Genomic DNA, 1,024,862 nt, shown 5'->3' with positions numbered 1-1,024,862 from the left:
ACAGCTTAAATTATGTATATCCTATCATTTACTTCCAGTCGGAACAGATGCCAGGAATTTTATCACTTAAAGAGGAAAAATCTACCTCGTACTTTTATTGACAAATTATTTTACTAAAATTTAAATATTTTTTATGATCCCAGCTGAAAATTAAGTCTGATCTTCAATAATTTTCTCTTCCCGCTTACGTTAGATCTTACAATAAGACATTTGCGACGTCTCAAAGGGAGTGGAATATAGGGCCGTATGTTTACTCGTTCGTAGCCGAATATGATAGTCTCTGGGAGGGTTTCTTTTGAAGAAGTATATTTCAAAGGCAGTACAAAGAAGCGGGCAGGTTGTCTTTATATCTAGCACCATCAAGTTCTATCATCAACCAGCTTTGTTAAAAAACGCTTAAATTGCACTGGCTTAAACTAGTTGCAAATTGCAACCATACGAAGCGGAAAAATGATTGACAAAGCTTACTCTAGCAAAGCTTTAAGTTTGTATACTGCCCACTCTTAACTTTATTGTGCTTTATTTGTTAATTTCTTTAGTTGATATTTGTCTTTATTTGCTAAAAAAAAAATAGTTACACTTCTTAATAGCCTAGCGGAGGATAAAATAAAATTGATCAATGATCAATGATTTAATCCTTCTCACTTACTCAATTTGTGAACTATTGGAACGAAAGTGAATTGATGGGTTGGTTGAATTTGATCGGGTTTTCTTTCATTTCCCGTGATAGCTCTGGTCCCGACCGTCCCGGATAATCGGAACCCACTGTATATGCTGTAGGAACTATCGACTCAAAAAAGTTTTGATTGATTTTTTTCTGCACCTTTCGACTAACACTAGGAATTGTTCAGACTACCAAAATATTGTTCAATGTCTTTTATGTTTTGGGACACAACTAAATTAGTGTAGGAATTTGCCAAAGACTGTAAGGGTATTAATATTCTCATAATATGAATAAACTGTCATAATACCAGAAAGAAAAACTTTAAAGTCTAATCATAACAAAGTAAATATTTTATTTCATTGTTTGGCCATTGAGCAATCGAACTTTCAGTTATACAAAAACCGTCTCGTTATCTTTATTGAAGCAGACTATTTGCCTTTCTTTTGTTAAATTAAAATTGATGGTATTTTCTTTAACTATTATCAAATAATGCATATAGCTAGCTTACGATGCTTACTTAAAACAAAAGTATCCTTTTTTATAACACATATGACACTGGGGTATTCTTAACACACACACACACACTAAAGAGAATGAGTGAGAAGAAAAGAGTAGGAAAACTCCATTGCGTCCTTGCTTATGTGCTGGTTTTGTGTCCTTTTATGATTGTGGGTTTTTGAACGATTATGGCTGCAAATGGAGCAACCTTAGCCCTCCCCCAGCCCCTTAGATAACACACATGCCCGTTTATCCTCCCTCCCCCTCATAACAGTCAGGTGAAAATGCAATGTCTATGTATGTATGTGTGTATGCAGTCACATCTGTTGGCTGCCATCTGCCATATCTAATCAGATTTCCATGAGGTGAGTTCAACATGACAGGCCCAACCTCTCTCTCTCTCTCTCTCTCTCGCTCGCACTCTGTCTCGCTCTCGGCTAGGACGTGCCAAGGATAATGTCATGGCATTGCCAACAAAATAAAAACGAACTAAGAAAAATCAGCTAGAAAAATGAACTTTCTTTGACATTTGGCCGTGTGCGAATCGGGGGCGTGGCATGGCTCGTGGCAGGACATACTGGCGGTCAGCTAGGAAATCCAATCAACACACTGCGTATACATGATATGCAAACACTTTTCCTCTTACCGCACAGTCGGCTTCCACTTTTGATTCCTTTCTGCGCTAAATTAGTTTAACAAACATCAAAAGCAACATCCGAAAAGGAAAGAGAAGAAAAAACACCAGAGACCAAACGAAAAAGTTGCCAATCAAAGCAACAAGCAACTAAAGACGAAACCCAAAGGAAAGCAGAAAATTCGAAACAGCAACAAATACATTTGACATCGACTGCTCCTGCATTAAGCATACGCCATGTGGTACAACAAATTTTAGCTGCGAGTTTTTTGTGTGTGTGTGTGTGTGTGTGTGTCGTCTGACTGTTGAAATAATTCAATTTATTTCCACAAACAAACAGAAGACGAAGAACTCACAAAAAAAGGCATAAAACATTCGTTTCTTCATGTTCTCATCTCTCTTTCTTACGTATTAGCTTTCTCTCTCTCTTACTCTCAGGGTCTCCCTTTTTGCTTTTGCTGTGCATATAAAATATAAAAGTTTCACTTGCCACAGCAAATTTTATGCATAATTCTTGAACGCTGAAAGCTAAAATATATTATATAAGCATATACATATAGTATGGCAATATATTTTGTTTTTCTTTTTTTTTACATTTATATTTTCTTAAAGCCACAGATTTTCAAGTAAATCAAATTTAAAGAAAATCCGCAAAAACCTAACTGTTTGCCTAGGGCAAACATTTCGTAGAAAAATGTGAAAGCTTAAATCTCTTAAATGTTTTATGCTCTTAAAGCATAAATATGATCAAAAGAAATGCACACAGGATACAGGTAAGAAAAAATGTCCTTAAGCTTAATTTTCAACTCTTTGCGGCTATTGTGTCTGTATTTTGGTAGCGGTAACATCTCTACCACGCTTTTTTTTTAATCTCTCTTAAGCTTTTACACATTTTTTGGTTTTCTATTTTTGTTTTTGGCTCTAATTATTTTTTGGCTATTGTCTGAGTAACTTTTGGTGTGTTCATATATATTCATCCTGCTATATAGACTAGGGAATTAAACTTATAAGAAGAGTAAGATTTTTCTCACAGTTATCAGAAGTATTTTTTTTTTTAGCCTATGGGCTACCAGAGGCTACTTGACTGTATAGTCAATTCTATTCTATATTAGAATTACCGTTTAGCATTTGCAATCAAACAAAAAACCAATGTGGCTAATTGCAAATCGTGTTCGCTGTGTGGAAGATATAGCCATATCCAAGTCAGTAGCGTAGTCAAAATTTTCGTACCCCTTGACAAAATCCCCAAATGAATTGTATACTGATGCCTTTAGAACCCAGATGCTCTGTTCTTAGAACTGAATCTTGATATAAAAATATGGTTTTAAAAATGATTTAAATATATTTATAAACTGGATATGACATATTCATAGAGAAACAAAAGCAAAATGCTTGATGGCATTCAATATATACTGAGGATTACTTTTGAGGACAGTAGATCGTAACCCAACGATGAAGAGAGTGGAAATTTCTGAATCATTCTGATCCATGTTACAGATCCAACGTATTATTTTTTTTTTTTAAACGAGGATATGTAGACACATAAAAGAAAGATGCCAATGCTGGTATTGATGATGATCCTAATCCCGAAGACGATACGGAGATATAATGAATGAGGTATACGGATATAATTTTTCCTTTTCACCAGTCTGTTTTTTATTTTAAATGTCTTTACAACGACTTTCGTGATATACATACATATGTCTGTACATACATCCGCACATATGTATATTTACATAACTTCCTATATTAGAATAAATAAATCGTCATAGGCTTGACCCTCTGCAAGGGTGTAATAAGTACAAGTACAAGAAAATACAAGTGTCCGCTCAAACCTTTAATGAAAGAAAATTAATATTAATTTATTACTTATTTCACGCTTTCTTCCATATACCAACTGTAATTAGTGATTTATAGTGGCCATTTCCACAACGAAATCCTTTGTGATGGCTAAAACATGCACTTGTCACTTAAATTTAATTAAATTCCCAAAATTTAAATGTTAGAAATACAAAAAAGAAAGCCATCATCATTTGGTGAACCAACAAAGTGGCTTGGCTAACATCCGCATCCACACTTAGCCCTCTTCTCTCTCTGCTCTGCTGCTCACAAGTGTCTATCCTTGAGTCATCCACAAAATTGTCAATGTTTATACTCTGGTCATATCAACATTTGAACTACATGCTACAGAAGTAGTAGGTATTGTCGATGTTGGGGAGGGTGAGTGAGGGGAAACCTATCGTCTACAACATATTGCATTTTAATGGGAATTTCATTTTCATTGTCAACACTTTTTGAATTATGAGAAAGAGCTACAAATGCAGGCCCAAGTAAAGGACCCTCTCAGCTCCTGTCCCCTACTCAACCCCAATTCTCTTGGTCATAAATTCTGGCTTAGATTAGAACTAACAGAGCCAAGTGCAAACTGCAGTTTCAATTGAATTTAAGAGTGTTGACTACTTCTTCTTTACCATCATCATCATCATCATCATCATAATGATCATTATCATGCTGGTGCTTGCCAGGACATTTGACACTTTTCAGGTTTAATGAGGCTCTAAGCTCTGCCAGCATCTTTGGTTCCCAAAACGGGGTCTGGTTGAGGCACGCCATTGTCTTTTGGCCGCACATTTGTGGACGACGTGTGTCAACGCATTGTGCGGTGTAAATTGCTTCTACCCCACTACAAACGTCTCCGTCTCGTTCTCTTCTCTCCTCCAGTCTGTGCATCATCAGGCTAACCAATGCAGCACTTGTAAACCCTTACATGTACCCCGAATCCCCTCCTGTTGTACCCTATTCGCCACCTTAGTCATTGCTCTGCTGCTTGACAAGTTGTGTGCATAAATTGCAACTGCCTGGGCTTGTACACAAAACATGTGAAGGATGCGACTGCTGTTGATGTTGATGCTGATGCACTTGCTCCACCAGCTGCCTACCTCTCCCTCTATCGCCCAGCCTTCCTGCCTGACTATGTATGAGAAGAGACATATACATATATCCTTGACGTTTTAGGATTTTGTTTGCTAGCTTAATAAAGGCATCATCAGTAAACCAAAAGTGGAGGAAACATCGCTGGTGCCTATACAGTGTTCTGAAGTTTCAATGAAATTCTTCCCACCCCACACTTGTCTCACTCCAACTGCCTCTGTGACCACTTGTGTTCCACTTGCTTCCGGTTTGGCAATGTGCCTTGGATGCAGTTTAAATTGCTGCCACAATTACACATGTCTGTCTGCCGCAGGGTCAATGTTATGTTGCCTGGCCAACCTTTTATGTATAACTCATCCTCCTTGGGTCTTTAATGCGATTTTAAGATGTATGTGTGTGTAAGTCTGTGACTCTGTGTATGTGTGTGTGGCTGAATTGCACTTACATATGCTAGAGATGACAGTGAGCAAAAGGACACATAACATCCATAAAGCAGCAAAATTGGTCAAAATGAAGGAACAGAAAATTTTGTCAATAATTTAATTAAACTTATTTTGCTTTTCAGCATATGATTTAACTTATGTATAAGACTGCCCATCTTAGGAGTTATATATAAGTTAAGTATTTATGATTAAACAATTTTACTGAAAATATTTTATTTAACTACATTTTTTTTCTCGCGGCTTTTTTAAATTTTTGAAGAAGCAGTCTCCAGGACATTTGTATCAGCAATCGAAGAGAAGTAAAAACAAAAAGTATATTTGATAACTACGAAATTCTCTCATTAGCAGTTTTCATTATTATTCTTGAATTGTAAAGTCATACAACGCTTAAACCAATTGGGAATTGTAACTAAAAGAAGCAAAAAAAGGGAAAGCACCGCATACAACTGCAAGTTTCATCTGCTGTTTGTGTAAAACCTTTTTAAAATTGTAATATTGACTATCTGTACTAAGTTTATGAAAATATTTCTATACAAAGTTCGATTATAATTATAATTTTTGAAACTCCGATATTATTCTAACATTATTGGGTATTAGGTAAAAATTTAACCATTTTCTATCAAACTATTAATCACTTCATTCGAGACTATTGAACTCTTTTTTAAAGAGACGCTAAATAACCAAAATTTATAAAGTTTGAATTTAAACTAGCGTTGTTTTACTTAATTTAAATATACACTTTCGGAATTTAATTTAAATAAGCTAATAACAGGTAAGCCACATAATTTATTATAAAACTTTATAAACATTTATGGCATTCCAAAGCTCACCTTTAACTCTTTTAACAAATATTTTTATTCTATTACTTTTATTTCTTCAAAGACTTTTTGTATTCAGTTTTCCCATTTTTTTCTTTTTTTGGTTTTGTTTTTATTTGTTGGTTTACTTTTTCTTTTGTTTTTGTGCCACGCATATATGCAAATTCCAGAATTCATCCTGACATAGTACGAATGGCCATTTGTTGTGCTGACTTAATTAACGCTGACTTACTCATCTTGCCACACCCCTTTGCTGCCCCTGGAATTGCCCTTCCCTCTGTGGCATTGTTCCACGCTAAACTTGTCTTTGTTTGGCTGCTGGTTTGGTCTGATAATTACTTTTGATAACTTCTCCTGGCTGGGGTCTAAAGCAAAATGTTCTCTTCCATTTTTTGGGATTTTTTGTTTTTTGTTTCCTTTTTCTTTTTGCGGGCTGTTTTTGTTTTTTGTTCAACTACATAGTTGCTGATGTTGGTTGTTGCCAATGTGTTGGATTGCATATGCATGCACCGCCATAGCAAAGCTTATCATTTAGCTTCCACATAAGCCTTATATAGGAGACTAAGAGCGCAGAGAGTTTTGCCCATTCTGGCACTGGTTCAAGCCTTGAGGTAGGTCAAGTCATCTACAAAAAATACGACAAAAAGCGGGCTAAAAAGAACTAAAAACAAAACAGAAAAAAGTTCCACATGAATAATGCAATTATGGTGAAGAGTTTTACGTGAGACCATGAAAATTGTGTTTAACTTTGTGATGAATGAAAACTGCAAATGAAAGCATGAAACAAAAAGTGATCCTTTAAATAAGATTGTTCTAATCACATATATGTATTAGGTGTTGACATCTTTAAACTAAAATTTGTGGATATTGTGTAGCATTTTAGGTATAAAAAAATTGTTTAAAGTAAATTGGGATATATGTACTTTGATGATTTTTCAACAATTTAAATATTATTTTTAATCGTTTAAAATCATTTAAGCCGAATCATGGATTTTTAAGAGATTCTAACGCATGAAATTTAAAAAAGAGCCGAAGTACCATGGAATTTTTATTTTTAATTTTTTGTAGCCCTTTCAATACACCACAAGTAAATGAACCCTGAAAATAAGTACGTGTTTACAAGCTGACAAATGTCGGGTGGTTACGGAAATTCTCAGAATTTTTCGAAAAATCTGAAACCAAGAATGGACATATTTTCTTAATCTAGACACTATAGCAGCATAAGGTAGACTAGAATCAAAAAGAAAAGTTGAAAAATAAAAAAGTTATGAGATTTAGAAAAAAAAAATTTTTTTGAACTTGTTTTTTCTAGTCTTTATTTTTTTGTAACGTACAATTTTCAATATTTTTCAATGATTCTATTTTATGGGGACACCTTCTAAGAACATTAAAAATTTCAAGGTGATTAATTTCAATTTGTACGCCCAGAACTTCCGTAAACTCGAAAAACGTCGTTTTCAGAAATACACGATCAAAGTTTTACAGCTGCAGCTCAGCCCATTTGACACCGCTATATTCAACAGACTATAACTTTTGAAATTTTTAAAATTTTTAATATTTTCAGGTGCATTCTTGAAACATGTTGTTTTGACTCAACAAGGTAGAAACCTTTCTTAAGGATATGCAATTTCTGGTTAAATAAATTCTATTGAATCCATTATCCATTTGATTGAAAAGTAAGTTGAAATTGGCTGAAAAAAGGGATTAACCCTTTAATTAAAAATAATAATAAAAGGTTTCTAATGTTTACAATTCCTATGATTTCTAGAACTAAGATAGTTTATTGTGCCCTTTGTTATTCCATTGTGTCATCGCATCGATTTAACTAACTATATTCGTGCATTTACACCATTGATTTGAATGGTTTGTTTCCGTATCTGCCTTTAGTAATGCCTCTCTCCCTCCCCACTCCCATCATTATAAATACTTTTGTAAATATTTGTCGTACTCTCTGTGTTAAAGATAACGCCCAAAAAAAAAAAGAAGAGTAAAGATTGTTATGGCCGTCGCTTTGTATGCAAATGCGTGTGTCTGTGCATAATTTTTTGCGTTATTCTCCCTTTTCGTTTCATTTTCTGTTTCTTTTTTTTGCTTTTTTGGATTTTGTGGCTCATTTTATTGCATTCCTTTTTGGCACGCAGAAGTAGCAGCGGCCTCAAGTTTCCACTGACTGTCCCAAATGTCAGCTGTCAAATTCTGGGATTGTCCTTGAAACGGGTGCGTGTGTGTGTGTGTGTATGAGTGTATGTGTGTTAGCGGCATCTGTTGCCAAGTGTATGGACAGCTGTTGAAGTGGCCCTCCACACATTGTAGTAGAGTTGAAAAATTTATGGTCTGCCAATGTTTATATATACATATATATTTTTATATACCAGCAACATATGTAAATTGCCATGACGAAATAGTAATTTGCTATGGCATCTACATATTTGTAAGATTTGGGTGTTGCTTTCAGAATGTAAAACATAAAATGGGCATACAATTAAGTGTTAGACAGTAACTAAGTTTCATTGGCAAATAAATTTTAGTTAACCGAAATTATTTATACTGCTGAAAAAGCAGTATAAATACTTGGTTGAAGATTGCAAAGACAGTTTAAAATTGTTAACTATTATCATTGCTCAATCATATGGCATTTATCCATCGTAAGTTATCTTTGTTTTCTATAATAACAAGGCATATAAGTAAATCGCTTAGATTAAGATATATGTTTGACATTAAAAGTTTACTAAACGTTCGTTTAAGTAAACTAAAATCCATTAAGCAAAAGATAATAAGGAAGTCTATATACACTCATGATGAATATAATAAGTACACCCCTTAAAATTTAACTTTATTGACTTTTGATTAGCACAACTTTTTTTTATTACCTTGATCACAAAAATTTAAATGCCTCTTTCTTTATTAATTAAAATGTAAATTTTAGGACATTTCTTATCAATTTTAATCTTTAAATATTATAATCCTGCCATATGGAAATAAAAAGATTTTTTAAAGGAATACCAATTCAAATTTTTAGGTATAATTGTGTAAACTATCGAAAGATCATCTCTAAAAGAAAGATTTAAAATCATTTATTTTTAGTTGAATCAACACTAAAAACTGCACAGGGCAACAGATTTTGCTTTTTATCAGTATCCACGGATACCCGGAAGCATAAGCGATCTTTTAGGAATCCTCAAGGAACGTTTCTTATGTCCAAAAGAATTTCCAAAGAATTTATTTGAAGGGACTTTTTTATGGAGTACTGGTTACTGTCACAGGTATATGGTTCTAGTTTTTCTATAAAATTAAGGGTTATCATAATGGTATCATTGGGGTACTGGGTACTGTCATGGATATATACTTAGTTCTTAGAAGGATTTAAAGTAAATTTCTCTATGAACTAGATTTTAAGGGCTATCATGATGATATCATTCTTAGTAGTGCAGCTAACCCTCTGTTCAAATAACACACATCAATTTTAAATGTATTAATACTTTCCTTTTAATATCATTTAGTCACTAAAGATCTATGAAATTTGAATCCCATTAGTTATAATAACCAAACAGCACTCTTGTATTCAATATAAATCGGTTCAACTAACCACTACTTAGAAAAAAAGTCAACTTTAATTCTTATTAAACCTACTCACACTTTAGAAAAATATTTGTCTGATCACTTTAATAAAAAGCTAGTCCAAAGAGCCTCTTAAGCTTAATCCGAAATTAATTGGTATATCAAAGACTTAAACCCAAAAGAAACACTGAATGCATATCAAGTGACCTAGTTATTGAAAACTGATTAATTAAATGTCAAATTATATATCCCACGCACACTTAGACATCACATTGAGGTGCTTCAAGTCATATATCATGTTACTTATTATCATAATCGTGGCCAATATGATTATAAAAAGGTCATTGAATTGCCCACAAAAAAATGAACCATCAACCATTTGTTATTTTTTATGATTATTAGTCTTTTCGTTTGCATATTAGTTGTCCGCTGCGTGCAAATAATTAACAAATTTTTGATTGTAGGTGCCAAAAAACAAAATTGCCATAGCCCTGAGCTAAAAAAGACTCTTTTTTTTTTGCAGAAAAAGCCAAGGAAAGACGTAGCGTAAATATATATAAATCAAGTTATTTACATAAAAAACACACACACAATGATAAAAAGAGAGCGCCAAAACAATTTGTCAATGTAACACGCCCACCAATGTATCAGATATACATCGAAAGCCCCCTTCTCACGCCCTCGTACTCCCTCACCACTCTCACTCTCACTCTCATCATCATATGCAAATTAATCAGTGCTAATTTGTGAAGACAAAAGGTAAAATAGAGCCATAAATATACAAATGAATATGGTGAGAGTGTTTTGCTTTTCATCGAATGAATGATTGAGTGAATGAATGAATGAATGAATGAATGGGAGAGTCCACTTCCTTAACTGAGTCTCCTTCATTTTATATTGGCCATCATTAAGGCATAAGAAAGATGAAGCAAAATAGCACAAATCATAATTATAAAATTATCAGTAAGACAACAAATTGATGACGACTTATGTATATACATACAATAATGGGGCGTTGCATGTCGAACGACTTGGACTTTATGCGGTCTCTCACCTTGAGTTTTTTTCATACTCTTCAAAACGGGCATATCCACTTTGTCCAAGCTCGAAAGTGCTTCCTAACTGTACCAGGAATATTCTCAGTAGCGGATCTACTGGGGGTGAAAAAGGGGTAGTTTCCACCCACAAAATCGGTCGCATGATCCGCCACTGAATATTCTAATTATGTGTTTTTATTGAAGATGAACAAATCAAGAACTGTTAGAAGTATGTTAATTTTTTATTTAAACCTTTAACTTGTAGAACTCACTAAATTCTGAATACAATGTGATCCAAATGTATAAAATCATACTTTTTTAATACAATTACATATGTATATAGCAATATACGAAAGTTTAGTTGATCATTACTGTTTATTTAACTTTATTTATCTCTTATATAAATATAATATAGTTCGGTTTTAAACGCCTCACAAAAAGATGTACTTTTCAGGCAAAAATCAAAAAATTAAAGCAACCAAATTACTTTTTCATTGAAATATTTGGGAGCTGAGAATATCGACACTTAAGTCCGAAACCCTAGACGACATAAATTTGGAGTACAAACAGTTCTGAAAGCTGCTTCAAGTCAGGTAAAAAAAAAATTGTCATCTTAGAGTAATTAAAATTGATTCTGAAAATCTGCAAATTTATGCAATATTATTAAAATTTCTTCCAAATTTAATAAGTATTTTTAAAGTCAAGTTTAAAGTTTAAAGTTTTTTATTATTTAAAAAAGCGCATCTTCTTGCAATTTTTAAAAGGGGTAAATCTCTTGATTAGTATTTTCAAAAATAAAATAACTAAGATATATTTTCATAAGATTGTAGACAATGTTTCCAAAGTTTCCTCAAATCTTAAACCATATTTTACTTCCGCGGCAAAGGGTATAGACATGTCTGGGACTCTTTTGTTATTCAGTTTAATAAATGTATGAATATATATATTTACATTGATTTTGAGCATCGTAAAAGAAAATACAAAAAAACTTGCCTTCATCGGTTTATTCGTCTCTCCATCTCTGAGATTACGTTGCCTGAATTCGTGCCAATGCAATGGATTTCAGAAAACATACCTATACCAACAAAAATACTCATACAAGAGCAACAACTATAACAATTACTAAACTACGATTACATATACAAAATATTTGATTCATAGAAAGTCAAGTGTTTCGCGGGAGCAGACCTGGGGGGAAGGGGGAATTGTTTGATAGTCGAATTGAAAGTGGAACGAACGGATGTACATATTGTACAGTGGAATGGATTGAACCCAAATTAATAGAAATTGGAGAAATGCAAAATGCTAAAAGAGTGAGTGGAATATTTAATTAGTTAAAGAACCTTTAAAGAATTTATATTTTTTACTTTTGATTTTTACATATACATACATATCTATATATAGATATATGTACGTACGTGATCTGCCATTAACTGCAACTGGTTTGGGTTTGGTTTGCATACATGCAAGGGTATTCAGACTAAAGGTTAAAGCAATTAAAAAACAATTTATATATAGAAATTTTATTTTAATACAATCGCAAAGTTTATAACGACAGAGAGAAGTATAATTACCAAATATGAAATACCTACTTATATACATAGACACAAGTGTATGAACATACATATATAAAACAAAGAAGTTAAGGTAATTCATTAAGTTTTACCTTAAAAATAATTGCTAATCATAATCAACGAAGCTTAGGAAGAAGTTTAATCTTTGTCTACAACTAGATAACCTTTATATAAATTTTTTGTTTATTTTCCATTCAAAATTTCTTCTCAGTATTGGTAAAATCAAAAGAATTCAACTGTCCAATTGTATCCACTAGAACTATTATTATTTTACAACTATCTCTCGATTTCCATACAATTTAATTATAGGTTTTTGATATATTACACAGAGTTAGCTAAATCAACTTAACTCAATGTTATGACTTAAGAGAAAGGTTACAGCTACCTAGAATCCAGCTAATTGTTGATTTTTCACAACTTTATTTTTTTCTTTGGTTAAATACAGTGTAAAAATGTAAGAATCAGTTTCTTATAGAGCAAGGGCTTTCTTGAGTTGAAGCCCGGGAAGCTTCCAAACCAATTTACTGCTCATAGCTCGGCTAAAAAACATTTAAGGTGCCTTCAGATTTAACCAAATGAGACCAGATAGAAAACGAATCAGACTTTTAATGCATTACAGGTACTATTTTTATGTTTACTTATAAAATTACTATACTTTAATGTAGGATCAATCATCTGAACAAAGACTGTTAGCCGCTAACTTCCACTAGAGAACACCCATAAACCAATTCGAGAACCGAGGAATATCGGCGACTAGACCCAGCAATGAACAAAAATGTGATTAATGACCATATTTTATTAATATTTTAAAAACTTATTCTATACTGTCCTGCATGCAGGAATATAACACAAAAGATTTGTTTGTAAACTTTCATAAACTACTTAGAATTCAGATATTATTCGATCAAAACTATGTGTATCAATTTTATATTGGTATTTTGTAAAAGTACCAAATGCAGTCAAACAACTATACATTTAGAAACATTTAAAAAAATATATATAAATTAGCATAGAATAAAAAATTGTCTCGAACAAATATAGCCTATTTAAGCACATTATTTAATTAGTTTGAAATTTTTGCAAGCTGCAAGATTGGCCATTCTTTTTTTGCTTCATATAGTTTGAATTCCCATTTACTTTTAGCGTTGAAGCTATGGTATGGCCATTCCAACTGTGGGTCCTTTAGCGAAGTCTGCTGATAATAGCACTTGATAGTTCTTGAAATAGCTATACAGACAACCTGCTCACCTTTTTTGCTACCTATGATTTAAAATCTTAGAAATTAGTGAGACTTATTGACCTCAAGCCGGCTAAAACATAGTTTTGATTAACTTAAAAAAAGGTCGAAATCGAAGAGAAACAATTGTGAAACGAATCAAAATTGAATTTACAATTTACAAATAAAATTAATATAACTTAACAAAGTTAAAACTGATGCAATGAACAAACTACAAAAACCAAATTTAAAAAAAAAATTCCCAACAGTTACCCATGGTAAATAATTTGATTGCAGTTTACCCCAGACCCAGCCATGGTCGTCAATCCTCAGCTGTTGGCTGTTGAGTTGTTAACCAAAAAGGGTGCCCAGTGCCTTTGTGCCTGTGCCCCAAACACACATAACAACGTAATGCTCCGCTTACTTCCTCGTAAGCGCAAAAAGAAATGAAAAGTAGTACAACAAAAAAAAAATACGAGAAGAAAAAAAAACACAAAACAATCGAAGCTTTCAATTTGCACAAAACTTCACATAAATTACATAAGATGACCGAAATATTACAGAAGAGTATTAAGTAGAGGGAGCCAAAGAAAATAATAAAAACAAAAGGCAAATGTAAAGTGCAGATTTTTTTTTGTTGTGTTTTTTGTGTTTTTTTTAATGGGGTCCAGAGTACGTCAACGGATAGTGAACTGAAACTGAACTAAATTGTAACCAATAAACTGGTTGTTGACCAACTGACCTTGGGTCTCTTCACTGGATCTTACGCAATGCGTATGTACAACTGATTCGATCCTCTTATTTTAGGTGTTGCATCCCAAAGAAAGATCCAGACCGAACAGGCAACACTCTTTGCCACTCTTCTACCTACTTAACAGAGTAATTAGCATGCAAATAACTTGAAGCATCTAAACTAATGATGCCTTAGGAGAAATAGATTTCAAATGATGTGAATGAACCCTTTACTTCTATGACTACAGGGTATTGAAAGTGAAAAACCTCTTCGCTAGGCTTTTGCCAGTTGTCAGAAAAATAAACAAACCAAAAAAAAAAAAAAGAAGTGAAGAAACTAAAAAAGCAAAAAAAAGAAATGCCAAAGCCAAAACCAAAAAACCAGATATGGGACGACGCCGCCGCAACTTCAAGTGCGATATAAAAGACCGACTACCAGGCAGCCAACGAGCCATAGTACCAACTTTACTTGCAGTGCAAAGAGCTTTGTTAACTGAAAAAAAAAATAAAAGAAAACCCCAGCCAAAAACAACAAAAAAATGTTCAAATTCGCATTGATCGCCAGTCTGCTGGTCGTTGTGGCCTTAGCTGCACCCGTGAGTGATAAATATATATAGTTAGATATAGTGAAACGTTTTTGTAGAGTGTGTAAAATGCTTTCCCCTAAGTAACAGAGCCCCACCACATCCCCCACACATTGATCGATTCAAGTGTAAAAAACCAAACTTTATTTAAACTGCACTTCAAAGTCTTGCCTTAAGATCGCACACATTTTGGCCGTTTGGTGCTGCGATCAGTTTCACATTTCTCAAAGCTGCCACATTTCACATTGCCACAATAACTGCCACTGGATCCAGCTAACAAAAGAGAGGGAGGGGCGTGAATCTCGAGAATTTTCCATCATCTCTATGATTACTTACAATACTTATCACCGAATGGCGATTTATCACCTCCAGAATTACCCAATAGATTAGGTTGAGCACAGCTGCGTCCATTGCAGAGATTCGGGCAACATTTACCACCTATGGCACTGCATTCGCTGTCATGCAAACATTTTGGTGTACAATTCTGAACTTTGCTCGATGCGGGGCAATCTTTTGAATACAAAAGTTAACTCATAACAATTCTGTCTTAAGTTCAGATGAGAATACTTACCGCTGGCAGCCCATGTGGAGCCCACAAACATACAGGCTCCAATTAATAGTAAAACGAAACTCAATTTAACTACAAATCGTTTGGGAATATGAAAAGAAAGACCGTGCATAATAGAGATAGAGAAACGCTTTTCATTTTGCAGATTTCCGCATTTTCTTTTTAGCAAACTATGTGAACCTACCCATGATTTCTTTCTATTGAAATTGTTGGTATTTGTATTTGTTTTTCGAACAGTTGAACGTCCGCTTCGTTGTTAAATTCAAGACCGACTGGCGTGGATCGAGCTTTATATGAATGCCTAGAGCCTGAACAAGTTTTGCCTTTACTTTGTGCCTTGCCTCGTGATATTAAACAAAAAAAATAAAAGAGAAAAACAAAAACAAAAACATATAAAAACGGAAACAAAAAAAAAACAGCCTCAAACGTTACCCGCCCAACAACTGCGCGACATTTATCAATTTATCTCTATATTTTGCATATTACCAGGTAATACCGATAACCAAAGACGCTACCTGCCGCAATATAGAATCCCAAAGCAATTGAGTCAACTGAGTTTTGTCCCACAAAATGATAAAAGATATGAGTAGGCAAAGCTTGATATAAAATTTCCTAAAATTTCTAGGTCCATTTTAAGTAATCTCCAATTAATCTAAAACGAAACTCTTGCTTCTAACCCCTACTAGATTAAGTAGGGTATTTGCAAATCTTAATACTTTTGCCACATGCATCTCAACCACATTGGCATATCTTTCAATTACTATTTCCGTTCGTGCATTCATCATCAAGTAAGCAAGACAAATTGAATTGAACAGACGTCAGTGTCAAAAAGCCACAACAACCTAGCAATGAATAGTCACTTGTTTTTTTTAATACCTGTTATTTTTCCAAGGAATGAAGAGTATATTCTAACAGTTTAAAACCGTTCAGACAATTGTGAATCCATTTCATACTAAACCTTGATCATCATTGGAATCCAAGTAGCGAATGGATGAAAACCTTTCTCAACTTCCTTATCCTCAATTGCTTGTCCTTTATTCTTGTCCTCAATGAAATTGGCTAAAAAAAACCTCACCTAAAGAAAAGGTTTCAGATCAAACCTCTGATAAAAAGCAAAATTAAAACCTATTTTGTTTTGAATCGACGTAAATGATTTCAAGAATTTGCCAAGAACAAAAGGAATATTAATTATAATTGAACAAGATTACAACACAATCAATATTCGAAAATTGTAGATATTTTTTAAGACCTAATCAAAGGGTATTCCGGAGTCGAAGAGTTTCGTGACTATTTAAGTTGTCTCATCTTCTTTCTCAAAGTACCTGACTCATGCTAGAGCACAATATTCTTACTCAGTTCATTTAAAAACTTGTTTTACATACGATATGGGTTTTAATTAGTATGCAGAATGTTTAATTAACCGTTATTTCATCGATACCGACTCTAACCAATCGAATATTTAATAAAAAAAACGTATTACAAAAGAAAGATTTGTATGTTAATTGACTGAAAATTGATTGAAAATTTTGTATGCTTTTCACAGCTCACACCTGAGGAAGAAGAATTGGAGAGAAAACAGAATGAGAGCGCACAATATAATTTCAATAGTGAAATTATAGATGATATTAACGATGGCATGATTGCCCGTGAAGAGACACGGGATGGACACAAAGTGAAGGGTTCATACAGCTACAGTGATGGCTTTGTTAAGCGCACCGTACACTATGAGGCCGATGAGAATGGCTATCGAGTTGTCAAGGAGGATACCCAGGAAATTGGCGAAGGACCCCGTTTCAATCCCGAGGGTCAGGCCGATGTGCAGGGCTCTTTGATTGGCAGCTATTCGATCAAATTGGATCGAGATGATGATGAGAAGCACTACAAAGATGTTAGAGCTTAAATTGGCTCGTTTTTTGGTGCATAGATGATATTTCTAACATTTAGAAATGGACTGAATACATCGTAAAATCATTTAAAAACAACAAAGTAAAACTACATACACTAAGAAGCCATCTTGTATTTTCTCCTCATCACACACACACACACATACACAAATCAAATAAATAAAATACAAATGAAAACAAAAATTCACAAATATATTTTTTATAATTTAAAACTATCCTAGTGTAGGGTGAGGCCTAAAGTTTCCATTTGCCTGAAAAAATTTGGTCTAAAATTCACCTATAAACGAGTTAATGATATTTTTTAATTCACTTTACTTTAATAGTAATAGGTATTCCAACAATAATTCTGACGAAAAATATCTAGGTATGTTTTTCCTAGGCTCTAAAGTTGAGGAGCTAAGCCAGCTATCCACCCTCTTAGAAGGAATTTTCGATATTAACTTTGCATACAGATTAATCCATTTCAAGTTTCACTCTCGTAAAAAATAATAAAGGTTACTAGCCGGCAAATATCTCCATATCTATGCACTTTGTGGATCATTAAATTTATATTCTTAGCTATACAGAAATACCCATATATATATAGATGAAACCTGTGTGCTTTCCAATTAAAATAATATCTTAAATTTATTTTGGGACCCGAAATTAATAAACCAGTTTGCTTAACTACTACGACCTTGAGTCGGCATAAAATTATGCAATGATGCGTATCTGCTCTAGTTCGATCTCTTCTTGTCTTCTCATTTCTGGCTTAAGGCCCCAGTCCCCCTTCCAGTTCCATCTTAGCATTGCGAAAGAGATGACGACGACTCTACTGGCTGACTGACGAGTATTTGTCGAAGATGTTAAACGACTAACAGAAAAACCCTAAAACAACAACAAAACCAAACGAATTTAAAAAAAAAAAAATTATTTAAAACCAAACCAGATGGAGTGTATGGCCGGTTGCCGAATTTGATATAAAAGCCCAACTTCGACATTCAACTTAGCCATACCATATACTCGACTAACCGTGCGAGTAGCTAAATCAATCAAATTATAAACGCGAAAAAAAAACAAACAAAATGTTGAAATTTCTTTTTGTTGCCAGTCTGTTGGTCGCCGTGGCCTTAGCGCAAACTGAATCTGTGAGTGAAAAAAATGATTATGGTGGAAGCTGTAAAGGATAGGATTATAATCAACCTCCTTATACATGTTAAACAAGGATAGTTAACAAACCAAAGGATTAAAAAAGCTATTATAAAGTTATAATGTGTAAAAATCATTAAAACACTTCATTTCAAACGTTTGAGACAGAAACAAAACTAAATTGGATACAAAAAACTATGAGTTTTAAAAAAAAATTTGTACATACTAGTGAACTATAATTTGATTAGGATATCTATAATAAAACTCGACAGTGTTTGATAACAAGTTTCAAGTTGTTTAATAACAATTTACAAATTTAATGCTTTCTGATCTAGTGGACAGATGCATATAATTTGTTATACCGAGAATTTTAAGCCATTAGGATCTTTAACAGCTCCATGAATCGCCTAGCTCTATAGACATTGTGTGGTTTTTTATTAAGATTAGGAACATCTATAGATTTTTATTTTTTCTGAATAATTTTTTACAAATTATTTTATTATGAATTTCACAGCTCACATCAGCGGAAGAAAAGGAAGAACTCGAGAGAATCCAAAACGAAAGTGCTCAATACAGTTTCAACAATAAAATTAATGATCAAATTAACGATGGCCAAATTGAACGGGAAGAGACTCGCGAAGGAACTAAAGTGACGGGTTCGTATAGCTACAGTGATGGCTTTGTTAAGCGCACCGTACACTATGAGGCCGATGAGAATGGCTATCGCGTTGTCAAGGAAGATACCCAGCCAATCGGCGAAGGACCCGAATTCAATCCAGAGGGTAAGGCCGATGTGGAGGGCTCTTTGATTGGCAGCTATTCGATCAAATTGGATAATGATGGTGATAAAAAGCACTACAAGGATGTTAGAGCTTAATAGCTTAACTTCAAATATGTAAAAGACTGGATGTCCAATTTAAAAACATTTCTAACATTTAGAAATGTTCATTTGTACAAGACGAGTTATTAAAAATTGTTTTCAAATATAAAAAATAAAACATTACAAAATTCGTTTTATCATTTCAATGGGATTTTCATATACTCACTTTAAGCAAACAATTAAAACACTGCTTATTGGTATTTAAATGGTTTTTTTTTCAAATTTATTAATAATAATGTTTATTTATTGGTTAATTTTGCGGTGAGTGCATCTAGGAGCAAAATTTCATTTTTGTTTTAGATTGGTTTTCGATTTTCATTTAAATTGTTTTTCGTTCAAGTTGTTTTTTGTTTTCTTTTGTTGTTCTTTAGATTTTGCGGTTTTAGTTACTATAGTTCATATAGATTTACCTTTGTAGTTGTTGTTGTTGCTGTTCATTATCATTAATCATTAAATTTTGCATTGTATTTTATCAACAGTTTTCATTTTTCATTTCATTTTTTTTTTCTTTTCTTGTTTTTAACTTAATGTACTTTAATGTTTTGCTTGAAAAAGCTTTAATGTGAATTTATATATATATTTATATGTTTATAGCTATATGCTAAATAAGTTTATGTTTGTGTGTGTGTGTGTGTGTAAGTGTTTGCATGTGTGAGTTATATTATGTATGTATGTGTCTGGTGGAGAATACTAAACTTAAATTAGCAAATTACGAAATTACAAACCTAAGCGTTTTCGACATGACAAAATTACAATAAGCTTACAATTATGTCTTACACATTACACAGTAAAAGTAGAATTACATATATATATATATATATAGATTTAAGAAGTTCAAACCAATTCGTATAATGCACATGCATTGATAAATTATAAAAATATATATACGTATATATATATAATATAGTTAACCTAAGATTTAAATGTTGCTTTGTTTCTGTTGTTTGTGTGTATTTTATATAAATTACAATTTAAACATAAATATTTACAATAGTTTTTTTTCCATTTCATTTGCTGCCTTTCATTTGCATTTATATATGAGAGTGTTTTCTATTGTTTAGTTGTTTTTTTTTTCATCTTTTGTTAATGTTTTTGTTTTAATTTTATTTTTTAGTGTGCTTGTAAATATCCTTAAACAATCACAAAAAAAAACAACGAGTATCTTAAGGGATATGCAACAAGCACACAATACACAACACTTGCTTTCATTTTATAAGCTTTCAATTTGCCATTGTTATGGTTAATACAAAAAGTGTAAAGAGTTACGCAAGTCATCTTAACTTTACCAGGATTTTAATATATTTATATACTATATATATAAGTATATTATTCAATGTCTGTATATGTGTGTGTGTGTGTGTGTGTGTCTTAGAGCTTTGTCTGTGTCTCGGTATATGCGTAAGCCTCTGCACTTGCGTTGTATTGGTTTCTTTTTATAATTTTTTGTTCTGTTTGTTTTTATTGTACATACATACATAAGTCTAGTTTATAAAAACATTTCGAGTTAAATCATTGATCTCTTATATCCTTGCAGTTCCAAACTACTACAATCATAAAAAGCGGTTTACAACAAACTGGAAAAATTGAAATCTAAACTATTCCACTTTAAAAAGTTTAGAGTTTTAGTCAGTGCAGTTAAAAATTGTCAATCATTTTAAAAACCTATTATTTATTTTCTTCTATTAAATATTTTATTATTAGTATTAGTTAAAAGAGTCAATAAAAAACACGGTTCAGTGATTAAAAATTTCAGGCGAAATGCTAACGACATCAGCCAGAATTGCAATTGGAAACCGGCCTATTTATTTATTTATCTCTGACTAGCAGAATACAAAACTGTATGAAAGTCCTTTTTGAAATCAATTAAAAGTGGTTTTTGATTTTACATTAATTTTCATTCTATAAACTTTTTGCGAATCTAAATATTTAGAAAATTTATAAGAATTTGCTTTTCAAGACAATCGGTCAATTGAATGACTATCTTTCTTCAAGACTGCCTCTTATATTGCCTCAGATAGAAAAAGTTTTATTGTTATTTAGAGAAACATTTGTATTTAATTCCCATATAATGAAATGTATATATTCCTGCTCAAATATACAAAACAAATAAATGAATAAAGACTAGAACAAACAATTAAACGAAACTAAACGGAAAAAAATAGTAAACCAAAGTTGGCCTATATTTTTTATCAGACACTTTACATACAAAGTCAGTAACGGGAGACGGCAAAACAAAAGCACTATGTCAAGTTTCATGGATAGTGGGATATACAAGGATATATGTTAACTTCGGTGAACCGAAGGTTAGATGTGTTTTTTAGATGTGTTTTTGAAAATAAATTAGATGTTCTTTTACTACATTTTTTCTTCTCTAAACTAACTAACTCGATTGCTATTGCTGACAACTACAATATTTCAATCCGTTAATCAATATCTCTATATGTATGCCTGTGTATGTAGTACATATGTATGTATGTATGTATGTATGCTTGTTCGTAGGTAGGTAAGTATGTAGTTATATTTGTTGCATTTTTTGCTTTATGACTATAATACGTTATCCACTTACGTCTGCCGCCTTCTCTGCAATAAGGCTCAGCTTTCATCTAATCACACAGGACACACATAATTTGGCTGCACTGATGCAATCGTCATGACAAAATGCTCCACATTGCTGACAGATGACCATTGCGTTCAATGAACAGGCACAATTGTTTACTGCAGCTGCTGCTGCTGCTGTTGGTGTGGCCTCATTTCCGGGCGGTGTATTTTCACCAGTCTGATGCAATTGTTGTAGTAAAGGCTGCTGCTGCTGCTGTACTTGTGGCTGATGGTGATTCGTTGCTGGCGGTGCTTGGGCTTGAGCTGCTGTAGTTGTGGTCACTATGTAGTTATTGCCGGCTTCTATTAGAGCAGTTGTGGGATTATTATTACTGCCGCCATCGATATAACTAATATTGGTACCTATTTTGGAATAATATTTTTTAATTAGTTTTGTTTTTGGTTTTTTAATACGTTCATTTCAATTGCATACTTACTAACACAAGAAAAAAAAATTGAAAAAAAAATAAAACTTCTAAGAAATAATAAAGTATTTCTCTTTTTGGACGAATATTCACAATTTGCTGTCATGAATAATCTCACCAAAAAAAGGAGACATGCAATTATATATATTAGTTTACTATATATAAGAGAACATCATCAAGTATACATATTACTTTGCCAAACTTAAAACGCATACGTTGGTAAGGTAAATCTAACAAATCTATATACATATTCAACAAATTAATGATTTTACGTGCCAATTAATGGTGTTTGATTTTGGGTGATCAATGAAATGTAAATCTTTAGATTTGCGTTTGGTGATTTGAAAGACGTACCTCGCTAAGCACTAATAATACACCAATTTACCTGCAGCGATATTGCGCCGCACAATATTCGCGGCGGCGTTCACATTAACATTGTTCAGTTGGGTTGGTTGTGGCTGTTGTTGTTGTGGTTGTTGTGTCTGCTGCAGCTCATGATGATGGTGATGGGAAGAAGGATGATGATGATTATTCTGATTCTGATTCTGATTCTGAGAATGATGATGATGATGATGATTATTATTATTGTGAGTATGATGCATTTGCCCTGCATCAGTACTGGCCGCAATAGCTGTTGACACCAAATTGCCACTAACTGTTGTATTATCCACCGAAGCTGGACGCCCGCGTCCGCCCATTGGTAGACCATTAAGGCTATGCAATGGATTTTGCACAGTGACAAACTAAAAACAAATTTCAAATCATTAAATTCGACTCTAGTATGGATAATCTTACTGTCCACTCACCTGATTCTGATGCAGTGGTGGGGCACTAGAAGCTCTAGGCGCCTGATTGTCCGCTGCTCCCACATTAGCGCGATGTACCAACACATACTGGCCACTGCCATTCTGATGCAGCATCTGTTCGGTCTGAGGTTGATTTGGTGGTGGCCCTGGCGACTGTTGCAATGGCTGATTTGTGGGATTTCCTGGATTTGCCATCCCGGGACCAGCGGTGAATACATGTCGTATCAGCGTAGTGGGAGATGGTTTCCTTTGCACATATTTCTTACGCGGAAATCCACTCATACGTGGACCAATCACTTTATATACACCAGGTCGTCCCACTCCCATGACGTTTGGCGGCAGACCAGAGGGCAAAGTGCCCGCCGTGGTAGCAGCAGCTCCCGTCACCAGTAATTCCTCTTGCTTTAAAAGATTCTGTGGTGGTGGTGGTGCAACGGCAGCGGTTACCACTCCACCACCGGCAACATTGCCACTGGCTGTTGTCATATTGGACATGGGTGCGGCTGCCACACTGGACACATTTAGGGAAACGCTCACTGCTACACCTGGTGGTGTCGCGGTATTTGGATTGTTGGTTGCTACTGTCGGCTGTTGATTCTGCTGCTGCTGACTAAGTATGGCTGCTGGGGGACGCAGCTGAGCCTTAAGATTCTCACGATTTGGACTATTTTGGATGACTGCCTGGCAGATTTGATAACTTCGTTCGAGATTCACAGCCCCTGGTGGTAAACGATTATTGGTGGCCTTGCGCCCTTTACCTGTGGGCATTTTTGGTTGCAATCTCTGTTGGGCAATGGTCGTCGGTATTCCCGATGGAGGCAACGTTTTCATTGTTAGCACATTGGATAATTGTGGTGGCATTTGTTGTTGTTGTTGTTGCTGCTGCACATTGCTATTGTGATTTAAAGTTGGCTGCTGTTGTTGTTGTGGCTGTGGCTGGAGAGCAGCAGCGGCAACAATTGATGCTGCCTGTGGTTGTTGCTGTTGTTGTTGTTGGGCAGCTGTCACAGCTACAACATTGGCATAAACGGACGGAATTGTTGTTGTTGTTGATTGCTGAGCTGTTGTTGCCACTGTTGTGGGCGATGATGAATTATTGGCGGGTCGCGTCATTGAAATTATATTTAAAGGTTTTGCAATAAATTTAGCTTGTGCTGCTGGCGGTACAATACTCTGTTGTTGTTGTTGTTGCTGCTGCTGCTGGTGTTGTTGTTGCTGTAGTAGATTATTGTTGGCAGCTTGAGCTAATAATTGTCGTTGATGCAATTGAGCCTGTTGCAGTGCAAATTGTTGCAACTGTTGTTGCTTTTGTTGTTGTTGCTGCTGCTGCTGCTGTTGTTGTTGCTGTTCCAATTGCTGTTGTTGTTGTTGTGCCAACAAGTTAGGTGACAAAAACTGTGGTTGTCCTCCATTCCTTAACGCTACCGGCATAGATTTGGTCAAGGCACTGCAAGACGCTTGCTGTTGTTGCGCGGCCGCCGCCTGTAATGTTAATTGCTGTAACAATTGTTGCTGCTGCTGCTGTTGCTGATGTTGTTGCTGCTGCTGCTGGCGTTGTTGTTGTTGCTGCTGTTGTAACAAAAAATTGCCTATGATTTGTCCATTAGAATCTACCAGAATTTGTCGTTGTTGCTGCTGCTGCTGTGTCACAGTTCCCGTCGCTTGCGTTGGCTGATGCTGAGCTTGAAGCTGTTGGCTTTGAGACTGCTGTGGCAATTGATTGAGACTGAGACTACTACTACTACAGAGACTCAAATTGTTGCTACTATCATTACTATTGCTGCTATTGGTGATAACAGTACTAGATACTTCCATATCAGCCGCCGACATGGGTACAGCATCGCATAGCATTTCCTGCAACAAAAAAAGAGAATGGAGAAGATCGTTAGATATATTAAGGTTTTGAACGACAACATTACGCTCTTGAATTTGGTTTAATTATACCCTTGCATAGGGTGAGTGCGTGAGATCAAGTATGAAAATCGCCCGGATCGGAACTCTATATCATATAGTTATATTAGAAAAATTGGTGAACGAGTTTGAGTATTTAAATGAAATGTACTAGTGTGATTGTTTTGGATATAAACATTAGATCCCAATTTCAAGGAGATCATAGCTCGAAATCAGCAGAGCACACTCAGAAGTTATCTTGTTTGATATTTTTTATAACTAATGAAGTAAGTCGTCTCACCGACTTTGGCATTCCATGTATATTTTCCATGTTTTTAGTCTGATTTTAATAAAATTTGGTAGGTTGGTAGACATTAAAAGAGCTCATTAGTGTGCTGAATTTGGACTTTTTCGATAGGTCTCTTTAGAGAAGTAACCGGTGGTGCGATGTTTTCGGAAAATTAATTTACTGGCTCTCACATAATCTCGCAAAAATTACTGTCTGAACAGTCTAAGGCTTTGGTAAGCCTAGGTGAACATAAATCGTAGCCAACGCCTAATGTCACATGCGCAATACAAATTTGGGTCCTCGAATGTTGAGAAATTTGAATCTAAATCTTACCTCATTAGCATATTCCACATGGTTCTGTGGCATAAACGGATGTTGTGCTAGTTGGACCACATCCTGTATATTCAAATGCTTTTCCTGTCCTTCATCCATACGGTCGACAATTTCATCTTGATCGTCTTCCTCTTCCTCATCGATATCGTTGTCAATATCGTCTTCGTCGTCGTCGTCAACATTGTCCCCGTCCCCGTCGTTGTCAACGATCTCTTCATGAATTTCACCTAACATTTCGGTTTCCAAATTCATAAGATTTAGATGTTCATCCTGTTGATGCTTCCGTTCATCTTGAAAGGAGTTTTGGGTTTCCAATAAAAGTTTAATGTCACCAAAATTCCAATCGTGTTGAACATGCTGATACATTTCATTAGAATTCAATTCCACAGGCAATTCCGGATGGTGGTGCTGCTGCTGCTGTTGCTGTTGCAGTGAAGCCACTGTGGAAAGCATAGCCTGGACATCGGCAGCCAACGACTGAGGTGTCGTTATTGTTGATGTTGATGACGCGGTGATCGCTGTGGCTGGCAACGAACAGGAATTACTACTCGAGCACGAGGACAACGAGGCGGATGATGAGGACGTTGACGACGATGTTGACGAAGACGATGGGCAACTAGTTGAGGCCATTGAACTGGCTGGCGTTAGACCAACACTCGAGCTGGCCATTGGCATAGTTGAATCTTCAAGCTTATCACATTGACTCGTTGCAGTTCTTGTTGTTAAAGTTGAAGTCAAGGCTTCTGATGCTCCTCTCGCTTCTACTTCTATACTGCCTGCTGAAATGTAAAACAAATGATTATTTATCAATACAACTAAGAAATTTAATGCATTACTCTTGGCTATGGGCAAGGACGATGATGATGATGATGTTGATGTGTAGTATCTGGTGGCGTTGTGATTTATAATGCCAGCCGCGCTTTGATGATCATGAAAGTAGGCTGCGCGAATGCAATATGAAATTTAATATTATTAGTTTCATGAATTTTGGGTTATTGAATATTTATTAATTAACAGAATAATGTAATTATAACTAATGATCTTACCATGGTCGATAGTATCCGCAAATACAAAATCATGGGTTGATGTTGAGGGATCGGCCTCTGTCTCAGCCTCTGCAACGGCTTCATTCAATAATTCCACAGGCGCTTTGGTGTCGTCTAAAAAAAAAAATAGATTTTATAAAATTTAAAGCCCAACTCTGTTACGATTCATTGGCTCTATAACCATCTCAGCGGAACTGATATCACCAGGGTTTGGTCCCATAAATTATCATAGAACCGACCGCGACCGCGTTTGTATACCCTTGCAAATCTTTTCTTATCTATAAACGTCAAAGTGGAAAACGTTTTATTAAAAACTCCTGTTTGCAAAAGAATGACCTACCATCTTACCCTAGCAAATATCGAAATCACTGTTTACTACCGATTGTTCCTATGGGAGCAATATGATATAGTCACCTGATCTTGATCAAATTTGGCACACTCATTAACAAATGTATAAAACTGGCAAATGTTTAATTTTAAAGATTTAAAAGTCAGTTTCCGGATTCGTTTCTATGGAAGCTATATGATATAGTCAACCGATCTTGATTAAATTTAGCAGTCATTAATAGTTATGTTAAACTGAGAAATATACATTTTTATGACAATTGCGTAACGAAGTAACGAGGTTATTGACAAAGTCACTGCATTCAAATTATCGTTCCTATGGGAGCTATATGATATGAATGGTCCGATCCGGCTGAATCCGAGATATACAACCTGTGCAGGATATACAAGCCTACATGCAAAATTTCAGCTCTGTAGCTGTTGCGGTCTAGGAGGAGTTTGCGCTGGTCCAAACGGATCTTCCTAGAAGTTTCGAGGTTCTACTTATGTTCTAGCGCGGAAAGCTTTAAATAAATGGCTAATCAAAGATAAGTTTACTGGTTTTGAGTTGATTCTCAGACCCTATCACTTCTAATGACAAATGGTGTTATGGTTACAATGAATTGTTAAATCTTACCCGCTGTTAGTTCAGCACTTTGCAAATAATTAACAAAATTATTTTCAGCCTCGCTTATGGGAACAGTTTCGGATGTTGCAGATGATGTTGCTGCTAGTTCTTCAATTTCCTCGTCATCCTCTTCCATTGGAACAACAATAATTTCTTCCGATGATGCTGCTGCTGCTGTTGTTGTTGTTGTTAATGGTTCAATTTTATCACAGGTACTGTTGATAAGTGGTTGTTGTTGTTGATTTAACTGCTGGTCTTGTATTACTTGTGTTACTGTTGCATCTACAACATCTGCGGTGGGCATAATTTGACAAGCTGACATGGCAACAGTATTAACAGTATCAACAATTTCATTCTGCTCGACATGTTCCATTTTTAGACATTTACTTTCCTTCGATGTGCTTGGCAATTCATCTGTTTCATGACCATTATTATCATCTATTTGTGTTCTTGTTGATGTAAATGGTGATTGTTTGTGGCACAAAGGACTACTTGAGGAACGTTTTAAGATTCGTCGTTGATTCTCAGTCAAAACATTGCTCGTGTTGCCAGTTGCTTGAGGAGTAGTTGATGGTGTTGTCACAATTGTTTGTATTGCAGTTGATGGTAAATTGCTTCTACTACTACTACTACTACTGCTGCTGTTGCTGCTGCTGGTTGTAGTTGTGGTTGCTGCTGTTGTAGTTGTGCACTTTGTGCTCTGCAAAGACAAAAAGCAAAACCGAAAAACAATGATAATTTATGTTTATAAAATGTTCTTACAAATTACAGTTGAAACGTTAATAAACCTATAAACATTGGCTTGGCCGAAATACACTTGGCAATCTTAATATTTATTAAACAAATAACAAACGTTTCAATTGCATTTCCTTTTGAATCCTCTTTTGATGCTTACCAAATCATATTTCATTTCAGTCTCATTATCACATGTTGCTTGTTTTTGCTTTTCTATTATTTTTGTGGCTGTTGTTGTTTTTGTTAGTTTTAGCTCAGTTTTTACCACATCCAACTTCAGTTTGCCACCAGCGCCGGTGCCCGTGTTGGGACCACGTTTCGCATTCTTTTCACCCCAATATGGTTCGAAATGCTTCAATTTCCATGGATCCAATTTATTCTTTTCGCGCTCTTGTTCCGTTTTCAATTTCAATTGATTCTCAGGTGTAAATTCACCTTCACTCAATCTCTCCCGCCATTCTAAGCAGGCACGGGCGAAGAATTCGTTATTTAAACATGAGGCACTCAATCGTATGGCCTCTGTGGACAATGGAGTCGCTGAATTGGAATTGGAGCTACCATTCCCCCCACTCGTGCTCGGCTTATCGCCAACGCTACCGCTGCCGCTTGGCAATTCGCTGGCCTCACGATCCACGCTAGGCAACAGCTGTATGAGATTATATTGATAGATTGGCGGCAGCAAGGAGAATGTTTGCTTATTGAGCAAAGCTCTCAGATTGGTTGAGGCCAATATGGAATCGGGTGTCTCCAGATCAATTTTACCATCCTTGGTCTGTTCGATTTGCGCGGCAGTTGTTAATTTTTTATTGCTACGCCTTCGCGGCTTCACACTGAAGCCTGGTATAGAGGCCAGAACCTCACGCATTGTGGATGCTTGTGAGGATGAGGCGGTTTTTGTGGAGCCAGCGGGTGAGGTGGAATTAGAAGAGGTGGATGATGGAGCTGCCGCATTGGCTTGTGCAGCGGCGGCAGCGGTTGCGGCCGCTGCTGCTGCCGCCGCCGCCGCAGCTGCCGCGGCAGCCGCTGCCTTAGCCTGTTGTTGCTGCTGAATCCGTCGACTGCTGATCAGACGAGGAGCTGGTGTTGATGCAGGAACAGGAGCAGGATTAATTGCAGTTAATGGTGGCGGATTTGTGGAAATTCCATTATCTTCACTGGGTTTCTTTTCAGGTGGAACGGGTTTCACAATGATGCGTGGCAGGTGACGTCTATATACATAACAAAGAAAGGTGAACCAATTTAATTAGACTGTTTTATTTGGTTTAAATAATGTAAACTTACCTCAGACTATGCGTATGCTTGTTGTTATTGGTGGTAGTGCTTGGTGACGATGATTCTAAAGCTAATGGATCCTTTTCTCCATCATCATCATCTACAAGATTCACATGATCTGTGGCTTCCATTATTAAAGAAGATGCAACATCAATCCCCGATTGCTGATGTTGCTGCTGCTGCTGCTGTTGCTGCAGTGGCTGTGCGGCTTGTGGAATTATTGTCGGCGTAGTTGTCGCCGATGCTGTCGCTGCTCTTGTTGTATCCGGCGTTATGGTTTTCATAGTTGGAATAGTAGCTTATCTATATATACATTTATATATGTCTAGCAGCAAAAGTGTCGACCGAAACTCTTTACTTTAACGTTATTCTAGATCGATGTCAGGCAAGTTTTTTGCGCACGTACTACAAAAACAAATAAATAAATAAAAAAAAAAAGCAAATTAGACAAAAAAAATGTAAGCATACATATACTTCCGGTCTACTGCATTAGAATTGGAGGAGCATCCATCCATAGTCTACCCTATAGACAAAGGTCTAAAAGTCAATTTAACAAATCGCCAATTATTATTAGGCCTGGGAATATCTATTTTTATTGTTTTTTGTTTTATCAGAAAGTAACCGGAGCCTAGGGAACCGAGATCAATATTGTTTAGTTTCACAAGATAAGCAAAAAATTGCTGAGAACCAAAAATTATAAAAATAAACAGAGATATTTTATGGATTTTTGCTTAAATGAATTAATATACAATTGATATATAAAACAAATAACTGATTGAATCAAATTTTTAAGTGTGCATTATTTTAGCAGGGGCAGGGGTTCCAGCATGAATTGTAAATAAACGTTTGCAACTAAAAACCAATCATTAGTTAACAAAAGGATTTCTTATTTATCTATATAAAGGCAATGCCGGTTGAGTTTTTATTTCAACTAGGTTTGAGGATACTAACCTGGCCAGCAGTATTATCCATTTTAAGAAGGCCCGAGAGCCCTTCTCTCCACCTCCTTCTCCACTTCTCTGGTATATGAAAAATTTTCAACGTTGCGCCCTTTGTATATGTTTTTCCATCTGTTTGTATATATGCTAAGACGTCTGTGTATGAGTGTGCGTGTGTGTGTGTGTACTGCTGTGTTAGCCTTTTACTAAGGCTTTTCCTTTACAGCAAGTGTTCCTTAAATTTTCTTAAAAAAGAAAATTCTTTTTTTTTACTGCCTTCTTCCTACAACATTAACAGCAACAACAACATCAGCATACAATGCCTGGCTGAGTTGTTGTATTTTTTTCTCACGCACGCACACAAACTCACAATCACACACACTAACACATTCACACAAATTACAAGCCCCTCTCGCTCTTGCTCTTGTTGTTGGTTTTGGTTTTTTTCTTTTTACTTTTTCTATTGCCATTTAATCGGCAATTTTCCATATTGTTATCATTTTTAAATGCATTATCTTTGCGTTACACTCGATTAAGAATTTTCGGCAGCGCGTTTTTTTTTGGTTCGTTTAGTTTGCGTTCACATTATTAACGTACGTAGAAATTAAATATTCACAAACAAAAGCAAAAGGCAGCAGCAGCTACAAAAATAATTCTTTTTCTAGCGAAACCCTCCGTTTATGCCCGTCTCTTTCCAATGCACTGTGTTTGGTCCGGGCCACGGACCAGCGGGTTGCTGCTATCTCCGTTACGCGCATGCACTACGCAAAAAAACTTTGCATTTGCATTTTGATAAAAATGTCTTTTGTCGTTCATTGATTGATTTTAACAAAATTAATGCACTTTTTACACATTTTTATGAATTTGTTTATTTTATTTTTCATATTTTTTTCTGAAGATAAACTCTACTCAATGAACTGGGCTTCGGGCGAATTCAGGGTGAGAAACGGTGTTGGGAGCGAATTCAGGGTGAGAAAAAGGTGTTGGAGAGCAACAAATCGAATTGTTAGTGTGACCGTTTTTTTTTAAATGAATGACATTTAGTTAAAGCGAAATTATTATAAACATAAACAATGGAAAAGTCTGCTGCGGAGAAACTTGCTGATCGCAAAGCTCGCCTTCTGAATCTTCACAAGAAACGCCAAGAGGCGCGCACAGATAATCACCAGGAAGTTGTGGCCGAGGATGCCCGCAAGAAATTGCCCAACAATTGGGAGGCAAGGAAGCGCCAGGCCGAGTGGCTCCTGGCAGATGACAAGGCCCGCGCAGATGCCCAGGCGGCTGGACAAGATTACGAACGTCTGAAACTTTTGGAAGTCTCAGCTATTGATGCGGAACGCATTGAAAAGAAACAGAGACGTAAAGACAATCCAGATCTGGGCTTCTCCACATACGAGGCCCAAACAGCCAGACAATACAATCGTCTGGTAAAAAATATGGCACCGCGTGATATGGAGAAATACGAGCGTCAGAAGGCTGAACTGGGCGAGGCATTCTATGGTGGCTCACACACCACATTGCACTCACAAACAAAGGACACACCAGGAGCCATCAACAATATGGTCAAGGATCTGGAACAACAGATCGATCGCAGGAAGAAATACTCTCGACGACGCATCTACAACGACGATGCCGATGTGGACTTCATCAATGAGCGTAACTCCAAGTTCAACAAGAAGCTGGATCGTTTCTATGGCGAACACACTGCTGAAATCAAACAGAATTTGGAAAGAGGAACGGCCATATAAGAGAACAAACGAAATCCTAATAAATCTAGTTAAGATTAGATTAAGACATGTAGATGCAATTGTTTCAAATCATAGAGTTAAGATGACCAGAGTGAGTCATATATCTGTACAGATTTCTGTTGGATTATCTTTAATAAATATCCAATACTGCAGCCCTGGTAATAGTTATCGATATCGTATTTCATATTTCGTAGCCTGCATCCTGGAACTTTGAATTTGCCTATGTAGTTTCCATAGATCAAAATGGAATACAGTTCGCGGGAAAAATATTTAATTGCCAACACCCTCAATTGCTGGCCAGTGATGCTTCAAGGACACCCGGTTCTCATGGATCTGTACAATGAGACATCTGTGGCCGGCATAGTGGACATTGCCGATGGCCACATGAACTGCGAACTTATCCATGTAGTTTTCATTGATCGAAACGGAGGACAGCATCTGTTTGATAATTTTATGGTACGAAATCGTATGATTCGGCAAATACATATACCTGATCACATAGATGCGGAGCAGGAACTACGGCAGGCCATGGAGCGTGGCGTGTTACGACGAAATCGCGGAGGTGACAAACCGAAGAACACGAAGCGCACTTACAAGCAAAAGAGGGCCGAGGTGCGACACAAAGAGACATTGCAGATGATATCCCAACAACATAAGAGTCATTCCACGAATACATAGCACTAGAGATAAATCATTTTCCTCCTCCATTTGAATATTTATTAAATCAAATTTATACTTTTTATAAAGAGATAGAAAATTATTGGCTGGACGCTTGGGCTTCCTTCTGTTCTTTGTATTTGTAATGCAGTTCCATGCAGTCAGTATTGGAAATGTTAATCCAGCCAGTGGGTGTCATGTGGTAGACACGAATAATACCACCGGAATAAGCATCCCTAAATGTGGCATGGTAAATGGAACGACGGCCTAACTCCTGAGCCTCCTCGTCTTTCAGATTCCAATGATAGCCGGAATCTAGAACACCATAGGCATACAGGGAGCCACTGCCGACAGAGAAAAGATTGCCTGCAGTGCGGGAACCCTCTGAATCAACATAATAGAGACCAGGACCACGCTTGTCGTAGCCAGCCAACATCATGCCCATACTCAGACCCATGTTCTTATATTCGTGGGCAATATTTGCCATAATTTTGCTGGCAGCAGCCACTGAAATACGTTCCTTGTTGCGCAGCTCGTGCATGCGACACTCCTTGGCCAAAACGCGATCCCAATAGACACAATCAGCGGCACCACCGGCCAGGGTGCCCAGCAAAAACTGATTGATTTCAACAACCTTCTTCATGGTCTGGGAGCCAATGTACTGGCCGCCAGTGGCACGTGAATCGACTGCCAAAATGACACCGCCTTGGTACTTAAAGCCCAATGTGGTGGTTCCGTGATCAAAATCGATTTTAATGCCGGTTTTATCAGCATTAGCCTGAATCTGATTCAAGTTGTGCATGGGCTAAGAGGAGAACATCAGATTAACTTCAGTGCTTGGGCATACGCTTCTGAAATGGACTTACATTCTCGAATGGAGGAGCCGCTAATGTGTAGGGATTGGCCAAGTTGCAGGTTGTGGCCTTCATCTCTTCTTCCATATCGCTGGAGGTCCAGGCACTGGTCTTCATATAAGGAGCATTGGATATTTTGCAAATCTCCGCCAAAGCCATTTTTCTAAGTTAGCTTAATGTTTCAGTTTAATGTAGACGAAAAAATAGCAGCGAATGACAATCAAAAATTGTATTCCCCAGTGTGACCGTATGTGTCAACTACTTTGGTTATCGATATAAGACCACTGCTTTCCCCAAAATCGATAATAGGCAGTATTTTTAAAATGCTGTGACGTCACAACTGAACTCAATGTGTATTTTGATTAAATTATTATATACTAAAACTAGACCGCTGGCTTCTTAGGCAGCGAACCGAAAGCTGATATGACAGTTCCCTTGGTCCCTGTTACCGTGGTGGTTAATGCAGGTAGCGTAGACTTAACAGACGTCGAGGTTGATGAGGCTGGCTGATCCCATTTTGATTTCCTGCAAAAAAAGGAAAGAACTATTGGAGTAATCATATTCCAACACTCTTTTACCACTCTTACCGCTTTTTAGCCTCCTCCTCTACTTTTCGGGCCAAGGCTGTGGCTTGTTCCACTTTGTCCAGATCCTTGCGATCCTTCTGACGTTTTACCATTTCCGTTTTTTGTACTAACGACAGGGCCTCATAGTAGGACTCATCGCCCCACTGCAGAGGATCGTAGATTTCGGGTGGATAGTTAGTGCCAAACTCATTAATGTCACAAAAGCTAATCAACTTGTCGTAGATGCTGGGATTACGGAACTCTTTGCGATCCTGGATAACCCGATTCATGTCCATGTTGGTTTGTTGCATTTTGCTAAACATTTTTGTGATTTTATTCACCAGTTCTGGCGGAGGTTTACCCTTGGGTTCGGGTGGCAATTGGAATTTGTACTTGGCATATTTCGGATCCTTTTCATAACTCTCCGCTGGACGATCGTCTGTATAATATGTATTAACCGAATCATCTGTTTCCATGGGCACATCAGCTTCGCCTTCGACCTTGCTAGTGCTGCGATCTCGAATGCTGTTCTCATTGTTCTCGTTATCCGATTCGGAACCCATGCTGTCGGAAGAAGAAGACTCCTCATCGTTAGGCGACCCCTGGGCTCGGTCTTCATCTTCGTCAGAAATAAGTGTATCATCTTGATAGCTAACCAGGCGGCGCACTTTCTTGGGCCGCTTCTTTTTTTTCGATTTCTTTGACGGCGGCGGAACATCTTGCTTGACGGGAGTTGGTGGCGGTGACGGACGCTTTGGTATTATCACCTGTGATGCTGCCGAATTTTCCGAGTCGGGACTGACATCTCCCTCATTCTCGGAATCCGTATACTGTTCAGTCAAACTGGCCAAGGCGGCCATGGTAGTTTAAAATATAAATTAATACAAAACAGTGCAATATTTCGCTTATGCTTTTTGTTATTGGGATGTGAAATTTGTTAGAGATGTGCAACTGCCGATATTTCGGAGGGCGCTGCCAACCTCTTGCAAAAAAATAACTTGGCGGACGAATTTTTTTTTTTTCTTTTCAAAATGGTCCTATATAAGCTACATATATATGAAATTATTCCGATACGAAACGTAAACGAAATTTAAAAACAAAGGCAGGCTATATAGTGCATATATAGCCAAACGACCAACTCCAGAAGAAATGGCATTACTTGAGCCACGAAATGTGTAAATGATAAAATCCACATAAACATGTGTGCTAAAACTTATTAGAAATCGAAGGACTATAGGATACAGTCCAACAAAATGCGAGACTATCAACAAATATATATATATAAATGTATTTATTATTTGTTTACCAACTAAAGTAAAATTAAACCCAAAGAAATAAAATATGTTGGGTTGGCGAAAGTCAGCTTCATCATTCCCTTTATGAACTATACTGATGCTTTTGATTTTCAGGAGGTTATTGTGACTGTGGAGCGTTGGAATAACTCCAGTGTAAGAGAGGAGAAAAATGCGGGGAATGAATTATTGGCAGCCAATTGTTGATCTATCGCTGGCTTCAGCGTCTGCGAGTACGGTGACTCGAGCAGGGCAAGGCAATTGGATTCACTCAGGGTAATATCAAAGTAATCCGTTGGGTTCTCTGCATACATACTGGAAATGCTGTAATAAATTGATTAATAGGATTGCTTAAGGATTATTGTAGCTGTTTGTTTACTCACCGATAGTTGCTATTGGCTCCCATGCGATCCACTCTATAGCCCAGCAGCATATAGACGACATCACGGAATTCCTTGCCAGCGGCTTTAAAGCAATCCTTCATTTTACGCATTTTAGCATTGGCGGATTCCAGATCGGCTCGCATTTGATTGAGTTCCTTAAAGTTCATTGTCATGCCAGCCGAAGCGGAGGTAATGTCGGTGGTAGTCGCCTGTTCACTGTCCTCCTCCATTTTCTTAATTCGTCGCTTCAGTCGCTCGATTTCCGCCTGAAGTTTTTCCATCATATTTTTGGAACACTCATATGCCTCGGCAGCGGGATTTTGACTAAGATGGACCACCTTGTGGTTGGCCGTGTCAGTGCCACGTAGACTGCGATTCACCATCTCCAATTCCAGTTCATCCTTGCGACGACGCAGTCTTTCGTTCTCCAATCGCAATGTATCCAATTCCTTCTTAACACTGTCATAGCCCTCGTTGGTGGGTTCGTGCAATTGCTCCTGCTGACGCATAGCCTGAATTTCGCGCTCCAATGTGGCACAAATGTCTTTGTAACCTGTGACAGTGCGCTCCAAAACCTCAATGCGATGACGCACATGCATATCTTGGGTCATATCTGCGGCGCTGGTGTTATTCAGAGTTTGATCCTTGTCGAAATTCTCCAACAGCTGTTTATAAAAATCACGCTCCTTGGACACAATGATGAGTTTTCGCTGCAAGCGTTCCTTGAAGTTCTTATGTCGCTTTAGACCAATGTTAAGGTCCTCGATATTCTTCAGATAGGCGGCGCACTTTTGTTCCAGATCTTTGATGGTCGAGTGTAGATGCTTGCTATCCGACTCAGAGGATGTCTTTTCGGCCACATGAACAATATCCTCTTGTAGCAGCTGCTCGATGCGAGCACGTAAGGCAATTGGGCTAACCAAGGTATTGGCCAAGCAATGATCCTGCGCTATTTTAACCCACTCTTTTAGCTCCTGTTCCACATGTGAGAGTTTCACCTGTAGGCTGGCTGCCTCTGCTCGGGCTCCCTCTTCTTTCTCCAGTCGCGTCTTGTAATGATGCACCTGCTCCTCTAGCAATAATTTGTCACCAATGAGAGAATTCAAGTGTTTGTTATGGCCACGTAGCCGGTCGAGCTCAGCCTGCATATCTGGAATACTGGCCAAACGATCTTGACTGGCTTTGGTCACCTCCTTCCAGTCGTTATAGGATTGTATTTCGTACTCAAGCTCCTTGATACGTTCATTGGCTGTCTTTAGGCTATGCTGTTGCTTCTCATAATTGGATTTTAGCTCTTCATAATTGGATATTCTAGCTTTGTACTCATCATGGCGACGCTGTATACGCTCCAATTCATTACGCGTAGACTGCAATTCCAGATTGGCTCTCTGGGCCAGACGACGATACTCGTTTAGCTCGTTGCCAATGCACAAATGAACATCACGGGCATCGCCCTCTTGTTGCATTTTGGTTTTTTCCAGTTGATTAATAATTGCCTCGTATTTAGTCTTTTGCTGGGCCAATTCAACATTGGCACGACTTGCCGATTCAGAGGCCACTTGTTCCCGTTTACGTACAACTTGCAGATGCTTCTCCAGCTCCTGCATTTTGGCGCTAGTGTAGTCGCATTGCTCTTTCAAGGCAGCAGCCTTGCTCTCGGATATGGCCAGTTCGCTGCGATATTCTTTTGCCTCTCGCTCCATATCCCGCTGCAACTGAGAGACAATCGCCTTGGACTCAATCAACTCTGCCCGTAATTTACTTGTCTGCCATGAGCCTAGTGGATCCGTCACAGAACTATTTAAGGAACCGGAGCTGGTATTCAAGTTAGTAAAAGCCGAATCCGGCGTCTCTATGCGGCGTTTCTTGGGCACTGTAATAAGATAAAATTGAAAAATTGCTTTAAGAGATTCCTTCATTCCCTTTCATCGCACTTACAGTTTACGGTCATCTCGTCGTTGTAAGATGTAGACAGCCTATCAAAAAGTTTTTTAGGCGCCGAATGCGTGATACTGTTATTAAAGCGGTCCATTATGTTGTCCATGCTGCTACGTATTTCTTCCATGGTTTTGTTTATTTTTTATTGAATTGCGATGTGTCAAGAAAATGCCAATTCTCGCCGGGTCCTCCACAGATGCCGTTGCACGCTTTAGTTCTGTTTGGACTGTGAGAATGGCGACAAACTTCTCACAGAGCAGAGCACTTTCCAAATAAGATAAGATATTGCGTGTTTGGCTTAGTTTTTATTTTAATTTTCGCGAATTAACCAAATATTTTCGGCACCCGGAAAAATGTTTCAGACAAGCAACGTCTATCCAGTGTTGGCTAACTTTCAGTTTAGCTATTTGTCAACACTAGCCCAACAATAGCACATTGGGCCAAATTTACTGTTTCTGTGACACAAACTTCAATTGAAATGTTTAAGGACTAAAATTTTGTATCTTAGTAGATCCTACAATTATTAGGACTAACATAGACTTTTAGTTTCCGATTTGCTCAAAATTTTTTTAGTTATACAAATAATAACAAAAAAAATACCAAAATTGCACATAGAATTTGAATAGTTGCCAGACTTGAAGAAACAATTAATTTCAGAGTGTCGCCACTGGGCAACCGTTGCTGGCGGCTCTTTTTAAAAAGTCTTACCGTTAATTTAATTTTAAGTAGATTTTATTTAATTTGTATTGGATGCAGCTTAACCAGCTGAAACACACCAAAAATTTTATTTCGCTGCTTTTTCAAAAGCAAGGCACAAATTTTTTGGATTTTTACTCAACAGCACCAATTAGAACTAATTGAACTTATAATCTAAAAAAGTAAAACATGTAAAGGGGAAAGGGCACATCAGTTTTGGTCTCAAGCACTTAGCACTATAGAAAATCTCCAGTTTAACTGGCAAAGAAGCATCTATAAAGCATATAGAGTATGCCAAAAAGCCACATTCCCTTATACACCTTGTCCACCACCCACATTCTGTAATAGGGAGAAAAAGAATGTCATTAGATGATCTTTTGGATGTATTTTAGTTTACTTACACTTTCATGTGCCTACGAGCAGCTGGTATGGATTCATCTGACTCCTTAAGGATCAAGCGACGAGCACATAAGACACAATTCGTAAAATAATCAATCAAATCTAGCTCGATCTTTTCGATCACATATGTTCGACGTTCCTTATTATTCATTAGTTTTCGTAATTTAACCGCCTCAGAATTGTCAAAGTTCCACACATTATTGGCATAGTATTCAAAGACCTCGAAACCCTTGGTAATACGATTTTGGACACGGCACAAGACGGGCGGATAACGTAACAATATCAACAGGGCATCCACAAATATAGCAGGCATCCATTGGAACAGAATCATACAGATGTAGTGCACCCAGTAGTTTGATTTCATCGAGCCACCTGGATACCAGGCTACACCATTCAAAGGCACCTTATTCTCAATAACCCAGCGTCCAAGTTCAATAATCTCGGCCCAGGAAACTTTAATGTCATTCGATGAAGTCATGTGAGCCACACGATTTGTGCTATCAGTTCCGGCTGTAATATTCCTCCAGCTGGCAACGAGAATCCCATTAACAGCCACATCCACTGGCAGGAAATCTCCAAAGCCACTGCTATTGCAATACATTGTCCTAATGACACCCTTTCCAGCTCCAATGAGCAGACCAGTCGGTCCATTAATATTATCCGTCCAGCCCGGTATGGGCTCCTTCCAGATGGGTATGACAATCGATGGCCGCAAGATAACAGCCGGCAGTTCATTAAATTTCTCCACCACTAGAGCCTCGGCCAATGATTTAGTGTAGGCATAAGTATTGGGTATGTCGCCCAAAATCTTCTTCTCTATGGCGGCCACTTCTTCATCGGTTAGCCATTCACAAGCCTGCATAACTTGATGCGGATTGGCTGGTGGATCGTAGGGCTTCTCGTACAAAGTCTTTACATGCAAGTGGCAATAGGCCGTGGAGCAATAGGCAAAGAACTCCAAATGTTTCAGGGTTTGAGCCAAATCCAGCATGTATTTGGTGCCGCGGGTGTTCATAAAGACAGCATTGCGCAGGGGTTCATCAAACCTACGAAAGGGGGAAGAGCAATTAAAATATCTTTTAATATTTCTCATTATATATTTATCTCACCTCACAGTAGCCGCACAGTGGTATACAATAGAGACTTCATTGCGTAGTGTAGCTAAATCGGTCTCTGATATACCCAAACCAGGTAAAAGGACATCTCCAGCAATGGCCACCACTTGTTGCAAAATGTGTTCCTCACCTCGCAGCTGCTTAACCTGGTCAAATAGCTATTCGCACACCCACACACACACACACACACACCCACACACACACACACACACACATATTGAAGTTAATTAATTAAAGCCTGGCAATAATATTTCATAATTCTGCAACTAAACCTACCACATTCTGGAATATATCCTTGATACGCTCTTGCGGATCCTTGCCCTTCTTTGGACGTATGAGCAGATAAATACGTTTTAATTCGCCACACGACCTGCAAAAATTAATTAATATTGCATAAGCATAATTGAAAATAATTGCAAACACGTTTAACTTCAGTGTGCGCGCACCGCCCACCCACTCACCTTAATAGTTTCTCCACCAGCACCTTGCCCAAGAAACCAGTGCCTCCGGTTATGAATAGGCTGCGACCCTTGAAACATTCGGCCACACGATCCACTTCATTGTCATCCACCTGCCCTATGGTAGCATGATCATCCTTCTCCAATAAAAACTTTGGCTTGGCGGTCATCTGAAAGCAACAATAGACAATGATAAAGGCGGAAAAATTAGCTGAACGATTAATGTTAAGAAACAGTAAAGTATTTGACAATCAAGGCTTGTTCAAGGAAACTTATTGAAAAAACTGAAAGTATTTTAATTGATAGTACTGCAAGGATATAGGCTAGGCTATAGGTCTAGCTTATTTGTATTTATCTTGACTTTTTCCGAACTCCGATTGTGGGAAATTGGTAAAATGCAGTCCTTTTTTTTAATACTTGAATTTTTGGGTCATCACAAAAATTTGGGTCAATATATATATTAAATATATAAAATTTGATGGGAATTGGTGAAGAATATGATGGCATTATTCAATTATTCATTTCATATTAGAAGTATTTAAGTATTTAAAATAAATATGAACTACGAAAATCTATTGCAAGTATCAAAAGCTTCATGAAATTTATGAAATTACCATTATTTATTTATTATTGATGGCAAGGAACAAAACTACTAGGAAATCTAAGAAATTATGTATGTCGTTGATGAAAACTATAACAAAATTCATGGATTGCTTATTACAGAGGTCCAAAGTAATTTGTAAAATTGGTCAGATGTTTGTAACGTAGAGAAGGGGGCGTTTCCGAACAAGTTTCTTCATGAAATTTACTAATGAGTTTTTACAGTAAAACATCATATCCCCAAATTTCAAAAAGATCGGATAAATAGAATACAAATTACAGTTAATATATATATATATTATATCGGCTTACTCAAACGATGCCAATTGGCAAAGTAAGTTTCTTTAATATTTTTAAGAGTAGTTTAAGGTAGCTGATTCTGAATCTGTACTTGGTTTTTCTGGATTGACTCTAAAAGAAGAGTTTCATATTGTTGCCCTGTGTTATTTATTACGAAATTAAACCAAGAAATATGACAAGACCCTCAACCCTCTTTGCACTTATTTTTCTCCAAAATTACAGATATTTATCACTAAATACAACTTCCTTTGCTTATCCAAGCCACTTATTCTCATATGAATAAATTTTTTTTATAAAGTAATTTGACGCGTATGTAATCGTAAACCAAGTGCACTTTTAATTTCATTTGATCTTGGTCGTAAAGCCTGAATAGGCAGCAGCAGCAACTGGTTCGTTCACTTTGGACAGCTTCAGATCAACTACATAACTGTCCTCAATGTCGTCGGCATAGACACTAAGTCAGTTGGCACCAATTAAAAGATATTGCAACATCCAAACAGACACACAATCACACACACACACGCACACACTAGGCCATGGTTTTTGGTGGCTTTTGAGAGGGGGGGATGTTGCTTGGAGCAACACCTTTGGGCCATTGCTTCCACTTGGCTGATTTCTGAGCTGCCATGATAGTGAGCTTGTCCATAAATGCATTCGATCAAATCAACCAAAAAAACTAGGCGCTAAAACTAACGATAATTGCCTCTCATGTGTCCTTCAGGAAAATAAGATGAAAAAAAATTTGATTGAAAGTGCCCAACAATTAAATGATAACACACATACACATATACTTAACAACTTAACGGTGTTTTTGACTTACTGACCTAAACGCTTATTACAGATTAACTAACTAGTTTTGCTTGAGAGAGGTTAATAGTAAATTTTATTCATAAGGCAAGATGATTAGACTATGGACTAGGTACCTTGAGATAGGAAAAATTTGAAATAAAATTAACATAGCAATTAAAATCTCTCCAATTATTGGTAGTTTTATAAATAAATAGAGTAATCAATATTCTGGATAATATGTATATCAGATAATTTGTAGGGAAAGTTTTGTGTAGAATGGGGTAAATTTTTGTATTCACCGTATCTTAGAAATTAATAGGTATAACCACGAATTTTGTTAGTCATTTCAGATTTCCTATATCGAGGTGTTACTGTATATGTAGCTTATGTAGAGCGATAGTAGATCGAAAACTGTTTTAACCCAAGGCTTTTAAAACTTCGTAGGCTGAACATAAATTTAGAAAGGGGGTTTGATGGGCTTAAAGTGAAAACTATTTTAAAATGGTCTTCCACTTTTAAAAAGAAGTTTCACATTAGACTCATTTTACATTTCATTCAGATTGAAACTATAATGCAATACAATAGCCAAGAGCTTTAGTATCCTAATCATACGGAAGAGATTGGGATACTCAAGCTCTTGGTTGTTGGCAATGTCAAAAATGGTAAGTTAAAACTAAGAATAGAAGACATAGCTTAATGTAAGCCCTGAGAACTAAATCCTTCTGGATTTTTATCAACTCCTAAGACATACATATATGAAACAGATTTTGATAGAAAAAGGTCCAGTCCAGTCAGTTCAAAGGTGAATCAAAGTCTAAACTAAGTATCTAAACAAAAAAAGGTGACACTAAAACTAAAAAGATAAAAAAAAGAACAGAATCTAAATATCAATCTGACATAAACAAATAAGCAATTGTAAGTACTTCACCAAAAGATAGCCATTTTATGATAAATTTTCTTTTAATTGGACTACCGTACCCTCAAAATGAACCTCCCAACTGACTTTCGAACTTTGTTTTTAAATACAGCGGCCGATTATCCGGCCGCCCATTAACCGGACACCCCTATTATCCGGGATGAAGTTAAGCTTGTTCCATTGTCACTGTTAACCGTGATTATCTCTATTATCCGTGACTTGAAACGAAATTTTTTTTCTAAAATAATACAACGAATTCGGAGCTTCCCTGTTTTAGTTAGTAACCAATGAGAAACCCATTTACTTACATACTTTTATGGTCAGTTTGCGTGATTTAAAGATATGTACCTACATATGTATGTATGTACTTATAAAATTTCAAGTACGAAATACGTGGAAATTTTGCTCTCGAGTTACCGTGTTTTTCGATTTCCTGTGATGGCTCTGGAGCAATTCAACTCCCAATAATACTTTTATTGAAAAAGATATCTGTTTTCTGCACCATTTTTGAACTCTTCCAAAATTTTCAAAGTCTTTTTTAAAACTATATTGGGCTATGTAGTTCTATATATGTAACTGGTTAAAGCTAAAGTGTCAAGTCTTGACATTTCATCATGCTTCTGCCGTCTGAAATCGAAACATGACTTTGACCGGGGCAGGCCATAAAAAGCCATAAAACAGAGTCTAAGCAAGAAAACAAAACAACAAAAAAAACTGCTCTACTCTCTGGTAGCTAATTTTGTTAAATATTTTTTACCCACCGAAAAAAAAACTGTTAAAAATTGTCGCTAATGGCTTTAGCATTGGCCAAAAACTTAGTCTCGGGCCAAGATCAAAATAATTAAACGGTTTTGTTTCGTTGCATATACTTACAATAAAATATTATAGACATGTTAAGATGATAATTTTTGTTTTTTTTGAAAGTGACTCGATTTTCACAAATTGCCACACATATTAAATGTATGCATATGTATGTGTAGCTTTGGCAGTTGCTGTTGACCTGCTTATCGGGCCAAAGATGTAGGGTCTTAAATGCAATTTTTAATGGCCAAGACATGTTGCCAAGTCGTTGGACGACTTTTGATGGCATCAAAATAATAAATTTACCTTAGGCAAAATCAACTATAAACTACTTTAAAAAAACGTTTATTAATCGCAATCGATGAGAATGTGTAGAATATGATTTGCATTTAAGCAAGTCATTCCACTTTGACATTCCTCGAGACTTTGTGGAGATGTCTAACCATTTACAACCTATTGTTGTTTGACAGATAACAAACGAAATCGCCACTTGACAACACCTGCAATAAAAATCAAATGCAACGGAAGAGAAGAGTGCAACATGTGGCAGGCTTTCGGTGTTTGGGCGAATTGGAATAAGACTTGGCGACACAGAGAGCCAAACAAAAAAGAAAACTAATGAAAAGGAAAAACCCGAAAATTCGTTTTGGCATACTTGTTGTACAATTGCAGCATTTTAGTTGTTTACTTTTTTTTCTCTCTGCCTTTTTTTTTTGGCCACGTTGTGCAACCAGTTTTAACAGTTGACATCAACAGAAAGCATGGTGAACGATTTGGGGGAATGTTTTCCCAATATAACTTTGCCACAGACAAAATAATCTTTGTCTTAAGATCTTAAAAAAAATCTTTAGTATATAAGACTTTCAAAACAACAAAAAAAAAAATACATAAAAAAAATCTTCGGCAATTAGGATGCGGATTAATTATTTTTATTGTTAATGGTGAAAGAAGTTTTTGAGAAAAAAAAATGTAACCATTAAATTGAGAATTAAAACAGAAGAAAGAAATTTTAGTATACAATTTCTAATTAGTTGTGGAAAACTTTTCATCTGAGAAAAAAATAAAAAAATTAAATTTGAAATTTTTTAACAAAGTTTTCCATTTTCAAAATGTAAAGAGCAAAAAATAGAAAAGTAATATTTAAAAATTTCCTAACAAAGTTTTCCATTTTAAAAGTGTATAAGCAAATAATTTCTAATTAATTTGATTGAAGAATAAAAGAAAAAGCTAAATATAAATTTATCTAAAAAAAACACATTTAGTTTATCTACGAAAAGTTCTCCATTTTAAAAGTTATTAAGAAAAAAATTTCTAATTTATTGTGAAAAGTTTTTCATTTTAAAAAAATAAATTTCATTTCTGAAATAATTTTTATTTCCGAATAAAAAAAGGACGAATTTTAATTTATTTAAAAAACTAAACTTTTCAAAGTTTTCCTTCTTAGAAGTTTATGAAATTAAAGTTTTTTAAAATTTAAATATTTGTTCGAGAAAATTAAAATTCAAACTCAAACTCATAATTTAAAATTTTAAGATCGATTAAATTCGAACGATTATAAATGAATTTCAATTTCATTTTAAAACCGCGGTGGTAAAGAACGTTAAAAAGTCCTTTAAGTGTTTTAAAAAAAAATTTTGAAATTTGTTTTCGAACTTTTTTGACAACATTTTTCATTAGTTTTTAGTTTTTGACCCCTTTTGATACAATTAAAAAGTTGAAAACTTTTTCTCGAAGTTGTTTTACTGCAATTGACCTTTTGATCCTTGCTTAGTTTTTGTTAATTTCTTTTTTTTTTATTTTTTTGGTTCAGTTTATTTGCCTTGAACTGCAAAAGTTAAGTCACTTTGCATTTGATTGGTTTTTCAGCTATTCGACACAATGGAAATGCAAATTTTTTTTGTTTTTTCAAGTCATCGCATTAAATATGTTAAGTAGATATCGCACCTTAGCACTTCCTTTTTATTTTCTTATAATAGTTATTACTTTCTGGCTACTATTATTCCGCTCACATTGAATGCCAAACACAAACTGAACAAACTTCGCTATGGATTTAGGCAAAAGAGTCTCCGCATTCAAAACAAACTTAATAGAAAGAAAAAAAAAACAAAAAACAAAAAAAAAACTATTGGCTAGTTTATAACTTTATACACACATATGTACATTCAGATGTACAGATCTTGAAAACTAGCTAACACACACACTCGCACACACACACACACACTCAAGTTGATTCCAGAGAGTGAACAGTGACACACATACTCGTAGATACTTATAAAAGATAGATGTGTGTATGCAAAGAGCAACAGTTTACCGATCGAGAGAGACCCCCAACGGCCAAGTAGTTTGATCTTCTCCTCTCCACCCTCTGTTATGGCCAACCTGGTTTCGGTCAGAGGTTTCAGTTCAGAGACTACTGTGTGACGCTTTCTCACTTTTGCGCTTAGTAAGTAATTGGCTCTTTGGTGTTTGCTGTTTGCTGTTTGCCTTTGCTCTAACTAGGTAAACGATCGAAATAGCAACAACAACAACAACAACATCTGGCCTTAGCTTAGAATCTTGTGCAATACATGGATTTTTTTTGTTCAGGAAAATATGTTGCGCATACGCATTGTAGGCCCACACATGTGAAATTTTTATTGCCTTTATGTTGCTGCTGCTGGACGCTAGATTTTTGCGTTTTTGCGTATAAGTGCAATTAATCTTTATAGCACAACACATAAATCTACATTTCTACCTCCTCTACGCTACCGCAGGTTATTAATTAGACAAAGTTAGTTAGTTACAGTTGTTAAGCAAATGAAATTGCTATGAATTGAAAGTGTGTGACTACACAAACTCAACGAAAGAAAAAAACCCAACAACGACAGCAGACCAACAAAATTTTGACAATGGCATTGACATCAAAACTATGTTTATAACGCGGCAAAAACCTATGAAGAGGATTTTGTTTGGCTTTTGGTTTCTCACTTTGATATTCATTTAGTTAGTTTAACTTGTTGCCAAGCCAGTAAATAGTTAACAGGGATATTGTCTTAAGTCGAGTCTAAGCTTTTGTGTAAATTTTTAAGAATTTACATTGGCATTTTTTATTTATATACTCTTACAAAAAAAACCCATGTTAGTTACAAGTCGAGCTTAGTAATTAGTATTTAAGAGGCACATTTAAGTGAGTATATAGTGGAAGAATGTTCTGTGAGAACTATATGAAAACTTAGGAGGATCTAGCATTTGTTGGAAACATTTATTTATGTTTTGTGTAACATTTAATATTTAAGAAAAACAAATAAGCTTTTGGGTTTATATTCCAATGTTATATTAACCCAGAGCCACTGTGGATTAAAGCAGGTCTATGGGTCACGTTCGTTTGGGGATTCACCGGTTTTACTTAAAGGTATATGATTACGGAATTGACATTAGAATGGAAATTCCATGAATCGGTCGAAGATATATAAGCACACATAAGCATACTAGAAGCTATAGATGTTTTGCTTGTTTTTTTTCCTTCTTTGAAAATTCTCTTATTTATTATTAACAAATTTAAAAAATCCTTAAATTATATTATTCTTTTGTGTGCTTTTGGATAGTTGTTCATTGGTTATCTAAAAAACAGTCATGGTTTTTGAACCCTGGATGACTTTTCTGTTTAATCGCTATTATATAGGTATACATATAGACTCTGTAATTAGTCAAATACATTCGAAAGAGTATTACTTTTGGCGCAGAACCACTTTGGATTTTACAATTTAAACTATCGAATGCGAGACTCAAGGTCGCTATGAGGGAGCAAACAAAGATGAGTTTATATATAAGTATATTGTTATATGAAGAACTATCAACTTTTCTCATCAGCATACTTTGCAAATCATTGTGAAAACTTTAACTAAATCATAATGTCATTACCTCAAAGCTAAAACTTATCGGGAAACACGACTGAATGAAGGAAAAAAAAACGAAGCCCACAAAGCTAAAGTTCACCTTATATTTGCTTAAGAGAAAAGCAGCTCCATAATTATATAGGCCAACAAAATGAAGTTCAATTCAAGACCCAAAGAGTAGAGTACATATTTCTATTAGATGCTCTTAATCGGAGTCTGCGGTCCAAATGTATAGACCGGTTCTGGAGATATCGGAGCTTAAAATAATCCCTCCAAACTGAGGCTTAACTCTTAGTCTGGGTATTTTTCCCTTCATTCTGTCCCATTTTTCCCATCAATATTACAAGCTAGATTTGCCACTGAATCAATAACATTTTGTTAGTCGAAAAACGAAGAACACTTTTTCAAAATTAAGACTTTTATTCTAACAAATGCCATTGCGGTAATTTTAATTTGGTTTATTTTTCATTGAGATATTATTTCGAATGCTTTAAGTTTGCTTTTCTTTAGTTTAACAAGTTAAGGAAAGCAGAAAATAGAAAGTTTACTCTATATCTAATATACACACTTACCAATTAAGGCCTGAGTTTTTTGACCTCACATACAAATGTTAACTCTACTTATAAAGTCTAATGTTACCGCTTTGGATACCACCAAAATTATGCAAAATTCAAAGCACTATATCTCTATGAAGAGTAGACCACATTTTCAGAAACTTCTAGGCATAGTCAAACTTTCAAATAGTGTTCGTCGTTTTTGGATTGACATAAAACTGTTGATGCTGATCTATGATCCAGTTTTAAAAATAGGCAAAAATATCATAGTTTTGCCCTTTAATCTCGCCCCTAAATATAACTTCAATGGAGATCTCAAAGCTCATCACAACATTTGCACTATTGGGTTCAGCTTACTTTGATCTTTGAGCCTGAGTTTTGGCCAGTGTAATCTAATAAAATTCATTTGTAAAATCTTTAAGTTTTATAAAATATTTAACCTATCTTTTTAAAGGCAATAAAAGTCCAAAATTATTCACACTTTGTAGTTACAGTTTATAAAATATTTTAACCATGAAATAATATTATCAATACCATAAAAATTTCGAAAAAGAAACAAATTACTATAACAGAAACAAGTTCAATATATGCCAAGTCGTTATAAACATAGCAATTATCAGTTATTTGATAGAGTATACTAGCTAAAGCTAGTCCAAATCTCTGATCTTAAGATGATCTCTGTGCGTTGAAAACTGTTAGGAGAACTGGCACACGACGACTAGACGAATCATGCTTATTGGTCAAGTCAACAAACTTGAACTTGAAATGATTTTTCGTTTCTTTTATTTTTTTTTTTGGTCAATAATTATGCAAATGAAGCCATTAACGTGTAGATTTATCAACACAAAACAGAAGAGATACAAAAAACACGTTTGTTTATCGATTTAATCGTTGATCGTAACCCAAAACAGAGCAGAGTGTCTAGTGACTAGACCAGACGAGACCCAAACCCCAACACAAGACAATGGGATGTGTCCAGTCATGCGTACGTTGGCAAAGTCATTGATAAAAAGCACAAGAATGTAGAAGAAGATGAAGAAGAACAAACACGAATAAAAAAAAAACTACTATCTCACACAGTCAGTGTCGCCAAAGTTGGTCTTTCAAAGTGAGGGCATAATTACAGACTTCCGCTTTCAATTCGAATGTTGTGGGCCACAGTTTAGAGAGTCCTTTTGCCAGCGGATGCCTGTCGCCACAAGGTATCCATTTACAGTCTCTATAGATGCCTTGAGAAGAGGAAGATAGAAGACGAACAAATTATAACGCATATTTGCACGTAAAACCGAGTATGGCTAATTTTTACTAAGAAAGAAAATGTTCCAACCCCGCAGCCCACCCACTCCCCTCCGTACTGTTTTCTCTCGCCCAATTTCAAAAAAGTGGGCGTAACATAACAATTGTGGGCGATTTGCATACAATTTGGTACTCGAATGGCCAGCAAAGTGGCGTCGAAATGTTGCCAACTCATTGCCAGATGGAAGCGAGAGAGTGAGAGAGGGAGACTACTAGTGTTTAACAAAGCAGCATATATAAACACATACATACATACATAGATAGATATAGGCTTATGTATGTATAACTATATGGTATTCATATGTATGCGAATGTAATCACAATGCACAAAAGCCAGGCCTATTGTTGGGTTCCGCTGACATTTTCATAACAAACATATCAGTGGTCAGACAGGCGGCCAGCAAGCCGACATTAAGTCAGACAGACAAACCTGACTGACATTGTCAAGGTTAGTTCCGTTTCTGGCCATGTTTATAGCCAAAAACAAAATGACATTGCAAAAAGTTGACTAATGTACTCATATGTACCCATATACATATTTCATATTTGGAAAAGTGTTGTTCAAAAAATATTTGCAAAATGAATTCAAATAAAGCAAAACAAATTAATTGCATTAATGAAGAAACAATTATTGATATAGTCAACATGTTGGCAAATGTTTTTGTTAGCAACATGTTGCTGCAACACTTGTTGCTCAAGCCCACACAAACATTGGTTTGTTTGCTGCTGTTGCTGCTTCTGCTGCTGCTGCCGCTGCCTATGCTCCTTTGACAAGTAGAAAAGGATATAAAACAGGATGTTTCCCCAAACAATCGCACAGAAGTCTCTAACAGTTGCACGGGCAACAAGTGTGCCGAAAAAAATAATATCAAATTAACAAAACACAAAAAATACCTGGAACAAATCTAATACTTAATAACATTTCCGAGTGCAATACATCTATTTTGCTTTTGTTTTGTGCTCAACTTTTTTTTTCATTCTCATTTTTACTCTACTAACAAACAAGGTGAGTTTGGTTTTGGTTTAGATTATTTTTTTTCTTGTTTTAAATCATTTCCCATTCATGGCTACGAAGTGAAATTTGAGTTACAGGTAAAATGTTTTCTCTGCAAAATGAAATGACGGCAAAAAAAAAAAAAAAACATTTTTTGGCATTGACTGGGAATGTTAAAGGGTTTTTTTTTGGGCGAGGGGAAAGTGAAGGCTGTGGGCATTGCTACTGGCTTTAGACGCGTTTATCAACTAGAATTACAAAACACCAATAAACGGTTTGAGTGTGCGGAAATCACAAATATCAACAACAACTTGTCACAAAGCATATAAAAAATTTAATGAAAATTCAAAATGAAATTCATATGCTGCACAATTGGACTTACATATACACCTAGACCTCGCTTTGCGTCGTTTCGTTTTGCGTTTTTTCGAAGTTGCGTCGCTGCTTTATTAGTACTAATTATCACTGTGCGTTGTTATATTCTCGTTGTTGCGTTGATTTGAGTTCGAGTGTTTAACTTTTTTTTCTAAATCAGACATTGTGGCAACGCCAATACCAACTTTTACCAACATTGCCTTTGAATTATTGGCTGTTTTACGTTTTTCAACATTTACATCTAGCTTACCTACTTCTGTTTATAATTGCGTCTTGCTATCAAAACTCGGGGAAGGTTTAGTAGAAATGTTCGTAGAACAGTGTTTAACCTCCAAACAAATTTAAAAAGCGATGGGCTTGATTGACCAAGCAATGGAGAATTTTTATAAAAAACGATCCTGACAATGACAGAAGTTTTAAGGTATCCCAGGCGGTAGCTGCAAACATCAACTGATACAAAGAAATTTATTTAAATTTACAAAAAAAAGCTATTCACCAAACTCTGGACAAATTTTTGGCGAACGAAGCTACTAAAAACTCATAAAGATAAAATAATTGAATAGGTTATTTTGATTTAATGGAAGTAGTTTTTTTTTATGAATGAATGCAATAACATTTTTGTTTTTAAAAGTTTACTTTGTTCAATTTTTCTTTCTAGAAATTAGTATTTTCATAGCCCGGGAACCTATCTTTGATTTTTCCATGGTTGCCTATAGAAAATCTTAATTCACTTTGCGTCGTTTCAGTTTGCGTCGTGTTTTTTTGGAACGTATCCCCAACGCAAAGCGAGGTCTAGGTGTATATGTATAGTTTCTATGTGGGAAGTAAATGAATATTGCATTTGTCTTAAATCTATTTATCTATTCTTAAAACATGAACAGTTCAGGATTTCCATTTAATTAATACCCATGTTTTAATACTTTAATTTTACAAAAATGGAACAAACCAAAATTGCGTTGTCTGTAAAGTAAACATTCGGTTAAATTTTAATCTGACTACGCGAAAAGTTTACAGTTTACATAGTTTAAGTGTTTTAAAAATTAATATCAAAAACAAATCAACAAAAACTGCAAAAGTTTTTATGAAGAATATAAGTAAACAGTGCAATTCTCATTCAAATTAAAGTTCATAGGGCACATCCTTCAAATGTTTTGCAAGGAATTCTAACCATATTCGACACAATTTTGACTACATAGAACTGACTTCTAGGAACTTTTTAATGAGCGGGCGCACAAAGTCTAATATTCGAAACTTTTCAAGTTAATTCTATCCTAATTACATTAAAGTCTGCCCAGTGTTAGACAGATTTGGATCAGTCAAAGCTATATTATGACTTTTTCTTAATAGAAGGCACAGTTCTTCAGAATCGCAAATATTATTGCAATTGTCTTGACATTTCTTAGTTCCAATAATTTAATGAAAAGCAAGCAATTTATCTATTGTCAATGGACAAATTTAAAAGAAAGTAAATTCCACCCAAAAACAAAAAAAAATGTTATATGTGAAAACCTCGTACCTAAAATTTTCTTAATCTCCATTTCGAATGATTAAGGTCTCTTTTTTTCCTATAATTGCTTCACCAAATTTACCATACCGTTCTGAAAATTGATGGAATTCGTTTTTTTTTTTGTTTTTTAAGTCAACTCTTGATTAGAAAAATATAAACGATTGGTCCTGCTAAATCTCTTTGACATTGCATTATTAAATAAATAAAAAAGTGTTTGATAAAAGAATTTGTTAAAATCAAGACTAATAGAATCGATCTACACGAATTTTGAAGACAGTTTTGTTTCTTTTAATAATAAAAATGTCATCTTCACTCTAGAAAATGAATTCTTGACTCTAGAATTCATTGGGTTCAAGAATATAAATTTAAACTATTAATCAATATTCTTGAGTTGATTTTATCTTTCTTAATGACTTGGAACTATACTATTTGACATGACACCGGATAGCAAATATAGTGTCCCGTTCCATTTGATGATAAGGGTTGAAGGGAGAGAGAACAACAGTTTGTCGCTTTTTTTGGCCCTCCCCTAGTATAACCAAACGCAACACCAAACGGGAATAGGAAAATTATATTTTCTTTTTTTTTTATCAAATTATATTACGGGGTATGGAACTTGTTTGAAGGATGGGGAAAGAAAGATCCAATCGCACCGCTTCAGACGCCTTCTCTGAATACTATTATCCAATAGTTTTATCGCCAATTAGTTGGAATGGGCCTCCAATCGCAATCGAGTGTCTGCATATCTTCTGCAAACTTCAGAAACAATGTATCAAAATCTTTGTAAAGATTATAGTTTCGAATATAAGACGAAATTAATTACTTTCGACATATTTTTGGTGGTTTAGATTTTATTTTGAGATTTCTTTCTGAGATAGAAACTAGAAAAGTGTTAAATCATTTTCATTACTTTTGATTAAAAACTTGAATCATTCTTTAAATCATTAATTTAAAATCATTATTATTCTAGAGAAGATTCTTAAGAAAAGGAATAAGAAGACATCTTTAAGAGTATATATGTATAACATGTTTACGTCGATGTACATATGATTAGGTAGTTTTTCTACACATTAATTTTCATTTAAAAAGTAAAGTAAGTAAGTAAAGTTTTGTACTCTTTACTTAAAGAAACGCTAAACTGCAAATTTAAAGTCGCGGACAATGGATGAAGAGTTTTTCTGGTACCCAAACCAAAGCATTAATAACACTTCTGGTCTATTTATATTGACTTTGTTTTGTTGTCGACAAAAAACAAACTTTTTATTTAAGCAACATTTTGCAAATCCCAAAAGCTTAATTAGTTCGCTCGGTTTGTAATTTGTGGTAATTTATATTTCATAGTACATATACCAAAATCTGAATAAAATCAAGTAGATAAGCCACAATTTGGACTCGAACTTTAATGCTTAAGGCTAGCCAACACACCCACACACACAGCCCGTAGGAAAAACTAGTTCATAACATACCCATTTCGGTTAATAAAAACAAATTGAAATATTTATGACTGCACTTTGGTGGCAAGAATAAAGAGGGAACAAAGCGTCGCTAGATTTTCATTTGCAATGCGTTTGCGACCAGAGAAAATGTGTCCACGGGCTCAAGAACGTTTTGCATGCGAAGCGTGCAACAATTTTTGATTTATCACTGAAACTAGACTAGTAGGGGACACTTGGGGACAGGTAGGTGATGACGACTCCATAAATGCCGCTGGAATCATTTGTCTTTGGGTCCAAGAGTTTGGTTGACAAATGATATTTAAATGCCACCCCTTTTCACTGTATCTACACGGACAATATACATGACAGAGAAACATGCTTTGCTTGATATATGTATGTATGAATACTTGGAGTTGGGGCAGGAGGAGCAGGAACAGCCAAGAACTGTTTGTAGCTACTTCAAACGTATCGCATTCGCTATGTAAATCTGATTATGAATGTATGCCGAGTCCCAAAAATAAGTGTCGACTTTCATATCGAACAAAGAGCTAAGCAAATTAACGAGTATGTTACTGATATCACTTGTGAGTACAGGTACGTACATATATCTCTTCTCATGCCCATCAAAAAAAAAAAACTTACACATATATGGCTAAAAAAATATTATGAATTTTTAAATGAACATTTCGGCATCACAAATCAATCAGACAGTTGGCATCTTTTCGACTTCTGTTACCCACTTCAAACCTGATGTTTCCAAATGTTTGAGAAGCGTCTTCATCCGCCTCCGTTAGACGTCTGTTTTTTCTGCTTTTTGGCCTCTTTGGGGGGATTTCATAATGCTCATAAATTTAAACGATGCGTTCGACTTCTTCATCTTGATTTAGCATCTGTGAGACCCTTGTAAATGCATATATTTTTTTTACAACTAATTGCATAAAAGGTGACAAAAAAAAAACCAGAACCCAGAGGGCCAAGCAAACTTCACCTATGAACACATTTTATACTCTTGCTAAAATGAAAGGCATATTGATTTGTACATGATGCAGTAATCTGTAGTAATCTAGCCAGATTAAAGCTTTTAGTTTGTGTTGCAAAGTCGTAGGATTTTGTTCAAATTTGTTTGCATTTTTTCTATTCATTTTTCTATGACTGCTAACAAATTGTTTTAGTGTTTGGTTGCTTAGGAAAAATATAATTTCCTGACAAAATTTAGAAATTTTATTCAAACTTTTATGTTCTTCTAGGTAAGGAATATATTATTGTCTCGCAAAATAACGTGTTTTAACTCATCTTAATAGTTTTCATATTCAAAATTGTTTAATTAAAGGTAAAATAAAAAAAAATAAAATAAAAGAAAACAATTTTTTTTCAACCTTATTTTTGACATTTTATTTTTGTCGGAGATTTACCAAAAAGCATAAGGTGGAGGAAGACATATGATATGGTGACCTCAGAGACCAATTGTTTACTTAGGAAACGACTCGAAGGTAGAGCTTAGTTTAGAATTGGTGCATCTAGGGATATACATATAGTGGATACATTTACCTTTTGAAGATTGCAAATATTAAAATTTTCAGCAATATTTGAAATCTTCTTAAGGTAAAATATTATCTCTAAACAATGTTGTCAACAAGAAGCATATTTTGGCTAAAAATCAAGAATTTAATAGTTCATAATAGTTTAATTGCATACTTTAGGGGAGATTTTGAGAAGTAGCCACATTTTGCATATCTAGAATTCGCCTCTGCTATTGGACTATGAAGCAGTCCAATAGTATTGGATTTTTATTATAATAACAAATTGTTGTCCTGTGTTATATCTTACAGGTGAACATAGAATTGATGAATATGAATGATACAGCTTTCCTCTTCTATTCAGTAGCGAATCTACTACATAGCACATCATTTTTTGGCGGGAAAATATACATCACTTCTCCAAAGATCGACAATGGTTCGGGGAAAAAATGACTTTATTTCAACTTTTTATTAACAATATACATATATGGAACATAAATAGAAAACTATTTGTTAGATTTAACAGACAGAATTTTCAGTAACTTTGACATTTCTTTTTGTTTTATTCGCTTTAAAACCGAATAACTCTAAATTAAACTCCAAAAAAACTCAGGATAGTAATGTCAGCAGTCGAAGTTTCCAAATTTCCAAACCATTTGCAATAGATTCATTCCTTATAAAGTACAGTGAAACCTCGATATAACGAACTTCGTTATAACGAAAAACCCAATATAACGAATTTTTTGTTAAGTCCCTTGAAAGGACTAAGGTTTTACATTTCAGTACCTATAGCGAATCAATAGATATAACGAATAATTTTGCGATCCCCCTCAGATTCGTTATATCGAGGTTTCACTGTAGTTCCATCTGCGATCTTTAGAATAAAAACATTTTTAAGTCTTGTTAAAAATTAATATACCCTTTGGTCAGAGGTGTGAGACAACCAAAAATTTGTTTTGACAATTCAAATTGATGATTTTGTTTGGAAATGTAAATAAAGTGTAGATGTGTGTTAATGGTTGAGTCTGTCGCTCATCAGCAAGTTCTCTTCACTTTTTTTTCGGAGGTCAAGTAGGGCTCTTTGTTGACAAAAGAAAAAGAAATAAAAAAGTTGAGACAGAGCCAAATTTATGTAGTTCCTCTGCACTTGCAACTTGTTTAACTGAAGAGCACCTAGATACATAGAAGGCTCATCTTCAACTTCAGGCATAAGCAACATCATTGTCACCATATCCAAAAGCCATAATCATTTGCATCTCTAATGGCCCTGTTTCAGTCGACGTCGTCCAAACATCATACATCAACTCCTACTCCAAACGGAAAACCAAGAGCCACATCAACCGGGCTAGAATGGCGCTTATGATGGTTGGTCTGGTTTGAGTGGGTGGTTTTTCTGCCAAGGGAAATATGCAGAGTAGGAGGTGTTTGTATGTGTGGACGGCCTTTAATGCGCTTGGTTAACTTTTTACGCGACCAAAGACCACAGAGCACGCAGCAGATTATCGCATAAATATTGTTATGGTTAATTAGCAGGACACTTTGTCTGCCTCCAAGCCAAGGAGTTCGGATTCAGCTCCTGTTGCCGCTAAGTAAAATGAACAGTCCGACATGGTGTTAATATGATTAAAAGTTGCCATAGATATTCTTCCAAGTCATAATTAAGACAACACTTTCTTAACGTGTACAAGCAAATATAATTGAAATTTGTAATGTCTGGTAAAAAGTTTCAATTCCTTTGTTTTCGTCTACTTACAGCTCATCTAATCACTATGGGCATTGCATTGATGTTTCTATTGGCTCTCTATCAGATGCAATCGGCCATTCATAGTGAGGTAATTGAGACACCGTATAATGCAAATGCCTTGATTTCGGAGCCCGAAGAGGACACACAGGATACGCAAGTTCCTGTTTTGGCGGATAACGGACTAATCGATTCTCTGCTCAATGAGAAACCGGAACAAACTGAGCTAGAGTTTCGTTATCCCATATCGGCTATTGGCATTGATTATGGCAAGAATTCGGTAGTTTTGCGTTTCCAAAAAAATGCACGAAAGCAACGCTATAAGTTTGATCCTGAGATGGAAGCGAAACGTAGATCCTTGCAGGATAATTTCATGCATTTTGGCAAGCGTCAACCGGAGCAATTGCCACTGGAGCCGCAGGGCAATGCTTACTATGAACCAGAAACGAAACGCTCACCAATGGACCGCTATGGACGAGATCCCAAGCAGGACTTTATGCGTTTTGGTCGAGATCCCAAACAGGATTTCATGCGATTTGGTCGAGATCCCAAACAGGATTTCATGCGTTTCGGCCGAGATCCTAAGGATTTTATGCGATTCGGTAGAACCCCCTCCGATTTCATGCGATTTGGCAGGACCCCCTCGGATTTTATGCGCTTCGGGCGTGCTGACAATTTCATGCGCTTTGGCCGCAGTCCACACGAAGAATTGCGTAGTCCCAAACAGGATTTCATGAGATTTGGACGACCCGACAACTTTATGCGTTTTGGCCGCTCTGCTCCACCAGATTTCGAGCAATTTGGTAAAATGGATTCAAATTTTATAAGATTTGGTAAAAGTGTCAATGCTGCTGCTCCTGCAGTTACTCCCGAAGCAAATCAGACAAAATCACAATCTCAAACCAAGGACAAGACGGGTAATCCCATGAACAAGGCCATGAGCATGTTATTTACCAAAGAACAACCCTCCAAGAGCAGCGAACAGACAGCAACAGGCTCCGGTGATAACTCCGACGATACCAGCGTGGAACAGTTCTACGGACCATAAAGGACTACCAAAGTTTGGCATTATGTAAATAGGATATTGAACAAAAATTGATATACGTACTTTGATCCACCCACCCACCTCCACATCCCCCCATCGCTCTATCACTCTCCGGTCTAAAACGAATCTTTGAATTTTTAATGGGGCTGGATTAAAAATTCACCAAGCTTTTGATCTGATCAAATAAAATTAAAAACCAAATTAAGAAAAAACACAAAAAAATCAAGCGAAAATTTAATCTACATGCAATATATGTTTTGCATACACACACACACACAAACCAAAGAAAACCAAACCAAAAAAAAATTAAAAATGGGAATTATAAATTTATATGTAAAGTATATTTAGTGTAAAATGCATTGAAACGTTGTGAAAATTTTCGCCAAAATAAATCTAAAATATATATAAATAAACAACAAAGAGATTTAAAATTTGAATTTCAATTTTAGAGCGCGTAAAAGTTTTCTTAACAAATTTAACAGCTGTTTAAAAAGCACAGAGCTTTCTGTTAACTAATAGACCCACCCACATAGTATGTTAATAACAGACAGTTGGTGGTTAACAGCGATACCCTCTTGTTGACACTCCATACATTTTGATAGCATTTTGTTGTACGTATATTTCAAGTTTAAAAGTTATTTGATTTGACAATCGTAAGATGTGGTGTAACATTATCAATATGGCATTGGTGAAACTATAAATACTAACTGTGTATGATTATTATATGACTGTGATTGATTTACTTCTTGTAAGCCGAGCATAAAAGGTAGAGTATTTCTTAGTCGAATAGTTAGCATACCATATAACAGCCCTCTAACAGCGAATGATAACGCTAACAGTGTTGTTCTTCATTTCTTTTCGATCGTTTCACAAATTTTTTGTCTACGTAAATAGTTGTTAAATAAAATAGAAATATAGAAAAAGAATAACCTAAACGATCCAGGTAAACTTAATACATTGTGGACTTATTAATGCATTTCATATTCTAACCGTTTAATGTGTATTTTACAGCAATTTGCTTTGCCGTATATTTGGCATTGTTTGATTTGGCAATTTTTATCAATAGAATTTATTTAGATTGAGTCGCTTCTAATCTGTAGTGGTTAATAGGAATACCAAAGTTAACGGTAAGCATACATATGTTTATTCGATTGTAGTCCTAGACTTTGGCACTGCTTTGCGTCATATGGAAAGCAGGGTCTAAAGTCCAACTTGTTGCACTAGCCAAGTTAGAGTGTTTGTAAATAAATAAATGGTGTATATATGTAAATACATACATAGCTGTGTATATGTAATTATATTGTCTGATCATATTGTTGGATTATTTATAGATTATAAACTGACTGTGCTTGGGAGAGTATAGGATCATGTCGGCTTTGCTGAAAATGCAACGAGGTAAGTTCGGTTTTTTTTTTTGTTTGGTTAATATTAAATTTTAGAGGCTAGTGTTACATAAGAGGAGCAGAGATCTTGATGTGGCACCATTTAAGAATAATATGTTTAGAGAGATGGCAAAATGTGGCCAGATGTGGCTCTTGCCCTTCTTATCTATGACTGATCACTAATGATTGCCCAATTTATCTCTTGTCCCGGAACAGTGCAAAAGCTCTTTACGCCCGCCTTTGTGCGCAGCGTTTCGGAGGCAGCTAAATACCCGAAAATTACAACCCATTACACTCTGAATCCTCGGGAGAAGGATGAAAGATGGAAGGAAGTCGATATGGAGCGTTGCATCGAGGAGGTGGACATTGTCATTGTGGGCGGTGGACCAGCGGGAATGTCAGCAGCCATAAGAGCCAAACAATTGGCTGCTGAAAAAGATCAGGTAAGGAATTGGCTTCTTCTTCACCTTATCATCTGTCTTATTTGGATCTCTCTAAATCTTGACTAGGAAATTCGTGTCTGTGTGGTGGAAAAGGCCGCCGAGGTGGGCGGTCATATACTTTCCGGAGCTGTGCTTGATCCCATATCTTTAAACGAACTCATACCCGACTGGCAGGAGCAGGGTGCTCCCCTTAATACGCCTGTGTCAAAGGATACTATGAATTATCTCACACCCACCGGACGCATTTCCATACCGATTTTTAAGGGTTGGCCTATGGACAATCATGGCAACTATGTGGTCCGTTTAGGTCATCTGGTTAAGTGGCTAGGCGATCAGGCTGAAGCTCTGGGTGTGGAAATCTATCCAGGCTGTGCCGCCTCTGAGGTGCTCTTCCATGAGGATGGCAGTGTCAAGGGTATTGCCACCAACGATGTGGGCATAGCAAAGAATGGAGCGCCCAAAGATACCTTTGCCCGTGGTATGGAACTGCATGCAAAAACCACCATCTTTGCTGAGGGATGTCGTGGACATCTGACGAAACAAATTTCACAAAAGTTTGGACTCAATGTCGGCAGCGAGCCCCAAACCTATGGCATAGGTCTCAAAGAAGTTTGGGAGATTACACCAGAGAAGCATCAGTGAGTGCTAGAAACTGGAAAACCAATTTATCAAAATAACTAAGAATTATACCTTCCTTAGACCCGGTCTGGTGGAGCACACAATTGGCTGGCCTTTGGATAAGTTTACCTATGGCGGCTCTTTCTTGTATCATCTAAATGAGCCTACTCCCACCGTTGCTGTAGGCTTTGTGGTTGGTCTTAACTACAAAAATCCCTGGATAAGTCCCTTCCAAGAGTTCCAGCGTTTCAAAACACATCCCAAAGTGCGTGATGTTTTCGAGGGAGCCACACGTATTGCCTATGGAGCTCGTGCCATTAATGAAGGTGGCTTCCAGAGTCTGCCCAAAAAGCTATCCTTCCCAGGTGGCTGCTTAGTCGGTTGCAGTGCAGGATTCTTGAATGTGCCCCGCATTAAGGGCTCTCACTATGCCATGAAGAGTGGCATGTTGGCGGCGGAAAGTGCTTTGGAAGCCATCAATGGTGATACTCAGGCTACAGCTGGAGTAGAGCCAACAACCTATGCCGACAAGTAAGTAGATGCTGATGCCTCATAAGTTCTCTATTAAACATTTTTCCAAATTGCAGAATTAAGGATTCATTTGTGTGGAAAGACTTGTATAAGGTACGCAATGTCCATCCCTCTTTCCATAATCCCTTCGGTCTCTTTGGCGGTCTGGTGTTGAGTGGTTTCTCCATATTTATGGGTGGCCGTGAGCCATGGACTCTTAAACATGGACCACAGGATCACGAAACTCTGCAGCCAGCGAATGCCAGTCAGCGTATTGTCTATCCCAAGCCTGATGGCAAAATCTCCTTTGATCTATTGTCATCGGTGGCATTGACTGGCACAAATCACGAGGGGGATCAGCCAGCACATTTGACGCTGAAAGATGATCACATACCCGTCGATCATAATCTTGCCTTGTATGAAGGACCTGAGCAACGTTTCTGTCCCGCCGGTGTCTATGAGTATGTGCCCAATGAGGAGGGCGGCAACATGAAGCTACAGATCAATGCCCAGAACTGTATACATTGCAAAACCTGTGATATCAAGGATCCCAAACAGAATATCAATTGGGTGGTGCCCGAGGGAGGCGGCGGTCCCGCCTACAATGGCATGTAAATCATGAGACTATGATGATGAAGATGATGATGTTAATAAAATTATGTACCATAATTGCATTTCTTTAGTTTGTAAATTTTTGAAAATTCATTGAAAGCTGCAAGCTGCAATAAAAATTGTGAGATTTTATGAAATTTTAATAAGATTAACCAAATTCAGTTGCCAAAAAGGTTTTATTTTTAAAATTTTCTACTATCATGATTTCTTTTTGTTTTTTTGTTTGTTATCTCGTTTTGTTTAAAACACCAACTTAATGGTTAAATATTGAATCCACAATCAATTTTTGTCCAAAAACCTTTTCGTATTCAGTGCACGGATAAAACTTGTTTAAATACATATAATAATATATTATTTGTTTTTTTTTTTTTAATTTTTTGTTTTGGTTTTTTTTGTTATGCTTAAATATTAATGCTCTCTGTTTTTCACCAAAATGGTTTCTTGTCTTATAAATTTACGATTTGAACAGACACACATCGATGGATATACATAAATATATATATATATTTTATTATATACATATACTCGCAATTATGTATGTATATATAGTTTATTGAATTTTTTCCTTCTGTCTAGTTTTTTGTCTTTTGTGCGGCCAGCTTAAGAAGAATCAAGTGTAATTGTCATCTTAGCGTCCATTTTACTCATAAAGTGTATAGTCTTGATTTGCCATATATATATATTTATATATATATATATACATATATTATATTTTATGTCTGGTTTATATTTAATGTAAATCATGCGCTTCAATTTTGAACTGTGCCATTTACAAAAAGTTTTAACATTGTTTATCTTTTTTTTGTTTTTTATTTGTTTTAACTATAAACTAAGGTACAACATTATTACACTGACATTCACATTCTGGAACCGATCTCAAAGTATTTGTTTTTGTTGTTGTTTCCGTGGTCCCTTGTGACCATTTATCTGTTCATATACACATATACATATACATAGGACATTATCATCATTAACTTTTTTTATATATATTCAATATATCTATATCTAAATTCAATAGTTTTTTTTCTTCAGGATTTTTTGCCAATATAAGATTTAAGTGTTTATGTGTGTGTGTGTGTGAGTGTAGGATTCGTCTCTGTTTTATTTTTGTTTTTTGTACATTCTGTGCTGCTATAATTGAGTTTTATATATTTAATTATTAAAGCTAAATTTAATTACATTTAATTTGTTTGTTCTTCTTGATTTATCTACGTTCTTTAAATAGCACAATTAACACCTGTATTGAAATGTTTCACCATCAAAGTTGATCATTTGCAAAACATTGATATTTATATATATATATATATTCAACATTTATTTTTGTTCTCATTTTATTTTTTATTTTGTTCATAAAAAGAGGCACTGTTTTTAAGGCAACACTACACAGTGAAAAATAATGAATTATATTTACATTAAACACAAAATTTGAATCAAACATAATGGAAAGGGTTTTTTTTTGGGACCAGGAGGAAGGATATCCGAAAAGTATTTGCAAATTATAGTAAAAACTTTAAATCATAAAAGGGTATTCAAACGTAACAACAACAAATTTTTGTTTTGTATTTTTTTTTTTTACACAACATTTAAACATGGTGCAACAAACACACTCACAATATATATTTAAATATTAATAATTAATATTTATTTACATAATGCAACACTATGCAACAAATGTTGGTTTGTTAATCCCATATGGATACACGATAATTGGTTATATACCAAATATTGAAAAGTAATTTATAACTTTGTCAATTGAAAAGCTTGAGAATTAAAAGTACTGATCTTTGAATTAATAAAATATGTAGGTTAATATTAATTGTTGTGACTTTAATTGTATTAAACAATAAAGAAAATTGAATATTAAATTAATTTTTATTAACATTTCTTTAAGAGTTCTTCCTCAAACAATTTTCAGCCATTGTTCGACCTTTTCAACTCAAAAAGTAAACATATTTCAAGAAATAGACATATTTTAAAATATGAAAGAATAGTTTTTTTTTTGTATATTTAAAAAAAAAATGCATAAATATATCAAAATAATGAAGTTTGTTGAATTAACTTTGTATAAGTAAATAAGTTTAAAAAGATTTAAATTACTTTAGAAAAAGGTCTTTCCACTAAAAATGGTTATAACATTAAAAGTTCGATAAAAAAATGTTTCTTTGATGGTTTTTCTACATTTTTTTAAGAAACAATAATTTGAAGAGTATATATATCATCATTGTATCCAATTTGCAACTTAATTATTGTTGCACAGTGTTATTTACTTAATCTAATTGACTAACTAATTTATTGTATGTATGTATGTACATCAAAGGGTAGAGAATATACAGCCTCAAAGTATGCTGCACAAAAATCATAGAAAAAATGAAATAAAAATCTTGTTATTCCGATTCAGCTAGTTAGTTTTTCCGTGTAAATCTGTGTGTATATTGCTAGAAAATATTTCTTTTGGTTGTCCTAAGTTTAGGCATATATGTCCATATATATATAGGTATATCTGATTTATGTAATTTCAACTTCATATATATATATAGATTACTGCATATACATACATATATGTAAAGCTTGTTCAATGGGAAACCTGTAAAGTTTAAATGTTTATTGTTTTTACTTTATGTGTATTTATATATATATATATGTATATATATACTTGACAAATATATATATATATAAACATATGTGTAAGTATGCACAGCTGTGGCAGAATTGAAGCCATCTTCATATAAAATACAAATGTACATAAATATGTTTCATTTTGTTCAATTTTTCATTTAACATTTCTTATTCTCTGTGTGTGTAAAAAGTGCAACAGGTCATGTTTTAGCACAAATATTTACATAGCGCATTTACCTTCTTGATTCAATATTGGAAATGGGCAATTGACATTTATTTTATTTAACAAATTCTACAACAAAATTTTACCATCATCAAACCAGCAGCGCCTGTTTAAATGGAAAACAAAACAAACAAACAAAAAAATGGGCGTATTTATTAAAAGTAAACCCAAAATGACGGACTTAATGGACTTGGACTTGGCAGTTTTACACCCCTTGCAAAGATGAGATAATTTCAACAGGATATAGTCTACCAATATGACATCTTAAAGAGCCTTAAACACGCCTTAATAGACGACTGATTAAAATCAAGATCTAAGGGTATGATATAGATAACATTTAAGGCTAAAAATCTATAGCCAATAGCCAATTGAGAAATTTCGTTTTGAAAAAATCTATAAAAATCTTTTGAAATTAATCTTATAGTGAATATTAATATTAAATTTTCTTTACAGCTTTCTAAAAACAAAGTTTTCCAATAAACATAGCATAGTTTAGGGGACAAAGCTACACAAATTCACATTCTCTGATTCGCTTTTTGCAAATAAAAAGGATATGTACTAATTTTTTTTATAGATATTAAAGAAATTCAAAAGAATTATAGTACCTATGACTAGATCGGACTAATAATATCGGCTTTTCCTAATCCGGCAGTGTTAATATCTCTCAAAATACAAAGCAAAGGGCAAGGACATGCACTTCAATGTTGTTTTCTCATTTTCCTCAAAGCAAAATATAAATAAATCAAAAAAAATATATATAAATAACTGAAAATATATGTTTTTTTGTAATAATTTTTATTTAAATTATATTTAGTTGAGTTGTTGTTGTTGATGTTTTACAAACTGATAAAAAATAAACATAATGCACAAAAAATTTGAACAGAAAATTTGACTTTACATTTTGTTTGTTTGTGTTTCTTTAAAGTAAAAATTACAAATTATGACTTCGTTTTGCTTAGGGAAGAGAAGAGAAGAAGTTCTAAATTAAAAATAAGACTTAAATTCAAGATCTATAATTTAAATATATATATAAAGTATATATGTATAATTTTTTTTTGTGTTTTTTTTTGTTTTGTATTTTCCTGCTTGAACAAATAGAAAAATAAACTAACTAAAAATTTGTTTGTAAAAACTGATAAAATAAAATAAAATTGTAAAAATTGCATACTATAACTTTCTTTTTTATAGATGTTCGATGAATTGCACAAAATATAAACGATTTAAAAAGTAAGAATTTGGCGCTGGATTTGATGACGCCATTTTTTGAGTACATTTTGTCTGCATGTGTGTGTGAAGTTGTTTTTCATTTAACCTAATACGATTTGCATAGTTTACGTATTTTGTATTAGAGCTACATGTTTATGTGTAGCTGTGTGTGTGTGTGTCTGTGTGTGAGTATGAGAATTTAAAACTTATGACGCTCCAAATGGCGGCTTAAAATCAAATATTTACATCATATGTATGTGTGCATGGGTTTTTGTTTATGTTTTTTGTTTTTCTTTTACATTTTTTTTTTTAACTTTTTGAAATTTGTTGCTGTGGGTGTTTTCCATCTTAGAATTTAACATTAACATTAAACCGTAATTGTAATTAAACTAAATCCAAATTTCAACACTCTAAGAACTAAGGCTCTCTCCTTTCTTCTTTCTCTGTCTCTCCTCCTTCTCTTACTTTCTCTACTGATTTCTCTCTTTATGTTTTCCCTTCTTTGGAGAATGGCTATGGCAAAGGAGAGAGATAGAGTGAGAGAGAGAGAGCAGACAGGGAGTTTGGGGAGTCAATTATAATTTAAAATTATAACTATTACCATATACATATTACTATCTCTCTGTGTGTGTGTGATTTTTGTATGCATGTGTGTGTGTGTGTTTAAGTTACAATAATTATTTATAGATATGACACTGTCACTGTTCCATTACTAAAAAACTAATTGCAATTTTAAACCATAAAAATGTTCCAGCTTCTGACTTATCGTATATTGCACTGGTCTAACAACATTATTACTGATGTTGCTGCGGTCCATAGGACACAGCCAGATGTTGCTGTTGCTGCTGCTGCTGCTGTTGCTGCTGGCCATAGCAATCATAGCCAGTCATATGAAATGAACTGCTCGAAATGCTTCGCGTAACATCTTTACGTGGTGGCGGCGGCATCATGGCTAGATCATCGTTATTACTATTGTTGACTGGTTTCTTGTTGCTATTGTGATGCTGATGGTGTTGATGGTGTAAATGTTGTTTATAATTGCTGCTAGAGACTTCTCCACGTGCCGGCTAAGTACCCCATCCGCCCGATATTCTGGGCCGTTTCTGATGTGGTGCATCATAGTCGTTTAATTGTTGTTGCTGTTGATGTTGCTGCTGTTGTTGATGTTGCTGCTGCTGCTGTTGTTGTTGTTGTTGCTGCTGCTGCTGCTGTTGTTGTTGTTGCAGACGCACATCCTGTTCACTGGTAGGCGTACCTGTATTTAAAATAATGAAATCTGTTAAATTATTAGTTTGGATTTGTTCAATGGGTCGATAATGTGTGGCACGGATAAGAGTTCAGGCAGGCACAGGCAGAGCACGCTGTTTATTATTATTATTGGGAGCATTCTTTGTGAGTATATATGTATGTGTGTGTGTGTGTTGTGTGTTTGTATGTGTGAGTGAGTCTTTAAGGGGTTAGCAAGAAATTATTGCAATTCTTTTGATTGGCTTTGTGGTTAATAATAAATCAAAATAACTCATAAACAAATTTGGGCAGGCAATTTCATCAGAATCAAATCAATATACATATATATAGGTAGCCTTTTCTTATTTTTTTCACTTTCTGAATCAAAGAAACAAAAGATAATCCCCTTAAAATTGAACTAAAAAGTTCTTTTTGTGATAATTTTTGGTTGTGTTGGTTTTGTATGTGATTTATGTACATAATGCATATGTATGTATATTTATGTGTATGTATGTATGTAGGCATGTGTGTGTATGTATATTTGATTGTATGTGTGTTTTGTTTTTGGCCAATTTACCGGCAAAGTTCCATCTAGGATTATGATTATGTCCCATTAGAGCGCGGTACGGATATCCTTCATACTTATCATGCCCTATAAAATTATCACACAGTTATCGGTTGTTGTTGTAGTTGGTAGTAGTTGGTTGTTGTTGTTGTAGTAGTTGTTGTTGTTGTTGTGGTTAAAATACAATCAAAAGTTAAACAAATATTCAATTTGAATTTCAAAATTCATTAGAATTCGACAAGAGAGAACAAGAGAGAGAGAGCTCAATAGAAAGAGTAAACGAAAGGAATGAAAAATTGTTTTCATCTTGACCAATGTGGCGTATGTGTAATATGAGGTTGCATTACGCATACGCCGCATATGCGCGCTTATAAAACCGAAAAGAAATAAATGTTTAATCATATAATTATAATAGAGCATTAGAAACATGCCGCTTAATGGAAATTCAATTCCAAAAACAAATTTAGTTTTTAGTAAGAAAAACAACAAAAACAAAGTAGAAAAAATTGGAAAGCGAACATAGGAACTGAGCGAAATTCTTTTGTTTTTTCACGAAAAATTTGGATTTTGATAACATACCTGGTGTGGGTGTAATATGACCAGTTGATGAAGGCCTTGAATTGGGCATGACCAGATGCTGTTGCGAATGACTTAGAACGCTCAGATTGGTGGCCTGTTCATTGGCATTGCCATTGCTACCAACAACAATACCGCCTGCTGGGCCGCCGCCGCCGCCACCACCACCCCCTGATGCACCCGCCAGGACACTGGCCTGATTCAAGTGCGATATAACATTGGCGGCCACTGACACACTGGAAGCACTCGTAACTGTGGGTATACCAACAACTAAGCCACTGGCCGAGGCATTGCTACTGCTTGTGCTGCTGCTGGAACCACCGCTACCCGTTGAGCCATTACTATGCTGATGCCCGCTGGCGGAGAGATCACGTGGCGGTGATTGTGGCTCGGCTTTGACCTTGATAGAGACGGGTGATGTGGCAGGCGGCGGTGTGCTATTCGAGACAGCCAAGTGCGATAGACTGCAACAAAAACAAAAACAATGAGTATCAAATAAATAAAGTTTCTATCGTAAAGAATTTTGAATTTCTTGCTCACCTAGTGTGCTGCGTCAGACCCGGATGCCATTGCGGTAAACTCATAATATCCGCACTACTCATGGCTCCCGATGAGGAAAAATCCTGTGCCCCAAAGGTATAACTGGTGAGGGCAGGTATGGGCGTCTGTAGCGTTACCACTGGCGTATTTAATGAGGTCTGACTCTGGCGGTGCTAAGAGAAATATACAAAATAAACTTCAATCTTTTACAAGTTACAAAATTCACATACATCTCCATAGGCCACATCATCAGCTGTGGACATATTGGGACCTATAGACGGCGGTATAACGACACGCAAATTGGAAGCTCGTCCATTTTGGCTGCCCGGCGATTGTTGTTTAATAGGCATATGATGAGCTGCAGCAAAGAACAACAATTTATATTAATAACAAAATAGAAAAAGACAATTAAAGTATCATTTAAACTAAAGGGTGACAGAGAGAAGGGTGGAGGAGTGAAAGAAATATAAAAGGGGATTTATGCCCACCTATGCCAGGACTGGGACCTGGACTCGGTGATCCCACAAGCGGCGAATGTGAATGTGGATAACCGTTTGACATCTCCAACATGGAACCCGATGGATAAACTGATAATGCACAGAGAGGGAGAGAGAGAAATAGACAGGAGATGGATGTAGAAAGATAAGAAATAATGATATATGTATGTATGACTTAACTATAACAATCCAACAAGAGTAACGAAACAAAAAACAAATTGGCAAACGGTTAAGGGGAAGGTTTTTCTTTTTACTTTGTTAATTTTTGTTAAACTGTCTACTTAAAAAAAGTATAAAATAAACAAAACAACTGCAAACGAGTTTAGGGAAAAATTCTTAAAAATAGTTTAAAGGAAATTCTACTTATATAGAGTAAATATTTAATAAATTGTATACCCTAATTAATAACTTGATTGATTAGAACAATATTAAACACTAGAATTCAAAGTGGGGAAAACCGTTTAAGTTATAAAAAATTTAAAACGGGTTTTAAGTTAAAAGAAATTTAAATTATAAAATTCAAAAAAATTTGATAAACTCAAAAGTAATATTTAAATATTCGAAACCGAAACAGATTAAATCAGTTCGTTTTGGGGTCATAGGGTTTTAGGGTTAATGTCATGCAGTGGGTGTGTTTGGGTGAGGGGGGAAACAAAGGTTTTTTTGAAAAACACAACAAAGATAAATACGAAAAAATGTAAAAGAAATATTGATAAGTGCAAATCAAAAAAAAAAGGAAAACCACACACAACTTGAACCAAAATGTGAACAGAAAGAAATTAAGAAAAAATTGTGCACCCGCGGACACTCTGTGTACTAACTTATTAAGGACATCCCACCTGAATCCGTCTCTGAACTCGATGGACGTGGGCTGATGTTTGTGTGGGACATTTGTGGGCTGGCCTGCAGCATATTCTCACCGTAGGAGCCCGGTACCGGTACGGATACCGGTAGCGTATAACTAGTATTGGGCAATTGTCTGGGTGCACCTGGACCACCATTGCCGGCACCACCGCCACCACCACCGCCGCCAGCTCCAACCACACCGCCGATGGCCATTTGATTGCGCTGCATCATATTCTGAAATTCCTCATCGATTTTATTATATTTGGCTTCTGTGCGTGGCGTTAATGTATAATCGGCCTCAGCTTCAGGCGAATCCGGTGACATGACTCCGTTTTTGTTCTCCTTCTGCAGAGTAGAAAAAGAAAGAGAGAGAAACAGAGGGCAAAGAAAATATTTAGTAAGTGGGTGAGTAGTAAATAATTGGCCCTGCAGCAGGAGTAGAGTAAATTGGTGCCTGGCGGGGGAGGGGAAGGAGGGCAGAACCGACACTTGACACGTTGTCGCTTGCTTCTCCGTTCATCTGCTAAATTATGTAAATCTTGTCTACGCGCAGCATTAACATTACAAAACAATTTACGGCAAGCGGCGGCAAACAAAGAGAGAAGACCGATGAGAAGAGACGGAGGATGGCCAGGAGGGTGGCAGGAGAGTGCGGCAAGGCGACAATGTCGCATTAGAAATGCAAAATACGTTGACGCTACTCAACCGACGAACGTCTGCGTCAAAACTAAACGTTTAGCACCCCTTACCCCTTACCCCCCTGTCACTACTCTTTCTTTTCTCTTGTTTTTCTTTAGGGGTTTTTGTTTTTGTTGTTTTCCGCGTGGCTGCTGCGCTTTTCATGCCTCACTTAAATTTACATAATTTTCACTATACTCTGCTGCTGCTTGTCGTCTGCCTCTTATGTCTTTAAAACTTACCTCAATAATATTCTTATTGGTCAGCGACTCGTGCGGCTCATTGTATTCCGTATATTTGAGCAGGACTCGATCCATATCGGTGCTGGCATATTGATAGAGCTTATTGCTCGATGAGAATATGATTAAAGCAATCTCACAATCACATAGCACCGACAGTTCATAGGCCTTCTTCATGACGCCAAACTTGCGTTTGTTGAAGGTCACCTAAAGGAGAGACAGAGAGAAAAAAGGGGGAAAAAAAATTGAAGCGGAACCGGAAATATAAGTGTACGTGTATAGTAAAGGAAAAGTTCATTCGGTTGCATGCTCAAATATTTATATACAATTCGAAATGTATGTAATTAGACCACAATTGACCGAACCACAAGAAAGAGACACAAACCGAAACAGTTGGTAATGAATCGATTATGGCCAAGTCAAGGGCAAAGGGCAAGGCAATAAACAAGAGGTTTTGCCCCCCATACCCATTCCCTCAGCTCGTTTTCTATTGCTGTTATGACGCGTTTATTGGCTTGCCAAGACATTAAAACCTTCTATTATGATGACACGAGGCAACCCAAGTGAGGACTCAATGAAAACTAACCAATCGAATTATTTCTATCGAGTGACTTTAATTGAATAGTAATGGAAAATATCTTTAAGCTGACTATATAGAAGAAACTCTTCATGAAATTTTAAACACTTTAAAAGGAAAGAAATTTGATTATATTTAACGTTTTTAACCTTAATGTTTACTTAATGAAAGGAATTTAATTAGCTGATATAATAGCTTATACCTAGACCTATAAAATGGGGGAACTTGGCCCCCTAACATATGCAATAAGCAGTCCTAGAATTCGATTTTTGAAACTCATAAATGTATTTTAGAAAGTCTGTTGGATAAGAAATAATTCTTCAAACAAGCATTGTTTGTGGAAAGTTAAAAGCATACGAAAAGTTATAAATTGGTTATAAACTATAAATATTCGGTCAGTCCATTGCATACTTTAAGGGGCAATATTCCCCTACAGCCAAGGAAAAGTAAGCCTATAACTTTGTTTTTTGTTTCTTTGTTATATTATAAATTATTTAGATTTATTATAAATTATTTTGAAATTAGAGAAATTATTCGCCTTAAATCAAACACCACATCAAAGTAACTACCTACGAAATCTAATTCAAGTAATTTTTGGGAATTTTCTAATTGATACGTTAATTTTACGCATCAATTGCTTTGCCCTTGACTTGTAATCTGATTGCTTCTTCATTCTAAATAGTTCAATTTAATGCATTTTTGCTTGTGTTCAATTTCTATTTAATTGCCATCCAAAATCGATTCGATTTCTACCAACAGCTAAATAGCTTAATTAATCAAGTTTTTCATTACGAAGCTAAGTGGCAAGCCAATTAGAAATCGAAGAGTCTCTAATTAATAAACAAGTAGCATCTACAGCATACAATTGTCACTCCCTTTGTCTGTGTGTGTGTGTGTGAATATAGATTTTCTTATGTAGTAATATCGTATTTCTTTATCAAACTCACCTGTCGATTGCGTTCGTCGGTGATGCGTGATATTTGAATTTTTTTGCGACCCATGGCAACAATTTCAGCTCAGGTTCCTGATTACAACAATGATGATGTCTGATGATGATATCCTTGTCCTTCTGTCAATTTTCTTGTCACTCACTCTACTGAGTGTGTGTATTTGTGTGTGTATGTGTGTGTGAGTGTGAGTGTGGGTCGTCTTTAGAAGAAATCTCACTTGATTGGACAGACAATGTTGGGCATATTTAATATTGTATTTGTTTTTCTCTTATTTGTTTTGTATAAGTGGACGGTTTTTTTCCAAAAAAAAAATGGCAAATGTTATTGTTTATTGTTGTTCCTTTTGTTGTAGATGTAATATAAATTGTTCTCAGGTAGCTGCAAATAAAAAAAAAACAAATATAATAATATAATTTATTTATGTAAAGATATAAAATAGAGAAATTATTGTAAATGAATTATTATAAATTTTTAAATTATTGCAAGATAGTATTTACTATTTTTTAATGGTTTAGAACATCCACAACAATATAAAACTCCTATATACTCCTATATTTTATGAAATATTAATAAATTTTCCCAAAGACACATTTAAATTTTAGAGTTATGTGGAAAAAATCTAAAAAAAAAAGGGAGAGACTAAAAACATTCCCAAAATCAAATGAAAATTTCTTGAATTTCCCTACAAAAGAATAATTCTATCTAATAAACTTTTATATTTGTTATTGAGCCTAAGAACTAATAGAGGTAAACTTGGTTTAAAGTTTCAAGAAATATATAAACTATAACTTCTATGTCAACTATTTAAAAATACTAAAAAGAGGTAAATATAGTTTCAGGATTCAAGAAATTATATTTCAAATACGCATTTAGAAATATTTTATAAGCAATACCCAACCAAGTAAAGTAAGCAAAAACTAGTTTGATAAGTTGACACAGAAGAAGTCATACAATCATTTAAAACTACAAACAAATCAATGACTTCAAAAAACATAAATTTTATGAGTTATAAGTTTGACTAGTATGTGGCTTGTATTATCCTCAAAATGTTTTATATAGAAAAGAAATAAATGTAGTAAATTGACTAGTTAAATAGCATATATAGACTAGTTCATCAGGTAATAAGGCGCCTCGTCAATTAACCCAGTTTGAAGTATTAGAGTGACTTCAAAAAGGTTTCCACATGTTCAACTTGTTGACGCTCCATTTGACGTTTAAAGTTCAATGCACCATGGTAGAATGAGAAGGATGAAGGGCTGCCTGGATGGATGGATGCCTCTTGCTACTCCCATTTACCCCATGTATCTAACTGTTTCTCTCTTTGTGGTGTTAAACTCCTTGTTTGACCTATTTAGGTGGTTTGTAGTTAATTTATGGCCATGTTGGCTAGCTCGCTGGCCACAATCTTACGCATGATTAGATTCGCGTCAATGTGAGATGTGAACTTCAGAAGCTACCAACCAGCACACTTTGATGTCCTTCAAGCGCGGCGGCAGTAAGCACGCACTTGGAGGATTTAATCAATAAATGAAACAAAAACACCAAAATGAAAAATTAAATAAAGGGAAATACTAACTAACGACTGGCTAAATGTTTGGCAACAGCCTCCAATTTCGACACCGCCCCAGCCTCAGGCTAGTTGATCATTATGATGATAAGGAGTAAAGGAGAGACGCTTGCTAAGCTCAGCTGTGGCACGTGGCTACAAAACGCGAGCTGAGACACACATACACACACAGTAAGCACACACACACACAAAACGGGAAAGACCAAATTTCCGAGTGCAAAGCGAAAAAAAAGAAAGAAAGAAGAAAAAACACAAGTCGGGGGCCGGAAATCGAGGCGGATAAATTTCATTTGCCGTCTCGTGCTGTCGTCCTTAGGCCAGGACGAGGACAACGACAACAACTTGAGTTCCTGCCTTGGTAACATAACAACAACAACAACAATAATAACAACAACATAAATGGGTTTGCTTCACGCAGCTCTACAAAGGCACAAAAGCAACAACGAATGACTACGACCTACGCAATATGTTTTAGCTTTCAACTGTGAATGGAGTGGAGTGCTTCTGGGAATGAAAATGGGGGAATGAAATGGTTGGGTGAGTAGGTGGGGAAGCAGCACAAGAGCCTTGACGAATGTGACACACACACACACACTGAGAAATACAGAGAGAAAAAGGCATAAGGACACACACACACTCGACAAGAACAATTTTCGATACATTTCTGATTATGCGAAGCTCTCTTGCTGTGGCTGTTTTTCTGTTTTCCTTTTTTTTGTGCGTGAGTTTTTTTGTATTTCGGGGAAAAATTTCAACAGTCATTATTGAAATAAAAAAAAAAAAAAAACAACAAAACAGATACAACCTACAACAACAGCAACAAAAGGGAGAAACAACAAAAGCAGGCCATGAATTTAATAAGGGTATAAGGACAACAGTGAATCGATAATGTACCTTATTGATGACGACAACAACAACAACAAGAATTAAGTTGGATACGCGATGCCACAGTTTGATTTTATGCCCCCTTTCCAATAGAAAATATGTAGTCAAAAGGAAAATGTAATTTGTTGTAATTTGTTATAATTTGTTAATTTTTTGGTTTTGGTTTTAAATAATGAACAATAAAAGTTACTGCTTTTAACAGATCGGTCGATACAAAGAACAAATAAGTTGTCATTTGTTAATTGTTGAGTAGTCACTTCAATTAAGTTGCAAGGTTTCTCCTACTCTCTACTCTTATCTACGACTCTTTGCATTGAACCCTTTTGTTTAACATAGCAAAAGGGAAAAGTAATCAAAGTGACACACACGCTAATACCCACCCACACACTTACACAAACACAAACATACATACATATATATAGAGAAATACGTCAATGAAATCATCTATTAAGTCAATATAAACAAATGAATTTTAAATGGTATTTTGTGTTGATTTTAAGCCTAAGCTGATTAGGCTCTTACACTTGTAAAAGCAAAGGCCAAAAATGTGAATGTAAATTTAATTTCAAAAGTCTTTAGGAAGAAACTTCTATAAAAATAGATAATTATTTTGATATAAAAGGGTTTATTTAGATTCTATATAGAGTATGGATTTATTTAGGACCTATTTAGAATATGATCCAAGGCTTGGTTTCATAAGTTTAGTTAGATTAAATGACTTTGTGTGTTTAAATGATTCTAAAAAAAATTCCAAAATTAAATTGATGAGAATTTCTACTTGCAAAATGTTTGAACTTATATTTAATAACTTTTAAATAAAAATAAATTTCTTATTTCGATATTTAAGTGGTTAATTTGATATATATTTAAAAAATGATTCGAAAAATTGCTTGATAAGTTTGATTAACATTTTTTGAACATAATGCAAAATACGAATACAAATTAGGCAAATCCCGCTCAAGGACATAAATATTTGTTCAGCCAGTCATAAAAATTAGTAACTACTTAAGAAACAGATAAGTTTTTCCCACCGATTTAACCATAAATAACCTATTACAAGTTTGGCAAACTTTTGTGCAACTTTTTCGTTCAGTGTAGCTATTGTTAATTAAGCCACACATAATCCGACCCTTGATTAATTTAGTTAATTCTCACACTCATACTTTTGGTTTTTGGTAAGATAAAAATTCACTATTAGTCAGCTTGTAAAATTTTGCCATAAAAAAAGGAGAATTTTCTGTCTCTCTTTCTCTCACTCTCTCTCTCTATATATATATATCATTAACCACAATAATTGCTGTTACAGTGGCAAGAGCCACCAGCATCCGATAAAGCAAAAACAAATGCGTCACATATGAATAATGAGAAAAGCCACAAACTGATACAATTTGATGAGCACATTCATGGCATGTGTAACTCTTCCTTTGCCTTTGCATTCCTTACCCCTTACCCGCCATCAAATAGTTGAATGACAAATTCTATAGCCTACTTATGTGGGCTATTGTGTGGCATTTCACTTTTCGTCTTCAAATATCAGCCCAAAATGTAAGTGTTTAAGTATAATCCGGTATACAAATAGTTAAAAAGACGATTAAACTGGATAAATATTGTTATTCGGTTTTGTTGTCTCTAAAGTTAAGTTGAAGTGGCTTCGGTTAACTTATCTCTTATCTAAAAGATCGAAATTTCTTTGGTTTTTTTTGGGCATTTTTTTGGTTTTCTGAAGATTAGATACTACATACAAAAACACATACAAATGGGTCTCAAGTGGCGAAAAAAAATTATTGAAGTTTGCTAATAAATCATAAAGAACCTCGCAGGGAATGCGTGTGCAGGTGCACAACAAATGAAACAACAAAAAAAAAGTGTTGACTAATTGCGCACGACATGAGCTAATCACCCGGAATGTTGCATCCACTTCAGGAGAGCGACAGAGGGGTAGATAGATAGGAAGGAAAAAAAGGATAGCCTAGGGTCAAAACTTAACACACTTTTCTTTTCATTTCCATTTCCATTTCTTTCTTTATGTTGCAACAATTAAGCCTTTGCGGTAAAGAATTGAGACAAGTTTTGTGGTGACTGGGTCAGCGTTGCATTTCTGCAGTGGCAGTGGCAACACTTGACGAAAGGAAGCAAACTACACACACACACTCACACACACACACACAAGGAAGAAGGAAAACTCTCGTGTCGTGTCTTTTTGCCATCTCCCTTATTTTTTGCATGTGTGTCAAGACATTTGTCATCTTACGACTGGCAATTAGAAGCTGCACACATTTTTCCATTTAATTGGCAACATCATTAGGCAAATGGCCAAAAAACCAGAACCAAATGCAAAGCAAACACAAAACAAACAATAAGGTCTAAGAATTTGTTTTCTCTTTGTTGTTAATTAAAACCAATCAACCAAGTTTAGTTATTGCAGTTTGTTTAAACAAAAGGCCTAACCATATAAAACAGCAAACAAATGCTAAGTGAGTCTTAAATGAATCACCTTCTCGCACTTTTTTTTTTCTGTTTCTCTCATTAAGAATTTTGTGAATTTTTGTATTTTGTTGCTTTCATTCAATTAGCAAATGTAAGTAATTTATGCAAATTTTAAACTTTTCCGTATTTTGGATGAATGAACTTTGGTGGCAAGTAAGCGAGAGAGCGAAAAAAAACCAGTTGTTGAAGACCTTTCATAAATTTCATTTTTATGGCCAAAACTCATCATGAAAAAAAGTTGTAATCGTTTCAGTTTCTCTCTCTCTCTTTCTCTTTTAAATCTTGAATTTATGAATTGGTTATACAAATATTTATCTGATGACAATTAGTTGATAGAATTGTTTGGGCAACATTTTCTGTGTGTGTTTGTGTGAAAAATTGCAACATTTCACTTTTACTTTTTGTCGCATTCTTTTTACCCTTTTTTGGTAATTTATCAGCAATTATTAATGTTAATGTTGTTGTTAATGGGCGGGATACAACGCTCCAGCTGATTGTTCGTCCGGTTTGTTATAAATCTTAACTTAATTAACGACACGCGCAACCGCTGGGGTGTCGAATGCTCCATTTCATTTGCCAAATGAGGCAGAGACAGAGTCGAGCGCATCGATGAAAGTTTTAGTTTCCGACTTTAATGAGATATCAATGAGATAATATAGTGAATGATAAAGTGAAACAAAAGATTCGAAAAACATTCCTTAAGAATAGAATAGAAGTTTTTTTTTGTGTTATCAATTGGACACGTGACGTAATTTAGTTAGTCAGTGACTTTGAATTTGCATTGAACTGAAAATATCATGCATTTTTTTTACACTTCCTCAACATGTTTAAGTGTATCTTTGAGCAAACTCACTTTTCCTCTTCTGAAGAGGGTTCAGAAAGGTTCAGTTTGGCTAATCGACACGCGACTCATGTTAAGGTAGTCGAAATAAGCCACAACAACAACAACAACAGTACATACAATTGAGTAGGGCCCCGATACTAGTATCTATATCTTATCACTACAAAAATGATAAAGACCTAGCGAAAGAGTGCAAGAGAGTGAGTGAGAGAGAGAGAGAGAGTGAAAGAGAATTGAGACCAAAACAAAAGTCATCCACTTTTGGGAGTAAAATAATTTTAATATTTATACTCCTTAGCTACATGTTTTAGTTAAATGGGGTATATTTAGATTAACCAATTGTGATTTATAAGCAATCTACATCGACTATGAATTCATTATTTCAAAACTATTTCCCATTTTTCCATATTTATATGTAGACAAAGTAAAAAGTTAACAAACTGAATTAGTAAACTTTACTTCTAACACAATATTTAATTAGAGAGTTCAAATTTTAAATAAATAAAGGGTATTTTATAGTCTATATTACTACTTAAAGTAACAACTGGTTTTTTGTTGCTGTTCCTTTTTTGTTGTGAATAACTAACTACAATAAACAATATATAAAATGTTGCTGCTAATGTACCTTTTTGTTGTATTATTATTATTATTTTTTTTTGGTGATAAGCAAGTCTTTGAGAAGTAAGAACAAGAAACTCTCCCTCTCATTTGAGATAGTGCCACAAAATATAGCAACAACTACAATAAGAAAAAAAAAGCTTATCAAAAATATTGTGGAACAACAACACCACCAACAAGAACAACAACAACATAACGAAATTCAATTGCAAATTCTTTGTTATCATCTACCAAAAAAAAAAAAAATGAAAAAGAAATATAAGAGACGACCGAACTAAACTTCAAACTTTGCCAAATTATTTATTGATAAGATTGTTTAACCAAGGTTTCGCCTCGTTTCGCACGTTTCGACACATTTCACCTTCTTTTTTGTTTTTACTTTATTTTTATTTGTTTTTAATTTTGGGCCGGGCCTATGCCAAATTATTGATAGATTGTCAGATATGCAGTCCCAAAAAAAAAAAAATAAAAGCGACTTTTCTTGTTGGCAGCTGCAGCTAAAATATTTGATAATCAAACGTTATAGATTAAGCAAATCCAATGGGGGGCATGCATATTCAATGATACTTTACGAAAGTCCAAATTTCAAAGGTCATATTTTCTAGTTAGTTAGTTACTTTAGTAGTTACTTATAGTAGTTCTTTAACGATTAGTTCGATTAGCGTCTAAGTTTTACAAACGGTTTCTTATCGAATTACAAGTAAACTTTTTAGGTTCCTAACTTGATTTTATAGTCCTGCCAAAAGTGAACTCCAAATAGAACCGTTACGAGAGTGAGTCAGGCATCAAAATACCTTAAGATGGATTTAACTCCTTTCAAAGATCCTAAATTTAATTCATTTTTAAGTTTCTAAGGCTAGTTTTGTCTTTGTTTCGACCTTTTTGAAGTTTATCAAAACTGCCGATATTATAAATTTATAAGATTTTTAATCATAGACAGCACACAAAAAGGTATGCTGGTTGTTTACCTATTATATATAGATATGGTTTGGCAATCGGAATTCCTGAGCTAAGTCTGGTGATGCTAGAACTTGGTGATTCTTGATTTTGTTCTCGGTTTTCGTTTCTCAGAATATATTATGCTTATTTTACTAAACTTTGTAGAGACTCTGTAGAGAAAATATACAACAATATTTTTGAAGCTTAAACTGTATGATTTTAGGTTACTATATAATTTGACTACATATATCGATACAAAGTCTATTACTTAGAGTTAAGTTTTAAACCTTTTAAATACATCACTTAATTTTAATGAAATTTTCGCAAAGAATCGAACAGGTTTTTAACATTTTTTTATTGCTAAATACTATTTCAACTAAGATTAGACCAAAAGAATATGGTCTAATTGAATCTCATGTCATGTGAGTGCCAGGCCCCTAACTCTCTAAGATAGTAGACTCTCTTTAGATTAGATGCAAAAAGTTAAAGATACTAAGTTAGTTCAAAGGTTGTCAAAGGAGAGTATCACTATTACTTGTAATTTGTTTTTCTCTACTTTTATTCTTTGACGTTTTTCCATTCTTTTCTTTTTTTGCATGCAATTATCAGGCATAGTGAGTTCACCAATCAGTCGGCTAGCCAATAAAAAAAAAAAAAAAACTATATGCAAGAAACTGTTGATAATGTGCAAACACGCACAGAGAGTGTAAGACAGAGAAAGAGGAGACTGGGTGACACGGGGGGCGGAAAGACATTACGAGAGGGCCAGACGGGGGGCGACACAATGGGAAGAGAGCAGCAGCAGAATGGAAATGGATTTGAACTTCGCTGGAAGCACAACAAACACAAGCATACAAATTGATATTTTTGTTATCAGTTTTGGCACTGCTCAACATACAAAACGAATACTATATGCCCATATTGTATGTAAATATATGTGAATATACTTATATACATATATATTTGATTTGTATGTAAATATATTTATGTTTAAACATATGCGACTTGCGGTGTACCCAATACAATATATTATTTTCGCTAATTTATGTTAAGGTAAATTGTTTTTCAATATTTACTTCATTTCAAGAGCTTCAAATACTTTGAGTTTACCAAAGCAACGATTTTTATTTGATTAGCCTTTGAATGGATTTCATCTGTCATGTTTCAAGTCAATTAGAAACCAAAATCTACAAGTTTTATATACTATATATTCATTTAGTAAGCATTTACTTCCTTATTTTCACATCTGCTTCAGATAACTTAGATTGAATGCAACAGAATACTTTTTGGGTCTATATAATATAAATTTCCCAATCTATATATACACAGTTATATATTGTATGTACATATGTTTGTATGTATGTATATCAATTGATTTGCAGAGTACTGATAGTAATAATAATAATGTACGGTGAAAAGAATGACGTCAGAATTTACTGACTATTTACTTGTTGAGTTCTTTTTGGGGTCTATCAATTTAAGGAAATTAAAAAGTATTTCGCCTGAAATTTAGAAAAGTTCTTCAAAACTCATACACAATAAGTAGTGATTCACTTAATTTTTTTTTTTCATAAACAAAATTTTCCATAATTAAGGTAACATAAATAATACCGGCTAAAACTGAAATGCTTATCATTAGAAACAAGAGATAAAACTTACAAGATTTTGTGGTAGTTATTTTTTTCTTTGGTTCATTCGTCGAAAAATGTTTCAAAAATATATATGTATGTATATGTATATAATTCAACGAAAAATTTAACAAATATTTAAGAAAAAAAACCAAAAGTTACTCCAAACAAAATTTTTTGCACACAAGTTAAATTCTTTTGATTCACAAGAAATTGTAATGCATTTTCGTTTAAACTTGAAACACGAAAATCTTTTTTTGCAAGTTGTTGGCTATTGTTGTTTGTTAAACAATTTACGCGCCGCGTTTTATTGTTGTTAAGATTATTAATTATATGTATACATATACATAGATAGATAGGTACACACACATTCACTTACACACAAGAGTGTCTGAGAAGACATATAAACACACACACGCAAAACATATGAGAAATGCAGTCTGTGATATGTTTCTTTTTTTTTTGTATTTTTGACTTTTATTTTTTTTTTTTTATTTAATTGATATTTGCGAATAAATAAACAAAATTAGCTGCGGCACACGACTTCTTGGTTCAAAAATAAAAGTTAAAAATAAAAACTTATAAGTGGATACACCGACGCTGCTGCTGCTGCTGTTGCTGCCTTTTGTTGTTGTTGCTGTTGCTGTTGTTGTCGGCTTTTGTTGTTACACATTTATTTTTGGAAATAGAATTTGTTTATATATTGGAGTAAAAATAAATTATTGCGCGTTGTAGCAACATAATTTGCTTCATTTCACTATTTGAACGACGACGTCGATGACTACCGTACGGATGACCGCAGCAATTAGAAGGAATCTCCAGCAAGAGCACAGAAGATTTTTGGCCCCAAAAAACCGAAATCGAATCAATCGAAATTAAAAATTGAATCGAAGAAAAATGCCGCGCGCTCACTGTGCGTTTTTCGGAACAAACTGCAAAAAAGAAGCGGTGCTGCGGACGCGTACGAACGTACTGACGGATACGCTGTCGTTGACGTAGTATGCGAATACGGTGAACGGTAAAACAGGCGCGCGCGAACGACGACGAAAAACGTTGAAACGGAATGTTAAACGACGACAGCAAAAATTACCAATACCAAGGCAAATATACGAAAGAGCTAACAGACGAACGAACGATGAACACACGACGTCGACGACCACGACGACGACGATGGTGATGATGATGATGATGATGATGAGTACGGATATCTCGGTGTATCCAAGAACGGACTCCGTGTGGCTGCATTGAGAATTGATATACTCACACAGATACATGAGGCATTCTAACGGTATGTTTGTGTGTATTAGTACAACAGATTTCGGCTTTTTTCTTCTCTCTTTTTTTTTGTGTAACAAAATATCACACACAGATACACTCGCACAGTCACACAAACAGAGCACTCTCCCTTTCCCTCTCTTTCGCTTACTCTTTGTCTTTCTCTCTCTCTCCCTCAGTGCTGCTCCCACTCTTTGCTCTGGCTGCATGATATCTGCTGCTGCTGCTGTTGCTGCTTCTGCTGTTTGGTTATCAGGCGCAGGCGCTGCTTTTGAGTTTCGCTCAAAATGAAAGCAAAAGTCTCATATACAATTTGAGCATTATATGCAAACAAGAAACATATGGTTTTTGTTTTGTGCTCAGGTCTCTTGAACACCCACATACATATACTCACACAGACGTTCACCCACACACACATACGAAGGCAATCAGCCGTTTTCTATGCTGTTGCCCCGGCAGCAACAGTTATTTTTCCTGGATTCTGATTCCTAACGGCCTAAATTCCATGTTTACCCTTCTTACCCTCACTCACACCCTATTTTGAAGGGGTATGTATTGAAAACCGTTTAACGAACAACAAACAAGCAACACTACACGGTAAAAGAGACTCATACTATCTACATTAAGTCTAAAACGATATTAGTCCAACTAGGACCAACCAATTAATAAAGTCGAACTGCCCTGTAATATAGTCTCCCGGGACCACAAAAAAATGATCATTAATATACTTTTTCAACTATTTGTAGTATAAAATTTAAGTTTGGTAATATTATTTCCTTCAAAAATTTAGAGACTGAAGTTATTATTGGAAAAATATTCTTTTTTTAAATGTTCGACCAAAAAAATGTTGGATTGGCTATATAAAATACTCTGAATATCTTCTACCTGGTGATTTCTAAAAGTTTCATTATAGAGAGAGAGAGACGGAGAACTTTACTATATAGAACTTCACCTTAGGGAAGTTTGACTGTAGTTGACTCATACAATAGTTGACATAACAATTATTTTTGACTTTCATTATAAAAAACCAGAAATGACAATTATTGTTATTATTTTATTTTTGTGAAAAGTTTTTTTAAAACTATTAAAATAGTTTTTTTTTGTCCGGATTGGATCTTAAATGTTTTCTAACTGATTTTTTTAATAAAAGAAAATTTAAATAACTATTATTCGGGGTGGCTGGTTTATTAACTTGTTCAAAATTTTTATATAGAATGTATTTTTAGGCTCGTTAGAACTTGAAATCCAACAAATAAAACATTAAATCTCACTTCAAGTTAGTTAAATGTTTAGTTGTGACTAGACATAGAATGTGTTGAATATCTTCTGCATTTCTGCCAAAGTGTAGAGTATCTAATTATTGTGCATAGCTTGTTTTCGAATGCATGAGGAATTTTTGCCCGTTAGAGCTTTTGTTCTGCCTTGCTCTATTGCCTCTGCTCATAAATGTTAATTATCCATTTTCATTTTGATATACTGTTTGTGTGTGGTTCTCTTGGTCGTTCTCTCATTCTGTGTGTGTGTCAGTCATGTGTCTGCCCGTTCCCGTTAGATGTCCTGCTGTCCTGCTCGCCCACCCAAAAAATGTTGCTAATGCGTCGCTTTGGTTTCATTTGGGATCTATATCTGCCGCCCACTGCCGCCGTTGCCTTTTTTCCTCGTCCTCCTCCCTTTGCTCGTCTCATCATTCCACACATTTTATTGTGTATTTTATTTATTTGGTTCTCGTGCGACAACACATTGTCCTTGTTTTTCTTTTCGTTTCCTTTCTTTCCTTTTTTTTTTTTTTTTTGGTGCCCTGTTTATTGTTTGCCTGCTTCCTGATGGTAGCTTAATAAAAACTTTGTTGACCTGCGTTTGACAGGCAGCAGGGAAAAAAACAAATAAAATGGAATTACAACAAAAACAATATAGACCCTGGACTCTCTAGGAGAGACGACAACTCACTTCTCTTTTTTTATTGAATAGACTTTATACACTCATTGATTCATTTTTTCCGCTCAACTGCTGATGATTATTATTCATTCAAATCAAATCAATGGTCAATCATAGGAACAAAGAAAAAACTTGATTTGATCGTAGCAGCAGGTAAAGTTGTTTAACCTAAATGTAATCTTTGATTAACTGTAAGACATAAACTTGATGCAGTGATTAGAGTTTCAATGGTAAGATTAATGAAATAAGCAAAGTTTTTTTTCCCTCAGGCCCAAGCAATTTAGTCGTGCAGACTTTGCGGTTAGTCCAACAAACTACTGAATGAGTGAGGGAAATTAAAATTAGAAATTAATTTTGAGAAACTTCACAAACAATTGCATACTTTTTTGAGTGACATGTCTGCATTTTTATATCCTTTGCAAAAAGAGTGTATTCGATTTGATGAAAAGTATGCAAAAGTAAACAAAGAAGCATATCCAACTACTTAACGTGCTATGTATATACATTCGTGATCTGCTTGAATCAAACTACATCTAGTTTTTAATAGCTTGAGAGCTGAAAATTTGCTTCTATTTACCGCAGATATTGTATATGTCTGAGGTAGGTGGATCAGAGTACTTTATCAAATAAATCACATAAATACGATCGGCCGAATTAACATTTTTAAATCAATAACCTTCGCTAAATTTAAGATTTCATTAAATCAAACTTGGTAGTTAAGCCGACTTAAGGTCTTTTCTTTGAAATTCTCCAAAAAATGTGAGCAAGTTGTCTGTATAGCTATTTCAAGAAGCATCAACTTCTATTATCAGACTTTGCTAAAGAACTCTAGAATTCCAATGGCCATAGCATATCTTAGAGGCTAAAACTAGTTGGGAATTACAACTAATTGAAACGAAAACGACTTGGCATCAACTCCAACAGTTTTTCTAATATTTAGTTTAAGAAACTCATAAACACCGGTACCAAATTTGATAAAGATCATTATTAAGGTGCCATGGAATCAGACTGATTAAAATTAAGATTTAAACAAATCTTCAATTCAATTTAAATTATTAAGAGATTTCTACTAAAACTTATTTGTTTGCTAAAGTAGACAAAAAAGTGTGTGAAAACTACAATCGATTATAAGTGATTAAGACAGTGCTATAGGTAGAATGATTCTACTCTGATGAAAATTCAAATGCAAGTATATCGAAATACTTAACATTTTTGCAGAATATTTAGAGAATGTTCAAGTTCATCCATATTTTACCATTAAGGAGGTGTTGTTTTCGTTTTGCTTTACAACATTTACAGAATTGTTTTTTTCGTGCGTAAAAATCACGCATAGTCAATTTTAAGTGCCAGAAGTTACCCTTTATGACTGTTCAAACGGAACGCGCAAAAGGAGAAGGGACGCCACAATGTTGCAATAAAATACGAAAACCGAAAAGGGGCAGCATCATCAACAGCAACAACAACAACAACCACCACCACATCATCATACGGCAAATGGCAAACGGAGTGCCAGCATATGGCAATTTCGAAATGCAAATGCTTTGTATGCATCTCTACAGAAACACACACAGACACACATATGTATACATTTTTATCTCCATGTGCAATTGGAATTGTATTGCAAATGCATCTTCAACTACTGGGTTTGTGTTGTGTCCTTGTGACTTTTAACGCCTGGCGACAACTGCCAGCCCGTTTTCAGACCCTCTGAACGGTCGTCAGTCGCCTTCTGCAGTTAATTCAATAAACGCCGGGCGCGTTTTGCGCATGTCCATAGCCATATAACCATAACCATATCCATGTCCATGTTCAATGGAATAGCGGAGAACGTAGCACACATGTGCAACATGCGGCAGCAGCGGCACCAACAACAACAACAACAACGACACCAACATGCCACTGCCTCTCCTGGGCAATGTGTGTTCGAGACCGACTTTGGTTGCACTTAACTGCGTTTCCATCTCTGTTCTATACCCTACAGTTTGTATTACTAAAAAAGGTATATTCGAATCATTGAAATGAAGCGGGAAATTATCTATTCTTTGGAGTGTAAGAAGACGTAAATTTATCTGATATGTTAGAATCGATGCTCAAAATCGTGTAGACCATATGTGAAATGTGAGAGTGTAATATCAAAATCGTTTAGAATGTATGGCACTTAAGTAAAACATAGTATGTAGATATAGAATATATAGAAATGGACTATGGTACGAAGAGATCATGTCTATATTTTACTCATCTGGATCTTAAAGTCTAGAGAACGAATGCTATAGGACTCGATGCTTAAGATCGTGCATAGAAAAAATCATAATATTTATGATTTAATGCTAAAGATTGTATATAAAATGATGAAGAACAACAAATTTTAGTAATGAATACTAAAAAAAATCAAGACTAAAATGACACAAATAATGATAATCATAATAATATTCAAATTTGTAACTAAAATAAGAAACGTTTACACCAGAATGTTTTGCTCAATATATACAAAACATACATAATTATATTTTGAAAATGTGTATGTTATATTTTGTGCTATAGGGTATCAAAATGTTAATCCCAATATTAAATATACAAATTTATGTTTTCTGTGTCTCGTTTTTGGCATCCGTTGAGACCGTATCTTCTGCTCGCTTGGCAGGCGGCAGGGCAGGGGTTTAGTTTTCAGTCTTCAGTCTTCAGTTTTCGGCATTGGGTCTCTGGCCTCTGGCACCCCAAGCTAAGAACCAATCGACCACCACGTGAAGTTCTTTTCCCACTTACCACAGTGCTCTCAACCTCTTGTTGTTCTTCTTGTTGTTGTAAACGCTGCCTAGGTAATTTTCATAAATCTCATTCAAATTGCCTTTTGCTATTGCAAAGGGAAAGTTATTCATACCATATGTATGTACATATAATTGTAAGAGTTGTTAGATTTTTGTCTTGCATAAATTATGCCACGCGGAAAAACAACAGAAAAAAATACGAAACAAAATAATTTAACCAAATCAATTAGGCTCATGTAATTAAGTCTGGCAAATTGAATAAAAAGCTAGAAAGTCCTTAGCCTCCAGCTCCCTCTGGTATAGATGTCTTTTACCATGGGGAAATGGCACTCTTTGGGCATTAGCATTGCCTAATTACATTTCAATCGCTTGTCTTAAAAGTACTTAAAATCTCTCAATCATTCAGATATACATAAAACGGAAACAGAAAACAGCAGCAGCAGCAACACCAAAATCTCGACCAATTTCAATATGCTTTGAGTGCAATTTAAATGTGATTAGATATAGGCTTAAGTATCGCAACGTCAAGGAAAAGTATTCCTTTTTTACTCGTATTACCTGCTGTCAACTGGAGCATTACTAAATGTTTGAATTCTCACAGCCTTTTCTTACTTACCCGCCCCCCCCTACTAGCTTTTTTTCCGCTGCGGCAAGGATGCTGCCGCTGCTGCTGCTGCTGTATAAATACTCCATGCCTCGTTGCCAATGCCTAATCTAATCAATTTTGCTCGATGCTGCCATCGGCCGCCGCCTACGCAACACTGTGCCAGGAGCAAGAGCAACAACAGCAGCAAAGGCAGCCCGCGTCTGCCTTCGTTTTGCCTGTCAACTTGAATAATGCTACCTTAACACGTGTGCCACGGTGGTAGGAGGAGGTGGAACTGGTGGATGGGGCAAAAGGGGGTGGCTGTAGTACGGGGGAAAGGGCGACTGTGAAAGCATTTTACTGTTTGCATGAATGATAAGTTCAAGATGGTGGCAAAGGAGGTGGAGAACGAGGACAACGAGCTGCCATTCGATGTAAATAGGCAAGTGACCATGACAGCTGAATTTTTCCCTCTCCCCATGGAACAGTTTTTTTTTTGTTTTGTTTTTGGTTAGATTTTACCGCTCTCCCCTGGTTGATGTTTAGTCGTATAAAAACAATTGAAAATTGTAACTTTCTAATTGCCTTTAACTGTCAGTTGAAGCAGCAATTAAGTTAAAAACTTGCCATAGTTTTTATTTACCTCTTCATGACCCCTCCTAAAAGCCACTCGATGACAGGTTAAACCATCGTACTTACATTTATTCACTTTCGTTTTCTGAATTTAACCCAATTTCCCCGATGGCCCCCCGCCCACACTCACTCATACAATCACACACATATCCCAGTGACCTGGCAAATATTTAATGCAAATGCCATGACAAGGACATGCAGTAAAAGGTTTGTATAATTGAAATGGATGCTTTCAAAATATCCTGACATAGTTACATACAATCACATTCAAGGTGAGAATTTTTTCTGTGCGGAGGCGTTAATTGATCTAAAAATGTGACATTGGCACTTTCATTCACTTCATTCATGCCAGATTTTCATTCACAAAAAGAAAGGCAAGAATTCGCGCAAAACCCTTTAAATGACAAACACAGGGATTTTCGTTTTATACCCAAAAACCCATATTTGAAGGTAGAAATAGACAGACAGACAAACAGACAGACAACCAGATGTGAAAGAAACACTTCAGGTAATCACATCGAGAAACTACAGGCAACAAAAATATATCTCATACTTTTTTTTTTCGGTTATATTTGTGGCCCATCAATCAATGTTATCCACAGAGACAAACTGTCTGACTGACTGTCAGACAAGTGAGAGAGTGAGATGCAATGCGACATGAGTAGACGGCATACGTTAGAAAGTACATATACATTCACATGTACATGTGTGTGGGCGTAAAAGTTCCATCAAGAACATAAATATCAAATATTTTATGCTTCCTTTATTTTTGAAATGTAGTCAATAACTAAATCATGCAAATAATGATGCTGGAACCATTGGCAATATTAGTCAAATACACTAAAAAAGTAAAATTTACAATTTTAGAATTTATAAAGTTACAAATTCAAGTTCATTTGGATTGCCATGCACTGATATTAACACATTTTAGAGAGTCCTCCACAAATTAAGGATAAACAAAAAAGTTTAGAAACTACATTAAATATTTTGAAAACCTTTATTCAAAAACTATTATTTGCTGAGTAATAGTATTGAGATATCAAATTCGTTCTTCCATTTTTTGTAACATGACAAAATTTTCCACTATATTTTAATCGACTTTAAAAATTTAAATATTAAATACTATTGTTGTCAAATTATATTCATAAAATTCATATTAACTTAAAAGTTTATGAAAGTTCGTGGATTTATATTGTATTCTGTTCATGTTTAGTAAGTTCAGTACAAGATTTAATATTTGTCTTTGTCTAGATTTCGACCTTTTTGATGTTAATCAAAACTGAGTTTTAGCCGCCTTGCGGTCAATATTTGTTTATCGTAAAAGGCACATTAAACATTAAAATTAGCTTAGTTAAAGTCAGAAGATTGCTATGCATTTTGGCACAGGCTGTTATGATTGTACTAAGAATCTACTTACTTTTTAAACATTTTAAAGACCATTTAATTGAAATAAAACGGATTGCGAAAAAAATGCGGTTAAAAATACATCAAATTAATTTTGTAGGGACAACCAAAGGGGCGTGTTTCAATGGTTTTCAGGTCAAACTGCATATTTGACATGGAACATAAAATGCAATAACAATGTAAGAATAAAAAAAGTGCTGCACCTTGGACCGTTTTCACGATTTTCAGATCAAACTCATTAAATTTAGGAAGGTTTAAATATGTGAAAGGTTTAAAATTCCAGTTAAATTGGATCAGATATACTAAAAAATATATAAGAAACAGCTAGATTTAAGTAGAACTGTTTGACGTTAAGTTGTAGCACGGAAATATGTTATATTTATATAATATATTTTTCTAAGTTCTCCACTTCAAAGGATCCGTATACCAAATTAATTGCCGATCGACAGTGGATATCAAGAAGTAATCGATAAAAAAGATTCCAATTTATGGTAAAATTAACTTTTCTTTATTTTATTGATCAGGTTTTTGGATATCAACTATTTTTCTAATAAATACATATATAATATTGAAACACTTCACCTTGTGATAATATTTTTCCATAACTAATACTTTTTCTGACATAGGCCTTTGTTATTAAACGTATTAACAGCTACATATACCATTGTACATTTGCGTAACCCGATTTTGTTTACATAAATACCCTTTGTTAAGCTGTAAACACAGGATGGTGGTCCAATGGAAAACACATGGAAATTGACAATATACAAGGGCAATAAAGGAAAAATGTCCCACCGCAGAACACAGAGTGGGAGGGACTGACTGACTGGCTGACTGACTGACAGACAGACAAACAGAATAGATAGACGAAGAGATAGTAGGCCTCTGTACATCAAGACTCGATATTGTTATGCTTCACATAACATAATATTTCTTTAATGTCTTTATTATGTTCCATTGAGTGTAAATATTTTCCCACCCACCTACACACGCACACACACATCCACTTAGAGTGAAGGAAGCTTCTTCTCTTCTCATAATACGCGGCACGTGCTGTGCATTCGAGACACAGCAAAGAAGAAACAAAAAGGAAACTTTTCAAAATGGCGACATGAGAATAATAATACAAACACACTCACATACACACACGCACACTATACAATCAACAATAACAAAAACAACATCTCACACACACACACACTCACCTTATTAAAGGTTGCCGTTTGCCAACAGGTACAAAAGTTTTTCTTTTCCCACTGCAAAAGAAGAAAAAACAGAAAGAAAATTCAAATTACAATATGAAGCTGAATAAGTACCAGATTTATATGTATATATATGTGTATATAAAAGAAATGTTGTAGATTGCACACAATTTACTATATAAACTGTGATTAAACCTCTCCTGCAACGAGTTGAATTCTGTCAGAGCCTCTGCCCCTGAAACTGGCTTACGGTTCCACGCACATGTGTGTTTGTGTGGTGGCACTTTGCATGAGTCCAATAAACTTCAGCATGGGGCAGGGGCAAAGACAGAGGCAAGGGGCATCAGCATGCCGCAGACGACGTTGGACGACAAAGCGCGCAGAAGAGTTTAAAGTTGAAAGGATACCATAAATCTTAAAAACTGATGCAAAGCGACAGTTTTCAAAGCGACTTGTCGACTTGTCATGGCTTTAGCGAATGAACTGAATGAAGTAGGAGAGTCAACGACTTGAACATACTCTGCACAAAGTCAAGGTTATTTCAATTTTTTACACAATAAAGTCATACATAGAAATTGTGGTTGCTAAATTTAAAATTAAGGTCTTAGGTGCCCTTTTATAAATCAACTTTTTCGTTTTTGGCCCTTTTTTCCGGACAACATTTCTATGTATAACTCGTCTAATTCGGTTTAGATTTTCATGAAATTTAGTGGAGCATTAGATAATGAGTTTTCGTTTAAATAATACAATTTTCTGTGAATTTTGTAAGCGAAAAGAAGTACAGCATGGATATCAAATAAGCTTCATTATCCTATATACTCTATGAGTGTTGATACTAAGTTTGAGAGCTTTAACACTTATAGCTCCCGAAATCTCAATATCATATGATCATCGAAAGTGAATTCTAATCCTTTGGCAATTTAAAAATCCCCTCTTTCAATCCATTGTTGCAGGGTATATAAAAACCAAGTAGTTGAAAACATGACTAAGCAGCAATTGAGAGATCTGATCTGGTCTTGAATGTCTGTTTTGTATATCGATTTTGTTTTGGCTAATTTATTGTGTTATATAGTCAAATTGAGTAGTCTAGCATTACTCAACAGCTGCTCCCCGCCCTTCCTTCGTTTTGGGTTTGTTTTGGAAAAATCGAAAAGTAATATGCAAAAATATTTGAAATACATTTCGCTTTCCATTGAAAATGCATACGAAATGAGGCACATTTCCTTCAACTTGCAACTCAAGTATGTCGCATCCTTTGCAACTTCCTGACTTCTTCACTACAATGGATAAAGAACTATAACACGAATAGAAGTGGAGGAGGGATGTTTGCATATATGTAAATATAGTGAGACTAAGAGAGAGAGAGACAGAGAGGGCAGACAATTCTTTGCTAGGGCCAAGTTGCATAGCTAGAATGTCTCAAGTGCCAGTGGCAGTGTCTTAGTTCAAAATCAGGCAGTAGCTGCAGAAGCAGCAGCAGCAACCATAAGGAGGATTTCGAAAGATCTTATTCGATCTTTTCTGGTGTGTTGTTTTTTTACGTTTCCTTTGATTTTCTTTCAGCACACACACACATACGAGCACATACCGTATACGTAAATGTTATTGACGCCAGCCAGACGGACGGACGAAACGACTGACAAGCAGCCAAGTGAGCCCATACATTGACTTCCCTGGGACTGGGGGCGGAGACAGAGACAGAGACAGAGAGAGCGATAACTGAGGGCTGTTGCCCGCTGATGTTACCGTTAAAAGAAATGCAATTAAAATGCATCTCTAGACCCCTGAAGAACTTAAGGCAATGCCAGCAAACGGAAGCAATTAGTAAACTGAGCAGTCTGCCTATATAATCCATAGCAAATCTCTTTTTTTTCCTTTGCCGGGCACCACCAAGCACCACCATCCTCAAGCGTGCTCTACGTGGCATTTCGGTGACTGTGCACTGTACGGAACGAGAAAGAGAAAGATAGGTAGAGTCTGAGTAGGGGTAAGGAAATCAGAATGGTATAGCATGGAGGAAGGGCAGCTGAGGTATGCTTAATTTGTGTGGTACAACGGCAGCACATGGCAATCCTTTCGATATGGTGCTGCTTCTTGCCCATGGTTCATCTCCAATTCTGTTGTATGTTTTGAGGTACTCGTAATTCTTACGCCCTGGAGACTTTCGGCATCATAATTTTCCATAATTTCAGTTTAGAATTTCTTTCAAAGATTTCATTTTAAATTTAGAATAGATACAAATTATGATATAATTAAAAATTATGATATTATAGGTACATGTAAGCTCATTAAATGCACTAAACTTTATTGTTTGGGCTTATTTTAAATAGTTTCTATGAATCTATGGAATAATGTTTCCAAAAACTTAGACAGACATTTGTCAAGTATCAGAGTACATTGAATATTTTTAGGTAGTAATTTGATTAAGTTCGATTTATAAGCTTTATAATTTCCTAATACAAGCAGTGAGTGCCGCAAACAGACTATTGGATTAAATGGAAAACAATCTACTAGACCTTAGTCATTTAGCAAGTTAGGACATTGTCCTTACTGAAAATTTCCTTTGAGAAATTCTCAATTACTGCAATTTAAATGCAGCTGCATTTAAAAATTGTACTCTGCAATTAATATAAATGACATCAAGTGAATCCTTTGTGTGATAAACATGTGTATATTCTATATGGCCTGTAAACATCTCACAAATGTGTATATCGATAATATGAAAACCAAAACAAACACCAAAATCCACCGAGTGTGTGTAACCTAAACAAACACAAAAATGATATTGAATTAAATATTTGAAAATTTGCAACAGATTTGAGCAGATTGAACAACAAAAACAATTCCATAGACAAAACAAAGAATAACAATTTGCAGGCAGCCAGTTGGGTCGGGTCGGACCGGGGCCAGGCCAGGCCTTCTTTTTCTCGACCAGCTAACTGAATGACTAACTGTCTGCCTGGTATGTGTATTTGGCTGGACCACCCAATTGGCAGCTGGTGCAAAATTGTTTAAGCAATATGGGAAAAAGTAGGAATACCCAAACAGAGAAATAAAATATAAACCAATAAAACACAAACAAAATTGTATTATAAACATAATCACAAATAACATAATGATGAACAACAACAACACAATCATGATTATTATAATGATGATGATGCAGACTATTTTACACATATCCATTCATTTTAATTATATGTATATATCCATAGATATGTATGTACATTTCTGTTACCGATTTAGATGCGGCACGTGCCAACAAAAATTAGCTAAATGACTTTTGCTTTATTTCGCTCTTTTTTTTTTTGTTTTGTTTAAAAATACTGAAAATACTAAAAATACCGAAAATAAACAATTGATTTTCGTTTTGGGGGCGGGGGAACAAAAGTGCAGCGCCAAAAATCAAGAAAATTGATAATAATACAAAAATAAAATCAATTTTGAGCAGGCGTCGGACGGCAACCTGTTGTATGTCTGGTACGCCAACCCTCCCTTCCCTTCCTTCCTCCTTTATCCTCTTCCTCGGCGGTTCATTCACAAAAATATACACACCATACACTACACACTCACACACACACACAGACAAGTTGGCCAAAGTTAAATATAAAACAAAAACAAATGTTAAATTTAGTTATGGATATTTTCGTCTATAAAAGTTATCCTTATTTATAAAGAAACAAAAAAAAACACAAGCAAGGAAGAAGAAGCAAAATGAATGCCGCCAAGCATTCTCCCAGCAGCAGCGCAGCAGCAGCGAACAACAAAAATATCCAACATGGCGTCGCCAATGAATGTGATCGGTTCTGGGCGCAAGCGCAAAAAAAATTTACCTCTACAGTTAAGCCACGGGGGAAAATCTAGCGTGCTCTCTCGCTCTCTTTTCATCTTTCTTACATTTCTATGCCTGTGTGTGTGTGTGTGTATGCGTGTGGTAGCCATTTGCATTTCGAGCTAAATATAGCTAGGTGTTCGCCTCGATCGTTCTCTCCCTGTCTCTGGTGCCCGTGTGTGAGTGTGAGAGAGGTGTTTGTGTGCGTGTGTATGCGCTCTGCCTTGGTCTCACCACCATTGGACGTCACTTATGCCCCCAAAGCAGATCGTTGCTGCTTTGTCTGTGTCTGTGTATTGGCATGCTGATTAAATTACAGTTTTCTCTTTGGTGGAGAACAAACAAGAAAAGTCATGGTAAAGCCATAGTGGCCGGGGGGTATTGCCCCGCATGACTGCCCTCCTTTGAGACAGGTGCTGGCTGCCTGAATAGGCGTTACGAAAGCGCCTACAGTTGCAAAAACAAGGAAAAATCGAAATGTTTTTATTTCCCTATGCCCAACCCTCAACCGCCGTCACTTTTACTTCCCCTTTTCTCCTTCCTGTTGGTTGATTTGTCTGGCCGGGCCCCGCGTCCATGTCAGCTAACAGCGTCTGATGTCTGTCGTCGCCAATTGCGCAGCTGCAGATATATACACACACACACACACACACAATTCTAGAGTGTCTTTTGCTTGTATTGGTTATACAAAAAATCTGTTCATATAAGAACATCTTTAGATATATGTATGTATATGTACGTCTAGTATATACTGAATTTAACAATTTGTTGGCCCCCTTTTGTTTTTGTTGCTGCTGTGGCTGCTGGTGCGGCTAGGAGCACATGGAAATCGTATATGTATACATACATATATATAAAATATCGAAACAATGCTACACGATCTCTCGATCTCGATCGACACTAAGGTATGCCGACGAAATGAAATTTCTTACTTGGCGGCAAATGAAAAAATCTCTATGCCTTCTCTATATGTATATATGTATGTAAGTTGGTACATACATATAGGCACAATGAAATTAAAAATCTTTGAAAGGGATTTGTACGAGTTTAGTTTGATATAAGCAATTATATTGAGTCATGCAGTTCAAAAAGTGCTTAAAAAATTGAAAAGTATATAATCCTTAAGAGCAATAACACGTTTCTAAGGCGGGATTATTTAAGATAGATAGAACCTTGAAAAATTTAGCTGATCTAGAGCATGTCATATAAAGGTTAAGAACCGATATTAGAAAAACTCTAAATCTATCAATTTTATCTGTGGTCTGGAGGACAAACATATTTTCCAATAATTTATGTCATTTTATCAAAACATAGAAGGATATTCTGAAGACTATAAGATATAAAGACAGAGAGAGAGAGAGAGAGAGAGAGAGAGGGAGAGAGAGAAAGAGAGAGCTTTCAATTAAAGGTCTCAGGATATAAAAACCAATAACCTTTCATTTCAATTCTATTATTTAACTACATAAAGAAAATTACCTTTACCTGTAACAGTTTATAATACTGATTTATCTGATTTATTTTAGGGCTATTAAAATTTAATAAAAATATGTTTAAAAAATAATTGCAAATTCACAAAATATGTGGGTACATACACTTATGCAGGTGTCTATTATGTTTTTAAAAACAAAACACAACAAGTGGACTAGGCTAACTTTAACCATGCCGAAGTTTGTATACTCTTGCATGTTTTTGTGTTACTCTTTCCCTGTCCTTAGGGTGTCAAAATAAAAGAGCTTATTCAAAATCCAACAAAGTACCGTATAGAATGCAATTATTTCCTATATTTCATTCGCCATTTACCAAATTTGGCAGAAGCCATAAGGCTTATTATGTCCCATAAGAACAAAAAGTTTAGTAACCAAAATAATGTTTCGATTAGATCTTTCTAATAGAGGATGATCTTCATGATTTATAATGGTAATAGCTTAGAAAATATGCAATGATAGCTTTCGTTAAAAATTTAAGCATTTTAAGACGACATTAATATTAAAATTAATTTAATACTTATTTTGAAAGAGTCAAAAATTGTTTTCGATTCATAGCAAACACGATCTGAGAATAAATATATTCAATAGGCTTGCCTCTTATTATATACTATATATACCTTCGTATTTCCCTGACAAATCCGTAAAATAAATACTTAAAGCTTAAAGAAACGCTCATAAATTTTTGATTACTTTTTGATGTTAGAGATTAGATATACGAGACCATAAAGTTTAAGATTTGCATTTTTAGTTTAAACTTTTTTTTTTTCGTTGTCGAAACTACTCAATCTTTTGGTTTACTGTACTACACAATTTGACAAAAGGGGCAAACGAATTTCATTTGCATAGAAAAATGCAAAATGCAATGGGACGCCATTTTGAGCATTTTTGCCAAGAGTCTTTTGATTCTTGCGAGTTTTGTTGTTCATTTGGATGAGTCTGTGATATTTTCACGCTTAATCACTAACTGTCCCGCTGATGTAGCTGATGTTGCCCGCGATGCAGTGTCGCCGTCGTCTGTGGCACGGCGACAACAAGATACGAAAACAAAAAACAAGAAAAACAAAAAAAAAGCATTTTGGCTTCTGGCCAAAAATACTTAACGCTGCAAATGAAATGGCAGAACGAGACATGGCAGCAAATGCAGAAAATGTCAAAAAGGCGCATAAGAGCGAAAAAAAGGGGAGGAGATGCAAAAGATGTGAAGAAAGGAAAGGAAAACTTTAATTTTCTTTTATTGCGGTCGTCGAGCGCAATAATTGCGCGTAAACAACAACGGACCGAATGAACATTCACACACTCACACACACATGAACATTTCACTTCATTTTCATGTTGATTTTTCCTTTTGGTCAGAATTTTATGAGATTTGGCTGCAAGCCGAAAGATACACACACACACACCCCTAGTTAGGGGAAGGCAAAGAGGGCCCACCGAATGTAAGAAGAGAGGAGCAGGTATGGTGGAAAAAAAAAAGATACATATGTATCTGTATCTGAGGCAGACGCGTGCTTGAATTCTTGATGATTTCCCAACACATGCATGAATATTTGATCATTTCAAACTCTCACATACACACACACACACACACACATACATACACATAATGAATGTGGCAAGATACAACTCAACCAAATTGCCACCAATGACGTTCAATATTTTGCCAAAAAACAAAAACAACACCAAGAGAAAACAAAAAAGAAAGAAGAAACGAAGAAAGGAAAAAAACAAGAATATTATATGTATATATGACGCACTTGTTTGCTTTTGGAGCACGATGAAACTTATTCATCATTTTTCAGGCAACAAATTTTTTTTTTTTTTTTTGCATTTAATTAATATAATTGATTTTAGTTTCGATTTCGTGTGCGCCTCATTAAAATCTTAAACACTGCCGCACAGTTATTTTAATGAAAATTATAAACTATGTAAGACAATGCGCTCTCTAGGCCACGTTGCCACGGCAAGAAGTTAGCTCTATTTGCCAACCGTAGCAATGTCTGCGCGGGGGGTGAGGCTGGGAGGTAAGGTATCCGGGTATCGGGTACAACCAAGCGAAGACCAAGAAAAACAAAATGAAAAAGGGAAATTCTTTGGCAAATGTTTCGCGTTAATTGAACACCAAGTGTGTGTGTATGTGTGTGTGTGAAATATATATACATGTGAATGCGTATAGGTGAATGTATTGGTATGTGTGCTTTTAGACAACACCAAAAAAGGGCCAGCTGTTGTTGCTGTAGGTCTTCCATCGTGATCTAATAAATATTTTACTCAACATTAAGAAAAACGAATCTTAAGAGTAATTTTCCTAATTAAGACTTAAAGTAATTGGTTTAGATTTGATCATTTTAGCAAATTTAAGATATATATTGTGTATCTAATAGAATAAAAAACGTGTAAAACAATGATTAAACTCCCAACTTTGTGGGACACAGAGTTTATCTGTCGTTTTTTAGGTAATTATTAGTAATTTTATTAGTTATAAGTTGAAAATTGATAAAAGAATAACGCCTATTCTTAATAAGATTTGGATCATCTTAATGCACAATTAGAATATTCATCCCATTAGTAGATAGTTTTATTTGATCAATTTGAAGCTATGTTTACGTTTACCAAGTTTTTCAATTCATTGGTAAATGTAGTTCTACATAAAATTTAAAGAAATAATATACAGTGTTTCTCGAATTAATAAAGTTAACTATTAAAACGGATTGTTTTCCTCGCCATAATTGTATCAGCACTGCGCTAAGATTTTTGTCAGTTCTGAAACAGCTTTTAGCCATATTACAACATCAAGATTTTTGTCAACATTTGCTAAACTATAAATAAAATTGTCATAAAAAAATAGAGTGCACCTATTAATTTGCCTTATGGTGTATAGGTCCTAGAGCATTGCATAAATACATTCATAAAACAAATAACTCTATGCAAAGTTTCTGGTAATATTTAATTAAATTCACAACTTTACGATATAACTCTATTCGATTTTCGAATATCAAACGTGTAAGGTGAGACGTCAGATCTTGACTCGTTTGTGCTTTTGAATGTATTCATCCGCTTTGGGATACATACTCGAAAAGCATTTTGAAACAAACTAAACTTTGGTTCCATTTTATAGAACTAACCTTAAGAATAAATAGAAAATTAAAACGAGTTTTTAATAACTTTCTTAGTTCTTTGGCAAGTTCTTAAAAATTCTGTGAATTTGGAGAAGCAATTGATTAAAGACTCTGCTCTTTATTAGAGAAGCAATTGCAATATATGGTCTTACTTTTTCACAGTGTTGGTTAACAACTCAGATATTAGTCCGACACGGACTTAACTTATCACATAATCTCTAATTTAAATTGTAATTCATTTACTTACCTAAGTGTGTTTCTGGTGCAAAATGCGATCTATGGCAAATTTGATCAATTCCATACACATCTAGGTGTACATATATATATATATTTCTTATTGGTACCAATTTATTGGTACCAAATTCATGAAATTATTGCTATTGCTCTAACTAAATGTTGTCTCCATGGTCGTTCAACGATTTGAAAACTGCAAGAGATAGAAAATGGGAAAATATATTTATTTATAAAATAAATTCACAGATTTATTTTTTCGTTGTTATGGTCATAGAGAATAAGTCCAAGCTTTAAGTCCACCCACTTATGTTTGTATCGTATGCAATGTGTATGCAGATGAACTTTATCAAATGCAACAAGTCCACAACATGGAATTCCGTGGGAGGGGGGAAACACGCCGGAATATGTAACTTTGCGGTTATGCATAAATAGAGTGAGAGAGATTCAGTCAATTGCAGGATTCGGATGATGTTGTTGTTGTTGTTGTATTTGCTGTGCTATGAGGAAAGGAGAAATGCGCGTGCTGTGCTCAAACACCCACGTTTCATGTGTGTGTATCTATAGGTTTGTGTGTGTGCATAGGAAAAGCGTGTGGGTGGCTAATGAAATGCTTCAACGACCACGGCAGAAACATCATCATCATCAGCAGCAGCAGCAGCAACAGCAGAAAAAGCAACAGCATCCCCATCACCTATGAATGTACATATATATACAAATACATATATACGTTGCCATAGACTTGATCAGCTTTACACATACATACATACATAACATACATACATATGTATGAGCCTTTGTGTGTATGTGTGTGTGTTGTCTTTTGTTCGCATTGCCATGGCAAATGGCATTCCCTTCACAATTTCCCTCACTTCAAAAGAGTCAAGAGAGGTACATCAAGGGTATACATGACTAGATCCAACTTATATACCTCATACACTTATACATACACTCATATTTGTAGGTATATGTACCTATCTAACACATCTTCAAAACACAGTTGTCTATAATAAATTTTTGCTCCCTCTCTTTATGACATTTCCCTCTTCCACACCTACACCAAATGAAAAAAAAAAGAGATGAAAAAAAATGACTAAATAAATTTGTCAGGGCAGCAGCCAGTGAAAGGGTGGGGTAGGGGTTGTGGGGTGGGGGGTGGACAGGGTAAAGGCGGAGACATGCGGCATTTGCCTTTTGGTGACAATTAATGTGAAAATTGCCAAAAAGCAACAACGAAAAGTCTTGTAAATATTTCCATTATAATATACCGATATTTATTAGTATTATCATTAATGTTGTTGTTGCTGTTGGAAAGAAAACTCTTCTTTTTTCTGTAGTTGTTGTTGTTGTTAATTTTTCTTTTTTTTTTTTCTAGCAATATTCGTGCCGATTTTTCATTTCAGACTTTGTGTAATTTTTGGCCTTTAGCCAAAGTCTACACAAATTTGCGTAAATAAACAACAAAAAATTTTTTTGTTGCAAATTAGAAACAAAAACGAGCAAGAGTCAGAAAGAGACAAAAAAGAACACTGACAGAGACAGAGTGGGGGATAGAGAGAGAGAGAGAGACAGAGAGAGAGAGGCAGGCAGAACGAATCATAATGCTTTACTTTATGGGCAAAACAACAAAACGAGCAGCCAAATATTTATGAATTTTTCATTTAAGAAAATTGAAACTGCATCAACAAGAAACAAAAAAAAAACAAAAACAAAATATAGATGAATAATGAGAATAATAAAGGGCCAACGGCAGGTTTTCATAATTATATGAAATATTGAAGAATTATTTATGGCAAAAGCTTTTTGGTCTTAATTCTACACATTCTAATACGATTCCTGAACTTTTGTCCTAAATTTGCAATATTTTTTTTAGAGATTTATTAACTATTTCGTTTCGATTAAGAAATGTTTCAAAAAAATAATGAATAGATAGTATGTTTTTAATATAAGTTTGTAAAAAATATAAGAAAACTTCTTTTTGGATCAAGTTGTGATACTTTTAACAAGAATGCTTTCACGTAACCTTAATTAATTATGAGTTCGGTCTTATGCTTTCTGTAGTGATAAATCTTTAAGACTTAGAGGCTTAAAAAATATATAAATTGAATCTGCTTGTATGCCTGGAATCAAGCAAAATCTCATATTGTCCCTAGAAGATATTCCTAAACAGTAAAAATTCACTTATGAGCATAAAAAATGGGCTAATATAAAACTAACCAACAATTTGAATAAAGGCAACAGTAAAGTTTCCAATAATGGTAACAGATTCTTATATTTGAACAATGAAAAACTACTTTCACAATACTAGCCACAAAATTTCCTAAAAAAAAGCTTTATAATAATGGGAGTTTATCCCGTGTGAGATAAGTCTGTGAATTTTCAAATAATTTTCAATAAATGTACTGCCCAAATTTGGATTATCTAACAAATTGTTTTAACAGTTTTGGTTACCTTATGTAAAAGAGGACATGACTCCTAATTATGTACTACATTTTTGCAATTCGTTGAATTTAAAAGTACAAAGGATTCTGACTAATAAGTGGTTCAGTCTAATGAAACAGATTTAAATGTTTTTACGGTTTTTAAACTTATATGCACGACTGTTGCTTATATTAGCTTAAAATCTTCAATAATTTACTTAAAATGTAAAAGGATAGCCAAGAATCGTTGACAGATCACACAAACCATATTCTTATTATTATTTACCTTCTCAATATGTTGTTTAAAATTTATATTTAAATACTGCACATTCTTTTTATCTGGCGCCTTATTCAATTTTACCAATTTTTTTTTGAAAACAAATAAATGAACATACTCAAATTGTGGGTAAAAAGCCACTAATACTAAGCCCGCCTTAAGCCGGATTAAAGAAAACCTTTAATCAGTTAAACTAAAAGTACACTTGTTATTTTGTCTCAAAAACCACAAATTTATATACACATATACATAATAATGTCTTGAAGTGGGTAGGAGGACCCCATTTCTTGATTATTCGTCTTAAGTTTCAGTGTAAGCGGAAATGATTTTCTATGATTGACATATCCTCAGCATCAAGCCATCAACTTGATGTTGGTTTTTCCTTGAGGGCGTGGGATGAGGAAAGAGGTGAGCTGAATGCACAACGACTTGAAAAGTTTTCACAACTTTTAAACACACACACACACACACGAGGAGAAAGTGGCTTCCTAAACCGCTTATAACATAAGACATGTGTACATGTAAGTGCCTGCCAGCCTGCAGGTGAGATATAAAAGGCGTTGGAGGCATGAAAATCCATGAAAATGTAGGCGCCAACCGAATGTTACCCTAGGATAACATGTTCAACATATTCAACTTGGATATAGTTTATCCTAACTTAACCATTAACTTTACTCCTAGAGAGCACATCCATACTTTATCATAAATTTATTAAAAGAGGCAGAGATGGCGGCGTCTTAATTAAAAACAAAGGTTTAATTTTATATAAATACTACAAAAAGCACAAACAAAATGAAATGGCATCGTTAATAATAGACTTTCCTGATTGTCCGAGTAGTAGGTTAGATATAAATATCCTTCAATTAAAGAACCTAAACACTCCATCTCTATCAACTACAAACTACAAAATCATAAATTCCAGCGACTCTAATATACCCACATGCCATTCTGATTACAGGATATAGTTGAATAAAAAGAACTTAACTTTATAAACAATTTAAACAACAAATAAACGAAAAGTATTTACGTCATTTCCTGTGTTTTACGTCATGGTAATCCGTTTGACGTTAGCTTCAAAACAAAAAAAAAACACATAATAGTGGCACAGTGTCGCCCACTTTAGTTGATCTTCAGCCAACGCCATCTGGTGGATCTCTCTTAGTTGGCCATCTTAGCAACATGTTGCTAAAGAACAATACGATTTTAGTGTTGGACATAGCCGCAATGTTTGGCAACAATTCGAGTCGATGGATTGATCTTCTTTTTCACTCTATCGCACTTTATTTTGGGAAATTTTTATGACTTTAATAGAATTTCAATTTCACTTTCACAATTAATTAAATGAATTATTTAAATCCTTTGTGTCACCAAATGGATTATTGATTATTGATGAGTTTTTTGTTTCACAGCGTAAAAAGATATAGAGATGAGACGAGACGAGATGAGAGGAGAGGAGAGATTTTAACCGAGGCGAGGCGCGTCGAACGGGCATAGAAATTGAATTGATGATTGAAAAACAAAAAGATATTGTACGATATTTTTCCTGCTACACTTCACTTCTTACTGGCGCGCAAGGCAAAAATCGCATATACAACGAGAATGTATAATTATAAATAAATGTTCTATAAAAAACGTTTTTTTTTCAGTTGTTGGTTGTTGCCGCTGCTGCTGCTGCTGTTTCTGTTGTTATTGTTGGCGTCGTGTGTGTTTTTGAGCCATTTTAATTTTAGAGGTAGCCCAAAATAACCAACCAAAAAGCACGGCCAGAAATCACCTTTCTTAAGAATAGTAGAAATCGTTAAGTGAAACAATATTGAATAAAAGGCGGCGCGAACAGGTAGAAGGCATAAGAAAAATGTTACCAAGGGACTGGGCGTCTTGGGGAGGAGCAAGTGCCAAAGCCATGACTCTTTGAAATTGTTTTCCTTTCCTTTTCGCTTTTTTTTTTTTAATGGCATTTTCATTGGAATTGCTGTTTCTTGGCTGTTCCTTAAGTAAGCGAAATATGTCCCATATATTTGTGTGAGCACAAAGGATTTGTGGCTTATATACGTGCTGGTGTGTGTGTGTGTGTGTCTGTGTGGCAGGCACTTTATAAACTCTTGGCAAAAGTAGAACTTAATGAGATTATAACAGCAATTAGGTTTACCAAATAAATAAACCACAAAGGATAACGTAGCAGCAAGTTGATTCAGATTTGATTATAAAAATCCCATTAAAGTCATATCGGGGCCAGATTGGTTGTAAACCGAAATGAATAATAATTGCTTGTTAAAAAAAAGGTTTCAATATCAATTTAAATATTATTACATTCATAATATTTACTTTATGTCCTTGTTTGGCCATAAAAACTTGTTGAAAGTTTTCAATTCTTTTTTTCTTTGGTAAAGGAATTTGAAAATGTAGTTTCTTTACTTAATATGATTAGTCATTAAAAAGTCATTCTAAATAGATCCAAATGTATTGTGTATATTAACTTAATCTCTATTAATATAGATTTTCTCTTGATCTCGATGGCTAAAAATAATATTCAAGTCGCCAAAATGTATGCAACGAAAAGTAGAAGAAAATTCGTTTTTGGTCTTGTCGCGTTCTTCTTTGTTAGGAAAATAACTTTACAATTTTGTTGTTTGAATATAAATTTATTAACCATATTGATTGATTTCTAATCAACAAATTGCCCTTAGCGCGTTTCTTTCGACTATTCTCTCCATCTCGTTCTCTCACTCTCCCTCTTTCTTTATTGCTATACCGTTTTGTTTTTGCACTGTTTAAGCACTAACTATCGATATTTTGCTTTAACACGATATTTGCATGACATTTCGATAATTAAATCAACAGACGATTAGCGACCGATTAATCAAAAATAAATCGAAAGCCAATACAACACATTTTGCTTGTATTTATACACGAAACACATTGATATGTATATATGTTTATATATATAATTCAAATTAAAGCAGATTTCTTTGTTGTTGTTTATATATTGGATTTATATATATATATATCCAATGTAGGAATATATATATATATTTTCGATGTTTATTTCGATCGTCTGTTGTGTGTTCTGTTCTGGCGATCTCCTTCAACTAAAAATGAATGAAGGAATAAAATTTTGCTGCTGCTGTCGTCGTTTGCTGAGCATCTGCTGCCGGTTGGTTGTTTGGTTGCATTGCTTGAATCGGTTGAAGACTCTATGCTATATGCTACTATATGGGGTAAACACGTTGCGGCGCGCATTTTTAAATATAATTCACTTATTTTTAAAAACTTAGGGGGCCAGGGGCATGGCCGGCCATACGCCCGCGAATATCATTCAGTTTTCATTTCGATCCCTTTTTCTCAGAGAAAGCCAAAAGAAAATGAAAAGCGATTTTAAAATTAGCACAACAAAAAAAAAACAACGAGAATAAGAGGAATATTCAATATATTTTGGTTTTGTTATGCAGCATGATTTCCTCTATGGAATTTCCAATTGCGAGACATAACGAACGGGAGAGGTGAGGATGATGAGTATATGTATGTATGTATATGATTCTCTCTCGAAGAGGAGTTATTTTTAACTCAAAGCAATGAGAAAATGCCAAATGTGTCTGTTTATTGTCCAAAATCCTGTTAATGCCACAAATCGAAATGAAATGCAAAAACCAGAATGAAAAAGAAAACAGCCCAAAAAAAAAAGCGAAGAGATGAAGAATATTTCTTATATAAATCTTAAGGTCACGTGTCGTAAAGTGTGACTCAAAAAAAAAAGGCAAAATGAAAGACAAATCGACGCCCTAAAGTATGTTACACTTAATGGTCACATGGACTACAATTTGTCCCTGACTTGCAAAATAAAAGTTAATGCCAGATTCAATGAATCTTCTCTTCTCGTAGGTAATAACCTCACCTCACCTCACCTCGCCGCACCGCATCGCACATCTCTCTGGGCCATCTGAAGAACACGCTTAATTAAAGCTCCAACAATAAGCGTAAGCATTTACTGTGTCCATTCGAGTGGATTCCCTTAGCCCAGGCAGCATCGCGGTCCTGTTCCTGTGTTAATGCTACTTGCGGTCACACACAGACTTACCAAACACACACACACACACACTTCATATAGTACGCATACCTACACAAATTTATATAAGCGTAAAATTTGTTATTGAAAGTGATGAATTAATGAGGCGTTAAATGAATAAATATGATGATGATATTCCCTTTTGCGCCCTATTGAACCGGAAGTTTGTTGTATGACACCCCTTGAAACTCCTCCACCATTGTCCCTCCGTATAGTATGGCATAATGCTTTTAAACTTACTTCAAAATCGGATATATATCGTTGAGTAGCTGCTGCTAAAAAAGTGGAGTAATGTTGTTTACACATGACATGAACACATGTACGTATGTATTTGCATAATTTAACAAATGTTTGATGATGACTTCTTTGGCCCTATCAATAGATACATATACACAAATATATATGTATATGAATTGATGGATTTCCGATGCTTTTCCCCCATTAAAAACCAATAACTTACATTGCCTGTCAAAAAAAAAAAAAACTCACACAAACAAGCAGACGCAACAAGGAGTGGAAAAGGGACCAAAACACTTTCTGGCCAAGTCGATGGGGTTTATACGCTTTAAATTACCCAAATTCTAATCATATAATCATTTTAAAGCAATTTAAATTTATATTATATACAACAGTAATATGTAACGAAAGTTAAACAACTTAAATTTTACAGCAAAAGACAATTTTCATGGTTAAATTCCATTAATTGAATTAACACTTAAAAATTATATTTATTCTATCCCTAACTTATGCAATTCTTGGCGATTTTTCTTTAAAGAATCATTTATTTAAGTCTGTTAGATAAATCAATATGCAAAATAGAGCTTTACATTTCGAGATTTCAACTAGAAATTTGATGATTTGTGTTTTTTTTAAACACTGAAAAGAAAGTACAATTGTTTTGAATTGTACAATTCACTATTTAATTACCAATAAATTACTACTAATTGGCAAAAGCTTACACAGAAATTAGTCCATAAGTGAGTTTTAAGCAGTTTACTCAAATAGGTGTAAGACGAAATGGAAATAATTTATAAGCCACTTGTAAGCGAGATCCAATTTGAATTGCACTTTCAATTAATTTGTTTAAATTCGAAAACGGCAACAGACGTCATTAAATGGTCTAAATTCGAAAACGGCAACACATGTCATTTACTAAATTTTGTTAACGTTTTTACCCAGCACAAGTTTATTTAGTCGAAAAAAAGAAGGACTACGTTTATTAGCAGAAGAAGTAAAGACTTTACCTAAAGAGAAAGGATTTGCTCCAATTGAACCATGCTATAACTTTTACAGAGTCATTATTTTAATTATTTTTTTGTTATTATTTTAATTTAAGATCTTGTAAAGTCACTTAAACACAGTTAAATGTTAATCTAAATCTTAATTATAATCGTTCAACGCTTAATTATTAGCTACTACTAATCTGAAACTTATTAAATTAAGTTGGAGTGGGGTAAAAAGGCTTTCTAGGTAACAAACTTTCTTTTAAAATGCAAAGACTCTTTTTTCAGTTAAGGATAGCTAACCCGGTTTCTACTATGCTACAAAAAATGGTGCCATCTAGTGCTTGATACGATATAAAACCCAAAGACACACACACACAAAGAATAATTTCACGTAATTTTTTTTTTTTTTTTGAAGATTGAAAAACAAGAAATGCATACAAAAAGAAAAAATGGAAAAAATTTACATTGTAGGCGAGAAAATCAAAAATGCAATTTCATTTTTATGGCCAAATAAATGTGTTTTAGATAAACCAATTTATATTGCCGTTTCCAGGGCATCAAATATGCCAACTGCGTGCGGCGTCAATCACTTAACAATATGCAAAAAATAAAAAAAAGAAGGAATAGAAGACGAGTGAGTCTTTGCCGCAAATAAAGACACACAAACACACACAAACTTAGTTACATACAAACATTTATTACATGCCGCTTGCATTTCCGCTGCGACAGCCAGACAAACTATCAGCAATTGGAAAAAAAACCTGCAACACCGATAACTTAGTATGCAAATGCAGCAGCAGCAGCAGTTGGGCAACATTGCAATTGCTGACAAGGTTCCCAGGAGCTCCAACAAGAGAACCCCTCAACACACACACACACAGGCACACACAAATAACCCACACCTTAAATAAAGAAACCAAAGCCCATTCACTTCGTGACTTCAGCGCAAAATATTTGCAATTTAGCGAGTTTTTCAGTTTCCCTTTCGCTGCTTTGCGGCCAGTTGCAGTTGTGCCAGGAAGCCATAAAGGCAGACGGCAGAGAGGGGGTGGAAGGGAGGCCAGCTGCTGGGGCAAACGGCACGTAACGACGACATGACTGAGGCTGAGGCAGGCGTTTGACGCATACGAAATGTCCTTGAAACAAACGCAGCGACGGCGGCGGTCGCTCATGTGGCGACTGGCCCTGACAAGCTGGCAAGCTGCGACTTTGACTTTGTAAAATGCACAAAATTGATAAAGAACCCAAAAGAAAATGTTAACACACATTTCTAAGACAACTTTTTAGATACTCTTATTAGTTGAAAGTAAAACGAAAACAACAGCAATTACTAGAAGCTACTGCAGACGAATATATGTATTTATAGAGAGCAGAGAATATTAATGAAGTAAGTAAGTCGTCTCGCCGACTTTGGTATACCATACACCAGTAAAGCAAATATTTCAACTTTATTAAACAAATGGATTTTCACATGCTTCTTACAAGCATATCTTAGTATCTCGCTCACTCAATCATACGAGCACCCTAGCGCCCCCACCAGCCAACAGCCAACTCCGGCCTTATGGAAAAACGTTTATATGCATAACTCGACTGTTTTTTATCCGATTTTGATCAAATTTGGTATTTTGCTAGATATTAGTATTAAATTTAAGTGTGCCAAATTTGATTGCATGAGGTAAAAAAATACGGGAGATAATCAAGTTTTTCAAATTACGGGGGCGGAAAAGGGCGTGGCAAAATTTTTATACATACAAAATGTGTGCATTTACTAAGCGAATATACATACCAAATATGGTGTCTCTAGCTAGAGTAGTTTTTGAGATAAACGCTTTTTTTAAATTGCGGGGGCGGAAAGGGGCGTGGCAAAAATTTGAAATAAACTTGATCACTCTACATACTACACGAGTCTACATACAAAATTTGGTGGCTCTAGCTCTTATAGTCTCCGAGATCTAGGTGTTCATACGGACAGACGGACAGACGGACGGACGGACGGACGGACGGACGGACAGACGGACAGACGGACATGGCTAGATCGACTCGGTTGTTGATCCTGATCAAGAATATATATACTTTGTGGGGTCGGAGATGCTTCCTTCTGCCTGTTACATACATTTTGGCGACTTTAATATACCATTTCACCCTATGGGTGTATGGTATAAAAATATAATTAGTATATTTTTGTATAGACATCTCCCTCTAATCGGTGATTGAGATTTGGATATATTGACATCGAGCAATTGGCTAAACAAACGAATTTATGACCGATCACCTTACCACAATTTGAACTACATATTTCAACGAATAATTAATAATAATAATCATTTTTTGGAATAAATAAAATTGCTTGAATAATTTAGTTACCGAGAATATTCAACAAAAAATAGATTTGATTTGTTTATCACTAATTAACCTATTAACCATATTCCTATGCATAAATTGTTATAATTTCTTAATTATATTATATTTATTTAAGCAATTTAGTTTTCTAACTTTTGATAATGTTGTTTTATCATACATAAGTATATTTAACCTTAAAAACCAAGAGTTGAAATCAGCTTGTTGCAAGAATTAGTACAAATTACATTTTTTCTTTCAATATAAATACCAGCTAAGAGTTTAATTAATTTAAAAAATTAAAAAAACTTAATAAAAAAGTGACTTACAGATATGTTTTTAATAATCTTGTATAATATTCTATAAGGCTAAAAAGTTGTATTAAAGCTGAATATTATGATTTTTAGGGTTAAGACGTTTATAATATTTCTTGTAGCACTGAAACTGCATCTATACCTAACAAAAATTTAGATATAAGTATTATTTTAACTGAACATCAAAATTTGTATTCATAATTAATGCCATAATGAAACCTTTTATTAAATTAAGAGACTCTAAATTGAGAATAATAATTTAGCTTGCGCTTCAGTAATTATAATTGAGTAAACGTATTTAGTTTCATAATTTTTTATGCCTAAATCTTAAACTCTGTTTAAATCGGGCTAAGCATATAAATGCATAAAATTAGTCCGAAAGATCTTTCACGCTAAAATTGTCAACATAAACTTGAACCATCTATATACATATAGTAGCTCAAATTTATTACTAAATTGACAAAGCGTCTTTCAGAAATTCCATTGACAAATTAATTGTCTTAATATCTTTTATTGGCATAATTAGTAAACAAAACTTAAGAGTTTAAAACATAGAAGAACTAAGAGAGTAAAAGCTGAAGGCACTTTGACTTTAGGGGAGCAAAGATAGTAGAAGTCTCTCTCTCTCTCTCTCTGTCTCTCTCTCTGTCTCTCTTTGTATGCAAGTTAAAGCCAATACAAATGCAGGGGAATGCCATTTGCAATTGTAATCAAATTTGAGGTTTTTGGAATTCTACAGCAGGAAGTGACATTTTGCGGTTTCAGTTGGTGACAGATACTTGTTACGAATGATTGAATCACAAATGTAATGATTGGCACCACCTCCCGCCGTCACCCCGCAACAAGTCGTAGCATGTCGCCAACCTTAACCGCATTCGATATTGGCCGCAGTGATAAATACAAACCTAAAAGTATGCAGCATATTTTTTGAAACAATGCCAAAGAAGAAAGTGAAAACAATAAACAACAAAGGGATGGGGGTGGAGGGGAACTCCTTTTGTCCTGACAAAGTTTACTTTTTCTTTTTTGCATTCTTTGGCCTTTTCCACTTGCTGTTTGTTTTTCTTTGTTCAATATTTTCTTCTTTTTCTTTTTGGTTGTTTCTTGCTTGTTTTTGCCGTGTCCGGTTTTTATCGCGTATTTTTAGATATCTAAATTTAGCAATAAAGTTTAAAGTTGAACGAAAAAGTGTTTCATTCCACCGGCACCCCGGCGAATGACGTCAGTCACGTTGCCATAATGCAATATTCAAATATGAAACTAATTTATGCAGCAGCCACCGCCGTCTCTGCCTCTGCCGCTGCCGCTGCCCGTGCCAACAGAAACAGAAATGAGAAAAACGCGAATTTCAAATTCCATTGCATACCCAACAGGCGCCCCACCCCAAAAGAAACTCGAGCTTTGAGTGAAATGCCAACGCATTGAGCGTGAAAACTGCTCCGTGCCCCAACGCACTGAGCGCAGTGTCATGGCTGTAAAACAAGAAAAAAAACACGCCCCCATTAAAACCTAGACACCACCCCCTTCGCCTTTCGCTTACCCTCCTCCTTCCCTTAGTGTTAGCCAACTGTCGTTCAAGTTCAATGCAATTTTTGTACGGCGTCAGCTGTCCTTGACGACCACCACGACAACGGCGACGAGACGATACAGTCGTCCATTGGCAGCTAAAATACAACAAGACAAGCATGTTTTTTTTTGTTTTTGTGTAATGCCAATCTGAGTGGTGGAAATATGTTCGAAATGAGAACTTAAACCCAAACCAAATGACACAATTAACAGCATTTTGTGCATTTCGCTTTAAACTGTTTGTTGGTTTGCTTAATTAGTTTATGGGCTTGAAACAATATTACACAATGTACATATGTATTGTGTGCGAATGAGAAAACAAAACAAGGAAAATTATATAATAATAATAGTAAAAGCAAATGGTATTTAAGGCAAGAGAAGGTTGGAATAACTTTTAACCAAAATTTCTATAGTATTCTCAGCTGATTTGAATAGGTATTTAAAAATCAATACTGCGACACAACTTGTGAAAACTTTTTGAAGTAAGTATAAGAAGTTATGTGGTATACATTTTTGAAAAATAAGTAAGGAATATGTTATCTGTTTTTACAGAATATAAGAATATATATATATCTATGTATATAGCTATATATGTACATGTATACTACAAGTCTTACTTAGTCCAAAGACCTAAACCTATATACATATGTATATACTACAAGGACTTTAGAATTGCAATGTGTTAATACTTAAACAAGTTGAAAAGTACAAGCAAGAAGAAAATGGCAAAGCTAAATATAAATAACAAAGCTTACCTTTATTTTTATACAAAAAGAAAAAGAAGTATTCTCAAAACCCCTTTAAACGTCGGAAATACAAACTTTAGGATAAAACAAGCAAAAAATTTAAATAAATAGGACAACTCTGAGATAATTTAGAAGACAAATTTAACCTAATTACTGATGAGGAAAAAAAGTAATCTAATAATGTGACGAGCCTCTTCAACTTCAGCGAGGCGAGGAATATTGTATACAAAAAACAAAACGATTTTTTAATCTATCTCTGTAGTCTTAATTATGCGACAACGCGAAACTAAAGAGACTAAGCTGACGACGGCGTGTGCTAAATTTCAGCAAATTTGATAAGTGAAGAAAGCAAAATATGTCAAATATTTGTCGTATGTGTCTCTCTCTATAAAACCTACACAAAAACTTAACCAAAGTCACGTGTCAGTTATAAATGTTGTAAATTAGTATTTATTACCACAATAAATAAAAATGAAAAAGAATTTCAAAATGCAAATAGACTTTTTCGGCCTAAAAAAAACAATATCTTTAAAAATTGATAGACTTACTAAACATACTTACTAGAAGACAATCAAATAAACTTAAATTTTGTTGGTTCAATTTTGTATAAAATAAAATTTTAAACAATTTCTAAGACTTTTTTAAGAGGTCTGCTTTTCTTAAATTCAAAAAACGACTGAAAAAAGGTTAAAAAGTTTGTTTATATTTAAAAGAAAACTAATTTTATTTGAAATAGATTATGTTTAAAAAGAGTAAAGAGTATTTTAAACTCTTCACTTTTCTTATAAACAAGTGTGTACATTTTGTGTACTTATAGTCAATTCGTTTTTGTTCAAGAATGTTTACTGTATCCAAATAATAAAAAGCACAACAACAACAAAATCATTATCACAATACACAAACATGGAAAAGTCAACAAATTGCGAGTTAAACTGCAAAGAAACCAATTAGAATATATCTAAAGAGACTTCAAGAGTGGGAGAGAGGGACAGAGAGAGAGAAAGAGAGAGAGCGAATAAGAGTAAGCGAAGTTTTTCTCTGTTTGTCTCTCTCTCTGTCGCAGAGAAAGAAAAGTTGTTTTTGCAATCGATGGCTGCAAGCCCAGAAATCATGACATCACACCCATACAAGTAAAACCACAGATAAGAGCTAATAGCAGAAAGAGCGAGGGTGAGAGAGAGAGAGACTCTGTATGACATCAGCGTGTGCACGATTTGTTAACAGTTAATCACACGATCGGAAAGGCCAGTGGAGACTAAACGTAGACGGTGGCAGCGGCAAGTGGCGGAAGGGAGCTTTTGAGCATGCGCACATATGACGAGAGCTTAGAATAAGCTGCCTTACACGTGCCAAACGTGTAATAGAAGCCAATAGAACCGACTTGTTACAACAACAACAAAGAAATAAGTAAAAAAAAAAAAAAACAACAAAATTTCGTTGCTTTTATTCAATAATTGACGTTTAACGCCGCACAGCTTCACGAGTAAATTCTCTAGAGAACCGGTTGCGACCCAATAGCTTTTGCAATGTTTGTTAAGCGGAAAGAGGGCCCAAAAGTTAACATTAACTTCAACGACTAACTGTATACACTATAATCTGTTGTCTTATGTTTTTGGTTTTCTTTTTTAACTCCCGCAAGAGTCCAGAAATATAAGGAATTTAATAGATCTAACTTCCTTCCAATGTATATACGATAATCTTTGTTAATCTTATATGATTTAGTAGTTCCATAGTTAGTAGCTTTGGTAATATAATTAATGCTGTCATAGCAGTAACATTACATTAAAAATTACCATCTAGTAGATAACTAACTAGACAAGTAGTTAAATAGATTGTTCTTCTATCATTATCAGTAGAAATTACATGAATATGTAAATATTGAGATTAGATTGCATCAAGAAATATTGTGATTACGATTTCAGACAAATTTTGTAACAACTAACTATAGGATTTTCATTCAAGAGTTAGATAACACAACAATTTTTTAAATTCATGATTTTATTTAGAATTTAAAAGGAAACGTCGCCAAAATGTATATATTTTCTATTTGTTGCTAAAGTAATTCTTGATTTTATTTAAAATTCAAAAGGAAAAAGCTATATTAAAGTCGTCAAAATGTATACAGTTTTTATTTATTGCTAAAGTAACATTATTTTTCCTTAACAACGTGTTTAAAAACACTTTAAAGTTTAAAATATTATAATAATATATTAAACAAATCTAATTATATGTTAAAGTTTTTAGAAATCTTGCAGAAATGTTAAAACTACACTTTTATGGCCTCAGTTTTATAGCAAAAAAAAATCTCAAAAAATCAACAGCGTGTTTTTTAGAATTCAAACAAAAGATTTTAATTTTAACATCGCGATCAAATACTTATTAAAACCATCAATTAGTTCCAGAACGATCTGTAGTCAAGGCAACTGTTATATCTCGTTCTTAAGTTTCAAACAGATTGCCTAGTTTATTAATACAAATCATATAAACACTTTGGGGACCTGTCAAATCGAATAAGTTCATTATTGATTTATTTATTTAGCTGCTATATCCTGCTTTCTCACTCGCACTCTCTTCAGTACACCATCTCTCTGTTGCTTTAAAGTTAGTATAACTCTCTATCTGTTCACACTTTGTTTTATGAAAACCTTGTGCGTAACATATTTTTCTTTGATTACCTTAGAGAGCGAGTGAGTAAGAGAGAGAGAAAGATAGAAAGAGAGAGCGAGAATGCGAAAAACAAAACAAAAAACCAATATTTTATGCTTTTTTGATGTCAGCTTAACTGTGTATTTTTCTGCGTATTTTGCTTTTTACAGGTGTGTTGATACCTCAATCATTCCACATTCGATGATGAGCAGCAAATTTCAAAATGTTTTGAGAGCTGTCAAAAGCATCAGTAGAGGAAGAATTCTTCTTTTTTTTTTTGTTTCTTTATTTGCCTAACGATGCTCAACAACATGTTGAACAATTAACCAAATGTTGCTTCAAAAACTAAGAAAAAAATTTATTTACTCTATAGTTGAAGAGGTTAGCAAAAACGCAAAACTAATAGAGAGAACTACCTCACAACTGACGTCAGCAAAATGATTAAAGGAAGCATAATAAAAGAACTGACAATTAAATATTCTCTACTTGAAATTAAACTTAAGATTGGAAATACTTCAATTCGAATGTGCAAAGAATTTATATTAGTTTACATAAGAATTCTTAAAAATGCCTTTTATTTCGTTTATATTTTTAATAAATATTTAAATGACATATTAAATTATGAATATAAAAATTGATGTTTCGATCTGTTTCTACTTTTTAATTACGTGAAATATATTTCTCTTTTGCTATATTTTTACTTTAACTTTAATTAAAATAGTTTCATAGTAAGTATAGTTTCACATAAATCATATTATGCATTAATTTTATAAAAAGGTAAAGGTAAACAATATAGACATATTAAATTTATTTAACAAAAGTTTTAAGACTTAATTAAGAACATAGCGGACCTGTTATTGTACAGCATGTCGTATGCGTTATATTCTATCAAAAGCTGCGAGCCACGTGCCAGTGGTCAAAAATGATTTATGTTCTATTCAACGTTTTTTCTTTTTTTTAATTATATGGTATATCACAAATGTTGTCTAATATAAACATAAGGCTTTAACATATCTTGTGCTTGATTTCTGATGAAAACCTGTCTAAATTTAATGCAAATCTATTCTAAATCATAAATATTTTTTATACATAAATATAATTTGTATATACCATTGATTCTTTAAGGCAGGACATCTCTTTAAAAGGTCCTAAAGTCAATAAACTAAGTTAAATAATAAATTTTATTATTAAAACCACCATAAGAAAGTCAGAAACAACAAATCATTAAAAAATCAATCACTTCATCCTTAAATTTAGTGAATTGAATTCTAAATTCAAACAAAAAACCGTTTTAAAACTCATTTTTATAATAAGTAGCATATAAACAATTCCGCATTGGGCTTAAATAAAGACAGACATACGGATATAAATAATGGAGCAAATGCAAATTATTTAAATAATTATATTTCCAAATTAATTCACTCAAAACTTTTATCCCTCGTTGAGTAAAAATAACTTTCCCACAACCCAAAGGTCAATTCGCTTTTATTTAATTTCTACTAGATTTTTGGCGTCAAAAAGTTTTGTTTTTTGCGATTTACGCTACACAAAATTTTTGCAAATAAAACCAAGTTGTATATAAGGGAAAACTTTTAATTAGACAAAGTTGCATTTAAATTGTTGTACATTTTTGCTATTTGTCGATTTAATTAATGCGTAAAAAGTTTTGGAAAAAGCAAATGTGTGTTTTTTGGCGGCACTTATTTATTTTTTTTTTTTTTTTTCATTTTGTTTTTATCAAACCTTTTATGGCGAGCCAAACACTTGATCAAACCGAGCAACAAAAAGAAAAAAAGAACAAATCATCGTTTCTACTTATATATTTCATAATCATTTATTGAATGTTTCTAGTGCTGCACGAACATTTCTTGCTGTCCACAAATGTAGTTATTTTTTTTTTGGTTGCTGACAAGTATTTGTCTTGGTGAATAATTTATAATACAGAAAAGATTTAAGAATGCCGAATTTAAGATACTCTATCAGTCAAATTAATCGAATTGTAGTTATAAGGAATAGATTTTTAAAAGTCCCAAACTAAATTTCTAAAAAGAAGTAAATATTACGTATAAAAAAAACTATTAAACAGATGAAAAACTATTTTAATTTAAAGGAATTGAACTATAAAAAATGTTTGTAGAAATAAAACCTGCTAGATTTGTTTCATCATATATGGGCAATTATCCATTAATTAAAACAAAACGAGCGTTAGAAACCAAAAAAAATCACATTTTTGAACTCTTGAATATTTCAAAATGCTTTAAAGTTAAATGCAAAATTTATTTATATCACTCAAATTTGATATATTTGGATTTGAATCTTTTATGTAATATATATTTTAAAAAAGAAAATTGTTTAACTTCGATATTGAATACCAAACCGCTATTTGGCTTTTTAAAGGGTTCATCATCTTGGAAAATTGTCCCTTAATATTAATGTCATAATTATAAAAAGTGGTAGAACAGAATGGAGTATATTTCTTACATTCAATTAATAGTCAAATCAACAATCGAGTAGATATTTAATTTGATTTTCTTGCCTTTCATCACAGAAAACGAAAAAAACGAAACGATTTGTGCATTCTTACATATTTTACCTAGTTTACTGTGGGCCTCATTAAAGATCAAATGGTTATTAATTCTACATCAAATATTGGGTATAAAAGCAACTTTTAAAAATATTTTATAGAAGGTTTTAAATAATTTTTCATTTTAAAATTTTCTCATCAGTATTATTTCCATTTAGTCAATTTAAACTACTGAAATGAAATTACTGAATCTGAGTTATATGATGTATAATAATTCCTTTAACATGGATAAAAATCAACAAAGTTATTAAAAATTTCATGTTTATTCTCTCATATTGGATTTCACATTCAAATAATAATTGAATTGATAAGTTAAGTGAGGTTTAAAATATGCATAAAGTAAAAATTTTATAGTCGCTTTCTTTCTTAACATTTCCAACTTTAGATTGAAACTAATACACCCTTAATGTCAAGGGCATAAAAAAACACTCTATTGATTGAACAAAAATATTCATATTTCTTATATTTTGCATTTATAATCAAGCAACAAAAAAAAACCAAAAACAAAACACAACAATGAAGCTTAAATAGTGTGTGTGTGTGTGTGTATATACTTGTGCGTATGTGTGGTTTTATCTATTACCTTGAGATCATTAGCTGCGAATTGATGTGAAATCGAAAGGGGGTTTTTTGTTAAATAGAGATTACTACGCCTCTGAGAAATTATTTTTGCCTACTTTTTTTTCCTAACGAAAGATCAAAAACCAAATAAAAGATTCCCAAAGCGAAGACAGACAGACAAACCACTTGACGTTTTTGAGACTTAATTGTCTGCTTGATTTAATTGCTTTCATTTTGGGTCTTAACTATTATAAATGAATAAGCAAAAGTTGACGCGTTTCTGTCTGGTCAGATAAACTAAATTATAGATATGGAAATGCAGATTTTTGTTTGTTGTTGTTTTTTTTTTGTCTCAACAACAGACTAACGGAGATAAGTAGACAGAGAGAAAAGCTGCCTATTTTTAGATACTGTAAGTAGTTCTCGTCTTAAAAATAGATAAAGTTATAAACAAAAGCGTATCTTTAGATTTGTTTTTGTTTATTGTGTTTTTTGTCATATGATCTATTCTTCTTCTTTCCAATCAAATGCAAATAAGATATTACAAAAATTTACTGTTAAAGAACGCCAGAAGGTTGTACTTAAGTATTTTTGGCATTCGTCTTGACCCCTTTTGATGTATTTTTCTCTTACAAAATTAAGAAATTCAACTAATTAATAATAATTATAGATTATAGAATAAGAATATTTTATATTTACAACAATGTCTTGACAGAAACTCTAATGTTGGAGAACATTTTATTCATGTAAGCACCTACACAAAGTTGTTTACAACGTTTGGTCATACCTTTGATATTGCCGGCTCTATGTCCAAAATAAAAACGACTTGTCAAGATTGAAGACATACGTTATATGTATGTACATGTGTACTACATATATAGGCTATATGAATAACTTTGATCAAATTTAACAACCTGGCTTCAACCCCAACCTATGAGGACATTTGAAAAAGCAATCTAAACATTCACTCACACTTGTGTCTGAGGAAACAATCTTGAGGAGTTACTTTATAAAACAATAAAACTAGTCAAAAACAAAGTACAAGTATTAAAGAAGGTCTGAGTAACTTGTATTTAAAAAAACTACATTCCTTTGGAATTCATTTAATTGCTCTATTCCTTTTGATCTGTAGAAGTCAAAAGTCAAAATTGAAAAAATATACAGATCGATTATATATTTTAACGTATCTTGATTAAAATGGAGACATTTCCTTTACAATTATTTTTTTTTCTTGCATTAAAGAATGCTTTTTCATATCAATTACTGTTTGCTATAAAATGCTGCAACTGAAAAGAGCAAGGTATAGAATAAATGCAACATTTAACCCAGTTCAGTATTCTGATAATGTAACCATCTTTTGCGGAGAAGAAAAAGTGGAGGATCACCTTCAAAAATCTTGCCAATTTTGGGAAAAAAATAGGACTGTCTTATACAGTCTTTTAGGCTGTGCAGGGCTTCTTAAGGAAAAATAATGTTACAATTTATAGATCTCCACAACTGATATGATCTTAATTAAAAATTGCAATAGGCAAGGCCTCAAATTTAGACGCATACCCAGTGCCACCGTTGAGGCCTTCTAGCTGTTACTCTTACTCTTTTGTGTAGGTCTAGTGTTAATATATTAACCACTTTATATTAAGTTAAAGAGAAATAAATGATTCAGTATCCTGAATTCCTTTCAGAACGATTTGCTCTTAACATATTTAATTTATTGACATGAAAAGTTTTGACACCATTTTCGATAGAGTAGATTAAAGGAGCATAATGGCAGCCAACATCTAAGCCATACTAGAGCTAGATACCATTAACTTAGTGGTATTTTGTTGTCCTGTTAATTGAGACATTAAAAAGCCATACGTTTGTTCATTTTTTTTTTTTGAGAATGCAGTTCTCTCTTTTAGTTCATTAGGGACTCTATAATAAAGTATACGTAGCGAGATGTTTCGAAAACTGCAGCAACAATCCATCCCACCCGGAAGAGCTACGGTTACACATTAGGGTCCCAATCCGCTGTAAGATCGGAATATCACGGTGTCAGTTATTAAGAGAGCCAACACTACCCTGCTACAATACATAATTTTGGCAATACAAAGCCCAAGTTGGTAGCAGTTTGAACATTTATAAATGTAAGAGAAACTATTTAATTATTTAGTTGCATAGGTTTTCTATCTTTTTTTTATAAAATAAGCTAGTGTAACGCAACCTATTCAAGCACTTGTAAGTTATAGTTCCCAACTAGTTTATTTCATTAAAATCCGAAAATGGACCAATTTTAGGTAAATATTTTATGTCTCTTGCGGATTGTTTTAAGTTAAAATCAAAAACTTGTATATTAACAATTTATAATTATTTAATTGCTTTTCCTCTTCTTGATCAGTTTTCTACTGTAGGCAAATGAATTTTGAGTGGATTTCTCTCTAAAAATACTTGCCGTCTCCAGAGAAATCAATTGCTACTAATTTGTTTTTCCGCAATAAATTATTGTAGATACGTGCAAGTGACTAAAACTATTCTATGTTCATTTAATAGTATTAAATTAAAACTTAAATTTAGATATAGATTACATGTTTTCTTTTTGCTACTTTTCCAAATTAGTTTTCGTTCAATGACTTTCACATTCAACGTCACTAAACTAAACGGTTTCTTAATGATAGTACCAAAGGATAGCAAAAACAACAACAATGTCATCATTAAGGACACTCAAACTTACTTTTAGTAAAGTGGGTGGGGGTGGGTGGGCATTTAGACCACCTGTCAAACTCCCATAAAGTTCATTTTCATTCAAAGTGGATGACCTTAAGCCTATAATTTTATATAATTTATCATACCAAACACAAACACACACATAGACAAAACTGTATACTGATTTTTACCTATTTACCTATTTAGTTTGATGTATGTGTTACTTGTCATTTGAAGTAATACAACAATTTCAATTGTTTTTTTTTTTTGCATGGGTGTGAGGGTCTAATTGTTTCTACCATATTTGATTTCGATCTAAATTTAGACATGTCAAATGTCTATTTCAAGGCTGGACAAATAAACAACAAGTTCAAAATGAAAATGATTTTGATACCTTCAAAATCGTTAAACGGCATTTTGATTGACCAATCGATAGACTGGGCTAACAAACAAACAAAAAAACCTTTGGTCCCTCTGCAAATGATTCTTACGATTAGCCATTATTCTTGTGTGTTTTTTGTTGTTGTTTTTTTTTTGCCACAAGTGAAAATAAACTCTAAAGCGTTACTACTCACTCACTGATTATATACAAACATCAGTTGAACTTAAGCCGCTTAATGAACCATTTTTTTGTGGTTGTTTTTTTTTTTTATTGTTGGTATTTATTTTTTTGGCTAAAAACTTTCACAGTCATCAAACATTATGATGTTGGCGATTTTTGGCACTCAACGCCACAAGTGGAACAAATGGAATTTTTTTTTTTCACAATGTTAGCCGACAAAATCAGTTAACGGGAAACCCAAATGCTCTATAGTAATTGGTTTTCTTCTATGAAATGAGCGCGCAAACATAGGAACTAACCATACATATCTTTATGCTTTATTTTAACCGAAATGATTTCCGTTTCTTTTTTGAGGAATTTTTTTAAGATTTCTTTTCTTTGGCATATTCTATTTCTGTAGGAGATGTAATTACATGTAAATTTGTAATAATTCCTAAAGTACATACTATAGAATTCTGAAACAAATAAATGAATATTTTTTCTTTCACATCCGAACTCGAAATCGTCTTTTAATTTATCTATTGGCATTTGTTTTTGATAATTTTTACTTGAGATATTTTCAAATTTATCATAATACACGCTTCGCTGTGCCCGCTTTTGAAAAATTAAAATTGCGACTATAATTTGAGATTTAAACTATCCTATCTCTCAAGTTAGATCGAACTGCATATGGTGTGCGAATTTTATTATAATCGGTTAAGTGGTTTAGGAGTCCATTGAGGACAAACATTGTGACACGAGATTTATATATATTAAGATTGTCAGGCTCGTTCTGTATTCAAACATTTTCGAAAACTAATTTGAAGGTAGGCTTATCTTTTGGATACACAACACATGAAACCGGAAAATACTTATAAATACTAAAATCTTTTAAAGGGACTTCTGTGTTTTCCTTTGTCTATTAATATCAATAATAGATCATTTTTTTTTCTATATTGTGAAAAGACATTTAAAAAAGAAGAGCAATATAAAACAATAATTACATTAAAAGTGTAAACAAATTGAACCTTCAAAAGATTTGTTTTTTGTTTAAAAAGGTATGAGATAATTCTTCTTTAAGAAATTATATAATTTCTTACTTTAAATTAATTAAGATTATTCGCCAATAAATTAAGATTATTGGCGACGTTAAAAAATATTATTTTGGTTTTTTTTACATATAATTTTTTGCTCATACATATTTAACATAATAAAATATGTTTTATTTTATTTCAATATCTTTTTGTTTTTTAATTTTAATTTCATATCTTTTTGTTTTTGCTCAAAATCGATAATTATTATGTAATCTTTAGGAAAAAAATATTTCAATCTTAAACATAATGAAGTAAGTAAGTCGTCTCGCCGACTTGGGTATACCATACACCAGGTGAAACAAATATTTAAAATTTCGAAAACCAAATGTATGTCTACTAAATTGTTTTAACATGCCTCATACCATTTGCTATCTCGTTCATACGTATATTTTGTATGTTTCTAGTCCGATTTCAATCAAATTTGGTAGTTTGATATAAAAAGACAAGATTTACTAGTCTGCCAAATTTGATCGCGATGGTCAAAAAATTGCAAGAGCTAATGGGTTTTTTCTAAATTATGGAGGCGGAAGTGGGCGTGGCAACATATTAAAATATATGTATTCTGCGCGCATACTAAGCCAATATACATACTAAATTTGGTGAGTTTAGCTTTGTTAGTTTTCGAGAAAATCAGTTTTGATTAATTTTCGGGGGCGGAAATGGGCGTGGCAAAATTTTTAAATAGTCAATATCTGCGCGTCTATTAAGCTAACTTACATACCAAATTTAATGTCGGTAGCTTTCATAGGTTTTAAGAAAATCAGAGTTATGTAAATTCCGGGGGCGGAAGGGGGCGTGGCAAAAAGTTGGAACAATTATTTTCTGCGCGCTAACTAAACGAGTATATAAACCAAATTTGATGTTTCTATCTGCTATACTTTTTAAGAAAAACAGTTTTATGTAAATTCTGGGGGCGGAAGGGGGCGTGGCAAAAATTTGAAACAAACTCGATAAGCGTACATACTACACGAGACTGCATACCAAATTTGGTGGCTCTAGCTCTTATAGTCTCCGAGATCTAGGTGTTCATACGGACGGACGGACGGACGGACGGACGGACGGACGGACGGACGGACAGACGGACATGGCTAGATCGACTCGGTTTTTGATCCTGATCAAGAATATATATACTTTGTGGGGTCGGAGATGCTTCCTTCTGCCTGTTACATACATTTTGGCGACTTTAATATACCATTTCACCCTATGGGTGTATGGTATAAAAACTGTTAAGAAGGATTATAGTCTCTGGTCATTCTCTCAGTTTAATTTATATATTTTTTTATTTGGGTTTTTTCCATTTTATTGTTATATTTCTTTTTTATATTTTTTCCATTTCCAATCTAATTTGTGTTCTAATAATATTCCCAATTGTAACTATTTTTACACAATTTATCTTAGCAACCCGTGTCTTCCTGTACATTTGCCTTGCCCATTCATATTGTTTTTTTATGCCTATTCCATTTCCTATTCCCAAAGTACCCCAAATTACCCTGAAACGAAACCCGAAAACCCGTTCAACTAGCCCAAAACCAACGAACCTACCAACCACAAGCTGACCAATGCCATCAAAAGACAATTACCAAAACGAAACTGCAATAGCCAACAACAAGAGACCGACCCAATGATAATGATCTTGCAAAAAAAAAAAAAAATACACCGAAGCTAAAATCAACGTTCGAACCAACCGAGCCAAGATCACCAGCAATGGCCCCATCCCCGCTGCCTTTTTGGTTTGGCTGAAGAGTTAAACGCTCCTCTTCACACAAACGAAAGCTTTGGGCCCGCTGCACGGCCTGGCTAAAAATAGCAACCGCTTATTAGAAATGGCTAAATATAGACTCAAACCTAAAAAAAAACACATGAGACCGAGCTCGTTGGCCTGCGCGAGAGATATAGAAATAATAATAAAAGCGACTGTCGTGTGGCGCTGTTAAATCGCCAGTATGTACTCCAGATAGATATATACATAGGTGTATAGTATATAGTATATACTGAGTGAGTATTGGGCATAATATGTATGATAGCTGTACAGATGGGTACACTGAACTGAATTCACACAGACAATAATCTGTGACGTAGACTAAGCTGCTTGGTGCTCTTGACTCTTGCACTAGAACAGGTATTTCTCTTGAGAAATTCTAGTTTTTGGTTTAGGCGCGCAATGATCGGGTAATTGCTACTAAACTGATGGCCAAATCAAAGCAGCAGCCATAACAAGTAGTAAGAAAGTCAAGATGGAAAAGAGAGATATTCTTCTTTTTGAATTTGTATTCATTGATTGTTTTTACATCTTTTTAAAAAGCGATAATGGTTAGATTTTATTGCTTTACACTACATTTGGAACCAAATTATTTTTAAATCTTCTTTAAAAGAACGAAAAAAAGAAAAGAAAATATTGAACTACACTATTTGGAACCAAAGTACTATAAATTTTATTTTTTGACCAACACTGACAATCCTAAGAACTAGCGCCTTTTCTTTCTTTAATTTTCTAACACTGAAGTTTTGAGTTATCCATAAAAAATTAAACGTTATATGTATATGTAAAAAGATTTCAGTTTTTTAATGGAAAGCACTTTCCTGTTCGGAAACGGTTTAAGTTCAGTTAACTTAAAAATTGTGTGATAAATATAATATAAACTCAATTAAATTAGTTATAATTGCTAAATTTTCCTTAGGAATCGTTTGAATTCCCACTTGATTTGATTTATTATTTTAGTTAATATTCATTAAAATTAGTTTTTATTTTAAGAAGTTTCTGTGTTTAAATGAAAAACTGTACATAAAAATGGTCTATTTTGGGGAGATTAAACGAGACTTTGTTATTAAAAGTCTTTTAGTTTGAGTTCGGAATCTTTTGCACAATTTTTAATGCAAATCCAAGTTGGCTGAATCTATAACTCAACTTGTGAAATTTTTGAATAAACAACTCACATTTAGTTTTTTGACCTGAAGAAGTTTGGGTAAAGAAGTTTTTTTTTGGACGAGAAGTTTTTTTTACTAGAGTTTCCTTTATCATGTATGGCTTGTTTATATTAAACATCCTTGATAAAACACACCAGAGTATTGATTTGCTAAATATTTATTTACTATAAATTTATTGATGGAATTTTTATCAACTAACAACCTAATAGCAAGTCAAAATCCAAGCAACTTTTGTGAAATAAAAAAACAATTGAATTGAATAGTTTTCTAAAATCCCTTTTTATCCGGCTTTTCAACACTGGAAAACTCATGTGGTAACCCCGTTTTTTTACTCCACTTGCAACTCTTGAAGAAGTGGCAAGTAGCATAATTTCCAACAATTTAGTTAAATTCCAGTAGCATTTTATGTTGTTTACATGAAGCAAATACTAAAAGAGAGTAGTGGCCGAGGACGGACGGTGGGTGTTAACCATAAAGGGGGGCTTGGGAAAATGAAAAAAAAAGCTCTGGATCAGGCCAAGACACGCGCAATATAATGTGTGTGTGTAGAACGGGGTGCCTGCCCAAGGTAAACGAAGTAAATTAAACAGCAAAGACCAAGAGGCTTTGGTGGGTTTTTAAAGGAGCTGGGGTAAATGGGGGTGGGGTGGGGCATGCGGAGACACAAACACACACAAACCAAGCGACACTTCAAACAGGCAACGCCAAGGCAAAGGCATGCGAAATACGAAACAAAAAAGCAAAAAGAAACCCAATAACATAAAAGCTAAAGAATTTTTCTTTTTTCGCCTTTTTTTTTGTTTTTTTGCGCAAAAAGGATGAAGGCAACTTGCTGTAGTATAAAGGCAATGGTAAACGGAGAAGAAGTGGGGCGGGAGCGGGCAAGTAGAAAAACCCGCTTACAGCAGCAAAAAGCAGCAACGACCTTGATAAGTTTTACACACACACACCGAGAAAGAGAGAGAGAGAGAATGAGAGAGAGAGAGCAAGAAAAAAAAGGAAGGGCCCGTTTGTACAAGGAGCTGCTGTTGCCCTAAGGGCTAAACAAGGGTACCGCAGCGGTTAGGTGGGGTGGGGTGGGCAAAGCCACCACAATCGATGCCTAAAAGTGAGGTGAATTTTACACGCTCTCTCTCTGTCTCTCTCATCAACAAGTGGCTCTTTCCCCCCTTAGACAATTCAATTTTTTGTGTCTGTGTGCCATACACTTTGGAGCTTTGATTCTCTTGCTCTCTGTCCTCTCTCTCTCTCTCTGTGTGTGTGCTTCGCTCTCCCGGTAGTTGTTACTTATTGAATTTTTTTTCCTTTTTTCGTTGTTGTTGTTGTTGTTGTTGCTGTGTGACGCATGTGTAAAATGCGGCGCAAAGACGAGGATAGAACGAACACTCCCCCTAGAAGCCAAACCCCCGCATTTTTAACTCTCTGCAATGCGTTGTGCCCCCCTCTTCCCAGCCCTTAACACGGCTCCCTGTTACCCATCAAGTAATTGATAGCATTTGTCTGTCAAAATTCATTTTGTTTGTCTATTTTGCTCGCTCTCTTTTTTGCTTTTCTCCTCTTCCTCAAAAGTCAGCTGCAAAAATCAGCTGCTGCTGCTGCTTCTACTGCTGCTGTTGGCCTCAAAAGCAAAATTCAATTAATATTATTTAATAAAATTTTAACATACAAATATTGACTTGTCGCAAACAGAAAAAAACTCATGTAGGGCATAGACAAGATTTTATACCCAGCTTAAATGGAATAAAAATGGGTATATCTTTTTGGTCCCGTATTATTTTCTATACTTTTGTGGTCAATTAATCATTATAATTTGAAAAAAAAATGATTTATATTTGAAACAATTTGTCCAATTCGATTTTGATTTTAAAACACACAACTTAAATTTTAGAGATTTAAGTGGAAAAAGTTTAAAGAACCCTTTTTTAAAGACGGTTTTTTAAGTTATGTTTCCAAAGTTAACTCAAAAAAAGCTGCTTGCGGCAAGGATAAGTCGATGCAGGGTCGTTGAATATCAAAGTTTAAGCCGGCGTTTTGTTTTTGACAATTTTTTTTTTAAGTGTCAAAAAATTATTAGTCAAATAAATCCTAAAATTGGTAGTATGGTCAGGACCAAAATGGTGACTATTAAACCATCGATTGCCTTTTGTTTTATGGAAATCGGTTTGGAATTACGTGCTGTATCTTTGGCGCCAGTTTAAGATAAATGCGTTTAAATCCTCACAAAAAACGGAATTTATCCTAAAGTATTTCGAATTTTAAAAACCCTATTAAAACGATTTTAGAAATCACCTCATAATTAAAGTTAAAAATAAATCCAATTAATAAGAACCCATTAAATATTTAGTCGAAAAACTAAATCAAAGAACCAAATTTTTGCTTCAAATATTGTGGTTTGGCAAATATTTTAAACTAAGTGAATCCCAGGGTTCAAAAGGTTAACAGTTTTAACCAATGTAAGTTTTTTATGTTATATTTCTTTAGTATTATATTTATAACAATTTCATAGCAATAGAAATAATATAATTGAGAAGACAATGTTTAGTCTAATTCTAACTAAATTGTAATCATTAGTGTATTAAATCATAAGCTTAAGTCGTCTCTTTAAAAAGGTCTTGAGACAAATCCCTTCGTTTCTTTTAGAAAGAGTATATAATAGAGTATTTGGCAGTCAGCCTAATACATTTTATTGAAGTTCCTTCATTTTTATTTTGTGTGTTTTGAGGTAGACAAAATATTCAATATGAGAGCAAGCTACAGGGATACAAGAAACACTTGCAACGTGCCTGAAATTATAAAAATGTAAAACCAATGCGGAACAACGCAACAAAAACAACAACAAAAAATGAGAAATAAATGTAGCCGCGGCGCGTTGCACTTGCTGTAGCTGCTACAAACCGGACTTTGTCTAGGTGACGTGCCAGGCCAGGCCAGGCCAGGCAAAGCCAAGCCAAGCCGGGCCATGCCCGTCCAGACCTAGTTGAGTTAAGTTGAGTTGAGTTTTGAGTTGCGTTTAGTTTAGAGGCAACGACAACCAAACAGAAACCCATAATTAATCAGTCCCCTCCCAGCTACTACAACAAAAACAAAATGTCTATAGCAAAATTACTAAAATTCCTCATATACAGACTGACGATGGTTGATGTGATGATCCTTTATATTCATTCATTTACCCTTATAGTTTACATATTCCTTCATTTTGAGCGCCATAAAGTCGAAGCCATCACATATTGAGAATTTATGTGGCATCTGGTGATTCCTTATTAGAATTAGATAAAGTCAACAATCCAGCTGAGTAAACATATTGAGAAAGACTACTCAATAAGTATGTAGTATTATTAACTTATTGTCCGAAATACATACATACATATGTATGTTTGTATGTGTATAACAAAAAAGACAGAAAACAAGTTTCATCTCTCTCTCCATCAAGTCAACATCAATTCGCATATTTTTACAAATTATATTAAACTCATACATAAACCGATACAGAACAACAACAACAACAAGACAATAAGAATATCAACAAATACAAAATAACAACAACAAGAATCAAGCATTTTTCGTGTACGGGGTGAAAAACTTGTTTTTTTGTTGTGTTTCGCTTGTAAGATTATTAAACAATTATATTATATAGCAAATAAAGCAACGAATAACAACAGCAACAATAAGTTAAGGATAACCTAAAGAACTACAGATACACTTTAAATGTGTGAAGAAGAAAAAGCTGAGATGGAAAGAGTTTTGGAGAGAAATTTGTTAATATTAAAATTGTTTAATGAAAACAGTTAAGCTATATTTTATTAACAAATTGTCCTCGATATCTTAATTATCAGCGGCGAATCCCCTGCATGGGTGTTTCTAGGACTGTGAAAAGGGAAAAATTTGCCCTTTAAGTATGCAATAGTCTATAAGTGCTCAATATTTGCAAAAAGTTTATTACTTTTCGTATGTTTTGTAACTTAAAAATTGCTTACAAGCAATAATTTTTCTTTTTATACACAGAATATTTCAAAACTTCCTTATATGGTTAAAAAATACTTTTACATACTTTTGGGAGCGAATTTCATTCGTTTCCCCGTCTAGATCCACCCGAGAAGCAAATAATGGATATTTTTAACAAAGTTTATATATCCCCGACCAATTTCAGCCCCCATATGTAATAAACATATTGTATTTCCAATTGAATAGATAAAAAAATAACATTAATTAAGCAAAGGAATAACAAATGGAATAAATATTCAGAAATTCATGCAAAACAATGTATAATTTTAATACCCTTACAATTAGTCGGTGTCTGTTTGTTTGTCTGTTTCTATGCAAACTATTCTCTAATTTTTTTGTGGTTTTGGGATGAAACTTAGTGTTCAAGCTGATGTGGGCAGCATAATTTTAATATGTGAAACATTAATTGTTTTCACACCTGTTTTATTTTACTTTCCAAAAAGTATTTGCAAAAGTTTTAAACTTAACATTTTAAGTAAATATTTAAAATCTTTATTTGTCCTCTGTTTCAATAAGACAGATCAGATCTTCATATCGCAAATAGACGCTCAATTTTAACTATCGCAGGTGTAATTTTTCTACTTTTCCAATGGTTTTGGCATACATACATTAAGTTTAATGCAATAAAATTTAATGTCTTTCAAGACCAAAAGGAAAAATATCGCTAAAGAAGTCATGTATGGTTTAATTTCGGCAAAGGAATATGAAGATATAGCCAATGGAAGATGGTGAAGAGTGAATGAGATGAATATATATTATTGTGCTTTCAAATTATCCAAACTCATAGGTTCCTTCAGTTTTAGAGCGTAGAACTTAAATACTTTCTTGTCTTATATCAATCACAAAAAGTGTTTATAATTATTAATTTACTATTGTTATTAAATGCCTTTACAGTTGAAGAAGTCACAAAAAGAACTAATAAGTTTCTATTACATTATTTCAATTTGTATCTTATAAACATCATATTTGCCCGTTGCAAATCAGTTGGGAATTATGGCAGTCTTAATTAATTGATGCAGGTTAACTAAATGATCGTAAAAGATAGCATATTTATTGTTTTCCCACTGAAATAAATGTATCAAATTCCACTTGATTTCATTTGCATGTTCTTATTTTTTGCAATTGTTTTCATCATCTTTTTAATGGTTATATCATGATATCGAAAGTGAATGGAATTTAAGGATGATAAAAAAGTGTCAAATTCATATCGAAAAAGGTCTGGCCAGACCTGGTTGTGGGTTAATGGAAAGACCCTTTTATGGGTTTAACCCAAAAATTTAAATACAGTGGACCCTCAGTTAACGAGCCACAATTCGTACATTTATTTTAAGTTCACCTTTCCTTGAAAGTAAAATAAAACTTACACTTTTAAAGGAATTAAATATTTATGTATTGAACGGAAGAAGATGTCTAAAATAAAACGAAGAGAGTTTGGAAGAATATTTTTTTTCTTAATGGGTGATAAGGTCATACTTGGCATCTCTGTATGGTATATAAGGGATTTTCCCTGTTTCCTTGATTAAAAGACAGAAATTTTACGTGCAATTAAGGTTTCTACTTTTTTTGAAATTATTTTTTCCCAAATTAACTGATGGTCCACTGTATAACAAATTTGTTTTCCCTAATAAAATTAAGCAAAACATTAAAAATTAATTTAAAATTCCATCAGCCCTAAAAATCACAGCCAATTAATGTCGAACAATATCGTGTAGTTCGATTAAGCCAATCAACTTGTCTGAAATATTTATTTTGCATGATTTTATGCAAACGTATATTCAATTGAAAAGTTAATCAATGAGTGAAGGACTATTAGAAATTAATCCAAAAAAGAAGAGAGAAAAACAAACACCAAAACAAAGAGAAACAAGTATTTTTCCAAGAATTCTCGTATCGAAAATGTTGTGCTAATCAAATGGAAAATTTGTATAAATGCTGAGTGGAGTGAGTACATATTACAATTATAATAAAACAAATTATTTGTTAGCCAAGGCAGGGAAAGATTTCATAATACCCTGTATTAAAGAATCATTTTTAAAATTTCTAAAAAAAAGAACATAATAATTGAAATGCCAACTAGATACTAAAACTAAATACCATAATATTTATTAATTGTGCTTTTACTTGATCCTTATATACCCACACAGTGGGACGCTACGAGGTGTTGGAAAAAAAACCCAACATCATTCAGAACTAGAGAGAGTAGAGAGCAAACGACTGAGAGAGAGTGACTACGGGAAGAAATGTTTTCGCAAAAGGTACAAAGTTATCATTTTGTAATTGAGCAACGAGTTTTGTTGTCTATTTAATATGAGGTAATGAATAAAGCAACAAAAGGAATTTCAATACAATTTAAATGTTTTAAGTGGAACTTTTTTTGTTTTTACCTAATTTTCAAGTGCTAAGTTTCAATTGTGTTAGTTTTCCATCTCTGTGTGGGCGTTGATCCGCCCAGCCACTACATCTCCCTCCCTTCCTACAACAAGCTGCTATCAGTTGACGCTATCCGGCTGCTGCGCTCGTGCTGAGACTAACAGAGAGAGAGAGAGGGAGAGAGAGAGAGAGGGAGATGGGTGGGATGGAGCGCTGGGTGCTGTTGGTCTGCTGTTGTCACTTAATTCTATGCTGCAATCAAAACCCGCACACACACACACACACACACACACGAACCACATAAGCATAAATTTATTAAAGTGGCTGGACAAGTTTTAACCAGCAACAAACATAACGATAAAGCGGATTAAACCAGGAGAAAGCAAATTCTACAACTAAGAAAAATAAAAAAATGAAAATATTAAACAACCACAACAAAAAAGAAAAGAACTTACAAGAACCAAACGTGGAGGTAAAAGAAAATAACACAAAAAAAAGTCAACTTACCATAGCCAAGTTCAAGGCCAAGTGTCCAAGAGTGCCTCCCTCTTGCAAACTCTTTGCGTCGCTCTTTCTCTCTTTTAATGGTCTCTCTCTCACACTCTATTGCAGCAGCAGAGAGAGAGGGCAAGTGCATGCAAAAGAACTTTCGTTTTCTAGTTGCAAGCTTTGTGTGTGGGTGTGAGGGGAGTAGGCAATGCTACTTGTCAGAGAGAGAGAGGCCCAGGAGATGTTGACCAAAAATTTGTTGCGGCTGCTGCTGTTGTTGTTGTTAGTGTGCCTTCTTATCTCAGTTATTTGGCAAACACAGATGCTGCTGCTGTTGCTGCTTGAAGCTCTGCCGTGGTTTTTGTAAATTAATTAACAACACTCACACATTCACATAACACGCTCCACCACACTCACACACACACTTGCGCGCGCGCGCGCCGAGATAAGCAAAGCAATTTATTTGCACTAAAATTTCCTATTTTCTTATTATTTTTGTTTTTTTTTTGTGCAAGGGAATTTGTTAACAGAGTGGGCGTCAGCAGGCGGTAGGGGGCGGGCAGGCAATGTGGGAGAATTCAACACACATACACAAGCTCTCGTACACACAAATAAATTCTCTCAGTCACTCACTCACGCAACCGAAGTGCACGTTTTTGTTTTTGCACATCAAAACACTTTTGTTGTAGTTGTTATTAAGGAAGTTTATATTAATTTACATTTCCCCTGCTTCTTCGGTTATTTAAATTAAATTGAATTGCTTAAAAAACTCAATCAATGAGAGTTTTAAATGGAATTTTTTTCGTACAATCAACGACAAACTGACATTCCGAAAGAGACGTACGGAGACAACGGCACGAACAAAACAAATGGCAAGCTCAAGAAAGCCCCCAACACAAAGTGTTGAAAAGTTTGCGCATAATTTGCAGGTATTTGGTCACACTTATTTCAAATCAAAATAAATAAAGAAAAACAACAAAACAAAATACAACAACAGTTAGGATTTAATGTAAATATTACAAATAATAGTACAAATAATGTAAATTCTACAATTAATTTCACAACAGAGGCAAATTGCTTTTCAGTGCCGCAAACTCTTTTTGGTCCAATGGTTTTAGGTTTGTGCCCGAAAATGGCGATTTAAATTCCATATCACGATGTTTATTGACCAAAATCTTTTGCTCTGAGTAAATTAAATTGATTTGCTGTTCTATTTGTTGCTGATCTAGAAAGCAAGACACAATATGACAAATAATGAGTTCAGTAGGGATTCCGAGTAATAACTTGGACTTAAGAACTCTTACCCTTTTTTAGTAGCTCTATGGCTTTATTCCTGGGCATTTTAATCAACATGCTACCCAAGGTTATCCACACTTTCTCGTCCTGATCCTGGGACTTCTGCATCATGATTCGCAGAGCCTCCCGTGTCTGTTGCCGTCTTTTATCCATTATGGTTAACTCATGTTTATTGGCCAATATCTTATCGGCTAGCTCCTCAGTTTTGGTTATTATCTCAATGCTCTTGCTTAGATCTGAGTCTGCCATATTTTTTGAAAATGAATTGTAAATTGAATTGTTTATTGTGCGACCTCAACGTCGTATGCAGTGTTGAAAAACGTCTAGTGACAAAAATACTCTAACGCGTTTTCTAATCCTGCTGCCAACAAACAGCTGCTTAAACAAAACGAAAACGTAAACGCAAAATTAGTTAGTTTATTATTTCTCATTTCAGTCCAAAGCACAAAACTAATATTAACAAATAATAAGAGTGAGAGAGCAAACTAATTGACTGCAAGTCACACCTGTGGCCACGTGATACGATTTCGACGTAAAGGTGAAAAACTGCAGTAGAGGAATTGACAAAAAAAAAAAAGAAGAAAAATGGCAAACTATGACAAAATCTCAAGCATCTGTTTCCTGATTTGGCTAATCCAAGCAAATGTATCTCAATCTATTGCCGTGGCAGAGGTGAGTTCCTAGTTTATTGTATGTCCTGATTCTGCTAGATCCTTCAGTCTCTCGCATATGTTGCATATTGATTTTCAAAAAGAAAAAAAAATCATATACATACATACATACATACATACAATTTGCAACCGTGGCATTTTATTGCATAGAAAACCATAAAATCTAATCCTAATCACGATCTTCTAAACACGCACACACAGAATCAAAGTTCGTTGCGTTATCTACAGAATGTGGAAAACCATAACAACGAGCGACTGCAACAAATATTAAAGGGAGGCGGCGGCGGCATAAGCGAAATCAATTGGCCACAAATTCAAACCAAACAGGCCTTACCTGATATCAAAGCTGAATTGGCCAAACTAAATACCAGTAAGTCTGCCAAAAACATATTTCGATTGACTGACTAATTTAACAAATTCCTTTTAGCCTTTGTCTATCAGAATGATTGGCCAGCGAACAAAGTGAAATTGGGTGCTGTAACAGCTGTAAGCTTCGATAAGGCTGGCAATGTGGTCATCTTTCATCGCGTGGATCGCATCTGGGGACCCAGAACCTTTGATAATGCCAATGTATATAGAGAGAACTTTCGTGGACCAATCAAAGAGAATACCATTCTGGGTCTAGAGCCGGCTACTGGTCAAGTTCTCTACGAATGGGGCAAAAATTTGTAAGCAAATGAAATTTGATGCAGATGCAGATGGTTTGATATATATATCTGGTCTTTACAGCTTCTACATGCCTCATGGATTGACAGTGGATCCCGAGGATAATGTGTGGGTGACTGATGTGGCCATGCATCAGGTATTTAAATTTCCTCCACGCGGTGGTAATGCTTCCAAGGCCCAGCCCTTGCTCACCTTGGGCACTGCATTCCAGCCCGGTTCGGGCAAACAGAAATTCTGCAAGCCCACCTCGGTGGCTGTGCTCATTAATGGAGATTTCTTTGTGGCCGATGGTTATTGTAATGCACGCATCCTTAAATACACTAAGGCGGGCGAATTGATCTTAACTTGGGGACAGAATTCCTTTTCGGGTGTATCCTATGATATAGCACCACAAAATTACTTTGCCATTCCTCATGCTTTGACCTTGGTGCCCGAATTGGAGCTTTTGTGTGCAGCTGATAGAGAAAATGGCCGAGTTCAATGTTTCTATTCGTCTAATGGAACATTCCATTCCCAATATCACAATCCTTTGATTGGAGAGCGTTTATTTAGCATGGCCTATACACCAGCACAGGGTAAATATTATTGGAATCAACAGATATGTAAATGTAATTGTAATTATTTTGACTTATGTAGGAGGCGAATTGGTAATTGTGAATGGACCCACCTCAGAAATGGGTGAGAATCCCCAACATTATAACGAAGTCCATGGATTTGTTTTGAATATGCGTACAAAACAATTAATTTCCAAATTTGGACCAAATAATCAACAATTCGAGAATCCTCACGATGTGGCCGTCACATCAGATGGCAATGAAATCTATGTGGCCGAGTTAAATCCCACGCGTATACATAAATTTGTGCATAAATCATTGGCCAAACCCATGTCAATGACGGCCATCAAGGAGACGAATCTAGCACATGACGAATCCTCAACGAATACCGCGTCACCCAATGGTAGCGGTGGTGGTGGTGGTGGTGGTGGTGGTGGGGAACATCATCCCAGTGCCAAAGCCATTATAGTGGCCTCACTTATGTTACTTTTTGCTGGATCCACATTTGCTTTGGCCCTGATTGTTCAGGCAAGGCGCCGGAAACGAGGTAATCAGGCAACGGCCATTGCTGTATCACCTCCTAGTGACCTGGTCTATCGCAAGCTGACCTCGTCCAATCAAAGTCTGTGCTAATAATACCTCTCTCCAATCAACCACAAATCCCTATATAACTCATATATATTTTTGTATTTTTTGTGTGTGCGTCAATAATTTTTTGTACTTATTGTTTAACTCATTATTATTTTTTGGTAGTATTTGTAATTATTAAGTTCCTTTTGGTTGCATTCCAATTGTCTGTCCATGAAATCTCATTTTTTTTTATACATGCTCTTTAAAATATAAATAGACAAAATTTATACTATCTACATATAATTAACATTTCATTGTTTTGTTTTCATTTTATTGGTTTATTTTGGTTTTCAGATTAATCCATGTACCTAACTTTTTGCATTTATCTACTAATATTTAGTTTCTTTGTTTTATCATCAGGTGGTTGCCTTCCCTTTGGCGCTCACAGTCGACGTCATGCCTGGGAGAAAAAAGAAGGCTTTAAGTTGGGTGGCCTACTAGATAGGGATCGCAATCGTAATGGTTTCGAGAAACTGGATCAAAATGCCAGTGACGAGGAGCACGAGACAACAACGACGACGACAGCAACAACAACTCCAACACTTTCCAGTGCCCAATTTGCTTAGGGCACACCAAGACCAAGAAGACTTATTATGTAAAGCTAAACTTATACTATAAAAAAACCGAAAAACACACACATTCCTAGATGTAGTTTTAACTACCTGTACCTCAGTGAATTTATTTAGACTATTTTACAATCGATTATATATATATATTTTACACACTCGCTATGAAGTACAGGTGAAAAAGTTAATTCCGCTTTAAAAGTTCTTCAAAAAATGAGAATCTCAAAAATGTTTAGACCAATTTTTAATGGTTTTTAGTTGCTAAACTTCTTAAAGTGCCACAATTCGAGATGTTTAAACGGTTTTAGTTTAAACTTTTGATATAAATACTATAAAATGGCCAACAAAGTTTAAAAAGTTGAAAAAAATATATACGTTTTCCTTTTCCAGCCCCATTTTTTAAATAGAGACCTTTTAAAAACCATTTTAAAACATAAATTCTTCCATTTTGAACTTTGAAGCAGTATTTCATGGCATTATTTTGTATTTACATACATTTCAAACATTCCAAGCTGTCTATTTTTGCTTTAAGTGTTTAGTCTTATGTACAATACTTTAAACTAAAAAAAAAAAAACAACTACTACAACTTTTTTTGTGTTGTTGTCGATTTATTAATATCTAGATCTCAATCGGCGCTAAAACTCAACTGGCTATGGTAGATAAATATATGTGTATATATTTATTCATTTTTTTCGGTTTTATCAACTAATAAGGCCCCTGTGTGGCAAATATCTTGCTCCATATTTTTTCGTTGTATTCGAGAGTAAATGGTTAGACAACTTCAGATAGAAAACCTTCGTTCTCCTCGGTAACAATTGCATCGATGTTGTAGAATATTGCATGCATTGCGATAACGAAACACGAGGCACCAAGTGTCCAAAACAAGACTGCTCCGGCACCCACTAGAAAGAGTATGGGGGCTGAAATCAAATTTACAGCGATTATTTGTTGTTTTGGGGTCACTTGATGGCCAGCCACGGTGACATTTGTGTTCCGAGTTCTAATCTTATGACAGCCGAAAGCGGCACCCACTATAACCAGCAAGATGAGGGGCGATGTAATTCTAGAAATGGAAAATATTTAAATTAATGACTAAATATCAATAGGAGAAAAAGTAAACGTGTAATAGAGGATAAATCAGAAGGGGGAAACAAGACAATGTAAGGAATAGATCGTAATGAGACTGGATTGATGGATGCTAAAGGATAAATTCGCAAGATCAATGAACTAGATGGGTTATAGAAAATCTATTTGATTTTGTAGATTGTAATTTCTTCAATCTATTACAAAGGATAGAGGATCAGAAGAACATACGTTGCTACTTACAAACAATAGATCATCAAGACAATGAATATGAATATATAATTGCTTTGGAAATAGGATAAATTTCGCATCACACGATTGTTGAGACGTTGCATGCTGACGGCTGATTTGAAGTTGTTTATATTAAAGAAGACAGTCCATGGGCGTAGAGATTTGCGTACAATTTGTATGATTTCCAAGGGTGATGGAAGATTCTGCAATTTGGGAAGACTAAAAAAAAGAAAAGATAGAAATTGCCATCAGATAAGATACACTTCTCTCTGTCTCTCTCAATTATGACATCAATTGTTACCTATGTAGATCGAAACTAAATCTGCCACCAGATCCTCCAGCTCCACCTGTTACCCCTTGAGGCACTTGCATATTCCCACTCATATCAATAGCTGCCATTTTGCGATATGTTATTCTTATATCTTCAGAATTGATGACGCGTCGGCGAAATTAGCACTCGTTCCGTTCCGTTTCCGTTGACGTTCTTCTTTTTCTTTTTTTTATCGCAATGGGATGCTGATGTTCTTATTTGTCTGGACTTGATGACGTGTTGCTGATATCTACACCGGGAAGGGCTACATTTAGTTCAGGAAGACAAGTTTACAATTTGCTATATTTGTTAGTTACTATTAATTTTATGCGACATTTTACGACAACAGATTAAAAATATTTCGAATGTTTTGTGTAAAGTGAATGACATCTGAATACAATACAATAGTGTTAGGAAACTTTTCAAAATTATAGTGATCGACAAATGTGTGTCGACACCCGAATTGCTTGTACACAAAGACTAAAAATGGTAGACATGGCAATCTTTGCGCGTTACCTAAAACTGTAATTAAAATTGTGTTTAATTTTAATTAAATACATTTATCTTAAATTTAAATTATTCATTTTTTTGTTTATGTGTAAATTCTTTTGTCAAGTACTGTTTCTACATATCTACAGGTTTATTGACATTCAATATCGATAACAACTATCGAAAGTGCGCCAAATTTTAAACTGTAATCAATTTGGCTCTATTTGATCTTTATTTAAAACTACAACACTTAGGAAGATAACTCATCTTCTATATGATAAAAACCGTCTAAAACTTGATAACTCTTAAAATATGTATTGGCTTTTGTGGCCTAGTAAACAATAAGTGGCTACAAACTCAAGAGTTTTCAACACCAAAATATTACGCTTTTTACGCCATTAAGTATAAAAAAGTGGACAAATCTCTTACAAAAAAAACCAAAATTCATTCTTAACTTAACATTTTTGCATGGCTATATTTCATCTTAATTTTTAATTACAACTCTAAAGCCTTATTGTTACAATTTGGTATATTCATATATATAAATATAGACAATTCAATTGACTTAAGTAAAACGAAATTTAAGAAAGGACACAAAACAAGGCAAATGTGCCCTTCAACTAGAAAATAAAGCGAGCAAATTCTATACGGCTGACTCAAGCGTGACGTGTTACATGGGGTCAATCTTAAAACTACTCCGATTTAATCGTTTTTCCTCCTTCACCTGCTGCCACTGGTAATGTTCCCCCTGATGGGTTTAGACGTTCTTGTCTCAGTCTTTCCTTTATCTGGGCTGTCTTTAAGTTGGCCATTAACTGCGTTGAACTATAAAGCCAAGTGCCCTGCAATAACAAAAACAAATGGTGAAAAACGTTTCTTATCATTTTCAACATCCGTGCTCACTTACAATCAGAAACATGCAATTTAGTAGAATGGGTATGGAAAAGACAGTTGAGATAAATAGTCCATTGCTATCAAAATATTGTTGTTTGGAGAATGTTTTCCAATTGGTTGCCGCATATTCATTAATGCCCTCGGAGAAGTAAACAGCCAGCACTATGACAAAATATAAAGTAGTTAAAGCAATTTGTATCAGTCATTGTTTTAGTTATTTTTGTTATTAGTGTTGTTTATTGCTGTTGTTCTTGTTATGTTTTCCTACTCACATAGAACTAAGAACAGGGAAACTTGAAAATTTGTATTGTTCCGCGAAAGTAGAGCAGCAGAAGTGGTAAGTATATGTATACAAATCAAACCAATAAGCCAAGGATCTAACCAATCGATCTGGAATCAGAATATATATGAACATATATTAGTTCAACGTGGTGGCGGCATTTATGGTTCATTGATTGGACTTACGCTTGCCAGAAAAGTCCAATAGCCAGTAATTTCATTGACTTCGATTTGACCAGGATGCATTGTAATTTAGAAATATATTTACTTTATTTGCTTTGCAAATGTTTACTTTTTATTGTTGCCACAAGTCAATTTTATTGTTTTTGTTTTTGATACTTTCGACTAGCAAGCCCGAATTCGCCACAAAGGTTTCAATAAATTTTGCCGCTCTGGCAACACTGTACTTTGCGAGTGCTGCCAGATGAAAATAAACAATAAATCACTAAAATAGGGGGCAAGAACATCGGTTCATCACTGGGAGAGAAAACCCATATAATAAGCAAATTAAAAGTAAAGTAAAAAACATAACATTTCACATTCTCATTCAGTCCAAAAAGGTAATAATATTAATTTAGATTTGTGTAACGAAAAAGTGAACGCAAATCGACTTAATAAAAAAAAGGACAATTTAAAAGCAGAAGTGAATAAACCTAGAAACGGGGCCACATTAGAAGAAAGAAAAGAAAGAAAAAAAACAAAAACAAAGGTAAAGAGTGAGAGAGTGTGGGAGGGAAGTGTGGAAACGAGGAGACAGAGCAGAGGAGGATGATGATGATGACATGACGATGGCAATGGCAGCTTCTTCTGGCCCCATCGAGATTCTATCATTGATTAAATTTCATTTATTTATGCAACAACATTTTTCCCTTTCTTCAGCTCCTCCAGATTGGCCCAATTGTTGGTGTGCTCATGCGGATGTGGACTGGCCACTGTTTAGAAGATTAATCTAAAACGACGAAACATAAAGTAGGCGTTAGGTTCAAGGACACGCGGCGCATACGACGGTCTCCAAATAGCCGCAGCCGCAGTGCCCGAGCCAAACAGAAGCTAAAATTCCAGTGGCTATCCATTAGCAGGACCAGGAGACCCCGCCATCATCAATATCTACATCTAATTGGGAGAGGAGCAGCATTACTCGTAAATATGGCTGTCAAACAGAATAACAATGAGATTCAACAAGATGCTTCCGATGGTGCGACTGGTGGCAAAAAGTCATCAGAAACTCCTGCTGGAGGCGGAGGAGGAGGCGGTGTAGGCGGAGGAGCAGGAACAACAACTGGAGGAACAATGCCACCAAAGATCTCCGAAGAGGGCGTGGAAATATTATTGGAGGATTTAGATACCAATTCCGCGTCTACCACCACCAACAACAACAGCAACAACACAAACAAAAATGGTCTCACAAATCTAAGGACCGTTCTACACAACATTGAGCAACTGCATCATCAAGATCAGACCGAAAATATGTTGCTCATCTATAAGCGCATACTATACGAGCTGGCCAATATGAAGGTTGCCAAATCCGCTGAAGATCTCAAGCGTTGCAAGGAGGAAATTATTCAAGTTGGAGCATTTTTGGCCAGCGATAAACGTTATCTCATGTACTATTTGACCGTTGTCTACCAAATGATCACACAATCTGCCAACGAGCCGCCATCCTATGCTGTGGCGATTGTATTCCATTTGTTCCAGCCAAATGTCATCATTGAGGCAGTCCAAGCGTTATTGGAACAAAATGTTAAGGATGCAAGCATACGGAAAACTGTTGGATTACTCTGCGAATGGATAAGAGTATGCAATTTCTGTCAGAATTTAAATCTTTGGGTCATGGCTCTATTGACTGGCCTAAGGGAACAGGGCAAATATCGATTACTAGATGAAATTGCTATGGATAATATTGAGAAGCTATTTATGCTATTTTTATTTCCCGCCCTGCGTCCTAAAGCGGCTCCCATAGTATTTCATATGCTATCGAATATTAATCAGAATCCAGAGATTTTCCATAAGGTAACTATTAAAAGAGTGAACTGGAGCACTTACAACAGGTTATTTCCTCTTGTTTTTCTTCTCAGATCTTGCCAAAGATCCCTGGTTATGTGCATCATCTGAAGACTCGGTCTGGTACAACAGATGAAGCCAGCAGCGAGGCTCTCGTTTGCATGCAGAAACTGATAGATATAACCAATGCTCTAATGCTCCGCTTCAATGACTATGATGAGCTATATGCCCCCCTTAAGACAACATTGCAAATGTATGAACCATCGCATAATTATGTTGCCATTGCTCGGGCCATGTATGAGAATTCATTACCCACTCTGGGACGAACAAATGCACGTGTGGGTCTGGTGAATTTGGGTAATACCTGTTATATGAATAGCGTACTCCAGGCATTGGCCATGACCAGCGAGTAAGTGGCGTAAACTATTGCCAAATTGCCATAAAATAAATTCTTTATTTTAAATTTCAGTTTCAGTCGTGAGATTCTTTTAATTGAGAGTGGTTCTCTCTTGCTGTCCAAGGTGCAACAACAGATAGCTCTAATGCATTATTCTCTGCGACACGAATTGACACCATCGCGAGTGTTAAATGCCACACGGCCACCGGGCTTTACGCCTGGTCTACAGCAAGATAGTTCCGAGTTCCTAGGTTATTTGCTTGAGTTGCTGCACGAGCAAGAGATACACAATCATCAGAATCATCTCAATGAAGAGGAGGAGTCGTCCCCATCAAGTGAGCTATGCCAGGTTATACCCTATAATAGCAAGGATCGTGATCTAATCACCACAAGCAGCACCAGTAGCAGCAGCGGCGGCAGTAAATCGTTGAAACCCTTGCAAAAACAAACAGGCGAACCATTAACCTTATCAACCATTGATAAGACATTTGCTGGTAAATTATCAACCACCTATAAATGCTTAGATTGCGGCTGGGAGAGTCGCAATGAGGATAGTTTCCGGGAATTGCAATTATCATTTCCCGATGACAAGGACGATTTGGGTGCCACAAATTATTCAGTACAGGATCTAATTGAATACTATTGTTCGCCCGAGAAGTTAGATGGCGATAATCAATATTTTTGTCCGCGCTGCAAGAAACTATGTGATGCCGAGCGTCGCATTGGTATAATCCAAGCACCGCGTAATCTCATCTTGACACTGAAACAGTTCAAGTATGATCAAAAATATCATTTTCGTACCAAACTAATGCACAAGGTGTTCCATGATGAGAGTGTAAGTTGAAAATCTGAATGATTTGAGTTAAGATTTAGTTAAAATTACGTTTCTGTTCTTTGTTGTAGGTCACTGTTAAACTATGCTCGACCGATTCGCTACTGGAAATGTCCAATGTCCATTATGATCTATATGCTGGAGTAGTCCATGCTGGCTATAGCATGGATTCGGGGCATTATTTTACATTTGCCGCCGATCAATCGAAACATTGGTACAAATTCAATGACAGTTTAGTGACAAGTTCCCAGCCCGAGGAGATGCATAGCCTCACCTCGCCCAATACGCCGTATATTCTGTTCTATCAGATGTGCGGACGTTCGAATGATACAAGCGATACGGCCGTCGGTTGTAGTTCAATGCCAGTGGAACAAGTTCCAATAACAACACCGTTGACACTGGAGGAGCTGCCACGACGTTTGCGTGACTATGTGAAGCAGGATAATCGTGTCTATTCCGATGAATTGAAGATGCAGCAGCCCATGAAACGGTCAACACGTACCAGTGGGAATAATTTCATAACACGCACCGGGTACGAGGGTGACGATGACGATGATCGTGGTCCACCACCATCGGCCGGAGGTTGTGGTGGCAATGGACTGGGAATGAATATGAATCGTTTTGTGTACTAAATGGTGAACAACAGTAGTTTGTGGTGATGGTGGTGGTGAATATATATATATATACCTATATATATATAAGGGGGAGAGAGTAGTAAAAGTGCCCCAGTGCAGCAGCAGAGATATGAGATATATATATATATATACGTGCATATATTGAATATCCATTTTATAATGTTGTATTTATAAAAAAAAAAGTATAAAAAAAGAGACATAGCTTATATGTGTGTATAACGATTAAATCTTAAATCAAAGGTGCCCTACATCTACCCCTAATATGACTCCCCCGTCTCACCCACACACACCACACAAACACACACACATGCTGATTTCCATTTACAGAGAATTGTTATGATTTTTTTTTGTTTTTGTTAACCAACAGTACCCAAAATAGTTATATAGAATTAACATATACTACCTGTATACTACTACTATACATATACCTAAAAAAAAATAAGAAAAAAATACGAAAAAAATATTTATATATATGGAAAATTGAAAAAGCAGTTCAACCAAAATCCTTTACTCACATCTTACTTTTAGCAACGCACAGACACACACACATACACACCACATGCACGCACACACACACACACACACACGCAGATCTGGCTATCCATTATATCCATTGTATAATTTTCAAAATTGTTTATTCAAAATTTTCAATTTAAATATATATGTTTTGGTGTGAATAAATTTAGGTTTTTGGAATATTGTTCTAATAAAATTGGAATAATTTTCAAATTAAAAAAAAAAGGGAAATAAAAAATCGCCAACTGTCATTTGTATGTGTTTTTTTATTATTATTATTATTAAAGTGTAGGATATAGTTGTAAACTATCAACCTAACTATATTTTACAAGCACTGGCAACTAAGGCATTCGGCTTAGACGAAAACTATATCCATACACTAGCCTGGGATTCGAACCCGGATATTCTCGTTGTTCAGTTGCCTTAATGACTGGGCCCCTTAGACAACTCATGTACCGAGGACTGCATGTGTTTTATTTACTTCAAAATCTTAAAACAACTTTTAATTATTCCTTTACCTCAAACTAAATTCATTTTGACTATTTGCGCCCAATTCTAACATATCGATGTGTAATGTTATCGATGATCAATCGCAACAACGCGATAAGCTATCGTCGTTCGTGAGCGGCCTATCGATAACAAAGACAATCGATTGATTTGAGAGAGCGTTGCTTACGAAAAGAGAAGAGTATTTTCCAATTGGGGCCGCTTGTGAATTTCTTCCACTCCTTTGCTTGAGTTCGGCCCCTTTACCTGATGTTGGTACTATTTTTATACTCACTTGTTCGAAGTTGGGTACACTTTTGCAAGAACTGCAAAGAGTGCACTCTTTTGTTGCAAACCCCCCTATTTGAGTCGAACCTGTATTTGCCCTGTATTTGGATTCAAATCAAGAAAAACAACAAACAAAAAGCACAAAAAAAACCATATGAGAATCAGTCTGCCAATGGCGCACAAAAACAAAACAACAAATTGAAAATAAAAAAAAAGTAATACAACAAAAGTCCACGTTACATATAATTATTTTATATGGCGCATCGGCAATCACCTGCACCGGAACAAAGCAGTACCAACAACAATAATAAGAGCTAACATTGGCAATTTTGTAAAGATTTTGTTAAGTTTATACGACACCACAAAAAGCTCTCGCTCATCCTCAACATCATCATCATCAATTGATTTATAACAATACAAATTGCCAGCTGTTAAACGACAAGTCAACGTCCTATCTTACGTGTTTGTGTGTGTGTGCCCTCGCGAGTGTGTGTGTATGTGAGTGGTAAAGGTGAGAGTAAGGACATTGCGCCTGCCGGCACACCACAAACCGCCCAAAAAAACAGCCGCTCCACACCGCCCCCGGTTAGCACTTTCGCTCTCTTTTTTGCTTGTTCTCCACCAATCCTACCCGCCTCCACAAAAAAATGCGTCTCTTTCCCGTCCGCCTGGCGGCCGCATCGTCCTCGATGTCCAGTTTGGCCAAAATGTTGGATTTCTATTCTGGATTCAATCCGTCGCCGCTTTCAATCAAACAATTTATGGATTTTGGTGAGTATGACACACAGACGCTTACCTTATTTTAAGTACTTTTACTCACGCACGAGGAAAACGAAAAAAAAGTGTTTAAGTGCAGCTTAAACTGCGCAAAATTCTCGCTACTTATTTTACTGTTAGCTAATAGCCAATTTAATTTCATTGAATTGTCAATTAAGCATTTTTTTTCCCAACAACAAACTGTTGATTGTGCCGAAAAGAGAGAGCAAGAAAAATGAAAAAAATAAAAACTGAGATTGGTGAGAAAGAGCTAGAATGAGACAGTAAAAGATAGAGAGACAGTGGGAGTGAGAGCGAGCCATCTATAATCTAAACAATTGAAGCTTAGCTTTTCCTACGCTTCCTCCTCCTTTGACTGCTACCCATACATATACCCTTCCCGTTTACTTCCCCTCCCTTTCCCTCTACTCCACTCGCTATTATTATAACGCTAAAACGGAAATGACAACAAGTCTCGATGAATTTATAAACATGTTTTGGCAATGAAATTCTATATGCAACAAAATACTAAAGTGGAAGCCGACCCCATCCCCTTCCCCTTTGCCTCACCCCCATTACAAGCATTGTCCATTCATCAGTTAACGGCAGGGCGGCACGTGGCAACCTCCACCCTCCAGTTGAACAGTTTCAAGGACGTTTCAATGTCATGCAAGAAAATTTCCTAAGCCTGCCCCAATAAAAAACAACAACAAAAACCCTAATAACAACAACCTGCTGTTTGAGTCCCACACACAAATGACAACAGACTTGAGAGGCACAAGAGAAAAAGCTAGAATGAACTAGCCGTCTTGGAAGAGAATATTCGTTATTAGTTCCACATTTTTCGCTTAGCTTGATCATTCTTGGGTCTCTTATGTATGACTAACTAATTATTTAGTTATACAACTTACAATTCAATGCTAAAATTGATTATTTATATACTGTAATCTATTGTTTTCTTAAAGCTGTGGAAATCAGCGTTGAAAGTCGATGTAGAAAAAATTTTTAAGTTAAGAGCTTCTTTTTCTAGGTTGTAATTTTCCTTATTTTACCCTCTAGATATCCCACATGTTAAATCATCAACTAATTCTTTGGATACATTTAAAGTATTATTGCCAATTTTGTTATTGTTTTAGTGTATCTATACATTTTAGAAGAAATTCGCATACATATTGGAACTATTCAATTTTATTTAATCACATTTTGGAGAATATAATTTTAATATAGAACTATTTCCGATTTATATAAACTCAAAAAACAAAAAACTTGACAAAAACCAAGTGGTTCCTTAAAAAAAATTTACTAGAATGTCAAGATAAGAATACAATTCTTCTCTTCATATTCTCTTTCTATATTGAGTCTCCCTGCAAAGCTTACCAAAAGTCAATCTAATTTGTTAGGAAAGGGTATTTTCTAAACATGGGAAAAGAAAAAAACGAGAAAACAAAGCAAATTCTTAAACCCAAGTGGCTTACGTTGAGGTAGGCATGAGGCAAAAGGGGCTGAGGTTAGAGGATGTTGTTAAGCGGGTGGAGGAAGGCATGTTAAGGTGTCTCTGTCTCTCACGCGTTCTCTTGGGAAGCTGTGTTATCAAAATAGCTACTGCTATTTGCTATCGCTTGTTGTCTATATATAGAGAATTGTCTAGAAGAGGTTCATCTCTACATGAAAAACAGGCGTGAACAATAAGCTTTGTTTGTGCTTCTTAAAAACCCATTTTAAATTTTAATTAACCCCCAAAAGGAAAGTTAACCAAAAAAACAAAAGATATAAGAGATTAAATTACATAATACATAATCAAAATGGCGAATCGAAATACTATAATATTTACTATAAAGAGAGAGAGAAAAATTATCATAAATTTTCCCTCTGTCATGGTCATTTAAAATTAAATAAATGCGCAAAAAGAAGTACAATCGTGTCTTCAATTGCAAAAAATTCAATTTTTTTAATGAAAGTAAATCGATTCAGATATATACTTATCTTTTTATATGCAAAATGAACCCTCTAACTCTATTTATTCTACCAAAGATATGGTCGTTTACTTAATTTAATGAAAATGCCAAAAAAGAGAAAAACAAACACAGACAGCAAATTCCTTGAAGGTTGTTAAAGAAAATGGTTTTTGACTTTTTACCTAAAAGAAATAGACTAAGTTTAAAAAGGACTTTCTTAGTTATGCGTCATTTGGTTTAAACATTAATCAATATACTAAATATGTATGACTTTGGTTTCTATTTAACTTTCACTTGTCTTTGTTCTCTATCTATCTATCTATGGCTTGAGCATTATCTGTCATATGTTTTGATGTTTTGTTTTTTGGGGCAACCAAATGTGAATGAATTCCACTTGATGAGATGGCGCCTGCCCCCCCTAGTTAGACTAGGTAATAGGTCCCCCCCATATACCTGGAAATACTTGAACTTTGATGCCGCCCATGGAAGTTAAATGATGATAAGGTTCCCTCATCGTTCCCTCAACGTTTCTACATATATTATTTGTTGTTTGTTTGGTTTTAGCATTTAGTGTGTGTGTGTGTATTTTTGTCGGCAACTGTACTTAATTTGTGGCTACAATTTACTGCCCAACCATAAGTTATTAATTGTCCAAAACAGAAACAAAAAAAAAAAACAAAATATCCTCCATTAATATTAGTAATTAGGCCATATCTATCTAGAGATTATTGAACGACGTTCTGATTGACACATGATACTATATACATATATTATATATTCGATTCTTAAGGCCAGACATTTGATTAACGCTCTAGAGTTCTAGTGCTAAATGTATGCAATGTTGTTTACGAGGTGATAAATAAATACAAAAGAGTACGAAAATTCGCGTCTTTACGATTTGAAGTCAAGTCAAACCAAACTAGACCCCCATTTAACCTCCATTATCGAAAAGCGTTTATTGCTAGGGAATTTTTTGTTGTTATTTCCTTACATGAACAATTTTGCAATCTAAAAAACATATACAAGTACACATTGCGTATACTTAATATATTTATTTGTGGTAGGGTTTCTCAGGTAAACACTTTCGCTATCAAGAGCAACCATAATAATAAAACGAATATAAAAAAAAATGTGTTTTTAACTATGTAGGAAAAATATGTTCAAGGGGGCCGGATCATGTGCCAAATTTAATGCGTGGGCTAAGTCAAAAAAAAAAAAAATTATATGGAAAAATAATATATACAAATTTTTGTGTGTGTGACAAAAGAAGAGAGAAAGAAAGAAAAAAAGGCAAATACTTGAGCTATATATTTATGAAAACATCAAAAGATATATAGGAAAATTTGAAAGCTAAAAAAACCTTGCAGATGACTCGATCGAGCCATCTAAGGACAAAGTCCGGAACGGGCATCAAATTGTTGCAATTCTCTTTTATATATCATATTTTGAACTTTGTACACTGTCAACCGGCGGCAAAAAAACACACAAAAATAAATAACAACAGACGTCAACAGTTAGCCCACCAGCCACCCCCACGTTCCGTTAATTAAGACGTAGAGCTATATATATATACATACAAAAAGAGATATATATATACATGGAAAGACGTTCACACGCGCCGTGTATTTTGACTAGAGAAGAAGGCAAATGTGAGTCAAATATATGTATGTCTAGATGGTGAGACACATTGGGGCTGGTTAGAAAATAAAAATTGAGCCATATGATTGCTAAAAGCTGATGCAATACCAAATCAGCTGTTTCAAAAGGCCAAGAGAGTGCAAGAGAGCGAAAGGGAGAGTGAAAGAGGTAGAAAATGCAATGCAATTGACATCAGCTGTGCCCTTAAAGTAATTGCAATTGCCACTGACGGACTTGCCCCTCATTTAAAGGGTGAAATGGGCGTGATTTACCACCACCCCAATTACTTGCATCACGAGAGCCTTCTACTTGTGAATTATTTAATGACAAGTGAATTGCTAGAAAACTTGCTAATGATTGAATTCGTGTCGATGCCTCTGTTAAGCTTTCAATTTAGCATTGCACGCACAATACGTATATGCTCTACAATCTGATTATCAATTCCCTAGCCACTTAACATACAGACATACATATGTATAGGTATATATATATCGGTACTCCTTAGGTGGCCCCCATGCATCAAATTTTAGTCAAGTGCCGACCAGACAGGGCAAACAAAATCCACCCAAAAACAAGAAACAACAATCAATATCAATTTTATTGCGATTGTATTTGAGCTTTGGAGTCGAACAAAATCAAAATAAGCAAAATGAAAAACAAAAGTTTATAGAACTTAGAAAAGGGAAACGACCTTTTATATACCCTGTAGGCAAATAATGAGATGAGAGAAGGTTCTATATGTTCTCTGTGTAGTCCAAGAGAACAAAGTGATTAGGAAATTACATGAAACAAACAGTGAACATTTCCCCAATTGTTGCAGGTGAATGTTATGAAGCCTTAAAATGAGGAGCAATGTTTAAAAAGGCTCTAAATAAAGCTTCAGGAACATAACTTACCCCATAAGTAAGACAAATAAACCCTGAACATTAGAAATATGGTGTACATTGACCATCTTAAAAGGAAGAGAAAGAAGAAGGCTCTCGGAAGGATTTGAAAGTTGACCTTATTAAAAGAAGGAGAAAGAATTAAAAAAGCCAAACAAAAACTTTCCCTAAGCATCCAAATTTGAGTTTACTTTGATGTTCTTATAAGTAGTGTACCTAATGTCGACTAGTCAATAAAAGAATCAAAATTCGCGTTAACAAATTTAGTCAATATCCAATACATTTAAAAAAAACGTTTATTAAAGCCTACAAAATTAAAAAAATCTTTGCTTTTTTTAGCTTTTTAGTTTTAAATTTCGATATATACAATTTTGACGCCTATTTTAACAATTTATGGATATATATGAATCTACTTGTTCTCAAAAACAGTTTTAGCAAAACGGTTCAGGACGACTTAAACCTTAAGGTCCAATAGACCGATTGAAATTAGAAGCAACCGAAAGGGAGTCATCTTAGATAATTTATAATTTAATCCTAAATTTTGGCAATTAATTAATTTTGTTTTTATTTACTTATCGATCGCCAAAAATATCTTAAAATTCCTCCTACATGCCAAAACACATCCTTAAAAGAAATGTTAAAAATATTTTAAAATTCATTAATATACCGTTTAGAATACGAGCTAATTTTACAAGGTATACAAAGATATGGGCAAAAATAAGTAAACAATAACAAAGCTCCAGTTTTGAGGTCATCAAGTATACGTGTGTAGGGCGCAATAGACGATGAGGAGGATGAGGAGGGACAAGCAGAGAGAAAGAGAAAGAGCGGGCGAAATGGAGGCGCGTGTAGAAACGTGTGGAAACGATACGATCAGTCCAAACTACTAAATAACTGCTCATTCGTTTGTTCGCTCGCTCTCTCTCTCTCTCTCTCTCTCTCCAGCAAAGCTTCTTCTGGCAAATTCTTCCGTATAGGTGGAAACTTCTCAGTGTTTACCTCCCGCTCTCTCTCTCTCGCTGTAGCTAACCTGTTGCTGTCTGTTATGGTTGCTTGATCTTGTCTCTCACTAATTTTTATGGCATTTTAATACTCTTGCAATAAAAAAAAGGTATATTCACAATAGTCAGAACGTTTGAGACACGACTAGAACAAAAACCCGTTCGCTATACAAACGAGTTACGACGACGACAAACTTTCATGCAAATTATAGTTTTAGATAAGCCTAACAAACTGATTTGACATACAGTTAGTCACTTTGTCGCTTTTGAATCAACACCAAACTAGTCTCACATTTTGATATGAAATATTATGGATTCTTCCGGTCGTACAATGTATGTACATATATACATATGTATACAATGTATGTATGTACATACAGCTTTAGTTGGGCTAGTTAGGATAGTTACGAAGGAATCTTCGTAAGCCTAGAAAATTGAAAAACATTAGTTCAAGTTTTTAGCCTTTTCAATGGCTTTTCGGTTTTATTATTATGATTACTCTCATTATATCCCTAACATTATCATATATTGTCATACACTGCGTATGCGTAATGCTCTGGAGTTAAAAGGAGAAGTTTAAAATAAAGAAAATGAATTAGGTTGGGATTTGAATGGGCAAACTATTTTAATAGATTCAAGTCTAAGGGGTATCATGATTGGTATAAACGTATTGATTGTTTACTCCACAAAAAGCATTGACACTATAAGAAGCCAAAAATAGTCTGGTTCTCTGGTCTCAACTGGTTTTGTTTATAGATTCATGGATTTTTGTTTTGCTAAAAATTCGTTACAATGGGAAATGGAGAAATGAACTCAACGGCTAAGTTAATATTGATAAACATTCATATAAATATATGTATTTATATCTTTCTTGTCTGGAATTTCAATTTACTGCGACGAATTTGTTGTTGTTTCTTTTTTTTCGACCATTTAATTGTGGGTGTTATCAGCCTAAATTGTTATGATGGCGGGGAAACACTCTGTTTTCATGGCAATAATCATCATCATCATCATTATTGCTTATATATACTAAAGAGGGGCGTGTCATTTTGTGGTTGTGTCCCCACTTTCTTTGGTCAAGGTCTTGTGGAATAAAAAGTTCGTTCGCTTCTTATCATCATCAGTCTGAGTCTTAATTTGCCACATCGCCCGATTCGTTCTTTATTTTGTTACGAAACTGTTGACAATGAGTAAATGCCAAAAAAACAAACGAACAAACAAACAAACTTTGAGTGCAAAGTTTCACTCAACTTTTATAAAGTTCAGCTTTTTAGAAAATTTTTTCTTTTTATAAAGTGATTTATGAGAATCTTTAAAAATTAAGCAATTAGAATTAGTCTTTAAAATGCATTTAGGAAGTGTGGAATACTCTAAGAATATTTATGTTTTCCACTTAACTAATCTTATCTAATTCTTTTCTCTCTATCTTTCTCTTAATCAGGTCAAAATGCTTGCGAAAAGAAATCATATATATTTCTACGTAAAGAATTGCCCGTACGTCTGGCAAATATAATGAAAGAGATTGCACTTTTACCCGATAATTTGCTGCACACAAGATCAGTCAGTGAGGTCAGTTCGTGGTATGTGAAAAGTTTCGAGGATGTTCTTGAATACGAGAAGGCCGAACCTACGCTTGACAATCTACAAAAGTGAGTAACAAATAAAGATAAAGTTAAAAAAACTTTAAACTAAAATGTAAAAATGTTTTTAATTTTGCAGATTTGTAAGCGATTTGGATCTCATTAGAAATCGCCACAATGATGTGGTGCAAACGATGGCTCAGGGTGTGATTGAAATGAAGGAGAATGAAGGCGGCCAGGTTGATGCACCAACCGAGAGTTCCATACAATATTTTCTTGATCGTCTATATATGTCACGCATTAGCATACGAATGCTAATTAATCAACATAGTGAGTGGGCACAAAAATAAGATAAAAATTGGTTTTAAATTAATGATTTATTTCGTTTCATTTATTTCAAGCTCTTCTCTTTGGTTCAAATCCACATTCTGGTGGCAGGCATATTGGTTGCCTTGATCCTGCCTGCGATCTGTCGGATGTTGTGCGTGATGCCTATGAGAATGCACGTTTTCTCTGTGATCAATATTATCTAAACAGTCCGGCATTGGAGATACAACAGCATAGCTGTGAGGCGAATGACATTATGCCCATACGGACGGTATATGTGCCTTCCCATTTATATCATATGCTCTTTGAGTTATTCAAGAATTCGATGCGTGCCGTTGTCGAGCATAATCATGACAATTGCAATGATAATTTGCCACCACTCAAGGTCACAATTTGTCGTGGCAAAGAGGATATATGTGTTAAGATCTCCGATCAAGGTGGCGGCATTCCACGCTCTCAATCCGATCAGTTATTCAAATATATGTATAGTACAGCACCGCAGCCATCGAAATCGGATTTGCATACAGTGCCATTGGCTGGTTATGGTTATGGTTTACCCATATCGAGGCTATATGCAAGATATTTTCATGGTGATATTGTTTTAATGTCCTGTGAAGGATATGGCACCGATGCTATTATCTATTTGAAGGTGAGTCATAATACAAAAGACGATCAAAAGTTGATGGAAAACTAATTTATCTATTTCTTTTGCAGGCTTTGTCCGATGAGGCTAATGAATTGTTGCCCATTTTCAATAAAACTAGCTCAAAGTTCTATAGGGCCACTGTGCCCACTGGTGATTGGTCCAATCAGGTAAAATACGCAAACAAGAAGAAGAAGACAAGTGCCGTCAACTAGTAGATCCAAATATCCCGCATATACCCGCCTGGCTGTGTTTAAGAAGAAGAAGAAAAAGAAGTTGGCAACCCCCTCCTCATCTCTCCCACACCACACCCCCACACACCCAACCACCCCCCCACTTCCCAAACTCTACACAAATATTAAAATCAAGCTAAAAGTGTTTCGTTCTATATGTTTATGTTAATGTTAAAAACTAAGCCGAAAAAAAAATACTATCCTTTCTATTTTTTTCTCTATCATGCATTTTTTGTAACAAAAATCCTAATTGTCATTTAACAATTGACATTCCAAAATTTTGTTTTGATTTTTGCACATTTGTTTTTTGAGGGGGGAACTGCATTTTTGGGTTTTAACGGGAAAATTGCGCCCATGGCTGTATATTTAGAAATTCATATATTTATTGCAAAAAGAAATCGAAAATTATCTATTCTATATACATATATATGCTTACATTATATACGCGAAATTAGTTTTAATCCTTTTTTTGAATGGATTTTTATTTAGCCATTTAAGTTATGCATGCAATGGAAACAAATACACGAGAAAAAAATTATATATATACCTATATATATTTGTATGTTTTTAAGTTAAAAAAAAGTTTTTAAAACTACCAATAAAAAACAAAAAAAAAAACACAAAAAGGAAAAACAAATCGAAACCTTTTTATATGTTTTACCACCTGTTTCTGTTTTCCCTGCACTTTACTTTTCTATAACCATTTTATCTATCATTTTACTTTGATTTCTTAATTTATTTTCAGAACTTTTCAAATCGTTGGCGTTATTTATATGGTTATTTAAAAAACTTATAGTTCAATTCAAAACAAAAACAAACAAACAAACACAAAACTGGCTGTAATAAATGTAACAACAAAAACAATAATGTTGTAAATCATGTACATATATGTATTTATCTATACTTTATATATCTTTTCTAGAGCTCCGATATGAATGCACGCCAATTGTCGGCCACCATACCAAAACGTTACAATGATTTGGGTGTGGAATAGATGTCATCTCTATATAATGATTTCATCGATTTCATCATATGTGGGGAGGGGCAAAAACAAAAATCAACTTATAACTCAGGTTAAGTAAATCAATATACGATCAGGAACAGCAGCAACAAAATATATATACATATATGAAAAAAACTACACAACAAATATCATTAGGTTTAGTCAAAGATTCTGTTACAGTTTATCGTCGGAAAGTGCTTTTAGAAATTGTAAATAAATTAAATACAAAAAACATTTTCAACTTTTTGTGCCTGCAAAGTTTTTTAAATTTTAAATTGCAAAGTTTATATTAAAGTACCTTAAGAAAGAAGGAAAGAAAAAAGTTGCCTAGAGCGAAATTAAAACCAGGATAATTATCATTTAGACTTGTTCTCGTTACTGTATTAGTTCATCTATTTAATTTTCAAATCATTGTTGAATATATAGTATGAAACTAAAATATTGACTAAAAGGCTAAAGATTTGAAAACGAATTAAGCAAAGAAATATATTTGGAAACGCAAAACGCGTATATTTGTATCCAGCACTTGGAAGATTGTTTTGATAGAAATCTCCTTGATGATTTTTGAGCCCTCTTGTTGAAAAATAAATTAATATATTCACAACTGATTAAAAGAAGATTTGGAAATGACTCTTTTATATGTTACAAATACTGATTCAAATAAAATACAATACCAAAATGACTCATTAAACTCTCAAAAGGAGTCAAAACTGATTAAAAATCAGAGTTCATAAGCAACTTAACAGGAAAAGTCGGGCCTAGGTTAGCAATTTCATTCAAATATGATCAGAAAACTAACCCATTTATGTAAATTTTAAACAGAAAACGTATTCAACAAAAAAATTTCCAAATCCTATGTAGATGACTTGACTAAAAGGCCCTGCCATTAAGGCAATTGGACAACAAGAACTCGGTTTCGAATCTCAGGCTATAGTATGGGATGCCGATATCGCGATAGTTGCTTTTAATAAACAGTTTGCATCTATTTTCCATAATAATAATAATAAGGAAAAGATTTGCATATGATCAGAAATTTTTGTAAATGCTTGTTGAGTTAATATAGATTATACCAAATTTATGGGTAATTGGAAATGAGAACAGCTCTGATTATTTCGTTTTTACATATGTCGAGTACAATATTTGATAGAATAAAAATTTTAAAAAACACTTGATACCCTTGAGAAAAAAAATAATAATAATTGTTATCTAAAAACTAGGATAGTGCAAAACTGTAACATTTTTGTTTTTCTTTAATTTTGCTTACCATTTCTAGTCTGGGTCACCAAATGACTTCAAACTTTTGGACAAGACAGTTAAATAATTACAAAATCAAAAGGTAGAAGAATCATAATTGTAGGTTAATTCCGAAACGAGTTATGAGCTACGCAACTGAAGACTGCAAGCTGGTGTTACAGTTTTGCTCGTCAGTGTATATGTTAGTTACTGGATCCAAATCGAGAATACACCTGATTTTTCCTTTGTTATATCTTGTTCTTTGGATCGTTCAGATTCCAACAAATGTTCTGCGTATACCAAGAAGAAAAAAAGTTCTGGATAATGAATAATATAAAGTAAACTCAAAAAATAGTCGAGAAAAAGTTTAGTCTAACTGAGAACAACGAATATGTTCTAGTCTCCTATTCTAAATAATTGAATACAATAAAATGAGTACAGTATTTTTGAACTCAAGATATTCAATATTTTTGAATACACTAAACTACTGTCTGGCTCTATAGAGTTGAAAAGAAAAACATTTATGCAAAAGGTCTGCATCTGTTTAGTACACATTGACCAATTTTAACATGCCCTCTAAAAAAAAGTGCTGAAACCTGAATAAGCGAATGCTTTTAGTGACTTTACGGTACTGACATAGATTCAAGATTCTAATGGCTTAACTATTTATTTTATACAGTAAGAGAAAAGATAAAAGGCGCCCTGCTAGATCATTCTAATGGAATCAACTTAATTGAATGTATAGCCAAGTTGATAATACAAGTATATAGGGATAAATACATATATCAGAGACTGACATAAAACTCATTTATGCGTCTGCCTGCTGACATTGTAATTTCTCCCTAGTAAAAATATGTAATTTCTAATGCAACAATGTTTTACGGCTTGTTTTACTGTTTGTTGCCCGCAAGCAATTAAATTCCAGACGATCTGTAACAGAGTCTTAAAAGAAAACGAACATTCCACAACAAAAACAACAACAACAACACCACCACAAAACAGAAATTTGTATTCATGGCAAAACGTAGATTGTTTAAGTTTTCTTGTTGTTATATATAAATGAAATCAGATAAATATAAATGTTGATATGAAAATGAATTATGCATAAGGATGTTTACTTCTTTTTCGTTTTTGTTTGTTTTTTTTTAGGCACTACAGTTTATTCTTTCTGCTTTTACATACACAATAATAATAGTAATAATAATAATCATACATACATCATAATAATAATAATAATAATTAATAATTTTCTATATTGCAATCGATAACATTAAATAAATTGTTCATTTTGCTGACGTTTCTTCATCTTCTCACACATTATTGACGACTCAAGTTTTTATTTTTTCGTACATTACAATATTCATATTCGTTCTTCTTTACAATAATCATCATCATGATATTTTCGTTTGTTTGTTTTTAATTAATTAATTTATACACAAAAAAATATTTACTCTCACATTTAGTTCTCAGTTTGCTTTTTTGTTTTTTCTTTCTTTCATCACTTGCATTAACAAAACATTGATTTAAACTATTTAACTACAGCAACAATTTGATAAGTTTTCAACAAAGTGCGTGTTGTTTCCTTTTCTTATTTTTGATCTCTCAGATAATAATTATTTAGCAAAACATATATATAAAATTCGACAAAATCAATCATAATAAATACAATAATATTTATTTATATATATATATATATATGTATGCATATATATATCGGCATATATAGATAATATAAACAATAATACACAAATTAAATAAATTTCCAAAGAAAGCAAAGAAATAAGGGAAATAATCAAGCAAGAAAAAAAAAAGTATTTATATATATATATAATCTTGGGAATGCCTGGCGAAATTGGAGAAGAGATAGGTAACCAGATCAAGTGAGGCCTATGACTTGTTGTTTTTTTTGTTTGTTTGCATATAAAGTTTTTGTAGTTGAAAATGGTTTTATTGGATTTAGCACCTGGATTTTCTATTTACGCAGAGGATCCAGACTCTCCAGCGAAAAGTCATCAATATTTAGTTGCTGACTCTAAAAACAAAAGATAAACATTATTTTCCTTGACATTATTTTTCAATTTTGATTTACTCACCTTGAACATACTTGGTCCATTGTTCAACTCAAACGGATCGGAGCCAAATAGATCTGTATTGCCATTGAGGCCATTGCTTGATGTAACGTTGCTGCTGGTCACCGAGGTGCTGCGTCTGGGTGCAGCTATCTTTGGTGGCGGCGCCACTAGAAATAAAGATCCAAACAAAAATGTGAGTAAAGTTATATAGATAGAAAAGTATTTTATATAATTGAACTTACACAATGGCGGCGTTATATTCAATTCGCTGGAGAATCCACTGCTATTGCTGCTTAGATTAGTAATATTATTGTTGTTGTTGCTCAATAAGCTAGTATTATTATTTTGCAGCTTGTGATCATTATTATTGAAAAAGAGCTGTTGGCCAAAACTTTTTGATGGCTCGAAACCGAATAAATCATTGCTTATGGTATTACGACCGCCGCCGTTACTCAAATTATCTGGAATCTCATCGGCTCGTGGATCGAAATCACTATCCGAATCGGAATTTAACAATAATTCATCCATTTTCTGGCTATTGCCTTTGCTGCCACTGCCTCCGCCGCCACTGCTGCTGCCCGAGATGCTTATCTGACTGGACAAATTATTACGCGGCGGCACCATGGGCAAGAATGAGCTGGGCGATGTTGAGTGAATCGAAGCCGTTGTCGAATTGGTATCAATCAATAGCTTGTCTTCATCTGCAAAATGGAAAACATTATGGAAATTAATGACATTTCTTGATACTCATTGAATATTTTAGTGCAAAATCTATAAAATATCCAACAATTTCAATTTAAGTAGGTATTTCTGTTAAATAAAAAAAACACTCGCCTCTTTCGCAACTAATTAAGTTTTGTTTTTTTTATAGCCATGCGTCATCGGTATGCATGCATTTTGCTTATATCACAAAGCTCATTAAAAAAAAAAAACACACAAACTCAAATATAATAAAAAACATTTCGTTTAACAAAAATGTCGAAGTCAAAAAGTTTAAATTTTAGCTGGATATAAGTAACACCTAATTAGAAACAGTTCAGTTTAGAAACAGAGGCGAATCTAAGTTTTAGTATTGCTTAAACTTTGCCCCTTAATTTATTTATGGAATAGGCTGGAAAAGTCTTCATGGTTTTTAACAAATTTATAAGTTTTCTTATGTATAGTATCTTTAAAATAGTCATGGACGGAGTTAGAAAATATGTTTAGGGATGATTTTCAGCTCAGTTATTTCCGTTTTTCTTAAATGCTGATAAAATGTTCAGTCTAAAAACTTATTTAAACTTTACGACTGCTTTAGAGACTCACTAGTCGGGGGTAAAAAGAGAGAGTTGGGGAGTCTTTTCCCCAGGAATCGTACATGAATATTGTATATAAACAATTTTTTCTTCGAGAGAAGAAAGTCTTCGACTGCTTATTGCATACTTTATGGAGCAAAGTTCTTCGTCCACAAAAATTGTCTGTATACAACGTTTTCTTCGATACTATTCCAAAAATTTCTTTATATGCTTTAAAAAGTAAAGTTCTAATACATCTTATTGCATACTTTAGGGGACAAAATTCACCATATTACAGATCTGTCATTAAGAAATCTCAAATCGTCAAGTCATAGATCTAATAATAAGCCTAATCTAACTCTTAGTTTAGTATTTTCTCTAAAAATCTTACCCAGCTTTCCATTGCTTAGAGATTCGGTGGCTTCCAGACCATTTTGAATTTGGCTCGTTGGTGGCTCTTCGGCAATATCCTTAATGTTCAGCTTAAATAGCATGGCATCTAGCTCGGCCTTTGGCAATTTTCCCGATAATTCATGCAATCTTTCCTTATAGATGGCAATGGTTTGCTGCAAATGTTGTATATGCTGCTGAGCCTTGCTCAGATTCGTTTTCTCCGTGCTATCCATGAATTTTCTTTAAAATAAATACGATTAGCAACAGTATTTAATTTGCAATAATTGCAGAATCCACTTACCTATAGGCCAAATCAAAAGCCTGACCAATAGTTAATGTGATATCAGATGCCAATTTATTGGATATAAAGACAAAACATTCATGAGACTCTTCTGTTTTGTCATTGCCATTGGTATGACCATTTGTATTATCGCCATCTGTTGCTGTTGTTGTCTTAACCGTTTTGGCTATAAAACTAAAGAATTTCTTGACACCCTTCTCATCCGCACAATACGAGATATTGTATAAGGGGAATTGATGCAAAATCTTATGGGTACGCGGCTCCTGTATGGCCACACCCTTGATGCTAATGGTAATTTCCAGCTTTTTGAATTTCTCTTGCGTACCAGTTTCAGCTTTTTTCATTTGCTGGGCAAATTGTAATTTCCTTATGGCCTCCTTGACCACCTCAATGCCCTTGGGTTGGTCAACACTCAGATTACCAAAGAACTAACAAAAAGAATGATGAGTTGAGATGAGATGAGATGTGAGAAGATCAGATATATACGTAGTCACACCTTGATGACTCCACTCACCTTGACTAGATAGACCGCATGACCGTTGATTAGTTGTTCGGGTGTATGCAACCAGTTGCGTTTATTGTTCTTGGATTCACCCTTGCTGCCATTTTCACCATTGCTAATGCCATTGTTGTTATTACTATTGCTATTGGCAATGATGCTGCTACTATCACCGGATTGATCCTTATCCTGTTGCTGCTGCTGTTGTTGCTTATTATTATTCTGTTTATTCCAGAATTTTAACTGCGACATTTTGGCAGCCGCCTTGCTTCCTGCGCCCGAGCCACTGTTACCAGCTGGTTGATAAGGCATTGCTACTAATGAAACAAGAGAAAAGTAAAAAAAATGTGTAAGATTTGCATTCACAAAAAAACGTTGCCTTGGGTTTTTCCCCACTCCCACTACCCACACCCTGCATTTCAATTTGCGCAAAAATAACAAAAAAACAAAAAAAAAAAAATTCTGTCGCCGATATCGCTAATTATCGTTATACAACAAAGTGAATCTAAATGTATTCTTTTGGCTAATTGCAAATCGTGTTCGCTGAGAGAGATCACGGAACTGTGATCGGTGATTGCTGATGTGCCTGTGTGTGTTTGTGTGTGTGTGTGGAAGATATATCCAAGTCAGCAGCGTAGTCATTATTTTCAATCCCCTTGACGAATTCCCGAATGAATTGCATACTAGTTTCTAAAGGCAAAACATTATTCTGTATTCTTAGAACTGAATCTTGATATAAAATTAAGGTTTTAAAAATGATTTAAATTTATTGATAAACTTGATATAACATCTTCATAGAGGAACAAAGGCAAAATGCTTGATGTATATTGATACATTGCAATCAATTTACATTGAGGATTACTTTTGAGGGCAGTAGATTCTATATCGTAGAGAAGAATAATGTAGAAATTTCTGAATATTTCTATCCATGTAGCAGACGAGGAGTTGTTTCTCATTTTTTAAAATATTCATCGCCAGTTGGTTTTTTATGTTTTAATATTAATTAAATGTATTCAGAGATCTAGATCTTGATATGAAAATTAGTTTGCAAGAATTAATTAATTAATTGCATGTCTTTAACCCTTAAATGTCATTACAACGCCTTTGTAATATATAATATGTACATATATATACATAACTTCATATATTAGAATAAATAAATCGTCATAGACTCGTCTTAACGAATATTTCAAATAATTTTCAATGGAACTTGCAATAATCTTCAATAATCTTGAATAAAAAATGAAAAAAGTTTCATTTTATACTTCAAAGATTTTGAGTTATTTTGTTTTGTTATTGATTTTGTTCGTAGCTTTTAGTGTATTTAAGGGAAATCAAAGCAAAAATAAGAAGTCGTGCTTAAAATATCAAACATGGTCTGGTGATTTGTATTAAATTTTAATATGAGAATTTCAGAATTTCTATAAAGGACAAAATATAGGGACTTAAGTCTATAATATTATAAGACTTGTAGTCAAATTATTGAAAATACTTCTGTCCTCGGTAGATGAGTTGTCTAAGTGGCCTAGTCATTGGATGTAGTTTTCGTCTAAGCCGAAGGCCTTACTTGCCAGTGCTTGTAAAATATAGTTAGGTTGATAGTTTAAAACTATATCCTATACTTTAATACAATACAATACAATATAAATACTTCTCTAGCTTAGTGCATACTTTAGGGGGTAAAGTTCACCTCGATTCACATACTTAAAAGGCATGGGAGAAGTAATTCGATTTATTAGTGTTAATATAACTAAAATTTCTTTGTGTTTGTTTTCTAATTTTTTTTTCGCGTCTTTCTTTGGAAGCGAAAACAAGTAAAATACCATTAGACATAATTTGACCTATATTACGGCAATATATTTTTCCACGTGTTTTTTAGAAACATGACCCTTAGTTCAATTTGCTTGATATTTGTACTTTTACTTCTAATCAAAAGTAATGGATAAAAAAAGGACCAGATAATGGCGATGGTCAATCTAAAAACTTAATTTTTTTATTAGATAAACCTTATTTTAAATGTGTTATTACGGTTCAAAATGCTTGACGAACTCAAACGAACAAAAATTGTTTTTTAAAAATATTGTACAATATTTTATAGTGAATGAGAGCAGAACCTGAGAGGATGTAGCATTTGAAGCAAGTGGATCTCATTTCAGAACAAAAAAATATAGATTAAGTTGTTTTTCTGGCATATTGTGGATTGATCCTAATCAACTTGATCTAGATTCATTTGAAGTTTGCACATTGTCTACACAAAAATTTCCCACATGCCTGTTCAAGCCTCCTTAGAATTAAATTACTTTAATATTTAACTCAATTACTTCAAATCTAATGCGTATAATGGATTTATTTTAGCAACTTTGCTGATTTATCTATTAAAATTTTGTTTATAGTTTATTGCCTATTAAACAAAGTTATTAACTATAAAAAGATTTCTAATGCAAATGAAAAACCCATGACGTACATATTAGAGATTTTAATAGAAAATTTACTTATTGTAATATGTAAATTATTGCAAAAGTAAATTATATTATATTTTATGAAAATTGTTAATGAGTTTTACAGATTTAAATTACTTTTTTGTAACATTCTCCCTTTATCAGTATCTTTAATATTATTATTGGCAATATAATAGAAATAACTATTGGTTAGAACTAGAAATCTACGTCAGCGGAAAACCTGTTGTTGGTCAGCTGCAATTTTGTTGTTGTTTTTATTTCTGTTGGTAGTACGTCATCAGAGTGTCTCTATAACAAAAGACACACACAGACAACATTAACAACAATGAGACAAACGAAAAAACAATTCTCAGAAAATACACAAAAAAAAAGTAGAACAAAGTTTTAATCAAAGTCACACCTTTTGGAAACAAACACAAAAAAATGACTTGGCGAATCTTTTTGTCGTGCAATGAAATTCTCATATTTCGTGCCGTCTTATAATTAAGAAAAATCTTGCAAAAATCTTTTATACATATACATAAATATATATATAGTACGTACATATGTATATTCATCTATATAATATATAGATATAATGAAGCTTTGTTTTCACACACTCGTACATACATACATCCAAAAAATACGTAAGCTTTGATTTATTTTGGAGTTGACTATGGGATTCGGGGCCTGAGACTTTCAGAGAAACTTGGAGGCCTCGAAGAGGTGGGAAGGCGGGGGGGATGGGGAGAGGAAACTGTGGCTGGGGCTAAGACATTAGGCAATCGTACAAAAGCGAAAGCTAAATTGGCCAAAAGCGGCATGCGATGACGAACCGACGGGTTATAATATTCGAAAATAGCACAAAGCCAGCTTAAGGCAGCTTCAAACGAAATGAAGAGTGGGCAAAGAGTGGCAAAGAGTAGATAGTTGGCTGGGGGGAGGTGGGGTGGGCACTCTGTATTTGCTTATTGTACAACTAACTATATGGCAATTGTGCGCAATTATGGCGCACAACAACAAAAATTGAAAAAAAAAAAAAACGACGAACAAAAGATAATGTCGTCGACAACTAAACTAAAACCGCAATCATGTATTATATTCAGACAAACACACAGACATACATATGTATACACATATGTATTATATTCAGACAAACACACAGACATACATATGTATACACATATATACTATATATACTTGTATTTGTACGTATTTACATATGTACGAGATGTCGCGGAAGTCATTCTGAGTGGCGCAGTTGAAGAAGATTTTACAAAATCTATATATACAATATACAAAACGCCTCCGCATTCAGCCTAGAGCTTAGTTAATATGCAGAGCGAGTCTTGGCAATGCCAACAGCATATGAGATTTAACGGTACTAAGAGAACAAAACAGCTGATAATGATTTAAACAAATGTCAACGCAAAACAACTTAAATGATGTATGTAAGTGGTTGTTTTTTAGAGGGAATTTTTTTTGAACTTGTAAATAAAAGACATTTTTTTCTTTTGCTTCATCAATGAAGTACCGACTTTGGTATACCATGCACCAAATGAAAGGAATGAAGATTACATTCTCTTTAAATCTTTCTCGTTTCAAATTCTATTTAAATAAATATTTATTATTAGTAATTATGATTCATGCTGATAAGCATATTCTTCATGTTTCTTTAAACTTTGAAATATTTTTGATTGGCTTATCTCTAATATTCTTGAATGCAGCAATCATGTTTATATACATATATATATTTGATCTGTTTAACTTTCAATGAGTCAAGTTTCCAATTGATTCAATGTAAACAAAAACAATTTACAAAGTAAGCAAAATGAAGAGTTTATTATTTTACTTATAAATTCTTTAAGAAGAATTGTCTTTTTTTTTTTTGTCTTGCTCTGTTCCGAAAGGAAGAAAGATTCTTGGATTCTATTAAGAATTTATTATTCTGAATTTATTGCTTACTTATAAATACTTTTTTCTCGATTTAAAAATTAAAAGTATTGTAAAAAAAAAGGGAAACCTTGAGTTAACAATTTTCGAATTGAAATTTATAAACAAACCATTAGTTCAATTCAGGGAATGCAAATAATGATTATTTCAATTATTTATAATAAATTCCTTCATTTGTTAGATTTTGAATAATGATTTTCATAAAAAAAAAAAGAAAGTGTATTAATTATGTATGTGATTTAATATTTATGTAACTTATAATGATTAATTTTCTTTTTTTTTTAATCCAATTAGATATACCCATTTATATCTTATGCTGAGATCAAACTCTGTGAAAAATCAATTATCTTTTCGTCGTTCCAACAATAATAATAAAAACATTGGGTAATAGAGAGGATTTTGTTAATAGTTTCATAAACTTCTACAAAGATTGAGAAAAAATAAATAGACTAAATAAACGCGATATAATTAAAGCTAAATATTACTGCATTAAATAATTTAGATGTTATTTTTTGTAATTAGAAATAAAATGCTTTACAAATAAATAATAAATTTAGATATCTTATCTTACAAAATTTACAAAAATTCAATGAAATCAAAAGGGTACGTATCTTTTGGGGTGGTCTAGGGTGTTCGGGGCTATCCCTAACTCTAAAACTATATTACATGGATAATTAGATTCGTCCTTGTAATTATATGAATATTTTTTATCATTATTATTATCAATTAATTCACTCTTAGGCTTACAGGCAGCATCTATCTGCAAATACTAAACAACACAACAAAATTTTTTTAAGGGTAAGTTGTTTAAATTTGTTTAAAATTTGTTTTGTATTTCTTTTAAAGAATAGCTAGCTAGAGTGAACACGATTTTCATTTCTCTTTTTCTTATTTGGGGACATTCATTAATTTCATTATACAATTTAGATTCCTCTTATCTAAAATTCGATTTTGTTGGCATCCTCATCACCTCTTCCTGATATTTACAGTATAATTGTTTTAAGACCATGTACACTGCTGTCCAATTAAATAAGGACAGAAAATCATGTGATTTGACATCATTTTAGCAAAAAGAAACAATCTAACAATGAGAAATAAATATCTTATTGATATGTTTCTTTTCTATAATTTTTTTAGTTTCTATACTGAGAAACAGGACTACCATTTCCTGTCATTATCATTAATGTTCATTATTAATATTTATTTAAAAATTATTTGAAGTAATATCACAATTGCTGTTAAATGAAATTAAATTTGTTATTGATAGACTACAAGATTATTTCAATCTAGGCTGTGATTACGGCTTCAGTTAATGACCCTCTCAAAGATTTTAAAGTAGTTTTCACTACTAAAAATTTGGCAAAATTTAGCTAATTACTTGGTGTATATTCAAAGAAAAAGTGTTCAATTTATAGGTTAAAACGATCGTTCGAAATAGTTGAATGCTCATGTGAAAATTTTAATGGTACTTTCAATATGTAAATTTCAAACGAGAATATGACCAAATATAAAAAAAAAACTCTTTGTTAGATAGCAAATTTGAGATAAGGTTGATCATCCGAGGGGGGTTTTTTTCGGGGTGTCTGTGCACTGACTGTGAAATTATGGTGAACCATTTTCCATACATTTCTCTTTAACAAATGCTAGTCATAATTTATGCACACACATACATAGATAGACACGCACACACATACATACATACAAATATGAGTGTTAGTGCGCGAGTACTTAAACACACTTTCTTTCTGAGGCCTGAACAGGTGAGGCCTGAAAGGTGTTGACCAACACTGGCTGGCGCAACAGGTGTTTGTCTCTGACGAATATAACAACAACAACAGATAATACACAAATATTTATTTGTTGTTATTCCAAGTTAAATATGCCAAAAGAAGAGCGGCTTCTTTTTTTTTTTTTGGTTTGTTTTATTACGAGACTTTCAATAATTAGTCAGACCGCAAAAGGTAGAGAGCTCGAGGTAGGAGACGATTAGAGCGGGGCGCTAGACCACGCGGCTGGTGCGTGATTATTTGTTTAAATGAAGGGGCGGGGGGGAAGAAAAAACAAAAACAAACAAACAAATAAATAAAACACGCAATGCAGCAACATTAAAAAAAACAACAACAAAATATGTTGCAAAACACAATGCAAAGGAATTTTTTAATTAAAATCAGTAATTATTTACTTTACTTGTTAGGCTTAAGGCCGACTTTAAGTTACTCATTTGCCAGTTAAATCATCTTTGAGATCAGTAAACTAAATGCTAAAGGGTCAAAAACTTGGCTAAGCTTTGAATTTGTTAACCTTATTTTCGGTTTGATTTTGAGAATATGCTAATAATCAAAATGATAATTTTTCTTAAATCAAATATGTAACTTATTTAAATGGACTCTATGATTTACTTTATGTAGTTCAGAATGAAAATGGTCGATCATAAATAATCTATTTAACCTCTTCTAAATAAGTACTTGACTTTAGAATTTAGTTAAAATTTTCTGTAAACTTTGAACAAAATCATAAAAATTACACTTATGGACAAATACATATGTAAGTGTGCGAACCAGGATTTGACAAATGTCCATATAAAAAATAATATGTATGAATTGATTCTCAAAGATTCTTAATACTATCATGTAGTTAAATATGTATATATTTTTTTATACTTATTCGAATTTGTAGAATCTGATTTTATAAGAAAATTTAAACAAGATTTTCTAGAGAAAACGTTTTAGAGCTTTAATTTAGAACAGTTTATCATATAAAATATTAATTTCCAGTTACTTATTGATTCAAATTTTGAGAGAATACTCAAATTCGAAGCTTATCTCTTCAGGATTTTGGCCTGCTGGAAAGTTTTATACAGTCCTGCTTAAGGGTCTCTCAATGGAAGGAACCCCCCTACAGACAGAAATTTATATGCCCTTTTACCTCACATACAAAGGGTATTTATTAACACACACACACACTGGCACACAAACAACAACAAGAGTAATTAAAATTACACATTAAAATTTGTTGAATTGGTTTTTTTTTTAATTTAAATGCTGTATGTACTTATATGTTGGTACATTTGCACTTTTGCTTTTAAATTACTTTTGCTTTTTTTCTTATTTTTTGCACGCATACCGTTTAATTTTGTATTGTTGTTGTTTTTAGCAGATCTGTCGGGTTACAGTTTTACACACACACACACAAAAATAAGAGATTTTCACCGCTATTTATTTCTTCTCCTGCTTTTGTATTTAAACGTGTATGTATGTGTGTGTACCAGCAGCGCCAAGGCGCCAACAACAACAACTAAACAACAACGAAAACAACTAAAGTAACTAAGGCTAAGTAAAAACGTAGTAACGTACACGACGGTCGACAGCTGGTTACTAAATAACAAAAAAGTTGGAGCCCGACTTTTTCAAGTCGTTTCGTTTAATTCACTTGCACACAGAGGCACACACACATGTAAAGTTCGAGAGAGCAGCTGGCATTCATCGCACACACACAGAAGCACACACATAGATTGAGAGAGAAAAACAACAATTTCAAGATTGCAGAAGTCTCTTTCTCTCTCTAAGTGAGAGATCATGAAAATTAATTTGTTTAAATGTTATTTGTGGGTTTTTGTTTAAACATATTTTGGTTTTTCATGTACATTTTTTTAAGTACTTTTACACAATTTCCTAAATTGCTTGACACCCACTCACTTGAATTGATTTTAATATTTCTATTTCGCTGCAGTTTTCTCTCTCTCTCTCTCTCACTCTGTGTTGCTCTTTTCTCTGTTGCCTCTCTTGACCTGCCTTTCGTTAAATGACTCGGCAAAAATAACTATTATTAAGCCAAAGGAGCAGGCGCAATTTCTGATTTATTGAAACCTTCTTTTATTATTTTCTGCACACACACACACTTACTTTTTGATTAGACTTTTCAGACAATTTTCGCTAGTTTCACTCGTTTAAGAAATATTTTTGAAAAAAAAAAACAAATCTCGTTTTAGTTTTGCCTTGTGTGTTGATTGAAGAAATTAGTGCAATTGAGGCAAAATGCTCTCTTGATGATGCGGGCGGAACGGCACAGTTTTGGTTTTGGGTTTTTTTTTACAGTTACACGCCACAACACGCTCGTTTGGACTTGGGCTAAAATGGATGCTGCAGGCGGGTGGGCTCTCAATACAATACAAAAAAAGCAGAAAAATCAGCGTTCTCACTCCTCTTCACGTCGTCTTGTGTCGCGTTGTCTCTCTTTCGAGCTATTTAACTAAAAACAAAAATCACTGCGCAAATTTACAACGATAGGCAGCAGCAACAACAACAAGCATTTAAAATAGTATATCCTCAGCACCTTCACGGACCGCTGATTTTTCTCTACCGATCACGCGCAGCACTCATCCGCCAAGAGACTGACCAAAACCAAAAAATAACAACAACAAAAACCAAACTGTTGTTTTGAGGCCGTTCGATTTTGCACCTGCCAGGGCTGCAATCGCAGTAACTCTCTCAAGCCAAAGGTAATCTGAGCGCAGGTGATGTGATCAGCCCTGGTTTGGGTCTACCAGATGTAAAACTAGTTATAAATGCAGGAATAGAGGCAGCCAGGTTAACTACTAGATGCCCTGCAGGTCAAAAGAAATATTAATACACAGAGAGAGAGAGATAGAAAGAGAGAAAGTAGATTTGAAAATAAGGTCTGTCCTTATTTATTGTAAAAAATTTTTTTATTTATTTGCATCAATAAACCTTTTTTCTTTTATCGCAAAAGAGTCTAAAGGTAAAAGTAACATGCCGTCATTTTACAGTGTAGGTGATTGGCGTAGTTTTCTCTTTTGCGGTCGACTCACTCACACAACGAACAGATGTCCGCTTTATTGGCATTTCTGTGCATGTGTGTGTGTTGGTGTGAGCTTACCTGTTGCTTTTCAATTGTTTTTGAAAAATTTTAGCAGAATAATTGTTGTTTTTTTCCACACAATTGTTAGAACATATGGAAAAATCTTAAGATTTCTATTGAAATGGCTTTTAACCAATTACGTTAACAACGCCCACTAATAAATGCAAACACACACACATACATCATCTCTAAGTGTGTGTTTGTGTGTGTGTGTAGTGTTTGTATATGTAATTTAAGCTCCGCATAAAAAACAAAGACACAACAGTCTCAAAAAAGACAAGCAGAAGCAACAAAAAAACAACAACAACACAGAGAAAAACCAAAAGAAAAAAAATTATATTTGTGATACGTAATTTCTGGTGTGTTGTTGTTCGGCGAGTTGTTGCTGCTGTTGCTTGAGTTGCAATAAAAACTGGTTTCCTAAGTCAAGCGTATAATGTGTCTGACGATATTTGTGGATATATCTTTTGTGATTTTTGTTGTTGTTTTTGGGCGCTTTTTTTGTTGCATGCCTTGCATTTTCCAGTGCATAGTTTCCTTTTATCGCTATTTGCCACATTTTGACAGTTTTCCAAACTCACAGAAATGAACAAAAGGCAAAGAAACAAAAAGAAACCGGCTTGTAATGTGGGTGTATATGTATATGTATGGCTCCGTGTGTGTGTGTGTGTGTTGCATGCCGGTGCATTAGTATGGGTGAAGCAACGGCATCTGAACTGCAGTACAAAGTAAAAAAGATAATGGAGTTGGAAAACACAGTGGTTAAAATCCCTATTAATTTAATTATATAGTAAAATATGTATATGGGGATTGTCCATAATGACATAAGCCCAAAAATATTTTCTATAAAGACGCAATTTATTGAAACAAATCGAAATTAATTGTTAATGCGAATTTAAGAATATTAATGCAAATAAAAACAAAATCCAGTTTGGCATGTAAGCGAATCACATAAATTTAAATCGTAGGATACAAAGTCTATAAAGGTTTTATTATACGTTTATATTTTATTATATTTTTACTTGGGAATCCTTTTTTCCCCCCACAGTGACCCCAAAAAGTATTAGTATAGTTAATTTTTTTTTGTTTCTTGCTTTAAGCCGCTATAACTTTTGTTTAAAACGACAACAGACCAAAATGAAAATAAAACCATGTTTAATGAGGTTTTAATTATCTAGCCATAAATCATATTTAACCAAAAAAATGTTCCACATTCCAGTATTACATTCCAGTGTGCTCTCGTTCATTTTCCAAAAGCTCAATCTTTTTCGCTCCTCTCAATCTTTAACTCAGCAGCATCTGCATACCTGACGATTCCTATTTTCACGCTCATTGACACACACACACACACACCGACATACAGAGGCAAAGATCTCCCCACATCCCACCCGGCCAATGTGTTGCAACCACTACATATATTGGCCATTTACAGTTAGAGGCCGCTGCTGCTGCAACTTTATTACCAGTTTGTTTTCCGCAAGTAACCGCAAGTTACAACAAAAACCAAAAAAAAAAAAGGAAAAACGAAAATAGAAAAATCAGCAATTGATTTTCATTGAGATTTGTTGAACCACAGGGTGACCCCAAAAATAACACTTGTTGCCTTTCCGTTTCTTTTTTTTTGGTTTCTAGAACTTTTTGACGTATTTATTTAGCATTATTAATAATATGCAATTAGTTGTTTAAAATTGCATTTTATTATTTTGATTATGGCTATCACTGGGCCCCACCGGACTCCATCTAGGGGGCGTTGACAGATCGTTCATGACGATGATGATGGTGAGGGCGGTAGGGTGGGACGGGTGCGGCATGAAATGATCTTTGTTTAAAATCAAGTTCCAATGTGCCTGACTTTATCTTCGTTTTCTTTTCATCATGCTGTTTTATTATTTATTTTTTTTTTGTTTTGTTTTTTTGCGACGCGACGGAGTTCAAAGGCCCAATTAACCAAAAACAAAATGTGTATAAATGCATAAAACCAGAAAAAAGAGTCATTGAGAGCGATGGCGAGGATTGGTATGGGCACTTGTAGTGGGTAGAGGGGGGAGGTGCATTTCTGATATTTTTATGGACAAATGTCATTAAATGCGATTGTAAATGTGTATTTCTGTGTGTGTGCCTGTGTGTGTGTGAAGTGCATCGATCAAATGGCAGCTGAAGGCGTTTGTATGTATGCATTTAGTATACATCTGAACAAGAACGTGCTGGTATTTATTTAAGTTTAATCAGCAATACAAAAAAAAAAAATAAATAAATAAAATGTTTGAGCTTGAGCCTGATTTCAGAGAGGTGTGTACCAGAGGCAGCTGCGTTCGGGGCTTAGGAACCTTTACGTGCTGATGTCTAAACGTCAAACAAGTCACGTTTTTACTTATCACATGAGGCACCCTGTTTGCTGTTTGTTGACACTAATACCCTTGAGCAAAAGGGCGAAATGGAATACAAAAAGACGAAGTAATTGTCACCCTATATTGAGAAATGTTATCATATGTATATATGTATGTATTTTATTAATCTAAGAAGAAATATATTACAATATATATTTCTTGTAAATAATAATAAAACTTGCATTATAGACACATTTTAAAATAAGGCAACAAATGGTATACAAAATCTGAAGAAACAGCTTATTTGGAGATTTTAAGTTAACAAAAACACTATTTTATAATATAAAATATAAATAAATGTACAATATTTCCAGATTTCATGTTTTGGTATAATTCCTACGTAAAGGGTATCGTTAAGCCGTCGCAAAAATAACTGATTTTAAGGTTAGCAAGCAAATGAGCTAGGCTTATCTCGGTTCGCAGCTTATCAGCGAATGAACGCCCCCAACACATATATACACACACACACAAACACACACATGCACGCAGCCACAGACAAATACAGATAAAGAGACGAATATTTCAAGTAATTGAATTATTTTTGTGTATTATTTTCAATGTGCAACAAAAGCGACAACTACAACACAAACAAAAACAACATCGCTACAACAGATAAAATAGTTGTTGCTGGCACCGCCTGGCACTAAGGCAATTATTCTGGTGTTCGGCTTGGACGCCTCGTTTGTGTATGTGTATGTGCGTGTGCCTGTTTGCACTAGAGCGAGAGGGAAAGACTTCCGTTGAGCTACAGTTTTGGCGAAAGTTTTAACAACGTTGTTGGCCCAAAGGAGAAAGGTTAAGCAAGGGGAAATCTCATTATATTTCAATTAACTTGTGACAACCAAATGTCAAAGCAAATGTTTTGCTCAAATTTGAATATTTACATATTTGAATTTGGCGCTCAACTGAATAAAACGACTACCCTGATAGCGATAGTTATCGATAAGAAGCCAATAAAGTAAATAAAAATATTTTAAATAGATTTACACTGAAATTGACAATTTATTATTGGCAAATGGAAATTTTGTTGAATTTGTTAACATATATTCTCTTTAATTAAATTTTGTGCCGTTCAATATTTGTCAAATAAATATCGATATGAATTATTCACATCACTAAGAATATTTAGTATTTTATTTGCTGGCTGGCCACACTGTTGTCTGTTTACCTTTTCGTGAGTTTTTCACTGTTTTGTATGTGTGTGTTATATTGTGTTGCTGTATATGTGTGTGTGTGTGTGCGTGTTGGAAAATGAAAAATGCAAACCCAGCAGCAGAGTGAAAATAAGAATGCAATAGAAAAGTTAAGAAAAGCTTAGTTTAAAGTGTTAGCGCAATCAAGTTATGCACATGGAAGTCTCATTCCTAGGCCCATACGCTTGTCCCGCCGCCTCCGCCGCCGCCGTAGCAGCTCCCGCGAGTAAAGGCAGCAGCAGAAGAAGTCGTCGACGTCGCTGTCGCTGTTGTTGTTGGACATGGAACAAACCTATCGCCTAAATCTGCAACATTGTAAGTTTCTATACGACAGACAGAGACAAAATGCCACAGTGAGTGCGTGAGTTGAGCGAGAAGGCAAGGCGAATCAGGACTTTTTTGGATTGTCTTTTGGCAATTTTTTTGTTGGCCCCAATTTTTGATGCGTCAATCTGTTATCTTTTTCGAAGGGAGGTGTGTGTAGTTGCTGATAACTAAAATATTTGGGCCTCGATTACCTGACAAAATGTGTTTGTTGTTGTATTGGTTTTTCAATTAGTTTTGTGTTTTCTCCTCTTGCTCTTCTGTTGGCCAAGGGCACAACGTGCGCAGTGCGAAGGGGCGCCAAAGAGTGTGGGGGGATAGTTCGTGTTGATCCCCCAACCCTCCCCCCATCCCTTGACGATTTTCATGTCAATGTGGTGCTTGTCTCTTCTTTAACCCTCTATTAAGCAGTTTTCCTGCGTTTTTTTCTCTGTTGTTGTTTATTGTTGTTGTTGTTGTTGTTGCTCCTGTGGTGGCATTTAGCACTCTCTATTTGATTTATGTTTCTAATAAAATTTCTATAGACTTGCAATTTGTCGTGTTTCGTTATACAGAGACCACCCCCCACCTTGTTGATGTTGCACCCCTTTCCACCATATGCGTTTATGCCACGTGCAAGATACAGTGACATGAAATCCATTTGATAGAGAGATTAAAAGAAGAATACATACTTTGTAAAATCTTGCAGCAGTTTATTCTTATAAAAACTGATATATGATTTTATAATATTTAATGATGACTTTTGATAGGCTTAAACAAGAACCCGATCCCTTGGCGGCTGGCTAACTAGCGTAGATATTTACCAAAATAACTGGCAACTGATTATAGGAATACAGGAGCATATAGGGATTGGTCTTATATGCATTAAAACGTTTATTTGAGAAAGTTTTCATCAAGTTACATTCAAAAGTAGAGTAAGATTGGCGTTACATTAAAAAGAATCATAAAAAAATAATATATTCCAATATAGTACTCATATGTATGGAGACTTAGTGGGGCACAGATTTAATCTTTAAAACTTTTGTTATCGAGTTCTTTTTTCTTCATTGCTTACTAATACTTATCTTCAGAATGCAAAATGGAATTTCATTTTATAGCGAACTACTTGCAAGTCAATTAGACACTACGATTTTATGGCTATAGTTAAATAAAAACCTGGTTAAATTAAGACCTTTTTGAAACCTTAGCTAAACCTTGCATTTTAGCCGACTCGAGTTTAATTTTCCAAAAGAAGATTTTTTCAAAGGCAACACAAAAAGGTGGACAGGTTGTCCGTGCAGTTATTTTAAGAACCATGAGGTTCTATTATCAACAGACTTTGCTAAAGACCTCCAGAATTGCCAGAGCCTTACCATGTATTTCACGCTAAAAGTAGTTGGGAATTACAACTGAATGAAGCGAAAAAAGGACGAAAACATCTATTTTGTGGGGAATTATTCTTAAACACACAAATTAAATACAAAATGTAAAAAGAGTTCGTGAAGGAAGTATGTATCGTAACTGGATCAGTCTATTTTTTGTTCAATCTTACAGCCATGTAATATATATTCCTTTGATTCTAAAGTAATATTTCACAATATTCAAATCAACCTTCAGCCCACTATGATATGCTATGATGGTTATTCTCTCTTTCTCTCAATTTGAGGGGATTTGGGAACATCAAAAGCCGCGCGAATGAAAGCAAAAATATGCGAACTTTCAGCATAGAGGCAAAGCCAAAGTGTTTTATGTGTTACGCGAACATGGAAGAGCAGCTTGGCTTGGCTTGGTTTGCTCCTACTATGGATTGTAGTCCTGTATAGTGTATGTGTGTGTCCCAGTCCCTGTCCCTGCCATCTATTACAATGAAGTATGTGCGCCTGAATGAATGGCGACCTCTTCTTGCCCTCCTCATTTCTCTCTTCGTGTTAGCCTAGAGGCAGGCGACCTTTTTGTACAGACAGACAGACAGACAGACACATGTCCACTTGGGTCAGAGAGATGGTCACATGTGTGTTTGAGTGTGTGAAGACACTGAAATAAAAGGGACATGGGGCGAGTCAGCGTAAACGGCTAATTATGACCCGCACGTTTTTCTCTAAAAACAAACATACAGAACACATTTTTGGGGGCGGCGAAATGGAATGAAAGGGCAAAGGGGGTGGGTGTAGAGTGTGTGGAAAGGATGGACAAGTGTTTAGGCAACATTTTCAAATGTTTCCGGCGTGCACTTTACGTTTTGTTTCGTGTCGCCTTTAGCCTTGAGAGAGTCTATATTTGGCAACGCACATGTAACTTGGCTCACCTCTTCTCCTTCACTCTTCCCTCTCCCTGTTCCCTGCACTCCCTCTCTCTCTCTGTTGTTCGTCTCTGTTCGTTTCTCTGTATGTTTGTTTGTTGCACTTTTATTGCGTTCTCTCTTTTCTTTTTTTTTTTGTGGACTAAGTAGTCGTAGTCGTAGTCATAGTCCTGCCGTCCTTAGGCCGTCCTTTATGTCCCTGCCATAAACATGTCGTCTTTCGCTTGATTTAGCGCCTGACCTCCGCCTCCTTCCTTATCCTCCCTCCCTCCTTAATGCTGCTTGCTCCATTGTTGGCAAACAATTCAGTTTTTCGTCGTCTAAGCCACTGACCGCTCAACAAAACACTCGGCGTATACGTAATATGTATGCGTGTGTGTGTGTGTTGTTTTTTTATTTTTACACTTTCCTCCACTCCCCGTAAAATGCAACAATGGCGCGCCTCAGTCTATCGTATCATATTTGTTATTTGCCCTTCTCCACCCTTTTGTTACCCTTTCGACAATTTCTAATGCAAATTATGAACTCGCCAGCTTTCAGTTCATCGATATAAAGTAATAAATCTTTTTTGGCCTCTGAAGTTTCTATTGAATTTCCATGCACAATGTGTGTGTTCGTTCGTTAGTTCTCGCAGCCAATATTCATGTCAATATTTGGTCGTCTCGGTAAAGAAAAGAGAACATGTCCATAATAAGTAACAAGAACTTAAGGGATCCAATTCAACCCTTCGGCTATCGAATGTCAATTATAACACATTACTTTCAAACATTTTTGAAGAAGATACAAAGCCAATTGCAAAAGCTATCGAAATGTAATCAAAATTTACAAATTCTTCTTTATTCTTCTATTATGTTTTGGCCGCTACTTGCTTGGAAATCATTTAATAAAGAATAAATTAACTAAAACTTCGAATTGTATTCAAATTGGTATTCTTATTCTCATCACTACGTTCTCTTATCTCTAGTATTATTTCCAAGTCAAGCTGAAATTATTTTGTCGCTTTGATTTCAAACCAATTTATTCAACTTTCTGGAACTTCATGTGGAATGCCAGAGAAACAACAACTTCTTTATTCAACTTGACGTTTTTCAAACGATTTTTCGAACGAATGTTTTGGAAAAGGAAAACAAGTCTCTTTTATTTTGATTATTGTGTGTTTAAAAAGTGGTCGAAGGTTTTGCATACGCAAAGATGAGAAATATGTAGTTCAGCATCTAATGTAGGGTTAGTTCCAGAATTTTGTTTTTTTTTTGTAAATTAGGTAAAACTTAAAAGTTACACTTAACAATTTGTAAATTCCTTAATTGAATTTTACATATTAATAACTTTTTGTAGTACAGTGCTGGGCATCAAGATTCCGGCGTGATCTATGATCTGATAAAAAAGGTGCAAAATTTTTTGATCTATCTAACTAAAGCTATGAGCTGAGCTAAGATATTTTGAAAGAATTTTTGAAAATACAATTTCACCCGACTTTAAACAATATTTTATGAAAATTTCGCTTTTTATTGGGCACAACAAATACACATACTTTCTGATATATCCTAGTTCAGAGAATGGTTTAAAACGGATAAGTCGTCAGGTCCAGTCTTCTCAGCGCTATAATTTTGGAACGATCACGACTATCGAAAAATCCTTTTTACCAAATACATATGAGCTACAAAAACAATTTTCAATTTTGAATGAGGAAAAGATTCCTCAGAATGGTTGAATAAATGGTTTTTAGATTACAAAGGTTATGTAGTCAGAAAAATACTTTGATTACATTTATATTTAAATAAAACGGGTAAACTGAGGCATACTTTTAGCTTGATTTTCGGATACTGATGGGTTTTTTTTGTATGTGAGTTCTAAATATAAAAAAAAATTAATTTGTTTTTTCAAGAGTTTTGTTTATGAACATTTCTAATAATCGGCACCGAATTTACACATAATGCACAACAATTAAAAGTCATACTAGTCAATGGTTTTGCATTACTCAAAAAAACGACAATTAAACATAAATAAATAATTAATTAATCAAAACTTAATTATTTCCATATAAATATTTGCAGCTCACAATACGAATGCAACAAAAAATGTTTTGATTAAATCGCAAAGCAGTGGCAAGCTCATAACAAAAAGCAATGAAGTGGAGACAGGAATATCAACAACAAGCGCAACAACAACACCAACAACAACTACTCTACGTGCGGCTAAGCTCAAGATCGAGGCAATGCAACAAAAGCAGCAACAACAACAACAACTACAAAATGGAACAACCAATACAAGCAGCAGTAATATTATCCTGCTGCGCGGCACACGTAATGAAAATGGCCAAATTATCATACAAAACAAACAGGATATACTCAGCTTGCTGCAGTCAGGTGAACAGCAACAGGACAAGGGCACAGCCACGGCCATTACACTTAATCAGCTACCCACAGCCACCACAGTGGCACGAAAGACAATTCTGCAGAGCAGCAGTCAAACGGCTGCAGCCATCTCAGCGGGTCAAAATGCCAATTCCACCATCTCAATAGTGGCCAGCGGTAGTGGCAATAAGGATTCAAGCGGCAATACTAATACCATTCTGCTGCAAACTCCTATCAATGCCAGCCAATTGGAGAGTGTCCTAAAGGCTCAAGAGCGTAATAAGCAGACTAAACTAATCGAAAGGCCATTCATGTTGAAACATGTAAGTTGCAAATGCCCAACTATTCCAACTTAAACTTTAAATTAATTTCCATTTGTTTTTGTAGGCCTCGCGTAGTCTTAGCACTGAAAGCAATGCGGATAGCAAGTCTCCGTTTGTGTTGCAGACATTGAAACGTTTGGAGAAATCGCAATCTATATTGGTAATAAGAAATTCCACAGCTGCCACACCGGCATCATCGTCGGCAACGATCTCTATGGCCACAACACCGCCGCTAGCTAAGGTCTCCACTTCCGTGTCCAATGCGTCGTCCAATTCTTCGAATATCAGTAGCATAGCACGTACCACAAAGGCGGCAAAGGGCATGGCGGCAACTTTGCATAAGCTTAAGTTGGCCACAGCAGCAGTATCTGCCACAGCGGCAACAGCAACAACAACAACAGGTGCAGTAGGAGCAGCAGCAGCTGGAGGTGCTACCACCTCATCGACAGCAACCACAATTTTAAGGCTAGGCAAAAGTGCCACAACGCTGGCCATTAATGGTGGTAAAGTTGAAACAACAGCGGCAACAACAACAGCGACGCCAACAACATCAAATAAATTGTCCAGCACGGTGACAACCGAACAGCAGCAACAGCAACAACTACAATCGACGGCAACAACAAATGTGCCACTTGGGAACGGTAAGTCTCGAGGATTTTCAAATGCAGAGCATAAATTTGGCCAGGTGCAAGATTTTTGCATTCGCTAGAGGATGACGCAGTCTACTCGCAAGAGACTCCTTTTTAGCAGAGATTTGAGCTTTTGTCTATTTTAGATTTTGTTGCCTACTTTTTGGGGCGAACATTTTTTTTTGTTTTTTGTGTTTTGGCTGATTTTACTTGGAACTTGGTGTTACGGGGTGTTACATTGAACGTGGCATGCCTAACAATTATTCAATTAAATCGTTGTGTATCCTTGTCTAAGGCCCTGAAGGCACAACAACATCAAGAAGAGGCACTCAGCTGTGAATATTGGCAAATGCCACGGAGATTCATTGATTTTCACACCAGTCGATGAGTTGAATCCCTGGTGAATTGAAGGAAATAGCAAAACAAAACAAAATGCGAAACAACATTTGCACTCGTCTTCTTTTGCAGCCACTCTCTGTCTCGTTCTCTCTCTCTCTCTCTCTCTCTCTCTATCTCTCTCTGTGTGTTGTTCATTAGTGAGTTACAAGTTATCCTCAAGTTTCCTCTGGTGGAAATGTTTCGCGTAAGCAATATACAATGAGAGCAAATCAATTCATTTGACCGTAAACTGCTTAAGAGTTTCTATTTCTTCAACATTTTATTTAGTGGCCATTGAAAGTTTTGGGTTTTTTTTCTCTCTTGTATTTTAAGATTAAAAAAGTTTTTTTTTTTTTGGTATCTACTTTGATATAGATAATTTTCCACGTTTTTCTTTGGATATGCCAGAATTTGGTATAAGGTAATAGATAATAAATAAATGTGTTAAATAAGAAATGTGGTTTGAGCAACTTTACTAAAACCATTTGTACACCTTTAACAATATTTTAAAATTTTTTTATGACAAAAATTTTGAAAAACCAGCCGGTGACAGAGCTTTTCCTAGAACGTGTTAGAAAAACAAACAACTTGCGGTGTTCACTGTATCTCAGTCGGAAATTATCTGAAATTAAAAACCATTAAAATTAAGTTAAAGTATAATCAAATCCTCCCACCTATAGTCTCTGATTGTTTTTTTTTTCACTTACAAATTTTTGATTGCCGTCTAAAGTATAAACTTCAATTTTTAGCGAAAAATTCCGTCATTTTGAGAGTAAAAAACATTTTTACGCGTTTGAATGTTTCTTTCACATAATCATTTCTTTCACATAAATACTTCTTGAATTATTTAAATGTTTTTGTTGCAAAAATCTCAAAATATTGTAATGGTATTTAAGGAAAGGTAATACCTTAATCCTTAAAGATGGAGTGAATAATACTTATCATTCAGAATAAGAATTTCATGCCATTAATTGCCATTTTTTTATTTTAAAGTGATCATCTTTCATTTAATAAGATAAAATTATGGAAAATACTTGAATTCCTTAATTTAGATCCTTCCTTTTGTTTGATTTCATTTATAAATTGTTCGACAATCTGTTTGCATTTATTTAGTGTCCAGGAAACGTTCAATGCGAGAGATGGCAGATTAGCCAACTGACAATTTACTATAAGTTATAATAACGAGCACGTTTCGCCTTCTGGGGGAATCAAGGACTAAGGAAATATTTGCTGACAGGACTAAAAAAAACCGAGTGTCTTATAGATGTGTTGATTATTGCACTCAATACATAAGATACTTATTTTTTGGTTGCTCCTCTATTCTGCTGACACACCAAAAGGCAGACAGCCAAGTGGCGTGTTGGCTAAGTGATTTTTAAGCCCGATTCAGATTTAACTTATATTTTTTTTTTTGGCCAATAGCTGCTGCCGGCTGCCCTCTGTGTGGGTGTTCAAGTGTCAAATTGTCGCCGGCATATTGTACTTACATTTGAGTTCGTTTCGAGGATTGCTGATGTTTCAATTGCCAATCCGACCTCCCCACGCCCACTCCTTCTCCGACAACCGCTCCTGTTCTAACATGTGTAATGCAGACAATGCAAAAGATTCATATCTGATTTGCAGTTAAACAAATGCTAGAAGAGAAAAGAAAATAAATCACACAAAAATAAAAAAAGAGAAAACTTTACCGGGCTTGCATTTTATTGATAAAACTTTAAAATATTTTAATTTAGTTTGTAGTTTAGTTTGTGTTTGGATTTCTTTTTTTTTTGTTTTGTTTTTGTTTTTATTATCATACATTGCTCATAGCCATTAGATAAAAGGCGGCCAACCTTCAAAAAAAATAAAATAAAATAAAAAAATGTGGAAGAGCCCCCAAAGCAAATTAAACAAATTACCTCAAACCACCCACCTGGCAAAAAAAAATAAAAACAGAAAACGAACTTTAGTTTAAAATCGTCGCGGCGATGTATAGTATACCCTAACATAACCTGAAAGTTGCATTATAAAGCTATTTCAACAATTCTACAAAGTCTCCATATTGAAAAGATTTATAAATATAACAGATTAGTTGCTCTCAGCTTACTTTATACATTATTTATTTGAATTTAATGATGGAAATCAAATTTTTATGAACTTCGAAATGTTATCTATACGTCTAAAATTGACCTTAGATTAAAAAAGTCTCCACAACTCTCCAAAATGATTATTTCCAGTGATGATTTCTGATTTCTATCCTAATTGTGAGCTATGAAACTTAACATAACATATATTCTAAAAATTCTCCACATGTCTCCAAATGGAAAATAAAGTTTAAGAAGTTAAATTTGTGTTATTTTTACAATATTAGGCTATATTCTAAAACGTCTCCAAAATTCAAAACACAAATATTTGAAGTTATTTATCTACATTTTTAAAATTCTTCACCAATAGGTGACCAAAATGAATTAAATTAAAAACTTTTTCATTAAAATTTTGTTCAGAAAAGCTCCATATGTAAATTTATGTATTATTTCTAATAACTCTCCACAATAAGGTCTAGTGAAAACATTGGGAAAATTTGAATGTTTTGATTTTCATTCGTCTATGATTATATATACTCTTTGTTAGGGTAGAAAAGAAATAGGAAAGGTATCTATGAGATACTTTTGCATGCATGTCCCGTCATGTGTTGCTTGCTTGATTTTTTTTTTTCACTTTTCTTCAAAATCCTTTGACCTGTCCTCCAACGCTCTCCCCATGTCTCCTATATATCCTTGCCTCTGTGTGCGCTTCATTATCATTATTTCAGTGGGCTCTAGTTCTGGCTTTGCTTTGGGTTTTTCTCTGTTTGTCGGTTTTTTTATATTTTCTTTCTGTTTTTTTCGTTGCTTTTCTTCCTTGAGCACATAATTGCCAAGAGAAATAAAAAAGTTTTGAATTTTTTTTGTTTTTTTTTTGGCGCGCTTTGTTTTTTTTTTTTGCACGAAAAACTTTTGCATTTCCGTTGTGTTATGAAACTTGAGCGTGGATAAAAGAAAAAAAAAAAGAAAACGAAAAGGGCAAATAGCAAATTTTTTTTTTTGAGTTTTTCTTTGCTTCTGGTACTGGGTAGTTCGTGTGAGTTAAATTGCAAAATATGATGGCCGGCGCCTGGCACCACTTCACACACACACACATACACACATACAAACATTCACGCACACTCATAGACAGATGCAGGAGGCGCTAAGGAGGGGAACAACTGAGGTTTAAGCAGAGTTTACTCTACAGTTGTCTAATTAGATAACACCGAGCCTAATTTGATGAGGACACGCCTAAACACAAACACACACATACATTTTGTGTTTTCTTTTGTTTCAACCTCGATTATTGTGTCAATTGGTCGTTTCTAACTTTCCCCTCCCCCATCTTGTTGCCTCGTTTCCTCTTTTGTTTCATTTTAGCCATATTTACTCTTTGCCTCGCAATCTTTTGAATTTTTATGCTGGTTTGGTAATTTTTGACGCACAAACATGTGAAAAACATTTAAACATTCAAATTTCACATAACAATGCAATGTTTCCCTCTAGTTTGACTACATTATGGAAAATTTTTTGGTCTATTTTGGGCACATTTGTGTGTTATCATATCCTATGCAAAGCTTCTTATACATTTTCCACGCATCGTACAGACTTGGTTCAAAATTAAAGCTGAAATACACTCACTTGTGGCCAAAATATCTATTTTTCAAGAAATAGACTTAAATGCTTACCTACTTACACCCAACGGCCAAATTTAAAAGCAAATGATTGGAACTTGTTGAAATATCGATAAAGATCCACTGTGTAATTATAAGGAAACGCTTACCAGCCCTTGAAGCACTTAAATGGTCAATGCGTTTCTAAAAAATATATACAAAACATACATATTAGAATAAATAACTAGTTTTTCAAATATTTTCTTCTAATCAGGGAATATTTTCATGGCCAATGAATAGGGATTCCGGGAGAAGGAAAATAACCCAATCTTCATTCGTTGAATTCAAAATATGAACTGATTTTATTTACTAAAGTACGGAGTTTATATAGGAAATCTTAGGCTCTAGTAGGTAACAATTGTTCTTAAGTAGATCTTATTCTAGTACGACTCACCCCACGCATTCGGGGGTTGAAAAATTATTATTATTTTGGGCACGGCGTCGGCCACTTGACATCCTGCCGTTGTGATCGTTTGGGTTAGTTTACAATTACAAGTGTTTGTTCCCACAACATGTGTGGCTGATTGTATTTCTAGTCATATGCTAGGTTAGTTGTTTTGTGACAAAGTACAGTTGTATTATATTTTCTTTAGTGCATCTGATTTGGTGAAGCCGCTTCAGATGAACCCGATGTTTATTCTTAAACATTCTGCGAGGGGCCGCCAAATGGGGCGATTGGGATTCGTTTATTTTTATTAAGTTGTCTTAAACAAACTATTATTAATATTACAATTAGTAAGATGACTAACATTAAGGAAGCATGACCAGTTACATGATGGAAATTTAAGCCTAGTAATTCAATATGATGTTCCTTTAACGATTTTAATTGACTTCCTATTCTTTCTAATTCTGCTGAATGATTTACTATGTTTGCTTCTACTGGATTCCATGCTATATTTGCTATGTTACTAATATCGCCTACGTGCGAAGTTTTAATAGCTATGTACGACTCTGACTGAACGCTATGATGAGCTACTAGAATTTTATCTTCTGCCCTAGCTGTGCAGCCTGATCTGAGACTCAAAATTCCTTGTTCTGGTATGTCTAGCACCTCCTGCTGTTCGTTACCGCATTGGACTCTGGCCTTAGTTTTAGGTGGTACCTTGAATAACCAACTACTGCTGCTATCTAATTCTACCCAGTAAGATCTTGTCTCAATAATCGTTGTGTATAAGCAGTTAGATTTTGTATTCTGTTTAAAAGGTGTCAGCTCACAAGCATTATCATTGGCACCACTCCATGGCCAACTTCCTTCACATGTTCTCCTGTTCGACTGCCAGTTCCGACATTTTTGCATAGCTGATTCAGACATTAAATGATACGCGTCTATTTCAAAATTATATATTAAGTACTGACTATCTATATGAACCATTACCATTTGATTATTATTCAATCGTACAGGCACTGGAATAACTTTATAAAGAAAAGACGGGTGTCTACCAAACAGTGGTATTTTTGCATTTATAATTATTTTTCTATCTATGAAAATACCCTTGGCCGTCAACAGCGTATATATATCTCTTAACTCAGTACCTGTCCTTTTACCTGGTAGCACTAATGCTTCGGACAACTTGTCCTTTATTTTTGTTATTTCCAATTTCATTTGGCTTGGTTTTAAAATATTAGGGTTCAACCTACCATGGTTGATGTCTATTAAAAGATTTATAATTCCTGTCTGAATTTTTTTCACATTCATCAACCACGGAACTTAATTGCCTTACAATCATGAAGAACTGGATGGATTCTCTATATACGTAATAGCTTTCTTTCAGTAATTCTGTCATATTTTCGATTCGGTTGTTCATGTTATGAAAATTATCATTTATTTCATCTATAGTTGTCTTAAGAATGTTTGCCGTAGAGTCTACTATCGATGTCTGCTTTTCTTCTAGATGTTTCAAGTTTTGCTGATTTGTCAGTAAACTTCTCATGTTTTCTTCCATCTGCACCCTGTCATCCGCATCCATGATGCCAAATAATATATGGTACAGTGAACCCATGAATTCAAACGGTGCTCGTTTGCTTCTTGGCTTATTACGACTCATGAACAATCTATTATTTGCTTCGATTTCCGTAATTCGTTTTACCGTGCTGTTTAATACAAAATGGCACTGGTCTTCGAAATTATACAATTTTTGACATAAATCCCTCAATTTGGGAATCATTCTGTCACCTTGACTGAGCATTTCAAAGTAGGCCGACATGTCATAGTATATAACCAGATCCCATGAGGACGCTACTACTTCCACTTCACCCATTGGATCTAAGTATAATGCGGCTGTTGCGTTTAGTTCTTTTACCGTAATTTTTGGTCGATTATCTTTAATGCTTGCTGCATTCGAAAGTTGACAAAGCAGCACCAACATTGCTAACATCATTACGTTTCCTACTTTGGACAGATTACAGAATCTGGTACTTTTCCGATATGGCTTCTCCTCAACGTCTTCGGATGATTTTACCCCAACAAGTGGACAGATTTTACTAATAGGCCTTGTAATTGACCCTTCCTGCAATTTGACTTTTACCACTCTTACTTTATCATCCCTGCCTTTGTAAATTTCCTCAATCTTGCCCAGAGGCCACCTGGCTGGGTGACAATTCTCATCTTTGATCAGGACGACCTGTCCATTCTCTAAGTTTTCTGTGGTTCGTCGCCACTTATTCCTTTGCTGGAGAGTATATAGATATTCGTCTTTCCATTTTAACCAGAAATCTTTTTTCATTTTCTGAATTAATTTCCATCTGTCTAAATTTCCAATTTTTTCTTCTGATATGGACTCGGCTGCTTCTAATGTAGGTCTTCCAATTAAGAAATGACCGGGAGTTAACACCTCGTTGTTGTCCATATCTTCACCCGTCGTATACAACGGACGTGAGTTTAACACGGCTTCTATTTGGCACAACAATGTTGCCAGTTCCTCATATGTGAGGTTACTGTCTCCTATAACTCTTTTCAGGTGATACTTAACCGACTTTACCCCAGCTTCCCATATACCTCCGAAGTGGGGTCCTGCCGGGGGGCTAAAATGCCAGCTAATCTGTTCTCGCTCTAGCACAGGGGCCACCTGAACGTTGTCTTGAACTGCTTTTTTGAATTCTTCATCAAGCCTCCTAGCCGCACCTACAAAATTTGTACCATTATCAGAATAAATGTTAGCGCATTTACCCCGTCTTGCAACAAATCTTCGAAATGCTGCTAGGAAGGCATCAGTTGTCAAGTCACTAACAACTTCTAAATGCATTGCCTTAGTTGACAAGCAAACGAATACAGCTATGTATCCTTTGAATGTTTTTTGTCCCCGGTTTTTTGAGCACCTTATATGATATGGACCGGCAAAATCAATCCCCGTGTTATGAAATGGGGATGACACCGTTACCCTATTTTTGGGCAGGTTACCCATAATTTGCTCCGCAGTTACTTGGCGGTATCTGGTACATGTGACGCATTCCCTTAGGTATTTTTTAAGGGCGTTTCTCAATCCGAAAATCCAAAATTTCCTTTGAATTTGGCTTCTCATAAGGTTAATTCCTCCGTGTAAGGTTTCCTTATGAGCATCTTTAATCAACAGCATTGTAAGATGTGATTTATCCAAAATCACAGGATGTTTAGTATCAAAACATATGTTGGCATTTTGCAATCTTCCCCCAACGCGTAATATTCCATCGTTATCCAAAAATGGATTTAAGCTTAAAATTTTGCTTTTCATGTCAATTTGCTTGTTTTGCGTAAGACATGATATCTCTCTGCTAAATTGATATGCCTGTTGCTGTTTAATTATAAAATTTTTAGCATTCTTAAGCTCATTGACGGTTAAGTATGATGGGTACACTTTATCTCTTTTTTTAATGCCAATAAATCTTAACACATATGCTGTAATTCTGGCCAGCTTATTCATACAGGAATACTTTTCAATAAGCTCCTGCATAATACTACTCTCCGTATTTAATAGTACGGAATTTATCATAATCTTGTTATCGTCTGTTTTTTGTTTAGGCCATTTATCTTTTGCCTCACCGAGCCACCTTGGCCCATTCCACCACAATTCACAATCTTTTAACTTATTTGGACAAATACCCCTTGAAGCTACATCTGCAGGGTTATCTTCAGATTTTACATGGTTCCACGTTATTTCTCTGATTTTTAGAATATCCTCTATGCGACGCCTTACGAATTTTTCTTTACTAGCACCGTTCTTTATCCAGCACAGCGTAATAGTAGAGTCACTCCAAGCGTATATTTCAGAAGGAGCAGCAATAGATTGCTGGACTCTTTGTAGTAATTGCGACAGCAAGTGTGCTGCACATAATTCTAATTTAGGAATAGTCTTCCTATTTTTGATTGGATTAACTTTGTTCTTGCTGGCTATTAAAGTAACTGCCTCACCTACTTTAGCATATACCACCGCAGCATATGCCTTTTCTGAAGCGTCAGCAAAACCATGAATCTGTAACAACATATTAGGCTGTGTCTTGATCCATCGGGGTAATCTGACTTCTTCCAGATAGACCAAATTATCCCTGAAGGATTTCCATTCTGTTGTTTCGTTATCGGACAACTCTTGATCCCAATTTTGCTCTGCTAGCCACAACTTCTGCATAAATAACTTGCCTACTACCGTTACAGGTGCTAGCCAACCTAGTGGATCATAAATCTTGGCTAGTGTGGATAGCACACCTCTTTTATTCACCTTTCTGCTCTCGTCACAGTGTACCTTAAACTTAAATTCGTCTTTAATTGGTTCCCACTGCAACCCCAAGGTTTTAATTGCCTCGTTCTCATCAATTTTTAATACTTTATTATCGCCTGTATCAATAACCTCTTCAATAATTTCGGACTTATTCGAAATCCATTTTCTCAAATTCATTCCTGCTTTTTCCAGCTCTCTGGAGACCTGCTGAACTTTGTGTTTTGATTCTTGTACTGTATTACCTCCAGTCATTAAATCATCCATGTAGAATTCATCTCGGATAATTTCCCTAATCACTTTATCCTGACATCTGTTTGCTATCTCTGCAAGTACCCTTGTAGCCAAATAAGGTGCTGATGCCGTACCGTATGTTACTGTTGTCAATTTATATATTCTTAATTTTCTCTGCGGTGAATTTCTCCATAAAATATGCAAATATTTTTGATCGTTTATATCAATGTTTATCTGCCGATACATTTTTTCAATATCTGCAGATACTACGTACTGCCATTTTCGCCACTTTACTATTATGTCGAATATGTCTTTTTGAAGTCGCGGCCCGATCCACATAACATCATTGAGACTTCTGTTATTCGATGTTTTCGCGGAAGCGTCAAATACAACTCTTAATTTAGTTGTCAGACTTGCTTCTTTTATTACTGCTTGATGTGGCAGATAATACGCACCTTCATCCTTAGTTTCGACCATATGGCCCAACTCCAAATATTCGTTAATGAATTTTTCGTACTCCTCCTTAAGTTTTGGATTTTTCTGAAACTTTTTCTCCAAGTTAAGAAATCGCGCAGTTGCCTGCGCCTTCGAGTCACCTAATTCCTTTTCTTGCTTAAACGGAATCGTTACTACATATCTTCCTGAGGCATCAATCATAGTCGTCTTGTTGAAATTTTCTTCACATTCGCTAGCTTCTGTATCATCTTTTTCATCTGCCTCCATTTCCCAAAACCGCTCCATATCTGTAATATCTATTGTTGTAGCTACTATAGACTCATTTCCTTTTGACTTCGTACATCCCGACACGATCCAGCCAAATTGAGTATTTTGTCCTAGCAGGCCACTAATCTTGGCAACTCCACTTTTTAAAATGTGGGTGTATACGTCTATCCCTATTATCATATCGACCCTACCAGGTTTATTAAAGGTGGGGTCAGCTAGCACGTAAGTATGCCATTTTGACATATCCACGTTTGCTATTTTTAACGGAAGAGCTTTAATTAATTGAGGCAATACAATTGCTTCAACCTTAATAAGTTCTATTTCAGAATCACGCGTCTTCATTTCAATATTTACCCTATACTTCGAGGTTCTAGGTTTTGTCGAAGATACGCCACTTATTTCCGTTTGTTTCTTGATCTTGGGTAACTTTAACATTTGAGCGGCTTCTTCAGATAAAATAGTGCTTTGAGATCCATTATCAATCAAGGCTCTTAATGTTTCATATTCTCCATTTATTTTTTTAACTTGTATTAGGGCTGTGGCCAACAATTTTTGCTCTGCCGTTACACAAGTATTCACCTTCGCCTGTTTTTCCCCAAAGTGAAGAAGGGTATGGTGTCCCTTGCTGCACAATGAGCAGACCATTTCATTAGTGCATCTCTTGTTGCTTGAATGCTTCAAGCAACGTGTACACAGTTGCAATTTTTTGGCTATTTCCACCCTTTCTTTAGGTGTTAGCGCTTTAAACTTATAGCACAGAAATGCGCTATGCCAGGGACCTTTGCAGATCGGACAACCATCTTTGGAACCCGCAACCCACGTTTTTTGTAACGGTTTTTTCTCTTCCTTTCTCATGGCACTTAGCGAGCAATATCTTTGCTCCAAGTATTCCATGACATCAGATAGCTGTTGAATTTCCCTTGTTTTTCTAACTTGGCTCTCATACAACTGTAGAGCCTCTCTGTCAAATTTCCTTAGCAGCAGTTGAGCGAATACTACGTCAACTTCATCGGACAAATTTGCTTTAATTTTAATTAAGTGTATTGACTCATTAACTATGTCAATCACTCCTTTTACACTTTTTGCGGATTCATTGTTGATCATCGGTAAATCAACGATCCGACTTAATTGTTCGGAAAATACCCTCCGATTATTTTCATACCGCTTGGTTAATAGTTCCCAAGCGGCACTATAATTGTCAGCTGAACCTGACAGTAAATGAGCCACCATGCTCCTCGCTTCTCCCTTTAATGCGGATTTTAAATAATTGAATTTAAGAGTAAGACTTAAATCCTCTCTTTTTTCAATTAATTCCGCAAATAGTTCCACAAACAGGTCCCATTCTCTAGGTTCTCCAGAAAATGTGGGTACCTGTATTTTTGGCAACACCGGTAGTTCGCCTCCCACGGTAACATTCTCAACTTTCAAATTTTTCTGATCCTTTATTTTCTCTTCTAATGCTACCAAGGTATTCTGAAGGTCGAACTCCAATTCTTCTATGACCTCTTTAAATGTTTCATTATCTCTGTATAATTCATGTGTATAAGCTTGGCACACTTGTACCTTCCTGAACAAGAATTTTATTTTCTTAATATACATTTCGCCTGTTCTATTGTCTATCGTACGTAAATCTTTGCTCACCATCTCCAAATATTGCTGGAGATGACGAACCTTTTCTTCAAACTTTTCCTGGTTCTCAATACTGGAGGTCGCGTTTCCCCGCGACTCTCCGTTGCTGCCCTCAACATTTTCTGACATTGTTGCATCTGCTTCAATGGTTTCAGAAACAACAGTGCTCTGCCTGCTAGACTCTCCTTTGGCTAGTAATTTGGCTGCCATATCTAAACCTTCCTCATACTTCCCATCTGTGAAATAGTAGTGTTGAGTTACACCACTCTCTAGCATTTGACTATGGTAACTAATCCATAGCTTCTGTATCTCATTTACTTCGTTAATAATCTTGCTAGTAAACTTACTAGCATCTAACTCTTCTAGCTTTTTTAATCTTTTATGCAACTCGTGTTGCTTCGCTAATAGTTTTTCAGTTTTTGTGGGGAACATTTTTGTCTTATTCAAATATTAGGATATTGGTATAAGAGTATAAGTATATATAATAATATAATATTAATAATATAATATAATATAAACTATTTTAATTTATATCTTATCTGATGATCCTGTTGTAGACACCGTTCGCCACTGTTGTCCGCCAAGTAGAGTTATCTGCCGCTGCTTGTCTGCCACTGCGTAGCGAAAGTTTGCTCGCCTTTTTTGTTTTCTATCTCGATCAGCTGCTGTTGTCCAGGGCCTATGGGCTCAGGCGGTACCGGTGCCGGTCATCGCATCAGACTTTCTTCTATTGGCAATGTATATTCTCCAGCGGCCTCTCCTTTGCAACTATCTTGTTGCTCTGCTGCTTTTGGTAGTTGGCAATTTGCAACTACATATAGTTCACTTTTTTCGATATTAGGGCTTCGAATACGCCACACACCAACTTTATATTTTTTTTCACTTTATATATATATGTGGGCTTCGACTTAGCCACACACCAACTTTATATTTTTTTCTTCACCGCCGCCGAAATTATTGCAGTTGCTCGACTAGCCAAACTGCCTTTATATATTCGGTCGCACGCACTTTTTTATTTATTAAGCAATATTTTGCTTTTATATTATACTCTGTCTCTTACCACTGGTGGGGGAAAACAAGAGTTTTTTATTTTGCTACCTTTATCTGATCTTATCGTAAGAATTCAGACCTTAAGGAGCTGATTCATTCTCTGAGTCTCTTACCACTGGTGGGGGAAAACTACAGAGTTCCTTCTTCTCGAAGGACCAAAATGAATAGGGATTCCGGGAGAAGGAAAATAACCCAATCTTCATTCGTTGAATTCAAAATATGAACTGATTTTATTTACTAAAGTACGGAGTTTATATAGGAAATCTTAGGCTCTAGTAGGTAACAATTGTTCTTAAGTAGATCTTATTCTAGTACGACTCACCCCACGCATTCGGGGGTTGAAAAATTATTATTATTTTGGGCACGGCGTCGGCCACTTGACATCCTGCCGTTGTGATCGTTTGGGTTAGTTTACAATTACAAGTGTTTGTTCCCACAACATGTGTGGCTGATTGTATTTCTAGTCATATGCTAGGTTAGTTGTTTTGTGACAAAGTACAGTTGTATTATATTTTCTTTAGTGCATCTGATTTGGTGAAGCCGCTTCAGATGAACCCGATGTTTATTCTTAAACAGCCAACGTATGAGTTATTTGATACTAGAACTTTCGATGGCCATTGTCGAGCTTTCTAATAACTTTTAAAAAGAAAACGCGGAAAACCGATAAATTATAAATTATTTTTATCCCGATTAACTAAATAATATTGAATTAAATAATATTGAATTAACCTTGAATTTAAATAGGTTCTATTAATTTGAATGTTGCGTAATATGATTGCCTATCGTACTTAATACATTAATTTAATTAATATTAGAATTGTGTAATGTCGCCTTTGGCTTGTATTACGCATTGGACCCGTTTTGGCATTGAATTTAACAAATTTTTGCAGTGTTCTTGAGAAATTGAGTCCCACATCTCCTGCAACTTCATTTTTAAGTCAGAAATGTTCCGTTGTGGCTCATTTCGAAGCTTGCTCTTCATTAGCCACCAAATATTTTCAATTCTGCTTAGATCTGGGCTGTTTGATGGCCAGTCTAAAACCTCCATTTGATTATATTGCGTATATGCTTTCAATTTCTGCAATTTTATTTAAATGGTTTATATAAATAAGAGATAGATATGTTTGTGCTTGAATAACTTGAAAATAAATACTCGGTGACAATAAAATTCCAAAACTTCTCCCATATCCCTACAATTGTGTTAGTGCTCATTGTGGAAACATTGAATTATAATACATTCTTTTATCTGGATAAATTATGAGGCTATCAATGTGTTCTGTAATTGTAATACAGTATGGATCCATTGAGAGTTAATTTTGGGATATTTTTATGATACCATGTGGTATGCATAGCATATTCCCCATTCTCAATTGGAAAACGCACACGAAGATGATCAACATCTATTTCATAATTCGATACTCGAATTGTTTCATTCGCCTGAAAGAAAGGTAATTAATTTACAGTCAAAAAATGCTTCAATCATTCACTTACCAACAGTGGACAGGAGTGATTAAAGTTCGTATACGGTTTTATATACTCATAAGCCAATTTCATAAGTAAATTATTCCGATTTTTCAGAAATGCACAAACATTACCTTTATAGTTATAGAGAAAGGGCCGCCAGCCATTCAAACGTTTGAAGTACTCAACACGTATCTGCAAGTTAATTTATATAAAATGGTACTAAGTCATGGCAAACTGTTAAATATGATATTGGACTTACCCACACATCATTGTTATAATATTTCTGTATGTACTCCAAATTGATCGAGTTTCTATTTCGACTTATGGCTTTAATGCGACACAATTTAAATTCTCCCCAATCCTTATCAATCATATTGCAGTGGAGACTCTGGAACTTTGACTCCACATTGAATATCAAAAAGCTAACGCTTAAGAGTTGACAAGTAACTTGAACTATCCTCATGACTTGACTGATTTTAATATAGTGCTATTTTCAATTTATAATTTATACTTTTGAAATATCTATACCAATATATATTAATGCCGTGGCCCATCAAGTTTATTAATTGTTTTTTGACAACTGCACATGTTTTTAATTTCTGCAATTTTATTCAAATTATTTATATAGATACCACATATATATATATATTTTCTGGTTGAATAAATTAAATAGTGTATGCATTAAAATTTATGTGGATCTCCCTTGTTTCCTCGGGGGAATCGGTTCATCTATAATGATTTTCCTTTTCAGTATACATAAGTATTACTTATCTGGATAAATTATGGGGCTATCAATGTTCCCTGTAGTTGTAATACAATATGGATCCATTGAGAGTTAACCTGGGGATATTTTTATGATACCAAGTGGTATGCATAGCGTATTCCCCATTCTCAATTGGATAACGCACTCGAAGATGATCAACATCTATTTCATAATTCGTAACTAGAATTGTTTGATTCACCTGAAAGAAACCATTAGAAAAAGGTAATTAATATGCAGGCAGAAATGCTTCAATCATTAACTTACCAACAGTAGACAGTGTTTAAAGTTCGTATATGGTTTTATATACTCATAAGCCAATTTCATAAGTAAATTATTCGATTTTTTTAGAAATGCACAAACATTTCCTTTATAGTTATAGAGAAAGGGTCGCCAACCATTCAAACGTTTAAAGTATTCAACTTGTATCTGCAAGTTAATTTATATAAGGGTTCTGGGTCATGTTAAATATGTTAAATATTGCACTTACCCATATATCATTGGCATATTGTTTCTGTATGTATTCCACATTGATCGAATTTCTATTTCGACTTATGGCTTTAATGCGACACAATTTAAATTCTCCATAATCTTTATCAATTATATTGCAATGGAGACTCTGGAACTTTGACTCTACATTGAATATCAAAAAGCTAAGGCTTAAGAGAAGACAAGTAACTTGAACTATCCTCATGATTTGACTGATTTTAATATAGTGCTATTTTCAATTTATACTTTTGAAAAATGTATACCAATATATATATTAATCCTCTGGAACATCAATTATATTAATTGTTTTTTGACAACTGCACATGTTTTTAATTACTGCAATTTTATTCAAGTCATTTATATAGGTATATTTTCTGGTTGAATAACTTGAATAGTGTATGCAGTTTTGGTAAACGATTAAATTAATATTCTATGTCATTAAAATTTAAGTGGTTCTCCCTTGTTTCCTGGGGGAAATCGGTTCATCTTAAATGATTTTCTTTCACAGGTATTTTTCCAAGATCTTACAGGTGGTAAACGTTAGAATACTCTTTTATCTGCATAAATTATTAGACTATCAATGCTCTCTGTAGTTGTAATATAGTATGGATCCATTTAGGGTTAACCTGATGATTTTTTTGTGATACCAAGTCATATGCATAGCATATTCCCCATTCTCAATTGGATAACGCACACGAAGATTATCAACATTTAGTTCAAAATCCGATACTCGAAATGTTTCATTCGGCTAAAATTGTAATTTTTATACAAACAATCATGCTTCAATTATTCACTTACCAATAGTGGACAGGTGTGATTAAAGTTAGTATATGGATTTATATACTCAAACGCCAACTTCAAGAGCATATTATTTGCGTTCCTTAGAAATGCACACAGATCAACTTTATAATTATAAAGAAAAGGTCTCCATCCGTTCAAACGTTTAAAGAACTCAACGCGTATCTGCAAGTTTATGAAAATAATGATTCTAACAGTGTTTCTTTGTTATGTCAAATTGTTAAAGATGATATTGGACTTACCGACAAATCATTGGAATATTGTTTTTGTAGATATTCCACATTGATCGAGTTTCTATTTCGATTTATGGCTTTAATGCGACATAATGTAAAATCTCCATAATCCTTATCAATAGCATTACAATGAAGACTCTTGAATTTTGGCTCCACATTTAAAATCAAAAAGCTAACGCTTAAGAGACAACAAGTGACTTGAACTATCTTCATGATTGGACTGATTTTAATATATATTTTTGGATATCTATACCGATATAGAGCAGATGAAGTATATTAATTGTTCTTTGATAACTGCTTGCACGTGTTTTTAATTTCTGCAATTTTATTCATATTATTTATATAAATACCATATGTATTTCATGCTTGAATAACTTGAAGAATGTATGAAATTTTTGTAATAGACTAAATTAATATTCTATGTCATTAAAATTTAAGTGGTTTTCCCTCATTCCCCTGATTTTGGTAGTAACTACTACAGGTGATAAACTTTAATATACTCTTTTAGCTGATTATTTTTTGGGACTATCAATGTTCTCTGTAGTTGTAATACAATATCGAACCATTTACGGTTAACCTGGGGAGTTTTTTGTGATACCAAGTCATATGTAAAGCATATTCCCCATTCTCAATTGGAAAACGCACACGAAGATGATCAACATCTATTTCAAAATTCGACACTCGAAATGTTTCATTCGGCTAAAAGAGACCACCAAAACGTTCATAACAAGAAAAAATGCTTTAATAATTCACTTACCAAAATTGGACAGGTGCGATTAAAGTTAGCATATGGAGCGATATATTCAAAAGCTAATTTTAATAGCATGCTATTTGCAGTTCTTAGAAATGCACAAAGATCCACTTTATAATTATAAAGAAAGGGTCGCCAGCCATTTAAACGTTTAAAATACTCAACGCGTAGCTGCAAGTTATTTTATACAATGGTTCTAACAGTTTTTCTAGGTCATGCCAAGTTGTTGAATATGATATTGGACTTACCGACAAATCATTAGAATATTGTTTCTGTTTATATTCCACATTGATCGAGTTCCTATTTCGATTTATGGCTTTAATGCGACACAATGTAAAATCTCCATAATTCTTATCAATAGCATCACAATGAAGACTCTTGAACTTTGACTCTACATTGAATATGAAAAAGCTAACGCTTAAGAGAAGACAAGTGACTTGAACTATTTTCATGATTCGACTGATTTTAATATAGTATTATTTTTTAATGTATACTTTTGGATATCGATACCGATATAGAGGATGTAAAGTATGATAATTGTTTTTTGACAACTGAAATGGTTTATGTAAATACCAAATCGATTTTTTCTGCTTGAACTATTTCAAACGGTCAGTACTAATTTTCATTACTAATTGTTTACGCTTAGTGATTGTTGTTTTCAGTTATTTATAGATGGTAAACCTTTAAATATGTATTATAATTTGCATAACATATATTTCGACCTTAATTTAAATATTCAAAAATTGTTAGTTTTTAATTAAAAATCAAAATGTTTTTGGTTCTATTTCTTGGGGAAATAAATTTCATTTTTGAGCTTAGAAAAAACATTACCACGGTTATTAGCCCTACTGTCTTGTGCATAAGTTTTGAGATTATCAAGGTTCTTTGTAGTTGTAGTACAGAATAGATCCATTAATGGTTAATCTTGCGACTTTTTTATGATACCAAATCATATGCATAGCATATTCCCCATTATCAATTGAAAAACGCATGCGAAGATTATCAATATCTAGTTCAAAATTGAATACTCGAAATGTTTCATTCGGCTGAAAGAGACAATTAAAATAAACATTTAATATTTAAAAGAAAAAGTTTCAAGTTTACACTTACCAACAAGGGACAAGTGTGATTAAAGTTAGTAAATGGGCTTAAATATTCGAAAAATATTTTTAATACTATATTATTGGCGCTTCTTTGAAAGGCACAAAGATCAACTTTATAATTGTAGAGAAAATGTCGCCAGCCATTTAAACGTTTGAAGAACTGAAAGTGTAACTGCAAAATAATACAAATGAAAAGATATTTTTGAAATATTATATTGTGAACTTACCGTTAAGTCATTGGAATACTGTTTCTGTACATAGTCCAAATTGATTGAGTTTCTATTTCGATTTATGGCTTTAATACGACAGGATGTAAATTCTCCATAATCTTTATCAATAGCATTGCAATGAAGACTCTTGAACTTTGACTCCACATTGAGTATTAATAAGCTGAGGCATAATAGCAGACCACCAATTTGAAATATTCTCATGTTTAAACTGATTTTAATTTAAACCCTCAACCGTAGCCGACTTTATTCAGAAGTTATTTGTTCTATAAAATGTTTTGTATACGGGAAACTCTTTACTTGTTATTAATATCAGCAATTAAAGTGTTTATAAATATTTGAAAACATTTTTCTGCTTGAAATACTTACATAATAATATTTCAATTGCTGCATTTATGCTTTAATTGTAGCTGTCTTATAATTGGTATATAAGTATATATATTTGTGTTCGTTTTGAATGAGTTATCAATTTTCTTTTGTATTTTAGTGTGTTTACTGCATAGATATACCGATTTCTATAATACCCAAAACCATGTACATACATATTATAACTTTTTAACCCTTAAACCATTAAAAATCGAATAGATATTTTTCTCTAAAATATTATTACTAGAACTATATGTATAATATTTTACTTATTTATTTACTTAACCACTGAAATCACTTTTTATCTTAAAGGGTGAAGAGCTCTAAAATTTTGTGTATCCTGAACCAAACTATTTGCCTTTCGTAATTTCTAACGTGCTAATTTTGCATATTTATATAAGATGTGTTTATCAATCGAATTTGTTTTTGTCCCAAATAGTCGATTATACACATTGAATTTGTTTTTGGAACAAATTACAGATATTATTTACATTTTAGAAACTCTGCAGACTCTCAATTTTAAATTTTAGTGTGAAAAATTAAACATAAAAGATAAAACATCTAATTTCAAACTGCAAAATCACGCAAATTAACAACAAAATATGTATATTCAACTCAGAAAGGACAATTGTTTAACTTATAGGGCAAATACATTTTAAATTTATGCAATTTATGTATGTAACATAAATAAAAAAAAAACAAATTTGGGTAACCTAGTACAGCTCATTAAACTATTTGACTCAACAAGTGGAAATGCTACAATTATAAAGTTATAAATTAAAACATTCTTACTAGCATAACCCAATTAACTAATACAAAAATGTGTGTCTAAAATGTATAAATGATAATTTGTAGAAAATTGAAATATTTTACGCGACATAATTGCGCGTTGATTAAAAATTCCATTGAGCTAAAAACTTGAGTGTGTTGGCATTTTGGGGTAGGACTAAAGAGAGAACCAGTTGATAATAATGATGATGATAATAATGATAATGATGATGATAAAGGCGACGACGAGGTGCCGTTAGGTTCAACCAATGCGCAGGTCTCTAACAAATGGAACCAACCCCTAGTTTAGAACTATAAATGACTGTGTGTGTGTGTGAGTTTGTGTAGGAGCCATTGGCAGCGACCAACCCACACAGTTCTCTTACCATTAAAACAGAATTAGGCTAATTGTGCAAATATATATGCACACATAGATGTTAAAACAGATTTTTGGTACCGAGTTTCAATTTAGAATCTAAAACGTTGCCAAAAGGAACTACCAAAAACTCTGTTCCCGGCACGCAGCTCTCGAGAAGCTACCATTCACCACCTACTCTCCCTTACGACCGAAATGGTGGGATGCCCCGTAGAAAACTATAACTTTCCATATCCATCATTTGGCATCTTCTTTCCCCGTCGGTCTTTCATCTCGCTCTGGCTTATATGTTTAAATGGGCAGCCAACCCGACGAATCCTAGTTGAATGCGCTGGCGAAGTTTTGTTGTTTACGTTTCGCGTTTCTCGTGCAATGGCATTCGGCTTTGGCTTTAGCCGAAGTAGAAAAACGACCGAATAGGCCGACCATGTCCTTGCTGTGAATATTTTGTCGAATTCAGTTTACAGACCTTGGCCAAACGTGTCGGATGTCGCGGAATAATACGACAGTGCCGTCTACGTCATTTGTCATTCTCGTCGTCGTCTTCGTCGTCTTTGTCGTAGGTTGCATTTACGTTACATTTACGTTGCGGCGTTACGTGATTGTTTAACGTTGAATGCGAATGCGTGGGCGAATGCCACTGGGCCAAATGCCAATATTGTTTCAACAAATATCAACAGCAGATCAGATCAACAACATCCACAACAACAAGAACAACATTATCAAGGTTCCTTCCCCCATTGGCTTGTCATTTGTTTATGTAATTGGTTTTCGGTGTTGTTTTCATTTTCCGTCCTGTCGTGTTTATTTTTCTTCTTTTTTATTTATTTACTGGTAATCCCATTTAATGTTGTGTCAATGTTGTTCACCTTAATTGATGTACTTAAGTTTTGTTTGTCGAATTGTATTAAACAATATTATAAATATATATACACGAAATATTTTGAGCGTTTAAGTGTAAAATTATCAATTTTAGTAGGCTTTTTAAAAGTTATTAAACTTATATTTTGTTCGCCAGTAATTCTTTGAAAAAATGGTATTTAACAAAAAACGACTTGAGTTTTAAATTTTTTAAAAGATTTTTAAGGCAACTAAGATTATAATTAAAAAGTGAATCAATGCTTAAAATTTATAATATAATATATTCATTTTATAGTCTTATATGAGTTTAAATTTTGTTTCAAAAAAGTATTTAAAATTCTTTTGTCGAAAGAATTAAAGTATCTTTGCTATTGGAATACTTAAAATGATAGTTTTTCATTTAAACGCTCAAATAATATATGCATATTAGTATATATGCTAAACAATATTTGTGTAGTAAATTTAAATTCAATTGATGTTGTAATTACTGTGTTTTAATATATATATATATATATATATGTGTGTGCGTTTTGTTTATTCTATCGGTGTCTATTATTAACTAACTCTTATCTGTATAAAAAACACTTTTAATCTATAAGAACATAGTCTTAAAATTTGGGGTAACTCAAAGATACAATAGAAAGCTGTATATTATGGTATCGTAAAGCCAGTCAGACTACTGTTTTTTTTGGTTAGATGATTCATGACATTCTTCATAGTGTTTATTTAGCTGGGGGGACTGTCAACCTAGTTTATAAACCTCTGACAACTGACAGTAGATTAAGGAAGGGTAAATATAGTTTTATTTTGAAATTCAATTGAACTTGAGTTCAAGGCCCAAAAAGAGTTGTGTAAAATGTAATGTTTAACAAATCATATATATATGTATATGTGTGTGTGTACTCAAAGTCATAAATGATCTAACTAAATATATGTTGTAAGTCCAAAATATTAAGAAGCAAATGTATTTTTCCTAGTTTGTACATCGTGATAGAATAGAACGTGATTGTGAATTCTTGTGTTGACACACGACTGACTGGGTTAGGTTGGGTTGTATGTCAAAATAAGTGAGATAAAACGATCGTCGGACTTGGTCGTTTATCAGCTTTACGGAGTGACATTATCAACTCTTCCGACTAAGCCTAAAATCTACTACGATTTATCTTTTGTATATTAAAATAATATAAAAATATTTAATTTAGAAAATTGTACAGATCTGAACTTGTAGGAAATAATAAAACAATTTAATAGACCGGGCCTTTAGTTACCGCTCGAATTGCAACGCGAAAAGACGCTTAAAGCGGACTAATCAAGTGATCAGTGTGAGCAAAGAAAAGTGATCAAGTTAATACAAGGAAAATAAGAGAAGAAAACATTTTTCCAAATGGCCGGTTATCGGTCTCTACCCTTGGCTCCCGTTTCGGCCAGCAGTATAGCGGCAACGGCTGCCACAGTTCCTGCAAATGCCGGAACTATGGCCTATTCGGCCCATCATCAATCTATGACGGCCATGTCAAATAATGGTATAATCTATCAATCGGCGGTGCATGCCTCTATACACAGTTTGAATCGCTCATCAACGACCACGCATCATCATATTCTAGCCACTGCAACAGCCACAGCAGCGACAGCAGCAGCAGCAACAGCGGCAGCAGCAGCAGCTGCAGTAGTTGCACTGCCGACGGCAGCAACAGTGAATCAACCGCAGCAATCTAACTATGGCCAGCAGCAGCAACATATCACGCAGCAGCAGCAGCCATCTCAACAGCAGAGCCATCAACAATCCCAGCAACAAATGATGAGCCATCAGCAACATTCGGTTGTACAGCAGCAGCAACAACAACAGTCGCACCAACAACATTATCCTGCCCACCACCAACACCACCTCCAACAGCAGCAACAACAACAACAAGCAGCTGCCTTGCAACATCACCATCACCATCATCATCATCATCACCAACAATTGTCGCTGCATCAGAACCACTTATATTTCAGTGGCTCCAGTTTGACCGGCCATCACCATCATCATCATCGGCAGATCTTCAGTCATCTGCAGAGTGCCCTGATGCCGCTCAGCGTTAGTAAGTATGCCGATGTCTATTTGCTCTGTGTCTCAGTCTAATTGTGGGCGTGTCGAATACTTTGTGGTGAGAGCATATTTGATCTCTACTTGTTGTTGTTGATTCCATTTTGGTGTTGCATGTTTGTCTAGCTCTTAACTCAAATCTATTCCAAACCAGTTAACGTTATCGATGTTGTTATTCTTATTGTTCTTTTAAATGTGTCTGTGTATATTATATTCTATATGTAGATCTTACAGAAATCTCTGTTATCTCTGTTACATACATTTAATTGTAAAGCAATTTATTTTTCTTACAAAATGCAGCGTCATTTGTTTATTATTTAAAGCAGAATGGAGGTGGATTTCTAATCTAAGCACATCTGAATTCGTTCGGCGACTTTTATGACATTTTCTAAGTGATTAATTTCATTTTTCTATGCTTAAACCAAGTGAATGATTTGGAACCTCCTCAGCTGAACTCAGTTTTCTCTAAATGATCTGAAAAGTATGCTATAATAAATTGGGTGTTTACTGAAAGAATTTAAACATAAAGAAACGTTATAAAACTTAAGGTGAAGAAGCATAATGAAGTGGGAATTGATCTCAGTATTATATATATTTTGTATATATTATCGATCTACCAAAATATATCACAAACTTAGAGGAAAAAACTATATTTTTGGAAATCAATTACCCGAAAAAAGTGAAAATGATTTCACATTTTTCAGTCCTTGCAAAAATATGACCATCAAACGCAAACAATTGTTAAAAATTTCTATAAAAATTTCTTACCGCTTAAATGTTAAAGGGTCATTCGGGGTTTTAGTTGGTTTTACACGGGGGAATAATTTAAGCATTTTGCATTTTATAAACATTTCATTAAATTTTATTTCATACTCGTATCTTCCTGGGCAATAATTCGCACGCCATACCAAAACGCGTGCGAAGCGTCGCGCATATGTTGGTTGGTTGGTTCCCTCACTTACAGTTAGAAATGGAGTTGGAGTTGACTATATTATTGTTGTTGACAAAGGACACATGCACACACACACACACACACACACACAGTGATACTTATAACGAGCCTAAAAACCTAAACTACAGACAATTGAAACAAAAGGCCGCCAAGTTGAGGAGACCCAAAAGCAAAACTGAGGCAAAGTGAAGCGAAGCGTTTCCAAGCCATTGGGTCTCGCAGGTGAGGTGCGTGTATGTATGTATGTGTAAATGTGTGTGGCTAACAATGCAAAATATGCTTAACATTTGGTTTCTACTGTTGTTGTTCAGTGTGTTGGCTTAGTTTTTTATGCCCTGCTTCGTCTGCTTCTCTGTCATGTCCCTGTTCCCTATCTTTGTCTCATTTATATTTCCCTTGTCTTTTGTTGCACATTGAAATATGTCAGCAATTGTTGCAGCGTTTTTGCCTCTACTTCTGCTTCTTGTTGTTGTTGTTGTTGTTGCTGGCAACCATTGTCACATTAGATTTTGTGGCTGCCCGGCGGCCGCTTAACTTTATTATTTTAACTTAACGGCATTTTAAGTGTTTTTTATGTTATGAAAACCATATGGAGAACAATGGGCTACCTCCGTGTGTGTTTGGCAGGTGAAAATTAAGAAGAAATTGCATCACAAGAAGTAGGAGTAGACGGAGGAGTGGCATTCATAATAAACCCAAAAGAAGCAGCTTCATTATGTATAGCATACTTTTTTGCGCTGCCTCATGTAGAAAGAAAAAATAAACACAAGTGCACGTGAGTGTGTGTGTCTATGCTTCAATCTTTTTGTCTTGGGTTCATTGTTCTAAAGTTAGTTTAGTTAATTTTTTTTTTTCAAAAATCGATAATTATAAAAATTTTCCAGTTTTTTAAACGTAAACGGGGCAAATTTGTAGAAATTTGTGTAGACCAATATGACGTTCGATGTAAAAATGCAGAGTTTGTGAGATTTAAGCTTCTTAATTTAAGAATATAGTTTAAGAAAATCTCTTTGAATGGAACTTAAAACTCTGGTTTGTAGCGGGTTGTTTATTAGCATATGTATGTATATAGTTTGGCTTTTCAATGTTTTTTAAGAGTTATTCACTTTTAATTGTTCAAGTTTCTTTCAATTCTGTCAAAAATGTACACAGTTTTTTGCCAAAGAACTAGCAATAGAATAATGATATATAATGTGTTTTATAAACGAAATGAAACATGATCAAATATCATTAAATTGAATGGGTTTCAACTGTAGAAACAAAACGAAGTCTTGAGAAGTAGAAACTATCTTTCGAGATCGGTGAAAATATTTGATCTAATTTAATCTTACATCCTAATCGTTGGCATAGATATGGCAACTCACTTACAGATTGGTTTGTGCCATGTGTACTGAACTTTGCCAAAATCGGGAAAATATATCTTGACTCGGGGAGGATTCAGAGTGAGCGAGAGAGTGAGACTTGATAATGTTAATGTGTTTATAAAAGGAAGTACATATGAATATGTAAATCATAAAATACGGTCATATTGGTATGTTAATTTTCCTACTTGAAAAAGTTCCCTCCTTTTTTCTAAATACCTTTTTGGGGAGAACTCTCGCTTAATTATTTTCCCCTGTATCCACCAATATCTTGAGTTTAATTCTTGACCTATTTGTTTCAATTATTTTCTTTTTCTTTAAGTTTTTTTTAAAAAATTTGTCTACCTTTGCAAAGTAAAAAATGCAAACTGTTACATTTAAATATGAAATCAGGCACAATTGTCCAGTGGCCCAAAAGTACCAAAAAGTGTGAAAAACTCATAAAAGATGGCAAAGTTATAGAACAAAATTTTAATAAGCCACTTTACTATAGCCACATATCCACATTATATATATATAATGTGTGTGTTTTTGTGGGTCGTCTTATGCAAGACAGCAGAAACTTGGCAGCTGAGCTAAGGACAGACCACAGTCAGTCAGTCTGTCCGTCTGTCTGTCTCTGTGTGTTTGTCCAGCCTTCGCTTTTCTTGGTCTCTGGGGTTAGGGAATTGGTAATAAAAAATTCAAAAACTCACATAAGGATTTGCTTTTCTTTTTGTTTTTGCTACTATTTTTGTCAAAGATCACGTACTCAATAAATATTGCCCATGTTCTCTCAGTTGGTTGGACTTTTATAACGTGTCCTTTTTTTTTTTTTTTGACTGTTGGCTGCCCTTTAATTTGAGTTCCAGCTGCCATTTCTCTGTCTACGGTTTGTGTATGTGTGTGAGAGGATTTTGATGGACGCCTATTAATTTCTTGGAAGTAATACTTTTCAGCGGGCAATTCAATTAGTTGCCTGAACACCATTTGGAGTTTGAGGCATGTCACGTAATATATTTGCTCATATTACTAAAAGCCATATAAATCTTGCGAGAAATGTGGGCTTTAAAATACGGAGTATCTAGCTAAAATTTATTAGACAGTTTAAAGTGGTAACGCAGCAAGTAACGGGCAAAGAGGAGTTTGGCTTGTGGCATGTGGCATGTGGCATGCGCTGGAGGTTTGCCTTGTTTAGCCTGATCGATGGCCAAATGGTGACAAAATGCAAAAGAGGTGCCGTGCCTCACCTGAGGCCATGTTAACAAGCCCAAGTGGGGCCCCAGCCACAAAAAGTGGTTGAAAAGTGTTTGCCAATGCCAAAATTCCAAGCAATTAAATCACTTTGATGCTAATTTGGATTAATATGTATGTGTAAAGTTGCACACGCACACGCACGAGGTCTATGGGACATGGGCAATTTGTTGTTCCCTTACCTGAACTAAAACCAATCGATTAGTATAGAAAGACACATTGAGTAAACGAGAGAGGTAGGAGGACAAACCTATCCCAACCAACCAACCGACCGAACGATTAACCGTTTGAGCAAATAGATTTATTGAAACAATGCATTTTGCAATTTTGGTCCTGCTTCCTGCCTGCTGCGTTATTTATTTGGCTTATCGCTTTTACAGGGTGCTGTTGCCATTGAGTCCTTTTTACCGAAAAATTTTTGGATTGTGCCACATTTTTGGGTCCACATTTTGTGCGTTTCTGCCTCTTTGTATTGCCCCTTCAATCGGTTGTTGTTGTTGTCTATGTTACGACGAACACAACATATTAATTTTGTTAGATAAATATTAGTTTTTACATTTTTGGCATTTAGATTAATTTGTTTTACCTCTGGAAAATCTCTCTCTACCTCTCGCTCTTTCTCTTCCAACCCATCATTCTCTTTATGTAATGTATTTTTAATGGAGCAACCGATTTGGCTTTTGGGCACTTTAAATATGTTTAAATTTACAATTTATGTAAAATATATAGACTAAGAGATAGTTTTTTGGTGCTTCTGCCTAAATACCAGCATTAAAATAAATTACACCATATGAGAACGAGCAGGGAGAGTGAAGGAGGCGGCAGGTAGTCTATTAGTGGGGAAACAAAATGTATTTTTGATATTCTTTGCCACACAAAAGTTATACAAACTTCACATGCAAACAAAATGAAAACCCAACACAAAAAAAAATTGTTTGTTGAAGAGGCCTGATATTAATATAATTTGCAGTCAGCTTAAACTGACCCGCCCCTTTGGCTAAAAATGAAAAAAATATATATATATGTATATATATATAAAAAATATTTGCAGAAAGCCTTACATTTTTTTGCACTTTTGAAAATACCCTAAAAGTGGACACGATAGATTTACTTTGTTATTAAAAGGACTGTATGGAACGTTTTTGGTGGACCTTTTAATGATAATTCTGATATGAGTCAATGGATCTATCCGAATCCAACGAATATAGCAGGCATGACCTTAAGTTCTGTCTTTGTTTTCGAACATAAATGAATTAAAAAGCTTCAAATAGTTTCAGATGGCACTTAGATTACATTTCATTTAACATTTCTTTGGATTTGGATTACAAGAAAACTGAAAAGGAAAAGTATATATATTTACTATTGGATCAAAAAACTCTTTGCAACTAATGATAGGTAGTTCCATCGTGGAAAATGAAAAAGATTGTAGGTTAACGTATAACTTTTTTCCAAAGAAAATCTTGGTAAAAATTTCAGTTGTCTTTAATTTATTGGAGCACTTCTAAGAAGCAAATTGGGAAATTTAAATTGAAAATCAAACCATATATGTTAGTTCCCGAAAGGAAATCGAACTGTTTTCTATTAAAAATGTGTACAATTTACGACTAATCAGATAAGTTTTAAGTCTTTAGATTGGTAATTCTTTATATACCTAAAAATAAAACATAAATTTTAGTTGTTTGCTATTAACTTGTCTTTAGGCTGCGTTTTTGGTCATCTTTTACAATACAATACTTATAGATATCAATTAAATTAAAATTTATTTAGACAATAATTGAACTACTAAAGAAAGTTGTTACGACGAATTCGAACTATAATATGTTTGGAGATATGTGGTTGATGGTTCATATAAATTTGTAAAAATTTTACCAATGAAAAAATTAACTTTAACAATTGAACAAAAGTTCGATTCCCGAAAAAGTAGTGTTAATAAATTATTTGATAATACTTCCAATCTTAATGGCCCTATGAATGCACATTATAGAAAGAATTTCATTGAAATGTCTTCTGCAATCATCATTATTACTTATGTCGACCCATATTAAGGGTATAAAGTTCTTAGCATAAAGCCAAGTTGGCTAACTCCTTTTTGGTTTATCCTCAGCACCATCACCACTACTCCTTTCCCCCTCACCCCACACCGATTTCTGGGTATATTTGCCATATGCCGCCAAAGTTTCTTCGCTTAGGCAAATGTGGAAAGAATGTGTTTCAACTCCAAAATGAAATCCGCACGTAATTGCATTCAAAACGTAGACATGGCAAACGATAGAGAAAGAGAGACAGTTGACAACGTGCCACACACTCCACCCGAACCCCTTCTTAGCTAGCACCACCCCTCCTTTGGCCCCCTCAATTGTTCTGCAATTCTGTTTCATAAATGTAAATAATTTATTACATTTGCCTTCAGAGTCTTTCTTCTGTTTCTGTGTTGGCCCTCTTGCTGGAAATTTTTTTCGGTTAGAAATTCATTAATAGGACTTTTATGACTTTGAGACGTTTGCAAAAGTTTCTACAGTTTTCCCATGTTTCATTCAGTTGGCTTTGGGTTTGGCTTTAGCTATGGCTTTAGCTTTTGCATTTGGCTTTGTTGCATTTTTATGTTAATCGGTTTGGTGGTTTACCCTTTTACATATAACTCTCCTCTGACTGACTGCAACTCTAACTCCAGAACTTTCTCCATTTCTCCGAGTTGGAAGAAAATTGTTTGTTTTCGCTTTGCTAATTATTGTCCTGACCTGGCCCTACCACCTGACATGGCATATTTGTTGTTATGTGTCTTTTAATTGCTGTTTTTCACCAATAATGGTGGCAAACACCAACACACACACACACAAACACAGAGAACATACAAGGAGAAAAAAATAAATCGTGATGAAAAATGTTTCCTTGTAATGACATGCTAAACTTTTGGCCTTTCTGGTGGCCTGTCTGGGCGCTGTCTTGGATTTCAGCAAAAATAAGGGGCGAAATATGAAAAATATGATTTTTATCAGTCGCAACGGTTTCTTTTCCTTTTATAAAGTAAACGTTATTTCTGATTTTGCTCTTCTCTCTTTGTTGCCATTATAAATCATCTTCTCGCATCTCAAGTTGCAACATGTGCAAAAGATTTTAAGTTTATATCATCTCGTTATTCATTCGTCTTCTTTGCCTTTTGCCCGGTCGTGTTTGTATTCATTATCTTTTAAAAATACACTTTTTGTCTTTTTGTTTGTCTCTCTACTTATTACCTAAAAACTATGACGTCTTTGGCCTTCTTTGCGGCCCATTAAAATACGTCATTAAGCGGGTTTTTTTATCAGTTAACAAAGTAGTACATAAACCCAACTATGAAGATTAAAATTCATTCAAACAATATTTGTCTAGTCTTATGTCTTATGCTTTATGGCCCTCTAATAAGACTGTTAGAATAGAATGAGTATATAAAACTATTAGATCCAAATTTTTGGGTCTATATATGGTTAAAATTGTAAGTGATTCATTGACTTGTGTATAGTAAAAATTGAGTATTTTATAGTGTCTTAGATTTTGAAATAATGACAATTGAATATTAAAGTCACAAGTGCAGGTTAATCTTAACGGTGAAAGTTCGTTAAGTTTTTGAATAAAATTGTTATGAAGATTGAATTAAACCTCAAGAACATAAAGAGAATGATCAATTAAATGGACAATTTTTTATATTTAGCATAGAATAAAAGCATTTTCATATTTTTTTATTTGTGTTTCAGATATGCGTCAAATTTTCAATAAATAAAAATCAAAAATTGCTTGCAGTTAGAAAGGATAAATATATAGTTAGTTTGCTAGGTAAACTATGACGGAAATAACAGAGTCGAACAAAATGATTTTAATATGAGGATCAGAGCTCGTAAATGTCACTGGAGTATTCTGATTAGTCTTAACATAAGTCTTTTTTACTGATTGTGAGTATTTCTAAAAAGTTCTCTCATTGAGGATAAACATTTAAATGTCGTTTGTCAGTGTGAAACTTCCTAACTTATCCATATATTCAAGGTATAGATTATAGATTTGGAAAGCCTTTTCGATTGCTATAACACTTGTCTAGATAAGCGACTAAAACCTTTCCCAACTACCTTGTACTTATAAAATATTGAAAATACTTATGAGAACTAAAGAACTACGAATATAAATATAGATATTGAGTTCGTCTGATGTTTGACCTCGAGCCGCCTAAATTGCAAGCTTTAATTTAAATCCTTGCAATTTAGGCGGCTCGAGGTCAATATTTTAAAAGAAGCCCTTAAGTGTAAAAAACTTTTATCTAATGCACAAATTTAAACCTACATCTATATATACAATCCTAATATATACATATCTAACAAAGGCGGATCTAGAATAAAATTTTTCATAGTATGGGGGGAAAAGAAGATGTGTAAGCCCCTTGGACTGCCGTCCTGGATCTGTCCCTATTATAAAAGTTAAGCTAAGTGGTTCAGTTTCATCTCTCATAGCTAAGACAAAGCTTAACGAATCAAATTTGACACAAATTTAACATTCCTAAATGTAGATAGCAAATTTCTAAGAATTTCTTTAATCGTAAATTGTAGGCTAATTATAAATAATCTAAAAATAACCAATTCTATATTAGCTTGGACTACAATTTTAACAAACTTAGTAAAACATAAACTTTGGCTAGACTTTTCCAAATATTTAGTCTACAAAAATGGAGAGCCAGTTGAAGTTCTTAACTTTCTCTTTGTGAAAGATGCATTACTTTTATATCTTATTGTTGTTTAGACATTATTTTCGCGACACTCTTAATGGCCTTTAATTGTAAAACAAAAGTAATTTCACACTTGGTGACTTTTCACGCGGCTTTTTCTAGGAAAAAAAGGAAGAAAATAATTCCAGCCAACGGTCTGGACCCACCGACAAAGTGCAAACAATTTTACCCACTTGCATTTCTTGTTGATGTTGGTGTTGTTATTTTGGGGTTTGTTATTTTTTATGGGTTGCACACATATTGCACAATTTGACAACTGACTTTAGCCAGATTTTTGTCAGGATATTTATTAGCCACAATTTGGCAGGCCACAAATTGGCAGGTCTCTTACGCTTGCTGCGAAAAAAAGAAAGTAGAAAAGATTTACACGGCGAAAAAATCGTAAAACGGAAAATTTATTATTTATATCAACTCTTTTGTGCTATTTGCCATGTCAATTTCAACAAGGACATGCTGGACAGGCAGGCAGCCAGGTAGGCAGGTATATAGGAGACGGCCATGAGGAGTAGGAGGTAGAGATGGAGGAGCTACACTTGTCCCCTAGAGTCATACTCAACATCTTCTACTCTTGTTAAAATCTCTACCAAAAATTATGAGCACAAGTTGGACTTTGGTTTCATTTGGCTAGTGTCGGAGCTCATTTGTCACAATTAAGCGTGGGTTTAAATTACAAGCGAAGGAGAGAGAGAGGATGGGTAAGACAAAAAAAAAAAGAGAGGGTCCAGTGAGTCATGGGAGTTGGGTCCATGACGCTTGAAATAATAACTAGTTGAAGGACCTTGACTAATTTTGACAATGTCGAAATTACAATACCCTTGTTTATCTTTTGAATTTCATCAATCAATCAATTTTTTTGGAACCAAGTCAAGGAACTTTTAAAAACCCCATATCTTCAAGGGGCTAATTCGGTAATCATGGAGTCAAAAAATCTTATGTTGGATTCTTTTTGGGAGGTCCACCTGTCTAACCTAACTTTAAATTGATTAAAACTATGAAAGATTTAAAAAATGTATTCCAAATGTTTAGGTCCACCTGCTTCATTGAACCCTAATACTATAAAAATTTTGAAATGTTGATTGCAAATAGTGATTTGGTTAAATTTTTAAAATTTTAGAGCAAATAATGACTTTATGTTTTCCAAATCGTTAAAAAATTGATTAAAAGAGCCTTATCAATGGTCTTCAGTCCCTAGAAAACGATTTATTTTTTGAAATCTTTCTTGCACCCAAGAAGTATGCTACAAAAAGTCAATATCTTAGGTATAAAATCTTATAAATCAATATTTCTCACAAAACTAATTGTAAGACAATATTCTAATGCAATAAAAAGTATTTGATTAAAAAAATAACTAGGAAAGCTAATCGACTAAAACATGAAGCTAGTTAAAGGACAAGTACGTAGATCTTCTTTTGATTTTTAAAATCTCTTAAAGTCAATTTTTATGTAATACTATCTACATAAATCAGTAAAATTTTTAAACAAATTTAGAGTCCTAAGAACTTTGGATTCTTTTGTTGAAACAAATATACACTTTGTGCTAGGGTATTCCAAAAAAATTTAACCACGTTGACGTTGCCATCGACATTGTCGACATGGGACCACAGTGAGGAGCTCACCTGAGCTTTTGCCTTCTCTTTTGGTTTTTTTTTGGCGGTTGCCGACGCCTCCCCTAGGCGATTCAGAGGAGTCTATTATGACGGCTTCAGTTTTTCGTTTGTGGTTTTTTTTTGTTTTTCTTTTTTCACCAGTTTTTCTTTTTTGGCAAAAATATCTATCATAAAATATGCAAAACCCAGTTTAAAACTGGCAAGAAAAGAAAAAAAATAACAAATACAAAACTTTTTGTTGCATTTGTATTAATCAAGCAGAGAGTCATTGTCGTTGTTGTCTCTTACTGCCAATCCGAACAATGGGAGGGAATGCATTATAAATAGGTGCTCTCGGAGTATGGGCCTCTTGTTTTATTACCACCGACATTTTTGACAATTATCGCTATGAAATTAACCTTTTTAGCAAACACAACAAACACAATACGATCAATTTGTCAGCCAGGCAAAACAAAATGTGAAATAAAATGCATGAAACTTTTTGGCCATATATAAAAATGCCATAAACAACTTTTCGAACCGTATGCCGAAGCTGAAGCTGAAGCCAAAGCCATACTACATCAACGTCATCAAAGCCACGCACTGTCTGCCTTCTCTTTGTGGGATGGGGCTCATTCTCCCTTAGCGATTTGCAATTTGGCAACACTTTTTGGTTACGCGAACGCGAACCTGGCACACGACCGACCTTCCTTCTCAACGTAGTCATCGTCATTGTCGTTCTCATTCTCGTCCTTCTCATCGTTGTCGTCCTCGTCCTAGTCGTCGTCGTCGTCGTAGTTGACGCTTCAAGCACTTAATATAAATTGTGTACAATACTTTTTTATGGCCCTCTGAGAGACAGGCAACAGAGGGCAGAGAGGTCTAGTTTTGTCTGTGTGTGTGTGTGTGTGTGGGGTGGAAATTGCATTCCTATTTGGATTTTGATATATATCGTCGAATTGGTGATGGTTTTTTGGGGGGCAGAGTTTAAAAGAGATGTCCATGATGTTTGTGGTTTTTATTACACATTTTTTTTTTTTGCTAAATTACTGTTTGGCCGCAAAGTTTATGGTAGTTGCGTGGCATTTTTTTGTTCCTTTTTCTCAATACTTGACTTATTGGCGGCAAGTTCTTGCCGAACATGAAGTAAACTCCATTAAGTAAACGTAATTATTCAATGATCAAAACTTTTCACAACTCTTAACGCATTTCGCTCGCTGTCTCCTGTTTGCCTTGATGATAAATGAAGTCGTGGCGTTTTATATTAAGCCTGACATTTCTCTCTCTCTGTCTCACTCTTCCTCTCTCTCTTTCATTCTATATTTACTTATATATCCTATAAATCATCAGTCTAGTGCTCTATACCTAGGGCCTAGGGTCTGGCTATGGTGATTTACATTTTTGTCGCATTTATGAATGTCCAAATCCAAAACTCAAGTTGCACCTGTTGTTAGAGAGGGAGGAGGTTCAAAGCGGTCGGTCAGGGGAGTTTATGCAAAATTGATTTTCATGATATCTTCTGCTTCTTCTTCTCACTACTTACACTTTCAATGTTGTTGCATTTACATTATATTTCCGTTTTTTCTTCCTTTTTCCAGATGGCGAACCTATCAAACTGCCCGACAATTTGGAGAGCCTGCCAAGAGCTGACAGTTTTCCATCACAGCGTCATCGTTGGAATACAAATGAGGTCAGTTTTCAAGGAGTTTTTCTCTCTCTTTCTCCCTTTAAGTCTCTATTTGTAGTTGTTGTATTTGTGTTTCTATTTTGCATTTGATTGCACATAAAAATGGCAAGTCTCTTAAGAAGAAAGGGTTGAACTTAAAGGGGCAAACAAAAAACCAAAAAAAAAAAGGAAACCTGTCTCTTCTGGGCGGAGCTGACAGGCGGATGAGCCTGCCAGTTGTCCTGTAGGCCTGAATGGACACTTTGACAGCCTTCGACTATTTGGTTTCCCCCCCGGTTTCTTGCCAGATTAATGAGATGGTTGCCAGTCTATTAGAAAGTCGCGTATTTCTTGACGTTTTTATGGGGTCAGCAACAACAACAACAACAACAAAGACAGAGGCAAAAAACTACACACATAATACAAATACTAGATAAAAAAAAAAAAAACAACCGACCATGGCACGTACGCGAAAAAGTTTAGTTTAGTTCAGTTCATTTTGGTTTGGTTTCAGTTTTTTTTTTATTTTGCAATAAAAGTTTTTGGTTTTTTTTTTCGCTGTTGTTCAGGCAAATTCCTTGAAATGAGCTTTGTGTTTGTTCACTTTTCTTTTGTTTTTGTTTATTTTTTGTGTTGTATTTCTGTTTGTTTTACTTGTGAATTAAGCGCAACCGCAAATATTCATTTGGACAGTTGTAAAGTTGAAAAACCAAAAAGCATACACAGAATGAGAAGGAATAGTAGGTAGGTTTGTTTCATGGGAAGGTCGAAAACAAGTTGGACCAACAGTCTTAAGCGGCATTTCACACACTCTGACAACAAATTGACTAAATTAAAAACGGTGAAAAGTTTCATAGGACCTACGAGGGCTGTACGATAGTTAATATTTTTTATATTAAGAATGGTTCTAAATAAAAGATCTTAATTTTACTGACGTCTGTTCAAAAGCTTTTTAGACACTGTTAAACTTAATTAAACTATTATTGTGCTTTGTAGAAACCATGAAACGACAATGTTATAGATTTTAAGTTAGTTGAATCTTGAAATAATCCATTTGTTGCTCTTTGATATTGAATATAGAATATTTTTTGTGGCACAATAAATTATGCATGCCCACTTTTAAAGAAAAACTAATTGAAGCATTATTTTTTGCGATCAATCGAAAATTCAAATCTTAGAAATGTTTTAAAATTGACAAAGAGTTCTCAAATCAATCCTTTTTTGTGATCAATCGAGAAGTGAAATCTTAAAAATGTTTCAAAATCGATCAATTTTTGTATTGTCAATATGCGAGACGGGCGAAGCGATTGAAATTACGTTCAGTTTTAACTAAAATACAATCCAAATGTTGTGAATCCGAGAATATTTGTCATCCTCTAAACACAATTGTTTATACATTCATCATTAAATGATTGGCCGAAAATAGTGATTTGCAATTTTCACTTTTCCCATTTACAGAATTAAAAAAAATTCAATATATATTCAACAAGAAATACTTATACTTTATATATCCCAGGATGAAAGGACGACTTTTACAAACTTTTGTCACCTATTTCATAGAATATTTTCAATGTGCAAGACTTTGATACAAAACACCATCTCAAAAAGGTTAAACATCTAATCCTGTACGGAAAAATTCAAAATTCATTTGAAAACTGAACTAGAATGGAAAACTTGTTGTCGTAGTTTCATTAATCAAACAAATAGTCATTGTCTTTGACATTATTGTGAGATTATTTGATAGACAGTTAAAGTAACAACTTCTTATTTTTAGAATATTACGAAAGTAAAAGTAAAAAAGTCGCCCCTTTGACCTTTCCCTATTTTTATTGAGTAGATATAGAGTAAAGAGACTTATTTATGGGATACCTCAGAAACTAAGATCAGTTTCAAAACTAGTTCAGTCATATTTTTCCAAGAATTCACTCTTAATAGAGACATTTAATTGAGTAATATTAGTTCTTGTAAACAGGATTAAAATACAACTTACTTAAAGGTCCTTTTGGTGCATATAGAAACAAAATTCCGACTATTGTTGTTTTTTTCAGGTATGTGTGTGTAAGGGCATTTAAAAAGTTGATTAAAAATAAAGTTTGGCAAAGCCCGGACTCCTTCCACCAGCAGTTAGCTCTCATTTTCTCCTGCAACTCCCGCCACTGCATCAGTGGAAAATATATACAAAAATTACAAAATGTAACCGTGTGGCCAGTGCATAAATAAAATTACGCACGCTTATTTTAGTCTGCTTACAGGCAAAGGCAATGGAGATGGGAGTCGGAGATGGTTCGGAGGAATGGGTAGTGGTGGCTTTTGGGACTGGCTTTAACCACACAGTTTTAATTTGGCATTTAAGCAGGTCCTGGACACAGCTGAAATTCTCCTTTTCTCACATGCTGACTCTTTTGGCCACCCCGACTGGTGGTGGTGCCATAAAGCAACTGTAAAATAATAGCCACACCAACCAATGAGCCGTAGGGCTTCGCATTCGTTTGCGGTTTGGCTTAAAAAAAAAAATCACAAAAGTTAAATTGATAATGAGACGCAGTAGGCAAATATATGTACATAGGTAGGTATGTGAAAAATTTGTGGCACGAAAATGATTAAGTGGCCATAAACAAATTGTTAATGAATAAGAAATGGCAATAGCAATTGCTTTCTGACAAAATTTACTAAAGAGTTGTTGTTTGTTAGACCTGAAAAAAGCGTAAAATAGTTTTCAAAAACCCCAACTTTGTTAAGGTATAATGTAATTAAGGTTTTGGACTTGCAGATTTATGATTACGTGAAAGTTTGATTGTCAAAAAGTCTATTTGTATGAAGGTTTTTAGAATGTTTTTAGAAATGAAAAGACTTGAGAATTACTTTGAAAATATAAATTTAATAAGAATTTAATCAAAAAGAAATGTATTACCTACATAGGTCAATACTTTTGTTCTGTTTAAACTATTTTAGTTATTAACCATTAATGGATGAATGTATTGGTATTTAAAGCATAAATCTTTGATATAAAGGTAGAAATTTTGAGTCTAAGGCCAGATATACATACTTTCACCAGGACTTTTTACTTTTGTTAGGTTTCAAATGCATTGAGTTTGTGCCCAGAATTATTTGTCCTTTGTATGAATGTCTGGGAATTAAAAAAAATTATTAGAACTCATTTGATACCTTTAGGTTGTATGTATTTAAAATTAAATTTGACTGAATCTGGTTTTAACAATTGAATATTGGTCCCAGAGCTTAAAATTAGGGGACAGACTTTATGGCAATGCGCCTTAGGACTTAATAAAGTCCTAATTGGCTAATTCAGAAAAAAATTGTTTTAAGAACGTTAAACTGTGTAAAGAAATTTTTGTAGATATTAGTAAGTTTCTTCACAAAACTGGAGAAATATATTTTACCTTTATTGTGATTCAACTGAGATTAAAAATCAATTGTTATTTTTTAATCAAGTTTAAGAGATTTAATATTAATAACGTCAGAGAAAGGATTATTTTGGTTAGTTTCGTTTCTTTAAAATATTTTTACGAATGTCTTTAATAATAATTTATTCAATTGTACTTTAAAATATAAAAGAATCAAGCTTACTTTAACTAAGAACATATAAATATAGATTTTATATTGTTTCAAATTGAAATCTTTGGTATTTCGAATTCAAGACGGCAAATAGAAATGTTTCATTAAAAAAAGGTTGCCATTTATGCACAGTTTTATTTCAACTTTGACATTATCGCAAACCAAAAAGCTTACAGAATTCTTTAATTTATGAATATTTGAATTTTGCCATTGTATTCCCTTCCATCCAATCTACATCCAGCAAACCAAAAAGTTAAAAGAATTCATCAATTTAAAATTGTTTCTTATTTATTTTTGATACTTAATTCTCTAATTGTTTCATTCAAAATTCCACATAGACAAATGGCTCATATGCCACACGCTCTTTTTTGGTTGAGACGTGGAAAGGGTGGGGGAGTCAAAAGTGTTGAAAGTGGCACTTGATGTGTTTGGACTTGTGTGTCATTTCTGGCAATGATGATGATGATGATGATGATGTTTTGGCCAAAAACGCTGAGGTGCGCATAAATTTTTAATGCTCTATCGAACAGGCTTTGCGTGTATGTGCCTAGAATTCATCATAAAAGTGATGGAGAAATGAGGGGAAGAGAACCAAGGCTGCAGGAGCTGCTAAAAACTCCAGAGCTCAAGAAGGAGTTGAGTTGAATTGGCTCGGGGCATGCATAAATAACATACACGAGAAGCAAAAAGGCCAAGTCAGAGGCAATTTTTTGGCTCAAAATGCAAACGTTTGCCACTTGACAAACACGCGCCTGTGATTTTGCCACATTCTTGCCACCCACTCCCCCTTCTTTCCATATATCTTTCCATCTATCTATATATGTATCTATCTATCTATGTGTGTGCATACAATTTTTATGACACTCGCAAATGTTGCGAAATCTGTTCTCTGACATATGGAAAATGTTGTTGTTGCAGCCAGAATCACCGCCAGCTGTGAGCAGTCAGTCAGTTAGTCAGTCAGCCAGCCAGTCAGTCAGTGTGAGACAGTGCGGAGAGCAAGCGAACAGTTCTTTTTGAGATGAGGATGAATGGTTAGATGGCTGAATGGATGGCCACTTACATTATTCATGCCATGTCAAGGGCTGGCCTGGCCTGAGCCAAAAACAAATTGATAACTTTATCGGCAAAACATGCAATGAAAAAGGCCACCAAATGGCTTCCAAAACCAACTTAACTTTCGCTGACTTTCATCACATGGCTTGCGTGTGTATATATATGTGTGTGTGTGTGTGTGTGAGTGTGTGATTTGCATTTGAATCTGCTTGAATCCTGACAATGTTTTCTCCATCTCATACTTTTATTTTTTGCTTATCATCTAAGCATTTCATGTATGCACACAAATTGCAACCAAAGTGCCTGTCTCCTGCTTCCTATTCCCTTCCGCCCTTTGCCTGCTCTGTTTGGCTTCTTGGGTCAGGTGTCAACTGGGCGACACCTGTAAATTGTGGTTAACACCAGCTTGCACTCTCCCTTTAGTTCCTCTCAGTTGCTGTAAGTGTGAGTGTGTGTGTGTGTTTGTCCAGTTTTCCGCTTTGCGGTCAAAATGAAATTTCTAAAATGTTTTCCTTTGTTTTATATGCGCCAGGCCGAAAACTTTTGCAGAGGAAATGCCGCGAGTTCCTGCTGCCTGGGCAACTGTAAAAACATACAAAAAAATTTCCATTAACAACGGAAATTGTTTAACAAATTGTTGCTGCAGTGTTGCTAGTAAAAAAAGAATTATTAATAATTAGACATCAACTGAAGGTCGTTTAAACAATAAAAAATTTGTTGTGTAAATATTTAAACAAAATTTCTATTATATATGTATATAAATTCTTCTTCTTTTAGGAAATTGCTGCGATTCTTATCAGTTTTGATAAGCATAGCGAATGGCAATCAAAAGAAGTACGAACCAGGTGAGTCAGGGACACATTTAATATATATTTTAAATATATATATATATTTGTTTATCTCAATGGCAGACCAAAAAGTGGTTCCCTTTTGCTATATTCGCGTAAAAAAGTGCGTTACAGACGCGATGGTTATTGCTGGAAGAAACGCAAAGATGGCAAAACAACGCGGGAGGATCACATGAAACTAAAAGTACAAGGCACTGAGGTAAGTAGCCAACGAAAACGAAAAGGATTTGCAGGATGAAGCTAATGCGTCCGCCCAACTAGGCAATTAGACAATGTCCAAGTTACTTCCATTTGTCATACCAAACATAGAAAGAAGGAGTTGGAAAAAAAACGACAGTGATTTCGGGCAAGGGTTTTTTTCTCTTCTTTTTCCTCCTGTGTTTGGCTTTGAGTGAATTATGATTTTCCGCCGGAAGTACTGAAGTCTGTTTTTTTTTGTTTAGCCCCTTGTTTTTCAAGTGTTTACTTAAAGCATATGTATGATGACGCCTTTCTTTCCTTTTTTTTTTTTGCTGGCTAATGAAATAAGCCTTGCCAAGGGTTAAGCGTATTTATAATGTCTGAAATGGCTTTACCTCTCTTCCTCTGTTATCTCCGCCCCTGTCTCGGAAAAAATGCATAAAAACAGTTGGCAATTTCACGCCAATTTTTTGTTGTCTTTGCTTGCTAAGGGCCAGCAAAGTGTGTTTGGTTTTTATTTTAATTTTTATTTTAATATACGTTTGTCTAAAGATTTATGCACTTGGCAGTGGCTGGCGGGGTGCCGTCTTCTTACATGATAACCAACCAAGGAGAAACAGAAAAAAGACAAGAAAAAATAGACAAGGAGTCAGCGGCATATCGGACACAAAACGAGAGCCAACTAAAATTTATCAGTGGCAAGGAAAGGAAAACTTTCTAAGAAAAATGCGCAACGAAATGTTGTATAACAACCCTTTTTTTTTCTTTGAGGGTTTACTTCTTTTTTTTGTTTGTTTGTTGTTCGATTTTTGGCACTTAACTTGTGGCGCCCCCTAGCGTGGGTGGTTGGTAATTTAATTTGTGATTCAACTTGAGCTTTATCTATGGAATTTATTTAGTAGTTGGGTTTTTTTTTATGTTTTCCAATTAAATGAATGAAGCGGCAGGGTGCTGCTGATGCTGCTGCTGCGTGTTGGAAATCTTTTTATGCCTTTGTTTTTTTCTTTGATAAATTGAATTTCGTTTTCTATCTTCCCCCACACACACACTAGTGCATCTATGGTTGTTATGTACACTCGGCCATATTGCCTACATTTCATCGCAGATGTTACTGGCTATTGCAGGTAAGCAAAACGCCGCGAAACTAAGTCAGCTGAAAGAGGAACTTTAATACGTTTCCCTTCCTTCTTCTTCTCTACAGAATCCAGATATTGTTTTGGTGCATTATCTAAATGTACCCTATCCGGATGATAATAAAATGGCTGTCATTGCGCCCAGTATTACTTTGTGGGGTGACAAAAAGGAATGGACCAAAGAAGAGCTGGTCAGCCAATTGAAACCTATGCGTAAGTAGACCTAGAAGTCCAAAATTGTACCAAGGACTATGAAAAGAGGGGAACTTTGCCCTTTGAAGTATGCAATGGACTGGAAAAATAACTTATCGTATGACTTGTAAAAGTAAAATTTTTATAAAGAATGTTTACTTCAAAAGTTTTTTTGATTAACCACAAAATTACTTCATTTGTATCAAAAAGCATATTGCATACTTTTCGGGGAAAATTTCCTCTTTTTTACAGTCCTAGATTCTGGACTGACCTAATAACATTGCTTTGTGACTATTTTAGTATCAACAGTCAATTCGGATGATGATTCCGATTCGGGCAATGACATTGAGATCTCTACGGCTGAGACTGTGGAGTCAATAGTCTGCCAATTGATGGAAAAGCAGCGACAATCACGTCAAGCCGCATTGGTTAAACAGCTGGACTGTGGCTGTGGTGATGCTGGCTGTGCCGATGGCAAAACCTGTACACATCCTGTAATGCGACGCTCTGGTGGCATATTGAAATCTGTTTCCGAGAAACGTTTAGGTCATGAGAGTGGCGGAGGCGTCTATAATGTGACAAATAGTGGTGGTGGTGGTGGTGTTGGTGGTGCAGCGGCGGCAACACCTAATGTGGTTGTGGCTAGTAAGCTGTATTCCCGCTGGTCGGAGAGACAGCGGCAACAGCAACAACAGCAACATTTGGATGCGAATAATCTGCATGGACAATTTCACAATGCCACACAACAATTGCCCCAAGAGTCAGCCATCAAATTTCAAATAATTCCACCACAACAACAACAACAGCAGCAGCAGACGCAAGAGAGTAACAACTATCAACAATATCGTTCTGCTGCTACGAATCATCAGCAACTAATGGCCACAAGAAGTAATCTAGTCATACAGCAGCAGCAGCAGCAACAGCAGCAACAACAACAATATCAGTTGCAACGTTTGCAACATTTAAATCACAATCATCAACGACTGCAAATTGCCAATACAACGATTACGGCAACAACTAGAGATGTGTCTGTGGCAGGGGCAACAACAACTACAACAGCCTCTGCAGCAGCAGCAGCAGCGGTAGTCATGGATACAGAACTAATTGAAAATCAAAGTCACATGACCACAAACAAAATCATAAACCCCCAAAATAACAACAACAACAACAACGGCAAGCAATTATCAGCTCAAACAAACAACGAATTAAATGTCGTAAACCATAATAACCCAAGCAATAATAATAATAATAACAACACCAACAACAATCAGCACTTTATGTACAATCAACACCAGCAACTCAATGCTTCCAATGGCAACAACCAGCAGCAGCAGCAACATTATTATAAATTGCAACAGGCAGCAGCAGCAGCAGCCACCCCAAGTCAAGCCCAACCCCCAGTTGAGGCCATGTGCATGTCACCCGAGCATCGCAGCAGCACAAGTAATAATAATGCAACAACAGCCACAACGTCTTCCACACCCTCCTCCTCACAATCATCAGTCACCTCATCATCCACCTCGAGTTCCTTACAATCCATTATCGATGGCAATCAACAGCAACAAATTACAACGACATCAGCAGCAGTAGCAGCAGCAGCAGCAGCAACAGAAACTTGTGATAATTTAATGAGCGAGGTGAGTTAAAAACCACAAAATCACTTGCAATTTACATATACACATTTATTTATGTTGATTAAAACTTTACAAAAACAGAAAATGGACCGAGGCGGAGTTGGAGGCGGCGGCGAAGGCATAGGCATAGGCATCGGTGTCGGAGGCAATTGCAATCGGGCCAAACAAAATCATCATCTACGAAATGGTTGTGCCCATACCACATTTAGTGCTTCCAGTGATAATAGCAGCCAAATTAGTGTCAGCGATGAGAGCAGTAATAATCCGCATACGATAAGCAGCAGCAATAGTATTGGTAGTAGCAGCAGCAGTAGTAGCAGCAGTGAACAGGATGAGCCATTGGCCACAGAAGGAGAATCATTGAGCTTCTTTAATGAGACTTTGGATCTTTCACAAGAGGATATACAAAGGACTCTAATAGCCAATATGCCATATAGTAATGGCAATGCATCAGGAACAACAGCAGGAGAGGAAGGAACAGGAGCAACAACATCAATTCTAGAACAGAAACATGAGAAAGTCACAGCCGAAACGGAAACCGCAACCGCAGTTGTTGAAGCTGATGAGGAAACAGATGATGTCTTTGCCAATTTAGACCCGTTCGATATGTTGGTAGAATTTCCCGAATTGGATTTAGATGATAAACAGGCTCTAAACAATACAGCTCTAGAGCAAGGCTCTTATTTGGCTACTGGGGAGGCGACAACTGTCGTTACAACGCCGACGACACCAACGACAACGTCGACGACGCCGTCAATAGCCCGTAAAGTTCACAACATTTGTGATTTTAGCCCCGAATGGTCGTATACCGAAGGTGGGGTAAAAGTCCTTGTAGCCGGTCCCTGGAGTAGCAATCAAGGACAAGGTGGTGCCTATACGGTGCTATTCGATGGCCAACCCGTGCCCACGGAGCTAGTGCAAGAGGGTGTTTTGCGTTGTTATTGTCCGGCGCATGAGGCGGGCTTTGTAAGCCTACAAGTGGCCTGTGGTGGCTTTCTTGTCTCCAATTCTGTGATGTTTGAGTACAAGTTATCACTGCTAGCCGATGCTCCTTTCGATGCGAGCAGCTCCAACGATTGTCTATACAAATTCACATTGCTCAATCGTCTATCGACCATAGATGAGAAGCTACAGGTTAAAGCAGAGAACGAACTGACGGTGAATTATAATACAAAACCTAATAGGTTTACCCCAATTAAACTGTTTTTTTCTCACTACTTTTAGACGGATCACACAGCCCTCTATATGGAGCCAAATTTTGAAGAGAAATTGGTTAGTTATTGTCATAGACTAACGAAACATTCATGGAGTTTACCCAGCTGTAGCACAATAGCCAATTGGTCGGTGGGTTTAAGAGGCATGACTCTCTTACATTTGGCTGCCGCTCTGGGCTATGCCAAACTGGTGGGAGCCATGCTCAATTGGCGTGCCGAGAATCCACATATCATATTGGAAACCGAATTAGATGCTCTCAGTCAGGATGTCTATGGTTTCACACCGCTAGCTTGGTCTTGTGTGCGTGGACATGTGGAATGTTCATTGTTGCTCTACAAATGGAATCACAATGCATTGAAAATAAAAACGCAGGCACAGCAAACGCCATTGGATTTGGCCAATTTGAGGGGACACAAGCAGCTTTTGAGTCAAATGTATCGTTTGGAAAAGGAACGTTGTCGTAAGCCTCATTTGCGTGGTGGTTTGGCCAATCTATCAATGAATATGGGTCTAGAGGGATCGGCATCAGATACATCAGAGCAGCAGCAGCAGCAGACGCAACAGGCGGCTGTATATGGTTATGAGACAGGCAAACATCATGATGGTGTATTCCTAAGACCTGTGGCTATTGCCAGGTAATAGAAATGAAATTAAATGAGGCCTTAAACGCATTTAAACCCCTTTTGTTTTTAGCAATCAAAGTCCTCCTAATAATAGCAGTCGCTATTCAAAGCGTTCTTCCATTGATAGTGGCATTAATATGGATATACGCAGTAAATCTGGCAAATCTCTCAACAGATTGCATAGGTAAGTAAATGATTTAGAAATCAATTACAAATTTTTACATTCATTTCTCTCTCTCTCTCTCTCTTTTAGCACCTTTGATAGTCATGATAATTATAATTTGGGTGTTGATTCACCTTTAGATTCCTTGACTGGGACCAATTGTCTGCTCTCGCCTTTACGTAAAATGGATTTTGCTCTCTGTAAGTTAATTTGCTTGTTGTACCCTCTTTTATCTCTTTCCTTTACTCTATCCTCTTTCTATATAGTTTGTAAGACTAAGAGAAAGTATATTCATTGACACATTTTTGATAAAAATCCAAAAAACCAAAAAAAAAAAAAATAAAACACAAATCTAGGCGAAGTTGTATCCACAGGCGAATCGAGTCCCATTAACGACAAAGATTTAATTGAAAGCGGCGATGAATGTTCGACAAGCGCCACCGATGTGACAATTGGCAATGAGCTGGCTTTGGTCGATGTTGCCGTAGTAGGTCAGTGAAAATTCCACACATAAATGAGATAAACAAAGGACGCTAAACGCTCGCTCGTATACCAACTAATTAACTAACCACTAACTAACTAACTAATACTACATACATATGTATAAAAACTCCATATATGGCCATATCGATGTTGTTGTTATTGATGTTGCTGTTGCCGTTGCCTAGTTAATGTTGTAATCGTGTGTGAGTGCGTGTGTATGTGTCTGTGTGTGTGTGTGTAATATTATTAATATTAATCTATGTAAATGTTCATTTTTCAATGTTGTTTTATGGTTATTAACATGCCCACATAATATTATATGTCATCTAAGGGTATTTAATATATTAGAACTAAACGTAAACGTGATTTGTTGTTGTGATTTTGTTGTGTATATTTTTGTTGTTGTTGTTTTTGTTGTAATCGATGTCTAATAACAAAACTAACATTGATTAATTAGCCATGAAAAACCAAAATAATCCCATTTGTATATACATAAAATGACTACAACAGCTCTTCTTGTTTGTATATATATATATAGCTAAACCAACTCAGTGGTTAATGGTATTAGGGCCAACACTCACACACACCCAATATGCTTGTCCACAGTGTGATTGTTGGGGCTTAAGTTAAAACTTTTAACCTGCAATCGCATTGTTTCTTTGTTGTAAAATTGTATTTGATATTAACACAAAACACTAACATAAAACATTTTTAAAGTAGACTTAGTTTCTTTATGCTGTCTGTCTGTTTAAATGGCTTATGAGATGAATAACAATTATTAATATATATATTTTTTATCAATATATATAAACAATTTCAGGGGATTCCGATGCCAAAGTGTTAACATTAGCCGAACATATTATAGCAGCCATGCCGGAGCGTATAAAGGTATAAATGAATATAGAATAATTAATGAAATTGTATGCTAAACGAAAGTTTTCTACTTTTCAGAACGAAGCCGATGAAATGATGGTGTTGGGAAGCCCCTTGACGGAACCTCTTACCTCGGAATCTTCAGCTTTAACGGATAGCTTTATGGATCCATTGCTTGACTCCTTGCCCAATACACATTTCGATAGCGATTTCAGTTTTGATTTTCATGAACATGGCTATCGTTATCATGATGTTAGCACACCATGTTCTAGTCTAAGTCCAGCCAGTTCGGGGCCATTGCAATCGCCAGCCAGTTATTCTATATTGGGAACAGATCCATCTGTTAGCTCACCAAGTCCGCCACCATCGACAAAACAACTGACAGAATTTCTGCATGCATCGAGTCTATCCCAATATCCCTTTGAGGCGGATTTCTCCAAGCTGACGCTAACCGATACCGAGCAAAGGGAATTGTATGAGGCAGCCAAGTGTATACAGAAGGCGTATCGTTCGTATAAGGGTCGCCAGAAGATGGAGGAGCAGAATAAAGAGCGAACGGCAGCCATTGTTATACAGAATTATTATAGAAGATATAAGCAATATGCCTACTACAGACAAATGACAAATGCAGCTCTTGTTATCCAGCATGGCTATCGTTCGTATAGACGAAATAAGCGCTTCAAGAATGGCAATGGCAGTGATCATGGCAGTAGTGTGGGCAGCAGCAGTAACTCACAGTGTTTGTCCAGTTTCTATGATCATTACAAACAGGATCAGCAGCAGCAACAAGAGATGGGATCACAGCCCAGTACACCCAAAGAGACAAGTCCCTCGGGTCCACTGAAGTGAGTTTGAATCTATTCAAATCAAAGAGTGAAATTAAATTATTTCGATTCTATTCACAGACGCACCTACTCGCAGTCGACTCAAAACCAAGCAGCTAGAAAAATTCAACAATTCATGAGACAATCACGTATCAAGTAAGTAGACTAATCCCCTATTTCATAGCTATAGAACTAAATTTAGTTAGGTTAACTTATGGCTGACTAAACAAAATATATATAATTAATTGCACGCTAGCATTTGGGATGGCAATTTGATGACTTTGGTAAGAACGATTGAAATGAGTATTTTGTTCTTTCTATATGGCCATGATTTTTAATTAGTTTTATTTTTGCATTCTTTTAAATAATTTCTTTAACTAATTGAGAAACATTTCTATTTGCAACGTAGACTACAGAGAGAACGAGCCGAAAAAGAGAAGCTGGTGCACCAACGCAGGGCGGAATACCTTCAAAACTTGCAGTATCAAGGACAACAGGAAATATTACTTTGCCAAGAAAATAGGTAACACATTCTATATTCTACATTCTTTAAATATGTTTGTTAATTTTGTTAATTTTTCCTTTTTTAGCAGCAATTCTGCTATTACTCAGAGCAACAACGTCAACAATCTACACCAAATGCAATCCAATCAGTGATAAACTGATCTATGAAACTTTACTTATTTTATAGGAACGATTAAATTCAGTTTCAAAATATTGTTCAATAAGAATTTATGAATAGCTTTAACAACTGAGTGAAAAAAAATACAAACAAACAATTTCTACTTTCGTATTTGTTTAAACAAAAAAAAAAAACAAAAAAGTATAAGAATTGCACCCTAACAAAGTAGTTTAACAATTCTTTCTTAGTAGCAAAAAGAAAAAAAGAAATCAGAGAAAAAAAACCTTTATTCATTATTTATTACATTACTTATTTTTTTGCAAAAACGAATTTTTAAACACGAACTTGAACTAAAACCAAAACAAAAACACATTTGTTTTGCATTAACAACAACAACAAGAACTTTGTATTGTATATGTAGATTAGGTTAGTGGTTTTATATATATACTTGTATTAAAATTAAAACTCTTTAACTGAAATCGAAGCTCCAAACTAAAAAAACCAAAAGCAAAAGATTTATCCATTTGACTCAACTCGAAAGAACTTATTACTGAAGCCTTTAAGAAAAAAAAACTTTTTAAAACTCCAAATTGTAGTGGGAAAAAAACTGTAGTCTATAATGTGCATCTGCAAAACATATATACATATATATATATATATATACAAAATTTAAATCAATATAACTTATATACAATACGGAAAAATTAACTAGCTACATTTGTATATAGGTTAACCCAACTAACTTTAAACGATACTGATAACGAGAGCATCAAGCTTCTATGCTAGTCTATTTTAAATTGTATTACCAAGCATTAAGTAACCAATCAAGCTTGTTTCTAAAACAAACAAAACAAAACACAACGGCCTCTCCTGTCAGAATCCAAAAAAGCAAAAGAAACATTAATCCTCGATTCTATATATACTTATATATTATATAGATATATCTAACTACTACTTACATCTATTTAGTAGTAGTTGTGGTAGTAACTGCTCCCTTTATATTCTAAGATGCATTCTGAGTGTCCGAAACAGATGTTGTTGTTGATTTCTAAAATCATCGAATGAAATCTAACTCTATATAACTCTTTATATATAGATATATCATGTTGAAAACATTTCTAGTTAATTTTTTTTTATATTTGTATATTTTATCTCTAATATTCTAAATGAACCTAATTCTAATTTTAGTTTTCTGTTTTTAATGCAATGTACTTAAAATGCTATCCAACGTGTGCTAAGTCTTCATTCTTGTGACTAATTAGTCTTTAAGTCTAAACTACATGCTCGCCATACATACAACAAACAAATGAAAACATATTGAAATACTGAATGGAAAACCCAATTGTCAAATCAACGCTTAAAAATTGCCGATGCAAAACTTAAAAACAAAAAAAAAAACTAAAATGAAAAAAACAAAAAAAAAAAAGTTGTAACAATAAATGAATTTTTGTAAATTATTTTTGTCCGTCCACATTGTTAGCTTTCATAATATTTAAATAATATACATATATAAAGAAAGAAAATGATAAAGAAAATGAAGAACCATAACGTATAAGTAACAAACAAAACGAAATCTGGCAGATATAATGTACATAACATATAAATATATACATATATATATATACAATTGCATACAAAACATAGTAAATCGCGAGACATACCTCCAGAACACGCCTCAGATAATGAATAATAATCCAAATCACAAATCCGATTTCAATTCCGATTTCCTGCTCTAACTCAATATGCATTTGGGCTGTGAGTTAAAACCATTTTACTCAATGAACTTTGTCACAAAACCAAAAAAAACAAAAGAAAGAAAAGAAGGAAAGGCGAAAATCGTTTGTTAATAACGGCTAAAACCAAATGCCAGTTTTTAGATCTATTACATTGTTAACTATTTAAACAACAAATATGAAAGAAAAAGTAAACTTAAATCTATACTTAATTTCGCACTAAAATCTTTCACTCTCTCTCTCTATATATATAAACTTTGATTGCATTTTGCTAATGTACTTAATGAAAGAAAACAAAAGTAAACAAAATAAACTCTATTTATAAATCGAAAGAAGACTAAATACAATTTCACTAATGACTTAAACAACAAATGTGTGTGTATACCCGCATATGGTTAGGGTATTAATATAAAAATCAATTGCAATCAATTTTTTTGGGAGGCGATGATAAATGTTTTGTTAACTTGTTAAGGTCAGGGTATACCAAATAAAATAAACAAAAAAAAACAAAATTTGCAATATTTGCACATACTATACAAAAAGCAAACACTAAACACATACTCTCTCTCACACATACACACACACCTATACAAATTCTAGTAAAATTTCTAAGTAGGCGTGGTAAAAACGAAAAAAAAAATGAAAAAAAGAGAAAAGAACGCCAAATGGCAAAGAAAAAACTTAAGTACCTTAAGCCAATTGGCACTAAAAAAACTAAAATCTAATAATAAAAGAAAACAAGAAAACAAAAACCAAACTATATACACTATAATATATATACAATATATCTCTATATATATCTATCTAACGTATATAGATCAACTTTTGTTTCTAAGTACATAAGTCTTCAAAGAAATGTATTACGAGTTAAGTAAAACAAAAACAAAATCCAAAATGCCCTTGCTAGTTTTCTTTCAAAAACATTTTTAAAACTATTTTAATAAATGACTAAAATATTAAATCTAAAAAAACAAACAACACCAATTGTTGATATTCGAAAGAACTTTATATACATATATATAAAAATAAAAAAAATAAATTAAACAAAGAAAAACCTATTAATATAATATAGTCTAAAGTAAAATGAATTGGAATATTTGGTATTCACATATCTGTTAGATAATTTCTGCTCTAACCTTCTCCTTAATGTCCTTACAAAACTTTTAAAGTGTGTAAATGTAAATTAATTAACCTCACCCTTCTAAACCCCATTCTTTTCCCCCCTCTTCCTAAAAATCAACTAATTGTTGTTTGTGCTTAGTAGAAGAAAAACTGTTAAAACTCTTAAACACACACTCTCACACACAAACAAAGATATAACCTTTTAAGAAAAAAAAAATATTATACCTTATCCCATATGAAACTATTCATTAAAATATATGCAAAAAACAAAAACCAAAAAAAAAAGATGAAATGTTTAAAATTAAAACATAGTTATACATGATATATAATGTAAATCAACTTTCCAGTTTCTGTAAAATTGTAATTACAATTCAATAAAGTTTAATTCAACACTTTAGTTGGAGCTGATTAAAATCCATTGATTTAGATTTAGTGCATCCTGTCACACCTACCCAAAAACCGATCCTTATGGGTTTCTAAACCAATTAGTAATCAATTTGTCTGGCGCCAGTCATTATCATCAATGAAAAGGTTTACCAACCATTTACCCCCTTCTCTCACTTTCTATCTGACAACCCTTAACAACTAACCGCTAATCCCAATAGAAAAACCCTGTTGCACTTCTTTGGGTTTCCTTTTTTTTCTTTTGTTACCTGTTTAACAGCTGCTACGTTCAGGCTCAATTAACACTTGTCTTATGAGAGTTTCATTTTCTCTCTTTATCTATGAAGATGACCAAACTAAGGTGTTGCGAAGTGTCTTTTTTTGCTGCTATTGTTATTGTTGTTATTTCGTAATTACGAGCACAATGCAAAATGCCAAGTACTTGCAACGCATTGGCAGTGTCTTGTTAATAAATTTGCCGCCGACGACCTTTTCGCCATGAAATCGGATGCTGGTGCTAAGAGGCTCAAAGCCTTCCTGTCACCGATTTTCAGGTCATTTTACATTGGCCCTAATACTCTAGCACAAAAACGGATGAATTAACTTTGCCCAGTCATACTCATAGAAGAGAAAGGTCTGTGGGATATTATTATATAAAAAAACCAGAGGGCCGGGGCTAACTTCGACCGCGTCAAAGTTTGTATACCCTTGCAATTTTTTTGGTAACTCTTTCCTTACCTATAGCCATCAAAGTGGAAAAACGTTTAAGCTAAAAAGGCTAATGTTTCCGAAAGAACGGCCTACATAGGAAATAACGAAGATATTGATCAAAGTCACTGTTTTCCACCGATTGTTCCTATGGGAGCTATATGATATAGTCACCCGATCTTGATCAAATTTGACTTAGTCGTTTATATGTGTAATTAACTCACCAATATTGAATTTCATGACAATAGGTCAGAAAAAATCGAAGTTATTAAGAAAAGTCACTGTTCGTGACTTTGCCATTTGTATGTGAGCTATATGATATAGTGATCCGATCCGGCTGAATCCGAGATATACAACGCCTGCAGTATATACAAGCCTACATGCAAAATTTCAGCTCTGTAGCTTTAACGGTCTAGGAGGAGTTTGCGTTGATCCAGACGGACGGACGGACGGACGGACGGACGGACGGACGGACGGACGGACGGACATGGCTATTTGAACTCGTCTCGTCGTGCTGATCAAGAATATATATACTTTATATGGTCGGAGATGCTTCCTTCTATGCGTTGCACACTTTTGACCAAAATTAATATACCCTTTTTGCAAGGGTATAATGATGCATACTCTATCTTGGCAAGGGAGTGTTGGACTCAATTAGAATCATTCGAGTTGTTGTAGAAAAACGAAAAGTTATACCAAATACGCAATATTTTTATCAAACTTATGCAGATCTTTGATTATTTCATTAATTCCAAAACAGTTCTGGAACCATTTACGGCTGGTATATTAGCTTTGGATACTATTGAATAATTATACCCTTGCAAAAAGGGTATATTAATTTTGGTCAAAAGTGTGCAACGCATAGAAGGAAGCATCTCCGACCATATAAAGTATATATATTCTTGATCAGCACGACGAGACGAGTTCAAATAGCCATGTCCGTCCGTCCGTCCGTCCGTCCGTCTGGATCAACGCAAACTCCTCCTAGACCGTTAAAGCTACAGAGCTGAAATTTTGCATGTAGGCTTGTATATACTGCAGGCGTTGTATATCTCGGATTCAGCCGGATCGGATCACTATATCATATAGCTCCCATACAAATGACAAAGTCACGAACAGTGACTTTTCTTAATAACTTCGTTATTTTCTGAGCTATTGTCGTGAAATTTAATATTAGTGAGTTAATTACACATATAAACAACTATGCCAAATTTGATCAAGATCGGGTAACTATATCATATAGCTCCCATAGGAACGATCTTTCGAAAACAGTGACTTTTGGCAATAACTTCGTTACTTTTGACGCGATTGCTTTCAAATTGAACATTTGTTAGTTTAATATATCTGTTAATGACTGTGCCAAATTTGATAGGGATCGGGTAACTATATCATATAGCTCCCATAGAAACGATCGGTGGAAAACAGTGACTTTGATCAATACTTCGTTATTTCCTATGCGATTGTAGGCGTTTCTTTTGGACATTAGCCTTTTTAGCTTAAACGTTTTTTCACTTTGATGGCTATAGGTAAGAAAAAAGTTACCAAAAAAGTTGCAAGGGTATACAAACTTTGACGCGGTCGAAGTTAGCCCCGGCCCTCTGCTTTTTAAATATATTTTCAGAATTACGAAGGCCGTATTTATTGAGAATGGAATAAATACTATAAAATAGCCGTCCTAAGCAATTAATCCTTTTAAATATATTTAAAATCTATAATTTGTCAAAATTTTATACTTTTTTCGAAAAAGAAATCTTATTTCAATGCTTTTAAATTATATTATTAAATTGTTATGTAATGTAAATCACAAATTATGTAATTATCAAGTTTTTTTTTTCCAAGTCAGACATAAAATGCCAACAAAGAACAAAATAATTGCAATAGATATTATATTCAAAACGTTCAAATTTAGTCAATTTTTTGAGTATTTAGAAAATGCATGACTTTATTTTATGTAATGTCTTTATATCTGCATTAAAATCTCAAAAACTAAATTTTTCCTTGTCAATTTCGCAGAAAATCGTGATATACCTACACATCATTTCTTTTTTTAAATCGGTTGGAAATCATTATTTTTTAAATATCCAAATACAAATATTTGAAATCAAAATATCATTTTAAGATATACTAAATTCCGATTTAATGAATACAAAACTTTTTAAAATTGGTTGGAAATTGACGAAAATACAGTCTGAATAAAAGTAAGATTAATAAAAAATTTTGGTTTAAAAATTCTATAAAAACATTATTTTTGCAGACCATTTTTGGCTAATTTTTTCATTCATACATTCGTGATCCCGAAATCTTATGTATATTTATTAAAGTTTTTATGTTGCTATAGGCCTTGCCCTCACTTAATCCGGCACTGGGCAGCCCATATACATATTAATAGTTTAATAATTAATTTAATTTTCATATTTCAAACAATATTAAAAAGGATTAAGTAAACCTCGAAACCTAACCAGCAATACTTGAGATTTAAATAACCATTAAGTTATAATTAAATAATATAAAATACGTAACAATAAAGTTAAATAATAATGAAACAATACTTGAAAGATCAATTACGTGCAGCTCAATAGAGGGTATAGGAAATTCGTATTTATGGCTTACAACTATGACCATGATGCAATATTTTAGGTCAATTTTCCAAGCATCATCATCATCATCATCATCTTTATCATCATTATCATCAACAATGGCAGCAGCAAATGCGATTTTCCAAGTGGAAATAGAAGCCAAATTCCCGTCTAAGTTGATGTCTGGCCTAATCGCTCCAGTGGCTTGACATTTGGGCAGCGCTTCCGCTCCGCCTCCGATTCCGATTCCATGGTGACAGGGGGCAGAAATGTGAAACCAAGCGTTGCCCATATCTAAACAATATAAATTGGAATGCCAGCAACCGAAAAACTCTCCATTTCCATGCAGATCTCAATTGTTTACTTGGTCATGTTTGTTTTCGTAAATTTGTTGATTAGCTGGAAATTTTCGGTTCTATTCATTATGATTGTTATTTTATTTGTTTTGTTGGAGTTTTATGACACATAAAAAAAACATATAATACAGTTATATAGTATCTCTATTGTCATTTGTTTGCAGTGAAAACAAAATCGGAGACTAGTGAGTTAATTGAATTTCATAATTGGAGAGTCATAACTAAATATTTAGAAACTTATTTGTTTGTGCATCAAATTTTATTCATTCTTAATTCAATTTTTTTATATTATGAGTTTGGAGAGATTATGTGTAATATATTTTGTGTAGATGTGCAAGGGATCGTAGATACTAAAAACTTTCTATCTGTTTTATATTTTAAGACTAATCCTTTCTAGATATATACTAAATATCTTATATCAACTAAATCATATTTTGGAAAAAATAACTATGCTTAGTCAGAGAAATCAATCATACTTTTCTTATAGGATATAATGTATTTTCCTATATATTTATTGTTTGTGTACGTGAGTGTCCACCGGGAGAAAATATTTCTAGGAACAGCATTCAATTGCTCTTTGCTTCATAAATTCCCTTTCAAAGTTGAAAAGCGAATTATGAAACCATATTCCCCTCATTAAATTTTTTAAAATCTGCAGAAAATCCTTTCCATTCCTTAAGAACTCAAGTAAATAATAGTAATTTAAATACTTAAACTCACAATGGGACACTGGAATTGATATGATTCGGCAGATATTTCTATGACAATAAAAAATTCCGATTTTAGATTTTAACAATAAGTGTTGTCTTAAGTTTTCTCACAATATATAATCAAATCTTCTGTATTCTTGTTTGACTTAAAAATAAGGGTAGAAAAAAGGTTTGAAATACATGCATCATATTCCAAAATCTTTTGAAATAAATATGTACACTAGATTATCCGATTATAAGTTCATTGGGTTATTAGGTCGATATATCCGGAAGACGCTTTAAACGGATGGAGTTAAAAAAAAAACTGTTCTTCTTGATTGATTTTACGGTTGCCACGTTCATAATAATTAAAACAAACGATTACATGAGATTATATGAATTTTGTTTAAGTGTCTTAATAAATATATCTACTAAGTATCAATTGTTTATTAAACAAAGCAAGTTCTTGCCATAGAAATTGATGTTCAGTACGAAAAAAAAAACTAAGATTAGGGGCAACTAACGAAAAGACTCTGACTTTGATGCAGAATCGACACACAGAAGTAGCAACAAAGTAAACACAGGTGATGCATAAGACACTTTGAAATTGCCAATCAGTAGAAAAAACCAATCGATTGCTATACCATAAAGATTTGGCACTATAAAAGCCATAAAAAGCAACAAACAATTGACAATTAAGTGTGAATTAAAAGACTACAAACATCATAAAATATGTAGTAAATACTCAATGGCATCTGGGTCAAAACAATAGTAAATTCATAGTGGATTTGGTAAATCTCTGATTGAAGTGACTGTTGTTGTTATTGTGGAGGGTAAAAAAGTGGAAAATAATTGGCAAATAGCAGCAATTATTTGAACTTAAACATCTCTCATCTTTCTATTTTGTTCGATGATGATTCACATAAAAGTGGAAGTGAGTACTACTACTACTATATATTATCTTAGCTTAACAATGGATGCGAATGACATGACACATATCGAATGATTTGTGTGTTAGCTAAACCTGTCAACACCCTTCCACTTTTAGCTATCAACGACAACTGAAAACAAAACTTAAAACACTGTTTAAATTAACTTAATTGCATGGAATTGTATTTTAAACGACCAACAAGCATTTTGTACCCAAGAGCAAGCTTAAAAATTAGCATAAATAAACATATCAATTAAGGCGACAAGCTACAAGTATCCAAGAAATGCATTAGAGATGAAACTGAATTGAGGAGCTAGAAGAAGTCGTTACCAAATAAAAAAGAAGCGCGTGGAAAACACCTAACACCTAAGAAATTTCACAACTGGACAGCAGCAACATCGGGGCAACACCAGCAGCAACACCAGCAGCAGCAACATCGGATGCAACAGCGTGTGGCAGTAAATAACCGACAATAAATCACTTTGAACAAATGTTTAAAAAGACGAAAAAAACAATTTGTAAAAACTGCAAACTGTAGAAATTGACAACAAGTTGTAAATTTACTGCCACACACACACTCACACACAAATTACAACAAATACAACAGTCACACTTTGAAGTAGATGTAAATAATTTGTAAAGTATTCATTCTTGCATTTTTTTTTGCCTTTTGACTGACCTGACTGAGTGAGAGAGAGATTGAAAAAGATTTTGTTTTGGTTAAGAGCCCGCAAACAACACTCACGATTTTTACCCACATAATTGTGTTGATTGCCGATGAAAGTTTTTTTCCCAAGCGGAGATGGGCCAAGACCAAGAGAAAGACCCATTAAAAGGTTTTAGGCATTTTTATCATTTGGCCACAGGATGGCAAAGAAATGCTTGATTGAGATCGATGGCTATATGTGTGTGTGCGTGTGTGTGTGTGTGTGTTTGCGGATAGCTCTGACTGCATCAATCAAGCATCATTGATCATGGGTTGCCAACACGCTCCAAGGCCCAAAACGAGGGTTGCTATTAACTTGCCTTTAGTTCATAGTGAATAGACAATTCAATATACTTCTTAGAGTTAATCAAAATTGATTTGAAGATTTGAAGCAGACTGCATATATAGTAAATGAAGTCCTAAATATACTATCTTAGGTCCTAAATCCTTTCATAATCTTAACGATCCTTACACACACATTTTTGTGTATATACATTGGGAATTCTCTACGAAGGAATCCTTGACGATTTATAGAGATTTCGTAGGTTCTTGACTACTTTTGGAATAGAATTGCATCCTCAAAGAGCACAAAAAACAATTTTTGAAAATAAAATATACACTGCGCGACAACTGATTAGCACACCCCCTGTTATTTCAATACAAGTTCTAATCAAAAGATTTTTTATAAAGAATTTTTAATTCATAAAACTTAATAAAAACGAAAATTTTTGGATTTCTTTAATTGGTGTGTTTGGAGAATTATTTGAAAAAATGTTAGTTAAAAAATTAAGGGTTTTTTGTGCAACATCCGATTATAACATCCTACAAAAATTTTAAAATAATTTATGTTTTGAAATCAAACTGAGCTTCTAATTTTTTAGTACCTACAGAAAAGCGTTCAGTTATAGCAATATTCTTATTTTTAAACATACATAACTTAAATTTATGAAATTATTTGATTATATGCGTTTGACAATTTTATTAAAGATTACCTTTCGGACGTCATTGAAAATGATTCAAGCCGACAAAAACTGAGCCAAACTTTAGATTTTGATGGATTTTGGCAGCGCGTAATTCCAATCTGAGGTCCCAATATTCAGATCGGCTTTAATATTTATCCTAACCTAAAAGTCATTTAAAAGGACAGTTTTTTTGATTTTGCTGAAATATTACATTTTAAAATTAGACTTTTCTTTTTTTAAAATTTCGTTGAGTATTTTTAAATATCTGTATTTCTTACTGGGTTATAGCGTATACATAAATAATATTTGATTGGATGTCCCATATCATATATTACCCTGAGGTATTTATAAGGAAAACCACTAAAATACATGTAAAATTAAAAATATTTCAATAATTTATAATTGAATTCAAGGTAGTGTCTAGTTTTAGAAGCAGAACCCCTGGGTTTGGATAATTTTTGTCGAACTTTTCAATCTAGATTTGGTACAAATGATCATTTAATTGAAATTCTTTTCATATTATCAAAATTCGTAATTTAATTTTGAAAACAAGCTAACGAATGAAGTATAATTTTTTGTGGATTATAAATAAATAAATCTAAAAACTATTAAATGCTTTGCAGTTGAAAAATAAACCAATTGCACTCAAAAAAAGTATTTATAGACGATATTGACTCATAATGTTGAGATGCTTCAAGTTTGAACTTATTTTTATTATCAATCAATTATCAATTTTTGAGGGTTTTTTAAAAATAAATGCCATGGTCTTGAGTTTGTGAAGATTAATCTGTTTTTTTTTTTCAACGACTGAAGAGGTTTCTCTTGTGTCTTTAAAGTTTTATTTGCAACCTATTTTTGGACAATGAGTGACTTAGTCGAATTACTTAGTTTAATTCTTGTTTAACATTAAATGAATGCTTTCAACTTATTTTAAAGAAAAAAATAAGCCATTATAGTGTTCGTTTTCCTCTAAGGATGTAGTGTAGTAGGAACTTGATATTGTCGAGGATTCGTCACTGCATTAAAGGATTAACTTATAAAGATGATTGGTTTAGAAATTGTGATATATATTTGCACAATTTCTTATTATCAGTTATCCTGATCCTGAACCTCTTGCCTAAAACTATAGACATTTTCTAGGCCAAATCAAGTGAATTCATTCATGTGAATTCCAGGGGAAACCCTCGCTGCAAACAAACTCGTTTCGTTTTTAAGCCAAACTCGAACATGTTCGCTGCTCGTTGAATACTTTTCGGGTTTTATTGTTGTTGTTGCTGTTGTTATTATTGTTTGTTGTAGATTTTTGTTTTTGTTTTTGTATTTGCTCAGCTCAGTTCTTATACGACATTCGGACTTAACGGACACGAATTAGACAGTGGCTTCTCGGCTTCTCCGATCTTTCTTATTCACATATGCGATCATCCATCCTTTCGGCCATCGTAACGGATCAGATTGCATCGAATTGAATGGTGTTTCTTTTGTGGACTTTGTCGGTTTTTGTCTCTATCGCAGTGTGCGTGTGTGTTTAATTGTGTTGCTAATGAGCCGCATTTATGGTAATCTCGGCACCCGGGGACAATAACGTTGACGTTAACATCGTCGTCTACTAAGCGACGCAGCAGCGGTTGCGGCATCACCTCATCTCTACCTCAGTCAACCGAACTCTGGGACGTCTTTTCGGTGTCTTTTTTTATTTTTGGGAAGTTTTCACCTGCTGCGAGCCGTTTATGGTTATTGCCGCAATTTGGTTGTGACAGTCGGAGGCGCTTTATCATAAATTAAAAAGTCGTGTATACGGACTCTCGGACTCTTATGGCTCAGACACGCTTGACCATGTGCGTGTGAATCGTCGATTTCGGATGATGCTGAGATGCTGATGGATGAGACCTAAAGCTTTTTCAACTCACAGATTTGCATGAATGAAACGCACACGCGCCGCGTAATCTTCTTCTTTTGCTCTGGCGATCGCAATCTTTTGACGAAGATGACTTAATTTAATCGCCCGCTGGCAGAAGGTGTTAATTAGCATATTGAACAAATAAACAAACTAAAAAAAAAACCAATCGACTAACATAAAAAGAAAGAGTGTGTGTTAGAGTTGACTGAGAAAGAGAGAGTGCGAGGGGGAGGAAACGAAATTGATGCCGTCTGCGTTTTCGGTTCATTAATAACAAACTAAGCAAAGGCCAAGACGGGAGACGACGGGCTTCAGTTTTCTATTTCGATATACGAGACCAAAACTGAGTGCCCAAGTGTTAGTGTTTGTGTATGTGTATGTGTGTGTGTGCAAAGCTCAGCTAAAAAACAAAAATTTGTACAAAATTTCAAATAACGCGTAAAACAACAAATTTTTTGTAGCCAAATGTTGAAATACGAAAATTGTCAACTAAAGAAAAACTAAAGTAGAATAAGAAAAATATGAGATGATAGTTCAACCGATTAAAGAGGAAACGACGACGACGACATGTGGATAATACCAAACAAATTGTTAATCTATATATTTTGGATTATGGAAATAAGGTATGTAACCTTCTTCTACCTTTCTCTCACTCTCTCTTTGTCTGTCAACGGGGGGTTTTCGTTGCCTTTTTCTTTTTTTTTTCCTTTGCCTTTAACTGACAACTCATATCTCATTTTGCGGGGCATATCGAATCGATCTACAATCATTCGGACACAATCGTTAATTTTCATCTATATATCTCTGTGAAATTACAAGCAACTCACACACGGCTCTGCATGTTGGCAATGTTGCTATCGCAATATAAACAACCCACATGTGGACCAACCACCTCGTCCTCTATTCTAGTTGGGAAACAGGCGTTGTTGCCAATGACAGAAAGTTGAGAAAGAAAATTGAGAGAAGTAAAAGAAAAAAAAAAAAATAGAAAAAATCTCATTAAAATGGGCAATTAAATGGCAGGCAGCAAACACTGACAGCAGTCTCTCATCAAGAAGGAGGAGCAACAGTTGGTGGGGTGACAGGAGCAACAGCAACATATATATACGTATATGCAGCGACAACTGGAAATCAATTTTTGCCATAAACTCATCAGCATCTTGTTGTTTGTTGGTGTTACTGGCTATCTAATTGCCAAGTTGTTGCTGGTTGTTGTTAAAGTGGGCAGCAGCAGCAGCAACATCTGCCATATACTACTAGACCGAAAAGGGTCTTAACCCAGAAAGTTTAACTCATGTAATTGAGGTTACTTTTGAGGCTTGCCTTTACAACAGGAAACACCACAAACAACAACAACAACATGAGTATGTTTGTTGGCAGACAAACGCTGAACATTTTTCCTATCAAGATCCAGAGCGTACCCAAAAATGGGCATAAACTGCCCAGTTTAAGAGAAACAGCATAGCCAACCAACCTGACACTAAAAAGGAGCAAAAAGAAAAAAAAACGGGAGTGCGGGAGCCGTCGGCGGTTGGTCAATGAATGCGTTTTCATTCCCTCTCTTCAGTGGGGCTTTTTGTTGGCCATGGATGAGTGATCGACGACTGGCAAAAAAGCCTCAAAAAGCAGCCACTAAACAAAACTATCTCTTAGTGATCTGGTCGCTCCCTCTTCTCTGTGTGTGTGTGCGTGTGTTTGTATCTGTGTCTGTCTTTTTGCCAATTGCCCATGACGAACGATCCGTTTTGGCTTTTACCTGTTACAACTTTTAGCCTCGTCCTCTGCCAATTCCCTCTCAATTACGTTTGCGCCCAGGATTCGGCTCCACTTATTGTCTCCTCAGTTCATCTCTCGCCCTCTCTCTTTCTTTTTTTTTTAGCAGCAACTGCGGCAGCGACATTTTTCTTGGCCCTGGCCATGGTCTTGGCCGCTTTGTTGGAATATTTGTATTTTATTGATGGCATGTTGAACATGCCTTTATGGGTTTTCGGTTTTCAGTTTGAGTTTAACTTTGAGTTTTGTGAACTCCGCCCACTTTACATAGGCAGCAGAAGGCATGGACATGGGCATGGACATGGGCATGGGTATGAGCTTATTTTATCAGCCTCACAAAACTTTCAAATGCCTGGACCTGGGCCATAAGTCCGCCTGTCTGTCTGTCTGTCTGTCGGTCAGCCAGTCGGTCTGCCTGTGTTTGTGTCATTGTTTTATACTCTATAAAAGTAACTAAACTACATTTGGGTATATTAGGGTTAAAAGGATCTAGGCCTATATATAGGCAAATATTTACTATGACCATTTAGAATGATTTAGAAATGGAATTTAGACGATTGTGAAAAAAGAAAGATTAATGCTGGGTCACAACTTTTGGTTGGTGGGATATATGATGAAAGATATTTTTTTCTTAATTCAATTTTAGATACGAAAAACTACCCTGATTATATGGAGTATGTTCTGGAATTTATGATCTTATTATATGAATGGGAGGAGTGCCTTTTTATTGGCCAAGTTTTTGTTCAGTTCTATTAAAAATAAATCATTTTTTCAAAAGGCAAAAAGAAAGTAACATTGAAAGGGAAGAATAATGAGTTAACTTGTATTTGTATTTCCCTTTTTTGGCCCAAATTTATTCATTTTCATAGTTTAATTTTCATAAATGAAGTGAAGAAAATTGAAATACAAATCCTTTGACATTTTTTGGTAATAATAAGAGAACATCCTCGTCCCATAGACCAACCAATTGGCATTTTTATATCTCAAAATTAAAGAAGCTCTATATCAAAACACCTTTATATGTTGAATAGGTGCAAAAATTATAGCTCTTGATTTAAATTTGGACGTTTTCTAGAAGATTAAAAAAAAAACCGAAGTACCGAAAAACTACAAATACAGACTTTCCTGGAGAATGACATAAATAACTAATCACATAAATTACTAACCGTTGGTGTTATGACCTACAAAATATTTACATCAACAAGGCAGTAACCAGATATAAGCAGGGAGCAGCTGACGGTCCTTTATATTTTAGTTCAATTTATTGGAAGTAGTCATTCTATTTAACTTGTTTTCTTTGGAGATTCAAATGCTTTGAAAATATTTAGTTAAAACATAGAAGAATCCTGGCTATGTTCTTATCCATTAATCTATTAAATTTAACATGGAAGAAAACCAACCAATATCGTATTTAATACTAAGGTCCGCCCTCTTATTTAGGATGAGATAAGATGGGTTTCTTCTAATTGGTATAGTCAAAAGCTAACCAATCAGTCCCTATAATAAAACGAATGAATGAAGCTTAAAATTTAAATGAACTAAGTTAATGCAAGCGCAGAAAACAATATTCTGAGTTTTTAAATGTTTCAGTAATTCATTTATTAATTTATTTAAATATGTTTGACGTTTTTAAAAATTCATGAAAAAAATAGGAAAAAAAAAACACCACCATAGCAGAGCAAGGTTTCGATCCTCGGACCTCTGGGTTATGGGCCCAGCACGCTTCCACTGCGCCACTCTGCTTGTTGTTTTCCGCCTGTCAAACGGTACATATATTCAAATGGTATATTTTTTTGTATTCGAATATAAGTAAGTACTCATTGTCAGGATGTCAAAGTAACCAAAGTCTTTGATGTTACTTTGTAACAAGATTAGTTAGTTATCTTTGTCTAAAGCGTTAGAGGATATTCAAAAGTCGTTATGGCTATTTAAGCCATCTAAATGCAACGTTTATTTCTGCTGGTTTAATGTGGTTTTTGTAGTTGCTTTTCGGCTGGTTGGAGGTTGTTGTTTGTTGGTGCTGCTTCCGCCTCCAATTTGGCTCCATGAATATGTCAGCATGGGCATGTAATTACCCAGGCACCAAGCGCCAGTCATAACTATATAAAGTTTTAAAGGAGCTACCGCCTTCGCCCAGCGATCGCAGCGGTGGGTCGCCAAGGCAACTAGATGAATTCGAATTCCAGTGACCAGTGCCCTACGATATCTCTGGGGCAGGCGGGGAGCAACTTATTTTTACCTACCTTATTTTTGAGACTGGCTTCCATCCAACGCCTAAGCGTGAATATATTAAAGTCATATTTTTATGACTCTCCAAAACGGAGCATTAACTCTCTAAGTTGGCGTCTGCATAAGTGGCCTGACTTGGCCTGCGGGGGACGGGGGGACAGCGGACATTTTGCGGCTAATTGAAGCTTGCCTCTGAATTATGCTTGTGGTCTAATTCGTTTTTAATGACTTGCCCCGCCACATTTGGCAAAAAGGTATCGGGCAAAAAAAAAAAAAACCAAAAATTTATTTGTAAAATTGTCAGCAAAACTAGTTTAAGATGCACACTCACTCACACACACACACACACGCACTTTGAGTTATAGAAATGGAGTTGTAGTTAAAGTTGCAGACGGAAGCCGATCAAGTTCATGACAAACAGCAGTACGACAGTTCCTTGCTCTCACGCTAGCAGAAAAAGCAAAAACAAAAGGGTCACGAACCGCAAAAAAAGAAAAAAAAACTTACCCAAAATGAACCCATTCCCATTTTCTGGTTACCTATGTCTGGATATAGAACTAAAGATAAAAGAAAAGGCCACAAAACAAAGCGGAAAAAAAATGAAATCAAGCATACACACGTGACTTGGACTTGGCATTTCAAGAGGAGGATCATGGGCATGGACTACTGGGGTCTTGACGATGACGACGGCGATGATGATGATGAAATTGTCGGCGTTGACATGCAACAGGAGGCCTTTTGAGAGCTGTGGAAGCGACAAATTAAATAAAGCACGAAAACACACCAAGAGAAAACAAAACACAAAACAAAAGACCTGCGTTGAAAAGCGAGATTTGCTGAAATGATTTGTGGCATTTGTGGGTAAACTAGAGGTGGAAGTGAGGCCGGAGGCCGGGGCATGACGGTCACGGTAAGCGAACGCACGAATGAACGGATGCGCGCTGACAGATCGATCAGAACACAGCCAATGAAAAAGGTAGATAAACGGAGAGCGCGGTAAAAGAGTTGGCAACGGGGGGAAACGGGAGAGAGCTCAAGTGATCGAATACTTTTTGGGCCAAGTTAAAGTTGAAGGTTGGACCCCTTTTTGGGCTGGTTTGTCTTTTTGGTTTTTGTGTTCTGCTCTCCAGACCGAACAGAAACGAACCATGGTTAAACGAGCCTAATTATTAGTTGACTACCAATTTCCAAAAGAGATTACCGATCGATGTTAACAGCATGTACAACATAAAGCCAACAACAGCAACAAAAACTACAACAAAAGTGCTTCATTCAATACTCTGAAACAACAAATGGGTATATCAAAATATTTGTTGGAGAGTTTTTCAAAGCTACGAGTACTAATAACAGACTTTTAGGAAACATTTGGTTTTCTTCAAGGCTAGGATATCAAATTTCATATATATAAATAGAAGAAAATTCATGGAAATGTCTTTTGTTGTAGTTGGGAAACTGGTTCAAACAACTGCTGTGTTTTAAAAAGTTTTGCAATTCACATAATTCTTATAAATCTACTGATACCTAAATTATGAATAATATAGTATTTCTTATTTGTCATAACTATTTTAAGAACAATTAGTATTACAATTTAGTAGAAATTTTTTAAATGATCAAACTTCAAGGAGAAAGAGGACACCTATAACTGTCCAAATTTTTGACTGATTTTAAACAAATTAATAAATAAAGAAGACTATATTAAGTTTGGTACCCCTTTTAAATAAATTAATATTGTGGAAGTACGAACCATTCCACCAAAAACGTCGTAAAGTAGCAATATATACATATTTCTTTATAATTATAATCTTAAAATGTCTTAAAATATTGGGTGATTCTAATATGAGCTGGTTGCCTGAAGTTGCTATTAAGTGCTAACATTAGCAGACTCTGTTGAGGAGAAGTTAGTATTCAATCAATTAAATTAGTCTTGAGCAGATACCCCAAAGTATTATTGACCTGCAAAGATTGGCCGTTACATCAGAAACAAACAAAGCTAGTTAGTATTTAGTATTAAAATAAGTAATCATATCTTATGTTAGTTTACCCCATATCTGAATACAATATATCTAATGCATAGATTTTCTAAAACGTTTACGTGTTGAATCTTCAATTGTTAAGAAAACTATGAATACTCAGTTTCATCTCCCAAATATTATCAAGTGAAACCGGAGTTTATTTTTCAATATTGAAATATATATTGAAATATGCGAATGTTGAATACTGATTACAACGCAAAAGATTTAGAAGCGAATGAAGTAAAAATATTTCGAAACTTTTGGCTCCCGATTTCTGCTTGGCAATATGGATTTACTTAAATTGAGAATACGATAAATTGCTCAGAAAAAGCAAAGAAACCAAGTTTAAATATATAAACAAACTAAAAGGTTTCTAAAAATTTTTGGCTTACTACGTTGAATTTTGATTATGTTTTTTAAAACTTAACTAAGAAGATATATGTATATACCACAATCAAAAATTGGGAGAGATCATGAAGAACTTTAGTTTCTTAATAGAATAAACCATTAAGGCTAATCACTTACTACAAAAACAACTAAGTCAAGAAGACATTGTATTAAGCAAAAAGTATTTAAAAGATTACGAATCACAAGTCAGACTCTAAGACAAAATATTCTATAATCCATTTCATTTCTGCGACATTGTCAAGAAGACAAATAAATCAAAGAGTATAACATGGTCGTTGCAGTTGCAGATACTCTTTTGATCTTTCTTTCTTCATCGGTATCAAGTTTAGCTAAAGGGCTAAATTTGTGAGGACACGTTCACGATGTTCATGTTGGCCATGTAATTTCTGTAAATTGATTTAATTGCCCCAATTAAAAATGCGTTGTAAGACCACAACAACAACAGCGACATAAAAGGTGAAACAGAGAAAGAGATAGACAGAGAGAAAAAGTCGGATTGTTGGCCAAGCAAACAGTCAGCGAAAGCGATTGCTGTGTAGCTATTGAAACCAGTTGCCAATTGGTCTGTTCGTTTGGCAATTGTTTGCCACTGCCCCGAGGATGAAATGCTCCACAGCTGTCCTGTATCTGGCATGAGATCAATGTGGCATGCAGCATGTGGCATGCGGCATTCGCAGCTGTTTGATGTTACATACAAATCGACAGGTAGACAAGCTGAAGAGCTCAATGAGTGATGAAGAGAGTGGGCAGTTATCGCCCCCTCATCCACCCATCATCAACATAATCGCAACTCATTGCTCGCATAGCTGGCAATTTGCAACTCATTGTCAAAACTCATTAATCCGATTTGCCATTTATAAATGAACATAAACTGAACAATAAGCTCATGTATTCACATCTATGTATGCACCTATCATACATACGATTATAAGATGGAAAATTCAAGCCATTTGATTAGACACTCCACTCGAAAAGTCACGATAAAGCCTAAGCTTTACGCTCTCAGCTCCATGATTAAGCCGCTAGATTTATGTAATTACGGCTAATAATATAGCCCGACCGCAAAGATTTGACTAAAACTGACAGTAAAACTGTCTACGTTTTGCCACAATGCTACACAGAGACACCAGCATCCCCTCGATTTCCCCTCTCTATCCAACCACCTGTTTTAGTCAGGTGGGGGACTAGGGTTGGCAAAAACTTCAGGCTTAGAAAAAATCATTTTAGAAAATTAAACTAGGATCATTCCTAGTATAATATTATCATTAATATCATATTTTCCCCTTATTTAGTTGAAGATGTTCAGAAATTGTGCAAGTGATCGAAAAAAAATCATATAATAACACAATGGTATACTTTTAGGATCCCTAACATTCTATATCTCAATTATAAACTAAAAAGAAATTGATAGAGAGAGAAGTAAGAAATAATAATGATAAATAATCAATGCATTATAAAATTTGATGTATTACATCTCTGTAGACTTTAATATCAAGTGTAATTTATTTTTAATCGAAACCCAATTTATTCGAAATTAAATACATTCATTCTTTATTTTTACGATATTCATATACCGTAATACATTTTGGCCACTTTTTGATAGTCATGTTAAAGGCAAAATGAAAATTTGATTATGAAGGACTTTCTGGGTTTGATTCTTGTGAAAAATGTAAGACATTTTCATAATCTTTGTGAGCTTACATACCAAACTTGGTGGCTCTATCTCTTATAGTCTCCGAGATCTATGCGTTCATACGACGGACATGGCTGTTGATGCTGATCAAGGATATATTTACTTTATGGGGTCGGAAAAGCTTCCTTCTGCCTGTAAAATGAATTTTGGCTACTTTAATATACCATTTACCCTCTAGGTGTATGGCATAAAAGCGAAAAAAGAATAATTTAATAAATATTGCTCGAATTTTTGTAAGGGAGTCGCTCAGAAAAATGGCCAAAAATCGCAAAAAGTACATAAATGTCCTTATAGCATGGTCACTTCAACGACAAACAGGACGTCCTTTTGTCAGATTGAATGCCTAAATGATCCGCTTCGACTGACGCTAACAGATCCTGGAAAGTCCTTCAGGAAACTGAGATTAACGAAAAACGGCAAATATCTCGCGAGTCCTGTGAAGGATCATCGAACTCCAACCATCAAGATCTATCTCCGGTGCAAAAGACATCTGAGTAGTCTTGTGGTGAGCTTTTAAGGTTTTGGTCTAGTTTTTGGGCTACTTAATTCTATTTGGGACATGGCAAAAGGAGATTGTCAAGAGATTGTGCAGTGACAGGATTTGTGGACTCTAGAGCTGGAGCTAGAGTTCTTGTTGTTGTTGTTGTTGAATATACATATACATTAATGTGGTCGGAAAAGCTTCCTTCTGCCTGTTACCATTTTATCCTATGGGTATATGGTATTCAAATCGAATGAAATGAAAATTAAGAGATGCAAAACTCACAAACTTTGCCACCTTTGTACATATGAGCCGTCAATTGCGAATCATTTTCCATCGTAATAATAATATAATATAAATCTCGTATATATTCTAAAAACTTAGTGCAAAAGCTAACTTAATTCGAGAATCCCCATATAAGCTCTCATAGAGAAGTACTTATAGATATAGTCACAATTTATTTATAGAAATTTCATTTTGTCTGAGTTTGAGTTTGTCAACTGCTTTTCATTAGATGTCCCCATCCCTGGACAGTTTTGTCGTCTTGTACACAACTGCAACTCATTAATCTTGGCTTGAATGCGGTAAAATATGAAAAAAACTAAAAAAAAAAATGTTTACCATTTTTTCTCTTGTTGGTTTTGGCATTACTATTGGCTGATAGATCTGGACCGGGCAACAAAATGGGCAAACGAAATGGAAATCAACGCTGGCGGCATTTATTTGCGCTCACGATTTGCATCGATCTCGATCTTCGATTGGGGTGATCGGCATTTTTTGTTGTTGTTTGTGGCATTTGTTTTGTTTTTTGTTGCCATGCATTTTATTTATTATTTGTTTAATGCTAAGCTTAATTTATTGATTTATGCATATTTGATTTCTATTTTATTTTTTGTTATTGTTTGTTTTTCCTGTTTGGCTTTTGGCCAGATTAGTGTCCAGCTTTACATCCGCCATGCTTTGTGGTCGGATACCGGGCCTGACGGCCGCCCAGCGTCAATTGTGCAGCGAGATGCCCGATGCCCTGATTGCCCTCGGTGAGGGTCATCAATTGGGTTCCCAGGAGTGCCAGCATCAGTTTCGTGGTCATCGCTGGAATTGCTCTGAGGTGTGGCAACGGAATGTCTTTGCCCATATCATGCCCGTTGGTAAGGTTCACACATTAATTTACCCAAAAAATTATTTGGTTTGGCGCCCAGTCGATTATGTCTGAATTTATTTTACAGCTTCACGTGAGGCAGCCTTTACCTATGCCATAGCCAATGCTGGAGCAGCCTATGCCGTGACAGCGGCTTGTGCCCGTGGCAATATATCCACCTGCGGTTGCGATGGACGACACAAATCCTCGGGTGGGGATGGCAGCTCAATCTCAATGGACTGGAAATGGGGCGGTTGCTCGGCAGATGTTGATTTTGGTATGAGATTTGCACGCAAATTCATGGATGCCCGAGAAGTGGAGAAGGATGCCCGAAGTCTTATGAATCTGCATAACAATCGAGCAGGTCGTACGGTAAGCTAAGCACCAACTGAAACTTGTCTTAACTTGGTTGTACAATTCTTTCTTCCTTTTGGCAGCTGGTTAAGAAACTGCTCAAGACAGACTGCAAGTGTCATGGTGTTAGCGGTTCGTGTGTTATGAAAACCTGCTGGAAAAGTTTGCCGCCCTTTCGCCTCATGGGCGACAGGCTAATGCAAAAGTATCACAAAGCCAAAACTGTTCAAGTCGTTAGAGGCAAACGTGGACTGAGATTAGTATTAAGCAGGTAGGTTCGAATGATTGAACCACTAAATGAGGAGATATTAAAATAATTATCTTATTATTTTAGAAAGAAGCATCCGGCTGCTGTTGCTGCTGCTAGCCAGAAGCAAACTTTGGCCTGGCCCAAACGTTTGGAGCTTATTTATTTGGCTCCGTCTCCCAATTATTGTGAGCGTAGTCTTCGTAGCGGTAGTCTAGGCACTAAGGGACGTATCTGCCAGCAGAAACAAGGACATCATGGGCCACAAAGCTGTGATCTGCTCTGTTGTGGGCGTGGCTATAATACCCAGTATATAAGTCGGACAGTTCAGTGTAGTTGTCAGTTTCATTGGTGCTGTCAGGTTGAGTGCAAATTGTGCGATGAAAGTTATGAGGAATTTACATGTAAATAGTATTAAACACACACACACACACAAACACACCTACACCTACACGTATTGTCATTAAGTATTATGTGAAATGTATTACACTTAAAATGCAAAAGAAAACAAATTAAAGTTAATTTTTACATGAAAATATTGCTCAATTTTTGACTTTTACTTTCTATGACTAATAAATACCAAATCGGACAAAACATTTTAAATATTACAGTTTGGTATTTATTTTAAAAAATTCTCAAATATTTGGGACAATATCAATTAAAAATTTTGGACACGAAATTTATGGTTTTATGGCGGTATAAAAAAAATCGGCTAGAGATAGACCGATCTACAGGCTAAAAAAATATTGAAAATTTTTTGTCATTCACCGATTTCATAATATCATGTCTTTACTTTCATGTAGAAACGTGAACTTGTAATTTACAAGTTTACGTGCCTACAACAACCTGAAGTAAAGGAACTCGATGGTGAAACGATTTATTTTATTTTAGCGCCGTTTTTGGGATAACGAAGATAAGCTAGTTCTTAGACACATGATTTAAAAGATTTACGTAATGATTAATACTTTTGGTTGAAAAAGCTTTCTTTTTTCCATAATAAGCATATAAATCTCAAATTCAAATTATTAGATTTAGAATCTATTAGATTAGATTTGCTATACTGGTTAAAAATTGGCCAGAATTTTGTCTATGGGAATCATATTAATTCTTTAACTTCTTTAATAATCTGAAAACTTCTGAACTTTACAAATCTGTAATTCTGTAATTTCTCTTTACCAGTTGCCAATCGTTTTTATAGGAAAATTTCTTTTTATTTACATTTAAATCCCAAATAATATATATGATAAAAAAAGCAAAGCGTACAAATTTTTTTACCTAAATAAGAACCACTCTAATAAAAGGGAGCTTTTACAGGTGATTTCAAACTTTGGCACAAACTTTTATCATGGCCAAATGTTACAACCTTTGAAGTCAAGCTTTTAAATCATAAAGCACGCAATAAACTTTTGCCAAACTTAAAAGCTCGAAGAAATACGCCCTCAAATAACGAAATCGAAATACCCTATAAAATCAAAAAATTGGTTCATAGATATCCTTGATTAACACCGTTAAAAAAACGACGTAAACTCATGAATGTACGTGTATGGTATGCATCTAGAATATTCAAGATACAACAGACAAACACTTTCAGTCTAACAGCAACAGTAAACTTTGAACAATTCCATATTCTCAAATTTAAAATACGTAAAAAGGTGTCTTCTAAAAACGGGTCTGTTTTGGTTGATGCTCATCAACTCCTTATTATTATAGGATTGGATTTAGAAGAGCTCGATTTTACTATACAATATATAAAAAGACCCAAAAATCATGCGGCAGAGTGACTGTCAAGAATTGCATTAAAAAAAGTCAAGAAGCAAGATTTTAATACAATCCTTAAACTAACAATATCAGAAACAAAACAATCGCGAAATAAAGGAGCTCAGATGGATTAAGGAAGAAGTACTACTGTGAAAATTGGAAATATATAAAATAGTTCCCAAATTGCGATTCAATTCAAAAATTCAATAGGTCAGAAAGTGACCAGAGGAACCAAAATTTAATGACACTATTTCAAAAGTATTCCCAAAAACCCCTAACTCTCGAAATCTGTAATTCTGTAATTTTTTTTACCGACTTTAGAAATTTATGACTTCAATTTTATTGGAATCTCAAAATCTAATGATTTCATGATTTTCTTTAACAATAGCCCATTTCGATCAGAAATGGGCCACAAAACAGACTAAGAAAAAAGAGATGAAAATACCAGAAATCCTTTGGGTTTTTTTTTTTAATTGATTCAAAATTTCATTAATAGTTAAAGTCGGTTCAATTTTAATGTCAGCAGGCAGAATCCTTGTTTAAATAAAATACATAAATAAAATGTTTTTTTCTTTTTAATATGTTGGTTTTGTTTTTTATTACAATCATTTAAATATTTGTTCAGTTTTGAGTTTTTGTTTTTGTTTTGTTGTGTACCATTTTTTAATTTCGTAGTTGAAATATTTTTGTTCTTGGTATTTTTTTGTTTTTCTTGTTTTTGTTTATAATTTTAAATTGCTACATAAATTTGCTTAGACTAAAACTTGATGGTTTTTTTTATATTTGTTTTTGTTTTGTTGGTAATGTGCTGCCATATAATGTGTTTTGTTTTCCTTTCGAAATCGTTTTATAAATTGTTTAAATAAAATACAATTTTAGTATACAAGTTTTGTTTGCTTTAGCCCAACGCATTAAATGCAAATATTTTTGTTTTTTTTTTTTGCTTTTTTCGTTTCTATATAGAGAAATTTTTCATAGTTGCAGTTTTGGTTTAAATATTTTCTTATATATTTGTTGTTTGTTAATTTTAGTGGTTAATTTTTGTTGGTTTTTATTTTAATTTTTTGTTTTGTTTTTCTTTTTTTGGAATGGCACATCAATGTTAATAAAATTTGCCCTAAAAAACTGCACAAGTCTAATGCTAGGGACTGTAGACTACTTTTAGGCTATTTGGGATATGGTTTTTGTTTTTTTTTTTTAATGTATTTTGGAGTCATATTAATTATACGATTTTTGTTTTCGTTTGTTCTCCCATTTCTAGGTTTTTTTCATTTGTTGTTGTTGGTTTTTGTAAATGCTATGACACACCTTTTACAATTTTACATGGCTAATTGTTTAAAACTATCACATAATACATACACATACAATTAGAGACATACAAACTGACAGACAGACCAAAAGATATCATCATCATTATCATCATAATACAATTCTTAGCACTCAATTATCAAAGTTATATCTATATATACAATAAGAAATCCTTTTTTGTTTTATATACAAAACAACAAGCCTCCATGAACTTGGTTCATTCATATTATTCTCTCGGTTTGGTCGCCCTACTAGACCATGCCCTTGGACATCATGCGAACAGTGTTCTTTAGTGCTTGACGTTTATTACAGAACCAGATACGTATGACTTCACGTTCGTAGCCCAATTGGTGAGCCAAACCGGTGATTTCGGTGCCTGTAAAAATGAAATAGAAAATATCGATTAATAATAGGGAAATAAATGTCAAGTTGTAATATCAAGGATTGCTACCGTTACGAAACTGTAAATATTAAGCGTTAATGCGAATCAAATTTACCTACGTATATATATGTAATATGTCAAAATAATGTTGAATATTGGTTATAAATTAATGATACCCCAAGAATTCTGATAAATTAACTGTTCTTGACAAGAGAAAATATTAAAACTTAAGCCTCAAAATAAAGAAATAAATTGTATTTCTTTGTTGACAAAAATCATACTGCAAAAAATATTATTAAATTTATATGGGTTCAACGAAACAAACTTAATAAAATCCTATCCACAAAAATGTTTTTTTCTACGGGAAACTTGTCATTCTTTATAATTTATCACATTTAAAAAGGCTTTATCAATAAAGTATCGTAAAGTAGTGTAAAAAAATTCCAACTTATATATTATGATATGTTTTCTATCTAAAAGCAGAGTCAACATCAACTTCGTGAAAAGGAGTTTTTCGTTACATGGAAATTAAGAGATGTCTCGAGAATTTCGAAAATACGTCTTTTCTTAGCTCTACCGCACCTTCAAAATCCCCTAGACTTTAATTGAAATTTTAAAAATTTACGGAATTTTGTCACTCTGTATAATCTTTGTGGTATTTATTAACTGTTGAATTTTAGCTATTATCTGGCTGACTGTTTGAGACACTAATTTTAATTTGAGAACTTAACTGAATTAGGAAAATATTCATAGCATACTTTCGAAACTGGAAATCAACCTTTGATTTTTTTTAAGTGTTCGAAAAAATGAATTAGAAAAAATATCAAATATATTCAGCCATTCCTTTGATCTGATTCGATCGAAATAAAATGAAAGTTTAGGTTAACCGCACTTTATTTCATTCATATTTCTTAGTTATAGAAACATAATTTATGTTGAAGGAGGAGTTGGGACATCCTTAAACTGTCAACAAATGTTTCTATCCCTACACCCCATGTGACACCGCCGAATAAATATTGTTAAGATACTCTAAATATTACTCCTGTATACATTTAATGTATTGATCCTATATCAGTTTATTTAGACTAAGAAAGTTTATATTTAAATGTTTCTCATGATCTTTCAAGATAAAATGTACAGAACTTTACTCAACTGACATTTAGACTGAACCATCTTTAATTTAATTTTCAACAAATATCTTTATTAGTAATTTTCCAATAGTCTTTAACTGAAACATCATTTATCAATCTAAGTTAATCTTTCGTTTCTTCTTTAATCGTTCGTGCTTAAAGGTTACTTTATCTTTCGTATCGGTTACATTCCTTCAGTGATATAAATTTCAATGGATCGTTACCACTCACCCGAAGGATGCGTATTGCGTTCGAAATGAGCATTGAGCAGCTCCAAGGCTTGCGGTGTAAATGAGGTGCGTCTCTTGCGTTTCTTCGATGGCTCGACACCAATATAGTCTGTTAGATGATTTTGGCCCGACTTGTAACGATTCCAGTGACTAAAGGGAGAGATAGATAAGACGATAAAGTATTAGTATTTCAGTTTGTTGTTGGTTTTAACGGCGTTGTGGAACTGCCTCCATACTCTCACCTCTCTTCGGCCTCTTTCATCCAACGCTCGAGCACAGGTTTGATTTTCTGTGCACTCTTTGGTGTTATGTCCAATTTCTCGAACCTGAATGGGATGGGATGATGGTGGATAAGTATTTTATTTTATTTTTATTTTTTTTTTTTTTGATAAACAGCTCAACTATGTAAAAGAAACATAACTAAAGTGCCAGGACATTGTCAAGTAGCTTTTAATTTCACATACGGTAAACAAGGATGATTTCGATTATATATTTGGTTTAGCCTAATTGGCAATGCCCTGGGCCAAATTGTAAAAAAATTTAATTTTCTCTTTTTTCTTTTTTTTTTGTATTGCAAATTAAAGTTTTTTGGTTTAAAATGAAAATAAAAACATACAGATTATATGGCAAAATGAAATAATGGAGCTTTCGATTTCTCTAGCACTTTAGTTAGGTGTTTCTCTTACAACACACACACTCACACACATCACACACATACAACACACACATACACACACACACAGATATACACACACGTACATGTTCTGTTGTTGCGTTGACAGCTGAGCGGCATACATCTGCGCAGCGAGTGCACTGCTTGCATTTCGGTTTTTGGTTTATTTTTTTGGATTTTTTCGTTTGTTTTTTTTTTTTTTTGGGAGGCGGTGAGAAAGAGAGATACAGAAAGATAAAGATAAAGTTGGCGTTTTGATTTTGGCATTAACAAAAAAACAAATAATAATAAACTTAACTAACAAAAAAACACATAAAATAAACTTAATTATATAAGTACATACAAAATTAAAATTAGCATTAGTTTTTGATTAATTGAGTTATAGATATTTCAAGTTTTATTTTTTAGTATATATAAGTGTCGTTTTTTGTTAATTTTTTTTTTGCTTTTGAAGGGTTTTTTTTTTCTTATTAGAAATGTCCTGGCACTCTAAGAAATAATTGGATCCAAAAAGTGTTTAAGGAAAACGATGAACGTAAATCAAAACAGAAAACTTGATAAACCAAACAAGACAGAGAGAGAGAGTGAAAAATTTTATCGAAAGGTTTTCTCTATGAAATGATCTAAAAATTTACATATATCTTAAAACTCTTAAGAAATATATTTAAAATATAAATAAAACTAATTGATATTGATAGTTAATAATATAGACTAGATAGTTCAATAATATTTATTTTTTTATTTTACTCATTCATTACTTTAAATTGTGTTTACTATTTATTTATTGAAATATGTCAAACTTAAAGCACTTGTTAAAAAATTAAATTAATTTTTGTTTCTGTGTTTTTTTAGATTTTGTCACTTAGCTCACCTGCAAATGGCACTCTGACTGTAAGCGGGTCCCTCGGTTACGGAGAGAGCCTGACCCACCTGAGTTTGGGTCAAACCCAATGATAAACGTCTCAATTTAAAGGCTTTGGCAAACTCTTTGATCTCATCCAGATCGATGCCATCGACAACATTTGTGGTAGCCTGATTAATGGTGGGTTCATCTAAGAATAGCAAAAAGAAAAAGAGAGAAAGAAAGACCAATTGTAGTTAAACAACATTAAATTTTCTTGGTAATTAATTGAACTTAGGTACTAAACTACTTGCTTATATAGAGAGAGAGATAGAGAGAGAAAGAGGGAACAAATATACCCCACAAAAAGCTTTAGGTTTGTTTGTTAGTTAGCCAGGTAAATTGACAACACAAATTGACTTTGCATTTACCTTTGGTCTTAATTACAGTTAATTGCGGTAATTACAGAAATATTATTAGCCTGAGTTAGCGGAAAGTTGCACTAGTTTACAGTTTATAGTTGAGTGTTTGTCTAGTAAAACTTGATGCTTTTATATGCTTAATTTGTTAGCAGATGTTCCCATTTATGCCCCTATCCCCTTTCCACTCTGTGGTGTTTTGCCAACTACTTGGCTAGAATTTTGATTTATTTATTAATGATATGCAAGAAGCAAGCGCCAGAGTCTCTCTGTGTGTGTGTGTGTGTGCCAGGACATACAACCAGGCAGGCAGTGCGAAGGAGCAGCAGCAGCAGCAACAGAGCCATTCACTTTTAGCGGTAATTAAGATGCAAAGCATCCTCACTCGCATCCGCATCCTTTTTTGCTTGTCGTAACTCAAGCTGTCGTCGCATCTTAGTCATTGTTGTTGCTTCTCGTCGTTGTTGTTATTGTTGAGAGTGAAATATGTCATTAAATACGGAAAACATCTTAAGTTTTTGTATGCATCAATTAGCAGTAATTAAGCTGCATATTGTCTCTGCAATTTGTATGCGTACAGGCAAAATACAGATACACAAAATGCATAGATAGCTTAGCTACATAGATAGATAGATATCTAGATACAAGAATAGATGGATCTTTCGTTGAGTATCCTAGAAATGGGCGATGACTTGGCATGACTTGACTTCCCTCTTGTTATTGTTGCTCTGATTGCATTTTTAATGCAGGCAAAGTTTCAATTGACACGGCAACACACACCCCAAAGCAATGTGTGTGTGTGGGTGTAAAGGGTGCATTTTAAATGGAAAATCGCACAAATATTTGCCTACACAATTAGTTTTTTAGCCAGGCCAACAAAAAAAAAAAACTTCCTCGTGCATTATCCTCTCAATCTGATGCCCTGAAATTCAAGTGGCCAGGTGAAACACTAAGGTCCTTATTTTTTTAATTGCGAGGGCGATTGGTAACCAACATAGATGATGCAAATGATGATGAAGATTCGATATTTTAAGAGCACTTATCGATGTGTGCAACATGGCGTATGAGTGTTATAAGCAACTTTTGCACTATGGGCTAAAAGTGCCATTTTATTGAAAATCTTTATACCCATAGTAAAATATTAAGTATTACTTGTTTTTTTTAGAATGATAAAACAAAATTAAATCTTATATGATCTCATTAATTATAATTACTGTTTAATTGGGTTAATATTGAGCAAGGTTAAATAAATCGTTAATACGAAAGTTTTAGCTAACAAGTTTAAAGGGCTTAGTTAGCAATTTAATATAAAACATATGCAAATCGATGTATAATATGACGATTAGGTTTTATTATAGAAAGTACCATAACCACTTAACGTTGCTATCAGTTAAATTATGCCTAGTAGCAACAAATTGTATGACGTTTGTTATTTTATAAAACTTGAATGGACCTTATTTTTGACTTATATTTTTATTTTATGTCTTTTTTGTTTATGGCACCCTAGTAAGACAAGTATTAAACTTCTTAATTACTGTGCTAGTTAAATTAATAGAATGAGTTTTTAGTTTCATTTGAAAATAAGTAATTTGATGAGATAGGAAAGCGATTAACTAAATATATTTTGACAGTAATTGATTATTAATTTACTTATTATCAAACAGTTCGATGGACGACTCGAGGTCATAAATTTATTTGATTGTCTATAGATTTAGAAACAAATATTGAAAACAAATAAAGAATATCAATTTAACCTAGAAGAATTATCTATTTTCTTAAATGTTTGCCAATAAAATAACCAAGAAATGGTATGAAGCAAAGCACAGTTTAAAGAAGTATTTACTTTCCTTTATGTTTAAAAGACTAATTTAAATTTGAACGTAACAAGGTAATCAATTTTACAAATTTAAGAAATGCTAAAATAATTATTTAATACCATTGTATAGGGTCTGCTAAAGTTAATCTAAATGAGGTGCATCCCGTGTAGGCATTGAATTAATGGGAAGACATAAGTCCGTAAGACCTAATTTTTGAATAAACTTGCACAAAATTAAACACCATTTTTTGGTTTTCCATTTGAATATAGCTAACTATGGTTTATATAGAAGATGTTGCCTATGACTTCATAATATAATATACTCATAAGATTGAAATGGTTATTAACCCAAATAATCCAAACTATGGATTCTTTTATGCTCAAATTTTGAGACGATTTTAAAAATGTCAATTTGTGTTTGGAATTTTAAAGGGAAATCAATTTTTTAAGCAATTAGAAAAATTGTACAAATTAATTCGAAACAAAATCTTCAAATGTATTAAAATTTTAAGAATATATATTTAATAATTTAATTACTTTGTTTCTATAGAATGATTCTATAATAACTAGGAGTTTACCTAATAAAAAGGCAGCCCAAATGTATGCTAACTATTTTAAAAAGAAAGGCATTATGAAGTTGTCCGTAAAATTGTATGATTCGTAATGACAATTTATATGTGTTTAGGCTTCATTTAATAACTAAAACTAAAAATAGCCCATAGTGCATCAAATGCTTTTCTCTATTTATTTTGTTATACAATTCTGTTCCAATTTTTTCATGTTTTTTTGCGGGAGATTTGAACTTTTTCAACGCTGAAAAACATTAATTAACGAATTTTGGGCAAAACGAACTTTATACTAGACTTTCCCCTTCCAACTGCTTTTCTCTGCACCACACACACACTCATTCGCTGACGGCAAAGGCAAGTTGACTGAATTTTATGTAATTTGGCAAAAGAGACGCAAAATACAAGGCAAGTTTCACAAGCCAAAAAAGAGGCTGATGGCAAAGTTTTCGATGTGCATTTACACGACTTCTCGAGACAAGATTTATAATTGATGCAGCCGCCAACGCCACCGCCGTCGTCAGTCAGATGAAGTTGGAGGAGCCAAAACAAAACTATAAGATTTTCGCAGAGTTGAAAGATGTCAGGCTGAAAGTGTTAGGCAAATTAGCAATAGCGTTGACGTTGTCACGCGTCACTCTTTCCAGCCAGAAGGAGTGAAGGGCAAATGTGAAGGGTTTGCGATGATGCGATTAGCTTGAGTTAGATGAATTTTGATAGCCCATCCTTCTTAAGCTTAATACTAGACTAACTTATGAGGAAAAGATTTTCTAAAAGAGAACTCAAAAAAAGTCGATCTTTACTCACTCGGTGAATCCATGAGAAGGTCATTGTCATTCTCATTGCCATTGGGTGACAGATGCGGCGGTTCACTGCGCGATGAAGGACTCAATTTGAGTGGCTGCATTAGACCCGAGGTGGATGGTCCCGGGCCAGGTGAATCGTCACGCGGCGAGGCCGATGAGGCACGCGTTGCTGTGGCCGTTGGCGGTCCCAGAGATTTGGTTATAGTCAGCTCACCATTGGTGGCATTGAGCCTGCAAAATCTTTATCATTATCTCAATTCCCAATCTCTGGCTAATTGTCAGCAATTTAATCGTTTACCTGTTGATGCTGCTAAGTACATTGGCTGATGAGGAGCTGGCACTGGCCGAACTGGTAGATGTAGCTGTGGCATTTGGTCCACCACCTAAACTTGGTCCATTGCCCAGATAGTCGCGCTCCAGACGCGGCGAATTGCCCATGTGCAGGGGATGCCCCGGTGGGGAATGGGAACGGAATAGGGGTGATACATAGCCTCTTTCATTGGAACTGCTAGCCGAACTACCAGGTCCAGTGGATGCAGTGGGCGTTAATCGTCCAGCGACACGCTCATGTCCCAAATGATGCACTCCCCCCGAACTGGACGAGACGCTGGCTCTCGTTGCTGTGGCCGTGGGCGTGTGCGAACGTCTCTCGAGGCGGTCATGATGCTGGCTAAGATTCATTCCAGTCACTGGTGTGGACACAGATCCATTGCCACCGCCACCTATTCGACTCGGACTGTGCTTGGGTGAGGATGTTGTCCTCAGGCTATGACCGAAATGATGTCGCGAGGGTGGAGCAGGTGGCGATGAACTGGTACTCAATTCCAAGGGCTTCAAATCTATTTGAGGTGCTGTCAACTCATCGGGATGCCTGAGACTGATTTGCGGATGCGAAACTCCCGATCCAACTGAACCACTACTGCCAGTTGGTTGTCCCGTCATATGATGATGCAGATGGGTCTGCGTCTCTGGTTTGATGTGCAGCTGCTGTTGCAATAGGAAAGCAGCTGCCGCTGGTGGTGGCGGAGGAGCATGTGGCTGGGTCTTTGTAGGCAATGATGGACTACCGTCAGTGGGTGAACGTGACGGTGGACTACGTTCAGCTGAGCGACGCAGATCGGCTGCCATATGGCCATGTGTATGAGGCATATGGCCAGCTAGTCCAGCCAATTGTTCTCGTTCCCTTTCTCGCTCTCTTTCCCTCTCCCTTTCCCGCTGTTGATGTTGTTGCTGCTGCTGCTGCTGTTGTTGCTGCTGTTGTTGTTGCTGCTGCTGCTGTTGTTGTTGCTGGGCAACGGCAAAAAGTTCTGGATGCAATGCAGTCAACAACTGTTGCACTCCACTTGAGAATAGATTGGGTTTGAGTAAATTCGTGGGTGTCTGAGCCAATTGTGGCAAAGCCGGCACAGGACCATGTTGCAGGCCAGTCAATGGCGGTGGCAACAGATCGCGTTGTTGCTCCCGTTGTTCCCGTTGCTCGCGTTGTTCCCGCTGCTCTCGTTGCTGCTGCTGAAAGCTGGCATAGGCTCCGAATGCATTGGGCAGAAACTGTTCCGTAGTCGGTATCTGCGGACTCACAGGAATCGTCAAAATGGTCTGAACGGCAATGCCTAAAAGAAATGAAATACAAAAGTCAATGGAGTTTACTGGGCATCCTTATGTAAAACCCTTTTTCAACAAGCATGATTGAACATTTTTAGTTTTCCTTATTTTGGTGATTTTCTATTCCAGCCCATTTCCCAAACCGTCAACGCGAGAATGGCCAAAGAAATGGAGGAAGAGGAAATTGAAAGTTTACCTAATCGCTTTAGCTTTAATACCCGCGATACGTCCCGGAAAATTTCACTAGGATTCTTTTTGCTGCTCAAAGTCAAGTCAAGTCAACTATGTTATTGATATACCCCATCCATCCAGTCCGCCCTCTAACTCTATATATGCATGCACAACTAAAGTTAATCCCTGGCCTTACCTTGGGCTGTGGGTATGAGCAGCTGGGCACCTTGTACACCCTGAACCAGTTGCCCGGAGGCGAGTATCAGTTGCGGCATTTGGGCGCTTGCCGGCGGCGCTTGAAGAGCTGGCGGTGGCGATGCTGTGGCCGCAGCCAAAACATTAGCCAATGTGGTGGCGGCATTCATGGCATGTGGAGAGCTGCTGCTACTGGGATTATCCTGTTGCGGCTGCTGCTGCTGCTGTTGTTGTTGTTGCTGCTGCTGCTGCTGTTGGTTAGATGCCGATGATGTTACTGAGGATGAGGAGGTGGCTGTATTTGCATTAGAGATGGTGGAGCTATTGTTGTTATTGGCCTTTGACGTCTTGTTCTTGCTGCTCTGTATGGGCGAGACAGAAGATCTGGCTCCTCCTCCCCCACCAACGACACCAACACCACCTGGTCCAGTTGCTCCCACAGCCGCCGCCGCAGCTGCTGCTGCGGCTGCTGCTGCTGCAGCTGCCACTGCTCCTGTCGTTGACACTGACTCCGCTCCCACACTGAGATTCAATGGTGAATTAAATACGGAAGCGGCTAAGCCCTGAAGACTTGCCAATGCAGCAGCCGTGGCGGGATGTGGATGATGCGGATGATGGCCGTGTGTGTGTGTATGCGGATGTTGTTGTTGCTGCTGTTGTTGTTGTTGCAGCGTGGCCAGATTTTGTAATTTTTGCAAATTTATCATGTCTTGCACTGTGTTTTGTTAGAGATTGAGACAAAAAAAAAAAGGAAAAGAGAAAATATTGTCATTAGTTTTATGGCAGCCAGAAAATCAGTTCAAATGTCAAGGGAAAAGGTTGATAGGTTTAATTTTACATATATATCTATTTTTTTTTTTGCAAGGCAGCCTTAAAAGCGCCTTAATTGCCAGAACAATGGGTGTGTGTGTGTGTGTACGAGTGTGTGTGTATCTGGGGGGGAATGTCTGTGTCAGACTCAGGAATGGAAACTAAGCTATAGAACTAACCAACTACCTAGAGGGGATCTAATAAAAATGAAGAGTAAATATTAGACTTTAAAATCCTATATACAATTTATTGTTGATATCCAATAAGATAACGAAATAAAAAATTTAAAATAATAAATTGGAAATAAATTATAATTTAACGATGAACAACAGACCGAACTTGAATCTACAAATTTATTTCCTAGTAATATCAGAGGGTTAAGGGGATTTTTAAAACATTTTATAATTATTTCGATCTCCAAATTTTATTATTTTTTTTGTACATTTTTTGTTATTATTTTTTCCCAGTAATTATAGTTATTTAGAGAATTTTCCTAATAGCCTTGACTAAAACTATTTTCTTTTGCATAAATTATTGCGTTTATTGCGAAAAAAATACACAAATAAATGTACGTATATTGCTTTCTCTTTTTCATAGTTTCTGAAGTAGAATTGTGTATTTTGTATCTTCCAGTTATTTGAATTTCTTTTGGCAATGAATTCTTCTAGCCCCAAATCTATAATTTAATATAATTATTTTTCTGTCAATTATTAATCTTAAATGTTATTGACTTATCGCCTTTTCATACTTGACACACTTCATACTTGCTTACATTTTGGTCACTTTTCATCTATCAGCAAGTTTTTGCAAATCATTGAAACGCTAGTGGAAGTTTTACTATCTATGAATATGACTAAATATTATTTAATAACCAAAATGAAAACCGAAAGGTAAATCTTTGAAAAGGCAAATTTTACAAATTCTTAAAGTATTTTCACTAAAAAGTAGAAATTACATATAATGAATTCATGTATTCTTCAAATAAAAAGAGATTTTACTAGACTTGAATTGTTTATCAACAGAATATAAGAAGTTTTCAAGTAAAACAAAACTTTTTTTAAATTTTTCCTGATAAATTTTTAATATAAAAAGGGAAAGCAATAAAAGCAAGTAAGAAGTATTCGGTAATAAATTGAAAATATTGAATATATATCTTAAATTTGTTATTCTCCTACAATAAATTAAATGTTTTCCTTGTAATCAGTGCCGGATTAGCCATATAGCAGAGTCAATGCGCTATCAAAGCTCTGTTAAAAGACGTATGATCACCGAAAAGTTGATTCAATGTACTTTAAAGTATCGACAAAAATTAATTTAAAACATTCTGCAATTCCTAAAAACTTCTAACTTTGTCAATCCGTAACTTTTCCTAACTTTAGCCGATTTTAAAAAGCGATATCTTATTATTAATTTTATTTATTATACTTAATGCTTTTCAATTAAATTAATTGGAATGTAAGATACGCTAATAATCAAGTGATCTCCTCCAATAAACCCTAATTTCATATAGCTCTTAATTAGTCATTATTATGGGTATTTGAAAAATTTATATCTCTATATGTTAAAGTTAGAATAAGTGTCCTTCAATTAGTAATCAAGTTTCGAGAACTAAATCCTACGCTTTTAATACATTATATTCGCCCTCATCTGATACTTAGTTTCCATTCCTATTTCTATATATAGATAATGTATGTATTTTGTTTGGCTTTCGATATGTACTCACTAGTTCCATTCAGATGCGCAGCAAATGCCTTGGCCTGAGCCTGCTCCTCGCGCCGTAGACGCAATGCCTCGACGGCAGCTGCCTGATGATGATCATCGACATCCTCGTCATCGGCATCGATTTGCATGGGCAGAGGCGACAATGATGATGATGTTGCTGTGGCAGCTGCCACAGCATTTGCCTCTCTCAGTGTGGCAGCCTTGGCGGCCAAACTCTTATAGAATTCCAGCTCCTTAACATGGTCCTTGCTGTCATATGGCGAATGTGAATGCGGCGGCGATAATAAAGTGTGATCCACCTCAATGGAGGACACTTCCATGTTGTCATCTTCGTTGCTAATATTATTATTATTATTATTGTTGTTGTTCAGATGATGATTATGCAGATGCGAATGATGATGGGGATGCTGATGATGGGGCGAATGTATTTTGTGGCAACTTATTTCCTTATCATAGTCCTAAAATGAGACAAAAAGAGAAATGTATTAGTTAAAAAAAAGGTTATAAAATTGGTATTCACTTTTAAGCTGAGCAACATTTGGTATACATTTGATGGCAAATAAATCACAAATTCAATTTACATTGTTTGCCACGCCCCTTAGCTCCAGCCCCCACTCGACTAACAGAATTGGCATTTGTACACATATTGTTTACTGATTGGATTATTATTTAAGCGACATCAGCCAAATACACACACCCACACACACGCACACACACTCAAACAGACACAATTGGTTGTATTACATTTCATTTTGTTGTCATGTTTAAATATATCCCCCTGACTGAACAGATCTACATGTATTACTCTTTCTCTCTCTCTCACTCCCTCTCTGTCTCTCTCTATTTGTGTAGACATTAATAAGTTAATTTAATTTTTGTTGTAATTGTCACATTGCACATTTGTATTGTTTGCCGGGGCCTCAGTCCAATTTATGTTGATTTAATTGAGCGAATTTATTATGAATTTTTATTTGGAAAATTTTTGCATTTAGTAAAATTAAGAAAATTGAAAAAATTTTGTGCCAACATACAAATTTAAAGGCAAAGCCTTTTCAGATAGCAAGGAAGGAAGAAAGAGAAGAGAGGGTGATCAAAAAGGAAAAGAAAAATGGAAAGGAAAAAAAAAATAAAATGGAAAATAAAACGTGGAAAGGTAAGCCAATATAATTATTGGCAATTAATGCTGGTGTCGACGCCAAATGTCCTTAAGCGGGTTAGATACGAAAGGGGTGCGTGGGTGGGGAGAAGGAGAGGCATTTGCCACATTAATGCCGGCACCAGGACGACGCCTAAGTGCGAGTGCTTGGTTGCTTGCTCGCCTCCTGGACGTGCCTGGGCCAGGGCTTCAATTAAATTTTATTTGCATAGGAAATTAACATAATTGTAGTGCAAAATACCAAAATGGATGGAAAAAAAAACAGACACACACACACCGAAAGGAAAAGCAATAAAAATAAGCGCTAAACGTGACAGCATCGACAGAAGAAAAAAAAAAGAAAGAAATAAGGGAAAAAAATGAATAAGAACAAAAATGTAAAATGCTAAATAAATAGAAATGTGTTTGGTTTTATTTGGTTTTTTTTTTGTGGGCCTGTTTAATGCAATTAAGTTAAGATGCGAAATGAAATAATTTGGTTTCAGCTTTAAACATTTCGCTGCTGGCCATCCAAGTCATTTTAGCTTGACATGGACGTTAATTAAGTGCTTGATAAATTTCATTGCAACGTGGCTAGAAGAAACTGCATTAAAAATTGACAGTTATGGCCAAAGGAAAAACAAGTACGGAACACCAGATAGCAGAGAGTACAGAGTAAAAAGTAAAAAAAAACAGGTAGCTGGCCAAGTTAATGTCATTGAACAGCAAATCGAACTAAATTTATGACACATACAGCAAAACGAGAGTAGAGGGTGAAAAAAATGTAGTAAAACTAAAAAAAAAATAAAACTCAACGCAAATGTCCTCTGTGCATGTCCTGTCCCTCCCATACCTCCCATTTCAGCTCCAGCCGTCCTGTCCTTAGGTCCTTTATGCAAACAGAGCAACGCCATCGCTGACAGCCATAGTAGGTATAGTATATGAGGGATGAGGATGGTGGGGGCGCCTCATAGTTGCCCATAGCGTGCCTCCCTCCATTCTCACTCTGATGTGCAATGAATTAACTTTTCAACATATTTACCCACGCTCAATTGAATGGAAGTTGAACGTTGCTGCAGGAGCATGAGACAACTCATAGTGGACTGCCCTGTCCCCTCTCCCTACGGCACATGGCCACTAAAAGTTACAAGGAACAAAACCCACTTTTTGCCTCATTATGGCCAGGCCGTACAAAAAGCTTTCGCAAATGAGCGGAAATTAAAAACTGATTTTACCTTAAGTTGGCCAAACAATGAGAAAACGGGATGGCAGATAATTCATACACGAGGCAAATTTTGTCCTCATTTTCGTTTGACAACCAATTCAAGATTGTTAATTAAGGTTTAAGTAGAGGACAAGGTTGGTTAATTATAAAATAATTATACCTAATTGTTAGTACAGTTTGTAAGAAACTAAAAATAGTCGAATAAATTTTTAATTCACATGGAAAAATATAAGCCTTTTTTAATTGGAAAACAATTTTCAATTTCCCACAAACTTAATCTTTCTTTTTCAATCAGAAATTTATCAAAATTTGTTAATATATTTTAAAATGAAGAACAAATGAAGAACCACAATGTGTAAAACTTGCCCCCAAAAGTATGCAATAAACAGTCCAAAAAGCATATTAAGAAGATTTGTAATATTCTGTGGATAAGAAATCCTGAAAGCAAACATTCCTTGTAGTCAATTTTAAAGTGTAGTTAAGTTTTTAAGTATTAAATTTGCAGCAATTGCATACTTAAAGGGGCAACATTTCCCCAAATCACAGTCTTACATCCGCCAATGCAGTGGGAAATCAATCAACTGATAGCACTTATCTAATATATCAAATAACATAAATTTCTCCTTGCATTCCTATAAGTTAGCTATATAATAAAATCTAAAACAAATCTTTAAGTAAAATGGTATGCACACAAAAAAGGTGGAATCTGCAGTTGCAAGCTTTGCCGTTCTTTTTTCGCTTCATTTAGTTGGCAATGTAATTCCCAACTAGTTTTAGTGTTGAAGATATGGTATGGCCATTACAATTGTGGATTCTTTAGCGAAGTCTGCTGATGATAGAACTTGGTGGTTCTTGAAATAGCTATACAGACAACCTGCTCACCTTTTGTGCTGCCTATGATTTAAAGTCTTAAAAATAAATCAGTAAGATTGACCTGAAGCCTGCTCAAACAAATTTTTGATCTTTAAGTAAATATTTAAGTAAAAAATAATGAGGGGCAACCCCACAAATTATTTTAAAAGATGGCGATAACTATTAAAAGATGGCAGAGGAAGATTTTAGGTTTGAAATTAAAAAAAAATTTTATAAAACCATAGTAAGAAATCATTTCACATGCTTTCTTTATACATACATATGTGTAGTTATCGTTTCTCTTAATTTTCTTTTGTTGTACTTTGTTTCGATTGATTGTTAACAAATTTTTTCATATTTGTATGTTTAAACATTTTTTCTGTCCTTATGTACATGTGTCTACATTGTGTATGTTTGTTTTTATATTTATTTCGCAAAGTTCATTTCAGTTTCGTTGTGTTTAACAATCGTTTGGTAACGCGCCTGAACGTATGCAATACAAAATGCTTACACAAAAGGTAGCGCAACAAATTTATAGCCCCGAACAGCAGCAGCAGTCACAACAGCAGTCGTCTCCATCTCCACCCCCGGACAATTCCTCACCAAAGCCAACGCCACCTGCACAATGTCCACTTCAAGCCCATCATCATCATCATGATCATCCTCCTGCTCATCGTAGTCGTCGCCATCATCATCCACTTCTTCTCAATCCTATGAAACTTTCACTTAATTTTTTTTTTTTTATGGAGAAGCGTCTCCCACGCCTCACGCCCAGCCCTTACACACGGCTGTCAAATAAAAATAAGTCACAAAAAATAGAAAATGAATTGAATTATTGCAAAGAGCAGAGCCTCCTCTTGAGTGCCGGCTGGTTGGGTAGGGGGTTCGCATACGACGTGGAGGTTTTTGCAAAAGGATGCTGGGCACTTGACAGCCCCAGTGATAAGCAAAAGCCCCCATTGCAAAAATGGAAATGGTCTGTAGTTTGTTTCTTTTTTTTTTTTTGCTTTTGAGTTCTGTTGTGTTATTTTACTTCTTTTGCTTGGTTTTTTTCGTTTTGTTTTGGTCGCTTTATTTTTTTCGTTGCCTGCTTTTGAGCGCGACGCGAAATTATAATTCACACATGCGACCAAGCGGTGGAAAGGGTGAATGGGCAGAGTGGGTTGGATGGGCGTTGGTTGGGTGGCGTTGCTGATGGGTGTGAAAGCCTGGTCAGTCGTTTCGAATGTTAAAAAATGCAATTGCCAAAAAGTAGCCAACGCAAAAACGAAGAAAGAAAACGACATTGGCCATGGCCACGGCGACGGCGACGGCGACGGTGACGGTGATGGTTACTTCGTGGATGTTGTTCTTGTTGTTGTTGTTGCTTGTTTGCTTTAATTGCAAATGGCATTTTTGGTAGGTAGATGCAAACGGGAGTGGAGAGAAGTTACAAACTGACCAGCAGCACCCCATCAGTAGCCCCCCCACGTTTCCATTTATTTTCAGGGGTAGCCAAAAAGGCTCATAAATTGTCGAAAAATATTTGACTTGTTCTATTTTTGGTCACCCTGGGCAATATGCTTTTTCACCAACCTCACACACACACACACAGACACACACCCCATTTGCAGTGTGTGTGTGTGTGTGTTGGAGAGTTGGAAAAGTGCTTGGGTTGGGGTTTTGGTGGGGGTGTTGGCTCTTTTTCGATGTTTCTGCCTGCACTTTTGCATATTTAATGTTTTGTTTAATGCAAATGCACATAATTTCATCAGTATGTGTTATGAAAGAAAAGAGTGTGTGTTGTGTATGTGTGTGTGTGTGTATTGTGTGTGTGTGTCTGCTTGCGTAGTTTTTCTTTTTTTTTTTTTTTGTCCTTTTGCGTCTGTTAAGTCGTCGAGATGTGAAAATATTTTTCAATTAATATTTATGTTGCTTTATGTTTCCAGAATTGTTAATGCGGTCCATTCTTTTCCTAGATCCAATGTGGCAGATAAAGGAGAGGCAAGTGAACTGTTTGATCTTTGCTAATGACAACAAAGCCCTTTATGCCGAATCAAACTCATTGAAAATTACTCCATATATTAAATGGACTAAAAAGAAACATATAAATTCCCAGTAGAAAAAGGTAAAGAGAAACTGAGTTGGCAAATCTGTTCAACGTACATATAAGCTCTTGAGCGTAAGTTCAAGGAACTTACTGGAGACTAGATCAAATTGGCCTGTGTTCTATCTAAAACCCAATAAAAATATGAAATTTTGCCTTTTACGTAATGCTGGAGGATCAAATTCTTCCTTTCATCTTCTGACTAAAGAATATATTAAAGATTTAAAGTCCTTGAATCACAAAACACAAACAAACTAGGAGGCTATTTCAATCAAGGAGTTACTACAATTCGATTACGCCTTAATGTATGCTTCAATCTTTTAAGATTGTTAATTTTGTTAATGTCGGCGTGTTGATTTGTTAAAAAAATACTGTGAAGAAGGGGTGGACAAAAATAAACTTGTTATTAGAAAGTAAGTCCACCTATAAGATGAGTTAATGGAATTACCTAAATATTTTCTTTGGTTTAGGCACGTACCAATAGAAAGTCATAATTTCAATTATTATTAAAATCATTTGTCCCGTATTTAGTTAATCCTTTAGTCCTTATTCAGTTGCACGCACTTGTTGAAGTAGCTTAGTTTGTTTTCCAATTGATTTCATTGACGCTTGGTTCAATTAACTTTCGAAGCAAAAGAAAAATCCAAAAATAAAGCTGACTATCCTCTATGTATGGCTATACAGAGGCGATTTCTTGCACAATTTCCCCTCTTGGGCCAACAGTGTCAATAAAAATGCTAGCATCACTTGTCCAATGGAGCCAAAAACCGAACTCAAACCCAACCCCAGGCCGAAACCCATTCCAAAAGGAAATGGCAACCCCAACAAAAGGCTGCAAACTGCAGACATTGCAATTTCCACGCGCATTTGACCGAGCTCTTATATACAAACGCTATATATATATATATATGCGATATATGTACATATATCTATATGCATCCTTTTATATGCTAGCCATATAAGGATACGCAGCTGACAGTCCAGTCGCATGGCGAATGACGAAATAAAAACAAAAAAGCATGAAAAACAACAGGCGAAACACAAAAACCAAAACAAAAATGTGTAAAAAAGTAAAGCACCAGCAGAATGAGCGACGGTACGAGGGTGGGGTGGGAGGTGGAAAAAAATCCAGAAAAATGGAACAAAACAAGGCCAAGCTGAAAACGGAGTGAATGTGGTGGGAGTGGTAGTGGCAGATTGCTCCTGGTCCATCACTAACAACATCAATGGGCGCGCCACTCAATCAACCACCCAGACCAGAGTATGAAAGGGGAGGGGGTGGATGGGCCAGGATGGGCAGGGGGCCGGGTATGGGCACTTTGGACGGCTGCTTGACAACAATGAAGGCCAAGCATTGTCCAGGCTCTCAGTCAGCCCGAACTGAACTCAACCCCCTTAAGTCCACCCCGTGAGCCTGTCCCAATTTTTCTTTCTTTCTTTCTATGTTTTTTTTTTTTTGTTGGTTGTGTTTTCTTCTTCTCCCCTTCTTTCTTTCTTTTTATTTTTTCCGTGTTTGGGTTCTTTTTTTTGGGTTTTTTTTTTTATATGCCTTTAATTTTTTCGTTCGCTCTCTCTCCCATTTCTATGGTTTGCTCTCTGCCTCTCTGTCTCCCCCTCTCTGTCTGCTTCTCGTTGGCTGGTTGGTAATTTTTTACCGTTTGCCTGCTGGAGCTTTCTGACTGCTTGGTCGCTGGTCAGCCGCAGTTATTCTTTGGGGGCGCCTCCTGAATGGGTCTCTGGTCAAATAAATGCAATTTAACCGCCCTATCGGCCCCCTACCTCCCCTACTATTGCCCACTCTGTTCTGTTCTGCCCAAAAATAAATCGCAAACCTCTCCAGACTGCAACGGACTGGACATACTCCTGTTCCAGGTCCAGAGAATCAGCTCCAGCTCCAGTTCCTGCTCTTTCTCTTTCTCCGAGTTTGCTTGCTTTTCACTTTTTGGCGGCACACTTCTTTTTGGTTGTTTTCCTTTCGGCCAAAAAATAAAAAGTAAAAGTACTTATACACAACTCGTCCCCTTGCCATCCTACCCCCCTTTGTTCGCTCGCCTGTGTCAGGCTGGTCAGTTCCATTTTCCTTTCCCCGCTTTACTCTTCTCTTCTGCCTTGTTTGTTAGCCTTGTTCTTGGTGGGTTTTTTATTTGTTGTTGTTGTTTTTTTTTTGGCCGGCGTCTGTTGCGGCATTTATTGCCGCAATGTAGCCCCAGGGGAGTTGATCCTGCCCACGCCTCATCCATTTCTACCATGACTCCCCCTCTTTTTCTCTACTGCTCATTTGCATCAAAATTTTTAATTGGAATTGGCGCTACAGGAAAAAATGATGTACCATGGATTGGAGTTACGGTTTGTCGCCCCCCTTCCATTTCTAGATTACTTGACAATTGATGGAAATAGCCGTAATATGATAAGTCCTCTAATTGTTAAATTTTTTATATCTTATAATCGAAACGATTAAAGCAGATTCTCATTTCATTTCTTTTATTTCAATCCTAATCCTTTTATGTGAAGAGAAAAGCCTGTTTGCCTTTTTAGCTTCTACTTTCCACAAGTTCCTCATCCTTCAGACGAATCACTCGTGTATTCCGTCTCCTCATCGCCTAGGGGAGTAAAGAAATTGATGTTGTTGTTGTTGTTGCTGATGTTGCTGATGTTGTTGTTGTTGGTGTCACCTCTTAGCGGCACGTTGAGCCTAACCCATTCCCATTTTGTCTTCTTTCTGCTATGTTTAACAATTTTTTCAAACGCAATTCTTTCGACCCCCTCCTTTTTTTCACTCCATCTATCTTGCTCTGCTTGTCTTTCTCTTTTTCGTAGTACTGTTATGTTTGTTATTTGTCTGCTTCGTTTTGTTTTTGCTTCTTATTGGTTTTTTCCCCATATGCCTTTCTTTTGTTATTTTTATTTTTAGGCAACCGTTGAGAAAACACAAAAGCTTTGCAGTTTTTTTTCTTCTTCTCTTTTTGGGGGGAAACCCCTTTCTACCACGCCCCCATCACATATGTGTGTGTGTATGTGCCACATGCCCACTGCGTGTGAGTGTGTTCCTCTACATTTCTCATTCGTTGCTGTCGCTGCGTTTTTATCAAGAAAAAGAAAAAGTAACATTTGTGCGGCTCTCGCTGATTGGTTGTCCCCCTGCTGCTACAATGTCTCGTATATGGCCAACAAAATTTTTTGTTTTAGCCGTAGACCAAACACACCCATTTTATTGTCCCTTTTCGCTGAAACGAAACGATAGGAACGTAGAAGGTAGGAGGTAGCCTCATGGTAGCCTGAAATGGCTCGAAAGGGTGAGCCAACGGAAATTTCATGCCGTTGCCAATGTTTGAGCAGCATCCACAAAAAACTTGACTGTGCCATACAAGGTGAAGAGGAACTGAGGTATACACCAAGAAAATCTGAAAAATTCGGAAAATTCTATAGACGTCTCAAACTGAGATAAACTTTGAGAGAAGGAAAGATGTATTCAAAAATTGATTCGAGAAAAGAGTTGAACTTTAGGTAAGAATAATAACAAAGGACTGAACTTTGTTTAACTTTACTTAATCCTATTATCTATAATGTGAGTCTAATTGTATATTGTATATATTTTAGCACATACAACTAAATATAGAAATAATAATCCTTTAAAGTATGGTGAGGTGTACCAAGTAGATTATGAAGTGGCTAAAAACTTAGTACATATTCTTTAACGGCAAAAGTGGTAAAAACCATCGCAGGCTTTTCCAATGGCTTCATGAAATAGTTCTTAGTTCTTTGTTGAATTGTTTTTCACCTTTAAGATATGTGGACCCATGTACTTATTCACCCAAAATCTTACAACTAGGCTAGTTAAGGTATGTCCCCTATTTTAGTTAAGAAACTACTATAAAATGTAAAACAATTTGCTAATTAAACACACTTTTGCAATGGATATTATATAAAAATGTATCTAAAAATCTTTAAGCATATTTAAGTGATTGAAGTCTTTACCTACCTTTCCTTTTCACCTGTCACATACAAAGTCAATTCCCATTCATATTCATAATGTAGTATGTATATTCTGCAGAAACTTTTCTTTAATTAACACTAATGCGATATTACTATAACAAAAGCGACCAGCAAGTAGCAAGCAGCTAAGACGACGTAACAGCCAGAAATAGGAGTAACTGCCCCATAGACCAGACCCAAAGCCCCGGCCCCAGCGCCAGCCCAAGCCAATGCCAAATGCAATGAATGCAGCTATTCATTTATGTCAGCCGTAATGACATTTTACATTGGGCTAGGGGATTGCGGTATTGGGGGCCAATCGGGGGTAGGGAATTGGGTGTGTGTGAGTGTGTGCTGTCCACGACGATGACGATGACGATACCCAACAATTGTTGGTAGGTAGTAGGCTTAAAGTAGGAGAAGGAGGCATTAGAGGGCGGCTAACTGGGCTCGGCTGCCATAGACAAGTGTCAGTTGTAATTGAAAAATACGAATATTAATTTTAAAGTGTTGTCGGGCCTCACAGGGAGAATGGGGTTTAGAAGCTAGAGGAGGGGCTTCGGTGAGGGGTGCCAACGAAAGTGTAACATGTTCAAGTAGCATGAGACATGATGCAAATATGCCAGAGCAAAGTAATTACATTTTGTCGAAGAGCGTGAGAGGGAGACAGTTAGAGGGAAGCAAGGTAAGTCAGCCAACAGAGAAATTCAGGTTGCAAGCAAAGATACAATTAAATAGATGAATAGATAGATAGATATTCTCTTACATTAGAGTTTCAAGTTTAATTAGCCGAAATTTCAGATGTGTCTCTAAATATGGTCCCCAACAGGAGGTTGGATAATATCCATTTTGTATGTATATAAAACACATTTCTAATTAAAATTTTGTGTCTGTGTGGCTCTCATGTGTCCAGGTTATTAACATATTTGCCATAACGTGGACCATTAGCAAGCGGACATGCCACCACCTCTTACTTTTTGGTCTCACTCTTTTTGTTATTTGTCCAAGCTGTTGGCCATTAGTTTGGTCCTGCAATAAAGCCAAGTTGGTCCTCTCCAAAATAAAAAAAAAAACAAAAACTAAGTGGGGAAAGTTCTATAACCAGATTTCCAATGCAAACACGAGATGAGCATAGAAACAGCAGAGGAGTGGCAAAGGGCTGAGAGTTGAAGGAGGAGGGGCCACCATACATGCATGCTTGGGTGCCTAAGTAGCTGCGCTGTCTTCATTAAAAATCACCCGACAACCCATCGTCCGCCACCCACTGCATCCATGTAAGGCTGGAAGTAGCTGGACAGCAAGAAGGAGCAGCAGCAGCAGCAGCAACAACAACAACAACAACAACAAATCGGGCTTCATTCCTAATTTAAATGCAAATGAGATTCATGTGGAAGGTGGGCGGGAGGGGAAGGGGCCATGAGGCTGCAACCCTGTCTGTGCCTGTGCTTCGTACTGGGCCTGTTCCTGTCCCTGGTCAATGCCATATACAGAAGGAACTCTGTCTCTCTGCCTCTCCCTCTCCCTCTCTCGCTCTTTCACTTTGCATTTATGCAAGTAGCTTAAATGGCTACGAAATGCGTTGCTTTGGCGAGATTTGTAGCATACATTAGGGCTGGGGGTCTGGGTCTAGGTACGGTAGGTAACTACAATTGCTGCCTACATTTAGGCGCAGTAGACTTAAGCTCAACAATGGCGCGGCAGCAACTACAAGTTTCGGTCTCTCTGACTGTTCAGGTGTCATGCCAAGCTCTGCCAGGCAAATATAATTAGCCTGAAAATATGCTATGCTTTTTGGATTTCTTGATTAGTGCAGCTTCTGATGTATGTAGATGGTAACCCTCCGCGATGCTTCGGTCTTGCTCTCCCTTTCCCACTTACTCTCTTCGACTTATCTCTTACTGAATGACCAACGAATTGTTCGCCAGAACAAAAACATAGTCGGACTAGCTGGTAATTAGAGACAGACAATCACTCAGTCATAGACACAGGAAGAGCTAGAGATACAGAGAATTTGAGATATTGCGAGATAGATAGAGTTTTCCCTTCTAATTCACAAATGCATTTTGCAATTTCCAATTCCAATGGAATCTAAATGTTTAATATTTCTTCGTTATAAATTACCCAAAAAAATATGCTATACTAATTTTTCATATTTTTCTTATTTTTGCTTACCTCTTAATTTTCACAAGAATTATTTCTATGTGAAGGAACGTATGCAGACAACAAAGTTTCAGAGAAGAGCTGCATCTGTTTATCTATATGTATGCATGTGTGTTTGTGTTTGAGTGTGTGTGTGTGTGTGTGAAACCAACAACAAAAAGCAAGAAGTGTTTTTTGTGTATAGGAAAAACTTATTACTCATGCGCCACGTTGCACAAAGCACCAATCAATATGCAAGCTATCAAATATTTAAACTAAAAGTGCAAAATAACAAATATGGCTGCGAAAATTTATCACAAACACATAGATATTTATATATATAACATATATATATATATTTTGTAGTTGCTATATACTATATGCAATTTGTGTGAGCAAAAGAGATGGCAAGACAATGACAAAAGGATTTTAATTGAGTGCAATGTCTCTCTCTCGGTGTGTGTGTGTAAGTCTGTGTATGTGTATTGTATATAGAGAAAGCAATATAACAACAACAACAATTTGTGTGTGTGTGTGTGCGTTAGAGCGAGACCAAGGCAAAAGACCAAGAACTTAAAAGATACCCAAGAAGCCTCCGACTTCAACTTGCATATTTTTGGGTGTTTATATAAATGTGCGTGTGTGTGTGTGTGTTTGTGTGGTCAAAATGCATTTTCAAGCTATGAATATATATCTTGTTGATTTTTGAAATTATCAAGTCTTAAAACACACACACACACACACACACATAGACACAAACAGATTTTCAATTGGAGAGAGGTCATTTTTTGCATGAATTATTAAATGCTTTGTAATTTATTTGATTGTGATTGTATGCGAGTGTGTGTCTGTCTGCATATGAGTGTCTGTGTGTGTGTGTGTGTATTTTGTATTTATTGCACTTAACTGTTTTTTGGGGTTACATGTAACACTCCACACTCTCTTTCTATCAATCCCCCATTGCCAGCTCGTAACCCCACACTTGTATTGTTGAAATCTTATGCATTTGTCATGAATTTGAAATATTTTCGGTTGGTTGAGTTGCTCGAATGGTCGTTTGGTCGGTCGCTCGGTTTGTTTCCTTTCAATGCCTCCCACTGGTCGCCTACTCCTTGCAGGACATCTACCCAACCGTTTTCTCATTCTCTTTCCCTTGCTCTATCTGTTTAGTCCCTGGTCATACATAAGTACATTCCTATCCATTTGTGTTAGTGCCTAGGAAAACGAACTGCATTTTGTTGATGGCCTGTTTGCTTACACACAAACACACACACAAACACATACACTCAAATACTTACATACATTCATTTGAGGTTTGCATTCTATGTGTGGGTGTATTTTTGTATTGTTGTAGCAATTTATTGATCAATATTTTAGCTTAGACATTGGTCATTAGTTAGGGTTAGTTGGAGGGAGCAGCCTATATAAATACAACATGGTGCGGGCAGATAAAGAGGGTGTTGCTATTGTTGTTGCTGGTGGTGCCGGTGATGATATAAAATGCGTAAGAAACGAAAACCAAAATTATAGAGTGCAGAAAGTTGCAAATTTTCTGTCCTGATTGAAGGAGACCCCCCCCACCTACCTCTCAATACTTTGTGGTTACTAGAAAAAGGAATTATCCTTGATTAAAACCCCCAAGAATAGAAAATTTGCGGTTTCTCTATTCATTTAATATTGAGATTTATCGACAAGTTTTAAATATTTATCATTGCAATGTATTAATAGCTAAAATAGCCATCAACTTAGGGTCAACTGTACCCATTTTGAGTTATAGGCGAACTTTCATATTATAGATGTTAATCAAGACCATTTTTTTCGTGAGAAGTCTGGCAAATGTCTGGAAATTGAAAAACACTTTCAAGAGCACATGTCAGGGAAATAGCAGCAAAACTTAGAACTTAAAGTATTTTCCTTTTTTATTCCTGATTTAACTTAAAACTTAATAAATTATAAATGTCCTTAAAGCAGTCTTATATTTCTTCGTTTGCTTTAAATTTTCTCTTATTTGCCAAAACACAATGTTAATTTTTGTTTCTCGATCGACTTCAAGTTATTTTTGCTCCAATTAATGTCCACTAATGACTGATGAATTATTTTTTTGCTCTGTTTATAAATTCTCTGACTTAGAACTACTTAAAACTTAAAGTACTTTAATAAAAATATAGAGACAAATTGAATCGTTCTCTTAAAGCATGTTCTAAGATAATGTGACATTGCTAGAAAATCAATAAAAAGTCAAAAATGTGATGGAAATTACATTATAAATGCAGCTTACAGAATTTGTATAACAATTTATTAGAGTTCAAACGACGCGAACATTAGCAAACCCATTTCAAAATCAGTAATAATTAGCTTTATACCAAACGTTCCTCATTTCAAGTTACAAAATGAATAATAATAATGTTTGTAATAGATAGTTAGAATGAAAAAAAAGTGTGTTGTTTCTACATCTAAACAAACTTTACAAATAGTCTGTATCTCTTTCTTTAGATTTCCCTCACTTGTGGCTCAAAAACCAAGTCAATTAGGCTCATTTACACAATTCACTCGACAAAAGTTTTTCGTTAGTCTATCAACTTGATAAACTCTTACACCTGTATAATATGCTGACTCTTTTGCTCTGAAACCTATCCCTTTTGCCATCCTCTATCCTTACAATCTAATTAACTGTCATTGTGTTAAAAAGACGCCAAACTGGCAACCGAAAAACTTGCGTCCCGCTCGCTTGTGGCCTGCCAGTTGAACAATGACAGCTCCAAGGCAGTTTGCGTGTCAGTGTTTTCCACTCTCTGACTCCTCTCCACTCCACTCTACTCCACTCCATTCCGTATCCCCTTTTCCAGTCTCTGCAGTTTTTTAGTCACGTCATTGAATGGGCTAATACTAATGCGTTTGCAATAGCTATGACTGCACATGCTCTCCCCATGTTTTTGTAGCCTTTAGTTTAGTTGGCAACTAATCAATAGAGCGAAATTTTTACTTTTAATTAAAAATGTCTGCGTGTGTAAACCGGGGCAGGTGGCAAATAGGTTGGCCTATGCAGAATGCCAAGTCAAAGCCTGTCGAGGCTACTTAGTTTGCCTAGTGCCGTGACATTAACCAAACTGTCAGAATGATAATTGCATTGCTTAATGTGCAATTAGATGAAGGAGTACAAAAAAACAAAATTAAACAAAGAGTATAGAATACTTATGGATTAGAAATAACTTTGAATGCAAAATGTTGTTAGTTCTCACCCTCCTTCAGTCTCTTTAGAGTTGTGTATATGTATTCAACTTGGGTTTGGTCTTAGTTAAACTTCAATTTACATGAGACACATTATAATTTATCGACATTGAAATACATAAGACTGCAAAGACTAAGGGAGAAAGAGATAGGCGAGATAGAGGGAGGACGAGTAAGAGTCTGAGTATCAGCCCCAGGACAGGACCTTCGGTGCCCTCTAAAGACAAGTCCGAATGATGCCGAATGTAATTAGAAATCCTCAGCAAATACACCCATTTACATGTGTATGACTGTGTGTGTGTGTGTGAGTGTGTGTAGTTGTGGGCTGCATTTGGTTTGATGTGCAAAATGAAGACATTTGAGTTTGCGGTTTGGGTTTGTTGGAGCGCACACCGTAGGCTATAGATTTTCTTAGAGGACACATACATATATGTACATTATACATACATCTACACATATATGTATGTATTTGCAGGTGAAGAGCGTGAGAGTATTGGGGGGTTATATAATATGCACACACATACACACACACCTGCTTTGTCCGCCCGGGGGCCATCTCAATATAAACTGCCTTCAACATTTAATTAGTGTGTTTTTGCATACATAGAAACGAAAGCCCAAGACCAAGACCTGGCTAGTCGCACTAGACAGGGACGGGGATATATATATACCTATACCTATACATACATATGTCTATGCAAATGTCGACGGGCGCAACTGTACATGCTCTCCTCATATGTATAGCCATCTCTCTTCCGCACACACACACTCACATACACACACAAGACATTGACGTTTTGTTGGTTATGCAAATTCCATGCCAACACCTTTTCGGCCAAAGACTAAGACAAACTTAAGTGGGCGGTAATAGTGGGAGAACTGGAGTGATGCAAGAGGAGAGAGAGAGAGAGAGAGAGAGGGGAGGCACTATAAAACACACATACACACAAACACACATAGTCGCACACACAATTGCCTTTTATAATTAATTTTACAGTTAAGTGTATTTCAAGAAAGTTAAATTTACGTAAATTCGAAAATTTTGAAAGGCCATTGCCTTGGCCAAAAAGCTTACCACCCTCCTTATCTAACCCCTAATCCAGCCCAAAAGGGGTTGTGTGTGTGTGTGTGTGTGTGTGTGCTGGAGACGTTGCTGTGGTTTGTGTCTGAGACATTTGACTGCCTTTCTCTAGAGGGAGGTGGAGTAAATTTTATTGAAATTTTAGAGACTACGAAGAAGGACAAGGACCAGGCTGGACTTGGCTGCCTAGACAACATTTATGTAATGCAATCTAATTATTTTACCCATGTGTAAGTGTGTGTGTGTGTGTGTGTGTGTGTGACAAAATGGCGGCCCTGCTTTCAAGTTAAAGACATAATTTTCCAGCCTTATCTTAAGATTTTAGTGTTGATATAGAAAACTTGCTAAATCCGATTAGTCCTTTGAGTCCAATGAAAAATCAATTGTAAATATATATTAAATTGTTCGCTCTTCAAACTAATGAAATCATTAAAAGTGTTTAAAGCAGCAATAACAACAGCAACAACTATATGGGGGTTGGATGGGACATGCAAAATTTATGTGGCAACTAGAAACTATGTTTCCCCTTACCACCAAAAATAGAAACCAAAAGGACATTGCCTTGAGCCGGCAGAGCAAAAGTTGTTTGTTGACGGTGGGTTTTGGAGCAGGGCTGAGACGAAGGAGGGCCGGCAATAAGCAAATCCTTAGCGTAGACACCCAACCACTCACTCACCCAACCACCCATCTAACCACCTACTCAAACTCTTAGCTGCTGTTGCCCTAAATGTTTCTAAAAACTATCCGCAACCCCATTTTCGAAGGATTTCTCAATGTAAAGTCTGGGGAGGGGTGAGGTAGCTGAGACGTGGGCGCAGACATCGAAAACATGATTTTAGTGTTTTCAAATTTGAATTTTAAACAAGTCATAATATAATTTGGCTAAGCACGAAACCGAATCCGACCGGCCGGCCCAAGGCATGGGCATGGGCACATGTCTGTGTCCACTTGCTGGGCTTTAATCCGGCCGCCATCTTCTTTGCTCTCGCTCACCCTTTTGGCAGCAGCAGCAGCAGCAGCTCGAGAAAATTAGCTCAAGCCGAAATGCTTGGAATGAGATCTGAGCTCATTTTTCCTTATTTGGCTGGCCAACAGTGAAAATTTAAATTAGATACAAAAAGTTCAGCTCTAGCAGAATAAATAAGTTGGGTGTATGTGGAGTATATGGAGGCGAGGCAGTGGGTGGAAGTAGTTGGGTGGGTTTAGCTGTGGGTGGTATGGGTAGGTGGGAGTGTGGCAAACTATCTCACACGAAATATTGTAATTTTCTTGCAACTAAAGACGTAAACGGATATTAGCAGCAAATTTACTACTCACACTCTTTAAATTTAGACACTACATCCTATTCATTTGTGCGGCAGTTTTTTGCCTGTCAGCGATGGCATATCGGAAAAGCAAATTGTGAAATTAGTCGAAAGATTGTTGACTAATTGAGCAATTTAAAGAAATCGTATTAACGATGTGAAAAGTTACATAATTAATGACTGTTTCCAAAAATGAGGTGAGAAATAGGAGGTCAATTTTCGAATTGTCGCACGTTTCGTGAAAGTCTTTGATATAAGCCAAGTCTTCCATTTAAGTCTTTGATTTAAAATTTTTATCATTTACAAGGTTAAATCAGTTAGTTTTGTAATATTTCTATATATGTATGAGATAATATTTAGAGCAATTGGAAGCATGTTTGCTCAACTTTAAATCGATAATCGATATCTAAACAGCTGTAATTACAAGAAATGATTTTAATTTCCTAAAGTTAACTGAAATACCAAGAAAGAATTTCAAAAGTTCCAAAACCTTGCTTATGATTTTGGTGTAGGTCACTTTTTGATCACCTGAGTTTAAGTCCATCAATTCGAATCAGTTCGATGGTAGATTTCGATTTCTTGCCTATTGCTAGCTTTGCCCATCTCCAATAAGATATTTTCTAACGTAAGCTGAGACTCCATTCGCTGCTGTCCGAAGTCTGCCTAAAAGGGCTAAAGGACCCCTTGTAATACGTATATATAAATATATGTATGTATATGAAATCATACCTTCATATACTTAGCAGTGTCTCGGCCGACATCGACATTGGCTACATTTTAAATATGCTTCTTTTTTTTTTGGGGGCGGTAAAGCGCCCACACAAGACCCATAGAATATGTGGGCGGGGATTTTCTAGGGCGTTGTTGTTGTTGTTGTTATCGTCAACTTGGCTTGCATACATTTTCCATTCTAATTTCTAATTATTTCATTGTGTGTGCCACAGTGCGTGTGTGTGTGTGTGTGTGTGTGTCTGTATTTGTAGTTGTCTGACCAGTTGGGTGGGCCTGCTTCTTTAGCCTGGATCTAGTAGACCCTCCTTGCCACTCCCCACCCATCGTCAACCCATCTTGTTTGCCTCCTCATGACTGTCTGTCTATGCGAATTAATTAAGTGTTTTCGTGCGCGGGCAAAATCCTTTTGCGGTTCAGTTGCCTTTTGTGGGTTGGGTAAAAGTTTTGAGGTTTAGCCAAGGCTGTCGAGTTGGGGAAAATCAATTATAAATTAAACATTTATTAAAGAAAGCGCACACATTGCGTTCAGTTGCCTCTCATCCTACCACTACTCCACTCTTGCCCCTCCGAAACAAGCTATGCAAATCAGTCGCGGGCATAAATAATGCGACATCATTATTTAGAGCAAAAAGGTAATGTAGGTAGGCGAACAATATGTAGAAAGAACATGTTGTACCCTTTTTTTTCTTTCTTCTTGTTGCCATGATCTCATCCATCCATCAATTATGTTTGCAGCTGAAGACTTTGCTGGGGCATTGTCTGTTGGAAAGAAAGGTTTGTCGTTCTTCCGTTCTTGGGATATTTGTGTTGTCTTTCTTTACGTTTCTGTTGATTATGCACATGCATCAAACAACTCGCTGTTCAGAGCCTTCGAATAAATGTGACGGCCTGACTGCATATACGATTATATGCTGATAGATGCCAAGTATAACTGATTTGTGTGTATATATCTGCATTGGTAATATGCTATAAAATGTCTTTAATACGGCACGCAGTCGCATTTTAAGCATGGAGCGATGCTTTGCATACACACACACAGACACACACACATTTAGAGAAGACACAAAGTGCTCTGAACTTCTCTCTAGTTGTTGATTGCAATTCATTGTTTAATCTTAAGATACTAATTACATAGTTTTATAACCCCCTCCCAGTGAGCTCGAATTTCAATTTATTGCATTTCTGTAGGTAGATAAAATGGGAATTTCGTCCTCTTTTGAAAAACTTGGCAACTTGTCATGTTTAAAGCTTGCCACATTTGAATGTCAGTCCTTGACCACGGGCAAGCCGCCGTCTTAAGTGGGCCCACGCCTCGCACAGGGAGACGGCATCAAGACAGCGGCATTCGGTTGGCGGCAACCCGAGTAGTGCATCTTTCTGGCACTCGGAAAAGCTAGGATATGGTGCATTGCGCTTCACACAGTTGGATTTGGAGCGCGCACGGCTGCAACTTGGAGGCATTCGAGCCGGCTTACAGCAAGGCATTGTGAATCTTGGACATTTGGCCCCCTTTTTTTCTTTCTTGCATTCCATGGGATTCACGGTGAGGCAGGGAGACGCCTTCGAGACCTCCTTGCGCACACGACGGCAACGTGGACGTGGAACGATTGATTCGCGCAGACATACCTTCTTCGGCTTGATCAACATGCGAGGACACTCATCCCAGGTGACTTGATATTTGCGCTTAAGTTTGTCCGAGATGCGATAGTATTTGATGTCATACCTAGGCGGTAAATCGCAGTCATCAATCCTCTCGCAATCCTCAATATTCCACATTGATACAAATTTTGGTTTCTTCACTTCCTTTGACTTTTCCTTTGACTCCTTTTGTTTTGGTTTGGTTTTCTTGACGCCACAGGGATTCTTCGATAGACCAGCAGGACCACAACCAACGGCCGGAGGCTTGTCCTCGCACTGCTTCACTGGTTCGCAATCATCACTGGAGCAGCGCATTTGCTGAAATCCAGTCAGCATGGGATAGGCGCACTTATTACTATCCATTTGGCGGCTTAAGGTCCTAGGAGCACACGACCATGACTGCACCAGGGCCTTAACGCGACTCCAGTTTGAGTTCAGGCTTGAGCTGCACGGGATTCCAGTAATCCTCAGCATCTCGAACAAATTCAGTGGTTAATCGCGTCACGACAAATTGTTAGATTTGGAATTAGAAGGTAAATTTTGGGCCGAAAAAAATAGACTGATTTTAACCAAGAAAATTTTTATATCCAAAAATTTATATATTACAATGTAGTTACGACTCTACCCCATCGAGCTCACGATTAAAACTGACTAACTGTGCTGGATATCTCAACTACCTGTGTTTTAGACGAGTGAAATTAGACACACGGCCTACTTGATAAGAGATGAAATTCAACAAAAATAATTTAAAACTTCCAATCGAAACAGGCTGTGAAAAACCATATACAACGGTGAGATTTTCTAGATTTCAGTAAGGTGATGTACACTGTGGAGTTCACACGGCTTCACTTGGGGATTTCCGTATACAAAAATTAAATTTTCCAGTTTTTTTTTTCGGCACAAAAAGTTGAAATTTTCTTTTAACTTCAGGACAATTTTTTTCTTCTAAATTTGTCATGTCTATGTGGCGAAATATTCTAGGAAGGGTGCGGCCCCAAGCATTGACAGGATGCAAAGGTTTTGGACTGTCTCGCAGCATGGCATCCAAGGATTTCGTGGATTCACCCAAGTGTTCCAAAGTGGATAATGGAGGCTGTCAAAACAAAACTCAGTGCAGCCCTAAAAGTATAGCTAAGCCCAAGAAAGAAAAGGAAGAACCATTCCAGTTTCATCACCTTCTGAAGCAACCGGCAGAGTGTTGTGCCGATCCCTGCCCAGAAAGATTCCCCACCTTTGACGAGTGCCTGTACAAGGAGTCGGATAAAGCTGCCCGCAAGTATCAGGTCACTTGGGTAGAGTGCCCGCCCATTCAAATTAAACCGAAAAAGATCTGCTGTTTTGAAAAAGGCAAGCGGCCACCAATTCCACGACGCAAACGTAAGGAGCCGAAAGCCAAGTGTGAGGAGGAAGTTCAGTGTCCAGAGGAAGGCCGTTGTCCGAAGATTACTTTGCCTGGTTGCAGACCTGCACGTAACCCGGCCCGTTGCGTGGTCGTTCGCAAACATGCCGATTGTGTCAAAGTGAAGGCCCCCTATCCATCATTCTCAGAATGCCGACGTCCGAAACCGCGCCCGCTTCGCAAGGTCGAATGCCAATGCCTGTCAATTCCGTCCGTATGCGATGTGATGGCGTACCGCCGTGGTCTGGAGTCAGGTGGAGGACGACGCAGTAACTGTGGAAAGAAATAAATTAACCCGGCCATGTTCATGACGCAGTCTTCTAATTCCAATGAACATCACCTTATTAATAAATAAATTTTAGTTTTGAACCAAAAAATTACTAAATGGTTAATTGGGTGGGCAGAAAGTAGTCGGTGAAATAACTGTCACTGTGGTAAAACACTTTCTGGTTAAATTTTGTTAGAGAAATGACTAATTTCAAAATTTTGAGTATGCTGCCTCTGTTAAGGTCGTTTACCCTGCGTGGTCATAAAGTTGGACCAGCGTTTGCTCCTCTTCAACGACAATTCTCCAAGAATGTTGGAAAGAATAAGGGAGATGGTAAAGATCGAGGCAATTGCAAGCGTGTTACTAAGAAAAAACCATGCACCAAGCCACGTGCTCCGTATCCCAGCTATTCTGAATGCAAGAGAAAACCAAATCCTTCTAAATCTGACAGCGAATGCGATTGCCGGGACAAGTAAAATTGTCGCAGTTCACATTTCTCAAATAGTCAAAACTGTTTCGGCCCTCACAACCCCCAAGCCAATCCGAGTTAAATAATTTTTTTTTATATTTTAATTAATTAATAACGAATTAATATGTTCAAAACGGCATTACGACTGGGTCAAAAAATCAAGCTGGTTAGCCAAAGTCGGCGGCGACACTACAACCAGGCATCTGAGGTTCAGGCGCAATATTCTTTCAACAAATATCGTCATAAGCCCAAATGTTATGTGGAAAGTCCAATTACCATGCCCGTATCGATGGGATGTGATGCCTTTCATATACCCATGCCTGAACTGACGCTGGAGCCATTGTCCAAGCCACCGCAATTGCTGCCATCGACCTGCCAACTGAGAGCACTGCGTGCCATTGACTGGCTATATGGCGAGCAATGGCAGGCCGGGCTCTTAGAGTTGGACGAGACTACAGAACTTTAAATGAGGATGTCCTATATCATCCCGCAAACCTTAGAACTAAGCTAAATTTGTAAATATTTAAAATAGTCATATCCATAAGCATTAAATAAATCTCAGATCTACAACTAAATTGTAATTGTTAAAAGCCAACCTAGGATAAGCTGTCAACCTTTCAGATGTTTTGGAGTCAGTTTTGTATTTATTGACCTCTCAGCTAGACCTATTCAAAAAGTTTAGGCTGTATTCAAATTTGGCATATTGTATAACCAAAATTTAAAGAACGTTTTCAATAATGAACGCCTTGAAGTACGCTGGCCGTGTTAGGGGTCCATTGATGCGTTCAGCATCCCGGTATTCCCCGTATACCCATGCAATGCCCGAGATCCGACGCTCAATGGACGGCCAATCCATTCGCTTGGATAACAATTGCAGCTCTTTGCGCCGTCGCGCTCAATTCAAGACTAATCAAGACTTAGTCAAGACTAATCGCGAATCAACTCAACCTATGCTGGGCGACTTTGATCAGAAATTCTATCGACCACGTTATATATATGGACGCAAGTTTCAACGCACTTGGGCGGAACTGGGAGAACTGGAACCGGAGGCCTCCGATGCTGAAATTGATGAGAAGGCAATGCCATCTGTCGAGCCAGACAGAAGAAATCACTGGGTCCAGGGACAGCGCTACGACGATATGAAATATGATCCAAAACCCATATTCAATCGTAAATTTCAACGCACTTGGCAAGAACAAGAAATGTTTGAAGATTCAGAGGAGGAGAATTTCGTTCCACCTAGAAGGTCATCAGACGAAGGCTTGGAACAACAGAAGCCAATGAATCGCAAGGGCAATGGCTGTCGTCGGCGCTAATTATAAATACATATACTTTAATCAATAAATTCAGAATATTAAAGTAAAGATTTACTGATAATCATTTGGGGGTAACTTTATGGGAAGAGGTATTACAATTTTTGATTAGTCATGGAATTGATCGTATTGGGGTCGGTCCAATGTTTAAGAGAGTAAAGGTTGATCTATTTTCCTTTGCTCTGTTTTCTCAAGTATAATCTTTCCTTTTGATGTCGCTTAGATGCGGTTAATTTTAGGTTAAAACAAATATGTACTTTTCGTAAACGTCCTAGACAAAAAGTTTTTAAATTAAAAATGCATTAAGAATCTAAATTTTAGATCCCATCTAAAACGCAGTATGCTATGTAGGAATAGAGTATTAGGGTTCCAAATTTTGTATAATCTCTTTACCCATGACATTTGTTTAGTACTCATATTGGTTGAGTGCTCCCCTATGAAACTCATTCGACAAGTTAGTTTTATCGAAAAACAACAGCTAACGTGGCCTTTCTACAGCATGAAAATCAGTACAACTTTTTCACCTTTTTGGTCTCAAAATTGTTAGAAATTTTCTTTTGAAAAATTAGACTTATTATTAAAACTGGATTAAATATCAAAATTTTTCACATATACCGACTGCATACGATATCCTGTAACACACACTTTTGGCTTTATAATACATAAAAAGAATAGTCCAGTAGTTTGCTATCAACAATTTAATTATGTTATTAATAAAGACGAGTAGCCCAAAGATGATGTCAAACATTTGTCAGCGAGTCGCAACCAGCCTGTTGACTCCTGTTAATCGTGCTGCTGTTGTGTTACCTCCCACGCGTCATATCGATTCGATTCTCTATCAATTGGAGACGTGCGAAGATTGCATCGATGGATATCCAATGCCGAAGGTTCGAAAAGATCTCAAGAGAATGGATGTACCGGATAACACGAAAGTTTTACGAGCCTGCTGGCATGGCGTTAGACGTACAGAATTCAAATGCCGTTCAGATCCTGAGTTCAGTGTCAATGCCTTTATTGCCCATAACAAGGCTTGCGCCAAAGGCAAGTGTCCGACGGCAATGCCCCTGGCTGATCTTACGCATTACAGGCCATCGGATAAACTAAATCGCAAGTATCCACGCACTTGGGTAGAGTGTGTGCCAAAGCGTCGCAAAGTCAAGGCCACTTGCGCTTTCAAGCCGATTCCAACGCATCGTCGCAAAAGGCAGTCGGCTCAAAAGAAAGTGTCGGCATGTGACAGAAGTCCTTGTACGTTAGGTGTCGCATCCATGGAACTTAGTAAGTGTATCGTGCCAAAGAACTTGCCTTGTCCCCGCTTCAAATTGCCCTTCTGCAAATCTGTGCGCAATCCACCAAAGTGCAGCAAGGCCGATATACCCCGACCAGTTTGCCAACGTCGTCTTACGAAGTATCCCAGCTTCTCAGAGTGCCTAATCGATCCACTTCCTGATATTAAGCCCTCGGAGTGTAATTGTCTGAAAACCCCATCAATGTGCAGTGTTTGGGAATACTATCGCAACAAGAAGTCTTAAATTACTAACTCTTCATGGCATTCAAGGACTGTATAAAGAAATAGGTTATAGTACATTCAAATAAAGCTAAAAATCATTTGTGAGAGATTTAATTGTCAAATTCTAATTTTTTTTCAACGATGTAGAGCTCGTCGTTTGTGTTCAGTTATAAATTCAAAACTTTTCGGCACACATCTAAAAAAAAAAAACAAAAATTTCTCCGTTTTTCAGCATGCTTACAAAGTCGTCGCACGTTCAATGGAATCTGCTAAAACGCGCAGTTGGAATCTACCAACAATCGCGGGCATATAATTGGGGCATATATGATGCCAGTTCTGGCAAATGTTGCCATATGCGTGATGCAGATACTACGAAGTGTGCGGGACAAAAGCAGGTTTGTAAACGGATGACACCGCTTCCGAATCGCTGCTACAAGCGGAACGAAAATATATTCGATTTGGAGAAGGAATATCCAAAATTTTTAATGGAGATCTACGAACGTCGTCAGGGGAATATGAATTGTGATTTAATGAGGTACGACAAGTGTTACTATCAGCCATCGGACAAAAATCGTCGGTATCAACGCACTTGGCCGGAATGCCCCTTAATTTGGTTGCGGCCGAAACAAACGTGTTGCTATGATCGTGAATATTATCCACCCATGAAACGTCGACAGAGGCCTCCGTCGGGTCCTCCACTGACAGCGATTGAGAAGCACCATCATGCCATGAGATTGTTATGTGCCAGTTATCTAACATGGCCCGGTTGTAAAACAGGTCGTAAGCCGCCGAAATGTTTAAAAGGTCGCAGACCTACAGTTTGTCAAAAGGAACTGGCACCATACCCAAGCTTCTCCGAATGCAATAAACAGTGCATGACACGCGTTTGTCCCTTGCAGTGCACCTGCAGGATCTTTCCCAATATGTGCGACGTCTGGAGTGCCTATCATCACAATCGTGGCAAACTGAAGTCGTGCACCCAAGCTCTAGTCTCCTTTTGTCCGTTTAAAACCCGAATTCGATATCCCTAAGCGAAAGCTGTCAACGGCAGAAAAAAAAAATGATAACTAAAATCTCTCTAAATTTTTGACGTTAAATTTTTGTACAAAAATATCTCGGCCCTTCAAAATTTTGCATTCGGTTCTTGGAGGAATGCAGTGGAAATCGACTTCACGTTTGGTGAAATTTCCTGCACTGAGACGATGCTTTGCGTCAGGTCGTGTGCCTACATTCCCGGATCCGCCTTGCATAGAAATCGATAAAAAATGTCATTTCGTTAAATCAAATACTTGCGAACAGGCACGTCATAAATTGACACGAGTGCTACCCGCCGACAGGTATTTGGACCAAATGCAACGCGAAGGACCAGGCAAGTGCTGTGTCTATCGGCCAACCCACAGACTTCCTTGCCCCGATAAATACAGACCGCGGGAGAAAGAGAAGCCTCCAAAGCCACCATTTCGTTCCATGTGGCAACCACCTTGCCATCCGCACGAGCAGCCGCATTGCACGGATCTCCTGCCGCGTTTCGACGACATCTACTACAAACCATCGGAGAAGTGTCGATGCTATCAACGCACTTGGATTGAATGCCCCAACATAAGGTTGAGAATGAAGAAGGTCTGCTGTTTGGATGGCATTGAGCCACCCGAGGTTCTTTATCGCTACAAAGCACGCTGTCCAAAGGTGGCCTGCGAATTGGATTACGAACGAATGCGGCGCATTTGCCAACACATTCGAGATCCTGAATGTCGCTGTGAGAAAACACATTGGCCGTGTTGCAAAGCTGCCCGCTGTCCACCGCGTTGCGTTCAAACTAAACATCCAAGCAATTGCCGCAAACTACGTGCCCCCCATCCATCCTTCTCTGAGATAAAGAAACGTTGGGAACGACCTAAGCGGCTTAAGGAATGTCATTGCAGACAGCACATATCTCAGTGCGAAGCTATTGCCTACAAACGTCGTCGAGAATTGATGGGATTGAAGATCTAGAGGCATTCACATATGATGATACGAGAGTTGCAGAATGGGCAACGGAGCCAGGTTCAAGAACTACTGAACCTGACCCCGTTTTGTCCACTCTGTTACTCACATATCACCAAAAGTCCAAATAATTATGCCGATATTAGAAAATAAATTAAAATGTGTGACAAATACTAAAATATTCTTTTTATTTTTTGATTTCAAACCCTGAAAAACATGGCATGTACTGATATGTAGGTACTTCAAGTAGGGGTATACCAAAATAATTTTTTCCCCACCCTCAATTCGCTTTGAGTTTTGTGTCAAGCTTTGGTATAAACTGTCAATGGTTTAACTTTATGAATTATTTCAAAAGTTTCGGTCAAGTCAGAGACGGAAATTCTCACGGAAAAAAAATCAGCAGACGTATTTCCAAATCACACGTTAGTTTTTTCATATTTGAATACGACATCCCCACAACAACAACAACTAAACGAAATCCAAGGGAATAAAACAAAAAATATTACTTAGTATTATTATGGGCACCTCGATATTGGCCACGATTTGTGCAGAACGTTTGACCAAGTTTCTAGTACGATATTCCCGGGCCCAGTCCGCCAACACGCAACACATTCGCTGCAATTGTCAATCGATTCGACGCTTCTTTCCCATATTCGATAAATTTGTGCAATCTCCCCAAAAAGAGGCCTTAAATCCACCCATGGCCGATCGGAAGTACGCCTCGATGTGGCTGCATCGTCCATCTCTATTGAAGCCCAAAATGTATGGAGAATTTACTGCCACAAAGAAGAAGAATTTACTGGCATCGCCCATCATGAAACGTTCAGGTGCTCAAAATCTACCCAGAGGTCAATTAGCCGATGTCTCGCGCAAGTTCTTGACGGTACAATCGAAACTGACCCCTGTCACAACTGGACTAGTACCCAAAATCAACGGTCTAATGCCGAATACAAGTGCCAGAATGGTTCAACAACGACGCATGAATTCCACCAGCAGCAGATATAGTGAATACTTTCCAATACCAGCCCACTGTCGATGCTATGGGGAATACCTCAAGAGATTCGAGAGTTTGAAATTCTGTCGCAATTGGCAGTGAAGAAGACACCACAAAGACTGCAAGCAAACTGAGATATTCGGTTTCCAAGTTCATTTACAGTTTGTTCACAGCATGTTTTAGCCTTGTTAACATGCTGGGAGCAAACTGCAATTCAATTTGGTTTTTATCGAATCCATCTCAACATTTACCAACGATGCCCGTTTATTGAAAATTTAAAGTTTATTTGCGTTGAAATTGTGATCTCACTTGAATTATGTAGTTGGCTGTGCTGTGGCCTTCATTACAAAAAAAAAATGTATTTTATTCTTCCACCAATTACCATCTAACTTTGTTTTATTTTAAAATCAAAACCTTTGGCGTTAGGTTAATCGAAAAAAATTGTCAAAATTATCAGTTCATATCTCGCGTGAAATGCTTACAGACATGGCAATGCGCCTGGCCCTGCGCAATAAGCTAAGTCCAAGGGGATTGTCCGTGCCTGTGGCATTCTTTCATCGGGCAGTTGCTCTCCATAAGGAAAAGATGCCCGACTACCGCCTGCCCTCAGACTGTCCCGTCACGGAGGAAACCATATGTAAGCCTTTGAAAAAACGACGTTGCAGTCCAACGGATCCACCTGTCAGGCCATGCAGCGAGGAAGATTGTATACCACGTCCGCGGTATCCTTGCTGTGTGAATACGCGTATTTCCAATGAGCCGTGCGCCAAATCTGGTAAGAAGTCTGACTTTAAAATGAAACCTGAGCCGTTTGTGTCTATGTGGGAACAGGCAAAGGGTAAGCCACAACGACCTGACTTCATGTGGGACTATCCCGCCGAATGTTGTCCCAAATGCGAAGACGTTCGCTTCGATGTTCTATACTATCGACCTTCGGATAAGTGTCGAAAATATCAGCGAACTTGGTGGGAATGCTGTCCCCGAATGGTTCCAAAACGAGTCTGCTGCTGGTGTGATGCAGTCCCGCCCCAGGTATTAAGACGCTGTATGCCGCTCTGTCCACGCTCCGCATGCAGCAATGAGCATGAGAAAAAGCGCATGGCTTGCATTAACAAAAAGGCCAAAGATTGCATGCGTCTCCGAATGCCATGTTGTCGAGCGGCTCGTAATCCACCCACTTGCGGATCGACACGTCGTCCCTCCGACTGCGAGAAGATCAAGTGTCCCTTTCCCAGTTTCTCGGAGTGCCTCAGCGAAGAGCTGGCGCATCCCCCAGAGCGACCAGGCGAGTGTCGCTGCCTAGACACAATGTCTCTGTGTGAGCGTAATCGGTATGCCGATCGATTGGCCAAACACAGCATTAAGATGAGCACATGCCTCGACCCATGCTAAAAGCGAGGAACTAAATAGCAAATTTCAAATTCTGTGCTGAAATATAATTTTCGGTATAGTTTACAAGAACCTTGAAAATCCAAGGTCTTGCAAACTATAGTGAAAGTTATATTTCTTTAGCAGTAATCAAAGTCTTATTCAATTGAAGAAATAAATGCACTTTATAATAAAACAAAATCAAAGCAGCCGTTGATTTTTTAAGCCCCAACTGTCAGGTAAAATTTTAGAAACTAAAACATTTCATCTCTGCATCCACATTGGATGTGTAATCTAAAACTACTCTCCGGAGTACACAAAATTTTAAAATTAAAGAAACAAAATCCTTCCAATTTTTCAACATTTTCGGTTTTGCTTTATCAACATGACACGTGTTTCCAGCATGTTGAAGGTCATACGTCTAATAAAGCTTTACAAGGATAGTCCATCCAAAGTTTGGCGTTGTACCTCACGTTGCTTGTCTGATGACTTCAAGCCAGAAGGATCCTCTTCCAAGTACTATCATCCCAACATTGAGACTGAAAACAACTCGAAAGATGACCTACATCTGGGGGGAAGGGAATCGTCAGATATGTCTCTATCTGAAGCTAATGAAAACACGGTCAATAAAAACGAAGAATTGGAGGAGGATGTTTCCAGTAAACAATCGATCGAATCCTTTGATGCTGACCAGGTGATGAAATCAAAATCCTTTAGTCATTCCGAGCTAACTACTTCCAGTGAGGATGAGGTTGACCTGCGAACACAATTCGACGCAGAACCAAAAATCGATCAACTGTATCACGATCAAGAAAGTGAGGAATCTAATAAAGATAATACAACGGGATTGCAACAGAATGATAAGCCTGTATTTTCCAACGAATTTGCAATTTACTCAGTTTCACGCATGGTCCAAAATCTTAAGAAGGTGGCCGAAGAACTGCCTGTTCATGCCGTCAGTAAGGAAAACTTGGACAAATTTGAACTGGAGACCAAAAGAATGACCGAGCTCTTTAACGTTCTTTATCCCAAGATGCAGGCATCGCAGGATACTAACGAAAGCAGTGACTTAAAGGAATCTCCAAGTGAAGCAGCAGAAACAAACTCACCCCTTGTCTATAATGCATGGAGTAACGATGATTATGCATTTGGCTATGACGGCTTATGGGAATCTTACCCACCTTCCAACCAGAACACAAATCAAACAACTGCCATGTTGAATGATAGTCCTTCTCCTACGACAGAACTAAAACTTGCGAGGTCCAATCCATCTCCTAGCCCAGTTGCCAAAGAGACTTCCATCGAAATTTTATATGAGAAACTTTTGGAAGGCGCGCAAGCAAATCAGCTAAATGCATCAAAGGTGCAACTCGAAGATTCTACCCAAGTCGAAACGCCAAGTCAATTCAAGGAATTTCTTCGACAGTATACGGAAGGCAAGACAACTCAAGAAGATATTCCAATATACAAGCCATTCCAGACAATAGAAGTACCTGTTGAAACGAAACCTGGGACCACAGAAGATCAGCAAGCACCCAAATCCGCTTTGCAAACGACTTTAAATGAACAATATTCACGTATACTCATGCGATATGCCTTGTTGCAGGCCCTAAAAGATTTGGAGTCTGGTTGTACTAACATCAATACAAAAATCACCATCCTTAATCCACCACGCAAGGATCAATAAGATTCGATTGGTTAACCAAATAAAATTACAAAACACTTAAATGTTATGAATCTTTATTTCTGAATGGGTTCCGACCGCCTTTTCTCTTTTTTTTTTTTGTTACTTGATGGATTTCCTTGTTCTGCCACAGTTTTTGGGTGTTCCATATTTCTTTACCCATTCTCTATATGCCATCAGCCGACACTGGCTAACAGGTGTGAGGCAAAAGCATTCGGGTGGCGGTAGATAGGGTATCATCAGTTCAGGTTTTTTGCACTCCGACCAACTGGGCTGCGGGGCGCAAAGTTTGCGGCAGCACGCGGGCGCTCGCGGCTTAAAGCAATTTGGTGGGCGACGTCCCGGACGACAACCTGGTAGCTGAGCAAATCTGGGACACGGATTGGCTCGGTGATCCTTAATGCAATCGTTTGGTGGTGGCGGACACGGTGGACGTCCTCGTTTGGCACTTACACGTCTAGCTGGAGCTAATGCCGTCAATTTGTCATAACAACAGGTCTTTCGCTTACGCATCAGATACTCTGGACATTCGACCCATGTCCTTTGATACTTGCCATCCTTGCAGGAGGGCTGATAGAACATCTCATCGAAACGGGGTAGTGGCTTTTCGCAATGTACACCGCAGCATTCATTTGGCAAATCGGGAAAGCGAAATGGATAGGGTTTGGGCAAATCCTTTGGGGGTTCCCACATTGAGACAAATTTCTTAGATTCATCACACGGGGGAGCGGGCTGGCAATGAGCACGAATTTTGCATTGACCTTTGGAGGGACCTTCCTTCGAAAACTTGGCTGGACAGTAGGAATTGCCATAGTTTCGACCACCATGCATGCGTGCCGTCGTCTCAAGTGCGTTTATGGCTGGTCGGAACATATTCAAAACGTGAAATTTTTGAAATTACTAATAGGTGAACTAAAAACCAAATCACCTACGTAAAAGCTATAACAAATTAATTTAATTGAAGATTATTCCAAAGACTACTATTAGTCCCTGGTAGAGAGTTTACTTCACTCGACTGACGGACAAGGCATAGCCAACTCCAGCGACAGCGACAGGGAACAGGAAAATGCGAACACATTGAGCACAGCAGAAAACTGTGCATGTTTAGATTTAATTGAACATTTAACCAAATTAAAATGCATTTTATTACGCAGACTCTGACTTCGATTCCGATTCCGATTTCCAACTTCAAATGCAAAACAAGGCAAAGTCGCTAAAACTCCAAGTCAACTCCAGTCGACTACCACGACGACGGCGACGACGACGACTTAGGCTCAGGCACGCAATGGGTTTTTTTTGGGTTTACTTTTTTTTATGCGAAATTTGGCACAGATTCGCAGTGGCAACCGATGCCAGGCGATTTGAGGCGGAACTAAAAAATGCCAGAAAACAGCAGTAACCAAAAAAACAAAACCCAAAAAAATAGGAAAACCGGTTGCTAGGTTGTTTGATTGTCGCTGGCCTAACTAACATGCGTTCTGCAATTGTTTAATAGCCTAATTAAAATGTGCGAAAGGAACAGGTTGCAGGCTTTTTTTCTTCAGTTGGCGCGGGAAAGTCTAAAACCAAAAGGCATATGTATGTATGTATGTATATGCAAAAGCGCTAAGAGAGAAAGAAGAGAAGGGGCCAACTGGCGCCATGTGACAGCCAGCTGACGAGCTAAAGTCCACGTTTCGCATACAAGTCACTAGTCAGTAGTCAGTTGTCAGCGCTATGCGGGTGGCTTGACTGTCACATAGTTAATGCCATTGGCCACCATTTCTCTCGCTCTCTATCTATCTGTGTATGTCTTTCTGCCTGGTTTCTCTTCACTGCCCCTACACTTGCATTTTTTGCAATTACATTTGGTTGTTAATTGCATTATGCATATTTATGGTCGCTACATATTCTCATCCGCCTTCTAACCAGTGCCAGGCAGCAGGACAATGCTGGCTCATTAGCATACATCAACGCGTTAAGCCCGGAATGAGTCTGAATGAGTTATAACAGGCGTTTGTCTGGAGTAGCTCAAACTCTCCATTCCTCTAACCACCCACATCTTTCTCATTCTTTCTCTTTCGCGAGCTCTTTCTCTTTCTCTATCTAATTTAAATTAAAATATGAAAAAGTATGAAATAAAAAAAACTCACTCTCTGGCTGTGTGTGTGTGAAAATCAAATCTAAAATAGCTGCCGGACATGGCATAATCAAATTGTTGGTACTGGCATCATCAGAGTGAAAGCAAAGCAGCTAACCAAGTTGCTAACCAGACTAAGGATATGTGGACCAGGATGTCTATGTGCATATCTGTGTGGGTGTTGTGTGTATGCTTAAACTAATTTCGAGAAAATGCAATATTTTTCTCTTCTTTTTGATTTATGTCAACAGTGTTTGCATTTGAATAACTCGCTAGCTCTTTAATTAAGAATTCTTGCATTAAAACCAAATTACCAAACTGGTTTGAGGTCTTAAAAAGCAAACTAAAAAGTAGAAATTTGCATTTTAATTGTTAATTGTTATTAAAGGTTATAAATTTCTCTGGGAATATCTCGTTTTCTCTGTCCCTCTCAAGCAGGGCTTCAGTTTGTATTTATTATCTAAACTCATGGCAGGGCTCAATAGAAAACTTCAAATATAACTATTTCAGTAAAACTGTTAAAACTTTCACCATATAAAACACTAACTAAAGTCTTGATGTCTTTAATGTAGTGTAGATGAAGAAGGTCTTTGTTGCACCATAATAAGTTTAATTTGTCGTTGCATTTTGGCAATATTTGAAGCAAAAATACTGCTTATCTCGCATCACTATAAATGTTGCTATATTATCTGCCTGTCTCTAGTTGTTCTCACAACTTGGACTTAACTAACACCAAAAATACTGAAATTTCAATAAAAATACTAAAATAGTAAAAGTTATCGATAGTTTCCCATACCTAATAACCTTCTTCGATAATGATGCAGGTTAAAAGAGACAGCTAATGAGAAAACTATTAATTAGATGTCCTGACCTCATTCAAAAGGATAATTTCATAAAAATCTGGCGTAATAGAACTAATGCTAAATTTACTCTATACTCTAAACTAAAACTTAAACTAAGTTAAACTAAATTTTGTTACATTTTCAATGAGAATACCATGTTCTATATAGTATGTCCCACTGAGCTGCTGTTGGTGCCTTACTATATAATTAGTCTTCTCCACTAATTGCAACTAATACGCATATGAGAGAGACAGATGGAGGAGCTTTTCAGCCAAAGACTTTTCAATAGGTTGGTTAGTGTCATCGTTGCTAGTTGTCCTAGTTGCTGTTGTTTTTATTATTATTGCCAAATGCCAATTAAGTGAAATTTATGTGCTTCAATAAATTATGAGTGGCGCAGCTGACAAGGACGACGATGACGACGACGACGACGACAACAACAAGTAAACGAGACGAGACGAAACAAGAAGTTTTTTTAAATTTTTTGTTTTGTGCCAAAAAGGGACAAGTGAAATATATATTTTGTGTGTTGCTTTTTTGTGGCCAACAACACATGTCGCTAAGGTAAAACTAGTTATTAGAATATTTGCATACACAACGCTGAAGTAAACACACATACACACACACCATGTAACAAGGGAACTAATAAAACAATTGCGCTTCGCAGAGGACAAAGGATGTGGGAACTCGACCCCAGCCAACAGTTGACTGCAATAATTATTCAAACAAATTTGGTTGGCGCCAAAAGCAACAGCAACAACAACAACCACAACAGGAGCAACATCAGCGACAAAAGCAAGAGCAACCTCATCCGCAACGACGACATCATCATCATCATCAGCTACAGGAGCTGGAGGATGACTATAACAGACGTTGCCATCACCAGAATTTGGTGGCCATCCAAACAAACGACCAAAAACTCACAGGATAGATGGGCTATTATTGCGCCCAAGTTAACCTGTTTTAGTAATTAATTTGGGTATTGTATGTTTTAATTAGTTGAAGAGTAAAGTCAGTCACAAAAGGGGGGCAAAGTGCAGTAGCAGGATGCAGACAGAATGCTAAACGGTGGCAAGTAACACATGTTACACTTGTGTCTAATAGTCTAATCGCAAGAAATAAAAGTCCTTCTAAAATCTATCGGTAATAATTGTAATGTCAAACTTCTATCTAGTAATCTTCGAACTTTACAATAGAAACTATCAGATCATCAAGGAAATTAAGTCTAAGTACGTCAAGTTTTGTCTTATACTTATGTAGAATATTTTGTTTAGAATCTTTATATCTTTTTGAATATTTAGTTTCGACACATTCGATTATGACTTTTGGTTTTATTTGTGATGTATAAATGCCATTAAATAATTCTTTTTAATCTATTATTTAGCTTTACTCTCAATCGAGATGTTCTTTGAGGAAAGTTTTAGCTCTCTTAATCTATTAGGTCACATTGTCTTTTGGTTTGCTTCTTAACTAAAGCTAGACAACTCCTAATCTAATCCTAATCTTGAATTAAAAACGACTTCTTTTGGTTTATCCAAAATTCCAATTCGAAACCAATTCTTATATCTGACTGTGAGAGAAGTCCTCTACCAATTTCATATTGATTTCATACTATGCTTCTGTAACTCTTTTCTCTATTTCTTTCTTTGTCTTTCTTACCCTTATCGCCATTCCAGCCATTCCTAATCGATTTCCAGATGTGTCATAGTCTCCCCCATTGCCAATTACCAACTAATTACACACGCATTACACTCAAGCCTGCAACACACACACAATTCATGGCTCTGGGGCAAGTTTAAAGAGCAAGTTATGGGTCTGTTTAGAAGTGGCAGATAGGGGTGGTAGGGGAGGGGAAGCGGATTGGGGACTAAAATACAGTGCTGTCGTCTAAGCATATTTCAAAGTCTGGCTAAATACATTTTTAATTATGATTTCGCGTTAATAATTATGACCTAAGCTAACGGGCAACAACAAAACGAGTTGCAACGAGTTATTATTGCTGCCTGTCGGTGGTTGCAGTTGCTGCAACTCATGGTAATGGCCTATATGTATTCGTATGTATATGTATATGTACATGAATGTAAGTACGGCGATACCCAGCGGACTTGAGAATGGCTTAAATTAATAATTACGAAAGAACAAAAGCAAGTTGGCTCGACTCGAAGACATTCAGGCTGCCTCTCTTACTCTGTCTCCTCCTCTTCTTGGCGTCTCCTCTCACTTTTTCGTCCTGCTTGACTTTTGCATGCGAGCGAAAATAATTAATGCACTTAATGTATAATTATTTCAATTAAACGATATGTATTGCCAGTATCCTCCCAAACAGGGTCCTGTATTTGAGTTTAATTGGCCCAAAAGGGGAGCCTAATTGGTCCCAACTTGACTTGACTTGAGTTGGCTTGGCTTTGTCTGTGATCATTATCATCGATATTGCAAACGGGGTGATATGTTGAGGGAGGAGAAGGAGGAGATGGAGGTGGGTGAAAAACATATCAATCTTCTGATCAACTAAACAGGCAAAAACTCTTTTTTTTTACGAAACTGGTTTCAATTTTCCTTTTTGGCTTACTTAATTAGCCAATGTCGTGCCAGTGTCATTACAATAAATTTTATTTCACTCCTCTCTAATCTGGGCATATAAATTAATGTTAATGTCCACTTGGTTGATTGGTTGGCCATAATGTTGCTTAGCACTTAACTAAAGCAACATGTTGCTAGCCAGCTAAAGTGCCAATGCAAATCGCCGATTATGAGATGAAAAAAAATTAACCAAATGCGAATCCAAATGAAAATGTAAATGAAAATTGAAATTGTGAAAATGATTGGTGCACTATAAAAACAAAAAATCATCGCTGTAAGTGGGGCCTGGGAAAATACTAAAATACTATAAAAATGGGAAATAAATGGGGAAAAAAATCAAAGAATTTCGATATAAAATAATCTAATAAATTGAAGGATTTACGCTTATTTTTACTGAACTGATATTAAATTTATTGCAAAAGCAGAACAGAACTCGAATCCATGAGAACACATTTAAATAAACATAATTTTTTAAGCCATGAGAACTCATTCAAATAAACATGATTTTTTAAGCATTAAGCTTAAGTTTTTAACTTTATGCTCAAATAAGTTTGATATTAAGTAACGTAAAAGTTTTTCTGTGTGAAAATGCTTATTGTTTCCTTACACTTCGAAACGTTCCCAACTCTTAGAGATCCCTAGATCTTCCAGAGCAGCAGTCTAGGTGGATCCTGAGGTTTTTAGGGGAAATTTAGCACCAATATTTACCAAAAAATTGTGTAAAACAGTTTCTAGAAGTTTAGTTTAATTTATTAAGTACAATTTTGATACTGGCGACCGTTTTCATCCTGAAAGGTAATAAGGGTGTTAATTCAAGGTGGACATATCTCAAATGCCAAGTCAACATTCCCAGTTTACATATAAAGTCACCTTATTTTCTTTTTAAATTTATTTTAAATATTTTTTAAAGCGTTTTGGTGCAAAAGTATTCAACGTTATTTACATACATATGTAGTCACCTAAATGTTAGGGTGTAATCACTTTTCCTCTAACTGAAAACTTTAACTATCAAAATAGGTTAATCTGTATAATTATTGTATTGACCAAAAACTTGTACAGTTTTCTCTCTCTTTCCTTCCCTCAACGTCTTATTGTTAGTCTCTTTTGGCCTCCCTCTCACTGTGTTTGTCTCTCGAACAAGTCTTTTCAATTTTCCTTTTTTAGTTTTTTTTTTTTTTGCTAATTTTTCTCTTTTATTATTATTATTATTGCATATTTTTTGTTTTTTTTTTTTTTGGTTGGCCTGCAATTATTGTGCGATTAGAAAGTTTTTCTTTCATTTATTGATATGCTAACTGCCGTCTAATATTTGCTTTTGCATTTTGGCTGAACCTCAAGTTGGGGGTCTTAAGTTGGAGTTACCAACTGGGTTAATGGCATATTTATTTATTATGGCCAATTTTAAGTCGCGTGCTCTTATCCATTTTGTCTCTTTCTCTCTCTCTCTCTCTGTCTCTCAGTCTGTTTCCCGCTTGCTCTTACTTTTGTTCTCTAACGCTCACTCACAATCAGTTACACACACTTATTAACTATCTCTCTCTCTCTTTGCCTATATGGTAACAGGCGCACAGCAAGAGCAAGGGCAACGGCAGCTTGTCTAAAAATTTTGTGTAGGCAGCGGCAGCACCAACAACAAGAACACCAGCAGCAGCTTTCAGCTTCCTCACAGAGAGAGTGGGAAAGATAGAGAGTGTGAGAGAGAGAGAGGGACCCCCACGCAGTAGTCCATCCACTTGCTGCTGCTGAGAGCTAAAGTAGATATATTTTGGACATGGTAGAACTCTCTGAGATACTGAGAGGGGTGCGTGTCAATGTGTATCAGTATGTGTGAGTGTGTGTGCTCAAGGAGAGCAAGTGTTGAGCACAAGAAGGAACTTCTGCTATGCTGGAGGTGGTCGAGTGTGCTGAGAGGGGGGGCAAACTCAAAGCAAAGGAAAAACATTGAAAAAGCTTTTGCACCTCTTAACAATAAACTTGTAGCCCATTTCTTTTGAATTAGTTAGTAAATTTAGTTAGTTAGTACTATCTGAGATCATTGGCCCAAATACTTTCCTTTGCCACTTAACGGTTCTTTATCCAACTGTCACTCTCTCTCTCTCTCTCTCTCTCACTGTCTGTCTCTCTTGCCCTTTCTCATTAAACAAACAATATTTTTTTGCATCACAGCTCTGGGCATTGTTATTGTTGTTTTTGTTGGCCACACCCAACCCAGACAAAGTAAGAAAAATTATGCATTTCCCAGTTAAGTTTTCTTGGCCATCTTTCTCTTCTAATAGTCTCCACCAACCCCCCAAAACTCCAACTCCTTCTCATTTTTCTCATCGTCATAAATGAATTAGCGCCTTTGGCTAAAATGCAGAATGCACTTTTATTGCAATTATCGAGTGGAAGGCTAACTTCCTCCCTCCCTCGCTCTTTCCCTTTTCGCTTCCACTCCTCTCACTGTTTGCATGGCTGGGCTAAATAAACAAAAAAATTTGCTTTTCTCGGAAGTGTAACGACTAAAAGATACCTTATTAAAAGCAATGTGATTCCTTAGCTTTCGAAAGATGGACATTTTGTGGGATGTTTTGTATTTAATATCTAATTCATATTCAGTATTAATGATATATGATATATATAACACATTTGATTCTGAAGGAAAAGTAGTCGCAATCTCAAAAGAAAGCATAAAAGATATAAAAAGCTTAACCGACTCGGGAAATAAGGTCACAATTTTGAGGTTGTTGGGCCACAATTTAGTTCCAAAAGTAAATGTAATTTACATTTTAAAAGAATATTAAAGTAAAAAACTTTAATAAAAACATTTAAAAAGTGATTTTACTAAAAAGAAACACCGTCACATTCCCATTGAAACCTTCGATCTTCCATTAAAACCTTTAAACTCCTAATCTCCTTGTTCTAAAAAAACCAAAATACTTACGGAAGAAGTATAAATTGTTATATTTTATTATTACAGGGTATTCCATGCTTTCATTTAACATATAAGACCTCTTTTTTTGCAGTAGATCGCTTGCGCCTTAACAATAATCACATAAAATATTAATGCTGTCTTTTGGCCAGGTTCAGGTTCAGTTTCTGTTCATGGCCAATTTCTTTTGGGGGCCAGGCAGCCAGCCAAACGCAATGCTAACAAATAGAAAAATTATCGCAATTGTGGCATCGTTTGGTTTTGGTTGTTGTTTCCTTCTTACTGGTTGTGGGTTTTTCCTCCTTTATGCCATTGCGAAACGAATGTGCATTTAATTTGTGCACGGCCACTACACTGAGACAATTTCTATATGGGGGAAATGTGTATAGAATGTTTGCAAGATTAAAGACATTTTCACAGTGCATTTTCGGTCAACTCTCTTTAGCCAAATTGTCCCGCTGATGCATAAAACATCAATTCGATGGCCAAATGCAAGAGGCTGGCAATAGGCAACCTACCAGGAGGCCGCGCAAAAGAAGCGCAAAACCAAATGCCAAAAACAACAGCAACAACTGGCCGTAACAATAATAAAAGCCACAACAAATATAATGCCTTTTGGCCATGTTACTCATACTCCATACTCATATACAAGTACATATATATGTATATATATGCTCAATAGAGGCAACATCAAGCCATCGTAGCTAGCCAGAGACATAGCCACGTTACCCGACACAGACTCGACTCAAGCCTCAGTCTCAGCCGCAGCCTCGGACCGCTCTGCTCTGCTCTTACAAACATGGTCATAATCACGCGTTAAATTAATGAGTTTAAATGCTATTTTTGGCTTTAACTATTGCACACACACACACACACACACACATACACATACACAAACACACCGAGCATTTAATTGAGTCGAGCCTCGGCTGCAATTTCGTCTTTAACTTCGGTTTCGTTCTCTTTGTTGTTTTACTTTTTTGCAAATTATGAGAGGCCCGCCAAGTTCAGGCTGCGCATGCGCACAGTTGGCCGAACCGGCTTAAAACTTGGCCATATTAAATTTTGTTTTAATGCCAAACCAACTCTAAGAAGGATGACCGGGCCGGGGGAGTAGTAGGGCGACAGAGTCTTCTCATATGGCCAGTGGGCATTGCATTTTCTCCTTTAGTTTTGTTTTAGCCCAAATCGCGTTTCGCTAATTATATGTAAGTTCTCCTCCCACAAAAAGCCCCAGCAATCTTTTGGCTATACTTTTCCTTAACTCTTGAGAGAATAATCTGGTTTATGGGAACATCTGGTCTGTTTGCCCTCAATGCACAAAGGTCAAGATGAATGATTCATTTAGAAGTAATGTCCTTAAAGGCCTTTCAGTTTGTTCTCTAAAAATGATTTGTTGCCAAAGATTATCCAGAGATTGCAAATGACTTTTTGTCAGTTTCTTTTTAACAACAAAGTTTTTTTTTGGCAATTAGAAGAAAATCTTTAGATATTATTTTTATAGATTTGAGTTCAATGATCTAGTTTAAAATATAAGTACCTCTAAGATCATTTGTTTTCAGTTTTTTAATTTTCCAAGCTTATTAATCAGCACTTTTACCCAAGATTAAGAATAAGCCATCTCTTTCATACTTATGGTCTTCTTTTTTAGTTGTTTTGCCTCAATTATTGGAATTTAAATTAACTTAATGGAATAAATATAGCATGGACACTTTCTTTAAAAGTTTTCCTAGATCTTCTTTAATTTTGGCACTCAAATTTATTATAGTTTTTTATTATTCACTATAAAAAAGGATCCAGAGAATGAGTAGAAGAGAATTTTGGAAAAATTAGGCATAGAATAAGTTATACAATACAATTATTAACTTTCTTTTTATGTTTTAATGAAAGTAAATTAAAAGCTTTAAAATATAGAGAGAGGTTATTAAAGAAAATATAGAAAAACGATATGCAGACGTGGGATTTTCGATTTTTTACCTATTAATCGATAAAAATCAACTTAATTAAAGCAGTCTTTGTATCTTTTGTTCACTTAATCATTATTCAATGTCTAATACCTACTTGTTCACCTTATCGAGAGTCATTATTGATATCATTTTTCTGCTTAGAGGATATTCATCTTAAACTAAAGTTTATTTCTTTATTTATATTTATGCCTGGTTGCTTATAGATTTATGTGAATGTAACATTAATAACAATTAAAAGTTGAAAAGGCTTTATTTGGCTAAATTTGTGTAAAAAATATATATCTATTTGCCAATGTTCCTATATATTGTTCCTATACTTACATATATCCTATTGTTTTGTTGTAGTTTCATTGTAGTAATGAAACCTCTCGATGTTATTGACACTAGTGCAAAGAGTAATAAAAGTTAGAGAAAAATGTGTAAATTTCAATTTTTAAGAAAAAGTGTTCTCCTTTACAATCTAGACTTTATGATTTGATTTCACTTTAAACTATTCCAAAAGTTTATTAATCCCCCTTTTGGGTAGATGAAACATTTTGAACTTTGAGAATACAAATGCACTAAGCAAGATAAGTATCTAATGCCACTTTTTAATCTAGACTAGTAGACATTATTAACGCCTAGAGATAGTTATTCCTTTCAACCTTCCCTCTAAAGTGATTTGCACCCAAGAAACTTGACAAATTCCATAAACAAGATACCAAATCCTGTTTCGTTGCAGTGTGTTATTTCTTTTTTGGTTTTTTTTTTGGATTAATTTAAAATTAATTGCAAATAAATTACAAAGCAATTTGTGTGTCCAAAGCTTTTCGGTATTGTGGCTTTTGTTGTGGTGTTGCCCCGTCAGATGGTTGCTAGTTGGCTGCATGCAACGTGGCTTTTGCGAAAATTGGCAGTGCATTTAATTATAAATTAATTATAATCCAAGTTGCAAGAGTAGTATTTTACCCCCTGTCTCTCTCTCTCTCTCTTCCTCTCTCTGTCTGTCTCATTTTCTTTCTTATACACGTTCACGTAATGTCAATAATCATCAAACTTGTTGTAGTTGCTGCTGCTGTTGCCTTAATTTCATTTCATTGACGCAAGCAACAAGCAGCAAGAAAAAAAAATGTATGTACAACAAATGGCAAATTGCCTTCATCTTAATTATTAACAACTTTGCTGACGTTCAATCAAAAGTGGCATGATAATAAACCTAGCCAAACCAAAAAAACTGTTGACTAACAAATAGTTTTTATGTTAATTAAATATATAGGCAGCCAGCTGGTCTTGCTTTCCCTCTGGAACATTTGACTTGCTTCACCTCATTTGCAGTCAATTTTCGAGTCACTTAGTCATAAACATATTTTACATTCATTTTAATAAGCAATTATTGTCTGCTCCTTTTATTTTTGCAAAAGGTACAGTTCAGGTTCTACGCGTCAAGACTTTTAACTAATTACAAACGATTTACATGCAATCCAACAGTGAGGCACACACCAAGTAAGAGAGAGAGAGAGAGACAGAGAAATAGAGAGGGAGAGAGATGCAGAAACAAAATCAGGCCGAGCCTTCACCTTCTCCACCATATGCCACTTGGATAATCCCCGCTCAAGTATTTGCAACATTTAAAAATGCTTAAACCGGTTATCATCATCATTGTCATTATCATGATGGCCATGATGATGTTGATCATCATCATCATTATCATGGAGTCTTCATACACTCTCTCACACACACCCACCTGGTGCAAATCCGCTTGGCATGCACGTAGAGAGAACGAACGACCACAAGACATGGACATGGACATGGAAGCCACCATCGCAGTTCATTGCGCATGCGTGGCATGTTCTCGCCTAGAATTCAATGTGTGCAGATATCTCTGTGTGTGTGTGTGTGTGTGCGGCTTATAATTAGCAACTCTGCAACTGAAATTGGAGTGAAGTGCATATGAGTGTGGACTGTACTTTCACCAGGGTTCAGGCCGCCACCATAGACCAGGCCAACTGCAGCTCATTAGTTGGCCATGAGTCACAGTCAGTTAAAGCAGCTGGTCAAGAAAAATTCCAATCATAATTAAATGAATTATATAAAGAAATTTCCAAGAATAAATATATGGCTAGATTGTATCTATAAGATACATTTTGGTAGCATTAAGTTAAGAACGAATTTTTGTCTCCTGCTTTACTTTGGCAGTTTTTCTTTTTTTTTTGCCATTTTCCTATTTGGCCTTTAATGCGATTTTTATTGCACCTGGATTTTCTCGTTTTTTTTTTTGCCAATAATAAATTTATTTCTTGTCGCTTTTGTTGCTGTTGTTGTGGCCGCTTGTGTGTGTGTGTATCTATGTGTGTGTGTGTGTGCTGATTATTTTGCGCTTATTATTTGGCTTTTTGTTGCTGTTGAGTGTAGTAAGTTTTTTTTGCTGGTTAATTTTCAATAAATGTTTGCGGCTTTGTCCAGAGTCTCAGGCGATTACTCATTTGACTGCAGGCACATAAATTTTATGCACTTTTTTGTTTGTCTTTTTGTAATTTTTTTTTCTGCTTCTCAATCTGCGTGATTGCTTTATTTTGTGTTATTTTTTTTTTTTATTAATTGCTTTTTACAACATTTTTTGGCTTTGCGAGAGAGAGAGAGGGAGGAGGAGGGGTGCTGTTGGGGTGGGGGAGTGTGAGTGTGTGCGTGCGTGCTGATTGTGTCAGAGACAGAGACAAAGCGGTTAAACATATTGAACACTATTTCTAAAACTAAAATTTGAACGGGTTTTTAGTACTCACAAAAATTACAATTTGTTTATTGATCTTACTTTTAAGGCGGCTTTGATTTGCCCACAGCTCAAGTTGCCACTTGAAATTATTTTATGGTTTATGCATCAAATGTCTCATTTGAACTCTTTCTCTTTTCAGGCTATAATGCGTTCCTCATAATTGTATTTTATGAGAAATCAAGTGTTATGGTAAAGGCACGACTTTGTGTTACCGTGTGGCAATATTTGCAGTAATTGTAAAGGGAATTTAGAATTTTTATTTAGGCTTAATATACTTATTCAATATTTAAATGGACTAACAGCTCTAGAATTCTGATTAAGGAGCTAAATAGATAAGGATATTAAGAAATTGATCAGGCCAGACCTTAGATATAAGTTTTAATTTATGTTAGCAACATTCTTTAGCAACATTTTTTGGATACATTTCATACCAATGCTAAGTAGCAACATTTGGCATAACTACTCCTAACCTGCCTTCTTTAATGACAAATATGTCGACTCTAGTTATCATTTAAAATCACAAGATCCAATCTTAATTGGTTCTCACAAATTAATAGAGAGACATATATATTCAAGTACATTCAACTTGAAATATAATCTGATTAAATATTTGCATTACAGAATGATTGATGAAGTAGTAATGATATATATTCTTAATGTATATTCTATATTCAATTTATTGTGAATGGCTAAAACTTGATTCTGTTTGGAGCATGTTTTTCATTACTTTCTATTAATGTTAATGTTTATCAATATTAGTCACTATTATATTCTGTTCCTGAGAAGGTTCTTGAGAAAGTTCAAACCTTCAAAAGAAGCCAAAAATTGTAGAGGAATTGCTCCCCATAAACTTTTATCGATATCAGATAATATTCGAGAGACATGTTAATAAATAGGTTAATTAATTTTTCATCTGCAACTTTTCTATCATTCATTTCAAATTAACACAACTCCTTGATTACAACATTGACTCAGTTTTAAGCTGATTATGTTTAGAGCTCTTATTGATTAGCATATTATTCAAAGACATATTTGTCTTAATACTTTTAATATGTTTTGGAAAAGAGTTCAACTAATTTTAATAAATTAAAGTGGAACTAGGAAATATGACACAAAATAAAAACGTGATGACAAATGGAAATATGTCAACATAAAACTCTGAACTTGTATCTTTCTTTTGAAGAGTATTAAATTCCAATTTCATACGTCAAGGTTAAGCAAGTCTTTATTAACTACTTTTAAATAATCAAAACTTCAGAAGTATAAAACTTTCCCATGACCATACATTAACTAAACTTCCATCCCAGACTGTGTTAACTCAATATAACCTTCTGCCCTATATGACTTGTACAGGGTAGACAACATAAACTTGAAAATGGATCACCACATTGTCGTCTCAGCGATTTTTTTAGCTGGTCAACTATTTATGCGCCAGCAGGCAGAAAAAAACAACCGAAAAATCCAAAATCGAGGACATGCGAAAATGTTGTTCTTGTTGGTGTTTAGTTTTATTTTTTCTTTTTTTTCTTATTTATTGCTGACAATTGCACAAAGTTCTCTCTTTTTTTATGATCATTAAAATTGGGACAAAAGTATTTGTTGTTATTTTTCCACTGTTGTGTATTTCTTGTGACCGATTCTAGAGCACGATTCTGGTTCTGTGTTTTGTTTTGCGGCTCGAGGCAACTTTGTGTTGTGCTGCTTGCCCTTGATTGGCCGGTCATTCGCCGCGTCAATATTGGTTTGCAACATTTTGTGGCAGATTTAAAAATAACGATTAGAAGGCAGTCGCACAGCTAGCTGTGACTAATTAATGATCAAAACTTGGAATACTGGCATGCTAATTAAATGCAAACCGAATCAACAAAAACTCCCAAAAAAATGTAGAGATGTGGCAAGTGCCACATTGAAAGTGACTCATGTAAAGTCACGCAGCATAATTGAATATTTTAGTGTAGTGAGAGAGAATTTATCTGGTGTCAGTTTTAGAACTTATTTTCTATAATCACGCCATCATCGTCCTAAACCATTAGGCATTTATACCATATCATGCAGTTGCTCAATTAAAAAAGTGAATTATATATATATATGAGAATAATTGTATATATGTCATATCATTTAAATCGGTTTTGCATTTGCATTCTCTTGAGAGCGACTCACCGACTCGGTTTTAATGTTGAGCGCCAGCACATGAGACGAGCTATTCGAGGAGGCCGATGGCGGGGAGGCGGGTGTGGCACCGCCACAGGGTGACTGCTGTTGAGCTGCTACGGCTGCTGCTGCGGCTGTTGCTGCCACATTCAACAATGGCGATCGACTTGCTGGCAATGGGCTTGCCTCACGCAGCGGACTGGCCACACTATTGGCAACCATTGCTCCTAGGATATTTCCAGAGATTGGTCCGCCACCGCTATGGGAATAGGGTGAACCGGGCGATTTGTTGGCATTTGTGGAGCATTGGGAGGGCACTATGGCTGCGGTGGTGCAACTGGTTAAGGTGCTGGTCGATGAGCTGGACGATGATGTTGAGGAACAAGACGATGATGATGATGATGAGGAGCTGCTGCTACTATTGCCACTGCCGCTACTTGTCTTGTTGTTGGTCTGCATTTTTGGATTGTTGTTGTTGTTGTTGCTATTATTATTGTTGGTAGCGCCTGCCCCAACACCTGGCAATATACTTCCATCGCAAAACTCACGCTTCACAATGCTATTGTCCGCTGCAGCGGAGTTATTGTTGTTGTTGTTGTTATTATTGTTATTGTTGTTGGAATTGGTATTGGTATTACTGTTGGTCGTATTGCTGCCTGGTGTGGCACCAATGGCCGCCTCGCATGGCAACACAGTGCCCAGCATCTTATCTAGCTGATTGAACTGTAATTTCGTCTTGGTTATCAATGATGATGGGGTTGTTGTCGTCGTCGTTGCCGCCGTTGTTGTCGATTCAGAGGCACCGGCAGAGTCCTCACAGCCCTCGGCCATGTCACTGATAATTCGCTGATGGCATTGTGTTGACCTATGGAAAAAGTATGGAAATGGAAGTGTAAAATTTAATCATCATTATTTATTTAGAGCAGAGACTAGAAACAAATTTTCGGAAACTTCCCTTTGAGTGAGAGGGTAAGAGTTGGTCTACACACTCATAATTTAGAATTTACATTTATCGAATATATTTCGTGCACTTAAAACTCATGCCCAGGCGCATTAATTTCATTAATTATCCCTGTTGCCCAACGGTTGACCACAATGCAACGACACCAGCAGCAACAACAACAAACAAACTGGAAACAGGCAGAAGAAGCTGGTGTGTGGCTGAGACACACTCACACTCACACACACACATGCCACATAATTTTGCAAATGCAAAACCATGTTGTTGTTTTTGGTGTTGCTGCTGTTCGACTCCAAAGTCGTCCTGTGCACTCTCGTGTTGCACATGTCCATGTCCTTGCGACGTTTCTCTGCACTGGACAACATACCGAAGCGAACCACTTTTGCCCGCCGGTGGGATGATGGATACAAAAAGGCAAAAGCAAAACCATTCATGGTGGTTGCTTCAAGGTGGAAAAGACCGTAGACCGTAGCAGACTGAGCAGCAGCAGGGCTGAACTGAGAGGGAGGAGGCCAGTCGTAATCGAAAATTTTACACCTACTCTGCATTATAATTTATGTGCCCTGGCGGTACGAAGGAGGGTCAGGCTAAAGTAGAAGGAGGAAGTAAAAGCAAAAGCCTGCCATGTCTGGCAAGAAAGTTTTTCATGTAGAAGAGAAAGGACTACGACACAGAGAGAGAGGCAAAGGCAGAGACAGAGTCTAAGAGAGAATTAAGAACTTTTATACATGTTCGAAAGACTAAGTGGTAAAACAAGAATCTAGAAATTAAAAAAATAATTGCTATACATTTCGAGGGATGTAACCAAAAAATCAATAGCTTTTAATATCAAAGCTTAGAAATTGAAAGGAAATTAAAATTAAATTTCTTTTTTTAACTTAGAATATGATTTAATAAATGTAGAATTGTTTAGAATCTAAATTTTAAAACATTTTTTTTACTAATGTAAGTATAAGTCGTTTGATTTACAAATTTGTAACTGATTGAAGAATTTTATCAGTTTACTTTTGGCAAATCAAACTCGAAAAGCCCAAAAAATAAAACTGAATAGGCAATAAATGAATAAATACTAGTGCTATTTTGATAAATTGTATTTCGAAATGATCTTCCTTCCCCGCTAAATATTACAAGCCCGTTCCCTTGGCTGTGGTTAAGCTAGATATTAGATATACACAGTAGGAATTATACTTCAAAATTATGAATTATATTATATATATAAATTATAATAATATTCTCATTATTTACTATACTTTTATATACTTTTACTTAAATTGTTTACTTTAAGTAAAGAAAGAAATCCCTAGAAATTGTATCTTCTTAAAAATCATCAAAATCAGAATTTTCTTTACTTTTATATTCGATTGGGTTAAAAGGAATGAGAAATTAGTTAAGTACAAGAATTCAGGGTAAATAATATTGATAAACAAATTAATGTTTCTAGCAAAACTGAACAATTGTCAAATTGCTTAAGAGGTATTCTGCATCTCTATTACTCTCTCTCTCTCTCTCTCTCTCTCTCTCTCTCTGTCTCTCTCTCTCTCTCTCTCGACTTAAATGAGTTGCATCATTTCACATTCTTATAGTGTTTACGGGTTTCACTCTTTTATAAGCTCATCATCTTTGTTAGCTGTCTGAAATATTAGACTTAGGCGCCTAAATGTAGGCAACAATTTTCCATAAAAAGCTTACCAAATGCAACCTAGTTTACCGCCCGACTGAGCCATAGCCTAGACTAGACTGAAAAGAAAGCATCAATGTTTAGGTAGCTGGGCATAGGTCTCTGTAACTTTTCTACCTTGATATGTGCCAAAGGCCACAAAAATTTGTTGATCCTATGGACTTTGCATTGTCAGGGGTAAGTGAAGAAGAGGGCCGAGCAGAGGCATCGGGTCTGTGGTTGTCTTCGACTTTTCGTTGCATTGTCTGGACAAGAAGCTACACAAAACGGGCGTTGATTTTAATGCATAATGCATATGCTTATGCCTGTATGAGTGAGTTCCTCTCTCTCTCTCTCTCTCTCTCTCTCTCTCATTTTGTGGCTCTCTTTCTACAGTTCCCTGTGTGCAGTTGTAATATTGCAACTGCATTCAGAGAACGTGGAGAGAGAGAAAAGTCCGAAACGGACTTTTGAGCTGATGTTGTGTTCGTTTGGTAACCAGCCGGCAACCGGCAGCAGTCAACGAACGTAACGCACTTTTCCGGCCACACTGCAACACACTAACACACACATACACACACTTATAGTAGCTGCTGCACATCCCCATAATGAGCCACAAACAGAAAGGACAAAGATGTTGTTGGTGGGAGTAAGGCATGAGGTAGGTAGTTCAAATGCCAGAACTCTTACTCTCTCTCTCTCTCTTTCTCTGTCTCTCTTTCTGTTGGCTTGCAAGTAGCAGCAGGACATGCAATGGCCAAGCTTCGTGTTGTAGATTTTTTGCTTTATTTTTGGGGGGGGGGGGCAGGTCAGGGGTGACGGGTAGGTGTAGTCCAGGAATGAGCTTGAGGTAGAGGAAAAGGAGTTGGTGTGTTGCTTGTTGTTGGAAGTGGTAGAGAAGGCGTAATAATTAATTTTGTACATTGCATGCAAATGTCTGGCCATGGCCAGGACTTGGTCTTGGTCTTGGCCTAAAGGGAGGGCAGAGGAGAGAAACAGACCCGAAAGTGCGGAGGAACAGGCATCTGGCATATGCATAAGAAACAGCAAAAACGAACCAACAAAAAAAAAAAAACAATGCAAAACAAAAACACCAAACAAAACACGAAAGTGCACAAACAACAAGGAAAGCAGCTATAGAATTATTTCAAGTATGCGTCAACATACAACAAACAAGAGAATTAGGAAAAGTAAATTGAGAATAAAAACTCCCCCTCAAAAAGATCAATTTGTTTATCTCTATTTTTACTGTATGGCCTAATGAGTCTTAGCTTGCTTTCGCACTTTGGCAACATGTTGTGAAAGTTTTTATTTTTTGCAAGAAATATTTGCAAGCAAATTAAAAACAATTTGCCCATATTAAAAGTCTAACCAAATTATAGCCAAACACAGACACTCGTAACATTTTGTCGCTTCCTGCGACACTAGCAGCAACATTAGACAGCACACATCAACATCAACGATCAACGAAATCTAATCAATAACCAAGCGCAAACTGGTAGAATTTCATGTACCACACTAAATAGCACGATTAATTATCGCCCCAGCCGGGGCCAAACTATAATTCAAATCAAGCTGTTTGCTGCTGCAACTGCTGCTCGCTTCATTTACCATGGCAAAGCCGGCAACATGCCATCTGCAACATGACTACAAACCGGTCTAATTATACTCATTTTCCCTGCTGTTGTTGCCGCTGCTGTTGCTGCTGCTGCTGCCAAGCTATAAATTGCAATTTCCATGCAACTTTCTATTGGTAGAAGAAAGAAAAGAAGTTTGGGCGGTTGTTTGCTCGGTTGCAGCGCAACGTTTTGTCTTCGACAGCAATTCGTTTGGCAATATTCAAATTAATAAAATCATCAATAATTTTTCCTTTTTTTTGCTTGCGGAAACATGTATGGTAAGTACCTATGTATGTGTATATACAAATGTGGCAGAACATGTTGCAGCAACTTGTTGTAATTAATAGTCAAACTAAATTGTAGCACATTTATGCTTAGGATATCGTCGTTGTCGTTGTCGTCGTCGTCGTCGTCATCGTCATCGTCATTGGCATCGTTGTAAGGCAACCAAATGTAGCACAAAGCAATTTTTTTCGATTAGAAACCAAACCGGACAACGACAACAACAACAACAACAGCAGCAACAGCAACTTCTTGACCAAGGCTTGGACTATTAAATTTATGCCTGCTTTTTGATTTGTAATTAAGTCAAAATGTATATTAAACCTCTCCAACTCCAACTCTCAAGGAAGTTTTCATAATGTGTAAGGTGTGGGTAAGGGTGTGAGTGGGGAGTGGGGAAAGGGGTCAGAAGGGTGTGTTTGAAGAGGGGCGTCGTATGGAAACTTTTTGGCTGCTTAAAAGTTTTTGCAGTAAGCAGAAATAAAATCAATAATGGCCCAGGCTCTCAGGCCACATTAAGTCATTGAGTTAAAATTATTTATGCAACATTTATTTACAACACACACACCCATACAAACCCACACACACACACTCACACCACACGTAAGCATAAAAGTTTTATGCATTGTTTTAGGGTTGTTGTTGCTGTTGCTGCTGCTGCCGATGTTGCTGAGGGGGTGCCAGGCAAAACGTGCAATTTTCTTAAAAATTACACACGATTACACATGGAAATACAAACGGGAGTAAGCTATATACATATATGTATGTATGTATGTATATATATATAAATGCAAGTGGGTGGGCTATTTTAATGGGCATGTTGGGTTATATAAACCATAATGAAGAGTGGCAAACTTTAAGCTCTTAAGGTGCAGTCGTAGTCGGAAAAGATTATTATTAAGAGTATTATAACGGAATTTGCATGGTTAAGTTAAATTAGCTATAATGACCAGATAAATTTCAATGAATTTAAATGCAAATGCACTTTTTTTATGATTCCTGCTATTAGGTTTTCCTCAGAGATCATTTTTGATGTAAGTAAAGTTTCAATAAAGTTTCAATAAAGAACTTATGCATATAATAGTACTTAAGAGATATTGATTTTCTTCCACAGATCAACTTGCAGTAGAACTATGATCATATGTGCCCCAAAATAATAAGTCCAGTTTCAAGAACTTTTGTTTTAAAAGGATTCATTTTTGAAATTGCCTTTAATAACATTTTAACACAATCTTTTTTACAACTTTTACCTATTATTCATCGGTTCATCGATCTGTATTTAGCTTCGGAAATCAAAAAACCAATCTTAAGAAGTTTTTTTTATGTCTGGAACCAAAAATATTAATCAAATTTGAATCTGAATTTGAGTATCAATGATATATGTACATTAAATATAAATTTAGACGAGTAAGGAATAACGAGTTTTCCCCGTTGATCCTCTTCGCCAAAGAGTAATGAGGTTTAATGGGAAAATTCCATGTATTATGCTCAATTCATAAATTTTGTTTAGATTTGTAATGCTTTACTATCTCATAATCAGGTAAATGTAAAGGTTTGAGCTTGGTTTGAAAACGAAATTAGTTTTTAAACATAACTCGATTTTTAAGTTATCCCGACTTGGTTTTTCTCTTTAATGGCCATATCATAGTATATTGATCATTTCTCGAACTAATTCTGAACTAATTTCTGCAGAATGAATGTTAATAGAACCCTTTTCCAAAAGAACTACCTACTATTCAATTAAAAGTCGATTGGAAATTCTGTTTAAATATCACTTCAAAAATATTTTTTCGAATTATCAAAACTAGTTTAGAAACTATAGAAGACTAGCAATTAGTTCATGTCTTTTGAACACCAGCCAAAAGATAGCTATGGTATCTGTTGAAAATCAGCTAATTATAATGTATACCAATTGATGGAATGGCCAACATTTGCCATTTTGATTTGTGTTTGTTCCCATTTTCCAACAATTGTTTTTTTTTCCTGGCGCTGACTGTTTTCTTTTTTTTTTTTTACCACTCAAATCATTAAAAATAATAATAATGAAATTTGCGTGATTCAAACTGAGCACGCACTAGGCGATGCCAATAACACAACAATTACAACAACAATGCCAGAGGCGTATTCAATACAACAACAACAACAACAACAGCAGCAACAACAATACATGTGCAAGTCAAACGCCCCCAGAGAAAAGTGTACAGTGGAATATAAAGAGGAAGTCAAAGTCATGCCCATTCGGAGACTAAAAAAAAGCAACCCTCTCATAGCGTGAGGTCCTGCCAACTCAATTCAGACACCAAACACACACACACACACACACAATCATAGTCAAACATATACACTCATTCACATTCATATTGTCCTTAATGCGCCGCGTAATGAGTTATTCGCATTTTTTTTTCATATTTATACCCTTGCAAAAAGGGTATATTAATTTTGGTCAAAAGTGTGCAACGCATAGAAGGAAGCATCTCCGACCATATAAAGTATATATATTCTTGATCAGCACGACGAGACGAGTTCAAATAGCCATGTCCGTCCGTCCGTCCGTCCGTCCGTCCGTCCGTCCGTCCGTCCGTCCGTCTGGATCAACGCAAACTCCTCCTAGACCGTTAAAGCTACAGAGCTGAAATTTTGCATGTAGGCTTGTATATACTGCAGGCGTTGTATATCTCGGATTCAGCCGGATCGGATCACTATATCATATAGCTCCCATACAAATGCCAAAGTCACGAACAGTGACTTTTCTTAATAACTTCGTTATTTTCTGAGGTATTGTCGTGAAATTTAATATTGGTGAGTTAATTTCACATATAAACGACTACGCCAAATTTGATCAAGATCGGGTGACTACATCATATACCTCCCATAGGAACGATCTTTCGAAAACAGTGACTTTTGTCAATAACTTCGTTACTTTTGCCGCGATGGCTTTCAAATTACACATTTCTTAGTTTAGTATATCTGTTAATGAATGTGCCAAATTTGATAAGGATCGGGTAACTATATCATATAGCTCCCATAGGAACAATCGGTGGAAAACAGTGACTTTGATCAATATCTTCGTTATTTCCTATGTAGGCCGTTCTTTCGGAAACATTAGCCTTTTTAGCTTAAACGTTTTTCCACTTTGATGGCTATAGGTAAGGAAAGAGTTACCAAAAAAATTGCAAGGGTATACAAACTTTGACGCGGTCGAAGTTAGCCCCGGCCCTCTGGTTTTTTTTCATATTTGCATTAAAAGCCAACCCCTGCTTCATCTTCTTAGTTCTGGCCAGGCCAGCCTAACCCCTACACCCCTATTAAAACGCCCACATTTGGCAATTTTAATTCATTTACAGCAGGAAATAATGAGAAATGGTAAACTTGCCCAAGAAAACGCATTCCCATATTGACTAAGTAGATGCCCTATCTTCTTTAATCGAACAAAAACCGCAACCAATTAGATAAAAGATCAAAAATTTTAGCAAAATATTCAACTTTAAAATGTTATCTCCAAATTAATTGATCAGTTCAGAGTTGCCAGATCGCTTCTAAATCGCAGAATATCGATAAATATCTATGGGTTCATTACTTTCAAAATAGTTGATCATTTCAGAGATCCCTTGCAAGATTCTGAATTTCTCTTCAATCTAAATGATCTGCTTCTAAAAAAATCCATAACATTAAGAGATGAGGATACATACAAATGGTGTTCTATACCTTTTCCAACTGATCCTATCATAGTTTTAGATCATTTTAACTACCCCTGAACAGATAGGAGCTACCAAACTCTTCCTTCAATTCCTCCTATTGAATTTGAGTTCTTTCAAATACTAGAAAGTTTAAAGTGTTTTAAAAAACTTTGGCGTTGCCAGATAAATATCTTATGTATTCCATACGATTGCCAGGTGCCTGTTCACCCTTTCGGATATAGAGCATTTGAAAAAAAGGAAATCATATACATATATGTATGAATCCATAGGTCGAAAATTGCATGTCCTGTGGCCCTTCCAGTTCAACTTGCAGCAATTGTATAATATCGAGGCAGTGGCAAATGCAACACGAAATCGTACACGACATCGAGATATAAGAGAAAGAGACAGCTAGAACAAGCAACGTAAAGAGCGGGGAGTGGAAAACATAATTTTGCTAAATTAGCGAAAAACAAAAGAAAATGAATAATGCCACAAGGGTCGGGCAGAATTCTAGGCAAAAAACAAAAAAAAAAACACTCCCCAATTGAGCACGCACCAAAATCATTTGTACACGAGTTGAAGGAAGGGCTGGTAGCTGAAGCTGAAGCGGCATAATCAACGTCTAAATATTTGATAAAAAAAAACGAAAAATATAAGCAAAAATTAAAAAAAAAAAGAAAAAAAACGCAGCCTGCATTTGAAACCGGGCAACGGGCAACTAATTATAAAACATTTTTTAGCCATATATTCTTTTTTTTGGGTCTTTTTTTTGCAACCCTTAGGACAATGCAAAAACCCTTCTATGGGCATTATTTTTGTTTTTGGCAAATTGCATGCAAGTAGGCAAGAGAAGAACAGAGAAACGGGGGACGGGGGATTCAGGGAGGACAAGTCCGGGGTAAGTGATTGTGTACGTGCTCATTATGGAAATTTCTTCGTTCGTTCGTTGTAATGTTTTTTATTTCTTCTTTCTTTGCAAAATTAATGCAAATACCTTTGCCATGGCAGTGTGGGTTGTTAATGACACAGCAATGCAAGAGGGTGTTGCAGGAGGAGAACCAACGAGTGTGTGAGTGTGTTGTGTGTGCTTTGACAAAAGTCCTTTTTCGCATTGGAGCTTTGGCACATGCGATACGCGATTATAATTAGAGTTTGGCCGCGGGGCCTGGACACGCAGCAGGATCAGGAGCAGGAGCGGGAGCAGGAGGTGCAAATACCAATTTAGAGGGTTGCTTGTCCTTATCTCATTTGTTTTGGGGTTGCAAAATATTTCAAATATTTAAGTGTGATATCGTCTGGCTGTGTTTTTGCTTAATCGAATTTTTTGGAAATCGATTAACTAAAATAAGTAGTGGGGGGTTAAAGATTTGCCTTGACTAGACAATCGAGTGTGGAATTAACCCAGCACATGGCGTAATAAAAACTTGCATTTGCCTCATTCAATCGATCAGTGATAATTATCGAAGCCATATATATATATAATATTAAATGCAATTATAATTTGCATATACGTAGACACAAGTATTTATGCATTAAGTGATGTGCGTCTGTCTAATGAGCTGAGCAAAACAACAACAGAAAACAACAGAAATCATTAAGTTACTAAGTGGAAAAATGTGGCCAAAAGCTGTTTCGCAGATACTCTTTAAAGAACAAAGGTTTAAATCGAACTTTTGGTAAATTGGAATTGCCACTAAAAGGCCACCAGCTCCAATTGATCTAATCGAATTGTCCTTAGAACCATCGATTGCATTAGTTAAAGTTTAACTTGTGAAGAAGACGAAAGCAATATCGAAAGACTTATGCAAAAAGAACGTTGAAGGTTTAGTTTTTGGAGCTTAAATCCATTTAGAACCAAAGATATTTGCCATTGATTACAGAGTGCTTTTAATATCAATTTTAAGGGCTGAAGTAATCGAAGATTTGTAAAGAGAAAATAGTTTGAGTTTAAGACCAATTAGTAAAGAACTAACATAATTATAAGCAAATAGGATCAAAGCAGATCTAGAAAGGTCAATTCTGTAATGAATACAGGGTGCTTTTTACTAAGAATGGGTTTATGGATTAACCACTATGCCAAGGCATCGATAGAGGTAGTTTGCTTCTATGCTATATATAAATTTGAGTGGACCCTTCTCAAATTAAGGGTATTTACAATATATATTGGCTTGGCCAGACCCATAGAAAATCACAAACAGAATATGCAGCTTGCATTCAAATTGAGCATTTAAAAAAACAAAAGGAAAAACAAACGTTTAATAAGTTATAAAAACTAGGGCGTAGGGGAGTGCAACGGTAGAAACTACTGAACTCCATACGTCGAACTCGTTTCGTTGCATTGTCAAGAGCCATGCCCAACCGCCCTAAAACAGCCTTGTTTCATTGTGCCGGTAATTAGCCACACACACACACACATACTGGGTTATGTATTATTGTGTGACTGACTGTACTTTATCATTTATTTATTATAATTATTTATTTGCTTGGCAGCGCTTATTAAAAACTACTTACAGACACACACACACACCGAGTCACACACAAACAATGACCAGGCCATTAGGCTATCCCCCTAGACACGCCCCCGCTGAAAAAAAATGTATAAAACCTGCTACCCCCTCTTGTTGTTGGCTCCCTGCTTTTGTCATTATTATTATTATAAGTTGCATTTTGCTTACGGCAAATTGCACTTCTTTTTTGTCTCACTCTTCATCTCTTTCTCTCCCTCTCTCGCTCTCTTAATGCAGGTCACATTGCACGTTGGCTAAATGGCACTTTATGGCTTTAACCTGGACATAATCAAGAGGTTATAAATTCACTGGAAAATAAGCTGATTATAAAGTTGATTACCCACTGTGATGAAGAGCGAGAGAGAGAGAGAGAGAAAGGAGAAATAGTCGCTTAGACTAATTAATAGTTCAAGTTAGAATAAAACTAATAAGTATCATGCAAATGTAATGAAATTTTCCATTTTTTAGCTCCATCTCGTTTCTTCTTTTGGGTTTCTATTTTTCTTTTCGTTGTTTTTTTTTTTTTTGTGTGATTTCAATTGAAATAAATTCCTATTAATATTTGTTAATTGTTTCTTAAGTGAAAGAGGCAGCAAACAAATTTCTAGAAAGAAAGCACATTGCGAAAACTAGAAGCAGAAGTGAGATATAGATGGATGGAGGAGAGAAATAGTAGCATGAATCGTTATATTTGTTAATTGAGATTTGACCTGATATGGTTGAAATGAGCACAACAACAGAAGCAGCAGCAACAACAACAACAACAATAATAATAATAATAACTATGAGCAAAAATTGACGTCAACGAAAAGTTTTTTTGTTGGAAAGAAATGCTGGGAAAGTATGTTAATTAATGCTAGAAAAAAGAGGCAACTGTACAGAGTAGGGAAAAATATTTCTAAACATTGCAAACCAAAAACTTTACTTATATTTACAAGTGTTGTAAGTTATTTATAAATATCCAGTATGGGGTTAAATTTATTAAACAAGAGCCACGAAAATTGGACAAAAGTATTGGAAACAGTCTTTAAATGTTACAAGACTCAGCCTTAAAGGTTGTAAATCAGTGTCAATTTAATAGGCAATTCCATGGCATTCATCAGTGTTGGATAACATCCATAAATATTAAAACAAAAAGTATCCCACAAAAAAATACAGGGAGGCGGCATTTGCTTCTTACTTCTTCGCACATTATTGAAAAGTATTTAACTACCGTCTGAATTACATAAAGAGGACATAAAGAGTTTCATTGCAGAGCAAATTTAGTTAGATACAGCCAATTTTAATATGTTTAAAGAGGCAGTTGAATTAGTCCAGCTTTGCATAATAATAACTATCCTCAAGATGGCTAATATCCGATGTTTGATGTGGAAAAAATGCTTAAAGTGTTACCTGAAAATAAGATACAGTTACTTATAGCCAAACTGATCTATTTTTATTTCGTTATATGATTATTAAGTGTTAGAAAACATAGAAACATGCAAAGCAAAGATCAATAAAGCAAGCCAAGTCAATTATACATGCATTTCAGTGTTGGAAAGTGTAAAGAAAAGCAAATTTTTGCAAAAAGTTGTCTAATAAGTCTACATTTGAAATATATCGATAATAAAGTGTTTCTTATACATTTAAAATTTTAATGTTATGGAAAACATTAAAAACCAGTGTTGCAAAACACTCTCAATCCACTATATCTAGCTTAGAATAAATTCTTTTTAAAACAACCTCGACTCTATGAATTACGTATTGTATATGCTTACATAGATTAAGCAAATTCTTGAATTAACTAGACCAAACTCAGCAAAAATTAATGGAAATTACAATGTGTCAGTTTTACTCCATAGCTTTAAACACTCGAAGCTTCAAGAAAATGATTTCAGCACAATTTGCAATGGCCCGAGTGACTCTAGCATTATCAAACACCTATAACTAGGTAAATAGCTGCCCACCAATCTCTTTTGGCCGCTCTATTCCTTAAGGCGTCTCAGGCAAATCAACCATTTCGTTGACGCTCCATTCTCTCGCAGCCCACAAAAAAAAAAAAAAACCGCCCAGCACTTGCAACACATATACATAGACACATTATATATAGTGAGCACTAAAAGTGTGCAGACTGGCTATAATTTGCAAGCAGCAAAGAAACTGCAACAGAAAATCAAATGGCACGCATGAAATTAAAGTTTAAGCGCGCAAAAAATTTATATGTACGACGCCGTGTGCCAATTAATGTAAATTACGCGACGGTGACGACGGCAACACGACAACACGACACCGACAACAGCAACGGCAACAGCAACAACAAGCGACGCCCAGTGTAACGATATGGCAACGCTGCGGGGCTCCACAAAAAAACTGGGCACGCATGTGCTCTGACTATGCCGTCGATTGTGGAGTGGAGTGGAGAGCAATTTTTGAAAGTGCGCACAATAATAACGCCTGCAAGAAATTAGCGACACAAAATACACATAGTAAAATATTATTAAATGCGTCAATTTGTTGTCTCAGACTTGAGACTCTTAGGCCGGATAGTGACTGAGAAAGACAGGCTCATTAAGTGCGTGACGGCCTAAACTTATGCATTTATGCATGAGGCAACTGTACCCTCAGGCCACAAAATATACAACAAAATTAAAAAAAAAACAGTTGGCGTGACTTTCTAATGGCACAAAATACTATATTGTATACTGTACCTAAACTCTAACGCCCATTCGAGCTTATTAAAAGGTTAAATAACTTTGCATTGAACTCGTTATCGCAATTGTCGGACCATTATCAACCTCATCATCAAGATCATCATCATCATCATCAACATCAAAAGCAAAAAAAAAGCCAATCAACAAAAATAAATATATTTAAATGAGTCTAAATTACGGCTCATTGAAAAATATTGTCGACCAGTTCTATATAGACTGGCTAGTTCTTCTTTGATTGGAAATCAATACAAATTAATAATCAAGAGGAAGAGAGTTGGAGGGGGGAAGGCGCCCAACAAAAACAAAAACCAAAATCAAAATCAGTAAATGTTCAATTTATGTGACAATAATTGAGAGAGAAAGAGTAAGAGAGGAGAGCCAGAAGAAGTATAAGAATGAAAGCAACAACAAAATGTATATGTACATTCAGAATTTCAGTCACATAACCAATCAGGGCCATATTAATCAATTTTTAATGAAAGTCATTTAAATGTGTTAATTTTTCCTCTCACACACACACTTACGCACACACACACTCGAAAAAAGTATGCTGAAGAATGAAATCTGCTGATTTCTTGGAACTTCCGAATCGATCTCTAAAATGGGGGTGAATTATGTCAGTTGTTGATGAGGCAAAGCAGTTGAGAAATTGAAATAAAAAAGTCTTTGCTGTGATTTATGTATGTATAATTATTTTAATAATTTTTTAAAGTTTTAACTGTAAAAATTACTGTACTCATTGATAAAGATCTTTTTAGAGTAATTTTCATAAAGGGGTTGTTAAAGCTCTGCATATGTTTGGTAACTTGAAAAATAAATCATACAAATAATTACAATTTGAATAAAAATCAAAAATATTTTATGTGGACTCTTTGCCACCTTTACGTAGAAGCTGTTATTGATAGAAAGTCTCTGTCATTAAACGGAAGGATAAGAAACAATGTAATTTTGTCCCAAGGTCCACATGCATTTGGAAATTTTACTCCGTAACTTCTAGATAAGTTGAAAGAACACTAAGCTAATGGATTAGTCTCTTCGTTAGATCTTTATGCAGATGAAACGGAATTCCCGAACTAATCGTTTATTGAAATCGAATGATTTTTAGGTTTAATTAGTTACTGTTTTATAATCTTAACAAAAAAATGTTCTACAAACTATTTGACGAGTTAAGAAGTATTTTATTTAAGCAAATTCGACTTGTATTTGTAAGTTAAAAAGTAATTTTGTACTCTGCTTGATAAACATTTTACGACTTTTAAAAATAGATACAATTGAAAAACTTTAACAGAATTTCTTAGAATTTTAAAACTAATCAGGACTCGTTGTTTTCGTTTAAGTTTTCTAAACTTTACGAACTTAAGAAATAACTGATCACCTTTTTTGTAGGCTTTTATAATATTTTTCAAGATAATAGTAGAATTTCCAAGTCAACAAAGTCAATAAGGTATTTTCCCCTTAGGCTCTTAAGCTTTTCCATCTATATAACGAATTTCGAAGAATAGTTTCGAAAAATGCAACTTCATAAAGAGTTTTTCCAGCTATAATACAAAATTCCAATTCTTTTCTTCCTTTTGATTTAAAAAATGTATTTTTTAAGTTTTTCAGCTATATAAATTTCTGATGAAACAAAAGAAGAGTTTTAATTTGGTCTCCATTAAATACTTAAAATTTCTTTGCGACATTACAATCAATCATGATCTAAGCAAGATCTAACTTGGATTAAGAATAAGGGAACTCACACTTTTCTTTGCATTCAATTAAGCTGAATTTGAAAAGTAAATCATCTTAATGTAGTAAATTTCTTTATTTCCCTTAATTATCCATGGCCCGCTTTTTCTGCCTTGATTACACAATTATATGCATCTATGTATATAATAAATCTGTTAACTTCATATATGTTTATATTCCAATTCCCATTTGGTTTGTTTGTTCTTTCGTTCTGTGATTTAGCCGATCGCTCTTGGGTGCGGAATGCCGTTTTGCTGTTAATTGGGCAAATTATTGTTACTTATTATTAATAAATATGTATTGTGGCTGTTGTTGTTTATTAATTGGCGAGTTGAAGACCAAAAGCCAGCACAAGACTTAACAAAAAATAGTGTACAAATGTGTGAGCGAGTGAGTATGATTATGGTTACTATATATTGCGTCATTTGTGACGTTTTTCTAGAAACGAGTCACAGGGAGGACAAAAGAACATCTGTTTTTTGGCCAATTGCAAGCAATGTAAACCCTTCTAGACCACGATTAACTACATATTTAAACATCAGCTACAAGTAGCCTTAATTGTTTTGCACTTAATCAAAATGAGCTGCTCGCCGAACGTCGTGTTGGGACAGAGTCCTGGTTCTGGATCCTGTTGTTTTCGTCGTCGTCGTCGTGGTCCTGGTGGTCCCTGGCCTTGTTTAACCCAAAGTTATACAAAAGCAATGCCAGAGATATGACTGGTATGGGGTGTGTAGTTGCCGTCGTTGTTGTTGTTGTTTAAAAGCAAAAAATTGAAAACTAAAGAGCAACTTGGGGCGCACGCCAGTCTCCCATTGCCTCTCTCTCTCCCCATCACCTTCTGTCTACCATCTACGTCGTCTGCGTGTCCGTCTGGGCAAAAAAAAAGGGACACACAGCATGGAGGGGACGGACGACGACTTCTACTACGTCGACGACATCAACACCCGGGCCAATGTGAAAAGAAAAACGTTTTATGAGCTGCTCTACTCACTCACTCACAGCTCATTCAGCAAAAAAGGTTCAAACCGACATAGAAAACGGAAATTTCCTGAGGATGATGACAGAAGCAACCTGTTGCCGGCCTCTTTTTCTCTAGAAAATACGAAAAATTTGCCAAAGTGTGGCACCAATTCTTGTTGTTTCTTTTTTTTTTTTTTTTTTGTGTTTTGTTTTCCTCTTTTGTGCCAAAATTATATGGGGGAGAAAAAGATTTGCCAAAGTAAAATGTAAACAAGTTGAAAAGGTAACTGCAATTTTTTTTTTCCCTCACATTTTCTTTTCATTCGTTTCGTATATCTTCTGTGTGTGTCTGCCAAGTGTCTGTAATTTTTCTTTTAGTGGGTGTTTCTAATAGAGTTTTTCCTTTTTCCCCCCTACCTCTATGTCTATGTATGTGTGTGTGTGTGTGTGTGTGTGGGTATTTGTGTGGAGGCGTTTTAAGTGCGGCTAATGGGCTCTTGAATGTTGCTGCTTTTGGGGCAAGTTGATGACTTGAAGTTGCAATTGAAGTTGCCTTGTTGCGACCAAATGGGTCTGAAGGTCAATACATTTATAGAGAAACAAATGATGGTAGAGAATGAAAGAGAGAGAGGGAGAGAGAAATACAGAACAGAGACACTGTCAAAGCGAGAGAGATAAGGAGTGGGCGATATTTAACCGTGAATTGAGTCTGTAAGACCGAAAAGAGGCATTCAAATGAAAATCCTTTGATGCTTTTCCATTAAGTGTTCTCGAATGTTAAAGGAACTCAAACAATTTACACATTCTCAAAATCTGAAGTGAAGAGGTTGTCGGTTAATAGCAAATTTAAGATTGATCTTTACCAAAAGGTAACTAATGTTGTGAGAGATTTCAAAATATTGAGAGTGACCTTGGAAATTATTGATCAATAACACTTATCTGACATAGCTGGAAACTCAACGGAAGCTCTGAACAAAAGGAAACTATTCTAATCAAACGTTTCCCTCTTTGCAATTGCAAATCATTTTATCTATGACGGAACTAAGACCTGTTCCTAGCTGCAACGAGGTCTGAAATCGTTTGTAGCACTTTTAAAATTTCTAAAAGTTTTTCTAAAGTTTTTGTGTTTTATAAATTTCCTCGTATTTTAAAAATGGGTAATGACATTTTATTTCACTTATCTATATTTATCAATTCATGATACATTCCCAAATATTTAAAACTAAAAATCTCTACAAATTTAGTTTTTCTTACGCGTTTTTAAAAATGCTTAAGAAGCTTATGAAAATGTATAGAGCTAAAATCTTGTACGTATTATCAAACCTTGAGTCTAGATTCTTAATGTTAATTACTTTATTCAATATCCCAATTCTTTTAATATTATTTTATCACCGGTTTTAAAAATCATGTATGTATGTAACATAGGTTTATTTTGAAGTTTACTTGAACAATTGTGAAAATAAGGACATTTTTTAGAACCACCATTTTTTCTGAGATTGGATTCTGATTAACTTGTTTAACTATAATTATTATAGTTCAGACTCCATTAATTCTCTTTGAGCCATCAATGTTGTATATAAAACGGTCAAAATTTCTGTTTTAGTTTTCAAACATTCTCTATCAAGTAGTTTAGAATGTTTCTAAAATCCAGCAAAAAAAACAGAATATATTTGTATTTATACAAGCAGATAATAAGGACTATTCCATATTAATAAGATTAACTTGGTGGTATTTAAAAGAATTGTATGTTCATTTGAAGCAAATATCAATTAAAGAGTTTCTCTTAGGACTTCTTAATTGATTTATATGTGTAAGTTGTCGGATATCTGGCATTTATTTTGTGTGTGGCTTTTTTTGCCAGCATTTGTCGCCCCATTTCCTTTGCGGGTTCTCCCATTTGACGCTTTTTTTGTTGCCAGTTGATGTTGCCTGTTTGTTGGCGCTGTGATTGTTGTTTTTGTGTACTTTTAGCTGCTTTGTCATGCCAGGCAGCACGCGCTGCCTTTGCTGGCTGTGGCGTCTGTCACAACTTTGTCTTATGCCTTTTGCCTCATGCCTTTGCCTTGCCTTGCCTTGTCTTGGCTGGTGTGTCTCAATCTTAGTCGCTGCTTTGGAATGCTGAGCGCCTGCTGCTGTTGGCCAAATGGAAGGCGCCTTTTGGCCTGTCTTTTGCCGCCTGTTGCTTCAAAAAATGTTTCTTGTCCATGGCCAAGACATCTAAGCGAAGAGGCCTTAACAACTTAATATAACTTGGTTACCGCGTTTTTTTCTTTGTGTTTTTCTTCTGTTTTTTTCTTTGTTTGTTGTCTGTGACGTCAGCTTTGGCGGCTTTTGCTGGTCTTGCTGTTATGTTTTGCTGAGCATCTGTTATTGAGAGTATCTCACACTTGTGTGAGTGTGTGTATATGTTTGCCCATTCATCATGCCCTCTCTCACTCACTGAAGAAGTTAAGTTCCATTCATAAAAAGCATTTAAACGCTATCGCCCCCACATTGTGCGCCATTTTAGAGCTATATACTATCTTTGATTTTTATGTAGTTATCTTAATGAGTCTCCAGTTTATTATGGGCAATTATTTATTTGCGTATGAGTAATGTCTGGCCGATGATTGCAGGCATAACCACCAATCGAAGCCAAAGCCAAACCAATCGAATGAATTACATTGCGAATACTATTCCCATTCCGTTTCCATTCCTACATGGTCCCACCTAAACCCCTCCCCCCCTACATCTATCTGCACCTCTGCAATTTAGCATAATTTCAAATGCAAAATTCTCCACGACCCAGTCTGAGTCGTCTAGTAACTGGTATAATTAATAAACCGTAACAACTACTAACAAAAAAACAATGCCTTATGAAGGAGAAACGACTATGTAGTACCTACTATAGAATGGGGAAGTATTTTGAGCGTATTTTAGCTAAACTGAACTCAACTTAAGTAAATTCATTGTTGTGGTTCAGTATTAAAGTCAAAGCTTTTTATCTATCTCTCATCGTATTTCTTAGTTTCTTTAGAGTTTATCTTAAGAAAGGTATTTATATGAAGACATAAGTATTACAAATCGATTAATTTGCTAGTATAACGACTGAAAACATGAAGTTTATTTATTAAATGTGCTCCTTATGAAAGTGAATATGTTTTCAAATCGAATCAACCAAAACTATTTCTGTACCACAACATTGATCGATGATGAAGTCAATATAGGTAAATATTTGATAACAAGAAGAAAACTTCATTTATCGAGCACTTAGATCAACGTGTAGTTTTAATGTGATATTCCATTTCCGTTACATGTATTTGACAGTCTCAGATATACCTTTTAGTCTATTTCTCCAGAGGGTACAACAATACAAAGCAAAGAAACAAAAACACTAGCAACGGCAAAAACAACAGCAATAACAACGACAATAACTGCTCCATAAAATGCAAGTAAAAAGCTGATTTTTTAATGCTGATTTGCGGATTTCTAACGTCTATTGGCAAAGGAATGCCAAATGCGTTTGTTTTGGCCTTTTGTATTTTTAGGCCTAAGTCTGTTTTATGCCATGTCTTGGCCAGGGCAATTTATGAGCCTAAAATGAGTGCAAAAAACTACATAAAGCAAGATAGAGAGGGAGGGTAAAGACAAAAACAAAAAAAAACAAAAAGAGAGAAAATAACAATTTTGTATGTGTAAGCGAATTTGGCTCTCAATTGGCAATAATTTCTGATAAATTTTCCATTGACTGACAAACAGACATTGCATTTGGCATCGCATATAAATTTCATATATGTATACTCGTACATATATTGTACATAACGGCATAAAGATAGCCAAAAAGATTTATGGCTAGAAAAGATTTAGGGGTTAAAGAAAAAAAACTATGCATTTTTCAAGTGAAAATTGTATCGTTAACTAAAAAATGTAGATTAGAAATGACAAATATCAAATCGATTACAACAAAATGGCAAACATTCAAATACAGTTAAGAGAAATACACAAAAAGAGTTATCGTTTATTTGATTATAACCAAAATGGATGGAAAAAAAAATTATGATAACTTTTAATTACTGATAACTCAAATTTCAATTCTACTTCATTTTTGGAACAAAAATTTTGTTTGATTTATGTGATTTACTCAAAATTTTGATAATTTTCTTTCTTGTTAACCTAAAGGCATAGTAAATCTATTAAAATATATTTACTTGATCAGTAGAAATGCAAAAAAAGCCAATTGTGAACTGAAAAATTACTTAACTTTGCAAAATATTAGAAAAACATATGAACTCCAACGAGGTCGGTCTAAATTAATGCAAGTTAGTTAACAAATTATTCAATAAATAATAAAGTTGATTTTTAAAGCCATGACAATTCAGACTTTTTGAATGCATAAATAAAACCAAATTATTTATGGGAGTTTCTATAGCTGCACTTTACTTTTAAAGCTACTTAAGCTTTAATTTCATTAAAAATATTCGTTTGTAGTGTCCTTAGACTTCGAATCTAAAATAAATTGAAAAGAAAGGTGAAAAATTCATGGAAACTTCAGCTTCAAATATTATAAAATTACGAAATTTGCTAAACTATCTATTAAGTTTTTGTACCATGCACTTATAGAGGGACAAGGTATATCAAAGCCGTCAAGTTTACTAAGCAAATTCAAAGAACTGGAATTGAAAACTTACTTTATTCGATATTATAGCCCTTATATTTTTGTTAAAACAAAAGAATTGCCATTTATCCCAATTCCAGGCATTGCATTTTAAAAATATTGAGCTTCAATCAAGAACACTTTATATGTAACTAAATTGAGAGGAATGTCTTTTAGTAGGAGTTTTCTAAAGTTGTTTAACCGATTTGGTTCTTCTATCTTAGATGTTACGACAACTTTCATTCATGTCTATCGAAATTTTCTTTTTGATTCTGCCCTCCGCATCCTCCCTGACTCGGTTGTACTTAGCCACTTTGGCCATAAAAATGTAACACCTGCTTATCTCGAATGCCACCCAAGCAAATCCACCCACCAAAAACAATAGTAACAACTGTGAAGAAGGGGAAAAAGTTAACACCGAAAAATACCATCCCTTCGGTCATGCTCCCCTAACACTTTTTGCACTCATTCAGCCAACCAAGTTAACCGCAAGCCCAAAGCAACCGAAAAACATTTCTCAAACAAGCTAACACACCGAAAAATAGAAGTGGCAACAGTCAGAAGAAGAAAACAAGTAAAAGGAAGGAGAAGAAGACTACGACACGACGATGATGTGGATGTGGAGGAACTGACCTAACCCCTAACCCAGTCGTCGTCGTATAACACTGGCAAAAATACCGTAAAAACACTTTACGGAATTTCTCAACGCCTGGTAAGCCAGGGACGGGGCGTAAAATCAACCCCAAAAAAAAGCTTTTGCCGTCGGTCTACCCTCCCCCAGAACAACAAAGCGAAATCTTTGAAAACATTTAACGGATTTTGGTAGGCGTTTTACATGCATTATCCTTAGCATAGAAAAAAAACGAGAGGAAAACAAGAAAAAGTGTTGACATTAAAATAATAATTTTAATTGCTTCAAATTCAACACAACTCCAACGAGTTCGACCCTTGACTCGACTGGAGTCGACTCTATGTTGCATGTGTGTGTGGGTTAAAAAAGGATGCACGGGTCTATTTAAACACAAAGGGTAATTAACATTTTTCTTTTCGTCCTGGCTAACTGGCTAGCACAAGGATAAGCAGCATGTTTAGTTAGAGACAAAAAAAAAAAAAGGCAGTCATACCGAAGGAGAGGCAGCGGCTTGCCACACATTACGTGGGTTTTCTCTTTTGGGGTTTTTGTTTTTTTGCGGTTATCGCATTTGGTTTAACTCCTGAGGGCCACCCCCCCCTTTTGAGGCAGTCCCTTGCCTTTCAACACCTTTAACAAAGCGTGAATTAAGTGCTCGAGATTTTCTACACTTAATACAACAAATTCACAGTCATTTCTCCTCGGCATGCAACATGTGGCATACTCTCAACACTCGAGCTCATTTCATCTCATCTCATTCCCTTGGAGTGTTGGCTTATTTTTTTCTTCTTCTTTTTATTTTCTGTGTTTTTGTTAATTGCACAATTAGCTGGACTAACATCTGGACAGCTGTCTGTCTGTGTGTGTGTGTGTGTGTATGTGTGTGTGTCACATTAACTGTGTACTGCGAGACAGTTTTAATTGCATTTAATTAAAGAAACAAATTAAAATGAAAAACATTAAAAACCAAAAATTAAATTGCTCAAATGTCAGAAAGGAATTCTACACTTGATGCCAAAGGAAACAAAACCATAATCACTCATGATCATACGTTAATGATACATTTTTGGTGGGCAAAAGTCGTCTTTGCACAAATCAAAAGGTATTCTATCTAGTCTGTTGGTATCTCTTCTATAGTAACACTTTAAAGAAATATTATGCAACAGTACACTTCTATGGGGGATAATGAGATCGTCTTAGCGAAACCTTTAAGTCTTGAAGCTTTCATATATGTAGATTTAATAGATCTTCATGAAGTATACAATTTCTCAAATGTTTTGTTGACCCATGCCAATTTTCATAAAAGTTTTAGAAGTGCTATACTGAATTACTTTTAACAAATCTAAGATAAAATGAGAATAATAATAGCATAGTTATCTATCTATCTACATATTATCTATATTGTCTATCGATTATCTATATTAGACCCTTAGTTGATGTTTTCAAACACAGTTTCCAATCTTATTCTCTGTATAAAACATTTCTCTAGATTATTTCATAAAACGAATTTGGTAATGTGAAATGGTACATGGTATGTTGATTCAAATTATACATTCCCATTCATGTATTCAGATATTAAAATATCCTGAAGTTTTTTAGTTCTCAATTATTATGTTGCTGTCGTACAATTAATTTTAAATCTAATGTTATGAATTTTTTGAAATTCTAAAAGCAATGTTCAATCAAGAATAATTGTCAGTTTCCATAGCTTATAGAGGTTCTCATAGTCAAGCATTGAAACTTTTAAACTACTGAAACTCATTTTAAAATTTCTTTCATTATGTTTTATGCCTAAGACTCTGATACCTTATCATAAACCTGATAAACCCTTCGAAACTGTGTAACTCATATAAAGAACCGTTTAAAGCAATTTATAATGGTCTCGATCGATAACACACCGTACTTATATGTACATATATCAAGTACAGCTAATTAATTTAAGCCCCGAAATAATTTTAAAATCAAATTTTATATATATATTGCAAGAATTATCTAGTATCGAGGCATATAATTTGGATTTACAGAACTGAAGGTCCTATTTGCTAATGTTCATTGACCAATCATTAAATTTTGTAATTTTTACTAGATCTAATTTGTTTTATAAAATAAATACAAAATTTGATATAATCGTTTAGAATCTAAAGCAATTATGACAGTGCTTTTACTTACAATTTTTACTTTATGTTCCAGTTTTTAAATTAAATAATTAATTATACTAATAATTACTTCAAGAAATAAAGCTTTTGCATTCAAGTTTCAAGAGTTTATTGAAGAGTTTGTTATTAGAAATAAATTCAATGTAAAACTGTTTCAACTTAGTTTTCGCCTTTTCTCAGTTGCTGTCAACCGAAGACTAATTCAAAAACCTGCTAATTATTAATTTGATTCTTATTTTTGATGAGCTTGTTTTTTAAGTGATCATTTGAAGAGTTGAGGCCAAACTGCATGCCGCACATGCCACACAAATGCCCACTCGAAACTTAGGCATACCAAAAACAAAAAAACACACAAATAAAATAAAACACATAAAACACATTTTGCACGCATACCACGGAGACACACGCTCATTTAATAATGAACAATAATGAACAGTAATAATCAACATCAACATCAACAGCAACAGCAACAAGAAGAACAACGTGCCAAGAGCATATTGTATATCGTCCAGTAAGATATATAAAAAGAGATATAGATATATGTATTTGTGTATATGTATGTACAAACAAACCTACTTATATGGAAGGCAAACGAATTTTTATCAACGAACGAGCATCATTTCAATTAAAGAAAATGTCACAAGTGTCCACCAAATAAAACACGCAAAGAGTGTGGAAAGAGAGAGGGAAAATCGAGGGGAGAAAATTCGTAAATGGGGAGCACAAGAGTTAGGAGGGTGGAGATGGATTTTACTTAGAGCTTATTTTTTGGAGCATTTGTTGTAATTAATGCGAATTGTCACACGCTCGCGCAGAAAAACGATACAAAATGAGGCGATAGAACGAAGACCGCTTCAAGTGCCTCTTCGATTCATTCGATTTCACTCCAGAAATGACGTTTTTTTCCTTTTTTCTAATTCATTACATTTTTTCCGTAGTCGTCATTTTGTTATTCTTATTCTTAATTAGCAATTAAACAATTTATGCTTTGCGTTTTCATACACGAAATAATTGTAATTATTATTATTTTCGAACCCAAAATGTAAGCAATTAAATGTTTGCGTGTGAGACCTCCAAAAAAAAAAAAGAACAAAATTTATATATGGGGTTGATATTCTACATAGTTCTAATTTAGCTTTACTACTTTATACTATTAGTAGTTGTGTTTGATGGATGGTTATTACTTTTACAGATAGGCAATAATGTTCGTTATGGTTTGTGTGTACTGCACTTTGGCAAAATATCAATTCAATTACATTACAGATTAAAGTTCAACAAGCTAAGCAGACAAATAATCAAATAATAATATATTAATTGAGTTATCCATCAAATGGAAGACTCTTCTCATAGGTAGATATTTCTCTTAGAAAAATCTTATCTTCTTTAGTAAATTGTTTCTCAAAGAGTAGTTAAATTTCCCTTGAAGACTGAATGGTCCAGTTAGTATCCCCAACAATCTAAGACTGTTATGCAACTAAAGCTTAACTTGTGCATAAAATCTTGCAATACAAAACTAAAACAATTCATAAATCAAATGGTTAACTGAAATATAATATATAATTACTATCATTTATGCGAATTGAATTACTAAAGACTAGTTTTAGATTTGACAAATTATAGTGCATATTGCACCAGTTTATAATTTAAAATAAAAAGTCATTTTGATGCATATATATTTTCTTAGCCGATTTATCTTATTTGTCGGCTATCTATTTCCATATGATAAATAAATAAAATGAGAGCAAGTTGATTAGACAGAAAGGAAATATATATTATAATACGATAACTACGATAGATATCGTAATAGAAGATTCTAAATTAGTGCAAATCTGCATATTTTGGGATCATATTCGGATTCAGTCTATTACATTCTATTAGAAAAATGAACTCTGGCGTCTGGGTTTGAGTTTTGTCGACCTGTGTGAAATTAATATAAATAATCCATGATTTATTTACATATGTAAGTAAATATTAGTTCTCGATTTTTAATTCTAACTAATCTAAACAAGAGCAATAACATTATTTACGAATTGTTTAGAACAAACCGAATTCGTCTTTTAAGATGAATTTTTTGTGGCTGTAAAGTTCTTCTATAAAATTATTTAAAGTTTTAAATCACTTGTTTTACATTTCATTGAAATGAATAAGTAACTGGTAGCTTGAGCTAAATAGAAGTTGGAATTTGAGGCTTAAATGAAGAGGCTTAAATAAAGACTATGTTGCAATGCCAAATTGAAGTTATTGTTAGAACCAATTGCATCTTAGAACGACAGAAACATTTAGATCTTCTTAAGATCAAAGACTGTTAAAGCTATCTACCTAAAACTTCAAATTAACCAAAGTTCCATATAATCAAATTGGTTGCCTTTATAATACAGGTAATCTTACAAACACTCAGATCCATTATCTCCTAAGATTTCAAACTTTTTCTAACAAATAAGTTCACTTGAGTTGAGCTAATTTCCCATGTGATATCATATCATGAATTCTGGGTGAGGAAACATTTAATAGATGGGCAAATCAATTTAAAGACATCTGAAGTTCCAGTCATTGTTGTCCATTAATGTCATTCTTCTGGATAATTTCATTTTAGACTCACTTCAGAATGCTTCTTCTATTTGACATCGTTTGAAAAATGGCAATTTTAAATGCATTTCCTGTCCGCCCACTCGCCCTGTGTACATTAGGGCCATTAAACCTGCCAGAAGCCTCCATCAACAGCTATAAGCACCAAGAACCACAACCTGCAAATTGGCCATACATCAAAAGCAAGCCATAATCCTTTCAAGATTCGCCTCCTTCGTTTTCGTTTTTGCTCATTTGCCTGCGCTTGAATGCATTTATGAGCCATAATTATTACTTTAATTATGTTTAATTAACGAGCGAAATGTTTGCCTTAGTCTTTGGGGGCGTGGCATGCAGCTGCTAACGGGCAGTCGCCAAAAAAAAAAAAAGAAAAGAGAAAAAATTCCCGCACATAATTACGCACTTTTCTACTTTGCCACTATTTTTTTTTACGATTTTGCCTACTTAAAGTGACAACGTGACGCTGTCAGCTGTGAGCGGGGTGTTTGTGTGTGTGGGGGGGACAAAGGGGGGCGAACATCCACCCAAGGGGGTGGGGGAGGAGGGGAAGTGAATACCGATTGCAATTGCAGCCACTGGCATTTGGTTATTTTTAATGTTTCGTTTTGCCATTTCTTCTTCTTGTGTTGCCGCTGTTGCATTTTTATGCGTTCGTCATCCGTTTGTCATAAAACAAAAAAGAGAAGAGAAAAAAAAATATCAGCACCACCAACAACAATAACAACAACATGTATTTAATTTTAATTTAATATCTAATCATTTTGGTTGTTGTTGTTGCTGGATTTTCCTCTGCATTAAAAGTTGTCGTAATGCAATTTGGCCCGGCCAAGTGAGTTTAATGGATTTTCGTGATTTGTTGGGAAAAGCCAAACAACTGGCAAAAGGGGAAGGTGAGGGCAACAGCGACGGCAATTTGGCATTAAAAACTGTTTTGAAAAAATCTTATAATTAAGCAATACGCAATGTTTATGTTTCTGAAACGAAACACATTTCGAACAAATTTGAGGAAAAAAAAAACAAGCAATTCAAAACAATAAGGAAAATTGCCAACAAAAATAAAACAAATATATCAAAAATTTTCGCATAATTAAACCAAATAAAAAGACATTCAAAATTCTTGTTTTACAAATGCCTGTGACAGATAAAAATATAGTTAATATGAAAAACTAAATGAAAATGATATATTAATAATGCGGTTGATCATTTTAGATCTTGTCAATGTCAAACTAAAGAGAAATTTACACTTCCTTAGGTGGATTTCGTAATAACAATATACATATGCACCTACAATACATAGTTAGTTAATATGGATTAATTACAATTTTCTTGACTTTGTTTATAATTAAAAGAAAAGAAAGTTAACAAGATTTATAAAATTTGTACCAAATTTTTACTACTACCATTATCTACTAAGGCTAAAATACATTTGAGCAAAGAAATGTATTGAAATAACTATTATATAATTAAGGTTTATCAAATATGTAAAATATACTATATTATGAAATGTTCCTTTATGTTTCGGGTTTCTACCTAATAATTTTCTGTTCTTGTTCTTTTCTGTGTTTCTCACTACGTAGACTAGACCTTGAATAATTATTCTAACCATTTTCTCAATCCTTCACAAGGTTCTTAAAGGCAATCTCATTTTCTACATGTTTTTACACAGAAATAAAGTCGCATTTAATGGAATGACCTTGATATAATTTCCAAATAGTCTTTCTCTTTTGATTTTTGGCCAATTTCTATATGCTATAATCGGTTTCTTACTGGGTTTAATTCTTATGAATTTGCTAATTTCTGATGCAGCATCAGAACCATTTTTATTAGAACCATCTGAAAAAGCTTAAAAACTATATGTACCTAAAATTGGTCAGTATCTGTCTGATTCTAATCAAAATAAATTTCTAAGATAATACATATCTTATTCAAATATATTTTATATTTGAATATTTTCACTAACTTTGAAGAACTTGAAATACTTATAACTGAAATATCAAAACCTTAACTTAATACAATATATGTAATTATGTCCAGATGTGGAGGGCGGTACTAAATCGCTAGCTTAATTTAATAAAGCGGAGTATAATAACTTAATAATATCCTAAGACAGGTTTTCCGCAGTTAAGTTTTATCTAAAAGATATAAAAGATAATTCATTTTTTGTTAACGATATCAAGTTTAGTTATTAATTGAGCAAATAATAAATTTTGATCTATTTTGGAGATAGTTTTTATGATGCTGATTACTGTTTGCACTAACATAAAATCATTCGATTTAGTTGTTATTTTTCATTCATAATTTTGAAATCAAGTTTTTCTTTGAATTTACAGATTTTAATGGGCTCTTTCCAGCACTGCAAATTTATGTAAACTTAAAACTTAAATTCAATTAAGCAAGTGTTTGTTATGAATATTAGATAATAATAGCAGATATTTAGCGTCGGCATTTAACTATTATCTAACTAAACTTACTTACTTACTAAGCTAATTGTTTAAGAACTAAGCTAAGCATACACTACGAAATAGAAATGGGAATCTAAAAGTAATTCAAAATAAATCAAATCCAAGCATCTCATTGTCATCATCTTTCAAAAAATCTTACATGAATTTCGTTCAAGATTCTCATTTAATATACTTTCAATATCTTAAGATCTAAATACAATCGAATCGCCTAATCAGATTTTCAAACAGAATCTATATGAAAATAATGAACTCATTAAATGCAAATTGCTCAAAGAAAATTTTCAACTGGAACCAATTTTGAGTTTGCTTGTTATTTTATTATGATTTTTATTTGTCATTGATTCATTTTCAGTTGGCATAAATTTTCCATGCTCGAGACAAGCGCGAGTTGCATAAAAGTTGAGAAGCCAGAACTAAACTTGGCAACAATACGAAACAAAATTCTGTATTAATTTGCAATTAATGCAGCTAATTATATTTAATTAAATGACCGACAGAGAGTAAGACAGTAAGCGTGTGTGTCTGTGTGTGTAAGTGATAGATAGAGAGAGAGAGGCAGAGAGGGAGACCAAACAATGCAGTCCGCTTATGGACCTCATAGATACATTGATACGGGTGATAATCTAGGGTGGGTTGGGGGGTAAAGAGGAAGGAAGGGGGGCACTGGGAAAAATGTAACGCGCAGGTTGCCCCGGCTTTGAAATGAAACTGATTATTACTATTGTTGCTGTTGCTATTCTTGTTGTTGTTGTTGTCAGTGTGAATTGTGCTTATTGTATCTCACAGATACATTTTGCAAACGAAAATAAAAAAAAAAGTCAAATGGCAATTGTAATTTTTTCGTGGGGTGGCATCATTGGCAAGGCTTAGCACATTAAACTATTTATGTGTAGAGTTTTTCTATTTTTTTTTCTTTCTACTCTGTATCTCACAGATACATTTACGCGGCTCATTGTCGCAAATTGTCAGCACTGTTGGTTGCTGCCGCTGCTGATGTTGAACATATTATTAGTTTAGTTTATTATTATTTATTATACAAGTATTTACTTTTATTATTAGGCCGAGAGTTGTGTCTCTATTTTTGTATGGAAAATGAAAATGGGCTCAATGGGCTACTCGCCTATGCGAAATGATCTTTAATTAAAGTAATTTGTATCTGCATTAAAATCACATCAATTTATTGGACATGTCAAGGTTGACATTTGCATAAAAACTGCATTAAATTATCAATTTTTTTCTTCTCTCTCTCTTCTTTTAACAAATTTTTATTTCGTAAAGTGCGTGAGAAGCTACAAAAAAAATTTTTGTTGTTGCTGTTGTTGTTAACATTTCAAGAAGCACTTTAATTTTGCAACTATTACTAATGAGTATTAGAGATGCTCAGCTGCACAGTTAAAGTCAAGGGAAAAATTCTATAATAAATTAACCAATTTACATTAGATTAACATAAGTTTCAGTAATTAAAAGAGTTTTTAGATTTAATGCACTGTGAGAAAACTAGAATTGTTAAACGATTTTGCTGATCATACACTACAAATAATAATTTTGTGATCTAGAAGTAAATTTTAAATATTTTGTAATAACATATTCACATAAATCACTTTGAAATTCTTTATTTTTATATCATTTGTTGATAAGCAAATTATTTAAATTTATATTTTGGTTAGTTTTGTGATGTGGATTGTACAAATTACATATCTGATTATAGTATGAAGATGATTTGTATATATATGGATATAACCGCTATATAAAATTGATTTTAATTGATTATAATCAAATTTAGACTTCCAGTATATCAAATATACAATAAAATTATTATTTTTCGCAAACACTTGGAAAATTTTAAGAATAAAAGCATAGAATTTTTAAAGATATTTGCTAATATACCAATAATATTTTCATATAGATTCTGTTTGAAAATCTGATTAGGTGATTCGATTGTATTTAGATCTTAAGATATTGAAAGAATATTAAATGAGAATCTTGAACAAAATTCACTTTAATAATGTTATTGGAGGCACTTTGTGATGACGTTAAAAATTTTAAATTCTTTATAATAATCAGTATATTTATATAAATATAGTATAGTAGTCTGAATTTTATACTATAATATTTTTATTCTGCACCACATTTTTTCTTTGATCACAAAACAAATTTGAAATAATATTGCAATAATCTTGTTATATTTTCGAATAAAACAAATATTATTTTAGATGATAATGATTTCTTCTAATAGTTTTTGGTTTCACTCAAAAATTGTCAACCGATTCAATGAAATCTTGTTAGATTTTTGGGGGTTTCATATTTTCTATTGCAAAGTGAAAATTATAAATGAAATGGAAAAATTTACCTTCTTTTCTTGTTGAATTGAAGATAATCAATTGATTAGCAGCAGCAGTTTTTAATGAGATGCACCACACGTTTTAACTTTGGCATTTACTTGGGCACTTTATGCCGATTGAATTTGATGAATTTATGTTTTAACAGTATAATATTAATTCTTTCTCAATTTGGATTCTAATTCTTTGATGAATTATTTTTCACTTTGATTGACACTGCTTGGTGGTCCAAAAAGTGTGTGTGCGTATGTGTGTGTGTGTATGTGATTTAATTAATAAATTGAAATTTCGATCTTCGATCGATCTCAGTCAGTGTAAGAAGAAGGATCTCAATGATCTCAGTGCACACGCGACAAAAACTTAAGCGAAACGCGCGCGCGAAACTTAAAATCTTAAAATCAAACTTGACGATCTTCTTTTGTTGTGGTTGTTGTTGTTGGCGGCACACGCCGGCTATGGTTAGACCCACGCGAGTGTGTGTAATTTTTTTTTTTTTTATGTGTAGGTGTGTGTGTGTGTTTGTGTATGTTTGCTGTGTGCGTGAGAACGCCCCGCTATGTAAGAAGAAGCACCGTGTGAGAGGAGTGCGTGCGTTTTTGTCACAGTCGGTACGTACTGGCGCAACGTCGTCCACAGACTGAATGAACGTGTGGCGCACAAACGGCGCTTGGACCCCCAACAATCATCAACATAAGTAGCAAGCGCGGCCACAACAACTACAACAACAATAAGACAAGGCAGGCAGGCAGGCGGCAGCAACAGCAACGAGTGCAACTTACGACAAACACGAGCAAACAAAACCGTTCCGAAGCTTCGACCAAAGCCGAAGTCAGACCAGCCAGCAGCAGCGACAGCAGCAGCAGCAGTAGTACAAGCAAGTTCACAAGGAGCAAGAGAGTGAGAGCAAGACAGCGATAGCCATGTGGAGGGCAAGTGCAAGCGAGAGGTAAAGACACAGAGAGGGTGAGAGTGAGAGAAAGAGAGAAGGAACGAGTTCAGCCAGAGTCGCTGTTGTGGGTCTGTGGAGGGGGTGTGAGCAAAGCCAACGCCAGCGTCGACTGCGCAGGAGCAGCAACAGTGTGTGGCCCCCCTTCTATATCATCCCTCTTGCCTACCACCCACCATTCACACATACACGAGTTGCTGTTAAAATAAAAATAATGACGTCATTAAGCGCACAAATGAGCGCTGCTGCTGCCAGCTTCGACGCGATGCAACGACGTCAACGTTAGCAGAGCTTATAACTGTTTCTATGCAATCGTCGAAGGAGAAACGACGAGCCACTTGACGAAGCTTCAGTTCAGTTCAAACTGATACAGAGAGTGAGCAAGTGAGAAAGAGAGAGTGAGAGCGAGCGGGACAGAGAATTGAAGAGTGTGAGTGACAGAGAGGGAGAGAGCAAACGAGTGATAAAGAGAGCAATTGCCAGCCTGAGTGTATTTATTGTGAGCGTAAATTTGAGTATTTATTAGAGGGTGGGCATCTTTTGATGCGTGGGTGGGTGTGGGTGTCTCTATGGGCGGCCGGGGAGCAAAACGGGTTGACCCTCCTGCTAATTTTCATTTATACGTACTTCGATATAGAAAATTTATTCAGATATGGTCAGAAAGCCAAAATAAAAAATAAAGAACAAAAAACATGCATCGTTCGATATAGAAATTTTAGTAATTAAGTTTTTTATTGAAATAGATTTTTGTAAAATTGTGCTAGCATTTGCATTGAAATGGTCAATATAAATAGAATAGCATTGAATGAGGTGGTGACCCCGACGTTCAATATTTTGTGACATAAAGTCGTGTACCATAGAAAAAATGAATATTATTACCCCAATGTCCATTGATTTGCAGAATAGGTACTTCTGATGAATATTATATACAAAGTCATTTGCCATTCAAAAATAAAACTATGGTGACCCCGTCGTGCAATTTTATTGCTTTCAAGGTACAGTTATAGATAAGCTTAGTTACAACAATACAACTAAAATAATTTGTTCTTTGTCTCTGTCCTCTGTTCTTGTTTTAGCACAAAATTATGTTGACCGCTCTTAGAATTCTCTGTCAAGTTTCTTTACCCATTTGTCATTTGCCACATTCCGAGATACATATACTAGGTACTTACATACATATATATTTTGCCACCTATCTCTACCCACTTTGCACCATTCATTGTCCCCTTTTCGCCTCTTACAGACAAGAAATTAATAATTAAAATGCCAATCCGCAGTCACTCAGCTCTCCATTCGAAAACCTCACTCGAGTTTCTCTCGCTTCCGTCGACTTGCATCTTTTGGAGCTCTCACCCACACAACTAGCCAAGCCCGCCCCACCACCTCCCCCAAACACTCTCCCAACCAATCCCCAACATCACCCCTCAACTCCTTTGCCATCGGCAACAGAAAAGTGCCAATAAATATGGAAACGTTTGGCTTTGCTTTACCCCGCCCCCCAAACACTCTGTGGTCCCCCCTTCTACTGGCATCCTCTTGCTTGTGCTCCTTCTCCTTGGCTACCTTTTGCACTAATTCACATTTGATGTTTTGTTGTCTACGCTGTTGTTGTTGCTTGCATTTTTCTGGTCAATGAGGTTACAGTCAAGTCACTAGACAAGCCAACTTCCCCCCATTCCAGTCCCACACCACCAGTCCCCCCTTTTTATTTCTTCCCAATCCGTTTCTGAGCAGAGGGCAGAAGATGCAGCGACTCGTGCGGTCTTCAACCGGTCGCTGTTGTCGGTCAGTCGGAGACAGACTGGACCAACTGGACTGATGTTGTTGCTGCTGCTTCTGCTGCTGATGCTGCTGTCCAGTCTAGCCACCCACCCGCCACAGATATCGGAGGTGTCGATGACGTCGTCGGCATCGTCGTTGCCGTTGTCTGTTCCGGACTCTGTTCTTCTCTTCATTCGTTTCATGAAAGCCATGGCTTATGCTTTAGAAAAACCAAAACAGACTGCAACTGCCTACGTCAGTCGATGAGTTTGTTGTTGTCGCTGTTGCTGTTGTTGCTGTTGTTCCTCTTTTAGGTAAAGCATTCAGTTGAGATTCCAAAGGGGATTCCTGAGTTTAATGGAAAAGTGACATTGAAGAAAATTTGAAGGAATTCACAATGTTTTTCTTTTCCTCTATTAAAACATGAGTATAAATGGATAAACATGAGTATAAATGGATCATCCAAAAACTGATCTTAGATATATTTTTTTTATATCTGTATAAGATGACAATGGTTTATCGATCTTAAGTTTTCCCGGGATCGTAGTTATTATTACTTTATTTTCACATATTTTATCAAAGGCAAAAAAAAATTTAACTTTGATTTTAACTTTCTAACATTAAATAATTTTTAGTTTAAAAACTTTGTATATTTTAGAGAATTAAGTAAAAATTTAAATTTATTACATATGCAAAATAATAAAATTTTGACTGTTTTTGTAATTTTAAGTTTTTATTTTTCGATTTAGATTTTTTATCTACAACAATCTTTAGGTTATTTTTAAAATATACCTAAACTTCTAAAGTTCATTCTGCAAAATTTGTGATACCCCTGTCATATCTGGAGTTTTAAAAATATATCCTTAAGGTGATCATTATAATCTTATGTTCCCAAGTTTTCAATTTTACAATCCATTTTATTATTGAAACTATGTTTTGCTTTGATAGTTTTAGATTAAGTGAAATATTTAATCAATTTTATTTGAAACTTCTTTGTAATTTATTTCTGCTTGGTTTATAGAGTATCCAAGAGTTGAGCATCTTAAAATTACTTTGATTTTCCCCTATCCATTTCACTTTGTAGTTGGTTTTAGCCAATTTTGGTCAATATTTAAGTGCTGATGTTGGTCTGCTTCTCTCTCTTTCTCTCTTCTCATTCTCAGTAGCTCATCAACTTAATTTTCTGAAATTTGCACGTTGTCCTTGTTTTACCTCTGCCATTCACCTTTTGCTCTTGGTCTCTTTTTCCCCTCATCCTACTCAGTGTGTTGTCTTTTATGTCTAATTTTGTGTGCTGCATTTTACCGGGAGCTATAAAATCGTATTACCGTTAAATGTTGCACTGGCAAGTCGTCGTCTAATTTACGTTACCTGGCAGCAAGCAAGCAGGCAGGCAGCCATCCAGCCAGCCAGCCGGCATCAGTTGCATAGAGTCAAATAATACTGAGTGTGGGTGTTTGGGGGGAGGGTTTTGTTGGTGGGGTTGGGCCCACTTTCCATCTTGGCTTGATTGTCATTCGTTACGTTGCCCAGTTGCCAGAGATCTCAGCTCTCTTCTCTCGACTCTCAGCAGTCTTGGCCAGGCAAACTGATTAAATTCAGCACGCGCCCTGCGGGCATCTTTGGTAAAACTTCTTGGCCAAGACTAGAGAATCTCAAGCCTCATCAACAGGCATTGTTAGGGTAGAGGGAGGGTAAGAGAAGGTGGAGAAGGAAACTCAACGCTCTACATAAATTTGAAATTAACGTTTTCTAGCTCAGCTCAGCTCCTACTACTCCGCCCCTCTTCTTGGAACTTGTCATGGCCTGTCTGGAATTGCACCATTCCTATTACTTCCTGCCACACTCCACACTCCTTCTCATTCTCCGCCTCCGCCCCACTGTCTCACAATCTCTCGCTCGCTCTCTCTCTCTCTAAAAAGTGTTTACATGCTTTTTGTAATTATCATTGCCATTCCATTTGCTATAGAACACACACGCAGCAGCAGCAGCAATAGCAACATCAACATAGCCAGCCAGTCCAAAGTCAAGATCTAGACTTTTGGCTTTTGGGTAAATATTCTCTATCTCTGTCTTAGTGGCTCTCGCACTAATTAAATGCAAATCTCTTGTCCATGTTTAATATACATGGCCTGAAAACGCCAAGGGGCAAACTTTGACCACATTTTCCGCCTAAACCACCGAAACTTGTCAGCATGAAACCAAAGAAGGAGCGTGAAAAATGCCCACCAAAACAAAAATTAAAGCCAAACAACACATAAAATTATCGCCTAGACAAACAGAAAAATTATCTAACTATTAAAAATTTCAACGAATCATTTATACTCTAACAAATGTGAAATTCTGAATTTTTCTAGCCAATTAAGCAAGCCACTTCACTTCTGGCTAATTACAAAGGAGGCGAAAAAAGAAAGAAATTTCTGTCTTTTTGTTGTTGTTGTATGTATGTTGCGCTTACTGGCCACATCATTTGAGATATTTTTCCATTAACTGAATGTCGACGTCGTCTTGGCCATATTAAAATTAACCTGATTACTCCTTAGGCATTGGCCAGGCCAAGCCGAGGCCCGACCAAGTCCCGAGCTGCGACTTGGGATTGGAAATGGGTTTGAGTTTTGAGCGCTTGTGTTGCTGTTGTTGGCCGTGGCACAAACTAATTTCAAATAACATAATTCATTCGCCGCAGCAGCACTACCAGAATGATAGAGGGAGGGGCAAATGGGAGGGAATTGGTGGTGACGCAAAGGGAGTGTAACACTTGGACTTGGCCAAGACCGGCTGACCGGTTTGCCGGTTGCTGCAGAGCACCAAATTAGTTAAAGTTTAATCACCAGGCCGAACAGAAATTGAGTGCGAGACCCTGTCATAACATAGCCAAAGAGGACATGATGACAGGACGACAAAAACAAAACAAGTACAACAACAACAACAACATAAGCAAAGAGAGTAGGCAAAAATTAATGCTAATTGTTATGACACAAAAACAAAAACAGTGAAAATATTCCAACAACTATGCGCAGCACGCAAATATTTGTCGCGCATAAAAATTTGTTATTATTGAATTTTTATTATTGCTCTGTTTCTTTCCATCTGTTTTTGCTGTTTTTTTTCTCTCTTTGCTTTGCTTTGCTCGGCTCCTTTCGCCACAAGAAACACATCAACAATCAACCACATTAACGGCTACAACTTGTGGCCCAAAGGCAACTGCAAGCCCACATGCATTTACAGTGGTTCGAAATTCGACGGAACTAAAAAGACAATTGCACCTATAAATCAATCAATTTCGAAAGGCAATGCCATTTCAAGGGCAACTCAGAATGGAAATGTTTTACTTTGCCTATAATTTTTTTATCCCAGCATATTAAATATCGACATGAAAAATTATACATTATCTGCTTATCTTTATTCCTAAGATTAAATTTATTCATTGATGAACTGAAAGCTTAATATCTCCATATAATTAAGTCATTTAATCGAAGCATATTATCGATATGAAGATCAGATGAAAAACTATCATTTATAATAAAAAATTAAATTTATTACAATTTTTTAGTATTTTCTCCTTACTACAGACTGAATACAAATACTATTCATTCTATATTCATGGTTTTCAAGGGTTTTGATCGAAATCAACTTTGTGTATCGATTTTAAGCCGTCACTAATGGCTTAAATTGTTAGCTATAAATTATACGAAAAGTGTTTTCAGTGGTGAGAAGTTCTAGTATTATAAAATATACATAGTTTAAAACTGGAATGAGCTCACCTTCCCTTGGTTTTTGGATAACATTTCTATTATTTCTCCTCACTACAGACTGTATACAACTTTAATTCATTCTTTATTCATTTTTTTAAAGGGATTTGATTGACTTTGTGTATCGATTTTAAACCGTCACTAATCACAACCTATCGATATATTTAGCTATAAATTGAACGAAAAGTGTTTTTAGTGATGAGAAGTTCTAGTATTATAAAATAAACATAGTTTTAAACTCAAAAAAACGTACTTCCCCTTGGTTCTTGACTGTTTCATTTTTTTTATAAAACAATATATAAAAGCTGTTAGGCCTTAGGCCGGGATTATAATATATTAATACGAATTATGTATGTATTAATGTTATTAACACAACTAATATTTTGTATTAGAAATATAATTTATGAGTGGCCATTGCCTTTAATTTAACCTATTATTGCTTTTAATACATTTTGAAAGCTTTATGCAGACATTTTAGAAAGATTTATTGTCAAATGAAAATAATTGATAACTATATGTTGTAAGATCATGATTTATTCAATTCATTAAAGATAAATTTTGAAGAATTTTCCCCATCTTTGGAATCACTGTGCCTGAGGCGTGCCTGAAGTTCTTCAGGTTCCGTACTTAATTTCGAAATATGCGCATGCGCAGCATTTGCTCATTTTAGCTCTGCTCTGGTTTAAGGACTGCCTCTTTCTCTTCCTCTGCCTTTGCTGTGCCTGCCTGTAGGAGTTGCATAGACCTGCCAATGATCATGTCCATGCCCTTACCTTGACTGGGCTGGCTCCTACCGGGCATTGGGCTGTTGCTATCTACGTGGTAATTTTGTAATATCGTAAAGTATTTTTTAATTGAACGCACCTCCTCTTCTCTCTCTATATATGTATGTTTCTCTCTCTACCAATATCTGTGGCCTCACTCAGTCATAGTTTACGATGTGCAATGGAATTATGTTTTTGGAGTTAAGCGATTTTTGCACCTTTGTCACAATGGAAATTTAATCATAAACCTATTTATTTAGATAGAACACTTAAAAACATTTATGACTCATTTCCTTTCGTTTTTTTTTTCATTTTTTTGGTGTGATTTATGCCACCGAACGAAAAGTCTAAAGGTTTTCAAAATTAGCTCTAATTATGACTATCGCCACGAACAGGGCGGCCAATTAAAATGCATTTCTGAACCTGAACAACTAAAAGAAAAGCATAAATCAATAAAAGATTTATGAGTCTGCGATATAGAGAGACAGAACGAAAAAGGGCGATGGAGGGGGCGTGGCAAGGGGTTTATTTTTAAGAAACAAAGCTTAGTCTATATATGTGTATAATTTTTTATGATTAGTTAAAGTTATTTTCGGTGATGGTTATTTTATTTTTTTGCATAACCTTTGCCCGTCATTCTTTACGTTACCCTGTAGTGTGAGAAAATTAAATGGGTATATAAGTGAAGCCTAAATGAAATATTTTCTAGGAATCGGGCCTTAAAGTTTATATTGAAAAATGGTCTTAAAATGTGTTCTTATACATTGACGGATCTTAGGGTGCAACTGGGGAAAACTGTGCCCTGTATTTGCCGTGTAAAGTATGCAATAGGCAGGGCAAGAATTTTAATTTTTGAACAAAAGTTTAATGAAATTTTCAAATGTCTTATAAAGTATGTATAAAGTATATATATTAATTTCCAACGCATTATTTATAAACAATTATTAAGTTAAACTGCATACGAAAAGTTATAAATTTATTGAACAGAATCATACTTTTGCAGCCTATTGCATACTTTAAGGAACAAAGTTCCTATATTTTAAAGCCCTAGATATGCTTATGATTTACAAGAACTCTTAAAATTTAATTAACATATTTTAATTTGGTAATTGTACTTGGATAAGTATACAAAGGCTAATCCATAACCACAAAGTCCCTTTACTTATTTCAACAATCGTTCTATGCTAAATTATATATGACGAAAGGTATTGTTATTAGCGATGTTAAGCAATCGATAACTTTGAAAATCATCTATAGACTATAGACTATTAATGTCATGTCATATTACCTTAAATAGAAAAATATGGTAACATTTGAAAACTGTTTTATAAAAAATTCCAATGTTGTATTTGATTAAAATGTAGATTCCGTATATGTATACATCTTTGTTAAGATTAAGTCACAGGAGTTGTCTCGTTCCTAAAGTTTAAAACATTTCGGTTCATATTAAATGAATAAGGAAAAAAACTCAATAGATGATGATGACTTTAAAGGGAGTTAGAGACAAGACAATTTGGTAAATAAGTTTCACCTTTGTCAATATGAAGTTCTACAACTATTTACTTACAGGGTATCATCAATGTCTGTGGCCTCAATTTGAATATAATGATTTTTATTTTGTGGTGATTTTGCTCCTTTGGGCTAGCCATGAATGAATGGCAAATCTTTCGTCTCCATCGCCGCCGTCTTCAGCTCATTCGTCGTTCGCAGTTTTGTTCGATACTAACCTGTTCTCCAGACTCCACTCACGACTTTATAATTAGGCACAGTTCGCTCCTTCTTCCTGCTCCCCTTAAGTCTCCTTCTCCTCTTCTCGACCATCTTTTACGTCTGTTTCTTGTGATTGTTGTTGTTGTTGTTGTTGCTGCTGAGCTGCTCACTTAATGCATTCATAATAATATTTCTTTTTGCTGTTAAATTTATGGTTTCTGGCTCCGTTGCCAGAGAGTCTTTTGCAAGTTGGCCTTTTTATTTATTTTTGCCAGTTTTAATTTTCTCGCTTCGAGGAGTTATTCTATCTCGCTCATTTACTCACTGCTCCCGCTCCCCCCACTGCCCCTTTGGAGTATCTTTTTTCTTGTTGTGGCACAAAATCGTTTTGCATTCTTAAACATAATTGCATGTGGGCGTGGTCACATATGAAATTTCTTTGATTAAAGTCGATTAAAATCGCGCGGCCTGTTTTGCCTGCTGCTGCTACTTGGTCTTGGACTTGGTCTCACTGAAAAGATTTCAAAAGGGTCGAGGAGAGGAGTAAGCTGAAAGTGGAGGTAACCTCCTTCAGTTGGCTGGTTCAAGGATTAAGCTGAAAGAGATAATTGTTTCGTTTACTTAATCAACTATTGCCGCTACTCGAAACAAATTCTGGAAATTCTTTTTAATTGATATTTTCTCTGGTCTAAGTACATTGATGACCCAAACATTCACCTACCCCCCCTCTTGATTTGAGCTCCACCTACCACCATCTCTCCTCACCTATTTAAATGCCTTTCAAATAGAAAAGAGTTTCCAGCTCTAACATTCTCATCATCATCATCTGCAGCATCGTCGTCGGTTTGTTGGCCACTCCCTAGTAAGAACAGTCACTCTGCCCTCACCTCAATCCCCTTGATCCTAGCTAGGTGGACATGCCGCTTCTAATCTGCACTCAAGTGAATTGCAAATTACGTGTCTTAAATTGAAGTTTTACGAGTTGCTACTCTAAATGTTTGCACCAAAGTGCCTCAACTCAAGTTCAAGCTCTAGCTCCAACTCTCTAGATGTTTGCTTAACTTGGCCAACAGAGATTTCTAAGCTTCTCGGCTACGTCTGCGCACATATACACATATGAGAGGGAGATAGAGCGTGTGTGTGTGAGTGCGAGTGTGAGTGAGAGAGATGAGTTTTGAGTCTGCGTGTTTAGGCCGAGTGTTGTATTTCATGTTGTGCCTGCTCCTCTGCTGCTTGTCGTCTTCTACTTTTGCTGGTTGTTTATGCGATGCAGGATATGATAATAATTACACCTTCAACGTTTGCACACACAAACATATACAGTCCATCTGGCCAGGAAGTGGCCTGGCCAAGCCTGGTCTGGTCTCAACTGGCCTGGCTTGGCTTGGTCGTCGTCGTCGTCGTGCAAGCGATTAAAAATTGATCTCATTATAATTATTTTTTATAATTTATGAAGCCTTAAAAATTGTGTTTGCTTGTGTTGCCAATTGCCATTTGCCTGCCCTCGATATATACATATATATACACAAAGTAGTCATTATAAATGCCATAAATTTTGGTTGCCTCAAGCTTTGAGATCTTTCCCCTCTTGGCACCCCCTCTCAGACCATGCAACAGTTGAACAGTAGAATTGTGTGGCTAAGGAGAGGGAAACTTTTGGAGTACTAACCCTTAGACCTTAGATATATAATGTATATATGTAGATTAGGCAAAATGTCACCAGCAGGAACAGCAACAGCAGCAGCAGCAGCTTGTCCACATTCCACACACACTTTGCTACATACATCTCAGATAGATGCAAAGAAGTTCGAGAGCAAATATTATGCATAGGTCCCTTCTAAACTCCAAGCTTTACACGCACACAAGAGACGGTTTGTAGGCGGGGGCTGCAGGGGGGGAGTAACCCACCCACCTCCTTTTAGTTTTGCTCATTTTGCATTTTAGTTTGTAATTTAGTTTCATTTATTGCGATTTTACATTGACGCCTGACACGCAAATTCGTGTAATCCTTTTTGAACGCAGACCAAACGACGATACCAAAACGAAATGAAAAGAAGCAAGGAGCAAGGAGTAAGGAGGCGGCAAGAAGGCAGAAAACCCACCGACCATGCGCCACACAAAGTCCAATTAAATTATGAGGGTCCACACGCCAAGACGACACAACGACAAGGCAAAGAAGCAGCAGAGGCAGCAGCAGCAGATGATGATGATGATGTTGATGATGAGGGACGGGAATAGGGTGAAGTAGTTGGAATAAGAAAAAGACTTTTTGGTCTTCTTATGAAGCTGCTGCGATTCTACGTCTGCACTTGAGGTCGCCTGGTCGGTTATTCTGTTCTGTCTTGGCTCATTTTCAACTCTGAGTCTCTCTCTCTCTCTCTTCGGTTGCTGGCTGGTTGGCATTGCCATTGCGGTGTAAGAGTAATTAAAATCCCTTGATTAATATGTAAATTTAATGAGATTACGAATTCAGCGAACAAGATTAGAGAATGCATGCGACGAAGACTTCTTCAACTACAACAACTCCACTACCAATCATCCCTCTCTTCTCTCACTTCGTCTCTCTCTCTCTCTTTCTCAAAACGATAAAAGACAGATGGACTTACACTTGGTTGTAATTTCCTTTTTTTGCCTTAACCCTAGAAAGAAAAATGGGAAATTTTTAAAACGTATGGTCAAAGCCTTTCTAGGGTTAATATTGAAGCCAATCTGCACATCGACCACATCGGCTCCAGCTCACATATGTGTGTGTTAGTGCTCTCTCAATGCTTGTTAACATTTCTGTGGAAAGCAGCGGCAAGTCTTGGCCAAGTTGTTGCCAAAGTTTTCAAGTCCCCCTCAAAAGATACCAAAAAGGAGCCACCCAAAAAGCAACTAAAGATGATAGATGAACGGGGGATTTGGAGGTGGCACAGGAAAATTGTAAGCGCGAAATAAACTTGTCTACAAAATTGTGTGAAATGGATTTGCTGCCTGCAGTTCAAAAGGTTTTTCCATCGATTGTCGCTTCGTTTCGCTTAGTTTTGCTCATTTGGTTAATCTGTCAACTGCCGCATTTTCCTTTATTTTTTTCTTTTTCTTCTTTTTCAATCTATTATGCTATAAATTTTCATTAAAACTAGGCAATACCTCAGATCAAAGTTGAAATTGCATGTTATAAGATATAACATACACAGAAATATTCATATAATATACATATTTATACATACAGTGAAAATTCCAAATAAATTTGGAATGGAATCTTTGGCTATTACCCTGAAAAGGTGTTTGCTATTGTCATTAGACAAGCCAATAGACATGATACTTAAGCTTGATTCTTCTTAAATGTCTCTTAAGATAAAATCTGATATACCTAATGACAATTTAACAAAATCTTTTAAGGACGACTTATTGATAAAATATATTTTTTTGGGAAGCAAATCATAATAAATCTTTTGCTTACTTAAGCTTGTTAACACATAATATTTACTTATATACATACATATATGTATATACTTTCAACCATCATTGAATTTTGAAACGATTTGAATAAATATGAATAGAGAAACAAGAAGTATTTGAATTAGTTTTCTATTTTATGCTTGAACGAAAGGTCGAATACGATTGAGAGAATACATTCAATTTATCACAACATATTCATTTTTCAAAACTAAGAGTTGAGTATTTTTAAACATTTTCTATATTCTTAAAGATATTAGAAAGTAAATTCAAATCTTTACGAGTGTACCTTTAGTATCTTATGTGTTTTACAAAGCATATTTTAAGATCTCTAATATATTCTTTTTATCTCTATATACTCTTTAATCATATATTCAACTTATATTCAACATATATTCACTTTCTGGTTAGACTAGACTCCTGCTCAGATATGACAGAGTCAATAATTGGCTTTATCTTCAACGATAGTTTTCACTGTATGTAGATTCTTTTATGTCGTTTTGTTTTTTCGATTTTTGTATTTTCTCTATTTTTCCTTTAATCTGTATGCAAATATTGCAAAATTTATACAAACAAATGTTAAATCACAATTTTATATATCAACAATATTTTCCCTATCAATATTTCCAGTGAATGTTTTGCCTGTACTTACCATTTTGCACATTTTCATCCCTAACTAATCTCGAGTTGGGGAAAATTTTTGTTGCTGCTGCTGCTGCTGCTTATTTTCCTCCTGCTACTTGTTGTTTTCCTCTCTTTTTTTTGCTCATTAGCCGGAAAACGCGAGCTCCAATTGTGGAGGCACTTGGCAATTTCTGCTTCAGCCATTGGGTCGTCAAAACGATGGCAGCGACTCTTGCGATTGGCTTGACTCTGCATTATTTTTTTGTTCTTTTTGATTTAGGCGCTTGACTTGGATTTTGGGGGTTGAGTTGGGAGGAGTTCAGATGCTGTAAATTTGTATTATGAAAGATTATTAGCTTTAGAAGTTTCAGGTTCTTTGGATTTTAATTTTATATCACAAGAGTTTTAACGAAGAAGCACTGGTGGACCAAATGGAGGCCAAAAGATGAGACTAAAACTCAAAAATGCTTGTCGACTGGGGTGTCAGTCTCACTGGGTCTGTCTTTTTGAATGTGTTCTCCTGATGTTTGTCTGGCATGTAGACACACATATAGAAGGATATAGCACAGTGGGTTGGAGAAGGAGACGAATGACTGTTGAATGAATGGGGCCAGACACATGCAGACAGGCGACAATAGTGTCTGGTTTTGTGCATTGCGTGATGCCCGTTGTCCATTGCTCGTTGCACAAAAAATCAAAAAAAAAAACACGAAAACAAAAAAGAGGCATAAAAAGGAAAGACCAGAGTGCAGTTACGCAGTTACGCAGCAGGATGTGATGGGTTGCACAGGATGCAGCAGTGTGGCTGCTGGACAATGCACACGCATTGCCCTAAACAACAGTTGCAGTTGTTCGTTGCAGTTGCTCGTTGTTGGTTGCATGGTGATTTTATCAGTCAAACTCTGTCAAGGTCGTTCAAAATACTGGTGAAATGAAATGGAAAAAGTGCCTTGTAACTGAAACCGAAAACACCGCCAAGGACATGCGATGAGAAGCACACACACACACACACATATACCAAAAGGACAAACACACACCCATATACATATCTATATATAGACAAAAAAAAGAGAACACCCAAAGACAGAAAACCATAAAAGAAGAGAAGAAGGAGCAGGAGAGAGTGGCAGAGTAGAGATGAAGCAGCCAAACGGACGTTCATTCAACTTTTGCCTGGCTTAGACTTTGGCCGTTGTGAGAAATGCTTTTTCAAGGACTTCCACCCTCACAAACACTCACATACCCATGCATATATATATATACACACTGACATTGAGAGTAGAAGGAGGAAAAAATGGTAGCATACTTTTTCGAGCGAGTCGCATGAGTTTTTCCACTTTGCTGACTGGCTCTTTCTCTCACCCTTTCGCTCTGTATCCATCTATCGCTTTCTATCTTCCTGATTCTCCTGCTGCCGTCTCTAGTCTGGTTGCGGCTCTGTCTGGCACTTGTTCTTTTGCCGCTTTTGGCAACCTTTGCCACCTTCTCCACCCCCACCCCAATCTTTCATCTCTTCAGCCTCTTTCGAATCGATGTATGTATGTGTGTGTGTCTGTGTGTGTGAAGTATGCCATATATTTTTTGGGTCTAGCTAGAGACGTTTGACTTTGCCACTTTTGAGTGTGACTTTCCTTTAAAAGGGGAGAGTGTGGAGAGCAAAAGGCAAACAACACTAACAGAAAAATCCTTTTTCTAAATCTGTGTCAAGGTCGAAGGATTTTAAATTCACGCCGGTTAGCTTTAAAATTGGTGGGCCCCAACTTGTTGCTGGCCCCAACAAAAAGCACTCACACACACACAAAATAGAGCAACAAAAACACATCAACAACACCAGCATATTAAAACAACGGAAATGCATCCACCTCCTTCTCCTCTCCTTGATGTGGCAACCAAAATTTTCATTGTGCGTGTGAGTTTGTTGGTGTGTGTGTGTGTGTGGCATACTTTTTGGCGCTCCACACGAGCCTAACTATTAAATCACATGATTCATTTAGCTGGCCAGTCAACACAAACAACAACAACAACAACAAGCCCAACTCTCATACACACACAAAAAAGAAGAGCCGCCAAATTGGAATGCAATTTTCACAGCATATTACGCATACGCCGGGTGTCTCGCCAAAATTTATTGGCAAAATTCATTGCAAAATTATCCCCGTTTTGTACACTGAACACCATTTAAAATCTCAACACATTTTGGCTCACATTTGCTGAGAAAGTTTTTGGTTTTAGTTTAACAATTCAATTTCAGTTGTTATTTCGTAAAGAGATTTCCCTAATTTTATTTAATGATCAGAAATTTGAATTACTAGATATGTTATTCAAGAATGCTCTCGCTGTAAAAGATGGATTATATTTTATTTTTATCTCTTTTAACATTTAAATGCAACTTTTGTATTCGAAATGGGTTTAGAATTGATAGAATTAAACTGAGGCAGCTGTTACTCTTAACATAGGTGAAATAAAAATCTTTTGGAATGGAAACCGATATAAAATATTAAAAACTGTAGTTTTTTTAAGAGTAAAGTTGTTTTATAATTGCTAAAAAATTACTTTGAAAGAAAAAATTAACCAAAATTTTAATCCTCTGCGAATTAGCCACTGGTCAAATGAAACATGTTTAGATAGAAGAGACTATCGTAGTCCCCGATACTCCTAACCCGGTCCCTTAATTTCTTGAGAATTCGCCTTGGGATTAACCTATTTTCGTATATTTTGTAATAGGACAAATAAATTTTTTGTACGCCCTTGACTATACATGTATTAATTAGCTAATTGTAGGACCAATTAAGAATGAAGAAAAGGCATCAGAATCCTGATGTGTATGTATTTCACTTTAATATTTTACTTTACTTTTAAGAAGAATGCCCAAAATCAGAAAGTTACTACTTTCTAGGTTCAAATAATATTAAGTAACCGTGTGAGCAATATACAAATCTTTTCAAGTTTATAAGACATAATGAAAAAAGATATTACAACTAAATATATAAATTTTTTAATGCTGAAATCTAAGATTGTAGCCAATTTGTCATAAGATGTGTTCAAGTTCAGAATTTAGAGGCATAAAAATATTCAATTCATTGCACATGCGAATGCAATACTAATTGGCTTAAAAAGTATTGACATATTCACGGGAAATTCAAACTCATGATCTGTTCTTGTTCGAGTAAATATATTACAAAATATTTCTGCTATGTACCACAGCTGATATCAAGGTGAAGATTAAGGCCAGAGTATTGCCTTGAAATGGATTTAAAGTAACTTATGTAAAGACCTTTTCCTTTTTTTCAGCCCAATTGCTGGTCTAAGTAACTGAAAAGGCTTCCAGAGAGCAGAGAAAAGATATGCTTTCATATTCTTTCTGATCATCTTTTGGTAATATTTTGAACTACTTTTTTGTGTGTTGGCTGCTCTTACATGGGATTTTCATACCGATATTTTACCCCTATATGCATACATATGTATGTATGTATGTATGGGTGTATACATGATTCAGTTTTTTCATTTTTGGCCCGTTTTATTCTGGCTATAAGCCTCATGCCTCATACTCGGCTGCCTGCCTGCCTGCCCGCCCGCCCGTTTTATTCATTCTGCATACATTTACTTAACCCATGACAGCCCATTTTGCCACCCAACCGAATGTTTATCAATAAATTGGCAGCCATGCCTCAAACTGTATGCAAGGCATTCAGGAAACAAACAACGAAAAATGAAAGAATACTCAGAGAAATCCAAAAAACAACGCACTCAAACTGAACGAAAAAAATGCAAAAATCTTGCCTTTAGCCTAACCAAAAAACATAAAAAATAACACACACACACACACACACACTGAACGAGTGAGACAGAGTGAGTGTGAGCGAGAGAGATGGGTGCATGGGTGTAAAATAAAATTCAAAAAATTGTCAAAAGTCAACTAAAAAGAAGAAAAATGCATAAATGTTTGCTCTGTTGGCGCAAACGACGCCAACGTCGCAGTTGGCGTTGGCTTTATTTGATTCGTTTTTTTTTTCTGTTTGTGTTTTAATATTATTTATTTTTGTTTTTGCTTTTGCTGGTTGGTAGGCGGAGTCATGTGTGTGTGTGTTGGTGGGCTTCGCGTTGCCGCCATTGCGTAGTTTTTTGCAAGTTGTTTTTAGCAATGGGGCGTGTGTAGGCCAAACAGGAGAAAGGCCAGCTAAAAAGATGAAACACAAGTTAAAATGCAAACTTGACAAGACAACCGCTCCCCCTTGCCCTTTTTTTTTATCCTCACCCACTCTTCTACAACTTTTTCCTCTCTTCTTCACTCTTATGGAATTGTGGTCGTTTGCTTTACGGTTAATGATTTACCAAATTATGCAGCCGCAAATGTAAAATACACACTCACACACACACATACACAGCATATCCGTCGTAACCAGGCAGCTACCAGTGACCAGTTACCAATTGGCATTGGCCATGGCAAATGTTTATTAATTGAAAACGTAAAATTGCATTTTTCGGCCACATTGCAATGCAATGCAATCCGATGCGATGCCGATACCAATGCCAATGCGATGGGATGCATTGCATTGCAATGCGCCGCAATGATTTCGATAATGTGGTTGCCGCTGGCCGCAAAAACAGTTTGTCGCTGTCAGTGCAACAGTAAAAACAACAACCTACAAGAGGGGGTGTTGGGGTAGGAGGATGGTTGTGGCAACCAACAATGTTGCTGCTGCTGCTGCCGCTGAACCGATAATTGGCAACGTAAGTAAGTAAAAGCACAGCCAATAAAATTAAATATGACTTTGTGTCATATTAAATGTTGCAAGCTGAATTTTTTTTTCAATCTTTTTTTTTTTGTTTTATTTCAATTTATAGAAATTTAATTTTATATTTATGTAAATGCAAGTTGCTTGATTTAATCAATTTTAAAATTCAATATAATTTTAAATAAAATATTATATATATTTTATATCCATTGAGTCGTTTTTAATAAACTTTTATTGTTTGACTCCAAGAAGTAATTTATCCAGAAGCTGTGAATGCTTTAAACTATATAAACATGAACATTATAGAGATACATATATCACTACTGAAAACTGATCAACAAGAATGATATTGCAAAGATTACACCCACGTAGTTCACATATTGCCGTTTCTAGATAGAACCTTATAAAGTTTCACAAAATTAAATCAATTTGTAGGATGATTCTTATAAATATTACCCAACTACTTCTAAGGTCTTGCGTTCACTAGACTGCTCAGTTTTTTAAAATACATTCATAAAGCAAAACCGTGGCCAACCGTTTTACCAACGGGGCATTTATATATAAATAGGACACTTTTAGCCATCACTGAAATTGTTAGTTTATTAATCAGAACGGTTCAAAAATAATATGAAGCATGCCAAAAGAATATATCCCAACAGAGAAAGAATAGACAGACAGAAGGATATGTCAACAACAACAACAGAATTCCAATTCTGAAATATTAGCGCTTTTCGGGATTAGGGAAAATGTGGTATCTCTGCTGGTAGAACGCATGCAGGAGGAAAATCTAAGACCAAAATTTTAGTCCTTGTTACTTCGATGATGTACTTGCAATCCTACAAAAAGAATACAAAAAATGGATAAGAAACATGGATGTGTACTATGCTGAGTAGTAAGCAAGGATTCCTTACATACAAGAGTTGCTTGACCAATTGGAATTTACATCTATACTTACTTCAGAAAAGCTTTCGTCGATGCTGATCTTGAGAAGCGTTGAAACCAAATATTCGCAGTGATTGAGATTAAGGTAAAAATGTGGTAAGGGCTCCTGGCCCAGGATAATTTAATATTTGCACTCTTCGGGACAAAGGACTCCCTGGACTCCATGGCCACCATCGCAGAAGGATAGGTACCGAACAATTTACAGTCTTCAGGATTAAAAAAGGAATATACGCTTCTGATCCAACAAAGGATTAGTTTTGAAAGATTTGAGTTCTTCGGGATTAAGGAAAAATGTGGAACCAGTTCGCGTCCAACGCAAAAGAAACCGTCAACAGAGCCAGGAGGATAGGTTCTAAAATATACGCGTTGTTCGGGATTTAGGAAAAATGTGGCAACTCTCCAGGTCCAACGGATGCGTTGTGAGAATATTAAACCGATTTCAGTCCTTGTTACTTCGATGATGTACTTGCAATCCTACATAAAGGATATAAGGGATAAGAAACTTTGATGTGTAATCTGCTGAGTAGTAAGCAAGGATTCCTACATACAATAGTTGCTTGACCAATTGGAATTTAAATCTATACTTACTTCAGAAAAGCTTTCGTCGATGCTGATCTTGAGAAGCGTTGAAACCAAATATTCGCAGTGATTGAGATTAAGGTAAAAATGTGGTAAGGGCTCCTGGCCCAGGATAATTTAATATTTGCATTCTTCGGGACAAAGGACTCCCTGGACTCCATGGCCACCATCGCAGAAGGATAGGTACCGAACAATTTACAGTCTTCAGGATTAAAAAAGGAATATACGCTTCTGATCCAACAAAGGATTAGTTTTGAAAGATTTGAGTTCTTCGGGATTAAGGAAAAATGTGGAACCAGTAGGTACCGAACAATTTACAGTCTTCAGGATTAAAAAAGGAATATACGCTTCTGATCCAACAAAGGATTAGTTTTGAAAGATTTGAGTTCTTCGGGATTAAGGAAAAATGTGGAACCAGTTCGCGTCCAACGCAAAAGAAACCGTCAACAGAGCCAGGAGGATAGGTTCTAAAATATACGCGTTGTTCGGGATTTAGGAAAAATGTGGAACCAGTTCGCGTCCAACGCAAAAGAAACCGTCAACAGAGCCAGGAGGATAGGTTCTAAAATATACGCGTTCTTCGGGATTAAGGAAAAATGTGGCAACTCTCCAGGTCCAACGGATGCGTTGTGAGAATATTAAACCGATTTCAGTCCTTGTTACTTCGATGATGTACTTGCAATCCTACATAAAGGATATAAGGGATAAGAAACTTTGATGTGTAATCTGCTGAGTAGTAAGCAAGGATTCCTACATACAATAGTTGCTTGACCAATTGGAATTTAAATCTATACTTACTTCAGAAAAGCTTTCGTCGATGCTGATCTTGAGAAGCGTTGAAACCAAATATTCGCAGTGATTGAGATTAAGGTAAAAATGTGGTAAGGGCTCCTGGCCCAGGATAATTTAATATTTGCATTCTTCGGGACAAAGGACTCCCTGGACTCCATGGCCACCATCGCAGAAGGATAGGTACCGAACAATTTACAGTCTTCAGGATTAAAAAAGGAATATACGCTTCTGATCCAACAAAGGATTAGTTTTGAAAGATTTGAGTTCTTCGGGATTAAGGAAAAATGTGGAACCAGTTCGCGTCCAACGCAAAAGAAACCGTCAACAGAGCCAGGAGGATAGGTTCTAAAATATACGCGTTGTTCGGGATTAAGGAAAAATGTGGAACCAGTTCGCGTCCAACGCAAAAGAAACCGTCAACAGAGCCAGGAGGATAGGTTCTAAAATATACGCGTTCTTCGGGATTAAGGAAAAATGTGGCAACTCTCCAGGTCCAACGGATGCGTTGTGAGAATATTAAACCGATTTCAGTCCTTGTTACTTCGATGATGTACTTGCAATCCTACATAAAGGATATAAGGGATAAGAAACTTTGATGTGTAATCTGCTGAGTAGTAAGCAAGGATTCCTACATACAAAAGTTGCTTGACCAATTGGAATTGGTAATGCTGTTACATCTATACTTACTTCAGAAAAGCTTTCGTCGATGCTGATCTTGAGAAGCATTGAAACCAAATATTCGCAGTGATTGAGATTAAGGTAAAAATGTGGTAAGGGCTCCTGGCCCAGGATAATTTAATATTTGCACTCTTCGGGACAAAGGACTCCCTGGACTCCATGGCCACCATCGCAGAAGGATAGGTACCGAACAATTTACAGTCTTCAGGATTAAAAAAGGAATATACGCTTCTGATCCAACAAAGGATTAGTTTTGAAAGATTTGAGTTCTTCGGGATTAAGGAAAAATGTGGAACCAGTTCGCGTCCAACACAAAAGAAACCATCAACGGAGCCAGGAGGATAGGTTCTAAAATATACGCGTTCTTCGGGATTAAGGAAAAATGTGGCAACTCTCCAGGTTCAACGGATGCGTTGTGAGAATATTAAACCGATTTCAGTCCTTGTTACTTCGATGATGTACTTGCAATCCTACATAAAGGATATAAGGGATAAGAAACTTTGATGTGTAATCTGCTGAGTAGTAAGCAAGGATTCCTACATACAATAGTTGCTTGACCAATTGGAATTCAAATCTATACTTACTTCAGAAAAGCTTTCGTCGATGCTGATCTTGAGAAGCGTTGAAACCAAATATTCGCAGTGATTGAGATTAAGGTAAAAATGTGGTAAGGGCTCCTGGCCCAGGATAATTTAATATTTGCATTCTTCGGGACAAAGGACTCCCTGGACTCCATGGCCAACACCGTAGAAGGATAGGTACCGAACTATTTACAATCTTCAGGATTAAAAAAGGAATATACGCTTCTGATCCAACAAAGGATTAGTTTTGAAAGATTTGAGTTCTTCGGGATTAAGGAAAAATGTGGAACCAGTTCGCGTCCAACACAAAAGAAACCATCAACGGAGCCAGGAGGATAGGTTCTAAAATATACGCGTTCTTCGGGATTAAGGAAAAATGTGGCAACTCTCCAGGTTCAACGGATGCGTTGTGAGAATATTAAACCGATTTCAGTCCTTGTTACTTCGATGATGTACTTGCAATCCTACATAAAGGATATAAGGGATAAGAAACTTTGATGTGTAATCTGCTGAGTAGTAAGCAAGGATTCCTACATACAAAAGTTGCTTGACCAATTGGAATTGGTAATGCTGTTACATCTATACTTACTTCAGAAAAGCTTTCGTCGATGCTGATCTTGAGAAGCATTGAAACCAAATATTCGCAGTGATTGAGATTAAGATAAAAATGTGGTAAGGGCTCCTGGCCCAGGATAATTTAATATTTGCACTCTTCGGGACAAAGGACTCCCTGGACTCCATGGCCACCATCGCAGAAGGATAGGTACCGAACAATTTACAGTCTTCAGGATTAAAAAAGGAATATACGCTTCTGATCCAACAAAGGATTAGTTTTGAAAGATTTGAGTTCTTCGGGATTAAGGAAAAATGTGGAACCAGTTCGCGTCCAACACAAAAGAAACCATCAACGGAGCCAGGAGGATAGGTTCTAAAATATACGCGTTCTTCGGGATTAAGGAAAAATGTGGCAACTCTCCAGGTTCAACGGATGCGTTGTGAGAATATTAAACCGATTTCAGTCCTTGTTACTTCGATGATGTACTTGCAATCCTACATAAAGGATATAAGGGATAAGAAACTTTGATGTGTAATCTGCTGAGTAGCATTTTCGGGATCAAGGAAAAATGTGGAACGAGTCTTGGTCCAAAGCAAAAGAACATATCCCAACAGAGGAAGGATAGGTTTTGAAATATACGCGTTCATAGGTACTAAGCACAAATGAGAACAATTTGTATAAATAGTTTTTACTTTTTTTACACTTTGTTTTTACTATTTTACTGCCATTTTTTCACTTTTTTTATAAGTTTTTTTTTCTGAACTTTTTACCTTCTTATTATTTTAGATGTTTAACTGAGGAACTCCGAGACTGAACTGAAAATTTAATTCGATTTCATTAGGTAGGTGAGTTTGCTGACTGACATTAGTTTTGCAACGCTTGCTCTGATTAAGTGGTTATTCTACTTGAGTTAAGATGACAACTCTAGAGTAGGGTTGCCCTTATGATAATAATAATAATAACAAGAGTAACTGTTATACTTTGGTTCTTATTGTGACAGCGCGCTGTAGCGGCTGCTTGTAATTAGTGGAAATAGGAAAAAAAAACGTATAGCATACTTGCAGGCACTCGACCAAGCCCTAAACCTGCCTGCCTCTACCGGCAGCCCACACGCTCACTCACTCTCCCTTTGTATTTATTTTTATGACTAGGCCTAACTTAGTTGCTGCTCTCGCTGTTGTCTCTGCTGTGCAATGCATGCACTTTAAGTATGTATGTTAAGAGGGCCAACAACTGCAACAATTGTGCATATGTATGTATGTGTATAGCATACTTTGCCGGGCCACTCAAAAAAATGGCTCTTGTTGCAGTTTAATTATGACATAAAAATGCCCGCAAGTAATTTGACATCATTAGCCCCCAACTCGAGTTGAACTCGCCGACTCGCCGACCCGCCGAGTTGCCGCCCCTCACTTTGTCAGCGGAAGTGTGCACACACACACACACAACACATAGAGAAGGATACTAGAGGACCAAAGAGGTCCTGTGTATTGCAGTTTGCTTTGCTCTGTGTGGGTGTTCTCTACTGTTTTTGTTTCTGTTTCCTACTAATTAAGCGTGCTAAGTAAGTTCCTCTCGCTGGCAGTTTGTGACTGCAACAATAGTTCTTGCAGTGGCAAGTGGGCAGGAGGTGGCAGGGGGGCAGACACTTCTCCGTTTGGTTTGAAAGTCTCAAAATATCTACGTATGAAAATGTAAAACCATAAATTTCATCAGCTTGAAAATGTTGTGACATGAGAAAAGCTCTTCCAGCTATGCTTCAACTGCATACATATCCTTCCTATCATTCTTTATCTATATCTCTTTCTCGCTTGCTGTGTTTCTCTATCTCTCTATCATTCTCATTTAAACTGCACTATGGTCATCTCTTTCTTATGTGACATAATCCCTACGCTTTTCTACTACTGCCTCCTTTGCCTGTTTGCTAGCCAAAAAATACTTTTGGCCCAAAAATCTTTGGTGTAGAATGTTGAAAATCATGTTGAAGTTCTACTTCAGAATGCCTTCTGGGCCCAAGGCCAGAAGGGGAGCTTATGCTCTATACATAACTAAATCTATGTTAGAGTGTGTGGATGTTTGTGTGTGTGTGTATGTGTATATTTGTATGTCTGGGTAGGTAAGTGAGTCAAATATGCAACTAATTTTTCTTAATTTTCTTAGTTTGTATATTTTGCCTTGCCACCCGATATATATGTATACGCATTCTGCTATCTACAATCAAATTGCATATTCGATAGCCATGCAAATGCATATAATGCCAAATTTATGAGCCAACACACACACACACACTTACACACTCACTCTACCATACCTCTACCTGCACACACACACACACCCACTTATACACAGTTGAGAAGTTTTCCTTAGATGAAATGAGTCGAATATGCTGCATTGAAAGCGAATTGATGTTTCAGGTTAGGTAAACTATCTATTCCAGCTAGACAAAGTATGTTTTATTGCAAACGTATGTATGTATATGTTTGTATGTATGTATGTAGCTGAAAAACTACTAAATTCTGTTCATGAAACTTAATTTTTGAATTTTTTGTTTTTTTGGATTTTGTTTAATTTACAAAACATTTTCATATAGCAAACCAAAAATTTTGTGGTAAAGGTTATGATGAAGTTAACGTAAAATTGATTTGTATATTTTTGGCATATAAATGTTGAGATAAACATTTAGTTTGATAGAAAGTCTGTGCTTAGTATGGAAATATTTTATATTAAAAGTATGCTGCATTCCAAAGCGTCTGCATGAGACAAACAGAAGAGATGTTAATAAAAAACATAATAAGAAATGTTGACATAAAAACTAATAAAGGAAATGTCCATTTATTTATGCTCGAATGTTTTCGAAAACACAGTAGACTTGCTTTATTGAAATATATTAATATATTGCGTAAAGCAAACTGTCGTATCTTATTTAAAAGCAATAAAATTCTTTTTATGATGAAAAACAAAAGTCTTGGTTGTAATTTCTCTTTAGGGGTACCTCCAGGACTTGTTACTTAAAACAAAAAGGGTCACACTTGATTTTGCTAAGGTGCTATTCCTAATAAGAATACTGGGAGAGGGGGCATCGATAACAATAATAGGGGCATTAATAGTTTATGTTTTGTTAATGAAGCATCCTTAGAAAATGCTCAAGATAAAGAAAAACGAAACTCACTTCAGACCAACTATAATATTTATCAACAATCTAAAATTTATATTCATAGCCAATGTTTTTATTCAATAATCTACCAAATAGTGTGGCTGCATTTCGCAACAAAATAAATACCAAACTAAATAATAGATAAAGAAAAATATAAGTATGAGTCATTAATGTTAATCCGTTTTGCAAAAATAACATGAATATTTCTAGATGACCGCAATGGATTTTTGTGGTAAGCGTTATCATAGCGAGAATACTTATATTTATGAAAAAGGAAGTGCTTTAGCCCTGCTCTACATTCTCTGGCTACTTCTTTCCGCTTCTTCTCTCTCGCTCGTTCTCGTATTTCCTGGTACGACAACCGAAAAAGACAAAACTCGCAGATTCTTTACTCCACTTTGCTTGTCCATGCACTCACCGGAAATGCGTGGCCATTAAAACTCAAACCCCCTGCCAAAGTCCCTGCCACACCGAACCTCCACCTCTTGACCAGAGTGGACAACTGTTCAAACATTGTAACTCGCGCCAGGGTCGCATCATCCATTGACAATGGTTAAAATTGTTGCGCTGTTACCTGAGCGTAACTGAGAGAGTGGGAGAGAAAGAGGAGACATACACACACACACACATACACAGGTCAAGCTAGAGAAAGAGAGAGAGAGAGATGGGGAGAAAGTGTTGAGGGGGAGGGAGATGGAGAAGGTGAGTGGTTGCAACAACAAAAGGATATACCACTTTTTTTCACTGTATATACATATAAACGTGTGTATATTTTATTGCTCTGGTAGTTGAAAGGAAATGAAAATTGTTTTATGCGGTTACGCCAAAAAGTATGCAATGCCTGGCCAATTTTTTATATATATGGATATACATATATATCCCTTTTTTTCATCCTGCAGGCTGGCAAAAGTTTAAATAAATGTTTGATGAAATGCACAATTTGCTATGGCCACCGTGACAGTAGATCCCCCCCTTCGGAGTGGTAAGCCCCTCTCCACAAACCCCCTAGCATTACTTTCCGTTTTTTGCGTTTTTGGGCAAGCAGGAGCAGCTGCCTCTGCCACATCCGCTTAGTCCCCAGCCTTAATGCAATTAAACTAATTTCCGTTTGGCAGCTTACAACTTATTTTGCATCGACAACAACTTGTCCTTAAACTGTCCTCTGCCTGCACATGTCAATCGTTTCCAGAATAGCGAATAGCCAGAAGGAGGGGAGGGGTTGGGGTTGGGACATGTCGGGAGTGGCAGATCGATTTAATTTCGCGTCGTTACCAATGCCAGCTGCTGCTGCTGCTGCTGCTTTTACTGCTTCTGCTCATCAGTTTCTTATTTACAAAAGAAATCATGCAATTTGCATTTGGTCTCTTTGGCAGCTGAAGCTGAAATTTCCAATGCTGTCCGCTCCTCTTGTTGCTGCTGTTGCTTCTAGTGTTGCTCCCGTTGATGCGATTCTTGTTGTTGTTGTTGTGTTTTGCTCATGATTTTGTTTTTAAAAAGCATTGAGCTCTCCGCACGGTGGAGTCAATTGATTAACAATTTACTTAAAACTCCGTGGTAATGCATTATTTTAATGACTGACTAGGTACATCAAACCTACCAGGACACCCTCAATTGTATACTTATCATCATCTCACATTAGGAGTCCAACTTATAGTGCTTATTTATAAAAACGACCTAAACAAGAAGGATATACCTATTACTAGGTATTCATTTGGGAATCATAACATGAATTTCATATGCGTTTTATACTTTTTATTTTGCACCCAAAATATTTCGTCCTTTTTCAGGTGAATTCCCTTAAAAGTTCCTATATTTATGCACTTGATTCGCCATTGAGCCATTTTTAGTTATTAATTAGTTTGTTTGTTGATTTATTTTTAATTATATTTAGCTAACTGTCCATTAAATCTATGGATTACAATACTTTGGATGATTTATATATTTTATATACTTTTTCAAAAACTTGTCCGTTCCTTCTCCGTCAGCAACAAACAAATTATTAAAATATTCAACTGTATACACAAATATATTCAAAAAACCTGTCATTTCAGATATGACTTTGATCTTTGATCTTTAATGTTTTCGTAGGAAACTTTTCTAAGTTATTTCACTGATTTCACTATTAAAACACGTTTAATTTAGGTGCATGTTATGATCCAAAACTAAAGTGTTTTATTTTGAAGTCAAAAACCAAGATGAAAACTTTAAAACTTACCAAAACTGCTGTGATCCACCTTGTAGTAAAAAATTAAGATAGGAACTTTTATACTTGCAAAATCCGATCTAATCTGATAAAGGTCAAAAATAGATGAGTTATCTGATGATAACTCAAAAATAATGAAACATATTAAAACCTTTCACCGAACGAACTATAATATTTTGTGTCATTTATTGGCTGACGATTAAATATTTTGGCTACCTAAGTTGCTCACGGGCTGTCAATTGGTATATATGCCAAATGGTCACTAAAAATCCACTGTAGTTGAAAATAAGAGAAGTTGGGGACGATATGGGCAACTCCCGAATGATTTGCATCGAAGTCAAAGCCACCAACAGTCAAATTGCCAGGCAGCAGTGGCTGGGCTGTGAGGATTAATTCATTACACAAACCCGTTCAGCGCAAGAAATAATAACAACAATCAACGGATATATCCAGACCAGACCAGACTCAGACCTGCTCTTGGTCCAATCGAGAGTATTTTTTTGGTTTCTTTTTTGTTTTTTCTTTCCTTATTCTCCTTTTTTTTTTTGTTTCTTGATGTTGTTGTATCTGTCTCTGTCTTGGTAATGCCCCCAAAAACTCATTTGAATTTAGTTTTCATTTAATTTAATTTAATTCGGTTTTGCTTTTGCTTTTCCTTCATTACGCTTTGTCCCTCCTATCATCATGATGACCACATCGTTGATGATGCTGCCGATGATGATGATGATGATGGTTGATTTTCATTAGTTTTTTCCTTATAAGTTTCAAATCGATAACGAGCATTCGTCGAAATCATATACATATATGAAACTGGCTAGTGGCCAAAACATTGGGATGAATTGAGTTGGAGTTGGAGTTCAAACTGGAGCTGAAGCTGGTGATGGAGCTGGAGCTGGACTATGTGGCATGCGCATTGAGCACGCTTAGTAGCTGGTGAGTTATGTAAACCTCTACTGATATGACATACATAAATTGTTTGCATTGTCTTTACTTGACTCGACTTGACTTGACTTGAGGATTTAGACTCGCCTGGTCTGGCCTGTGCTGGCTTGGGTTTGACTTGTCGTCGGTTTGAGTTGGCACAAGACCACCGTCAATATGGAATGGTGTGCAACATTCAGGCATTCTTTGGAAATAAATGAATGTATGGAAATAGTTTTTTTTTTGCAACTTTTAATCTTGCCACGATCAATATGCAAGTTATTTAGTTGGCTAAAAGAACTTGTAATCATTTTCTGTGTCATTTAGTTTCTGTGAACTTGCATAGGATCAGAATGGATTGTAGAGAAAACAAAAGTTAATTTTTTTGGAAGACACTGATGAGGTAAGTTAGGGAGTCAATAGATAAGTTAATCTAAAACTTATACTTATGTAAAATGTAATAAATATTAATAACAACTTGCAGCGTAGTTTATCGCTATCTCTCCGAAGATTATATACTCTTTTTTAACAAATAATCTTAAATGAAAACTACACTCATCTAAAATATGGAGCATTAGAAATCATGTTCTAACTAAAATTTTTTAATAACTTTTTAAAACTCATTTTATAATTTCTAATTTAAGACATTTAATATATTATGCCTAAAAGAAAACCGAGTATTTTTAATTAAAGATTTATCCAAATTAAAACTTTCAAGTTCATTGAAAATGTCATACAAGATCTCTTCAAGTTTTAAGAGCATCTTCTTCGAGTTTTACAAAGATTTTCGTATAGTATATTGAAATCGATTTCAAATTCTAGGTACATAAAAGCATTATCATAATTGGAAGATTAAAAAAGTTTATGTTATTAAGAACAGTAGACCCTCGGTTCGTTAAGCGAAAATATAATGTGCGTTAGGGGTTTTCCCTGTTTTGTCGTTGCTCGTTAAATCAAACATTTTAAAGATTTTTAAAGAATGTCCTACTATAAGGACAAATCCTGAAAAGTATTACAAAATATCAATAAGAAAAAATTGTTCAAATAAATTAAATCAAAATATGGTATTTATTTTTGGGAACTATTTTATTTCAAGCTTTCTCGAGGTTAATTTCAAAACAAACAAAATACAACTTCAGTTGCAACTTGTTAATTCTTAGTTTTTTCCCAAATCGACCCCAACCATGCTCGTTCAAAATTGAGGTACAATGTTGTCGGATAATCAGAGTGAGTACTTTTTAAAGCATTTTTGGAAGCACTTCAACCAGCAACCAGCTTAAAAGTAAACTGGATGTGGGAATGTTAGCCAATACTGTCAAATATTATATAAGATTTCCACTTACAGCTAAGCAACTAAATTATGTTAGAACCTTTTAAGGGGTAAACTTTTTGTAATTCCATCGAATAAACCAAATCAACAACAATATTATCAACAACTATAATTTGTCTCAGATTTAGCAATAAGATAAGCACATACACACTGTGGTTCTTCTTCAACAACCCATTTGAAGTATTATATACCTTTAGGAAATACAATTTTAGAAAATATATTTACTACAGTAATTTCTAAATCAAAATATTAGTCCCTTCTTTGTATTAAGTATTGTCCATCTAGCTTACCCCTTTCTTGGTGAAATGTGCATATATTTTGGCATTTATCAAACATTTTCAACAAAGATAAATTAGCATACGTTTAGCCAACCCCCGAAATACATTCTAGAATGGACTAGAATTAACCCTTTTCTATGGGGGCAGACATCTTGTGCTCATCGAGATAATTAAAATGCATAATTATACCGAAAATGCGATGACGACAACGTCGTCGACGACGACGACAACAAATTACGACAAATGCCCGAGACAAGGCATTTAGAAATGCAAATCAATTGATGTCGATGAGGAGTCAGACCAGCGGAGAGTATAAGGAGATGTCTCAAGTAGAGGCCCATATTATCATTTGTCTGTGTGTGTGTGTGTATGTGTGTGTGTGTGGTACCAAAAAATCAACTTCTAATTAGCATAAAATTTCATTCGACGAAAAGTTTATTGAGTTTTGCATTAATTGTGAAAACCCCAACAAAACCCTTTAAGATGTCCTGCCAAGGAAGGAAGAGGTTGGGTTATGAGTTGTTCGAGGTTGTCCTGTTTGGTGGGGGGAGGGGCTTGGGTTGGTTCAAGTAAGGTGCGTAGACAATTAATCTTGAAATTGGGCAATATTTGACTTTTGTCGTCCATCATTATCATGATGATGATCATCATTGTAATCATCATTTGGCTTTCTAATGGGTAAATTTGAATTGCTAATATCCGGCTCGCAGGGCGTTTCCCTCTCTTCTAATTTTTTATTTTTTTTTTGGGTATGCTTTTTGATGTTGACATATCGAACGACCATTAAATAGAAAACATAATGAAGGTTTTATTTTTTAAATTTCTTTTTTTATTATTTTTAATCAAATATTTTTTTTTTTTTGCTGGTTTTTTATCTCAATAATTTTTTGTTAGACCGTTAAAATTGAATGCTATTCTAATTAAATGTTAGATGGTCTAAGCGATAAATATGGAAATGAAATGGAATTTTTGTAATTGAAAAATATTTTAAATTAGTATCATATTTTTTTTTCTCTCTCTCTCTTACTTGTTTTAGTGCAAAAAACAAAATATGTTAAAAAATTTGAATGAAAACTAAAATGAAATGCAATTTATTTGGACAGCTTTAGCCACTTGGTCATTTGACTAATTAGAAAATTACATTTTGCGATGCCAACACGCTAATTTTGAGGGCAAACAAAATTGTCTCATGGCCAAAAGGATAGGAAACGGGAAGCACAGGGCAGGGTGAGTAGAGAAAGAGCCCAAAGGAAGGTAGAGATAGGATGCTTTGGCTGCCTGCATAACTTTGCACTAAAATTAACCTCTAACCTATTTTAGTGCCATACAGCCAGCGGGCCATAATGAAGGGCATGCAAATTAAGCAAGAGCAAGAGTGAGTCAAAAGGAAGGCAGCTTCAAAAGATGCCACAGGACTTGCTGCTGCATACCGAACAAGGATGCGACCCAACAGCAGCAACAGCAGCAGCAGCAAACGCGTGAAATTTGGTTAGCAAACTAAAGGTGAGTGGAGATGAGTGGAGGTCAAGAAGGAGCCAACCAGGTATCCAACACACTGCATCATCATCATCGTCATCATCATCGCCATTAGGAGCAAGAGCCGGAGCATTCTTGTCTTAATTGCAAGAATTTCATTTGGTGTAAATTAACAACAAAATTTTTAGTCCAGCACGATGATGTTGAGTGAAAATTGAAAATATCTCAAAAAAACATTCTCCATTAATACTTCACAGTTTGACTAGCAATTATCTACTTTTACCACTTTTCATTAGCAATTGACATCATTTTCGTGGTAATTATGATAATAGTCAAGGTTTTGCGACCTAATTGTATGCAATGGCAAATTTTAATTTGCCACATAAAATGCATAATCATGTCCTATCTCACTTTCAATATACCAAAGTATGGCCAGGTGTGTGTGTGTGTGTGTTTGCGGGTCTGCGAGTCAAGTAAGGCAAATACGTGATTTGAATTTTAATATTTACACATTGAAATTGGCAAAACGAGAGTCGTGTCTAAGGCTAAAGGAGTAGCAGCAAGGGGAACAGTAGTAAAACGAAAATTGAAACTATGTCAGGCAGCCGACAACATATGCTCCAAATAAATATATAATTAGTGAAGTTAAAGTCTTTCCACTCATTCCCCTGTCTTATTTAGATATGGTGGAAATATGATATGCATTTGCCCAGGACTAGAACTAAGGGCATTTACCCCATTGAAAACTCATGTAAATTATATCGATATTTAGTGGACTTTGTTGTGCAACTTTGTCATGCAAATAGTTTTCAATTAGAATAAATATTTTACATAGATAAAAAATAGAGAGAAATAGAAGTTTCTTTTCTTTTAAACTTGCTAAGAGATGTGAGCATTATTATAAGTTTTTATTATACCTAAAAGTGAATGTATCAAGGACTTTTATGTTAATGATTAATTCATTTCAACTTCAATTAGAGACAATAAAGTTCATGTTTACTGTAAAAAATAAAAAAACAGCAAATTCATCTATGAGTATTTAATATAGAGAAGGTTTTTGCTTCTTAAAAAAGTAAAAAGTTCTTGATTATTATCCTGAATAATACTGAGCGAGGCATTTAGGAAGCATTTTTAAGAATACAAATCCTTGGTATACAATGTATGTGAAAGTAGGGTATGTTTAAGTTTTCGGCTTTCACCCTAAACAAAAAAAAAAAGTATATCATTATATTTTATGTATCCAAAATTTCGTTTTAGAAACATTAAGGTCCTTCATAAAATAGGTTTGTTAGATTTAAAACCATCTGCTTAATGTATTTTGTGAACTATAAACATGTTCGATCTTTTCAAAAACTATTTAAAGAACTAACTCGGAAATTCAACAAGTGATTTGTGACCAAAATACTATAAATTGGCTCCATCTCCATAATATTTTACTCTTTTAAGTAGCATGAATACATGAAACCAGTACCTAATAATATATTTTGAATCACTGCACTTAGACAGCGATGTAAATTATTTATTAATGGTCAGGTAGTCATTATGTTAGGGACAGACGGTTTCCATCGATTCCCATATAGACCTAGTTTGGTCCCTAGTGCTGCCCGATTTGCAGAATACCTAGCAGAGCCTTATATATATTAGGATACGCGTTTGGCTTTCGATAGCCCATGAGTTGTTAAATGGTCCGTCCTGAAGCGAGTTCAGTAAAAGGGCTTTCAGAAACCTGTAACCTGAAACCTGTGCTTTACCGTCTCTGGATCATTTATTACCTTGCATTTCCTGCAGCGGGTGCAGTCAGGTAGGTTTAAATTATTAGAGTTGCTGTTGTTATTATTATATTTTAGACTATTGAAATAGATGTTATGTATATTCTTCGCCAACCTTAAGCTGTGACCATCAGTTGGTTCCTTATTCCAGAATGTTTCACTTGCAATAGTAAGTTAGGTGTAACCAGAGATTTAAATAAATAATGTAAAGTTTTAGAAAAGAATCGTTTACTAGTGTCATTACTCATAATCTTTTACGTTCAAAGTTGTTTCCTGATATATCAAATATAGTAGAGACATTTGTGTGTCTCAACACTAAGTTTGAATATATACATACGTATTATCTACTATTCAGCAAGCATAGAGTGCTGATAAGCCAAAATCCAATAAATTCTAACTTACCAAATACTAAGAGTTTTTGAATAAAAATCGAAATCAAGCCCAAACCCCCTGTTCATATTGATTGCTTCCCAAGCGATTTCTCGTTCCTATAAACATGAAAAAAGAGTGAAGAGTGTTTTCAAAATTTTTTTTTTCCAAAAATTCAAAGTATCGCTCAGTTTGATCAGTATTACGGACAGAATTGCATTTACCTTTAGGCATTTTGTAGAGATATGAGACGATAGCAATTAAAGTCTCAACTTTCTAATGACTCAACAATCGAAAGTTATATTTGTTTTTTGTCTTTTGTCTCCATGTCCACACATTTGGTCATCTCTGCTGGAACTGCTGCTGCTTAACAATCCAAAAACCTGTCCGAAACTCAAACCCCACTTGGAACATTTTTAATTTATTACGTCTGTCGATGATTTTTCTACTACTTTTTATGGCGATTTAAGGCAACGCCACAAACCCCCCCAAAAAATAAAAAAGGCAACCACATATCTTCAGCAAAATATACACACACACACATACATGCATGCACAGATGTACATACACCAATACAAATAAACATACATATGTATGTTGGGAAAATACGAATACGAAATTCGCGAAATTCGTAATTTTGCATTTTTATACAAATTCCGCGATTTTGTTCTTATTTCTTTTGCCCCCGAGAGGAAAGAGTGGGGCCCCAAGTGGGTGGTGGGTGTGAAGGGGGCGGTTTGGGGTGGACTGAGCGCCAGTGAGGAACAGAAGCATTGTTTTCCTTAATTAATGTTTAATCAGCAGGACTCGACCAGGACCATTGCTGCTGCTGCTGCTGCTCTTGCTGCTTTTTCTGCTGCTTCTGCTGCTGACCAAAGCAACGAACCACACGCGATAATGGTCAAAATAATAAAAATGAACAGCTGAGAGCTGAGCAGAGCAGCAACATCAGAGGAGCAGCAGCAGTAGGAAAAGGGTTGATTTTTTACTCGTAATACGCCCGGGTGTGCGGCTTAAGGTGGCGCGAATGCGCGTCCTGCATCGTCTTTGGCATCGTTTTTTACCAATTTCCACTGAACCGAAACCAGCGCGTTGTTTTTCGGGCACCAACCCACACACACACACACACTCACACATCCACACAACCGAAAAATTTCGGCAAAAGTAAGGAAGAGAATGAGTTGACGTAGTTGGGTGAGCCCCCTCTGTGTCCAGGGCAATGCAAAAACGTAAATGAAAACAAATTCGCGGCCAAGAAAAAATTAACAAAACACAAAACAAACTTTTGGGCGCATGTGAGGAGAAAAGGAACGATTGTGAGTGAGAGGGTCCTGTCGCTGCACAATTTTCAACGCGCGCGTACCCATAATCAGACACTGGACTCGGTTTGGGGTAGGTTTATCGAGATGTGTGTGTGTGTGTGTGTGTGTGTGTGTGAGGGAGGCAACATTGCTGAAGTTCTCTTGTGTCTCAGGGGCAATCGGGTGGCGACCATTTGGTCAAGCGACAATCAAAAAACCGTACATACAAAACGAAAAATACGACGGAAAAAAGTCCTTTTCGTTGCAAAAAACAAGGAGAAAGAGATATAAATATGAGCAAAAGTTGCTTTACGTGAAGGGAAAAAAAAATTACTGGAAGCAGCAGCAGCATCAGAAACAGCAGGAACCCAACTGCTGTGGAATGGGTTGGCCAGACGACAACCCAATGTGTTCCTCTTTTTTCGCGTTGGCATGACTGTTGGCTTGGGGCCGAGGGGAACGGGTTAGGGTGTTTTTCTTTTTTCGAAAGCCTTCACTAGAATTTTTCGCGAGCTCGTACAATTGGACTTTGGGCTGTGCTGGTCAATTGGAAGCCAAGTTTTCACTTCAAAAATGTGGTATTGAGAAAGGGAAGAGACATTGGTTTTTTTGTCAGGCATGAATGCCAGAATCCATGCTAGAGGAGATGAGCTTACTGGAATGGTTAACAAATACAAGTGGACCTTAGTACTTTTAGGTTTCAGGATCAAGCAATTTCGAAAAAAACACACGCTTTGGTATTGATCAAAAACTAGATTTAGCTCCAATTGCTTAGCTTATAAGTGTGTTTGCATGAATACTCATACTTTGTTCGATGAAATCACACTGTTGGCACTATTTTTAAGTGGAGTCCATCTCCACGAAAGGAGACTGAAAATAAGTCTCTCATGCAATAGACTTACAAAAAAAACTCATAATTTTATTGCCGCTGTACGATTTACTCTTAATTTAATCTTAGTCTTTAGAGACAATTCCACTGCCTTTTGTAATATTATGTTATATTAATATTAATATTTTATAATGAATAGTATGAGAAACAAAAACTAGCTTATTATTTAATAGTGATACTCCTGAAGAAATATGAGAAAGTTGTACTCACGAGAAGATTTAAAAAAGGTTACACTTTTGAAAAATAGTTCAACCCAAAGACAGGTTGTTAAAACTTAGAAATATTTGGACATTTAGATTCAAGTTTAAAATTATCAAAAACCATGACTTAATATCCTTTCTTAGAAGATGAGAACCATTTTCAACGTTCAGATAAAATTATTTAAGATACACTTTTTCACAACTGAACTTTTAATAAAAACAAAAGTTAGATAATAGATACATTTTTTCTTCAATTTGTCATAGCACAAAATATTATATTGGGGTAGCAGAAATGTATTCTTTTTGAGAAATTGTGATCCTGCATTTTCGATTAGGACTTGAAGTCCCCGGTAGATTAATTGTCTAAGTGGCCCAGTCAAACTAGGTAACTAAACAACGAAGATTCCAGGCTAGTGAATGGATGCAGTTTTCTTCTAAGTCCCAAGGTCATAGTTGCTAGTGCTTATAAAATGCAGTTATTTTATCCAAGTTTATCTCAATCTAAGTTTGAGGTAAACTGTCTGAAAAAGTCTGCCAAGCCCATAAAAAAGTAAGATATTTTGTAATCAAGAAATATATTGGACTGGGATCGGTGCTGTGTACATAGTAAGCCTGCCTTACATAAGCTATTAATTTATCAACAAAATTCCATTTGGGTATTTTGATATATGTATGTATCTAGATTGTGGAGTATAAGTTTTTGAGTAAAAATATGAATATCAGAAATTCGCGCATTAAAATTTTATCCTCTAAAAGTGTAGAACTTTTTAAGTTAATCTTATCAAATTAAACTTTCGAAATCTTGTATACTATATAATACAGATTTGATTGACCTCTCAATTCTGTTTTACGTGCATTTTAAGTTTTTTTTGCAGACCCTTTGCCATTCTTTATATAGTTAGTTTGCAATTACACCCAAACACCCAAAAGGCGTAGTGAACTTTAACCAATCGGCAACCTTAGAAATTTGTTAAGATTGAAAAATCAATAATCGATTTGCCAAAACGCACATATGTATGTATGTACATATGTATGTAACAACAGGTAAGCAGTTGCTAAAACATATCAAAAACTGTTAGTATATAAGAAATATTTTGTGTATACCAATCTAAAAGGTTGAGGGTTAATCGGGGAGTTTTTAGCAGGGAATTTGCAGAATTCTAATTTACTTAAATTACATTTTATTCCATTCAATAACTTAAAATGACTTTTGAATACACACCGACATGTAACCGACATACACACACACATGCACATGCACATCATACACTAACAAACTAGCAAGAACGAGTAAGAGAGAAATAGAATGAGGGTGGGAGAGGGAGAGAGACGAAGTTAGACGGAGGAAGAACTTTTGCGACGTAATGAAAACCTCCTAAATGTATGCAATGAAATGCATTTCGGGGCAAACCAACCGAAACGCCATTCCAGCACCCATCCCCCATCGCCCTCCCCTCACTCCGTGTATACACGACTGCAACTTGTACTAATAATAATGCAAATGTCTGCCTGTCATTTCTGTTCATTTACTTAAAGTTCCCTCAAACCAAAAAGGGATTGCTAGAGAAGGGAAGGAGGAAGGGAAGATGGAAGGTGGGTTTAGTTTAGGTTCGGGTACGGCGTCAGAACTTAACTACGCATACTAATACATGCATAGAAATCAGAGGGGGGCTGCTTCGTTTTCTTCTTCTTCTTCACTGCCTTCCTTCCACTTCTCTAAAAGGGGGGGCCTGCCGAAAATGCACACCAGACTTTTTGGGTCCTTTAACTGAATTAACTTGTACGGCAGTAACCCATACCCACACAAGCATGGCCATACCCCTCCCTCATCACACCCACATCCATGTCCGTGTCCATGCCCAAGCCCAAGCACAAGTCCATGGCATGGCAAGAGAGTCCTGCTCGTCGTCGTGTGCCCGCCTGCAACACTAACCAACTATTGTGCGTCACCAGAAGTAGTAGTAGTAGCAGCAGGAGGATGACGACGACGACGGTGACGAGGAGAAGTATTTGGGAGGGCGAAGGCGAAATCCAAGAGCCAAGCTACGTTCTCATAACATTTTCGTTTGTAAATTTTGAATTTTCGTAATTCCAAATGAGAATGCAAGGACCTCATATCCCTCTTTACCTTCCCCTTTCCGTCGCTCTCTCTGGCTTCCTTCACTCTCCGCACTGCGGCAGACTTAGACTTGGTCATTTTATGCGTTTGATGCTAATTTTCCAAGGCGGTTTTCGGGCTGGCGTTGGCAAGGACATTGCTTGGGTATTGGTGTGTTGTCAGGCATTTGGGTAACTTTCAGTGTGTGTGTGCGTGTGTGTGTCTGTGAGTGTGTTTGTATCCTGGCCGGGGTCCAGGGTGTGGCTGGTAGCTTTGTTAATGCCAAAAACTTAAGCAGCCGTAGCGTCGTCGTCGTTGTCGTTGTCGTTGTTGTTCTCGACGTCCATGTCCAAAAAAGGGGGTAAACGTCTGTCGCTCTCGATCTCACTCGCACTCAAACTGTGTGTGTGTGTGTGAACAGATTTATAATTGTGCCTTGTCTGTTGTTGTTGTTGTTATTGTTGTTGTTATTGTTGTTGCTGGTATTTCGTATATAGCCCTAGCCTAGGAGCAGCAAGTCATCTACATGAGTGCAAGTAGCTGGCTGCATGTCCTGCCGTTTCCTGAACGCTGAAGCTGACGCTGCTCACTCTCTGTATGTGTGCGTGTGCGTGTTTGTGTTTGTTGTGTTTGCAGTTATCGGTGCGGAATAGGCTTTTGTATTTGCGCAAAATAAGGAAAATGAAGAAGCAACAGCAACACCAAGAACAACAACAACCAAGTGCTAGTGGCAGCAACAGCAGGACAACTGAAAGTAGAAGGACATCAACAGAGGCAGAGACAGCAGCAGCGACAGCGACAGTGGCAGCTTTTAATATATGCAGACAAGTTCTTAATTAAGACAGAGTCGGCGTTTATAAAATACCTCAAAAGAAGGGGGGACTTAAAATTGAATATGAGCTGTAGCTCATTTCTTACATAACATTATTTTGTAGGTACTATTTGCAAACTGGACAGTTATTAAATAATAAGTATGAGTCATTATATAATAGGTCGAGAAACTATAGTCCTGAATTGTGGTCAAAAACATCTGAAGTTTCCAATATCATAGAATATCATTTGAATTTTTAAGCATTTTTGTGATGATTGTGGTGTTTCCCTCACAAGCAAAAACCAGTTGGGAATTATAAGGGGTAAAAGCAGTTGTACGCTTTCCGAATGATTACAGCTATCACTTTTTAAAAGTGACTTCATTCTGCATTAAATTTCGATCATTGAAATGCGTACATACGTACATATGTATATACCTGTATATATTTCGGGAAATACTTCATGAACTTGAAGTAGAAATCTTTCTTCTCTATTCCTTAGGCATCAAAAATGAACAGTTAAGGATAGTTTTTAGTTTTTAGATTTGTGTGAGAGACCAATGGAAATTTTTTTTTTTAAACTAGTTCAAGGACATTGCAACGAATAATGAGAAACCATTCAGAGGAAAGTTGTAAGAAAACACAACTTGAAAAAAGGAAGAGAAAGAATTATATAGTTTACTCGACTGAAGTGGATTTCTAGAAACTGAGTTCAGGATATCACAAAATGGTTGGTTTTGGTTATCAAAATATCAGCAGTTGGTATGAAATTTCTCTCATTACCTACTCCATGGATTCGGCACTGATTAATTCTAATTTAATTGATTCGAGGACGGTGGAAAGGTAAACTAACATTGTAAATTCCGTTTGAAGGATTCAAAGTCTAATCTTTTTGAGCTACTCAAACCTTAGCCCCCATCTTAGACTCCCCCTTTTGAATTATGCCACTGCCCAAGACTAATTCATTTACACTGCAATAGTTCATTTATATATGAAATCCAAACATACACACACACACACTCGCATACATTCGCTGTGTTTTTTTGGGGGGGTGTGTGGGGGGTAAAGACAAAACTCAGAGTCCACTTATGTATTAGATGTGAATTTTAGCTATGTACAAGAACATACAACATGCAACTAAATACATACGTATATACATACATATGCACAGGCCAATGTCTAATTGTACATATCTCTATCCATACATATCTACACACACACACACACACATCAGATACACATACACACATACGCATTTGGGCTATGGAAGCGCAAGACATGGACATGAACAAAGTATGTTGGTGTCGTCGTCAAATGAATCTCATTTGCATTTAAATTAGGAACCTCGAAGAAGGCAAAAGTAGAAGTTGTTGTAGAAGGAGATGGAGAAGGAGCAGCAGCAGGACAGGAGCTCAGTGTCCGTGTGCTTGCTGCCTGCCTGCCTGCTGGCTTGCCAGCTTGACAGTCAGGCAGGCTGGATGGCAATCCCAACTCTGTCCTCTCCAACCCGTTGGGCTTGACGTCAGCGACGACGACGACGACGACTTTGCTGCATAAAATCTGTTTCAACATTTCGATAAATTTCTTAGGGGGCGGCTATTGGAGAAGGAGGAGCAGCAGCTTGGGCAATGGATTTTTCGGCTACCAAGTTCGGCTTAGTATATGTCTAAATGTGTGTGTGTGTGTGTGTACTTGGGCGACTTCTGAATGCATAAATGTTGATAATAATGTTGAGTAAAACTTGATTTGTTTGCTGCTCTCAATATATGCACATCATGTCATTTCTTGCATCTCTTTCATTCCCTTATGCTTTGCAGACCATTTCAGGCCAATACATAATACATATAATGAGTATGCGGTTGGGGTTGAGACTTTTGGTTTGGGTTTGGGTTTTTCGGACTTAGGTTTAGGTATGAGAGGTTTGGGGGTTAGCTAAGCAGGGGGTTTGTGTGTGGTGGCAAGGATTTGCTTGTACTCGCCTGCGGTCAGCACAGTGGTCTATATTTAATTGTTACCAAAATCTTACTTAAAGGTGTTAAGAGTACAGCCATTATATGCTAGAAACCCAAGATATACTTTAGAAATACTAAACATTAGCTTAGCTAAAATTTTACTAAACTTAGAAGTTTCAAATTAAATTTTATATAGTTGTATTTGCGAAAATAAGAAGTAAATACTTACAGAATTTGTAAATACCACACATAATCTTAAGGTCGTAAGGCTGAACTTAGAAATTAGCTCGAAATTTGTAATTTTGCGTTAATTACTTAAATAATAATAAAAACTTACAGAGCTAAGAAGGTGCACTTACCACTTTTCATGGTATATAAAAATACTTAGCAAAGCATTAAAAACATAAAATAAATCTTTTCAATTTGATTGATTAAATTCTATGAAGCACCTCACTTAAGTGGAATAGTTTTTTATTTGTTCTTAAAATACTTTTGGGGCCATAGTTATAAAGACTAATGTTATTTTTCGATTGTTGAAGACAAAAGCCAAATTATCTTGGTAGAATGTAACCTAAAAAGCACTAAATTAATTTGATGGTTTTATCAAAACAAACACACCCAGAGTGTTTTATAGAAATGGAAGATTGGATAAACTTCTGCTCGAATTAATAAGTATGTAACACTTCATATAGAATAAAGTTTAGGAAGGTTTTAGGGAAATACATATGTGAATTTTGCGAAAGAATAATGCGTAAAACGAATTGAATAAGACTGAACAAAACCGATCCGAATGAATAAATGAATTAACCTAATACTAACAATTAGACGTACAACATTCAACGAAAACAAAAACCAACAAGCTGATTAAATGAATTTGGCTTAGTGTCTTGCACGAGTACACGAAGTTTGCTAAGAGATTTCACTTCATATACCTCGAATTTCGGGCATCACAGCCAACTCGTTAGAGTATAAGAATAATACATTCAAATCTCAATTTGGGCTACTATGACTTGAAGTAAATCTAATTAGGTTTAATATAAAAGACTTTTATTAAAAGTATAATTCTATATGTAGTTGTTATACAAAAATCAAGAAAAAACATTCGTCCAAAATGTCGTTTGAAATTTCACCAAAATTTCTAAATTCTGTGTCTTTTAAACAAGGTTTTATTGTATTATTTTATCTTAATAAAACCAAATACAATAGAAAGTTAAGATATAATAGATCGCTGCATTCATTTCGGTTCAAAATGATATTTTCACTTACAAGAACTCAAATTAGTCATGGATTTTTATATTTTCATTCTGCTGTGTGTTCTACTTTAATTTCTAAGTATGCATTCATAAATAAATCCTTTCTAATGCAAACGAAATTTGCATTTAAAGAATTATAAATATATTTCATGACACTGTGCAAATAAACACCAAACTACACTCAACACTCATCTGCATATTGACCATTAGTTCTAATCATTTTATATGCCTAAAGAGACAGCAGCAGCAGCAGCAACTGAGTTGAGGTAGACAGACATTCTGTCTTTGTCGTCTGAGTTCACACAAACACACAGAGAAAGAAGGAGAAGGAGCGAGATATTATGAGAGAGAGAGAAAGAAATTCAAGTACAGTTGATATATACAAATACATAGAGAAATGACCAGGCGTATGGCCCAAGTGCAATGTTCAGGCCTTTTGCTTCTACTTGGGCCTGGCTTCTGCTGCTTCGGTTGCACATACCTGCATATAAAATAATCTGTTTACTATAAATATCATTTCATATGCAACGTAAATACATAAAAGCCAACATACACACACACACACACACACTCAGTTATGGTGAGACAGAGATAGATAGATAGATAGGAGGTGGGTGTGTGTTGGGGCATCAAGTAAATTTGCAGCACATCAAAGTTATACGAAATATGCATTACTTAAATAGGCAAAGTGAGTGTGTGAGATGAGGAAAAAAGTGAAGGGGGTATGTGGAGAAGTTTCTGATGTCGTTGTCCTGCCCGTGGCTGTTGTTGTCTACTGCATATCCTTAGTAGTCCTTATTCCTTGTGTGTGTGTGTGCCTGTATGTATGCATTTTTGAGTTTCTAATTATAAGTGATACTCAATGTCCACATATAAACACCCCGAGACTAGACAACAACTACACACAAATTGGTAATTCTGCAGACATTCTGCATGGCGCCTGCAAGTATGCAATATATAAAGACAAAGACGCATTTTGGGCATGAGGCAAGGATGTTTTAGAACAAAGACTGCAGCTGCTGTAAATTTGTTTATTAAACTCAAAGCACATACATAATATGTACAAATATATATATAAACATGTATGTATAGGTATGTATATAAATATTATATATCTCTTTTAAATAATGGATAATTGTTATAGAGAAAAGAAAATGTTGGCATAAAAATGGAAGTGTTGTCGTAAAGAATTTTTAATAGAGATTTTGTTAACCGACACTTTCCTCTTCTGGCCCATATATGTACATATACATATATCTCTCTAGTCTACTTCTATAGCCTTTTGTATTGTGAGGCAACAACTTTAATTATAATAATTTTAATTAAAATTTCTAGTTCTCTGTCTATCGGACTTATGCTGCCTCTTTCACCTCTCTTCACATCTCTGTCATAATTTTACAACAAGTGCAAAACAACAACTTGAACATTTTTAAGCATAAGCGAATTATGCAAAAGTTTTGATGTTTTTCCAAAACTCCAACCTTCAGTCTCTCGCCCCCCGCCCCCTGCTCATACTTTTTCATTCTCTTGTCGGACCACTACTACTACGCACTTTTTGGGGGTAACGTTTTTTTGATATCTAGTTTTCATTATAGTCCAGTACTCTAGGCAAGCCGCATAACATTTACCACTATGCAATGGGTTTGTTCTGCTAATTCCCCCCTATCTCTTTCTCTCTTTCTGTCCGCCTGTAGCTCGACCAATTTTACCCCCTCAAAATACCAAGTTGCTCAGCATTGTCATCCATTTGCTTATTTTGCATATTCATAATTTCATTTTACGTATATTTCAATTAGAATATCATCATAGAAAATTTTCTACTTAGAACAATGAAAATAACAGTCGGGTTGAGGGCGTTGATGAAACGAAGGGTAAATAGTAGAAGGAGCATCACCGTCTTTATGTAGAATGAGAAAGAAAATCAGATACTGAGAGACATAGAAATAGAGTTGAATAGTTTTTTTTTCGAGAGATACAAAATATTAGTGGTTTACGTTTCGAGCATAAACTGATTTACATAAAAGTATTTGAGCCAGTTAACTAACTTTGTACATTGAATTTAATGCACTTTTCAAACATTTGATACACTAATTATCCTTTTATGTCGCTTACCAATGAATTTTTCGCCGAAATATTAAGATTTTCTTCAACAAAATGAAACAAAATATTCAAGAGCTTCAAACCAAAGACTAATTAATAAATTTACAAAACATAAAATGCATAACAAGACACGCCTAAATATTTACATGAATCTCTAAAAAAGAACTGTCACATCTAGAAGATTATTAAGGGTTGTCCTAACAATTTGGACACATTTTTTTTTGTCTGATCAAACTATCAATAATAAATGATAAGAGTTCAAAAGGCACTGTTTTCCTGATGAAAATTATTTCTCCAGCCTAAGCATATTATCATACAAAGTTGCTCGGTATTAATAAAATTTGATACACTTATTTATTAGTGTGTTATATTAAGAAGGTTTAAATTCGACAAATAGCTTAAAAAATAATAAGGTAATTGAACTAAAACTCTGTATTATATCTAACGATTGTAGTTATAGAAGTTATATGATATAGTTGCGCATTTTTGATAAAGTAGTAGAGAGAGAGATAAAGTATTAGAAAGCTTGATTGGATGTATCCTAAGTATGTATCCTATCCTATCCATCCAAACCCTCGTTTTTAAATGATCATTCCTTTAAGAGATACATATATGATACAAAGGTCTGACTGAATCCAATATAGACTTACATATTCACAAACAATGACAACATTATATAGAAGCCTACTTAGAATTAAAGCACTGCATCTTTAGCTAACTAGGAGAAACTTTACGTTCCTACCAGAACTTGCCTTTTCATAGATACTGATCAAAAATGTATATACTCTATGAAGCCTTGACAATATAATCTGCACGGCTATAAACATCTCAAATCGATCAAAAGTTATAATGTTCAAGCAGAACTACTGAATCGAAGTAATATAGGAAATATAATTCCTGCTTCCAAATGACGTCATTTGGGGCGGAAATTGTGACTGCCCAATTCATGACAACTTTCAAAGTCAAAGGGCAAATCTATCACAAAACTGGCGCCCTACTCCCCTTCCCAGATAGTGAACATAAATTTCTTCAAATGTGCTTCATCGGTGATGATTGAGACAAAGCCAATGCGCAATGCCACAGCGAAACGTGGCAGGGTACAGCTAGTAATTAGCAATATAATTAGTTACTGAAAAAAACAATTCTAAAAACAATTTCACATGACACTTTTAGTTTGTATTTAGCTAATGCTAAACTAATTTCATATTATTTCAAAACATTCATTATTCTTAAGCCATAAATTAAATAATGCCTGATTTCTTAACTTTCAAGTAAACAAACAACGAAAATTCTGCACTTCTTTGCATTATTTTGCTCATTTTTTCACACAGTTTTTAGTTAAGTTAAGTTGATGCCAATTGCAATTGCTATGCTTTATGTTAATTTATTTGGTTAATATCTATAATTATGAAAGAATTCACATCAGTATGATCTGCGTGCCAAGAGCCTGTTAACACTACGAAAAATGTGCTGCTAATTAGGGTTAGTTGGCTGACTGGCTGAGTGACTGTGTTAAAAGCCAAGATTACTTTGGCCAGACTACTAATTGCCAACATAATTAAGTCAACAAATTAAAAAATCTTGCATTAAATTTACACACACCCACACCCACACACAGAGAGGGAATTTTCGCGTTCGCATGTGGCCAAATTGTGCGCTAATTTTCCAATAAATTTCATCTCACTCAAGGAGAATGGAAAAAGCTAAACAAAAGCATTTTGTATACGCTAAAATGCAAATTTTTGGACCCAAAAGACAACACCAACTAGCTGGTTTTCGTTGGACGAGGCTTTCTCTACCCACTCTAGCTTTTTGCTTTGGCGTCTCCGCTCTTTGTGGGCCTTTGTGTCTAAATTAATTTCGTCCTGCGTTGTCCTGATGCTGATGCCTGTGTGTGCACTCCGTTTTTAGTGGCGCTAGAATGGAAAAGGGATGGAGGGATTTAAAGGAGGGTTTCGGCACATAATTGCATTTATTATTGAGCGAAATGAGTAAGTTATTGTGGCTATGACAAAAGGCAACCTCATATATGTCTCGTCTCTTTTGGTCTCCTTGTCGTCTTTGGCCCTAAATTGAACCGAACTGAACACTAAACTAAACTAAAACCAGACGACGACGAGGACGACGACGACATCGACGGCAACGCACTTTACCATAATGGAAAGGGAAGGATGTTCCTGCGGCCTGCGTTTTAGTTGAAGGAAGCCGCTGCTTCTGCTCGCTGCTCTTGATTCTGCTGCTGCTGTTGCTGCTTCTGCTGCTATTCATTTATACATATAATCAATATAATAGCTGTTACTTTGACATTTGACTTTGTGTTGTCAGTGTCAGAGGCAAGATTTTCATGACAAAATTCATTGGCTGGCAAATAAATCAAAATTCGCATAACCGAAGGCAGAGAGTATGGGTTTATATGGAAAAGCGAGATAGAAAGAGAACGAAAGAGAGAGACATGCATAGACCGAGTTACTGTTGCAAATATGATGTAATACGAAAAATTCAGTAACGTTCAAGTATTACAAAACTAAAGGTTCGAACGACTATGTAAAATCCACTAACAAGTTCATTAACTATATTTTAGTTTGACACTTAAGCAAAGTGGAAAGTATTATAAAACCTATAAACCCCCTCTAAATGCAAACCTCTGATACTCAGTAATACGTTAAACATGGTCGCGATTGCGAACACTATCGATGTTCAGGAAATGTTGGTATATTTTGGGGGCCCTTTAAAACTAACTTTTATCTAGCAATTAGGTGAAAATGGGGATTTAGACTTTGGTAGGGATGTCAGCATTGTGTATATACGACATTCAAACATTTATGACAATTGATATTGTGCTTTGAGACATAATACAAGCCCAACTTTCTGCAGACAACGTCATTTTGGTTCGTTTTGGTTATTTCATAAATAGTTGATGGAAAATAGAATTGTTTGACCAGATTTTTACCTTTTTGAAATGAAACAACACTTGGAAATTACCCTGCACAATATCAGTTTTTAAAAGTGATGATAGGAAAATTTAATGAAAATAGATAGTCGAACAGTTTACAAAACTATTTCAAGAATCATTTAATTATTATCTGTTATTAGCAGTCTTTGCTAAAAACTAAAGAATTTCAATAGCCAATACCTCATCTTCTACGCTAAAACTAGTTGAGAATTACAACTTAAAAATAAACAAAAAAAAAACAAGCAAATCAAAATTGAATGGGTTTTCTATTCCAAATATTAGGAATACAATGTAAAACTTAAAAAATGAGATAAAAACTGTTACGAGAAACGAAACATTGTTTTGGATGTTTATAAGAAATAAAAAACTAAACTTTTGCGTACATTTTGGATGATTCCAAGATATATTGGAATACAAACACTATTTAAGCACCTAATCTGCTGTCACCAACATTTTTTGATACCGATCTGTAAGTAAAAGAAGAATAACTAAGTTTTGCATGGTTAAGTAAAGTTGGATGTCTATCCATGCATAAGTCAATCTTTGCGTATTTATGAGATTCGAAATGACGATGAATCGAAAATGCTCTGAAATACACCTCGAGGCTAACTGAAATATATATTTTGCTACACTTTGAACCTTCCAATGAATCAAGCTTTGGCATTTAATAAGTAATAATTACCGTCCCTGATTACAGCCAATGTGTGGTGGTGCTATGGCCTAATTATACTGTCTATTTATCTGATAATCTCTTTTAAGTAGTGAGTAAAATATACTTTTCCGGCAATTCATGAAATACCAGTCCACTGTATAAGGGTATTCAGTTAAAAGAGAATGGCAAAGTGTATGAAAACCCTTTTCAAGACACTCCATATATATTTATTTACCTTTTTTTTTGGGACATTTTCCACCTGATCATAATTAACTTAAATGATAATAAATAACTTTTTAATATTTTATTAATTAACTTCCGTTTTGCCTGGTGCCGCCTGCTGCTGCTGCTGCTGCTGTCGATGCTACTGGCATTGGGTCTCGTTGTGGAACTGATGAAACCTACGCATTAAAAACGCATGTAAAATTAACTTTGGGACTCATTTTTACTCCTGCTTGTGTGTGCGTTTATTTTTTCTTGTTTTTATTTCGGTTGTTGTTTTTGTATTTTGGAAAGTCCTTCATTAAAATGTCATTCGGTACAGGAAATTGAAACATTTTACACCAAATTGCATTTACTTCATAATGTACAAATGTGCGATAATAAAATGTGCGTACACTCTTCGTTTGTGCTACTAAAAATTGTTATTAATAATTGTAAATTGTTGGGTTTGTCTGTTAGTTGGACTATTTCCTGCTACATCCACGACTGTTTACATTTGGTTTGCAAATCATCCCGCAAACGTACGTTCCCCTTCTCCCTCATCGAAATGCCCGGCAATCCCCGGCAATCATTCAAAATGTAGTCTAATTTCGTATTACATAAATGTTGGACCTGAGAGGATTGAGGCAACTTCTGCTATTTCAGCTTCTCTTCTGCATCATCTGGCTTTGTCTCTGACTGGCTGGCTGGCTGGCTGCCTGCCTGCCTGCCTGGGGGTCCAAGACTCTGGTATAATTTGTGCGCTTTAATTTGTAATTCTATTACCCGGGCAAAACGCAGAGCAAAACTTCTTCTGAGGCAATCTGTGGTGAGGAGTCGTCGCACAAAAGTCAACCAACTGGTTCGTTTTGTTTCGATACGATTTGATTCTCTCAATCTCTCAGCAGTTTGGCTTTTGCCGCTTTCAATTATGTTAATTTGGTTGTTGCTTTTGTCGAAACAGTTAGACCCCGTCGTCGATCGATCGATTTCAATATACAACATCCAACAAAACCCAGCAAAAGCAAACCAATCCATCCGATATTGATCAATTCGTTTGTCGTATAATATGATGAACAATTTAGCATTTCCGTTTGCTCAGTATTGTGAAATGTATTTCTCGTATTTTGTATTTCATTTCGACGGTAATTTGTGTGCATGAAATCGATGGATTAATGCAAAGCTAAAGAAAGGTGTGAAAATACGCCAGGAAAAGATCTCTTTCTTTAAGATTATTAGATCAGTAATTTCCAATTCAAAGGCAATTTGTTATGCAAATTCTTTGAACTCTCCATATTAGATCATCTAATGGAATATTTTATTTTCAACGTATGTATGTATATTGGAAATTGAAGAAACTAACCCAATTTAAGGACAAATTCTAAAAGTAAATCTCTAAGGAAACCAAATTAAAGTGTTCATCTAATCAATATTTTGGGAAAGGAATCTCTATTTATCATTATATAGTTAAAAAGTAACTTTTAAAAAAGATAAATTAGTGTAAAGTACTAAAAGTTTAAAGCCTACTGGTAGGTACATCGGAGGTTTTTGATAGATATGGATTTTTTTTCTGGCAAAAAATTTAGACTTCTAAAAATGTAAATGAATTATTTTTAAAATGAAGAAAGCAAATCGTCGCCGACTTCGGTACACCATGCATCAAGTGAACAAATATTTAAAATTTCGAAGAACAAAAAACAAGTTGAATTTTTAAGTGTGGCATATCTTCAAAGATATACATAGTAGGTTGTAGAAGGTACCTACCTAATTCCAATTGTTTGATTTGTTTTTGGTTTCAAGTTAAAAAATAAACCCAAATTGACAAATTGGAGTGTGACAATATGACTTGTGTACTTAGTATATTAATAAATTAAAATAAATTATTTACGAAGGAAAACTGTGTTGCATTTCAAAGGCAAGAAATTATTCACACCTTATATAAAATATGTGATTTAAATAAAGTATGAGCATTTAATGGATTTAGATTATTCTTTAACATTTATTAATAGAAATCATAAAATATTATTGTTAATTCTTTACGTTTCAAGTCACTCAACGTGTAAATATTCAATAATTTTAAAGAGAATGAAACAATAGTGTTAGTTTGTTTTTGTTTATTATTTGAGTATGAATTGAAATTATTATTATTCAAATTTTTTTTTGTCATAGACAAGTTGCTAATTCCTGAAAATCAAAAAAGAGTTATGGATGATATTTTGTTAGTTGTGATTGCTTTCTTGCAGGGTATCAAATAATATTATAAAGCTACTTTAGTATATTCTTTATTATTATAAAGCTTTTCTCATCATAGCCAAAATGCCATTTTAACTACAAATGTTCCTGGTATTGGGTGTAAATAAACATACCTAAATTATTAAAAAAGTAGTAATATTACGACTAGCTACATCTTTCTTTAAAAAACATTTGGAATTTATGAAAAAGGATGTTGAAATCGCTTTATTTACTTCGAAATGGCAAACAATGTATACTAATAATTTACTATATTTATACAAATAAGTAAAATTAAAGTTAAATAGAATAAAAAAGGTTTTTAAAACTAGAAAAAATAGACTAATCGGGTATAGGGATAAATGAAACTTCCCTATATGCATAACGAATCGCATAACAAATATAAAAAAATAAACTTTCAATCCAAGTATTAATTATTTCCAAAACCTTTTTTCGTTTACAAATGATTAAAATTTGTACAAACTCCAAAAAGCATTCCCCTTTTTATAATTCCTCAATAACGTTTCAATAGAGTAAAAAATTGTATAATTGATCTTTTATTTATGCAGAGACGTTATTATAAAGCAATATTCATTCTCCTTCTTTTGATAACATCTTTCCCTAACAAAAACAAGCTGCCTGAATTGAGTCTATTATTACGTAACGTGAACCCAAACAACACTCTAGCCCTTTTGTACTCAATAATATAGTTCGGTGATAAGTTCATTTTGGCACCCGGAACGCGGGAGTACCCTGAACAACAGCCAACCAACATGCCTCAATGCATTGCCAAGGCAAACTGACGGAACGTGCAAGAATCCCAATCCCCCAAAGCCCCCAGCAGCATATACAAAGACAAGGAATGCCGAAAAGAACTGGAGCAGCGGAGCAGAGCAATTTGTGACGTCATTAAAATGAGCAACAGAGACACACACTCACACACAGACACACACACTCATGAAAGAAAAAGGAGAAATAAAAAGAGGGGAAAAACAAAACTGAACGAAGAAAAAAATGAACGAAACAAGTGGAGCGAAACAAGGAAGAGAGTTGTTGGCTCTGTTTTTTGTTTTCTCAATTGAGTTAAAGAAAACAACAAACTCAAGTCAATTCGAGACCAAAAGGTAGGAAGTAAGATAGGAAAACAAACTGAGAGAAGTGAGAAATATGAGTAAATGAGTAAAAAGATGGATAGAAGGGAGAGAAGGGAACAGCTTGATGAGCTTGGGCTAAGCGTTGATGTTGGTGAAATTTTTGTGAGCGAATACCCCAAACCAGTTTCAAGATGAGGCAAGGACAGGAACCATGATGATGATGATAGGCATTCAAGGGGAGGATGAGAGTGGAGTGAAGTGGCCGGGAGTACATATAGCTGGCTGTCAATTTAACTAGTGGGCTAGGTCGTGTAGGAAGAAGGTTTTACTAATTGCTAGGTGGCGGAATTTTTGAGTCAATTGCGAATTGGAGCATGAGAAATGCCAACCGGAGTAGAGTGGAGAGAGAGAGAGAGAAGTGTTTCAAGTAGGATAAAGGGACGATAGCTTGGGAAACTTCTTTCTTTCTTTCTTTCTCTCTCTCTCTGTTCAACAGAATGTTTGTTTGTAAAAATGTGTCAAAAGTTTTAGATTTGTAAATCATTGTAAGCATTAAAATTGCCAGAGAAGTTGAGCTTAAAGAGAAAATTCTATTCAACTGGAATCTATAAGTCTTAAGCAATGAATCATAGTACCCTATATATTTAAGAATAAAATGGGTATATTAAGTATTTTAGATATATTTATAGTTATATTTATGCAAATTTCATATGATAGTTGCTAAATATTGCATTGAAAAGACTTAAAATCTCATATCAACTGCTTTATATATAAAAATCTACTCTATTAAATACTTCAACCAATTCTTTGGATTTCTCCACATTTAATTACTTCACTAGTGTAATTAGTATTTATTATAATTCTTATTTTTAAAAATGAAATTTATTTTACTATAGATTTAAATAAAAATTTGTGTTTTTAATGGTTGTATCTAAGTTTAGGATGTTTAACAGTGATAAAACTCATTTTATAATTTGCTACATAAAATCGAACTTTGATTTTTTAACTTAAAAATTTTAAGTGAAACTTTTTAAATCCTACTAATCTTGTTTATAAATTGATTAATATTTTTAGTATAACAGTACAAGAAAATTGGATTAAAAGTTATATTTCATTGCAAGGTATATAATAGAAATCTTGTTATTGATTTACTGACTACTTTGATGTTGGAGTGCTAACTGATTTATACTTTGATGAATGTTTTTTCTGGTATAAATATTTCAACAAAACAATTACAAATTATATAATTCCCACCACAAAGACCGATGGAATTCGATATTTGCGATTGATAAGACTACAAAATATCTATAGATACAGATAATATCTTTGGTAGAAGTTCGATTCTTCGAAAAACGTTCAAAATGAGTTTTTCCATTATTCGTATCAAGCGAAATATGTATGTCCTTTTGAGTAAAAATGGTATTAAACATTAACGTCAAACTAATATTAAACATTAAGTATAGTTTTCAAACTTAATCAGTATTTTATATTACTTGAAAAATATAAATTTAGGACTAATGTCAATAAAACAATAAATGCAAATATTAATTATCAATAGAACCAAATTAAATGTTTCACTTTCATGGACTTGACTTCTTTTAAATTTGTAATGTATCATTGATGTTATTTTTACCTTAATAAACAATGATTTTATTTTAAAATATGCATATAAGTTGTAATATTTTGAGCTCTTTTCACAGTTAGAATATCTAAAAAATTTAATTTTCTTTTTAAATTTTTCGGTTCCTAACTTATAAAATGTGGCATTTAATTTTTTACGAATTGGTCCACTAAATCAAGATTTCTATGGACTTTAATTTTAATTCGTAAAACCAATGTGTTTTTACCTTTATTGGTAGTATTAATCGTTGATTTAGCACTTAATCGCCATGGATAACTTGTTCTTAATTCAACCGATTAATATTTATTTAGAGAGTATCATAAATTGGACAAAACTACTTCCGTGTCTTGATTTACATTTATAAATAATGGGTATAATTAACTATTAAATTGGTAATAAATTTGTTAAATAAATTATGCCAAGATTTGCAAAATAAATAAATGAAATAATTTAGATTACACTTTCCTTCCTTTCATCCATCCTCCTCCGCCCTCTCATTGAAAAATATCAATAGATGGTAAATTGAACTCCTGCTGTCTATGCCTTCAGCTGGTCGTCATGTAACTTAACCTCATTGACCAAACGCATTCGACGAACATCAAATGTGAATTAGTGCACTACGATTGCAACTGCCACACACACACACACACACATAGTACAGACACACTTATGTACATATACATTGACAGAGCAGCTGCTTTGTTGTCGGCGGTTGGTCGTAGACTTGGAAAACCCCCCCTCGCTACATTCTGCCTCCTCTATGGCCCCCTCGCACTCACTGCTCCACCTCTCTTTGGCTGTTGACGCTGCTATGCATGCATAATTTCCAAGCATAATTTAATTTATAGACGAGGCAATTGCATTTGCATAGGACAGCGCAAGTGACTTAGGCCACATCTCGTTTCGTTTGCCAAAAAAAACGAAAAAAAAGCACAAAATGAAAAACGAAGAACACAAAGACGAAGAGCAAGTAGACCGAACCAGAGTAGACTAGGTACTACTAGTTGAAGACGAAAACGCACTTTGAAAGTGGAAATTATTACAAGATTGGACCCCCCGCACCAGTAAATTTAATTGCACTGAATGAGAGAAGAGAACTTGAAAGGTGTGTGTGGCCTCCTGCCTCTAGTCTCTGTGGTTCCAGCTGCTTCTGCTGCTAGCTCATATCTCTAAAAGCCAACATGCAGGTTAATGGCTTAAATGTTAACAATAGACCAGGCATTGCGATTGCAAGCAGCAACTAGGAAGTGTGAGTGGGCAAAATTTTTAAATAAAACCCAAGTTCAACGGATTGGACCACCATCGGAGGTAATTGAACTTCCAGTTTCACTTGTATTTGCTACATTTTATGAATATATTTTCGTTTGTTTAATTAATTTAAATAAAATGTAATAAACTTTATTAGTTGCAACTAAATGCATTTAAATTTGTAATAAATATTCATAAAAAATATATCAAATATTGAGCATACAAATTTTACACTCCAACAATGACAATTACCTTTAGCTCTATAAATTTAGGTGATATTAAATTTTTGGGACTTTTGTTGTCATCTTTGAGGAAGTTCGAGCAAATAAAGTGGTTATAAATTTGATTTAAAAAAAACCCATTATAATATCTAATATTATTATTTACCCATAATGTAAAATAATGCGACTTAAAAAGGGTAACTTTAAAACAATAACAAGTCCATGTTTTAATATATGTATTAAGGTACGTTAAACTACAGTGGCGAGCACATGTGGATATTAATCGATTAGGCATTAATCGATTCCAAATTTTTAACAAAAATCCACTAATAATATATAAAACGAAAAACAACGAATTTTATTCATTATTCCCTCCTAAGCTCCAATTATCCATAAAAAACTTTAAAATGAGCAAGTATCTACTTTTGCTTGTATAACAAAACTTATAGATTAAGGAAAATTCCTTAATCTATATCTATTCAATATTTAGACTAAAGACTTTTGGCTGTAACCACACTTTTAATGCGCCTGGGCATACTTTCCACCAATTTTTATATCAATCTCTGCGATAGAGTGCTACAGTCCGCTTGGACTCTACTCCAAAGCTCGTTCATTGTCCTGGGCGGATTATCGTAGCGCGACAGTTGCTTCTTTAGCAAAGTTCATGATTTTTGATCGGACTTAGATCTGGGCTTTGAGCCGGCCACTGCATCTTCAGAAAACTTTGCTTTTCGAGCCATTTCTTTAAAATTTTGGCCGGTTGACGAATAAAACAAATTCAACAGTAAAAGTTAATAGGGATAGTTTGTTGTATATAAAAACAAAGATAATATACAGTGGGTTGCTTTGCAGGGTCTTAATTTTTCCACCTGTATGTATGGTAATAATAATTACAAAGTAATAATACATATGTATGTGTGATTGTGGAGACCAATTTAATACCTTTCTGTTTATGTATATGGCTGAACTATTATCATATTCACTAGATATTTAAGAATATTCGAATCATGTGCCTAAAAACTCGTCGCAAATATATCAAAAATGATGCTTAAGAAAAATAAACGAATTTTATATTGATTTCAGGTTATTATCGACAGGTCTTCGATTTGAAAGTTAATTTTTGGTGTTAACTGTTGGAAACAAATTTTAGTAACTATTTGCAAAAAAGTAAAATTAAGATGGATTGCCAAAGTTAAAAAACTTATTCTAAATAAGCATGATAGAAGACAATTTTTGTTTCCAAATCAACAATTAAAGAATATGCTTTCATATTAAAATCTCTATCTTTAACCACATCCAGCACTAACTATTTAATTTTCCTTTAACCTATAACACAATCCAACCAATTTAGTCTGTGAAAAAAATTAAATTTTAAACCAAAGGATAAAATATTGTAGGAACTCATTCAAGCAGATTCCTGGCTGATGTCTGCGGTCGATGTCCTGCGATTTGAGCAGAGTAAATTAATAAACGCAAACAAAAAATAATATGAATATTAAATGTAAAACCTTGATATCATAATGGTTTTGTTGTTTTATGTATCTTTTGCCACAATTTTGCATTTAATTTGGTTTTTGCAAAAATGTAGTGGACCAACAAAAAAAGCAAACAAGGAAAAAAAGAACGAAACGAACCATTTTCATTTGCTTTTAAGCCAAATATGATAAAACAATTTGATTACCGAATGGCAGTTGACAACCGCTGAACCGACCGCCAAACCGGCTGTCATGTTGACCGACCTCCACTACCCTCCAACCCAAAACCCTGGGTAGTGTCTACATGCCCTATGCCAGACAATAGATGGAGAGAGCAAGAGACAGAGCGAGAGAGAGAGAGCAAGTGTAGGGAAGCAAACGGAAACGGAAGTGCTGCTGTCACCATATTGACATGGCGACAAATGGCGATGCCATTTAACTTTTGAGATTGTAACTAAAGGACTAAAGGAATCAAGTGTACTCCCTTCTCCCATTCAACAACCGGCAAATGCAATTAAACTATTTCCCCAATAATAATAAAAAGTAAAGAATATATCTTTATACAATGTCATATGAATAACTATAACTCAGGCGGGACAATGCATTGTGCGACTTCCAGACGCCAGACAACATTTCGAACATAAAAATACATATATAAATTTATTTGCCCCTTCAGGTTATTAGCAAATTGGATACCCGAAAAAAATACCATATAAAAAATATGACTATGGCAGCAAGAGGCATCCAAAAGGATGAGTAGTTGAATAACATTTTTAAATTCAATCTGCCAGTTCATTTATGTTCACCTTAAAAACATTTTTTTGCGGAAAATCTACAAATATATATACCCTCAACTCTAGGTCAAACGACCTATATAACCTTTTACGGAAAACAGAACAATATCACTTCAATAACAATGCCAGACAAAACTCTTTTACATACTGGAACTCGAGACAACCCCCGAGTTTAAATAAAAGAAATTGAAACAAAAGACTAACTGAAATTTGTAGCATAACTTTGGGGAGGTCAAAGAAAAACACTTCCGGTTGAGGCTCCCCAGACGACATAACTGGAGCAGCAGTCGATAAAAAATATATCACAAAAAAAAAGGAACAAGAAATAGAACAAAAATGGTAAAAAGTGACGTTGACGACGACGACGACAACGACGAGGACTCCTCGCCTTTAGCCAATTGCCAAAGTGTCACACAAGGAAAATAACAAAAAGACAAAAAAAAGACAGGAAATATATAGAAAACGTTCTCGCACCCCTTCTGTGTCTCACCTTAGGACCCCTTTTGATGATTTTCAAGGACACAGCAAGACGAGAAGCAGACAAAATTTTGCTAGACGACATCATGTGGATACCAAACTCGGAGCATTCAACTTGGTGCGAATGTCTTTATTTGACCAGGTTCAGGTCAAGTTTAAAGCGACTTCAATTTTCATTTTGTCACGAGAAGAAACTTTTGGGTGTGAGACAGAGAAAATGGGGGTGGGGGAGGATGAAAACTAATTTCTAATACAAACACAAACAAATAAGCAGAAAAAAGAAAATCCAATTAATCTTCAAGTTGAGGCAGGCAAAAAACAACAAAAAATAGAAATGAAAGAGGACAAAAAAAAAACTCCAAACGCGGTGGCTCATTAAAAAAAAGCAGGAGGAAATAAATTGCAAAAGGCAAACTACTGGCCAACCAACCAGACGAAGAGGAGGCTGCCACCTATCTCCTGTCATTGCCCTTTCCTCCTTCTCTGCCAGCATGCTGCTGTCCTTTAATCATAATAAGAAATGCGCCAGCGCCGCCATCCACCGAAAAAAAAAAGGAAAACAGGAAAAAAGCAAGTTGAACAGAGATAGCGAGTCCAGATGCTGGTTCGCGAAAAATGCCACGACGTTGTCGTCATCATCGTCGTCGTCGTCCACGTCGTCGTCATCCTTTAGCATCCCAAAATGTTCCAACAGCAGCCCAAACATCCTCGTCGTTGTCGTTGTCGTCGTCGTCGCGACCAATCACAAAATTTCGTGGAAAAGCGCGCAAAAATAATACAAAAACCAAAACCAAAAAAAAAAAAAAAGAAACAGAAAATGAAGGAAAAGCTAAAGCAACAACTACTACAACAACCAAATGTACAATAAGTAGCAACAGCAACAACAACAACAACAACTACAGCAACAACTGACAATGACGAACGCTGCTGCTTCCGCTAAGCTCTCAAGCAGCAACAACAACTGCTGCCGCTGCAAACTAATGCGTCGCTGCTTGTAGGAGAAAGTCAAAGTCGACGCCAACGTGCGACGTTAGCAGCAGCAGCGTAGGAGAAATGCCTTTCAGCATTTTGGGGGTAGTTTTTCCTTGACTTTTGGCTTTTTGCACGAAAAAGGGGAAAGACCCTCACACAGATTTACTACTACTGAATTCTTTGTGCTCAACAACTTGAGTAAGAAATGCTCGAGTCAAGAAAATGAAACGAGTGAAAGAGATTTACTATTATCTGAGGTAAAGTGGGTTCAAAGGGAGGGAACTAGAAGGTGGGTAAGTGGGGTGGGGTGTGGAGTTAAAGTTGGGTTTTCAAGGTTGCTGAGTGAGTTAGAAGTAATTTATATTGACAAGTGATGACAAGTGAACGAAGCTTAAGGGTTAAATAATGGCTTATGCCAAAAAGTAGACTATACTAAGCAATTTGTTAGGGATCAATGAGAGATAATATAATAATTAAATGATAACACTTGACGAACGCCTCAGGTTAGTTCTTACTTAGTTCTGTTATATTTTTGTAGTAGTTTATACTAGGTATAAATATTTCTTTTTGCAGAAAAGTATGCTATAGTAATTAAGTATCCTTTTAGTTTATTTCAACTTTCAGTTCCAATTTATGTAATCGATGTTAACTTTGTTTTAAATTGCTAACAAAATGTTTTATTTAGCAGGCTAGTTAGCTGCAAGAAAACTAACTAGCCTTAAATTACAATAATTATTATCTTTATTAAGAAGAAGGTTAATTTAATTGATAACCTATTGTACAAAATGTTATAACTTCAGGGGCTTTTGACCTAAAACTCAAGATTTTTATTGGATTGCTTTCTTTAATTGATAAAATACCTCATGACGAATAAATAGAGTTTCTTTTTGGGTCAAGAAACCCTTATTTCTCTTCAATACTGTAAGAGTGCGTATAAGAGTCCTATAATCAAAAATTATGTAAATTCTATATATTTTGTATTCAGCGAAATTCTATATTTTTCTTATAGTATATATAAAATACTTTTAAAAAAACAGTCTTCTAATTATATATGCATAAAATAAGTTCAAATTGTTTCTTGCAGACCATAAGTATGCTGCAGTACCTAAAAAATGTTAATTAATATTCTCTTTCTTTTTTTTATTGCTAACGATTAAACTCATTTTAGAAATTTTTCCTCAATTAACTTTGATTACAGATTGAAGTCTTATAGCCCTCAAGTAGAAGTCTCATATCAAGCATACGCCATGTAAGACACTCTCTTAATAGTTTCTCTTAGATGCCTAGCGCTCTTTGTATTTTTGGCTCTCTATTTCTAATGTTTGAGAAAACTGTGCTTGGAAAAAGGCCAAAAGGGAACAGCAAATGTTTCTTTTTTTGTCGTTTTGGTCATTTTGACTTTTTGTAGTCTGGCTAAATATGCGTGGCCAGTTTTTACTGATTATTTTTATGTAATTTGGCCCAGAGCTATGGATGGCAGGAGATGCTATAGACGCAGCCGGATCCGGAGCCAAGCCTACTCGCAATTTTCTAAGCCAATCGGAGCGTTGACGACGACGACGACGACGATGACGACAACGAGGATAACGAGGATGACTACGACGAGGACGAGAACGAGGATGATGATGACGTCGGCGCACGACAATAAAACAACAAAACGCCAAAGACCCGATTGCAGGCAAAGGCAAAGACACGAAGCAGACGCAGATAGATGTGACACACGAAGCTCACTGATTATGCCAATGGGTGGGTAGTAATGTGTGTAGTAGTTGGGCTCACAATTAATTATCAGGCCTGGTTTTTTTTCCACGCCGTCGTCGCAGCACTACAAACAACAATATTCCTGCTGCTGCTGCTGGCAAGGAATAATAAAAACTGCCACGCCCCACCATACGCACTCACACACATGGATCATTTAAAATGCTTGTCGATGAGCAGTTAGCAGAGAAAATGTAAAATGCCACCACCAGCTAGATCCAGCATGAGAGTTCCAGAATCCGTCCTTATATCCATTCTACTACTCCCTTAGCCGGATGTAGACTGGCAAAAATAGTCGAAAAACGAAACGGCCAAAAACAACGTGACCAAAAGCAACCGATTCCCCGCTTGATATCAGAGACACCAAAATAAAACCAATGCAAATATAACACAAATATGTAAAGTACTGGAAAAAAACATTCTACAATTGCTCACCCACCGAACCCCACATCAAGTCTGCGTACCGCTCAAATAAAAAACAAAAAAAGAAAAACACAAACATACACACACACACATATAAAAAGAAAATGTGGAAAAACCGCGTTGTCTGCGCCAAAAAACAAAGTCAAATGGAAAGCGTTCACATGTGGAGAGAGAAAGGGGCGCAATTTTAGGCTGATGGGTGGGGGGGAGGCCATGGCAAAGTTAGCAAAACAATTGAACAATCGCCTGGCATTTGGATCTGCTGGCGGCGAATGTTGTTCTTGTTCTCTGGCTCTTCTTGTTGTTGTTCTTTATTCGGCGTATTTGGTATATAAAAAACAAAAATGATTCTGGTCTGGAAGCAAACGTTTGACCACCATCCATGCACAGGTTGTGGTCAACTGGAGACCCCACCTACTCCTACTCCCACCCCACCTCGCCTCTAGCTCTATATATCTAGCTATCTATCCTTGCCTCTCCTCACAAAACCTTTTCATTCTCTGTCTGTTTCTATGGTCAATGGCAATGACCAAGGTTTGCTTTGTGCATTAAAGCGCAATTCCGAATTATGAATTATTTGTCAAATGATTTAAGTAACAATTTGTTAAAAGAAAAATAAATAACCAAATAAATACCTTTTATCGATTGAAAGATCAAATGCAGAAGGAGCAAAAATATATGTTAACTGATGAAATTTGAGTCAACTGAGAAATTAGGCTAATTTTTTAAGATGTTTTGAAAAATAAACTCGATTTGAAAGACGTACGTTAAGCAATTATTTTGGGAAAAAAAGCTGATAAACAGGGATGTAGAGGAACATGACAAGATTGTATTAAAGTTACAAGATTGTGACCAAATATTTAATAATGCGATTTATCTTAATGATTTAATAACTTCAGGGGAAAATCATATAATTCAGATATAATTGTAAGTACTTATTATCAGCTATTTTCTTAAGTTATGATATAATTCTATTGATTTATATTATATTACATAAATTATTGGCGAGGTGCTAATTACTATATACTATTCGAAAGCTTATAAACTTACCAAAACTGGGGGCTTAATATATTTGGTTTATACCAAGGAGAGCTTAAATATGCATAAGAATATTTAGATACAATTTTGATTAGTTTTTATATCCCGGTGCTTTACAACTTTTTTAGAAAGTGAGCAAGAAGGTCAGCTAGAGTCAGTAGTTGTTAGGCATTGAGTGGACCATAACAGCAAAAATATATATTTATTTATGTATAATTAACAATTTTCCAAAACTTTTTAATTTCACCGTGTCAGTATGTTCTAATGTTCTTCTAATTCATCACTAATTCTACACCTCCCAAAAGAACTACTTATAAGTATATATATGTTAAAAAAGATGGGAAATCAAATGGCAGTAAATTAATTAGACTATTCTAAAAACTTAATTAGAAGATTATTAAAACAGACTGTTTAAAAGAAATATCGCATTCGCCATATACAAATTAGAAAAATTAACGATGTATTTAAATGAAATTATCATCCTTCCATGATATATTTTTAATATAATGTTCTAACTAATTTTCAAATCAAATATCGCACTCGTTAAATACATATAGCTAAAGATTTAAATAAATAAAAATATATTCCATATGTGAATCAATGGCAAACTGCTTTCCGATATAATGCTCTAACCAACTTCTTATATATGTAAGTAGAGAGATTTTAAGCTTGAGGTTTGAAATTTAAGATATTGAATTCTTCTTGGTTGCCTTCATAAAAATACTAAAATAAGGACAATTAGAATAAGTTCGAACAAAAAACATATCAAGGACAACAAATATGATTACTTCTATTCCATTTTTGTCATGAACTTCCTTTGAACTAGTAAATTCTTGTGGAAGCTTCAATAAACCAAAAAAATAACGTATACGGCGGGTGGAGCAGCAAACTGATAGAGAAGATAGAGACATTGCCAACTCACCAAAGAACTCATAAAGTATACGCAGGGTGTGACACCAAGTCGACAGAGCAGTAAGTATTCCTTTCCCTTGTGAAAGATCTAGGCTCCCGATAATCATTTTGATTTCAAACTTTACTTAATCAAATGTCATTTCACTTCATTTAGTTTTGAATTTTAAATGGGTCGCAGTTAAAGGGCTGAATGGTTCAGGGTCATGGCCTGGGGTCAAATGAATGCAATTTTTATGAATTTTGCTACCCTTGCCCAAAATCTGCCTCTGTGTTTTTTGTGTGTGCGTTTGTGTGTGTGTGTGTGTGGACTTTGTTTTGGTCCATTGGCGTCTATACAGAGGTCGGAGTTTTTTTTTGTGTGTTTTTTGTTTGCTGTTGCTTCTGTGTTGCATGTTTTTGGTATTTGGGACACAATCAAGTGCAATGGCACGAGTTGCAATAAATCAGACACTGATCCATATATATTTGCCTCACACACAAACACACACACACACACTCGACTACTGGCCTTTTTTGTTGTGGCTGAACGACCTTGAACCCACTGCCAAAGAGCGTTCAAACAAAGATGAACAAAAAAATATATATATACATATATATATATATCAGAAATGCAACAAAACACAAAAAAAAACCGTGCCGACCAGGCTATATATGTACATATAAAAATGTGTTAAATAAATATCTGAATGGAGGCCTCTCGTATGTGTGTATCTGTGTGTGTGTGTGTGTGTGGCACAGCATATGGCAAATAGCCGGCCTATAGTGCGTGCCACATGTTGCAGGCAAACTGCAACCAACTGCAAACTGCATCGGCACTCACAAAGGATTGACGAGAGAAGAGGCCCAACAGAATGGACTGGCCATTGGACCCACAGAAAGCATATTTGATATGAGATACAGCTGCAACAGCATCAGCAGTTGCGATTGCAATTCCAATTGCAATTGCACTTGCATGAATGATAAGCCTTGTGCAATGTTGCAACAAAAGATGGCTTAAGCTGCAGCACAATTGGAAACGGCATTTAAACTCCTATAAATTAACCGATTCATTTACTTGAACTAGGATTGTAATCTGTAGGTATATTCTGGCAACTCTAGTGACAATTGATTGTCTTATGGAGCGTTGCCAGATTAAGTTGGTATTCAAAAGTTTTTTACAGTTTTGTAACTGGATAATGGCATTTAGTAGCTAAACTTTTATTTTTTGGTATTTTAAATGTCTTAGCTGATCATTATCGAGATTTATTTTGAGGCCTTTCTTTACGATTTAAAAGCTAAGAGAAACTAAAAATGAAAAATGAAACAACGTTAAACGTTAAAGAATACCTTAAAATTTATCCCATGAATTACATTTTACAGCTATTTAGCTTATTTGACATTGTCAGATCATATTTTTACTACATATTAAAATCCAATACGTCTTAGGAGTTAACAGAATATCTTCTTCTATACAGAGAAACCAGAACTTTATCATAATAAATCAATACAAATTACTTAAGTTAAACTTAAGCTCTCAAGCCACTTTGTTTACTAGAATTTGTATGTAGAATTGTAGAATTTGCATTAGATTTGTATCAACAATTGTAGTTGCATTTTTTAGATACAAGCATTTTTTAATTAAAACTTTATGAACTTAAAAGTGCAATTCGTGCATAATTTCTTTCCTTTAAAACATATCCTATAGCTAATTATACCATACACCCATAGGGTGAAATGGTATATTAAAGTCGCCAAAATGTATGTAACAGGCAGAAGGAAGCATCTCCGACCCCACAAAGTATATATATTCTTGATCAGGATCAACAACCGAGTCGATCTAGCCATGTCCGTCTGTCCGTCCGTCTGTCCGTCTGTCCGTCCGTCCGTCTGTCCGTCTGTCCGTATGAACACCTAGATCTCGGAGACTGTAAGAGCTAGAGCCACCAAATTTGGTATGTAGACTCGTGTAGTATGTAGAGTGATCAAGTTTATTTCAAATTTTTGCCACGCCCCTTTCCGCCCCCGCAATTTAAAAAAAGCGTTTATCTCAAAAACTATTCCAGCTAGAGACACCATATTTGGTATGTATATTCGCTTAGTAAATGCACACATTTTGTATGTATGAAAATTTTGCCACGCCCTTTTCCGCCCCCGTAATTTCAAAAACTTGATTATCTCCCGTATTTTTTTACCTTATGCAACCAAATTTGGCACACTTAAATTTAATACTAATATCTAGCAAAATACCAAATTTGATCAAAATCGGACAAAAAACAGTCGAGTTATGCATATAAACGTTTTTCCATAAGGCCGGAGTTGGCCGTTGGCTGGTGGGGGCGCTAGGGTGCTCGTATGATTGAGTGAGCGAGATACTAAGATATGCTTGCAAAAAGCATGTGAAAATGCATTTGTTTAATAAAGTTGAAATATTTGCTTCACTGGTGTATGGTATACCGAAGTCGGCGAGACGACTTACTTACTTCATTTTCAGCGAATAATTGAAAGGCGCTTTTAGAATTTTATTATCACAATTCACGAAGAATTTTTGATAAGCTCTGCATATTGTGTCTGAATCTTTAAACAGATCAGCTCAAATCGTCGTTATAGTTACTAACGGCATTAAGAACATCTTAAACTGCTCACTTATTAATAGATCTATATATATTTCCCCCTAAGGTATGCAATGGACAATCTTAAAATTTTACTTTTTAAAAACTTTTAAAATTTTCTTTAAAGCACTGTTAATTCTCATTAAAAAAAACCTATTATAAGTAATTTTTTAACTATTAGGCATTTGAAAAGTTCTTTATAGTTGTGAATTCTTCATATATGTACATATTGCATACCTCAAGGAGCAATCCCTTGCATTTTGAAGTCATTAAGCTTAGTTGTCAAATCTTACTTAAATTTTAAACAGGTTTTTGAATTAAAATTTAACTTATAACTGATAATCTTTTTTAAGCAATACCAAATTGTATTTGCTTTAATTTTTAAAGATTTTTTACACGTTTTAAAGACTTGGGTCACATGTCTTAAACTAAAGTGTGCGATTTAGATCACAAGCTGCTGCCATTGTGAGACATATATGTAAAAGTGCATCTAGTCAACCACAAGGCAAAACTGTCATTTGCCAGAAGCAGAACTCATCTTCTTTTTTTGTTTCTTTCATTTTTCTTTTAGCTTTTGCGTTTTTGTTGTTTTTTTTTGCGACCATTCTTCTTGGACTTTTCTTTCTGTCTCTCTGTTTCTGATTGTAGTTGTTGCCATGTAGAAACCACAGACGATTTGACAAAAATGCAAGCGTTTTCATTAAACAGAAAACTCGGCTCGACAAAAATTTCCTTCGTTTTTTTGTTTTGTTCCAGCTAAAGCCTACAATGACTGTACCCAGGGAAAACGAGAGAGATAGTAAGTACATAAATAAAACAACAATGTATAAAGTTAACTGCAGAGACGGAAAAGAAGATAAAAAGTGAAGGAAAATGGGAGATGGTGATGATGATGATGATGATGCGAGGCGAAGAGGGGAATATGGTCAAAAGCAGCAACAGTAAAAATGGTGAGCATCTTTCGTTTTAATTGCAAACTAAACGTGCGGTTGGCAACGCACATAGTCAGCAGCCGACTAAAACCTTCCCCACCCTCCCTCACCCATCATTGCCAGGACTATCTACTAAAAAAGTAGGCTTCACCAAAGTGATAAACAACAGCGGAGCACAGAACAGCCACAGCAGCAGCACCAGCGGCAGCGCAGTTAACTGCAACTTTTACCACCCCACCACCGAAACCCCGAAAAAAATATCCCCCCTCCAAAAAAGGGGGCCGCACTATAAAAAACTACAACAAAAAAATTGAAGCTGAAAAAAATTTTGCAATGGCTGTGTGTACATTTTTTTTACTCTTTATTTTTGTATACGCAACTGCATGCAGGGCGGAGCCTAGCCAGAATCGTATATAAACGGGAGCGGAATGATGAAGAGAGGGGGCCACGTTTTTTTTTTGTTTTTGTCCCATTTTTGCGCTGCGCTGAGTCGCTGCCTCTGCCTGCTGCTCTGCGTAGCTCTCCTGCATTCTCTCTGCATCTGCATCTGTGTGTGTGAGTGTGTGTGTATTTGAATGGCTTTGTATTTGTGTAGTTTGCACGCATTTCATCATATACGGCCCATGTGATCTCTCTCTCTTTCTCTTTCTTTCTGTCTCTCTCTCTCTTCCGCTGTTCTAGGAGGGATGCTCTATGTGGGGGAGGGAGAAATTGTTTTTAGAAATACGCGAAAATGTTTGCTGAATTCAATTTTTTCCTCTTCTTTTCTTTATGTTTTTGTTTTTTTTTTTAGCTAACAACTCCCATCTTCTTGTCGGTCGCTCTCTTTCTCTGAGCTTCGCTCTATGCCTGGAAATGAAAAATTTTTAGTGTCTACATAGAAAAGCGGCAGATAGCAAACGTGTTCTACGAGGGGCGGCAGGGTGGTGTGGCAGGGGGTGGTCTATGCGTGCTTTTGACTGCTTGTATGTGTTTTTCTTCACATGTATGAGTGTTGGTTCATCGTTGTTGTTGTTGTTGCTTGTGCTGGTCGCCTTTTTTTCTAGGCTCAATACAGAACGACACGAGAGCAGACAAAACTTGGCTAAAGCTAGAGTAGAAAAAAAGGTGAAATGAGTGAAAGGAGAGAAAGAGAGAGGGTTAAAAAACTCTAACTACCTACACGTCGGCATAGATAAACACAGTGGCGGCGCGTCTCCTTATAAAAAGGGACACAACGTAAGTGTTTGCCATGTGTGTAGATATCCTGATCTGATCCTTTGATCACCAATTTTTCCATCCAAATTGGTTATTGTTTGTTTTAAAATTGATTGTGATCGCTAATGGTGCATAAAGTTAGTCTAATATAGTCAAAGGAATCTATTCTCACCATCTATATATGCTGGGTTAGAGCAGTTTCGTTGACCTTCGAGTCCAAAATAACCAATTGACTTTTAAATTCGATAAACATTTCAGGGCTTAAATATTATTCATAATCTACTTTATGTTTATTTTTAAATAGTACTAAAATGGATCGAAATTTCGCATCTAAATAATCATGCAAATTCTTCAGAAAATCTCTGTGAAATACGATAATGGGAGTCTTCTAGGTTGGGAGCCCTTTTTTTAAGACCTTTTTTAAACATATTAAATCGGAACAGTTATTATATTAGATAAATCTATTAATTTTGTTTTCTTTATTGAATTAAGAACAAATTCAAGTGAAAAAAAGGTTTATTCTTAGTTAGTTGCCTTAACAAAAAGGCAAATTACTGGCGACAAGGGTAACTCGAGGCAGAACTATCTGAAATAAAGTTTAAGTCGGAATTAGATTGAGTACAGAAGTCATAAAAGTCCTGACCTAACCTTTCAGAAATTGGGGACATTCAAAAAATAGCGGCCGCTCAAAAATTCGGATATATTTTGTGGTCTTTTTTTGTACTTTTTGCTGAATTCAGAGCCGTAATGGCAATTCAGCGTCGATTGTTTCGTCAAAATCGTTTCCTTACGGTATGGACTATATCTTTTCCGCCTGTTGGAAAAAGTAGTTTTAATATAAAAGCGTTTTTTTTAGTTTAAAGTTGACTCACATGACTGAAACATTGCTTTACAAAATACCTCATATCTCCTGTAAATCTTCCTAACTCATCTATCTACTTCATATATGTATGTACCCCTTTTACCCACCTGCCCTTAACATTTTGCTATAACTAAACTTCCTTTCATTGAAATTAAAAGCGAAAAAGTACTAATTGCCAAGAAACATTTACATATATACGGCATCTACCTGTATGTACATAAATACATACAGTAGAATCCAGTTATAACGACGCTTAAGGGACCGTTCGTCGTTATATCCGGAAGGTTCTTTCATATAAGTTTGTATTGGGACCAACTATTAACTCATCGAACTTTAGTCGCTATAACCGGACGGTCGTTATAAGCGGGGTCATTATAACCGGATTCTACTGTATTTGTATTTGTATCAATCTATGTGTATCTGTATCTGTATTTGTATGTACTTGCGATAGGCTAATGAAGTTACTCTCGATTTGGCACCTTAAATGTCAAAATGAAGACACGCATAAAACCGAACAAAACAAAATTAATGCAAATAACCGGCAGGTATTTTAATCAAGACCCGCACCCCCCACCTTTCCCACTCTTCCATCCAAAATAAAGCGAAATTGTCTAAAACTTGTTGGCTTTTTTTTGTTGTCCGTTTTTCTTTTTTGGTTTTTTTTTTGGCATTGTGGATGATTTTGATGTGTACAATAAAAAGTGAGCGACGGGCGGGTGTTGGCATTGATGATGGCCCCCATGGTCTGGTCCAGCGAAATTAAAGAAGGCCCCCAATGGTTAGAGAAGGGTTCTGGGTTTCTGCTAGAGAGCAGAGAGTCTCTGCTATACAAGTGCGCATAATAACCATCAATCAAGCAGCATAGACAGGTGGACAAGCTTCAGACCAGGACGAGGACCACGACCAGGACCAAAACCAGAACCAGTACCAGGACCAAAGCCAGAACCTGAACCATGCAAAATAATATCAGGATGAGAACGAGGACCTCAACCAGTCGCCAACTTGCAGACACACACAAAAAAAAAAACCAAAAAAAAAAACAAAATTTACCAAAAAACAACGAAAAAGCAAAAATAAAACGCGAAATTTTCGCATTAATTTACCAAAAGGCGTTGGGCCAAAACAAAAAACACAGCAACGGTAACAACAACAACAACAACAGCAAATGCGCCACATAAAATGGCAAACAAAAGCAACAAGCCAACAATTTTTAGAACAATTTTTACTCTTCATATTCTTCTTTTTTTCCAGCTTTTTTTTTCAAGTGCCAAAGGCATAAACACATATGAGATAGAAGGGGTTGCTGGGTGAGGTGAGGGGAGGTATGAGGTGACATGGTGAGTTATCGTTTTTTATTCGAGTCTGAATTGAGAAGGTACAAACATATATGAGAACTGAGATGGGGGCGCTGAGAGGTTTTATTTTTTATTTTTGGCCGAATGTCCTTTTTAGGCCTTGTGCGTTTTACGGGCGATTTTCGTTGAATTTCTATGAGAAATACCCAAACTCAAATCGACAGCCACAAAACTGGAGGAATCATGGGAGATTTTTATTGAGCGCAATTTTGAAGAACGAATTGATTTCAATTTGAATACACACACCAACAAATCGTTTTCAACTTCATTTTAAAAAAGCCTCAAAATAAACTCAAACACAAAACGAATTGCAACTTTCTGAATTGAATTGAAAGGTTTAAAAATGTAACGGTAATGCAGTTTTTATCGAGACGATTTGTTGGAAAACTTATCTCAATTCAAGTTTTAATAAATAAAAAATCAGAAGAAGGATGTGACTTCACTTTCAATGTGTTTAAATTCTAGTTTCAAAAATGAAAAAAATATTCTAAATTTAGAAGGTTATTAGGTTATGAGGACTGCTATTTATATTTCGAGAACAGCAAATAGACACAAATAATTTCAGTTCAGAAATGGCTTTATTGTTTATCCAAATATACACCCTGTCAATACACTTTAGCAGTTTTGACTCTTCCCTTTGGGTTCATTCAAAGCTTCTAGAGCATCTTCTGCTCTAGGAAATAGTTGACCACTCAGTGTTTTTTGGTGTGAAGGTCAACTTAGGACTAATGAGCGAGTGAGTCTTTAAATCGATGTTTAGACAGCCTAAAAACTCTTTTTTTGCAAAGATGTACTAGACCTCGCATTGTCATTATGATTAGTCTTGGGCACGTGGGTCCAACCTACTGCAAAAAAATTATCATGTACCATTTACTGACAGTCCTAAGATGCTATAACGAAGCAGTGGCCACATCACTCATTATCTCGAAGAAATAGGCAACCATTTGATTCAAAGTACTTTGTGCTCAAACAACTTTTCTTGACTCAACTTACAACACCCACACCACAAACAAAAAACACTATTAGTGATATTAAGAACTGCAAAAGTGCTTCAATTACTTTTAAAATTTGTTGCAGTTGAATGAAATTTAGAATATAATGATCATGACCAGATATTCTGGATCGACAACTCTTTGTCTAGATTTATGGACTCTTTAGGACATTAACTTTTCCATGTATATTAATCCCTCCTTTTTGCATTAGTTCAAACTTTTTTTTTAATTAGCAATTAAATAAGCTTATTGTAAGTACATATTATGAAATAATAAACTACACATTACGTTGCTTTAAAAATTAAACTTTCACTCGAATTTATATTAATTCTGTTATAATTTCAGTCTGTTCAAGAAAAAAGGAAGACTTGCGCGTGATCCTATCCAGTCTCCTGTTTCTTAAAACCTTTTTGTATTGAACTTATGCTCTTTTGAGCATTTCATTTGAAATTGTTCTGAATCTTGTTATGTTAAACATACAAAAAGGAAGCCTACTATATATACTATCCTAGTCAATTGATATTTAAATCTTCAGTTCCTAAGTAAACAATTTTCTTTCATTGAGTTCGGTCAAAAGTATCATTTTAAGAACCACATTTTGAATAAATGCTTTTCAACTTTCTTGCCATTTTGAGCAATTTGATTGAAACTTGTCATACTTCAAAAACTAAAATAATATTTCTATTAAAATGTCCTTTTATTCTGTTGGCAGCAATTAAAATGTATTAAAAGTCTGCCACAAGCCGCAAAAACCAAAACGAGCCAAAGAAAAAACATTAAAATATATTTTAACAATTTATTAAAATTGACTTTTCCCCACCCGTTCATTTCCCCACTCCCTCTCCTCACCCACCCCATTACGGATTCTATGGTTTTTGTGAAATTCCAATCAAGCTGCATGTGTTTATATTTTAAATAGAAAACTTGTAAAATATATATATAGAAAATATATATATGTCTGTACATATACATATATATTTATATATTTATGTATATATAAAAAGAACATGTAATAGAACGTGGAATGTTGTTGCTCTTGCTGCTTCTACTTGCCCCATGTACACGTGATTAGAAAGTTTTCCTATCGAGCTTCTGCTTCATGTTTTTCTACTTTGTATGCACTTAATAACTTTTACATACTTTTCATTCATGTTGGAGGCAAAAATTTTCTTTTAATTTTCTTGCTAATATTCTGCACGACTGAAGGCTTCGCCAAGGCTTCTTCTCTGTGTGTGTGTATGCTTTTGTGTACATCTGTGTGTGTGTGGGCATGTTTGCTCTCATTATTGTTGTGCCAAGTAAATCAATTTAAGGCAAGTTTCAAGTTTATTTTTTCAAAGTGCAAATTGAGAAGCCCGAAGGCAAAAGAGTTTCTCTTGGCCAAGACCAACAGGAAGAAAGAAAAGAATAAAACAAAGCTTGCCAAGAGAGGTGAGAGGTGTATATGTACATTGTGTGGTAAACTGACCTTTTTGGCCATAAAATAAATATATATACAAATACAAGAAACTGTACTTTTGGTGGAATTAAACAACAAAAGACTACAAAAAAATCGATTAAAAATCGACAAAAATCCGCCCATGGCAATTAGCCAGGTGGACCACAACTTGACCAGCTGACCATTCAAAGTGAACAGCCATTTAAATGCAATATTTTGTTTGTCGTTTTTTGCTAAATAATTGCATAGAAACTAAAAAAGTAAAAACACGAGTGCCCAGAAAAGTATGCTATGAAAAAATTGCATTGATGCATCGATGGATAGACTTAAATACACAAACAAATACACACACACACACATACATACAATGTACCAGGCAAATTGATGGAAATTCACCTCTCCATCTCTCTATCTCTGTTTCTCACTTTTTCTCTCTCTTTTTCTCCATCTATCTTGCTTTTGTGGCAAATGAGAAAGTTTGCCAGTTTTTCTATGGACACACATAAACCATATGTGCAACAAACTACAAATTATTATTGCTATTAAATGCATAGAGAACATGGCAAGTTCCTTAAAGTTGATGCACAAAACTTTTATTCAGTTGCTTGCCTTAGCCCTGGCCTGCTGGCCGATCATTATAAGGCAGCAAACTTCTTAGGGGCCAGTAAAAGAAAATGGAGAAGTAGTGTTGTGTAAAAGCAAATGCTGGTCCATTGGATGAGCAAACCAATCAAGCGACTGTCCATCATGTTGCGTTTGGCCAGAAAGTTTTGCCTTTCTCACTGGAAACTTAATTAGTGTTCAATCAACAATAAACTATAAACACTATCTACTACCGCCCTTTTTTCTGACCATCATCTCCTCTCGTGTTCTCTTCTCGTCTCACTCTCTGTTGTGGAGTTTTGGCCTGCTGAAAGCTGGTTGCGGTTGCCATGGCTCTTGGGGGGGAGGGCCAAAAGTGTAAGAAGGCAACCGAAAGGCAAAGAAAAAGACAAAGTGAACCAGCAGTCAAATTAGTAGTTATTAGTTTTGAGTGCTCAAGTTTTTTGGCAGCAAATGAACAAAACAACAAAAGCAAACTCAAAACGTAAAGAACCCACAAAATGCATTGTGCAACACACACACAAACACACACAACACTTAGATGCAACTTCAATTAAATTATTTTGTGTCAGGCAATCAAATGTCAATAATTTTTCCTTGAAATAAAATTAATAGAAGGCCAATTTGGCAAAGCTTTTATGGTCAAAGAAACGCATGCATATATAGTAATTAGAGATATGGCATAAGATTCTTAACATCAAGGCTTTTACACACCTTTTTATACCCTTGCTAAAAGGGTATATTAATTTTGGTCAAAAGTGTGCAACGCATTGAAGGAAGCATCTTCGACCATATAAAGTATATATATTCTTGATCAGCACCGCGAGACGAGTTCGAATAGCTATGTCCGTCCGTCCGTCCGTCCGTCCGTCCGTCCGTCCGTGTGGATCAACGCAAACTCCTCCTAGACGGTTAGAGCTACAGAGCTGAAATTTTGCATGTAGGCTTCTATATACTGCAGGCATTGTATATCTCGGATTAAGCCGGATCGGATCACTATATCATATAGCTCCCATACAAATGTCAAAGTCACGAACAGTGACTTTTCTCAATAACTTCGTTATTTTCTGAGCTATTGTCATGAAATTTAATGTTGGTGAGTTAATTACACATATAAACGACTATGCCAAATTTGATCAAAATCGGGTGACTATATCATATAGATCCCATAGGAACGATTTTTCGAAAACAGTGACTTTTGTCAATAACTTCGTTACTTTTGACGCGATTGCTTTCAACTTAAACATTTGTTAGTTTAATATATCTGTTAATGACTGTGCCGAATTTGATAAAAATCGGGTGACTATATCATATAGCTCCCATAGGAACGATCGGTGGAAAACAATGACTTTGATCAATATCTTCATTATTTCCTATGCTAAGATTGTAGGCCGTTCTTTCGCAAAGATTAGCCTTTTTAGATAAAACGTTTTTTTATTTTGATGGCTATAGGTAAGGAAAGAGTTACCAAAAAAGTTGCAAGGGTATACAAACTTTGACGCGGTCGAAGTTAGCCCCGGCCCTCTGGTTTTTAAATTCATTTCACAATAGAAATATATTTTTATAAAAACATATATTCAAAAACTTTCTACAACTTTTGAATCTAGGAAAATTATAGCAATATCTTGGCTAAGTAAGGAAGAATAGCTGCTTTTCAATAGGCTCAACTATTTTCGCCTATAAGAGAGAGATTTCTTGGCCAAATGTGAAATCTTACGGCTAGTTTCTATTTGCAATTATCTACCAAAGAAAACTAAGTGCTTTGTAAAGACACATTGATAGGTCTCTATTGGGCCATCTGGATATAATCCGATGAAAAATTTAATATTTTAATGAGAAAAGGATATTTGCCAAAGTTTATATCCCATTTCAAATTCTTAAATTCATTCAAAAAATATTCTTGAAAATGTTTTGTACTTAAAATTGTTTTGCTTTTAATAAGGGTTTTCTATATTTTAGACAGAAGTTTCTCACTAAGTCTACTTAAAAGGATTTTTCCATACTTCTACTAAATTATTTCTCAATAAAGTAGTCTTTAGTTCAATGTTTTCTATAATAACTAAACAAATTGTCAAACTAAATCTCTATTGGGCAATAAAAAGCTTTAATACCAAATTTCCTTTCAGAAGCTTTCTAATTGAGGGCGTATACCCTCAGCAAGGGTATAGAAAAAACATTAAAAAACATTGTTTTTCATTTCCAACACAAAGAGTAGAGTACTATACGAGGCGGTATGTAAGGAAAGGAAGTAGCTTAGAATTAATATAGTTTCAACTGCTCAGGAATATTCTAGTGATAATATATACTTTATCTTAGCCTTAATACCAGCTAGAGATTCTTAGTTTTTCATCTTAATAACAACTTCAAAGGATATAAGCATAAAACTATTGGATTATGTTCCCCTAAACTCTTGCAATTTTGTGGTTCGATGCTTTCTCCCACAATTCGCCTTACGATTCATGCCCAGATGTAAATCTCATGAGATTTTACCACCAATTTTTTTTGTGTGCTTTGGTTTTTTTTTTCCTAGTTCCTTCTAATTTGCAGACCAAAGCTCTCAGCGCTCTCATAACTCACAACACCTGTGCCAAAAGTGCCGCAAATGAAAAATGCAAGCAGAATTAAATTATAGTCAGTAGAACGAAACAGCGCATGAACCAAAAAAAACAGAAATACACAGAGAAAATAGATGGAAAAAATAAGGGAAAAAAATATGGGAAAACTAAAACTTAAAAAAAAAAGAAAATAACACATAGTTCAAACAGGCGGTGCATGCAACACACATACATACATACATAAATATATGTGTATAAATATATATATACAGTTGGTTTTGCCAACAACTCTCTTCTAGCTGAAATTAAATCTGGGCGGAAGTAACACAAATACAAACACCAGCACACACTCACACTCACACACACACACACACATACACATACACACATATACCAAGTCGTAATGATGCAGCAGCTGCGCTTAGATTGCATTAAGTGGGCGGCGGCAAGAGGCAAACGCGAGCAAGCAAAAATTTTAATTTCCGCGCCAGAAAAACTGCAAAAAAAAAACAAAAACGAACAAGAAAAACTAAAATAAAAATCACACAAAAAACTGGCAAATGGCAACGAGAAAAAAACTGAAGAGCTGCCAAGCCAAAGAGTTACTGTGTGTGAGTGTGTGTGTATGGTGTGTTCACCTTAATGAAAAGCAACTCATGCAAGCAGCAGGTGAAAAATTTGTAGAATAAATAGAAGAAGGATAAAACCCTTAACAAATTGCTTTATTCTTCATTCTTGAAATCACTTTTCACTTTTGTCAAATTTATCCATTTTCCATATTTTTCTTTTTCTGCCTCCACAAGTTGATTAAGCACAACTTATTCGATTACCAACTACAAGGAATATAGAAACAAAACCAATTAGTTTTTCTTTTGATAAAAAAAAACAAACAAAGACACAAACCATTTACGAGCCAAAGAGCTGGACTCTGGCCACTAATTAAGACATCATATGTAATTTCAGCTTTTTTCTGCTAAAAATTTAAATTAATTTTCGTACATTTTTGTTTTGTTTTGTTTTGAATGTGCACTCTTTGGCATTCGCTTGTCAAGTGAAAAGCTTAGTGTTGCCCGCTACAAAAAAAAGTGTATAAATATATATTTGTTAAACAAAAAATTTAATTTCGAACCTCTGATACCCTATATACTTAATCAAAAACACATTGTCTCTGTCAGAAATAATTCTATACTTTTATAAAGCAACAAGAAAGAATGAAAAACAAAAATTATGTAGAAAAAGGATGTTTACAAAACTGACTTTAGTCATTTATAAAAAAACCAAACAAAATTCAACCAAACTTAATATTTTGGTTTCAATATTTGATTCTTAATCGATAAAAGAAAAGTAACAATCAAAAATCGGAAGTAGTAAACAAATTTTAAACAAAATGCTAACTAAAATTGAAATTGATTAATTTGGAATAATTTTTGTAAGTAAAATAAAAAATTTATGCACCATAATAATGATAATAACAAAATCGAAAGAATAATGCTTAAAGGTTCCTTCGAACCGATTCTTTAAATCGTTTTGTCGTAGAAGTTATATATACAATCTATGTCATTAACTTTATTGATCCTATCGACTACTCTGTTATGGAGTCCTTAAACTTTATACTTAAAATTTCAGAATATATCTGTAATCATTATAATACATTTTAAGGATTTTTTTTTATGTTCAAAAAATATAAAAAATTCTTTCTTCATCTACCAAAAATATAGCAATTGGTCAAGTCTTGCTAGTAATTTTCACATTTGCACTCAAAGACCATATGTTAGATGCTTAAGTAACATATGAATCAGTTATGATTTAGGACTTTTGGAAAACTTCGGTATTTAACTAACTTTGTTTGAAATATACATTTCCCTTAAATTGACCCATTTCCTCTGTAATTCATTAAGGAAATCAGAAAGCCAAACACGAATCTTTCTCAGACTTAGGGCAAATATTTCCTAGTAAATAAAGATATAAAACAAAGTATATCTATTCTTTTCTATTCTATATTCTATCAATATCAAAGTTTTCGTAAAAAGGATTAATGAATGGCAGCTAGAAAAGGTCCTTCTCACTTTACATAACCTGAAAACAAATCAATTTGACTCGTTGCTTAATTGTATACATTCTGACATTCTGACTTACATTGTTTTCAACTAAATATACCCAAAACAATTGCAATTACAGGATATTAAAATCATATATGTGGGAAGAAAGCGAAAAAAAATGTGCCACAGGAATAAAAATAATATTTTTACATCGCGCTCGTTACCCTAACAATGTTCTTCTAGTCCTTAGCTCGGCATCCAATCCTCGCCAAAGAGTTGAAGAGTTGTAAAACAAAAAATAAAATACACACACACCAAGTAAAAAAAGCAACATAAAACAAGGGAAAAAAGCTCAAATAACCTCGCCAACAAGTTAAAAGTTAATGAGACAACATAACTTCTGTGGTCAGGCAAATGAGCAAGAGAGAGAGAGAGAATGAGAGAAAAGGAAGTGAGGAAAAAAATGCATGCATATATATACATATGTAGAATGAATAAAATGTATTTCATGTCTGCACTTGGGACCAGTGAGCAGAGTTGGAGAAAGGACTAAAGCACGAACGAACCCGTCCGTAATCAATGTGCTCCATGTGCGGCTCAACTTACGACTGGGAATTAAATAATTTAGCTCGGAAATTGAGGTGTGTGAGAAAACATAGAATGGACGACTTCATTTACACCTAAAATTCTCTTAGGTTAAATAAATAGATCCCAAAAGTATGCAAAAGTTATTAAATTTACAACATTTTGCATGGTATTTAACATAAAATAAATTTGCATTCTATACTATATTTTACTAATAAAGAGAAACTAAATGACTTAATCCAAATGCAATTAACCTATTTTCGAGTATGGAGAACTTATTTGACTTAATTCAACTGCATTATCTTCATAGCTGCTATTAAGGGATGCTGACCTGAACCGAATCCTGGGAATCACAAAAAGGTCGATCGATTTAAAACGCATAGTCGTTCTTTAAATCGATTTATCTGTTATGAGTTAATTAAACAAATGATTTTTATAGTTTTAAGTGACATTTTGTCTAACAATAAACATTGTCAAATGTGTTGAGCGAAATTTTCAGGAACCGGAAAGCAAATTTATGAACAATTAGATACAAAATTTTTTCCATAAACTACCAAAAGTTTTAGAATTTCATTGTAAATTTTTAACTTTACGATAAGTTATGTTATAAAGAACCCTTGCCCTTATCGCCTATTCTCAGAAACTTCATTCAAATGTTTTTGGCGTTCCGAATTATCACCATCCAGTTTAAGATCTAGTGGAAATGTTTTTATTTCACAAGACGCAATAAGTTTTAATCTTAATTTTTAAATGGATTTTCGAAAGCGTGTGCTAAATTTAAGCTTTAAAACCAATTTGAGCAAGAAACGAATATGTAGAAATGATATTAAATTCATCAGAGCTGCCTAAAAAAGTCATCTGGTATTGAGGAGAAACAGATACGGTAAAATCTCTACAAATTTCGCTAAAACTAAGGAATATGGTTCAAAAATATAGAAAAGAAGATTATCTTCTTACCTTTTCCACTAATCTAGATGAGTCATAAATACTTGCCCTCTAAATTTCCACCAAGGGTATAGAAAATAGTGTTAAAAAAAAGTTAAACTAGCGCAAAGTTGTGTCTAAAGTGTCTTCTGTCGTGTTAACATTACAAAATTTATGCCATTGTCAGCCACCTTATCCGTATCCTGTGGACCGCAGGGATCAGCAGTGCCGTAGCAGCACATCAGCCATTAATCAGTGGGTGGACATACATACATACATACATAGAAACTAAGTATCTCTTTCTCACACTCAGATCTGGTCAGTTGTCAGTCAAGCGACGCTTATCACTTGCTCCATTGAACGTTTGCCGCATCGTCGTCTGGCATAAATATCACTTAAATCAGTTGACTTAGCGAGGCGAGGACTCAAGAGCGAAGGACTCGCTGCCACCAAGCAGCTGGCAGCAGGACATATCAACTTGTAATTGTGACAATTGCTGTCAACAAAGACACAGACACACGAAAAGCAGTAGAACAAAAAATTTTAGCCAGGAACCGGAAAGCGAGAGGAACAAGAACAAGAACCAGAAAGCCAGACAGACACCAACAGTGCTTAGCCAAGAGAACCCTTTTTTTTCTACTATATATGTATGTACATATTTTCCTTTTTTCGCCTTTTGGTGATGACAACTTTTTGACAAAATAAGATAAATGACTTCTACTACTTTTCTGATGGCCAAAGAGCAACAATACCCAAGCAGAGATTGCATTAATTTGTAAATATTTGCCTATAATTTTTATATTCATACTTTAATTTTAAGATTTATAACCGAAACAACAGACAAGAAGTCTTTAATGGATATCAATGATAATTTAAAGTTAATATTTGCTCACTTAGGTCTTCACTTAAGTTATTCTTATATAACTTATGTCTATCAAAACTTCTTCTATTTATGTTTTGCCACGATAATTCAAATGTTATAAGAGGCTCTATAGGTGCTTTAGGGCTTATAAAGACGATCGAGGTATCACTTAAGGAAATATTTGTACATATAAGAACCTATTTGTGATCTGAGTATTTAAAACCCTAAAGGTTGTGAGGTTTAGATGAATTTCAGGTTTGAATGTTTCAAAAGGTGTTAATTTGTTTTTTTTTCTCAAACCTATTTGAAATTTCAAATGGTTTGTTGTGTCACTTCATCATTCAAATATATTGTACATGGAAACTTTCTTGTCATATCACCGAGATCATCAGATCATCTTAATCACGATTTTAGCTAGAAGAACCAAAAGAAGCCCTAAACTCAGTAGCTATCTGTCACTTTCTAATTACTTATCAATTAAACCTGGCTTAATATCACTACTTGCAAACAAAATCAAAATAAGAAAATGGAATGGTTAATATTTCTTGGCTACTATAAATTTTAAAGCCAGACAAAGTTATTTAAAAATCATTTGCTTCTATATATATAATAAATTCGCGATTTTGCCGCCAGTTAGATGGCTTCTTCTCCAACTCATTTTCACTCCAAAGCATTCCCATTTCCCCGCAAATTTTTCCTTCATTTTTCCACTGTGTGTTGTGTGTGTCGCGCTCGTTTTTTCGTGGACCATTGACTAAGCCAAACAAAGTCTGATGCTCGAATTTATTATGCTCACTCCAATTGCCAAAAAACTGGCTTGGGTTTCAGTTACTTTTTCTTTCCATTTCTTTTTTTTTTTTTGGTGTTTTACTGGTTTTTTGTATTTTTGTTGTCTCTCGCCTTTTTTAATTCAATTTATTTTTGGATTTATACGTATTTATGCACATGGGATTCATTTCCGCTTACGGTTTTCGAATAATTTTTTTTTTATTTTATTGTTTTTTTTCGCGCTGCCCAACTTTTTTGCCCAATTTTCCTCTGGACTTTCCCCAGCTTTTTGCTAGCTCGTTTTAATGAAAATTGATGCAGTAAAAGTGCGCAAAGGTTATTGGCGGTATCTAAATTAATGCTGAAATTGTATTTGATATATATGGGAGTGTGTGCGATGTGTGTGTGTGAGTGTGTGTGAGAGTATTTTAAGGACTCAAAACCCTACAGCTCTATGTTCAATAAAATTTTGACATTTCTTAATTGAATTCCACAGCACAAGTTACTGACTGCTTCGCCCCACCATCAACACTCCACCATCTTGCCACTTGTGCCACTAAACCTGCTGCAACTCAAACAAAAAGGCAACAAACCAAAAATCAAATTACAACAAAAGTCAGGCCCAAGACCAGGTCCTAAGACTAGGACCCAAACATACATATGTGAGCATAAGTTTCTCCATGTATGTATATGTATGCGTAGACATATTCATACCTGATTTTATAACTTCATTAAATAATTGCACAGTAGCTAGCTGGGCGCGAGTCTTAGGAATGTTGGAAAAACCACAAAAGCAGTCAAGACATTCAGCCAACGAACCAACCAACCAACCAGCCAGCCAACATCATGTCCGGGAAAACTTTTCTGCGTACAACATTGAAAACTCAACTGGCAAAAGGCAAAATTACCCAGGTAAGAAGTCAACTTCACCTCCTTTACTCTCACCTTCAAAAACTACTTCAAATATTGCAAGGCGCAACCAGATATTTGCCACTTGCCTCAAGGCTAATAAGGAGAGGATGAGTTTTAGTGCTTGGTAGACAATTAAACCATGAAGCAGCTATAAATTCATTGGGAATTCAATATAAAATAATATTAAATAAATAAAATGAAATTGTAAGCAATACTTATGCATCGATCTATTCTGTGTCGAGTATTTGTCTACAAAGATCTGTCAAATTTTATGCGTAGAAAGAAGAATGTTTAGAACTTAAGGTTTTTATACCATACACCCATAGGGTGAAATGGTATATTAAAGTCGCCAAAATGTATGTAACATGCAGAAGGAAGCATCTCCGACCCCACAAAGTATATATATTCTTGATCAGGACCACAAACCGAGTCGATCTAGCCATGTCCGTCTGTCCGTCCGTCCGTCCGTCCGTCCGTCCGTCCGTCCGTCCGTCCGTCCGTCCGTCCGTCCGTCCGTCCGTATGAACACCTAGATCTCGGAGACTATAAGAGCTAGAGCCACCAAATTTGGTATGCAGTCTCGTGTAGTATGTACGCTTATCGAGTTTGTTTCAAATTTTTGCCACGCCCCCTTCCGCCCCCAGAATTTACATAAAACTGTTTTTCTTAAAAAGTATAGCAGATAGAAACATCAAATTTGGTTTATATACTCGTTTAGTTAGCGCGCAGAAAATAATTGTTCCAACTTTTTGCCACGCCCCCTTCCGCCCCCGGAATTTACATAACTCTGATTTTCTTAAAAACTATGAAAGCTACCGACATTAAATTTGGTATGTAAGTTAGCTTAATAGACGCGCAGATATTGACTATTTAAAAATTTTGCCACGCCCATTTCCGCCCCCGAAAATTAAACAAAACTGATTTTCTCGAAAACTAACAGAGCTAAAGTCGCCAAATTTAGTATATATACTGGCTTAGTATGCGCGCAGAATACATATATTTTAATATGTTGCCACGCCCACTTCCGCCTCCATAATTTAGAAAAAACCGATTAGCTCATGCAATTTTTTGACCATCGCGATCAAATTTGGCAGACTAATAAATCTTATCTATTTCTATCAAACTACCAAATTTGATTGAAATCGGACTAGAAACATACAAAATATACGTATGAACGTATTTTGCTACGCGATCCATAAGGGCAGAATTGGCCGTTGGCTAGTGGCGGCGCTAGAGTGCTTGTGTGTTTGTAGAGTGAGCGAGATAGCAAATGGTATGAGGCATATTAAAACAATTTAGTAGACATACATTTGGTTTTCGAAATTTTAAATATTTGTTTCACCTGGTGTATGGTATACCCAAGTCGGCGAGACGACTTACTTACTTCATTTGAAAATGTTGTTAATCGAAATTGCTGTAAAGCTGCTAAGCGTTCGACCACGTCCTGCAGTCAAAGAAAAGTCTTGAAATGATTCGATGCTTGACTGTGAGATCGTAAATGAATAAATAAGTGTGCATATCTAATAATATTAGTTGATTTGCTCAGTTATTATACCTAGACTCCATCACGTCGGGGTCACCAAAATGTTCAATGAAAGACGTTAGTATTTTTTGAATATATTTAATGTTTATTTATTTATATGTAAATAGGCACATAAACCAGTGACTAAAAGTTGTCGCAACCAACACATAAATTGGGTGGACTTCGGAGTAAGATTACAAAGGCAGAGATGGGGGCCAAGGACACAGGCACAGATGCACACCCGATGTAGCTACAATTGGTATCTGATCTTACTAAGAATAATGCATTTCTTTTATAGTAAAAATAGAGAGCTCACCAGTGCATAGTTCGACATAGTGTTAGATCAGCACAATACGTCTTTATTGATAATAGCTAACCATAGCAGCTTAATTAACTAGGTCTTTATTGTTAACTGCTGACCATATCAGATCTACTTATTACTGATGAGCCATCGATATCTATAATCTGGTTACATACTCCATTCCATTTGTTCTGTATTATGATTGTCTTATTGTTATCTTATTATATATAATCTAAATACCAACAATAAGGTCTTCAAAAGGATATATAGAACTGTTAGCTAAACAAGGAAAACCTTCTTATGGAGACTCCTCAAAAATACTTTGATATGAAATAAAATAAAGATTATAAACTGAATTCTTGTATCGAGTTTTACTGTTAGCTCATTTTGGTTTTGTTTTAAACAATTTTATACTATTTCACCTACAAAACATCGGAAAGAAATCCTGGCCCGAAAACTAAATCATGTAATATACAATAACTACAATTAAACTTGGATTAGGGAAAAACTGTTTAAAGTTTCAAACAGTACGATAATGCCTTACATATTGAGACTGAAAATGTATCCAAAGATAAACGATTTGCTTTATATTAACAAAAAAATGTTGCCTTAAAAAATTCTCACAAAAAAGAATTATTAAGCATTCAAAATGCCTTTTTCTTTATCCCGATATATGTTGTTATATGTAGTTAGAATGCTTATTTCCTATTTTCCTTAACGAAAAGGGCATTTGAAACCAGTGTTTGCATTTGCTGCTACATAGCAGCAATTTCAATAAAAATATTGCTCTGCTCCCGCTACTGCTCTGATTTCGATGGGCTACGTAGCATAGCAGAGAGCACAAGCGGAAAACGGTTGCTCATCGCCGGAGCACAGAGCAAAAGCAAGAGCAAAAAACTTTCGATACGCTATTTGTAGTTGTAGCAATGCTACTGCTACGGAGCATTTCCACTTCTGTTGCTCTCGTAGCAACTTCGTAGTCGCTCTCATAGTAGATCTGTACTAGTTATTGTTATTGATCAAAGTCACTGTTTTCCACCGATCGTTCCTATGGGAGCTATATAATATAGTTACCTGATCTTGATAAAATTTGGCACAGGCGTTTATATGTGTAATAAATTTACCAATATTAAATTTTACGACAATAGCTCAGAAAATAATAAAGTTATTGAGAAAAGTCACTATCGTGACTTTGCAGTTTGTATGGGAGCTATATGATATAGTGGTCCGATCTGGCTGAATCCGAGATATACAACCCCTACATATACATATATATATACAAGCCTACATGCAAAATTTCAACTCTGTAGCTCTAACGATCTAGGAGGAGTTTACGTTGATCCAGACGGACGGACGGACGGACGGATGGACGGACATGGCTATATGAACTCGTCTCGTCATGCTGATCAAGAATATATATACATTCTATGGTCGGAGATGCTTCCTTCTACGCGTTGCACACTTCTGACCAAAATTAATATACCCTTTTTGCAAGGGCATAAAAATGTTTTCATTTTAGCTACTTTTTATGAAATTTTAGTTCGAAATATTAAAGTTAGCTACTTTTAGCTATTTTTAGACCTCGCTTTAGCTATTTTTGCTGGAAAAGTTTCGGCAACACTGAACAGAAGAGCAACCGTTTTCCATTTGTGCTCTCTGCTATGCTACGCAGCCCTTCGAAATCAAGCAAAAAAAAAACTCCGATGTAGTATAGCATTTGCAATCACTGTTTGAAACATTATAAGGTCGAGCTTATAGGCGAAAGCATTACAAAAGAAAACTTTACTTAAATAGCATAGCAAATTAATAAAGTAAAACAAATTCCTTCATTTAAATATAATTTGCAAGCACAAACTTACATTTATAAAAACGTTCTCTTAGGCACTTTAAATAAATCTTTCTAAACATGTGGCACATTAAATTCATTTCGGTGTTTATTTTATTATGACTAGAAGAAATTTTGGGTTGTTTGCCCAATATTCAAAATTACTATTTATTATCCAATCGAACTATAACTATAACTAATTCCAATTTTCCTGAATTGATGGTCACAAGGGAAGAATGTATATATTATGTAAAAGCACCAGTTAATCATTTTATCGAAATGAACTGTCACTTCAAAATGGTAAGTCCTTTGATCAATTTTGACTTAAATATAGGAGACTGTATTGTCTATTTTAGATTCCTGATGCATGCAGTTCAATGTTTATTTTGACCTCCGAAGATGGTGATTTAAAATTTCGTGATGCTGATCGTTTTTGCCGTTCGGGCAGATTTACCAAAATGTCAAGTTTTCAATATTTTGCCTTGAAGTTGTATTTTAATGATGAATCAAGTTCAGAAAGGCAACAAAAACTTAAAATCACTTGCGAGGCAAAGGCAGTGACTCGTTCTGAGGCCTGTGATTGCGGTTGGTGCGCCCCGCCCGACCTCGATATACGAATAGGCAATGGTCGAAATGCAAGCAAAAATGAGTTTCCCTTCTTGGTGGCTATACAGGAAATTGGTTCTTATATCAAAATATTTTGTGGCGGGAGTATTGTGAGTAATCGTCATATAGTGACAGCAGCTCATTGTACGAAACGACAGCCGCTCGCAAATAACTTGATGGCTCTGGTGGGTGCTCACGATCTCAGTAAGTAGCAGTAAGTGGAAATAGTCTTAACTATGATTTAAATATTCGTTCTCTATAATTATAGACGCTAAATCCAAATATGTCCGTAAACATTCCATATCTCTTATTATCAATCATCCAAATTATGTAGAAGATTACAATGATATAGCTCTGTTATTGACACGGACCTCCATGGAATGGTCATGGGGCGTGGCACCCGTTTGTCTACCCTTCTTGGATACGTAAGTTTACACTGAGATTCATTTATCAATAGGCTTTAAGTCTTTGGTTTGTTCTTACAGCGAAAATTCATTTGTTGAACACCCTGTAGAGATTGCTGGTTGGGGTTCAGTGAAATTCGGTGGTCCCACATCGGATACATTACTAAAAGCAAATCTATTCGTTCTTGAAAATGACAGGTGTAACATTTATTACAATAATACCATAGAGGACAATCAACTATGCACTACTGATCGTTCGGAACAAGGTATGGACTCCTTGCAAATGGATTCGGGAGGCCCAGTCATATTGCGTCAACGTGATCGCATGTTTCTGGTAGGTATCATCAGCTATGGGAAAATTTTTGAACAAGGCATAACCCTTGGCATCAATACACGCATTACATCCCATCTTGATTGGATTCAAAGCCATGTGAAAAATCCAATTTGTGTGCGTTAGTGAAAAAAAAAGAACGGTTAGCTGGAGATGTGATTCATTCTCTTTTACATAAAACGCGACTTGCGCCTAATTTAATTCCTTAAATTTGGTCTTATAAATTTAATTTATTCCTAACATAGCTTTGCTTAATCCTATAAAAAGGTTCTTCTTCCCAAATTAGTTTAACAAGTGCTCTCATCTGATTTTATTGATTTGAAGAAGATTCTAAATTATGTTTCTACTTTATAAACATACCAAATTTTGGACCAAAGTTAGCTTCTTTTCTTTGTTTTTGGAATTGGACAGGCTATAAGTCTTGGGAAGACATCAAGCCTCTATTTGAAAAAAGTATTTTACCTAATGACAATGTCAAAGTGTAGCAAGACTCCTCTTTAACAGTCAATCTCACTTCTATCGACTCTTAAAATAGTTCATAAATTTTAATTGTTCAACCTCACAGTTTAAAGCGTTGAAAATTCTGTGCAAAATATGTAAGTTGGCCGCAAAAACATGAAATATTTGTACATATTACGCATACGCCGCGTGCAACCGCGTTAACTTTACACCACAAAATAAATATAAACACACACATACGTATGGCGGATATGAGTGTGTGTGTGTGTGTGTGTGTGCGTATGAGCCTGCAGGACTCATTAGCTCACACGCATATGGGAATCGAACATTTGCCGTTACCCCTACGGCAATTGGCAAACCGCCTCCCTCTCCGTTCCCTCTCTCTCTCTCTTTTCTCACTCGGTGCACGCTTCAAATGTTTTTGCCACACACAGATATATGTATATGTATGTATGAATGTATATGTATGTACATATATTTTCACATGTTCACACCTTGTCAAGTTGGTTTTTGGATTTCGATTGGAGTTGGTGCGCTTTGGTTTTTGGTTTTGGTTTCGTTCGTTTCGCACTTAATTGAAATATTAAATAAGCCAATTAAAATTAAAATTATTATCCAAGTGCATTATGGCATGTGCCACGCCCATACTCTGACAATTTTGCCCAGCCATACAACAGATGGCAGACAGTTGATAACTGAAGAGTTTATTGAAAATTACTGAAAATGAGCTAATGGATGGTGACACAAGGCGTTAGCAGAGACGGGGGGAGCACAGCAGAGCGTTCACTGTGTGTTGATAATGTGTAAATTATTGCATTGATGATAAAAGTGCAAAGTGCATTTGGCACGTATTTTAATACACTTGCTGAAAATTGGACACATTAATTTTCAGCACGATCTTGAGTTTTCCAGGGAGAAAATGATATATGTAGGTCTTTAGAGTTTAAACTAAAAGTCTGTATGGAATACCCACATACATATATGTAATAAAAGTTGCTTATATCCTGTCTTTAGGTGCGTTAGATTATGCATAAATCTGTAATAGTAATTAATTCATTAATACATCTTGTCGGGACTGCTATTGTTAACCCCAAGCCAATGAAACTCATTCTTTATTGTTGAGAAAAATGTGAATATTGATCTGAAGTGACCTACCTTATAATTTCAAGGTCTTAATTACTAATATTGGTGTCAAGAAATTACCTCTTTTATAGAGCTTAAGTAAAAAACAGTTTAGAAAACAAAAACAATCACTTTATGAATTCCAACTATCGACATTGTATATCTTAAATAGATCTTTCTAATGCCAATATGTAACTTTATATACTATGAGAAAAATCAATGGATTAAAAGGAAGTAGTTTGATATCGTTTATTTACATCAAGCACTTGCCATTGCAAGGATCAATATCTATCCCAAGGTGTCTTATCAGCTTTGTGTACTTGTGGGTCACCCATAGACCCTTATTTTAACTATAAGCGTGACATATTTCATTAAAATAACTTTTAATGCGGAAAATTGGATTTACTTGTTGTTGAATGGCAAGAAAAATGAAGTACATCGACTTTGAAATTAGCATTAAGAAGTTATAAACTAGGAAGCATAGCCTAAGCATAACCTAATTATAGTAATATTTGAAACAATGAAAAAAGGGTGAGTGGTTAATTCTGTCTTACAAAAAGTAGAATTCGCAAAATGGGATATAGATGATAGATTGAATGTTATAGAATAGATTAAAATACTTTGGACAATTATGGGATTATGAAATCAGATCTAAAAACAGAAAATCGAATGAAATGACTTACTGAGATTACACATATGTATAGGCTAAATTTGTCTAAAATATCTTTAAAAAGTCGAACTATTTTAACTTTAATGTTCTATTAGGTGCCTCCTATTAGACTGAACCAGTTTGGAAGCTTTGGGGAGATAAATTGACGACTCAAAATAGCCCGAAGAAGAATGCCAATAAAACATTCATAGACGCCTTCATCATTTGACTTTCGAAAAGGATTCAGGCCTTAATTTAAATCGAAATATTATAAAAACTATAAAAATTATTGTTAAAATAAAACACACCAAATAACAAAACATAACATCATAAACTGGTAAGAGTATCGAAATTTTGTCTGCCCACATTTAATTTAATGCAATGTTGCGTTTCAATATGTCCTTAATGAAGTGCACATATGTATGTTGGCAAATAATTACAAATAAAATTGTATTTAAATTTTTCTAGAGTGTTTATTCTTTTTTTTACTTTCATTTAAACATTGTATTTTAGACCTTCAATTGCCTTGAACTGAAGAAGCAAAGCAGAAAACAAAAAAAATGGAAAAACGAAAAATGAAAGGAAGAAGCACAACAGTGAGTGTCCTTCATTGTCCTTTGTAAACATGTTGACAAAGCAAACTGTGGCAACAATTTCCTGTACTCTTGTGTTTTTTCCCCCCCACCCGCTTAAACGCCCCTTAATGTCACGAATACCACGAACGACAACAACAACAGTAATAATAATAATAACAACAAGAACAACAATGACAATAGGTTAATTTATAATTAAATTAATTGTTGTAATTACTTCATTAGCGTTTTTTCCCTCCACCTCCATCACTGAATATTCATTAGAGTCAATTTCCCCCGCCTAAATGCCCCCTCATCCCCCATTTGTGTGGGTTGTGTCTATTGTTATGTCCCTGCAAATGACATCAAATGCGACACCAAATTACACAATTAGTGGACATTAACATTTAATGCGTTTTGTTTGCGTTTTGTTTATCCTTCGCCTGCCTCTTGCCCACCCTTTGATCCTTTTGCCTTTAGCTATGTGTGTGTGTGTCTGTGTCTATGAGTTTGTTAAGTAATACAACTACTTACACCTTGGCACGCAGGTCATAAGCATTATAATCGATTATTAGTTAATAGAATATACTCTGTCTGTCTGTCTCATTGTAGTGAAAATATATATATCCGGCATTTATATTGTTCTGCATTATTCGAGTCCTTTTTATAACAATTTTTTGTTTGGGAAACTATTTTTAGGGTTTTCTCTTTGTTCGCAAAGAAGGTTAATGATGTTCTATAAATGTGAGTATTGAAGCTGAAATGGGTGGATGATATATAGAAGTTGTTATTTCTATTTTCTTTATTTTGCTACAATTATAAACATATATACGTATATACAGTTCTTATATATTGTAGTATGAATCAGCAGATTGTCAAGCTTTTATATAGGTTAATATGTTATACATTTGGGATAGTGAATAAGCGGCATCTGCATTAACGATATTTATACATAATTTCATATTTATTTATTATACTATTAAAGTTTTCAAAAAAAATTAAAAAGTTTTTGAGAATAGTCTTATTTTTTATATATTTTACTCAACTCTTTTTGGCCAACTAGGCAATATGTTTTAAAATTTCAATTTGAACAGTTTTCAAAGATTTTTTATAATGATATAGCTCAAATTTTAAAACCCATTTTCATGAATTATAATAAATAAATCAGCAATCATATATATTTCAAATTAGAACTACAAATCAATCTATCTAAAATTAATTTAATTTAAAGTCAAAATTAGTTTAATATAGAAATAATATAAATAAAATCATTTTTAGCTTTAGGAATCGATTTAATTAAGTAGGAACATAATCAAGTAAAACAATTACATGTTATAATAAGTATATGTACATACAAGTATAAGTAAATTGAAACTTTTGTCAGCCATATGTATAAATATGAAAGCAGAATTAAGTAATTCGATCAAGCTAATTGCTTAAATCCTATATATTACTTATTAGTTCTAAGTACTTAAGACAATTTATAAAAATATTAAGAAGCGAAAATACGTCCTTCCCTTTGTTATGAAATTTTAACCAATATCACAAGGATATTAATTATGAAAGTCTTAAAATTAATTATAAAATAAAGGATGCAACGCAAAATGTATAATCAAAATAAAATTTTATCTTCAGCTAAAAGGACTCAAGTTTTAGAAAACACATTGAAATTGGAATTGCAATTTTATCCATTATATCAAGATTATAGAGAGATACAGACATATAATTTGACATTAATATTGAAAAGGTCGTTTGAATATATTTACATACATACATACATATGAGGCGGTTTTATAAAAAATCAAGCTATAGTTTTAATTCAATATGAACATGGCCCTCGCTTAATACGTAGATTGCCTTTCTTTAGCAACCGTGTTAAAGGAGTTCATACACCAAGAGGAAAAAGTAAATTTTCCATTAGTCAAATTTCCATTGTTTTTATAAAGCAGTCGTTTTTGAGCGTCTATAATATAAATTTTTTGATGATTAAATTCATATGCTTGGATTGGTTAAAGCTGCTTTCAAGTGATTTCAAAACTTGTCTCGTCTTAAAAACCCTTAAGTATATAATAAAATTTGTAAAATGTCCTTATCTTAAAAAATAAATCTCAAGGCGAGCATTTTTTTTATAAATGATAGCTTTATGCGAAAAATTATAAATTTTTTGAAGCAAGGAATCATTTTTCAGGCAATGGTCTTCCCAATTCACATAAGCTAGTTTTTTGTGTTGATTGAATACATAGGTATATATTTACTTTATATCTAGTCCTATATGTTTTTTTGTATGTGCTGAAAACTACTGATCAAAAAGAAGTTTAGATCAATAAATGTCAAAAAATGTTTTAGAAATTACATTAGGATTGCATTCAAATTGGACTTCATTAATGTTCTTAGCTAATTGATGCTAAAACACTCCTCTTTAAGAAAGTAAATTGATTTAGATTAAAATCCAAGAGATTTGTTAACCAGTAGCAAAAACCAATTTCTATTTTCAATACTTTTAATGGCTGTGCTTAAGTTTAAAATACTTGGTTAGACCATTAAGTGTCATTTGGTTGTGGGTTTGGGAATAAATTTTCATTTAAACGTAACCATAAACTTTTATAACAACTAAAGTTAATGCGAATTCATGATCGATATCAAATGAAATGCAACTAACTACATACTAAAATGGAAGGCATACGTATACTAAATGATCTGATTAAAATCTTCTCTGTAAGTGAAATATTAACTAATTAAAATAGAGAGACTGAGAGGGAGAGACAGAGAGGGAAAAAGAAACTAAGTCAAACGCCTAGCGAAAAACCCGTTCTTAATGCCTAACCAACCAAATGCATTTACTCTTTCCCCCTTTGTGACCCCCCGTTTAACTCATTCGCCCCCCTCTCAAAACGAAAAGCCAAAACTCAACGAAGGCCCCCCATAAAACCACCAGCAAAAGAGAGCGGCGTAATCTAAGAGAGTCTCTCGTTCTGCCTCTCACCATTTCTCTTTCGCAGTCAACGTTGCTTGCACGTGGTTGCTTTTTTTTTGCTTTTTTGTTTTGATGTTTCGTGCTTTTTCCACATTTTCCTCGCACAAAATGAGCAACAGTGGAAAAAAATTGTGGCTACGCGTGAGAGAGTAAGATAGACAGACAGGGAGAAAGAAAGAGAGAGAGAGAGTGAGTGAGTGACTGAGAGTGCAAGAGAGAGAGCAAGCAAGTGAGTGATGCTGGGAAAAATTCGTAAAATGAGAGAATACATTTTGCTTTGTGTTGCTTTTCGTAAACAAATTCTGCGATTGGCTGGCCCTGGCTAGAGTTGGGTATGAGTTGAAGGAGGTGGCAGGAGAGGGATGTCATGGTGGTGGAGGAGGTGCTCTCTGTGCTATGCTATATGCGTGTGTGTATGTGTGTGTGTGTGTGTGTGTGTGTGTAGTTTTTTGCGCCACGTTTTCCTCTTATTAACGCGTTTTTGTGATTGGGTTTGGGTGCGGTCGTTGGCAGAGAACACATTTTTCTCAGCACATGTGTGTGTGTATGTGGAAAATGTGGAAAATTGCCTATGCGCGCCCAGCCCCCAAAAAAAAGCTAAGGCAAAATGAGTGTAATGTAATGAGCGTGGCAGAATGAGAGGCCACTATACATATATATATATACAGAGAGGCCGAACCACTACCACTAACCGCCGCCAATCGGTCTATCTATCTCTCTCGCACATTACACATACGCCACCGTTATCTATGTATGAAGAATTTTCCTTTTTTTTGTTGTCCGCCTAGTTCTTTTCACCCCCCTCACCCTAGTTCTCTCTCGCTCACAGAGTAGACCATTTATTTTCTAACTGCGTTGCCGTTGGCTGAGACTGAGAGGCTGTGTTAATGTTTTTGCGTGTTTATGTTAATCGCTGAAGTCGACAGCGCAGCCAGCCGAGACAGAGGCCCAGGCAGTTGGCTTAGATAACGCCTATTTCTACATCTTTTTCATACCATCCCCCCCTACACACACATACGCAGAGAAAACTCTTGGTGGCCCTTTTACATATGTATTTAGTATTTTTCTGTGCGTTGTTTTTATGCATTTACTCGTTTAGTTGGTACATACATACATACATATATGAGAGGTAGGGGATGGGTAGTCGAAGCTAGCAGCATTTTGATTGCATTTTTTTGCCTCTGAATTGGTTTTAGTTTTTCCAGGTCGCTCTTTCTCCCTCTCTCTCTCTCCCCATCTCCGGCAGTTTTCTTTTTTTCTGCGCTTTTTTAATAGCAATTTTTCATTAATTAAAATTTGCTTAGTTTGCATTTCGAGCCCAAACGGAAATTTGTATGGATTTATTGTGATTGAAGGTGCCTGGCAAATTGAATATGCTTCTCCTGGCTAGATAAAAACTCACCAACTGGTAGGGAATCGGTATCTGGAGCAGGAGGATATGGACTGGTAAGTGAAATAGACAAGCCTAGAATACAGTTAAAGGTGGGAAAACTCATCAGGAGCAAAAGAGAAGGCAAGAGCAAGAGAGTGAATAAAAAAATGATATAGAGTTGTGAGCCTCCTGATGGTTGCATCGATTTATGGGATTATGGTCTCTGGGGGTAACTGCAATTACAGTTTGTGGATTATTGAGTCAACAATTTCGAAAAAAAAATCAACAAGAAATAGGAAACGTTCAGAATTCCAGACACATATTACACTATAATCAACAAAGTTGCACAAATGAAATGTAAATTGATTTTGCATACATTGATAAAAAGTAAACAGATATTAAAAGGGATATGTTTATTTTTAGTTGTAGATTATAGCGAATCACATTATATTTACTTGACCTATTAACTTAGAGGCTGTAAGGCTGTATGTGTTTTTCCAAATTATAACTGTTCTTAGGAAAATTAGTTTAAAGAAAACTGAAAAGTTCCAAAAACTATCAGTATATGTTTTGAAACTAGATTTAGAATGGCAATGCATTTCAAAAAGGGATTGATTTTGAAATTATTTTATAATGGAATGAAATAGACAATTGTATTAAATTTAGAACTAAACTAAGTATATTTCAAATTATAACAAATAAGTATATTTTAAATTATAATCCACCAAAGCAATTGTGGCATAAGATATGAAACATAATGGAATGAACATTTTATTCAATTTTTTTATAAGTATAATAAAAACGAACAGAATAATAAGTTCAAATATTCTTAAAGTCTGCAAAACTCATATAATTATGTATAAAAATCGATTACGAATAGAATTATTACGGAATATAATGGGTAGAATTATAATAGATTTAAAATTACAATAAAGATGGAAAAGTTGAAATGGAAGATGATTTGAATTGAGAAATGAAAATGTATGTTAAATTTAAGGTAAATAATGCACTACTAGATAAGTTATAATCATCATTATTTGTATACTAATAAAGTAAAATACTATTCGAATTTGATGCCCATTTAAACTACTTAGCGAATTTCAAAATACTTAATACGTTTTTTTTTAGAGAGCTATTATATTTTAATCTTTCGAACATCCTCGAAGTCATTTTCGGAAAAACAAACCTAATCATACTTGAAATAGCGTTATACAGACAATCCTGAAAATGTCCTCTAGCCTGCTCCTTCTTTTAAAAGGTTTTAGTGGTTTTTTAGTTTGTTTTTTAGTTTAACAGAACGAACAGTTTAACAGAAATAGGAAAAAAGTTCATTAGATTTCTTAGCTTTAGATCGAATTAATTTACTTAATTTTCCTTGAAATTCTTCTCAGAACATTTTTTTGGCGCGCGGCAGATAATGGGTAAATACTAATCAGGATCAGGCATATTATAAAAGTTTTAGATAAAGTATAGTAATAAGGACAACACAAAAGATATTGTAATAACATGAATAATGTAATATTGTATGATTAGAATTAAATGAGAATTTGGGATCAAATACAAAATGCAATTGCTTTGATCTAAGTGACTATTTAAAACCGTTTATAAAAGTTTAAATAAAAGATTTATCAAGCCATTACAAATATTTCCACTCAGAAATATCACCACTTTCCAAGGTAATTTGTTCAAAGGATTCTTCGATTTAATTTAAGGTTAAAGCAACATGTGAATACGTTTTTAGATGAAAAATATTTACTACTAATGATAATCGTAGTATTATCATAATATCCAAATTTTTCAAAGTTTATTAAGGAACTTCTTAAAATATTCAAAAAATACCCGAAACTAATAATATATTTTCTTCATCTAAAATGTAAAACTAATTTTTAGATTCTAAAGACCAGACTATGTAAAGTTAAAATAGAAATTGCCTAGCAAATATTTATTGATTACTCTATGCCTAGGCAAAAACAAAACACAATTGTTTCATTCTCATATTTCCCTTTCTGTACGGCTGTCATTTTATGCCTCTATTCTTGGTTGCCAATGCTGCATCCTTTCATTCGGTAGTTATTTTCTGTTATCTTCTCCTTTTACCTTTTTGGCCATTTTTGTTTTTAGCCCACTAATTTGTGTGGGTTTCTTTTTTGCAGCCTAGCGGCAATTAATGATATGGCCACAGAGTCACAGCCACATCAAATGACAAGCTCGGGGAAATGCAGTTTCCCACACACATACACACACACACATGCACACCTACAACGGCATATTACTCTATTTACACACACACACACATATTTGGAGAGAATGACAGAGAAAGAGAGAAACAGAGAGAGAGTAGTAAGCCTCAACCCCAGGTTGGGACTCGGTCAGGGACCTAGCCAACCAATGCATGAAAACGCATTTTTCCCCAAACTCCGCACACCCCGCCGCCCACCACGTCCCTTGACAAGCGAAAAGTCAAAAAGTGCGTAGCCCACCCACAAATACATACATACATCCATATAACGGAACATAGAGGGAATGCGATTGGTGGAAAGCAAAACGACATGAAAAAAGCACACACACACACACACACACACATACATATATACGACACTCTAATACATAAAAACCTGCAATGGACTGCAATGATGATGGAGAAAAAGGCGTACAAGTGGGTGTGGCTCGGGTACGGGGGGGGAATAGAGGTCGACCACAACAATACAAAAGTCAAATTAGTGGAAAATGCAAATGTGCGGGCCTGGTAACAGAAACGAGAGACAAAAAAACGCAAAAAGAAAAAATAATATCCAAAAGAAAGAAGACGAAAAAAAATGCGCCTGACACAAAAAATCATACTAGAAAATATAGACATAGCCATGTTATGTAAAAAGCGTTACACACAGAGAAAGAGATAGATAGATAGCGAGAGAGAGATATGCAGGGCGAAAGCAAAGGGAAAGGGGATATTATAATTACGCGACATTTCACTATTGCATACTTTTAGGCTCCATTTGAATGCACAGAAAGTACATACTAGTAGCAAGTTATTTTCGTTGATTTTCCGCTTACCATTAAATTATTAATTGCCTTATGCTAATGGATGCTGTAAAAATTTCCGTGCATTTACATTGTATTTTTAATTGTACACTTTTTTTTCTCTCTCTCTCTCTCTATCGCAAGATAAATATTGTCATGTAACTAGTAGTAAAAATGCAAAAACTTCAGAAATGGTGATATTTCAATACACTTCTTTGAATTATTTTTATTAAGTTTAGCAAGATGTCTTTGAAAATAATTGAATAAATATAGTAGGCTTAGTTTGAAAGAAGACTGAGCACTTTATTTCCCAGAAATAAGTCTCTTTTAGTAAAGACAAAAACAAGTAAATGTTTGCAAATGTTTTATATATTTAAAGAACCAAACTTATATCCCAAGATCAATCCACAGAAATATAATACATATATATAACACGATATTCAGTAAGTCACGAACTTAAACATTTTAGAGGTATGTTATAGGTTTCTCATCTAAAAAAGAAGTAAATATATTATGAAACATTTTTTAATAAGTAGATAACACTTTATATTGCTGAAAGATAATTTCCTTTAACGGAAAACAATTTATTTATGTAACTATGAAAATTCACACAATTAAACTTTGTTTCCCACAAGATGCATATACTTTTTTTGATTCCCTAGTACTTTCTCCTATTTCATTAAGGACAATTAGGCCTATTACCGCTTGCGATTCCAAAGAAATTTGTCGAAATCAAACTTAATCAAACAAAAACAATTTTAATGTGACTTAAAATTCGACTATAATTATAAAGTAATAATAAAATTTTGAGTCAATAAATATGACTCCCAATATAATTTTCGGATTCGAAAACAGTTTTACTTTTGGAAACAATTCGAGAATAATGACATTGCTAAATAATGAATTACTTACTGCTTTTTTAGTTAGAATATAGGGAATATAGTGATTTCTTCTTTAAGATCCGTCCTTACCAGAAGAATTAATCAATTGATTGACTACATCGTCACGGGAATGGAACATCGACATCATTTATCAACAACTAGCAATAAAGACAGCACCTTTTAACTGGCTATTTTTATAAATTGTTCACTTGATTACAAGCTACAAAGCAATACATTTATTTAAAAGAAAAGCAAAACGTATAATTATTATTTACTATTAATACCTCTATTTGAATTTGTTATAGAAAGCATTGAAAAAGATCTCTTTGAAGTTTATAAGTTTGTTAATCAATTCAATGTATATAAATACAAATAAAATGAATTTGGAAATTATTTTTTTAAATCAGGATTCTTTAAGGGGAAAATGAATTTGGCAACTATTTTTTTAAAATAAGGATATTTTAATGAAAATTAGCAAATATTAGTGCAAATATGTAATATTTTCCGACAACGAGCTTTGTAAACGTCTCCCTAATATTCTTGAATAGTAAAGAAATACCCTGTACCTTTGCTTGAGCGTTAAATAAAAAGAAAAGAAAACAAATAAATTGAATTGAGCATTTTTTAATGGAAATTTTTCGTCAGTTTTTGTCTGCTAAACTAATTTGATGTTCGTTATTTGAACAACTCTACAATGATGAGTACATAATTAAACTATAGGTAGATAAATTATCTGGAAAGAACCCTGAACACATGTCCATACAAAAGTTTCTATAGGTCTAATGTAATATCAAATCTTCTTACTTTCTGTGCCATAGCAAGTTTCCCCGAATGTCGAGAGTGTATAAAAATGTAAATATACATAAGTAAAAAGTTAATGAAATATCAACAGACAAAAATACCAATTTTATTTTGTACAAAATTTTTAATAACCCAAGTGAAGTGCAAAATACGTGTTTGTCTTTTAAAAAATAAAAGTGCACATGCATTATACAATAATAATATAATATGTAAGTTTTTTAACTTGAACATATATTCACATAAAATTTGTTACAAAAAAAAAAACACATATTTAACAACTTTCTTTTGTTTGTTTCATATTTAACCCTTCTTTCCTTTCTTTATCCATCGTTAAGTTTAAATTACTCAACTGACTGATAAGAGAGAAAACATAAGTATAAAATTTATTTTTTGTTTTTTTGTGAATTCTGTTTAAACAGAGTTAATTACTTGCTTCCCATCTTTTAGTTAATTAGAACACATTGTATATGTATAAGAATTGTTTATTTGCCATTTGACTGTGGGCTGTTCGTTGGCTTATCTCTGTTTTTTAGGCAGTCAAACAGGTGCACAGCTGTTAAAAAGCCCACCAAATACCAATTCCAATGACCTAAAATGCTATTAGTCAAGTTTATCAGAACCTAGAACTCAAACAGAGAGTTAATGCTAATTGAAAAATTACCAAGTTCAAAATCGTGAATGCATTTTCAATGACAAATGTCTTCTAATCACACCTCATATAATCATTTTTCCCCATTATATATATATGTATATTGATGTTTGTACAAGTGTGGAAATTGGAAAAAATAAACGGACAGAGAAATAGAGATAGAGATAGAGAGAGAGAGATCGAGTTACTGAATGTGTGGGGTCGTATACGTAATATTTTATCAAGTGTTGTTTAGCTTTGGATTTGAAGTTTATTCTGTATTACTTGACAGTGACATTTAAATTTTAAAACAGTTGAGTTTAGACTACAGAAGAACGATAATGTACCGCTCTTCCATACTTATCTTTCTGGGCTCTCTTACAGTTGTTTGGGGCTACTTTGAAGGTTGCGATAATGCCTATACTTTAAATCCGGGAGTATCCTATGTGGAGTCGCCATATTATCCACAAAACTATCCAGCCGGTTCATCCTGTCGCTATAAATTTTCAGCCCCTTCGGATTACTATATTCAAGCACAATGCACCCTCAATATACCCACGGTAAGGGCGATGAGGAAAATGGATTTAAAGTGATATGAATGTTAAATCTTAAGAGTCTATTTAACAGACCAATGGACAATGCACTACCGATAATTTCTGGATAGACACTGAGGGGGACTTATTAATGCGTAGTGCTGAGAATCTTTGTGGCAGTGGCACTCTTTCTCGTGATAGTCTTTTTACCGATTTGGTCTTTGCCTATATCTCCACGGGAAGCCAAAGGGGCAATTTTAAGTGTACCCTAACGGTGGCCAAACAGAATTGTAATTGCGGCTGGTCGGCCACACAGAGAATAGCAAATGGACAACAGGCAGCAGCCAATGAATATCCCAGCATGGTGGCTCTAAAGGATATAAGCAGCAATTTGCCATCATTCTGTGGTGGTGCTATAGGTGGGAATATTTCGATTATCCACGTTCCCATCTCACTCTAATTATTTTTTTGCTTATGTCAAGTTTCCCATCGTCATATAATAACCGCTGCCCACTGTACACTTCAAAGAGTGGCCACAAATGTTGTGGCAATTGCTGGCACAAATAATCTACAGAATCGTAAGTTGCTTTCGGTCATAATTGCAATTAACAGCCAATTTTAAGAGACTTTGTTCCCAAATTAGCCGCCAGTTCGCGTTATTATCAACAGATAGGCATTCAACAGTTTATTCCCCATGAGCAATATGTGAATGAACCCTATGTGGTTAATGATATAGCCGTTTTGGTTACAGTCAGCAATATACCGTGGTCACGAGGAGTGGGTCCCATTTGCCTGCCACCAGTCGGAACGTGAGTTTAGTTTTAGTTTGTTTCCTTGATTCTTAAATAAGTTCCCTAATCTTTCTTTTAGTACCAAGACCTTTGAGTATGATACGGCCGATGTTATTGGCTGGGGTACTATATTCTTTGCCGGACCAACTTCAGCTACTTTGCAAAAGATCAACTTAATGATGATAACCAATTCTGACTGTCAGACTTCTTATAATGGTGTGGCCCAAATCAATGCTGGTCAAATGTGCACTTATGATTATTCTGGCAATAGTCGGGATTCGTGTCAATACGATTCTGGTGGCCCGGTTATCTATCGTCTCTCAAAACAATTCTTAATTGGTGTCGTTAGCTTTGGCAAGAGTTGTGCAGAGTCGGCATATCCCATGGGTGTTAATACGAGAATTACCAGTTATATTCAATGGATACGTAACAAAATTGGCGGTTCAAATTGTGCGGTCAGCATGTGAGGCAAATAAAAATCAAGCAAAAAGAATTTTTGGTGTTACTATTCTTATTTTTTCATCATATTTCGTAATGATTTCATAAAGACATATGTATGTATCAGATGATCTCTCACACTACTCAACTGAGCTAAATGATTGCAGCTGTTGAGTTTTATTTTTAATTTCTTAAATCTAATGACTTATCTAACCTTTGACTTTAGAGACACAAAACCTATCTGCTAACGATCATATCTGAAAGCCTTTTTTAGCTCTAAGTGCACCCTTATCACAAAGTTTCCAGATGGAGTTTTCACAAGCTGGAACAATCTGCAACGCTCACTTCGAATGGAAAAGCTTGAGGTACCATGAGTCTTCAAGGAGATCTTTGTAGGCTGAAAGTGACCTACTAAGAAAATCTACACAGGCATAATCGTCTGTTATTGATGAAGACTGTTTATAAGACCATTAAAGAAGACTACTTACATTGGATTAAACTATACACCTTCACGCCTCTTCAATTCCCCTTCGCTTCTCCACTTAACCAACCAACAGCTTTTTTCTTGACATTTCTAAATCTTAGTTGCAAACGTCAAAATCTGACAATATCCTTATTGTCTGCACAGATAACAGATGCAGATAGGAGATGCTCACCCTTCGCCCTTAAAAAAAAATATTGTTATGTGGCTAATATGACGTATTATAATTAGAAGATCAGACTGTTATATTTTATTTCACAGAGCGAGAGATAAGTGTTATTAAAAATTAACTATAAAGAAAAAATTATTCTACAAAAATCTTTAGAAAAATCGAGGATTTAGACTAAAATAAAAAACCCTAAAAACTTTGTAAGTTAAATAGAAATTAAGAATGAGATTTATACATATGTAATTGAAGATAAATTTTAGAAGTGTTTCAAGGGGAAAAATGAATTGAGTTCGAAAACATGTAATATAAGTTCACCTTAAAAATAGAATAATTTAAGAAAGGCCAAGTTACACCCCTAATTATAAACCTTATAAACCGCAGCCATTTTATTTGAGATAGAATGATTTTTAAAATGATTTACTTGGATTTTTTGTTGCTAGCCACATACAATTATGATAAAAAAGCAATCCATAAAGAATTCTTAGGACCAGGATCATTTATATACGTAGTTCTTTCCTCTCAATATAGTTTATCGCAGAAGTACATGATGAATACTTTATCTTAATGGATTTGCTTCCTCTTACCGAATCGGTTATATGTATCTACATTTCAAGATCAATTCAATATTGGTATGCAAAAAGTAGCACAGACAGAGCAGAGACCTTCACTTAAATATCATCTTTATCTTGAGCCATTTATTTAATTATTATTTCAATTAAATAAATAAATATTTTCTGCATGCAAGTAGATACCTATATAAAGAAGATTTCTCAGGGCACATTAATTTAGTCTCCTCAAGAAAATGTGGCAAGATAAACTCATTTCCTTATTCATATTGCTTGGAATTCAAGGAATTTTGTCCCAACAATGCACCAGACAATATAATTTACAAACCAATCAAATGATAAATATAACTAGCTTAAATTATCCTGGCAGTTTGCCTCCAGGCAGCAATTGTAGATATCGTGTGAGTGCACCAGCTAATCATGTCATCCAACTGAACTGTCGCTTTGAATTGGTAAGTTCTTGTGACTTAATAACTAGCAAGTCGATCTTAAAGACTCTTTCTACCCTTTTTAGTTTTCCGATGCTTGCAATTCAGTGTTCCTTTTTGTCTCTCTGGATGGTGATTTACAATTTCGTGATGCTGAACGTTATTGCCGCATGGGTCTGATAACTAGAACTTCGAATTCTCAAAATCTTGCGGTCGCCTATTATTCGACAAGTCCACAAAGTCAACAGAGGGCGAGAATCAGTTGCCAGGCAGTGGCTCGTCCAGCGCCCTGCAATTGTGGTTGGTCCCTGCCCACACGTATAGCCAATGGGCGAGAGGCGAGCAAACATGAGTATCCTTCCATGGTGGGTATACGTGATTTAAACTCTAATTTAAACATCCTTTGTGGTGGGACTATTGTAAGTGATCGTTATATAGTGACAGCAGCTCATTGTACGGCACGACAGCCAATAGCAAGTCGTTTAATGGCTCTAGTGGGTGATCATGATCTCAGTTCAGGTAAGGGATTGAAAATCTTGAGAAAACTTTGATTTAGATTTTGAATTTTCTTTTTGATACTAGCAACTGAATCGATATATGCTGCTCAATATGCCATAAGGGCAATTATCAATCATCCAAATTATATAGTAACAAATTCTGGAGATCAGAATGATATAGCTCTATTGCAGACAATGCGACCCATTGAATGGTCACGGGGCGTGGCACCTATTTGTCTACCCCTTAGAGAATCGTAAGTTTGCACCAAGATTCATTTGCAATAATATTTAAATCCTTATCCCGTTTTACAGCGAGAATGCATTTAATTATGTCAATGTGGACATTGCTGGCTGGGGTACATTGGGATTCGCTCGTCCCAAATCAAATACATTACAAAAAGCCACTCTACTCACCTTGGACAATGCCTCGTGTCGCAGGCAATACAATTCTAGCATTGCGGCCAATCAACTATGCACTTATGACTCTCGCGGAGAGGGTCAGGACTCGTGCCAATATGATTCAGGCGGTCCGGTCATTTTGCGTCAACGTGAACGCATGTTCCTGCTAGGTGTCATCAGTTATGGGCGAGCTTGTGGTCAACCCTTTGGCATTGGGGTCAATACACGCATAACATCCCATCTAAATTGGCTGTGGCGCTATGTGGGCGGTTCAGTATGTGTGCGTTAATAAAAGAGGAGAAACAGGAGGAAGAAAAAGAATAGGAGCTGTGATTTATTTTCCGTCTCTGTCTCTCTCTCTCTCGTTCTCTCTCTTAACCAAATACGCATCTAATACACACAATTCAATTCCTTAGTCAACTTTCTTGCACTTGGCTCTTCGCCAACCCCCGCAGGCAGTTTAAGGCTTTTGACAAAGGCCTTAATTTGCATTTAAATTAAAAACGCTGTGACATGTTTTGCCTATATTTAAACACAACGCACAACACTCAACTTTTACTTTCCCTCCATCTTATACCACTTATTCCCCCGTTGGCCTTTAAATGCCTCGAGTTATAGTTCTTTAGATGCCAGCAAGTTTCCTTGCTCTGATTTATACACTATTTATATGAGACTATAGATGAAATTTGCCAGGACTCATTATATTTACCATATATTAAATAAATGGAAATATTTTTCCAATTTTCCAATTCTGCGTGTCTCCAAACTATACTCTACATATATATATTACACTATAACTATAACTCTATATATATTACATGGAAAATGGTACCTAAGATGACTGATTTAAGCCTCAAAGGATAGAGCGTTCTTACTATTACTCAAAACAAGGATCTACCATTTATCTTATATGTTTCTTAATATCACTTTATTGCTTATAAAATTATGGTAAATAAATAATTAATATTAATAGCTTTCTTTTTCATTTAGTTATGATTCACAAGTAGTTGAAGATTTGCGTTTATTAAGTTATAATTCGCAACCAATCAAAGGTTGCTGTTAATTTTGTTATAATTCACAACCAGTTTTGGCGTATCCTCGACAAAATCAGAATGCAAATATTGTTAATAGGGCACAATTATTTGCTCATCCACTAAACTGCATGGGCATTCTTAATAGAGCTAAGCCTGTAGCTTAGGTATTGCGTTTATCTTATCAAACATATATTAAATGGAAAGTTTCGTTTAATCACGAAAACTTAACACTTGGATGCATACCTTTATAATATATCTTAAATGCTGTAAAAGCTTGAAAAGTAGATCTTCCAAGTTTGTTTAACTTATCTTTGTTAAAAAGGTCGACGAAAGGGTTGGCTTTTTTAGGTAAGACTTATCATCTTGGCAACAAAAATGTTCTTTAGGGGGGCTGGAATTAACTTTCTTGGGTAGGGCCTCAAAAATCTCCACGACTCTGTCACTTTGAAAACTTTGTATTGGGATCAGTGGCGAATCCCCAGCGTAGGCAATAAGGGAAATTTTCTCTCCTAAGATCGATGTTCAATCTCGTAAAATATCGAAGGTCAATTTTATGAAAAACCTACACCTTGTATTTTCTTTATCGACTCTAAATCAAAAACGCATAGAAACCATATAAAATATATCTTTTTAAGAATGTGAATATCATAAGTGGAAAAATATTGACTGCCAAAGATAATAAATGTTGCTAAATTTCATGAGTCATTTGTTATAAATTTTCCAGTGCTAAAAAATGTACCAAGTTTTGTTTCTCAGGTGAAGTTTTGTTGTTTTAAATAAGCTTTCTACTTAATAGACCATATCAGCAAGTGCCGTAAACAACACGTAGTAAACGGCTTTAGATAAAACGGCTTTTATTATGTTGCGTTTAAATAGATTTCTGGTAGATTAATGAATTCTTAGAATTTGACTACTGAACAAACATTTAAGATAGGCTAACTTGCCCCGAGATAATTTCAAGTATCTTACATACTTGTTGATAAATTACATCTAAATTAAAATTAATTCGAATTTTTAAATAAGTTTCTATAGTCAAGAAAGAAGAATTTCTAATGTTTTCTAATCATTTCTTGGTAACAATAAGAGTATTTAAAGAACAACTTGTAAAATTGATTTACTAGTGATTGTTGTTGTATTTTTGCATTTGCATTTATTGTAAAATGCAGGCATCTTCACGACATAATTGTTGTTGTAATTGTGTGCTAACTCAATTTGTTGTCGCCGTTGTTTATGTGTGTATACGTATACGTGTCTGTGCGTATTTTCATTTCTGTTTTATCTCAACAATTGCGTTAAATTTTCCACAACTTATTCTTACTTGAGGGAGAAATTGTTCAACAAGCTTGTGCAAAATTAATAAATATGTTGAAATGTGACGGAAAAAAGGAAGGAAAAATGTTTATTTCTTTTGTTATTTAATTTGTTAGCTCTCAACTGAAGAGAAGAATATAAATTGAATTCCTTTGACAAATACAAATAATAATAAATAAATGATCAAATTTATTGTTCATACCTATACATACACATACATATGTATGTATATATGTTTCTGTTTTTCTGTGAGTTTGTGTGAGTCAAAAGTATCCTTTGGCTTTGTTGTCAGTCGTCAACTTGCCACAGAATAGATGTCAGCCATCATTGTTGTGAATCTTTGAGCTGCTCCAATATAAATTTCTCAGTTTCAAAATTTTCGTTCATAAAATCTACAATCTAAAAAATAAAATTTTTTGGCCCATACCGCCACAATCGCAACAACGCGCCGGAAAAACAAAAATTTAAAGTCTAACAACTGCAACAAAATTTAAAGAGTATTTTTGTTTCATAACCACAGACTAATTGATTCGTTTTCTTGGTTTTTGGTAAAAAGTACAAAATTTGTAGTAACTTTAAGGAGAGCGAGAACAAAAAAAATTGAGCAGAATGTCAGTCGTCTCAAAGAACTTGCGGTCGATCAAAAGCCTGAGCCAAATTGGACTGGCCAAAAGCATGTTCATAGAGGGAGGAGTCAATGGATTGATTATCAGAGATATATCCAGCCGTCGGCGTGGACTTCCCAGATGTCCACCTCAGGTGTCCACCCAGAATCAACAGAGACATTGGAATAGCGATTATAAGGAGAACCGATCCAATGCAAATCCGATAATGCGTTATGTGGCCCCAACACGGCGCAACAACATCTTGACCGCTCAGAATGCAGCCAAACAGCGTCGTCATCAGGAGTACAATGAGATGAACAGAATGGACGATGTGAACAGAGAAAACAGGAATCGCCTCAAGGAAGTGCTAATCAGAGGGCAGAACCGGACGAACTTAACCATTTCAGAAGAAGAGGCTCGTCAGCTGGCCACAAATGAGGGCACCACGTCATCAACTCTTCCTTCAGAAGAAATGGATTTGAAAATTGACATCGTTTCGACAGACAAAAAGAAGCAGCCTCAAGACCAAAAGCGAAATTCCAACCCAATGACAAAAATGAATACGGCAGAGGAAGATCTTCGCACTGTACGCGAAACAATCTTTGGTTCCGTAGACGAAGATGATGAAGATTCTCTTACCGACTGTCTGTCCGATGATCTATTCAAACGTGTTTCGGCCCAGAAAATACATCTCAAGGAAGCTGTCATTTGCAAGAAGGTTCGCTCACCGTATTCATCGTATGTAAACCATCGTAATCGTTGGGCCGAGTTCCGTCATAGCATGATCTATGGCCGTGCATCATTCTAAACACCAGGACTCAATTCGGATAATTCACTTAAAAAAAAGAAAGAAAAAAATAATAATCAGGACTCAGTTTGGACAATTCACTTGAAAAAAGAAAAAATAATCAGGACTCAGTTTGGACAATTCACTTGAAAAAAGAAAATAATCAGGACTCAGTTTGGACAATTTGCTTTAAAAAAAAAAACGGAACAACAATACAATGATGTGTCTTCGGTGTTGATTTTTTCCAAAATATATCCCATAAAATTTGCAAGACCTAAATGCGTTCGGAAAAAATAAAAATATCAACACAAAATCTGGGAACTTTTCTTTGTTAAAAAGAGGTTTTCAATGAGAATATTTTATAAGTAAAACAACTTCATTTGGATACGGAATCACTTTGGGACATAGTGAAAACAAAAATACTGACTAAGATGTGTATGCAATTTATAATTTATAATCTGTTTATCAGAAATTTCTATCGATATTAAAATTGCATACAAATGAAAGAATATTGTTTTAGAATTTTCTAGTAAACATTGTACAAAGTCGCAAAATCTTCCTAGCTATACTATAGTATAGCTATTCTAGCAATCGAGTTGAAAATCAGAAAAAATTTTTAAAGATTTTTTTAAATGAGGTTAAATTGTTAAAATCTAGTGCAATGCAAATTTTTCGTGATCCATTATTTAAAACCCCCCAAAAAACCATATTTGGTGACATGTGTGAAAATCTATGGTCTATGGTCTATAAGCTCTTATCAAAATCTTAACAAAATACGAAGGAAGACTAAAGAAAAAGCTGAAAAAAACATAAAAATCGTTGTCTGAAGGCTAATTATTACATAAATTTTGCTTGTCTTGTAAAATTTTCTTTTTTATTTGATTACTTTCTCTTTGGGATTATTCTTCACACATTTTTTGAGGATAAAGACAAGAGAGCCCTCTTTTTATTTTCACAAAAGATTTTCACAAAAGAGTCTTCACAAAAGAGCTTAAAGTTTTTGGGTTACTAATATTACTATACTTTAAGAGAAATTTGCATAATGAATCTACATTTCACTTTCATATATGTTTCATTTCTTAGACATCTATATTTTATAGGGAAAATATCGGATAGTTTTGTCGATATAAAATGTGAACTGGTAAATTTCATATGAAAAATAAAAATTTCTAATAATATTTCTATGAAAACCTTGGCAAGTGTACGAAATCTTTTGAATCTTTAAGTAACTTTATTAGTCTTGGCGCAAATTATCGATATCCGATATTAATATACGCTGTTTTACCACACTGTTTCTATTAGACCAAATTAAAATCTCAACTGGCGGCAAAGGTACGTAAATTTCCATTAATGAATAAATCGGACATTATTTGAATTTTGTATATAACATTGAAAGTTATCGTTTATGTTTGCCTTTTTCTGCCTATCGAAAAAGTATCGAAACAATATCATCACAAACATCAAAATTCCCACCTATGTTCTTGACCAAAAGTGTCAAAATTCAGTAATTTTTTTTTTTAACCAGAAACAAAATTCTAAATTTTCAATAGAATTCCTTTAAAAATAACAATGACTCCGACAAAGATTTTAGCCAACTGGATGCGACGCAATTCTACTGAAATTTTGGGTGCACATCTGACCAGACGTTCGTTTGGTTTGCGTTCCAAAATCTCGGCGGATGTGTGTCCCAATTCCCATCCCGAGTCCCGACGCACTATACCTGAAGTATATGTGGCTAAGAATCATCCTAAAAATCAAGATAGCCGTCGATATCAACACAAACTGGAACCAAAGATCAATGTAAACGAACGACGACGTGTGCTCAAGAAATACTCGAGGGCATTGCAAAGACATCCCACACATGGGGATTTTCAATGCTTTACGAATCAATATCGTTGGTCGGAATTTAGACGCAAATTGATCTATGGCAAATATGAAATGTGAATCCAATTGAGTGAATTATAGTCTAGAGAATACTTCTTGAAGTATCATTTAGACTGGAAAGCATTCAGTAAACAAGTGGATTGAAAAATTTTGAAATTTCAACACTTTGGCAGAAACACTAAATATTAAAATTTTTGATTTAAACAAATATATTTCCCTCATCAAATATTAGCAATGTGTTTTTAAACAATCGGTATATCAATCAATCGTTTGGTTCGTGTAATTATGCAAATTTTATATAAAATTTTTAAAAAAAAAAGGTAAGTATAAGAGGTATTTTATATGTTTACATCTCGTTCTATGCAACGATTTGCTTAATATATATAGGTATATATGTATATATATGTATATTGAAACCGTTTATATAGTGTCGATTTAATATTTGAACTCTTCATAGCCAAGTTATCCGTACACAGCTCATATTATAATGAAATTACTCACATTTTAAATGCAGACTTGTAACCTTGTATCTCCAAAATAGAAATTTTGTTACTCCTAACGCATGCATTGACCACAAATTTAAATGGAATCTTCAAATAACACTTCAATCATTAGAAATAACAGAAAAAGATTTGAGTTTTTAATCATCCTGGACTTTTTATTGATTATAATCACCTTTCTTATAGGCAACATTCTTTAGACCATACGAGTTGTTATTCCCTAAAAAAAGAAATTCAGATCAATTCAGAGAAAACTTCGTTTGGACTGTGATTTCCAATTAAAGTTTCACCCGGAACCGTATTTCATCTTTGACTTCAATTCCATTCACAGGAAGTCTCTTGTCACCAATTTTTTAGTCCTCTTTCCGCACTTAGCCCAAATCGCATCAACCGACTGCACTTCATTATAATCCAAAAGAGTTCTTAACCCTTTTTTTTTTGCATTCTGCATTTGCTAGGTACCTTAACACGCAAGTTTGCTCTTCACAAACTAGCGACATACTTAAAACAAACAAGAAAAACAGTATACAACAACAAAACAAAAACACGAAACACAAAGCCAAAAGGAAAATACACAACAAAAAAGTGGCAAAAAAGAAAGGATTGAAACGAAAAGAGGAATACAAGTGGCACTCAAGTAATATGCTTCATAATTTTTATTGTCAAGCCTTTCTTTTGGCAGTTCGGAGACTGCTTGTGGGGGGAGTGGGAAACGGGCGAACGAACACTCGACAACAAAAGCTTGGGAACAAAATTGTAAAAAAAAAAATAACAACAGGGAATGAAGTGCCAGAGACTGTAACAAAGCAGCCGAGAGTAGCATAAATTTTATAATATACAAAAAAAAAGAAATCAATTTGGGGGGAAACGGGAAATAAATGGGATGGGGCCGGGACGGGAACCAGTGGGGCGATGCACAGTCGAGGGTCCTTTCAGAGCTTAGCGACAGTGTCCTACTGCTGAGTTCACAATTAACTTGCCCACCGACTGTGACAGAGACGCGACAGCGACTTTGGTCCTGGCTCTTAACGTGGCCAGAGCTAATTTTGATGTACATTTGCAATCTGATTTTTCTCTTTTTTTTTTCATTTTACATATACATTTTCCTTTTTGCATTTTTACTGCACTTATGAACGTAATTAGGCTTTGACTTTGATGTACAACAAGTGCCAAAAAGGTTTCTTTTTTTTATTGTTTCATTTTTTAATTGTTTCAATTATGTTTTGTGTCCAGGTAAAAGTCTACTTGATGGAAATAGATTTCAATGTTTGAAAAAAAAGAAATCATTATGATCAGATTTAAAGTAAAGACCGACTAATGGACGATTTAATTAACGTCGTTTTTATTTAGGTTGAAATATTAAGTAAACCGTGATAAAACCTTCTCCTATTAGTTCAAGTTCCTCCCCTCATGGCAGTCCCTATAAAGTTGGGACTCGAAATTTGATCAGAAATCAAAAATTATTTGACAAAAAAATATCATTAATTTTGTCTTCCTTCTCAAACAACAATTGTGAAGAAATATTGTACATATATAATTTTATATAATTTTGCAATTTTTAATAAGAATTTTCATTTAAACTTTAAAGTATTTAGAACAAGACTTAAAAACAAATCACATAATTTATAATTGTTAAGAAATGGAAAACCCTAAAGAAAAATCACAAAGCATTGTTTCTTCTTGGTTCGTTTGAACCTCGCCCCATTTTTGGTCGAACCTAGTAAGCAATCCATAAAATTTCAGAGAACTTTAATCTATTGAAAAATGAGTACATCACTTTTCTAGCTAAGATTGATCAGTTTTCACAAATATCTACACACACACACATACACGCATCAAAATAAAACAGTTTTTCCATTTTTTTTTTTTCATAATATAAAAATTTATGTACTTTTCGGCCTTTAAGTAAGCAACTCCCTTCGAGTGTAAAGTGCATTCCAAAATTTTGTTGTGGACCTGCAATAAGTGCAACTATTTTAAAGTCGCTTTCCATTCCATAGTTTTCAACGGATTTCAATTCATTATGCTCTCGACTGGTCAGAATCTTTGCAAATTCATTAACAATTTGGCCAATGGCTCTCCATGGCATTGTCCAAATCGAAATGCCCATTACAAAGGAAACAACAGAGTTGAGAATTCAAGCAAACTTCATCAATATAGAGCAAAATGGCAGCAAAGTGAACCGAATCCTGAATATCATCATGCTCCACGCTCTTATGTGAGAAACTATCTCAAACATTTAAATGAACCGATGATGGAGACCCCGTACTCTTCTGGCATTAATCAACGACCAATGAGTTATCGTAATCCTCGTTATCGTTGGTTGGATTTCCGAAGGCGCATGGTCTATGGTACATACGATATATAGTTAGAATTTATATATATATCATATGAGAGATTATTTTCACAATAAGTGTGAATGAAAAATAACACAATACACAAGAAACAATAACAAAGAATTGTCTACACAAATAATTAATATAAGTAATAAAAAGAAATACGTAAAATACAAATATTAAGAGAATTATTTTTCTGAGTGATTGATCAATAGCCGATAGATAGAACGTTTGTGATACGACTTATGGATTTGGTAAATAATCACTTAACATAAGAATTCGTAACCAACTTATAACCTCTTATAACCTTTAACTAAACATCTAAAAAATTTAACAAAAAAAAACCATAAAATTAATTTCACTTATCAAAACCACATTTTTTTCTATTTCTTATATTATTCATATTGAATACAAGATTTCTTAATTGTTTACTAAATTTTTAATATGGTTTAGGTTAAGAGTAACTTTTTTTCTTACTTATCAAAGCACTTATCCTTCAATTGGGCAAATAGGGAAACAAAGCTACTGGGAATGTAGGGCAGAAATAGTTAGTTTTCTACATTTTTAAGGAGGTATATACGGATGAAATAAGTTTCCTATCACACACGCTTAAAACACATCATTTTTACAGCACAGTTCTTTAAGAAAATCTATTGATGATAAAACTTTATGGTCCTTGAAAAATCTTTCCAGACAACATGCTTACCTTTTTGTGTTGCCTTTAAAAAAATCTTTAAAAGATTTACCTCAAGTTGGCGTAAATACATAATTTAATTTAAATTTAAAAATAAAAAGGGAGAAACTTGACATATTTAAGGTATTACATCTAATCTAGCGAATATTAACAGCAAAACAATTCTCAGCAGGTTTGCGAAATATTTGAAACACAATTTATTCAATTATTCTATGCTTAAATACCACAATTTTTGAACTTATTAGAGTTAAAAGTAGATGTCAATCGTAAATTGACATCCTTTCAACAATATTAGAACTCAAATGTGTATAGGGATTCTACGAAACGAATTGATACAATCAAATAAGTGAATATCAAATATATTCAGTCAATGGTTTTAAATGGGTAAATAACAAATCTTACGGATTTGATGTCATCTTCCATCTGTATTTCCATGATAAAATAAACTCTCCCCCAATGCAAGAAAATACTTTCAATAAATCTTGATTTTATGGTTAGGTCTATTAAATAAACAGTCTGACATAGATTGCCTGAATTTGAACATGAGTGATAATTTCGTATTACCGATCAAATAATTGATCAAATCTTATACAGAGAAGACACCTGTCAGCAAGTGCAATGCATCAGGATGGCACTTCACTTGCTAATGATGTCTAAAAATTCATGCCCAAGCCGCAATGTACATCCAGATCAGGCTCGGGTACCTCCCACTCGCGCCGACGGACTTCAGCTCGTAGACGCTTGCATTCATCATCATTGACCAATGGCTGCATAAAGTCCGTCCAACGATTGCGATCATCCAGCAGAGTACGATGTGGCTGGAATATCGGTTGCGAGACAGTCATAATTCGTTCCCACAAATGACGCGGCACTGGTAATATGGAACGCTCTTCCAAATTCCGTATACTCAGGAAATTCTTGATCAACAATCGAGGCGGACGCTTGGATTCGGCTGATGCATTATCCTTTGAATACTGCAATTGAAATGGACGGCGTCGTGGCGGCAAATATACTAGATTACGTCGCCTCTGATTAAGTCCTGGATCACGAACACTGACATGCTGCAAACTGACCATGCTACGGATCGTTGACATGGTAATTCCAATTGATATCTATTGAAGGATGCGCGCCTACACGTACCAGAGCGGGTGGAAGGAAGAAATACAAATTAAAATTTTGTATAGAAACAAACTAAAAGTTTTGTTGTTGTTGTATTGTTGTTGTTGAAGCTCCAAGGTTTGTATTGAAAATGCCAAATGTTGAGCTTCATAAGTCATAAGTAAAATTCATAGATTTCATATTTGAATGAATTTAATTGGCCTACTACTACCTGGATATGAAAACAAAATCGTTGGCTAATTTTCTGACCACACACGGAGCAAACAAAACAAAAAACACAACAACAGCAACCTCCGAAAATTGTGGTAAGCCAAATACACACCAAAAAAATGCTGTAAACAATTTTGACTCATGGCACTGTGGAAAGAAAACCGTTTTTAACAACTTTATTATATCTTTGATATGCATAAGTTATAATAAAAATGGGTATCTCTTTTTATAACCAGACCACGCCTTACTTATCAGTCTAACTATCCCTTAAATTCTTTACTTTTGTTTGGTAAGAAAAATTATGTGAATACTTTTAGACTTCATTTGTAGTATTTAAAAATTAATCTATTTAGTGTATATCTATATCTATCACTTAAAATTGGGTCAAGTTACTTTACAATGTTCTATGGGTGTTTTCGATGCAAAGTCCTTTTCCGCTGAAGATACGCTTCATCACTATACTTAGGTATACATATACAAAATATTAATATACACATTTTAGCAAAAATGGAAAAATGGTAAGGACTAATTAATATTTGGCCGTTGTTCGTATATTCGAGCAGCAAATTTAGACATCTAGTATTTACAATTTTGTAGTTTTTTTAGTTTTCTTTATAAATTTCTAGTTACAGGCGGATTTATGAATGAAAAGGGAATCTTGTCCTTTAAGGTATAAGTTGGAAAAATATTAACAATGCTAGCAATCAGGGACTATTTTTTATACACCGTTCATTGAAAATGTTCTTTATTTATTAAAATTTTAAAAATTGAGTTCTCAGACTCCTTTTAACACAATTTCGGCTGGATTTCTCACTTATGTATTTCCGAGCACTATATCCACTACTGTAAACTAGTTAGTAAACTAGTTTGATTATATGTATATTATCTTATACATTAACTTAATATAATATATATTTTATACATTAACTTAAAACTTTGCGCGGTAGAAAATGGGTTAAACGAAAATAATAATAATAATAATAATAAATCAATTCTCATCCAAAATTTATTAAAATATCTTATTCGAACAATGTATTGTATTGTATTTGTTTACTAAACCTTTGTTTACTTATTTACTTACTAACTTTATGCTATTACAAAGTGGACGCTAAAAAGTCTCGAAGATGATTTGCAGAGATAAAAAAAGGATATATGTAAATACCCCAAAGCAATGTGTTTGACTTATCAGCAGAGGATGCTTTAGGAAGAGCTTATTTAAAATTTTATGAAATAAAATAACTACTATTTTATCATGTTTTGCCCATAGTTGGGATGGGGGTTACGAAAAACCCATTCTATACTCTAACGCCAAGTGTTTTTCATTATCTGCTCAACTTTCGGTACGAATACAAATGGGAATAGTTTTGCAAAACCGAATTTTTTTTCCATACATGTGTATGTATCAACATATATAACGATATCTATATATATTTGTGTATATATATAAAAATTTTGGCCGCCATTTTGTATTTTGCATTGCTGATGGAGAAGGGACTTAGAGGGGAGCTTTGTGAGCACCGATTTGGCGGCTTTTGTACGACGCGTGGTTTTATGTAACTGCAGCTCTAGGCCCCCACCAAACCCCTTCTTGCCGCAATACCACCTAGTCTTCTAAAAAAAAAGGAAAGGAAAGGGAAGAGAAGGTAAGGGAAAGAACACCCCTACCAACCCGAAACGTCAATTGCATGAGCCGTGCACGTCGATATTTTTGCCAATTTTTTAGCCAGCCTCTTGTAAATTGCTTTTTGAGCTTGTTAGAGGTTTTTTCTAACCCTTTTTTGTAGCCCCATTCCCTCCATCTTCTATGTATGTGTATGTGTTTATTTTTCCTTTTTTTGTTGGCGCGCGCATACACGCTAATGAATAGTCAAAGTCGTCGCAGGACGATTGCAATTGCGTTCCGAATGCAAAACGAAAACTAAACGCAAATGTTTAGGCGCACATTACAACTGACACGATGCAACTGCCCTGTGCATCGTAGCTTGTGTTTTCCTTTTTCTTTTTTCCCCCTTTTTTCCCTTCTGCGTTGTAATCAAATGCAGCACAAAAGTATGCCAAAAACAAAGGGTTAAGGGCCGCAACAAGGGGCAAGACCTATGATTTCTTATTACAGTGAATATTGGCATTGAATTCAGGAACTCCATCAACTAATTTTCTTCGAAATGGATTGTGTCGATCATGCGCAGCCAGTTATGGCTAGAAAAGCTATATATAAGACTCTTGTTAATAGACCTTGATATGTGAGTCTACATATTTTATACATTTTAATCTCTCATAAATTTAAAATCTTTTCACAAAATTTACAAGTAGACTTGTCTTCTCTACTTTGTAGCTCAGTTTTTAAAATCATTCCATACAAGAAATAGCCAATGATTAATTAATTACTTGCTTAACTGCAAGTTTTGTATATCTCGGAATCTGCCGAATCAAACCACTATTTCATAAAGCTCCCATAAGAGCTAAAGAGATAAGTCGTTTTTTGTGATTTTTCTAGATAACTTCATATTTGTCAGTTTGATATATGTAACTGCTAATTACAATGCAAAATGTAATCAAGATTAGATGAACGATAGGAACGATAGGTCAAAATATAATTCAGGTCGGAAAAAGTATGCCACGGTCATGAGGACTGTCAAATGGGGGAAATAAGCTCCTTTCAGTATGTAAAAGACTGAAAGTGTTCAGTATTTGCAAAAAGTTTATAACTTTTCGTATGCTTTGTAACTTAAAAATTGTGTACAGGCAATGCTTGACTTAAGAATATGTTTTATCTGCAGGACCTTTCAAACCTTCTTTATATGTTTCTAAAATCGAATTCATGGTCTACTTTTGGGAGCAGATTTCCCTCATTTCCCCGCCTAGATCCACATATGGCCACGGCTGTTTATTCTTTCGTTTTTCATTTCATTCTTGGTCTTGGTTTTGGTGTTTTCCTTAAGAAATTTATTACACAAATAAAGCAATTTAAATTAGCGTTGTTAAACAGTTTAACGCCGGTAGTAGAATCTGCATAAAAATCAGAGACACTTCTTAGCCCGTAGTCTTTGATGGAACACTTACTTTAAAAAGGGTGAATTTATAAATAAACACTTTATTTTCATAGTTTGCTTTCTGCTCTTAGAGACTTTCCGCATGATAATTGAATGGAATATGCTTACTGTACTCGAGTAAAACAAAAATTCGTCTAAGGCCATCCACAAAAATTCTCAATCCTAGCTAGGCCCCTAACTGTTGTTAGTGGATGATTCTCTAGTTCTATAGATGTTGCTGTAGCTGCTTTTCAATTAGTGCCAACAGGCACTACCAATACCATAGCCACGACCACGCCCACGCCAACGCCCACTCCCATTCCTGAGTACCTATGCACCGACTGCAGTTGACGTTGAGTTGAGAGCGCGCGTTTTACGTAAATTGAACAACAGCCGCAGCAGCATTTATAGGAGGCATAGAAAGTAGAGGAGGCTTGCAAGTCGCAGACCAAAGGCAGAGCAGAGCAGAGTGCAGACGTGCACCGTGTACTAAAAACTAAAACAAACAGAGAGAAATGGGAAAAAGAAGCAGCGGCAGCAGCAGCAACAGCAGCAACAGTCAATACATTGCAACAGCGCCAAAATACAGGCAAAGAAAGAAATAGAGAAATAAAAAACAAAAACAAACGCTCAGACGAAACGAGACGCAGTCAGAATGCAATGCGCCAGTTAGACAAAAAACCTACCCCCTGCCCCCCTACTCTTGCACCACCTGCCTCGACGCAAAAGAAAAAAAAAAGAAGTGAAAAACAGAAAACCAACCACATAGAGAGACAGACATAGATTTGTATTGCCTTTAAGCCTAAAAGCATGCTTCATATGTTATGCCAAACGTTTAATTATTTAGCTGAAAAGAAGATACGATACAACTGACGAGACTAGCGAAAAAAAAACCCAACCAAAAGGCAAACATTTTTATTGCCAATCGCCTGTCGAAAGCCCGTAGGCTATGGATGTATGTATATACATACGTTCAGTATACAAAATACTCTCGTCCTGTATCTGAGATTAATTAGTTGACATTTGCTTTTAATTGCAATACAAACCCAAAGAAGGAGGATGTAGGCTAGTCGAAGACCTATAGAGTTTCGCTGATGCGTTAACGTTTCCATGCATGATTGATACGTGAAGGGGAAACGCAAATCATCATGCAACGCATTGAGGCAAGGCGTCAAGCTTGACACCCACTTGGCGTCAAAGTGGCCAACTAAAGGGGATTGCCCCCAAACAGAAAGAAGGAGAGACAGAGTTTGAAAAAGCAGATAGAAAACTGATATGATAGAAACTCGTATAGAAGAAATTGAGTCAAATATTAATTAATATGTTAGAAGAAATCGATGTCTTTTTAAAAATTAAAGGAGTTTTAGCCTTGTGAAGTCTTTAACTATTAAGCAGTTCTATGTTGTAGAGAAATATTATGTCTAGACCATTTAGAGAAGTCTACAAAATTTAACATGCAACTTTCCGACTGATCTTTAAGTATACCAAAGTCTCTTGACGCTCTTGACGAACTCCATAATCATCTAGTAAAATAGTGTCACCAAAAATAACCTCTAATTCCAAGGGCAGCATCGCTTCGTCAAACAGTCCTTAGAACTATGTAGTAAGCCTTTTTTTTGGACTAAACTAATATTTGACTGACTACTCGAGTCAACCGATATTCCTCGGACTAGGTAATTTGAGGTCTGACCACAGAGGATCACCTTAAGAAAATTATGGCGGTTTCGGATCTTTACTTTTGGAGAGGGATTCACTCCTTCTGGGAAAGTTCCTGGATTGCTTTCGAATTTCAACATTTGAGAAGTAAAATTGATTTTTGATGGGCATTATCTCCTAACATGAAGTCATACGAGGTCCTTTAGTTACGGATTCAAGACTTCTTCTTTCTCTGCTTGGAATTGTATTTCTAGTTAATAAGAGTTAAGATAGTTAAGCCTATTTAATAAGGCAAGTAAAACTATATCTCTATCTAAATAAGAGCTTTGTATTCACTCGTTAAATCAGCAATTTAAAATAGATGATCTTTTTGGCAATCCTCGCAGCTACATATAAAATAAATCTCATAACATTACACACTTTCAACCTACTAGAACCTACTTTCATTATAATTCTTTCTTTTAATAATCATTTATCATCATTTATGTACTCCTCACGTAACTACATCTCATTAAGTGCTTAACTTGTATCGATTTTCTAATCACATTCAAGTTCTTACTCATTTCTCTTAACTTGCTGATCTCATTTCCTATAAATGTGGTCTAAAATAATCTTTAAGCTTCAGTTTCTTCATTGTTTCCACTATTTCTTCTCCACGTCTTCCTACTTTGGTTTTTTTTGTTTTGGTTAATTCCTAACCTACCTCAAATTATTTGGCACTTGCCACTTATTTGGTCTATAAAAAAAAAAACTGTTGGCATAAACCAGTTTTCATATTTTTTGGAGATCTTTTTCGACTGACTGACACACTTGCACTTTCTTTCAATTAACTGGGCGGGCGTCTCGTGTGGCGGCTTTGAAATTTCGTTTTGGATTTCGTTAAGACCCTAATTAACACATATTTCGTGTGATATACGTACAGGAACTTTGTGTGGGTCGCGTGTCAGCCACAATAGTTTCGATGGCTTTCCCATTTCATTCTTAAGAGGCTGCCAGTTTCGTGGTACTTTCAGTGCGTTGTGGATCGTCGTTGATCGCGTTTGGTTTTTAATACGTAATGCGGCTAGTTTGTTGGTTTTTCCTGGTCATAGGGAATGTGTTTTTTGTTGTGGCTCTCTACGAGCAGTGTAATCATGAAGTGAAATTACAATCGGGCCAGAAATTATATATAAATTCTCCTTATTATCCTGGCCTTTATCCAGTGGGAACTTCTTGCCGTTATGCTGTGCAGGCACCCGACAATCATTTAATTCAATTCAAATGTGATTTGAAATTGCAAACGGTAAGTTGAGTAAGTTTCTTTCGGTGGAAGCTTCACTGTGACTTTATGGGAATTTTATTTTGCCCTGCAGCCCTCAACGGATTTGACCTGCCGAAAGGAAGTGTTCCACTTCAATGCCGAGGGCGATGAGGTGTTGACAACATCCGAATACTTTTGTGGCAGCGGCAAATTTGAGCGAAAAAGTTTTCTCAATCGTGCTGTGATTTCCTACATATCCCAGCAATGGCCAGAGAAGCCGCCGAGACCAAAGTTAAAGGATAAAGTGGCCGCTGCCGTCACCACTAGCACCTCCACCACAACAACAACGACACCGCCTCCTCCAATTGCCGAAGAGGAAGATGTTGAAGAGGACCTAAGTGACGAGGTTCTGCACGTGCTCCAGGATGTGGGCGTCAGTGATGCTCTGGCATATGTGGCCTCTCTCCTATACGATGAACCAGTGGAGGATGAAGAGGAGCGTAATAACGTCAACTTCAACAATGGTCACACAGTTTACTTAAAACAATTGCCAAGTCACAGCAGTTCAAAGACTTCCGCAAAACGTGGCAAAATTGTTTCAGGTTTTCTTACACCAAGTACAGAGTTTACTTTTACCGGTGGTCCAGGTGGAGTAGGAGGAGGAGGAGGGAGACCAGGAGTTGCTGGTGGTGGACGTTTCTCTTGCCTGATTGAGGCCCAACTGCCCAATTGTGATTGTGGCTGGAGTTTGCCATCCCCAGCCCGTATAGCCACTCCAACGAATGACGAGGCTGCCCTCCATGAGTTTCCACCTATGGCCGGGGTCTTGACCAAGAAGCAAGGAAAGGTCTTTTGCGGAGCAGCCATTAGTAAGTAACTATACTTTCTTTGCTTTTGTTGACTTCCTATTACAAATTTTAGCTATTTTAACTATTTTAAGAAAACTTTCCACTTTTAAAGGTACCATAGCATATGGGAAGACTCAGTGAAATGATTCTGAATTTTTATATTAACTAGTTACTTTGTTAGTAACTATCTTCTGTATTCTTATGTAGAGTTTGTAGACTTCATTTTTAATCGCCACTCTTTCCAACTACATTTTCATTAAGAACTGATCTTTTGTCCGAATATCATTTCTTTTAAATTTTGACTTCAATTTATTCTCAAATTTATAAATTAAAAAAAATTTCGCTATTTAAAGTTAGGAGAAAGCTCCTTCTTTGGCTTGGTTTTACAAAACTCTAGACATGGAATATCAAAAGGATTATTTTAAGAGTTTGATTATCTTTTCTAACCTTTTAGTTATCTTTACCTGTGCTTTTTATATCTCCTGCGTTTTTTATTCATCTTCAATCCATATAAAGCTATTAGTCAATTCTATAAAAAGTATGGGATTCAGGAGGAAATTATTCTTTTCTTCTTAATTAGAATGAACAAAAGTCATATTTCCAACTGAAACCGAACTTTGGATCCCATATAACCCACAAAATATGAAAAAGGTGACATGTTTTTGCTCTTAGGTTAAGAAATCTTATCAAATCAAAGTTAATATGAATTTAAATAGTGTAGTCTTGGTCTCTGGGTCTGGAATTTGACTCATTTTCGTAGACATGTGTTATTAAGATGCAAAGGACAATTAATGCATGATAACAGAGACTAGGTAGTCTGGACTCACACCGTAATTAGAAATTTTGGAGTCCCTGCAGGACACAGTCTTTTAGGCTAAACCGCATATCTGATACATTTTTACAACATCTTCATTTTTGTGCATCAAGTATTAATTTCTTATAATGCCTAAGACATAATGCTTTATCGCAACATAAATGTTCCTTTCTTGTTTAATTAGGTAAAGTTTACATCAGGAATACAATATACTATAAACTCAATATTTGTATCCTTAACCTTAACCTTAACCTTCTTGTATCATGAAGAGATATTAAAAGTTCTATTCCCTTCTTATTTTCAGTCCATCAATACTATCTGCTCTCGGCTGCCCACTGTTTTGTTAGTTCGGAGACCAAAAGAGCAGAACTCCTACGCATTGTAGTGGGTGAACACGATTTGAAACACCCTTCACTCGTCGCTATGATCTACAGACACTGATCCTGCACGAGCAATTCGCCCAATTGCCCAATGGTCAGCTGAAGAATGATATAGCCTTGCTGAAAACTCAAAAACCCATCACCTGGAGTCGCTATGTTGGACCTGCTTGTCTGCCGTTGCAAGCAGCTTTAAATGGAAAAAAGTTACCTCTGGTGGGTCAGCAAGTGATTGCAGCCGGTTGGGGTACCACATCGTACGGTGGTCCACAAACACATCGTTTGCTCAAAACCAATTTGGATGTAATCGATGGCCAACAATGCCGAAATTCTTTGGGTACTGTGCCAACTCATATTTTCTGTACTTATACACCGGGCAGAGATACTTGTCAATACGATTCGGGCGGAGCTCTCTATGAGAGAAGTGCACAAGGACGTCTTATGGCTGTGGGTATAGTTAGTTTTGGCCTTGGCTGTGCCACTCAACAGCCATCGGTTAATACGCGTGTGGCTTCATTTGTCAAATGGATACGTGGCAAGACACCCGAGGTTGCATATTGCCTAAAGAGTCTAAGCTGAAACAATTTTTTGATCTATTTCATTAAAGCCAAACCAAATAAAACTGTCAACCGAACCCCAACATACCTGTTTTTTTTAATACCTTCAAATGCTTAATTGGATGAGGAGCAGAAAGGGGGAAAAAAATAGATGAGCTCTCCAAATGGGTACAAAAAAAATGCTCCACAAAGTAACGGCAAGTTTGTCGCCCATTTTGTAAAATAAATAAAAACCAAATGTAAAAAAGAAAAAAAAATAAAGAGAAAATATAGCGAATGTGGCGCCACAACTGTCAGAGGCGCGGAGACAAACGCTTAATGCTAATATTATTTTCTTGCTTAACAAGCGATGCTTGGTCCTAGTGCCTCCAACAGATAGCAGGATGCCCTCCCACCTTACACCTTCCAACCACCCTCCTCCACCCATCCACTTAGAGTGGCAGGATTCTGCCTGCCGCTGTCGCCCGTTTGCTTGGTGCTCGGCTGGATCCTGTGGCACATGTGACTTATTTGCACAAGCCATAAAAAATTTAACTTTATTTCGCCATTTTTAATTTCCTACTCCGCGGCGTGCATTTGGCGTAAACAGTCAACGTTGGACAATAACTACAAAACCGGACCCAACAGTCCAGTCCAGTCCAGTCGACTCGACAGGACCAGAGTCATCCTCCCTCCCATTCGCAACTATACACGTACACCTATATAAGCCTCAAAACGAGAACAATGAACAGCGGGGGCGGGTGGCGCGGGGCAAGGGAATATGAATGGATAACAACAAGAAGAAAAATGAAGAAAAAATAGGGAAAAAACGAAGGAAAACAAACAGCAAATAATTCAAAGTGGATACAACTAAAGCAAAGTCAAAGCTAATATACGAAAATGTAATAAAAATTAAAAAGAAATAAAAACGAATTAAAATGAATTTCGAAGGAAAAAGACCTGCAGGCGAAACAAAAAAAACACACAATGTCCATATATATTTGTATATATACACATCTGGTTGGATATAGAATGAATGAGAAAATGGTCAGGATGTTACCCGCATAAAGCGACAATTCTAGGACTTCTGACAGTGTGTGTTTTGGCTTTGGTTGACTTTGACATTGAACAGAAAACTAAGAGAAAGGTAAAAATATACATTTTTTGGGTGTTAGCTTTTATAAGGCAACAAATTTTGAATCTATCATTCTACTATCATTTATATGTAGAACCTTAATTAAGAGTCTATTTAAATACTTAATACTTTAGTAAGATTTATCTAAAACTGCATAATTTAACTATTTAGACTTCGTTTAGCTTCTGAATAGTTCTCGAAGAATTATTATAGACCATAACTTATTATAAATCAAACTGAATTTAACATATTCACAAAATTATGTTTGCAAAGCATTTTTAAAGGGAGGAATTAAGTTGGAAAAATTATTGAACTCTGTCTTCTTTTCCAAACTACTTTCAAACGTAGATAATATGTATTTACTATCAGATCATTGTGGACCATTAAATTAAAATTCAAATGTTTCCAAGGGAATGGATGAAAAACTTTTAAAAATCTATCCCATTTAAGAAATTTTTCAAAATTATAATGAGCTGTAAATAGAATTCACCTTCTGTTTCATTTATTATTGTAAACTTGAAACTTGTGAAATTTAAAAAAATATTTGCGAGGGGATAGATTGGAAATGTCTTTAAAAGAAAGCCAGTTGAAGAAATGTTTTTAAAAAAAAGGATGTAAAAACACAGATTTAAATTATTATTTGTTTGGCTACGAAAAACTTTCTAGTCCACAGTATAATCTAAAATTGGCACTTGAAATGGTTAAAAATATACAAGACAATCACGACACTTGCATAAGTAAAAAAATGTATTATAATTCGAATTTGTTGTTTATTTATCTTACACATATCTGTAACGACTTTACTTCAAAATCTTCATAATCAAATATGTCTTAACCAGTCAGTTATTATTTCTTTTCTTTTTTTATATCCTTGGGTCAACAATTGTCGTTTCATGTGCAACACATTTTAAAACGTTATTAAAAATGTTCTCTATTCTAAAGCTGCAATTTTTCCAAAACTATTATTCTATTTGTTTAATGGACTATAAAATTTTATAAGTGAATAATACAGTGAAACCTCGATATAACGAATCTGAGGGGGATCGCAAAATTATTCGTTATATCTATTGATTCGCTATAGGTACTGAAATGTAAAACCTTAGTCCTTTCAAGGGACTTAACAAAAAATTCGTTATATTGGGTTTTTCGTTATAACGAAGTTCGTTATATCGAGGTTTCACTGTATTTTCAAATCTGTCAATATTTAGAAAAACTAATCATAATTTCACAATTTTGAAAATGACGTTTATTCGTTGTCAAATATTATATTTTTTAATTTTAAGGTTTTTTTTCCTGTTTTTGTTAATTTTAAATGGTTTACTCCATACTGAAATTGTAAATAATTCAACATTTTACTCATTTAAGTGGTCTAATGTGCAGTTCCAATTTGAATTTGCGCCAATAGTCTACTAATAAAAGGTCACACTTCAACTTCAATATGGAGGCCATCTAGCGACTAAATTGTGCAACTTAACAACCACGCGTGGCGACATCTATCGGAAAATAAATGCGAGAACTCTCTACCATATTTGTGTCTTTGCTTTCGTCCATGAATGGTTGGTGTCTTGGCTAAATTGACATTTTAAGACAAACCCCCCTCCTTCCCCTTGCCACAGCCTATGCCACAGGAAACAATGTCCACTTGAGTGTAACGACCGCCGTCATCCCTGACAATCCTTACAATCATTGGGCCACCAGAATCTCCTTGCAAATAGAGCAGGAGCAAGCATTTTTCACTAAAGAAACACAAACTAATAAATCGATCTATCGAACTTACACTGCACGAATCCTTGGCAGCTTGGCCAGGACAAATCATGAACTCAATAATGCCGCCAGGTGCTGCTCGTCCATACTTGCGAGCACACTCAGGCCCATATGGGTATGTCTACTTTTTGCAAAAATATTAATATAGAGAATTTTTCGAGAATAAACCAATATAAATATATTTTTGCAAATGGAAAAACATAATACGAATGTAGTAACTACAAAAGGATATCATTTAATTACCAATGAGATAATTACTACTTTTCAAGGATATTACTTCGCTCTCCTTGTTAGCCCGCACAATTAATTAACAATAGATTGTTTTGGCCACAGGAAGTGCCGGACAATGGCTCCAGCCCTCTACGAAATGCAAGGAAAGGGCAAAGGAAGTGCCCCGGCAATGATGCAAGGAAGTGAAGCGCAACAGTTGCATGAGCTGCGGGACCACTTGAAAATTAAATAAATGCCAATGGGATATGCGAATAACAATGGTCAAGAGCAAGTGAGTATGGGAATTGGTCAGTATTTTCGTCCTGGCTGCGTGGGGTCCTTTTTCCCATACACACGCACACACACAGGTGTATATAGTTAGATATTTCTGTGATTGACCCAATCTTTCGATGGTAGCCGCTTGCGTAAATCCAATTAACGCCCTCCAAAAAGGACGATCGATCATTTGGAGAATTTTGTTTGCTTGCATTGCGATTTGATGCGCGCAAGAACAACAACGACAAAGACGAGGGACAACGAAAAAAGGACTCGCAGGACTACCTGTTGAGAAAACGCTTGCCATAAGTGTGCGCGTATCAAATTACCATTTTATTTTTCATTTTTTCATTTTCTCCTTTGGTTTTTGTTTTTTTTTTTTATTATTATCCCTTTTTGCTCGTTTCTCAAGTTCTTTGTGGCCGTCTTTGCTTAATTGCTTGGTTAATGTTTCTTGGGAATGCAAATGAGATCCTTTTTACAACTTGGACATTTGAATTGGAGCCACTTGAAACATTTATGAATTGCATTTAACATGTTCTCGAATGTTTTTGGAATTTGACCACCCAACCACTTGAGAAAGATTGCTGGCATTTCTGCCCCCCCCTTCTCATTAAAACACTATTATCATACTAATCCTGACTGATCCTTGGGCTAAATACCTGTTAACCTGTTTTCTTCTAAACAAAGTGTGAATGTGTGTGTGTTTGCCTGTATGTGTCTGTGTGTGTGTGTAACAATCTGGTTCCCTTCTTTTGCTACTGCCACAACAAAACAAGATTTTCTCAGCCTCCGACTTTCAGAGATGGTATCTTTTGTGAGGGTGGGCCCACATCAAATTGGTTACTGACGATATTGAGAGAGAGGACGAGGTTCCCACACAGCCAAAAAAAAATAAATAAAAGGAATGGCCCATATTTTGCAATTTAGATTTCTATTGATTGTTGTTTTTTCGAATGGATATCCTTTTTTCACTTCCGCAAAACCGGAAGGAAGCAGACAAAAACGGGTTTTTCTCGGAAATCGGAAAACAAAAACCAAGTAAGTGAAATGATTTCGATTTAAATATATGTATTTGTTTGCTTAGTTCATCTAGTTTCTAGTAGATAGTTGCGTCCTTGAGTCATGTGTGTCTGAGTGCTAAGTCAAATGCAAACAAATATCCTGCTTGTGACCTTGATGCAGGCGCTAATGCTTTTATAGCTCTTTTTGCCTCCCACTCCCACATTCACTCATCCTCTCTCTCTCTCTCTCTCTCTCTTATCCTGCCACAAGGTTAAATTTTATGATTTTGTAAATTTTCCCAAGTTCCATGTAATGTCAGATTGAGAGAGAGAGACTCAAACATCAAACAAAACCAACTGATGTCCGGGACATCATTACAAAACGAAAGGCTGAAAAGGTTAGCGAAAAAAGGATGCGCAAAGTTAACAGCAAAACCTGGCCGAAGGACTCTCAAAATGCCTCTCAATATGCAAGAAAGGATAACTTTACGAGCTAAGGGTATGTCGTAAACGCATTTTGCATTGAACAATCTAACCAATGGGTGATTATTATTTGTTTTGGTTGTCAACAAATAACGGCGGGTGGCATGCATAATATGCAAGGATATTTTGTGCCCAGGAACCAGTACCAGGACCATTAGCGTAGCGATTAGCGGGTTGGCTCGAAAGGGATTCGTATCTGAATTCCGAGTATTGAACATTGCCCTCGACGAGTCCTTTTTGCGTAAAAAACTGACGATCGAAGAGAAAAAAAACAACGATCCTTAGTTTTGCGTAAAAAACTGACGACAGAAGGGAAAAAAGGATCCTTAGTTTTGCGTAAAAAACGTTGGACGTAGTTGAATCAAAATTGCGTCAGGCAAAACAAATATAAAAGAAATAACTGTTTAGGATGAAATTCTTAGTAAAAAGTACATAAGTTTGGCAAGTCCTTGTTGCGTAAAAAAAAAGGGAAAGAAAGGACTGAAAGTAGTAAGACATTGCAATTAAACAAGTCAATAGAAATATTCGCGTTCTTGGAAACTCTGGGTTCTCGGGTTGATTGGGATTAAAGCTGAGAACACAGATTTTCCTAGAAATACCAGGAAAAAAGGAGATCCCCTGCCGAGTGACAAATCCTTTAAAAAATAAACCTAAAACTAATCATAAACAATTTCTTATCAAAGTAATAATAATAAATCCAAGCCAATTTTCCCATCAAAACTAAATAATAAATTTCCCAGCTCCACACTCAAAGATCGAACTGTAAACAAGGAGTAACAAGTGCGTGTGAAAATCTAGAATAAACACACACACACTCAGTTTTTTCTTAGCGCAAATAATGGGAAAGGATCAGCAAGGATCCGCATATATGCAGCTCCAGCTATTGGTCTACTAATCGTTTATTATGATCAACGAACTGAATCAATAAAAAATAATGAAAGAGAGAGAGAAGAAGGAAGGTTCTGAAGCGCCTACTTCAGACATGTCATCGCTCTAGCGAATCGGATCCTATGGAAAACAACCTGTTCCCTTTTTTTTGAGGGAGGATTGCTGTGCAGCGATGTCCTTTTTGTGTGTGCGTTGGAGTGTTACCGTTTCTTTTTGCTATCGTTTCGTGAGAACACACACACAAGAGGGGTACAAATGCCTTCCCTTTTGGAGTAACCTGCTTACAGTTTACAAATGTATGTGTGTGTGTGTACAGGTATGCAAAAAGTCAAAATTTGTATACAAACCATGGGAATGTGGTATGGATGATGGGCCATGAGAAAGTATTCGATCAAATAAAATGATGGGAAATGGGTTTCTGTTTTTTTTTTTTGTCTTCAGTTTTTGCTGTGTGAATCATTATTATTACTTCGGGAAACACTTAATTAGCTGGACAATTGAAGACGATCTAAGGGAGTAAGACGACAAATGGATCACAAAAGTTTGACGAATCGCAACGAAAGAGAAAAACAGATAAGAAAAGAAATAGATCTAGAATCTTTAACTTAAGAGATCGTATCTGAACGCCTATAATGCAGAATTATCAGAATTATATGCATCTTTTTTAATTGGTCAACGACTTTTTTTCTGACTGAACTAAAGAAAGTATATCTTAGAAAACCCAACTACATATTCAAATCTTATTTGTCTCTAACAAAATTCGATTCGACATGAGTTTATAATATGAGATAATATGAGTTTGAATACATATTGATTTATAGTATCCTAATAGATATTTCCAACCTTTTTCATATTAATCTCCTGGTAATTTTATGAAACTTTTTAAATACTTTGAAATATCATCTTTAGATGATTTCAGTCAAGGATCACATAACTCTTTTACAAATCCTAACGAATTTAATATATAACAACGCATTAAAATATACATATCTGTTCAATTTGAATATATCAAAAGACTATATATGAATACAAATTTAATATCTGCCAACTTGGCTTTGGTTTTTATCCTATACCTTTTTAAGACTTTGACATATCAACGTAAAATAATTTGTGTAGGTAAAGGCATAATAATATACAGTAGAATCCTGTTAAAACGACTCTGCTTATAACGTCCGTCCGGTTATAGCGACTCAAGTTCGATGAGTGATTGGTTGGTCCCAATACAAACTTATATGAAAGCGCATCCGGTTAGTACGTCTTCCGTTAAAAGTAAAGTAAATTCATACTTAAAATCGCATTAGACTAAAACTATTTTTATACCTAATAAACAAAAACATTATTACAAATTTAAATAATTTTCATTTGATTTTTTATATCTTTGTTCAGGTTCTTTTATAGAAAGCTCTTGGTATATTTGTTTAGTTTTGAATACCATTTAAAAAAATAAATAATTAGTTAGCATAACTTTGAGCATAGTTAATATTTTATTGATTAGTATCAGTAGTTAGTTAGTATTAGTATACTAATTTATAGCTTATTGAACACCCTTAACAACTGATTGCAAATGAAATCTTTAGCATTTTTTTTAATCGCAATATTACTTTTCTATTATTTTTTATATTATCATGTATTTATTCTTATCGAAAAACACTCATATGGGCACTTAAAAGGGTATAAAACACATCGGATTTTATAGTTGCAATGTATTATATATTATTACAATAAATGCCGATCATGACAATAATGAAGACAACCTACTTAGAGAGGTTTGACTTAGTTATCAGGAATAACTAAAATAAATTAAGATTCATTCATAACTGAAATGTTCATTCAGAAAATTATAAAGTAAACATTTTCTTTTTAAGGGCAGAGTAAATATCATAGAAGATCTTTTAATCAGTCTAAAAGACCATTAGGTATAAAATGTTTTTGGTCTAATTCAAAATTTATTCAATTTTTTTGTATAATTGTTTAACATTTAGAAGAATCCAAAAGCAAAGTTTGATCGTTTACGATATATGATTAGTTGTTTTCTTATATTTAACTTATTTACGTCTTCTTTTAGATCAAATCTTAGATCAATTGTTGTAGTTTCCTATGGCTTATCATACTTAAGGCTTCCAATTTCCAAAATAAGAAAAATATCCAACCAAGTCTAATCAATTTCATATTATATATTTATAAAATTTTTCAGGAATTCATCTATATGGAAACCAGAACTGAAATGCAATTAATAATACCATTGATAAGGTTAAGAAATAGAATTCTAGATTGCTTTGATAAGATATTATGGATACCCAAAAGGTTTATGAGAAATGAAATGCATTTTCCAACTACTAAAACCAACCACAAATTTGCTTATACGATCCTCAAGAAGGGAGGGAATTGAAATTTAACTATGGAAAACCATCTTGCTAGCTCACACGCTTCTGCCACATTCTCAGGATGTAGTTTCCGACTATGACGGTATGACGCAGCAGCTTCCCATATCTTTACTTATTTATGAAATCAGTTTCGTTTTTTTTTTTTTTTGCTGATTTATGGTAAAATAAAACAAAATGGCTGAAGCGTGGCTCAGGCAAAACTTTCACACGCGCGCTGCACACACAAGGACGAAGGACGAAAGACGAGGCATATTCAATATTTTGTATTTTGGGGTGTCTTTAAGAAAATCTTTCGCTCAAGTAAAAACAACAGCTGCAAAAGCAATCCAAAAGCAAAAACTCGAAACGAACCAAACTGAACCCGACCCTGTCATGCGCCCTAAGAATGAAAGAAAGAAAGGTCGTTGCGCCTGAGCAACCTCAACCTCCTTCTTCCTTCACTGGGGCTGGTTTTTGTGTGTGTGTGTGTGTGGAAGCCAACCCCTCATTTTGAAGGATTGTACATTTCGCAAAAACAAGAAAAGATTAAACATTAAAATCTTGGGCAGGCAAAAAAAATACTTATAAAAATCCACCAAAGGGTGGCTCACGCAAGAAAACTTTATACACACACACACACATTTTGTTTGCCTTTGCCTCGTTCTTTTTGCGCAGCGATCAAGCTGGAAGGGAGGGAATAGTCAAGGGCTAGGAGGGAAGTAGTTTACAGTCGTCACACGACTTGGCGCACACCTGGTCACGAGCAGCAATGGCAGCCAAGCCATGCGATCTTTTTGACCTCATGTCTTTTTTCGGTCTCCCTTCCCCCTCCTGATATGTTAAATTAATGGTTTATAGAGAACCAAAACCAAAACCAAAAACTGAACCGAACTGAACTGCACTACATTTCCCTAGATTTCGCCTTGAAAGAAACGAGAGAGAGAAAATGTATCTCGAACAAAAACTGAAATTATGAACTCTAATTAGCTTTAGTTTTTCCATATTTTGTAAATCATAATCGCTTTATGAGTCCTGTACAAAAATACAAAATCCGCTTAAAAATTTGACGAAATTTTTGCCAAAAACACAAAACTGACAAAGGAACCCGGAACCTCCTTGAGGGCTAAAAACAAGGGCGTGTTACCTGTTTTCTTGGAAAACGCGTTATGGTTTTATAGACATTTTTCGCTCTACCCCCCGGCATGAGGGAGAACAATTTTTGTGTACTGACCATGGCATGCATAATGTGTTTATGAGTGAAACTCAACGAAAAAAAAAATAAAAACAAACAACATATCGATCCTAAAAGCAAAAAGAATGGGCAGGAGGAGGACTAGAGAGGATATCCCAACACTTGCTGTGCTAGTGGTCACTGTCACAGTCGTTGGTCGGTCGACCAGAAACCTCGAAATAGATAATTTGTTTGGCAACCATGAAAATGTCTTTAGGCCATAGAGAGAGAGTGCCAAGCTGTGCTTTCCATAGAAAGATGCTCTCATCTTGAGGTTCCCGAACATTTCACGCCTATAACTTTTGAGTTTTGAGTGAAAATTTGAGTCACAATATATTGAGTAGGTTACCCCATGATCTCAATCAGTCATCATTTTCATTTTTTCTTCTTTTTTTTTTTGTTTGTTTGTTTGTGGGACACTTCAAACGTTGGAACAGAAAAGCAGATGGCGACTTGGCGCGTGCCGCTTTTGAGAAAAACACCCGGCTCAAAAGTAACGTAACGTTCGTTTCAGGATCAATGATAATAAGTAATTTTACCCAACGTTGAACGTTGAGCCCTCGTTGCAGCTCAACACAACCCTCGTTGCATTTTTGGGGTACCCTCGATCTACCTTTTTTGTTCCTGTTTGTGACCCTGGCTCAATAAATTGTACTTCTCTCTCTCTTTTTACTCTGTTGTAGTTCGTTGAGCCAGGAAATTAGTTGAATATAAGTACATATATATAACGTATTTTTATGGTACTGATTTCCTGGCACGTGTCCCATTCATAGGCTCCCACAAGAAATCAGACAAAATATATAGATCATACATACATTTAGTTTGCTTTTGTGTCAGCTTCCGTTTTGTGTAGTTTGAATTCAGTTTAATTAAATCAATTTGGCTTTCGGTCCATAGTAATAATGATAACCCACAAAATGGAACCGAGAACCAAGAGAGAGAGAGAAAGAGAGAGATAGAATCTGTGACAAGTGTTTCCTCAGCAATTTGAACATCAATTATGTGCAGTCTCACATCTCTTTGTATGTTTGGGGGGGAGCCGACATGATGATGAGTACCACTCGGTACTCAGAGTGAAAGGGTGGCTGCTGCTGGCTTGTGCCAAAAGAAAATCATGTGGATGATGATGCCGAGTACAAAAGGGCTGACAACCTACATTCAAAGCCACTTGAACCTCGCCTCCGCTTCAGTTTCCTTTTTTCTCTTAGCCTCGCTGCTAAACTTTTGACCCAAATCACTGTAAAGGCAAAGTAAAAATATATATCAAGAGAGCTAAAATCTGTTCTCAGGGTCATTTGGCCAAAAAAAAGAGAAAAAAAACGCAAACCACAAAAATCTGTGACCCAACTGTTGCTCAATTATTTGGCATTAACTTTGTCGATCCTTTGTCCTGATTAAACGGACATAATTATGCGGTTAATTGTACTTGAAAACATATGACAAAAATCTGACCAATATCTTGACAGACCAAGTTTTCTTGGTCTGAAAACAGATTGCAGCAATTTTGGCTTAATGTGAATTTAAGTGATTGATAAGCATGGGAAAGTATTAATACCACAATATTTTTTTTTTATAAGCTCAATTGATTTATGCATATATTCAATAACACATTTATGGCTTTTGATTACAAACGATTAAAGCTTGATTTGTATAATTGTATACATCAGGAAACTCTAGAGGCGGGAATTATGACAAATGTATGTCATTAACTAAAAATGTCTGTGAAACAGATTAAAGAAGGTTATCAACAAGCAATTGAGGAATTATTAGCAAGGGTAGTAAATGAGAAATGTGTGAAATATAGAGGAAGAGGGATATATGTAGGCATGGATGGATCTATTAAATATTCTAAGGACGAAATTCAGTCATATTCACCGAGATAAAAAAAATAGTTTAAGGATTTAACGAAAAGGATCGATCACTTAGAAAATTCAGTAGTGGTTTTAGATTCACTAGGCGTAAGGCCAAGCGAAAAAAGTAAAACAATGATCAGAAATAGCGATATTTCGGGGAGTGCCTAGGCCCCCAAGACTCAACATGGAAGGCCATTTACATACATATGTAGGATGTCGGATCTTTTATCTACATACGTCTACTATTGTCGATAAAATATGAGAGATTTTGAAGTAGTAGTCGAATTTAGACATCGACTTTTTTGGCACACTTTGTGAAGTACTAAAAAGGCTTGTTTAGGAAATATTTTCACGTTTCAAGAATTGATTATAGTAACTTATTAAGAAGTTTTAATGTATTTTAAACGACAAATTCTATTTTGAAGAATATTCTTGAAAAGTTTATAAACTGTAGATAGAAACTGGTCCTAAATGACCTTTTTTATGATATTGATGGTCCCTGGTGTTCTGAGCCCACTGTCCGATGATAAGTTGTTCCACCCGTTTAAGTGTAAACTGGTAAAATTCGGATATAGAAGTCCGATCTCCATCTTCTCTCATCTTCCAAGAATGATACGAAAGATATGATTCGACTTTTTTAGTTTTCGGGGGCTGAAATTTGTCTTTTATGATGGCATATGAATCTGGAATACAACAATTTCCTTAGGTCAAATGGTTACATTTCTTAAAGGCTAAATTTCCTTAAATTTCTTCTCTTTCACTTGTTGACTCTCTGTGTCACCGATTCAACCTTTTTTTGTGGGCTTTCTCCGTGTACCGTGGACAGCTTGCCCTTTCCAAGGTAAGGTCTTGCCCTTCGATACAAACTTGCTAAATGCTATCATTAAGTTGCAAAAAGTTTAAGCTATTACAGAAAGTAATATTCTTTATAAAGACAAGTTTGTTACTGTATAGTTTAATAAAATTCATTGTATAGTTAAGATGAATAATACAAAGAAGAAACTCATATATTACAAAGCCCATTCCTTAAATATAATCCGCTACCAAAACATTCATCAGTCTAAAACAAAAGCCAAGTTTCACTTAATTCAAAAGACGACAACAATTATCAGACCAACCGAATATGATTATTAATTTTGACCCACATCATGTAATCTTATCTTTAAGTACTTTCAATGATGCACTCGTAACAAATGCAAGAGTCGATAAGATATAAAAATGTTTTAATGACAATAATGATTAAATATTTACATGCGGCCAGGCCCTAGCCCCTGTAGATAGTAAAAAGTCTATTAGTAAGAAGTTAAATAATAAAAAAATATATGCATAAATATTAATATGGGCATTAAATATGCCCTCCTCCACTCCCTTTTATCGCATCGCATCTCATCTCATCGTCAGTTAAAAACAAATGAAATCCACCCTTAAATCTAAAGGCACTTAAGAACAAATGAGATTTCAACACCTACACAAATGAGCAGCGGCAGCAGCAGAGGCCGGATAAGGACACCTGTTAAGTAACTTAATTTCCAGGATATCGTCAGGACAATGCAAAATCAACAACTGTAAAATGGACAACAACAAAAGCGAACGAATGAAACGGTAAACAACCTTTTCCTTTTTTTTCCTGAATCTCTTGCTGAGAGCGGAAGTTGTACACGCTTCGTGCGCATGCGTAGCGGAAATCACAGCCAGAACAAACCCAAAAAAAGGGACGACAAATTTTAATTGTACCGCTATATACATTATATGCGAATCTAAAAAGGAAGTTGCAAAGATGGAGAGAGACAGACAGACCGAGCAAGAGATCTGAAGACCACACAGTGTCACAAATATAAGTATTTCTTCATTGCAACCCAAAAAAAATGTGTCAATTTTAACAAGTGTTTATTTACTTGTGCAACGCCAGATAATTTACGATCTTTGTTATCAATTTGAAAATAGAAAATGTTCCCACAAGTGTTACATGAAGACTACATACATCCAATGCCCGCAGCAATCTCAAAGACTGCTACATAAACAAGCAAAATATGAGAAAAACAATGAGCAAACATTGATATTAATAAAATTTTATACATACATATTTATTAATGTACATACATACATACATATATACGGGGGAAGTGGAAGACGAGCCCTTATCTCTGTGGCATTGAGTCTATGGGGAGCAATTGGTTTGGGGGAAAATGTAAACGAACCCAAAAATTGAAGAAAACAAACAAACAAACAAACAGAACAGCAGAAAGCAAACCTATAAAAATCAGGAAAAATAATGTCAAATGTCAAGTTGTCATATACCAAAAGAACAACAAGCAGACGAAACCGCGACGACATAGGAAATTGCCTACGGAAACGGCGCATTTTAGCTGCAATTCGAAAGTACACTGAAGAAAACTACTTCAACTAAATAAATATAGTTGTTCCTATATGTATGTAGGTTTCTTTTGGGTGTGGCAAAAGTAAATTATTGAGTTGTTTTACAACATTTTGGCGTCGCTAACTATGACGATCCTTTGGGAATAAAGCTTTGAAGCTCTTCAAATGAGTGCCAACACTTAGCAAAACTTTTGCTAGCGAAAATATAGAATTTTTAACATATTTTGTAATAAGAGGTAATAGATGTAAAGAGGTGAAATCGGAGTTTTTGGGGGGGTATTTAGTCTAGGATTTCGAAATTTAGTTAGTGTAAGAGAAGGAAATGAGGGAACTTTCCTTGTTCGTGGTTCCGTCAGAGTTAAAATTGATAACAAGCCTAATACAACTTAAATTTTGACTGCTACTTACCGTTAAAATCGTTCAAAAATGATGCAAATCACCACATCAAGAATGATTTATAGATCATAGAACGAAAAATACTGTCAGTCGAACGATCTTTTCATAACTATCTCTTATCTGGTTGCAATTTGAATGATTCTATCAGAATAATGCTTAACAACTTAATTAACGCTTTCTGGGTCGATTCAAAATGGAGAAATCCGAAATATCCTGGTTTGTCCTCCACGAAAAAATGCCTATGGGCAACATGGGGTTCAAAATCGTTGATGGGGTTCTTGAAAAAGCACTTCTACTTTCTTCGTAGGAAACTTTAGATAAAACATTGATTGTGTTAGGTTAAAAGGCTAACTTTAAAAAACAATTTTAAATCTCTTTCTTATATTTCAAGAAACAAATTGTAAATGAAGACTTTTTTCTTATGTTTCAAAGAATTTTTGTACAAAAATTGGCCAAATATTTTCTCTGTGTATGTTGGCTTGTCGGTCACTTTAGTCGAAGCGTTCATAGAGTCACGTAAATGTGTCAGGCCCAGGGCCAGACCCAAGCCCGCAAGACCGTTAGCTAGTGTGGGTGAGGTTAGGCTTAGCTCAATATTTTTCTCTCTCTGTCAGTGCCTGACTAACCGCTCACTCTCGCGCGCGCTCTCTCTCTCTAAGTGTGTTTGATTCTTTTGCCACATGTGTGTGTTTGTGTGTGAGCCAAGCCGGCATAAGAATGGTCAACATTTGTTTTTAACGTGCAAGAATGTAGCCATACGGCACTCTACAGGGTGTCTCTTCGATGACACACACATACATACACAGGCAGAGTCACACACAGTGACACATGGACAACATGCCCATTTGTTGTTGTTGATATTACTTAAACTGGTGCGCTCTCATTTAAGGTCTCTGATAAGCTGCCTTCCACTACTGCCTGGCTGACTCTCCCTCGCTCGCTCACCAACTGAGTCATCATCCTACCAAAAACAACACATCACCAACTTAACTCCACTCGATATACATACACACACACTCACACATACATAGGCATGCATTGGCCTGTTCGCTTGTTCTTCTTTATTGCGTTCATTGATCGCTAAAGCAATTGCTTCAAGTTGAGTTAAGTGCTGCGTCAACGTTGTTGACTTACATACATGTACACACATACAAACTCACACAAACATGTGTGTGTCTTCCGAAGTATTTAGCTCCCCCCAGCTCCATGTTTCTTTATTTCTTTCTTCTTTTTTTTTCTTGTTTGTGTTTCACTATTGGATTTTCATTTTACTCTTTATACGGCATTAATTGAGTTTCAATTGGGCTATGGATTAATTTTTTTTTTTGTTGTTTTGTTTTATGCATAAATTAAATATACACAATTTAGAAAGCACTTTCAAGTGGGGCCCCCCACTCAAAAGTATATGGTATGGATATTCATATAGGGTGCGGTAAACCGTTTCAAATTTGCATATACAATTGCAATTTTTTTTCGTGAACTTTGCCACACTGACAATGAGTCAGACAAAACCAAAATTACTGCAAAAATATAAAAAAATAATTAAATTAAAATAGCCTTGTAACGCTTAAGTTTATATACCATTTTCAGTTATAAAACATTAAAAACTTATTAAACAATTTAAACTCTTTTTTTCTCAATAAGATTATGCTAGAGAAACGAAAAATCTTTTAAAAGGTTTTTATACAGTGGAACCTGGGTTAACAACCACAATTCGTTTTAGCACCTGGTTCGTTAGACGTCAAAACTTTTAAAGAAATTAAAATTACACCAATATAAATTTTTAAGTTCAGCTTTAATTGAAATTAAAAACATTTATTAAGGAACTGAAAACGTTTTGAAAGGAAGTGCACGTCTAAAATTAAAAAAAATAAAGAGTACGGAAGATAAATTTTTTTATTATGGGTAAAATGGTCGTCAGGTGAGTAAAATGGTCATATATAACTTATATACGGGATATTTTCTACCAAATCTATTATCTATAATGTATATTCGTAATTTTTTATCTCAAAAATAAGTGTTCGTTATGCGAAATATTCGCTATTCGAGGGTCCACTGTATTTCCATTTATAAATGTTAATGTGATCTGGCCGATTTTGACACTATTTAGTGATAAAGCGTACAATCTTATTAAACAGTTTCAACTCTTTTTTTCTTTCTTAACACATCTATACCATATTATAGAACTGAATAATCTTCTAAAATGTTATTATCTCTTTAAATATGAATGTTATAGTGATTCGTTCAGGCCGATTTCGATAAATTCGATAAAAAAACTGTTAATATATGAGAGACTTGTCTGCATAGAAACATACTTTCTGCAGGGGAATGAAAGTAACAAAGAATGCATGTTCCTACCCTCGATGAGTCACTAATCCCAAGGCGGCACTAACATCATTCAAATGACTCAAAAGCAAAGCTTGGTAAGAAAGCAATAATTTAATATTTTTTCTCTATAGTCACAATATTCTCAGTAATTCTCTCACCATACCTAAATTCAATGCCAATTCCATTTGCAAGTCTGTATTGTCCCACACTCTCCCCGCACCGCAGCAACCTCTTTAGCGAATAAGTTTATTGTATCCCATACTATTCAATCAAAGTTGTTTTGTATTGTATACCTAAGAAATTAGTCAGTCACTTATGGTTAGTCAGTCAGTCGTGTCAGTCGATGGAATTGAAGAATGCATCTTATGAAATGTAGCGTCACGGTGTTAATTTCAGACAGACGCGTGCCTATAACACCACAACACAAAATGGCACCCTGTATCAACTGAATCTTGCAGTTGAGTAAACAAGCTACTTAAACACAACCAACCACATAAGAATGTGGAATTCGTTTTGTTTTTTTTTTTTGTATTTTTAATATGTAGTTAAACTAAAATGAAGACTTTATTTTTCGTAAAATGCAAGAGTATATTTTATGTTGTTGTTGTTGATTTTTTTCTTCTGTTTTTCTTGTTGTTGTGTGTGAGGTTGGTTTTTTTTTATGTTTCTTTCTTTTTTTAAGATAATAATAATAATAATAATAGGTAAATACAATTACAATACAGTGGTTGTTTACAATTAAGTTTCTCGTATTTCGTTTTTTTGTTTTTTCGTAGGATAAATTGATTTCTCTCATCGTTTTTTTTTTATATATAGCGAAGTATATTGAAGTATTTTGTAAATACAATTTCGTTTAGGCTAGCAAAATGTTTGTTGGTTACATGTCAAGTTTAGTTTAATGCTTGTTTTTTATTTTTGAATATTTTGGTAAAATACTGTAATAACTGTTATACAACTGTTATATATTTTTATGTATATAAAAAACAAATGCATATGCAATGTGCGAATGCTGTGCGGAATAAGCCCAACTATAGATACGTTTTTCTTTTCATCTTCTCATTATTATTATTATTATTTTGTTTATATATAGAGTTATCAGTTAAATGGTTTGTTTGTTCTCGAGATTAGCGCCCTATATAATAATATTGATGGGGAGGAAGAGGAGGAGAAGTAGGAGTAGGAGATTTTGGGATGTTGATGATAAAGGGGTATAAATTTTAATTAGGAGCAGATTTAATGGTTTTTCTTCTTGTTCTTTTCTTTAGACTTGTTGTTGTTGTTGTTATTGACTTAGAACAGACCCTTCTTCTTCTTCTCCTTCTTGCCATCGACATTGTCGGTGCTACTATTTGCCCCAAGACTTCGTCGTTTGAGCTCCTCCAACGTAACATGATTCACATCCTCCCATTCCTTCTTTTCACGCTCAAATTCACGACGCTTCTCATCCAATTCCCGTATCTGCAATTCCAATGCCTTTTTACGCTCCTCATGCCGTCGGGCCAACTCCAATTCCGAATCCTTGAGCTTTTGCATCTTCTCCTTGACCTTCATATCGAACACTTGTTCCATTTCTGCTTCCATTTTCTTCATCTTTTGCTCATGTTCACGTTTCTCCTCCTCCATTTGGGTGAGAGGATTCTTGTTGGAGAGTCGCGCCTTACCATCGACTAGCCCAAGCTCGGAGAGCTTGCGACATCTATAATTCTCATAGTGCACATTATTTGTCACATCCTTCAGATCCTGAAGATGTGTGCGTATGACCATATTTCGCAAGGCTATAAAATCGCAATGCGTTAGATTCTCAACTTCGACGAGGCCCCACGGATAGCGACGTCCACGGATTTTCTTGCCATCCTGCTCAATAATTGTATTGGCTCCGACAACTGCAAATGGCACACGACTACGTAAATTCTGAGTTGTCTTTGATTCCTCGGCAACATCTTCTATGGTGGCGGGGAAATCATAGATCTTGATCTTATGTTGAGCAATCTCGTTAAGTATCTGCTTCTTGAACAGATGCACCTCATCCGGTGTCATGGTATCGGCCTTGGCTATTACCGGCACCAGATTCACCTTATCCGACAAACTCTGCATGCAGGCAATATCCAATGGCAACAGACCATGTCCCGAGGGAGCAATGAAATAGAGACAACAATGGACTCGATTATCCGATATGGTCTTGCGATATACTCTCGATTCCGCTGTCAAATATTCCTCATATTTGCTATCCACAAATTCCAGAATGGGCACCCAGCAATTGCTATTATCCACTGCATCCCCAAAACCGGGTGTGTCCACTACAGTCAGGGTGAGATTGACGCCATTTTCTTTGAGCATCACTTTGGTGGCCTCAACGGCGACAGTTTTCTTTTTCCTCAACGATGGACCCGGATACTGTTCCGCATTGTAGATGTCGGAGAGAAACATGGAATTAATCAGAGTGGATTTGCCAAGACCGCTGCCGCCGACCACCATGAGGGTGAACTCAAAGCCACGTTTCACGGCCTTGCGATAGACCTGATTGGGTAAGTTGGCAAAACCCACATATCCGGCAATCTCCATGGGCTTTTGTCGCACTGGCAGCGGTGGCTTCTGTGGCTTCTGAATGCCCGTATGGGATGAGGACTCTTTCTCTTGCAGATCGTGCGTTAATTTATTGGAATCACCATTACCATTTGTGGCCGCCGATAGATCCAATTTGCCAGCGGCTCCTGCTCCCGCTCCCGCTGATGATGGCACACTGGGCGGCTGTGTGGATGGTCTGCCCACGGCTGTGGAGGATTCGCTGCTGCCGCTGCCGTTGCTGGTCACTGATGCGGCTGCCTGCTTATCTCTAAGCGCCAACTGGGCCAGTGTGCTGGGCAGAGCCGAGATGGCCCCACCCCCGCCCTGGTGGCTGCCGCCGCCGCCATTTGTACGAGGACTATTCATTTAGTGAGACAGGGAGAGGGGGGTAAGCACAAGAGAGCGAAGGAGAGAGAGAGAGGGTTGCGATGCGAATTCGATTCGGTCTTTTTACACACAAACACACACTAATATACACGGTGGTACACAACAACACAACACACACACACACGTAGAATAATTGATTTTTTTTTGCTGCTGATGCTGCCTTTATTTCATATGCCAATTTATTTTTCGTTTTTTCCTTTTTTTTGTGTATTTTCTATGTCAACAGTTTTTGCAATAATGCCGTTTCGTTTCTCTTTTCTTCTTCGCTTGTCACGCCTACGCTCTTTTTTGCTTTTACTCTTTTTGCATTTTCTGTGTCAAATGTGACCAGACGAGCACTAAGCGCTGAATACTTATGTGAGGGTAGGTTGAGCCCAAGCAAGTTGCTCGCAACTCCGCAGTGTGACCGTTGGGTGGCGCATAAAAATACCAAATTCCGTATATAATAATTTAAATTATGATTTGAATTTAAGCAAAACTATGGAAATATTTCAATACAGTTGTATTGTTGGCTACTCGGTGGCTTATCACATTTGTTTTTTATCGCCGTTGCACTTGCCGCACTAAAACTAAGGCCACATTTCCATAATTCTTATCACATTTACTTATATATGTATGTATGTATATGCATGTATTGCGAGATTTAAAAATAGCCAAGAAATGCATTTACATGGATGTGTGCATGTGTTGTATGCATATGTGTGTGTACATATGTTACAGTCATTTTTCTTTGCTTTTGTTGTCTTTGGTTTTTTCTTTGTGTTTTGCTTTTTTGTTTTTGTAAATGTTGCGCATGTGCGTGAGCCCAAGAGAAAGAGAAACATACAAAATGAGAGAGCGGTAGGTGTGTGTGTGTATTGATGAGAGCAGATTATGGCCGTTATTTTCAATTTGAAAATTGACCCATTTACGTACCTATGTAGGTAAATTAGGGCATATTAAAGTCGTTAAAAATATAATTTTTTGCAATATTCTTTTGTTTATTTACGCTATCCGTATTAACAAATGAGTCAGTGATGCTAATATATCAACAAATGAGTTTATATTAATTGTTTGCTTAACTGATGCGAATCTTTCTCCTCTTGTATATTTCTTATCCAATTGGCAGTTAAGATCGTATAAATTGAACTTGAGGTTAAGACAGAATTTGAATAAAATTTAGTAAAACTTAAAAAATTGCAAAAATTCCAATAAAAGTAGAATAAAAACTATAAAATTTTAAGTAAACATTTTTCTATTCCAATTAATTTTTTCAATAATTTAGAGTTTTTAATTTCAAAATTTACTATTCAAATTTAATCAAAATGCTGACTTTTTTTTATTAATTAAAATTGCCTATTCTAATTATTTTTCTAAAATTTATTAAAAATAAATGTTGTATAATAAAGTTAGATATGAAATACTTTTTTAGTCGTACAGTTGTCAAAACGTTTATTTCAACATAGAAAATTTACAAATACTATAATTAATATAATAAAAATTGTACCTACTGTTTTTTTTAAATTTTTTCCTAGTTTTTTACTCAGTATATTCAGAAATTTCGACTGTTAATGTAATAAACTTTATATTAAATATTATTTTTTATCATCAGGCCGAATTTCGGTTTAACCAATTCTTATCTGAAGTGAAGCATTATGCTAGTATTGCAAATCTTTCAGATTTAGATAAGACATCAAAAAAATCCGATCAAACCGCAGTTGATGTCCTATTTTTGGCCTACAAGCGATATAAAATTAAGTACATTGTATGGTATTTAAGTCAATATTTAAGTTTCAACAACTTTAGAAGAACTAATCAGTTTTGAAAAGCACAGCATTTGCCATAATTTATCATATGCAATTCATATTTCTATAATATGATATCTCTATTAATTTTGTCATTTCCGCTGTGCATCATTTCACTTTATTGAAATGACAAACAAAATGAGTGTGTGGGAATGCAGGACATTAGTACTGTGTCGTATAGATAATTACCTCCAGATCATGGCCCGCTTCATGCTCGAGTGTCCTCGCTCCAAAATAAAAAGTTCCCACACACGCTGACTGACGGACTGGCTGGCTGATTGTCGTCCTGCGACTGCGCCCTGCGTCCTCTTTTTCAAAGTCCTACTTACCTTTATGGCATGCCGATACACACACACACATACATACCCAGCCAGAGAATATCCAAACAAAGCCCGTTGATTGTGCTGTTTGTTTGTAATTTAAATTCTCATGCACTTCCCAGTTCTTGGACAGACGACAAGGAGGGGGCCAGAAACCACCACCAACAATATCGCGTGTGTGCGTCTGTGTGTCCTGCATCCTACGTCCTACTCCGCCTGCTTGTTAAAGGTGGTGATAGTGGCAATGGTGGTGGTGGCGGTGGTGGTGGGTTTTGTTCCTTCCTTCCTTCCTTCCTTCTTTCCTGCCATTGCCCGTCCCCCTTTTGCACGTGGATTTCTACGTATTGCCTTCTGTCGTCTAAAGGTGATCGTGAGAAACTTTTTTTTCTTCTCACATACGACTTTGACTTTGATGTTAATTTTAGCTTCTGTCGAAATTATTATTCATATTCGATTTTGATATGGCGACACAGTTGGTTGTTCATGGGTTTGTTTTTCTTCACTGTGAGTGACTGTACTTCACCAAAAGAGATTTAAACGCAACCGCAAATCTTACAAAAACCAAAATTAATCCACACTTAATCTGTTTGTCGTGGCACACAACCCCTTCACAACTTCAACACACATCAGATCTGGCAAATCTCAGGCAGCTGCCTTGCATCAGGCACGCTTCGTCATCCAAAATGCATCTTCGGCGATTGTGTAAGCAATTAAGGCTCACATCTTGTCTGCTCGTCCCCTATGAAAGTCAGTTTTCTCAGTTAGCGCCGTTGCCATCTTACGTCTATTGTGTTTGTCCCAGAGAAAAAGGAGCCGAGATGGGCAACGGCAGCTGTGCCAATCTTTGGCACGAGCAAAGAAGGCAACTTTCTTGACTGAATGTTTGTCTTAGCCAACGAGCAGCTGATCTCCCAGATGACCGTTACAATTCAGGATCAAAGACCCCTCGCTCTATATATGCATTGCCCATCATCAATTGAACTCAAAACCAGAACAATTTCATTCACTAAAAAACTAAAATTTCAACTCAAATGTTTCTTGTGATTCAAAAGTAAAACTATTGCAGGAATGAGTTTGCAAAATACTGGAAAAGATTCTTTAATTTTTCTTCTTATGTAATTTAAACTCAAATTAAAAAAAACTTCACTTGCAATCAAATCAAATCAGATTAGTTTCATTTTGAAACATTTGGAGTATGAAGTTCTTTCATAATATGGAAATCTGCAAATAAAAATCTTGATCCAAGTTGAGGATGTTCTTTCATTGTTTTTAGTTTATAGTCACCAAAATGTGGCTTACGATGGTCCTAACAAGGTTTAAAGGAAGAACTAACATGTTAAAGGGGGTTATAGTTTAATATTGATCTAAAAAACATTTTCTAGTGAGAAAGGAAAGATTTTTTGGGAATCTTTTACTACCTATCAAAATATAAAGAATTTTTTTTCCATTTAAATTTAAACCCCTAGAGTTAACCCCCTTAGTAAGTTCACTAAGTTTAAAAGCAGAAAAAAGAGTTCATAAGTTTAGCTTTTTACAAAGCAGAAAAGTGTTAAAATATCTACCTAAAATAGGTTGCAATTTCATAATTTTCAAGAAATATCACAATTTTTTTTTCACAATAAGAAGAATTTTCTTAAACTTATCTATAAATAGACTAACTTGTTATGGAAAGCCAATCAAAAGGTTAAATCCTAGCAACTTGAGAAGGACAACTAAAAACTCTAGTTCAAACTTTTATCAAAATTTTCTCAATTTGTATTTCTCACATCACCAAATCGATTGTATACCAAAAAATTTCTCAGTTCATTTATTTCACCTTTTTGTTTCTTCCCTTTTTTTTCGTTCCTTGGTTGCATCTGTCATAGAAAGTTTCCAGTTATTAGCCCAACTCCCCAGCTGGCCATTTATCAAATTCATAAAAATAAAAACCCCTAGAAAAATTCTGTCATGACTTTTAATGCCACACACCAAAAAATAACACACACACACACACACTTCCTTCTCCCCCGCCCCAAAAACGTCACCCAAGTCACCTTCTAGTTAAGCGCCATAAAAATCAACAAAAAATTCATTTAAATCAACATATATCTTAGTCTTAGGCATCCCCCCATCAGAACCACTTCACACTTTTGCTACTGTTTCATATTTTCCATGCTTATTATGGAAAATCTCATTGGTGTGAGTGTGAGGGGGGGTGGGAAGGCGACCCACCCCCGTATTACATATTAATAACTGCAGTTCCCACAGAATTCGAGAACTAAAAATACCCCAAAGCCACTAATTTGAGGTTGAGAAAGGTCTCTACCATTTGGGAGGAGTTGATTAAAAAACAAGGAGAAGAAAAAAAAGGGAAGCTTCGACCGACTGACGGATCGACCGTGAGTCTGTACAATAAAAATTAAAGTGTTTTAATGTGTAGATCGTGCGTTTGGGAACCAGACACACACACAGACACCTAAAAATAATATACTCCAGAAAAGCAAACCGAACCAAACTGAAGGAAGCCCCATAAACGGCTACCGCTACCGATCCAGTAATCGTGCCGCCAATAAACGGCATTTACCTTGATCCCGAAATATACACAGATACTGACTGGACTTGGCTTAAAAGGGAAGCCAAAGCAACGGTCGGAGACTCTTTTGGGGCTGATATTGAACTTTGATTTTTTCGCTTTTTGCGCTTTTGTTATAGAATTTCATTTTCAGTTTCTCAAGAAGACTCTGGTCTGGCCAGGCCGAGTCGAGCCAAGACGAGACGAGGCGAGATTTCAGTCTGTGACCGAAACCTGGGCACGTTTGTGATCCACATCCATACACATGTGTCCAATAAGCAGAGGCTTCTTTCTTTTCGTTTTCTTTTCTGTTTCTGATTTTTTTTTTTTTTGTTTTTGCCAGCTCATGGTTTTGATTGAGATTCGTATGTTTGGCTGTGGGAAAATTTTTGCAAGCCAAAAATGATCATGATGGGCATTTTTATATAGATATGTACATGTGATATATGATGGATCTATTAGTAAACTAAATAAACATTTGAATATTTAGGTACATATATATATTTAAGCAAAAATTATTCAATTTATGGTTAGTATAAAACTTTATGATAATCTATGGATAGATCATGGACCCCCTTTTGAGTGCTTGGCTCAGAATTGATTACTCAACAAGGGGGATTTCCACTCAACAACAAAAAAAACCTTTTTGCATAACCAGAGTTGCCAAGGCATCGCAATCTGTTTATGATCCAGGTCATAAAATTTGGCTAACCAAAAGACCAGCTGTCAGCTGGCGCATGGCCAGCCATCCAGTCAGCCAGCCCTTAAGCCCTGATGAGGCAAAATTCTAGACCGATTTCTTCTCGTTCAGGTACGCCATAAGCTTTGACCCCGTCGGGACAAGCAACCCCCTTTTTGGCAGATATCCCAAGGCAGGCAACAAATGCTTAAAGATCTCTTAAAGAAAGGTAGGCATAGTAAAGGGGGTTGAGAGGTAATAACGACAGCTGTTGTCTGGCGCAAGACAACCCCCCGATTGTCTAATAGTTGTAAAATAATAGACAAAAATCTTTCAATAAAATTGCCATCGATCAAGCGAAATGGCACAAAAAATGGAAATGTTCATAGGTTACTGAAATACTCTAGAAAATCTTTCGTTGATCTTAGTTGCAGATATATTTGTTGATTTTTCTTTAATCACTTTGGTCTGGAAAAGTCGTCTTAATCCTGACTTATTTTATGTTAATTTACCAACTTAAGCCAAGATTTGCTTAATCTCTCTTTGTGCAACTACTCGACTACTCTGTTCTGATCAAAGAACTCGCTCACTCAGTCACTCACTCACTCACTCAATGAGTCTGTCACTCGCGCATTTCGCACTCACTCATTTGTGGAATTGAGAGTGAGGTAGAGAGGGCCATAAGAGAATTGCATTGGAATTTCTCAGTCGCATAACCACCCCAAAGTCGAAACGTTTCGTTTTCGTTTCGTGGGCTACCTGCGCTTGCGCCGGTCGCTGCGCTGCTCTGCTCCTATCCTCTCTGCTCTGCCCGCCAGGTAAGCGACATCGGGACTCTCGCCTTCGCTCAGTTTTCGTTTTTAGTCAGACGCATCGGTCTATCGAGGATCAGTATCCTTTTGGCGTTTCGTGTGTGCGGTTCGTCCACCGCTACGCTATCTCCCTCGTTCCTCTTAAAATATTTCAACGATCGTGTGAATAAAAGAACATTTCGTTAAGTACGTGCAATAATAATTGTTGAATTTTTAACGTTTTTTGTTATCGTACTCGAACCAAAGTTTATGTGTTGTGAAATTAAAAATATATACAAAATCTAACAAATAAATAAAAAAGATCACCAACGATCACTTCATTGGATATTACTTATACTAAGCAATACAACAAAAATACAAATCAAAAATGGATTACAAACACGATCTGAATTCGGATGATGATTTCGATTGCTCAAATGGTTATAGCGACAGCTATAATAACAATGGACGTATGGCCAATCCAAATGGTTTGTCCAAGGCGGAATTAAGAAAGGTAATTTGAGTTCTAAATGATTGAAACACTGCAAAATTTAAGAGAAACTAGTTAAAAACAAAAATGTATAAAGTAGAGATTTGAATTTCACAAGGTTACAAATTTAGAGAAATTTCACTTTGTTAGAGAGATATTTTTTGCAAAGTCAATCCTGAATTTCGAAGCAGTCTTTAGTTAAATTTATTTTCGCTTTTACTAATTTTTTTTTAAGTTTTAACAAAAATTTGGACTATTTGTTACGTTTTTCATACATTTCAATAAGTGTAATTTCTTTTTTTTAAAGATTTTCATAATTCAAGAATTTTTAAAATTTCTAAGAACTTCTAAGTTGAAAAATTATAGATAATAGGAAGTTATTTAACGTTTTTAATATTAACGTATCTAAAAAGATCTTGTAATCTGGAGTTACTTTATATTTCATGAACTTTTATTCATTTTTTGAGATTTTACCAAAAATTAAGAATATTTGTTAAGATTATCATACTTTAAAAATGCCTAAAAATATAAAAATAATCAATTAGTTCCAAACTTTAAAATGAATCCTTACGCTATTTTAGATCTTTCAAAAATGTTTAAAATACAGGTCGATCGTTTATGTTTAATGGATAAAGATCTAAATTTCAAGATTTTAAATTTCCACGAAAAATCTCAAACAATTTCTCTACAATTTCTCTTGCAGACCAATAAACCAATTATGGAAAAACGTCGTCGGGCGCGCATTAATCATTGTCTCAATGAGCTAAAATCTCTGATATTGGAGGCCATGAAAAAAGACGTAAGTATCCTTTGACCCAGAAACGAAAAAACGAAAACGAAAAAAATGACATCCCCGCCCTTTATTTAGAGACTATAGACTAAAAACCATAAATTTCATAAAAACACAAAACTTGTAAGAGAATGAAAAACTCTTTTCAAGTGCATGTGCGTGTGTGTCATGGGATTGGGTTCGGCAAAAGTACAAAAGGGTCCTAACAGCAACTCCTACAACGATGAGGAGAGTCAACAATTTAATTGAGTATTAAATTTTATTGATGATCATTACAAGAGAGCGCCGACTTTGGCTATGACGATGACGATGGTCAAGACGAAAAAGTGTTAACAAGTCGAGAAATTACGCAGAAATCTGCTGCGGGTCAGAGAGACAGAGGAGAACCCAAAAACAAAAACAAAAAAACCTGTTTCATCTTCACTATATACACCAAGGAGTGATCCTGCTGTGAGAAAATAAAAAAATTCTCAAAGCAAAGTGTGGGAGAAACGACTTTGGGGTTACCCTGTACTAAGTAGAGGGTGTTATTGACCAGAAATTGGCATAAAAATTAAAGGGTTTCAACTTTTGACTATTCCGTTCTACCCTAAGTTCTTATCCATAGAGCCTCTCTAATCCTCAGAGGATTGCAAATTTTCTTATAAGTCACTGATATACCCTTTTATTGGATATACAATTTCGAGAGTATCAAAAACGAAGTGAAAAATTGCAGTAGAAGAAGCCGCTGCCGCCTCCGCCCGCTCCTTCGGTTGCTGTTGCTGCTGCCGTCGTTGGTTGCCGCCACCAACCAAAAATCAAATAAGAAAGACATTGAAGAAAAAGCAAAAGTAAACAAAAGAATCAACAAAACTGAGACAAGAGAACAGAAGAGATGTAGAGGAAGACACCAAGACCAGGGAAGACCGAAGACCTGCGTGGGAAACTTTTGCTAAAATATGCAGAGACGGGTAGAAGGGGGAACAAGGCGCAAAAGGGAAGCGCAGACAGAACGTAAAAGAAGATCTTTCGTGTCTCACCTGACAGAGAGACAGAAAGAGAGAGTGAGTGAGTGAGTGAGTGAGGTGGAACTTGTAGTAGACCCCAAACGAGACGAGAAAGATTACAAATAGCTGGACGTAGTGTGTGTGCGAGCTCCTTGGCTTTTAGGTTTGATTTTTCCCATGCATTGAACTTGTTATAGGGACCTACACCCCACAACCCCTCCCCCTACTCTCCCTACAGCTTACCAAAAACAATTAGCTAGCCTTAAACTCATCATTATCTTTCCACTTCTTTTTCTGTGTTCTTACAGCCGGCACGCCATACCAAACTGGAAAAGGCCGACATACTCGAGATGACAGTGAAGCATTTGCAATCGGTTCAGCGCCAACAATTGAACATGGCCATACAAACGGATCCAAGTGTGGTGCAGAAATTCAAAACGGGCTTTGTCGAATGCGCCGAAGAGGTTAATCGCTATGTTAGCCAACTGGATGGCATTGATGTCGGTGTACGTCAACGCTTGAGTGCCCATCTGAATAATTGTGCCAATAGCCTGGAACAGATCGGTTCCATGAGTAACTTCAATAACGGTTATCGTGGTCAGATGGCCAACAACAGTTTGTTTGCCACAGCAGCAGCAGCAGCACCTACTCCACTCTTTCCATCGCTGCCGCAGGATTTGAATAACAATAGCACAAGGACGGATGCTGCTCCAGCTATACAAATGGGTGGATTACAATTGATACCCTCACGCTTGCCATCGGGAGAGTTTGCTCTGATTATGCCCAATACAACAACAAATGCAGCAACAACAACCGCAGCAGCAGCAGCACCTTGTCCAGTGCCACCTGTAGGAGCCTTTGCCTGGCCCACCTCTGGTCCAGTGATTGCCAATCCCACACATCTTAGCGACTATGCTCAAAGTTTTCGTTTGAGTGCATTCAGTAAGCCCTCAATTACCACCACCACCACCAACAGCAGCAACAGCAACAACAACAGCAATGCCAGCACCACAATTCCAGCTCATCAGATGCAGCATGGCAAGAGCCAGACCACGAGTCCACCATTGAGTCCCATTTCCTCGATCTCTAGTCATGGTGAGGAATCGCGTGCGGCATCACCCACAGCCGAGCAATTGCTAATGACCAAGCATAGTTTTGCCGGTGTCTTCTCCACACCACCGCCCACAAGTGCAGAGACTTCCTTCAATACCAGCGGTTCACTCAATCTCTCTGGCGGTAGTCACGATTCAAGCGCTTCCTCACGTTCGCTGATCCACTTGCAGCAACAGCAAGTGTCCTCAACCAGCGGACCAGCAGGAGCAGCAGCGGCGGCGCTTAAACGGGAACGGGAACAAGATCCCGTAACCGAACAGGAGAAGGAGTCGGGTGATTCTAGTGATTGTTCGTTGGACGAACCATCATCTAAGAAATTCCTGGCGGCGGCCATCGAAAAATCCAGCCAATCTGCATGGCGACCTTGGTAGTGAAAATCTTATGACAAATATTGATGATAATGCAAAAGTTTTAAATGTTAAGTTTATTATTATTATTATTATATTATTATCCTTTTTACAACTTTGTTAATTTATTTTCCAAAAAAAACCTTTTCTTATTTAAGTTTTTGTTCCCCATTGCTTCAATTTTAAGTTCAGCTGTGATTATTGTATATTTCATATGTAATTTTTTACCTATCCCCCCACCCTCCTCTATTATTATTAATAATTCTTCATTTCAATTAAACTTTTTTGAAATATTAAATTTGTCATCTGATATATACATATATACAAATATTTAATCAAACGAGTTAAGTTATGTAGATGTTTTTGTAAAGTTTTTAATTTAATAAGCTTATCACTTTATGTAACTTTAGTGTTTCCCCCATTTTTTATTATATTAGTTAGTATGGATCTTTAGCATTTAGTTGATGGCTGCAATTTCCAATGATTAACGAAAATGAGTGAAAATATTATAATAAAACTGCGCTTAAAAAGAAAATCAGAATGGTTTTTAACTTTAATATGGGGCTGGTTTTTTTGTGCAAGTTCAGAGCATACAAAATTATTAAATTTCGCAAAGAAGAACCGGATTAACCAACTTGGCCACATCGGTATTGACTTTTCTATTAGAATCAGATTCTACAAAGAATTCTTAGAAAATCTTACTATGAAACTCAGAGTATTGCTAGAGAAAATCAGTTTTTAGTTTTCTTTAAAATCCATATTGAGCTTAGTGGTGCCCTTCTCCGGATGAAAATTTTGAATATTTAAATTTGAGAATATTTTCATATTCAAGAATAAATTTTTCCTTCAAAATAACATTTTTCGACTACCTTTTTGTATCCATTAAACATTGCCAAAAGTCAATCCATTGATGTTTACCTACACAAAGGGAAGTGTCTTTATCAAACTTATATTCACTTCACAATTGAAGACTTCCATTTCAGCCTAAGGGTGGGAGTGTTCTTAAACATCTCAAAACATATATAAAGTCAAACCAAATGTGGGATGAGTTATAATTATCATTTCATTTCATTCGATTAATTTAAGAACTGAGTCCCTCAAATGCATTCATATATTATTTTATATAAATCTTAATATTTCAGTCACTTGGACTTCAAGTTATTAAATTTTTTCACATTTGTTTCATATTATTCTTGACGAGCCTAATATCTAGATTTCCAATTCCTAGGCCCATTGTGTTTTGTAGGTAAATTCGTTCCTGCCGTCTTGTAATTCAATTAAAAGTCATGGTGGCACAACTTTAACATTAATTTCCATACCTTTTAAAACCGCCGACTAACAGCAAAGGTTAAAAGGTCACTTCGTTTAATGAGACCAAGTAAAGTTGGTCAACACAGAAAACACGACGAATGCATGTCGGAAAGACAAAACCTGTCAAATCTCAATGATGCGTTGATGATTGAAACTTGAACTCAATTCAAAACGGAAGTTAAACAAACTGATAAAGCTGAGGAAATGACCTTCAGCGTATTGACTTCCCTTTGACAACCTTCAACAGAGTTTGCACTGCAAACAGCCAAGAGAGAGAGAGATAACCCACTCAATAATAATAATCGCTACTATAAAAGCACTGCATCTTGGCGATTCTGAAACACATAAAAGTATCTAGAGCAAGTGTAAATTTTAAGCGCGCAGTGATTTTCAGGCGTGCCAACGATCCTCTCAAGAATTTAATATAATTTTCATCATGAAGATCATTCTGTTGCTCCTGTTGCCAGTGCTGAGCTTGGTTGCCAGTGAAAGTGAAAAGGAGGACAATGAGGATCATCATTTATACACTTATCGCGCTTCACCAAAGTTAAGCGGACCCGTGAAACTTCTACACGATCGCGAGGATGTCATTTTGAATGCTTTGGATGATGATCTTCAAAAGATATCCCACATTTATATGCAGGCCCTGCTATCGGGCACTCATACACCCGAATTGGAAGGACATATGCGTGGTCTGGAAATGGAATTGTTCGATTTGCTCGATCAACTTTATAAGGAGAAAAGGCTCGAGGATTACATGAAATATGAGGCGGAAGTGACACGACAAATGATTATCTACAACATGTTGAAGAGGTTATTTGGCTATGAACAGGATAGGGAAAAGTGAAATTAAAGAAAAATCAAAAAAAGGGAAAATTCAAAAATAAAAACAAAAAAAAACTGATTGAATACAAATTGATTTTTCGTTTTTTTTTAGGCTCCTTGAAAAAAATCAATTTTACTTCCGTAATAACTTCCTGCGTCTGCCTTGCGTGTGGCTGTCGAGCGTCGCCAAACGGTTTCCATTTTCCATTTTGATTTTACAGCAGGAGACGCCTTCTCACCTCCGTTTTCCCCCCTCTTCCCCCCCTTCTCCAATTGTGCACCCTTCCTATAGTCTCTGTCTCTCTCTCTCTCTTGAATCATATGTTACCCGATCTGCTGTGAGAAAAATACAGAATTATCATAATTTTCATTTCCTTTTTGAGCTATTATCCTTTTGCATTTTCAAATACCGTTGCACTTGTTCTGGCGTTTCCCACACACAAATACCCACATGCACATACACACACACACACGTTCTTGAGATCCTTTATCTTTGCTTTATGTTTGCTCTGTGCGGTCGCTCACAGGTCTCGTTTTTGAGGCGATTCTCGAAGTGATCGCTGAGATCCTTCCTTATGTTTGCATTGCACTTGTTTCTTTTGTTTGGTCCTTTTCTTCTCTGTGTTTGTGTGTGTGTGTCTGTGTGTGTTTGCTGTGATTTGATGCTGCTGCTTGGGAATGCATGGGAACTCTTCTCAACTTCTCATTTCGCTACGGTTTTATCACTTTTGTTTTTACTTTTGATTTCGTTTCATTGTGGGAATGAGATAGATTTTTCATACCATGCTCTCAGAGGGCGAGATGTTATATATACTTATATGTAGACTAAGTAACAGGCAATGGGAAGTTTTTTAGAACTCACAAATTATATATATTCTTGAACAGTATCAATATCCAAACCTATATAGACCTGTTTGTCTGTATAAGCGTAAGATCTCTTGTAATGTAAGCTCGGGCATTATGCACGCAGATTAAGTTTGCGCCACGCCTTTTTCTGCCCCTTCAATTTAAAACTTTTACTGATTTTCTTGAAGATAAAGTCACAAAATTTGTTCAAATTAAAGTGTTCAATCAAAGAAAATTTAACTTAAGGGGTTATATCTAGTCAGAAAGCTCCAAAGAGACCAGTTTCGGGAAAAAATTTTCTGAAAAGCCCTTTTAATTTATAAATTTGAAAATTTGTACATGTATATTGAAGATTTTGACATATTTGAGTAAAAAACTATTTTGAAAGACTCTGTAGCCGATGTCCGTGTGCTCCTCTAAAAGAAAATTTTAAACGGTGACCATCATATCTTTGGACTAGATCATCCAAATTGAAAAACTGCATTAGTTTCAAAAATATATTAAATTTCAGGTAACAGCTGGAATAAGCAAAAAAAAAAATTGGCAAAGTAGCGACTTCTCAAAGTCAAAGGTCGTTTAAAGCAGTAATTTTCGCCTTAAATTGTTCAATAGAAAAAATATTTAACTATCCGAAAAGTGTCTGTAAACATTTTTGACCAATCGGTTCAGTTTCGGTAGTCACTGATTTCGAGAACACTGTTTCAAGAAAATCGCGTTTAATCGCGAGCTCTTTAAAAAAGCTATAAACCAAAAAAAAAAAATTTTTTTAAATTTTAACTAGATATAACCCCTTAAATTGAATGAGTTTTTGAAAAAATGTATTAAATTTGACATTCTAGTGGGGCAGCTGCCCTTTCCTGCCCATATCAGGCCATGCCTTTGCATGTTGGTTAACTTCGCTTAAAGTTTTTGCTACGTCCTCTTCAGTTTTTGCTACCTCTTCTTCATAAAAAGCGGTCATATTCCCCACTATATCAACTATGGCTATAAAATTTGATCTGATAAATTTAAATCAATTGTACATGGTATACCAAAGTCGATGCAACGACTTATTTACTTAACGTTTTCTTTGTACTCGTTTATTTATGTTGATTTCTACTAAATACATGTCTTTTAGACCTAGCGCCTATCTGTTTAGAGAGCCTCATTTAATTGTCATTGCAAGAAATTAACTTGCAAAAATGTATATATTTTTCGAACATTTGTTATCGATCCCTTTTCCCACACTTAACAATAGAGTTATCCATGGCAAACAACGAAGTCATGCCGATCTTTAACAAGAACTCTCCCACACACACGAATTCCTTGCTTTGAATATGCCCACATTGATCCTTTTTTTTTTTGGCATACCAAATACAAAAAAGGATGAGCCTGAGACTACCTGTTCTGACCCGATGCATCCAAAGAAATTCAAATCGCTTGCATTTCTCACACGACGTGGACGATATCTGAGGTTGGGTAACAAGTGTATCTGTATCTTAAGAGTGGAATGAAATGAATAGATCAATATGCGTGAGAGAGCCAAGATTGATCAGATTTATGCAATCTCTGTTGTGCTCTGTATTTTTTGAAAATTTTTCCCAGACATTGAGCTCCAATCAGGTAAGCATTCACACACACACACACACACATATATGTATATTTACTTACCTGTAGGCCTTAACGAAAGTGCAAAACGGAAGTGCCCACGCGTCGAAAGGGAAATGAGTTTAAAATGAACGGAAGAGAAATCCGTTTTTGGGATAACATAGCAATTAAAAAAAAGAAGGGAATCCTTATTCCAAAGGACAGATTGCATCAGTCTCAAATATTATTATTAGTGCTAACTACTTAAGCTGCAGTTTTATGTCCAATAAAATTGTATATAAAATGTTTTTACAATATTTTAACAACATTTCACATGCTAAATTTAACTTCTGTGGCTGTGACTAGTGGCTGTACTTAAACTTAATATACTTTTGATGTTGATACCTTACAGATTACCTTATACGAAATACGAAAACTAAGTTCCAAGAAAAGAATTGTTATATTAACTTACCTTTCATTTTTATTTTTATTATGGAATATGTTATATATTTTTGAATCTTTGGACTATTTGAAAAGAGATTAAAACTGCAAGCATTTTAATTAATATTTATCACAAAATATAGATCTAATAAAGCCCAAAAACTCTACACAAGAAATTTCAAAAAAATACTATTAACGCATTTTTTTAAGTTAGTTAACAGATTTAAATACCTTTCTTTTGTTTATAATAAGTTTTTTTTTTTCGTTTATAAGTCCTAAAAATGATTTTGATTTCTTGAATAACTGTAAGTAAAAAACACAAAAAGCCACTTACCTTACCGTTTCTTTGAAAATGTGTTTTGCGTTATCCTAAAATTGTTCTTGCTATTATCTCACACACTTACACATAAAAAAAATACAAATCGATCACTTTTTGCACTCACACACACGCGTTTAGATTTCTCTCTCTGCTTTGCGTACTCTTTGTGACGACGCAAAAGCCATCTTGTTCTCCTCTTCTTCTCATTGCAATTATATATGTAAGAAAAAATTACAAAATTGAATTTAAAACCGAAAATTAACATTTGCAAATACAATTATAACCATTTGGCAGATAATACAAAGAACTTCACGTGGATCTCATAATTTAACACTTTTTATGACTTTAAAAGCTTTGCGAGAGAATACATAAAAATTAATTTGTCAACAGCAAAAGAACTCTACGAGCGGCCAATTATAACTAAAAGAAAGGCAGAGAGAGAGAGAGAAAAAGAGAGTGTCTATCGGCTACCCACACAGATAAAAGACGAGCTCTTGCCGAAGTAATTGCTGCCATTTCACTCTCACTAAGTGAACACTCATTCACAGTAGCTTTTCTAATTCTTTTCGGTTTCTTTTTGCCACCCACAAAGATTTGGCATTCTGAGCACTTGTCCTGTCTATCCCTAAACAGTGTTGGATAATTTAAAATTTTAAAATTTAAAATTAGCTTTTTCAAAATTTGCTTATGCCATTATGCGGTATGATATATAACTTTATTATAAATAAATAAAATCTATTATTTTATATGATCATAGGCAATGCATTTTAAGCATCATTAAATTGTGAGCCACTCTAAGTTACTCCAAGATTCCATATTAAATTCTACCAAAAATGTGTTTCCTTTCATAATTAAAGACTTTTGTTTTCAATTATTGCAAATTAATTTATATTTTTTGTCGTTTTTTACAATTGCTTTGCTGTGTGTGTGTGTGTTTTGTGCTTAGTTTTTGTTTATCCAAGTCTGAGTGTCTGTGTAAGTGTTAAAATGTTACTAAACATTTAGTTTTTTTTTGTTCTTTTTAGCACTTTTGCTTTACAAATATTTATTAATTGTAAATCATTTAGTTTGTCTCGTTTTGTTTTGTTTTTACATTGTAAATGTTAAAATTTGGCTTTAATCTGAGCATTATTAATTTCTATACAGGAAGTCAGTAAAGTTGTGCAAACTAAGTAATTATACATCGATATTGTGTATATAGTATATGTATGTATATATATATATATATTATATGTAGTTGGATATGCTACATATCAAAGTGTGTTGTTTTTTGTTCTTGTTTGTTATTAAATGTTTAATGGACTTATGCATAATTAATTGCTACATTATATACTCTTGTTCTGGCATTTTGTTCGTCCTGGCAATTTTGGGATCACAAAAACAAATTAGATTTAAATGCAATTTCTTTTTTTTGGTCAATTTAAAAAGAGACGAATTTTGTGTTTGTTTTCTTTCTTTCTTACTAATTGGCAAATGTTAACTAGAATGCCAATTAAAGGCAATTAATTTATAAAATATTTACATACAAACATTTTGCTTTGTCATTTCATTTGTTATTGTTGTTTGCTGTTGTTGCATCGCGTTTTGTTGTTCATTTAACTAAGTCTATCAACTACTACAATTTACATATTTAAAAAAAAAAGTCAAACTCATCATCAATCTATAATAATAAAGGAAGGCAAATTGCTGATGTGACAAGAAAAATTGAAGGCTAAACTAGATTTTACAAGGACTTTTTCAACATAAGGATCAATGCTTGCCAGAGTTGGCAATCTTTGGATTAATAAAAGTAAACAAAACATAAGTTGGACAGGTGATGGTGGTTGATTAAGAGAATTGGCAAAACTAAATGGCTTCCCAATATGTATATATATATATAAATATATATGTATAGATACACTTTAAACATAAAATTGATTAAACAAAAAAAATGTACACACAATAAAAATACAAAAATTCGTAAAATGGCTACGCTATCAGTCCATGGTTCGAGTTCAAATTGGTTTCGTTATTTTATGTTGTTTTTTTTTTTAGGTGCCTAAACATAGCAGTAGTATTTGGATTTAGGATTGGGGACTGCGCTTAGCACAGTTCACGATCATGATCGGGATCAATATCGGATGTCAATCATCAGAGTATATCGGGCGTATGTGTCTCATCGTGGGTATGTTGTAGTAGACCTTTACGCTCATCGGTTCCTGTGCTATGGGTTATCTCTACGCTTGCGGGCTCTGCAATGGCATCGGCATACATGGACTCGTACACGGGATTGGCAAAGTTACCCTGTAAAATACATGTTAATGGAAGTTAATCAAGATTTAGTTTATGGTTTAGAGTTTCTTCTGCTTACCTTATCATCTTCATTGGCAAATGGTGGCGCCTCATCGGCATCACCGCGATACATGGGATTGGTGAGCATTATTTCCACATTATCCGTGAGGCGGGCATGTGAGAAAGGCTGAGCTATGCGATGTTTTCTGCAAGAAAAGTAATGATTAATTAAATTTACATTTAAGAGTTTATTAAACTTACTTCAAAAAGTAAACAGCTCCACCGAATAGAGCTAATACCAGCAAAACTATGGCCAAAATGACAGCCAGCACCGAGAGCAGATTAGCTGATTGTGAATGCTCTTCTTGCTCGCCACTTAGAGCATCGGCACTATCCGCCAGACAGGGCACAACTCTGCCTCCGGCACCATCACAGAGACACTCGTTAATGGAGCTACCCGTTCGACAAACGCCACATTCGCTCACACAATGCGGTGGCAATTCACAGGCATTGCCCTGCCATTCCCCAATGCAACTGCAATGGGGCAGCGAATACTCATCCAGATGACAAACGCCGCCATTGGCACAATAACGCACACAAGGATTGTCATCACCCACGGGCATGGTACAGAAGTCACCATTCCATTGATCTGTACAATTGCACATAGCCACGCCCTTGATGACGTGACAAGTGCCACTATTCTGGCATATGATGCCAGTGCAGGGATTACGCGATGGCACCTCGGAGGCATCACAGAAACGTGGCGGATTCGATGTCTTGCAGAGATCCGATTCACAGCGTTCGCCTATATAACGTGAGGGACAAGTACAACTCAAACGATGGCCACGATCCGCACAGGTTCCACCATTCTGACAGAAATCACGACAGGAATTCGCCTCGCAATGCTCTCCGTAGTAGCCGCTGGGACAGCGACATTGCCGCTGACCCTTATTGCCTATGCTGCAGGTGCCTCCGTTTTTACAGAAATCCGTGCATTCATTGAACTCGCAACGTTTGCCCGTATAACCATCGGGACACTCACATTGAGGCATTCCCCGTAGAGTTTCGCGACAAATGCCACCATTCTCACAGCTCAGATTCAGGCAATGTTCACATTGTTCGCCCAGGAACATTTCGGGGCAACTACATTTCATGCCCTCCGTCTCAGAGATCAAGCATGAGCCACCATTATGGCAGCGACTCTGGCAAACGGGCATCGAAGTCTCACAACGGGCTCCAGACCAACCTGGCGTGCAAGTACATTTCAATGGTGGCGGATCCTGTGAGCCCGGCAATTGAGGAGCCACCGTACAAAGTCCATAGTTCAGGCAATGACCAGAGCAACGATAATGCTCACAGAATTCACCCTCGAATTGAGCCTGGCATATGCATTTGGGCACATCATTGACAATCTGGCAAACACCAATGTTACACTGCAACGGACAGTAATCCGGAATTTCGGCATGTGCCTTACATATGCCCTCATCCTCGGCCATTACATAGCCATCGGCACATTTGCAACTATAGCCACTGTCTGATTCTGCAGAAAGTATACACATGGCCCGCGATGCTTTACATGGATCCTTGGCGCAGGGATTGCTTACTGCAATAAGGAAAGAAAGTTTAGAAAAGGAAATCAAAAAAGAATTTCACTAAAGACTTACTATTACGATTCTGTTTCATTGGATGCAATATACCAATGTCCGATGAGCGATAACCTTTGAGTAAGTAAGTGCCATTGCCATGACCAAATTTGTTCATCTTAATGATGCTCTGATCGTAGAGTTTAATGTACAGATAATCCTCAAAGACATCGATTTTCTGTGGCTTATCACGATTTCCGAACCGCCGCACAACATTACGATCTTTGCCATTAAGACGACACGTCTCAATGGTTCCCTTGCGATAATCTGCCCAATACAAACGACCAGTTGGATAGTCAATGGACAAACTCAGGGGCCAACCCACATCACGTTCTACCAAACTCTTCTTATTCGAACCATCCAATGAGGCTACCAAAATGCCATTCTCCAGGGTTGACCATATCATAATACGTGATTCGGGTTCCAGGACAATATCAGTAGGATTCATTCCCGTTGACACAAGTGAGATATACTTCTTGCCCTCTATATCGGTGGCCAGAATTTGATTGTGTCGCGAATCGATTATATAGACACGTTGCGTTATCCAATCCACGGCCAAAGATTTTGGATCGTCTAATTCAGGAATCTAAACGGTAAGAAATTAAATTAGTAGGGGATTAAAATAAACCTTTTCATGCACTTACATCGAAGGCCTTTAGTTCCTTGAGATCACGTCTTACTCGCACTCCCTGTCCCTCCACATGAGGCGTGGCTATCTTCATGGTATGCACTTTACCGTGATGAGAATCAATCCAAAAGAGCAATGTGTCCTTGGGTCTTATAAGTATATCGAAAACATCTATCTTTAAGCTATCCGTTTGGAAAAATCCAACCACAGTGGTGCCCTCCTGTTTGGCAGGCAATATAAAACGGAATTCCTGTTCCGAGGCCAATAAAAGTATTTGATCTGGTCCCGAGGCCAAGCAAGTGGCATTCTTTTGTGGTCCCTTGTGATAACCTTCCGTGCACTTGCAATTAAAGTGGCCAGCCTTCTTCTCAATACAGATCTGTGAGCAACTTGCAAAGCCACAAACCGGTGGCGTGCAATTCATCTCATCGGAGCCATCAATACAATTATATTGGCCATCGCAACGGAAGATACTATTGATGCAATCATCGTTCTCACACTGGAATTGATCGTGCCGACACTTGGGCAAGGCAGCACACACCTCATCCGACTCATCCTCATTGTTGCCGCAATCATTGATGCCATCACAAAGCGCCGATTTTCGTATGCAAATCAAATTGGTGCACTTGAACGCATTGGCATGACAATGCACATGGGCACAGGTGGCATAACTCTCATCGCTGCCATCCAAACAATCATCCCAGCCGTCGCATTTCCAGCGTGACATAATACATTTGCCATTGCCGCAAGTGAAATGATCGGCCGGACAAGTGCAATTGACCTCATCGGAGCCATCGGGACAGTCGTCATCTCCATCACATTGATATTGTCTGGAAAATAATAAACGAAAATGTTAGCAAAATTTTTTCAACTATCAAGAGCAACTACACAAGTTTATTCAGATTTTTAGTTTGCATTTAACGGACTCTTCTGTCCAAGAGCATTCACCTCGCACCGTTCTTCCGAACTTGCCTACCGCTCTCCCCACAGAAAGAACTCCCAACACTTCTGTCCAAGAGGCGATTAGCTCTTACAATTAGACTTAAGCTAGATTTCTAGTTCCACAATTGAAGTGAATAAACCAAGTAAAAGAAGGGAAATAAAAGAAAGAAGAATTCATTTAGCTGCTCCCATAAACCAAGAGGGAAGTTTTCTGCCCCTGAAACATCTTTAAACATTCAAGTACTTGGACATTCACTTAAAAAAAAAGCAACAAAACATTCAACATATTTCCCATCAAAAGTTGCGTTTTTCACACATCGTTTTTGAAATTTTCTCTTTCCAACTAAAAAAAATGGTGTCGGTTTATCTACTAAGAATGAATTAAGTTAATTGTTTAAATCTCGTTTTGATTTCAATCATATTTAAGTTTAACCCAGGCAAAGGGTGGACTTCAAAGCAGATAAGCCAACAATTGGCATGGTAAAAAGTTAAAGTCGAGTATCTGATCGCATATTAAGGTCGAGTTTTGTTTAAAAAAGGATGCGGAATTGATTCCCAGCAGTTCTGTAAACTCGGCAACCATTTTCAGCGGTAGAAGCTTCCATTTTCAAACTTTTAGCTTGCCTAGGACATTCTTCGTCTTGCAAAACCAAACATGGTCACGTTAGCTCACCTAGAGCATATTCTATTCATAAACATCAGAGTCGTTAATAATGCACTACTTTAATAACGCATTGGTCATTTCATTAGCATTTAAAAACAATATAAATATATAAATATACACCAAAATACGATTCCTTTCAGAGGCAGTTTTCTTCATATTGCATAATATCCCCAATAAAGAAGGAATAATATTATTTTAACGGTTTGAATAAACAACAAATACTAAAAAGGATATAAAACAAATTACACCATCTTTCAGCACACAGCACAAATTAAGTTATAAATCCTATATTTGAATGACAGCTTTTTAAAGAGGTCCAGATCAGGCAAAGTTGCTTAGTAAAATCTTAAAAATTGCTCTTGAAATAGAATTTATCGAATTTTCTCGCACAATAGCTCAAAGAATAACTATATCCAACTGACTTGAAATATAACATAATCTTCTTAAATACAATGCTGGTCAATAGATTTAATTCGGAAGCTGTTTGGCAACATTTCGCTTGGATTAATATTTGTAAGTGGGAGCGATTTATTTTAAGACGTTCTAATAATACGTTCAATATAGTAGCTTTTCCCATATTTGCATTAAGTATGGTTAAAAACAATTGCCTAATCAAAACAATTGCAATTATCAACATAAGACTGAGGAAAGGGAGTAAAAAGTAAGATGCTTCTATTTCAATAAGCGAGAAAAATGTTACTTTTTGTAAATAAGTCGCTGAAAAATAGGACTTTGTTTAATTTAACTAACTTGTCGAGTATTTTTCTTCAAGCTCCATTAAATTACCAAGATTTTGTTTCAATTGTTTTTAACAAAAAAGTTATAAATGAATGTGTTAATGTAAGTAAGAATGGATCTATCCTATTGACCTATTGACCTATAGTCCTATTGTGTCTAAGCTACACATATGTACACATCTTACAATTAAATCAAAACTTACTTATTAATGCAGGTATTAAACGCGGCACACTTGAACTGATTGGCTTTACAGGTGATGTTACAATTGATCTCATCGCTGCTATCCTCACAATGGATTTCACCATCGCAGCGATAATCATGCTTAATGCATTTGCCCGTGCCGCAACGGAACTCACTCTCGGAACAATTTCGCATTTGGCAATTGAGCTCATCACTGCCATCGCCGCAATCGTTCTCATAGTCACAACGCCAACGCCCGGGAATACATTTAGAGTTATTGCACTTAAAGTAGGTGGGATCACAGGTGGCCTTTGAGGTGAAACAACTGGCTGGTTCATCCTCTCCATCGGGGCAATCTTGTTCGTCATCACAACGCCAGGCCAATGGGATGCATCGTCCCGAATTGCAACTAAAGAAATTATCGAAAATGATTAATAAAGAAATTTAGAAGGGGAAATCAAGGATAACTCACTGAAAATCGTTTGGTTCACAGGAAACATGCTCACAATTGGCCTCATCCGATTTGTCGGGACAATCGACATCGCCATCGCATACCCAGACATTGGGCATGCAACGATTATTGCCACATTGGAACTGATCTTTCTTGCATACCAGAGGAATACAACCGGCCTCATCCTCACCGCCCGGACAATCGTGCACGCCATCACAACGTTTGCTATTCTCCACACAAAAGGCTGAAGTATTCGTAGTGGCTCCACATTTCATGTGCGTGTCAAAGCAGGTGAACTTCTCGCAATTCAATTCATCCGTATTATCGCCACATTGATTGATGCCATCACAAATGGACGAGGGATGAATACACTTTTTGTTGGCACATTGATATTGACCCGGTTCACAGTGGAAGGGTGGACAATTCTCAGGTTCATCGCTGCCATCACCACAATCATCCTGGGTATCACAGCGCCAATAGAAGGGTATACACTTGTACGTATTGACGCACTCAAAGTGAGCAGCCGTGCAATTGGCCCGACACGTGCGTCCATCGTCGGCCAGTATAAAATTATTGGGACAAGCACATTTATAGTAGGGCGCCTCTGGCGAAAGCAAACACAAGGTGGAACAATTTGCAGTTAGACATGGATTACCACTCAATGGTTGTTGTTGGCGATATGGATGGTATACCCTTAAATCCATGGGTCTATGTATAGTCGTTATCAATGTAGAACAATTTTGGCCATTATACTTGTTACAATACTCAATGGATTTGGTCTCCCAATCAGACCAATATATACGATCCTCCCACACGGCAATGGCGAAAATGTGGTGTAAATTGATATGAGGATTAATGCTTCTGGCCAAGAGTAGACGCGTGTGATTACCATCCAGATCACTGACCGATATGGTGTCCTCTCTAGCGTCACCCCAGAAAAGTTGTTGGGTCTCAAAGCTAATGGTCAAGGCATTTGGCCAGCCTAGATTGTCTCTGATAATCATGCGAGGATTAGAGCCATCCATGCCAGCCTTGCCGATATGTGGGCTATCACCCCAATCGGACCAGAAGATATTCCTCTGATATGGATCCAAAGCAATGCCACGCGGTTCACGTAAATTCTCATTGATCAACACTTTGCGATATTTGCCATCCAATTGAGATACTTCTATGGTATCCAAACCTTTGTCGCACCAATAGAGATTCTTGGCCACCCAATCAACTGCCAGGCCATCGGGATTTTTAAGCATTGCCTGATGAAGGGTTTGAGTTTTATTCTCCAGCTCACAATATCTCTTTATGGTGCCCACTGTGCTTGTGACATCGGACCAATACAGACACTGACTATCCCAATCGAAGTCCAAGGCCACCGCATTGGACAATTGATTGATGAGTATTGTACCATTTCCAGTGACATTCACTTGGCGTATGTAATAACGATTGGAGAAGATTAATTTCATGGGAATATCCGAAGTGGCCTTGCAAGTATGATGATCCCTTAGCTCATAGCCCTTGGCACATAGACATTTGTAGGAACCGTAGGTATTGATGCAGGTCTGCGAACATGGCTGCTCCTCGGCGCACTCATCAATATCCGTACAGAGATGCGTGCTCTTGGGTAACAATTTGTAACCCTCACGGCAACGGCATTCGTAACCAATCACCTTGTCCACACATTCATGCTCACAGATATCCTTGATCATGCATTCATTCACATTACACAGCTCCTCATCGGAAAAGTCGGCACAATCATTGCGTCTATCGCAGAGTAAGTCCGCACTGATGCAGGCTCCATTCTTGCAACGGAAATCGTCGGCTCCATTGCATAAGCGAGTATGCGAGCAGAGGCTAGCCAACTCATCGGAACCATCGGGACAATCGGATTTGCCATCACATGTTTGATTCTTTGGTATACAGAAACCATCTTGACATTGATGCATTTGAGCGCCGCCAGGACAGGCATGTGCGGGATATACGGGCTCACAACCTTCGTATTCATCGTCACCGCCGGGGCAATCCTCGTCACCATCGCACACATAGTGCGCATCAATGCACAGGCCACTGGAACAATGAAAGGCTGGTGGCAAACACTCGGGCAAATGTGCCACTCCTCCACAATGTGCTCCCTCGTCCTCGTGACCTTGCTGACCATTGGGGGCCAAGGGGCAATCTTTTTCACCATCACAAACCCATTTCTGGGGTATACAACGTCCCGAGCTCTTGCACTGGAACTGATGGGCCGGACATGGACGATTCGGGCATTGCGAGCCCTCATCGGTGCCATCCTCACAATCACTCTTGCCATCGCACTGCCAACTGCTGGGTATGCAACCATTATCGCAACTAAATTGATTCATTTGGCAAGATGTGCGACAACCCGATTCATCGCTACCATCGGAACAGTCCGGTTCGCCATCACAACGCCAAGCGCCGGCCACACATCCTCCATTGGCGCAAGTGAATTGACCAATACTACAACTGATCCGTGTGATATTGGCGCATCCCTCCTCGTCGGTGGCATCCGGACAATCTGGTTCGCCATCACAACGCCAACTGGGCATTATGCAAATGGTCGAATTGGCGCAATGCTCAAAGGTGGTATCTCCCTGATCACAAGTGCGTGGCGGACACATCTTCTCATCACTGAAATCTCGACAATCCCGCATATTATCACAAAGGAAACTACGAGCGATGCACTCGCCGCTGCCGCAACGGAACTGATCGGGCTGGCACTTGCAGAGCAGGGCCGTCTCATCGGAACCATCGCCACACTGCTGCAAGCCATCACATGTCTGCTCCTGGCCAATGCAACGATGATTCTGGCACATGAAATGCCCCTCGGGACATAGACGGAAAATGCAATAGCTGCGCGCCTCATCGGAACCATCCAGACAATGGGTAACATTGTCACAGGTCAACTCGAGGGGTATACATTCGCCCGAGTGGCAATTGAATTGAGATTTGCCACATGTTGTATGCACAGGAGCAATGCAACGACGTCCATCCGCTGCCAGGACTCCCTGAGTGCAATGACAGGTGGCCAGACCACTTTTACTTAATATACACACATCTTCGCAGAGGCCATTTAGAATTTTACATTGATTTGCATCACAATTGATGCTACTATTCTGGACAGCAATAATCCCCATGGGTCGGGCCACATGTTCACGCAGGAATAGGACATCTGTGCCGGTATATTTATTGGCCCTGACCACGGCATGTAGCACCCAATCGGTCCAGAAGAGTAAATCTCCATAAACGGCCATGGCAAAGGCATGCTTGGGCGTGGAATGGGCCAAAACGACACGATTACTGCCATCATAGTTGGCGCGCTCGATCTTATCCAGTCGTGCATCGGCCCAATACAATTGCTGCTGCTCCACATCCAATGTCAAGGCATTTGGCATTTTAATATCCTTCTTAATGATGCGCTCCACTCCATAACCACTTAGATATGCTCGCTGTATGCTCGGCGATTCTTCATTCCAATTGGTCCAATAGATCATGCCCAAACACGGCTCCACAGCTATGCCCCTGGGTTTATCCTTCACCTGCAGGCTGAGTATATTCTTCACATGCTTCAGGTTATCATCCGCCGACTTAGAGAGATGGATTAGCTCTAAACTTCTAATCGCTGCATCATTATTTGAAGTCCAGAAGAGTTGTTCATTCACCATATCGTAGGCCAAACCCTCGACACGTCCTTGTTGCGATACCAAAACACGTTGACCACTGCCATTAAAATGAACTTGATTGATGGTGCTCAATTGGACATCCGAATAGTAAACCACTTGCTCCTCATAGTTATAGCTAATGGCTATAACATTACGCATCAGAGTGGTATTCGAAATGAGCTGAACGGGCCAATTCTTATTGGCATGCTCGGTCATGTGTATACTTTCGATATTGCTGCGATAACTGAAGAGTAGGAAATTATCGTAGGGTTCACAACTGAAGCCATCGGCGGCCAGACGACTGTGCGAGCAGGCACATACCACACTGGTGCCATTATAAAGGCATAGCTGCTCGCATCCACCATTATTCTGGGCACATGGATTGCTGCCCCTCTGTATTCTCTTCGAGTAGATCTTTAAATCTCTTATGGCATCCTGTTGCGTTTGTAGAACTTGCTTCGATTGACTGAGATTCGCTAGAGGAGCTACTCTTATGTTGCCCTCATTGTATTTATTTTCTGCCCAATATAGGTAATCACCCATTTTGGCCAATGCCACAGGATTATTAAGACTTTCGTTGAGCAACACTTGCCTCAGATTACCATCATAGTCGACTTTCATCAAGGCATCTGGATATCTCTCACACCAATATACTTTAGTGGCTTCCATGTCCAAGATTAAACTGCTTACCGCCCAATTGTTACGCGTTTGATTGACCAAAATAAATGGTTGACTACCATCGAGACCAACTCTGCCGATATACTGTTGTGTGACATAGAAGAGTAATCCTTGCAAAGGATCTACAGCCAATGCTGTGGGTTTCTCTACATTTGCCACAACAACATAACGATTGCTACCATCCAGTCGTGCCACTTCAATGAGATTACGTTTGGTATCACTCCAATAGATGTTATTGGCCACCCAATCGATGGCTATGCCGCCGAGCCAATCCTGTTGCTTATAACCCGCCAAATTGATGGCCGATAGAATGGTCTTTCTCTGTGTACCATCACGACGTACACGAGAGATGGTTCCCAGTTCATTGTCACCCCAATAAAGCATATCCGTAGCAGCATGATATTCTATAAAACTGGCCGAACTTATACGAGAAATTGGCACAAGAGCCTGAAAAGAAAAGAAAACTTGTTGAATAAAAAGTATGAAAAGCAAATTTTATTAACTTACCGATGGAGGCTTTTCAAACTCTTCACTAGGATCAATCATTTCCACTCCCTGGAGCACATCAATGGAATAAAATATAAATTCAGCACGAGGTATGCAACGTGTGGGATTATTGGGTTCCACATCATAGCCCAAGGCACAGCGACAAACATGTTCGGTGGGTGAAATGGCCATGCAAAGATGTTCACAACCGCCACGCAAGGGACCAGCACAGGTATTTGTCCCCGTCTGAGCATCACCATAAAACATTTTCATACTCTGTATGCTCTCTGTGAATCGGAAGAAAGAAAATGTTTATGTTTAAGTGCTACAAAATCGTTTAGCTCTTTCGCACTTACTTGTATTGACTCTTAGGAAGGACATATTGGAGCAGGCTTCTTTCTCGCAATGCATTATCACACTCTGAATATTTTCCGGGAAATATAGGCTACCATTATACACTGTCAGTGAGCTAACTGATGTTATTTGACTGGCCACTAGCACTTTATGCGTTTCATTCTTAACAATATCATAGTAGGCAATACCCGATAGATCATAGGCATAATACAAACGTTGCGAATCAAAATCCATGGTTAAACTTTGTAAAATATTTGCATGCTCATAGATTAATTGACGTCCAGAGCCATCAAGATTGGCTTGCTCTAACTGCGAGAGTTCGCCATGTGCCGATGAATGTATCCAATATAATTTGCCGCTAAAAAAAAGCAGAAAATTAATAAGAGGTAACAAATTAACAATAATTTTACTCACTTGGGTGGATCAACAGCAATACTTTCTACCATATTCAGATCATCTAGGATATGCATGACATATTCTCCTTTTAGATTACTTGCCAATATATTACATTTGGTCTCTCCCGAGGAGAAGTACATATGTTTGGCTATCCAATCGATGGCAAAACCATAAGGTTTCTCAATATTTGTATTAATGATGGGTTCAATTAAACCATTCGATATGCCTGCTGTGGATATTTCATTCTGTTGCACATCTGTCCAAAAGATGCGACTATCTTCGACCAGGAAATCAATGCGTTGTGGTGCCACCAGCTACCGAATAAGAAAAAAATTGATTAGTTTTCTCTTCCGCACTCAATTAAGTAAACTTACTCTGGGAGATTGTCTTATGGTGGGTATGGTATGATGATTTGGTTGCTGTAGATCAATTCCTCTAATCTCATCGCCCATGACAAAGAGTAATACCTGCTCATTGGGCACACAATTACGTTCATCGGTTGGATCTAGACGCATAACATGCGGACATTCACACTTGAAGGTGCCTTTACCACTGAGCAGACAAAGATGCGAACAACCGCCATTATTATCGCCACAAGGATTCTTTTCCCACGGCTGACGACTTGAGTGGAGTACTTGTATACCAAATGGTTGAGATTGTGTACGCTGTAAGACCTCCACATCACTGCCATTCCATTTATTGGCCCTAATCACTGATGTTGTACGCCAATCTGTCCAATATACATAATTCTCAAATACCGAAATGGCGAAAGGATGTGAGAGAATTTCTTTGTTCCTCAAAACAACATGATGCTCGGAACCATCGTATTTGGTGCTGCTTATTGAATCCGATTTGGCATCTACCCAATAGACACGTTTCTGGGTATAGTCAAGGGTTAGACCATTAGGCCAACCGGCACTCAATTGCCAGGTGGTTGAGATCATACGTCTACCCTCGCCAGCCATGCTGCAGCGTTCAATGCGCGGTGAATTGTCATCCCAGTCGGTCCAGAAAAGTAAACCCTCACGTGGATCTAAAGCAATGGCTCTTGGACTTTCCATATTTCCGGCAATTAAAGTTCTACGGAAACTGCCATTTAGTTTGGCCACCTCAATTTGATCTAGATTCGAGTCAATCCAATACAAATTCTTTCCTATCCAATCGACGGCCAAACCTTCGGTTGTAGATAAACCCGAATGGATGACTGCTTCGACATCTCTTAAACTCTCGCCCACCAATTGGCCACGATAGATTTTATCATCGATAACATCGGTCCAATAGATCTCCACACTTGACTCGTTGCTATATAAAAAGTCCAGAGCAATGATATTCCGTAATGATGAATAGAAACTGCTTACAGCCATATTCTTTAAATTAATGCCACGTATATCTTGACGATTTGTAAAGATCACATATGGTTCATCGGGTGCGGTACTTTTACATGTAAATTTATCATAGGCCAAGTCATAACCCTCCAGGCAACGACACTGATAACCTTTGCCCTTTGTTTCACACACCTGTGAGCATGTATCCCAATTATCACAGGCATGTTGCATACTACAACGCTTGCCATTCGGTTGCAGGAACAAGTGAGCCGGGCACGAGCATATATAACCCTCTGGGGTATTATGACAATGATGCGAGCATTCATTAAATTGTTCACACAATTTATCCGCACAAAGGAAACCCTCATCTGTGGTGTCTTCACAGTCATTTTTACCATCGCACAATTGAGTCACTGTTATGCATTTGTTGGTGAAGCCGCACAAACGATCTGGATGCTCACATATCACCGTCTCGTTCATGTCGAAATGTGTTGCATGCAATTCCGTGCAATTGTTCTCATCCGTTTTGTCATAACAGTGCGGAATACCGTCACAACGTAGGAAATCCGGTATACATTCGAACGGATCCGAGCAGGCGAACTCAAATGGAGCACATTCACCAAGCTCCTTCCAACCGGTAAGCGGATGATTGTCACTCTTCGTCTCATTGCAATTATCCTCGTCGCTATAATCCTGACAATCGAATATGCCATCACAGCGATGCATCTCACCATAGCAGCCAATGGGTCGACAATATCGTTCGCCATGTCCGCACTCGTGTTCGCAGGCAAATTCATCGGCATTGTTTCTATAAGCGATGATTAAATTAGATTGATAAATATCCGGAGATCCAGAGTTACTTACCCGCAATTATCGATGCCATCACAAACATCGGCAAATTGCCGACATCTACCATTGCCACAATCGAATTCCGGACATTTGCTGCCAAAGAATACATCCGATGACTCATCGGAATCATCATTGGGTCCACAATCGACAACATTATCATTGACCCAACTTAACTGAATACAACGTCCACTCTTCTCGCATGTAAATTCATTGCTATTGCATGTTATGTGCTCGCAATTCAATTGATCCGATCCATCCGAACAGTAGGCAATCGAACTGCATAGCAATGCCCTCTGATAACACCGTCCATTGCATACAAAATGTAGAGTCTGGTCACAGCCCTGTGGATTGCAGGGACCCGTCGGATCATTACTCTCGTCACTACCATCATCACAATCTTCGAAACCATCGCATAAATCCTTGCCGTCAATGCATTGTCGTGTGCCGCGGCACTGGAAACCGGAAGTGCAATTCGTACGACCCGGCGACACGGCCGTTGAGGGGGCCAACTGGGGTATGCAGTGAGTTCCTGTACCATTCAGTGTATACCCATCCGGGCAACGACAAATCGCTCCTTTCGGTGTATTCAGACACATGCCCGGACATTTGGATTGGGCACAGGCACTGGGTGTTTGTGGCAGCGGTTGTGTAGCCACATCAAAGATACGCAAATCAGCCGAACGTCCACTCTGCTGCATATGCACGGTGGAACTAAATGTCGTACTGACATTCGCATGATGTAGTATATGAAAACGCCATATCGATGAATTTTTATTATCCACCCAATAGATCATGCCATTGTGTTGAACCATTGAATATGGTTGAAATTGTTCCGATTTGAAGAGTATCTCTCGACCAGTACCATCTAATTTGATGCGCTCAATGGTACCCAAATGAAAATCACACCAATAGATTCTTTTTGTACGTCGATCAACATCTAAACTACGTGGCCATTGAATTGGTAAATCATTGGTGCCTTTAGTTAACAGTTCCTTATGTGTTCCATCCATCCAGGCACTATAGATGCCAGCCTCACATGATTGAAATGCCCATTGGGTCCAGTAGAGTAGGCCTGTTGTTGGATCCAACTCTAGTGACCTGGAAAGCAAAAGGAGAATATAAAATTTACTTTTAACTGCCGTCTCCCCCGCCAGCCCCTTATTACTTACATGGCATCACAGTCCATACTGAGGCTTAGAATTTTACTCATATTACTCAATGGGGCCACTTGAAGTTTCTGACTTGCCGCCCAATATACATGCTCATTTATCCAATCATAGGCAATGGCATGAACATTTTTCAAACCCTCATTCAATGTACGCGATACACTGCCATTTAGTGATTTACTCTTTATGCTATACGCAAGTTCTGTACTATTTACCGATACATGAGCGACCACATAGAATACAGATTTACCACGCACATTCACATCGATGGCTTCCAGTTCACGGACATTGTTAATGGGTACCATTACATCGGGCTCTTCCCCAAGATCATACAATTGTTGCACCTGCTCGGTACTTAGCGGTATACCGGTGATGCGAGCCAAACGCTTGTCACTGTATACCAGAAATTTATCGTGGGCGGCCAGCAAACAGGTCGTCTGATTGTGCAATTTATAGCCGGCTGTACATAGACACTTGGCGCTGGCAAATCCTCGCGTCCACATTGGAACACAAATCTGATTGCAATTGCCATTGTTCTCGCGGCACGGATGCGCCACCTCGGGTTGCTTTTGGCGATGGAAAATACGAAAATTTGTTGCACGACTCTCGTTGGCTAACAGGAGACGCGCTTTTAGTGTGAATTTGTCCAGCGTAACGATAGCTCTATCCGACCAGGGTGCCAAATAAATTGTATTCTCAAATACCTCTAGGGCCTGAATGGTTTTCAATGGAGCCGCAGACTGTGAAAGGGAACAGAAATAAGAAATGGCTACTAAAGTTTTTCGTCTAAACTTACATCTGGTGATTTTTTTAATGTCCAACGTTTCTTGCCCTCATATGTGACCCGTTCAATGACATCTTTATACAAATCTATCCAGTATACATATTCACTGGCCAAATCCAATGTAACACAACTGGGATGATAGATTTCTGTTCGCACCAATGTGGTGCTATTTGTGCCATCAAGCAATGAACGAGCCAAACTGGGTGACCAATCTGTATAGAATAGAAATCCCTTTGTTGGATCCAATACTAATGATGAGAGATTTGCAGCTTGCTGCAGTATCAGGCGACAAAAGGTCATGGCATTGGTGCAGAGATAGAGTAGGCTTTCGTCCGCATTTAGTAAATACCAATTACCCGATAACCAATCCAGGCGTAATTCGGCCAAAACTGAGAGACAGAGAGAGGTGATTGGGATGAAGATAAATTATGACTGAAAAAACGAGACAGGTACTCACATTGTTGGGGCAAAATGAACTCTGATAGGGGCAATGTCCAATTAACTTGAACATCATCAATGCGCTGGCATTGCATACTCAGGTCCGACCAGTCGTTATGCAAGGCGCAGAGTGTACGATTACGATGCCACACCTCAAATGCCTGAACATGATGCACCGGTTGAGTGGACAGCAAAGTTCCTGTGATCTCTAGATGTTCTGATTTGGCAACATTGCTCTTGTTACCATTGTGTTTATCACTAGCAGTATTAATGCGACGTATTTCGCTTAAGGATAGTAATACCAGGCTGGCTGATTCACTGGGAGGCACTGTAAAGACACACAAAATGTGGTGGGTAAATATGATTCTATTTGAAGTGAGTGTGTGTTATGGTATGGTACCCACCATTGATGGCCAAACAATGTCGACCATTCGCTTTGGCATAACCGGAAACGCAAGAGCATTCATAGGAGCCCGGCGTATTGCGGCATATTTGATCACAAGTTCCCGTCTCACTGCACTCATCATAGTCCATGCAGCGTGTCGAGTTGGCCGATTCTGGCACTTGGCCCTGGGGGCAATAGCAACGTGCCCCATGAGGCGTCAATTTGCAGTTGTAGCTGCAATTTAATGCAGCGCAGGCTGCATTTTGTTTATCTAAGAACAGAAAACGGAAATGTTAAATATTCTCAACTCTCAACTCTCTCTTCGTTAAAACCTTCATCATTCAGAAGGGCAAATACTAACCACATTGCAGCTCATCGTTATCACAATCCCAGTGGCCATCGCAGAAACGCGACAACTCCAGGCAGGCGCCATTATGGCATTTACCCTCAAAACCACGACACTTGGGCGCAACATCATCGAGACCTATATATGTAATAGAGAGTGGGGATATACATATGTATGTGTAGGGTAGAAATGCATATATAACTCTCTTTTATTATTTTTTTTGTTGGGTTTTGGTTTTCTTACAGTTCGTTTCATCGCTGGTGTCGCCCTTGCCGCAGTCATATTCTCCATCGCAATACCAATTGTGGGGTATGCATTTTAAGCTCTTACCACAACGAAATTGCCCCTCGTTGCATTTGGGCGCCTTGTCTGCAAGCAAACAAACAGAAAGCCAAAATAACAATAACGTAAATGAAGATTTATGAACGGTTTGTACTATAGTCAGTTACTACTACTGCTACTACATAGGAAAGGAACTATACAAGAGGCCACTATCAAAGGCACCATGGGCTAAAAGCTAACAATTTTCAATTAAAATTGAAATCGTTTTGGGAAGCTGTCCTTAGTTCACTTTATTTAAGCCCCTAAGAAGTGCTAAATAACATTCTTAAAATTCTGAATTGCTAAGATATATAAATATGTATATAAAATATTCAAATTAAACTGATTGGTTTAAAATTGGATTATAATAGAGTTGGAAAGGAAAATGGACTATTTTACTCTAGATCCTTGTTGGAATTTAGACGGTGGAACTTTGTAAAATGATTTTCAATGTTTGTCGAGAAAAGACCGAACTTTTAAGATATGATTTCTGCATGATGCTCGGAATTTTTTAAATTTTAAATAGTTAATTTCATTTCATAAGTTTTTATTGTTATTATTTATTAAACTTTAAGCTAGCTATTTAAGTTTTACAGTTTAGATTTATTAAGTTATAAAGTGTCAATATTTGATGTTTTTATGAAACAGTAAGAGTACCAAAAATCGTTTAAAAAAGATAACACTACAACTAAAAGTAGGCCTAAATGTGACTTAATTTATAAGCCAACCACTTACTTTTAGTACAAAAAGTGAGTTTATGTGTTGTTTATTATACCTTTTTAAGATTTTATTGTATTTTGTTTAAATTAATATATGAATTTTAAGTTTAAAGAACTCATGTGATGATACATTTTAGATCCCTATCATAAAAACTAAATTGTATACCCTTCCTCCCAGTGGTTTTCAACGAAGATTCATATAATTTTTGAGTCTTTTTTGACTATTTATATTCTAGACAAATTTTAATATAAATAATAATATACATATTACAATATTAATAAATTTTAATATAGAAAACACAATACAATATAAAATCTAGGGAAGAATTTCTGATAGCAGCTATAACTATCAACTTCTTGTCTCTTTTTCTTTTTTTAAAACTCATTTCAAATTAGCTCTTTTTGAAAACTGAGTAAAAATGCACATTTTAGCCTAAATATGGGCCAGTTACCCCACTGTACAAACGACAGGAAGTTCAGTTTACTTTCCGAGAAAGAGTCGAGTGGAGAGTTTCGTTCCGTTTTGTTTCAGTGAAATCGTGAAATTATTTCGCGTTGAACTATTTTTGCAAGTAGACAAAGCAGCAATGGGTAAACAAGAATTTAAGCCAAGATTCTCATATGTAAGTGTTGTTAATTTAAATCCCCAACTACATGGATGGCAAACAAAACCCGCTAGCTATTACCAAACGATTCAATGGTTGGAAGCTTAGCACTTTAATCCCCAATGTTTTGGTCTTTGTGTGTGTGTGTGGGGTGAAAGATTCATCTGTGCCTTTGTTGAATTGTCAGTTAATTTGGCTTGACTTTCAACTATTTATATAGAAAGTACTTTCTGCCCTCTCACCCGCTAACCGTTCTTGGTTAACATCATTTCCTTTTTGACCATTTTGATGGCATTGGCGTCGGCGGAGAGTTGATTAAATAAATGTCAGAGAACCAAAGTAAATGTATAGACAGAAAGTTTTGTGTGTGTTTTCACTTGGTTTTTGCAGGGGTTCGGAATTTTTTTTTCTGGTTGGTTACTTTGGCACCCCATCAAATAAAATAAAAAATTTAAATTGTGCTCTGCCGTAGTCGTTGGCGTTGTTGCTGTCGTTGTCGTTGCCGTTGTCATTGTCCGCATGCCCTTGGGCTTATTATGTATTATATGCCCGTGTGTGCCCGGGCTTAGCTTCTGTCTACGTCTCCATCTCCCGGACATTCATTCCATTCCATTCCTTCTGCCATTGGCATGCAAATTGTCACACGGACACGTCCATTGCTCTGTCTCTGGAGTTTAACCTCTTGGTAGCCAGGCCAAACAAAAAATTTTCCGTATATATAATTTCCTTTTCTTTTTCTTACGTTTCGTTTTGTATTCTTTTTTTTTTTTTTGTTGGCCATCTCATCCCATGTGTTGCCAATGTGGCTTTTATGGTTATGCTCGCGCTCGCGTGTCTCCAATGGCGTTGTCATTGTCGTTGTTTTTCCTTTGATTTGGCCCACCCAAAAGGAGAACTCGAGGAATATAACGCGTTATTTGAATTTCTTTTTTCTCTCTCTGTGTGTGTGTGTGTGTCCGTCCTTCTGTTCTGTCAAACAATTTCTGGCTGGACAATTTGCATTTTTTAAACAGCAAAAAAAAAAGAAAACAAATGTTTCTTTTTATTGCAAAAGAAATGTACTTTTATGACCTGGAAAACTGCATTAAAGCACTACATTTTCATTCAGTCTCCAATTGACAATCGAATTCTCTTAATTAGTTTATGTTAAATTTTAGTTTAAAGTGAAGTGAAATTGCCACAATTTGTTTTTACAGTTTTTGGAACCTTAATAAACTTCTCGCTTAAGGGCCTTAAATGCTTTAGTAAGGTTGCATGGTTGGGCGGGCGTCAGGAAACAATTTCTGTGTCTATATATTTAGACATTTATCTAAACAATTTCGCGCCTTTTATGGCTTAAGGCTTAAGACGCATGTTATAACCCCAATTGAATTTCAGTCGTTTGATGTCTTAAAATATCCTGTCAGAAGGATAAAGTGGCTGAGTTCAGTGAGTGAGAGTTTGAATGAACTATATAAACTTGAGCTGTTTAATGAGCGTAACAAAGGGACAACACTTTCTTACGAACTTGGCGTGTTTTCCTTACAGATAGATGTGTCTGTTGTTTATATTCACGCAAAAAGTGTCAAACTTATATTTAACTATCACTAGATTTATCTTTCGTCTTCATGGCGAAATGAGTGTTACTGACAGAAGTTTGCACTTCATAGAATAAAGAAGAGTAAGAAGAAAATGTTGACATCTTGTCTGTCTGAATTAAATTGGTCTCTTACGTGAGTTTAAAGCTTCGTCAACTTTGCACACAGTCTTTATTCAGCTACACGGTAAATTTACATACAGATATTGCATGTGGAAACAAATCTAACGACGTTTTCATCGTTGAAACAAACAACGATGGATCTATAAACATACATATATAAATTTATCATTTTATAGGATCAATTGTTCTTGGATATCGAAATTTTCCTAGTTTAGCGTTCTTAGGATAGAAAATTATCCCCACTTTTCACTTTCTTCAAATTTTTCGAAATAGAATTATTTAACTTTAAGAGCTTAGGCTTAAAGTCGACAGAAATTTATGCCTTTAGAAGAAAGCTTTACCGATTTACCCATAACCGTCCGTTTCTTTTTACACTAGGATTTCGGTTCGTAAGAACTACGAGAACCCCAAAATTTTTTTTAGCCTTATGTAGTATGTAGACAGATTAAAAAGTTCTATAAAAACAGTTTTTTTCAGAAAAGCTAAAGCTTTTAAATATTTGTGAGTAGCTGACACCTTCCCTAGGTGTTTGTATGTACGGACTAATCTTAACCTAATAGATGTAGAAATAATCGAAGCTTATTGGTATCTTAATCATAGAATAAAGACGCTTTGCTTCTTTTAAAAAACATTTTGAATTACCTAAACTTCTTAAAAATTAATAATTTTATTTTAAAAGGACATGACAGGTGATAATACAAATTGAAAGTATTCTAGTAGGCAAAATTTATATTGTCGCTAAAAATATTTATTTGTTTTCGATTTTTGTTTAGTAGTTAGACTTTGGTTGAAATTATTTTGGTATTGGAAGTAAATCCCTGAAAATTGTGATTATGCACATCAAATGAGACCAAAATTGAGAGGGCGAATCAGGAATGCCTAATGTCAAATGGAAATTTGAGAAGTAGAGCATAAGAATATCAACAAATTTTAAAAAATTTGATGTACAAAAGCTATAAGACTTCGTAAGAAATCGTTTACATAGATCATATTTATACTGCATAATAGATGTATGTTTATATATTTCTATTTACTTTTCCATTAAGATCCATTATGATCAATTCCTTAAACTTAATTCCTAAAAATGTTTTTCATTAATAAACTTTTAACTCATATTCTTCCGTAATAAATTATGTTTATATCTTCTGCGTTAAAAGTTTGAGTCTTCTTGAAGTAGTCCTACCAAACCCGCTCAAAATATGGTAATTTTTTGTTAAATATTCTCCATATTTCACAAAGGTATAAAATAATTTTTTATTTACCGTCTTTAAGCCTCGAAAATTTAATTACTCATATCCTACTTAGTTACGCTTTTAATCTCGACAAAGTTTACTCGCTATAGTTTTAATTATTAAACGGCATTGTTTTTAGTTTTTCTCAAAAGTTATTTTTTGTAGAAAAAAATGTACGCATAAATTTTATAAATTTAATTTATTTTCAGTTCACTAAGGCGAAACTTTTCATTTAAATCCACTATATCACGAGGCGTTGATATATATATATATATGTATATGACACAAACAATCATCTACTATAGTATATATGTACATATGTATATATACTGGTATATATAATGTCATTTGTGTTTGTGTGCCTGTGTGTGGTGTTTATGTCTGCCTGCAAGTGAGTATATAACTCAACACTTGGTGGACTTTAATTGAAATTGCGCCGCATCAGAGAATGAGTTGGAGAAGTTTGTGTTGAGGGGCATAGAAATTGAGATGGGCTGGGATTCTGGAGTAGAAGTGGGTGTGTGAGTTGCGACACTGTCGTCGACATTGTGCCTGGCACATTTATTATAATCTGTTGCATTAATATTTGCCGACAATTTGTCGTCGCATTTGCAGTCATAGTCTCGTAGTCTCTGTTGCCATAAAAATGCCATAATACAAAAATGAAATTAAAAATGCCAGAGACCAACAGAAGCAACATACACACACCACAAACACACACACACATTCTATACACACATAGTTTTTAGTATCGTTTTCGCTTTCTCTCTAGGTCCATTTTCAAATGTTGCTCTGAAGGCAGCTTTTTAGTTCACAGCTCGTTGTTATTTTTATTGGAGTGACGACTAAAAGTATCACACATTTAAGTGGGCCATGTGGTCGGACCATGTAGTTCTTAAGTTTGTCGCCAAAAAATTTTAACTGACATCCAACTAGCGTTGGCTTTTAAAATCCTCGTCCGCTCTAAATGATGATGATGATTTTAGTTGTGTGTGATGGCCTTTTTTTGTTCCTCTCATTTTTGACCCGGCCTAAATGGATGGCCACTAATTGCATTTGCTTGGGCCACCGCTATGCGTTCTATGGCCCCTCACCTGCCTGCCATTGGAGTGACTACACACACACACACACAGAAACACATTCTACCTACTACCAACCAATAATATAGCAATCAATGTCTGCTAATGCTAATGGTTCGGGGCTTGGCCAGTAACATGCGGAAGGATTTTAGAGGGTGGAGGGGATGATGGCATAAAAACTATGACCAAAAATACTCACCACATTCGCTGGTCTCATCAGAGCCATCCGTGCAATCCGGTTTTGAGTCACATTTCCAGCGCATTGGTATGCAGGAGCCATCATTGCATGTGAAATACCAGCCTGGACAGGGACCTGCAAAAATTCAGAATATGTACAAAATTACAATTAAAACATTTTACAGCCGCAGGCATAATATTTCAAAATACATACATATAGGTATGTAAATGATGATAATGGAAAAGAACCACAGGTAATACAAATAAGTATTTAAGTATTTATTTAGCATTTAATTAAAGGATCGACAACAAAAAAGCCCAAATGCAATCAGAATTTATTTGGGAACCCCATGGTTGGTGGTCATACATAAGTGACATGACCAGATACAATATTAAAACTAATCGATATTAACACCGATTAAAGTGCTTTTAGATAAGAAATTTTAAATCAATAGAACGCAATTGATTGGACTTGAGTTAACCACTTATATCATTGATTGATCTAATAAATAAAAACAAGTTTAAAATATCAAGCTCAGCTCTCTAACGATTTGAATAAGATTTAAACTTTAAGCTTTTAAAATGAATGAAAATATGCATAAGAATCTGATTATATCCGGCTTCAATAAATTCTAACAATAAGATCTTCTTTTAGTCAATGTGCCTGTAACAGATTCTAAAGATTCTTGTTTAATTTCCTTTGCATCATATTCCTAGTCACGGTATAAACCAAAACGTACGAATTTAGTATTCAAATTAGTCTGAGTTTATTAGTTTAACTTTTAATAATCAAATTTTGTGTGTAATTGGTTAAAAAAAAGTAACAGGATGATATGATTTTAGGTGAGACTCGGATTTCAACCATCACATTCAGATTTTGTGGAGTCAGAGAGCTTGAAATTTTGCACCCAAAAGTATGCTATAGAGAGTCAAAGTATTTTTTTTTTTTAAATTTCATGGTTCAAAAAAGATAGCTTGTTGCAAACATTATTATTAACCAATTTTTAGTTATAAAAGATTCCAATAATTTTTTAAAATTCAATAAAATATGGTTCCATTTCCTATAGCATACTCTTTGGCGAAAATTTAACGTACCTTCTTATGGCAGAGAAGCACTTCTTTGATATTTTGTGAATTACTTTTAAATTATTTCTATAACATACCTAATATATTAATACTTTAAACATACTACAAAAAATGAATACAGGGTCGTGATCAGCATCAAATTTTGTTTTCCCTAGATATTTTCAAAACGACAAATGAACTTTAGCGATTTAAATGAAAAGAAATATAAATTTTCAAAGTATTTTTATTGATTTGTGTTTCCTTAATATAAGTTAATGTTTATGTTTGTTGTGGGTAACTTTGACATTGACGTTAAGAAGTTATTCGAATGTATTTCGTGGAGACTTCTATTGTATGTATGTATACATATGTAATATGTTTAGTATATTCTTTTTAAACAACATTTTTTGCCATCATAAATTTAAGAAAGAATCAGTTTATAAGCAAGATCAGATAAGTATATCATTGACAAAGTAGATTCTAAGGAACATTGGTCTATTGGAGTTAGACGGCTCAAGATTAATATTTGGCACTTAAAAAGTAAATAGATTTTAAGCAGAATTTGCAAAAGACTTCAAAACTGAACAAATGCGTGAATATAGGAATATTTTCGGGATATAAATTTACAATTTCATGCTTGACCACAACAAACCCATGGGGAAATATCGTTTTACCTAAGGAAACTTTGCCACAATGAGAGCAGCAAAATTCAGGAACTTTTGTTACACCATCGACAAATAATACTACAAAAAAAAAGGAAATATCAAAATGGAGCAAAGTTTTGCAACATAATGAGAAATTGTTACTCATTTCAATGGCCTCCCATTTCATTTATTGAGATGCTTTATTCAATATTAAATTCAAACATCTCTTGGAAATTTCGTGCATCTCGCATTTTCATTTATTGCGCGCGCCCCCCCCCAACCCTTTTCCCAGTTTCATATTACTTTTATGTTTATGCAGTTGTACATGAACCTGATGGTTGTTGTTGTTGTTTTTCTCTTTCTATTCTACGTGCCCACAATTAAAATGAATATTAACATAAAGACCAGAAGGTGGATACAACACCACCGCCGCCCATCGTGCCCCACCGTGCCCCCACTGTGCCCCATGGCGAACGTGACTTTGGAACATTGCATCATTAGTTTGATGTTGTTGTTGTTGTTGTAGTTGGGGGGAAAGTAGTAAAATGTGGGAAGGAGAAGGCTCGTCGGTTCTTGTGTCTGAAGTAAACAATGAAAAACTAATTTAAATTTGCTTAACGCATAAATAAAAGGTGTCAAAATGTTGCGGGCTTTCAAGATAAACTTTTATATATATTTTTTGTCCTGTTGTTGTTGTTTCTTTTTGGTGTTTTTTTTTATTTCTTTTGGATGCAGCAGCTGATGCCATAACCCCGGGTTTCGGGGCCCCAACTTCTCTTACAAGTTATCCAATTTAAACACTGCTTAAACTGTTGACACAGCCGTCAGCTGCGGCGGGGGGAAAATTGAAGAAGAAGTCGAATTTGGAGCATAAAAGCTCCAAGAATGGGCCATAGTGGAAACATAATTATATTGCCAGCATGTTGCTCAAGTGGTATACATTATTCCTTTTGGTGGCTCTGTTCAGTTTGGGTCACGCCAGGAAGCCGGCTGCCTCAAGGACTATTCAACCTAGACCGATAGAACAACCCGAATTATCCCTAGATCGTGAGAGTAAGGATATACGTTTCGAGGAAGAGGAGGATGACAATTTGAATGATGATATTAGAGAAGATGTCATTGATAATGGCGATGATGATGACGATGATGATGATGAAGACGAAGAAGAAGATGATGACAATGCTGCTCTTAACGAGGACGATAATGAAGCCGAATTGGCTCAAAATATTGAGATTAAGGTGCGAGAAGCCAACAGCAAAGAAGTAGAAGAGTTGGCCCAGGAATTGAATGAGAAACCGGTGCCAGCTTTTGGCCAAGCACATATCGACCCACGTGCCAGAAGCACACGTCGCCGTCAGCGTGCTGGACGCCGACGCGGTGTACGCCGCAGCACTCGTAGACGTGGTGGCAGGCGTGCCAACAAACGTCGTGGCACAAAGGCACGTCGAGGCGTTCGTCGTGGCAGCAACTTGAGGCGACGCAACGGCAACAAGAGGCAACGCACTAATAAGAGAAATGGCCAAAGAAATAAACTGGGCCAAAAACGGAATCAAACTAGCAAAGCTCAAACCTCCAAGTTACCTTAGATAGTGGAAGGAACACTCAATGCGAAAAAGCAAGGATATTTTTTTCATTAAATAAAAAATCATTGAACTATTTATTTGAAGTTTCTAATTTATTTCCCTCCTTCAAATGGCTAATTTCATTAAATAAAACTAAAGAGTTTCCTTTTATAGATAAGTGGTGCTGCAATTTACAGACATCTGGCCAAGAATGTTCTTCAGCGTTTTCAGAAAACAATAATGAATTGTCTGGGAAAAAATATATTTATTGCTAAAAACAAAAGGAACATTTATTATATTATCATAGTTCGCGAACTTTTGACCCGTGTGATAAGTTAACGAATCGGGGCATTACAAGTATATGTTTCTAATTTAGTTATTTGATTTATAATCGAGGACTATGAAGAAATCCTCCGACAAAGCTCCAAACCCTCTTGAGTATTCCGTCCAATTCCTAAATAAATTCAGGTTTACATTTGATCGACTGGCGACAGAACGGGAAACGGATGGAGAACGGGAAGGTTCATATCGAAAATGCCTTCCTTTTCAAACTGACGTGGGCGGGACATCACTATTTCATTTTGTTCTCCTCATCATGGCAAATTGCATGAATAACAATCGATCCAAAATTATTAAATACAAAACCTTTTTGGTTCTTTTGTAATTTTGATAAAAATCCGATTAGAATATTATTCAGCTGTCATATAAGTATATAATGAAACAACAAACTATGTGGCGAAACATTGACTTTTTAGATATTTCCCATATTTGCAGTAAATTTGAAGTCAATGAGGAATTTACTTTTAGTTTAATGGCATCATAAATTCAGCTATAGCTTTTACGCTTACTTTAGTTGGCCGCATAAATTTGCCATTTGAAATTACTGTTCTTCTTGATTAAACATGCAAACGGAAAGATATTCTATGGATGTTGGTATAAGTAGATAAGTTTCCAAAGCGTTGACAAGCTTAAATATAAAAGAAATAATGAGCTGCAGTTGGCCATAGTTACATGGAATACATTCAACCTGTGTGTGTTTGTGAGTGTTTGTGTGTGTATGTGTATGTATGCGTGTGCTTATCCCCTGAGTTGATGCCCTTGCCATGCACTCAATTTCAGTTTATTTTACTTTCAGCTCATCTTTTGCAATGGCTTTTGCCCCATTCAGTTCGTTTACCTGCTGAATCGCTATTGTGCAATGTATAACGAGAGACTTTCTGGTAAAGAGTTTCCAAGAAATGTTCAACAAAGTGGCACATTTCGCTGTTATACTAGAAAAAATGAGTGAAAACACTTTTTGGAACAACTTTTACGAAGAAAAGCTGTAATACTAGAAAAAAAGAGTGAAAATACTTTTTGGAACAACTTGGACGAAGAAAAGCGGCTTCAATGGTTTTCCAATAACATTCACTTAGACATCCCAACAGTTCTCTCAGCGATTTATAGTAAAATCTTAACAAAAGTGTAAAAACTAGTTAAAATAGATATTGGCAACACCCTTTACACAAATTGACAGCCCTAAACTTTTTCAACACGAATTGGTAAATGGGTAAAACTTTGTGATATGAATTTTGGCAAGGTTCTCTCAATCATACTAACACAGTTGAGCTAGTAATTTTTAGTAAAAGTGTGAAAATGATTTAAACTAGTTGAAATTGATTTTGGGAACACCCTCCCACAGGCAGACTGCCAGCAATGCTGAAGCTTGGGCCCTTTGTCGTCTGTTTACTTCTCTACCTGTAGCCAATTTACAGATTTCTCGTATCTGTCTGGCTCCTGGCTGTTGGCTCCTGACTGCTGGCTGGTTGGCTACCGGCTTCGTCTATCTCTCTTTTTCTCTGTTGGCATTTGGTCAGCATTGTGGGTGGCCTCCGCCACCTGCCACTGACATTTGCCAAATCAAATAGAAATTTTAATTGACTCTTGCTTGACTGCTGCTGCCGCTGTTACTATTACTGGACATTGGTTGCTACGTGCCACAACATTTTGTGTCCACTGTCTAACACTCACGCTCTCTCTCTCTCCTTCTTTCTCTGCGTCGTCATTTTAATTTGATACGAATTTCTTTTTTTTTTTTTTTTTGGTCATGGCATGTTTTTTTTTTTTTGCTGCTGTCACCGTCGTCGACGTCGTCATGATATTAATTCAGCTACAGTTTCAACTGAGAAAACTCTGCTTGTTTTCCATCAACAACGACAAAAGCGGGTTAAGCGCCTTTGGGCTTGAAGCGGAAAAATTTGCATCTGTCTCCCTCTTGTCATACAGCTTGGAATTATGTGGGCACAAGCCAGCAGCAGCAGCAGCAGGCTAGCAGATCCAGAGTCGAGTCGAGTAGCATCGCATCGCACCGAGTCGAGTTGAGTTGAGTTGAGTCGAGTCTGTTGTTTGTCAACAGCTTTTGCATGGTGTCTGTTTTTTTTTGTTTCTTGTTTTTATTCTGTTGTTTTTGGGTCAAAAAGATACGCGCCTGGATGTGTGTCCTGCCTGCTGCACTTTTTAACATAGTTTTTCACTTAATTAGCGCTCTGAATGACGTGTGCGTTGACAGTTGCCGCTGATCCACGATGTCATGTACGTGACTCGCCTTTGGGGTATGCAACACTTTTTTTTTCTTCTTCCACCATCAACAGAAAATCTGATACACGCAATGTCATCAACTTGGTTGAGTAGTTAGTGTGTCTTGAGGGCCAATGCCTTAACACGAAATGGTGATTTCAACACTTATTTTTTACATCACTTTATTTGCCTTGTGTTCTTGGAATTTAGTCCCCTAAAGTATGCAATATACAGTTGTTGAACTTTTGAAACGTTCGATAACTAAAAAAGTATCAATAGATATTTCTAGTTTTCAAAAAATGATTTCATCGTTTGCCCAATGCATACTTTTAGGGACAAATTTTCTCATATTTCACATTCCTATATCCAAATTTACTCACTGAGAACTTATGTAAGTAAAGAAACTTTAGTCACCTAAAACTTAATATAAACCATTTAAGCACTTTTTAGTTAGAGTGTTGTACTGGCACCATTAAAACAATTAAAATTAATAAACAAAGGGCAAAATGCTGCAACCAAAAACAAATAAGTAAAACCAAAGTTCATTTCACAACCTTTTTGTGTTTTGGTCTCGCTTCCTCACAGACAGCACGTAATAAACTCGATTAAAGTGCACAAAACATACGGAGTGAACCAAGAGAACAAACCGAGCCGACATACCAAAAATAAAAATACAAAAACGAAAAGAAAAATAAAAGACAGAGGACTGGGACGGTCCGGTCCGGTCCGGGCCAGGCCGGGTCGTTCAACGGATCGAGCAGACAACAAACAAGTAAAGCCGGACACAACTGTGGCCCCAAGGCCCGGCAATGCTTTGGCCTCTGCAACATTCCTCTGCATTCATTGGGGCATTGTTCACTCCTACTCTTTCTCTTCTTTCTCTGCAATTTCTCCCTCTGAGTGTGTGTGTGTGAGTGTGTGTCCCTTGTGCATTTAAAGTACATTTATGTCAATCATGCTCATTATGCGCACATCAGTGCATTAAATTATACAAGAAGCTCTACCCCAGACCCAAAACGGAAAGGGTAGAAAACAAAAAGAGGAGAAACATGGAAATGATGTTGCTGTTCCTGCTGCTGCTGATGATGATGACGATGTTGACGAGGAGTAGGAGTAAGAGATGTGCAGTCGGTCAAGCTCTTGTCCTGTCAATATTCATAAATGAAAATTGAAACCAAACACACACAGAGACAAACATAACATGCAAGGAAGTTGAAATGACAACGGAAACCAAAACCAGAACCCACCGCCATATTTGTACGAACACAGACATTGTGGCCGCTGTTCTGTCTCTCAAACGGAAATCTGGTCAACTTTTGTGTCCGGTGGTTTCTGCATATACACCCCACCGCAAATTTTTGTCACCTTTTTCCCCTTTTGCTTGTTGTTGTCTGCTTTTCTTTTTTTTTTTCTTTTTGTGGATTATATTTTTGGTTGCTGTGTTGGTTGGTTGTTTGTTTCCCGCTGACAGGAAAATGCTATTATGAAATGAATTTCAAGCGTGTATATTGTTCAGGCTTGGCTTGCCATGGTATTTCTGGTCATAAAAATGCCTTTTCCCCTTCATCTGCAGCTGCTGTTCCTTTTTCAGTTTTCTGGTTTTTTCCTTTTTGTTTTTGCTTTTTTTTGGCTTTTTTGTGGAACGCAGTTTTATCGCTTCGATTTTAAATTGCGCGCAAACTGTGTGCAAAATGGCGGCCTCATTAAAAAACAACAAAAAGGGAGAAGAACGCGAGAGAGAGGGGAAAACGCATCTCGTAAAAATTGTTGCTGGTTTTACAAAATGGGTAGAAAATTTACAGTAGGTCAAAAAAAAAAAAAGAAAAGAACCAACAAAAAATTTTCATTGCATACCGCAAGGGCGCTTTTAAGGGGTTTAAGGTAAGGCAAAATTGCACGGGAAAAAATAAATTGCAATTAAATCATTTGTTAAACCAAACGACCAAATAGGGATAAGATATACTTAAACGAATGCACAATTTGGTTTTTTTCATTATCTTTGCAATTGTTATAGTATCCATAGGCTTGCCTTGGCTTTGTTAAATTGAAGCCAAATTCGATTTAAAATGGCTTTAAAGTTCAAACCATTTAAACGGAAAATGTCACAATTATTGTGTTTTATTTAAAAAACATGTCTGATTTAATGATTCAGAACATTCGACAAAGGTTTTAGTCTTCTTTAAAATATTGAAGTTAAATTCTGATTCAATATATGCAATTACACAAAAGCTTTCAATAAAGTTTAAGATTTTAAAGTTATCAAAATTAGATTTAAATATTTGACATTGCAATTTATGGATAATTTCAATATTTTTCATTATTCAAAGCCTAAAGTTATTGAGTTAACTATTTAAACAAGCTTTGTTTTCTAATTCGGGTTTAGTTTAAGTTAAAAGATTAATAAAATGTAAAAACAAATTTTTGGAATTAAAGGTTTACCCATATAAATTAATCAAAAAGCATTTTGAATGAATTAATAAATCTACAATTCCAAATACCTAATATTTTAATATATCTACTTCAATATTTTCCATGATTCTGTGTCATATTCTACGATCTCTCTTTACTAAACTAAACTAAATTCAAATTATGATCATATGTTATTATCATTATTATTTTTAGCAACTTTATCCATTAAAACATTCATGGCTTATGACTTTTAAGCTGAATTCAGTTTAGAAAAACAATAAAAAGACAAGAAAATTCATACCCAAGAGCTTTTGGTTATACGAAATTTCATTCCAAGTTAAAAGATTTTCTATAACTGCTTTGGTAAACTAGTAACAATTTGGACTTATGTTTGCAACAAAGTTAAGCAGTTCGTTGAGTCATCCACATTGTCTTAGTCAAGTCTCATTAGGGCAGAGTTTCTATTAAGTAAGCATCTTCATTTAAAGTTGTGCAACTTTAATTAAGTAAAGACACTTCTTTTAAAGTTGAGTGGATTTCCAAGATGGTTTTGTAAACTGCTAATACATTTTTACCAATACTCTTAAAGGAGTTTTAAAAATTATGTTTGTTAACTATGAGTCTATTGGAACAACTTTCTACACACTTTTGAAAGTTAAGAAGACTTTTGTTCAGACGTTTGGTGGACTTGTTATAATCTGCTCTTATTTGGAAAATATAAATGAATTTTCTTGTAAAATGTGTCTACTTTACTAAGGTAAAGTTAAACTTAAGATTTAAAAACAAATTTTCGTATAATATGTGTGAGACGTTTTCTCGACTTTTCCTTGACTAACGTCTAATAAGAGTCTTTTTTTTTCCCTTAATGAAATTAAACTTAAGATACATATCTTAATAATTTGTAATAATATCACAAAGCTTAAGGCCTAGTAGCTATAGCTAGTAAGAAGATTGGCTTTAATTTACAATCACTGTCCAATCACATTATAAATAAATAATAAATAAATAATATCACAATTTCAATGATTTTTTATTTTTCTATGATTGACTTTACTCTTTAGAGTCTAAAATTTAGAGTCATTCTTTAACGAGATGTTTACATACAATTTAAATCCGATTTTAAGTTCTTATAAAGTCCATATGAACAATTTTTTAATATTAAACAAACTGCAAAATTAATCTTTATTCAATTAGACCTTACAATTTAAGGATTAAGGATGTTTGCTTTATTCAAAATGTCTATTTCAAGTTAAAGTACTAACATAAGTGAATTTTTCTTTCTTATGCCTTGAATTTTCATTTCAAATCTTTCAAAAGGTTTTTGTTCTTGGTAATAAAGGTAAGATGTATATAATTCGACTATAGCCAGGTGAATTCCTTTTTTTTTTTTGTCAACACCTTTGAAGTTGCGTGGAAGGAGCACTCACAATTTGCAATTTTTCGAAAATTGAGATATTCCTTTTTTACAGTCATAAAAACTTGCAGCATCATCATCAACGCTTGACTTTTAGCCAGCGAAAAAGTTTTTAACCCTCTTTTCCAGTTCTGTTTTTGCCCCCCGTTTTTTCTTTTTTTGATATAGTAAATATTTAAGTGGAACCCCTTTTGGTCCTTTGCCCCCATTAATGACACCTTTTTTGAATAGAAGCGCAAAGTCAAATAGATATGCAAATTTAATAATCCAAAATGGTCGAGAGAGCAGCAAAAAAAGAAAAAAACTTAAATATATATATGCAACTTTAATCTGCATAGATGGCGATGCCTAGCAGAATTTCCATTAAACAGAACTTTCTTGCACAAATTTCCTCAATGTCTGCAAACTTTGGCTGTTGAGTTTACAAGGAGATGGCAGGGATGGGAAGGAGGAAAGGCTTGAGTTTTTGGCCTGTCAATAACTTGCAGCAACACTTTTCCACTTCTCCTTAACGTTATTATCATCACCATCATCATCATTATGATTGTTTTGTTCATCATTTGGTTGGAAAATTTGCTTCATAAATGTTTATAAATACAATTTTCTAGCAACTGGCCAGAAAAGTTCTGCATTCGGAGTGTGGAGTGCATTCAGGCGGCTCATCAATCTTCTTGATCCGCCTCGGTTTTGTTGTTATTGCGGCTGTTGTTCAAGTTGCCACAATATAAAACAAAAGACCAAACTCAAAAACTCGACAACTCGGCTGTAAATTCATTTTACTTGTTTGTTGGTGCACAAACATGCAAAATGGTGAGAAAGGGTGAAAAGTGGAGCGTTGTGGCACTCTTAATGGTCGGGTAATGGGCGTGCTTGGCCCCATTGCCACACACAGACACACACAAACACACACATAGATACATATATATGTATATACAGAGCACTGCAAAAATTCAATTTTTGTGGTTGTCATCAAGAATTGATGATTTCTATTCATTTAAATACAATAGTTTAAATACTTGGAAATACTATAAATATGCATGTTTCGATCCAGAAAGCAACAGGAGCGAAATATTGGTGTATAAGAAGACATTTTAACCAGGTCGAAAATTGATATATAAACGTTATACATATGTGTCGCTATTTTGTTAAAGTATCCCCAAAAATGTTTTAAAATTTAAAAGCAATCTGTTTATTCATTAAAAAATATGCATATATAGAAGAGTTCTTACTGTATCATATTCAATATCGATTCTTAGTATCCAAGATATTAAGCGCAAATCCAAATATATGATATACTAATCTATAGGGCTTTCACCTTGAGCATTTCCCTTGTTGGATCTACAAAAAAGGGTATATAAATATACAGTTGTGTTCTAATTTTCAATACCGAATTTATTTGTCGGAAACGCATTTAAATTGTTTAAAATTTACTTTTTTGATTTGGGAGAAAATCTTTTGCCTTTTCCTAAGTGGAAAATAAAAATATTAAAGTTGGTCCAAAATAACTTGAAAAATAAAACTCAATTTACGTTTCAAAACGATTTAGAAACGAGAAGTTGCCTGTTATACCTACAATATGGAAACAAATAAAAATATTTACAAAATAAATTCAAATACAGATTATGTTTACTTGATTTTTACCATATGAACAAACTCAGAAAAAATGTATTATGGAAATTGTTAAGACATCCCAAAATATCCTTCTAAAGGCAAAACCAGATTTTTTTAGATTCATGAAAATATTTCGGCATAAATTGAAACTCGCTGGATTGGTATACCATGCACCATGTCAAAAAACTATTCGCTAAAAATTTCTTTATTAAAACTCCACGTCAAAATCCAAAAAGAAAAAAAATGCAGGTTAACAAACAAATTTGTTGTGAGCCGGTAATGAAAAGGTTTGAAAAATTTATAAATTAAATTCTTTGCGCTTGCAATATTGCAAGCACAGGTTATTTCGCTCATTTTTGCAGGTACATGAGCATTTTGGCGCCGCAATCTGTTAACTTGGCTTTTTGTTGGTTGGTTCTCCTAGTAAAAACGAACAAAACTTCATGTGTATGTAGATGTAGCTTGTTCTTGTTTAGTTATGTTTATTGTAGTATATATTTTGGCGACCTTAGAACATCGTTTTATCCTTTGGTTTAATGGTATTAAAATTTTTATTTATAAGAAAGGTATATTAGGAGTACCTTAGGTAAAGCTATTCGTTTGTTAATAATGCTCGTATGTATATATGTAGTATAAAGTTGACTAATGTTGATCATTTAAATGTTAGATTAAAATAATCAGTATTAATAAGGAAAAGTTTAAATAAGAATGGATTTAAATATGTCTTCAACAATTTCAGTATTTGTTGGGTGTTAAGAAGAGAATGTTTCAGAACCCTCCATAGCATTTAATCCGTCCCTTTTATTCCTGATGGCTAAAAGTTGCTTCCTTTCTGCATTTCAAATAGAAGAACAATGCACAAAAAACTCAATGAAATATCTCAATTAACTGAAGTGATGTGCAAGAGAGAAAGAGACAGACTATTGTGATGGAAGCTGGTTTGGTTGAGTACATGACATACTGCCATTCCTGTGGTTATTTTCATTATGTTGCTCAACTTCAACTATTATATATATATATGTAGGTACATGTGTTAAGAGACGCCCTTCTTCTAGTCAGGTGAGATTTGTTTTGCTGTTGTTTAGTTTTGTTGGTTAACCAATGGTATGAACAGATGTTACAAGTTATGTCAATTAAGCCACAAAACATCAGACGGGACATATGTATGTATATATATTCATTCTTATGTATACATCATATGTGCGAATATTAAAATGTAGAAATATACAATTTAATGGCCATGGTGATGGGTGCCTTGGGGCGACTTATCACATCGTTTTACAATTTATTTGGTTTTCCCTTCTACTTATTTTTTTTCTGGACTAATCCTATTTGCCGAACAGATATCTTAAGCTCATTTGTGGGTAGATAGATTGAAATCCTCACGCCCCTGCATATAGACACACACACACGCACACGCTTACTTCACTTCCTTCCTTCCTTCGTTCGTTTGTTCCTTCCTGCCTTTTTGCTTGTCCCTAACCAAGTTGCCACATCAGCTCACACAAATCCCAGGTCTCATAATTCTTTGAAATTCTTTGAGTGCCTTTGGCAGTTCAACTCTTTTTTTCGGGGCTTTCGTTCTCGTCTCTTTCCAATTTTTTTCTTTTTTGTATTTTTGTTGTCGGTTGTTGTTGTTGTTGTTGTTGTTGTTCTTGTTTTTGATGACTTTTAAAATGTGGCTGTTTCTTTCATTGAAATCGAGACACTGTAGCATACTTCAGGGCGCAACAAAAACTCTTCAGAGAAAGAACAAGAAACAGTTGCCTCAACGCATATTTTAAGTGCCAAGTTAAAAAGAAGAAAAAAAGCAGTAGAAACAACAACAAAAAAAAGAGGAAAAAAAAATTGTAAGGAAATTGTTGCAGCTATTTGCCTCGAATTCAACCTTCCACATCTACCACCCTAAAAACCCGCCTCCTGCACTCACATCATTCAGCAATAAATGGTAGAGGAGTCAAGCCAGGAAGCAGCAGTCAGGCAGGCAGCAAGTAAATAAAAAATTATTGCAAAACTTTGTGCAATAAACGAAAAAGTAAGACATTCTTGCCGGAGCACTGTATTGGAGTTTTGGCCCAAGACTGGAGAGGGAAAGAGAAAGAGAGGTGGATTTTGAGGGGTGGCGAAGCATGAAAAACGCCGTAAAATAGTTAGAGCCACTACAACAACTACTACTACAACTTGCTTCGATGAATGTCTCAGCCAGGCTCCAGTACAGGCTCAGCTAAAAGACATTGTTGTTGCTGTTGCTATTGCTTGTGTTATGTGGGCCTCGGCCACTTTGTGTAATCAACACAGGTACAAACAGCCGAAAAAGAAATGATAGCAAAAACGAAGGAAAGTGGGGTGTGGGATGGGAAAGGAAGAGTGGATTTAGGCACAGTTAAACGGCCTGTGCCATTTGAAGATTTCCTTTCCTTTTGGCAACGCACACACGCACAACACAATACAGCACAGGAACATGGCACGGCAAAAACATTGAATGAGGCACGTGACCAAGAGGCAATGTTGCAAAGCTCTGCAAATTACTGTCACATCTTGTAGGAAGAATCTTTGAAAGCAACTCAAACCCCCTCCCTCTTCTCTTACAACACAGAAGCAAAAACCCCTAACTAGTTCGAATTTCGCAAAGATATTGAGAAGGGTATGAGAGTTATCTTTTCCGTTTTTAGGTCACCAGCTTAGTTGCTTCTACAGTAAAACTAAATTTAAAGACGATACAACTTCTAGAATAAATTTACTCAATGAACAATTATTCTCGATAACTTATAAACTTTACGAAAATATCTTTTGATGTAAGATGTATGTAAGATTATCAAAATGATTAATAAAAGAAAGGCGGATACCAAGAATAAAGGATATACAGGATATAAATGTATTTACAATATCTTGGTTTTATTTTTTTACAGTGACCACAGATCTAGATCTTAAGACCTTCGAGATCTCGAAAACTATAACAGCTGGAGTTCCTAGATGTGAGGAATAGATTAATAGATTGAGATGATTTTGGTTTCTTGCCTCTCAAACTACTATTATATTATCATAATCCTACCAATATTTGCTATCCAAATCTATCGATCTACCTATTTTCATATAAATCGGAATAAAAATAATCGAGCCATACGAATAAACGGTTTCCTCTATGACACCCAAATGGATCGAGTTGGCCGATGGCGACTTCCTGATGGTGTGTTCCTAAGAGTAAAGCAGATAGACTTTAATTGCTTATCTCTTAATAAGAATTCAATATACGTAAATAAATATTGATGTTTGAATTTAAAATACATATGTAATAAATATGATTCATTGGACGTTTTTAATTTGTTTGACTTAAATTTAATCCAAAGGAACTAATAAGAAAAAAAATAATTATTGATTAAATTCCAACAAATACAAATCTTCTGAAACTTAATGAAAAAATTGCAAGTAAACTTTATAAATAATTTCAAAAGGTAAGCAAATTAAAGCACAGTTTTTATTGTTTAGTGGTTAATCTTGAAATGCCAATTAACAATTTTGTCCGTTTTTTATTTTCTAAGGACTTTCTAGTATAACAATTGGATCTGTTAAACTTAAACTTCTAACTAATAAACTTTATGTTGTGATAGAAGGGGCTTAAATTTATCGTTTCATATTAGACCTTAAGACTAGACCAATAAAAAATGTAGGTTCCACATATTAGATTACATTTAAACCTCTCAACACTTCAGGATGGTAAAATAAATATTCAAAAAAAAAAAATTAAAATAATTTAATTTCACTATTTACTAAGCATTTATAGAAACAGCTTGCATCCCAGTTATTTAGGAAACTGAACAACGAGGATCCCGGTTCGAATTGGGATTCTAGTGTATGGATGTAGTTTAGTCTAAGCCGAAGGCCTTAGTTTCAAGTGCTTGTAAAATAATGTTAGGTTGATAGTTTACAACTATATCCTATAGTTATAATAATAATAATAATAGCTTGCAGCCTAGTAACTATTTATAATGGAAGGATTGGGGACCCAATTCGCAATTGAGTATAAATAAATAAGTTATCCGTAGAATATGTGTAACTAAGCAACTAATAAAACTTTTTCGTTGAGTATCTACTATCTTTTTTCAACCTTAAAAGATGTTTTCAACTATAAAAGATGTTTTTCTTTAGGGAATGAATTTAAATTGAAATTTAAATCAATGAATAGAGTGTATTGAACCTATTGGTAAATACCATTAAAGATGCAGCTACAACTCCCTAGAGGATTGATTGATAATTTAGTGCACTATGTAAATTTAGGTTACATTTCCCTTATTGACCACTGCATAATTATAGAGTCTCTTTAACTCTGGTAAATGTGCCCCATTGTATGGTCATTAAACCACCAATTTCAGTGGCAAATCACCAACTGGCTTCATCCTTAAGCTTAAGGATATTACATTAGAATGAGGACCAAGACAGATGGCAACCTTACAAGTGACCACATGCCAAAGCCTGTGAAAGCATCAACTAACTAGCTTTGCTTTAAAATAGATTGCCTAAATTTTGCAATAGGTAGAAGCTGCTTACCCTCTTGGGTTTTCATCTAGTTAAATTGCATAGTAGTTTGAAAAATCAAGTCTCAATAATTCTGGTATAAAAGTGTTGTTTTAGTCTACCAACTTTTGCTTTTGCCACTTAGATTCCCCTTAGGATGCCAATATTAATGCAGAATGCCAGGCAGTCAGTCCGTCAGTCAGTCAGTCAGTACGTTAGTTGCTGTTGCTCAGTTGCCAATCAGTCAGTGAGTCAATTAACCGTTGAGGCCTTTCAGACTGGAATACATGGCCTGATGGCCTGATTAGAGGGCAAAAGCGAGAGAGCATAGAAGAGAAGTTTCCATTACACTTAACCTCTAAAAAAATAAAGCAAAAAAGAAATGAACAAAGTGAAAAACGAAGCTATTTCTGTTGCTCTTCTATACTGCGTGCCTTCTATTTTTTCTCATTAGCTAAGTGGCCAAGTGCGGGCTGCTGCTGGTTAACAAAAATTTTCACCATTTGCCACTGAACAATTTAATTTCATTCTTCTATCTCTCTCACATTCTCCCTCTCGCTTTTCTCCCACTCGTAGAAAATTTGTAATTATTTGATATCTCTGTTTCTCTTCTTAATATTTTATTTGGTTTATTAAGTGCTTTGTTGTCTTTTCAAGTGGTATAAATCACAAAAATAGACTGACACAATGGGATAATTGGATGAAATTGGAGTTGAAATTGAAATGGAATAAAGATGTCTTAGGAGAGAGGAGCCTAAACAACATTATCTTTGGGGGATGAAAGGGAGCCAAAAAAGATGATGGGAAGCCGCCCATATGGCTCTTAAGTATCTTAGCTCTTGAATGAAATGTTTTTTGAAATAAGTATTATGGGGGTATAAAAATTAAAGCTTTAACTGGAAAAAAGAAAATTGGTAAAATTTATTCAGTTTCATTCACAAGTTGTTGGCAGCTGGCGATAAACATTTATCATTTTGGCAAACAAATTGTCAACATGACAGCACACCTCGTCCTTCCTCTCTCTCCTCTAGCTGAGTCTCTGCTGTGGGCCTTTCCCTTTCGTTTTGGCTTTTTTTTCTTTTCTGCTTTTTTGGTCACATTTCAGCATCATTATAAAAATATTACCAGAATCCTTGGCCAAAAGGCATCAGCAAATAGAAAAACGTGACCACAAGGCGTGATAACAAGAAGTCACTGGGGACAACGACAACGACGCCGACGACATGAAAAACTTTTGCCCACAACCTTAAAGTGTTTGATAGATACATACATGTATATGTATGAATGGGATGCCGGACGGTGATTGGGTTGAGTTAGGGCTAAAGTTGATTTGATGGTAAGGGCCACTTTTGTCAAAGAAGAAAAACCGCTTTTGTGGTTAACTGGTAAACCACAATATCTCTCTGACCACCTTACATCAGATGCATTTGACAGGCAGCAGCCAAGCAGCCAAACAGCCACCTTCAACTTCATGACTTTGTACTTACTATATACTCTACCTAGACAGCAACAGAATCCGCTTTAAAGCTCAGAACAACAACACGCTGTTATTTCTCTCTGTTGCTCATTAAAAACAACAAAGTCAAGTCCACCTGCCGTAGCAGGAGCAGTCAGTTCACGTAATTGAATCACCCTCGAGAACATATTAAAACCCATCCACAAAGCTCCGATTTGTTAGTTGGTTGAAGGAGCAGCAGCCATGAGCAACCAACAACAACAAGAACAGCGGCATACAGCATTGTCTCTGCCTTTTGCGGTCTGTCCTTCATACTACAAAATGACCGATTCGAGGGCTTAACTCTGCAGCTTGTTATTCTTCTACTAACAGATGCTCTGCCCTTCTACCATAAGGTGTTTAAGATTTCATAAGAGTTTTGCCAATAGTTTGAAAGCTGCTTTGGAATGGGAATGTTTTCAGTATTTCTTTATCCAACTTTTCTAAAACTTTTGTTAAAGTTAAGTATGAAACGACGCAAAAGTAAATAAGGGAAAAGTTTTATTGATTTCTAAACATAATATTTTTTTTTTGTTTTCTTTAGTACTCTGTGCTAATGTAAAAGTAACTGTCTTAAATGTTTAATTGAAATTAAAAGGGTGTTTAAAACCTTTTAATTTAGTTACATAGATTTTGTGGATTAAATTTTGTTATTTTTTTTTTAAATTCAATTATCGATAATGATATATTTGTGTATGTTTTATGACTGTGTTTGTTTTAACACTTGGAATGATAGGCACAAAAATCATTTGGCAAAACATTTGAATAAATAATTTGCTAGAAAAACTAAACGACCATGGAAAAGCTAATCATTCTCAATTTTGTATTACCTTTTATTTGAATTTAGTTAAAATGAATTACAAAATTTTGTAAAAGAATAAATTTGAAACATTTTCAGAAGAAAATTGTTTTTTTTTTATCACGTAAGAAATATTTAAAAACCTATCAAAAGATCATTATAAATATTAAAGGTACTATTGGGTTGGGATTCCCTATTTTTTAGTGCGTAATTTTACCTTTACCCACCCAACCCATTTTGGGCTTTTTTTTTTACAGCAAGTTTGTATGTTTTCAAAAATTCTGAATTTTATTTGACTATATTTCAATCAAACGGAAGTATATAGTTAGATACACAAAAATTTGATTGAATAAACCTTCAAATCCAGTTTTGTAACCAGTTTCCTCCCAAACTAAAAGAGGCAGAAATCAGCCCGGTCCAAAATGGTTTAAATTTAATACTATATTTAGAGTAAAAATAAATAATTAACAATATTAAAACGAAAAATTTAAGGCATTGTCAAAAAGAACGTGTTTTTTTTAACAGGTAAGAAATATTTCAAAAACTTTTTAAAGATCAATTGTTCTTTACAACGTGGGAAATGTTTAGGAAAAAACATTCCAGCATAATATTCAAAAGAAAATCTTAAAAATTGAATAAATTTGCTCAAAATTGTTCTTTTAATTACATATCTCAAATGTACCTTATAGATTTTTTGATTGAAAAAGAAAGGGTATACTTGTATAAGGTTTCCCCAAAACCTTTTTAGTTATTCTCTCTTGTTTTCTGCAATACGAATTTTTTTCAACTTTTTTTTTGTGTAGTGATTCAACAACATGTCGTCCACGTTCTCGACGTTTGCCTCGTTGCAGTTTGAACAGGTTCAGAAAAGACAACAGCAACAGCAATAACAACAACAACAACAACAGCAACAAAAACAAGAACAAAGGCTGAAAGAAATCACGTCTGATAAATATAAGCGTATATAAAAACGCAGGCACAAACAGATATATATATATACATATATACATATGTATATTGTAGATATAGATATAAACCATATATATACCTACACACACATGGATATGTATGTATGTTTGTGTATACATAGGTATATATAGCCTGGACGTTGACTTGATTTCTGCACTTGGCGGCGCTTATCATTTGTCTGCCTTGGACCTGGTTAGCAGCCATCTAAAAAAGAGTGCTCCACTCATCGTGGCACATATGTGAGATTTTGTGCTGGCCAAAAGGGTTTTTGTGATGCTGATTCCTACTACTCTGATTCTCTGATTCTGACTGCCACATTAAGCCAACTAAAGTTGTCTCTATCTCTGTGCAGGCCTCCCTAACCTCTTCAATGCCTTCCCTTTCCTCATACTGGGCCCCCACCCTCCCCCTTTTGGGTCGTGGTCTTGGCTTTGTCATTCTTAATGCAGAAATTTGATGCCAGCTGCTTGTTAAGCTTCGTCTTTTTCTTTGACTTTGTCTTTCAATCGTTTTTTTTTCTTCTTCTTTTTCTGTGTCTTATTTTCATTTTTTTTTTCTCCTGGTGTCTTCTTGCATTTGTTTGCAGTCTTGTAATTTTCCTTCGTTTCCCACATTAAATGCAGAAAGGAAGGGGGAAAAAAAAGAAAAAAAAAACTCATCATTGAAAAGTTCAATGAAGTGCACCAAGGAATTGCAATTTGTGATTGTGCAAATTTAGCTTGATGATGACTTTAAGGCCGGGTTAATTTTCAAACGAAAGGTTAAAGTGGCCTAAAGTTCAAATTTGAAAGCAATACGAAAATCTATTTAAATGTCAAAGTGAAATAACTTTTGTTTAGGTAATCATTTTCATATAAAGTCTTTGTAGAAAGACTTTTTAATATGGCTTATTAACTAAGGTCAAGGCAATGGAATAAACATGGACTTGACATAGCCAAAGAAAAATCTTCTTAAAAGACGGAAATGATGCAGTAAACTTCTATTTATAAAGAAGAAAAGGGAAAAAAGTAGCCTAATCATGCATTGGGCATAGGCTTAAATCCCAATGGTAGCGCAACTGTTTCCCACAGGGACTTTAGAGACAAGTTCTAAAGCCGTTTTGACTTGTTTGCGGCTGTAGAAATTAAATTAACGTTTGCTATCGCTTAGAAGACTTCGAATGCGAAACAAAGACAGTCTTTTATACATATATGTTGTGTTCAAAGGAATTCTACAATTGAGAAAATATATCTATTCACCGAAACTAAACAAAATAGGTCGTTCCTTTCGCTTTTAATTACAAAAAAAAAACTATTGCAAGTCGAATCTAAAAACCTGAATGTTTACTTGAACTTAAATAGTACACTTTTTTTCCTATCTAACAATAAGAAGTAGAAATTGCTTATGAAATATAAATTGGCTTGTTTTCAAAAGAATTGGTCTAATTTTTTGTTTCGATTCCACTTTATGCTCATGTTTATTTTCCCAAAGTCCAAATAGGAGTTTTTACTTATTTTGTAATCATTTCGAAACTGAAAAGATAATAATTAGTCAAATAGTTAATACTATGTAAATAATACAACTATGTTTTTTCACTGTATACAGTTTGAGCACCTAAAAATAAGGACCAGTGCTTAAAGGAAATCGCCCGATAGCCAATTTAGATTATTTTCATTTCATCTATTTTTCATTTTCATCTATTTAACCCATTTTAGAAGAATCGTTTAATTTAATCTTATGTACTTCTCAATTCTTATTTTTGACAAAATCAGAAAAATTACCTCGTTTTTTTCTTTTTACTAAAAACTTCGCCCTTAAATTCAGACAAAATCATCTAACAATAACAACTTTACGAAGTTTAATTGACTTTACAGATTCGATAATTCATCCTATGGGTCAATTACCTTTGGATTTATTTTTAAACGAAACAAATCCTCGATTCTCCTTTAATACATAAGCATTGACAGACAGTCAATCAACAGCTGGGACTTAACTTACAAAGCTCTAGACAGTTCTAGCTGAAAGCAGCAATAAGGCCATCAACAGCTGCAGATTTCCTGGGCTAGGCCAATCGTTTATATTCAACTAGTGGTGGGTGCGCCGAAGCGGACAACATCCTTCTATCCTCTGGAATTAAACCTAATTAACAAAGCCAGATGTAGGAAATTGCCTGAAAAACCACAGCCACTGTCTACTTAAGTCGGTTGTAGCAAATCAGAAGACACGAGCTGCGGTTTTTAGGCTTATTTAAGTGAATACAGCATTTTTTGTTGCACTTTCAAATAAAAAACTACTGGAAAATGCTGAATGTCTTCAAAGTACTTAACAAGCTATTAACTTTGTTGCACAGTGTCTTGATCTATGAAAAATCGTTTTAAAATTTGTGATTTTTATCTTTATTATCTTTTTTTTTATTTGGCATTGGTTAAGAAATGTAACTAATTTTCTTAAAGTTTAAAAAAATATGTTTTTTATTCCAAAATTGGCTTATCTGGTCGAGTTTTAGCAATATGTTTATATTTTCTATCTAAACTTTCGATTATTTCGTTCGTTAGCTTTTAAAAATTAGCTAGAACATCCTCATACGAACAGTTGTTATTTATTTTTTTAGACCGCAAAAAGAAATTCATAAATTTAAAGAAACTAAAAACCCAAAACTAAAGTTTTTACAATTTAGAAAAAGAAAATGGAGAACTCAAAGTTTGTATTTGCTCTTTGAAATTTCAATTTTAAAAAAGTTTGTACATTTTTGTAATCTTGACTTTTTGCAGTTAAGTTTTTAGCACTTTATTGAAGCAATTGAGCAACTGTTCGAAGGTCTTTTAAAACCCTTTTTTTTACCATGCAGCCATATACAACCAAAAGCAATACTCTTTTTTGAGAGTCTACTTAATAACCGCCTCTTTTTGTTACAAAATAATGTCTTGGCACAGATCAATCTAAAATTCAAAACGGTCATAGACCTCTTCTTGCTACTATTGTCTTCTTTTAAAACTTCAACTTTGTGTTAATTTGTTTCAGGCATTAAAAGTTTCTGTTTTTTTTTTTTTTTGTTCAACTCCTTCATTAATATTTAAAATAATTAGAATATCCCCCTGGTCAGTTTTCTTAACATTTTCTCTAATATTATGAAGCCAGAAGCAAAGTAGAAATAAGAATATAAGAACCTTTGGGCCATTTTCAAGTTGCTTAACACCTGACCCAACCAATAACCCGGACAGCTTCTTATGTTATTTATGAAGTCTCAACGAGTTTTCCAAACACTCAAACACACAAACCAGAATGAGAATCAAAGAGAGAGGGAGAGGCAGACAGAATGGTAGCAAAGTTTCAGTCAAATGCCCACGCGGGTTAAATTCAACACCTGCCAATCCACTTGGCTTCCTGCAACCTGCTGCTTACCTTACCCTACCTTTCTCCCCTTCTCTTCTCATCATCATCATCCACATGAACATCATCCTTCTCCCGCATACATATGTATCTAATCTGTGCAACTAATCTCATTGGAAATCAATCTAAAATAAATCGATCGACAAACTAAACACACACACACACATACAAAGAGAGTGTCGTGTGTGTCTATGCTCACATTATAATGTGATTTCCAGCTGTAAATGTGCAATAATTTATTCAAATTCCCAAATGTGTGCTCTCCATAGACATTGGCTATTAATATTTACTCGATTCTGTTTGACTTTTTTTTTATATACATATATATGTATAGGTATCTTTTGGGTCAGATATATTCTGCGTGGGTAGTGGCTTACGTTTTGAGTTGTTTTTGTTTGGCTTTTGAAAGTCCGATTAACCCAAACTGAACATAAAGTTAGCCAGAGGGGCCGGCAATCAAGTGAGCAAACTAGTTTAGACACCACACAGACACAATTTCTTGCTCTACCTCTGTGCCTTCTGACTCTGAATCTATGGCAATGGCTATTTACCTGGCTCGTTGAGCATCCAAGAGTTCCACCAAGCCGAAAACGAAATCAAAATCAAATAGAAACTGTAACACAAATGTTGAGTGACAAGTTTTGTTTTTTTTTATATTTCTTACTTTTTCTTTTATGGAACTTCATAAGTAAATGCATATTAAATTGGGCGTATGGGGTGTGACATTTAATTGGCAGGGGGGAGCTACCGAAACCAAACAAATCGAGAAAAATCTGGTAAGAATGTGTATTAAGAGTATAAGTTAGTATGATCGACTTAAAGAGACTCATTATTAATAAATGTGAAACTTATTAAATAAGACTAAAAGACAAGTGTGAACTGGTTATAATGCTTATAGAGGAAAATCAGTTGGATATACTTTTTATATTTCTTTATTCTTATTTGTATTTCAAAGAATTGATTCTAAAATTGCTTGATTATATAACAGGAAACACAATTTCAATGACTGTTAATCAAACCAGTAGGAAATATTCGGGGGAAAAGCAAAATTTAGAAAATTTACTCCCCAAACAACCGTATTTCAACTTTTGAACTAAAGAAATATCGCAAATCCCATAAATCACATATTTCCTCCTCCAAACCTTAAGCCCGACACTAAACCAAACTGTCAATAGAACTACTACTTATACTTGTATACCTCTTTAATTATTGAATTATATGATAATCGATTAAAAACTAACGAGGCTCAAAAATCTATCAAATTTAATTGAAGTATTTCAAAACTGTCATTCAATTGATAAATTAATGTATTTGTCTAACTGTTATTCAAAAAGTTAATGCAACTTTTAATCAAATTGTTAATCTTATTGATAACGCAAACAAAAAAAGTTAATATTATGTTTTATATTAATGCGAAAATTTATGTGTTAAATTGTATAATATATAATTTAAATAATATATAATAAAAATAATCAAACAAATTAACAAAGTGCTATTGCAATTCATATCTGACTGTCCAATTTAGGATCAATTTATTATGTTCTCCACTTATATATATTTAAATAAAAATATATACAATTTTTAGCTAGTTTAAGTAGTTAAATTCTTCCTAGCTATACAAAAACCACTTAATAATTATTTAGTTACAACATGTACAAGCATTTAATTAGTTCTAACAAATTTTATAACTTTAACTCTGAATATTAATTTCAAGATTTACACATAGTTTTATATATATCTGTACAGTGCAAGTTAATAAAATGAATGAAATTAATGATTGAATGCTAGACTACTAGAGATATGGTTTAAGTTTAAACATCGGATTCATCTGAATCGGCTACAGATAAACCAAACAAACACTGGATCATGACGAAAAATATCAAGTTTGCTTAAAGCCAAAACAAAAACCGTTCACACGCTTTGGTAAACATTTAAGAACATAGCAATGATATAATACCAAGTAGCCATCGCTCAGCATGAGATATAAACAATTTTAGACCCGAATGCGAGAATGTCATTAGAATAAGTATTTCTTAAGAAAAATTGTCGACTCCTAGCTCCTAACAGTTCATATATACACATTTTAATAAATGAAATCAGTTTATATTTTAAATTCAAGGAATGACGATTGCGTTTTTTAGTTGTCGTATTAAAATTCCCTATTCAGATATTCTCCGAGACCACTTATCATTCCTGAATTATTGTTCCTTTAAATAGTTTTTGACTTCTGTTTCTACTAACTCTAGCCTAATACACCCCTTGATTATCAGTCATTTCTGAGAAGCAAAAAAAAAGGCCTACCAAAACTATTGAAATTGCTGAAATATTTCTTAGCTCGTTTTATTTATTTGATTTGCAGTAAAGAATTCCTTCGAAATATAAACATTTAAGCGTCGGAGTAAAGAACAATGCTGGTATTTGTTCTAGACATGGCAAAAAATATTATGGAGGGGAAGCAATGAATGATTATTTCCTCTTATTCGTTTCTCTTATGGTACGCTGTCCACTCGAATGAGCTTAAATTAACCTTGACAGATTAGATGTAGACGATAGTCAGGCCACTTGTAGTAGGAAATATTTCTCATTGGTTCATTCGCAAAATGTTTATCAACAAATGTTCTGTCGGGTCTTTCATTCGGTTCTTTTTTTTTCTATGACAGCAACATCCATTGAGTGGGTGAGTGGAATGGGGTATTGGCAACCTTTTTGGCCCCACACACACTCAAACACACACACACGGAAATTGATTCACTTCCATGACTTTTGTTGAAACCGTAAAGCAGGCACGTTTCCTAGAAAAAGCGTTTTTCCCTATATGGATTTTGTTTGTTGCGTTACGGTCAATCAAATTTTCCTGTGATTTGGGCAAAATACTTTTTTGAATTTACTTATATTACGTGTAGATATTTGCGTTTATACATACATACATGTGTGTGTGTGTGTGTGTGTGTGTGTGTATGTCTAGGCAATTTCCAACCATGCAGAGAAACCAAAACAATTCAAACAAAAATCAACGGCATAGAATATCAGCTAAAAGTCTTAAATATTCCAAAGAAATATATATTTATCAAGTGTACCTACTCCTGGGAGCAATAAAAATATTGATGCATGTAACCTTACACATACACATACAACACTCACACATACATATGGGTAGATTATTGTTCGTGCGCCTACTTATCACGCTTGACAAAACTTATGTCATTGATATCGGATTTCAATATTTTTTGGGTCATCAGTTTCAAGCATACATATTACTTGATACGGGCATCGACTTTAGACTATCCTCCATGAGTGAGGGGCAAATTTATCCTTGCTATCTTTGTTATTTTTAAGATTAAGTGGCCTTTATAAGTATATATAAGTATATTAGTCCTTAGACCTTGTTGGTAACATTGATATTTAACATTGATGAGCTTAATTTTTTGGCAATTTAGTTTGATTTATTTGTATGAACTGATCAAGAAATCTAAAGACTATCGATCTAAAAATAAAGTAATTTATATGCTCTTTAAAAGTCTCCTAATGATATAATTGCTAATTTTTAATCGAGGTTTGACAGTTTTAACCAGAGACCAAAAATAATTATTATTTCCCAAATATTTATTGAAAAAATCATCGATATAATAATTGTTACAAAAACCATCAATGTTAATTCTTATTTTTGATTTTTAACCCTTTCAGGACTAGTGTTGCATATAGATAGTAAACACTCTGTATGGACCCATTTTAATTTGGTCCCGAAAGGTATTTCTCCTCTAAATGTTAAAGGTTATCCATTTACAATTCTTCATTATCCAATGACAAAAATGTAAGTATTTATCTGAATAATGAGGTTTCTCTATATAATAAGTTATTGTACATAAACTAGATTAAAATTCTTCCTTTTCCTTTAAACAAAATTGTAAATTTTCTACAATAAACATTGGATTATGTTGATTGATTGAACGTATTAAATATAAGTCTCTATCTGTATAAGCTCTTTGTGTAAGCCAACTGACAAACTAATATTCAAAAAACCTTCCTACAAAATGTTGCTACATTCCAAAATCCAAATCCAAGTGTCTTAGTTTTTATTACACACAAATCTTCGCAAAAACAATTAATATATCCGCTGTAATTACACACACGATGACCTTAATATACTCACTTCAAACATATTTACAGGGTAAATATAAGAAGACCACAACAATCATGTAAAAGGAGAAAGACAGAGAGAGAGAGAGAGAGAGAGAGAGGGTGAGAAGGGAGGGAGCAACAAGGGAAATGCAATTGCTTCGAATTCTCAGACCTCTCATCCATAGATATTGGCATGAAAATCTGTTGTTTATTTCTTTATCTTAAAGATACTTTTGTGCTTTGGGGTATTTTTTTCTGGTTTTCCTTTTTTTTTGTTTCGTTTTTTCTTTTGTTTTTTTTTTATTTTGCTTTTCTGTTTGCTTTTTCGTTTCGGTTCTGTGGGGCATTTTGACAGTCTCAAGGCTGACCGAGACTATTAAACTGCCAAAGTGCGCCCATCACTCAGCAACAACAATTTAACAACAATTCAACTTCGCTTTTCCTCTGTATTGACCCCTCCCCCTCTATCCACCTCCCATAAACACACAATTGACTGTGTGTCTGTCTGTGTGTGTGTGTGTGTGTGTTTACTAAAGCCTCAAATTACGCTTAAATTGTTTTTACGCCTCCTTTGCTACTTGGCTAGAGAATCCAAAGTGAGTAGAAAATGTATATATAAAACCTATTGACAAAATTAACTTTAGAAAAAAAAAACAAACAGAAAAAAGGTTCTTTTTGAAATTCACACGAATTTTTAATGCACTAACTAAAAAACTTTTAATCTATAGTTTAATTGAGATGGGATCTTGTTTAGCGCACATAAGGATGTATATATATTTATATACTTGGCCTGATTTTGTTTTCAATTCGGTTTTTATTAAATCATTTACCTATTTTATTCCCTATATCAAGGATTTGGTTTGAAATGCTATGGATAAATAACTTATTCTAAAGTTGATAAAATTTCTTAAAAACCAAAAAAACCAGAAAAATGGAATAAACTAAAGTAAAGTAAAAAAAAGTACTTTTGAATCGTTTTTTTCGAATATTAACTTGCTTATAATGACAAAATTCTACTAGATTAGATTAATATTATTGGAAAAATGCACATATTGATTGAATTGAAATTAGGTAAACTGCAGACATTTTATATTAAATTTATATTTCATAAATTTCAGATCCAATTTTGAACACAAAATTAATAAAGGTGACGAGTATCCTCTTAATTATATGTTCAGAAGATTTTGAAAGGATTTATAACCTATATCCAAACTGTATTTTAGCCGACTTGAGGTCCATAAATCCTATGAATATTTTAAGAACTGTTTTTTTTTTTAACCAACTAATTTTAATTAACGACTTTTCTAGGTTTTGTTTAATGTTTTATCTGTAGGGGCTAGAAAAATCTCGATTAGAACTGAAATACTGTGATATTTCGTCTTTATTCATTAAGAATTTCCTTAAAATTCTTGACAAATTAACAAACATAGAGACTGCTTTCTAAATTATTGGAAATAAGTATCGGAAAAATTAAGGCTCTTAGATATTATTCCGCCTTTTTCCTAAGGCTTTGGTCTTTAATTTTTGTTACCTTTGTATTAAACTGGCTGCTTTTTATGTCATTTGAAATGAACTATATAAAATTTGAATTCCTTTTGGTACAGATAAACATGAAAAATAAGATCAAAGAAATTAATAATACAAATTGTTTAGGTTTTCTTGCTTAATAGTTTTCTTCCCCTTTAAGTTATTTTACAGGCCTAGTCAAATAATACATATTGTATGTATTCGTAGGGGGGTTGAATTTCCTAAGTAGGCAGCTAAATGAATTTTTTCCTTAAAATGTCTTCCTTCAAGAAATTGGGCACTGCAGCAATCTCACTTCAATGTTCTTTTTTATTCACTTGTAAGTTTGACACTAAAACTAGCTTAATTAAGAGCAGGGCACCAAGCCCCGCTTGGAGCGAAGTGTGGGGAGTTCTTTCGTGGGGAGAGCGATGGGCACCATCGGGAGAGCGGCGCGAGGTGAAAGCTTCCGCCTCCTTTAACCCTTGTGTTGCCCGGTTGGGCATAAACATGCTCCCCCCCTTGCAGGAGTGCAAGACCCAGGCAGTTTAATGGCACGCTCCGGACAGGGTCCAGCCAAAAACTGTGCGCATCGCAATCGGCCGCCCGCCAACCCCAGGTAGACTCCCTTCTAGCATGACCTCCGTGATCACATCCGCGCCCAGGACCAGAGACACTGACGACGGTCGGTAGAACGTCTCATCCGCCAGGACGATGCCCTCAAACTTTTTGGCGATCTGTGGGTCCACCGGAGCGCTTGGAGTGCGGCAGCACAAGCCATCGACCACCTTCAGGATCGCCTCCAATCGCCATCCTTCACTGATTGGGGACCGGATCACTGCTGCCACCGCTTTCTCTGCCCCTATATTGACGGCTGTCAACTTGAAGGCCGTGGCCAATGACGTCGCCATCGACGATACCGCAGAACAAGGGTCCACCAGGGCCTTCACGTCGAAGGTTTTTCCCTCCGTCTCAATGCGCACCATCGCCGTGGGCATCAGATGCGGATTGCGGTGCTGCAGCAGTGTGGTCAAGGTCAGTTTCGGATCGGAGGCTGGCGTTGGCGCGACCCTTCGTCTGGAGGACTCGGGGGTGACTCGGCGTACGACGGAGCTTGGAGTGCGTCGACGTGGCTGTTCATGGAAGTGAAGCAGCGTGTGGTGATCCTCCTCACAGATTCGGCACTTATCACCGCTTAAGCAGCTTCCTCCGGAATGTTGGTGGGCCAGGCAATTGGCGCAGTACTTATTCGCCAGCACTGCCCTCATCCTCTTCTCCACGTTCAGCCGCAGGAAGCGACGGCATCGCTTCAGAGGATGGATTCCGCGACAGACTCGGCAACGGAAGGACTCAGTTCCTCGCGAACATCTGCGCTCCTCTTTCGATGCCTGTACTGAACGCGGTCTCGGAGCCATGGAAACGGGATCTAGGTTGACGAATATCAGGAAGCTGCCGGGACAAATAATGAAGAAAGCGGATTAATGTAGGACGATAAAACACATATTACTACTGGCAGCTCGGCCCTTCTTCCTTGGGAGGAAGGACCAAGTGCTGGACGCTACTGTAGTTTTACGTAATGGGTTTGAATTCTTTCTTCTGGAGGAAGAAAGATCAACTTTGCGACGGGACGCTTCACAATACCGCGAGCGGTAAGCAGTTCGACGACGCGGACATTGCCGTCACTGCCAGGGTGTGTCTGGTGGATTCGCCCGAGACGCCATTCATTAAATGGAAGATTGTCGTCTTTGAGTACCACCAGATCGCCCACTTCAAGATTTTTAGAAGGGAATCGCCACTTATTGCGCTTATGTAGCTCCTTCAGATACTCGTCTTTCCATCGGGTGCAGAAATGCTGACTCACGGCCTTCAGACGCTGCCACCGGTTAATGATAGACGGTACCTGATCCTTGATTTCAGGTTCCGTCACGGATAGCAATGGACCGCCAACTAGGAAATGGCCTGGGGTCAAAGCTAAAGAGTCGGTGGGGTCTTCAGACATAGGAGAAATCGGCCGCGAGTTCAAACACGCCTCTACCTTAGCCAGCAGCGTAGAGAACTCTTCAAAAGTATACCTTTGGTTGGAAGTGGCCTTGTAGAACAGAGTTTTAAAACTCTTAACTCCAGCCTCCCACAACCCTCCCATGTGTGGTGCCCCGGGAGGGATGAAATGCCAGGACAGATTCTGATGGCTGTAGTGGGATAATATTTTCTGCTGGGTAGAATTTAGGAAATCTTTTTCAAGCACTCTGGATGCACCTACGAAGTTTTTCCCGTTGTCGGACTGCACTTGCTGGGGACACCCTCGCCTCGATACAAAGCGAGCGAATGCTGCCAGAAATGCTTCGGTACTCAAATCCGAAGTTGCCTCAAGGTGAATGGCTTTGGTGGAAAAGCAAACAAAGACACACACATATCCCTTTGATATGCGGCAAGCGCGGCCGGTGAAACTCTTGATGTCGAAAGGACCTGCAAAATCTATACCGGTGGTCGTGAAAGGACGTGCGAAAGTAGTTCGCTGGGCCGGAAGGGTGCCCATTAGCTGTGATTGCAGCCTTCTTTTATAAATCACACAGACTTTGCATGAATTGACCACCGATTTTACTAGATTCCGCAGTCTTGGAATCCAGTATCTCTGTCGGATGAGACGGACTACCAGTTGGCTGCCCCCATGGAGAGAGATCTGATGCGTGAAAAGCACCAACAGCCGGGACAACGGACTTACTACTGGCAACAGAATGGGGTTACGCTCATCGTAACTAAGGGCCGCTGCTTGTTGCACGCGCCCACATGCTCGGATCACACCTGATGCGTCAATGAAAGGATTCAAATTGAGAATGGTGCTAGACGTGGGCAGAGATTTCTTCTGCTGTAGACACCGATGTTCCGTCGGAAAGTAATCACGCTGAGTGACTCGGATCAACGCCTGGAGTACTTGATTGATCTCGCTAGAGGTCACCTCCCCGGAGTAATCGTTTGGCAGTTTACGACACCTTCTGCCGAAACGGATCACATATGCTATCACTCGTAAGGCACGTGCCAGATTGGAAAAACGAGATAATATCTCGTTGGCTGGCTTAGCGATCGCGACGTGGACCTTCACTACCCGCTTCTCCAAGGCAGTGTCTAGTGGGAGTGGTGTCGCTCGCTGCCAGGACTCTTGTGGTTCCCGTAGCCATGGTGGGCCGTGCCACCACAAATCCTTGTGTACCAATTCCTGCGCACTCAGGCCGCGGCTAGGGAGATCTGCTGGGTTGTCCTCTGAACGAACGTGATTCCATGGGGCGTCATTTGTTGCCGTCACAATCTTTGCTACCCGATTTGCGACAAACGTTGTCCATGTGCAGGGTGGCTTGTTTAACCACGACAGTACGACGGTGGAATCTGACCAATAAAAAGCCTCCGCATTATCAACTGGAAGTTGCGGAAGAACTGCAGCTGCCAGTTCCGCTAAAAGTGTAGCTCCGCATAATTCAAGGCGGGGCAATGAAACCGTTTTAACCGGGGCGACTCTAGATTTCGCTGCAAGAAGGCAGCATGATATGCCTTGGTCATTGCTAACGCGCACGTAAATTGCGGCACCATAAGCCCGCTGTGACGCATCGCAAAAACAATGGAATTGGATGTCGGAATTTGGGTCATGAAGAACCCATCGTGGAATTCGGATCTGGTCAAGGAAGGAGTAGCTCTTTGTAAAATCCTGCCACCTGTGATGGAGTTCACTGGGCAATTGATCATCCCACCCTAGCTCTTGTAACCAGAGCTCTTGCATAAACACCTTGGCTTGAATCACAAAGGGAGCCAGCCAGCCAGCGGGATCGAATAGCTTGGCGATCTGCCCGAGGACTTCTCGCTTAGTATAAGCTGACTTGACATCTTGGGGTGAGATGACAAAATAAAACTCATCCGTAGTCGCTTTCCATCGGATTCCCAGTGTTTTCGCTGTGCTGGCCTCTTCGATGTCGAGGAAATCAGCATTCAGTAAATGACTCTTTGGAATACAACTGAGCACGCTCTTCACATTCGATGTCCACTTGCGCAAGGGAAAGCCAGCTGAACCAAGAGCGTCTTGAAGTTCATTGACCATTGCGATTGCCGTTGTTTCATTATGAGCCCCTGCCAGGACATCATCGACATACATATAGGACTTGATAATATCGCTAGCCAAAGGAAATTTGGATTGTACATCACTTGCGAGTTGCTGAAGTACTCGGATGGCTAAGAACGGAGCACAGTTAATGCCAAACGTGACGGTATTCAGCTCGTAATCACCAAGTTGCCCCTCTTTATTTCGGAACAGGATCCTCTGAAATGGCGTGTGGATTGGATCGACCATAATTTGGCGGTACATTTTTGTGATGTCGGCATTGAAAACTACTCGGAAAAAACGCCACTTGAGAATCTGAGTAGTGAGATCGGACTGAAGTACCGGACCAGGGTAAAGTATGTCGTTGAGACTTACTCCGTTGGTGGACTTGCTAGAGGCGTTAAAAACTACCCGTACCTTTGTTGTGGTGCTGTCGGGCTTGAAAACCGCATGGTGTGGCAAATAAAAATTGTTATTAGTGCCGTCAAATGGAACCTGACGCATGTGGCCCAAGTCCAAATATTCTTGGATGACGGCGTCATACTCAGTTTTTGCCGGAATATTTTTAAGGAGTCGGCTTTCGTTTTTTAGGAACTGAGCCAATGCCCCTGGTCTGGAATGACCAAGGTTGATGTTGGTTGGATCTCGAAACGGAAGTGAGACCGTATATCTCCCCGCAACATCTCTTCTTGTGGTCTTCTGGAAATTGACCTCGCAAACAGAGTCAGAATCTTCTACCGGTTTGCCCGGTAGATCCTCCACCTCCCAAAACCTTGTGAGAAGAGTTTCAAGTCCCTCCTCTCTGCTAACTGCGACCCTCGTGGTGAACGCGGCACATGAACTGACGGGGACCCCTTGCAACGGGCCTGAAATGACCCAACCGAATCTCGTCTCTTGAGCCATTAAAGATCCGCACACTTCGGTCTGGATGCCGGAAAGAGTCACCGCTGGTATTACATCAATGCCAAGGAGTAGATCGATCTTTGCCTTTAATCTGAAGGAGGGGTCGGCTAGAGGAATATTGGGCATTCCTTCCAGTGTGGCTTGGGCTATCGTACATGACGGCAAATCATCAGCAACTTGGGACAAGACAAACGCTTCTATCTCGATCTGGACTGGAGGTCCATGCGATGACCGAATGCTTATGTGACAGACCTTCAAGGTTCTATTGACCTTTCCGTTAATGCCTGTCACTTCGGCCCTGACAGTTTGGAATGGTAACTTCATGAGTCGGAACATTCTTTCGGATATGAAATTGGCTTCAGAAGCCGGGTCTAATAGCGCCCGTGAAGCATAAGTAGTGCCCTTGTGCCAAAAGTCCACGATCGCTGTACCTAGCAACTTATCTCGTGAGGACCTTGCCTCAGAGGTAAAGTAAGTCCGGACAATATTGTGCGAACTGGGCTGAGCTGGGACCGACGTTGGATTATTCTCCGGTCGGGCGTCCTTGTGCAAGAGCGTATTGTGACGCCCCTTGCACGTGAAGCAATTGTGCTGACTCGGACAATCTTTTACTTGATGTCCTCTTGCGAAACAGTTCAGACAAAGGGACTTTTTCTTTATGTATGCCACCCTCTCTGGCACCGTCATCTGAAGGAAGCGGGGACATCGACGCACCGGGTGATTCTCCTTCATACAGAGATCACAGGATTTTGGTTTGGTGGTCACCTTGGCTTCAAATGTATTAGCCTTTCGGGTGGCTGGAATCGGATTTCGTGGAGGTTTCGATGTGGGAACCGAAATAGCCATTGCAGTTGTATTTTCCACCGCTTCGAGCGTACGGAACCGCTCAGTGAGGAAATCGTCCATCATTTGCCACTCTGGAATGGCAGTCTTGTCTCCCAGAGATTGCTCCCATAATGAAAGGGTATTCTTTGGCAATTTGATGGAACAGAAAAATACGAACATGCCTCCCCAAGTGGTTACTGGCAGGCCACAGTGCTCAAAAGCGCGAATGGATGCCTGCAGAGCATTCTGATGATCCTGTAATGCTTTTCCGGACTCATGGGAAATTTGAGGCAGGTCAAGAAGTGCTCGGAATTGGCTGTTCACGATAAGTCGCTTATTTTCGAAACGCTGTTTAAGTGCATTCCATGCCGTTTCAAAACCATCATTTGTAAGCGGGAATTTTGCTACAATGAGGTTGGCTTCACCCCTCGTTTTCGCTAGGAGATGGTACAGCTTTTCAACAGGGGAAATTCGCGAATCGCTTATGTAGATGGCTGTAAACAAGTCACGGAACGTGGGCCATTTTAAATAATCTCCCGTAAAGACTTCTGTGTCAATGGGTGGCAATCGACAGCCTCGTTCTGCTGGTGCAGAGGTAGGCGCATGACGGTTCGGAGGAGTCGGAGCAGACCTTTCATGGATAAGCTCGTTTAATCGAGCCGTGCATCGCTCGTAAACTTGATAGCATTTGTCATATTTAGCTTGGATGGCTAAATCTTCAGAGTTATCGTCTTTACCATCTATGAGTGCCTCGCATTTCTCATATTCCTGCTCGACCTTCTCCCACAACGCTTGAACTCGATCACGACGGACTTGGAGCGTAAATACGCTGACCTCGGACAGTGACGTGACGTGGTTGTCGACTTCAAACTGACTTAGTTTATCGCAAATGGAACCAAACTTCTTCAAAGCCATGGTGGAAGCAGCTAAAACCCTTTTGGTCTCGGACCGAGTGACTCTTGGGGCGGTTACCAAAATCTGTGGAAGTGGTACCAATGATTTGACCTCTTTTTGGCTTGCTCGTCGTGGCTCTGACGTGGCTTGCTGAAAGGTCGTGCTCGATGGTGCGGACTTGAGAGTTAGTGGACTAGAGAGGGTCTGAAATGCTCGGGAAGGAGGAGTAGTAGGGCTGGTACTCCTCTGGCGCTGACCTGGAGCAGCAATTGAGGATTTGCTCGGGGCTGCAGTGTTCTCAGCTGCTTTCTCGTCTTTTGACGGGCTCGTGCTCATAACCCCAGAGAGTGGCGGTTATAAAGTGGTGAGCTGGCTTGGCACGGCTTGAAAATTAGCCAAAAAGACGAACTGGAACGTTTGGGAAAAACTGGAACACTACCAAACCACTTGAAGAACGGCTTTGAAACGCCTTGAAATAGATTGAAAAAAAAAAAACCAGAAAACGAGCTGGTACGTTTGGAATGACTTGGAACACTGCCAAAAAACCCTAGGAACGGCTTGGAACACCTTGGAATTCAAATATAACTACAAAGATGCGACTTGGAGCGGGTGGAAACACTTTGGAATTGAAATCGAACCAAAGATAAGACTTGAAACGCTTGGAAACACTTTGTAATTGGAATCTAACTCCAAAGATACGACTTGGAACGTGTGGGAATACTTTGGAATTGCAATATAACTCCAAAGATGCGACTTGGAACGTGTGGGAATACTTTGGAATTGCAATAGAACCAAAGATACGACTTGAAACGCTTGGAAACACTTTGGAATTGGAATCTAACTCCAAAGATACGACTTGGAACACGTGGGAATACTTTGGAATTGAAATATAACTCCAAAAAATACGACTTGGAACACGTGGGAATATTTTGGACTTGAAATGTAACTCCAAAAATACGACTTGGAATACGTGGGAATACTTTGGAATTGAAATAGAACTCCAAAAATACGACTTGGAACACGTGGGAATATTTTGGAATTGAAATATAACTCCAAAAAATACGACTTGGAACGCGTGGGAATAGAATAAACAAAAACGCGGAACACAAATTTTTACCAATTAAATATTATTCGATTTTTTTCCTCAACGTGACCCTTCAACCTATATACCCCACAAAGTGCCTGCCAACCTAGGGTATACAGCACAGCTACTTTTGGTCGTTTGCTTTGTGCCGGTCTTTGGCACATGAGCTTGCAGCTGTGCTGGTATACTGCAGTTAAGCGGTACTTATGTATGCTCGTATGTATGTATGTATATAGGCTGCAAGGGATAGCGGGATTTGTTCGCGGTGGTGGAAAAATATATTTGTGTGCGAAAAAATTAGAAATTTTGTGGAATGTATATGTATATGGATATGAATATATATATGTAAAATTTTATGTATGGAAAAATATGTATATATATGTATGTGTATGGATATGTATATATATATGTAAAATTTTATGTATGGAAAAATATGTATATATATGTATGTGTATGGATATGTAAAATGTTGGAGTATATATATATGTATTTAAAAATTTCTTTTTCTCTTTTTTCTTTTTTTTTAAATATGAAAATATGGAATGGCGATATGCAGAGGTGTGAATGGATCGGATTTCTTTATATAAATTAATGTTTTTTTTTTTTTTTTTTTTTTTTAATATGATTTCTTTTGCTGTGTCTAACCGATATGCCCCCAACTTTATAGGGTGTCTGGTCACCAGAAATGTCTAAGTGTGGCTTTTATATGTGAGAGGGTGGTTCACTTTCGTTTTTTTTTTTTAAAAATCTTTATTATTTGTATTGAAAATTTTCTTCTCTTCGTTGAAAACCACCTTTCACTGCGCGCACACTTTTCCCAGGAGTGGACTGTATTTGCACAAAACCTTTATTTTTGGATTTAATGTAGCACTGGATATGTTTGTAATTTTTGTCACATTCACACACTCTGCTTGCATATACATATATATCTTATATGTAGGAGATCACTTTTTTCGTAGGTTTGATTCACTGCATACATACATATGTGTTAATATTTTTTTGAAATTGCGAAAAAATATATATTGGAAATAGGCAAATAAAATATGGCGCCTTATATACTTGGCCTATATATGCCAAAGTGCGAGGAAAAAACTTGAAGTGGGCGAACCAATATGGCGCCTTATGTACTGGACACATATATATGTATGAAAATTTGGGGACCAAAATTTTCTCTCCTTTGAGGAGGAAAAATTTGCGCGAAAGTAATTTTTACTTGGATTAGGAGAATCAATGGCAACAATTATATGTATGTGAGTATGGGTACGGATGCTGGAGGCATGTACATGTACTCATATACCTATAATTTGCAAAAAAATTACTTAGCTTGAAATATGGATGAAATTCCACCGATGCTAGTGGTTCGAGAGGATCTTAGTATCCGGCTCGAAGGACCAAATGTATTCGTAGGGGGGTTGAATTTCCTAAGTAGGCAGCTAAATGAATTTTTTCCTTAAAATGTCTTCCTTCAAGAAATTGGGCACTGCAGCAATCTCACTTCAATGTTCTTTTTTATTCACTTGTAAGTTTGACACTAAAACTAGCTTAATTAAGAGCAGGGCACCAAGCCCCGCTTGGAGCGAAGTGTGGGGAGTTCTTTCGTGGGGAGAGCGATGGGCACCATCGGGAGAGCGGCGCGAGGTGAAAGCTTCCGCCTCCTTTAACCCTTGTGTTGCCCGGTTGGGCATAAACATTGTATATTGACACGTTACTTTCGATTTCACCATTTCCAAAATTAAAATTTTCTTACATCGCATTAAACCAAATAAATTTTTACATTTCCTACATAGTCATAAATTAAGAATGTCTTGTCCATTGGTTCATGGGTTGTATGGTGTCACAATAGAGCTTTTAAATTCAATCTAGTTTATCTTGCTTTCCCACATTTTGTAGTCAACAATTGAAGTGCTTTCTAATAGACTAAATCAGCTTCACAAAAATTGTTAGAGCACTTTTATCGCCGAACAACTACTTGTTCACATTTTTAGCACATCATTTGGCAAACAAAACCAACAGTTTTTAAAGCATCATTCCACACCAATTGCCGCCCAGTGTTTGCCTCTTAGTTCGTTTCTCTCTATCTCTATCTCCCTTGTTTCCATTGTCATCACCCACATGGGGTGGTGATAGGGGGGGAGGGTGGTTTGGCATTGTCTAGTGCCGTCTCGGCCATCAATAATTTATGCATTCAACCATCAATCACTTTGAGCTGCTTACTTTATGCTAACTGGAGGAGAATACGCACAGTCCAAAGAGAAGAACGAACGAAGGCAGGCAGCAGGCAACGGAATTGAAACGTAGTCCAGAGTCCAAAAAACTTAAGTAAAATCACTGAACTGTGTTGTACGATGTGGCGGAGGATTTGCCTCCTCCTTCTATATAGTCCATTCTTGAAAGGCGCAAAATGGTTTTGGTTAGTATGAAAATTGGCATGGCAGAGCGCAAGGGGGAAGAAGGTTACGGTTTTGAATTGCTTGTTGGTAGGGCAGAAAGATTTGTTTTTGGTGGGGAGTTGGCAGAATTTTGTTTTTTTCTTTCTTTATTGTGGGGTTGGTTTCCATTTCAATTGTACGCCGAGCTTATATTTTATGTATTTTTGCTTCATTTTACTTATTTTGGCTACATTTTTGCTTGGCATTTGCCTTTGGTTTTTATGCTTATTCAACAAAAACGAAACTTTTTCGTTTGGTTTGTAGTCATCCTCCTCATACTGATACTCATACTCCTTTTTCTTGTGCTGCTGCTCCCATTTTTTTGTTTGTATGAATTCGTTTCTGTTCGTTTTGTAAATTTGCAAAATTGCTTCCTTATTTCATTTTTGGCAAATAAACTGCAAAAGAAAAAAAAAATAAATACAAGAGAAAATTCGGCTATACCCCCCATCACCCATTCACATATGTTTCAATTTGTGTTTTTTTCTTCTTTTGCGGCAATTTGAAGCATCTGTAGGTCTCTTTTTTTCTTTTTTTTCTGTTTATTCATATATTGACAACGTTTGATTTATGTCAGTTGTGTGTCCAAATTGTTTTCAAATTGGCTATAAATATATATATACTTATATACATTCGGCCCCATACTTTAAATATGAGCAAAACAAAATATCAAAAGATATGAACAAAGCAACAACAAGATGATCATTAAGATTTTACAACTGTTTTACATATTTTTTGCTGAAGTTTTTGTTTTTTATATGTGTTATTTTTTTTTCTGCGTCTCTTCTGCCAAGAGGCAATTAGTTAATGAGACAAAATACCTACAAAAGATTTGGCTGTCTGTACTTATAAGTAGATGCGAGGGTTACTTAATAAATTAAGTGACAATTTAATAATTTTAAAAATTGAGCTTTACTTGGGCAGTTAAAATGTTTAATTAGCCAAATGTCAGATGAGATAGGTAAGAGGGAGTATATAACTTAGAGGAAGAGATAAGTTAGAGGGAGTTGTTTCTTAACGTTTGTGGATATATTTCTTAACCAAATACCCAAGGGTTGCATAACCCTCAGCTTAATTTTTTAATTTATTAAGAAGTTGTAAGAGAGAAGAAAATCTTTGACAATCATGTTAAACTTTTCTTGACCAAGTTAATACAGATTATTAATATCTAGGAGGAGAGGGGACAGGGTTCATTTAAAACCACGTCTGTGTTTAAAAAAAATATTGAAAAACTATCTTTCAAACCATATTTCTAATTTTTTATACTGTATTCATTTGTTATGAAAGTTTTGCAAGCCCACAAGTTTAAAAAGTAAAATATATAATGGATTTAAGAATTTACCAAAGGAAAATGTCTCAATAGTTACATAAACTAAACAATTCATGCTTTTGTTTCTACAAAAACCCACTGAAAGTAAGAGAACCATATTAAGAAATCATTTAATACCAATTTTAATTACTAATTGAATGCCTCTCGTTCGTGTATATATGTATAAAGCTTTATAAAAGTGTATTTATTTATGTACCTAGACAGGAAAATTCGAGTGCCTTGTTCTTAATCAAATTACAGGTCTAATTAATTTCAATTGTCTGTGGAACAAAACGTAAAAGAGAGAGAAAAGAAAAGAAAAGGACTATGGTCAATGGTAATGAGGATTATGCTTTAAATTTAATTAGATGAAAACTTCTATAGACATTGTGTTTAATTTAGATAATTAGATATCTAAATATATCATAAGCAGATCAAGCAAGAAGCTAAACAACAAAAGGACATGCTTATTTAAGGTTTTAAAATGTTTCATTCAAAACCAGGTGAGAATATTTTAACATATCTATATATTTAATTGTTGATTTTAGCGACCTTTTAATTGTTTGTGATTTGCGTTGCCGGCTCGAGATCAATTTGTTAGATAAATAAAAAACAGTTTTTATTTAACTTTCCTAGTAGTAAAATATATAAAAAATAAAAGTTATTTATTTATTCAACAAATTGACCTCGCGCGGGCAAAGCGAATCATGAATTTATATATTTATTTAGAATGATTTGAGTCTGATACAAAATACGATTCTAAAAGAAGTCGCGCTAGAAAAATCGATATAAATAGTTGTTTATGATTAAAAATATGGTTCAAAAATAAGTCAAAATTGATTTAAAGGATCAATCCAAAACTCATCATGTGGCTTAGATACAATTTTCACCCAACAAAGGCATCATTTATGATCAGAAAACTAACTCTATGGCTTTATGACTATTTCAATTAGTAAGAAAATTTAAAAACAAAATGTTTATGCGATTAGAAACTTTATAAAATGCTGGATAGGCAACTTTTGAAAGTTCTGATTAGAATCATATGAAAAAATAGATTATTTTTATAGAAGTTCTACGATTTTATGATTCAACAAATTAATAAAAAATCTAAACATATAGAAATATGTAGTACATAAGTGATAAGATATTATTAACTTTTCCTGATAATTTGTTAAACTGATAAATTGAAAAACTTGTACATTAAACGTGTAAATTAAAAGCAAATAAAAATTGAGCATTCATTTCCCATTTGTTTTACCATTAAACTTTGGTTTGAAAAAATTTAGTTCAATGAAATGCTTTAATTAAAAAATTGTTTTATGCATTTCTAACGAAGTAAGCATAATTTATTTGCCACAATAACAATAATAACAAAAAAATTAGTTCCTCAAAAAAAAGGATGTGTAAACAAATTTGTATATTAATTGAAATTGTTAATATTCTGTCGTCACATATGATATTTAACTCAATTTTTTGTTTAGTTTGTTATTCTGTATTGATTGAAAAATACATTCCATTTAAATTGATTTCGTTTTTTTCCAAGTTATTCGCCATTGTCATTAAACATGCATATTTTATTTTTGTACTTTTATTTTATTTGATTTCAACTTTTTCTATTTGGTTACTTTTTTCAATCTATTTTTTAACATTCCACTGTAACTTTGACTTTAGTCAGTTGCAAGTTCATTACAAACAATTGATTTGGCAGACTGGCGCTAAACTTGGCACAGGTAAAAGACAGAGACGGAGATGGAGACATAGACAGAAAGAGCCAGAACAGAGAACAGAGGCGAACAGTCAGAATGGGCGCCAAGCAGAAGCCAAGAGCAAAGGCAGCTCATCAACGCAAATGGGCAAAAGGCAGAGGTAGAAATGTAAAAAGAAGAACAGAAAACCCACACACACACAGAGACAGACCAGGCCAGACCAGACCATGCCAGGCCGTGCCAGACCAGCCAACCAACCAACGACAATGTCTGGCCATGACCAGCGCAATGTGGTTGCAACTCTAGACAAAAAGCCAAGTCAGCAAATGCGCCGCAGACAAAGAAGAAGGGTGAAACAACCTCAAAAGGGGGCGGTGGTGGTTATTGTTGAGATGGAGGGAACGAAGTAGATGGGTGATGGTGATGGGCCAGGCAATGTGATGACTGCCTAGCAAGCATTAATAATGAAAATATGCAAGCAGCTGCCGTTGATTGAAACTGAAAGCAGAACGAGAAGCAGGAGGTACTCTAGAAGAAGCTGCTGGAGCAGAAGATGGAACAGGAGCTATAACCACAGTTGGAGGTAAGATGGAAATGGAGAGTTTGCCGTGCCAAAAGTACGTGGGAAATCTTTTGAAAAAGGATTAACATTAAAACACACACACACATCTATATACTTACATATATATGCATTTGCTTGTGTTTAAATACAAGTGGGAGTGTGTTTCTGTGTGTGTGTGTTTGAGTGTGGGTATATGGATGAAAAGTTGGCCCCACAGGTTTGAGTAATGGGCATCCATAATGAGTAACAAAGCGCCCTAATGAAGTACTCAAGCCGCTAACGAAGCAGAAGCCAAAAGAAAAAAACATATAAAGTTTAGAGAGAAGTTAAATTTTTCCAAAACTTTAAATCAACTAAACTGTAGAATCTACAAGCACAACGTATACATATATAGGTAGTTAAACAAATTTCCCAAAAACCAAAAGAATTTTGAATATTTCATTTGTTGAATGAAATAAAAAATCTTTTTTGTTTTGAAGCATTATTTAAGAAGTATTGTGTACCAATAGGAAAACCAAAATTACTTAAGTATGTTTTAGAGTTTTCAACTTTTTTCGTTGGCTTAATATTCTGTAGGCTTCAAGATTTCTTTCTTTTATCTTGTCACTATATTTTTGAAGAAATCGAATTCAATTGATATAACCTTAAAGGAAAAAGGTAGTTTTATATTCTTAGAAATCGGCCTAATGTTTTTTGTGTAGCTTTTAATTTACTAACATACAAAACTAACTATCTAATGAATAAGACTTTCTGCACTTTATTTAAAAAAAAAATGTTCCTGATCCAGTTGAAGTTTTCTCAAGAAAATCCTTCGGCAATATTTACATACATAAATTCTAATGTATATGTTGAGTATCATTAGCCGAATTCTTTATGTTATTGATTTTCCTTTATATACAACCAAGACCACAATTATTTCGTATTCAATTGATATTGAAATATGTAAGTACATTTTAGTCACTTGTATTTACATCTTAGTTATTTGTATTTTACTTTTAAATGCTGATTCAACAGATACGCTTATTGACGCCTTCACAGATGATGATACTGGTCCAGTATATATATTTCTATTTTATTATGATAGTATTAAATACTACAGATAGTTTTTTTTTAAGGTTTAAGGGCTTAAATGTAATTATAATTGGTAATTATCAAAGCTCTTCAAGGTTCATCAAAAATCATTTTATGAATTCTGTCTTGAAATTCCTTATAAAACGATAGTCAGCAAAGTATCATTAGAATTAAAATATAAAATAAAATCATAAATCAAATTTTTTTAATATTTTTGTTAAACATTGAATATCTCAAACTGTGCTAAACCTTTTCTGATTCAAACTTATTAAGGAATTTAAGTATATTAAGTATACTATTAACTTAGACTTTCACTAGTTAATTGCTGACAAATATAATAAGATGATTAAATAAGAGATTTATAATGCCAAATAGAAATATTCCATACTTTATACCCATCAGTTTGAAATTAACATACACATATATAGTTCATTCTACACTCTTTGGTTAATTTTATTCACCTTACTTTATAATATAGCACTTAAATATATTATGTTATGTTATATAGGGTATAGAAATTTCTAGAAATTGCATCATTTTGGTTTTATATTTATAGTCAGTATCATTTATGGTTTTGACTTTGACTAAGTTGCGGCACTTAAGCTGATTTGATTTGCGTCTCAGTTGTTGTTGTTGTTGTTGTTGTTGTTGTTACACTCTGTACCTACACAATTTATTGACATATATATACATGAGTTCTCCCTTTGCAAATTTGCGGTTTCACTTGGTTTTTTTTATTACTATTATTATTATTATTATTGTTATTAGTTGTGCGTAGGTTTTGTGTCGTTAACTTTTGTCAGCCATTATTTAGTTTCTATTGTGTGAAAATCATGATGATGATGCTGATGATAATCAACGACCAACATGTGGGATACTTAATAAATTTAATGTGTGCAAATTTAGCGCACAATTAAACAGCCACTGGGCATATAAAGTGTGTGCTCACCTGAAAGAAAAAGAAAAGAAAAAATGAGAAAACAAATATTAGTACAATTTCGTGAATGAATGTAAATATATACAATGTAGGAAAGTAAATGACTAAACCTTGTGTACTCTGAATGTATGTATGTGTAGAATATGTGTGAAGTAAGATTGTCGAAAATATTTATCGACATTATCGGATTTAGTACTATTATGTACTTGTGTACTTATTATTTACATAGATATAATATGTAGTAATGGCAAATGAAAATCATGAGACGAATCATACGATTAATCGATAGTGCGCGATTATTTGACGCGATTAATCGAAGTAAAATAAAAATAATCTATTAAACATTTTTTTTTTTCATTTTGTGCCATTTTAATTCTTTTAAAATGTCATTTTAAAACAACATCAATTAGATAAAACATTTAGTAGAACCAAAATTATGCATTTGTATTTATTTATTTAATTAAGAAGGAGTTGAATGGGTTAGTAGATAGTGGTTTTCTTCTCTGTTTCTCTGTTAAGTAGAACGAGCAGATGCTTTGAAAAAAAAGGAAATCTTCTTCTACGGAAGTCCTTAATAAGAAATATTTAAAAAAGAAATTGAAAAGGATCAATGAACCTTTCACTACTTTTATGTTGGGCGATTTATTAAGTCATTAATTAATCGAAAGGCTTTTGTCTATATAATTAAAACATTAGCTGAAGTAAAATAGTCTATTATAATCAATTAATCGGAACAATTGTACTATCACTAGGTATATGATTAACATCAAATAAGTTTTTCTATAGGATTAATATACTTCTAAGTGCCTTTTCCAATTTTCGATAAGATTGAGACAATCTAGTAGGAAAGATAAACCAAAACTATTAAGTTGTTAAAACTTTCTTCAATATTTAAATATTTAACTAGAATATCATTTATCATACATGATAGCTATGGTCGATCAAAAAAAAAAACTCTAATTACTTTTTTTCGTCACCATTCTGTGACTTATGTTTTTATGTAATTAATTTGCTGGTAGTTACTCTTATTTCTTGATAATTTATAAAGTCCAAAGTACTCAAAGATTTCGTCATCCTATATAATGATTTTAGGGTCTCTATAAACCAGTGGTCGGCACGGCCCATTCCCCGGACTAGGGCCCAGCTCTGCCGCAGCACTGCCGTCTCACATACACTGTAAATGCTCGTGTAGGTTCGGCAACGGCAAACTATTGTATTTACATGGAATTTTTGTTTATGATTCAAAATAGCTAAGAACTGCCCAAAGGAAAGATTTTGACAACCATTTTGGTTATGACTTTGGGCCAATTGAGCCAAAATTGATTTCTTATTGTTATTTTGCGAATTTATTTTTACTACAAATAGTTTTGTATTGTTTTAATGCCTAAACTTGCAATCACTTTTATCTCTCAACTTTTTTCACTCCCTTGATTTTTGTCCTATCAATTGGGAAATCGAGTAAAAGAGAACGTTTTCCTTTGTGTTTGTGACAACTTAGTTTTTTTTTTATTTTACTAAATTGATAAGAAGTTGCTTAAAACGAATATCCAACCCTAATTCCTTCCTTTATCCCACATTCTACTACTTCCATTGGCTTTGTGATTTTCTAATCCTGATTAGAATTTATGTTTCTCTGTTTTTAGTTCACAGAAATGTATTTACCAAAAATATTTACTTTACTTGCTCTTTAATCTTTTTCCGACTGTTAAATTGAGTCAAAACTGTTTCTCCTTTTTGTTTTTTGTGTCTTTTGCATACATTTTTGTGCTCTTGGTTTTCATCTGTTACCTTTTGCCATTCAATTTCAATTGCAGCCAACCATAAGATATGCGACCTGCTGACGACTTAACCCGCACACACATAAATTCTCAAGCTGCCACAGAGAAAGAGTAGATAGGATGAGAGACAAGAGAAAAGGAGAACGAAAATAGAAAAAAAAAGTTAAACGAGAGTCTAAAAAGAGATAGTGGGAACAAGCGAGATGGAGATGGAGTTGAAGTTGTAGACACGAAGAGAGCTTAGAACCAGCCTGTTAGAAATTTATTATAAAAACCAATCTTTTTTTTTTCTCCTTTTCCCTAAACTTTTGCCAAGAAAAAAGATACTATAAGAAGGCGAAGAAGAGAAATAGAGATAGATAGATATGGAGATAGAAAGAAGGAGTCGTAGAGTAAAAAAAGAAACGTAGCAAAAGGTATTTAAATCGCCTTTTAATGGAAAAATATGCAAAGTGGCGGCCTAGGTAAGCCACTGACTGAAAGAAGGACCAGCAGGAACCTCTAGAAACAGAAGCAGGAACCAGGACCGGCCTCACTGGGTTTTAGGCTAATGTAGCAAATCTCTGCCCGACTTGTCATACCTGGCCCCAACTTGCCCCACGCCCACTACAGTCGACTTGACTCGACTCCACTCTCCATTCGGATGTTGGCCGCCGCCCCTTCATTAAAATTCCAAACATTTTCACTTTGCCTTCGCGTTTTTTGCCTAAGAAATGCTGACACACTTTAAAACAATTTTCTGGCATTTTTCTTCTGAAGCTTTTCTGATTCTCCTCCTAGCTTTAGCTTCTATTGGGAGTCGAACCACCCACTCTCATCCTCATCATGTTCGTGTCGTTTTGTCTGGCGCTGCCAAATGGAGATTGGAGTGAAGTGAAGTGGAGTGGAGTGAGCAGGCAGAAGGACATGAACATCCTTGTCTCCGTTTACGCAGGACATATGACAAACTTGACGTAGCATGTCAAAAGATTTTAAGGCAATTTGTGAGCCACAGCACAGCAAGTGACAGGGAAAGAGAACAAAAAAAAATAGAAAAGAAAGAGGGAGACAGAGACACGGCCAATATGTAGGGAATCAGAATAATTCTATCGCCATCTATATCTATCTATAAGATGTGTGTGTGTAGTTGAGTGTGTGTGTGCGTGTGTGTGTTTATGTAGGCGTAAATGTGCACCTGTGGGCCGGGCCGCGTGTGTTTCATGTGTTTTTTTCCTCTTTTTTTGGTCGTGAAAATTGAATTGAAAATTTCCGCCTTAACTCCCTCGTCAATGCATTATTAATTATTTACAAAAAAATAAGCCAAACAAACAAACAAACCAAGCAAATTTCGAATGTTTATATTGAATTAAAAATTTAACATAAATAAATTATTTGATTTTTTAATTGGTTTAGGTCAACAATAAACATAGAAATAAAATAAACAGAAGCTAATCTCACCTCTGGCAAATTTTGCATACACTATATTATTTAATTTGCTTTTATTTGCAGAAATTTATCATTAATTGTAGCTATGTATTTTATTTTTTAATACTATTCAAATATTTATTATTTCAAAATTTTTGAGCTAAGAACCATATAGTTAATTAATTTATAGCATAAAAATGTTTTCGTAAATGAAACTTTTTTGTTGCTGAATTAGTCATTTTAATTTCCACGATCAAAATTGAAAGAATTTATGATATATCAATTTGATCGGATTTTTAATCTATTTGAATTCTACTTTAGAATTAGTTGTATTCATGGTATATTTGTTTAATAACCAAACTAAAACTAATCTTAAGAAATTTAAAATCTGGCCATATTCTAAAGAAGATTTTCATAAGTAAAAACTTTGCAGCATTTCAAAGACTAGTTTTTGATTCAATCTTGGTTTTTTTAATCGATTGTTAACAAACTCAACGAATTCTTATGCAAGTGAATTATATTTGAGACATTAGTTCTAATAAACTAATCTATAATATAAAATTTTGGGCATTAAACAAAAGTTATTCATTTATTTGAGCTAATAAGTGAATATATTTCCATAATTTTAAGCATTAGCAAGTTTTTCGATTTAAACAAATTGAGTAATTTTCGTTATAGGAATTTTTCTAGTATAAAAATCAATCAAAATTATACAATCTATCAATATAAAAGGTAATTATCATGTTAATTATAAATAATTATAAGGGGGTAAGGTAAGGGAGGGGAATAAGGAAGAGCTAAACAAAGTCAAAGATTTTTTAACAGATCGATATTTCAGGAGGTACGCAGAGTCCCCAACCCTACTCAGAATCGTTTTTTTGCGTATTTAAAATATATCCAGACTTGGGCAATGATTAAATTTGATGACAAATATATTATACATGGCATTAACAAAGATACAATCAGGAAGTGACCACTAAATATTTCCTATGAGCAACACTGGTCATGGAATGCTTTATAAGGGCTAAAGGAATTTGTTTTATAGAGTCTTTTAACGTTTCACAATAAACAAGCCATGTAATGTATATACAACTCCCTTAAACTCAGACTATTCTAAGTATATATCTATATATACAGAGACACTTCTAAAAGTTGGAATTGAAAACATTTCTAAACAAACTAACGAATGCCACTTATAATAATCGATTATACAAATTATTTGCTGCTTTATGCTTATTGCAATTTAGTTTTTGTTTTGTGCATTTAGCAAAGTGTATAGAAAATAAATGTAATTGACACAGTTTGGTTGAAATAATTCAATATGGAAACTTGTGCAAATATTATACATAATAGTTTCAATTCAGACTAATTGGCAGACTATTTGAATTGTGCAATTGATAAACCGAATGCATGTGTACATAAATACATATACATACATCCATACATATCTATGTACATATGTTTCTGGGATGTATTAATTGAAGTTGATTGCATTAGCTTAAGCAAATGTATCTACTACACCTGAACTATAATGCAAATCTATCTATCTACTAGACCAAAAGTGGCAGACAGACATACAGAAATCGTCTTCAGTAGAGTGGAGTGGAGTGGAGTAGAGTGGAATGGAGACTAAAGTGAAGTAGCACAAAAGGGAAGTGTAACTAACTAACTTGAGACATGGTGAGAATTGTAACAGTGAGCAGCAGCAGGCAGAGCGCATCTTAGACTTACTATAAAATTATGATTAAAAGCAGAGCAGCTTCAACTGTAAAATGGTTTGCTCCTTGCCATATTTGTTTAAGGTGTAGAGCAAGAGAGACAGAGAGAGAGAGAAGATGGAGAAGGGTCCTCCACAGAGTGTTTGTTAATGGCTTCGCATTCAGACACAAAATACATAGACCGAGCGGGAGAGAGAGAGAGAAAGTCTGCTGTCTGACGGCGACAGATAGACAAATACAAACACGCTGCTCCCTGTCCTTTCTCACTCTCTCTATCGTCCTTTGTGGTAGGGACATCGTAGGAAATTAAAAAATTTTCTAAAAACACAAAAGCTTCAAAGTGAAACAAAGCAGCATTTTAATTTTCTACGTTGCGAAACTCAAAAAGAAACGAATAAACTAGGACAACAAGAGCAAATACGACAACAACAACAACAACAAAAATTTAGAACAAAAGTGCAAAAGCATGAAACACAAAAAACAAAAAAAAATTCTCAAAGATTATGAAACGCAAAAAAGGTCAACATGACTTGATAAGCTTAAAGTAAACTTTCATTTAAAACATTTTAATTTAAACTTTTATATGCACTATGCTCTAGTCAGTGAGTCAAAATTAAAACTTATGTAATATTAGAGATACCCTATAGTAGATTGTCGGCTTTGCCCCTAGTCGACTTGTCTTTTCATTTTAATTTTTAAGTGAGGCTTAGTTCGAGCTTCCTTCAAGGTTTTTTCCGTGTCCAAAGGTGCATATTTTCCAAAGTGTCTATCAAAATGTGCTAAAAATTACACAAACTTTTTATAAATATATCCATTTTAGTTAGTTTTTATTTAGCCTCGCGAATTTTCTTTCTTAAAAGAATTTTGAATTCTAAATTAATCAACCTTATTAATGTGAAGTTAGGCCAACCTACAAAAACCTGGTCTAGTGCTTTAGAAGTATATATTTAGACCAAAGTAACAAATTTACAACATGATGATAGTTTTGAGAACCATAACCAAACGTTTTTTAACTCTTATAATTAAAATGTTTTATAATAACAATAAGTTATCGACACTTTATGGATTCTTCTCTTAAAACAAGCGATTTTTTAAATATCCTCAAGCTCATGGAGATAAGCAACTAAAATATGGGGCGCCTTGTGGAGATTCTCTAAATGTGGGGCCCAGATTCAAATTCGAATTTAATTCGTCAAACCATAACCAGGCTCCCTGGTTCGCTAGAACTTCTGTATTACCCAGAGAACTAAATAGAATCCATAAAGTCTAAGATTCAAAGACTTAACGACCGCTATTGTTTGAAAACGTCTTGAGACTTGAATACCGTGCTCTTAATCTTCTGGATAACAGTCAACAAATCAGACTCCTAATACGATTCCCGACACTTTATCAACTATTATACTATAATCAGTTAAATATATAATAGTGTATTCCAGGAATTTAGTGTAGAAACTTATTATTCCAGAGTTATAACTTTTTAAGAACTTCGACTGGTCATTGCATTTTGATACATAATATGTGAGGCACTCCGGATAGTGTTCGAATAGCATAGCATAGGTGATGCCAATTAAAAATTTTTGTTCAAATTTACTAGGTTACCATCTTAGGTAAGGAGTTTTTTATATGGGCCTATGTCCTTTAAAATTCGTTTAGTTTCTTAAAATTACATAAAATTTCATACAAGATAAACTAATTAAGAGAAGAGCTAATTAAAAGATCTATTAAAACAAATCGATCAAGCTAACTATATGTCTTTCATAAAAAATTGAGCTGATAATGTCTCGTGTTAGAAAAAGAACCTCTTTTACAGTAACTCTTATTAACTTCAAATTCCAAAAATCCTTTACATATATTATATATCTTCAATTTAGGTGAACTTTGTCTTAGTATACCCGTTTAACCTTATGATTACAGAGTATATAAACCTCTTAGAGATTGTAAAAGTGCAAAAAGGTCAACAAAAAATATTGTTGATAAGCTAAAAACAAATTTTTCTTTATATTTAGAATCTTTTCAGCGTAGCAATTGGAAATTCATACAAATATGTACTATATACAAACAATAAATGTATGGTTTGTACACAATTTTTAAAATAAAATATATTTTTTGTTGCTGTAGGTAGAGGAAAACTCATGGAAATTGCAATCTCCGGCACGGCTGCATCTGAACAAATAAATTGACATGGTATAAAAAAAAAGGAAAAACACAAAAACAAAGACCGTGAAACAAAAAGAAAAGCATAAAGCTATGTTTCTTTTTTATGTAGAGAAAAAAATTATTATCAAAGATTGATTAACGGGTGGTTCTACCCGTGTGAGAGAGGGAAGAGCACAGCTTGCGGGTCTCTTTTATATGTGAGTGGGGTTGGCCTCGTTTTTTCCACCGACTTTGGTGGTGGCTTTGTGACTTTTGTACAGGGTTGTGGCTTGGTTAGTTTTGGGTTTGGGTTCGGCTGGAGGTTAAGCCAGTTGAAATATGTTGCAACATAGAAAAACAAAACAAAAAAAAAAAAGAAAGGAAAATGAAAAAGGGTTTTCACAAAACCCAGTGAAAGTTGGCCCTATGCGTGCATGGGTGCATGTTCGTGTGCGTGTGTGTGTCAGATAGGCCAGACAAATGATATATGGCAACAAATGACTGAAATAGTTAGTCGTATATTACTCTAGTGACTATTCACTAAAAAATTGAATTTAGAATAAAGAGCAAAAAGTTCAACAACTTATCAACACAATTCAAAATATGTTGCAAATTTTAACATATAGTATTTATGTCGTAGTTTTTGAATTTGTTAAAAGTTTTTCTTTCACGCATAATAAAACCTATTCTAATGGTGAAATGTTACTACTTTTTAATATTTTTTGTATAAACCCATTGTACATTGTAGATAAAATTTGATAAGGATAAAAGAAAACTTTCAAATCTGGCTACGATTTAAGGGACAAAGTAAATCTTCAAACCTTAATTTTGACAAGAACTTTTGATTTTATTATTTATTTATATTTGATTTTATCTGGTATTATACCTTAGTAGACTGAAGCAAATTGACGAGTATAATTGTTAATAATAACGATACTAAATATATTGAACTAAATTTAGTAAAGTTACAAATTTCTAAAATTATGAACAGATTTGTTTATTTATAGTCAACAAATTTAGCAATAGATCTCTAAACAAGATGTCAGCCAACAACATTTTCTTGAAAGGGTTTTATACAATTAATTTAGATTTCTCATTTCAAGACATAATGGTTCTATGTTTTAAAAGATAAAATAGGCATAGAAAACAATATACCAATCAAATCGTCGAGATCTTTAATATTTCTCGTCCTATGTTTGAAACTTTTTCTTTAATGTAACTTTTAAAATGTAAATAAACTCACGATCAGAATAAAACCATAATTTTTCTGAAAACTTGTTTGAAATGAATTACCTTTAATAGATTTCCTAATTAGAGCTGTTTCCCTTTAAGAAACATTTCATGAGATGTTCCTATGAGAAACTGGGCAAAGAACACTCCTGAAAAGAAATGTCCTAGAAATGTTCTTACCCCTAATTGTCGATTTTGAAGTAAAAAAGGTTTATGGTTATATTGTACCCGTATATTTCTATCAACTAAATTCGTTAAATTGCATTTCAAAGACATTTTCCCACAAATAAAACGCGAATTCTTTTATGAACGATTTCGATACTGGTCCCCCTTCTTCGAATTCATTTATTTTCTTGTCTTTACCATGGCAATGAAATATTGAATTTGTTATTTGTTATTATATTTTTTTTTTGTTGTATGCATACAACATTAGCCAATTTTCATTATACTCTTTGCTTATTGTTTATTTATTGGAAATGCCAACAAAATGTTGTCAATCATTTGTCAATTTGGCACTCTATCAAATATACATATAGCTTACAGATATTGTTACTGCTTTTATTGTTGCTGCTGCTGTCAATTATGGTATGGCATTTTTTTTTAAAAATGTACATATATTTTTTTTGTTTTGTTCTTTATGCAATTGCAGGTCATCCTGATGTAATATATATATGTATATACAATACATATGTACAACTCCTATATACATGTGTACGAGTATGTATTGAATATGGAAATTGATGACATAAATTGAAATTCATGAGCGGGCAAACGGCAGCGGCGGCAACTGTCAACAGTTTCATCTGGGAATACTAAAAGTCGGTTTCGCCATCCGTCCGTCTGTCCGACTGTCTATCTCCATCTGTCTGACCATGATATTATTGTTATTAAAGCCAATCTGCCTTCTCATTTCACACTTCCTTCTACCCTCCCCACACTCCTCCTCTCTCCGCCTTGTGGGCGTTTCATTAAATTGAAAAATTGCACACAATGGGCGTAAATTACACAAATCATCGAGACTGTTGTGTGTGAAAAATGTATTTTCACATTTTCATTCGCCTTTTTTTTGTTTTGGTTTTTGTTTTTGCTTTCCTTTTCTTTGCTTTATTTTTAATTTAAATTTAATTGATTTAACAAGCGTTTCTTTTTCTGCTTTGGGACTGGCCCTCCTCTTCATCGTTATTGGAATGTTATTTATTGCCCTTATTATTTTTATCAATTAACAAATTTGAAAAATTGTTTCACACCAACAAAAACACAAAAAAGGAAAACATAAAATTTAATGAAACTTTTCTCACTTCACACGAAAAAAAAATGAAAAGAAAAACAAATAAAAGAAAATTTGTACAACAACAAAAAATAACGAGAAAGAGATGAAATACCAAGGTATTTATCCTAAAAAGAGATTAGTGCAAATTGAAATTGATTTTCTTGTCCACCTTTTCAATTGATATTGATGGCAAAGAGGGCGAAGCAGACAGAAAGAGAAAGAGAAAGGGAGAGAGAGAGAGAGAGAGTAAAAAGTGGAGTACGAGTTTGAAACAGGGTGAAGCGAAAGAAAATGGGAAAGCGGGTGTTGTGGCATTGTTATACCCTGCTAGGTGGAGGATACTTTCTAAATTTAAATCTCATTCATTTCAGTGCACATACATAACATTATTAACAATTTCGTTTTATGAAACGTGTTAATTAACTAAGATTCTACATACATAAGTTTTCTTTATTAAATGTATTCCCTTTGTCAGGAAATTTGTAGATTATATTATTTCTTCAGAAAACCACTAAAATTCCAATATTTAAATTAAATAATCTTTTTTACGAAGAAAAACTGTTTCACATTTTTGCTCTAAAATTTATTATAATTAGGAGAGTTTTTTTTGTTTTTAAACCTTAATTTTTATGTTCCCAAATACTTTTAAACTAAATTTAATTGGATTTTAATAAAAGATGATTCATTCGACGGGGAATTCGATTTCCTGTCATTAGTAGTTGAAGTGAAAAACTACTTTAGTATAAATTAGTGTCTTAAAACGGTTTCAAGCCAAATGACTTCAAATATTACATATAAAATCCAAAATTTTCAATTAGCCACAAAGACGAATATTGGTTCTAAGCTGAAAAATTTATGGTATACAGTTTATCTTGGGTTTTCCAGATTTACAGAGTTCTTTAAAGCATTTATATACACTTATATGACATTGAATATTTTAGAAAAATTATCTAAATATTTGTGTAACCGAAAATGATACTTTCTTCTTAAAATGCAAATACGACGACATTTAAGAGTCGTCCTAATATTTCCAACATAGCGAAAATCAGAATTAAAGTTTAAAAAGAAAAATAGCTTTCTTGGTCAAAACAAAAGGATCCCCTTTTATCGTCATATATAGTAATACATATATTTCTGGCCAAGAAAAACTGAAAAAAGAGAAGAAGATATTTTGATTCCCAATATAGTTTTAATATTCTTCTCATTATAAGGAATGCGCTAAAAACCAAATTTTATTTAAAGGATCCAATCGATAGATATCGAAAGGTCCATAACTATCACATAAGTAAGCCTAAAAATTACATTACAAATCAAAAAAACCTGGTAATTGATTCATTAAAAACATATTATACATTCTTTAATATTCTTCATTTTTTATATAAATTCGTATTATACTCTTGAAGTTCAAATAATACATACATACATTCGAAAGGAACTCACTAACACCTGTGACATCTAATTTACCTTTACAAAAGTAAAACTCATTACAAAAAGAGTATTAAAATATATATTTACCTGGTCTTTTTCTAACACTTAATCCTCTTAAATTATTTGAAATATGAAAATCAAATTGAATTGCACTTGAATAAATCCTGAATGCTGACTGCTTTTATAAATATTGATTGGGTTGTCGTTGGGCCTATTATTTATATACGAAATTGTTGTTAATTTTGCATTGTTGGTGAGTCAACAACTTATGACGCCCGATGAACCAACAGTTTAATTAAATTTCTATGCAAATTCATTCATCTTTCCCTCAATTTCCCTCTCTCTATCTCTGTGTCGCCATCTCTTTCTCACATTGTTCAACGATTTAATTAAAACAATTAAGTCTTAACCGTAACCAAGGGACATGCCATCACATCTTCTTCTTCGACTCGTACTTAAGCCTAAACAAAATATTAAACTAATTAAAATATTTCTGCTTATAAATCAAGTTGGCATTGCATAGGCGCGGCAACAGGCAGGAAAGGCGGAAGGCTGGAAACTCCCCGCCCACTTACGCATTTACTCATTTCCTCAACAATTTTACTTCATTTCGAGTGAAGTTTGTCCCCATCCCCCCACCATCCCTCCTCATACATTTTGCTCTCTATTGCAGTTACTCACTGACAAAGTTTGTTAGTTTTAGCGCCAATTTTAATGTGGAAACTTTTCGACAAAATGAAGAAAAGCGTTTTTCCTGCTGCATTTTGTCAGCCGCCGGCGGGTTCTTTATGATGGCCATGAAGAGCAGAAGAAAAGTGGCAGATAGTATAAAGAGAGAGAGAGAGGCAGAAAAAGAGAGGGAGGGCAAAGGGTAGATAAAAAGCTTTGGCTTGAATGATTATCACAAAAATAAAAGAAAGTTTTTAATTTTCTATGTCTGTCTTACTTAAAATTAAAACTAGAAAATTAAGTTTGAACTTAATGAAAATGTAGCAATATTTTTCTTTCATATGCTAAAAAAATTAAAATTCTTTCTCTTTTTTTTTGCTGAATCAAACATTAAATTGTTCTACTATATATATGCACTTAGATGTGAGGATGAGGTCGCCCTTTGCCATCCATTAGAAATATTTCCATTCTCATTTTCATTTGTTCATCATTGTGCTCATATTTCATGGCTCGGTTGTTCAGTTGTTTCCTTTTCATGGCGCGTGTCTTGCTGATAAGCAGCTACTGCTCCGCATCCTCCTTCTCTTCCTCCTTCTCCTTCTCTCTTCTCTTCCAAGTAAGCTCCATTCTTTTGTAATGCAACAGTGGACAATGTCATAAATTAGACTCGCAGAATGCGAGAGAGATAGAGAAGAAGTCGATGGGAGTTGAGGAACGCTTCAATGATTATGTCAAACATTTCTGACAGAATGCCATAAAGTGGAATATGTGACATGACATAAATGTGGATTAAACCTAGAAACAAATCAACTTAAAGACTTTTAAGACCATATATTAATGCTCGCCTAGGACGTGCCGCATATCCTTATATTCTAACAGCCTTTTACATATATGTAAATATCTCAAACTGATAAAACTTGTATTTTATAAAGTTTTATTAAGCAATTTATAGATCTATGACTCTATTTCTCGGCTGATTGAGACTATGATAGCTATATTATATAGTCATTTGCCAAGACATACTTCATACAGTCTAAAATCCTAAGCTTTGCATAACTTACAATCATAATAAATATACTCTCTTTGAGCTAAGGTATACCAGCAGCATCAAGAACGAGTGAAATAGAGTGGCAGGTTTAAAAAAAACAACAACAAAAAATGAAGAACGACAAGTGGAAACAATTTGCCGAAGCGTCGAGCGCTTTTGGTTATAATAACAGCTGCAACAGGAACAACAGCAGCAGCAGCAGCACAACCAACATTCAACACAAAAGACTGCGGCACATAAAGGTAACACAAATATGCAACAGCAACAAAACAAGGAAGCAGAGAATAAAAAAGAAAACAACAACAGAAGGCAAATAAAAAAATGAGAGAGAGAGAGAGGGAGAGAAAGAGTGAACAAAGTGTAATGCTAATGGCAGGCAGCTCAACCAAACTCATGCCCCAAATCCCTGCCCCATAGACGGTCGAACCGAAAGGTAACCCAAAAACCATTGCAATCCTCTAGCCTCTACACACATCATACAAACACACACACACACGCACACACACTAAGCACTACAGTCCTGGTTGCAATCCTTGCCACACTTCAAACACAAAATGGCGCCCACATGGAAGCGTGCGATTTGCCGCAATTGCGTATCATTAATTTGCTCCCCACACCGCCACACACACACAGACTGTCCCCACTCCCCTTGCTGTGCTGTCAACGCTTGGTTAAATTACTTTGTAAAATGTTTCATGGCCTGCACACAAACACACTCAAACACAGAGGAGGCCCAGAGTCGTACAACATGGCGTATGAGCAATAAATGTTGCTTTTAAGTGCCGCATAGACGTCGGGAGGGAGACGGGGCAGGCAAACAATACAATAGTTCAATGAAAAGGTTTATGCGTGGGGCAAAAGTTGAATAAAAAATTTAAATCAACATGTCAGAAATCTCAAATTGTAAACAAACAATCAAAATGCCACTTGATATCATAGTCAGACAAAAGTATCCAAGTGTGTGCCATAAATGCCATTAAAATTTATATTCAATTGGCAAAAAGTTCAACAAGCTAAGAATAAATACATAAACGCATAACCCAATCATATAGGAAGCAGTTTCATCAGACTTCACTTAGCCACAAATGGAGGAGCAAACAGAAAGTTTCTTAACTTTAGCAATTTGTGGTCGAGAAAATATTTAAATATATAAATAAATAAGCACGCATTGCCTAACCACAATAATTCTTACACATTAAAATCCATTTCCATTCCCAAACTTTTTAGTTTCTTAAACTACAGTCAAAGTTTTATATGTACGTCTTCATTTCTAATTAGATACGTCTTCATTTTCAATGTTTTCTTGCTATTATTTGCCCTCGTTGAAATCGATTCTTAGTCCAAATTTTGTAGACTCTAAAGCTGTTCTTTGCTTATTCAGAATCCATCTGACTTTTATCTAAAAATCTTGACAAAAACATCTTTTAGCTGTCTTCTAAATATATTTATTAATTTGTTTTTCGAAAACGAGAACAAGTCTGAAATCATTTTTCGTCAAATTAGTGGCGATATGAAAGCTTAAGAAGGTATTTTTAATTGGGAGCCTGATTTTAAAATCCTTTTTAACAAAATTATCAGTTCAAAACGAAAAAAGTTATTCAAATAATGTTTTTTATTGAATAAAAAACGAATTAAACAAAACAGAAAAAACCTTCCTAGTACGTTTATTCAATAAAAAACAAATTAAACAAAACAGAAAAAACCTTACTAGTACGAAGGTTGTTTAAAAAGTTCTCGACCTTCAAAATTAACCCAAAAAGAAGGCAAAGATAACTCAAAGTAGGATCGTCTAAAATTAAAGTTAAAGCCTGCGTTAGATTCAGCTTAAATTTTGTATTTTTTTTTAGAATTTTGAGATTTTTTTTCGGGGAAATGAAAAATTGTGGTTTTCACTTTTTTTGTTTTGTGTTTAAAAAACAAAAAAAAAATCTTAAAATTCTGAATGATATTTTAAAAAATTATTTTAGGATAATATTCTCAATACTCCAAAGAATAATTTAAGCTGAATCAAAAAAAAAAACAAAAACGAATCCAAGATGACACCCTTAAAGTATGAATTTAAGGAAAAAATGTCTTTTTAATAGAAATTTTATATACATTTGATTTGATAAGAATATTTTAAAATGTCAATTAGCATAGTATTTTTTGCCAGTAAGATTAAGTAAAAATCATGGTAATCGCAACTGTAAAGGTTTGTGATCTAATCATGAAGATAGTCGCATAGTGATCAAGCTTTCAAATGTCTATATATGTATGTAGAATGCTTATTTGGACCCAAACCATTTACTGAATGTTCTCGAGTGAGTATATGTTAAAAGTATATGAAAAATTGTATTTAATTTAAACCTTCCCCCTTTAACATTAAATTTTCCATCTAAGTACTCAATCTATTCGGATTTTTCGGTTTTTATTTTACAACATTTTTGCATTATACTAATGCCTTTTTAGACATTTTTTAATTATTGAAATAGGAATAAAGTGTAACATACAGAGCATAAACCTTCCTAATGACTATATGTATCGGACTACTACTACTACATATGCACTTGAGAAGAGTCCATTTTGTGCACATATTTTGTGTGTGTGTGTGTGTGATGATGGCTTGTGGCTTGTCGGTACATGACTAGAACATTTACTGCAACACAAGTAATAATGTTATAGTAGGGAGGCAAAGTACTTACTCATAGCTTCCCCTAAAAACCCTAAGCCTACCCGTTACCCTACCCGTTCACCCTTAAACTTAACCCTTTTCATAAAGTAGACACACACACACACAAACATATGGACACCAAAACCACATTCTGATGATGTTAACCCGCAATACAAACAATGTAAAATGATTTTGCACATTAAAAGGGCATCCGAAAAATAAAAACAAAGTGTTTCTTTCTATTGCAAAATGAAAATGAAGTTTATTTAAGTATTTGACGCAACTGAAATGTTTCAATTACATGGAAATTTGCTTATACATATTACTGCGAATCACCTCATGTGTAATAATCCAAAAGGATTCCAAATAAAACAAAACTTGGGAGTCAAATAAATATCCCTTGGGCAAATGCAAATGTTTTTATTTAAATAAATGTAAATATTGATTCAAAATAAATCAAAATAATATTTGGGTGAGCATTTTGAAAGGACTATTATCAAGAGACAGTTGCAAATTGTTTAAAGTTAAAGTTTGTTTTAATAACTATTAAATACAAAATTCATTAAGCAGCATTCTTTTTTTTAGAACATTTTTAAAGATTAGAATCATTTCATTTAAAAGAAACTATTTACTTTGTTATAAAATAAAAAACCATATAATTCTCAAATAACTAAGACACTGCGACAAACTTTCCAAAATTGTTCCAGAATATTTAAGACCCAGATGAAGTTCAAGGTTTGGTAAAGACAACTTCAAATGTCATCAGAACACTAAAAACATTTTTCCTGTGAAACTTTTTTTTTTTGAGAGGTTAATGTTAGTACTTATTGTTAGCCATATCTATATACATATATAAATAATATATAAATATAAATATATATATAAACTGCTTTGTCCAATTTCCATTATTTTTTTAAGGTTCTGTAGAGAAATTATGACCCAACAAACATTTTTTTTTTTTTTCGAAACCAAAAACTGAAAAAAAAATAGCAAAAAAAACCGGAAAATTCGTTTTTTTCCAAATTTTTGGAGTTCTATTCCGGTTTTCAACACTAAATCAATATAGCGACCTTTTTAAATTGTGTTGAATAAGAAAAGACGATTCCCTAACCGTCGAATGAAATTAATTTTTGTAATTATCAGATTGGACGGGGCTTGCCTATTTTTAGTGTTATTCAGAGACCATTTGACTTTAGTTTTGAAATAAATTTATCAAGTTAATTGGCTTTCAAATTCTCAGTTTTCACCTTCAATAGAAAACATAACTTAAAATTTAAAATATAATATATAATAATATAATATAATTTCAAAACGTTTTAGGTTTAAAAAAACAATTTTGGAGAATGAAAACCGACATTGGTATATCTTAATATTGTGTTTAGTTATATAGGAAAAAAAATAACACTATGTAATAAATAAATTCATTCATTCATTCATTTACCAGTATAAGTCAAAAATAAGAACGTTTAGTCTTTCTGTCTGACTTTTAATATTACATTCAATTTAAGGTATAAGAAACATTTTCCTCTAAAATATTGCCAACTTTGTCCATCTAAAACATGGGAGTTTAAAAAGTGACGAATTCATACCATTTCCCTTTTGTTTTGCCAGCAACATTTTTCAATTCCAATTTCAAAGTTTACGGACAATTATTCAAACATTTCTGTTAAACATATTTGAATTTCTCCTTCACTTTTCCCCGCTTTTTTTCAATTTGCTTCGCATTCAACTTGTCTACACTTGACCATTAAAACAAAAAAACAAAATTTCATTTTAATCGAGTGCAAAATGGAGATGAAAATAAAACATTGAAAATGTTTTTAGGGGGTAGCCGCGGGAAAAAAGAGTGAAAACTAACTAAAACCCTTGGCCCAGGCAATTATAAAATATATTTTTTCATTATGAGAACGAGGCAAATAAGTGTAATTATGCCAAAAGTAAGCAATGAGCGAGAGAGAGAAATAATAATAAAGGGTGAAAGGGGGGAAATGTGGAGGTGGTTGGGGGAAGCTGTCGGGTTGGGTCCACTTGAGCCGCTCATTGAGTTTGTAGCTTTTGGTTTTGGTACAATTATTTCATGCTCATTGCTAATTAAAACTAAATTGAATGCAAGAGAGATGGAAAGAGGGAGTGGTAGGGGGAAAAACACAAGAGTAGGCAAGGAGAGGGGGTGGTTTAGAGGCTCTCTCATGCCACATATTGTGGGTGGATTCTGGCTGGTGGTGGGTGGTTAATGGGAAAAGCAAATGCATGTTGTCGACACTGGATTTAAATTATTTAAAATGTCATAATGTTCGCGGCCATGTCAGAGCTACAACTTTGCCTACATCAGATGCTACTTTTAAGCCAACAGGCTCATAGAGGTGAAGTGGAGAGCGGAAGGAAGGCAGCGTGTACGTGTGTGTATGTGTGCGCGTGAGCTCATTACCAGCTGACACATTAAGACACAGCCGCCTACACTCAGCAAAAAAATAAACAAATAAATGCAAATTTCTAAACAATTAAAAATTTATTCAAAAATGGGCAAGAAAATTTAACAAAAATTCAAAAGTTTTCTTCAGAATATCGAACGAAAATACATATATGTATATATATATAGAGATGTGTTGTTTGTGTGGCCCAATCATTAATAACGAGGATCACGGTTCGAGTCCCAGGTCACTCTATTTGATGTAGTTATTGTCCAAGCCGCTGGGCGGATGGGCATAGTTGCTAGAGCTTGTAAAAAATAGTTAAGTTAATAGTTCACAACTATATCCTATACAAAATAATAATAATAATGCATCTATGTGGTCACTCCGATCTTAAATAAATGTAAAGAAAGTGTATTTTTCTTATTGGGACATAAATATGAAAATCAATCATCAGTTAAACCTTAATGTACACAATGGTTGGTGCAGTTTCGTTAATAAATTACTAAAATATAATATAATATAAATAAAATATACATTACAAGGAAAAATAAACACAATAGTTAAAATGAATACATATAGTTTTTAACAAGGCCATGTCAAAAGCCATTGCATTCTTAAGCATTCTTAAGAAAAATCTTAATAAGTAAAACAAAGTCACCTATGTTCATGATTCTATTTGGTATTTTTTGTATAAGGTGAAAAAAGGATCAAAGCTTGTTATCCTAAGTTGAACCTATAAACTTTTGATAGCACTAGCAACTTAGTATTACACAAACGCGGTATTTAGAACAAATCGATAAAAGTTCCATTGCTTTCTTGATATTCTCTATTTTCCGAACTAGAAATGGTCATGTCTCGCCTTTTTAGGGTACAGAACGGGATTGAAAATACTGAGGCTCAATAAGGCATCGATTAATAAAGAAATTTATTATAGACATATTTCTAGTTCATAACGTTTAATCGAAAATACACACAGATAGTTTAGGTTTTTTGTCGAAGCTATTGGAAATGTTTTATTATTCATATTTTATGCTACTATCAAAACTCAAACCTATGCAATTTAAATGAGATTTACTAAATTTTCAAGAAAGCTCAAAGAGTTTTGAGATACTAATTGTAGCCCTTTTTTGCTAACGTACTGCGAAACGACATCTGAAAAGCATTTTGCTGATTTCTTAACATGAAACTAGCCTTTTTTTGGTAGTTACATGGCAAAACCCAAGTCCATCTCTACTCGAAATGTAGCAAACTAATGTCAAATTTGTTGAGCACTTGTTCAATGCATATACATATCCTGAGGAAAAAAAATTCTATAATTTCTCCAAGTTCTAAATCTTTTTCTCTAGTCAAAGTTTGCAGTCATAAATTTAAGACGAAAATTTTGTGTTTCGTTTTTGTATGATATCCATTCTATTCTGTCATCTTAATATTCTCAGAAGAGCAATGTTTCTCTCTGTGTGTAAGTGTGTGTGTGTGTGTGTGTGTGTAACCACTCAGCTTCTCCTTCCTGTTTCGGCGTTTTGTTTCAGTGTGCGTCATGAATTTTAAATTGCCAACTAATTAAATGCAATTTCTCAATTGAATGGATAAATTGTTGCTGTTGTTGTTGTTGTTATTGTTGTAAATTTTACACTATTTATTAATTGTTATTTGTTGTATTATTCTCGTGGCTCAAGATCTACTTCAAATCATTTGACTTTCTCATTTCCGTTTGTGACAATTACCTCCTAAAAAAAAAAAAAAATTAACTTATTGCCATATTTAAGCATTTCTCTCTACAATTCTCTTGCAATGTGTCTTACTCATAATAATATCTATCGTATATATAACCCCATATAGGGCATTTTGTCTAGACTCTGACGTTGGCGTCTTTGTTCTCTGTTTATGAACCGGTCGGTCGGTTGGTTGGTTGGATGGTTGGTTGGTTGGTCCCCGGTTCCCCATCATGGTTATGATTATGCGTCATGTTCAAGCAACACCGCAACCCTCTTATAGCTTCACTCAGCTTCAGATGCACCAACAACAACCATAAATTGTGCAATAAATCAATATGAAAAAAGCCACACACACAAACATTACATACGTAAAAGAAGACAATAAAATAAAAATAAAAAGTAAACGTAATGTTAAAATGTATGTATGTGTTTTGGTTGCACAGACAGAGACTGATAGGCCTTCAGTCCGTCAGACAGTCAGTCAGACTGATATATGACCACTTCCTGGCTTTTAGCCAATTGAGGATCGGCTAGGAACTCGTACTTAAAGTGCGTAATAATGTGTGAAATTTAAAACTAAAGCTCATTGATAATTATCAACTGAAACTTGCATCTTATATTAATATATTTATCGATTATAAACTATATTTGTCCAACTCTTGGGATAGCAGGAAGTTTGACTAAAATTCGATTAGCCATTAATTTATTCTTTACGAGAATCATTTAGGTAAAAAACAAAAAATATATTAAATTTTCTCAAGAGATTAAGGCAATATCAAGAGAGGCTTCACCTTCGGGACCTTTATAAGGAGCCTGACAAAACGAATATGACTTTCAGAATCAAGGACCAGAGAAAAAACACAGAAATAGTTAATATTAGATAAATCTACTCGCATTTGGGAAACTTTTTCATAACTTTTTCCAGGGCTTCCACTTCTCTAACTGCGGATTTTATTTAGTATAAATTTCAAACAACTTAAATCATTTTAAATTACTCACAAAAAATATACATACATATACATATTAGAAATTTACAGCTCTTGAAATGATGCAAATGAATATTTCTATCAATACTTTCAGTTGTGAGTAATAATATTTAATTTTAAAATGATTATTACTTCTTTTGTGTAAAATATTTTTAAAAATAATTCGTTGGTCATATCTGATCATTTCCAAAATTAAAGTTTGTATCTTTCATAACACATTATTCTTCAAGTCGTATAAAATATATTTGTTTACTTAAGAATATTAAAAAGCAGTTGTCGTAAAAATTAGCTACAAACAATATAAGTACATCCATATATACAACCGTAAAGTTAAACAAACTAGAACTGTACATTTTCTAAGAATTAATAAAAATCGTCTTTATTTTGAACTTTGTTGATTGGGTCTAGGTTTACATGGACCTTCCTCACTTATCACTTCGGGGTTAGATTTCTAAGAAATACCTTGTTCAGCGAATCCGTGTTCAACAAAGCCAGACCTTCATACAAAATAAAGGGCTACGTTTTAGAAATTTCATGGAATCTAAGCAAAACATTATATTAGTCATATTTGCATAGAAAACATTTTCAAGCGGATTGTTAATGCGATTAATTATAGAAGTTCTATGTGATATTGAATTGTCCACTGTCCATTGTAGTTAAGAAATTTCATAAAGGAGGTCTTCGTGGTTCAACAAGTTCTTTTTTTTTTTGGTTTAAAATTTGCATTCGAGTATTAAGAATTTCGGCCTAGAAGGATTTTATTGAAGCAAAGTACAATCGACCCAAAATTTCCACCATATTATTATTTCTTTACACTTAACTACAAAAAAAAATATGATCAACATTTTATTTTGTTTTCTAAATCTTACATTTCTGGTCAGGACTAGAATTACATCTGTGCTAAATCTAACGACGGCTGAAACTTTAATTGCACACGATCCTGCGTTATAATTGCCGCCAGCATGTATTTGTTTTGGTTTAACTTTGAAAGACGAGAACTTTAAAAACAGTCCTCGATTTGAGGAGAAAAAAACACATTCTAATAACTCTTTCCATTTGCAAATCATAATCACCTCCAGGCCTAAAACTTATTTTAATAAGAATTATTTGCAATATCCATAAAATGGCCAAACAATCTGTGTACAGACAAGAAAGTAAACCCATAAATGATATCATATCTGTGGTTTACATATAAAAGTTTTTGTATACAGTTTAATTCTTTTGTTAATTATAGAAAACTATCTAAAAATATATCAAAACAACTGATAAATTCAAATAAGAATGAGTAACAGTCAAATAAAATAATAATGCGATCAGAACGTATTATTGGCACAAAAAAAAAAAAAACAATTTATCAAGCTTATAGTTCGAATTTAAATATATTTATGTATCTCATCATGATTTTATAAATATATTTTTGCAAATCATTCTCAGTTTCATTTTTTATTCGGCATGAATATCGATCGAATGGATCTTTTTCAACAATCTAAATTAAATAATTCCAAAGCCTTTTTCTATTTATTTTTCTCGCATTCACAACACATTTTTTTGATTATTTTATTATTCAATTTAGATTTCTTTCCTTTCATTTTTATTCATTTTGAAGAGCACATTCCAGATTGGATTTTCCTTCATGTCTCCCTTTCTATTTTAGTATCTTCACTGAATTCCACTCATAAAAAAAGCAACTTGAAGACAAGACTAGCCAACCAGTCAGCTAGCCGGCCGGCCGGCTTGTTTTGGTTCTCGTCTTTGGCTTTTGCCGTTTTATACACTTTCGCAGAGAATGTACATTACTTTTATTATATTGTTTGACTATTTGGTAAATTTTCAGGGTTGAAAAACGCAACAAGACGCAAAAGTTGCCATTTTGTGTGTTTAGTGTTGGTAAGTTCTCTCTAAACAACATTTTTGTTTTAAAAGAGTCACAGAAGTCGAGTATACTGAATAATATTTTCGTTTATAAAGCGTTTTCTTAACATCTTTATGTGATATTTGGCACTTCTGCAGCATTAACGTAACCACAACACTATTTCGAAACTTGACAGCTCTGCTTTAGCCAGTAATAGCCATATTTAACTGTTTTTCTGCTAAACAATTTTAAAATTATGTTAATAATAACACAAAAAACTAGAAAATAAACTTCAGAGGTGACCCAAAAGTTAAGCTCGTGGAATCGTTTTCTTTAAGATTAAACCTGTTCTCTTGATACCAATTTCCTAACTTTAAAATTTGCAAAGCAACTGAAATCCCCTTGGTAATTCTCTTGTTGCCCATTTCTCAAAAAAAAAAAAAAGAAAAGGAAAAGTACGTAAAAGTTAAGAAATTTCCACGGTATAAAGTGTATAACAACTTCGTGGTGTTTAGTTTTTTCTTTATCTTTTGTCTTTTGTTCATTTTCTTGGCTTTTCATTTTTTTTTTCTTCCCCCCTTTGCGTTTGTTTGGTTGGTGGGTGGGGAAGAGGGGGGCTTGAGCCTCTGGGCTGCTGCTTTTGGTTAAGCAGGTGTGACTTATGTGTGAGTCCAAATCCGAGTCTGAATCCAAGTCTGAGTCTCTCCTCACACACACAAAACTTGTTTGTTATTGGCATTTTGCTGTTGTTGCCTTGTCGTTGTTGTTGTTGTTCTTACTTAATCGCCTGTGCTCAGGTTATCGTTTTGCTCTTGAACTTGGGGCGAGCGCCAGTGTAAGGCAAACAAACAAACGAACAAACAAAGAAAGCAGTCACAAGACAACCAGACGACAACCGAAACTTTTCTTTACCTTCTTCTTACCTTGTTTCTTCCATTTGGCCTTTCCTTTGCAAATTTTCTTGAGGTTGTGTTCCCTTTAACCGATTTGTTAAAGACCTTTTGCACACAATATTCCTGTTTGTATGTGCAACTACTTTTAATTGATTCGGGAACTAATCTTAATAGTTTGGATTTAAGTAAGATGTGTATTGCGTGTTTTAAGGTCATTTAGCAACAGGCTGCTATCCTTTAGTATTCTTACTTGATTCCTTAAGACATCAAAAAATAGAATTTGAGCCTGAGTTTCTCTTTTTCTAGAAACTATTCAAGCTATTCGACTGTAGAGATTTCTTTGTATATACATAAGTATTTTTAAATTTTAGGCAAGGAGCAAAAATTTATTAATTCTTTTTCTTGATTTCTGTACAGCAATTTCAAAAATTTTCTTCCTTTTTTCGCTTAATTTAGTTGTAATTCCTAACTAGTTTTAGCTTTGAAGACATTGTAAGGGCGTATAACTGGCAAACTTACGACAATGGTCCCATTCGATATTCTCGATATTCTATCGCTCAAAATGTTGTTTGGCATTGATGAAAAGTGAAACTCAAATATTAAAATATAAAAATTATAAGTAGGCAAGGTCCGCATATGCTTCTTTGACATTTTATTCTTTCGATTAACATTTCTTTAGTTGAATTTTCATATAAAAGAAAATATATATTTTTCTTTATTAAGATAATAAAAAATAACTATATCTTAAGAGTATGTTTAGATCCAAATTAAATAACAAGGTTTCTTAAAAAATACAATTATATTTCTTTTTTAATTAATTACATTATTAGAATACATATTTTATTATAAGCTTATTCCTTATCCATATTTCTGCTTCTTCTGTTATTGATGATGGTGAATGTTGCCACATTATTCAAAATGAGGAAAAATTCGATAACTCGATAGTAATCAAAAGTTTTCCACCTCCAATTTGGAGTTCTTTTGCAAAGTCTGAATGGCTCGAAGGCTCGAGCCGGCTTAAATGCCAAGTTTATGTTATGAAATGACTCAAAAAACAATATACTTACATATCTGTAAAAATTTATTTCTTTTTAATTTAGGTTAAAAAATATTAACCCTTTTAAATAATAATATTTACTAGTCTTTAAGTACATGACAGTTAAAATAAAAAACAATTTATTCAAAAAAAAAACTCATTTAAATCATAAGGCATTCCGTCAAATGTGTTATTAATATTTGTAACAAAACTTTTCAAGTTTTACCAAGTGACAGTAAAGTTTTTCCAGTCAAAACCAGAAAAAATCAAAAGTTTATGCCACATTCCTCTCATTAACAGGTTCAACCACCTTGATGTTAGACCTATAGACCTTTCATGTCTTGAATTGTTACCATAAAAAAGGCTCACCAAATTGGTAAATTGTTTTAATTTTCTGGAAAGTTTTACTTTAAAAGTTTAAAAGTCCTTATTACAGGATATCACTGGGTCGATTGCAAGTGTTTCGTTTGTTTTGTTCTTCTTTTTTTTTGGTTTGAATGCCGACAGTAATTATTAAAACACATTCGTTTGGCGACATGATAAACGATTTCCGCAATTCTTCCTATTGCACACAGGGTTGAGGGCACTTGGACGGGGACGGTGCCGGTGACGGGGACAATGGACTATTAGGGGTTGTGCAGCAGAAGAAGCAGCAACAGCAACAGAAGCAAAAGAATCCACCACCCGCCCCTTATGTCCCGCAGGCAGACATTACATTGCTTTTATATGGTGCTACTTCATGCCGCCCGAAGGCAGAGGCACACACTCGAATACTGAAGCGGGCACAATTTGTTATAACCCGCCTACCCCATCCCCTTTTAGAGGGGTGGGGAGAAGGAACAAATGAAAGAAAATATAGATACATACTCACAATCATTCTTATATATTCAGTAGGTCTAAAATTAGAGGGCTAAATGAATATTGTTTAAGCTTCATTTACTCTGAAATACGATTATTTGAATGCAAAATATTCAAGTATTCAAAAACTTAGTTAAAGTTTCGTTTTCTCTGAATACTCGTTAATAAATTGTGTTTGAATACAAAATATTCAGTTATACAAGTACTTTTTAAATGAGTATTCAATTTAAACAATGGATATTCAATGAATAAATTATTAGATTACACTTAAAACTTTGTTTACTCTGATTACCCGTGAATAAAATTTGTTTGAGTACAAAATATTCAAATATACTAATACATTTTGACTGTTGTTCTCGAGTTCGAACCCCGACGTAAGTGGAGTTTCCCCCTAATAAAGCAATTTTAAAAGGTAGTTCCGTCGGGGATAATGGAAACGATTGTGGATAAAACCGCATTAATAAATCATATAATTACATTACTCTGAATATTCAAATTATTTCAAACGATTCAGAATGATTCAAAAACTCAAAGGGCGCTGATCACTTAATCATTCACTTTGTGCTTTAAAGTAAAAGATTTCCAACTCTTTTACTTAAGTATATTAAGCCATTTGATGATTCTCTGTGATTCTCTGGAATCTTGGTAGTTACAGAGAAATCCACTTGAGTCGAAATGAATACTTTGTTAATTGTTGGTTTATTTTTAAGGACTTTTAGTCAATCCCAAGGACTTCAACTTTGAATTGGCCAAGTTTTGAGGGTCGTTTGTTTGATTGAGTACAAACTCGAATGAATGTATTTGACTACTATTTCAGGACTTTTATTTATTAGACTCATTTTAAGACTTATTTACTCGATTCATTATTGAATAAAATCGCTCAGCTGTCGCTTTGAATGATCTCTAGTGCATACATACATACATGTTTTTTGTACAAAGGTCAATTGACGAAAATTTTTATTGATAGCCTTACTTAATCCTTCTGTCCAGCCGGCAGTTTACCCCCTTATAATCTTCCACTTGGCTTCGTTTTTTGATTGATTTCTCCTCTTTGCTTTGTCGTCTGCGTTTCTGGGGGTTTTCCTCCCCTCTCTTGAGTTCAATTTATGTGTGTGTGTAAGGCAAATAATGTGGCATAGCGTCTCGGGCTCAACATTAAAATGAGGAAATGCTTACTTTAATTTTATTTATTTATTTCCATGATGATTCTTTCTCTCTCACTCTCTCTCTCTCCTCCCCTCTGTCTGTCTATCTGTCTCTCTCAAGTGTGATAGAGAGACATCAACGACAGAGACATGGAGACACTGCGACTGCGACAGATAGATGGGGACCGCCCAAAGGCCTGGATCCATCCATCCATCCATGTGCATGCATAATAAGAAGAAAAAAAATAAATAAATTTAATGAATGAGAGGAAAAATGAAGTGGCCCAACACAAATTGTTGCCTTTGCTTCTCTCTCTCTCTCTCTCTCGTGTACATAATTTATTTAAATTTATTTATTTATTATTATTACGGACTGCGCAATAACTAACAATTTGCTTGGCAAATGATCAATTTTCTGTATTATCATTTGTAAATTTTTCAATTTGTTTATATCAAATTCTCTTAAAGTTTCTAATCTTCTTGGAAGCTGCCAAAATTAGTGGTCATAGAGTTATACATTTTTAATGGGCCAATGATTGGAAATTTTGACATTCCAAAGAATTTAATGCAATTTTTGGTATCTACTGTTTCACAAAAAAAGATGAGCACACTACCGCCGTCCCTTGCCTACGACCAACTCGGCCCTTATGGACCGCCTAGTAAAACTAGTTAATACGTATATTTTGCATGTTCTTAGTCCGATTTGAATAAAGTTTGGTAAGTTGGTAGATATTTAAAGTGCTCATTAGTGTGCTCGATTTGGTTGGTTTCGATAATCAAAAAATTGCAGGAGGTAATCGGTTTCTTCTAGACTCTGTAGGCGAAACTAGGTGTGGTAAAATTGTTAAATAATCATAATCTGCGCGTATACTATAAAAATCTAATTACCAAATTTTGTGGTTCTAGCTTTGTTAGTTTTTGAGAAAATCAGTTTTATCTCATTTGCGGTGGCGTGACAAAAATTTTGAATAAACTTGAACACCGCAGGTATTACAGGAGGTCTCTAGCTCTTAGAGTCTCCGTGATCTACATGTTCATAAGGAGAGACGGCCGGACATGGATGCTGATCCTGATAAACAATATATGTATATACTTTATCAGGTCGTAAATGCTTTTTTCTGCCTGTGACATACAATTTGGCGACTTTAATATACCATTTTACCCTATGGGTGCATTGTATAAAAAGCGGCTTTCATGTTATTCGCTTATTCCATCTCCCATTTCAAAGTCCGTCACTTATTTTATCTCCCAATTAAGACTAAGAAAGATAAGATCCTACGAAGAATTTGAAATTTAGATAAATTTCTAACATTTTCAATCAAATATTCGAGTTTTCGTGTGTTGATTTAGCTTTTTCTTAATCATTTTCGTAAACAATTTTCAGGTAAAATTACAAAATATTTCTTATTTGTTATAACCAAAGCAATTGTCATCGGAATTTCAATACAATGCCAAGATTTTTACATATACATACGTATAAACAAATATACCTGGATCAATGTATCTAGTTTTGGTGTTCCCGAATCGAAGGATTAGGAGCAATGCCCCACAAACACACAAAAAAAAAATTGAATTGTAGATGGAGAAAAGATAGAAACCCCCCGCCAAAAAAAAAAAAAAACACGTACAAAAAACTGCACAAACATTTATATGTAGCAAATAAAATTCCATGCAAATCCAGAGAAAAAACAAAAACAACAAATTTTGTTTTTGTGGGCAAAAACAAAGAATTTGCATAACAAAGTGAAGGCTCGCGGATGAGTTGTGGATGAGGGGAGTGTGGCGGAGGAGGAGGCCACAGAAAAGAGAGAAAGAGATGTAGGCGAGAGGGGAAAGGCGTATAAGAAAACCGTTGTTATTTTTGGCATAAGCAAGTATCTGTACAGTACATATGCGAGAGTGAGAGGGAGATGCAAAAGAATGCCAAGTAAGTGTGGCAACGAGAGCAGGAACAGGGGTGTGGGGGAAAAACACCGGAGGTGTATGTGTGTGTTTACTCAAGCGACGCCTCCAGGTTAATGCACTGCAGAATACAGATTAACAACAATTAAGAGAGATGCAGCACATACACACACACACACAGAAAACAAATGCACATGTGTTGTTGTGGGGGGAAGAGAGATACACTTTATTGTTTTGTCTTTTTCTTACCTCTATCTGTTAACGGCCTCAGCGTTGTGGAGGATTCGGTAGACTCCTGTTGCTGCTGCGGCTGTTGCTGTTGTTGCAACAACACAATTTTCTTGCTATCCACAACAACAACACTCACGACGGACACAAGCAGCAGCAACAACAACACCAACAAATTCGCTGTCGCCGGCATTTTGGCCGCAAAATTGTTGTTGTTGTTATTTGTTTTTGTTTGCCTTTTGCTGTTTGTTTATTTGCTTGGCCGGGATTTGAAATATTTTATAAACACTCACACCAACATGCACCAACGTACACACACACACTCACTACTAGTACACAAGATTCCACAAAAATCTACATTAACTAAATTTAATTTTATTTCATTTTGCTTTGCTTTTTTTCACCTCTTTCGTTGTTTACTTTTTGGGTTTACCGCGCGCGAATACCCGACACACAAAAAACACACACACGAAACACAAACAAATTCAGAATGGCGAAAATATTTTCATAGCATTATAATTGATCTGAGAAATGCCTTTAGATTTTGCCATACTTTTTTACCAATTTGATTACGATTTTGTTTCAAGATTCGTTTCTCAAAAATTTGTATGCGATTTTCAGATTTTCCTTTAGATTTTCAAAACGACCGACCGCACAACCGCACACTTTGAAAACAAAAACAACACTGGAAAAAAAAACCAAAATCAAAACATTGCCCAGTAAACATATGCAAGGAGACAATTGGGAAATGTTAACCCAATGATCATTTTCGATGCATGGAATATTTTGTGGATTCATCCTAGTGACTGCACCGACGAATCCTTGATGCAGAGAATTTGCTATTAATTTTGCAACGGAGTCAGCAATTCAACTCAATACAACTATATAATTTTCAAGCCACTAAAAGTTATTGAAAATATTTAAAAAAAACTAATATTAAGTTTATTATTTCTGAACTATATCGGAGGTTTTGATTTGGCACTGCATTAAATTTATTTTCTAAAGTTTTTTTTTAAGTCAACAGCTGTGTTATTAATAAGTGATTTGTTATCGAATTCAAAAACATCACTAGCCGGCGCGAAATGTCAAAATTTTAATTTAACTTCAATTTTCAGTCATTAATAAAGATAAATAGAAAGAGAGTTTTTTGTTTTTGTACAAAAAATACAAATTATTTTCTCGTCATGTTGCGTCAATTAAATGTAAGTGAATGTGAAAATTTAGAGATTGCATAAGCTTGCATCTTACCCACTAAACATTTCTATTTTTGTCCTCGAAAATTGCAGTTGACACGAGAAATTTCTCGATGGATTTTCATGCCATGGCAACGTGGAGCAGCCGGAACTGCTTCTGCGGAACCGCCAGCACTACCCATCAATGATGTCATAGTCGATTATGATGGTCCAGATTTGCCCTTGCCAGAATATCCTCAAAGACCCAATGAGCCATTGGAGATACGCAAGCAACGGTGACTAAATTCTATTTTGGGTCCTTTATATCCCAATTTATTGGCCATTTTTACTTTGCAGATTGGTGTATCAGTCTCGAAAGCGCGGAATGCTGGAGAATGATCTGCTATTGAGCACATTTGCGGCCAAGTATCTGAAGAATTTTAATGAGGAACAGACCGCCATCTATGATCAGTTAATCAATGGTGTAAGCAATGACTGGGACATCTATTATTGGGCCACAGATGTGAAAACCACACCAGCAGAATACAATACCGAAATAATGCAACTTTTAAAGGAGCATGTCAAGAATACGGAGCGTGTTCAACGTTTTCGTCAACCAGATTTGACCTAAAAGTTATAAAAGATTAGTAGAATTAGCCCTTTTGAGTTTGAGTTTTATCTTCTTTTGCCCTTACCTAAATGTTGTACACACAATTTAATATATTAAACAATACAAGCAAGCTTTAATACATAAAAAAAGATGGAAAAACATTCAACTTAAATTCAGTTAAAACTTCATTCTTAGCATCGCTCAAAGACCTTATAAAGTGAAGATAAATTCGTCAACTCAAAGATCTGTTTTTTAAGTCTAGCCGGTGGTAGTAAATATTTCTTAAAGGCTGGAAATAGTACATGTTCCATATACCATTTCTGTTGCAATCCATTATCCTCATCCTGCCAATCCAATTGACTGTAATAGCGAGCTGTTTCGCGACAGAAACTTTCAAAGCATTGTGCCTCCTGTTCCCATTCTACCTCGGTGGCCAGACGCAGCAAATAAAGTGGCAATTGTGTGATACTCGGCATATGTTTGGCCAGCAAGGCAGGAAGGGATTCGAGAACCACAGATCCATTGTCATTCTGAGAAATGCGTAATGAGAAGTATTCTCGCATTATGGGAGCCTTTTGCTCAAGTATAGCGGCAGCACTGGATGCTAGTTCTAGTTTATCACCATCTTCTGGTGTCCAACCAGCAGCTTCGCTGTCCATTGCAATGACCAAGAGATCTTGCAGAGGTAAAGCTGGTTGCAAGCAAATCTCTGGACAATTCTGAAACTCATAGACCAAACGCTGGTAGAACAATTCCTCACTAAATAGACGAGTATTGCACATATAGAGCTGGGTCTCATGCTGAAAGAGGGCACGACTCTCATCCACACATCCCACATAGACGAGTTGTTTTAGGATGCTTCGCAAACGAACATTGCAGGATCGTTCCACTTTTTGTTGCATATCTAGGACACTGCTTAGGCGAACTTCCTTGGATTTGCGGGCAGCCACCGCACGGAAACTTTCATCTTGCGAGGCATTAACCTCACTGCCAGATGAAGTGCTATTTGCAGATGCAGAGGACAAACCCGAATCGGATTGCTTAAGTGGAGCCAGAAACTTGTCCAATTTCTGCTCTTGTGAATCGGTTCTTATGAAATCTTTGGGATAAAGACGAGTTTTATCACTCGCTTGTGTTTCATCTAAAACATCCGATGCTCCCGGTAACTTAAGTTGTTTGTAAAAGGTTCTAGTGGCATTACTGCCCAATAATTGGGCCTCAACTTGCTCCTTGATGCGTTCAATGATCTCATCTTGGTATAGAAAATGAACCTCATGCTTGGTGGGATGCACATTGACATCAAGATTTTGAGGCGGCAACTGTAGACTCATATAGATAAACGGATGCTGGCCTCGTGGCAAATACGTAGAGTAAATACCATCCAGAGATGATTTCAGAGCTGAAACATAAAAGACACAAAATAGTTATAAAAAGAAAAAACCAAAAATCTGTACAGAATTTACCTGGTGACTCCACGAGCCGTTGATTAATGAATAACAACATGACCCCTTTCTTGGCGGAATAGTTAACCTGGGTAAGCAGTGCATCCATTTGAAATTTAAATGTATCATCTTTATAGGTCAACTCCAGCAACTCTTTGGATATGGCAGAACCATAAATTATTCGTATATTTTCTTTCCTTGAGCTATTAACCGGAGTCTTGAGAGCGGGCTGGGCTTCACCCTGTTTCTTAAGCGTGAATCCCACATGGGGATTGTGTACAGCATATTTGGATACTACATCGGAGAGTTTCTGAAACTCTTCGGCCGGAGATTTTAGAGCCTGTCTTCGCTGTGGCATACTATAGAACAAGTCCTCAATGGTGATAATAGTTCCCTGATTTCCAGCACAAGGCTTGGGCGCTCCTTGCAGTTTTCCATCCGCATAGCTGGCCTTGTAGCCGCATGGTTCCTGTTTTGTTTTGGTCTGGATTTGCATATGGGCGACATGGCTGATGCTAGCCAAAGCTTCGCCACGGAACCCAAATGTGGCTATCTGGGTTAGATCTTCAAATTTGCACAACTTGGAGGTTGTGAAACGTTCACAGACTATGCCCAAATCATCCTTACGTATTCCTGTCCCATTGTCTTGGATTTGCAGTAACTTTAGGCCACCAGCTTTAACCTGTACTTGGATTTGTGATGATTTGGCATCCAAACTGTTTTCCAGCAGTTCTTTCAGGGCATTGGCTGGACGTTGGATAATCTCACCAGCGGCAATGCGATTAACAACAACTTCATCGAGTTTCTTTATGATTCCTGGATCGAACTCCTTTGACATGGCGGCAAAATAAAATGTAAACAAATCATTTGCATTTAACAGTGTTGTAAAATTTCCAACACTGATTCTAATATTTTTGGTATTTTATCGAAGCCGTTAGAATTTTAAATTTCTTTTTGTGCCTTTTTTCGTTTAACAATAAGTAATTTTATTAACTTCAACAAAATACTTTTAATTCATATTTCTTAGTATAAACTAGTTATAATCGAAGTCTACAACAATGAGTAAGTTTGATTAACTTCAACAAAAACTTTTAATTCATATTTCTTAGTATTTCCTATTTTTAATCAAAGTCTACAACAATAAGTAAGTTTAATCAACTTCAACAAAAAACTTTTAATTCATATTTCTTAGTATAAACTATTTTGATTTGATGCCTACAAGTTAAATGGCAAAAGGAACACTTTGTTTTATATATACGTATTTCAGAAAATAGTATTTATAATATAATTAAGTATTATTTTGTACTGGAATTTGATTTTTTATGTGTCATACTACAACAACCATTTACATTTAAAGCAAATATATACAGAAATGCCCAAAATAATGGTGTATTTAAAATAACTGCGTACTTTTTTACGCTTACGTTCGGCCAACATTTCCGGGTAATCGATATACAAAGGATTCTGCTTTGGGCTAAAAGAACCAAGCTGTAAAAACGTAAAAAATTACATATATAAATTGTATTTAAATTTTAATATAAACTTGCATATTCAGTTGTTCGTGTCAAGTCCTTTACGATAGAGCGATAAGCCTTTAGGCTGTTCTCCAGTTTAATTAGATCGACATCAGTAAGTTCTCCCAATTCATTCTTTAATAGATTTTGTTTGACGAAACGCAAAGAGGATTGAATGATAACCAAATGCTGCAAATGATTGGCCGTCAAGAGAAGTATCTCATAGAAACTGAAAATAGAAAAATAATGTAAACTTTTTGAAATAAAAAGTGGAGACAACCTACTTATCGGTGCCATTCTTCTTGACTCTGGCTATGCTCTTGCAGGTCCAATGATGAAGATGAAAACTGCAATAAGAAAAAAGAATTGTTATTGTTTTTGGGTCTTGGGGTATCCATAATTAACTCACTCTAAGATAACTTTTAAAATTTTTGTGCGATAAATAGGCAACATAATACCCACATCCTTAAGCTTGGATGCGTCCATTGTTAAAAATTCGGCCAGAGAGGTTTTGGCCTTTGCAAAATGTTCCAATTGTTTTTCCATATTAATTGTACTGAGAATACTATTAATATCTTGAAAATATTCTGGGCAATCGGTCTTTAGAAAAATTCGTGGTACAATATCACTTAAAGAATTGTAACTTAAATAATTCGAGGGCACTAAATAAGTTTCCTTTGGTCGTGGCAGCCATTCGAGTAAATCATTAAAACCATGGAATTCGGCCACCTGAGCCGGTGTATAACCACTACTATTAACCATAGTGAGATTTATACCATTTTCGACCAACAATTTCACAATCTCCTGTTGATTCTTTTCAATGGCATGAAACAAGGCAGTATATCCATAATTATCGACTGCATTTTCGTCAACATGATCAATCAAAAGACGCACAGCACCAATAAAACCACCGCGACAGGCGTACATAAACGCAGTCCTACCATATTGATCCGCTGCATTGATTTCAGCTCCATGGTCGAGCAGAAGGCGCACGATTTTCTCAACTATCTCACCATCTGAACGAGTGCTATCACATGCGAGCATTAGGGCTGTAACCGAATCCACGTTCATATTGACGGAAGCGGAGCATTCCTTAATCAGATACTCGACCAATTCATAATGTCCCTCGCGACAGGCATGCATCAGCATGGTATAGCCACCACGGAAACGTGCATTAATCCGAAAACGTAGAGATTTGATTTCCTCGGCTACAGCTGTCACATCACCAGTAAAAAGAGAATCATAGAGACGCTGGTCAGGAGCTACATATATTTCACGCTTCTTCGGTTGTATCTAAGAACGAAGGAAAATTAAAATAGGGAATGATAAGGACAATGTGGATTCAATCCAAATCTTACCTGATCGGAAAACACAAAACCATCGTAGCTTTCATCAGAGTCTGAATCGGGTGGACCGTAAGTGCACCGAGTGGCCATGTTTACTGGTATTTGAATTTATGAAAAATAAATATAGAAATTGATGAAAACAAACGAAAAGAACCCAAAACAAATTAAATGTAAAACACACAAAGCCCAAAGCTTTGCCCCAAGCCGAGTTGGCAGCTTAGCTGGCGTTTGTGATGGACTTATCGCAGAAATAAATAACTGTTACTTTTACCAACTATTCCATCAATATACATATCTTAAAATTTTCTTGGTTCAACATTTTGTATGCTTACCATTTATTCTCGTCTTCCAGTTGTTAAATTTGTAGTTTTAACAAAAACTAAATCGTTTCTCTGTATATCAAGTGTCAAACTTTAGACAGTGTGCCGAATCTAGAGGGGACACTTGGCCTGTGGGATGACATTATATTGCAATTTGAAAAATATTTGAAAGTATGAAAATACTTTTAAGAAGGTGAATTAATTTGATAGGTTTGAGGCAGCACTTACGGTAAGTCCATTTCTGACACAACTAACAACTTTATCACTAAAGAATCCTTTACAGTGATTTTGCAGTCACGGTTTTACATTCCCCATATTGCACATCTCTAGATAGCCAACAGTTGGGCAACTGTTGTGCCAGCGCTAAGCTATCGCCACACGTGTTTGCAAGCAAATTGATAAATAGGCGCTGGAAATTATATTTAAAAGAGATTTTTCAATGGGTGCCACCAAAAATATGGATTTAATAGGCACAATAGAAGACGATGCCGAGGTGGAGAACCTTTCCGAGGACTCTGATGCCGAAGTTGAGGTAGGTCATTCGATTAACAAAGAATTCTCAAACCGGCTCATGTTGTCTCTTCATCTCTTCTCTTAGTATCAACCCACGAAGCTGCGTCACAAAAAGGTAACCGAGTTTGAAAAGGGCTTCGAATTTGTATCCTCCGTTAAGGAGTACAATCAGGATACCTGGGATGATCTTATGAAATATGTGAAAAGGAAAGCGAGAACAAAGACAGATGACAAAATTGCAGCACGTATCCAGCAGAGGGGAGGAGAGACAAGTGCCGCTTTGGATAGTGATGATGATGAAATTGATCTATCTGAAGATGAACTGCAGCATGATAATCTACGTCTACGTGAAAAGAAAGTCTCCAAGAAGAAGAAGAAGCAACAGCAAGATGATGACGAACAAGCGGACGAAGATGAAGGAGAGAAAATGCAATTTGATGACACTGTGGAGGCGAATGAACAGATAACTTCGTTTTATCAAATGAATCTATCACGTCCCCTAATGCGTGCAATTGGTGTATTGGGTTATATCTATCCCACACCCATACAGGCCTCCACCATACCCATAGCCTTGCTGGGTAGAGATATTTGCGGTTGTGCCGCCACGGGAACAGGTAAAACAGCTGCCTATATGTTGCCCACGTTGGAAAGATTACTCTACCGTCCGCTGAATAACAAGACCATAACACGTGTCCTGGTCTTGGTGCCCACCCGCGAGTTGGGTGCCCAAGTATATCAGGTGACCAAGCAACTTTGTCAATTCACTAGCATTGATGTCGGTCTGGCCATTGGTGGTCTCGATGTGAAAGCCCAAGAGGCTGTGCTGCGACAGAATCCTGATATTGTTATTGCCACGCCAGGTCGTTTGATAGATCATATCAAGAATACGCCTAGTTTCAGCTTGGACTCCATTGAGGTGAGTTCAGTATATAGAGAGAAAAACGTTCGTTTTTCAATTCACTCCATGATGACTACTTATCCTTGCGCTCTGAATCCACCATTTGGTTGGGTCAAGAGGAGAACTATGGTTATTGTCTTTGTTCGGCAGAGGCAAACTGACCTAATAGAAACAAGGATATATTGTAGATCTATTGTGTTCTTGCTGCAATTTCAAAACTTTGTTATTATTTTCCCCAAGGTTCTCATTTTGGATGAAGCTGATCGTATGTTGGATGAATATTTCGCTGAACAGATGAAGGAGATTATCAATTCTTGTTGTAAAACCCGTCAAACGATGTTATTCTCGGCCACCATGAGTGAACAAGTCAAAGATTTGGCTGCCGTCTCACTGGACAAGCCCATCAAAGTCTTTGTGAACAACAATCAACAGGTGGCCTTCAATTTGAGGCAGGAATTCATCCGTATTCGTGAGGACAAGGAAGGCGATCGTGAGCCCATACTGGCCAGTTTGATTTGTCGCACATTCCATGATCATTGCATGGTCTTTGTGCAGACCAAAAAGCAGGCACATCGCTTGCATATCCTTCTCGGACTTTTAAACGTACGGGCCGGAGAGCTTCATGGGAATCTCACCCAGCAGCAGCGTTTGGAATCCTTGAAAAAGTTTAAGGAAGAACAAATTGATGTGCTAATAGCCACCGATGTGGCTGCTCGTGGTCTGGATATTGTTGGTGTCAAGACAGTCATCAACTTTGTGATGCCCATCACGACGGAACATTATATCCATCGTGTGGGAAGAACAGCAAGAGCCGGGCGAGCAGGTATATCTGTCTCGCTGGCCGGTGAGAAGGAGCGAAAGATTGTAAAGGACATCATTAAGAATGCAGAAAGCAGTGTCAAGAATCGTATCATTCCTCCAGAGATCATCGAGAAATATAGAAACAAATTAACTGCCTTAGAGCCGGAAATACGTGAGTAATGATAGGATTGCACACGGAATTTTTTTTTAACCTTTGATTTCTTTGTAGAAAACATCCTTGATGAAGAGCAGGCAGAAAGACAAATAGCCAAAACGGAACAGCAATTGTCGAAAACAGAGCGCAAACTATTGGGTCAACAGGGACAGGACAGACGTACCTGGTTCCAGACGAAACAGCAACGAGAACAGGAGAAAGCTCGCCTCGCTCTCACCCCCGAAGATGAGGGAGCAGGTGGCAAGAAATCTGGTAAACCCGGCAAATCTGGTGCCAAGCGCAAGCGTCCAGAGTACGGCGGTGATGGTGAAGATGGTCCGCCAGTCGCAGAGTTGGATGCCAAACGGAATGCCAAAAAGAAGAAAAAGGAAGAGCCAAGAAAGAAAACACCCGAGCAGCTGGCCAAAGAGCGTGCCATGAAAGAAATCGAGCAGGTGTCCATGGTACGAGCCAAAATGGCTAAATTGCGCAAGCGTCCAGGCAAATTGGGTGCAGCCACTGAGGTTCAATACAAGTCCACAGATCGCTCTGCCGGAGGATCAAGAAAGCAGCGACGTGGTGGAAATTCTGCATTCGCTAACGATCTGACAGATGTTAGTCGCAGTGGAGCCCTTAGATTAAGGTAAGGCTTAATGATAACGACTAACTTGGAGTCACAATATTTATATTTACCTCTCTTTAAATAGATCCGAAGCCAATCGCCACAAGAAAATGAGTAAAATAGCTGCCAAAAAGAAAGTAAGCAGCGTGAAATTAACCAACAAGGCGGGCAAAAACAAATTCAACAAGGGCAAGAACTTTGGTGGACCACGTTACACCAAGAAGGATAAAAAGAAATAGACTATTAACAATGTTAGCAATGTACAAATAACAAGTTGTATAAAATAAATCACAAATTTTTAAAAATGTTTAAATTTACCGCGTAAAAATTTTGGGGCGAGTAACGTTACCAAACACTACCCCAAAATGAGTGTTGATTAGTTGGGGAAGTTAAGATTTCAAAATATAGTGTTGATCAACGATTGTCAACGAAGTAGTATTATTGTTATGAAATTGTAATAATTTTTCTCAATGCTCCGTTTATTAACAAAAACCCGCCTTATAAGGTAAGTAAAACCAATGTAATAATAGTAGCTTGCTTTAATTTACAGTTTGTTTATTATTTAGGCCAAGCAGCATAAGGTTTGCCAGCTATTCCAACTCACGTGGTGTCCAACCGGCGTCAGGAGCCCCCAAATCTGCTGATGATGATCTACAACAACAAATAAGCAATGAGCCCATCAAATTTTTCGGTAGCCAGGCAGCCACTTGGCGTGCTCGGGACACACGCAGCGGCGGCAGCGATGAATCTCTATGGTATCAACCGTATGTCATCTCCGCCAGTTTGGCCATTTTCATGTTCTATTTTTGCTATCTGCGTGAGGAGAGCGATATAGATCAACGTTTGGATGGCAATCTCTATGATCATGTCAGTGGCTTGGAGGAGGTGCAACTAACGGTTAATTACAGATACAACAAAGAACATGGCTTGGATACCAAAGAGCAGGAGAAGCGTCTAATCGAATTGGGTGTAAATATAAAAGAATTGGATGCCAAATTGGCAGCTCAATAGCACAATAGGTTTTTCAAAAGAAGTTAATTAAATGGGATGTATTTAAACTAAATTCGTGTTATTAATCAATCATTTACATATGTAGAATTGATTACTTTTCGCATGTCATTAAATGGGTTTTGTCTAGAGTGTAAATTGATTACTCTTTCCCTGTCATGAAATGGGTTTCTCTAGAGAGTAATCTTAATAAGAACGACGAAGAGCCTAAACTACCTGCTAAACTCTCTTAATATATAATACCAAAAAATATATAGTTTGATTAAGAAAATCTTATTTGAAGTTAATGTTGACCTTAAGAATCAAGAACTTTAATAGAAGGAGCAAACAATTAGAACTAACAATTATTTTTATAACTCTTTCTTCTATTATTAAAAAATGTGCAAAAAAGTTGACACTGGGAAAGGATTCTTGAAAATATCATTAAATTAATAAAAAAAAAAAAAAAAACTATTTAATTTCCGTAAATGAAAAGCTTCTCATACAAAAACCATATAAAAAATCAATAAAAAATAATCTCTAAAAGTTGCTTTCAACTTTTTATGTTATTAACCAATTTCTGCATCAATTCGTTGCAACAATTAACATTAACATTTATATTTTACATATATAATTTTATTTAAAGCACATTTATTGGGAAAATCATTTTCAAAATTACAATGTCAATTATTTTCTGTTTTTTGAGTTTTACCTAAACGAATTTAATTCTTGTCATTTATTTTTCTTCTTTTTTTTTAATGACTTCTTGGTCGTTGTTTTGTAAATTATGTTTTTGAAAACAAATGCATATAAATTTTGTTGATTTTTTATAGTTTATTTTTGTTGTTGTATAATACGAGAATTTAATACAGTTTTTGCTTTTGCCTTTTGAACAATGTGAAATGCAAAAAGGATTTTTGTTTTGTTTTAAATTAGGGGGAAAAAAATATTAATGAACACACGCTTGCAATAAGAAAATAATAATAGTAAGAACAATTGTATATAATGAGCGAAGACATGTTTTTTTTTTTGTTTTAGTGAGTATGACTTAAAAGAAGATTATTGTTTCGTTTTTTTTTTTTTATATCTGTATATGTATATGAATATATATGTATATATATATATCCACATGCAGTTAATACGTGTTTTGTGCGCAAACAAATTAGATTTTATATGAATCAGAAAGCACACAGAATTTTGCAGTGCATAGTTCTCCTCTCGATTTTAGTATTAGATGTTAGTCTTTTTTTTTGTTTTGTATGTTTTTTTCTTTCGAATATCCACCAGAAGATTAAGATAAGTGGAACCTGGATTTTGCTTCTAACTAACTAATCGGCTTTACGTGGCTTACGCTTGCGAACTTGTTCGGTTTTCTCAGGCTTCGTTTGCGGTGACGCATCTCCAGCTGCTTCCGGCAGTGATGGTTTCTTTTGATGTTCTTTTTGATCTGCCTCCTGTTCTTCATCTTGCTGCTCATCCTCCTCCTCCTCCTCCTCGTCTTCTACATCTTCGGCATTTTCTTCATCTTCGGCTTCCTCAGCATCATCGTCTTCTTCAGCCTCTGCCTCTTCATTTTCATCATCTTCGATCTCTTCTGTGGCCAAATCTTCGACACCTTCGGTTAGATTATCCTGAGATTCGGAGAAACTTTGGCGTTGCGATTTCTTTGGCGGATAAACAAAGTCCACCAGGCAGACCAGAAGCAATCCCAAGGCAGCACCCACAAATATGGTTGCAATGGCAAAGAGAGCATATGAACCCCATGTGGGCAAACCATATTCCTCCTGCAGACGGGCGTTGAAGTCCTTAAAGAGTTTTTGCGTGTGCTATTAGTACAATGAATGGAATATATGGTGCAATGAGGTGGCAACGCGTCATGAGTCATGTTTGAAGAAGATGACAATCGTTGAGGGAATGCAAGCAAATAAACATGTTTATAACCCATGCATTCCTTATGGGCAAGTGAATGACCAATTGGTCACGTAATTATTGATACAAATATGTATAGATTCATTTGGTTACATTCCCTTAATCAATTGAAGCTGCGTATGTAGCTGATTAACCCCCAAATCATACGTCAGAGCAACTGATAAGCTTCCTCAATGAAGCCAACGAACTGGCAAACGAAATTTGTGTGATTGAATTGAACCCAATTATATATACATAAGTAGATGTACCTTGAGTGTGTGCGACAGCTTAAAGAAGTATGATAATAGCGACATATGGATGGTATCGGGCTTCTTCCAGGCGGACAAAGGTTCAATACTTTGCCATTGCTGTTTCTTCAAGAAGAACAAGAGTGCATCACCATCCCGGGCGCCACGATATTGACGGAATTCACCATCTTTGACGCTGCAGAAACAAAAAAAAAAATAATTTCGTTAAGTTATCCAAGAGTTGGGAGTCCACACAATCTGTTCACTTACTGATAGATTGTGGGCAAGGCTGTGACAAAGAAACGTCCACTTAACGATGGTGAGGTGGTCACATCGATTTTGGCCACTTGCACTTTAAGATCATTTGCGGTACGTGCGAAACGTTCCCATGTGGGTGCAAGATTCTTGCATGCTGGACACCAAGGGGCAAAACTGGAAAAAATTTAAGAAAAAAAAAAAAACAAAACACATGTCAATATGGTGAAAGAAAGAAGAAAAAAAATGGACTCTAGGCAACAGGCTGCGTCATCAGCCAAATAAGCCGCAAGTGCAACATTCCAGAAAACCAGATTTAATCAGAGTGGGTTGTTGGGGGGTGGTGTGGGGTGGGGCAGGGACATTCTTTGATGTATTGTCTCACTTACAATTCAATCATCCATTCGCCATCTAACATTAAATGCCAATTATCCTCATCCAATTCGATTAGTTTGCCACCTGGCTGCACTGCACCTCCTCCTCCACGTACGGTGCTGGCCTGCGCCAACGTTGACGGTAGCTGCGCTGCCAGAATTACCGCTATGACACATGACGCCGCCGCGGCCAGCCGCAGAAAATGTGTGTTAGAATGCATTTAATATTTGATTATTGCCGTTTTAATGCAAATGCTAACGAGCAGACGCTATTCACTGAGAACAAAAAAAATACAGCCAAGTTGCTTCAATTTCAGAAACTTTTTATTTAAAGAAATTCCGAAATTGATTGTAACTTAAAAATAAAAAAATGCGACTGACACTAGAACACTAGAGATGTGTTTTAATTTCAATAACGCATATGCGATAATAATCGAAGTTCGATAATAATTGTCGATAGTATTTTGCAGCCCTTAAGACTTGGCAACACTGCAGCTGACAGCTGTTGCTCATTCATTTGACAGCGTTGCACGAAGAAGACCAAGAATATTAAACGAAACAATGTCGAAGCGTGTTCAGCCGGCTTGGGAAGCACCGAAGGTCACCGACCGGGCCAAGTTGCGACTGTTTAACAGTTTAACCAGGCAAAAGGAGGAATTTGTTCCATTGCAGGGAAATACGGTTACGTGGTATAGCTGCGGACCAACTGTTTACGATGCCTCGCACATGGGTCATGCACGGTAAGTGAACGCATACTCCGCCACATCACCACAGGCTTGGCACATCTGCTATCTTATCTTCCACCTCTGCCGGTAGATCTTACATTTCATTCGACATTCTACGACGCATTCTTTCCAATTATTTTGGATACAACATTCACTATGTGATGAATATTACGGATATTGATGACAAGATCATTAAGCGTGCCCGCCAGAATCACCTATTTAACGAGTATGCTCAAGAGGCTGCCAAATTGCCATTGGATCAATTGCTGACAGAGCAAAAGGAAGTGCTTAATCTATTCCAGGCCACCTGCGCCAAAAACACAGATCCCGATAAGAAAATAATGCTGGACAAGACTTTGCAACGCATGAATGATGCTGTAGAGGCTTTAACCAAGGCTGTTAGTCAAGGACAGGCGGAGATTGTGTCGGAAAAGAGAACGAATTATCTAAATGAGGCCAAGGATCCCATTTCGGAATGGTTGGACAAACAGAAAGGTGCCCAAATCAATGATAATTCGGTGTTTGAAGCTCTGCCCCAATATTGGGAAGATCAGTTTCACAACGATATGAAGTCACTGAATGTGAGTCATCATAATCAGCATCGCTTAGTCAATTGTTTGACAAAATTTCGTCATTCTTTTTGTTACAGATTTTGCCGCCCGATGTTTTGACTCGAGTCTCGGAGTATGTGCCTCAGATTGTGGCCTTTATACAGCGCATCATTGATAATGGTCTGGCCTATGCGGCAAATAGTTCGGTTTACTTTGATGTGAATGGCTTTGACAAGCGAGAGAAACATCATTATGCCAAATTAGTGCCAGAGGCATATGGTGATACCAAATCACTGCAAGAGGGTGAAGGAGATCTCTCCATAGCCGAAGATCGTCTATCCGAGAAACGTTCGGCAAATGATTTTGCCCTTTGGAAAGCCAGCAAAGCTGGTGAACCCTGGTGGGACAGTCCCTGGGGTCGTGGTCGTCCTGGCTGGCACATTGAATGCTCGGCCATGGCTTCCGATGTTTTTGGCTCACAATTCGATATTCACACCGGAGGTGTAGACTTGAAATTTCCCCATCATGACAATGAATTAGCCCAGTCTGAGGCGGCATTCAATGAAGCCGAATGGGTTAAATATTTCCTGCATACAGGACACTTAACCATAGCTGGATGCAAAATGTCCAAGTCATTGAAGAATTTTGTAACCATTCAAGAGGCTCTGAAGAAACATTCTGCCACACAATTGAGGCTAGCATTTTTGTTGCACTCATGGAAGGATACATTGGACTACTCGGAGAATACCATGGAAATGGCCACACAATATGAAAAGTTTCTCAATGTGAGTGAGACGATGATTTCTCTAAAAGATTTACCAAATAATAACCCTTAAATATTCTTATTAGGAATTCTTTTTGAATGTAAAAGATTTGACGCGACATGTTCTCTCTGATGAACCAAGAAAACAATTTGATGCCTGGTCCGAGGTGGAGGCTGCTTTGCAAAAGAAATTTGCCAGCTCTCAGGAGCAAGTGCATGTGGCTCTTTGTGGTAATGTTAATTCAGCTTCGGATCAAAGGACTTCCATGAACAATTTACTCCTTCTTTAGATAACATTGATACTCGAAGTGCATTGGATGTGATTAGGGAATTGGTCTCAGCTTCAAATGTCTATATACGCGATAATAAGACGCGTCTAAATAGTCTATTGCTACGTAATATAGCCACATATATCACCGATTTGTTGCATGTCTTTGGTGCCATTGCCGGACCACGTGGTGGCATTGGCTTCCCCATGAGTGGAGGCCAGTCTACAAATGGCTCCAATCAGGATCTCGAGACTACCTTACTGCCCTATGTTCAATCGCTGGCCGAATTTCGTAATGTTGTACGGGAACAGGCTAAAGTCCTCAAGGCATTTGATATTCTTAAACTTTGCGATGATTTGCGTGATAATATTTTACCCAATTTGGGTGTACGTCTCGAGGATAAGGATGGTGGTCAATTTGCTGTCAAATTGGTCGATCGTGATTCACTTTTGCGTGAACGTGAAGCCAAATTGGCTGCCGAAGCGGAAAAAGCAGCCGAAAAGGAACGCAAAAAGCAAGCAGCCGCCGAAGCAGCAGCAGCCAAGGAGGCGCAACGTCGCATTAATCCCAAGGACTTGTTCCTTAGCGAGACGGAAAAATACTCGGCATTTGATGAGAATGTAAGTCAAAGACTTACTTGGATAACATTAAGATATTAAATATATTTTTGCTTTCTCTTTTTATAGGGCCTACCCACTCATGACAAGGAAGGCAAAGAAGTAAGCAAAGGACAGCTTAAGAAATTGCAAAAGCTACAACAACAACAGGAACAGCGCTACAAAGAGTATTTGGCATCCGTAAATGGAGCCTAGATATATATATAAGATTCAAAATCCAGTCCACTTAAACGCTTCATTTTTATGATATTATTTAGCATTTCATCCAAAAATCGAAATTTACCACATTTTTTTGGCACTTCTTAAAAACTGAAAAGTTAAAGAAATAAAACTTTGTATCGAAACTTGGCTTTAACTTTTAATCTTAATATTGCATTGAGGTTGTTTACAAACATTTTGCGGGATTATGTATTTTCTACTAGTTTAAGAGATAGAGAGATACATACATATATAGAGTTAAGCTATATAATCTCCTTAGTCCTTTGAGAATTTCGTTTTTACGTAGGAAACTTTAAAACTCCTGTCTAACACAATCAAAAATATCGTTAACCAACTTTTAAGTTTGGAGATACATGTAAAATTTTCATTATGTATAAAATATTAGGACAACTCTTTAAAAATATGTCACTGAAATTCCAAAAAACATTTAAATTTTATGTTTTTCCAATTGCTTAAATAGGCGGGTACGATAATTCGACAAATTATGGACCAATCTTATTGAAAATTATTCTGGGTGATATTATTCTCGTATATATATCAGCAAAATTTCAAATATTCAAGAAAAAAATATTTTATCGAATCAAAAATTTAAGTCAAAATGAATTTTCTTTTTTGTTTAACAGCATTTTTCCTTTACCGAATCATAAATTTAAGTCAAAATTCATATTCTTTTTGTTTAACAGCATTTTTTCTTTAAAAAAACATATTTTTTCGAAATTTCTTTTTTGGGTTCATAAATTAATTATTAAACACAACAAATTTTTGTTTATTGGTTTTCAAAACTTCAGATCGAAAGATATATTCCGAAAATTTGACTCAAAGTTTTTGTTTTTGTTTAGAAGAATTTTTCTATAAGAAAACATTGTCACTTAGGTTCATACTATAATTACAATGTTAATAAACAGAACAAATTTTGGTTTTGAGTTTTCATAACCTAAGATCGAGGGCTAAATATATGAAAATACAACAAATGTTTTTAAAATCAGTCAAAATTGAAGCATTTACATGTATCTCTCAAATATTATGATATATTAAAATTTTAGTTAGTTCCAAACTTATTTGAAAACTTTAAAAATAATTACAAAAAAATTAATCTAAACTATATTTGATATGCTTACAAAATGTTGTTCTTTAGCCCGGACCGAGGAGAATAAATATAGATTTAAGTCAATTCGGAATACACATAGAATATTCGCTACCACTTTTAAGTCTTTGGCATATAATCCATTAAAAATTTGTAATATTACTTTATAGACTACCAATATCATTGTAACGCTTCAATTTGTCCGGGAAATTGTCACGGAATAGTACAGGATCTGCACGAAATTCAACCGTACGCAAAGGCATACGTCCATAGATCTTTGAGAAACGATCGATGCATGCCGATCTCTCACGCATATGATTTAGATCCGCCGATAGCATTTCCGTATTTGTACACTCCGGACATTTGAATTTTTTGCGTGGCGTTACTTTAATTGGCGGATTATTGGTTATATTGGCCACTAGGAAATTCATGGCAATATCCTCACAATTCATATGCTCATCGACCCATTGTTTAATGTCACCCGGCATGGCATATGTGTACATATGACTCCAATATTTATGATGGAAAGCGGCACCCGTCAGAACCATTGAGATTTGATTTGTCCATTCGGATTCGTAATGCCAACGCATTGTAACATTATCCCAGACATGAATGCGACTAGGAAAACCAACTATGTGATCGGGAAACTCTCGCCAAACTTCATAGCTGGAAAATAAAAGAGATTTTAAGTAAAACTATAGAAGGAAATCCTTTGAAGCTTACCCAAAATCAAGTTCATCTGTGGTCAACATTATAATGTCATCATCTATGGTCAGAATGGCTTCAGTTTCAATCTCGGGATAGGGAAAGAAGCGATTCGATAATTTATTCTCCTGGGTCTGTATGATTTTCAAAGTCTTTGAGATTGAGGGAAAAGTTGACACTATAAAAAAAAAAAATCATAAATTAACTATATATAAAGAAAAGTAAAGAAAATTAAGTACTTACAGTGTGGCGGGGATTTCTTTTGATTATTCCAAACAACTAAAATACTTTGCAACGATGGAACCACAGCCAATTTCTGTATCAATAGGAAAAGACTCTCGACACGATCGTAAGTAAGTATTACGGCAGTGAATCCTTGAGATTTTGGTGCCAATGAAGTTAAGAAGAGCGGATTAAATGTGGCATGACTATTTGTATCAATTGAATTCCATTGTCGACTACTTCTTGCCCTCAATGGGAAGATGCGACTCTCTAGAATCTCAAGAGCTGTTATGGTTATGGTCTTTAGATCCTTGAAATATTTCGAATATAACCATTGAACTTGCTTTTGCATTTCGACAATTTTCACATTGGAAATGCTTTCCAATTTACGTAAAACTGAATGTAATTCCGATTCTCGTATGCGAACCGAGGCCAAAGACCAATCGACTACATCCTCAAAGGGTAATATATAATTGTCTATGGCTATGACGGGTATACAATTCTGGGACATGATCTCCAAGAGATCGGGTTGACCCAAACGCAAACTGCGTGCAACTAGACAGAATTTACTTTTGGCCAGCAAGTGAGGATAATCCAAACGTTTCTGATGATTGACAAAGGAACATCTCAAGGAGAAATCCAAACTCCGTTCTGGAGATTGACTCTCACATGGTCCCAGAACTTGAATTTTATCTGGCTGAGAGTTGGCCAACTCTTTGAGTGTTCTCAGAAAATGTGGCAAGAGATTCAATTGAGCCACCATTAAGAGATATTTGCGTTGACTGGTTGCATGGGGGGCATGTGATTGGGCCAAGCGTGGACTCCACACAGGAATGGATACATCGAATCCCTGACGATATGACCATGAATCGAAACCGCCGCCAAATATAATTGCATTTGCCGTTGGCACATCCATTACGGTGTGATAATCGGGAGCACTTCCTGGGAGCATATTGAATAACATGTGATTCTCGCCCCGATCTCCCCAAAAGTCCAGAGTGGTCAGGGCCATCCCAGCTAATTGTTTATCAAACATATTCTGATTCAACAAATCCAAGCTGGGCAGAAAGAGGCAAGCCTCATTCGGATTTGAGGTGTAGTAGCGACTCTTAAGGACTGCCTCGAGTATTTGAAAATATTCACTGGACAAAGTGCTGGCCACCTTGTCGGTCTTTTCGTCCACGAATTCTTGCAGTGGATAGATATAGACCTTCAGGCGATCATGCTCACATTTGTAGATATTCAGACAATCCCAGAATGTACAATTGCCATTTCTCTCGATGCGTTGCTCTGCTGCATCTGATTGTAGTAAAATCTCCTGACTGTGGGTCAAGTCAAGTACCAGGGCATGCTTATCCTTTTTGCCATTGAAAAAGAATCCTTCCGGACCGCTGCCAACATTGCCAAATGAAAAATCCCATAGCAAAAATATAGAGCAGAATAGGACAAGTGTGAGCAGTCCATAAGTCAGGAAATTCAATATTTGTTCTTTGGGATTGCCATGCGATGTGGAGCGATAACTTAATAAATACTTTAATTTGTTCATTTTACTAATTGATGGTTTTGTAAGTTTCCTTGAATCCTTTTCGAAATTCCTCTCCTGTTTTACGTATGTATGTATGTCTATATCCAATTGTTGTGCTTTACATATTTATGGCAGTTAGAAAATTGTGATTTCTATTGGAATGCGCTTAGCTCAATGGTTTTGTTTACAAAAAATTAGCTGATGCCCAATAATTGTGACCACAGATCGATAGGTGTCTTCCTTCACACCGGAATTTGGTCTCTTAGATGACCATTATTGATTTGCATCCATCAGTTCCCTTCAAAGTGATATTCTGCTTAAATTTCCGTAGAAATATTAAAGATGTGAATAATTCTATTATGTCTATACCGTTTTTTTAGCTTAAAAACAAAAACATTGCTGATCAAAATTCACCACACCAACTAACTACCTGCACTGAGGTTATCCACCATATCCTACAGCTGTTGCTATTGCATGTTAACCAACACTACTTAATAAACAGTGGTGAAATGACAAGTTTGAATAGTTAATTTAGATTTAAACGTTTCGTAAACACACCTACAAAAAGAATTTTCAAGTTCCCTTTTGTTAATAACCAAATAACTTCAATGCTCAGTCATAATTTATTATCCAAAAAACAATCAAAATCACAAGAGAAGCGTGTCAGAAAAACAACCATAAATCAGAAAATTATAGATTCTCACTTGTCCGCCTTGACTGGGACACCAAATTTGGTGGCTTTTATATCACATTTCGGCAAACATTGTTTCAACTTTCGTGCCACCTCATCCATATCCTTAACATATATCATATCGAAGATGATCAACTGCTGGAGATTTTTCAATTCGCTGATGACAGCAAGATCGGCATCGACTAGATTATAACATCCCGAGATTTGAAGGCGTGTCAGACTATTAGTTAAATGTTTGAGGCCCTCCAAGCCATCGTCTTCCAGGTGCTTGCAATTATGAAATATCACCGTGTCTATGTGATTACAATTCTTAAAGTGTTCCAATCCGATTTTCATTATAGACGCATTGGTTGCGTCAATTACTTTTAGGCAAAACTGTGTAGTTTCGGCGGGCAGAGAATTGTAATCCTTCCACAGTTTACTGGGACTATCCACAAACCGGACACCTCCGCCATTCTTTACCACCCACTCGGCGCAAAGACGATTGGGGCCCACCTTGGCCAGACGTTGAGCATCAACTTGATTGAATGCCACTGCAACATATCCCCAAATCTTTCGAGAGAATCCCGAAGCACCGATGGAGGAAGGAGATGGACTGCATCTTAGTACGCAACTTGGTCGAGATAGCAAATGGCTCAACATACTTTTTATGCACGGCAACTTTGGACTGTTGCCGGTTGTGTATCAATTTATTATTTTAATAATATTAACAGCTGTTCACTTTTTCTTATTTTGTTTTGTCCTCTCATTTCCAAAAGCTCCTTGCGATTTCCAACACTGATGAGAAATGGCGGTGTTGGGTTATTTTCTACTTTTTCTGCCTGTGATTTTGATCCATTTTTGAATTTTTATTTATTTTTTTTTTTACAAAAATTTTAACTGACACTTAGTACATCTCCAAAGGTAACAAATATATCAAATTTTAACAATTTAAGTAGTATGAATTACTCTATCTGTATGATTATTATTTGCTTTGCGAAGAAAGTAGTTCACATCAAAAATCCTTAAATAAAAACGTATTTACGTTTCAGTTTTCTGATTAAATTGGTTACAATTTTTATTTCCCATTTACGAATAAATTAAAGCTATAGCAAAAACAAAATGATGTCACACTCCCGAAAATAAAAAATTGTTCAAATTTTGTAATCCAACGGCCGAAATATGCAGTGAAGTGTTTAAAATTAATTTACTTATTATTTGCTGTTAATTTTTCCTACTAGTAGTTTCTCGAGGTGTAAAAGTTGCTTATGCTGAATTCGCTGCTCTTTCTTTTACGCAAGTTTAGTGTTGAAAAGCGAAGTAGGAAAAACATGTTTCATGAATGAGGAAAAGAGAGGGAGCAAATTGAGGGCGAAAATCTCTCTTTCTCTCTCACTTGGTTTTGTTGTTGTTTTTTTCTTAGAAATTTGCCCGGTTTTTTTCAGTGTTGTTTTTATTTTCATAGCGAGCGGACGTGTTGTTGCGCGAGACTTTGATAAATTTGATGATAGAAATAAAGTAGGAAATGCGGCACAGAACAATTTAATAAATCAACATAAACAAATTGCGATTTGTGTTAAATAAATAAAAGTGTTGGGTTTGCGTAAAGCCCAGCGTAAGCGAATTTAAAAATATTCTAAAAAATCAAGCGTGAGTGTGAGAAAGGATAGAAAGAGAGACGACGACAACCAAATAAGAGAGCATAAAAAAATCTCAGCAATAACAAAAAAAAAAACCATACATATGCTCGATAGCATGATTATAATTAAACAATAACAATTTGGATTATACTTGGATAGTGGACAATTTGCAACAATTAGTGATAAAAAAAGTCACATTTTCAATAAGAAGAAATAATAGCAACAAATCAAGAATTCATTCTCGTTACGTGCTGCTGCTGCCCAGTGTAGTTGTTCTTGTTGTTGTTGTTTTTGTTGAATGAGCGTGCGTGTGCTACTCGCGTGTGACTGTGTGTGTATGCGCGCAAGTATGTGTGTGTGTGTGCGTGCCGCCACCGCAATTGAAGAAAAATACAAAACCAATACACACACAAATAAGCATATATAAAAATAAATTCTCCATTTCTATGTGTGTGTGTGTGCGTGTCGGTGTTTTCAGTGACGTCGAACCGTGTTAAAGTGACGAATAAACAACTAAACTGAAAGACGACGTAGACAACGACGGCGAGGAGGAGGGAATCATTTTCGAGAAGAAGAATACAAAAACAGATTGTAAATACAAATTCTTTTCACACATATGCACAGACTGACAGAGAGAGAGACAGTTAGACAGACACCAGAACCAGTCGCAGTCGCAGACATTCAGGCTCTGGGGCAACAAATTTGTTTACATCACTTTACTCATCCCACCTACGCTGCAGCAGCTACACCCCCACCCACCACTCCCACCCATCCATCCATCTATCCATTCATCCAGCCAGCCAGCCAACCAACGGACATCGTTATTCCTACGTACTTGTACAATTGGGTAAGTATTTTATGCCTAATTAAGTTGGGGAGGAAAATCAGAAAAACCAATTTTCCTAGCTAATAAACATTGACATCGTTTACCGACTGCCAAATACTCTGTTTCCTTTAGTTAAAGACATTTCGTTTAAGCAAATTACTTAATAGTTAGTTGGTCTTGAAAATAGCCCTAAAAAAAGGTCAAAAAAGGAAGCAAAAAACAAATCAAAACAAAAATAGCCAAAAAAATTACCAAAAATGTATTATTATTTTGTGGTGCAGAAAGCCAAAAAGAAAGTAATTATTATTATTAATTTTGTATTTCTTAAAGTCCTCCGAGTAAATATCAAGTTTTTCAAATAAAACTCTAGCTAATAAGTTTTTAGATCAGAGATTTACTGTAAGCTAGTGAGGAAAGACTTGATCTGACAGAAGAAGACAGAAAAGAAGCTAAATATACATATGTATATTAATGAATAATTTTGAATTTAATGGTGTATAATCATAAATAATACTTAATCTGTATAGATATTAGATAAATGATTGATCTGTGAAAATCATAGAAAGCATGTTATTCCAAGTCTGCATTTAAGGATAAAATTTGGTGCCTTAAAAAAGCCGAACATATAGCTAAATCTGTAAAAATTCCATAAAAGAAGCTGAATGTTTAAAAATAGCCAAAATAGAAGAATAATAATCTTTTTTGTGGTCATGAAACGGTGTTCAATAGTTGATCAATAGTGATCACAGCCCTTCACTTCGTTTTTGAAATTATTCAAAATGACCTCATCTGCAATATTTTAGAGTATAATAAGAGAGAATAACGTTTGCTATGAGCTATTTTCTTAAACCGAAAATTCTAAAATCTGTTAAAAATGTAGAACAATTTTTAACTTTCTATAGTTTACTTTTGGGTGCCTATTTTCCAATCGCAGATTCCCTGGTTTTACAAAATCTGTAGATGACAGCCAAAAAGCGAGTATGCAGCCAGAATCAGCGTACCCGAATTAGTTAAGAACACCTCTTAAGTTAACGTCATCACAAATCTTGTCGGCCTGTATAATTCTTTAAAAGGATATATGTAGTCGCACTTTATATCCTCTTTCGCTTTCGTTTCCAAAATTAATTGTTAGTTTATATCACTTTTAACAACTTTTAAATGTGATTTTATAATTTCAAAGCTTTTTCGAAATAAAACCAAATTTGAAAACGATTCGGATATTTGGACCTCAAATGCTACAGAATGTTTCTAAAACAACAAAGTATTTCTTTCCTACCATTAATATCAACGGATCACTTGTCGTATGCGCAATCTAATTCGTTTTTGTCATTGTCCGTTTTTCTTATAGGGGCAAAAAGTCACATAAAAGTGACTAAATTAATCGCTTTCCATTTTAAAAATTTTCCGTCATCATTTTTTTTTTAAACATGGAGAAAGCAATACAGACAACACCCACATAAAATTGTTGAACTCTAATTGGTGTTCCTCTTGACTTTTTTTTTGTCTATTTAAATCAAACTTGTAAGTAAGAAAGTCATCATTTATTTCTTAAACATCAAAATGCAAAGCTAAGATAATAAAAAGCAGTCCCATATTTGTATGACGAGAGAAGGTAAATGTTGCTTAGTTCTCGTGTTTTTATTATTCATTTAAATTTGCCATTCCTCAAGTTTCTAAGACACCCAACTGTGTGGCTAGGCAAAAGATGAATGATCTACAGCCATGTTAGATGATAAATGGCGCGCTATATTAAATGATTTATTTCACTCAAAATGTAAAGAAAAAAAAATGCCTCCGGTGTAGGGGCTCGGTTCATTGTGCCTTCAATTCACATTCAACCTTTATCTCTCTCAGTCTCAGTCTCTCTCTCTCTGTCTTTCTCCATGTCTATGACTGACCACGACTTGGCATAATGATAATCTTAAAGTATCTCTTACTATATCTTATGCAGGAAATCTGTACAGTCAATGAACAAAATGGAATTGTTTGGATCACAACAAAAGCGAGAAAAATCTAAATTGGTCAAAAGGCTTATTGTAAGACCTCACTATGAATTCCAATCAATCAATTAAGCCAAGAAGAAAAAGTAATTGTTCACACACACACACACACAAACACTCACACATGTTTCCTATGATAAATTAGCTCAGGCATTTGAAAATTGCAAACAAATTAGCCAAGAGATTACCAATAAAATCCAATGTAAAGACCCAATTTACATTATGGATCATGGCAAAGATAAGAAATAAATTTGCTAAAAATTCTATGATCTTATCTTTATCGAAATGCAATCAAGACTAAAAGGATTTTCAATAGTCTTAATACCCTTTCACAAACATTTTCAATCATTTTTTTGTTAATAATAACCAAAAAAAACAGAAAATTAAATTGCATTTCAAATTTGTTTATTGATCGATAACTAATCATTACAATTTTATGATGGTTCAAAACTTTTATTATATGTTAAAAGCCTTCGACGAGCTGTTATACTATATTTTTATGTCTCTTTTTGCGCACTTTTATGGGGCTGTAAAAATATATTTGTGTCCAAGTGTTACCATCGCATATCGAGACCAATTTGTGTGAAAATTTCTAAGTGGAATGATTTTTAGCATATCTAAAACATACTTTTTGTTTTTTTAGGTTAACAAATCAATGGAAATAATAAGGATCTAAAAAACTTTTATAGCATTTTCCAAGTAACAGCTTTTGATTAATCGTTAAAGTAGTTGATAGAAATTTGAATCAATCAATTGTCAACAAATAAACACTTTTTAACCTAAAATAATTTTCCAATTGACTTAAAAACTAGTCAGCAGTAATGATTTTTCTAAGGTATCTACATATGTATATTTGCCTTGATTCAAGTACTTATTTAGTTAAAATCGTTCCGAAAGTTTTCAAGAAAAAGTATAAAAAAAACGTTTTTGACCAAGAACCTTGAATTAAATTGTCAATACTGCATTACATATGCTTTTAGAATCTATTTAGCGGATATTATCTAGAGCTTGAATTAAGGATCTGATCCTTTTTTCAAACGAAACAATCATGACCATGATGATCATCATTTTTTCTAGTTTAAAGATGGTTTAGAGATTTCATTTCCAATTTCTATTGACTATAATAAGAGATCTGTTTATGCAGTCTGAATTAAACTTGAATATGGTGTTTAACATTAAAAAATTATCGAAATAGTGGATTTTGGTAAAGATATTCCAACTTTTTAAGGAATCGTTTCTATGTTATAGTCGCCCGATTAGGCCAATTTTCACATTTTATGTGTGTAAGGTAATACAAATCTTAAATTCCTAGTTGGAGACTTAAAAGAAAGACATTCTCGACAGAATATAGCTGTAACTGTAAAATGAATAATAAACCACTGTAAAATGAATAATAAACCGTATCATTCCCGAAAACAGAGTGGAAAATAAAGGGTGAAAGGCCCAAACTAAAGATTTTGTCTCGAAAACCAGCTGTTGAGATGGAGAAAACGCGTACAGATCTCAGAAATAACGATCTACATGGAAGAATCGCGAGAAATAAACCCTTTATAAGCAAATTTAACCGACTAAACTGACTTATTAAATAGTAACGACTTTAAAGCTACATTAAAACAACATTACTTGAACTAGCGAAAGGAAAAATTGGTTTTTATCATAGCAAAGTTGACAATTTAATTGATCGTAGTCCAAATTCATTATGCTATCTTCCATGCTCCACATTCGAGGAGGAATGAAAAGGAATTTCGAAAGACATTTCAATGCGGCAACTGCAAGGGGCATATGGCAATAATTTACCATTTCCATATGTATGTAGTTATTCAGCAATGTTATTTCTCTTGATAATTATCAAATATATTTGCAATATGCATTCCATTCCAAGCACATGACCCGGGCATAGATCCGTTCACTTCCCTTCCGTCCGTCTGAGTCAGCAGCGGCAGCAACAACAATCGCAATTGCTCAATTACATTACATTATATTCTCGTATTCATGGTAAATTTTGTTGTTGTTGTTGTTTCTGGTTTTTCTATTATATTGTATTTTTTCGCTTGAACTAATCACAAAATCATAAATATTTCCATTGGCTTTAATAACTTTCCAGCAGCAGCAACAATTTCTAAAATTGTTTTTTTTTTTGTATTTTTATTTTTCCTCTTTTCGTTTCGTTTCATGTGCCAGTTATTTCTCCTGCTGTTGTTGTATTTTTTTGCCATTTTTTTTCTAATTAGTTATAATTACACTTAATGCAATTTAGTTATGAGGTTCTCTCTCTCTGCTGAGCTCCTCGGCTCAATGTTCGTGCTGGTTTTTCTCAATTTTTGTTGTAGTTTTTTCCAGTTTGCTGTCGATAGGGGGGATTTTTTTTTTTTCGATGCATTTGACTGGGCCTGGATATTTCTGTTACAAGGGCCAAGTTAGCTATATTAGCGGGTATTGAGCACAAACCCAAACCTAAATAACAACAAAGAACAACAACCCCGACTCGTGATGGAGAAGGGGGAAGGGAGAGGGGGAACAAAAAAAGGTGTTAATGCATTTTGTAGTCGTAAGATTTGACTGACTCGACTGACTTGCCATAATGTGCTAAAATATTTATGAATTAAGTAGAAAATACAATAGATGATATAAGTAGCAGCAAAACAAAAAAAAGTTTACTTAACACAAAAATTTCCATATTAGAATGGGCTATTAGGCAGCCATAAATGAGAGAGCTCTAAATCAATCTGTAGTTGAGTTAGAATTAGTCGGGAATTAGAAACCAAGTTACTACTATTAGTTAAGAAACGCTTTTTGTTTTTCCCCAATTAGGAACATTTAAAACGTAATTGCAAAATTTACTTTTCAACGAAATTGACTTAAGTATAGTTATTTTTAATTAGGAAAACGTTAAAGTAATTGTGTTAGAAATTAGTTGGAAAAAACAATTATAGGTAATCCTATGCACATTCACGTTTCTTAACCTACAAAAACCTAGCAAATGCATTAAATTAGATAAGGAAAGTGACTACGAGTTATGCAAATGTAAGTTCACGTTCTTGTGAAAACGTTTATTGTAAAGACCCTTAAATGCACCCTTAGAAAGTAGTAGTATATTGAAATTATTAGCAGGAGTGTGCCAGGCTTAAGCATAAGGAAACATCTTCCATCACATATAGATTCTTGATCAGCACGACTAGATGAGATAATATAAACTTTCCCCTTTTGTCTGTGTGTTTATCCATCTCTCTGACTTATCTCAAATTCCTTTTGGATCATTGCTTAAAACCTCTGTTTCAGCCAGATCGAGCCACTTTTTTTGTTTTGCTTGTATCGAAACGAACGTTCAAAAACAGGGACTCTTTTTAACTTCATTGATTTTCGAGCAATTGCTAAATTTTGTTAATAAATTTAGTATTTCTTTGCTCAATATAGTCATTAATATTTTGGAAAATTGGATCAATATCTTGAGATATATAATGGAACTATATTTAGATAAATAATAAGATTTTAATGTAGCTCAAGATGATCGTATAATTAGATACAAGATATAAAAGCCGTCCTATATAGCTCAAGATAGTCGTATAATAAAACAGCCCTACTATATAATACAAGATATTCGTCCGATATATGTAGATTATATGGATATCTGTCCCAAAAATTGTTTTTTATCCATAACTTTGTTAGTTTCTTAGAAATTTGTTATAAACATGAATATTTCTATGTTCAAAACACATCTTAACATCCGTGCCAAATATCATTATGATCGAACGACTATATAATAGGAACTATAGGCCAAATAAATGTAATTTAAGATCTATAACTTGTGTTCTTTTTGAACGTTTTTATTAAAATTTCTTATTTCTTAATTAAATGCACTTAATAATGACTGGGCAAGGGTTCTTAGAGATCGTGCCATTATATCATATAGATTCCATTGGAAGGATTATAGGAAAATCTCTATTTTCGTATAATTTAGATCAATAACTCCATTTGTTTTATAGAAAGTAACGGTTAAGTTAATTTTTGTAAACCTACTAAGCATTTGGGTGACTTATATCATTTAAATCCTAAAGGAATCGCTAAAAAAAGGGACTTTTGTAAACTACTTTAATATTTTTTAAGCAAACAACTTTTTTTGCACCTTTAGTAATTAGATAGATGACAAGGTTACATAATGGGATACAGTCCTGCCAAATTTAATCAAAATCAGATGACTATATCATAATATATAGATAACTGTCATACAAACACATGATAAAAGGACAAATTGCTTTATTATAGGTAGTAAAAACTTAATGCAGAAACTTGCAAGAGTATTTAAACTACGGCTAAATTTATTCCGGCCTACTGCTTTTTGTTTTTTGCATTAAACAAAAGTTCAGCTTAGTCATATTTTAATAATCATAAATCTATTCCCATATAGCGCACTTTGATCGAATTCGACTTTGGATTTTGCAAATCGTGTGCTCGTGCTCATCGTAGGTTGAGGCAGTTGCCACAATCCACAGTCCATTCCAGGTGTGAATTCTAGTTAAATTTAATATCACCTTCATCACATCATATATGCATATGGAGGAGCTGGCAATTTTTATTTAAAGTTAAAGATTATATCGTTGGGCTCATAAATAAATGCATTTAATGGTTCGTTGCCTGGTTTGTGGTTCGTTTCGTAGTTACTTTTTGGAGGGCAATGTGAAGTGGCCCGGGGTTGCAATTGCAATTGCAATGGAGAAGCTATTGGTGGGGCTCTTCGGAGTGACCATGGCGTGTCTCATGTCTACTTCTTGTCTCACGTAAGGCATCTTTCTTTCTTTCGGCCATCTCTCTCATCATTAGCAATTTGAAATGCATTCGAAAGAAAAAAAAAACAGAAGGAAGGAAACTCACAACGTAAAGGCGAAACCTTTACGAATCCAGAATGAAGCCAAAGCTGAGATGCTGAACCAGTGCGACGGAGCTGTATCCAATTATTTCAACATTTTATGGCGTAAATTTTCTTAAGCCCAAACCATTTTTCAACTGAAGCGAATGGCTAACAAACAGCTTCAACTCCAAGTAAGGTGAGACACAGAGGCTGAGGCAGCAGCAGCAACAAATCTTAAAAAGGCATCAAGATTATTGCACAGAAAAATTCTTTTCTTCACACCTCGAACCAGACAGACAAGCGAAAAGGGAATACACACACACACACAAACACACTAAACGAAAAAAAAAAACGAAGGGAAGAACGACTCAAAGAATTAAATGCGACTTCAAAGAAAAATAAGAAAGAAATATGGTCAAAACGACGAGGGCCAACACCAACAATGGACATGTGCAACAACAATAAAAACCAATTTAAGCCGACCCAAACGAACCCGTCTACTTGAAGTGTGGAGGATTCTGAATCCGAATCAGCAGATGCCTTCCTCCTGCCACTCTCTGCCTCTGCCACTGTCTCTACTTCACCTCGCGTTCCTTGTCGGCTTGCATTGAAGACACTGACACAGACGAAGAAGAGACTTTGGAAGAGACGTCAGAACGCACATGCATACACGCACACTCGCACACACACACGCACACACACTCTCACACAGATACATAATCAGTTTCAGAAATCAGATTCGGTTCGAAGTTGAATAGTTTTTTTCCTTCTATACACTATGCCCTATCTGAAGAGAACTAAGGGTATGGTTAAATCTCTAAGAGACTGAAACGAATTGATTTAAAGAATTTTGAAAAAATGTATAAAATAGTTGATTTTGGTTATAACAGGTTTTTTTAAGGGAATATCCTAGTCTAATCCTAGTTTTTAGAAGAAAGGGGAAATATTTTTAAACTAAACTATTGAAAAAAGAAAGAAAACTTATTTCAAACTTCAAAAACTTGAATTCTACTAATGTTTGACTTTAGGACAAATAAATTTAAATATATATTTATTTAAATTAAAATTTAAATAACTTTGCTTAGTCTCGCAGGGTATGCAATAGTCGTAGGCTTGTCTGAGTGTAAAGAATGAAATTTTTTTGTTTGGAAATTATGTATACGAGAATGTACATATGTGTGCAAGTGTGTGTGTGTGTGAGGTATCGGTATCTTTGTCGCCGCTGCCTCTATCTATCTATGCTGACATTATACATATCTCTAAAAATTGTGTGCATATGCGGTGTATATGCATGTGTGTGTGTGTGTGTGTGCGTGTGTGAAATACGTGCACATCCACATCTGTATCATTGACTTGGGACACATTTTAAGGCAGAGTAATGGAGGTAAAAAGGGACAGAAGGAAAATAAATGTTAAAGTTCACATTTATGAGATGATGTTTTTTTTACCCTAATCCCAGAATTCAATTTAAGATTACAAGTTTCTTGGAAAGAATTGGTTAAAAAACACAAAACGCCTTTGGCTGATAAAATTATGTCACATACGAAATACTCTTCAATCAGCAAAGATACAATACAGTGTCACTTGAAATTCTACACCTAATGTGGATTTATAATTTGTTTTATTCTTGGATTTTTTCACAAAGAAATGTAAAAATTACTCAAAATGAACAATTGGCTTCTTCAAAATGAACCCCTATAGCCGCCATTAAAGATAAAGATCCATTTTAAATTGACAATAAGCAAACGTATTATCGTACCTTTAAGGGCGAAACATAAGTCTGTCCTTATTAAAATTGGAATATGTACATATCTATTACAGTAAAGTTTTCTTAAATTAAATTTGCTAAAAAGGCAGTAGTTTTTAAAAGTTTGAAAAGGTTTTCAAAAACATGAAAAAGGATACTTGGAAAAGCGTTATTTCAAGTGTCGGAATTACATCTTTCCACCTTGAGGCCAATTATTCTCAATTTTCCAAAAGAAGATTATTTCAAAGGCAACACAAAAATGTGCTATGTGCTAGCTATTTCAACAACCACCAAGTTCTAAAATCAGCACACTTCGCTAAAGAACTCCAGAATTGCAATAGCCAAAACTAGTTGGGAATTGCAACTAAATGATGCGAAAAAAGATACCGAAGTTCACCTTTTTGTGCATACCCTTAGGCGCTATTGAAAACCGGATTAAATGCAAGGTTTGACTTAAATTTCAAAAGGGTCGTAATCTAACCAAATTTTCTTTTTTAATCTAGAAAAAATTCTTTAAAAAATGATCAAAAATTCTTATAATTATTGATTTAACAAAACCTTGAGATTATACACTTAATTGTATTAACTTTCAAGCGAATCGATTGAGAAGTGTTTGTATTGGTTTTCAGTTCTTAAGGCATTTGTAATGCTTAAAGTAATCCCATTTTTTAAGTCTTTTATATGTTAATGTCCCATTTCTCTTCATGGATTTTGTAAGGGCCATTTATGATAGTCTTTTAGAATTTTCCCATAAAATCAATTATAAATTGTGCAAGGTTTCTCACTATTTATCAATGATATTGTTAATTTTAGGTAGAAAACCAAACATTTGTATGCTTTGTAAGTAAGTGTCCCCAAATTGAAAGTCGACCATAAAAATGTAAACCCAACAACAATAACAACAAAAAAGTCACAAAGATTGACCTTTTCCTTTTAACCAGAGAAAAGGAAAGAAAAAAACAGATGCTGGTCTTTTCTTTTCTCTAATCCGGACAATACACAAACCGATGCACAGAGACACACAAAATGCAACTCACATACACAGATGTACATACATATGTACTTATATATATGCATGTATACATATCTAACCGATCATATCCAACAACAAGAACAATAACAAAAACAACAACAATGCAACTGAAATCCCAGAATATATCTTTGCGAGCACATTGCGTCTCGCTCTTTCATTTGTCTCTGTTCCACATGCTTCCTTGGTGTTGTTCTTGTTGTTGTTCTTGTTGGTGTTTCTGTCTTTGGAAAACAAGGCCCAATCCAGTTTTTCTGTTTCTCTTGTGCAGATCTTTGGCTTGATTTTGTTGTTGTTGCTGCTGGTTCCTGGAGTTTTTCAGAATTTCGTGCTGTGCTGTTGTTTTTGTTGTAGTTGTTGTTGTTGCTGGTTTTGTATTTTGTATTTTTTCTTCACACCTTCGATGAAAAGACGAAAAGAATGAACAGCAAAAAAAAAGTATCCAACAGAAATTTCAACGTTGACTGGAAATTCAATTCAATTCCCTTTTGAGCCCAAAAACCAGGAGACGTAGAGACAATGTCGGTGGTGGAGGAGGATGAGGAGAAGGAGAAGGCGGAGGAGTTGGAGGAGGAGGAGTAGCGCATATAATGCGAGTGCGAGGGCTTCCCAATAGCCGGTTTTTGGTGTTGGTGTCGCGCTTGGTTTTCTCACTTAAGTCGCGCGCAGCAGAGACGACGACGCCGCCGCCACCGCAGCCGCCGCCAGCCATCCAATGAGGCAGCGTTTCTTGAATGCTCCTCCACGTTCAGTTTTGGATACCTCTGAACTGACAGCTGAAAGCCCTTCTTCTTACTTGGTTTTATTCTTTTTTGTCCTCTTTGGCACAGAGATCGTTTTATTTTATTTTTTTCTTGTGTTTCGTTAAGATCTTCGTTTTTTGACAGCATTTTTCTTGAACTTTTTTTTTTGTCTCCCTACAATTTGACATGCCTGAGATTTTGTGAAAGAAAACAAAACATTGGAAATTTTTTTAGGGGATCCGTAGGATAATCGTTTTTCGTTCGCTTTATCTGAAATATTTTTGGTCAATAACAAATTGACCGTATTATTTTTTTTTTTTTTGCTTTTTTGCAAAGATTGGAATGAGCTTTTTGTATGGGCAGATCGACAAGGCCTTTCATTTACACAAAACAAACACAAATCCTTATCAAAAAAAATGTCATATATAACGCAGGTGATGTCAGAAAGTACACACAAATTTCTGGGCGTGTTTGATGGCATTCTAAGAAATTGAGAACGTTGGAAATAAGATTACGAAATTGTGCACGTACATACATATGTACTTACTTATACAGTTTATATCATGTTTTTTTTTTTAACAAAAAATATCAATGCGTGTCAAAGTTGTTTACAATTTTTATTTATTGAGATGACAATATTGTAACAGTGGTTCAAATATAATAAATTGACACATCTTTTAAATGTACATATGTGTGAGAATTTATAAAATTGAAAAGCTTATATTGGAGGATTTAAACGAGAACTTGTTTAAAATAAATTTAATGAATTTGACAGTAAAATATTTCACTGAAACAGTTTACAAAAGGCTAATGATATGTTATATAAGAATTTTCGGAAAGTTTTTATATCAAAAATATTACCAATCTTAGTTAAAAGACCTTATAACTTTTCTAGATTTTGATAAAAACTCTTTAGGTAATCCGGATATCTCAGGGCAAAGAGATACATACAGTATTTCAAACAATTCTTTGCACAAGCGAAAATTGCCAAAATTTATCTTCACTTTATCTTTCAACGGCATGTCAAGTATTTTGAAACTATTTTTTGGCTTAATATTATAAACAAAACAATATATTTTCATTAAAACTAATTAAAATTAAATTATTAACTCTAGTGTAAAATGAAAAACAAAAAAAAAAACTTATGTACTAAATGCGTCTTGAATATAAATGAAGTAAGTAAGTCGTCTCGCCGACTTAGGTATACCATACACCAGTAAAGCAAATATTTCAACTTTATTAAACAAATGCAATTTCACATGCTTTTTACAAGCATATCTTAGTATCTCGCTCACTCAATCATACGAGCACCCTAGCGCCCCCACCAGCCAACGGCCAACTCCGGCCTTATGGAAAAACGTTTATATGCATAACTCGACTGTTTTTTGTCCGATTTTGATCAAATTTGGTATTTTGCTAGATATTAGTATTAAATTTAAGTGTGCCAAATTTGATTGCATGAGGTAAAAAAATACGGGAGATAATCAAGTTTTTCAAATTACGGGGGCGGAAAAGGGCGTGGCAAAATTTTTGTACATACAAAATGTGTGCATTTACTAAGCAAATATACATACCAAATATGGTGTCTCTAGCTAGAATAGTTTTTGAGATAAACGCTTTTTTAAAATTGCGGGGGCGGAAAGGGGCGTGGCAAAAATTTGAAATAAACTTGATCACTCTACATACTACACGAGTCTACATAAAAAATTTGGTGGCTCTAGCTCTTATAGTCTCCGAAATCTAGGTGTTCATACGGACAGACGGACAGACGGACATGGCTAGATTGACTCGGTTGTTGATCCTGATCAAGAATATATATACTTTGTGGGGTCGGAGATGCTTCCTTCTGCCTGTTACATACATTTTGGCGACTTTAATATACCATTTCACCCTATGGGTGTATGGTATAAAAACCAAGTTGCAGATGCTTAAGAACTTGATTCTGAGTAAAAATTTATATATAACATTGAATTCTTAAAGGAGTTTTGCTAAAAAAAATATGTTTTTCGTTAAATTTTCACCCTGTGTGTCCTTATAAAGATTGGGAGTAATCAATCTTTTATTCATTTCAAAAGCCTAGACATGTTGAGCATTCAAATTCTTAGATTTTTGCATGAATTCATTCAATTCAAGATACAAGTTCTTACAATTTTTGTTGTAAATAGTTAATTTAGTTCAATTTATTTAAAGATGAAGTTGTGTTTTACTTATTTTACTTTAAAAAAAAATGGAGCTAAGGATTGGCAGGCTGTCAGGATTGACTCTATAATTTGAATTCTGGAAATGCTCTTTGGTTGAGATCATCCTTATTATTAGAAAGAAAGTTTAAGAAGATTGAGTCTTTTAAATTATTGACTTTAAAATTACAAAGTTTAACCAAACCTATAAATTAATACAAAAATTAAAACAAAGCTTGAATAAAACATTTTTTATAAGAAATTTTTTTTAGGACCCATTTGTAGATTTCAATCTATTAAGAAAAATAATTTTCTAGATCTAATTTTGAGGTAACCCAAAAACTGATTCTCCGACTTGTTTTAATTGCAGCTAAACTGATCTCTAATATTTAAACAAAAAATTTAATACTAATGAGAAAATTGCCTTCAAATTCCAAATACTCAAATTTCTACTAAATGTAATTAGATATTGTTTGGGAATAATTTATGGTAACGATTTTTACTATAAGTATTTTTCCGACTTCTTCAATCGTTAACAAAAACCTACAAAATTTGTTCAAGTTTTTATACATTTATTTGTTTTTTTTTTTTTTTGTGTTTTTTTATCTTGGTTAAGGTCACTGGGTTGATTTGCCTTACTTACTACTGACTACACCTGACTTATAGATAAATGAACATCATTATTATTATTATTATTTATTTATTTTGTTGTTTTTTTTTTAGCATATGATATCATGAATGCTTTCAGTATAGTTCTTATCACAAAACTCACCCACCCCGGGACAAACGGCAACAAAAACATTCACAAATAATAGCAACAAAAGCTTTGTTTATTCTTTATTTATGTGCCTTAGACCAATCAAGCAAAACGGTTTATCATTTGAGCGATAAAAAAGACGTTAATTTATTATACATACAAACATATATAGACATACATATGTATATACATTTTTTTTATACAGTTGTATGTATATACGCAAGAAAAATGTTTACTAATTGTGCGCCAAATTGAACTTGAATAAAATTTAGCAAGTCGGGACAATGTAACGACCTTTTCGATACCCTGTGAAACTCGGGAAGAAAAAAATTAAGTAAATTATTATTAATTTTTGAATGTACAGGCTTATTCTTGCCCTAATAAAGATTGTCGCGTAGGTATTCTGGTTGGTTGACATTATTTAAAGATATAAACTGAGAAATATTAGCCCCCAAAAGTATGCAATGGGAATTCAAAGCATTTTTTTCTTTAAGTACGGCGGCGTTATTAACTGTATGTACAAACTGTATGTACAAATTGTCTTAAAGCAATATTAGCAACAAGGACCAAGTATTTAAGCTAGATTCGATTTTTTGCTTGCCTTTTGCATACTTTTAGGGGCGACTTTCCGCCATTTCGTATCATTTGACCCTAGCTATTGCATTTAACGTAATTTTTGTTGTTATTCCATCATATTGATCCTTACTCAGGTCACCCTGTGTTTTTGTTACAGGGTACTAGGTTTTAAAAGCTCAAGAGCTCTGCCTCTCTTTCCGTTTTCTCTTCCACTCTGACTGTCACTCTCTTTCCAGCTACTGCCAATAAACCGTTATTAGCGTGTGAGCAAATGAAAAATAAACCAACAATTATAAAAAAAAAAACCAGACTCTTTTAGTTATTTAATTAGCAGGCCCTGCCTGAATGACTGAGTCTCTGTCTCTCGGTATCTAGAGTGGAAAATTAATGGCTACAAAATTAAATTTATTTTTTTGCAACAACAAAAAACAAAAACGCAAAAGCAACAACAACAACAACAGCAACAGCGCAAAATGTATAAGGCTGGCAGACAGGCTGGCAGGCCGGGTACCGTTTTGTTTCTTATTGGATTTTATTTCTGTGTATGCATGTATGTATGTGTGTGGGTGAGCAAGTGTGTGTGTGCGCGAAATTTATGTTGCTATTTTTGCGTCGTTCCGACTGCTCTGCCTCGGCCAACTGCTCTGCCGCTTATCATGGGGTGTTCTGGCTGCTGCTGCTGCTGTCGCGGTTGTTATTGTTGTTCTTCTGTTACCTAATTAGTTGCCACAGACAGCGCGACGATTTTACCTTACGTGAGTGTGTGTGTGTGTTGTTTTTGCTATTGTGAGACACACGCATACTAATGCATGTTGTTATCGAGGTGCGTACATGCGGTCACTTTGACGTAACACACATTTACAACAAAACGACAAACATCCACATCAACGTTAACGTCAACGTCAACGTCAACTGAGAGCTGTTTCCGTTCTCGTGCCCACGCACTTTTCTGCTGCTGCTGCACACCTCACCACAAATCCGCAGAAGCTGAAAACAAAAACCACGCGACAAATATTGCAACTTTAAATTGCGGCTGCTGTTCGTTCGTCTGCTTTCCCCCTCTCTCTTACATCTCCTTCTCTTTAGAGATAACTTAACACGACCATACAGTGGGAACAAGAGTAACTTAAAGGAATATCAAATGTTTCTATAGTTAACCATTTATATTATATTTTATTAAAAGTGACATTTTTAGGGATAATAAAATTAAACAATTTTCTTGCTTAACTTGAACACAATTTCAAAATTTAAAATATATCGGATATATATATTTTCTCGTTAATTAATTAATTATAATAATAAAGACTCATAAATTTTTCAAGCTCAAAAGGTTAATAATATAATTTCTGATATTAGCGAGTTTTATATACAGTGTTGGAAGAAATAATAGAAACGGCAACCTACTTTGATTTTAAAACCTTTTTTTTTTACGTTGGACAAATTGTCCGACCTAACAATCAGTGTTCAAGAATGTGGGATAGTAGTTCTATTATTTTTATTCATTTCGACGCCTATTTTCACGAAACTTTTTCTTCTATACGCTTTTAAGTAGAACTACCACGTGTTTCGGTTGGAAAAAATAATAGAAACGCTCAGTATTTTTCACGTCAAAAACATTTTAGATCTCATAAAAGTTAATTTTTGGGTTTATTTTAATTCTAAATAAAGGTATTTAATATCCATTAAAATTGGTTGTGATTTCTGTTTTAATTTACTAACATTATATGCAGTATGGGTCGTGGCACGCACTCCTCAGAGAAAGAAAGGGAAATCATGAAAAAACTAAAAAACTCTGGTCGTTCAATGGCAGAAATCGCAGAATTAATGAATTGCTCAAAAAAAAAGTGTTTTCAGCTATTCATTATAAATATAAACAAGAAAATCGAGGTCGAAAACGTGCCACAACATCAAAATTTGACCAGGTCATTTTGCGAGAAGCGAAAAAAAAAACCATTCTTTTCATCGGAAAAGCTCAAAAACAAGCTAGATGCATCAATAACGAGTATAACTATCCGGACAAGATTGGTATCATTTGGGTTAAAGGCATATAGTGCTAGAAAAGTACCGTGCTTGAGCAAGCAAAATAAAAAATGGAGAATAGATTTTGCTACTCAACATGTGCTTTGGGCCAATTGGAAAAATGTGCTATGGGCGGATGAAACAAAGGTCAATTTGTTTGGATCTGATGGCAAGGAGTCTGTAAGACGACAAAAAAGTACTGGTTATGAACCAAAACACACTGGTTATGATCCAAAACACACACACAAAAACAACAAAGTAAATATCCTTAGCAATACTATGCTTTCTTGTTCCGAAGAAGAATTGCCTTTAAAGTGATAATTTCAGCCGGAAAACGATCCCAAACACTCGTCCGAGCTGGCAATCACATCGGTCAAGGAAAATAAAGTTAATGTTTTAGAGCCTCCGTCTCAGTCCCCGGACTTAAACCCAATAGAACAGCTTTGGGGAATATTAAAGAAGAGGATTGCTGGTTATAAGCCAAAAAATAAGCAAGATTTATGGGAAAAGGTCCAGGATGAATGGTATTCTATAGAACCAGCAATCTGTGCTAAGTTAGTTGATTCCATGGGACGTCCTAGCCGCGAAGTGTTGAAAAATAAGGGTAGTACGACTAAATATTAATTTAACTATTTGTTTAAAACTAAAATAAATATGTGTCTGGAACAACAACATTATATTTTGTATTAATAAAATTATCGTTTCTATTTTATCTTCCAAGGGGGGGAAAATAAATGCCTTTGTTTTTGTATTAAATTTATTTCAAAAAACATAAAACATTATTTTTTTTGTTGCTTGCAACAGTGTCTTTAAAAAAAAACATTCAGCTTAAAAAAAAGTTGTGTTTTGCCAAAGATAGACTCAAAAAAAAGGAAATTGTATGCCGTTTCTATTATTTCTTCCAACACTGTACATACATATTTAAAATCAAAAAATTTTGTTATTTATGAATAATATAATATTTTATTTGTATTTGCAATCTTTCCAAAATGAACAATAAGCGCATATTTTCAAGGGTGATGGTATTATGGGGGTAGAATCACCAGTCCGTGTCTATTCTAAATGATTGATTTAATAAACATCTTTAATAATTATAATCATAATATTATTATATTTGATAATTGGAATAAAAGTCAGAAATAACATTAATTAATAGATTTGAAAGATAAGACTACGGTTAGCTGGACTCTTTTTAGCCGGATACGCCTATTCTCCGGGATGAAGTTTAGTTTGTTCCCTTGAATTCGGGGTTTCCCAGTTTTGGTCAAAAATGAATAAAAAATATTTCTTTGTGAATTGATTGATTATAGAATTTGGAAATTTTGCTCCCGTTTTACCGTGATTTTTGATATTCCTTGATGGCTCTGATCCTAACAGTCCTGGATAATGAAGATCCAACTGTTTCTTATAACAGTAACAGACGAAGTGTAAAAGTGTTTATTCTTCAGTTTACTTCACTAATTACAAATTCGAAAATCTATTAGAGTAAACACTCAAATTTTTTTACCCTTTCTATTGATTATTATTATTTTTTGACACAATTAAAAAAAACTGGCAAGAATCTTTTTATTTATTCTTTCTATAATTTAATCGCAATTTATCACAAACTCAAACTTCATCCCAGTGTGCAGAATTCTTTTTATTTTATTTAAATGCATAGAGTATTTCGTATTCTTCGTCTCAATTAAATGTTTGAAAACTGTTGTTTTTGTTGTTGTTGCTTTTTGTATTTTGGCCTCAAAGTTTTCGTCTGCTGCAGCTGCACTCAGCAGCATACCACACCTCACATCCACATCCCGAGCCCCCAGCCGACAGCCCACATCCCACAGCCGTTGCTTTAGTCACAGCTTCCCCCTCCTTGCATCCACCCCGCTCTTTCTCTTTCTTCAGCTAGCTGACTATGTTCGCCCACTGCGCCTTTGTTGGATTTTCTTTGCTCGTTTTCAAAAAAAAAAAAAAAAAAAAACGCCAACGACTAAAAACACTTAAAGCCAACTGCAGCCTCAGACAACAACAGCGCTGAGTAGTCTCAGTTAGCTTATTCACAAAATAAAAAGAAAAAAAAATAAATAAAAATATTGTATATATTTTTATTCATTTGGCAAAGGCAATAAACAACTGAAATAGACGAAATACGCAACAACAACAACAACAAATGGAAAATAGAAATAAAAACAACACACACACTAGACAGAAAAACAATTTGGGCGAACGACAGAAAACGTTTTGATGCCCTTACAAAAAGCGATACAAAGACTTTTAAAAAGAACTTGGAAATAAGCAAAAACTAAATTAATTAGTGACAACATTTTAAATTCATAGTAATTTATTAGGTAGTCACTTTGCTAATATGATTCAATTCATTAAAATTCATTAAGATTATCTTGTACAACAGTCGAGGGATTCTACATTTTTATGTACGTATTATCACTTAGGTCAAGATTCACTTCTTAAAAACATATAAGTTAACACAGGGGGACTTAATTCAAACCTAGAGACTGAGACATTCTTAGAAAATCATAGAAATTCAAGCCAACAAATTACTGATAAAATTATTGAGCTACTTGGGAGCCAAGGAAATCAGACGTAAAATCCGGAAATGAAGTCATTTTAAATTCAGTAAAAAAAAAATTATGTAGATATCTTAGTAAACTTTCGAAAAACCCAGAATTTAATCTTTAAAATAGTATTTATCGTCTTTCGAGTGACTCAAAGTGTGCAATAACAACCTCTAAATGGGTAACACACCATTTAAGTGCACTTTTAAGTTGGGTTAACTGATAAACCAGAGTCAAGCTAAATATTTGAACCTGGAATTCGGATTCAGTGCAATATAATCGGGTAGAAATAGGAAGAATTTGGTTAATAAACAAAAATACTCTTAATTATTAAAAATTTAGATTTTTTGATGGGGTCTATTGATTCTAAGTAATTAATTCTAGTTGTAACATAATGTAATTCTTGTCCCTATTCACCTATAGAGAACGTCTTATACCTTGTGGGTTTCCTTGTTAGTTCATTACAATTTCAGCACTTAGTGAAATCAAAATTTTCAGGGAAATTAAAATTGTTTGCATTTTTCCCTTACAAATTCGAGTTGTATTGTACAAAGAAGTTTTTTCATCAAGAACTATGGTAACATAAGCAGAACTTTAGAGTTACAAAGGCCATATCATATGTGCAATGCTAAAACTAGTTGAGAATTACAACAGAAAGAGATAAAGTTACCAAAAAATTGAGAACAAATGATATTTACTGTTTCTACTTGATAAGTTTTCAATGGCTAAAACCATTTAAAAGCCTTTAAAGAAGATGATGCCTAGGTAAAAAATCAATTCAGTCAACATTTAAATTAGCTAGAGTATGGAAATGTCGTCACAAATTATTACTAGAAGGCTATCTAGCTGGAGGAGGAAGAAAAAAAAACAAAACACAAGCGGTGGGCGACAACAACAACAACGAGAAAAACAAATCACAAACCACCAGACAGACAGACAACAGAAATTACCAATTTAAATGTTAAAATTCAAATCCAAAATGAAATCAAGAGATACAGCCAAGTCAAAATTAAGTCAAATCAAAATGCAGCGAAGGCATTTAGTAAAGTAAAATGCTCAAAAAATAAAAAAAAAATCGAAATATTGTGCGTTTATGTTTGTATGTGTCTGTATAGATACAATAATTATATAAACAACAAAAAACGATAGAAAAAAAACAACACATAAACTGATTGTGGATTGTCTCGTATGCTGTGCTCCTCGAATGAAAAATGATGTCGTTCTTGTTCGACACAAGGCCTAATGATCATTAAAAGAAACATAGGTACACACACACACACATATGTAGACTTTTGGTATCTATATCTTTGTATATAGCTGGTGTCCATTGTATCTTTTGATTTCTGTATCTTTCTTGTTGTGTGTGTTGTGTGTTGGTTGGTTGATTGGTGTTACATTATCATATCAAGAAATCAAGCAACATTTTGAAGGAAACAATACCATTTGTTGGACCCGTTATTATCTAATAAATTGTGAGGGAGTTGACATCGATACAAAAACAAAAACAACGAAAACGGAAAGACCAACGAATCTGTATGTTAATCACTTTTATACCCAAAATGAGTTCAAAGTGAAAGCTTCCATTTGATATTGATCATCATATCACTCCAAGGTCCGAGGTTGAGTGTGGGTTTTTCCCTCCATATTTCTCGATCAAGAAGAACTTATGTTAAATAAATGCGAATTAGTCTCTCCCTTTTGATCTCTGCTTATACTATGTCGATTACATATGCAAATTAATTCAAAATGGTGGAATCCCCCCAAAAAAATATTGTGGGCAGAGGAAATTAGCGCTTGCCGCTGATTGGTGTGTGAAAATTGAAGCAGAGATCAGAGATCATTGACAGAGATCAGCAGAGAGATATACAAAACAGATAGATAATAAAATACAACACACTCACACACACGCACACGAATCTTTTTTGATTTAATGGACCCGCATAATGTTTAGGATTATGAATTGTAAGGTGATGATCGATAGGTGAGAAAAATCCATAGATAAAGCAAAAGTGTATTGGAGATAGCGAAACCTACATAATTATACGTTAAAAATCATAGGGTGAAAAATACTTTTTAAAAAAAGTTGTCAAAAAAAAATTACCAATATATTGATCATTAAGAAAAATCACTTATAGACTTTTAACAAATTATGTGTCTAATTTGGAATGAATCTTCTACAATTAATTAATGTTTTACAGTTAGTCAGATGCTTTTTGAGACAAGACAAAGATGTTTTCTTCTTTTAGTCATTGAAAATGTGTTTTTTTGATGGTCTATTCTGGGTAAAGTAATTAGGATCTTGGACAGTTGTAGACTAAGTGAGCTCAAACATCCTCTTGTGCCAAAACTAGGCGTTAATTTTGGGGGCTTGAGTCATTTTAAGGAGACAGTTGGTGTAAAATTGATATTTTAATAGATTAACAGCTGATTAACTCATAATATATTGTTTTTGGAAAGGAAATTCCTCTTTAAAACTGTCTAGGAATTCGACTTTGACAATCTTCATGTGCATAGTGACCTCGACTTTGCGAATTGTTAATAAAAAAGGTCTTGATAAGATTAAAAGCTATCATTTAATACATTATGAATTTTACAGAAAATAAAAGAAAGTGAAAATATAACGTATTCTCTTAATGTTTTATTAACAACGAATTAATGTTTTATTAACAACGAAGAACGAATTCTTCAAACAATTTTTTTTTTTAATTTAACGCTCTAGAAAAAATTAAAAAATTTGACTAGAAGGGCAGCTTCTTTTCCTGCCCATATTGTATTTAGCTACGCCCTTGCATTCAGTTGATGTGCAATCAAAAAATGGGCCAACAAAAATCGAACTAGATATTACATGGGTTCCTAACTAAGAAGAGGAATAGGTTTTTTACTGAAGTTGGTAAAGGGCTGTTATTTGGCATCTTTATGATCTTTAAATGTGCTTCTATTTACCCACAAAACTTAAATTCACTCTAAAACCCTAAAAACTTCGCCAATTTATTAAAAGGAAAAGATTTTTAAGACCATTTGCCCAAATATAAGCACCTTAAAAGCTTGTCCAAGAACCTTTTTGGGAAGAAAACAGTCTTGACTTTGTAAAAGATAATTTTCAAGATCTTCAACTTGATTATTTTGATCAAGAATATAATCTAGCTAAAGCAAAGGAGTGACTCTTAAACCCTTTTAGATAACACCTTTACCCAAAACACTAAAAAAAATCGAAAAGAAGACTTTCTTTTAATTAAAATTTTGAACCTGAAAGATGCATGTAATTGATTAGTACCTACTCTTCCTTTTTTTTGATGCGTGCCACTTGCCCTAGCCTAAATATAATATTTACCCAAAACCCACAATATCAATAAAAAAAAGTAAATAAATATGTATATGGAAAAATATAAACAGTTTCCTCTGTAGATACCGCGCTCGAACGCGATCAAAAGACAGTGCAAACTTATTGATTAGATAATTGCGGATGATTTGTTGTGTGTGTGTGTGTGTGTATATAGAGGTGGGCTAGGGAGGAGGATGGTCGAAAACAGAACTCTTTACTATGGTTAAGTCAATTTAAAAAGAATTGGGGCCAAGCTAACTTTAACTACAAAATACTAATCAAAAGCCACTTCAGTTGGGACACTTGAATGTTTTCGAAGGAAAGAAGGCGGAAAGTGGCGGAAGGTGGTGGAAAGTGGCGGCGGGGCCAAAATGCAAGATCGGCAAGTCTATCGCCCTGTAGTATATACTATATATAGACAAAGCGAGTAGAGCAGGAGTCTCTGTTTGGCTGAGAAATGTGCGCATAGTTTCTTTTCCTACTTCTTGTTGTTGTTGTTGGAAGAAAAACTCTTTGAAGAAAAATCTTTAAAAACTAAAGTGAACGTCGACTGCGGCTGCAGCGGCGGCGGCGGCAGTTGAACACTTTTTTATTTGATTTCATTACGCTTTTTTTTTGTTGCATTTGTTGTTTGTTACTAAATTTGGTTGTCTGGGCATTTATACTATATAGAGAAAGAGAGAAGGCAAAAAAAAAGAGTTTTTTTTTCTGTATCTGTGTGCAAGACCATTTTTAGTAGTCTCGTTCGAGAGACTGTGCCTATATACAGATAGATCTCCTCTGTTGCGGTAATTGCTGAGCCATTTGTTTTCTTCTGGTGGTTATATATTGCTTTCTGCTTTCTGTTTTTTTTTTTTTTTCCTAAAGTTGCCCTTTTTGGTGGGTGTCGCTCGTAGCTGTCGTGTGGGAAAATGAGATTGTCGCTATGTCCGTCGCCCAATGTCCATTCCCCATAGGTGAGATAGCGTCAAGTAAATGCGCAGCATCCCAACTCAATGTATGTTATCTCTTCAAATGATGGTACGAGCTATGCACAGCATGTCACCAAATACCAAAAAAAAAAAAAAAAAACAAATTTTGGATTCGCCCCCTCTTCTTGGTGGTGTTGTTGTGCCCCTGAGTCACTATATATTCAGATTCAGTCAGTCAGTCAGTCAACAAACTGCAAACGCTGCGAAAATGTGTGAGAGATGAAGACATTACAATTTCTGAACATATTATGCCTCTGGTTCTCCGGATGATGATGACGATGATGATGATGGGTTGGGCTGCAGATGATGATGATGATGCGGTTGTGCTGCGAGTGCGTTTTGTTTGCATTATTAAAAAAAAAAAACCAAAACGTTGGCTTGGCGCGTTTTTATTTCATTTTCGTTTCATTTTAATTATTTTTATTTTTTTTTTCACTCGCACAAAAACATCCGGTCGTCGTGTTTTAATTTAATGAGTGTGAACTTTTTTTTTGTATTCATTCAGAAGAGACAAAAATTATTATTTATTTATATAGAAAACATTAAATTGCTGCATCAAATTAGAATCAAGTCTTTTTCTCTCACTCTATTGAAAGCAAATGTTTTTAAACCAGAGTGTTTTCGTTTCTTATATTAACATATTTAGTTTATATGCTTTGCCTTGCCATAATGAGTATAAAAAGCAGCTGTGGCACTTTCTCTCTCGATACACCACCTACGCTTTTGTAAAGAAAACCACTTGGCCAAGGCAGATTTAGTTGCTGCCATCATCACAATTTTAATAGATGTCAATCGTCAATATTTTTAGTAACCTCTTTTTTGGCTGTACTGAAATTTATATATGTATACATATGTCTGTATTCCCTTGCATATTCATTATTTAGATGAACTACGTAGATTTCCTTATCCCCATGGGTTCAATGCAGCAACAGACAAATGATTGCTGGCATTACAATTTGAATTTCCATTAATTAAATTGAATGATGTATAATTATAAAATTAGATTTACTTGATTTCGTGATACAAGAAAAAAAGGTACTTTGGCATTAATTAGTATCGTAAAACGATTAAAATTGCAAATTGTCAAATGCGAAATCGAATACTGGTCAAAAATCGAAATTTTCATATAGAGTTTCCTTACAAAGTTAAGTCTCCTGGTAAGTTTCTTTCTGCTTTTAAAATCGCTCTAATATTGAACTAATTTTTAATTAGTTATTAAAAACAATTTTGGAAATTTTGTCATGCTATGATATTCGAGTGTCGAGAATCGCAGAACGTCATACATTGATGACCACCACTGTATACAACTGTAAGCAAATAAATAGTATTTCCATGTGCAGCTTAAAAATCACATCAAATCTCTTGTTATTAGTGCTTTTTTCTGGGATAAAAACGATTAATATTATAAACGAAAACATGCACAACCTTTTATTTATAACAATATTCCTCTTATAACGAAGGAAGGTTTGATGGGCTTTACACAAACTTGTAATGGAAGTACAACCGGCTATAACGAAGCTATATTGCCGGAATCTTGAGTATCTTGAGTAATAACCAACATCTAGGCAATATACATGCATAATTGTACTATATAATGTTTATTTTAAAGATGGTCTTGGTCACTGCACTAGATCTACATATAATGATTTAGCTTGTTCTATTATACTCTCTACAAGTGTATAACCATAGAGGGATCCACAGGGATCCTGGTACCAGGAAACGCCATAAAAGATTGAAATTTCTCAAAACTAATGAGTACTCGAATTGATCGGGCAATTTTGATAATTCCTCATATCCATTGGCACAAAATCTCCCCGAGAGATTGAAATTTCGAATAATTTTTTCCTTTTTTCGGCTATTTTTATTTAAAACTAATGAAACCTCGAATTGATTGGGCAAATTTCCCATGCTGTCAATTTTTTAATCAATCGAAAGTATTCTCCAGATCAGACATCTGATCTAAAACTCTTTTTTTTAACATTTATCATCCAATTTTTTTTTTAATTTTAATTAATTTTTAAATTTATTTTATTTTTTCCTTTACAATTCGTACTTTTGATATTTCTCAGAAATTAAATATGTATCTAATTGATTTTGTTGTTGTTCTTCTTCTTGTTCACTTGCAGATGATCTTCAACATGCGGTCGATTATGCATGGACATTTACCAACACTGGCCAAAAGCATATGCGCCGGCAAGCGCATAAAGTAACGGCACTTTTTTAATGGACGCATTTACGATTTTCGGCAGAAGTGAATGACGAATTTATCAAGCATAAAACAAACAAAAAGCGCAACGAGATGCACGTTTTGGACATAAAATTAAAACGCGGTGACAAGGAGACCAACAAAATAAATAATAACCAACGAATATGGAGCGGCAGTAGCAGTAAAAAAAACAAAAACAACATCATCAGCAACAATAAGAGGAATAATAGTAAATTTATAATGTTTATGTCAGGCCTCGCTTCGCTGAGTACCAATTGGCGACGGCGGCGACGGCGACGGCGATGCGGCAGCGACGCAACAACAACAACAACAATTGCGACAAGTCGTCATAATGATAATTGCAATTATACTACTACAACAATGCCAACAACCAATGATTTCAATAAAATCAATAAATTGCTGCTAATTACGTACATTCTACTGATAACAGCAACAACAATTTGTCAGAGCTTGCCAACAACAGATGCTGGTGGTCGAGGCGGTGGCGGAGGCCTTGGAGCTTCTCCACCGTTGACTGAACTTTTGAAATCAGGAGGCGCCACCTACAATCATCAACTACCCCAACAACAACTGTTTGCCATGCTGGCAAAGAGTGGTGGCGGTGGCGGAGGACTAGGAGCAGGATCTCCGGCCCTGACATTAGCCAAACGTCAACATTTTCTACCACTCGACGATGATGAATCTGCAGACAATGGCGGCGGCGGTGATATCGATAATGAGGATTTCGCCTCTTTGCATATTCCATTGGAATTCTCTCATGCAGTGGCCTCGTCATCCAAATCCCATGCTGCCGCCTCATCCCTACAATCGGCCTCATTGGAAACGAATGGCTTTGTGGCCGACGATGGTGGCCAATATGAGCAGGCGGAAAAGGCTTTGGCAGCTGCTGCGGCAGCATCTAATGCCAAATCCATCGGCAACAACAACAACAACAACATCAATTGTCCCAAAGAGTGCAAGTGCCTGAATATATTTTTCGATTGTGATAAATTGCATTTGGAGCGTGTGCCCATTCTACCCAACTATGTGCAAACACTGTAAGTCCCAAAAAAAAAAATAAATAAATAAAATAATTGGGGGATGTCTCAATCGACAGGGGGTTAGCATTAAACTTGCCACTCTACTGTGGTCCAACTGTCAACAGAAAATGTAGTAAGAAATGTCCTCCTAAAACTAAAATTTTGGCTTTCCGAGGACTTTTGTTTAGGTTTTTGTTACGTTAGTATTCGATTGATAAGTAATTAGTATTCTTAAAAAGAATGTGAGATGTTTATCAGTCCCTTTCAGGGGTTCTATTGAGAATTATTGTCAAAATTGGAATTTATATATAGTCAAATTATACTCACTTCACTTGATTTATTATAAAATCGTTTCTTTCTCAGACGGTGTATCGGAAATATTTTAATTAAAATTCAAAATGAAACCTATTTACTTTTAAAAACGATTCGAAATTGAGAATAGACCTGAATAAGACTATACATTGAATTTATTAGAACTACATATGTACATAGAAAAGAAAAGATTGTCTTGAAAAATATTGTTATATTTAGTTCAATTCCTTCACAATATATTTATTTTTACCTAGCAATCTGCAGTAATTGAAGTTGAAACTTTTTGTTAGCATTATTAGTAAATTATGAAATAGGATGCCAAATAACAGTTCTTTGTTCCTTTTTAATAAAATAAAGTGATATATCATATCAAAAACTTATTTTAATAAGATCTAATAACTGATTAAATAGTGAGTCAATTTTTAGGGAGATCTTGAAAAAAATTGTATTACAGATTATTTAATAGGGAAATTATTATAAAACATTTAATATTTATATTAGAAGTTATTGGAGACATAAGTAAATATTTAAATAGAATTCCATTATAACTAGAATTTAAATTTCACAAGAAATGGGACTGATATAGTTCTATAATTTCTCTGGTTTTTGGTCGAACCTTCATGAAAGTTTCGATATTCCCGACTCTAGATGCAAAATAAAAGCATATTGGTTTTTAATTTGAATTTATAAATAAAAATTTCGGATCTAGATCATTATATTAAACTGTTTAATTGTTCATTAACTCAATAGGAACTATAAAACTTTGAGAAACTTTTCGATCAACTGTTAAACCACTGTGGCGAAAACTAAAAACAGCAATAGCTAAAAATTAGTGGAGTAGGGGAGTAATAGTCGGAATCGAATCAACCCCTAGATAAGAGGCATAAACCCAAATTGTAGAGTACTACAACCCTCGTCTTTGACGTTTCCTCTTATGCTTTTCTTTTGCACTAAGCAGCAGAGGGCAGAGGGGCTTGCGATTTTATCATGAAGCTTTTAATCAATGTAATGCATAGCAAAAATGTACAACAACAACAAAAAACAAGAAAAGCGAAAATAATATTATGCAAAAATACTGTTTGGTCTTTATCTGTTTGGCCATGCATCACTAAATAATGCCCCAATTTGCACTTAAAGGGCAAATTAATTGCAAACACCATTGTTCAGATCATTACTATATATATATGTATATATATTTAATTTCCTTCTAGGCATTTGGCCAATAACAAATTGAACGACACAAGCGTCTTGGAGATACGCAATTTGCCAAGTTTAATTAAACTGTAAGTAAAAACTAAAACAAAGCCATGGGACTTGAATAACATTTGCTATTTCAGGACACTAAAGCGAAATCAGTTAACAGTAATGCCAAAATTTGTTGGTCTCTCGGCCTTAAAGCACTTGATTTTATCCAACAATGGGATTGAAAGGATTTCTATTGAAGCTTTATCTGTTTTGCCTATGCTAAAGACATTGGATCTTAGCAGAAATCGATTGATTACCATAGAGGCCAATTCATTTCCCTCTTTAAATCGTTTGGGACATTTGTAAGTTTAAGATTACATGAGAAATATATGTATATAGTTATGTTAATTCCTATTGTATCTGCTAGAATACTCAATGGCAATGATATAGCCAGTGTGGCTGAGCAGGCTTTTGAAGTCTTGCATAATTTGACGGATTTGGAATTGAATAACAATCGTTTGACTAGCCTTCCATTGGGCGTATTTCAGAATCTAACTAGACTAAAGAAACTGTAAGTAAAATCAATCTATATCCTGAACAATATGTTTTTTAACCCAATTCTTTTGTCTCTTAAACACAGTGCTTTGAGTTATAATCATTTGGAAATCAATTGGTCAACATTTCGTGGCCTTTTGTCGCTACAAAAACTTCAGCTTAAGGCCAACAAGATTAGAGCATTGCAGGATGGCGTTTTTCATGTGATGAGAAATATTGAGAGCATTGAATTGGATCACAATGATATTAGTTCACTCTCACGTCAGGGTTTCTTTAATCTAACCAAGTTGCATCATCTGAGTCTTTCAAATAATTCCATATCTCGCATTGATTTGGACACTTGGGAGTTTACTCAGTCGCTGGAATCTCTAGATCTATCACATAATGCCATAAGCGAGTTCAAGTCAGGGCATTTGGAGTGTCAACAACGTTTAAAATCATTGAATTTGGCCCATAATAAATTACAATATCTGCCGGATAATACATTCGATTGTGTTAAAAATTTGGAAGAATTGAATTTGAGACGAAATCTTTTGGCCTGGATCATTGAAGATCAAACGGCGATTGCCCCTTTCAAGGGTTTGCGGAAATTGAGACGTCTGGACTTGCATGGCAATAATCTTAAGCAGATTAGTTCAAAAGCTTTGAGTGGATTGAGCAGTTTGGAGTTACTGAATCTGGGACAGAATGCCTTGGCCAGCATACAACCGTATGCGTTTGAACATATGATACGTTTGCAAAAACTCATCTTCAAGTCGTTGAATTTCATTTGTGACTGTGAGTTGATGTGGTTCCGTCAATGGTATCAGACCCGTTTTGCTGAACAGTCCCAACAGATGCTGGCCAATGTAGTCTGTGGTTATCCGGAGCATCTTTTAGATCGTCCATTATTTAGTTTAACCAATGCAGAATTAAAGTGTGGTAAGTAGAAAATAAAAGAGTAATCTCTTTTGCTTTACTAACCCATCTCTTCGTTTAGCTGAATCTCCCAAACCCAAAGTAATTGAAGAGCCAAGCAATATGTTGGCTGTAAAGGGAGCTAATCTTACACTGGAATGCATTGCCACCTCACCTGCTGCTGCGTCTTTGGCTGCCACTGATGAGCTAAAAATTAAATGGCGTCACGATAATCAACATGTTCAGGAACGTCCATTGGGTGTGGGCCATGATGGAGCCACCACAGAGACTAAGATACATCATGATCAGAGTACAAATCAAACCACAATCTATGGTTACTTGCGTTTGACCAATGTTACGTATGAGAGTGCCGGACGTTATCAGTGTGTAGTGTCCAATGCATTTGGTACAACTTATGCCCAGAAATTCAAGATCTCTATAGGAAGTAAGTGAAGATACACGACTCTATTAAGGGAAAACATCTAATAAACAATCTCTCTTTTCCAGTACATCCGAGCTTTTTGCATGTGCCCTCGAATCTGACATTGGATGCTGGGGAAACAGCTCGTTTGGTATGCTCAGCAAGCGGTGATCCGATGCCACAGATTGCTTTGCGTAAATTTGCTGGGGATTTGTCAGCGGCCACCGAACGTCGTTTGCAAAGGGTGGAGGATGCTTTCCTCATTATCAATGCCAAGCCAAGTGATTCAGGGATATACACATGCACGGCAGAGAATGCTGCGGGGGAGATTAATGTCAATGCTACCCTTATAGTCAGTGGTAAGTCTAACGCAAAGAGATTAATTCCAAGTGATTTTTATCTAAACTCCTTTTTAATTTTAGATAAACCCCAACCGGCCATACCTATGGTATATCAGGAAGTGGTAGTTGGACGCACTTGTGTTCTAGAATGTCTGAGTGAAGTGGCCAATGCCGAATTGGAGTTGGAGCAACCACATCGTGAGTGGTTCAAGGAGAATAAGCCCATACACATTTCACCCAATACACCGGACGCTGAACGTTATTACTTTACGAGCAGTAAGGAGTTGTTGGTCATCGTGAATGCCCAATCCAATGATGCGGGACATTATCGTTGTGAGATTACAGATAATTCGCGTACATTTACACTGCAATCTGAGCTGGTGGTCGTGAAGGAGAACTACAATTGGGATGTTCTCTTGTTGGGCATAATTGGATTGACTGTGATTTGTGTCCTGGTTGATTGTTGTATCATTTGGTGTACATTGCGTTATCAAAAGAGGAAACTATTGGCCGCCAGTCGGGTACAAGCTAGCCAGCATACACTGGATATCGATCAGACCCAATTGACTACCCTAAATCGTACACAGTTATTACGTGGACATCAATCACAATTGGTTCTGGATGGTCTGCCGCTGCAACAAGCAGCTGCCACGCGTCCGCGTAGCTTGGCCGATCTTCAGGGTGATCAGGGTCAGGAAGGGCCAGAGGGACACAGTCGTCTGATAGTGACGACCACACCATCGTATGAACAGCGTTGCCTGGAGCAAGGTCTGACTTTGAATTATTTGCATCATTCGGATTTGGATACACAACAAGATCATTTGTCTAGCAAGGATTCGGGTACAGGATCTGATGCGGCTGTCAAACGTAGTCTTGAGGATTTTGTTGTTGCCATGCCCAGGCCAGGACATCATAATCACCATAATGATGATGATGATGATGACGATGCGGAGGACAATGATTTGCAATATGCCCCAACTCGTGCATTGGGCATCTCCGAATACGATGACATGGAGTTGTATGAATTGAATCATTCATCACCGGAGCAGCAACAATTCCTGCAAAATAACAATCATAATTATGATGGTGGTGGCGGTGCCGGCGGAGTCAGCGGTCGCAATGGGGGCGTGGCAGTGGTACCTCGCAAATGTAACTCAAGTGCCACCACAAGCTACAATCCCATTCAGCAGTCCACTCCAGTGGACATTTAGAGAGAGAGAGTGAGAAAGGAAGGAAGTGAAACCACCTGGCTAAACCAAATTGATGAAAAAAATACCAAAAACTGTGTGTTAGCCACACTGTTGGCTACGCCCCCAAAACACCCGCCTCCACCACCCAAAAACAAAAACAAAATATGAACAAAGACTGTTTTAAATAGTAGTTTTCCTTTTTTTTTTACATATATATATCTTAATTTGCCACTGAAGGCGGCTTTATAATGTAGAAAGGAATGATAACATTAACATACCAGTGTCTTCGTAATTTCTAAAATTAATATTGTGGATCTACATTAATTAATTCGAAGATGGGACAAAAATTGGATATTCGCAGGGCCAACAATTGATTGAAATTAAAATTGGAATCGAAATTGAAATTAAAATTGTTGGACGAGAATAGCTAAAGAATAATTTATATTGTAGATTTAGAATTTTGTTTCGCTTGTGATATTATTTATTATTTTTTGATTTCGAGTTTTAAGCGTAACATTTATAATCCTCCCCCCAATTCACAACTGTATATAACATGCACACACACACCCACCCTCAATCACACATATATATGTACGACTTAAGTTTAATTAATATCTAAGCCGACCCGACACCCGACTAAAAACTAATATTGCCAAAAATGCGGCTATAAATCATAAAATTTTTTTTTTGCAAATTTCTAATTTATGTGAATTTAATGAATTATTGAAATTATTATCTTTTGTTTGCTTCGTATAATATGGAAATACGTTATTTTTTTTTCTCTTTGTATTTGAAATTGAATTGAAATTGATTTGCCTTACCCAAATTGGCCTTGATAAATACTATATAAAATATATATTTAATGAAATATTGATATATGTACAATGAAGTCGAAATGTTAATAAAAAAACAAAAATAAATAAAACAAAATGCATTATATAAATTATGAAGAGGATTAACAGATATATTTAACAATCGCTGATTTACACTTGATGTGAAATTGGAGGAGAGCCGAAATTTTAAAGCCTTAAACATTTAGTTTAAAATATTAAAGAAGTTATATTCGATATATTTATATTTAATCCGATAACAAAAGTGAAGTTTCACACAGTCTCCCTTCTGCAAAAACGTATTAAGGGTTAAAGAATGTTTATTAGACTTAGGCTTAGACTTTCCTTAGGGCGATATAAATATTCTCTATTCAAATGAATGGAACGCTTATCTTGTTCTGGAAGCAAAGGATTAAAAATTGCAATATCTACATTAGTTTAGTAGTTGTATTTAGTTTTTTTAGGATCGAAACGAAGTTAAATTTATTGTTACATCTGATGGACACACAACTTTCATTTAAATACATCGAAGGAATTTATTTTTAAAATTGGTAAGCCTTTATTCTACGTCTAAAAATTGGCTTTAAGATTGAAGACTTTACTAAGTTTTCGTTTAATGCGCAGTCCAGATAAAGTGTCCCTTACAGTTACATCTGAGGGATACAAAACTTGTTCTATTTTTGAATGAAGCTAATAGATTTATTGTAAAATTTTGTAAGTAAAAGTTAACTTTTAGTTTGAATAGAATACAATGTATAAAATATTGTCAATTGGAATCTTCCTCTGAGCTATCACTGTAGGCGGATAGAAGGGATAAGCCAACAGGTGCTGCTGGCGGTTTTGATGCTTCTGTTGATGTAGAGGGAACAGGAACTGATGAAGCTGTAGCCGACGGAACACATGGAGTCGTTGTTGATGATGCGACAGAGGATGAAGGTGAGGGTGTTGCAGTCGCAGTCTTGGGTTTGACTAGAACCAAGGGCGTTTTGCGTTTAACCAAGGGCTGAGCTAAGGTGCTGCTCTTATTTGTCTTGCCGGCCACAGTCAGGACACTGGGCTTTGCTATTTTGGCAGGCGGTGGTGCTGGTGCTGGCATTGTGTCGATTATCTCCTCTTTCACATCCTCAATTATTTCTTCAGCCACTATTCGTGTGCCTCCCTCTGATTTGCCTTTGAAATTTACCGATCTACAAAGATAATACCAAAAATATTATTGTTGAGTTAGAACGATAGCTGACCACTTGGAAACTTACTTGATAAACTCCTCGTCCTCACGTTCTTCGCGTTCTAAACGTTCTCGTTCCGTTTCTGTAGTGTTATATTGTTGCAACATTGTGGAGTAGTCCACTGTCTGTTGGCGGCGATTCAAGTCCCGCAACTCTTCGAGACTTTCCAACATTTCAATTTCATTACGTGATTGTTCTGTGCGATTCTCGAGTAATTTCATGGGATTGTTTGCCTCCTCCTCGCGTAGTTCACGTTCTTCGCGTCGGGCCTGTTCTTCGGCCAACTTGAGAGCCATGAAATTTCGCGTAGCTCCTGCCTCGATCTCGTAATCCGTGTTCTGAGGATCTGTTTTAAAGGAAATCTCCTGTAAGCATCGCGTGCACTTTATGTAGAACCGATAGATCCGTATTCCCAGATATGTTTCATTCTCCACATCTTCCTTGCGGGCATTGAACTTCTTGCCCTTGTAAATGTATTCTCCGCACGTCTTGCATCGCATATTGAATGGAGCCATCAATCGTACAGTATATTGCCGATTTTTGGCCAATTTCATACGAGGAATTTTCGACGGATCGAAATCCGGGGGATAGTATTTCTAAATGCAATAGGAGGAAAATATAAATGTGGCCTATAATTAAACAATATTAATAATTTACTTACATTAAGAACTTTACGCTCAGACATTTTTTAAAAGCCGAAAAGACGCTATAAATAAAAATAAATTTTAACTTTTTCGTGTGGCACACAACTAGTAAACAGCTGATACTGTAATTCGCCGTAAGAAACTAGTTCGCCGTTTTGTATCCAATTTGCCTATCTAAATCGAACTCGCCGTAACGATTCGCATTTGCCGGAGGTGCTAAGGTTGAGTAAAAAGTCCTAAGGGTCTGAGTCATTTTGACTGGGCGGCCACATTTAAAAAGAAAAAAGTGCCATAATGAATGAACTATAGTTTTTGTTGCACAGGGAGTGCAACCGGAGTAAAATTTTAAAACATTGAGATTATTTACTATTTTTTAATATTGCGATACTTGTCCTTAAGCACTTAACAATCAAAGAAATGAGTTTTTTTTGTGTTTTTTTTTTGAGTTTTATTAGAATTACAAAAAGTGCAGACTATGTTCATACATTTGTATAAAGTAATAGGTGCAACTTATTGTTAGAGATGCATACCTCTAATGAATAAGGCAACTTTATTTTACAGTATACTGCAACATTGGAGAACAAAACATTATCCAATATTAAATTTCACATAAAAAACGCTCTACATTATTCTTAAAGGAAATACTTACTTTGGATGTGAACTGCGTATCTCTAAGTTGAAAAGGAAATTCATGGCCTTACAATCACTCTGTCCACAGACAATAATATGGCTAATATCATTTATTATTTCTGTCCCAATTATATCACAATTATTTCTGTTAATTTCAAAATATGCGTTTATTTTATTTTCACAGTAGTTGCATTTCTTTGGTTATATTATTGCAGCTAAGTCCCACACACACGTATTATACAAATATACAATAAATAGACAAAACAAAATATGTTCACATAAAGCTTGAAATTGAATTGGGATCTGTATCATCCACGGAATCGATTTTCCGCAGGCCACCAGGACGTGGCGGTAGCCGCAATGTAGGGACATCCATGCCCAATTCAGGATCCGGAACAGATGATACATAACCTCCGTTTGGTCTACGGTCTCCAGTTGATCCCATGGTCACATCCGTCTCTGGAAAACTAACCTTCTTGATGGTTAGTGCAGGCGGCTGAGTTCCCGACAAGGGGCGCCTATCCAACTGCTTTTTGGCCACCCTTGGGATTTTATGCTTCACCAGCTCATACGTGCACGCATAGAGGAATGTATACTGCTGTAAAGTTTGCACCATTTTCATACGTTGGAAACGCAGTTTCTTAACCGTTTCAAAAATATTGATCTTCGACTCGCTCTTCAGACGTTGCATAATCAAATCGAGGCCAATAAAAGTTCCAGTTCGTCCCACACCAGCACTACAATGAACCACAATGGGTGAATAATTGGGACGCCGTTCGGACTTGACCTTCTTAACGAAAGCTATCAAATGCATAGGATCTTCCGGACAGCCATGATCGGGCCACTTTTTAAAATGGAAATGTATGACCTTCTCTTTTAGGCCATACTTGTCATGGACAACACATAATTCAGTGCGATCGTAGAGTTCAAAAGATTCCTTTGATCTAACGGTGGCAATTAGGCCGCGACTATTAAATGGAAAGTATTCGTGACACTTGACCTAAAAAAACCGAAAAAATAGATTCGAATTAGTTTCAGAAAAGGATTATAGGACATATAATCCCGCACTTACAGTATTTCCTTCACGATATTGTGTGACCTGAACAATAATGCGAACACTATGCTGCAAAACCATGCGCCAAAAGTCCATAACACTTTCTGGTTTTGGTCCCTGGGTGGCTATATATTCCTTTTTACGTGTATAACCCTGAAATGCATAAATTTTAGTACTTTTACTTCTAGATAAAGAGTATTTTCGCATACATCAATAAATGAGGCATTTATATAATCCGATCCTTCAGCATCGATATCCAATATAACACGATTCTTGTCATCTATAAGAGTATAATTTTAGAAATACTTTCTATTTATAGAACCTTATTTGTTTTTGTATATAACTCACATGGATAGATATCGGCATAGCGATTCTTATGTGTACCCAATTCGGCCGCTGAGTAGCTCAATTCTAAGGCCACAACTGTAATCTCCTTGAATTCTCGAGCCAATTTCTCTGGCTTGGCAACTTCATCATAGAATATGGCAAAGTTTTTAGCTATCACATTGCCAAATGGATCTTCAATACCCTGTCCCGAGTCACGATGCCTAAGATTATGATTTTTGTTATTAGATTTTCTAAAATAAAACTAATTTTATACTCACCAAGCAATGCGTTTGCGTATCCATAATACTGCCAGACCTAAAACAAAAGCCACCAATAGACAACAGCAGACACTGACCAAGATCAGAGTCACCCGGATGGCTGCATCTGTTTTGAATTCCAAAAGTGCTGCATCTCTGTAACTGAAATCGGTATACAAACGGACGACCATATTGTATTCCGTATCTGCTTTAAGGGGTCCATTGCAATAGACATCAGGCGAATTGCCCGGACAGTTTTCAATGCCAATGTAATAGACAATTTCCTCGGTCGACGAATCGCCACGGCTGACAGTGCTCACTTCGGGTTCCCAACGTTCCGGAGTTGTCTGATACTGTTCGATGCATGAGTTGCTACCATCGGCTCCCACCTGTTCATAAGTCTTGGCACTTGGCCACTCATTGTCGATGACATTATATTGCAGTACAGGATCATCCGTACAACCCTTCTGAGAGAGCAATAGTGATATATATTTTATTGTGCCCGATTCCGAAGATAGAATCTCTGGGGGCAAGCGTACAATAGCCGAACTAGTTGGATGTGTCATTTCTTGAGCGGTTACACGCATTGCCGATAGCAAATCCCCATCCACGGCAGAGGGAACTGCAGTGAAACATCATGAAAATTAATTGGAAAATTAATGTAACAAAATGAAAATTAATAACTATTACTCACTTCCGGCTGGCGATCTCCATTTTTGAGACACACTGGTGCTGTTTCTCTCCACTTCAACATTCTTTACGTATATTTCTACAGTGTAATCATATTCGGGTAATATTTGTGTTTCCGTATAGGACATACGTCCTTTTGGGTCACTTTCATCTGGTTCGACAGGTCTCGTAAATGTCGGAATCGGATCGTAATATGGTCGATTTCCATGTATATCAAGATAAAATTTTTCAATTTTACCATTGGATTTGCAAGGCACGGTCCATTCGAAGGTCACATTGGCTCTGTAAGTAAGAAATATATATAATTGAATCCGATTTTGACGAATAATATTTCATTCGACGGGGAATTTATGAAAATAATATTCTAGCGGATGTAAGACGACCTCTCGAATCCGATTTAATATATAAGTCGTCCTTAATATTGTCTTGAGGAACTTAAAATGTAATAATATTATTGCTGTAGATAATATGTTCGAAAGTAATACTCTAAATAATAGATAGATAATCTCACATATCGACAATTTCGGTAGGATAAGTCGAATTGGATTGTCAAAAGCTTTTAAGAAAAAACTGCTTTATTATTATTATTTTGGATCTTCAAGGTAAAATAATAAACTCTTTAAGGTTAGGTTTAAGAGAGTTCGTTCGTGCGGATAAGCCCGGATAAACGAAGAACAGATAATCTAAATTTTCCAAAAGCCTTGGACCTACTGTAAATTATATAAGTTTTGAAATGTTAATGGAGAAACCATTTTCGAGTATCTTCAAATGCAAATATTTCTAATGATCTAGAACTTGAAAAAGATTCCTTACCGATATGAATTGTTATCCAAAGCTGGACCCATGGAAGTTACCTTCAGATCAGTAATGGCATCGGGAACTATTACAAAAAGAGAGAATAATTTCATAAAAAAATAGTCTCCATGACAAGATCACATCACTCACCCGATGGATTGGTTGTGCCAATTACGGGTGCTGTATACTGGCCCAGGCCAAATTCATTTTGGACGGCAACCTGCATCATGTATTTAACACCTGGCGATAATTGTGTGAAATTCACAGAGTCGGCACCCTTTGTCTCGGATAGAGGTTCCTCTATGATGGCCTCACAATTTGCATCTGGGACAAAGTAATCGGGTTCGTGGCGCATTAAATAGGTCTGATAAAACTTAATCGGTCCATTCAAATTAACCGGAGCAGACCAACGAAATTCCAAACTTGTTTCACTGGCACTCTCACACTGGACATTTGTCGGTTGATCGGGAACTACAGACGACTAAATTGGTTTAATGATTGGGTTAAGGTTGTAGGCAACTACTTAAAACTTACAGTAGGTCAGTGTTCTTTGGGCCACAAGAGATTTTTTGACTGACCCCGCGGTATTGTAGAGAGTCACATCGCAGTTGTAGTCCTTGTAGGGTGACAAAGGCGTTAGCACAGCTTGGAATACTACAAGCAAAGAAGCTAAAAAGTTATGTACTCCAAGTCTTTAATGTCTCCAACACTCACCGCGCTTGCTATGGCCCTCAACATATTTCTCCGCAAAGGATATTGCCGCGTCATTACTTGAACACTCGAAACGGGCAAATATTGTCGGACACATATTATTGTAGTCCACATTATTGGCATTCAATGTCAGACTATGAGACGATATACCAGTTTGTTCGAAAGAAATTAAACTGGCATCGACAATGGCCGCACGGGTTTCCACCATGACTTGTTTAAGATCTCCGTCCAGATTTTGTTTCGTATAGGGTATTATCTGTATGGTGTAGGCCTGGCAAGCCAATAGACCGCTATCAAATGTCACATTAGTGATCTGAGTGGTTAAACTCAGAGCATCCACTTCTTTGCCATCATCCATCCAGCCGGATAAACGATAGCCATCAATACAAAGATCTGCATAGGCCGGAATCGACCAACTGATATTTATGGAATACGCTGCTGGACTAATGATAGGTTCCAAAATGGACGTTGGCCGATCCTCATTGATGGTACTCTCGTTTTGATATACAGCCACGGAACTACCATTCAGCAATACGGGCGAAATCTCCACAATATACAAGCCGCAAGGATCCAAATTCTCAAAGTTCACAAATGTTTCTTTGGTGTTTAGCTCACGTTGCACTGGATTGACACGCTGCATGGGACCCGTAATATTTACATTATAACTGGCCACACATTTGGGATGTTCCCTGGGCGGTGACCATGTCCAATTCACACCGGTGAGGTTCAAGCTTTGATTAGCATTATAGATAACACTGGCATCTGACAATAAATATAAAAATAAAATAATTAAATGATCTAGTGAAAGGCAGTGGTAACATCAAAATTATGCAACTTTATACTTTAGCCCGCCCATTGGCAAAATGTGTACTTTTGAGTACTTAAATATCTGCCTATAACTCGACTTTTTATTATACGATTCTCTTAAAATTTGACATACTGATAGAACTTTATTTAATTATAAGGTACATTAAATATATATTCTATATGATAAATATTTTGAGAGCAATTGAGATTCTTTGAAAATGGATATAGAAAACAAACTGTAATTGCTTTGTCTAGGTTTTTTTGGGGATCTTTTTGAATGTTCGATGTGCGAAATTTCTCTATATTAATCAAAATACTACGACCATTTCCAAGATTTACTAGTTCGATGTTAAAAGAACCAAAATACAATCACAAATTTTTCAAAACATCCTGAATCCGTCCTTGGCGTATATACATTGCTAAATATGTTCAGTAGTTAATGCTGATCAGAAGTATATAGATATTTTAGCGAGTCTAATGTGTTATTTTCTACTTATTACAGAAGTGGCGGATCTAGTTCATGATTTTGGTACGGGAAATCGACTTATGGGGGGAAAATTAAGCATTTTGGAGGAAAAATCGTTCTTGGATATCGAAATTTAAACAAAAATTGTTAAAACAAAGCTTTCAGGAAAGAAAATTTCCTCCATTTTCCTTTTCGTTGATCCACCACTGTATTATATCGATTTTGGCGACATTATCATAATTCTTTAACTAAGAATATATACGTATGTATGTACATTTCATTATGTACGTATGTACATATTTAGGGACTCTTTTGATGATCTCAGAGACCTTCATACATATATAAGTGTAAAGTAGAATCTATCATCTAATATACAACTTACTCTTCTCAGCGGAAGCAAATTCCAGTGAACCCTTGACAGTTGAATTTGAATTCATATAGATCTCAAAGCTATACATATCACAGCCCTGAAGATTGGGCAGAGTATATTGCCTGAGGGTAGTAGCATTCGAAGTATCTGTCCAGTCGCACACATCTGAAAAGTTACAAAATAAAACAGGAATTAAATGAAATACTTCATTTTTTATGGTCATAGGTCAACCCACCATCTTCTTCTGGAGTTTCTTCGGGTCCTGCTATGGGTGGGTCACTTGTTGTTGTTGTTGTTGATGTTGCCTCATCTAAACCAAAAGTCGTTTCGGTTGTGGGTAATTCGGTTGTCGTCGTTTTATCATTCTTAATTTCACAATCCAAAAGTTTCCATTTAAATGTATAAAGATTTATACAATTTGAGCTGACAGGATCACCCCAAGAGATTACTGTATCGCCATTGGTTGAATTGTTAACGTCCAATGTTAGATCTCCTGGTTCTGAATAATCGGTATCCACCTGTTGCACATCTGTATAAACTAGCAAACTGGCATTGTTATACGTATTTATGGTTATATTATACGTCTGACATGGCAAACGACCCGTAAACGTGTATGTGCTCTTCTCATTGGTTTGCTCAGTATCTGATGAGGTTAAGCCATATGTTGCATATAGCTTAAATGAACTGACACATGCACGATCTGTTGCTTTCCATGTCACTTTTATTGTTGTTGCTGTTGGCGCTAGCAAAGTGATATTTGCACTGGGCTCTAGAGAGAGGAGAGAAGGGAAGAAAATCTATTAGAGGGTAAGTTCTTAATTTCAAGATTATCACATATTACGCTTGTAGGCCGTAAAAGCATTGATTGTCTTCTCATCTGGTGGAGTTAGGTTCTCATCTATAACACCAAAGGTCACCAAGGCTGTATATTGAGAGCAAGGTTCAAGGCCTTCACTGAGAAAAAAGAAATAAAAATCATTATCCACTGACTGACGGAGAAATGGAAATATTCATTGACCTACCACACATGATTCTCATTGGCCACAATCGGTGTATTTGTGCCCAATTGACAGGTAACATTTGTTATAATATATTTATTCTCATCAAGTAGACTAAAACTCAGGGTATAGACGGTAGCAATGACTTTAACCTGGACATCTGTTTCGGAAAGGGTATAAAATAAGTTCTTTCTCCTTTTTTCTGTCTACTCACCCTCATCCAGCTCAGTGCTAGTTGTCTCTGGAAAATCAGTCGTTGTTTGAGCCGGAACTATGGCAAGACCATATAGTAGAAGTAATATGACCATAAATCCAAATGTATGCCATTTCTTTGATTTTCCGTAGTATTTGCCGTCCATTTTTTTTTATATCAATCCCACCACATTGCTTCAAGATTTCTATACGGATGATATCAGATTTGTAATGTTTTGTTATTTCGGAAGTCATATGGATTTAACCAAGTTCAAATGCAACCGGTTTTGGTTATCAAAAAGCATTCACCTCCCCCGTTCGGAACGTTAATCGAAAGGCTTTCGTTGTTAATTTATATGGCACTTTGGTGAAGGTGCAATGCGCATTTTAATATTTTGTTATATACGAATCGTTTATATATACATGACAGATGAGTTCATAATTAACTAAAATGCAGTGAAAAGATCAAATTTCTGACCAGCGCAACAAAAATAATATAACTTGAGTCCACAGCAAAGCACTTTGAACATTTGATTTACTTTGTATGAAGTGAGATATCAGGAAAAAAGTTATATGACGGAGACGAGAATCAGAAGGGGTCAAGCAGGGGGATCCAACGAGCGGATCTAGGGTTGTGAAACAGAGGGAAACTTTGTTGGGCAAGTATAAATTGTTCTTATAACTTTATAATTGTCTATAATTGAAAAAATACAATGTTTGCTTAAAGCATAATATTGCCAAACTATAAAAAGGAGCTTTTTGGCCAGGTTTTTGCATACTTTAGGGGGTAAAGTTAGCACCGTTTTACAGAATCCTAGTTACTATAGCAATGTTATAGTATATTATATTTAAATTTAAGAAAATATACAAAATTTTCGAAATTCCCTAAAGTATCCCTTCAAAATAAATCTCAATTTCTTTCCCCTTAATTGAATAACTTGAAATCCTTTAAGCAGTTAAACAAAGGAAATATTTCCACTTTCAACTTATATTCGCAGATATGTATTCCATTAAAAAAAGTCTATAAAATTTATATAAAAAAATGTTATTTAGCTTTAAAGTACTTCAAGCACCTGATCGGTCATAGTCAATTCATTTGGAAGCACCTTCTATATGAATGGGTTATCTTTCAGTAGTAGTTTGACAGACTTATCACATGAGTTTGGTATCGTAATTGAACAAATTCTTTAGGTAATTGGTGCAAAACACAACAAAAAATTCCACGCACACTTAAGCTAAAGTAATTCTTGGTAATCCAGCAAACAAACAGATATTAATTTTTTTTTAAGACTTACATTCAATGTCAATGAGATTGTTAATAAATAATGCTACAACAATCCGATCGGGAAATCTTATCAAGGCACTTTAACACTTCACATAGCCAATACTTCAGATCAAAATCAATAAAGTAAAATAATATATATAAAGAGAGGAAGAACAACTTAATAAACTAGACATTTAATCAATTGGCAAGGAGAGAGAGTAAATTCAAAAAATTGGATTTAAAGAAAAAACCCAATTTTCGAGTATTATCATTATCACAGATTATGCGTATCACGCAGAACTATATATACTAAGCGATTTACAGATACATATTGATATTTCATCATTGTTGTCATTGGAATGAGTAAGTACGACACTAAAAGTTAGCATTTCTAATCGAACTACATTGAAAGCGAAAACAAAATGTCAATCAGTGGCGGATTTGCAGATTTCATCCTAGGCCTAGGGCCTTGGAAAATCAGCCGCCTTTATTTCAATTTTCTTTACATAGTCAAATATAACGTATACGCAAGGGATGCCAGGTAAGGTAATAATATTTTGGATAATCAGGGCTGGATTTAGTCAGATTTTAGACCATTTTGCATATGTTTAAATATTAATGAAAAAGTATTATGTAGAATTGTTGGTTTTATTTACATTTACAATTCCTAAGAAGGGATTTCAATATCTTTCAGTATCTTCCAATTCGCCGCCCCTTTTAAATGTGCCCCTGTTTTATATCCACGACTGAGATTAATATTCAAACGAATTTTATGATGATGTAAATGATAATGGAAAAAAACTAAATGCATTATCTTTCCGCTAATATAAAAGTAGTAAAAAAGACTGACGCAAAATTGAAATCCATTTTTGATCTAATATTTGGTATATTTTGAAATTCTAAAACTGAAAACCCGAACGACTTAAGGCCCTAAACACTGGGCCTTCTTTGGTCTTTGGCTAAATGCGCCACTGAATACAATAGAGTTAAAATGGCAATTACTAATTTTTGTCATATCGCAGAAAATTGTGACTGCTCTTACCCAGCGGAAGATACAAATGTATAATTGTTTTGTTTTCCTTTGCTTTGTGTGTGTTTTAAAGCAAATAAAATTACATTTCTCGATACTTATTAATAGCGCTTCGACATAGTTCATTTGTTATCTTCTCACAATTGTGCGGAGCGGCAATATAATTTTCAAAAGAGTTTCTGTTACTCTGTTTAAACAAATCACAAAAAATAAAGGCGAAACAATGTACAGATAGATATGTATGTCTGTAGGTGCGAGCCCAAAAACCAAACACCAAATAAGCCAATAATAACAATTTAACAGTTAATAGGCAAGTCGAGAACCGTATGAGCGATCGAAACGCAAACGAAACCCGTGTTGACCCTTATCAATATAATCAGAGTAGGTATAGTATGCCTGATAACGTGAATACATATGGCTGTAAGTTGGCCATAAATTTTAACCAATCAACTTCTATTTTAGTAAATTGCATTGCGTTAACGTCAAATTAAATAGTATATATGTATATATTGTAAATGTTTCTTCCGTTGCACTACAATTAAGGGCGTTATCACTGACAAAATGCAATTTTTGATAAGATTTTTGTCGAGATTTAAGTAAATAAATAATTGCATACTATCGACAATTAAGCTTATGCTTCACGTCTTTCAAAAAACACTCACAAGATATTTGAAATATTATATTATATTTTTATTGTCGTATATTCATATATATATATATTTGCACACGCACAACGAAAACAAAATTAAAGTTTCCAAATAAGAATGACAGATATCGTCAGTGGTAATTATAACCGTTTCCGTTGAATGTTTGACGAGTACTGAACAAAAAAGTTGATAAGAACAAAGTTAACTCCCCATCAATATAAGAGAGACAGCTTTGCGTAGGGGATTTTTCCTTTATAAAAGAAAAATATAAACAATCATCAGGAGGGTGTGTAGACAAATTAAAAAATTGGTTTTATTGCTAAATTAGCACACATTGATGCTATATTTGACAAAATGTATAAATAAAATCTGCAATAAGTTTATCTGTTTAATTTTGTTTTTAAATTTCCGAAAAAAGAGCGCGTTATGTATGACCGTTTTAAAGTTTCGGGCACACTAATGTTAATTAACAATGTGCTGTCGGGTAAAATATCGATATATCAAAATATCGATAATATATCAACTTGCTTTCCAGCACTGCCGCAACACGTGTTTCTCGTTCATTTGTTTTAACCTGGTACCGCGTGCACGTTCGCTTCGCAGTTGGTTAATAAAATATAAATTAATAAAATATGGCTGACGTTGGTAAGCATTAGACTGACTGAAAACATATTGACTTGGCCATTCTACAACCATTGACAACCTTCTTAGAGGTGCGCAAGGAGAAGAAAAAGAAGAAGATCAAGGAGGAGCCCTTAGACGACATTGGCACTCTGCAGAAGGAGGGCGATTTTCAAATAAAACCCTCGTCGAAGATAGCGCAACTAGAAACATCTCAATGGCCGCTGCTTCTCAAGAACTTCGACAAACTCAACATCAGATCGAACCACTATACACCGTTAGCACATGGCTCGTCACCGCTGAATCGCGACATCAAAGAGTACATGAAATCTGGTTTCATCAATCTGGACAAACCCTCAAATCCCAGTTCCCACGAGGTTGTTGCTTGGATAAAAAAAATCCTAAAGGTTGAGAAGACCGGACACTCTGGTACCTTGGATCCCAAAGTTACAGGTAAGCAGTTGTGTGGAGAAAAATATGTGTGGTGGTATCAGGGCGCGTGTTTGCTTTAAGTTTAACCTCAAAATTGAACACGAGAAAAATATTGCTGTACATTGAGGAACAAAAACAATAACAACATACGGAAAATAAAAAAGAACTCCCCATGTGACAAACTGAAAATTTCTTCAATTAAAAAAAAGTAAATTTAAATTACGCTCAAACACAAATTGGAGATGGAAATGTGAACGATTAAATGTTATTGGTTTTTGAATTTCAAGTGTTTCCGCCCAATGTAAAAAAATGTTTCATTCCACCTGTTTCTAACCTCAAAAACGCACATTTTTTTATTTTATTTTTTTCAAGGCTGCCTTATTGTCTGCATTGATCGTGCTACGCGTCTAGTGAAGTCACAACAAAGTGCCGGCAAAGAGTATGTTGCTATATTTAAGCTACATGGTCCCGTTGAGTCGGTGGCAAAAGTACGCCAAGGCTTGGAGAAACTTAGAGGAGCCCTCTTCCAACGTCCTCCTCTCATTTCCGCCGTAAAACGTCAATTACGTGTCCGTACAGTTTACGATAGCAAATTGCTGGATTACGATGAAAAACGGAATATGGGTAAGCATCCGCAGTAGCATATATATAGAGAGTTAATGTATTCTCTGTCCGACTATTTACATGGGGCACTGGTGCATTTAACATTCACTCTGTAAAATACATTAAAATCCCAGTATTTGCCTGGCAAATGCACAGTTTATTTAGTTAAAACATTTCCATTTTGGTCCACTTCTCATGGCGTTTAGGTGTTTTTTGGGTTAGTTGTGAAGCCGGCTCCTACATCCGTACAATGTGCGTCCATTTGGGTTTGGTACTCGGAGTTGGCGGTCAAATGCTTGAACTTCGTCGTGTCCGTTCGGGTATTCAGTCAGAGCGTGATGGCATGGTAACAATGCACGATGTCCTAGATGCCATGTGGCTTTACGAGAATCACAAAGATGAGTCCATGTTGAGACGTGTGATAAAGCCCTTGGAGGGTCTGCTGGTCAACCATAAACGCATCATCATGAAGGACAGTTCGGTAAGTTTATTGGAGAACCTTTTTTTTATTGGTCCATTTCTTTACCCCATGATATTAAGCCGGCAGTTGCTCGAAATTTAACCAAGAGCAGCTGTGACTATGACTGGGAACATTAAAGTCGCTGATGTGTGTATGTTAAACAGCGTATTCTTTACCCTGCGCGTTCGACAAAGTAATTTCAGACCACATTTCAACCCAAAAAATACTAAAACGAGTAGAAACTTATTTAAATGATTTTAAATAATCCTGGATTCTTATTTTACCCACTCTCTTAGGTCAATGCCGTATGCTATGGTGCCAAAATAATGTTGCCCGGTGTATTACGGTACGAAGACGGCATTGAGATCGATCAGGAGATTGTTATCTGCACAACAAAGGGTGAAGCCATTTGTTTGGCCATTGCCCTGATGACAACAGCCACCATGTCGTCGTGTGATCATGGTGTTGTTGCTAAAATTAAACGTGTCATTATGGAACGCGACACATACCCACGTAAATGGGGATTGGGTCCCAAAGCTTCGGCGAAAAAGGCTCTCATTGCTGCCGGTAAACTAGACAAGTTTGGCAGGCCTAATGAGAATACTCCCAAGGAATGGTTAACTGGTTTTGTTGACTACAGTGCCAAGAAGGCGGCAGCTGCTTCCGATACGCCACAGTTATCTGTTCCTCCTACAAATGGCTCTTCGAATGAACACCCCAAGGTATGAGCAATTATAAATTATCCACTTTTTGCTTACTAACATTTAACTTCATTTTTTTTAGCGTAAACTAAGCACCTCCAGTGTAGAAGCCACGGGAGTTGAAGAAACTCCCTCAAAGGCAGACAAAAAGAAGAAGAAAAAGAAGCACAAGGGCGAAGATGAAGCTCCAGAAGAAGAGGATGCTGAACCCGTAGAAAAGGAGAAGAAAAAGAAGAAGAAGAAGGACAAAGATAGAGATAGAGAAGAAGAAGCTCAGGAATAGAGTATTTAGAGAGTTATCTAGATTTTAGGTTCAGGAATAGATCTACGATTTTTTGTTGTAGAAAGTTCCTATAATTTTCAAAAAAAAAAAAAAGTTTTCAATCCACAAACAATTAGTAATTAAGTTTCAAAAGCAGTTTTTATATATATATATCTAAACATATATGAGTAGAAATGCATTTAAGGTGACATTCGCAATGCAATAAATTCAAATATTTTATTGTAAAACAAATGTTAGTCTTTAGTTTATATTTGTTGTTAGTTTTGAGTATCAGTGTCTAATCGGCAGCATTTTCCCAGATTAAAAGGTGAGTTTTCTATGTTAATTAACAAAAAAAACTTTGGTTGACTGTACTTGTGTCTCTGATGAGCTTTAACTTTCGCCCCTATCTGAAAATTGAAACTTCTCCTGTTGAATGCGAGATTGGTCTTACTGAAACACAAGTACAGCAAACAATATTTAATTTAAACAATTTTTAAATCTTATAACATGGTAATAATATTGTCTATCTTTTAATATTTTAGGTCGAGACGTAATTTGGAACTCTTTGAAAATATTAAAGGTAAGATTTTTATATTATTTAAATGTATTTTTTATCTAATCTGATGAGCATTAACTTTCGCCCCTATCTGAAAATTGAAACTTCTCTTGTTGAATGCGAGATTGGTCTTACTGAAATTATTAAAACTTAAGTAAATATTTAAAAAAATGGCCCATACATTATAATAATATAAAATTATTTTTAATCTTTACAGATCAACAAGTGCCATGTGCGATTAAGAAATTGTTAAAGATGACTATTTTAAAAGGTTGGTATACACTTTAAAAACTCAATAATATATTATTTTTTTTAACCTGATGAGCATTAACTTTCGCCCCTATCTGAAAATTGAAACTTCTCTTGTTGAATGCGAGATTGGTCTTACTGAAAAAACAAAAATACAAATTTTCAAGTCAATGAAAGTCATTATTATGTAACTAATCAAAAACTATTTCTTTATTCTTTGTTGCAGAAGGATTGTTAACATGTTAAAAAACCAACTAATAAAAGTTTTTACAAAAAAGGTAAGAACTAATTTTGGTATACAACAAATTCTCTAAAAAAAAATGTTTGTGATGAGCTATAAGCTTTCGCCCCTATCTGAAAATTGAAACTTCTCTTGTTGAATGCGTGATTGGTCTTACTGATTCAATAAATCGTTTTAATAATATTCGAATTTTTCTGAATGAACACTAACTTGTTTTATTTTCTTTTGTGTTGCAGAATATGAAAAATTATTTGGAATCATCTTGATGACTCATCATTTGGACTTAATTTACAAAAGGTGTGTATTTCTAGGCAAACATTTTTAAAATGCATTTTATTAGACTGATGAGAAAGGAATGCTGAACCATGTGGCATGATTCACATTAACCGCAACAAACCAATCCAAATAGGTCCTTCTGAATACAAAAATACAATAACAGAAATTTAAAATTGTGGAAAAAGAATTTGTTAAATGTATTTTTTTTGTTTACTTTCAGGAGTAAATATTTACATATACACATGAAGACGCTTATTTTAAAAGGTGGGTTAAATCTCGAGATTAAATGAGAAATTGCATATTTTTGATGATGAGAAAGGATAGCTGAACTATGTGGCATGATTCACATTAACCGCAACAAACCAATCCAAATAGGTCCTTCTGATTAACAAAAATAAAGCAAAAAAAAAAGTCAAAAAGTTTTATCACAAAAATATAATATTTGAAATCTTTTTTCTTCTACTTGCAGGTACAGTACCGTTTATCCAGACTATAATTATATATTTGTATATATTTTTTAAATAAAATGAAAAAAAAAAAACAAACTTTGTTGTCTTTGTTACATTTATTTTGGCGGCAATAAATTGCGCTTTTTCTTCAGTCTGTCATTTCTCTTTTTTTGACAAGCCACGAATTTGTTCCGTTCTTCCCCACTGCCTTGTCACGCATTGTTATCGAAAACAGTTGCAAATTTATCGAGAACACAGCCACGTGTTTTATTTGATTGCTGTACCTGGGTGTCATCTCTAGGGACAATATAATTGTGGGAAGGTCAAATGAATAAATAACAGCAGGTAGGTAGCTTACCACAACAAGCTACCTGAATATAATGCCAATGGAAAACGATCATTTTGGGCTTACTCTCGGCCTAATATAATAATGGAAAAATGCTAAATGTAACAGAAGTTGTGGTCAACTGGTCCAGGACATGTCTATCGATTATCGATTCATGATGTGTCGTTAGTATGACAAATAAGTAATGTGGTGGATTAAAAACTAAAGATTTTAACAAACAGAAGATTTCTATTAAGATTTCAAAGTATCACGAACCGCTTCAATTTTCAAACTATATGTAAGTATAGAGCAAAGCAAGTAAAGTAAAACATTTCATTTTGTTTAAAGAAACATTTGATTTATTCAGTTTTACTTTTAAAGATTACATTTTTATGTTTTGAATTTGACCACAAATGTATTTTATTATCAACACTGCGTTCCATCCCAAGCCAATAGCTTGGCGCGTTCTGTCATCGGTACCGCCATATTGAATATTTATCGGAATCAGGCAATGTGTATGTATACATGCATGTTTATGTATGTGTAAGTTGCGTGGATTATTGTGAAAATTAAGCGGTTGATGGTAGACTTCACAATAATTGCGTTTAGTTAATTGAAATTAAAAAACTGAGTGTCCTAAAACGTCAAGGTATGTCTTTTGCAAGATTGTTTTACATTGTAGCTTGTATATAAAGAAAAAGCTAAGGACTTTTTCTGATATGGAAACAGTGCGAAAATTGTAGTTTGTTGTGAGGGGTGCTTTTTCAAAGAGTGACGCATGCGATCGCCTTGTTTTCGTTGTGTATGTATCTAGTGAGGTCGGCGAGCGACGCCATCTTGAATTTTCATGAATTTTTTGAGGTTATTGATTTATGTACTGCTATTTCGAGAAGATTTTTAAAATCAGTAAACTATATTAAATTTTGGAGGTTGGGATCAATTTTAAATACTGTTTAGTACGTTCTTCATGTGGGTGTACATACTTATGTATATGTACGTATGCATATATCGCTATAATCATGGTAGATACGCATGTGTGTATAAGTGCATATACCATTTGAAAAGTATTGGTAAACAGTTTAGTGAAAATCGGTGTTACTCGTCCATTTGCCGTCTCGCTTTATACGCAAAAAATAACTCGGTCACGTGTATACCGTACTGTACGCATACCTACACCCTTGCACCGCCCTCTCCCACACCCACCCTACTTTGACAAACAACTGTTGTTGTCTCATTGCCATGCATTCCATAGGAATGCTTGACATTTGAAACGTGTCCATGTGCCGCTCACTCAGTTTATCGAAAGGTGGAAGCAGAACGAAATCTGCGGCTGTGATCGCCAGGGGAATCTTGTCGTAGGAGATAAATTATTTGCAAGTTTTTTTTTTTGTTGAAACAAAATTTTGTGTTTTGTTAAAAGTTTGTGCTCATGCGCAATGTTATTTGTTAAATAGTTAAATTAACAAGTGTGCCGAAATGTTTTAGTTATCATATGTATGTGCATTCGTGTTTGTGTGTGTGTGTTTGTTTTGTGCTCTGTTGTATATGAGTGCGTTGTTGTTGTTCTTGTGTTTTCCCCTTGGTAGCCGCCGCTGCAAAGTGAGCAAATTTGACAGCTGGAGGAGAGCTGCCGCCTTGCTGCAATAAACCGGTGGCTGGGATAAGAATTAATAGCACCTTGCCATTTACTTTAAACGTCTGTGATTTCTGTAGTTGGGCTGTTTATTTAAACGTGCGTAATAAATGTCAAAAATATCGTATTGTATTTTATGTATTTTAAGGATATTTACATAAACTTAAGAAAATCTAAAATACTCTTTTTTTGAGTGTTATGCACGCCGTAATTTGTTTGTCATCGTTTACGTGTGTTTATGTACGTGTATGTATCCGTTTTACGGGTTTTAGTGCTGCCCATGTGATTTGTAAGTTTCTTACGGTAGTTATTTGTCGCCATTTTTTTTCGTTGTTCCTTGAGGTTGAAATTCTAAAATTGAAGTACGTCAGATATCAAAAAAAAAAACTTGAAATAATTTAAATTAAGTAAAATGCATAACAGTTATAGTGTTTGAAATTAATTTTTTTTTATATTGTATTTTTCTTTTGCTGCTAAAGTGGGTCATAAGACGTTTGTGGCAACGACCTATTTTAGTATAATTTTTTTTTTTAGGTTATGTTTTGTAATGTGATTAATGTGACGTTTTCTAACCTTAAATTTCTTGCCTTCTTTCAATTGCCATTTTAGAATGACCCAAGAACTGCCACCCATAGTATTAAAAGATAAAGAACTAATCAAATATCGCCGATTAAAGCGTAAATATCCGGTGTCCCGTGAGTTTCTTCATCTGAATTGGAATAAAGTCAAACGCTTCATATTATACGCACTGACACCACGCTGTGTAATACGGAATTATGCCTGGCGAAAGCCTCGGCAGAATCGTGTCCTCATCGTGAGACGCGTCCGATTGCTGCTCTTTGATCCGCGCTTGAAGCGTATGATCGTGAGACGAAAACAGAACACCAAGCAGTGGTCCAAGAGCATTGTTTACTATTATAAGCAAATGGGGCGCATCGAGGAATACGAGGAGACTGAGCTTTACGACGTGGCTGAGCCGCTGGGAGCAGAGGAATTATCCAAGAAGATGAAACAACAATTGGAATTACTAAAAAGTGGCAAGAGAAGCTTGTCACTAATAGAAGATGCCAATAAAAACGTGGAAATCTTATCAGAGAGCACACAGGAGAGAGATGAGCAGACCGAACAAGGGGAGTTAAACAAACTCCCTGAGGTGGAGGAGCAACTTAATCAAGAGAAACAAATGGATAGTCAAGAGGTGGAGCCAAGTCAGGCTGAGGAACAAGACAAGGTAGAGCAGGCTGAAAAGCAAGCGCCTGAGGAGCAGGATACACAGGCGGAGGAAGAGGAACCCCATCAAACGTCAAAAATAAATGATGAAATTACTCCCACAAAGGCTACCCTATGTGAAGTTCCTGCCACTCCCAGCAAAGAACAACAAACCGCCAGTACCTGCTCCAGCACCGAAAAATCCGATGCCGCTGGTGGTGGTGGCTCTAAATTCTTGGACATGCTTATGAGTAAAGTGCGTGTCAAGAATTTTGCCCATGAATCGAATATACCCACAGAAGAGTTCTCTCCAGTACGTGAAACACCTATAGAGGATGATACTATGAGTGAAGATTTTGTTGGATTCGATGAAAGTGTCCATCAGCCTGGAATGTTACTTACTCCACTCGTACCGCAAAGTTACAAAACATTGGAGAAAAATTCGGCCTTCGTGTCCGATTCTTTAGACGCTTATATGCTTAAACATCACGTCAACGATGACATGGACAAGGAGAAACTGCTCGAGCCCATGTGGCAAGATGGTCAAGTGACGCCACATAGTGTGGCTCCACTTATGGATATGCCTGTCGTCCCGGAAGCCTTGCAACGCCTACGTACAGTTGGTGAACGACGTTACTATTTGCAACGTTGCAAGAACCAAACGATGGTCATCATCAACAATGAGGCCAATATTTACAGGGAACTGCAGCGTAAACAGCGTCAGAAGAAGGTGAAAATTGGAGCCATGCAACTGCTTCAGCAGCACACTACACAGATGCCCTTCACTCGACAGGGTTGGCAGGCAGCTAGCTATGTGGCCACCGAAGAGTTTAACTATTATTATCAGGTAAGATCAGTTGAGTGGGGCCATTCCTTATAAAAAATTACTTACCCATTCATGTCTCTCCAACAGGTGATACAGATTGATGGGGAAATTATCAGATTACCCGGTGCTCAAGGCAATAATATGGTACGAGAGAAGCAGCCATACAGCAGTAAGTTAACTGCCGAAGAGACTGCCACCCTGCGTTGTAACATTTCGTGCATTGATGCCACACTATGCCATGAACTCAAAGTTGTGTCCACCAAAATGGAAAAATCGTCAAAGCAAAAGAGACTCAATCAATTCCCACTACCCGCCATCTTTCGACCGTGTCCATTGAGTAAAAAGCCTTTCCAAAAGCCTCTCGATGATGATACAGCCGCTTTGCTTCTGGCCGGTGGTAGTATGGCTGTCGTAAGCATGCCCACTGTCCAGCTCGAAGTTATGCCCCAATTGGGACGGCCGCTAAATGAGATTGCCAAGCGTTATCTGCAGCATATACTACCGCATCATGACATCACAAGGGAGTGGGCCGAATTCAGTGTTTCTACATTGCAGGAGCCACCGAATTGTATGCGGGAGGCCGAGGAGCAAGCATCACAAACTCCAGCTGGACGGCGTAAAAGTTTTACATTTGTCATTCCATATTTAAATGATCGTAATCATATACTGGTGCGACGAGTCGTTGATCGTTCCGAGCAAATGGATGCAAGTTTCCAACAGGCTCCCGACGAGCTGCAGCAATTTGAGTTTCATAAGCTATTGCCAGCTGAGCCCGCGGATGATTTGCTAGACTGTGCGAATATGATCAATGACATGATCAATACGGTGGCCATCAGTTGTAGTGAGAATAGCTTTATTAGTGAGGATCCGGATGCTTTAAATGGTGAAACTATTATGACAACACCACAGTTAAGTCCCACCAAAGAGGAAGCTCTTAAGGAGCATGGAACTGGAGTTGAACGATCTGGTGGCAAACAGAAAGGTCGTCCGGATAAGAAAAAACGTTTGGCCAATGAATTGCGTCGTCTTAATGCCACCATTATTGATGCAGATGCCAAGGATGCAGATGGTAAGAGATATGCAAATTTATAATCCTTCACATTGATCACTTAACTAATCTTTCTTGCAGCCAACAAGCCGTGTGGCAAGCCCTATTGCCAGTTGGGTTGTGTCTGTGCCAGTCTGGCAGGAACAGATTTACCTGTGCGGGATCATTGTGCTCAAGCTGAATGTGTATTGAATTGCCGTTGTCTGGGTGGCGAGCAAAGTCGTGTAATGCGCGTGGAAACAGCTGATGTAAGTACCCAAAAATACCAAATCCCTTTGATTTTAAACCTAACTCTTTTCCTTCCTTTTTGTTAGGGTCGTGGTATATCCAATGAGGATGCCTTCAATTTGCGTCGCAAGGCCACGGCACGTTTGGCAAAAATGGAAAAGGACTTTACCTCCACTCTGGTGCTCACTGAGAATGAAACATTGCTGATAAATGAATCTCAGGGGGATAAGAAACGACGCTGTACCAAGGCACCCAAACGCTATGAAGACTTTGATGACGAGAGCAAAGTGGATGACACCAAATCCCATAATCAGCGTCCAGTAAAACCCGGGGTAAAGCGAATTGTGGGCAGACATAGTGGACTATCCGCCTCCGTGGATCATCCAGTGGCCAACAGTGTGCTAAATGGTGAAACATGCACCGTAAAAGATATCGATATGTCTCAGCTTAAACATTGCTTTGTGGGTCTGCGGCGTTTACCTGATGTGGATAATCTGGCCACTTTCTGTATGACCCATCAATTGTATAAATGTTTCTGCGGTGGCGAGTCCGCCGAAGGCAAGCCAGTGATCATTGAGAAAGAAACGGATGCTCTGCCCACGCACTTTAATCCAGGTCTGGCTGTTCGAGCCCATTACAGTTTTGAGCGTCCGCCGGAAGAGCCAGCGTCAACGCAACAGAAAAAGAAGCAGCGTAAGGAAAAACAACAAAAACCCACGAAGCAGCAGCAGCAACAACAGCAACAGCCAAAACAGTTGACGCCTCAGCTGGATATGAGTGTGAAGGAGGACGAAAAACCCAAAGTCGAGGTCAAGAAATCTCCAAAGCCAACACCAACAAATATAAAGGAGGAGAAAAAAGAAATCAAATATATGGTGCGAGAGCCACCACCACCGTCACCAGCGCCTTTGCAGCGTTCCAATGAGCTGGATATTATATTTAGCTTCTTTCGATCTCGTCCATATCTCAGTCGTCGTGTGGTCTCAGTTCCTCGGAATTGCTATCTAAGGATTAATCGTCGACGCGCTCAGATTGTGCGTGAAATGATCGCCAAGGAAGAGACACAGGAGACCAAAGAATTGCTTACGAAGCGCATTCATGGAGCAGTTAGTTTCTATCGCAAGGCTTTGGATCAGCAGCGACAAACTGAATTGGATCAGAAGCAACAAAGGACCAATACGATGACGGACCCCACTCCTCCTCCAGTGATTGTGGTGCGTGATGATTCCGATGAAGGTCAAACGAACAATGTTAGCCTGCTTAAACGAAAGAGTCTGCCAGTGGAATCCACAGAGACCACAAGTGCAAAGCGTTTGAAAACTGTCATCAAACGAGAGGAAAACGTCTCGGATATTCAAATGCCAAAAATTGCTGCCTGTTATTCGCTTAATAGTGCTTCTGCGGATATTCTCAATTCGGGCATGAGTTCGAAAGCGGCTGCTGCTGCCGCTGCTGCAGCTGCAGCCGCCGCCGCCTCATCTGATGGAGGAGATGGTGGCATGGACATGGATGGGAGTAGCAGCATTGATGATGATGTCAGTGAATCTTCAAATTTCCGCGCCTTCTACAATGAGGTGGTCAAGAATATGAACACCTTGGTGAGCAAAAAAATGCAGGACATCGATCTGGCCCTGCAGCGTGAGAGTAAAGTCATTCCAGTGCCCAATGAGGAGATCCTTTGCATAATCAAATGGACGAATTTCATGGCTGCCTTTGAGTCGAGTTTCGTCTTCATTTGGGATGTACAAATGAAGAATTATAATTTCCTGGCTGCCACAGCGACCAACATGATGCCATCGGTGTGCGGAGCCATTGGTGTGGTCAATACGCGTTTTGCTCCCGATCCCCAGGCCTTGCCCGTTATGGCCCGAATGCTGCTGGAGGGTAAAGTGAATGAAAATACCCGACGATTGGCTGTGGTGATGCAGGGACGTAAGAACTATTGGTTGGTCAAGGGTTTCCTGCGTCACATGGAGGGCAATGCCTGTACCAAACCCACACCACAGACTCATCCATTGTTGACGAAAAAGATTAATGTGCTGTGCTCGTTGTTGGTGAAGCAGCGTATACGGGAACATCAACGAAAAATGCAATCCCAGAAATCGGATGGAGCGTCATCGGTGGCTGCCGGCAGTGAGTTACCAGTTCCTAAACCACTTCCCGCAGTGGAGGCGGCGCCTCCTGCAACCATTCGACCAGCAGTTAGTTTACCAACTCCGGCCCCCTCCACCTTGAGTGGTGCTGCCAAAAAACCGAGTGTTGCGCCCGAAACAATTTCGGATTCGTCTCAACTGAAGGATGCCTCTCACAAGATTCGCAGCAATATCGAGTTCCGTAAGGTCCAGCACAGCGATGTTGATGAATTGCAGATTCCAGAACTTCATACCACCGACCATCGTTGGGTCGTACTTGATCTCTATGATGATTTCTCGCATATCTATGTGCCAGCCTTTCGGGACATGATCTCGTTGGATCGCATACACAATGTAATGCGCGTGTCCAGTGAGAAGCAGAAAGTAGTGAAGCTACAATTCTTTCAAAATGCCCCCTATGATGCATTTGTGACGCCCTCGTCGCGACGAAAGATTTACTTTGGTCCACTCAAACTGGACATGAAGCCGCCAGTGCTAGTTCTGCTGCAAAGTGTCGATGGCAAAATGATGCTGCGGGAGGTCTATCAAAAGGAACATTCCATTCCCGTTCAGCGTAATCGCCGGAGCATGGCATTCTGGGTGCTTCATGTGAATGGACAAGTGCATTTCGAAATTGATCTGGCAACATCGGTCAAAGTAGAGAATCAGCCAAATCTAAAGCCTGGAACTTCGCAGGAGATGGTGAATCATAATTTAAGCGAAGCTGTGGTCGTCATTGACAGCGATGAGGAAGACGAAGTTCAAGTGAAACGTCCAATCAAAAAGGAGGCTATGCCCCTCAATCCAGATCTGGCGGAACAGTCTCGAATCAATTTCACAATTAGTGCGATGCCCAACAATGGTGGTCTTAAGATTACACCTGGCGGTGTTTCGGATCCGTCGGCAAATGTTTCTACAGTTTCTACCATGGATCAGGTCACTTCCAATTTATCTGCGGGCTTTGTACCCTTCATAGCAAAAGTTCCAGCCTTGCCTGGCCAGTTGCCCACTTCGCCGCAATTCCTTAATCCGCAAGTGCAGCTCACCAAGACATCACTTTCGATGGCAGATTCGCAAACATCGATTGAGCCACCACCTGCCAAAATCAGTCGACTCAGTTCGGAGGGCCAAAATAACAAGATGAATGAGTCCTTGCAGGATCTGATTAGTAATACAGCTTTACCAGGAGGCATCACAATCACCAAGGTGGGCAAAAAGACAGCAGCAGCAGCAGACCCAACCACACAGGACTCTGTTAAAATTGGCTACAAGCGTACTGCCAGTGGAGTGACCAAACCGATACCTACATCGGTAGCAGCAGGAGCAGCAGTACCCGCAGGATCACAGCCCACTATAGTTAAACAAACGGCCACGTCTATTACAGTTGCAAAACTTCCAGTGCGTCCAAATCCTTCTCCTGCTTCACTACAGTCTGCCAAAGGCTTGATGCCTAAAACTGAGAAAGGGATCAAGCTGTTGCCTATAGCGCGTCCTTCCAATGCAGTACGACAATCTCTGCCAAATGATGATGCTGATCTGGAGCAACTGGGGACAGAGGGGGGTCGAAAATCGCTGCCTAGCAAAATGTCTCTAGGTCAATATTTGCCGAAAAAGAAATGCCCACCAAATCCAACTCCACTTAATCCAAAGCTAACAATTTCGGAGGCGACGTCCCTGGCGACTGCAGTTCCATCATTAACACCAGCACCTCCAACTGGGCGACAATCATTGCCTATGAAGCTGCCTGTTTTACCCACTTCCAGTCGAACTGAGAAGCCAACGGCAGCAGCAGCAGTCTCTCGCAAATCCTTACCCACCATTGTGGGAGCAGCTAACAGCCAGCAGCAGCTATCTCCACCATCATCAAGTGAAGTTTCCAACTCATCTTTGTCTCCATCGAAACCTTCCTATGGTTTCTTGGTGGCCAAAGGCTTACCCCGTTTTCGGGTGAAACATTTAAATTCCGAATATATGGTCAAGATGCCCAATCTGGGTGTGTTAATCTTTAAGAATCTCACATTGGCCAGTAACTTTATCAATCGGTAAGTAAATCAAAAAATGCTTTTTTAAATTATATAAAATTAATGCTATAACAACAATTATTTTTATAGGCAACTTTCACGAAGTGCAGAGCATAAAGCATTATTACCAGCCGATTGGAAATTTTTGCCATTGGAGTCTCATCGACAGCTGCAGCAGTCGCCGCCAGGAGTAGCTGAAAGTCCCAGCCAGAATAGCTCTCCTGCAGCGTCGACGACCAAAGCTATCCTAATTGAAGATTAGAAACGGGAAAGAGGGGGGAATCTTTATTAATTTTCCAATTATTTTTTTTATTGTTGATTTTGGCAACAGACACACACACGCATATAAAATATGTAAAAACATTCACATTTTGGCAATTAGTTTTAAGATATATACATGAATTTACCTTCATTTCACTGTTTTTTCCATTTTTTTTCCTATTATTCTATGTTAGAAGTTGAAAATTAACAAAAAATAATAAAAAGACCGATAGATAGTCGTCTGAATTTTAGAAATAAACAAATTTACAAACAATATAAAAATGCATTTTTAATTTGAATTTAATGAGAAAATGGCGCCAAACTTAATACGTAGGTTGCGCCCTTACGTTGTTAATTGCGGTCGGTTACGTGAACAGCTGTTTAATTCGCATGTGGGAGAAATGGAATCAGGAAGAGAATAGAATTTGTTTGGCTTGTGGCCGATTGAGAACTTTTAGTTATTAAATTATAAATAAACACATTGGTCATATTAAAGCTGCGATAGTCCATTGATAAGCTTGTCCTTGTCTAAAGTTGCCCACGCAACAAAAGAAATTTTTAAATTGGCCGAGAAAGAAAACAAAACAAAAGCAAAAGAAAATCCAAACCTCAAGGTCAGTGATTGAATAGATACCGAATAACCATAGTCCCGCAAACACACACACACACATGCACACAACAATCACACCGATTGAAACTAATGCGAATTTTGCTTACCGAAATAATTCACAGATATTGCAGAGCTTTTATCATCATCCACAACTGTTGCAAATCGGACGTGTCACCTGCTTGGAAATGGGCTACGATGAAAAGAATGAAATCCAGGAAAATGAAAATTGGATTCGCATTGGAGATCTAAAAGCCTTGCATGGAAGTCGAATACTTCATCCCACTAGAGTAGAACGGATTATCAATGAATTTATTCAAGGCGGACCGGAACGTATGCAAATGGTATCGGATTTTGATTTTACCATAACCAAACAAAGGACCGATGATGGAGGAAAGGTTCTATCCAGTTTTGGAATATTCAATGCTTGCAAATCTTTGCCAGATAATTTTAAAGCGGAAACTGACAAACTATATCACATCTACAGACCCATTGAGATTGATCCACATATGTCGAAAGATGAAAAAGTCAAGTATATGATTGAATGGTGGACAAAATCGAGCGAAGTGACATCCGGATTCCCATTCGATCAGACGGAAATAGATGATATAGCTAGTAAATTTAAACATGCACTACGTGACAGAACACACGAGCTATTTGAGGACTTACAGCGCATGCAGATCCCCCTTTTAGTCTTCTCCGCGGGCCTTGGAAATTCGGTAGTGTCAGTGCTGAAGCAGGCCGATATTATGTATCCCAATGTGAAAGTTGTGTCAAATTTTCTACAGTATCGTGATGGGCTTTTGGATGGATTCCAGCAGCCAATGATTCATACGTTCAATAAGAACGAAACGGTTCTGGACGGTCACGAGTATTATGATTTGGTGCATTCGCGAGATCACATCATTGTGATGGGTGATTCGCTCGGCGATGCAGATATGGCATCGGGTGTACCGTCTTCATCTCATATATTGAAAATTGGTTTTCTCTTCGATCATGTGGAGGCGAATATGGAAAAGTATATGAATACATTTGATATTGTCCTGGTCGATGATCAAACTATGGATGTGCCAAGAGCCCTGCTGGAGCTAATTGAGAAGCAGAAGCTGAAATTGAAAAATGGAGGATCCCCGCCAGCACAATTGAGTTCTTTATAATAGAAGAGATTTACATGTGTTTGTTGATGAACTGCTGCTAATCTCACTCAATTAGCAGTTGGTCAGTGTTAACTCTCTAAACAAAACAAGAAAACAAACAAATAACAACAACAACAAAAGAAGCTACTACTACTAATTAAGGGGTATTAGAGTAAATCATAATTTCACTCATTGTCACGAGAATTGTTTACATAAGTTCAATATTGTATAATTAAAACGAGTTGAAATGCGTGGGTAACGGTGAATATATATATATACATATATCTATAGATACATTTGTTTATAACTATGTTAATTGATTGATTCACTGGCAGCTTTTTAATCAATGTTTTGGCAGTTGACTTTGTAATGGTGTGGGATGAAGACGAATCTGAATCGGAGCAGCCTCCGCGACGTGCTCTAATACGAAGACATAGTGTTCGCTTATTGCAGCAATCTCATTGCCATAGTAAGGATAATGTGGAGCATCTTATCTATAAGTTGGTTAACGGTGGCTCGGAAAATCTACAATTAATAACTACATATGATCACACATTGACCCGTGGAAGTGCAACCAGTACTTTTAAAATGCTTTTGGAAAGCTCCTTATGGCCAGACTCCTTGGTGGAAGATTTGAATATGTTGCCAGGAAAGATAGAGGACAATTTGCAGGAAATTCGGCAACTTCTGCAAGGTGTTAAGTTACGCGAAGCTCCAGCATTGTTGACAACACAAATTAAGGCGTCGTTAAGGGACTATACCGAAGAATTTCTGGAACACTTGTCACACCGGCAAGTTCCTCTGTTTCTCTATTCACCGTGTGGTCTGGGTGACTGTATTGTCTCACTTATTCGACAAGCCAACTACAAGTACGAAAACATTCATGTAATCGAAGATTCTTTGGAATGCCAAGATGGCTTAGTCTTAAAAGGAATAAAACCTGACGATAATCAGATGTTAAAAGAGAATATTGTACTGCTGGGAAGCAAACTAGAAGATGTGCAACTGATTAACGGTATTCTACCCCAAGTTAAAACAGTTCTTAAAATTGGATTTCTGAATGAACAGGTGGAACAGAATCTATCTAAATTCATGGAAGCTTATGATATGGTTCTGGTAAACGATCCAAGTCTGGATGTCCCCCTAGCACTAGTTGAGTTAATTGAAAAATCTAAGCACTTATAAACTAACAATAAGTTTTAATTAAAGAATGTAAACAGTTCCGAAAAAGTACTTGATTTTTGAATTTTGTATTGCTGGCCTGGCCACACTGATTAACAGTCAATTATAAAATTAATAAGCCGTAAGGGGATTCCCCAAAACTTTTGAGACAATTTAAATTAACAAAAAGTTAAATAAAGAAAAAATGTACTCTTAATTACTTAAAAAATAGATTTTTAATAAAAATCGTCTTTAAATAAACAAAACTACTTTATTTGCGTCGCAGTAACAAAAAACGTAAGCGATTCTACGATTTAGCTGGAATACCCTAAACACCTGTTATCGATACTTCTGTTCGATTTAACAGTGCCCAGAATCGATGCTGTTAACTTAACATTCACGATTTTACAGCTCTATGAAAAATATACAAATCATTCGTTTGCAAATTAGTTCAAAATCAAATTAAACGTGGCCACCGAATGGCTAGATAAGTGTGCGGCAAAAATTTACCAATAACAAGCTTTGATATCTTAAGAAAAGCAACAGAAACAATAGTCTGTCGCTTCTGTTTTCCAAATAATGTGCTAGCTGTGTCGAAGACGGGGAGTGCAATTGAATGTGTTTTGGACAGAGGAACAGAGAGAGAGCGAGGGAGATAGACCGAGATCAGCTGCTTGTGTACATTTTTGGGGCAATAACAAAAATTTAGTCACATCATGTTTGGCTTCGATGGACAATATAGACGACGACCAATACAAAGTCTAGGTGGAGCTTCGCATACCTGCGACCGTGAAACTGTGATACGAAAGGCAGCGCAGGAGCGCCAGAAGCGCAATGAGCTGCGCCAGAGAGCCAATGGAGCTGTGGTGCTCCAGTCGTATGCGCGTTCATTCATCCACCGACAACGGCGTAAAAGAGCCGAACGTGAGGCCTTCGATGCATATCTACATGCCCATCGCGATCGGGTAATAGAGGACGAGAGCTTAAGTTTTCTACTGCGACGTTTGAATTTCTTCTACAGCAGCCGCGAGACAAAGGATAGCGAACGATTGGTACTTACTTACACTCCTTCTATCCTATGGTTTCATTGTTTAAATTTTTGGTTATTTTACAGATTGAAATCTGTCAGCAAATCCTGCGTAATCCGTCACGTTTACTGCAGCATTCAGCTCGGGATGCAATTTGGTTGCTACGAGTGTGCAAACTTCTTGATGCGTGTCTACTCCAATTGGCTCTTCCGCACAGTGCTCAGGCCATTCCATTACGCATGTTGGAAACCTTTACCACTGTGTCCGCCGTAGAACGGCATGTGGAGGATGAAACGCTGCTACTTAAATATTTGGAAAAGGTCTTTGGGTTCCTCATTTATCGAAATTATTTTCTACGATTGCGTAAGCTGTTAGATGAGAAATGCCCTCCTCTGGATGGGGAAACATTGCATGCCCCCAATCCTCTGGCCGAAGCTTTGCTGCAGTTACTTGAGCGTCCGTTAAGTGTGGCACAAAGAGCATTTTCGACTGGCAATCAAAATATGCAGATCATGCCACAGGATTTTTGTCAAAAGTTCATTAAGGATATATTGTCCATGCCCTATACGGATCCTATTAGATATTTTGTCTTACCCTGTCTGGCTGAATGGCCAGAGTTTCCCTTTGGACTGCTTATGAGATCACTATTTGTTTTGTTGGAGGAATGTTCATTAGGATCAGCTTCAGCATCCCTGGATGTTGCATCAAGTCGACGTAGTTTCTTGTTTTCTACGGCACAGCAGGGACAAAATTTGTCGCAGTCTATTAGAGAGACTTTCTTAAGCTCTTACTTGCTCAACTCTCTATTGATTCTTGACCGAAGACAGCTTGCTGGCCTACAGCAGAGTTCCCTTCTCATAGTGTATGTGCGTCTCATATCTGAAATGATGCCCAATATTTTACAATTACCCAAATCGACTTTACGTAATCATGCCTCGGCTCAGCATCGTCATGTGGATACAGATGATGAATCTGATGATGATTCTGATGATGGGGAGACTCTACCACCAGCAGCCGCTTTGGACTATGACATGGATCAATCAACAAGTCGTCCATATGTTGAATTGAGTGCCAAAGAACAAGTTTGTCTGCTGGAATCCATAGCCATATTGAATGAAACGGATCGTGTGAATTTTATAGTTCAACAATTGGAGCCTAATATCGAGCATGGACAATTGATCTATGCCCTCTGTGAGATCTGTCACAATTTAATGATCTACAATAAGCATGCAATTTTTGAATACAAGTGAGTTAGAATTTAAGTTTAAGGATTTTTTAACACTTTTAAACCATTTTACTTTTTAGGTTGCTTTACACTTTGGCCTTTACACCAAAGTTTATACGGGCTGTTTGGTTCAGATTGGCTGCTGAATCCACACAGTTGGGTTTTTCGGCTCCCCTGGTACTCATTTCAAAGGGTGTTGTCCGTAAGTATTTGGAAATTTTTCATCTTTTCAAACTAACTTATATTTTTTGCACTTTTAGCTAAACAACAGGGCGTAGATCGTACGATACCATTACTAGCTACATTTTGTATGCTCTTTGGACGCCTTTTGCCCACCTTGCATGATGTGGAATTTGTGGAGAGCAAGCTAATACTGGCATCGACGCATACCCAGCCCATTAATCATGTTCGCCTTATGCCATTTTCCATAGCGGAAATTGTGCAAATGTCGAAGACTTTGAATGACATCAGTTTGGGCTTGGTGGAGTTGGCTTTTCCCGAAACGCGTTCAAATTTGGCCAACTATCGCAGTGTCCTGGGTCACACGGATGCCGATGATAAGCGATTGCGTCATCAGAAACAAATCTGGGCCAATTTGCTTAACGTAGTCGTCTTTGTGCTCAATCAGATACATACGCGTGATTTACGTTTGGGTTTCTGCCCGGAATCCCATTGGACAGTAAATCGCTTGGATTTGCCATTAGATAGACCGACTGATTTGCCCCTGACTCATAGCAGTCGTTTGAGGGGTATACGTCCATTTCAACCTATTCGTGATTTTACTCGCGAAGATTTCGAGAATGGTCCACCAATGTCCACCAAGCAGATGCGTTCGATAACCATATTACGTGAAATACCATTTGTGGTTGCCTTCAATAAACGTGTAAGCATACTTCAAGGCCTCGTGGCGGCCAATAAAATGCGTGTGCAGGGAAATTTACAGGCTTTTCTACAAGGACCATCCATAGTGATTACAGTGCGTAGATCGCATCTATATGAAGATGCCTATGACAAGTTGAGGCCTGAAAATGGTAAGAACATCTTTCTGCCCACTAAGCGGATAATCATTCATCAGAATTGTTTCCAATTTTTCAGAACCCGATTTGCGTTTAAAGTTTCGCATACAATTTGTATCTTCATTGGGTCTGGATGAGGCTGGCATTGATGGTGGCGGAGTATTTCGTGAATTCCTGTCAGAGCTCATTAAAACTGCCTTTGATCCCAACAGGGGATTCTTTATGTAAGTATTTCGAGAGTTTTGGGTTGGAATATTATAAATTTTTATCATTCTTACAGGGTCACAACGGATAACAAATTGTATCCGAATCCTAATGTCGCTGATCTGTTTGCTGACTATGAGAAACATTATTATTTCATTGGTCGCATTCTGGGTAAAGCCATCTATGAGAATCTATTGGTGGAATTACCCTTAGCTGAATTCTTTCTAACCAAATTGGCTGGAAAATATTCAGATGTTGATATACATCAATTGGCCTCTTTGGATCCAGAATTATATCGCAATCTATTGTACTTGAAAGACTATACGGGCGATGTTAGTGAATTGAATTTAGATTTCACAGTTGCCAGCAGTTCATTGGGCCAGACACAGATTGTTGAGCTAAAACCGCAGGGCCAAAGCATTCCAGTTACCAATTCGAATCGCATCGAATATCTTCAATTGATTGCCGACTACAAGTTAAATGTACAAATCCGGCGACATTGTAATGCTTTCCGTAAGGGATTATCGAATGTTTTGCCCATCGAATGGCTGTATATGTTTAGCAATAAGGAATTGCAAATACTCATTTCGGGTGCCGAAATACCCATTGATCTGGAGGATCTTAAGAGGCATTGCAAATATGGTGGCGAATATACGCCCGAACATCCATCCATTGTCGCTTTTTGGTCGGCTCTCGATGGCTTCGATGATCTACAGCGCAGGCAGCTGTTGAAATTTGTAACCAGTTGCTCTAGGCCACCTTTACTTGGTTTTAAGGCAAGTGATCAATTGGCACAATCTCCCATAATTGATTCATATTCTAATTCTATCTTTATTTTTCTAACAGGATTTGGATCCTCCATTTTTTATACAAAATGCCGGCGATATGGAACGTCTGCCCACGGCTAGCACCTGTACCAATCTATTGAAGCTGCCTCCTTTTAAGACAATTGATCAAATGCGTGAAAAGTTACTCTACGCCATACAATCGGGTGTAGGTTTTGAATTAAGTTAGGTCGGATATACATCACACACACAAATACACCAACACACACACACACACACACACATACACTCCTATAGATATCCACACTCCACCCATAGACATATCCAATTTCTGGACAGGATTACAGACGGTGCAACGATTCCTGTTCCAATTTTATATGTACATCAAATAATATTATTAACGTAATTGTTTAGTGTAAATTACAAAGCGTAAAGAGGTCTGTTTAATTTCCCAAAAGTTTACTCTTTTAATTATTTCCCCCCCACCCCCAATTGCATTATTTTTCTTTGATTTTTATTTGAGTTTTCTTTTTTCTCTTTTTTTTTTAACTTGTATTACAAAATATAAATGTAAACCTAAAACCGAATTTCAGCTCTTGATGAAGTGAGACTTGAGGAAATAATAATTCGATTCCTATATAAATTATATTTTCTATATGGTTCTCGCTGGAGATGGTCCCTTCCAATGATGTAACTTCCAATGTTTCAATCTTTTGTTAATATAGATTTATCTATTGGCAATAAATTAGGTTTCAATTAAATTTTAGCAACTTCTCCGCCGGCTGACTTTCTTAACGACCAGCTGCTGCTCCTGCTGCTGGGATGGCTGTGTCGAATTGCCAGGCTTGTTGTATAATACGGTCATAGACAATTTTGGGTGCGGTGGAGGCAAACAGAAAGTCAATGTGATTATAGCCTCGAACCTGATAGAGGCTGATGGAGCGACTGTTGCTGGTGCTTAACTCCCGTACCAATCGTTGTACATCTGCCTGACTGGCAAGTGCATCACGAGTGCCATAAAAGATCTGTAGTCGCTGCAGGCGGACATTGCCCAACTGATACGAGGGTGGTACAACCTGGCCGTAACGTAACTGATTGAGCCTAGGCGAACGATAGTCATACTGTTGAAAGTTGCCTGCAGAATCAAAAGAATGAATATGAATGGAATGTTGTTGGGTGGAAAGTGCTGCTGGTGATGGTGGTGGGGTGAGTGGTGGTGGTGGTGGTCATCAATATTCAGTTGCGCCAGGTGTTTCAACTTACCGCTATTGATGAGCTGTCCAAAATGCTGAAGTTGGCGACGTGAAATACCCGCCGGTGTCGTCTGTAGTATGCGTGGAAAGATGTTCTAGATGGCGTGGTGAAAGAAAGAAAATGCATTGCCAATAAGCTAAGGTGGGGGGGAAGCAAGAAAAAGGCTTAAATCCAAAAAACCGTTTAAATTTTACGAGGCTAACCGGAAACTTGCCCTGCCTTGTCCATTCATCTGTGTGTGTGTGGGTGTTGTGTGTATATGTTCGGGCTGCTATTTCCGTTTCATTGCGACACAAAAGCAGACGGAAGTGCACAACACATACACACTGATACACACACACATATAGAGATGAACAAACACAAAACCCCATCTAAAGGTCCCCATAGTGCAAAGGCGATTCGGTGTCCGAGTCGTTGGAGTCCTTGCTTTGATGGCTGGCCAGGGACTTGGTTTCCTTTTTTGTTCCCCCACTTTTTTTTTATTATTTGTTTTGAAATTAGCTGCTTATTTGTTGGCCCTCAGATTTGCCAGGAATCGATTTGCCAAAGAGGATTGACCGAACGTATAAAGTTGTACCTACATATCTACATGAGTGCAATATTTCTAACTTGAATTGGAAAATATGTCAATTGGGATTGAATTTGGGTTCAAACATTTAAAGTAATATGTTTAAATTAAAGGTAAGGTTTAATTTTGGTTCAATTCGTGGTTGTAGTTTTGAGGTTGTCCTTTTTTTTCGGCTTTTCTTATTTCATTTACTCGTTATTTATCAAATAAAAAGTTATTGGATTTAGTTTCTTGTGAGAAGCGTTTTAAGGATAAACGCTTATTTTAACTATGTAGAGACGATTGAGGAAATGGAAGTTACCAATAAAGACAAAAGAATTGAAGAATTGTGTTAAAATTCTATTTATCTGGTAGTATATAGGGCCAACATCCCTGAACTTATAGCTGGATCAAAATTATCAGTGCAAAATATTTAATGTCACAAATTAAAGTAGATAATTTAATTGAGTTTTATATTCCTTTGTGATTAAATGTATTAAGTATTTCATAGAGTTCTAAATTTTATAGACCGTATATCAAATTTAGAACTCTCGGCCCATAAATTACGAATACGCACCGTATGACAACTAAATTGATAACATTCGTCAAGATATTGAAATCTGGGTTCTAAATGGCTTTTAAAGTCAATACATCTTATGAATATATAAGATTTAAAATCATAGACAGGATAAAAGGTGAGCGGCTGTCTATATACATATATTCTCATCTTTGTATACTATTCTTTAAAAAATATGAAAAAAAAGGTTTAATTTTTCATGTTTAACATGTCGAAAAATTAATATAAATGTTGTAAGGTGATGCGCTACTATATTTTTGAGCACAGCTGTATGCTCAATGAGAGATATTATTAAAGAAATGCTATCCCAGGCAATAACAATCCCATCTCTAAGTTCCTTAATAGGTAGGTAATGATGCCCTGAGTTATAAAGTTTAATTTCTAAACATTCCCAGTCTGTTTTTATGCGAACCACGACAGCAAACTCCCGTTCTGGCACTCAAGTCGATTTTTTATGGATCCAATGACGTGAATTGTTTAATTTAATAAAAATAAGTTATTAAGAATTTAATAAGTTAACTTATTTCTTGATGAAACAATCTTACGTGAAACCTCTTTAAAACAAATATTTAAATTGGAAGGGTCAACAAAATGAGAATGATAGAACAATTATTTTTCGTGGGTTTTTTAGATGTATTTCTTTAGTTTGTTGTGGTTTAAGAAAGCTTTTGCGAAAAGAGTTAATTTGCACAATGTCTATTGGGAAAAATAATACAAATCAAAGATTCGAAATTCACATTATTGAAATTTAATATCTTGCCATTTCAATGTTAAAAAATTAGCATTTTTGAAATGAAAAGAATTGCCTAAATGCAAGGTTTGATTTAAATTTCAAACAGGTCGTAAATTAGAGAGCTGCAAGAATGAGAGAAAAATGATAGTCGAATGAATCCATTCGAGTTAATTTCAAATAAATGACTGACAACTACACAATGAAATGAATGAGTGTGAATGCTAGAACTTGTCAAATCTCTAAAAATACGTAACTCTGTTTAATGAAAGGGAATAAATTGAGTGTCAAAGTATCAAAATGTACTAACAATAAGACACTCGAATCATTTGAATCATATTCGAGTTTTCTCATTTTGTTGGGAAGTTTTAAAGCAACAACAACTAATAATTTTATCAAAAATGTAGGGAAAATAATGGCTATTAAAATATGAATATGCTATATACCAAAACTTTTAGTGCGCCGTTTGGATTGGACGTCTTGTGACAAATCTTGGTAAATCTAATTTAGCAGGTTACGACTCTTAATCTAGCCAAATAAAATAATTGTAAATTTACAAAAACTTGTTTGATTAAATTTTAGCTTTTTGGTCGTGGTAGACTTTTCTGTTGTAAGGACCAAATAGATATGATTTTATGATATACGAACAATTAAAAAACGAGTTTCTGATTAACTTATGTATTGAGAAGAAAATGAAGCTTTAGAAACATTATAAGATAATAATTTCCAAAGACTGCAAGGATATATGAACTTTGAGATATTCAAAGTTAACTTCTTTGATGTTTCTTCATTCATAAATATAATAGAAACAACGTTCAAGTAAAGTCAAAAAATTAATGCCGTCTAGAGTACATATTTAGGTATATATGTATATGTATTCACATACATTACATAACATTTGTTGTCCCTAGTCCTCGGAATCGAGCTAATGATAATGTTATCTATGTATACATTCATATATGTACACATGTGTGTATGTACATATATAGAAACTTGCTCATGTATATATAATTTCCGTGGCAAGAAGAACAAACAAAAGTTTACGCATATTTATAGAAAAAAATATAAAAAATATATGAAATGTGTATAATAATTTTCATATTTATATTTTATATTTATATGCTATCCGCATCATTCGCATGCTATTCATTTGCCACAATTTTATGTAAATCGCTCGACTTTAAATTGCCATGACAGCATCCATTCAAGCTACTCGTCTCCTCGTCCTGACCAGAGTCCTGCGGCGACATTCAATGAATGTATGAATGTGTGTGTGTTGGTGTGTGCGTGTGTGTGTATTTTGTTGTTGTTGCTTTTCTTTTCAGTTTTATTTCTGTTTTGTTTTGATGTTTATTTGATTTTCCGCCGCCTGGTCGTTGCATTTTCTTTGGCATTTTCGCTGCGTGCTTGCAACAACTTGTGGCAAATACTCGCAATTTCCTTCTTTTTTTTTCTCCTGCTGCCTGCCGCCAGCTTGTTTGTATTTCCAACAGAGTTTTTCCCGGATTTTTGCTGTTTTTCTTTTTCTTTATTATTTTTTTCTTTTCGGTTTTTGGTTTTGCTGTATTTTTTTTTCTGCCATTCTTGAATCTTTGCTGTCGCATTGCAGTTTGCCAAGTGTGTTGAACTTTATGCCGGCCACGAATGGGCGGGGCGACAGTTGCAGGGGGCGGGGGCGGTGGCATAAGGTTGTGGGGGTTGGCTAAATATGCACAAATATTTATTTGGACGTCTATCCAAAGTATGTTCGGCAAGTTGTCACACAAGTAACGCAAGCTCCATTTGCCTGGCAGCGTCTTTTTCCTCTTTCCCCAAAAACGATATATTAACTAAAGCCTGAAGCATGCAACGCCGGGAAGCAAAAAATTTCCGACACTTAAGTTTTTTCTTCTCTGAGAAGGATAATAAGTTCAAGTCATATGAATAGTTGGCAAAACTCTGAGCAGAAACAATTTTGTATGCAAATCTCTGTTTTGGATCGGTTGTTATAAAAAGTTTTAATGGAAATCGTATTTTTTGTTTGTTTTAAAGAGGTTCACGGATTTAAGTCACACCACCCGTTGTCCTGGAGTTCGTGTTAAGGACTTTGCCAGGCCTTTGTAATAAATGGACGTCTTATGATTCTCTTTTTTTTTTTTTTTTTAAGTTTCGTTGATTGCTTTAAAAAGTCTAAACTGTTGCTTCTGTTTCTGGTTGACAATATCTTGTTAATTTTGTAGTCTCAGTTATAATTGATAAAGCTTTTCATTACAGTTGGTGATAAAACTATTTATATAGGATAAGATTATTTTTTTAGGATAGACACTATGTGTATATGCATTAATTATATTTTATCCTCAATAACACTGAATTTGGCCCGAGAGAGCTGTGTATCTTTTAAACATCTTCTAACACTTCTTCTAATACAATTTTAAGTATCCATCAAAGCCTTAAAAATTATCTACTTGCATATTCGTAAATTTGTGCAGGATTTCTGATTCGTAAGGAACTCTCTTATAGATATTTGTATCTAGAGGTAATATCTATAAAGAAAGATTGACCATTATTATTATCAGCCGGCTGAACAACGTTCTGGACAACAATCAAGTGGACTTAGTCACTTGATCTCCCATTTTTCCCTCAATGCATTAAATAAGACAAACTGCAAGTGCTAATAAGTCTAAAAATATGTTCACTATATCATGAATATAAGATTTACGTTAGTAGTAACTACTAATTCTAACTCTATTTGACACTGATTGACGCAATATTTTTTATTTCTGGTCACGGGTTCTTATTATTTTCAATTTTCAATTATCTTTTTTAAATGCAAAACTTCTTCTTTAAAAGGATAGTCTTTAAGCCATTTGGAATAATTTTGTCCACAATGTTTAAGTAATTATGTTACCTAAAATCATACATCGAGAGTTTAAAGATTCTATGAACAGAATGAGCAATTTTCATAAGAATTTGAAGTTGTAATGCTTAAGTGATAACATTATAAAGGATTTTTAACGATTTTACTAATCTTTCTCCTTAATTGATTTCGATTTAATTGATTTTTTTGCTTCAAAATTCTTTGGCCTATTCAATATCAGGTCTAGCTCTAGATTTTAAAGAGTAATTCGATACATTTTAAGGGAAATCAGTTGGATATAGATAAGTCATTAGTTTAAGAGGAAGAGGAGTATATAGATCTTGGGTGAGAAAGTTTTCCTAATTTCCATTTCGATCGTTGGATTGACAATTGGGTCAAGCTTTGTCAAGACTTCACTGATTATTTCATTGACTTGAAAAAAGAATGCTTGGATAATTTTCGACTATGTGGTGCTAGAATTTCCATAAAAAGCAGTTGAAAATAGGAATAATATCAAAAGATTAAACTTTCAAAAAAAAAAACTCAAAAACATTATTTGTATCGTTTTTGTAAATGTTTTACCTAGCTAAACGTCTAGATGTTGTAATAGTCAGATATAGAATAAAACCGACTTAGAAAAAATCTCAAGAGAATCTTTTTAGAATAATTTCCAAGAGCTATACATTGTATACTAATTGTCCTTGCGTAGCAACTAAAATCTCAGCATAATTCAAAAAATGCGATTTAGAAAGAGCATAGTAAATGCGTTATAAATGCTAAATTTGATGTTGTTTGTTTTGTTATTTTTTTATATTTTATTTTTTTATTTGCTTAACAATTTTCGTTGCCCTAAGGAAAGCTACATAAATATGCAGCGGCGTCTCCTTAGTCCGTCAGACAGAGAGACATTCAGTTTGTTTGTTTGTTTATTTGTTTGCCTGTTGACTCTTTTCTTTACACTTTTCGTCTTGCGTTTCGTCTTCAAATTTGTTGCTGTTTATGGCGAGTTATGACAATTTGAGATAAAGATACCAGAAACAGATACTTAGAATGCGACAGTCGGTTGCACTTGCCACCGGACAGATTTGTTTGCTTGCAGATATATATATATATATTTGACTATTGAAAATCTCATTTTTTATATCCTTTTGACTTTTCGATTTCTTATGTAAGATTTACAATTCCCTTGGAGATAAGGAGAATCAGAAAATATATGCGCATGTAACTGATTGTGGATAAAATTTGTTGAAATTGTGAGTATTGGCTTAGCCATTTCTTACTACCTTCTAGCTACCTGCATGCCTCTCCATGGAAATGGAAATGGGAAAACTTTAAATCCAGCTTCACCTTGTTTTTGGTGGCGGCCAATTGGCTTGTGCCCTTACCCTAATAACTAACAAGCACTTGACGCCACTTTGCCATTCGCCATTCTCCCACTTGTCCTAAGCCTTTTGAGCACGCATTGGCCCCCGTATATTTTGGGGCCAAAAGAGAGAGATAAGCCATAAAGTTTACTTTTTCTATTTTTTCCACCTTCGTTTTCTTTTTCGTTTCTTCTCTTTATATATATTCGTTTTTGTTGTTTTTGTTTTATTTTGTGTTAGTTTTGCTGTTACACGAGCGCGATTTATTTGCCATATTTCATGGCAAAACAAAAATTTAAATGTACCGTGTGCGGGAAACAAAAAGTGTTTAAGGCAATGTGGCGTATACGTAATGTGAGTGAGGGAAATGACTGGGGGGATGAGACTGTGTTCCAGAAGCCAGGCAAAAGTTTAGCGTACACCTTTTGCTGGAAAAATTTGAATATCTCGAACGAACTAGTAGACTATCTAAATACTCTAAATTATCATGTGGATAATCTTTAAAGGAAACGTTGACTTCCAATCGTCATCCTTCAGGTAATAGCTAATTTACCCTTTTTTCGTTCCGCTTATAGTTTTAGCAACCAGGAAGTGTTCTGGTCCAGGCCAGGCCAGACCAGGGCAAAGCCAGCTCGTTTACGCATTTAAATTCAAATAACTTTTATTACCGAAAAACTAAAGCCCGGCGCCAAACGTGTTTGTCTGTTTGTGGAGATGGTTTGAGAGGGTGTGGGAGGGCCTACTGATGTTGGGAAGAGTGTACGTGAAAGGGCGGAGGGGGGACGCACTCTTGAGTGCAATAAAAACTTTTTGCATACAACACAGAACAACTTTTTCACAGGGAGAGAGTGAGTGGGGAAAGGGATGGCGAATATTTCGCTTTGTTGGCTAAATTATGGGCATGGCTCGCATATACATATATGTATATATAGACATATAAATACATATAATCGTACTCACACGATCCAACGGATAGTCACTAAAGCCCACATATAGCGAGGTGAAGAGTGTGCAAAGGGCATAGGTGGGCAGGGACGAGGAGCAGAAATATTGCCCACCCACCTGAGTAAGAGCCGTGGCTGGTAATAGCTCATGTAGACCCAGTTGATTCAGCAGCAGCTGCAAATGTGAAATGTGTTTTTTTTTTTTTGGTTTTTGGGTAAAATCACTGGCAAATTTTATATTTGCCATTGTTGATCAAGTATACGCACTGTTACCGCCCGACTATCGCTGGCCAGCAGACGCAATGGCGGACTACTCAAATGCTTGAGGAATGCCACCGGTGCCATTAGAGCCACATTAGCAAAACGTACATTATATTCGGGTCGCTGTGAGAGTAAAACCAATAGCACTGTCGTCCCTTGCGAATGGCCCACATAGTGCAATTGACTGTGCCCCGTTTGGCCGAGAACATAATCGACTATCGCTGGCAGATCATATATGCCAATCTCATGCCAACTGAAATGCCAAAAGGCTGCCTGATTTGTCTGTAATAAGCGATGACTACGCGAATATGTGGTACCCCGAGCATTTGGTAGCCAGACATCAAAGCACTGCCGATGCAATCGAAAGGCCAGACTCTGGCCCATTCCGGTTGTCACGAAATCACCCGCCGAGCCAATTAAACCATGCATAAGCACAAAAGGACGACGTCTGGCCGCATCGCAACTTTGATTACTCGACACTGGTATTCGTTCTATAGTCAATTGATAGCCATCTGCAGTAACCACACGATGCACTTGACATTCGAGTCCATGTCGCTGAACTATCCGGCAAATGGTATCGATCTGCTGGCCAATGACCAGACAAGATGCCAGCAAACCGATCAGTCCGCAGACTATAAGATAAACCCACGAACAATTCATTTTTCTGACATGATTACGGCGAGACGTTCGAATATCGACTGTTTTCATTATTTCCATTCAATTTGCGTTTGTGACTGATTTCACACCGCGTATACGCAATGTGTGTAAACAGAGTGAGCTACTCCACATGTGTGTGTGTGTGTGCGTGTGTATATTGCTATAAATAAATAAATTTAAATAAGCTTTGTTTAACCAAAGCCTGTCAATTGTTCAAACTAGGTAGCTTCCAACGATCAATGGGCTAAAGGCCTAGAAAACATATTTTACCTAAAAACCTTATTTTGTTGTATTGTATAAAAAACTTTAACAACTTCATACTCTACAATTTATTAGTTTTTAACAGGGTATACACAATTTGTTGAAATCAAAATATGGAAAGTTTAGTTAAAGCCATTGCTTCTACCTACCACCTACTAGGTGTAATTTAGACATCAGAATTGGAACTAATTCGGAGGTGGCAAAGAGATTTTGGTGGAAAGTTTACAGCCTAATCAAATACTAGGTATATATAAAATATTGTTATTTGATCAATTTTAAAAATTGACTCGAAAGATGTACTAGATCTTTTAGATATACACTTAAAAACAAGCCCAAAATAACATTTTATAAAGCAAGTTTTCTTTTTTGTCTTTTGAGTATTGAATTTTAATTTAATTTACTTGATTTGCTTTTAGTTTTTTAATGAGTAGAAGAAATATCATTCCATTTAAAGACGCATAACAAAGCAACAGACAAAAAACTTGAAATTTTAGATTTTTTCTCAAAATTTTTGGATTTACATTTATATTTTGTATACCATTTTATACAATCTATATTGAGGGCTTAATTGTTACAAGTACTTACTTTCATATACTTAACTTTACTTTCTATAAATTCGTTTCCCAGTCGAAAAAGGTATTTTATTTGGATTATTGAGATTGAGTCAAGCTGCATTTAAAACATTTCTAATATTTCATTTAAACTTTCACAATTATTATTTTTGAATTTTGAGAAAATAAACCACAAGAAAGACAAAGACAGAAAAGTACTTAAATATCTATATTTGAAAGTCGTAAATATATTTGTATCCATAATTACTTTAGATATTAATATTTTAAAAGGCAATTATTATTATTACTATTTTTATAAATTTAAATTTGATTGAAGTACTTGAAAACTTTTTGCTGACATCACAAATTATAAATTTGGAAATGTTTTTGTTAGAATTTTATTGTTAGATTTAGTTACAGAAACTTTGCTAAAACTTAATTAGCTAATATGATGATACTTTCTGGTTATAGAAAAGTGTGCAGATAAGGTCCAATCCTCTTTGAATTGTCTATGACATATGGTTAATGGTATTCAAGGAACAACCATGCTAATATCCAAAGGCTGAAACAAGTAAGGAATGGCCAAATCGAAATCTTCAGTAAAACTGAATACTATCCTAATAGTTTTTTGAACGTAATTTTATTAAACAATATGAGATTTATTTTATATTTTGTGTTCTTTTAAATAATTTAAATACATTTTCGCTTCAGCTTTGAATTTCAAAACAAAAGACACTTTTATTTTTAAACCTTTTTGTAATTATAAACTTAACTTGAAATATTTTTGAGAGTATACATTTTCTAAACGTGAACTACACAATTTTAAAGGCAATTAGAAGCACTTTTACTTTGAAAACAGGAGGGAAATGAATATATAAATTTCAAATTCTTACAAATTTATTTGAGTTCGAAAACAAACAGACGAAATAAACTCAATTTTTTACATATCAAGTATATGAAAATGACATTCGTACGTATTCAAAGTAAATAAAACCATATGAATATAATATTTAGTTTTCAGACATTTTTTTTCTCATGTTGTATATTACTTGTTAGCGGGTTTGAATAGAAAAAACTTTACCAGACGCTTCAGTTTTTATAAACATGAAGCTGGTTAATATCAAAATATCTATGAAAATGTTTGACAATATTGTAATGAACCAAAAAATTAAATCCATATCGAAAATTACTCAAAAATTCATAAAATTGAGAATATTTTTACTTGGAAATGGACAAAGTTCCATGACTTTACCATTTCTTTAAACTGAACTAGTCAAAAATATAGTACCAAACATGTTGTTATAAAGTGTTTTGGTTTTAAAAATTGTTAAATTTTCACTCAAAATTTATGCAAATGTTTGATGCGGTGTTGATGTGTTAATTACTGGGCCAAATCAAATGGTTTCAGCATAAATAACTCTGATTAAAGTTGGTCGCTTTGGCTCCGCTCTGCTGCGAAACTTTATCGCTCCATTAGCCTCCTGAGTTTCCCCCGACTGAACCTGTCCCCCTCACTTTCTCTACCTCCTTTGGTGGCCGCCACGTTGTAATTAGCAATATTAATTTACTGCAGAATTTTGTGTGCCTGTGTGTGTGTGTGCTCTGCGGTTTGAAGTGAAGTATCTGGGCACTTGAAAACTATCAAAGCGCGGATGTTTAACGAATAGAGCTGCAGCTGTTTCATATATACCACCAGGTTTATATACTATATATAGATAAAATATGGTATGTAGATATATGTGTATATATTTTGGTATGAGATGATGGTGACGATGATGGTTGGGGCACATATTTAACGGCCTATGTGATTTACAATTTGAATTGTGTCTACGTGTTGAAAATGCAATCGTGCTAATTAAAATGACCGCGTTTGTGCGTGTGAAATTATTGCATAGCCAACGCCAATGATGATGATGACGTCTCTGTGAGTTTTGGTCATGTCACTGGATCGAACATACATATTTTGGTTGAGTAGAAACTGTTAAATTGCTGAGGCAAACCCAAATTGCTATGACGTCACATTAACTATGTTAGTTGTGGTCTGAATGTTGCAACAATTTCCATCTCATTCGAAGCTATTTGAATGAAACATTCAAGTATTTCAATATGAAAACCACTTTAAATCTTCAGAGTAACTTTTTCAATAGTTTACACACAGTAATATGATAATAAGAAAGAAGTATGTTGCAGTGGTAGTAGTAGTGAAAAATGGAAAATCTTATTTCCATTCTACTTCAAGATTTATGAAAATTCATTTTACCCGCTGGAAAAGCTGAAAAGAATCTTTTGCGTAAATTGGGGAAAAGGCAAAACACAGACAAACAAACCCAAAAACGAACAGAAGAAGCTGAAATCAGCAGCAGCAGAAGCAGCAGCATTCACTTGAGCCAAAGTTAAGTAAATAGGACTCAAGGACACTTGGCCGTGGCGTGGGAATCCCTTTGGCCATGCCCTTGTCCAAGTGCACCGACAGCAACTCCCCTTGCCCTCTCTGTCTTACTCTATCTCTCTCGTTCTCACTGTCTATCTTTCTTCCATTTGAAAAACGTTTTTAATACTTTCTCGCACAAAAGCTACTTAAAGTTTTCCTTGCTGGCTTAATTCGTTTTTTGTCAACAGCAAACAAACAGGAAAAAATTCGAAAAATACTTTTTCTTTTTATTTTTTTCTTTTTGTTGGCTTTTTTATCCCTTCGATACCCTGTAATAACAGGGCATTAAAGAGTTTGACAGAAGTTGACAAATTGTATTTTATCTTCTTTACTAAAAAATATTAGCCCTATTTTTTAATGGCATTTTTATTCATTTAATATTTAAAGCATAGTCTTGTTATCGGTTTGGAATTAGATTGATATAAAATGGAACTACTATCCTAAAAAGTTTCCTTGTTTTCAATTCGTGTCTTTAGTGGTCTGTGATCCTCCTTTTTTTTAATATTTGTAATTCTGAACTAGATTTAGCATTAAGCATATGATAAGGTCATTAAACTATTCTCAAATCGTTGATAAAATCTCCTGATGAGAGATCTTAGTGGTTCTTATAACCTGCTAACCTTTTGAGCTACTTATGTTTCCCCAATTTTATGGGTAAGATATCTCAAGAAGTCTATATTGGATAGTTATGATTTTCTTACGAGTAAAATTTAAATCTAGCTGGTTAATGATGGTATAAATATCTATATGGGTTGGCTTAAACAACTCATTTCGATCAACGAGTTCACTGACTCACTTTTTTATTGAGTTACTAAGTCACATTGTTTATTTGAATTAGGTACTCATTAGTTCAGTCTGTATTATTGTATTATTATTATTTTCAGCGATCCCTGATCAGTTCTTAATCTTTTGTGAAAAGGATACATAAGCAATAGTTGAAAGTTTGGAACATTAAAGGTGAGAAAACTAATCAAGTAAATTAGTAAGTCAGTGGATAAGTATGTCAGTGAGTGAACAAAATTGTAAGTGAACATATTTACTCATTCCCTGAGGGGAGTTGTTAAATTTGGTTTAATCACTCCCAAGCGATCCAGGTTTAGATTTTCGGACTTTTATTCTGAATTTTTCGACTCCTAAGTAACTCATTAAGGATTTTTTTTTAAGGTAATTTGTTGGATATTGTATTTAGATTGTAAATGTGATAATCTTAACTAAATGTTATAATCTTAACTTTGTCCTCTTTTTCTACAGGTGCATTTAAAAAGAAAACCCACTTTTTGGCCAAATGTTTATGTTATTCTTAAATGTCTAATATTACAGATACACGTATGCACTCTTCCAAGAAGTTTTAGATCTAGCAAAAACTAAGATAAACTGCATACCAAAATAAATTCAATTTAGACACAACATACGTTTTGGATCCCATCGAAATTTTAATATTTCTATACGACATAAATTGAATTGAATTCCCCGTCAGTTGATATATTTTTCATTAAAATATGAAAAAAACTTGGATCTGTTTTGAAGATTTGTGTGTAGATCGGATCTTTCGGAACTACATCGTATTGTTGTGTGATTTGAAATTTTTACTTTTCGGATACTAGGACTATGTATGGATATGTACAACACTATTGAACCCATAGCTATTATTGTATTAGGGTATCCGAAAGATGTCGACCCCAACATACATTTGGGATATCTGTGTTCCTTTTTTTTGAAATTGAGTTAAGTTAATTTTTGTTTTTTTTTTTTGTTTTTTCCTTTTGGCCAAGTTTTTATTTTCGGCGTAGAGGTTTTGGCGCTTTGGTTTGCCTAATAAATGTGCGTGCAAACAAAAGGCTAGATAAAGACAGAGACAGAGATGCAAAGAGAGGGAAATTAAAGGAAGAGTGGGTTAGTGAAAGAGAGAGACAGTTGTTGCCATAGCCAAAAGGATAAAGGATAATGACAGCCATTAGTATTAAGTGAGCGTTGGCTACTTTGGCCGCTAAAGTTGAATCCAGACATGTTGGTGGGAATCCGTTTTTGTTTTTCCTTTTCCACCTCCCCCCTTCTACATCCACTACTTGGCGCTCATTAAAGTTGTTAAGTACTTGGCGTAAATGTTGATCCAAGCTGAGACGCTAAGGCAAAGTGAAGGGTGTTGGCTGTGTTAAGGGGCGTTTGGTTTTGCTCTGTGTGGGTCGTGCCATTAAAGTTAATTTAAATGCGCCTTAAGCGCACTGACTTAATTCGTTAACAAAAAACAAAAACCAAAAAAAGAAAACGCAAAAAATTAAAAAGAAAACAAAAACAAAAACAAAAGAAAAAGAGAAATTGAAGTCGAAGAAACAAACAACAAAAAATAAAACATGGCTTGACTTTTGCAAAACTTTAAATTCTTTCGAATTATGCCAAAGGAAAAATGAAATATATTATGCATACAAATGTGAGTCACTGAACTGGAGAACATAAAGATCAACAACAGCGAACAGTAGCGGAGCTATAGCCCCCCAGGAGACCCTGTCGAGTCGAGTCGAGCCGAGTTGAGTCGAGGGGATGTCAACGAGTTTATAGGATGCAGAGACATTCGTGAAGGTGAAGCAAAGCCTTGCTTCATGTCTTTTCTTTAACATTTTTTACACTTTTTCTACAAATTTTTGTACATAATATTAAATGTTTATCTAGTAAAGATTATTGAATTCGGAAAGTATTTTACAAGTAATTCGCCTTGAAAATATGAACCTTAAAAGAATAGTTTTGAAAAAGACTTAAAAATATTTAAAAACTTAAATTTCTGATTGAGTTTTTAAATTTAAGTCTAACATTTAAAGAAAGTGATCTTTTGTGATTTGCGTTATAATCTCACCAACTAATTTTATGGCCAATTTTGACAATAATTATCATGATTATTTCATCCAGCGTTAATTAAGTTAAGTTGTTCAAAGTAGAGTCTGAATAAATATTTATTATTATTATTAAGTGATTTATTCAAAATTGTAAATTTCACGTAATTTGAGAAAATAAGCTATAGCAACTAAGGCCTTAAGCTTATTCTGTGTATGTTTAAAATTAAATTAAATTAACCAAGTATTAATATTATTATTTACATTTACATTTAATATTTACATTTGTATTGACTATATGGCTAAATTAGATGGTAGATATTGGTAGCTTTTAGGAATTTAAAAGTTTCTTCTAAATTTGAACAAATATTATTTTCGAATATTCCTTTAAAAATTCTCAAAGAACTTAACTTTGCGAATCTGCAACTTTTCCAGTTCTTAGTCGACTTTTAAAATTATGTCTTAACTTTATCATTGGAAAATGATTTTTAAATTTTTTATATTGGTTATAAAATTTTATTTACTCACCCTTAATAAAATTGATCATGCTGTGTATTGGTTTATGTTTGCTTTAAGTTTATTACACCTATAAACGACTGTGTCAAATTTGATTAAGATCGGGTGACTATGCTTATTATAAAGCTCCCATAGGAACGATCGGTCAAAAACAGTGATTCTTATAAAGAACATTGTTACTTTTGACGCGATTCCTTTCAAATTAAACATTTGTCAGTTTTATACATATATCTATTAATGACTGTGCCGAATTTGATCAAGTTCAGGTGACTATATCATATAGGATCTTATGGGAAAATCGGTGGTAAACAGTGACTTTGTTCAAAAACTTCGTAATTTCCTATGCTAAAATTGTAGGGCATTCTTTCGCAAACATTGTACTTTTAAAGGTAGGTAAAGAGTAACAAAAACTTGGAAGGGTATACAAACTTCGCGAAGTTATCCCCAGCCCAGTGGTTAAAATTTTGTAATACCCTTGTAGGTCCAAGTTTAAGTCTTTATTGTAACTTTAAAAAGTTTTCTGTTAATTCAAATTGTCAAAATTTAAATACCTTTATGCATTTTTCATGTGATTAAATATTATATAAGAGGCGGTTCATTAATCACGTGACGGCGATTTCCGGAAATTTGACCCCTCTCCCCCGTTTGTAACATTTTGTGATACATTTTGAGACCCCATTTATCTCTGAAATGATTTAAATTAGTTTTTTGCCACCATATGACAAAGTCCATGTGTCATGTCACGTTTGTGACATTTAGTGTCAATTTTTTTTGTTTCAGAAAAAACAAAATATGCTAAAATAAAGATTAAAGCTATAAAAGACAATTATAAATATGTAAGTACTCACATCTTTAGTTTTACCCACACATTCTCGAGGCAAAACGCCAATGGGGTAGTTAATTATAATGTGTATTGTTCAATCGGTTGCCGATTTGTATATGCAATTCACAAAAGTTACTCTACATGATCATTCACCCATTTTGGCAAACAAAAACCTATTCTTGTCCGAGTTCTGTTTCTGTAAAGTTTTTTTTTCTTATTGTCTGGAAAAGCAACCGCAGCTCCGATTCCATTTGCCATTGTTGCACTTTGAAGAGCAACAACAAAACAAATGAAGGGGAAAACAGAATGGAGTAAAGAAAAGAATGAAACAATGTGACAGGAAAGGTAGAAATCAGAAAGGGAGACCAACAGTGAGAAAGAGAGATGGAAGAATTCCACTGATGGCTGCTTGTCTGACACAATGAATCTGCTGTCTGGCAGTCGTCAAAAATTCAGTTGCAGTTTGCTTTTCTTTTTTTCGCCCTGCCATTTTTCCACATTTCGACTGCTGCACTAGTTCGTCCCACAATCATCGTTTATGGTGTGTGCAACAAATACGCCACATTTGCGTTCAATGAGCATGAGATAATGTCATCATCAACGTCGTCTTCATCGTCAGCTCAACCCCTTACTCTCCTCCATCCAAAACTGTTCCACAATTGTTTCTCCCTTTCCACCTGCTCTCTTTTCTTACCCATTCTCCTATACTTTTCCCTTTATCTCTGCTTGCTGTCTGTTTGTCTGTCTGGTCAGGTGGATTGGCATTGTAGGTGGAGTAGGGACCAGGTGAAAGGAGGGGAGTGCAACCCATTGCTGCTTCTGTCTAGTTTTAGTTTTGTATTCCGTCTGTCTGGCATTTTCGGTTAAGAAATTGCATTCCATTTAATGAGCATTGCATTTTTAATGAAGTCGTTGTCTACCTTAATGGTTTGATAAATCATTATGTGGGGGGCTACTCCAAGTAGAGAACGTAAACTATGACAAGATGACATCTATTATTTTAAGGCCACGAATTTTAATTACCGTGTTTTAGTTAATGGTGTTTTATTCATCAAGACAGATATATGTATCTATTTAATTAATATTCTAATGAATATCATAGAAATGAATGAATTCTAATGAATAGTATAGATAGTAGTAGGTCCTAATTCTTTAGTAATTCTCTGGGTCCAAGCCACGATACGTGAGTATCAGGAAGATCACTAACAACAAATTCATTAATTTAGATAAACAATGGCAAAATTTCCACCATTTTTGAGTAATTTATTTCAAATTAGCTTCAAATTTAAGTGATTAAGAACAAGAAATGAAACTAATTATAAAACTGCTTTAAATTAAAGACATTCTAACTAATACTTTGTTAGTCATAATCCCAAGAAAAGGCTAAAGAACATTAATTTTTAGTACTAAATTTTATGACTTACTAACTTTGTTGGTCATAATTCCAAAAAAAAAAACATAAAAAGATAAACTTTTTAATTTGTAGTACTTATGTTTTTATTTAAAAAAAATCTGTGTCTTAGGATATTGAAAATTGGGATTATTTGCGGAGTTCTAGGAGGCAGCGTATAACTTTCCTCCAAAAAGTAACAAATTGGCGAAAGCTAAGATGATAACATTTATGGTTTATAATCTTAGAATAAAAAAAAAAACAAATTACTAAAAAAATATCTTAATTTAATTACTTCATCAGCCGCAAAAATCAAAACTTAAGTTCGAAAATATAGACGTCATAGATTCGTAGCCAGTATGTATCGTTATATATACATACATATATGGCCCGTTGTCAAATGGAACAGGTCTGTATACAAAGTTCCCGAGGACCTTTGGGATCTCCGTGGTAAATATAAAACACGACCTTCAGATTCGTAACAAAGACAGAGAAAGATTAGGCATAGATCGCTATATATCTTTGGTTTTATATTTTAGGTACTTCAAATTCATATTTCTTTTCTTTGAAATTTGGTTGATTTTGAAAGTCTATAATAAAATTGTCACTAAAAATACTTAAAAAAGATCAGTCCACAGAATTTTTTAATGACTAAGATCAATCGAATTGGTTTTTGAGAGTTTTGCATACAACTTTGTCGTTTGACGAATACATAAATATATACTATTTGAATGTATATTTTGGTGTCCATGTTTAGCAAATTTTTATCACAATATTTAAGAAAAAATTTTTGATATTTCAATCCAAAAAACGAATCATTGTTAAATTTTTTAAATTTCCTTAAAATATTTTCATTAGATAATGAAGATTTTTTGACTTTAGTGCTTCATATAGAATTTTATAATGGATTAGTTGGAAATGTGAGTCATCTTGAATATATGCTTAATATAGGGATGCTATAACTTTTATAGTATAACACAAAGATCAGAAATTATAGGCAAAAACTGTATCAACCAAAAAACCAAATTTCAGGGTATTTAAATGGATTTTTTTTTGTGAGAGGTAGTTAACAAAATGTGTGTATTTATGCACATTTTGCATTAAAATTAAACTGTTTGATGGCTTTAAATTGAAATGTTCTTATTTCGTTTTGTATTTGCATTGATGTTAACTTTCTTTATTTCCATCCGTTGGTGTTTGTTAGCCGGAATTGTAGAGATGGCAAACAGTTTCGCATTTCAATTTGCAATTTCTATGGTCTGGCGTTTGTAATAATTGTATCTGGCCCAGTTCAATAGTCCCAGTTTTTTTTTTCAATTCACTTTTTTCTGCAATTGATTTATTTTCATCATTTTTATGTTATATATATTTTTTGTCCAATTAAATTTATATTTACATCAATACTTTATCGACTTTATGAATGGGGGAGAGATACGCTTGTGAGGGGAAGAGTGATTGCGAAACGACTGTAAATTAAAGGGGCAAGGGGTTCCTTTTTTGACATTTGCATTATTTGCATATTTATTTGATTTTTATTTATTTGAAGTTGAGTTGCAAACGATTTACGCGTCAATTCTTGTTCTTTTTTTTTTGCATTTCATTTTTTTCATATTTATCATTGCTTTTTTTTTGGCTTGTTTTATGCATAAAATATTAAAGATTTTCACTTTGATTTGATTTTGCATCAATGCAAATAAAGAATTTTTTAGAATGAGAAAAAACAGGGTATTCACAGGGGGTCCAAAATACAAATGAATTTCATATTGAAAGGGCAAGCTAAATTTAATAAAGAAATGAGGTTGAATCATTTTGAATCCTCTTTTGAATCAATGTGGTATGAAACCAGGATTACTGACTTTACACTAAAATGAATACCAAACGAAATATGTGTCAAGCAAATCAAATTGATTTTTTTTATTCTTTTTAATAAAGATATAAGTATAGATCTCTCAATAAAAGATATCAGCGATTAGTTGCATGAAGAAAGAAAGAGAGGAAATATATTTGGTTTGTCTTCGTAATAAGTATTTATTATTGAAAGGCAATGAAAATTATTGTATTGTATTCCGATTTTATTTAAAAATTCTTTATTCGACAAGGCTTTTTATTCAGATTCTTTCGTAGCTTAAGAGAAAAGTATTATTTTTATTAGATCGTCAGGAGAGGTAATAAATCTATTAGATCTAGATTTAATTAGTGGCGTAAAATGATGACAAACTTATGACTATTGAAATTGGATTCTGAGGCGAAATTGAAAATTTGTGGTGTACTGTATACCATTTATTAGTTTTACAAGACCCAGAACTTTTTTAAAATATTGTATATGTGGGTTTTATTTTTTTTCCGATCCCAGATTCAAGGCTCTGCATCAAAACACAACCAAGAAAAACCAAAAGACGGAAATCTCCTCGAAAGTACGGCCTTCAAACTTGCAAACCTGTCATTTATGTATGTTTATATTACCAAAATTGTAGATTGTAAAATTATAATTGTTTTTTATAATATATTCTTTACAATCTTATAATTAAAGCCGTCTATTATTATGAAGCCGGCCATACACATCGCCAAGTATTGTTGCTTGATTTTCTACAATCATTTTCCGATGAATACTCAAAAGTCACAAACTCAGGCGTTTAAAAGAAAAGCCCTAATTTAGTTTTTCAAAATGGAAACGAGAGTCCCCATTAAGACTTGACTTTCTATTGTTGAGTGAAACCAAGTTTTTATTTGTTAGTGCTGAATGACCTTTCAATCGTTGCAGTTTTCCCTGATGAAACCAACAAAATGTTAGGTACCGATTCAATATTAGGAAAAAAAGAGACACATTTGCATTTTCATTTGCTGCCCATCTTGCCGCCCCAAGCTACGTTCATGTCTGTAGATTTAAAGGTCTAGGAGGAGTTCACTTCGATCCAGACGGGCGGTTAATGGTGATCAAGAATATACATACTTACATATATACAGTCGAGTGTCGATAATTCGTACCTCGCTAAATCGAAAACCTCAATATTTCGTATGAAATTGCTGGTCCCTTGAAAAAACTTCGTCAATTGGAAAACCTGGTAAATCGAAAACCTCTGAAATTCGTAAAAAATTGTGTTCCCTTGCCATTTTGAATTATCGAGACTCGGCTTAACTTGAAAGAAAGATAATGATAAAGAATATATGTATCCTATATATGATCGCATTTGCACACTTCTGAGCACAATTAAAATATCCTTTTGGCAAGGGCATAAAAACAAAAGCTAAAGTTGGCCAAATTTACTGTGTACCTCAACACAATGACCAACTAAAAGCTATAATTTAATACACTAAAACTGACTACTAAGACAATTTTAAAATTTCATAAAAGCAGAAATAAAGAATTCATAACTCGATCTATCTATCTTTTGCCATCACTGCAATTGTAGGAAGGGAATTTTAATTAAGATCTGATTGAATAAGACTGATTCACATAAGAAAAAACACATATTCATTCAGTTCGTTATAAAATATTCTTTAAATTTCCTTGGAAATTTAACTAACATTCGAAAAGTAACCCAGTCACGTTCAGCCTAAAATAAAAGAGGAAAAAAATACATGCTCAGCATAATTATTTATAATTATTGTTAATTTTCAAAGCAACCAACCAACCAAACCAACCAGAAAAAGAAAAAAAAAAGAGCACACCCCAACAATAACAACAACAACAGCAACAAGAACAACAAAAAGCGTTAAAAAATACCACAAAGAAACCTCAATTAAAATTCAAATTAGAGCGCTCGGGAAAATTTCACTCGATGCCGGTGAAAACTTAAAACCGCAGGCAGCTCGATCCCCCCAACCACATCCTCCCCCTTTGGGTGCTTCTGCTGGTGCTGCTGCTGCTGCTGCTGCTCCTCCAACCAAGAAACTAACTGCCTAAAATGAAATATGAACCCCAGGCGTTGGTACATGAAGAACTTCGGCTACGTTTTTGCCTCTCGCGACTAATAAGAAATTTGTGAACTTTGCAAATTTGCCATCATTAATTCTCCAGAATTCTCTCTCTTCCATCTCTCTTTCCCTCTCTGTCTCTCTTGGGCACTAAATATAAATTGTCGAATTCATCGTCAACTTCTCTTCTCTCGTCTAGCAAAGAGAATGAGAGATTTTACCATTCAAAGCAGGATAATAATTGTCAAGCAATTTAAATCGAAAGCTCTCTGTAAAGCATTATAAATTGTCATATGAAGGACCAAAAAAAAAAAAAGAAGGAGGCGGCTCAAGCCCTTTTTCATTTGTCCAGAAAATAGCCAAGAAAAATAACAGCGAATAAACTGTGCGGCAGACTGAGAGAAAAAGAGAGAGAGAGGGAGATAGAGAGAAAAGACCAAGACCAAGCAAAAAAAAAAAGGTAATGAGGAAACGGAAATTGTTGCCGGAAGTGTATGCGAAGGCGGAAGCTCATTTTGCAATATTCACAGTTGACTGACTTCGATTTCTAGCAGCGACTTTTTGCTACTGCTTCTTGGGCTTCTGCCTTTATTTTTTCATTTTGGCCTCCATGAATTGTAAATTGATTGAGGGCCAAAAAGAATTGCCAAATGCCATCAACATTGTCGTCGTCGTCCTCGTCCTTGCCAAAAATTTTAATCATTAATAATGGCGAGAGTTGTAAGAGAGAAAACGGGGAAAGGGAAATTCTCTGGTTCTTTAGTTGACACATTCAAGTCGAAAAGTTTCAACTAAATATTGCATATATATATATATATGAGCATTCATATTTTTTTTTGTTGCCAATTGTTTCTATTCTGTCTCTGAGCTCATCTTTTCTTTGTAAGTTTTTTGGCCATGCCTTTCTCAAGAGCCCAAGAGCCAAGGTAACAGCCAACACCAACACCAACAACAACAAAATGGCCGCGCCAAACGCTTATTCTAGTAAATGCTTCCATGTTGCCAAGTTGTTGTTGATTGTGAAGAGCTGCTCAAATAACCAGCCAACAAGAACGAATGGCAGCAGCAGCAGAAGCAGCTGGAGATTGCTCCCAAGTCCAAGCCACGGTGCGGAGGAATACGAGACTCAACCATCAGGCCAGCCAGCCAGCCAGCCAGCCAGCAGAAGGGACTAGGACAAGGAGGATCTGGCAGCCGTTAGTTTCATTGTTGACATTGCAGCGAAAAAAGGTAGCAAGGCAACAAAAAGCAATTAACTTGGCTTACATCTTTGTTGAAAGTTGAAACTCATGGCGCGATTTATGCCGCCAGGTGTGGGTGAGCGAGCAGGTGAACTAGGTGAGCCAGTGCAAGTTAGTTCGCTTCAGCTCCATATCCTTGCTCCTAAGCAAAGGCAAACAAAACAAAACAAAAGGCAAACACAAAATTGCAGTGTGATTCATAAGAGAGCGGCGGAGAGAGTGAGAGAGAAAGATTTGTTTCTACTCTGATTCACTGAAGTGAAATGGTTTTGATATTAGCAGTGATTAAAGTAAAGACAATTGCGAAAAAAAAACAATTATGATTAGTGTGTGAAAATGGATTTTTTGATTAATTGATAAATAATTGGTTCCATCTTTGTCTTTGATAACTTGAGGAGATTTCTTTTAAATACAAACTTAGTAGATACTATTAGTTAGAGGAACCACTTTATTGAGTACTAGTTCAAGTAGACATGGAATTGTTTGCTTTTGGTTAATTTTCAAAAGGATAATACTGATTGATAAATCAGGTTAGTATTTAATATATAATGAATTTCATTTGTTTAAACAAAAGATTAAGTACTAATTAATTAGAATGAACTTAACTAGCTCAACTTACCTTGAAGTTGGTATAAAGTTCTAGTATAATTTGCTAAGCCTTTGGAAAGACAGATATTAGATTAGGATAAACAGATTGGATTAGGATACACAGTTTGGATAAGTCAATTGACTAGTTTGGAATAAGTATGAAACCCAAAGTAAGGATTTCGAGTTAACTTGACTAGATGTGCTTGGAATGAATAGTTTAATAGTCTAATATTTTTGTAAAATTATGCTAAGAAAGTCTATCCAAATATACAGTATTTATTTTTAATAGTTATAAAATACATTCTTTTCTTTTTGGGCGATTTAGGATGAATATTTTTACTCGGCCTAAGACTACAATGTATAAGGCTTTAATATTTAATCTTTTGGCATTATTAATTTGTCTTACATATTACGACAAGCCCCTTGAAAAAACTAACATAAAAATAATTGTAATTCAGGTTAACCAACAGTTCAAATTTCTATAAATGATGGCTAACTGCTAGTTACCATAAACAAAACCTGCTCGGAGATGCAATTAGTTAAAAAAATAAATGAATGTTAGCTACACTCGAAACATCATTTAGGATTATGTGAAAAATTTGTTTAGTTTTAGCTCTTTACTGCGATGCATATCCTATAAATCTCTTTATAGGAGAGTTCGAACCTCGTCGTAGGTGGAGTTTCCCCCTGATGAAGCAATACTAAAAAGTAGTTCCGTCGGGGATAAAGGAAACGATTGTGGATAACGAATAATTTTTCTATATATAGAGTATATATGTATCTACATATATTCCTCATTAGCATCAGAAGCTTTGTTGCCTGTATCCTTTACAAATCCATCTGTTTGTCGGCACGTTTCAAAGGACTTAGACAGCATGATGCTGCAGTTTAGGGAAAGATGATACTGTATACTTTATACAACTACAATAGATACATACATTAGCTGAAATGGAATTCCATTGATTTAATATGAATGTTGGATCAATTCATTAAACTCTACTATAAATTATCTTAATGCCACTCACAATCAGTGGCAAAAATAAAGCTGTAAAATGGCAACTTTGGCTCCGAAAAGCATCGAATTAACAGTAAAAAAAATTATTATAAATTAGAACTTTTGGTTTTTCCTGCTTACAGTTGTAAATAAAAACTAACCTTCGAGGTAAAAATTGTGTATAGACCGTTTTTGGGTTACATGGCACTGGAGAAGTTTTAAATTTGTTGAGAACATTGAATATATGAATATTTCTATTGTATATTTCAAGGCGCAAAGCCTAATTTCACAGCTCTAGATCCGTTTATGGGCCGATTACACGATCTTCCTTTTTATTTGCGATGCATTTACCAAAAATGATCACCTCTTGATCCCTTTATACACGTATTTTCTTTTTATTTCAGATGCATTTAGTAAAAATGATCTACCTAAAGGGATAGTAAAGGGAACCTCTTTGGTTTAGTTTTAAGTCTATTACAGGCATTTTAATTAATTTTTTAATGTATACTTACTTATTATAAATCATAAAATTTTATCCATAAATAACAATCTATTAAATATCAAATGTTCTTAATGATAAACTTACCTCAATACGTGGCAATTGTAAGCGCATATTGATTTCTGTTGAGCTTAATAAAACGTTTTGTGTTGGTTATTCGTGAATGGAATTTTAAATCGATATGAATGCATTGTAGGGATTTATAATTGTTATTTGACCTCGCCGTTGGCTGTAAGAAGAAATTGATTAACAAATCAAACTGTTTGATTGCTCTTTGTTTTCGTTTTGCCATTCTTTATTTCCTATGTTTTGTTTTAATCTCTGCTTCTGTTGTATTTTATTACAATTCTCTTAAACACATAAATACACACACATACATACATACACAATTTCCATTTGCTCATGTAGGTTTTCGACTTTTGTTTTCTTTTATCGTTTTGTTACGATTTTTGTTTTTTATTGTAATTTTTTTTTTCATTTTTTATTTGTTTATTTGATTTATGCTTTTCCTCTGCCATCATCGGTATTTGATTTCAATTTTAATTTGCATTGTATTAAATTTATTTTTTCCGTTTTTTTTTCTCTTTTGATTTCTTCTTATTTGTATACAAGCTTAATTTATTGTATTAATTTTTAATGTTTACAAAAATTTCATTTGTAATTTATTTTTATTTTTTGTATTTTATTGAATAAACTGCTACAAAAAAGCTCATGGCATGTTACTTGGTTTCTCCCCTTTTCTGTTTTTTTTTTTAGTTATTTACTTTTTTTGTTCTATATATCTAATTGATCTGTCTTTATATATTCAAATCAACTTAAAGTTGTTTTGCGGGTTTTTTTTTTCTTCTTTAAGCTAAGCGCAGAAAAGTATGCTACACACATATAGACACATACAAATACATACAATTACATACAATACAAAGACAATAGTTGGAAAAAAATATGCAGAAAAAACAACAACATTCATTTTGCATGTGTTTTGTGCGTGTAAGTTTCTGTGTGTGTGTGTGTGTGTGTGTGTGTGTGTGTGGAGGGGATTTTTGTATATGTGTAAAATATCTATTTATATATATATATAGAACATTTGGTTTTTTATTTTTTGCTTATTTTCTTTCGTTTCCTAAAAAAATAATTCAATTTGCTGGACTTGTTGAACTGCTCAAATATATACATATATATATATATATAATAATATGAATATGTATATATATACACATATATATATATTGTTTTTTTTTCATCGGATGTTCTGGCAGGTACCTGATACATGCATAAATATCAATTGGATGAAACTTGGGATGGCACAGGGGGGTGGGCTGTAGAGGAGAGGGGCTAGAGCATCTTGTAGCAAATGATAATACAAATTTTGCTTTTCTCTGGTTTCGCTTGCGTGTAAAAGCGCCTAAAAGCGAACTACAACATTGAACTTGTTACTAATACTGATTGGCATCCATCTTGTTAGACTTATACATATATATATAGAGTTATGCAAAAAACACTCAAGCCTACACACATAGCAAGTCTATATATATATATTTTTGTATATATATATATATAATTCTAATTTGTAAATATGAATTTCTTTTGACTTTTCTTTTTTTTAGCACTTAAACACTAAGATTTGTTTTCTGTTTAATTTTTATGTTTTGACTTAGTTTTTGTTTTTTTTTTCTGATTTACTATATCTTTCATTTTTTTGTTTTTTGTTTTAACACTTAGGGTTTGGCAATTGGAGCTTTGACCTGGGGTGGCGACGTTTTTTTAAGAAAATCAATCGCCATTTTGTTATGCCAAAAGTCTCCAATTATTGGACGAATTGTTGATATACGTTGCGGTTTATGCTCAAAGAGTGAGTTAAGTTTTTTTAGATAAGTGATTTGAGTGTGTGTGTTTTGTTTTTTTTTTTTGGAGTGAAGTGAAGGGAAGTGAAGGGAGCGTGTGTTAGAGCTAGAGTAGATTAGCATAGAGCATCGAGTAGAGTACAGTTTTTCATTTTGCTTTCCAAAAATTCCACAGAGAAAAAAAAGGGTTAATAAATAAAATGCTGAATTTCAAATTGATAATCTTAAAAAAGTGTTTATAATTCAAAATTAAATTCTGTTTTTAAAGCATATTTTGAGAAGTTAATTTAGTATTCATTTTAAACCGTTAATCAAAATAAAAACAAAAACAAATTTTGACTTCTTAGGCCTTATATTTTTTATGAATATTTCAAGAAAATGTCAAGAAAGATGACTTAAAATGAGTTTAATCATTAAATTGTCAGTGAATTTGCTTGGGAAATCTTTGATATTGGAAATACTATATCTCTTCGATAAAAAGTTAAGCACTAAACCTTAGTTGAATGGCCTTTTAATCTAAATTGAATGTTCTTTTAATCAGGGCGTAAAACTTCAAGAAGAAAGCAAAGTTTTGCATTGAAATATGTTTTTTTTTGTTTATGGGCTTTAAAATATTAAAGTAATATATAAAATTTAATTTCTCTGGTTAAAATATTAAAGTAATATATATAAATTAAAGTGAAATTTAATCCGCATTATGTTGGCAAAAATTTACATGCAGAGTAAGTAGTTTCATTTTTTTCTCTGTGTTTCATCAAGTTAAGTAAGCAGTAAGTTTAGTTTTATTTTGGTTTGCTCATATTTTGAAGCTTAAAGGCAATAAGTTGCGCAAACATGGCCGTTTAAGGACGTTTTTGTAGAAAAATTGCCATGCACACACACAGAAACACCAACACACACACACACACACACACATACATACTTGCATTGCCCACTCACAATCATATGCTTCGACAAGCACAAGTTTCAATTTGTTGCACTTTTTAAGCATTAAGTAGCTGCTGCTGTGAGAGAAAAAGCAAGCGAGCTGCAGCTTAACATTGCAACTATATATGTATGTATATATGTGAGCCTCAAGCCTAGCATGTGTGTGTGTGTGTGTTAGTATGAGTTTATATGTGTGCGTTGGGCAAAGCGGTTTAGTTGCATTTAGCTTTTAACAGTTAGTAGTTTGTTTTTGTTTCGCTTTGGTTTTCATTACCTACACAACATCGAAAGCACACCAAATTTTAGCTCGTTTTGTTTTGTTTTTTTTGCGGGGTTGTATTTTGTATTTTTCTTTGGCTTGTCTAGAACATTTAGTTAAAATTACAAATTACACACTAAAAGTACATACACATACACATTTAGAAATTTTGTTGGTTTGTAAAAAAAATCGAGAGCTTCTCTTTTATTTATGCGCTCAATTATTTTGATTCCTATTGTAACGCTGCAAAGTATGCTATACATTTTAGTTTTAACTATCACCTTGACCAAAATTTTGTTTAATTATTTACCTTTTGTTTGTTGCTTGCCTAAAAATTGCACATGAAGTTTCGATTTCTCGCTCACACTTAAATACTAAACGATTAAATTAAACCATAATAAAAAGAGAACAAAAAAAAACCAATAAAATACAATCAAAAATCACACAAAGGGCCCATTTTATGAGTTACTCAGATTGGACGGCTGAGGCCATTGCCGTTTGATGACGGCAAAGTGAGTCATCTGAAAGGTGTTTGTCAGCTGGCAGCGACGCTCCACAAATCCAGTCAAACAGTAGCCCATGTTGTAGTCCTCCATCGAGATGTTCGATGTCAGATACAGCTTGAACTCATCATTGCAAGCGGGCTGTGACTTATCCGTTAGCTGCGACACTGTCGCACCAGATGCAGAGGCCGACGCTGCACAGCCAGAGGCTGACGAGGAGGCCGCAAATGCAGAGGCCGAGGCAGATGCTGTTGTCCTTCGAAAGTGTCCGGCAATCAGTAACGAGCCCTGCTGCTCCAGCGGCACCATTCGTGCCCTTGTGGCCTGACGTTGCGTGCCAGAGCATTCGACAATGCGACAACGATTCGGTTGCCACCAGCAGGGTGTTATGGTCCAATAGCTAGAGCTGGCCGTGCGCGCCCATCCTTCCTCCGGGTACAGCAATATCTGGCAAATAAAGAAACGCCACACAAAATGTAAAAAGGACAGCAAAAAAACAACAACGACAGGGACAGAAAGGAAGGTAGAAAAAAAAAATTGCATGTATGTGAAAAAGTGGGTAAGAGAGAATGAGATTTTAGTTGGTAGCCAATTGCAAATTGGTTTTTGCCTGTTGTCGCACACCATTCAGTTTCCACTAGTCTCTAATTGAAAATCGTAATTACAAAAAGTGCAAATTTGTTTCCATGCGTCCAGTGAAGTGATTTACCTAGTGGCTCTCCGATCAGCAGCATTCGCAACTCACTCAACTCACTCATTTACACACGTTGAATTTGGACTGTTACTCATTAAAGCGGAAGTTTAATTTGATGAAAATAAATTGCCATAAAATTAACATCAAATTGCTTTTGACATTTTTATTGTGCCTGGACATTAATGTATAAACAGTAAAGATTGACTACAGGTGACAAATTAAGCAGAAATCTGTCAAAGGACTTGAACTTGAACTGCGATTATGATTATGTTGCTTTTATATGTATTATATTTTGCCTGATCTTTGCTAAGTCTTATGTACATATGTATGTATATTACTTAAACATTAAGACAAAATGAATTCTATAATTTTGAATTTTACGCTCCTACCTAGAAAGTCTCTTATGTTAAGGTAACTAGTACGACTAGTGGGTACTCAACTGTCTAGCTTTCAACTTTCCCTTCTATTTACTAAACTAAATGCAACTATTTTTTGACTCAAAACCTTACACACAAAGTGTAACTAATCACTAACTGCAATTCTCTAATAGACTGCTGTGATTGCTGTTGAAACATGAGAATTTATGTCACAATTAAATGTTGAAATGTTCTACATCTTTGAGTTGAAAGAGCGACATGACCCTTAAGGCATCTTTAACTCTCGTTTAACTACTTTAAACAGTGCTTAAGGTACTCCAAATTATGAGCAATCATTGTTCAAAACACTTTTAATCAAACACTTTCATCAATCACAACAATTTGTTGCTCTATTGTTGACACTTGACATAGTTTTCGTTTTGAAAGTTTTGAGTCAAAAGAGTTTAACTTTATTCATGTATGGTGACATACATTCGCTTCTACAGTTTTGTCGACTACATAGTTTGAAATTTAACAATTTTAGATGCTTACCAACAGTCATTAACAGTCTTTACAAAGAGTTGTTGTTTTTAAACACTAAATTATCGGATCATACCGCAACACTAGGGACCGCAATCGGTCTATTCGGAACTTCGAATGGATGTCCAAGGGCTGAAGCTAACCTAACTTACACTTACCTAACCTAACCTAATTTTAAATGCTCACCAACACTGAATTAACAGATTTGTTGTTCTTAAACAGAGAATCAGCAGCTCTTACCACAACACTACGGACCGCGGTCTATGTGGGACATCAAATGGATGTCCAATGGATGAAACTAACCTAACTTAAGCTTACCTAAATAATTTTAAATGCTTACCAACACTGAATTAAGAGATTTGTTGTTTTTAAACACTAAATTAACAGCTCTTATCACAACACCACGGACCGCTGACTATGTGGGTCTTCGAATGGATGTCCTATGAATGAAACTAACCCAACTTAAGCTTACCTTACCTAACCTGAATTTAACCTAACATAATCATAAAAGAATCTATAAACATGTTTACCAACACTATCTAAGTTTTAACCCTAACCCATTTTCTGCTGAGAAAAAGAATGTTCAGAAACTCAATCGAATGATTATTTTCTGGAACAATTCGTTCTAAAGCTAATAAGTCTAATTTACTAGTCCAACTAACCCACAAAAAGTCAATAAAACAAATTTAAATTTTGCATATTTAGTTCTCTGTAGAAAACTTTTAAAAAAATGCTTAAATTTTTTGAAAGATGTTTAAATTTTCTGATCGTAAAGTTGAACAAAGGCCGAGAATGGACTTAGAAGGAATTGAAAATATTTGAAAATTATCTTTGTTTATTATCATTTAAAATTATTGAATTTTAAAATGGAATAAGGACAGATTGACAGAAACCTGATATGGCAAGCCAAATTGGCCTAATTTAACCACAATAACTAGACAAAGCCCTGCACTTTGGGCCTAATTGTGTGTGATTTTAGATCAATATTCAGTAATCATTTCATTATGCTGGTAAAGCCTGTATTTAACAGGAAATTTATTTCGCTGCCATCTTTTTTTTTTTGCTCTCACACTTTTTGGTGTGTATTATTTTTATTGCCAACTGATATTTTGCTGCTGTTGCAACCGCATTTGGTGTTGCTGCTGTTGTGGCATGTGGCATATGGCATATGGCAGCTTTATCAACAGCAGCCATAAATAAAATCCGTTAGTTAGTTTATCATTTGGTCGAAATGCCAAAACCAGACTTCAATTTGCAATGCTGGAATCTCCTGTTCGTATGCCATGCTTGTGGTTTCATGGCTTTTATAATTAATACATTGGCAGCTGACGAGGCCCAAACAGACACACAGAGAGAGCGGGGAGGAAACAGAATCAGGCATAGCTAGTCGGTGAAATTATTTTAAATATTTTTCTGCTAATCAAACATTGAATTAGCCGCACAATGGCCATGGCAAAGGCTATGGACTATGTGGCCTCCAAAACGATGCTAAGAAAAAAATGAAACTTCCCAGGAAAAATCAAAGGAAAACTCAAACAAAATTGAAATAATGTGCTGCAGCTGCAGAGAAAAATAAAAGAAGAGAATGAAAACTGAATGGAAAAAGCTTGAACTTCTGGCTAGAGGCCAGCGGCCAATGACCACAGCTGCCGTTGAGTTTGCCTTTTGAAATTGAAGTGGCTTCGCCTCCAGCTACAGCTCCATTTCCAGCTTGGGATTCAACTGCAAATGCAACTCCCGCTGCTACTACTTACCAAACCCCCCACCACCCCTCACCAACATCTGTGGGGCAGGTCTTGTGGTGACTTTGAAATAAAAAAATGCTTATATGGCGGATCAAAAGGGTTACGGGAAGGCGGAAAAGGTGGGGCGGCGGGGCAGGTAAATTGCGGAAAATTAATGTGCCACAGACAACGCTTAAAAATGCATCAATTTAATTTCAGTAAGCTTCGGTTTGGTTTCTTTTTTTATTCAGTTTTACCCTTTATCTATCTGCCTCTCCTGCTGCTATCTGTCCGTCTCTGTCTCTGTCTTTGTTAACGCTTAACGGCATTTAACAAGCCCGTTGGCCAAAAACAATGGCCATCATGGCAATGCATTGCCATGTCCTGGCATGGCACATTAAGCCCGAATGAAAATCCACTTGACTATTAATGAAAATTAAACGATTTTCAAGTGGTTTTTTTTTTCCTCCCACTAACCAAACCAAGCAGATGGAGTTGGAGCAGCAGCTGAGGCAATGGCATGGAAATGCAATGATTATGAGAACTACATAATAAATTGTTTAAGAAAAAATTCATAAATTTTTAGCATTTAATGAAATATTTTAATCAATTTTTAGTCACTTAGCATTTTCATACGTTTTTCAAGTTTTCACCAACATATCGTTTCCCTTTTGTCTTTATGTCCCCCAAAAGCAAAGTCAAGGCACGTGCTACATATTTGTCACTTTGGACATATTCACACTCACACACACACATACATTCTCTCGCACACTCGCACACATAGTTGTCGCGATGTTAGCTTATGTTGCTGCAGTTCAAATTGGGCGCTCGTGTTTGAAAATTTCACAAAAATGAAGGAACAAGGAAGGGTAAAGAGGAGAATTTTTGGCAGTGCAATTGCATTGGCAGTCACAGGGCGTCCTTAATAAGCTGCCAGCAAAAAAAGGAATAAAAACTGTCGAAAGAAGGTTGAGCGAGAAAAGTATGCGGAGACATTGCATTATTCAAAGGTGCCCCAAAAAAAGAAAGTAACTCCCGTTGCAGAAATTGAAAATGCAATGCTACGCAACAAATCGCTTGCCACTATCAAGGGTCATAAAATTCCCCAACGCACACACAACACACATACACACACACAGAGAGAGAGAGACACACACACATAAAGGGCGAGTGACAGAGCTAGAAAATCACTTCCTGCAAACGTTGGCAATTTCCCAGTCAGGACATCAGGTGGTAGCGAAATCGAAAACGTGGCAGAGACTAGGTCGTCGTCGTTGTTGAATTCTTTGAGTTGCCGCTTTTGCTTCACCAAACCAAACCCCCCCAACCCCCTCACCTTCTCCACATACCCCACACCAAAAATAATAATCGATTTCTCTATGGCAACTCTGTTTTGTTGACTTTGGGTTTTTATTGCATGCCCATTTTTATGGCCACCACAAGATGCGCTTCCGATTTGCTGCCACATCTATTCCCAACTTCCTTTTGCCACCATTCACACGAAGAAGAAGAAGAAGACAACGAAGACGACGACGACGAGGACATTCGCTTATTCGAGTTGGCGTTGATTTTGCCTTAAAACAGTAAATACAATTTCCATTGTCAGCAATTGGTAACTTTGTCTATTAATTTACTTAATGAGTTCATTGACAAATATTGAAAGCGGGGGCGGTTGCTAGCTCGAACTTAACTTAACAAATAGCTGCCAAGTTCTCTGCCTTCTCTTCATGCTTCTTTCTCGATTTCTCGTAAAACTTTTCTCATTTCGCTTCTGACATTAATTAATTAAGTGCTGCAGACATTTCAACACTTTTACCCAAACTGCGTTTGTTCGTTCGTCTGTCCATTCATTTCTTGGGTTCTGGTCCTGCTCCTTGAACGTCATTGACTCCCATCAGTCATTACTTAGGCAAATTGTCTTTGTATCGGTGTATTTGTATATGTGTGTGTGTGTGTGAGTTTGTCTGCGTCTCTGCCTATATATGTATATCGGGGCACTTCAACTTAATTACCAGCCCTCATAAGTATGCTACACAAGACTTCGGCATTGCCTAAGCTCGAAAATCAAAGCTTCAACACGATTGTCTAAGCACTTCAAACTTGAGTACAAACGCCCAGGATAAGAAACAGGATGTGTCAAAAGAAAAACAGAACAAAATACAACAGGGCAACAAAAAAAAACCCTAGCCTCTTTCGACTTCCCCCCACACAGCCCTTCCTAACTCTGCGACAAAATCCCCTCATTTTCATTCATTTCGCACAATATGCTATCGAGTTATATTGCCGAAGACTGATTGTGGGTCTTCGGGGATGTCTGTGTGAGTAAGCGTTCAATGAAGAGAAAAGCATTTGGGGGATTGGAGTATAAAGGTGAAAGGCACATTAATGGATATGAGAAAGTGTTTGAAATTCAGGTACGGATTCAGATATTGAACTAATAAATTGCTTACACGTTTTCTTAATAGTTATTGTTTATATATTTTGCAATTTTTGCTTATGCCGACACTTTATTGAAGTTCTCAATTGGCTATTTATCTTGGGACAAGCATAATTTGTATATATTATATTTAGCTCAACTTGATAGTCCCCCATTTGAAGGACCGTTCTAGCCTTGTTAAGTTCTCATTGATCATTTGCATAGACACACAAATTTGCATGTGCTAAGAGGATAAAAAAAAGAGAAGAAAACAAATGGAAAGCAATTTGCTATGTTTGCAGAAAACTGCAGGTGATTACCTAGTCGTACTTTTAACCATTACCAAAAAACACGATATTTCTACTCCACAGCGGCTTTTGTTTTTATTGAGAGCATCAATGCTTTTAGCCAAACTTCTCAATGAGTTCTGGTTTTAGTTGCTGTTGTTCCACCCACACAATACTCTGGAAGGAAAATTGAAGTTTTCTATTTCTATTACTATTTTTCTTAGCGTAAATGAGTTTCGTTTTTGTTTCGCTTGTTTGCTTGTTTCTTTCTTCGTGTTTTTTCTGTAGTGCAAAACTTATCTCTTATTTTTGGCTTTGGTTTCAATTGGCCCTGACCATTTTCGTATTTATTTAGGCCCCTCACGCGCAACCCATTCAAATTGCCTTTGCCAGGAAAGTGGAAAGTTTTAATAAGTTGCTCATTAGCACAGAAAATGAGACTCTAAGACTGAGGCGTAAACTGCTGACTGGAGGTTACACTCGAAGGGTGTACAATGAAGATGAGAATAAGTCTGAGAGAGAGAGAGAGAGAGAGAGAGAGAAAGGCGGGAAGATATTGTAGAAGATGGTAGCAACAAAATAATTTACACGCCAACATCCGTTGCAATTAAACTTTTGCTTGGCGTAAAAAAACTTAAATTTCAAGCTTAGAAATTGCCTTGGGCCAGACTACATAGAGATAGATATATAGTATCTGAAAGTATTTGAAGTAAACCGAGTCTTGGCCAAAGTTCTTATTTCTTGTTCTTTTACGGCATATAATGTAGATGTCAACGAGAACAGAAACTTTTGCCGCGAGCATTTTCTAAATTTAATGAGTTGTATTAAGGCCGCAGTTAAAGAGGAGTGGCTTTGCCCCCCACCCCCCCATATTCGTCCTTACCGCCTTCTTTTGCCATAGTCGTACTCTTGGTGTGTGTTGTTAAGCGTAACTTTATATGGCAAAGTTTTGCTTCATGTGTCTCGGTTGTTGCCTCTACATTCACCTCGTCTCGTCCTTGGTCCTTGTCATCTCTAGTAATGCAGAAATTAAAGTTCTTTACCAAACTACAAGCGGCAAGGCGAAAACGAAGGCGACGGCACAAACTTTTTCTTTCCTCTGAGCCCGCAGTTGACATGTTGAGAAGTACAAGGATATGCGTAGCTACAAATTTGATATGTTAGACAAGCAGCAGTGGTTATAACCAGGAGCAACCAACAACAAACTTGCGGGGCGCGGGGGGAGTGTCTGTGGTAGTGGTAGTCGAGCCACAGCTTACACAATATCGTCGTGATACTTAGTTAGTTTTTAGGCACCATGGGTGATGGCTATAGTTATTTTTCTTTTAAGAGAGAATGAAACTTCACCAAAGATTAGATTAGGTTTACACCATTTTAAAATGAAAGCTTAGAAGTTTTGTTTGCCAAACCACTATGATGAGATTTTTGAGAGTTAGAGTGCATTAAAATGTATTTTGTTTTGAGAAAATCTTTCTTTTTGTTCTGTCTGAAGTGTTTTTGTAAGTCGTTTAGAAGCTTATGGCCAATTTTTTGGTTGAAAATGATTTTAAAGTGAGTCGCATTGATTTTTAACTAATTAAAACTATTTTAATCCTGCCTTTAACTAAAAGGAAACTATTTTTCTCTCACCTTTAACTGGGTTTTGAAATCCGGACCCAAAAATATCCACTTTGAAAAATAGTAGGAACGTCTTTACAACTATTTGAAGTTAATCAATTTTTCGTCTTGTATAGAGTCAAAATATTAGTCAGAGTTAACGATTTTTAATATAGTTACATCTAATTAATATAACACTAATTAATATACGAACAATTTATTTACTTCAACTAATTATAAACACGTATTCTATTTTTCAAAGTCGATGTTTTTGGGTCCAGATTTTAAAACACGGTTTCAGGTGAGAGAAAAATATGGTTTCAATTAGTTAGAAGTCAATTCGACTACTATAATAGTTACACCGCTTTTTTTTAAGGTTCCTATCAGGTTCTTTCCCACTTTTTGTTTAAAGTAAACCTAAGCAAACTTTTAATTTCTTTAGTTTTCGTTTCAAAAGATATTTTTAGATTTGAAAAAGAAGAATGAACGTTTTTGTGCTGCTTTTGCAGATTAACCTCGATCCGGGTTTTAAAATATATGAAGGAAATTTTGAATTTTTACTTAAAAACCTAGCGAATGTCAAGTGTAATACAATTTATTTACTTTAGATGATTTATAGATGGTCCCTTTCTTAATTATAATTTGCTTAAATTCAAGATTTTGAAGAAAACTAAAACATTTTGCTATTAAAAATAAATATGTGCCGAAAATGCTGTTCTAAAATTGTTCTAGTTTTTTAAATTGTTTTGAATTTATATTCTATTCAATGATATATTTTAGTATTGTATTGCAGTCTGTATTCTGTAAGTTGTATTATATACCTTAAACATAGATTACCATAAAGAATAGGTAAATATGAATGATAAGCAAATTTAAATTAAAAAAATAAATTTTTAAAAAATTATTGATTGTTGTCTAGAATTTAGCTAGATTGTAGCTAGATGATTTTGAAAGTAAAATGAAAAAACTCTACAATTTGAGTAAGAATGATCTCTGATATTTTTAGCTACTCTCTGAAAACAAAGGCCTTAAAATATATGAAAGAATTATGAAGTTTCATACTTAAAAACCAGACGAATGTGAAATTTAATCCAATTTATATCCTTTAAATAATTCAATAATGCTTTTACTATTTCAAAATTTGTTTTTTATTCATATTCATATTTTTCTTCATTCAGCAGCATCAGATGAGCCCATTTAATTAACAAAGAGAAATTACTTATACGACATGTTGTTTGAATTTTCAGTAGTAGACCCCAGCAATGTCATAGAGTTAAGTCTAAAGAAAGAACTTTTAGATAGATATATGGAAACAATTTGATTTTTTTGACAAACAGTTTTACCTTAAAATTTTACACTTGTAAGAAAGAAGTTTAAATTAATGTTAAAACATCAATTACATTCAAGCGACGGTGAAGTTAAAACATTTATTGAAAATGCGAATGGATAAAATTGATATTAATGGATTTTTCTCGATTGTCTCGCCATGTATTTTATGCATTTCGAAATGGATAAATTTATGTGCAAGCATTAGCATATAGAATACAATTTTGCACATTGCCCACATTTGAGCAATCTCTTTGCCACTGTGGTTAAGCAGTTGGGTCTTTCAATGTTGCAAGTTTGCTTGCTGCTATTGGAACTCTTGTGAATGGTTAGTGGGGAATAAGCCTGGGCCTGGTCTCGTTGTGGGGCTGCAGCTGGGGAGGTTTTGCCGGTGTAAAAGATTAAGCACATTTATGTGACAAGTGCGGTGTCAGCAGCAACTGCAAACCGTAGTGGAAATTCCAGCTGCATCTGCTGCATGCCACGCATGTGCCACAAATTTAAAGTTGTTACGCGCTCTAATGAAATTTGAGAATGCTGGCACTTTAAAGTTGCTTGCCACATGTCATAGGCGTGTCTACTTCAACTTAGTTGGAGTTAGTGCCAAAAGTTCATGTTTGTAGGTTATGTAGTTTGTGGCACAAAAAGAGACTGTCTCATTAACAGTCTCTTTTTCATTTTATTTACACTCGAATTGGTCCCAGTCACGTTTGTGAGCCCAAAAACTAAATCCGGTTTTGTGCACAAAAAAAAAAAAGAAAAGTTATTCTGTTGTTGTTGTTGTTGCCAAGTCAGCAAGAAGTTGGCAAAATAGCTCATCAATAACCCATTTGGCGATACAGCAGATACGGATACACAGGTCATGGCATGTCCTCCCCTGGGATGAAACGGATGCGCCACTGCCAGTGCCTGTTGACTGGTTACAAAAGGGAAACTGTTAACCCACATCCGTGCAGCTGAAGACTTGGCATTCATACTTTAATAGCTTTGGGAACAGGGGAGCATAAATCAGCCTTATCCTAAACAACAAAAAAGAAGAAAACCAAGCCAAAGGAAAAGGAGCCGAAATCAACGATAAGTATGAGAAACGCAAAAACCTTCTGCTTATAAACTTCATTGGCAATCAACGAATCAGCAGCAAGTACGTATAATATATACATCTATATACATACTATACATTTTATCCTCCCCTCAATTATATTCGAAAAAGCAAAGGAATGAGATAAATAGTGAGCAGAGGGAAAAAATGAGGGAGAGATTTCCTTCTGGCAGCAGTCAACATGCAACATGTTAAGCGTGTAAAAATCGGTGAGGGGGTGGGGCAGCGAAATGAAATGAAAATTTAATAAAATAAAAGCAAACGACTTCGTTTTGTTTCGTCTCGTCTCTTGCTTGTCTGGTGTATACCAAGACATTTGCCTTTAAATGAAGATGTATGCCAGCCGGGGCGTATGAGTAATATGCGCAAATATGCGCATAAAATAAAGCAACTTGTAGCAAATTTCCCAACCAACCAGAAAGCCCTCCCTCTCCCGCCCTACATTTCCATCACCAAACTCCCTCAATTCCTTAGCAAGGACTCTCTGGCCCTGACTCTGGCTCTTTGGCTGCTGCCTTCTTGTGTGTTTAATTTAGCCAGGCCATAAACGTAATGCGGCGCCTGAAGTATGCCAGCTACCCGAAATTTATATGGCGCCACATAAAAACCTCGTCGACAGTTGCCTTCAAAGTGTGTGTGTGTGTGTGTACCCTTGGCGTTGCCTCCCCCCCTCCTCCAGGCAATACTTGTGTTTCATTTCCGGCCTGGCCTAACATAAAATACCATTTTATTTGAAGTCGGCTTTAAAGACAAGATATTGTTTTTTATCTTCTTTCGAGGCAGCATCCTAACATTAACCCATTGCACAATGGGCTAATTTCATTAACTGAAAGGGTAAAAAGCACTTAAAAGAAAAGCCATAAAAAAATCCTATCCCTTAGGAAGATCAGAGATTAACTTTAACCAAGTTGCCTTGACTTTGATTGGTGGCCAAAACTGATTTCAACTTAATCGAATAGATTATATCAAAATGTTTACTAAGTATTTAGATTGAAGGTCATATAATTGAATTTAAATTGCTAAATTTTTACATTGCTCAACACTGTTTCGCTGTCAAGGTAGCAACGTACATTTTTTTGTCAATGTTATTAACAAGTTTATCACAGAGAGAGAGAGAGAGTAAAAAAATGTCTTTTTCATTTGAATATTTCAAAGATATTTGCCAATCATACACTTAACTTCCAAAGGAAGCTTCTATCGCATTGTATAAGGAACTCGATCCCATTGTGTTGTATGCGAGATGCAACACATCAAAGGCATGCCAAAGAAGGCATTTCGTGAAGGCGAATTGGAGCAGGCGGTTTTTGAAGTTGAAGAACTCCCCAAACACTCGTCTCCTTTCCACTCTTTGGCCTGCCATCACGTTAGCATATCAGTGATGCCATCCATATCCATCAAATATCACGCGCTTCATGCCATGCTGGTACGGGACGGTATGACTTTGCTGACTGCCTTCCTGTCGAGCCGTCAAATTTGCAAAAGCCATGCCAAAATCCACCTACCACATTCCCCAAGCAACCCCCCACTCCATCTACATTCTCAACTCTCCTCTCTGTTCAGTCATGACCAGGCTTTTAGACCCTTTGTGAAGATATTTTAAAGCAGGCAAAAAGTCTCTTCTTCACTTGGGTGTGCATAAAATTTAACTTATTTTGTTGTCTAGTTTATTGAATTAGCCTGGCACAAACACACACACACACACAGACTACGAGTGAGTGAGAGAGAGAGAGAGAGCGCAGAGACTGAGACGTAGAGAAAGTAAATAAATTGAATTAAATTGATGCGGCAGGAAATTGAGCAGCTTTTTCAGGTTGCTTGTTCTTGTGTTTTTGGCCAAGGAAATTGCTTTTAATTTTGGCACAAAATGTCTTTTTAATTTTTTTCTCTCTTTTTTTTTCTCTTGGCAGACAAATCCTGTTTGCCATCAAAGTCCTAAAGCCAAAAACGTATTTCAGACACAACACATGTGAGGCAGAAAGAACAAGAATATATATATATACGTATGTATGTGTGTGTGTGAGAGAGCTCATCAAGCGGCAGCTGTGTGTCATAAAATTGTGTTTGCCAACACGAAAATATGGAATGGCATAGTTAAGGTAAATTTCTACTTTAATATGACTCAGTAAAATTAGTGAAAAGATTTGCGCAAAAAAATGTAAAGAATTTCTATTAAAGTTAAAATGAAATCAGTGGCATAAAGATTTTCCAAGAAATATTTCACTTTTTAAATTGCATTTTATAGAGATTATTCTAAACGAGGGGCGTTCCATAGATTTGCCAAGAAAAATTTTGATATTTACTTGCAATAGAGTTGGTGGGTCAAAAATATCCTCAAAAAGAAAATGTGAAAGCACTATAGATATTAATGAAGATTTTACTTGCTTTTTGTTCAATTTAGAATTTAAATTTAAGTTATTGGAAAGTAAAACAAAAACAAACTTTTTTTTATATTTATCCAACGAATTGACCTCGAGCCGGCACAGCATATTTTAAATTTAAAAACCTAAATCCACAAATCTTGAAAGTACGCGCAAATCTAGGAAATATTTCTAAGCGCATAATACTAGGCAACAGATTTTAAAACTATTGGTAAGGCAGCCAAAAAAGATAGGGAGAATCTTCACTAAGATTCGCGGGAGAGAAAAATCTCTGTCTAAATCTTTAAAAATAGAATAAAACGTTTTTTATAAAACGAAGTTCTTATTTAGCTCATACTTGTCAGGAATTATTAATACTACTTAGTTAATACTTGTTATGAAATATTAACTGAAGAAAACACTTGCCCAGAATAAAGTCTTATAAGGCAAATACTCAAGGTGTTCATCATCATGATATAGACAACTGATCTAACTACTAATAAAAAGGGCTTCAAAAATGCATATAATGCATGAAAGAAAGAATGCTTCTTAATGGAGGACATGCGATTAAAGTATCCAAAAATTGTCAAATCAATCAGATTTTTTAAAAGCATTAAAAAAGTTTCACAATCAATTTCTTGTTTGGATACTTGATATATCTATACGATGTAAATAAATCACAAAAATCTTTTAATTATTATAATTTTGAATAGGATATAGTTGAAAACTATCAATCTAACTAGCTTTTTACAGGTACTAGCAACTATGGTCATCTATTTAGACGATAACTAGCCTAAGAGTCGTTGTTAAGTTGCTTTTACTGGGCCAGTCAAACAACCCATCTATCGAGGAATGCAGAAAAAAACCTTTGTTTTTGGCTATAATATATGTATATGTGATATCAAAGTTTTAACTACTTAGAAGAAGTTTATTTTAAATAGTTATTACTAACAATTTTGCTTCTTTTCGCATCTAACTTAATTTGAGATGACTTTGAAAGCATAACCAAGTTTTTGATAAGTACAAAATTCCACTGCGGACTAAACAACAGTTAGTGTATATAATTTGTCTACTGAAGAAGTTCATTAAAGGATATTAAATTATTTGGAAAAAAAAAAGCTGAAAATCTATGTAACATTTTTATATTGACCTTTACCAGGCAATTAAAAGGTTTGATATACTTTTTCCTTAGTTTCAATCCGACTTAAACCAAATTTCATGTGCTTTTCTATATTCAATATCGATATGACAACTTAAAATATGGTTTTCTTTAAAACATGTAACAAAATCAACTATATTCCTTATTTCAGTGCTATAAAAATTGATCAAAATCGAAATTATCGATTCCCATTATACAGTTTGATTCACTTTTAAATAGTTTGAACTAATTAGTGTATCGCCTTGATAAAATTTCAATTTCAAAATAGAAAATTATTCCACAAATACAAAAGAATCTAACAGATGTTCATCGACTGAGCTGGTACAAGAATAGATAATTGACCTATTGAATTATAAAATCCTCTTCAAGGATTTAATGATGTTTGAAACCGATTCAAGAACCTAAATTTTTGTTTATAAAAAATTATTCTGATTGATGTAAAATAAAGTGAGACTTTGTAGCTTCTAAGACCTTTAAATGTGTTTAGAAAATTAATTGAAAAAATAAAAAACTAACTGGATGCATTTCGTAGTTACTTATTGAATGACCCCCTGTGTGTATCATACAATTTTCTAAAGATTACTTCGAAATGGAGAAGTCTCTCGCTCTCTGTCTGCTCATTGTACGTATTGACCTGGCTTAGTGCAGTGACTTGGTTTATTTTTACCCCCGACTCGCCCCTCTTTCTGGCTCTTGCTGTCCTTTGCTATTGGCCGACCCTTTAGACCACATTTTTGTACCATTTTGTAGCTGTCAATGTGTATTTTTTCTATGGAATTTTTTTTTTTCTTCATTTTCATGCCGTTTGCATTTAAAATGTAAGTTGTGGCCTTCTTGGAAAACGCTTTCGAAATGCCCAGACCACGCAATTTCATTTCACCTGTCAGCTCTATGTAATAGACAACCTACACACACACACACACACCACATACACCCATACAGACAAGCATGCATAAATAATGTTCCTTTTTTGTTGTTGTTATTTATTCTTTTTTTTTTTTCTTGTGTATGGGGGGCCAAAAGTTCGGGGTCTGCTGCTAAGCTGCCTGCTCTTCGAGGCTGCTGTGACAAATTGCGTTAATGCCAAGTTAAGCTGGCGGCAAGAAGCGCCTGAATGAGATGAAAGTGGAGAGGTAGACGAAGGTGTGACAGAGAGCGACGAGATACTTCGTTTGCTCCTTGGCCTAAGACATACAGAGAGAGAGAGAGAGTGCTTTCTATCTCAGTCTTCGTTTGCTACTGGCTTAATGCAGTTAATTATTGCTGCATATACTTAACGTTTTTTGTATCAACCTGCCACTTGGCACTGCATAGCAGGATAATGTCTAATTTTTCTTTATACGCATATACATTTACCTAAAAAATATAAATTTGTTAAATAGCTTAAAGAAACGAGTCAAGTTTGCGGCATTGAATAACTTGAAAAAATTGCAGTTGGCTAGTAAAAAGGTCGCGCATACGCCTTGTGGGCTACTGATGGCAAATCGCCTTAGCAGCTGCTCTGGCAGCTGGTTTAAGCCCCCTAATAAACTAGCAGAAATGCATAGTTAAGCTCTATTTTTTTTTTTTTTTTTTTTGCTTCTTGCATCCAACCACGACCACGCCTTATGCCGCCCAGCCACAAAAGCCAAACGGCTTGGCCATTCGAAATGGGCGTGAGTCGAACTTTGGCCATGAGATTTAAATCAGTTGTAGAAAGAGTCTGCTTACTTATCCCAAGTTTCTGACTCAGACAGTTTAAAGAGAGTGAAAGAGTGTTGGCGGACTTGTTTGGATGAAGAGGGTGGGGGCGCAGGAGGCAGGAGGCAGTATAGGATGTGCTTTTTATGCCCGCCATTTTGACTCTATCTCTATCTTTCTAAGTTGTTGTTGTTCTTGTTGTTGTTGCTGTTGCTGTTGCTGTTATTGCTGCTGCTTCTGCTGCTTTTTCTGGCTTCTTCTCCGCTTGCTACAAATCATGATAATAAATTCCAATTTTATTTAGTCAGTGAGGCGGCAAAGCACCCTTGTCATCGTCATCGCCATCGGGATTGGGTTTGGCTTTGGTTTGAGATCCGGGTCGGGAGTCGTTTTTTTTTTTTATTTTTTGGGTTGACTTTGCCTCAAAGTTAGTCCTCCAAAATGGGGGAGGGAATGGAGAGAAAAAAAAGCCAGTTTCAACTACTTGACTTAACCGTTCATTTTTCATGACTTTTTATTTTGCATGCTCTTTGTTTTTCTTTCTGCCATTAAATAAACAAAAAAAAAAAAGAATAAATAAATTTACTCTTCAATTGACTGAACCAGTCTGCACTATCATCATCATCATCACCATAATCAGACCTTGACTATAATGAATTTGTTTGTATATTTTGTGCTCTTTGTGGCTCAAATCATAAACAGCAAAAGCAACTGACAGCCTCATCAGTTGTTAGTTTCTGTTTCAGGCCAAAGAGCTGACTGGCCACAAGCTTCCTGTCCAAGAGTTTTAGTTTTTTTTTTCAGTTCTTTTTGTTCGTTTTTGCACCCGTCTGAGCAGTGGTAAGAGTGGCACCACAACAATAGCAACAGCAGGAGAAGCCTCAGTAGCCCAAACACATTAGCCGTGTGCTAAAAATGTCGCAGAATTCAGTCAGAGTACGATGGCCACAGACGAGAGGGGTTTTAAAAGAAACTAACGTTCAATTAAACCAGTGACAAGTATATTCATTATAAAAGACATTATTTATACAAGACAATTATGTTATTTTTGAGATCAAAATATTTAAGAAAAGAAATGTTAAATGCCATTTTTCTATAATTAAGTTCAGTCAAAACATATATAAGTCTTAACTCTTTGATAGACAAGTCTAAGTTAGTTGAAAAGTAAGTAAATATTAGTTAGTGAAGTAACTTATTTATATTTCATCTTACTTAGAAAGGCCTAATTAGTCTAATAGTCACCTTTGACCCTTTTACTGTGTTATCTTCCCTGCCATATCTTGTAACTTTATATACTTATGTATGGTTAGTTTCAAATTTGATTCAGGGTATAAATTTCAAACTAATTGGTCCAATAAATTTCAGAAAATAGGCAGTTAATTATTGTTGCGTTTTTTGAACATTTTTTTGTATTCTTGGCTTAAAATATCAACTACTTCTTAATAATTTTAGGTTCACATGATTTGAGTCATTTCTAATTTTTGGTGTTGCCAGTGCTTGTAAAATATAGTTAGGATGATAGTTTATAACTATATCCCATACTTTAATAATAATAATTATAAGAATTTTTGGTGCTTTCATTTATTGTTCGCCCAGGACTCAGGTTTTCAAAAAGATATATGTATATTCTCCCAGGCTTTTTGTCACATATAAATGTCCTTTGAAACTGTCATCAAGGACTGTTGACAAAATGTGGTGTAAATTGGACTAGAAAGAATATGTAGGTTTATATTTTATAACCTGGTTCATTGCCCTCCTCCTTAATCTTAAGTTTTAGAGATACTAACTTGGGTGTGGCTAAAATATGAATTGTCAATTGTCAACTAGGAAAACAATCATTAAAAGTGTTAGACAAACTAAAAACCTCAACGAGATACACTTTTTTCATTAACCGGAAAAACACTCTTCCAATTTATTCTACCCATAGATTCTTAATTTTTGTATACCAAATATAAAGAGCATTTTCTTTTTTGCATTTTTAATATGAAATCTTATAAATGCAAGTGTAAAATTATTGAGCCAAGGCAACATAATGATGAGTTTTATACCAAAAACTAAACGTTGGGTTTTTCAAAGTGAGATTGATATTTTTATAGCAAGTTTAAAATATTTATTTTTAGGTCATTTTTTAGTTTGTCTAATGAGCTAAACATCACTTATGTATCCATTCCTTCTTCACGCATTCGATTTGTGTGTTGTGGGTCAAGATTTTGTATCGTAATTGGTAGCAATTAGTAATTAGTCTCATTTGTTAGTTTAATAATATTGATCAGTTTCTTGTTAATATTTAGTAAACATTGTTCACATCTCTTATTGTCATATTAAGTTCAGCTGGTATAATAAGATTATATATTGCAAATTGTTGTTGAACGAAAATGAATTATTTTTGTTTTTATGTCTTTTCCATTAGTCAAGATTTTCTAAAGTTATGAACACCTTTATTGCTTTTCACATGTTCAACGAAAACTTTTCAAGATTTCAAAAAGGAAAACTTTTCATTTTAAACTTCTATCCATGAGGATGAAATATTCAGTCTAAAATAGGCTAAAAGGATTCTACAAACTACACCTAAACAAGATAATAAAGTATACACCATAAGAAATGTATTACAAACGTAAAGTTAATTGAAAAATCTTGATTTAGATAACTGCTGAAGTTAACCTCGCTTAGCTGACCAGCAAATTGAAGGACTTTTAGCTGGCTGGCAGGACATGTGGCAGAGACCAGTTTGCAGCTTTTGGCTCTCCACCTCCCATTCTTTCTTTCTCCCTCTCTTTCTCTCTTTTTGTGTGTCGTTTCCTGCCTCTTTTGCTTTGGACTCCTCACTGTCTGTTGGCAATTACAACGTTGCAATGTTGATGGCACTTTTTTTTTTGCATATGTATGCAAACACACACACACAAACACACACATACAACCATGGGGGAGCTTACATGGCCAGACATTGAAAGAGAGATGAGACAGATGGACAGCAAGAAGGGCTAAGGACTGACTAGAACCACAGGCTAGTCACTTCCGCTTAGTTTGCGAGGTCGTACATTTTATAATACTCTTCATTTTCTTTTAAAGGAAATTGTGTTTGATTTGCATACGCATCTTGGGCATAATTATATGACCCAAATGGAGAATCCTTGGCTAAGGAAATTTAATGCCTTAAATCCTTTCTGGATCGTATAAAGTATTTCATTTGCATATTTCCTGCAATTTCCCCAATGCAATATTATACCAATAATAATTCCTTTTGTTATAGGGTTGCTTTTTTCGGGTGGTTTTTGCTATCGGATACATTAACCCCCTCCTCGCTCTCCGCCCACACAGGACAACCATCCCCCGGTTTACCCCGTTAATTTAAAACAAACACTTTATTCCTCGTTTTTTTTTTGGTATAGGTATAGCTTCATTATAAAATCGATGTGTGGGAGTGGGGGTAGGTAAGAAGCAACCCCCTTGTAAATGTAAATGTATATAAATGGGGAGGAACTACATACAGTTACTTTTAGGAGAGAAAGATACATATCTAAAAAGAAAATGTATATATACCAATATATTTTCCGAAAATTTACGAAAACTTAAACATTGCCCCAAATTGAATTCATTGGTTGGGGCAAACAACTCCATTCACATTTAAGACCAGCTCGTTAACCCAACCTTTCTAGACCCCTCACCCCCCACTCTCCAACTCCCTTGTAACCCATCGAGTAGTTCATGCCAAAGGCGACTTGCAGTCCACAGGACCTCAACTCTTGGTGTTAATGTCTTCTGGCATTGGTCCTTCTGCTCCTTCTACATCTTCGTACTCATGCTGATGTTGCTGTTACTGTTGTTGGCTGGTGGCACTGCAGTTCAGTAGCAGGCAAAATAGACTGAAATTGATGATGTCACTTGATAGGGCGAATGAGTTTTTCATTTTTCACTTTTCACATGTAGAACTGGCCAGCTTCAGCTTCAGCTCCATCTCCCATCCCCATCTCCATCTAGAGCTCTCCAACTTGCCCCATTCTCAGCACAATTTCTGGGGTAGCCTTTGGTGTTCGTGTTGTTTAACAAATTCATCCTGTTGCTTGCGCTTCAGTGCGTGCCTTGGGCTGGCTCCATGCTTAAAGCATGGACAGCCACCACATTGCATTGTGCATATGGTTCAGATCCTGCTCCTGCTTCTGCTTTCGCTCATCCTGCATACATTTGTATGAACGTATGTGAGTGCATTTTGTTTTTGTGAATGTTGTTTTTATTTTCTCTCTCTCTCTCTCTTTTTCTCGTTTTTTTTGGGGGGCAACATCCATTGTTGTGCATCGACCTGTTTGATTGGCTTTTCTTTTTGCACGTTTTTAATTAGTGTGCAGCTCGGCTGCACTTTCCCCCTCTCATCATCCTCTTATTTCCTCACTTTTTCTCTGATTGTATAGAAGTAGTTGTTGTTGTTGTAGTAGTAGTATGTGGCATATATTGCCCTTAAAGCCCTTTGCCGCATTAAACAAACGAAATATTTCATAAGCGCATTGCGTCCTGGCCACAATGCCAAATGATTTATATGCAAAGTATCTCTCTGACTCTTTCGTTCTTACTCTTACTCACTCTAGCACTCACCTAGGCCCCAAAACGCACACACACACTCACACATTCAGACATACACGTGGCCAAGCTATGACTACAAATTTTCCAAAATTTGTAACAAAGGGAACACACACACACACACAAATACCTCGGCTCACACACGCATCTATACACAGTGGAGAATGTATTTATATGAAATCTGAGAGTGAGAAATGGAGACTATAACCCTGGAGTATTGGCAGCTTTGCGAATAGAAAGGAGTTGCACCTAGAATTCAATATACTGAAACTGGTTCACGTTTTGCCCCACTTACACTAAAATTTATCCCGAATTTAAACATTCAAATAGCTTGAATTTAGTTATTCAAGAACTGTAAGAAGCTTTTAATTTCTATTTGCTGTAATAACAAGTTATATTTTTGTTTTATATTTCAAATGTTCTGACTTATAGGACTCTAAGTAGATAGAGTCTAATAGGATATGTTAAGCTAATCAAAAATCTAAAGAACTCTAAGTAGATTTCGATTTTCGAATAGCTTAGCATAACCTATTCCAAGACCTCAAAAAGCCTAAACGTCTGCTTTGATATCTATATTGAAACCTGCAGTTGCAAGCTTTGTAGTTTCAATTCTCAACTACTTAAAGCGTTGAAGATATGATACGGCAATTACAACTCTGGATCCTTTAGCTAAGTCTGTTAATGATTGAAGTTAGTGTTTCTTGAAATAACTATCCAGACAGCCTCCCCATCCAATTCTAATCATAGGATTAAAAATCTTATAAAGATTTATTGACCTTAAGCCGGCTAAAACCCTATATTGATTATTTTTATTATCATAGCTGCAATTTTTTGAACACTTAATTAAGAAACTTCCCATAAATGCTTGAAATTTTTGCAAATTAAACTTACTGTAGTAAATAATTTCAATATTGGGATTTAATTCCTTACTTAAAATAGCTATTTCTTGAATGGATTTTAAATGGTAATTCGAGAACTTCAAATAATGTGAAACGCGTATATCTAGGACCTAAATGTGTAAAGTTCCCGAATCTAAAACTCAAATAAGTTTAAACCTTTTGTTTTTGATAAACAAATTTTCCATCTTAGCAGATAAGTTATTAGTCATAATAATCTCCTGATTTTTATTAACAAATTTTCCATCTTAGCAGCTGAGTTCTTAGTCATAATAGCAATTTCTTGCATATTTTTCAAATTATAATTCTACGATCTAAAATGTGTGAAATTCTCGTTTTAGAAGCTATACAAGTTTAGAGAAAAATTTTTGATTTAACAGATAAGTATTTATTAAAAATTTGTTGACACAATCAATAAAAGAAGCTTTTAAAGCTGTAAATTCTCTTTGCCTGACATTTAAAATATCTAATTCCAGGATTTTAAATGAATAACAAAATTTGACTTGCTGTTATAAAAAAGATTCTAACAACTCAAAATTTAAAGCTACTTAAAGACAGTTTTGAATACCTACTAACTAAATCTTTCGACTTAATGCATATCGGGTTAACATTTGCTTAAGAATATTAGCTTTGATTTGGCATGAATATCATAAGTTTGTTTTGTACACAGTAATTTAAAGGATTTATAAAAAAGTTGCAAAAATTGCTTGAAGCTCTTAAGATTTTAATCACACGCACACTACGACTTCAAGGTTTTGAAAAGTTTGAAAAAATGTTTCCAAAGATTTTAATCATACATAAATTGATTTGAGTGTGAAAGCATTTTAAGTAGTCGCATGTTGAATAATTGGAGTTTTAAGATCTTCTTGTCTTCGTTCATGTGGAAATCTACTTAAAATTCCTATTCACTTTGATCCGTGGCACTTTTATTTATTTACGCGACATTTTTTTTTGGTGCTTGAAATTCACACCCCTCAGACTCTCACATACAATCGAAATCACTTACGAATGCAAGTACACTCACCTTATTAGAATTACCATTGAATTTCAATAGCTTTTTGCAGGATTTGCCGCGACTCTCGAAATAGATTTCCTGGGGTGTGCGTCGACTGCGTTTCTGTGTTGCCGGTAGACGGTTCACTATACTGTTTGTTGTTGTTGTTGCTGTTGCCGCCTTACGTTGCATTAAAGTGAGTGGCTCTTGAAGATTACTGCACTGTTCACTGCCCGCCACCGATTGGGTGGCCTTGTGGCGACTCACACAGAAGAGGCGACTCAAGATGCCGCAACAGCCACTGGGGGGCCGGGTTGATGTTGATGGAGATGTTGTTGTTGTAGTTGTTGTCGTTGTTGGTAATGTGGAAGCTGGCGGGCAAGTTGTGGGTGTTCCATTGTTATTATTGGAGCAACGTAATGAAATGGTCATTAGATTGCTAGCATCATGACGATTGACATCCATTTCCATACTGAGCCAGTGAGTAAGAGAATACCAAAAAACTGTTGCCTACTTAAGAGCGTTGAATGGAATCTTTTTGACAAATTTCTATTTGGTTTAGTCAGTTTTTTTTCGTTTGCTTTGCCTGTATTTTTTTTTTCTATTGGAAGCTGTGTGTGAATTTTGGGACAGGTGGTTCAAATTTGAAAATGTCTGTAATGTTGTGGTTGTTGATATTTTCGGTGGTTAAAGACACAATAACTTGGCGCCCTCGCACACAAACACTAAATGCTTACGCACACTTTTACACTCTGGCAGACACAAAAACACATACAAGCATACGCACACGCACAGGCTCACACTCTCTCGCATAGACCCCAAAAATTTTCACACACCGCAACGTTCATGAGTCGAGGAGGCCAGCAAGCCAACTGATAGCACAATTTCTGCTGCTTTCATTACAGTTAGTTGTTTGACAGAGTTGCCAGATCAAAACAGCAACAGGATGAGAGAAAGAGAGAGAGAGTTGAGAGCGTTGATGTCTGCGCATGAGCAAGTTAGGCACAGTTAGTGCAAAAAGCAAACGTCTAACGGTACTATGCCATTGGCTGGCATGAATGAAGTTGATTTGCGTTGTTGTTGTTGCTGTTGTAGTTTGCTGTTTACGTTCACGTAGAATGAGAGGGTCAAAGTTGTAGCGCGCATTTTGCTTTATGTTTGTAATTGTTTGTTGGCGGCGCCTCATGTTATGCAGCACTTTTTTCTCTTGTCTACTATTACATATGTTTATATGTATGTATGTCTGTAAAAGAACTGTTTGTGGCCAATTGCAAAAAGGGTGTTCTGGGCTTTATGAAAAAACGCAAAGTAATTACATTTGATGTTGGAACAGGAGTTTAATTGAAAAGTAGTTGTAAACAACGTTTTTTTCTAATAAGGGTTTTAAGACAATTCGTGCAACTAATTGAATAATCATTAGTGTTTATATTGAAGTCAATTTTGTTTATAACTTGACTAGGAATGAAAGTAGTCACATAAAAGAAGGAAATACAATAGAGTATATAACTATTTTATTCAAGACATCTTGAATATAAAAGTAAGACAATTGAATTTCAATTACTAAATGCTAACATATCCTAATTAAATGCCAAATATGTTATTTAATGATACCCTACAATCTTATAACCTTCAATTAAGGACAAATTCAGAGATGTGAAATTGGATATAGTTTTATTTTACAAAAATTCTGATTATTTTTGAAATTTACTAGAACTTTAAAGAAGAAGAAGACTAGTTTTAAGCCGAGAAGTATTCCAAAAATTGTTTATAATCTTAAAAAAATGGACTAATCTGCTGCTCATTGCATATTTTGAGGGGCCGATATTAAAAATTTGTTTATTTTAAAATGTAATTTATAAAGTTTATAAATACTTGACATGCTATGAAAGTGCAAAAACATAATTTGAAAATTTTAATAATTTTAAATGCTATTTTTGCAGTATTTACAACCTTTGCAGTAAGAATAACTAATAGTAGGACCATATTATATGAAAACTATAAGATCAAAAATTTTATTTATACAAAATATTATAATTTACAACTTCTAAATATATTAAATTACGATCTATGTTTGTTATCTCTTCTGTTTATAGTCCGTTTTTGAAAACATTAAAAAAGTGTGGCTGCAATTTTTTATGATTAAAATACCAAACATTTCAGAAAGTAGTCTAAAGTTATAAGAAATTATTATAAGCTTTTCATGGACTATGCTTAGTCATTGAAATTGAGGTATTTATAAGTCCTTGCTTAGGGGTTTTAACGTTGCATCACAGACATTAGTTTTAACCAAGGGTCGAGGACAACAAGCAGATAACCAACTAAAGTGATGAGCAGGCGCAGTGTTTATGTACACACAGAACTATGAGAATGTGTGTGTCAGTGCTGTGTACTCTATATGTAATTTCAATGTTTCAACGTAATCTTTGATTTGATTATGCTGTTGATGCTCCCTCTCTTTCTGTCGTCCTCTCTCTTTCTCTCCCTTTGTCGGCACTCCAGCAATCGTCTCCTGCTGATGCTGCCTGCCATTGCTAAGGGCTGCCATGGGCTGCTGGGGGCTTCTGTGGGGCCCTTCTCTGTGCGCTTTTGTGTGTGTGTGTCTCGGCCACTTCCGGGTAAAGCTATAAACGGATTATAAAGTAATTTAATGCTTTTTGTTTTTGTCTGCACGGCGTTTCACCATGACCAACGCTGTTTTCCTTACTTCTTTTTTTTTTTTTTTGGCAATAAAAACTTTTAATGTCGGTTTTCCCTATCACGCAAATATATATACGATATAGAAGTTTCTATTGGTATTTTATGGCCGTTTCTTGTTTTTGTGTCATTTAATGAGTTGACGGTTGGTTTTTGTTTGTGTATTGTTAGTTTTCTGCGTGTGTGTGTGTGTGTGTGTGTTTGTTTGTTGGTGTTTTTGCAATTAATGTCAATGAACATTTTTTGGCAACATGTTTATCTCCAGCGAATGCACATGGACATAAACTCTTAGATATATGTCTGAGGGTACACAAAACATATATGTATCTATTAGAGTAGGGACTCACGCACATATCCTTAGATTGTCACATTAATTATGTACGTTAAGCTGTCAACGTACGCCATATTTTTCCTTAGCCACCCAAAAAAGGAAGACAAGTGTCCTTTATTTTCTTTATACACGTATTAGAGCGTGTCCAGCGGCCTTTCTAACGTCTTCTCCCTCTCTCTTTTCTTTAGCTATCTTTCATCTCTTCTTGGCCAGCGATAAGTGTGTCTTAGTTTATCTTTATGTATGTTTGTGTGCGTGTGCACGTGTGTGTGTGTGTACGGCCTTTAGGGTCCTAGTTTGCTGCTGTTTGGCAAATAAATACATTTGATAATGTGGCACGAACCTCATATTGATGAGCCAGGACCAAATAGGGAAGCCAGGAGATAGAGAAGCCTAGAGAGAGTTGGTGTTAAATTGAATGAAGTGCAGAGAAGTTTAATAAGCAAATAGATTGCCTGACTGAATAAGACGATTCCATGTTTATATGTTTGTGTGTTGATGCTTGTGTAGGTGTGGCCTCCCCTCCTAACCACACACACACTCACACACACTCACACACACTCCCACATACACACATAAACTCTGTTGACAGACATGAGTAAATATTTGCAAAGACATATACGTGATAAATTGAACATTTCTGTTCAAAAAAGCAATTACAAATGTTTTCAACATTTTGTAAGAAAATCAATTTAGTAGCAAATATTTCAATATTTTCCACAGGCCACAAAAAAACAAAAAAAAAACGAACAAACAAAACCAAAAAAACCGAAGAAGGAAGTAAGGATAAAAACTATTTCCAATTAAATATGATTAATTTTACAAAACTTTTCAAACATTTCCACTTCATCTCACTCTCTTTGGTTCTGTGTTACACTGAATGACCAAGGCAACCACACACACAACTATCTCAATATCCCCAAATAGTGTTCCACATAGCACTTAAAGTTCTACAGGCTTTCCTATAACCCTATTCCCCTTCCCCATCCCCCATTCACCACAATCAGTCTCAATTACGCACCATTTTTTTGTGGTGTGCCGAAAATGCTGTTAGCAATGGGAGCATAAAGGAAAAAACTAAAACTAAACAGAAAAGTAATTTCTTTTACGATTCATCGACTAGTGGATACCGTGTAACAAGTAGCTCTAACTAACTAACTAAGTAAGGTATGTATGTATTTCCCTAGTGTTTCGTTTTATCTCTACATTTACTTGATGCCTCGTTTAATCTTTTAATTATAGCCAGTACGTGATTCATTCAGCTTATTCCACTGTGTGACAACAAAAGTGCCACATTGTAAAAGCTTCGTTAGAGTGCATAATGATGTACCTAGTCACTTACTGCCTCTGAAGTGCCCATCCTGATGGAGCCATGAATCCCAAAGTAACAAACACTTCACATCGAACAAAATGAACGTCATGTAAAACCAATTGAAATTCCCACAGGTAGACAACACCTTCAGGACTTTGAAATGTGTTTAGAGAATTTTTGTTTATATATTTATAAATGTTGATAATGCTAACGGCATGACAATTGACTGTCTTCTTATTCAATAATATATTTGTTGAAGTTTAATTGGCATTAGTTATAGATAAATATTTAGAGACAATGCTGTGCTCTTCGGAATAAAATGATTACCATTTTGAATTGACTGAATTTAGATTTGGTTTTATTTCCATCTCTCTGGAACCCTTATTTAATGTAATATATATAAAGCCATATATTACTTAATTGATTTCAAAAGGATTGTCGTGTATAAAATAGAAATTTTGCCAGCTAAAAAATGATCACACTTTATAATGATTTTGTGGCCACATTTAATCGAGCATTGGAAAAGTTCCAACGGTCCAAAGTTCGCTTTCTGAAAGGTAAAATGAACAAATTTATGGAACAAAATATTTAAAATTCGAAAAATGAATAAAGGTTTACAGAACTCAAAGAACATGAGACTGTAAAAACCGAATCGTGCTTGGCATTTACATACTACATATATGTAGATATGTTGGTATTATTATTAATCTTTGGAATGAGCAGACAACCTGATCGTGTTTGCTTTCCCGAAAATGACCTCGAGTCTGCTCATTTTAAGGAATGAAATAGAATAAGTCGCTAAAATAAACGTAACTTTATTAATGGTATTAAGTATATTATTCTGTTCGCTAGAATTGAGATCTGACTACTCAAATTATCTAATATCTTTAAAAAAAGGGTTATTTTGTTGTAACATTGTTTTTGACGTCATTGTTTTTGACCGTTCTCTCAGGTTTGACGTTTTATGTTACTGACAGTCATATTTATGTCTATGTTTAATAAGTCGATTATTAAGAGTTTCCTTAACGTTTGAACCCTGTCAATTGGCCGTCTGCATCGTGTAGTTTTAGCTATCTTTGTGAATGCCTAACTTAAGACTCATGATTATAGAGATAAGTCTTGATTAACAAATTTAATTCAATCAACCTCTCTTTCTTATCAACTAAAGACTACATTAAGTCGTCCGAACTTTATATGTTTTGTAAATACATCATTATGTAAAGCTCTTTAAAAATCTCCTTATATGCTTTTTTTTATTTAAAAAATCATTTAAATTTTCTTTTCAGCTGCCTTAACTCCACTCACAGTGTTAATCCTCTTAAATCTTAATCACACCTCGAATATACCCAATTTTTCCACTAGTTCTACAGGGTATAAAAATGAGAAGGAAGTTCCCAGCACAACTGTGCCCCAAAAATGAAAAGTTCCATTGCATTTGGCAAACTAAAAACACACATCCCAAAAAAAACAAAAAAAAAAAAAACTTTTTTCTTTCTAAGAGCTTAAACAAAACCTCAATAAAGCCCACGGGCAAGTCGTTGAGGGGGGCGGGAATTGGAGTGGGGCAAAACTATTGAGGCGGCAAATGGTAAACGGGAAAAGTTTGCAGCGCATGCGCAGCTGCCCCAAATGGGGCAGGACGAAAAAGCAGACAGTGGCAGGACAACGGCATGTAAATGACGCTTTTATGTTGCAATCACGTTTCTCTTTTTGGTCGACTTTTTATGGGTTTTTGTTTCATATGCAGTGAATTTTTATGATTATTGCCAAAAAGATACAAAACCAAACCGAAGCAAAAAAAAAGTTTGATTCAAAAGTTTTTCCACTAGAGCAATGGAGTGCCGTGAGAATGAACGAGAAGGAGGGGTGGGGTGAAAAAAGGAAGTTAAATGTCATGCTTTGATGCCTTCGTTAGGCGAAATCTCTCTCACACTGTTTCCATTATATCCACTTTTTTTTTCTCTTGACGAAATGAATCAGGATGCGTATGCGGCGGCGACGATGGCGGCGAGACCGGTATGACGACATCGCACGTCGCTTCACATTTCTGTGTTGGAGTGCATGAAATTTATGCAAATGCACGGAATTTGTATGAAAATTGTTTTATTTCCACTCCACACACTCACACACACACACACACACACACACACAGAGAGACGCATATCCTTACTCACTTAATGCGCACTCTCGTGTCATTGTCTTGTGCTTAAGCAGAAATTACTCATACCACATGTCGGCCCGGCCATCATTTCCAACTTCTTCTTCTCCTTTTTTTTTCTTTTTCGTTTTTTTCTCCCTTCGTCCATATCCCGTTGTGTGTTTTATGCAAATTTTTACCGCTGTGCGCAACAATGTTATTAAAAAATGATAACAAGCCAAGACGAAACAAAAGCAAGAATAAACCAACAAAAAAAAATATGTAAAAATGGCAAGTTGGCATAGTGATGATCAGAATGACCAGACATATCTCTTACCCTTTATATGATCTAGTTGTGAAATGAAATATTATATAAAAGAAGCTAAAACTGTGTATAGTCAAGAGTAAGTTAACCGATTATGATCAGTTGTTTAGCTTAATGTGTGATTCGATGTGAGATTATGATTTCATTTATCTTATTTTAGCTTCTTTTTCGTTTAGGTTTACATTTTGAGTAAGTGGAGCTAGTACCTACAATTTCAATATAATATTATTAGTTTCTAGCTAAATCTATGTATAAAGACTTTAAAAAACTAATCTACTCCAAGCATTCTGAATCTAACTCCCGTCAAACCCTTTACTTCAGATTATGTTTGTCATTAATCTGCAGGCACATTGAGAACTATAATTAGGGTAAAATTTGATTATTAAATAACCTTAATTAACTTTATTTTGTCAATAATATTAGTTTACAAAAATAAATGATTTTGAGTGAACCTGTGAATTGCAGACGTATTTACATTAACATGAAGTCAAGGAACTGGATGGTGTAATCCTTTAATTTTTCGTTTTTTGGGCACATGATTTTAATATTCTTATATATTTCGTGAAACGTATTGTCCACATATAAGTTACATCGATCTAAAGGTTTTAATTTGGCCTTAACAATAATAAATATTATGTGCATACTAACTCCAAGTTTTGTGAGCTTCAAGCAATTAATGTTGAACAAATTTGCAATCATTGTAATTTTTCATAAACTCTAACTTTCAGTGTCTTTTTTTAAGAGTGAAAAAAAGTTTCCAAAATTTTCTTCAGCATTGAGGTGAAAGATATTATGTAGATAGATTAGGAATATCTTCAAGGTGGTGTGGACGTTGTGGGCTAAAAATGAAAAAGATTTATAAACTTTTTGCAATGTCAAAGTATTGTAGACACGTCTTAAATTAGGAGTTTCAGATTTGGTGTAGATTAGTGTAATGATTAAAATTGTAAAGATTATCTGGTTAGATTACGACCTATTTGAAATTTAAATCAAACCTTGTAATTTAGCCGGCTCGAGGTCAATCTTCCAAAAGAAGTTGAAATTCTTAAATTGAATTGGTGTTCTTGGTTCTAAAGAAAGAACTGAATATTGTTATTAATTATTTTCAAACAATTTTTCGAATTATATCGAAACCAATCTATGCCAATATTGCAAAACTATGTCAAGTTTTAAAAAAATCAGTGAAAGTTTAATAAATTTAAAAGTTATTAGTAAACCTAATATGTATTTTTATCAATTACTTTTTTGTTGTTAGTTTTTATGACTAATTGAACAAAAGAGATGCTTCTAAACATAAACAAAACCTAATCTCTTACCTTATTCCTTTTCTGTGGAATAAAGAATCTTTAATCTACTATTGTTATTATTACCAAAGCAATAATCATGAGAAAGAACATAACCTTTTGGTTAGCACTTTTAAAGTATTTAATTGCGATGATCATCTTACTGCTAACAAAAAGTTATGTTCTTTCTCATGATTATTGCACTGGTTTAAAGTATATAAAAAATCGAGATTTCAGAGAAAAGAAGTTAGAGATTAGATTATGTCGATCTTCGAAGTACTAAATTTTATCTGATGTATAAAAATCTCAAAACATTCAGATGCATTTTTGGGCATGTCCAATTGGTTAAAACTTAAACTATTTGTATGGATCGACTAATGGAGAGAAAGACACTATCGCCTTACTAATTCATTAATGAAAGCCTGTATAACTTACCTTGAATAACAAAAACTAGCTGATTATCTGCCAAAAAGATAGAAAACGAATGTAATTGATAGCATTTCAACGACATTTGGTCCCAAAGCGTAGACAAGTTATTAAGGAGATTTCTCTAATTGAGATCACAATTCATCTTCCACTTTTTCGTGATTGAATCAATCCCCAACTACCCATTTTAGTTACCTAGTTAATGCAAATGGCAAATGTGGAAAGAAAAAAAACACACACACACATACACACACACATACAGAGGAGAAGAATGAAGGAAACAGGAGACAACGACAACTGTCAGTTGGACGTTTTGTGTCTGTGTGGCTGTCCCTTGTCAAGTTTTTAGTTCACTGCCTTTTTGCTCTCTGCTCGTAATATTGTTGTTCCTGTTCGTGTTGATGTTGTTGTTGTTGTTGTTGTTGTTGTTAGTGTTGTTGTTGGTGTTATTGTCGTTTGCATGCGTTACAAGGCACTACTAGGAAATTATGCAGTGAAATATGTTGCCACAGCGAACAAAACTAACGCACGCAAAAAAAGGAAAAAAAAGAACTGACACTGAAACAACAACAATGGAACAAGCACACACACACACACACTCACACCGAGCTAGTGAAACAAAATACATAACCATAACTGTTGTTGGGTTTGGGTTTTATATAAGAATATCCTGACAGATAGACAGGCAAGCGATGCCAACATGTTGCCCAGCACGGCCAGGAGCAGAAACAGAAGATGGAGCTCAAGCGCCATGAACTGTGCGAGAAGCGTTCCCAATTGTAACGACCCCAATGGAGTTTGAGGCTTTTTCAGTTGCTGCTCTTAGAAAAGTAGAGAGGGAGATGAAGAGATGACGATGAAGATGACGATGGTGGGGACGTTTTGGGGGAAGGGGGAATGTAAAAAGCATGTCAAAATTTTTCAACTTGCCTGGAAGCATTAGTTGCGTTTTGAATGCCAAATGCCAGAAGTGAAGTAGTTTTCATTTTATTTTTTTTTTCTCTCTCTCTCTGTCTCTCAGTCTCTCGTTTTCTCTCTGGCAGCACCATTAAGGCATTGGCACAGTAAACTCGCATAAATGACGAGGCAAAATTGAATTACTCTCAAAATATTCTCAAGCAAATTTTTAAAATTTTGTGCTGCAACACAAAATGAAGTAAAGCAAAAATTTTTAACAGTTCGTTACATATATGGTAAGATTAGACAAACTTTTCGCCTCGCCTTTCTTTTTATAATAATTAATCCGTAAAACAAACTAAATGGCCTTATTATTGGCCATTAGAAAATCGGCATTAATGTTCATAATTTAATCATATCCTGGCAGCACTTGAGCAGAGCCCATTTATATTGACCGTAACCTGTGTTCTATTTATCCGATCGGATTGTAATTTTGTATTTTATGCTTTATTTCTAAAACCATTTGTATTTGACATTTGTAAACTACATTTGGATACTGCTACTCCTTCACCTATTGTTCGTATATCACTATGTGATATAGTGGTCCGATCCGGATGATTTTCATACTTCATCTCACCCAGGTTATAAATTGCTTAAATACCAAGTTTCATCCTAGAAGCTTCTAAGACTGCGTTGGACAGACTGACGGACGGACATGGCTGACTCATGCTGTACAATATATATACTTTATGGGGTAGGAATGTCAGATGGTCAGATTTTAATTTGATGTTTTATAAACAAATATATTTTACAATTGAGAGAAATTAGCTGCCAAAAAAGCAGGATTTGCTTTTTGAAACATATATAAAAAGGTTTTGAATATTCTGTGGATAAAAAAGACTTTCCAAAACCAACATAACTTGCAGACAGTTTATAAGTTAAAAGATTTACAAAAAGTTATACATTTCATGCAAGTAATGAATATTTTTTTAACTTATTGCATACTTTTAAGAGCAAATTTTCCTTATTTCTAGGCCCCCGTTCGCACAAGAAATCTAGAATTTCTTCAGAAGCATTTAACCGAATTTTTTCCTCTAAAACTAATAAAATTATTAGAATTCAATATTTACTTTTTTGCTTTTGTTAGAAACTTATAAACTTAAAGGAAAGCACAAATTACAGAATGACACAATTGTTTATTAAGAAATCGGTTGCTTTCCATCTGGAGTTTGATGAGTAAATAACAAAAAGATTTTCGTTTTGCTTTTCCCAATAGTATATTTGCAACGTCCTTAAAAATTGCCCTTAGTAGAATTTTTACTTATTTAATGTCTGTTTCGTCTATCTTAAAAGCCAATAAAACCTAGCTGCCAAAGAAGGAATCTGTTTTAAAATATAAGATCCTTTTTATACCCTTGCAAAAAAGTTATATTAATATTAGTCAAAAGTGTACATCGCAAAGAAAGAAGGATCTTTAGTTACATAAAATATATACCTATATTTTTGATCAGCACAACGAGACAAGTTTATAAAGCCATGTCCGTTTGTCCGTCCGTCTGTCCGTCCGCCTGGATGACGTTTATCCACATATGTAAGAGAGGTTTAACAAAAAACAAGATTAGTTACCTCATAAATGGCTCGGATGTTTGTATATCCGCGTGACTTATGAGGTAAGTAATCTTTTGGTGGGTTTGAGTTCTATTGAAGAATGATCTAAAACTATGTATGTATATAAGCCAGAGCTAGCAATTCAGTAGTAATTCAAGGTCTCTCTGAATCAAGTCGACTGATAGTACATACATATATTCATAATGTGTCACATATATGTATATGTAGCTGACTTACTATAGTTTAATAAATCTAAATGTAAACGTTTAAGCTGAGGTTTTTCTACATTTACGTTTGGCAATCAAACAATCGCTAGTTAGTTAGGTTTGTTTTCCTGAACTTTTATCAATTTGCTAAATTGTTTGCTTTGCATTTGCGGTTAAAATTTTGCCTCTGGTCTGGTTTTGATTCTGACAAATTGCCGTTTGTCGCATGGTTTGGCTTAAATGTGGCTTCTTTTTGTTTTTTTCTGTTATCGGTTTTTGGCATTTTGTCAAGCAATTCATTTGCCATTGCTAATTACATGCAATGATGCCCTCGATAACCGCCTCCAGTACACCCCTTTAGCCAAATGATGATTCCGATTCTGATTTCTGACACGCTCCAAACATGCCTGGGCATACAAAACTGACAGAATGTGTTTTGTGTGTGATAAGAACAGCTGCCAGAGATTTGAGGCAATCATTTCATTACGCACACACACACACATATACACATAAATACATGTGAGACTACAATTTTATTGTTATTGTGCACAATGTTGGGCGGTAATTTTGTAGCTTAACCCAAATCCAATTAAGTAACAAGCGTAAGCCTTTTTGGCAAATGCCAGCGACGACACACTGGCTCGTTTAACCCATTTAATGTTGCAGCTGAAGCGGCACAAATAGAGACAGAGATGGAAAGATAGTGCCACAGACAAAGAGAAAGAGAGAGAAAGGGAGAGATATATACATATGTACATATATAGATATGCCAAAAACCAAAGCTGATAATTTCAATCAATTTTAAGCTCCAACCAAAAGGGATAGCCAATTTAAACATTTTACAGTTCACTTAACTGACAGCCAATTTTGAATATACTGCAAATGGTCATTAAACAGGACACTCGAACGGATCATAAATGTGCACAAAATTAAACAGAATTTTAAGATTATTAACTTTATTTTATATGTCTAACGAATTTACTAACCGAATTTGGTATGTTGATTTCATAGCATACTTTCGGGTTGCGTTTGAAACTTTATTTGCAGATTGGCTATTCAATTTATGTATTTGGGAATATATATAGGTATATATATATTTGGGTATGTGACCTTGCCGATTATAAGCAAAATGGTTTAACTATATATTTCTATATTTATTTCAACTTTTGTTAAATAATAGATTCATTGTGTTAAAACGGGTCTTGAATATAGAAAATTTAAAAGCCTCACGCGGGGATCTGCCACTGAAATTAGTTCTGAAAAACTAAAAATTAGAGAACTAAATTAGTTTGTTTTAGAAGAAAACACAATGAAATTTAACACGATTCACATTTAAATCCGACTAAAAAGTTTTTTTTTTCAACAAATTTTTGAATTGTTTTATTTATTCATTCACATATTTCACTCTAACTACTCATATATTTGTATACGAATTTCTCTCAATTCAACCCAATAGATACATAGGCGTCTAGTGTCTAATGGGGTGAAATTGGAGAAATTCGCTTCCAAAAGTATACAAAAGTGTACAAAATATAGTCAAAGAATTTCTTTTTTTAAACATAAAAAAGTTTTGGAATATTCTGTGATTAATAGGAATCCTTAAAGAAAAGCATACAAAAAAAGCCTACAATATACTTTACGTCGCAAATTTACCCCATTTAAGCCGAGAATTTTGTTTCAAAAACAACACAAAAGGTTATTTCTAAATAACTTTTAATATATGTATACCCTAAACAATTTATGAGTTATCAATGAAAATTAATATCTAAGCAAAACCAAATTAAAACCATTTATATAATTATTTTCTTTGATATAGTTATTAGTGTTAGAAAAAGTTTGACATGTTAATAAGATGACAAACAAATTTTGATAGTTTGGTGGAACTTTTAAATAACTTAACAAAATTTAACTAAACTTAGTTCTTCATAAAACTGTCAGTTGACTGACTTAACTGGCAGTTTTGAGAAAATATTTATAATACTTTTAGATATAGATTTTACCACCTTTATATATTTATAGTTAGGCTAAAATCACATCTGTCCGAAGTCCTTAATTGAAAAGCTAATTTAAAGACAAAGAAAATGAACTAAGGAAATTTCTTTTGATGTTAACCTACATACGTACATAATATGTATTACATATATATATTTATTTTTACATATCTTTAGTCTTGCCTGCTTTTTGCTTCTTGAATATAATGATTAAATTATTACACATTGCTTTAAAAGTTTGTCTAAGTTAGCAAGTCTCCCATTTCTCAGACAGATCTAAGTAATAGTCTTAACAAAAGGCGTAGTCAGAATTCATTGAATTTAAATAAAATGTTTGTTGTTATTAATACATTTCGTCAATATCTTAACAAAATTTAGTTCTATTTTTTTTTTCTTAAAATATCAAAACAATACATATGTATTAAATTTGAATCCTGGCTACCTAAGTAGACCAAGTGGTCTTTATAAAGTTTCTACATAACCCTCCTAAAAAAGACATATGTAGATGAGTTTCAAGACTCTAAGTCTTAAGCAATTTCTCTAAATAATCTTATGTTTTAGGTAACTAAAATGTTTGCCAAGTTTCCTTATCACTGCGAGTTACTTCAAGTTAACTTGGCCAATTTAAATTTTGCATAATTCAGATTTCACTTTCGTTTCCCTAGCTTAGGAATTGCCCTTAACTAACTGTGTACACATGTTGGAAATGGAACTTTCTTTTGAAATTAACTCAATGGCTTGCCAACACGAGAAACATTTTTGCCAAAAAGTCTTGTTTTTATCTTTATGTCAGTTGTTGTTGTTGTCTTTGTTGTTGTTGTCTTTGTTGTTGTTGGTGTTGATGTTATTTTTGTTGTTGCTGCTTCCTGGCCATGTTGACAATGTAAACAATGCAATTTAGTTGTCGTTAATGATATTTCCTGATTGTTGTCATCCTGATTATGTTGTTGTTGTTCCCCGCATACATATTTTAATTTTTAATTTTTGTTGCTTTTTTCTCTTCTTTGCCTTGCTATACCACAACAACATAAATAAATAAAATAAATACATACCTACACACAATTTATTTTTGCCGTGTTTATCGTGTTTTTTCATTCATTTTTTTTTCTTGTGTTGATTTTTGGTTGCTGTTTTTTTTTTTTGTTTAAACGTTTTGGTTGCTGGTCATGCAATGAAAGATCTTCGTGTGTTTGTGTGTACGAGTGTGTGTGTGTGTGTGTGTGTTAGCTGTTATGCGTCGCCACCCAGAAGCTCAAGTTTATAAGAGCCTACATATTCCATCATCATCATCGTCGTCTCCGTCGTCGTCAGCAACATCTTCATCATCATCATCTCAGGAGCTTCGATAAGTTGTTGCTGCCACGCAACCAACAACGAGAGCAAAACACAACCTAAATGATGCCGCCCTACCACTTCATAAGCCGACTTTTAGTTACCTTACACACCCAAGTTAAAATTTAATATGCTTAACATGGGTTATACAGTCGAGTCTCGATAATTCGAAATCACAAGGGAACTGAATTTTTTGGGAACTACAGAGGTTCTTTGATTTTCTGGGTTTTCCAAGGGACAAAGTTTTTTCAAGGGACTAGCAGTTTTTTACGAAATATTGAGGTTTTCTTCTTACCGGGTTTTCTAAGGGACGAAGTTTTTTCCAGCAGTTTTTCACGAAATATTGAGGTTTTCGATTTAGCAGAGTACGAATTATCGAGACTCGACTATACCAACATCCATTAAATATTCTTTAGACCATTTAAAAAAATACAAATTATTCTTTTAACTTTCAGAAAGCTTTTACATTCAATGGTTGTTTCAAACAAGAATTGTTTAAAATTTGAAATATTTATAGTTCATAGCCTCTAAAAAAGAAACAAAAACCTTTAAAATCGGTTTATCTAAACAGATTATTAAGAAATTTGGTATGAAGACTTGTTCCATATTCCCCTTTGTGTACTATATACTAGTAAAAATCTTAAAATTTTACTATATGCTACTCTAACTTCTAATGATCAGAAGTCAGCGAAAATGACAAGAAAAATAGGCATTGTGTCTAATGATTTCTAGACTAGAAGAATATAAATCATTATCCATAATTTATATTCTTCTATCATTTCTTTTTTTTCTATCATTAGCCATAATTACTATTCTTCTAGTCAAATCATTAGACACAATGTCAATTTTTTTTGTCAATTCCTGTTCGTTAATTCCTGATCATATTTCTTTGTTACTTTAAAAATTCTTTAGTTGTTTTAGAAAAATTCTCAATACAATCATGATTGAAATTCAATTAAATTCGATTTCAAATAATCCTAATTTTAAAACATTTTTTCTGCCTTTTGATAGTAAATATCTTTATAAATAAGATTATTTATTAAGCCTAAAAGAATTTGTACATTCAACAAGCTTAAAACTACAAAAATCGATGTTAAGTCATATTCTATTCAATTGTACTTAAAGAGTAGAAAATCTCTTAAATGGATAGAACTGATTTTGGCGTTTTACTAGTCTCTTTTTCGTCAATCCATGGGCACGGGCCGGATCAAGGTGAAGTCTTTAACGGTCTTACCACCCTAAAAACGTCAGCAATTTGAATAATTTGTAAGTTTTTTCGGCTTTTTACACCCTCAACTAGTGAGTCCCGAAAATGGTCGAACAATTTTGATAAATCCTCTTGCCTTCATTGAAAACTAGTACAACGACCGAACCAAAAATCTGAATTTCGTTTAATGATAATGTTTTCTAGATTCGATTCTAGATTCGATTCTAGATCCGATTCTAGATTCCTTTGAGTTGCCACCTTTTTGAGGCCAAAAAGAAAATCTCATTCAGTAAATGTCTAAAATATTTGTACTAATTCCACAACAATTGAAACACATTTATATGAACTACCTCTCCACTTTGGTTTACAGGGTATTCAAAAAAAAGGGATAGCCTTCAATGATGATGATGATGATGAAGATAATAATGATCCTCATCATCATCATCATCAGCAGCATGATCATGATCGATTCGAATGTTGGGGCAATAGGCAATGCCCAGGGGCAAAAACGCGCGGGCTCTGCGTTTGATTTGCTGCCCATTAAAAGTACAATGACCAGAGAAAATAACGTTATTAAGCGATCGCCTTTTCGAACTTGGCTTTTTTGTTGTTGTTGTTGTTGTTTTTTTGTTTTTTGGGGAATCAAAACAAAGTAACCAAGAATGGGTCCCAAACACACATTCTGACACACACACACACTCAACTGGCGTTCAGGCACGATCGAAAGCGAAACCAACGTTGTGAGGTCCCCAGCATCATCTCTTCCCCCTTCATGGTACACCCCTCCAAACATTACCTCATCTTCAACTTGCGTAAACAAAACCAAAAACAACAACTGCAATAAAAACAACGTTTTCAAAGGCAAATTTCCAATTCAAGTTTTTGTTTTTTCTGTTTTCTGTGGTTCTTGGCAAATCTAACTGTTTATCACATGAAAAGTCCAACTAATTGGGTTGAGTGGCTCCTTTTATGTTTTTGTGAGTTGGCGATATTTGAGTTGGGTTGTGATTAGAGAGTCTGTGGCAAGAGAATTTCAACGAAATCGAAAGCAAATTAATAGCAAATTAAAATTATAAACCGACAACAAAAACGAAAACCCTAAAACGCTGTTAACTTATTTTGGGAATTATTTAGTTTAAATTTCTAAAGTTAAAAGTCAGTTTGTCTTTAGCTATGCCTCTAAAAATGGGACTAAATTCTGTCTTCATTTTCTTATTAATATCATATGTTTTTCACTATTAACAATATCATATTATATATATTATATGTGTCTTAACTGTCTTAAGTCAAGTCATAACTGAAGTTAGAAGCCTGGTCCTTACCCATTATTACATTATGCCAATTCAGTTTAGATGTTAAGAGCCAATTTGCACTTTATCTTAAAAAGTATTTTCTATCTATCTTTCACTAAAAAGTAAAAACTTCTTTACCTTCTGTTTTACTATAACTCTTTTTAGGTACTAATGTGAGTCACAGAATGCAAACTTTTTGTTTCAACCCTTGGACTGTACTTTTGTCACTAACTTAGTTCTTACTTTATATTGACAGCTATAACCGAAAAGAATGATCAAAAATTTTTAATTTAAAAAAAGAAAGCCTTATTTTAACGAAAGCTAACTTTTAAACTAATTTTTGAAGTAATATTTATAAATTTAATATTAAACGCATTTTGAAGCACTGTTCGACTTTTGTTATACTTATTTTTATGTGTATTATCCCCTTGCAAGGCGAAGGACCATCCACAGGCTTAAGAGAAGGCAATACCTGACAATGATATGCTAAGTTGCTGTTTTAGTCATAAAACTATATAAATAATACTGTTACAATTTAAAACATATAACCTCTTTAAATATAAATTTATGTAAATAGCAAAATGTTTATTAGATAAGAAAGTCTCTTTATTACTAGTTTTGAGTATTACATTATGTTAAGGTAAAGTAAAGATTATTTGTAAATCGATTCCTTGCTAAAATACAATACAAGAAAAATAAAACTCTATTTCATTTTAAGTCGATGTTAAAAATACATCTAGTTAGTTTGATTTGTTGACTTTGACGATAAAATACAGTCCCTTACTTAGTTTTTATTTGTTGGGGTCTAATGGAATTCTTATCCTAACATTATCTAAATTTGTATCAAAAATATTGTACAATATCAAGATAGTTTAAAATCCAAATAAGTGTTATTTATTGCAAAAAGTTTATAATATTATACAATCTAAAATCTTACAAAATAAAAATTACTTCAACTTAACTTCAAAAACGACCTTTTACCCGAACTCAAATAGTTACAACATTTTCAACTTTAGATTTGGATTTTTAAACTTTTTTTGCAGCCCGTTTCAAAATAGATTAAATTTTTTTAAAATAATGTTATATTTTAATATTTTCTTGGAATTGACTCTAATGGTTATTGACATTTTCAGACGCAAACTTACATAAATATCTATGAGCTTTAGTTTACTTACCAAAACGTAAATTTTTTGATAGACAAAATTTGGTTATAACTTGATAAATAAAATTATTAATAAATAAATAATAAAATAAAATTATAATTCGATAAAATTATCGAATCATTTAAACCCTAAAATGAGTCTTAATTGCAAGTTTTCCTGATGTATAAGCACTCCAGTTTAAAAAGTAAAAAAAGTACTTAAAGGATAATTCAAATTTAAGAAATTTTTGCGTAACTTAGTAGGCAGAACATTCCAATCCTTTTGCCTTTCTAAATATAACCTTTCAAATTAGTAACAAAGAATTTAGCAGAAAACTGCGTACGGCCTCCTCGCGGCCTTCTCCTTCTCCCGGTCGAGATGTTCTATTTCAGTTTATCCTTTGAATTGAGTCTTTTGTAACTGGTTTTTACACCCACCTGACGATGACGATGATGATTAGCCTGACATTCTTTTATTACCTTTCCTTTTGACTTATTTAGCCCGCATTGTGTCATCATTTTTGGCCATAGATTAGTTGTCCTTGTTCCTCCATCCATTTCATGATGGTATTCCTTCGGCTCGTATTTATATTCATCCCTTTGTTCAGATTCCTTGGCCAATTTTTCATTAGCATAAGTAGCAATATCCTGTTTCTATTCAGCTTACAAAAATTCTATCCTATTCAAAGGACTTAAGGCAAAATGCGCAATTGCTACCGGACCAGCCCGGATGCTGGTCCTTTCCGTGTTGTCCCTCTCCCCCAGCCCCCAGTCGCCCTCACCCCTAGCCCATCCATTACCAAGTCTAATGCAACTTTTGTGTTGCACAAAAGATGCTTCGTTGCAATTTCCAGGCGGAATGAATTGCTTGCCAATAATCCTCAGCGACAGTTGGCAAAAATGCAATTAAAAAAATTTTCACTTTGTTTTTGGGTTTTTCTTTTCTTTTTTTCCTACCATCCTCCTTGTCGTCAGTATGTGTGTGTGTGTGTGTGTGTGCGTTGGCCTTTTTCGATTTGTTTTGCGTAAGTTTGACAGCAAGAGCAGCCCCTGACTTTAGCCATCATTCCATTCCATTCCGCCCAAAGAAAAACGAAAAAGGAAAGCTAAAGAACATTCCTTCATTTAATAAAATGCGTGCCAAGTTGACAATTTTCGCTGGGCTTTTGTTAAAACGATACGTCGGAGACTCGGCACAGAAAAAAAAAGTTTCTTCATTTTCAAACTTTAAGTTTTAAGCCACGCCCAGTCGTCAATCACACCAACTGGTAGGCAAAAGGAGCACCATCAGCTCCATCATTTCCATTGCCAGCAACCATCAGCAACAGTTGTCCAGGTGTTTGGTGTTGTCTTTGTTCAAATTCATTTGTTGCCCGTGGCTCAAGTCTTTGTTCCTTTCTGTCTTTTATGTCGTAATGTGCTAAAAAAAGAAACAAAAAACTAGTCAATATTGAAATTTTAGTCTAGGGTTGCAGCCGACATCGAAATTTTGTTATTTATAGAATACAGAAAAATATTTAACAAAATCGTCTTATGAAAAACAAAAAAGTGACCAAAAAAGTCTTATAAACTAACTTAAATTTGTAACTAAAAATAAAAATGGGAAAATCATTTCTTGATGTTTCTTTGTTAAGTGTTGTATTTTTAAACATTCTCTTTTTAAATGTTAAATTTACATTTTTCTTACATCATCATACTTACATTAGATTACTATCTATGTCTTTCGATTTAAAAATTAAAATCATAAAATAAGTGAATCGAACTTACAAACATCATCCACTGATCATGATTAGAAATAACAATTGTGGAATGTCAAAACCTTATGAAACATCCTGAAACTAGATATGGTAGAAATTGCGGAAATAATCTATTAAAGTGTATTTTTTTAGTATTTCATTCTCAGTTTTCAAACTTTCGTTCCTTATTATTTCTCAGCCCCTTATATTAGATCTTTAAGATTAGCAAAGATAAAAGATAAAGAAAAGTTAAGTATCAAAATAATAATCAAAATTATTTCTATTGAACTAAATATCTAGATAACTAATTATATTTAGTCAACTGAACAACGAGGATCCAGGTTCGCATCCCAAGCTAGTGTATGGATGTAGTTTTCGTCTAATTGTAAGCCGAAGGCCTTAGTTGCCAGTGCTTGTAAAATATAGTTAGGTTGATAGTTTATAACTATATCATATACTTTAATAATAATAATAATAACTAATTATAGTTCTCTCTCCTCCTCTTCAACTCTTGATTTTAAGTACATACCAAAAAAAAAAACATCCAAAATCATATCATAAATTTTCTATTTGAAGAATTAAATGGATTAGGTAGTTCAATCTATCTATATCTATAAGTATATCAATGTATAAGTTCTTTATAAGTATAAAATAAATATGCGGAACTAAAGAAAAAATCTAAAGAATCTTTTGTAAAAAATATCGTACAAAAAAAATCTTTAAATTAAAAATAAGTAAATTCAAAGCAAAAGCTTTTTCCCAAATTATCATTTCAAACTTTCAAAAACTGTTTTAGAGACAGAACAGAGATTAACGGGTTTTAGTTTAATTTGTATTTAGTAATGCGAAATCAATAAATATCTCTAAACTTAGTCTTAACCTTGTTTTGTTTTAGCCAATTAAACACTTTTATTCTTTTAAAATTCAGTCTAAGCCAAGTCAAAGTTAAACAGGATTTCCCTTTGCTCACATCGTTTGAAGTCCTTTGGGTGGAAATAAGGTAGCCTTGACTAGAATAAAATTCAAGGTAAGACTGATTTAGTTATAGATTGCCATAACAAACACTGTGCAGCCCTAGTTGTTGTGATTGTAATTGTTGTTGTTGTTGTTGTTCTTCTTGCTGTGGCTGCTGTTGTTAGGGCCAGCTGCGTGTAAACAAATAATCTAGGCTCAAAACAAACTCAAAGCCCAAGCCCAAGCCGAAGCCGTAGAGGCCTGAGATCTGAAGTTCAAACGAAGCCCCCAAAGAGCCACCGAAATGCATGTAAAACTCCAAAGTGGACCACACGCACATGCTGACCATGTCCAGTCATTGAAAAAAGAAAAAAAAAACACACAAACAACAACAAAAACTCGGCCAGGTAATACCCAACCCCACACCCCCTCGCCCCACGGTTCCAAGCTCTCCTCCTCCTGCTTCAACCGTATTGATTATTGTGATCTGCCGTATGCCCAGGCTCTCGACTCTGTGGGTAATTATGCAGACGAAAGGAAGGTAACAAGCGGAGGAGGCAAAGGAAGCGGAGGTAGAGATGGAGAAAAGTCCAAGTGTATAGATTTTGGGGGGGAATTGGGGTACGGGTAGCAGGCATAGGGAGTAACCGGGGGGGCGCTGCTGTCATTTATTTTAAACGATTCCTTTTACACATGTCGGAGGCTGTCGCCGCCAACGTTGCCGCCACCGCTGACGTCCCATTCCCCCCTCCACACACACCCTGTGCCCCCTTCTTCAGTTTTTGCGTTGACGTTGGCATGCCAATCATTTCGCGTTGATGAAGTGTGAGTGTGAGGCAAAAATGTTGTATCCATAAAACTTGGGCAACGCGGTGAGGTAGGTTGGGTCTCTCTCTCGCTCTCTCTCTCTCTCTCCCTATCTCTCTCTTTACTCAGTTGTTGGCATGTCAGTTGCAGTTTGGCAGTTTGCAAATTGCTGATCGATTTGGGTTGACAGACATTCAGTCAGCCATCGAGTCAGTCAGTCAGTCAGTCAGTCAGTCAGCCAGTGAGTCGTCAGGCAAATGAAGCGAATCCTTCACATTGTACCTAATAGAGTCTTTTAAAATTCAAAAAAAAAAAAGAAAGAGAAAAGAACACGAAAATAATATTCATTCGCGTCGATAAGCTGGCACTTATGAGTATTCACACATGTTCATCTAAACAGCATTGTGTTGCCGCTTACTCGATGGCCCATCTCATCCATCTTCATCTTGGAAACTCAACGCCATCATCAACCATCGTCAGTTTCATTCACTTACTCACTCGGCTACACTCTACTCCTTTATACTCTACTCTTCTTTTTTCTCCCATTTTTTTTTGCCAATAATTAATTTGTTGAAAATGCAACACACAACGGGGCCACCACCAAAGTCCGAGTCCGAGTCGGAGTTGGAAATGGAGTCCAATGCATTGGAAACCTGGCCTGTCAGTGCTGCATTGCATTATGCATGAGCCTGTGAGAGAGTGAGAGCCTGGCCTGGCCTGGACTGAACTGGATTGGATTCGTCGAACTAAGTCCCTTAGTTGTCTTTTTATTCTTCTGCCGTGGGCCCTTGAGTTATGCGCTTTAGAGGCGCCTTCAAGGTTGTCTCTTGTTTCGTCAACTCATCTCGTTTTTGCACCCTCAGATTCCTCCCATACTTCACCCCTCCGCCATCACACACACACACACCATGAAGGTAACTCTCCTTTGCCTTATGTCTCTACTGCACTCCGATGTCATTCTTTTGATTAAGTCACTAAGATTTTCCAACTAATTTACTGCTCATTTGTCGGAGACAAACAGACGAGACGCAATGCTCATTTCCTTCCTGTCATATAGCCAAAACAGAAAAAGAAATCCCAAAATAATATACATATATTCTTTTTTTTGTCAGAATTCTGGGAAAACCCCCAAACAAGCAGCAGGTAGGTTCGTCCCACCCAGCCTGGTGTCAGCATTCTCCTCAAAGAAACATAAAAAAAACAGAAAAAAAAAAAAATCTCAAGTCAGCATAATTTCACAACTTTACGTTTTGGATTTTCTCGCTGACAAAGCTGAGACCAGCAAATATACATATCTACAGAAGTAAATGCGGTTTATGCCACGTCAAATTCCTTGATATCATATTTGGAAAACGAACAAATAACAAGAAACCAAAAAGCATTTCGGAAGCTTCGTAGATATATTATAATTTTAGAGACATTTTAGACAAACTTGTGAAAAATTTAAAGATCGAAATTAAAAAATTTAAAATTTCGTCTTTAAAAATGCCAATAATTTGTGATTTAATATGTCAATTTCAGATTTATTTTGATTTATATATAAATATAAATATATAATATGTAAATATGTCTTATTTTTTGCACTAAATCCTTTTTATTTCTTTGCTTTGTTTTGCCTTCTTAAGTTTAATACTATATATCGTTTTTATGAGTAATTTGGACGTGAATCGAACTGTAATATTCGGGAATAATGAAAATCAACATTCTAGTATAAGATTACTAGATATATACAATTCATATGACAAACGATCGGAATTTCTTAAAACATTATGAATAAGTTTATAAATAGTTATAAATAGTAGTGAATAAGTTTATAAATAATAAAAATACTTGTAAATAATAAAAACATTAAACTTATGTGGCGATGCTAAATTAGATGATATAAAGATTAAAAGGGTTGATCCAGGATTTCACTGATTTCAGGCAGGACCTCTATCGAGTAGGCTGCTTGAAGTACTTTCGAGATTTTATTTAAAACTTACCAAACTTTTATTAGGAAATTATAAATAAGTAGGTATAATTCACACAGCCTCATATGACGGAGTGTTCTATAACATTTTAAAAATTAATCAAAATCCGTACTCTCACACCTGAACTTCCCCTCGTCATATAATATAAAAGCTATATTTTGGCTCAATTCACGAAGCGAATCATTTAGATTTGTTTATTGACTTTTAATACATTTAGATTCTGGAGGGATCCTTAAATAACATTTTTTAATAAAAGAATCAAGGACATAGCAAAAAAAACCCATCACATACATCGGTATCGAAAGCTAAGAAATTAGCCGAATTATCTTGTTTCTAGAAAGGAAGTAGGCCATAGACATACCCTTTAAATTGTTGTTGGTATATGCTGTGCCAGTCTGTGCCCTAGTAGTCAAAATAATATTACAGTCTTTTATTTTTCGTTTTAAGTTCTTTATCTTATCTACTTTGATCCCCGTCAATCACTACATAAATTTTAAAACTATTTACAAAGTCTAAAATTAAAATAGAAATATTTTATCAACATTTTTAAAAAAATTTAAAATGTTAGCAACTCTTAAAAATATCCTTTTTTTACAAAAGAAATAAAATAAAATGCAGAGAATTCTGATGAGAAAGAAAATACTAGTTCCCCTCACTTCTTAAATTAGACAACTAATAAAAACTAATATTATTACTAATGCCACACATTATCTTTCTTATCACGATATTTCTCCCTTATGACCATCCCCGGCATAAACTGATATATATTCTCGCCTCTGTGGAAAGAAGGAAAGGGAGTCCTGGGGGGTGCTAGTAATTTCCAAGTTTAAGCGTGGACTAGGCCATGCCTCAGCGCCTGTGGTTGCTCGTATCTAATGTTTATCTTCCGTGTTTAGAGCATCTTGGATTACAATGTGGGTGCACCACAGTGGCAAAGACCAGTGGCTGGTGGCAGCAGCAAAAGCAGCAACAGAAGCAGCAGCAACTTCACTTGCCGGGATTCGGCCGAGTGGCGCTCAATGTTTGCATTGAAAGTCACGTGCCGCACATAAAAAAATCAAAACGCATTTGTTGTTGTTGTTATTGTTGTTGTTGTTTTCAATGAAAACGAAATTCAAAAATCGACAAATGTTGGCGCGACAAAAAATACAAGAAAAGAAAAAAAACCAAAACAAAAGCAGAAATCCGCACAAATCTACTGCAGGGGGATTTTCGGGGGGTGGATGGGGAGGTGAGGGGAGCATAGGGGCTGGCCCTCATCAATGGACAGGGGCAGGGCCCCAGAGCCAGCGCATTAATTAAGGCAAGAAACAAAAAAGTTATACGTATTAGTGTATATGTGAGTCTCAGTCTCAGTGTGTGTGTGGGGGAAGCGACTTCGTATTGTCTTCGTGTTTGGGCCTTCTTCGGTTTTTTTTCTTTTTTTTTTGGCGCTCTGCTTGCGTTGACTTTGCCATTTGCCGCTAGCATTGACGTTGACGTCGTCGCCCATTCCGCTGCTGCTGCTTCTGCTGCTCCTACTGCTGCTGACGCCGACGCTGACGTTGCTGCTGGCATCGGTATTACGATTTCTGTGCTCTTTGCTCGGTTTTTGGTTTTCTTTGCGCACGACTCTCGGGCATTTTGTGTTTGCACGTCAAACCAGGCAGACGACCAACGACAACGAAAACGAATTCTCTTCATTTCCGCCGTGTTGTTGTGAACCGTTGCGTGTTCTTTTGCTACCGTTTCTCAGTGTCTGTGTTTGTGTTGGTGTGTTGGTGCGTGTCTGTATGGTGACAAGGACCCGGAAAACAAAATCACTCACAGTCGTGTGTGTGTGTGTGAAGTAGCAGCACTAAAAGCACCGCTAGATAACGCTAGTAACGGTAAAACAAAAGCAACAAAATTAAATTACGCATGCAAAAAAGCCAAAAAAAAATATAAAGGAAAAAAAGTGAAACAAATTTTTCGAGTGCAAAAGTGCTTTCTCTCCCTCTCCCTCAACCTTTGTGTGTTTTGTGAAAGTGAGTGAGTGAGGAGAGGTGGGCTAATTGCTAGAGCCACACACACACACACACACCCAGCCACAGGTGGCCCCCCGAACCACACACATACACACAGACAAATTGAAACCCCCCCTATTTAACCGCCCATCCTGTCCTGTCCCTGTCCTGTCCTGCACCCCGCTTTTTGTCTGTGTGGCCCTAACCAATTGTTGCGGCACACGCAAATTCGCAGAACTTTAATTGATGTTATTTGGCTGCGTGGTGGCTTTCATGGTCGTGTGGCCGCAATTAGCAAATCTAACAGTTCCAAGAATCGATTTACTGCAGCGCCCTTTCCTCACTCCCCTCAACAAACCAAAAATGCGCCCCAAAAATTAATTGGCCACCCGCCCCCCTAAACACAAGAAATGCCGAAAAAAACGAAGAATTTCTCTTTTCTTTTTATGTTTAATTTTTTTTTTTCATTTTTGCTTGTCGTCTTTACTTTTTCGTAAGAAGTTGTCGCAGTAGAAGACCATGGATGAGCAAGGGGCAGCAGGGTAGGAAGATAAGGAGGAGTAGTGGGGGGCGGCGACGTGTGTCAAAGGTTTGACAGGCCTTAATTGTGCACAGTAACAACATCACAGGGAGAAGAATTTCCAGCCTTTGCTGTCTCCCTTTGTCCCCTCTATCTGTGTGTGTGTGTGTGAGTGACAAGCAGAGTGAAGGACTAAGGCTTAGCAGGATTAGGCTAAAATAATTTAAGCCTTAATGATGGCTGCAGCTAAAAATATATGGCAACTATAAATATAGATTGAAAGAATAGTTGGGTGAAGTTTTATTCGAAATAGAAATAGAAATTTTGGTCTACCAAAGAATTTCAAGGAGGCAAACCTCATTTGGCTCAAATGTTTTGGTCAATTGAAACAAGCTCCACTATATATCGATATTTTACTGTAATCACAGGCAAAACAAGGAGGATCAACTATAGAAACAAAGTGTCCTTTCTCTTACTCTATTACTTACCCCAAACACACTTCCTTCCTTTAGATCAAGTGAAAAAATTAGAGCTTTTAATAGATAAAGAAGGAAAAAAAAGACAAATATGCGACGGCATTGCCTGGCCGTCGTGCCAGGACATTTGATCCTGCCACCATTGCTGTTGCTATTGCAGCTTTTACCACTACAGGCAGAGATTGCCTATCGTACACCTTTAGCCAGTAATCGAATACTCTTTGAGTCATCCGAATCATCAGCGTCATCGCCTCCGTCCACAAATGCAAACTCAAACATTGCCAGCAGCTCGTCAGCTCGTCGTTGTCCGCAGCTGCAGCGCTATCATAAAATGCTCAAGGATATTGATGATGTCGAGGATCTCTATGTGGATGTACCGGTGCGAATAGCCTTCGAGGAGAGGCAAAAGAAACGGTAAGTTCGGAATTGTCTTCCTACTAATACGTCTAAGTGCGCTGGCGACGCCGCCTGTCACACAAATCAAATTATGGCCAAACAAATATCCTACCGAAAGAAAAAGGACGATGCTTCAAAAGAAAAAACAGAGAAAGAGAGAGAGACAGAGAGAGAAGACGAAAAAAAATAATTTATAACCACAACGTGTGGCTGGCCAAACAAAAACCAACGCCAGATTTTTACAGTTCCCATAAATGGGAATCTGTATGTGTGTGTGTTTAAGTATTTGCGTGTGTGTGTGTTTGTATGTTTAAGTGTTTTCTTGTTGTTTGTCTAGTGAGTAAGTTTTTGTTCCTGCCAACAGCTGCTACCCCCCAAAAAAACCAAAAGAAACGAACAGTGCCCCAAAAAAGCCCAAACAAAACACCAAAAACTGTTGTCTTAGGCTGAAAAAACCATAAGAAACTGTTTGCCCATACATAAATCTAGGATATTATTCATATCATCTGGGTTAAATGGAATAAATTGCTCAATCGCATAACCGCTAAAAAGGTTGTAAGTTTTAAAAAAGTCCTGTCAAGTGCCATAGGATTAAAGAGGGTGGAAAATATATAGAAAGAGCTGGAAACGCTTTAGGAAATTTTTAGGGTTTTTAAATTAAGAAAGTAAGCTTCAATGCTTAAAATCTACTTTTTTAGAACCCATTTTTAAGCAACCTTTTGAGGATTTTTACAGAAGTAATTTGGCTCTTTTTTTTAACGTTAGAATCGCAAGAAGTACTTATCCCTCAAAAAAGTACATAAATACGAATAACTTTAATTCCGACCTGTTTAATTACACTGTGATAGTCGAAAAAAAAGACATGGGAAAATTCGATGGTTTCATCCCTATTTCGGGTCCTGCGAATCTAACTGCATCATTAGTTTTTTAAGTTATCACGATGATTTCATAAAAAAATTTTTCCGGAAGTTTTTCATCAAAGTTGCCATTTTTTCGAAAAGGGTCTTTTTTCCATTTGCTTCTAACTTCTAAAATTTTCATTTTTTTCAAACTTTCTTTAGCAAAGTTTCTTAGAATTGAAAGGGCTACAAATGTTGGGAAGACCTCTAGTCTCGAAATCCAATAATTATTAATAAAAATTCAAATGAATAAGAATATTTTCTACTCCTATACACATACATATATTAAATACAACTTAACAACAATTTGCTATTATTTCTCAAAACTTTTTCATCAATGTCTACGCAAGTAATTACCATTTTCCTTTTTTTTAGACATTTTTTTTCTTTAGCCATGCAACCACAGTGCCTTCTTGGTGTTGCACGTGGCGTATGAGTAACTTTTTGTTCATTTTGCCACGCTTTGGTGTAGGGTGTAGTTTTTATTTCTTTTTGGCTTATTTTTTGGGCTGGTGGGTCAAGAGAGGCCTGTCACGTTTTCGCTTAGGCATTCTGGCAGGGATTTCTTTTTTCCATCATCTACAGTGAACGTGCAAACAGTCTTTCTCGTTATTCTTTTATTTTTTTTTTTGTTTAATTCTTGGATTTTGGTTTTTCGGTTTTGTTTTTGTTCTTTTTGCTTTTATTTGTTTGCCACAGAGTGAATGCTCATATAACATTTGATCATTTGGCATAGAATGTCCGGGCAAACATTCAAATTAATGTCTTTGGTTTGTCACTTGTCGTCAACTGCTTTTTTTCGGTGATGCTGTGTGTGTGTGTGTGTGTGTGTGTGTGTGTGTGTGTGTGTGTGTGTGTGTGTGTGTATATGGGTTTTAATGTCGCGCGAGCCCAACTGCTCCAATTCCAATTTTGAATTGCATCTCGAGTGACCAAGTCTCTGTTGGTTTAGATCCAGAGTACGTGATGTTCGTCTCAAGTTGCTGGATCTCAAACTAAGAGCGTGTGAAAAGGAGCGACCACTTTATGGCGCGTGCAGTCATTAAGAGTTTTGCTAGAATCATACACAGCATCCATCCAAGTTAACCGTCTCTCTCTCTCTCTCTCTCTTCCCCATGAGCAGCCTGTTGTCCCCGTGTATCCTGGCTGCCAATCAACGCATAGCCGTTAATATTTTTGCGCAAACAAATCATAAATATTAATTTTACGACTTAATTCGACGGCGCAATATGCGCTCCCGTTCCCTCCCCCGATTCAAGTTTGTGTCTGTGTGTGTGTGTAAAATGGAAATGCAACTCGATTTGGGACTGGGCCACTTGCCGCTTCAACGACCACCTGTAGCAGTTGTTGCTGTTGCAATTGCCGTTGTACTCTCTAGTATGGGCAGCGGCCCGGAATCAACAGAATCAAAATCAAAAAAACAAACAAAACAAACACTCCAAAATAAAAAAAAAAACAAAAAACTCTTCAACCTCATAATATAAAAGACTTTGATGATGTCTAGACCAATTGTATACCCTTTTGAAATGAAGAAACAACATCAACTTTAGGAAGACTTTAAAAAAATTCGAAGTTCTTTAAATTTATCATCTAAACTTGTTAACAATAACATTGTTGTGGCAAATTGAATTTAAGAACTATTATTTCTTTATTTTTGACTATTTCAAGCTATTTTGCTCGTATATTTGTTTAATCTACCCAAAAATATATGATTTTTATTTCTAAAACTAAAATTATGATTACTTTAGTTTCTATTTGTAATTTGAATGTTATTGCATAAACTTCTAAGTCTTTTGTATCTATTTTTGATAAACTAAAGATTTAGGTACACTAAATTCCAATTTTAGTAAAATAGGAATTCATGTAGTGTGATATTGTTCCTTAATTAGGTAGGGATATTTCCTAATCGATTAATATATCTAATTCTAGTTATGCATTCTAGATTTGGGATACAATGTGAGTTAAGAAATGGCATAAAAAAATAACTAAAACTAAAATCTTAAGTACCACCCGAAAATAATGTTTTAGACTAAAAGGATACTTAATAGAATTAGGGTTAATAAGGAAAACTTCCTCGCCCAAGAATAATTCGGTACCCCTTATAAAAAGTTAATTACTATGAAAGAGTTCCTCCTTTGAGATTGGATTGCACCTTTTATACAATCTGGCACGGATTACTAAATATTTTCAGTAGTTTTGCACTTATGCCACAAGTAGATTGATGCAATTCCAAAGGCCCAATAAGCAAACATTATTTTCGGGTAGTACTTAAGATTTATACCTCCATAATATATATATAATACGTAGACTTCAATTATAACAAATTGTTTAACATATTTCCTTGAAACATACTTTTGTACATATGAATATTGTATTTAATCTAAGAAAAATGGATAATTTTTCATAGTTCCCAAGGTTTTTTAACTTAAATCTTTAAAAGTTGTTCATCATTGACGAAGCAAAATATTCAGTTGTAATTTAAGAGCTTTGTGTTAGAATTTAAAAAAAGGATGTGAAATTATGTAAACAATTTTATTATGATAGTGTTGCTAATAAATCAGAAAATATTAATTTTACCCTACATAAATGGCAATGAAATTCTTAATTAAAGAATAGAATGTATTTTAATTGTCCTGATTTCAGTATCAGAATAATTATTATTAAAAGCATATTCATGTCAATTAAATTAAAGGCATTAAAAAACTGAAGAAAATTAAAACTTATAGATTATTATTTAGTAGTTATTATTGTGCAACTGCACTTTAGGAACTAATATACGAATGCCAACCATTTCCTTCTGATTAAAGTTAAAACCTTAAGTAGAAAAACATTCGAAATATATAGATCACATAAAAAATCCTATGATTGAATGAAAACCCGCAAAAAATGGCACAGGCAATCACAAAACCAATTTCACGAAAAAATATCATATAGAAAAGTTTTCAATTTTCAATTTTGTATCACCTTCTTGCCCTATTTAGAAAAAAAATAAAAAATAAACAAAAACTAATTAGCCCCAAATTTTCATTGGTATTAAAGCCTAAAATGAAAATTGGCGCTAGACAGCATAAAAAAATGCCATCAATGTCAGTTTATTATAGCAATATTATTATCATTATTGAGGGAAACAGAAAATAGAAAGGAATATTCGAGTAAAAGGTATTTAAATAGGAAATATTTCAGTGATTAGGCTAATACTATACCTTACAATATGTAGATGAATACAGGGTGTCGAATGCGAAATGTTGTTAATATGTTCTTGTTGTTGTTATTGTTGTTATTATTGTTGTTGTTGATGTTTTTGTTATTGGTGTTGCATTTTTATGTGCGCCACAGGCTTAAAAGCGATGTAAACAACTTTTATTGCACTGGCCCGACCGACCCACTCCCCTCCCCATCTCCCAGTCCTCGGTCCATTCCCTGCTCCTGCTGGCTCTCTACTGGGCCAGAGCCATAGTGAGCCTCTGACACTGTTTTTATGGCGTGAAACTATTTATTTGTAAGCGTATCAAAGGAGCCACAACAACAACAATCAGTGGAGGAGGCAGCAGCAGCAGCAACAACAATAACAATTTGCCATAAAACGCAGGCTGCATCATTTTTTAGACCTTGCCTTGAGGAGCAACATCATCATCATTATCACCAACATTATTCGCATCATCCCCAAAACGACTTTTTGCGTCGCCACAAAAGATCTTATAGATCTTATATATAGTATTTTTAGCATTTTGTGAAAAAAATAAGAAAATAAACCAGCAAAATTAAAAAACACACACAAAAGAAAGAGAAGCAATATACAAAAATACTCAGTCGAGACAGGCAAACAGAAAAAATTGTAATCAACCACACACAAGAAGAACCAAACGAACCATAGGGAACAGACAGACACACGGGCGTCGTTGAGCTGTCTTAGGTCCGTCACTTGTAAGATACAAATACACATATACTTACATATATATATATATACTATATAGAAGATAGAAGACAGAAGCGCCATAGTTCAATAGTCTAAAATTTCACCAAATGAAATATATATACAAATGTATCTGCAAAAAGCAAACACTAAGTGCTTACTGACTGTCAGTGAGTGTGTGTTGTGTGTGTGTGTGTGTGTGTGCCCATTTTGCGTGTGAGTAATAGACACATTGGGCATTATTTGAAACTGAATCATTCATAAGGAAAACAATTGGTCAAAACATGATGAGATACACCTACCTACCCCACTCTTACGCCTAGGTAGGAAGATCAACAATCATTGGAAACCATATGAAATGAGAGATGGACAAAATGACTAATTGACTCATATTTATCTAAAATAGTGTAAACATCTATGACAAATCGGTCAGTAAAATTGAATAAATAAACCTCTGAAAAACCCACTTTGGCCGACTTTGATTCGTTTAACTAATTTTCTTCACATTGTTTATGGAAAGTTGAATAAAAGTTTTTCCAAACGTTTGTCACATATTTTTACCGGACCTTTTACCATTTGCTATCTAATCTCTTGGAACAAAACTTTTCAATCGAATTTCATCCACTCCCACACACACACACACACACACACACACACCCACTTAGAAATCTGATTGGATTAGCAAAAATTTAGTTTTTGGGTTTCTATTCTGTGTGTGTGTGTGTTTTTTAAGTGCATGCTTTTCTTTTATTTGGCTACATTTTGTGCAAGTTTATTTCATTTGGCTAACAATCGGTAAATATGCTACTTAAGTAGGTACAATATACGTACTTTGATATTTGTGTTCATTCAAAAAATACCAGAAAAAAGAGAGAAGACAAAAAAAAAACACAAAAATGGGAAAACCGAAAGAAGGAACAAGACCAAAGTGAGGTGGCGGTGGTAAGAAGGAGTCAACAGACAAGCAAACGACCAACCAACCAACCAACCAACCGACCGACCCTTCGCTTCATCTTCTTCCTTTTGGATAGATGCAAAAATAGAATACTTTTTTTGTTGTCTCTGATTCTTTTTTTGTTTTAAGTATTTCGCGTGAAAACTAACAGAAGCGACCAGACTCGAATCCAGACCCAACAGCAGACATGGCCAGACGTTGAGGAAGAGAGCCAAGACCAACGTCGACAGCGACAACAAAAACATTGATATTTCTGTAGGGGATTGGGTGTTGGTTGTGGGGGGGGGGGGGGGGTGTTTAGGGATTGGGGTTGCGATTGCCTGTTGGTTGGAGTTGATGTTGTCTGCCCCTCTCTCAATTGCAAAATTTATGTGAATTGAGTCAATTTTTATCGCAGCAAGCAATGAGTTAGTTGGCTTAGTTAAGTTGCCTTGTTTGTCTAGTCGAACAAAAAGTAAAAAGTGAGAAAGAGAAAGATGCTAACGTGACACGAACGAATCAAATATCAAGTGATTTAGTCCTGTTTTCTTTCTCCTTACTAATATATTCCTTTTTTTTTTAAAGTGGTGTTTGATTGTTAAGAATCCTCTTTTTGATTTTCAAAACCCTTTAAGAGCTGTTCAATTTGAATTTTATAACAATAAAGCTCAGTTCCAATTTTCAGATGTTGAAAAAACCAATCGAAATACTCAATGAAATACCAATGGCTTTTCAAACTAGTGATAGATTTTTCAAATAACAAAGCTATATAAATTTGGAAAAAAATTAGTCAGATATTTGTAACGCAGAGAATATCCCACAATCTACATACATACATTCGTATATACTTCATCAAAATAAAAAGACTAGTCGATATAGCCATGCCCATTAACGCCTTTCAAAATGCAAAAATATTTCGAAAACTAAACTTATTTAAGGAAATTTATTGAGGCACCTGTGGATTTTAAAAAGAGTATATTTAAATCGTTAGAAATTTCTTAAGTTTAAATTTTTTTATGATCCTAAATCATTTCTTTACCATGCCTCAAAGAGGATGTTAAAATTGTCAATATACATATACTTATGTATGTATAAGAAAAAGGCAAGAGAAATCGTTTCCTATCCCTACATCGTATATTTGTTAGTTACAATTGAATAAATTATAACGCCAAACAATTGATTTACCATATTCTTTTAATTAGATTTACTTAATATTATTTGTTTATACCAAAAATATAATTAAACTCTTACAAATCATTAAATTAATGTACTATTCAAAACAACTTTCGAAAATGAAAACATCGTGTGGGTTTTATTTTTTTAAATATTTTAAAGATATCTCAAAACAAACAATTTTCGGTAATGAAATAATGACTACTTTGTGTAAGTGTGTCATAATTATAAGACACATTACACAAAATGAAGTTAAAGAGATAGAATAGAGTTTTTTTTTTTGGTATTTATTATTGCTTTAGCTCTAGAATTGTTATAGAATTGTTAAAACAAAATGGGTCGATCTACACTGCTTTGTGCGGAAGAAAAGGTCACTATTTTAGCATATTCCAAGTCAGGTTGGACTGTTGCCCGAATTTCCCGTGAAATTGGTCGTAGTCGAACAGCAATCGCCAATTTTTTAAAAAATCCGGAAAGTTACTGTAAAAGGCGGAGTACAGGTCGAATTCCGATTGTTAGGGATCGTGAAAAATGGTACATTATTAATAAAGCAACCAACTTGCTTCGATTTCCGACAAGAAAGTGTCTGCTATGACTGTTCGGCGCACTTTACTTTTTTTTTATTCACCAATGCTTATATTTTGATTAATACAAAGTTTTTTTAAAAACTGAAATAAATATAAATTACCTAAAATACAATAATTCAGAAGAAATATTTAAACTGACTTGAAAAGAGGAACAGACTTTTCTCTCAATGTCATTAGCTTTTGCACATTTACCTTCAATAAGAGTTTAACTTTCGACTTCTGCTAGCTCATCTCTAGTTTTACTTCTCTAAAGGACTTTGCGACGTTTGACAGGAGTAAATCGTATGGCTGGAGCCGCATGAACCTGACGTTCCCACTTATTTTTCCTCTTCCTATACCTTTTGCGCTGTTCCTGTTCTGGCTTCTCGTCCCAGTGTTCCCTCCTTCTCTTGCAAAAGCAATTTCTAAAGATCATTAGCTCACCTAGAAATGTCAAGGAGGCGAATATAACACCCACTATAAGTATGAAGAAGGGTCCCTTCAAATGCTCTGTGGTCAGGACAATTGCATTCGATGCAAATTCTGGCCTCATTTTTGAAATGCGATTTAAATATGTATTATTATATTGGAAATCGGCATCAATTTTTTGAAATATGCCCACATCTCGCATATATCGAATAATCATATTCATCTCGTAGATAAATGGGAATCCAGCCTTCATTATCATCTGTATGGAGCTGGTGAAGACATTGTGGGGAAAGGCATAGACCTCATCGGCATGACGATTCTGCATAATGAACATGCGATTACTCAAAATGCAACGTTTGCCCTTCTCAACGGCCAACATGTTCGTTGGCGAGGGACTAAAGTCATCCGAAATGTTGTAGCCATTAAATATCCACATATCATCCTCATTCTCAAACCAATCTCGTGACTCCTCGTGTCCACCAAATGGTATCCCAGCAGCCACCACCTCATGCAACTCATCTAGTTGATGGAGAAGGCCAGGATCCTGAAAAGTGGCTATCATTTTGGATGTATAGGTGGCCACCACGTTTATACTGTAGATGGTTAAGGTTAAGAAAAACATTCGGGTAGCCACACATATCGGACGCTCTTGAACTGCCACCGAAATGGACACTGCCAGGGCATTAATGGCAGTCAAACTCAATTGTTGATAGTAAATCGGTTCGGGCAGCAGTTTCACTAAAACAAACCAAAACCACCAACTTATCCACAAGACTATGATGAAACAAATCCAGGTATCTTTTTCGAATATGCCCAGCATTGCTTGCCAGGCAGGACGAACATCAGCTTTCTTTATATACCAGGTATAGGCATCTTGGAGATAACAATCAGAGCCCCAAAAGTTTTCGGCCACTTCATTGTCCGGATAGAAGCCTCCAATAATGAAATCGCATTCATTTTCATTTAATTTTCCCAACAGGCCATTCCATTCACCATTATCATCCAAGTCACCGCGATTATCATCAGTGCAATTAACATTTGTCTGCAAAAAAAACAAGTAAATAACAAGGAAATAACTTGGAATATGAGGGAAATTTAACTAGCAATTTAAATCAGTTTTGAGGGGAATTTTTACACGTTTGACATTTGTTATTTGTTTGGAAAAATTTAATTTTTCATATCATTTTCAACAAACATTCGAAAAATTTAATTTGTCATATCATTTTCAATAAACATTTGAAAAATTTAATTTGTAATATTATTTTCAATAAACATTTGAAATGTTTCAAAATATTTGGGAGTTGTGAGACACTTTTTAAAATCATTTATAATTTAAGCTGAGTCAAATCATTGCATACTTAGGGGGATGCTTAATGCAAAACCCACTAAAACGATGCTTAACGCAAAACCTACTAAAAGCAAATGCAAAAGTGTGCAATATTTTGAGAAAAGTTAAAAAAGGAATGTCCTGTTTGAGTAAAATTCTTCTGCAATTTTAACTTCTAATGGTGCCATAACTTACCTGAAAATTCAAACGATTACGCATAAAGCCCAATATCCTCATTTCAATGCCGAGCACACAATCCGATTCCACAAAAGGAGCCATTATTGAGGCGCACACTTCGAAAGTGCAATTTCTGGGACTGAACCCATACAGATAGTCCGACATGGAGGCATGCACTGCTCCTGGATTGGGATAGAGGGAACCATTGTGACATTGTCCCACACTCTGGACATTTAGAATGCGGCAATCCACATTGCTATAGTAGTCATTCACCAGAAGATTGTAATCGGTCGATGAGTTGGCATAAATTAAGGCCACGCGATGCACATAGAATTTATGCATGAGGTCATTGAAGATCTGAGAAGCCACACGCCAGGGTCTATCACGCATCTGGGCATTGTGAAATAGCACCAGGAAACGTGCTCCAGGATTCCATGAACGCATACGACTCACATAGTCCCGCATTATCAGCTTTAAGCGATCCACACTATCGACCACAATCACATAGTTATCCGAAAGGAGTAGCTCACCGAAATATTTGGCTCTCTCGTAAATCATATGATCGGAGACGACACGCAGTTGAAAGAACTCTTGTCGCAAAGGTTCCTTGGTATCGGTGACTGCCTCGTTGATGCGTTTGCTGAATCCTGCCTGAATCTCTGCAGCTGGCGAGGACATATTGAAGGCATTCGTTAGCATTAGATTGTAGGCACGTGTAAAGCGTTCCTGAGGATTGCGATAGAAGAAGATCTGAGCGAAGCTATCTAGACAATCGACTCCAGCCAGCCAGGTCTCGGGACCAATATCTTTGGCTGGCAGCATATAGATAACCATATTAGCTGAATCATTCGATGGATTTACAATGGCAAGGACCACAATGCCCACTGACTGGCCATAGAATACGAGAATATGAAATTTTGACCACATTTTTGCTAGCGTTGTGATGAGCACGGACAAATCAACTGGCCAGGTGAATCCCAATTGAACCAAAAGCCTACTCTCCTTTGTTCCGTATGCACCCTACAATGAATTGGTGGGGCTTATTAATGAATGGAGTAAACTGGAGGATTTCAGAAAAACATATATGAGAAATGTTGCATCTCTTTGCTTTTTATTTTGGGGGAGGTGGCAAAGTGCATTCAACCATCGCCTATGACCCATACATTTCAGTTACTAGCCAAAATTGATGTTTGCCATGATATAATTGACTGCTGTCATCATGCAGGCAACAGCAGGAACAACAACAGCAACAAAGAATTGCAATTGCAACATGCAAGGCTTAAATTAAAGCAAATATTTGCACAGTCGCTGCGGCGCCCCGACGCCGTTACCCATCACCATCATCGCCATCAACGCCATCATCATCATCGTCATCATCATGATCTGAAATCTGAAATCGAGGGAAAATGGCGGCCGCCAACAGCAACAATGGGAATGCATTAAAACACTCCATCAAACAGTTGGGAACCTTTTGGCGTAGCAGCCAAAAATATATATCCCCATGTGTATATAAAAGTTGCGGGGGCGAAATGAGAACGAGAAAAAAAACCAAATAGGATGAAAAGGACATCAGCAAAATGGCGTTGGCCGGAAGTAGCCGGTCATAAAACTTGAGATGGCCAGCCATAAGCCAAGTCAATGAGTCATTTGCTGCAATGGCGCTACCAATGCAATTCCCCAGCCTCATTCAACTGGCTAGTCTTCTTTGTGTATGTGTGTGTGTGTGTGTGTGCGTATGTGTGGGTGAAACGAGGGACACATTTGTCTTGGCATTTTGTCATTAGAAAAATTGCTCGTAAATTTCGCATTTATTTACAAAACAACAACTTAAAAAAAAAACCCAAAAACAAAAACTTTCAACCAACAAAAACAAGAAAATGAAGAAGCAAACTAAACTAAACGAGTCCAGTCCCAAGCACTTGGACTCAATCTTTGACTGCAACAATGTTGCAGTAATGGCAAGCCTTCAGGAGGCAACAAAATTAAGAAATCAAACTGTTGCCAATCCAAAAAAGCTTTGGAATACTGGCATACCCTGTGTTTACATAGGAAAATTAAAAGGCATTGAAATGAAAATGATTAATTTACAATAACCTAAAACAAAATCTAAACGATCTATTGCAATATTGAAAACGAACTATTTGTATAGTTCAAAATATGATGGATTGGCTTGAGTTTTGAGGGTATAAGTAACTATTATAATCATTATTATAACGATCATCTTACAATCAAATATATTATCGAGTTTTGAGGGTATAAGTAACTATTATAATCATTATTATAACGATCATCTTACAATCAAATATATTATCGATTTCAATGCAGATTGATTGATCCTTTCCTTTCGCTTAGTTTCTACAATTAAATAAATGTTTATAATTCTCCATATATGACAGCTTTCTTTAGGTCTTTTAATATTATCAAAAATTTTGAGAGAATCTTATTTTTATATGTATTTTGTAGTCTGTAATAATTGTTAAGCAATTTTTATGAACTTTTCTTTTAGTTAGCGCAAGATAATTTAATTTAAATACAGAATTAGGTATATCTGATAGTATATACTTACATATGAGACATTCTTATATACTAAATAAATACTAAAGTTAGTTAAACATAAGAGACTATCCCAATCGCGGCTCCTAGTTTTAAGCTATTCTTGCGGAGTATCATATGCTTCTAAGGATAAAATTTTGACAAAAACTTATTCAACTTAATTCTAATTCAAAGGGGCCAGAAGTTTTGGTGTATATATGTACATGGGGCTAACTTTCTAGAAAACACCGCGTTATGCAAATCTGTATTAAAACACCTTTAAAAAAAATACGAATTTTTGTTTTAAGACTTTAATAGACGTTAAAGAAAAGTTTTATAATGAAATTTCACTGTCTTCTACACAGCAGACGATGTTAAGATATTTGTTTAGGCGATTAGTTATAAAGGTTCCATCTTCAAATCATCCAGTTATAACTAAATAAGCTGATAATGCTGAGTCATGGGGTTCTCGTTTTGTCAATTATTTAATAAAAATAATTCGAAAGCTAAAGTATTTCTTGAATGGTTGAATCAAATAAGTTATCAATGCGGATATAACGTTTAGAAAAATATAGAATCACAATTTTTTAGTTCTTTTTGGCGTATTTCTAATAATAATTCTCAAAAGTTAAAATTGCGTAAAAATATTGTGAAAAACTTTCTCGTTTAAACAGCTCAAAAATAAATATCTGTAATTTTTGAAAGCTTGGCATACCTTTTTCTAAAAGTCGTGGGTATTTTCTGAGCTAACAAAAAAAAAAAAAGAAGGAAAAAAAGAAGCAACCAAACCCGCTGACTCACTTAACTTGGACTTGAACGTTGTCGTCCATCTGAATTGTTGACGATGTCGTCCCCAAGCGACGAAACAAATTGCGTGTGATAATTTAGTGTCATGATTTTTGACAAAGGGCGTCAACAGTTCACTTACTCCTTTTCACCTCACTCATTCTGTATCTGTTTTTCGTTTCGTTTCATTTTTTTGCAGATTTTTACTGAACTTGAATATCTCAACGCCACTGACGATTCTCTTTTCGGCGCCCGTGGGGCGTAAGATGTACTACAATCAGACAGGTAAGGTGCCACATTAACGTCTCCATCTACATCAGCATTTGCAACTTTGTGTTCCCTTTTGGTTTTTTTTTTTTTTTACAGCCAATGTTTTGCGACCAGCCGCTGTGGCACCTGGCATTGACACAGCCGTGGGCAGCCTGGTACTACCCTGTGCCCTACGCGGTCACTATGATCTGTTTGTCCAGGCCCGCCAGAGCGGTGCCCTCAAAGTGGAAGCCATTGCCAAGCATCCACAACAGAATTGGCCCCTATTGAATTCGACGCATCGCATCAGCATACGGACTCAGAATCGTGTGAGAAAACGTCAAATGATTGTTAAATGGGAGCACAGGTAAATTATCCTTTCTAATATCTCTAAATACATAGTAAATAATGTATTTGTTTTATTTGCAGTAAATTTGATTATCATGCCATGCATTATTGTTTGGTTATTCAACGTATTGTTGGAGCCACCGGACCACCAAATTATAATAACTTTTGTGAGGCTGTCAATGCCTATGTTGAGCAGTCGCCGCGTTCCTTTGCCATGGCAGCCACCAGCTGCTCGACAGAGAACAATCTGCTGAGTCTCATCTGGTCGACACCGGCCAAACATGAACGGCGCCTCAATCCACGTCACAATTTGCACATTGTTTGCACGGGAAAGAGGCGACAACAGACACTGCGACGCCTTTTGCCCAAGAGCAACTATCGATTGGATCTGTATGGCGTCCATCAGAATCGTCAGAATCTGACCATGCTGCTGGGTAGCACTCAGGTCAGCTTTAATCGTACACATCCAACAGCGTTGCGGCAACAGGCTCTTTCCCTGCTAAAGATTGATGGTCAACATGGCGCTCAGATCTATAGTTTTAAAGTCCCGGATACAGTGACTACACCTGCGTATATGCGTCATTTGCTTTTGCCCTGTTTTGGCAGTGAAATACGCGTTCGATTGCTGAGGCAACGAAAGGAAATAGCCAAAACGGATGCATTCTATTGCCCCACCTACATTAGGCAAACAGGCGTAAAGGCTGGTGAACGATATCTAATGCGTTTCGAACCCAGTAATGAGGATGAAACGTTGCGAGCTCAAAAAGTCCTAGTGGCCCTGAGTAGTGAACCCCTGTTTCGCGATTTACCCGAATTACCATTGAACATTACGGTATTTAATGTACGTACGCGCTGCAATAGAGCAACCATAGCCTGGAATGGTTCACCAGATGAGCGAGCCCTAAGGTGGGTGAGAAGCCTTTAAAATTCCAACTCATTTCTGATGCAGATATCTTTTTTCTTTTTTTGTTCAGCTATTGCATCATAGTCTTCAATTTGCCACAGAGAAATCGCAGTGTAGTAGATTATACCAATTATTGCATGGATTTTACACCGAAACGTGTAATGCAACAGAAAAACTTCGTATGGGTCGGTTGCCGGGAGAAACAAAAGAGGTAAATCAATCAGAAAACGAAATAGTTTATATCACTAGTTCATCTAGAAAGCATAATTGTTAACATTTGCGCACTAAAGTATGCAATAGTAATTGGAAAAGTGAATTTTTCAAACAAATAAGCATCTATTGAGATTTTCTTTTTATAAAAATTGTTAGACAAAACGCAAACATTGTTAGGAGACAATTTTTAAGCTAAAAGGCATACGAATAGTATTGCAAGATCAATTTTTAGAGTGACTATTGCATACTTCCAGGCGCGGATTTCTCTTACAAATAGATGCGGCTTGTGTATATGTATATATACTAAAATGTTTATCTATTATTACAGCCCCGATAACATTGAGACGGAGACTATATTAAATCTAATACCTGGTTCCAGTTACTTGGTCTATGTAACTGCAAATCTGAGTATGGGCAAACCTTTGCCCTATCAGACATTAACTCTTCACATGGCCAGCCAATGTTTGGATGGATCCCATGAGACGTATTACTAAACTAAACTAAACTAAAGAAGAAAAAAAAAACAAGCAAAAAAAACAACAAAAGGCAAACAAGAAAAAGCTTCGCTCCACAAAATGAAACAAACTATCCGTCGTTGTAAAGCTACCTTATCCAATTCTACACTATACCTAATCAAAATACACCCTATATACAATATGTAACTATATATACACACGATTACAAAACACAACAAAAATACAAATACAAAAAACAAAAATGAAACCTGGTTCATTTGCGCTAAGCAGAATAAAACTATATAATCTAGACCACTATATATATATAATACATATATATATATCGGTACTAGAGTTATGGCAAGCGTATGAATGGTATTGAGTGTATGAATGTGAGATTGAGTTTAAGTTTTGAATTTGATTTTTTAAAACAATTTTGCCAACATAAATTCCAAGTATTTTGCGTGCTTACGAGTAATTTTTAGCTAGCTTTAAATGTTTGTATAAATGTTTACTATTATATATAATACCTAAAAATACATATATATATATATTAATATATTTTTATTGTTTCGATTCATTTGATATATAAATAAATATATATTTTTTTTCCTTTAGTCTTTAGCAGAAACTTTGCTATTAGTTAATAAATTAGTTTTTAGGCTTTTGCTGTTAAGTTTACCACAAAATATAACTAAATATAATAACTGATTGTATTTTTTGAAGCTGAACTTGTGCAACATGAGGTGGACAATAAAACAAACAACAAACTAAAAAAAAACAATGTGCTATATGAAAAAAAAAATAAAAAATTTAATAAGGCAAATGAATACCTATTTAGCCACAAATTATGAATAAAAAGAAAATGAAAGAATATGAGACAAAAAATGGAATAAATTGTGTTTTTGTGAAAGATAAATAGGGTGGTTCTTATTAATCTTAATTTCCCAAATTTCAACTAGAAACTAGAGAACATTTTTCTTTTCAATTCTTAATCTAGTAAATTGTTTTTATTGAACAAATTGTGCTGCTTATCATTTAAATGAAGGTCCATAAAATATAGCTTACAAATTCTTTTTCTTAATATCACCAATAATATAGGACAAAATTTAGAAGTATAGACAAAACCTCATGATACTCTTTGGAATGGTATAATTTAAAATACCATTGCAAATGAACCTCTTAAAAAACAAGCTCTGAGCCCAAAAGAATATCTTTTGAGTGTCCAAATATTTGGTTCTAGAAAGATTTTCACATTTTTACTCATCCATTCATTTACCTAAGATATTTTAACAATATAGTACATAATAAACAATTTTTGATGTTGCATAATAAAAGTACGTAAGTCGCTTTGCATACTACATAGTACATAGTACATGAGTCTGCCTATCAAATTTAGTAACTCTAACTCCTCTATTTACTCTATCTACATCGATACCTAGATGTTCATTTGTACGGGCGGAACGCTTGACTGTTGATGCTGATTAAGAATATATTTACTTTATGGTGTCGAAAAAGCTTCCTTTTGCCTGTTAGATACATTTTGGGGCTTTAATATACCATTTCAAGCTGAAGCTATAAGGTAGTACACTTTAATTTATCCACAGATTCCTAAATGTTAAACATGAAAAATGAGTTCTATTATTTTAATCTTGGCCATTTGCCATAATTTATATACATATATTTACTCAAAAGAACTCATTAGACGGCTATTTATCTATACTTTCGTATGCAATAATAATAGTTCGTATGAACTAGAGTTGCAAAATAACATCAGAGTCAAAAAAAAAATTAAAAGAATAAGCAAGATTCTAAGTTTCTTATAAATGACGTTTCATTAGTTTTTATTTGGTTTTAGGAAATAGGGAAAAACATTGTAAGATAGGACTATCTTTGATCTAAATGTATATAGTACGGTATAGTCGTAGCTACTATTAATTATTTATAAATTCTTTGTGGGTTTTTTATTAAGTTAAACTAAAAATTGGTATAAAATAATATAAAATAATTTAAAAAAATTAATTTTTGTGGAGGGAAACAAGGATGATAGTATTCCCGCGGATTTAAGTAAACCGTTATGGGCACCGAAGGCGAATTCCCACCATCTTATACTCTACCGCCTCGCGCATAATCGGCATTAATTATGAAGAAATTAATCCGGCCAAAGTGAGGGGCTCTTGAAATTCATTGTGAAGAGAAAAAACTTTACTATTAGAAATGGCTCTTAGCGGATTTGAACCCGCGTCCAAAGTAACCGAACGCGTCTTAACGCCCACCGCCAGCAAAGATCTCAGCGTTGCTGTGGCTAAATTTAGTTTTCTCCATGTGAATGAAATTCTTAACGATTTGTTTTGCTTTGCCAAGTTAAATGTAACGAATTGTAAATTAAATTTAAATTTTCATTTGCCCGTTTCTTTCCATTACTTAATCTAAATACTTACAAAGCAGAAGTTCTAAAATGGCTAGAGTTTTTTATATTTTTCTGATTTTAATAATAAGTAACTTGATTAATTCGATCAGAATGGATGAGCTGGATGGTTTTAGATGGTGTACGGCAACATCTAATGGATATTGTGTTGACTGATAATTAAGAAAGAGGTTAACAAATCAAATTTACGACAATGGAGCACTAGATGAAGGCTTTAAGTTGAAAATAAAAACAATTATATTATACAAATATCGAATTTTTTGTCCAAATAAAAATAAACAAAGCATGTAATGATTTCAAAATCATTGTCAACATCTTACTTAAACGTATAGTTATAAATTTAGGAGACACACGGCATTAAACAGGAAAAAAGCAAAATGCAGTCTAATGTGGATGCAGAGGTAATCGTCCAGATTTCTCCATTTATTTGTTAGACCTTATAATCTTCTTTTATGCCCAGTCCAAGCGCACTCAAAGCTATGTGAATGAAGTGGAACGCCGTTTGCTGGAGAAACCAGGAGTCGAAGAGCTTCTTATTATGAATCGTTCCGGTGTGCCCATTAAGACCACCATGCAAAGTCAGGATGCATTGCAGCATGCCTGTTTGTATGATAATTTGCGTGAAAAGTGCTCGGCATTTCTCAATAGGTTGGATCCGCCACAGAAATTGACTTTGCTGCGGGTACGAACCAAATTACATGAAGTCATGATTTTGCCCGATGGTAAAATCACTGTCCTGGTCATACAGAATCCAGTGGATACATTTTTAAGCAGTTCTATGGATATGCATTAACTCTAGCTCTCCTTAAGTTTCTTTTCTTCTTTCTGCAATAAAGATATGCAATTCAAATAACAAATCATTCGCTTAATCATTAGTTTTAAAACATATGCTCTAACAAAACTTAAGTTCTGTTTTCTTATCTTAATCGCGACACCAAAAAGAAATAGTTGGACTACAAAACGACAGTTGTCCATAGTCAGGCACTTGAGAAACAAGTCACAAGAAATATGATGGAAATTGCTTTTCTACTTCTAGCCACTCCTGATCAGCGAGTCCTGGCAGATTTGGTAAATGTCACCATGGTACACAACATCATGGGTATCTATACGGGCATAGAAACAACCAAGTTTCATCGTAATTCAACCACTTCCGATGGCGAACATCATTTGCTAATGTATATTACTGGCCATCAGACTTGGATAATTGTAATATTAGGTCTTTGGATTATCACCATGTGTAAGTATCTGTTTGATATATATATTGATTGAAGTCACTTCAAGTTTTTATTCACGTTTTCTAGGCTTCTTTATATGCACTTGTTTGTTTTGTAAATGCGAAAAGAGGGAAACCCTAACAACCACATATACCACCGATCCAACTAATTTGGACCTACAGGAAATCCATGTTCATGTGTTAGACCCAAAGCATATTAATGACTGTGGCTGTGTGTGTTGCCTCCATCGACAGCTGGCCAAAGAATTGCAAATGAAGAATCAAACAGAACGTTTAGTTAATTGAGAAAACAGAGATAAATGGAAATAATTTACATACTATGCTGAGGGTAATTTTTAGTATATATATTTATATTTGGCTCTCATATATTTCATTTTTATGAATAGGAACTTAAAAATCTTCATTGGCTTTTCATAAGTATTTAAACATAGTTACGTCTTTTCAGTTTGGCATAGTTTTGAGATTACATATTATTGATACCCTTTAAATATAGGTACGGCTTACAGGAGAAAAATTAAGTCAAAGAGTTGCAAAGTAAATGGCTTTATCTTAAGACTAAAAATAAATCTTTTATAGGCACTTTTAACTTTATTTCAATTGAACTCTTATCCATTCAATAAATCTTTAGCTTGGCTAGTGTAATGACATCTTCATTCAAGCGCGATGCATTCAACGCCATTTTGTTCTTTTTAGCCAACTTGAGCAAAACTTGAAATTCTTTTGGCGTATATGAGTTACGGGATAGTGCAAGCGATTCAATTGATGTCTCAGCAAATTGTTTAATCATTGCATCGCATTCAGTTTTGAATCTTCTTTGATGTTCATCGACATCCTCATCATCGGATGATAATGGATTTGCATTTGTTGCACTCGTTTCTTTTTTCTCGAGACCAAGTGCTCGAGTCCAAATATCTCGTGAGGATTGATTGTAGTTAGTGATTCGTTTATCCAATTTAAGTATTTCTTCCGATATTTCCTTGTTATTCGGATGCTTTTCCTGAGCCCGAAGAAACTCGGCACGTGCGCGATCATATTCACCGAGGGCGGCCAGCGCACGACCATGATGGTAAAGCGATTTTCCAGAGGGATTCTCGTTTGTTATGCGATTCAAGGCTTTCATCATGATGCAGACACGTTGTGGTCGGTTTAACTTATTGCAGCAGACCATTAAATTTTGCTAAAAGTAACAAACATAAGTTTAAGAATGCAAATAATTATACATGTACCTCCCGACTTACATATAAGGTAATCAGAAGATCGGTTTGCTTTGCCTCATCCTTATCATCAGCCAGGCGGCAATAGTTGAGCGAACTGATTGCCTTTTCAAAGGCTGTGATTGCACTTTGGTGTTTCTGACGTTTAACGCAATCTTTTCCATACAAGTGCATATCTAGTGCTTTGGGATATACAATATTGAACTTATTCTGATCCTCAGGATGCAGCTTGTCCAAAGCTTCGCGATCGCCAACAAGAGTAAAGTTGACAACTTCAATTTTGAATAAGCCATCGGCCTTGGGCTTTATCCTGGGTGGGCAACCCAAGTCACGGAACAACAGATGATACGAAATAATGAATTCGGCCTGCTCAAAGGGATACATTGTGCGTACAGCAGCTTCTAGGCCTTCGATGACCATATGCTGGCCAGTTTCGAATTCATATTTGGTTCCACGCAGCAATGACGAGTCAAAGGGAGCACCCTCGCCCTCCCAGTAGGCACTGTAACGCACAGCTACCCGAGCCTTATCCGGCACCAAGCCAAGCTCCTTCTCACCCTTGCGGGTAATGCGCTTATGAATATGCTCCGTCACGGGCACCATAAGGCGTTTTAGTTCCTCAAATGAATGAGTCCAAGGCGAGACGAGCTCCTCGTTGTTGACATCCGCCTCATTATCATCGTCGCTGTCATCAAGGTCCATCATGTTGAACTCATCTTTCGCAGACGACAGGTCCACTTCAAACTGGGCTCCAGTGTCGATAAGTTCCCTGTAACCAGAGCTCAAGTTTAACACGTGCTTAATAACACATTTAAAATGCACAATGAATCTTACCCAAATGAGACAGGTGTCTTGAGCAGCTGAGTGCCAAATTCACCGTATTTTTCCTCCATCTTGAGTGCACTTCTTTGCAAATTTGTTCAAACAATATTTGTATATATTAGCAACAATTAAATCTTTGCCCGCTTTGACAAATAGCGATAGTGAAACCTATCGATGGTGACAGCTATCGATAGTCAAATCTATCGATGGTAAGGAGACTTTAAAAATCTGTTTTCAAATTGGCAATGTTTTTTTCAACAAGATAATGCTCCAATCCACACAGCCCAATTACAACATTTTTTGTAATTTTAACTCTTTTAGTTTTTGAAATAAATTAGCGAAAACTATTAAATACAAAAGTGTGCTATCCTGATGACGCGCAGTGTATATTATTAACTTACGGCGAGAGGGCAAAAAGTTACGGCGAATATAGAATGATAATGGTAGTTTTTTTCTGATCTTGGATTTCATGATTTTCATCTGTTGAAATGTTGCGCCCAGCATTGCTTCCATACTCACGGACATTGGGTCGGTCGATGTCCGTATTGGCCAAAGCCCTGCAATATGAGCACCATGGCGAACCATTAGACGTATTGCAATTGGTAGAAAAGAAAGTGGAGAAACCCAAGAATAAACAAGTTCTAGTCAAGATACTCGCCTCACCCATCAATCCGGTGGACGTCAATATTATACAGGGTGAGAACTAATCTCACAATGATCACGCAGTATGCAATGTAATTATAATGATTCCTGTGTCCCAGGTAGGTATCCCATAAAGCCAAAATTGCCGACTGTCGCAGGAAGCGAATTTGTAGGCAAGATTATTGACATTGGCAATGAGGTCAAAGGTCTGCAGAATGGTCAGCATGTTATTCCATTAGTCAATACCGCAGGAGCATGGAGCACTCACACTATATACCAAGAGGATCAGCTCCTAGCCGTCTCCGAGAAAGTTGGTTTAGCCGAAGCAGCCACTATATACATTAATCCCTGCACTGCCTATCGCATGCTCAAAGACTTTGTCCATCTCTTGCCCGGAGATACTGTCTTGCATAATGGTGCTAACAGCGCTGTGGGTCAGGCTGTTCATCAGTTGTGCCTCGCATGGGGCTTTAAAAGCATTGGCATTGTTCGTGATCGAAAGGAGATAGACGTGCTCCGAGATCAAATGAAAAAGTTGGGAGCTTCGCTTATCCTCACTGAATCGGAGATTCGGACTACCGATATTTTTAAATCTGGTGAATTTCGTCGCCCCAAACTAGCCTTTAATTGTGTCGGCGGCAAAAGTGCCACCGAACTGGCACGTCATCTCGATCATCATGGTGTTATGGTCACTTATGGTGGCATGTCTCGCGAGCCCATTGAGGTGCCCACTGGGCCATTAATCTTTAAGGACTTGGCATTTAGAGGATTCGCAGTTTCAGATTGGCATACAAAGAACCATGATAAACCTGAACGTACCCAAATGTTTAAGGACTTGTTAAAACTCATGGAGGAAGGAAAATTTGTGGGACCAGCATGTGAAATGGTGCCTCTAGAGCAGTTTAAGGAATCTGCCAAAGCAGCTCTCAGTTTTGAAGGATTTACGGGTAAAAAATTTATTCTTGATATGAATAATTGAATGTCATAGCTCAAGTAGGCACATCTGTCTACACTCGAAATGTTTGTCTAGTCACTATTGTCTTTCCATTCGACTTGCATGACATAGCAAATATCTGATTACATAGATTATAAACAAAGAAACTTCTAAAAACAAAGAATTGCGCAGATTGCGACCGTTTTACAGCATTTAACTATACGATATTAAAAGTTAAAAAGTTATTTTTTTATTTACTTTTACAATAATGATATAGCAAACACTTATGGCATATATATATATGTAAAGTATAATTGTAATAATAGTATAAATCAATATATATGCCAAATGATATTGAGGCTTAAACGAAAATAACAATACAAAATAGACTAAATAAACAAATAAATGAGGAATGCTAAACAAACATACACATGAATAAATTATTTATAGCTATATATGCACATTAAAGATTTTAATTAATTTCGGAATTCACTTTGTCAGCAATTTCTTTATCTCCTTATTCTGCTTGTTCATCTTAAGGTCGACATCTTCAATTTTATAGTTCATATTGTCAAGCAATTCATTTTGCGATTCAATCTCAGTACCCAGATCGGTGGCCAGGAATTTTAGGCGTGAAAGATTATCGCACATGTCATCAAGATTCGAATCTATTTGGGCCTGGAAGGGATTGCCCCGTTGCTGTTGCATTGATGCACTGCTTGAACTGGCGTCACTACGTAGACGACTTACTGGATGATTATCATAACGTTGCGCCGCCGATGTCGCTTGAGGCTGTGGAACAGCCCTGCTGCTACCGCTGGCTATATTTGAATTTGCTTCTTGCGAAGATGTTTGACTACCTGTTGGTGAGGCAGTGGCCGTTGGAGGCTGATCACGATTGCCAGATAAATAGTTTTTCAGGCCACCGAAAACGCTTTTCAAACCATTCAAATGACGTTGACTAAATCGTAGAGTGGACTGAATTTCATCCAAATGTTGCGAGGTCTTTTCCAATTGTTCCCGTTGCTTGGCCAGCTCCACGGCCGTGGCCTTGCCCACTTCCTCAGTTTCATAGAGCAACCCTGAATAATGATAAAAGCGATTAGTTAGATACTCCTTAGTTTATGTAAATGTCAATGTTTTTGTTACCTAAACTTTTATTTGTCGAGTCCAGAGTACGTTGCTCGATTGCTCTACGTTTCTCAGCATACGCCTGGCGTTGGGCAGCTATCGAGGAGGCGGTGGGGGAGTCTTCGTCACCATCGTCGTTATCATTCTCGAATGGATTTGTGCTGCGCTGGCTTTGGCTGGGCTTGGGGCGAGTGTTCTTAAGAAACAAATCATCATCCACATCAGCTAATTTATCAAAGTCATCGGTGAAATGATTATTAACAGGCTGCAAGTAATTGTTGGCCATGATATGGAGCGAAATATAAAACTTAAGCTACTTTATTAATTTATTTTTTTTTTGTGTTCGTGTTGCCAGATGTTTTCCCACTAATTTCTCTTGTTCTGGCAACCCCTATGAAAACTAATAAAGTGCTATCGATGTTCGTCATCGATTTTTGTGCCATCGCAAAAAACGTTCTTTAGGAGTATTAAAAAGACCATGTCCTTGCTGTATAAAATAAGCCGGTCCATTAGCAGGACTTGCCCCTGCCACATGAGAATTAGGCAGCTATCAGTGGCTCGAACCCTGCTAAACAGTGACTCCGCAAATGTTAGTGGAACATCTGACCAGCCGGAAAAGGGAGGATTTGCCAAAGCATTTGAGAAGTACACTGCTCCAGCACAACCAGAGCTTCCGCCAGAGGACAATCAGACCTTTGCCTCACTGCTACGCCAATCAAAGTTCATAGACGTAAGTGGAAGCCAATAACTCAGCTCCACCTGTTCCAACAATGTTTATATAATATCCACTTCTATTTGCAGTTGGGCAGTGCCGAGGGCAAGGTGGTGAATGGAAAAATTTTCCATGTGGTGGGTGATGATCTGTATATAGACTTTGGTTGGAAATTTCATTGTGTATGCACTCGACCAGCTAAGAATGGGAGGTAAGTGAACCTAATGGCATCTGGTATTTGGATTTTAATGACATTCTAATTTATAGTGACTATGTGCGTGGAGCTCGAGTTCGCCTTCGTGTCAAAGATCTGGAGTTGTCTACAAAATTTTTGGGCTCTTCTAAGGATATCACAATTTTGGAAGCTGATTGCCACTTACTAGGATTGATCAATTCACCTGCTAGACAAACAACAACAACAAAACAAACGCCTAAAATTGACATTGAAAGTTTACTCTAAAAAATGTTAATCTACAAACTATTAAAAACAAAAAGAAATTATTCATTGTCATCAACTAATGTCCTGTTCTCTGGTAAACTGAAACACTTCATAATGATGATTTAGCTCCTTTACCGTATGCAACTGGAAGCGTGTTAGAAGTGCTCCATTGTCTGATGTCTGGAGAAAAAAGATGCGCTTGGCACGACTGTGCACCAAGGCCATGGAGCACATGAGGCAGGGTTCCTGAAGCAAATAGACATCATAGCCAGTACAGAGATAAGGTCCATATTTTGACAGATTATCAGTACCCGCAATGGGATCACTACTCTGTCGGCTAACCTCTGCTCCGCATAGCAAATGCACAAAGGCGTCACTCCCTTTAAGGTACTCGTAGTAGTTCTTGGGTATGCCACTTAATTTTTCACCTGGTTCTTCCACAAATTGTTCAGTCGTAGTTAGAGCTCCTCCCTTTTGACTTCGTGCCACAAAATCCACCAATGACATGGGACAATGTTCATGATTTTTAGAGTCCATTTGTGAACCAGCTATGGCTACTATACTGGGACCACGAGGATCCACACAAATGCCTACTGGCTGCTTGGAGTTTATCTCTGTGGATAGCTTCTCGAGCAACTGAGCCATTTGGTTGTGAAAAGTTCTTTGAGTAGCAGAGAAATTGCTACCATTTTGCAGGGATTCATAGTAGTGATCGGGATGAAATTTACAAGGCCAGTACTTAAGCATCTTCTCATATTGGGTTCTCAAGCGTGGGCCAATGGAGGGCACTTCCACCACTTGAATTTGTCGTAGCAGAGCCTGTAAAACTTCCTCACTGAAAGCAAGACGTTCCAGGTGCTGCTCCAGTGTGTCCTCTATCTCGGATGTAGGACATAAAAGCACATTTCTGTCATTAACTCGTTTTAAATGCTGGAAATGAGGCAGTTTCTGGGAGAGCTCTTTGATTACAATCTGCAATTGCTGTTTACTTTCCAGCTGGCAAGAGTAGGCGGGCACTAGGGGTATATCCTTGGAATAGTCATCGGAGAGAATAGCTTTAATGCGTATGGATGGCTCCAGACGTTTTAAACGTTTTGAAGGCGGCGGAGCAGGTTCCTCCAAGAGCTCCATAATTTCCTTATAAATGTGTGAAGCGTCCATCAATCTGGCAGCATTGTTGACTTCATTGATATGACACTACATTTATCCGATGCGATGGCTAACCAGCACTGCTTTACTGTCTGTTAAACTGCCTTTCGCAAATTAATTTAAAAATGAAATTCGTTAAAACTAAGTCTGCACTAATTATTTGTTAGTACTTTGAAACCAATCAATATACATTTAGAAAATACAGTTGTTTTTTCTGCGGTGCCTATTGGTGTGTCATATGGGCATAAGGGAGTAAATGACGTAGTGTGCGCAAATCCTTTTTCGCAAGGAAATTACCAGATCTGGTAGCTCACTTTTGCAATCAGAAGAAAAAAGATGTAAAAATCTCACCCAGTTTTGGAGTTTATTACCACTTTTCATTTTAATCACTCATCACAACCCACCCAAATCCACCTGCACAACCACAACGTCGCCACCACTAACCACCGCCAATTAGCACCACCGAGATGGATCACAATGAGATCTCCATGTGTCTCGATGTCAAACTGGATACACACGACAAGCGGGCGCTGGCCCTGCGCTATAAAACCTGGACCAGATGTCAGGTAAAAATTGAAGCCATCAAATGTGTGCCCTGCTTCTTGCGTCTGAGTTTTCAAGAGGAATATCCCGATCGGTCCGAGAAATTTAATGAGTCGGCAAAGCTGCTAAGCATCTCTGTTAATGTTCCTGGCGTCAGTATCAGTTTGGCCACCTCGCGAACCAAGCAGCACTCATATGGACTCTTTTGGATGCAGAATCGTCGAGATTGTTTTATATACTTTGCCTTGGAAACGGAACTGGCTTGTCGTCGGCACATGAAATGGGTAAAGAAATCCATTAAAAATCTCGAACTCTATCGACAGGTATTCCTCGAACAGCGGCGACTGAGTCGTATACCAAGACCATTGCCCAATTTACCCGAAACCAGTCATTTGGATTCGAGCAATTTTTCGGCTCGCGTCTCACAAATCTATGAGGAAATCTTTGATGGCAGTCGCATCTCCAGAGCTTCTCTGGCCTCAGGCATCTATGAAGAGATGAAGCCGTCTAAAGAAATGGAGACACCTACGCCGCCGCCCTTGCCCCAAGCCCATCCCTATCGCAAGAGGATCAACACATTTGAGTGTAATCAGCCAGGTTTGAGTGAGATTCCTCGTTGCTCCACCAATCCCGAGTCAGAATTGGCCAAGAAAAAGAAGTATAAAAATATGTTGGATAACATCTTCGGCAATGGCAAGCAAAAACAGGAGGAAGAGAAAGTGATTCTCTATGAGAATGCTCCTACTCCGCCACTAAAACGTTCCAGTGTGAACCAATTAAATAAATCCCAACGTAATAGTTTCTCCAGTCCTGATCTCTCCAAGCTCAATTTTCTGGACACTTTTGGTGAGGCATTCCTTCCCACCAATGAGTCAGCCAGCGATGTAGAGCTCAACATAAGCTTGGATGAGTCGGCCATCGAGCCAGTGGATGAGAAGGAAACACGACAGCAATTGGTGGCTGAGATTGCTCGGCGTTTGATAACCAAAGCCGATTCCCTCGAGAGTTTAAATGTGTCCGAGCAGTTGCCGCACAACTTCAATTTCTCTGCCTGTAATACATCCACAATTAATCTAATTGGCGCCAATGGTGCCGTGCCGCATAGTAGTTTGGTGAAGAATAAGAATAAGATTTTGGTAGACGATCTTACTGGCTACTGTGTGATGGCTCCCATCAAGAAAAAGGATGAGCAGGAGGGTGTTCCAGTTCAACCGCAAATAAGTACAGGAAGTACCGGTTCATCCACATCTTCGGGTTACTCTACCAAATCGTATACCTCATCTTCTAGCAGTTGTCATACAAACACTGAGGAGCAACAAATGCAGCAGCAGCAGCAGCAGCTGCGGCAACCGCCGATTACCACCAACAAATCCTTGACATTGACGAATGAAAGTGCCATCTATGAGCCCATGCATAATGCCAGCTCCTTGAATAACACTGACGCATTGGTATCCGGCAATGGCTTTGCCGAGCATCTCTATGAGAATTTGCTGGCCATCAAAGCGGCCCAAGAACTGGAACAGCAAACGGGACAAGTACACTTTGGTTTAAGCTCCAGCACACCCACCGAATCTCCATTGCTTCCAACTTTGCCCCAGAAGGGTACACCCAAAAATATGTCCAGTGTCAGCCAGGCGGAACAGGCCGAGGAGGATTACTATCAAACGCCTAGGAAATCCATTATTAGTATTGACGATAAGATACCCTCTTATTATCCGAATAGCTGTGATTCCCTCAAATCAAAGCGCCATCATCATCCATCATCGAATCTCCGTCATTTGGTTAGCTCCAAATTGGGTCGTCAGCGTAAGGAGAATCTATATATATCATCGCCACAGCAAATAATTGAACAGCGCCATAAGACTAAGAGTTTCAACAATAAGAAGACTGCCGCCCATAAGATTTCCGAGGGTGTCTATGCCGTAACCCATGCAGGCAAACGTCCAACTAGCTCCAACAGCAGCAACAACAATAATAATAACAATAATAATAATATTAACGAAAACGATTTAATGATGGAAGGATCAGCTGGAGGAGATGTCTTAAATTTAAGTCTACTTAAGAATATTGATTTCAAATTCGATGATAGCCAAGAGAAAGGATCGTCTCCTAAGCCACAAGAGCAACTGGTTAAAGTGGCAACCGAAGACAAGGGAGATGATTATGAGAATTGCTATCAGGCTGCCGAACAGGCCACACGTCTGCTCCAGAAATATGCAACTTTGGCCAAATTCGGTAATTCACCAAGTAAAGTGGCAAAGGATAAGCAACTCCTTGCCCCAGCACCACCTATGACCCAATCGGTGGTCTCGAGTGAAACTGGAGGAGGTGGAGCAGGAGGAGCCACATCCTCAACTGGCAATACCAAGAAGTTTGCCTCATTGCCGCGTTTCAAGAAAATTGATTTCTCTCCCCTGAGAATGCGAATAAATAATGTTCTACAACGAAACTCACCATCGCCGCAGCAGTGATTAGTTACTAAGATTGAAAATAATCCACCGTATAACGCTTAATACTCTACTCGTATTATATAATTTAATAATGGACACTTAAATTGGATCGATATATCCGTATTTTGTGCAGTCCAAATGCTAAGTTATGTTTATCTTGTGATTGTTTAACAAGTTGTTTTATTAATTTATTTTAATCCATGTATGTAATACGCTTAATGCCCCTAACCTTCCTCCCCTCTCCATCATCAATGGATATAGCTTTTAATCGATGTTGATCTTTGCATACTCCCCCCACCCCCGTCAGATAATTATTGTATTAAGTATAAGAAAAGTCATCATATCAACTAAACTTTAATTAAGTATTAATTTTAAATGTCTATGCTCAATTTTTTAAAACAAATCTAAGGCAACTGGACGCTTTTATACAAAAAATTATACAAACAAACAAAAGAAATTTACATATACATACATATAGATATTGAAACTGCTCTATTGTTGATTAATTTAGACAAACAAATTTAGGTTTTAGTTAAGAAACAAATTTTAGAAAACGCTTTATACACATGAGAAATTGTAATCAATGCTTTTTGGCTTCGCGTAAACACATATCACAGAAAAAGAAATGAATTCAATTAGTTAAAACTACATAAATATAAATATATAGAATTATCAACAATTTGCATATTGCAAAACGCTTCATACATCTTTAGCGCAATTAATGCTCAATTGTACCGTGACTAAATTGTAAGCTTAATAAAGAAAAAACAAAATCATTTTATATGCCAGCTGCAAAAACCAACGCAAATTGAATTTGTTTCAATTATTAAAAACTTAACAACTTGTATGAAGTAGAATTTTGTTTTTTTTTCAGAGGAATTGAGTGTAAGTCCTTTCTACTAATAAATCAATTTACCCAAGTTACTTAAAACACATTTTGTAGGAAAGTAGGAAAATGTAACAAAATTTTAACAAGTTTTAAATTGCGCGCCATCCACGTCAAAGATCTAAAGAATTTGGCATTTTTGTGTGAAACGGTCCCACTAAACAGCTGCGTATGAAGAAAAATATATTTTTTCCTTGAAATGCGTAGCTAGTAAACAAAGAGCCTACCGATTCGTGAAACTTAAGATTTACCAAACAGATAGAAGACGTGGCCCTGATGAGTATCGATTCATATATCCAAACCCTTAACTCAACCCTACAAACCATCGCCCAACAAGTGGAGAAGTTTGCTGGCGTTGCTCTAGAAGCTGCAGTTAAATTGGGATCTGAACCGTTTATTGTTGACTTGTCCAGCCCCATTGAGTTTACGCCATTGCAGTCGACGTTGCTGAAAGTGTTGTTGGTTCTGGTCCTTGGTACGTGTGTATTAATTGGTTATTCCTGGGCCACCTACGGTCAAGTGATAACCGAGAAGTTTGTCAAGCCAAGTAAGTTTTCGATTAGATATCTCGTTTGGATCTGTATGTATTAAATTTCATCATGTTAAACCATTTAAGGCACGCTTAAGGAAATCGAGGAGCTTAAATTATCTGTGGCCAAATTGAAATTGCCCAAAGAACATTCGCCGAGAATCTAAACCAAAAGAATCATAACAACAATGTCCAAGATCAAGCGTTTCTTTTCAAAGAAGAAGGAGGAGGCAGCCTTTAAGGTAAGTTCCCATTGTTAGCATCGACCAGGAAATATTCTATTTTTTATCATTCTACAATTCCAGCTTAAGTTAGGCGGCAGTTCAATGGGAGCAGGCCATAAGTTGAATGCTCCTAAGCCGGAGGCAGCTCCTAGCGGTTCGCGTCATAAGCATGAGGCATATGTTCCACCCAAACGCAATGAGCTAAGCAATGAGGCACGAGCCGCTGCCAATGCGGCGTTGAATCGCATTGAAAAGAAGGACTCGCGGGATTTCAACACTTCACTGGCCGCCATCAAGGCTCAAGCCAAGCGGGAACTAGAGGCCGAACGTCGCCAAAAAGAGGATTTGGCTAATGCTTCATCAGGTTCCATATCCGCCACGAGCACTTCGTCTGGCGGCGACAATCGCAATTTGGCATGTCAAGGTGTCTTCTTCCGCTGCCCTCTGATTGGTGAAGAGGTTCTGGAGAAAAAGCTATGGAAAGTCAGGATTAAGGAATTTCTCTACCAACAACTGGAGGCAGATCGTGGCCTAACCGCCTGCCTGATCATACACAATTGCAATGTTAAAGAGAAGGCAGAGGATTGTGTAGCCACCTTGATTAGGTATTTTGAAAATCTCATCAAGAATCCTGAAGAGGAAAAGTTCTGCAAGATACGCATGTCAAACAAGATCTTCAGTGACAAGGTGCGCTATGTCGAGGGAGCTTTGGATGTACTCCAGGCAGCTGGCTTTCGGGAAGTGCAGATTGATGAAGAACCCTTCCTATTGTGGGACAAAGAAAATCTGGAGGAAGGTCTGGATCTGCCCACTTTAGTGGATGCTTTAAAGAACTCGGAGCTAATACATTTAGAGCTGGATCGTAATATTAAGGTGTTGCTGCCTTCCCAGGCCCGACGTGTCGTTTTACCCGATGATTTCTATAGGATTTCGCCGGAGGAAATTAAAAAGGAGCAGCAATTACGAGCGGAGGCTATTGAAAGTGCCCAGATTCTAAAGACCAAAGCCATGCGTGAGCGTGAGGAGCAGCGTAATTTACGCATGTATCGCTATAGTCTCGTTAGGGTCAAGTTTCCCAATGGTCTCTATATACAGGTGAGTCATTCAATTAACTCATCAGCCCATGACTCATAACTTACTCTTTTTTTCTAGGGCACATTTAATGTTTATGAGAAGATTTCCGATATATTTGAATTTGTACAATCTTGCCTGGCTGATGAGACACTGGAATTTAATCTTATAGCCACCAGTGAGGGCAAATTTAGCGATGAAGATATGGAAAAGACACTATATGACTGCAAGTAAGTAACCAAGTTGTATATTTTCGAATTTTGAAAGACTAATAAATATATTTTCCAATTTGTAGACTCATTCCAAATATTCTTTTGCTGTTCAACGTCCCTGGAATGCCTACTCCAGCGGCAGCTGATCTTAACTTTTTGAAAGAGGACCTACTTATGCTTGTTCAATCCATGTAAATGAATTTTTTGCATTGATTCAATAATTTATATAGTCCCTCCTATTTAAAAAGTTCTCACACATTTAAGTTATATAAAGATGTTGTTATTATTTATTGCTTTCTATTCGAAAATTCAAATATAAGCACATGTTTCAAAATAATTGCAAACACTACGACTAAAATCAAATACTTTTTAATTATAAATTAAAATTTTGCGGGTGTATTATTTTTTTCCTCAGTGCAAAAGACAACGGACGCATCATTTGCGAGTTACGTTAAGCTTAACGTAACAGTATGTAAAATGCTTACCAACACTGACAACAGCTGTTGTTTTCCTTAAAAGTTATAAACAAAGCAATAAAAAGTGAATTCTTTATTTATTAGGAAACCATTGATATGCAATTGAGTAAGTCAAAAAATTGATTAGTTTAACAACAAGCTCAACAATTTTTATACGTTAAAAATGGAATTCGGTTGCAGTGCTTTTGTTTAAATATTTATTTCTTATGCTTTTTGGTCTTGAGCTATGGTTAAACGTATTTACATACCATTAAAAAAGAGTTCAATAAAGGAACTTACCATGCCGGCTGATTAAATTATTGAATATGTTTTGAGATGGTCCTACAAAGAATAAATTCTTGTGGGTGATGTCAGCCGGTAAGGTGGGGGATCATCATTATCATCATTTGGTGGCTTGCGTGCAGATGGCCCATTGGCTGCAGAAGCTCATTAACAAATTATTTACACAAACAATTGCCTATATGGTGTATATATATTTATAATTTATAATTAACCAAACCGATCCAAACGAAACTGTTAATTAGGCGAGACAAAAGGGCGAACAAGCTCAAGCCCAGCTCTTAAATCATAATTCTAATTAGGGTAAATGAAATCGATGTCAAGTTTGTAAAGAAATTGGATTGTTCTTTTTGTAAGGGAACTGGGGATGGTTTCGAAACGATTTTAACCTAGTAAAGAGGCTATATTTGGGTCTTTTATTTAGGCCGACAAGTATTAAAATATTGAATTAATTTTTTCAACATTTAAATACTTTTTGGCTTAAATAATAAATCAAAATATACATAGCTGTCTCATTCCAGAATTTAGATTTTGAATACTAAAAATATTTAAATTCATTATAATTTTGTTTTAAATATAAAACCAATTCGTAAAATAGTTTCAATACTAATTGAAATTTCCTGTTTTTAGGTAGATAAAACAAAAACATCCATTTTAGTTTGAACCCACAAATTTTTGTCCCATCTTTAATTTTGCTTAATAACTAATTAAAGAGTTTTCAGATTTGTCAGTCGTGCTACTGTTTGCCCTTAAATCGGAGACAGGCTGACAACTGACAGATCCAGAGATCTCTCTCTATATATGTATATATATTGCGCAAACAAACGTTTAGATTTAATGAACCAATTTCCACAGTGAGTGAGGGGATAAGAGACAACCGAGTGGAGGAGGATTGCAGCGGTAAACCAACGGTAATCCATAGAAGCCTTCAATTACACCCGGCCGGGGCAATTTGGTGTAAATCTTGCAGCAGCCGAAAATAAGTTGATCTTTGGGAAAAAGTAAATAGAAAACTCGAAAGACGAAAGCGAAAGAAAATAAAAACTTAATGAATCTTTTTTAGCCCAGGCGGGCTTAAATTAAACCCAGCAATCGCGCCAAATCGAAAAAAAATAGAAAGAAAGAAACCCGCTCAACACGCAGCTCCAGCCGAATCTTCGAGCCCAAAGCCATGGCATAAATTGGCTAAAGTCTTTTTTTTTTTGTTTTTGCTGGGCGGCTGCTGTCCATTGTTGCTCCATTGAAGATGTCTGTCTCTCTCTCTTTGGGTCGACTTGGTCTGGTCTATGGGCCTGTGGGATCTAGGCCTTCATTAAACCGGACTGGGCAAGGATCTAAAGTGGCCAAAGAGCCACTAGCCAGTGCGTGAGATATGCATTATTTATCTAACAAAAATTGTTCGTTTACATTGCCATGTTGAGGCCATGAGACTTCCTGGTCCAAGTCCGAGAGGATTGCCGATAAGAACTTTATGGCCCATAGAAGAGATGGGCGAAGAAATTCTTTTGAAAAAAATGATATAAAATGCAAGCATAGAATATTGTTTTTTTGTTTTGTTTGCTTAGATAGGATGAAACATTTTGTTGTTGTTGTTGTTGTATTTTTGGTACATTTACCACCTGCACGTGCCAGGCTCCAGGGTTGACCTTTTGGTAGAGAAGCTGATTGAACGATTGCTGCGGAATGGATGGATGGATAATGATAATGGATAATGATGAGGTGCAAATTGTTGCTGCCATGAAATTGCAAATCAACTTTTTCTGCTGCTGCTGCTGCTGACTCCTGCCGACTGCTGCATTTCATTCTCGACAGAAAAAAAAAATGCACAAAAATTGTTTACTCAACCCACTGAGATCGGGCAGAGATCGGCAGCCGCATTTGTAAAATTGCAAATCGAATTTACCAATTGCTGCTGCTGCTGCTTGAGCTCCCTTCACCACTTCATTCACTCCTCTTTTCCCTCGCATGTGGCTGATTTGTTTTTGTGGTTGCCAGGAGCGGATCAAAAATAAGACAATGATGTAAATCTCACTGAATTAATTTTCAAAGATCTTAAGCTTATACACTTTTTCATCTTTACTTGTTCATCCTTTAGTTTTAATAGTGTTTCAGTTTTTGAATATGTCAATCAAGTTACCTCCTCGATTTATAGTCACTAGACTCTAACTAATGTCTTATAAATGGGAATCTGATTATTATATTGAAACTCTGTTATAAAACAGAAAAGATTTACAATTGTTTGATAGATTTTCTTGGTTTTCTTAAGGCTCAATTTGTGTGGGTTCCGATCCTGGTGGTTTTACCCTGAACCACACAGTAACAACAATTTCGAGCACGCCCTTTAACAAGCATTTAGCTTGCTGCCTCCTCCTCAATGCTCGTGACCCGCTTCCCTTTTGCCAAGTTTATGACTTGAGCTGGAAATTGAAGTTGAAATCGTTTCTGTTTTTTTGTGTTGTTTTTCTCTTTTTTTTTGTTTTTTATTTTCCGCCTTCCCTTGTCCTCTTTATCTTAACACGCAAGCGCCCTGCATTTACATATTTTTGCCTGCATTTGAACTCTGAACTGATCCCAAGCCCAAGCGAACTGAACTGAACTGATCTGAAATGTGACTGGAACCCAAGAGAAAAAAGGGTGAGAGTAAGTAGGTGGATCAGCAGCTGGTCTAGGCCTCTCATAACTAAAACGGAAATACTTTTCTTTGTCCCATTTGACAATCCAAATCGATTTTCCCCTTGTTGTTTTCAAACCGAGTTTAATTAACACTTTTGAACTTGATTAAAATCAACTACAATTATTTGCCATCAAATAAGAACTTCCGGTCTATAGGAACACTCATTCACTCACTCACTCATCATTTGCAATATGCGAAATGATAATTGTCTTGTCTTATGAATGAGTGACTTAATGTCCCAAGTCATGAATGAATCGTGTCTTGTCATCGCCACTTTATGCATGGGCGAATGGCCGATGGCAGCCAATTAGCGCAATCAAGCATCACTCGAGGCCTAGACAATTGTTCTCCACACACATAGAAATGGGGGTGGGGTAGGAGAAAATCTAGCTAAGTTCACAACTTGATAAGATTAATTGATCTCCGACAATTCTCGTCTTTTATGGAGGGAAGGGTAAAGAAGAAACCATAAAAAGTAATGGGCTTAGCTAGAATTATGATAGTTTCTGGGCTAGACAACTCGATTGATTAGAAATTTTTACTTAATATTAGAAAGCTTGATTGAAGAACCTTTTAATCAAAGAGAATTCTAAATATTTATTCGAAATGTATAGTGATTGTATTGGTTTCATAAATATTAACAATTTTCAGGGTAGTATTTGAGAAGAGTAATGTGCATTTTAATTGTTAGGGGGTAAAATTTGTAATATTCTGCATTTTAAGATCGTTTTTTAGTGCAATGAAAGAAGTAAACAAATTGGTAATTATAATTACAATTACACAATGTGATAATGTTATTAAAATTATTTCAATTTGCATTCCTCGGTGGATCTGTTGTCTAAGTGTCTCAGTGATTTAGGCAACTGCACAAAGAGTATCCGGGTTCGAATCCCAAGCTAGTGTATGGATGTATGTAGTTTTAGTTTAAGCCGAAGGCCTTAGTTGCCAGTGCTTGTAAAACATAGTAAGGTTGATAGTTTCCTATACTTATAATAATGATAATTTCAATTTGGTTCAAGATCTATGAAATATTTTGAAGGCCTAGAAAACTGTATAGCAAAGCAAAAAACTTATGTATCTTAATATTCGCTGGTACAATTTTCATCTTGAAAGAAATATCACAGCTTCAAACTCTTATCTCTTTTTGCCCTTATCAAAAACTGACAAAAAGAAGTTGAATTTTTGTTGCATTTGATGCCTTTTACGAAACTAAGTCAAACAGATTTGTGCCTATAATTGGCATTACAATTGTCCCATGTTACATGAGTGGTAAAGCAAGACAAAATTACTTTACTAGAACTTATTCCATAGAATCTACTTAAACATATCTTTATATGAAAGGTGCTTTACCAAATATTGCATCAAAAAATCTATAAATACATAAATATATACTTATAGTGAAACTTGCATAAAATTTTTTTTCTTAAGCAGTAGTTATGGCATTAAAGCTGATTTTACTATAAGCAAATCAATTTCCACTTTGAATTTAAGCTTTAGAAATTTTCTAATTCCTAAGAGGTTTAGTTAGTTTGCTTACAGCATTCAAAACCTAGAAAGAAGATATGGTCAAGTAAAAGCCAGCAAAGTCTTTTCTTTATTTGGTAATCAACTTCCCTATCAAAACTGATTTTACCTCATGAAATTACCTTCTAGATCTGCCTAACCAATTTAAATTATACCATGATGACTAAAAGTTTCCCTGTTCTTTTAAAAATCGACAGAGCAACTGCTTCCTTTTAGTCTTTTAGAGAATACAGTGGAGAACACAGTACATAGTAGTAAGTAGTACATAGTTTATCCCTATTACATTGAAACTAAGACAAAAAAGGAAGTTTATGAAAGTTTACATGGTATTTAAGAAAATGACTACTTATCTAGGCAAACGATTCCTGCTAAAAAGTAGCTTGACGAAGGTCATAGAAACATTCTGTTTAAGTTTTTTGTTCTTTTTTCTATATTTAGCATCCTTATCTTTATAAATAGTTTGTTATCCCTAAAAACGAATGATTGATCAATTTGTAGAAAACCAACTCAATCTACACCCCCCAGAGATTGAGCATCAAATTGCAACCTGAAATGCTTTCCTATTTATTCTTCACTTCCTAATTCTATTTCCAGAATCTCCACCTGACTCACCTTACATATTTGTTTTTCCTTACGCCATCCTTTGGCCATCAATGTTTTAAGTAGTTTTTCGTATCATTTTGTGCGACAAATTGCAACTTTTTTGCACTTTTCACACAAAAAGCCATTACGCATCCGGGCTCTGAAAAGGGAGAGAGATTGTAATCTAAGCATCTCTGGTTATTGGAGCATGGGAGGGGATTTAATTAGACAAATGTCCCACAATTTGTAATGTCATTTCTCCAAGAGCCAAAACCAAAACCAAATCGAAATGTAAACTTTGTCTTGTGGTGTTGAAAATGCAGAAAAGGTGAGCCACAAAAAGCGTTTGTAAGCAGAGGGGGGGAAATATGTCTAATTTTGCACCATGTGGACAGTGGTCATTATTTTTCGGAAGACGGACTGACTGCCTGACCAACCCGGCCATGCTCAGGCAAATCTCTATCTACATATACATATGTGTGTGTGTGTGTGTGTGTGTGTGAGCCAGCATGCGGTCCGTGTACGACGACGACGACAAAAAATGAGATTTGCTGACCATTGGTCATTAAGGCACATTTACAATGACCAAAGCCAGAGTCAGTGTTGTCCATGTTGATGTTGGCTTGTGGCTCTAACACTCGGCTTAAGCCCAACTACCCCTCACCACCACCTCTCTGACTGGTAGTGAGGGGGAGACAAGCGATCAAATCGATGCCGAAATTAATTTATCTTCGAGCGGTGTGCGCGGCTACCAAATTTGACAAATTACAAATGTATTTGCAATTGACTGCAGGTTTGTAATATCAGGCAAAAACTCTACAGAGGATTTGTGGCCAGGTAGGGGAGAGGTAAATAAAGGTGACTATGTAGATAGATAATAATACACACACACACACACAGAGAGAGACACAGCGAGGCAGAGATAAAGGTAACGACAGCTAGTCTCTGGTTTTAGCCATTGGATAGCATTTACGTTTATCTAAGATAGGCATTCTAATTTTTTTCAATTCATAATGCCAAACGACTTGGCGTAGTGCCAAAGATCTCTTGTTTGGTATCTTATCTTTGCTTGGTCATTGCATAACGAGGAAGGGGTTAACTTGGGGATTTATTTTAAGTTGGACTTGGTTGCTAAGAGTTAGTCAAAGATTATCCATTTTCCTAGCGACTTCTAAAGCCTTTTAAACGAGTTCTAATATATGTACTTAAATTAAAACTAATTTTGCTCTGGTATTGACTATTTACGGAAATATTTCATGGAAATGTGATTAATAATCAAATTTCAATTCTAAACTTGAAATATATTAGTATGTACTTTGGTCCTGATGTGCCGTTATCAAGCTGATCAAACTAACTAAAATTCCTTTTAGAACCTTTTGCTTTATTAAGATACTAGCTTAAAGACTGATTAGGTTTTTATAGTCTTAATAAATTGATTAAATTTATATTATTTATAATAGTAATATGAGTCCATTTAAAGTCTACCTCAATTTTTAGATCGGTCTAGACGCTAAGAAAATCGGCTAAAAGACCCTTGACATACCTATACCTTTTTATTGGAAACTTAAAGTACTAAATTAGTTATAGTTATAGTTATTCTTTTGGAAGCTTGACCTTGAGCAGGCCAAATTGCAAGGTTTGACTCAAATTCCAAATATAAATTACCCATTTAATAGTAGAAGAGCACGGTATAAGATTAAAAGCTATAAAATCAAATTATAAGCCCTTCTAGAACTTAACAACTTGCTAAGATACTAACTAAAGGCCCGTTTAAATTTGTAGTCTACTCAAAACAGTTGTCAGCAATGATTTTATAAGCAAGTAATGAGTTTTAAGCATATTTCACCAGTTTGAAGCTTCCTTAGATTTCAAGTTGTTAAGGCAGTATACTTTGGGGAAGAAATGAGGAAAAATTTATTGACCCAAGAACGACAATTTATCTCCAAAACTGCCAAAATGTCCAAATTGATGACAAATTTCACTGCCCATAATAAACAATTAGACTCCACACTGTATTAAGGGTTTGTATAACGCAATTTAAAGGCCGCTTCAAGAATTTAGTATAAGTTAGAAAGGGCTTTAAATTGGGTTATATAAACCCTTTCGAACAATCTATTGTAAGTTAAAAAGGGCTTTAAATTGGGTTATATAAACCCTTAATACAGTCTGGAGTCTAATTGTCAATCTATTATAAGTTAGAATAAGTTTTTTTTAGCAAAAAATTATTGTATTTCATTTAAAATTTAATAAACAGGACTAAACTCTTCAAATTCTATTACTCAGAATCTATAATATAAAAATTGTTAATATTTTAAATGGTAAATACAAAACAAAAGATTAATATTTAGCCATGACAGTTTGTTCGAATTAATTTTAAGAAATTTTTGTGTCGACACATCAATTGATTGATCAGATGGAAAGCATCTCCGCTCCCTTCATTCCTGTCATAATTTTTGGGACTGAAATCCATCCGCAAACAAGCATTTATTTAAAACCCATTTGTGTGTGTGTGTGTTGTTTTGGCTGTGGTCCAACCACAAATAGGGGCAACGTCAACTCTCTTTGTATTACATTCGGTTGACCGTCAACTGGCCATTCGACCAATTGTGATTAACTGCATTCAACCCCAAACTCGGACCAGCATCATCATGTCATCTAATGAAATTAGGAAGAAAAAAAAAACACGACTAAAAACCGAAACGAACCCAAAGCTCTATTGAGTTGAGTGCCATGAGGTACTATCAGTTCTTCAGTTCATTCCACTCACTCACTTAGTCGGTCACTCAGGCTGGAAAAACACTCAACTGATAAGAACACGTGTTGCTTCCACTATTTGTCTCTGTCTGGCATGGTTAGCCGGCATGGAATAGCCAGAATAGCTGAGTTGTGGCAAGATGAGAGAATGGGTTTAGGGAGATGGTGGGGGGGAGGGTCCAATTAGGCAGCAAGCATGCGCTCTCTTTCTGCCCGCTTCTGTTGCACTCAAGATACTCCACAACTCTGGAAACTGGGGACTGACTGACTTAAGGCTCTGGCGCTGGCGCTGGCGCTGCTCTTTTTGTATTCGCCAGAGTCTAGAGTCGACTCGAGTCGCTGTCGGCTCAGTGGCCCCATCTCGGTCTCAGTCTCAGTCCGGTTTTAGTAGCTAACGCGTGTCTCTCGCGATTTTCTCTCCGTGTTTCTTCTACTTTGAATGATTTCGAAGGTGTTGCTGCCAAAAGAAAAACAAAAACAAGAAAACAAATACAAAATAAAACCATTAAATATATCTAATATATATTTAGATATCTACCGATGTACAATTATCTCAACTCTTAGCAAGTGTTATTAGTGCGCAAATGAAAATTATATATGTATATAGCCGCAATTCTTGCAAATTAACCGACGGCTTAGTGAAAAATTGTGAGAATTTAGTGTAAAAATTTCCCAAAAAATAACAAAGGAGAGACTGCGAGCGAGAGAGTGACCAAAGTGCATTTCGGAGATCGGAATCGGAATCTTTTAATTTCATATATGTAAGTTCGCCATCCTCCAACTGCCTCCTCCTCCTCCATCTAGACATCATCCTCGTTTATTCCTGTCAGAGATTCCATTTGAAAGATAACCAAAACGAGAAAGTGAGACTCAGAATTCAGAATATTTTCTTATCTCCACACAATTCGTTGATCATAAAATATTTATGAGCTGCTGCTTGAAACTGTTGAAGCTGATAAGGTTTGATTATACACATGAAAAGAAAATATGTATCATAAATCTCTATATAGAAGTCTATATATACATATGTACATATATACATATAGGTCTTATCTTCATCTCCCTTGCATTGGCATCTCATCTTAAGCTATAAAATATTGACTTTGACTGAAGGGGTTTCCCCTCACTCTCTATCTCCCTCTGTTGCGTAGAAAATTAATAACATTTTTGGCCACAGATTATTTTCCTTTGCCTCGGCTAGTTTTTCTTTGAAACCCATGTACAAGTGATTAAATTAATTAATGATATAGACACCGCGTAATAATGTCCACTCTGAGACACAGATAGAGAGAGCAAGAGGGAGAAAGAGAGAGATGCAGATGCTGTAGACACAGATCCTACTTATGGGTAGAGCAAAGGAATGGAACCAGCTGCAGCTGGAATGGGTTAAAGGAGAGTGCAATTGGGGGGAAGTGCTGTGGATGACTCTGCAGAGGCGATCAGATCGTTGTCTTAACTTGTCGTACACGATGTCTTATACATGTAGCAACAATTTATTTCGTTGATCCGTCCCCATCGATGATGATGATCATCGTCGTCGTCGCCGTCCCCATGGCTTTGGTCTGTGGCTTAGTCTTAGTCAAAGTCTCTTGCAACTATCCTTGGCGATCAATCAAGTTACCCAATGGACAATGATCAATATTAGCCAGCTAAAAATAATTTTTATGAGTCTTGGCTCTCTTTTCTCAATCGACCAGAACGAGTTTAATATCAAGATATTTCAACAATCCCATCCCATATGATCATAAGGTAAAACATTATCTCATACATTTTTCACATGAGGGCAATATAAATTAGATATAATTTTTGTTAAGACCTCAGGGCGAAATTTTCTTCCCTTTTTCTTTGAAAACCCGAATGATTGTCATCTACATATATATTAATAATGGTCTCATTATTTTTTGGTGTTTTTGACATGGTTTCATTTAAATAAACTTTTTAAGTTTTTCTGATATGAAACAAATTAGTATTTTGATACCAAATGAAAGATAATAAAATAACCTTTCCAAAAAGTATAAACTTGTATGTTGAATTAGCAATTTGAGATAAATAAAACCAATTAAAATTCGAACTTTGAAAAAAAAATTGCCGTACCAATTTATAGTGGTTCGGGTTGTATACAATAAGTTCTAGTTATTTTTGTAAATTGTATTTTAGAGTTTTCTTAAAACTACAAAAAGTTGACTATTCTATGCTCTAAATTTTATATCTTTTCCTGAGATCACAATGAAATCAATAAACTTTATAATATATATGTTTATTCACACTATAGAGATGTTTTTGCTTTTTTTCAATGGTTAAAATGTATGATTTCTAATTTGAAAATATAATTATTTAATGTTCAAAACATTTTAGAATAAATTAATTTTTAAAACTACAAAAAGTTGACTATTTTATGTACTAAACATTAAGTTTTTACTTCAGATTGCAAAGTACAATTTTTATTGCAATTATAGATTCAAATTTCAGAAAAGTAATTACAAATTTTTTTTAAATGGTTTTAGTGTATGATTTATAAATTGAAAATATATTAATTTAATGATAAATAAATTTTACAATTGATTAATTTTATGATCGCTTGAGGTTCGTTCAATGTTTCTTATATAAAATTATGAGTTTTAATTGAGTTTTTTATCTGTTGATATGTTGGATCTCAATACCTATATTAAATGTTATCTAAGACTGTTAGAAAATAAAATATAATAAAAATTATTTCCATTTTAAAATCTATTTTTCAAAAATGGGTAGCGCTCTTTCGACAGTAAAATATTAAATGAGATCATAATAATTAAACGACTTTAGTTTAATATATCCAATAGTTCCTATATTTTTAGTAAAAGTTAAAATTGCCATGAGATCACATGTAAATTATTATAATGTAACAACTATTTATAATAATATATCTTATATAATCTTTCTCTCATATAGTTCATTTTAATGATCTGTTTTTTATAACAGATAATTTAGTTTGCTTAACTTATAATGCAAATTCTACTAATATTTTTGACATAATCTTTGTCTCATTTATATTTTGAATGAGATCATTTAAAGTCTTTAAAACTTAACTTAATAATGATGCAGTTTCAAAAGATCTAATACCTATATTTAACTATAATTTAAGACACTTTTAACAGAACTCATAATCCTAATGGCATCGTTTCTAGTCTTGTTTATGTTTTGACTAAGATTAAAACGTATTCTTAATTTGCATTGCACTATCAGGAACTGTATATATTATAGGCTATTTCTTAGAAATCGTACATATATGTATATAATCTTTATAATTTGTTTTTATTTTGTTTCCTCAATGACTAAGTTTAGCAAAGATAATGCCAAAAGAGAGAGAGGAGGAAACATTTTCTCTCCTTTTCGTCGCGATCTTTTGACTGAAGATGTTAAGTTTTTTACGACTTTTGTAATTGGGTTTTACTATAGTTTTCTTTTTTTTGTTTTTTTTTTTGGTTTTTATAGCCTTTTTTCTTAAAGTTCACCTCAGAAAGATGATGCTAGGTGCTATGCGGATTTCCTAAGATGTCTTCTCTCACTCGAGACCATTTTTTTTTTATATATTTTGTATGTTTGTTGGTTGGTTGTTGCTGTTGTTTTTATGATGTGCCATTAAAAATTGGAGTAACTGTTTTTCCAACTAATATCTGTGTCCAAAGTGCTAATTGAAGTATCTACGAGATGGAGATAGAGTGAGTGGGACTCCCAGACTCCGACTGACTATATTTTTTTCTGTCATGTTTTTTTATTTTTCACTTAGGTTAAAAGTCAAAGTTCTTTTGACTAGCAAATTTTTATGTGAGTTGCCTGTTGTTTATTAGAGCTTTGTCGTGTTTTCTAAACGATTGTTGACGACAAGTGTGTGTGTGTCTATACACACACCTCTTTTAAGTCAACTGTCAGAGTGTCATTGACTGTGCCTGTTTTGTGGATCCTGTAGTAGGTCCTTGCCGAATGTCGAATTAATTAAACTAAACTTTCAACCCCATTCAACCCAATTTGTACTTTTCAATTTGGGTCCAGTGTTCAGTGTAATCCGAGAACAATAGGGCCGACCACCTTGTCTGTCTGACCACCACTCATCAAGTTGTCCCTATCACCCTACCCCTCCACCTCCTCTCCCTCCCTCCTTATCAACCTTCTTATTTCCATGAAGAGTTGAAAGGTTGTCTTCAAGATTGAACATTCAAGTACATGCATCTAGTTTGTCTATATTTGTATGTATGCATATAATGTAATTTGTATTTTGTAAAGTGAAAATCCAATTTAGCTCTAATCTATCCAATCAAGAGCTTACTTTAACATCGTTGCCACCCACCCACATACAAAATTCGTTTGCCTTTTACTTACATTTTAATCCGTTCGGGGAAAAAACACATACAATATATATAAAATTTAATTTCCTTCAGAGGTCAGAGATTTTTACCCACCCTGCCACCACCTTCTTCTCCTCCTCCTTCTTCTAGTGGTCTGTCCAGGTTGTGTGGTGTTTGGTCTATTGATTGGAATATTCATTGAATAGTTTTTAAGCTGATTTATATGCTATTGTGCAAGTGTGTGTGTGTGTGTGTGGGTCTCGATTTAATAAATATTTAATTTCAACGCTGGCTCCTAAATCCACTCATAAAAGATTCAATCAACTGCACAACCAGATGACGATGATGATGACGACGATGATGATTATGATGATGTTGCAGGGAGTCTGAGTTGGAGTAAGGACAAAGCCTTGGACAGAGACATTGTAATTTGTGAAATGCTCAATCGCTTCCTATAAATCAAGGAAAGCTTTAGTAACCTTCTTCATTCTTCTTCTCTTTGGTCATATTTCACCTGGCCGAATCATAAAAGTTATTCACAGTCTTTTGTGTGCCACAGAGTGCACCCATTCACGTCGGCCCAAGAGCCGACCGACCAGACGTCAACTGCTATCAATCTCAGGTGAAACAGAGACCAAGTCCCGCCAAAAGCTGCGTCCGCCCGCCATTAGATGGTCACCATCGTAGTCACCGTCCCCATCGTGCTCAAAGGAAAGCGACCATCGCAATAGATCGCACATTGCAGATAGAGGCGTGCCCCGCCACTCCACAGTATTTCTGGAAAAAAAGATGTATAGAAAATAATAGACAACTTGTGTATACACTAAAAAGAAATTCTTCTACCTTAAAACTTGTTATACGTTGATGAACACTTATTTGATCCTTTGGATTTTAGACTGTGTTGAAAATGTCTTTGAAAAATCAAAGGCAAAGCTTTTGCTTGTGTGGTTAGTTTTTGACAGTAAAAGAGTTTGGTGTTCCAACCGACATACTCTATCCTTATGTAGGGTATACAAAAGCAAATTCAAACAATGCCCTGCAATTTCTTAACCGCACAAAAGGATGAACGCAGCGGCATCAGCAGCAGCAGCAGCAGCCAACGCGTATGGCAAAGCTCAGATTTGGCGAGCGCCTTCCAGCAGTTGTTATAAATTATAGTGCTGCATGCGGAATGAATGCCAAAGCCAGCATCTCGGCACTAGCCCAACACTGGCACTGCAATTGCTTGGACAGACAGACAAACAGATGGATGGACAGAAGGATGACTGAGGGGGATGGGAGAGGGACGTCTATAAAAACAAACCTGCGCCCCCGCACGTAACCAACTGTAGGCAACTAGCCAAGCCAAAAGCTTGCTTTCGTAGAAGGAAAATCTTATATATACATATATATATATGTTTAACAGTGGTACCGCTATAAAATTTGGTATTCCAAAACAAAAAAAAAAAAACATACGAAACCAAAACGAAAGAGAGATGCCGATGTCGAGAAGTTGCCGCCTCGGTTTGCCTGGGCCTTAGCCTGGGCCTGTGCCTTGAGTTGCCATTACCACGTTGTAGGCATGTTGTAAATGCCAGCCGTTTCGATTGCCGCCAATGTTTTGTCGTTTTTTTTCTCTCTCTCTCTCTCTTTTTTTGGGGGGGCTGTTGCATTTGCAGCTATGCTGATGCTGTTGTTGTTACTGCTGCTGCTGCCGCCCCTGTTGCCGCTGCGGATTCCGCTGATGTTGTGTATATGTCGACTTGACCATAAAAACCAAAATGAGCCCACGAAAAACATGGCGCATTTTTTAAAAACCAAAATTCCACTCACAAGTATCCTTAAGAACTTCTATTCACCGACAACAGGCATTAGCAAGGCGTTAGCAATTTTGAGAATTTTCATCATAAAAGACAAAGTCGGGAAAGAATTTTGTTATATTGAACTCTGTTTTAAGATTTTCACATCATAAAAGATCTTTCTTGTAATAGTATATAGAAGTCTTCCTATATATGGTAATTGTGCTTTATAGTGTGAGAATTTCGTGGGGTTTTTGTTTTTAGAATATTTAAGGAATTTCTATATTTGTATATCCTTATAAAGGATATTGCAACGCAGTAAAAGAGTCGTTTCTGAGCTCATGTTCGTCTGTATCCCTCAATTTGAAAGCTATTGAAATGAAACTTCGTATGAAACTATGAACTAATCGTCGTAACGTATCCCAATAAGGAATAGCTACAATAAAAACAATTCATCGAGAAATCTACACTATTGAGAAATATCTCATTCAACAGAAATATAGATATGTGATTTAAATGTAGGGCATTTGAATTTCGGAGTATTCAAAGTTAGCTTCTATTAGCTCTTTGTCGTTGCAACATAATTCTTTGTGATTTCGCTTCATATTTTCCTCAGATTGTATTCTGACCAGTTTCTAATCAATTTTAAAAATATGACTTTATAAGCTCTTAGAAATTTGTGAATCGATTGAAAAAAACAACACAGTTTGAAATTTTGAGAAAATATTTTCGTAAAAAAATTATCACAATTACAGACAAGCAAGGATTTGATTTTTAAGGATTTGAAACAAAATTTCATCAATTTGGATTTCCTCAGACTGAATTTGAACCAATTTCTTATCAATTTGTTATCATAAATTTGATTATTTTTTAAGTTCTTTAAATATAAATCAAATAAGCTTTTGTTAATTATATACAAACTTAATAATAATAATAAAAGAAATAAAAGTGGCTCATATAATCGTAATGTAAAGTAAATGGAAGTAAAGTTTTTATTGAATTTAGAATTTAAAATTGTTTTAGATATTGTATTATAAAACTACAATCTTTGAAGTTTAAAAGGAATCTGTTGTTATTTTACTAAAAATATTTCAAAATTATAAGTATTTTGAAGAAGAAAGTTGAATAAAGTTTCTTTGTAACTTTAAAAAACCTAAAACTTTTATATACATTTAGTAAAATAATGACAAATTCCCAAAAACAATAAAAAAACAAATAGAATTAAAACTTTAACTATTTTTGTTTTTTAAATACTTTACCATCAAAAGCCTTTGTTTATTTTAAACTTTAAAAGAAATCTAAAAATCTAAAATCTAAATATCTATATAGAAATCTGCTTCGGGTATAAAAGTTGAAAAATATAAATGGAAAAAAAATCTCCCGTCTATAATTTGAACTTTAAATCGGTTTTAACATATTGAATTCATAAGGCAACTCTAGTATGTTTTTAGAAGATATCTATCGTCAAATTACTATATACAACATAATAGTTCGACTATTTCGACTGTATTAAAAAGGTACTGAAAAGATCATGTCATGCAAAATTAAAATTGGGTACTTAAAATACAACTTAACTTTATAGCTACTATAAATATGTGCCTCCGTCTATTTACCTTCACTTTCAATAGCAAACTGTCGTCAAATTGCTATAAATACTGTTTACCGAATTGATAAATGACGTCAATTTAATAGGTATTGCATTTATTTGACACATTCCAACCTAAGAAAAGAAGATAGAAAAAAAAAAAACAATTGTAATGGATAGTTGCTTATACAGCTGAGTTTACCCAAGTTCCCTGTATACTCAACCCCACTCCACCTAACTTAAGGTGACTTTATTTGATGATCAGCACTGCAGTTTAGCAGCTCTACCCACGCAGCAAAAAGACCGCTAGGAGGAGAACAAACAAAGCGCCGCAGTTGTCAACGACAAGCAAAACGACGACGACGACTACGACTTTGGGGTCTCTCTCTATGCTAATTACTGGACATGACAACAGCAACTAGCAATGCTTTTGGAGTCGACCAGAGGCCCCTTATGTGAACAAAAGACGCAATGGAAATGAAACGACAGCGACGACGACAACGACGAAAAAACAAAACGTTTTACGCACACTCCAAGTACCAAGTGCCCTGTTCCCCAGTCGAAGTCGCAGTCCCAGTCGAATTGGCAAATTTGCATAAGCAGCCATAAAAAAAAAAAGGAAAGAAAGAAAGAAAATAAACCCAACAAATACTCGTACTACACGACAGCAACACCAACAGCAACAACAACAACAACAACAACCACAGCCGATCAGCCTATTATGGAAAGATATATACTTAAAGCATTTAAAATGTGTCTTTGTATTTTCCAAATGCGTTGCAAATCTAGGAAAAAGTTAAACACAAATAGCGCTCTTTTTCCTAACTTTAAATTGATGGAAGTGATGACGTATATACGATGTATAATGAGCGGCCCCCATATGGCCAAAAAGATCATTAATCATCACACTCATCTTATGACTGTGAATTGGACTCATCGACCCTTTTATTTCTTAACTAAAAATTGCACGACCAACAATTCTAATTAGAGCTTTATTCACCAAAAAAAAAAAAAATACAAAAAGACAAAAAACTCTTCTTTGGTTTTACAAAACTCGTTTCTCACACACAATTCACATAGACAGACTCAGTCTTAGGAGAGTTTGGTCTTCAAGAGAAACATGGCCAAAAATGTCAACTATAAAAACGTTGTAACACGAAAACCCACAGCTTCCTTCCTTCATGTAAAACTTTCGTTTTTTTTTTTGTCTCCCGAGTGCTCTTCTGGTGACCAAAAACTCACGATATTTGCGTGCCAAAGCGAAATTTTGTGTGGAAGTCAATTGGCAGTCACGTTTGGATCTAAGCCAATATCACAATGGGTTTTGGGCCAAATTAAATTGTTTAGTGCAGGAGGAAGAAGAAAGGGAAAGAGTGAAAGAGAGAGAGAGAGGGAGGGGGGAGTGGACAAGCTATCTATCGATTAAAAATGAAAACAAAAAAGATTGAAATTAATTTCTTAAATATGTCTTTTTTGTATTTTAAAAGAGGAGGATGGGGGGCAACAATTTTTTGTATACTTTAAGGATTTCCGCATTTGAGGAGAGCAGCAGAAGCAGAAACAACTGACAGCAATTGCAACAATGGCAACAACATAAGCAGCAATCACGAACCCGGAAGAACGCGGCTTGAAGACGGGAGACCGCCCCCCCCTTCCCACCCGCTTCTCTTCTTCACTACGTTTCGTCTTGCGTCTTGTGTCACATGTGCAACATTTGTTGCTGTTGTTGCTGCAATTTCTTCATTTCGACCAACTAAACCGCCCACCGATGTTGCTGTTGTTGTTGTTACTAAAATTTCTTGAGAAGATCAGCCTCTGCCGAATGAAGTAAGAACCGGTCGACAACGAGTTGGTTGTTGGCCTGGCCGAAATTTGTTCGCGCTTGTTGACAATTGTCGTGTAAGGGCCTCCGCCGCCGCCGCCGCAACAGCACTAAGAATTTGAAATGTGCGCCAGCATGTTCTTGGACAAATGGACATGAAGGAATGGCATGGAGCATGGAGCTGCCCAACGGCAAATCCGCTGTGTATGTGTGAGAGTGTACGTTTGTGGGGTGTAAATTACATTAGCGCAAACAACAACCAGCCAGGAGGAGATGGACGGACAACTGGACAGAACGGACAGAACTGACAGAACGAACAGCAGTTGAAGCTGCCAAGTTTTTCCACTGTTCCACTGTGTTGTTGGTGCTGCCGGTTTGGTTTTAGTTTTTGGTTGTGGTGTCTGTGTATTGCGGTGTGTTCCTCTCGTCAAAGTTGCCATCAATCATGTGGCCAACCAAGTTAAATGGAACCTGTTTGCTATTGCTATGGCTATGCTGGCTATGGCTATAGCTCTGGCTATCAGTGTTAAATCTACAAGATCATTTTCTTTTGCTCTCAAACCCATAATTTGTGATTGTTATAAAGTCGAATGGCGACGGCTATATGACGGAGATTGAGATGGCGATGACGATGGCAATGGTGGAGACGGGAGTAGACTGCGGAGTAGACATTGTGCCAGTTCGTTCGTAATAGACTCGTCGCCACGCGTAATGAATTGAAACGTTTCTGATGGCCTTAACATCGATCACCAAACTAAACCAAACAACCACAAAAGCACTCAACTGCTGCTGCTGCTGCTGCTGCTTTGCTGGGAACTGCATTTCCCTTGAATTTTCCAAATAGAACTCTGATATTTGACTTCCCATCAGAGACAGAGACAGGCACAGTGAGTCTGAGATAGAGAGAGAGGACAAAGAATTCTATTCATATCAAATGGAACCTATCTTCACGAAGTGTCTGCCAAAAGACCGCCCGTCTAGATTGACAATACCTCAAATAAGAAAAGAAAATCAATGAAATATAGCAAAATTATTATACTCTTTTATAATGAAGCACAGGAAGCTGTACATTATTCTAAAATAAGTAGAAATCATCTCTAGGAAATTGTAATTCTTCCCAGATAGATAAAAGATAGATCATTTGTTTCTCAAAACTACAAGCCTGCTTAGATAAACTGGAAGTCAATCTTAAGGAAAGTGAAACCTTGTCGGATCTCTTCCTCGAGCAACCTTTTTTTTCACAAAACTTAAATAATTTCTAGAGAAATGAAAATACTTCCTAAAGGAATTTTATCTGTTTCTTACTAAACTCAAAACCTTCTTAGACCTGAAGTTTTCCTAATGTTAAACCCTTGTTAAAAGTAGCTGGAAACTTTTTAAACAAATTGAAATCTTCTTAAAAAAGGTATCAATTTTTAGAGAAACAAAATGAAGCTCTTCCTAAAAGAATAGGAACTCTTTCTTACTAAACTCAAAACCTTCTTAGACTGAAAGTCTGCCTAAATTGAAATTCTGGTTAAAAACACTCCAGAAAAAAAGCCTTTTCAAAAGAATTTGCAAACCTTTCCAAAGAAACCGGAAACTTTTCAAAAAGAAAACTGGAACCCTTCTTTAAACAAACAAAATAAAAGTTTTCTTAACGAAATGAGAACTTTTCTTAACTCAACTTCAAGAACTTTTTGGGAGTACAAGTTATTGTACCTATAGAATCTGAAAGTAAGCGATCGCTCTTCCATGTTCCTAATCCTAAATGGAGACAATTGAAGCGACTTTGTTTTGGCAAACTTGTGTCACAAATCGACTTACTCTCTTAGCTTGGCTAGAGTACAGAAAACGTTCTGTTTGATTGTTAATCAGAAAGCACAGTAAAGCAGAAAAAAAACTAAAAGGGTTTTAGTTTCAAAGTGAAACTCGGTCAGGCTTTTGGGAATCCTTACCTTACCTTACCTTGCCTCACCTAGATCGCGAAACGGAGTAACTCTGGGCGAAAGAAAAGAGATTCGTGGGTTTTTCGTGGTTCTCTACGCGCGCGCGCCTATCGCCAACTGTCATCATTTTCAAATTATTTCTCGTTGAATATCTAATCAAGATTCATGCATGATCGCGGCTAAATTGCTTCCAGGCAAGACACATAACCCAGCATAACAATTGCTATAGAGCCCACCAAAAAAAAATGAAAAAAACCAACCAAACCAAACCAAACCACTAAGCACCACCATCAGCAGCACCACCACCACCACCAGGTACAACAGGAAACTTGCTCTGGCTAAGAAGAGGAGTCTGTCTGGAGTTGTTTTTTGAGGTTGTTTTTCAGTTTGGCTTATTCGACTTTTCAAATTCTATTTTTTTTCTTTCCTCTTCTTTTATTGTTGTTGTTGTTTGGTTTGCATTGTTTTCCCTTTGGCCCAAGTTAATAGTGTTGTCTGGGGTTTACTTTTTTTTTCTTTTTTGGTGGAAAACGTTTTCTGCATGGAGAATTAGCCACTTACCATAAGAGAAACAAACAGAAATATGATTCAGAATCGGGAAATTGTATTCATTTCCCCCCATGTTTCCCCCATGTAATCATTTATGTTTATGAGTTCGTCTCTGATATTCTCTGGCCGTTGTTGTTGTTGTTGTTGCTGCTGGTGCACTTGAACTATGTGAACTCATCTTAATTTTCCGTGTTGTTGTTTTCTTTTTCCTCTAGTTGCAACTAGAGGCAATTCAACATTGGGATATATAATTCAATTACTCACAAGTCAGCAAAAAGCAACAGCAGCAGTAGCTACTGGTAAAACTAAATACTAAATGCTATGGTCATTTATCAACTGTCATGTAATATAAATATAAAATATTGTGGCCTAGATAAATAAAAGATCTCAATAAATTTAGACTCTATTTAAGCTGAGTGTTCTTACTAACGTACAATTTGAAATTTTGCAAAATTAAAATCTATGATGTCCCTAAAAATCAGAATAAACATACATTTTATAGCTGATATGAACTATTTTGATGTAAAAATTCATCTGTAACTTTTAAATTCTTTTGCAAACTATAATTTTTTAATTTTTTAAATCAGTAAAAAGTTAATTTGGTGTTTATTCACTTACTGAAATGCAGTTCCGAGCGAAATAGGTAAAAAATAAAAATTGAATCTAAAAAAATAATGAAATATTCTTTAAAATACTTAACTTTGCGAATCTCTTAAGGTGCCAAATTTTAACAGATTTTCGAAAGTAGAATCCCATTTCAATTAGGCATTGATTGACTTTGAATTTAATCTTTAATACTTTTACTTTGAATTAAAATGTTAGTCACGCTGATTAACAAGGTATCTTTTCAAAACAATAAAAAGTAAACTTTTCAAATAGAAATATAAGTATTTTAAATACAATTTGTTTGATTTTAAATGGTACAAGGTCAGTTAGGAAATATAGGAAAATGTAATTAAGGAATTCCACAAAAAAATTTATTTCTTTACGAATAACTTTGAAACATAAAGGCAAAAGCGTTTGAAATTGAATCACTTGTTTTGATTGATCCATAGATAATACACTATATTTATAAAAGGGACAAATTTATTTACAATCAAGCAAAACACACAAATGCTTCGACTTTAAACAAATTCTAGGTTAAAAAGTTTAGAAAAATTAATCAAAACTGGGTTTTAGCCAGCTTGAGGTCAATAAATCTTATTACTTTATAAGATTTTTAATCTTAGGCAGCAGAAAATGTGAGCAGGTTGTCTGTATAGCCATTTCAGGAACCACCAAGTACCGTATCTTTTACGCTAAAAGCATTAGTAATAGAAAAATGATTATTATATTAGTTTAAAATTACTTTACTCCTTTTAAAATCACCAAGAAGAATATAATAGTGATCTACTTTACTAATCGACTTTACAAAATTCAAAAACCATTTTAGGATTTAGTCCCAAAAGCTAAAAGATTGATAATTTGAAATTTTAAATTTTATTTTACATTGCGAATAAAATATTACGAATTTTCATAATATTCCAACATTTTTTAAATACAAATAACAATTAGAAATAAGGTGAAATATACGTCATCAAAATGAAATTGTTTAATGAAAGTAAACTAGATAAGCCTTTACAGTTGATTACATTTTCTGAGCGATTTGTAATTAAGAATCCTTAGAAATTGTTTCGTATATAATATTTTCTTAAAGTCTACAGAAAATTTCCTTTGTTAAGTGAAAACAAATATGTAATTAAATTAAATTATTATGGAATGTAGCACTTGACGTAGTTGTGTATGATCGTCTGAACGTACATATATATACATTTGTTCTCAATGCTTAATTGTTATTAACTTTCGTGTGACATTTGTGACATTTGGAACGCGTTCCGGGTGAGAGATCCAATTGACGCCACGGTTCTAGCAGCCCGCTCAATTGATGAACCCGAAATGGTCTTCTAATTGTTTTTATTAGATTTACCAGAGTTAACTAATGATGATGATGATGATGGGTAGGACAGGCAGGGAGAATTTTGAGGGTGACCCCCGTGGGGTAACGCCTCTGGTTTGGTTTGGTCAACACAGAAAGACAGAGCGAACCAATTTCCGAGATCTCAGCCTCAGGCTGGCCACATTTTGACATTTTTATTCGCTCGTGAGTATTTCTTGTATTTGTGAATACACACGAAAAAAAAAACCAAAGAAAATATTTACGAGCCAAATGAGAGAAGGAGAAGGGAGGGAGGGAGACCAAGTGATTCCAAGAGGAAAATTATTATCAAGCATGCAAATCTGTGTGTCTTCAACTTGGTCTTGGCGCGGGCATCGTAAATTGATTTTTATGCTGCTTCTGTGGCCGAAGTTTACCTTTGGATTCTATGTCAAGCTCCAATATACATATATTCACATTTTATTTCACTTCTGCCCCTCGTCCTCCGAACTCGCCAACTCCACTATCAATTCGTTTAATTTTTTAAACTCTTTTTTTTCGTTCTTTCTTGAATGTCTTTTGCAGATTCGTGCTACTTGTCTTTAAGGCAACAAATTGAAATTGAAACTCAAGTCGTCGTCGCCGTCGTCGTCGCCAACTAGAAGGCCAAGGAAGGGAGAATGGTGCTCGTATTGAATGGTGTTCTGCAGGATGACTGCCCCATGGACACCAACAGTTTGTTTCTACAGCATCCCGTGTATAGAGATTATGCCCAGCAATTGCATTCCATACAGGCCAAATCTGTGGGTCCAGTTGGTTTGTTATATGTGGGTCAAAGGGAATTGGCGGCTGCTGCCCCGCACGATAAGAATATCAACATCATTGGTGCCGACGATGCCACCACCTGTATTATAGTTGTTGTAAGGCATTCGGGTAAGTGTCATATGCTCATTAACTGGCAGGGATTCTAATTAACTTACTTACCTCTTATTCTAGGCTCTGGCGCTGTGGCTTTGGCCCATTTCGATGGCAGTGGCGTGGATGAGGCTGTATGCACCATGGTCTCACGTGTACAGGAACTGGCATTGGGCTATCCAGAGGGACGCATCGAGTTGCAGTTGATTGGTGGCTATCGGGATTCGCAGGGTTACGGCGAGGATGTATTTTTCAGCATTATGCGTAAGTGAAAGAGAATAGAGACAGAGTGGACTAGCAACTAATTATTATTCCTTATGTAGAATCATTCCACAAGCATCATCTGGAAATTGATCTGACTCAGGCCTGTGTGGGTGAACTGAATACCATGTTGCGTGGTGAGATCAACTGCCCAATTATTTATGGCGTTGGTGTTAATATCAAGACTGGTGAGATTTTTCCGGCCACTTTTCCGGACAGAGGACCCGATCGGGAGTTACGTGATGCACGCATTTTTATGGGTGCTCAGTCGGTGGGTATTTAATGACTCCAAGTTTATTGTTCATTTGGTTTAAAATCCAATTTGTAATTCTTAGGTTTTGGATGTCTATGACTCAACAGTGGGAATGCTGCGTATTGGTCCATTTAATTATGATCCCTTGAGAGGAGCAGATTTATGGCTATCCCAGACAGATGAGTTTCTGCTACAACATTTGTCCTCCAGTCCCGATGTAGAGCCACCACACTTTGCACTCCATGTAGGCTATGATGTTTTTTAGTGTCCTGCGAACTAACTCTAATTGGAATGGTTTCCTATTTTTTTCTCATTTTCCTTGCAGACGCGTGCCACGATAAGATTTATACAGGAGAACCAGTTCCCCGCTGTAACCGTCTTCAGGGACAATCGACCGCGCTACTTTAGACGTGACGAGGCCACGGGCTGCTGGGTTTTGGTTAGATATTAAAGTTTAATGTAGTCTACATTTTTTTAGTTGTTAGTAGTTGAAACCTCCTAAGAGATGTCAATTGTTGTGGTGCATGTGTTTATTGTCGTTTCCATTTCGCCGCCCATCGCCATCGCTCCCAGCACACTTCTATACCATTTACACATACATATATATATATATACTATATACTATACCTTTACTTTATCGAAATACTCTTTCTGTCTCTTCACTCATAATCGTTGCTTCTGCTTTACATTTGTTGAATTTAATTCGTTCGTTCGTTCGTTAGTTCGTTCAGTTAATTGTTTCCTCAATTATTTATATGCATAACTCAATTAGCAATTGCAATTGCAATTTTGTTGTATCACAAATATCAAACAAACAAAAAAACAATCCTCTCTCTTCAATTAGATTCAAGATTGAGTTCGGCTCTACAGAACAACCATTTTGGAATGCGCCTTATAAATGGATCTGAAAGATAAATGAAAAAAAAAACAACTTATTAACGATATGATTAAAAACGTTGATTAACTATGTATATGCATATGCATATATGTATATACAAATAACAATAAAAAAAAATTTAAAACTATTATATATACAGAGATTCTTAGCAAAATATATACACATAAATCTCTAACCTACATACGTGTAAACGAAATGAACAATTTTAAAATGCAATCATTTTTAGCTATAACTGTAATTGTAAAACTTGTGTAATCAAAATGTAAGAGATTCAAATGGCTTGGCTATACATAACATACCATAAAAACAAATTAATGAAATTGAAAATGCGACTTGTTTTATTCAATGAAGTGTTTTTTCAAAATAGTATTAGAGTGGCCGCACTTGCGCGGTATTTTTGGGTTGTCGATAAGTTCAGTGTTGGTAAACGTAAAATCAACATTAAGTTTCATGACTATCGATTAAATCAAAATATCGCACGTAGTCCATCTTTAGGTTGATGGTGTCGTCGTTGTCTTGTGGAGTGGCAGAAAGATATTTTATTTTGGAATTAATTCTTTTTCGCGTTCTTTAATTGCTTTTTTCTAATGATATAACTACAACCACAAACCATAACTCAGTAGCCAACTTAGTTGACACTGTCAGATATTCAAAAGACTGAATTTTCCGAAAAATAACAATAGCAGTCACAGTCAACCTGCTGGCGATTTCGTATCATTAAATCTAATTAAATCAAATTACTGGCAAAACTTTCTACCACGAAAAGAATAGCAGCCCCAAAAAGCAACAAAGTCAAAGCCCCACTTGCATTTAAATAAAAAGTGCCACATAAGAAACCCCGAAAAAACATAAAACGCCGTCCAGTTAATAGCGAGAGAAGAAATAGAAAACGAGAGAAAGAAAGAGAGAGTGGGATTAGTGGCACTTTGCTAGCAGGGGGCAGGGCGCATTTCTTCACAGTTTTGCTTGGGACAACGACGACAAAAACGTAAGTGGATTGGAATTTGTTAATTAGTGTAATCACATACGCACTCACACACACACAAGTGCACTGGAATTTTTGAATGTTATGCGTTGGTAGAGTTGCAACCATAGATTACATATACCTATATCAAAGAGAATTAACGGTTATCTTCATCTACATAGAAAATGCAAGTTTTGCGAGTGCGTGTGTGTGTGTGTGTACAGAAATTGCAGTTAAATCGAAATGGCGACACATATTGGAATTTCAATTTCTCATTAAAATTCAACATCTGTGTGTGCCACGCATATTAAATAAATATTTCTCTTCCAGCGAACACACACACAGACCATGAACGGTCAGACGCCGACTGCGACTGCAGCTGGTGCTGGAGCATCCATGAATGGTGGAGGAGGAGGGACAGACTTATTCATCACCCATATTGATCATGTTGGCCCCTATCTCAAAATCTTTGGCCAGGCGAATCGGGATGCCGCCTTTTTGGTCAGCACACGCATTGAACAGGTGCTGCCCACATGCTTTGCCATTGATCCCTCTTGGTCATTGGAGCGACAGCAAGCTCTTCTCACGCCAAGCACACTTTGCGTATTCAAGCGCACCAAGGGGCCAGCTCCCGGAGATGTGGAATACATGCGAACACGCGTAGTTAGCGCTACTCCGGATAATGAGAGCGGTATGAGCGTAAAGATTGATTTCCTAGAATATGGCTATACCAAGACTGTTGATAGTCATGATGTGAGTGTAGAGTGACGCCCCCAGGATTAGGATTATTAAATGCCAACTTGACTTTTCTTCTCTTTTCCAGTTGATGTTCTCGAAGCAACCGAAGCTTCTACAGAATATACCCCTCCTCTGCTCACAATATATAGTACTGGGAATTTGCTCTGATTGGGAGAAGGCTAGTGATTTGGCCACAGTACGTCAATTGATAGTCAATCAATTAGTTCGCATCCATGTGCATAGCGAACAGATTTGTGGCCAAAAATTTGTAAATGTCAACTGGAACGATTTCGATTTAACCGAATTTCTAGTACAGCAAAAACAAATCGGAGCTCCAGTGTCCACTAATCTAATGATGGATCATTGCAAGAAACTGTGGAAAGATGTTGGGCCGCCACAGTCGCCTGTGCTGGAGTTTAACAATAATAATATACACTCGAAAACCCCAACAGATATGGCCAGAGAACAATTGGCCGCCAGACGTTCACTAGCCGCACGCTTGGAGCAGCAGCGCGGACCCATAACGCCGCCAAGGCATCTAAATGTTGATGCCCCCGACTATGTACCAAAGTTACAAACTCCACTGGCCAATGTGGTAGGTATTCTAGAATGTTGTAACCATAATCTTTAAACACTAATCTCTCCGTTTCTTCTTTGGTTTTTCAGACCAATGTGATGCAGCCATTGGCACAGACAGTACAGAAACCCGTGACAGGGCCAATAAACCCTTACCAGAATCGTGCCAATTATCAGCAGCAGCAACCTATCGAGACAGCTGCTAATCTTCCACATGTGCCCAAAGCTAATTTTAATCCAAGATCTGTGAATAATTTCTACAACGTGCGTCTCAACAAACCGATGGAGCCGCCATCTCTACCTTTAATGCATCAATTGAAGTCATCTCAGCCGGTGCTAAATTATACTCCAGCCCGCTTTACGCCTCCTCCCCAAGCGCTGATAGCAGCAGCAGCAGCAGCGGCTGCGGCTCATCAACCTCCAGCTCCGGCCCAAACACGTATTATTCCGGCTTTTCGAACGACAAGTCTTGCCGTGGGTACCAGCTACGATGTCATTGTGAGCTATGTGGAGAATGGTCCGCATCTCTTTTGGGTCCAATTGAAGAGTTCGGTGGATGAGCTAACCCAAATGATGGGTAAAATTGAACGCATGCGTTTGCAACCGCTGACCCAATTGCCCCAGGTGGGCACAGCGTGTGTAGCACGCTTCTCAGAGGATGGTCATTGTTATCGCGCTCTGGTTAGTGCAACGCATGCCCAACGTTATCGTGTCGTCTATGTGGACTATGGCAATTCCGAAATGGTGGCTCTTACCGATCTATTTCAAATACCTCATGAGTTGTTAAACATTAAGCCATTTGCTTTCCGGTTTGCCTTGGCGGGAGCGAAACTCGTTTTGGAGCCAATCGATGAGAGTATGAAGCGCATTTTTAGGAGCACCGTTTTATATGTGACCTTCGAATTGATTGTGCAAGCGCCGGAGGGTGTGGGTGCCATTCAAACCTGTCAGTTAAAACAAAATGTTAGTAATTGAGAATATCTAGTGATTCTTTATTAACATTTAACCAATTTTTTGTTTTGCAGTCTATCAACGTGTTGGATGTGTTGAAGAAACTAAAGAATTCCCGTCAATCCTATGCCAAGGCGGAGCAACTTCAGAACGACGATGCAGTGGAGATACGTTACATTGATTCGCCCAGCAATTTCTATGTGCAAAAGGTGGACAATATCAAAGAATTTGAGCAGCTTATGGATGAAATGTTTGCCTATTACAACATACATCAGGTGGTGCCTGATCAATTGATCTTGGGTGCTCCCTGCATAGTGAAATGCGATCAGGAATGGTATCGGGCAGAGATTCTACGTGTGGCTGATTCCACAATTATTGTGAAACATGTGGATTTCGGTTATGAGCAAAAGGTGAAGCGTCACCTGATTGGCAACATTGCCGAGAAGCATTTAAAGATGCCACGTCAGGCCGTGAAATGTTGCTTAAAGGGATTCGAGAACAGCGAATTGAGTCTGGAAAAGATTACCGATCAATTTGAAATGCTAGCCGAGGAATCCAATATCAGACGACGCACATTCACAGTGCGGGTCTTTCGCATAGAACCCGATGGTCTGAATGTGGTCAATCTTCAGGCCAAGAATCTGAATGTTATGAAGAAGCTATACAAGCTATCCATGCCATTTGAACAGTATTTGTCGCTAGAGAAGGGCCAGTTTAATGCCACGCGTTCCGAAACTGAACTGGAGAAGGGACAAGTTCTGAACTCTACCACAGTGGAGAGCGAGGATCGCATGCAATTGCAGAAGCAACACCAACAACAGTTGCAGCAAATTCAGCAAAAACAACAGCAGCAGCAACAACAACAACAACAGCAGCAAAGTGAGCAACGGGTAAAGAATACCAACGATAATTGGGAGAAACGCAGCTCCGCCTCGAATAGTTCCAGAGATAATAAAAGAAAAGAGGAGAAGCGCACAGTGCCCAATAAATTAGATTCCAGCTTTGAGACGCAAAGCACCAGTAGTTACACCAGCAGCATGAGTTCGCCACGCAAAAATAATCGCCGTAATCCAGGAGGACGTCTACAAAATGGCCAAAAGGAAGCTCCAAATAAGATGATGTAAGTTTTTTAATGCATTTTAATGTAGATAATTGTCAATTTCTCTCCTTTTTCTTCTTCTAGACGTTTCAGCCCAACACAATCGCCACGCAAAGATCAACCACAGCAGCAACGTCAAGAGCAACGATCTCAAAATGCCCCGCAAGGTTTTGCCCAAAAGCCAATAAGACAAAAATCCACCTTAGATGCCAGCATAAAGCGTTCGAGTGGTGTGGAAAGTGATTTTGGTTCATCGGAATCATCATCTATCACCAAGGCAGAGAAATATGTGCCCTTGGACAAGTCGTATGCCCTGAAAGAATTGAAAATTCCATCTAAAGATGTGGCCAGTCTATCCTGGTGGGTCTCACCCTTTCAGTTCTATGTTGTTTGCAAATCTCTAGCCAGCAAATATGAGCATTTATTGCAACGTGAAATGAAAGATTTCTATCGCCAAAAGCCACACAGAACTCTCCAATTGAAGGTCGGATCCACTGTTGTGGTTCGTCAGCGCAAAGAGCATAACATTTTGCGTGCCACAGTTGTCGCTTGTAATCATATGACCCGTAGATATCGTGTATTTTGCGTCGACACTGGTTGCCTGATGACTGTTACATCGGAAGATGTCTGGCAGTTGGAGCAACGTTTCGCCGAACCACCATGTTTGGCCCATCGCTGCAGTTTCCACACTGTGCTCAGTAATTATGATCATCTCTATATTGTCGATCGCATGGAGAAATTTGTTCCTGTCAATGCCAAATTGGAATGTGAATTTTTATCCAAACAGACTAGTAATCAAACTAGTTTCTATATTGTCAATATGCTGGTCAATGGGGCATCTTTACGAGATTTGCTGGTCAAGGCTGGATTCCTCAATGAGGTTTCACCAGGTAACAAATCATATAAGTACATACAGTAAAACAATTTTGTTGGTCTCAAGGGTGTACGCCTATGGGAGTGTTTGCTGTATTTCATTTTGAATTCTTATTAACTTTTTATAACATTTTCTTCTTGCAGAGGTACAAGTTAGTTTGCTGGCTGGTCAACAAGTTCGAGGCAAATTTACTTCCATACGTGACATGAGCAACTTTAAAATCCAATTGGATTTCTACAAAGATGTCAGTTTTCTATGCTCCTACGATGATGCCAAATTTGTCAAATCAAATCCAGATCTGGCCAGACGTTTCAAAGAGTTCTATGAAGGCAAATCATTTGCTTTAAATGTCAAATCGGTCTGTGAGAATAATATGTAAGTCTAATGTCAGACTGTCAAATCGATTTGAGAACAATTTTATCCCACTACTTTTCTAGAGTACATCTGAGACCTGTAATGCCTTTATTCAAAGAAGATCGTAGCGCTTTTGTCTGCAGTTATCCTGTGGTCCTTATCACATTTAAGGCGCGTGTGGTTTACTGTGCCAAGCCCCATCGTGTGTTTGTCCAGCCCATGTCTCAGGAAGCATCAATGAAAAAACTATTGGATGACATGTTTGAGCATTATAAATCCAGCGGTAACAAAAACATTTTCAATGTGGAGAACAATTTAATTATGATTGGCTTCTTCCAAATTACAGGAAAAGGCCTTAAGAAATTGGAGCCTGGACAAATATGCGCTGCCCATAGTGAAGATGATAATTGGTATCGGGCTCGTGTGGTGAGCAAGGATTCAAATGGAGCGCAAGTGGACGTCTTTTACATAGACTATGGCAACACGGAGAAGGTGAAACGTGAGGACATTAAGATGCTGGATGATAAATTCTATGTCAATGCCAGTGGCTATGCAATCGAGATTAATTTACCCCTTGGCAAGCACAGCAGTGAGAACAAATTGATGGCGAGAGTGGCCGAGATTTTGGATGAGCAAGTGGTCACTGTTAAACCCATCGAAGTGCGTCGTAATCATCTGCTGGCAGATATTTTGTTGGAGAACAATCAGAGCGTGGTAGATACCCTCAAGATGGATAAACTTATCCCAGGCAGAGATTTGGATTATATGCGCAAACAATTGGAGAAAGAAAAGCCATATATTTATGAATACATTGAAATGGTTGATCTTACCACAGATGATGATGATGAGAAGAGGAGTAAAGAGAAGAGCAAGCCAGCTGCAGCTGCCTCCTCACCAAAAGCAAAGAAGACTCCACCCCAAAATAAACCAGAAGTGAAAAAAGTCATTGAACCTGTAGTAGAGGCAGCCCCAGAACCAGCACGACAAACACCAATTCCAACACCGACTCCCACACCAGAGCCACCAATTGCATCACCTGAGCCAGTTGCCCTGCCTGAGCCGCAGCCCGAGCCCATAGTTCCCACTCCCCCGCCAGCTGTCGTGGAGGAGGAACCCCAGGAGGATCGTTATAAGGGCATGGAAACTGCCGTTCTCAGTCACTGCGATAATCCTGCACACTTCTTTGTGCATCCCATTGATATTCTCGATTCACTGAAAAAACTGCAGGAGAATCTGCAGATTATCTCGCGCTCCCTGCCGCAATTGTCGAATGCGGTTAATGGAGGTGATTGCATTTCACTTTACTCGGTGGACAAGCACTGGTATCGTGCCCGGATCATGGATGCCGAGTTGATGGTCATTCAATTTATTGATTTTGGCAACACCGATTGCGTCTCGGATATGTCAGATGTGAAGGAAAGCATGTGCTCGCACATTAGTCAATTCTGTCAACCATGTGCTTTGCCCATCGCTCCCAAGGGCACATCCGATTGGGTGGATGCAGCGAATGGCATTTTCAACGATTCCTTTTCGAAAATCTTACGCTATAAATTTTTGACACATGGTGACTACCAGACACCCAGTTATGTCGAACTCTACATAGATGATGTGGATGTGGCCAAGAAACTGATTGCCGATGGCTTTGCCAAACCCTTGGAGTGTGTGGAAAGTGATTGCAGTTGTTACATCTCGCATGTGAATGGAATCTGCGAGTTCTACATACAACTTGAACGCGATTCGAAAGCTCTGGAGCTGATTGAGATGTATTTGCGGGATGCAGAACAGCAATTGAAGCCTTTGGAACGTTTTGAAAAGGGCGAAATAGTGGCCGCTATGTTCGAAGAGGATGAATTGTGGTATCGAGCGGAGTTACTTAAACAATTGAATGATACTCAGTATGAAGTTCTTTTTATAGACTATGGTAACACTTCAATTACAACCAAATGTCTTATACTGTCTGAGGAGATTGCCAAGTTACCTAAATTGTCAAAGAAATGTTCACTACAGTTGCCGGAATCATATACCCAATGGTCCAAAGAGGCTGAAGCCAAATTTCTTGAACTTACAGGCGAGGGCGAATTGGTATTTACCACAAAATTGTTGAAACCAGCCCAGGATCATGTTGTTATTGATCTACTACTCGATGAAGTGAATATTATAGATCAATTGCTGGCACTTTGCCCGAAAAAGGCCATCAAAACAGACGATGAATCACCCGCTAAAACTTTGTCAGCCACTCGCATGAATGCCATTATAACCCATGTGGATCATGTCTATTGTTTGTACCTGCAATTGCATGAGAACGACGTACTTATTGAAAATATTTCCAAAAAGCTCAATGGCGAGAAGATGGAATTGAAGAAGAGTGCTCCAGAAGTTGGTCAGATGTGTGCCGTTCAGTTCGACGAAGATCAAGAGTTTTATCGAGCTAAAATCCTGGAAATGTTTGATGGCAAATATCGCGTTGTCTTCATAGATTTTGGCAATGAGACTCTGACAGATGAATTATATGAATTATCCCCGGATCTGGTCCAAATTAAACCTCTGGCTGAGGTCTATAGCCTAGAGCCGTCTGCCATATTTGAGAAGAATAAATTCATGACTTGCAAGGCGTTGAACACCCTCTTGGACACCTGTAATGGTGAAGTTAGGATAGAAATCATCAACAAGACATCCAATCCTCCAATTATCAATGCCCACATCAAAGAAGTGAATGGCCTCAGTTTGAGTGGCCAGTTGCAGAAGCTTTTGGAGAGTGAATTCAAGTTAATCGAGGCCAAGGCAAGTGAAAGCAAGGAGTGCATCATATCCCATGGTGGTTCACCCAAAAGTTTCTACATACAGCTTAAGAAGAACTCTGCGGACTTGGATTATGTCGTGAAGACGCTAAAGGACATTAAGAGTTCTGAATTAAAGATTTTGTCTAGACCTACGGAGAAGTTAATGTGCATCGTCTACTCGCAGGAGGACAATTGTCATTATCGTGCTTGTATTGAATCAGTCCAAAATGATGGCAAAGATTTTGAGGTATTCCTCATTGATTATGGCAACCAAATTCACGTACAGCAGGTTTATCAACTCCCCGATGAACTTTTGACATCATCTTTGGCTCTGCACTGCCAATTGAGTGATTTGCCTCAAGATATTCCCGACTCGAAACTAGATGAAGCCTTCAATGCTCTGTTGGAGCAACACTTTGGTGAAGTCTATGAGATTAATACAGAAATCGATGAAACAGCTGCGAAGATTCATGAAGTAAAGTTGCTTATCAACTACAAGGACTTGGCTCAGGAACTGGCCAGCACTGTGGCTGGCGTACAGAAACCACTCGAAGCAGAGCTTCACAATTGCATTGTGGTTCAATATGACGATCCCACTTCGTTTTATGTGCAAATGGAGAAGGATGTGCCGGCTCTGGAGCAGGTCACTGATAAATTGCTTGATGCTGAAAACGATTTGCTGCCCTTCACGGACATGACGGTTGGCGCCCTGTGTGTTGCCCAATTTCCCGAGGATGAGGTGTTTTATCGTGCCGAAATTGTCAAAGTTCTCGATGATGGCAAGTGCGAAGTGCATTTTATTGATTTCGGCAACAATGCTGTCACCCAACAATTCCGCCAGATGCCCGAGGATTTGGCTAAATTGCCGCGTTACAGCAAACACTGTGAGCTGGACGCAGCCATCATATCGAAGTGCAATCTGAGTGATCTGCAGGCGTTCATCGATAAGCGTTTCTCCGAGACATTCCAGGTGGAGGTGTTGGCCATCAAGCAGGAGGACACTCATGTGGTAAAACTTTTTTACCAGAGTACAAACATTAATGAGAAACTACGTGAACAGGACTAATAGAAAGAGGGAGAGGGATCACAAATCTTTTCCCATAACTCAAGAATATATAATTTTGCAAGAAAATTGTGATTATGTTGGTCAAGACCAATCCACAAACGATGTATTAACCAATTCCACATCGGATGAATAAGTTAAAAACTGATTCAAGCCATGAGGAAATGGCAAAAGAAGGCTCAGATATTATTTCAAAATGTTGTTAGCCAAGATGGCAAAGGCTTCATTTATTTTTCACAGGAAAACCAAAATGAATGCTTTAATATTATTTCAATCAAAATAAAATATTAATATTACACAAAAAACGAATGAAAATACGAACAAAAGAAAAACAAACAAAAAAAAAAACGAAAAAACACAAAATCCTAAAAAAAAAAAACAAACGAAAAAACAAAACCCAAAAAAATGGTATGTGAACATTTAGATAATTTTGAACTAACAATTTGTTAGCGGGACGATTTATTAATTTTAATTTTTTGCTCAAGCTTGCTAAACAAGCGAAAAAAAACAAACAAGAAGATGATGAAGATGGAGAAGAGAATTTTGGAGCAATTGATGAAGAATATATTGCAATATTTCATGAGAATTATTATTTATTTACTCTTATTACATCTTTATTTTTTGGTTTATTTTATTTTTCTTTTCTTTTTATTCCTTTTGATTAAACACTTTCTTCTTAAGAAAACAAAGAATAACTCTTATTTGATTTCATTTCATTTCATCATTGATTCTATGCGTTCTATATATATATTTTCAATTTAATACTAAAACTTTATACACAATGCGAAGCGAAGACTAAACAGTTTAATAAACTAATGGAATGTAGGTTTATATATAAAATATATATAAAAATATATTTACCTTTATCGAGGATGTCATATTTTTCTACCATTTCTTTTTAATGTTGTAAAATGAAAAAAAAAAGAAAGAAAACAAATAAAAACCTATAAAAAACGAACTATGGAAAATATTTATTTGCCTACCTAAAATAGACTACCTGATTGAGTGAGTAGCAGGTAGCAGAATTGTAAATATAATTAGCCCACTGTTTTCATGGGTGAGGGCCATGGAAACCCATAAGTAGAAGACTTAGAAATTTCCAAAAATGGGATTAAAATTCGAAAAGTGTCTTAAAACCTTGTCAAACTCAAGGATCGCCAAGTTCATGACACTTTTCGTTTAGTTGATGCGATTAGAAACCATCAAATATTATCGAAAATAAGGTTTTCTACTTGTGGCTTCCCCCCCATTGATGATAAATTTATATTTCTAGCTAAACGTGGATGCTTCATTAATCAAAAATATATTTTTCGGTTGACATCTTGTCATCGATTAATTAAATTAACACTAAATTGCTAAATGTTAAGTAAATTGTGAATTAATATAAGAATTCCATAAGCTTTATACCCTGTAAAAATTTGGAGTTCGAAGAACATATCATTCGGCACTATTTTAAGTCTTTTTTTTATATTTTCAGTGAGTTTGTTTCTCTTTAAATAACTTTTTAAAGGGTCTTAATTTTTGGATATAACATGGGCTTTAATTCTTAAGTTAATTGTTGGAACTTTAGATTATTCAGTCATTTGGCTTCAAAAGAACCAGAGATGTATTATACCTTTAATACTAATAACTAATTTTAAAAAGATAGAAAGTTATTCAAGAAAACGTAATAAAAATTAAAAATCTGAATAATTTTATCATTGATTCATTCACATTTTGTTCATAGAGTTAGGAGTTACCTAAGTTTCATGAGTTTTTAATCAATTGTCAAATAATGCAAACGAATATTTTATTGTAAATTTATTGAATAAATTTCATAGGAAACATTTTAAACTTTTTAATCTAAATTAATTCCCAATTGTTACAAAGAAACGTCAGTATTAATGATTTTATAAATTTTGGTTATTTTCTTTGAGGCACTCAAGTCTAAGTCTTGTTACCCTCTCGTTAGAGACTTTTTCTACTATACATAAATAGACAGAACCCCATTGAACAATCCTAATTAATGATAATAACAGTACTTTCATTAAAAACAACCAAGACTTAACCTATAATTATTTCCTTAGGGATATATGATTATGCTATTTTTCTAATCAGTTTAAAGTAAATGTTTAGTATGAAGGATTTATCTTCTTAGATTATTGAAAATATCAATAATTGGCACTTCAGTTAAAATTAAACCTATCTTATGTTGGCTTAATAAACTCTACCCCTTGAGTATACTGCAGGGTATATAGTACATATTAAGTTGTCAACCTAAACAATTGAATTCCCCAACAATTCTGTGGTTAAGTATAACAGTTTTCGTTGTTATCACCGTTTAGCACCAAATATTAAAAGAGAGAGAGAGATAACACGAGAGAGAGATTGAGAGATCTTTTGGTCTCAGTGAATTTTCAATTTTCATTTACCACCTCCGACCGACTACCTCCCTCTTCCATATGCCTTATCAATGTTTTTGTTTTTCGCCTCACATACATATACAGTAAGCGACTGAGAGAGAGAGTGAGAGAGAGTTTTCGGCTACGACCGAAAGGCGAAAAGAACGATCTTTCGGATCGTCGCGATATTTCAATTTCAATTCAAAGTCTGAACTGAATGGTTCCGGTTGTCGTCGCCGCCATTTGCCGTCGATTTATAACGGTTGCTCTTTAAATGATCGTCGCTTGGGCTGTGGTCATTCCCGCGAGTTTTTGGTGTTAATTGAAATTGAGTTTTTGTGTGAAACATATTTATATTTATATATTTGTTGTGTGTTGGTGGAGATTTATTATATCAAAAATAATGAATTATATAGAATGAATAATATACATCTATATAGTACAACAGCCAGAGGATTATAAACTATTTAAATGGGAATATATCACAAAACTTGGATTACCTAAGAGGTAAGTGAGTGGAATAGTAAATAGATGAGGTCTGTTCTTGGGGTTATCAGCAAAACGATTGCACAATTTCGATTACAGCTGCATTTAGTTTTTTGCTTTTTCTAATCAGAAGAAACTTAGCATTGAAATGCTATATATACCCGTCTAAGTCGTTAAATCGGATTGTACAGTTAAATTGAATTCAATTGGCTAAAGAGGCAAAAAATTAAAGCAAATGGAAACTGAAAGTGAAGAAAGATCACAGAGTAAAAGAAAAAAAAAGCAAATTGATCTTAATTACAACTCATGGCCTTATCGTCTCAAAAAGGTGGCACTAATCTTCACAATTTGGCTGACTAATATCATAATTCTAAGAGTTATTAAAAAGAGTCATAAGTTGAAAGTGGATAAGATAGTCATAGAGCTGATAATAGCAAAGAATGACGGAAAATAGGAGGTAGATTTTGTAAGTGTATTCCAGTAGTTTACTTAAAGAAATTAAAGATCTTCTCTTTATTATTAAATTGCAACTTTATTTTTTCTAAGAACATAGTATTTAAAATAACAAAAAATAAGTACAAACAAAAACGAAATTGGATTACTAAGAATTTGCAATTTTTCAAGCCACACTTGTGACTTTTTATATACAAATGGCAAAAAGGTTTTCATCTTCTTGTGACAAGTGTTTTGGTAGGCGTCTGTTTTTGTTTTCTCCCTCTCTCTTTATTGGTGGAATGTTTTCTTGATTGTATTTAATTGAAAATAATGAGTAGAAGGTCTTCAATTGTTGTTGTTCATTTCATTTCAATTAATTTCTGTTAAAAAAATAAGAAAAACAAAGCTCAATAAGAAGAAGCAAAAACAAAAATGGAGGAAAAAATTAGGGTCGACTGATAAGAGAAGGTCTTGACGAACTACCACTCGACTTGCTCTGATAAGAGTTACTCAATATTTTCAAAGAAGGTAGAAACAGTAAAAAGATGTGCCCCCTCGAAAACCAAAAAAAAATTTCCGTGTTTCATCAGACAAAGAGGGGGACTCAACAAGAAGTCCAAACAGATAAATCTTTATCATGGACGAGTGCGAGAAATGTGAATAAATCTTTCTTTGCAGCAAACAAACCCACCTGTTGGATACTAGGAGCAAAGGGAGGCCTAGGGGGGTGGGGTTGACTATGCCTGACGCCCACAAACAGTGACAAAGACTATCAACAGAGCCCATAAATCCATTCACAAATGTTTAGAATATTATTAAAATATTTGAAACTAATTTAAAGTTTTTTTCTTTTCATTTTCTTTATTTCAACAAGATTTTGGAATATTTTTGGGGCTTGTTTTATATGTTATTTTAGATCCCACCTAATCGCTGGCATCCAAATTTTCGGGCATAAATATTATTTGGGGGCACATTCACATTGATATCCATCATTTGGGTAGGAATGAAAACGAACGGCTGTAATCCATGGCCCGACACTTTGTTTCCCGCCCCTTCTTTCTTCTTCCAATATGTAACCCATTTCTTGGCACCTCATTCTCATTCTCATTTTGGCATTTTGTATTGTTTGTTCGACAGAGAAGAGACTCTTGATTGGATCGTAATATATAAATAAATATAAATATGGAAAATATGGGAAACAAATGCGGCCAAAAGTGGAGAAACATAAATTTTATCCGTTCCAAGCATCCCCAACCCATCGCAACCCATCCCATCTCACCCACCTCCCTCAATTCTAACAATACAGATTTGTTTTTCATTTCGGATTTGGTCGGGGGCGGGGGGTTTTGGGCGCAAGACATTTCCCTCTGATCTCTTTTATAGCTTAAAGTAGCTTTTCGTTTTCCATTTGGATCTTCAACCCCAACCCCAACCCCCTCGACTGTCGACTGGTAACATTTAGCCCTTTTTATTGGCAATTTCTGTGAAATGTTTCTTTTCGAACCAAAATTTAAAAAGAATGAAAAATATTAAAATACCAAAATGGAACAAGAGAGTGTGCCATAAGTTTGCAGTTGGTTGCTTCCATGGACATGGACAGACAGACGTGTGTCTGTGTGTGTGTTTGTTAATTTTAATTTGAAAATTTTCCCAACAACAAAATAACAAAAAACAAAAAGAAATAAGAAAAATTTATGAAATATATTTATAGCCATTGTTGCGGTCGCTGTCAGTGTTCCACAAGTGTCTGTGTATGGGTGTGTGTGTGTGTGTGTCTTGGGGTGCTTCAATTTCTGCCGATTCGGCAGAGGTCTCTAATGACAGAGGTACATACCACCCCCCATTCCGCCACCCCCTCATGATCACCCATCGAACTGGACTTGTGGGAAAAATTAAAATCTTAAGTGGAGCAAAATTTTCCTTCTTCAGCAAACACAGCGACTCTTTTTTTTTTGCTGATATATATACTTACATATAGTTCCTATAATTGGCCTCATGAATCATAAATTTAAAATGAGTTTTTGTTACGCTTTTTATTGTTATACTAAATACTAGCCATAAGTATTACTGATTAATACACACAATTGTGTGTTGCTTTTGTTTCCTGCTTCAATGGGCCAAAATACCTTATCGGTTATATGTCTTAATTCTGCCACAAAGTATTTCATTTTCTGATATATGAGCGACCTATTCATCATTCTTTATGCGACATAAATATTGAGTAAATAGAGAAATATCATTTCTTTTTTTTTGTATTAAACCATTTTTTGCCCAAGTCAGCACAACATTTTGACGTCACATTATTTCAAAATCAGAGCACAATACTTGGCAAAAGTTGGAAGAGAAGAGTTGATTGATCTTCAGTCATCAAATATTCTTAATGGAATACGATTTGTATTGTAGTATTTCTTCAAAGTATTTCAATTAAATCTGATCCTTAGAACTTTCGAAAATAACTTTTTAGAACTCCTTTCTTTTCTTTAAATTTTGACATGTTCGAGATATTGTTTAAAATTTTCATTACTAATAAATGGAAAGTCTATAACATTGATACGAAATAACTAAGTTCCTTCAGGTTCAATCAAAAGTTGGAAGAGATGATTACTAATAATCATCAAATAGTCTTAGGAAAATCAAATTTACAGATAATTTTAAACTTAATTTTATCTCAAAAACCCTTTAGAAATCTTTTAAGGCTGTGCATCTATACGATATCTTAAAAACTTTAAAAGAGGGCTACATTTTAAGGATATTGTATAGATGCACAGTCATAATCATTTGGGTAACTCATAGATCGAAAGTCTATAGCATTGATTGTATTTAGTCATCAAATAGTCTTGAAATTGACTTTGACTCTATTCTTTTAAATAAAAATATTTACATTTTTAAAAATAATTTATATAAGTCTTGTCATAATCGTATGGATTGTTTATAGATCGAAATACTATAACGTTGTTGGGGAATTCTATGTAATTCTCGAAGTTCAGTCAAAAGCTAGAAGATAAGATCAGTCTCAGTATCGAATGGGCTTAATAGAATAGAATTTGTTTAAGTTCGATCTTTATTTCAAATCTAATAGAGTTTAGAACTTATTTTCTTTTTAAAAAATGTTGTAATTCTTTAACGAATTCTGCTGATGATAGAACTTGGTGGTTTTTAAAATCGCTATACAGACAACCTGCTCACCTTTTGTGCTGCCTATGATTTAAAATCTTACAAATAAATTAGTAAAACCCAGTTTTTGATTAACTTCAATAAGGTCGAAATCTAGACAAATTTTCAAAATATTGTATAGATTTTTTGCCATAAACATGTAGAGCATTTATAGAAATTCGAAAGTCTATAATATTGAAGCGACATCATAAGTGAATTTCTAGGTTCAAACCAAAGTTGGACGAGTTGATTGAGCTTACAATTAGTTATCAAATAGTCTTAATAGAATACGATTTGTATTATGTATTTTAATAAATATGATCTTTATTTCAATTGTCTTCAAAACTCTTAGCTTTTCAAAACCTATTGACATATTTATGATATCGTATATCAAAGTGTCAAAACATTTGGATTCCTTACATATCGAAAGTAGATTACTTTAATTCTCTAGGCTCAGTCAAAAGTTGAAAGAGTTTATTGATGAAATTCATTATTTATCTTACTATTAAACTATAATTTTAATATGTTCGATCTGGAATAACCTTTAACTTTTTTATCCGTTTAAAAAAATTGAAAAATTTTGCCTAAATCATACGGATTGCTTCTAGATCAAAATACTATGTGAATCTCTAGATTTACTCGAACTTGAGAGTTGACTACAATAATTACTTTAAATATATATGTCACCAGTTATGCTAGAGGGAGGTATTTCCATTGTCTTTGCCCTTCTCCAATTGCATCTGATATATGTCATCAGAACAAGGGTTCCAATATCATTTTGTTTTTTTCACAATATAATCACGCAATAAATAACAAAGTATTATTTATAAGCAAACCGAAGCAAAATCAAAGTTTTTCACAAAATTGCATTTCAATGGCGCATGACACAAAATAAAGTAAGTTGCAGTTTCGAAATATCACGATCACGATATGATATTAAAAAGGTGTATATAGTGATTTATAGTCATAAATCAGTTTGTTCTGCTGTGATTTCTTAGTTGGACACGTTTTCAATTTCGCAGACATCAGAAACAAGAAAATGTTCAGTTTATGATTCTATAATATCTATATGATTTATAGTGGGTCCCCCTTTCTTTGGCGTTGCTGTTTGATGTTGACTTAATAGATAATTTTCTTATATGATAAGATACATACTACATGACAAGAAAAGAAACAAGCCGCGTAGAAATTTTTTGAGAATTCTTCAATAGAAAGAATAGAAATACTAACTAGTGACTCAGTTGGTTCTATATTGTTGTTGTGTAAAGAGAATTTCCGGTTTTGTGTTGACGATTCATCCTTAAATGATGATATGACAGGGGCCAAGTGTCGTATACGTAATATTGCCCCTCTATGACAGACAGACAGACAGACATTTGACCTACAGTTGGCCATTCCCCTAGTGAGTGAGGTTCCACCTGTTGTGTCTGTTTGTTTTGTTGTGGTCAGTTAAGTGCAAGGTGTGGGAGATGCGCTTGATTGAATGCCTTTTTGAAATTGAACCGACCTCAGAACTCACCCCACATTCTGCCATAGATGGTGGAGAGGGGGGAGAAGAATAGACAATCCACACGGCATTGATCTTGTAATTTGTTAATTTGAAAATAAACGTTCTCTAAAGCAGCAGTTGGCCCGTAGTTTTAATTTAGTTTTATTTATTGTTTTTATTTTAGTTTCAATCACAGGCAACACAATAAACACTTTCACGCTCAAAAAAAGAAAAAACTGAAAAACATAGAAAAACAACCAAATTTATTTGGATAACTTTTACTAATCCTCTCCCCTCCCCCCACCCACACCCCATTTTTGCGTTTTCTCTTCCAGAGCATGGAACTGCCTTGGATAGTATTGATTATAGTGTCTTTATATAGCCTAAATGCCATGCTGGCCTTTGGTTTTCTCACCAACGAAGAACGAAAATGCAAATATGCCAGAATCGAGAAACTTTTACGGATACGTTGCTATGACATGGACCTTAAGGAGGTGCCACAGAACCTTAAAACTTCAGTGGAGGTGAGTAATACTTCATATATGTAGAGATACTTGTTGGGGACTCTGTAAATGGGCATAAAAGGTCAATTTGAGCCAATAAAATTGCACGACCCGTAACTTAATTCATATCCCCACAAACAAAAAAGAAAACAAGAAAAAACCAAGCCTCAATTGAGCTTAATTAAAGCATAAAGAAGTTCTACAGCAGCCGCAATACAACATGGACGTTGTAAGAGGGGATGAAAATTGTGTCAGGAAGTTATGACTTAAAAACGCTTAAAGTCTGGAACTAAAAGAAAATGTACAAATTTACAATAAAAGAATAAATTGGAATATGGAAATTTATAAGGTTCAAAAGAATTTGATTCTAAATTTTATACTAAGGGCTTAGTTTAGAGTACAATCTAAACATTTGGACTTCAATTGGACAATGTTTATTGATTTGGCATTAGAATTGTGAGGTTGTAAAATAATATTACCCAAAAAAAGTTATAGTCATTGATAAAGAAGAGAACTCACCCTTTTGTGTTGTTTCCACGAATAGAATGGAATTTTTAGGGCAAAGCTGAAGCCCCTCCCAAGCTACACCCATGATGGGGGATACATACAAATATCAGCAGATACAAATACATATATATATATATATAAATTCTTCCATATGACTTTGCTAAATTAATTTTTGTGTGTTGCGTCTGTGTCTTTTTACAGGTTCTAGATTTATCTTACAATCGCATTAGGAAATTGAAAAGTGGTTCGTTTTCTAAGTACACAGATGTTAAATTTCTAATGCTCTATGAGAATATGATCTTATCGGTAGAGCCGGGCACATTTGCCCCATTAACTTCGTTGCAGGTAAGTGAACAAAACAACTAATTATCAATTATCAGAAATTAATTGAACTAACTTGGTTAATTCTCTCCCTCTCTCTGATTAACAGGAAGTTGATCTATCGAATAATGGTTTAACTACAATTCCCATGGAACTTTTTCAACTGCCACGACTGAGAAATCTCTATATAGATAGTAATGAGTTAAGATCTCTGGATTTGGAACTATTAGAGAAGCCGATACAAGCGCCATTGGAATATTTGAATGTGGCCAATTGTGAATTGCAAGATATACCCGATTTGGGCATATTGCCAAGTGAGTAGTTCAGATGATGATAGCTTCACTACGAGATGAGTTGAGGGAAAATTATTGTTTATTTTGCAGAACTCTGGCAATTGAATGCCTCAATGAATCCGTTGCATAACTTCAACATTGATAGATTGGCAAACTTTTGCCATTTGAGTGTCATCGATTTGACAAGGACCCAGTTGAGTTCGTGCAGTTGCCAGCAGGTCGGCAATCATTTAGTTATGATGCAGGCCCACCAAAAGTTCGTTCCCATTTGCATGGGTAAGTAGTCATGGATGATGATGATGATGATGAGGAAGCAGCTGCCACCATTTGGCTAATTTTGGCTCATGACCAATTTAAATGTGTGTGAATTTTGCATCCATTTGCAGAGAAACTCGACAGTAGTGTGTGTCCACTGCCCTACAATCGTACCATAGACTCGGAGACATTCCACAGTTGCCAGACAAGTGTGGAGCTGGCCGAGGCGCGTAGCCTGTGGCTCTTTGGGGCTGGCTGTTTCGGTGGTGTCATCTTTGTGCTGTTAGGTGAGATTCCTCCCCTTCTCCCCATCATCCTTCTTATCCCTGCTAAATGATTTCTCTCTGTCTTTCTAGTGGTCTGGTACTGTGTCCACAGGTGGCGCAAGAAACGGGCCAAACGACGTCGTCTTAGCCAAGTACAGGATCGCAAGAAATTTGTAATTTCCCCACGCAATGCCATCAATCGTACAAAAACGGATGATGAGCCGCTGCACTGTGATATTGCCAGACCTTAGCACACTTAATCACTTAGTTTAGTTTTATTTTTATTTTAGGGGCCAGCTAGTTATTTATTATGCTTTTTGCTAGGGAAAACCGACTACCTACCAACCAAACGAATTGCCATAGAAGAGTACCAAAAAAAAAAAAACTAAACTAAACAAAAACCATGACCAGCTCAAATAGTTAAGAATTTCGATAATTTTGTAGATAATTAAAGTTGTAAGAAATGCATTTTGGAGCTTATTGCATAGGTGCCTTTAGTTTAAGTAAAAACCCTCCATTAAAACAAATCATCAATCAAAAAAACTGTCAATAAACATTTTAAAAAATATTTAATTTATAAACTATAAGTTTACAAGTCAATTTTATTTCCGCTTTTTGTTATTTTAAATCTTTTATTTTAAATCTGTCGCCAAAGAACGAAACACTTTTCAACACTGATAGGCAGATAACAAGTAATTATAATCGATAACAAATCGGAAACAATCGATTGTTGCCGCCACATTCAATGTTCACTTAAAGAATGCTTGATGGACTATATTTTATAATGTTCGTTTTAAAATTGCTCTGTTTATGAAAGTATGTGTTTACAAATTGTATGCAGCAAAGCGAAGGAACAGGTAGAACAACATTAACCAATCTGTAAACCCGTTAAAAGGTCTTTGTTGCTGTTGTTATAAAAATACACACTACATTTCAGTTCTTTAGTTTATTAATATTAATTTCTTAGTATGTATGAATTGTTTTTCAATTTAAGCACCTTGTTTTTAAAAGTAAATTTCGCCCGAATGAAAGTATACCTTCTTCTATTTAGCTCTCCTTGCTTGGCTCCATACAACAGTTTCCATCATTACATAATTAGAAACATGGTTGTTTAATTCGATTTATTATATTAAAAAAAAGTTTATAAGTTATTATATTATTAAGTTACTTAGCGATTCTGCACATAACATCGTTTCATTAATTTCTATACAGGAACCCAACTGACAATACAAATTCGTCACATAAACAGGTAAAAGCGTCTATGAGTTTGTAAGTAAGATCCCTATTTTCTGGTTCGAGGTCCAGCGATTATGTATTACTTTCAAATTTACGTTTCTAAAGTTTAAAAATGGGTAAGTGCAGTTTTTCAATGTTTGTTTAATTAATATATTTCATAGTAGGCATCATCTAGTCATAATAACATAAATCCCATAATGGAAACTCACACTATCAAAGTTATCTCTGTTATCTATTATTCATAAGATCCACACAAATACATGTAAGCATCTAGATTCTAGAATAATTATTCTAGCTTAAGGTAGAATTCTTGTGTGACAATTGAAAAGTGGAGACCGTATACCACACATGTATGCTGAGCTAAATAAATGCTGGCATACTTTTAGGCGATTTGTTTCATTCATACTAGGTGCAGTTAGAAATTTAAGGAAAACCATCAACATTTTTTTTATATCTTTAGTTTACGAGTATTAAGAAAAAGTAAACTAAATTAAAGAGTTATTTTTACTAATAGAAAAATATTTTGTGTTCTCTGGTTAATATATTTGCCGATTTTTCTTGTCGCTTGATACGCAATATTTTTGTTACTTTTGCCACGATTTACTCTCCTCTAGATTAATTCCTAAAAAAAACTTTAGTTTATTGAAACAAAATGAAGAATTGTCTATTTTCAAAACATAAGGTCACATAATGTCCAACTGCGTCTTTATCTACATTTTTGCATTTGTTTTTCTCGATTAAAATAGTTTACCTACTGACAAACTTCTTATCTAAATCTATGTGTTTGTGTGTTTGTTTTACTCGGCTGTAATTTTTACTGCTATTTCAATGGCAACTGTAACCAATATTTAATTTTTTCATTGATTGATCAGATCATTTAAATGTTAGCCTTGGATATGTTTGGAACGTAATAAAAATGCAACAAGTTTATTGCATTTATAAGCTCTTATGTTTATTCTCTCTTAGAGAGTTCTCTCTTTTACGAAGAGAGAAATGTTTGCAAATGTCAATTTAAAATTTGCTTTGCTTTGAGTTTCGCACTTACCTTTACTCTCACCTTTACTTTCTCTCTCTTGCTTGTGCGCTCTCTCTCTCGCTCACTATCTCTCTCTGTCACCGTTTTGCGGTCCAGCAAAAAGCCGGCGTAATGGAATATATGTATAAAATGAAATTCAAGCAAGCATAATGCAAAAATTCACTTTTGGCGCCTTCCTCATCGTCAGACTCCCCCCTCTGCCACACCCCCACATAGACTCACACACACACACAAACTCATAGCCTCACACTCTCTCATACGGGCGCACACACATATAGACAATTCCCACCGGCTGCGACTGGCATCAAAACTTTTCATTTGGTCAACGCATTTCGAAACAAATTCAGTTTCTCGTCGTCGCTCGTGGTACGCAGAACAGAACACAGAACAGCCCACCCCGAAAAGAAAACCGGAACTCTTCCCGACTCTTCTTCTCTCTGCATATATATATATATATTCTCTGACTCGCTCTCGCCCATTGTGTGAAAGCTTAAACGGGCACGCCCCACCCACCCAAATAAATATATATATAAAATATATATATAAAGAAGAATCTACAAGGACTCGTTTCGCGTGTGTTTAAACTTAAACAAAAAAAAAAAAAAAATCAAACACAATGAGCAGTAAGTTTTCGGCAAAAAAGTGAAGATGAAAAAGAAGAAGAAGAAAACTCAGTGTGTGTGTGTGTGTGTATCACTGTGTGTGTGAGCCTGTAAGCATTATGCATGCAAGTCCTGCCGAAAGCGTTTTTCCATCGTTATTTTTTTGCTAACCGAAATTGCATATATCATTTAAAATAATCGTCAAAAAAATATGAAAAACGGTTTAGACTTCCATGTTTCCAAGATTCATTTAATTTAGTCAAAGTTAGAGTTTTTTTTTTTCGTTATTTTTTGGTGTTTGTTGTTCTAGAACACCTTACCCAATGCTTTCTAAGACTTGTGGCTAGCAAATTGCGACAACGACGACCTTTACTGACCTTCAATAGCACATTTGCCTAGTCTGCCCGCCTCTGCCTACTTCTCTCTCTCGCTCAACTATATGCTCAGTGTAGCAATTTGAATTAGATTTCTTCTTTGATTTTGATTGAGAAAGCGCAAAAAAAGCGCATTAAATGCTCGAACGTCAGTCCAGTCCAGTTGATTTTTTTTATTTTTGTTTGTTTGTTTATGAAAAAGTATGCGAAAAATGTTGACAAACTGATAAGCAAAAAAAATTACAAAAAACCTAAGCTCCAACTGTTATGTGAGCCTGATTGACGAAGAGAAAGAGTAGGAGAAGGAGCAAAAGGCAGAGAGACCCATTTATAAGGAGAAGGAAGGGAGGTAAGAGAGCATAGACGGACGTGCAGACTGTTCTTTGATTTATGCTCTCCCTTTTGAGGGTTGCTTGGAGGTTCTTAGGGGGAGGTCAGTTATTTTATATATTGATTTTCTGATTTCATGACCTACTAGCGCCAGGCAAATTGATGCGGCTTATCAATATATTAGCTCAATTTCCGCATCTCTCATAGATCAAGTATATATACATACACATGTATATATTTGTTTGTTGAAAAATTAATAAATGAGACTATTTTTAGCACAAAAAAATGTATATAATCTTTCTAGCTGGTTGGCTGGCGACAGGCGCTAACAAATTTTCACAATATATTTCTGACAAAAAAAAAAGAAAGAAAGATAGAAAAATTAAATAGAATTTTCCACACGAGAATATACGATTCAGTTTTTTTTTTGGCCCAACGCCCACCCACACATGGGATTTCTTGACATTTTTTTGTTCGTTGTTCTGCATTAAATTTAATGGGCTACGCCCGCATTTTAAATCATAAGAATAACACTCTGCAGCTCCAGCAGAAGGTCCCTTGCTGTGATTGAATTTCTAAAAATGTATCTGCTGATGCATCCATCCACCAGCAGCAGCAGCAGCACCATCATCATTGCCATCGCCATCCTCGACCGGCTCTACAGTTTCATTTTCAATCTATTTTTAGTTTTACACAAAATGTATCTAGCAGATACAGAAAACACAAAAAATTAGCGTCCATATCATTCTGGTTCGCAGAACTCGTTTTGCCATTTTAGCAATTTCTTTTCGCGTTTTCTTTTTTTGGTTTTGTTTAATGATTTTTCATTGCGTTGGTGTCGCCGCTGGTCTCGCCGGTTGCCGGCTGCTGCATCTCAGACATGAGGCATGACCAGTTTCGACCCTGAAACGAGTTTGACTTTTTCTTTGCCTTTTCTTGCAGTTTTTTTCATACCTCAAGCATGAAGGGTCTTTTCACTATTTCACAGAAGTGAACTTATGTATATGCAGTTTGTTAAAGAGCATAAATAACTAAGGATACTTAGGAAACTATACAACTAGGATCATTCAGAACTAGTCAATATTAGTTTTAAGAGGACTGATTTCATTCTATGGCAGTATCATTCATGTAGATCTAATCACTCTATTATACACTTGAGACTGTATATATGTACATAGTTGTCTTTTGAAGAGAATTTTATAAACTTCAGAATTTCTTAAAGTCTGAAAGATAGCCTTCGGTATTTAGTTTGTTCTTTTTTCTTAAGCTTAAGCTTTAACTGTTTCTTTCTAACTTTCTTCTTAGGCCAATAAGGATACTCTTCATATTATATATTTATCTTCATAAGATATACATATTTCTTTTCTTTCTTTCTTAAACTTAAACTTTAACTGTTTCTTTCTAACTTTCTTCTTATACCAACAAGGATACTCTCCATATTATATATTTATCTTTATCAGATATCTATGAATCATAATTTTTAACTATTAACTATAATTAGAGATCAAACTCTTGATTCCTTAGGAATAAGAGTTCGTATAGTTGGAAATGCTTTTTAAGAGTTTCAAACAGTTTATAGCCTATTCTTCATAGTTTTAGTTCTCCTATTCTTCATTGTCGTAGTTCTATAACTACTTCGAAACTTTTACTGCTAATGTAAGTGTAGGGAATATTTCATATTTTGATAACTTAGTTCTATATAAAGAAAGTTGTAAAAGTGAAACGTTGCATTTAAGCCGGTTATGAAAGGTTCAAATGTTTTTGTCAATAAGATATTTATTATTTTCAAATGATTATACATTGTTCAAGTGACTTTAAGTAATGAATTTTTATTACAACATTACTTACTTCATTAGTTTATTACGACTTGCCTCTTGCCTTTAGTTAGGATTTTTGAATATTATTATATATATATATTTATATATATTTATATATTTATATGCAAAACATTTTTGTCACATTGAAAGAGTATAGAAACTTTCACACATTCAAGTAGCTTACGACCTTTTGGTCTTGGGTTTTGAGGGGGGAGGGTTTCATCCCATCATCGTTTATACATTCATTCATTCATTAAAGAGAACAAGCTATGACCGGCTGAATAAACATTTTTGTCTCCTGCTTTTTGTTGTCCACTTTTATCAGCTTTATTGTGTTCTTGGCATACGTAGCTGATAAAAATCTGCATCTCTCTCAAACAAGTGTGGGTTGGGGTGGGGGGAAAGGGAAGAATTCACTGCGCAAGCTCCAAGGCAAAGACTCTCTTACGAGCTTTTGTCTGTCTTGGGAGTTGGGGGGAAGAGCTTTAGTTTAAGAGTAATTTAAAGATACACTGCAAACAATAGGGCAGCTGTAATAATTAAAATAAGTTAACTATAAATATATATATAGATACTTTTAGATATATATATTCGTGAAGACAAATGTCGCGTCAAAGTGTCGTATTTTCAAAGTGTTTGACAATTTCAACAGTTGTTTGGTTTAATTTTAGAACGGAGAATGTGTTGTTTATTTAATTTAAATCGAAATTTATGACGTCTGTGATTTTTTTGGTTCACTTTTGCTTTTTGATGATTTCGATATACATTATACGTATATATTTTATTATCTTTGGTGATCTTTTGTTGTTCTTAAATATTATATTTTTTTTGTTGATTCCATTGTATTTCCACATCCGGTAAGTCATTTAACTATTTGCAAATCATATTAGTTTTCCCTCAAGTAAATGATTTCATTTTTATTTTAGGAACAAACAATAATCATAAAGAATTAGTAATAAAAAAAAGAAAAGAAAAGAAAAAAGAAAGCGCTGAGAAGTCGCATATGTATCTCTCTCATCTACCCACGCACTTTGCCCATTCGCCAAAAACCAATCCGTCAGATACATTTTCTGTACATAAAGTGCACACATGCAACTCGAGGATGAGAGGCACTCAACCAACTTCTGCCACAGCCTCTGCCATCAGCCAGCATCAACATCAGCAGCAGCAGCAGCAGCAGCAGCAGCAACCGCCGCCGCAGCCGCCGCCTGTTCTTGCCTCTGTTCTCATGCGTAGCACACAGAAGGTAGTTTGATTCCACTTGATTCCCTTAATTCACTGTATTTTCCTATGCCAATTCCCTAGCCTCCAAAACCCTCCACCCCTCCAATTCGTACATTCTACTACTGCTTCTCTCAGTGCGCTTTTCTAAACTAATCTTTAACCAAACAACAACCGACTAAAGTTAGTTCAAACAAACTGTATAGAAAAAATAAATTGTAGAAAAAATTAAACACAAAATAATGTTCAAAATTTGTTGTCAATAATCATATTGGAAATAATAAAAAAAAATACCATTTTAATTTAATCTCAATAATAACTCTAATGAATTTTACTTTTTTAATCAATTTTTATTTTTTTCTTTCCAAACAAACAGAATTGCATGATTATAATTTTATATTAATGAAAAAAAATATTGACAAAATGTATATATATATTGTGTATATATAAATGTATAACACACTATCTAAAGATTACATTCAAAAAGAATTGTATAAAGAATTCTAAAAAGTGTAAAAACCTTCGCCATATTTATGTATATACATATCCAGGTTTAATCTCAGCTGGATTATAGTTTATATTAAAAAACAGATCACCTTATGAAGCTAATTTAAAACAAACTAGCATAAACTAGTTTAAATTCATGTCAGTTTATAAAAAGAATACATTGTTCTTTGATTTATATCAAATTTATCTATATTAAGATACTTTAGTCATACCTGGTGACTCAAAGATATTTTAAATATATATATGTGTATATATAAAAACACAATTTTTGTATGTTAAAACAAAACAAATTTGTCATAAAAAGAAATTCCAAACACTCATCAAAGATTTGTCTACCTGATGAAAGCTCTTGTTTTCAACACTGTGGAAAAGTGTTACCACATTTAACCGCTAACCGATGAAAGCAGTAATTTTTTAACACTATTGAAAAGTGTTACCACACTGCTTAATTGATGGCTACGCGATGAAAGTAGTTATTTTTCAACACTATGGAAAAGTGTTACCACCACATTAAATGTTTGTAATTTGAATATTTGAAAAGAAACTCGTTGATTGACAACTGTTTATTCCAAATAAACGAATGCCCCAAATAGAAAGGCATTTTATTATGTCAGAATATTTGAAAATATATGTAAAAATATTTGTTGTTAAAGCTTAATAAATATATGTATATATATATGTATATGTATATATTTAGCTAATTACCTTAAAAACTAATTTCAACAGGTATTGAAATTTTTATATACAAATTTTACATGTCTATAATTCACTGACAATCCCCACAAACACCCACAGCATATAATAATCATTCTTGTTTTCTATATAATATTAGCTAAACTAAATGCCAACTACGCAAAATTATAATTGCTATACACAAAATGCGCTTGAAATACAAAAATTTTACTCTATTTTGCATTGCTTGACTTTTTGGTTATTTTTCTAAAACAAAAAGAACCGAAATGGGGCATGAAAATGCCAAAAGAGCCGGCCAGATTATTTTGCATGAGACTGCCGCGTGGCCCCGCCCACTAAGAACTCTGACGCAGAGACAGACAAACTGTATCTATAGGAATGTTTTTCCTAATGAATATATATATATATGTATATATTTGACGATAAAAAGAAAATAACGAAAACGAGAAGGAAAATTGAAAAAAGATTCGCTTGTTTATATATAACTTTTGCTGCTGCCCAAAATCCAGACTAATGCCAGCTGTTGCATTCACACACACGCACACACACACACATAAACACACACCCAAAATGCGAGTGTGTGTGAGTATTTTATAGACAGCCTCCTAATTATATCTTCTATCTCCATTTGTGCCCATAGAATTCGCTTGGGTGACACTGACTACAAATGACACGTACTCCTTGGGGGCCTTGGTGCTGGCCCATTCATTAAAGAGGGCGGGCACCGCCCATCAACTGGCAGTACTGGTCACACCCACCGTTTCGGAGGCAATGCGCGATAGACTGAAGGACGTGTACAATATTGTACAAGAGGTGAATGTATTGGACTCACAGGATGCTGCCAATTTGGCATTACTCTCTCGCCCCGAATTGGGTGTGACCTTCACAAAGCTGCACTGCTGGCGTCTGGTGCAATTCGAGAAATGTGTCTTCCTGGATGCTGATACACTGGTAAGAAATAGAAAATTCAAAGAATTAAGACGGGAATTCATCAAATTTTTATGTAGGTTCTGCAAAACTGCGATGAGCTATTCGAGCGTGAGGAACTCTCGGCTGCTCCTGATGTCAGCTGGCCAGATTGCTTTAACTCTGGCGTTTTTGTATATAAACCCAGCGTGGAGACTTTCACTCAGATCACAGAGTTTGCCATTAAAAATGGCAGTTTCGATGGCGGTGATCAGGGTCTTTTGAATCAATACTTTGCCGATTGGGCCACAGCTGATATTAAGAAGCATTTGCCATTTGTCTACAATGTGACAGCATATGCCTCCTATTGCTATCTGCCCGCTTTCAAACAGTAAGTGAAATTTTGGCAAGAGATTAACCCAGAATCAATAACTTATCCTCTTTTTCTTTCCTCTCTCATTGCAGATTCAGAGATAAGATTAAGATTTTGCATTTTGCTGGCAAACTGAAACCCTGGCTCCTGCAGTTCAACTCGGAGACCAAACAGGTTTCCGTTTCCACTGACTATGCCCATGCCAAGGATCTGATTCAGCTCTGGTGGAATATCTTCTGTGATAAAGTGCATCAATCTCTCTCAGACAATATGGTAAGAAATATTCAAAATTATCGTTAAATTTTCCTTTGAGTTTTTGTCTTGAGTTCAACTAAAAAACAAAAGAAGAAGCTGTTATCAATCAATCAATTTTTAACCAATGTTGCTTTTACCCCTCGTTCTTCGTTTATTCGATTCGCTTGCCTAACTTCCCTCTGCTCCCCCTCGCCCCAAACCAAAAAAATGCTTGCAAATACCCAAAAAAGCAAACGCAAGGAACTGCTTCTAGTGATAATTCAACTACTCATAAATCTTTTAATAATGAGGTAAGCAAATCTCTTCGATGATGAGGATGATGATGATTATAGATCTTTGCATTCCCAAATTAGAGCACACTGCAAATTAGTTTTGCCACACTGTAAATACTCGTAAATATCCATTATGAACAAATTTTTTAAGTAAATAACACCAACAAAAAAAATTCCAAAGTTTTCATTTAATTTTTTTTCTTTTTTGTTTTTCAATTACTCGCTGAGCTGACCTCTTTATCATCATCATTTTTCCCATTACCTCCGCCCCCCCCCCCCCCCCCCCCCACTCTTAACTCTCTTGTATTTCGTTTAATTGTTTTTTTTTTCTGCTTAGTTTATCTTTCTCGGCTTTTTTGTTGATTTTTCTCGATCGGCAGTGAGGCGGTTGACACGCCCCAATTGGCCTCTTTAATGGACTTTTTGCCCATTCTTTTTTTTTTTTCTCTTTTTTTCGCTGTCTTTATTTATTTATTTGTGTTAGTTTTTGTTTCTAATTTGCTTCGATTTGGCTGAGTGCCACGGCAATGTTTCAATAAATCGAAATTGCCCATCGAGTGGGCAGGGTGGAGACCCAAAGTGGGCCTTCCCGCCCACTTCGTCCCCTTCTCTTAAATAAATACGTTTATAGAAAGACTTTTCTCTATACAAAGAGAACAATTTCAATGTTTGAGCAGCTAAAAGTTTCAATTAGAAGAGATTATTTGGAGGTTTTACAAATTATAATTTCTTTAGAGAATGTTTTGCCGTTTTGGAAAACTTTAATTTATTCAGTGGTTTGATCCAATTAAGGTCCTTTGGTTTTTTTTTCTTAATTAAATTTTAGTCGTTGTGAAATAATTAATTTGAAAATCTTTTTAAATTAATATAGATTCAAATGAACAAGGAAATTCAATTAATTTCAATTATTTAAGCTTTGACTTTGCAACTCTCATATTGATATGAATATGTAGTTTCTTTCGGGCATCAAATCTGTAACTAGATCAATTTTATAACCCATTTTCGAAAAAATCTTGATTGTGGATTTTTAGCCACTTGGTCCAAATGAACGTTAGCTTTGTAAGAGTCTAGCCTAATAAAATATATCAAAATTTATTTTGTTATTCGTTTTATAATGTATCTCTATCAATCTTCATTAAAGAATCCGAAACCAATTTTTTATTAAAAGTTTAAAAAAAACTGTACATCTTTTTGAACATTTTCATCTCAAATTTCAGCATTTAAATTTAAAACATTTCAAAACATTTAAATACGTTAAATATGTGAAAAAATTAAGATATACCTCTTTAAAAACGGTTTAAAATTCTTCGAATACTTCGAAAGCCTTTAAAAGATGAGCATATTAGCCAAAAAAATGACAAATATTTAAGTAGCATGAAGTAGAATGTAAGGACATGGTTTTCAAGGATTCGCATTGAAGGGTTTCAAAATAATTAATAATAATATTTTGCTTTGAAAACATAAAATCTTACTTTCAGTTCTTTCTTTATAAACGTAAGACCCAATTGGAAGTCCTAAATTTTAGTTGTTTTAATAGATTCCAAAATGATTCGGAAAATAGTTCGGAATTTAAATAAAAACAATCTTCAGTTCTCTTCTTGGAAACGTAAACAGCAATTGAAAAAATGCTTAAAATTAATTTTTGTAAAGTTTTTCAAAGAAATAACATAAAAAAACCTTAAGATAGTTAGTGGAATAAAATAAAATCAGTTTGAAATATTTGAAAGTGTATATAACTTAAAATATTTTTAGTTTATTGTACAATTTTGCAATTTGCAATTTCAAAAAGATTTTATATAAGAATTATGGTATACCTAAATCAAAAAATGATATACTGACTGATATAGGAAGTGTAAAATATATGCAGTATTCTTCAATTAATCTAAAAATTGCGAAAATTTTCCAAGCGACTCCAATCAATTAGTTTCATTTGTTGTTCAGATTATATTTTGGTTAATTACTGAGTTAGATCTGAGAAATAGTTCTATCGTTTATACTCTTTACCTTTGTTTTTTATTTTTGTACCCATTCTGTTGCCCCGTTTTTTATTTCATTTAATTTTTTATGATTTCTTTTATATATTATTTTTACTTTATACTTTTATTTTCCTCCCGCATTCTGTCTTCTTTAATTTCTTTTGATTTGCATATAAATATTCATATATAAATATATCGAATGTTGCTAACAAAAATCGACAAAATTCAGTACCTTCGCTTAAACATAACGCACTCGAGCAATGATCATGAGACGGATCACGAGCAGCAACATCAGCAGTGGCAACAGCAAATGCAACTGCAACAATATCATCATCAGCAAGAGCAACATATGCAATATTTGCGTGAATTTCATGATCCTTGGGCAGATTACTATGAGAATCTCGATAAGAAGAGAGATGAGCAGCAGGAGTGGCAGAATCATAATGATGATCAGACGATTGCAAACGATGATAATGGTTGGACAGATGGCAATGCATGTGAAATGACATCTACACCACAATCTGAATATCATGAACCACAATTTCAAAAAAATCAATCTCAACCACAAAATGAACCAACACACAATATCACTGCCAATTTTGCCAATTTCAATGATGACTCCATTTCAATAGATGTAAATAGAAATGAAATGTCTTTACCAGTTAATGCCATGCCCACGCCCACCTACCCGCCCACTACCAACATGTCACAACAACAAGAACAACAACAACAACAAACAGTACAAAATACAGAAAACACAAATGAAAAAGTACAAGATACACAGAGCTCAGACACGGCAGCTGCTACCGAGACACAGCCTGAGGTAGTAAGAATGACACCAGCCCTAACCCAATTGTCCTTTCCAATCGTCCACATATCCACATATCTATCCACCCCTTAGCTAGTGGTGTGTGTGTGTGTATGTGTGTGTAATTTAAATGGTCTTTGGTCCTGCACCTTACAACTTGCAACTTCACCTTGTCTATCTATGGTCTGTCTAGTCATGTTTTTTGCACCGTAAACGCATTCGGAATTTGTGTCGCCCTCCCCCCTTCAACCCGTCATTGTCATTGTCATAGTTATAGTCATTGTCAGTGTCAGTGTGTCATTCTTCTTCTCCTTCATCTCTCTCTCTCTCTCATTTCTGCTCATCTCACACATTGGTTCATTTCCCTACAACATGTCATCGTTTCTGGTTGCAGTCACTCATCATCAACAATGAGAAGTTTCTCCTCCTTCTGCTCTTTCTGCTCCCGCTTTCATATCACATGGTAATCTGCCACAAGGACAAGTCATAGCAGCAGCAGCAGCAGCAACAGCAGCCTGGAGTATATCACATTCAGTGGAGATGATTTATATGGCCTTTAGTAGCATTTTGTTTGTGTCACATTAATCATACGCCACGTGGTCTCGTCTTGATATGTATTATAAAATAAAAAAAAACTAACATTTGAATGTCATCCACTAGATTTAGTTATGTAGTTGCATGTAATTAATGTTTAGTACCCTCAACCCAACCACCCCAGCACTTTTGCACCCCACCCCCTCGTTTGGCCTACTCCCATCTCTAATCAGAGCGCCCTCAATTAAAATAAATTCTGTGTTGCATACTTTCAGGCTGGCCTGGCTGGTGCCTTATCACAGCTGCAAATTGGTCAACAACGTTCACCCGAACAGGAGGCCTATGAGAATCTGATGCGTCGCCAATGCTGGGAATCGGGACAGATTGATTATTCGGGAGCCGATTCATTCGATAATATCTGGAAGAAAATCTCGCAAACGCTGGAGGCAAAGCCCGTAGAAAAGGAGGCTGAACAAACTGGTAGCTCATAGATACAAAACAAAACAAAACAAAACAAAAGCAAATCGTTTGTCATACGTCGTTTTGTTTGCCACTTAATTTTACGTTCACACACAACAATCAGTCCAACACACCTACACGTGCACACACAGACACACACACACACACACACATATCTCTCAATTGTAGCAGCCATGTCAAGGCCAAGGACAATAAATTGAATTTGCAATTGACATGACTCGAAATAAAATAATTAGAAAGCACTTGCTTTCAAGTGTCATAGATATAGACACACCTACTAACGCACACCTAGACATGCACTTACTCACACCTACACACACACACAAACACACATATGTGAAGAGAAATGAGTGGGAAAAAAAAGCAGAGAAAATTTTAATTAAGTTTTCAAATTAAACTTTTTCCACTCGTTGCTCTTGACATCGTCTAGATGGATGTGTGTATGTGAGTGTAGACATGTGAGTATGTGTGTGTGTGTGTGCCGGCAATACACTTGGCACACTTGCCACACTCGACTCATCCCCCTACCCCCTTCCCCACTCACACTCACACACTTAGCCTAGCCACAAACTTTTACACTTCATTGTATTTTAATTGAAAATGTTTGTACTTTTGCCCTTTATAATTATTATTATTATTATTTTTTTCGAGTTTCTTTTTTGCTACTTTTTTATGTGTGTGTGTCTATATACCGATTTGTGGCATTATACAACCCCCCCTTCCCCCCATTCTCCACTCTTTAAAAGTGAAAAAGAAAATTGAAAATAAAATGTAAATGTCGAAAAACTGAATGTTGCCAAAAAAAAAGAACATCATAATTGTTGTGCCATTTTTCTGACTGTGTGTGTGTGTGGAGTGTGTGTGTGTGAGGTGTAAGTGTCTGTGTATGTGTGCCCCTCTCTCTTCTTCTTCTCCTTCTCCTTCTGCTCTACATGGCTTGTTGAACGTAAATATTTGTTTTTCAGAGCAAAACTGTTAAACATTTATATATTAATTATATTTTCTTTTCCTATATTCTATAAAAAAACAAATTTATGTTATATAATTTACATGGAAAACAATATTGTCTTAATATTTATACAACAACAACAACACAAAAAACTTTATTTGTTTATAAATGTGCATTTTTATTTTAGTTAATGTAAGTTTAATTAACAAACAAAACAAAAATTGCTCTCTTCACCATTCATGTGATTAATTTAAAGTTGAATTTTCAGTTGTTTTTTTTCGCATTTATAAACACGCAAAAAACACTGAAAGGGGGCAAATCGTTAGATACTTTTTATATATAGATAGTCGAATCAATCAATCATCAAGCATCACAAGCATCATCACTTTATAAATTACGAAAATGAAGTCTAAACCGTTCTTCCCTACCCTTCCACCCGCCCCGTTTAAACTTATATCTAACATTTTGCAGATAAACTAAATGATAATGATAATAAACTAAGCCATAATCAATTGCTAACCAAAGCCGCAAACGAACTGCAACGGCAGCTGTCGGCCAACAAGTTAGAGACAAAGCCAAAAGCCGAGCCAGTGACACGGCCAGCAGCAGCAGCAGAAGTTGCCCCTAACCCACCCAAACCACTAGCTATGACTAATCCCACAGTGGCTAAGCAAGCTAACTCACAGGAGACAGCAACTAATGCCAATGCTAACACTTCGCCACCAACCAAACCACAGCAGCCACAAGCGAAGCCCCAGCATATTGTGGTCCAGAACTCTTCGACCTCGAACTCCTCATCCACCTCCAAGGCAAACCGTCAACGAACGCTGCGTAAGTTTAAATAGCAATTACTTAAACTGCTCCTGCACTACAGCTGTCTGCCGCATCTGGCCAAGATGTCCAATCATCGGCTGAAATTGCTGGAGCAAGAGACATTACCGGAGGCAGTTCATGTCTAAGGAAAACAAAGCAAACAAAAAAAGGGCCAACCCAAAGAAAGTACAAAACGCAACGAGAAACAACGAAAAATCAAGTACAATAAAATGAAATGCTGTAAAATAAATAGAGATGCCTAGCTTAAAGAATTAGTAACTAGAACTAAATTATGCCTTAAGTGCTTTATGAAAGCCAGCTAAACAAACACACACACAACAAACCCACACACACACACACTCGCACACGCACAAAGAACAAAACACTCAATCCAAGTTTAATCACAATTTAGAGCTATTGACCTCCGCCGATATTGAGGATGGTAAGATCGAGTACGATAATGCCACCGGGGCCAGCACCCAGTATAAGCTAATTGATGGAGGCTATGAGATGATCATTACCACCCCTCAGCCGAATGGCACGGTCAAGACTCAGGTGAAGACCTTCTGGGATCCCAAGCCGGTGAGCGAAGCGGATTTGGCCAAAGAGCAGGCCAACAAGAAGATCATCAAGACCCGCCTGGGCAAGGAGATACGCATCGATGAGCGTACCACCATGTTGACCCGTGCCATTGAGGGTGGCTATGAGGAGGTCTACACCACCATTAACGAGGATGGAACTCGCAGCATGCGCACCAAAACCTTCTACGACTCGGTGCCGACAGAGGTCAATGAGAATACCAGCACCAAGGTGAACAAGACCAAGAAGAATGTGACTCGCAAGTCATCGGTGGACTCTACCGACTCCACTGAATCCTCGCGTCGTGTTCTCCAGAAGGTGCAGCAGCAGAAGAATGTGGTGCAGAATATCAACGATCAGCAGTCGAACTATCGCCAGGATACCACCATCGAGGAGACACGTCGTGTTACCCAGAACATTGAGATCACCGAGAACAATCGCACGGTTAGAAAGAATTCGCTGCAGGAGCAGAGCATCAAGGCGGTGACCTCATCGGAGGGCGGCAACAAGAAACCCAAGAAGAAGACCAAGTCATCGGCTCCACCACCACCAGCTGATTTCGTGCAGAATGATACCACAACTGTGGCCTCCAAGCGTGTGCCCGGCGGTGTGGAGTACACCTATTCCACGGAGCTAGAGTCCGGCAAGACCATCACCACCAGCAAGACTGTCTACGAGGAGGAGGAAGTGGAGCTAACCGAAGAGGAGATCAAGCAATACAAGAAGACTCTTAAGGATGCCGAGAAGCATAAGAATGTTACCTCAACCAAGAAGTTGAAGTCCGAATCGGGTACCAAGAAAATTGTACCATCCGAGAATCCTGGAGATGTCACCACCGTGGAGACCATCAAGATTGAAGGCGGCACTGAGTATCATTACACCACTGTGACCGCCGAGGGCATCGTAAAGAAGGCCGTCAAGACTGTCTTTGATCCAGTGCCCAGCACTAAGGCCAATCCCGATGATACCGACGAAGAGGAGATCATTGAGGAATACGAAGAGGAGATCATTGAGCCGGGCGAGAAGAATATCAAGACAATTGAGACCATCAAGCAATTGCCCCACAAGTTCGAGGGTAAGTAACATCGCCTCAGGCCCTTAACATCAATGAACACATTTCCTTTTTGCAGAGGAAGTGACCATTACCCATGAGAAGAAGGAGAAGAAGACTAAAAAGACCATGGTCATAAGCCAGTAGAGATTGCACCCACTCACACATACACACACCTACACACACCCATGACTACCACACACACAGCAAAAGCTTTTGTATTAGCTGGATTGATGATTAGCCAAAGGCTCAAATCAAAAAAAACTAAAAAATTATTCAATTAATTATCAGCCTTGTTCGAATTTGTTGAGAAAAATGTATTAGGAATTATAAATTGGGAAAATTTTATGCAAAACTACTTAATTAACTTGTATGTACTTAATTGTAACATCATTTTCATTTAATTAAACGTTTTACTTTGGTTTTGGTTCTAATTCTTCTTCGATTTTCTCTTTGGACTCGGGCCAGAAGAAGTTTTCGAACGACGACGACGACAGAGAGCAAGTAACCCCAAAATGGGTAAGAAGATGATGGTCAAGGCAATGGCCACAATGTCCACTAAATAGAATTGATACCAAGGCAAATCCACTCCAACGGCCTTCATGTGCTGAGCTCCACGATGCTTGATGACATAATCGATCCAATACATGGCCGTATCCATGGCACTCAGTGGACGATCACGGAAAATCTGTGAAGCCTGCTGCATCTTGGCCTTGTACGATGGATTCTCGATGAGTTCCTTCAGCGAGGATCTTAGCTCATCCTCGGTAACGGTGCGATAATCCAAACCCAAGGCATAACCATTCGCCTTGCCCTTATTGATGTTCAAATGCTGATCACAATAGACGGGCATACCGAGAATGGGAACACCATAATTGATGGCCTCCTGTGTACCAAAGAGTCCGCCGTGGGCAATGAACACTTTAACATTCGGATGGGCTAAGATCTCATTCTGGGGCATCCAGTTTTGTACTCTCACATTGGCCGGCAGATTGGGTAACTTTTCATCCTCGAATTTCCACAAAACTCTTTGCTTCAAGCTACCAAATACATCCAGGAAGACTTTAAGTTTCTCTGGCGGAAGATCCGCACTGCGCACCTGTGATCCTAAACTGAAATAGATGGCTCCATCGGTGGCTCCGTCCAAAAACTTTTGCAAATCCTCAGGCAATACCTTATTGGGTTGGATGTGAAGTCCTCCCACCGAAATCATGTTGTAAGAAACGGGTCTTGGAGTCTCCAATGGCATGTAGGAGTTGAGCAGTAGAAGTGATATGTTACTCTCCAATTCCTTAATCGTGGGCACTTTTTCCAGTCTGTGCGAGAAATGTTTCCTCAAAACTTCATCGTGCTGTGGATAATAGATGAACTTTCGCATTAGATCTTCCGTGCCAGAGATGAGAATATTTTGTATGCGTTGCCACAGAGTCAGACGATCGGTAAATGGCATAAAGCCATGAGGAACATATGACCAGGGTGAAACTATGCCCACTACTTGACTCAAGTAGTTGGCGAAACCAAAGGTAGAAACGGTTATTGTGGGTATCTGATACAGATGACCCAATATCAAGGCTCCCTCATTGAAGAATTGTTCAGCCAGCAGCAGATCATATTTTCCAATCTTATTCTTCTCATCAATCAAAGCCTTCAATTGGGGCTGATCAAAGGCAAAGTCTGTACTCTTTACTCCCATTATGTTAACCAATTCAATGAAGGTAAGAGTGGACACTTCATTCATATCCAGCACACTTTTGGCCTTTGTTTTTTCAATCACTGAAATTGAGAACAAATATTAGTTAAGAAGGCAAAACAAATGAGTTTGATTTTCTCTCACATTCAGGCCAAAAATCATATTGAGCTATCAGAACTTCCTTATAATTGGGTCCCAGATTCTCCTTGGCCAAGGAGAAGGGCGTTATGAAGGTCACTTCGTGTCCACGTTTAACCAATTCCCGTATAATGGCATTGGTCATCATGAAATGACTTTTACCCGGAAAAACAAATGCCGCCAAAATTCTTGAACCTGCTCCCAAATCACATAGATGTAGGGCCACCAGGGCCAGCAAAAACAACTGCCAACTGATTCTCATTATCTATAACAAAATAATAATATTGATAAGATAATAACCAATTACTACAATTTAGTAAATAATTAAACCCCTTTGCGTTTAACTTACACGCGACCTTACAAATTTTTTGTTTGATAAAAAACTTTCCACAAATAGTTGACAGGCAGCTTTCAAATAGCACAAAAGCTCACGAAAACAAAAAACACTTTTTAATTAATTGTTGTTTATGAGTTAAACAAATTCAAATTCACGAGACTCTTCACAGTGGCCAGAGAGAACCGCCACATGCCGCAGTAGTCGGACAACTGATCAAACGATCTTTTAAACAGAGGGAACTACCGGGCAGTCCGGCCGATTAGGTAGTTTTTCGTCGTGTTATCTGTTGTGAAATCCGTAAATCAGGTCTCTCGGGTTCATATTATTGCTTTGAACTTTTGTCGTGTGTGTTGGTCATTGGAATCTTCGAGAGAAGATTTAGTAGGTAGTTGCTGCGCAGGTGGTCAACTTAACTTTCTATTTTGGGGTTATGGTTTTATTTGGAAGATAAATCCACCTTAACCTACCTTAAGGCAAGTGACGACAAATGTTTTTCAGTATCTTTTGATAAGAAATAATAAAATGAGGTGCAAATCTAATACAGTGCCCCATAAAAGTGGAAGTACCTATATATTAGTGGTCTTTATAAAAGTATACTTAAGTCAGAGGTAATCAAAGGTAACATTTTTTTGGTCGAAAATTATGTTTTTTGTTGTTTATAACTTTGTTTTCATAATCATTAATTTAATCAGTTTTTGATGGAATTTTTTTAAAATTTTGTTGAATGAATTTTTTTGAATCAAAGGCTGTATATTTAAATATTGTTTAAATATGTTTACCACGCCTTTTTAAACCTCTTTTTTATGCTGTTTGCTGTCTGACTTGAAAAAATGACTTTATAGTTGGCGTGACTAACATTTCAATTTGAATTAATGTCAAGGGCATTAATAAGATAGAAATGTAAACTAATGACATATACCACATTTGAAAATTGAGTTCCCTAAAATTAAGAGTTTTTGAGAATTTTTCAGTACGTTTCAAATTAAATTTTTGGCAATCTGCCTATTTGGCTAAGAACTGTATTTTGGTAAATGAGGGTAAAATGTGTCGATATTTGAGTTTTTGATCTTTTATCAATCCGGGGTCGATATCATCTGATAATTCAGTTTAATGGCTAATTCGAGACTGTACCTCGACACAACCCAATTTAGTTTCTTTGATATTTTTATATCCTTGCAAAAAGGGTATATTTTGTACTGATGATGTACTTATTTCAATCAATATCAAAACAAATGTTGGAAAAATACTTTAAAATTATGTTTAACCTGAACAAAGAAAAGAAGTATTTAGAGCTAAATTTATTCGAAAGGAACTTATACTAGTTAGAATGTTGGAAAACCGCTTTCTAGCATATAAGATAAGACTTATCGTAGACATATGTCTTATCGTAGTATCGAATTTGAAGGATATGTTAACTCTCCTTTTTCAAAAAATAATAAGAAGTCTATAAAAACATGCTAATCAAAATAAGCAACGACTTTTTAATTTGTTATTGATTTGTTTGCTTAAAAATAAAACTTATCGATAGCAAATAAGTTGGTTTAATATCTTCATGAAGCTATATTTTAAGTTCAATAAATGTCTGAGATCGCACCTCATCGATCGAAAAGTTTACTTTACTGAGTAAACTTTCAATATATACATACAATAATAGAAAATTCGTATGTTTAGATGAATGAATGTGTCATTTGTTGATATGTCTATTAGATATTCATCTATAGCCATGCATGTTGCTATCTGAATATTCTATTAGAATGTTGAAAAGTCATTGGAACCATCATTAAGCACTTTAACTATCCAACAATCTATCACAAAGAAATTAATCATTAAGAAGTGAACATTAGTCCAATAAAACAATACAATATATGATTATTATGGATTATTGTAGATTAGACTATATATTAGACTGTATATACAATATAATTTATGTATTTATATTATTTTCTCTTAGTATTTTATTGCTTTATCAAATCCTCTACAAAACTGGCATATACATTTACGGCATATTGTGGTACGTCCGATAATATTCCAGTTAGAAAAATAGCATAGTCACCAGTTGGCGCAGGTAAAGTTATTTGTTCGGGTGTTAAATAAAAATCTCTCAAGTATTGATGGCCCTAAAAAAGATTTATGTTATTTAGATCGACTCTCCGTGAAATTTTGAAATAATTTATCTTAACCACATAGGGACAAGGGTGAGTGATTGAAGAAAAATTCCTGATCCAATCGTGAACTATCTTAGCCACTGGGTGGTTGCGTCTTCTCATAAAAGCACAGGCATCGATGGTAGTATCGATCAGCCAAGGTTTATACCCATTGGCCTTCTTAAGGACTTGTATTCTAATATTGATTTTCGTCGCCGGATAATGAAAGGTGCTATCGATATTGAGTACTGTCTTATTGCGACTAATTGCTCGTAGTCGGCATTGTTGGACGGAAACCCAGGTTTTGTTATAGGTCTCGCACTTAACATTGGTAAACTTTATTTTTGCTGCCAACTGCAATGGACAATTTAAGTTAAGTTTGATTCGAAAAGAACATTATAACAAACACTTACAGTTCCGTAAAGCAACAGAGCAAAGATGAAATAATATTTAAGATAAATACCACGCATGATCATTCAAAATGTACTCACAAGTTCTAAAATAGACTGTTTGATTTATGTAAACTATACATATTTGTTCATGGTTAAATGGGCAAAATGATTTGGTCTTTAAACGGTTAACAATTATGTATCAACAAATATTTAGAAATTTTGGCTCAACAATTATTATTATCAATCTCTTTTGGACGGTTGGACGGTTTGGACGGGAATTTATCGAATTTCAATACAACGAAAACATAGAAACATATACTAGTAGTCCATACATATAAAAACCAAATATTTTGGTAGCAAATTAAGTTCGAAAATACATAAAGCATTTTATTGTTTCGCATGAAGAGATTTCAATCAAATGTATTAGATTTGAAATAGATAAAAAATTCATAATAATTTTTTTTAATGATTTGGGTAATAAAGAGCTTAAAACAGATTTATAACAACTAAAACGGCAGCCTCGAAGTATGCAAACGATTGCAAAAAACAAAACATTTTTGGTTAAAAGTTTCATTTTTGTAGCTTTATCAAAAAAAATGTTTTTAACATACATTAACTTGTTTTTTCATTTCATTGATAATGATTTGGATGCCAGAAATAGAGCAAAGGTGATTAATAATTTCACACAATTTTGACCAAACAAAAAAATTAATCAAATGTATGACCTTTGCCATTAAATTTTTTGATTCGATGTTCTCAATCTATGCATTTTCAGGTTAAAAAGTTCAATTCTCAAAACACAAAATCTGGCCTAATGTGCAGTGGCGTGCAGGTAAGGAAAAGTCGGGGCATTAGCCCTAATTTTTCAAAACGATAAAAATTCAAGTGCTTATTAGTTGAGTTTTCAGTTTCCTAGTGATAAGAGAGATATTCATAATTTTGAATATAAATATAAATGTATAAAGGATAATATATACAATATATAATCGGCAGAAAATGATTTATTTAAAAAGATTGTTCTATGAAACTAAGAACTAGAACTCTAGAAAGCTATTAGCTAGGATTTATAGTTTAAATGAATTCCTCTGAAAAGGCCTCAATCCACTAAAGACTTGAAACTATATATAAATGGAGTATGGAAAAATTTTTAGACAAATTAATACAAAAGAAATTGAATACACCTAGACCTCGCTTTGCGTCGTTTCGTTTTGCGTTTTTTCGAAGTTGCGTCGCTGCTTTATTAGTACTAATTTTCACTGTGCGTCGTTATATTTTCGTTGTTGCGTCGTTTCGAGTTCGAGTGTTTAACTTTTTTTTTCTAAATCAGCCATTGTAACGCCAATATCAACTTTTACCAACATTGGCTTGGAATTTTTGGCAGTTTTACGTTTTTCAACATTGACATCTAGCTTACCTACTTTTGTTTATAATTGCGTCTTGCTATCAAAACTCGTTGACGGTTAAGTAGAAATGTTCGAAGAACAGTGTTTAACTTCTAAACAAATTTCAAATGCGATGGACTTGATTGACGAAGCAATGGTGAACGATCCTGGCAATGAAAGAAGTTTTAAGGTATCTCAGGCGGTTGCTGCAAACATCAACTCTGGACTAATTTTTGGTGAACGAAGGCACTAAAAACTCATAAAGATAAAATAATTGAATAGGTTATTTTGATTCTCTTTTTAGAAATTAGTATTTTCATAGCCCGGGAACCTATCTTTGATCTTTCCATGGTTGCCTATAGAAAATCTTAATTCACTTTGCGTCGTTTCAGTTTGCGTCGTGTTTTTTTGGAACGTATCCCCAACGCAAAGTGAGGTCTAGGTGTACAAAGAAAATTAATACAAAGATTTTTTTAAGCGGTTATGAGTAGAAATATTTGTGACGAAATTGATATAAAAATCATTGCTTTTTAAACTTATTTTGCTTTTTGTCAGCACCCTTAAAATGGCGAATGACCAACCAGAGCCCAAAGAGAGAGACCAAAACGATGCTGACCACAAAGGCAATGACATCGAGTAGATAGAACTGAACCCAATTGAGATCCAGACCAGCTGAACGCATATGGGCAGCTCCTTGATGCCGGATGACATACTCAATCCAGTAGACGGCATTTTTACGGGCCTCCACTGGGCGGTCGCGAAAGATCCTGGACACTCGCTGCACATTTTCCTTGTAGGTGACATTGTGGAGTAATTGTAGCAGGGATTGGGTGAGAATATCCTTGGTAATCGATTGGAAATGCAAACTAATGGCATAGCCACCCAACACCGCTTTGTTCATATTCAAATGCTGAAAGCAGAGAGAGTGGGAAAATGGTCAGAGAAAGGGTGGAGAGGGCTTTTAAGTAGTTACCTGATCACAATAGAAGGGTATGCCCAGCATGGGGACAGCATAGTGGACACCTTCTTGGGTGCCAAATAGTCCTCCATGGGTAATAAAAACCCTGACATTTTTGTGAGCAAGAATATCTGCTTGTGGGAACCATTTTCTTATCATCACATTCTCTGGCAATTGTCCCAAACGTTTGTCCTCAAATTTCCAAAGGACACGCTGCTGTTTGAGTGAGGCGAAGACATCGAGAAATAAATGCAGCATATCCTCGGGCATGTCCTTGCTTTGAACATTGCTGCCCAGGCTGAAGAAAATCACACCATCTGTGGCCCCATCGAGAAAACTTTGCATGTCCGGGGGCAATGTCTTGGGGGGATAGATATGCATACCGCCCACTGGAATCATTGTGTCCACAGTGGGACGTGCCGTGGTCAATGGTGCGTGACTGTTGAGCAACATGGCCGAGATTTGCCTCTCCATGTGTCTGACCTTTGGCACCTTGCCGTCTGAATAACTAAAGTTAACTTCATGGCAAACACACACCCACCAAACCAATTTGCCAACTCACCTAAGACAGGGCCAAAGTGTTGCTCGGTTAGGGCATCCATTTTGGGAAAATAGTTAAGCAGCCGATCTAAATCCTCATAAAGCGAGGCATAACTATTCTTGACACGCTCCCAGAAACTCATGCGATCGGTAAAGGGCATAAATCCGTGAGGCACAAACGACCAGGGAGTAATCAAACCCATCATTTGACTCATGTGATTCTCATAGCCCAATGTGCTGGTGGTCACAACAGGTATTTGATATACCTGGGCCAAGGCCAAGAATGCCTCCTGATAGAATTGCTCGGCCAGCAGTAGATCAAACACTCCCTTTGTCTCCTTGGCATTGATTAGGTCCCTCACTCGGGGCTGGCGTAGAGCATGCTCGGTCGTCTTTAGTCCAATTATCTCCAGCATTTGTAGGAAATCATAATTTGTCATGCGGGTCAACTCAAACAAATGCTGGGCACCAAAATTTAGCTTCACTGTGGGCAACCAAAACAAAGATAAGAACTGAAAGATAATAACTTTTATCCCTGCTTACCATCATGCCAGAAATCATAGACTGGCTCTATCAATATCTCTGTATAATTGCTACCCAAGTGATGTTGTTCCAAGGAGAAGGCCGCTATCATGGTCACTTGATGTCCATGTTCAATCAGCTCTCTTATCAGTGCCGTGTGCATCATATAATGACTTTTGCCTAAACAAAGAAGAGCAGAACATTTCCACATTTCCACATTTTGCCTCCATTCAATTCAATTTCACATTTATTCACCTGGAAACGCATACACAGCCAATATCTTTGCCCCCTCGGCAGGTGACAGAAGAAGAAGGTGTTGGGCCATGCCCACTAGTAGACAGCATAGCAAATGAAATTTCATAACCAATCTGAAGGAAAGATGAATCTCTCTCTGTATATACTCGGTATTTCAATTTAAATTTTGAGTGCGTAGCAGAAACCGCAACCAGTTCCAGATGACAGCCTAATCATTTATAATTGTATATATTTATTCAGGTGTATTCTCAGTTTATGTCAAAATAGACTGTGATTAATGTTTTGCGTGTTTGCCACTGAGAGGGGAATATATTAAATAATTAACTATTACGTTTTGCGTTTTGATCAGTAACCGCGTTCGATATTTTCAGTCCTCTCAATCTCCGATCTAATAACGAACTGAACCTGGCTGATGATGAGCTGAACTCTCGGACTCTTACCTACATTTGATTTCTGTATATGACTCAATATAAGAGAATCTAAACCATTTGTGTTAGGAATATATGTGAGATACTAGTTAAATAATGTTTAAAACGAAAAAAGATGAGAGATGAGATGATGATAAAACTGAGTGTTGTAAAAAAGTCAAGTGAACTACATATTAAGTCTTAATTAAAAGGGTTGGATTAGACTTGTACATCGAAGAGGGAAAAATCTTAAATGGGTTTTTATATGTGGATTCTTAAAAAGGGGTTAAATGGCTTTAATGGGGGTTGGGTTCGAGGCTTTTATCACTGAAACATTTTAATTAACAGAAAATAGTCAAATACATTTGCTGCGTGCTACTAGGGAGTAATTAGCAAATGACTTTGCCTACAAATCGATAATACTGGTGCTGGAAAATGAAGTGCCAAGAGAGGAGTAAACCAGTTATATCGGTCAAGGCCATGCTGAGTTATAGCCTAGAGAAAATTATACTTTATTGGTTTTTGGTTATGGGCTTATGTCGCACCACAAAATAACATGGTTTTCTAGGGTGTCCTTTGGACTTATTAAAAAAAGTTGGACTTACAGGAACAAAACTTGGACTTTTTGGGAATAAAACTTTTTAGGATTTCCTTTTGACAATCGATGCTAATGAAACAGAACTTCAATTTAAATTTATATGAGCTTATACTTTGAAAGGTATAAAGTCTAAAGTTGGCTAAATTAGAGCTTGGCAAAGTTAAAGGGTTTTGCGATTGTTCAAAATGTTTTAAAATATGCTAAACTGCTCTAGAAGTGAATGTTAACTTTTTGAAATCGGATAAAAACTACACAAAATACAGTATAAAGCAAAAAAAGGGCGGAGTCGAAGAAAATTAAAGAAATCTCAAAAACCATCCACTTCAAATCAGATCTGTCAACCTGCATCACAACCGCAAAAACTAATTTTTGGATCAAAATTTATAAAAAATTTCGTTGGTTACATTATTATTATTATCGAGTCTAAATGAATTTCTTTTTTCTTGAATTTCGAATGTGATCCCGTTTTAAACCAAGCTAAAGTCTGATAAAATATAGATATGACTTGTTAAAATTGGTTAAGAATTGGTCAAAGCATAAGAAAAATTGCTAGAAACATCAAAAGTTATGTTGAAAAATTCTCGAAAACCCAGAAAACTTTCAGCTGTGTATATTTGTAATTTCGTTAGTTTTTATAGCAGTTTTTCAAAGTTTATATCTTTCTTTTCTCATTGGAAAACTATCTTGATTTGCAATAAAACGTCAATAAATAATATTTTAGACGATTTCAGAAAAAATCATGATGTTCATAATATGATAAGCGTTTCAAATTTATTTATTTGGTCTTAAAAATTTCAAATAGTTGTTTTTATGTAGCTGTATGGTATACCGAAGTCGGACAACTTTATTATTGAGCAATTTCTAATATCACCCTAAAAGTATACTGTACAATATTTATATTTTGACGACAAGAAACATAAGAAATAATTAAATATCATGGATATCTCGGCTTCTAGGAGTACTAACCGAATATCCGTCACACAGATGTTAGTCCATGCTAGCAGAAGCTGTTTCGTCCTGATCTTCAAAAAGGACTCGCCAGACTCTTTATAGATAATTCCAGGCTAAATTATGCTTCTCATTAAACTTCCTGAAGAAATTTCCAGTATTTGACAAAAAGAATGAACGCTCTAAAAGTCTTGTTTGCTTATTTTCCAACGAATTTGTATATTTATTGTGTTTGATTTTGATTCTCTTTTTGTATTTGTTTGTTAATGCTAACAATAAGTGGTAATATAATATTAATTTTAAATATATAAGTATATATATATATATATGTATATGTATTTGTAAGTATGTAAATATATATAAGTACAACTAATTTACTTTTTGCTCAACGAATCAGTTGTTGTTGTTGATTGATAAGAATTAAAACTGATTAAATAATTTGTAATTTCTATACAAAAATAATCACAAATTGAATTCGTTTTCTTTTGTTTCTTTTTCTTTCATATTTAAATACTTACAGTTAGATATATGTAATTGTTTTTTTTTTTAAGTACTTAATATTCAGACGAAATATAATTTGTAGTTATTATATGAAAAATGTTTCAGCTTTGCTTAACATGGCGAACATGTATGAATAATTTTTAGATTTATGCACAGAAAATTTGAAATTTTGAAACAATTTCAAACAGAGATTTGTGGGAAGGAGGGGGAGAAAGGACAGGGAACTTAAGCCTACAGAGCTTAAATGGAATTTAAATTATTGTACGTATGCAGGAGAAAAAGAGAGAGAGAAAGGCAAGGCTAATTCAAGGCGTGTTTTGGGTGTTGCATGCAGATGACTCTATATATATATATATATAATTGCCACACCATATGTTTAGGCCCATATGGAGGACAATCTCGTGTGTGTGTAAGTCGATATTCCATTCCTTCGTGTGGCTTTTGCAGAACAAAAAGTGAACAGGAAAGAAAAAAGAAACCAAAGAAAATATAAGAAAATATTTATATATGAACTGCAATAAATAATTCGTTCATAACAAATGTGGCTCGTCGTGGTGGATTGGCCGAATGTGGGAAATGGGCGCGGGTGGGCAGAACGTGCTCTGAATTAGCCAGCCTTTTTTAGATAAACTTGGATATGTAACGCTTCTGCACAAGTCGTCCGGCCTTTTTCTTCAGTATGGTGAAGCGTATTAACTGCTAATCGCTGAAATGTGGCGATTGTGGTGGCACACGTGGGTAGAGCTACAAAAAGAATGCAAAAGGCATTAGTCAGCTCTATGGATAGATGGATGGTATATATGTATGTATGTGTGTACTTACTCCTAGCAGGTTGCGCGGCACGTAGCCCTCATCGCCTGCAGCATTTCGTGCCCACCACCATTCATTCTCGGCATCGTCTCCTTTCCTCAGGACGATCAGCGGCTCATTCACATGGAAGGACAATTCATCCGCATTCTGTGCCTCATACGAGAAGACCGCATAGACATCCCCATTATGCAGTATGCCCAATTTCTCTTGTATGCCTAAGGAGGTATAACTTAATTAATAAGAGACTCTCTCTCTCACTGGCTTAATTTTCCAGCTCACTCACTGTATAGATACTCGGAACAGCCATCGAAACCCTCCTCATCCTCTTCACATTTCTCGGCGGGCGTCTCGTGATCCGATAGCGTTGAGGCAAACAAACAGGCTCCACTCTCCACCAGGAACTTGACCATATTGAGATTATTACAACTGGCAGCACAATGCAAAGGCGTCCAACCATCCGAATCCTGGGCATTGACATCGCAACCAAACTCGACTAGGAATCTACGAGAAAGAGAGTGAAAACGGAATTGTGAAATTGTCGGATGACTGGGAAAGGGAGATTAACTCTACTCACTTGACTATGTCAAAGTGTCCGGCACAGATGGCATTGTGTAGGGCGGTGATGCCCTCATCGTTGGCCGCACTGGGATTGGCCACCTGCATGGCTGTCTTCTTCACCAGCTCTAATTCACCCTCCAGACTGGCATCTAATAGCAAGGCCAACGGATCAAAGCTTACCCTTCGACCTAGTTTGGGTTTCGTTGCTTTCGCTGATGTGGTGGAGGAAGTTGTTGCCAATGATTCAGCTGCCGTTGCCGTTGCTCCGCCTGTCGTCGATGTTGCTGCCGTCATTCGATCCGTCTCATCGACGCTGGAACTCGACTGGGAATTGCTGATGGGCGAGTGTTGAGGTGAAATTTCTGGTGAGGATTTTGTCGCTTGACTAACTGGGCCAGGTGCATCCGATTTTCTTCCCAATTGCAATTTCACATTGCCCAGAGGAGCCATCGAACTGGAACCAGATTTGAGACGAGGTTGCTCGAAAAGCGGTTGCTTTCTTATGGTCAGAGGTTTGGCCTTGATGGGCAAATTATCATTGATATTCAACGATTGCAGGCCAAAGGTTTGCTGAGGCTGCGACTGACTCTGAGATTGACTCGGCTTTGCCTCGACTGGTGATCCCTGTTCAGTGGGTGACATTTTGCTAGGCTTCGGCGGAAGAGCCGGTCGTGAGGGATCCATTTGCACCACATTCGGGGCCACTCGATTCACTTTCGGACTGTAGGTTATCATTTTGGGTATCGCGCTCGTGGTGGAACTCGTAGGAGCCACACTGCTTATGGGTTTACGGGGTGGCACTGCCACTTGGACTTGAAGCGGTTTGGCGGCCATGGCCACGGATTTACTGACCGCACCCAAGGGCATGCTATGCACTGTTAACTGCTGCTGAGGATTGCGTTCGGATAATGTTTCGCTGGTCACAGAAACTTCGTTTTTCTTCTGCTCCGCTGTCGAGTCTTTGGGCTGTCCCGTCGCCTGTTGATTAAGCTTGGTTATCAAGGCGGAGGCGGTAGTTCCACTATTATTGCTAGACTGTGTAGTCAAAGAGAAAGATGGAAAGGGGTTAAAATTGACAGTGGCACATCTGTGGAGAGATTTTTGCCCCCTAAAGTATGCAAAAGGAATAGCAAAATGTCGTTATTCAAAGAAATTTGGTAATGTCTTGTGGATAAAGAATAATCCTCAAAGCAACGCTTGTTTATAGACAAGGCATGGCGAAAATAAAAACATTTCCAGCCCGTTGCATACTTTAAGGGGCAAAGCACAGCTCTGGTTTCGCCTATGGTAATACTGACCTGCTTCTGGAGCAATTGTTTCTTAAGAGCGGCAATTGCAGGTGTTCCTGTGCTGGCAGAAGGCGATGTTGCTGTTGCTGACGTTGTCTCTGTGGTGGTTGCCGCTGTTGCTGCCGCTGCTGCTGCAGCCGCCGCCGCCGCTGCTGCTGCTGCTGCTTCTCGATCTCTTTTCTTGGGTCCAACTTCAGCATAAATATGCGTTGTACTGTCCATGGCCTCGGTCTGTGCCTGTTTTCTTAGATCCGCCTGCGTTGCTTTGGCCTTGATTGCATTGCTGTTGCTGTTGCTGTTGCCGTTGTTGCTGTTGTTGGCAGCTAGCAATTTTTTGGCCAACTTGGATTCATCACTTTCACTGCTGGAACTATTTGCGACTGCCGCCGATGTGGCTGGCGTTGCAGCTGGCACAGAGCTGGCAAAGAAACCACTGCCCGGTGTAATTTTCATGTGGGTGAGGTCCTGAATGAGCTGATTCTGTTGATTGGTATTGGCCGTTGCCGCTGCATGTTTCATTATACTGCCACCGCTCAAATAGCTGGCCGTCGATGTGATGGTAGACTTTTGCGGTGTATGAATAAATGGCTCGACGGCGGCGACATTTCCACGGGCACGACCAGCGGCAGCAGCAGCTGCTGCAGCAGCCAGCTGGTTGACCTGTTTCTGTAGTAATTGCTGCTTAAGGGCAGCGACTCCACCACTTCCAGCTGCAGCAGCAGCAGCACTTGATCCTCCAGGAGGAGCACCTACGCTTCCAGCTACATGTTTGCTAGCCTGTGGTGGTTGTTGTTGCTGCTGCTGCTGTTGTTGCAATTGCTGTTGCAGTTGCTGTTGTTGTTGCTGCTGCTGCTGCTGTTGCTGTTGTTGCAATTGTTGTTGCTGCTGGTGATGATTGTTGGCCTGTTTCTTGCGCTGCAGGCGTGTTTGCAGCTCATAAATACGCTGATCCACGGAACGTAATTCCGCCTGACGTTGCTGCAGTGCTTCGCGTTGCATATGCAAACGTGCATCCTGTTGCAGCGACAATTGATTCCGGTACTATACAGCGACAAAAAGAGACAAACGGTTGGAAATTGAATTTAAAAAGTCACTTTGCAGCCCAATCCCCCCCTCCCCACTCCCTTTTTCCACCCTCATCAATTTACCATCAGTTCTCGGCGCAATTTCTCTAGCTCCCGCGATGCTTGGGGCGGCAAAGTTTGAGCAACTCCATTGCCTGCGGCAGCGGCAGCCAGCAAATTGACCGGACATCGTCGGTCGCGACGCAGTTCCTCCAATTGTCTTGTAAGGGCTTCCACTTTGGCCACGGCCAGGCTTAGCTCTTTTTCCTTTTCGCTGAATAAGGCTCGTATCGAGTCCAGGTCATTGCCTAAGTACCAAAAAGAGAATGAATGAGAAAGAATGAGAGAGAGATAGAAGGAAAAAAGAAAAGGTTAAACGGATTAGCGGAGCCATAACTCAAGCGAGTCCTGCTTCCTAATGGCCTTTTGGCAACTTTCACAGAATTACAGAGTGGCAATCGGGGTAAACGGGGCAATTCCTTTAAGTCACCTTAACTTTAGCTACCTTTTGCAACAAATACTGTAACAATTTTTGCACTATGGGCGAAATTGCAGAATTTTTAAACTAAATTTAAATAAAAACTTTAATTTTACTCGCCATCAAAGTAAAGACAAAGATTTCTTCACAAAAAGTAAGTGAAAATATGTTAAAAATGATTGGATATGCAGGTTTTAAATGGACACTTAGCAACTGTTGCTGATGTATACCAACAACTGAGCTTGAGTTCTATTTTTATCAGAAATACCACAAAAGTTTAGTTGAAAAAGTGGTAAACAAAACTATCTAGAAGCACCTGCTTTTTACTCTTTTGTTTTTGTTGTTTTTCTTGTGCAATTTTCGTTTTATTTGTAGAAAAACATGCATGTTGCAGGTGTACAAGATGTTTGCCCGACAGCAATCAACAAGCATAAATCATACAACAAAAAACTCAAGAATCTTAAAGTGAAAATGAAAACACAAAAGAAATTAATTGTTCAGTTTGTTTGCTCTAAAATTGATAGAATTTATTTATGAATTAAAATTTCAAGCAGTTTTTAAAAGAAAAAAATACGTAGCCTACAAGTATGCAACACAATTTTGAATTTCTTAAAGCACATAATGAGAGGCAAACAAGGAAAAGGAAACGATGAATTATAATTATAAAAATATACAAAATACCAAAAATCTATGTAGAAAATTTGATATCCCATTCCATTCTCTTCGTTCCGAAAAATCTGCGTTTTTATACCCATAGTGCTTAGTGGCAAAAATGTCGTATAAATAAATCGTTAAACCTTTTGTCTGATATGTGTCAGGGATAATGTCTCTGCATGTGTGTGTGTGTGTCTGTGTTTGTGTGTCTCACCGTGTGTGGCCTTTAAAGGGTTAAGCTGCCCTAATCAAAATGTTAGTCTCCTCTGCCCTAACCCATTCCGTCACTCTGCCTCTAATCTGTGCGAGAGAGAGAGTCCCTTTTTTATGGTGAATATTTTATAAACGTTTTGCATATTTTTCGTTGGCCAAGTTGTCATCAAACACTATCTTCTTGGTCACATATGGACGAGGAAATGGTAAGCGAAAAAAAAAAAAAAACAGGAAGCTGCCTTCGTCCTGTCCTCCTCACCCGCCATCCCTCTAAACTAATTACAGCCATACAGCCAAGGCATAAACTCATTAACATAATAGGGGCGTTGTATTGAATGGGAGGGAGCTTTCTTGGTTACTGTCGACCGCCCACAGGCAATCATAAAGGACAACAAAGTGGCACACATACATAAATTAAATCCTCACACGCACAAGGGGTTGGACAAACGACAGAAGACAGGACGATGGCGATGGCGGCAGCGGCGGCATCGCCACTCAACACGGTTTTAACACATGTTAATCCAGCTAAAACCCAACCCATCCCCAACCCCATCCCCATCTCGCCCTACACAAACATGTCCTTGAGGATGCATGTGGTGCTTAACTCAATTGGACTCATCCTTCTCCTCCTCCTCCTGCTCCGCCACCGTTTGGCTAGCTAGTGCACTTACTCAGTGTTACATTGTAGGTCTTCTGCAGATCCACTTGACCCCGCAGTGCTCTCAGGCGTCGCAGTTTGGTCTCCTGCGCCTCCACACGCTCCCGCAGACGACGCAGTCGTTCACCCTCGGCACTGGCCACGGCGCTGCGCACCTCCTGCGATTTAAGGAAGCGCAAACGCTGCTCCTTTGTGGCCAGCAGCTGGTGCTGGCTGTCGATTTGCTGCTGCTGTCGCAAAGCCATCGCCCTCAGTTCGGCTGACGTCAGCCTGCTGGGCACCTGCCATCAAGAATGAAAAAAGAGAAAGAGGGGAAAATGGAATTAGTTTTTTAGTGTGTGAAACAGATCGTTAGACGGCGATAAGCTCAAAGGTGTCCTCAGTAAGTGTGTGTATGTTTGTGTGTATGTGTCTTGGGCGTGTGTCTTTGTCAAAAGTGAAAATGAAATTTTACAATTTATAATCGTAATCTTAGGCGTTAAAATTCACAGACCGAGACCCAGCTCCAATCCAATTTGAAAGTCAAAGACAAAGTCGTTGTCAACGTTCTTGGTTCTCATTCTCTTGGTGGTCAGTCATAAATCAAGTTATATTTTATCTGTATATGTGTGTGTGTGCGGGTGTGTGTATGAGAAAAATGTAAGCTAATTTGGTTGACTTTTTCTACAGCTTTCATTCTTCATCTCTGCTCGAATAAATATGGATTATTGTTGCCCCAGCCCATTCATCCCTCCTCTCTGCATCAGCCCTTGGCCAGGGATACTCACATTCAGTTTGGGCTCACAGGTCACCACCAGATCCACATGGGGACTGCTGGTGGCAGTGGGGCTAACTGATGGCGATGACGATGATGATGATGTTGATGTCGATAAGGCCGATGACGATGAAGAGCCTCGCACTTGGGGCATCATTGAGGCGTGTGGCATTTTTGGCAGATTGCCAGAAACGGGACGACAGACGCAGGTTAGCATGATGATGGCGATGGTGGGTTAGCCTCCTCCTCCTTTTGTTCTTTCTTTTACACTCTTCTTTGTCACTTTTTTGTCTCTTTTGTTTTTGTATTTTCTTTGCTTTTTTTTCTTGTCACACTTTTTAACCTTTTGAATTTATTGCTGATGTTACTATATTTAGTTAAAAATGCATTTGCCTTTCACTTCTATTGATAATGTGTGTGAAAATATTGTCCTTGGAGTCCTTTTTGCATATGCAGCACTCGCACACTCACACACACTCGCACACACACTGAGCTCAAAATTTGTTTTTATTGTTCAAGCGCAAAATATAACGAACAAGGCTTGAATGGCTTCTACTTCTCCTTCTCCAGCTGCTGCTGACGCTTGCTCCTGCTGCATTGGAAGTGACAGTGGCAATGGCCGTGGCATGGCAAGGACCCACACCCAACCAGATGACGCCTCTGCCTTGTACTCGTTAATGGATTTTCAATTCAGTGTTGCCTGATTGAAAGCATACTTTGTATGAGTTGGTTGACAGAGAACGGGAGAGGGTAAAGGCGGTGTGTGTGTGTGCTTGGGTGTGTGGGTGTGTGAACTTTGTTGGGTTGTCATTGGCAACGGGCAGCGCCCAACAGCCGTGACAATAACAGTGCTTGACGCAACGGGACAACCCTCCCATCCCCATCCCCATCAGCCAACCCATAACTTTAGACCTATTCCCCCCAATGCCCCGGCCAATGGCATTGGCAGGCACCACCAGTTAAAGGCATATGCTAGCAGTAGTCGTAGTTGTAGTTGCGTGTACATAATCGCTAGCACTTACAATTACAGTCAAGTAGAACTACAAAAAAAGTAATATCCCAGAAGTTGTAGTGACTGGGAAATACCCTAAGATTTGGTCTCAACTCTATGTCGGCCAGAAATTCCTTAACAAATGACCAAAAACCGATTCCAATAGTCCGAAGGATCATATATATAATTTACCAGCAGCTTTTCCCTTTTTAAGTTATGAACTAGACATCTGCAAAAAAAACACATTCGAATATACACCACTCGAAATAAATTGAGTAAGTATGAGTGAGAAATAGAATGAGTATGACTGAGTGAGTTATCTCAGGCAACACTCAGTCACACTATGAAACCAAATGAATGAGTCGAGTGAGTTGACAGGGGTCGAATGTATTCGAATGAACTAAAAGCAGTTTAATGATTTATAGTGAGTCTTTAATGAGTCAACAAGTTCATTTACTCACTTATTTGTTCATTAAAATGATCCCAAAGGGAACTTTTTATACAATTTACAGTCTGTGAGAACCTAAACGAGTGAGTTGCTGAACAAATGAGTCTATGAGTCCTTGAGTTAATAAGTCAGTGATTAAAAAGAGAATAGGTTTAGTGAATATTTGCAAACACTTCTTCAATTTAGTTCACTTACTCACCAAACTACTAAACTATATGACTTAACCCACTGAAAAGGGTATAATAGAGTAGAAAGTGAGCGAGTGAGAGAGAGAGAAGGCTAAGCATATTGACCGCACTCATACTCAACTGCTGCCCTTCCACCCACAGTCACTTGACACACCCACACAGAGACCACATAAACCGGAGAAGGAGCTAAACATTGAGCAAACAATAAAATGTCGTCATGTCTTTCAACTATTTACTACGACGACGACGACGACGACGACAATTCACAATTGCCTTCACAGTACTCGAAAGCCACTAGCCCCACCAGAAAGCACTACAAAGTGCTACTAGACCACACCACCAACCTCATGCTCATCATCATCAACATTGGCATCAGCTTTAGCATCATCTCAACTTTTCTATATCCAGGGCCATACTTATTGATGGCCTGCATGGGATTGCCTTCTATTTGCCACTGATCAATGGCAGAAGAAATAAGAAAGAAAAAAAAAGGAAGACCGAGAAAAAGAAGTAGTAAAGGATATACACAGAGAAGCATAAAGGGAAGCTAAAGGACATAGAGAGAGAGAGAAGGAGAGCGGACAGAGGGAGCGCAATTGGATTTGCAGCAGGACCATGAACTGATTTCACTTCAACCCAGTCAGCCGAAACTCCTCCACCCTCCACCCCTCCCATTATACCCGCTTGGAGCCACTTACTCTTCAAGTCAATTTATAACCCTTTTATGGGGTAATATAAAATATAAAAAAAGAGATACAAATCAGTTGATATATACATATTAACCAAGCAAACAACAACAGCAAAAAAAAAAATAAATAAATAAATATAAAAAGGGAACCAAGAAGGGTTTCGCCACAACAATATAGAGTAGACATATGTATGAATGGGTCCATTCAGTTGGACCAGCTAGCAGCAAATCGAAGACATCAATTTACATATATTTCAAATGGCCAAAAAATTGATAAACATGAAATAAGTATATATGGCTTCATTTCAAAAGAAATGGAAACATGAAAGGTCTCCCTTTTAAGTTACTTTTCTATCTTTCGAATGGTTTAAAAGTTGTCTTAATCCCAAGCAAATACAAGGGTCAACATTAACTTTCACTTAAGTTCTCATCATGATAATTTCCTCTAAGGATTGCAGTGATTTATCCTTCCTCCATGCACTTGGCAATCACTTGGAAAAAGCAATGAACTAGAAGCTAAAGAATTAATATAGAAGATCTCTTATTTCTGATATATTCTGTAAAAGGACTTGTAAGTCTTAGAGCAAAGACTGAGACTTGGAGATTGTTATCAAAAGGAAAAGAAAGAGTTAATCAGGTTTGGGTTATATATAATTTATATATATTAAAGAGTTTTTCCATTACATTGACATTTCCAAACAATCGAGTTCTTTTACCGATTCCAAACTTTTTTGTTCCAAATCAATTCCCATCATTGATATGCATCAATTTTAATTAAGAGTATATAACAAATGTAAATCAATTAGGTCCTTCTTCTCATGATATTTCTAATTAGGACTTTCAAAAAGTTTTTAGACTCAACTCATATGGAAGAGAGAAAACTTTTCCACTTATTACAAGTTTTATCCTTTCCAAAGATTTTCTTATTGTAAAATCAACTTTTTAGATACCAACTGTCCAAATATTTTCAATATGTAGAAATATATATGTAATGAAGGTAAAACTTTTCCCCCAAATTCTGTGTGAGAACGGAGGGAGGCCAAAACCACCGAAAATTGTTTCGCATCGTGAGACAAGGATGTGGCAAATTCGCAAAAAGCAAAGCAATTTCTTTTGAATATTTTCCAATTAACAAAGTTTGTCATAATAATAATAAGTCGCTGGCATTTGGAGCATGTAACGAGCAAAATGCTTAACATTTTTCTAGCCATTTATGGTGCCAGAGCACTAAAAGGAGAGAATGAACGCGATTGAGAGGGGGAGGGGTTAGAGGAATGCAGAAGGGGTTAAGGACTATGAAGCCAAGTTTTGTAGGAATTTCAAATATTTTTGCTAACACAAAAAACAAGCAAATGGTATAAAAATTGTGAAGTAAAGAAAACGCAACTATTTATGTTGCACAGCAACGATAAAGGGGTTAACACTGTGTGTGTGTGTGTGTGTGTGCGGGTTAGAGAAGAAGGCCAACAAAGTGTTCTAGAGGGGGGCAGGAGGGGAAGTGGTGGGCAAACCAATCTAATTGTACATTGAAAGACGTCGAGAAAAGTCGCAACTCGCGACTCGCGACTTGCCACCATGTAGCTGGCATTGTATAAATGGCTCACAGACTTAGCCTGGCCCACCGACTCACCGACCAAATGGCTGGCTCGCTGGCTGGCTCGCTGGTTTGTGAGCAACAAGCATTTTATTGATTTTAGTCCTTTTTGGTCCTTTTGACGCCATGGGCACCGGGTTACAGCACATCGCGTGCTCGCACGTTTATTGCTAATTTTTTCTTTTCCCTTCTTCATTTTTCCTTTTTTTTTTCCAAACGCCTCCGCCTTGTCGCCTTCTGCTGTGTCCTTGCTGCTGTTGCTGCTGCACATTTTCCAAATCGATTACAAACAGGATATGCACTGCGGAAGCATGTTTCATGCCAGAGCAGCTGAGTCTAAAACGCAACTAGACGACGACTGATCTCCTTGTTGGTTGGTTGGTTGGTTGGTTGGCTGGTTGGTTGGCAATCTGGTAGTCAGTGCTCTTTCGGTTTTTGGTCCTGGGGAATGGGCATGTTTTGTGGCATTTTGTATTTTAATTAATTTGCCAGAGGCAACAAAGTTTCTCTGCCTCTATCCAAAATGTCCGCAACTTTGGCAATTTGTGTGCAACGATGAGAGACAAATGACGAGGAGGACATCTAAAACTGTGAAACGACCAAAGATCTAGGACACCTGCAATCCACAGTAACCACACAGACTCACAGCATATGCTGGATTCAGTACAAGGATTCTCCACACACACACACACACAGCACCTTGACTGCATCTCCTCTGCTCTTCCCCCCAATCGACAATCATTTCTCTAGTTGGGTATGGGGATTTTCCTGGTTCAGTTACTGGAGCAGACATTAGTGGCACTTTTCCTTCGGCAAACGGTTTGTTCCAAGTGGTTTCAGTTGCGAGTGGCTTTTGGTTGGGCAAAAAACTTTTGTACACTCATGTCAAGCAGCAGCAGCAGCAGCAGCAGCGGCGGCAAGGTGATGATGCCCCACCGCAGGGGCCAAGGGAGGTTCGTTCGGTTGAATCTCAAGCACAACAAAACGCTAGCTCTAAGGGCTTAAGTCGTCGCTCACGCGAAGGCTTCTCACGTTTGGGCTGCGTTTCCCCAACCCTCCTCCCTAGCCCCTCCTCGATGGTCGTTTGCTGTGACGTTCTGCTGATGTCCAACAACGTCCTATGGACTGATGGACTGGTCGACTGTGGCTATTGCGGTTGCGGTTCTCACTTTTTTTCTTCTCCTTCTTTTTTTTTGGCCAACAGTTTGTCCAGTTATTCCCACTGACCGGAGAGATGGAGAGTCGATGTATTTTTCTTTTTCCACACTTTTTTTCCCCTCATTTTTTTCTCTTGTTGTTTTAGGTTCTTTTTTCGTTTTTTCTCTTTTTGCTCGTGCCGAAACGCTTAACACTCAACAAAGTTGAGAGTTGAAGCAATTTTCCGCAAGAGTAATTAAAGCGAAATACCGGGGTGAAGGCAAAAAGGGGTCCAATGTAGAGGCGGGGAATGCGGAGGGGCGGCAGGCTAAAAGGTGGCAGGTGTGCCACACACGTGAACTGGTCCCAAAGCCCCCCCTTCGACCGTCCCTGACCTGACCTCTTTGGTTTCAAATGAGCAAAAATGAGAGCAAAAAAAAAAACAGACGAAAAATAAATAAATGCGTGCCACTTCAAGGTCACAGACTTAACCAAATTAACAAACCGACTGTTAAATGTTCTCCATGTAATTTATCATAATTAAATTTTATTTAAATTGCCACACACACACAAAAATCAATTATAAATGGAATTTCTTTTCGCAGCTTTTATACATTTGTTTATTGTATAAAATATTTGGTTTGTTATTTATATACATACAAAAATGTTGTAATTTAACTAAATTTATTTATGTTGTGGGCCAAAGTTTGCCGAATTTGAAACGAGGGGAGTTTAATAACTACTAACAAAAATTGAAAGGAATATATAAATACTTGTTTTTAACTATCAGGTCAGTTGAAAAATTACATAATTTAGTGAAAACTTTGATGGAATTTATATACTTATATTTATAATTTATATTTTATATTTGATTACAAAAATTCGAGATTCTTTGCCATTTTTATTCAGTCTGCTGGTTTTATTTGTGATTTATAGGACTATCTTTGCCTACAATTCCCTCACTAATCTTATTTTTATAGGCTTTAACAAATATGTTTCAGATTTACTATTAATTTTTAGAGATTTTTTTAGAAATATATGTTTATTTATAATAGAGTTAGGCGGGAATAGAAAAAAGTGCCAACAATCGACCTTTGTGGGAGTGCGTCAAAGAAGATTTCAATAGAGTCCTGACAAGCTTTGATTAAGAGAATCCCTAACCGGATGAAAAAAAATATGGTAAAAAAATGGTGGATATTAATCAAATAAAGAAACAAAAAGAAATTTTCAGTGATTTGAAAATCAGGTAATTAAATTTAGCTTAGTCAATTGAAGTGTACCTTTTATATTCATCAAACACAAAGTTGTGCAATTTAAATTCTTTTGTTGTAACTTTTGAATAAAATTATTTTTCTTTTCCAAATTAATGTATTTTTATAAACAAAAGTTCAATAAAGAAAGTTGCATTTAAATTTTGGTGATCAATGCAACAGAACAAAAGTTGTGCTAATCTCAAGTCAATAAAGTTCAATTTTAAGGGGTGTACCTATTATTTTCATCATGAGTATAGGTATTACAAAAAGTTGTTATTGCGACCTTTTTGATTATTATCAAATCTTTATTATATTTTAAAAATATATACGAAAAAATATTTAGTATATTTGGTTTAAATTGGATTCATTCAATCAATTGCTTAAAGTATTTTCTGTAATTTTCAGTTTTTATGTTTGCAGAAAAATTCTTTTAAATAAATAATCAAAATGTGAGCATTGGGACTTTATATCAACTGCCAAATATCTCTATCTAATCCAACAAAGCAAATACTACAAATCCAACGGTGGAATAGAAAAAACTAAATAAATCAAGATAGAAGCCAAGATTAAAATTAATTAGGGAAGCAGTTTTTGGACTTTCCCTTGTCCATACCTGGCTATGCCCTTGAAATAAACTAAAACTAAATAAATATTCTCAAAAATAATAACTGTTTCAAAGGATATTTCGTTTGTTACTTTTAGAAAAAAATTTCCATTACTTGTTCATAGAAACATTAAAAAGGAACTAAGAAATTGTTAACTCTTTGTATAACCCTCGCATATGTGTATGGTAGGCCGAGTCCCCACAAAAATCTACAGCCATCCTTTTCGTTATACTTTCTCTCTCTCTCTCCCTCTCTTTTTTCACATCTCTCTCTCTCTCTCTCTTGTCGCTGGTTTTTTTTTTTTTTGGTTTTTTTCTGCCCTGAAATCAATTGCAGCTTATTGGCATTTCGGAATGATTTTCGTTAATTAAGTGCCCAGTAAAATTGATGGAAATGGATTTTTGCTTTTATTATTTTTTACACACACACCCATACGCTCACACAAACACACACACTCTACAATGTAGAGATAAAGTATATAGAGTTATAAAGTATTTCCCTTCATTTTTGTCGCTTCTGTTTTGCAACTTAATTGGATTTGCTATTATAAAATTTTTTTAATTTCAATTTAATGCTTTATTGAATTCATCAAGCCAATGGTCACCCAATGATCGGCAAACTGCCCTTCAATCGTTCATCTGTCTCTCTCTCACTCACTCTTGTGTTGTTGTTAAATAATTGACGTTAAAATAATAACAAAAAAACATATTGATACATAAAATTTACACGGCCGAAAGCAATTGAATCAATATAAGCATAAAAATGCAAATAATAAAAACGAAAAAGAAATATGATGAGCAACAAAAACCAAAAAAAAAAAAAACGAAATCAAAATAAATACAGTAAAAAATTTGAGGAAGAGGAGGAGAACAATCGGCGGGGAAGCAGGGTGCAAATAAATTGTGGAGCAGTGTGTTCCAAGGGGAGGGACATTAAAAATTTAAGCACATTTTTTTACTTTAGTCGTTTTATTTGTTGTTGTTGTTACTGTTGTTGTTATAATCATGGATTATGCACGCAAGGGCAGACAGTCAGTCGGCCGGCCAATCGGCCAACTGGCCCACACACACACACACAGTTACAACAAATTGGATGCAATAATTCAAAAAATTAAATTTAAATTACACCCCACAAACACCGCCAGGAGGTGGAAGAAAGAGGGAGGGCGAGAGGAGTGGGTGAGGAGGGGTGTCGGGAGGCAACTGTGATTGCCTGCAGAATAATAGTTCAATTTCTTTTCCTTAATTATTGATGAGATAGCAAGGAGATGGTCATGGAACTTGGAATTGTTCTGGAGAAAATGGCTCGTGTGAAGAGGGGGAGAGGGCAGAGGAGCGGGAGGGGCGCCCTCTATTAGCCTGCATATTTGAGTTTGAAGGGAAACTTTTAGACCGTCAGCAGGACGAGCCATTCAAATGACTGTTAAAACTTTTTACAGTTGTAATTATTATAAATAAATGAAGCAGCAATTTGCCTTTTTGGGGAATGTATTCCCCCCTTCCCCCCAAATGCCCTACAAAAAAGACACGGACATTCCTTGCCAATTGGACTAGATAGTAGCACGGCATGACTGACCGAACAAACGTACAACCGAAGGACTCTTCATTATTTCTCTTGAATGACGCCCAAAAATTTTCCAGCTGTCAGAGACTCATGCGTGACATTCAAACAAAATTGGATTCAAAACATCCTTTTTTGTTTGTTTTTGTTGTTGTTGCTGTTGCTGCTGTTGTTTTGTTTTCGGTTTGCCATCTGACAATTATTGATCAACCTACAACTGAAATTTACCTTTAGCGTTTTCAGTCTATTTTAGTTATTGCGTGCTCCAACTGAATATCGATTCGGTTTGTTTTACTTTTGCCCAAATCAAATAGACACAAGTTCGAATTAGGCAGGACAGGTTAAAGAAATTTAGGCCAAAATATATAGTATATATATTATTAAATCATGGCTCAAAAGGGAAATCTCATTTTGGTTTTTGGCAAATCTATTTAATATAGAATTGTTAACAATTCTTTCAATTGTGTTGCACTCAAATATTTGGCTTCTATTTTGTTTTGTTTTGTTTTTTTTTTTTGGCAAACTTTTCAATTCGTAAAACAATATAAATTAATTAAAACCAGAAGCTAAACTCATTTCAACAATGTTGACGTTTAAATACCCTAGGATTTCATTCTGTTTTTGCTTGGCTTTAGAATGATTGTTTAGCTAAAACGAGTTATAAAACGAATTATAAAACGAATTATAAAACGAATTATAAAACGAATTATAAAACGAATTATAAAACGAATTAATGGAATCCTAAGAAGGATTAAAAGTAATCTCTGATATTATCCAAAGAATATATTAAAACTGACAAAAAACCTCATGATAATAAGGCTCTATTCTGATCATAATCTGAACCACATTTTCCAGGTTGTTATGGCTTTTTAATGTTTAAGATTTCGGAAAGCAAATATAAAGAAGTCTATCATCTAAGAAGTAAGACTAGAGGATCGTGAGGATAAAATTTTTATTCAAAATGTTTAATGTTTGTATTAACTCTTTTATATATTTTATTGTTTGTCTCTTTCTGCCTGAAAATTGGAAAAAATCTATCAAGACTAATCTTGTGTGTACTAGAAAATGGAATAGGAAAAAAACAGAGAAAATCCAGAAACACAGTTGTTTTCGATTTGGTATATTCTGTTTTCCCCCCCCCCCCCCCTTTTTTTTGGTCGTTTTGGTTCGTAAGAACTCCTTGCTAATTTTGAGTTTAAAAATTTTTAAGTGTTATCAACTTTCTAAGGCTCTAATTCAGTCAATTCACACATATATTTCTTAATTATATTACTGTTTTTTATACTTATATACAACGCAAATAAAATATTAAAATTATTTGATATTATATATTAATATCAAAAACATAAAAAAATACTTATAGATATTACAAATTTAAAACTTTTTTCATCGAATTTAATCATTGTCCATGGCTAAATTTTAGATTTTAAATATACTTAACAACAAAAAAAATTGAAAACTTGAAAATTTCGACTCATGTTTTCCTATATTTGATTAGAGTATCAGCAAAATCATCCAAAAACTGACTAAAAAATTAGTTTCTCAAATTTCAATTGTTGTCAAAAGTGTTGTCTTTTGTCTTGGCTGAGTATAAAAATGCTCAGTTTTTGAAAATTATGACATGTTTTAAGTTTTAGCCAAATTATGACATGGCTAACTTTGACTTGGAACATTCGTCAAGTTTTAATCGAGTTATGGCATGGGTAACGTTGACTTCAGGTGAATTTTTGAAGCAAAAAATGAATAAACAGTATTTAAAATAGAACTTAAAAATGTTTATAGTAAGTAGTTAATGAATAGTCTTACATTCTGTAAAACTCTAATCAGCTTCCCCTAAAAATGGCTAGTAAAATGACAGTTTCTATTTTGAAGCAACTATTCCTAAAGATAGTCAGAATAATAACAAACTGATGCCCAAAATGTATATACTCTTCATACAAAGGGAAACGAAAAATGAAATGTTTGTAGTCTCTTTAAAGTAAACTTTTATTGTTCTCGCACGAAAAGGAAAACGAGATGAAGAAAATCTCTTTAAAGTGTTTGCTTTTACAATTTGTTGCCACAAAAGGTTCTTACGAGTATATCAAGTATACGCAGAGTGAGCAGTGAGAAAGATATTTCAGCTTTCAGTAAGAAGAAACGTAAGTTGAGTCAATTTAAGTTCTTTCATTGCTTGTAATTAGTTTCCATTTGAAGTTCAAAACTAGTAATCAATCGGCCACTAATTCACATGGAAGTGAAATGCAATTGCTGGCAATCAAAGTGAAAGAGGGAGGGTAAAAAGGGAGACAGGAAGAGAGATTGATTGGCATCTAAAGGTAACGAGCAAAAGACTATACGAAGAAACTATTTTTAGTCAGCTTGGCATATAAAATTGCAAAAAGAAGATTGAGTTACCTAATTGTCTTACACATTTATTATTTATTCAGAATTTCTGTATATTTCCGTTTTGCAATTTTCATATGCAGTTTTTCTTTCTCTTCCCACACACACACACGCACACAAACACAAAATGTGTCCATGACCTTTAAGTGGGAGGTAAAATGAATGTAAAATGAATAATATTTGAGTTTATATTTCCAGCTTGGCAACACATTTCTACTTTAAATTGTTAAGTCAATCAATGATGAATTCATCAGATTTTCTAGCTTCTGTATCAGTTGTCTTCGATTGCTGACCACAAAATGAAATGCATTAAATTATTTTAATGGATTTTCTCTTCGGTTCGGTCTCCATTTCTGAGCCCAAAAAGTCAAATTCTAGCTTTGTGCGCATTGAAATTGCATTTTGTCAAACAAACAAAACCAAACTAGAGACACAGAAAGACAGAAAGACAGAGAGACTGAGAGATAGAGTGTGTACTAGAGAATGGAATAGGAAAAAAAACAGAGAAAATCCAGAGACAAAGTTGTTTTCCATTTGGCATTTTCTGTTTTTTTCCCCCTTTTTTTTTTGTTCGTTTTGGTTTAGTTGGTAAAACATTATGCACAGACAAATATAATAAAATGGTCACCCAACCAGCAGAATCACAGTTGGCCTTGAGTGGGTTGGGTTGGCAATAGAAATGGGTGTTGGGGAAGTGGGAAAGTGGGTGGAAAATGGTTGGAGTTGTGGCAGCTGTTTTCATCTGGGATTGTTAATTATGATGGCAATGCTTTCTGCTATTTCTTCCTTCTCTTATCTATTCTCTGTTATATGCCAAAACTCTCTTTCGTTTCACTAATGTGTGAGCAATCAAGTACTAACAACAACGACAACAACAAGTGCTTGATTAAAACAACATTTACGCAATGTTCACACAGAGAACAAAGAACCAAAAACCAAAAACCAATGGCAAACAGCTTAAGGGCAGAGACAATAGAACCAACCAACGAACGAATGAAAGAATGACTGAATGAGCCAGAGATATGGTAAAAGAGTCGACAAACTTGACAATCGACATCAATTGAACTCTTTACTGCACAAACAGACAGAGAAATGGTGGAGAGATTGGTGGGGGGGCTGATGGAGGAGGGGGGCTGATGGGCTGGTAAGAGGGGTGGAAACAAATGTGCCTATGGCACAACACAACGATTACAATAACCAGGCCAGGCAAATGGCATTTATTGTAATTTGAAATCAATCAATATTACGCATACGCCCCCAGTTACCCACCTCAAACCCTTTTTTTAACTCCCCACTCGGTCTCGTTTACCCGCATAGAATCATCTGTGTGTTTCTGTTTCTGTTTCTGTTCTATTTAATACTTATTTAATTAAGTTAATGTAGTTAAATCTGCTTAAGCAAATATTTCCATCTGCTGCCGCTGTCGAACACACAATGCAAAGATAAAACGTTGCCAGTTTCCAGCTTCATCCATCTGGTCCTCCTCCTCATCCTGCTCCTCCTTCTCGTCCAAGTTACACACACAAAAGGCATTCATTACTTGAGACTTGAGGCGCACACAACAACAAAAAAAAAAAACTTTTCCATCGACGAGGACAGATTTGCGACATCAGCGCCAAAGAATCTTTTTTGGCATGGGAATGAACATTGAGCGCTGAACACTGACCACACTTCTGGGCCCTGGCCAGGAGTCATTAATATTAAGTAATCGTGAAGGATGCTCTCTGGTGTATAATACGCCCCCCAGTCCCTCCAAATCTGCCTCCTTCTCCTTCTCCCTTTTACCAAGCAACCTGTGTGCATTGAAGTTCATGAACCCGCTCATTGACCATGAACATTGGGACTAAAGCTGACCATGAGTGTTGACTGTGGCCGTAAATTCACTCAACTGAACCCCCTACTCCTCCTCCTCATCGTCATCGTCATCGCCATTGCCACCATCCACCGAAGGGCATAAGAGAAACAGTTATGAAGTGCTGCAGAGAGGCAAAAGGCGTAGACCAACCACGCCTCCCCACTTTCAATGTCTCACAATGGACAGATTAGTGAAGTGCTAAGAGCAAATGGCCTTAGAGTTGGACAAGAAAAGATTGAGGTAGGCAGCCAGTTGAGGGAGATGGCAAAGGAACCACAAATTGTTATAGGGCAATGAACAGAAGAAAAGAGCCAGAGGAGGAGTGAAGAGGAATCCAAGAAGAATAATGAAATGTTTTAGTCTTAAAAGTTTCTCTGACTAGGCAAAAAGAGGATCTACAATTGTCAGCTAAATAAATCGACAGGCAAAGTCAATGGTAAATGGAGGAAAAGCAGAAGCTAAACTACTTATAAAAAATAAATGTGATGGAAAACTTTTACCAACATTTCTTTAATCAAATAAATACAATTTATGTCCTTGAATCCTCAAGTCCTTAAGGGGTAAGAGTTAATAAGGAGGAACCTTGGTTTCTAGTAGAGACAATTTCCACCTGACAACTTCTAGTTAATAATTAAATAAAAGTATGCACTCATTCGAACAAATGAAAACTAAATTAATCTACCTACATATTTCAATTTATTTCCATTTTTAAATGTAGACAAAATTTATTTTTTAAAGTGCCTAATAATCATTAATGTTTAAGCATTACCCTAATATTAATTTTAATTACAATGTACAACAATTTTAAATGTTTATTTCAATTTACTTGAGGCAGTTTTTCAAGGTTTTTCCAAAGATAAACTGAAGGCTTTTCTCAAAAGATTTGATTAATATTCTTCAAAATGCAACAAAAAGTCATTAAATTACATTAAACAAAAACTTGTTAGGCCTTGTGGATTAGGCCAATTTTTTTTTTAAACAAAAGAAAACTTCTGGAAAAAAACACCTTCAAAAATTATGCAATTATCTGGCAATCTAAAAGTTTGCGACCCTTTTGGGAGGCAGGCACTAAAAATGAGTTTAAATTTATGAGCATCAGGCCAAGATAATGGCTAAGAAATCTCCAAAATCACTCTCTCTCTCTCTCCCTCTCTCTATGTCTCTAATCCCTTAAAACATTTGGAAAAACATTTAATGTTCTTTCTGGCACCTTTTCTTGTGTTTTTTTTTGTTCTACACACGAAATTTAAATTAAATCAGCTTCAGTTTCAGTTTTTGAAGGAGTTTTCGGTTTCGTTTTGTTTGGGGTTGAACTTGGGTCACACACATTCCTTTTCGAGCCAAAAATTGCACATTAAACTTAATTAACAAATTCATGGACATGGTCCGAGTAGATAATGTTTAAACATTTCTTTGTTGTAGTCGTTGTTGTTGTTGTTGTTGTTGTTGTTCTTATGTAACTTTCGATTAAAACATTGACCAAACATTGAGGATGAGCCAAGAGTAGAGTTAGAGCAAAGGAGAAGAGAAAAAAGGGAACGGAAGCTTAAAAAATTTAAATAGAATTGTGGCAGCTTTTGGACACTTTGGTCAAGAGGATAGAGAGAAAGAGTCAGAGAGAGTGTGTGTGTGTGTGTTGCACACTTAACAAATTAAAATGCCACAAAGTTGGTCAAGAAGGCAGAGTAAATGAGAGGGAATTGTCTGCATCTTCATTAAAATTTAGTTAAATGAGAAAACCAAAGGCAATACGCAGGCACCTGAGAGGAGGTTCTTTGGAAGGACGATGCATGCCTTTTCAATGCTCGTAAATAAGAAAAAAAAAAGAAGAAAAAAAAAACAACCTCAACAAAACATAATTTATGCAGCAGCCACATGACCTGATGCTGCTGCTGCTTCTGCTGCAATTGCTGCAGCAGTTGCATCTTCTCCCTCATCTGGCTCTACCCCGTCCTGTTAGCCATCAGTTCTTAATTCTCTTGCTGCCTAACCAAACAAAAGCCGCCAACCTGCCCTTGCTATGGGGGCGTAGTGAAAGAAAGAAAAATGTAAGCCGCCAACGGGGCGTATGTGCGTTAAATAAGTGTGTGCAAGTATCTGCGGCAAAAGCTGCATGGCAAAAAGAATTTATATATACATATATATCTAGGTATAGTAGGTATAAAAATTGCGCTCATTAAGCAAATTCAGGGCAACGACAGAGTCACCTTTTCTAATATTGCACTTAAGCCAAGCCCAGGACTAGAATCAGGACCACAAGAAGGCGGAGCAGTGGGTGGTTCTGATGCTCTGATGTCTGTCTCGGCGGGGAACCTACAAATCCGCACAAATTGCAACGCGCAACATGAAGTGGGGCGACATTATTGATTTAAATGTCATAAACACCCAAAAAAAAAACACCGAGAGAGAGACCAAAAAAAAAAAAAAAAAGTATAATAACAAAAAAGTAGCACACGGCAAGTGGCACATCTGAAAGATACTTTGAATGTTTTCAAGATACACCAAGCGGAAGCAAAAGCCAGGCACAAAAACAAACACCAAACACAGAGACATGGTTTCGAAGGGGGGGCGCGACGTAATCTAAACAAATGTCAGGTAAATGTTAAATAGTTAAACAAGTTAATATTTCATTAATTTCTTTCAAAATCATCATGTTTAATTTCTATTTATTATCATTGAATTGAATTATGAAGTTTATGGGTGAAAAAAGTCATTCAATTCATTCATTTGGTTTTGAATGTTGTTAACTCGAATTGATTTTTCTATCATTCATACAGCTCTCTAATAAAAAGTTACCTAACATGATTCAAATTACAATCAACCAGAAACCTGTAGACAAAAGTTTATTTTTGCTTATACAATTTGCCGTAATTCAATTGTTAGCATTTATTTGAGACACATTTGTTATTCTTGTTGTTGTTTTGATGGGTAATTTAAACTTGTTTAATAGTTTATAACATGGCCATAATTTGAGAAATTGTTTTTTTCTAAATAAGTCTACAATTTTGATATCGCCCATGTAAATTATGAAAAAAGAATGAGAGTAAAGAAGTTTACTCTGCTTATTGAAATTATGCTAAAAAGGGTGTGAAGTTTTTTTTTAAGAAATTATCTTGACGTATAGACAATTAATGTCATTGATCTGAGTTTTCACATTGACACTTAGTCATGATAAAAAGAGAACTAATATTTACATATAAATGTATTTAAAAAGAGAAAACACACATCTTATCTATGGCATTTATATACTTCATTGATTATAATCTTGCTGTTTTTTACTAACTGACTAGGAAATAACAATTACAACCCATGGACATAAATCTTGTTACATAGTGTTACAAATAGTTTACAAAGATCCAAAAAGAAGTTTTGTTTAAGAGCTAAATACTGCAAGGCTAGACACTTGCTCAAAGAATTTAGTTGATTGTGTTAAGTTAATGACAGATTTTATGACTAAGAGAACCTAAATGTTTTACTCTAGTCAAACAATTTACAATTTTACGCAAAGATTATAATACTTTCTTTTAATGTTATAATTATAGGCAAGATATATTCCCAAAAGTAGTTAATTTAGTGTATAAAACTGAAAGATTCTTGCAGAATTCAGAATAACCTAAATGTTTTGAAATTTCCTTGATTACGTCTCGACTTGACATCATTACCTACTGCTTGGCCATCCATGATATCTTTTTAATATTTAACTACTCAAATTGTACTTTGAATTCTTTGTGTGAATATATATTTTACCAATACTCTCTATATTATATTATATTCTTCATCTCCTTAAAAATACTCAAAATAGTTGCTTAATAACGAGGTTCATTAAGTCATTAAGTATCCTACTTTTGAATAATTATAATTATAGCCAACATATGAGCATTTCCGGAAAAAGGTCAACCACAGGACCCAAACATAAAGTACCAAAGATCTGTCTGTTTTTCATTATATTTTATTAAGAAATGTTCCAATTTTATATTTTTGGATAGAAATAGTGAAAAAAATGTACAAATGTACAAAATATTTGAAAGTAAAGTTGAGTTTGTATTTTTAGTAAACTTGTCACTTTTTTAGGAGATTACTCTTTAACTTTTTAACGGCATTAGATATATATACTTCTAAAATCGAACTTAAAAAACTTAATAAATTTTAATACATTTCAGAACCTGCACTGCTTTTTATTTCTTAGCTCATTCCCACTTGGCTAAAAATACCTTCAATTGGCTTTCATTTGTATCATTCTTTTGAATAATTCACTGGCCATTACTGGCCTCACATATGTCGATTGATCTAAATGTCATCTTCACCATTAGTTTAAAGAGAAAATAAAAACCAATTCACTTACGATAATAAGTTACAAATTTACACCCACTTTTGTGTGAATAGATTAATATGGCAGAGTCGACTACCCCCTAATGAGGTAGTTACTTTGGGCCACGTCTATGGACGAGCATGCGATGCGATGCCATGTGAGGGATACCCAACTCAAAAGGTGTAAGTGGAGTAGGTGATAGGTGGTTGGTTGGGTAGGTGGTTGGTAGTTGGCTTATGCCTTAATGTGTGTAATATGCCACACACGTAGACAACTATTAACTAAAGCATAGCAGCCACTGACAGCATATATTTAGGCTCTGCTGCTGTTGAAATGGGAGACGGATGGGAACAACAACAGCAGGGCAAAAAAGCAAAAAAAAAAAAAACAGAAGGAAAACACAGAAAACTGTATTTTCTGTGTGTTCTGTCTCTATCTCGTTCTCACTCGCTCTGTCTGTTTGCTGTCATTTGTAACAGATGCGGGCGGGCACAATTGACTTCATTTCCACCTCTACCTCTGCCCCCCCTGACCCTCTCTGCAGCGCTATGTTACCCGGCATAATTGGCAGCCGGCTGCCAGGCACCCACTGCGCTTCTATGTTCCGCCCCCTCTTTTTCCCCTTTATGTTGTCGTAATTGCGGCCAAAGATAAGCGCTTTATTACCGATTCACTGGTTTTTATCGCATTTTAATAACTCACAAAATGCGCGCCGCTCACACAGACACACTCATACACACAAACACAAATACTCCAATACTCCCACACACAATACAGTTGTAATCTACTAACACACTGGCAAATGCGGCAAAGCGACAATATTTACGCTTTTTTAACGTAAAATTCTCGTTTTGCGTTACGTTATTCGCGAATTTATTCTCAAACGTCTCTCCGTTACGTTGTGTTACGCGCGCGACTGTCGATGCACAACTGTAAATGAAATGAAATTGAAACCGTCCGAAAAAGCAGCCCACCAGCAACGGTTGCTGCTGCTTTAAATGTTGTCGCCGTATTTTTCGGTCGTCGTCGTCGTTGCCATCGTCGTCTTTCCTTCTTTTGGCCCCAAAAAACGAAGTGCCACACGAAGTTCCAAACGACCGGCAAAACGAAGGCAAGCCGATTGCATCGCTTCAGATGGCGATGGCGGTGTTGAATGTGTGTTGAGAGGGGGCGGGCTGGATTGGGGTAGGTTTTGGTTGCTCTTGCTCTTGCTCACTTGCATTTCGCCAAAGAATTCTGCAAGAAGGAAGTGCGTTGTGTGCGTGCCTGCTTCTCCTCCTCCTTCTCCTTCTCTTTCGTCGTCATCGTGGTCTCTTTTCCTATTCAACTGTTTCACAGCAGGCGGCCTGGCAGGCTGGCAGGCACAGTGATTTCAAGTGAAAGTTTCTCTGAGAGAGAGAGAGAGAGTGAGAGAGGGGGGCATACTGGAGGCTGAGTTATCAAGTTGATTTCTATGTTCCATTAATACTTACATATGTGATAATTTACTGTTACACGAAACTAAAATTTACCCCAGAGACAACACAAAGCATTCTATATACACATATGTTGGAGAATGGAATTGTGATTGAAGAATGGGTTAAAAGGATTTGCCTACCCCGCCCTCCCTCCAAAAAGTTCTACACAAGTTCAAATGTTTGTCATAGAAATTGCAATATTGTTTTTATCTTTATCTCAAATTCCTATCATCTATGAAGAGGCATAATCAAGTTGGGTTAAGTTTTTCATTCATAAATCAAATATAATTAGGTTTTAAATAGGTCGAAGCTTATAAATTGACATCAAACGTAAACTAATCTTCTATTTTTGTGTAATTCAACTATAAAATCTCAAATTTAGACAAAAATATGTTGAATAATTTCTAGCTACATATTTAAATGGCTTGAAGGAATTTCAAATCCCACTGTGCCAATAGGACTCCTACGAGATAGTGTGTCGGCCTGTGCCTGAGCCTGAGCCTGATGTCGCTGTCATTCTGTTTTTGCTCAAATTAGCTATCCCCTGCTGGGGCCTAGGCTGTCTTTTTTTCTTCTTCTTCCTCTTTGCTTCCTTCTTTTTATTTGCAGCGAGCTGTTTAGCTAGTTTTATTTGGCTATGTGTGTGTGGGTATGCGTGCGTTTGTGTGTGTGTGTGTGCATCAAATCATTGCCGACTTTTGTGCGCAAATATTTACGAGGACCTCCAACTCTGATGGCAGCTGCCGTATAGACGAGACAAAAGCATGCGTCTAACGTCTAACGACGACAACAACCTGTCACGCCAGCTGAGGACACAGGACACGGCGACACGGGGACACACACCAACACACACACACGCATACAAAACATACAATGAATGTACACAACAATGCGACATTAGCTCCTCGTCCTCGTTGTCGTTGGCGTTGTCTACAGGTCAGGAGAGATAAAGATGGCGTTGAGGAGCGACTCTGACTCCATATGTGCCTGTTGGTTTGCCTGCCTGCCAGTGGCAGTTAAAACAAAACTGAAACCGAGGCCCAAGCCCAAGCCTCATAATGGCCTCTAAACAAAAGGCATGCTTGTTTGCCGCTTTGACAATTTTTTCTCTTCTTTTGCACTCTTTACCCTTTACCTAAAAAGGAGTATATGGGCTTAAGCAAGATGTTTGCAATACCTAGAAAGCCTTTTCACCTAGGCCTTACCTAGGCCATCGAAAATGGGTTAAGATGAAGCAAATTGTTATTTATTTTTACCATGACTTATGGCTCCCTAGAAAGAGCATTGGAGTATAGGAGAAATTTGTTGGCAACTAGATTTGACCCCCTATATAAATATATATATATATATTTTTTTTTTTTGCTATGCTCGTTTGTCGTCGAGGGAGGACTCCAGCTGCCAATGTCATTGCTGCAATGCATCTTCCCCCCTCATATGACCCCTCTGTCATATACAATATATTATGGCTAAGGGTGTATATGTACATATGTATGTATGTACATATGTCTTTTTGCAAATTAATTTATAAACACAATTGACATTGAGCTCAAATGTAAATATGCCGCTGAGAATGGTAGCTTTTGCATTAAAAATTCAAGCCCTCTCGGTAGTCACATCTGCATGGTTGGTCTGTGCGTGACTCTCCCTTGGTTCTCTCTCTCTCCCTTTGTGTATTTGTGTGTGTTTGTAGGTTGTTTGTCTTTTTCCTGGGTTTGGCAGCACCACCACCACCACCACCACGAAGAGGCAACAACAGTTGGCCATGCCAAGCTGACGTTGCACTTAAGGAAATAGGCTAATACAAATATTGTATGTAGTACTTCTTACCAAAAAACGTCCGGCATGAGGCACATGAGGGCACACAACACAATATATACATATGTATGTATACCAAATGGCAATAGGTTATGACATTGGGCCAACACTCTGACACACACACACACAGCTGTAGGCAAGGTTATTTGCCCAGTTGGCAAATGGAAAACTCATGTTAAAGGGGCCACACTTAGGTACATCATTCTGTCATAATTAGTCAAATAAATAATTGATTTCAGGCACGAAGAAATTTACTCGAATATTTGATCATAGACACACACACACACACACACACATGAGCAGAAGCTCTAGTTTTTGGGGTCACTTGGTAAGCCTTGGAGTTATTTGTGCTAAATATTTATTAAAAATAAATAGAAACCTTGTTGAGAACCAAAACTTTGCCAAGTAACTTTATATACTTAACTATAAACTTCCTCTAAGCAGTTTATGCTTCTGCTTTTAGCCAACCTTTAAACAAAACTCAACTCACTTTTAACTAATAAATAGCAAATTATTTCATACATAAAATGTGAATAGAGACACTTGATATTCTCACTCAGAAAAACTACTTTTAACTTGGCTCAAGCTAAATATATATTCTTTAAATGGTCAGACATTTGGCCTTCTTCATGTTGCAAATATATATAAACTCATGCATACTCTGGCTAAAGTTTATAAAAACAAAAAGTAGATGAAAGGAAAATGAAATGAAAGTAAATGAAAAACTTTGAAAAAAAAAATCGATAAAAAAACACAATGGAAATTTACATATTGCAAAAAAAAAAAGTGAAAAAAATTGCAATTGTTAAAGTTCTTTGGTGTAATAAACCCAAGTGAAACTCAACAGTTGTTGGTTGAATAAGTTATATATAAAAGTCATGAATTAAATTATGTTTGCATATCTCTTATAATAACTGTTTACATAGTTTTTGTTTACTATATATTATAGTAATCGCTTTAATACTCATAATAATATAGAATTAAAAGGTCAAAAAAATAGTTTGCGAAATACTTAAAAATCTGATTCTCTTTTAGAGTCTTAAACTAAGAACAAACTTTGTTCAAATATACAATTAATTAGGTAGATTATTTTGTTTACCATCAGTTAAAAATGTAATTAAGATCCTTCAAAGATAGAAACCACTTAAATAAAAGCAAATATACCATTCAAAGAGCCCTAACAAGCCATTGAGTTCTTTTAAAATTCTCAACTAATTTTTTTTGGTCAAGTTTTTTAAAAATCTGCAACTTTTGGCAAAAAACTATTTTGGTCTTAACAACTTTGCAAAGAACTTATCAACATTTTCATTAGGAAATTCTTTGACAATTTCTCCTCTCCTTTTTAGACACACACACCCCCTGAAAGTATGCTACATAAAATGAAATCAATTTGATAATCCCCACAAAAATGTGTTCTAGTGTTTTGGCCATAAAATTGTCATGTAATCCCGATGCCAAAGAATTCCATTTGCTTTACTCGAAAGTTGCTAAACGGTTATTAACTTTCAAATGTGTCTTCTTGCGGAAGGAACTTTTTCGGAGGCCACAGACCACCACGACGACGACAACGACGACAATGAAGCAGTCACTGACGAAGATGGCCAAGAAACGTTGGTTAACGGCACAAACCGGCATAACCGACAAACAGAGAGAAGGAGGGGAAGAATGAGCTCTGGCCAAACAGTAAGGCAACAACCAAGAATAAGAGCAACTTTATTACTAAATACAGTCATATAAATTCGTATGTTTACACCACAAGAAAAAGGCAAAAAAAAAAAAAAAACAGAAATAAGAACACGTTGTTTGGTTGAATAGTAGATGAGATGCGGGCGAGGAAGAGCTAAAGAGAGGAGACAAGGAAATGGGCGGGCCAGTTGTTGGCTTGTTATGGTAACAGCAACAACAACAACGACAGCATGTATTTAGGAGGAGTAGAAAGCACAACCATGACAACAGCAACAACAACAACGAAAAACAACCTGTCGTTGACTTTCAAACTGATTTGCAATTTTATAAAAGAACTTGGCATGCACACATACACAAAAAGCAAAAAGACTAAGAAAGGGGGGTTGAGGTTGGGCGGGGAAGTTAAATAGAAAGGGGATGTGTTAAGGGGGGGGATGAAAGGGGAGGTTGCAGAGTCCGAGTTGCCGTTTGCATGCACCCAAAAGCCTTACCAAGACAAAAGTGAACAAAACTTTTGAATACCCAGCAATCAGTCAATTGGTTTACAATGGGTATATTAGAAGTGGAGTCAGGCAAGTTACATATACTTATCAAAGTGATGGACTTTATTTCCAAGAGAATGATGCTTAAACCAATAACAACTGGGGTCTTAGAAGACAATTTCATATAGATCTTAGGGCAGATAATAGGCCCAACAATTTATATGATATTTGCATTATAAATTGACATGAGATCCAACAATAATGATCGTAAGACTTTTCATACAAATTCCATATTTAAAAAATATGGATATTCGAATTAAAACTTTTTAGTTTAGATACTTTTAAATACTTTTTGTAGTTAATGTAAATAATAATTGGCGTTAATTGACAAGTCATAGTTAGATTTAAGATATAATCAATTGACGACGTATAATTGATTATATCTTTAACCACTTCAATGACAAAAAACTTTGCAAGCTAATAAGAAGAACTAGCAAAATTTGTTGTAAACTTTTGGATTTTATATGAATGAAATATTGTGGTAATTACATTTCTAAACAAAATTTGGAGTATTTTAAACCCAATTGTGATGCCATTTAATAGAGTTTTGTAGAGATTTAAAAATTAAATAGAAAATTCCGAAAGCTACTGTCAAGAAGAAGGAATTAAAAGGTTTTACTATGAAAGTTCTATCTAAATTAGAGGGCTTTACGTCTGTCGACACTTGTGACTTTCAGTTTGTGTGTATTTAGTGGCGCAAAATTGCTGACTGACTCTGACTGGGCCTGTCCTGTATCTGCCATCCCATCTCTCCGACTTCAACTCTGACTCTATCACAACGCCTCTGACCTTTCTGGGTAAGCAAAAATTGTAAAAACTCATTTACATAACAATTACCGCTTGCTTCAGACCAATAGCAATATCATTTTCTCGTACACGGCGTTTTCCTCACTCCCCCAACCGCCAGACACAACACAACACCACACACACACACACTTGTCCCCAAGAGTCACTTAAAAACTCTAAATTGTATACCCTGTACCCATAATAGGGGCAAAGAGGATATATTTAAATGGCAAATATTAATTGGCATAGAGAAAAGTTGTAGATAATTAATTAATTAACGAATAATTAAAGTAAATACAAATAAAAAAAGAAACTGCAAAATAAAAATCAATCACAAAGGAATCTCAAGGGTTTTGAAGTCTCTCTCTCTCTCTCTCTCTCTCTCTCTCTCTCTCTCTCTCTCTCTCTCTCTCTAAAATCAAGGCTAGTTAATGAGGCAAAAGGAGTGAAATCATATGGAAAAGAAGGCTATTCAAGCAAACTAATCACCTAATTGTTCAAATAATTAGTTAAGTTAGGTAAGGTGAGACCTTTACACAGCAAATAATGTATATTTAGTTCATATATTATCATAGATATATTATTTTTGACTCAAATAGTTTACAGAGCATCTTCAAGTCGTTGTTTCTTAACATTTAAGAGTTGGGGAAAAAATATTTGTAGTTAATTTTTAGCAAGTCTCGCAAAACTACCCACTCTCGTATTGTGTCACATGTTATATGAGATCTCGCAGTGGAGCTCCCACTCTGCTCCACTCACGCACAGATGGCGCCACCTGACATTTTATTTAGATTGCTTTTTTGTTTTCCACCGCCAACTGCAACATTTGCCATTGCAACAACCGCCACTTGGTTGCATTTTCTTGACTTGTGACTCTTGCTCCTGACATTTCCCCCTTTTTGTTTGTTTTTTAGCCCAGTTTTTGTCTATTTTTGGTGTGTGGTTCCGTTGGCTTGAGAGTTTTCCGTACGTATGTACATATATCCGTCCGTTTTGAGTCTGGTGTCTTTGTCTTAGGGTTATTAAAAAAAATTAACTAGGCACTGGCACTTACAATTTCATCCAAAGTGTTTGTCGGTTCCTTCATACCATGACGTTAGAGATTCAGCCAATCTGCAGGGAAGAGAGGGAGAGAGAAAGCAAACAAACAAACAATCATTAGATATAAGCAGAATTGGTTGCCCCATATGAGTAACAGGAGACAGGCATCAGGAATACCCAAAGAGGGAGCAGGTTTAGGGGCATGTGTATGTATGTGTGTGTGTGTGTGTGGGTGTGGATGTGTGTTTGAAGCAAATACATTTAGCAAGGCCACACAATTTAAATTTGTATTTTCAAAAAAAAAAAAGAAATGCGAAAAAATGTTGTCTCTCTCTCGTTCGTCTTCTTTTTCATTTTGCTGAAAGATGAATGTTGTTGGTGGGGACTGGAGTGTGGCGGGGGTTTTAGGGGGGCTGCGGGTTGGAGTGAAATTGGTATGTGCGTGGTAACAATACCGCAAACCTCTATACAAACCTCCTAACCCAACCATCCACCCATTTGACAGCAGCAGCAGCCTGCTGGCAACCTTATCAATTTCAAGCACTTGCCTTAGATACCCATACAATACTTTCATATACACAAGTACATATACTATAAAAGAAACTGAATTCGGTTTTTTGCTTTATGAAATATAAAACTCTCTTCTCTCACTCTCTCTCTCTCTAGACAAGTTCAAGCAGATGGATAGAGAGAGAGAGGATACGCTTCTACATCTGGCAAAAAGTAAAAAAATAATTTTACTCTTTTATTTGACTTATTTAGTTGAGCTTGGCACAATGGGAAAGTTGCTTTGGCTTATTAAAACGATGACTGTCTAACAGAGACCCGACTGAATGACTGTCTGTTGTCTGTCATTTTCATTTGCCATTTAGAGATGGTCGACTGAGACTTTTAGCATCTTAGAATCTAAGCTTTAAAAAAGTAAAACGATTGCGAATTGCCAAAGCCGTAGTAGGATGCTTTTTAAACACTTCTTTAATTGAGAGCATAGGCTAAGACACTTCTGGTAACTAAGGAGCACTTAATACTCGTGGTAAGTTCCTCCAAAGCCGAGATTTTACCTCTAAAACTCATCAATTTTTCCTCCAAAATGCTCAAATTTCTTACTGATTAGGTAAATTTTGATATATAGAACTTAACTTTGACCCATGCAAAGAAGGATCTAGCATCATATATAGTAGCTCCTGAATGAGGCTAAAGTTAACATTTGATCTTAGACGTTTTTTTCAGCATTAACATAATATAATACTAGTCTCTACTTTGACGGTGTAATATTATAAAACTATTAAAACAGTTTTGATTAACTTCAAAGAAGGATAAAATCTAGACAAACACCAAAAACGGAAGGCCCGCTGTATTACATAAGGTGCGCGAAATAAGTAAGTGGGACACTACATTACTATCTATACCAACTAGGCCGGTAAAGATATTAAACTAAAATAAATTTATCTTTAAACTTTAAACTTAAACTTTATCTTTAAACTTCTTAAATTTATAAATATATTTCAGCCCATTAAAATGGAAAAAAGCTTCGGGCAAAATTAGAAAAAAATCAAACAAAATATTTTCAAACGAAATATGTAAGTAACTGGGACAAATTGTTAATTTGTGTGTCCTAATTTTAAAATGAAAAATAAAAACCAATTGAAACAACTTTAAACGATTGAAGAAAAAACAAAAAACTGCATATTTTGGACAAAATAATGTGATAAGTCTTTGTTTATAGCATAAGTAAGTGCATTGCGCGCACCTTATGTTTTTTTTATACTTGCTATAAACAAAGACTTATCACATTATTTTGTCCAAAATAAACCCTCTTTTTTGCATATAGTGCAATATGCTATAACAAAAAAAATTGGGCGCGACGGTTAGTTGGCTGAGGCGAAGACCTTTACACTAATTCTGATGGCGCCCAAGGGTATGCACATATAAAAAGTGGAATCTGCAGTTGCAAGCTTTGCAGTTCTTTTCTCGCTTCATGTAGTTTGAATTCCCAACTACTTTTAGCGTTGAAGATATCGTATGGCCATTGTAAGTGTGGATTCATTACCGAAGTCTGTTGTTGATAGAACTTGGTGGTTCTTGAAATAGATATACAGACAACCATCTCAACTTTTGTTCTGCCTATCATTTAAAATCTTATAAATTAGTAAGAATTATTGACCTGAAGAATAAATAGGTCGAAATCTAGACAAACATTTTAAAACTATATGTAACTGATTTTCCCTTTGCTTAAATTTATAGTTTTTTACCCATAAGCTCTTAAAAACCATTTCAGACCATTTTAAAAAAGAATTATAGTAATTTTCTTACTCTTCAGTAGCAACAAATTTACGTCAATAAAATAAAACTAAATCAAATTTGCAAAAAATTCCTTAAAATATAAATTCAGTTTAAACTTAATTAACCTAAAGCTCTCTAAAACTCTCCTTTTTTAATGTTGTCCCATCATTCAATAATACCCTTAAAATTGATTTACACATCTCTAATATAACAAATTTTTTTGCCCTGTTGATGGGTGAAGAATTTTTTTTTTCCTTTTTGGACTTTTGGCGTTTGTTTTTTGCCATTTTTCGTTCGGTTTTTGGTTTTTTTTTTGCTCCTGTTGTGCTAAGTTGATTGCCACATAAATTTCATGTAATCTAATAAAATTTGAATTGTCGTCTTCGTGGCAATGGAAACGGAAATACTCTCAACTCACGCCACCAACCAAGTCAACAATTTCTTTCCTCTTCCTACACACCCACACCGCTGCTTCATCCTTCTTTCATAGTTAGAATTTATTTGGTATTTGTTTGTTGCATGACTCCACTTCCACTTCCAGTTTGCAGCTTTAGCTTCAGTTCCATCTTCGGATTGAAGCCAGTTGCCAGTTAGCATTTGTGTTTTTCCTATGTAGAGAGGACATCAACATCAACAGAAAAACCCATAAGCAAAAATTTTCAAAGTCATTCAACAACCATTCTTCTTGGCTTTGCCATAGACTATATATAGATATATATATATGTATATATATTTGGGATATTTCGTTCATTCTTGTTGAAATTCTGTTGGTGGTGATGAAGTTTCAACTTTGAACGAGCGATAAGCTAATCAAATTAATTCAACTTAAAACTTGGCAAGCGAATTTGCAACAAATTAATGTTATTTCATGGCTTCTTAAACTTGACACTGCGGTCTTCCCTTTGCCCCACTCCGCTTCATCCCCCTCTACTTGCCCTGTCCCTTAGCCCCGTTTAGTCCACCACTTCAAAGTAATTCATTTCTGATTGGAAGTTTCCTGTCAGCAATTTTACTTTTTTTTTTCTTTGGTTCTTTTTACCCTTGCTAAAAATGAGATTATACATTTTGTTAAGAAGCTAACAATGCCTAGAAAAAGTCTCAAAATCTTCAGTTGTAAGAATTTTTTTTATCAATATATTGGCTTAAACTGAGCAAAATTGTTGCAATTTATAGGTAAAATCGTTGCAATTTATATGAGTAATGGTTTATTTACCTTAAACTCTTTTAAATCCTATATTAACAGTAATTTAAATATAGTTTATTGAATGAATTCTCAATTAAAACTTATTTCTAACTTTCAAAAATTGCAAAAATATGTCCAAATACGTTATATGATTCAAATATTTGTGTTAAATCAAGCAAAAAATTTAATTTTATGCTTGAAAAAAACAACATTTTAACAACAATTTTGGTAAAATTTTTCAAATTATGTTAATTTTTTTATAAGCTTTGACTAAGTTTTTCTCACTGTCTCAAGTTTAAACTAATTAACATAAAAGTGTGGGAAATTTTTGTATGTTCTACTAAATATTTTTAAGTTTACAGAGGGAACAAAAAGATTTTAGAAGCATTTAAAATTGTGAAGATTTTTCTAAATTTTACACAAAAACAGCTTAGAAAAGTTAGAGTTATGGAGAAAAGAGTTGGCATTGAAAGAGAAACTGCTCCAAAACTGCCTATAAAAGCAGATCTATTTCCTTTAAAACAAATAAAATAAAAAGCCCTTTTTATTTCTAAAATCTAAATCTATATTTTTGGCATCAAAATTGAAAATAAATTCCTTAAAAGGGTATCAACTTATCGTCATGTTAGAAACTTCTTTCTAGTTTTATCCACTGCTCAGTTTTTTTTTTTACTTTTTTTATATTTTTGTGTGTGTGAAAAGTTTTATGCATGGCTTAAAGTGTGTCCAGCTTGTGGGCTAGCAAGACGGGGGGGAAGCAGTGAGTCAAAGAAGGGGGAGGAAAGAGGAGTAGAAGGTATTTAAGTTATATGTGGATGAAGGAAGCATTTAGGTCTGGGCCAAACAACAAAACAATAAAGTTGAAAATTCACTTGAGACGAGAAGAAAATTTTCTGCTTGTTGATCGGAATCGGAATCTCTCAAGGGGCAGGTCGATCGATGTGTGTACGTGTGTGTGTGTGTGTGTATGTGTGGGCGGGTGTGGGTTGAGGTGTATGTGTGTGTGTGTGTATTTCGGTGTATGTAAATTCCCCTAAATACCCGCATTTTGTTGTTCCTTTGTGTATTATTTGGGTTATTTGTAAAGTTTTTTGACAATTTTCTGTTTTTGTTGCTCTTCTTGTTAATGGAGAAAGAAAGAATTGAGGAATATATAAAAGAAAGGCAGCTAAAGTTAATCTATCCGAGAATTGATAGCTATTTATCTAGAAACTTTTTTCAGATTGATTTGAAAAAAAGTTCCAGCACTCCAGGGCTTTGATTGAATTTACTGAGCCAGACAACATGTATATAGGGTGTTCCCTCTATTTGAATGGAAACACTCATGCAAATGCATTTTGGTTGGTGAAGGGAGGGAGGGTGGTGGCAACCCTATTACAATTTGTCTGAGCCACTTGGCAATTTTGCTTGAATGCAGTTTGCATGTTTGATGACAACTTTTCGCTCACTATTCTCACTTTTCTCACTGTGCCAACTGTATAAAAGAAACTCGCAAAACACCCTTCAAAATTCGCTATCCCCCAAAAAAATCACACCCATGTTCAACCATCTCTCTCTCGTTTTCCCCACTTTCTGTGTCTCTCTCTCTCTCTGCCCCTTCTCTGGTTTATCAACCATTACGAACTTGGTGTTTCTGTTCACTTCACTGCCAACATACGACAAGCCATAAACACCAGCAACATCAACATCAACAGCATCGGGCATCGGAGTCGTGCCAAACGTGTCAAATGCACAAAAATTCAAATTCCCACAGAGGGGCAAAATAAAAATCCGACAAAAAAAAAAGCCAAGCACAAAACGAAAAACCGAATATTACCAAAAACCATGCAAAAAAAAAAAAAAAAGTTTAACGAAACGAAGCTATGCCAATTTGCCAAAGAAGAGAAGCAAAAATATAAATTTCGATTGACCAAAACGAAACCGGAAATGCTCTGAAAAGAAAACCATCAAAAATGCTTAAGAGTCCATAAAGTCCAAAGCAACACAAAAATATCATGAATTTTCCACAAAAATATTTGATAAGCATATTTTGTTAAGCTACAAAAGAGTGGCATAATTTGAAATCAAATTATTATGATTTATATTTGATTAACCACACAAAGGAAATTAGTTTATCTGGACAAAAAACAATTGGGTCAAATTGCAAATTGCCATTAGAGTGGAATAATCTATTACAAAAATATTAATTGAATTGAATTGTTTTGATAATAAAGCATAATTAAAATGATTAACAAAACAAATAATAAACAAATTATAATGAATATATCTTATTATATTATATATATCAAAGTAAATTTGAAGATATAAATGTCTAAAAATTAAATCAAACAGAAAAGTAAATAGAGAAGCCCAAAACAAAATGTTTTATCTCTAAAAAGTTGATTTAATACATTTTATTCAGTGATTTATTGTTCATTTATTTATCAAAAATTTATTTCATTAAATTCTGAAAATTGAGTGTTGAAAAGTGAACAAATCGGCTAAAGCTAGATTTCAGTGTTGGCAAATGTTTTTTTTCTCTTTATAGTTTAAGCGCATTTTGGGCCCGAGTAACTTAAGTAAAAATTTACCCCAAATTGTACTTGAAATGTTAATGAGACTTATTCTTAACTTGTCATTTAAAACTTGACATAAAATGCAAAAAAAAAAAAACAAATTATTCCAATAAACTTAAAATTTATGAAGCTTTAATTTAGTCCATTTTTGTAGTTCCATTATGGAATCGATGTCTTTATTTTTAAGATAGAATAAAGCTTCGATAACTCAAATGAATATTTGCGACTATTCGCGATAAATCATTAAATTTTTTTGTTTTTAAAGATAATAAAATACAAACGACCATTTGTCAAGCCGAGTAATTTTGTGGTCTATTAATAAATAAATTAAATGGCGACATTTTTAAAGTTTTCAATGATATTGATACTGTTAAACAGAGCACTAAATATCAATAATTCAAGTTTTATTTATTTTATTTTGTTTCACAAACAACTTTAAAGTAGAATATGCAAATTAAACAGCTCATAAAGGATTTCTCATTTTAATAAACACAAAAATTCATCAAATAAATATCAGAAAATTTGCTTAAATTAAGGAAAATTATGTTGGCAATATAAACTTTAAACATTTGGCCATAAAATTGTGTACAATTTTCATGACAATAACTGAAACATTATTGATTTGGTTATTGAACTCAATTTGAATATGCAACTAATCTACATGGAAATTCCACAAACAATTTGGCTTATTTAGTTAGTCGTAGTCAAACAGAGCAACATGGTTGCCATAGAAATCAATCAACTCCATCAAAAGGAAAGGCAAATAAATGCCCGTTAACCATTTCCAATCAGACATATACATACATATATTTTCTCTCGTTCCTCACCTTTCATGACTGTGTAATAAAAGGCACAGAAAACCACAGAAAATCTCTTCAATACAACCGCATTTAAAGCTGCGCGAAAAAAAAAACTAAAAAAAATATATATATTGTAATTGTTATTTAACCTTTGTTGAAAAGTGCATTGCCTGGCAATAGCAAAAGTATATCAAAAGAATGAATGGCATAAAATAGCAATGCATATTAATTTAAACTACATAGAAATGTGTTTTGTATATTTTCATTTAGACAAAAGCAAAACTTTTGCGGTGTTTATTTGGCTGACAGCGAAAAGAGAAAGAGAGTGAAACGCGAAGCCAGCCAAATGTGGGTCATATCAAATTCCATTTCCGTTGTCAAAGTTTTACATAAATTAACCAAAAAGTTAACCAAAAAACAGAAAAACACAAACACAAAGCAAAAAGACACACAGAAAAAAAAAACAAGAAAAACTGCATTCACCGCACAATGAATGCAACTTTAATGAGAATTAATGTTGAAAATCTAATATGGTAAAATTGAATTGAATCTGAAAATTGTTTTTGTTATTGCTCTTCACTAATGCCATTCCTATTTGCATTTACCCCAAAATGCCACAGGGATAGTTGGTTGGTTGGTTGGCAAAATGATGTGATAGTGGGTTGTGCCCCCCCTTTTCCATATATAGAGCACCTGCAGGCAACCAGCTAATTAAAATAGTTGTGTATGGGTCTATGATTCTAGAGCAGACGAGGCAAATCCTAAAGGCTATAACCATAATGCTTACACAGTGGAACCCTGCACAGTCTAAACAAACAATTCTATTTCTATTTGAAATCAATTAATAATGATATTAACCATAAGGTTAATACCTTATAACCTTGTATGTATATGAATACTACATAAGGAAAAGATAATTGATAGTCTATCAGTTAATATTTTGTGCTATGGCGGATCTAGCTATCGATTCCTGGAGAAAATCGATTACTTTTGGCGCGAAGTCCAACTTGTATATCGAAAATCTACCACTTTTGGAGGCATAAAATGATTCTTTTGGAGACGGAAAGAGTTTACCCTGCTTTAAACGTATAAATCTGCCTTTTGATGGTATATATCTAAAGACTTAGTTACTCATTCCATTTTTGATATGGTATGGAAGTTTAATTAGCTACATATTGTAGTAGGCTACACATAAATTCCCTACATTTTACTGCAATATGTAGCTGATTAAATAACCCTACTGTATAAGCGATAACCGGTATTACATAGTAATTAAGTGATATCGATATCAACACTGTGATGTCGATGACTTCTAAAAAGATACATCTCTGATACCTTCTTCTTCCTGAAAAGATCGCAGCGAACGGAGGTGTAATAAAAACGGAAAATAATTAAGCCTAGCCTAAACTCTTACAATATCTTTAACTAGTTTACCTCAACTTTTTAGTTGAGCAATTTGGCCTAATGGTTAATAAGATAAAAGGGAACAAAATTAGGTACTTTAATTGATTGTATTTTCTAGAAATATAATTACACAAACTGTTGTAATGAACGTTACTCATAAACTACGTGACTTTCTGAATGAGTCACAGGTTTTGATAAAAGAAAGTGAATTTTATTCTAAATTCAGTTTGCTTAGACAAAAACTTACAATTAGTCAAACATTTTCCCAAAGTTTGCACACCTTTTTAAAAAACAAATGCTGTTTTGGTGCTTTGAGACTATTAACTTTTTCTAATGTTACTTTAACATTGCTTTAAAATTTCTACCCTTTGAATCATTTCTTAAGAAATAAGTTCCAAAAATAGTTGCATTTACCCAAAATGCAGGCAGGCACATTTTCATTCTCAGGTGTGAAGCTTAAGGGGCTGTAAATGGCTTATATAATGGGTCTGTCTAAAGGCTAAAAAGAGAAAAAAGGTCTGATATGGCATTTATTTAAGATTGAATTTATAAGTTTCTGTTCATTGAAAAAACGGGTTTTCAAATTCATATAAGAATTTGCTGCATGAATCCTAAATTGATTTTCCCAAGAAGTTTTCCAGTGGTTTGCCTTTTTTTTTTTAGTTTTTAAAAGTATAAACGTTTACGAACAAAGCCATATGTATTTACATATGATGATATGATCTATATACATACATATGTGTATAACTATATGCCACAGATATGCGAAAAACACAAACAAAGAAAAGACTCTTGAATGAAACTTAAACTTATCTAAGAGCTAGAAAGATTTTGTATTTAACTTTCTAAAGACAGTTAATCAGAGAAAGCAAAATAAATCTATTTCCTCTTAAAAATCTAATCTGTTTGTAGGAATAGATTGAATATAAATGAAATCTAATACTATGTACAAAAGTATATAGAAACCAAGAATACTAATTGAGTCATTAAGAATTTAAAGAGAGATTCATTGCGAGTGTTGACTGTACACGTAACATGAGAAAACTAGCATAGCACGTACGATGCTTTTGTTCGATAATGTATGAGCATTATAAATGTATCTGTATCTGTATCAGTATTTGTATCTGTGAATGCATTTGAATAGGCAGATGCCAAGAGACGCTTGGGCAAACACAAACACACACTTATACACACACAACAACAATTCGCATTATTCTCCGGGCATCTCAATTATTTGCGTGTTAAGTATGCGGTTAACACAACAAAATGCCCTACGAGTATTGGTTTGGGGGGCGGGAGTTGGGGGCTTTGGGGTTGAAGGTTGGAGGTCGTAGGCTGTTCAAGTCAAAAGACAAAACTTACTTAATTACCGTAAGGATGGAACACAGGCAGGAAGCGATTTGTTTTAAGCACTTCACTCAAATGTCATTAGGCGGTAGCAACTGGAGGCAACTGAAACAACTCATTCAGACAAGAGTAAAGCAAAGTGAAGCGAAAGAAAATGACAGAACATAACCGAGAAGGAGGTAGTAATAGTAGTTGTGTGTGTGTGTGTGTAAGTGTGTGTGATGAGTTGGAGGTCGCTCATAAATCAATCAATATTCTCTGACAGCTTTTGTCAATGAATCAATATCACAATATGGCTGAATGAAGCTGAGCATAAGAAGCATAAAGTATACGCAATGTGGAACATTCCCATTCCCATTTGATTCGCTTCGCTTCGTTTGGCTCGTCGAAGGTCATCAATAAGTGGAACCATCATCAACCGCCCCCTCCTCCCCTCACCCAACATCTAAACGCTTTTCTGTTTCAACGCTTTCAACAAAATCAAAAGAGAAAGTAAAATGAAAAGACTGCACAAATTTTGAGCCCTTCGACCAAAAAAAAAAAAAAGAGAGAAAGAAAAAAAAAACACCAACACATTTTCAATGGAAAATCCATATATATTTTGTATATATAATAAGTAAGTATATAGCCAACAAATTTGTGGCAATTTGTTCAATTACTGAAGCCCTTAGCATCGCTTTGGTTTATTAAAAAAAAAAAAGAAAATCAGAGTGGGGAAAATGTAATGAAAAGAGCGAGAGAGATAAAAACTACTACAAGGGCCACGCCACGCCCACTACCATGTGGGGCTATCATTATCCGGTAGAGGCCAAAGCAAATCAAGTTAATTTAATTAAATGAAAACACAATGCAAAACAAATTACACCAACAATTCGTTTTTCATTTTTGTTGCTTTCGTTTGGGGGCCTTAAACAAATAGCAAAAAATAGAGTAAATTTTTTGTTCTCCAAAATGAAATAAAGTTATGCTTCTGTTTTATTTTTTGTGTTTTTTAACTAGGCAAATAACAAAACAGTTGTCAGAAAGGGAGAGAATTGGAGAGGGAGAGAGAGAGAGGGAGAAACGAGATGAAAAAAGATTAACAAACAATGGCCTAATGGAAAACTTAATTAAAAGTGATAAGTGATAACTATAATAAAATGTAAACTTTACTTTAACTCACGTTAACTGGATAAATTTGATACGTTTTAAGTGTTTAACTGGGCGTATACTTAATTTATAACATTAACCATTTATGATATGGCTTTTACATATTTCAAAATCTTAGAATCTTTCCAATTTCTTTCATTTGTTATTATTTAGGAAAATTAATGATTTTTGTTAGCCGCACTTAATTAATAGTATATATTAATATGTAGCCATGTTTTTGTTCGTTTTTTTTGTTTAAACTAAAAAACTTTTTTAACTCACGTTTATTTGATAAGTTAAACGCACTGAATTAATAATAAATATTAAAATTTAAACATTTTCTTTTAGCTTTTGTCTTGAAACTAAAGAAAATCATCTATGAAAACCTGACAAATCTCTTGGCAATGCAAATTTCCTTTATTAGAATCTAAATTTTTTTCCACACAGTCAACATTTGAAGCTTATAAAAATTGACAAAGAAAGACGAATGAGTTGCCTTGTCAATATTTGCCTGTAATTTAAATACCCTATAGCCATGAAATGTCAAAGAGTATGATCGTTTATGCGAAAACAGACTCTGGAAGATATATATATGAATGATATAACTTTCAAGGCTTTAGATTCGAAATTTTACTAAGGAAATTAAGCTAGTTTTTATAGGAAATTCAGCTTGTTTATAAACTAAAGTATATTGATTCAAACAACTTTCTAGAAGTGCTTCAAATGATGGTTAAGTAACAAACATTCAAAGTTCTTTAAAAAATCTAATATCGTAAAGTACTAAATATTTTGGTTTTTTCTTCGCAGATTCCTAGATTGAAACTTATATTAAGTAAAAAAAATCGATGTAAACTCAAACATCTATAAAAATAAATGCTTGACTTCATTGACTTGCTCCTCTATAATAATATTACCTCTTCTTTTTCCACATGCCCCTGCTAATGAATGATAATGAAGGTTTAATTTATGGGATGCATAATTTCCTACCTCTCTTCCGCCCGAATGTGTCTCCTCTGTCATATAAATTGCTGTAGTCGTGTCGGTAAATCAACTGTTGTAAATCATGAAGTAAGGACACTAAAAATAGAGTAAATAGCTAGATAAATGGCACTCTCATTTGGGTTGAACCTGATGCCTGGTTTGCCACTTGCTCATAGTTTGAGAGCAGCTCCTATGCATTAAGTGACAATAAAATATGTAAGTGGCTGAATGGTAAATAAATCGGCAGCAAAACCTTTTGGAGTAGCCCGAAAAACCCCGAAACACGAGAGTGAACCACATTCCAGGTAATGGGAACCCAAAAAGGTAACAGACAGACGGAAATCCATCAGTGGACGACAGAGCAGGCGACATCAACCAGAACGAACCAACCATCGCACACACAGACACACACACACCCATTATACCTCTCCGGCCGATGTTCCCTTCCCGCCCTCATCTGGAACCAAAATGATGAGTTGCGATTACACACATAAATACGCAATTCGCTTAAGTACGCAGCTTTCGAGAGTTGGCAGCATTTCGCGGTCTCTGTTCCGGCATGTGCGTCAGAGGCCCTCACCCAACCCACACACATACACACACACTCGCTCACACACTTACATTTGCAATTCAATGGGGGAAACCCTCTGCCACTTGTGCCTTCATCTCATCCTCCTACCAACAACAATGGCAACAATAATGCGAATTGATGAAGCGTGAAGGATTCGAGGCAATTTCCAGGAGAGGATTGGAGCTTGCATATCGCCATCCAGCCACACGGAGAGACAGACTAACAGACACCCAGTCACAATGTTGGAATTGAGGTTGAGGTTGGGAGGTTGAAGGTTGGCATTTTGAGGTTCTTAGGTCAAATATGCATATATACATATAACCATTGTTCATATCGGAGGACATCAGCTACCAAAAAATAAAGGGATTATATGCACGAGTTCATAATGTGGGTCAATTTGTCGGCTTGTGGTGGCTCAGTGGCTCAGTGGGTTGGGAACAGTAAAAGGGTTCTCTGACTCTCGCGTATTTTTGGAGTGGGCAAACACACACATGGGAGATTTTATTACATTTAATTGGTATTTTTAATGAAATTTTAATTCTCCTTTAATGAGGATTGCAGGGAAATTCCATTCAACCAGCAGGTGATAAATGTTTTCACGAATGTTTGACCAAAAATTACTTTTAGCCCCTTTTTTTATGACTTTGTTATCCCGTTGGACAGACATACATAATAAAAAGAGAGTATCAATTTCTATATATAGGTACATATGTACTTATATATATATTTATAGGGAAAAGTGTATGTAGTGACTGAGTCGTATGGACTCAATTTATGGTTTAATTGATTGCAATATTAAGTTATCCGATTGACATATCTAGCAGTCATTTTAATTGGCTAACTTGACTAATTTGCGATAAGAAAGAATTAATCGCCATTAAGAACTTTAGATTATAATAAAAATATGGAAAACCTTATGTTTCTAATATTTATCTGCTATTAAGATTGAAGAAAAACCTTTAGAAATGTTGATCTTTGAGGAAAACACCAAAAGAAGTCCAAGAAAAACTTGGCTGAATAGGATTTATCGAAATTATTCCATACCTTTTTTGATATATCCACAACAATCGATATATATCGATATATATTCGTCGAAGATTGAGCTCACCCTTTTGGAGTTTCATAGGAAACATCCCGGTTTATGGGGGAGAAATGAGGAAAATTTCCAAAGCGTTTCCTACTTATATTTATATAGTCACAAAATATCACAAAATATCACAAAATATTAATATTTTGCCTCATAGAAACATTCCCACCTTATATTTCTAATATTTATCTGCTATTAGGATTTGTCGAAATTATTCCATATCTCTTCTGGATAAATCCATAACAATCGATATATATCGATATATGTATATCAGTTGCAGATTTAGCTCACCATTTTGGTGTTTTATAAGAAAAAATCTCGGTTTTAAGGGGGGATAAATGAGGAAAATTTCAAAAGGTTTTCCTACTTATGTTTATATAGTCACAAAATATCAGCATATTTTGCCTCATAGAAACATTCTCAAATCAAATCTTATCTACCAAATGAAATCTCAGTTTTGTTGCCTAGTGTTTTATAAGGGCCAAATAGTTTGCTATTGACAATTATCTTAAGCACACTCGAATTTACTACTTAAGCATTCATTCAACTCAATAGCAGACAACCAATAAATTTAATCACTCACTCTTATCACATCATAAACATCAATAAACTTGATTTCCAATCGGCTGATAGTCCATTTTAAACAAACTTTGTACACCAATTAGATATTAGATAAATCGTATAAAGTTAAATTTATTTATGCCTATTTAAATATTAATCAATTTCATTGAGGTAGGTCAGGGGAGTAGATTATATTCATTCCATTCAAAGTATTTTACTATCTTCATCTTGATTGAAACAAGTTATCCAACCAAAACTAATAATTAATGCAAAGTCAGCTAATCGAAGTAACTAAAATGCTGGTTCGATAGGCCAAAGTTCAGCATGGAATCAGCACAACATTTTTCGTAACGGTTAGAAGTTTAGAGCTTTTTTTAGTGTTTTGTTTTGCTTCGAACTTTCTAACAAACCTGATCGAGTAAAACCCAAAAAACTGCTTGATCATCATGATTAACATTTGTATAACACAGTGTATAACATTCGCAAATAAAAGACCTCCAAACGGGCCCTTGAATCAAAATCTATTTAATGGGAGCTTCTCTTCGCAAAACTGTTATACTTAACTTTGACAACGTTGCGACAACATAGAAGAAAAAATTGGAAAATGGATTCTATAATGCAATCAACCTACGACGAGAAAGAGAAAGTGTGGAGTGGCTTTAAGGGTTTGCCCATGTATCATCAGGATTGTTCAGTTGGCCGTGTTATACACAAAGCACTCAAATCCTTTCCCAAAAATGTTTGCGAAGTATGCTGAGAAATCTTCTAAGTAAAACTCTCTCTAATTTAATCTTTTATCCTATTCTTAGTTAAATGCAGTTGATGGTAAGGCCACCACGAATCAGGATATGCTCAATTGGTCTGTGCGCATAGCTCAACATTTGCGTAAACGTTTTATTGGACGAGATGATGTGATCGGTTTGATCTCAAGAACTAACACCTATCAGACGGCCGTAGCCTGTGCCTGTTTCTACAATACAACACCATTTCATGCCATTAGTTCACACTTTAATACGGATACCCTGCAACACATTCTAAGCATAACCAAGCCAAAGGTTATATTCTGTGAGGTGGGCGACTATGAGAGAATCAAAGATGCCAGCTCCAGTTGGGAGAGGGAATTGGTAACCCTGGATGGCAAGATCCAAGATGTTGTCTATGTAGAGGAACTGTTGGAGCCCACCAAAACGGAAATGTTTTTCCAGTAAGTTAACTTGAATAATGATTCCTTAGATTGCTTGCTAACTAACACTTTCTTTAGACCACAATTCTTGACATTGGGAGAGAGCCAAACAATGGCCATTTTATGCTCCTCCGGAACTACGGGTCTACCAAAAGCAGTTTGCATGGCAAATTATTTGCTACTCCATTTAATTGAAGTGCCGTAAGTGGAGCTAACAATCTATTCCGCAAAAGATTTATAGATTTGCCTTTTTTTCCTAACAGAATTTACACTAGTGAAATGGCAATATTTTCCTATTCTGGTTTGGATTGGTATTCGGGTCTACAACAAATGCTACTTGGCGTGGGAGTGGGCTGCACCCGCATCATAACCAACAAGGAACGCACCACGGAGGACCTTCTGGACATCATTGAGAAATATAAAGTCAATATGGTCGGCTTGGGATCTAGTCATGTGGCAGAGTTAATTGCCTCTCCGCTTGCCAAAGCAGAACGTTTGACTAGTCTGCGTGTGGTCTTCATATCTGGAGGTTGGATATCCGATAATGCTCTAAGGAAAATGGAAGAACTAGCTAAATTGGCTTTCATTTTCTATGGTTATGGCACAACCGAAATTGGAGCCATTTCGGCAAGTTTCTCAGCTGCTAAATTTGGCAATACAGTGGGCAAACTAATACCTGGAGCTCGTGGACGCATTGTATCCGATGAGGGCATGGCTCTGGGTCCTAAAGAAATTGGCGAAATTTTAATACACAATGGCCACAAGGAATGGCATGGTTACTATGGAAACCAACTGGAAACTCAAAAGATATTCGACTCACAAAGCTGGTTTCACACCGGTGATTTGGGTTACTTTGATGAGCATCACAATCTCTATATTGTGGATCGTAAAAAGGATATCTACAAGTGTCGCGGCTACCACTACTGGCCCAATCAGATAGAGACTGTGGTGGCCTCGTTGCCCCAAGTGCAGGAAGTCTGTGTGGTTGGCATCCACGATGAGAATTTGGACGATGCCCCCGCTGCGTTGGTTGTCCTTCATCCGGGCAAACGCTTGACAAAAGATGATATCAAAGCGCATGTGGCCAAAACCCTGCAAACCGAGTACATGGAATTGCATGGCGGAGTTTATTTCGCAGATGCGTTACCAAAAAATAAAAATGGAAAAATTCTGCGACGTGATGTCAAAGAGGCTATAATCGAGGCTAAAGCGAACTAAATATAAAACTTAAATAAATGTGGTTAAGAACCAGAAGTATTTTATTTATGAAAACAAAATTCTGTATTCTAAATTAAATTTATTTCTATACGTTAAGTAACTTTTTGAAGAAATTAAATTTATTTCTAAAAGTTAAGTAACTTTTTGTAGTAGTTGTAGATTAACATTCTTTCACTGATTCAAATTTAACAATTTATTATTAATTGTAATAACTTTTATAACAAAAAATTAATAAAAGCTTTTTTAGTTTTAGACAGTTTTTGAATGAATTTTAAGACAATTAGGTAATAATGTTAATGTTGATTATGAAAATTTATTTATAAGAAATTTAAAAAAGCAATCCTAACGAAAATTTACTTTATATTGTTACCAATTTATATTTTTTAAAGTAAAACAAACTTTTTAATATTTTAATATTATTTTTAAATTTTTAATATTTAAAAGTTAAATTTAAGAAAAGTTAAAAAATTCCAAAATTTACTTCTTATTGTTCCCAATTTATTTTTTTTTTTGAGTTAAACAAACTTTTTAATATTTTAATATTTTTTTTTTAATTTTTAATACTTAAGTCAAAGTTAAAAAAAGTTAAACAAGTTTTATAAACGGAAAACTATGTTAATTTTAAAAAATTTATTTATATAATTTATAGATTATCTTTCTAACATTTCCATTGAATATATTTTTCTTAGGACTAATGAAAACTTCTTTTTCTTGATTTCCAATGAATTTTTGAGACTTTTATAACTCAAAAATTAGTGTTAAATTATTTTAATTTATTTCCAATGACTTTTTTGAACCTCTCATATCTCAAAAATTGTTTTTATATTAGTGTTATATTATTTAAGTATATTTGCACTAAATTCTTACAATTTTTAAATCTCAAAAATAGTTTTTAAACTAGTTTAATGAATATTTAAGTTTGTTAATAACAACAATTCTTTTAAATTTAGTTTTGATTGATATTAGTTTTTTGATTTAGTTAATATTTTTCTTTTCACTATTTAATTTTTATAAATAAAAATGGAATAACTAATAGTTTCTTTGAAATAAAATCCCATTAAAGACAAATTTTTGGCAAAAATTGTTGAAATTGCAAGTCAATTTTTCATTCATAACAGGTTTTTTTTGAAAGGTTTCCAGGTTATTTTTCAATTAAATTTCAAACTATAGAAATGTTTGCCCCATATGCTAGTAAAAGTGTTTTCCATTTCAAATAAATTTCTTTATTTTTATTTCTGAGCCAACTGCGTAGAGAGGAAAAAAAAAACGCGCGTAAAAAATGAAAACTCGATTGCGGCGAAATAACTAAATTGCTTTGTCAGGGAAAATGAATTCCACTCACACACATGCACAACAAATATTTAACTCCCCTACATACTAGGGAGGGCAGGAAACGTGGGCGTGGCACAAAGCCAACTCTTTTGTATGTCGTTGGATAATCCCAACAAAACTAAACCAAAAAACTTTGATTCCAAAGGCAAACAATAAAATAAAACAGAAAAATCAGACAGACAGAAGCCAGAAGAGCAGATTTAAATGCGGGGGGAGGTGGGGTGATGTGAGTGGGTGGGGGGATGTCACCCGAGGGCTGTTAGTATGTATGTCAAATAAACATATTTTGGCCGCCTTCCCTCGCCCCATTTCAAGGCAGGCATAAATATCTGCAAAGCGCATTTAAGCCAAGCCCCAAAAAACACAATAAATAAAAAATAAAAGTTTAACATATAAAAAAGTGCGAGAGGAACATTGAAAGATGCGGGTGGGTGAGGGGTGGTGGTTTGGGGTAGTGGTAAGTCTGCGGTGTAGTAACGCATGGAAAGACATAATAATAATAAATATTCAGTTCAGAAAGCGCATGAATGAAACTGCGATATGAATGAATAAGAAAATGGACCAAAAAAAGAAACGAAACGCAGGCAACTTATATCTCCCACTCCCTCCACCCTCCCACCACTACCATATTCACATACAAAAGAGTGCAGTAACTGAGTGTGTGTGTGTGTGTGTGCTTCTGTGTGGGTGTATGTTCCACCCGCAAGTAAGTAAAGCAAATCCGAATGAACAGGGATTTGCATTCATAAAATATATCGCAGACGAGCAGCAGAAGCAGCACCAGAAGCGACTTCCTTCTATCCGCTGACTCCTTGCCCCTAAACCACCCAACCACCCGACCCACCCATCCACCTTGTTTCGCCTTTTCTGCCTGCAGGTAGCACTTGCTAGCCCACAAAATGGAGGCCAACTTCTCTCTATACATATAATGGGCCATGTGCGTGTGTGTGAGTATTTGTGTGTATGTGTGTGTATTTGTGTGTTTGTGCAAATTATGCAAATCGCAAGCATGAAAAACAAATATTAAACTTTTCATAAAAGATTCAAAAATTAAATAAAATTTTACAAAAGACATAAAAACCAAACGTTTTTTGCCCCTTACCCCCTCAACCCAAGCAACAAACAGCAACCATAGAAGCATACACACACACACACACACACACACACACACACACATGTGCACACTCAAACAAAGGGTGGTTAGAGGTCCTTGTAATATGCATGACAAACAGGACACGAGACTCGCGCGCCCACAAAAACGAGAAAATGAATTTCCATTTTCTCTTTTGCTGTTTTTGTTTTTTTCTTCTTTTTTTTTACAACAACAACAATGCCCTTGCCAAAAGGTTAACAACATTTATTCTAATCAAAAGTTTGCAATGCAAAGCAAAGATGACTATATAATAGATACATATATATTCTTGATCAAATCGTAAGTTACCGTAAGTCTCTTTGTTCTATTGCTTGTCTGTCCATCTGAATATCTTAAAGTTATATATTTCTTCATTAATGGGCTTGAATATGACGAAGAAAGCTTTCTGAAGTAAATATCACCTCAAAAATCACTTCAAGTCGAACGAAAAGTCTAGTTCAGTGTCCTTGTATGGTGAACACGTTGTTAAAATTCTTTCTATAAACAATTATTAAGCAATCAACTCGCATTAGTTCACTTTCTAGTAAAGAATTACTATAAATTAAGCCGGAACAAAGTAATTTCTTTCCTCAGACTAAATCTATGTTTAAATAGGTCTAAAATTCTTGAATCCAAACAAGTCTTTGGGCTCACAATCTCTCCATAAATAGTACTAGTCCCTAGGCTTAGTTTAACAATAGTTAAGTATTTCTTTTCCAGAACCTACAGTCCCTTGTCATATTATTAGACTCATGCTGCAATTCTACTTTTACTTTACATTACTTCTTCTTAATTTGAACTTTTTGTAGATAGAACTTGAGTTTTTGAAGATTTCCATGGAAATTTTCATAGTTTCATAGATTTCAGTTTCATGTAAATTTCTAATTTTCTATGTGACATTTGTTGTATTTGTAATAAATTTTGATGTTTCGTCATGAAATAGCTTTGTTAATGTCTACTGACGTGTTGTAAGCCAGGAAAACTAATAATATGGGTCTAATAATATGGCAAGGAACTGTAGACTTCTCGCGGAATATTTAAAGTTCTCGAATTCAAAGAAGTCTTCTCAATATTTCCAAACCAATCAGATCGTAAAAATGTTAAAGAACTTTTAAAGTACAGTATGTATACAGCAGCGGATCTACGGGGGGTGAAAAATGGAAATTTCCCCTCCCAAAAACTCCGAGTCGGATAGAAAATCAGAGTTTGGTTAAGAAATTTTACGTGGTCAAACGAATTTTTGACTTCGATTTCCCCCCTCCAAAATCGAGCGCACGATCATCCACTGATGTATATTATAAAAGTTTACCAATTTGTATAGACAATGACCTTTCTGAAGTTATACTTAGTATAATATAGGTACAATTTAAAGACGTTTATTCTCTTGTTCGATTAAATCAACTATCGGTTTTTTTTTTTAAATTGTATTACATTCTCTTTCAAATCGTTTGCTTTTAAGTCAATTCAACATCTTTTAAACATGATGATTTGCCACTTTTAAAACAATTTGAAAACTATTCTACTCTAATTTTCACTTATTAGGGTATTTCAACTTCATTATGGTCCTTGGGAAAAAGTTTTTATTTTGGCTCGAATTTCGAGCATACAAACGGCATATAATATTTACATAGGAAACTCGCGTAATGATTGTACTTACACGTGTATGTGTGTGTACTTGCCTACACCTCTCAAACAACTGATACCCGCCCCTCCCGACCCGCGCCCCGGCCATCTGCCCCACATATGATGAAAGTTGGCAACTCACTCAAAAAAGACAAAAAACAAAAAAAAACACAAAATTTTACAAAAAAAGAAAAAGCGGACAATAGTCAGGATAGTACAAAGTACATTTTGTGGGCTAAGGGAGGAGTAGTGGGTTTCAGAGGACGGGAAGAGGATGAGTGTGTTAGTGTGGGTGCGGCTCGCATGTGTTTTTCTGTGTTGGCCATGCAACTAGTTGGCTTGCGGGTGGGTCAAGCCCATTCCCAAGCCGAAACCGAAACCGAAACTGAAACCAAACCCCATAAGCCAGTTACATAGAGAGAGAGAGAGAGGGAGAGCGGGACAGAGATATTCTATTTGCCTACTACATATCCAGTTCTCGAGGGCGCAAAGCATAAAATAAAATCTCGCACGCTTCGTTTGGATATCTTTTTTGAAAGAGAACTGTCAACTTTATTTCTTCTTCCTGCTGATGACAGGTTTCCGAAATAAACAAAAAAAAACACTACGTGCCGCGGCTCCTCCTTCGGTTCCTCTTTTTGACAACACTTGCATACTAAAGTTGCAGTTGTTTAGCTGGGACTGAAGCAACTCGTCATGACTTTTAGTTATTTTTCAGTTTCATTTTCATTTTCATTTGCTCTTAACCATTAAATGGCGCCAGAAGTTTTTCGGTTTAGTTCACTTTATGGCGGAAAGAGCAAATTATTAATGCACTTAAAAATCAACTTTGATATAATTTTAATTAAATTATGCAATTTAGCAGATTAGCAAAATAATAATTATCAGCTAGTTAAAGATTGTAGAAATTGTGTTTGATTTATTTATGAAGTTTATAAATTGATGTTTATTTAATTGTGGATATCTTTAGATTGATCTATATGAGTTTTAACTCATAATTGTAGATATCTTAAGATTAATTTTTGTGAGCTTTGACACTTAAACAAACAAATTTTTAATTTTTTATGTTTTTCGAAACTTTTAGAGCAGATCATTTTAGAATTAGATAATATATTAGAAAGTTAGAAAGCTATAAATTATAAATTTATATTCCCTGGTAGATGAATATGTTGACTTCTGCTAGAAATATAATTCAGATAAAGTTGGGAATCATTGTTTTCTCATAAGGACAAGTCGTAGAAGAAGAATTTAATCATCAAAATGTTTTACATAGAGCAAAAAATCTAAAATTTATCGTATAAAACCCACATAAAGATAGAAAAAGTCGAATTTTGAAAGTTATATATCATCTTAATACTTTTAAATATTTAAAATTTGAATTGGCATACATATTAAGCAAATTATCAGATAATATTCTTAAAAGAGGCAAAACAAGCCAATGTAGAGCGAAATACTCCAATAAACCTTAATTTCATGATGCTCTTATTTAGTCAATTTGTGGAGTTTTTGAAAAATTCATGTCTTTATTTCATGTTCAAAGTTATGTCTTTCAATTTGCATTAAAATTTCGAGAGCTCAAATTTTTGACAATTTCGCAAAAAAATTCGTAATCAATTTTTTGACTATTTTTTGACTATTTGTATACATCATGACTTTTTTCAAAAATCGGATTGAATCCAATTCCAATTCAAGCAAACATCCAGTGTTGGGTGCCATTTTGTAATATAAATCGGTTAAAAATTAGCCAAAATATGATCAGAAAAAAAGTCCGATTAACTCAAAAATTGATGTTAAAAGTTTTAAAAGTTTTCATACCCTCTGCAAGGGTATAAAAAGTATTAAAAATCCATTACCTTTGCGAATCGTTTTTGACCGAATTTTATTTATATTCTAACTTATACGTTGGTAAACGATTTTCTAAGCTAAAATTTGTGGGTCCGGGTCCGGTGTTGACTTAATCCGGCACTGCCTAAACACAGACCTTCCAGCTAGCCATAAAATAAATACAACAAACAAATTACCTACAAATTATTTCCCTAAGTTCCAATCTTTTTTTTTTTTTGTGCAATTACTGCTTTTCCTCTTTGGTTTGTTTTTTTTTGTAATAATTTTTCAAAACGTCAAATCAAACATAATTCATTTCATTTAATTAGAAAACTACTTTTGAGTGTTTGCCGATAATTTTCCTTCAGCCATCTTGTGAAAACGAAATTGCTTGTCAATCAAGAGTTGAAGTTGACTTGGGAGTTCATTAAACGACTTTGACTAAATACAAAAAAAACGAAATGTACATTTGACGTCATAAATCCGACACTCACACGCACTCACTCAGTCAGTCAGTCACACGAAAAGCGGAGCGGAGCGGAGTGAAGCGTGTTAAATGTTTGAAACAAAAGTGTTACTGACCTCACATTACATGTAAAAAACGTGCAGGTTCAGTAACTTTTTTTCGTCATTTCAGAGTCCCAAAAAAAAACAAAAAAAAAAAAAAAAGAGTTCGGTTCAGACTGCAGGCAAGAAAGAGCAGTGACCACCACCAACCAACAAGCCAGCAGTGAGAGGTTTCGGTTGTTGGCTTAAAGTTAAAGTTTGTGTTAAGGGAAAGGAAATGGCGCTCAACTTCAAGTGGTGGCTGGCGGCTTATAAAAAAAAAAAAAGCGCTTCACTTTTCACACTTTTCGTTTTCGTTCTCATGGAATGTTTTGTGCCCGAAAACGACGAAAAACTAAGATGGTCGAGGCGCATTCCTTTGGGTCGCAGCGATCGCTGGAATGCAGCGAACAGAAAAAAAACGACGTCTAAAAACAAAAACTGGCTATGTTGCTTTTTGTTTTTTTTTTTCTTTCATTGTGGCTCAAAGTCGTTGTAGCATGGCTCTTGGTAAACATGTTTTTTGAGATCGCGCAAGCACTAGGGAGAGGACGGAGGGGAGGGGAATGCCTTCATGGGATGGAGGCACAATCGAGGGATTGGCTTTTCAATTGGAAATGGAATGGAAGCTGCCTCAGTGACTATGTCTCTGTGTGTGTGTGTGGGTTTTGGGGGATGCTTGTTGTTGAAACCCAAACCGGAATGTGGCTCATTCAGTGAAAAGATCACCATGACGATGACGATGACGACGAAAGCCAAACCTAAGGCCGGCAATCTATGCGATACCAGTATGTATATGTATATATATATATGTGGTTTGCTGTTTTATTTTTCTGGTTTGCAATTCGCGCTCAATTGCGCCAGATTTGCGTTTTTTTTTTTTTTTTGCTGTAGTCTTTCAAGCATTTTATAGTATGTTTCTGTTTTGTCGTCGACGTTGTCGTTGTTGTTGTTGTTTGTTGGCTGATCGAGTCCATACGCTTGATTTCATGCAAGTTTTTCGGGTAGAAGTCGCTTAAATGCGTTGACAAGGAGGAGACTGGGAGTTGGTTGGTTGGTTGGGATCTCTGTGGAGTCTCGTTGGGTGTACAGTTGCCCAGATCCAGCAGCCTCTTTGAAATTGGTGGCCAAGAAAATTCTCACCGTCCGGAGAGCTCTTGGGTGCGAGAGAGATGGAGATGGTTAATTGGCCATTACGTGTGGAAAAAGAATCACGTTTATACCGTTTTGTAGAGAGATTTTTCCGCTCTGTTCTTTGGCTAAGTTCTCTTTGTTTTTTCCCCTCCTCCCATTTGGTCTTTCTTTTCTTCTTGGCATTTCAAGTGCAATTTTGAAACACTCACACAGACACACACACACACACACAGCTGTTTGGCCACGCTCATTAAATATTTTTTCTGTAATTTTTGTTGGGTTTTTTTCTTCTTTTTTTGGGTTGTTTCTTCTTCTTCTTCGTCAAGTTCAAACTCACCTTGTTGTGTATGCACCTTGATCAAGTTGATGAGTTGTTGTAGTTGTTGTTGTTACTGCCTTTTAATTGCTATTTAAGTAACTTATTCAACATTTATTATATTATTTTTTCACTTTTTATCACGCAACTATTTGCATTTGCATACCATTTGTATAACTTGGCTTTCTTTCCATTCAATTAAATTGAATATACACACACACAAACACACACATAAAATACACAAAAATATTTACCGAGTGCAAGCGAGAGGGCTATATCCAGTGAGTGTGAGAGAGAGAGAGAGGGGGGCACACGGGCGCGTGTTTAGCGGGAAAACACGTCTGAAGACAGGTAAACACGTTGAGCAACTGACGCCGATTTCAGCCATGGCTTCGGTTTTGGGCCACGCTCAACAACCATTATTGCTCTCTCTTGTGCTGCTTGTAGCGTTGTCTCTCTTGCTCACGAGCACGTTTACACTTGACATCTCTGTTGCTCTCTGGCCTGAAGGGCCTTTCTGAGAAGATCACTGAAAATACGTTACTAAGGCACCGTTTGAATTTTACCTGTGACGCGCACGCAAAGCAGAGAGTGAGAGAGAGAGAGTGGGAGAGCATTTAATGTGGGAGAGGAAGCCGCTCTCACTTGTTGTCTGCTGTTTACCTGTTGTTATCTTGCACTTCTCTCTCTCTCTTTTGCGCTCCGCTGAGTGCTCGAAAATCAGCCAAAGTGCTGAAGATTCAAGAGAAGCGTTTTTAGGTAGACAGATGTATCTGTAAGCGTGTGTGTGTGTGTGTACATATTTCCATATCTACCAACAGATAGACTCTCTGTCTCTCACTCTAAGTACTCTATTAAGGCAGACAAATGGCAATTACCAACTGTAAACATTAAATGGCCTAGACAAAAAAATGTAGAAGTAGATTAGCTAAAAATAAAACTATCTAATCCATTTCTAACTTTCGTCCAATTATGCCATTCCCGATCATTTGTTAAACTATTTAAACTGCCGTTATTTCGCTTGACCAGGTCAATAGCTTTTCAACAACAAAAGCTTTTATTAAAGCCAGAAGCTATCTGTGTGCTTGTCTTGGCTAAAAGCTCGTGCAAAGTCGTGAGTTTGTTGGAAAAACTCGTGATCGATTTCCTCATAAAACAATTTATATGCTTATAAGTTATGTTTTGTGTGCTTATAAATATGTAATTTTAGAAAACTTTTTCCCAAAAACCACACACATAATCCCATGTTACGGCATTGATAAGCTTCAAATCAAACAATCTAGAGCGAGCGAGAGAGAGAGAGAGACTTAGACTGACTTCCTGTTGGAGTCCTGAATGATGCATAAATCTGTGAAATTGCCCAAACACTCGCTGCTTAAAACAAACAAACAAAATTCTTAAGGGATGGCAAAAGTGGGCCAAAGTGTGGGCCTGATGTATTGGGCCATCAACGGCAGCCCCACAAAATATTTGTCAGGGAATACGTCATAAAAACGATTTAACAACCGAATAAGCAACCGCAAAAACTCAATGGCATTGGCATTAGCCGCCTACAACAGGCCCAAATCGCATGGCGGAAATGAAGCCGACGAGGCGAGGTAAAACAAAGAAGACAAAAAACCCAAAAAGGAACAGGAACGAGGCGAAAAAAACTTTGCGCAGGCTCACAATATTCCCTATTTTGTATGCCACCTTCTAGTACTACTTCCCCACATCTTTTGCCATTTGACTTCCTTCCTCGCTTTGCCTTCTTTTGCCTGCCTTCCTGTAAGGCTTTTTTTATAGCCTATCAGCGAACGTCTAATGCTGGCAATTAAAATAAACGGCAGCAAAGCTGCTGTCAGGCATTTTTCGAGTGGATTGAGATCAAGTCAGAAACAGAACGTGAACGTGAAACCGTAACCAGAGTCCTTTTCCGCTTTTCCCCCCCTTTCCTAGCTAGCCAGCTGCGTTGCCTTTGGGCGGGTAAATGCTTTCAGCTACTAGAAAATGTGCGTTTAATGAAATTTTTATTCAATCAGCGCGCGCCCAGCGACTTTTATGATAGACTATCTCTCACTCGTACAACCAACCCACCAAATCACCCCACACACGCACACACACACACACACACATATATATATATCGAAAGAGAAAGAGATGAAAGGGGAAAGAACCTGTTGAATCGACTCTTTTTTTGTGTTCCTTTTTGTGATAAAGTGCCTGTTGGCTATGTGAAGTGCTTCGCTTTTACAGCCACAATTTATCTTTGGCTCTTATTCGCCGTCTGCTTGAGGGAGCTAACGCAAAACTCAACTTAAACGATGGTTAGGCCATGATTTATAAAATGTGTTTGTGTGTGTGTGTATGTGTGTGTATAGCATATTTATCTTTGCTTGAAGTATTCAAATAATAAAATGAAAGTAGGACATTGCGGTTAAGTACACAAATATGGGAAATCAAACGACTACAAAGTTTTCTAGTTTTGCAAATTGAGTCAATAATAGCCCATAATACTCATTTTGTGTAGATATTAGATGTAGTATTGATCTCGAGTCGAATAAATTGCCAACTAACCACATCCTTTTTAAGTTAGTCAAAATCCATAGGCCAAGCAAAACTCGTACAGGATTCGAAAGCAGACAGAAAATAGAAGTTCTAAAATAGAGATGCTCAGGTTTTTGTTGCCTATTCATTTAGATATCGATTACATTTGATATATATATTTAATATGTGTACATTCAGGTCTCGATCGTGCGTGATGGTCGGGACCAGAAGCATTACGAATACTTATATAATAATTAAAATTTGTATTAATGGTCTCATAGTGTAAAAAAGTAATGGAAAACGAAAGTTGGTATTAAAAAATTTTATTTATTGTCCACTAAAACCAATAAACTTTGCGAGATTTGTAAAATTAATCACATTAAGCCTTTATTCTACCAACATTATAAAATTCTATCCTTTTTATAGATAATGGGGTAGAAAATTTGCCCTAGTGTATGCAAGCATTAATGATGTTTTATCTATGTATTCATATATTGTGGTACACGTCTGTAATTTTCAATTGTCGCACAAGAACTGATTTATTGAGTTTTCTTATTGCTAGCTTATTCTAGATGGTTACATGTATGTGTGTGGATCTTATAAATGTAGATAACTGAGATAAGTTTGGTAGTGTGAGGATCCACTGTGGGACTTATGTTAATATGACTATGTGATGGCTACAACAGTTTGGATTAAGGACGATAACGATAAGCAGAGACAATTTTGATAGTTGTTTTTGTAAAACTAATGTGATAGAACTTCCTCTAGCAAATAGAGGATAATTAAATAATTATTCAAACAATTCGAAAATATTTAGTTACACTTACACTAATAATATTAATTGACTTCAAATCTAGAAAATGTTGTTATTTCTATTTAAATAACATGATTTAGATGATTTAACAGATATCCTTAATACTTTGAGGTTCTTTTTAAAAAAATTTACTCAATCGAATACCTCTAACATGATTTATGCCCTATCTATAAGTACTAAAAGGTCTCTTGAAAATAAAATCACACAATGAGACACTTCAATCAGTTTATGACGCTTTTTGTAGAGCGAAAAGATCACTTAATGTCAATGATACTCCCATTCAATATCTTTTATCTACATAAAATGCTGAATATACATATGTATAATTAACCTTTCACCTCTTTCACACTTGGCCAAATAAAGTTTAGTCAAAAATGAAACTCAATTCCGTCTTTTTTAAAGGGAGCAACCCGTAAGGTATCATTTATTTCGAGAAGTTGAGGCCCCTTTAGTCCTCTCGTTTAAAACCCACTTTGAAAACCACATTCATTATGACTACTTTATATTGATAGAAACTCTTCTAGATAAATTTTCTGTTCGCGAATCTTAATCCAACCCTAAAAAGACTGAGTTAGATTACCAGAAATTTTAAAATCAGTATTGCATCATTTGACCTATGGCATGACATGTTATACATGTTAACATGCTACATGTTAACATTGTTAACATTTCTAGTAAAAAATAGATTAAAATACTTATCACTTTTCTTACCTTTCCATGATTAGTTTACGTTTTGAGATTTTGAAGTATGCCTCCTGCCCTAAGTAGAGATTTGCTGAGATTTCCCTATACCTTTTCCCCCCTAAGTAAAGACTTGGTGAGAATTTCTTGCATCTCTAACCCCCTCCAACCCCATTTATGTGGCACACGCAAAGTTTTCGCAAGCAAAATTAAAGCTTAAACACAAATAAAGTCAAATTTGTTGTCAATTAAATAGGCACAACAACTTGTTTGATCAAAATTTATATTGCTTTGCGGCTTAGTAATGGCAACCACAAGTTGTCAGCCACCGCAAATGAAACCGCATTCATAGATTCATTGTATGTATCTTCACCTGATTTATGTATATGTATTTGCCCTTTAGGCATCTACTACTACTAATACTACCCACATACAATCTTTCCACTCATTTGGAATGGAAATTTTTCTGTCTGTGTGTGTGTGTGTGTGTATGTGTCTAGAAAACAAACTCATGAATATCATTAGGCAATGATTCAAATGTGGTTGCTTTTTGTTTCTTAATTTTTTTTCTTTTCTACTTTGGTGGGGTTTTCTTTTTTTTTTGGGGGGACTCACATGCTGGTAGTAATTTTCGCCCTACTTGAGCGTAGTTATTAAATTTTCCCCTTGAGGCTTCTAGGAGGGCTGCAATTAGGCGCTGCGGTTGAAAGCGTGGCACAAAAAGACCCCGAAAGCCGCAGGAAACAGTTGAATAGAAAAAGAGAAAAAGTTGTATGTTGTAAGTAGAAAGCAACCAAATCGCAAGTGGCAAGTGGCAAGCCCTTTGCTTGTTACTCATTAAAGGTGCTGTGGTCTCTTCTTCTTCTTCTTTGATTAATTTTGGTTAGGGATTGTCGACAGGTGTGCGATTTACATTTGCATAGATTAGGTAGATTAAAGTCAAGAGTTTTTTTTTTCTGCATTTTTGTTTTTTTTTTTGGCAGAAGTTGTGGTTAATTAAAAAGTTTTCGTTGGGAAAAATTTACATAAATTTAATTTACGCCAAATCTGTGTAAATGAATTTCTCTCTCTCTAATTGACTGACACCTGAGGGCGCCAAACCAAACGGTCCTTAACAACTGGCGGTGGCGCGGGAGCTTAATGCTTTAAAGAGTAGAACCAGTTAAAAGGACTCGGGGTCGATAAGGATGATGTTCGTGGCTGTTGTTGTTGTTGTATCTGCCAAATATTGATCGCATTTTTGCCTCGCCACAACGGAAATAGCAACAACAATGAAGAAGGAAAACCGCAAAACAAAACAACAACAACAGAAGGAGGACAACATAAAAAAAAAAACAAACTAGGTTTAGCCAAGCATTTGGGTCAAGTAAATCAATTGACAGCTTTTCGAACTTGAGCGAGGACAAGCGAAAAGGGGCGAAAAAAAAGGCAATAGCCGTCACCTGGCTGGCCTCTATAAATAAATCATAGCTTATGATAAAAACCCCCAACACACATATACTTAGCCAGCGACAGAGACAGAGACAGAGAGTGAGAGAAAGAGGGAGATAGACAATGAGTTGCCTGTTTGATAAGATATGGGCCATGCCAATGTTCACACGTGGCAAACTCTCGGCGACACCATTTGACTTTCTGTTGCCGTTTGCACGCCAATCGACCGGCAGTCCAACCATCCCGACATAGCCCCCCACTTGCCTTCCCCCTCCTTGCCACACACGCACACACACATGCACACACAATATGCTCAATCATAATAAAACTTGACATATTGTTACAACAGTCGCGAACTCAAAATCCCGAAAACCCATGGCGTATGCGCAATATTTTGTTTTTTCGTTTTTCGTCTGTGTTGCGGTCTCTGACATTTTTCGGCAAATTGATTAATTGGCAATGCATTTTGTTGCCATTCCTATTGCATTTGGTCTAAATGAGTTTTCATTGCTTTGTAAGCCAAACAAATTGTAATTTTTCCTTTTTCTTTTTGTAAACATCATTTTAATCGGCCAGCAGCTGTTGGTTGCATATCTCAAATTATTTTCATCAAAAAGGTGAGCACTTATTTTCTAATTTTAGCCCAAAATAAATTCTATTTTTATGTTCCGAGTGAAAGTTAACCATACGATTTTTGTTGTTCACCAAATTGTATCATGTGCGAATCATTAAACTCGAAAAGGAATATTCATTTCATTTAATGAAACCCTTCAAGAAGGGTTAAATTTTTTGAGTAGTTTTAATGCGTTTAAAAGATTTTTTAGTAGTTAACTAATGAGTGGAACTTGAATAAAAAAAAAAAATAGATTGGTATTTTATGTCCTTTAGTGGTTTATACTAGCTGCTGATGGGATTTTAGTTTTTGTCGTATGTAATTGTTCTAAAGTGGAGTTTAAATCGAGCTCAAAAGAGCTAGAAACATTTTTTACTTTACTAAAAACTGAATCTTCTTCAGGATTGAGCCAATCTCTTCCTGAGGTTGAAATATCAAGAATAGAGCTACATTTAAGGGGGGTTTCTACCTTGTTGGGCCGAAAAGGAGCTTTTTAGTAAGAAGAAATTCAACAATGGCATCCCCATTTTGTCCTTATGGAAGTCTTACCGTTCGCAAATGAAGTCTGAATCCAAAAATGTAATTTTGTTCTTAATCTTGACACTTTTTCGGAGCGCTGGTAGTAAAATTGAGAAAAAAAAGATGAAAAACTAAAAAGTTATGAGCTTTTTTAGAAAAAAAAAAATTTATGCCCATTTATCGTTACTAATTAATTTTTTAAATTAACAATTTTGAATATTTTTCGCCAATAATACTACCAGCGATGAACAATATCCTAAAGAACATGTGTAAAAAATGTCATAGCGGTTGGTTAATTTTTGTATGAGCTCCAAAAAAGTAGTTTTGAGAAAAACGCGTTTAAAAATTTGCGCTGCGGCTCAGAGCGCTTGACACTGCTCCACTTAACGGCCGACAACTTTCGAAATTTTACAGATTTCTTTTAAACAGTATTCTTGAAACATATATCTATCGAAAAATGCAAGATCAAAAATCGAATTTTTTTATAACACAAGGTAGAAACCTCCCTTAAGTCCTCACCTAAAAAATAATTAAAAAGTCCCCCAAAAACCACATTAAATAACAAAAAACTTGGCTAAACGATTTTATACCTTTCCATCATGTTCGAAAAAACTTATTTTTATAGAAAGTCTGTACCTATATGTATATAATGGAATCCCACCATCTGGACAGTGTAGTAATATTTTTGACTAAATATCAAACCAAAACATCAGCCTTTTAACTTAAAATACACAATAGCCTAAGGGCATCACTCATACGCCATGTTTACCCATTTTAATATGACAACTTTAAAACTGAGTGATGACTTTCAAGAGAGAGTGGATTAAATGATGCCTACATATGATGTGGGATAGAAATTATGTGTGTTCCTCGCCATAGTTCTACATATATATGAACATTACTCATACGCCGCGTTAACGGTTTGACAAACAAAAATGGAATCTAGTCTATTTTTTGCAATATGCAGATTCCCTATGACTAATGCTCTGTTTACACAAAGTTCAAAGTACAATAAACAGCATACAAAAATCGTGCAGTTTTTTTGATACAGAGCATATATATAACCCACTCATCGAAAAAGAATGGCGCATGGATAAATCCCACACTTACTCAAATAAAATATCAAATATATAATATAAATAATGCTTGGCTGTCAGTATTTTTGTTCTTTGGGACCTCATAAACAGCCCGAGCCGACAAAAAACAAAAAAAGAAGAAGAACCAACGGCCAGCCGATAGAAAAGAGGGAACACGCGCTATAAACAAAGGAAGAAGCTGTAAACGTTGCAATCCATACAGTGTCTCCATGTTGAACGAACGAAATAAAGTCTCTAGTTAACACACACAAAGCAGGACGAATGGCCGAAAGGGGGACGGGCAGGAGAGGGGTAAATAAACAAACAAGCCGAACAAGTCGAAAAGCAAAAACACAAACAAAAAGGCAAATCTTATGGCACAAACGAACAGAGGAGGGGGGATAAAAGCTTACAATGACGACACAAAGCTTTTCTATGTCGTCACAGGCGAAAGCCCTGTGGAAACGAACTGCCAACGACCTCCGAATCGTCGTCGTCGATGTCCAAACACTCGACGGCGCTGGCACGGATCGGATGCCTCAAAACAAAATACGCGGACACGGAATACAATAAACGCGTACGCCAAAATAGACGGCAGAATTTTTGAAAAACTCAAGAAAATCAAAAAATACAAAATATACAAAAATTTCCAAAAAAAAATTCAACCTTTTGGCAATATTTCCTAGTGGAAAATTCAATGCAAAAATAAAAGTAATTCTAAAAATAAGTGAACAAGTGCAAAAAAAACAAAAAATAGAAAACGGGAAGAAATTGCAAAACAAAAGTGGAAGTCAGTTTCCCACAAAAATAACAAATCATAAAAAAAAAAAACACTAGCGAGAGTTTCATTATTTTTGTGTTTTTTTATGCAAATGTGTTGATACAAATTATCGACCAAATATAAGCCCAAAACATAAGCCACATCATAGAGGGTTCCGGGTCCCCCGCGCGCTGACACATTAACTCATATTTTTGTTGTGGGTGATGTCGTTTTGTTGTTGTTTTTTTTGTTTTTTGGATATTGACCAAGAACGGTAACGATAACGAAGCAGCTCATTAGCTAACAGACAGAACGTTAACGTAAATTGCCGGCCAACACGTTAGAAAACAGAAAGCTAAAGCTATCACTTGAAGAACCTAGGAACACTTCAAAAATTTCAGACTAGGAAGGATATACGAGGTGTAAGTAGTAACCGAATGAATGAAATGTTTTCATTCTGATTAATTAAAGGTCTAATTGCAATGTCATGACACATATACAAAAAAGAAGAAAAAACAGAAGGTCTCGAGAGTTCTGTTCCAGTTTTATTTCCTTTTCGTCCTCTTACTTCCTACTTCCTTCTAATGTATCCCTCTTTTGGTCTTCCCACACCCTTTCCCTCTCTACTACCCTTTCGATTTGTTTATATATTCGCTGATTTTGTTGTTTCCTCTTTTTGGGTTTGTTTTTTTTTGTTGTATTATAATCAGGAAAATCGCTTTTGGCCTTTTTTTTATACCCTCTGTTGTTCCTTTTAGACCTATTGTTGTTGTCCGCGCATCGTAAAACCCCGGCAGGAGCAAGAGAGTGGAAGAAAAAAAAATCACTCATACGCCACATTGGCGCGAGCTGATGCTGCTGCCTCACCGCCTATGCCAAAAGGCGCATTAAATATTCAACGTTGACTTTTCCGTTGGCAGTAGCAGCTGAGTTTATTGCAACATTCTCTCTCTCTCTCTCTCTTTATGTATGTGTGTGTGACAATGTATTAGTGTGTGTGTGTGTCCAGCTAAGGCAAATAAAAATACACAACGAAAAAGAAGAAGAAGAAGCAAGAAACACATACAGAAACAACAAACAACAATGGAATGGCATTTGCAATGATTATTTCGAAAGGAAAAGCTAAAGTCTTTTGGGTGCCATAAAGCATTTGAAACCCTCTCATGGGGCAAATGGCTAAATTACAATCAATTTTTAAGGCATGTAACAAGATAAATGGTTTTTCAAGAGCATCGAAGAAAGAAAATTCAGCCCCGCCGATAAAGGAAAGTGTCGAAAGAATACGAAATTAAATCTCAAATGGATTAAACGAGTATTGATGCCTCTTTTGTTTAAAAATTAAATAAAATATTCGCATAACATTAAATTGAACTTTGCATGCATAAGGAAGTGCAATAATATAGCCTTAGTTTAAATATAGCAAAAGTTTTAAATAGAGTTTAAAAAGAAACGAGAATTCGTTGAAGAATTTTCTTAGTTAAAATAGAAGAAAGTTGTTTTTTGTCTTAAATAAACGACTAAATTCATTACGTTATTTAATAATTTTGATTTATTTTTTATATAACAGCAAAGTAATCTCATTTGTTTATATTTCTCTTGAAATTAAATAAAAATTTTATATAAATTTAGCAAAAAAATGTTTGATTTTCACATATGTAGCTTAAAATTATAAATTAAGCTGAATCTATCATAAATCCAAACAGATAGAGTCAGAAATTGCAATAGCAAAAATGCATATAAATATTTTATTTTTGTTAACAAAAACAAAAACAAAATGATTTAGCAATTTTTGTAAACCCCCAAAAAAATTTGCCAAATCCAAATTATAAAAATATTTGCATAGTTTAATAAAAACAAATAACAATTTATTTATAAGCCACTTGTGGATAAACAAAGAAATTCCCAAAAATAAATCCACAATTAGAGAATGAGAGAGGGAGAGAGAGAGAGAGAGAGAGAGTAAGGGGAAAGAGACAAAAGCAGAGATACAGTGAAAATGTTTTCCACTTGCTGAGCTCTTAGTTCAATCAACGAAAAAATAAAAAAGGCAACAACAACAACAACTACAACATTGTCACCAATCATGGGCGATAAAATCGTCATACAATTCCCCATTGACCTGGGGACTAATCAAAGCACACAAACACATACACTTCAATTGGGTTGCCACATTAGCCACCCACAGGCACACTCACACTTACATGCACACCCATCAAACCACCAAGTCAACAGACTGACAACAACAACAACAGCAACATTTGATTTAACTGCAGTGCGCCAGTTGCTCATTGCTCTGTTTGCCAATTAAACTAAAATGTCTCTGTCTCTGTTTGTGTGTGTGTGTGTGTGTTTTTAGTGGCGGCACGCGACTTACAACCACGCCCACAATCCTTCTATATATGTATGTGTACATGCAACTGATACTGGCATACTGGCCACCTTGGCTTTAATGGCCAAATCAAATTTCCAACTAATTCCATTACAAAAGGAATATTGAAGGGTATATACCGCATATAATGAAATTCGTAGTATGCTTTTAGGCGATCTCTTTTACCCCATGAGAGCCGAAAAATTTTGTAAATTCAATTAAAAACCTGGCCTGGCCATAAACAACAGCCACAGCACTCAGGTGCACTCTACCTTTCTACCTTGCTACCTACCCAACCCAGTCAACCAAGAGGAACATGTGGCCAGTAAGCCCTTCAGCGCAGTTGCTGTCCCCAGTTCCAGGACAGGTCCCAAAATGTCATGTCAGTTGCAGGATGAGCTGGGTTTCGTGTCGCGGCATTGTCTGTTCCTGCGCCTCCCTCAAAAAACAAAAAAAGATGCAAAAACGGAGAGACAAAATATTGTAGTTGTAGTTGACACTGTCGCCTTCCTCGTGTGGCTCTTTCCCGTGTGTGGTCCTGTGTCCTGTGTATGTGAAACATGAAAATGTTCCTTTGAACTATGCAGAGGCAAAAAAAAAAACAACTAAAAGAATGGATAGAACAAAGGACAATTTATCATGTTGCAGAAGAGAGTCGACATTTAAAATACTTTATATTAAATCATTAAGCATTGTTTAAGTGATTCTTCCAGTTGACATTGTACTTCCTTTTCAATAACTTTGGAACTTTTTGAATAAAAGTAGACAAAGATTAGATAAATAATAAGAATAAGATCTTGAAATGAAAAATAAAGAACAATTTAAAGTTTGGAATAAATTTTCATTAGAATAGAAATTTAAAGATTATATCTTAAGATTATTCGAAGTTCCTTATTAAAACAGTCAGCTCTCTTACTCCTCAGCCAATTATCTCACAATTTATACAAAGAAGATCTACAAAAGATTTGCTTTTAAAGGCTAGTTGAATTCAGAGAGCCATAGTAAACCCCTTTAACCATTTAACTAAAGGGTATGACATGAGGAACGTGACTAAAGTCCTGGACTGGTAGTGACAATTGAGTTGGGGAATAGTCGTCTATGGAGAAGTGAGAGTATGTCAAACAACATTTCCGCTAGACAACCTCAAAACTAACATAAATATTTACACACACTTACGCAGCCACACATACCGACACACACACACATACACATAGAGATAACGGATGGGGATACAGGACAAAAATGAGATGCTAGGAGATACACAACGTAAATCGTTGGACTAAAACCTCTGTCAGTTTCGTTTTCTCCTTTCTTTTTCTTCTTTTATGGCATTTAAAGCTTGTGATTTCAGTTAACTTTAAGCCAAATCAATTTCCACAAAAAGTAAATGAAAAAATCCAAACAACACAAAAGAAAGAAAGGAACGCCCCCCAAAAGTATTTCGAGTATGTGAAATCAAAGAAAGGCACACGCTCATATGGTTTCGTTTCTTTCGTTTACTGAGCCCTTCGATTGGAACAATAAGATATTAAGAAAATTGTAAATTTCCTCAATTTTCTTTGGCATCGACTTTAGTTAATTATGGCACACAGACGCACACAGTTATATAAACACACGCACAGGGACATCAAAAGCAGCTTTAGATTATCCTCGTGTTTATCCCTGTCAAAAAACTAAATGAAGTGAATTTTTGTGTAAACATCTGCGCCCCAAAGGCAGAAGACAGAGAAAGCGAGAGAGAGAGAGAGAGCGGGAAGGCAGTGTTAGGCGGTAATCTAAAATTGAAAATAACAAGCAATTGGAGCTCATCCTGGAGAAGAAATTCACAAGTAAGAAAGGCAGGAGGAGGAGCACAAAAGGTGAAAGGCATCCACCCACCCACACACACATACACACACACACATACACACACTTACCAGCCCACACATATACCTTATCATAATCATCATAAAAGACGTTAAGTTTAAACTAAGCAGACACAATGCTTGCTCTCTCTTTCTGTCTTTAGTGTGTGTGTGTGTGTGTGTCTGTGTGAAGCGGCATAATCCTGCCCTTGAGCACGATTTGTGCAACGATTTGGAAAATCTTTGACAAAAATAAAATCTAGAAACACAGCCTCATCGCCTACCTCTTGTCTCATCATCGATTTATTGAATGATAAGCCCCGAGATGAACTAGGAATAACCCAGCCATTAAAAGCAAAGAAAAAAAAATTCCCATTTCACATACCCTAAAGGCGGCTTAGTAAAAGTGGTATATTGGCATAATTAGTATCTACATTTTTATTTGTATAGTAAATAGAGAGAAGATTAATGAAATTTTGGTGTAAAAACCATTTGCTTGGCAAATCAGATATAACGTATACGCAGCGTGTACCAGTTAGACTGAGAACAATCTTAATAAACACAGAGATGATCGTTTTAAAGATTAAAGTTGAAAATCTACATGTGAAATTTGTGTTTTTTGTCAACAGTTGGACTTATTGTGATATAAGATATAACGTATACGCAGTGTGTGCCAGTTAGACTAAGAATATTAGAAGTAAGCCCAGAGATGATCGTTTTAAAGATTGAAGTTGAAAATCTAGAGGTCAAATTTGGTATTTTCTGTCAACAGTTGGACTTATTGGCAAAGCAGTTAGAATTATTGCTCTATGATAACAGTTTATAAGATTTAGAATGGCTTAGAAGACAACCAATATTATAAAGGTGATATATATTTCTCAAAACAGTCAAGAATCACATATCAAATGCTTCATTTAAAAAAGTATACTCACCTGTTTCTAGAATTTGTATTATGGTAAATTTCAATTATATACAATAGGATCTAATACGGCAAAGAAAATGAACTATCTGTGAAAACGAAAACCAATAAAAGTAGAAATAAACCGTAGACAATATAGTATATTATCTTATTTTGTAATAGAGTATTCCAAAAGTCAGCGACAAACAAAAAATATTATACAGCTTTTGTCAAATGTTTTGCTCTTTGTGACCAATGGGAGATTTTGGGTAATTTAATGATTATGTCACAAATATTTATCTCGTTTTGATGAAACAAAAAGTTCTTAATACACAAACATATATATCTAATATATATATATATACATACCTCTTGTGTATAGATGTTTATGGCTTTGCCAAGAGTGCGGCGACTTGTCAAAAAACTAAATGCAAGATAATTTATTTGAGCATCACAAATATGTTTTCATTAGTAAACAGAAAATCACTAAAGAAAAACAAACCAATTTAATTTGATTTTATTTTGTATACCTACTTTTTTTTTTGAGAATTTCATGTTGATAAATGACAAAAAAATGTTTCAATTTTTTTTGCTCTATTCCTTGTTCATTTTCTATTTCTCCATTGGTCCATGACCTTTAAAGCCGTAGCCAGCTATGGCACAGCAACCTGTGGCCCATTGAAATTAATTTTATCACCGACTGCATCCAACAGGTGACGGTGACATTGGGAAAAAAAAGAAAAATAAAAGCGATAAAAATGTTAACGTTGGCTCAAAAGAGCCAAACATAGTTAGTACTCGTTGGTGTGTAAGGGAGATAGACAAATGGAAGAGGAAGAAAGGAGAGAGAGAGAGAGAAAAGAGGGAAATCCATACAAATAGAAGAAAGGAGCAACAGGGTCAGAGGCCACAGAACAGTGGGAAATATGTAGTTACATATGTACGTAATATGTTTGTATGTTTGCCCCATTCTCTAGACAACATAACCTCGGGCAGTCCAACAACAATTGGCCGCATAGATGTGTGTGCATGTGTGTGCATGTGTGTGTGTGTGTGTGTGTGTCTGAACAATAGAATTGAATTATTTGCCAGTCAATAAGCAGATCAAGCTTTAAAACCTTAATAGCATTGACAATTGTCTAGTTCGAGGTGGTTTCTACTTTTATTTAAAGGCATAAAAGGAAGTCTACTTTTAGGAGCAGTAGTTGACAGAACTGTAAACTAAAGTAAATCTAGGACCTAAGGAAAATAAATTGCCTTTTCGTTTATAACTTTTTTTAAACTTTTTGCTATCTATTTCCAAAACATAAACCAATTTTTCTTTATAGCTAAGAAGTGCTTTTCTCTTTGGTGAGACACTTTAATTTTAGCTATTAACTGAATATTTTTATTATTCTGTACTCTTATTGACTTTTTCTGTTATTACTATTAACTAAAAGTGTATTTTCATGAATGTTTAAAAACATAAAAACAGTTTTAAAATGAGTCTTTTAGTGAGGTAGAGCCTTTGTGTATGCAAATTTTCTAAAGTTATTAAGACATTTCATGGGAAAGGAACAACTCAGTTATGGTAACAAAAAGGTCATTTAAGAATCAGATGTCTTATTGTTAATGGAATTTCTATAATCTAATGACCTTATAATAAAGATTTTTATTAAAATTCTATTATGTTCATAATGTTATTATCATATAAAAGAAAGATAGTTATAATCAGAAGTTTTTTTTTTATATAATTGAACTTTTAAATTCTTGTCAACTATTTTTTAGGATGAAATATATATTAACAACATATCCACAGACTTAAATTTCAGCATCTATCAAATATGTTCGATATTAGCGCCATCTATTTGTATCGAAGTGGCAATCTGGCATCCCTAGATTATTAAGGAGATCTGGCAGCACTTAACAGAGAAAAAAAGTTAGCTTCTGTTCTTGGCAATGTACGGTCATGGTATTTAAGTTCCAATAAAGTTACATATGAATGTATATTCGCAAATTCTTTTATACACAGCTGCGCGACCAATATCGCGGGGTCTATCGGAAACATTTTTTCCAACAAAATAATAGGTATACCTATATACCTATATACATTTACCACAACATTTTTTCCAACAAAATAATGTAACCTACATATTATTTTGTTGGAAAAAATGTTTCCGATAGAAACATTTGCGAATATACATTCATATGTAACTTTATTGGAACTTAAATACCATGACCGTACATTGCCAAGAACAGAAGCTAACTTTTTTCTCTGTTAAGTGCTGCCAGATCTCCTTAATAATCTAGGGATGCCAGATTGCCACTTCGATACAAATAGATGGCGCTAATATCGAACATATTTGATAGATGCTGAAATTTAAGTCTGTGGATATGTTGTTAATATATATTTCATCCTAAAAAATAGTTGACAAGAATTTAAAAGGTATATACCTATAAAATATTGCCATTAATCATTGAGCTTAGTTAATAAAGGCATTTGAATATTTCTTTCAAACAAGAATTAAAGACGACTTTGTAAATTGTTCAAATATATGAAATTAGTCAATTGTGAACATCAGTCGAGCACAACAAAACTTCAATTCAAGTAACGAATATTTGAAATTTAAAGTTCGATAATCCTTTTTTGCTTATCGAGTTGTTTTGCCAGTTTAGTTTTTAAGATTCAACTTACAGGTTTACTGTTAGACTGAGTTGTTAGCTGCGCTTAGGTGAAAAGTCTGTCTGCAAACTTAAGTAGATAACCGAAATCGTTCATTAAATTTGCATGTTTCGAAGGAGAGAATATATCCCTTTAGCATTTTCCCAACTGTCGCCAAGAACTTGTTAAATTTTGTCCTCTTTGCTACACTTTTTGAGCTGTTTCCGCCTCCATCCCCATGCTGTGTGCTGAATTGTTGTCAAGTTTCCATTCAGTTGAGCAGCTATGGGGGCTGGCTCTAGATTGCAAAAGGGGGGCAGGTGACAACAAGAGAAGGGAACCCACGTTTGGTCGTTCGGTCGTTCGATCAGGCCATATCAAGCCACATTTATCGACTTTTTTGTTGGTGCTGTACGTTTATCTCAACTTCTCTCACTGATAACTTAAGTTACTTGGAATCCCACACAGCTGTCATCATTCGAGGTGGCCTGACTCCAATAAAATGAAATGTTCTCCTATGAAAATGAATTGTAATGACTGGTAACTCGAAACCCCGAAAAGCAAACAAACCAACAAAAATGGTCCCTTGAATTCCTCCTACAAAGGCTAATCAACTAGCAAATGGGAGTAAGGGAGGATCTACTGTTGGGGTCAATTAGAGAGTTGAGATTTCTGCTAATGGCTGTATGTTGGTCTTGTTAGTCAGTACAGGCCTGTGGCATGATTTGAATGCAAACAAGGCAAATGCCACATATGCGAGTACAGAATTGAATCGATGGTGAGATGATGGGTGAATGGTGGTTGGAGGATTTGCTGACAATGGCGTTTGCTTAAAAAGGATGAAAGTAAGGGACCGCAACGACGAGGACAACAACGAGGACAACTTCATCTGTGGTACACGCAGTTTCATGCACGACTGAATAGGTCAGCTCCCTGTAAGAAGCACAGCTGGAAAGAGAGAGACCGAAATCAACCATGTACCCTTTTTTTTCTGTATTCTTGTTCCCTGCATCACTGAGTTTTTCGGTTTAGCAAATCAAGCGTAAAGTCACATTGGAAATTCCTTTGAAAGCCATTAAATTTCAGAGCCAGAGGAAAGAAAATATGTAAAGCCCCATCTAAATATGATGAAACTTTAAAGTTTTAGCAAAATCTTGAGACCAAGTTCCTCTAATTTCCTCATTTAGCTAGTAAAATTAATGAATTATATTAGAAAGATAAAGTGGCATATTAAATTTGTCTATCTAATGTGCTTGGGTTTTACACTAAACCGTACAAGAATATAATTCAATTAGTGCCACTTGAGAAGAAGGACCACCTTTGGGTCGTTCGTCAGCTAATGATGCACGCCAACATTGTGGGGAGCTTGAGGAGACTCTAAATGGATTACAAATATGTTTTGATTAGCATAGCATATCCGCAGCATCTTCTTATTCTTTACTCCCTGCCGTCCTTCTTCTCGAGAATGAAAATTGAATTTGTTTTGGAAAATTTGCCTTAAGGTCCACTAAGGGGAAATGGATTTCATTTTCGCTGCCTTCGCCAAGATCCTGCAAATGGCAATTAGTGTCAATTAGAGAGTGACTCAGTGACTGAGAGGAAGAAGTATGCTGCGATACGAGTTGCAATTTTCCATTACCTCGTATGCCATTTGCCACTTACAACTTGCCACTTGCTGCAGGGCTACTCTCCCACCATCCCACCATCTCTCCCTACTTTCCCTCGAACTGTTGCCTCACCCTCAGACTCATCCACCATCCACTCATCCACTCAGCTGGCAACTTTCAAAGATTCTTGCACATCAATGAAAGAATAAGAAAAAAAAAATACTTTATTTACATCATTAATTGTGAAATGTTTAGGAAGTTTCGTTGCGTTTCGTTTCACTCTTTCTTTCACTCTGATGTCCGTTCGTTGATGATGCAAAGGGAAAATGTTATTTTTAGTTCTCTGTGCGTGTGAGTGTGTTTTTAAAAAGACTACGTGATTAAAAATACGGCGGACACTTGAAAGAACAAGCATTTCGAATGGACGTCATAGACGCCTTACCAAAAATTGTTTGCCACAGTAGAGTCATCATGATGAAGCAATCGAAATTCTTTCCTATATCCAACCATGATATATAAAGTCTGTTTTGGCTTATGTTTCAGTCGAATGTCAGAACTTGTCGTTACCCTGTATTAGAAAATATAAATGAAATTATATTATTGTCACACCATGGACTTAAATCGGATAGGGTTTACTCTCAAGTAGAAGTTTATTTCATAGACACTACAAAAAGATGAAATTTGGTATTGTTAGATCTGCTAATCTTTTTTGGCTTCTTGTTTTAATAAACATCAAGAATGGGAATATATGCAGATATTTTTTAAATTTGTTTTTTAAATTTCAAAGATTCATTAAACACATTTTTAGTTATAACAATTTTATATCCTTATTTATTTCCCTCTCTCCCCTTTGTGTTTGATATTTCTTGCCTAATAGGGTTTATCGAAGCTTTTAGTAATAAGTTTGTTAATTTATTTGAAATTCTCCCAACTTTTTCCTTAGGAAGATGCCTTTTAGAACACCATTTCATTCAGTATTAGAAAGTTTATGAAATTGTATTGATTTTTAATAGTTCTTATAAACTTTCATAACCTTGTTTCGGTACTTGATAATACATTATTATATTATAATTAGTTATATACTATTATCACCTTCCTGTTTTTGATATATTTTTCGATCCCGCTTAATAATTAGTTAAGATGGACAAACTCCTAAATAGTATCCATCCATAAATATTTTAAATGCTTCATTCATCATTGAAAAACACTTTAAAAGCGCCATATTAAAGGGTATAATAGTGAAACCCCATCGAAGCATCATTCCAATCGATTGATTGGCAACGAAATAAATATGAAATATGTTAAATATTTATCCCAAAAGTAAACATCCCTTAAAGCACAGACCTCTTTTTAGGCTTTGATCGATTTTACAAGGGGAAAACACCCAAAAAAGTAAATTTATAGAGAGGACACCTTTTGGAGAAACCATCTTTATGATAGGATAGTAGTCAACCCTTTTTTTGGACTGCCTTTTTGAAGAGAGTACATCAATATTTATTTGCCAGTTCCTAGTTCCCAGTTCCATGTAATGTTTTTATGTGTGTGTGTGTGGTCTTATGTGGTCCGGATCTCTGGTCTGGGGTCTGGTCTCGAGTCTGGCCTGGGGTGTGGTGGGGGGGTGGTGGCAGTGTGGTCTGTGTCCGTTTGCATGAGTGACCCAGTTTTTGGTTTAGACGCGTGAAAAGTGGAAACCTGTTTAAAAATAAATTGTTAGGAGCTCTCACACAAATAGAGATGGAAGCAAAAAGAACAAAAAGAGCGAGAGAGAGTAAATATATTTATGTTTAATGGCCGAAAGCGAAATGAAAAATCACATAGCAAATTATGTTGCATGTTGTTACAAATATTTAGATGCTGCTACAGAATTTTATTTCCATTCTCTCTCTCTTTCTCACTCACTCTTTATGTCTCTGTCTTGGTTTATTTTTATACAATTTGGCCAAGAGGAAAAATACTTGAGAGAAATCTGTGATTTTAATTTGAATTTTTTTATTTAAATGTTATTTTCATTTGCTTCTTTGGCTTCTTCTTTTATGGCTTTTTTTCTTGTTTTGTTGTTTTCTTTGCAGCAATGTGCACCAAAGCAAAACTCAGATTATGAATTATGCACCACGAATAACCACAACAACAACAACATCAACAACAACAACCACACGAAATGCATTGTAGAAAAGTCTTAGCTGCTTCTGGCAATTAGAATTTCATTTAATCAAATACCAAAAACACAACGCAACGAGACCAATCTAAATTCTCGAAAAGGCCACCAAGGAGACAAACCCAAGGACAACAACTAGCCAAAAGGAACAACAACTAGCCACAAAATGGTCGACGACATCTCCCCCATGCACCATCGCATGCAAAAGAAGACACGCAGCGCCTCCATCTGTGCCACTGGGGCCAGCATTGAGACGGTCATTCACAATATGCCCTCCGTTTCGGGCAGCGCCACACCGGAGGGCGGTACTCCGGGTTATCGTCGTCGCCGGCCGGCCACGCGATCCCAAAGTGCTCGCATCACATCGGGTGCCAGATCGGTAAGTACATACATACAGACATATATATAGATTTTATATATACCCACAGATATATAAACACAGAGATACATAGCGAAATAGTTGTAGAAAATGTCATGCTTACTCGCCTGTCGCCTGTCACTTTGCTTCTACATTTTGGCCAAATATTTTCTTACAAAGTAGATATTTTCAATTGTATATGGTAATATGTCTTTTTGCACAAAATTTTTCACAATGTATTTTTGGGAGTTTTCCCCACATCTGCAGATTGTTTTATTTTTCTGTTTCTGTTTTATTTTCCGGTTTCTTGGCAAAAGGCCCAATGTTTGGTTTGTCAAATTTGTCGACGACCCGATTTATTGTCTATGGAACTTAAAAAAACATGGCGAATTGTATACGAAACTTTGCCTACATAACCTAAAAAAAACGATTTGACCTATTTTTCTGAGAACTTAAGAGTGGTAAAAATCTTTTATTATTTCCAGAACATTTAAAAAACTAAGCATTTTAAACCCTACTGATATACATTTCTTTTCCTAAAAGAAAGAATCGTTTACCTAACGTTCTTCATAACCTATAAAAACTATTTTTATATATTTCCGAAGACTGTTAAAATGTTTTTTTTTTCTATTACGTTGTTGAATATAGTAATCTTTGACTGACCTAGGTTAACTCATTTGTGAAAAAAAAGCCAGCTCAGCCATGAGAACCCCAGAAAAGTCATTTACCTTTATATCGTTTACCTAAATTCTATATAACCTATAAAAAATATGTTGTTCTTGACGATCTAATTGAAAATGTTAACGTATGTCGTCACTCTCTTAATATAGTAATCTTTGACTGACGTACGTTAACGCATTTGTGAAAAAATATAACGATTCAGCCATGAGAAAGCCAGAAAAGTCCTTTACCTTTATGTCGTTTACCTAAATTCTACATAACCTATAAGAAAGTGTTTTCCTTGACGATCTCATTTAAGCGTATCGTCATTCACTTTTTTAAATACTACAAAATGTAAAATATTTTTTGGAGAACTATTAACAAACCTTGAAAAAACAACTATCCCGTCTATTATCGAATATCTAAATATATCTATTACATCTATCTACTTCCCTAAATGTTTAAAAAAACTCCCACATTGGGATAAAAAAATACATTAAAGGCAGTCACATATCAAACCATACTCTTAGGATTGTCTTCAAAAAAAAGAAGTAATCTATGCGGAACACTTATCATAATATCCCAAACCTTGTTGAAGGATCCTCGGGATAAAATTCGAGAAAATTTCCTTCCCTTCCCTAACCAAGATTTCGATTTAACCTATAAAACTATTCGAATTTCCATGTCCAAAAACGATTTTCTCTTAAAAAAGAACAAGTTTTCTCCATTCCAAATGGGCAAATCTCCTATTAAAGTAAGGACGAAGATCCGCGACTGCAAAAGATCTAGCCCATCTCTAACTACTTCTTCAAGAGTAATCACATAAGTCGCAATGGAATATATATAAATCTTAGCATGTCAATTGTCAAAAGTATTGGAAAAGCAACAGCAAAAACCGCACTCAGATGACGACCTACAGAGTGTTGCATGTGTAATTGCAAATTTGCCATCGTTTTAAAATCGATTACATAACGTTCTTTCGTCGGCGAAGTAAGTACAAAGGTTAGCGGTTAATCGTGCAAGTCAATCTGCTGCATTAGTTGTACCTTCAATTCCCAACCCATTGCTAGTTAAAATAATGTTAATGAAACGGAAAGAGCAAAAGGTCCTGAAGATTGCGTGCAACTCAAATCGGAATAACATCATTAGCATTTTGGTATACACATATACATATATATTTAGTTGCCTGCACGTAAGAATGCAATTTGTAGCAGATTATTGTTGAACTGGAATCTGTGAGGCAAGAGTCCTACGATTGGCTTGAGAGGGTGTGAATGCCAGAAATATATTGGACATTAGTTGTTCATGGCGTGCCATTTGGGTGGCCAGTCCGGGGTTCAGGTGACTACCCGTAATTGGCAAATCAATTTCATCCTCGACAATGCCTTTCTTCATGATGCGAACCAAACGATGGGCGCAACGTTTCTTCTTGGCCCGTCTGGCATACTCGACAGGATCGGTTAGCCTTGCCTTGGGCAACAAGTGCCTGCATTTCGGTGGCAGGCATAGGCAACGGCAATAGCTCAAATTGTGTTTCATATACTCCTCGAATTCTTCGCAAGGAGCAAGCAACTTTTGATAGGTCTCCACGCTGCTCAGCTCCAATGGATCCATTTGACGTAATACACAATCCAATTTCAAATATCCGGCATGAAAAAAGCTAAAAAGTTCCTCAACCAAATCGATAAAAAACTGAATTGGCTTGTGAAAGGTATCGCCCATAATGAACGGAGTCTCCGCCTTCATATCCAATTGTTGGCATGTCTTACGGAATTCCAATAGATCCGGACGTATTTCGGCAACTGCAATGCCCAATGTCTTGTTTGAATTCATAATGACTTGATAGTTATAATGATATTTGGTTATAATCATTTCCTCACTCTCAATGGCATAGTTCTGGGGACATTTGCAGTTCGTGTCCAATTGCATGAATATCAAATAGTGTTGGGTCAAATGCCATAGTTTATCGGCCGCCTCACGTTGAATCTCCATTTCCTTGAGCCAGATACTGTAGTAAACATTGAAGTCCTCTTCTATGCGGAGTAAATCTCTCAATACACTCGACTGCAGATCCTGGCCCTGTTGAAGTTCAACTATAGCTGGTCGAATTTCGCTTTCTTTGATGCTCAAATGATTTAAACTTGAACTTGAAAGCATTTTGACTAAAACTTTAACTTTCCGTGGGTATTTAGTATCCATTTTGAGGAGAGACAACTGTGTATGTACGAACGATGTTGGTTAGTATATCAGTGTTTAAAATATTCATCACATAACATTTAAATTTTGTATTCAACTGACAACTCTTTCAAAGATATCTAACTCGTTTCCAATCTGGTCTAGACCTAAATGGAATATTAAAGTCCATTCTAGTAGATTCAAGTTCTTCTCTTTCAAATTCAATTGATATGGCCTTGTATGTTCCTATGTGTGTATATCTGTGCCAGGACAGGGAGTGTAAATTGAATTATGTTCTGGCCAAATTCAATTTCTGTTACTGCTGCTGTTGCTGTTGCCGCTGCGAGGACAAAGAGAGCTGAGCACACGTTTGAGTCCTGGCATACGTTGCGTATGAGTTGTCCCTGGTTCTGCCTTGTTCTTTATTCCTGATGGCATTATTAGCACACACACAAAACGATGTGCAATGTGCAAAAAAGAAAAGAGAGCGAACGCTAAAAATGTCCTGATAAACATGGCCATGATGACAACAGGGAACGTTGATGTTGATGTTGATGCTCCTGTGCCCCAAGCTGGTAATTTATATAGAAAAAGTTTCCAAGACGGCGACAGCAACAACACTACATCACATCACATCACATCACAACTTGCACACCCACATATGGGCGTAACCTGTGGGGGCGTGCCTGTAATGAGTTCTCAGCTATATAAATACAGAAAGCAAAAGAAAGCAAAAAAAGAAAACGCGTAAGAAAAATCCGCAAGACTAAGAAATGAAATGACTTTTGGTTTGTTTCAAGGGGAGTCACTGAATCACACAGATCTAAGCAGCAAAAAGCAAAACAAAGAAGGAAATGTTAAGAACTTAGTAGTACAAGTACTGTCGATTCCATAATAAGTTTCCCGCCCCCCAACCCCATCACCGCCAGACATATGGAGGCACTTGCCATCATCACCAGGCGACAACTGAAACAGCAAAAGTTTTATGTAAAATGCCAAGATTAAAGTACAACAAAACAAAAACAAATATTTTAAAATTGAAAACGGCTTAAAGGTATTCGGTTACTAAAGATGGGAATATGACAAGGACTGGGAAGGAGCCATGAGATAGATTTAGGCGTGTAATAAATTACTAACATTTGGTAAATACGAGTCATTGGGCTCTCAGAGGACTCAAGATGACTGCCGTGGATTTAGAAATTTAAACAAATTTATGAAATTATAAGAATTTTTAGAAAATAATTTGAATTAAATAAAAGTGTTTATGCAAGAGTTTTGCCGCAGTGTCGGACTAGCAAATGCTACGGGCCTTGCAGTTTGAGCGGCGCTTTCTTGGCCTTGTTGAAAGATTTTTGATCAATGAAAAGTCGATTCAATGTTCATTCGTTCACTAATTCTGAGCAAAATAGGTACAAATAGGTATAAATTCACAACAAAATTTAATTTGTTAAATTTCTAAAACCTCATAACTTTGGGAATCTATAATCTATGATCGATTTTCAAGATTAATATCTTTTTTTTAATGCTTTTGAAATCAATTTTGGAATTGGAATGTACATACTTAAGTAACGCTAATTATTAAATTATCTTTTCACGAGAGACAAAAATATCAATGAACATAAAAGTATTTTAAAAAAAACTTATTTCCATGATGCTCTATTTTAGTCAATTTTTGGAGGATTTGAAAAATGTATGTCTTTATATCAAGTTTAAAGTTATGTCTTTCTATCTGGATTCAAATCTCGCGAACTAAATATTTTGCCAATTTTTGCAAAAAGTCATGATGTATCATAAGTTTTTTCAGAAATCGTGTCGAAATTAATTTGTTTAAATATCCAATTCTTTTATGCCATTTTAAAATATACTAAATTAAAATTCAAATAATTTATTACTTTTAAAAATAGATAGTAGATTAACCAAATGTTTATGTTTCAAAAATTCTAAGCAAAGAAAAAATTTTCAATCGTTTTTTAACAATTTTCTTGTAATTTTCATTATGACCTCGGTTTTTGGATTGCTACTGGCCGTGAGCTGAATTGAATCCGGAATTGCTTTGGCTATGGCTTTGGCTTTGACAATTGGAGACAATTACTCAGTTAGTGACCCTCATTAAAGTTGACAAGACTTTAGAACTTTTCTTAACTTGACCAGAATTGACTTGCATCGAGGATCTTTTATTGTTTAAGATTGTAATATCAAATATTTTTGTAACGTCTAATATAGTCCTTACGGTATTGTAGGTTTATTACATTAGCATCAGAAATTCAGTCCCAGACCAGTCATGAATTTTGCGAAGCCAATCGAACAGAGATTGCATCTGCAGTCAATCCACGACTTTCTTTCTACGTATATGTATATACATACATGAACGTAGACCTTTTAACCATTATCTTATCCTAGTGGAGCAAGCTTTTCTATGCTTGGACAATTTATTGTCAAGGCTTGTGTAGAATAGAATCATATCAGATCCGTAGAATACCTCGACGATCCTTCGAAATAAGGTCTTAGTTTCCCAAAACTGGTATACAACAATATGTCGTGATTCAAAGGTCACGAGTCCAGCAACAATCCGGTGAACTTTCTATAACCATATATTATATTTGTGGGAATGGTCTGGCAATCCTATTCAGCCAGCCCTAGTTGAGTCAGCTTACTCGAAGAAGCTCAAGACAATCTGGCAAGCCGGTCAGACAGAGACGCATTAAGAAGACAAAGTTAAAGACGAAAAGACGAGTTTTAAGACGAAAAGCCGAAAGTGTAAGACGTACACACGACGAAAACGCGAAAGACATTAAACAATTAATTATAATTATATCTACTATTAACTAAAAATCAATACTTATCTTAACATTAAATAAAACTAATATAAAACTATAACCGGGACTGTGTTTATTCATAATACAATACCCCAGTCCCACATATTTATATCGGCATCAACAAATTTTGTTTTTATATTTTAGAAATGATCAAAATAAATTTAATTTAAATATATATTGATACATATTTCCTATATAAATTAAGTATATTTTGACCATTTTCTGAAATCTAATTGGAAGTTTAGTAGCTTTCACTTTAAAACTCTCTATTCCTTCAGCCTATAGACAAAACCACTGTAATTTATAAAGAATAAACATCCATCCTATATAAATTAGTTTTCTAAGCATAGTTTAAAGTTAATAAATGGATTCAACCATAATTGGTTGTTGCACAATGCGTTAAGCTCTTATGTAAGTGCATTCAGATTAAGACTTCCTCCTTGTCTATTACTAATTAGTAATTAGTTTACAAACAGGATTATTCATTAGTCATGGACTGGATATGTACATAGAAATCAACTCGTTGTCTTCTTCTTAATAGATTTGTCTAGCAGACATCATCGGAAAATTATAATACCCTTGGCAAGGAGATAAAAACTCTAGTAAGACCATTTGTGGCAAAAAAGACTAATTGGGGATTAAATCGTTCGAGTTGCTACAAAATTGAAGACAAGCAGAAAGGACAATCGAATAAAAGCAGGAAGTAATTAATTTTGCTCAAGCAAAGTCTCTTGTTGACTGCATTCGAACCGAAAACCAAATACTTAACTATAACCAAGCCACCCCCCAAACTCTCTCCTGGCAGTCCTTTCGCCCAGGCGATGCAGGAATATTTGATTAAGCCAGAGTTACAGGCGAAAGTAGAGCAACTAAACATGAAAGGAAGAAAGACGAGCAATTACTGGTCACGAGAGCTCAAGTAATGTGTGTGTCTGTGTGTGCGTATTTTTGTGGTGTGCTTGTTGGCCATAAAAAGCGCAAAAAGCGGCCACTAAATAAACAGGCAAAACATTTACACTGACAGCTTGCCTAATGGCCGGTCCAACGCCATCCATTCCAACTCACCGCCTTTTAGCCCAACCCGATTCCCACCCACCCATCCACCCAACTCTCATCGTGTCCCAAATCCATGAGCCACTTGACAGCTAACGCGATGGTAACAAACGCTTCCGGCGTGCAACATTCCAACGCCATGTGAAATACTCCCAACGTATCGCATCGTATCGTATCCCTTGTGAAGCGGAAGTCAGCTAACAAAGTTGGACATTTTGCATGTAGCCCATCCAAGTGTGTGTGTGTGTGTGTTGTGCGTATGTGTGTGTATAGTATATGGACCAAAAAGTTTCTAAAGAAGCATCGATAGACACTCCTGAAGCGGAGACAGGTGTTGAAATTAGTTTTTCGTCGTGTCGCTGACACATTTCCGTCCCGAGACACTGCCACAGGCTCTCACTTGGAGGCTGTCAGTCAGTCAGTCAACGGGTCTTTCGACCCATTCCCAGGATTTAGAGCAAGGCAAACTTTTGTGTTGCAAAACAAATGCTTAGCTGATTGCATTTTGAGTGGACCCTTTTGCTAGGCAACCCCCCACAACCCCCTCATCCTATTCACAATTCACGATTACGTATACTCAAGTGTCCGGCCTGGCTAACCTTGACATTTATTTAGCGAAAGCGAAAAGTTGTACAAGGAAAAAAAAGAGGGGGGTGGAGGCGATCGGACGTCGCCTAGAGGCTGTGCCAAAGGCAGATGCAGACAGCAAAGCGTGCCAAATGTCAACTCATTCGATAAATTATGGTATTACATATTGACAGGGACGGATTTGTAAGCCAAAGAGGGTTATTGAAAAAGAATTGATGTTAGGGAAAAGAGGATTAGCATCAGTGCTTGCAAAACTGACGGTAAAGAAACGAAAGTTTTATCGGCATTAAACCTTAGAAAACTTTTACAAAAAATGGATTATTTTATCGATTAAAACGCAGAGTGGTTTCAGGAGTTCCTGGTGGGAGTGTCTTTGAGTGGAATTGTGTAATATTCTCTTTAGGCAACTTTAGGAATCAAATGTATTTAAAAAGTCTAAGCTTTTACCTAAGGTGCGCGCAATAAGTAAGTGGGACAAAGACCTATCACATTTTGTCCAAAATATGCAGTTTTTCGTTTTCTCTTTTCCTTCCATATTTAAGTTGTATTGTTCTTCAACGATGACCAAAAAATTTTGAAAAAAGTATCACAGGGTTTTCCAGTTACATTAATTTTTAGAAGCCAACGTTGAGTTTTGCAAACGAAATAAGTAAATGTGGACAGATTGCTTTGCTGTCATTTGTGATTAGATAAGCACATGAAATTACATAATTTATTAGTTTTCTCTTTTAGATAAATATTAAGAAAGTGTTTTTCAGAAATTCTTTTACTAGGTCATTACTTATATATCTTTTTAACTTCTACAATCATATATGTATCGGTACACATATTGTATATGGGCTTTTTAAACTTTCATAGCTTTTTCTTATTTTATCAACATTCGAATAACATTTGCAATTATCGATAGGAATGGTATATTCTGATCATAAGAGGCTTTAACATTCTCAAAACATCTGAGCAGGTTTACTTTGAAAAATATTGTGTTATATTTTATTTGGGTTATATAATAAACACACGCAGATTGTGAAGGAAAAGTTTGGAAATAAGTATGTACATTTTTATTTTTTGTAATGTACGAGTAATCAAAATAGAGGTCACAATTTAGGTATTTAAAAATCGTTAAATATTATCTCTAATAATATTGTCTTTCTCAAGATTACAGTACTACATGCCATAGATTTAAGATATTCTTTACTATATTTATGTGTAGATCTCCTAAAACAAAAATCAAAGTTAAAGAATTAATGATATGTATTTCCAGGATTTTCTTTAATTAACATTATCATTCACTTAATTTTTGGTATAAAAAGTATTTCTAAAGCCCTCTTGTAGGAGATTTAATAAGAAAATTAAATATATACATAAGTACTCTACATATTTGATACGCAAGGTGATTCGAGAAACTTTAAGAAACGTTTCAAAAAAAACCAATACCAAATAAAAAAGAGTTCCAATCAGCTCTATAGCTATATAATAGTCCCTTCTATTCCTACCATTCATAAACAAATCACCCAAAAACTGTCTACATCACACAATTTTAAGTGGTTGATATTGGCCAACTGCCCCAGTGACTAAATTTCCGACTATTTCCCGCACTCCACTCCCGTAATTATATGCAGACTGGTAGCTCCTTGATATTATTTTTTCTGTGGCAAAACAAATGCAATTTAATTTCTCACTCGATTTGCCAAAGGGCAAATGCAGAAGAAGAAAAAGAAAAAAAATCTTGCCGCAATCCATAAATCAAAGACCTGATAGCCTTGGGGAATGCAGATCTCATTGATGGATGTTCGGGATGGGTTTGTTTGAGGGTTGGTTGTTGGATGTTTGGATGAAGAAAGTTTTATCGTTTTATTTATTTCTCTGCGTTTGGCATTTTGCAGGTTCGTCGCCGCACCCAGGCCCAACAGCAGCAGCAACAGCAACAACATACGCTCCAGGAGACGCGTTCCTATTGCACCAGTGAGCCACGTCTTAGCGAAACCGAGACGCCACCGCAAAGACGTAAACTCTCGCAGCGACGACCACAGCCGCACGGTAAGGAAACCCATGGTTAGGCTAACAGACATAGAAAGTGAAATGAGACTCGGTTTAATGATCAATACTGGGTCCATCAAATGTTGTGACGGGCAACAAATTAGCCAAGTGCTGAGTTCTGATATTTTATGTACACGACATAAACATAAAAAAAAATAAAGAAAACCCCAAATACAACACAAGACACGGGAAGCTCTCAGCCAAATTGCTCACCGCAGGACATTGGGCTTTGGCTAAGACATTGGAAAATTGACCATAAATGGTTTAGTGGCTAACAGCAGGAGTTTGGCGACGGCTTAGCACAATGTCCAAGGTGTAAGATGTCACAATTGTTTAACCAACTTGACAACTTAAAGCCACAGCAAAAGAGAGAGAGATTTCTGACACAACAAAATTGAATTTGAGTCAAAGATCTGATAATAAATTTATAGAAATTAATTCAATTATTGCACCTGCACAAATTAGATACAATTAGAAACCCTCCACTCATACGTGCTTTATATACTAATTGCTTGCAAATTCCCAAAATTCTCAACTCAAGAGGGGTCAACCTCTTTAAATTTATTAGTTTTCCCACATTTAAGTGATTTCCTTTAGTTTATTGCTTAAATTGAAATTTAATATGGATAAGTAATCAACTGATTGGCCGAGCAAAACTTACTCTTTGCCCAAAAAAGTTCATTGATTCACCAAAGCACAGGGAATCGTTTGGCCAAAAGTTGTATGAAAAAGTTGATATTTTTCAATAAAAAACACTTTATGTGTAGTTATTTATGCAAGAAAGTTTTTTATTTTTAGCATTTTTTTTGTAGAGTGTAGAGCTTCCTAAACTTAAAGTATATTTAAAAAGAATATAAAACTGTGAGTAAAGTTTGTACCTTTAAAACAACTTTTGAGGCTTATAAAACTAAATAAGCTGTTCATAACATTTATTTCTCTTTTCTTTAACAAAAACTACAATAAAATTATAGATTTTGAAGTACAATACATATCTCTAAAGAATTAAAAAACAAAACCAATTCAAATATCAAACTTTTGGCCGACAAACCACTGTGCAAAGGTGAACATATTTCAAGTTTAATTACGTAAAAGAAAGAACAAAAAAAATTTGCCCTTAATTTACAATATTTCTTTACCAATAATGTTGATTTAATTATCAACAGAAAGCACGTTCAATGAACCAAAAAAAAAAAAAAAACAACCATTGACCCAGTTCACAAGGCAAACAAATCAAAATGTTTCGTTATTTGTTGCCCAAGAGCCAAAAGTGTGTAAAGTGTAAATGAAATGTAAATAATTGAAGAAAAACCATCATGATGATTTCAATTAAGAATTTTTTGGAAACATTTTGTCATTTTCAGGACATAGGAAATCAAACGCCTTCCTGGACGTACCCACAATGAATATGCATCACCTGCGCGTCAACGATGATGATGAAGATGTGGACAGATTGCGTACATTTAGTGCCTCCAAAGGAGGTAAGTAAGACGAGTGGGATTTAGACATTTTATTAATTTCAAAATGAAATTCAAAATCAAGCAAAAGGGCCAACAATATCTTAAGGATTATACTAAATGCGGGTAGAGATAAAACCCAAATGGCATTTTGGGCATGGAATTATAGTTAGTTTTGGCCCCAAAAACGTATCCCATTTATTGAAATCTCAAAAAGGCTCTTATTATGTAAAGAAGGGGAGATTAAAGGCAGAGAGAGAGAAGGATGGGGGGGCAGAAGTAGGGGGTGATTGCGGTAGTGGGACAGATATCAATGACATTTAATGGCATCCTCGTGAGAAGAGAGAACTTCTGTTCTGTGCCTCCTTTTGTTGTACATTTCTGTCACGTTGTTATTGTTACTCCATAACAAGCAGCCAGGCGGTGACTATAGATAGATATTTAGTATCCTACCTCCCTCCCTCCTAGTGGGATGTACTATGTATATGGTGTGTGTTTGCATGCATAAATGCATGTTGGTGTTGGCTTTAAGTACGTGTTTAAGCCCACCCACAGTGGAAGCTCTTCACACAAACATGACAGCAAACAGTCGACAAGAATCTGAGCATGAGTCTGAGGTCTGAGAACATGTATTAGCAACAGAAGGTGTCATAACTTAGTCATGAAGGAAGCAGCTCTTCTGACAGGACGTCATACTCACCAACTCACTCGACTCGAACACACATATATGTACATATTATATGTAACTAAAAACCAAAACTCTGAATCCTATCTGGCAGGAGTGGTAAGAGAGAGCAAGAGAGAGGCATAAGTTTTTCTATTGATTGAAATTTTCATCCCAACGCTTAAAGGCAAATGAAGTAAAATGTATTTAAGAACTACAACATTTTAAAAAGAAAGTTTTAAACTTAACTTACCTATTAAGTCGTAATAGTTAAAAGTAAGAAATACAAATATTCCAAATATAATATTATTCCAAATACTTTAAATTTTTGTTTAAAGAATACTACAAATTCCCAAAATTACAACAGAAAAAAACACTTTTGACTTGTAGAAAGTTCTAATAGTCGTGCTTACACCAATCTGGCAACGCCAAATTTTTATAAAATCAGTCATATATTAATATTACTACATAAAAAACAGTTTTTATTTGTTTCCAATCGTCAAAAACAGTCTTTCAAATATAATTTAACAAATACTAAATACTTAAACCAGTTTTAAGTGGCAACGCCAAATTTGTATCATATAAGTCATATAACATATAAAAAAGTTTTTAGTTAATTCCATTTAGTTGAGTCAAAATAGTCATTCAGATATAATTTAATAAATAGTAATATTTAAACCTGTTTTAAAATAGTTTTGACCTTTTAAAACTCATACTTAAACTAATCGACGCTAAATTTGCATCATATGAGTCATATATTAACATTATTACATATAAAAGAGTTTTTAGTTGATTTCAATAGTCAAAAACAGTCTTTCAGATATAATTTAATAAAAAGAAAATATTTAAATTCGTTTTAAAATAATTTTGTAGTTACAAATTTCACAAAATTTTAACAATAAACTATCTGGTAATACCCAAATCAACAACTGCTTTCACCATAAGCCTGAAGGCCTTTGTTGCTCTGGTTTTCTCACACTTATTTGTAATCTAGAATTAATTCTTTTTTACAATTATATAAATTAAAAAAAGACTGCTTTCAATATGAATGATAAAAAGAACATAGATGAAGTATTTTCTATTTGCGTGGATATGTATTTTGAGTTAATCTTATATAAAAAAGGATTTTGATTTAGTTAAATTAGTTTTTAAAAAGATTTTGTCTATGAAAAACAACGATTCGCTTTTAAGTATAGATGAGATAATCTCTCACCTGTTAAACAAATTCATTTATTTTCTAAAATTTTATAAATTTTTTAAGCTAAATTTCAAAGAGAAAAACTATGGAAATGAAAATAAATTCATGTTCCTCATTTATCTTCAAGAAGAATTCCATTTCTTATATGTTATCTCACATAAATCACATTCAAATAATTTATGAAGAAAATAATTTAAATTCCATCGAGTATATGTGTATACCCTGCCTGCATTCTTGTTCCAGATAGAGTATTAGACTTTTGATATACACATTCGGTGCTATTTTGTTCTGTCTGCCTGTAACATAGTTAGTTTTCTGCTCTAAATTGTCAGAGTGCCTTCGTCCTCTGGTTGTGGCTCTGGCTCAGACTCAGGCCCAGTGCTTGTCCCTGTCCCTTGGCCTGTGGGGACTCATCCTTGAAGTGAATACGGGCTATATCGTAGGGATGGCAAGCCAGGGACATGTCTTAAAAGACAGTTCCATATTAAAATTCAATGAAGTGTCTGCGTTTACTCAACTAAATTGCTTTCAAATACAAGCCAAAAGCTGCCTTCGAAGGCGTCATGTGTGCGCACATTTAATTAAACTTAATACGCTGACGAATAAAAACCCGCAAGAGGACAAACAAAAGGAGAAGATGTTCAAAGGAGGTGAAGGGGAAACCAGTGGGTTGCCAGCCGCAGCCCATCAATTATGTTTACGGATTGTACAAGTGCAAAAAAAAAAGAAAGAAAGAATTGGCCTCCACTGAAAACGGTTGAAAATTTTCGCTTTTTTTGAGGCCAGATGGACATTGATTCAATCACTTCGGTGGTCATTGATGGAGACAGTACGAAAGGGGGGATAACACCACCACTAAGGATCGAGGGGATGGTACTGAAAAGTGATTAATTGATACGCATATACGAAGGCGGAGTGTCAGTCAGCGGCATGAGCCAATAAAGCGTCATGAATGAAATTTTCATTTCAACAAACGAAAAGCTCGCAAACAGCACAAAAAAGAAAAAACAACAAAAAAATCGGCTGAAAAACGAACACTTCAAAACTGAACAATGCCACGTATCCTGGAGAAGGAATATACGTATATCCAATATACATATGTGGAACAGTTTTGCGTGGGATGGCCTCTTCTTCTTCACTCTGTGTAAATTGAATTATAATTGAATGAAGGCGCAGTGTCCGCAGTGACACAGTCACTGGGCCAAGTGGAGCAATGTGGAGATAAAACACATGCCAATATTATATTGGAATTGCAAATAATTATTATTATGAGGAGACCAACACGACAGACATTCGATTTTAATCATCGGTTACAGCAGTTTCAAACAGAAACAAATATATATATATTTCAAGGACCACTTTCAAGTTTATAAATAAACAAAACCCTTTGCACTCAAAATTGCACTTTTACTAAATTAATTACATTAAGAAAGTTTGTTATATTTGTTGAGTCCAAACATAAGTTGAGTCCAAACATAAGTAGAATCAATGTAAAAGGCTTTTATAATTATAAATCTAGGAAATTATTGGAGATACTTTATGTAATTTATTAGTCAAGCTAATTGTAAATCGTTTCTTGCAGTAAAATTATAAGCACTGCTTATTTTGATTAGTAAAGCGTTTTTCAATAGGTGCGCTTCAACTTTTTTCGGATAGGGAAGACGAACGACGCAGTATTTTTTATTTTTCGATTGTGATTTGTTAACTTCATTAGTATACATTTCATCATGGAACGCTAAAATAATCTTTCTGTTGCTGCTACTTTAAGAGCATTACGGCCATTTTACGGTCCATTTATAAAGCCCGAATAGTGAAAAAATTTGAATCTACGATTTCTCCACATAATGTTCCGGTGCCAGTGAGAGCAAGAAGTGCACGAAGTATTGAAAATATTGCTGCCGCCAAGGATTCAGTTCAAGAAAACGCAAATGTGTAGCTCACACGACGTTCTCAACAATTGGGCCTTTCTTTAACGTCATTGTGGCGAATTTTGCGAAAAGATCTTAGCCTACATCCATATAAGATCAAGCTGAGGGGTTATATGAAGTCATTGGTCTACAGTAACAAGCAAATGAGTAGTCGAAAATTGGGTTCAACACTTGGACTTCGTAAACCGTGCACGCGGTGGTCATGCAAAAGAAATCGATAATAAAAAAAAAATTAGTTAAACAAGTCAAACCGTTTGTGTTTTATTCAAAAAAAAAGTTGAAGCGCTCTTACTGAAAAACACTTCATTTTCATTGAATTAACAGAAGTTTCATTACACTTAAAGTATTATTATTATTATAAGTATACGATATAGTTGTAAACAATCAACCTATCTATATTCTACAAGTACTGGCAAGTAAGGCCTTTAGCTAAGACAAAAACCACATCCATACACTAGCCAGAGACTCGAACCCGGATCGTCGTGATGCAGAGACTTAAAGTAATATCTCCAACTTCTATATAGATTACCATTTTTTGAAGAAAATTATTGCGAAGACAACACAAAGTAGATTGTCTGTAAAGCTACATACATCAAGAGCCAATCTTTATTCGCTTCATTTAGTTGTAATTCACAATTAGTTTTAGCGTTGAAGATATGATGTAGCCCTTGCAATTCTGGAGTTCTCTAGCAAAGTCTGTGGTAATAGAACTTGGTGGTTCTTGAAGGAGCTTTACAGGTCACGTGCTGTCCTTTTTGGCTACCTTTTGAAATAATTTTCTTCAAAAGATTGACCTCTAGACGGCTTAAACATCGGGTTTGACTTAAGATTCTTATCCCAGAACACAAAGGCAAATAATTTACTATTCCAAGGGCATCCCATTTGAACCTCTCTTTCTATATATCTATCAGAACATTAAATTTCTTTAAAGTTTGAACTTGGAAAGAGAAACCCATTTTATATATGTATACATAGATGGAACTACAGAGAGATTACCATTTTGTATGAATAATTGAATGGGAACACGTTTTCATATGCATGGCAAACATTTTTATGCTCTCTGCTAAATTTTGTGAGTGGATCTCTCATACACTCCCACATAAATTCTACCACATTGTTCAAAAGTCTATACACATATATTTATACAAGATATATTATGCATAACCTTGAGATTACTTCACCGATAATCTTAATGTTAATGTTAATTTTGAGCAACATGTGCAACATTTCTTGCAACACTCGAATCTGAAGAAAATTTTAAATCAATCGTCGAATAAAATGCTCCATTTATTTGCCTAAACAGTTATTCTTTATTAAAACAAACAGCAAACAGATCAAAGATGAAAATGAAATGAAAACAATTGATTTTTCTTGTTTCTTTTATTTTTTTTTTCTTCGCCTTTTCTTTTCTTTTGGATTTCTGTTGATGGAAAGAAAAGAAATTGCAAAATTTCTGTTTGCTTTTCCTTTTTGTTTATTTGTTGGCAATTAGTCATATATATAAACATATATATTTATGCATATTATAAATACATATGTATGTATGTATATAATGTATATAAATCCAGCTAAAAATAACAATTGTACACGGCCAATGGAATTTGGGTAAACTAAATTTTGTTGGCAAAAGAAAAAAAAATTGTTATTACAGGCAGTTTGCACCTTTTGTTTTAACCCATTTCATTTACCCACACACACACACACAGAACCCGATTTTATGGCTTTCCAATGATGACGGACGAAATCGCCTCCCTTTTCCCATCTCGCTCCCTCCCCCACGCAATTTTCCGCTTCCCATCAACAAAAATTTCCCCCTAAAATGTAAATGTTTAGATACATTTTTCGGTAATTAATTCAAATGTTCACAATTAATGACCACAAAATGCTATTAGTCAGAGAGAGAGAGATAGACAACAGGCGTAGAAAACGTGCGAGCAAGATAGATGGATGCAGTGCGAGAAAATCTCGAATAAATGTTCAAATACTGCAATAAGGCAGGCCATAAGTCTATTTATGACATTTTAAATGTACACAAAATATACTTACATAAACAGGCATCAGACCAATGCGAAATAATGTATTCTCGATGCCTTAACCCATTGCCAGTCCAACGGGTGAAAAAATGAGACAATTTTCAGTGATGATTTCTAAATGGGAAAATATTTAGTTCATGTAAGAGATGATGTTCCCATAGGGTAAAAAAGGTTTTCAAAGGGAATTTCGCTTCTGAAACTTCTACTACTTAACTAATTGCTACTTGTCTCATGTAATGCCTAATCTCCAATTAGTCGGCTTAAAATCTACTGTATCAATCGCAAAGGTATAATGGACTGTAGGAATCTTTTCCAAGATGAATAGAGATAACTTTTGTCCAGAAGTTTTAAAGTTTTAGCTATTGAAATACCTACTTTCCCTATCCACTTTCTCTATCTACATATATATATTCCCCTAATATCACTTTCCTCAATCTTTCCCAATTGCCAGTTTCATATTGTCATATATGTATAATCCTTTTAGAACTCTGAAAAACTCTTTTGCGGTTCACACTATTCAGAGGTAGCGTTCTTCAAACATCATTTTGTAGTGTGGCCAGATCAAGCTTTTATTTTCTAACCTCAATTTAAATTGATTGGATTAATTGTCATATTTAATCCTTTTAGAACTCTGAAAAACTCTTTTGCAGTTCACACTATTCAGAGATAGCATTCTTCAAAGATCTTTTTCTGTAATGTTGCCAGATCAAGTTTCTATTTTCTAAAAAAAATCTTTTTGTAGTGTTGCCAGATCAAGCTTCTATTTTCTAACCTTAATTTATCATATCCATACCATATCTTAAGTTTAGAAACCTCAAAATAACTATCAAAATGTTTCTTTAGTTTGAAAGTTATAAAAAATAAAGTCCTTTAATATTTACCTTATGTCAAGAGAAATCGCTTAAATATGTACTATAAAGTTATATTTTAACTATCCGGAATTTGCTGAAAATTCTGTGAATTTTCCAAGATTTTACTGGGCATAAGTAAAACACATTGTGTTGAATTCTTATTTAAAACTACCATCAATTGTTTCGTACTGCATGAATTTTAGCAAGTGTTAAAATATTCAAATTGGTGTGGGATATATATGAACCTTGTGCCAATTAATTTGCCAATGCAATTTTAATTTCTTAATTTACCTCAAACATGGCAAAAGGGGGAAAAAACAGTTTCTGAAAAATATTGAAAAATAATGGCACACCGTTTCGGGCAAACACAACAAATGAATTTAAAGACTGTTGAATGAATGAGAGAAAAAATGAATAAAAAGAAGGTAGCTGAGAGAAAGAAAAAGAAAAAAAAAGAATGATTGTTATATATTGTTTGGGAACTGATGATTTCTTTAAAACTGTCACGTTCTGCATTCGTTTTTTGTATAAGCATATTTCTCTCTGTTTTTTCCACCTACTCCTCCACAGGCATCATCAATCGTGGTGACTCCTTCAGACGTCGTCGTTCGCGCAGCAATAGTCTGGCCCCATCCAGTCCCCTGCATCCACGCAGCGGTGTGGGTGGTGGCATGGGTGGTGGCATCGTTGGCGGCAGCTCTGGCGGTGGTGGAGGTGGCAGTAGCCTCCATTTGGGCTCTGGCTACAATGGAGGCAGCACTAGCAACGGTTTCGGTCATGGAGATGTACAGGAAAATCATCAGCCTGTGGAATTCTATCGGGTGGAAATGCTGGGCTCGGCGGGTGTGGGTAAACAGGCATTAGTTTCCCAATTCAGGACCTCCGATTGCATCAATGCTTACGATGGGCCAGGTAAAGCGGAAAAGACACACACACACACGCTGAAATTTTTGGTGAATGACTTTTCAAATTGTTTGCAGATTGCGATGAGAACGAACAGAATATATCCATTATACTGAATGGAACTGAATCGGAGCTTAAATTTCTAACTGGCAACACAGAGAGCAGGGTGAGTGCACAAATGTTTGATTTGTTTCTCTCGTATTTGTGTTAGGTAATTGTTGGTAAATATTTCAACATTAATTCGCCCAACTCCAAACACACACACCACATACACACTCTCAAATGGAAGGAGGAGTGACGGCTGTCACTCTGACTTTAGCAAGGCAAGACAAATGAGCTTGTCAGACAGCATAAGGCCGAACCAGAGTCACAACTAGAGCTTCAGCCAGAAACAGAATTTCGACCCCGAGGGCGTTCAAGTTGACCAAAGTGATTTGCCAACTGGACGAGCATAAATTGCGCAAAGTGAATTAATTAGGACAAACCAAAATGTGGGGAACGGTAAAGGCATTTGAAGGACGAAGATTGGTTCCGGGAATGCGACTCCTTGCAGTTACCTGCAAGTCTAATTAAAATGCAAAATTTCCATGTCAAAAGCTAGAAGAAAGTTACAACAAACTTTACTTATTCATTCTGCGGTTAGTTGTCCCACAAGTAAAGTTAATATTTAACTAATATTTTTTACATTCTTATGTACAATATTAAGCTTGATGTTTCGAGCTACTTAATGTAAGTTGTATAGTCTTTTTTAAAAAGTTAACTAATAATTGTTAAGTGTTTTTTAAATACTTCTATAACTTTTCTTTTCTCTAAATTGACATTTAAACATTTTAAGGAGACCATTATTGTACTTTAACTCCTTCTGAAGAAGTGACAATGAATGTCACCTTCTTATTGAATTTCTAATAAGCCTAAAATTGGGTTTACCAACGTTGAATGGATACAATTGCCCCTTGAAGCATGCAATAGGTAAATGAGAATTTGATTTTTGAATACTGTAAGTAAATTTTGAAAGATTTAATGCTCAAAATTTATTTATAAAGAATGTTTTGCAATGTTTACCATTTTTAGCTACAAAACATTATAAGAGTTGCATTCTTCGACTGACTATTGCATACTTTAGGAATCAAATTGCATTCATTTATGTGTGTGACATCGTATATCCGCTAATAGCCCTGTATGAAAATTAGCCATTCTTTATTGAATATTAATGTTTAGTTACTTATGTCTTATACCTGTAATTATTTTTTCCGAAACGAAGATTACAGAGGCCGACATTTTTGAAGTCATGATAAAGTGTTTTAAGTCTAATAGGTGTCCTGAGGTAATTGAGAGGTGCTGATCACGGCCCTGTACTTAGTTTTTGTCCATCACGTCAGGTTTTCGAGGAAAGTGTGTTGAAATATTAAAATTGACCGCATTAACAGTACTTTATTGTATAATATAAACATAATATTATGCTAAAAACAGTATTATTTTAACCTATTAATATATTAAGTATAATTAAATAGAAATTTACAAAATATCAGAGAAGTAATTCTTTGTTATAATTCAAATTACGTCTTACCAATTGTTTATTAGTAATGTTTGCAAACAAGAGCTATTTTTCTTACACAGGTTATTCTGAAATCTGAAAACTTTCTTAAACTTTCTATAGTATATCTTTGGGTGCCTATTTTCCAACCCCAGATCCCCTGATTTTACAAAATCTGTAAGTGATAGAGATTCTCTACTCAACTTCTTATTAAACATTTTCAAAACAAAAGTTTTTTAAAGTTGTAGATTAAAGCCATAAATTTTTCATAACTTATGATCAAGGAAACCAAGTTCTGATATTTATCTCTGTAACTTCCTACTTAATCTATATCTAGAAAAGCTAAACTGGAAACCTTTTTTTTATTACCTTTTTATCCCTATACTTTACTTGTCGCTCACCTTATAACAAGAAGTCCAACAAATGAGTACTGAATGCAGCTGTAGGAAACAGTCCATGCCTATCAACCTATTTAGATAACCTATGGGTTTTCTACATGATTCATCTTTAAAATCAAGTTTAAAGCAGAGCAGATATGATTCTTAAGTCTTCGAAGATACTTTTCATTTCATCTTTACTCAGCCACAATGAGTATAAAGCAAATAATGGACATAATGGCAACAGCTACAACAAGTTGACCATGCAATTCCGAATTCAAAATGCCAAATTGCTGGCCAAATGCCAAATGGCCAAAGGCGGCCTGTCTGGGGCAATATAAATGAACACCATAATTATAATGGCTTGAAATGGCTAAGAAGAAGAAGATGATTGTGTTTGCTGCTGCCCAGAGAACAGCAAACACAACATTGTTCACCCACCCAATCTACCCATTTCTCTCCCTCTCCTCCCTTATTATGTTTGAGTTGACAAACAAAAGGAAATGGCAACAATTTATCCCATTCTGGAATGCGGCAATCTACCGAACCGACTACGAATTAAAGGCAATTCGTTTGTCCCAAAAAAAAAAAATAAAAATAAAGTTGAAAGTTGAAGCAAAAGCAAATAATGAATTACTTAAGCTCAAAAATGAAAACCGGCTACAGGAAACAGCACTGGGACGTGGATGCCCTCCTACTCCTTCCCTCCCATCGAGGGCAGTGCCAATCATGAACACCTTGAAGTTCGCTGCCAACGTGTTGTGCATTTTACAACAACTACAAAAAAAAAAGAAAAAAGAAACAAAAACACAAAAACGTTAAAATTTGTGCGCCGGATGTGCCCGTCGTGCTTGGTCTCGGGCGTGGCATTTTATGGGCCACAAAAGGAAACCATCTACCCATTCAATTCAACGCCCTCAAAAAGGAATAAAGTATAACAAAAAATTGCATCGTCATATCCGCCAATAGTTAAAATGAAAAAGGTTTCTAGACCGGTCGTAGTTTGGGGACTTCAATTGCCAATATGGCAAAAACAAACTTTCCCTCAGCCTTCGAGTATGTGTGTGTGTGTGTGGTTACCTCATAATTTTCAATTAATTCCTCTCTGATTTATAGGTTTTTCGCATGAAAGTTTATTTTTTTAAAATAGTCAAACTTTTGGGTTGTTCTCAATACCGTAAACTAAATTCTCAAAAATATTCCAATAGTCTAATATAAATATATTTTACGAAAAATGTATTAAAGTCTCGAGAAAACCAACATTCAATTTTATGGCCGTCTGTATACATACATATATTTGGTGTTATTTTTAAAACATATTTTTAATTCGAGTCATAAAAAATAAAAGGAAAGCGAATGAGTATATAGCGTAATTGACAGAGTATTTATAAAACGAAAGTGTTTTCATTTCATTATTTTGTTTTCTTTCGTTTCATGGCTAACAAAGAGAAATTGAAAAACAAATGAGCAAAATTTATCATATTTTAGTATTTTTATATGTTTAAATTTTAATGGTTGGCAAGCAAGAATTCTATATATAGCTTCTGCTAATTGAAAACAAGTTATCTAATTGAATATATTTTATGGAAAACAAAAATACTTAGTCGAAACTTAACCAATTTGATTTTTCAAGAAATAGTTAACGGATTAGCTATTTTGTTTTGGCTAACAAAACCCTTTAATGGCTAAGAGTGCCTCAAGGCACATATCGATACTTTATAAAACCATTGATACTGACCTTTATTTAAATCATTTGAAAAATTAATTTATGTTAAAAGGTTTCATTTGTTTATTCCCAGCTAAAATACATTTTTATAATTTTCAAAACAGTATTAGTTTTGATTGTTTGTTACATATTAATATTATTACAATCGATTAAAAACTCAGCACTAGAGGGTTAAATGGTATAGGTCTGAAATTTGGCAAATATTTTGAAATTTTTCAAAATAGTATGAATGAAATGTTATTTAAATTTTTTTTTTTGTGCAGTCAGATTATGGTTTTATTCCAATTTGCTCAAATGTATAACATTTTTATTGCCCGCTTTTGGGCTGCTTTTTTTTTTGTTTTGAAATATTTTCGAAAACTTTGTATAATATTTAAAAATATCAACTTTATGTCTTTTGGGGATTTAACCATTAGAGTTAGTTGTACTTTTTGTCAACAATTAAATCCAAAATATGCTTTTTAATTTCTTCTTTTTTTTGAAACAGTAAGACCGAACAAAATTTCTTAAAATTGGGCTTAAATTAACAAATATATAATGAGAATGGACAAAATTTGGCAAAAAGTGTCATTAATAAGTCTATTAATTATTCTCTTAAAAGTCTTAAAGCCCAGTCTAGAGTTTTTGTAATTACTTTTGGGCGGAAGTTTGGTAGAAATAGTTTTTGTTTCACAATTCAAGTACACTTTTGGTCGACTTTTTCCAAAATATTAAATCATATAGGCAATCCCCAACTAGAATATATATTTTGTGTACAAAGATTTTATTGTCTAGTGTTGCGAACACAAAAACGAAGAGTTAAGTAAAAATTTCAGTCAATTATGACAAAACAATTAGTTGATTAAACATGAAAAAATACATCTTTGGTACCTAATAATATTTGTAAAAGTATTATTTCATTAAATAAAAATAAATGAAATCTGTTTCATGTGCTTTGGGCGCAATTGCCAAGTTTTTGGTATAAAGTCTTATGTGTGGTCTCATTGAAACTTTGTCTAAATGACTTAAAGATATAGTTAAATATAAATAAATAAACTATATCATTTAGTCATTTAGACGAATTTTAAGTATATAATTGTATATTACAAACATATAGTTAAACTAAAAAAAAAATGTTAGCTGTTATGTCTAAGCCCAACCCTAATAACTCAATATGGGCGTATACGTAATATATAATTATAGACTCAAAGCTGGAAACTTATTAGGTCTTATATAAACATTTATGAACAAAAAAAAACCAAGAAACCTTCAATATCCATATTTTTCATTTTATTTTAAAAATTTTTGTGAATTTCTACCCAATTTTATTAAAACAAATAAAATTTACTTTTGTTTCGATGAATTCGAAATACTTGAAATACAAATAAAATTGACTTTTGTTTTGATGAAATGGAAATACTTGGAGTATTTTATTTATTATTTTATTAAGCCTTTGCCATAAAACAGAATGAAAACCTGATATCAAATGATACGGGAAATAACCATTTTTATTCGACCTTTTAACGATCTTAAAAGAAACATTTTGATGGAAAATAAAATGAGTAAAGATGGAAAAATACCTGGAAAACTAATTAACGAAACCGAAGCAATAAAAAAAATACAATTTCATATTATTAGTCATTGTGTGTGTGTGTGTGTTAAATGGAAATATATAGTATCCATAATTATTCCCACCTACTGAACGTGTACATTATCCCCCCACTGTCACCTCATCAAATATGCACTTGTTAATGTCCTCTTCTATTCTGGTCCTATCCTGTACTGTCTATAGAGCCCAATTGAGGCTAGAACGTGAAATGAGAGAGAGTGAGATAGAGAAGTAGGCCTGATAAAATGAACATCATTAAAATTGGCCACGTCCTTACCAGAATAAAAAGTTCCAAAAGTCAAAGTTTTTCTTTTTTTTTCTTTCTCTCTCTCTCTCTCAGTCTGTTTCTTTCTTTTACTTCCTTTTTGCTCGCCTCGTTATTGCTCCAAGTGGCCATCATTTTAATTTTTACGAGCAGAAAATGCAAAAAAACGAAAATAAAGAGAAAGAATTTCTCTCCTCTCCTCTTCATGGCGTGCACTTCAGGCTGTTTGGTAGGAACTTTTTAATTTCACCTTAGCTGCCATAAAAACACAGCATTAAAATATATATACAATCTTTTTTCTTTATTTTTCTGAGCTTCATTCTCCTTTTGGAGTCACGAACGAAACAAAACTTGTTGAGTAACTTGTTGTTGTTGTTTTTGTGTTTTTCTTTGTTGCAGGAGCAACTCGAGGAAGCGGATGCATTTCTGGTGGTTTACTCTTGCATTGACAAGGAGTCCTTCACACGAGCCAAGCAAATTCTATCCCGTTTGCAGGACATGGATTTGTTGCGCCATCGTCCAACCATTTTAGTGGCCAACAAAATTGATTTGGCCCGCTCACGAGCCGTTTCAGCGCAAGGTAAGTAATATATAACATTAACTAAGTGCCGCTAAACATGACTTGGAGTCATTAGAATACACTTGGAAAAATGCAATAGTTCTTTTCACAATCTTAAAATGTCTTTGAGAGGAAAGGAAAATTCTTTTTGTCCTCTCCAAGCAGAAGGGAGATCAGGGCAGTACCTTGGACCGTAATAACAATTTTAAGTCTTCATAGAAAGGCAAATATTTCAAATTTGTTTCCCATCTGAAAACTATTTGAAATGTTTGTTTAAAAGCAAATTCAGACAAAATTTTAATCCAAAAATTGAAGTGTTTTAATTTATTCAGTCTTTCTTAGGAGGTTTATGCATTTTCTAGAAAACTTGAATTCAGGAAATGTTTTACTTGAAAATGGCTTAACCAAAAATGGCTTTCGATCTTAAAGGATATGCCAAAATTTCTCATCTCTTCCGCAATTCTTTTGAATTCTTCTTCTTAACATCTTTTCCACAATCATTGGATGGTGTTTGTGGCCTCAAAAGATCCTTCAAAAGAACATTTTAACATTAGTTAGTTGTTTTCTTTAGATTCGTTTTTAACTCCTTAATAATTAGTAGTGCTTAAAGGCATTTATCGATTATTTTATTATATCATAATATCCTTTTTTCATAATTTTGGAAATTAATAAAAGTTTCCATAAGCAAATTTCCATTTGCTTATTCCGAAATTTGAACAAATGTTCAACCTTTTATTATTTGTTAAATTACATGAATAGTAACAAAAAACTCAGAGTTCTAAATTTACATCTAGTGGTAATACTATCGCGGTAGTTGCTGGATTGTCGATAGGCACAAATCGATAACAAAAATAATGTAAAATCGTTTAGCTCCATCTGCAGTAGCGGATCTACGAGGGGTGAAAAAGGGTAAATTTCACCCTCCCCCCCAAAACTCCGAGTCGGATAGGCAATCAGAGTTTGGTTAAGAAATTTTACTTGGTCAAACAAATTTTTGACTTCGATTTCCCCCCCGAAATCGAGCGCACGATCCGCCACTGTCCAAACAAAATTCTTACCCAAAGCAAACGCAGACGTTGCGTAAACAGAATTTGAATCTTTCAATATGAAATAATGTTTAAGACTTAAGTTTGCTCCATGTTTATATACATATATATTCCCGTTCTTGTATCTAGATGGCAAATGTTTGGCCTGTACATTTGGAGCCAAATTCATAGAGGTTTCTGTTGGCATCAATCACAATTGCGATGAGCTCTTGGCTGGAACCTTAACCCAGATACGTCTGAAGAAGGATCAAAATCTTTTGCAGGTAAATATAGATTCTGATAACTGTCTCTATTTTCGATTATAAGTAAATGGATGTATGGTTAGAATAGATCTTTGGATTACAACTAGTTTTTTTTTTTGTAAATTGGATTGGTGTAATGTAATCTACATATACATATATTTGAAAACTGATTCCATCTGATCTGTGTGTATTGCTACTACTCTTACTACTACTATCTCTTCTCTACATCAACTTGAACTTTTTGTATACTATGTAATAAATGTTTGATCCAATCGATTTCACAGCTGAATCCAAAAAACAAAAACAAAGATAAGACTAAAATTAAACAAGAACAAAAGAATGTAGAGACTATAGAAACTGATAAATCTTTGACTGAAGTAAAAGCCGATGATGCGGTAAGTAATTAGTAAGCCCCCAAAACCAAATCCAAACAAACCGAACTAGAACTGACTCACTCCAACTAAACCACATTGAAATAACTTTTTAACAAATAGAAAGCATGTTTACATATATAGAGAAATTCTATGGCTAGAAGCTGTTTTCCTCTTTTCCTACTTATATATATAAATAAATGTAACTCTGTGTTTTCCTTTTTGATGCCTGGCCAAGCTCCAAAATGTAAATGTTTAATGTAAATTCAATTGGAGCTTGTCAAAGGGATATATGCATATTGACTACATCTCTCTCACTTCCACTCACTTACTTAAGTCTTAAGTTTTTATCCTTCATTTATCTATATTTCTCTACGATTTACAGGGCCCCCGAGATGGAAGTTCACCTGCCCATTGGTATAAGAGTCGCAGCGTTATGTTAGCCAGTATGAAGGCACGCCAAATGCTAACCTGGATCCTTGGCAAAGAGGACTCCAAGTTCAAGCACTGCGAAAATTTGCAAGTTTTGTAAAGAATAAAAACCAAAAAAAAAATGTAAACTGCATTTCAACGCAAGAAAAAAAACACCAAAACAACCAAAAATTATGGGCTCATCTATTGAAAATGAAATTAATTTTAAGCCAGGTTTCGTTTAGCTCGAAACAAAAATTTCCAAAAATAATAAAAGCCTGATAATCAAAAATTAAATCAAATTTAATGTAAAAACCAAAAAAATCGAGAACAAACCATCAACATGGAAGCAGCAGGCCAGTTGAAACTTTATGGAACCAAAATGAAAAACAAAATATAAAACAAATAAAATAAAACTAGGTAATTTCTAAGCTCTGAGCAAAATGTAAAACAAAACAAAAAAAAAAAAAAAGATAAAAAAAAACTTGAATATTTTTCATAAACTATATCTATGTAAAACTTAAGAATGAAGATGAATTTTGCTATAGGTCAAGGTTTAAAGTCCTTGAAGTTCTTAGAACGTTTACGTTCTCATCCCCTTCCCCCCTTCTCAAAATTTTTGAGTCATTTCTGTGTGGACAAAAGTAAAAACTATATATGAATATATAAAAAGTTTAAGTGTTTAGATGTTACTTTTTGGTTTTTTCTTTTCATATTCTTTGTGTCTTCCTTAGGTCAGATAAATAACTTAAAATGCAATGTAAAGGAATTTTTGGAACCACAACAAAACAAACCAAATAAATATGAAACAATAATAATATAACTACTTATATATATATATATGTAAAATTATATAGAAATTATATGAAATTTTGTGTGTCTCTCTGTATGTTTGAATGTATGTATGTATATATGCTTAATCATTTGTGGATATTTCCGAGAGAAAATAAAAACAAAACTAAAACATGTATTTATTTTGTATACTCTTGTAAGACTCGCTCAGCCGTCCATCGTCATAGGTGGCTACGGCCAAGAGTTCGAGGAGGAGTCCGGTGACGAGGGACCGGTATTGCTGGAGCCGGTCAGCCTCATCAGAGGACGAAGAAGTTTCAGAAGACAGCGGCTTCTCGAGCGAGGAGAGTGCCACTGACTCGGTGGTGGCAAACCGAGAGGACGGGGCACTCGACGAACTCTGGTGGCGGTAAGTGGACGAGGTGATAAAGATGGCAGAGAACGAGGCACGCTACGGGTGGAGAGAGGACGATATGCCGGAGTTCAAGGTTTTAGGGATTTTCCTTGTAAAAAAACATAATTTTTACTAAATCATGATTTTCTCAGAAAAGATGAAAATTTTACTTTTTGAGGTTTTAATGCCAACTGAAAGTCAATTTGCTGATGGATAAACTGATATATGAATTTCAAAAATCGGTCAAAAATTGACACTATTACAGGATCACAAAGTTGGGGTTAGGTGAGAATATTTGAGGTTTTAGGGATTTTCCTGTAAAAAAACATAATTTTTACTAAATCGTGATTTTCTCAGAAAAGATGAAAATTTTACTTTTTGAGGTTTTAATGCCAACTGAAAGTCAATTTGCTGATGGATAAACTGATATATGAATTTCAAAAATCGGTCAAAAATTGACACTATTACAGGTTCACAAAGTTGGGGTTAGGTGAGAATATTTGAGGTTTTAGGGATTTTCTATGTAAAAAAACATAATTTTTACTAAATCGTGATTTTCTCAGAAAAGATGAAAATTTTACTTTTTGAGGTTTTAATGCCAACTGAAAGTCAATTTGCTGATGGATAAACTGATATATGAATTTCAAAAATCGGCCAAAAATTGACACTATTACAGGATCACAAAGTAGGGGTTAGATGAGAATATTTGAGGTTTTAGGGATTTTCCTTGTAAAAAGCATAATATTTACTAAATCGTGATTTTCTCAGAAAAGATGAAAATTTTACTTTTTGAGGTTTTAATGCCAACTGAAAGTCAATTTGCTGATGGATAAACTGATATATGAATTTCAAAAATCGGTCAAGAATTGCCACTATTACAGAATCACAAAGTTGGGGTTAGGTGAGAATATTTGAGGTTTTAGGGATTTTCTATGTAAAAAAACATAATTTTTACTAAATCGTGATTTTCTCAGAAAAGATGAAAATTTTACTTTTTGAGATTTTAATGCTAACTGAAAGTCAATTTGCTGATGGATAAACTGATATATGAATTTCAAAAATCGGTCAAAAATTGACACTATTACAGGATCACAAAGTTGGGGTTAGGTGAGAATATTTGAGGTTTTAGGTATTTTCTATGTAAGAAAACATAATTTTTACTAAATCGTGATTTTCTCAGAAAAGATGAAAATTTTACTTTTTGAGGTTTTAATGCCAACTAAAAGTCAATTTGCTGATGGATAAACTGATATATGAATTTCAAAAATCGGTCAAAAATTGACACTATTACAGGTTCACAAAGTTGGGGTTAGGTGAGAATATTTGAGGTTTTAGGGATTTTCTATGTAAAAAAACATAATTTTTACTAAATCGTGATTTTCTCAGAAAAGATGAAAATTTTACTTTTTGAGGTTTTAATGCCAACTAAAAGTCAATTTGCTGATGGATAAACTGATATATGAATTTCAAAAATCGGTCAAAAATTGACACTATTACAGGATCACAAAGTTGGGGTTAGATGAGAATATTTGAGGTTTTAGGTATTTTCCTTGTAAGAAAACATAATTTTTACTAAATCGTGATTTTCTCAGAAAAGATGAAAATTTTACTTTTTGGGGTTTTAATGCCAACTGAAAGTGAATTTGCTGATGGATAAACTGATATATGAATTTCAAAAATCGGTCAAAAATTGACACTATTACAGGATCACAAAGTTGGGGTTAGATGAGAATATTTGAGGTTTTAGGTATTTTCTATGTAAGAAAACATAATTTTTACTAAATCGTGATTTTCTCAGAAAAGATGAAAATTTTACTTTTTGGGGTTTTAATGCCAACTGAAAGTGAATTTGCTGATGGATAAACTGATATATGAATTTCAAAAATCGGTCAAAAATTGACACTATTACAGGATCACAAAGTTGGGGTTAGATGAGAATATTTGAGGTTTTAGGTATTTTCTATGTAAAAAAACATAATTTTTACTAAATCGTGATTTTCTCAGAAAAGATGAAAATTTTACTTTTTGAGGTTTTAATGCCAACTGAAAGTCAATTTGCAGATGGATAAACTGATATATGAATTTCAAAAATCGGTCAAAAATTGACACTATTACAGGATCACAAAGTTGGGGTTAGATGAGAATATTTGAGGTTTTAGGGATTTTCCTTGTAAAAAGCATAATATTTACTAAATCGTGATTTTCTCAGAAAAGATGAAAATTTTACTTTTTGAGGTTTTAATGCCAACTGAAAGTCAATTTGCAGATGGATAAACTGATATATGAATTTCAAAAATCGGTCAAGAATTGACACTATTACAGAATCACAAAGTTGGGGTTAGGTGAGAATATTTGAGGTTTTAGGGATTTTCTATGTAAAAAAACATAATTTTTACTAAATCGTGATTTTCTCAGAAAAGATGAAAATTTTACTTTTTGAGATTTTAATGCTAACTGAAAGTCAATTTGCTGATGGATAAACTGATATATGAATTTCAAAAATCGGTCAAAAATTGACACTATTACAGGATCACAAAGTTGGGGTTAGGTGAGAATATTTGAGGTTTTAGGGATTTTCTATGTAAAAAAACATAATTTTTACTAAATCGTGATTTTCTCAGAAAAGATGAAAATTTTACTTTTTGAGGTTTTAATGCCAACTGAAAGTCAATTTGCTGATGGATAAACTGATATATGAATTTCAAAAATCGGTCAAAAATTGACACTATTACAGGATCACAAAGTTGGAGTTAGGTGAGAATATTTGAGGTTTTAGGGATTTTCTATGTAAAAAAACATAATTTTTACTAAATCGTGATTTTCTCAGAAAAGATGAAAATTTTACTTTTTGAGGTTTTAATGCCAACTGAAAGTCAATTTGCTGATGGATAAACTGATATATGAATTTCAAAAATCGGTCAAAAATTGACACTATTACAGGTTCACAAAGTTGGGGTTAGGTGAGAATATTTGAGGTTTTAGGGATTTTCTATGTAAAAAAACATAATTTTTACTAAATCGTGATTTTCTCAGAAAAGATGAAAATTTTACTTTTTGAGGTTTTAATGCCAACTAAAAGTCAATTTGCTGATGGATAAACTGATATATGAATTTCAAAAATCGGTCAAAAATTGACACTATTACAGGTTCACAAAGTTGGGGTTAGGTGAGAATATTTGAGGTTTTAGGGATTTTCTATGTAAAAAAACATAATTTTTACTAAATCGTGATTTTCTCAGAAAAGATGAAAATTTTACTTTTTGAGGTTTTAATGCCAACTGAAAGTCAATTTGCTGATGGATAAACTGATATATGAATTTCAAAAATCGGTCAAAAATTGACACTATTACAGGATCACAAAGTTGGGGTTAGGTGAGAATATTTGAGGTTTTAGGGATTTTCCTTGTAAAACAACATAATTTTTATTTATTTATTTATTTATTTATTTATTTACGTCAACTAACACAGCAGTCGACGAAAAAGCTTAAGCTAAAGACAGATAGTAATTAAATAAAGAAGGTAGCTTAGCTTTATACACAACTAAACATCCCCGGCCCGGTGGAGGTGTTTTATTTGCACAAGGTGCCAGCTATGCCCCGATTCACAGCCAATGTGGCCAGGGATGAGTTGCAGCCAATCCAAGTCCAGAATATTTTCATTGGTTTCGCTGTAGATGATTAAAAAGTATAGCGCGAAGAGAAGTGACAGAAAGATGAGGAGAGATAAGGTGAGAAAGGTTGTTAAAAGATTGGCAAAGAACACGAAGAGGTTCGTGAAGAGAGTAGTTAGTCAGACATCTACTAAGGTGAATAGGAAAAAAGTTTCTGGTCCGACGTGAGGGAACACAAAAATACAGCGTATCTAGTAAATTGGTAGAAATGACTTCGCCGTTGACTAGTTTATGGAGAAAGAGAATGCCAAAAACAAGCCTACGGTTATAAAGTGAAGGAAGATTAATAAGAAGAAGTCTATCAGAATAAGAAGGTAGGCGAAGACCCGGGTCCCAATTTAGACCGCGTAGCGCAAACTTTAGGAATTGCTTCTGTACCGATTCAATACTACGCTGGTGAACATCATATTGCGGGTTCCACACTGGCGAGCAATATTCTAGAGTAGGGCGAACTAACGAAGTGTATAAAACCTTTGTTACATAGGGATCATCAAATTCTTTGGCCCAACGTTTAATGAAGCCGAGAAGGCAGCTTGCTCTGTTGACAATTGAAGAAATATGAACATTAAATGAAAGTTTAGGGTCAAACATAACGCCTAAGTCTTTGAATGATGGAACACAATCTAACAGAACAGACTTAATAGAGTAATGAGCTAGGAGCGGAGACAAACGACTGAAAGTCATAAAAGAACACTTAGAGGCATTAAGGTGTAATTTATTAACGTGGCACCAATCACAGAACGCATCGAGATCTGATTGCAAGTACTGTTGGAAAGAAGGATCATTATAGGAATAACAAATCTTGACGTCATCCGCAAACATGAGCACGCGTGAATGCGCCAAGGCCAAAGGCAAATCATTTATAAACAATGTAAATAATAGTGGGCCCAGATGACTGCCTTGGGGTACACCTGACGTAACTCGAACAGTTTTAGATATCGAGGAACGAAAAGACACCTTTTGGGTTCTGCCAATAAGATACGACTTTAACCAACCCAATAATTTTGGTGAAAAACCCATGATGTTAAGTTTCGCGAGAAGCAAAGAATGATCAACCGTATCAAAAGCCTTACTGAAGTCAGTATAAATAACATCAGTTTGACACTTTTTACGGAAGCCATGGTGTACAAGGGTAGTCAATTCTAAAAGGTTGGTAAGCGACGAACGACCTTTCATGAAACCATGCTGACAAGGAGAAATAGTGGATCTGGATAGATGTTGAAGAGAAGACGTAATAATTTTCTCAAACAGTTTAGGTATTGCCGAAAGTTTGGCAATGCCACGGTAGTTGGAAACATCCGATTTGCTACCCTTTTTAAAAAGCGGAATAATAAATGACTCCTTCCAAATATCAGGAAATCTACAAGTCTCACTCGATATAAAGAATAACCGAGCTAAAGGCTTAGATAGGGAAATAGAACACATTTTAAGGATGCAACTAGGTATATCATCAGGCCCGGGAACGAAGGAAGACTTCATAGATGACAAGCTACTAAATCGTGATTTTCTCAGAAAAGATGACAATTTTACTTTTTGAGGTTTTAATGCCAACTGAAAGTCAATTTGCTGATGGATAAACTGATATATGAATTTCAAAAATCGGTCAAAAATTGACACTATTACAGGATCACAAAGTTGGGGTTAGGTGAGAATATTTGAGGTTTTAGGGATTTTCCTTGTAAAACAACATAATTTTTACTAAATCGTGATTTTCTCAGAAAACATGAAAATTTTACTTTTTGAGGTTTTAATGCCAACTGAAAGTCAATTTGCTGATGGATAAACTGATATATGAATTTCAAAAATCGGTCAAAAATTGACACTATTACAGGATCACAAAGTTGGGGTTAGGTGAGAATATTTGAGGTTTTAGGGATTTTCCTTGTAAAAAAACATAATTTTTACTAAATCGTGATTTTCTCAGAAAAGATGACAATTTTACTTTTTGAGGTTTTAATGCCAACTGAAAGTCAATTTGCTGATGGATAAACTGATATATGAATTTCAAAAATCGGTCAAAAATTGACACTATTACAGGTTCACAAAGTTGGGGTTAGGTGAGAATATTTGAGGTTTTAGGGATTTTCTATGTAAAAAAACATAATTTTTACTAAATCGTGATTTTCTCAGAAAAGATGAAAATTTTACTTTTTGAGGTTTTAATGCCAACTGAAAGTCAATTTGCTGATGGATAAACTGATATATGAATTTCAAAAATCGGTCAAAAATTGACACTATTACAGGTTCAGAAAGTTGGGGTTAGGTGAGAATATTTGAGGTTTTAGGGATTTTCCTTGTAAAAAAACATAATTTTTACTAAATCGTGATTTTCTCAGAAAAGATGAAAATTTTACTTTTTGAGGTTTTAATGCCAACTGAAAGTCAATTTGCTGATGGATAAAAAAAAATATGAGAATTTCAAAAATCGGTCAAAAATTGACACTATTACAGGTTCACAAAGTTGGGGTCAGGTGAGAATATTTGAGGTTTTAGGGATTTTCTATGTAAAAAAACATAATTTTTACTAAATCGTGATTTTCTCAGAAAAGATGAAAAGTTTACTTTTTGGGGTTTTAATGCCAACTGAAAGTCAATTTGCTGATGGATAAACTGATATATGAATTTCAAAAATCGGTCAAAAATTGACACTATTACAGGTTCACAAATTTGGTGTCAGGTGAGAATATTTGAGGTTTTAGGGATTTTCTATGTAAAAAAACATAATTTTTACTAAATCGTGATTTTCTCAGAAAAGATGAAAATTTTACTTTTTGGGGTTTTAATGCCAACTGAAAGTCAATTTGCTGATGGATAAACTGATATATGAATTTCAAAAATCGGTCAAAAATTGACACTATTACAGGTTCACATAGTTGGGGTTAGGTGAGAATATTTGAGGTTTTAGGGATTTTCTATGTAAAAAAACATAATTTTTACTAAATCGTGACTTTCAGAAAAGATGAAAATTTTACTTTTTGGGGTTTTAATGCCAACTGAAAGTCAATTTGCTGATGGATAAACTGATATATGAATTTCAAAAATCGGTCAAAAATTGACACTAGTACAGGTTCACAAAGTTGGGTTTAGGTGAGAATATTTGAGGTTTTAGGGATTTTCTATGTAAAAAAAACATAATTTTTACTAAATCGTGATTTTCTCAGAAAAGATGAAAATTTTACTTTTTGGGGTTTTAATGCCAACTGAAAGTCAATTTGCTGATGGATAAACTGATATATGAATTTCAAAAATCGGTCAAAAATTGACACTATTACAGGTTCACAAAGTTGGGGTTAGGTGAGAATATTTGAGGTTTTAGGGATTTTCCTTGTAAAAAAACATAATTTTTACTAAATCGTGATTTTCTCAGAAAAGATGAAAATTTTACTTTTTGAGGTTTTAATGCCAACTGAAAGTCAATTTCCTGATAGATAAACTGATATATGAATTTCAAAAATCGGTCAAAAATTGACACTATTACAGGTTCACAAAGTTGGGGTTAGGTGAGAATATTTGAGGTTTTAGGGATTTTCCTTGAAAAAAAACATAATTTTTACTAAATCGTGATTTTCTCAAAAAAAATGAAAATTTTACTTTTTGAGGTTTTAATGCCAACTGAAAGTCAATTTGCTGATGGATAAACTGATATATGAATTTCAAAAAACATAATTTTTACTAAATCGTGATTTTCTCAGAAAAGATGAAAATTTTACTTTTTGAGGTTTTAATGCCAACTGAAAGTCAATTTCCTGATAGATAAACTGATATATGAATTTCAAAAATCGGTCAAAAATTGACACTATTACAGGTTCACAAAGTTGGGGTTAGGTGAGAATATTTGAGGTTTTAGGGATTTTCCTTGAAAAAAAACATAATTTTTACTAAATCGTGATTTTCTCAAAAAAAATGAAAATTTTACTTTTTGAGGTTTTAATGCCAACTGAAAGTCAATTTGCTGATGGATAAACTGATATATGAATTTCAAAAAACATAATTTTTACTAAATCGTGATTTTCTCAGAAAAGATGTAATTTTTACTTTTTGAGGTTTTAATGCCAACTGAAAGTCAATTTGCTGATGGATAAACTGATATATGAATTTCAAAAATCGGTCAAAAATTGACACTATTACAGGATCACAAAGTTGGGGTTAGATGAGAATATTTGAGGTTTTAGGGATTTTCTATGTAAAAAAACATAATTTTTACTAAATCGTGATTTTCTCAAAAAAGATGAAAATTTTACTTTTTGAGGTTTTAATGCCAACTGAAAGTCAATTTGCTGATGGATAAACTGATATATGAATTTCAAAAATCGGTCAAAAATTGACACTATTACAGGTTCACAAAGTTGGGGTTAGGTGAGAATATTTGAGGTTTTAGGGATTTTCTATGTAAAAAAACATAATTTTTACTAAATCGTGATTTTCTGAGAAAAGATGAAAATTTTACTTTTTGAGGTTTTAATGCCAACTGAAAGTCAATTTGCTGATGGATAAACTGATATATGAATTTCAAAAATCGGTCAAAAATTGACACTATTACAGGTTCACAAAGTTGGGGATAGGTGAGAATATTTGAGGTTTTAGGGATTTTCCTTGTAAAAAAACATAATTTTTACTAAATCGTGATTTTCTCAGAAAAGATGACAATTTTACTTTTTGAGGTTTTAATGCCAACTGAAAGTCAATTTGCTGATGGATAAACTGATATATGAATTTCAAAAATCGGTCAAAAATTGACACTATTACAGGATCACAAAGTTGGGGTTAGGTGAGAATATTTGAGGTTTTAGGGATTTTCTATGTAAAAAAACATAATTTTTACTAAATCGTGATTTTCTCAGAAAAGATGAAAATTTAACTTTTTGAGGTTTTAATGCCAACTGAAAGTCAATTTGCTGATGGATAAACTGATATATGAATTTCAAAAATCGGTCAAAAATTGACACTATTACAGGATCACAAAGTTGGGGTTAGATGAGAATATTTGAGGTTTTAGGGATTTTCCTTGTAAAAAAACATAATTTTTACTAAATCATGATTTTCTCAGAAAAGATGAAAATTTTACTTTTTGAGGTTTTAATGCCAACTGAAAGTCAATTTGCTGATGGATAAACTGATATATGAATTTCAAAAATCGGTCAAAAATTGACACTATTACAGGTTCACAAAGTTGGGGTCAGGTGAGAATATTTGAGGTTTTAGGGATTTTCTATGTAAAAAAACATAATTTTTACTAAATCGTGATTTTCTCAGAAAAGATGAAAATTTTACTTTTTGGGGTTTTAATGCCAACTGAAAGTCAATTTGCTGATGGATAAACTGATATATGAATTTCAAAAATCGGTCAAAAATTGACACTATTACAGGTTCACAAAGTTGGGGTTAGGTGAGAATATTTGAGGTTTTAGGGATTTTCTATGTAAAAAAACATAATTTTTACTAAATCGTGATTTTCTCAGAAAAGATGAAAATTTTACTTTTTGGGGTTTTAATGCCAACTGAAAGTCAATTTGCTGATGGATAAACTGATATATGAATTTCAAAAATCGGTCAAAAATTGACACTATTACAGGTTCACAAAGTTGGGGTTAGGTGAGAATATTTGAGGTTTTAGGGATTTTCCTTGTAAAAAAACATAATTTTTACTAAATCGTGATTTTCTCAGAAAAGATGAAAATTTTACTTTTTGAGGTTTTAATGCCAACTGAAAGTCAATTTGCTGATGGATAAACTGATATATGAATTTCAAAAATCGGTCAAAAATTGACACTATTACAGGTTCACAAAGTTGGGGTTAGGTGAGAATATTTGAGGTTTTAGGGATTTTCCTTGTAAAAAAACATAATTTTTACTAAATCGTGATTTTCTCAGAAAAGATGACAATTTTACTTTTTGAGGTTTTAATGCCAACTGAAAGTCAATTTGCTGATGGATAAACTGATATATGAATTTCAAAAATCGGTCAAAAATTGACACTATTACAGGTTCACAAAGTTGGGGTTAGGTGAGAATATTTGAGGTTTTAGGGATTTTCTATGTAAAAAAACATAATTATACCATACACCCATAGGGTGAAATGGTATATTAAAGTCGCCAAAATGTATGTAACAGGCAGAAGGAAGCATCTCCGACCCTATAAAGTATATATATTCTTGATCAGGATCAACAACCGAGTCGATCTAGCCATGTCCGTCTGTCCGTCCGTCTGTCCGTCCGTCCGTCTGTCCGTCCGTCCGTCTGTCCGTCTGTCCGTATGAACACCTAGATCTCGGAGACTGTAAGAGCTAGAGCCACCAAATTTGGTATGTAGACTCGTGTAGTATGTAGAGTGATCAAGTTTATTTCAAATTTTTGCCACGCCCCTTTCCGCCCCCGCAATTTAAAAAAAGTGTTTATCTCAAAAACTATTCCAGCTAGAGACACCATATTTGGTATGTATATTCGCTTAGTAAATGCACACATTTTGTATGTGTAAAAATTTTGCCACGCCTTTTTCCGCCCCCGTAATTTGAAAAACTTGATTATCTCCCGTATTTCTTTACCTTATGCAATCACACTTGGCACATTTAAATTTAATACTAATATCTAGCAAAATACAAAATTTGATCAAAATCGGACAAAAAACAGTCGAGTTATGCATATAAGCGTTTTTCCATAAGGCCGGAGTTGGCCGTTGGCTGGTGGGGCGCTAGGGAGCTCGTATGATTGAGTGAGCGAGATACTAAGATATGCTTGTAAAATGTAAATGCATTTGTAAAAGTTGAATATTGCTTTACTGGTATGTATACCTAAGTGCAGAATTATTATTCATTTTATAATCGTGATTTTCAGAAATGAAATTTTATTTTTTTTATGCAACTGAAGTCATTTGCTGATGGTAACTGATATATGTTGAAATTTTTGCTTTAATTTATATAGTAATCAGCAAGACTTCATTCATTTACTAAATTATTTTTCTAGAAAAGATGAAAATTATTTTTTTTTAATGAACTAAATCAATTTCTATAAAACTTTGATTATGTGTAATTTTTGACCGATTTTTGAAATTCATATATCAGTTTATCCATCAGCAAATTGATTTCAGTTGGCATTAAACCTCAAAAAGTAAAATTTTCATCTTTTCTGAGAAAATCACGATTTAGAAAAATTATGTTTTTTTACATAGAAAATCCCTAAAACCTCAAATATTCTCACCTAACCCCAACTTTGTGAACCTGTAGTAGTGTCAATTTTTGACCGATTTTTGAAATTCATATATCAGTTTATCCATCAGCAAATTGACTTTCAGTTGGCATTAAAACCTCAAAAAGTAAAATTGTCATCTTTTCTGAGAAAATCACGATTTAGTAAAAATTATGTTTTTTTACAAGGAAAATCCCTAAAACCTCAAATATTCTCACCTAACCCCAACTTTGTGAACCTGTAATAGTGTCAATTTTTGACCGATTTTTGAAATTCATATATCAGTTTATCCATCAGCAAATTGACTTTCAGTTGGCATTAAAACCTCAAAAAGTAAAATTTTCATCTTTTCTGAGAAAATCACGATTTAGTAAAAATTATGTTTTTTTACAAGGAAAATCCCTAAAACCTCAAATATTCTCACCTAACCCCAACTTTGTGAACCTGTAATAGTGTCAATTTTTGACCGATTTTTGAAATTCATATATCAGTTTATCCATCAGCAAATTGACTTTCAGTTGGCATTAAAACCCCAAAAAGTAAAATTTTCATCTTTTCTGAGAAAATCACGATTTAGTAAAAATTATGTTTTTTTACATAGAAATCCCTAAAACCTCAAATATTCTCACTAACCCCAACTTTGTGAACCTGTAAAAGTGTCAATTTTTGACCGATTTTTGAAATTCATATATCAGTTTATCCATAGCAAATTGACTTTCAGTTGGCATTAAAACCCAAAAAGTAAATTTTCATCTTTTCTGAGAAAATCACGATTTAGTAAAAATTATGTTTTTTTACATAGAAAATCCCTAAAACCTCAAATATTCTCACCTAACCCCAACTTTGTGAACCTGTAAAGTGTCAATTTTTGACCGATTTTTGAAATTCATATATCAGTTTATCCATCAGCAAATTGACTTTCAGTTGGCATTAAAACCTCAAAAAGTAAAATTTTCATCTTTTCTGAGAAAATCACGATTTAGTAAAAATTATGTTTTTTTACAAGGAAAATCCCTAAAACCTCAAATATTCTCACCTAACCCCAACTTTGTGACCTGTAATAGTGTCAATTTTTGACCGATTTTTGAAATTCATATATCAGTTTATCCATCAGCAAATTGACTTTCAGTTGGCATTAAAACCTCAAAAGTAAAATTTTCATCTTTTCTGAGAAAATCACGATTTAGTAAAATTATGTTTTTTTACATAGAAAATCCCTAAAACCTCAAATATTCTCACCTAACCCCAACTTTGTGATCCTGTAATAGTGTCAATTTTTGACCGATTTTTGAAATTCATATATCAGTTTATCCATCAGCAAATTGACTTTCAGTTGGCATTAAAACCTCAAAAAGTAAAATTTTCATCTTTTCTGAGAAAATCACGATTTAGTAAAAATTATGTTTTTTTACAAGGAAAATCCTAAAACCTCAAATATTCTCACCTAACCCCAACTTTGTGAACCTGTAATAGTGTCAATTTTGACCGATTTTTGAAATTCATATATCAGTTTATCCATCAGCAAATTGACTTTCAGTTGGCATTAAAACCTCAAAAAGTAAAATTTTCATCTTTTCTGAGAAAATCACGATTTAGTAAAAATTATGTTTTTTTACATAGAAAATCCCTAAAACCTCAAATATTCTCACCTAACCCCAACTTTGTGATCCTGTAATAGTGTCAATTTTTGACCGATTTTTGAAATTCATATATCAGTTTATCCATCAGCAAATTGACTTTCAGTTGGCATTAAAACCTCAAAAAGTAAAATTTTCATCTTTTCTGGAAAATCACGATTTAGTAAAAATTATGTTTTTTACATAGAAAATCCCTAAAACCTCAAATATTCTCACCTAACCCCAACTTTGTGAACCTGTAATAGTGTCAATTTTTGACCGATTTTTGAAATTCATATATCAGTTTATCCATCAGCAAATTGACTTTCAGTTGGCATTAAAACCTCAAAAAGTAAAATTTTCATCTTTTCTGAGAAAATCACGATTTAGTAAAAATTATGTTTTTTTACATAGAAAATCCCTAAAACCTCAAATATTCTCACCTAACCCCAACTTTGTGAACCTGTAATAGTGTCAATTTTTGACCGATTTTTGAAATTCATATATCAGTTTATCCATCAGCAAATTGACTTTCATTGGCATTAAAACCTCAAAAAGTAAAATTTTCATCTTTTCTGAGAAAATCACGATTTAGTAAAAATTATGTTTTTTTACAAGAAAATCCCTAAAACCTCAAATATTCTCACCTAACCCCAACTTTGTGAACCTGTAATAGTGTCAATTTTGACCGATTTTTGAAATCATATATCAGTTTATCCATCAGCAAATTGACTTTCAGTTGGCATTAAAACCTCAAAAAGTAAAATTTTCATCTTTTCTGAGAAAATCACGATTTAGTAAAAATTATGTTTTTTTACAAGGAAAATCCCTAAAACCTCAAATATTCTCACCTAACCCAACTTTGTGAACCTGTAATAGTGTCAATTTTTGACCGATTTTTGAAATTCATATATCAGTTTATCCATCAGCAAATTGACTTTCAGTTGGCATTAAAACCTCAAAAAGTAAAATTTTCATCTTTTCTGAGAAAATCACGATTTAGTAAAAATTATGTTTTTTACAAGGAAAATCCCTAAAACCTCAAATATTCTCACCTAACCCCAACTTTGTGAACCTGTAATAGTGTCAATTTTTGACCGATTTTTGAAATTCATATATCAGTTTATCCATCAGCAAATTGACTTTCAGTTGGCATTAAAACCTCAAAAAGTAAATTTTCATCTTTTCTGAGAAAATCACGATTTAGTAAAATTATGTTTTTTTACAAGGAAAATCCCTAAAACCTCAAATATTCTCACCTAACCCCAACTTTGTGAACCTGTAATATGTCAATTTTGACCGATTTTTGAAATTCATATATCAGTTTATCCATCAGCAAATTGACTTTCAGTTGGCATTAAAACCCAAAAAGTAAAATTTTCATCTTTTCTGAGAAAATCACGATTTAGTAAAATTATGTTTTTTTACAAGGAAAATCCCTAAAACCTCAAATATTCTCACCTAACCCCAACTTTGTGAACCTGTAATAGTGTCAATTTTTGACCGATTTTTGAAATTCATATATCAGTTTATCCATCAGCAAATTGACTTTCAGTTGGCATTAAAACCTCAAAAAGTAAAATTTTCATCTTTCTGAGAAAATCACGATTTAGTAAAAATTATGTTTTTTACAAGAAAATCCCTAAAACCTCAAATATTCTCACCTAACCCCAACTTTGTGAACCTGTAATAGTGTCAATTTTTGACCGATTTTTGAAATTCATATATCAGTTTATCCATCAGCAAATTGACTTTCAGTTGGCATTAAAACCTCAAAAAGTAAAATTTTCATCTTTTCTGAGAAAATCACGATTTAGTAAAAATTATGTTTTTTACAAGAAATCCCTAAAACCTCAAATATTCTCACCTAACCCCAACTTTGTGAACCTGTAATAGTGTCAATTTTTGACCGATTTTTGAAATTCATATATCAGTTTATCCATCAGCAAATTGACTTTCAGTTGGCATTAAAACCTCAAAAAGTAAAATTTTCATCTTTTCTGAGAAAATCACGATTTAGTAAAAATTATGTTTTTTACAAGAAAATCCCTAAAACCTCAATATTCTCACCTAACCCAACTTTGTGAACCTGTAATAGTGTCAATTTTTGACCGATTTTTGAAATTCATATATCAGTTTATCCATCAGCAAATTGACTTTCAGTTGGCATTAAAACCTCAAAAAGTAAAATTTTCATCTTTTTGAGAAAATCACGATTTAGTAAAAATTATGTTTTTTTACAAGAAAATCCCTAAAACCTCAAATATTCTCACCTAACCCCAACTTTGTGACCTGTAATAGTGTCAATTTTTGACCGATTTTTGAAATTCATATATCAGTTTATCCATCAGCAAATTGACTTTCAGTTGGCATTAAAACCTCAAAAAGTAAAATTTTCATCTTTTCTGAGAAAATCACGATTTAGTAAAAATTATGTTTTTTTACAAGGAAAATCCCTAAAACCTCAAATATTCTCACCTAACCCCAACTTTGTGACCTGTAATAGTGTCAATTTTTGACCGATTTTTGAAATTCATATATCAGTTTATCCATCAGCAAATTGACTTTCAGTTGGCATTAAAACCTCAAAAAGTAAAATTTTCATCTTTTCTGAGAAAATCACGATTTAGTAAAAATTATGTTTTTTTACAAGAAAATCCCTAAAACCTCAAATATTCTCACCTAACCCCAACTTTGTGAACCTGTAATAGTGTCAATTTTTGACCGATTTTTGAAATTCATATATCAGTTTATCCATCAGCAAATTGACTTTCAGTTGGCATTAAAACCTCAAAAAGTAAATTTCATCTTTTCTGAGAAAATCACGATTTAGTAAAAATTATGTTTTTTACAAGGAAAATCCCTAAAACCTCAATATTCTCACCTAACCCCAACTTGTGACCTGTATAGTGTCAATTTTGACCGATTTTGAATTCATATATCAGTTTATCCATCAGCAAATTGACTTTCAGTTGGCATTAAAACCTCAAAAAGTAAAATTTTCATCTTTTCTGAGAAAATCACGATTTAGTAAAAATTATGTTTTTTTACAAGAAAATCCCTAAAACCTCAATATTCTCACCTAACCCCAACTTTGTGAACCTGTAATAGTGTCAATTTTTGACCGATTTTTGAAATTCATATATCAGTTTATCCATCAGCAAATTGACTTTCAGTTGGCATTAAAACCTCAAAAAGTAAAATTTTCATCTTTTCTGAGAAAATCACGATTTAGTAAAAATTATGTTTTTTACAAGAAAATCCCTAAAACCTCAAATATTCTCACCTAACCCCAACTTTGTGACCTGTAATAGTGTCAATTTTTGACCGATTTTTGAAATTCATATATCAGTTTATCCATCAGCAAATTGACTTTCAGTTGGCATTAAAACCTCAAAAAGTAAAATTTTCATCTTTTCTGAGAAAATCACGATTTAGTAAAAATTATGTTTTTTACAAGAAAATCCCTAAAACCTCAAATATTCTCACCTAACCCCAACTTTGTGAACCTGTAATAGTGTCAATTTTTGACCGATTTTTGAAATTCATATATCAGTTTATCCATCAGCAAATTGACTTTCAGTTGGCATTAAAACCTCAAAAAGTAAAATTTTCATCTTTTCTGAGAAAATCACGATTTAGTAAAAATTATGTTTTTTACAAGGAAAATCCCTAAAACCTCAAATATTCTCACCTAACCCCAACTTTGTGATCCTGTAATAGTGTCAATTTTTGACCGATTTTTGAAATTCATATATCAGTTTATCCATCAGCAAATTGACTTTCAGTTGGCATTAAAACCTCAAAAGTAAATTTTCATCTTTTCTGAGAAAATCACGATTTAGTAAAAATTATGTTTTTTTACAAGGAAAATCCCTAAAACCTCAAATATTCTCACCTAACCCCAACTTTGTGATCCTGTAATAGTGTCAATTTTGACCGATTTTTGAAATTCATATATCAGTTTATCCATCAGCAAATTGACTTTCAGTTGGCATTAAAACCTCAAAAAGTAAAATTTTCATCTTTTCTGAGAAAATCACGATTTAGTAAAAATTATGTTTTTTTACAAGGAAAATCCCTAAAACCTCAAATATTCTCACCTAACCCCAACTTTGTGATCCTGTAATAGTGTCAATTTTGACCGATTTTTGAAATTCATATATCAGTTTATCCATCAGCAAATTGACTTTCAGTTGGCATTAAAACCTCAAAAAGTAAAATTTTCATCTTTTCTGAGAAAATCACGATTTAGTAAAAATTATGTTTTTTTACAAGAAAATCCCTAAAACCTCAAATATTCTCACCTAACCCCAACTTTGTGACCTGTAATAGTGTCAATTTTGACCGATTTTTGAAATTCATATATCAGTTTATCCATCAGCAAATTGACTTTCAGTTGGCATTAAAACCTCAAAAAGTAAAATTTTCATCTTTTCTGAGAAAATCACGATTTAGTAAAAATTATGTTTTTTACAAGGAAAATCCCTAAAACCTCAAATATTCTCACCTAACCCCAACTTTGTGATCCTGTAATAGTGTCAATTTTTGACCGATTTTTGAAATTCATATATCAGTTTATCCATCAGCAAATTGACTTTCAGTTGGCATTAAAACCTCAAAAAGTAAAATTTTCATCTTTTCTGAGAAAATCACGATTTAGTAAAAATTATGTTTTTTTACAAGGAAAATCCCTAAAACCTCAAATATTCTCACCTAACCCCAACTTTGTGAACCTGTATAGTGTCAATTTTGACCGATTTTTGAAATTCATATATCAGTTTATCCATCAGCAAATTGACTTTCAGTTGGCATTAAAACCTCAAAAAGTAAAATTTTCATCTTTTCTGAGAAAATCACGATTTAGTAAAAATTATGTTTTTTACAAGGAAAATCCCTAAAACCTCAAATATTCTCACCTAACCCCAACTTTGTGAACCTGTAATAGTGTCAATTTTTGACCGTTTTTGAAATTCATATATCAGTTTATCCATCAGCAAATTGACTTTCAGTTGGCATTAAAACCTCAAAAAGTAAAATTTTCATCTTTTCTGAGAAAATCACGATTTAGTAAAAATTATGTTTTTTTACAAGGAAAATCCCTAAAACCTCAAATATTCTCACCTAACCCCAACTTTGTAAACCTGTAATAGTGTCAATTTTTGACCGATTTTTGAAATTCATATATCAGTTTATCCATCAGCAAATTGACTTTCAGTTGGCATTAAAACCTCAAAAGTAAAATTTTCATCTTTTCTGAGAAAATCACGATTTAGTAAAAATTATGTTTTTTTACAAGGAAAATCCCTAAAACCTCAAATATTCTCACCTAACCCCAACTTTGTGAACCTGTAATAGTGTCAATTTTTGACCGATTTTTGAAATTCATATATCAGTTTATCCATCAGCAAATTGACTTTCAGTTGGCATTAAAACCTCAAAAAGTAAAATTTTCATCTTTTCTGAGAAATCACGATTTAGTAAAAATTATGTTTTTTTACAAGGAAAATCCCTAAAACCTCAAATATTCTCACCTAACCCCAACTTTGTGAACCTGTAATAGTGTCAATTTTGACCGATTTTTGAAATTCATATATCAGTTTATCCATCAGCAAATTGACTTTCAGTTGGCATTAAAACCTCAAAAAGTAAAATTTTCATCTTTTCTGAGAAAATCACGATTTAGTAAAAATTATGTTTTTACAAGAAAACCTCAAATATTCTCACCTAACCCCAACTTTGTGATCCTGTAATAGTGTCAATTTTTGACCGATTTTTGAAATTCATATATCAGTTTATCCATCAGCAAATTGACTTTCAGTTGGCATTAAAACCTCAAAAAGTAAAATTTTCATCTTTTCTGAGAAAATCACGATTTAGTAAAAATTATGTTTTTTTACAAGAAAATCCCTAAAACCTCAAATATTCTCACTAACCCCAACTTTGTGATCCTGTAATAGTGTCAATTTTTGACCGATTTTTGAAATTCATATATCAGTTTATCCATCAGCAAATTGACTTTCAGTTGGCATTAAAACCTCAAAAAGTAAAATTTTCATCTTTTCTGAGAAAATCACGATTTAGTAAAAATTATGTTTTTTTACAAGAAAATCCTAAAACCTCAAATATTCTCACCTAACCCCAACTTTGTGAACCTGTAATAGTGTCAATTTTTGACCGATTTTTGAAATTCATATATCAGTTTATCCATCAGCAAATTGACTTTCAGTTGGCATTAAAACCTCAAAAAGTAAAATTTTCATCTTTTCTGAGAAAATCACGATTTAGTAAAAATTATGTTTTTTACAAGAAAATCCTAAAACCTCAAATATTCTCACCTAACCCCAACTTTGTGAACCTGTAATAGTGTCAATTTTTGACCGATTTTTGAAATTCATATATCAGTTTATCCATCAGCAAATTGACTTTCAGTTGGCATTAAAACCTCAAAAAGTAAAATTTTCATCTTTTCTGAGAAAATCATGATTTAGTAAAAATTATGTTTTTTTACATAGAAAATCCCTAAAACCTCAAATATTCTCACCTAACCCCAACTTTGTGAACCTGTACTAGTGTCAATTTTTGACCGATTTTTGAAATTCATATATCAGTTTATCCATCAGCAAATAGACTTTCAGTTGGCATTAAAACCTCAAAAAGTAAAATTTTCATCTTTTCTGAGAAAATCACGATTTAGTAAAAATTATGTTTTTTTACAAGAAAATCCTAAAACCTCAAATATTCTCACCTAACCCCAACTTTGTGAACTGTAATAGTGTCAATTTTTGACCGATTTTGAAATTCATATATCAGTTTACCATCAGCAAATGACTTTCAGTTGGCATTAAAACCTCAAAAAGTAAAATTTTCATCTTTTCTGAGAAAATCACGATTTAGTAAAAATTATGTTTTTTACAAGGAAAATCCCTAAAACCTCAAATATTCTCACCTAACCCCAACTTTGTGAACCTGTAATAGTGTCAATTTTGACCGATTTTTGAAATTCATATATCAGTTTATCCATCAGCAAATTGACTTTCAGTTGGCATTAAAACCTCAAAAAGTAAAATTTTCATCTTTTCTGAGAAAATCACGATTTAGTAAAAATTATGTTTTTTTACAAGGAAAATCCCTAAAACCTCAAATATTCTCACCTAACCCCAACTTTTGAACTGTAATAGTGTCAATTTTGACCGATTTTTGAAATTCATATATCAGTTTATCCATCAGCAAATTGACTTTCAGTTGGCATTAAAACCTCAAAAAGTAAAATTTTCATCTTTTCTGAGAAAATCACGATTTAGTAAAAATTATGTTTTTTTACAAGGAAAATCCCTAAAACCTCAAATATTCTCACCTAACCCCAACTTTGTGAACCTGTAATAGTGTCAATTTTGACCGATTTTTGAAATTCATATATCAGTTTATCATCAGCAAATTGACTTTCAGTTGGCATTAAAACCTCAAAAAGTAAAATTTTCATCTTTTCTGAGAAAATCACGATTTAGTAAAAATTATGTTTTTTTACAAGGAAAATCCCTAAAACCTCAAATATTCTCACCTAACCCCAACTTTGTGAACCTGTAATAGTGTCAATTTTTGACCGATTTTTGAAATTCATATATCAGTTTATCCATCAGCAAATTGACTTTCAGTTGGCATTAAAACCTCAAAAAGTAAAATTTTCATCTTTTCTGAGAAAATCACGATTTAGTAAAAATTATGTTTTTTTACAAGGAAAATTCCTAAAACCTCAAATATTCTCACCTAACCCCAACTTTGTGAACCTGTATAGTGTCAATTTTTGACCGATTTTTGAAATTCATATATCAGTTTATCCATCAGCAAATGACTTTCAGTTGGCATTAAAACCTCAAAAAGTAAAATTTTCATCTTTTCTGAGAAAATCACGATTTAGTAAAAATTATGTTTTTTACAAGGAAAATTCCTAAAACCTCAAATATTCTCACCTAACCCCAACTTTGTGAACCTGTATAGTGTCAATTTTGACCGATTTTTGAAATTCATATATCAGTTTATCCATCAGCAAATAGACTTTCAGTTGGCATTAAAACCTCAAAAAGTAAAATTTTCATCTTTTCTGAGAAATTCACGATTTAGTAAAAATTATGTTTTTTTACAAGGAAAATCCCTAAAACCTCAAATATTCTCACCTAACCCCAACTTTGTGAACCTGTAATAGTGTCAATCTTTGACCGATTTTTGAAATTCATATATCAGTTTATCCATCAGCAAATTGACTTTCAGTTGGCATTAAAACCTCAAAAAGTAAAATTTTCATCTTTTCTGAGAAAATCACGATTTAGTAAAAATTATGTTTTTTTACAAGGAAAATCCCTAAAACCTCAAATATTCTCACTAACCCCAACTTTATGAACTGTAATAGTGTCAATTTTTGACCGATTTTTGAAATTCATATATCAGTTTATCCATCAGCAAATTGACTTTCAGTTGGCATTAAAACCTCAAAAAGTAAAATTTTCATCTTTTCTGAGAAAATCACGATTTAGTAAAAATTATGTTTTTTTGCAAGGAAAATCGCTAAAACCTCAAATATTCTCACCTAACCCCAACTTTGTGAACCTGTATTAGTGTCAATTTTTGACCGATTTTTGAAATTCATATATCAGTTTATCCATCAGGAAATTGACTTTCAGTTGGCATTAAAACCTCAAAAAGTAAAATTTTCATCTTTTCTGAGAAAATCATGATTTAGTAAAAATTATGTTTTTTTGCAAGGAAAATCGCTAAAACCTCAAATATTCTCACCTAACCCCAACTTTGTGAACCTGTAATAGTGTCAATTTTTGACCGATTTTTGAAATTCATATATCAGTTTATCCATCAGCAAATTGACTTTCAGTTGGCATTAAAACCTCAAAAAGTAAAATGTTCATCTTTTCTGAGAAAATCACGATTTAGTAAAAATTATGTTTTTTTGCAAGGAAAATTACTAAAACCTCAAATATTCTCACCTAACCCCAACTTTGTGAACCTGTAATAGTGTCAATCTTTGACCGATTTTTGAAATTCATATATCAGTTTATTCATCAGCAAATTGACTTTCAGTTGGTATTAAAACCTCAAAAAGTAAAATTTTCATCTTTTCTGAGAAAGTCACGATTTAGTAAAAATTATGTTTTTTTACAAGGAAAATCCCTAAAACCTCAAATATTCTTACCTAACCCCAACTTTGTGATCCTGTAATAGTGTCAATTTTTGACCGATTTTTGAAATTCATATATCAGTTTATCCATCAGCAAATAGACTTTCAGTTGGCATTAAAACCTCAAAAAGTAAAATTTTCATCTTTTCTGAGAAATTCACAATTTAGTAAAAATTATGTTTTTTTACAAGGAAAATCCCTAAAACCTCAAATATTCTTACCTAACCCCAACTTTGTGATCCTGTAATAGTGTCAATCTTTGACCGATTTTTGAAATTCATATATCAGTTTATCCATCAGCAAATTGACTTTCAGTTGGTATTAAAACCTCAAAAAGTAAAATTTCATCTTTTCTGAGAAATCACGATTTAGTAAAAATTATGTTTTTTACAAGGAAAATCCCTAAAACCTCAAATATTCTTACCTAACCCCAACTTTGTGATCCTGTAATAGTGTCAATCTTTGACCGATTTTTGAAATTCATATATCAGTTTATCCATCATCAAATTGACTTTCAGTTGGCATTAAAACCTCAAAAAGTAAAATTTTCATCTTTTCTGAGAAAATGATGATTTAGTAAAAATTATGTTTTTTTACATAGAAAACCCCTAAAACCTCATATATTCTCACCTAACCCCAACTTTGTGAACCTGTACTAGTGTCAATTTTTGACCGATTTTTGAAATTCATATATCAGTTTATCCATCAGCAAATTGACTTTCAGTTGGCATTAAAACCTCAAAAAGTAAAATTTTCATCTTTTCTGAGAAAATCACGATTTAGTAAAAATTATGTTTTTTTACAAGGAAAATTCCTAAAACCTCAAATATTCTCACCTAACCCCAACTTTGTGAACCTGTATTAGTGTCAATTTTTGACCGATTTTTGAAATTCATATATCAGTTTATCCATCAGCAAATAGACTTTCAGTTGGCATTAAAACCTCAAAAAGTAAAATTTTCATCTTTTCTGAGAAAATGATGATTTAGTAAAAATTATGTTTTTTTACATAGAAAATCCCTAAAACCTCAAATATTCTCACCTAACCCCAACTTTGTGAACCTGTACTAGTGTCAATTTTTGACCGATTTTTGAAATTCATATATCAGTTTATCCATCTGCAAATAGACTTTCAGTTGGCATTAAAACCTCAAAAAGTAAAATTTTCATCTTTTCTGAGAAAATCACGATTTAGTAAAAATTATGTTTTTTTACAAGGAAAATTCATAAAACCTCAAATATTCTCACCTAACCCCAACTTTGTGAACCTGTATTAGTGTCAATTTTTGACCGATTTTTGAAATTCATATATCAGTTTATCCATCAGCAAATAGACTTTCAGTTGGCATTAAAACCTAAAAAGTAAAATTTTCATCTTTTCTGAGAAATTCACAATTTAGTAAAAATTATGTTTTTTTACAAGGAAAATCCCTAAAACCTCAAATATTCTCACCTAACCCCAACTTTGTGAACCTGTAATAGTGTCAATCTTTGACCGATTGTTGAAATTCATATATCAGTTTATCCATCAGCAAATTGACTTTCAGTTGGCATTAAAACCTCAAAAAGTAAAATTTTCATCTTTTCTGAGAAAATCACGATTTAGTAAAAATTATGTTTTTATACAAGGCAAATCCCTAAAACCTCAAATATTCTCACCTAACCCCAACTTTATGAACTTGTAATAGTGTCAATTTTTGACCGATTTTTGAAATTCATATATCAGTTTATCCATCAGCAAATTGACTTTCAGTTGGCATTAAAACCTCAAAAAGTAAAATTTTCATCTTTTCTGAGAAAATCACGATTTAGTAAAAATTATGTTTTTTTACAAGGAAAATCCCTAAAACCTCAAATATTCTCACCTAACCCCAACTTTGTGAACCTGTATTAGTGTCAATTTTTGACCGATTTTTGAAATTCATATATCAGTTTATCCATCAGCAAATAGACTTTCAGTTGGCATTAAAACCTCAAAAAGTAAAATTTTCATCTTTTCTGAGAAAATCACGATTTAGTAAAAATTATGTTTTTTTGCAAGGAAAATCGCTAAAACCTCAAATATTCTCACCTTTTGTGAACCTGTATTAGTGTCAATTTTTGACCGATTTTTGAAATTCATATATCAGTTTATCCATCAGCAAATTGACTTTCAGTTGGCATTGAAACCTCAAAAAGTAAAATTTTCATCTTTTCTGAGAAAATCATGATTTAGTAAAAATTATGTTTTTTTGCAAGGAAAATCGCTAAAACCTCAAATATTCTCACCTAACCCCAACTTTGTGAACCTGTATTAGTGTCAATTTTTGACCGATTTTTGAAATTCATATATCAGTTTATCCATCAGCAAATAGACTTTCAGTTGGCATTAAAACCTCAAAAAGTAAAATTTTCATCTTTTCTGAGAAAATCATGATTTAGTAAAAATTATGTTTTTTTACAAGGAAAATCCCTAAAACCTCAAATATTCTCACCTAACCCCAACTTTGTGAACCTGTAATAGTGTCAATCTTTGACCGATTTTTGAAATTCATATATCAGTTTATCCATCAGCAAATTGACTTTCAGTTGGCATTAAAACCTCAAAAAGTAAAATTTTCATCTTTTCTGAGAAAATCACGATTTAGTAAAAATTATGTTTTTTTACAAGGAAAATCCCTAAAACCTCAAATATTCTCACCTAACCCCAACTTTATGAACTTGTAATAGTGTCAATTTTTGACCGATTTTTGAAATTCATATATCAGTTTATCCATCAGCAAATTGACTTTCAGTTGGCATTAAAACCTCAAAAAGTAAAATTTTCATCTTTTCTGAGAAAGTCACGATTTAGTAAAAATTATGTTTTTTTACAAGGAAAATCCCTAAAACCTCAAATATTCTCACCTAACCCCAACTTTATGAACTTGTAATAGTGTCAATTTTTGACCGATTTTTGAAATTCATATATCAGTTTATCCATCAGCAAATTGACTTTCAGTTGGCATTAAAACCTCAAAAAGTAAAATTTTCATCTTTTCTGAGAAAATCACGATTTAGTAAAAATTATGTTTTTTTGCAAGGAAAATTACTAAAACCTCAAATATTCTCACCTAACCCCAACTTTGTGAACCTGTAATAGTGTCAATCTTTGACCGATTTTTGAAATTCATATATCAGTTTATTCATCAGCAAATTGACTTTCAGTTGGTATTAAAACCTCAAAAAGTAAAATTTTCATCTTTTCTGAGAAAGTCACGATTTAGTAAAAATTATGTTTTTTTACAAGGAAAATCCCTAAAACCTCAAATATTCTTACCTAACCCCAACTTTGTGATCCTGTAATAGTGTCAATTTTTGACCGATTTTTGAAATTCATATATCAGTTTATCCATCAGCAAATTTACTTTCAGTTGGCATTAAAACCTCAAAAAGTAAAATTTTCATCTTTTCTGAGAAAATGATGATTTAGTAAAAATTATGTTTTTTTACATAGAAAATCCCTAAAACCTCAAATATTCTCACCTAACCCCAACTTTGTGAACCTGTACTAGTGTCAATTTTTGACCGATTTTTGAAATTCATATATCAGTTTATCCATCAGCAAATTGACTTTCAGTTGGCATTAAAACCTCAAAAAGTAAAATTTTCATCTTTTCTGAGAAAATGATGATTTAGTAAAAATTATGTTTTTTTACATAGAAAATCCCTAAAACCTCAAATATTCTCACCTAACCCCAACTTTGTGAACCTGTATTAGTGTCAATTTTTGACCGATTTTTGAAATTCATATATCAGTTTATCCATCAGCAAATATACTTTCAGTTGGCATTAAAACCTCAAAAAGTAAAATTTTCATCTTTTCTGAGAAAATCATGATTTAGTAAAAATTATGTTTTTTTACAAGGAAAATTCCTAAAACCTCAAATATTCTCACCTAACCCCAACTTTGTGAACCTGTAATAGTGTCAATCTTTGACCGATTTTTGAAATTCATATATCAGTTTATCCATCAGCAAATTGACTTTCAGTTGGCATTAAAACCTCAAAAAGTAAAATTTTCATCTTTTCTGAGAAAATCACAATTTAGTAAAAATTATGTTTTTTTACAAGGAAAATCCCTAAAACCTCAAATATTCTCACCTAACCCCAACTTTGTTAACCTGTACTAGTGTCAATTTTTGACCGATTTTTGAAATTCATATATCAGTTTATCCATCAGCAAATTGACTTTCAGTTGGCATTAAAACCTCAAAAAGTAAAATTTTCATCTTTTCTAAGAAAATCACGATTTAGTAAAAATTATGTTTTTTTACAAGGAAAATCCCTAAAACCTCAAATATTCTCACCTAACCCCAACTTTGTGAACCTGTACTAGTGTCAATTTTTGACCGATTTTTGAAATTCATATATCAGTTTATCCATCAGCAAATTGACTTTCAGTTGGCATTAAAACCTCAAAAAGTAAAATTTTCATCTTTTCTGAGAAAATCACGATTTGGTAAAAATTATGTTTTTTTAAAAGGAAAATCCCTAAAACCTCAAATATTCTCACCTAACCCCAACTTTGTGAACCTGTAACAGTGCCAATTAAATCCCTAAAACCTCAAATATTCTCACCTAACCCCAACTTTGTGAACCTGTAATAGTGTCAATTTTTGACCGATTTTTGAAATTCATATATCAGTTTATCCATCAGCAAATTGACTTTCAGTTGGCATTAAAACCTCAAAAAGTAAAATTTTCATCTTTTCTGAGAAAATCACGATTTAGTAAAAATTATGTTTTTTTACAAGGAAAATCCCTAAAACCTCAAATATTCTCACCTAACCCCAACTTTGTGAACCTGTAATAGTGTCAATTTTTGACCGATTTTTGAAATTCATATATCAGTTTATCCATCAGCAAATAGACTTTCAGTTGGCATTAAAACCTCAAAAAGTAAAATTTTCATCTTTTCTGAGAAAATCACGATTTAGTAAAAATTATGTTTTTTTACAAGGAAAATCCATAAAACCTCAAATATTCTCACCTAACCCCAACTTTGTGAACCTGTAAAAGTGTCAATTTTTGACCGATTTTTGAAATTTATATGTCAGTTTATCCATCAGCAAATTGACTTTCAGTTGGCATTAAAACCTCAAAAAGTAAAATTTTCATCTTTTCTGAGAAAATCACGATTTAGTAAAAATCATGTTTTTTTACATAGAAAATCCCTAAAACCTCAAATATTCTCACCTAACCCCAACTTTGTGAACCTGTAAAAGTGTTAATTTTTGACCGATTTTTGAAATTCATATATCAGTTTATCCATCAGCAAATTGACTTTCAGTTGGCATTAAAACCTCAAAAAATAAAATTTTCATCTTTTCTGAGAAAATCACGATTTAGTAAAAATTATGTTTTTTTACATAGAAAATCCCTAAAACCTCAAATATTCTCACCTAACCCCAACTTTGTGATCCTGTAATAGTGTCAATTTTTGCCCGTTTTTTGAAATTCATATATCAGTTTATCCATCAGCAAATAGACTTTCAGTTGGCATTAAAACCTCAAAAAGTAAAATTTTCATATTTTCTGAGAAAATCACGATTTAGTAAAAATCATGTTTTTTTACAAGGAAAATCCCTAAAACCTCAAATATTCTCACCTAACCCCGACTTTGTGAACCTGTAATAGTGTCAATTTTTGACCGATTTTTGAAATTCATATATCAGTTTATCCATCAGCAAATAGACTTTCAGTTGGCATTAAAACCTCAAAAAGTAAAATTTTCATCTTTTCTGAGAAAATCACGATTTAGTAAAAATTATGTTTTTTTGCAAGGAAAATCCCTAAAACCTCAAATATTCTCACCTAACCCCAACTTTGTGATCCTGTAATAGTGTCAATTTCTGACCGATTTTTGAAATTCATATATCAGTTTATCCATCAGCAAATAGACTTTCAGTTGGCATTAAAACCTCAAAAAGTAAAATTTTCATATTTTCTGAGAAAATCACGATTTAGTAAAAATCATGTTTTTTTACATAGAAAATCCCTAAAACCTCAAATATTCTCACATAACCCCAACTTTGTGAACCTGTACTAGTGTCAATTTTTGACCGATTTTTGAAATTCATATATCAGTTTATCCATCAGCAAATTGACTTTCAGTTGGCATTAAAACCTCAAAAAATAAAATTTTCATCTTTTCTGAGAAAATCACGATTTAGTAAAAATTATGTTTTTTTACATAGAAAATCCCTAAAACCTCAAATATTCTCACCTAACCCCAACTTTGTGATTCATATATCAGTTTATCCATCAGCAAATAGACTTTCAGTTGGCATTAAAACCTCAAAAAGTAAAATTTTCATCTTTTCTGAGAAATTCACGATTTAGTAAAAATTATGTTTTTTTACATAGAAAATCCCTAAAACCTCAAATATTCTCACCTAACCCCAACTTTGTGAACCTGTAATAGTGTCAATCTTTGACCGATTTTTGAAATTCATATATCAGTCACTGATTACATGTACTTTATTTTACCTATCGTTAATTACGACACAGCATGAGAAGTTTCCGTGGCACTTTGTCTATTTTCCGAGCTCCCCCAATGTCCCACCTAATATAGGATCTCATCTCAGGCAACGTTGCTGGTCATCTAGATAACAAATCACGGAACCGTTTTTCATACAATGGCAAGGTTTCATTTCCTGTGCAAACATCTTACAAGTGATACTTAAATTGTTTTTTGAATTATTACATAAGGTTGTTCCAATAAAATTAGAGCTTTAATAAATTCGCTCCTAGTCAATTTCTTTATTTTAAATTTAAAATCTCCGCCTTACTCCTATTGAATCATTTTTAAGATCTCCCAACAATTCCTTTATTGATGAAGTTACATGTCCCTACTTGACCATTGCCGGAACAGATTCCTTGAAGTTTTGTTGTATGTATATTTGACAAATATTTATGGCTTGTTCATTGGATTCTTGCTTCATTACGAGTTATCGTAATTATTTAGTCCCATATTTTCAACGTTTTAACAGCCACAGACCCTCATTTGCCTTCTTTGAGGTCTATGATGACAAATGAAGGCAAAGATATTTGCATTCCTATATCTTTATGAATTTATTGCTTTCAATTTTTTTTTTAAACTGTAAGTGGAACAATGAGGCCATTAAATGTGCACTAACGAAATTTGAAGGATTCTACTTCACTTAGTAAGTAGTAAGTAGTTTCTTTCACAAAACTGCTTCTTTAGTTATTGTTCTGCTCTCCTAAGTTTGAATTACTTTTGGAAAACAAATATTGTTAAATTTCTGAATCGGTTGTAACATATAGATCACTATTTTAGATAAATAGTTAATAACTTATACAATTTTAAATATTTAATGATTTAAAGTAACCGAGTAGGCTACATCTTATCAGTCGCTTAATCAACAAATTTAAGCAACATGAAACGAATCCATATAGTTTTATATTCGAAAGATCGATACCGTCGAAACTGTCATAAAAAAACTATCTTTGCGAAATTAAAAAATCTGCAACGAAACTTCTGGCCAGATTGATAATTTTCTATCAAACCGTTTTATATTTTTTGATATTTTTGTAAAACTTTTGACTTTTAAGGCAAAGAGTACTTAATACCACGCAAGCAATTGATTGTGAATTGCAAAAGCATTATAAATGGTTCGCGTAAGTAAAATTTTGAACTATAATTTAATTTAATTTGTTTATATTGTCTTTTTATTTTGCATAAGTTGAAACAAATTATAATACTTTAATGTTTCGTCTGTCATCTGTTTATGGTTCAGTTAATTAGAAAAATTTGCAGGCTAAGTTTACTGTAATTTGATTTTATGCCTCGATTGTATTACCATGCTTTATCTGAGCATTTTGGTGAAATTCATTTGACTTAAGTATTGTTTTTGCCAATTAAGAGTCGACAAAATCTTGCACACTATAACTCGTTTAATGCCGCACAGGTGTGTGATTAGCTTTAACTATCACATACTCCACTCAGCAGTCAGCATCATGGCATCCAGGAGCGAAGCATCCTTGTGTATAGACTATGGCATTGGCATCTCTTCCATTTCCATGTGCCTGAACATGCACATAAATTTGCCGTTAAGTGATCTATTATGTGTATGCATTCCATTTCATGCCATGTGCGGCCATTAGACAATGCCAACGCCAGCCTAAATAAACAAAGGACTATTATATCCTGGCATATCTAGGACCAGCACAGAATAGACTACTGCCAAGCAGAGTGAAAATAGGTGAGAAGACACAAACACAGGAAAGTTTGAGCAAAAATGAAGGTACATGTTGTGGAAAAATTTGCTTTAAAGGGATTAAGGAGAAGGGGTCCAACAGCAAAGAAGAGAAGAGTTAAAACTTTGATATACAAGGCATTAATAAGTCAAGCCATGTTTGTATTGCGGTAAAAAATTATATGCTCCAACGCATAACTTCTCGAACCCAGCAGCGTCCTGCATAATAAAGGTCTCTTCTCTCCTTGGACTGGCTCTGCCAATCGATTGGTTGTTTGGCTGTGGGTAAACAATGCGGTGCCAATATGTAAATGAGCATATTTAGTTAAGCAAAACACAAGATGAAAAAACGAAAACGAAAATTTGCATAATTTTTTCTTTTTTTTAGGGGGGAAGTGTGTGTGTGTGTGTGAAAAGTGTTGGCAAAGGCATTCAGCTCAAGTGTAAACTGTACTCTCGCACAATCAGTAGTTAGTTAGATCAGAATGGCAAAACAACTTCACGTTAATGCTGCCACTGGCTGGGTGGGTGGCAAAAAGAAATTGTATATTCATGCCACAATGTGCATAAATATAATTCGCTCGCAACCATCGATTTATGCCAAGCACGTGCCATGTCGTCTCCTTGCCACTGTTTCAGCTGCTGCCGGCATTTGTTGCACTTTATAAAATCCGCTTAACGTGTTCCAGGTCTTCACCACCACCAACAACACTCAACCCCGTCAGTCACAACAACTGCAAAATACAATCAAAGTAAAAATGCATCACCATTAAGTGTACACCACAAAGGAAGAAAGGGGTCTCAAGAGAAAGAGTTCTTGCGCAAGCCATTGAAATATCAATTATTATTATACGCCACACGCACATTTAAATGCCATTTAATTGTATTGCCCGTAGCTGGCGAAAGATAAAATTTTAAAATAGACGACAGCGAAAATATTAATGACAATTGTGCACTGAACTTTCTGTCTGAACAACTGACTGAGCAGAAGCCGAATGGCAAAAGGCAAAAAAAATCGGGTAAAATGGAAAAGCATTGAACCAAAACGAAGTGTAACGAAAATTGTAGCCTACTTATCAGGGCATTGACATAAAACGAATATGAATCGTAGCAAAATTTTAATATTGCACGAAGAGTTAACTAAGTAAAAATTCTATATGTGCAAAAATGTTATCAATATTTCTAAAAGCGTTACAATTATTTGTTTGTTTTGAAAATGCAATTCTGATCTCTTTTGAATATCCTGTGGCCCAGAATATTTTAGTCTTTTTTGAACTTCATTTGTGGTCCCGTTAGCTTTAATAAGAGATGAAAAGCGTCCTCTTCATAGCAAATTCATATATGTGCACTATTATTTGTGCTTTGAGAGTTACGTTATCATTCAGTAAAGGAATGTGATAAAATATAATATTTCTTTATAACGCCTCGTGGTACGGAACTATCCGATCAGTAGGGGGGGCAGATCAGTGGTATGCAAATAGTCGAGCTTAAAGTTAGTCAAATTGCTAAATACATGAATCGGCGTAGAAATACCATTACGAGATTCTTAAAAGACCCGGAAGATTACCGCATTGAGTGTCGCCACGGGCCAGTACCATATATCATCGAACGCACAAAGCGGCATTTGAGAAAGCTGGCAAGCGAAAATATGATGAGCTGCAACCAAGTTGAATCTGAATTGGGATTCAGATAGCACAAAGAATTCCGTAAACCCCACACGAGCCACATAAGCGAAATGTTATAAGCGAAATCATTCAGGTGGATATATAATGGTAGGTTTTGTATCCAGTCGAATGACTACTCAAGCTTATATCGCCAATTCATATAACCCTGATCAAGTGGCCCTCACTAAGAACGGACCTAATTGCGATAGAGAATCGCTGGGGAATCCTTTCCTCAAAAATGTATGCATATACAAAGCAGTATCATATACTAACCAGAGGGCCGGGGCTAACTTCGACCGCGTCAATGTTTGTATACCCTTGCAACTTTTTTGGTAATTTTTTCCTTACCTATAGCCATCAAAGTGGAAAAACATTTAAGGTAAAAAGGCTAATGTTTGCGAAAGAACGGCCAACAATCTTTGCATAGGAAAAAACTAAGATATTGATCAAAGTAACTGTTTTCCACCGATCGTTCCTATGGGAGCTATATGATATAGTAACCCGATCTTTATCAAATTCGGCACAGTCAATTACAGATATATTAAACTAACAAATGTTTAATTTGAAAGCAATCGCGTCAAAAGTAACGAAGTTATTGACAAAGCTCCTATGGGAGCTATAGGATATAGTCACCCGATCTTGATCAAATTTGGCACAGTCGTTTATATGTGTAATTAACTCACCAATATTATATAAGCTATATGATATAGTGATCCGATCCTGCTGAATCCGAGATATACAACGCCTGCAGTATATACAAGCCTACATGCAAAATTTCAGCTCTGTAGTTCTTTCGGTCTAGGAGGAGTTTGCGTTGATCCAGACGGACGGACAGACGGGCGGATGAACTCGTCTCGTCGTGCTGATCAAGAATATATATACTTTATATGGTCGGAGATGCTTCCTTCTATGCGTTGCACACTTTTGACCAAAATTAATATAACCTTTTTTCAAGAGTATAAAAAGAATGGGGAAACATTGAGCTATCAACTCACGTAGACTTGTTATCGTCAGTGCCAAACAGGCTACACGAGCTTCATAAAAATAAGAGACACTCTATTAACTATTAGAAGTATTTGTTTCTTGCGAAAGTAAAAATAATCATAAAATTTCAAAGAAGATATTTATACCCTTGCTGTCTTTGGCAATAATTTTTACATTTTGAAATTTGTTTCCCTGCAACTCAATTTATCAATACACAAACAAAACATAATTACTCTTTTTACTACAATTTTTTCTTCCTCCATCATTCCCTAAGCTGTTAATTTGATGATTACGTGGTAGGCAGCAAGCAGCGCTGCCGGCAGCGTTTGAACCGATTTATATTGACTGTAACGTGTGTTCTATTTATCCGATCAGATTCAAACTTTGGGATCTGAGGTTTTATATACAAAACTATCATATTAGTAACATGGTAGTCCAATTTCTGAACCTATTTTTCTTCTATAACTATATGATATAGTGGTCCGATCCTGACAATTTTATACTTTATCTTATCCGGGTTATAAGTAGCTCAAATATCAAGTTTCATCTGAATAGCTCTTAAGATGGCCGAGTAAAACGCATACGGATGGATGGGCAGACGGACATTTTCTATATCAACTCAGCTTCTCATGCCGATCAAGAGTATGTGAAGAATTGTGATCAAGAATTGTGCTTTACAAACATCTGACCAACTTTGTAATACCCTCTGCGAGGGTATAAAAACAGGAGAAGTTAAAAGTAAAATGCACTTATACCTACTTTCTATGTATAAAAATTAATATTCTTGTTTTTGTTTAAAAGAGAAACACGTAAGAGGTGTTTACAGGTGTAAAACAAAGGTTCTTGCCTTTAAGACTCCAAGCAGATACCCCTATGGTATGTCCACTTAATTTATTAGAGGAAGACAATGAAGCACTGACTGATAGCAAAATAGAGAATTAAAAGAATTGGTTAAGCTGAACAGGACGCTTAAAGAGGCATTACACCAATGAAAGACTAGTTAAAAAAAAAAAAAAAAAAAACAAATTGAAACTATAGTCTATACTATAGATTCTGGTTATTCTCTATGTAAGGCTATGAGGTCTTTAAAGCGGCAAACCATAAAGATAGTCCCCATTAGGCACCTTTTGTCTTATTGTGTTTATATTTGACGCAGTATTAAACTTGCTCATGATACCCAAGCAAGGAAAGCAGGAATACGAGATCCAGAATCTTTACTACCTTACCTTTGAAAAGTATGAAAAATTAATGTTAATTCGGATTACTGAACTTCCAAATATGAAACTCATCTCGAAATAGAAAATGGAATTTTTGAGCAAGAACTCAGAATTAAAATCATAAATCATATTCTGATGGCGTATGACAAAAGAAATATTTAAATGGAGACTTAGTGTGTGTAAGACCAAGCAGGTTTCAAGGAAAAATAAGATGTTTTCATAAATATGGATGGAAAGGAAAATAAATTTTTGCTTTCATTAAAGTATTCTTCTTTTTCGAATCGAATAGTATGTCCAGAAACGAACCATGGCTCGCATAACTGCACAAAGTGTAGTAACAGGACAGCAATACTACATTCCGATGTAATCCAGCTGTCGACCACAGTGCAACTGGTAAAAACTGGCATTGCCGGACTACTCTGGTTCCAAATGAACAGTGTCGGTAAAGTAGAAAAACTATTGTTATCAGAAAAATGATACTTGGACCTTGTGAAACTATAAATCCGAATGCACTACGCATGGTAGTTTGAGAGGTAGAATTAAGGCAACGATCGGAAATGCCTGAGCATATATTGCTCAACATGTCCATGCAACTTATTAAAGGAATTAATAAAAAAAAAACATTTTTTGAAAGCCATCGACTGAAATATTTAATGCGGATATGCACCGCGCACAAAACTAAAAACACCAGCAAAATCCAATGAAGTGTACCCAAATCAACATTGCGACGTACTGTACCCCGTTTCTAAAAGGCATCGTGACAACATTTGACTTTTTTATTAGTATAAAATCATTTCAGAATAAGTAAATATGAAATGGATTAATAAAGTCTTATGAAGTGAAAATTTAAAAGTTGCTTTAATTGGGATTACAAAAAAAAAATAAAATTCAATTAAAGTTTAATGGCAAGAATCCATTAAATGGATTTAACCACAAGATTTCACACGAATAAATAAGGAAAATTTAAAGGGAACGAAGTTGAGGCAACCAAAGGAATGAATTAGTTAGAGGACTTGGCGGAGTATTTATGCAATTTAGAGTCAATGCCTTCTTGGTGCAAAAGCTACAAAACGATAACTGTTATGTGACAGATAGAGCTGGGAAAACCATCGATGGCACCATCGATATTATCGATGGAACCGATGGAGTGCGATAAATCGATGGAAATTTTTCGATGTCGATATATCGAATTTCTTTTTGGGTCCAACATGGGTGTAAGTAAATTGCAATGTATTGTTTTTTCTGCCTTTCTTTACATACAGGTCTACGTACTTTAATTCTATCAAAGTACCTATTTAACCCTGGCAGTTCCTCTTGTAAATTGGACAAGTTTTTGTAAGGTTTTTTTTGGTTTTTTTTTTTTTTTTTAAAATAAGAACCTCTTATTAGCAGTAAGTTTGGAAATCGCCCATTGTTTTGTTGTGCTTAAAGAGTGTTTAGTTTTCGTTTTTTGGACTTAGGACGTCACTCTTTTGTTTTTATCTTGAAACTATACATTTTGTTTTTTTATTTAAAAATATTTCAGAAATTACAAGCTTAAGTCTTTTTAATATATTTTTGGTTGAATTAATTTATAAAGGGCTAACTTATAGTTAAATTATACGCTAGATAATTCGTATAGATGATTATAGACATATGAATATTTGAAACTGTGTAATATTGAAAAACGACACCAAAATATATATGTTGAATAACTCGTTTAAATATTCGATGGTACCATTGATAGTATCGATGGTTTTTTCCATCGATGGAAAAAATATCGAGTGGAGCAACTATCGATGGATTCCCAGCTCTAATGACAGATGCAAACGTGACAATTGGAAAGCCATAAGGGTATTCGTTGAAGTTTCGACAGAAAAATAGTAAGGGTATTCATGAAAAAGTTGACAGCTACATCAGCTGATACTTTTGTTTTTTCTGCTGCAATATATTTTGCACTGTTAAGTTAATTTTATTAGTGTCCCGATAGTAATTTAAAATTTAAACGTGTTTAATACCATTTAAAATTCAAACATTGAGACTTATAAAACAAAAATTAGTGTAGTTACCATTATTATTTGCATAATTTGTTTTTTTTTTGTTTTTAGTTTTTTCCCTTGAATTCAGATGGACGGACGGACATGCCGATATATGCTCGGAGACATGATGAAATACCTTAAGGCGTATCCGTCGGAAAATGTCATACATCAATGCGCTTGAAATGAATTCATGTTCATGGATTAAGTACGTTATTTTATCATGGTCAGAGATGCGTGCCTCTTAGAGGTGGTAGTGTATCGATATCACTTTCGACTGTGAAACACTAACGAGTCGACCTACTATCGATGGTCCTCCAATTATTCGATAGTGCCCACCAACAGTTTTGTTTACACATCACATTTTTGCCGTGAAAATTGCTATGAGAATAGTTTTGAATAAAAAGTTGAGAAACAGCGTAATATAGAAGTTAGTTAAGTTAAGGGGGTATCTAAATTTTTAATGTGGAAGTAGGACGTTGTGTAGAAAAAATAATAAGATATAGCACCTTCACTGATCGGCCTTAAGTGAAGATGTTCGGGTGTAAAAAACTTAAAGGGTGAGCGCGATAGCATATGTATGTACATACATATGTATGTCGAGGTGTATGTAAAACGAATTTAATAGGCATATGTACATATGTATGTATGTATGTACATATATACAGTTGGTCTTCGCAATTTAAAATATCTGGTCCACGTGGTGCTTGGTACATTGAAGTTGGATAAAACGGCTTCATTAACAATCGTTTTTGACAATAATTCTACACGTACATAAATTAAAAGGTGGTTCAGAATGATTAAAAATATTTGCCGAAAACCAAAAATTTTTTTTAATAAATCGCTGTATTATATTTTATATATTTTATCTTTCTTTTTTTGTTCAGATGATCCTGTAACCTAGACTAAATATTTTATAACAAGATGTCCTTAATATTGATTCCATAATTTTGAATTAGTGGAAAGTTTTGTCTTGAAACCTTTCATAATCATGTAAGGTTCAATCGAACCAACAAAGAAATACATAAGAGAAGTTGAGAAATTACATATTCATTAACATTACATAAAGGTTGAACTGGATGTGGACGAATGTCTCATAAAGCAGAAAAAGCAAGCTATCACACGTCTCAATCGGTGACTTAAACTCCAATGGAAATTTTAACTTGGATTTGTTTTAAAATCATAAAAAGAATTTAAAACAATCGTGCAATGAAATATTAAAAAAAAATATTAGAAGAAATTGAAGTGAAAGATAATAATTAAATTGCAGAAATTCTGTCAGAATACTAAGATAATTTATTCACAATCCAACTATGAATTTTGCGAAGCTTGTCAAAAATCAAAGCATAATTGGCCACCAAACTTCCTTAATATTTGGTAGAGAGATCGGTATCAGATGTGCAAGTGCAAGCATTTAAATCATACGTATTAATCTATGGAAAATTTCATTACCGATATGTGTTCTAACCAAACAGTAGAGCAAAGTCTGTGAAAATTTTGTATGATTTTATTCGTTTGTTGGTTACATTTATCCGCATATCGTTTCAACATAACACCATAAATTGTTAGATGAATATTGTCTATATGAATCTGTGCGACAGACGGACGGTCAGACGGATATGACTATATCAACTCAGCTTCTCATGCCGATCAAGAGTATGTGAAGAATTGTGATCAAGAATTGTGCCTTACAAACATTTGACCAACTTTATAATACCCTCTGCAAGGGTATAAAAACAGGATAAGTAAAAAGTAAAATGCACTTATACCTACTTTCTTTATATAAAAATATTCTTGTTTTTGTTTAAAAGAAAAACATGTAAGAGGTGTTTATTCTTTATTCTGATAGCATTGATATGTAACTATAAACGAAAAAAAAACAATAAGGTGTCACAGGACACCCGGGTAGAGCGAAGCTCTCTAGGAATTCGTCGAGTAAACGATGAACTACAGTCATATACAATAGCAGAAATGAATGAACATGAACAACAAATGAAAGCAATAGTATTTTTCTGATAAAATATAATATATTTCAGCTCATCGCAGTATTACAAAGCTTTATTTACAGTGGCTTTTTTGATAAACATATTTTTATTAAACTTGCACATGACCAAAACATGAAAGCAATAATATTTATCTTATCTTTAAATTTTGACTCGTTGGAGTATTCAATTTTTTTCTAACAGTGACAGTTTTTTACAAAGATATTTTCCCGAATATTTTCGTTGAACCTAATTGTTCCCATACTGTATCACGGAAATGATTGGTTTATGGTAACTGAAATATGAAATGTATGTTTGTGATTGGAGCAGCATCTATGGTTGTGTTATATCTTGTTGTAGATTCTGCAGGATTACTGCTCATTGTTAAATTTAATTCTTCGAAAAGAAAAGTTTTCAGCGGCGCAGACTTTTCATCTGCAAAATTGACATTGAAGTCTCCAGCCAAAATTGTCTGCACGTTGACGCGTACAATGCGAAGTACGTTCAAGTGGCCCATACGACACCAGGACATAGCCTGTTTCGCGCGAGCCCAAGCAGAGCGCTGTCCACCTTACGCCCGACCGACCGTGGGGCGCAGCCGCATATCGGACGGCACGATCGCGTGGACAAATAGAAATAAAATGGACAAACAATTAAAAATATGATTAACGACAGCTAATTACGAGCTAAATGTGCTAAAATAGAAGTTTTCACAAGGGAAAGAGAGGCTTCTGATCTGATTACGGGATACAGAAGATTGTAATCAGAACATAGGAGTCGAAAAGGTTCATGCAAAGAATAGTTAGAACTACAGTGTTTTAAGGATAGAGGAATAAAATTTCTAGTAGGTCTACGGGGTACAGATAGGTTTAACTGGTTCAATAGCTCAGGAGAGTCTATTTCACCTATTAAAAGTTTATGAATAAAAATAGCACCAAGCATTACTCTCCGATTAATTAAAGAAGAAAGATTGATTAAAAGAAGCCTACTGGAGTATGATGGCAAATTGACATTGCGATCCAAATTTAGACCGCAAAGAGCGAAAAGCAGAAATTGCTTTTGAACAGATTCAATTTTACTTTGGTGCGTCTCATATTGAGGTGACCATATGCAAGATCCGTACTCTAAGATAGGACGGATTAAAGAAGTGTACAGAATTTTGGTTGTGTACGGATCGTCAAACTCTTTTGACCATCGTTTCACAAACCCAAGAACATTCATAGCTTTACTAACTGTAGCAGAAATATGAGGATTAAAAGTTAATTTATGGTCCATAAGAACACCTAAATCATTGATAATATCTAACCGCTCTAAGACAGTGTCGTTAAGATAATAAGTTGCTAAGTATGGAGTGCATCTATAAAAAGATATAACTTTACATTTAGAGCCGTTAAGGTTTAATAGGTTTGTTTCACACCAACTGTGAAGATCATTAAGATCCGATTGAAGTAGGCAAGAAGACGATATGTCTTTAAAACTGAGGTAAAGCTTGACATCATCCGCGTATATAAGCACCCGAGAATGTGACACTACCAATGGAAGATCATTTATAAAAAGAGTGAATAGCAATGGACCCAAATGACTACCCTGAGGTACTTCAGAGGTCACTTGGATGGTCTTAGAAAATGAAGACTTAAAGAGGACCTTTTGTGTACGCTTAGAAAGATATTGAAGAATCCAATCTAGCAAAAGGCTGGGGATGCAAAGTGCGTTTAATTTATATAAAAGCAGAGTATGATTAACAGAGTCAAAGGCCTTGCTGAGGTCAGTACAAATGACGTCTTTGATTGAGTGAGATGTAAATTCTAATAGGTTAGTAGTTGTCGATCTACGTTTTTTAAACCCATGTTGGGATGACGAAATGATTGAGCTACAAAAATGCTGCAATTGCTATGTTATTATTTTCTCAAATGCTTTGGGTATGGCAGACAATTTAGAAATACCCCTATAATTGGAGGCTTCGGACTTCTTCCCCTTTATATGAAGAGGAATAATATATGATTCCTTCCAGATAGCCGGGAAGGCGGAAGATGTGACGGACAGTGTAAACAACTTAAGTATTGGCTTACATAGGGCCTCCGCGCAAAACCTTAATACGCAGCCTGGTATTCCATCAGGGCCAGGTGCATATATTGGTTTGACGGAACTGAGCACGCTAAGAACCGAACTTTCATCAAACACAGGGTCTAAAATGCGATTAGACGATTGCAAGTAATGAGTATAAGGAGGATTTGCTTGATAAATCGAAGAGGAATAAGTTGTTTTGAAAAAAATCAGCAAACATGTCGGCAATTGCCTGATCATTGTTTGTAGATTGGAGTTGCTCTGACTGGTGGTAATTGCCGTAAATCGCCGATTAAAATGACGTCTATACCACCAAATTCAGAATTGTGGTCTCCAGCAATTTGTTTCAAACGGTTATCGATCTTCGTTAACAATTCTGCACTAATCATGCTAACTTCATCAATGATCAGTACTTTCACATACTTGAAGAGAGATCTATATAATTGGAGATTTTCGGATGACAACGGCAGGAATTTTGAAAGCGTTATCTTGAGAGCTGTATGTACGGTAGTACCACCAATCGCCACAGCAGCTTTGCCTGTTGAAGCGCATGCTATGTAAGCATTATAATAGCCATCATTGTCAGTAAACCTGTTGTATATCTCCATAATAAGCCTAATCACAAATGTCTTACCACAACCAGCTGGGCCAGTGAAAAATATTTGGAATGGTAACTCATTTGGTGTTTGTAGATGATGAATAATATGCATTAATAGCTTCTGTTGTCCACTGTTTGCTGATCAGACGGCACATGAGCAAATCCTGTCGGTAAACGATCAGTTAGATCCATAATCCAACTGACGCGGCATCTGGCGGGAGCATAATCATAAGTGAAATCCAAAATCCATCCCCATTATTTCTTCTACCTTTCTTGAGTACGAAAGTACTCAATACTCAAATCATAATAACAGTCATTCAGTGAAGTAAACAATCAAGCGTGCAGTGTGAAAATTAAACCGTATTAGATGGCTCAAAATAAACGATCTTTCGAGGAAGATGATTCCAAACCAAGAAAAAAGTCTAACATACCCGTGAACCAGTCCCCCATTGCGACAACGTCGTAAGTATATTGAAATTTGTCAGCGACTACGTTTTTTTTTTGCATTGCCGTCAAGTTGGCGCCAATTGCAAAATGAGAAAGAGGAAATGTTGATAACAAATTTGTTTGCATAGAAAATTATTGGCAAGCGCACAGCTGAGAACTGTATTTTTGGGTGTAGGTGGGCGGAGAGTACTTTTCATATTCAAAAAATTTATTTTGAAGGATTCAAAAAATTCACCTTGCAGCCGTCAGCGTCGGTTGTGGCCAATCAAAGCAAAAAGAGAGTTTCTCAATAAATTTGTAGTTTTTAATAATCGAATTTGAATTTAAAATTGAACGAGCAATTAACCGACCGCAGAACCGCTTACCATAAAAATAAAAATAACATAAAATTAAACATAACTTTAGCTTATTCACACATATAATTTACATGCACTTTTCTCAGCTGATGTCAATCGATTGTTCAATATCTTTATCGATTTTCGATCAATTTTACAAAACTTGAGTCTGACTAGACAGAGAGACATAGGCGGACCAATCACGGGTGTTTCAATGTCGTCGGTCCTTGTCTCTCACGAACAATGAAGAGAAAGGAAAGTCTGACGAATTTTAAAAAAAATGTCCTACCGCGACCGACCAGCCCAACGCGCCTAAGAGAGCTTCACTCTAAAAATTAAAATAAATGTAGCGTTGATTTAGCGATCGTTACTATATTTATTTATTTATTAATATTTGAATTGTTTGATGACAATCGAGTTCAATATATTGTTAGAATTTAAACATACTTATAGAAATAACACTAAACTAATTATGGACCTTGACGTGCGACTCAGTTGACAGTCTCTTTGCGAATAATCCACGGCCTCTTTAACAAGCTCTCTCTCAACTTATATAATGATCCTATGCCCTGCTCTCTCTACTACTACTAGAATGTTCGGCCACTACGCGTTTGTCTCCTCTCTTCTATTACTTTTGATTGCTCCCTCTCAATACCATTTCCCACATTCGACCCTCCTGACTGTACATTCGACCCGAATGACGGTCCCCACAATTTCATATATTCCGATACAGTTGATGTCCTATTAGGCCCTTCCGCCTGTCCAACTTTCTCTACTTCATATCTTCCATGATTTTTAATTGCCGTTACTTTATAGGGTCCTAAATACTTTCCTTTAAGTTTCAGACCAACGCCATATTGGGTACGCTTAATAGCAACCAAATCATTTATTTTGAATCGTTTTCCCTCTTTTCTCTTTAGATTAGCTGACTTCTTGTTCTCCTCCTGAATTTGTTTTATATTTTCAACTGCCTCCATTCGTATTTTCTTTCTGTGTTCTGCTATTTCTTCGATTAGAAGATCATCGAGTAGTTCTTTAAGTTTTACATCCTCTGATCTACGCATGTCAATACCGGTTAGGATCTTAAAAGGAGCTATCTTAGTACTTCTAGGTGCCGTATCGTTGATGATTTGCTGAACTTTCCCAACGTATTTATACCATGAAGCTGGATTATCTAAACTCATTTTAGCTAGCATTGGAATAACAATCTTGTGAATCCTTTCAACCTGCCCATTTCCTCGCGGTACTCCGGTGGTAATCAATAAATGCACGACGTCGTGATCCTCGCAATACTTTTTGAAAATATGCGATGTAAAAGCCGCGCCTCTATCAGATATCAATCGTACTGGGTTCCCAAAATTTGTTGCTTGAACTTCTAAACACCGTATCACTTCATCTACGCCTGTGCTCCTAGTGGGATATAACCAAACGTACTTAGAAAAACCATCTATAATAACCAACAAGTAATTATACCGTTTATTTGAAAGTTCCATTGGTCCGACGTGATCAATATGGTAAGAACAAAGTGGTTTGTCACCCTTTTCTATCGAAGTTAGATATCCCTCTCTTTTGCCAGCCTTTGCGTTAATAACAATACACTCCACACAACTATGTACCACACGAATAACCTTATCTCTCAATTCGGGAATATAGTATGATTTCTCGATTAAATCTTGCGTTTTCTTGACGGAAAAGTGACCCTGGGTATGTGCAAGTCTAATAATCTCATGTTCCATTGCCGAAGGCACTACAATCAACTCACAATTAGGGTCTTTAAAGAGAATCTCGTTCTCTATATAAAAGTCTTTATAACTTTCTTTTTCGACTAGCGTCCTTACTGCCTTGGTCCACTCATCTTGCAACTGAGCTTCTTTTAATCGATGTTTAATAGTGTCCTCAACAAGCATAAAACATGCAAAACGACTCAACGCATCGACGTGCCTCATTTGAGTACCTGATCGATGTACGATAACATAATCAAAATCTTGAAGATACATAGCCCAGCGAGCAACTCTCAAAGGAACATCCTTCTTTTCGATTAATTTTCTGTAGTCATAGCATAAACGCTTCTGACCATTCTTTTTCGAGACTAAGACAACTGGCGACGCGTACTCAGAAGTACTGGTTTTAATTATTTTCTCTGCTAGCCATTCTTGAATTTGTTTATCAACAATTTCCTGATCACAAAGGTCTAAACGTCTCGGGTGCTGATACACAGGTATTTCGTCGCTCAATATAATTTTCATGCTTACTGCTGCGTTTGCTTTTCTTTTTGGCTGGTAGTTCCGAATTAATTTCTCTACTTCCCCTTGTATCAAATGGTTTAAATGCGAAAGATTTATGTCTGGACTCTTATCCCTGTCTTCAATATTTGTGATGAAGATATTTCCAATATCTCCTGCCAACTGAATATCTGACTCATTATACCCTTGCAAAAAGGGTATATTAATTTTGGTCAAAAGTGTGCAACGCATAGAAGGAAGCATCTCCGACCATATAAAGTATATATATTCTTGATCAGCTCGACGAGACGAGTTCAAATAGCCATGTCCGTCCGTCCGTCCGTCCGTCCGTCCGTCCGTCCGTCCGTCCGTCCGTCCGTCCGTCCGTCTGGATCAACGCAAACTCCTCCTAGACCGTAAGAGCTACAGAGCTGAAATTTTGCATGTAGGCTTGTTTATACTGCAGGCGTTGTATATCTCGGATTCAGCCGGATCGGATCACTATATCATATAGCTCCCATACAAAAGGCAAAGTCACGAACAGTGACTTTTGTCAATAACTTCGTTATTTTCTGAGCGATTGTCGTGAATTTTAATATTGGTGAGTTAATTACACATATAAACGACTATGCCAAATTTGATCAAGATCCGGTGACTATATCATATAGCTCCCATAGGAACGATCTTTCGAAAACAGTGACTTTGGTGAATAACTTCGTTACTTTTGACGCGATTGGTTTCAAATTAAACATTTGTTAGTTTAATATATCTGTTAATGATTGTGCCAAATTTAATAAGGATCGGGTAACTATATCATATAGCTCCCATAGGAACGATCGGTGGAAAACAGTGACTTTGATCAATATCTTCGTTATTTCCTATGTAGGCCGTTCTTTCGCAAACATTAGCCTTTTTAGCTTAAACGTTTTTCCACTTTTGATGGCTATAAGTAAGGAAAGAGTTACCAAAAATGTTGCAAGGGTATACAAACTTTGACGCGGTCGAAGTTAGCCCCGGCCCTCTGGTTTTGTTTTCTCTTTGACATACTATGGGTGTGACAAACTTCTATATCGTTGCGCATAGCAAACCTAGATCCATTTGCTGTTACATTTATATTGACAGTGTTCAATATCGTTCGACCCAGTATAGCATCAAAACTTACATCCTGATCTGGCACTACATGGAATTCTATGTTCATAACTAAACCATCCACTTTCACTGGTATGATAAAACTACCGAAAGTCAATTCCTGTTAAGTGTCTAGCTCCGCCTAATAACGGTTTCGATCCAATCATAAAATAAATATTTCTTCGCATAAGACATAATCCAGCGCCAGTATCTACGAGTCCTTTAAATATAACGTTAGAATATACGATGTCTTTAAGTTCTAACCCTGACGGAGTAAATTCGCTTGACGGCTGTATTACTACATCTTCATTTTCTACCACGTTTGTATTTCTCTCGTATTTAATTGGATTTTCTAGTTTGCACTGTGCCATTCGATGTCCTACTTTACCACATTTGAAACACTTTTGGTCGTTCTTCGGACAGTCTCGTCTGATATGTGATGTATCACCGCAACTATAGCATTTCCGATTCTTAGATGTATCAATTATTTTACCCTGATTAATCTTTCCTCCTGACTGAGCCTCAAACTTGTTTAACGACTTGTGTGAAGCACGAACTTTGTGATACGTTTCTATTTGAAACTTCAGTTCTTGTAGATTCCTGGCTTGAAATAGAATAGCTTTATTTACTTGTGAGTCTGGAATGCCCTTTACAAAGTATTCTATCAAGCTCTCATCGTCCAAATTCACTGGTTTGGCAATTTCCATTAAAGCATACAAATATTCATGCAAAGTCTCCTCTCTTTTCTGAGAACGTTGCGATAATATTCTATGAATCTCAGCTGCTGATCGTTTCGAACCAAATTCTTTGCGCAGTGCTGCTTTTAATATCTCCCAATTGTTTATACCATGTTGACTCCGAATAAATGATTTAGCTGCCGCAGCTAACAACTGTTTGGCGTATATAAAGGTCTGTAACTTGTCCCATTGTACTGTAATAGCACACTCTTCTATCTCTTGTACCCACGAATCAATGTCGGGACTACCTGAGCCGGAAAAATAGGATACACTGCCCTCAACATCTTTTAAGGTGTACCAAGATCGACTACAATTGTTTATGGGCAATTCGCCTCTAGCTGTAACTACTGATTCTACTTCTTCATCCTCGCTATCTTGGTCTTGAATATCGTAATGAGTAAGAAGTCTATTCTGTAGATCACGTTTTCTTCCCACTGTGCTTAGGTTCAATTCGGCCAACTTATTTCGCAAATCTGCGACTCGCAATGCCATAACCTCGTCAAGCTCCATATTACAATATTTTCTTTGTTCAATACCAATAATTAATGCTAAGGTTAGTTTTAGTAAATTCAATTAAGGTTAGAACTATATACATATAGTCCCCAAAAAATTTACCCAAGTCCGCTCCTGTCCCACGAAGTCTTCGTTTAATTTCTGCCAGCAGGTTGTCTGTCCTCTTCTAACGTTTTGTCTCTTGCCGCGTCCAGCTTCTGCCTCTGCCAACGGGTTGCCTCTGCCTCTGCTGACGTTTTATCACACACCACGCCCAGCTTTGCCTCTGCCAACGGGTTGCCTCTGCCAACGGGTTGCCTCTGCCAACGGTTCGCCTCTGCCAACGGGTTGCCTCTGCCTCTGCTGACGTTTTGCCTCACGCTACGTCCAGCTTTGCCTCTGCCAACGGGTTGCCTCTGCCAACGGTTCGCCTCTGCCAACGGGTTGCCTCTGCCTCTGCTGACGTTTTGCTTCTTGATTCGCTCTGTCCAAATATTTCTAGACTGTTCTAGAAAAATTCACTGATCGCCGTCCGTTACCAAACATGCTCGTGCGTGTATTGTCTGCGTCGTAACGTATTTGGGCACCAAAGATTTTATGCAACAATTTAGCACAGCCTATCTCGCTTGCTCTTACACAATGATGACGACACAAAAGTTTTTGCTTTGTCACTTCGAAGAACTTTGTTTGTTGTCTCTTTCACTCACGCAGTGTTATATGTTTGTATGTTAATTTCTTTAAACAATATTTCGGGCGAGCCCCCAAAAATGTAGCGTTGATTTAGCGATCGTTACTATATTTATTTATTTATTAATATTTGAATTGTTTGATGACAATCGAGTTCAATATATTGTTAGAATTTAAACATACTTATAGAAATAACACGAAACTAATTATGGACCTTGACGTGCGACTCAGTTGACAGTCTCTTTGCGAATAATCCACGGCCTCTTTAACAAGCTCTCTCTCAACTTATATAATGATCCTATGCCCTGCTCTCTCTACTACTACTAGAATGTTCGGCCACTACGCGTTTGTCTCCTCTCTTCTATTACTTTTGATTGCTCCCTCTCAATACCATTTCCCACATAAATGGAATAAGTTTCCCAATAAAAAAAGGCTTTAATGGCTTGCACATACATACATACATACATATAGCCATTTACTTGGGTAAACTTTAAAAAAATTCTAAAGCTAACATACATATGTACTTGTTTAAGACAAGTTTTTAGGTACTTAACCTACTACGTTATTCTTCCGCAATCTATATGTCCATATACTAAAAGGCATTAAAAAAAAATAAATATATTTGACCATAAAAAATATAATTTGCTAAAGGCCATATTTTTGTGCATGAATTTCTATGCCCCGTGGAAACATGCTTTGCTTTACAGGTGTAAAACAAAGGTTCTTGCCTTTAAGACTCCAAGCAGATACTCCTATGGTATGTCCACTTAATTTATTAGAGGAAGACAATGAAGCACTGACTGATACCAAAATAGAGAATTAAAAGAATTGGTTAAGCAGAACAGGACGCTTAAAGAGGCATTACACCAATAAAAGACTAGTTTTTTAAATAGAATCTGGTTATTCTCTATGTAAGGCTATGAGGTCTTTAAAGCGGCAAACCATAAAGATAGTCCCCATTAGGCACCTTTTGTCTTATTGTGTTTATATTTGACACAGTATTAAACTTGCTCATGATACCCAAACAAGGAAAGCAGGAATACGAGATCCAGAATCTTTACTACCTTACCTTTGAAAAGTATGAAAAATTAATGTTAATTCGGATTACTGAACTTCCAAATATGAAACTCATCTCGAAATAGAAAATGGAATTTTTGAGCAAGAACTCAGAATTAAAATCATAAATCATATTCTGATGGCGTATGACAAAAGAAGTATTTAAATAGAGACTTAGTGTGTGTAAGACCAAGCAGGTTTCAAGGAAAAATAAGATGTTTTCATAAATATGGATGGAAAGGAAAATAAATTTTTGCTTTCATTAAAGTATTCTTCTTTTTCGAATCGAATAGTATGTCCAGAAACGAACCATGGCTCGCATAACTGCACAAAGTGTAGTAACAGGACAGCAATACTACATTCCGATGTAATCCAGCTGTCGACCACAGTGCAACTGGTAAAAACTGGCATTGCCGGACTACTCTGGTTCCAAATGAACAGTGTCGGTAAAGTAGAAAAACTATTGTTATCAGAAAAATGATACTTGGACCTTGTGAAACTATAAATCCGAATGCACTACGCATGGTAGTTTGAGAGGTAGAATTAAGGCAACGATCGGAAATGCCTGAGCATATATTGCTCAACATGTCCATGCAACTTATTAAAGGAATTAATAAAAAAAAAACATTTTTTGAAAGCCATCGACTGAAATATTTAATGCGGATATGCACCGCGCACAAAACTAAAAACACCAGCAAAATCCAATGAAGTGTACCCAAATCAACATTGCGACGTACTGTACCCCGTTTCTAAAAGGCATCGTGACAACATTTGACTTTTTTATTAGTATAAAATCATTTCAGAATAAGTAAATATGAAATGGATTAATAAAGTCTTATGAAGTGAAAATTTAAAAGTTGCTTTAATTGGGATTACAAAAAAAAAATAAAATTCAATTAAAGTTTAATGGCAAGAATCCATTAAATGGATTTAACCACAAGATTTCACACGAATAAATAAGGAAAATTTAAAGGGAACGAAGTTGAGGCAACCAAAGGAATGAATTAGTTAGAGGACTTGGCGGAGTATTTATGCAATTTAGAGTCAATGCCTTCTTGGTGCAAAAGCTACAAAACGATAACTGTTATGTGACAGATAGAGCTGGGAAAACCATCGATGGCACCATCGATATTATCGATGGAACCGATGGAGTGCGATAAATCGATGGAAATTTTTCGATGTCGATATATCGAATTTCTTTTTGGGTCCAACATGGGTGTAAGTAAATTGCAATGTATTGTTTTTTCTGCCTTTCTTTACATACAGGTCTACGTACTTTAATTCTATCAAAGTACCTATTTAACCCTGGCAGTTCCTCTTGTAAATTGGACAAGTTTTTGTAAGGTTTTTTTTGGTTTTTTTTTTTTTTTTTAAAATAAGAACCTCTTATTAGCAGTAAGTTTGGAAATCGCCCATTGTTTTGTTGTGCTTAAAGAGTTTTTAGTTTTCGTTTTTTGGACTTAGGACGTCACTCTTTTGTTTTTATCTTGAAACTATACATTTTGTTTTTTTATTTAAGAATATTTCAGAAATTACAAGCTTAAGTCTTTTTAATATATTTTTGGTTGAATTAATTTATAAAGGGCTAACTTATAGTTAAATTATACGCTAGATAATTCGTATAGATGATTATAGACATATGAATATTTGAAACTGTGTAATATTGAAAAACGACACCAAAATATATATGTTGAATAACTCGTTTAAATATTCGATGGTACCATTGATAGTATCGATGGTTTTTTCCATCGATGGAAAAAATATCGAGTGGAGCAACTATCGATGGATTCCCAGCTCTAATGACAGATGCAAACGTGACAATCGGAAAGCCATAAGGGTATTCGTTGAAGTTTCGACAGAAAAATAGTAAGGCTATTAATGAAAAAGTTGACAGCTACATCAGCTGATACTTTTGTTTTTTCTGGTGCAATATATTTTGCACCGTTAAGTTAATTTTATTAGTGTCCCGATAGTAATTTAAAATTTAAACGTGTTTAATACCATTTTAAAATATTCAAATATTGAGACTTATAAAACAAAAATTAGTGTAGTTTCCATTATTATTTACATAATTTGTTTTTTTTTTGTTTTTAGTTTTTTCCCTTGGATTCAGATGGACGGACGGACATGCCGATATATGCTCGGAGACATGATGAAATAACTTAAGGCGTATCCGTCGGAAAATGTCATACATCAATGCGCTTGATATGAATTCATGTTCATGGTCAGAGATGCGTGCCTCTTAGAGGTGGTAGTGTATCGATATCACTTTCGACTGTGAAACACTAACGAGTCGACCTACTATCGATGGTCCTCCAATTAGTCGATAATTATTTGAATAAAAAGTTGAGAAACAGCGTAATATAGAAGTTAGTTAAGTTAAGGGGGGTATTTAAATTTTTAATGTGGAAGAAGGACGTTGTGTAGAAAAAATAATAAGATATAGCACCTTCAGTCGGCCTTAAGTGAAGATGTTCGGGTGTAAAAAACTTAAAGGGTGAGCGCGATAGCATATGTATGTACATACATATGTATGTCGAGGTGTATGTAAAACGAATTTAATAGGCATATGTACATATGTATGTATGTATGTACATATATACAGTTGGTCTTCGCAATTTAAAATATCTGGTCCACGTGGTGCTTGGTACATTGAAGTTGGATAAAACGGCTTCATTAACAATCGTTTTTGACAATAATTCTACACGTACATAAATTAAAAGGTGGTTCAGAATGATTAAAAATATTTGCCGAAAACCAAAAATTTTTTTTAATAAATCGCTGTATTATATTTTATATATTTTAGCTTTCTTTTTTTGTTCAGATGATCCTGTAACCCAGAATAAATATTTTATAACAAGATGTCCTTAATATTGATTCCATAATATTGAATTAGTGGAAAGTTTTGTCTTGAAACCTTTCATAATCATGTAAGGTTCAATCGAACCAACAAAGAAATACACAAGAGAAGTTGAGAAATTACATACATATTCATTAACATTGCATGAAGGTTAAACTGGATGTGGACGAATGTCTCATAAAGCAGAAAAAGCAGGCTATCATAATATAATAGATAATAAATAATATATAATAGACATATAATAGATAATAATTAAATTGAAGAAATTCTGTCAAAATCTATGATAGTCCATTCACAATCCAAATATGAATTTTGCAAGGCTTATCAAAAATCAAAGCATAATTGGCCACCAAACTTCCTTAATATTTGGTAGAGAGATCAGTATCAGATGTGCAAGTGCAAGCATTTGAATCATACGTATTAAGCTATGGAAAATTTCATTACCGTTATGAGTTCTTACCAAACAGTAGAGCAAAGTCTGTGAAAATTTTGTATGATTTTATTCGTTGGTTGGTTACATTTATCCGCATAAAGTTTCAACACAACACCATAAATTGTTACATGAATATTGTCTATATGAATCTGTGCTTAGAGGGCAGCTAAGCTAAATAATTGACTTAATGATATAAATATAATGTAGATGATTAGAAAAAACAAGTTAAGCATAGATTATATAAAAGCAAAACAGCGATTGACATAATTTTAAAAAGAGAATTATGAGATAAGTCTTACTTAAAGAAACAGGTCATAGCATACAGGAATAGTATAAAAATTAAATGTTTTAACAAATCAAAGGGAAACAAAAAAAATTATTAACAGCCTTAGACTTGGAAAATAGAAGAATAGTACGCCAAAAGCATTTTTTAAGTATTAGTCTATTTATTGTTTTCGTTAGTATTTCCAAGTGGCATTAATACGCATTCCTTATGAATCAGTTTTATATTAATGGCAAATAATTTAGAATATTTAGTCTTCTATCCTTACTGTAGTCTTCAGAAAGTTTGATTTTCTATAGCTAAACAGCTTTGCACATTTTCCACCCCGATTCCCCTTTGGCTTGCATACCTCGGGGGTTTCTTTTAATCGCCGTTATAGAATTCAGATGTGGTCTATTTCAATGCCTAAATGGGACTGTTAAATTGAAATTGAAAATCTCAAAGATAAGCTTTATGTATATAGCAAATTCCATCTTGCCGATGTATAGAAACATAACGCATTTTATTATTCTATTCACTTATTTTGGTTTTTAAAGGACTTTAAAAAGGATACTTCAGAATCTACACTACGTTATTCTATTCTTGTCAAATTTAATTACAGTTTAAATAACTCTTAGGACTAAGGCAGATGTACAAAGCAGCTATTTGTCAAAAAGGACCAGAATTTGACTGCAATTGCACGGCTTGTTGTCCCAACCATCACAAACGCTACAATTTGTGTACTGATTGTGAAGACAATAATTAAAAACTAATAAAAACTGAATTAATACCGATTTTCGTTGATAAAATAACAAGTATCCTTTATGATCCCAACAAGGAACTAAGGAGGGTTTCTAAACACAGAAAAGGGTTAAAAGGAAGGGTTGCGGCGTATAGAGACTTTTATCAAGTTACTCTTTATGTTTTTTGTCAATAACTTCCATAGTTCCACCTTTTATTCAATTTTTTTCGATTAATTGTCACTATTTCTCCCCTCAATTATGGGGATATCGTATTTATTTTTTTAATTTTTAATGGTGTTTCGGTAATGGTCATGAAAAGGGCTTTGCTTAAATTTATATATACGAGTCGATTCGTGTAATTTCGGGCAGAGTTTATCGCTTCAGTTAATTTTAAGATTAAACCACTAAGCGGCATCTTGCTCAAAATAATGCTTTGCGATGGCACTAAATAAAATATTTTTGACCAGCCATTTTATATAATCGCAACCACTGTGCACTGCTTGTGGCTGGCAGATGCCTGACTTATGATGATACTATTCTCTGTGGGTGAATGTGTGTGTTGCGTTAATTGCAATTTAACTGTCTTGCATTATATTATGCTTTCAGTGTGTGTGTGTGTGTGTTAGTTAGCACGGTATGCCATAAATCACAATCAAATTAGGCTTAGACTCTACTCTCTCCATCTATCTCTGTGTCTCTTCTTCATTCAGTTACTGTCTCTTTATCTCTCTCTTTCTCTGTGTTGATCAGGCAGGCATGAAATTGATTAATAATGCCAATGAAATTAAATTCCTCTAACATGCCATAAAACGAAATGAAATCGAAATGTCTCCTCCCAGTCCTCACCTCGTCTCCACTCATTGGCAATCTGTTAACGCATTTCCAAATAAAAATTATCAAATTATTTTTGCTCTGATTACAATGTGCCATTCCCCTAACCCCCCACCATGTTACCCCTCTCTTTCCCTCTCCTCTCTCTCTCGATTATCAGGTTATTTTGCATCTGCAAATCTGATTTACACGCACAACTGAATATTAAATTGCTTGAATCAATTGAGTTCACACACACACAGCGACACGCACAACGACACCTACACACACACACAGACACACAAACACATACATAAACATGCATAGTGAATTTTCGTGTTGTGCGAAATCAATAATAACATAAATCGGCACACAATAAAATTCCAAAAATTTCTGCCTCTGCTTGACTTCATCTGCTTTTGCCTTCAACTCGCGACTGCTCGAAGCTAAAAGTGTCCTTAAGTGGATACAACAGCAGGAGACTGCTCCCACCCTTTTCTGTTTCTCCTCCTTCTTGCCTCCTATGTGTGCATAGGCGCAATAGGGAAACTCTTCTAGGCTGGGTGAAACTTGAGACAACTTTAAAATTGCAAAAACCCACCCAGCTTGATAATAATTTCAACGAAAATCAGAATAGAATCGAGACAACTTTCCAACACGTTTTATTGCTCTTCTCGTGAACTCGCGGGCATCCCCCCACCGCACTCCCATCAGTCACCAAAAGTGAAACGAATTGTTTCCCCAGAAATGGGACAAAATTGATGGAAGTTTCGTTTCATTCGCTCTTTGCAAATGACAGTAAAATTTAATTTAAGTAATTCATAAAAAGTTTTCGCTATTTCAAAGTTCGGGTTCGGGGTTATACATACATAAGTGTGTTAAAATTCTTAAAATGGAACTCTGTGTAAAAAAAATCGGTTTCATCATTTAGATTTTCCTCACACAACTTAAGTACATTTGGAGGAACATATTCAATTCGAAGAAGGTTTTGTATTGGGTAGATATTTAACGTATATACATAAATGTATACATATGTTGACATTGACATATGTATGTCTTTCTAATCCATATTTTTATAGAACACATCCGACTCAAAGGAAGACTAATAACTAAGCAAGAATAAGGTCTAGCCTATCCAGTATTTGTTATGGTTTAGTCAAAATATTAAGGAATACAAAAAGTTGTACGAATTTGTGGTGTAATCCAAAAGTTTAGTATGTATAAGTTTTACATCCATTAGTGTCCCGAAACGACGAAAACAATTCATCATCTTAATAGAATAAACTATAAATTACTAAAAACATCTTTTTCGATCTTGGTCTTGGGCGTCGAAAAAATCAGTACACAGTTTCGAGTATACTAAACCTCATAAATTGTTGGCCACATATGTACAATATAATAATATCGACACCAGATCCAAATAAAAAGTTTAGGTTATGATTGTATTATCGATCTTATTGGAATGTAAAAATTTGAAAGTTTCGAAGTATTGAACAATATAAACAATCATATAGATTTTCTCCTCGCCTTACTATTACCTACCTTTTCAAGGATTACCGACATCACGTTCATAGAAGGGACAGTGGAAATTGACTTGACTTTCGCGTTACGATTAGCTTTTGACAATGAATTTGGTTTTCACTTTATATTGCCTTGCTTCAAAGATAATATATTTCCATTATTGTCTCTTGCATATTTTCTTATGCATCGCTTCTTGTCATATGAAAAATTCCTTTAAACACAACTTTATTGAATTTTGTATTCATTTTTTGCGAGTCTTCAAAGTGATTCCTTGCCATTTTTGTTCTCGTTGCTGGCCTGGTTTGATATTACTGTAGCATAAGGGAAATCTTTGTGTGGCGTTTATTAAATTTTATTTGTTCAGCAGGAGTAGAGGAAAACAAAAAAAAAAAAAGTTTTTGTTGGCACATTGCATGTGCAGTTGACATCTTTATGTGAACGAGTAGAAGACGTAGAAGAGGTAAAGGGGGCACAAGGGTCTGGGTCTGAGTTTGGGTAGAAGTGGATAAAAAGTTCAAAGTTGTTATTGCCCCTTGCTGGTAGTTGTTGTTGTTGTTGCTACTGCCTGACATTTTCAAGCATCAAGTCTGACTGGGGCTTAAATGAAAAGTTGATTTAAATATTTTCCGAAAACCCGAAAAAAATAATAACACATATGCTTACTATACGAGTGTGAGTATATATATTTACATCTCCACTTGAAATCGTTGAGGAGTTGTTAGTAAATTGTTAACAATTAATAACATATGCAGGCAAAATTGTTGCAACAAAAGTTTGCCAGTGCCAAAACTCATTTTTCAACTGATAACTGGCGAAAAGGGAAACACTTTTACACACACACACACACACATTTATTTCCAATAACAAGGGCGTAGGCAAAAGGATATTCAAAAGTTGTTCAAAGTCTAAACTACTTCTAGAAATTATTAGATTAGAACTGTTTAATTTTTGGTTTTCAGTTTGCTGGAGTATTTAGTATTTCCAACATGCTTTACATCGATCTAGAGCTAGAAAATTTTTTAAAGCTTTGTCTGATAGTCTTCTTGGAAAATCATAATAATATAAACTTGCTTATTTAGTATTTGTAGACATTCCGCATTACACACTAAAACCTTTTTAAAATAAACGTATTTATAATTTAAGGCATTATTATTTTTCTAGTTAATAATGTTAATACCCATCTGGATATACAGACTATTCTTACCGAAGTATTTCCATGCCGGCTGATAACAGAGAGTCAAATAATTGTCTCTCTTACATCACGCCAAAATACATATATAATTCACAATAACTCAATGATGATCAAAAACTATATAAGTTGGGTGACCAAGTTATGGAAATTAGGTTTGAGGTTTTAAAGGAATCATCCACAGTGCTTCTCATTCGTTTGTTTATGGCAGTAACCAAAAGGAGTCTTAGGAAAATGATTGATGGTGCAGCTGGAAATGCATAAACTTCTAAGAGAAAGGCGTTCTTAAATTGCTTAGGAAGCACCTTGGGATACCTGCTGATATGCCGGGGCAATATATTTTGTATTCTCAGCTTTCAGTTTTCCCCCCTTTTTTTGTGTGTTGGCTATGCCTTTGGCCTTGTTGAAGGCTGCCTAATTGCCATTGTTGTTGTTGTTGCTGCTGCTGCTGTTGCCGTTGCTTCTGTTTTGTTTGTTGAGTGTGTAACAGGTGCTGGGTTGCCTTTGCTTTTGGCATTTTTGGTTGTTGAAAATGTATTTCAACCATAAATTAAATAACAGGGCCATAAAAAACTTTACAACGCGAACAGCGCCAAAGTGTTTATAACCAGGTTTTCTTCACCCCTTTTATTTTGTTAAAAATGGCAAGAGGAGGAGGAGGGAGAGGGGGAGGAGCAAAGGGGGCTCCAAAAAAAAAAAAAAACTCATTTACAATGGCCATCCCTTTAGCCAAATTACATGTGTGAGTGAAAGTTTTTGACTGCTTGTTTCCCTTTTGCACCAAAAACACCAAAAACATTTTTCATCTAACTTATGTTTATGTCTTTTAATAAAACATTTAGCACAATGTAGAAGAAAAAAACACAAAACTGAATGGAAAAGGCAAATAATTTGCTTAACTGCAAACGAGTTTTGTCTGCTTTCTGCTCACTTTGTCATTGCATTCACATCTAATGGGGTAGACTTTATGCCCTATAATTTTGCTCTTTTGCCTTTAATTTTAAACCCCTTGGCCATTCAAGACTGCACCTGCACAATGGCTAAAGATAGACAGGGACAGCGGACGATGGAACGATTGAGAGGGGTTGAGGATGTGCCAGTGCCCCTCTTATCACTCTGCCCTTCAGGCCACTGAAGGCTGTGTGCGCGTGACATTTTGTCGACCATGACAGTCGGCCCCTTTTTTCGAATAATGCCCGTCAAGTGGCATCGACTTCCCTTGTCATTGTGTGGGCTCCTCCGTCGGGTTCTGCCTTCTGCCTTCTTCCGCCTCATTTTATTTCACTTTTTCCCCCACTTTCCCTTTGATTGACGATACCCGATGTTTTCATATATATTGAATTCGATGTCGAGACTGTGACACTGCGCGTGGCAGTTATTAAATGCGCTGATTAAGTAGAAAGTGTAAAGTGTATTGTATTATGTAAGTAGGTATGTATGTATCTATATGGAATATTTATGAATTCGTCTTTGTACATAATTATGACAAATTGATTTCGTTGTTGTTGCCAAACGAGCACAATGGCCAAGCTAAAAGTAAAATGAAAGCCCAAGATCCTGTGAATAAAGATAAATTGTACAGTATTTATATATAGAACAAGACCAAGATGAGGGAGCAGCAAGGAAGGAGAAGCCGAGGATGCCACAAATGGATTTATATTTATGAGAAAATCACTGTCTTTCGCACACACGCACGTTTCGAAAGTTCTTCCAAAAATATGTTGAATTGATAAATAAATTAAAATGAGAAATCACTAAAGGTGTCAAATGATTTGCTGTAATTATCATGAAATACATCATTAACTTATTTTATTACCTCTGTCTTGGCTTTGATTACACTCAAAGCCCTGAAATGGCAAAGCTCAGTCATTTATTGAGAATGGAAATGACTAGATGGTAGGAATAGAGCTAGTTCGAGAGTTACACAGTTCTTTATCAGCAGGTTTTGCTCTATTACACCAACGCTAACTAATTACAAATAGACAAAAATATTAGTTTAGTTTCATCCTTTGCCAATTCTAACTCAAAACTTTGTTTAAGGTCAGCCAAAACCGCTTAGTAGCTGAAAACTATAACCAAAGTTAAGACTTAAGAACTAGAAAGTAACAAAGTTATCATTTCCCTAAACGACTTTTAAAGTAAACTTATGGCCACAGCCTACATGCTTATCTACTTCTTGAATGGCAAAATCCTGCTTTAGTAGAAAGGCACTTCATCTGAATGTAATCAAGGATTTGGAAGAAATTGTGGTCACGGTTTTACAATACTTGAATATATAAAATTAAGTTAAGTAAAACGTTTTTTGTTTTAAAGATCCAAAAAGATTTGTCGTTGAATTTCTCACTACTCTATTCCACTCCAGTTGATAATTCAGATAACAATCGCTAATATAAAGAACAATTATTTTATACTAACAGCTTTTTTATCAAAGAATTTAGAGACGTTAAGAAGGCTGACAGTCCCAATGTGTTTTCCTTTTTTTTAGAATTTATTTTTATTTAAAGAGGGCTGCTGGAGGTAGAAGACATAAACTTAGTTGTTTACGAGACTGTTGGATCATTTCATTGTTATTAAAATAAAAATCGTATTTTCCATCTCTAGATTTATCATCGAAACTAGTAAGTGATTTAAATAGAGCAGGACGCTAGAAAAAATTCTCGTAAATTGACAGCTACACTGACTTTACTCACGAATGCTTATTGTTATTCGCAGCATGTTGAGGATTAATGGAAAAATATGCAAGAAGGAAAACTTATGTGTGTCAGTGGCTATTTCATTCCCCTGGCTATAAGCAAACAATTCGAAACTGAATAAATTATATTCACAAGTTAGGTCGATAACGGGAACAGGCTTAATAAAACATACATATTCATTTTGGCTTGTATGCTAATCTATATAATTGCATCATAATGTTATAATCTTAATATCTGGCTAAATTTATCTTACATATTTCGTGCCTGTTAAGTACTTAAGAAAGAAGGTGGGGAAAAGTTTCAATTTAGGTTTATTGTAGGTGTCCTCATCCCATCAGTTTGCATCGCTGGCATTAAGGTACATTTTGTTGTTTATATCTGTCAATTTAATAATGTTTATTCCTTTGTTTTCGAGCAACAGTATGTAGCTGTTGTTTAGATGAAATTAAAAGATGTATCGAAGCATTAAACTGTCCAAAATTAGTTTTGTTCTTGTTTATGCAATTTCTCACTGGAAATAATGGTTAATAAGACGTTGAGATGTATTATATTGCCGAGTCATTCGGTCGAGCAAACACTATATAATATAATATATGACCATAAGCAAATTTGAGCCGAAATCAGTGAGTCGGTCATACATACATACACACATACATACATACGTCTGTTGTAAGTTATGACTGAAACAGTTATTACTTATACGCCATGTTATCACAGCTTATTGAAAATTATGACCATGACCATGTCCAAGGGCTAAAGTGCCGTATGAAAGCTTTATTTTCATTCCCTATTCCATTGTATACATACACACACAACACACACACACCCTCATGTAAATATATGTGTGTATGTGTGTTTGGATGTGATTGTGTGTGGCTTGGCAATTTATGCGGCACTAAAAGTTCCACTAATTTCTTATGCTCTTACTCTTCGGTTCCTGTTTCTGACTCTGTTTCTGTGTCCTCCTGCTCTTCCGTTTCCTTTTCTGTTCTGTTCTGTTTCAGTTATTCCTGACTTTGTTTTCCCTTTGTATTCCCACCCTCCCCCCACTCTAACACACACACAGCAGGCGATGATAGCTTGGCCATTTATTTATTGTATTTGGACTGTATTAAAGCAGCTTAGCCCACATTGATTTTCGGATTTGGTTACTGTTT

The 1,024,862-nt window shown here is 35.4% G+C and overlaps 84 protein-coding genes, 1 long non-coding RNA gene and 6 other non-coding genes across 139 annotated transcripts; 54 read left to right on the top strand and 37 right to left on the bottom strand.

Moving 5' to 3' along the window:
* Positions 1-14,614: 14,614 nt before the first annotated feature.
* Positions 14,615-17,298, top strand: LOC6640901 (larval cuticle protein A3A). Its single transcript, XM_023175043.2, has 2 exons — positions 14,615-14,701; positions 16,801-17,298. Exons 1-2 carry the CDS (start codon positions 14,645-14,647, stop codon positions 17,155-17,157), a joined length of 414 nt encoding a protein of 137 aa, XP_023030811.1. The 5' UTR covers positions 14,615-14,644; the 3' UTR covers positions 17,158-17,298.
* Positions 14,811-15,522, bottom strand: LOC6640834. The gene is made up of 4 exons (XM_002063716.4): positions 15,442-15,522; positions 15,261-15,329; positions 15,026-15,199; positions 14,811-14,962 (listed from the first exon to the last, which is right to left on the bottom strand). The coding sequence occupies exons 1-4, from the start codon at positions 15,443-15,445 to the stop codon at positions 14,862-14,864; spliced, it is 348 nt and encodes a 115-aa protein (XP_002063752.2). The 5' UTR covers positions 15,446-15,522; the 3' UTR covers positions 14,811-14,861.
* An 890-nt stretch (positions 17,299-18,188) lies between the features above and the next one.
* On the top strand, positions 18,189-19,243 carry LOC6640826. The gene is made up of 2 exons (XM_002063714.3): positions 18,189-18,288; positions 18,804-19,243. Exons 1-2 carry the CDS (start codon positions 18,226-18,228, stop codon positions 19,164-19,166), a joined length of 426 nt encoding a protein of 141 aa, XP_002063750.1. The 5' UTR covers positions 18,189-18,225; the 3' UTR covers positions 19,167-19,243.
* Positions 19,244-20,156: 913 nt separating this feature from the next.
* On the bottom strand, positions 20,157-31,413 carry LOC6640825 (polycomb protein Asx). The gene is made up of 11 exons (XM_047009769.1): positions 30,467-31,413; positions 29,525-29,920; positions 28,404-29,451; positions 27,518-28,208; positions 26,557-26,670; positions 26,347-26,451; positions 25,511-26,289; positions 22,999-24,852; positions 22,800-22,935; positions 22,578-22,703; positions 20,157-22,130 (listed from the first exon to the last, which is right to left on the bottom strand). Exons 2-11 carry the CDS (start codon positions 29,797-29,799, stop codon positions 21,769-21,771), a joined length of 5,490 nt encoding a protein of 1,829 aa, XP_046865725.1. The 5' UTR covers positions 29,800-29,920; positions 30,467-31,413; the 3' UTR covers positions 20,157-21,768.
* A 62-nt stretch (positions 31,414-31,475) lies between these two features.
* LOC6640824 (pre-mRNA-splicing factor Syf2) lies at positions 31,476-32,353 on the top strand. The gene has a single exon (XM_002063712.4). The coding sequence runs from the start codon at positions 31,527-31,529 to the stop codon at positions 32,199-32,201; it is 675 nt and encodes a 224-aa protein (XP_002063748.1). The 5' UTR covers positions 31,476-31,526; the 3' UTR covers positions 32,202-32,353.
* A 32-nt stretch (positions 32,354-32,385) lies between these two features.
* On the top strand, positions 32,386-32,961 carry LOC6640758 (U7 snRNA-associated Sm-like protein LSm10). Its single transcript, XM_002063711.4, has one exon. It carries the CDS (start codon positions 32,445-32,447, stop codon positions 32,877-32,879), a length of 435 nt encoding a protein of 144 aa, XP_002063747.1. The 5' UTR covers positions 32,386-32,444; the 3' UTR covers positions 32,880-32,961.
* On the bottom strand, positions 32,896-33,961 carry LOC6640718 (proteasome subunit beta type-5). Its single transcript, XM_002063710.4, has 2 exons — positions 33,725-33,961; positions 32,896-33,663 (listed from the first exon to the last, which is right to left on the bottom strand). Exons 1-2 carry the CDS (start codon positions 33,869-33,871, stop codon positions 32,959-32,961), a joined length of 852 nt encoding a protein of 283 aa, XP_002063746.1. The 5' UTR covers positions 33,872-33,961; the 3' UTR covers positions 32,896-32,958.
* Positions 33,962-34,027: 66 nt separating this feature from the next.
* LOC6640717 (SAP30-binding protein) lies at positions 34,028-35,217 on the bottom strand. Its single transcript, XM_002063709.4, has 2 exons — positions 34,300-35,217; positions 34,028-34,237 (listed from the first exon to the last, which is right to left on the bottom strand). Exons 1-2 carry the CDS (start codon positions 35,136-35,138, stop codon positions 34,096-34,098), a joined length of 981 nt encoding a protein of 326 aa, XP_002063745.1. The 5' UTR covers positions 35,139-35,217; the 3' UTR covers positions 34,028-34,095.
* Positions 35,218-35,552: 335 nt separating this feature from the next.
* Positions 35,553-38,296, bottom strand: LOC6640924 (mitotic spindle assembly checkpoint protein MAD1). Its single transcript, XM_002063708.4, has 3 exons — positions 37,892-38,296; positions 35,954-37,826; positions 35,553-35,894 (listed from the first exon to the last, which is right to left on the bottom strand). The coding sequence occupies exons 1-3, from the start codon at positions 38,016-38,018 to the stop codon at positions 35,684-35,686; spliced, it is 2,211 nt and encodes a 736-aa protein (XP_002063744.1). The 5' UTR covers positions 38,019-38,296; the 3' UTR covers positions 35,553-35,683.
* Positions 38,297-38,626: 330 nt separating this feature from the next.
* On the bottom strand, positions 38,627-45,977 carry LOC6640923 (putative fatty acyl-CoA reductase CG5065). Its single transcript, XM_002063707.2, has 6 exons — positions 45,910-45,977; positions 40,563-40,729; positions 40,378-40,471; positions 40,096-40,259; positions 38,989-40,032; positions 38,627-38,926 (listed from the first exon to the last, which is right to left on the bottom strand). Exons 2-6 carry the CDS (start codon positions 40,727-40,729, stop codon positions 38,842-38,844), a joined length of 1,554 nt encoding a protein of 517 aa, XP_002063743.1. The 5' UTR covers positions 45,910-45,977; the 3' UTR covers positions 38,627-38,841.
* Positions 45,978-50,524: 4,547 nt separating this feature from the next.
* On the top strand, positions 50,525-58,695 carry LOC6640994 (FMRFamide-related peptides). Its single transcript, XM_002063706.4, has 2 exons — positions 50,525-50,696; positions 57,275-58,695. Exon 2 carries the CDS (start codon positions 57,289-57,291, stop codon positions 58,306-58,308), a length of 1,020 nt encoding a protein of 339 aa, XP_002063742.1. The 5' UTR covers positions 50,525-50,696; positions 57,275-57,288; the 3' UTR covers positions 58,309-58,695.
* A 474-nt stretch (positions 58,696-59,169) lies between these two features.
* On the top strand, positions 59,170-61,932 carry LOC6641078 (electron transfer flavoprotein-ubiquinone oxidoreductase, mitochondrial). Its single transcript, XM_002063705.4, has 7 exons — positions 59,170-59,248; positions 59,317-59,432; positions 59,637-59,700; positions 59,904-60,130; positions 60,197-60,768; positions 60,830-61,279; positions 61,336-61,932. The coding sequence occupies exons 3-7, from the start codon at positions 59,673-59,675 to the stop codon at positions 61,871-61,873; spliced, it is 1,815 nt and encodes a 604-aa protein (XP_002063741.1). The 5' UTR covers positions 59,170-59,248; positions 59,317-59,432; positions 59,637-59,672; the 3' UTR covers positions 61,874-61,932.
* A 4,620-nt stretch (positions 61,933-66,552) lies between these two features.
* Positions 66,553-72,907, bottom strand: LOC6641077 (myocyte-specific enhancer factor 2). 10 transcript variants are annotated; one of them, XM_023175064.2, is made up of 9 exons: positions 72,608-72,907; positions 71,087-71,290; positions 70,142-70,511; positions 69,312-69,410; positions 69,054-69,181; positions 68,824-68,996; positions 68,287-68,747; positions 67,720-67,794; positions 66,553-67,170 (listed from the first exon to the last, which is right to left on the bottom strand). In XM_023175064.2, the coding sequence occupies exons 1-9, from the start codon at positions 72,659-72,661 to the stop codon at positions 66,983-66,985; spliced, it is 1,752 nt and encodes a 583-aa protein (XP_023030832.1). In that variant the 5' UTR covers positions 72,662-72,907; the 3' UTR covers positions 66,553-66,982. The 10 variants fall into 10 exon arrangements, with proteins under 10 accessions (XP_023030832.1, XP_046865721.1, XP_023030833.1 ...); XM_047009765.1 differs by having other exon boundaries at positions 70,160-70,511; XM_023175065.2 differs by lacking the exon at positions 67,720-67,794 and having other exon boundaries at positions 66,553-67,191.
* Positions 72,908-133,870: 60,963 nt separating this feature from the next.
* On the bottom strand, positions 133,871-134,509 carry LOC6640934. The gene is made up of 2 exons (XM_002063703.3): positions 134,189-134,509; positions 133,871-134,109 (listed from the first exon to the last, which is right to left on the bottom strand). The coding sequence occupies exons 1-2, from the start codon at positions 134,427-134,429 to the stop codon at positions 133,943-133,945; spliced, it is 408 nt and encodes a 135-aa protein (XP_002063739.1). The 5' UTR covers positions 134,430-134,509; the 3' UTR covers positions 133,871-133,942.
* A 28-nt stretch (positions 134,510-134,537) lies between these two features.
* On the top strand, positions 134,538-137,455 carry LOC6641076 (peptidyl-alpha-hydroxyglycine alpha-amidating lyase 1). The gene is made up of 6 exons (XM_023175071.2): positions 134,538-134,852; positions 135,053-135,221; positions 135,279-135,519; positions 135,581-136,092; positions 136,154-136,618; positions 137,062-137,455. The coding sequence occupies exons 1-6, from the start codon at positions 134,766-134,768 to the stop codon at positions 137,265-137,267; spliced, it is 1,680 nt and encodes a 559-aa protein (XP_023030839.1). The 5' UTR covers positions 134,538-134,765; the 3' UTR covers positions 137,268-137,455.
* A 400-nt stretch (positions 137,456-137,855) lies between these two features.
* On the bottom strand, positions 137,856-139,287 carry LOC6641075 (prenylated Rab acceptor protein 1). 2 transcript variants are annotated; one of them, XM_047009768.1, is made up of 4 exons: positions 139,210-139,284; positions 138,884-139,142; positions 138,595-138,801; positions 137,856-138,331 (listed from the first exon to the last, which is right to left on the bottom strand). In XM_047009768.1, the coding sequence occupies exons 2-4, from the start codon at positions 138,979-138,981 to the stop codon at positions 138,040-138,042; spliced, it is 597 nt and encodes a 198-aa protein (XP_046865724.1). In that variant the 5' UTR covers positions 138,982-139,142; positions 139,210-139,284; the 3' UTR covers positions 137,856-138,039. The 2 variants fall into 2 exon arrangements, with proteins under 2 accessions (XP_046865724.1, XP_002063737.1); XM_002063701.4 differs by having other exon boundaries at positions 138,884-139,287.
* A 544-nt stretch (positions 139,288-139,831) lies between these two features.
* Positions 139,832-140,957, bottom strand: LOC6641081 (transmembrane protein 18). Its single transcript, XM_002063700.4, has 4 exons — positions 140,741-140,957; positions 140,548-140,665; positions 140,289-140,437; positions 139,832-140,223 (listed from the first exon to the last, which is right to left on the bottom strand). Exons 1-4 carry the CDS (start codon positions 140,798-140,800, stop codon positions 140,074-140,076), a joined length of 477 nt encoding a protein of 158 aa, XP_002063736.1. The 5' UTR covers positions 140,801-140,957; the 3' UTR covers positions 139,832-140,073.
* LOC6640985 (ubiquitin carboxyl-terminal hydrolase 38) lies at positions 140,549-145,186 on the top strand. 2 transcript variants are annotated; one of them, XM_002063699.4, is made up of 5 exons: positions 140,549-140,612; positions 141,434-142,564; positions 142,630-142,964; positions 143,025-143,787; positions 143,856-145,186. In XM_002063699.4, exons 2-5 carry the CDS (start codon positions 141,701-141,703, stop codon positions 144,414-144,416), a joined length of 2,523 nt encoding a protein of 840 aa, XP_002063735.1. In that variant the 5' UTR covers positions 140,549-140,612; positions 141,434-141,700; the 3' UTR covers positions 144,417-145,186. The 2 variants fall into 2 exon arrangements, with proteins under 2 accessions (XP_002063735.1, XP_023030746.1); XM_023174978.2 differs by lacking the exon at positions 140,549-140,612 and adding an exon at positions 141,002-141,114.
* Positions 145,187-145,910: 724 nt separating this feature from the next.
* LOC6640984 (pyruvate dehydrogenase (acetyl-transferring) kinase, mitochondrial) lies at positions 145,911-155,851 on the top strand. 2 transcript variants are annotated; one of them, XM_002063698.4, is made up of 6 exons: positions 145,911-146,480; positions 153,385-153,592; positions 153,663-153,853; positions 153,925-154,499; positions 154,565-154,663; positions 155,649-155,851. In XM_002063698.4, exons 1-6 carry the CDS (start codon positions 146,357-146,359, stop codon positions 155,718-155,720), a joined length of 1,269 nt encoding a protein of 422 aa, XP_002063734.1. In that variant the 5' UTR covers positions 145,911-146,356; the 3' UTR covers positions 155,721-155,851. The 2 variants fall into 2 exon arrangements, with proteins under 2 accessions (XP_002063734.1, XP_023030787.1); XM_023175019.2 differs by lacking the exon at positions 155,649-155,851 and adding an exon at positions 155,472-155,557.
* A 2,242-nt stretch (positions 155,852-158,093) lies between these two features.
* LOC6640894 (PTB domain-containing adapter protein ced-6) lies at positions 158,094-170,285 on the bottom strand. Of its 4 annotated transcripts, none has more exons than XM_015178665.3 (7): positions 169,795-170,285; positions 161,517-161,818; positions 161,003-161,430; positions 160,700-160,941; positions 159,277-159,735; positions 159,056-159,201; positions 158,094-158,994 (listed from the first exon to the last, which is right to left on the bottom strand). In XM_015178665.3, exons 2-7 carry the CDS (start codon positions 161,811-161,813, stop codon positions 158,935-158,937), a joined length of 1,632 nt encoding a protein of 543 aa, XP_015034151.1. In that variant the 5' UTR covers positions 161,814-161,818; positions 169,795-170,285; the 3' UTR covers positions 158,094-158,934. The 4 variants fall into 4 exon arrangements, with proteins under 4 accessions (XP_015034151.1, XP_023030771.1, XP_015034150.1 ...); XM_023175003.2 differs by having other exon boundaries at positions 161,517-161,815; XM_015178664.3 differs by lacking the exon at positions 169,795-170,285 and adding an exon at positions 169,016-169,210.
* A 4,084-nt stretch (positions 170,286-174,369) lies between these two features.
* On the top strand, positions 174,370-228,303 carry LOC6640891. 6 transcript variants are annotated; one of them, XM_047009761.1, is made up of 20 exons: positions 174,370-174,665; positions 179,007-179,629; positions 179,694-180,270; positions 214,435-214,526; positions 219,909-219,976; positions 220,043-220,178; positions 221,212-221,283; positions 221,361-221,505; positions 221,785-223,121; positions 223,200-224,276; positions 224,343-224,968; positions 225,027-225,140; positions 225,210-225,319; positions 225,476-225,610; positions 226,423-226,490; positions 226,554-227,320; positions 227,381-227,455; positions 227,556-227,583; positions 227,709-227,822; positions 227,890-227,953. In XM_047009761.1, the coding sequence occupies exons 1-19, from the start codon at positions 174,632-174,634 to the stop codon at positions 227,820-227,822; spliced, it is 6,198 nt and encodes a 2,065-aa protein (XP_046865717.1). In that variant the 5' UTR covers positions 174,370-174,631; the 3' UTR covers positions 227,890-227,953. The 6 variants fall into 6 exon arrangements, with proteins under 6 accessions (XP_046865717.1, XP_046865716.1, XP_046865715.1 ...); XM_047009760.1 differs by lacking the exon at positions 227,556-227,583 and having other exon boundaries at positions 174,371-174,665; positions 227,893-228,302; XM_047009759.1 differs by lacking the exon at positions 227,556-227,583 and having other exon boundaries at positions 174,371-174,665; positions 227,890-228,302.
* A 12,115-nt stretch (positions 228,304-240,418) lies between these two features.
* On the top strand, positions 240,419-250,814 carry LOC6640767 (protein Wnt-2). 2 transcript variants are annotated; one of them, XM_002063693.4, is made up of 5 exons: positions 240,419-240,608; positions 249,512-249,729; positions 249,808-250,091; positions 250,157-250,344; positions 250,408-250,814. In XM_002063693.4, exons 1-5 carry the CDS (start codon positions 240,553-240,555, stop codon positions 250,730-250,732), a joined length of 1,071 nt encoding a protein of 356 aa, XP_002063729.1. In that variant the 5' UTR covers positions 240,419-240,552; the 3' UTR covers positions 250,733-250,814. The 2 variants fall into 2 exon arrangements, with proteins under 2 accessions (XP_002063729.1, XP_023030827.1); XM_023175059.2 differs by having other exon boundaries at positions 240,561-240,608; positions 249,517-249,729.
* Trnam-cau lies at positions 243,430-243,501 on the bottom strand. The gene has a single exon. It is a non-coding gene; the product is annotated as a tRNA-Met (tRNA).
* Positions 250,815-253,117: 2,303 nt separating the features above from the next.
* On the bottom strand, positions 253,118-342,009 carry LOC6640766 (alpha-protein kinase 1). Of its 3 annotated transcripts, none has more exons than XM_023175079.2 (11): positions 341,351-342,009; positions 310,458-311,313; positions 264,751-265,207; positions 262,219-262,932; positions 260,548-261,859; positions 260,251-260,480; positions 256,673-256,853; positions 255,888-255,944; positions 255,371-255,454; positions 255,130-255,278; positions 253,118-253,762 (listed from the first exon to the last, which is right to left on the bottom strand). In XM_023175079.2, the coding sequence occupies exons 2-11, from the start codon at positions 311,277-311,279 to the stop codon at positions 253,638-253,640; spliced, it is 4,131 nt and encodes a 1,376-aa protein (XP_023030847.1). In that variant the 5' UTR covers positions 311,280-311,313; positions 341,351-342,009; the 3' UTR covers positions 253,118-253,637. The 3 variants fall into 3 exon arrangements, with proteins under 3 accessions (XP_023030847.1, XP_023030848.1, XP_046865712.1); XM_023175080.2 differs by having other exon boundaries at positions 255,888-255,941; XM_047009756.1 differs by lacking the exon at positions 255,888-255,944.
* LOC6640724 lies at positions 283,592-284,794 on the bottom strand. Its single transcript, XM_002063691.4, has one exon. It carries the CDS (start codon positions 284,613-284,615, stop codon positions 283,746-283,748), a length of 870 nt encoding a protein of 289 aa, XP_002063727.1. The 5' UTR covers positions 284,616-284,794; the 3' UTR covers positions 283,592-283,745.
* On the top strand, positions 284,946-285,917 carry LOC6640723. Its single transcript, XM_002063690.4, has one exon. The coding sequence runs from the start codon at positions 285,098-285,100 to the stop codon at positions 285,827-285,829; it is 732 nt and encodes a 243-aa protein (XP_002063726.2). The 5' UTR covers positions 284,946-285,097; the 3' UTR covers positions 285,830-285,917.
* On the top strand, positions 288,028-289,214 carry LOC6640804. Its single transcript, XM_002063687.4, has one exon. The coding sequence runs from the start codon at positions 288,295-288,297 to the stop codon at positions 289,120-289,122; it is 828 nt and encodes a 275-aa protein (XP_002063723.2). The 5' UTR covers positions 288,028-288,294; the 3' UTR covers positions 289,123-289,214.
* Positions 289,269-290,140, top strand: LOC6640781. Its single transcript, XM_002063686.3, has one exon. It carries the CDS (start codon positions 289,334-289,336, stop codon positions 290,129-290,131), a length of 798 nt encoding a protein of 265 aa, XP_002063722.3. The 5' UTR covers positions 289,269-289,333; the 3' UTR covers positions 290,132-290,140.
* Positions 290,143-291,262, top strand: LOC6640780. Its single transcript, XM_002063685.4, has one exon. The coding sequence runs from the start codon at positions 290,253-290,255 to the stop codon at positions 291,090-291,092; it is 840 nt and encodes a 279-aa protein (XP_002063721.2). The 5' UTR covers positions 290,143-290,252; the 3' UTR covers positions 291,093-291,262.
* LOC6640965 lies at positions 292,531-293,646 on the top strand. Its single transcript, XM_002063683.3, has one exon. It carries the CDS (start codon positions 292,552-292,554, stop codon positions 293,467-293,469), a length of 918 nt encoding a protein of 305 aa, XP_002063719.2. The 5' UTR covers positions 292,531-292,551; the 3' UTR covers positions 293,470-293,646.
* On the bottom strand, positions 295,169-296,108 carry LOC6641070. Its single transcript, XM_002063681.4, has one exon. It carries the CDS (start codon positions 296,000-296,002, stop codon positions 295,232-295,234), a length of 771 nt encoding a protein of 256 aa, XP_002063717.1. The 5' UTR covers positions 296,003-296,108; the 3' UTR covers positions 295,169-295,231.
* On the top strand, positions 298,100-299,254 carry LOC124459928. 2 transcript variants are annotated; one of them, XM_047009758.1, is made up of 2 exons: positions 298,100-298,379; positions 298,758-299,254. In XM_047009758.1, the coding sequence occupies exons 1-2, from the start codon at positions 298,345-298,347 to the stop codon at positions 299,062-299,064; spliced, it is 342 nt and encodes a 113-aa protein (XP_046865714.1). In that variant the 5' UTR covers positions 298,100-298,344; the 3' UTR covers positions 299,065-299,254. The 2 variants fall into 2 exon arrangements, with proteins under 2 accessions (XP_046865714.1, XP_046865713.1); XM_047009757.1 differs by lacking the exon at positions 298,100-298,379 and adding an exon at positions 298,418-298,654.
* Positions 342,010-359,652: 17,643 nt separating the features above from the next.
* On the bottom strand, positions 359,653-364,007 carry LOC26529640. Of its 10 annotated transcripts, XR_006953880.1 has the most exons (8): positions 363,969-364,007; positions 363,232-363,692; positions 362,646-363,106; positions 362,071-362,531; positions 361,390-361,945; positions 360,601-361,275; positions 360,026-360,486; positions 359,653-359,906 (listed from the first exon to the last, which is right to left on the bottom strand). It is a non-coding gene; the product is annotated as an uncharacterized LOC26529640 (long non-coding RNA). The 10 variants fall into 10 exon arrangements; XR_006953883.1 differs by lacking the exon at positions 363,969-364,007 and having other exon boundaries at positions 362,071-362,576; positions 363,232-363,819; XR_006953886.1 differs by lacking the exon at positions 363,969-364,007 and having other exon boundaries at positions 362,071-362,573; positions 363,232-363,819.
* A 61,680-nt stretch (positions 364,008-425,687) lies between these two features.
* Positions 425,688-429,604, top strand: LOC111518425 (venom serine protease). Of its 2 annotated transcripts, XM_023175072.2 has the most exons (5): positions 425,688-425,928; positions 425,985-426,438; positions 426,503-426,659; positions 426,720-426,972; positions 429,316-429,604. In XM_023175072.2, the coding sequence occupies exons 1-5, from the start codon at positions 425,848-425,850 to the stop codon at positions 429,364-429,366; spliced, it is 996 nt and encodes a 331-aa protein (XP_023030840.2). In that variant the 5' UTR covers positions 425,688-425,847; the 3' UTR covers positions 429,367-429,604. The 2 variants fall into 2 exon arrangements, with proteins under 2 accessions (XP_023030840.2, XP_046865710.1); XM_047009754.1 differs by lacking the exon at positions 429,316-429,604 and having other exon boundaries at positions 425,690-425,928; positions 426,720-427,345.
* Positions 429,605-439,773: 10,169 nt separating this feature from the next.
* LOC6640705 (venom serine protease) lies at positions 439,774-441,265 on the top strand. Its single transcript, XM_002063677.4, has 5 exons — positions 439,774-440,008; positions 440,076-440,400; positions 440,464-440,559; positions 440,625-440,790; positions 440,852-441,265. The coding sequence occupies exons 1-5, from the start codon at positions 439,790-439,792 to the stop codon at positions 441,237-441,239; spliced, it is 1,194 nt and encodes a 397-aa protein (XP_002063713.1). The 5' UTR covers positions 439,774-439,789; the 3' UTR covers positions 441,240-441,265.
* Positions 441,266-443,024: 1,759 nt separating this feature from the next.
* LOC6640926 lies at positions 443,025-462,773 on the top strand. Its single transcript, XM_002063671.4, is given in 8 exon segments — positions 443,025-443,310; positions 452,704-452,740; positions 457,484-457,605; positions 460,007-460,197; positions 460,268-460,779; positions 460,828-461,024; positions 462,122-462,211; positions 462,214-462,773. Coding segments are annotated over 8 exon segments (1,995 nt in total).
* On the top strand, positions 446,387-447,993 carry LOC6640726. Its single transcript, XM_002063675.4, has one exon. It carries the CDS (start codon positions 446,705-446,707, stop codon positions 447,506-447,508), a length of 804 nt encoding a protein of 267 aa, XP_002063711.1. The 5' UTR covers positions 446,387-446,704; the 3' UTR covers positions 447,509-447,993.
* Positions 451,649-452,384, top strand: LOC6641080. The gene is made up of 2 exons (XM_047009755.1): positions 451,649-451,796; positions 451,872-452,384. The coding sequence occupies exon 2, from the start codon at positions 451,895-451,897 to the stop codon at positions 452,237-452,239; it is 345 nt and encodes a 114-aa protein (XP_046865711.1). The 5' UTR covers positions 451,649-451,796; positions 451,872-451,894; the 3' UTR covers positions 452,240-452,384.
* Positions 453,384-454,170, bottom strand: LOC6641079. The gene has a single exon (XM_002063672.4). It carries the CDS (start codon positions 453,993-453,995, stop codon positions 453,555-453,557), a length of 441 nt encoding a protein of 146 aa, XP_002063708.1. The 5' UTR covers positions 453,996-454,170; the 3' UTR covers positions 453,384-453,554.
* A 17,533-nt stretch (positions 462,774-480,306) lies between the features above and the next one.
* On the bottom strand, positions 480,307-482,328 carry LOC6640925 (protein peanut). The gene has a single exon (XM_002063670.4). The coding sequence runs from the start codon at positions 481,966-481,968 to the stop codon at positions 480,328-480,330; it is 1,641 nt and encodes a 546-aa protein (XP_002063706.1). The 5' UTR covers positions 481,969-482,328; the 3' UTR covers positions 480,307-480,327.
* A 6,084-nt stretch (positions 482,329-488,412) lies between these two features.
* On the top strand, positions 488,413-491,922 carry LOC6641082 (protein deadpan). The gene is made up of 3 exons (XM_002063669.3): positions 488,413-488,628; positions 489,308-489,403; positions 490,689-491,922. Exons 1-3 carry the CDS (start codon positions 488,503-488,505, stop codon positions 491,862-491,864), a joined length of 1,398 nt encoding a protein of 465 aa, XP_002063705.1. The 5' UTR covers positions 488,413-488,502; the 3' UTR covers positions 491,865-491,922.
* Positions 491,923-493,587: 1,665 nt separating this feature from the next.
* On the top strand, positions 493,588-493,998 carry LOC6641042. Its single transcript, XM_002063668.3, has one exon. It carries the CDS (start codon positions 493,588-493,590, stop codon positions 493,996-493,998), a length of 411 nt encoding a protein of 136 aa, XP_002063704.1.
* A 5,153-nt stretch (positions 493,999-499,151) lies between these two features.
* On the bottom strand, positions 499,152-594,260 carry LOC6640890 (low-density lipoprotein receptor-related protein 1). The gene is made up of 20 exons (XM_023175004.2): positions 593,594-594,260; positions 521,401-521,514; positions 515,790-515,915; positions 515,562-515,684; positions 515,220-515,471; positions 514,835-515,143; positions 514,390-514,766; positions 513,597-514,333; positions 512,443-513,525; positions 510,628-512,386; positions 510,272-510,567; positions 509,860-510,215; positions 509,525-509,790; positions 504,687-509,464; positions 504,237-504,623; positions 501,707-502,520; positions 501,084-501,648; positions 499,681-501,022; positions 499,499-499,625; positions 499,152-499,431 (listed from the first exon to the last, which is right to left on the bottom strand). Exons 1-20 carry the CDS (start codon positions 593,763-593,765, stop codon positions 499,279-499,281), a joined length of 14,136 nt encoding a protein of 4,711 aa, XP_023030772.1. The 5' UTR covers positions 593,766-594,260; the 3' UTR covers positions 499,152-499,278.
* Positions 549,884-558,744, bottom strand: LOC124459927. The gene is made up of 2 exons (XM_047009753.1): positions 558,518-558,744; positions 549,884-550,857 (listed from the first exon to the last, which is right to left on the bottom strand). The coding sequence occupies exon 2, from the start codon at positions 550,821-550,823 to the stop codon at positions 549,957-549,959; it is 867 nt and encodes a 288-aa protein (XP_046865709.1). The 5' UTR covers positions 550,824-550,857; positions 558,518-558,744; the 3' UTR covers positions 549,884-549,956.
* A 385-nt stretch (positions 594,261-594,645) lies between the features above and the next one.
* LOC6641050 (succinate dehydrogenase assembly factor 2-A, mitochondrial) lies at positions 594,646-595,488 on the top strand. The gene is made up of 3 exons (XM_002063664.4): positions 594,646-594,774; positions 594,859-595,040; positions 595,102-595,488. The coding sequence occupies exons 1-3, from the start codon at positions 594,757-594,759 to the stop codon at positions 595,373-595,375; spliced, it is 474 nt and encodes a 157-aa protein (XP_002063700.1). The 5' UTR covers positions 594,646-594,756; the 3' UTR covers positions 595,376-595,488.
* A 57-nt stretch (positions 595,489-595,545) lies between these two features.
* On the bottom strand, positions 595,546-597,644 carry LOC6641038 (DNA mismatch repair protein Mlh1). Its single transcript, XM_002063663.4, has 2 exons — positions 596,818-597,644; positions 595,546-596,753 (listed from the first exon to the last, which is right to left on the bottom strand). Exons 1-2 carry the CDS (start codon positions 597,632-597,634, stop codon positions 595,546-595,548), a joined length of 2,025 nt encoding a protein of 674 aa, XP_002063699.2. The 5' UTR covers positions 597,635-597,644.
* A 433-nt stretch (positions 597,645-598,077) lies between these two features.
* LOC6641037 (ankyrin repeat, SAM and basic leucine zipper domain-containing protein 1) lies at positions 598,078-600,075 on the bottom strand. 2 transcript variants are annotated; one of them, XM_023175129.2, is made up of 6 exons: positions 599,989-600,075; positions 599,669-599,751; positions 598,720-599,603; positions 598,595-598,657; positions 598,344-598,539; positions 598,078-598,284 (listed from the first exon to the last, which is right to left on the bottom strand). In XM_023175129.2, exons 2-6 carry the CDS (start codon positions 599,744-599,746, stop codon positions 598,129-598,131), a joined length of 1,377 nt encoding a protein of 458 aa, XP_023030897.1. In that variant the 5' UTR covers positions 599,747-599,751; positions 599,989-600,075; the 3' UTR covers positions 598,078-598,128. The 2 variants fall into 2 exon arrangements, with proteins under 2 accessions (XP_023030897.1, XP_002063698.1); XM_002063662.4 differs by lacking the exon at positions 599,989-600,075 and having other exon boundaries at positions 599,669-599,868.
* A 245-nt stretch (positions 600,076-600,320) lies between these two features.
* Positions 600,321-603,277, top strand: LOC6640935 (probable ATP-dependent RNA helicase DDX27). The gene is made up of 5 exons (XM_002063661.3): positions 600,321-600,508; positions 600,575-601,405; positions 601,628-602,360; positions 602,418-602,985; positions 603,050-603,277. Exons 1-5 carry the CDS (start codon positions 600,416-600,418, stop codon positions 603,201-603,203), a joined length of 2,379 nt encoding a protein of 792 aa, XP_002063697.1. The 5' UTR covers positions 600,321-600,415; the 3' UTR covers positions 603,204-603,277.
* A 90-nt stretch (positions 603,278-603,367) lies between these two features.
* LOC6640702 lies at positions 603,368-604,027 on the top strand. Its single transcript, XM_002063660.3, has 2 exons — positions 603,368-603,469; positions 603,531-604,027. The coding sequence occupies exons 1-2, from the start codon at positions 603,435-603,437 to the stop codon at positions 603,973-603,975; spliced, it is 480 nt and encodes a 159-aa protein (XP_002063696.1). The 5' UTR covers positions 603,368-603,434; the 3' UTR covers positions 603,976-604,027.
* Positions 604,028-604,585: 558 nt separating this feature from the next.
* Positions 604,586-607,106, bottom strand: LOC6640701 (thioredoxin-related transmembrane protein 1). Of its 2 annotated transcripts, none has more exons than XM_023174982.2 (4): positions 606,752-607,106; positions 606,378-606,539; positions 606,129-606,303; positions 604,586-605,777 (listed from the first exon to the last, which is right to left on the bottom strand). In XM_023174982.2, the coding sequence occupies exons 1-4, from the start codon at positions 606,955-606,957 to the stop codon at positions 605,280-605,282; spliced, it is 1,041 nt and encodes a 346-aa protein (XP_023030750.1). In that variant the 5' UTR covers positions 606,958-607,106; the 3' UTR covers positions 604,586-605,279. The 2 variants fall into 2 exon arrangements, with proteins under 2 accessions (XP_023030750.1, XP_002063695.2); XM_002063659.4 differs by having other exon boundaries at positions 604,586-605,756; positions 606,752-607,104.
* A 131-nt stretch (positions 607,107-607,237) lies between these two features.
* LOC6640722 (cysteine--tRNA ligase, cytoplasmic) lies at positions 607,238-609,861 on the top strand. Its single transcript, XM_002063658.4, has 6 exons — positions 607,238-607,476; positions 607,553-608,042; positions 608,111-608,797; positions 608,862-609,006; positions 609,066-609,664; positions 609,731-609,861. The coding sequence occupies exons 1-6, from the start codon at positions 607,298-607,300 to the stop codon at positions 609,854-609,856; spliced, it is 2,226 nt and encodes a 741-aa protein (XP_002063694.1). The 5' UTR covers positions 607,238-607,297; the 3' UTR covers positions 609,857-609,861.
* Positions 609,862-610,630: 769 nt separating this feature from the next.
* Positions 610,631-613,829, bottom strand: LOC6640721 (exostosin-2). The gene is made up of 3 exons (XM_002063657.3): positions 611,913-613,829; positions 611,688-611,847; positions 610,631-611,630 (listed from the first exon to the last, which is right to left on the bottom strand). The coding sequence occupies exons 1-3, from the start codon at positions 613,435-613,437 to the stop codon at positions 611,129-611,131; spliced, it is 2,187 nt and encodes a 728-aa protein (XP_002063693.1). The 5' UTR covers positions 613,438-613,829; the 3' UTR covers positions 610,631-611,128.
* A 191-nt stretch (positions 613,830-614,020) lies between these two features.
* Positions 614,021-615,328, bottom strand: LOC6640877 (ATP synthase subunit s, mitochondrial). The gene has a single exon (XM_002063656.4). The coding sequence runs from the start codon at positions 614,747-614,749 to the stop codon at positions 614,117-614,119; it is 633 nt and encodes a 210-aa protein (XP_002063692.1). The 5' UTR covers positions 614,750-615,328; the 3' UTR covers positions 614,021-614,116.
* An 815-nt stretch (positions 615,329-616,143) lies between these two features.
* On the top strand, positions 616,144-641,508 carry LOC111518432. The gene is made up of 2 exons (XM_023175085.2): positions 616,144-616,573; positions 641,425-641,508. The coding sequence occupies exons 1-2, from the start codon at positions 616,343-616,345 to the stop codon at positions 641,506-641,508; spliced, it is 315 nt and encodes a 104-aa protein (XP_023030853.1). The 5' UTR covers positions 616,144-616,342.
* An 82-nt stretch (positions 641,509-641,590) lies between these two features.
* LOC6640970 (leucine-rich repeats and immunoglobulin-like domains protein 3) lies at positions 641,591-648,349 on the top strand. The gene is made up of 8 exons (XM_002063653.4): positions 641,591-642,562; positions 644,068-644,139; positions 644,194-644,403; positions 644,469-644,612; positions 644,682-645,517; positions 645,576-645,938; positions 646,001-646,273; positions 646,337-648,349. Exons 1-8 carry the CDS (start codon positions 641,598-641,600, stop codon positions 647,464-647,466), a joined length of 3,993 nt encoding a protein of 1,330 aa, XP_002063689.2. The 5' UTR covers positions 641,591-641,597; the 3' UTR covers positions 647,467-648,349.
* A 601-nt stretch (positions 648,350-648,950) lies between these two features.
* Positions 648,951-650,278, bottom strand: LOC6640776 (splicing factor YJU2). The gene is made up of 3 exons (XM_002063655.4): positions 650,163-650,278; positions 649,529-650,097; positions 648,951-649,462 (listed from the first exon to the last, which is right to left on the bottom strand). Exons 1-3 carry the CDS (start codon positions 650,184-650,186, stop codon positions 649,042-649,044), a joined length of 1,014 nt encoding a protein of 337 aa, XP_002063691.1. The 5' UTR covers positions 650,187-650,278; the 3' UTR covers positions 648,951-649,041.
* A 645-nt stretch (positions 650,279-650,923) lies between these two features.
* LOC6640775 (phosphatidylinositol phosphatase PTPRQ) lies at positions 650,924-657,624 on the bottom strand. The gene is made up of 15 exons (XM_002063654.3): positions 657,465-657,624; positions 657,275-657,410; positions 657,094-657,206; positions 656,488-657,021; positions 656,265-656,417; positions 654,613-655,371; positions 654,433-654,552; positions 654,049-654,369; positions 653,917-653,983; positions 653,108-653,385; positions 652,435-653,035; positions 652,178-652,377; positions 652,039-652,109; positions 651,848-651,982; positions 650,924-651,775 (listed from the first exon to the last, which is right to left on the bottom strand). Exons 1-15 carry the CDS (start codon positions 657,607-657,609, stop codon positions 651,050-651,052), a joined length of 4,359 nt encoding a protein of 1,452 aa, XP_002063690.1. The 5' UTR covers positions 657,610-657,624; the 3' UTR covers positions 650,924-651,049.
* A 3,313-nt stretch (positions 657,625-660,937) lies between these two features.
* Positions 660,938-663,714, top strand: LOC26530284 (H/ACA ribonucleoprotein complex subunit 4). The gene is made up of 6 exons (XM_015178703.3): positions 660,938-661,028; positions 661,095-661,457; positions 661,809-662,060; positions 662,246-662,520; positions 662,796-663,221; positions 663,283-663,714. The coding sequence occupies exons 1-6, from the start codon at positions 661,016-661,018 to the stop codon at positions 663,481-663,483; spliced, it is 1,530 nt and encodes a 509-aa protein (XP_015034189.1). The 5' UTR covers positions 660,938-661,015; the 3' UTR covers positions 663,484-663,714.
* Positions 662,564-662,708, top strand: LOC6640777. Its single transcript, XR_049665.1, has one exon. It is a non-coding gene; the product is annotated as a small nucleolar RNA snoR639/H1 (small nucleolar RNA).
* Positions 663,715-663,839: 125 nt separating the features above from the next.
* Positions 663,840-663,927, top strand: LOC6640969. The gene has a single exon (XR_049664.2). It is a non-coding gene; the product is annotated as a small nucleolar RNA Me28S-Gm1083 (small nucleolar RNA).
* Positions 663,928-664,081: 154 nt separating this feature from the next.
* Positions 664,082-664,168, top strand: LOC6640968. Its single transcript, XR_049663.2, has one exon. It is a non-coding gene; the product is annotated as a small nucleolar RNA Me28S-Gm1083 (small nucleolar RNA).
* A 163-nt stretch (positions 664,169-664,331) lies between these two features.
* LOC6640967 lies at positions 664,332-664,420 on the top strand. Its single transcript, XR_049662.2, has one exon. It is a non-coding gene; the product is annotated as a small nucleolar RNA Me28S-Gm1083 (small nucleolar RNA).
* Positions 664,421-664,590: 170 nt separating this feature from the next.
* On the top strand, positions 664,591-664,680 carry LOC6640844. Its single transcript, XR_049661.2, has one exon. It is a non-coding gene; the product is annotated as a small nucleolar RNA Me28S-Gm1083 (small nucleolar RNA).
* A 1,439-nt stretch (positions 664,681-666,119) lies between these two features.
* LOC6640734 lies at positions 666,120-675,070 on the top strand. 4 transcript variants are annotated; one of them, XM_047009751.1, is made up of 6 exons: positions 666,120-666,210; positions 667,804-669,250; positions 669,317-670,298; positions 670,359-670,525; positions 670,592-674,679; positions 674,749-675,070. In XM_047009751.1, the coding sequence occupies exons 2-6, from the start codon at positions 667,805-667,807 to the stop codon at positions 674,918-674,920; spliced, it is 6,855 nt and encodes a 2,284-aa protein (XP_046865707.1). In that variant the 5' UTR covers positions 666,120-666,210; position 667,804; the 3' UTR covers positions 674,921-675,070. The 4 variants fall into 4 exon arrangements, with proteins under 4 accessions (XP_046865707.1, XP_046865706.1, XP_046865705.1 ...); XM_047009750.1 differs by lacking the exon at positions 666,120-666,210 and adding an exon at positions 666,873-666,934; XM_047009749.1 differs by lacking the exon at positions 666,120-666,210 and adding an exon at positions 666,896-666,916.
* A 249-nt stretch (positions 675,071-675,319) lies between these two features.
* Positions 675,320-676,952, top strand: LOC6640922 (7-methylguanosine phosphate-specific 5'-nucleotidase). The gene is made up of 2 exons (XM_002063651.4): positions 675,320-675,533; positions 675,652-676,952. Exon 2 carries the CDS (start codon positions 675,715-675,717, stop codon positions 676,681-676,683), a length of 969 nt encoding a protein of 322 aa, XP_002063687.1. The 5' UTR covers positions 675,320-675,533; positions 675,652-675,714; the 3' UTR covers positions 676,684-676,952.
* A 1,292-nt stretch (positions 676,953-678,244) lies between these two features.
* LOC6640784 (ubiquitin-protein ligase E3C) lies at positions 678,245-682,538 on the top strand. The gene is made up of 7 exons (XM_002063649.4): positions 678,245-678,875; positions 678,938-680,097; positions 680,157-680,278; positions 680,337-681,107; positions 681,172-681,316; positions 681,373-682,072; positions 682,143-682,538. Exons 1-7 carry the CDS (start codon positions 678,540-678,542, stop codon positions 682,308-682,310), a joined length of 3,402 nt encoding a protein of 1,133 aa, XP_002063685.1. The 5' UTR covers positions 678,245-678,539; the 3' UTR covers positions 682,311-682,538.
* A 69-nt stretch (positions 682,539-682,607) lies between these two features.
* On the bottom strand, positions 682,608-691,277 carry LOC6640783 (lipase 3). The gene is made up of 4 exons (XM_002063648.4): positions 690,601-691,277; positions 690,350-690,508; positions 683,345-683,429; positions 682,608-683,216 (listed from the first exon to the last, which is right to left on the bottom strand). The coding sequence occupies exons 1-4, from the start codon at positions 691,252-691,254 to the stop codon at positions 682,873-682,875; spliced, it is 1,242 nt and encodes a 413-aa protein (XP_002063684.3). The 5' UTR covers positions 691,255-691,277; the 3' UTR covers positions 682,608-682,872.
* A 19,212-nt stretch (positions 691,278-710,489) lies between these two features.
* LOC6640689 (cell wall protein DAN4) lies at positions 710,490-733,369 on the bottom strand. The gene is made up of 2 exons (XM_002063647.4): positions 732,542-733,369; positions 710,490-711,262 (listed from the first exon to the last, which is right to left on the bottom strand). Exons 1-2 carry the CDS (start codon positions 732,980-732,982, stop codon positions 710,771-710,773), a joined length of 933 nt encoding a protein of 310 aa, XP_002063683.1. The 5' UTR covers positions 732,983-733,369; the 3' UTR covers positions 710,490-710,770.
* Positions 733,370-757,787: 24,418 nt separating this feature from the next.
* On the top strand, positions 757,788-774,977 carry LOC6640869. Its single transcript, XM_002063645.4, has 7 exons — positions 757,788-758,028; positions 759,178-759,555; positions 772,473-772,558; positions 772,640-772,889; positions 772,952-773,776; positions 773,845-773,985; positions 774,316-774,977. The coding sequence occupies exons 2-7, from the start codon at positions 759,233-759,235 to the stop codon at positions 774,479-774,481; spliced, it is 1,791 nt and encodes a 596-aa protein (XP_002063681.3). The 5' UTR covers positions 757,788-758,028; positions 759,178-759,232; the 3' UTR covers positions 774,482-774,977.
* Positions 767,151-769,882, bottom strand: LOC6640870. Its single transcript, XM_002063646.3, has 2 exons — positions 768,974-769,882; positions 767,151-768,493 (listed from the first exon to the last, which is right to left on the bottom strand). Exons 1-2 carry the CDS (start codon positions 769,880-769,882, stop codon positions 767,291-767,293), a joined length of 2,112 nt encoding a protein of 703 aa, XP_002063682.1. The 3' UTR covers positions 767,151-767,290.
* Positions 774,978-776,871: 1,894 nt separating the features above from the next.
* Positions 776,872-777,727, top strand: LOC6640795 (dynein light chain roadblock-type 1). Its single transcript, XM_002063644.3, has 2 exons — positions 776,872-777,271; positions 777,331-777,727. The coding sequence occupies exons 1-2, from the start codon at positions 777,248-777,250 to the stop codon at positions 777,661-777,663; spliced, it is 357 nt and encodes a 118-aa protein (XP_002063680.1). The 5' UTR covers positions 776,872-777,247; the 3' UTR covers positions 777,664-777,727.
* Positions 777,728-777,848: 121 nt separating this feature from the next.
* LOC111518417 lies at positions 777,849-778,460 on the top strand. Its single transcript, XM_023175040.2, has 2 exons — positions 777,849-778,107; positions 778,172-778,460. The coding sequence occupies exons 1-2, from the start codon at positions 777,879-777,881 to the stop codon at positions 778,387-778,389; spliced, it is 447 nt and encodes a 148-aa protein (XP_023030808.2). The 5' UTR covers positions 777,849-777,878; the 3' UTR covers positions 778,390-778,460.
* Positions 778,437-780,315, bottom strand: LOC6640794 (inactive peptidyl-prolyl cis-trans isomerase shutdown). The gene is made up of 3 exons (XM_002063643.4): positions 780,153-780,315; positions 779,343-780,087; positions 778,437-779,281 (listed from the first exon to the last, which is right to left on the bottom strand). The coding sequence occupies exons 1-3, from the start codon at positions 780,209-780,211 to the stop codon at positions 778,718-778,720; spliced, it is 1,368 nt and encodes a 455-aa protein (XP_002063679.1). The 5' UTR covers positions 780,212-780,315; the 3' UTR covers positions 778,437-778,717.
* Positions 780,316-780,554: 239 nt separating this feature from the next.
* On the top strand, positions 780,555-782,140 carry LOC6641085 (enoyl-[acyl-carrier-protein] reductase, mitochondrial). Its single transcript, XM_002063642.4, has 2 exons — positions 780,555-780,836; positions 780,902-782,140. The coding sequence occupies exons 1-2, from the start codon at positions 780,629-780,631 to the stop codon at positions 781,759-781,761; spliced, it is 1,068 nt and encodes a 355-aa protein (XP_002063678.1). The 5' UTR covers positions 780,555-780,628; the 3' UTR covers positions 781,762-782,140.
* A 2-nt stretch (positions 782,141-782,142) lies between these two features.
* LOC6641074 (synaptosomal-associated protein 29) lies at positions 782,143-783,210 on the bottom strand. Its single transcript, XM_002063641.4, has 2 exons — positions 782,866-783,210; positions 782,143-782,798 (listed from the first exon to the last, which is right to left on the bottom strand). The coding sequence occupies exons 1-2, from the start codon at positions 783,131-783,133 to the stop codon at positions 782,206-782,208; spliced, it is 861 nt and encodes a 286-aa protein (XP_002063677.1). The 5' UTR covers positions 783,134-783,210; the 3' UTR covers positions 782,143-782,205.
* Positions 783,211-783,277: 67 nt separating this feature from the next.
* Positions 783,278-784,070, top strand: LOC6641073 (28S ribosomal protein S28, mitochondrial). The gene is made up of 3 exons (XM_002063640.4): positions 783,278-783,577; positions 783,649-783,770; positions 783,827-784,070. Exons 1-3 carry the CDS (start codon positions 783,326-783,328, stop codon positions 784,017-784,019), a joined length of 567 nt encoding a protein of 188 aa, XP_002063676.2. The 5' UTR covers positions 783,278-783,325; the 3' UTR covers positions 784,020-784,070.
* Positions 783,992-785,183, bottom strand: LOC6641072 (probable inactive tRNA-specific adenosine deaminase-like protein 3). The gene has a single exon (XM_002063639.3). The coding sequence runs from the start codon at positions 785,157-785,159 to the stop codon at positions 784,071-784,073; it is 1,089 nt and encodes a 362-aa protein (XP_002063675.2). The 5' UTR covers positions 785,160-785,183; the 3' UTR covers positions 783,992-784,070.
* Positions 785,184-785,441: 258 nt separating this feature from the next.
* Positions 785,442-788,516, top strand: LOC6641067 (putative mediator of RNA polymerase II transcription subunit 26). Its single transcript, XM_002063638.4, has one exon. It carries the CDS (start codon positions 785,615-785,617, stop codon positions 788,159-788,161), a length of 2,547 nt encoding a protein of 848 aa, XP_002063674.1. The 5' UTR covers positions 785,442-785,614; the 3' UTR covers positions 788,162-788,516.
* A 555-nt stretch (positions 788,517-789,071) lies between these two features.
* LOC6641069 lies at positions 789,072-789,722 on the top strand. Its single transcript, XM_002063637.4, has 2 exons — positions 789,072-789,573; positions 789,643-789,722. Exons 1-2 carry the CDS (start codon positions 789,303-789,305, stop codon positions 789,720-789,722), a joined length of 351 nt encoding a protein of 116 aa, XP_002063673.1. The 5' UTR covers positions 789,072-789,302.
* A 17-nt stretch (positions 789,723-789,739) lies between these two features.
* LOC6641068 (UBX domain-containing protein 6) lies at positions 789,740-791,352 on the top strand. Its single transcript, XM_002063636.4, has 4 exons — positions 789,740-789,797; positions 789,861-790,874; positions 790,932-791,080; positions 791,146-791,352. The coding sequence occupies exons 1-4, from the start codon at positions 789,744-789,746 to the stop codon at positions 791,255-791,257; spliced, it is 1,329 nt and encodes a 442-aa protein (XP_002063672.1). The 5' UTR covers positions 789,740-789,743; the 3' UTR covers positions 791,258-791,352.
* Positions 791,353-791,562: 210 nt separating this feature from the next.
* On the top strand, positions 791,563-815,904 carry LOC6640943 (protein N-terminal asparagine amidohydrolase). Of its 2 annotated transcripts, none has more exons than XM_047009748.1 (7): positions 791,563-791,644; positions 813,836-814,183; positions 814,247-814,429; positions 814,489-814,697; positions 814,762-814,923; positions 815,005-815,118; positions 815,524-815,904. In XM_047009748.1, exons 2-7 carry the CDS (start codon positions 813,931-813,933, stop codon positions 815,533-815,535), a joined length of 933 nt encoding a protein of 310 aa, XP_046865704.1. In that variant the 5' UTR covers positions 791,563-791,644; positions 813,836-813,930; the 3' UTR covers positions 815,536-815,904. The 2 variants fall into 2 exon arrangements, with proteins under 2 accessions (XP_046865704.1, XP_015034148.1); XM_015178662.3 differs by lacking the exon at positions 791,563-791,644 and adding an exon at positions 799,987-800,112.
* Positions 815,905-816,074: 170 nt separating this feature from the next.
* LOC6640996 (maternal protein tudor) lies at positions 816,075-825,671 on the top strand. Its single transcript, XM_002063634.4, has 9 exons — positions 816,075-816,565; positions 816,872-817,294; positions 817,365-817,874; positions 817,946-818,818; positions 818,881-819,926; positions 819,990-820,795; positions 820,923-821,154; positions 821,217-821,416; positions 821,480-825,671. The coding sequence occupies exons 2-9, from the start codon at positions 816,890-816,892 to the stop codon at positions 824,977-824,979; spliced, it is 7,572 nt and encodes a 2,523-aa protein (XP_002063670.1). The 5' UTR covers positions 816,075-816,565; positions 816,872-816,889; the 3' UTR covers positions 824,980-825,671.
* Positions 825,672-827,569: 1,898 nt separating this feature from the next.
* On the top strand, positions 827,570-835,633 carry LOC6640995 (immunoglobulin superfamily containing leucine-rich repeat protein 2). 2 transcript variants are annotated; one of them, XM_002063633.4, is made up of 7 exons: positions 827,570-827,864; positions 833,256-833,444; positions 834,132-834,275; positions 834,361-834,565; positions 834,635-834,820; positions 834,931-835,086; positions 835,156-835,633. In XM_002063633.4, exons 2-7 carry the CDS (start codon positions 833,259-833,261, stop codon positions 835,314-835,316), a joined length of 1,038 nt encoding a protein of 345 aa, XP_002063669.1. In that variant the 5' UTR covers positions 827,570-827,864; positions 833,256-833,258; the 3' UTR covers positions 835,317-835,633. The 2 variants fall into 2 exon arrangements, with proteins under 2 accessions (XP_002063669.1, XP_023030790.1); XM_023175022.2 differs by lacking the exon at positions 827,570-827,864 and having other exon boundaries at positions 833,101-833,444.
* A 2,262-nt stretch (positions 835,634-837,895) lies between these two features.
* On the top strand, positions 837,896-849,603 carry LOC6640944 (glycogenin-1). 3 transcript variants are annotated; one of them, XM_023175031.2, is made up of 6 exons: positions 837,896-837,960; positions 843,522-843,832; positions 843,889-844,178; positions 844,253-844,433; positions 846,893-847,486; positions 848,281-849,603. In XM_023175031.2, exons 1-6 carry the CDS (start codon positions 837,954-837,956, stop codon positions 848,494-848,496), a joined length of 1,599 nt encoding a protein of 532 aa, XP_023030799.1. In that variant the 5' UTR covers positions 837,896-837,953; the 3' UTR covers positions 848,497-849,603. The 3 variants fall into 3 exon arrangements, with proteins under 3 accessions (XP_023030799.1, XP_023030800.2, XP_046865703.1); XM_023175032.2 differs by lacking the exon at positions 846,893-847,486 and adding an exon at positions 844,646-844,705; XM_047009747.1 differs by lacking the exon at positions 846,893-847,486.
* Positions 837,896-852,311, top strand: LOC6641010. The gene is made up of 3 exons (XM_002063631.4): positions 837,896-837,960; positions 850,660-851,901; positions 851,957-852,311. Exons 1-3 carry the CDS (start codon positions 837,954-837,956, stop codon positions 852,022-852,024), a joined length of 1,317 nt encoding a protein of 438 aa, XP_002063667.2. The 5' UTR covers positions 837,896-837,953; the 3' UTR covers positions 852,025-852,311.
* Positions 852,153-854,227, bottom strand: LOC6641009 (UDP-glycosyltransferase UGT5). Of its 2 annotated transcripts, none has more exons than XM_023175034.2 (3): positions 854,067-854,227; positions 853,712-853,970; positions 852,153-853,650 (listed from the first exon to the last, which is right to left on the bottom strand). In XM_023175034.2, exons 2-3 carry the CDS (start codon positions 853,965-853,967, stop codon positions 852,308-852,310), a joined length of 1,599 nt encoding a protein of 532 aa, XP_023030802.1. In that variant the 5' UTR covers positions 853,968-853,970; positions 854,067-854,227; the 3' UTR covers positions 852,153-852,307. The 2 variants fall into 2 exon arrangements, with proteins under 2 accessions (XP_023030802.1, XP_002063666.1); XM_002063630.4 differs by having other exon boundaries at positions 854,055-854,226.
* A 4,097-nt stretch (positions 854,228-858,324) lies between these two features.
* On the bottom strand, positions 858,325-860,589 carry LOC6641059 (UDP-glycosyltransferase UGT4). 2 transcript variants are annotated; one of them, XM_023174992.2, is made up of 6 exons: positions 860,567-860,589; positions 860,236-860,443; positions 860,002-860,160; positions 859,481-859,942; positions 858,934-859,418; positions 858,325-858,870 (listed from the first exon to the last, which is right to left on the bottom strand). In XM_023174992.2, the coding sequence occupies exons 2-6, from the start codon at positions 860,339-860,341 to the stop codon at positions 858,481-858,483; spliced, it is 1,602 nt and encodes a 533-aa protein (XP_023030760.1). In that variant the 5' UTR covers positions 860,342-860,443; positions 860,567-860,589; the 3' UTR covers positions 858,325-858,480. The 2 variants fall into 2 exon arrangements, with proteins under 2 accessions (XP_023030760.1, XP_002063665.3); XM_002063629.4 differs by lacking the exon at positions 860,567-860,589 and having other exon boundaries at positions 860,236-860,537.
* A 1,963-nt stretch (positions 860,590-862,552) lies between these two features.
* LOC6640956 (apoptosis-stimulating of p53 protein 2) lies at positions 862,553-931,704 on the bottom strand. Of its 3 annotated transcripts, none has more exons than XM_047009746.1 (9): positions 931,615-931,704; positions 893,521-893,579; positions 868,427-868,694; positions 866,495-866,718; positions 865,356-866,387; positions 864,074-865,092; positions 863,783-864,000; positions 863,512-863,714; positions 862,554-863,433 (listed from the first exon to the last, which is right to left on the bottom strand). In XM_047009746.1, exons 2-9 carry the CDS (start codon positions 893,551-893,553, stop codon positions 863,389-863,391), a joined length of 3,042 nt encoding a protein of 1,013 aa, XP_046865702.1. In that variant the 5' UTR covers positions 893,554-893,579; positions 931,615-931,704; the 3' UTR covers positions 862,554-863,388. The 3 variants fall into 3 exon arrangements, with proteins under 3 accessions (XP_023030738.1, XP_046865702.1, XP_023030739.1); XM_023174971.2 differs by lacking the exon at positions 931,615-931,704 and adding an exon at positions 917,737-918,090; XM_023174970.2 differs by lacking the exons at positions 893,521-893,579; positions 931,615-931,704 and adding an exon at positions 869,181-869,412 and having other exon boundaries at positions 862,553-863,433.
* LOC6640955 (4-coumarate--CoA ligase 3) lies at positions 907,996-909,822 on the top strand. The gene is made up of 4 exons (XM_002063627.2): positions 907,996-908,155; positions 908,217-908,611; positions 908,669-908,791; positions 908,854-909,822. Exons 1-4 carry the CDS (start codon positions 908,012-908,014, stop codon positions 909,806-909,808), a joined length of 1,617 nt encoding a protein of 538 aa, XP_002063663.1. The 5' UTR covers positions 907,996-908,011; the 3' UTR covers positions 909,809-909,822.
* LOC6641043 (GTP-binding protein RAD) lies at positions 926,206-964,657 on the top strand. 2 transcript variants are annotated; one of them, XM_023174972.2, is made up of 10 exons: positions 926,206-926,557; positions 937,563-938,027; positions 947,182-947,335; positions 948,697-948,813; positions 956,034-956,375; positions 956,444-956,532; positions 962,256-962,436; positions 963,591-963,724; positions 963,988-964,098; positions 964,460-964,657. In XM_023174972.2, the coding sequence occupies exons 2-10, from the start codon at positions 937,815-937,817 to the stop codon at positions 964,604-964,606; spliced, it is 1,488 nt and encodes a 495-aa protein (XP_023030740.1). In that variant the 5' UTR covers positions 926,206-926,557; positions 937,563-937,814; the 3' UTR covers positions 964,607-964,657. The 2 variants fall into 2 exon arrangements, with proteins under 2 accessions (XP_023030740.1, XP_002063660.2); XM_002063624.4 differs by lacking the exon at positions 963,988-964,098.
* Positions 939,818-940,963, bottom strand: LOC6640999. Its single transcript, XM_002063625.3, has one exon. It carries the CDS (start codon positions 940,863-940,865, stop codon positions 939,882-939,884), a length of 984 nt encoding a protein of 327 aa, XP_002063661.2. The 5' UTR covers positions 940,866-940,963; the 3' UTR covers positions 939,818-939,881.
* Positions 964,658-1,024,862: the final 60,205 nt, after the last annotated feature.

This window comes from Drosophila willistoni (assembly GCF_018902025.1).
Source record: "Drosophila willistoni isolate 14030-0811.24 chromosome 2L unlocalized genomic scaffold, UCI_dwil_1.1 Seg168, whole genome shotgun sequence".
Lineage (NCBI taxonomy): Eukaryota > Metazoa > Arthropoda > Insecta > Diptera > Drosophilidae > Drosophila > Drosophila willistoni.
This window is presented reverse-complemented; position numbering and strand designations above follow the sequence as displayed.

What these genes read in the sequence shown, in the direction of transcription:
- LOC6641068 (XM_002063636.4), top strand. Translation starts at nt 789,744, where the DNA reads ATGTCCAAGATCAAGCGTTTCTTTTCAAAGAAGAAGGAGGAGGCAGCC. An exon ending in AGGAGGAGGCAGCCTTTAAG is followed by an intron (nt 789,798 to 789,860) that starts GTAAGTTCCCAT and finishes CTACAATTCCAG; the next exon opens with CTTAAGTTAGGCGGCAGTTC. An exon ending in CCAATGGTCTCTATATACAG is followed by an intron (nt 790,875 to 790,931) that starts GTGAGTCATTCA and finishes CTTTTTTTCTAG; the next exon opens with GGCACATTTAATGTTTATGA.
- LOC6640724 (XM_002063691.4), bottom strand. Translation starts at nt 284,615, where the DNA reads ATGCTGAGGATTACTGGAATCCCGTGCAGCTCAAGCCTGAACTCAAAC.
- LOC6641037 (XM_023175129.2), bottom strand. Translation starts at nt 599,746, where the DNA reads ATGGCCACTCGGTGCACTTACGGTCCACCCGATTCAGACTCTGATGAA. An exon ending in ATTTTAAAAGTTATCTTAGA is followed by an intron (nt 598,658 to 598,719) that starts GTGAGTTAATTA and finishes TTCTTATTGCAG; the next exon opens with TTTTCATCTTCATCATTGGA. An exon ending in AAGAAGAATGGCACCGATAA is followed by an intron (nt 598,540 to 598,594) that starts GTAGGTTGTCTC and finishes TTCTATTTTCAG; the next exon opens with TTTCTATGAGATACTTCTCT.
- LOC6641043 (XM_023174972.2), top strand. Translation starts at nt 937,815, where the DNA reads ATGGTCGACGACATCTCCCCCATGCACCATCGCATGCAAAAGAAGACA. An exon ending in AGGATCAAAATCTTTTGCAG is followed by an intron (nt 963,725 to 963,987) that starts GTAAATATAGAT and finishes TCGATTTCACAG; the next exon opens with CTGAATCCAAAAAACAAAAA. An exon ending in AAGTAAAAGCCGATGATGCG is followed by an intron (nt 964,099 to 964,459) that starts GTAAGTAATTAG and finishes TACGATTTACAG; the next exon opens with GGCCCCCGAGATGGAAGTTC.
- LOC6641077 (XM_023175064.2), bottom strand. Translation starts at nt 72,661, where the DNA reads ATGGGTCGCAAAAAAATTCAAATATCACGCATCACCGACGAACGCAAT. An exon ending in AGGTCCCAGTCCTGGCATAG is followed by an intron (nt 69,182 to 69,311) that starts GTGGGCATAAAT and finishes TCTTTGCTGCAG; the next exon opens with CTCATCATATGCCTATTAAA. An exon ending in TCATATTACACCCACACCAG is followed by an intron (nt 67,795 to 68,286) that starts GTATGTTATCAA and finishes ATAATTTTATAG; the next exon opens with GGCATGATAAGTATGAAGGA.
- LOC6640722 (XM_002063658.4), top strand. Translation starts at nt 607,298, where the DNA reads ATGTCGAAGCGTGTTCAGCCGGCTTGGGAAGCACCGAAGGTCACCGAC. An exon ending in ACGATATGAAGTCACTGAAT is followed by an intron (nt 608,043 to 608,110) that starts GTGAGTCATCAT and finishes TTTTTGTTACAG; the next exon opens with ATTTTGCCGCCCGATGTTTT. An exon ending in ACTCGGCATTTGATGAGAAT is followed by an intron (nt 609,665 to 609,730) that starts GTAAGTCAAAGA and finishes CTCTTTTTATAG; the next exon opens with GGCCTACCCACTCATGACAA.
- LOC6640781 (XM_002063686.3), top strand. Translation starts at nt 289,334, where the DNA reads ATGCTTACAAAGTCGTCGCACGTTCAATGGAATCTGCTAAAACGCGCA.
- LOC6640689 (XM_002063647.4), bottom strand. Translation starts at nt 732,982, where the DNA reads ATGGAAATGGATGTCAATCGTCATGATGCTAGCAATCTAATGACCATT. An exon ending in TCAATGGTAATTCTAATAAG is followed by an intron (nt 711,263 to 732,541) that starts GTGAGTGTACTT and finishes TTTATTTGCCAG; the next exon opens with ATATTGCTGTACCCGGAGGA.
- LOC6640985 (XM_002063699.4), top strand. Translation starts at nt 141,701, where the DNA reads ATGGCTGTCAAACAGAATAACAATGAGATTCAACAAGATGCTTCCGAT. An exon ending in ATCCAGAGATTTTCCATAAG is followed by an intron (nt 142,565 to 142,629) that starts GTAACTATTAAA and finishes TTTTCTTCTCAG; the next exon opens with ATCTTGCCAAAGATCCCTGG. An exon ending in AGGTGTTCCATGATGAGAGT is followed by an intron (nt 143,788 to 143,855) that starts GTAAGTTGAAAA and finishes TCTTTGTTGTAG; the next exon opens with GTCACTGTTAAACTATGCTC.
- LOC6641009 (XM_023175034.2), bottom strand. Translation starts at nt 853,967, where the DNA reads ATGAGAATCAGTTGGCAGTTGTTTTTGCTGGCCCTGGTGGCCCTACAT. An exon ending in ATATGATTTTTGGCCTGAAT is followed by an intron (nt 853,651 to 853,711) that starts GTGAGAGAAAAT and finishes TCTCAATTTCAG; the next exon opens with TGATTGAAAAAACAAAGGCC.
- LOC6640923 (XM_002063707.2), bottom strand. Translation starts at nt 40,729, where the DNA reads ATGACCGCCAAGCCAAAGTTTTTATTGGAGAAGGATGATCATGCTACC. An exon ending in AGGATATATTCCAGAATGTG is followed by an intron (nt 40,260 to 40,377) that starts GTAGGTTTAGTT and finishes GTGTGCGAATAG; the next exon opens with CTATTTGACCAGGTTAAGCA. An exon ending in CACTGTGCGGCTACTGTGAG is followed by an intron (nt 40,033 to 40,095) that starts GTGAGATAAATA and finishes CCCCTTTCGTAG; the next exon opens with GTTTGATGAACCCCTGCGCA.
- LOC6640877 (XM_002063656.4), bottom strand. Translation starts at nt 614,749, where the DNA reads ATGTTGAGCCATTTGCTATCTCGACCAAGTTGCGTACTAAGATGCAGT.
- LOC6641072 (XM_002063639.3), bottom strand. Translation starts at nt 785,159, where the DNA reads ATGGACGCTTCACACATTTATAAGGAAATTATGGAGCTCTTGGAGGAA.
- LOC6641059 (XM_023174992.2), bottom strand. Translation starts at nt 860,341, where the DNA reads ATGAAATTTCATTTGCTATGCTGTCTACTAGTGGGCATGGCCCAACAC. An exon ending in GGCTGTGTATGCGTTTCCAG is followed by an intron (nt 860,161 to 860,235) that starts GTGAATAAATGT and finishes TTCTTTGTTTAG; the next exon opens with GCAAAAGTCATTATATGATG. An exon ending in CTATGATTTCTGGCATGATG is followed by an intron (nt 859,943 to 860,001) that starts GTAAGCAGGGAT and finishes GGTTGCCCACAG; the next exon opens with TGAAGCTAAATTTTGGTGCC.
- LOC6640994 (XM_002063706.4), top strand. Translation starts at nt 57,289, where the DNA reads ATGGGCATTGCATTGATGTTTCTATTGGCTCTCTATCAGATGCAATCG.
- LOC6641073 (XM_002063640.4), top strand. Translation starts at nt 783,326, where the DNA reads ATGTCCTTGCTGTATAAAATAAGCCGGTCCATTAGCAGGACTTGCCCC. An exon ending in GCCAATCAAAGTTCATAGAC is followed by an intron (nt 783,578 to 783,648) that starts GTAAGTGGAAGC and finishes TTCTATTTGCAG; the next exon opens with TTGGGCAGTGCCGAGGGCAA. An exon ending in CGACCAGCTAAGAATGGGAG is followed by an intron (nt 783,771 to 783,826) that starts GTAAGTGAACCT and finishes TCTAATTTATAG; the next exon opens with TGACTATGTGCGTGGAGCTC.
- LOC6640721 (XM_002063657.3), bottom strand. Translation starts at nt 613,437, where the DNA reads ATGAACAAATTAAAGTATTTATTAAGTTATCGCTCCACATCGCATGGC. An exon ending in AAAGAAATCCCCGCCACACT is followed by an intron (nt 611,848 to 611,912) that starts GTAAGTACTTAA and finishes TTTTTTTTATAG; the next exon opens with TGTCAACTTTTCCCTCAATC. An exon ending in ACAGATGAACTTGATTTTGG is followed by an intron (nt 611,631 to 611,687) that starts GTAAGCTTCAAA and finishes TTTATTTTCCAG; the next exon opens with CTATGAAGTTTGGCGAGAGT.
- LOC6640824 (XM_002063712.4), top strand. Translation starts at nt 31,527, where the DNA reads ATGGAAAAGTCTGCTGCGGAGAAACTTGCTGATCGCAAAGCTCGCCTT.
- LOC6640794 (XM_002063643.4), bottom strand. Translation starts at nt 780,211, where the DNA reads ATGGAGGAAAAATACGGTGAATTTGGCACTCAGCTGCTCAAGACACCT. An exon ending in AAGACACCTGTCTCATTTGG is followed by an intron (nt 780,088 to 780,152) that starts GTAAGATTCATT and finishes CTCTGGTTACAG; the next exon opens with GGAACTTATCGACACTGGAG. An exon ending in ATCTTCTGATTACCTTATAT is followed by an intron (nt 779,282 to 779,342) that starts GTAAGTCGGGAG and finishes TGTTACTTTTAG; the next exon opens with CAAAATTTAATGGTCTGCTG.
- LOC6641081 (XM_002063700.4), bottom strand. Translation starts at nt 140,800, where the DNA reads ATGCATCCTGGTCAAATCGAAGTCAATGAAATTACTGGCTATTGGACT. An exon ending in ATTGGACTTTTCTGGCAAGC is followed by an intron (nt 140,666 to 140,740) that starts GTAAGTCCAATC and finishes TTCTGATTCCAG; the next exon opens with ATCGATTGGTTAGATCCTTG. An exon ending in TTCCCTGTTCTTAGTTCTAT is followed by an intron (nt 140,438 to 140,547) that starts GTGAGTAGGAAA and finishes ATTTTGTCATAG; the next exon opens with TGCTGGCTGTTTACTTCTCC.
- LOC6641069 (XM_002063637.4), top strand. Translation starts at nt 789,303, where the DNA reads ATGAGTATCGATTCATATATCCAAACCCTTAACTCAACCCTACAAACC. An exon ending in CGAGAAGTTTGTCAAGCCAA is followed by an intron (nt 789,574 to 789,642) that starts GTAAGTTTTCGA and finishes AAACCATTTAAG; the next exon opens with GCACGCTTAAGGAAATCGAG.
- LOC6641070 (XM_002063681.4), bottom strand. Translation starts at nt 296,002, where the DNA reads ATGTTCCGACCAGCCATAAACGCACTTGAGACGACGGCACGCATGCAT.
- LOC6640705 (XM_002063677.4), top strand. Translation starts at nt 439,790, where the DNA reads ATGTACCGCTCTTCCATACTTATCTTTCTGGGCTCTCTTACAGTTGTT. An exon ending in GCACCCTCAATATACCCACG is followed by an intron (nt 440,009 to 440,075) that starts GTAAGGGCGATG and finishes TCTATTTAACAG; the next exon opens with ACCAATGGACAATGCACTAC. An exon ending in CACAAATAATCTACAGAATC is followed by an intron (nt 440,560 to 440,624) that starts GTAAGTTGCTTT and finishes TTCCCAAATTAG; the next exon opens with CCGCCAGTTCGCGTTATTAT.
- LOC6640894 (XM_015178665.3), bottom strand. Translation starts at nt 161,813, where the DNA reads ATGCCTTATCAACCAGCTGGTAACAGTGGCTCGGGCGCAGGAAGCAAG. An exon ending in ATGCGGTCTATCTAGTCAAG is followed by an intron (nt 161,431 to 161,516) that starts GTGAGTGGAGTC and finishes TCTTTTTGTTAG; the next exon opens with TTCTTTGGTAATCTGAGTGT. An exon ending in ATGGACCAAGTATGTTCAAG is followed by an intron (nt 158,995 to 159,055) that starts GTGAGTAAATCA and finishes TTTTGTTTTTAG; the next exon opens with AGTCAGCAACTAAATATTGA.
- LOC6640965 (XM_002063683.3), top strand. Translation starts at nt 292,552, where the DNA reads ATGCTTACAGACATGGCAATGCGCCTGGCCCTGCGCAATAAGCTAAGT.
- LOC6641067 (XM_002063638.4), top strand. Translation starts at nt 785,615, where the DNA reads ATGGATCACAATGAGATCTCCATGTGTCTCGATGTCAAACTGGATACA.
- LOC124459928 (XM_047009757.1), top strand. Translation starts at nt 298,506, where the DNA reads ATGACGACGACGACGACGACAACAACAAGTAAACGAGACGAGACGAAA. An exon ending in CAACAACACATGTCGCTAAG is followed by an intron (nt 298,655 to 298,757) that starts GTAAAACTAGTT and finishes TGCGCTTCGCAG; the next exon opens with AGGACAAAGGATGTGGGAAC.
- LOC6640826 (XM_002063714.3), top strand. Translation starts at nt 18,226, where the DNA reads ATGTTGAAATTTCTTTTTGTTGCCAGTCTGTTGGTCGCCGTGGCCTTA. An exon ending in CCTTAGCGCAAACTGAATCT is followed by an intron (nt 18,289 to 18,803) that starts GTGAGTGAAAAA and finishes TGAATTTCACAG; the next exon opens with CTCACATCAGCGGAAGAAAA.
- LOC6640944 (XM_023175031.2), top strand. An exon ending in TATCTGCCCGCTTTCAAACA is followed by an intron (nt 844,179 to 844,252) that starts GTAAGTGAAATT and finishes CTCTCATTGCAG; the next exon opens with ATTCAGAGATAAGATTAAGA. An exon ending in CTACCGAGACACAGCCTGAG is followed by an intron (nt 847,487 to 848,280) that starts GTAGTAAGAATG and finishes GCATACTTTCAG; the next exon opens with GCTGGCCTGGCTGGTGCCTT.
- LOC6640701 (XM_023174982.2), bottom strand. Translation starts at nt 606,957, where the DNA reads ATGCATTCTAACACACATTTTCTGCGGCTGGCCGCGGCGGCGTCATGT. An exon ending in GGCGAATGGATGATTGAATT is followed by an intron (nt 606,540 to 606,751) that starts GTAAGTGAGACA and finishes AATTTTTTCCAG; the next exon opens with TTTTGCCCCTTGGTGTCCAG. An exon ending in AGCTGTCGCACACACTCAAG is followed by an intron (nt 605,778 to 606,128) that starts GTACATCTACTT and finishes TTGTACTAATAG; the next exon opens with CACACGCAAAAACTCTTTAA.
- LOC6640784 (XM_002063649.4), top strand. Translation starts at nt 678,540, where the DNA reads ATGTTTGGCTTCGATGGACAATATAGACGACGACCAATACAAAGTCTA. An exon ending in CAAGTTGAGGCCTGAAAATG is followed by an intron (nt 681,108 to 681,171) that starts GTAAGAACATCT and finishes CCAATTTTTCAG; the next exon opens with AACCCGATTTGCGTTTAAAG. An exon ending in CCCAACAGGGGATTCTTTAT is followed by an intron (nt 681,317 to 681,372) that starts GTAAGTATTTCG and finishes TCATTCTTACAG; the next exon opens with GGTCACAACGGATAACAAAT.
- LOC6640943 (XM_047009748.1), top strand. Translation starts at nt 813,931, where the DNA reads ATGGTGCTCGTATTGAATGGTGTTCTGCAGGATGACTGCCCCATGGAC. An exon ending in AGTTGTTGTAAGGCATTCGG is followed by an intron (nt 814,184 to 814,246) that starts GTAAGTGTCATA and finishes CTCTTATTCTAG; the next exon opens with GCTCTGGCGCTGTGGCTTTG. An exon ending in TGTATTTTTCAGCATTATGC is followed by an intron (nt 814,430 to 814,488) that starts GTAAGTGAAAGA and finishes TTCCTTATGTAG; the next exon opens with AATCATTCCACAAGCATCAT.
- LOC26530284 (XM_015178703.3), top strand. An exon ending in CGATGAAAAACGGAATATGG is followed by an intron (nt 662,061 to 662,245) that starts GTAAGCATCCGC and finishes CATGGCGTTTAG; the next exon opens with GTGTTTTTTGGGTTAGTTGT. An exon ending in TCATCATGAAGGACAGTTCG is followed by an intron (nt 662,521 to 662,795) that starts GTAAGTTTATTG and finishes CCACTCTCTTAG; the next exon opens with GTCAATGCCGTATGCTATGG.
- LOC6640891 (XM_047009759.1), top strand. Translation starts at nt 174,632, where the DNA reads ATGGAACAAACCTATCGCCTAAATCTGCAACATT. An exon ending in ATCGTTGGAATACAAATGAG is followed by an intron (nt 214,527 to 219,908) that starts GTCAGTTTTCAA and finishes TTCTTCTTTTAG; the next exon opens with GAAATTGCTGCGATTCTTAT. An exon ending in ATGAGACAATCACGTATCAA is followed by an intron (nt 227,456 to 227,708) that starts GTAAGTAGACTA and finishes TTTGCAACGTAG; the next exon opens with ACTACAGAGAGAACGAGCCG.
- LOC6640890 (XM_023175004.2), bottom strand. Translation starts at nt 593,765, where the DNA reads ATGCCGGCGACAGCGAATTTGTTGGTGTTGTTGTTGCTGCTGCTTGTG. An exon ending in TGATGAGACCAGCGAATGTG is followed by an intron (nt 515,916 to 521,400) that starts GTGAGTATTTTT and finishes GTTTGCTTGCAG; the next exon opens with ACAAGGCGCCCAAATGCAAC. An exon ending in AGGAACTAAAGGCCTTCGAT is followed by an intron (nt 501,649 to 501,706) that starts GTAAGTGCATGA and finishes CTTACCGTTTAG; the next exon opens with ATTCCTGAATTAGACGATCC.
- LOC6640934 (XM_002063703.3), bottom strand. Translation starts at nt 134,429, where the DNA reads ATGGCAGACTCAGATCTAAGCAAGAGCATTGAGATAATAACCAAAACT. An exon ending in CATAGAGCTACTAAAAAAGG is followed by an intron (nt 134,110 to 134,188) that starts GTAAGAGTTCTT and finishes CTTGCTTTCTAG; the next exon opens with ATCAGCAACAAATAGAACAG.
- LOC6640869 (XM_002063645.4), top strand. Translation starts at nt 759,233, where the DNA reads ATGCGACGGCATTGCCTGGCCGTCGTGCCAGGACATTTGATCCTGCCA. An exon ending in ATTGTTAAATGGGAGCACAG is followed by an intron (nt 772,890 to 772,951) that starts GTAAATTATCCT and finishes TTTTATTTGCAG; the next exon opens with TAAATTTGATTATCATGCCA. An exon ending in TGCCGGGAGAAACAAAAGAG is followed by an intron (nt 773,986 to 774,315) that starts GTAAATCAATCA and finishes CTATTATTACAG; the next exon opens with CCCCGATAACATTGAGACGG.
- LOC6640935 (XM_002063661.3), top strand. Translation starts at nt 600,416, where the DNA reads ATGGGTGCCACCAAAAATATGGATTTAATAGGCACAATAGAAGACGAT. An exon ending in TGCCTTAGAGCCGGAAATAC is followed by an intron (nt 602,361 to 602,417) that starts GTGAGTAATGAT and finishes ATTTCTTTGTAG; the next exon opens with AAAACATCCTTGATGAAGAG. An exon ending in AGTGGAGCCCTTAGATTAAG is followed by an intron (nt 602,986 to 603,049) that starts GTAAGGCTTAAT and finishes CTCTTTAAATAG; the next exon opens with ATCCGAAGCCAATCGCCACA.
- LOC6640995 (XM_002063633.4), top strand. Translation starts at nt 833,259, where the DNA reads ATGGAACTGCCTTGGATAGTATTGATTATAGTGTCTTTATATAGCCTA. An exon ending in ACCTTAAAACTTCAGTGGAG is followed by an intron (nt 833,445 to 834,131) that starts GTGAGTAATACT and finishes GTCTTTTTACAG; the next exon opens with GTTCTAGATTTATCTTACAA. An exon ending in CGATTTGGGCATATTGCCAA is followed by an intron (nt 834,566 to 834,634) that starts GTGAGTAGTTCA and finishes TTTATTTTGCAG; the next exon opens with AACTCTGGCAATTGAATGCC.
- LOC6641076 (XM_023175071.2), top strand. Translation starts at nt 134,766, where the DNA reads ATGGCAAACTATGACAAAATCTCAAGCATCTGTTTCCTGATTTGGCTA. An exon ending in AATCTATTGCCGTGGCAGAG is followed by an intron (nt 134,853 to 135,052) that starts GTGAGTTCCTAG and finishes ACGCACACACAG; the next exon opens with AATCAAAGTTCGTTGCGTTA. An exon ending in TACGAATGGGGCAAAAATTT is followed by an intron (nt 135,520 to 135,580) that starts GTAAGCAAATGA and finishes TGGTCTTTACAG; the next exon opens with CTTCTACATGCCTCATGGAT.
- LOC6640804 (XM_002063687.4), top strand. Translation starts at nt 288,295, where the DNA reads ATGTTATTAATAAAGACGAGTAGCCCAAAGATGATGTCAAACATTTGT.
- LOC6640776 (XM_002063655.4), bottom strand. Translation starts at nt 650,186, where the DNA reads ATGTCTGAGCGTAAAGTTCTTAAT. An exon ending in CTGAGCGTAAAGTTCTTAAT is followed by an intron (nt 650,098 to 650,162) that starts GTAAGTAAATTA and finishes TATTGCATTTAG; the next exon opens with AAATACTATCCCCCGGATTT. An exon ending in GAGGACGAGGAGTTTATCAA is followed by an intron (nt 649,463 to 649,528) that starts GTAAGTTTCCAA and finishes TTATCTTTGTAG; the next exon opens with ATCGGTAAATTTCAAAGGCA.
- LOC6640783 (XM_002063648.4), bottom strand. Translation starts at nt 691,254, where the DNA reads ATGAATTGTTCGTGGGTTTATCTTATAGTCTGCGGACTGATCGGTTTG. An exon ending in GCGATAGTCGGGCGGTAACA is followed by an intron (nt 690,509 to 690,600) that starts GTGCGTATACTT and finishes TCACATTTGCAG; the next exon opens with CTGCTGCTGAATCAACTGGG. An exon ending in TGGACAGCTCATCAATAGCG is followed by an intron (nt 683,217 to 683,344) that starts GTAAGTTGAAAC and finishes TTGATTCTGCAG; the next exon opens with GCAACTTTCAACAGTATGAC.
- LOC6641010 (XM_002063631.4), top strand. An exon ending in ATTGCCCCACAAGTTCGAGG is followed by an intron (nt 851,902 to 851,956) that starts GTAAGTAACATC and finishes TCCTTTTTGCAG; the next exon opens with AGGAAGTGACCATTACCCAT.
- LOC6640734 (XM_047009751.1), top strand. Translation starts at nt 667,805, where the DNA reads ATGACCCAAGAACTGCCACCCATAGTATTAAAAGATAAAGAACTAATC. An exon ending in TGCGCGTGGAAACAGCTGAT is followed by an intron (nt 670,526 to 670,591) that starts GTAAGTACCCAA and finishes CCTTTTTGTTAG; the next exon opens with GGTCGTGGTATATCCAATGA. An exon ending in GCCAGTAACTTTATCAATCG is followed by an intron (nt 674,680 to 674,748) that starts GTAAGTAAATCA and finishes TTATTTTTATAG; the next exon opens with GCAACTTTCACGAAGTGCAG.
- LOC111518425 (XM_047009754.1), top strand. Translation starts at nt 425,848, where the DNA reads ATGGTCACAAGGGAAGAATGTATATATTATGTAAAAGCACCAGTTAAT. An exon ending in TGAACTGTCACTTCAAAATG is followed by an intron (nt 425,929 to 425,984) that starts GTAAGTCCTTTG and finishes TGTCTATTTTAG; the next exon opens with ATTCCTGATGCATGCAGTTC. An exon ending in TGTCTACCCTTCTTGGATAC is followed by an intron (nt 426,660 to 426,719) that starts GTAAGTTTACAC and finishes TTGTTCTTACAG; the next exon opens with CGAAAATTCATTTGTTGAAC.
- LOC6640924 (XM_002063708.4), bottom strand. Translation starts at nt 38,018, where the DNA reads ATGGAAGAAATACGTAGCAGCATGGACAACATAATGGACCGCTTTAAT. An exon ending in CGACGAGATGACCGTAAACT is followed by an intron (nt 37,827 to 37,891) that starts GTAAGTGCGATG and finishes ATCTTATTACAG; the next exon opens with TGCCCAAGAAACGCCGCATA. An exon ending in GGAGCCAATAGCAACTATCG is followed by an intron (nt 35,895 to 35,953) that starts GTGAGTAAACAA and finishes AATTTATTACAG; the next exon opens with CATTTCCAGTATGTATGCAG.
- LOC6640925 (XM_002063670.4), bottom strand. Translation starts at nt 481,968, where the DNA reads ATGAATAGTCCTCGTACAAATGGCGGCGGCGGCAGCCACCAGGGCGGG.
- LOC6640901 (XM_023175043.2), top strand. Translation starts at nt 14,645, where the DNA reads ATGTTCAAATTCGCATTGATCGCCAGTCTGCTGGTCGTTGTGGCCTTA. An exon ending in TTGTGGCCTTAGCTGCACCC is followed by an intron (nt 14,702 to 16,800) that starts GTGAGTGATAAA and finishes TGCTTTTCACAG; the next exon opens with CTCACACCTGAGGAAGAAGA.
- LOC6640795 (XM_002063644.3), top strand. Translation starts at nt 777,248, where the DNA reads ATGCAGTCTAATGTGGATGCAGAG. An exon ending in AGTCTAATGTGGATGCAGAG is followed by an intron (nt 777,272 to 777,330) that starts GTAATCGTCCAG and finishes TTTTATGCCCAG; the next exon opens with TCCAAGCGCACTCAAAGCTA.
- LOC6640825 (XM_047009769.1), bottom strand. Translation starts at nt 29,799, where the DNA reads ATGAAAACCATAACGCCGGATACAACAAGAGCAGCGACAGCATCGGCG. An exon ending in AAGTGCTGAACTAACAGCGG is followed by an intron (nt 26,671 to 27,517) that starts GTAAGATTTAAC and finishes TTTTTTTTTTAG; the next exon opens with ACGACACCAAAGCGCCTGTG. An exon ending in GCGGCGCAATATCGCTGCAG is followed by an intron (nt 22,131 to 22,577) that starts GTAAATTGGTGT and finishes ATTCCAAAATAG; the next exon opens with GTACCAATATTAGTTATATC.
- LOC6641082 (XM_002063669.3), top strand. Translation starts at nt 488,503, where the DNA reads ATGGATTACAAACACGATCTGAATTCGGATGATGATTTCGATTGCTCA. An exon ending in CCAAGGCGGAATTAAGAAAG is followed by an intron (nt 488,629 to 489,307) that starts GTAATTTGAGTT and finishes TTTCTCTTGCAG; the next exon opens with ACCAATAAACCAATTATGGA. An exon ending in TGGAGGCCATGAAAAAAGAC is followed by an intron (nt 489,404 to 490,688) that starts GTAAGTATCCTT and finishes GTGTTCTTACAG; the next exon opens with CCGGCACGCCATACCAAACT.
- LOC6641078 (XM_002063705.4), top strand. Translation starts at nt 59,673, where the DNA reads ATGTCGGCTTTGCTGAAAATGCAACGAG. An exon ending in TGGCTGCTGAAAAAGATCAG is followed by an intron (nt 60,131 to 60,196) that starts GTAAGGAATTGG and finishes AATCTTGACTAG; the next exon opens with GAAATTCGTGTCTGTGTGGT. An exon ending in ATTACACCAGAGAAGCATCA is followed by an intron (nt 60,769 to 60,829) that starts GTGAGTGCTAGA and finishes TACCTTCCTTAG; the next exon opens with ACCCGGTCTGGTGGAGCACA.
- LOC6640702 (XM_002063660.3), top strand. Translation starts at nt 603,435, where the DNA reads ATGCTCCGTTTATTAACAAAAACCCGCCTTATAAG. An exon ending in ACAAAAACCCGCCTTATAAG is followed by an intron (nt 603,470 to 603,530) that starts GTAAGTAAAACC and finishes TTTATTATTTAG; the next exon opens with GCCAAGCAGCATAAGGTTTG.
- LOC6640723 (XM_002063690.4), top strand. Translation starts at nt 285,098, where the DNA reads ATGTCTATGTGGCGAAATATTCTAGGAAGGGTGCGGCCCCAAGCATTG.
- LOC6640955 (XM_002063627.2), top strand. Translation starts at nt 908,012, where the DNA reads ATGGATTCTATAATGCAATCAACCTACGACGAGAAAGAGAAAGTGTGG. An exon ending in AAAACGGAAATGTTTTTCCA is followed by an intron (nt 908,612 to 908,668) that starts GTAAGTTAACTT and finishes CACTTTCTTTAG; the next exon opens with ACCACAATTCTTGACATTGG. An exon ending in CTCCATTTAATTGAAGTGCC is followed by an intron (nt 908,792 to 908,853) that starts GTAAGTGGAGCT and finishes TTTTCCTAACAG; the next exon opens with AATTTACACTAGTGAAATGG.
- LOC6641038 (XM_002063663.4), bottom strand. Translation starts at nt 597,634, where the DNA reads ATGTCAAAGGAGTTCGATCCAGGAATCATAAAGAAACTCGATGAAGTT. An exon ending in ACGGCTCGTGGAGTCACCAG is followed by an intron (nt 596,754 to 596,817) that starts GTAAATTCTGTA and finishes TTTATGTTTCAG; the next exon opens with CTCTGAAATCATCTCTGGAT.
- LOC6640766 (XM_023175079.2), bottom strand. Translation starts at nt 311,279, where the DNA reads ATGGCCGAGGGCTGTGAGGACTCTGCCGGTGCCTCTGAATCGACAACA. An exon ending in GTACTTAGCAGCATCAACAG is followed by an intron (nt 260,481 to 260,547) that starts GTAAACGATTAA and finishes AAGATTTTGCAG; the next exon opens with GCTCAATGCCACCAATGGTG. An exon ending in ATGAAAGAGGCCGAAGAGAG is followed by an intron (nt 255,279 to 255,370) that starts GTGAGAGTATGG and finishes CTCTCCCTTTAG; the next exon opens with TCACTGGAATCGTTACAAGT.
- LOC111518417 (XM_023175040.2), top strand. Translation starts at nt 777,879, where the DNA reads ATGATGGAAATTGCTTTTCTACTTCTAGCCACTCCTGATCAGCGAGTC. An exon ending in TCTTTGGATTATCACCATGT is followed by an intron (nt 778,108 to 778,171) that starts GTAAGTATCTGT and finishes CACGTTTTCTAG; the next exon opens with GCTTCTTTATATGCACTTGT.
- LOC6640870 (XM_002063646.3), bottom strand. Translation starts at nt 769,882, where the DNA reads ATGTGGTCAAAATTTCATATTCTCGTATTCTATGGCCAGTCAGTGGGC. An exon ending in GTAATCGTTTGAATTTTCAG is followed by an intron (nt 768,494 to 768,973) that starts GTAAGTTATGGC and finishes TTTTTTTTGCAG; the next exon opens with ACAAATGTTAATTGCACTGA.
- LOC6640758 (XM_002063711.4), top strand. Translation starts at nt 32,445, where the DNA reads ATGGAATACAGTTCGCGGGAAAAATATTTAATTGCCAACACCCTCAAT.
- LOC6641042 (XM_002063668.3), top strand. Translation starts at nt 493,588, where the DNA reads ATGAAGATCATTCTGTTGCTCCTGTTGCCAGTGCTGAGCTTGGTTGCC.
- LOC6640834 (XM_002063716.4), bottom strand. An exon ending in CTCCACATGGGCTGCCAGCG is followed by an intron (nt 15,200 to 15,260) that starts GTAAGTATTCTC and finishes TGTATTCAAAAG; the next exon opens with ATTGCCCCGCATCGAGCAAA. An exon ending in GCCATTCGGTGATAAGTATT is followed by an intron (nt 14,963 to 15,025) that starts GTAAGTAATCAT and finishes CTCTTTTGTTAG; the next exon opens with CTGGATCCAGTGGCAGTTAT.
- LOC6640984 (XM_002063698.4), top strand. Translation starts at nt 146,357, where the DNA reads ATGCGTCTCTTTCCCGTCCGCCTGGCGGCCGCATCGTCCTCGATGTCC. An exon ending in CAAACAATTTATGGATTTTG is followed by an intron (nt 146,481 to 153,384) that starts GTGAGTATGACA and finishes TCTCTTAATCAG; the next exon opens with GTCAAAATGCTTGCGAAAAG. An exon ending in AATGCTAATTAATCAACATA is followed by an intron (nt 153,854 to 153,924) that starts GTGAGTGGGCAC and finishes ATTTATTTCAAG; the next exon opens with CTCTTCTCTTTGGTTCAAAT.
- LOC6640999 (XM_002063625.3), bottom strand. Translation starts at nt 940,865, where the DNA reads ATGGATACTAAATACCCACGGAAAGTTAAAGTTTTAGTCAAAATGCTT.
- LOC6640775 (XM_002063654.3), bottom strand. Translation starts at nt 657,609, where the DNA reads ATGGACGGCAAATACTACGGAAAATCAAAGAAATGGCATACATTTGGA. An exon ending in TTGGATAACAATTCATATCG is followed by an intron (nt 653,386 to 653,916) that starts GTAAGGAATCTT and finishes TCTTACTTACAG; the next exon opens with AGCCAATGTGACCTTCGAAT. An exon ending in AATATCGTGAAGGAAATACT is followed by an intron (nt 651,776 to 651,847) that starts GTAAGTGCGGGA and finishes CGGTTTTTTTAG; the next exon opens with GTCAAGTGTCACGAATACTT.
- LOC6640717 (XM_002063709.4), bottom strand. Translation starts at nt 35,138, where the DNA reads ATGGCCGCCTTGGCCAGTTTGACTGAACAGTATACGGATTCCGAGAAT. An exon ending in GAGGAGGAGGCTAAAAAGCG is followed by an intron (nt 34,238 to 34,299) that starts GTAAGAGTGGTA and finishes CTTTTTTTGCAG; the next exon opens with GAAATCAAAATGGGATCAGC.
- LOC124459927 (XM_047009753.1), bottom strand. Translation starts at nt 550,823, where the DNA reads ATGGCTCCGAGACCGCGTTCAGTACAGGCATCGAAAGAGGAGCGCAGA.
- LOC6640922 (XM_002063651.4), top strand. Translation starts at nt 675,715, where the DNA reads ATGGGCTACGATGAAAAGAATGAAATCCAGGAAAATGAAAATTGGATT.
- LOC6641050 (XM_002063664.4), top strand. An exon ending in TTGGAGATACGCAAGCAACG is followed by an intron (nt 595,041 to 595,101) that starts GTGACTAAATTC and finishes TTTACTTTGCAG; the next exon opens with ATTGGTGTATCAGTCTCGAA.
- LOC6641080 (XM_047009755.1), top strand. Translation starts at nt 451,895, where the DNA reads ATGCTCTCGACTGGTCAGAATCTTTGCAAATTCATTAACAATTTGGCC.
- LOC6640970 (XM_002063653.4), top strand. Translation starts at nt 641,598, where the DNA reads ATGCACGTTTTGGACATAAAATTAAAACGCGGTGACAAGGAGACCAAC. An exon ending in TTGCCAAGTTTAATTAAACT is followed by an intron (nt 644,140 to 644,193) that starts GTAAGTAAAAAC and finishes TTGCTATTTCAG; the next exon opens with GACACTAAAGCGAAATCAGT. An exon ending in CAATGCAGAATTAAAGTGTG is followed by an intron (nt 645,518 to 645,575) that starts GTAAGTAGAAAA and finishes CTCTTCGTTTAG; the next exon opens with CTGAATCTCCCAAACCCAAA.
- LOC6640956 (XM_023174970.2), bottom strand. Translation starts at nt 869,384, where the DNA reads ATGCTAACCTGCGTCTGTCGTCCCGTTTCTGGCAATCTGCCAAAAATG. An exon ending in CCTGTGAGCCCAAACTGAAT is followed by an intron (nt 868,695 to 869,180) that starts GTGAGTATCCCT and finishes TCTTGATGGCAG; the next exon opens with GTGCCCAGCAGGCTGACGTC. An exon ending in AATTGCGCCGAGAACTGATG is followed by an intron (nt 866,388 to 866,494) that starts GTAAATTGATGA and finishes GTCGCTGTATAG; the next exon opens with TACCGGAATCAATTGTCGCT.
- LOC6641074 (XM_002063641.4), bottom strand. Translation starts at nt 783,133, where the DNA reads ATGGCCAACAATTACTTGCAGCCTGTTAATAATCATTTCACCGATGAC. An exon ending in CTCGACAAATAAAAGTTTAG is followed by an intron (nt 782,799 to 782,865) that starts GTAACAAAAACA and finishes ATCATTATTCAG; the next exon opens with GGTTGCTCTATGAAACTGAG.
- LOC6641085 (XM_002063642.4), top strand. Translation starts at nt 780,629, where the DNA reads ATGTTGCGCCCAGCATTGCTTCCATACTCACGGACATTGGGTCGGTCG. An exon ending in GGACGTCAATATTATACAGG is followed by an intron (nt 780,837 to 780,901) that starts GTGAGAACTAAT and finishes CCTGTGTCCCAG; the next exon opens with GTAGGTATCCCATAAAGCCA.
- LOC6640767 (XM_002063693.4), top strand. Translation starts at nt 240,553, where the DNA reads ATGTGGATAATACCAAACAAATTGTTAATCTATATATTTTGGATTATG. An exon ending in TGCCCATATCATGCCCGTTG is followed by an intron (nt 249,730 to 249,807) that starts GTAAGGTTCACA and finishes TTTATTTTACAG; the next exon opens with CTTCACGTGAGGCAGCCTTT. An exon ending in CTGAGATTAGTATTAAGCAG is followed by an intron (nt 250,345 to 250,407) that starts GTAGGTTCGAAT and finishes TTATTATTTTAG; the next exon opens with AAAGAAGCATCCGGCTGCTG.
- LOC6640996 (XM_002063634.4), top strand. Translation starts at nt 816,890, where the DNA reads ATGAACGGTCAGACGCCGACTGCGACTGCAGCTGGTGCTGGAGCATCC. An exon ending in TCGGTCTGTGAGAATAATAT is followed by an intron (nt 821,155 to 821,216) that starts GTAAGTCTAATG and finishes CTACTTTTCTAG; the next exon opens with AGTACATCTGAGACCTGTAA. An exon ending in TGAGCATTATAAATCCAGCG is followed by an intron (nt 821,417 to 821,479) that starts GTAACAAAAACA and finishes TCCAAATTACAG; the next exon opens with GAAAAGGCCTTAAGAAATTG.
- LOC6640718 (XM_002063710.4), bottom strand. Translation starts at nt 33,871, where the DNA reads ATGGCTTTGGCGGAGATTTGCAAAATATCCAATGCTCCTTATATGAAG. An exon ending in CGGCTCCTCCATTCGAGAAT is followed by an intron (nt 33,664 to 33,724) that starts GTAAGTCCATTT and finishes TTCTCCTCTTAG; the next exon opens with CCCATGCACAACTTGAATCA.
- LOC111518432 (XM_023175085.2), top strand. Translation starts at nt 616,343, where the DNA reads ATGCACAGACTGACAGAGAGAGAGACAGTTAGACAGACACCAGAACCA. An exon ending in CTACGTACTTGTACAATTGG is followed by an intron (nt 616,574 to 641,424) that starts GTAAGTATTTTA and finishes GTTCACTTGCAG; the next exon opens with ATGATCTTCAACATGCGGTC.
- LOC6640726 (XM_002063675.4), top strand. Translation starts at nt 446,705, where the DNA reads ATGTCAGTCGTCTCAAAGAACTTGCGGTCGATCAAAAGCCTGAGCCAA.
- LOC6641079 (XM_002063672.4), bottom strand. Translation starts at nt 453,995, where the DNA reads ATGTCAACGATCCGTAGCATGGTCAGTTTGCAGCATGTCAGTGTTCGT.
- LOC6641075 (XM_002063701.4), bottom strand. Translation starts at nt 138,981, where the DNA reads ATGGCAGCTATTGATATGAGTGGGAATATGCAAGTGCCTCAAGGGGTA. An exon ending in TTTAGTTTCGATCTACATAG is followed by an intron (nt 138,802 to 138,883) that starts GTAACAATTGAT and finishes TCTTTTTTTTAG; the next exon opens with TCTTCCCAAATTGCAGAATC. An exon ending in GTCTTGATGATCTATTGTTT is followed by an intron (nt 138,332 to 138,594) that starts GTAAGTAGCAAC and finishes TTCCATTTCTAG; the next exon opens with AATTACATCGCCCCTCATCT.
- LOC6640780 (XM_002063685.4), top strand. Translation starts at nt 290,253, where the DNA reads ATGCAGTGGAAATCGACTTCACGTTTGGTGAAATTTCCTGCACTGAGA.